Source organism: Camponotus vicinus, unplaced genomic scaffold (assembly GCF_025532165.1).
Source record: "Camponotus vicinus isolate PSW18456_S1 unplaced genomic scaffold, iyCamVici1.0 SCAF_8, whole genome shotgun sequence".
Taxonomy (NCBI): domain Eukaryota; kingdom Metazoa; phylum Arthropoda; class Insecta; order Hymenoptera; family Formicidae; genus Camponotus; species Camponotus vicinus.
The window spans coordinates 14,469,885-15,336,774 of NW_028141980.1; the positions used below are offsets into that span (position 1 = coordinate 14,469,885).

At 38.9% G+C, this 866,890-nt stretch overlaps 39 protein-coding genes, 5 long non-coding RNA genes and 2 pseudogenes across 128 annotated transcripts in view; 21 read left to right on the forward strand and 25 right to left on the reverse strand.

The window, feature by feature from the left end:
- The window catches only part of Cda5 (Chitin deacetylase-like 5), a 57,798-nt gene extending 2,076 nt beyond the window's left edge, over nt 1-55,722 (reverse strand). The window contains exons 1-14 of one of the 5 annotated variants that reach the window (XM_083106820.1): nt 55,202-55,722; nt 13,933-14,107; nt 11,321-11,416; nt 9,150-9,480; nt 8,314-8,369; nt 7,937-8,091; nt 7,358-7,527; nt 7,179-7,228; nt 6,446-6,577; nt 5,853-5,894; nt 5,336-5,529; nt 3,549-3,774; nt 1,083-1,212; nt 343-650 (exon numbers count right to left, since the gene is read on the reverse strand). In XM_083106820.1, the coding sequence (XP_082962946.1) occupies nt 343-650; nt 1,083-1,212; nt 3,549-3,774; nt 5,336-5,529; nt 5,853-5,894; nt 6,446-6,577; nt 7,179-7,228; nt 7,358-7,527; nt 7,937-8,091; nt 8,314-8,369; nt 9,150-9,480; nt 11,321-11,416; nt 13,933-14,107; nt 55,202-55,253 (2,117 nt within the window). In that variant the 5' untranslated portion in view covers nt 55,254-55,722. Of the gene's footprint in view, nt 1-342; nt 651-1,082; nt 1,213-2,304; nt 2,531-3,548; nt 3,775-5,335; nt 5,530-5,852; nt 5,895-6,445; nt 6,578-7,178; nt 7,229-7,357; nt 7,528-7,936; nt 8,092-8,313; nt 8,370-9,149; nt 9,481-11,320; nt 11,417-13,932; nt 14,108-54,540; nt 54,653-55,201 lie in introns of those variants that run through there. The other 4 variants (XM_083106821.1, XM_083106819.1, XM_083106822.1 and 1 more) reach the window with 4 other exon arrangements.
- A 607-nt stretch (nt 55,723-56,329) lies between these two features.
- Ttv (exostosin glycosyltransferase 1 ttv) lies at nt 56,330-64,190 on the reverse strand. 5 transcript variants are annotated; one of them, XM_083106830.1, is made up of 10 exons: nt 64,016-64,190; nt 63,799-63,944; nt 63,513-63,703; nt 60,381-61,424; nt 60,084-60,285; nt 59,848-59,967; nt 59,542-59,772; nt 59,170-59,436; nt 58,836-59,086; nt 56,330-58,761 (listed from the first exon to the last, which is right to left on the reverse strand). In XM_083106830.1, exons 4-10 carry the CDS (start codon nt 61,262-61,264, stop codon nt 58,581-58,583), a joined length of 2,136 nt encoding a protein of 711 aa, XP_082962956.1. In that variant the 5' UTR covers nt 61,265-61,424; nt 63,513-63,703; nt 63,799-63,944; nt 64,016-64,190; the 3' UTR covers nt 56,330-58,580. The 5 variants fall into 5 exon arrangements, with proteins under 5 accessions (XP_082962956.1, XP_082962957.1, XP_082962959.1 ...); XM_083106831.1 differs by having other exon boundaries at nt 63,799-63,905; nt 63,991-64,190; XM_083106833.1 differs by lacking the exons at nt 63,799-63,944; nt 64,016-64,190 and having other exon boundaries at nt 63,513-63,708.
- An 899-nt stretch (nt 64,191-65,089) lies between these two features.
- Nucleotides 65,090-83,911, forward strand: Toc (toucan). 4 transcript variants are annotated; one of them, XM_083106816.1, is made up of 11 exons: nt 65,090-65,231; nt 70,253-70,463; nt 70,562-70,670; nt 70,766-71,624; nt 71,695-72,128; nt 72,449-72,558; nt 75,242-75,370; nt 76,847-76,942; nt 79,307-79,467; nt 79,538-79,733; nt 80,922-83,911. In XM_083106816.1, the coding sequence occupies exons 1-11, from the start codon at nt 65,229-65,231 to the stop codon at nt 82,115-82,117; spliced, it is 3,504 nt and encodes a 1,167-aa protein (XP_082962942.1). In that variant the 5' UTR covers nt 65,090-65,228; the 3' UTR covers nt 82,118-83,911. The 4 variants fall into 4 exon arrangements, with proteins under 4 accessions (XP_082962942.1, XP_082962940.1, XP_082962943.1 ...); XM_083106814.1 differs by lacking the exon at nt 65,090-65,231 and adding an exon at nt 65,927-66,066; XM_083106817.1 differs by lacking the exon at nt 65,090-65,231 and adding an exon at nt 65,927-66,066 and having other exon boundaries at nt 71,707-72,128.
- A 306-nt stretch (nt 83,912-84,217) lies between these two features.
- Nucleotides 84,218-89,446, forward strand: Hpo (serine/threonine-protein kinase hippo). 3 transcript variants are annotated; one of them, XM_083106843.1, is made up of 10 exons: nt 84,218-84,492; nt 84,975-85,055; nt 85,134-85,314; nt 85,398-85,625; nt 85,705-86,023; nt 86,094-86,227; nt 86,320-86,482; nt 86,567-86,658; nt 86,745-86,942; nt 87,095-87,118. In XM_083106843.1, exons 1-10 carry the CDS (start codon nt 84,479-84,481, stop codon nt 87,101-87,103), a joined length of 1,419 nt encoding a protein of 472 aa, XP_082962969.1. In that variant the 5' UTR covers nt 84,218-84,478; the 3' UTR covers nt 87,104-87,118. The 3 variants fall into 3 exon arrangements, with proteins under 3 accessions (XP_082962969.1, XP_082962967.1, XP_082962968.1); XM_083106841.1 differs by lacking the exon at nt 87,095-87,118 and adding an exon at nt 87,129-89,446 and having other exon boundaries at nt 84,219-84,492; XM_083106842.1 differs by lacking the exon at nt 87,095-87,118 and adding an exon at nt 87,150-89,446 and having other exon boundaries at nt 84,220-84,492.
- Nucleotides 89,447-89,611: 165 nt separating this feature from the next.
- Snx17 (sorting nexin 17) lies at nt 89,612-92,725 on the reverse strand. 2 transcript variants are annotated; one of them, XM_083106844.1, is made up of 9 exons: nt 92,509-92,725; nt 92,279-92,433; nt 92,021-92,185; nt 91,579-91,944; nt 91,393-91,486; nt 91,001-91,251; nt 90,731-90,934; nt 90,472-90,654; nt 89,612-90,392 (listed from the first exon to the last, which is right to left on the reverse strand). In XM_083106844.1, the coding sequence occupies exons 3-9, from the start codon at nt 92,078-92,080 to the stop codon at nt 90,123-90,125; spliced, it is 1,428 nt and encodes a 475-aa protein (XP_082962970.1). In that variant the 5' UTR covers nt 92,081-92,185; nt 92,279-92,433; nt 92,509-92,725; the 3' UTR covers nt 89,612-90,122. The 2 variants fall into 2 exon arrangements, with proteins under 2 accessions (XP_082962970.1, XP_082962971.1); XM_083106845.1 differs by having other exon boundaries at nt 91,001-91,089; nt 92,279-92,724.
- A 210-nt stretch (nt 92,726-92,935) lies between these two features.
- LOC145976003 (DNA repair and recombination protein RAD54B) lies at nt 92,936-98,478 on the forward strand. Its single transcript, XM_083106818.1, has 13 exons — nt 92,936-93,344; nt 93,425-93,524; nt 93,602-93,694; nt 93,760-93,953; nt 94,035-94,134; nt 94,200-94,292; nt 94,356-94,452; nt 94,529-95,082; nt 95,164-95,920; nt 95,990-96,149; nt 96,243-96,369; nt 96,458-96,688; nt 96,783-98,478. Exons 1-13 carry the CDS (start codon nt 93,049-93,051, stop codon nt 96,849-96,851), a joined length of 2,871 nt encoding a protein of 956 aa, XP_082962944.1. The 5' UTR covers nt 92,936-93,048; the 3' UTR covers nt 96,852-98,478.
- A 1,367-nt stretch (nt 98,479-99,845) lies between these two features.
- On the reverse strand, nt 99,846-102,153 carry Apt1 (Acyl-protein thioesterase 1). Its single transcript, XM_083106857.1, has 8 exons — nt 101,961-102,153; nt 101,407-101,480; nt 100,995-101,026; nt 100,846-100,911; nt 100,692-100,739; nt 100,344-100,590; nt 100,068-100,232; nt 99,846-99,979 (listed from the first exon to the last, which is right to left on the reverse strand). The coding sequence occupies exons 1-8, from the start codon at nt 101,980-101,982 to the stop codon at nt 99,932-99,934; spliced, it is 702 nt and encodes a 233-aa protein (XP_082962983.1). The 5' UTR covers nt 101,983-102,153; the 3' UTR covers nt 99,846-99,931.
- On the forward strand, nt 101,751-180,342 carry LOC145976006 (uncharacterized). Of its 4 annotated transcripts, XM_083106825.1 has the most exons (10): nt 107,507-107,595; nt 111,070-111,509; nt 114,897-115,258; nt 119,509-119,598; nt 129,669-129,764; nt 129,861-129,998; nt 130,931-131,229; nt 134,187-134,427; nt 167,645-168,778; nt 169,767-180,342. In XM_083106825.1, exons 8-10 carry the CDS (start codon nt 134,379-134,381, stop codon nt 170,774-170,776), a joined length of 2,193 nt encoding a protein of 730 aa, XP_082962951.1. In that variant the 5' UTR covers nt 107,507-107,595; nt 111,070-111,509; nt 114,897-115,258; nt 119,509-119,598; nt 129,669-129,764; nt 129,861-129,998; nt 130,931-131,229; nt 134,187-134,378; the 3' UTR covers nt 170,777-180,342. The 4 variants fall into 4 exon arrangements, with proteins under 4 accessions (XP_082962952.1, XP_082962951.1, XP_082962950.1 ...); XM_083106826.1 differs by lacking the exons at nt 107,507-107,595; nt 111,070-111,509 and adding an exon at nt 101,751-101,836; XM_083106824.1 differs by lacking the exons at nt 107,507-107,595; nt 111,070-111,509; nt 114,897-115,258; ... (3 more) ...; nt 130,931-131,229; nt 134,187-134,427 and adding an exon at nt 154,978-155,117.
- On the forward strand, nt 102,661-106,140 carry LOC145976015 (ribokinase). Of its 2 annotated transcripts, XM_083106850.1 has the most exons (8): nt 102,661-103,122; nt 103,209-103,322; nt 103,828-103,960; nt 104,201-104,327; nt 104,566-104,727; nt 104,984-105,075; nt 105,202-105,390; nt 105,821-106,140. In XM_083106850.1, the coding sequence occupies exons 2-8, from the start codon at nt 103,273-103,275 to the stop codon at nt 105,995-105,997; spliced, it is 930 nt and encodes a 309-aa protein (XP_082962976.1). In that variant the 5' UTR covers nt 102,661-103,122; nt 103,209-103,272; the 3' UTR covers nt 105,998-106,140. The 2 variants fall into 2 exon arrangements, with proteins under 2 accessions (XP_082962976.1, XP_082962975.1); XM_083106849.1 differs by having other exon boundaries at nt 102,661-103,322.
- On the forward strand, nt 107,594-110,290 carry LOC145976017 (uncharacterized). The gene is made up of 2 exons (XM_083106851.1): nt 107,594-108,775; nt 108,875-110,290. Exons 1-2 carry the CDS (start codon nt 108,483-108,485, stop codon nt 109,329-109,331), a joined length of 750 nt encoding a protein of 249 aa, XP_082962977.1. The 5' UTR covers nt 107,594-108,482; the 3' UTR covers nt 109,332-110,290.
- Nucleotides 180,343-192,239: 11,897 nt separating the features above from the next.
- LOC145976009 (uncharacterized) lies at nt 192,240-200,554 on the reverse strand. Of its 5 annotated transcripts, XM_083106839.1 has the most exons (10): nt 199,876-200,054; nt 199,647-199,805; nt 199,259-199,564; nt 198,861-199,151; nt 198,646-198,758; nt 198,254-198,559; nt 197,758-198,068; nt 197,298-197,656; nt 197,044-197,133; nt 195,913-196,035 (listed from the first exon to the last, which is right to left on the reverse strand). In XM_083106839.1, exons 2-9 carry the CDS (start codon nt 199,740-199,742, stop codon nt 197,092-197,094), a joined length of 1,824 nt encoding a protein of 607 aa, XP_082962965.1. In that variant the 5' UTR covers nt 199,743-199,805; nt 199,876-200,054; the 3' UTR covers nt 195,913-196,035; nt 197,044-197,091. The 5 variants fall into 5 exon arrangements, with proteins under 5 accessions (XP_082962963.1, XP_082962962.1, XP_082962965.1 ...); XM_083106837.1 differs by lacking the exons at nt 197,044-197,133; nt 199,876-200,054 and adding an exon at nt 200,471-200,554 and having other exon boundaries at nt 192,240-196,035; XM_083106836.1 differs by lacking the exon at nt 197,044-197,133 and having other exon boundaries at nt 192,240-196,035; nt 199,876-200,058.
- LOC145976001 (uncharacterized) lies at nt 200,286-209,010 on the forward strand. 7 transcript variants are annotated; one of them, XM_083106811.1, is made up of 8 exons: nt 200,286-200,425; nt 201,223-205,234; nt 205,410-205,570; nt 205,660-205,835; nt 205,913-206,123; nt 206,194-206,337; nt 208,087-208,245; nt 208,338-209,010. In XM_083106811.1, the coding sequence occupies exons 2-7, from the start codon at nt 201,274-201,276 to the stop codon at nt 208,237-208,239; spliced, it is 4,806 nt and encodes a 1,601-aa protein (XP_082962937.1). In that variant the 5' UTR covers nt 200,286-200,425; nt 201,223-201,273; the 3' UTR covers nt 208,240-208,245; nt 208,338-209,010. The 7 variants fall into 7 exon arrangements, with proteins under 7 accessions (XP_082962937.1, XP_082962933.1, XP_082962936.1 ...); XM_083106807.1 differs by having other exon boundaries at nt 200,304-201,101; XM_083106810.1 differs by having other exon boundaries at nt 200,304-200,734; nt 208,321-209,010.
- LOC145976014 (kappa-scoloptoxin(11)-Ss1a-like) lies at nt 200,977-207,820 on the reverse strand. 2 transcript variants are annotated; one of them, XM_083106847.1, is made up of 5 exons: nt 207,514-207,819; nt 207,225-207,413; nt 206,939-207,145; nt 206,490-206,679; nt 200,977-201,577 (listed from the first exon to the last, which is right to left on the reverse strand). In XM_083106847.1, the coding sequence occupies exons 1-4, from the start codon at nt 207,682-207,684 to the stop codon at nt 206,500-206,502; spliced, it is 747 nt and encodes a 248-aa protein (XP_082962973.1). In that variant the 5' UTR covers nt 207,685-207,819; the 3' UTR covers nt 200,977-201,577; nt 206,490-206,499. The 2 variants fall into 2 exon arrangements, with proteins under 2 accessions (XP_082962973.1, XP_082962974.1); XM_083106848.1 differs by lacking the exon at nt 200,977-201,577 and adding an exon at nt 205,641-206,389 and having other exon boundaries at nt 207,514-207,820.
- A 54-nt stretch (nt 209,011-209,064) lies between the features above and the next one.
- Nucleotides 209,065-210,058, forward strand: LOC145976021 (uncharacterized). Its single transcript, XM_083106859.1, has 3 exons — nt 209,065-209,222; nt 209,332-209,563; nt 209,735-210,058. The coding sequence occupies exons 1-3, from the start codon at nt 209,065-209,067 to the stop codon at nt 209,807-209,809; spliced, it is 465 nt and encodes a 154-aa protein (XP_082962985.1). The 3' UTR covers nt 209,810-210,058.
- Nucleotides 209,332-220,585, reverse strand: Unc-76 (fasciculation and elongation protein Unc-76). Its single transcript, XM_083106846.1, has 9 exons — nt 220,197-220,585; nt 218,239-218,491; nt 212,286-212,408; nt 211,921-212,077; nt 211,728-211,836; nt 211,353-211,615; nt 211,067-211,142; nt 210,931-210,996; nt 209,332-210,769 (listed from the first exon to the last, which is right to left on the reverse strand). Exons 1-9 carry the CDS (start codon nt 220,300-220,302, stop codon nt 210,753-210,755), a joined length of 1,170 nt encoding a protein of 389 aa, XP_082962972.1. The 5' UTR covers nt 220,303-220,585; the 3' UTR covers nt 209,332-210,752.
- LOC145976018 (arylalkylamine N-acetyltransferase 1) lies at nt 219,157-238,619 on the forward strand. Of its 4 annotated transcripts, none has more exons than XM_083106853.1 (4): nt 219,157-219,313; nt 234,664-234,931; nt 237,335-237,551; nt 237,636-238,619. In XM_083106853.1, the coding sequence occupies exons 2-4, from the start codon at nt 234,697-234,699 to the stop codon at nt 237,832-237,834; spliced, it is 651 nt and encodes a 216-aa protein (XP_082962979.1). In that variant the 5' UTR covers nt 219,157-219,313; nt 234,664-234,696; the 3' UTR covers nt 237,835-238,619. The 4 variants fall into 4 exon arrangements, with proteins under 4 accessions (XP_082962979.1, XP_082962978.1, XP_082962981.1 ...); XM_083106852.1 differs by lacking the exon at nt 219,157-219,313 and adding an exon at nt 225,212-225,489; XM_083106855.1 differs by lacking the exon at nt 219,157-219,313 and adding an exon at nt 227,243-227,405.
- Nucleotides 238,347-241,377, reverse strand: LOC145976020 (dnaJ homolog subfamily C member 4). Its single transcript, XM_083106858.1, has 4 exons — nt 241,172-241,377; nt 240,857-240,950; nt 240,514-240,671; nt 238,347-238,700 (listed from the first exon to the last, which is right to left on the reverse strand). Exons 1-4 carry the CDS (start codon nt 241,240-241,242, stop codon nt 238,388-238,390), a joined length of 636 nt encoding a protein of 211 aa, XP_082962984.1. The 5' UTR covers nt 241,243-241,377; the 3' UTR covers nt 238,347-238,387.
- Nucleotides 241,378-254,323: 12,946 nt separating this feature from the next.
- On the forward strand, nt 254,324-261,802 carry LOC145975632 (maternal embryonic leucine zipper kinase). 6 transcript variants are annotated; one of them, XR_014440027.1, is made up of 14 exons: nt 254,324-254,611; nt 254,778-254,928; nt 255,015-255,124; nt 255,223-255,376; nt 255,459-255,565; nt 255,627-255,794; nt 255,878-256,069; nt 256,157-256,373; nt 256,989-257,058; nt 257,147-257,297; nt 257,385-257,488; nt 257,561-257,835; nt 258,446-259,164; nt 260,831-261,802. XR_014440027.1 is itself a non-coding variant. In XM_083106248.1 (13 exons), the coding sequence occupies exons 1-12, from the start codon at nt 254,468-254,470 to the stop codon at nt 257,832-257,834; spliced, it is 1,842 nt and encodes a 613-aa protein (XP_082962374.1). In that variant the 5' UTR covers nt 254,324-254,467; the 3' UTR covers nt 257,835; nt 260,831-261,035. The 6 variants fall into 6 exon arrangements, 4 of the variants coding, with proteins under 4 accessions (XP_082962374.1, XP_082962373.1, XP_082962375.1 ...); XR_014440028.1 differs by lacking the exon at nt 260,831-261,802 and adding an exon at nt 260,244-260,479; XM_083106248.1 differs by lacking the exon at nt 258,446-259,164 and having other exon boundaries at nt 260,831-261,035.
- An 11,668-nt stretch (nt 261,803-273,470) lies between these two features.
- On the reverse strand, nt 273,471-274,742 carry LOC145975633 (uncharacterized). Its single transcript, XM_083106250.1, has 2 exons — nt 274,009-274,742; nt 273,471-273,877 (listed from the first exon to the last, which is right to left on the reverse strand). The coding sequence occupies exons 1-2, from the start codon at nt 274,271-274,273 to the stop codon at nt 273,552-273,554; spliced, it is 591 nt and encodes a 196-aa protein (XP_082962376.1). The 5' UTR covers nt 274,274-274,742; the 3' UTR covers nt 273,471-273,551.
- A 4,035-nt stretch (nt 274,743-278,777) lies between these two features.
- Nucleotides 278,778-430,909, forward strand: Sv (paired box protein shaven). 13 transcript variants are annotated; one of them, XM_083106231.1, is made up of 14 exons: nt 278,778-279,193; nt 279,516-279,557; nt 312,003-312,047; nt 332,943-333,251; nt 337,057-337,086; nt 400,087-400,252; nt 403,668-403,865; nt 417,681-417,937; nt 422,864-422,949; nt 423,329-423,623; nt 424,868-424,966; nt 425,562-425,792; nt 426,449-426,544; nt 427,513-430,909. In XM_083106231.1, the coding sequence occupies exons 4-14, from the start codon at nt 333,050-333,052 to the stop codon at nt 427,746-427,748; spliced, it is 1,896 nt and encodes a 631-aa protein (XP_082962357.1). In that variant the 5' UTR covers nt 278,778-279,193; nt 279,516-279,557; nt 312,003-312,047; nt 332,943-333,049; the 3' UTR covers nt 427,749-430,909. The 13 variants fall into 13 exon arrangements, with proteins under 13 accessions (XP_082962357.1, XP_082962358.1, XP_082962361.1 ...); XM_083106232.1 differs by lacking the exons at nt 278,778-279,193; nt 279,516-279,557 and adding exons at nt 297,655-297,680; nt 300,920-301,647; XM_083106235.1 differs by lacking the exons at nt 278,778-279,193; nt 279,516-279,557 and adding an exon at nt 300,415-301,647 and having other exon boundaries at nt 425,565-425,792.
- Nucleotides 293,071-294,739, reverse strand: LOC145976403 (uncharacterized; annotated as a pseudogene).
- A 680-nt stretch (nt 430,910-431,589) lies between the features above and the next one.
- On the reverse strand, nt 431,590-437,222 carry LOC145975634 (cysteine-rich protein 1). Its single transcript, XM_083106251.1, has 3 exons — nt 437,011-437,222; nt 432,415-432,567; nt 431,590-432,155 (listed from the first exon to the last, which is right to left on the reverse strand). The coding sequence occupies exons 1-3, from the start codon at nt 437,048-437,050 to the stop codon at nt 432,112-432,114; spliced, it is 237 nt and encodes a 78-aa protein (XP_082962377.1). The 5' UTR covers nt 437,051-437,222; the 3' UTR covers nt 431,590-432,111.
- LOC145975630 (transient receptor potential cation channel subfamily A member 1 homolog) lies at nt 437,221-444,006 on the forward strand. Of its 2 annotated transcripts, XM_083106230.1 has the most exons (10): nt 437,221-437,333; nt 438,949-439,206; nt 439,286-439,538; nt 439,701-439,903; nt 439,985-440,206; nt 440,310-440,638; nt 441,118-441,373; nt 441,805-442,098; nt 442,252-442,523; nt 442,622-444,006. In XM_083106230.1, exons 1-10 carry the CDS (start codon nt 437,277-437,279, stop codon nt 442,788-442,790), a joined length of 2,313 nt encoding a protein of 770 aa, XP_082962356.1. In that variant the 5' UTR covers nt 437,221-437,276; the 3' UTR covers nt 442,791-444,006. The 2 variants fall into 2 exon arrangements, with proteins under 2 accessions (XP_082962356.1, XP_082962355.1); XM_083106229.1 differs by lacking the exon at nt 437,221-437,333 and having other exon boundaries at nt 438,686-439,206.
- Nucleotides 444,007-445,638: 1,632 nt separating this feature from the next.
- On the forward strand, nt 445,639-624,959 carry LOC145975629 (protein pangolin, isoforms A/H/I/S). Of its 6 annotated transcripts, XM_083106228.1 has the most exons (12): nt 445,639-447,071; nt 447,221-447,299; nt 471,291-471,394; nt 596,246-596,396; nt 605,816-605,903; nt 607,897-607,992; nt 608,116-608,253; nt 612,959-613,041; nt 613,174-613,304; nt 614,187-614,352; nt 618,389-618,458; nt 622,884-624,953. In XM_083106228.1, the coding sequence occupies exons 1-12, from the start codon at nt 446,919-446,921 to the stop codon at nt 623,395-623,397; spliced, it is 1,773 nt and encodes a 590-aa protein (XP_082962354.1). In that variant the 5' UTR covers nt 445,639-446,918; the 3' UTR covers nt 623,398-624,953. The 6 variants fall into 6 exon arrangements, with proteins under 6 accessions (XP_082962354.1, XP_082962352.1, XP_082962351.1 ...); XM_083106226.1 differs by lacking the exons at nt 445,639-447,071; nt 447,221-447,299; nt 471,291-471,394 and adding exons at nt 592,892-595,184; nt 620,452-620,692 and having other exon boundaries at nt 622,884-623,023; XM_083106227.1 differs by lacking the exons at nt 445,639-447,071; nt 447,221-447,299; nt 471,291-471,394; nt 614,187-614,352 and adding exons at nt 592,894-595,184; nt 616,103-616,262; nt 620,452-620,692 and having other exon boundaries at nt 622,884-623,023.
- Nucleotides 460,079-462,437, reverse strand: LOC145975637 (uncharacterized). The gene is made up of 3 exons (XR_014440031.1): nt 461,808-462,437; nt 460,930-461,716; nt 460,079-460,551 (listed from the first exon to the last, which is right to left on the reverse strand). It is a non-coding gene; the product is annotated as an uncharacterized LOC145975637 (long non-coding RNA).
- On the reverse strand, nt 477,350-479,920 carry LOC145975635 (uncharacterized). 2 transcript variants are annotated; one of them, XR_014440030.1, is made up of 4 exons: nt 479,813-479,920; nt 479,294-479,555; nt 477,764-477,917; nt 477,350-477,694 (listed from the first exon to the last, which is right to left on the reverse strand). It is a non-coding gene; the product is annotated as an uncharacterized LOC145975635 (long non-coding RNA). The 2 variants fall into 2 exon arrangements; XR_014440029.1 differs by having other exon boundaries at nt 477,764-479,555.
- Nucleotides 624,960-626,494: 1,535 nt separating the features above from the next.
- LOC145975638 (uncharacterized) lies at nt 626,495-634,713 on the reverse strand. The gene is made up of 4 exons (XM_083106252.1): nt 633,706-634,713; nt 630,697-633,252; nt 629,248-630,064; nt 626,495-629,127 (listed from the first exon to the last, which is right to left on the reverse strand). Exons 1-4 carry the CDS (start codon nt 634,435-634,437, stop codon nt 627,899-627,901), a joined length of 5,334 nt encoding a protein of 1,777 aa, XP_082962378.1. The 5' UTR covers nt 634,438-634,713; the 3' UTR covers nt 626,495-627,898.
- A 1,701-nt stretch (nt 634,714-636,414) lies between these two features.
- On the reverse strand, nt 636,415-655,953 carry LOC145975642 (phosphatidylcholine:ceramide cholinephosphotransferase 2). 8 transcript variants are annotated; one of them, XM_083106266.1, is made up of 6 exons: nt 655,654-655,953; nt 641,778-642,163; nt 639,549-639,759; nt 639,189-639,463; nt 638,935-639,110; nt 636,415-638,672 (listed from the first exon to the last, which is right to left on the reverse strand). In XM_083106266.1, coding segments are annotated over exons 1-6 (1,206 nt in total). In that variant the 5' UTR covers nt 655,656-655,953; the 3' UTR covers nt 636,415-638,516. The 8 variants fall into 8 exon arrangements, with proteins under 8 accessions (XP_082962392.1, XP_082962393.1, XP_082962390.1 ...); XM_083106267.1 differs by having other exon boundaries at nt 655,597-655,953; XM_083106264.1 differs by lacking the exon at nt 655,654-655,953 and adding an exon at nt 655,173-655,639.
- Nucleotides 655,954-656,805: 852 nt separating this feature from the next.
- LOC145975641 (mitochondrial ribonuclease P protein 1 homolog) lies at nt 656,806-662,784 on the reverse strand (annotated as a pseudogene). Its single transcript, XR_014440033.1, has 6 exons — nt 661,473-662,784; nt 660,599-661,344; nt 659,895-660,471; nt 659,486-659,819; nt 657,526-658,441; nt 656,806-656,952 (listed from the first exon to the last, which is right to left on the reverse strand). The product of XR_014440033.1 is annotated as a mitochondrial ribonuclease P protein 1 homolog (transcript).
- Mul1 (mitochondrial E3 ubiquitin protein ligase 1) lies at nt 661,576-663,846 on the forward strand. Its single transcript, XM_083106272.1, has 5 exons — nt 661,576-661,987; nt 662,091-662,296; nt 662,420-662,604; nt 662,728-662,932; nt 663,018-663,846. The coding sequence occupies exons 1-5, from the start codon at nt 661,883-661,885 to the stop codon at nt 663,343-663,345; spliced, it is 1,029 nt and encodes a 342-aa protein (XP_082962398.1). The 5' UTR covers nt 661,576-661,882; the 3' UTR covers nt 663,346-663,846.
- Ctu1 (Cytosolic thiouridylase subunit 1) lies at nt 662,928-665,367 on the reverse strand. Its single transcript, XM_083106273.1, has 7 exons — nt 665,226-665,367; nt 664,904-665,135; nt 664,707-664,825; nt 664,454-664,642; nt 664,172-664,376; nt 663,811-664,053; nt 662,928-663,080 (listed from the first exon to the last, which is right to left on the reverse strand). The coding sequence occupies exons 1-6, from the start codon at nt 665,271-665,273 to the stop codon at nt 663,836-663,838; spliced, it is 1,011 nt and encodes a 336-aa protein (XP_082962399.1). The 5' UTR covers nt 665,274-665,367; the 3' UTR covers nt 662,928-663,080; nt 663,811-663,835.
- Nucleotides 665,320-667,536, reverse strand: Sf3b5 (splicing factor 3B subunit 5). Of its 2 annotated transcripts, none has more exons than XM_083106275.1 (2): nt 667,392-667,536; nt 665,320-665,898 (listed from the first exon to the last, which is right to left on the reverse strand). In XM_083106275.1, the coding sequence occupies exon 2, from the start codon at nt 665,861-665,863 to the stop codon at nt 665,606-665,608; it is 258 nt and encodes an 85-aa protein (XP_082962401.1). In that variant the 5' UTR covers nt 665,864-665,898; nt 667,392-667,536; the 3' UTR covers nt 665,320-665,605. The 2 variants fall into 2 exon arrangements, with proteins under 2 accessions (XP_082962401.1, XP_082962400.1); XM_083106274.1 differs by lacking the exon at nt 667,392-667,536 and adding an exon at nt 666,335-666,450.
- Nucleotides 666,649-680,083, forward strand: Cdk12 (Cyclin-dependent kinase 12). 8 transcript variants are annotated; one of them, XM_083106253.1, is made up of 11 exons: nt 666,649-666,996; nt 667,928-669,296; nt 669,446-670,641; nt 670,719-671,146; nt 671,451-671,647; nt 671,719-671,923; nt 672,020-672,288; nt 673,029-673,196; nt 677,875-678,187; nt 678,674-678,794; nt 678,867-680,083. In XM_083106253.1, exons 2-11 carry the CDS (start codon nt 667,936-667,938, stop codon nt 679,085-679,087), a joined length of 4,479 nt encoding a protein of 1,492 aa, XP_082962379.1. In that variant the 5' UTR covers nt 666,649-666,996; nt 667,928-667,935; the 3' UTR covers nt 679,088-680,083. The 8 variants fall into 8 exon arrangements, 7 of the variants coding, with proteins under 7 accessions (XP_082962379.1, XP_082962384.1, XP_082962385.1 ...); XM_083106258.1 differs by having other exon boundaries at nt 667,931-669,296; XM_083106257.1 differs by lacking the exon at nt 666,649-666,996 and adding an exon at nt 667,058-667,619.
- Nucleotides 680,084-680,381: 298 nt separating this feature from the next.
- LOC145975640 (uncharacterized) lies at nt 680,382-683,877 on the forward strand. 2 transcript variants are annotated; one of them, XM_083106261.1, is made up of 6 exons: nt 680,382-680,691; nt 681,734-681,785; nt 681,903-683,144; nt 683,214-683,310; nt 683,398-683,497; nt 683,574-683,877. In XM_083106261.1, the coding sequence occupies exons 1-6, from the start codon at nt 680,586-680,588 to the stop codon at nt 683,633-683,635; spliced, it is 1,659 nt and encodes a 552-aa protein (XP_082962387.1). In that variant the 5' UTR covers nt 680,382-680,585; the 3' UTR covers nt 683,636-683,877. The 2 variants fall into 2 exon arrangements, with proteins under 2 accessions (XP_082962387.1, XP_082962388.1); XM_083106262.1 differs by lacking the exon at nt 680,382-680,691 and adding an exon at nt 681,382-681,498.
- Nucleotides 683,878-684,013: 136 nt separating this feature from the next.
- On the reverse strand, nt 684,014-700,654 carry Ia-2 (tyrosine phosphatase IA-2). Of its 7 annotated transcripts, none has more exons than XM_083106279.1 (20): nt 700,518-700,654; nt 699,925-700,110; nt 699,277-699,461; nt 697,780-697,881; nt 693,282-693,335; nt 692,976-693,036; nt 692,556-692,687; nt 692,093-692,174; nt 691,786-691,886; nt 690,706-691,367; nt 690,466-690,624; nt 690,231-690,271; nt 689,997-690,161; nt 689,754-689,880; nt 689,565-689,632; nt 689,080-689,463; nt 688,774-688,995; nt 687,373-687,737; nt 687,078-687,131; nt 684,014-686,997 (listed from the first exon to the last, which is right to left on the reverse strand). In XM_083106279.1, exons 4-20 carry the CDS (start codon nt 697,871-697,873, stop codon nt 686,730-686,732), a joined length of 3,039 nt encoding a protein of 1,012 aa, XP_082962405.1. In that variant the 5' UTR covers nt 697,874-697,881; nt 699,277-699,461; nt 699,925-700,110; nt 700,518-700,654; the 3' UTR covers nt 684,014-686,729. The 7 variants fall into 7 exon arrangements, 6 of the variants coding, with proteins under 6 accessions (XP_082962405.1, XP_082962406.1, XP_082962404.1 ...); XM_083106280.1 differs by having other exon boundaries at nt 700,522-700,631; XM_083106278.1 differs by having other exon boundaries at nt 700,289-700,618.
- A 1,009-nt stretch (nt 700,655-701,663) lies between these two features.
- Rpl27 (ribosomal protein L27) lies at nt 701,664-703,121 on the forward strand. Its single transcript, XM_083106286.1, has 4 exons — nt 701,664-701,802; nt 702,341-702,573; nt 702,709-702,845; nt 702,967-703,121. The coding sequence occupies exons 2-4, from the start codon at nt 702,355-702,357 to the stop codon at nt 703,013-703,015; spliced, it is 405 nt and encodes a 134-aa protein (XP_082962412.1). The 5' UTR covers nt 701,664-701,802; nt 702,341-702,354; the 3' UTR covers nt 703,016-703,121.
- Nucleotides 702,704-705,670, reverse strand: Dctn2-p50 (dynactin subunit 2). The gene is made up of 9 exons (XM_083106283.1): nt 705,500-705,670; nt 705,365-705,436; nt 704,982-705,121; nt 704,793-704,904; nt 704,562-704,716; nt 704,219-704,459; nt 703,977-704,153; nt 703,782-703,884; nt 702,704-703,710 (listed from the first exon to the last, which is right to left on the reverse strand). The coding sequence occupies exons 1-9, from the start codon at nt 705,533-705,535 to the stop codon at nt 703,532-703,534; spliced, it is 1,215 nt and encodes a 404-aa protein (XP_082962409.1). The 5' UTR covers nt 705,536-705,670; the 3' UTR covers nt 702,704-703,531.
- Nucleotides 705,671-705,944: 274 nt separating this feature from the next.
- On the forward strand, nt 705,945-707,227 carry LOC145975649 (PRKR-interacting protein 1 homolog). Of its 2 annotated transcripts, XM_083106285.1 has the most exons (4): nt 705,945-706,060; nt 706,118-706,220; nt 706,342-706,521; nt 706,646-707,227. In XM_083106285.1, exons 2-4 carry the CDS (start codon nt 706,125-706,127, stop codon nt 707,042-707,044), a joined length of 675 nt encoding a protein of 224 aa, XP_082962411.1. In that variant the 5' UTR covers nt 705,945-706,060; nt 706,118-706,124; the 3' UTR covers nt 707,045-707,227. The 2 variants fall into 2 exon arrangements, with proteins under 2 accessions (XP_082962411.1, XP_082962410.1); XM_083106284.1 differs by having other exon boundaries at nt 706,003-706,220.
- A 76-nt stretch (nt 707,228-707,303) lies between these two features.
- On the reverse strand, nt 707,304-712,280 carry LOC145975652 (HEAT repeat-containing protein 6). Its single transcript, XM_083106287.1, has 12 exons — nt 711,498-712,280; nt 711,174-711,422; nt 710,851-711,081; nt 709,921-710,746; nt 709,559-709,845; nt 709,131-709,472; nt 708,727-708,974; nt 708,429-708,648; nt 708,113-708,190; nt 707,784-707,990; nt 707,591-707,707; nt 707,304-707,496 (listed from the first exon to the last, which is right to left on the reverse strand). The coding sequence occupies exons 1-12, from the start codon at nt 711,672-711,674 to the stop codon at nt 707,323-707,325; spliced, it is 3,156 nt and encodes a 1,051-aa protein (XP_082962413.1). The 5' UTR covers nt 711,675-712,280; the 3' UTR covers nt 707,304-707,322.
- A 788-nt stretch (nt 712,281-713,068) lies between these two features.
- Nucleotides 713,069-715,205, reverse strand: Prel (preli-like). Its single transcript, XM_083106291.1, has 3 exons — nt 714,853-715,205; nt 714,535-714,748; nt 713,069-714,296 (listed from the first exon to the last, which is right to left on the reverse strand). Exons 1-3 carry the CDS (start codon nt 714,942-714,944, stop codon nt 713,871-713,873), a joined length of 732 nt encoding a protein of 243 aa, XP_082962417.1. The 5' UTR covers nt 714,945-715,205; the 3' UTR covers nt 713,069-713,870.
- Nucleotides 715,206-715,646: 441 nt separating this feature from the next.
- On the reverse strand, nt 715,647-717,149 carry Rpii33 (RNA polymerase III subunit RpII33). Of its 2 annotated transcripts, none has more exons than XM_083106288.1 (5): nt 716,951-717,149; nt 716,724-716,868; nt 716,285-716,492; nt 715,975-716,181; nt 715,647-715,900 (listed from the first exon to the last, which is right to left on the reverse strand). In XM_083106288.1, exons 1-5 carry the CDS (start codon nt 717,034-717,036, stop codon nt 715,716-715,718), a joined length of 831 nt encoding a protein of 276 aa, XP_082962414.1. In that variant the 5' UTR covers nt 717,037-717,149; the 3' UTR covers nt 715,647-715,715. The 2 variants fall into 2 exon arrangements, with proteins under 2 accessions (XP_082962414.1, XP_082962415.1); XM_083106289.1 differs by having other exon boundaries at nt 717,084-717,106.
- Nucleotides 717,150-717,470: 321 nt separating this feature from the next.
- On the reverse strand, nt 717,471-721,033 carry LOC145975552 (reticulocalbin-2). The gene is made up of 5 exons (XM_083106110.1): nt 720,795-721,033; nt 719,737-719,963; nt 719,319-719,466; nt 718,796-719,251; nt 717,471-718,434 (listed from the first exon to the last, which is right to left on the reverse strand). Exons 2-5 carry the CDS (start codon nt 719,939-719,941, stop codon nt 718,263-718,265), a joined length of 981 nt encoding a protein of 326 aa, XP_082962236.1. The 5' UTR covers nt 719,942-719,963; nt 720,795-721,033; the 3' UTR covers nt 717,471-718,262.
- On the forward strand, nt 720,576-800,716 carry LOC145975553 (uncharacterized). 3 transcript variants are annotated; one of them, XR_014440007.1, is made up of 3 exons: nt 720,576-721,178; nt 761,203-761,320; nt 800,272-800,716. It is a non-coding gene; the product is annotated as an uncharacterized LOC145975553 (long non-coding RNA). The 3 variants fall into 3 exon arrangements; XR_014440006.1 differs by lacking the exon at nt 800,272-800,716 and adding an exon at nt 762,460-763,078; XR_014440008.1 differs by lacking the exon at nt 800,272-800,716 and adding an exon at nt 761,743-762,451.
- Nucleotides 741,260-743,638, forward strand: LOC145975579 (uncharacterized). 2 transcript variants are annotated; one of them, XR_014440014.1, is made up of 3 exons: nt 741,260-741,711; nt 742,418-742,792; nt 743,152-743,638. It is a non-coding gene; the product is annotated as an uncharacterized LOC145975579 (long non-coding RNA). The 2 variants fall into 2 exon arrangements; XR_014440013.1 differs by having other exon boundaries at nt 743,155-743,635.
- Nucleotides 752,134-754,986, forward strand: LOC145975551 (uncharacterized). The gene is made up of 2 exons (XM_083106109.1): nt 752,134-752,195; nt 753,413-754,986. Exon 2 carries the CDS (start codon nt 753,436-753,438, stop codon nt 754,780-754,782), a length of 1,347 nt encoding a protein of 448 aa, XP_082962235.1. The 5' UTR covers nt 752,134-752,195; nt 753,413-753,435; the 3' UTR covers nt 754,783-754,986.
- A 49,608-nt stretch (nt 800,717-850,324) lies between the features above and the next one.
- Nucleotides 850,325-852,456, reverse strand: LOC145975953 (uncharacterized). Its single transcript, XR_014440138.1, has 3 exons — nt 851,185-852,456; nt 850,724-850,802; nt 850,325-850,438 (listed from the first exon to the last, which is right to left on the reverse strand). It is a non-coding gene; the product is annotated as an uncharacterized LOC145975953 (long non-coding RNA).
- Between the last annotated feature and the right edge of the window lie 14,434 nt (nt 852,457-866,890).

Genomic DNA, 866,890 nt, shown 5'->3' on the forward strand with positions numbered 1-866,890 from the left:
CTTGATTCGATTCAAATTTATTAAGATAATCACACACACACACACACACAGATTTTATGTAAAAAAAAGAAATTTAATTTTGTTAGAAAAACCATAAGTTGATATTTATATGCATTTCAATATTATATATACTTCCTAAATTAAAAACTTTCAAAGACTTTCAGAGACTTTCCTTCCCGACTCACACAATTAATGTAAAAGCCTCAGACATCAAATCGTAGATTTATAAAAAATTTAAAAGCGAAATGTTAAGAAACTGATATCGACTATAGAAATTAATCATATAAATTTTCGATTGTTTATCTCACAATTGTATTCGCGGGTGAGAAATATTTTACCAACCTGTTAGTCGTGTAATGCCTCTCGAAGTTCTTAATGAGCATCTTGTACACGCCGTCCGGAGTCGGCGGGTTGCTGCAGGCATCTCCCATGGAGCACCTACCTCCATTGAGATCTTGCCACATTACCATAGGAACTTCCCACAATCCTGGATAGGATCTCGTGGGACAGGGTGGTATCATGCAGTCGTGGAAGAGCTTGTAATCCAACGTGTACGGCCAACTGGGCGGTCGATTCTCGTAAATTGGCATAGAAGAATCGTATGTGAAGTTTGTGTCCCACAGCATCTTGAACATATTGTTTCCTCCGACCTGCGACACAAAACAATATTACATAGCAATAATTTGCTTTCTTGAACGATGAAGAAACTTTTCGTAATCTTATAGAAGAGATCTCATCGAAAAGGAGACTATAACAGCCAATTTAAAATCTTTTTTCTACTTTTTATTTCAACTTTTGATCTGACATTTACTTTAATATTTTAAACAATAAGAGCACTGTATCTCTTAAGACTATTTAATCTATAATTATATCAAAAACTCTTTTTTACATTTTTAAATTATTTATTGTCTATTATTCAAAACTTTTAATTCCTTTATAAATTAAATCTATTAAAATTCTCTAGAAGCTAAACATAAAAAAATGAGATTGCAAATAGAAACAAAATTTCAATTAAGATAATTACATATCCTTTTTGATATTTTTCAATATCATACAATTTTAATAAATATAATTGAAATTACCGATAAGAAAGGAGCTCTCATTCCTCTGACATCCTCCAGCTTGACGCCTCCGTAGGCAGCTAGAATTTCACGCTGTCCAGCAACTTCTCGCGCCCACTTTCGCGCCGAAAATTGCTCACCGAAACTGTGCCTGTCGCGAAGATTTATCGTCGTACTGATTACTCGAGTAATAAAGAATTAATTTTTACGGCACACGAATCCTAAAATGGTTGACGACACGCGTGGTAGAAACTTTTTTTCTTTATTTTTTTTATTAATATTTTGCTTAAATGTTGCTTTTATAGAATGATGGATTATCAAAAACTAAACATAAGATATTTAAATCGAGAAAAGGTGGGAATGAATGTAAGAATTAAAATTTGTTTTTAAAAATTACACCATTATAATTTTTATAAATTTTTTAAAAAATTTTAATGTAGAGCACATTAGATAATTGAAAAGATACGACAATTACATTGCGAAAATCAGCTTAGATCTATTTGAATGGTTATTCAAATTAATGTGAGATCTGTGGGATATTCTGCATATGAAATGAAATAAAAGTCCTCGAACATGCATGTCGTCACCCTAATTAAGAAACGTTGCGCGATGAGCGAAAGCGATTTATCAATCGATCCAACAACCAACAGTACGACTTGTTAACTTCTTCGTCAGCGAAACAAGCCAGCGTTAATTTTGATACTGAAGAACAGCACGTAAAGAAAAGCAATAATTGTTTAGCGACTTTAATGACCGTAATTAATTAGCACCTATCCACATAGTGTTAATGATACGAGTGATTGTCGAATAAATGTGATTTCTCGAAATCGCAAATTATGCATTAATTATAAGGACAAGAAAATTTTAGAAATTTTAATAATTAACTTACTTTTTTGTATAATTTTGCCTATAATATTCGCTATCATGACGATTCAATTATAATGAAATCATTGATTCTTGATATTTAATTGGTGTAAAATAGATATAATTATATGTTTTACATATTTTAATTTAATTTAAAAAAATTTAATTGTGAAGATAATCAATAAAAAATAAATAAATATCAATTGAATAAATTCGTGGATAAAACGTAAAAATATCTGATACAGATTCCCAAGCAATATCAATAATAAACATTATTTACATATCACTCGCGAGATTCCTTTAATAAAACATAAGTGAGAATCATGCTATTTAACACGATGACGCGATCTTCGCAGATACACGTATGACGATTACTTACGAGACCGTGTGGGAAGCAATTTCGTGGCCCGAGGCATAGAGATTTTGAACCTGGCTGTAATCGGTCCACTCGTGGGACACGTAGAAAGTGGCCGAGATGGGACAACCGTTGGGGTTCTTCCGTCCTTTCTCGAACAGATCAGCGTAGAGACCCTTGTTTAAGTCGTTCACGGAATCGTCGAAAGTCAGGAGAACGATTTGCGGTATCTCCTCCGGCAGATAGTCACCTGTTCGTTTTAGGGTCGCGTTCAGGATCCAGGACACGAAGAGAGAAAAAAAGAAAGGGGAAATGGACAGAATGGAAGAATCGGGACACGCGGTCGAGAGCATGTTGAAATGTATGTTGTATGTAGAACATTATTTTTTTTGCGAACATATCGATGTGATATAGATTTTTTTGAGCGTTTTTTTATATGGCATATATGTGTGAAGATGTACCAGTTAGAATAGCGCGTGATGGGAATGAGGAATATCATGAGGCGTAAAAAGAGAAAAAGAGAGAACAACAGAGTTAGTACACGCATTATATATTAGTATGCGTCGCAGGTGTCGTATCCACTTGGTGAAACCGCGTATTTTACGGCGTGTTATTATCAGACCTCGCGATCCAAGAGATCTCGCGTTCTAAGATTCGCAATTGCGGTTTTACCAGATGAATACGATAATTTGTGTTTTGATTATTTTCATGAGGGATCCTCTAATTGTACAGTGTCAATTTCAAAGAGACAAGAGTTTATAAACAATTTTCTCGAGGTTATTTAAGAATTTAAAGATGAGGGTGTAATACTTACAATACTTTAAAAGATCTCGAGATTTTTTATTAAAGATTCTTGGAATCTAATGATATCGAACCAAGAGTTCGAATATTCAAAAGTTGAAAAATTCGGAAGTATTTCTAGAATTTAAAAATTAAAAAGAGAGTTTAGAGAGTTCTGAGAGATTTCTCAGATCTAATAATGGCAAAATTCAAAGAACTCGATGTTTAAATATTCTCCGATTTCATCAAATTAGAGGATCTTTCGCAGATAAATGTTTTTCCCGATTGCACATCCACTCGAGACATTGCAATCTTCCTCAAGAAGAACAGGTCGAATGAACAGGCGCAATAATAGAAATCAAATGATGAGGTGACATTCGAGTTTCGCTCCTCCACTTTTGGTTAAAACAGTAGCACGATGGCATATGCGACACACTCCCGATGTTAATGAAAACCTGTGCTAGCATCCGGTCTTGATACGAACTTACGAGATAGTGTGAGACGCCATTTCGTGGCCGTCTGCATAGAGATTTTGCACCTGGCTATAATCTGTCCATTCGTGCGAGACGTAAAAAGTCGCTGAAATCGGGCAGCCGTTCGGATTCTTACGGCCGTTTTCAAACAGATCGCTGTACAGAGGATTGTTAAGGTCGTTTACGGCGTCGTCGAAAGTAAGCAGAACAATCTGCGGCGTCTGCACGACCGGAATACCACCTGTACGTCACAGTTTCATCGTGTAGCTCATGAATAGAATCGGGACGAACGCGTCACGCGTTTCTAGAGTAGATACATTGCTGAATGATCAGCGAAACTGATACGTCATTGCTCGGTGAAATCGAGAAAATTTATATTCTTATTTCTGTAATATTTAATATAATCGTGCACTTTTTCGAAAACAGGGGCACGAAAGCACCGATTTCTCTACGCGTGGATTACGATATTATAAATTAAAATAATTTACAGGTGAGAGTAAATTATTTAATAATGTGTTATCTGATCAGAATCATCTCAACGCCTTTTTTTATTACGCTAATTTTAATTATACTGTTTACGTAAAATCAATAGCATTTGCAAATTAAACTCTAATTGCCATTTGAAATTTGTTGAAAAAAAATATTTTATATATATATACATATTATATAAAAATTGAATTTTTTAGCTAATAATCTTTCTTAAATAATTATTTACTTTTGTATCTATTTCTGTCTTTAGCGATTCATATATTAAATTCATTCTTTAAATTGAACTATTTAGAATCTAGAAAGGATATAAAATAATATTATAAATCAATGACTTTCAAAAGTAACGATCTTTCAAGCATAAATATTTCCAAGAAACCCGAATAAAAATTCCAATAGCAAGAAAATCGTGAGATACGTTTTATTTATTCGCGAATTGGTACAAAAATAATTTTCCCAACAAGTTATCTCTTTCGGCGAAAGTAAAACGTGATGCTCAACGATATGCGGCAACGAGATCGAAATTTTAACGGACGTATTTTACGCGTAAACCGAATAATCGGGTGTTGCACTGGTTAAGCGTCCGGCGAATGCCTTCCGCAAATGCAAATTGCTTTCAATTTCGAAGGGCGACGCACGCTACGAGCCGGCGTATCGTATCGGGCGGTAGATCTGTTTCACTTTCGAGCGTACATGTAACGGTCGGCGTGTATGTAACGTTAGAGAATCGGAGAAAGTCACGGCGAGACCCCCGACTACGTCTAAACCATACGTCAAACTTAATAAACATTCGCGGCGCGCGATCCGCTTGCGTCACTCGCGAATTTTTCACTGACAGGCGTGTTTCTCACGCCAGATAATCGATTTACCGTTGATTAATCGAGGACGAGAATACATCGAACGAGATTCATCAGGACGATATATCGTCCTACTTCCTTATTTACATTCAGCTGGCGAATGTCCCAACTTCCGGCACGCGGAATGCAAACTTTTCCATCTTACGTTTTCTAGCTCGCACAACATCATTTCCGGTCTACTTAAGCAACCAGAAGAATCGAACTGATCGTTTAGAAATCAAGTTTGTATCCAAAGGAATTCAAATCTCATTTTTATAGAGAATCACGTTGAACGTATTTAAGTTTCATAATCTCTCTGGTTCATTTTATTCACAATTTGAAATTGAATCTATGTCTTCTCGAATCGAAAGTAGAAAGAGTTATAAATTTAGGTCGTTTAACCAACGATTTCGACCAAAGTGGAATGAACCACCGTGCGTTTTCTCTAAATCCGAATGTGTCATTATGTCATTTAATTACCTGGAATATCGGCGCCTCCGCAGTTACAATCCGGAAGCAAGCAGACATCTTTACGACACTTTGCCGCTGGTTTGTCTACTTGAGGCGTCGGATAAATCGTCGCCGGCCTGACCGGGGGATACCTGTAGATGTCAATAAACTCCTGCGCCTTTGAAACTATCTCAGTGGACGGCTTCAAAGTAGGTCGAGATCGTCTGAAAACATCAAATGTTTTATAAAATAATTATCAAATAATATAATAATTAATTTTCTCTAATCGAACACATACATATTATTTGCTATTTTTATTTTTAATAAATTTATATACGCTAAATTCGACAAAAACGCTTTCAATAGCACGCTTATCAAAATGAATCTCAATGAATTCTAATAAAATTTCGCGCTTTCGAAAAAAATCATTGAAAGTAGTCTCGTGGTATCGCGTCTCATCGCGAAACGTTCGCGGATCTGTACTAGTGGTATCGTACATCAGCCAGATTGTGCCTCGTTGAAGAAAGTGATTTGATAATGAACTTACGGCGGTGCCGTGCCCCGATGGATCTGCTGCGGTCGACCTCGGCTGGAAAAGAAGAGGAGCAAAATTGGAGCATAAGATAAGATCCGAGGGATTTCCGGCTGCGCGTGGATGAAGGAAAATTGTGCGTTTAAACTACGTGGCGGAGAAAGCGCGTAAGCGAGCGAGGGACGTCGTTTTGCCGGCGAAATCGGGTCTCGGCCGACGGAAATCGACACAGGGCCGTTCTTTTCACGTTTTGCGCCATGTGCACAAATCCTCGGCTTAACGAAATAAAATGAATTTTCTTTCTTGCTTATCCGCAGAATTGTATAAAAGAGAATTTGGAATGTATTAAAGATTCGCTGATAAAGTTTTATGTAGGAATATAAATAGGTTGTACTCGTTTTTATCAACTCGGTTTCAATTTACTTTACATTATAATGAAAAGATTATCCATATTTTAATTTAAAATTTAAAATTTAAATAAGCAGGTCGAAAAAACCATACGAATATCCGAGGCTTAACGCTTTTTAATTTTTTAATTTTTGATACCGTTAATTTCTTTTTACTGCGAGATATTAATTAAAAGCATAGCGAGATAATTAAAATTATACCTCGGCGCGTTGACGGTGTAAGGTCTGCTGGTCGTGCTGGGAGTTTGCGTGCTCGTGGTTAATGGTATGAAGGTATCGACGATGACGTTTGGCGTTGTTACGTGTGCCACGGGATGACTGAGCACGTTTGTCCTGCATTCGTAAGTAAATTAATAAAATCGCTTAAAATCGCGCGATTCCTCTTGTTGATACAACCGTCAAGTTGAGTATCGTCTTTATATCCGGACTTACACAAATAAAAACTAGCGAGACAAGTCTTGAATTGAACGTCATATTCGCAGTTATTTTTATTGATGATTAGATCGAACGCTCGTACAAACATTAGCATGTTTAGATGATTAATCACGATGAGAAGAATACATCCATTAGCAACGACGCGATAAAATGCAATACAAGAAAAAAATTTATTAAAATAATGGCAAAAGTTCAATAAAGAATTATAACTCCTTATCGAGTAACAGTTAAAAATAATATATGTAAGTTATTATTATAATATTGTCTTAAAAATGTGTAAAAGATCTAATAAGAGTGAATTTAGGCCTGGGATAGTTAAAGTTCTCCAATGACAAAAACAATACTTATCATATCTTTAAAAACAATTATTATATAAATACGTTACATGATCAGAAATTATTATTCTAAATATGCGGTAATCATTTAGCGTGTTCTCTCATAATTTTAATTTGCCGAGTAATCGCAAAGACTAATCGATTAACCGAAACAATTTCCTTACCTGAACTGTTGACCGTCAGATATGCGGAACTTGTTTTTATTGAGCTGAGCCTGAAACATAAAAACGAATACTATTCTTAAATACCATTTCTAATCAGAATCAAAACAAAACTGTAACGGGAATAAAATAACGTTGACTATTTCATTCAAATTTTTATTACGTGAAATATATCTTCATACCTGATTTTCGTAGATATCATAATCTTGGACGTCCTGATTGAGATTGTATTTTTCTGCCTCGTTTACGGCAACCTTCTTCGGCTTCTGGTATTGCTTTGTGCTCACTTCGCTAATTTTAACGTTTGGCTGCTGCACTGGCACTGATTGATTAATAGTATATTGATTGTAATCTATATATGTAAAATGATATAAAATTATTACAAATTGCGTTAATAATTACAAAATTAAAATTAATTCTGCTTATTATATTATCTTTTGATATTTTATCATTATATAAACATTATCATATTTCATGTATTTAATATATTTTCGGTAAAAAAATATACATTAAACAAATTTTAAAAAATTAAATATGAATTGAAGTAGAACTGAAGATTTTATTTAGGGGACTGAAGAATATTTTTTTAATTCTTTATATATTTTGTTCGAAATTAGTTTAAAATGCAATCAAATATTTAAAATAATATATACTATTAGTAAACTATTATGAGTTATTATCATGAAAATGTGAAGAGATATATACAAAAAATAACTCAAAAAAGAATATACAAATAATCGTATATAAGTTTTATTGCCTACCATCATCCTTGTAAATAGAAACGTCGTCATCATAGATTGTATAATACGGATAACTTTGATCTGGATCGTTATAGTAAGCCTTAGATAGGACCGGCGCGACAGTCGAGGCCAGAGTTTTGGCAAGTCTTGGCGATTCAGAGGTTGGAACAGGGGTTCTGAAACACAAAAATATAAAATATCACATATAAAATATCACTTTGATGCGATAAAAAGTATCTTAGCTTGTCATTATAATAAATTTTACCCGAGATAAGGCAAAGGTATGATTGTTATACTAATGTAGAATGTAAAAGTTTCGAGGAGAAATCACGGCCAAATTAAAAGTCTTGCCTCATTGCGACAAGCATCACCTTCTCAAGAATGACTTTATTACCAACCTGTAATGAGTCTCGGCTTGGGCACGTGCGCTCACCAGGCTATCCTTTTCTCTCTCCTGAAATACACATGTGACACTTCAATCTCAATGGCCATTTTGGTGTATCATTGAATTGTCGTATTCATTGCTAATTAATTAAATCCAGTTAAACATTAAATGGACGCGGTTATTATTTCCTATTCAATGCCACTTTCTACAAGCATGTCTCGTTAAGGAATTCTCGATGTTGCTCGTAAAATTATTTACGATCTTATTACGCATCGCAGAATTAAGAAATGCGTTCATTATCAAAATCGTTTGGCTACTTATTTAATCATTTATAAAAAAATAAATATATTTATATATATTAATTCTTAATTATAGTATAATTATAGTAATTATAATTGTAATTATAGTTATAATATATTATTTCAGTTCTTACATGTTTTTATTTTAAAATAAAATGTTAAATAAAAGTTTTACGGTATTATAAAAACAAAATTTTTATATCATATTTTTATGAGACACATTAATGTGTCACTGGTATTTTTTTATATAAAATAATTATATTAAATAATTTTTTTATGCAAATAGAGATTTTTCTCTCTCGAATCATGATACAATATAAAATATCTAGAAAAATATTCATTTTTTTATTATTTTACTCTGTTACATTTATTATAGATTAAATAAATTTGTTTAATGTAAAAAACACATTTAAATGTATTTAAAACTTGAACGTTATAGGCATAATATTACACTTGTTTAAAGATGGGGAGGGTATCATGAAACTATTCTATTGGTTATTTTGTAAAAAGTGTAGCGAATACTCTGAGTGCATTTCATGTCAGGCCTCACCGAGATTATATTCCGGCGCAGACCGTCGCGGTCGCGTTGCACTTGACCGATTGTGGAAGGTTGTCCCCGGTACACTCGTTGCTGTCGATCATTCTCGACCTCCGACGCGGGACCGTACTCGTCCTCGTGATAATTCGTCCTGGAATGTTGCCGCTGTCTCAACTGCCTCTCGGTGATCTGCGAGACCGGCGGTGACGTGCTCGTAACCGCAACCGGTTGCCTCTGGATCGGCCGTTGTTGCTGCTCTCGTTGTTGTTGGTCTCGTAATTGTTGTTGCTGTTGCTGTCGTTGCTGCTGTTCTTGATCCTGCAAAGTCTCGAGTTTCGCGGATCTACGACCGCGACGATTTCAATTATCAAAGTAATCGGTTTGATCGTAGCGAAAGAAACATATCTTTCAAAGTGTAAAATTAAATAATATTTTTTAATATATTTAAAAATTGAATAATATTAATTTAATATAAAAATTGAATAATATTTTTTAATAATTATATATTTAAATATTTAATAATATATAATATATTTAATATATAATATATAATATAATTATAATATATAATATTTAATATATTTAATAATATAATTCGTTCAAAAAAAATATTTAGCGATGTTTGTCGTCTTGATATTTATCAAACACAACGAATGTTCAATTTAATATGAAGAATAATTGTATTTAATACATAGATGTATTTAATAGTTGTATTTAATACATGATAAGCGAGATTCTTTCCCATACATCTTCGTACAAGAGTTGCATAAAAAAACATAACAGAAGAGAGAGAAAATAATAAATATTCCCAACTAGAGAGAAGGAATGATCGCAGAATATATAAGTATGTATCTGCTTTCATTTCTACGTCGTTTCGAAACTAACGGTGAAACGTCCTTCCTGTTAAAAATTCTCGCAAGGAGAAAGATGTTGTACATCGGCGATTATATATGATACTGCAGAAATTGTCTTTTGCTGAAGTTTTCTTTTTAAATAGCAAGGACACCCGGAATTCGAGATGAAGCGCAGACGGTTGAGAAATTCTTTCCCGATTACTAGTGTACAATAGATTAATGAATACCCAGCGCGAAATTGCCCAACTTTAGATTTATATAACGAGACCCGACTGCGTTGCACAAAGACTCATTCTCATACAAATTGACCGCACTTCTATTTACACACGTAACGAAGAAGAAGGAATTAATCCTAAGATGTGCAATTGCACACTCACTTTATCTCTCTCGTTATTCCTGCAGTTAACTTCTCTGCAACGTTTGTGCAAGAATAATAAGAATATCGGCGATATGTTGCGAATATATTATACTTTTCTTTAAATATTCATATACTCATTCTAATATAATGATGGTCAATCCGGGATCATTGTGTGTGTGCGAAAATAGCACACTATTGCTTTTTATCGTATTATTTTCTGAACGATATAATAACAGTTTCTCGCAGACGAACTTAAGAATTTTTTTTCTGTACAAGTAGCAATTATATCTTAAATTAAAGTAATCTGCGTTGGAGATTAATGATAATCGAAACGGGGAAAGCAAGTCCCGCGAGAATCTGCAGGCGGAACGAAGTGGCCTCTACGCAACAAGCTCGTCGCGTTTGAACGTATGTTTTACTGACGCGTAAACGTTGTCGATATTTTTTTTTTTAACATTGAGCGCCAGCGAGAGATGCTTATTCGGAGCCGAGAAAACACGAGCTCGTTCTGTCGAAACTAACGGCTTTTTTTTGCGAGTCGCAATCCAATTGCCTTAATCGACCGCGCTCGCGCTATTTTTCTCTTTCTTTTCACTCTCACTCTCGCCTTTTTCTCCCATCGGTTGTGACGTGCGTGGGTGGATGTACACGTGGCGCGCGATTGTTCTGCAATCATGTCGAAAATGAAATCTCGAGCACGGAATGCGAGGCTACTATGCCGCTCTTGTATGCAAATACGCGACGTTCCCATATTTCCTATGCGCTCATAATAGCTTGTTGCCAGAGTAGATTCTAAGACCAATTTTAAAATAAAACGCAAACATATTAATGCAGACCCGATATTCGATGATGATCAAGATACAGGTTCGAATATTGATGCGCAGTTTGAAAATTACGGTTTGCGGTTGTCGGAAGTACTTTCTAAGGTATTCCGACATGAAATATCGAGAGGTGTGACCGGGCAAACTCACCTCTCTAACAGGGGATCCTCCTCGGCCTCCTTGTTAGACGAGTCTCCTTCCGGGCAGCCTACATTTCGCGGCCAATCGCACGTTTGCAGGTCGTGACTGGAAGAAGGCAAACGATTTTTTTTAATTTTTAATATTGATTATACTCATGAGCACGCCTTACCAGCGATCTCACGCGACTTCTCGCGCTTGTCGTGTCATTAAAATTACATTTGCGCGACGCAAGACGTGTCATTTTCAATTTCACTAATGCTTTGTAGCGTCACGACTTTTTATGCAATTTGACACCTTTTCCTCGATTATGCGAATTATCTTACATGCCGGTAATTTTTTTCCGCTACCTGTCGTGTCGATTAATTCACCATGAATAAATGCATGATAAGCGCGAAGCTGTCGCTTCCGGATTATAATTGAAAAATTTTTTTGAATTCTTCAAGATGTAAACAGTATTGATTGTATCATGCGATACACGTTTCCGAAAAGAATAAGCTATAAATTGTCGATCTCTTGTTAAGCTTTTCGTTAAACGACGATAGTTTAATTAAGTGATAAAATGTCCGAACAGTCGGACGGATTTATGCAACTCAACATCGTAGATCAGAATGTTTCCCGTGAATTCTGGACGAACACGTTTTATCATAGAAAGCCGTATTCGGCATCGTTCCTGTAAAATCGCTATCACGATCTTAAGCGTAGTTGGATATCACGTTACCATTAAGCACCTTGGGTTATATCGACTGGCTTGTCACTCGCACGTATCGGGACGAGGTGTGGTTGGCCTGATCGATTTTTTTCCATCAGAGTTACATGCGTGCATACACACATACACACAAACGTGATCCCCTTTTACCGTGCAAATCCTGACAGCGAATTGAAAGTAATCCAGGATCGTATCTGTTCGCGTTGTTCGATTAAAACGGATCTTAAGTGTCCGCGAAGAGTTGTTACTTTTTAGCACGCGATCGATTACTCTATCATGTACTCAAATTCTTTGCAGAATAAGGTAATTTAAAGACATCTCGTTTTCAACGTGTTAACATAAAAATAACTATTCTAGATTAAATAGTTAATATTTTAATGTTTCAAAAATTAAAACAGATGCTTTTAAATCTTTATTTTATAAATATAAAAGAATAGAGATCATAACAAATATAAACAAAAAGTAAATTTGTTTGATAGTCGTAAAAATAAATTGCCCTTTTATGTATATGTTATTATATTAAAAGAAATCTGGGTATTCATGAGGAATTTAGACATTTTGTATAATGTTGTATTAAAATACGATATTGTTTAAAAAAATAATTTTTTAAATAAAATAATATATATGTGCATATATTAATATGTGAATAAATAAATTATAATATATATGTGTAAATAAATAAAACTTAAATAAAACTTAAACACAATTTTTGCAAATAAAATTCAGTTCTTTTATATGTATGAAATTTGTCACACAATTTTCATTAATTTTCTTTTATATTCTCTATAATATTCTTTACACCTCATTTTACCCATTTACTTTGTAATAAAAATACTCATGCAATAGTTAGTTTTGAGATACCAGCTTTCACAATGTTGCTAAATTCTAAAAGCATTGAATCTGCCACGTGAATCGAGATGTCTCCAAAAACTACCTTAGGCATTTTTAAAACAATTATCTCTAGGAGTATTTTTGCAGAGTCCACGATCACGAGTTCACGGGAAAGCGCGATTTCGTTCACGCGGCGAGGAGATCTCTCACGAATCAACGTAATGCAGCTCTGGGAGCGCGGAACGGGTCGGCGCATCCGGCTGTCTGTGTCTATTGCTGCTCAACAATGCGTGCATACTCTCGATTCAACCAATCTAAGCTTAATTTCACTTGGGTCCGCTAATTCGTAGCCATATTAGCCGATCGGCCCACGAGCGCGCATTCGTTTCCACGTTTTTTTTCCCTGAGAGTGTATCTGCCTCTTCATAGCGATAGTCGTCTAAACGCGGTCGTCAACCTCGTGCAATTATATGCCTGCTTGGCAGAAACTCCGTAACGAGCAGAAGAATTCCTTTCATCTTCTATTATCTCGTATGTAATCTGAGAACCTAGGCGAGCTTGATCGTTGAAATCATTACGTTATGTATACATCGCGATTTTATAAATCAAATTACGGACTATGTTTTGACAATGACAAAGTAGTTTTCTGATATAATCTTGTCTACCTATTGATTTAGCATAAAAGAAATTTTACGATTAAGTTCTATAATAAGATGTACATTCCCATATGTGAATGTTGGCGGAATAAAATATGTTTAAACATTTTAAAATAGTAATTTTTTGCAATAAAGTATAAAAGCAATATTATTTTTAAATCATAGTTTTCCATGATACACGAAGAAAATATTATAATAAAATTACAATGTAATTTTTGTAATTATGGAACATACTAATTATGAAACATATAAAAAAAAGAAATTATGATATTTTTTATTCAATAATATAATATTTTAAACAGAAATATTGCAATTATTCAAATATTTTGATGTATAAACAAATGCATAATTTTTATTGTATAATTTATAATTTTTAATGTTGTTATCGATTTTTTTTTCAAGAATCTTAATTTTTTCTAATCTCGTACCTGTACATAAGGCCTCCCGTACATGACTCCAGCAAGGCGCCACCGAAAACACATACATAATATTGCGTGCAATCGCGCGGATGAGGATAGTATCCAAATTCTTCAGGGCACTCGAATTCCAGGGCTGCTTCATTTCTGCTAGCTCTTGCGCTTCTTGGAGTATTTCGTTGGCATCCTGAAATAGTAAAAGATATATTTTAATAAAAGATATATTTTTTAAGTCTAATATTTGAGACATGTATCTCATTGAATTATATAATTCTTAAATCAATTTAATGTCATTTAATGTCATTGTATTATATAAGAGACTAGTATAAAATCGCCTTTTTTTCTCCGAAAATAATTCAATTATCGGCTAAAAATTTACGTCTTAAATCTCTCGTGGCTTTCTCTATTCGATTACACAAATACATACTTTGGATCGGACATGTGTTTGATCCTATCGGAGCTTATGTGATTTCCTGCATAAACTATCCGGTCCTAGATCTCTAAAATTGCGAAATATATTTTTTGCAGCCCGCGTTGCGAAATGATAAAACAAAGAAAGTCGTAGGAGCAGAACGAATTAATAGGCTCCATACGGATGTATAAAATCGGCACGACTATAAGACTGACAAAGATTATTTCATTGTTCCTTATCAGATTATCTTGCACAATAAACTCTTGTAATGCTCTATGAGGAATCTAAAGTATGAACGATTTTTAATAAAATCCACTAATAGTAAAATTTTTATAATACATTTTTAGGTAAAATTATTAAAATAAATTTTCTAAAGTTATTTTTCTTTTTCATTTTGCTTCTTCCATAATTACATTCCTACTTAAGAAATAAATTTTGCAATACTACCAAGTAATAATTTTATTTAAGAATTCAGTATAGATAATTTATTAATTAATTATATTAGAACCTATTATAATTATAAATTATATTATAATTATAAATAAAAAGTCTATGAAAATTATGGTAATTATAGCTACAGTCTATTTATTCCCCGATGTCAAATCTACGCAGACTTGAGTTGTCGAAATGTCATAAACATTTTCAATCTCGAACGCGCGTTTACATGATTGCCTGTCATATATCATCGCATATTGCCTGCCACTCTTTCGCGTTGAAACGCGAATGCGATAAGTGCAAAAAGTGGCGAATTGTGCAATGGAAAAGTAACCGGATTTTTGGTCGACCTTGCGCTCGCACGCACTCACATCCGAACTGCTCGAGTCACGGCTGTTCGAACAACGTGCGTGTTTACGCAAACGCACTACTTACGAGAAACGCTTTTACAAAGATCTCTTACGAAAATCTTAAAGATCGCGAGTATGGTAGAAGATGCGTAAGCGTGCGTCGCGCGTGGAAAAGCCGCAACAATGCCGAGGCATTTAATTTGCCGAACGTGCGACGGCGTATGTACACGCAATGTAGGAGGCCGCAGGAGACACGCACGAGAAAAACGGCGCTCATCTCGCGCATTCCTCGGACTTCGCAATCAAGACCTCTCGCAAGAGGAAGTCTCTTTCCCGGCGAGGTTTCCCCTCTGATTATAGAGCCGACTGATTAATAAGCGCTTCTGGAAGCCGACGTAATTGCAGTTTAATGAGAGCATGCAATCGTGCGAAGGATCGATATTGACGCTCCCGAGAATGTTCGCCAAGAGTAATATTCGATCTTTCAGCCGGCGAAATGTAAATCGACAAAGCGAAAATTAACACAACAAATTGAAGATTGAAAGATGGAATTACGAAAGCGGTGAGGCAACAGTGGAAGATGGGCACACGTATCCGCGTTTTCCGATATCTCGATGGAACGTGAATAGGAACAATAGATTTTCGTTGCGCAATATAAATGCTGTAAAAGGAAAAGATACGAAAAGCGACACACGGATCTCCTAAACTGATATGCCACTATATTTCTCAATCGAATGCTGCATTTTAATAGAGCTGACGTAAGCTTGATTTATCGAAAACCAATAATTTGTGCATTCGTTGCATGTTTATACGCTAAATTATTGATTCGTATTTAAAATTTTTCAATTTCAAAGCTATTTTTAACTTCCTCAGCTAATATATATATATATATATATATATATATATTACATATATTATAGAAAGTTTATACTCTTTTATTTAAATAATCATAATAACAGATTACTTTATTTCATAATATTATTTTACACGGAAATTTGTATGTCTGATTTATTTCTACATTTTTTATTCTTTTTTAAATATAATTTTTATTATATATTTCTATAGATTCTGATGAATATGTTAAATTTAAAAATGAATTTCTTAGATCTCAATTTTAATATACGTTTATTTTATTTAGTTTACTCAAAAGCTTGAAATAATATTATCCAAATTATCATATAATCTGATAGAAAGCAATCTTCATATATGAATGTAAATGTTTATTTTCACTTTTCAGCCCAAAGACAAATTGGTATGTCAATTTTGACATTTTTTTCTCCGTAAGAATGCAATTATCGTTATGGTCGACGGTCTCGCTCTTTCCAGAAATCAGCGTTTGCACGCGTTGAAAACATGAATTACGTATGTTTAAGTGTTAGACTATACGCGTGGGTGCCCAGCCATGTCTACCGACGTGTTTTGAATGCTCGTTTGTTTCCCATATGGGGAACAACAAAACCGAATTATGTAATTACCGTTGAGCGCGATGCACGTGTCTAACGACGAGCAATAACGGATTCGCCCGATACGCGAGCGTGCTATCGTAACGGCGATTAAAATTAGGTAACTAGAATGGGAAATGGGAAAAGAGAGCTCTTAATCGTATTGAGAAGGAGAGATCGTGAATGCCGAGATTGATTTTCAAAGAATGTGACTATAATTAAGCACGCGCGCGTAACCGGAATGAACAGGATACGAGAAAATTAATTACCCTGTTAATTCATGATACCCGGTAGGTAGATATATAATGACGACGAGCGAATACAGCGTGAGCGAATGCATCTATGACTTTTACATGAAAAATTAAAGAATGAGATAGCTGTGTGTTTTTAGCTCTCGGTTCTCCGCAGAAGGCAATTTATTTCTTCTTGCGAGAAAGTGTACGCCAAGTTCGTTTATCAAACTTTTACACTACAAACACAAGCCATTTCGAATACAAACTCATTGCTTTCAAGTATAGTGTGCATATACACATTCACATTATTATGTACTTTGACATTGTCTTCCTGATGGCATTGAGGATATCGATTGGCCGAAGTTATACGGTTATGAAGGTCGTCGGGAAATGTCGGATCGAAGGAAAGAGGCAGATTTGAACACGTGTGATATAAATGTCCTCGACCATACCGGATGTAGAAGGACGTATGTGCGATAATTGACGTCGTGGAATCAATTTCAAGATCTATGATCCCGTTTTTTTCCTCTCTTTCTCTGTCTCTCTCTTTCTTTCCCTTGATCGACAACGCGGCGTTTGATCTCAAAATCTTTCACTCTTTACCTTGACAATCTCGCCCACAAGGTCGTCGAGATGATCCAAAATCTCGCTTCCAATCGCTTTTTATTTACCCAATGTAGGGTTGAGACGTTTCAATGCGAGGAATGCAATAAAGATCGCATGAATATTTTATGTAAAATATTTAGGTGTACATAATAACCAATGTGTCATAAAACTAACATTCCTGCATATTTCTGTCAATTTCAAAAATTTCTATAATATTAAATTAACATTTCTGATGATTAAATTATTATATTATATACATGATTTATTTATTTAATTTTAATAACTGTTATTTTTAAAAGTATTTCCAAAAAAGTATTGAGAATATTTACATTAATTTGCCTACAGTGTGGAATTTGACAGATTTTTCCTGAACTGCTCTTTAATTCTTCTTTTTAGGATATATGTATTTTTATTTATATTACATAAAGAACTATATGTACATAGTAACGTAATTTTCTATCGCGTCGCTGACATTTGACATAAAATTACCTGCGAAATATAATGCAGTCAATTATCTGTACGACTGATGACATTCTAGTGCGTCGCAGAACATCATCTACATCATCTGCAAATAATACGTTGTAAACGTCTGCAAATATACGTTGTAAAGATGCCTGACGCGAATAATGCACCGCGATAGATGATGCATCCGGCGTACAAAGGATTAAATGTCAAGTGAAACGCCTAGCATGAACGCGCGTATCGGCCTAGAAATTCTTAAATAACGTGTCGCGATTCTTAAAGTGACGAAAAATGCGCTGATTTTTTATAATTGCCAAATGCACATGTACTAAAAAATAGATATTGAATAAACAAACAACAAACGAACAAGTGCAAATATTTGTTAAAGTTCGAAAGATGCGTATATATAATAATTACAAATAGAATCTCCGTCAGCATTTGATTTGCGTTTGAATCTATTCACGAGGTAATACATCGAAAAAAATTTGTGTGCAAGCTTAAATGTTTGAATGTTTGGTACAATACAAAAAAAAACGTGCAAACGACAAATACAAATGTGAATGTTTAAAAATTTGTATTCGTTGTTCAGTATATTTATTTTTTTATTTTAGCATACTCTCTTGAGTTGTATTTCGCTGAAACTAGTGCACCGGTTACTGATTTTATATCTTCCCTCCCCCAAATTATTCTTCAGATTTCAAATTACATTTATTCTCTGAATATGCGTAATGTTTTGATAATGCATTGTGTTGATTATATTTACAATCATATGTGTGACTAATTATAAATCAATAAATATCTATGAGCTTAGCATCAAAAATTTTCATACTCATGGATCAGAAAATATATAATTTTGTAGATAATTGTTTCCTAAATTTTTAAATATTAATTTCGGGATATCTTTTTTGTTTTTTAATCTTGCATATTTATCAGTCTTTTACTAATTTTATTTTTTATTTACTCCCTCCAAATCTCTTCCTAAGTGCATCTTCTCAATATCGAGTTGAAAGCGATGTTTGTGAAGATAGCTCGTTACAATCTTAAAAACAAACGATAATAAACGAGGAATGACGAGGTCGACTCATTGTAATGAAAAATTGCAAAACGTTCGTTTAATATTTAGTGGTTGTTTTGTAAGATAATGCGGTTTTCGGCGGTGCTCTTTTTGCATGAGAGAGAGAGAAAGAGAGAGACTTCGGATAGTTTTCACACGAAAAGGTGCGGGCAGAATGTAGACACGAATGTTGCACCATTAAACGATGCGGAATCACAGACGCCAATTGTACATTGGCAACTCCGTTCTAAAGAAATAGTAGGCAATCGTTTCACTAAATAACTAAACTTCTTTCGTAAGAATTTTTTTTACACAAGCGATATTATACATGAAATATTATTCGTTTGAAAAATTTATTCGGTAAACGTAGAAAGCGACATATAATGGCGCAGTCCTATATAATCGCGATCGTGTATAATTGACAAAAAAATCTTAGGAAAATTAATCTGCACACGATTGGTTATTTTGCCTCGGCGATTCTTCAATATAGGATACTTTTCAATCTACAAGACTTTGTAATTTATCGATGTCTGAAATTCGTCGTGCATTTACGCAACTTGACACTTAAAGTGATCCAGGGCCGGAACCGCCGCTATCGAAAGAGCGCTACCAGGAAATCGTTCTAAAACGCACGAGTGCTGTAAAATTGCCGTCTCGTAACGCGATTTGCACGCACGGCCGATATGATACGGTATAAACAAATATACACGGTGCTCTCCACAAATCATACGGAGAGCGCCGCGGCTTTTCCTAAGGCTCGCACGACGACAGAACGAGACGCGAGGAAGGAAGGACTCGCGAAGCTGAGAGAAGTGAAAGTCATGCAAACAGAGAGAGAAGGAAACACGACGAAACATGTGTAAGAGAAAGAGAAAGAGACAGAGAGAGAGAGGAGGGGAGGAGAAAAATAGATATAGAGCGAGAAGGAGAGGGAGACTCCTGGCACAGGATAAAAGAGTCAGCGAAGTGAATGAGTGAAAGTGAGCTGGAATACCGAAGCAGTGCTCTGAAACTGGAGCACCGCTTGCATAATATCGGACAGTTTATACAGTTTAAGGCGTTCCGTGTTGTATATGCGACTGCTCAATATACATATCTGCGCTCTATTCTACAGATCGATAAATCACTACATATGTGTAATGATGCGATGATAATTCATAATTGTATAAAAGAAAATATATTCATAAAGAGAGAAGGAATGATTTTCGCAACTATTTCAAGTTAAAAGTAAAAAATTTGCCATATTCCATTCTTTACTTAATAATAAGAAATAGTAAGAATAATAAGTAGTCTTAATAATAAGAAATTTTTAATTAAATAGTCTTAATCAAATAGTCTTTAATTAAATAGTCTTAATAATAAGAAACATTTACTTAAATTTAATTATAAATTATATTGTAAATTAAATATTCGACGCATAGAAATGAAAATAATTGCCACTTTTATTTCTTTTCGCTTTAACTTCTTAAACTTTATTAGCAATGCCATATACGTGTTGATCTCATTACACTCGATATGTTTCCAATTTATTTACCTGGTTATTTAAAAAAGTAAACATAGCGCGCATAAAAAGTTTTTACACGAAACAAGCAAGTCTAATTATATAGCCTGTAATATTTTATATCTCTTATTATATCAGTTCTATTATAGTCTGGATTGGCAGGCAGCGCGTGCAAAAAGTGATTCATCGATCTGCGGCAAATAAAGGATTAGAGCGGTCAGACATGATCTCCATTAACAGTAGCGGTACATATGTTTGGTATCATGTGAAACGAGATAAATTAAAGGATATGCATGATGGAGGCTTATGAGACACTTTAAAGAGCTTCGGGGCTCAATTTCATATTATCCGAGCACATTTTTGACGAATTGATGCATGATAGTCAATAACCACATTTACGGTTCAAAAAGCACTCATTATCACATTTCCATGAAATTATGTGATCTAAACGCTTATTTTCATCCATCGTATGCATGCGCGCACACCGTGATTTTAAACCTTTTAGCGGTTTTAAGTTTTATTTTTCGGGAAACGAGAAAACGACTTGTCTTGTCAATTGGGACACTTGATTGTAAAGAAATTTGCTTCAATTGGAGCTCCAATCATGTGCCCCCCCCCCCCCCCATTATATGAATACAAAGATTAAACGATTAAAATCTATGAGTTGCCAATTTAAACATTTTTTTTCAGTTCTGAAAATAAAACTTTCGACGTATGCGGATCTTGAAAAGTAAATAAAGCAGCATTTCTAATAATAAGTGGCGAAAATTGTTATTTGTTCGAGTATTTTTCTGACTCGTTTCTGCCTTTCTTGTTTCGCATATTCACAGAATTTGTCAGAATCGAGTCAACAATTATAAACTTTTGCAATTTTATGTAAATGTCGGCGGCGCTATACAATTCTCGTTCCTTCCCCTTGTGTGTACGATTAACTGCTAATTTTATAAACATATCTCCTAAGAATTTTTAAAAAGATTAAATCTCCAAAATATTTACAATATAATGGTAATGATAGCTGGTATTAATTAGAATAATTAAAATAATAAACATTAAAAATAAACCTATTTTTATTTTTATCATTTAAGTATAAATTCTGAAAGATAAAATACATAAAATACATAAAGAATAATGAAATACATAATTCCATAACAATAGAGAATTTCACTAGGCATATTTTAGTTTCTTTTAAATATTGAAGAAAACCTTGAAATAAGGAAAGAGTATCTCGCAATTAGTAATAAAAAAAATATGCATCGGAAAACGCGGATAGGAGGATTTAAGAGAAATCGGATATAGGAATCAACATTACGAAAAGCGCTCGTTAATTCAAGAATTAAATGAGAAGGCGCTATACGTGTAGTAAGGAAACTTATTCTCAACGAGCTTGTTGATTTCGTGAATTTTTTAATGCCTACCGGCTGGCCTCGGAAATCAACCGAGTCTCCTTACCAGTCTCCTTGTATAATAACTGTTCCTGGTAACGGTTTTAAACTTTCTTCGCGTGACTTCCTTCGAAAATCGATTTCTGTTTTAAGTAGAGTATTGTATCATAAATCGTAATTGTAAACCCATTAAAATCCTCATTTTTTCGCGCTTGATACTAGAAATGTTCCGGCAACCACGAATACAGGATTGATTATATTTACAACAAATAGATCCTTTCTAAATGTGTAGACTTTCTCACAAGAGAAAAATATTGTAAATAAATTATATATCCATATATGTATATGTATAGAATATATACATATATCCGATATGTAATTGTTTATAAAGAGAACATTATATTGCTTTCGTAATTTACTAATTAATATTATTTATTATTTAGTAATTTATTATACAGACACACTCACAATCATATATAATAAATTACTAAGTAATAAAGAGATACATGTATTTAACATGAGGAAAAAGAATTTGTATTTGCGAAATATTTGTCAAGTAAAAAGCTTAGAATGCCATTATCAATAATTAAGCAGAAAAAATAAATTAAAAATAAGTAAATAAATAAATAAATATATATATATATATATATATATATATATATATGTATTTATTTATTTATTTATATACATATCATACTTTTTCAAGACTAATCAGTTGTTACAAACGATAATTTACCTCATGTTAAATCATTAATAACATTAATTACGATGGGATGCAATATTTTGTATGTCATCAGATTATTCCGAGAATAAAATTTTAATCTGCCGGCCACACATGACATCATATTGCGTCACGCATTACGCATGATCGTTGTATACGTGGAGATGCAACACAATCTCCACGTAATAGTCTGTTTTCTCTCTCGGCCATGAAAGGTCATCGAGGCTCTTCGCAGAAGTCAATATGCTCCACTTCGAGGTTGAAATCGTAGAGCTCATCTTAATTTCTTTTTAATGAAATCCGAAATTAATAATACGAGGTTCTTCAAATAATTTCTGTGACATATTTTTTTTTATGTGTATATGTGTACACATTTATATGACTAATCAGATATGCAATAATGTCTTTTTATAATATTTTTAAAGGTCGATATATTCAAATCTCTCTGACATCTTACATTTTTCGACTATATGCGTATTCGACGAAAATATAAATATCATTTCAAGCTTTATTTCAAAATAAGAATTGTTTCTTTCCAAAAAATATATAAAAATTTTTTCATCGAAAATAAATAATTTTTTTATACATTAAAAAAAGAAAAATAATATTTGTAATATAGATACACATTGATTTAATTATTTATATAATTAAAAGTATATAATTACATTGCAATTTATTCGGTAAAATTTAATTCACAAATATTACATCTTTTATATCGAATAGAACTAACAATTTACAAGGATACCTTTCCATTGTAATTATGTTCTTTCGCATACAATGTATGGCATCAAAATCTGCAGAACATCCTAACGTTATTCGAGACGCATTCAATGTCTGCTTGCTCAATCCTCCGATTTTTATCTCCGTCCCCGAGATGCTTAAGCGATCTTCGAGAAGTACACTTTAACAGATTTTGATACGCAAACGCATGCAACTCGATCTGCTTGACCTCGTTGAGATTACATCAGCATTTGTGAAAATCATTTTCCACATCGGAGATTGCAAAATTTCCTTTCGTAAAACAATCATGAATTAAAATGTTTAATATAATATAATGCATCAATCAGAGATATCGTTATATTGAAAATAGAGTTAATCAATATTTTTTTATAATCATTATATCGAATGTCAATATAATCAGAGAAAGATATTGATAATTTCTGCAAAATTATTACATAACCGTATCACAGCTTGCTATATATAGAATATTTACATTTAATTAAATATATAAATATTTATATTTTTTAAATGAATAAATTTCACGGCATAGAGGGCAAAGAGCAACGAAATCGCACGGGGATCTTTGCGAATTAATAATGTCGACGCCTCTCCATCGATTGCAAAGTGCGAATATAAGCGCGTAAGAGCGCCTGCTGCCGATGGCCTTAAGAAGTGAAAAGATGTCTGGCCGGTGAAAGAGAGAGAATTTACGGGACTCTCGGACACGCTAACGCGGTTGGATGAACTGCAGCTTCGATATCTTCACGATCGCTGAGCTCGTAGTATTCGGCGCACGAGGTCAATATAATAATAAGACTTCAATTTCCTGAGGAAAGTCGAAAGGAATAAATGTGTACGGATGCGATTGAAGGACTTTGTGTCTAATTGTATACAGTATTTGATGAACCAACAGCAAAGAGCAAAAAAACGACAAATCATTTTAATGAGATTTAGCAACTGAGTTTATTTCTTGATGCATTGTTCTAATAATAGAATGTGAAATCATTTCCTTGAAATTATTATTAATCTTGTAAATAAGTATGCGTAATGAATAATTATATAGGAAGATTTTATTATGATTTAAAAAATTAGATAAGGCAATTATAAAAATTTAGAATAAAAATATAAATAAAATTATTAATAACAAATCCTCTTTCTTTCTCTCCTTTTTTCTTTCTATCTTCTTTTCAATTTTTCGAATATCTTCATTGCACTGAATTAAAATATTCTGCAATAAATCAACGTATAAGAAATTATCAGAAATTAAATTTTCTTTTTGAATTGCCTTTCTATACATTAAGCCTCGCAGGAGGTTATTGTCTCTAGCATTAAAAATCGCGTAATCTCCGGCGTTGAAATCATCGGCATTGAAATCTCTGACAGTGATGTTAAGATCAGCAGCGCATTGAAGTTTCCGGCGTTGAAATCTATAATATTGCAGCCTCTAGCATTAAAATCTCTTAAGCTATTTTGTAATCCCTGGCATTATAACAATCGGCAGCAGATGGAGATTGCATAATGTAATATTTCAGTTCCACCTCTCGTTTAGAAAATCAATTCGATACGATAGGTCTAGGTTATCTCGTGCCGGATGTCGCGTGCCGGATCAGTTCTCACTATGAGAATCTATAACGGTGAGATATTGCTACAGGCAAACGGTATTATCGCGGTGAAGTATGACGTTTGCTTTTTGTCAGACGAGCGAACGTGAGAGCGAACCTCGCCTTATTGGCGCAAAAAGCATTCCAAAATGCCAAAGTTTACATCTCTAACCGGCACCGTTATATTGCGCTGATTATCTTGTCCGCGATGGACTAATTAATGCACCGTTACATAAAAGTGAAGAAGGTGCGAATAATCAAATGCATCCACGCTCACTGCCGGAGAGGATTCCGTGGGATAAGATTCTCCATTCCGTTTACCCTTTCGGTGTGACTAATCGCTAAAGTTTATGAGAAAGGGGCACGAAGAGAAAAGAAAAGAAAGAGAGCGTAATAGGAGAGAAAAGTTTACTTATAAATATGAATATACATAAAAAACTTTACGTAATTAAATTTTAAATGCAAAGTAAATATGTATTATATAACACAAAGGATTAAAGCTTCTATTATTTTTCCTATTATCTAGTCACGGAACTTGTACAATTTACTTTTATATTTCAACTCATATTTTATATTAATCATATTTTACATTACTTAAACTAGATATGAAATAATATATTTCATTTTATTGTTAATATGATTTATACTTTATTCAAAATTCAATTCTATAACTCATGAAGTAATTTCAGCAATATCGCATTTTATAGAAAATTGCATTAAATTACTTTCTGTCAATTTTTAATCATAAACTATGCGATTCCGTGCAAATTGAAAATCGACACAGCTTGCAAAAAGAAAGAAAGAAAGACAATTGTTCACGAGACTACTTCCAACTTTAGTCATATGCAATGGTGAACGCCCCGACTTTCTGCACCCCGCGAATCACCTGGGAACACCCACTCACGATCGGGTCTCTGAGGATTACTAAAGACAGCTCGACCTCCCTGGCATTCTCGTTTCACGATCCCACGATCCTCTCCGCGTATACGTAAGAGAGGGGCTTCGTTAAACGCGAAATGAAAATATCAGAAAGCAAAAGCGCACTGTCTGGGATAATATCCGTGATATCGATTACCTCTCTCGACCGATTCTAGTTAAGGATGTACATCCTTAACCCCGCGAACCCTCGCGCGGACTCGCTGAAGTGGAAAACGACTGAGGGAAAGTAATGAGATTCGCGTTAATATTAATTGAAAGGTCGGAAAAATTAATCGTACGCTCGCGCAAGAAGTCCTTGCTATTTTTTGTATAAAACAGAGAAATTCTCCGTCGATGCAGGAAGTAAAGTTTCGTCGTTTGAAAGACATGTATGTTAATTGTTCATAGCCTTCTGACCAGTGATGTACGAAATTCCATAAGGAAACGCTCGTGAAAATAACGGGACATATTATGCGATTAGAATTTTATAACTACCGCGTTTCTCAAACATTTTGTCAGAGAGCATGAGCAAAACCAATCAATTACTGTCGAATTATCATTAAGTCATAAATTTCTCTTGCTATAAAATATAATAATAAGAGGTAGCGTAATAATACATATATAGTTTCAGCAATAAAAATAATAATACTAATCTATATAAATAATATAGTTTTCACTTAATTCACTTGATATTATTTTACAAGTGTTCTTTATTTCTCGCTATACGATTACGTCGGGAAGAACCGTTACAGTCTCGATAGAAAGTCGCATTGCGATATACACAGAGAGGCTAATTTGATCGGAAAATAATTTCACAAACTGTTATGCAATTATTTAATTAGGAATTCTTGATAGCAAATCAATCGCACAGCTGTACACGCCGGGTATCGATGGGATTAAAAAAAGTCGAGTTGTTAGTGGTTAGTGACATGCATTTAAATCCGCGAAATGCAGACCGCAATCGATAATCGTGCACTGTCGGCCGTGAAGGCTATCTATATCTATAGTTGCAAAAGTGTGCAGCAATAACGCAATGCGACCTTTGCTATTTTACGATTGCAAGAATTGCTAAAAGGCATGCGTAATCGATAAGATTTTGATAGCATTTTTACGCGATCGTTTTAAAATTCGCATAAGCATATTTTATCATATGGGAAATGTTTTCTTTATATTCCAAAGGGAGACGAAGATGCTTTGTCTATTGTAAATGTATATGTGCATATAATTAAATACAAAAATGATCAAAAGTTCATATTTCTTTCAGATTTCGAAAATAGTGACGGTTTTTTAGCTACCATATGCTTTTTGATTCATTTTCGGAATCAATTTCTTCGTAGAAAAAATATCGAAATATAATAATTCGAAAATTAAAAGTGATTAAAAAAATTTCTTTTCATTAATTAAACTCCGAAGAGCAAATAGAAATAATAAAACTACATTCCTAACTTAATTTTAAGTGTAATTTATATTAATGAGATTTTGATTTCACACTTAATTGCAAAGAGAGATATATGATATAAGAAAAATATGATAAATAATTTCCCTCGATATTTTTGCTAAAAAATACTCAACTCTAAATCTATCATTATATAAATACATATATATACACATACTTCGTTTTGAAGTATTCTATAATAGAATTATAATCTATTAAAGTGATCTCTCTTAAAATAAAAGCAAAATGCAAAGAATATATGTACGTTGCAATTAAATAACTTTGTTTTGCAAGTACTTTGTATTCGCGTTATATTTTCGCCAGATTAAACATCCAAGTGATTCAAGATTCCACGCGGATAATTTGCGAGTAAATTGAAGAGAAGAAGCGAATTTATCGTGACGTTCCCTTTTATAATTTCTCGATAAATCGATCGCTAGCAGCGATAGAATTGGAATCGTAGCGTGAAGGTTACGCATTCTGAGAGGGTGTGTGAGCGAAGTGTTTAACCTTTGCTGTCGCTCGTAGCCGGACGTTGCTTTAGAAAGGCGCGATATTAAATTCATGCGTGGGGAAACCGAGCAACGTTTCGCTCTCGAGACGATCTCGATCATGCGATCTCGCAGGGAGATAGGAACGATCGGAGTAACCTTGCGATTCTCTTATCCGGAGCGATGTGAAAGAACAAGTTTGCCACGTGCAGGAATAGAGCACACAGTTTACGATACAAGAAAAATAGAAATATCGAAACAGAAATGTGATTGTTTTAATCTTTATTTCTTTGCGTTTCTGCAGTAAAAGTTCGTGGAAGATCGGTGTTAAGTCCACGAATAGCGTTCGGCCATGAAGGCTATGCAGATCTCTGGGGTGTGTACCAATCGTGAATGTAACCTTTTGACGGCCCTCTTTCACATGGCAATCTTGTGTGTGCGCCAGAAATACAGAGTACCTCTCGGACGTATTGAATAACTTTTGATCTACAATTTCTTTTAACATTTCAATTTACAATTGAACTTTTTTCTATAAAAACGTCGAGATATCAATGACTTTCAAGTTATAATTCTATAAATGTTATTAATTTAGCCACATGTTTAATTATTATAATTTTCTACTAATAATATAAAACAATAATTATAATAAAATAGAAGTTTTAATAAAATTGGAAAAATAAAATATTTTCTTTACAAAAACTGTATGTGAACTTTAAATGCAAAATAATAAAAACCTTCTTTCACATTTTTTATTTTATATAAAAACTGGGTACTTTGATTAAATTATAATTATTAGATATTAGTTAAAAATATTTGACAATTTGTGGCAAGTCTTGAGTCAAAAAAATTGATTTCAAATTGATTAAAGAATTTAGATAAAAGACAATTCGCGTACACATTCAAGTGACACTCTGTAGTTGATAAAGCAGACAGTAGTATAAGGATGGCGAGGTCGGTAGGTATGTAAGTAGAAAACAGAAGGTGGTGTTCAAACACAATGGAATGAGCAACTGTGTTCTCGTTGCGTCACTGCACGGCATGACTTTTTTTTCTCTTTTCTGCTTGTTAATCGCAATGTGTTATAGATGCCGAGTAAACGAATAGAAAACTTGATGCAAAAAATATAAATAAAAAATATAATATAAATAAAAAAAAGAACGAAATTGAAAAAAAATTTACTTATAAATTAAAGATGTTTAAAATAAAGAAAAATGTTTTGAAATTAAATTTTAAATTAAATTTTGAATTAAAATTGATATAATTAAATATTGCCATCACAGAAATACGTTATATCTAAAAAAAATAGAAAAGCAAATTAAAATATAATACTATCTTGAAAAATTGTAATTTATTATAGTATGGTAAACTTTGCAAAAATGTAAGGCTAAAAGACGTTATGATGCAATAATTTGCTCAAACATTCTGTATGACATGATTCAGCCATTGTTATAAGTAACCTTCCAGTAAATCTCAAGTAGTTTGCGCTCGCTTACTTTTGTATCTAGTCAGTTATTAATATCTTTACGATTTTCATTATTCTTATATGTCTTGCTTGTTTCTCTAGCCGTGGGAAGGGTGTAATTTTGTGCTGGAAGTTAGCCGATAATGAACAAGACGTGTATCGCGATTGCGAGCTCTGACAGTTGAAACATAGCGTAGGCCGCGCGAATAATTCCGCCCTTCTTGATCCGGATGTAACCGAACGTGACTGTTGTTGTGTTACGTACAAAGGCATTTCATCACTAAATCCAAGAGTCGCGCCGCAGCTTCTTGTGGAAAAATCGTAAATGAAAGCAGGGAATGGGATTTCCGATCGAGAACGCGCTCTCTCGTGCGATTGCGCACCTATCGAAAGGTCACTGTTAAACAATGATAATCGTACTTTCGACGTTGCCTTGTAAATGATAGGATATAGTCTGCATTAACGGTTAAGCAAAATGGAAAATTTTAACATACATAAAAGTCGATGAGTTCATAAAAATTTTGATATCATTTTTTGTATTGAATAATTAATATATTTATTAGAATTCTCCATGTGAGCAAAGGAACATTAAGAACACGTTCATATGTAATTTTTCTGTACATGTAACCGCTTTCAATTTTTAAACAAGTTCTGCCATTCTCTTAAAACTACTTTGGACGATTCATTGTTTATGATAAGATACGAGGCAGAAATCTACATATTTATAATTTTAGAATACGGTGCATCTGCTAATTTAATCTTATTCTAATATAATTTTCCAATATTTTCTGTATTACATGACGGTACGAAATTACAAATAAAATTTTTGAACTTTGTCAACAAATAATTTGTATAAAATAATCAATCCAAAAAATACTTAAATATATTAAAACATAATTAATATTCAAAAAACTATAATTGTACTTAATTAAATTTTTTATTCGTCTTTTAGAAATATTATAAAATATTATATAAATTAATTTAAAATAAATTACACTAGTGCAAAGATAAACAAATAATATTAATTTCAAAATAATATATAATTTATTAATTGTGCTTATACCTTACGATTCGTCATCGTTCAAAACCTTTTTAGTTTTCTTCTCTTCTATTTATTGTTTGCTACTTCCTCATGATATTTGCATGACATTTGCAAAAATGTAGTTAATTATGAATCGCAAAATACGATGATTGCGCTATACTTTGTATGGCATTCCTGACTTTAAATGTCCGCGCGACACATATTTTATAATATTGCAACGAGAGAGCAATGTGAAAACTGTCGAAAAAGTAAATTCATTCGCTTGGGTAATACTACCTCTATTATTGTATATAATTTATGTTATTTAGTTATTACGTTTTTCAGTATACACCTGCATTATTAGATTATTTTATTATCATGCGTTGTAATAATAAAATAATTGTATTATATCCGATATCTTATTAATGATCGCAAAATGCAAAAATAATCAGTTTAATATTTTGATATTACGCGATATTATGTAAATAAAATTAATGACTTTATTAAAAGATGCGTCGAAAAATATATTATTAAAATTCAATAATATAACTGTAACATGTATACATGTCCAACACAAAAATTCTACAAGATATACATATTAATAATATATTATATATATATATATATATATATATATATATATATATATATATATTGTTTAATTATTATGTAATTATATTGTATCTTTTCGTCATTTAATTTAAATAGTCACCACATAATTTTACAATATATCGCAAGAATTAATCAATATAAACTAAAAATCATTAATTGTAATAAAAATAGAGAACAATTATAATTCCAAAGACAATAAATCCGATGACACACGGAGTGGCTCGCGTGGTCACTCGAATCTTGTTATGCAAATTACAGCAAAGTGGTTGTGCATAAATAATAACATGAAAACTTATTGTTTTATTGCGATTTTTACAAATAATTAATTCTTTTATGATGTCTAGAGTTGAATATATCTCTATATTTAAGAAAGAGAGAATGTGTTATGAGTGTGTTGTTATCTATCAATAAATCCCTCTCTCTCTTGCCTACTATAGATTTTATCTATTCCTTTCATAAAACTAGTTTTTCTTACAATTTAAGTTGTCATTCTTGTTCGAATTGAGAGTACGCGAGAATAATATAAAACGAAAGGTCAAATACATATATGCCAAATAACAAAAAGTCATTATACTGTCAATTAATAATAAATTTGATATTCAAAGAATAGAATATTTCATAAGAGTTCGTTTTGTAGGATGTTAAATACTTCAATATGACAATAAATACAATATTATATTATGTTTGACCTTCACGTAGAGCGCTATTGTACACATGTCGTGGCCTTACTGTCATTCGCACGTGAGACTCGGATGAAAGCAGAGCTCGGATAGCAGAGCGAGTCGCTTTGTGTCGTCGATCGCGACGAGTACCAAAAAACGCCACATACAATCATAATTATTAACATCATAATTATTAGCAAATATCAATCTGCGTGATTAAGTAACTTTTGTGAATAATTACGCACAAGAGCATAATATAATGATATCGCGCGGTGGTGATTATTCTTCGAAGCAAGTATTTCGTATAAGTTTATTTTGTCTTACGTTAAATATTTTGTTGCGATAAGTTAAAAGCTTTACTATGTTCAGTCTAGCACATACCGCGCTTGTTTACATGCCCCGACCTTGTTGTCATTCGCCTGACGAGACTCGAACGAGAAGGCAGCAGAGCTAGTCGCTCCGTCGTCGATACACAATCGCGATACCGAAAAACGCGAAAAGCGTAATTATTCACATTAGTGATTATCAGTCACGTGATTAAGTATCTCCCACAAGTAATGATCCATAAAACATCGCAGTAGCAATTATTTGTCGAATATATTTCGCATAAAGCATTCGTTTAAAACATGAATCAAAGCCATAGCAGATTAATGTTATAAATTATTTTACTATACAATATTTGGCTTCGCGTTTTGATATGAATTATTCGTTTATTTATGTGACTAGCATTTCACTGTCGGATAGAAAGTACGGAATAAATACAAATCATAATATTGAATAATTCAAATAACAGAAAGTTGTAATATATGGACTTATTAATAATAAATTGATAAAAATTATATTGATTTATTAATAATACATTTTTAAAATTTCTAAAATGTGAGCATACAGTATTTATTGGATAACAAAGATAGCATTCTCTCGCGCAGCGAATGTCGCGTGTATTTAACCATGTCATTTTCTAGTGCCAATTAAGTAGATTGTTCTGTTCGATTGTAATTTCGTTTTTTCACCTTAATATATAAAAAAGTGTACATTGTGATTATTCGAGATTTTTCGGGAGTGTCGTGCAAAGTATCGCGCGATCATAATTAAGTGTATTTTCGCGAGTGCCATGAAGAAACTGCAAAGAGATGCTACAAAAAGAAGATCCGGGGAGATATCTAGCGACGACGGCGCAGCAGTTATCAGGTGAGTTAATTTATAAATAATTGATTAATTTTAATGGTTCTATTTGCGAAATTGATTGTTCGTATATCTCGCAATAGCGATTTATTTTAAATTATCGTAACTTTATTTACGTAACGTAACATTATTTATTTTAAATTATTGTAACATAATATAAACAGTATTCCAAATTTTATTCTATGATATTTAAAATATCTATAATAAAAAATATTTGTATTAATATTTTAATATTGAGAATATAAAATATTTAAGTATTTACAATTTGTAAAAGATTTATAATTATTATATTATTTATTTAAAAATTGGATTTTTACTTTCAATTTTTTACAAAATATTTTATATCGTAAAAAGACTTTTTCAATAATAATGCAATCAATTTCCCAAAATATCTATTTAAATAATAAATAAAAAATTTGATTGGGCGTAATTAGCTTTTTACATATCAATTATTTTATAATAATATATTTATTATTTCATACATATATATATAGGTATATATGCATATGTGTGTGTGTGTGTGTGTGTGTGTGTGTAAATATATGAGAAATTCTATATATACATATATTTGTAATTATAAATTATCTAAAGATACGCTTTCTTCATGATATAATATAGTATATGATATTTATACATACTATATTGGTATATGAGCATTTGTTAAAATGCCAATCTGTATATATCTTGAAAGTTTGAGCTTTTAAATTTGCGCTAAAATGGCGTAATTTTCCTCATTTCTCCGGTAAATCTCAATATCTCCATAAATTTCGGAATCAACGCACGATACGCGCGCACGAGCTGTGAAGACTACGAGGGGGCGTGTGGCAATCGAATCTCTGTTATTCTCGCCTCGCCGTGTGGGATAACGAGCGTTAATACATCACGGGAATAGAAAAGGATGTGTGCATATATATACATACATATGCATGTGTGATCGTTCGATGTGCGTAAGTGCTCGTCGAAACGGATTTCGTTCTTCGCGTTTTGCGTGACATCTCGTAAGGATACCTTGTTGCGAGACGACGTGGAAAAGCAACGTAGCCACGTAATCAGCTGACACGCGCGCATACACATGTATATATAATCGCACTTACACAGTTGCATACAATGTGCAAATCGCGATGCAACGCCCGCCGATCTGGTGAACGCGTGTTTAAACCGGGCGAGAGAGTTCTTGCGTCTCTCTTTCTCTCAATGTTTCGGTCTCCGTCGAACGATACGAATAAACAGACTGACCAGACTGGAAAGGCTGCCTGCCATTCGATATTTTCGTAGCTGACAACACGAACTCGTTGGTATCAACGGAAAGTAACGAGCTCACGGCGAGTACTCCCGGTGAAATTGTTGTGTTGCATAAAAAGCGGCAGCACGCTTTGGCAGCCACTTTATTTTGCTTTAATGCTAAATTAGAAATAGTCGAATGCAAATTGGCAAATGAGCGGATACTAGTTTCCCGGAACTACCAGATATGTTGATCATATATATCAAGAGATAAAAAAATAATGGATAAAATAAATAGAAAAAATTATCTCCAAATTTGTCATAATTGAAGAATTCGATGATTGTGTAACATGATTATTTTGTATAAATATATCATATAAAATGCAATGATTTTTTTTTATTAATAAGAGAATAATAATACAGGAAGTAATAATGTATCTGACTTTCGCGTACGAAAAGCGATATGTCTCCTTGGACTTTGAGTGACAAATATTAGTGGCTATTTTTAATATTAAATGCAAAACAATATGCTTGATTTAAGAGTTTCGCAAGAGAGTTGTTAGCCTCGTGCATTCATTTTCTATGAAGTGTCTTTAATCGCGTTCTGCTCTACACCGCATAAATGACACAATTTATTAACCGACGTCGATCACGTCGCCATCGAAAGGAGTACAAATTATATATTTTAATAATTAACACAGCGCGAAGGACGTTCGCGTACGAAGCAGCCGATGTATCCCCCTCCCCGATCTCTCCCGGAAAGGTTACGCGCTCTCTCGCACGTAACGGACACGTGGGTTACGCAAGTGACGCGTGCGTGTTCGCCGACACCGCAAGATTGTCCCACGAGTGGATAAAGAATGTTACCGATCAGACTGTCGATGGCAAATCATTAATTTTCGAGAAACTGCTCCATTTACGTCCGACTTCTTTGTCTTTTGTAAAAAAAACCTCCCTTTCTATCTCTCTTTTTTTTCTCTGACATATAACATTATACAGATCGATCGTTGAGTATATAACGGAATTTTCGTTTCTCGCATAAAATTACGCAAACTTATTCCGCTGGATCGATTAAGCGATTCCTTTCGCTGTTTTTTTCTTTTCTTATTATTCTTATTGTTACAAGTATTGTAAGAATAGAGATATTTATTTCTATATTTATAAGAGAATATAAATATATCGATATCGATGCAAATTCTTTCGCGAAAATTCGTGAAATTAACTAATCTTTTCTTTCTTTCACGGTTGTAATGCAATTGTTTTTTTATTTCCAGATATTCTTTTTACATGACCGAATATGATAGAAAGATTTCATTTAATTATAATATTTTATAAGTATTTCTCATGTAGGTCACGAAATTATTTCTAATTATAAATATTAAGAAATTTTTCATTTGTTTTTACTATTTTCGATATATTACAATATATTTCTTTCGCATATTTTAAGAAAATTTGAAATTGTGTCCGTAAAATGTCAATAATTGTTGTCCCTAATTTATTTGACTTCTCATGTTATTATATTAAATTTTGATGAAAGTTTAGCCCAATAAATCGAATCTTTTTTAGATCGATCTTACTAGTATTCGGTTTCGAAATTAATAGAGCATGCCATATGGAAGAAGAGAGATACAAAGGGAAAGTGGACAGGAGGAATGTATTGAGATGTGTCAATGTCGCTAACAATAAGTAAATCTGTATGAATTTCTTATATTCATCTATCAAATATTCATCTATCTCGCATACTCCTATATTCTATATATCGCGAAAACCGACTTCAATATCTATTAAATATATGTTAAATATCAACAAATGCAGTAACATCGAATATTTTGCGACAGATTACAATTTTTCTTTCCGTTACGTTTTGCCATCAATAAGCAGACATTCTTGTCGGCCCCGCTTTTCCTTATTATCTTGCTCTATTTAATTCAGCTACGTGCCTAAATATGCGTCATTGCACTGCACGCGTTTTGAAGCTCGAGAGGGAAAGTATAACGTAAGGCCCGTTTCTTATTTTGATTTCGAAAGCCCGCTGCGAAGGTTACCCAACTCGTGATATCTGGATTTTTCTTCGCGGCACGAATGATCCACATGCCCCCTCTCGAAAAAAAAATATAATTTTATCTAAAAATGATTATTATTCGAAACTTGTTTAATTTTCTTAGAATGTGTTAATCGTATAATTAATTGGATGATTTCACCAAAATCCTTTTGTAGAAAAGTTTTTTAAATGTATATCTTGTACACATCGTGCACATTCGTATTTTCTAGTTGGTGAAATTTCCTTGTAAGCACTGATAGACATTTTCTTATTAAAAATAAAATCATTTAAATATTATTAAAAAAATTTATATCTTTTACTTTTATTCTTAGTATAGAAATAGAGAGATATAAATACAGGAGAAACATATATGTATTAGTAGGAAACGCAATACTCGAAAAATTTTACTAATTAAAATAATTTTTAAAAAATTTTCAAAAATTCCAATTCAAAATAGTACTTAATGTTTTCAAGCTCGTATGAAAAGAAATGTAAATAAAAATAAATAAAATAAATAAAAATAATATTACACAAATATTATTTCTTATATTAATTCAAATATTATTTCTTATATTAATTCAAATATTTTAAATATTATGTAGTAAAGAATGAGAAAAATGATAAAACAAGTATGCATTTATTTTAAAAATAATGATTATTAGTTTTAATACTAATTATTTATCTTTATTAATGTATAAAATCAACTGAAGTTATCAAATAGAATTTTAATTTTAATACAAATCATTTTATTTTATTAAACATTTATAAAGCAAGGAAAATAGCTTATATAAATAAATTTATTTTCTATTTTAAATACTGGCTCTCTCTCTCTCTCTCTTTCTCTCTCTCTCTCTCTTTCTTTCTCTTTCTTTCTCTCATCCACCTCTTGTAAAACGAACGTATCCTGAAAAGAGAAGGTTGGACGTATTTGAAAAAGAAAGTTATGATTGCCAAATATCGCGTTAGGACCCAGGATTATATAACGAATCGCATTGCGAAATTTACTGGACAACGCTTATCATATTATTTTACGTTACTTTATTGAATGTCATGTGTTGAAACTCGTTTTTCAAGCTGGTCTTTGATTGTATTTTGCTTGACTGCAGAAGTTGTGCGTGAGATTAATCATATTAATTGTATGCTAAATATGAAAATAAATTACATAATACGCGAGTAATTAACAGAAAAACTTATCGATCTTATCATGTATACGATTCATCGGATTCTAAATATGGAAGTTTCACAAGAGAATTATCACTTATTTATGTAAAATCTCTCTACCCCGCCTATATGTTTTCGTAAAAGAAGAACTCATTTCGCGATATGATCAAGCAACGCAGTATTCGCTTTACAAACTTTCTCTGCATCGTAAAATAACGCGTTACATTTTGCAATATGGATGCAATTTTGATCATATTCAAGTTTAGATATTCGCAATTTCGTAGTTGTCAGTGATACGCTGACTATTTTCTTACAAATCTATTTGCGCATGAATGATATTGAAGATTGGACTCTAGTTAGAGGTGCAATTGCCCACCTCAATGCGCAAAACGACATAAAAGTAACACTTCGAAGAGAATTGCTTTCGTTTTTATTTTAAAGCATAATAATAACGTAGATTTGAAAATATAATTTCTCCTCGTTATGACATACGCTCTTTCTAAAATGGTAGATTCTATGGTGTATCAGAGATTCTTTTTGCCGGCGGTCTTGACAAAAGAAATGCTCCAATTATGCAACAATATCGTTTCGATTCGAGAGACAGATCAGAATCGCGATCACGATCTCGAATCTCTGTCATCGAGACTCTGCCATTTCCAAATCGGTCACGCGACCTTCGTACCGTTTATGGAATGAATTCTCGGACTCGCGCGAGCGATCAGCTGAAAATCGTGACCGGATTTCTTCAGTGACCCGTCTGCTTTCGATCGCGTTACGTATCGGCACCAGTCGGCACTTTCAAACGTATATAAATCCAATCGTGCTATCGAAAGCGCATTATCATAACGATACTGTTAAACGTAATCAGGCATTGCGATTTCGTTAGCTCCCTCGTGAGAGATCGCCCGGGTTCCTCGAGATGCGAAATCCCGTGAGACAAAACGAGACGCTTCATTAATCCGCTTCCCTTCATTCTCTCCGTCATTTCGCATAAGATAATGATCTCAATTATATATGCTATAGCACAAACTTCGCAATTTTAAACAATGGATCATGTGAAGAAAATGGATCGAATGGTCTTACTGAAAGATTTTTAAAAAAATATGCATATATGTAATGACATAAGAGAAAGAGAGAGAAAATTTTTAAAGAGGATGAAAGAAAAACGTATCTTTTTCAATTTTTTCAAATATCGAATTAAAAGTGCAACTATATTATATCTTAAACTTGAAAAATATTTATATGTCACATTTATTTGTCATAATTTTAATTTCAATTCAAAAATAAGGATAAAAATGTTAGCTTGATAAAACTTTCTTTAAAATGATTTGTCTTACAATAGTATTTTAACATTTTTAAAAGTTTTATAAAATTAGAGTAAACATACAAATACAATTCTTAAGAAATTTAATTATACTTCGTGCGCGCGGCTTTAAACACAAAATTATATGTTTATAAAGTAAAAATATAAATGATGTATTTTATGGGATACTTTAACTATCATCTTCGAGATTGCTATTCATATTTTTTCATATATATCCGCGTATTTCTTCCCGAAAGACTTTTATATGCACAAAGTATAGCCTCCCACGGTGTCGGTACACGATCTACAAGGGTTAGAGATCGATAAGACGTCGCCGCAACACGTTCAGTTGCTGTTCGCTTGTGTTAACACTTCGCGAAGAGATACGATCGAGTGTATATTCTTGCCAACGCTGATTTAACATCCCTCCAGGATAAAGTCGGGTCATCTCAGAGGCCGAGGACTCGCGAAATGCCCTTCGCATCCGGTTGGCTTTGCCGTATCGTGTTCTCCGTAATGGAGAACATGAGGGTGAAGGCGCAACTTTTTCTTACAACTCGTCTGACGAATTTATAGATGAGAAGGTATAAAAATATATACAAGACAGGATATGAAAATTTCGCATATCAAGATGGAGAGTCTTGATCTTTTTTCAAAAGAAATTAAAAATTTATATATTGTTTTTCTCATACATAGTATTTGCACGACTTATAATATTACTGAAAAATATATAAGTTTAAAAAAAATATAACTATAATATTTGTAATAATCTAATAATTTTATGAATAAAAAAGATGATATGAATATTTCGTATATATTTTCTTATCTTTTTATCTATTTCAATTTCTCCTTATTAAAAAATCTAAAGATATAAAAAAAAGATATTTTTATTCTTAAAATATTTTCCTAATAAAACTAGATAATAAGATATTTGCTCTTAATGGAATCTCTTTTTACATGAATAAAAGTCACTTTATCATGTGTGCTACGATTCAATTTACATTCTTACGAGCAAAAACGACGCTACCTGTAGATTAGTTCGTTCTCGAGATCTACTGAAGTAACTTAAACTATCCTAGTTGAACATGATTATTATAGCTCTTGTCTAAGCTACTTCATGTAATAAGCTACAAACGCTTCGGTGAACTCCCGACAGCTATCATCCTTATAAACTTCAGAACACGCGAGAATTTATGTAACGCGTGTTTATCTTCTTGAGATGTGCGCAGGTTGAATGATTGCGATATTAATTTATAAATAAGGAGATATCGTGAAACTAGAAAAGAACATTGGCAATAAACAAGGCATAAATTTAACTGCCCGTTATTTACTTCATCGATTCAAATTAAAAATTTCGTAAAAATTCATCTTTTTTGGAAGTATTTAGGATTCTATTTCGCGCACTTTACGCTTTTAAATTTATTGCAATTTTTATAAGATATTATATTCTTATTTTTTAAATTAATTTTTTTGTAAAGTATTTAAGAATAAATGATTATTCCTTTAAAAAAATACACTATTTACTACACAATTTTATAATTTTTAATCTTTGAAATAAACACATTAAATTCTTCCTAAAGTACAATAAATTTTTAGAATATATGTAACTGAGAAGATGTATCATTTATCCCCTCATTTATACTTTTGAAATTTAAGATTCATCAAAATTCTCATTATTGATGTAGAATTTAGAAAAATGTTTGAAAATTTTTTTAGAAATTATGGCACCCACACTAATTGTAAAGTGTTTATAAGACAAGCAGGCGCCTAATGGAATGAATTTATATCTTAAGGTGTACATAAGCACACTATTAAATATATTACTTTCTCTACGCCCCATATGTGTCGACAATTCTACGCTTGGAATCTCTTTTCTCTTTTTCATTATTTTCGTTCTAATTTTATTAGATCGTAAATGTTATATCACACAGACCATGTCAGCGAATGTGGAATCCTCGATGTTCCTTTCGCTTTACAACGCACGCGAGGAATTTGTATAGCATGTTGTATACTCTCCATGTAGCTTTAAATACATATATATATAAGTGCATTTGTTTATTTTTTAAAATCTACAACGAGAAAAATTATGTAAAGATATAGATCACTTTAAGATGCAAATATATTTATATAGATATATAGTTATTAAAAAAATATTTCATTGTGTTATATGGTATCATTTTCACATGATGTAAATCAATTTTTATTTAGATTTGAACATCCAGGGCAAATATATAATTATAATTCTAAATTTATTTCATTCAACACGGAAATTTTTTGCTTTTCCTTAATCATCGTCTAAAGCGTAGATATTTAAGAAGTCAGATATTTAAAGGGATATTTAAGATAAAAATTGATTAAGAAACATTAAAAAATAAATAAAAACCCGCGATATATCACATACACATGAATATCAATGGAAAAAGTTTTCAAAGTGAATAAAATAATTATCATATAAAGTGAATCTTTAGTCTTAAGAAGTTCTATCTTTGTCGATTTAAAATCGCGTTTTTAAATTTTAGATATATATATGTTCAAAATCAATCAATCTTTTGACATGGAAATAGAATTTCCATGTCAAAAAATTGATTAGTTTTAAACATATATAATATACATAATAATAATCTCTTATCATTATAATTTAATAAAAACCGCGATTTTTTACACAATAAATTATACAAAAAATTCTCTTAATTAATTTAAAAACTTGCTTTTAAATTCAAATATAAAATCACGAAATAATATCATATATAAAGAGCAGAAACTAACCAAAACAAAATGCATTGTCAGAAATAGAGAAAAAGGAAGCAAGTTGATAGAGATCAAGCAAGAGAAAGGAAAAGTGTATCCACCTACGTGAAATCGATATGTTTATCCCTGCGACTTATCACGAGCCTTCTTAACGAGAGAAAGAAAGAAAGAGAAAGATGCTAGATATGCCAATGAAAATCTCCTTTCATTCGAGTAACGGGGCCGTCTGGGTAAGAATTGAAGTTGTATCACGAGCGTAACACTGAAGAAAAACGAGCTCGCCATAGTTACGCGCAGGGTACATGCTCGCGTGCATGTTTTTTAACACGGTGTATATACTATTACGGGTAGGGACTTTCCGTGGGAGTATGAGCGATCGGTCCCACGGAACGATCAAGGTTTTACATTACTGATGGTGAACAGCGCGAGAAAGGAGCGCTCGCAGTCCCGGGGGCGCACATTCTCGGACTCATAATGTTTTCCTTTTTTTCTTTTTTTTTTCTTTCGTCGCAAAACTATCGCGATAAGATCGTGATCTTGGGTCCATAAGCGTAAGAAAATAATGGCCTGTCGATTTGCCGGAACGTGTGAATCGCGAGCGTGTGAGAGCCACGCTGATTTGCGCGATTAAAGCCGCGGCCACCGAGTTCGCGTCTGATTTCTCTCCCCCTCTCTCTTTCTCTTATATTTATTATTTATTACAGGATGAATCATGATAATTGGCACGCAAGAGTATAGGTAGTAAAATATCGTTCATAATAAGCTAAGTAAATAATATAAAATTGCTAAAAAGTGGTAATTGCTCATTTAATAGGTATCGAATCATCGAAAGTTGACAGCGCCACTATTATAAAAGTAGCAGTTGCAGGAACGCAATAATTTATTTCGAATGTAATAAGAACGTAGGTGGTTTGCGGATATCATTGTAATGATGATGAAACTAGGCGTCGCGATTGACCATCGATCGAAGGTTACAACCGATACACAATGCGAAAACGAAACAAGATAAAGAAATGATCGATGTTATTGTATACTAGTTCGTACTTTAATATCACAATTCGGTCATTATACTACTTTTGACGCAGGGGCGGGATAATTGCTTTTTACATAATACTCCTCGCTAGAAAAAAATGAAAGGTAATCGAAAAAGAGAGCACAAATACGAATAGCCGGATAAGATCTAATCGAGGTTGCAAATTGACTGTCCTGTTACACAATGATGGAATTGTCGGCGGGCGCGCCCGCAGGCATCCGGAAGTGGGGTCGGTCACCCAGTTTCGTTTTGTCGGCGAAGGTCGTCCGGACTCGATCTCTCCGGCTGTCGCCGATAATCGAAGATTAATGGATTATTAAAGAGAACGGTTAAAATGATCACGTCGCTACCGAGAGTCAATGCAACCTTGAAAGCACTAGGGACTAAGCAAGTCTTGAAAGAAAATGTCTTCATTTGATACGAATAAACTATCAATTGTATTAAATTCGTATATTTCTCTTAGATAAGGTGATTAAGTCTCGGTGCTTTTTTATATATGAATGTATATGAAGATCGTATGGACTATCAACCTTGACAAAATGTAAAAATAGCGCGAAAAAAGGAAAGTCGACGAGTGTATCTCATGTTGAAAAGGAGACGAGGTCCTAGACAAATACGAGTAAAAAACTGAATGGCGCCACGTTTTAGATATCGTAGATATTTTGGAATCCGGGTCCTTCGACAATCGAATATTCCACGCGCTATAAAGTCATTGACAGTTCGTAGGAATGCAATAAGATGAGCAGCCCAGAGGCGCCAGAACGTTCGTATCGCATACATTTTTTTTCCTCACCTGACTTGTCCACCACGGCATTTTCGATATTTACAACCGCGGCGAGGTAAATTCCAGAATCACGAGAAAATCTGCATTCTTATAAAGGGGGATAAGAGGTCGGACCGGTATTTCGTCTTGGACTTTTTTATTCTCAGTATTTTTCACTCATTGGTCTATTTTTCGCGTTGCAATCATGTTAATGAAACGACAAGATTAAAGAGTTCATATTTAAAAGCAATTATATATGAGAGACTCGAAAAATGCTACGTAATGTACTCACTGATATTCGTCCTGATTGTCACAAATAACACGGCCGCCTTATTTCAAACGCGACATTAGCTTCATTACAATTACTCCGTTCCGATTAAATCAAAACAGACCTTGAATCTTTTGATGTAGGATGAATCCCAATAGGGTTCGCCGTAATTGAGCTCGGCCGATTAAAGCATTATGCCAATCTCCGATTAAGCACCGTAAGTAAGTACATAAGTACCTTAATCACGCCATCATTACTCTCGATTGTCTGGGAGATGACGACGCGACGGTAATATTTCTCTAACCGCACACTTATAGTGCGAAATGTCCCTTTTCGTGCTTTCTCTCGTAACACGTTAACCTGTGCGTAATATGCAGCCTGGAATCTCGATGGTCGCGTAGCTACTTCTATTTTGAGATATGCTAAACAAGGAATATTGATATGTCCCGTTTTTTAATAATTCAACTTTATATGCTACCTAATTAAATATTCGTGTGAAACGAGAATATAATTTTGAATTATACTCCCTGTTAAATTAACTATTAAATTAACTATTTAACTACAAATTTTTAGTGGGTAAAGATTAATTGTATTATTATTTTATAACCGAGCTCTTTCCACACACAAATTAAATATAGCGTAATAATTTAGATAAATGAAAACATAGACAGTATAATTAAAATCGTAATTTTAATTATACGAATTTCTCGCTAGGTATTCTGTTTCACAATTGAATTAAATTGCTCATGTTCTTCTCATCAGAATCAAGGGTTTTCTCGAATAATGTACTCCTGTTCGTTTCGGATAATTCACGAATCGTCTTCAGCCAGAGATTTCTCAAGCAACGCAATCCATTTTGCAACTGCAATCTCACCAATTACGTCCCAACAACCTTTCGCGTCTGTGCATCGCGATTCTCTTGGGTTGGGACGTTTTGATTACACGCCTAATAACCGACGCGCAAATCTGTAATGGTAGAGCCGAAAGATCCACCCGTGCGAATCTGAAGACAATTACGCCAGCGATGATTTTTTTTCCTCGAGTGAGTAATAAAAACTCGCGATGGAGGCGGAGATTCTGCTAATGCGTTTTTAAAGATCTTTCGTATAGAAATTTTGAAAGATTTTATTGAGATGCTATTAAATTAAGACTTCTCCCACTGACGTTTAGTAACATCGTCTGTGCGCAAGAAAATAATACGGTAAAAACGAACATTCGCCACGACGGACGTTGCCGTGCACGTGCGAAAGTCGCATAAATCGGATTTCGCCGTTGTCGATGGAGATGGACTGGAGGTAGCCTACGGAAAAGGTGAAACTTGGTTTCTCGTCGAGACGTTTTCGAGGGCATTCGTTTTGTTTACATTTTTAACCAATCGATCAATCGATCGTGAGAATCGATAGTATAAGTCCTTTATTAATTTATATTGGCACAAAATTACATATTGTATCCAGTAGAGATTAAAAAAAATTCTTCTCTCATTTCAAATTATAATTTTTTGAAATATTTGACAAATCACTGATTTTATTAATCTATAAATACATATTTATATTTATAGATTCTGAAGTAAAATAAAAAACAGTAAATCAATAGAAAAAATATAAAATAAGATTATTTGAGTTGAACACTTGCAAGAAAGAGAGAGAGAGAAATTTAAATAATTTGAATAATATACCTCAATTTATTATAATAAGGTATCTTTTATTAATCGAGACATCACATGTGTCAATACTAATTTAAGCGATGGATGGATTGCATTTTAGCACTTTCATATACATTTTAAAAACTCAAATATCAAAATAAATGACTCACGTGATGTATAATTCATCTCGAACAGTGTGGAAGCAAGATGATGTAATAAATCGAGGTTACGAAATTAAATCGATCGATGAAGCGTAATAGAAGAGGCGAAGCCTCGTTTCTAATTACATCGTGCATGTAAATCGCGTGGCTGTAAATGCAAATCTATAGCTTTAAAATATATTATATCGTTAAGTAGTTACATTTTCAGCACGATTTACTAATTCCTTGCATGATATAATCTCATGAATAATGCAACTATTAATATTCACTTCAATAATTTCAGGTTTAGTATAGCGAAAAAGGTGAAATGTTAATTTTGATGTGAATTTTGGATCGTTTATATTCAATTTTCAGTAGAAATAGCCTCTCTTTCGCGCAAAGTCTACGTACATTTCTACGTACATACCTTAATGTGACAAACGTAAAATATATATCATAATTTTCGCTTTGGTCGGCGAATATGCAAAAGAAGTAAAAAGTTTGTCGAAGGAGAATGTGAAACCTCGTTTCTTGATGCGCCATGGTTTTGAGGACAGCAGAGAATGTGGATGCAGAGCTACATGTTTACGTTTTTAACATTGGATATTTTTTACAGACGTATATCAATCAAAGTCAAATATATTTGAAAATTTTATAAAGTAATAAAATAAAGGAAGAGAAGTAAAAAACATTAATTTAATTTATTATATTAATATAAATTCTTTTCTTTATTTATATTCCTTAAATCGATCGCTTTTATGTTTTAAAAACGAAGATGTAACATGAATTATAAAAATTATATCGTATGATGCATATCAATTATTCGATCTCTATTATACGAACAGATGAACACGCAAGTTCACTACATTCATCATCTAATAAAAGATGAAAATGTGTGTTTCTTCACATTGAAATATTCATGATATTAAAAAAAGAGATAATTCGAACATAAAAAAAACACATAATTTTACGCAAGTAAATATTGTTATAAATTAATTAGGAACTTGCACGTAAAGCAACACCTCTCTCACGAGATCGAAAACATAGCTTGCTGCAAAGTAGACCGTTTAATGACGCTCAGAATCACGATACTTGAATATTAAATCATTATGCCACCGAGTCTCTCTTTCTTGGCTTCGAGCGTGGGCGATGGCCCTTTTTGAAAAAAGAATTCTTGACCTACGACACGAGCCGCCGAGGATTATCTGCCGAGGGCATTAACTCTGTTTGACGATAAACCACACGAGTAAAAGTTCGAAGGATTTTAACGAGAGAGAAGCCCCCCCATGCGTTTCTTTCATCTATCTAATTTATGGTAAATGAAAATGTGGTTAACGCGTACATAAAGATCATTATTATGAAACACGACCTTGCGCAACGTAATCTATGCGTTAATTTGTAATAACGCCGAGTAAATTACATCGAGAAATTCTTCATTAAAATCTCTCAGCAATACTCGAACCTGTTTTAATAAAAACATTTGGAGAATACGCTTAGAATCATTTTCAAAATTTCCGCTCTTCCAATTTGACAAAAACTTTTCGGAAAAAATAAGTATATTTGTTTTTCCATATTTTTGTTACAAATTTTTATTTTAACGCGTTAAAAAAAATTGATTTCGATTTTTTCCTGTTTTCAACTCGCTGCATTATTTTTGATATATAATTATCTTAGACATATAAATAGGCTATTTATTCACTCTTATTAAATTGTTAGTAGCATCTATCAAACATCAGTGCAGCTTCGTAATATACATGATATGGTGAAAGAGAGAGAGAGTTATATTGTGTTCGCCTATATGTGTGTATAAGAATTTAACAGCCGCAGGGCTATTCCCGCGGAATCGGGCATTGTAAACTCTTGAGGATAATGACCGCGCAACTCGCGTTATTACCACATTCGGTATTAACAATTAGTTCTTTCCGAGCGAATAATGATCGTTTCGAATGGTTTACGATGTAAGCTGGGAAGTATATCGCCTCGGCGGCTTTTGTATAATTCGTGTGACGAAAGCGATTGATTATCTATGTATTCGCAATACGCTCGTAATGAGTGTTAATATATTATCTATACACCATTTATTATCTTACTAAAATCACATTTGACAATCTTGTAAAATAGCCATAAATTTTTTTATTTCTGTTAAATATAAAAGTAGTATAGAAGAACATCAGTAGAATTTGATTTTTTATCATGTCACATAAAATAACTAAAATTTTTCATTAATTCTTAAGACAATGATACATATCGTAATATTAATCAATGTACAAAAAAAAGTGATTACAGTTCCTTGAGAGATCCTTAAAACATGTGTATATATATCTTGTATATGTCGATTTTTTATTTTTAAAGCAATGCAATTAAAATAAGCAATATGATTATAAAATATTTTCTATAATATTTCGAAGATATAATTAGTGAAAATGGAATATAAAATTAAAAGAAAAAACAATTAAATCTTTAAATTTCAATGATATAAAATACTTTAATCTCAAATACTCTTTTGATGACAGATTCTTTGATTAATAAAATCAATGTTTCCTTAAAAAATATCAATTAATAATTCTAGATTCTATAAACTATTAAGAAAGAAAAGCTTTTCTTAAAGCACTAAAAAATTTCATGGATTAATTGCTATAAATACAAAATGAAAAAATTCGTTAATAACAATATCCTTCAATGAATTTCAAAAGAAATTTATTTTTTATAAATTGAAAAGTCGCAATAAAAGATGACTTTTATCAAAATTTTTCCTAAAGAGAAATTAGCTTTAAATTAATCGGAGAATCAATATGGCATCCAATGTCTTTGATGTCTCATCATATTTCGGATTTTCAGTTCAAATCCAAAAAAAAAGATAAATATAACTATGAGATGCGATAAATGTTGACTAATATGAATATACACGCGTCGCTGAATTTTCACGAGCGTGCTCTGCGACTTTATATTTTTTTTTGTTCATATATCGCGAGTGTTTCTCGTCGGCGTCGAGATGGGAAGTGACCAGTCGCCAAGGATAATGGACAAGCGAGCGAAAGAACCGATATCGGTGGATTGGATACGGTAAATTCTCCGGGTAATTGCCGGCGGGGCAAAACCTACGGCGGGTGGATAAAACGAGCCACGCGGGAACATAATATACATTCACGTACGCGGTAAATCCTTCAGTTGCAACACGAAAGAACACTCTGTATATGCCGACATGCGCGTGATCCCGTGGGATACCATAATGGTGAAAGAGCCCAAATTAAATTCGATGTAAAAATTATACGACTACATAGTTCGAGAATAATGATACCGATTGATTGACTACAATATTTGAGATATTTAACACAATATAACTAACAAAATTTAGAGCAATTTTATATATTTCACTTTGAATAAAAATAAACAATTGATGATGAAAAGTAAAATTAGATATTTTTTGAACTGAGATTAGATCTTTTTAAATATTTGTATTATATTTATGTAAAATTACTCTAAAAATTTTGCCATCTCTGCAAAATTTAACTCTAATAATAAAAAAAATTAAGGAATAATTAATTGAAAAATAATCGCTAGATTATTTCATAATAATCGCTTGTCCGTTCAATTTTCTTCCTGACTGTAGATATATCATATACTTTTTACAATTCTTTAATACAATACGGACTGGGAACATAATAAAGGAGATACCTGTAGGGCATAATGTACGTGCACCCTGCGGTAAATTCGCCCGGTAATTGCAATGCGTATATACATGTATGCCGTTTACCGATGGAATACCCAGAGAAGGATAATAATAGCCAAGAAATGCTTTCAGAGAGCGACATAAACGGATAAAGATTGAATGAAATGCGCCGCCACGGTGGTCTTTATTTCTTCGCATCGCATATATTCGTTTTCTCAATGCAATATAGATTGAAGGATAAGAAACAAAGAAATAGAGAGAAAGAGATTTATAATTTAATTTTGTAATAAGTTTGTCTGCATGATCATCGAATCATTGATAATTTGTCGTAGTTTATCTTTCCCACATAATTAAATATAATAATTTAATATATTTCTTTTGCATACTTTTCTCTTTTATAAACAATAATATAATTACGGTAATAATTAAATGTAAGAAATAAAAATCTGAAGATATAAAGTACCAATATATTTTACATTCTTTTCATTATGTTAAAAAATGACAATTTCCTTAATTATTTATTTTTATAAAATTTTTACTTGAGATCCAAAGCTTGTTTTAATCCAGAACATTAAAAAAAAACCAGAAGGAAACATATTTTAATATTCATGAAAAGTATTTAAATTCTTTCACGAGAATTATAAAACATCAATGAAAAATGTTTCGCATTCGAGAATGCATCTTAAATTTTTTTAAGTAGATTTATGAATATTTTAAATTTAAATAGTTTTCCGAAAATATTATTTTCTAACTTATATTGTTTTCTATTTTCGATGCTGATGGAAACAAAAAAATTATTATTAATTTCTGTATATACATAAAAAATTGTAAAATTGACCTATCTATTTTTATAAACTCTTATATTTTTTAATCTTATATTTTTCAAACTCTATATTCAGAATTTCTAAAAGCTAGAATTTCAGAAACATTAGCATTCTTTAAAAAGATTTGCATTTTATCAATCGTAATCGAAATTCTAAAAATATAATGTAGAAATAAAAAGTAATAAAAAAATAGAAGATGTTCTTTATGTACGCGAAGATATCTTCAGCAAAATAGATACATATCAACGATGGAAATATCCCGTCTTACGAGAATATTACGGTCATATTCGATAAACTCTGGTGTCGTACTTTCTGAGCTAACGTTACGCGATCGCGAGAACATAAGAGACACCCGCGTTCGCAGTAAATCTCCTTGGTAATTGCAATACGGCGTGGTTGCGTGGGTGCTGATGGAATCCTGAGCGCAGAGCAATGGGTCGGGACGCATTTTTCAAGAACATAAAGCTGTAAGAGCTTTGGTGAATCGGTGAACGTGAAGGCTCGCGTAAGGACGTTGAGTCTCTCTCTCTCTTTCTTTTTCTCTCTTTCAAATCTAATCGTTAATATCAAAACTTGTGTACAATTTATTGTATTATTGCAAATTCTAAATTCTTTTCTTATTCAATCAATATTATTTATCTTTGTAAGCTTTGAATTGAAATCGAATTGTAATTAAACTGCGAATTAAAATCTAATTGACTTTGAAAATACGTATATTTAAAGAATAAAAAATCATGTATTAACTATAATTAAATTATTCACAATCATGATACATGTAAATCTTTTCCTATGTACATGCACTTAAAGAATTTACATTACAGAGAATAAACCGCGTTTCTCTCAACCCCTGTTTCTCTCTTTTTCTCTGTCTTTCCGAGCCACGAATATTTTTACCTCAACATGAGCAAAGCCGAGAATGTAATGATTTTTTCGTGTCGACGGATAAAATGGTCGAGGGCTGCCTGTAATGCAGAGTATAAACACCGCCGGTAAATTCCCCTGATAATTGCGAAGCGACGCGGAATCCTGGAGAAAAGATAATAGCCGAAAGGGGGAAAGAGAGAAGAAAAAGAAAGAGAGAGAAAGAGAACAGAACATTTTTAAGTGCATTTCTCTTTCACATTTATTTGCGCGAGTGCCTACCGAGAGAGACATGAGGATAACAAATCCATATGGGCCTCAAGGTATCGATTTTATTACTTTGCGCGATCGTAGTTCCGTCCTGTCTGGGAATATGGGGTATCCTGCGTGTGGGTAGTATTAAGGATCGTGATTTAACCAGCTTAAAAAGCGCAATGATTTACGATCGCGCGTGCGCAAATGTGTGTACGCGGCGGGTGTGGGCGGTTATGGATTGATCAATGCGGTAAATTATATCGATTTTATTTATCAGTGCTCTTCGCTGTCAAATATAGCAAGTGAAATAATCTACAAAAGAAAAAGTGCGAATATTAATAATCCAGAGATCAAAATCGAATATCGATTTTGAAGAAATTTAAAAAAAAATAATATAATGCATTTTTAAAAAGTTTAAGAAAATATTGTGAATAATATGATTTTAAATACTATGTAATTCTATACAGAAAAACAGCAATTTATATTGATTCTTGAAGATGAGATATGTCTTGATTTGCGTTGCCTAGAAGTGGCGCTATAATTCTTCACTTTTAGAAAGGATAACGTGACCACTTAGAGCGAGTTGTATGCAATCTCTGAGAAGCCCTTGACGCCGAGATACGCCGGCGACGTGTAAATTATAGGGCGTAGACTGCATTCCGACTGCTAAATTACTTCACTGATGCGAACCGACATTATCACGAAACGGGCCGCCTACGCGTCGTACCAGATCCGTTTCTCTTATATATATCACTCGAATAGATATATTTAATATCATATGATTACGTCACATTAAACTGTGAAATGATTGTGACGACAAAGAAACGTCATACAATTATTATTATTATATATGTATAATCCTTCCGTTATATATACATGAATTTTACATTGCTTTATAATAATTTTGTGTATGTGTTTGTATATGTTCTATTTAGAAAATAATTAAATATATAAAAAATATACGCAGTAAAAAAACGATCGAAATAAATATTTTCTTTGCGCATGCAAAGTAATTTGAGAAATAAATTAAAGTTTGTTATGCATGAATAAAGCATATTCGCTAAAAAATATCAATATCTTAAAAAGATTATAAAAAATATAGAATAATACATTCATCGTTAAACGAATTTTATTATGTGCATATCTGTAACTTGCAGAACGAAAAATAAAAATAAATGTTTCGAGAAAAATCAATTTATCACGCGAAAAGCAAGTATTAACAAATCTAAATATAAAGATGTATAAGATAATAGAGACTAGAGAAAGAAGCGATAAAATGCCTGAGACGTATTTCAATCACAAACTCACTGACTCGTAAAACATTTTTATGTTCTCAATTAATCATTATAACACAGTCGACAATACAATCGTTACAGACAGCGTTACGAATGTTGATGACATTTATAGCCTACATTTACAAATTACGTAAATGTGCTGCTTACGAATTCCAGTATTTAACTATCATTTCAATTAATCAATGATTTATTAAAAGAGTAACGCGCACTGCAACCATCGCGATTCGCAAATTAATTTAAATATATATATAATAAATATTTCCATAAAATAAAATACCTTCTTTCTAAAGAGCAACGAGAAGGACAAATTCCAACGCTATTAATGTCGTCATAATTCACGATAGCGCTTTCATTTTGCATTTTCATCGGTGCAACATGTAATATGTATTTATCAAAATCTCCTTTGCAAGAGAAAAAGGCCATTTAGAAAAACGCACGTATCCTTTGTCATGTGCCGTTGCACACCTGAGGATGCGGATCGCGCGCGATCAGGCAAATTTCTCCTTTCCTATTATCTTATCTCGACCTGGTGCGATCGCGACGGCGGATACGCGTCTTGCAAGACGAAAGACAGGACCCTTCCCTTCCCTCGCTCTACCCCTGCCGCCTTGTTAACCGATGGGAACAGATTTCTGATTGCTGCCGCCGCTGAATGCTGCCTGCGCACGGTGCAACCGAGCACCTCCGGCGGATTTCGCAAGCGGATCATTTCCACGCCAAGCCCGTTATCCACTGTGTTACCGAAATGTAACACAATACCGTTAACATTCTCCTTTGTTCGAATCCGCGATGTGGCTTCGCGTTCGAGCCCCACGCGAGCTCCTCTCGCAATGAATCCTTTGATCTATCAAGATCTTTACAGATCGCGACAAAGAACGGCTTTATGTCATCAGTTACTTTCATAGATTCCATCCGAAAAACCCGCTTTAAAAATTTATTTGATACAATAAAGACGAAATCCAGCGGTATAATTTCGGAGAATCGGAGATCTCTGATTATAAATAGAATACACGAATAAAAGTACGAGGAATTTCCGAGCACGTCAACAAATTTATTTGGCCAAAAAATTTTGCGAATTCACGGAGATTTGTATTCTGAAGTATCCTATCGGGGAAATCCTACTGCCATAAAGAATAAAAAATTATTTCAATCAAACTAACTCATCTATCCATTAGGAAAAAATTTTTAAAAAATCAATAATTATTGTTTCTAACGATTATTATGATAATTAAAGATTAACATGTATAAATAAAATTGTTTGAATAATTCTACTAATAACCGCTTTTTTATACAAAATATGTATTTTTATGTAAAATATGTATTTATACAAAAATATATATTTATCAAATAATTGAAGCTTCAACCATTGAATCAATATGTACTTTAATAATAATTCGCAATCGTTAATTTTATAACTGAAAATCTCTCACACGAAGCAATAAGCATTGTGTCGATTTCTTCACTCGATAGATGAGTCGATTTCGTCGAAATAATTTGAATTCGCGGCTGCTGAAGCAAAACTTCCTAGGGAAGGGAGGTGGCCGAATACGATTCGTGATGGATTCGCAAAATTTCCTAACGAAATACATTCGCTCCGACCGATTCTATCCGAGCTCGGCCAACGCCGCGGTAAAGTTTCGCAAATCGGTCGTTTCGCATGCGAAACCGACCTACCGTGCTGTCGGATTGCAAAAGTTTCTCTCCTCCTTGTTAGACAGAAGAGAGGACGCGACCTGCGGGAGATTCCTGCATTTGGAAATGTTAAATCATTGCCGGGTGTCACGTTGGGAAGAAATAGCTTTCGCGATTTAACTATGTATTGTGTATAAATTTAATTGCTTAGATTCTTCACTCGAGATGTCTAAGTCTCGTTATCGCAGATCGATGGTCAGATAGTCATAATTCGCTCGTTTTTACCATCTGACAGGTATCCAGTAAGTTATTAATGCTTGTTATTATAATGATGTTTAATGAAATATAATGTTAATTAGTTTTTACGTTATTCTGTGTGAACAGAAACTTGAAACTAATAAATTCAGAAAATATTCGACATAATATTTCAAGAGTATTTTTACATTTTCGAAAATATCGCATTATCAGACAAATGTTCTTAAAATATTTATGAAATGTAAAAAAAAAAAAAAATCTGCATGTAAAATTAACATTCCTAATTTTTGAATTAATATTTCATATTTATTGAACTGTCTTTATGTATCAATTATTAAAATGATTTAAAAAAGAAAATTATGAGATTATGAGAGAAACATTTCTTTGTATTTGCCTGGAAAATGTATTTACGTGCATTTATTATCATTTAATAAATTCTATATTCGAGTCAGGCCTGCTGTTTCTCAATATCTCGCATGTACAGAAATTCATATCTTAAGCTCCACAGACTCTGAGTAATGGAATTATATAATTGCAAATGCGCATTCTGTACAATGACCCGCATGATACGTTCGAATCGAAAGTAATTAAATAATAAAATCCTATTGAAATGAATATTCGATCATTCCTTCGCGCGCGTTTAATACTTTGATTTTATACGAGAAAAGATATTTTGCTTCGAAGTAATGAGACTGCACGATGTATTATTGGAGTCTTATTAGAACGAGTCTCAATTCGAAAAAAAAAATTATACGAGCATGAGAGAGCGTATTTATAAATATAATATATATTTCAAAACTTACCCATGCATTCTCGACTGCAATGTCCAACATTGATCGTCCATGCAGGACATTCCCGTCGACCGAGAAGGCAGGGCGAGGAGGAAATTTTTCAACGTAACGAACAACGACTACCCTCGGGCGCACCCCGGGGGATCGGCAGGCGCATTAGTTTGATTTCCGCATGTGTGCCAAGTTATCCAACGGCCCGTGCATTACGTAAACTGACATTTTCGCGGCTAATACGCGCGCGAGCGAGTGCGCATGCGATTCTAGCGACCTCATCGCGACAACCTTTCCCGCGCTGCCAATGCCTCTTTAAAAACCTGCCTATCGAACAAATTTGCGGAAGGCCGCCGTTTCTCGCTTTTTCCCTATCGATTTGCGATTACATGTCATCATAATCGCACAATGTAAAATACCGATATTACGAGTCTCTTTCGATGGGTATTTTAATGGGTGGAATTTTTGAACGCGATCCTCTATTAGGTTACGTTTTTAACTTGTGGAACCTTCGTAAAATTGACGCAGAGTATATTGAATATTAAAGAGGAAAGAGAAACAACATGTATAACTCGAATATAAATTATATCAATTAAGCTAGATGCATTATTTTTTGACTTACATCTTATCACCCTCTTCGCGGCGAAGAGGGGAAGAGCGCAACTGAAACTGTAAAACTCACCCACTCTCGACACGACCGCTAAAATCAGCAACACGCTGTTCACGATTATCATCTTGCCTCCTGGTTGACGAAGGATTGGTGCAGGATCACAATCAGGAACTCCTGATTCCCGGGGGATGAAGGGCGATCGATCAGCGGCGATGTTATTCGACTCCTTGTTCGCGGCGACTCTCACTTCCCGACTGAACTCCGGAACGAGCGGAATTGGCGCGCTTTCTTTCGGCGCGAAATTTAAACTCGCTCTCGGTCCGCGTCCGAATTCGGTCGACGCGAACTGATCCTCGGGGGCCGATTGTCGCACTCTAAATTTCTTTTTTTTTCTTCTTCTTTCGAATCGCGCCGAACAAGATGCGCGTACGAAAGCCGCAGTGCAGCGCCGTTATTAGAAAAGCCGCGAATACGCCATGGACATTCGCAGAACATATGCTACGGTCACGAGGAGAGAAAGGTGACTGCGGGTACAACACAGGCGAGGCGTGCTCGATACCTCCTGTCTTCTTGGCATAGTCACCTTTCTAACTGAGCGCAGCAACAAAGAAGGGAGTCTTGGTGCCGCACCACCACCGTGTATCGCCCACCACCTCGGACGTTCACGATCACCAGGAATGGAGTGGGGACTGGTCGGGTGGTGGACGCTCGAAATCCGCCTTCCTGGAATTTTTTTTCACCTCTCCCCGTCGCGTTGTTAACCCTGAAACCGCACCCGATTTTTCCCGCGACCAAGACGGAGGAGAGGGTTGCACTATTCTCGATCAGTCACTCGTCAATTGTCTACTTACACTTTGATCAGAAAAAAATCCTTTTCATGTCCGATATTCCCTTCTATAAATATTTTTTACAATAAACATATACAACTTAACATTCTAAGGCTAATAAATATATTGTGCTTTAAAATTAAAACAATCATTAATTGTAAGCATTTTTTCATTTAAGATATTTTTCATTAATTTACCATTATTTGTATAAATTTTCAAAATAATTTTTTACTATTAGTTTTCATTAATAATTGTCCTCTCGTTTATTCTGTTAATATTTTTATAATTTTTATCGTTATGGGGAATTTATATATAGTATAAAAAAATTAATTGGTTATAATAATTATTTTTATCTTCTATTAAACACAGCACCTTATTTTGTACAAAACAGTTTATTTCTTTTCCATATAAAATGACTAATACTATCTTATTATATATGTTGCGTTATTTTTGCGCAGTACAATTATATGGAAAATGTGTTTAACAGATTGGAGAATCATTAGCTCATATCAAATAGGATCAAAATATCCGCGATCATTGCACAGAATTATTTTTTTTGTACAGAGATTATGCTCGTCTTCAATAACCAATCCAATGATGATTTAAAATATATTTGTATAGGATTGTTCGTCGAGGAATCAAACGATAGATTATTATATCGAGATTTCTATATACAACTAGATACTAATTTACAAACATTTATGAATTTATATAAATCAAATACGATCGATAAATAAACCAATTGCTGAATTTCATGAATAATGATTATAATATTCTAAATAAAAATATAATACGCACACAGACTTTAATTAATTTTGCGATCGCTTTTGATTGCAACGCATATGCTCCATAAAAACTTGCAAAAATATATTATAAAATATATAATATAAGAATTATATATAATTACATAATAATTATAATTATATATATATATATATATATATATATATATATATATATATATATACACACATATATATACACACACATAATCATAATCATAATAAAATATTATAATTCTTACAATTATAAGAATAATTAAATTTTTTATAATTATATAATTATAATTCTTATAAGAATCTTACAATTATATATTCTTATATTCTTATAAAAATTATATAAACCTTTTTCAATATTTTTCTCGATTATAAAGCACACAATAATTAAAAACATATCACATACAGATAGCTTCCGTCTTCAAAACGGATAAGACAAATATAGATGCCATATTATATTTCTTCTGAGGGATTACATATTACTTCTCCCATCGTGTAACAGCGTATATCGGTAAACGACTAGATATTGTTGCGACGCCTTGACAGAGAAATTTTCCTTTTTTTCAAACGTGTTCCTGAGAACTCGGCAGTATTCGAATAAATATGCTAAATTGCGAAATTTCAAATGCACTCATAAATCAGTGCAATCAGTAAAATGCGATCACAAAATAAATAATACAACATATGCGACAATATGCGCTAAATATTGTGCATAAGTTGAATAAATTGACATAATCTCTTTATTGGATACAATGTTCTTATAATTAAGTTCAAATATACGAACTATAAGAACCTCTCTCTAAAAGAGAGAAGAAAGAAATTAGTAACGCGACGCTATAAATTATACAACATCAAAATTACTTGATATCAAGAAAAATCGATATATTGATATATATATAATCTCATTAAATCCTAATATCTTTACAATTGTTTTATATATAAACGAATCTTGCTTCTCTCTCCAACTCTTTCCATGATACAAATATTGACTTTCACGTCACCACTACTAAAAGCACTTAACAAAGTCTATTCTAGACTTTTTCGATTTCTCTTACATTTTTCAAATCTAAGAAGAATTGTACGAAATACATTTGTTTAGATAAAAAAGCATATACAAATCTCCAAAATTAAAAAAATATCATATATACAAACGATATCTGCTTGCTTGCTTCTTATATTTCAAGCATTAGCAAAATAATCAATGTAAGAACACGCACATCAGAAAAATTTGATTTTAACTTTTCTTTTATTTTTATCGAACCGATTAAATGATTCTATCAACCGATTTAAATTATCCCAATGATCAGTATGTGAAAAGTCCAAGTGCTTATATTAAATAATTTTTTTCTTATTAATAATTATAAAACGATTTGTATGTACATCAATTAAATGCTGCCTCACAGCAGATAAAAGCTATGCGAGACATCATCAAATAGAAAATGCATTGTTACAATTCTACAATTTGCTCTACAATTTGTACAAAAGTACTCACAAATAAATCGCAAGATATCACTATGTGTCCTTGCTGGATAACGGACTTTGATTCACTGCCCGATGACATTAATAATATAGCGTAGATCGTAAACGCTTAAATGTTCCCTATATATTTTACACTCGCACGTAGATGGTAAATCAGATAAAGCGAAGATAATAGATTTGCTTTTTTTAATTGTACTTTTTTTCGTTTTTCTCTGTTTAAAATCCTCAATATAAACTCTTTTCTGTTTCAAATACGCAAAAAAGATAAGTTAAAAAAAACAGATCTAATATCGTATCGCAATTTTACATCAAGCGTGCTTGTAAAATTAAATAGTTGCGCGTAAAAAATCGAGCACAGCATATACAATCCTAGTTGCTGACTAATTCAATTTGCCTATACTTCTTGCGTAAGTTACTTACAGAGTCTTTGAATAGAACGGGATCCAGTCGCATGTTAGATCGCAACAGAGGCATATATCCGAAAACAGCGACAAATGTATTCATGCAAGTTTGCCGTTGTATGAAATGATCCGGATCGTTCCACGGGGACCTGAAATCGAAACCACACATAAATTAGAAATAACGATAACAATACACATAGTCGCAATGATAAGCAACACCCACCTGATTCCAGCTACCGTAGTGTCCTTGTACAGCTTGCGCTGCGTCACTTTGATGGGCGGTCTTCGTGTAACATGACTCACTAAAAAGTTCATAAGTATATCCTCGCAATTCTGCGACTGTTCCACAGTCTTATGGAGGGTCGAGCTCAATAACTCTGTATATAAAGTATTGTAGTAACGATGATAGAAAGCGGCACCAGTAAGAATAATACTATAATCGTTTGTCCATTTACTGGTGTAACCCCAGGAACGCTTTGAACAAAATCAAAATAAACTCAATTAGAAAAAATAATGCAAAAACTAGACAAAAATAACGTGAATTACATGATATATACCTTTGAGTCATCCCAATAATGAGATCTCGCTGGATATCCTACTATTCGATCGGGAAATGATTGCCAAACCGTAAAAGCGAAGTCAATCTCGTCAGTATTTAGAGTAGCGTCTTCATCGAGCGACAATATGGCACTAGTTTTGATTAGAGGATGAGGATAAAAACGTTGAGATATACCATCAACTGCGACAATGTGAATTGACGCTTTGATACCTTGCCAACGTGGTTTTCTTGGCACCGGAATGTCCGAATTCCACATAAGTATTATCTTAAATAAAATTATAACATCATTAATATTATATTAATGTTATAATATATAATAAAACGATAATACGAAAGAAGATATAACAAAAAATACATAGAATAGACTTACCTTATCTAGGTATTTGCTTTTTGCGAGACTCCGAAGCAGGCGATAAAGAACTGCAGTAGATCCCAATTGCGAATAGATTATGGCAGTGAAAGTATTACCAGGATTACTATTTGAAAAAGGAAGTTCTTGTTGGCTATCGGCAAATTGTGGCAAAATCACCAATGCTCCGGGACTAGTATTCCAGACAATTCTTTCTCGTGCTCCTTCCCATGGCAAACGCTCGCGAATATTCTAAATTGATAATTATAATTAATAGAAAGATCGGAAACGAGATTTTAATAAATTGTAGCAAAAACGGATAATTACCTCAAACGCGGTGAATACAATTTTCTCGATAGATGAAAAATATCTCTCCCATAAGAATTGCGTTTGCTGTCGCAATTTAAGAATTTGTACATTGGAAACGGATCGTACTATATCTGGAATCTGTAAAGTTCATAGAGAATTTTATTATACTTTTTTCTTTACTATACTTTTTTCTCAATATAAGATAAAATTGTATTTCGAGGTATGCTCGAACGCATTTTTAAATTTCAATATACTTGAAGTAATAATCTCTCATCGGAAAATATGGCAGCTTGAGTCCAATCGATACGCTCGTGAAAGGGAAGAGCCCAGCCATTACTTAAAATAACTGGAATACATCCTGCTCGCAAGGCTTCTAGAAATCGAAAACTGCCTAATCGTCGTCCTCGCGGAACCAGACAAAATGTCGCATTCATTAATAAAATCTCATAGTCGTACCTGCAAAGAAGCATATGCGATTACATGTTGGCTTCAAATAATGTTAATATGCGACCCAACAAAATATTTTAGTATTTATATAAATTGCTACTTACGTATCGTATTCCTGATTATTTTGCTGACAGTGTTCATCCTGAAATTCTCTCCAAGCTTTTCCATGTCGGCAGGTTGTAACAAATACTAAATCTTTGCCATTATGTAAATGATAGAGAGCATTTCTTGTCTCAGATCCAATACCATGGACATATCGTTTTCCCTTAAAAGCTGCCACATATTTCTTATTATTGGGAAAATTATTTTCTAACGCTTGACCGGGTTCTCCACCACGTTCCGGATGTTGTTTTCCAAATAGAGGTATCGATACATCAAAGTCTGGTCTATGTCTAAAGATGGACATGCTGGCTTTAGCAAGTATCGCGTAACCCATATCAAAAGCCAGCGATTCTTCTGAATAATCAGGCCATGTACCAGAATATAAGTTAAATATCAGATGATTTCTCCCGTTATTCCAATATGGCAGATGCAACAGTTTAGAGGGAAGATTGTGTACAAATTCAGTAGATAAAGGATCTCTATCTAATGTATCCAGGGCTAAGACAAATATACATGCTCGTGCAGGGTCTGATGTGTAATATCTCGACTCTGTGATAACATTTAATATTTTTTGGTATAACGGACTTATCGCTTCCTCAATTGGATATACATATACAGTGAAACCTTGCTTGCATCTGGTAAAGTCAAAACAGGTTTCCATGCGGCAATGCTTTGCACGTTGGGACATAGCTAAACTCCCGCTGGATGTCTTTAAATCTTTGTCATAGAATTCCTCGTTTAGACTTAAATATGAAGGCAATCGCTCGTAAGGCAACTGAGATCTGCCTGTCCATTTTTCGCTTTTCAAACGATATCCACCAAAGTAACAGTAACCAAGAAACGCACATGTTACAAATAATAATAGATAGCGTTTCTTGGCTTGCATTTTCAAAATTTACAGTCAGGTTATACAAAGATATACGATGATTCTAAGCATTATCTTATCAATGTAAAAGATCTATATTTAGTCACAAACACATTGCAATAGTTACTTATGTGATTCAAAAATTCCTCCAAAACATAGTCACACTTGATCTTTTGTATTGCTGTAACAAAACAAAGATTTCATATTATAACATCTACATATTTATTGAATCTATATATTATTTGCAAGAATAAGAAAAAATATCAACAATAAATTGTAAATCTATCAAGTTTGAAGAAAAAATCTTGTATATATATTTAAAATACAGATAGATGTATAAGTATTTAATATTGTCATAAGAGAAGTAACAAAGTACTTTGCACGTAAGCGCACTATTATTATAATGACAAGAATGATAGATACATATTATTATATGACACATCATATTCTGTCCCGGTGATAAATTGCAATAATAAATTAATCATCAAACATTTTTCACAGGTAAAAGACAAATACAATGATAAAAACAAATACGATTGTGATTCGAAGCGGGACTTGGTGGGAAGTGATTACCTGTTTGAAACCGAGACAAAAGCTAACTCTAGGTAGGAAGAGTTCAAACGGCTTGACCTTCGCAAGACACATGACGGACTGACGTGTGCCGTGATATGCCGTGGAGAAATTTCGCATACGTTTACGCGCAATATTCGCAACGACACTTGGGATGCGCGTCGCGCGTAAATACGTACGTGACCGTAGTATCGTTACCGTCAACTGCTGCAGAGATCCGGAGATAACCTATAAGCGGCGCGATCCGGAACTCGCGCGGTCAGCGATCGCCTCGGATTCGATCCACGTCGTCGTCGAGCGGCACGCACTGACGTCGCGACTCATGACTGATCACTTTTACGAGCGATACGCGGTATCTACGAGTACACCCCGATGTCGACGCATCTCGTTCGAGATTGTAGGTTAGTTGGGAAGCGCGGCCTACGACGTCGTCGGGCCCGCCGGCGATTTTACGCCCATTCGCATTTTCGTCCAGTGACGGATAGACACGCGTGACATTGATCGGCGAACGTCCGCGGGCGCGAGATCATTGCATTGCCGCGGTGCGTCGAATAATTGGTTTAAAAAGCAACGCGAATTATATATACGTGCGATGACGTTGAAACGATTAGACTGGCAAATCGTTTACCCTGCGATCGCGTTACCTGACGTTGGCTGACTTTCGTTGCCTCGTGAGAGCGATAGGCGAGACGTGGCGCGACGCGCGGGAATTTAACGGCGATTTTCTCACAAAATAATTTCCTCAGATTGCGTGAGTGTCTAGAGAGGGAATTACGGAGATTTTTACGAATATTTTTTCTCTTCAAACTCAACTAGGTATGTGTGACTTTTTATCGCGGGATCTGAATCTGCCAATATTGCGTGAATGTGTACATAAAATATTATATATTTGACGAATATCGATCTCAATTACTGTACTTACAATTTATTTAAAATACTGAATATACTATTTGTGTACAAATTTCCCGATATAGGTAAAATGCAGATTGATATTGTCATATTCTTTGTAAAAAAAAAAAATAAATATCGCTTTCCAAAAATGCAAAAATTTCCGAGATATTTTATTTTTCAATCATAATTACTCCATAATAATTGAACACGAAATATAATGAAAAAAAGTAAAAAAAATTACATAAATTATATACTTTACTTATCAAAGCCGGAGAAAACAGTTTCCAAAAAATTTTTGTTAGCTCAAATAAAATTTCTCCAAGTGTTCCATTATAAAAATGTAAAACATATTAAATATAATTGTAAACGAAATTATAAACACTTATACACGAAGAATTTACAGTAAAAGAAGGCTCAAGAAACAGTAATGCACTGTATTAGCAAATTAAAAAAATAAGGTATCTTAAAAACGATGCATTTTCGGAACTTTTAAAGAAAAAAAAAAGTTAATTTCTTGATAAGGAATACGATAGTTCCGAGCTGTGCTTTATATAAGACACTTTATAGAGGAAAATTATTCTTATAAATATCGCGCTATCTTTGTGCCATCCTGTCTGTCTATTGCAATGGCACACAAGGTAGTTCGTTACTTGACGTCGCAGAAGCGGATGTAGGCGATTTGCAATTTAATAACTATTTCTCGTTAACATACATACACACGTATCAATGAATCGCAATAAGAAGAGCGAAGCAATTTCGCGTATCGACGATCAATGCGTACCAAATTGAACAATCCTCGGATACTTACGTAATGAGGCGATCTATTCAAAGTATTATCTTTCCCACAGGTCGGATAAATTGCAAATTCTCTCAGTTCTCGCTGTTGCAACTCTTCCTTTCGTAAAAATGGACGCAAATTGCAACGAAAACATCAGCTGATATATGTCAATTTAAAGAGTTAAATGCGTTATTTGATTCAACCAATGGATTCCTCGTTTACTGTGTAGTAAGAAACACGGATTTAAACGGAATAAAAACAAAGAAAATTACAAATTAACTTTAAAATTAAAATTAGAAAACCAAAAATTAATTACTCAAGTATTCTATTCGCTTCGTATCTTCAAACACTTAGACATTGGTCTGAAGAGACACGTCGTTTGCTTCCATCATCTTCTCGATGCCGATCGTGTCGAACTGGATACTTTGATGTGCATAAACGTATAAAGTCGTGTATAAATATCTTAAATAAAAAATTGGAATAAGAATGCGAAGTAAGAATCTTTTACCTTATTTGTACAAGGCGCTCCATACTTATGCATACGTGCGATTGCTTGACATTTGCTAGATAAGCTTTTTTTTTTGCCAATCACGGTGAATTTGCACTCGACTATTATTACGCAATCGGAAACTCTGTACGTTTGCTTTTTCACTCGCTCGTCTTTCAACCAGAATCGGCGGAATCCGTCTTCATCGTCTTCTTTGTAGGTTCTCGATGATGGAAAAAAACGAACGCTATTAAATTAGCTATCGGATCTGCTTAATTATTGCGATAAAAATTAATGTCTGAATACGAGCGCAGAATCAAGCCAGAACGCGAATCAAAGGTATCATTATAAGTCGAAGAGAAGCCATTAAATAGGAATATTAATTTAAAAAAGCACAACTGTCAATTACCATTATCAATCATGCGATTTATAAAAAATATTTGTGTCAGAGGTGAAATATGCATGATTTCTGCGAATTTAAATATACATGTATCTTTCTTAACGAGAATGATTACGAGATATTATCTCGTAGCATCAGTATAATGCAATTACTAATACATCAATAAATTTTTTATTATCTAGAAAAACTTATATGCTCAATCATGAAATTGAAATTCAAATTAAATGAGGTCTACGGAACACATCGATTGTTCTATCTCTTTTGCGAGATCATCAAGGATTAGCTCCTATAAATATTATTATCGGCATGAAGGTTCACACATGAAAGAGAAGTACTTATCTTGACTCATCTTTTCGAAGAAAATTTTGGGATTTGCCGCTATCGCTGATGACTGGATGATATAGCGTAATTCGACCGAGGATTAATCGCATTAATCGATATATCAATATATTTTTGTATTCGCTAGATTTATGCACATTAAACAACGTTTAAATGTTTGAGAACTCTGGAGAAAAAAAAAGAATTTCTGGACAAGCAATTGCAGCGAAATCGCATCTCGTCTAGATGTTCGTGAAATTTGATCGCCCGATAAAAAGGAGGTTGACATTACCGACAGTTGTGCCGTCGGACGAGTTAATTCCAATTCCTGCCGCGCACAGGCGATGGCGCTGCCATCGCACAAAAATCAAACGGATATGATGCGAACATGGATGCGAATATGTCAATATATCGATTAACGTGTCCTTCACGAATAACTTTAATCGTAATGCGCGACGATTATATACAGTTCGCGCGATACAAGGAGTGAAATATAAACATAATACGGAGAATTATAGTCTACACGAGCTGAGACGTCACGATGGTGAGATATTTCTATTATAATTTCTTATGTACTCGCGTGACAGAAATAACAAGCGCGATTGTGAAGTTAGCGAAAAACGAAAGTTCGAAGGATATCTCCCCTAGATACGTTTGTATTTCGTTCGCGATATCAATTACTTTGTTGTTATATTTCAATGTTAAATTTGAAAAAGATCGCGAGCAGATTTTTGTTTACATTGACAGCTACTGTTGACATCGGGAGCGCGATGTTTTTTTTCTTTTTTTTTGCGCAAAATCACTGTTGTGTTTTCGATAGGGACCGACATGGGAAGGGGGAAGGGTCCGAGGGGGGGAGCCTCAGTTGTCGCCAAGTGACACGACGGTTACGTCGTGCGTAACAATCTCGCGGCCTATGTACGAGCGCGTCTCAATTTGAGGGTGCGATTTTCCCCTCCCCCTCCCGCCGCCCCGGACATTGGCGAGAATATTTCGATGGTGATTCCACCGGCGCCCGCCTCCCCCCCCCCTCCCCCGCCGACCGCCGCGATACAGCGACGGACAGCGACGCCTCCGCGCGGCGTCGATCAATAACATTGTCGTCGACGACGCCGACGTCGAGAGCGTCGTCGCATGTGCGAGGCGTCGCGTCATTCGCGATAGTCGGGCGACGGAGATTCGAGGATCGTCTCATTGCGTATTCGCGGTTGGGAGGACTGCACGACGAGGACGAAGAGGACGACGACGGCGTCCTTCGGAGGGCATGCGACTCGGCGGTACGTCCTTAGTCACGAGCGAGGAACGCGCGTCGTCCGGGAGCCGCGAGGGAGAGGTACCGAGTGTCGAATCGTCGCGGTCCCACCCACGATATGGCTAAGGTAAGTCCCGGAACGAAAAGAGAGATCGGCCCCGAATCACCGGAGATACGTAATGCACGTAATGTAACGAATTCGCGCACGGTTGACAACGTTACGTGTCGAATCGAGGTACGTTGCTCGGTTTGACTGTCAATAACGGGTAAAGTCAATAACCGGCAAAATGTCGAGCAAGTAACTGTAAGTGCTAGCACAGTAGGATATTTCGTAACTCGTATTAACGTGGAAGAGTAGAAGAGAAAAGGTGAGAATTTGCACGGAAGAGACAGAGAAGGAAAACTAGTAACGAGAATTATAAGAATTAAATAAAGACAATATTTTTATTTGTCATTTTATTTACATTTATACCCTTGTGATCTACTAATTGTGAGTCATAGACTTGTTGGGAAATTGACGCGCGATTTATTCGGCAATTTCTTTCAATTAATTTTCTCGTGCGATTAGGCTTCGCATCATTAATTTTCTCATACGATTAGGCGTGATATCAATTACGCGGAGGGTGATCGTTTGATTTCGACATGATTAAGCTGTGGCCCGTATCGATATCGCGAACCATATAACTGAGATTTTAGAAAGAAAAAAAAATAATAGCGAATGATAAAACGAAGTGATCCACAGTTGGGTCGCATGCACGCGAGCAAAGTATGATGCTACTTTTACATAATTTAAGAGCAACATGCTCTACACTTGGACGGCGCAGACGCGGATAGATAATCCGGACATTGGCGAATTTCCCAGTGTTCCATTTTCTACACGCGCGAATACGCACGCTACTAACAATCCTCCATTCGTACCTCGGATACGTATGCATAATAGATATCAAGTAACAAGCGACGCGAGAGATTTTTTAAACAAAGCCTCATCTCTCCTCGAGTTCAGCAAACTCGAAGCAACGATATTCGATATTCGACGTACACCAGCTTCAACTGTCGCTTTACTTTTTAACAAGAGTGGAAAGAGAATAAATGTAAATAACCCGAGAAAGCAGGCTACGCAGAACGCATTTGCGATACAAAGTATCGAGACCCAACTCCATCGTGCACGCTCGTCGCGTCCGCGACGGATCTACGGCTTGGTGAATGCGTTCCGAGACAGAATAGAGTAATTGTCATCGTCATCGCCGGCACGCCAGCTGTATCGTACGCTCGCTCGCTCGCTCGCTCCCGCTTGACGCGATGGCGGTCGTTTGCGAGGCCGCGGATACGCGCTTGGCGGTGGCGGCGGCGGCGGCGGCGATGGTAGAGGAACACAAGCAGGTGTAGCCGGGGATCGCGAAGCGTACTCGAAATGTTTTATTGTCGTACACGCCGCGTCGGCCGCAACACGATCGCGGTCCGTCTGTCGTTAGTCGTTATCGATCCCCCGTGCTTTACGAGCTTTACGTTGCGAGAATCCTCGCTCTCTTTGTCTCTTCTCTGTTTTTTCCCCTCCTGTTTTGCTGTCGGAAAAACTGCGCGGAAAGTTTGCGAGCCAGTCGGCGTCGTGGTGAGAAATGCTGAGGACACGGGGTATGTTTGTTTGTTTGCTTTTAATTTTGAATACACCGCTTGTTATATATTTTTTTATTCGAGAAAATGAGAAAACGTGTCTGATGTTGAGTGAAAAAGTAAACCATATCGCTCGCACGTTCCACGTATGACAGTTTGTGCGACTCGTTGAGGAAGATTGTGTCAATGGAGTCTATTGAAATTAATTACAGCGTGTTAACGAACGTGTTTGTGAGTGTATTATCCGGAGAGTCCCCAAATGATCGATCATTTTAATCCGGATGCTTATCGTTCCCGGACAAAACGTGAAAAACAGGCATTCGAAGAATGTTAACGACATTATTTGCGATAGCTTATCTACGAAGGTTATACACTGATATTTCCGCGCAGTTTAAAGTGAAACTTGAACGAGGTACATAAATTTTGCCACGTTTTACATATCGATTGAATCTCGTATAATCTCGCATAACTGATATTACTGTAATGTCTGTATCATTTCGGCAAATTGTTGACATTAACATTGATAACGATTCGACCCAATGTCTGTGGAATATTAGATAAGCGACGTTATCTATATCAACATTAAAGAAGCAGCATATGCAATCTTGAAAATGAATGCAACTTTAAGCTTATCGTCTTTTAAAATGGCCAACGCAAATGAAGGATGCGTCGGAGGTACTTTCTATTCGCGATAATTTTATCGCGCAAATCTTATCGCAGACAGTAGTGTGTCGGAGAGTCGGCGGTCGATCACGAACGCGTGCCATGGAATGTACTTTATTGAGATTATAATCAATCGCGCCGCGAGCAGCTACGCCGCCAATAGTTTGCGTTACACAAGTCATCGTGTGCTGTCACGCGCATTAAGTTAATTGCATAATGTATGAATCGAGTAAAATTGCGGGGCTCGCGGGGAAAAATTCCGCAATATATTATAATATACCATCTCGGCGATCTTTATGAATACCCGGAGTCGAAACCGGTATATACTGATGAAAACCGTAAATTATCGTTATTCGGTTTCTACCTCCGATCGCCCTTAGGCGAGAAAGGAGAAGAGATATCGCCGACACTCTTGAGAACACCCGGAGATTTAACGCTCTTGAATGAGACTCGTGCGAGAATGCTGTTAAAAATTGTCTTTATATAATTCATCCAAGAGAGAGAGAAATTCTCGGATGCGGTTAAAGGCACGCGAGCGGCTTCCACGTCTTGGAAAAGTAACAAACCATGACTGTCGGACGCGTGTCTGCACAAATTGGCGGGAATTAAGGCTCCGGAGGATAAACCCGATGCTCTCGATATCGGTCTCGCTCGACATGCAAAATTTATTCGTCATTTCTCAATTCGATCCGCGTTCCCCCTTCTTCTTGATCATCGGAATCGTATGCGATTTCGCTCGCTGACTTGTCGTTTTTTTTTTTTGTTTTTTTCGTTCGCCTCACCTTGGCATTTTATTGCTACGGCGCATCTTCTGACATGTTCTTAGCGTGTGGGTTCCTGCGTGTTTAGAGACATGTGTTTACGAGGAAAATGTAAATTTCAATAACGCGAATGAGATGTGTGAAAGGCACACAGGCAGCTACGCTCATGTGGCCGTGATGATTGCTGACCCATTACATTACCGTTTCGCGTGGCTTCTGTTGGTTTTAACACAACAGCAGCAGCAGAGAGGAAAAAATATCAATACCGCACGTTTGCGGGTAAAAAACAAGTTCCCGCATGGTCTCGCATATATCAATTTTTATCGTGACGTGTAAAAAAAATGTTTATTACGCCTGCAGATAAATTGAGGAGGGAGGATAGATTCAGCACTATGATAAATAGAGAATCATTGTCGTTGCATGTCATATTTTCATGTCAGACGCTGCGATCATTTCGAAGGAAAATATATGTGTCGTTTATATTCTAATGTATGTGTGGCAATATAAGAAGGGATCCACCACTAATTTACAGTCGGGATACGAGAGCCCGGCCCCGCGTAGCGGTTCGCAGTAACCTAGTTCTCAGCACCGACAACACGTTCAGCCACACGTTCAACACGTTGTAGCGTCGATTACGTAGGTGTCCCGTTTCTCGCATCGGGGAGAGCATCGATGATGGTATACCTGCTATTGTCCGTAGACACGCTAGTATAGTTCTCGTTTCGAGAGAAAAGCGCACTGGAAAACAACCGAATTACTTGTAAAACGACATTAAAATATATATATCGCATATACAAACATGAAAGGACAAGTTTAACAATTAACCGTAATTGTAATCGTTTCTCATTGAGCTCTGTTACGTACACTCGTTACGTGACGAGATGATAGAAGCGTACGAAATCGCGACTGGCGCCCGTTTAAGAGAACAAAGAAGGGGAACTCGCGAAAGAGGAAGAGAAAAAAAGACGCGTAGAGCCACGAACTAAAATTAAATTCAGCAACTGTGACATTTCTGATTCATCTTTCGAGGGGTGGAGTCTATTATTTGGAGGTGGGCCAAGGGCAACGGACTGTCGTGCTCATCGGGTCAAATTTATCAGCTGACCTTGAAAAAAAAAAAAAAGAAAATTACTAAACTACGCGCGAATTACTCGTGTAATTGAGCAGTGATTAATTTTATTAATTGCCGAGAAATACTCATTTTCCATCATTACTATTGGAACGATCTTTGCGTGACTCGAGAAGAAATCGTACTCACACCCACTATTTTGTTTACAGAACGTAGGGGAGAGCCGGATACCTGTTCCACGGGCAGCTCGTCCGTCTTTCTTTCCGAAATCGAGAGTACTCGAGGCATCGAGGCTCTTGTCGGGAAGCCGCCGATCCACTATCTTCTCGGGATGCTTTCAGTTCGTTAACACCGAAGACGAATCTCCTACTCCGCGGGAAAAGTTCTCGGGATTCACGACATCGTCACCTAACATCAAAGGTAATTGCGCACGCGAATTTGTATTTATAATAATTACAATAATATGTATGCTTTCACTCGATGTGGCTAACATGTATGAAACGAATTCTATGTTTCAGCCGATTCAGCGGCAGATCAGACATTCGCGATATCGCCGGGATGGGACATCGACAAGAATGATGTGCAACAGTTGGTGCATCTCAGTGAGGAAAAAAGTAGCTTGTTCAGGTATAAATAAAACATTTTTAAATAAATATATATATGTATATATAGTAGCTTTTATTAATTGCTTCACCCTGCATATCTTTTCTATTTTGTGATAGGCTACTTGAAGATTCTCAACTGAGCATGATTGAAGATGTCGGCGACACGTGTCTTGTAGAATCGGGCCTGGGCAATTACAATGATGCGAACGCAACGCCGCATTATTTGATGCTCAACAAGCAAAACTCTTTTGAGCACGACGAGAGTCTCGGTATACTGACGCCGGACCAGATGACTGATTTCACAGTAGCATTAGAGTGTTCCAGGACACCATCCTGCGAGAATCTCACTGGTTCGGCCGGCTCGAAATTAGCGTTGACCCGAGCGTCCGCTTCCACGAGGCCGTTAGTCGATGTGGAACCCGCTGAAGAGGGCTGTAGCGAAAGGACGCCCTCGCCGGAAGAATTACCGCTCGATCCTAAACCCGTGGAGCCGATTAGAGGTAGTACCGTGCCGGTAAGCTTCGTAACATCAGTCACGAGCATCACTAGTCTCGAAGCGGGTTATCAAGGGGACGGTGAGAACTCGAGACCAGCCAGTCGCGGCGCGGATCCACCATCTATGGCAGTGCCGCCGGTCAATCTTCCCGCGCCCTGTCGCCAAGACCCGATGACCGACTCGGACTTCTTCACTGAGAGCGACGCGGATGCACACGAAGAAATTGTGCGGGGTGATAGGAAGGCTCAAGTAATCGACGGCACGCTGTTCTGCGCACCAGGTGAACGCGTATGCCCTAGCTTCACCGGAGAAGAGATGGACTCCAGTGGAATTTATTCAGATTTGGATAAGCTTCAAGCGCCCGGCGAGCAAGCGTCGGAAGAAAACGACGATCATACTCCTGATACCGGGGATACTGAACTTTCCCAAAGGAGTCAACCCACGCCGGTTGTAGCGAATGTTATTATGGATTATTTACAGGTACGTGCGAGATTTAATTTTTGCATAAATTCTCTCCTCAAAATGTCATTGATACGTAAAACACTTGTAGATTCCCATAAAGTCGTCGGACGAAACGATTAGCATAAACGACACAACGGCCTCTGTTGAAGTTATGGCAATCGAGAAAGTCGAGAATAATGAAAACATTAGACCCAAACCACAAAGCAAGGCTGATTCGGTGCCTTTGAAAAAATATAAAATGCCGAAAAGAAATGTTGTCTCGAAGATTAAGGCGATGATCGAATCGTCTTCGAAAGATGATGCGGAAAAGGAGGCAAGACGCTCTCAAAGATCAACTAGAAAAGGTGGACGTTGGGATGCCGTAATGAATAAGATAGAAGCTGGTAAAAATGAACAAAGGACAAGGTCAGCTAGAAAAGAAGTAAAATCGAGGGTATTGCAAAATCTCACTTTATCACCTGCTGCGAGACCAATGTCAAAAAAGGCTGGCGATGCAAACAACAATAACAATAAGGACAAACGGTGAGGCTTAAATAAAGTTATTCAATATAACAAACGATGCGGAGATATATTATTTTTACCAGTAGGTTTAACTTCTCCAACTTTTAACAATAGCACTACTGTTACGTGTCGTTGCTTATATATAAACATGTCAAAATATGCGCGAAACTTTATGTAACATCGTTAAGAGTTAGAAACACCGCCAAGAGTATAGCGAGATGTCTATTAATAATAATAATTGTTAAAAGAATTGACAAGATACATTATTTATGATTATAAAATTGGCTCGCTCGCGTTTTCTCTGTATTATAATTTATATCAGAAATATTTCCAAATCTTAGGAGAACGCGCGGTTGGCAAGAAATGAAATCACCGACGCAGGAAACGGCCAGAAGTTCTGTTCGTAGTTCCATGAGCGATCTCAGCAGTGGCCCAAGTAAAGACATACCAAGTAAGTAGCATCAATATTCATATTTGAAGAATTTGGCGGAATATGTTGAGTCACACTAATGAAGACTTTTGTAATTATCATTATATGTGATGAATCGTGATAAATGAATCTTTGAATAAATATGATGAGTAAGGAGAGATACATAGTTTTTTCACTGTGTGACTTTTCATATTGCTGTTAGAAATTCTATATTTATCTAGAAAAAGAAATACAACGCTATTTCACATGGTCCTCGATACTTTTGACGAGTTATTAGATAACAAATTCTTTGTACAAACGAAATTAAATAAATGACTTAGAAACAATATTCAAAATAAAAAATATAAAATTGACGCAGGATTGATTATATCGAGATATGCAAGATGATATATATCTTATCGGGATCCTTGAATTTATTCGGAAAACGTAAAATCGTTTAGCAAAGATGAATATTTTATCTCGAAAAAGAGATGCGCAAATAGGAAAAATCCTTTCCCGTTCCGCTACGTATAGCTTACCTACCGGAGAGAAAGGCGAGGTCTCCTTATCGACCCACGACAGCAAAAGCTCTCAGGAGTCGAGGAAATCTAGAGGAACTTTATTGCCCCTTTTATCGGCGCCACTGGTGAACGTAACGTCGTTTTGCTTCCATTGCACGGAGGAGGAAGCTGCGTCGAGCGGCGCGCATCGCGCAGCTTCGCCGCAGTCGCATCCATCCGGTGGTCGGTAGTTCTCGGTGGATCTCGTGTTGGATCGTATCGTATACGTATATACATATATATATTTATATACATATATATGTGAAATGCGCGCATGTGTCTTTGATACATTAGCCCCTCACCTACGGTCTTTCTCTCATGGAACACACACCTATTACTTCTCGCTCGCTCTCGTAAAATCGGGTCAACGGAGAATGCGTAGCAGCGCATAGCGTCGTGAACGCGGGGGAAGAGGGAGAGAGAGTGAGAGAAGCGGATAGCGCGATGACAGCTCGATGCGTTGCCAGTGAATAAACCATCGAGTGACCGTGAACATCGTGCGATCATCCAGGCGGCGAATCTGGACCGAACATTGATTCTTCTCGTTTCGATTTTCGTCGAGGGGAGGAGAAGGTGTCGCAACGTTTCTCCTCCGGAAGTTGCCCCGAATGCGAACGTCTCCTTCGACGCAAGTGGATGTACGAGGAGAGAAAGAGAGAGGGGTTGCCTCTTCTCAATATACGTATGACCTATTTCCCATCGCGCCTTCTCTTCGTTCCTTTTCCCATTGCGGTGCACACGTGCCGATTATATATGCGGACATGTATTTCGCGAAAGTTCCTTCTCTACAAACTTTGATGAATTTATAATATTTCTGTGTTTTAATAATCTTTGCGATTTATATACTCGGCGCTGTATATTCATCGACTCATCGCCCCCACCTGTCGCCTCACCGGGATTTGACATCTCCGTTATACGTCGTGCCGTGCAACTTGAGGGCGATGTTCGCGTCGGTGTTTCACTGCCTGCATCTCAACCGCGTACCACTATAATTTACCTGTGCAGGTACGTACCGATCGTCTACCTGCATACGGTGTCTAGGCCCGCATTAACGGCACACGTTGCGCCGACAGCTGCGCGGGTCAACGCCATTCGCCGTTTATTTCCGGCCTCTTGTCGAAGACTTTTTCGTCGTGCTTTCTTTGCACCTTGGCTCGCCATGCACCTCCGTCTTCGTGCATCTTCGTCGCACGTAGGCGAAGAGGATGCCCTCCTGCCTTCGTCCGCCTCGTCCCCACCTTCGTCGGCGGCGACAGGTGTATTCGACCGAGCGACGACCACGTGCGTTGCGACCAAGGTCGACGAGTATCGGTACGCGACGACTACCGGTCCCTCGATCCGCCCTGCGCGAACTTACGCAATCGTTATCGGGATCGACGGCTGCTGCTGAGCCCACGCGAGATTGCGCGAGAGCTTTCGATAGCCGAGAATAATCAGTTAGAACGATATTTGCGTGTAGTTTACGAATCGCGCGGAATTGCGGTGGCTGATACGTGATACGTGATACGATAAAGCGCGATATGGTGTCCTCTCATGATCGGTGTCGGATGTCCAAAGCGAAATAATGCGAGAGGATATACCGTGATGTCGAGCGGAACGTCTGTGATATAAGAGCTCGTGTGCCGAGGACAAACAACGCGTCGCAATCGATCGACAGTCGCCACCGACTCATCCGGAAGATGCCAGTTGTATATCTCAGCTTGAAGAACGAAACGTCGCCACGACGGCGGCGATGGTCGTATATACATTGGAATGATTCTCACGCTCGATTCGCGAGCAAGTACGACAGGATGAAGGCACGCGCGAGACCAGTTGTACTTTCGTCGACGGGGAACACGGACGATTTTACTTACGGATTATAATGGGAAAATATTGTTGAAGAAACAGCTCATGATACAAGATGGGACAACAAGGATCAAAGGACAGATCATCGCATCCGAGGAGGACGGACTTCACCCGAGACTCGGTGAAGATGCGTCTAGGCAGCTTCAAACGAGGTAGAAGGAAATGATTCGCTAGCCGTGTAACGGTGATTCTTCCGGCACGCATCGTTGTAGTTGTATCGAAGACCATCTGTCGCGTTTATTTAATTCATTTAATCTGTGCGATCTTGTTTTTTTTCTCAAAGAGAACGCATTTAATTTCATATCGCGTCTTTTTTTTAGAGAGATCGCCGACGTCCACCAACCCACCCAGGAGATTCGTCTCGAATGGCCATACCAATCATCATCAGGTCCGTGTCAATAGTTTCGACGCGAAAAAGAACTGCATCGACGTGACGACAGTCGAACTCGGTAAATATATGTACTTGCTACAGATTGTCATTCGAGATCATTAGATAACTACGTCCGTGCGTGTATAATATCGCTTTAATAATCAAGAGGGGGAAAAGAGCGGAGAGGAACGAAAGCACTGTCGCGTATTTCCGGCCGGAGCTCTATTACCATGACGAGCGACACGATGAAAAGAGAGAGCCCGTCTCTTATCCCCAAGACTAGCTTGACCAAACTGCATCTACCGGTTTACGGATTCATAAAATATTGGAGTCATATACTAAAAATAGCGCGCATTAGAATATTTTCGAAAATTTCACTTTTTCTTATTAAGCAGACGATGAAAAAGAATAGTGTGCGGTTGCCGCTGACAGAGTCCGGTTTAGAGTGTATTCTCGCTTTGCTACTTTCCCTCAAGATAAAGGCGGAACGAAGAACGGAGAAATTCTCGTGAAGGATTCGACCATTTGACGCGATTCGCCATTAAAATCTTAATGATCTTTGCAAATAATTATTCAAGATGTTCAAGGATTCAATTTCTCAGGCTTACCTCTTTTTAAGACGGAATTTTAACGGTATTTGCCTTACATTGTCCGCGCATGTTAATTGTATGCATTAGAATGATCTGAATTTTCATCTAGTTGTAAATCGATTTTAAATTTGCGTTAAATTGTATATATGTCATGGGATTTTTACAAAGCGACGAATTTTTATAAATCGACGATTTGTAATCATCATATTTTTAACAAATATTTCGGAAATGCATTGTTTCATTTTTTTTAAATACTAATACAGTGCATTTGTTGTTTCTTAATTCTTTCATGTAAATAATTCTTTGTATACAAATTTTGATTATTTTTTAATAATTAAATCTATATATATATATATATATATATATATATATATAAAGTTTTTTACATTATATAAATATTAATTATTCTTAATTATTTTTATATTTATATTTGACAATAAAACGCAAAGCATTTTGTTGTATTAAGAGAATTTTTCAATTTTTCTTTGTGTCAACTCAAAATTTCCTGTTTCACTATAAAAATTATAGACTTATATCATTCATTATAAGTATTTCATTACCAAATATTATAGATTTAATTATAACAAAATTTTTTACCCAAATTTTACGCGAGAAAAAATAAAAAAATAATGTACATAACGTTTAAAGAGTCAAAAAATAATGAATGTAGTACCGTATTGACATATTTAGAAAATGAGATCTCAAAAACGATGCATGTAGAAATTTAATCAGTGAAAAAAAATGTTTATTTTATTCAACAAGTAATACGAGATCTATAATCTATGTATATGGGACACACACTGCGTACATGTAGTTGTCTTTATACTTGAACTTCCCTTATCTCGTACAGGCGATAAAACGGTTCTCGTCGTACGGTACTCGTATACTCGCCGGTACGCGAGCTCGCAAGTACTACCGGTTAGTGCTTAACATGCTCTCGTTAACGCAACACATTCTCTTTACAGAGAAGAGCCCGCCATCAGCGCGAAAGCCGGCGATAACAAGAAGATTAGCGGCTAACGCTACGGTGAAACAGAAATCCTCCGTGCCGTCAATAAAAGGTACGTGCGATTGTTTCGTCGGGCAAATTCCTTTGCCAATTAAAATACAATGCATCAAAGAATCGCCGCTGTTCCGCTTACATTTACCATTTTGCAAACAACAGAATCAAGTTAATATTCACACATTATGCTTTCCAATAATCCATTTAACCGCGTTGCTTTAGTACTGCTATTAATTTCTAAAACTAGTTTCTTCCCACGATTATTCCAACATATACATGCACACATGTACATGTAATTACAGTACATTTAACTTACTCAGTGCAATAACGAATCGTTCGTTCCTTACCCATTGTACATATGTATGCAGACGCGTGCATATCGCTTCGTACGAGTCTTCCTGTCGTTTGAAGAAAGTCGCAGCTTTCACTCAATAATCCCTGACGCTAAAAACTCAACCTGTTTACCCGGTACCTCTCTCGGTGCTTTCCTTTCGAAATTTGTCAAAAATTCATTGACATTTTGACCTAGTCTAGACTTAGATCTACGGTCGCGAAAGAGAAAAGGAGAGAAGAAGAGAGATCCCCTTATCAAGATCCGCTGTTCGTTCTGAATAATACGGAATAGCGAAAGCAATTTATACGAGTTCAACGATCTCCGTTGTGTGTAGTAAAGAGTAGAACTTGAAAGGATGCGTTGTATTTGAAGGGATAATCGTCGCGATTGCATTCGTCGTTCTTGCACGTTCGGCATTCATCCTGACGTAAGAGACGTCGTACACACTGGTGCTCAACGACCGTAAGTAAGCACGAACACGCGCTCGTTTTCTCCCATCTAAGGGCGGTCGATTCCAAATTGGAAAACTCGAGTTATTCGACGCGCAGCAGTTCCAAGGACACCGGAAGTATACGATTACTGCGAGAATTTTGCTAAAGAGAAGATTGTAACGAGGGGCTTCAGTTTAGCTCGTTAACTGAGAGAACTTTTCAACCCAGAAACATACATAGATATAATATGTCAAACGATTGATTGTCAGATAAAAAAATTGGGGCTTCAAAATTCATTTTTATTTCATACCAATTGCATGACATCGTATCTCTGTATTTTCGTGTTGGAAAACTCTCTAAGTAGATTTTCCTTCAGACGCGTCGCGAGAAAAACCTCTTTTTCTGAGAGATTCGCGTGGGAAAAAATTGCGTTATCTACGCTTTCAGTGCTTTTTAATCTTGGCGATTCCACCTTGCGTAGGGTAGGGGAGTGTTTAGGAAGAGAGGTAAGGCAGAATGGACGTGGGGTGGGAGAGGCATATAGAGCTCTCTGAGGTAGCCCGTGGCTCGTGCTAATTCAGTCGAAGCGCGAACTCGGCCAGCAGATTGTTACGAATGATGATGCTGATTAGAAGATTGCGCGCGAAATGTTTATCGTCGAGACCTAACAGAGGACAAATCGAATATTATTCTTATCGTCGAAGGTGATTGACAAACGTCGTTCCGTCGTTCAAATGCTGCGCATTCGCCAATCGTACAACCGCTCGTCAAGGATATTATAATCATCGGACCAATGTTCGAATCTGTTTACGTCGCGTTGGTGATAAATCTGTCGAAACGCGTTCTACGTAAATCCATTCCCAAAATACCTGAGTTTTTCTGACGTACCGGAGATGATGGAGGGGGTATCAGGTACCAGGAGGAATGTATAGGAAGCAAATTTTCTTGGCCACGGCTCACGGACACGGACAGTGTAGTCACCGAGGCGTTTTCTTTTGGCAATTCCGCAATTAGGGCTGGGCGTCACACACAGTTGACCTTAGCCCGATGTCCCCTCATTCAACGACGAACTTGGATGACAATCGCGTGCTTCAATTCTTGAGATAAGAGAGAGGTCCGTTCCGCGAGTTTTGTAAAAAAAAAAACAGGACGTGACGTAAATCGCGAAATCACGGCTGTGCTCGTTTAATAAACCGCGATTTCTCCATGTGTGTGTATGTGTATGTGTGTCACCTGTCAAAGTCCTGACAGGTAATCGAGTCGAAGAAAAATAAAACGAGTATTTCGACTTTCCAAGTTGTTTTCCATCAACTTTTCCCTCATCACTCAACTCTCTTTCACACAGAGCTACATGTGCACAGACGATTGAGTCAAGACTTGAGCAAACGGACGTAAAAATGATTTCTTGTTCTTGGAATTACATTGACCTCCCCGAGTAGTCACGGACGATAGAGGGTAATGGAGGACAAAGCGTGAAGTCCATGTACATTACGTGCGATCAAGATACTTATGTAGATTAGCAGCACGTGGGACGATTCATTGATACGTCAGAGTGGGTGGGCCAGTCTAGCCGACACACTTGCGTGTTGTGTTTTTTTTTTTCTTTTTTTTTTAATGTAATCAATTTGGTGATGCCCGATGACGACGCTGATTACAGATCGTGAGTCTAAAGAGGCTCACCACAACAGCACCTTTACAGTGAGGACATCACCGGAGACGCGGGATCAGGCCGCGCAAACCACCGTACCTTACGAGGATTTTCGCGCAGAAAGAGCCGCACAGGCACTTGCGGTGAGCGTACACTACTTGGCTTTCGAGGTACGTGCTTATTATATATTTGTTTGATATAAAAAATTCTGTGCGAATTAATGAGAGTATTGTCTTTCAGCTGGATGCATTCGCTACCCCTCAATTGAAGAAGGATTTCGAGAAGTTAAAGATCGATTGCGAGAAGATGAAAAACGAGCGGTCGACCGTGCTTTCGGAGATCGACGGTTTACGCGCGAGATGTGTCAATTTGGAGGAGAGACTCGAAGCAGAGAGGGAGGATCACAGTAAAGATCTGGACCAGCTTCGCGACGAGTGTAAGTGTAATACGCACAACGTATCTGTTTATTTTCTGTGAACAGATGAAAAAATCTTTTGCGGGCCGTATATCTATCTTGAAAATATGCGATGACGCAACATTGGCGAGTAAAAAAAAGAAAAGCTCTTCGTGGCGTTTTGCGCTGCAAACAGAAATTATATCGAATGTGCGCGAAACATCAGCTAACGGCAGTGGATATTATTTTCTGTGTTATTCATGTGATATAAACGAGCATAATCGTCCTAATGTCGGTGCATGAGCGATGCCTGCATAAAGTGGAACAATTGTTAATTAAAGTGAGCGATTCAGCAGTGCCTACGCGTAACTCGAATCTTTACGATTAATCCTGCCGAATCCTGCCTCTCTATTTTCTCCTTTTTTTCTCTTATTAAAAGATATATTTTGAACACTCGCCGCGCAAAAAGATTTTGTTCTTAATTTAGTTCTCACGTAACGTTCAACGTTTCAATGCCTGCTAATTATAGATTCAATGCGTGTTCTTCGTTTAGCTTTGTATATACTTTAGCTTTTCAACTTTAAGCGCCGATATTGCAACAAAATATATATTATAAAATTATAAAATTGAGAGATAAAAAATGTAGAATTTTTCTTTTTATTTGTTTTATTTATTTATTAATAAGAAAATTCTTTAAAAAATTCTTTTTTTTATTACTATGCTAAAATTTTCATTGTTTAAGAAATAAATACATAAGCCATTAAAAAAATAAAATAAGACAATAACGTAAGAAAACAAAAGAAAAAAACATGCACATAGTAATACGAGGTGCAATTTAAAAGTTCTTAGATTGTTTCTTTACGGCTCAAATCGCTTGTAATATTGGTTTGTTGTTAGCAAAAACATATCTATGATGCATCAGTATGTTGGTTAAAAGTTATGTAAGTTATGTTTTGTTACGTATATTGTAGTAAGCGGCAAAAAAAATACACCGTTTTTTTTTGTTTGTAAAAATTTGTTGTTTTCAAGCCATTTGAAAATTGCACATGTGTGTCACTTACGGAACAAATTAGTATTCAATAACAAAATGAAAAATATATTACAATAAAATAATTATTTGTTAAAGAAATTAAATTTTCCACGTAAAATAATAAGTGATAATTAACAACGCTACTCTAATGCGACAAAATTAAAAATAACAAAATTCAAGTTGATATTTCGATTTTCCAGTGGAAGCTCATAGGGCGAAACAAGTTGCCGCGCTCGTTGAGACTTTAAAAGAGGAAAGGCGCAAGTACGATGTCAGATTGGAGGAGATCACGAGAGAACATCGCGCGACAATCGCGAAATTACGCACTGAGCACGTCAACGAACTGGGTCGCAAAGAAGAAGTGAGGAGATCCGTGGTCCACGATCAGGGCGCCGCGCTAATGGCGGAGATCGAATCCTTGAGATCCGTGCTGGAACTGAAGAGTCAGGAGAATACTGCTCTTCGATCGGAACTCGACAGTTACAGGCGCGACATCGAAGAAAAGGATGCGTTGCAGATACGACTTGATATGGCGGAGGCGAGATGCGAGGATTTGAAGGCCCAGCTTCAACGAAAGGAGTCCTTCGAGCGGCAGGTCTCGCACGAAAATGAGATGCTTCACGAATCGATTCATCAAGTCTCGAAACATAATAAACGGCTATCGCAACGTAACGAGGAATTACAATGGAAACTGCGAAATAAGAATGACTGGGTGAGCGTTCTTGCGAATCAGTTGAATCCACGACTAACCCGATCCACGGGCGCGGAACAGATGGAACACAACTTCTCGGCCGAGAAAAACGGCGCTCACTCGTCATCAATGATGAAGTTTATGGTCGAGAAGGGCGCCTCCGTCTCTTGGACGCTAGAAATCGACGATCTATCGAAGGGATCATCGTCCGACTCACTCAGCACGAAAATAAATAGATCCACGGAGGGCGCGACGACAGTTTCTAGGCAAGGATCACTCAGATTGTCGAACAGAGCACCCATGGATACTAGAGCGAGATCAAAGAGTGTCTCAACTACGTGCGAGTCAGCGCGTGCCGCGGCAGTGGAGGAGGCTACCGCGTGGTCGCCAACATTTAGCTCGACGCCGGTCTCGCGACGACGTCCCAGGAAGGACCAATCGTCGCCCTGCTCTTCGTCGTCTTCGTCGTCTTCCACGTCGTCTGCAGCGCCGACCGTGAATCCCGCAGTGGCTGCCGCGGTAGCGGCTGCTGCGGCCGCGGTGGACGAATGCAGTATCGGTGGCGGTCAGAGGCCCCAGGAAGCCGGCGGCGAAGCGATGATCTCCGAAGAAACGTCGGCGTCCAGCAGCGAGGACGAGTCGTCCACTGGTAGCGACATCCCTCGTCTGGGAATGCAGTTTGCTTGGGGCAAACCGATCAAGTAACACTCGAGCGAACAATTCGCGGCCTGCTACGCTTACCTGTCTACGCGTCCTTTCTCTCGCGTAACAAAGTTGTTTCGAATCGTACGGCCGCTACCTTTGTTCTTGCCTACAGAGTGGAGTTGAATTCATTTTCATTACACGTGATCATTCCCTTTTGTTTATATCGGATATATTACGTTCCGTATTGTATAACGCCGGCACCGCGTTCTTTTTTTTTTTTCTAACTAATGTATCCGATAACGAGTTAGAGCGAGAAGAAAGTAGCGTTTACGTTTTGCGTTTTAGATAAATATGCCGTGCGATGAAACGATTCAATCGATTCCGGAGTAATGTTATAAGTTAGTAAGATATTTAAGAATGAATTCCACGACGTATTTTAACGTTACGACTGTATAAACTAGACTAGTACGAGTGTTTCCATGGTTTTTCGATTACGAAGACACGTTTCACACTTTTTCCCCGATATATTTTGCAATTTAAGGCAGCGATTTATTATCTGGGTTTATAAGACTAGGATCTTCGAAATCCGTTACGTAATGATTTCTTGATACATACAACGAAGCTATTTCGTTTTACTGCAATCAAGGCAATCGTGTCTTTTTTCCGGGCAACCTCCGCTTCTGTAAAGTTCATGATGTTTAAAATCTCGTAGAATTTTTTCGTTTTTTGAACTTTAATAAGGCATTGAAAAAGGAAATTTAATGCCATTTCGGCTAATAAAATTTTATTGCGATTCTCTCGGGAATTTTATAGTCCCATTATACGGACATCTTTATATTTAAGTGAGTGGTTTTATAAATGCTATTTCTTTTTTTTGGTACAGAGACCATGTAATATTGCAGAAATTAAATATAAGAGTACGACAGAAGAGAGAGAGAATTTCACGTTCGCAGATCACCGACTTCACATTTGTAGACCAATCTTTTTTTTGTTTTTTGCAGATAATGTGCATCATTTTTTTGTTTTCCGTTTCATTAAGTTTGCAAATTTACTAATTTATTTATCGACCTGAGCAAATTATATATTTTATTGCCAAATGCGCGGAACAAAATCGCGAACGACGTTTGTCTTTAAACGCGCCCTTGTGTATAGCGATACGAAATCTGCGGACTACATAGCAAATCCCGCAAAAAGCAGTGAAAACTGTTAGCGACAAACCAACACGTTGCGACGAGAGTTAATTTCACAGTCCGTTCCACACATAGACAAGTAGTAGTTTAGATGTAAAGAGGAGAGAAACGCGTCGCGCGCGCCGGAAATACGAAAATCAAGTATTACTCATCGAGAAAGTACGTTTTCTTTTCTCATTGTGTGCTGATAAGATCGATGTATTATATACTTCTCGAATAAATAAGTATCATCTATAAATTGTAGCAATTTGAAAAGATTTCTGTTTGTCTTTGTCAATTGCTATGATTATCAAGAGCTCGTATTCTTGAAGTACCTCGACTATAAATAAATATATATATATATTAATCGCTATTTTGTCTGACATTCAAGAGTCAATATTTGATTTAACAAAAACGTATCGATAATCATTCTGAAAAAAAATCTCTCGAATTCAAAAATTTACGAGATTTTTTGACGAATAGAGAATAGATACGCGTGAAATCGTAAAAGCGATTTTAAATTGCGATGTGATAGTAGATTGATTCACTTAATCCAAATCGAAATGAGAGGAAATATAATTACTGTTATAATTCATGATGTCATTATTAATTAAATTACTCTTGTTGATTATACATCTGTGATGTCCTCTTTGTTCGAACATTAATAAAAGATTTTGTTATGCGAGTCCTTACCTCATCTTCTCTTCCTAATTAGTATTTTTAGATAAAAATCGGCGTCTTTATTTTGTACGATTTCAATCTATACTGTCAAAAAATATCTATAGAAAGCAGTATATAAATGTTCATCTTCGAGGACAAAAACTGATTTGAAATTTTGAAATATATGTAATATTGTATTACGACAGAGTAGTATCGAATCCATGGTCGAATCTTGCATCTCGTTTAGTTTTCTCAATCCGCGACATTTACGCTCGGTATTCTTGAAAAAAAATCGTCGGTGTAAAACGGACCTGAGGGCCGCCGCGTGCTATTTTAATGCGTTCGCGAACCCTTGGTCGACCGTCGACCGCACCATCTACGATGGCTGAAGGTTTTCGATATTTCGGTTGTGCGGTTATATTTTAATTTATTGACAAAAATGTAATGCCTCTATTTTTAATTGGCCATGTTACCTCCGCGCACGGCATGATAATCACCTGACGTCCGCGTTTATGTTGCTAACGTTTTCTATAAATAACCGCGCGTGCTTTTTTATTCAAGATCTCCACGCGATCTGACATCGAACGCGAAGATGTCTTCTAAGAGGTATCCGATTGTTTTTTACTCTGCGTTTTTTTTCTCAGCGACGCACGATCCGCTGCCGATTTGTCTCTTTAGGAATTATTTATAGCAACAACGATGAATTTTTAGCGGCGAATGATCGGTTACGAATCCGTGACAGTCGACCCGACTCTTTGTCCCTTTGTTAACCTGCAACGGAGATCATTCGAAATTATTTATCGTGTTGAATAACCCCTTTTAAGATCTTTCGTGCGCTGAATTAATCTTGCTGAACTATGAAGAGAGATTTTTCAATCTTGCACCGAAATAAAAAAGCGCACTGTCTATTTAACGAATGGATTAAATTGCTGAGAGATTTCCAAATAATTCAATTAAATCTTGTGCCAAAAATATATCTCCAAAATAAAATGAACAGAAATTCTTCGAAGACTCATAGTGGAATCCGAGATATGATGTTTAAATCTAAGAAATATATTTCTATGTTATTATTATTATTTCCTTTTCAGTGAATTAAAAAAGTTATCGGAGGAAAGTCTGACAAGACAGCCGGAAGAAGTGTTTGATATTATATGCAAATTAGGAGAAGGGTAAATTTATAATGATATTTTTGACAAAGGGTGTGATGAATCTTTCTCTGTTATTTCTAAATATATTTATCTATACAGATCTTATGGATCAGTTTATAAAGCATTGCATAAGGAGAGTGGACAGGTGCTTGCAATCAAGCAAGTACCTGTCGATACCGATTTGCAGGAGATTATTAAGGAAATATCAATTATGCAACAATGTGACTCTCCATATGTTGTTAAATATTATGGAAGTTATTTTAAGAATACAGATTTATGGGTAAATTGGTCATAATCTACTTCGAATTATTAAAATTAATGGTGAATGATTAAAAAATGTGCTAATATAACTTTAACTTTTAGATCGTGATGGAATATTGTGGAGCTGGTTCTGTTAGTGATATCATGAGGTTAAGAAAGAAAACCCTTCAGGAGGATGAGATTGCAACAATCCTAAGCGACACTCTGAAAGGATTGGAATATCTTCACTTGAGAAGAAAAATTCATAGGGACATTAAGGCTGGAAATATCCTTCTTAATAATGAAGGCCATGCAAAATTGGCTGATTTTGGTGTAGCAGGTCAATTAACGGTATGTTATAAGAGGACTTTTCATCGAGTTAAAAAAGAAATTTATAATCAAGTCAAATCTCTAATCCAAATACTTGCAGGATACTATGGCTAAACGTAATACAGTCATTGGTACGCCATTTTGGATGGCACCGGAAGTAATACAAGAAATTGGTTACGATTGCGTGGCTGATATATGGTCTCTAGGAATAACAGCCTTGGAGATGGCCGAGGGCAAGCCGCCATACGGCGACATACATCCAATGAGAGCGATATTTATGATTCCGACTAAGCCACCACCTAGTTTTAGAGAACCTGACCAATGGAGTCCAGAATTTATCGATTTTGTCAGTGGGTGCCTTGTAAAAAATCCCGAAGAAAGAGCCACGGCGACTGAGCTTTTACAGCACGAATTCATACGTAAATAAAAAAGAGATCAAAGAGAGAGGACTTACATTATGACTTCTTACTAATCGATGTGTAATTGCAGGTAATGCTAAGCAACCAAGTATTTTGAGTCAAATGATTGCCGATGCCCATGAAATACGAGAGAAGCAAAGCGCACATAGAGCTCATGTCATAAACAATGTTGCGATTAAAAGTCAGAATCAGACGGAAGATTCGGTAATTGTCTAAAATTAATTTACAAAAATAATATATATATACAAAAATAATATATGTACATACATACATATACATATATGCTCTGTTGTAAGGATGAGGATGACTGCAGTGGAACTATGAAACCATTACCAGATGATAGTAGGACTTTAGTGCCGAGTCATGATCTTCCAGACACGGGTACTTTAGTTTCGGCCATGCCGGACTTGGGTACTATGGTTATCAATAGCGACACAGATACCGAAGCTACCATGAAAAGTTAGTAACTTTTTATCAATCTTGATGATATCAAGATTTTAATCTAAAATAATAATACACGACTAATTTTAATATTTTTTTCAGGACATAATACTGGTTCTGTGGAATCTGGCAAGAAATATCGACCGTTATTCTTAGATCATTTTGATAAGAAAGAAGCACCTGAAATTGGAAAAGTAATCTTTTAACTTTATATTTATTTAAAACTATATCTAAGTGTATATAATTTAGTTAAAAATCTCAAATGATATTACCATTATAGGGTAACGGACAAATGTTGGGAGCACAAAATTCGGAAAATGCTAATAGATTGGAGCTTCAAAGTCCAACTGAATCTCAAAGATTTCAAAGTCATTTACAACTACAATTACAGAATCAGATATCTCATCCTGTGCCAGAACAGCCTCATAACAACATATCAAAATTCCAAAACGTCTTCTCAGAACGTGATTTCGAGTTTGTAAGTAGAACTTTTTTCAAATACAATATTTCTATGATATATATTATCAATAATATAAGTCTAAAAGTATTCTTTTCCGTTGTTGTTTTGTAACAATATATATAATTCGCATCTTTTCTACTACTAAATTATTTGAAGTAATGCCACTTTAGGCATTATAAAAAAAGAAAACTTGAATATATATAGAGAAACAACCATATCCTGCAGCTGAAGTTTCTCTCCTACGAGGAACTGCAGCAACGAATGGCTAGTCTGGATGCAGAAATGGAACGGGAGATCGACGAGTTAAGAAAAAGGTATCAAACAAAGAGACAGCCTATTCTCGATGCCATGGACACTAAACGGAAACGTCAACAGAATTTCTAACAGAGTTGGTTTTCTTCTCCACGCGAATAAGTGATGATAAAGGGATAGACAAAGGGTGTACAGTTGTATAAAATGGATAGATTTTATTCGCGTCGTCCTTGGTTTCATTAAAGAAAAGAACATTGTTCTCACACTCCGTGAATATTTACCTCATAAATGGACAGAAAACATGTAGTGATCGTTGAATGTTTCCTGTTTACTCACAAATCACAATGTTTCTTTTCTTTATGAACCTGGGATATCATAGCTAGTAATAGCTAATAGCCTCACGTCATCAATGTAAATTATTTTACATAATTTAGGTGAAGAAACAATCATTATACTTAATTTTTGTATTATGTTTATATCTATACTGTTAAATATATCTCCTATTCTTATAGAAATATTATAAGACTCTTATAGGGTCGTTAGAAAATAAAAAGAATGCAATAGGGTTACAAGAGAAAGGCATCAGGATTACAATCGTTTTTATCGAGAAATTTTATATTATATATGTGAAAATCGTATCGTCACATGCTAGCTAGTCATCTGCAATGCCATTTTACTCAGAATATTGCATTAAAAAGATTATTTGTGTGAAATGCATTCACAAAATGCACTTAAACGCCCAAGCATTTGAATGATTTTGAATGTGAATGTCCTATATCTAATCATGACAATTTGAAATAAGTAAAGGCTGTAAAATTTAATTTACTTTTTATTCTACTGCCATAGTTAGACTCTCTCTCTCTCTCTCTTTCTCTCTTCTTATTTGTATACTAACTCTAGTTTATGTCAATTTTCTAAAAATGATTAGATTTATTAGATTTTTGAGTTGCAAGAATCATACATGATTACATAATTCTAAAATAACAAATAGTGTTCTTCGATATGCAGTACTGTGGTAAAAATAATGCTGCATTATAATGAAATATTTCATAAAGGAACTTACTAGTATTAGTCTTCCGTATTAGAAAGTATTCTCAATATGCTTTAATTTACTTTATTGCAATATGAAAATTGTTGAAACTGAAATTTATCAAATTCCACTCTAATAATGGTATTTTAGAATTGTATAGTATAACGCCTTACAGTAATGATTTTATATGTAAAACATTAAAATTATTCACTGCATATTTTTTTATTATTAGCTGCAAAACGAATATATTTGTGCCATTAATACGTACATATGGCAAGTAACTGTAATGGAGTAATTCCTTGCTGACGTTGGGCTATTTTGCAAGTAGCGCGGAAATAGAATTATATTTAAACGCTATAGCCAGAACTGATCTTAATTTTCTTTTTTAGAAAATAATAAGACAGAATAACAACATATTTTTGATATAGAAAGTATGCACATTGTCAGCGAAATAAGGTCCGAGTTTGAAGCATATATTATCTATAATCTTGATCATGTAATACTAATGAGGTTTTAAGCAAAAGATAATTAAATTGCTCCACAAACAACATATTCTAAATCATTTTATATGCATGTATTATATATACATTAAAAATTTTTTGAATTCTGTTTTAAATAATTTAAGTGCTCGTGTATGTTCAGTCTTTTTAATGTCTGTTAAAATCATAGTTATCTTTTATTATTTCATGTTTCATATAATGCATCAGAATATGGGGATAAAGGAAATTGCATTCTTATATAAAATTATGAATTTGTAAAAATTTATACAAATACATGTCAATTTATAAATTTCATATTTTTACAATTTATGTTGTAAAATCTTTAAAATTTAAACATTTTTTTAACATATCTACTAACATTATGTACTGTGTATTTTGGAACAGATCGGACAAAAAAAAAACAGAGACTAAAGCGAAAGTGTCATAGAGGAGCATGCATTTTCTAGACGATTGTCAGTTATCTAGCCTTAATATGCAATCACTTTTCATACGGGGATTTATATTTACATATTTGATAGGACAAAATATATACATACATATACATACATGCATACATACATATATATACATATATATCTATGTATGTATTCATATATTACATTTTTATTTTCCCACTTTAAAGTATGGCTTTGTATCTCATATTTAATCATGACAGTTTTATGATTTTACATTCATATATTGTGTATTGTACAATCTATTTACAGTGTTTGGCTGAAATATAGAGACTGAAGGCAGAAGTATGTTTCTCGAGTGAATGATTTAGCAAAACAAAATATAATCTGATAGATAATAGAAGGTAACTCACCACATATAAAATGATTGCTATTTAACACATTAAAGATATATTATTAAGATATATTATTAATAGTTTTGTTTAAGGTAATTAATGAAAACAAGTATTAACATACTGCTTTTTAAGTAATCTTGTTTAATAACAATAATAAACCACAATATAAAAATTACATATATATATATACACACATTTGATCTCTCAGAATTTGATTTAGTATTTATCGTTTATATATACATATATATATATTCTTTCATTAAGTACTTTGTACCCAATATTATGCTTGTAATTCAAGCACAGTTTTGACTCAAGTTAATTTTCAACTTGCATTAGAATGATTATTATTGTAATTGGACGGTATATAAAAGTATAATGGATATTTTATGTAAAGTTATCAATAAATATAAATGCATTTTAATCATATATTGATACAGAAGACACTAAATATGCATAGTTCAACAATTAATTAGTCTTAATAGTCACTTCTCGTTAATTTTAAATTGGAAACTTACTGATTTGTAGGTATTACAAAATATATCTTTGAAAAGGTTACTTAGATAAGGCATACCCTGTTATTTTTCTTATCATTGGGCTTATATCTCAATCTCCATAAAAAATTATTTGACTTATAAATCTTCATCTCCTATCATTCGAAAAACATTATTTTCCACAATATCAAAGTCATTAGTTGTTGGGCATGTTGTATGAGTCTTATCAACAGCTGACTCATTCGATTTTTTCGACGTCACAGCCGACCATTTACTAGCGAGTTTTTTTATAATTGGTCCTGATTTAGGTGAATGATTATTATTGGCACATTCTCGCAAAGGCGATCCCATACTGATACGACTTTGGCCGTCCCTCATAATATATGTCCAAGATTTTCCAGATTCTACCTGTAAATATCATATATATTTTAAAATTAAAAAAATCGATTAAGCATTTATTATAAGTTGAAATGATTTATATAACAACCTGAATTCTGCTGCCCACTACACATTTTTGTAACAACTCATCGATCATAGCTTGCAGACAAACGGACATTAAAATCGCTTGCTCAGAAACAATAGTAATCCATTGCAATTTGTTCCTAGCAATTAGATATTCGAAGGATAATTCCAGACTGCACTCGTAATTATCTTCAGGATGGTCCGTTCCCTAAATGCATTCATTGATAATTCATAATTTAACGAATCAACGAGTTTTTTCATTAAAGTATTCATAGTACACTTACATTTTGTATAGTGGTAATACGCCAGCATCGCATTCGCGAAACCTTAAATACAATTTCATGCTCTTCGGATGATAAAATGCGTAAATTTAATTCATTTCCACCTATAGCAAGTAATACTCTTGAACCATGTTGAGGATAATCACAATAGCATGGTGCAAATTGTATGTAGCCATAATATTTTAAATAACGAGCTACATTCAAGTACTGAAATAATAAAGATATACAATAAATCTCTTAAAAGTGTTATTAGTTTTTTTATAATAAACATACTTCTATTTTGTTTCCGGATTTTTGCAAGTTTTCCAAATGATATTGTGTGTCCTTATTAGTCAGTATCCATCTACTGCAAATTTCCGCAGCTGTTTGAACATATAATAAATTCAGAGTAACTGGATCGTTCAATAACTCAAGGTCATATGTTGTATCCCAATAACTTTTTCTGAGAACAATTTTTGCACCCATAGAACTCATATATTTGTACGTTATAAAAGGTGACTCAAAATCTTGTAATTTCCGCAATACTGAGGACACAATACATATTTTAATATAAACAAGAAAAAAGAAAAATATATATAAAAATAAAAATATATACAAATATATATAAAAAAAGAAAAATATATATTTATGTGTATCAATAGAATATTATAAAGACATACACTCACTTTTTATATTACTAGATAATTCATCTTGTATAATAACAAATAGGGCAAAATAGGAGTGATATTTTTCTATTAACTTTATATGTTTATACACTTTCTGTAAAGAACAAAAAATCATATGTGGAAATATTTTCATAATTATGTCATGTATGTAAAAAATATATAAATTACATAATTACTAAAATATACCTTTAAAATTCCACCAGAATATTCTCCTGTAGAAACATTTAATGAAATTTTTGATCCATTCATGAGAAATATATCTAAAGTTTCAGTTTCAGACAAGTCACCTACAGTTTCTTGTTGAGCATTTAATAAAAATCCATTTAATATCTCAGAATTGTTTATGGCTACGTTTTGACCAATTGACTGAATATATTTTTCCAAAGCTAACCGTCGCTCCTCTTGCTGATTAGGTGTCAAAGGAAAAAACTTTTTTGGAGGAAATATAGGCAATGACATGTCAAGATCTTTAGAGAGTTGTACATGCAAATTGTACAGCTGTTTATATCTCACAGTACAGTGAAATAAACCATTGATATGAATATTGTATCCCTACAGTTTGAGATATTGAATATTATATACAATTAGTCAAGTATAATGTACAATAAAATATTTAATAGATAATTACAATATATGTATTCCCAGCTCCATCAGTAAATTCTTGAGTATCAGGTATAGAAAAATGCATCTTGAAATAACAGTTCAGCAAAAAATAACAAATACCATGAAGAAATCACATTACCTATAGCTAAAGTTTATTAACTTTGAGATATCTTCATTGGTACAGCAGCATCTGTGAAGAAAGAGAAAGCATTAAGCAAAAAAGAGCGCCGAGAATCTTGCTGGAATAAAGTCCTTCTATATAAGTTCCTAAATTGTGAGTTACATCATTCGCTACAGAAGAACGTTCCCGAACAGCATCCGATTCAATCGTATCCAAATGTATGTCATTCCCTAAAAAGGATGGACTCGAGACACGGATCACGACTCTCTCCTCTCTCTCTCTCTCTCTCTCTCTCGGAAGATCATAGAAAGCGATAGCTTAATAATCACAAAATCACTGTAGGAATCGCGGATTTCTCCAATATTTGTTACGTCGCTCCAAGATCTACTCACATATCGCTGTGAGACTCGTCGTTTGTGGGACCGCATACGTGACAGGGAACCTAATCGACCACACACGCCCACTCGCGCATTATGTTTCACGCGATTATTATTACTGACACGCATTTGAATCCCACGACGGATCGCGGCTGCTGCACCGCGAGCGAGATTCACGTCACAGTTATCCACATGACTGTCGCGAATAGGATTCGCGTGCCATACGAAGGGGTAGACCAATCACGCATCCAACGTGACAAACACGACCACGTGACGGCACGCGCAGATGACAGTTCGCGCGCGCAACTGTGTTCGCGCAGGTGCACGGTGATTGGATGGCTCGTGCTGTGGAAATACTGATTGGCCAATCAGGAAAAAAGACGGAGATTTTTTCGAAATATTTGTAATGCCAAGTCGATCATCTTGTATTATTTACTTCGATGCACACTCGGTAACTCGATATGCCGCTATGCGCAAATTCGATTTCAGTTGAATCAGTTTCCCGCCTTCGGTCGTTAAATTGTGTCGTGTGGATTAATCTCGATTTAAGTAATAATGTATCGAAACAAGTCGGTGAAGGGATTTATATCCCCTTTAATTGTTCAATCGCGAATGAACATCGAAGAAGATAATGTAAACACGAACCAAGAGGCACCAAATGATTCTATGAGAAAACCTTTTAGAAGCAACGCACAACTTTTAAGCATTTTCGAAAAGGCAAGTCCAGAGAACGAGGTCACTTGTGATAATATTGAAGTGAAAAATAATGTATCAAAGAAACAAGATGTCAATTCATCCGTCTACGAGAAGAATACTTCAATTAATGATTTGCCGCAAACAGAATCGAAAATGTAAATATATTAAAATAGATATTAAACCACTAATTTTAAAATCTGCCTCTTGTATAAATAAATATTAATATCTCTTGCAGCATTTTTAATGTGATGTACGGTAGAGTAACTTCGAAAAAACATAAAACATGGGACGGCGATGGTTTCTTAGAAATAACTGGAAAAAGCGCAATTCTTAAGGTAATTAATATATCAGTTGCAAATTTTGTAATTTAGAGATTTTAATACTTTTTATAATAGAAAATATTTTATAAAAGGATATGGATGGCAAAGTTATAGGAAAAAAGACAATCAATCCAAGTGATACAGTAGAAGGTTCTAGATTAAATATTGGAAATAAACAGATTGAGGTAAGAGTTTGTTATTAAATACTTATATTTATAAAATTTATAAAAAATTTAACAAAACATTTCAGATTAAAGATCAAGTGTCACAAAAGTCATCTATACCAGAAGAGCATTCCAAAGAAAGAATAGAGGAACCACCACAAAAGAAGTTTAAAGCATCTACTGGATATATATCAATTTTGCCAAAAAAAGATGCTGAGGCTCCAGTTTATAGAGAGGAAACATCTACTACAAATTCATCCCCAACAAAGATATCAAAAATGTAAGTTTTTTTTGGAAAATAAATATTAAAATTACTTAATTTTTAATTATTGTACATACCACTAAATAGATATTGTTATAGCATCTTCAATGTGATGTATGGTCAAATAACTTCAAAGAAAAACAAAACATGGGATGGTGACGGTTTGTTGGAAATAATTGGAGAAAGTGCAATTCTTAAGGTACTTAATATATTAATTATAAATTTTTAACTTGGAGATTGTTTTTAATATTTTTTATATAATAGGATTTTGATGGGAAAGTTATGGGAAAAAAAACAATCAATCCGAATAGTGCAGTAGAAGGTTCTAGATTAATTATTGGAAATAAACAAATTGAGGTAAGAGTCGGTATCAATGCTCATTTATGTAATGTTATATGCAAAAATCTGATTAAATTTTAGATTATAGATAAAGTGTCACAAGAGGAGCATGTTGAGGAAACTGTAGAAAAAGTGATGCAAGAAAAAATTGAAGCATCAACAAATGCATTTACAAAAGGTGCTACATATTTATAAAAGAGTGACTTAAATCATTATAAAGATTATTAATATTTATTGATATATTTATATTAAAGGACTAGTAATGAATTGCGAACCCTTAGTGATGCCATGTATGAATACTTCTGCATGTATAAGCCATGAGGAGCAAAAAGTCTCGGTGGATTTCTGCTTAACAGCAAAACTTAGAGAACATCAGCGTTATGGAATTGTATTTCTTTATGAATGCTTAATGGGGCTAAAAGTGCCAGATTATTTTGGTGCAATTTTGGCAGATGAGATGGGCCTTGGCAAAACCTTACAATGTATTACATTAATTTGGACAATGTTGAAGAAAGGTCCATATGGCAAACCAATTGTAAGACGGGTATTGATAATAACACCTCGCAGCTTATGCAATAATTGGGACAAGGAATTCAGGAAATGGTTAGGCTGTCACAGAATATCTCCATATGTTGTAGATGGAAAAAATAGACCTAAGGATTTTATCAAGCATCCAAGAAATTCAGTATTGATTATTAGTTATGAAATGCTTGTTAAATCTCATGTAGAAATTAATGAGATTACCTTTGACTTACTTGTGTGCGATGAAGGCCACAGGCTGAAAAATAGCAACATAAAAGCAGCAAAAGTAATCATCATTTCATTTACATATTTATATACAAGTATAAATACATGTAGATTTATGCATTATTGTGTGCATATTTTTTAGCTTTTACACGAGATCAATTGTAAAAAACGGATTATGTTAACCGGTACTCCTATACAAAATGATTTGAAAGAATTTTATACATTGGTTGATTTTGTTAATCCTGGCATTCTTGGTTCTCCTCTTGAATATAAGAATTATTATGAAGATCCTATTGTCGCATCTCAATGCCCTAATGCTGATGAGAATGTCCTGAGTTTGGGATCTGAAAGAGCTACGGAATTACATGAACGCACCAAATCTTTCATTTTGAGACGTACACAAAACACAATAAATAAATATCTGCCATGTAAATACGAAATAGTTCTATTTTGCTCTTTAACCAGTGAACAGATGGATTTGTATTCTCTTGTTACTGATGCTTGGTTTAACAAAACTTGTCTACAAGATAAAAATCATACTCATTTGTCTATTATTATTGCTCTTAAAAAAATTTGTAATCATCCAAACTTGTTTATAAATGATAATGAAAATACGCTACGCGAAACTTTGTCAAAGGCAATATGTACAATACAGTTGAAACAGGACAAAAATTTTATAAAATATTGTGGAAAGATCACAATTGTACAAGTATTGATGAGAAATTTGAAAAAAACCGACGAGAAATTGGTATTAGTTTCCTATTATACACAGACACTTGATCTTTTTGAAACTATATGCAATATAGAGGGATTAAAATTCTTAAGATTGGATGGCACTATTTCAAGCTCTACACGATCGAAAATAATCGAACAATTTAATACGCGATCAGATAATAGCAGTAAGTACAAAAATAATATATCTTCTTAATAATAATTGAGTAGGTATTACATCAAAATAATATTTGCAGAAATTCTTTTGCTAAGTGCCAAGGCGGGTGGTGTCGGTTTGAATTTACCTGGAGCATCTAGACTTGTATTATTTGATTCTGATTGGAATCCCGCGTCTGATGTGCAAGCTATGGCAAGGATTTGGAGAGATGGGCAAAAAAAGAATGTTTATATTTATAGGTTTGTATAAACATGAATGTTGTAATACTAATATATATAACAATATATTATTTAATAAAAATTTGTAATCTAATCCTAATCAAAAATTTGTAGATTATTGACAACAGGTACAATAGAAGAAAAGATATATCAAAGACAAATTAGCAAAGCTAGTCTGAGTGAGTCTGTGGTGGATCTAAATCATTTGGGGTCTTTAAAATTATCAACTGCAGAATTAAAGGTATTTTTTGAAAAAAAGAATAACGAAAAAAAAGCTTTGATAATTATACAAAAGTTATACATTATTCGAAATATTTTTACTTTTTTAGGACCTATTTACACTGACAACTGATACAATTTCATTAACACATGATTTATTGAATTGTTCTTGTACTGATCAAGATAATGGACATATAACGTCTTCCGAAGAATCAAACGATAACGAGATGAAGGATTGTCAGTCTATATCGGATGATAAACCAGGTCGACAAAATTTAACTATAAATCAGCTTCGAGATTGGCAACATTATAAACAACCAATTCCACTTGACATTATGCAGGTAATAAACTGTTTAAATTATTACAAATAACTAAGAAATAAGTTAGTGTTTCTAAAGTTTTAAAAGTTAGTGTTCATATGTATATAAATTACAGGACATGATGTTAACAGAAGCAAGTGATTATATAACATTTATATTTAAAAATTCTACACAAACTAGTTAGGAATTAAGAAATTATATTGTTATTATTAAATCATATTGAATAACAAATTATAATTGTAATTATATAATTATAATTGTTATATTATCTCATTTTAATTGCTATTTTAAAACTTACTTTTTCGTGATAAGAAATTTACAATTCTTTCAATTAGATCAGGAGACTCAAATCGTTTTTTCAATTCTTTTATTTCTTCTGCATTAACTTTTAATAAAATCTCTCTATTCCATTTGCTCATCAATCGCTTTGTTGCCAATATTGACTGAAATAAATATGTACTTAATTAGTTTTTTTTCATTATTAAGGCTTTGCAGTATATATCATTTTGCAAGAAATATTATAAGTAAAAATAATACCTCTGAAGAAAGCTTAGATATTTTATTCAAATCATCCCATACTTCTTCAAGAGAATCATGATTATATACTTTGCTAACTAATCCATACTTTTTAGCTTCTTTAGCATTCATTTTATAGCCCAGATACAACATATCTCCAGCCTAAATATATTTACATATATAATATTGAAATATTATTCTTTCTCTTTTTACTATTTTTATGAAAAGAAAAACTGCAGAGTCTTCATAATAATTTGCAATGAAATATATCATACTTTGGAATGTCCAAATAATTTAGGGAATGTATATGTAGAACATCCTTCAGCGACAAGACCCAAAGAACTAAACGGTGTATGAAAATATGCCTACAATTTATATAATATATATTTAGCAGTTATATATTATTTATTATTTAAAAGATTGCTTTGATATATTATGTAAAATGTTATTTTTAAGTACCTTATCTGAAGCATATACTAAATCAAAGAGCCCTAATATTGTGGATGCTATTCCTATTGCTGGTCCATTTACAACAGCTATCAAAAGTTTCGGATACATGATTACTGCATCAATAAAATCCCTGCAAGATATATTTATATAAACTTATTTTCTATATATTTATAGAAATATGCATTATATATAAATTTTCATATAATACTGGTCTTACTTAACAGTCGAATTTGCATTTTCAATAATAGTAGGAGTTACGTCCATCATAGTGCTCATGTCGTTGCCACTACTAAAGAAATCTCCGTTTGCTGTCAATGCAAATATTAATACTTTATTGTTGTTGGCAGATTCGTTTAAAAGTATTGTTAATTCCTTATACATCTATGGATAAGAAATAAATATGCAATTATTTACATTATTTGTACTTTATTGTATGAAATTTAGGAATTATTATATATTTGCGTTTACCGGGATCGAAATTGCATTCTTTTTGGCAGGTTTATTGAGTACCACTTTTTGTATTCCATTATTTAGAGTGGTCAAGATAAAGGAATCTGTATGCGCCATAATTAACAGAAGAGTCTATTTAAAGTAATATTAAAAATCTGCAGTTTATCAAAAATTTATAACCTCTTGTTTTTATTCAATCACTACCAGTTTTCTTCTGTTAAAAATGTAGGAGAAAATATAATATGCCGCTTGATATATTCTATAGATTGATCACTATAGAAAGATGTCAGTCCGAAGGCTGTTTTGAATAGGCTGAAAAGTTGCTGACATCATTGATTTTATCAGCTGTGAATACTTGACATTTTTTTCTAGTCTTACACGAAACTATACATGTCTACACAACTACGTCTACATGTCATAAGGATTTTATTATCTTCTCAGAGAAATAACTTTTTACAATTTGTAATTATTTTATTTATGTAGATGAAACGTTACACAACTTACAAACTAATGCCCTATTTGTCGCTAGCTATAAAGTATATTCCTAAAGAAAGCTCGTGAAAAATATTCGGAGCTTATTGTTCTTTATTTATTTATTATTTGTCTACTGGATAGTGTGTGTTAGTACCAATAATAAAATCAGCCAAAAGTATTATATAATTTTATATACATTAGCGTATAATTTTGTGTAATCTATTAATATCATATTTACTAAGAATATATATCACAAGATTTCCTAGACATAAATTAGTTTAAAATCGGTCTATTTTTTGAAAAACTTTTGATAATTACTTCATTGTGATCAAAAATACACATATTGAAAGAATTTATTTCTGAAACTGCAAATTTTTGCAAATATTACTCAATTATTTCATTTGTACACTTTTTTTTTTTTTAAAGAATTTGTTAATTCGCCCTATAGTTTAGGAAATCCTGATCTATATATATTGGGTATAAATGGTAATTAGTAGATTTTGACAATATAATGTGTAATCACAGACTACACATTTATGTCACTATCTTCTACGCAATACAAACTACAAAAATTATTCAACATTTCACCTTTAAATCGCACGCGAAATAGAAATTTAAATGCACAAGTTCACAGCTGCCTCAAATACGAATTATTTAAGTGCTTCTTGGACGTGTTTTGTTTGTATTTAAACAAGATTCATCTGAACATAATATAGGCGCGAAAAGATGGAAGTTTCGTCGACAAAAGAGCTAATGCAGAAAGCTCTTTGCCTTTCTATTCTAACTTAATATTATCTTAAATCTAACACAAAATTACGTGTAAATTTATTCCTATTGTCGCAGAATAAATTCTAAGAATGAATAAAACATTAACACCACTTTAGTATTATTATCTTTCAATAATGTATTGCCACGTCAAAATGTGGATCTTATAAATAAATATAAATTTGTATTTATATTAATACATACATATGTATATGTATATATATATTTAGACATTGTAAATATTAAACAAATTAAAATAATTTTTTGCCTAATAAATTATAGATGCATACTAAAAGGATTAAGAACCACATGGATTAATTTGTAGTATTGCTACATGAATGCTTTGGTACACTAGATACTATTGAAGTTTAAATATATAGATATAAATTATAGAGATCGTAAATAAGTATATTCCTTTAGAAAGGATATTTTTTTTTCTATGCATCTTTCTCATATCTCAGAAGATTTTAAATCCTTTTCTACTTAATCTCTTTAAAATTTATGCAATTTATGTAAATTTAAATAATTGCAAAATTGGAATAATTTTATTTTAATATACAATTAGATGCTGAAGGTAGCCATTAAAATATCGATGCATGTTTCGATTTATTACGGCTTCAATACCTTCTCGATGAATTTTTTTATATCGCGCATTTCCTGTGAAAACAATAAAAATTATGAAAAGAAAATAAATTACAATGGAAATTCACTTCATAACTATTTTTCCTGATTGAAATGTTCTTACCTCCTCGGAAGAGGTATGCATCATTCCTCTATAAGATTTAAATTCTGTCTGTGTCATGAATTGTTTGAGAAGAGATGCTGTCATTTGACCCCATCTATATGGCACTATTGGATCGCAGTCGCCGTGACATTGTAACAATGGAGTGTTTTTATTGCCTATTGCTTCCTGAAAAAAATTCAATATTACAATTCTATTTAATATTATGTGTACATATATATTACACATTATGTGTATAGATATATTATGTATATAATGTAACAACTTATATATATTTACCGCCGGGAATTTTTGATGTAAAGGAAGCCATGCAGACAAAGCTACGATACCAGCTAAAGGCTCTGGGAATGTAAGGGCACTGTACATGGCTAGTGCTCCACCTTGACTAAATCCTCCAAGAACGATACGTGTAGTGGGTATCCCAGCGGCAACTTCTTGCGCTATTAACGAGTGAACTGTTTCAGCAGCTTTACGTATACCTTCTTCATCCTCTGGGCCACTGCAGTCCAGAGATCGTAAATCAAACCTAAATGCATATACTTTAGTAATTATGTGATAAATATAATAATTTGTTGTTTTTCTGGAAAATATATTATTCATAACATAAGCTGCTAATTATAAAGTTACCAGGAAGGCATTCTAAATCCTGTATTAAGTGTCACTGGCATTGTAGGCCTGAAACAATTAAAGTAATTTTATTAAAATACTATTATAATGATTATATTAATTTATAGCTTGTGCTAATTAAATAAGCTTAAATTAAAAGAGCAGACACACATACGCAGTAGGACAAATAACTTTGATATGAGGGGATCGTACAGCACCCATTGAACTAGCCCAGCCATGTCTAAAAATAATAAATGTTAAATATTAAATGTTAACAAAATTACACATTATTATATTATTATAATATATTTACTGAAAACTTACCCTGTATCACCCAATCCATGGAAAAATATTAACTGAAACATACAGATATTTCTTAGTACAGAACTAGCTAATGTATAAGTTTTTATTCAGAAAAATATTACGTTTTTAAAGATATTTACTATAATTTTCTAGATTTTGAACATTCTCTCCCTAAAACAAGTCAAAAAATGATATTGTAAAAAAATGATAATAGATTACTCATGAATAATTATCATATTTTACAGATAAGAGAAGAAAAAAATAGATAATCATCGAGGAACATCAAGATAGCGTTTGGTCAATGAGATCCTACGCAGGAAAAAAACACAACCGTAAGTATTATATGCGCATCGTACGGGAATAATTCACTTATGATCAATTAGAACTACCACTGTATAACCAAAAAAAAGCCATTATCTAAGCTGATACCTACCGTTGCTGTGTGTTTAGTTGTGGCCGAAATTACGACTGGGCTCGTCATTTCCTCTTGCTTCTTTTTTGGACGGCCTGGAACACAAGTCCGAGTAATTGTGTGATAATTCCGTAAAAATCGTAAATATAGGATAACGAGAGAAAGATACGAATTCTCTCCGATCTACATCGAGTTCTCCATAGTAGGAGTGCGTTCGAAAATTCTATCTGATAAGGAAATCTCTGCTCCATTAAGATTGGTCCATCAAACGCCACTTTACTTCACGGATAGATATCCGAACGCACTCTAGGAAAGGATTGGCAGAGGTGGGTGGAGCGGAAGAGTTGGCATCATTGCACATTCGTATAAAAGATATACGTTATAAGTGCGCGAGTTTTTCCCGTTTTCCGTTTGTTTTTATTAACCTGGGTGTTCTTTGGCTCATTTTGAGGTAAGTTAAAAAAAGATTCGTATCATCAAATGAAATCAGATTTCAATTTGTTAAAATAACTCTCTCGATTCTTTTATGTAAGTGATTGAAATAGAGCCTCGCGCGCTTTTCTCGAAACACGAACCTCTAAGCAGAAAATTGCCCATAGCTATATTTTGACGACGTTACGGTGGTCGATTCCCGATGAATTTCGTGGAAACCCTTATCTCTCTCTGACACTCGAGAATGATTCACTGACATTTGGTACTTGTCTAAAAAATAATACTAATTTATATTGGTGTTTATCTGCGAAATTATCTGTACTCGTGTCAATTTGAAAGCGGTCCATAATCGAAACTAAAAATCTCGATTTGAATGAAACCTATAAAAGGGAATATGTGGTTGAAGCGGCAGTTTGTCATGTGAAGAATATCGGGTTCACATGCCGCCCTTAATTGCTTATCTTTTCGAAAACTTTCCGTTATGTCGTTAGGTAAATATATGTCAAGAGATCGTAAGCTGCGTTAGAAAACGCAACAACCAATGGGACGATGTTTCACAAACTCATACGTCACGAGAGCGGGAAATTTAAATCGGACAACAGTACATCGAGTTACACTCGAATTGTCAAACTATAACCACGTAACCGCAAAAGCGTTTAGCTTAGATTGCTTATAATTACTATAATATATAAATAATTGTACGGGATGCCTCGAAAAGACATGTAATTTTGGACTTTACGTAATATGGCGAACGTAATTGCGACATGGACTTTAGATACTTTCCGCGACTCTTCCACAATTACATTACACTTTCGCATCTATGCTCCCATGACGTATCTATGACATATCGTACACACACTTAAAATATTTTCGTTGTATACATGCAAGTGTTTGATCATTTGCAAAATTTATATAGTAGTTGTCAATCCTTATTTTGTACAAGATGCGAAATCTTGATAAATTCTAAGTGTTTTCTCCTTCTCTGCTCTCCTCTTTTAGTATATAACTTCATCTTAATATAATAAACGTAAAAAATAACCTGTTCCCGTCAAGGTAAACGTTGCAGTAAATAATGCATTTTTTTTCGCTATAATAGCGGCGGTTCAAATTAATTCACGTGTTTGTAGCATTCCTCTTGTTTCGTCCTTTCAATTTGCGTCATCATTAAAATGCTTACATTTGTGTTTACACATTTATATATGTTAGGTTATATACAGTATAGATACAGAAAAAAATATTCTAACTGATAACGACTCGTCGATAAAGATGAACTGTGATAAACTCGAGTCATTGGTTTCGAATGCAGTTAGTTATCATCTTGTAATTGCTGTTGAAATATTTTATTGAAGATTGTACTTAATTGTACTTTGTTGAAAAACATTTGTTCTAAGATACAGGTTTAGGAATTCTCATTATAGTATATTACATAAAAAGAAACTAAAATAACCGTGTGATATGACACCAAAAATAGTTGTTGTTGGTTCTTGTATGATTGATTTTACTTGGTGAGTAAAGATATTTTAACAAAGATTGACATTACAGGTGATTGACAGCATAGCTACAATTATTTCTTACAATTGCATTATAATTTGATTGTAGTTAACATTGTATTTTAACACATACATGATATATTAGAATTTTTTTGTATAATTAAAAATTATACAAAAAATTCTAACATATCACACTTTATATTAATCACTAATTTGATTAATATAATATATTTTATGTTATAATTATAAAAAGGACCATATATATATATATATATATATATATATATATATATATATATATATATATATATTAATATATGATATAATATATATAATATATGATAATATTCAATATATAATAAATATATTATAAAATAATATTTATGATTATAATGAATTATAATGCAACTATAACTAGTAATTGTAAAAATAAGTGCTGTTAGTCATTTATAAGTAATTATATATATGATTATAGATATTATGTCATCTTCCTTTTTGAACATTTATTATTATTTTTTAGTTTCTCTCCACGGTTGCCTAAACCTGGTGAAACAATAGTTGGAACTAAATTTGAAAAGAAATATGGCGGTAAAGGTGCCAATCAATGTATAACAGCTGCTAAACTTGGTGGATCTACAGCACTTATTGCTTCAGTACTTTCATTTATATATGCATTTATTTTTTAGATAAAATTATCTAAAATTTATTACTTTAGTGTCTAATGTAATCTTTTAGAATTTTAGATATTTAATTTAATATCATATTTATTTCTATTCTCAGTAATACCAAATGATATAGTTTCTTCAATTAGTCATAATTCTTTTCACAATGTTACATATTTTACAAAATATGATATACAATATTCTATATGGTTTTTTTATCTCTTATCACAGTTGGGTTCTGATATCTTTGCTCAGGAATATTTAGAAATTTTAAAAAAGGAAAAGGTAGATGCCTCTCACGTCAAAATACAAAAAGATAAGCATAGTGGTATTGCTCTTATTACTGTTACTGAAGATGGTACGTTTTTATCGTATATCGTAAAATATCGCTACATCGTTAAAATGTTGTAGTGTAAAATGTGTAGGTTCTTTTAGAATGTTTTAAAATTAAAATTATATGTATTTAATCATTTCGAGATTAATCTCAGAGAATCTAAAGTAAATCTAAAACGAGTGGTAGCATTAATTAATTTTTTATTAAAATAATCATTTTCATTGCCGAAATAATCTCGATGCCATTCGAATAATGTTCACAGGGGAGAACAGTATCGTTATCGTGTTAGGCGCAAATGAATCTTTAACTCCAGAACACGCAGATTCTGCTGTTGATGTGATTAAGAGCGCTAGCGTTTTATTATGCCAATTCGAGATTCCCCTGGAAACTACACTGCATGCATTAAAGTTGCATCGGGGTCACGGTTTGTTTTTTCTTTTTTTATTCTTTCGTTATAAATGATAATATATCTCTAAGCCAAACTATCATAGTTCTTAAAAAACGAGCTTGTGCAACATTGTATATATCATACAATTACGCAATTATAATATTAAATTTTATGTATGTAAAATTATCTTTCAAACGCAAGCAATTTCGCAAACAAAAAAGTATATATCGTTTCAACTTGCGATATCGCCACTCTGAGCTACAGATAAATGTTTTAACATGTAACGTGATAGGACTTTCGATTATCAACGGGGCACCCGCGCTGGAAAATTTTGATCCAGAAATCCTGAAACTGAGCGATATTTTCTGCGTCAATGAGACTGAGGTACGTTGAGGACAAACAATTGATATTAATGTCGATCAAAAGATGATCTCTTAACAACGCGTGCCGCGCAAAGATTAATTAAATATGTTTAATGCGTAAAAAGGGAGTATCATTATCCTTTTGCAGGCAGAAGTTACAACGGGCATTCAACCCGTAAATTTGTCAAATATACAGCAAGTCGCGGATAAGCTCTTGGCTATGGGATGCAATGCGATTATCCTTACTCTCGGACCGCTAGGGGCTGTGTATGCATCGAAAGCGAACAGAAACGTTACGCGGATTCCTGTCACCAAGGTCCACCCGGTAGATACTACCGTACGTATCGCGTATATATGGTGTCGCAAAACTAGTCGCGGAGATTTTATGACGAATCTAGAATCAATTAAATTTAAAAGAAATTTCATATTTTTTTTAAGAAATGGTTTTTAAATGAAATAATTTGCTTAAGACCACGTACAGTGGTTCTGGGACACTTGCTATAAATAACGCGTATCTTTCTATTGATTCAATCTGTACTTCCTGTTTATACAAATCATAGATGATTGCTTTTAATGTTATGAGATCATACAGTTGAAAGGTGAAAGTGTGTAACGATATACTTCCGTTTGCAACTTTTTGAGCTAATAACTGGTCCATTTCCGGAATGAATTTAAAAGCTGATTCACCTTAGTGATTCACTTAAATAGTGTACGCGTATTTAAGGTGAAATTGCGTCCAGCCAACTAAGTGTAATTGTATGCGATAGGGTGCTGGGGATGCATTTTTGGGCGCGCTCGCATATTTCAAGGCTTACCATCCGCACTTAGCAATGGACGAATGCATAAGAAGAGCTTGCGTAGTCGCCACGCAATCCGTCCTTAAATTCGGCACTCACGCAAGTTTTCCATCGAGAAACGATCTCCCAGTAGACCTATTCACGTAAATGAAAAGTATAGACTATAGTAAAAAATGTTTTAACGTAGAGAGAGATTTTATATACATTTTATCTTCTTGAAAACTTCTTAGATATAAGACGTTTTCGGAGTAAAATAATTTATAAAAAATATATTGTATGTATAAAAAGTATATATGTATATATTCCACATCCCAAAATCCGGAATACTTAAAAATAGTGTTTACAATTACATCATAATGTGGAATTAATGAAGCGAATTAAATCGATGGCATTAAAATTAAGAGAACGTCGTATAATCGAAAGCCGAATTACCCTATATACATGTCTTATTCGTTCAATAATATATAGGAAATAAATCTTTTTCAATCGTTTCGGAAACCGGTCCATCGTTGAACTCTTCTGTGTAATTTTTTGCAATATCGTCGACGAATATAGCAATTTTTTGCAATCGTCGCGCGAATGAAGAATTCATGCACAAGAATTCGGAGATATGATTAAACAGAAACAACAACATTAGCATAATATAAACATGTTGCAGGGCAAAATTTTATATTTATTCTATTTATTTCAATGTTGCAAAAAGTGAGCATAAATTTAGAAGAAGCTTATATCTATATCGAGAAATTAAATTTCTGATTTGCAAAATATCGAGAATCAGCTTTATATACATATACTTTTCTTGCTCTTTTTGTATTTCCATACCGGTATCATTTGGCGTTGTAATTAAATGCCGAATACAAAGTATAAAAAAATTTAGTGCCTCTTGATTTAATAATTTTAACATTCTTTTAATTTGTTTTGGCTGAAGTGTTTATTTATTTTTTTTTTGTTAAATGACCAAGAGAGTTTTTCGTAAAAAATTTAATAAAATAACAAAACATTAAAAAAAATATAAAAATGAATTAGGTGAAAAGAAATAAAGGTAAAAAAACAAATAATATAAAAAACTAATAAATGAGTAAAAAAAATAAATATAAATTCGATAGTTGCAGGACATTTCTAAAAAGGTCAGGAAATTTATTTTAAATGGTAAATCTCTCTCACGTATGTGGTTACGAGATCTAATCTTAATGTCAATGTCCTAAACACATCTAATTTTAATCTTCTACAGTATGTATACTTGGAGTTTAAAAAATTTTTCTGTATCTAATATATTCAACGCGTGCACAGATACATACACATACTTGACGAAAAAAATAGATATTAGTAAAAATAGATATTAGATAATAGTAGAAGTTAAAATAAAGAAAGCGTTTCCAGAAATGCTTACATATGTTCTCCGACCTCCTAAAAAAAAAAAGAAAAAAAAATAGACACGGGAAACCCCGTGAGCGCCTGATTCTACCTCAACTAGTTCACGTGACATGCAAGCAGGAGGCTCGGCAATATTAATTAAGAGTGGGAAAGTGAAGGTAAGGAGCAAACATGTTTGCGTAAATATTTTCGATTTTAAATACTTTCGCATATGGAGATGGCAACTTTTCATATTTTTAGTAACGATGATGATGGATGCGTACTTTCCGATGTTTAAAATGCCGATCCGATGGTTCGGAACTTTTATCGACGCTCGAAATTCTATCTGGATGTAAAACATCCGCGACATGATCGGCAGTCGAGTTCCTCAGGTACTTGACTTTCCACGAACGTATCTTACCGTATAATCCGCCGAAATGCACCGAGTTTCGGAGAATCACGGTCGATTGATTAATTAGGAGTCCTTTCCTATCGAAGAATAATTACATGGTCTCAGGTGCGAACGTCAATGCGGGAAAATTGTGTCGCGCGTAAACGTCAGAAGGGAAAGGCGTTGCGTTACTTTTGAAGTAAAAACCTCTTCTTCCTCCGGGGCCTGTGGCACATATGACGTCACCATCGTCATCCTCATCATCGCGAAGATGAAGAATTGCCGGGCATCCGCCCGATGATGAGATTCCGCGAAGCACGAGACAACCAGTCTTCCATCTTTCCGCTACAAGTAGACGCCGATCTGATGACGTCGACATCGGAGGTGAATAGCGAGTCATGTTAAGGGAACCAGTGGCGGTGGTGGTGGCTATGATCCGCCAAAAGGAAATGAAATGACGTCAAGAAGAAGGAAAGCGCATATTTTCGATGAAGAAGAAGAAACCGCCGCCGCTGCCACTTCGCGCAAATGAAGATACTCCTCTCCGGGGCCCCGGTCCCGAGGGGCTGCGGACAAGAAGACGTGAAAAGGAGAGGGGGCGATTAGTCACAAGTCTTCGCGTGTACCGGCACGCGCAAGCCCCCCCGTTAAAGTGGGGCAACACTATCCACGTGCGCATTCGCGGACAGGATAAAAAATCCTTCGGGGATCAGAGAATACTCAGTTTTAAGCAAACCACGAGACGAAGCCGAAGAAACGAGAAACGAACCATTCGAAAGTGCCTGAACTAGAGACGCTGTTAAGGGAGGAGGAGTTAAAGCGATTGCATCAGCGTTAAAGATTGCCGACTGCAAGGATCTATTTTCGGGCGAATCATATATCGACATAATGGCAGTATTCAGCATCGGATTGTGCCTGCCTATTCTTTTTGCCTGTGTTGTCAGCATGTCAATTGTCCAAGGCCGGAATCTGAGGCGGCGACACAATCATCATTCTCATCCAGATTATTATCTGGATTTCGAAGAATCGATACCGCGTGATTTGTCGAGACGTTTCGAGGATGACCTGGAGTATCAGCAGGATCCCTACAGGAGACAGATGGAAAGGCGCGAATCATCCCGAATTCTCGATCGTCCCGTGGAATACGAGGAACGAACACCACTACCTCATCGAAAACACATGTATGATCTAAGAAATTATGCCGAGTCTTTACAAAAGAATGAAGCGCGCAGACAAGAGGACGCTATCGAAGATGCCTTAACGAGATTTATCGTCCGCAGGAAGCGTCACAATAGACACAGCGGCACGAAAACCGGTGGCACGGTAAGCTATCAGAAGTTCAGCGACCAGGACAAACGGGAGCTGGAGATAAGCAAGCGGCAGCAGCTCGAGCTGTACACCAGCACCACCGGCGGCCTGCGCGCGCCCTTCGAGCTGGAGGTCAAGGAGGCGCAGAACAGCTCAATCTGCAACTACACCGTGAAGTCGATACCGATACCTTACAACCGGACTACCAGGGTGCCGAAGGATCTCGAGCACGTCACGTGCAACCACGCCGGTAGCAGCTGCCAGGATACCGGCGATTACTGTTGCATACAGACGTACAGGTACATCGAAGTATCGTACGACAACGGTGAAGACAGAGAGAAGATGAAGATCTACGTGGGTTGCGTGTGCGCCCTCCAGGACCTCAATAATGATCTGCTAAGGCAATCAGATTTACCCATCCACGATTGATATCGAGGACGAGCGAGGGAGGATGACGACTTGCTACGGTGACGATGTGATAACGCAGCTCCTTGATCTCCTATCTCGCTGAATCAAATGGAACGCGTTCCATTTTCTCGAATAAGAGGAACATTCCGTTGTTGTCGTCATAATTCGTAAATGAACGGATATCTTCCTTTTTTCTCTCTTTTCGCATAGGAACTCGTTTGAACATTGCTTCTAATGACGCGCGAATACCGGGAATCCAGCAGATTTATTCAATGTTTGACGTTCGAACGGATAGGGAGGTGTTGTATGGCGTAACGTCGTGCAGTCTCATCTAAGATAGAAATAAGAAATCGCTACCGCATGCATTTGATATTTATAGATCCTCGACTCTCGCGGTTGTTGTTGCTAAACAATGTGATAAAACACGTATTCGATTCACAACGTAATCGCTCAGGTAGTGTTAAATCCGGTCGCACGTGTACGATATCACGTATCCGAATGCAATTATCATCGCACATTCATCACGTTCTCTGTTTAGATGGATAATGATTGCGGAGTGAATCACGAATGCCCATCGTGATTGACGCACATATATTGCATAAATCGTATACATAATATCATCTATTTATTCTCACCAGCATCTATATTTATTTATTTATCTATTTATCTATTTATTTATTTATTTATATATTTATCTGTATTTGTATTTATTTTTCGCGAATGCGTGCATTATACGAAGACTTCTTCGCGATTTATCGAAAGTAATGTGATCTATTTCGTGCCGGAAGTAAGGAGGAGACGTAACGAGATAGCGACACAATATGTATAATGGAATTGGAATTTACATACTCAGCATAATTGGTTTACGTAATAATTAGATAATACGACCATAATATTTTCATATAGTACATATTGATCAAAATAAGTGAAATTTTATAAATCTTTTTACGCAATCTTACAGTTAGATAATATTATGCAATCTTTTTATATGTATACATTATATTTATATATATATGTGTATGTATATACACAAGCCTGCATTTATAAATTTAAGCGCATACTTTTTTACTTCTATAGATCGATAAACGAAGAGACAAACAGTATTAAAATAAAACAATGTTTCTTTAATTTTGTATTTTTTTCCTTGTGCTTCTCGTAAATAATCTTCCTATCATTCATCCAAGTCTAAAAAAATATCTAATCCTTTAATCCCTCGAAATTTAGTACAAGATAAATGTTTACTTATTTCTGTTTATATTTCAAGTCTTTTACCTCAAGTTTTGAAAATATATTAATCTATGTGTGTGCAATTTCTGAAATTAAACATTTGGCAACAAAGTTTAAAAAGAAATAATTTTCTAAAAAAGATCCATAGTGACTTGTGAAAGTGCATGGAAAAAAATATTTGTAATATTTTTCACATGTTTATATGTCTAATTTTGCAATTTTTTCTAATTTTATTTTGTTATCTCTTTTTCACGCATTTGTTATATAAAATAAATACATGTATATATCATAACATGTATATATCGTATGCGAAAAAAACCATAGTTTTCTGACCACAAATTTCAAGCAAGTCAATCACGATCGTCTCTTCGAATGCCTCTTCGCGATAATCGATTCGATCTCTTCTCATAAGCGGTTGAATTCGCCGCAACTTCTAAGAAGACGTTCGCCGCGAGCAGAACTGTCTTTCTTGCGGCGTCAGGAAGCCAGACAGAAACGATCAGTCTGTAATGAATACGTACTCCTTATGCAGGTGGAATACTCAATGTTGCTTCAGACCCGGCAACTCTGACGTCGGACTGTGGTGTCGTTGCACGATGATTCATGATAAATTCCTCATATACACGCATCTTGCGACGGGGGACTTCCCTGAGTGGACCACGCAAGATTGGGGCCCCTACAGCTTATTGAACATTATTGCGAGATACAACGGAACAAAAGGAGAAAGATGAAGGGAACGCGGAGGACCAAGGGAGAGAAAGGACCCGTTCCCAACGCGTGAAAGAAGAGGAGAGATAGCTCACTAACGGAAGACGCACGATTTAAGATATTGCAAAAATTTCCGATGTGTCATCGTGTGGAAATGCTGAATTTTAACAGAAATCTTCTCTCGTCTCTCCCCTCAGCAGCCAGCTGATATTTTGCGCAAGGATATTGTGGAGACGACGACGACGACGACGAGGATGCGACAGTGTAAGAGAAAAAAATAGATAAAACCACAAAGAGACGAAATATAGCGGCCGAGAAAGACAAATGAATATACGCAAGTTTAACCCGAGCGAGCGTAGGGCAAATAGATTTGCAGATAAAAATAGTATTCTATTTTTTTTATCTCTAGCAAATGTTCAAACATTACGTCATATCGGTAAATTTATATCTTCAATCCGCGTAACGGTCCAAGTTGCAATTTGATGCAACTTTGTTTGAACGTGTAGGAGAAAATGTGCGTGCGGTGCAGAATTTGCGAGTTTGTCTAAGGTGCCGTTAACCTTTAGTAACCTGTTATTTCATGTCTAGTATCGTCTCGCGTGTTAGACGTAAGTACCGAAATTAATCACCATTATCAGCGTTATAATTTGAGCACGTACGACGGCGTTACTTAACTCGGATTTCGATTTTTATGCACAAAGACAACTTTGCAAAAATAGCCGAACTGTAAAGAATGTATAAAATTTTATTTCTTGATTTTATATACGAAGTCTCTTCTAAATTATATCATTAGTTTAGCGCGATCTTTAAATTTGTTAAATTTGCGTAAACCTATAAAATGATAATTTTATAGTCTCGCGCGCGCGAACTGGTGGACGCAGTTTTATATCGACAAGGATATATTTACAGGAATATATTTACGTATACTTGAAGTATAACGATCGGCTTACGGCGACGCCGACGGTACATTTTACACTTTAGCAAGATAATGAAGTGTAATCCTATATTTTCTTCGCAAGAATAGGAACGGTTTTTTGCGAGCTTTTTGCGCGAGCGAACTTTTCCATGGTATAAGCGGCAGTTAACAATGGCCGATCTCTTTTTCCTTTCGCCGCGTAAATTAATGAGCATGGAAAATATCAAATTTTTCGAGAACGCATTGTGATTTTAATAATAAATCTCCGATCGTACTGGGATGAGGACACACTCGTCCCCAGACGGACGATTCGTAAAACGCTCCGCATACGATTTACGATTCCTATAAGAAGAAGAAAATACTCTATCGAAAGTGACATTATTTATGATAAAATTCTTGGAGAGGTCGACCACAAGTTCACATTTGTCCCGAGATAATTTTGGCTATTCTATTTTTGTCGCAGACGCTTTTAAAAGTGCTAATTTTAATATTAAACACGTCATGTGCGCATCACGCGCGCCGTATTTTATTGGAAGCCAATAAAAAAACATTATATTTACTACTTTTTCTGCGTCCGCCTGATCTCATGATGGGCATGATGCGCCTAAAATTGGCATATAATGTAATTTTTCTTCTTGATATATGTTCGGAATGTTTCGGAATCGAAAAAGTCGCCGGTACAGCCGGTTTAACGGGCGAGTCGCATTATACGAAAGACGATCCTTTGAAATCTAGCCACCAACGGCACGTCTCTCTGCATCAGCAATCATCAAAGTCACTATACTGTCGTCCACTGACATTTGCGTGGGACGATAGTTGCGTGGAACCGAGTTAGCGAGATGTTAGCAGGTGATAACAGGGATGCCCCGCAGTCTTTTTTGATTTACATGCTAAAGTCAGTGCGAAGGTCACCGCGAGCTCGTACAAAAGTATTACACATCGTAAGTAGGCCTCTACGCAATACGCGGGTAATAACAGTTTTCGCACGTGATAACAAAAGTTATTGACTTTACTTACGACATATCGATAAGCGCCACATAAACGCCATATATATATATATTAAAGGTCTTTATTATTTAAAAAAACCAAAGTAATAAAAAATCTTTTTCTCATTGATATATAAATATGGGGAGTACACGATAAAGTTATTATGTAACGAAACTTAGCAAGGAATTAGCTGTTTGTTGAATAAATTAAAAGAACGTAATTAAATTATAGGAGATATTTTTTTTTACCAGAATAATTTGACGGTATCGATAAGAAATATATTACAATTGCATTCTTGGGCGAAAATATTTTAATCTTTCGCTTGTAACAGATTGGAAAAAATTACTGAAAAAGTTGCATATATAAAAAGTGTATTGTTTTAAAAACTAATACCTTGCACTATTTTATTTTTGGAAAAAAAGTGTTTGGACAAGCTGCATTAAAATATAATGAAAAATATATATTTTCATAATTTTATTTATAATTAAATGTAATTTAAGTGATAATTTATACCGCTTTATTTATATTAAAGTCAAACTTTACATTCCTGTCTTTTTGTCTAAATACATTCGTGTGACTATATAAATGCTCTGAAAAATTGCACACACAATTGCAGTTACATATTTTTTCATCTGGTACCGTCAAATTGTTTAAAAATGCCTAGATCACACTATATTTTATACACTAATAAACAAGCTCCGTTTTTTCAAAGAGTCTTGTAAAAAAATTCCGAATTTAATTTCATTTAGGAGCCAGAATTAATTTGTCGGAACATCTTGCTTAATTTCGTAGCACGGAAACAAGAAGGACAAAAAGTAGCGTCGCACACACTTTCATGTCGTTTTTAATTTTCTTACAAATACATGCATTCTTTCGCGTTTAGACGGAGAACGGTGTTTTTGATATTAATTCTTTAGCCGACGTTACATGTGTCGCGCCCGGGCTTACAGCGGCACGTACGGTAGTAGGATTTAATTTCGCATTTTTTTGTTATTGCTCGCACAGCAGAAGTAACATTTTTTTTCTCCAGTCTCGTTGTTTCTTCCGTTGTTTTGACCGTTTCTTGATCCAATTAACATAGGGAACATTTCCTCACGTTCCCTAATAAGAAACAAAATACTACATGCTTGACATCAAACCGCCGAAATCACGACAATTTTTTCCGATATTCATTGATATTATGAAAGCGAAAATGGCACAATGTAAGAATATGCAGTTGACGTTAACGATAAAGAAATTGAACGGATTCAGTTAGAAAGGTATGGCTGACGTCAAAAAATTGAAATTTAAAAATTGAATAAAAAGTCGATTAATTTTCACCGGATAACACGTATGTGCGTGGAATGTCTGTGTAAGATATCGCAAAATGTCACGATCATTGCCAGATTAAACTTTTGCAGAGAGAGTCATTTGGAAAAATTTTTAACTGACATAACATTCTATGACGTATAAATAGATCGCTCTGTAAAGGCAAAAAAATTCTATCGATCATTTCAATATTATGACTGATTTTTGCAAAATACAGAAGTTTCAAAAATGATTATAATAAAATCAAATTCTTACATATGTTTCAGAAAATTAGATTAAAATCTTTTGTATATATTTGAAAAAAGACGTAAATATATGCCACAGAGAGAAGAAAGGCAATGCAACTTTTTCAAAGTATCCATCTATTTTACGCGTTTTAGAGTTGAACGATCCGAATACGCATTTCGCTTCCGAAATCTGATCTTTAAACTTGTTTCTAGGGGCTGAGCATCGATGATTCGAAACTCGCGGCGATAACACGGATCATCGACAAATCGACGGCACAAGAATCGCCAAGCGATGCGATGGACACGGAACTCTTTTTCTCCAAGCAACGCTACAGAGGGTCGCGACCCAGGCAAAGCTCAGTAGGACGTAATCGGCTGAAGGGATTTCGTATTTATCGTGTACATCCAAACCCTCCCTGACGAACGCGCGTATTTCGTTCCATGCACGAAGCTCCATAGATACATGGAAGGTGTGCATGTACGTCCGTGGAGCGTCCACGTGTGTGTGCCTGTGGAAGGAAACCCGGCGCGGAAACCGGAGAGAGAAAAAGAGAGAGAGAGGAAGAGAGGGTGAGGTACGTATTTCGAAGACTATCAATCATTGGTAACCTGTAAAGGATCTAATTATCCTGGAGCTGACTGGGCTCCGTTCGCTGCACCCACCGCTCGTCTTGTCCACCCCCGTTGGTGGTGGCGCCTCCACCCTCCTCCCCCTGTCCGAATACCCGTTCCAAACCCCTTCACCCTTTACGGGAGGCCCCTCTTTTTCGCTCTAGCAACCACCCTTTTCCACAGGAGAGTAAGGCGGACGAAGACAGAGAGGCGGCGAAGGAAGAAGTGAGGGGTTGGATAAGAGGAGGGGAGGAAAAAGAGAGAAACCGAGAACGCAAAGAGCGAGAAAGAAAAAGAGAGAGAGAGAGAAAGAAAAAGAGAGGTGGCGGGTGTCGGTGCGCCGCCTTTTTTTCGTACACGCCAGCCCCATGTCTGCCGGCGTGAGTGCGCGTGCACATGTACGTGTGTCTGCGCGTGCATGTGGGGCAGGTGTATAATAGTGAGTGCGGGTAGTTGGTTAGGTGGCCCGGTCGATATATCAGGGCTCCGCTGCAGCTGTCTGTCAGGCTCGCGAACTCGGCGCTAGACGACGGGCTCGGGGTCTAGAGAAAAAAGCGACCGGCTCGTTCCTTCCCTCTTTTTCTCTCTCTTTCGACCCCCTATCTCTCTCTTTCTTTCTCTCTCTCTCTCTCTTTGTCCTGCGTTCTCGTGCTCAACCCTTCTCTCACTTGGTCTTCTCCTTCTCTTTTTCTCTTTCTCTCTCCTTTCCTTTCTTCTCTCTTCATCCCTTGCTATTCCTCTCTTTTTCGCTGCTTCTGGGTAATTTTTCATCGTTGCAGCGGACGACAGAAGCGCCGCGACGGCGGAGGCGGCGTTGCCTCGGATACGTATACCAAGACGCGAGAGAGCGCGCGCGCGCGCGCGAGACCGCACGGGGATGATGGGGGTGCACCGATACATGCGATCCCGCGGGCGTACAGTGAGCACGATTGTCGGATATATCGCGCCGTGACGCTCTGAAAAATTTAGAATCTAGGAGGAACGCGCGACCGAAACGAGAGCGGCCGTTCCTCCCTTATCTCGTTCTGCCACCCAAAGTTTTTCGCACCTTTTTGTAGAACAACCTGATACAGATATAATGTCCATTTAAAATGTAATGTTACGTAGACAAGTATATTAATAGAGCGTTGTATATATCGGCAAATCTGATCCGACTTGTCAATCGCTTTATTAATTTTATTGTTCCATCCTTTCTTTGTTGGGGTAATAAGAAAATTAATTTTTGATTGTAATGCAGACAAATTCTCTCTATATACTATGTTTCATTTTTATTTCCGTCATCACATTGTTTATTTATTATATACATATACATTTCTTTCTAATTGATCTTTTCTAAGATTATCATCTACTAAGCTGACTTTACAGGATAGAATTAAATTTGACCGCTTTTCGTAGCGGGACGAAAGCTCGAGAAGAACTTCATGGGATTAAATAACAGCCTTAGCGCGTATCGGAGTAACGTTTAGCGGAATTTTCGCTGCTCGCATTCGTTCGATAACGAACGAACCGTGTCGCCTGAAATCTCTCAGCATTTTCTCCTTCTTTGAAATAGCAATACATTATTATATAATAACACGTAAAATGTATTAAAAGTTTGAAACTTCAGATTTTTTTTATAAGTTAATATATCTATTTGTTATGTGTCGCATAACCATTTAAAAGCTTTTTAACACAATAACGTAATGAATATGCTTTATAATATATACAAATTATAATATATACCTTTTATCATTTATTTATTATTTTTATTAGAATAATTTTTTATATTAATGCTTTATTACGTATTTATATATGGAACTATACTTGGTGAAATATAAACTGCTTGTTTTTTAAAGATTAGAATTCATCAATAATTAAAGCGTATAAAATTCGAAACTATAGAGTCGCTATATTTAGATTCCAATAAGACACGAGAAGAAATTACATGCCTTTTATTTATTTACAATAGATATATGCGAGACAAAATTTGGCCGGATATATACAGTCATGGAGAATTAGAATCTAGTACCGAAATTATACCGATTTTAGCCACGGCTTCGTGATAGCAGGGCGTTTCCTGCTGTCAATGAGGCGCACTGTACGCGCACGGAAACCGCCGCAGCCACGTGGACCCACACAAGCGGAGACCTCGCGAAAAAAACTGTCCAAGGCGCGCGCGCACACATACAGCACGAAAGCACGGACACACGTGCGATGCGCTCGCGCTTTACACGGGCAGTGCCCCACGAACACCCGCGAAAAATCCGCTCAATCACACCCTCACACGATCGCACCGCGTATCTATCCACGTGCACCCACATGCGCCCGTCCGCCTCCCCGCTGCCTCCCCCTCCCCCTCCCCCCCGTCCCTTTCCCATCGGCGCGGGCGCACACGGATGCATGCACACATGTATGCACGTTCGCGAAGATCCGGAGATGTGGGATATACAGAGACAGACGCGCCGGTAGTAGGTATAACCCCCACGAGACCCCCGTGCACAGTCACCCCCGTCTCTTCCTCCTCCTCCTCCTCCTCCTCTTCCTCCTCCTCACCTCATCCTCTCTCGTGGTAGCAAACCTCTCTAGGGGAAAAAGTAGGAAAAGAGTGGGGAGGATCGATTTTTACTGGGGCAACCGCCCTCCTCCCGCATGCACCCTCCTGCATCACCACGCCACCCTCCCCCACACTCCCTTCTCTACCCTCACATCCTGTACTTTCCTGAGCTAGCCATGCCATGCCCTGTCCCGGTCGTAATGCACCGTCTCCGCCCCGGCTAACACCCCTCCTCCCTCGCCGTTAACCAATCCCCCTCTCTCCCCCCCTCATCTTCCTCTCTTCTCGTCATCCTCCCTCGTTCCTCTTCTCTTCAACGTCCGTTCATCCGTCCTCCGCGCGCACACTTCGGTCCCCCGCAACATTTTTCCTCTTTTTATTCTGCGAAAATATTCAAGAGAGTTTCGGATGATGGTGCATGACGATCTTTTACCTCGATGCCTGCCTCCCGACTTCCGTCGGGACGTTAAACGCCGCGGCGGCGGTCAGACCGGTAGGAGCATGAGGGATTGAGGAGGGGGGTAGGTGGAAAAAAAAATTAGAAAATAGCTTTGAGCGGTTTCACCGTGGGGTTCGCGAACCGGCGGCGGCATTGGAGAATTCGGTATCCTCGGTGGCTAAGCGAGAGGAAACAAAGCGCCGGAAGTGAGGAATCGCGAGGTTTCGCGAGAACCTCGCGCATCGAGGGTTGCGCGCGCGGAACGCGTTTAATTCTGAAAAGAGCACGATAAAGGTCGGCGGTTTTTAACTTAAGCTCCAGTAACTCTATTAACCTTTCAATAATGACTATATCCGCAAATAACATTAATAACGTTAAGATACAAATTCGTATACCTCCTCTACGAGGTTTATCAATAATCGCCATTATAATATTTGCTTGTTACTTTTTTTACAGTGCATAATGATTTTGCGTTTTACACTTTTAATTATTTAAAGTTAAGATCATGTGTGCATCTAATATGTATTTTTGATATAATTTTATTCAACTTAGATTGATTGATTGATTGATATTAATTTTATATATATATATATATATATATATATATATATATATGAACTAATTAGATCTATGTATTATCACGTTACTGGGATGTTTGTCACTGCTAAATACGAAGAAATGTAAATTTCATAGAATGCAAAAATAATAAATATAACGTAGTTGAATTAAATTATTGCTATCTCTCAACTTTAATGTAAATAGTTGCGAGCACGTTTGAAAGCGCTATATATTTTGCCGTAAATGTGTTAACACAACGATTGTATTATATAATTCATATACTTGTATAAATGTAATATGACACATGTATCGATTATAATCCAACAACGTTAATGGAAGCAATATTAATCTTTAAACTTATCAAAGGAGGAAAGTACGCTTCTCCAAAGGATTATATGACGTAAATTGAATGACGTTGAGCTAGCGAGAAACGCTGATAAATATCTATTTTAGAGAGAATCTCGTTGATATTAGAAAATTTTCAATTTGTAGATATTATGACTTCTCTAGATAGCCAATCTCATATGATTTACATTATAGCAAAGTTATTGCATTTGGCAGAAAGTTTTATCCGACATGTAAGATTACATCTTATCTCTGTAACGTTACGCTTCAGTAATAATTGCTTAATTTTGCACTTTTTATGACTGAAGAATCATTAATTCGATTATATTTTGTTTCAGCCGTCCTCCACAATCAGTGCACATCCCGATTGATACCCGACTCTGGTGTTTCTCTTTCTGTTAACGACGACGCTTCTTCAGAATGACAAGGTCAGTATCTGGCATCGAAGACAGCCGAGGGCGATTGTTGAGGTTGCGAATCGGTGTCAAGTAGGTACCCTATGCCATGTGCGGCGGCCCATTCAGTCGTTCGTTCATTCAGAAATATCCTGCCTCTTCTCCTCCCCCCTCCTTCCCCTCTCCCTTTTTCTCTGTCTCTCTCTCTCCTCGCCATTCAACAAGTAGATCATCGAGCCTATGCGGCACCCTCTACCGTCGGACCTACGCAACTTCCAAGGGTTACGAGCTGACTGAGAGGGTTGTTATGCAATAAATCCGAGTTCCCTCGAGTCTCCTTCAGGGGCTCGCGCGTCCTGCGGGACTTCCCGCATCTCTCTCTCTCTCTTTCTCTTTCTTTGTCCCGCTTTCTTCCCCCCTCTCTCTTCTTCATCCCTATACACCGAGTATATATCGGGGAAGTCGACGACCTCAAGGCCGTCGTCGCGAGAATTTTGAGGGGTTGCCTTGTACGAAGGTCGACGAGGGGAATCCTCGCGCAAATCGAGTAATTGTATTAATGTCGTGCTTATGTAAGAAAAGGATTGCGATCTAAATGATGATAATATAGTTTAGAGTATTATATGAAGAAATGTTTGATGGAACTTTTATCGATGGAACTTTTTTATGAAACTGATGATAATTTAAAGATGAGCTATAAAACAGTTTTTTTTTCCTTCAACATTTAATGTGACTCTTTTGCATAAACAACGAAGACGAACCGCGATGTATTCGAAATTTACGAGCAAACTATTCGAAAGTAATTTATAAAGTTTTACAATGTGAATTAGAAGGAATAAAGAAAGCTTGTGAAGGTCGATTATAATGGGGTCGATGAAGTAATTACACTAAATGGGAGAGAGAGAATTAATTCTAAATATTATAAAAATTGTAGAATCGCACAAAAAGTATCCAATTTATGTACATTTAAATGCGTATGAACATTTTTATCTATAAATGGTTAATTAACGTGTGAAACACGTTACTAAACAAAGAAAAAAAAGTAAAAATAATCAATTCCCGGCTAAAACACCATACCGGTAGCGTGTTCACACAGTGCCACGCGTCAAAGTGGTAGTAACATAGTATATTTATGGATGCGGCAGATGTGCCTTATCGTTTCCGCGTCTCTCTAATATTAACGCGACACGGACGCATTCGCGCATCACATTAAAATCTCGCCTCAGCCGCAGTTTTTTTCCGCGCCGAGCCGTTAAGCTCCGCCGGCCGCCAGTTTTTCCCGTTGCGGATAGAAAAGGGTATCGTCGGTATTTATAGATTTCAGCATAAATTAAATGGCTCGGGAGAAAAGAATGGAGCCAGTGAGCCGAGACTGGCAACCCATCCGGACGACGTACGAACGAGCGCCGGCGATTTTGCGCTAATCACTAATCAGAGCAGGCTTGTCGAGAGAAAGAGAGAGGGGTAGAGAGCGAGACGGCCAACGAGTGCCCGCCCAACCCCTTTTAGTACTATGATGTCAGCCATGGCCAGCACAGCAGCACCAGCAGCAACAACAACAACAACAACAACAACGCGGTTGGCATGATTATAATAAGTGATCGCTTGGATACTCGATGTGTGCCAAACTGGAAAGCTTTCTGCCAGGTGGAATAATGGGCTGCTCTGCACAGTCGACCGACGACATTGCCACTCATCACGGTCTCATCACTGTCACTGTCTACTCGACAAAGCCCTTTTGTCCACAGCGGACACGATGCAACGGCGGCGGCGATTCTGAACCAGCGCCAGCGCGCTCTCCCCAATAAACGCGAGCGGGGCTTTTTTATGAAGCGCATTACGCCCCGAGATTGCGATAATTCTCGCTTGCGCTAAGTCCTCCTGCGCGATCCTGTTCAGCGGATTGTTTCAGATAGGCGAGGCATTAGTAGACGGCGGCGGGCGTCTCGTATCGATCTGTGAAATATCGCGACGCTTAAACGAGGCATGGAAGGGGAGAAAAAAATACTACGTCATTTACGCGTGTAATTAATCATATTTGTATTATATATGACAGTATATACGTTATTATCAGAGTTTATTAATTCCTAATTTATTTTTTATTTCGTTTAATAAAAATTTAAGAAGTATCGGGGATAATTATCCTCAGTTTTTACGTGGCACGGATAACATTTTTTCAAGATATATATTTACGACAAAGTTCCGAACGCGCGATGATTTTGATAAAAATTAGCTGTCGATTGTATCAAAAAAGAAAACAAAAATATTCTTATTATTAATTTATTATTTATGTACGATTAGATAATATATAATTTAGTTGTCAATGTTGGTAACAAACTGTGATGAGAAAGAGATAAGTTGCGAATATAATTGTATACGTCACAGAATAATTTTCGGGAATACCGAGTACGTTGACAAACGCGAAGATGGAAAATATTCGCCGCAAAAGCTTGCAACTTGTCGTGTAATCGATTAATATAACACTGCACTTTTAATATAATTGGCATTCAACTGATTGTGGAATATGCACATCACAATTACATATAATTATACCAGAAATCCGTAGACGATGACGCCTACTTTTACGTGCGCATTGAGGAAAACATAATTGTAGAAAAACTCGATTGATTGAAAGAGAAGTCTCTAATAATAGTCTCGGAATAATATCGGAATAGTGTCATTTCTCACCGATGTTAATTCAACGTTTGGAATGCATAATTTGCGCATGCACGCACATTCGCACACATATAAACACGGCTCTTGAATGCCTGCAACTCGATCAGTTTCGCTGCAATTGCTGTTGCCTACAACAAGGCGTCTTCGGGTATATATAGGATGTCCCAGAATTAAGAATGCAATCTCACACATTTTCAAACTGTGAAAATATAACTGTGTATTATTTGCATATAAATTAATTAAAACTTTTTTTAATGAATTGTAGTTCCCATCAGCTAATGAATACACAAAGTTCAAGTTCAATGAATTTATGGGTCTAAAGAGATGTAAAGAGTCAAAAAGATTCGAAAGAATGAAACAACGAAGCATACAAATCGCACACAAAGAGAATTTTGAAAAGAAATAAAAGAATTCGAGAACTCTTAGCGTTCGAAAAGATTATCGTCCGAGAATGACAACACAGAGTCAATGACCTCGCGCTCTATACGTTCCGTTCCTAAATCCCTCGCGCCTACGCGTCATATGACGAGAAAAGGGGAAGGATACGCGCTAGAACAGTCAAGGAGACGAGCAACGTGTGGCGCTTTGCAAATGCATCGGGGAGAAACGTCGACAGACGGGAAGAGATGTAATGGCAGGCAGCGGGACAGGAAGAGAGAAAGAGAGAAGAGAAAGAGGAGAGGAAGAAGAAGAAGAAGAAGAAGAAGAAGAAGTCTAGGCCACTAGTGGTGAAAGCTCCCTCTCTTCCCTTTCCCTCTCATGCTGTCTCGCTTTTTCGCTCCTTCTCTCTCCCTCTCTCGCACCGATTCATTCAGCACAGTTGCCTCTGTACGAGGCTCCTTTGCGGAGGTGGAAGCAAAACAACTCGAGTGGCCCTGAACTCCATAATGGCAGCGGTCCATTTTTTTCTCCTATCGCACACTTTTCCGCGCATTGTTCGGCGAGGGGGAAAAAAGAGAGAAAGAGGAAAAGGAACGGGAAAAGGAGAGGAGAGGAGGAGAGGGAAGGAGGGACTAAGACTCTCATCCAGTCTGTACTTCTTCCGTTTATCCTGCTGACCAACTTTGGCGCGAGTTCGTCTCTCCCCATCTGTCCGCCGACGGTTTGATCTTTTTGACCCGTTCAAATCCCCTTCAACCCTTTCTCGATACGCGCGCGTATCGATGATTCTTCACGGAAGCTTATGAATAAGTTTCTTGTTGACGAAACCGGCTTCCTGCTTTCTCGCGTGTAATAACGCGAAACGATATTGCTTTATCGTATACACAAGATATACCGTCGCAAAAAAGATCTAATGTCGAAAATGAGACAAGGATATCGCAATAATAATAATAAGGGGGCAGTTCCGGAACGATCGTTTACTTCCGGCTAACATTCTCCGGGCAACTTTCCCTACTAAGCTGCGCAAAATGGCGAAAGAGCTTCGTGTGTGTCGGCAAAAAGAGTGCTCGTCGACCCTCTACAAATTAATTAAGGCCGTTATGTTATACCTCGGTCGCCACTATTCGATGCTCCTGGCGCAAGTATGCTTGCTGCGTTTCTAATTACAACTCATTTTACAGCTCCTTTTCATTAAATACGGTGGTGACGTGATCAAAGCGTCATTGGCTTAATAATTGCCTCAATTTTTTTCATTTTTTTCTTTTAATCGCGTCGAATTCGCGTTAATTTTAAGGAAAAATTATTTGAAATACTTGAGAAAAATGCCATTAAACTTATTAATTTTATTATATATTACTATTACTATATTATTATTATCATTATAACGTGCGAAAGTAGTAATTAATTTAATTATAATTTGCAATTTAAAAAATATATTATAGAATTAGCAGTAGAAATTTCAACGATTCGCTGTTCGCGTCCTCGTCCATATTAAACCGTCAAGGTTCGCCACTTCAATCGCCTTTGCACGCGATGACGGTAGATGACCGTTCGCGCCTGCGAAGTGCATTTGCATGCGTGACATTTCCATGCCAAAAAGGGAGGTTCCAAGGGGAGCCCGGGGTTTAAAGTTTGTACAGTTAGTCACCGTCCACTGTCGAGACTTCGGAGGTTGATGACATCTTTCCTCTCCTTTCTGTATGCCTCTGTCTCTCTTCCTCCTCTTCGTGTATCTACCTACTCGCTTTCCTTCCCTTTCCCCGCAATTCCGAGAGTCAAGTTGTGTTTGTGTGTGTATGTATATATATATGTGTGTGTGTGTGTGTTGTGTGTGTGTGTGTGAGTGTGAAGCGAATCGGTCCCGTCGTTTCGCGCTAGTCTAGTTTAAATTTGCTTTAAGAGTATTGGACCGCGACTCACCGAGCGATGGTTTTCAAGTTGCATGAATCTACGGCCTTTTGCCAAAGAATTATTCTATACGAAATTAGTTTAAATTGAGAACTGCTGTTTACATAGAATAAGGAATTTTAAGGAATTATTATAAAATAATATTTTTTGGGGAGGAAGAAATATCTCCCTTATATATATATATTTCCCACGTAAATATTTAAAATTGAAATCATATCAAAGTACAAAAATTGAACTGAAATTTTAAAGTTTACGAAGTTGCTTTCGTTATTTATTGGCGTTTATCTAAAATCTTCTTACTTCTACTCAGTTTGACAAATTTGCAAAATTCATCACATATAAAACGATAGATGAGACAAGAACAGATTACGTGTCACATTAGTCGACACTTTAAACATCGCAAAAAGGGCAAAAAGAAGATGCCCATTCCAAGATCGTAGCTACGATAGCGATTCTAAGTGATCTAAATGCAATTAGATGACCAAGAATGTACGATGATTTACGTTGTCTCCGTCATGTATTATCGGTTAACGATTATCATGATTACGTGAATGAGATATGCAAGTGTGGCATTGAACGTTTCGACAAGACACGATTGCGAGGACAAAATCCTCTTTCGCCATGTGCTTTCTCCCATGCAGCTCGGTCAATCGACCCTGACACAGAGAGAAGGATAGAGGAGGGCTCGTAAAAAGAGAGCAGGAAGGATGCCGTTAGGGGATAAAAGGAAGGCGTGCAAGCGAGAGGAGAAGAAAGAGGGGGAGAGGAAGAGAGAAAGGAAAGGCAAGAAGTATCCTGCGCCTCGCAGACTACTTTCCGTCTTTCGATTCGCGGGAGGACTCGTTGGAACGTGATTTGCGGTCGATGTTCCGCGTCTTTGAAAACCATCGATCTGCATCTCGCCAGTTTCTCGTTTCAAACAAAATTCTGAATTGCATTAAATTTGAAAAAAATTGATTCCCGATGGCAAGACTCCATGACTTTTATCGTCAGCTTCCCCCCTTTTGATCTTTTATTCTCGGATGCGCGTTACATTCATCCGAATATTCTCTATTATCATACGACTTTTTTAATTACGTATCGACTAATATAAAAGATTCGCTTTTTATAACGCTCATTTTTTATAATTTAATTGACGAAATTTATTAAGAAAATGAAATATACGCGCTTTTCGAACACCATCGAGTTCTTTGTAAAATGCGAATTTTAATTACATCGTTTTGTGAAAAAAGCCTTTTCGCTCCGAGGATCGAATGATACTTGAGCATCTTGACGAGCATGATCATCCGATTCAATTTACCAAAAAAGCTATTACATTAAGTCTCTGCAGATCGTCTTTATGAATTCAGCCGAGACATTTGATAGTTCTGTGATGCTCTAAATAAGAAAAGAAAGAAAAAGCGCGAAGTCGTAAAAGAAATGGGTAATTTTATCAAGTGAAAATCAGGGAAATCGACAATCTCTACCTCCTCTTCGCGCACCCCCTTCTCTCCCTCTTTCTCACTTATTTTTTCTTCTTCGCTTTGTTCCTCTCGCCTCTCATATACAAATTCTCTCCATCTTTCTAATCATCGCTGGTCACGTTGTCCGGCGAAAGAAATTTAAGTATCGCAAGAGTAGAGAGACGAGAAGATGGTTCACGCTACTCGTTGGTTGCTGTCGCTGCTGATGTTATTGTTGGTGCCCCGATGATGTTGCTGCTGTTGGTGCCGATGCTGATGCTGATGCTGCCCCTCAGCAGCAGATATATACGCGGCTCTCCTCCTCAGGGTGCGCGCGCGGTAAACAAAAACTCCAGCGACGTTGTCGGTTCTTGCCGCTCGCGGGGTTCGGGGACTTCCTCCCATTGGCCACCGCCGGATTTTTGTCCCTCTCTTTCGCTCCTCGCGCGCTCAGCCTCACCCTCCTGCTCCCTTTCTACCCCCTCCTCCTTCTCCTCCCATTGCACCGCTCTCTCTACTTGTCCCCCTCATCCACCTGCTACCACTCTCGAAACGGCCACGGTTGTAAGCCGAGCGCGAGGGGGAGAAGAGAGATAGAGAAGGGGCGGGAAGGGGGTAACGTAGCGGGACGAGGGGGGTTGCCGCGCTGCGACGAAGGAGGCGAGGCGAGGGGAAAGACAGGACGGGAGGCGCACAGGAATTCTCTCCCTCCCCTACTTTTCACCCGGGTTTGCAGCGCATCGTCTCCGACGATGCCCGCTCGCACGCACACACACATGCTCGTAGCACACGAGTGGTGCGCACTCATACGCGCTCCAAGATCCAGAAGCGCAGTCCACGCACATACAAACACATACGTACGCTCGTACGCGCTCCGCACCCTTCGTGGACCATGCAGCATGCCCATGCACAAGCACATGGATCGAACACACGTGGCCTGACGTGATGCATACACATACGACACACACGTACGAAACGCACACATACATATCTACTTATTCCCCATCGGTTCCATCGCGTCTCTCCTTTCCTCTCTCCCGTCTCTCCTTTCCTCTCTCTCTTTCTCTATCTCTCTCTCTCTCTCTCTCGTCTCTCCCCTTCCGTCTGGACCATCGGATCAGCGTCGTCTCTCTGCCTCCTTGTCCTCTTTCTCCCTCTTTCTCCTCTCGCCCCCTTCCTGCCCCCTCAACTCTACGGCGAGCACTCCCTCGCTAACCTACCGTACACTTTTGTATGTTTAAATTGGGTTGCGTTCTACACTCGCGCTTGGAGCGTTAACCGAATCCTTAATTACTATTCTGATTGCGTTTTACCGGGCGTCCCGATATCTCCCGGGTCTCTCCTCGTCCACCTTCGTCCCCTGTTCATCCCCCGTTCTAATATCTCGTACTGCTCCCTGAGAATTTTCGCGGGACGTCGCGTCGAACTTCTCTCCGCTTCGTCCTTGCTTAATTCCTCCAGCTTGTGCGGAAGCCTCGAACGCATATCGGAAATCGGGTACCCGATTAGCTGCGAGTCGTTTTCGTGAAAGGAAAATTTGGACGACCGGTTTTCTATTTGCTCAAGCTATTCGCTTGTGAGCAAAGTCGCGCAAATCGTGCGGACTCGAACGACGAAGTGTCAAGAACCGATCGCGAGAATTAAATAGGCAATCATAATTGGCCACTCGACTGCTACCGTGTTCCTGCTTCGCCGACAGCCGACGGTAATTGTATAATCGTTTTTCATGAAATGACGCAAATACGTGACGACAGACACGGCTGTTAAAAACGAATGCACTCGAGAGCAAAGCTGCTACCGTTGCAGTTTTACCGATCGGAAAACACGGCGATTATGATTAACCCTTTTGGGGAAAAAAAGGCCGGAAAACGGACATCGCAATGTTCCTCTGATATTCCCTATATATTTCCGGGTTCGGCATCGATAAAATGTATTCCGTAAGAGAATAGAAGAAGAAAGAGAGATATATTTCTTTATACAAAAATGCAGAGATATCGTGATTATAATTTTATATAATTTACATGTACGTGACGAATTTGATTGACCTAACTCAGGCGATGCGATTCGCCTTTGGTACGCATTGCTGGGTAACCGCGAACGTATCATTACACGCGAAGTTACAGCCTCGCAATTAGCTGCCAGCTTCCAGGTAATCCGGCGCTGCTTCCGTCGGTTATTCCACGCAGCGGTTTCGTCTAATTCCATATTACATGTCGATTAACGTTGCTCCCTTTATACTCGAGATTGCCATTCATGACGCGCCGTTACGTAAACGCTTTCAAAAGAGCGGCGAAGAGTTGGATACGTAGCGTAAGTACATCCTCGGAAAAATAAAGAGAGAAACAATCTGTCCCAGTTAAACGTAGATCCGTGAATCAACTTGGGCAGAGATGCGGACGATTTATTTGCATACTAATCGTACATGTACGACGTGTCATGACAAAGTAACTTGATGATCTCAATGTGACAGGGAAAAGAAATTCCGCGAAGGAAAAAGAAGAGAGAGGAAACTCTCGTCTTTATAATCATATTGATTCGAGTTCGATCGATCTTCCGATTTAGTTGAACCACTCTTTCTCCAATATATCACGATGTATTATACTTGTGAAGTTAACAGAATTAAATTAACGTTTGCCGGGGCGATTTCGCACCGAGGTAATTTTCCGACAAGAAATAACGTTTTAAAAAAAACAAGATACTGTATAAAAGAAGAGATAATATGGAAAAGTAATTTTTATTAACTGAACGTTTACCAGAAATTTATTTAAATATTGTCAACAACTTGCCAAAAATTTAACACAGTTTCTATCATAACAAATAGGTCTGCGACTTTGCGTATGTGTACATTTATACATTATTTGACTCTCTTTACCGTTTATATATAAGTCACATTTATCCGTTAAAGACGAGTCGATCTTTGTCTTCGGAGATGTTAAGTTGTCTTTATTCATCTCCTCGGCGCGTCATTATCTTCGATGCCTGGAAGTAAGTCTTATTTCCGTAGTTTTAACTTCTTATCTGTTTAACCTTTTAATTTTTATTTCTTGACTATATGTTCAGTTTATTTAGATCATTTTTAATAAATTGACATTAAAATAATTTCAATCTCGTAATTTTCATGTAATTCTTAGTACTTTTTTCTTTCTATGTTCATATTAGTCATATTATTTATTTAACTTATTTATAACTTATTTATTTATTTCTTCGACTTTATGTTCAGTTTATATTTAGGTCATTTTTAATAAATTAACATTCCAATCTCATAATTTCATGTTTAATTTAGTACTTTTTCTTTCTTTGTTCATATTAATTACATTATTTATTTAACTTATTTTACTTTTGTCCTTTGTTTTTACGTAGGCATCGTCAAGATAATGAGATACCGAGACATTTATTATCGCTTTAAACAGCAACCTTTGTAACAGACTCTGATATAAAACACATTGTTATTATATTATCTTTTATTATATACTTTCGCGCTGAAGATGACCCAAAAATAGGGTCGAAACGTTCGCTATCCTCTCTTTGTATGCTTTAATATCAATATTTATTTGATTGTAATATAAATAAATGTGTTATAACATCGACACTAGACTCGTATTGCCATTATAACTGTTTTGTTAATTTTATATTTCGAGTCTTATATTTATTAATTTTTGTAATTTTTATTAAATTATTAAAATTTTTAATTTGCAGATCTAATCACTGGAATCGATTCGTCCGTTTGAGGCCGGAAATTATCGAAATTGCACGTCAAGGATTCCCCGCCGAGAGATACATCGCATTTGGAAGGTGAGAATTTTATGTGCTTTTTTGCGCTTCTAATAAATTTCACATTATTTGGAGCGATATCTTCCGCGCAACAAACGTGTTGCAATTAATTTCAAGATATCCGAGAGAACATCACGACCACGTATCGATCCGCTCTCGCGGTCGAACCGCGGAATTTCGTATCTACGAGTTTCCAGAATCGCCGCCAAAATTCTTCATCCTGCGCGGCGCAGAGCAAGTGGATAAACGAACGACGTAAGCGCGAAATAACATTGAACTAATAGACAGACTGGCTGGTTTTTACGCGATGTGCAACCGCGGTCGGCCTTTCTTTTTCCTTCTCTTTTTTTACTCTCGCGAATGACTCAAAATGACCGAGTGTGTATACAAAGGAGTAATATTGCGTCGCGCTTGTCGTAGGTCAAGGTATGTAGATTTATTAATAGTAATCAAACACCGTGTGTGTAAACATTGAAACAAACAAAAAGTGATACGTCAGAATAAATTGGCATTCTAATGAGGATAAATTGAATCACGAACATGTATTAGTCACAATCTATACAAGATATCTTTGAAAGATAGGACGCTGTGTATGATTATTACATGAAATTAAATTATTATTATCGAATTTGTAAATATTATTACTGTAAATATTATTACTGTAAATATTATTACTGTAAATATTATTACTGTAAATATTAAAATTCGACTGGACGGTAATTTATGTAAAAATGATGCAGATGCCTTTCGAATACTTCTTTTCTATTTATACTAGCTACGAAACATCACATATTGACCTAAAGATTTCGTGACTCTATTCAATGCGCGGAAGTTCAAGGCTTGATAACCTTACGCAAGTACATCGCTTAGAGCACGATTACAAGAACGATTATGGTCAGAGTTGTACGTCATTCGAAAATACGCGTCGCGTGCATCGCGGGCATTTTGCGCGATTTTTTTACAGCGCGTCGGGAGCAAGCGTCGAGAGCGACGGATATTTTTAGATTTATAGCGCGTGAGTCAACGCGACGGCGATTCACACGTAATGCATCCTATTCTCTTTCTCCTGGTGGAATATCTTTGGCGATCGCGTGCGCGATGTCGTTTCTTGCGATCTGTATCAGCATGTATCTTTTTTTACGATTCGAAGAATCTCAAGTAGGAAATATCGCGTTACAATATTTCAGAGATTCGTCCTGTCATCCCCGGGATCGTCTCATTCTTTATGCGATGGACGCGGACTGCAAGGAAAGGGAGAGGAGAGAAAATCCTCTCGTTTCAATCGCATAAATTACATACATTTGGCGAAATATTCGCGACGCGACGTTTCGTCGACGACAATAGAATGTCTGTTCCCTTTGAAGCGGCTTCGACGCGGAGAGAGTACCCTCCAGGAGTCCCGTCTTGATTTAAATGCGTACGTGGAGAGGACTTTGGTGGCGCTGCGCATACATGCACTTGTATGCGTGCTACTAGAATAGCAGTGGTAAGTTATTTTCAGGTGACACTTTGGAGAGAGAGGAGATTCGTGCGAGAGCAGTGTCACTCATAGGCTCGCTCTTAGAAGCGGTTAAAAATTTTACTTTAGCATCTCGACAGAAAACTCTTCAACTTGTATCGCGTTTATTAAAAAAAAGAAACAAAGAAGAAATCATTCGAATCAAAAAAATACAAGAAGGAAAAATATTACAGACTATTAAAATTCAGACGCTCATTTTTTATTCATCATAAAAATCAGATGAAAGATGTAATCTCTATTTATGGACATTTTCGAAGAGACTTAGAAATTCCATGGATTATAGCATTTCATTTTAATACTATATCGAATGCACTAATTAATAATATCTTATTTTTAAGCTTGAGCTCTGTGTGTGTAATTTTTACAAATACTCTTGTTCATTTTCATTATTCGAGATAGCTATTTAAAGCCTTATTTCTCTACGATCATTTCCATCTTTCCGCGTAGTTTCCTAAATCGCGTTATCATCATCGCGCTATTATTGCGCACACACATACACATGTAGACATGCAATATGGGCAGCGTTTACACAAACACCGATCGCACTTCGCGTGCACCCCGTGATCAAAAGCGGAAAAATATTTTACAAAACACTTCGCTTTTGATCCTACGCGAGAAAGAGGACGAGTGCACACAAATGCGAGCAACAAGCGCGATGCAATTGAGGCACACAAGTACACCGCGGACCTGTTGCGCGTCATTCATTTCAGTACTGATTCGGTCAATGTCTGTTAAACCGGCAATCAGCCCGCGCACTGTCGATAAAGTTGACAGATATCAACAGAAATCAACGAGAATCAACGATGCGCCTTTAATCATCTTTGATCGGCAGGAAAAGCATTTTACGGCAATTGATTGTCCGAAACAATCGCGCGGAATAAAGCGGAATTTAACCCTTTAATCTGTTCGAGAGCAAGAATATCGCGTCTCGATCGTATCTGTGTATTTGTTATTTTAATAGCGCACATCCCGCTTCTTGGGAATGAGCAAACTCAAAAGGGAAGAATAAAGGCGCTTTTAGCAGCGGAAGGATTTACATTATAATATCGGAATGTATAAAGATGAGAAACTTAAACAAGTGTAGCACATGAGAAACAGAGACAGAGAGAGAGAGAGAGAGAGAGCGTGAATGTTACTGCAAATTTTCCAAATATCTTGAGAAGAATTTGGCATCTTGAACCGTACATCTCGTGACGAGAGGGAAGAGTATGCCGAGTATTAGAAGATTTGGCAATGGCTCATGGTCACACAGACATACGAGCAATCTGAGAAAGAAAGCGCAACGAGTGGCGGATTGCCAGGGTTATTTTCGCGGCATTTTTCCATTAATTCCACTCACAGATACACGAGCCTATCTTGTTATAAAATCCGCAGGAAAAAATAAAACGTATCTGGAGGTAATCTGAAAAATCGTGCGAGAAACGCGGATTCTAGATAGACGTGGATCGACGTACGATACGAGAACATTTTAATCATCGTGAGACCCGATCGACAGAAGTCATCGTCGTAAACGTCGTAAATAGCGGGCGGGCAAAACGGAAGGAAGAATCGCTTAATTCGCGCGCTCCGCCGGGATATGTAAATTTAATAACGCCAATTTGGTGTGGGTGCGCGGCGCCGGGGACAGTTTACATGTGCCGGCTGTGTGCATTATGCATGCGTATTGTGTACACCTGTTGCCCCAAATCACGGTTCGCCTCTTGCGGAAACCTAATACCGCATAATTGCGCTTTGAGCGCAAACAAAGCGATAGCGATGGCGCGCGCCGCGTAGGGAGGAGAGGGGAGTTGAATGCGCTTTAAACATAACTTTAAATTATCCATCTCTCATGCGTTATTAATGAGGCTCATTTTCGCAAAGCGCCCCGTTGCGCGCGCGCGCACACGCGCATTAAAATTCAAATTGTCATTAATTAACACGCGCGCGTGCACGCGCGCTTTGTTTCCCGATTTTCCCCGAGACGCATCTCTCGAACGATGTCGGGCGAGTTCGATGCGTACAGCGTGTGCATAGGAAATATGCGCCACGTACCTGCCGATCGATACGGACTTATAAGCGGATTAGCTCGAACCAAACGTGAAGAGAATGCCAGCGTCCGACCCGGCAAACCCCCGAGTACTCGCCGGACCGATTAATATTTCGATGGCGCGCGCGCGCGAAATCATGCCAAATTATTGCGACGAGTCACGATGGACCGTGTTTTCGCGATGTCGATAAAATATTTTTCTCCTCCTAGGAGACGGAGTGAATTTCGCGTAAATATGTATGCGTGCTTGTGTATAATATATATTTCTTGCGTAGACGACGGCGCGAGCGCCGAAAACTTGGCCAAAGTTTCTCTCGCGGCCGATCTCACTTTAATTACGTGCACAAAGCTCGCGCATAATTGCGGCCCCCGGAGCGGAATAACCGACCGCTTACGATTAGCGCGCGCGCGCGCGTGTCTCCTCTCGCCGCGATCCGGAGAGAGAGTTCATAACTAGCTCGCGAGAGGAAAATGAGAAAGCGGCGATCGGCTAAGCTTCCGTCGAAATACGTTGGAAACATGCCGCTGGACCACGCCCCCCTGCCGCAATGGAACTCATTTACTCGGTCGCTATGTTGAAAAATATCGGAAAAAAGCGGAAGAGGAGAAAGAGGAAAAGAGACGCGGGAGAGGAAGAGATACATGCAGATTTGTACAAATTGCATTGGCATGCGAAGCAAAATTGCGACGGTATTTAAATATTTCATCGCATAGAGATTTGAAGGTCGAAAAGCGACACATTCTCTCTTTTTTTTTTAGAAAAAAAATAAGGGTATAGTTGATTTATTATGAAACACCCATTTGTCCATCTACACGGTTTTTCCTCTAATAAGTTACATTTCTAGCTATATTCGACATTGAAAATATCCGCCGACTAAACATGCTTCTCTTTGCATAGGATGCGCTTTTCGTCCAACGATCTCGGTCGCCGAAGACGGTCGTCGATCACCGTAATCAACCGGCGACGGACGGGCGTGTTGCACGCATCGCGCCACATCGCGCTCTCGATTCGCGCGCGCGGCTCGAGAGGAGGCGAGCGATATAGCGCGGAAAAGAGGAAAGGAAGAAAGAACGAAGGAAGGAGGAGGAGATGGAAGGCTCTCGACGAGGGAGAGGAGCGGCCGACAGTCCTAGAGCAGGTATTTGAGCGTGTGTACGTATTTGAACGCTCGCCCGTTTGCCGTTTGCGTATACGCTCCGCGCTCGCGCTCGCAGCTATCTAGGATCTACACGATGGCAGTGAGCTTGACCGAGTGGCGCTTCGCGAGGCCGGCCGACGCCCTTCCTCCAAGTGGAGCCCCGCTCGCTCGCTCGCTCGCTTCGCGGCCGAGTCTTTGCTTTTTGCGCAACCTACCTACCTACCGCAACCAGGCTCCGCTCGCGATCGCGGTCCACACCTGAAGCACCTCGCCATTACATTTCCCTACGTTCGCCGCCGCCGCGCGCGAACGTCCCCGGCTCGGGTGAAGGAACCGCCGCGTCGGCGAAGTCACGTCGCCGCGGGCGATACTCGGTCGTGCCGCACACGGAAGCACCGGCTCTCTATTCGCGCCGCTACCGAGTAGAACCAGGTAGAAAGAGAGAGAGAGGGAGAGGGAGAATCTGCCCCGCCGAGAGAGCATAGGAAAATAGCTTTTTTTCGCCTCCTCGAACCGGTATTCGATCGGTTAACATTAATAGTCCTTTGAATCGTACCTCCAAGTTATTCAGGATCACGATAGTCGATATCGCTCGCTATGAGAAATTGCAATAACTTATATTATAATTATTTTAATCTCTCTGTTACCACACGGATTACAGCAGAGATAAGTCAGATGGAGATTGGTTTGTTTTATTTCTCAACATCTTAAATGTACCTCTATATACATGTACACGTATCTATATATATATATATGCATGTATGATCAAAATTTTACTGTTTACTCTCAATTCTTTCACGTTTATAAATGGCAGAAGATTTTGATATTTAATTTATACAGGAATTAAACTCTTTCCTACTTTGTATACCTCAAATAGATAGTAAACAAACAAAAAGTAAAGTTTCCCTTAGAAGTTAAATATTCGGCAACGCTATAGATTAAATAATTTCGAAAGAGGATAATCTAATTACATACTTAAGTATCAAAGTAAATTGAAAACTGAGATTAAATGTGGAAAAAAAATTTGGTTCGAGATAATTATTACCGCGCGGCTCTTAATTTTTCCTTTCGAAAAGGAATGCGCAGAGGTCTCTGAAATATCTCTCTCTACAAAATGAATGCTCTAATGGAGAAAAATGTGTCACACTTTACCGCGGGTGCCTCAGGAGGGTTAATCGTCCAGCGACTCGCATCTTTCGCGATAGCTCGCGCGATACGCGCCGCCTCCCTGGTATTTGGAACGTTCGGTTTATGCTGTTAAAGCCGCGGGTGGAGCTAATTCTCCGCCGTGACTGAGATTAGTACGGCGACGACGTCTCCGTGCTTCGCATCGATAGGTCTCGACCGGTGGTTTAAAGATCTTGGCGCGAGATATTCCGTGTTCTCGGATTGCATTCCGACAAATCGATCCTTTCTGACACGCTCGCGCGCTTCTTCCGTTCGTCGCGTCGAAAAGAAAGTTCTCCCGCTCGAGGGGGGAGATCCTTTAATAGAAATCGCATTAATCATTCGTCTTTTTTTACGAGAAATTTTTTTTGGATGCAGCTATTATGTTGGGTTCGACGAATTCCATGGTTGAAATTAATCTCTCGATCCTTGAGCACGGAATTGAATGTCCGAACGAGAAGAGAATAATATTTGTCATGCATATATTTATCGGGACAAGAACAATATAGCGTGCATTTATTTTTATTCCCAATTGGCGCAGCTTCTGTAGGAAAAAAGATTTGAAAAACGAAATATAAATTAAATTTTTTAATATTAACGTAACGCTCGCGTATAACAATTCGTGTAGGAATTTTCTCTGATAATTGCGCCAATTTGGCAAATCTTTTTTTATCTCCTTTGGAAAAAAGTACTTTTTAAAAATATGTGTTTATGAAAGGTCAGAAAAAATCTTCCTATTTAAAAAAAATATATATATATTTATTTATTTATATTATCGAGACAATTTGGACAATAAATAGTTGCATCAACCGAATCGCTTTAGTACCGCCAAGGTGCATCGTAGCGCAAACAACTGTACATACGTATCACACATAGGCACGCATTTCGTGAATATTGCGACTCGCTAGACGTCGAATTAGATGAATTCCACGAAACCTATGATTCGTGTTCATTAATTATTCCGTGGACTAGGCAAGCAAGGTAATCGCGCTCCGCATCCTTGCAAGGACATCCCTCGCGGGGTTCTCGCCGACGATGCAGGCGGCGATGCGACGACGCGAGACGCTCGAGGATGGAAATTACGCCGCGAGTTCATTAACCATTGGCCGCGCGTTTACGCACGCGATCCACGCGAGAGCCCAAGACCGCGATCTGTTCCCCGCACAGATACCGAACGGGAAAAGGAAGAAAAAAAAGGGACCGATGGAGCGAGAAGAGAGAGAGAGAGAGAGAGAGAGAAAGGGACAGAGAGAGAAAGAGAAATAGAGATAGGCAATGTTCTGGACCGAAGAAGGATACACGAGCGGGAAAAACGAAGACACATGGGTGCGCGCGTGCACGCACACACACACGCGCGCGCGCGCGCGCGCGTACACACATTTACACGTCTTCCTATGGTGCGGTATAATCCAAGCGGCGATTACTCGGTCGTGTCGCATCCACCCATTCTCCGGTGAATTTTTCCCGCTCCCTTTCCCCCAACTCCGCCCTCTTCCTCCCTATCCATCTCTTCTCCCTCTCCCCATCTCTCCCTGATCCCTTTTCCGCCGGCTCGCAGGAGATCAGCCTTTTTTCTTCGCCAACTGCCACGCCGTAACCGTTGTAATTAGTAGCTATCCCCCCTTCCCCTGGTTTAAACGTCCGTGGAGCCCCGCGTGTGCGCGCACGTTATAGTATATATGCGCAGTCGCTCATGTATCGTAGGGAAAAGCCGCGGAAAGGAGAGCGAGGGAGGGAAGGGAGTGCGAGATGCGCGATGCGAGAGGAGCACCGACTTACGATACGGGGATAACGACGGGAGAGAAGCGGAGGGCGGGGGGAGGTGCGGAGGACGGTGTAGGACGGACAGGGTGACGGTGTGGGTAAACCACACGCCGCCGTTGGTGCATAAGTACGCGGCTTATTGCACTATTTTCACCACGAGCCGATACACGTGTGCGCCTCTCTCCCACCCTCGTGTCTCCTTCCCTCCCCCTCCCCCTGTCTCTTCGTGCTCCTGCGCTACGAGATCAAACACGAGGGCACGCGAGAGGAGAGATCGACGGGTTCGAAGGGAAGACGGACAGGCGAAGAAGAAAAAAAGGAAAGGAGCGAGGGGGGGAAGAGATTGTTGGAGTCCTGTCGAAGGATCAACAGGCGTTAACGCGTCGAGGATACACACGCGTGCAATTTGTGGAACAAGGACGGCGGAAGAGGGAGGGAGAGACAGGAAGTAAAAGCGAGGGCCACTCTACGCAGGTTATAGTTATCCGAGCGACGATGCTGTATACTTGCTCGATGGTTTTGAATAGATAAGGTGACTCCCGGAATAACGGTCCGCTCTTGTTAAGTCCGCGGAGCGGTAAAATAAGAGATAGAACGAAGAAGATTTGACTTCTCGCGCTAAACTAACGCGTCTCCGCCAAGTAAGTTGTACTAGATAAGAGTCAGAAAGAGAGAGATAATATGAGCATATATCTTGTAACAATCGGATGATTAATATCGGAACGTCGCGGTCGATCGTTAATCTCACCCTGTAAATTTGTCGACTCTTTAAAGAACATCGATGGACGGAACAGGGTCTCGCTTACTCTCGCGTCGTTTCACGGTGCGCGAATTCAGCCTCGCCTCGAAAACATTAATAAGCATGCAGAAAAATGAGTTACGGTACGTAATTCACAGGTCGCTGCTTCGATAACGGGCGATTATCGCGCTGCAAGGAGGTTGAGGCGCGAGGCGCGGTAAACTGTAAACGTCAAGCGCTCTTCGCTCGTGGCGTTCGCCGCTTAACGACTTTCTGATTAGGCGCGAGAGAGGCACGCTGCAGTTTAATCGTCCCCAAACACACTCGGTAGCGCCGTCAGGTCATAACGCGACGAGAGATTTCGCCGCTCGAAATCATTACTCGACGCGAGGCGGCTTCGAAAAATAGAGAGAGAAAGATAACGGCTGATTCTTGTAGTCTCACTTGCGGCGCGCGAAGAGCATCGACACTCGATTGCACAAGTTCATTAAACTCGGTAGGCGTGTCGGAGTTAAGGCAATACGTGATAGCGTGCTAAGATTATTTTAACGTTGCGTCGATGCGAACGTCATCGAGATTGCGCGCGATGACATCTCGAGGACGCGTCTTTTCTCTCGCGCATTTTTGCGCTGTCTCATGTCTCGATATCAATTTTTCAATCGTTGGATGAAAGAGTGAAATTACGAGACACACCCCTGTTATACGTGGTATATATAAGTAATCTGGCCTATAAAACTGAACGTCAGCAAAATTGGCGATTTGCCTGGATGAGCTGGACGCTCATCTTATTACTTATCAAACAGCTGTATGGTGCCTTATTGCGTGCTCGCAATAATGTAAACTTGATTGTGTAAACTTCTCAAAGAGGATTTATCGGGTACGCTCTCGCCGAGATAATTTGCGCGTCGTCCTCCGGGATCATTCTCGTTTAAATTGCATCACGTCGTGCGTCGTGCCCTAATCTTGTTCGTTTCGCTCGCGCGAGTGCCTTTTTGTTAATCGGGGGAAAAAAGAGGGGAAGAGGCGGGGCGCGTAACTCCATTCCTATCGTCGATAGGAACTTACCTCGATTCCCCGAGTACAGAAGCTCAATCACTGTTCAATCACGGTCCGGCCGAGAGATGGTTAATAATTTTCCATAGTAATATTCCGCGATATGGCTCGTTCTCTTTCTCCCTCTCCCTCTCTTTCTCTCTCGTCATGTCAGATGGATAGCGCTATCTCAATTCTGGAGCCTAGCGGAGCGTGTACCGCCCCGGCGATTGAATATAAAAAAGAACCTATATGTGATCCATGTGTGTGCGTGTATCCATGCGTGTGTATCTGCGCGTGCACGGACATCCTCGCTCGCTCGCTCGTCCGTGTCACGGACGCGGCGCATCCACGCATCAGGATGACCGATCGTCGGCGTTTCTTTTCCCCCGCGCTCACTTAACCGGCTCGCTCTACTCCTGCACCGACACACCCGGCTATTACCAGACCTAGGCCAAGTCCGCACGCATCGAGCGCGAATGATCGAAAAAAATCCTCCGGCCGAGCGAGGCCGCGGAGGATATGTGTTCGCTTGCAGGCGCGGAAAATTGGAACGGACAGATACGAGATCGCGTGTAAGTACTTTCAATGTGGGGCTAGTCTAGTTTGAAATTCAAATCGGTAATTACGATCAACGATAATGATCGATACACTTAAGCTCCGATAAGAGCGATTAATATAGTTCTTTCTACAATTTTTTCAGCGGTAAAAGTTTAATTGCATATCTAATTAAACAATGAGAGCGAAATGCTCCTTTTTCGAAGCATTAGAATTAATTTTTATATGATATTTTAGTACGTTTTTTGTGGCTTTAATTGATTGGCTTTAATTAAAACTTATCGGCAGTCATATATATTATATTCTTTTGTATGCAAAGATACAGCAGGAAAATAAATCTTGTAAAATCATTAATATTGATTGAAGATGTAATGTTTGATTAAGATAATCTCTCTCTTTCTCTGTTCGCAATCTTAATTGTCTTGACGAAATAAGTATTTCAGCCTTTATTTAGTGTCTTATAGAAAGATGTGGAATTGATGGGCAGCAAGCAAATTTATTTTTTGTGTACAATTTGAACTTGACTTTTTTTTAGTGAAAGAATGCAAGCCCTTTTTTTGAAATTTTTCAGATTGCAATATTTATTAAAGTTCACTCTTTATATTTTTAAACAACTCAATTAGTAAATATTACATATAAAATTGTGTGTTTGTTATGATTCAATTTAAATTAATAACAAGTATTGACAGATGTGTCGCTGAAAGATATAAAGTATACCTTAGTACATCCTCGTCCGGATTAAAGGTTAAATACATCTATGAGGGCAAGCCTAATTATTTCTAATGCTATGCCAGTTCCGCACGTATCCATCGCGAATGATTGAACACTCCGAGAATCCTGCCAGCATTTTCCCAAGCATGCAGGAAACGGGATAAACTGCTATTCGTGTCAAACCCAGATTTCTACAGAAGGAAACGCAAGAAACCTTCGTCGTAACAGCAATTGATTTAATTGCAAATAATATTCTACACTCTTTCCGCGAGAGAAAATGTCACCATTATGCCGTGAATATTTCTAGCGAAAGGATACACGCGCTTATATCGTCATTTTCCATAATTATTTTCTTTCTACAAAATTATTCGTATTCGAAGGACGGATAAATGGGCGATTATTTTAGATTGTCGAGTGCTATTCAAAACATAATCATATCAAAATTTATATTTTTTTGCAATTTTTAATTACATCATACAATTTAGCTAATGAAAAAAAGTATCTAAAAAAATTTAAATTCTTTGAAACGGCCTCATGTGATTCCTTCTTTAACGAGTCCTCGATCTCGAATCGCATTTTTCGACGAAAATTTGTCGGACGACACAATGCGGCGTGTAATGGATCGGATGGTAGCATCGCTTATCCCTTAGACGAGATCTTCGACGATTACGATTGTTTTCTCCGTCCTTTACTGCTCGAAGAGAACGAGAGAAAGACAGAGAGATAGAAACTACGATGAGAAGCGTCGCGGCTTCCTCGGAGTGGCCGTGAGCCTCTTCTCGTTGCTCCAGTCGGTCTCTCGTAGATGACGGATGGGGACAGTTGTTGCATCGTCGTCGCTGCCAAGAATATCTCTCCGACGGCCACCCTTTCCCCCTTTTTCCTCCTCCTTCTCTCCCTCCGCCTTTATCTCGAAACGTCACTATTCCCTCCTTCTCGTACCTCGTTTCCCGCGCGCGCCGCGCGCTTTCCTTCCCCTTTCACCCTCCCGACTACAACCAACGTCTTTTCGTTTCGTGTTGCTCACCGTATCCTGCTGTCGCTTGCTCTGACGGAGTTCGTTAACGCGTCCCATAACCGCACACGCGTAATTACATACTCGTGCATCTTAAAATCGCGATCTTTACCTCGAAGATTTCGAGGTAAAGATTTTTTTGCAATACGAATCTGAACAAATCTGCAGCATAAATTAATTAAGGGGTTAGTGCAACGAGAATTACGGCTGAATGCGCGCGTTGATACGAATAGAATGATGCATCTCGAGCAACGAAATTAAATCCTGAACAATGTCGGAGGATTAGGGCCGTAAATATCTTCGCGACACCTGTTGGCGTTTATGCGGCCAACTTGTGTATGCTACAAAAGGAACGATTCAAAGACCGATGATCGCTGTTCGACAAAGAGAGAAAGAGAGAGACAGAAAAAAAAAGAGAAAGAGAACTCTCAAGTAAAACCCGCAGGGTGAAATCATTTTGCGGTGTCGACAAGGCCGCGAGGGCAACGAACGGGCGACACTTATCCATCTAGACGTACAAACGAGCCAGTACAGTTTCGTAACAGTCGGCCTGAAAGATTACTAATTAATGCGACTCGCGCACGGAGAGTGCATCGGACGTTTTACATCGAGACGCGTCCACCGCAGCGTTAATAAGACGCCTCAGCTAGCGACTCTGTACCCCGTATAGAGATACTGCTCTCCTGAATCTATATTGAGCGTTAGTTCCACCTCTTTCCCCTTCTCTCTCTCTCTTCTCTTCTCTCTCCCTCTCTCTCTCTCTCCCTCCCTCGCGGTTACCATAGCCGACCGGAGCTAACGGCTTCCCGATTTTTGTGGGATTTTATCAGGGAGCGGTTGTACGCCCGCCGATGCGTACACGCGGGAGCTTACACGCGGAAAGAGAGGCGAACAAGAAAGAAAGGAAAAAAAGAACAAGATAAAACATAGAGAGAGAGAGAGAGAGAAAAGGGAGGAGTAGCGCAGAGCCACTCGAAAACAAGAATCTGTGCGGCTATTGCGGCTTCCGTTACACCGAGTAGATACTATTGCTGCTACTGTCGACGACGAAACAGAGCGCTAGTTCGAACCGGTTTCGAATACACTCGTGTAAAGTGAGTGACAGGCTTTTTGAGAGAGACACAGGGCTTTCCCGCCCTTTCCGCGAGATTAAACCGCGGGACGAAACGCGGATCCATTAGACGCAAGGATCGACTTTAGGCTCATCGAATTGGCTCGAGCCGGCATTACTATTGATTGTCGCTTTCATTTGCGAGATGGAAAAGCTTTTTACATATATATCATGTCTTACTTTATATTTATACAATCAATTTTGATTTTAATAGCACGTAGGAATAATTTTGGATGACATGATATTTCGAAGAGTTTAGATCTCGCGTCTGATAAAACTGATTAGATGCGTTCTCGATAATGACGTTATCACGCATCGCGAAACGGATGGTTTTCTCGCGAAACTTTGCGTACATACTTCGGACGGGAAAGGAGGAAGGGGGGGATTATCTGATTGGAAAGTTCGATCAAACGGTATATTGACGTGCGCGTACATTGCACGCTGCGCAAAACATCCCGTGACGAAGAAAAGCGCCGATAAAATGCAAATTAATTAGAAGAGCGATCGCGCGCCGTCATTCCGATCTCAATTGCATCGAAGGCGCAGCATCCTGAGTCGGATGACTGTGAAAAGTGCGTCGACTATGGTCACGTGATTACCGCTTACGGTGTCAATTTTCTTTCCCCCACCCCTTCGATCTAATAATCCGCGGAAAGTAGTAGACGCCAAATTTCGCGGAGAAAAAAGAAGGCAGCAAAATGAAACGTGATATTTTCCTTGATCGACATCTCATTTTCATATTTAATTTTAGTTCTCGCACGAGGAGCAATTTGCCTGAGATACATATTTCGCCATTACTTCGGTAAATATATCTTTTCTCAATTTTTTTCCCGCATGCGTGGCATACGTGTGTGTGTGTGTGTGTGTGTGTGTGCGTATGTCGCACGTATTATTTATCCCGCGGAAGATTATAGGTTCGTTGTAGATCGAGATGTAACTTACTACTACGAGGATGGAAAACGCCGGACGCGGCTGTGCCGGAATTAACGGAACGCCACCGATAGATAGAGATAGATTGGTATAAGACACTCTTGGTGATTACCCCAATTATGTAAGTTCCGCGAGTCGTTCGATGCCGCCGCGATCGACATCGCATGCGAGGCCGTTCATTAGAGGCGGGGGGAGGGGAGGAGGGGGAAGGAAGGGGGAAGTATTCAGATCGCGCGCAAAACATCGCTACTGTCCTTTCCCATTCGCCCGGCAGTACATTTTCAGCGCGAAATCACGTTTCGTCGACTGCCGGTAGCCGGCAGTAAGTCATTTCGACGACGCGCCGGGCTTTCTACGTAATTACCGCTATTGATTTTAGCGCATTAACGTCGGAAAAATGCGCGCCGTTACATTACACCTCTGGTATTCGCGACACTATCGGAAATCGTGATGCGAGATCGAAATCGAGCACCGTCCTCGAACGAAGGGAAGCACGATAAGGGATGATTCCGACATACTTGAAGGAAACTCGAGCCTAGATTTCGTACAATCTTTGGTTAAATCGCGTGATGGGTTTACGATCACGTATATAAATCGTCGCAAGTATGTCCGAAATGAAATTTATTCCGGATCTTGGCGAGAAAATGCCACCGCAAGAATCGCGTCTCGCGTTATCGCGCGATCGCCGAGCGAGAGAGAGAGAGAGAGAGAGAGAGAGAGAGAGAGTCTAATGCATCGCTCGCGCGACTCGCCCATTCGCTCCGCGCGCAAATTAACGAGCTCCTCCTCGGATGATGCGCTCTCCGCGCTAAGCAACGCTCCAGATAATGATGCTGCGCGTCGCGCGGTTGCCAGCGCTTCCGTTACACGCACCCGGATCAAACCGAATCCGCGACGCACACGCGTGTGCGCGCGAACTGACGTATCCGTAATCACGGCAATTACGTACACGAGAGACAGCGGCCCTCTCGTTGCCGCTTCTCCCTTCTTCTCCCCGTCCGCGAGTGACCGCCCCGATCGTTTACCTCCGCGCGTTTTAATTATTATAGCTTGGCTCGGGATTTTCTTCGCATCCTTCGCGGGAGCGCCGAGAGATTCCACTTGGATTCGCGTTTTAATCGTACTCCTGGCGTGTCCGCGAAATGTGGCTCGCAATCAGACGCATTGAATTCTATTAATTCCGCGAGATTAACGACTTTTGATCCGCGTTTACGTTTGCCGAATAAAAAAGCAGTTATCCGAAAGAAGCTGCGAGATGAATGATCGATTCGAATGAGAATCGACAATCTTAAGTTTCTCTTTAGGCTATTAGTATCCGTCATCCGGTATTATAATTTTTCCAAAACAAGGTATTCGATAAAATTAATCGTCGATCTATATATTGTAAAAAATGTTATGAAAGGAAAGCGTATGATGAACATGCAAGAAATGCGAGCTATAAATTGCCAAGAATAGTCCAACGCAGTTCAAACCCGATTACGCAGACTTAACAAGCGGTATTATGTAATCAGCGGTGGATCGTAATAAAAATGCATGAATATTACGGGGCGTGCAATCGCGGGAGAAAATTAACGGTATCGTTACACGTTAATCACGTCGTAGTTACCGAACATATTCGAAATCAGTCGACGCGATAAAACAATTACGCGCTCATCTCCGCACGTGCGTTTGTAATAATCTAATTGACTTCTGCTCGCGCGCGATTATTAGTACGACATTAATAATTGCAAAAACTCGAGCGCATAATGACGCCGAGTAATTGATATTCAAATAAAATGACGATTAATAAAATTGCGAGAGAATCCATTGAGTATGACCATTCGGTCAATTGATATTAAAATTACGTTTCGTTGCTCGTTTGTGAAAAGGAAAAAAAATAAAAGAGAGAGAGAGAGAAAGAGAGAGCCCAATCGTGACAACGCGAATGTGGTAACCATTACTTTGCGATATTACGACTCGAATAATCATTTCAATTATACGGGCCCGACGCTCTCGCAACCTCCTGGTACATTTTTATTTCGTCATCCGCGATTTTCCAGCGCGGCTGAAAGAAAAAGGAAGACAACGGGAGAAAGAGAGAAAAAGAGAAAGACAGAGAGAAGGGGCGGGAGGCTTTCGTCGTTTTTGCTTTCCCCCTTTTACACGATGTTCCTTTTCACTACCACACGCTTTAAATTCGGTCTGCGCCGGACCGAAGGCGAAACAGTTCCCGGGAGATTCGCCAATGAAGTCAAAAAACTCGCGAAAGAGAGCCGTGCCAAGCGAACACTGACGAGTCGGTGCAAGGCACACGTGGCCGGACGAGAAACGTAGACCCCTGAAGCCCGAAGAACCCTAAACCCGACCGGTCGTTAGTCGCACTTTTAAGTCTGTACCATACGACCGTACTTTTAATTTAGGCGCCCGCCCTCTCATCTCGTCGACTGACCTAAAGACGAGACGAAAACGTGTCATGTCGCGCGACTTCTCGCTGCGGAATAATTATTTTCGTTGGTTCGTTCCTCGCAAACAAGAGGATATATGTACACCTTTCAATCTGTAAATGGGACGGATAATTACACGGGTAAAAATAACTCTTTCATATTTAAAAAAGTGTAATCATTTTTTCTACAGTCCTTTTTTTACTAATTTTAGCTTCTAAAATGCTCCTTTGCATCAATTTTGAAAGATTTCAAAGTCATAAAAACTGTTTTAATGTACTTTTACAACGTTATTGTTACACGCTGGAAAAGTTTCATTCCATTCAAAATGACGTGTGTTGTTGAGAAGCTTCAATTCTTAAAAGAACTTTTTTGAAGATTAAAGTTAATGGAATTTTTGTAATTAAATATGTGGGATATAAATTGTAAATTGAGAGTCATTTGTGAATTCATCTATCGAATATTTTTCAATCGTTTATTTAAACCTAAAAGTTTTCGAGGTTGCTGAATCTGATATCAAAACAAATTCAAAATCGATATAGCGAATGTTAAAACTAAAACAAATTTTGACGAGACCTGCAAAAATACATACATTTGAGTTTTTCAGAATACGAGATGAATTCGAAGTTCAAACGGACGAATACAATTTTCGCAGATTCAAACGATGGTTGCAAGGTTGGATAATTAATCATAATCCTCTTTTTAATATTTAATCGCAAGAATCTTTGACTTTAATTCTTTATAACCAATTTCTTTTGAGAGCTTAAGTTCCGACAAATATTAAATTGTGAACTTGAGCTTTTTAGAATAAAACTTTTAATGCGTCATATACTACTACGAGGATAATAAATTGCGTTAAAATAACTAGTTTTTTTGAAAATTGTGATAAAACAATTCCGATTTAATCCAAAAGCTTATTGAATGTTAAAAAAAAACTGCAAGAAACAATTTTTCGACTTTTTAATTTGTTTCGTTGAATCGTGTTTTATCCATTCGAGGAAGAGATTAATGCAGTTACCGAACATTGTAATATTAAAAGAAATATCTTGTTCTCTTCGTCTTCTCCCGATGGATAATTCCAGGCGCGTGATTGCCAGTGTCAAAGCATGGGGCAAGATTATTGCATTGACAATTTTAGTGATTAGTACTTTGCGAGGATGCTGCAATATCACGCTACCCCCGGAGATTACGTCGAATTACCAGTCACAACACAATTATAATGGCATGTGCAAACGTTAATACTATTTATTCGTTAATAACTCCCGAGTCATTACATACCGCGATGCTGTTATTACTGTCCTTCCAAGATCTATGTTGCGACCAATAATGAAATTCCGCGCTGCATTCCGAAACGTTATCGAACAATTGCGCGCGGATATAATGACCTTTATCGAAGAGGGGGATCTTTATCGATAACGGGGACCAAGGGGCTGCAAAGGCATTGGCTACATGTGTAGCCCGGGCAAAAAAAAAAAGCTTCCGTTCTTGCAGATTGAATTCCTTATCTTTCATACCAGAGATTTAGTTTCGAAAATATCAGTCTCACGAGCGATTAGGGGAATAATGATCGCGTAATGAAGCGCAACGATATAATTAAGCGCTCTTTCAATGCGAAATGAAGAAGAATTCGCTGCAACAGATATAATAATCCCTATCGAAAGAATTGAATTATTTTATTCCCCGTTGGAACAATTAAAACGCGGGCGGGAGTGGAAAAAAAGAAACTCTCCGAAGAGCGATACGCAGCAGGAATTTTTCGACACACCTTTGGCGATTCACGAGGGTCTCCCGTGACCATGTTTAGGCCCGTCGCGGATGATGGAGTAGCGGCGGGAAATCAAGCGGAAAAGAGGAGAAAAAAAGGAGAGCACGAAGGCAAATTCGGGCAATGCACACTTCGCGCGAAATAACTCGCTTCGCCTCTCGATTCATCCCACTCCCGGAGAGCAACCCCCTCGTCCACCGCCTCGCTGCCGCAACCCTCGGTACCCCCCGTCCTCGCTCTCCTTCCGTTGCCGCGGCCGCCGCCACCGTCCTCTCCCCCTCCCTCCCTCCGTCCTCCCTCGTCGTCGAGCCCTCCGCCGCCGTCACCGCCACCGCCAGCACCACCCGTCGTCTACCCCACTTTCGTGCCTCCACCAATGTATTCCTGGCGTTTCGCACTGCAAGGTCAACAAACTTCTCCCCGATAAAAAATAAATGAAACGCAGAACTGTTTGAAATTGTAACAGTGGCAACCGGGGGAGATTGCTCCCGATAAGTTTAAAGAGGCACGATTCCTTCGGTCGCTCCCTCACCTAGAAACTTGGCGAGGTGGTCATTCCCTTTTTCTTCTTTTTTTTTTTCGATAAAGAAGCGCGATGAATACGCATCCGAGTCGAAAATCAGAGTTCGATGACTTGGTGAGAATCCGGATTAGTAATCCTGCTTTGCAACTTTTTCCGCGTATCGGTTTCTTAAAAATTTACAATCGCATAATTTCGAATTATTTTGAATAATAAGAGAATAAAAAGTAAAAATAAATCAACAATAAATGATAAATAAATAGGATAAAATTTTTATCTTATTTATCACGGCGAAAAGTAATGTACGTGGATAAATATTTTAATATTTTATTAAATATTATTATTATATTATTTTATTAAATATTTAAATATTTTAATGTTTTACTTTATTTCTAAGATTCCATTACTTCTAAACGTACATATTATTTTGCTGTAAATTCGTCACTATATTAGGCATTGGCAATCACTAAATCCACCGTTTAAATTTATGTGGCATGCCGGTGATTAATCACATTATTACAATATGCCGCTCACGCATCGGCGACACAAAGTTCCTTCATTGCGATCGATCGAAATGCAACGGATGTTTATGACTGGCGGGTGCGCGCGAGAGCCATTGCCCCGTCTTTTATCTCGCGTAATAAGCGGCCGTTTAATTGCCCATAATCGAACACGTCGATTGCTAAAGAAGTCCATTTTCTTGACGTTCATAATATCGTGAACATCGATTACACGAGATGGTAAAATTGTACAACTCGTTTAATTGCAAACGTAATATCAGCCTTATAATCAGCCTCAAATATTGTTTTTATTCGATCCCTGTGGACCAAAGCACATAACAATACATCGTTAAAAGCACCTAGAAAATATGCGTATTGATTTATGAATTATTTCATTGAAAAGAAACCCTTATCTTATTGGAATATTAACATTTATTTCAATTATTGCACAGAATTAAAATAACACACATATACGACAGGATATGTGGGTGTTATTTTAGTTATATACATATAACTATTTTAAAGAGAAAAAGGATATTGTGTGTGTAAATGTTTCTTTTTTGGCTTTTAAACTCAACGCGCGGGAGGGGGGGGTGAAACATTGTTTCATAAATTTTATTAAAAATGCAGTCTCTCTGGGGTCTCCTGGTCCGATTCTGTTCTCGTTGCTTTCAGATCGCATCCACCCATCGTCCATCCCACGACGTAGATTATCGTCGCCGATTAAAATCGCATTAAATTTTCACTCGTGACTGAATCCCGCGTAGATTCCCGGAAAAGAAAGAGAAACGTCGATCGAAAAAGAAGGAGAACGGTCGTTCGTTTGTCGCTCACGCGAGTAGTCGTTTGAGAGGAGATTATCATTCGTTGCTCGTCGTAACGAGACTCGCGCGTCGCCGAACGCGTGCGATTCAGTCATTTCGCAAATAGCATCCGAGAGTACGAAATATCTCGAGACAGTACAAATATTTTATTACATTAAATTGTAGCAAATTAAATTTACATTATCATTGTACACTTGTGCGATATTAACGTTTACCTAATTATTAAATATTATGCGTTACACTAACGTTACATAGATCGACTTTACACGCATGCAACGCGGATTCCTGCAACGACGTTCCATTAGTCGTCCTGATTCGCGGAAATTTGCAGACTTGCGTTGCATTCGATGTGACCGATTCGGACGTAATTACACGACCGGAGCAAGCGCACGCAATTGTCGTCGCTTCTTGCTCGCGTGCAAAAACCTGGGGATCTTAGTCGCGATATCGGAAATTACTATTATCCTGGATCCGCTAACGTCGACGTTAACGCGATATTTCTAGACCGGATTTAACGGTGTGACCGGGCGAGATAGGGGCCCGAGAGCGCGACGGCCGGAGAGGATGGGATGGGGGGGAGGGGGAGGGGGAGGGTAGGGTCGGCAAAGAGAGAGAAAAAAAGGAAACGCATACACGACGCGACGATGCGCGTGTGGAGAAAAGGATATTGCGCCGGACCGAACCGCAATCTACCGGCCATTATTTTTGCCCCATCCTGCGTGTGTATGTGTGCGTACGTGTACGCGAGCGCGAACGCGCGCGCGCGCGCGCGCGTTCTCGTTCCGTTTACCCGTTCGATCTAATTTCTCGCGGAGGCAAATGATCTCCGGCGGCCGGCGCGGAAGTCGGGGCCTCTTCATCTTAAGAGAGCGAGCGCTCTCGCTTACTTAGAGCCGGCCCAACGTGGTAGGAGCTCGTTCGCCAAGTCGTCGAGTCGTAAACCGACATTCTCCGGAAGACCTCGCGCGCTGAAACCAAAAATCATCGGAGCAGGTCCGCGCGGCGGCAGATCGGCGAGAAAAGTCCGCGGTGATTAGCCGGCGCTAGGCGTTAACGTTGCGCGAAGCAGGTTTGGCGGGGTCGCGGGGCGCGAGGGGAGGAGGCGAGACAGATAGATAGATGGACGTATAGATAGAGAGGGAGAAAGCGCGCGAAAGAGCGAGAGCTCTCGCAGGGGGACGAGGATGAGAGGAGCGAGAGAGAGGAGGAGAGGAGTGGTCCCGGCAAACAAGAAGCGAGCCGCAATGCATTCGCTCTACTCGCTAGATATAAATACGCGACAGAGGGCAAGGAACCAACCACGCCTGCACCGGCAGCTACTGCCTAACGACACCGACACGCACACACGCAGCCGCCTCATTGTGATAAAGTGAAAGAAGAAACGGAGGTAGACAGAGAGAGGGAGAGAGAAAGGGAGAACGAAAGAAGGAAACGGCGAGAGAGAAGAGGATACGAGAGAAAGAGAGAGAGAGGGAGAGACAGGGAGAAAGAAAGAGAGGCGCGCAAGCTGCTGCTGCTGCTGCGAGTTCGTTCATGCGCCCATCCGTGCGCTGCGAGTTGTGGACGAATGTGGTCGGCCCGAGTCTTTCTCTTTCTTTGTCTCTCTCTCTTTCTCTCTCGAAGACACGCGGCCAAATATTGCATCGCCGGATAAATATAGGCAGTCGCGCACTGCGCGGCTGCACCAGCCCTAACGCGTACTTTTCTCCACAGCTCGCGTCGTTCGCTTTCGGGCCGGCTACTACTGTACACATCGAGAGAGAAGGAAAGAGAGAAAGAGAGAGAGAGAGATGCGACTGCGGCATTCCTCTCCCGCGGCTCTCTTTCCGCGCCGTGCCGCGCGAAACGATCGTTAAATCCGTTCTTCGTTCGTGGCCGAGAACTTGGCGATAACGATCTCGAAGCCTGCGACGTTTTCTTTTCTCTCTCTCTCTCTCTCTCTCTATCTTTTTTTTTATCGAAAATCGGTACTATATTCCCTTCGGGCCTCGAGCAGGATCCGCTTCTACATCCGGGCAAGCATGTGTTACGCTTCTCCATAAAAATTCCGAAGATAAATAGAATTATAATACCGCTATCCTTCCATTTTATTCCATGAAAGAGATAGACGATATTATCGAGGAAAATTGATAGGGCAACTGTTCTCGAGATGTTGCTGCCTCCGCAAAGTGAATCACAAGCCCACTTTATCTTTCACGAGACCGAATTCGAGGCATGCACGATATTGTTCGTGATTCGCGAGCTAGAGTAAAATTTACATAGACAATACATTCGATGCATTCGCGACGGGATCATTTATAGAAATTTATCACGAGACGCGATCGCGCGAATCCCTCGCGATCCCGCGTCGCTTTATGGCTCATGCGGTGTCGAGCGGTTATCTCGCGACTCATTGCAGCGAATACGATAAGTTGCAATCGGGTCAGTACAACGATGCATTGTAAAGTGTATCGTCGACTTGTGAATCTTCTCTCAACTCTGTCGAAGCTAACGCGACCAGCTCGAATATCCTCGACGCGTCCCGAATCTCTCGTTTCCGTAGCTTACGTAAGGGAACATTGTTGTACTTGTCTTCCGTCAATAATGGACGATGTTCAAACATCCCGTCGCATATGGAAAAAAAAAACTTTCTCGAATACATTTTTCTCGACCTAGCAAAATTGCGAACACAAGCCGGGAGAGAGATCTATTGCGAGAGAAATTCGACAAGAGGCCGACGTTATCATTCGCGTTATTATAAGTGCTTTTCTCATCCGACTTATGTATCACGCTCGTTGATTGTGCATGCTAAGCGCATCATTAACAGAGAAATGTCCTCGCGAATTGATCATTTAATAAAATATAGCGAACTCTTCCCGTCTTTCGGCATCGAAGCTGGAATTGATGGGGATTGTTGGATTCGGAGGATGAACGAGAGAGAGGAGATAGAAAGAAGACGAATCTCCTTCTCGTGACGAACGTTTTACGAGGCGAAGCATCGTATAATCAGACGCGTCGCGTCTCCTCCCGCCTCTTACGAGCGCAAAGTCCGCCGTTCTCGCGGGGCGCCGGCTTTGTTTTCGCGGCGCTTTGAGCGCGCGCCGCGAGAACGAGCACGTGGCCGCGGCGAGGCCGCGGGGGCAAACAGTCAGTGAAAATCATCGGGTGCGCGGACATTGGATGGCGGGAAACGTGCGTGATAGCGCGCGCGGCCGCGGAGGGAGGCCCTAATCAACCTGGCGCGTGAATCTAACCCCACGCGAGAAACAGGGGTGGGAGAGACGGTCGGAGGAGATCCCCGAGGCGGAGGGCGGGGGAGGAGGGGAGGGAGGGGGGAAGCAGAAGACGCGACGGTGCGCTCCTCTCGCCGCGACGATCGGCGGCGAGACCGGGGACAGAGAGCGTAGACGGTTATCGCGGAAGTTCGGCAATTATAGGTGCCGAGTCGTCCTTTTTTTCCACTCGCTCTCTCTCTCTCTCTCTTTCTCTTTCTTCCTCCGTTTTTTTTTCTTTCTCTTTTTTTTCGCCGAGTGATATTGATTTGGGAGAGGCAGTTCGTATTCGCGGCACGAGCGTACCTTGTGACTCGCGGAGGCGATGCCGCCGCCAGCCAGCGCGATGCATCACGGCGCAGCGCGCATTGAGGGGTACGCGTCGCTGCCGAGAGTGAGAGAGGATCGCGGTGGCGAAGATGGGGTCGAGGGAGAGACGAACGGACGGAGAGAGAACGAGCGAGCGGGCGAGAGAGAGGGAGAGAAAGAGAGAGAGAGAGGCTAGATGCGATCGGCGGGTTCCCCGCCGCGCACCGGTCGTTCCCCTACGCCGAAAGGCCGCCCCACCGCGTGGACCGTCATCCCCTGACGACGCGGTATCAAACCCCTTCCACCGGTTCAACGAACATAACTTCCTCGCTTCACCTCCTCCCGACCCACCCCCTCCCGCCGTCGGTCCTCGCCGGCCGTCTCGTTCTCCACCATCGCCACCACCATCAGCCTCCTCTCGCCAGGAACGAGCGCTAAATCTCGGCAGCCCCGGGTCTTCTCCGATTCGAGATGACAAAATTCGACCGGTTTTTCAAGTCGAAAAATCGGATCGTCGATAATGATTGCGACATCCGGGAATCGAGACTCGATCGAGCGTCATGTCCAGAATATCGAAGGCGTCGGATTATGCGAATTAAATCAATTTTCCGAGAAATGTAAATCTTTGATGAGGATTAGCTACGATTATCGTCGATTTTCTCGAGCAACTTTCAGTTATGAGCTAAATTAAATTTGAACTTTAATGTTTCCCCCTTACGAGTCCTCCCTCGTGCTGTCTCCTAATTTCTCGCGTCGCAACACGACGCATCTAAATAAGTCCTCGATCTAATCTGAAGAGTACTTTTAGCAAATCGCGCAATTCTCTCCGAGAAAGCTATGCGAGAAAGAATGCCAATCACCGATAAATTATTCGACAATAAGATCGCGAACCGAATGAAGAAACGCGAGACAATCGCGAGTGTCGTCTCATCTCGCTCCGTATTGTCAGATATTAGGCCCGATCGCGGCGTGTGTCACGTGTCACTTTGTGACAGACTCCGGCGACTCGAGTGTCCTTGGACGAGTAACTCGGTCCCCTCCACCCTCCGGCCCCCGATCCGTATTTTGACGGACCGAGCGGGGGGAGCGATGTTGCCCCCGCGGATGCATCCACCCCTGCGACCGTCGCTACCGTCGCTGCCGCCGCCACCGCCGCCGCCACCGGCACCTTCTCCCCGCTCTCGCTCTCCTCTCTTTACCCGATGTTCCCTATACCATCCCAAACCCGAACCAGTCCAGAAATCCCCCACTCTGATCGCGTGTGCACCGCGACGACGGAAGCGCGGCAACGCCGCAGAGCGCTCGCCAGTGTCTCGGTCTTGGCGAGTTACTCGGGGGGCTCAGGCCGAGTCTACCGAGATTGTGTCTACCGGCGCGGGTAACCCGAAAGCGAGTGTGGCGAGGATTAAAGTCGCGGGCCGCTCTACGGCATGCGGGACCGTCTCGCTGCTGTCTGAAGGCCGTACGGGAACGCACGAGGGACGGCGCGCCAACGATAAGAAAAGTTTCACGGCCGCGGCGGATCTAGAGGAGGAGGCCGCCGACGACGACGACGACGACGACGACGACGGCGACGACGACGACGACGACGACGGCGACAGCGACAGCGACGGCGACGACGACGAGGACAAGGACGAGGACGAGGACGAGAACGAGGACAAGGACGAGGACCAGGAGAAGGACGTAGAGGAAACGGTGGAGGAGGAAAGGAGACGGGCGCAGCGGCGAGAGGAAAAAGAGGAGAACGCATCGTCGTCGCGCGGTAGACGTAGGGAAGAGGAGAGACAGGCCGACGAGACGGGCGCCGCGCGCTCGCACGTTGCCGCGCCGCGCATCGCTATATCGCGCTACACGCGCGTCGTGATCCGCGTAATACGCGCGTACGCCCCGCGTGAAGCGCGCGCGTATACGCGAGCCATACATATTTATATGAATACACGGTGACCCGCGCGCGGAGATAATACAGTGTAAATGGCGCTCTCGGCGCAGAACCAGTCGACGTCGTACGTGAACTTGTATTACTCGATCGTCCAGCGCGCGGCGACGCGCTACTTTAAGGAATACTACAACTCCGGTGAGTACCTGGCGCCCCGCGCGTGTCATCACACGCACGCACCACGCACACGTACACGGAGGAGCGCTCGTTTTACCTTCTCCTCCTCCCTCGCGAACGTTATCGTCAGACACCGCGTGCCGGTGATTCCACCTGCGCGTTCACGACCACGTTTTGCCGAAACGTCACGACGTCATCGCGCGTCGCGCCGCACCGTGATACACGCGGCTTCGAGTTTTCCCGCCGGTCCCCCTTCTCGCTTTCCCCCCTCGCGCGCCCGACGCGAGTCTGTCTTTCTCACGAGTCCCTCATTCAGAAAACCCACTCGAACCGCCGGTAATTTTCAATCATTTCGCTTTCCCCTCCCGTCGACGCTGCGGACACGTGAAAAATGATTTTAATCACGTGGCACGTGATGAAAGATAGCGAGATATACATCTTGTTGTGTTTATAACTTTGAGAAGAGTCTACGAAGACATTGGAATTACATCGTTTTCCATCTCGCCGTGTCTCTCATCCGAATACTTTCTCTCTTTTCTTTCTCTCTCTCTCTCTTTCTTTCTCTCTCTCTCTCTGTCTTTCTTTCTCTCGTCCCCTCCCTCTATCCCATGCACGCGTATGCACGTATACATACCAGGATAGTTACACGGACGCACTGTAACGCGCCGGCGACCACTACTGGCAGAAGTGCTCTTCCGACTTGCGATTAACAACGCGCCGCTGGCCAGACACGTGTCTCGTACGAAACTCGTGTGTGTCTGCGGTCGAACTCGGCAAAGCACGCTCAAACGAGAGAACAGTGTTTAACGTTGGGAGAACGAAAGCGAAAGAGAGAGAGAGGGAGAAGAGAAAAGAAAGAGCGAGAGGTGCGCAGGGTGAAATACCGAGGGGAAACGGAGGGTACCGCTGGCCGTCGGTCACCTCACGAATGTGTTGTATGAAGCTCCTTGCGTAGCGCGACACATACAGGGTGAGAATAGTCGAGTATCGGCTGCCGCGCGAGGCGGAAAAATGTGTGTTTGCGAGGAGAGATCGAGAAAGGAGGATGTTTACTGCAAATTCCCCCCGAGAGACTACCGGTAAAATAATGTAGCGAAAGTACGAATTGGAACGACGAGGGAGAACGTGGATAAGCGAGCCGGCTTATATCGTATCGTGATGCGCGAATAATTGGAGACAAAATATAAGAATCGAGATTAATTTAAATTAATTTTAATATTAATAATTAAATATAGAAATTTGTTTTTATTTTTATCGATAATTGAATGGAGTTTTTTTATAACAGCGATAAGCTTTATTAATTAGGAAACTGAATCTTGGAATGATGAAATCTTTTTATCATGATAGATGAGAGAGAGAGAGAGAGAGAGAGAGAATATTTAGAAATTGAAACAGTTGTAAAGAAAATATGTAAAATAGCGCAGTGCGCTGAGACTAATGTGCATAGAAAGCACTTTATAAACTTATCGTAATATCTAGATCATGTTTCGACGATAAAATCATTTAAAAAAGAGACTATAAAAAGAGAAAAAATACGCGCCTTTTATTATAATTGACCTTCCATCGCAAATGTATAAACTTAATCGCTGCGATATAAATTAAATGATATTAAATATGCCGATAAGTATGCATGTAATTTGAAGGAAAAAATCAAAGAAAATATGAGATGTATGATTTACACATAAGTACATCCATTGAATGTGTTTGCGTATAGTAAATATTATCAATTTTTGAAAAAGTATGTCGGTTATTTTGAACGATATAAATTATTTTAGATGTAACTAGTAAATAATTTTAGTTTTCAAATTTGACTCACACCAATTGATACATCATAAATTACATTAAAAGCCACTATATAATAAAGCTAAAATAATATCGCGTCACAAATTTTGGATATGTTAATTATGTATTTGCAATATTGTTCACGGTAATGATAAGTGATCGTTGCTCATCATAATTGATCCATACCTTCTAATTACTGGAAACCGAATTAATTTGTCGTTCGTCATAATTGCGAGTTATATTTTTCAGTTTAACAATTAACTGCAATTTAGTTTAACAATTAACTGACAATTGCTATTAATGTCATCCTTTTTACTCGATATCAGCTCGAGTTAATGTGCAAATTACGGTCAAGAGTTTATGTAATTGCGATAATATACATCGCATTTCGGAAAGTGTTCCTCTTCTCAAGCGGAGCAAGAAGGCACGCAGGTAGAGGGAAAAAAGGAGAGAAAAAATTAACTAGCAATTGTTATTAACGCCATTTCTTTTACTCGATATCAGCTCGAGTTAATGGGCAAATTACGGTCAAGAGTTTATGTAATTGCGATAATATATATCGCGCATTTCGGAAAGTGTTCCTCTTCCCAAGAGGGGCAAGAAGGCGCGCAGGAAGGGAGGAAGGAGGAGAGAAAAAAAAGAGAGAGAGAAAGAGTTACGTGATGATACGACGCAATATTCGCCGGCGCGTTTGGGTCATCTAATCGGTCCTCGTGACCACCAAAGTGACGAAACGCGCGGAGCGATAGTTTCAAGGAGGAATCATCCTATCTCGTCCGACGGTTCCTATGACTTTCTCGCAGATTTGCATTATCCGGAGCGACGAGAATCCGAAGAGAGATAATCCGATCCTCGTTTCGTCCTTCGGTTCGACGAAATTACGTACAAAGTGTGCGGGTGTGCATGTATATTGCGTCGAGATTCCCTGCACATATTTTTCGTTATTCACTGATACGTCGACCAGTTTAGATTCGACTTTTCCTTGGCGAGAACTCGATGCTGCGTCTCTCTCTTTAGTTAACTTTTTAAGATACAACCTTAGATATCTTTGAAACTAATCCTCGAATTAAATTTCCGCACGAGTTCATTTTAAAGTATGATTTATTAATATTTTCTCGGGACTGATAATTGCGACGAAATCTCTTGAAGTTGAATATCACAAACGGCATCTTCTGAAAATAGCAAGAAATGCGATTTTCCCGAATCGTGATCGAATCAATTTTTTCTTCCACAAGATATAAAATTGATGGACGGAATGCATAATTTATCGATGTAAGACTTTTGTCGAGCGAGTCGCGGCAAAATGATGTATCCCTCTTGCAGCCGCGCACTTGCTAAACTCTGATCGACGATCAAGCTGCCCGTTCCACGATCGCGAGGCGCGCTGTGTCGCCTGGTCAAGGTGAGCGTCGGCCGAGGACTCGCGATCGTGCTCTTTGTGACCGAGAAACAACGCCGGCGATCGTGAGCGAGCGCGAGAATGCGAATGACAACATAGGAAAAGCTATAGGGAACAATCGCGATTGTCGCTCGCGAAAGCGAAGCGAACGATATCGATCATCTCCGATGGAATCCGTCAACTTTTATTCATTATTTTCGCTATTTATTAATTCCGTTGGGGGTGGGGAGGAAGGGGTAAAATTTTAATCGTCGGAAAAAGAAGGAGAGGACGCAAATTCGCCTCGTAAGAGAATTCGTAATCTAATTTCCCACGAATTTTCCGTTCGATAAATGCGCGCCTGCAAACACGCCCTGTCCTAAGAGAGTAGTCGCCGCACCATCGGTCGGATGCGATTTCAAAGACACGACGAGGGTCCCTCGCGCTCGGTTATATTTGTGCACAACTGCGAGATATATAGACTGTGTTGGAGAGTCGCGCGCATTTTGCTGGAAGGAGACGGATTGCCTATTTAGATATGCAGCTCCGATAAGAATGCTTCTGGTGAAAATTTAGTACGTGTCGGACCGCATGCATCGAATCAACTTTATGTATTTTCAACATTTCTGGAATACAGAAGCTTCTTGATTTATAATGTTCAATTATTGCGTGACTCGTCGAAAAGAATTTTTTTTCCCCAGTATTTTCGATTCCAAGACGTTTTTAGATTCGGCGATTGTTGAGAAAGAAAAAAGTCCTGAATTTATGAGTCTTCATATCTAGATAAGTATTTCGCATTTGTGGTTTGATTGGCCGTAATATCAATTTTTAGTAATAATTTCAATAATATTCGTTGAAATGCGGACTGACGCTCCAAATATTTTCCATTGTTTGCAGCGCATAAGAAACAATTCCAAGTTTTTTTTTATAATTACAGCGAGACGTATGCATTTAATTATCGGAGGGATTGAGGCGTTAGATCGATAATAAAACGCTAATAAATGGCAGGATTAATGCGAAAAAAAGCTTTTAGCGAGTATAAATCGCGATACATCACGCGCAGCGTCGATAATAATTGTTATAATTGTCTTGATAATTGCGTGAATACTCTACTCGCGCGATACATCCGCGGTTAAAACCGCGAGCATAATCATCGATTATATTCGCGCAGCGTGCTTTATGCCGAGGAAATCGGCGTGCGTTCACGATTATATTAAACGAATCGTAAAACAATTAACGAAGTGCGGCGAATTATTGCCGATAATTATTTTTATTATTACGTAAACACGGCGGATTTAAATCGTATTAAAATGCGACGCGATGTTTCACAAGAGCAATCGCGTCACACACAGTTTGAAACTTTGCGAGCAGTTTTTTCTCTATCAAAATTCACGTTTTTTGTCAGCCGCGTGTTTCCTTTCTGGACAACGTGTATCGTTGAATGGACATTGTCACTTTCGATGCGTCAGATGTAATCCCGCGCAAAGTCTTGGCATTTACGTCGAGTTACGACGTGATGCCTCTCCTAAGATTTCTCTCGAACGGGTTTTACATAAAGTGCAAGTTGTAAAGCCTGTAAATATTTGTGCGCGTCTGCGTGAGCCAATGTCACGTTTTAACTGTTGGGAGTTTGCTGCCGGGATTCAACCTTGACTTAAATTCTCAAAAGCGGTCGGCTTCTCTGTATATTCGAGCGAGGGATGGAAATTGAGCATAAAATATCTCAATCGAGACCGTTTCTTTTTCACTTACCAAAGGTCTCTTTTCTCGTCGGTCACGAGATAATCATACGAAACGTGCGATTAGAAGTGTTAGCGATATGGCGATTTTTGAGAGCGCTTTGTGTATCAGCGTCTTTAAATATCCTGGGATTTCTAATCTTAAACGTAGCGATACGATACAGCAAAATATATCGTACAAAGTTTGTAATAGTCCGCTCAAGACGCTTCGTAGCGCGAATCGCACCAGTGATGGGTGTGAGTCATTTTTACTGACACGAGGAGAAGAAAGAGAGAAGAGACGTCGCGCGTTCGGAAAATAAACTCGCGTCGGCGAGTTATCATTTGACTCCTGGTGATAAAAGAGCGATCATTGCTCCGTATCGTTCTTAATATAAGAATTAATGCATAGGGAGCGAGCGAGCGCGTAGAAAATCCACGATCGACCCGATTCAACCTGCCGTAGATGCCGTGCAATATAATTATGGTATGCGTGTATTCCTTTTTTTATCGTCTGGTCTCTTTCTTTCTTTCTCTCTCTGCCTTTATAAATTATGTATCAATGACACACAGCGTTGAGAGAAAAAAGATCGAAACGGATTGGAATTAAAATATCTGGTCACACATATGTATGCTTAAACAACGCGTTTTCTATTTAAGTAATAAATAATGAGCCGATAAAAATCGATTCACATTTGACTCTGAATCCGTGCGACTGAAAATATGATAATTGTGTTTATATTATGTTCTGTCGGGTGTACGTCAACTTTATAAATTATACATTAAATGGTCCATCCTGAAAAAAAAAAACGCAGCCAAATTTAGTTCGAAATATCTGATACCAGCGTGTCGCTTTTTTTTAGAATACTCTAATAATTAATGTCTCTCGGAATGTCAATGGAATAAAGTAAATTTATAGCTAATATATGGAATCGATTCGAATATCATTGTGGATACGCGACAATTATAATTGTGTACGATTTTCATTGACTATTCCAGTCTCATAAATTATGCATTAGTAGTTCATTATAAAAAAAAATAATTGCAGAACGAGCTTGAGTCACAACGTCTGGAGTCTCATCGCGCGCAATTTCATAACTTTACCACTTAAGCAATTAATATCGCGACAGCGTACAACGAAATTAAATAGAGTAATGAATATGCCGAAACGCGAAAATGTTTTTAATTGGATCGTTATCAAATTCGATTACGAACTCTCTCTCTCTCTCTCTCTCTCTCTCTCTCTCTCTCTCTCTCTCTCTCGACGGCGCGACAGGGCAGATCGGTTTCATGCACGTTTCCGCGATATTTGCGCAAATCCGCCGCGATGGTCTTGAACGTAAACGCGCGCAAATTGTTTTATAAGGTAAAAACAATATACTGCGCGAAAGGGAGAGAGATAGAGATAGATCGAGAGTGCATTCGAGCATCCGTCAAAAATATCGCGGTAACAATAGCAAAGGAAAAAAAAATTATATATATATATATATATATATATATATATATATATATATATATCTGACGTTTCGACTTCGTCAATGCGTGCTCTACACTCTCGAGCTAACAGTGGGCGTATTTCGTTTCTGTCTATTTTTCTGAAAACAAACATTCGATCTCTGACGAGCTGAATAACGCCAATGGAACACTAGGAAAGGACCACTCGTTTCTGGAGCACTCTTCGGAGCGCCATCGCGGAAAGTTATGTTTTTGTTGCGCCCGTTTCGTTTTTTTGCCACCCCCACGTTCCACGTCCGCCGCGCGAGGGTGGTCCCTTGAATCGGTTCGATAGGAATACGGGCCGCAGGTATTTCCTCTGACGTTCGATAAATAGCGGCCAATGTTTGCTCTCGCAAATGAATGCCCGAGTCCCCTCCTTCCCCCGTCGCCGATCTTCGAGATCCTCCCGCGAGTGCATCCAACGTGTATCGCGCTCTTAATCCTGAATTCATTAGAGATACATATTGTAAATTGTAAATTGTGTTAAACGCAAAGATGCGAAAATGACGTGTCAGATAATTTGGGAGGAATTATTTCTTGGGAACGAAAAAATATTACATATGTATAAGAATTGAATGGCAAGAGAGCTGATGCATCGTTGGAGGAATAAAAATTGTCTTATCCAGCAATATTTTTTTTCTTACTCAGCATCAACGAAATCGGCATAATTGCCAAATAAAGGCGCTTAGAAACGACTAATCGATGAGATATCGCGACGAGACAAAAAGCGACTACGCGAATCACGTAATTCATGCACCCACGCGAAACATACGTTGCCGCGTCGCGCCGTCTCCTCTTTTTTTTTCCACAGAGAACGCAATGGAATTGATGGCGCATACGCCGTGAAAATTACGTTCGCGCGCGGATCTCGCTCGTACAACTATAATTATCGCCCGTTCTTTCGCATTCACGCAAATTCATAAATTAGCGAATAAAACCGATTTATTTAAAATAGTGTCGTAGTCGCGATATATTATACTATAATCTCTCGAGAATTTTATCAACATATATATATAATATGCATAATATATAATGTGAGAAATATCGAGATATAAAAGGTATGTATATTTCGGTGCAAAAGATCGAATGACAGATCGAAAATGATACGTGACTTTGCGCTTTCGTTTGAGACAATCCGTTAGGAATCTGAGAACCTCTAAAGAGTATTGATACCGAATGGGAACCGAATTGAAAGAACCGAAAATCCGAGAGTTCCAATAATCGGAAGTGCGGAAAATGAATAATTATGCGGGGTGTTATTCGAGGAAATGCGCTTCTTCAACGCTTTGAACTACGCTTTTGCACAAAGTGTGTCGCGAGATTCTGTCGGCCGGCGTAAAACTCGTCGATCTAACACTAGGGATCGGGTTTTCTCCTTCGATATTTTCTTTTATTGTACGCATATCGGAGACAGCGCCTTCACTTTGAGCCCACAAAGTCGCTTTCACCCGCTCAATTAAATCCGCGCTTTCGAATCAAAGACACTCCAGTTATTTCGCGATTTTGTGCGGGAAGAAAAAGGTCGAGTTTCATCTTTTCTTCTTTCATCTAATTCAATATAACACCGTTGATGCAGAATTCGAAATCGCGCAAAACTGATCGACCTTATGTTTTGTTTCGTTTCGTCCTCCTACGATAAACATCATTAATTATTAATGACTCATGCGTAAAAATTGTCAAAACTCATCCCGATGGCTTTATCTTTTTTTCATGAACTTAGTTTATCGGATACTCAATATTGTCACGATATATAAAATGATCGTTAAAACTCCAGATTTTAATGCTATAGAAATAACGAAAATAATCTGTATATTTTTTTATAATAGGCGACAATAGCATCGCGACGATTGACGCAAGAAAATTGACGCATTTCGCACTTTTGTTTGTTGCATAGGGAATTAACCTCATCGAAATTATACCGGTTTCGCGAACCCCCGGTGACGTGAAGCGAGTTTTTCGATTGTTTGCCCGTAGTAGCCACACCATTCGATTCCCACACCACTCGAGAATCGACGGGATCGACCTGGCGACTTAAATCTGCGAGAGGGCCGCCGCGGCAGGAAAAATCTTTAAAAATGCTGGTCCCGACGCGAAAAAAGCGCGCATGTGCAGCCACGAGCCATCTCTCTCTTTCTCTCTCTCTTTCTTTCTCTCTCTTTCTCTCCTCTTTCTCTCTCTCTCTCTCTCTCTCTCTTTCGTCTTTTTCGCCTCCTACTCTGCCGATGTTAGCTCTCTCGGCTTCGCTTTATGCGTTTCTCGCAGCCAAAACAAATCGTAAAGACGCCCGCCAGAGTGCAATCCTATGCTTGTTGCCGAAAAATCAATGATATCAGCGACACACGTTCGTCAAACATGAAATAATATTAAACCGCGTGAAAGAATTTCATCTCAGAAGTTTGCATGACTGAACCTTTCATCGCGCATCGCCGATATTTCCCAAATATATTGACATTTTTTCGATTAAAAAAAGATCGATGCCAACTTATCGAGAGATTGATCTGTTTGAATTATTATTCTCTCTGTGCGCAGCCTTTCTACTTTTATATCTACGATTTCATCGCGTATATTGTCTTAATATAACTATGCGATTACATCTTCATTTTCTTTCTCTTTTCGTCGGTACGCTCGTGTAATTTCTACTCAAGATTTCTTTCCGATTTTTGTTGATACAAGTGTTACGAGTCTATCCAAGTGTCTCTTGATATCCTTACTTTAACTCAAAGTAAGATATTGATGCTAAAGGAAATATTAGCTTATGCTGAGCATGCCTTTAAACATGCTAAAAGAAAAAAGAAAGCTTTTACATTATTATTTTTTAGAGAATATTTTAGAGAATATTGGGTAAATGTAATTAACGAAGATTTCGTCCAAGCAATTTATTTCTTGCGTTAATAAAAACAATAATTGGGCCATTAATTAAAAGAAGTAAAAATCATTGAAATAATGCTGGAGTTTATAATCTGTCCTACTAAAAACTTCATTAATAAATCGCGGTTCCAAAGGACAAAATGTCATTCAGCAGGAGTTCTCTAATTACATGTTTCTCTCTCTCCTTCTAACTACATATTTATATAACAATAAAATATAATATTTCAAACAAGCCATCCACATCTATCGGACCGAATAATTCAATACAGATTTAAAAAGAAATTTATTTTAGCGGCAAGTTTACTGAAATAATCTAAGTTAGTACAAAATTAGCCAAGTTTAAAGTTTGCACCCTGCTTTTGCACACATTAAAAACATCAATACTTGTATAATAGAACATTGTGGATAAATCTGAAACGTGAAATTAAATATTTATGATATTATGATCGAACATAAATTTAAACCATTACACTCGACTATTTTATGCTGTTAATGTATTGAAATTTTAAGCTTATTAATCGTTCGAAAGTAACTCTCAAGGATAAGAATAAAAAAGCAAATATATTGTACTTGATAATTTTTATGACATTAGTTTGTGATGCTCTTTGATGATTTATTGAAGCTATTGTCTCGAGTAAACTAGCCATCCGTCTTTACGTGATTTGAGAAACATAACGCGTCAAAATGAACGGCGAAATCTTACGACTGTTTAGTTGGTAAAGTTATAAGTGGATCGTCTCTCATTAAAGCTCGGTCGGACTGCTCGGTAAAACTTGTGGAGTTCGTATCAACGCTTACCAATGTTTATTCACGCGAATGCGAGGGAAAGAATAATCCGGAGATTTCTTTAATGCAATTTATCATTAAGAACACTCGTCTACTTCTTGAACGATCCGACACCGGAAAAGATTCTCTCAGAATGAAGAAGAAACTAATTTCTCTCTTTGTTTCTTTCGCGTACTTTTTGCAAGTGTTAATCTCCCATCCGAAATTGAATAATCGACTGAGTGGGTTTATTATTATGACGGTAATCATCGATTATTACTACTATTGTCATTATACAGTCGTTTAAAAAAAATTTAAATTGTTTAAAAAAATAGCATTTATATTAATGGTAATATCCTCCAAGATTCTCATGTTGGAGCAGACGAGAGAAACTTTCCGTTTTATTTCATTGATTAAGTTTTTGATATTTTTATCTTGGCTGTCAGCTGCCATATAAAGTGCAATCATAGCTTACGAGAATGTCTTTTTGCACGACACACATTTTGTTTTTGCGCGATATAGCTAACGACTTCCGATGTGCAGAGGAAATTTAGGCGATTACTCGTGGATTCTGGTCGTAATTAACCGTTGCTGGACGGAGATTGAGTTTAATGAGACGTAACGTTGTCTTGGCGGTATGACTCTTGACAGATTTCACGAAATAAGCCGATCCTCGAGCAAATGAACGAACGTTATATCGTAATGGCGTGATAGTTTACTAATACTTGGATGAATTGTATTCGAGTTTCGATAGAGCGAAAGAAGGGGATCAACAACAGACGAATCGCAGATACCGATGCGTAAATATTTACGTCGATCTACACACGACTCTTGTGTCCGAATCATACTACAATCGTTTAATTCTTATCGTGCTATCGAGATTTCGTATCAAGGAACATTTCAATTTTCGGTCAGAGAGCGAAACGAATGGAAAACGATGTTCGTGCAAAACGACACGGCTTTTAAAAGCGCCGAATCGTGGAAATTATATGCAGAGTTATATTAATGACACTCTCTTGGAGCGCGAATATCGCATTTGCGTCACTTTTCGACCGGTCGCTCTTCTCTTAACCGTGATAACGGGACGTTATAATATTATCGCTCCGGAGATTCCCGGAATAGTTAAATACGATTACGCGATGGGATAAGCTTGAAATCGCAATAAACTAATCTTGACGCACTCGCGAACGGTTGCACGCGGCATTATCTCAACAAACAATGATTATGTAACGTGCTATAAGTGTAGTCAAATAAAAACGATTAGCTATAAATACGATTTGATTCATGTGTAAATGAACGGTATATATCGCATGACTTGTCTTGTTTTTTTTTTTATTTTCAGCACTTTGATGAACTTTGCTAACTTCTTATATTCTCGGGTTTCTGAGGTTCCATAAGTTTTTTTTATCGTTATCTATAAATATATAGCATTAATCATTTGTCACATTGTCACACGTTGCTTCCATTTATTTCTCGTTTTTTTTGTACATATATATTTTATGCATTGATATATATTTTTCGTTTCTAATAAATTAATATCTGTCCCACTTTTCGCAAGAAACAACATTATATCGGATGAGTCACTCAGAGAATGCAGGAGAAGTAAAAATCGCTTTAAATGTCGCACGAAATGCAAATCGAATGACGAATCCGCTCGACAAATAAGAGAAAATAAAGTCCGATATAATTAGTCTGATAAAAGGAGGAATGTGATATTATTGCGTAACGCAAATTCCGTAATCGTAAAACGCCTTAAGCCGCCTTACTCCTCGGGATGTAATTGCGCGCGATAATACTGATTGGGCAAGACACATACGTCTTAAATAATAGCGCATGGCGAAGTTTAATTAAAAACTTTGCGCGCGATATAATTACTTTCCCTTCAGCGTCTCTTATTTTCGATTAATTACAGCCGCGTCTTTGTTACATCCATGTATTTGAAGAAATTAATGGGTGTGAAGAAAGGAAGAACGGATTGAAACGAACGTGCGACAAGATTCTGTTTCTCATTCGATCGTCCAAGGACAAAAATTCTCAAGGATTCAAGAATCCATCGCGATTCTGTGTCGCGCGTACCTGATTCTGGTATCTTTAAATTATTATGCTAAATTATGAGTGCAATATACGCAGTTCATAGATTCGATCTGCATAACAGCGATTGAACTTGTGAAGCGTGAACCGGACATGCCTAACCATGCGTGACTGGGAACGTGGCACGATCCGATATTCTAGAACGCGCTTCTGAGCTCAAAGATTCTAAAGATCTGCGCTTCTTGACCCAATTCCGAGTAATTTCGTCCTTGATCGAGAGCGGTCGAAGAATACACCTGTAGAATTTAATCCTATTTCACGAACACACTATCTAAATTATATCATTCTATTTAAATTACATCACTCAAGCGTACATGGAATTTGAAATGTAGACATAGTGATAAAAAAAAGCAGCGAATATCTCGTGCTCCCATGTTTTCTAACACAATAACGCTTTTATGTCAATATGTATCTAACCGCAAACTCTCTTCTGCATTATCTACTTTCAGATACTGGCGCGCCCTACGTATTGTACAAAGATAATATGGAGAGACCCCAGGGTCAATGGGGCCCGGGGCCGGGATCTCTCCAGGATGGCGGATTGTACCCGCAACAGCAACCACAACAACAACAACAGCAACAACAGGGTTCCTCTTCGTCGGGAAGCCCACAGCAGGCCTGTGGTCCTCCCGTCGAGGGTAGTGAAAACGGTCCCCCGCCCTCCTTAGCATCGCCTGTGCCCTCACCGTATCCCTCGGCGCCTCCCGAACCTCAGTCCTTGACTCCACCGGACGATGATATACAATCGAGTCAGGCAACGTCCCAACAGCAGCAGCAGCAGCAGCAGCAAACGCAGCAGCAGGTCCAACAGCAGCAGCAACAACAACAACAGCAGCAGCAGCAGCAGCAGCAAGTTCAACAGCAGCAGCCTCAACAACAGCCGCAGCAACAACAAACGCAACAACAAGATCATTCGCCGCAGCAACAATTGACTCCTCACGCAGAGGTGGACCGTAGCGATTGTTTTCCTGGCGCTGGGGAGCTGCAGCAGTATCCACAACACTATTTCAAAGAGGCCCGGCCGCATCCTTCGCCGTCCGTGCCACCTCACATGCTCACTCCCGGTGGCTTTTCCGCGCTGCACTATCTCAAACAGCCCGGGGTAATGCTGACATCCCTTGGCCAGGGCGACGGCGGGCCCGGCTTGGACGCGCATCAGTACGCCAGTCCGGGCGCGCCCAACATGGCGACCGGGCTGCCCGACATCGTGCAGCAGAGCGGCAAATCGTCCAAGTCCGGCAACAGCGATCTACGCCTGTTCAAGTGTTTGACCTGCGGCAAAGACTTTAAGCAGAAGTCGACTCTGCTGCAACACGAGCGGATCCACACGGACAGCCGGCCGTACGGGTGTCCGGAGTGCGGCAAGCGGTTTCGACAACAATCCCACCTCACGCAGCATCTACGCATACACGCTAACGAGAAGCCGTACGCTTGCGTTTACTGCGAGCGTACGTTCCGGCAGCGCGCCATCCTCAACCAGCATCTGCGCATCCACTCGGGTGAGAAGCCATACCAATGTCCGGAGTGCGGAAAACACTTCCGTCAGAAGGCGATCCTGAATCAGCACGTCCGCACACACCAAGGCGAGCATTTCTCTCTGCCTCCCAGACTCCCCAGAGGGCGTCCATCACAACCACACACTGACCCACCCACCGGTTCTAACTCATTACTATCGCAACCGCCGTCACCACCGTCACCATCGGCATCATCGTCATCGTCGTCATTATAATCACCACGTTCATTACCGCCGGCGGTACAATAACCCGCATACTAACGATTCTCTTACCTGTCCAGTGTTCGATGTACCAGTGGCGGATTTAGAGCTCGGGATATCAAATAATTGTAAATTGACAGGACAATGTGTGTCTTTGAATAAAAACGGGGTAAATTCACCACTGGTCTATATCACCTATATCCCTCACCAGCCTACTAAACAAGTTTTTCTTTTAAATATCGCGGAAACTAATATAGCGACGATTTATCAGAGACAATTTGCCGGAAGACATATCATCGGCCTCGTTGCCGCTAAGGCCAACCGGCGGGTAAGAACGGTTGAGCTGGACGCGAAAACGCTGGTGAGCTGTGAGATAGAGCAGTCCCCGCCTCCCCTCCATTTCCTTCCGATCCTCTACGATCCGACTCGTCATCTAGTCTAATCCGCCTGCCCTCTAATAACTTTAGTTTTTCGCGTCAAGGTGGACATCGGCCTGCCAGCGACTGCTGCGTTTCTTCTCGTGCACCTATCGCTGCTAATAACTTTCACTGGGGATCGCGCGATAAATTGGATTCACGGTAGCTTCCCAAACAGCACAAAAGTCCAAAAGACGTGTAAATGCCGCGGAATAAATCAGGATCTCTCTTTAGACGTTTTTCTCGGACGTTTGTGTTGCCTGGGTGTTTTCGCTCGAATTCGTGTTTCGAGCGATTTCTTAACGCCACGCTTGACTAGTGCTACAATTGACACGTAGTTTTAATCTCGCTCCGTCTCATTAAACCGGACTAACGTTCTTCCTTCTCATTCCGTCCGCCGTGGAATACCGCCGATGAACGTGGACCGTACTTTCGTTACAGACGTGAGCCCGCACCTCATCTTCAAGAACGGGATGACGCCGACGCTCTGGCCGCAGGACGTTCCCTTTCCGCCCGAGGAGGGTAAGGAGGAGGTAGCGTCGACGTTCGGCGACACGGACACGCAGTCGGGCGCGTTCAGTCCGGCGCCGGACGCCAACTCCATCCAGTATCCCGCTTACTTCAAGGATCCGAAGGGCGGCAATCACACGGTCTTCGGCGCGGGCGGCCCGGGCAGCTTCGGCGCCCTGCAGTACATCAAGCAGCAGGGCGGCACGAAGAGCTGTCTACCTGATGTGATACAGCACGGCCGCTCGGCCGGCATGCCGCTGTATGTGCGCTGTCCAATTTGCCAGAAGGAGTTCAAGCAGAAGTCCACGCTGCTGCAACACGGATGCATACACATCGAGTCGCGACCGTATCCGTGCCCGGAGTGCGGCAAGAGGTTCCGCCAGCAGTCCCATCTCACGCAACACTTGCGTATCCACACGAACGAGAAGCCGTACGGCTGTGTGTACTGCGGGCGCAACTTCCGTCAGCGCACGATTCTCAATCAGCATCTGCGCATCCACACGGGCGAGAAGCCGTATAAGTGTCAGCAGTGCGGCAAGGACTTCCGTCAGAAAGCGATTCTGGATCAGCACACGCGCACCCATCAGGGCGACCGGCCGTTCTGCTGCCCGATGCCCAATTGCAGGCGGCGCTTCGCCACCGAGCCCGAGGTGAAGAAGCACATTGACAACCACATGAATCCGCACGCGGCCAAAGTGCGTCGGAACTCGAACGGTGACTCGAAGCCGCCCGGCACGCCCGCGGGCCTGGGACCGGTTCCCGTACCCCGCGGTACCCTCACGCCCACGGTCGTCAAGCCAGAGCTCTACTTCCCGCAGTGCTACGCGCCCGCGTTCAATCACCAGCCGCCGGTGTCGACCGCGCAATTTCCTGGCGCCCAGGCGAACGGCGTATCCGTCACCGGCGAATTCAAGCCGCCGACCGGTCTGCCGCCGCAGTGACTAACCGTCCATCCTGCCGCCTACTAGCAAGCAGGAATCCCCGCGCTGAGGTTTCAGCGCTGTTTCGGCCCAGCCGCGTTGGAGGCCGACGCGACGTCGAACGCGATCGTCGCCGCCGCCGCCGCCGCTGCCGCCGCCGCGTCCAACCGATGCGGCCAACAGCCGATCCAGCAACATTACCCGTGACATTTATCACTGTGCATTTAATAGGGTTGTCTTCTTTGTTTTCACAACTCGCTCGCTCTTCTTGTCCCATCGCTGCTTAACGGAGCCTCGGAACGCGTCGCCAGCTAGTCCCGGACTCGACGGTGAGAACGGCGCTCGGTTTTTCGCCTTTTGCGCGATCCTGTACAACACGAACGTCCAAGAAACATCGTTCCTCTCGTTTTCTCGCGCGCGATTCACCGTCGAATATAACGAATTATCCGAATAATACGTCTGTTTTTTCCATCTCTTTCTAAATTGTAGCGCTCTTGCTATAATGCAAATAGAGAGATGAAACAACGTCGACGAATTGTCCAGATTTTTGCATTGTTTGGGAAGCAAGGGGGGAATGTCGAGTCCGCTTTTACGTATTCTGTGACGTTCGTGTATTAGAAGCAAACGTATCCTCTCACGCGCCGGATGACACCGTGAAAAAAAACAACGTTCCGGGTAGGATCATCATTTATCATTGCATTTTCGCTACCGAGTGGCAAACGACGGTGCGCAATTATACTCGCTCAAGTGTCAGTCGCGACAACTCGTAATAATTTTTGTGACATGTGTGTTCTCGTTTACAGTCTCACGATTGCGATGCAATGGTTCGCGATTGTTACTCTTTATGCGTCGAATTAAGATTTGATCTCTAAAGGATACCATAGTCCGTTATTACAGCGCGTATACATATATACTATAATTATATAATTCACTAGTAAATTCTCATGCCAGCAAATACCGATTTCTACTACGATCCGCATCACCAAGTTATCGATCTCACACGGAAAATAGCTCGGAAAATCGTCCGCCACTCACCGTCGAGTTAATTCATTAGCCAGACCAAGGTAAAACAACCAACGAAGGATCTCGTCTATTTCTCCGTACGTATTTTTTTATGATTAATCGATTATGTGACGTACCTTCTCGCGTTTCTTTCGTGGACAAGGGAATAGCACGTGAGAGTTCGGGGCTCTTATCCCCCCCGCCCCGCGAGGCGCGTAGGCGAATTCGAAGAGATTGACAAAAAAGTGTTCCCGCGAATCCGTCTGTCTTTGCATCTCGCGGGATGATGGTGCATGCGTCGCCCGGGGCGCCGCCGCTCATCGTTCAAAACGCCACGTATCGCCAAACGGGTTGAAGATGTTCGATTTCGACCAGACTAAAATGATTGTGATACAATATTTAACTTGCCTATGTTTTAAAATGTTTCGCGAGAAAGAGAGAGAGAGAGAGAGAGAGAAAGAGAGTGAGAGAGATAGCGAGAAAGAGAGAGGTATGTTGTGCTTCTCAAGGGAAGCGTTTACACGACCACGTGAAGAATGCTTGTAAATATGTAAAGCTGTTCACTCCAAACAAAGAAGAAAAGAAGGAGGAAGAGGAGGAGGCAGAGAAGCAGGAAGAAGAAGAAGAACGAAGAGAAAAACACACGACGGAGAAAGGTGAAGTATGCGAGTGTGTGCGAATGCGATTGAGTGCGAATGATGCGAGAAAAGAAAGAGTACCGAGTGAGAGGGTGGGAGAAAGAAGATATAGGGGGATAGTTGGGATGGGAAGAGAGAGGAGGGAGGGAATGATATGACAAGCGGAAGGAAGAAAGACACGAGAGATTATAGCTAGAATTTACGAGGACGACGTATCCTCCCACTGTGCTGAGCCATAGTTTTCGGGTAGATCGGTCAAGAATCGACGAGACGATGACTACCGCGATGCAGCGCGAAGGGGATAGAGGGGTGGAGGGAGGTGCGCGCGACTCTTGTATACTATAGTAATATTTGAATGTATATTTATACGACAGGTTACATTATATTCTAACTATATATATATGACGATATTTTGAATCGGTTTTAAAAAATCAGATTGGTGCTGATATAAACAAAAAAAAACTAGATAAGCGAGTACACGAGACAGAAAAAAAAAAGAAAAAGAGGAGGGAACGTGGAAGAAGGCTGAGACACACCGTAGAGTTTAGCGTTTAAGTAGCGTAGACGATAGCGCATAGCTCAAGATAAAGAAAAGACTTTGAAGGACCGTACACGGGTCCGCTCACATCTCGGAGAATTATCATCATTCTTAAGAAAGAGAAGGAGGGAAGAAAAAGAAAACACTTCGTGGCAATACTTAAGTGAAGAGCAAAAGGGAAAAATAGGAGGAAGAGGGTGGGGGGAGGAAGGTGGAGAGAGGAAGGTTTCAACGTACTAGAGAATAATCTTTTAAAAATTTCTATATTAAGACGTGTGATCTCTCTAATTATTGTACATTACATTAATGAGTCTAAACCTAGAGACGACAAGATGCGTTAGCATAATTACGATTACGTATTAGGTGTTCTACAGTTAGTCTTTTGTCATTTTAGAGACACAGAGATCTGAAGATGATAATTGTGCGGCCATATTCTCTGTGGCCTGTTCGTAGTGCCTCGGAATTGCTGCTCGCGGCAGTGATTTGACCGTATTTTAGGAAGGTAATATTATATTATATCGAGGAACCGCAATTTTATCGATACACTTTCCAATATACAATATTGAGAAGGGAAAAAGGGGGAAATCGCGCGTCGTGAGGCGTCACGTTAATAAACGACTCGTTAAATTATTATAACGAAAGAAGATCTACTTATACACATCGCGTCGCGGAATGAAACGACGACGACAACGACGATATAATCGTGGTGGTTGTCCATTGTTGTTTTTTTCTTTTTTTTTTGTTATTCTTATATTATTTTTTATTTTCTTTCTCTCGTCCATTACGTAAAATGCGAAGCTATGAGAAAAGAAAAAAGAAAGACGACCAATGGGGAAATATCGAAGGCCAGGAATGGCGGGATCTTTTCTAATGGCCGTTCGTAATATTTACGAGTATTATTATCGACGTTAAAATTATATTTTTACATTTATCCGCGTGCCCTTTCTAGAATATCATTCTTGCGGTTAAATGAAATAAAAAGGCGCAAACAAGACTCGTTAGACATTAACGCTCTTCTAAGTCAAATCGAAACACATCGATTTCCGTATGCCTTCGTACATGTATGTCTGCACGAGAATTTAAACAGTTTATATTGTTATATTATTCGCAAATAGAGATTATACTGCAATAGCATTTTGAACGTTAAACGATCGAGCCCGGTGAAAGATAATTTAACACTTTGAGATAATTTTTTTTTCTTTTATGTAAGTTTCAGGATAGAGACCTGGAATAAGTGTAAATTATATGGTCCATTTTAAATGTTTGCAGTTATATCCAAAGAGGATCTTACAAATTATGAATTTATTTTATTTTTGCTCCTTTAATTGTCACGTTAATTTATAATTGTATTATGAAACTTTGCGTTTACGTATTCCAAGTATTATGATGGATGCTCAATATCCCAGTAATGTTGAAAACCGCAACCGTCGTGTTTGCATAATACCGTGTTTACGCGCGGACATCGAAAGACTACAGATTTTCTACTTCAACATGTATCCTTCTTGGACTTCCACTTTAAGACTCTAGGTCGTTTTTGCGTGAAAACGACTTAAAATATAGTTGAATAAATAATTTTTTTTTCCTTAGTTGTTTTTCTTTACTATAATCTGTTTACTAATCGCGCCGCAACCGTTTCTCAACTCGAAGAATAATAATTCATTTTTGCCGCGAACATCTGTCCTCATTTACATGTTTGACTCGTTATTGAAGGCAGGCTATTTTTATCGATCGGATAAATGTCAATGTTCGGAATATGTTTCTCGCGCGCCTTTCATGAATAATAAATCAGTGATTTCTATTATAATCAAAACAAGTGATATCATATTTCGATAAAAACTGGACCTGTTGTTTATAATTGTACCATTTTTTTAAAGAAATATTTATAATACTCATTAATTCGAATTTTTTTTCAAGAAAATTAAAAGCTTATCATTTCTTCATTGACATTTATGGTACAAAAAATTTTAAATAATGAAAGTCCTTGTAAAGCGTTTTTTGCGAGATTTATTGTCAAAACATTCCCCAGTCGCGATTCATTTTTGTATATCATACGAGATAACTAGTTTTTTTTTTTACTGTTAAGGCTCTGAGAAGTTTTTTCTTTTATAGATCTGTAACACCGCTCGCGTACACTTTTTCGTCACTAAATTACTCTGTTCTTTCGGGATCTATAAAACGGAAAAGTTAAAATACTCAACTTATAATTCAACTAACGAATGCACAACGCTTTATTAAATTCGCAATATACACAATCACGATCACATTAAAATCATATTTATACTTAAATAGAGAAAAGCTTTCAAAAGTGAGTCGAAAATTTTATCAACTATACATTTTTTCAAAAAAAAATTAATAAATGGCGCTGTATACGCGCTTTTCGTCCAGTCGAAATCAAACCGAGAGTCTTGCAACGAAAGTTTCGTACAATTGGATCGGTAAAACTCGTCCGTGGGGAAACATTGCGCGTAATGCTGGAAAGAATAGCACGCACGAGAGTTTTTCTCGAATAAACGGAAAAACCGTAATATACATGTATAAAAGGGGAAAACGAAGAACGTGACAACATTTCGGACTCAGTACGGGACTTATCCATGTGCACGGCCGATTGTACTTTAAACTTTAATCCGTGATAACGAAAATAACCGATCACACACAAAAAAAGGCACATATGCTAAGCTTAAAGAAAGAAAAAGAAAAAGAAAGAGAGCAAGGTCACACATAGCACACACATACACATACATACATACATATATATGTTTTCCGACATAATCTTCTTTCTCTCTAATGAGTCAAGACGTTATATATCGAAGTGAATTGAGTTTGATCGCGATTGAGAATTGCGCAAACCGACGAATGCGAAAAAAGAAGATAACTGTTGTAGACAATGTGTAGATAAAAACAGATATTTGTTTTCTTTATTATTATTATTGCTACGATATACTCGATAAAATTGTATCATCATATTACTATTATTATTATTTTATTAATTATTTTTATTATTATATATATTACTATTTTATATATATATATATATATAATTATTATATTATATTATATATATTATTATATTATTATTATTATTAATTATTAAGTTTACAAGAGAGATATTGCGTATGGTGCATTTTATTAGTTAGTATCATCGTAAAGTTTTGATCACCTCTGTTTTTTTTATTACGCTGTATCCCGTTGACTGTACGAACTTTTTGTCACTCCGTTTTCATATCCGATATTGTAGGAATCTCCTTTTTTTATATATATTATTATCGATAATAGACTATTAGTGCTTATGCTTATTATATTCTAATCTCGCAGTCACAAAATCCGCCGTGTGATATAAATAATACGTATATTCGAGTGTCGCGAACGAACAGGTAGCGATGTCGGATTAATGGTTTTTATTAATCTCTTTTTTTATATATATTATATATATATAAATATTTTATATACATATTGCAAGATGTACTTTTTGCAAGGAGGGAGGTCCAGAGGTTTTCTAGCCGAGAATGACAGGGACGTTATTTGTTTATTTTAAGTTCCGTATACGCGCGAGATCACGAAATTTGTCGCGAGCCGACAATGGATTTATTTAAGGAAACAAACGTGCAACTTTAAGATTACTTAAGGAGGGGAAACTGCAAGCGTCAATCTTTTAGAAATGTATGTTAATTTTTAGAAGGAAAGAGCTAAGGAGAGAAGATAAGACGATGTATTTGATATTTTTTTCCCTCGATCCTGTAAATATTATCGGCTTCAGGCCCCGAAAGATCGCCATCTCGAGCCCTCGTCTGCGAGCGAAACTGGTTCGGGTGGTTAGACGACGTCGGAAGATTGCGCAGTGCCATTTCGATCGACGAAAGGAAGAGAGAGAGATACAGAAAGAGATAGAGAGAGAGCAAAGCGTACGTATTAAGTAGAATCAGCGATATACTGTGATAACGACCGCTAACGACCAGCAATATCCGCTTAACTTCGTATGATCCCACGACGGAATTACGCGTCAGTTGGCTTTTTCGAGTTGCGTATCGCGATTATTTCCCGCGAATGTCGTTCTTGCTCTCTCTCTTTCTCGCTCCCTTTTCCATTCGTATCGTAAAAGACGTAGGAGAATCAGTGTCGATCGATCGATTTACTATTTTGCAATAAACGACTCTCGTCTGTCACCTCGGCGTCAGGCATTTACCTCCTTTTTTCGTTACTTTGATTGCATTTCGCGGATGTGTGCAATGAAAACGATTCGGTTAATTTTGAGAAAAAGGATAGGATTTCGTCTCGCGCAAAATTCGACGGAAAAACGAAATGCAAGATGTTTACAAATTTAAATTTATAAATAATTTACTCGATAGATACTCTTTCTCGATCTTGTTTTTTCACCATCAAAAATTTGAATGGGTTTCCTTATATTTGTCCATAGATAGGACGCTCGGAGATTCGATGTGTCAGCTCGCGACGAATTTTGCGGTGAACGCGCGATCGTGTATCCGTATACGTAAACGGTACAATCTTGTTTCTTTTTCATTTTTCCTTTTCTTTTTTTTCCTCTGTTTTCTCTCTCTTTATAGTCAGATGTACTTCGAAAGGCGCATAGAAAGAAACAATGCGCTTTTTTACATACCATAGGCTGCGTCACCCTCGTCGTTCACCGAATGCTCAACATAGATTAGGTTTAAGCTTTATATATATACATATATCTCTATATATACATATATTACTAACGATATATATATGTGTATAAATTATTGTTTTCTCTTTCCCCTTGTAAGACTCAGGGCACGTGCCCGCCGACAGGGTGGCGCATCCGACGTAATTATTCGTTCATTTGATCAAAGATACCGTAAAAAGATGGGTGGATTAGAAAGAACCAATAGAAAGTCGTTCTATAAAGTTGTGTTTTTCTCAGCTTCGTCAGAATTTAAAATTAAAGTCTTTCTTTCTTATAAAAGATTAATTCAATCTTTAATAAGATTTAAAATACATTATGAATTTTTTTTCACATATTAAACGTCCAATTATATTATCTCGTTTAATTTTAAAAGTACGATTGCACCAAAATTAAATATATCTATTATAACAATTTGTTACTCTTTTTAGATGAGATACACAATATATAATACCAAAAAAGAAAGTTTATTCTTGCTCTCTAAACTAGATTTACGTGATGTGCGTGCATTCAAAAGGATTACTTCAAAATCGCTCTTGTGAGGAATATAAAGTAATATACTCGTGAAAAGATGGGAACAGAAAGAAATCAAATACTTGAAACTAATCCTGGCTATGGAAGAGATTAGGAATTTTTATGGAGCGAATTTCTTTGATAAAATTTCTTTTTTAATCTACCGATTTTTTTTGCGGGAGAGAGAAAAAGAGAGAGAAAGAGACGAATCTCCGAAAACTTGATTTATGCGGACGCGAGAACACCGCGATAGAAATCCAACGGGTGTTCACTTATTACGTTACCCCGTCACACAAGATCTCGCTTTCAAAATTTAGCTTTAACAAAAAAGAAAAAATAAAGCCCTCGAACGCGGACGCCCACGCAGGTGCAATACGTTTCACAGATGCGCATAAGTATACTTTAGGATCACGCCGTAATGCGTTGAAAACGTCGGGAGGAAAGCATACGGATTAACAAATATCATTGAATAGCGTCGTTTAGCGCGCGTGCAATTTATACCAATTCAATTACGAGCCGCAAAACACATATATTCATGCACGTCCATCGATACCGGAAATACTCGTTTTATCCTACGCAAATCATTTTGCTGGAACGAATAAGAAAATTGAAAAGAAAGATGCGCCTCTCTTATCGACATACGGATGTAAATTTTTTTCAATCTCCTAAATGTCAAAAACATTGATTTTAAAAAATATCCCATTTTTATCTTTTTAATTTCTGTTTGTTTATTTTTATTTTTATATGACGTGCAAAAAAAATATATTTATTTATTTGAAAAAATAACATTTGGTTGGTTTTAACTATCTTTAACGACGTTTTCAATGCGGGCGTAGCTCGCGCCTTATTTATGTAGATTTATATATATATATATGTATACACACGTACACACACAGAGAGACGTAACTCGCACGATCGCAATTGTAAAAGGAAACCGAAATCATGGTGCCGCCAAGCGCCGGTGATGCACATATACTATTATTTACAAGTATATACGCGAGCAGCGAAATACTGCGCCAGGATCGACCTTACCTCGTTTTTCGTCGTTTCGCATGCAAATTTATTCGCGGCGCAACTTCCCTAATTATATTGCCGACGGTATACCTCTTGATTCATGTTTGACGGTACGATAAATTGTTGAGAATGATGTTACCTTTTCGGCCAGGCTTTTTAAAGACAACACTCCCCATGAAAATATCAGCCATTAAAGAAATTGTGAATAATGTGCATAGCGAAATTAAAAATGCTTTTCTCACGCGTGCATGAGATATATGTTTTACGACGTCAAATTTTCCCTTGTTTGATTCGTGTTTTTCGCGTTATCCTTGTATTTTTTAAGTTATGTGGAGTTAAGTTCTCGTGTTTGACGTAGATCTGTCTTATCGAAATACTCGATTGCGTGTCGAAAGTCTGCGAAAGATTATTATTTAGTAATATCGTGGTGGAACATTATCGCGCCTGTATACGACGAGTAGACTTATTAATTTTAAAACACATTCTGAATTATTTTTTGTAACAGCCGATTTAACTTATTTGACTGTTTTTGTAATATTCTTTAATATGCAATAATACATGCTATATTATATTCTTATTGTTAATCGTGTTATTTTATTTTCGTAACTTTATGACATATATATATATATATATATATATATATATTACATTACGTTGCGTTGAAAATCTCGCTAGACACTGGACCGGTATCTTCGGTTCGAGGAGTTAACTCGGCTGGATTCTGAGCGCAGAGTTTTCGCTGCAACAACGTTACGACGGAACCAGGTTCCTAATAGTAATTTAGGGAGTGGGAAGAGTGTGAAATAGAAATATCAATTCGTCTCATATATTTTGTGACTGACGAGTGTCTCGGCGGCGCGGGTCCGATTCGGTTCAGATTCCGACAGTGTTCCCAAAGATATATATATCACAAGATGTACATCGTGAATATATAATCCTTTGTTCCCCTGACTTTGTTCTCCGCACTTTCCTTGCCCATTTGATACTCTCTTTTATACAGCATCCACCGTCCCGCCTCATTTCCACTACCGTGTACATCCCTGTCCGCGAGATTCTCACGCTTCATTTTATATATATATATATATAAAATACTAATCAACAAGTGTGGTAGTTCGTCACGAAACGGTCCCGCGTCCGTGCTCCGAACGTGTTCTGTTTTTCATTTTCACCTTTTTTTATACAAATAAAATTTACAAATAAAACCAGAGGAGCGCATGTCTTCAAACGCATCCCTCATTATTTTCCGTTACATTTTGGTTTTCGCGATGTTTACCGAGCCGTCTTTTTTTTGTTCATAATTTTTGCTATAGGATTCTCAAGAGTGCTCTCTTGCTGACGTGATCCTTTTATTTTTTAATAAAGTTTAATATAAAAAAAAGTAACACAGGAAATTTTTATATATAATAACGGTATATACTTCTTCCGAGATGAATCAAGGACGCGCGTTGAAGAAAACTGAAGATCAAAGAATTTCAAACGCTAATGCACGAAGTAAAAGCGCTCATTGGCTTAACTCCAAACTTGCATAACTTAAATGCACTTTCGTTTTCGTCGGCATTTCGCCGTCAATTAGAAAGTAGCGCAATGAAAAACAATGTCTCGGTAAACATCGTCGCTATATAATTATTGCTTTGTTTCAGCTGGCAGTTATGTTGTTTCTCTTTCGTGCTCGCTTCTTGCGCGCGTTTGCTTTAAATTGTTCAGGTTTTTCGACTAAGTTCTCCTAACTTTTATTTTTCATTCTGTTGTGTTTTCGTGGGCGAATTGACAACGTGGACAATTAATAACGTTTGTCGCGTTTAAAGATACTTCTCGCGTCAGTCTAAATAAATCTGAGATATAATTATGCACGATTTCAAAACACAAGTAGGGTAGTTAATACTTGTGAGAGTAAATTGCGCGAAATCTAATTAATTGTATATTTTTCACGTTTTGTTTTTCACCGACAACAAACCGCGTGTTTGCGAGAGGGAGAGAGAAGGATTAAGGAACGTCGTGTCTCGGGACTCATTTAATGCGATGAAGAAAAGCTTGAGATTCTTTTGAAAATTTTTATACATCGAAGCTTCCCTCGCAAAATTTCAACAGCGCGATTTCAGGGGCGACTTTATCGAGTCTACGACGCGCGGTGAATAAATTTCGAACGCGGCCGTAAATCTGAGAGAACCGACCGACCGGCCAGCCGTCGGAAACAGTCCGTCTCTCGCATGGTGCAACCAGTTTTGCACAGACACGTCAGATCAGCGGCTGCTTGTCAGAGGAACGCGCTTGTTCCGCGGTAACCTTGATTTGGATTATTTGCAATGCACTTTACGGAGCGCGCTTTAAATGATGTACGCGCGCGCGCGCGCGCGACTCTCTTATATCTCCGCTAACTCCATCGGATCCTGTAGAATCGTACATTAAAATCTTGCCCATCTGGACGCAGAAGCCACTTGCTCTCGTTCGCGCAAACCTGCCAGTGGTTCTCGTTTTAGCGCCGATATAAATGTATAAAATGAGATTAATTTTTAAAATTTAACACGTATTGTTTTTTTTGATTGAGTTACAGATAGATGAAATCATGTATATATACTTCCAAATTTGACACGCGAATCGATTACTGTTATCTGTCGAATATTACGAGACACTAATACCCGACGAGAAAGGATTTCCCAGTATACCCAGTTTTGTTAAAGCATAAATATGTAAATATGACAATGTGCCGTCCATTTATTCCCGGAAGCTCGAAAGGTTTCCGTGTATATCCGCGAAGGCAAACAAGAGGAAGGGATGCGATATGTAAATCTGACTTGTTCGCTAGTGCGGGAAATAACGTCGTCACTTTTGTCGGTTACTTTTGCATTACTCTCCTTGCACGGCAGTGAAAACGGAGCGTTTAAGTAGTTATTCGAAGGGAAGCGAGAGGCGATCATCTGAAGCGTACTTCAGAACTGGAGAACTGTTAAGCTATAATACGTTCGATCGATGCAAAAGTTTGAGCGGCCTATAAACACACGAGGGAGAGAGGAACAGGGAGAAGGAGAAAGAGAGACATACCGAAGGGAGAGAGGGAGAGAGAAGGAGAAAGCCGCGCGCTGTGTTTGAGAAACTCTGTCGTCTCTCTGCGTAGAAGCTGCTCGACTGCACTTGACTTTCCAACTTCACGACCACAGCCGCGGTACAAGTGAATCCCGCCCATACGAGGACTGTAAAAAGATCAAATTGAGATAGCCAAGAGAGCTCGAACTGTCAAAGGAAAGGCGAAGTGAAAAGCGCCAGAGTTGCGTGCGATTGATGATTATGTCAAACAATCGAGAATAGATCGAGAGAGACAAATTTTCAACGACTAAGGAAACTTTTACACGCGCGGTTGAATAATTATGCAAATTTATAAAAGTCCAATTCCCGCGTGATAGATATTTCCGAGACGAAACAGGACCTCTTTCTCGCGATATTAATAAGTCCATCAACGGTGGTAGCTTCTCGCGTATGTATTATTTGCACGAGGAAAGAAGTCGCTGTCGATTCTGTCGTCTTTTTATTTGGTCCTACTGTTCATCTTTGATCGCTGCGATCCTTTGTAAAACGAGGCGCGAAAAGACGGCAATCTCCCTGACACCGCACTTGATCGGCAGGAATCGATTTAGCGATAGGAATTTGATTCACGCTTGCATCTCGGGACCGAGCAGTTAATGTAGTTATTGCCAAAAATGACGAGGAACGGGTTTACGCGGCGCACCGATCGGCGTACCATCTCTTAACCAGCCGCGTACACGCCGAATCCGGTTAGACCGGTTCGGCGAGACGTTAGATTTTCGCGTGATCGCACTTTCGGTTTCTGAATATTGTGTCCTTGAATGAGCCCCGCTTGCGGATCACGGTGCTCGTGGTGGTCGCGGAGTGTGTGATGCAAGAACGAATGCACCAAAAATTACAAAACGCACACACACACACACACACACATCTCTATATATTATTTGGATTACCATACTGCACATCGATCGAATTGTAACCCTGCAATTTATTTTTTAGCAATGTTACATGTTGATTACTTATCAGTTTGCCTTGAGACGCATATAATTTAATCTCCTTTAAAAAAATCAAACTTTGACGTAATGATTTGAAAATCTAAATAAGATAAACTAATTAAAATATCAAGAGAAAAGCTTTTACGAAGCTATTGGTCTTCGATTGTTTCATTTTTGTCGATTGCACGTAAACTCATTAATATGCAATTATACATATTCATTATTATGATTATGAAACATTAAGGTTTTTATTATTAATAAAATAATGAAATTATTCCAGAACAAAAAAGAGAGAAAGAGAGAGAGGGAAAAGCTATTGTGTATAAAGTACATCTTTCTTTTTTGCATCGAATTGTATTAACATAATATCGGAGCACAACATGTTTGTGTCTCGAGGTATTTGTAGAACTTGTGTTCCACAAAAACAAAAATGATGGAAAAATAGATAAATTTTTTTGCAATACATATTGACGAAGTGAGACATTCTTTCTCGGGGTTCGCGAATACGAATTAATAATTACTATGCGGCGAATTAGCGAGGAGGAGGAACGAGCTGCAGTTCGCTGCGCCGCGAAATGCAAGCGAGCAAGCCGAAGGACAAGGAGCAGCCGGGTATCGGAACGGTGCGAAGAATGATGGATCATCATGCATGCCCGAAAACCCGTTGGGACTCGGCGGAGATGAAGAATGTTGACCGGGGAAGAAAGAAAGAAGGAGCGAGAGAGAGAAGAATCCAGCCAGAGAGCGGCGAAGAAGCGACTCACGACGATATCAGCGATCATGAAGTATGACTCTGACTCTGTTTTGAGCATCGTGGCCTGGATGCTCTCGATGGGAACGAGAGAAAATTATTATGCGTCTCGATGTAGATTTCCGATTGAGTGTAACGTCGCGCAGGACGAAATGTGTGTGGATAAAAAAATATTTTTTTTTTCTTTTAAATTTATTTCTAATTTATAGCGAAACTTTCTCTTTTGTCTTTTGAGGTCTACAGGTTAATAGAACTTAATATCGTTATAAATCTCGCTTTCGTAAGATGTCATACGAATTTCAGATACTAAGGTGGAGTAGATAGATCTCTAGTCGAGATCGATATATTTAAAAATAAATCATTTCTTTATAAATTATTATTTACGATTGCTTTTTCTAATCATTAAAAATCTCTCTCGAGGATAAATATTCAGAACAATCGAAAGAAAAATCCTTCTCGGTTGCTATAGAATCTCTGCGACTAACTGAATTAAACGCAACTGGATTAAGACCTTTGATCACTCTCAAAGCAGAGTTTTTTTCAGAAAAATTGAATTGCGAGCTTCAATTCTAATTCCGGTGAACTCAGTTCCTCGGAAGTTTGCAAAAAAATGCACCTCTTACGTCAATTATCACACTTTCGTGGTATCGAATCTATATGAAGAACATCTTTAGGCTTCGGCGACCGAAATCTGACCTCGCCGTGATTGCGGTTTCGATTCGAATCGTCGGCGATAACCGCGCACAGATCAGTCGGATCATGAGGACGCTCGTAAAAGGCATTCTGCGCGATGGCAATATGAAATTCGCGTAGTTAAGCCGAGACTCGGTCGTCATTGTCGCCGTCGTGCGAAAACACAGACGGGAACCGGGAGCAAGAACGAAGAGAGAACGAAACGAGAGAAGAGAAAGACAGAGAAAGAGAGAGAGAGGCAAAATTACGCGTTCGCTATATGGACCACGCGAGGCGAAAGTGAGACGGTGGGAGAGAGGGCGAGAGGATGAGAGCAAGAGAATCGCTATGGACGACGAGAGGAGGCACGCCGGAATGGGAGAGGACGCGAGGGGGTATCGCGAAGAAGAGAGAGAGAGAAAGACAAGATCCTCTCTCGGGTCCCCCTCGGCTGCTCATAACTACTCGGGGCCGAGGGAACGGTGGGAGAAACGCCCTTGACTCGGACTTGGTGGTTGGCGGGGGAGTGGGACCACGGCGCGGCCTTGAGTCGGCCCGTCTCGTTCCCCACGACCAGCGTTTCTCAATCTCGCGGTCTGGGGTCCATCCCGCCGAACCCACCGCGCCGTAAGCGATGAAGATGCAGGAGCGTCTGTACAGGCTGATTTCTAGGGCTCGAGACGGGGAGCCGTATACGAGACACCTTGGGATGGTTCCCACAACTCTCCCTTCGATGAAGAAATAAAATTAAGTAGGACAAGAGGAACAATATCATACGATTTATCTTTGATTTTCTTATTGTTAGATCCGAAAGAACTCCTCGACATTGTGATGAAGAGATTGTATATTCGAGTCCAAGTGAGATTAAATACCCCATGTCCTTACGTCATTGTTTTCGCGACGTTCCTGTTATTTCTCGAGGCCGTCGCGTCGTGCTTCTTTTCGATGAAGCCGCGTCGCAAGACGGATCTGGAAGACGTATACAGGTGGACGTTACGTAGGTCAAGTATGTGAATGTACTCTAGATGTACTCGACCGAAAAGTCATTTCTCCGCGCATCGAGGGAACGAGATGTCGCACTGAAGTATGAAATCTACTTCCAGAAGTATAGTACATTTACATATCGTCTTCCTCAAATTTTCAAATCTCAGATTATTTCAGTGAATTATAAATAATATGACAGAGAGAAGGTGCAACGCATTTTATTTTCTTCTAAATTGGAGATGACATTTTATTTCCAGCGTGCGCGTTTGGGCATCTCAACGTATGCAACGAGCGCGTCCAGAGAGTGAGGCGAACGGCATTAGCTGGCCGAAAACCTAATCACCGACGAATCGTCAGTCACGCGGGCATCTCTCGAAACGAGTCGACGGGCAAAAGCGGGGTTCAAGGTTCATGAACTTGGCACGACGATCGTCGCGACGGCTCTTATGAGCGCGGCGCGGCTACAACGAGGAGGTGCTCCCTCCCTCCTTCCCCTGCGGCTCTCTCTTTCTCTGGGTCCCTCGCCCCTCTCGCGGCTCTCGGCCACGTGAACGAAATTCCTCGTCGACAAGAACGAGCGAAGAAGAATCTTTGGGAAAAAACACTCCGATACGATTGCATACGATTTCGTTAAAGGGTTAACGCAACGATAAGATTCGGCTCTCGATATTTCGACGAGTTGATTCTTCGAGAAATTATTTCAAGCAAGATATCTCCAGCGCGACTCTAAAGATCGCTGAGAATTCGCAGAATCGGAGAAATCTTAATACAGCTCGTGTTCAAAATTAGCCAACTCTTCCCTCGACATCGGGAATCCACGCCCGGCTACGACGAATGCAGCCGAATGCAGCTTGGATGTTGCAGATCCGTCGCGAATTCATGCGTCGCGCTCCGGAAGGCGCAATCGAGGAAGTTGAGAACACAACGCGTTTCGTCTGCCAGAAGCGTCTGCGAGCGTCGTGGGATAGAGAGGAGGATGGGAGGAACGGGAGGAAGATATCGTGAAAGAGAAAGAGAGGACGGCGCGAAGGACCGACGAGGGAGATGCCGAGGAGCGGAAAGGGAGAAAGAAGCGAGCGAGAGAGGACGATCGGGATCAGCGAATTTCTCGAAAGGGGCACCGTTTTAAGCGATTTAGATTCGATTAAGGGAGAAGACACGAGTAAATTATTAAAAAAAAATCAAATCTCCTCATTCGTAATAATTCGATAATTATGGAAAATTCGCAATCCTCGCGAAAAACGCATTTAATTTGGTCTTTATGCATCATTCGTAATTATGTGTATTTTATATTCATTGATTCACATCGATTTTTAATTCAAGATCTACCTCTGCCTCTTTTCTATCAGTAGAATTTTTGGGGCCCCACGCACGTTAGATCCATCACTGATCGGGACGTCAAGGAGTCCCCCGGCGTCGTTCTCGCTGCGTCTCGTGCCGATCGTGTAGACCTCACGGTGCACCGGTGTGCGCCCTTTATACTTTATTTTGCCTCCGCGAAATGCCCGGCTGACAGTTACTCCGAACGAAATAAAAGGTGCCTCTCCTCTCCTTCTTCCTCTATCTGGCCCTTCTCTCTCTCTATCCCACGGTCTCTCGGAAGAGAATCGCGGCTCCGAGGAAGTTGCTGCCACTTGGCCTACTACTCCACTCCGCTCTCTTCGCTCCGGTCGCTTCGCGGACGCCTCTGCCGGGGCTTTTCTTTTTACGCGAACCCACTTCCTGCTCTCCGCGAGAGAACTTTGTTTTTCTTTCTTGTCCCCTCCCCTCGCCTTGTCCACCCTTTCCCGCACATCATCGGCCCATGTGCTCGCGGTTCTTTCTCTCTTTTCCCCTTTTTTGTCGTTCTACCCCGGGACCCAGTCACCGGGAGATTATGCAACGCATAACGGAGAAATCTAAACAAGCACGACGAAATTTGCCAGGATGGGACGGCCGGATCCGCGCGCCAGTTTACTTCCTTTCGTGTCTCTTTCGCGTGTATCGCTCCTGAACCATCGGGTTTGGAGATTGCAAGACCGCGTGATTTTGAATTCTGACTCGCTAATATTAAATTGGTGCCATAGTTTGCCGTTATTCTACTAATGTTCTGTTTTACGTAAAATCACCCATTTGAGTTTTTTTTTGAAAAAATATTAAAAAATCGTCTTCTAGATATGTACGTGATATAAAAACGTATCGTGTAACCAATATAGTGTATGTGTGATAATGTCTATATTTTCAAAAATAAAGATATTAGAATCAATTATAAAGAAGAAATTGAAATGAAAACTCGAGTTTCTTTGATTTTTCTAAGAGTTTGTAACAGAGCTAAAAAAGTCTTTAATACAGACTCTTATAAAGGAGGAAATTCATGTCTTCATTTTATAAAAGTAATACTAGCGAGCCAGGATTCGCCGCAAACTTGCGATACTGTACTGTGGAATATATCCACATGTTAAAGATTTTAAAAAGTTTTAAAAATTCATAGATACTAAAAGAAAAAAATATGTGAGATGAAAGCTTCAATTTTTTGCCCTTCTCCTCTCTCTCTAAAAATTTTTAAAAATTTAAAAATTCTAAAGAGGAAAATAAGAACTTGAGTTTTCTGTTTTTTCCTAGGAGTCTATAGTACAGACTTTTTAAGAGTGGAAAGGTTGAATGTAACAATAGGGTGTAAACCGGTCTATTAGAAATTTGAGGAAATAAAATTTGAATTAATTTTCTCGAGTCTTTAAAAAGAATCGATTTAAAAAAATCAATAAATTGAACATTTTACTAAGTTCTTAGCAATTGACCCGATATCGAGGGGGGTTAAAAGGCTAAAAAATTTTTAAATAAGAATCTAAGCAAGGATCTCAAGATTGTCGCCAACAGCTTCGCGGCCTTTGATGACGACGTAGCCTATGCTTGGTGGGACTCTGCGTATGTGTGTGTGTGTGTGCGTTAGTAGTTACTACCGTCTGGCTGTTATTACGAGTCGCCGGGCCGGACCGGCGAAGGACTGCTATGCAAAGGACTCTCGCCAGCGGCGGCGTTTGCATACTAGTAGATTAGTTCGCCAGGTTTCGCTGTAGTTTCGTCGCGCGTCTCACCCAATTCCGGGACGGGGATGAATAAACCAACAGCAACAGGTTAATCGCTCGCCCGGGCTCGCAAAACGCGCGCCGCAAACGTTAATCGTTTTATTACTCCCCGTTACGCGCGTTCACCGTTCATCTCCAAGTTCGCGGGTCGCGCGAACGCGAAAATTGACACCGCGACGCACATCGCGTCCGTTATATACGCGTTTATTATTTTATTAATCGAGCGCGATCGTTCTCTCTTCCTTTGTCGAGCTTCGTCATCGCTGCTGCTAATCGAAGCGTAAACAATTGGTACACACACGCATAATAAACATATGCATACACACACACACACACATATACAGCTCATTATATGTATGTTGTATTATCCGTAATGTTATCCCGAGAAAGATTTAACGAAATATTTTTATCGGTTCTATTGTGTAATTTGATAACCCGATATATATACAACATATATGATCGACGTGTCTGCCAACTTGTTGCCCCCTGGATTTAACGATCCTCCGCTCGTAAAAAAAATGCTTTAATGACAATTTGATAAATCGATTTGTGGGAATTCGTATCTCGCGAATCCTTCTTAAAAGTCACGAGTCTCTAATCAAAAGCAATGGCAGAGAATAAAGCAATTGCTCAGGGAACTTGAGAGATGAAATTTAGATTTTAATCTTCACAATTTTCTAAAAAGAACTGGTTTACAGAATTACTGGTTTACTGGTTTAGAGAGATTAGTTGCACTCGACCACTCAAGTCCACTAGTCGCTAAATTATTTTAAATTATAATCAAAGAGATATTTTCCTTCGATATTTTTTTTCAGAAATGCGATAAATCCAGAGTCTCCATTTTATGAGAGGTCGCTATGGTTGACGATGGTACAAACGGACCACCGCTGCGTTTTGTTTTTACGAGGCATGCCGCGTCGCGCATTTGTGCATCGAAGCCTGTCCGACTGTTTACCTGTTTAAAAACGTACCTCGTTTTATTTTTTTTTATAATCGTAGCTACCTGCTACGCCAATGAAACGCTCGCCGACCTTCGAATCGGAGTCTGACCGTTTTTGTGTATCGTGCCAGTAGCCCGGAGGACGGGCCCCTCCTCTCTCTCAAGGAGTGGAAATAAACCTGGAGAGGAGGTGCACATGCAGAGAGGAGAGGGCTCTCCTAAGAAAGGATAGAAGGGAACAGCGCGAGTAGTCAGGAAGAAATGTGTGGTAGGAGAGTAACGACACACTACAGAGTGATTCATAAGTCTGCTCGCACAGACGAGGGTCTCCGATAGCTGAATCGTTAATAGTTTGCTGTAGCACGCAACAAGCGATTTTATGAATGTTGCCTTTGTTAGAGGGGGGGGGGAATGTTGTAAATATTCTAAATATTTCTTTAAAACTCCCGTCCTAGCATCGCGTTAGAACGAAGGTATACGGATATCGGTGCAAGAATGTATCTATCACGATTAGTGCATCTACTATGCATCTAATACATATATATGTATTTCTTTATATGATAATCTCCGATTTTTTATTACTGACGATTTGAAAGATCCAGTCATACGATGACGTTAGCGCCTTCGATATTGCGGAATCGATAAATTCGATGGTTATACGAACAAAAATACAATTATCTATACGCATTCTGCGTATAAAAGAAATAGATTTATCACTGAGGCAAAAATCAAAGCTTGCCTTATAACGAGAAGCGTCCCTTTTTTTCTTCTTCATATAAGGCAGGCTCCCGCGATTCTTTGATAATTCTCAATTTCAGATTGCTTTTCTTACGATGCGATATGATTATCGATTTGTAAATCTTTTTCTCCTCTTACGGACTTAAAAATTCTCGACTATTGATTCTCATCTCAAGTCGTAATATATACGCAATTGACGAACGCTCGTTTGGTATACGCAAAATTAGATACAATTGTATATATAATTTTATAAAGCGATTGTGCAGAGAGTATATAGTGAACAAGAGACAAAAAAAAATGTGATCGATCGATTAATACGTAGCGGTGTGCCATGATCTCTTACGAACGTTAGTCTCGCGGCATGTAAAAAATTCGCACGGGCGATAATTGACGAGTAAAAAAGTGAAATCTCACCACGTCCAATCCGCATAGGTGAAAACGTGAGCTGACGCGTCGCGGCAATCAAATATCTATACAGATATATATATGTATATACATACATTCAGGAACTTTTAAACTATGCGCCAAGCGGAAATCAAATACCAAGGATCATGGTGATTTTCTTTGAACATTGAAGAAATATCGCTACAAATTTACGACACATGAAACACACACAAAATATACATATACATATATTAATATAATAATAGATCATCGCAGATCATCACAGATGCTCCGAGAACATTGCAGGCATCTTCCACGCTCTACCGAAGAATACGTAATTCAGTGTGACTTATAGAGAGAGATATGAATAATAATAATAATAATAATAATAATAGTAATAATAATAATAATAATAATAATAATAATAATAATAATAATAATAATAATAATAATAATAATAGTGATAATAATAATAATTATAATTATAATAATAATAATTATAATAATAACAGTAATAATATTTACATTTTAATGACCGTTTTCAAGTCGTTTCCGACGTATCGATAAGACAATGCAAAGAAGTGACAATCCTGAAAGATGGTTTTTGAACAAGTCGGAAACAATTTTGTCGACAAGATGATAACGTCATGTTTTTATTTTTATCTGGCTTTGCTTTATTCTTCTTTTTGTCTTCATATCTTTATCAAACTCAAAAAATTCTAATTTTTCGTGCAGGTATAAGAATGTAATATATATATGTATATTAAGTGTGTACGACTATATGATTTTCTCTAACGATCGAAAAAATATTTAGTCAGCTACCGACTTCGATTTTTTTGATTGCAAATGCAACTATAGTATTTAAATATTCGTTACAGATTGTAACGTGATCCGAACCTGATTTTCTTAAACTTGTAATACGCGAGTGATTTTCTCATCGGACATATATATTCTCTTGTTGTATAAACTTTTGATTCCTTTCCGCAAACACGATGAGAAAAAAAATTCAGTTCACAGTTTCCGACTGATCTTAAATCGGTCTTTTAACACGGATTGCTCGACTCTTCAGCGCGCCACAATGTTTTTCATCCTTTTTCAATAAGACGGTTTCCCTCGTGAGATTGCACACGGTTACACGACACGTGTCACTTAATCAAAAAATGTTATACGTATTATATATAGATATATATATAAATATATACTATAATAAACAATGCGGGGGAGGGAAGGGAGGGGGGAGCGGGACGGACGCGCTTGTATTACACATCGACTGATTAGGGTTTCGTTCGACTGTCCAAGCGATAACTTTCCCAAAATTTTACGTTGCACTCATCTCGATTAGGTGATGTTTCCGAATCTTGTGTATTGAGACGGTCGAGCGCACACGAAAACAAAAAAAAGATGTTTATACTATACATAATAAATAAATAAATAAATAAATAAATATATATATATATATATATATATATATATATATATATATATATATATATATACACATGCGCGTTACGCGAGAGACGGTAAGGTATTGGGACTCACGGAGATAACTAACTTCCGGAAATGTACAATTGCGCGGCGTCATTATTATTATTATTATTATTATTATTATTATTATTCTCGTAAACTGGACGCGCCGAACCAATTAAAATCCGGGGAGAGAGAAATCTGCCCGTCCGGTGGTTATATCGCGACTCCGTCGATCGAAATTACGTAATCGAGATTCGGCAGATCGCGTTAACACACGTGTGTCGCAATACTATGTTGTTCTCGCGTATGCGTTTCTTGGTATACGCTAAACGATAAAAAAAATGGGAATCACTAGTGTGTGTGTAAATAGAGGACCACGGGTTCTGTAATTTTACAATTCTTGAGAATGACAGAGAGAGAGAGGGACAGAGAAAAAAGACAAGAATGTTCGTCAGAGTAATAATAACGATAATTCACACACATACACACAACATATTGCGTATCTCGCGCCTAGTAGACTGCAAATAGTAGTCGTTCGAAAGTCCGTACGTATTTTGGGGGGCACGAGCAGGAAGTGTATAGTGTTTAATTGCAGCAAGTCCATACATCGACGGAAGTTTTGCGTCGCTTTCCGGACAATTACTTTTGTGATTTATTCGTATAATCGGAGGAGCGGCAAAAAGACAGGCACTCGGTGTCCGAAAAACCCCCGCAAAAAGAACATGAATTAAAAAAGAAATTGATAAATCGAATGATAAGCATAGCTTGCAAGCGTGGCTTACGAAGAGCGATTGAAGAAATAATCCTTTTAATACCTTTCGCGAAATAAAGTATAACGATATAATAAAGTGCCGGATATGGAGAATTAGAAAGAAGTTTGCTCTCTCTCTGCAACGAGATAGAGTCTTAATTTTTATTTTATGAAAGAATTCGCCGTTGAAAGGATTAAATGGATTGCACGGGGAAAAAAATTGATAAATTTTCAATCTCCGATAAATTTGTATGCGGAAAAGTGTGTATGTGAAAATCAATTTCTCTAAACTTTCATCTTTTTTTTACGGGGAAAAAGCTTTATTTAAAACCCAAAGACGCAGAAGAAAACGTAGCCGAAGTTGTCTTCGCTCTTCGATAATTATATGAGTAATTGTCTTTTGTTTGACAGAAAAGCGATGCAGAAAGTTGGTCGCGTTGTACCTACATATATTACTCCGCATACCTTGTTATTCAGCAGCAGTTGAACAGATGAATATGATTTATTGCAGAGAACCGTAATACCACAAGTGAAACCGTTCTAAGTATATTTGTTATACACACATATTGTTACCATTGCCACATGAAAGCAATTATTAACTCCATAGTCTGGGCCATTGTTAGACGAACGAGAACTCGGGACTGTGTTTCTTGAAGTAGGATTGCTTACATAAAGCCGGGATTATTTTTTTAATATCCACGTGTAATTGCGTCCCTTTAGAATGTAATAACTATTGTCCGAAGGACAATTAAAACAGAGGATCCCAAGAATCTAAGAAACAAAAATTTCTCGAGGACAATCGGATTTTAACGTTATTCTTTCAACGCGAAAGAAAGATGCTCGCGCTGCGAGCACACATTTCAATTTTTGTCCGATTATCTAGGAATAATCTCCTAGCGGTTTGATTGTAGTAATTGTGCCTCTCTACAATTTCGCGTATTACATTTTTTCTCGAACGGTCGATGTTTTTTTAAACGGACGCACGCAATCCTACGTCAAGGAAGAAGAACAAAGTTGCAGAGGAAAGTATGAGACAAGTTATCGTAATAGCCACCGATTACTCCGTAACAATGGCAACGCCCATACGTATGAAGTCTGTAATCGAAATGCTTTATATTTTTACACCGAACAAAGCAGTATATAACGTACAATAAAACAATAAAACATGTCCTTCCATAACATGCAACCTCAAGATGACAAATGTTAAATTTTTATTTTTACAACAGCCCACTATCACTTCCGATATCTGAGCTATATTTGGGCGTATAATTATATAGTTGAGATTATTAATTAGGATATTATAAAGTCGGCTAGATTCATTTTAATCGACTCACAATTTTACGATTTCTACACGAATGATCGTCTACTGTAATATACGCATTATACGATACGTATACATATGTTAGTCATATTATACCGTGCGGCCGTTAATCCGCGATCATCAAAAAATTACGAAAGTGTTAATTTCTTCACGAGACACTCTTCTGCGAAATTGTGCGAAACGAGCTGGCCTGTCCAAAATAGATATAGTTAGCGTTCCATTCGTCCGTTGTCTTCACAGCACCGATTGTATTATATTATACATTGACGCTATAGTTAATTCCGAATATCTTCAAAATCGCGAGATGTGTATGCGCTTCGAAGCGAGGAAAATCAAAAAGACAGAGAGCAAATGGTACCAAAGGCGAACGCACGCGTTTAACTTTACGATCGACACAAAAAATGTACATATGTATTTATTTAAAAAAAAAATGATAGATATACGAACGCGCACATATACACGTACACACTTACGCAAAGGTTTCCGTGCCGAATACCGTGTGTGTTAAATATTTTTCTCTCCGACATATTATTCTTTCGGCTATTTCTCATACGCGAGATATAAAATCAAACCAAGAGCGAGATGTCAACGTAATTTCGCGGCAGACTTTGATGCTTTTGCTCCAATGTAATTCAAGTCAAAGATGACCGATCGATCGAAGTATCGATCGAATATCGCGAGATTAAAATACATAGCGATCGGGATTTCGATTTGATTTGCGCGATTGTCTTTCGAGGTAATCTCTAAATTTAACAGAAAGAATGTTCGCGTACATTTCACGCGATTAGAATGTGAAATAAGAGTTTTTTATTATTTAAACGCCGCGAGAGAGAGCTACTTCGAACACACTATCAAGAGTCACGCGACTTTACGTGGTATCTTTCTTTTTATCAGAACCTCTTTGCAGAAATTTCGACGGAACTAAAGTCGCAGTTCTATTTAGTTTTTTCATATAGCTCGTTGATAAAAACAACCTCGAAATATAATAATCCCTCCAAGAGATAAAAGCTGATTAGCTGATGCGAAATCATGGCAAACGTTTGCGTACAAGACACGTCTCTTCATCGGCAACAGTCATTGCTGTTGCATTATCTGATCGATCGATTTACAGTGTTTTATCGAGGTAGTTTCTCATCCGATAGAACACTGTGCACGGTTTTTATAGTCTAGATATCGTATTTTTTATTTACATGATTTTTACATATACAGGCTGCGTCAAAAGTCTCGCGTGTTTTCACGCAACTCTCTGATGAATTCGAATTATTTACTGCAAATCAAGGGTTTTTTTGGCGATTTAGGACTTCGAGATATGAATGAACGATAAAATCTATCCTTGGAGATTAATTTTCCTGGCAAACTCTTGATTTGCGATCTATGATTGAAAAATGTCGAAAATTACGATCGATTAAGCTTTGATCGAAGATTCTTTCCCGCTAACTTGAAGAAAACACGTGACTTTTGATACCACCCGATATGTTTGATAGTATACGTTAAAAGAGACGATTTAAACGTATATAGTGGGAGACCACCGGCGGACGAATCAAATAAAATTCACGTTTTTTAGAACACCTCTGTAATATGTACTAAGAGAACAACAACAACCGTACTTACTTGTACGTGAAAGTATACGTATCCGGGGGGAGGAAACTTGAAATATATCCTCAAATCGCGACGGAATTTTCTTCGAACGGATGAAGCGAAACGTCGCATCGCGCCACAAAATTGGACATTTTGGTCGAGAACGAAGGGAGGTATCGATATATCGAATCTACGACTGCGCGCGAAAATGAAGAGGAGACTAGGAGGAGGAAGGTAGCACGCGTTGATTTGAAAGCCTGAAATTAATAATCAAAATTAAACGACTGGCGAAACATGTGATTTACTATTTTATAAAAAAAAAGATACGGGGTACGTCCTTAGGTATACTATAATTAAATGTGTGTAAAAAAAAAGGAGATAGACCGAGGAAAATTCCCTTGTGAGAGAGCACGAGTGTGTATAAATAAAAAGATTTTTAAACATTTATCGTACGTTTTCATCGTATCCGTTTTCTCATCCGAACGAAATTGCAAAGTCCTTTTCGTTTCTAAGTTTATCGTTATTCATTTTGCGTGTGTGTTAAATCGAATTGGGACTGTGTTCGTAATGTTATTAGGCATTAGCAGAGATAAACGTTTCTCTTGAATAATTAAAAGTCATCGAAAGAAAAAGACTCGCGAATCGTTCCCAGGAGAAAAAAATTACATACCACACGCTTACTGGAAAACACGAATATAAAATGTATTTCAAGACGTCTTCATGCAAAGCTGATGAATGTTTTAAGTGTATTAAAATGTTCCCTTTTAATCCTATTAAGACTTACAAAATATTATAAGTATTATACTTTACTTGTATATATACATATGTGATAAAAAAAAATACATATATATATATATCTATATATACATCTTGTTCTTGTGCGTAAAATTTATATTCGTGACCTGTTCTCCGTAAAGCAAGTGTATACGTTGAAACATATTATATGTGCATAGTTAATTCGTAATATAATACAGGTATATGTCAAAATCTTGATACCGTGACAAATATGATACCACTACAAATAAATTTGCAAATAAAAATTTTATATATTTACAGAAAAATATATTTTTGACTGTCTATATATTTTTATAATTTCGATTAGAATTCTGTCAAGTCTATGCTTTAATTTTAAACTAATAAAATGTGGAAAAATCTCAATATTTATGCAAAATATAGATACAAATTTTACGTTCCATCATTTCAATAGGAATGTGTGTGTTTGTTGTAAACTATGTGTATTTAATACATATTTTAATTGTACTAACCAATTTCATTTAATCGCTTAAAAATTGCTTTAGCTTTCATAGACTTTGTTATGAAGTAGAATGTGTATTGTACGATTGCATATCACAGCTCTGCAACAAGATATAAGTTCGGATATATGTTCAGTGACTTAGCATACATAATTATATCAGTAATTTTTCAAATGGGAAAACTTTGCAAAAATAGTTTAGTTTAAGCCTATAGCTTTTTTAATATCGTTCGATGGCACTATGTCTAAGCCGAAAGCTGTACTAACGCTAGGTAAACTACTGTCGCTCCAATCAGGATATGGATAATCCCGTAATGGACTCGGTACATTAACAGGTATCCTATTGTGCATATCGTATCCTTGTTTCCTCATGTCAGAAATAACTGGTTTAGATGTAACACTTTCAAGAATTTTCGATGTATTATGACAAAACGAATTTTTCGTGTTATCTTTTTGTCTTTCCTTAAATTTGGAAAACTTTTTCATTTTACACATATCGTTTTCTTTATTATGCCCTTTTTTCAAGGAATCATGTAAGCATCTTTTCGGAATCACATCATTCACGTTTTGATAAGGAATAATATTACTTTTATTATTGTTATGCACTGTTCCTTTATCATTCATCACTGTCAATATAAAATATAATGTAAATTATAAATCGCATTAAAACAACTTTATTAATAGCAATATTTTTGCAGTTATATAAAATAAATTCAAGTAGACTTGCCTTGACTTTGATCGGGTATTATAGTATGCGATGATTCTCCGTCGAGTAAACTAACAAATTCTAAACGTGCCGAATCTCTAACGGGTATTTCTTCCTTTAGAGTAACATGTTCTTGAGAGGCATGTTCTACTGTAGAAATATCCGATAAATCGTGCCAGGATTTATTAGAGTGATCTGAGAAACTCGATGTAGGAGATGAATATGCGAGCCCTGTTTGAATAGCTGACACTTGAGAACTTGTACTTCCTTCTTTCGCAAATACTTCATCCAAATTATTCAATTTGAGATTTTCAAGTTGAGTTTGTAACTCCCTGTAATATATAAATTAATAATATATTAATTATATATGATTTTTAAATGAATAAGTGTCAAATAAGGTTTTAAATTCATTGTGATGAATTCATTAGTTATTACTATACAATTTATATCATTAAAAATTTTTAGAAATATATATATATATAAGGATTAATATAAGGATTAATAGAAGAATACTAACATTATTGTATTTTGATATTGAGTAATTAACGTATCCTTGCAAGAAGACAATTTTAAAAGTTTATCTTTATCCATTTTCATACATTCATAACGTCGTGCAAATTCTGTTTGTTTACTCAATTCTGCTTGTAAATCTGAGATTATTCTTTCATTATTTATAATTTGTTCCTTTAATGCCGATATTGCTTCATCTTTAGCTTTTGTTACACAAGTTACTTCCTCCAATTTTAGCATCTCTGCATGGAGTACAATCTCTTTTTGTTTTTGATTCGCTTCCATGATTTTCATGTCTTGCTCTCGAATTAAACTGATTTGAAATAGAACAGAAAAATTTAACAACTGAAACTAAATTCCCAATCTTTCTCATTATTATTGATGTATTGCACATCAAACCTTTGCAGTCTTTCTCGTTCTGATGCCCATGATTCACACAAAGCCTTCATTTTTTTACTAGATTCCTTTAAATGAATTGCACCAGCTTCTAATGTATCTAGTTTCTCCAAATCCTATAAATAACAGAATATATATAATGATAATGGCAGTTTGGAAAAACTTAAGTTCAAGAATATGTAATATGCATAAGATCTAAGTCACAAAACAATATATACCTCTATTGGTTTTGCAGAGCCTGCAGGTATCCTTAGCAATACTTGCTCCATTTCAGCAAATATTTCGCAAGTTTTATCATCTTTCTTTGTAATTAAATCTTTTAATTCTTTCATTAAGAAACTTAATGTATGCACTGGATTAAATTCAGCAAATCTGTTGGTATTATTGTCTATTTCAGGACATTGTACAGCACGATCCTGAACAAAAACATATGAATCTTTTGAATCCTTTTTTGATTCCTCTCGGGAAGGTATTCCTTTTGATTTTGTACCAGTATGTTTCTCAACATGCTATAATAAAAAAATAATTCAAATACAAAATTAAAAATACCTGTGTGTGTATATATATATATATATATATAAATTTTATAAAATCATACTTAATGTATAATACTCACATTATATCCATTTTGCTGCACTTTTTTAGCATTTGAATTCTTGTTGGTCTCTTTATTTTCACTATGTTTACAAGATTGTGCTTCCATATATAATAAATTCTGCTCTCCAAGTATAGCACCCCAGCTTCGTGGAGCTTCACTATTACTAGTTGCAGATTTTTTTCTTTCAGCTTTCTGTCCAGGACTAGAAATTACAGGTGAAGTACGTTTTTGATCTTTAGCCTTTTCTTGCCTTTTTAACGTGACTTCCACAATATCACCTTTACTGAGAAATACAACTTCTTTGGCACTGCTTGCTGTTACATGCTGCGCACCAAAATGATAAGAATTATACAAATGTATTATAAAGTTTGTAGTAGAAATTGTACTATAAAGAATTTTGTAAGACCTTATGTCCCACATCATGTGCTTTCAAAAGTTGCTTCCCAGTCTTTTTACTCGTAGCAGTTATCCTCTCAGTATTTGTATTTGCCTTAGTGCTCATTGTGTTACGTTGATTGCTAGACGTCGTTGCATATTCTTTTATAAATATTGGTTTTGCAAAATTCTATAAAAATACAAATGAGATATTATTTTAATGACAGATGATTCGCATCGTTTTAATTTATATGCCTAACCTGAAGATCAAAGATACAATTTTATGTGTTCCCTCCACGAAAAATTACAATATTTACAGTTAATATTAAAAAGAAAGAAAAACAGCAAGATTATCAGATATTTGACGCGTCGCCCGCGTCAGAAATGTGTTTTGGATGAATATTAGGTGCAGTTTCTATAGAAAACGCAACAAAAAATTCTCTATTCTGTCACCAATAGGGACGTGAGTGATCTAGTGATCCACCGTGATCGAATCCACTGTCGTCAAGCGCGTTCGAAAATCTTACCCATGGGATAGAGTAGGATTTGATCGACCAATCAGGCCGAAGAAATTTTTATCCCGATTGGTTAATCAAACGCCACTTTACCCTACGGGTAGGATTTCCGATCGCAGCCTAAATTGTCGGTGAGTCGCGCGCGAACGGCGTGGCCGAAATATATACATATATATATTCGTTTCCAGTGTCATTCAATTAACCGTACGAGCGCGTCGCAAATACAGGGAGATGTGATCACATCGTCTTCCACGAGCGATAACGCGAAACGCTACGCAGGTTCCGAGAACGCGAGGTCGACGCACACACACGCACCAAACATACACACATACACACATACTTGAAGAAGAGATAAGTGCCTAGGTTGACGTCCGTAGTGCGTGTGGTTCCGATTTCGTTCTTGTAAACATGGTGTTTGGAATCGTGAAATAATTGTTTTTTTCCCTCCTCCTCCTCCCCCCCTCACGAGATCGATCAGCGTGCGAGGAGCGGGCGCGAGTCTTACGGCGGTCGCGCGCTTCAACGAACCGAGACCGGTGGTGTATCATGTGATTCTCTCTCTCGCATCGCGAATACACGAAAAGTATGGGCACATCGTTACACGGTGAGCTTACTCGCGCTCTGCCATTAGACCGTCCCTCTTTGTGAATTTCGCCTTTTGAGGAATATCAATTCGCGGATAATTATCGAGCGTCCTTATCGATTACGTAGTCGCGGTACTAGGTACTTGCTGCCGTTCATGATAACGCGATTTCGTCTCCGCAACTTCGCCCCCCCGTGTGTGTACCATCGTCTCGATTGCCGCTATCGAAAGTTATGTTGGATCGTGCGGGAATTTTTAGACCCGATATTGTAGTCTACGTTTCGTTCGAGGATTTTCGGGGTCGTTGTTGCTCTTAAAGAATTTTTATTGTACGAACAACGTGGCTGATATATTCGCCGGCATCTGCAACGAATATATCGCTTACTAGGTTATGGCAGTTTTTATAAATACCGTACACTTTGTCATGTCTGGACATTAATACTAAATAAATTAATACTAATTAAATTTATCGTGATATTATTATAATTTTTCTTTTTGTTGCTAAACAGGGAAACTCTGTATGATTTAGTAATAAAGTTGGAGTATCTTGGTACTTTACCATGGAACAGTCAGACACGGTGCAGATGCAAATTCTTCAGGTTGAAGAGATACCAACAGATATCAATGTGCAAACAATTCATGTTGCCGATGAGGATTTAAAAGCCGCTAGCTCTACAGAAGGTGGCCAAGATTCGCCAAAGGCCTGTAGGCCAGCGTCGGAATCTACGTTAGCAGATGATACCGATATCAATGTAGAAGTCGCAGCAGAAGATTACTTGGACGCAAGCCATATCGAGGTATCCGTTAAAGATATTGACAGTGATGCTGGGTATAATAATCAGGTAGAATCTGAGTTGAACAAGTCTGAAACAAAAGTTTATACGTCAGAACAGGAACAGATTAAAATCTATGAACATATAAAAGATGGGACAATAGATTCGAATCATGAATTGCAACACTTGTGCACTGAGGAAGACCAAAGTCAAAATGTGATAACTGAATCTAAAGTAGTAGAAGCAACACAGGAAACAATAGATACTCTAGAAAGTGATTGTAATGTAGTAGGAGAAGCAAATCAGTCTGATAGTGTAGATAAACAGTGTTTAACACTAGACGAATCTAGACTTAGCGAACATTCTGGGGGCCAGATTCATGATGCGCATGAATCAGTTAAAGAAACAATCAGAGAAATACATGATAATGACAGTAACCAAAATAGCTCAATAGTAACGGATGCTGAACTGACTAAATTAGTACAAGAAGAGACAGGGGTAGTTGTAGTAGTAGAAACTATAGAATCAGCAACAACAGATGCAGCAGTGGACAATTTTATTGTCACTTTAGACGAAAAAGACGTTAACAGAGAGTGCAATCAAGAGACTATAGTTACTTTGCAGGAAAAAGAAATTACAAAATCCAGGCATGAAGACAACGAGATTGATCTAATTGATTACAGCCAAGAAAATGATGATACTATAATAGAAGTAACAGAAGTTATAGATGCTCCAATTACAGAACAGTATGAGCAACAGGATAAAAAGGACTGCGCAGAGAATAATGAATGTCATATAGAATCTGTAAAATTAACCGATGAAAGAATTGAAGTTCACAAAGATATAAATGATGAAAATATCCAATCAGAGGCAATTGATGGGGAAACTCTGATCAGTTCTAGTAATAAAGATGATATCACTATTATTATAGATGAGAAAATCATAATCACAGAAGACGTTGATTCAGAAGTTACAACAGATCAGTCACAAATTGAAAATACCCATGAAGATATTGAAGATACTACTGAGCATAAACAAAATAATACACCTCCTCGCGAAATACCCGTAGTGGAATCGTCTGTGAAGAAGAGGAGCGTTATTCAAGATATTTTTGACGATTGGGGTGTCGAGAATACAGACGAAGATGCGCAATCGACTTCGAAAGTGCACGATACTGTAGAAATCGAATTGAAAAGTCTATTAGATGAAGCGAAATCAGATCAGATTGTTATAAGTGAGATTCTTCCAGATAAAACTCCATTCTCAAACAAAGAATGTGCCACAGATGAGATACATAATGTAGATACAAGCGAGAAGAATATCAAAGATTCTGACCAAACGGAAAATCAAAAGAAAAATAAAGAGATCAATCAAGATGCAGTGCCATTAAATAGGAGCGAGAAAAATTCTCCAGCGAGCAAATCTCCTCAAAACGTAGAAACGCGTGCGTTTAACAAGACATCGCAATCGCACATCGCCACATCGCTTCCTAAGAATCGCTCTCGGCATTTAACCAGTCAGATAGCATCACCAGCGGAAGTAACGGAGGTATTGAAGGAACGTCTTCGCGAGAAGCAGAAGACGGTCGTGGATACACCACGTGGACCAGACATATTCTTCGTGAAGAAATTAACGCAAAGACTGTCCAACAAATTAGCGGGTAGCTCAGTGAATCCGGTACCAGGACTTATACCTTTGCCGCAACAAACCACCCCTTCTTCTGCACCTTCACAATCGACGGTGGATAACTATGATAAGAAGATAACAAATGCGCCAGCGGAAACGAGTAAAGATGGCAATTCCGACAATAAGGAACTGTTGGCAATTTTAGAAGGTGACGTTGATCCCGATTGGTCCATCTTGAAGCCTCCGACTCTCACGGAGGAAGGCAAAACGCCGCCGAACGTGGAATCGCAATCGAATCATAGTGCGCCGCCAAAACTCGATCCATTAGTCGAACGGGAATTGGCGCTGAAGCAACTCCTCGAATTGCCCGTAACGTCACCCAAGAAGATTTCACCGCGGAAGAAGAAAACTTTCCGTGCGGCACCCGGTAAAATGTCTAAGGATGTGGAAATTCCACTAGCCGCACAGGAGGAGAAGGAACTTGTCGGTATGGATTCGGCAAGCGAGAATGCGCAACCAAATACCAAACCTATCGAGATAAACCTGTGTTCACCGCAAAAGAGCAATCAAAAAGATCACGGAATTGAAAAAATAGTTACACGAGAAGAATCGAGATCGGGTAGGAAGCGCAAACCTACCGAAAAAGCAAGGGAACACGAGCAGAATACGATAAAACGGCAGAAGGTGTACAAGGGTAAGGTTTCGTTGAATAAGAAACAAGCGCAGGAGAACATCTCCGAGGAGAACACGACGATGGAGAATCACGTTGTGGCGAGCGACGCACTGATGGATACTGTAAATAATGAAAAAATCGTCGCGAAAGAAGTAACAAGTAAACAGGTCGAGGGTAAAATGGATCTGATTTCGAATAAAATCGAAAGTTCTCGGCCGAAACCGAGTCTTGCTAGGAAAGGCTCGCAACCTATCGCCAAGAGAAAGATGGTGGTGAAGAGATTGCTGCGCCAGAAGATGCCGGCTAATGAAAAGTCCGTTCGATTGAAAGGTAAATTGACTCCTTCGCCAAAGAAGTCTCCCCCGAAGACTGTCTCCAAGTCGCAGAAGCGAACGGCCGAAAGTGCTTCTAGCGATGTAAAACCCAAGAAGAAGATTATAAACGAGATAGACCGATTATTGCAAGACGAGGGAGTCGTCAATTTACTATACGATGTAGAGCAACCGGATAAGAAGCGCCTGGTTCCCATCACGAAGTCGCGCGCGAAGGTCATGGATCTGCAGAAGGTGCAGCGCGAACTCAAAATCAGAAAGAAATTGGTTCGCAACGCCGTATTGCGATTACGCACATCGACAGTCGCCGGTGTCACAAAAGTGTCACCAAGATCGAAGAGAGCGGCGATTTTGACTGATGTTCAAGCGGACAGAAAGGTAGGAGAGCAGATCACGTCTCCGAAAACCGCTACCTCGCCTACGGAATTCATACTTCCGGCAAAGATTAGAAACGCAGCCGACGCGTCCATCATTATCAGGAGGCACTCATCTAGTTCGTTCTCGAGCGCGTCTGGAAGTCCCAGAGTTAGCGTCGACGCTCCGGAGAAACCAACGGAAGTTGCCAAGACGGACGACGGAGCAGTTCACTCTTTGAGATCTGCCAAGAAGAGACGAGACTCGCAAGACGAGAAAATTATTAACGCGAAGAAGAGCAAGAAAAAAACAGTACAAAAGTTTGATACAGAATCTGTTACTGCTGTTACTACTGGTACCATTAGTACTACTACTACAACTACCACGACTACTAGTAATACTATTCATAATGCGGATGAAAAAGTCACTGTTGCTGCGCGACCCAATAAGAAGTCGGAAATCAAAAAGATCGAAAAGACTGGTAAACAACAGGAAAATGTTCACGCGTTTGAAGACAATGTTTCGAGCAAAGTTACGACCAGGTCCTCGAATGGCGCAGTAACGGGGAAAATAACGGCGAAGAGCAGGCGTGCCATGAAAAGCAAAGTGACTTTTATTAGGACAGGTGATCCGAATAATACTGAAAATTCTTCTAAAGAGGAGGATGAATTATCCGCTTGTCTTGCTGAGGCGGCTACCGCTCTTTCGATCGTCAATGCTGGTGGTCGATCTGGAAATGTTACTACCACACGAAAAAGCAAAGGTAAAAATTTCTATATCTCCACAATAATATTTCCTTTTTCCTTAAAAAACAAAAATTATAATCGATTTGTTTACTTTTTTGTAAAAAAATATATTCAAATATATATTATATATATTCAAAATATAATATATAATTTAATGAATTATATAATAATACACACGATACGATATTCCAGTGAATGCAAGTAAAATGGACTTGGATAGTAACAAAACAAAAGTGGAAACGCAAGGTCAATTCAGCAATAAAGAAATAAACGTACGTCGGCACGGTAATCTCGTACAATTAATACTTACGCCATCCTCTTCGACGAAAATCAGGAATGCTCTTACATTTCAAGTAAGTAAGCTTATAGATGCATACTTTCTCTTTCATACTCTTAAAACATTTCTTTAAATTATTAAATATTATTTTTAATGCTATATTAGGTGATGCAAGAATTCAGAGAGGCCCTATCGATACTGAAAAGAGACGACGAATGTAGGGTAGTACTGTTCACCTCTACAGGAACAAGTTTCTGCGAAGGTCTCGACCTTTCGGAATTATTGCATACAAATAAAGAAGAACGACGATCTGTCGCTCAGGAATTGGCACACGCTGTCAAGTATGTATTTTTAATACTAAGAATCACGATCGCCGATTTTATTGTAATTTATCAAAACTTTTGTTTCTTGTTTCAAGGGACTTCATTAAAAGTTTGGCTACTTTTAATAAACCTATAGTGGCTGGTGTACAAGGCGCTGCGATTGGACTCGGAGTGACGATGTTGCCTCTCTTCGATCTTGTAATTGCTAGCGATAAGGCGACATTTTGTACCCCTTATGGGAAATTAGGACAAATCGCTGAAGGAGCTGCGGTCTTTACCCTTTCACACATACTGGGCAGTGCAATTGTAAGTTTTAAGCAGTTTTTGTAAACATGAAAAAAAGAAGGGAAAACAAAGCGTATCTACATTTCGATAGACGAGCGAACTTCTTTTGGGTGGAAGGACCTTAACGGCGAGCGAAGCATTAAGAGCTGGTCTTGTTACTCGAGTTTTATGGCCTGATCGGTTTCAAGTAGAATTATTACCATCATTGCGAGCTATGAGTGATCAATCATCACAGGTAAGTTGCATGTAATATTATCTTTTGACATTGTAATTTTAATAACAAGTTTCTGAAATATGTATTTCGTGTGTATATTATATAATTTATACATTATATTTAATTACATATTTAACAATTTCTCTCAGATTCATTGAATCGTAACGTAATACCTTTGTATCTCTACAAACGATGACAGTAAGCCATGTAAGCCGGTCCAGAATAGAGCAATTCCTGTATATTTACTTGTGTCTGATCCTTGAAAATGCATATATGCTTTTCTGGGCATGTGCATCTATAATACGTCGAATACAGATCAGATCGTATGTAGCCGCAAAAGTCCAAAGTCTCACACCTTCTTTTCTGCGCATTAAAAATATTCTATAGATAAACATGTTGAGGAAAATTAATAAATTAAAAAATATTAAATTAAGTCATATCATTGCATGGCTTAATTTTTTTTCTTTTACATAAGAAATGCTAGTAATTATACGATGCTGTATAATTTTATATAACAAGAGATTTTCTGAAATTATGCAGATATAATAAAGTATAATAGAGATATAAATTATTATCTTATAAAATGCGAAATTCTCTTGCTGCATATTATTATACGATATACCTTGACACATTTGAATACTTGAATGAGACCATATTCTTCATACGTATATTTTTGTAGCTTCCAGTAATGTGTCTGGGGACATATGCAATTTACTGTTACATTGTATGGTATTATATAGTTGTTACTTAAATCACTTTCTCCAGACACTATCACTGCCTCTTGTCTATGCGCGCAAATCTCTAATTCTTCCATTATTTGTGTACAAAACTACCAATGAAGGGAGAGAAAAACGTTATTATTCAAAATATCAATTATAAAAATATTTTTAGCTTGATATTTTTTGTACCTTTAGAATTGATTTGTTATTAAGTGATAAGGATGAATTATCAATGATTTTCGTCCATTGCCATGGACATTCTTGTCCATGAGGACAACGACAAAGTCTCTCTGTTAAGCTGGACATCCAAAATCGGTCGTGAATTACGTTACATACCTCGTAAGGTTTACATTGATGTAAATCACTCTCCCCTTCAATCTGCTTCGACAAATAGAATAAAGATTTGTCATGAGAAATATCATACACTTTTAAAAGCTATTGAGTAATATTTACGTGATACAGATTTGTATATACGAACTCCCTTCATATACTTGAATGTAACATTGTTAGCCTTACTGCTGATTGTTGTATATACACCGACACTTGCGCCTATTATCGAAATAAAGAGGTAGATTTTCACAAACATATTTGCGCAACGATGTGTGTACTCTTGAATAAGCGCTAGATTCGAGTGTCGCGAGCGGCACATCGATATTAACGCAAATGGCGATAATGCTAATACATTCTCGATTCCACGTTTGCTCCCACATGACTCGTAATTACGAAACTTGTTAATATTTATGACATCACGCAGTTGTCTCCGCTTCGATTGTAAGAGATACAGAGGTGCTATAACGCGTAATAAACCAACATGTTGGAAAGAAATCCACTTTTTAATGCATACATACATATTTTAACTATAAGAATATGCTTATATATGTACATAATTGAGAAAAAGCACATTTTAACTATAAGAATACGCTTATATATGTACATAATTGAGAAAAAGCAGCATTCCTATAGGATATTATAAAGATATATTTACATGTTTATGCTATTGCAATTTTTTTATTAATTATATATGTTTTTATTAAAATCTCTTCATTTCTAGTCCATGGAAGCAACAAAGGCTCTATTACGCCACAGTCTACGGAAAAAGTTAGACGCCGCGCTTGAATCAGAAACATATTTGTTGATTCAGCATTGGTGTTCCGTAGAGTGCCAGACTGCTATAAAAGCTTATATTGAAGGAAAAATACAATAAATGATGGTGAGCACGTGTTAAAAAATATGATGATCAATATATATTATATATATTAGTACATCGTAATTATCTTCATTATAGATATTTTATAATTTCAGTGTGCAAGTACTATTAATCGTGAGTCTGAAATATGTGTTAAAGAATGGAAGTGATTGATATTTGTGTGGATAATGATGAATAATCATACAAACAGCTGATGTCATACAAAAATTGTGTACTTCTGATACGACATTCTACGTCAATGCACGATATTCTTTAGATTTAAGATATAAATACTAAACCACCACAAAAAGATTGACTATTTTACTATTAGAAAAAAATCATTTAGATATAAATTTATCATATATAAATATATGTATATGTATAAATATGTATATATACATATATGTAATATATATGATATATTCAATTAAACATGGAGTAAATCGTTGTTCTATAAAAATTGAATCTATGTTTCATTTGAATATACTATATATGTGTTATATGTATATATACATATACATATATATTACATATTATATAAATATACATACATTCTTTTCGCATTATGTTATTACTGTTAGATTAAAATAAAAGTACATTTATTGTAAGAAACAGTGCAACTTTTATTTAGTTGTGTCGCATGTCAAATTTATATTTGGCTCGCGTGAAATATAATGCACTTTAAGAAAACTCTTTGCGATTATTTAAAAAAAAAAACAGTTTGAAAAGAGTGCATGTCAGAGCAAACTTCACACAGACGAAACGTCAAAATAAATCTATTTTCCTCTGTGTCGAGCAGTGTTTGGTATTTTTGCAAAATTAACAAGTCCTTAGATAATAAGAATGGCTGTACCGATGATACCATGTAAATACGAGTTTTCCAGAGGTCATGGCACCGGTGTAGCAGAAGCGCTTGGAAATTGGGGTTTCTCTAACAGAATATGTAATCCTGGTCAAGAGCTGCGACGCTTAAAGTGTCTCTTTGCGGAAATGGATTCTTTGTGAGAATATGAGCACGCATTTCATTGAAACAAATCAAGAAAAATTCATCGCAACTACTATTAGAACTGAGAAAAGAAATAAGAGAACGGGTATTAATTATAATTTCAGACGCAAAAAAGGAAAACCAGCAATTTGTGTTAAATATGATCCCAGATACGATCCTAACGCGTGGTACATTAAGCCTAGCCCCGATAAATATAAACCCGCGTGGACATTTCCTGTAAACAGACCTCTCATTACTCATTCTTCGACTATCACGATTATGAAATTCTTTGATATTAATAAGCTCAAATCGGATATAGCGCAATTTACACCTGGTCGCAGCTACATTCGGCAAGGCGTATGTGTATATATATATTTCTGAATGAATTAAATCGTTTTGTTAAAGCAAGTCAATGAGGTTTTTATCACGGATTTAAGATATAGTAACAAAATTATAATATACATAATTATATACAAATTTTTAATTGCATTCTAAAACATACATGCATCATAATGTATCATATTTTAGACGGACAAGTGGTATCGTCGAGGTCCAAACTGTTGCTATCAACCAAGCTGTTTAGCTCCGCAATGTCCTACATGATGTTGTCAAAGACTGATTTGTTGATCTTTAAATTTATAAGATGATCATCTTTAATTGTATTTGATAATAATACCAAATGTTTTCTAATATTAAAGTATATCTCTTTACGACGTATATGTCATGTATAATGCAGTATAAAGTATATATTTGTGCCATATATTCAAAGAAGATATAGATAATGAAAGGATTAAGATATAGGGATACAAATAATGGAGCAGTTATAATAAATTATTAGATGATGACATTTGAGAGAGTGAAGTCGTTGAATTTATTTTTCGCTTTAACGAACACGTGTCTCGAGCATTTGCATTGCGTGAGAACAATTATATTATCGTATGGTGGAGGCGAGTAATTTAACTGACTGTAAGATTTTTTAACATCTTTTTTTTGCGCGTGACATACCGGTGAATGAAGAGTATATCTCTAAGCTATACTAGAGCTAGTATTACAACAATATACACATTCGAATTCCTTAAGTAGAAACTGATCTACACAAATAGCAATTCGTACAATCTTAAATAAGGAGCTCTGTGCTGCCTTTGCGATGGCTTTGCATATAAGAAAGCCTTTTCTCGAGATTCTTATGTACAAGAAAAAAATATAAAACTGAATTGATATGAGTCATGGTACAATATAAATATGAAAACTGTAAGAATAACATACGATTTACGCGTAACATATGTATGTTACGCGAGTTATTAAAAATATACTTACGATACCTTAAGCAAGTAATGTACATATCATAATATATAAATTAAGACTAGATAGAATATCGGAGACTTCTACAGCCAATACAGTAACCGAGTGTGACCGAAATATAACTTATAAGCTAATTATGCAGTAACATGCGGCACAATGACGGCTGAAAGCGTACTGGCAAGAAGAGAGCACGTGATATTTTGCTGACGCTCCTTTTATACTTTTCTTTTTGGTGTATCCTTTTTTAAGTTGGACATAACACTATCGAAAAAATATATTAATTGTATATAAATATTTCTTAAATATTTATATCTAACATTATAAATTGACAATATACGTTAAGATTATTTCTGAATGAAAAAATTATTAAGATTCTCATACGTAAACGACATTCAATAAAATTAAATTAAATTCAGGAGTACCTTTAAGTATATAATCTGTTAGCAAGGTGGGTACTGTTGGACTATCCTCGCTAATAGCCTTTAGTACTACAAATAAATATATTATTGACATATATAATGAGACATACATGATGATTAAGAATTGACGACTACTTACTTTTAATAAGTACTTGCAAGGCTTGATTGTCTGGCGGGCCGCTATCTGTATGATATGGAATAACAGTCGTCAGGTACTAGAACAAAAAATAGTATTAAATGAGAATTATGTTACTTTATTACTCCTCCCCAAATTACAATTAAATTATATTAAAGATTATTTTTTTATTGAAAATTAGATTTTTTATACATATACATACATACATATATATATATATATATATATATATATATATATATACTATAAATGTAGTAAATGCGCAATTCGATACGACGGTATAAGTTACCTTTGGCTCTTGCAAAGACCTATGTTGTGGTAACGGACTAGTACCATTCTGCATTTGATTTCGTTTCTTCGTAACATGATGCTGCCTACGTCGATTTTGCACAGCCAACAGTAAAGAGATGAACTGGTTCTTAAGTTCCTTCTCATATTCTAATTCATCCCTAAGTGCGAGCTCAGCGATTAGCGTTTCGCTCAAAGCCGCAACTAAGGATTCCATCTCGCCAAAAAGTTCAGTCAGTTGACTGGAGGAGAGTTGCTTCAATTCTAAAAACACATTCGACTCTTTATAACGCAGATTTTTATTTTAGAAAAAAACTAAATTTATATTTATTATTGATATTTTTCTTCAAAAAAAAAAGAGCTTTTCAATACATACTTTTCTCGTGAAGCGGTGATCCAAGTACTTCTCTACTTCTTTCCAAAGCCTCGTCACTATCTAACATGGAACCTTCGGAATCTGGCGATCTTTCCATTGACGGACTTTCCTACGGTAACAAAAAATGCATTATTAATGCAAATCACTAGTTACTACTATATGAGGATACATCAGTATGCACTGGAGAGATTACCTGCATTATGTCATCTATCTCGCGAAGAACCTCCTCGGCGGTCTTGAGAGGCTCCTCCGGACTGTGAGTATCAGTACTGCTAGATAAGATTAAAGCATGCATATCCAAATCTGTCGCAACTGCCTCGTCTTCGCTACTTAAATCCTCTAGTTCCGGTCTACAGCGAACAAAAAAAAACGAAAGCATTGAATTTACCAGCACCACTAACACTGATTTAAATAAGGAAACAAAGTGAATTCACTGAAAAAGTAATTTCGACAAAAATTTAGTGCGTAAATCTTTTAAAAAGATGCATAGTCGCTGCAAAGTAAAATCTTTAATGAAAATAATTAAACTGCGTATATGTAAAGCCGAAAAGTAGCTACCTCTCCGTCGAAGTGGGTGCTTCATTCAGATTCAACGCGGGCATGTGCATTTTTCTCGCATAAGATTTGCTCCAGTCGATCGGTAATATATTTCCAAAAGTTCCCGTGATCGTCCACCACATCCTTTAAAAAAAATCAAATATATATACGTTAATAATGCTTAAAAGACTTCGCGGTGCCTGCTAAAGACTTATTCAATCTTAACACAGTCGCTCTTCTCTTACGTCATTCAAATATGTATTAATGTAAACAGATGCGAAGCCTCTTCGCATGATTCATATCCTCTAATCTATACTATCCTCACGGAAACGAATACGTCTTAAACTCGTGTGTCATCGGATTTGTTCGCTCGAATGATTCAATATTATGTTAGAATCATCGTATTTTTTTATCTTTAGCAAAAAAAAACGTTCTTTGAAATATGTTATTTTTTCTTGCAACGAAAATAAACAATCAATGCATGCAGAAAATCGTCTTGTGCTTTGTACAATTTTAATTGATTTGCGGAATGTCGCATAATGCTGTCTCATTATTATCTTAAAACAGTTAATTCACCGTGTTTTAATCTTCACATTCTACTTTGATTTTTTTCCATATAATGCCTTAAATTTCTTTACCTAAATATCTATGTACAATGGTGATCAATGAAAGCACTTGCTTATAGAGATGTCACAAACAATTTCCAGCCACCTAAAGGTTAATGAGAAAATGTATCTCATTATAATTTTAGCGTCAAGGACACGCGATTTACAAACGTGTTTGTTACAAGAGCGTGACGTCTGATGCACGATCAATAAATGCAGATGCTCCCACGAGAATGGTATAATGTAGTAGTATTATTAAGTCGCTTCATATAATATGTTCCATCATGTAAAAACATATACCGGAGACATTCTCTACGTATAACTCCCGAAACAGACTCTCTCTCTTTTTTTTCTTCTCATGGAATCTTCGTCTCTCTTAATATGTGTTTTTCTCTTAATATATGTTTTACCTAATTTTAATATCTACATAATTTTCGTGAGAATATCTCCATTTAGGATATATCTAAGACATCTTTTATACAGCTGTCGTGAGAGCAACAGACTGTCCGTAAATTTCCCGTTTTCTAGGACGCCAAATAATGAATCATGAGAGGAGACTGTGGGTGTTTCCTGCGTTACGTATGCGCTGAATAGATAAGACATTTAATCACGTGCAAACAAAACGTAAGTCAATGATGCTACGGCAAGTAACGTGTCGTTTACTGAAGGGAAGTGATTCTTCACGCGGGGAACTAACACACCGGAACAAAGTAGCTTCTCGCGGCGCGAATTTGCGTACAATGTAATCGTGGGAGTCGACACAAAATGGCATCCAAATCTGCAAAATATAATGTTCTTTTAAACCAGAATACTTCTCTCTCTTAACTCTTTCTGTCCCTCATAAATGTCCTTTCTTTTCGCGGTTGATGAATAATATGAGCCATGTGTTTTGAAAGTGATTGAGCTTTGTCTTAAACAAATAGTCCAATTTCACTAATTTCAAATGCTCGAGTTTCACAAATGTTTCTTAAGGTTTCTTTATTGGGTATTAAATTAATGTTTGCTGAAAGGATCGCGATTTCTTTTGATATGTATTATTCAACATTTAAAAAAATTTTAAATCGGTTCGTTAATCTTTTGAATTTAAAATATATGAAAATATATGAAAGCTTTCAATTTTTCTTCTTTGAAAAGATACCAGACTTTAAATGGAATAATATGACTAAAAATGTATAACGTGCATTGAAGAAATTAGATATTTTAAATATTTATTCTGTCTAAAATTCACGTGCATATGTGTTTATGCCTGCCGAAATGAATAGAAATAAAAGAAAGAAATGATTGCGATGAATATCAGAGTGAAAGCCAACGCACATTGATCGGCCATTCGATGTCGTGAGTTAATAAATTGAGGTCAACCCAGTCTACTTGAGTTTCCGATTAATGTAAAGTGGCCTCATCTCCAACGCACACATTGTTCACATCAAATCGTCAAGCGCATTTCATGACACACAACGTATATGAAGCTTTATATGACACTGAGTTAATTTATTTTTTAATTTTAGCACGCTTGTAAAAATCGCAATAAATATATATAAGAATTAAAAACCGATAAGAAAAAACTCAAAAATCATAAAGCTTAATCATTAATTCTTAATAAAAAAACAGGATTTCATATTTTTCCATGAACAGTTCTTAATAAATTCTTTTAAATCTGCTTGCTTTCTACAAGATTTGTGTTAAGAGGGAAATTTAAAATAATATAAATTCTTCTTTAATTAAAAAGAAACGATTCGTTTCATCTCTCTAGCGCTTTCATATCAATTCACCCCTGCAAAGCACCCTAGATTGCCGTTATCTGAGGCGCATGCGCGCCAATATTGACGTTCGCCCTCTGTTCAAGGGGTGGTATATGGCTCGATATACGAACGAAGGAGCAAAACAGAGATTAAATTTTCATGCCACGCGTTTCATCAATATCAAAACATCGAAAAAAAATTATTTACTTCCGAATATATACATTAAAAGTGCTTAAAGCAAATGGAGAGTTTGGCGAGTAATTCAACTCTAGGAAAAAGTATATATTAGTCCCTCTCTCTCTCTCTCTTTGTATACTAGCCACGTAACAATAATTTGTGTTATATCATTTATACTAAACATTACATTGCGTAACTAGACATTAACGCTTTCTCGTTTAATTATGCTTTTTCCCTCGAAAATAATTCGAATTAAACTAAAAAACTCGAATCTGATTATTAAACGCCTTTACTTTTGACATCTAAATATATCCGTAAAATTTCTGAAGAATATAAGTCAAGCCACGTGATAAAATGTCAAACGCAAGTCGAGGGAAAGGAATTGTATCAATCACCGTTTGATATCCGTTTCCGGTGTGACTTGGGTATATCTGGGTGTATATCGTGCTCGGCCTCGTGCTAGAAAACGCAAATGTGAAATCACGAATGGGAATGAATGTAGAATTGCGTTTCAAACGCGTTAGATCGCGACGACGGAAAAACTCGATACGGATGTATCGCAGCGGAAACGCAGATGGGCTTTGCGAACGCATGGACTCGCATCGCTACCGCGGCTTTGTCGCGTGATGGACCTCGATGGAGTCGATGACCTTATTAGTCATCGGAATAGAGAGAACGTGCCATTTGGATATTGCCACCCCCCTCTCACCTCCCGAGTGCCCTTTAATAATGCCATACGTAAAACGGTATCGGTCGATGGCACATTTGAATCGGTCGTTCCAAGAAAGACATGAATCATAGAAAGCAGACTTCTCGAGGAAGAAAAAAACTTGGCAGTTTGTTTGTTTGTTATAGCTATGTAGTTTATTTTAACTGTATGTTCTTTTTCATATATTTTTTTTATTTATATTATTTCTCTTTTCATGCTCATTTTGCATATCCTTCGATACGCGTTTGAATTCAAAAATTATATATTTTTTGATATATGTTTTAAATACTCAAAATGTTTTTTCCAAAAACAGAAAAATATATGCAATATATTGTTTCATCGATAAAAATTCAAATTTGACAAAAATTGCATGAAGAGATCAAGATGTGCAGGAAGACCATCTTGCACCTGTTAAAGGGTGTATAAGAAATTAATGAACGAAAATCGCGTTTGTGAAAAGAGATGATGAGGCGAATAATCCAATGTAAAATAAATTTAACGGCTTTGTGCGTGGTTGCGCACAGACGAAGAGACAATTTTGCGCTTCGTTGAATTTCACCTGCTGCTCGGTTATGCTCGTTAGGACGTGCAACCTTGTCCTGTCGGTGAATGCGTCGCGACTGTAATTTACACCCTATGATGAAAATATTTGGCCGGGTCGCTTGCCGGATTGTGAATCTTGAATCACCCTTCGATAATTAACAATCCGTAAAATTGTCTATAAGCTTGAAAGCATGTATGGCAAAATAGTCAAAATTCTTTCTTTTGATTTATTCGCGGAGCTTCGTGTGTCCATGATTCAAAATTTAATTTTAATGAATAAAATTTGTTTCATGTTTACGAAACTGTATAAATTCGAAAAAGTAACCACTCATTTTTTTTATTATGCCACGAATTTTTATTATGTCACGTCCTAAGAAAATTTCTAGCCTAGAGTCTAGTTTAACAACTCGAGTCACGCTTACGTCAGCACGTTTGAGAAAGAGATATCCGGCAAGGTCACTACGAAAGATCTCGTCGTACCTTGTTAGGAGATGTACTTGTGAATCTTGTCAGGTTCATTATATATACATAGAGTAACTGGTAAAAATTAGTTGGAAATTGTGAAAAGATCAATGCGTTTAGAAAAGCAAATATTTCTACTAAAATTCCTTTAATTAAATACATCTAATCGTCTTTAAATCTTGCAATATACCATCAAATATATTTTTCAACATTTTGATTTACAAGTAATCAATCAGTTTTTTTTACTTTCCTCAAAAAAAAAAAGTAACCCATAGCACATTCTATTTATTCTTTTTCGAAATAACATAAAAAATATAATTGGCACTAATCAAACTCGATAGTAAATTAATTAGAGAAGGGAAATGTTAATACAGGGATTCATTTAATTAAGATGCATTTAGTCTCTCTCTCTCTCTCTCTCTCTCTCTCTCTCTCTTTCTTTCCCTGCCCCTTCCCCTCTCTTTCTTTCTCTTGATATGGAACGGCGACGCTACGGCTACTTCGGAGAGAAAGCTGCAAAGCGTGCCGTAAACATCGCGTAGAGAGTATTAACGGTGTCGACACACTTCTTCCATTGGAAAATCGATGGCTGCCATCAGACAGATTCGCGAGTAGAAGAAGAAATTCTGTTTTTTCTCTCGTTCCTTCTTTTCTTTGATACAATAACGGCAAGGTCGAAACATTCCCTATCAGCCTGCTTACGAGCTAATTAATGAGAGATTTTATATCGAAACTATTCGATATATAAATGGCTAAAATTTGGCAAATATATATAGACATATATATTATTGATTAAAAAGCTGCATTTAATTATCTAAATATTCCTCGTTTTTTCTAAACAATTCAATATATTGATTATTTAATTATAATTATACAAGCTTTATCTTGAACTTTAATTCAACCAATTCATGACGACAATTAAAAACATTTTGACATTTAACATTTTGCTCGCCGATACAATGATCGAGCAGCGAAATTATATACTACAATTAAATTGCACCGTATTACATTCACTGCGGCATTGCGTTAAATAGAACAGTAGGTGAAACTGCTGTCGCGTTTTTCCAGAGGGAAAGAGAGAGAGAAAGAAAGAGAAGGATAGATGTCGTGTTTCTAGATAATCGAGATGCAAGATGAAGTGTATGGATCATGCTACTTCCCCTCGGTACAGATATTCGCTCCCCGTTATTGCGCATTGCGTGTTACGCGTATTACGACGAGCGCGAACGGTAATGCGATAAGTGATTATTTCCGCGATGGTGAAATCACCACTTTCGGATGAGCTGTCGAACGAGCGAGAGAGTCTATCGAGTACGCAAAATGTAAACGTCAATGTTAATATATACGCACGTACATTACATTACGGGCAATTTTCAGACGTGCGTGCTCTCCCCGTCGATGTATCGTCATTTATCTTTTGCTGATTCGCGGGGAAACCGGTATACCGCAATATATAATATCGGGTTTTCTCTACGAACCGAATATCGTACGACTTGCAACTACTGCGACCACTTACGTGCAGGGTTAATTAGGGTTAACTGAGATAATTACGACCAATGGGATAAGCACGCGACATTGGAGTAGTTTTTAACGATACGAAGAAAAGTTCTAAAAAACAGCCGATGATATATACATCCTTGTTGTAATTTACATAATAATAATTTATTTTATCTTAGAAGGACATCTTTCAGGTAGATATATATATCCCTCTTGAAATATCATATTATTAATATACTTACTGGCACTCGTTCATAATTTCCTCCTGCGTTCGCACCTGCACCGGCGCCAGCGATTCCACGTCGGTGCCATAATCGCGAAAGCAAGATGTGATTTTTTCATCGAAGGTGTTGACGAGATCCTCGAGGCTACCGCTGAACGGGCTGAACGTTCCTTCCTGGAGGATGTCAGTGCCATTTTCGTGTGTCGTCGGTGGTTCATTCGCGTTGCAATTCTCGCCGAAACTCGCATCCAGACTGGCGTCCAATAGTTGTTCTACAGTATTAAAAAACAATCAAGAGATGTATAAAAAATTATGTCGACGCGATTATTTATTATGCAACACGAAAAAGAGAAATATAAGGTGTCTAATTTCTCAAAGATTTGATATTATATATTATTATATAATATATTATGAATAAATTCTCGTCAATTCAATTATTTATACATAAAATGTTTAGTTTTTTATAAAATTATTATTTTTTGTAAGACTTGAATCAATAAGAAAAATATGCTTTAATTAATGTTATTATTTTTATTAATAAACATTTAATTAAGGAAAAGATTATAAAAAATATTAATAACGTAACTTTAGTTAAAGAGAAGCAATTTTTTTAAATATATTTAATATTAACGATTTTTAAAATTAATATCATTATCGATTACACATATTATCATAGTTTAGTATGTCTGATCGCTTTATTTGATTCATATTTATTTATTATAAGTAACAGTCAGTATCAGTTACATTTCTCGATTCTGTTTACGAAGTAAACTCTAAATTTAGCATCGGCTGTATGCTATAGCGATATTGACAAAACACAAGGATGACCCCGAGATCGCGACGACTGGCGTCGCGATATCGAACGTTATCGGACATGACACCGCTCGTCGTCGCTTCGATAAAAGTATCGCTCAACCCTCGACCCTACATACATCCCTCTTCTTGAGTCTACAACGCATATAACACAGAAAATAAAAATTCAAGAAATCCGTAATTTCTGTTTCATATATTTAGATCGCTGGAATATTCTATCATCACGTGGAAAAAAATAAATTGTGGCAAAAAGATATTCGGCTACTAATCTGGATTTTAAGGTAAATCAAGTTGAATAGATTTTTAATAATTAAAATTCTTGTTTTTTTGGAGATAATAATTGAGAAAAGAGCGTTTTTATGATTATGATCTCGAAAGAAGCGCAGATAATCAGTCGCATCGCGAATGAAAATTAATGGAGTCCGGCGAACCTGACTCGTGTTGAAAATTCGAGGGATAGCTGTACTCGTGAATAAACACAATAGTTCGGATGGACTCGAAGGAATCTTTCCGCGAAGAATCTTAACCGGAGACAATTTCTCGACCGCGCCAATGCGACCGAACGACGAAAATAAATTCGAACAAGTAAGGACCCTCCGGCCGGTCTAACTTAAGTAAATCTGGCTTTTTCGTTGCCTCTCCTCGTTTCTCTCTGCGCAGGTAGAAAAGTTCGAACGCAACCCAGTTGCAGCCAGGCTCGAAATTCTCCCAATTCGATTGCATGAAACTGTGAAATTCGTAACATCCAATGTAACGAATGACTACTTTAATTAAAGAATCTATCATAAAATTAAGAATTATCTTTTTATTTTTTTAAACTTTTAATAATCGAAATTCTTGTATCGGAAACTTGAAAACCTTTTAAGGAAAAAAACTCAATATTCTGTCAGTTATAGAACAATTTTAAAAGCGTGTTATCTTCGTAGATATTTAAAGCGTGACATCGTTATTTTACGCCGGTTAACGTGAATAACAAATTGGAGCAACGTGTCGCGGTGTGTCTGTAAACTCGATAGAATTTTCTCGCACAAACGACGGATTTGAAAAGGTTGACACACAGCCAACAAACAGAACATCATACGGAATACAACTCCCACGTCAGACAACGCATAAGAGGAAGAAGGAGGGGAAGGGGAAAGAATAACAAGGTGGTTTGTTTCGCACCTGTCAGAAGGTTCATGTTCTTCAGGCTGGCGGTGTCCTCTTCCTCGAAACGCGCGAGGGGTGCCTCGAACTTCAACTCGGCGATCTTACCTGCCATGTCCCTCATTATTGAGCGTGAGAGGGAGTATCGGGGCGCGACCGGAGAATTCGGCGTCGCGGCCGAACGCGTGTCGGAGATCTCGCGCTTTCTTTTTTTTTCTTTCGTCCCTTTTCTTTTCACGCGGCCGCGCGCCGCTTTACCCGACGAGGTCTCGCGAGTCGAGGTGACAGCGAAGGCGACGATAACGCGGCCGAAACATGAAGGCGACGCGACGCACAAACACACCGCCCGTAACGCGCGTGCGATAACCTTCCTTCGTCGGTCTGGAATCAACTGAAATCGACTAACGTGGAGGGGGATGCTCTTCGCTACGCTCGCGGTGGTGGTCGCGGTGGTGGGGGATGATGGTGGTGCTGGGTGCTGGTGGAAGATGATCGCTGGTCGTCATGGCGACCGCTGGTGAACGCGCTGATGTCACGAATCATCTCTCTCAGCCAGGGCCGACTACATCCTCGGGCCCTCGTTCTCCATCGAGCTTCTCCCTTGTATCTCTGTTTGTTAATTAGATGTTTACTTCTCTCCTCGGCAAAGATGTCAGCCATTCTCTCCTCAGTATCGTATAAAATTTTGTTCGTTTCAAGAAAAATTAGAGCGGCTGTGATTTCACGATTATCTACCTGGATCTTATCTAAGAAGAATTGAATAAATTATTATTCTTAGATGCATGGCAATTTTTGTTCTTAATCCAGTTTCCTTAATTACGAGGAACTTTGGGGTGTTATTTTTATTAAATTTAATTATAAGAAAAATAGGACAAGAGAGATTAAAAAAAAAAAGATCTGTATAGCTTTTCGATAAATTTCCACAACTCAATTTGTAATAAAAAATGTAACTCTTTTACAAACGGATCAAAAACTTTTAAAATTGCATCACTGATACATTGATGCAACCGGATTTTAATTGTACATACGGCATTGCGACATGCTTCGTCACTTGTGCTGGATAAGATACAATCTCGCGAAGAGAGAGCGGCAAGAGAGGGGTTGCGAGATGTCGCTGGTTACGTTAAAAGTTGCCTACATCAGTGTTGAAAGAAAAAAAACCGCGAATGTCTGAGATGACATCGTTATAAAAATCAATGTTTTTGGCGAAATTAAAATTACGACGGATTTGCTCCATCTTTTGCTTTCTTGTACCTTGCCTATCTTTTGCCTACGTCACTCTAACGGGATTTCCTTAACGGATAACAACTCCATCGTACAGTCTGTAGGTATCTTCGGCAATTATAATCAACAGTAGGTATTTGCCAGCAAATTTCATACATTTTCATATATCGATATGCATGTTATTCTGTAAAACGTGAGTACCTGATGACGTTTCTTGTTTGAAATGTGAAGAAATAATTATTCGGTTTAATATCAATGTATAAAGATAAACTTCATTTATACTCTTCTTCAATTCGAATGAATTTCATATTATAATTATTAAAAAACCAGAAATAGTCTTTTTTAAATAAAAATAATAAGACACGTAACTTTTGATGATTGATTAGAAGAACGACAAAATTATAAAAATAAATAATTTTTGAGAAAATGTGATAAAAATCCAATAAATTTCAATCAATCGATTTCATTCATTCGATCATAATAAATACAATTCAACCTTAATCGAAATAAATGGCTCGTTATGCAGTCTAAAGTAGGATATTCCACTGAACGCTTTTAATAAATCCTCATTTATCGAGGTGAGTTAATAAATATTAATGCTGACATTAATCTAACGTTGTAAAAAAGCACCCTGTTATAAATTGCGTAAAGAAGCAAAATAATTTGCATATTAACAGTACTCAAAAGAATGACTCAAAAGAATATGTAATCTGATTTTTACCCTTGGCAAAGTGATGGATAATCATATGTTGCACGGAAAAGGAGGAAAAAAACGTTTTTTGTAACAGTAATTTACGGAATTAATGATTTTATTGCATCGCGTCACTGATATAACGTATGTTATTATAATCTACCGTATAAAGTTTCAGACGCAATATTATTATTTATGTTTTCATTATCTTATTTATTTATTAAATTATTTATTTATATTTCGTATTAATTTTTCTATTATTTTTAATTTTTTAATTTTATTTTTCATTTGTTTATTAATTTTAATTTATTTTATTTTATTAAAAATTATTTATTTTCTATTATTATTTGCAATTATTTATTCAAATAACACTCGATATTGACGTCTGTGGATCTCCCCACGTTTCGAGTCGTCTTAATCGCATGTCACAGAACTCTCGACAATCGTCGCAATCTATTATTCGTTCTCTTTCCCATCATCGGTATTGAAAAACAATCTCGATACATTATACATGTGAAATATTTCAAAATGAGCATGTGTATGTACATTGTGGGTGAACTATTTGCAGCTCGCAGAAAGAAAGACGGCAGACGAGGGATTGTAGTCAGCCTTGGCATCGCATCTCTCGTAATGTAAATCGCTTTGTCAACGTGCCGGACGTTTCAATAAAAATGATGTCTGGAAATACTTTGTATAGGAAATATCTGATATTGTCGAGTAATCGATTCCGCGATATAATTTTTCCCTCTTATATAAATAGAAATATTAATGAAATGCGTTAGTAATAAGATTAATTGTATGGTATAGTAATAGATTCTTTGTATGGAAACGTACATCGAGCACACATTGTGAACGCGACACGCTATTCCTGTTATATGACCTATTTTGACTTATTTCCTTTTACAAATAGTTTTATAATTTTTATAAAAGATAAAAGATATAATCGCAATTATTGCCCTCATTTTTTTAATAAGTCACAAATTGTGCAATTTTCATAATCTCGGATCGGAGATAAATTCATAGTAGTTTGATGTGTTTAAAATGTTAAAAAGATCTGTAATTTATGAGAGTTGCTTCAAATATACTGTACCTCAATCATTTAAAATGATCTTAAGAATTATATTTGATCCACTTCAATAGATTGAGAAACAAATAAATTAAAAAATATAATAAATAAAAATAAAGAAGCAATATATATAATTTACAAATTACGTATTAAATTTTAAAACCATTATGTTCATATATAGTGCATAATAATATTTTCGAAGCATTTTTTACACGTTTTACAGATTTCTTTCTACAGTCTCAATATATATAAATTAAAGAATTTTATAATTAAAATAAAGAACAATTTATTTTAATTATTTATAAAAATTAATAAATAAGATTTTTATTTTATGCGTAAATGTTTGTTTTTCAACCTGAATGCATAAGTAATATAATTATAATAATTTTAATTACATAAAAATAACTAAATAATAATTCTTAATTATTTATAAATGTTACAAATATCCCTTTTATTTTTTGCTCAAATTTGAAAATTTATCATAAGTCTCCCAAGTTGGGAAATTACTGAATCGATATTAAATAAATAATTGCAAAAACATAGTATATTACCGTTAGGTTTACTTTTATGTTTATCTTTATGTTTATCTCATAATTATAAAAAGACAGAAATTATACATACATAAATTTGTTTAAATATATGTTTATGTATCTACGCACATTGTAAATAAGATTAGAATGCAAGCGACATATTACATCTTGTAATAACTTCACCATTGAGTATAATTACTTAATATTAGTGAACAATTTTGGTATTTATATACGAAGCAATTAATCATGAGTCAACTATATAATTATTTCGCATTCACCTAACTCATACTCACTTACATATTTATAACTTGAGCATTAATTAAATATACGCGGAATATGCGATAAATTTGTATATAATTATTTACATATTTGTTATACATAAATACATATATATATATATATATATATATATATATATATATATATACGTTATATCTTTACTATACTATTGATTAAAATACATCTCATTCGAAATAAAAAAATGATTTAAAGATGCACGTAAGCGCAATCTAAGCGAGAATAGAATAAAGCATAATTTAACGTAAGCTATATCGTAAAAAAATCAACAGTTTTAAAATATAAAAACCAGATAGTTAATGAAGTGTTTAATGAAGTGTTAAGATCAAACAATCAATAACTTATGCCACAATCTCGAGCTCCTCTTAGTTAACTATTAATTATGGAAAATGGTCATAAATATAAGCAGACATATACATTCATTTTGCTCGTAATATGTCACCGTAAGAATTCTTTCATTATCGCTGATGCAATTTTCTCTGACTATGTAAGTATGCACAGACACATTTAAGAGAAGTGATTTAAAAATTTTTAATTTAAAGATGATTTAAAGATTTTTAATTTTACTCTGAAATAACCTATATAATTTACAAGATTTTCGGCGTCAATTTAAAGGAAAGAATCAATCAAATATTATTCGATGCTGGAGAAAGAAAATTAAATCATTTATCCTATATTAATGGAAATGAATACGAGTTTCTAAAAAAAAACGCAAATAGTTATCTAATAATATCCAATAACGAGGGATGATGGTCTTTTACCATGTCAAAAATTGACGGATCGTTATTTTTACATGTAAATCATCCTGTTTGGTCGCGGCAGATTCCGCGCTGAAAGTAATTGTTTGCAATGAGGCGACTTGTTCACGATGAAGAATAAATCATGTTAAGTCAACGCGCACCTTTTAATCCCATTAGATTAAATGGCTCTTTAATCGTGACATAAAAGCATTACTAATATAAACGAGATATCGCGTGGAGATAATCCTGTTTAAGTCGTACACATTGAAAGTAAATTGCGCAAATAATCGCGTAATACATCTAATCTATCGTAAAGAAAAAGACAAATCGCAACAAAGGAGAGATTGATAAGAATCCAGCGGATTTCCATCTAGTAGGAAAACAGGCAAACAGTTCACTTTGATTAGAAAATTTTACAGAGTGTCTAAGAGTGCGATATATTACGTCAAACGATGCCATAATGAATCTGTCAATGCACGTGGCAGCAAATTTGCGTATACGAAGGGACTCGTTCCAAATACATCAGTGCAAGGGGAACCCATTTACTTTGATCGCCACAGATCTCACTTCCTAATCAAATTTAATGGAGAAATAAACGAAGGGGAGTCTCACGATATATTATATGTCACCGGATAGTAATGGCTCTCCCCTGATCATCCTTCTCACACTGTTAGTGCGTAGTTGGCAGTACACGTTAAAGGGGACAGGGTACCGTGTGCATCTTTCGACGAGGGAGCAATACATGTCTGTTTCTCAAGCTAAGGTATGTACAAATGCAATAGAGAGAAAGTTTTTTTTATAGAAAACGCGAAGAAAGTTTCAATCTATTTCAAACATTATACTACATGTACTTCCGTTTTTTTTGACACTCTTTATATTGTAATTAAGTCATTGCGAATCGTTGACACGATTCGAGAGTAAACATCTAAGTTGAAGTCATCATTATGAATATCGATACATATGATGACGAAAAAAATGTCTTTTAATAAGTTTCGTTGAAAATTCAGCGAATGAACATATCAATTAAAAGCTAGTCTTGTTCACATATTATGAGACATCTTGCTATTTCTATGAAAAAATATACGCACAATCTTATCCGATAATATGTAAATATAAAGGAATAATTAGTAACTTTACTAGTTTACATCATCCTTATTTGAATGTAAAAAAAATTATGTATGTTTAAATGTAAAAGCAACAATTTTTTATCACAATTCAAGCAATTATAATATTAGAAATATTAGAATTTATAAATTAGATATCTATGGGGCTCTCTACTCGTATTATATATTTTAGATATAATATAAATGTAAATTAATGTAAAAACAATAAATAAATATATATATTATGTGTGTATTAACATAAAAATAAAATAACTAAAATACATTATTTTATTTTATTTTTTGCAGCGATTAAACATTCTACGTAACAATATTAGTATCATAAATATTTTCCTAATTTTATGCAGCAGTGCCCGGCTATTCTAAGTTCGGATTGCAAGGAACGCGTTGCATATGAACGACTATGCCAATAATAACTTCTACTGAATACCTGAATATCTAAACGCTAAAAGTCAAGCTGAGACGAATGCACAATTCGAATATATTATGAAAATAAGTGTGTCTGAAATTATTTCATATTCAAATTGTTTCATAACAAAATTATAATAAAATATAAAAAAATACAAACTTTTTAAAAATTTAACTTCGTTTAATTTACTTAATTTATAAAACTATTCGTAAATGCGATAAACGTGCGTGATGAAATAAATCTTGACAGCGGTGCAAATATCGTTGCTAAACTGTCGATTCGAATCATTCAATCAAAATCAATTATTACGCATTAACGATCAATTGAGCACCACGTGCCACGAGATATACATAATCGCAATATCATCAATACACATGACACAAAAGATAGCTTATACACCACGTTGCCTATCGTCTGCAGATTCTATTGACCGATGTCGAGACTCAATCTTTTTTCAATAAAAAATAAAGTCGTTCACAGTAAAACTTGAAAGATGCGAACAAATAAAAGATTTATTAGAAAACTAAATTTTAATGTACACGATCTCATAATAATTTAAAATCTAAATTTAAATTTATGTAGATGTTTATCAGCTCTTTGATGCTTGGTTGTCTAAATAATTAATTTTAAAAATTAAGTATTTCTTTCAAAAAGATCCCATTTATATATCTTTGACAGATAAAAATTCAAAACTGATCAGAGAACTTTCGGATGAAATGTCCAAGACACCCTGTATCACAGTAGTTTTTTATGCAATAGAGTATTTTTCATCATATAGATTGTTAATGCAACTGTTGTCTCGTCGATAAATAAAACGTTTATTTAGGTTCGACATCGTGTAGTCAAGCAAAATATAACTGCATATACACGATAAACAGAAATGACTAAAAAAATCGAACGCGCCGATAACCGTTCACGACAATAATAAACATTCGTCGCGACGTTCGATGCATTGCAGTTGCATGGGAGTCGCGATTTTATCCGCCGATTTTTTGCAGCGTGTTTCGATATTTTCGACAACGTATGAAATTCATGGCTACTTATGCATTTGTTCCGGATGAACAAGATCGCAGCATCCGGCATCTGCGCGGATAAAATGCAAATCGAGTACAACAGAAGCAGATCGAGGCATTTCGCAGGTGCAATCAAGTGTGTACTTTACTCTGTAACTTCTGATGTAATGCACACGCGTGTGCAGATCTCGTGTGATACATGATGAATACATTATCTGCTAATTGTTGAGCTTGTTTCGACAAATTTTCGCTCGCATCGAGCGATCGCAATCACACTTATGTAAATGTCAAAATGGCTTCAGACATTAGCGCTATTAATTTTTACAAAAAAAACAAGAATCTTTTCAATACTTGTTTCAATTATATTTTTGTACTGCTATTTTTATATACATGCATATATAAAATACAAATATATATTGAGATTACTTTAAATCTAATCTTAAATCACATACATGCATGCAAAAAAATAACAAACATACTGAAGCATTTTGTATGCGATTTTTTAAATATATTTAGTCTATTTAAGAACTCTAGATGGCATTGATATGGTATGCAGAACAAAATATTAGCGAAAACGAGCATTGTCTTTCATATTTTTCTAATCATCTAATGTGAATTCATTACATAAAAAAAAATTAATGGATTGATATGTAAGTGATGGATGGATATGCAATAATAGAAACTATTTTTTCTTACATTACAATGTTTCCGTCCTCTTTTTCTATCAAATATATATTTATTTGAAAGAATAAAATTAAAGAGCTAATAAAAGAGATAATAAAAATTGATTTTTTATTAACGATTTTTTTATTATCTTTTAAGGTTGATCAAGCAGGAGTGATTGGTTTATTTTAAAAATAGATCTTGTGCTATATAATCTGTACTTTACTTAAATGTTCGCATTTATACGCGTTGTCGCATCAGTATGCATCTAGTATCTGTCTAGTAGATCTGTCTAGTAAACAGTTTAATTCTTGCGTGCAATATAATGTCAATATTAGCCCGCAAAATAATTTCAAGGAGATTCGATAGACTTAAATGCCTTAGATTAGAAAACAGACATAAACGTAGATGATTCTCAAGTTACTATAACATTCTGATGATTTAAGCTACTAAAGTTGGATTGACTTTTAACACAATCTTAGTTAGTAAATATATGTATGATATTGATTTTAATATATTTCTGTAACAAAATTTTTATTTAACAATCTTACAAATAAATTGCAAATTATTAAACCTATTGGTTATATGTTATATGATACATCGTATGATTATTTAGTTCATTTTGAAACAGTCGTGAATCAAATTTCACAAAGGATAGTGTTACATTAGCCACGTCGAGGACAACTTGTTCGTCGACATATGCAGATGATCAACACGATTTTAATTTTAAAATAAATAATGTCTTGCAAATTTCAATTTATTTAAAAAAAACTAAAACATCAGAAAGTTGCAGTTTTTAAGTATTTTAATCTTTTTTTAATCATTTAAATTTTTATTTTTAAAATACAAACCAATTAATAATATATTTTTTTTTCTGATATTGATTTTTCTAATACAAGATATTAAATACGAATAATGACCAAATAAGTAGGGCCAGATTTTATGTATTGGTATAATTTGATCTTTTTCACACGATAAGGAATATGCAAAAGCACAGATGTGAAAGATATCGAAATTGACGTAAGATTCATTAAATTGGTATCATTTTCTAGCAGTTTATTAAAGCTGATATAAACTATTAATATTAATTTAGTTTATTTATACAATTAGTTTATTTATCACAAAATCACATGGCATTACTTATTTGTATGTTAAATCGTACTTAATCGTATAATCCTAGGTTTCTAAATCTGTCTCATTTTTATTCCGATCGTTTTCATTATGATTTTTAATATACTATTTGTTATTTTCATAATTAATTTCTCAGATCTTAATTTTTCTTTAAAAAAGATTATTTGCAGAGTATTCAAATTACTTGAAACTATTCTTTTCTATTCTAAAAAATGTGATACAATCTAATAAGAATCGCAATCTCTAATAAATATAAATTTTTACTTTGAATTTCCAGCCAAGCTAAAGCACAAAATACTACACGTTTTGATGTCTTCTTCTCTGTTTTTATCATATAAACGGAAAGGTGTGTCTCATCATGTATCTGAAAACGTTTAGTTTTTACTGAAGTATTACTGAAGTATTATCCGCGTAATGAATGGTATATAATATGTATTCGATAAACGCAATAGCAAAAACATAATCCTATTGACCGTTTACTCAAGGCCATAGTATTCCATCTATAATAGCGGCTTTAAAACCGATTTATCAAAACGCATAGTACGTTACGATCGCGGTAAGACGAATGGCTTCATGAAACGCTCTGAAGGTGCTCTAAATATAATCACTCAAATATAGGCGCGTGTTAAGTCAACATGGTAAAACTGGCCTTCCCACTCTTTAATTGAGATCCGATTAAAGTCACAATCAATTTCCAGCTAAGGAATGCACACTTGCGGTTATTTGTCAAACATCAATTTAATTTAATTGAACGGATTGAATATCGAATCCACGATTAAACTTCATGACTATTATTTGTCGTTTTTCTTTTTATAGTAATATTATCGCGTAATTTCAATATATTTTTTTCGACTGCAGCGAATATCATTTATCGGCAATTTTTTATGTTATCTGTTTATTTAACATATTTTTTCTTCTATATTTTATTTTTATAAATAATTTATTACAAATGTACAAAAATAATTTGTAATAATAAAAAATGATGGAACAAAATTCTGCCTTGAATATCGAGATACTTGATACACTAGTATACACTAGATATACGATATATCGAGAAACGATCGACTTTCGTGCCACTCTAGCATTAAGCTAAAAATTCTTGACTAAGAGAAAATAATGTAAGAAATTAATATCGCATATAAAGATATAATAGTAAAAATTGCAATAGTTTGGAGTGTAAAAATTCTAGTTCTTGTATGAAATTATCTAAGAAAACACAAAAATTTGCATTAATCACTAACGAGAGAAAATTTAAAGCGACTGATACTTTTAAAATATATGATTCACCTTGCATTTCAAGGATAATCTATTTTTCGCTATTCTAATAAATCTGCTAAAGGCTCCCGTTTTTTGTACGATAAAATTTTATTATACATCGACCATGCTATTCCTTTCTTATTCGTCGAACGCAAAGGCTCCATTTAAAATATTTGTTCAGGACTCGTTACTACATCCGGTTCGAGGAAAACAAAGAGAACGTTCAAGAAAGACTTATATTTCATTGTCGATCGTTTATCGATAGTTTCGCTTATCGAATGTCGTGATCAAAGGACGCGATCATCATGATGCTTCGCAATTCTTGCCGCACCTTCATGCAACTTAAATCACCATTGCTAAACGATACTGGTTCGTTAGCAGTGGTGACTTAAGTTGTACAGAGCTTACAAAAGCTGATCGTTTGTACCGAAAACGAATAATTTTTAATTGTATTTAATCTGCAAATTATATAAAAATTATCATTTTTCGCGATTTTTGTCGCAAAAAATTTTACATGGATTTTAAATAAATTCACCATATGTTGATACGAGACATTTTATATAAATAACTCTCTTATAGACATTTTTACACATTTTGTATAATATGTGTATTAATGTCATGTATTTAATGTGTTTATAAATTTATTTTCGCTTTTCGGAATTAATTGATGGCGAGAGAATCAATCAATCCTATATATTTAGAACAAGGATAGCCTTAATCTTGAATTATATGATCCTTGCTATGATCTGTAAAGTCCTATTTCAGATACGACGGTTGTGATCATTAGTGACCTTCGTGCCGAGAGATTAATGGGAGTGACCAGTCGTCGTTGTCTTTAGCATGTCCCGTTCTACACTTATATAGCACAATCGTATTGTTGTACTGGGCGTAAACGACCTCAACGCAAAATGCCATAAAAATGTATAGAGAAGATGTTTTTCTTCATATTTATGGCAAACCGACTTTTCGATTCCCGTACACACCGTATAATGCAAATTACAATAACTAGATAGATTGCTGTTACGATAACGATTGTTCGATTACTATATTATTTTAAGAATCGATCGATTCACATTCTCCATTCACGCTCCGCTCACGGTCCGCTCACGGTTCGATCAAATATTCTTCCATTGTTTATAAATGTACGTGTTCATGTACATGCTCAACTGCTGATCTGAGCCATGGTGTGAATACGTACATTTATAAACAATGGAAGAATATTTGATCGGACCGTGAGCGGACCAATAGTGTGAATCGATCTTAAAGTTGCAGATAATAAGTTGCGAATAATGAAACAACATTAATCTCACACGTTTTCTATTCGCTTAAAACATGAATATGCACAGAAACATGTCGATTTGATAAAAATAGACAAGTCGGACTCGTATTCGACGGAAATATTTGCAATACTTTTCACCTCGTTCCAAGAAACACGTGCATACAAGTGCAAGATAAATATTAACTTTACTTTAATTCAAACGCTTTTTGATGTTAGATCATGCGTGTCTCACATATACGTATAATAAAACAAGTACGTTTGAGTGTTAAAAATATACGGATGTATCAATTAACGTTCATTATTTCTTACAATATGCGCCGCGTTACAATATATCCCATGTTACGTCAAACAGCAACATCAAACGGAAGTTATTCTCCAATTTTGTATACAACACGCGATGGTATATTTTTTATAAATTCTAAATAGCAAACCGACCCGAAATCATATCGTCCTGCGGTTTATTATCTATCTACATGCAACGTAGAATCACGCACTGAACTCGTGCAATCTATTTTTATCTATAAAGGTTTTTAATATTAAATTTTATTTGTATATTCTAATAACATAAACGTAAATAAAGGAAGTTATACATTTAAGTTATATAAAATATGTAATGTTTATCAATAAATAATGAAATGTTTATATTATTAAAAAAATTATTGAAAAATTATTGCTCAATATATTCCTCCGAAATTTTCATCTGAAAGAATCTTATACTTTCAATATTACTTAGTAAAGACATAGTAAAGACGCAGATCTAGTTTATGATAATACATTGTAGCAAAATTATATAAAGCTTTAGCATAATTCATATATCATGATAATAATCATGATTAAGAGATATTATTGATAGATACGCTTCTATATATATATATTGGAAATGCCTCCGTTCACATTTTAATAATTATATATATATATATATATATATATATATATATATATATATATATATATATATATATAGAATTATCTATATATATATATATATATATAGAATTATTAAAATGTGAACGGAGGCATTTCCAATCCCCAGATACGCTTCTATATATATATATATATAGAATTATATATATATATATATATATAATTATTTATATATATATTAAAATGTGAACGGAGGCATTTCCAATCCCAAGTATCCTAAACTATATATGTCTGTCCCTGAACCTGCAAGAACGCCTTGTGCTGCTGAGCGTATATATATAAGATAGACAGCATGCTATCACAATGCAGTGTTAGATTACTGTTCGACGACAGCAACCGAGCATTGTGCTTGGAACTTGCTTCTACGAGCAATTGTAACACGCAATTTATACAACGACGTTCTCGTGATCGAACAATTTTCGAAAATTATTTTACGTTTCATTGAACGAAGAAGTGCAATAAAGTTCGTGAATCTTTTATCATTCATCATGGAGGAAATACATGCATCAAGTCTAGTTGATGCGATGCGTATCGACAGCGACAAGACCACTACCAGTTTCGTAAAAGAAGCACCAAAGATTATGAGATACTCGGTAAGAAATTAGGGTGGATCAACTCAAATAAGAAATTGAAGATAAGAAATTTGAAATAATTGAAAGAAGATTTGAAATAATATAAAAATTGAGATCATTAGGAATTGAACATCGTATTGTAATGGTTTTAAAAAAATCCGAATTTTAAAATATAATAATTTAAATAATTATTAATAATTTAATTTAAATGTATCATGTGAATGAATATGAATCGTGCTTATTGTATCGACATTTTATTACAATACAATTTGAAGTCATTAGATACGATGACATTTTTTCCAAGAAGTAAGTCATACTTTTATGTAGAGAGAAAAAAAGAGAAAGGGTGAATATACTTCACTCTTTGTTCTTCATATGAGAAAATGTCCAGCGCGATGATCTAATCATTTTCCCACGGCAACTGTCTGAAATACGAGATTATTATGCAGATTATTAATTACGTTGAAAGAAGTTGAAGTAAAATCTTCCTAGTGCAAGTAAGGATGGGCTACCCTTGACGTGACGTAAGTCACATGATGACAAAGGCATCCTTATAGAAACGCAACGACGCGTAATGCTCAGGTACCGGTTACCTTAATTGCGACAAATATTATTAGCACATTACTTAACATCTTATCTTCGAAATAATTTGTCGGAGGAAGGACATTTCGAACTGCACGCGAGTATCATAACATTCAAGGCAAAAGAGTTTTACACATTTAAGATTTATTTTAAATGTGTTGTGATGTTACAGTAACATCTAAAAAATAAAATTCATAATCCTAAATCCTCAAATTGTTTAAAATTTAAAAATAGATATCCTGTTATAGAGAAACTTTTTACAGTTTTCCTTTAAATCTCTGTTCGCGAAGCTCGTGCCGAAACGCACGTCACACACGCAAACGATCTTATCGACTCTTATAAATCACTGTCTAGAAGTAGATCAAAGACGAATTAGCACTGGATGACGTTGACCGCTCAACGACCGATCAACGTAATAAAATAGAGTCGAATAAATAGGAATGTCACACGTGCATCAACGCCGACATTTAGCGTATTCCAACAAGTTGGAAAACACTCCCATGTATGAAAGTCTCTTCCGAATTCTCGATCTCAGAATTATGCTAGTTTTTCATATAAATTATGTTAAATTTTCTATTCTTATAATTACCTGTTTTTTATATCAACTCAATATCCTATCAAAAGTATGTATAAAGCTTTAATTAAATATATCTTCATCTATTAAATAATTAAATATATCTTCATCTATTAAATAATTAAATATATCTTCATCTATTAAATAATGACATTCGATGTTAATAGTTTATCAAATAATTTCAGGATAGGATATCGACTGTTCGATTCATTATTAAATATCAACCATTTCGAATTTTTTAAATAATTTCTATATATATTCTAATTATAAAAATTAAATAAAAAAATATATCGCAATCTCTTCTCTTTTAAATATTAATTAAAAATTAAATAAATTATTATTAAATAAAAATTTCTCTATAAATTCTCATAATTACATAATATCCTTAATTTTGCAACATTTCTTATTTCAGTTGGCCGATTCGGCCGATGGATCGAGCAGTGGTATGGACTATCACATCGAGATAATTAACAAGAATGATAAATTAAAGGTGTTAAAATTCTTGAGAAGGTTCTTCTTCAGGGACGAACCGCTCAATCAGAGTGTTCAACTGATTCCGGAAGGCGAGGACAGTACTTGCGCGGAATTGGAAGATTATTGCAGCCATTCATCGTTTGAAAATAACTTGAGTCTAATGGCGGTTACTGCGAGTGGTGCAATTATTGGTGTTCTGCTCAATGGTAAGATCGCAACAGTAATTTTATGTTTTGTATTTTTTCAGCTTTTTCCGTATACATTTATTCGTACACGAGATTTTTAAATTATATATATATGGTAATTTTAACATCTCAATCGAGTGGAATTAGAGGAAGATGAAAATATGCTTATTCGTATGATTTAATACTCTATGAAATGGGAATTTTTTCATTTGTAAACACATCTTCTCTTTAAATCTTACAAAGAAAACATTGCAATTATGATGAATTGTTTGATGCAATTGCAATTATAATGAATTTATTTGATGCACCTACAATGAATTTCAATAAACTTTTCATATATTTTACATAATCTAAAGAAATCATGTTGTTGTATTTTTTGAGTATAGAGTGTTAGTCATTCTGCATAGAAATAAGTTTCTATACATAAGACTTCTTAGAAATAAGTTTTTGCGAAGACGAATGATTTTTTTTCAATTATGCTACAAAAAAGGAAGAATTATCAATCTTTGAAAGTGTTCTTCTTGCTTTAATTTTACTGGTATTATTAAAGTGATTGAAAATATTTTATAATGTATAATATTACATTAAATATTCTTGTTGATTTTGATATCTTATAACTATGATCAAAAATTGATGCATATATCGTTATTTATATACATTTATATACATTTATATACATTTATATACATTTATTTTCATCTTCCTTTAATACGCACGTGGCTCGATTGAATAGATGCAAAAATTACCACTTAATTGGAGATCTATCGCATATTCAAATAAATGCAAAGAAAAAAACTAAGGAAATCCAACGGTACTTCGGTATTACGTAAAATCTTACAAATCTTCACTCTCGTGAATTATTAATTCGATACTAGTTATAACTATAAAAAATAATTACAGCACAGATTTATCTGTTGATAAATATATATTTACATTTAAATGCTTGTAAGACACGCAAATAAGCTTATGCGATATTCGAAAATTAGAATTGGAAATTATGCATTGCAAATACGCAAGTCTCGCTCTTTCTCTCTCTCTCTCTCTGTTTCATACTAACGGTATAAAGCATAAAAAATATTTATCAAGAAACAATTAAATTGATATGTATATAAACCGGTAAAAGCTTAAGTCAACGACATGAAAACATATAAACTGAAACCATTAATATTAATTTGGATTTAAGCGAGACGTATATATGAGTCTATTTTTATTTTTATTTCTAAATAAATAAAAAGAAACATATATTTAAGTCTCGCTTAAAGTAAAAATAACATTGGTGCAATTGGACTTAAAACAGGTATTTTTTAATTAAAATTTGTTTTTTCAAAGTAACATTCTTAAATAAAGAGAGTATTATATTTCTATATGAATTCTATGTGAAAAGATTAAAAAAATATTGTTTTCAAAAATAATACCGATATTCACTGATAGATTTATATACTACATATTACGATTTATATCGTTGAAGAAAAATATTAACTGTGTCTATCCAGATACTGTCCATTTAATCTTTTAATATGGTCAGTAATTTCATTATAAAATTCATAAAAGTAGAAGATAACGCACTCTTACAAAAGAGAAAAAAATATCTTTTCTCATTAACTGAAAAGATAATTTAAATATATTCAAATTCAAAAAATGATTTGCTTTTTTTAGATATTTTTTATCTTGTTAGATAATAAAAAAATATATTATTGTTATATATAATATATTATTATATATTATTATATATTATTATATACAATCATCTAAATAATTTTTTTTAGAATCGATTTTTCTTTCCTTAATAGAAAGTGAAAAGTGAATTTGAAATGTTTCATTTTTTCAACTAAATTTTTTATACAATAAATAAATTATTATATTTTAAACTGAGAAAGAGTTAAATTATTCTATATATGAAAGTATAATATTTTTCTTCTCTCTTTTTGGACTTTTAACGGTATCATATATACCGTTATCTGCTATACCAATTATGCAATTATTAATTTAATTTATGGCTTAATTTGGTAATTAGCAGACGTCGTTAAAGTAATATGTAAACACCGTGCGTAGCTGTATGCATATATGTGCTATATATATATAATGTATATAAGTACTGAACTATATTTATTAATATTATTTTCAAAACTTTATATGTGGACCATTAAAATCCAAGCAGAATTAAATAAAAATCTATTACGTTAGAAACATCATGAATAACTGCTAATGATTGCAAATAATTTACATCACGGGAAAAGGAATTTTTAATCAATTATCTTAATAGCTGCGTATTAATGTTTACTAAATGGAAACGATATTTCTGATTATTAAGCAACACATATTGCATACATTATATGCTATTATATGCGTGTAAAATAATTATATAAAGAATTTATATAATTATATACAACTATATAAAGAATTTATATCTTTTTTTTTCTATAGGTAAATCAGAGCCTCCACCGGACGAAGAGCCAGAATACATAGAATCATGCAAAAATGCAAAATTTAAAAAAATACTGAGGTTATTGCATTATGTAGATAAAAATGTGAATGTGAGTGGACGATTTCAAGATTTAAATGTCTTGGAGATCAAAATAATTTCAGTAAATACAAATTGGAGAGGAAAAGGCGTTGCAAAGGCTCTCATAGAAAAAACGCTGTGAGTATAGCTTAATAATAGGTTTAGAGTTCAATGTGAACGATGCGTTCAAGCGATATATTTTTTATTTATCTACCTTTGCAGAGAAATTGCAAAGGAGCAAGGATTTCATTACGTTAGAGCGGATTGCTCGTCTTTATTCTCCGGCAAACTTTGTGAACGAATTGGTTTTGACACGATATACAAACTCAATTATAGCGATTACGTGGATGAAGAAGGAAAACCAATCTTTTCACCTTCTTCGCCTCATACAGCAGTCGTCAGTTATATAAAGAAATTATGAAGAGTAAGAAAGAAATTAAAAAAAGAGATTAAATTAAACATTGAAATTATAATGAAAAGTTGATCCTTGGAAACGATAACGAGTTTAATTTGATAAGAAAATATTAAAGATATATAACTGATATATATATATATATATATATATAGAATTACTCTGTTTTATCTTTTCTTGATAAAGCAAATATCTTTAAATGCACACACAATTATGAGTAAAAAATACACTATTAGAATTGTTTCAAGCATAATTAATAGATGGAAACAACATTCTATACTTTTATGTATTTCTTGTCTTGTATTTAATATGTTATATGACACTTTTTAAATTTCTTTTTTAAAGTAAATAAGTCTGTAAGAAAAATCTAATAAAAAAAGAGTACAAAGAAGTTCTCTTTTCTATCACATAAATAGGAATTTATGTTTATTTTTATTTTTAATTGAGAGGAAAAGGATTCCAAGAAAAAGTATATGTGGAAAAAGAACACTAATGTGATACAATAATTGACACTTTCTTGATTCAGTTTTTGATAATATATTCATAATTCAAAAATCAATCATTACTCTTTACGAGCCAGGTACTCACTAAGCTCCTTTGCGGAGTTAATATTTTCTATGATATATTGTTTATTATTGGATTTACTATGTGCGATACTTCTAATCTCTTGGTATTTATTTTCTAATTCACTATTTTGCAAAATCAAAATCTTTCTTGTCTTTAAAGAATGAAACATAAAAATAAAGTGTACCAACCCCAATGTAAGGAACAGAAAAGCTATTAGATGACCGAAATATGCATTTGGATTTTGTTTAGGTGGTGGCCATGGTCCTCCCGCTGCACGCACCTCATATTCCCATTGACTCCCATATTGCCTAAAACAATACATTCCATTTTTTATCAATTATATTATATTTTTTATACATGTAGTTATACAATGTAGAACCAATTGTAAAAATAAATTTCTTGATAATTTTTTCAGAAAAACATTATTCAAAATATTCTGTTTCTCAGTGTTACAATAATCACTGAAAATAATCATTGAATTAGGATTCATTTAAAGTATATTTTGAAAATAATATATGTAAGTACAAATGCATTAAGTTTTGACAATTTTAAATTTTTACAGATTTTTGATGAAAATAGAAAATATTAGTGATGTATAAATCTAACAAATAACAATTGTTTCTACGTTACATAATAAATTAATATAATCATTTCTTTAAATATTCGATAAATGTCCAATATAAGAGCTAATTCAATTTATTTGAAACTTATATACATATTTTATGTGTTTTAAGAAATAGTAAATATGATCATATACACATCTAATATTACTATAAATTTTAAAGCTAAAAATATTTATATCTTATTATCATTAAATAAATTTTAAATAAACAGGTATTTGCGCCTTTAAATTACTCATTTATTCATTTAATAATATTTGAACTTACGGTCGCACGGAGTTTACTTGACAGAACTGTCACACATTTCACTGTCGACGCGTATGCTGTATCAACGTATAATATGAATCGCCCGATACTTTTTTCGATATTTTAACCCGTTTTTAACACATTTAGTTGTAGACGAGAGAAAAAGTGAAATCTTTTCGATGATTTCATTAATATGTTTAACATAATGGTTGAAACTACAATCGCACGAAATTCATTTGATAAAACTGTCGCACATTCACATCACCAATGAGATATCCTATCAATCAATGTATAATACGATAATTGCCCGATATATTTTTCTCGTCACTCCCGATATTATACATTTACTTGCAGACGATGTTTATTTCTTTCTATGTAAAATTATAACTCAAATACGAAATGATTTTTATAACTATAATATAATAACCGATATAATTATGACTGTTATCGTAGTTTAATCGCAGTGATTAACCGATCCTTCGATATCACAATACTCGATCACAATCTATAATTATAGGCGTCCTGATATTATTAAATAATTGCACACAATACACCATATAAACAAGATGAAAAAAAATCTCAAGTCCCGATTCCGCATTCCGATCAAAATGCTGTGGTACAGTTCCGCGTTCGTAAAATTAAATATGGCTCTCATGACGTAATCATTTACATACGAGAATTTTTTCCTTTCTTATCCTTTCACGTATCATTCAAAGCGTTTTACGTATCTCAATTATCGTGAAGGTCTAAATTTTTCGCAATTATCACTCGTGTCATCACAATAATAATAACTATTATAATATAATTGTTATATGATATTTACATTTTATATTTGTGATATTGATATACATATATTGTAAGCTGCGGTCGATTTGGCGCTACAAATGTTGGAATCATTTGATTGACCTATTGGAGCAAAGTAATCTTTGCCCTAATTGGTCAAACGCTTCACAAGCATTTATAGCGCCAAATCGAATGCAGTTTAAATATATATGTTAAATATAAGAAGAACACAAATATTATATAACAATTTTTATCATTAATTATGAAATATTGTAATAGTCATTGATCGATTTTTAATAATATTACATATTGCGTGTGCATCTTTAATTACTCGGCGCTCACTTACAATGTTTTTTTTCAAGATTTTCTACACAGATTACATAAAATATGCAAGTTTAAATGAAAAATTGAATAGAGGAGTGTTGTATCCAACATTTACTCAATTTCCTTTAAAATATTATTCAAATTTTACCTGTTTTGTGTATTATATGTATAGGATGGATTGTATTTAGTATATTTCAAGTCTAAATCATATTTGCGTCTGGTATTTTCTTTTCCCAGAATCGAATAAGCTTCGTTCAACTTTACAAAGTCAACATGACTGTGTTTTCCACTAGTGTCAGGATGCAGCTAGAAACACAAAATATGCAATTTATATTATTAACTTTATATTATTTAAAAACAAAACAGCTAAAATAAGCTGAAAAAGTACATTGTACGTGATCTCATTATATCAGACAAGCTAAAAAGTATTTTATTTTTAAATCTCATACACAATTAAAAATGAATTATCTATAACATTACTTATAACATACTTGTTTTGACAATCTGATGAAAGCTCGTCTGATTTCTTTCTGTGATGCATTGGCAGAAACATTTAAGGTTTCATAATGATTTGAAGGTTGATATCTTAAAATGAAATTACATATTATATTGAAAATATTATCTCTCTTTCTTTTTTATATAGTGGTACAACAATATATATTATATTTTTAATACTCAAAATGAAATATATATTCCCATTATACATTAGAGAGAAATAAGAAAGGAAAACAAAAAAGTATATAGAAAATAAGGTAAAAAAAACAGGTTTATTGTAAAATTTTGACAGCAAAATAAGGATAACTAACCTTTGAGTTCCATAACTTCTAAATACACAATAGATTTCCGGTTTACACACTCGAAGAAGCTGTGCCATCATTTGCAGCGTCTCCGAATGAAGCAGTCATTTCGGAGACATTGCAAAACATTTTGTGCAGAAATTAATATGTCAAACGAACTCTGTCATCTTCTACGCAATACAATAAAAATAATATATTGACATACATTGCCGATATTTCGAGAGAAGAATACGTAATTTGCACAAGTCGACAAGGTAAATTCCTTCATAATCGCCCGCTCGATATTTAGATCTACAGTTGATAAACGAGAAAACTGCTTGAACCTCCAAGCATCGACACAGTTATTTGACGTTTGGCGATTGCACATACTGCGTTCGGATGTTGCAGAGAGAAGACTGAGGCTGCGTTCCGATATTCACTGCCAGTACTGAAAATCTATAGTATGCGTGACATAAGCTATAGGTTCTCAGTACTGGCAGTGAATATCGGAACGAAGCCTGAGAAATGTCATGGCCTGTTTTTAGGTGATCCCTGAAAGCGATACTCCCTCTATGGACATTGAAAACGTGGACATGAACTACAAAGCCATAGTCCATGAATGTTCTCAGAGGGTAATATATAATGTGCACAATTTCTGGTTTTGTTCCGTGCTATGTGCACGAAATACCGGTAGCACCAGAGTATAACAATCATTAATTTGAAAATAATATATAATATGATAAATAATAATTTTTATAAATTACTTACCTATATGTGTATGTATGTGTGCCCATACGTTGTCCAAATGATTTTAAATATAAGAATAGACTATATGAATATCGGCGTATGTTACCGCTGGCATAGCTCTTAGGTTCATGAGAGTACTGAAACCTCCTCACCTGGCAAATGCCTTCGTTAAGGCGGAGATACAAGGGAGGAAAAATTGAGGAGGAAAAATTTTTTATTTTTTTTTATTTCTTTTAATAGAGTTTTTAAACAGAGAATATATAATACATATAAAAAATATATATTACATAATTATAATATATACAACGTAAATTATATAATTAATTTGCAATTACATAAAAAACACATTACAAAATATTAAATTATATAATATAAAAATAATTACATTACATATATATTACAAAATTTAATACAGAATATATAGAATACAATGCATTAGAAATATGTATTACAAAATATAATACAAATTTAATATAAACTATAATTTTAAACTTAATACAAAATAAAATTTATTACACGAAAGTGTCCAAAGTATACGTATAATATAAAATTTACTAAAAATTTTTACATAGTCCAGACAAGACTGATTAGTGATGATTAATTACGCGATATTTATTATTAATAATTGACATAGAATAATAGAATTTAATTAGTTTTATATAAATAACGTATAAACGTAAATAATCATGATCAAAAGAGTCATTAATAAAATTATTGATCATTTCTTCAATTGTAGAACAAAGTATTTGCATTATTAACGCATTTCGTGCAGACCATGAAAAGAAATATTTAAAACGTGTAAAGATAGAACAAGCTTTGATGTAAATCAAAGATTAAATTACAAAATAAATTGCGATTTAAAATTCGCGAGAAAACGCGACGAATAAATAAATTGACAATAATCGAATATTCAATTGCGAGATACGCATAATTTTTATAATATAATAATCGAATCAATAGACACGCGTGCGATATAATTATTATCACACAAATGTTGACAGACGAAGATATTTTAGCAAACATTTGTGATCCGTATTGTTTATGAACATAAAATTCACTGTCCGATTTATTTGCGATTAATATATACGCGACTTTATACGAATTTCACGACTGAGAATAAAATACATATCCTATTTCGCGCATGATTAGCTGAATAAGAAAAAAATGAGTTCTATAAGCTTTAAAATATAATTAAAAATCGCGTTGTGGCCACGTTTAATAGAAAATAACGGAACGAATGATTTTCATTAATATAGTTATCGATCGTCTTTTAAATTATAAAAGAAAATATTTGCACTACTAGCATTTTGCACGAACTATTAAAAACAATATTCAAAGACGTGGAAAGATAAACAAAGCTTCAATGTATAAGTCAACGATTAAGTTATAAGATAAATCGCGATTTAAAATTCCCGAGAAAACGCGACGAATAAATAAGTCGATAATATGCGGAATATTTGATCGCGATACGTATAATTTTTATAATATAATAATCGAAGCTCTCAATAGACACGTGCGCGATATAATTATTATCACGTAAATATAGAAAATTGAAAATATTTCAACAATCATTTGAGGTCTGTAATGTTTGTGAATATGCAATTCAGCGACCGAATTACTGCGAACTTTTATAAGATATATCGCGATTTAAAATTCGCGATAAAACGCGACGATAAATAAATCGATAATATTCAAAATATTCAATTGCAGATACGCGAGTGACATACCGGTAATCCGATAAAAAGAAGAGCGACCTTAAAAATGGAGAACGATTAACATCTTGTTTCTACATTAGATTTCGCAAGATCAATCTGCGAAGAAAAGTTAAGTGATCCATTGAACGTCGGGAATTCCATCGTAGAAGGGAACGAATCCTGGATCTTCCGGACTATTCCCGATAGCAATGATTTCAGTATTAAATCAAAGACAATTATCCCTCGTCATTATTTTCAATTCACGAAATTGATATTCACGTCAGAAAACATGTTCTTCCATTACTAAGAAATATATTTCTTTATTGAAAATTAAATGGATATAACTTTTGTGTTATTAAAATGTGATTACGAACGATCATATTTATAAATAATAAAATACATGCATTATTGGAGTTTGTGTTAAATGTGCGAACACATAATTTGGGGTACCGTCTGCGCGCGCGAGACGAATCGAACCCAATAACAGCAAGATTTAAAAAATTTCAATTCGAATAGTGTTCAAAATAAAATAAATGAAATAATTTTAAATATATAATTAATTCTAGATTACTTATCTAGATTCTTATTCTTGTAACGTTTAAATTAATAATTTTTTTTTCTTTTAATCAATATCTTACTGATATAAGGGTACCCATTCGATTCGTCTCTAAATTTTTAAGTATTCGCACATTTTATGTAACATTCATGTATAATTTCGCGTATATATAATATATCATATTAATAAAAATTATAAAAATATTTTGGATACGTTAATTTGTGCATGTATTTTATTATACATATATATAAAATGGTATATATCTAAAAACTAATATTCTAAAATGGCGATGGATGTCCAATACCTGCAAATAGTTTCTTAAAAGAAACCAAAAACTAATATTAATGTCCCCAGTACCTAGAAATAATTAATTAATAATTAATAAAATATAATCGTTCGTAATCATTTTTATCAAACAGTTAATAAAAACTAATTACAATATGAAATTACTTGAAAAATAGATATTTATACACAACGCTATATCCATATTTAATCTACTATTAAATTTTTCTGGCATTAGACAATAATAATACCAATCCTAATAATGACAGAACATTTTTAACGAAAAGAAAAAAATAGATGCATTTCTCTCACATCTAAATATATTTTATTTAAATAAATTCGACTTTAAAGAAGCGTATGGCGTTCGTCGTTGAATGACTACTGAAACCATTGCTGTCAGAAATTGCCAGGAAAACCTAAGATTAGTTCCATTCTTACAATAAAAATTCCCAATTTTCAACGGGGTACCGAACTAGACGTCGCGAATGGATCTTACAAAAACTGATAAGAAATAATTCTCCATGATGAAAATCGTTTCGACTCCTCGGCGGTACGAGCCACGCAACTTTCATTAACGTTTACCTAACGAAAAGAACAACGATAAGACTCTTTTTTATTACAACGACAATCTCGTCTAAGAGCGCAAAAAGAACGAGGGAAAATACGGTATTTTCGCAACAATAATTTATTAATTTATTTATAAATATTTTCCGATACGAAATTCGTAAATACAAATATAATTGAAAATACAAATTATTAAATTCATAATAATTAACTCGCGATTTTATAATATCGAACGTGATCGTTAAATTCTGTAAAGCTAATATTTAATCGTTGACTTATAACATCGAATCTTCACTTATTCGATATTTCTTTATATTTAATTAGCAATATTTAGGAATATTATCTAACGAGAGGGTTAAAATTCTTTTGTTAAAACAATAATTTTGTATAAGAACGCGAAAATAACGCGAAAAGAACGCGGAAAAAGCACGATATTCGTAATCATAATTTATTCATTTATTTTACGAATACGAGTATTCAGTTCCGCGCGATATGGAATTCATAAATAGATAAATCTAACGAAAAGTATATCATTAAATTCATAATAATTGACTCACGATTCTATAACGAAGACGTTCGTCATATTTTATAAAGCTTATATTTAATCATTAATTTAGCATCGAATTTTTACATTTCATATACAAAATTTTCCGAATTTATTAATGATTCTTTGATATGAATATATAAATAGTTACTTTTTTATGAATATTTCAAAAATATGTACTATAGAAAGAAATATGTTAATTTAACAAATTACTATTATATAATCATTATACGTATACTTTCGACCATTTTTCCTGTAATTTACATAAGAATGCATTGATATAATTGACAATTCTAAATACAATTTCATATAATATAATTATAGTTATAATTGTATTTTATACAAAACTATGTCAATAATTAAAAATATCAATATTAGATTATAATTAATATACAATTATAACTATTTACAATTTACAAAATGCAATTTATGATGTTATCAATATCAAATATATGTACTCGACTTATTCAAATGTTTAATAACATAAATAATTTGATATTAATAGCATTAATATTTGGACTTAATATTAGCTATATATTAATTTACACATATATATGATATATTTTTAATTTTTAAAATATATCTTAAACATTTATAATTATACAATTTGTTTAATCTTCTTGAAAATAATTTTGATAATTTAAATTTCATTTCATAGACTAGAAAATAATTTTTAAAACTTTTTTAAAACTAAATTCAATTTAGTTTTTAAAAATAATTTTAATTTATTACAAAGAATTACACCAAAGTATCCAAAATATATAAATAATATAAAATTTATTAAAAATTTCTACAAACTGATTAGCGATGATGAATTACGCGATATTTATTATTAATAATTGACATACAATAATAGAATTTGAGAATAGAAATTAGTTTTATATAAATAACGTTTAAATGTAAATAATCGTGATCAAAAGAGTCATTAATAAAATTATTGATCGTTTTTTTCGATTGTAGAGAAAAGTATTTGCATTACTGGCGCATTTTATATAGGTTATCAATATTCAAAACGCGAAAAGATAGAGCAAGAGTCGATTGTAAATCAATGATTTAAATACAAGATAAATGACGATTTAAAATTCGCGAGAAAAAGTAATGAATAAATAAATCGATAATATTAGGAATATTCGATTACAATACGCATAATTTTTATATAATACGGAAATTGAAACCGTCGATAGACAGCACGCGACGTAATTATTATCAAACAAATACGAAGATATTTCGAGATATTTGAGATCTATAATATTTGCGAATATAGAATTTATTGTCCGATTTATTTGCGAATTTTTAGAAGATAAATCACGATTTACAATTCGCGAGAAGACGCGACAAATAAATAAATCGACAATATTCGGAGTATTCGATTGCGATATGTATAATTTTTATAATATAATCGGAGCCGCTATAGACACGCGCGATATAATTACTATCACACACAAGTGCAAAGATATTTCGACAGACATTTAAGGTCTGTAATATTTGCGAATTTATTTGTGATTTATTTGTGATTAATACGCTATTTTATATAAATGTCGCGATTGAAAAAATACATATTGAAAATACATACTGCATCTCGCACATGATTAGTTAAATGAAATAAAATGAATCTTAAGACTTTACAATTTTAAATATAATTAATATATAATTAAAAAATCGCGTTGGTCGCTACACTTAATAGAGAATAACGGAACGAATGATTTTATCAAAGTCCCTCTCTAATAATTTAACTATCTAACTATATCTCTAACTGTCGATGTATTAGTAGAGTTTAATAAGATTTATATAATGATTTAAACAGTTGCGATTAATCATCAATAAAATTATCGTCTATTTAAATAGTAGAAAAAAATATTTGCACTACTAGCGCAGATTATAAAAGACAATATTCAAAGACGTGGAGAGATAGACAAAGTTTCGATGTAAGTCAGCGATTAAGTTAGATAAATCGCGATTTAAAATTCGCGAGAAAACGCGACGAATAAATAAATTGGTAATACACGAAATATTCGATACGTATAATTTTTATAATATAATAATCGCGAAGTCCTCAATAGATACGCGCGCAATATAATTATGCTGTCACATATAAGTGCGAAGATATATTTCGACAGACATTCGAGGTCTGTAATATTTGCGAATATAAAATTCACTATCCGATTTATTTGCGATTAACACGCAATTTTATATGAACGCCGTCAAATAAGATACATATCCTATCTCGCGTATGATTAGTTAAATAAGATAAAATGTAAAATTTTTATATGATAATCGAAATCATCAAGACGCGTGCGCGATATATTATTATCACACAAATTATCACACAATTTGTAAATAATCGCGATTAAAACAGTCATTAATAAAATTATCGATCGTCTTTTAAATAGTAGAAAAAAATATTCGCACTACTAGCGCATTTTGCGCGGATTATTAAAAATAATATTCAAAGACGTGGAAGGATAAACAAAGGTTCGATGTATAAGTCAACGATTAAATTATAAGATAAATCACGATTTAAAATTCCCGAGAAAACGCGACTAATAAATAAATCGATAATATTCGGAATATCCGATTGCGCGATATCTATATTAATTTTTATAATATAATAATCGAAGCGCTCTCGATATACATTATTATCGCGCGCGATATTACTATCATAAATGCGGAGATATTTCGACAGACAATTTGATGTCTATAATGTTTGCCAATATAGTTCTCACTATCCGAGTCATTTGCGAATCTTTATAAGATAAATCGCGATTTGAATTCACGAGAAAACGCGACGAATAAAATAAATCGATAATATTTGTAATATCCGATTGCGACATGTATTAATTTTTATAATATGATAATCGAAGCGCCCTCAATAGACACGAATAAATAAATTAAAAAATAATGTTCAAAGTATACGATTGCGCATAATTCTTATAATATAATTCGACGTTATTTGATACGCGGATGACATATCGGTAATATCCGATAAAAGAGGAGCGATCTTAAAAATGGAGAACGATTAACATCTTGTTTCTCATCAGATTTCGCAAGATCAATCTGCGAAGAAAAGTTAAGTGATCCATTGAACGTCGGGAACTTCACTGTAAGAGGGAACGAATCCCGGATCTTCCGGACTATTCCCAATAGCAATGATTTCAGTAATAAATCAACGACAATTCCCTCGTCATTATCTTCAATTCACGAAATTGATGTGCACATCAGAAAACATGTTCTTTCATTATTAAGAAATATATTTCTTCATTGAAAATTAAATGGATATAAACGATTTTTTTTATAGCAATGTGATTACGAACGATTATATTTATAAATAATAAAATCCATGCATCATTGGAGTTTGTGTTATATGTGCGAATACAGTAATTTTGGGGTACCGTTTGCGCGCGCGAGACGAATCGAACCCGATAATAGCAAGATTTAAAAAATTTCAATTCGAATAGTGTTCAAAATAAAATAAATCAAATAATTTTAAATATATAATTAATTTTTTAGATTCTTATTCTTATAATGTTTAAATTAATAATTTTTGTCTTTTAATCAATATCTTGCTGATATAGGGGTACCCATTCGATTCGTCTCAAAATTTTTATGTATTCGCACATTTTATGTAACATTCATGTATAATTTCGCGTATATATAATATATAATATTAATAAAAATTATAAAAATATTTTGGATACGTTAATTTGTGCATGTATTTTATTATACATATATATAAAATGATATATATCTAAAAACTAATATTCTAAAATGGCGATGGATGTCCAATACCTGCAAATAGTTTCTTAAAAGAAACTAAAATCTATTAATATCCCAAGTACCTAGAAATAATCAATAATTAATAATCAAATATATTCGTTCGTAATCATTTTTATCAAACAGTTAATAAAAACTATTACAATATGGAATTACTTGAAAAATAGGTATTTATACACAACGCTATATCCATATTTAATCTACTATTAAATTTTTCTGGCATTAGACAATAATAATACCAATCCTAATAATGACAGAACATTTTTAACGAGAAGAAAAAAATAGATGCATTTTCTCTCACATCTAAATATATATTATTTAAATTAATTCGACTTTAAAGAAGCGTATGGCGTTCGTCGTTGAATTACTACCGAAATCATTGCTGTCGGAAATTGCCAGGAAAACCTGGGATTAGTTCCAATCTTACAATAAAAATTCCCAATTTTCAACGGGGCACCGAACTAGACGTCGCGAATGGATCTCACAAGAACCGGTGAGAAATAATTCTCCATGATGAAAATCGTTTCGACTCCTCGGCGGTACGAGCCACGCAACTTTTATTAACGTTTATTTAACGGAAGGAACAACGATAACTCTTTTATTAAAACGACAATCTTGTCTAAAAATGCGAAAAGAACGCGGGAAAAACACGGTGATTTCGCAACCGTAATTTATTAATTTATTTATGAATATTTTCCGATACGAAATTCGTAAGTACAAATATAACTGAAAAAACAAATTATTAAATTCATAATAATTAACTCGCGATTTTATAATATCGAAGGTGATCGTTAAATTTTGTGAAGCTAATATTTAATCGTTGACTTATCACATCGAATCTTCACACTCTTATTCAATAATTCTTTATATTTAATTAGCAATATTTAGGAATATTATCTGACGAGAGGGACAGCGATAAAAATCTTTTGTTAAAACGATAATTTTGTATAAGAACTTGTATTAAAAATTTTATATTTAATCGCGCAATGTATATACTTAATATGTATACCTATACATTAAACGGCACTCCCGGTTTCGGTACGAGCGAAAATCCCATTTCACTTACGAAAATCAACTTCGAGCCAACCGGTCGGGAATGCAACGATACAACGAGCAAGGACTAGGCCCCAACCGGAAAGAAGACGAAACGATTGACGGAAATAGAGGAAAATGAAGTTCACCAACTCTTTTTCGCGCATAATTATCCTATCTCGTATCGAACCTGGACCCGCTAAGCACGATTTCAGGTGCTCCGCCCGGACATATTATGCCTCCCGCGGTTGCTATATGCTACACCAGGCTAGTAGACGGCAAAAGAAGAGGATACCCACATTTTTTAAATGCTAACATTTAGCAATTTAGAAAATGGGGAGGCAACCCCTTTTACCGAGCGAAAATCGTGCCTAGAGGAATCCACTCGACTCCTCGACAGGGTTAACACACGCAGTGCGTGTGGCTGTAGACGAGCAAAGAGAAGGGACCCATTGACGACCATTCCGAGCAATCGATCGAGTTCTAACTAATTCGGGCCGAATCACTTGACGAAGCACGAAGCAAGAGTGTATGTTGTACAGCAACGTGTGCAAACTCGAAACATCCCAGTTAGTTGGCATCGGAAGTAGAGACTCGTGACAATAAATTAAATTGGGATTTTATATGAAAAGTCCAAAAGGTCCGCGAAAACGCGGTAACGAAGCGCTTGCCGTCCGCGGCACGTTGACGGCACCGACGACGCGAAAGGATACTTAGCTTCCCATTCAGGCACCTTAAGATTTATCATAAATAGAAAAATTTAAGATAAACCTCAAGGCACCATCCAAGTACTAAGCCCTCCCACCACGACAAGGTGTACCCCATGGGAGGGTTATATTATATATAATTTTATATATAATATAATACATAATTTGATATTTATTTTGTAATATAATACATAAATTTAAATTCGCAAATATAAACGATAAATAAAAATATAAAAGATAAAAGAAAATCTATTATATAAAGCAATGTTCAAAATAATTGATTTTAAACCTAATTATTGCGCGCAATTAATTTTTACTTTACAATAGATATATTTTAATGTTATATATCGCGTAATTACAAAATAATTTATATTTCTTATATATAAACTTTTAAAAATATGATAAATAAAAAAATTTCTATTTTTTTATACATGAAATATTTAAATAAATATATTAATATGAAATGTTTTATAAAATATAAGAAGTATCTGAAAATATTAATTAATAAAAAATTTTATAAATATTTTAATTATTTTAAAATAAAATGGAATATTTTTTATAAGTATATGTATTATATATGTTGCAATTTAAAATCACTATTGAATCACTATCAAAGAAATAAAACGAAACGAGAAATATGTATATTTTGAATATATATACTATTGATAAATAATTTATATATTGTTGCGTCCGCGGAACGATATATATCAAACGCGGGTGACAATCGGCATGCGCTGACGCTCGTGCACTCGTAAATAATAACGCGATTTAAGGTGCACAAGAATTTTAATAAATTGCGAGTAACATACAAGAATTCAGAATAATCGTAAAACGGATCACAAATAGACGCGCGTCCGCACAACTTGACAGCTGGGCTTAGACTCTCTGACAGTCGTTGTTTATAACAATATCTTGACAACGCGCGCGAAAACGATTTTCTTCGAAAGAATTCAACGGGTAACGAATACATTCAGCGGGACGGGACGCGGGGACGCAACAATATAATAAATAATGAATGTGATAAATAATTTATATTAATGACTTACATCATATCTTATTGATCCATCCACTTCCAAAACCTCCTTTTTTCTTTTGCTTCCTTCGCTCTTTTCTCGTGGCACTTTAATCCTCGTTGCACTTACACTTATTCACGAAAAGTTCCTCGTTGCACTTGCAATTGTGTTTAGAGAAAGAATTTGATAATATATGAAACGTCTCACATCACTACTTCACTGCTCAAGAGCCACTGAGCGAATGATCGTAAGTCAAGAACATTACCGCGGTACTGTTTATATCGCCAGGGTCGACTATGTATAGAAAGAATTTGATAATATATGAAACGTCACTACTTTATTGCTCAAGGTACTGTGCGAATGATAATAAAGCCGTGTAACGTATTAACAATAGCGCGATACTGTTTATCAAAGTCGAACACGGTGTTATTGATAATTCTCTCGTGCCGGAATATTCTCTGTAATATAAACTATTCACGCGCGGAATATTAAATTATAAAAGTATTTTAATTTGTTGATTTAAATTGATTATTTTTTAGCAATTTATCATGGAGCCTTTCGTTATGCTATTTATTTGCATCTATAATTCGATTGTTTTACTTTGTATTTTCTCATAATTCAAATTATTTTTAGATTTTCAAGTAGAACGATAAAGTAACACGGATGAAATATATTTGTGACTCTAGGTATTGAAATAATAATTATTGTCCGTAAAGATCGCAACGATCGAAGCAATTATTTAACATTGGATTCCTATCATTTAATCGATTCTCGATAAATTGTACATTGTTTAATTAACAAGGATTGTTAAAGTTTAAGGTATTGGTCAAAATATAATTAATTCTAATATTGTTAATGAAATATAATAAGCATCAATGATCGAAAGTTCATAACATAATTAAGTCTCTTATCCCCTTTTATGTATATTTTGTTTCAATTTTTAATCACGGTAATGAATGATTGCGATTCGATAAAGATTTATAGTTGCGATACAGTTTCATGTCGTGAATTAATTTTTAATTAATTAATTTATATTAATATTTAAAGCAAATTATGTTTCGATACTAATCGTAATCGTGTTTAGTAAAAAAATTACAATACAATACGAAACGTTTCTCACCACTACCTTATTACTCGAGAGTCACCGTGCGAATGATAACAAAGCCGAAACATAACGCGCTACTGTTTATATTTTAACACCGTGTTATCAATAATTCGTTGCCAAAATATTTTATATATTATAAAATGTACATTAACGCGGAATATATTAAATTAATGAAGTATTTTAATTTATTGATTAAAATTGATTATTTATTAAACAATTTATCCTTTCATTATGCTAATTATTTGCATCTATAATTCGATTGATTTACTTCGTGTTCTCTCACAATCCAAATTACATTTAGATTGTCAAGTAGAACGATAAATTAACACGGATGAAATATATTTGTGACTCTAAAATATTATAATAATAATTATTGTCCGTAAAAATCGTAACGATCGAAGTAATTATTTAATATTTTGGATTTCTATCATTTAATCGATTTTCGATTAAGTTGTATATTGTTTAATAACAAGGATTGAGAAAATTAAAACATTGGTCGAAATATAGTTAATTCTAATATTAAAGCTTTAACATAGCGCGCTACTGTTTATTTTTTGTATTGCCAATGTCGAACACCGTGTTATCGATAATTCGTTGCCGAAATATTTTATATATTATAAAATATACGCTAACGCGGAATATTAAATTATAGAAGTATTTTCATTAATTAATTAAAATTGATTATTTATTAAATAACTTATCACGGAACCTTTCGTTATGCTAATTATTTGAATTTATTCGATTATTTTATTTTCAAAGCCAAATTCTATAATATTTAGTTTTGCATTTTAGAAGACTGACTTAGAGCGAGCTAAGAAAATAAATAAATAAATAAATAAAAAATAAATAAATGATGTTGAGAAGAAAAAGAACACACATAAATAAATAAATAAATAATAGCGTGGAAAAAGAGAACATACTAATATTTTTATATAATAAATTATTATTAATTAAATTATTTATATTTTTATTTATATTATTTATGTTATCAGAGAGACATATATGTTACCCTCTGAGAACATTCGTGGACATTGGCTTTGTAGTTCATGTTCACATTTTTAATGTCCGCAGAGGGAGTATCGCTTCCAGGGATCACCTAAAAGCGGGCCATGACATCTCTCAGTTTTCTCTCTGTATGTTGCATCACTGATAACCGGCGCCGCCAGCAATGGGAGATCGCCATTGGCTGCGGAAAGTTGTTTACGGCAGTTCAAAAAAGTTGGTGTATGCGGTCGGTTACATTGTTGAAAGGCGAGACCCGGATATATTTTTAATATTTATGATCCGTCTTTCACGTGGCCGGGCTTCAGGATGGTGCGATACGCCGCTCTTAAAGGATTGTACGATCTGGAGAAAACGATCGGTAGCGGCGGTTTCGCCAAAGTCAAATTGGCAACTCATGTCGCTACCGGTGAGAAAGTTGCCATCAAGATTATGGAGAAGACGACGTTGGGCGTAAGTCGAAGATTATAAATATCAAAATTATTTTCATTGTCTCCCCCTAAAGAATGCTGTCAAAATTTTATGACAATTTTCTTCTCTAACTGTGTCAAGTATCTACAAAATTCTTCATCTCTTTTGTTTATCAAGATACAATCTCACCCTACAATATTTATTTCAGGAAGATTTACCAAGAGTGAAGCTTGAAGTGGAGGCACTCAAGACACTGTTGCATCAACATATCTGTAGATTGTATCAAGTGATAGAGACAGAGAATCATTATTTTATGGTATTAGAATATTGTTCTGGTGGAGAACTATTTGATCATATAGGTAATATATATCTCTAAATATAATCTGGAGAATATTTTATTCTCATAAGAAAGTCTTAACAATATCGCAATATCTTTATGTTGCAGTTGAGAAAAACAGGTTGCCTGAAACTGAAGCTCGAAGGTTTTTTTGCCAGATAGTTTCTGCTGTTGCATATATGCACAATTTGGGATATGCTCATAGAGATTTAAAGCCTGTAAGCATATATATTTTCTGTCTCTTACAATAATTGTTATATGAATTACATTGCTTAGATGAATGAGTTAGATTTGTTAAATACATCTTTTTTAATAGGAGAATGTTTTATTGGATAAAGAAGAAAATTTAAAATTAATTGACTTTGGGCTATGCGCAAAACCCAAAATGGGAATGCAAGCACATTTATATACTTCTTGTGGTTCTCCTACTTATGCAGCACCAGAGCTCATAATGGGGAAGAAATATTTAGGTACATAAACTTTTAAAGTGTTCTTAACATACAAATTTTATTATTATTTAATACTTAATGTACAAAAATTTTTTTTGTGCAGGTTCAGAAGTAGACATTTGGAGCATGGGAGTTCTTCTTTATGCTTTATTATGTGGCTTTTTACCTTTTGATGACAACAGTTTAGAGAATTTATACAAAAAGATACTTGTAAGTTATTCAATTGTCATTTATATATTATAGCACAAGTAAATAAATTGTATTATTCTAGAGTGGCAAATATGAGGAACCATACTGGCTTTCTAATGATAGTAAAGCACTAATTAAATCAATGCTACAAGTTGATCCAATAAAGAGAATTACTATTCATGAATTATGTCATCATCCATGGGTTACATCAAATTCTTTGAAGCCTGTAGTATTTATTCATAGAACAAAAGTAAGAGCTTTTTCAGAGTAGAAAAATTGATTTCATAAATAGATATAAATATTTTATAAGTTTTTTATTTTGTTTAAATATAGTTTGAAAAAGATGATGAAGTATTGAGCACTATGTCTGCTATTTGTGGTGAGAGTAATACAGACATATGGAAGAAACTTATGCGGAGTGATAGGACTGATTATAGAACAGCTACATATCTATTGTTGCTTGATAGAAAATTACGTGGACTTTCATTAAAAATAGCAACAAAATCTCATCTTAAGCCAGAAATGGTATGTTTCTTTTCAATGGTATTTTTCTCTAATGGTATTTTTCTTTATGAAATTGATATATTAAATTGATATTTTATTTTTGTATAGAATGGTACCAGTTTTCCACAACGCGAAGCAGTAATCAACAATTTTATAACCAAACTCGATCATTCTCCAAGAAGTAAAATAAATAATAAGCTATCTCCGGTGATTGATGTCACTTATAATCTTCTGCCCCAAAAAAGTGATGAAAATAACTTCACAGCACCATGTATACCAGCACGAAAAAGATTACGAAGCAGAGAACCTGATGATATATCACCCAGTAAGTATTTCATCGTCATCCTCCAATCGTTACATTTCATTGTAACATCTTAATTTTTAGTAGCATGTTTTTTTTATCAAGAAATAGATTCAAATTTTTAATGAATTTGATTATGACTTTGATTTGTTTAATCTTTAAAGACATTTTTTTGCGTATTTCTTTAATGCATCAATTTTAAACTATTATTTAAAGTATGTATATTTTACATACAATAAACATTTATCGAATGTATTGCAGCCGCAATTAGTCTCCTAGTGCGTTTTCTAAAGTTTTACTTCTAATTGGGTGATGCTAGCACACACCACCTAATTAAAACTTTAATGAAAGTTTTCGACCGTCATAAATTACAGTAGTCGCGCGAAAAGCAGATAATTACCTCGAAAAGAGGAACGACTTGCTAATAAACGCAATTTAAACTTAAGAATCCCACCTCTTCTTGAAAACTTCTTAGAAGATACAGCATCCCTCAAGCACTACTATATTTAAATCCTTACTATTCGAAAGTATATTAAACTTCTATACATAGTATAATCTTATATATATTCATTTATATCCTTTGTCAATAATACTGAAATTTTGTGTTTATGATTTCGAATACTTATAATTTTATCATAGTTCCAGCAAAAAGACCGCCCGAAAATAAATCAGTTACTACTCCTACACAATGTTTAACACCAGATTCCAGGTAAGAAAAATTTGTGAATTAATGATATATAGGAATAATGTAATATATAGATATATAATATCTGAAATATAATAATGTTTGTTTTTAGAACTTCACAAACATCTACACCCGGGAGTGCAAGAAAAGTTATAATGGGATTAGAACGAGGATTGAATCGAGTGAGATATGTTCTCACACCAAAGAGACGAGTGAAGAATGAAAATATAGATCCCGAGGAACCAAATGTACTGTCAGGAAAGGTATACTAACAGTAATAAATTTATAAAAATATTGTCAAAAGAAATCGTTTTATCGTGAATGATGGTAAATGTTTTTTCGTTTCAAAGGGATTATCTAACGTGTCCGCGACATGCAGCGGTTGTCCAAAGCATGTCCTCTCGAAATTGCGAAGAGCACTTCGACGAAAGGGTATAATGTGTCGTCAGAAAGGGTAATTCTAAATTTTTTTTAATACTTGATACATTTTCTACATAGTTGTGTTATCAAAAATTATGTATTGTAGATTTATTCTACAAGGAGAGACTGAGGAGTCCTTTTCGGAAGATAAGAAAGATTCGTCCAAGTCAGTCTCCTCTCAAAATTCCTGTTCCTTTGAACTTGAAGTCTGCCTTTTGGAGATAGGTCCAGATGGGAAACGATTAGTTGGTATTCGCCGAAAAAGACTAAAAGGTGATGCGTGGGTCTATAAACGCGTCTGTGAAGAAATTCTTGCTCTCACAACAGAGGACATTTCTACAGATCCGGAAGATTCCTTCGAGTCCAAATGTCCTATTTGAGGTAGCTCTCATATATATTATTTATAGCATAGATTTCTCGATACGTGCGTTCTGAATAATATGATAATGAGGGACACTTCCACGTGCCTTGATTTCTTAATATATGATACAAGATTTATGCTTTATTGTAAAAGAGAGACTGGGTGGGAGAATATATATGTGCAACGCATAGTGTATAAGCCTTTAAAAAATATGCAATTCCTAAGTGTATTTACATGTTCAATGTGTAATTATTGTGAAGAGAGATTATTTGATATAATATAACATTTATTTTCTAGACTTAAAAAATATATGACTAAAAAAATACAACAGATCTATAAAGATCTATAAAAAATATTCCCAAAATGCGGGTTATAATCGTATAAGCGAAATAATAATGTATTTATGCGATATCATAATTTAATAAATTTATATATTATATCCTTCTCAAATATATATTTTTTATTGTTTATATATAAATGGAAATAGAATATATTAAAATATATAAAATAAAAATGTGGAATACATATATATTAATATAATTCCATTATTATAATAAAAATGCATTGTATGATTTCTCGATAATCTTTATATCGAGAAGGAATAATTATTGAATTTTTTATTCCACGCAGGACGGCGATACCGATACTAAGAATGTTTCGACTGAAGCGACTATTCCACGTACAGCACAAAGAAATTTCTTGCGCGCATTTTAGAGCACTTTGAGCCCTTTCTGTCCAGAATATGTAAAGCTCAATTTCGCGTTTATACCACAAATATAAAGTATCGCGGCCCGTTTGAAGCGATCCGCCACGGCCTGCCGATACATAGGGCTATATAGACAGGCGAGGATATAAAATCACCACAAATCGATCAGCATAAAATGGAGTAGCGGCGCGTATACATCTTTGTTTTCGCTTTATGGGAGAGAGGATGAGAAAAAGAGAGAGACCGACCCTTTATATCTGCCTCTCGTTCGAATAATCGTCGGATCTTCCCTTTCTCGTGCACTCAAACCCATATCCACAGCCATCGTTTTTTCCCCTCACCGATTCGGTACCGGCGCGAGACAAAGCCCGGTTGCTGGCGGCCCACGGTCTTGCAATTGTTGTACTCGCGGCGAAAAAGAGAAAAGACGATACGAGAAGACGATTGCCCGCAAAATTGCTGTACGACGACGCGAAGCATCGTCTATGGAGTATCTTTCGAAAGTTTCTGCGAAAACTGGATATGGAATATTGGAAGAGAAAAAGAGCGAGTGCGTTCGAAAGGAATGTAAATATTCATAAAGAAGAAGAAAGACTTAAAACTTCTCGCGTGAAATCATAGGGGATAATCATACTTCGAGGTGGTAAGCCGCAACGATTAATTATAAACGTTTAAAATTAATTCGAGGCCACAGAAACCAACGAGAGAGTTGCGTAATGAAGTTACTCTACGCGCGTGATATATGTAAGCCTCTAAGTTGACGGGGTATAAATTACAATTAACTGCGCACGCACGTGCACGTTGCGATCTTCGATTCATCATTGCCGTTAAGCCGAAAGGACTGAAGCGAAGTATAAGAGTATATATATGGATGTCTAATTAATTTACATATATTCGTTTAAAATAATTCTATATTACGTCTATGTACAATCTGTGTGTGTATTCGACATTTGTAGATTGTATTGCATGACATAATTTGCTATATTAATTTATCTTAAGTTTGTTTTTGAGAATATCTCATTTTTTAAATCGTTTTATTCGATTTCTTATTGGGAGATTTGTGTACAAGAGATATTGTAAATAAAAATAAGACATTGATAAATCGAGGAGATGCAATATGTAAAAAGTATTCATAAGAAAGTATTCTGGGAGAGACATGATTCTTATTTTCTTTAAATCTTTCTTTGATTCTTCATTTTTACGTAAGAGATTATAAATAAAAATAATATAGCGATGAATATAGCAATCAAATATCAAAATAATAATTAAGCGGGTACAACGCGTAAAAAGTATTCTAGAAAACAATAAAAACTATTGGAATAAATTATGGGAGACATAATTTTTTTTTAAATCTTTATTCAATGTCTCACCTCATTGGAAGGTACTTTTGCATAAAAGACATTGTAAAGAAAAATAAGATTATCAGTATAAATGAGCGGATGTACGCGTGAAAAGTGTTCTAAAAATAATTAATATAAAAACTATTGAAATAAATTATGGAGACATAATTCTCATTTTTTTTCTCTATTCAAATTTCTATTCGATATTTTACTGGAAGGCACTTTTGCACAAGAAATATTGTAAAGAAAAATAAGATATCGATAAACGAGCGGATGCAACGCGTAAAAAGTGTTCTGAAAAACGATAAGAACCATTGGAGTAAATTAATTAGGGGGGACATAATTAATTTAAGCGTCAAATCAATTTTGCCGCGCGCGAAAGATGGCGCTGTAGAACCGAGGACAAACTTCACATAGTACCGTCTCGTTCCCGCCAACGTGTATCGACATGTCCGACACCGGTTCATACTAATTATCGTCTGGCCGGCGGCTAATTAAGGATTGGGGCAATGAGGCACGGCGATACAGTTTCCGCGATAATGATTATCTGCGACGGTAATTGAACAAGCGGCGCTAGAGAAGCGAAGGAAGGAAGAGACGCGCGAGCAAAAGAGATAAATCGCGTCGAACTAAAGACACGTAAGACAATCTCTGCGCTTCTCATTTCTTCTATTTCTTCACAATATTTAAATCCTCTAACAATTTTTATCAATTGAATTGAATTAAGTCTGAATTATAAATAATCAATTATCGCCTATCGAGGAGATTAAAATCATAAAATCACCCCATACAACAGAATATTGCAGCAATATTATTAATATTGTTGTAGCATTACAACAACATTACAATATTACCGAATATTGCTGCAATATTCGGTGATGTATGAGACGATATCACGATTTTACAGGAAAACATTTCTCTCTCTAGAAAATTTTCTAACAATTCTCTAACAATTTTGTTTATACGTAGGAAGAAAGAAAGGCGCGCTCCTCGCCGACAAAGACGGGAAGAAAAAGCGGCGACGGTGGAACCGAGAAAGAGGGAAGTCCTTATACCGACTTCGAGTGCTTGGAGTCAGGCGAGTTTGCGAGCGCAAAACGTGTTACCAAGTGGTAAGTGTAGGAACATGTACAAGGCGATATACATACACACGCGCACGAGGAAGAAGAAGAGGAGGTAAGGGTGGCACGCGCGGCCCGCTTCTATCGCTTCCGGGCATCAGCGTGCTCGCGAGCCGCGGCTAATTGCTCTTTAATGCAAGCGAGCGAGCGGGTTGCTTTTCTTGGACGTATGTCGAGGAAGAGCCGACGTTGTTAACGACGAGAACGTCACGTTAGTATACAATAATTTCGCTTGGGGTGTCGCGATATGTATCACGGTAGGATCACCAAATGTGTTTCGAGAAATTTTTGGAGAAACCGTGAATCAGAATTAAATTATTAATTAAACTCGTCTCGCATCTCCTCCTTCGTCTTTTAACGTTAGAAAATTCCTGGAGCGTTTCTTTGCACAGCGAAACGATATAATCGTGGCATTGCGGGTGAAAGTAAACATAGTTTCTTCTAGTTTCCTCGAGAGTAATTGTGTTTTCTTGACAAGCGCGATTTCTTTGGAGTCACGTGCGATTTCAGATTTAGCGATTTCTTTCTCGAGTAATCAGTAACCGCGTATCGTTATGTAGTTTGCACGGAAGGAAGACGGGAAGCGCTAATCATCCGGTTTGCCTATCTCTATTTTTTTCTTTTCTTCTTTCTTTCGAAATCGGTCTCAATGTTTATTCGTGAGAGGAAAGGGCGCGTTGTCGGTGAAAATAAAGGGCAGAAAGCCCCGGATTCGTCGAGGCATGACCGGCGCGTCCACCAGAAGCTCATACATATGTACGCGGCTCGAACCGGACAGTGGCGAGAAACCCTCCTCCTCCCCCTCTTCTTCCTCCCCTTCTATCCCTGGGAGAGACCCAGTAGGGAGGTCCCTCCGGAAAAATGAATATGCAGCGTCGCACGGGAGGATATTATTTTATAAAATTTACTATCTCGTGCCCGCGCATTATCCACCCTCGTCCGCGGCCAACTCGCCGCAAGTTTTCCGCGCTAAACCACAGACCTAGTCGCGAGATAAAATATTTCTCAAAGTGAGCAAAAACTTTCTATTCATAAATAGATATTTCTATCTGAAAAAGAACGGATTTTTTTTCCATTCCAGAATTTTTTTGAAAATTATTCAAATCTTGATGCATATATGAATTCTATACAGATTTAATATACAGATATAATAATACATTCTATATTAAAATATTTTTTAAAATATTAAATAAAAATATATATATTTTTTATATAAAATATATACTTTAAAATAGGATATGAAATATCCTATGAAAAAGGAATTCTTAGCGCTATTTTGACTGTGCACATCTACTTTTATAAACTTATTTTGATGATTTTTACGTTCTTATAATTTGTACGTTACATTTTCCCTTTTCACCCTACCTGTCCCTCAAGGCCTCTTTCCCCCTTTTCTTTGAGGGATGCCCTCAATCAAGATCTAATTATAGCGTCGACTCGCGAGCGTAACCGCTGGTGTTTTTTCAAGTTTGCTGCTATAAAACAACGCTTCTATAAAATTGTAGCCCCCTATCGTCGTAGAGGAAACGAAACATTAAATCGGCTCCGGTCGACGGGGGCGGGCTTGTTTCGGTGGGTGCGTCTGAGATTTCCTGTGTGGACTGTGGATGCTAGGAAAAGGATGGCTTCCTACGTAAAGGGTGCGTCCTCGTGTGCGTCCTCGCCGCGTGCTCGATTTATATACGCAACAGGGGGAACGGGACCCGTGTGTCTTTACTGTATAAATATAAATATAGGTCGATTCTATTTCCATGATCCTTCGTGAGTTTCTTCTTTTGCCTTTTTTATTTTTTTATTTTTTTAGAAATGTCAGCACGATAATATAATGTATTTCTATAATGGGAATACGCATAGACATTCGTATATTTATTCGCTAGATACCTCATTCTCTATTGTGTAAACCGTGTAACACACGACGGGATATACTATTCCTTCTATTCGTCGCGCACGAATCGCATTTTTGCGCGCGCTCTTCCCTTTTCGCCCCAATATCGCGATATCTAAACAACTTTATCATTAATGCAGCAGTAGCGCCGCATTACTAGGAATTTGTATATAATGGTGCTATGTGTTACGTATGTGATATATGTCGGACTTGCCGACACATAACGGCGATATCATAAGATACGAACCAATAGAGCCGCGATTGTATGGAAATATGTATCTATGAATGAAGACACTTTCATTTATGAAACCAGATACTTATGTACCGGACACGGGCGTTGTAACATCCTGCTATTATGTGTCCTTACCTACCTATTCGTTCTTTCCTTCTCTTTCTTTCTCTTGTTTTTTTTCTCTCCCTTCGTCCTCTCATTCTGGCTTTCGCCAGAGCCCACTTTTAGTGCTCACCGTTCGTATTAGGCATTATAGACATTGCGCTATCGTATCGATGCGTAAAATCCCGCGAATAATATGCATCTTTTTTCGCCGTTTTTCATGATAAACGCAATATCGCAATCTTCCAAATCGCGTAACTCCTATCTTGACAATATTTGCGTAGTCTATGTCGGAGATTCTTATAATTAGCACTGATATTGCCGCAAATATTTGATCTTGACTTTAACATTCTTTCTTGTGTGCCTGACGCTGCGAGTAGACACGACGGAAACAACGTACAACCCTTTCGTGGAGAAGACGGACGAAAAGAGAAAAAGAAAGAGAGAAAGAGAAAGAGAGAGGTCGGCTAAGCAGATAGCAGAAGGGAAAGGAGAGAACGAGGCTGAATGCGCCGACTGTGACGCTTTCCGGTCAGGTGCCGCCCTGACGATTCTTCTCCTTCCAATTTCCACGTCGAGATCCGCTCGCTCATTCACTTGCTCTTGCCCTCCCTGTTTTGCACTCCCTCGTCCTTCGTTCGCCATGTCCGAGAAAAACCGGCGGGAAAAAGGCAGGAAACGGATTGTTTCCGAATGTAGATCAGCAGGATTTCTTCTGAGGGTGCGTCACGAATAGCAGGAAATAACGATATCGGTATCTCTTTTTCTCTCGTGCAAAAAAACGCGAGATGAAAACGCTCGAATATAAAAGACGTCACTTGCGATATAATTACGTCACATTTTAGATTCTCGATTGACGTCACCGTCAGCAATTCGCCGTTTTTATTTCGCTGGTCAGCGAGATGATATCTGATTTTTTAATATCGGGATAAAGACAGTAGTCTCAGCGCTTCTTTTCTGTTTACTACATTATTACTCCGCGGCAGGTAATTATCACGCTGCCTCGGGAGGCCATTGTCACAATGGACGTCCGGAGTTTCCCTACGATTATCGTACCGAAAATCTCTTCGTGGTCGAGCTCCTCATCGACTTCCTGCCGGCGATGGACGATGATTATTTGTCGCAACGGCACGGTAGAAAACCGCGTATAAAAGTGATACGGCAACCCGATCTCTTCCATTGTCTACTATATATTTCAAGCCCGTGTCGAAAAAATAATGACTAAATAATGACTCTTGCGTCGTAATAAACATGTCCTTTATTAAAGTTCGAAAAAATATCTAAAAAAGCTAGAGAATTTATTAACGATTTGGCTAAAGAGACGCGGTACAATCAACAACAATCGCGTTAAATCGATCATCGTTGGGAGATGACTCCATTTATATTTTTATGCTCCTACATCGCGGGGGAATGCACTTTTGCCATTCGCTATTGTTACTGTCAAGGTGTGATGTATAATCTGTTCTCTCCATCTAAATTCTCTTTGAACCAATGCAGAATGTCTCCGCATCGTAATTACGATCGCAGATATTATTTCGTTCGAATTCTAAGGAAGTAATTTCCTCGTTATATTAAATGAAAGCACAGCTAGCACTCTGCACATTAGTATAAAAATAACTTCCATTTCACAATATCATCATCGAGTCATCGTCAACATCCATGATACAATCGACTTTGGTATATCGTTAATTAATCCCGCGCTAAAATTGCGTCGCGATCGCGGTTTCCTGTTTGTTATAGCGTCATCGTTTTTAATTCTAGAGGGAACTGGCATGAACAATATGTGCCATGAGATGTAATTTTACGTTGCCTATTGCACAGATCTCTCGATCGTTCCAAAATCTAACGTCTCAGAATTGAAGATTGAATTTGCCTTATTCCAAAGTTACTACTTAAGCTTCTGATGGGCGCATTTTTTTTAGAATAGAGTAGGTTCGCTAATAGAAATAAATCAAAATTTATTTTTATTATATAATATATTTATTATATTATTTTTATTATATAAATATATACATATATCTGTATTATATTTAAAAAAATAAATTTTCATTTATTCCAATTAGCGATTCATCAAATAATATATGCATATATTTTTGCATATTTGATGTTGTGCCTACGGTCGATTTGAAGATATTCCTCTCTCGATACTACTTTAATTATATAATTATAATTATAGTTATTTAAATAAAAATAGAATGTCATATAAAATTTTCACGATAATGCGAAAAGCAAAATTAGAAGAGCACTCAACTTGTCTCTTTTCTATGATTTTTTTTAAGACAGCAGTCTCGGAGAATTTTACTCCATTCTACGTAGAATTAATCAATTCGATTCCTTCCTCACATTATGCGTTGAATACCGTTCTCTCCGCGTTATCATCATCGCAAGCGCGATAATCTGCGCCACGCGCGATCTCGGGCCACGGTAGAGTTTCTCTCCGCGATTATCCTACCGAAAAATCTCTCGCGCTCCTCCCCTCCTCTCCTCACCTCACCCTCACCCGCGGTGCGCACATCGGGGTACGGGGCCGGCTCGGTCGTCGTCGACTTCCTGTACCCGCCGGTGGACAATGACCAGCACTTGCCGCAATGGCCAGAGAGCGGTGTGGTAGAGACGCGCTCCTAATATCTGTTCGGCCGATCTAGTTCGCGGAAGCCGCCGTTATTGTAGCACGGCGTGTGCGCGTGCTTGCGTGTATGTATATCTATGTATGTGTGCCTCGCACGCGCGCACAATCGCATCGCGGATTCTACTGGGTGTACCAGGAAACGATCATCACGCGATTTCAACATTTCGCAATTTGCTGGCAAGCACGGCTCAGATATACGTCGTTGCGATTCGCGGCGGAGAATTTGAGAAAAGGGGAGAGATAAAATGACACGAAATCACGGGCACATCATCCCCTATTCGCGTTCGAGATCGCGCGGAATTTATACACCCCGTATGAGCCACACCGACTGGCGTCAGGTACGCGTACGCACGTACGCGTATCGGCGGGGACCCGCGGCGTGTGCGTGCGTCGGCGGAACGAAGAGTAAAAAAAAAAAAAGAGAGAGAGAAGGTGAAGGAGGAGGAGGACGGGAGGAGGAACACCTCCGGAGAGCCTCTTTGGAAGGAGGATATGATGGCTCGTGGCGTTATGCTCCGCGAGCTGTTATGCTCCTCGGGCACCACCGGACCATAAGCGAGGCTACTTCGCTCCGGCGCAACAGCCGCCACGTTTCTCGTTATATCAACGCATCGGCGTCGGCCAAATAAAGTTCGCGCGCGAGAACGGCTTTTTACGGCACGCGCTCGCGCGTCGCCGAGAAATGCGCGAGTGGGATGTTGAAATCTTTTTATCCAACGCCATTCTCTTCCTCTCCTTATTGTTAGAATACCATGTTAATTAAAAAATATTTGTCTCTCCAGCTCGATTTAAAATTCGCGATTCTGTCAATCAAATTTAATAATAAATTCAATAAATTTAATAAATAAATAATTGCGATATATTAATATCCCAAGGAAGAGTAATGTGGAATTTTTGAAATAAAAAGAAAGTTTTGAGAGAGTATTTTCTCTCGTACGCAGAGTTATATGATTAATTGTAAATATGTAACGATCGTGAACGAGATGTTGCAACCGTAGAAAGAAAAAAAGAATTGTACTCTTTCCATTGTTAGGCATGCAATCATGAATGTGTCGTTATCATGCGTTGTATATACATATGTACGTGTCGCAACGTCGAGTGTGACGTTCATCGGATTTCTCGACGCCGCCTTCACCGGATGCAGACGCCAATGCATCTAGGCACGAGCCATTCGAGACTGCATGTGCCGCCGAGTGATCGCCGATAAATCACATCTTTTTTTTTCTACAATTTTATAATCTACTACCGCGGTAGCTCCGACGAATTCCCCGCACTCATTATGGGCGCATGTATGCGTGTGACAACGTGCTGCGAGTCGATCATCGGAGTTTTCCACCCACTCCTTCGAACCTTCTTCCTAACCCTTAGTTAATATAAAGAACGGATTCTCCATTTTAGCGACAATATTTGACATAGAAATCTATTATTTATTATATATTATATATTCTGTGTGTCATTTTAATATCTAAATTTCAATTCTTTGTTTCAACCATAGATCAGATAAAGGTTTGATTGAAATTTTGAAAATTTTAAATATTCTCTATATTAATCAGTACGTCGGTTTTGCTCCCGTGATTACTTTCGGGCCCGTTTTCTCGTCTTCCTCGAGGGAGACCCCGCGAGCTCGTCGCCGTCACGCTACGCGTAACTCCTGGCGAAGCCGGACGCCAATGGATCTAGGCACGAGCCACGAGTCTGCGTCGAATATGCCTCGCAGTCTCTGACCCGCAGTTCCTCTCGGGGGCTACGGCTCTTCCGAGGAGAAGAAGGAGGGCCCCGAAGAAGGCGGCGGCGGAGGCGGCGGAAGAAGGAACGTTCGAGAGGGTTGGCGACGACGAAGGGGGGAGGTTAGTAGTGTTCAGCATGCGTAAGGAGCTGCGAGGCATTATGCTCGGGGGGCCCTCGCGAGGCTGGGCTTGAAACGAGCGAATAAGAAAGTAGTTAAAGTCCCGGAGGCGAGGGCGACGGAAGAAAGAAGGAGGCAGGGGGGACGGGGGGGAGAGAGAGAGAAAAAGGGGGTCCGCGCCTGCCACGCGCTACCTTCTCTCTCTCGCTCTCCTTCGCCTTCGCTTCCTCCTCCTCCTCCCCCGCTCTAACTCCTTTGTCTCCCTCGATCCATCTCCCTCTTTCGTTTCCCCTTCTCCCCTCTCCCACCCTCACCTTCGGGGGGCGATCATCTTCCGTGCCGCAATATGTAACAACGACTCGTCACACTCTGCTTGCCGGCGCACAAGATAATTGCCCTCATTATAGTTATTTAAAAAGCGCACCGCGTGCGCGAACGCGCGCCGCCGACGCGATCGGAGCCGCCGATATAAAGATGCTGCCGTGCGCGAATTAATCGTGTGAGGGGGGCGGAGGAAGTGTTAGCGGGAAGAGAAAAAAAAAATGCAAGCGACCGCGGCAACACACGTTGATTTCTGTCGCCGCGGACAGGTTGTTCTGCTTCGGGTACCCCGAGCACTTGGTACGCAACGAGCTGGACCGGAAAGACACGCGAAAGATAAGAATACGAAAATCGTGATTTAAGTATAACGGGTCAATCCACTCGCGTTTAAGTCCACTTTGCGTGGTTTCTCCCTTGGTTTCTCTGCGCGAAGAGAACGAGATGCGGAGGAAATTATTTTCATCGATTGCGTCATGTTTCTACGTCGAATCTCCGTAATTTCGCGTAAGATAACGAGGAAAGAACGCATTTTTCTAAGGAATATTAAATAATACGCTCATTCCGATTTACATAATGGATGAATATAGCGAGTCGGGATGAAATGTGCCGTTTTTACCGCGTACCGTGCTCTACGAGCGGTCGCGACGTCATTTTTTAACGAAGAACCGAAGGAGATGGGCACACGCTCTTAATTTTCTGGTCTGGTTGAGATGATGGTGTTGCAACGTTGCTATTTCAGATACAAAGCGCCGGAATGCGCGTTTATTAGCAGTCGCGGACTTTAATGCGCAGCAACGGCGAATTATCGGGTGTGCTGTATTTGTATAGCAAGTACCGTTTTAAGTAACGGTGAATATGCGAGAGAAAAAAAAGTTAGGGTGATAATTAAGACACCATTGCGACCGTTTCCTACCGAATGCCAGATTAATTCTAAAAAAATTGGCTAAATAAAAAAAAATGAAAAATCAAGATTATTATAATAAATATTAAAACACATGTGAGAAAGAGACATATTAGAAAGAATAATTTTGACAAAGATACAAGTATCTCGTATATATTTTGTGACTTATAAAGTTGTAAAAAAGAATTACCGTGCATATATATTGCAATGCAATAATATACGTTACTTTGTATAGAAAAATTTCTAGAATTTAATTAGAATTTAGTTAGATTTTCCAAAAGAATTATATTTTTCAACTGGAAAACTTATAGATTTTTTAGAAGTGTGATCTTGATTTTTTTATTTTTCTTAAAACGCGATTTTAGGAGAGAAACCTTAAACAAATCCCATTTGCTTTTTTCAAATGATCGTGATATAATATATCTATTTATGACAAATTTTATTTTTGGAACCTGTGTCTGGGAAAATCTTGGAAAATTTATGTACGAGACGATGCAAGATGTGTAACCGACGAGTAATGGCGATGTCGAATTAAAACGAGCGCAATTAAATCCAATTATTTTTTTAATCTTTCTGTCACAAGTCAACGCAAACAGCACGTCCGTTTCAACAAATTTTTATATTTGTTCGCGCGTGGTTGCGTATCTTGCTATCACGAGTGCGCCAGAAACCGAAACCGGTAGCTTGCACTCGCGATTATATCTTTTTGTCAAAATTTTGTCTGCTTGACAACTATTCGACGCTTTCACGCGCTTAAATGCGCAATTTTTTTTGATGCGCACGAATTCTGTTCTGTGCCATTGCCTAACATTTAATAATCGCCTCCTGATCAATTCGTTTTATCACCATTGAAATATTAAACGAATCTCTCATCCACAATAAATATCAGTGAATTTAATTTGAAATGAAGCATCAATGTAATATCTAACATTTAATTTTTTTAACGCATTTGATTTTCATTCGTACGTAAACTCTAAAGTTAAAAGTTGTATTTTCTCTCGCGCGACAAAAGCGCGAATCGTTGCGAATCATTGCAAATGGATAATGCGCCGCGCATCTTGTATTCGTACTCGGCAAAATCGTGAGGACGATGTTGTCCGATAAACATTTCGCAAGATACAAAGCGATTGTACTGGAGATACTACGTGGAACGTGGAAGCCGCGTGCGGAGAATACATCTGTGCCGAGGCCATTTTTTGATGATCTAAAATCGCGTTAGATTACGGTGGATCACTTTAATCAAGTCCTATCATCGTGGGAATTTTTCCATCATTTTCATTCTCTTATATAAGACTATATAAGATAAATTTAGAAACATCTCGACATACTAATATCAAAATAATAATTCCGGATTGATTGGTTAATATTTTTATGTTTCATAAATTTAAATCAATTTTCCTTTTTTTAATTTCTTATATAAAAAAGAAGAATTACATAAAGCAAGTATTTAAAAGTCAATTTATTTAATATTCATGTGAAAGTGTATAAATTGCTCTTGTTATATTAAGGAAAATTTGAATACTCAGAGGAAGAAAAGTCAGACATTTTGTTATGAATATTTAAGTAATATTCTTTTTAAAAATATAACTCTTGGAATAAATATAATTTTTTCGCAGATAAAATTCAGTGTTTCCTCCATGCATAGAAATTGTTACACCACTTTCTTAAAATCAATCTAACATTTAACATTCTGTACAACATTGTACCTTCTTTATTTGCACATTATTATAATAAAAATATCTCTTATAATAGTTATTAGTATATTTAAAATTTTAGTTTTAAAAATATTAAATTATAAAAGTATTAAAAGTTTTCATATATCAATATATTTTTAAATTGTTATTTTTCAGACGATAACATATTAATATATGAAATTTGAATATTAAATATACGGAATTTGGAATTGATAAGAAGTAGCTTAGAAATAGTATTATTCTTATCATTTCTGTTAAAAAATCATATGTTATATATTTATTATTAAGTCGATAATTTGAATATCGAATTTTGACTTCTCTTTACATTAGCCGAAAAGGGTGTAGATGCTGGGATATTGCGTAGCAATATCCCTCTGTTAAACAATCCCTGTTATTTAATATACTTCTATTATTAAACTCTCGGAATCCGTAGTCGAGTTGATCCCCTAAAGCGCGCGCATTTGCATACACTTGAGCCGAAGCACATCCAGGAATCATCCGCAATCGTATAGGATACCAAGTTACCGTACGACGCGACTGCGGGGCACGCAGGTGGTGGATTTTCCGATCGATCCCCGCGCGATTTGTTCGGCGATGTCGGGGACTTCTCGCGCACGCGGGGCCGCGGGGGTCTCGGGGCCCCGTCAGTCGATTGTTCACGACGCGCAGCGCGTGCAGCAATGAAAGCTCGAGTAAAAGGCCTATAAGATAGACATAAATAAATAGGTGGTAGGTGTGGTCGGGTGAGGCCGCACACATGGCGTCGTGACCCGTCGGTCTCCGTTCGTGAGCCTCGGAGCCCCCGGGCTCAACTTGTGCCCCGCGGAATGTTGCTCCCGCCGCGCGCGAGCAAGCTCTTTCGGTGTCGCGGTTAAACTGCAGTTTCACGTACACTTGTTCCGTTTCCCGTCCCCCTCCCCCGCTCTCGCAAACTGCATTCCTCGCCCTCGTATTTATTAATACTTATGTTTATGCGAGAATCTTAGAAAACGGAGAACGTTTGATTTTCGATGGAGGAAAAATTCAAGATTTATAGGAAAAGAAACATGGAAACTGTTATAAGAGATAAAGGTATAAAATAATAAAATATTTTAAATTCTAATTATATTTATATTTAATTATTACTATAATCTAATTATATTCAATATTATTAATATTCTAATCATTTAAATTTCTCAAAATTAAAATGCGAAAGGTACCATTGTCTCTCCCCTACAGTTACATGGGATTTTACGAAGAAGTTTTTTCGGATATCTACGAAGCGTAACGAGGTCAGATTAGGGCTTCGTATAAACGACCAAGGGTTGATCCGGAAATTCAGGAGGCTACAGGCATGCGCGCCGTTCGTTTCATGACTTAACACGGTACTCGGCTTCGCTTTGCCGCAGTGCTTCGTCGGTTGAGGCTGTCGGTACACAATGCCGCATTGTTTCGTCGTAGCCTATCTAGTCGGTAGCGCACACAGGTTCGGCCTGTGTGCGCGCCGATGTTTATTATCCTCCTCTCTTCGCGCGCGCAACAATACAAAATATCATCCCCCGCGCGTTTTATTATCCGCGCTCCCTGCGAGAGTTCGTGGTCGAATCACTTTGCCGGGATAAAATCCGGGAGGCCGATACTCCGTCGTATTTTCAGGCGATGCACGAAGCAACGAGACTCGATAGCCGGCTTCGGGCTCTATAGAATAGATGTAGATAGATGTAGCATAAAGCTAGCAGAGTTACAATGCCGGACGATGGGCAAAGAATATATCGGTGTACATTACACAAGTAGAAAAGATATCGTTATAAAAGAAAACGGAAGAGAAAGGAACGGTCTAAATGTTACGCTGAATAAAAAAAGAGCGCGAATGCGAAGCGAGATATCGAGCGATTCGCATTTCTCGCACATTTCCCTACGTGTCCTACATGCGGAATCGAAAGAGGCCATGCGTCTACCTCTCGTACGAGTCAGGTTTCCACTTTCATGGATGGCTGCCGCCCGGACGGCGTCGCGATTTTATTTTCGTCGTCGGCAATGGCGACTCGTATATTTTGCGAACAATTAATACGTATATATTCTTTAGATGTAGAAAGTCTCCTTTCTGTCGAAAGCCTCGGACAAAGCGAAGAATCATTGCGATAGATGCGTAGACGGAGTTTCGTTGTGCTAAGACAGTGAAAGCCGCGATCTCTGATCAACCTTGGCACGATTAGATGCGAATCGAATTCTACGTCTCGAATAAGAAAGAAGAGACGCGCGAATCTCTTTTTTCTTTTTCTTTCAATCGAAAAGAGGAAGAGAGGGGGAGAGGAGGAGCGTAAGGTAGCTGCGTATTATACGATATCGGCGGGGGAGAGCTGCAGATAGCTTTCTTATTTCCATGAAAATTGCGTTCGGCGATTTCGACGACAATGCCATTCCGGTGTTTTAAATGCAAATCCATAAAAGGAAAAACCGTAGAGGCATTATAATTTATATTACTACATGTGGCAGCGCGGCGCTTCCGGCGAAAGAGCATAGGCGCAGTTCCGGTCAGCACGGGTCGGAGAGATCCTACATCGCCAGATTATGAGCCCACCGCCGCTTTTACAATGGATTCGTCCGCCTCTGAGTCGTACGTCAGCAGGAATAATTCTGACGTTTTACCGCCGCACCCGCTCTTCTTTTTGCCAGAGAAAAAATTATAAACGAAATTCGCGTGCCCATCGCGAGAAGAATAAAGTATTTCACATATTTTGTGTACGCAAGATATAATAATTCTCATCTTTACGTAGATATTTCCTAACGTTAACATAATTACGCAAGCCACGCATCTAATGGCGCAAGGAAATAAATGATGTGCGCATAGTTTGCATGATTAAATCACAACTATATTTATCATTCTCTACATCTATAACATTGATAGACAGGCAATAACTTGCAATAAACAGTGAAAGGAATCGAAAATATTTAGCTCGGCCGAAAAGCCCAAAGCTTATTATATCGGTTCTTCCAAGAATTGGCCGTTTTTGATGAAATCCACGATTGCCTGAACAGTGGTCTGAAAGCGCGCGAAATTCTCTCGACCGTCCACGAGCGACTTGGATTTATAAATGGCGCTCGTGTACGCCGAGGTCAATTCAGACACCAGCAGCTGCGCCCTTTTCGCGGCCGCCTCGATCGATCCTGCGGGCGTCTTTATCTCCTCCGCGGTCCTCACAATCTCCTCCTTAATGATCTCGATGAGCTTCGTGTCGTCCATCGCGTTCGATTCCCCGCTCGAGATCTTCCGCAGGATGTCCCGGATGGCCGCGACATTCGCGTCTTGCGAGCAAACAAAATAACAAGTCTCTTTAAAGAAGCTCGAGTATTCCTCGAGAATTAAAATCTTATTATATACTAATTAATATAATAATTTTGTAATTAATATAATGTCTGAATGAATTATCCTTCACCTGGGACTGGCGTGGACTCTTGCGTTTCTCTAATTATCCTTTGGGATTGCGAGCTGGCGCTCGCCAAGAGAACAATCGCGACAATCGCAAACTTCGCCATCTTCGGAAGACGCATCGAACAACAAACTGTCAATCGTTCGTCCGGTGGCTCTCTCTTTCTTTTTATACGAACGTATATTTCCACGAGGACGAGTGCCTCGAGTAGGGATGGCATTATGTAAAATGTAATTTGTGCCGTTCGCCGTCGTACGCGGTCGTTGACCATTATAAATGATCCTAATGAGTGTCATTAAAAAAAAGAAGACGCGCGAGAGAAAGTGGAGCGTCGCAAACGGTACGTTTCAAGAAAGTACATTGTTTTGTTTTGATTTCTACCTGTTGACACAACCGGAAGAAATTGGCTCGAGCAATTTAAACAGGCCTCTTTTTTCTCAAATTATTTGCGAGATGAATATCAATATCTGTATTAAAAGAGATATTAATTTCGACACGTTTCTCTAAGAAAATATATTTGTATCAAAATTAATAGAAACTATATAAGACGCCAATCTAATTTGATATTTGTATTTTTATTACACACACGACACACAGACACAAAGTCTCCAGGATATATTATGAATATTTCTAAATTCGCGATGAAAGACGAACGTCGCGATTTTACGATTCGAAGAAGCGGATCTCAACCGGAAGCGGCCGGATGTTTCTTGTCGGCGAATTGCGGGTCGCGAGGCGAGTTTTTCTTAACCGAGCAGCAATCGTCGTGCGCGCCGCTGCAATTTTTCGTTGCCGGTCGCTGTGTACATCATCGCGATACACGCAATCCCCTCTCGACACGACGACGCTCAACAGGTCCGTCCGCGCTCTCCCCCTCTTTGAAAAACGTAGGGGCAACGCCGATATTCGCCGACGGTAAAAGTGCGTGAACACAGGGAGGGAGTGCATCCAGCCATGATTCCTCCTCACCGATTTTTAGCCCCTTCCTGCCCCCTTTATTCTCCCTCTATCTCCTCGACGTTACTTTAACGCCGCGTCCCGCGTCAAATTAAAGGCTGTCGAGAATCGCTTTCCAAGATTCAAAGAGCGATTTGAATTCTCGATTCGCGATAATGTTGCGTTACGAATCTACACCGGGTGTTTCTTAAGTAAGAGTCTCTCTCTGGGGAATGAGGGTTTGTGGAAAATCGCGGTCTGGGACTTTGGATGACGTTCTGGTGCGGATGACGCGTCCATCGCATGCAGGAGACACTCGCGAGGGACCTTAACGTCCATACCTTAATGTGGGATGAATGAAAATACGGGTACTTGAGTAAGCTTAAATTACATTTCATTCATGCAGGAAAAGCAGACACGCGGGAGTCGTCCTTCCGGCTCGCATTGCACAGGCAGAACGTTGGCGGACTCGTACATAATAACTGCCGGACTATAATGTGTATTATCCCGACATCCTGTGCGATGGCGACGGCTTCTTACGCGCATTTCTCTGTCTTTCTTCTCTTCTCTCTCTTATGCCTATACCGGCCCTTGTTGCGTATTACGACAGTGATTACAATCGTAGAGAGACGACCTTAATTTCCATGCGAACGCTCACTTTTCGCGGCGCAACACTTTCCTCCTTTTTTCTTCTTTTTTATGATTTACATGTATCGTTCCGGGTATTATGCTAGACGTTCACAGATCTATGACTGTCATATAAATAATCTTTAAAAATTTCTGTGATTTGAGAAGTAGTTGCGCAAGATCGGCGGTGAAACGCCCAATTTTCCCGGCGCACAAAGAGAGGCGCGTTCAAGCGGAGACGCGAAAGCGAAATACCGATCGCATTGTGTGTCGATCGATCACGATCTTATCTGACGCAAGATTCACGTCGGCCAGCAACGGGATGACGGGGAAATACAGGTATTGGTATATAGATGATACAAAGTGTATCGCGTCGCGCTTTGGTACCACATCCACGATTGCCGATCGCCACGATCGCAATAAGAGGACCGGGACGTAGGAGGATCTGTCTCGCCGAAAGAAGCGGCCAGGGGGAGAGGGGAGAGAAAATCAGAGCGACGAAGCGGCTCGATCCGCGGACGGTCTTTATTCTCGTATCAGACGCCGGACAACATCGATGGAAGCGACGTAGGCTTATTATGGTCTCGTACAATGATCGGTACCGCGACGTGCGGAGATCTTCTCGGGAGTCTCGACGAGAGAAGACACCGCCGCGTTGTCGCGTCGAGCGGCGACCTCGTTGAATGGGGCCCCAGGAACGCGTTCATCTCGCGCACGGGGGATTATGGCGAGAGCACGGAGTCCGCCGAAGATCGACAATCCCGATTACGTTCGCGCTGACTTTATAAGCTGCTTTAAACGCTGCCATTCAAGCCGGACAGGCAGACCTCCTGACCTCATAGCTCGCGGTGCACCGATTTGGCGTTTCTTGCCGGTCCCTTTCTTGTCTTTTTCGTTGCACAATGCACGCCTCTCGCAAAAGCGAAGAGGACCTACATTCGGAAATGATCCTTGCGGCAAGTTACAAGCGACAACAAGATAATCATGCTTTTTTTTCGCAAGATGTTTTAGCATGGAAATTGTGTTGCAAAAAGTAGATAATCTGTTATGATTACATTAATTAATATCATTATAACATCATTGCCTATTTTCTTAGATTAGATGCTATAAGTGTTATATCTAAATTATTTTTTTCTATCGGAGAGAAATATATTAAAAATATGTTTATTGTCTTTAATAAGACCATTTTTACTATTTAATATGTTAGATTATAAATGATTAATGTGAAATAAAATAATTTATCCCTAAGTTAATTACAATATTATTTCAAATATATTGCTGGCAATATTTAATTAAATTTAATAATTTAAAAATAAATATTTCTCAAATACGTATTTCTGATTTTTTGAAGTAATGTTAAATAATTATTCAAATAATTATTTATCCTATTACATTTTTTCATAAATTTGTAATTTTATTTATTTTCCTCTTATTTTTCCCTTAAATTCTTTTTTATTACAAATATTTGCCAAGTACACATAATTTATTAATGATGAACTAAAATTTAAAGATGCGAATTTTCATAGCAATAGTTGAAAATATATAAGAATTTCTTTGGTGCGACCTTTTTTGTATCCAAGATCATCATGTGACGACAATTATTGTGATATGCAATAATCAAATAGCAGAGAAAAGAATTTTTTTATGGATGTAGACTCTGGAGGAATCTTTCCCTTAAATATTTTAGATACTTGGAAAATTAAAGTTCTCTGAAATAAGTCCTAGTAAAAGGTCGTTTAGCTTAGACAACGGGAAGCCGAGATTCGGCACGGCCTGTGAGAGTTCCGCTCGATCAGACCATTCTCACATGCGGTCCGAAGGATCCGTGAAAAACAATTCCATGAAATTAATAAATCTATCCCCCCGGGAGGACCTCCTACGATGCGGGCGACTTTTTAGGAAGACGGCTGCGATTTCGCGAAACGTGGGTGATCCAATTAGGCGCAGCGGCGTAAAAAAAAATCGGTCACGAACGTTACTCCCATTTACACGCAACGAGATAAATTAGCGCATGTCTTTTTGCATTAATGAGTTTTGCGATGGAACAAGGCTTTTAGCGTAGAGCATCTCCGATATTAATAAAAATAATAAAAATAAACAAATTGAGAGAATCAGTGTGCAGGACAATGAGATTAAAAAGACACGACAGATCGATTCATGGTAAATTACTTGTCGATGGATCGATCTGTTACCTGATTTCTCTTTGCAGTATTGAGTCACGGTGCTTTTTGTCGCTGCCATGGCGCATTGAAAGCAGGTGGTTTCTCACTCTCTTAAACTGAATCAGTGAAAATGTCATTGATTAATGCAAAGACACAAGATTTCACCGAAGATTAATGAGTATTTTATTGATCTTCAGTGAAAATATATTTTGTTTCTTTTTTGTCGTATGTTCTACTGGTTATGATCAATGAGACTTTACTGAAAAATCAGTAATAATCATACATGTTTGCAAGATGTAGCTTTTAAAGCTTTTTCTATTTATTTTCCTATTTATTTTATTTATTAGTAGTTCATAAGAGAAAAGTCCACATATCTCTCTAAATATATATATCTAAAATAAAAAAATCATATTTAAAATAAATAAAGTATATATGACTAATGTTCAAATTCTTTTGTGTATTATTTTGGTACTCTGTATATTATTATAACAGCATAAAAAATAATGATGTTTCGAAATATCGTTGCGCATAAAATTACTTTCCATCGAGTGGCATTAATTTTTTCCAAGAATAACGACAGCAGAAAGGAAATTTGACATTTTTCAAGTCGAAAAATTTTTCATTTACTTTCGATCTCTTTTTCTTCTCTCTTCGCCCTCTCAATATTCAATCTAATATCTATTTTGAACAGTCTTTAAACAATATTTTAAACAATCAGTTAATTCTATTTTGAAACTATTTAATCTATAGTTTTACAAAAACTTTTCTTTTAAGTCTCTAAATGAAAAATTATTTATTTCAAATACAAAGCTCAATACAATTTCTATATAAATGAAACTTTTCAAAACTTTCGAGAATAAGTATAAAAAAATAGAAATTGTTATTGTACGATTAATTAATTCCAAAATTCATAATAATGTAATATATTTTGTAGTTGGCTTTAATAAAAAATGTGTAAAAAATACTTTATAAAAAATATTTTGTATCGGCGAAGTGTATATTTATATTGCATTTTTCGTGCGTTGACCAAACCCTCCCAATGGGTACACCTTGACGTTGGTGGGAGGGCTCAGTACCTGGAAGGTTTATCCTGAAGGGGAAGCCAAGTACCCAAACGATTTTTCGATCAATATCCGCGCTTTCGTATTTTAATTATTTCGCGCATTCGAATTCGGGAGTGCCGTGAAAGTGTCGCGCGTCTATTTTTATCGTACCATGAATGGTTCGTCTTAATTTTCGAGAATGCCGTGCAAAGGCAATCAAAGTGTAAATACCGGAATATCGGTTTGAAATCGCGAAATTCAAGAGAGCCGGTTTTATCATCGCGGACGATTCGCGCGCGATCGTCATTATGAATCGTTTTTATCGTGAGTGAATGCGCGAGTGTAACAAATCTTAAAGGAGAATAATCTGAGTCTGAGAGGAGGAGGAGACCCCCCATCGGGCAATAGCGGATCAATTTTAAGGTAATTTATTATTTGTAATTTATTATTTTTTTTCTTAATTGTATGTGCGTATCTATTTTTGTTTGTTTGATTCGTTTATTTGAATAACTTCAGACAAGAATATAGAAAAAAGTTTTTATGTATTGGATCCTATTAAAGCTTGTATTTAAAAAAAAGTTTTTTTTTTTTTAATTATTGTATAGTACTATTTTTTATTAAATATTTATTTATTATTATGTGCATTGAATACAAAATTTTCGATGCGTACAATTATAGTTTTCAAAAGTATTATTTATTTTGAGATTCTTGCCATATAATTTCGATATTATATTTTATGTTACAGATCAACCTATAACTCTGTGTCAACTCGTTGTTACATCTATTGGTGAGTGACAAATCTTTATTTTATCATAAAAATCGCCAAGTATATGTAAGAGATTTTAATATATAGCATCTTAAATTTTTATTTTTTAACTTCTATTTGTTGCATATCTGAATATATGAATACTGTTATATACTTGGCGTATGTTTTTATCCTTTTTTTTTTAGAAAGTTTTTTTAATATACTGTATGTATTTTGCATATTGTTTATTCTACATATATTTTGAAAATTCACAATCGCATCTTTTAATTTTAAATTTAATCTATCAAATAAAATTTTGCTAAAATTTCTATTAACTATAAATACAGATAAATACAAGTTTAAAAGTTTGTAAAGTATGTTTTAAATTTTTACACACATGCAGTATATTTTTCGGAAGTCTTTTTATTTTCTTTTTACTAAAAATTAAAAATAAGAGCAAAATTTCGACTTGAAAAGGAAAGATTTAGGTTTTCTCTCAACCGATTATATAATTAAGTAATTTTATTATTGTTTTTATAAAGTTTTGCTTTTATCTCGATACACAATTTCAAACTCCTAAATTAAATCTAGACATTCTACATATATGTATTTTTGAAATATACATATTACATATAATTACATTTTGCGCGAGATATCCTACATTAAAATTACCATGTTCGTGCGTAACTATCGCGAGATCTCTTTCAACGAAATAACTGCGTATGAATGCAAAATACTCGATACATGGCAGACGATCATTAAAACATTACGCGTGACGTGGATATGTAATCAAATTGATCGGACCAAGGCTGGACGAAGAGATATTCTCCAAGGAAATCTCTTCGCGAGGTGTGGCATTTGAAAAAAAAGACCGAATGTTTCGCTCAGGGGCAGGTGTCATCGTTGGCTTTGTCGGGTTAAGGAAGTTAAAGGAGTAGATAAAAGGATTTACGTTAAGTACCGGCTCATCATCGCCCGAGGGCCTCGTTATCATGGTTTAATGACAGCGGGGCGTTTCAGTCGCAATGGATTACGGTACACGCCAGCTGGCAATATGAATGAATTAATAATCGACGCAAGGTGCCGGCGAGCTCGCCGAGCTGATGAAATGTTGGTGTAAATCGACATAAAGATGCGTTTCAATTGAAAGATGGAATTTTTTTAAATATCTACACCTTATAATTAAATAATTGTGTATAAAAATATTTTATGCACATATTTTATATATATATATATATGAAATTTGCGTTTGTTAAAAAAAATAAAAGTGCCACTTAAAAATGAATTTAAAAAATTTACAGAAACTCTCTTAAATACTGTTATGATGTGCTGTTTTTTATATTATTTTCCACTTCGATTTAATATTTTTTAATTTAATATTTTCTCTATCTTTATCGATATTTATAATTTTTCTCGCATACACACACTTGATAAATTTATTGATCTAATGGAAAGTTAGCTTATGCAAAGGTTAGTTTGCGAGTTTTGTAGATATCTTGAGCTCACGACGTAGCACGATATCGGTTTCGTATGACGGGGAACGTGTATAGTATTCAGGTGGACAGTGTGGGAACGCGGATTTATCCTGAAAACGACGTCGTAGGCCGCGAAACGCGACAAGTCTGCACGAGTCTGGACGATGCATTGTGGTGTGCATCATAGACAAAGCCCGGATTATTTTTCGCGGTAGCAAAGGAAGCGTGCGGTGGGTATTGTTACTGACCCCGCGAGCAACAATAGTTTCTCCTCTTGCCTTCTCGTCCTTGTTCGTGTTACACTAGTTTGGCTAGTCTTCTAGAAGAGCAGCTCGCGACGGCTGCTTTGCTTCCAAGTGTGCCTCACTTATTAATCCATTCTTCTAAATTATGCTAAGAGAATATCTTTTTTTATGAATATTTTTTTAAATTTATTATCAATTAATATATTATAATTATACAGCGAGTATCTTTTCCTTCTTCTGTATCGTCATCATCTGATATAATTAATTTAGCATTTTTCATATTCGTGGAGAATTTTCAATATAATAATTCTATGATTGACGATATCTCTATTATATCGCCGATACTTTTATTATCTATCTTGACATTAAACTTAATCATCCATAATAACAACTCACTATGTTTATGCTAGTCATTGCTTATGATTATGCGTTACGTTTTCCAGAATAATTCGAATCCAATTGTAATTTAAATCGCGATTTATACCGATTCCAATTACGTTAAACGACATTGGACTTTAACGTTACATAGAATGTTAATCAATGCGGAAAAATCATCAGGTACAAGATCGCCGAATAAACCACGCACGGGTGTCACGAGGATATTGCAAATGTGTATATCAATTTATACCCGGGTGTGCCAGGACTAATAACACGGGCTCTCGGATAGATAAGACCGGGAGCCGCATTGAAAAGCTGCCGCTTAATCCGCCCGGTCGGTCGGTCCGTTTACGAGGTAATTCAGGGGGCGAATTATGGGCGTGCGTACGAAGATTAATCAAGGGCCCCTATAGCGCGTGCACGAGAGTACACGCACATTCGCACATACGTACACCGGAACGCATTAATTCGTTGCTACTGAATGCATATTTTCGAGCGCAGATTTAGATTAGTTCTGCAATAACGAAAGAGTAAAAACCGCACAAAAATAATAATCTTATTCTTTTCGGTCATTTATATATTTGGCGATTATATTTTGGATCAACTAATACTAATACTAATTTTATATTTTTGCACTTTTTATTTTTCATGAAAGAATTTGAGTTGATTTTTTCCGATTCTTAAAACATAAATTCGTTATAAATTGGAGATAAATATCATTAACGAATTTCAAAATTATCGCGACATTCTAAAATAAAACGAGGAGTATTTTTGGACGGTTTTAAAGTTTACAGAACGAGTGTACACGCGATGCAGCAGCGAGATACGAGGGAGAGACACCGGGCCTCTAACGCACGTGTATACACGCACTTATCCGCACGCGAGTCATCGTCGTGCATTGGCCGACCTAATTCTGCGATTTGTCACGCCTCTTATTCCACACCTAGCTTTCACTGCTATACATCAGGGGGCGGACGCCGGAGGTATTAACAGCGTGACCTGGAAACCGAGAAAAATGCGAGACACACACGTTACATTCCCGAAGGGAATCTTTTCTACTGGTTAATCGTCGCATCTTATAGCAATTGTCGTCGCATAATAATCTTAGACATAAAAAAGTCTCGCTAAAAACACCGTTATATTTATTTTCCTTATATTTATTCTATAATTGCACCCTTAATTAATTAATTCTAAGTTATCTTTTTACAAATACATAACAGAACATTTATTTAAAAAATAATCATTTAATATTAATTTATAAAAACTACTAATATTATTTAACAAATAAAAATGAATAATCGAGGAGAGATTAGCCATAAAAGAAATAAATAGAACGAGTATAAAATTGTAAAAGTATATAATCCTATATAATGACAAAAATGATTATTGCAATTAATACTTTGATTTGAAGTCATTCTCACATTTCAATTTATCAAGTGAATATATATCAAATAAGATTTTAATTACAAATATTTGTATTATTATATATATATTTTTTTATATTAATCATTTATCTGATGAGATATTTTTATTTTCTATTTCAAATACACTATTTCGTCCACTCGTCTGCGCAATTTAAATGTTAAGATTGACTTCAAATTGCGCACTGTTTACATCCTTACAACTATATCTTCACATCTATAACGGAGAAAGAAAGAAGGAACGACTCGAGTGGGTGGTTTGAAATAATTATCGTGCTCGTTCCTCATCCGGCGCGATAATGACACCGACATTTACTGCATAATGTTAGGTACAACGTAGTAAAGCAGTGCTATATTGCCCGACAAGCATTGCGGACACCGTAAAGGTGATAATTCAGCGGCTTTATCAAGCGCGGCCATGTAGTGTCTTTACTGTTGATCGCTATTAATACCATTGTTAAAGTCATTGATATCGATCAACGTGTCGATACGCAAATTTCACTAGAGACACACAAGTCGTTATGTGATTCAAAATTAATGTTGTACTGTCTGTTTCTATTCTCTCTTTTAACTTTCTCAAAAATCAAAAGATATAATAAAATTACACTGTACATGTCGAGATCTCAAGTAATCTTTACAAGCGATAATTTGAATAGAAACGTTCAGATGATATCACAACGGGTGATCAGGTTTCTGATCGCAGAGATAAAACTAGACGCCGCTAGTTTTTTTAAGAATAGGATAGTGTATTGATATTATCTTGGAATCATGGTCTATAGTGTTAATTAGTTTTCATATTAAAATTTATTACGTTACATGATTGTGCAAAAATATATTTGTGCAAGTTTTCGTCTTTGTTTCTCCTTTTATAGATTTGCGTCTATGTTTTGTACGTGAACATATTTCTTTTATCATATTAGATATCTTTATTAGAATGGTTAGAATTGAGTGTTTGCTGTAACAAATAAATATTGTTATCTTTTATTAATACTTTTATTAATATCACTTCAAAGATATCTGGCATTGATAGCTCCGATAGTTCAGCTCTAATTCATCTTTAGTACCGCTATATGTAATATACATGATTCTTAGATGTACATATACTTTCTTTTAATTAATATAACATTAGCTCTTCCTGATAAACTCTCGAGTGTCTAGAGCAGACCGGAATCTCAAGTTTCAAGTTGAGCGATAAGAATTACTGAATCGATATGAGATTATTGGTACAGATATGTTTAAATAATACCAATATAAGAATGGAAATATCTATGACAAGTTAAAGTATTTCGCGATACTTCTCTTTAGTCTTCGCCAAACCGGTTCGCAATTTTAAAATAGTTTGCTTCTTCTCTTTCTCTCTCTCCACAAGAATGATCTACTACAGTAACGCTATATTCCTCGCACTTGTTTCTTCTTCCATCGCATGTTACAAGGATCATTGATTGCGTTCTTTCTCAAAGGACGACACTTTGTGTCCACTTTTGAACGGTTGTCCGTTTGTCGGCGGTCCGTTTGTTGGGTCGAGCCGATCGATCCAACGATTGATCGATCGACGGTTGCATACTTGTTGGCCGGAATGCGCGCAAGAAAGTGGCGAGCAGGAAAAAGAACGCGATGCCGAAGACAGGAAGGAGGCTGGCCGCGAATCTACGTGATTGACGAACTGTACGAGAGAGTGACGCGACGCTTTTGCCCGCGGATGAAAGGTCTCGTCCGGATTCCGAAGCCTTTTTCTTTACATTCGAGGAAGTAATTGGCAAGAAAAGCGCTCGCGTCGAGCGTGCGACTATCCATCTGGCTCAAAGTTTGCATGCTCTTTGCGCGTGTCGTGCCGACTTTTGTGTCACGTGACACGATTCCGCGAGCTTGCGCTCCTTCCTTCTGAATAGCGTCAATTTAGCGGCGGCAGAGTGACAGCGAAATTAAACGCGCGATCAAGTTCGCGGCGACAAAAAGCGTGGAGGAATCATTTCATAAAAAATACCTCATATATTGCGCGATGTATTTAGAAAGCGATGGCGCATCCGCTCCGAGCATTCGCGCGCACGCGAGAACGGCAATTAAAACCGGGAAGGATGTGGAATGTTAACGGATAATTTCTTGCACGACGCATATATACGTCTATATACATGGCGCATTCCTACCTCCTTATGCATATGCAAATATATCGAGCTTGACAAATTACAACGAGGACGCTCATTGCGTCGTCGTCGCAGCGACAAGACCTTGACAGAGGCAGGAAGATGTTCTAGGCGTACTTTTTATATTGGCGTGATATTTTACACCTATTCGATTATACAACAAGCTTATTCGTCTCATTGCACGGTAATTAATTATGTCGAATCATCTATACAACGCAAAATATGGGATATTTATTTTAATCTTTGTTTTTAATTTTTTTATTTTAATATTTATTTTTATCTTTGTGTAATTGCATGCAGTTTGAATATGAATCAAATTTATATATCATTTTACAATTATTACATTTATTTAATTTATTTCCACTAACCGTTTAGAAATCTTGAGATTCGAAATGTCAAAATACGTGCGATACCGATGTCGAATTTTATAAATAATAAATGTAATATAAGATAAAATATATATCATATAGTCTATATATAGATATAATCTAATATGTAATATTTATAATTATAAAATATTCATCATCGACACACACACACACACACACACACACACACACACACACACACACACACACACACACACACACACACACATGCTTTAATCTTTTGAATCTCAAAAAGTAAATAAATACAGACACACTATACTTATATAAATCTAGAGAGAGAAAGGGTCGACAGAATTATGGAGTTGAAATGCTAATAGTTTCAATCAATAATATTTTTCATTGATATTTTTCTTTGATAACATTATTAACGATGATATTAAATTTGAAATCTTTTAGAGCTTACTGTATAGATATAAATACGGTAAGAATTATTAAGCTACTCCAAGACGGATGTTACTTATACACGTTTTAAATATTCTCCAGCAAAGGTAACTAGAGGTGGTTTGGCAACTTGTATACTGTCAAGCAGGATTAGATCCAGTTCTCACTCGACCTGCTCTTTTTAATACATTGACGATCGTACGGGTCAATATATTTTCTGATAATTTACTAATAAATAATTTATTAAATGAACCGCTCACATTCCTAGCTTTCTTCATATCTTATAATAATTTTATATCTTTTATTCTTTTCTCTAATTTATTGAAAAGTTATGTTGATCGATGATTCATAATAAAATCTTTTCTCGTCTATTAAACAATATAGTCCATAATTTACAATAATTGATATTAAATAGATCTCTCTATATTTTTTTTATTTTACATTATATTTTAATTTATTGCCTGATGTTTTTCACTGCCTTTTCTTTCTCTAATTGCTTCTTATTTTATCTAATTATATTACATATCTTTCTATCCCTTTTTGTTATTTATATTTTTTATCATGGTTATTATTATACAAATTTAAATTTTATTTATTGTTTGAAAATTGGATAGGAAATGAAATTTTCGACAATAACGATTTCTAAACGGTTTCTCTCTTTCTCTCTTCTTTCTCTTGCTGTTCCCTGTCAGATTGAGGATTCTCTCGACAGTCTGGAGTCCAAGAGTCATCTCTTTATAGCGCGTTTCCGGTCGCGTCGAGGCTGCACGTGACTCCGATACTCTTCAATTCACTTCACAGCTACCTGTCCCAATTTAATCTATATCCCGCGCTCTTCTTCGCCGCCATCGATTACCGATACGGAGGGGGAAATCCACGCGACCGCAAGGTTCCCTCTTCTACACGTGTAAATAATACACCAGCGGGATACATTGATCCTCCGTCTTTCCCCGCGATCTTACACCTCGTGGCCTCGATCGTAGTAGTCGCGCTGTGAGTGATATTGCTGTAATGAGCGTCGGCCGAATCTCTCACACCTGAAATCACATTTCAGCCTTCTGCGAGTCGTGACTCGATCAAATTCGCCCTAGCCCTTTCCCTCCTCCCTTCTTTCCCCTCTAAATCTTTTTATTCCTTCAAATTTGCCTCTCTTATAGACTATGGGTGCAGACGCAATCGCCTTCGAACGCCAAACGTGCGCAAACAAAGCGAGAGAACTCTTGCAGAACTATACATATTGACACGTTGAATAAAATTTTACATCATAATTTTGTAACTATCACATCATAATTTTAATGACAATTTTTTTCCTCTTATCTCTCGTTTATAAAAATAAGACAGCTTTGCTTAGATTGCGTTGCGATCAAGGATCCCTAAGCGATGCGGTGAAGCCGAATACGAGCTCGTACATGTACGTCGAGGTATTGATGAGCGTGCATGATTTTTAGCGATAAAAGAGTGAACGGTTACTGGCGATGATAATCATCTGTCACGCGCTACGAGCGGCCGGGAGCATAAAGTGCACGTCGGTCAATAAAGTGCACGTGCGTCGCGCCACGTTACGTTTATCTGGTGTCGTCGACGGCGGTGCTCATTCAGAAGAGACGCTCCTCTCTTATGAATGAGTCTCAAGTACCGGTTAGATGTGTCATTAACATAGGCATGACCCGCGGCGACACCGCCGCGTCCTCGTCGTCCCGTTATCCCCGCTGCCTTGCCAGCGGCGGAATGATCCCCCGATGTAAATTGCTCCGATGCAAATTGCGTAATCATCTCTAACGATTGCTCTTGTTACAATTACTCGCTCACGTCTCTCACGCGGACAAGAGTCGCGCCTCCGCCTTCGGGTTCTCGCCTCGATCGACCTCGCGCCGAGTTCCGCGATCTTCCCGGTTTACTAGCTCGCCGACATGGCAAGCTTAACCCTCTATCTATCTGTCAACTACCGTATTGAGTATATAGAATTCGCGGCAATTCTCTTCTACAATGTATGAAGCGATGTAATCGAAAAAAGTGCACTTTCTTTTGAAGAAAGAATATATCAAAATATATATTAATTTATTTTATTATAAAAGATATTTTATTTTTGCGAAAATTGACTTTGACAATTGGAAATTTAATAATATGTGAGGCTCAAGTCGTCTTCAATTACAAATATCAAATTGTATATTTAAAAAAATGCGATTATTGAATAAATAAAAATATTATATATATAAACACATATTTATATTAAACTTCTTTTCAAAGTTGAATTATTTTAAATTGTTCTTAGAACGTTATTTTTTTGTGATTTAACAGAAATTTTTGTTATTTGATTTAAGAGCTACTGTGAAATTGAATTTGATGATATATGATATAAATTATTTGAGAAGATATAATTTATTTTTTTTTTTAAATCTATTACGGGTAATCGTTCTACATTTGTACTTTTTTCGCACGGAATAAATATCTTCTCTCGAAACATTAGAATGACAATCACAATATATAGTTGAGAAATTTAATTTCAATGAAAAGCTGAGTCTTGTCACCGTAGACGTAAAAAGGAATACGTCAACGAACGAGGGAACGATATACAAAAGCCAGCGGTCTAGCAGGTGTTTCGAAAGTGTAATCGGCCGCGGAATCGATATTCTCCGTTTGTACTTTCCTAATCGAACTTGGTAAAAAAACGCCACGGTAAATTGTAGGCGGCAATTAGGACGACGATCAAAGGGGAGGCGCTCCCGGCCGCTGCGGTTTGTATCCGAAACGATCGAATCAAATCTGTGTCGTAAAGAAGAAGGTATCGATCGGATCGATATTTGTCGTTTATTTGCACGTCGCGTTATTGTATCATATTGAGACATTATTGATAAATAATTTTACATAAAATTTAGAAAAATTAAATTTTAAATAAATTATCGAGATCGATAATTTCATGCTAATAAACCATTGAAACTCAGTTTTTTATAACATTCATAATGCTTCTTAATTTATCATATAACGCACACCTCTTCGAAAACAAAGCAAAATGATCGTCGCGAATCCAAATAGCATTCAGTATCGAATGAAAGCGAAACGACGGTCGATCAGTCGATTCGCATCGAAATCTGCGCGTTCGTTCTGCTCTATGGGATAAAATAGCGGGGAGATGGGAGGGCGCCGCGTTTACCTGAAAGCATAACATCGGTCAGGAGTGTTTCTCCGTCATGGTCCGGCAATCGCCCAGCAACCCCCGACGATGCTCGCATCTTCTGCCCACGAACTGTTAAGCGCCGCCGCTGCTCCCGAAGCGAAGCGCGACAGGTGTGACCAGGTGGTGCGCTTTTCAGGTGCTTTGCACCGACCGAGTAGGGATGACTCCTTTGAAGTCCGACAAGACCTCTATCGATTTCTTTGTTTACGTTCCATCTTGACACCTGCGATCGATCGTCCGTGCCGCGAGTCGAGTCGCCTAATCAGAAAGATTCATCGGAAAATAGTGTTTTGAAATTAATATATAAAATAAAGACCTTATAATGGAATAAAATCTTGACAGTATTTATTGTATAATATCAATTAATTCTAATAATTAATAATTAATATTATTGCGCGCGCAGTTTTACACTTACGTCAATGAGATACGAATCATATATTATACGACACTAGATTCGAAGCGCGTGCACGTTTCGAAATTACTTATCATTTGACATCGGCAAATTAGCATTACTGCGCAAAACTTATTTACAACGCTCTGTCTTTCGTATTAATAAAAGTCATGGCACCGTTACTCAGCTCGATTTCGCTTCATCGACTTTACGTAATCATTTTCTCTTGCTCTCTAGAGAGAGAAAAAAGAAAAAGAGAGAGAGACGGAGATCGATTCGACTGTCAATTTCCCGAAAGAGGGATAATGATCGGTTTTGCGCTGTTGTTTATTAGTTTGTCGCGGTCATTGTCCGTTATTGAGCATCGCGATCTTGCCTGGTCTTTACTATCGTGGGAGAGTCGTTCGATCTGGATCGCCATGAAAAGGAACGCTGGTAGGAAGAATCGCGGCTTCTCGCGCGGCATCGACCTGGTAGGTGAATAGGCCGTGTCACGGTCACTCGAGCAGAGAAACATTTAACGCTCGGCGAAATCAATGAAAACATTCTCACTAATGTTCTGAAGTTATCGAGATGTCCTGACAAGATAGTTTGGCCTAATAAGAGATGAGGGTCTATAAAAGGGTCGTATAAATTTTAGTACTTCTGTATTTTGGAGCTATGTATGTGGGATTTTCATTTTATAATAAATTGGATTTGTCGATTTCTCATATTAAATTAACTGAACAGCATTTTCGCGTAGGAAATTTAAAAGCCCTTATGTATATGAATATAAATATTATTATCTGTTTTCTTGAGTGAAATATTATTGAAAAGCAGTGAATAGTCACTGATAGTCTTAGTTATAAATATAGCAGTATAAATAAATAAAATCTCATTAAAACATTTAGACAATTAATCCATTAATAGCAATTATTTCACGATCACAACAATATTTTAAATTTAACATTTTTTCTTTTTTTCTAATTTATCGCATCTTAAGAATAAAAAAGTATATGTATATAAATTTTTGAATTTTTAAGTCTTATATGTTTCATTCCAAACATATATAATATATATGGAGACTTTCCAAGGACAATTCAAAATAAATACAAAAAATTTTAAAAATTACATTTTACAAATATGTATGATTATTAATAATTTGATTCTAGGATGATAAGTGACGATTCATTAAAATGCTAGTGCCATAATTAAATGAGATATAAGAAGAAAGAACAAAATATTTTCACTGCTTTTTTTAATCAGTGACATTTTCGCTAATTCATTTTAAGAGAGTGTCGAGAGGTGATTTTGAGGTTGCATAAAGCTAGTTATACGCGAGCGCAACGTAATACGATTATGATGCGATGTCGGCACCGCATAATAATTTGTGCATTGCGTGGATATGACGTCGAAATAGCTCAGAAAAGAACGGCCGCTGTTACCGCGCGTTGGATCTCGCATATATCACGGACCCGGACGCTCGATTCGCGCTTCCGCCTGAAATGCGAAAGTAGGATGACGGCGGGCTATTATTTATAAATGGAAACCCACCCGCGCTTCGCTCGCGTCCGCGCTATTTTCACTTTGTTACGGGAGTGAAATTCTTTTTGCAACGAAATGCGAATCGCCGACAAAGAGAGAATCACGATGCAGACTCGATAAATCCTCGTAACGTATACGTATTTATTTATGGACGCAAATGTGCAAATACGCGCGCGTTGGTCGGACATAATTTCACGTGGAAATTCACGAATTTTCACGAAAAAAAGCATATGCGTACGATGTAAAAATGCGATTTGCGTTCGCGATATATCACATTCGCGAATTAGCGCGTCATATCGTATCAGGAATTGCAATTTCTAGACTTTTGGGAAATAAAATTAAATCATCGAATAACTTTGATGTCATATGTCGCGTGCGCTTTTATCACATCCTCCTAACAAGCTTGCAGATTTATGCAGTGAGCACCGCGGATCTTTGCATTCGTATTTATAAATTCGCGAAATAATTCAAGATGCTTTATATAGAAAACCGCAGCCACTGCATCATTAAACTCGAGATTCGATCCAAAGTTGATTATTATTCCGAGATCGTTCGCGAGATATATAAGCGACGCGGCGATCCGCAAATGAGTTATGCAAATCCAAGCTCGCTCTTAGATCGCAGCGAAATGTTCCATCGCGGGTGACAACGTTATCGCCTGAATTATCTCGTCGCCCGCAGAGAGAGTCGATGGAATTCCGAGGAAAATTTTCCCTGAAAAGTCGCGTCGTATCGCGTGTTATCTCCGCGAATCGATTCCATCATCTCCTCTGATCACTCGCATCGTTTATTCCTTCGACTAACGGCAATCATCGAGCGCACCGCGCATATTAAATCTCCTGGTCGCGGCGCGAGATGGTTGACGAATCAAATTCTAGCGCCACGTGTCATCCTCCTCTGCAATTTGCATATCGAGTATTTTATCGAGCCGCGAATAACTGTTATCCACCAACGTGCGCATCCCCTCTAGTCTTATCACATCGATTGCAGCGAAAGAAGCGACTCGAATCATTATTGAAAAGTGCTCTTAACATTTTCCTATCTGTTTACATTATCGTATTTACGATACCATAGGTTTTCTGATGCGATATTTGAATAACTGACGGCTTATAAGCGTATATTATACCATGCGCTTTCCTTCTGGCGAACACGTTCGGAATATATTTCTTCGTCAATCTATTCTTTCGACAATTACGCTTCATTCACCTCCTCGTCTTCCTCTTCTCGATCACGATGGTCACGCTGGTGGGGATACGAAAGGAATGGTCGCCTTTCGGGCAGGGCAGAGTATCCACTCTCGTAGCGTTTAAGAGCCGAACGAGGGCGGGCAACCGGCTAGGACCCTCTCCGAAAGAGGGACAAGAGGAAACGTAAAAAAGAAGGAACAAAACGGAAGAAGCACAAGGACGGGACGTGTCAAACAGAGACTTGCGAGACGGACAGAGGTGGAAGCCAAGCGAACGTCGAGAGCCAGACAATGACGAATACCTCGTCGTGGCAGGAACGCGACGTGCGATTGGGAGGAACGAGAGGGAAAGAGCGAGTGTGAGACTGAAAGAGGGAGACAGAGAGAGACGAGACTGACGAGAGTGCCGAGAGAGGTCCGGAGGTGAGCTGAAACGAAAGAGAAGCCGCGGCGAGAAGCTGGTACGTTTCCTCGGCAGGGAGTCCCAGCCAATCGGAACGCGATGGGCCCCATGGGTAGGAGGAGACAGTTCCGCGCCGACAGACGACGTAATCACCCGCGGCCGCTGTTCTCTGAAACCCCTCCGGGGGCCTCTTCTCTCCGTCTCACTCCGTTCCGTCTCTCTTCAGCTCCTCCGCGTCCCGAACCCCTCGACCCCGCGAACCGATTGAGCCAGCCGCCGGACTCTCTCCTGAACGAAGTGTCCCGAACCGGCGGTCACCGGCCGGGTCCATCGGGTCACGAACTCCGCGCTGGCCACGCGACAACAAACGAGTCTGTCGACTCGCTTCAGCTTCCACTTGGGCGCTGCCCGCCGTTCGTCTGTCGGGTTGCCCTGCGATCAGGCGTTTACGGCTTGTACCCCCGGGGCACGTCGCAACATATGTCTTGCTGCCGATTTTGCGAGGACTTGAATTTTTATTTTTATTATTTTATTATATTTCGTAGATAATCGTTATATAACTTTTCCCGGGAATCAATCGTTGTCGATTTTTCAATTAATTCCATTAAAACATGATATATATTATATAAATAGATTAAAAATAATGGTTAAAAGTTTGCAAACAATTATAAATAACAAAGATAAGTATAATAGATTCATAATCATTAGATAATACATACTCTCGGGATGGAATTGCAGCATATTCTGAGAATATAATATCTAATAAAATAGTTGAGGGTGCAGAAAAATGAATCACACTCATCTCTGACGGCGATACGCTAAACTGTTCACGTGAGAAGACGAGTATATCGCTTAAAGATTGTTTCATAAAGACGTAAGAGACGCGCATTTATGTCGCATCTTGCTCTTAGCACCCGCTAGAGTCCACTATAAATGTAGCTCGAGGCGAGATCTCCCTCTCTCTCTTTCTCTCGAGCGTCTGGATGAAGCATTAAATTGAGAGACCGGTTGAGTGTCCAGTAAGAACTTAACAACGTCTTTATATCCAACGATATATTTTCCATGCGTTGGTAGCTCGCTACATACTACCCTCGATGATGCTCGAGATGATCCCTTGATAAATATTGTGATGGGCGAGTTTGCGTCGTAAAGTTATTAGTGTCGTTTATTCTCTTAGTTCTCGTCGAACACATTACGAAAGTAATCAGGGTTCTCTCTCTTTTAACGCTCATCGAGGGACATGTATTTATGTGCCACAAACGTCGGCAACGTCGTTATTAGAAACTAATCAAACAAGAAATCATGTATGTGTGAACATAATTGTTCGCGGCAATTTATTGCGGGAATTTAAAAATACTTCACGCGGGGTGACTTCAGCCTCGTTGACTTCCTACCGAGCGTTTCAAATCGGAAGTCGAACGCGATGATAGAATGCGATGATAGAGCCGATGGTCAATATACACGCTCGAACGTAGTGTGTAATTTCGTGTTATTTTCTCATTACATTCGACGATAGAGTAAAGATGAGATGTACGCGGCTGGAGGCTGCGTAATCCGCTGCCGAAACGCGCCGTTCAAGCGATAGAGACGACAATGCAACATTCTCTGATCGCGAAAATATGTTATTCAGTGGAATTTTCAAAATCTCGATAAATGAGCTCGCTAATTTAAAAATCTTACATTTTAGAATTCCATGTAAAAAGTTGATTTTTGAGCGATGAACATAAAATTTCCACCGATTCACATGCAAATGTCACGTAATGCGCGTATGCATAATATATACATATCGAGACTTGTATCGATAATAAATGCTTCTCATAACGTTGCTAGCCATAATAAATTCCCCGTTGAAACGGGCGTGACGAATAAAAATAAAAGACCGCTCGAAAAGAGGGTCGAGAGATAGGAAGCGGAACAGGCAGAAAAGACATTACCTACCTACCCTTTACGTCCGGCGCGGTTGAAAGAAAACTGCACCTGCTGCTAATTCGCCTGCCTACGATTGCATCGCCGCCACGTCTAAAGAATTGTTTTTCCGAGCGATATAGATCTTGCGTGATGTTGTGATCGATGAGAATCCATTTTCGAAACACCTTTGACTGGTTTGACTGGAATAAGTGGCACGCGTTATCGGTCATCGCACTTTACTATCGTTCTATCACATTCGAGAGCATTTTTGATGTCTGGAAAAATGTATATTGTACAAATCAACATCAAGCATTATATATGTTAAATACTAGAAATTTCTTATATTATTTTTCGCATTGTACTAAGGCTATTGAAACTTATATAATTATATTTGTATAATTATTGTACTAAAATAATATAAATTATGATTTTAATCTTATGTAAAAAAAATATCTTAAATAATATTTTGGTATGCGAGATTCTGTAGAATTTCTTATAAATGTTTAAATTAGAGAATAATTATTTTACTAATATTAAAATTTATATGACTTATAAATTACAATACAATTTTTTATATTATAAATTTATTTATTTTTTGAGATAGAGAAAAAATATATATATTTATATATACGTACACATAAATTAAATAAATTTTAAACTAAAACTTAACAAATTTAGGAATTGATATATTTATGATATATTTAGGAATTGATATATTTTAATATCGAATTTTAAGGATAAAAAACGACGTAGTATTTTCTTTAAGGATAAAAGATCCAGAAAATATAGCGCTCCTTCTTTTTTTTAAATTTGAATTTTACCTTTCTATAAAACGAGCTGTCGAGAACAACGACAGCATTGTTTATTTATTCGTTCATTAGCCCGTAGCGAACGAAAGAGCCTGCTTTCACTCCGGCCGTCGCATACAGCACATCGCGTACCTCTTTCTATTTCTCGAGTCGTGTGTTATCAGCATCTCTTATATCCGCCCAATGCCGCGGGCGAGCTGTCGATCGACGTTCACGGGGCACGCAGCTCCCCTTTTAACGTTAAGAGAAAAATAAGGCGCAGCTCGCGGTATCTCGCCGCCCTTATCTCTCCGCCGGTAATACGCGAAGCGAACGTGGATTCTTCGCGGTTGAATCGCGGCTGTAGAACGGTTCGGTCACGCGTTAAGGTCTTTATTTACGTTATCCTCTGTTTGCACGCACCCCGGACGCGATATCTGGCGAGATCAAAAGTATACGTTGATGCGGCGGCGTAAATTCGCGCCAGCGGCTCCTCACCTCCTCAACGGAAGAGATTTCGCGGTCAGTCTTAGGTACCAATTCGCGCGAGTTCCTCGCTTCGAGGATTGCTCGTCGCGTTCAATTATGAGAACCGATCTTCGCGAACCGATCTTTCATCGAATAGGTTGTCAGCCGTAAATAATCCAATCTCTAACATTGAATTCAATGTCGAAAGCCGTACATATCATTTTTTTGAATTGATTTAGCGATTATCTTAGCTTAATTTCGTGACTTTTAGTTTGACTAGTTAATTAAAGTTAATTAAGTTAACGGATCAAGTGCTCATTTGCATCATTATTAGTAATATGCTCGACAAGGATCTTTCCTGCTTATTATTTAATCTCCCCCCCGCAAAATGACAGAGTACGCGCCAATTATTTACAATGTCTCCGTCCACGAAGAAATTGATTGCGTGCGCTTCGCGTCCTAATTAAATAATTCCAGACCACGCGGTGCTCGTATAGATCAACCGAAAATTTCGGGACCGTCCAATTACCCTATCGAGCATCTCCGTGTTGTGTTCTGGCCACGACCTGACTCATTTCGCATGCCGCCATCTTGGCCGGACGCGTGCAAGAAGGTCGCGGCTACCGGACTTGAGGCAGAGCGGACCTCCGTCTCGCGATCATGAACGAAAAAAAGGGAAGAGAGGGGCCCGCCCCTACGAAGAAGGGGCTCCCGACTCGTTGTAAGGCGTCAGGTGCCCGGAACCGTTGACGCGCGGCCGTTACCATCCCCGGAGGAACGCATCGCACGATAATAATGTATACCATTAGTGCGAATATATACCGAGGGCGAGGAAGACGCGGAGCGTGCGTGTGTCTTGGAGAAACGGCGCGCCACCACCCTGCCCTTAGACTCGACATGGCCCGGGGCCATGTGCTCGCCTTCGCGATAGACAGAGGTGAAGGGCGTTTAACGGTTGGAGCGTACGCGTTTTTCGGGATCCGACGGGACGAGCACCAGCTGATCACCGTTTGGCCGCTCTCTATTTCGGGGCCATGTGCTTCCCGCGCTTTTTCTACGGCCGCCCACCGGGCTAGACGATTTTTCATTTGCTTCTTTTTCGTACCCTCCGAGTTCGTTGACTTATATCCTTGAGTATATCGTGACGTATAGTTCGAGACTGGTGTATAGAATGTTTGTGTATGGCTCGAAAAGTATTGCTTGAGACTTAGAACAGGAATTGATCTCGTTTGTCATTTATTATAGGAATATTTCTATTATAGGCATATTGTTTTTTAGACTAATAAAAATGTAAATTATAAGATTTATCCTGTGATTCTGAAACGCATTAAAACTTACTCGTATCAAAAATAGTACGAGAAACAAACGTCTACAGATCTCCTCGTCAATTATTATAAAAATATTTTTTACGTAAACAAATTTCAAAATCTAATTTATTAATTGTAAAATATACTGTACTAATTTTATAATTAAATGAGCAAAAATGTGCATGTTTTCATTATTCGAGACGATGCCTCGAGCCGGCGTTTGCCGTCGGCGAGAGAATCCGCCAACAATGAGACAGGAAAAGCAGACGAAAACGAGGCAAGGGGGGAGCGCGAGATATATCGAGATCGAGATATCATTAAAGCCAGAGGTCGAGTGATCTAGTCTGGCGAATATTACGGGGTCGAACCGACGATGGAGAGTCGAAATGGCGGCAAGGGGTGTTGCGCGAGGGAAGTACGTTGCACCTTACCGAGGGAGGCACAGGTGCCACAGCTGTTTCAGCAAGTGCAACGAACGCCCGTAGAACACGCGGACATTAGAATTGTTACAGACGGCGGACGGGGCGCAGGGAAACGCGCAGAGCCAAGGGGTGCATAACTATTCGACTAAAACGGACGCGCGAGGTGAGGTGTTGCTTTTTTACGACGCGACCGTTGAAGCAATTCGCGACAACAGGTTGCATGCACGTGCGACGCCATCTTCTTCATTAAGAGAGCCTTCTTAATAGCCTTTTATCAAATTGCAGAGATGCGGAAAGGCCGATAATATATTCGCGAGCCTCCGAATAAATCGAAATACGAAACAAATGGGTCGACTTCCTTTTACTCAATTATTCGTCGATTGTAATCAATTCTCGCTTTATAGAACGAATCGATTTAAATGCAGAAGAGATAGCCGATAAAATATCAATTCGCTATGTCAATGAATCCGAAACGAATCATCTTTGAATTTCGCCGGGATTATATTGCGTTTCCGCGATCTTCGACGATTTTACAAACACGATCGGCGCGTCGAATTTAACGTCGCTTTCGTTTCACACGCCCACGCAAGCGTCCCGACGACGCGCGTTGATTCGCAGTTAGTCGTATAATATCGTGCGCGTTGTGCATGTGCGGAGCAACTTTGTCCAAAGTTCAATTTAGCCGACGACGACGACGGCGGCGGCGAGCGGGTGGGTGGGCGGACGGGGAGGAAAGTTTTGTTCTGCGCAGGAAGCGTAGTTCCGGCTCTCTCGGTTCCGCCCATAACGGTGACGGTGTGAACTTCGTGGATCCCGCGGCGATCGCCACGACGGGCTTTTTCGGCGGGATTTGATTGCCGGTACCGCGCGCGGTAATTAAACGGGCGATCATTAAGCCGTCTTCCGTACGTGGAACCGTATGTGGAACATTAGCGGCGAACGATGAGATCACACGCAGGTTTGATCGCCTGTGTAGATATTCGCGTCTCGGGATAAAATCTCGATGACAATTTTTCTCGTCCTGTTATTTAAATCTTGCAACTTTGATTAAAGTTGCGAGATTTCTGGGAAAAGAGACGCAAATTATTTTTTTTCCTTTTCTTTTTTGGTCTCGTCAAAGCCTTCTCTCTTTGGATTGAATCGCAATGTATTTTTAGAACGTCATTACTACTTCCGACCTAACCCACGCGACATAATTTTAGTCACGAAGAGTTATCCACGAAGATTGATCAACGACTGTTCTTCGACGTTTTATCGTTCTCATTTGATGCTGCTTGTCGATTATGAATTCTCAGATCTAACAACGATAATTAAGAAACGATTAAATGGATTTCAATCGTTTACAATTGTCGGTTTTAATTCTTTCGTCAATTAATATTGCTCAGCGACGAGATTAAAGCAAGCTTGTAAAAGAGAGAAAGAGAAGATTATAGAGCTATGTTTATTATTTCTGAGTAGAGGTATTCGAGACGTGTGAGTCAATATTTCTAACTTATTTTCGAGAAGTGATCGATGTTTTAATTTCACCCATCATTGACCTCAATGTTCAAGCCACTCTAACGTTATAAGTGTTCCGACGGCTGTTAGAAGTCGAGGAAACATGGCACATTAAGTACGCCGATTCGCATTGTGGATACGACTTTAAATGGCCATTTTATCCTTTCTAGCGCAGCACGCGCGTGTTATCGCCTTAAAATGCAACCGCAAGAAATTGGTATCTTTAGTGGCATTGTTGTTAATTTGTCATAGCGCGTTGCGTAACGCAATATTGCGAATGTATAATTGGCTAATATTTCTTATCCATTCTGATTCGTTTATCTATAAATGATCTATAATTTGTCTTACACGATCTAAAATTTATAATAAAATTTTGTTCATAATTTCATATTTCATATATTTTTAGAAATTTTTTAAAGAATTCAATAAACGCGTATACAAAATCCATGTCAGAAAGCACATACGTATAATACGACACACATAGAGATATATAAAATGATAAAATAATAAATAGATTTTTTTCTCTTGAATTTTGTCGCGAATTTTATAGATTATTTAAAGTGGATTTAAAGAATGGATTTAGAATATAAGATGGGTCTGATATATATCTTTATTGCTATAAAGTAATAATTGAGGCGATCCTGTTATCAAAATAAACGCTATATATTGTAAAAAATTACAAAATTAAGAAACAATAAAATCCGCGTTTGGCTCTGATGGCCCGTTTTTTAAGTTTATATGTTTAAGAAACAATAAAATTACATAATAAATAATAGAAACGTGTAACATTCTTGTGCAATTTTATATATTTATGTTTATGTGTAATTTTATATAATTTTTATAATGTATAAGATTCTTTCTGCGTTTCCTCGGTTAATGATTAGAATCACTTTCGAGCCTTCGTCGACGTTTCGGCAAACTCCTTAGGTCCCTGAAATCATAACGACGCGGAGGATTCTCTTGTCATATCTCGGTGGGGGCGTCGAGTGCGCGATACAAGATCGGGAAAGGGAAAAGAGAGGGGCCTCTTTTTCATCGTACCTCTCTCTTTCTCTGTCCTTCTCTCTCTCTCTTCCTCTCTTTATTCCTCTGTTCCCCCCGTGCTAAACACCTCCTGATCTCTCCTTCTCTGTCCCTCTTGCTCACGGCCCACTGATATCGCGAGAGGTCGCGGCATAAGGGAGAGGGAGAGACAGGTAAGCAGCGTCGTTCCGCCGCGGCACACGAAGGCCCCCGGGAAAGAGGGAGAGGGCCCCGCGCGAGACCGACACAGAGGAAAAGAGAGAGAGAGAAAGAAAGAGTGAGAGGGGCACCTAAAGCAAGCGACGCGGCGACGGTGGAGGGAGGCCGGCGAAGCGGAGGTGAAGCGCGACCGGCCCTCTCTACTCCAGGGGCCCAGGCTAGTCCAGTCCGGGACAGCACGCCTCCTGCTGCACGCTCCACGAGGTACAACGACGAACGGTAGACACGACGACGTTTAGGACCGGTACGACGTTACGCGCGCGCGGACCCAGCTTCTCGTACGCATCGAGGGCCCCATTCTCTCGCCCTTCATCACGCATCGGTGCGTCGCGTCGCGTCACGTCACGCATCTCGTCGACCGCGACGAAATTTCGGACCTTTACTCGGGGGAGTACGCGCGCGAAAAGGTGTCCTCTTGGTCCTCCCGGTACCGTCGCTCCGGCACCTGACCGTCTCTCTTGTCATTCGGCGACAGGATCGGTGCGCGACTTTTCTGTCTCGGACGTCGGTCCATTTAAACGCGTCATTCCGGTGTATTTTTTGACAATATTAGGTATCGATTTGTGTACGGGGGATGATATCGTTTCCCCATCCAATTTTTTAAAGTCCCAAAGCGGAAGATTTCATGTCTCGATGTATGGAGTATTCGAATATTCAACGTAGATCGCAGGATTCTGTCTTGGAAATATCCTGATCAAAGTCCGCGACGAGTGACATTTCTATTCGGCAGTATCGTCAGTGCGATCTCTACGAGAGAATCTACCGCGATCTTCACGTTGCCGCGTATTTCCGACTCGCGACCGATCGCGACTGAACGATCGTCACCCCGTCGAAAGTTATAACCGATATATATCGGAACTCGCGACTCGGTTTCTCTCACCAAGACGACGACACATCGCCGTCCCCACCCACGGCTACCACGCGTTCAGCCACGCGATCAGTGGGACCAGCGATCCGGAAGGTTTCGCACGGCAACGGTGACCAACGAGCCGCGCATTCTTAATGGACACCTGATCCACGGTGATTGACCACGTCGCCCGAGCTACAACGTCATCAGGGTGACGATTATCTCGTCAGAATCCGAAGACTTTGACGAGATACTTTGGTATTTGCGAGGAGAAAATCAATCGCGGGGTGAATCGACTTGTTGAAAAGGCCTTCGGGTGGTGTTGTGACAATTTACACTTGTGTGGGACCTGTGCGGGTATGAGAGACCGTTGTAAACAGTGCGACGGGCCGCCCAAACGGTGAAGTGAACCGCCGCGGGGTGTTTAGTGAGCGCGATTTCGAGAGACTTTAACGCCCGGCGAGGAGGTAACCGAGGGATATAACTAGACGGCAAAGACGACCGCGACGACGACGACGACGACGACAAGGCTATTCGTATTCAGGTAAGTCCGATAAACCGGACTTCACGGACTCCTCCCATTGACACTGCGATAAAGAACCGTCATTATCGTTGACCGGTGATAATTTATCGCGGAACGGCGAATTGCAAAACTGTCACAGGACTTAGATCGTTTGCGCGAGATCAATCTGTCTTGCTGCTATTTGTCAGATTTATTCAGGGACGAATCGTTTTGCGTGCGCGAGTTATATTGAATATTTATGAATTTAAAAAAGGAATTGACTCTATTATTATGGAAGAATTATTCTTGCTTTTAGTGGTGGATAGAAGATGAACGGTTTAAGAAAACTATCAACTCTCTTGAGAATGTTATTATTAAGTTTCAGAATTTATGTATATATTTATTTATAGATATGCAGGATGAAAATCGAAAGAGCAAATTTGTTTTATTATGCATATAGTTTTTCTCTTCACTCTTTTATATATATATAAAATAAAGATTAAAGAATTTATTTCATTAAAAAATATTAAAATGTCATTAATTTAGAATTATTATTTTTATGGCAATATGTCGAGGTGCTTCTAAATTACACCTTACATCATGTAAGGCTAATAAATCTTTCCCTAGACACTTTCTAAACAGTTTTCAATCGATGCAAACTAATTTACCGTTCGGGATGTATAACGGGTCGACTCGTCATAAATCGCGTAAATCATACTCGCATTCCGTCTTCGAAAATCGTGAATGGGGCAGCACTCTACAGTCACCAGCACGCAAATCACGCACATATACGAGCACACACACATACGCACACGCGCGCGCGTGACCCGCGTACCGACACACGCAGCGGGTTACACTCTGTGTTTACATTCGCCAATTACAGATAGTCGTTCATACGCAATAATGATAGATCTACCGGCGTGGCTAATGACTGGCGAGTTGCCCAGCGCAAAAAGTGACGGGCATGATTTTCGAACGGAGAGGAGTATGATTCGCGAAGCCGTCGGCTCGATTGTGCGAAGGCACCGAAGAAAGAGAGAAGGAGAGCGAAAATACAGAGATGAGATTGAGAGAATTAAAATAGTTAGGTGTATATAGGCGCGTTATAAATTACCGCGCCAAGAGGCGCGTGTTTCCGGCGGCGTGTTTCTTGTTTTGGTAGCCGGTTAGATGCGATATCCCCAACTATGAAAAATCGAAGGAAAAAAACATCTCTCCGAGATCGACGATTAGGAGCGATATTTTTACACAGCTTCGACGACAATCCTCAAGCATTCCGTTTGACGTTTCGAAAGAACGCCGATGTGATCTTTCCAGGTATATATATGCGGCGAGTGTCAGGAAGCGAGGCAAATGATAGATCGCGCACCTTCCGATATTCCCCGTCGGCGGTAAACTTTGCATTCCGGCCGCTTGCTTTTCTTTCTAGGATTCTATTCGCGCGATTCTACACGCAACGAAATGCACGTACATACGTAGGCCCGATGTAATCGCAGGTAAATTAGAGATCGTCGCACCGCAATTATTCAGTCAGACGTCTATGAAGAATGCGTTAGCGTAACCGACGGTATTAGGAGCGTTATTCAAACAAAATTAACTCTATCAATTTTAAGACAGACCGGATTCCCGCCGGAGCTCTCCTCGTTCGTTACTTGTTACGTCGCCGAAGTTATCGCTTTCGTCAAACCAGATTACCGCGCCGATAAAATACAAAGGATCGCGCGCGTGCTACTTCCTACTTGAAGTAATCCGCCGATTAATCGGCCGGCTCATAAATTGACCCGTCAAGATCCATCGATAAAGCGACACGCGAGTCTGGCGTGGCTCCGATATTTCGGCAATGCGATCGGATCGATTGCGTATGACAGGCTGGTTCCGTCGTGCGTGTCCGATGTACGCTGACAGTTTTATTCGCTCATTACGTATTCAATAATTGGATCGACTACATAAATAAACGCGTATATGAGGTCCAAAAATTTTGATCTCCCGACAATGACGCGTTTCGTGCTCGAGACACTCGTCGACAAGCGATATCTTTGCATCGAACGGATAAGATCGGGCCTGACGATGCAAACTGGCCCCTTTTCTCATTATTTGAAAAAAAATTCGTTTCTAATCGCGCGTGCACGCATGCATGCACACGCACACACACGCACGCACGCGCACACACACACACACACACACACACACAAACACAAACACAAACAGCATCTGCCCTGGCGCTTTCACCCTTACGTCTTTTACCCTGTACGTTCACCCCAAGACAACTGCTCTTCCTTAGGGGCAGTTGCGGCGTCAGGTGGCACTCGTTAAAGTCGGCCGAAAGTCGTTGGCAAGTCGAGGGTACACGGTTGACAGTTGATAGTGACGACGACCTCGTACTGCCTTAATAATAGACGAGACCGTCATTAGAACCGATAATGGCGCGTCATCTGTCAACAGCGGCGATATGTGTATCGCGATAGTGGCGCGAAGAATGCTCCCGAGAGATTAATCTGTTACACCTTAAGGCGGCTTGTCTATTTTCTCCGATTCTCCTCCGACTGTGCTCCGAAACGAACGATAACCGTCGACGACGAATCTTTCGCGCCGATCGCGCGCATTCGTCAAGATTTCGATCTCTATTTGAGATCATCCGACAGAGCATCTTACCCGACATTCTTTTGTCCGGGAATGTCATTGTTGTAAATCTGTTCGCACGTTGATCGCGCGGATAACATCCGTCAGCGCGGACTCGACGGAATCCCAAGCCAATCGTAGGAATCGAGGAGAGAAAAGAGGCAAGGGAGGAGGACGATGACGGTTTGTCGCGCGGTTGTCATTATCCCAGCTGGACATCCGCATAATTTCCTACTGTCATTCCGCGCCTAAGCGTCTATAACTCATTCCCTCTACGAGGGGAAGAGAGGATCCACAAGTGCAAGTGGCTCGATTGAGAATTTCAATAGCTGCCTCAACGTCACTCCGATGACGGCGCGTTCGAGACGCCGCGAGACAGAGTTGCAACGTAAGCGATTGTCACCACCATTAGCGCTAAACAAAACATCGACTAGCAATCGTTAACGCGATGCGAAAGGTGCTATTTAATCGCTCTGACTGTTGTAACAGGGAAAAGATTAATATTTATAATTAAATCGCGGAAAAATATGATTTTGCGCAGCGAAATTGCAAAGTAACCGTCTACTTGATGTTTGTTATTCTGGAGAGTACTTTGATATTCTTGGGGTTGACTTGAGATATCGTGCGTGTGCCCTGGACATGTTGCATTCAGGGCACGAGTCCGTCGCGACTTTCTCAGATGGCTTTCTCGCGATACTCGTCGTCCACGGATGCAGCGAAGTTTTCTATTTTTCGACGGGGATTCTCGCGTCAGGAATCTCGATCGAGAATCGCGTGTCGGGATTCTCCGATGACGTTGCGAATCTGTCGCGCTGCCTGTCCCGCGGTCCGATTGAGATAACGTTCATCTTCGCGAGGGGAAATCGCACGATTTTCAATCGGAATACTATATGCATCTCCTCCTCGCTGTGTAATTTCAACTTTTAAAACTGTTATTCGCTTGACTGTTTATCCGATTTATACGTGGTTTGTCCTCTAATGTTTTTTCAAAATTTTCAAATAGAAATTTGCAATGGCTCACTTTATTGATATCTATTTTTAATTTTCAAAGTTTTGAATTAATTAAAAAAGCCAAGAAATATCGACTATATATAAATATTCTAAATTTTCTATCAAATTTAAGGCAATTAGATTTTAAAAACAGATCTAATAATTTTTATTTTTAATTAGTGGCCATGTTTTGAAGACTCGATATCTAATGTATGATAGAAATTTAAATGCGAGAAATTGCGAGGCAATAGAAATTAATATACTTTTCATTTTATTAAAAGAATTCAATATATATAGTTAGTATAACAATTGATTGCATTTCTTATCCGATTCTATAAAAGTATACTGATTTTACTTAATTCAAAATACTAAAAAAAGATGCAAATTCTACTTTTATTTCTAGATTCTAAATCGAAATTTAAATTCCGTGCTTGGAATAAACATGGAATTCCTATTAATATCATGATATGATAAATCTATTTAAGAAATTTAGGCATTTTAATTGAAATCCGCTATATCTGGAAAAATCTGTATCTGGGAAATTTCTATGCAGATTACAATATTGCAAAATGGCCGGCCATTGCCGCAATCGCGTTCGCGGCCTAGTAACATTCCCTGTCTATGTAACGTTCTATGTGCGCTGCATTAACGCAGTTTTTTTTTGTTTATATATTTTCTTACACGTGCGCTTGTGTAAGTATTTCGCGCGACCGACGAAGACTCTACCTTGCTATTATCTATTTGCGCCATTATGTCTTCTATGCGGTGCGGAATGTGGTTTCTATATAACGATCCTGATTTAAAAACCCGATCCGTCCTAATGCAATCTGTCTGTCGATCCTTACCGCATCCAGGTACTCCTAATATCGAGCGATGTAACGTTATCGTGTTCCATTTTATCTCACGTTCACGCAAGATTGTTTACTCGCGTCTACATAAAACGATTCAATAATACTTGCACAATCCATGTTAACACTTCGATATTATATAAAATCGACGAGCGATACTCGCGAAAATTAATTAACACTCAAAATGTACAAACGAGATTTACAACGGCATTAATATTGAGTTTGAGCACATAAACACAAATGGTGGGTAATATTTCTAGATTATTATATTTTCCTTTCATTTCACATGAAATATAGATTCCGAGGTAGGTAGATATAGTTTCCTTTCCTAATCAATCAGTTGTAATCGTTAGAATTACGGATAATTTACGAGCAACGGATATGACACGATATCGATCGCGGATGGATCGATTGCATCTGCCCGATAGGCATCTAATTCATCGAGACCCGTTACGGAGATCCCGGACTGTCATCGGCAAAAGACTCGGCGACGAGATCCGCCGAGCGGTCGAGATATCCAGCGAGATCTGAATGATGATCTACTCGATCGCGCGGCTCGCCTCGCCTTCGCCTCGTCTCGCTTCTCTCGCATTGTTCATCAACGGAGATCGTCGGGTGGTTAATTGCGGAACGGCCCTCGTCGCGCGGCTGTACAGTTAACCGGACGGCTGCGCCGCGTGCGTTCTCGCCGCATGCGGTGCGCAGCACGCAGCCGCGTCTCCCGCAACTGTGCCGCGTGGGACAACTGCCGTGGTACAGGTAGCTCTCCCGGGTCTATTTATAGTGTGCGGAGCCGGCCGGCGCTCTCTATACACGCTCGGTGAGCTCTCGGAGAGCGCGTTGCAATGCGTGCGTGCGTGCGTGCGCGCGCGCGCGCCACACCTATCTACGCGCGCGTATTCGCGAGCGAGCGGCAGCCTCCACCCGCGCTAATCGAGAGTAGCATCGCGCTCGGAAACGCTATGCGACGCTTGTCGACTCCGTTGACTTTTCGCTGGACTGGCAATAATCCGGGCCTTTAATCTTCCTCCCACAACAGGCTATCGCGATATAATTATTATCCCAGTGGAAACATTTTTGGAATTTAATTGGGATCTAGAGAGAGATTTCCTAGAAGAATCACGGATTCCGGTTGGAAAATTTATAGAGATAACATATCTAGATTAGAAATGTAATATTTTAGAAACGCGATTCTAAGTGGGAAATTTCCAATCAAATCTTTTTTGCTTTCTTTATAATGTTGTTTCAATAAATATTCTTTTTCTTTCATTCAACGTTACAATTAAGCAGAATATGTAAAACATTTTGCCTAGGTAAAAAATTATGATGGTCTAATTAATCAATGCATAACTGTTGCAAGCCTGGAATAATTAAATATTGCGCGAAGAAATTATTTAAATATTCTATCTTCTCTGGAAAATAGAAATAGAGGTGATAAGAGGAAATATTTACGTTCTATTTTATGATTAGTTATCGCGCTATAAATTTTATATCCAGTTTATGGCGTGAATTTAAATGCGCGAAAATTGATACGTCACATAAAGAACGTATTTTTATTTTTTATTCTATTAAGAAAGTATGTACATATACGAATATATGTATACTCCTGGAAAAAAATTAACGCATAATTTTTTTTCACTTTTTCTTTGAAAGCTGATATTTAAATTTTAACGGAAAATTTTAAAGAAAAAGTGAAAAAAATTATGCGTTAATTTTGTCCAGGAGTATATATATATACAATATTCAAATGGGATCTTTTTTCGATACCATAATAAATTGATATTATAATATTTAATTTAATTTTAATCTGTTAAAAGATAATTTTTTGAACTTGTTTCTGTTTTAATATTAAATTGAACTCACATTTAGAATAAAAATGATAAATTTGAACATTTTGATCGGAACTTGAACCTGTCAAAATCTAATTAAATTTCTATGCGGAATATAAGAAAATATTGCGTTTTATTTTATTTTTCGCATCCAAGATTCATTCATGGCGGTACGATATTTCGAGGTCACGTAAGCGATTGATAGATGTGCCTTATATTTTGCGTGTGATGTTCATATTCTTAATCTACTTTCATTAATGTCACGAAACGTGCGCGGTTCATGAATCTTTATTGCGCTTGATTCGCGAACCCAGGAGATCGCGCGCAATCTCCTTTTTTCGCGGGAGAACTCGTTTTATCATGAGAAAAAAAAACAGTCGGCAACACCGGCTGCCTGGCCACCTGTGCGGTATGCAAATGCGTAACGACTAATTTCTAATTCACTACCGAACGTAAACGGTCCGGCCAGATGACGGCAATGCTGTTCGCGCAGCGGGCGAGTCGAATCGAAACTGGTACGCCGATATATTTCCTGGATTTTCGTCCTAATCAAAGATAACGACCGTTTTCATAAAACATACAGTAACCGGACGTTAACCCGCGAATGTTTATAAAAAATTTAAAAAAGGGAAAAAAGAGTGAAAAACGATCTGCACGGTCCGATGCCTCGGAATCTTAAAAGCGGTTAATTATCAAGAAATATATCAAATGATGATAATCCGATAAGTAACCTACTATTAAATATACTAAGTGAAATTGCGAAACGCATTTAATATCTTTATCGCGAATCGCATGTGCGAAATATCAAGTAGCGCGTGTTTCAAAGAGATAATTATGTCTTTCACATCGCGTGACTTTGTACCTGAATATCGCGGCTTTCGTTATTGTTTTTGAGCGATCCGTAATTATGCACAGGCTTTCTTCTCTGTTTACCGATCACCTGGTGGAGCCCGATAGTCGTACACCAACCGCATATACGTATAATCATTTATCACGCGGTGGGAAAGCAGTCGTTTAACTTTTAGCGAAAGACGTTTCTGCTCTTTTGTTACTTTTATACGCCACACGCTTGTTAGTAACCGTTAACAGGAGACGATTACACTATCGATATCTTTGTAACGCATGGCCATTGATAGCCTCCGTTCTCACTTTGAACATGATCCAGACGCGAAATCCATTTATCACGTTATACTTTAGAGATCTGCGATTGAATCACTTATACTTCTTTATGGTTAATTTTAAATCAACAAATGCGCGAGTGACTTGCTCCAGAGGAGAGAAAAAGAAGAGAGAGAGCGGATTGTTAAATATTTATGAGTGTAGTGAGTGATTTAATCAAATGCAGTCACACTCGTTTCGAAATGTAGCATTAATACGGTATATGAAAAATTATGATTTACAGAAATTATGATCAGAAATCCAGTTGTCCCTCTTTCTCTCTTTCTCTTTCCTTTCTTTCTTTATCATAAGTGCTCTCGACATACGATGCCAAGTTGCTTCCGCTATATACATATGTGGAAAACATTTTTCCGAATTTCTCGTGAAATTTATTCGTTCGCGCGAGTCTATAACTTTAAAGTATTTGTTGGTGATACTTGAACGACATCAATTACTTGAGCGGTCTTCCCTTTTTTTCAATATGTGAACCTGTTCTCGCGCATCTTCTTCTACATTCTACGAGTCGGATGTAGTTATCTGTATCAATCAGGAGGAGCGTGGCTACGAATATATTATACTGTCGTATATGTTTAATCTGTACGTGAACTTATGCGATGCACTAATACTAATTTGTTGCTCCAATCCCAAATTGCTACTATTAATTTAACTGAAAGTTGATATTAAAGATAGGAAGAAGTTCTCTGACTTCTACGTTAATCAAGATTTCCAAGTGTAATCACTAATATCATCGTACACATGCCATTCATGGACAGACAATTTATATGTAATGTGACCAACATTACGAATGGCATGCACGACATTTATATATAATCAATATTAGTAACAAAATTCCTTTGTATTTTAAAAATTACTGTTTAAAATGGATAACCTTTTTTAATGTTTTTAATAAATTAAATTCTTCTAATGACTTTATTAAATTTTTCAAGCACTTTTTTGCTATAACATTTTAAAAAATAATTTCCGCATCGTTAAATTTTTATATTTATTTCTTTAAATAAATACTTAATAACAAATACAGAATTTCAGAAAAGTATTTTTTAAACATAAGTTTGTATATAAATTATATAAAACGAAAAAATAGAGATATTTAATTTCTATAAAAATAATTTATAGAATTTTTAAACAATATATTGAGAAATATAACATATGTTATAATTATTAATATTTTCCAAATGATTTATTATTTACTGTTATTTATTATTAAATATCTTAAAACGTTAAAATTTACAATATTTTATATGCTATAAGACACACTGTGATTCACCGAGAAGTGAATATTTAATTGTGTGAATAATAAGTACATAATAACTTAACAAAATTATAAATTGCTCACCTCATGTTTGCTCCAACGTTGGCTGATGTCTTCCCGCGGGCCTTTTTCTCTTCTTTTTTATTCTTCATTGTTTCTTCATGGCACTTACTCACTCGCGAAAACATCGTTAATTATGACCACGCGTGTACTAATCGCGAGAATACGATTGCGCGACATTTTGCATTCCGGCGTTAATCGCGATGCGCACTTTATTTTACATTGTGACGAGAAGGAGAGAGAAAGAGAGGGAGCGCGAAAATCACGGTTGCTACGGTTCAGTCGGCACTGAACAATCGCGCATACCAAATTCACACACAAGGCTATCTCTATTGCTAAGTATGAATATACGCATTTTACCACAATTTTACTATTTCTAATTACACGAATAAACAGTTTTGAGAATTTATAATACGACGCAACACAATGTTGCTACTTTCTCACTCGAGTATCGCCACGAGAATAACACGACCGCCGAATGTAAACAATGACGCGTCGCCGAATTTTTGCGTATGACGTGGCGCGTTTTTATTTACATACGTTCTGTTGTCATTCTCGTAACTCGAGATACGACAAAAAAAGCAATATTCCATACGTCGACGTAGTCTTTCACGAAACACAGTCGCGATAAGTACTAAGAGACATCATGTATGATCGATTATTATAATCGTTATCAGTTCGCGTGGTGAATTAATTTTTATGATTATTGTCTCGATTAATTATTAAGTTGCATAGTATCGCGAGTTATATACAGTGCAAATATTCGCGTTTTGCGCGTTATTGTTCATATAAGGTAACCTTGTCGTCATTTCGTATCAAAAATCGAATGAGAAGGTAGTGGCGTTTCACGTGTCGTATTACTTTTCAAAACTCGTGTTATAATCAGAGATAAAATTGGCGTTAAATGCTTACTGTGTATGTGTTAACAATAGAGATAACATTGTGTGAATTTCGCTGCGCAATCTTTCAGTGTCTAGTAACTCATAGTATTCATTAAATACTTAACCTAACCCAATTGTGATTTTTCGCGCTTTCTTGTCACAATGTAAAATAAAGTGTGCGTTATGTGCGATTAAAGTCGGAATGTAAAGTGTCGTGCGATAATAACGTTTTCGCGAGTGTTGTATGAGTGCCAGGAAGGAACAGCAAAGGATAAACAAGAAAAAAGGAAGAGAAGCATTTGCCAATCATCTGGAGCAATCATGAGGTTTGTTATTTGTACAATTAATTGCTTATCTTTACGGTAGCGATTCATTTTACGTCATTATATAATCATATCATTAATACATATAAAATTTTAAATGTTATTTTAAAATATATTTAATATATATTTAAAAAGTATTTATAATTAAAACTCTATGTAGAGGTTCTGTAGAGGTTATATAAAATATTCTAACATTATTCGAAATTTATAAATCTTTATCTATGAAATTACTTATTTATGAGAATTAAGTTTTTATATATCAAATTTCATGTGTAAGACAATTTTTTTGAAATTTTGTTTATTAAATATTTCTTTAAAGGACAAATAAAAATTTAATTGTACGAGGTAATTGTTTCTCAAAACATTAATTATTTTGAACATTACTTTATATAATTTGGAAATATTTTTCTATTTTCCAGATCAACATTGTGTGCTTTACAATTCCGTCGTTGCGCATCGTACCGGTGAGTCTTAAATTATTTATATTATTTATATTCTTACTCTTTTAAGACAATAGATTTCGATATATCATATCACAGATATAAGCACTTAAATTTTTAAATTTGTAATGACAAATTTTCTGAAAGATATCCCTAAAATGCTCCAAAATTAGCGAAATAAAATATATAAATAAGTTTTTTGAAAAATTTAATGATAAAAATATTGAGAAAATATTTGAGATTTTTAAATTTTTTTAAAATAATATTTTGACATAAGAGCTTAACTTCTGGTTAGCATTTAGATAATCGCTCATCCATAATTAGCCGATTACGTCGTATATGCAAAATAATTGCCGTGCTTAATAAATAAACAATTATTGCGTCGCTTATTAAATTAATTAAGAATGACAATGCTTTTTGTATTGTTCTGCAAAAATAAACTCTTAATGCGCCAGCTACATACTCCTCGCCTTTTGTGCAACCAAATCGTGATTTATGATCCGTAAATCCGTCAGAAGCATCTCAGACTGGTCGTCCAGTTTCTCAATAACCAATCTTACGCTCCCGTTTGGTACAAGAAGGAAACTTTATGATGCTTTGCGCGGTACTTCGCGTACGGAATGTTTATTAATCTCAGATTTCTCGCATCTTAGAGTTCCTAGAGAGAGGAAGTTTTCGAAACAGCTGTATTTTCTTACATACATAACTCTCGTTGCACGACGAATCCTCCGGCAAAACCGTAAAATGAGATGATCGAACGTAATGCAGATTTTCCGCAAAACCTCCATCGCGTTACCGGCGTCGTCGCAGAAATAAAGGAGAGTTTAATCGCGTCGTAATATTCTTAAGGATTTAATCAGACATGCCTCGCCGGATAATAATGAATTAAGCGGATATATGTTTCGCGATCGTTACGTGCGATAATTCAACGGCACAATCAAATGATCTATCATATTTTCATCATTCAATTCTTAACGATTGATATTGCGCGTACTTAAATTTTTTGGCAAAGACCATAAGAATTAAAATACACGCAAAATAGTACAATATTAAAAATTCGATTAAATCGATATTTATATCATTGCCATTTAATTATATCATAATCAGGGATTAATTTTATAGACTTTTTCAATATAAAAAAATATATCCGGCATATTAGAAGTTATCATGATCTATTAGAGAAAAGTTGTCACGACCATTTTAGATCCCGTTTATATTTTTTTGGATGCTATGTAAAAAGATTGACGTTTTTAATGAATATGATTAACGAATGTAAATATGTATACATATATATGCGCAATCATATAGTTTATCGAAATTATATTTTCCTCATTTTAAATTCGCTTTACATTAATCAAACAAACGCGATACAAATGATTACCTACCTATATTCTGCACAGATTCGCGTTTTAATAAAAAATACAAAATATTAAAACTTTAAAAAGGAGATGTAAGACTCTTTTTCCACTGCATGTTATTTTGCATATTACTCGAAGGAGCTGTGTGTAATTAATGTCCTCCTTTGCCCCGCCTGTGCGTCGACTCGCGGCGCAGCAGCATGCGATGCATCATGCAGCGCAATGAGGAATGCTCGCACGTCAAATGTGATATATTCACGATGCTCCGATTTAAAACTATTTACGACGTCGACGTAACACACGCTCTCGGCGGCCCTTGTTGCGCACGAAATACCTCGTGGTTTTCGTGACGTGGCGATCGAACCTCGCGGTTTACAAATGCAAGAGTGTTAGTAACCAGGGTGTCTACTCCCTGGGAAAATATGAAAAACTTGGCTTTCTCAGAGATTTCTTTTATACCTGGAAAGTGAGGGAATTTTATTGTCAATTTTTAAAAAAATTCCCTGAAAATTTTACTCCCATATTGTAACAGTTGGCAAGTCAAATGGATTATTAACGCTTAAAATATATTATATATGTATCTATCTTTACATTTTAATAAAATATTGAATATGCAGTATATATTCTTTACTGTAAATTTTAGCGATAAAAAATGAAAATGATTATATCTTACGAAAACTATTCAACTTTTTTCAATACATTTACAAATCTAGCATTTGAAACTTAAGAGGCTCTGTGTTGTTCCTCTTCTTAAAAACATTAGAAAACGCATGCAATAAACAAATTTAATTTAAAAAGTTGCATCAAAAAATCTTTAATATTCTCTTTATCTGGAATTTTGAATAAAAATATCTGGAAGATCAAGGAATTTTTTTACATTTGAATAGACACCCTGGTTAGTTGATTCGCGTGATTTAAAGAATCACCTGTATAGTATAAATCGAGGGGAAACAATATGCGTAAATTTCTTTCGAAATTTTCTCACTTCCGTTGCGAAAGATCTTATAAGAAACGATATCGCGCATTCCAGTATCATGATTCAAACGGTAGCCGGTGTGTTACGCGATTAATTGTTCGCCGTTAGAAGAACAATTGAGCAATTAACGGGGCGTAAAAGTTAATCGTTAAATACAACGTAATGAAAACGGGGAAAAGGTGATGGAGAAGGCTCTGCGTGTGTATATAGTTCTGAAAGTTAACAGCGCGCGCTTGTTCCCGAGCTCACACGAGCTCGCGAATCTCCTCTTCTGGCAGGCACGAAAAAGACTGCGCGAACCGCGCCAGCTCGGCGTCGCTCGCTATTGCATACCGAGAAAGTGTTACGGCGCCTTGTATGAGCGACCTTGGCACGACGTAGACGCACGTCGGGACGTCTCGCAAATTGCCGGAAATTTCCGTGGGAAACTATTCCGTTCGGCGGCGCGCACATTGTGCCTGCAATAGTGTGTAATAGTACGCACGTAATAAGCGAGAGACGGCGATCAACCGGCGAGTTGACGACGGCCGTGTGTGTATCCCATACACAATCCCGCACTTAGCGGAGCTCTGCCAATCACGTTTTCGATCGCGGACAACCGATTGTGTACACGATCGGAAACGGCTTTACATAGTTCGGTCGTATAACACACGTAGAGAGAAATCTACGAGTATATGTTACAAGTCCTTTTTCTACAATGATAGATTGCTGACAGAAGGTAATAACGTGTAGTGTGGTTTAGAAATATATTAAGACATGCGATGAGACATAATTCAATAAAAAAAAAACGAAAAGAAGAATAATTATTTTTGAATAAAAAAAATTTTTTTAACATCAAAAGAATTATATGATATAAAATAATTAAAAAAAATTTAAATATTGAATATATTAAAAATAATTAAAAGTAGCTTTTTTGCTATTTTGATTTTAAATTTCTCAAAATTTTTACGGAAAGAAAAGAATAATTACATTCTCTCTTTCGTGTATTGAAGAAAAAGAGTTATTTTTTTGTTAAATTACTTAATTAATATCGAGAAATGAAATTTTGTCCTACAAAAGATGAGAGTTATGACAACTGTATAGCACTTGTACTCAAGTATGGCGACGCAGACAGAACATAATTACACGGTTGTGGCTTAGAAATAATTTAAATTCCGCTTCGCGCGTCGTCGAGTCTAAAGCTTCGACTATTTGTAGCTCGCGGCAGGTGTATAAGGGGACGTTTCCCTCCGGTGTGTTTTCGCCCACCCCCATCAAATAACCGGATATTTCCCGTGTCGGTACGTGTGCGTCACCATAGGAAACGAGCGGCCGCGGATACGAATTAGCGTCGAGTAATGGCAGGGCGTGCAACAAGTGCGACGTTGTGGGGTATCAGGTGCATGTGTGCTGGAAATACGGGTGTGCGTTAAAAGCGCGACCGTTGGTGAGAGAGATCGGCCTTCAGCACGTGACCGAGACTTCGCCAGATGGACAGTCTATAGGAATGACACCTCGCTTTTTTTTCCTTTCTTTTGGGTAATCGCTTCGAAAGATACCTCGGCCACGGTCGCGTGCGCGAAATTGCGGGACTCTTGCGGCAACCAGAACCTATCTTTCAGAGGAATAGGTCTTCGGTAAAATTCCGGTCTTCTTAACGATATAGCCGTTAATTCGTGGAAAAATTTTACCTCGCAATCACGCAAGAAAACGGATTAAACAATCATTTTGTTGATCTCGCTGGTCATCTTATTCCGCAAAGATATCCTGTCGGAAGCGCGTTTCTCGACACACGCGTTAATAAGCCGAGGCAATTAAGCCGTGGCCCGCAAATTACTCGGTGCACGCTCCAATTCGGCCGGTCGAATACGGCGAGACGAAGAGAGAACCGGAAGCATCAGGATGCAATAATGCAAAGACGGCGAACCGACCTGCGGAACGGACAACGGTTGTGTCGGCCGAATATAGACTTCTCTCTTTCTTTTTAATATCGGCGATCCTTTTTAACGATTTAAATCATGGAGGAGTATCGCTCGAGAAATATCAGCTAAGCAGTACTTAAGCGATGACCGTTTCTACTACACGGTATCAAGTGGAAAGCATACAGTCTTCGTGAAGGCACGCGAATGAGGTCTATTCAGTCGATCGGTTGAACCTAAGTCGATCGGGTATCGCGAGCAGCGCGGCATGCAAGGGGGCGGGTTGAGATTTATCTAGCAAATAACCTCCTGTTGCTCGCGCGTTCGTATACCATGTGTGGCAAAAGTTTCCAAACGGCGATCATATGCTGAGAATGGCCGATTAGCCTCTCGTCATCGTATTGGAAATGGAAACAGCGGCAACGGTTCGCGAACTTGATGCATCGAACATAAGCACACTAAAGAGTTTAATATTTTAATAATATAATTCTAGAAAAAAAATTAAAAATTAATAATACAATTCTAAAACTCTTACGTCTCAACCCCCCTCTTCTTCTCCAGTTTCACTACTTAATCATTGTACAATTAATTTTATAGGTAATGTATCATTCTTATGGATTGTGAGTTAATAATGATGACATTCCAATTATCGAATATGATATATCAGATTTCGCTCGTCGAGAAAGTGACTTCTCGTTTGTTGAGAGTTATGAACGACTTTGCCGCTATCGATCATGTGCGATTTATTTCATGTTTGTTACGCATTACCGTTAGCAGTATAAATAATAAGGAGATACGGCAAGAACCGTAATAACTGCGAGAAGAGACGTTTGTTGAAAGAAAATAGATGCGCATTTTAAATATGTAAATTTTTGAAAATAAAAATTTGAATATAGTGATTTATTTCATATATTAAATAAAATATTATTTGAAAATTTATATTTTTTCCGTGAAGATGATAATATAGATACACATAGATAAATATATAATAATATTAAATATTTATTTGAAAAATGTAACAATTGAAATTATTAATAGAGACAATAATTTTAAAAAAATTGAAACTAATTAAAATTAATTGACTAATTTAAAAGTAAAAACTATAAACGAATTTAGAAGATTATAAATCGTAACAGAGAAGTAGAATAAATACAAATTCACAATAAGAAAAAGATAAATTATTTCAAAACAATAAAATAAAAATTATTATTTTAATTGATTATTTGAAGTTTCTAACGAAAAATACATACAAAGATATATATGAGATATTTATTTATAGTTTATAAAATTAATTAAATTAAATAACACGTAAATATAAATATAAAAGTAAATTAAACTGTATATATTTATTATAATTATTATTTTATATATGTATATATTAACTATTTATTTAATTTAATAGAAAAAAGAAAGTGCTTATATAATATCATTTTTATTTTTTAATTCGAGTTCTGTTTATTAAGTATCTATCTCTGAAAATGGATCGAAAATAGTAATTAGCATTGTCGATTGGTTTTGCTCTTTATCTTCAGTGTTCCGACAGTATGCAAGCATAGTTTTAAATCGGGCAACGTCCATGACCCCGAGGGGAGAACGATGATGAATACGCGTGTTACACAAAATAATTCTCACGATGCGTCAGGACTAATTGGAGGTGTATGTCGCGATAGCACGTTCAGTTAAATAGAGCGTGGTGCTCTTGGTACGTAGTTGGTATACCAACTCCTAGAGAGGTATCCGCGTGGAATGACTCGTGAAAATCAAGTTCAGAAGAAGCCTGTGTGATTCGATCTGCTTACGGACAATGTGTTCGCGCGTTTCGCTTTCGTTTCCAAGAGAGAAGAAAGAGACAAAGTGAGTTAGATGAAGAGAGATTGAAAGTTAGTCCCTTATTGCATTACGTTACATTAATTATGTTCCTTTGTCTACATGATGTAATCATTCGTTCACTTACAATTAGATAAGAAACGATTAACACTCTGACGAGAGAAGGTGAATATTAATTTTTCCCGTAACGTTCAATGTTTATTGTATGCGAGCCTTTGTCGTAAAGATTGCGCGATTCACAATATTTTCATCACACGAATGATAAAGGATGTCTTTGATCATTATCAGATTTCATACGCGGATGTTCTTCGATGCCGTTAACGAGATATACACACAGTTAAACATAAATTTAACATTTGTGGTAGACACCATCGCGTCAAATAGCTGGTTGTAATCATACGCTGATTATAACAATCAATTGTTTAATAAGATATTTGCAAATCCGATATCACACGTTCCCTTTAACGGCATTATTTTTCTTTTCGCGCGATTTTAATTCTAAAATGCGTCGCGTTCCATTTCATTCGATGTCTTAAGATGAGATGACAAATAAAAAAATGTAAAGATGCAAAATCAAAAATCTATATAACATTTCATATTATCAGATACTGTCAGAAAATGCAAATGACATGAACTCGAGAATTGAAGCGAAATACTTCCCGGTTGGTTCGTCAGCAAAGTCGCATTAATTTGAATCTTTTCGCGATGCCAATTAAAAAGAAAAATACCGAGTGTCCGACAATAATTCACGGACAATAATTCACCGCGACATAGTACATACAAGTTCTTTGTATCTCTAACACATATGTATATCACGGTTCATGGTGTCTTATAAACGTCGCGCTGCCATGTCGCCCAGTTTGCCATTTTTATTCTCACTGCGATCGTTGTATTTAAATGTAATAAAACAACTATGAGACGACAATTCATTGTACGATGATCAAAATTCTTTACGCGAATTTTGATGCGAAGACAGGCAGAATTTTTCTCAAGGATCTTTTAGAAAAAAAGTCAATCAAATCTATTTCAACATTGAATCTCAGTGAGTCGCATCAAACAAATCATTCTTGTTGTCGGAAAAGAGTGTTTAAGTGTGTCTATCTCGATATCTGTCTCGTAATTGCAGCGTAAATTTCGAGTGACGTAAATCAGTTTTACGTTGAAGCTCGAGTCGCGTAAGAACAAGCGGCAACAAAACAACTATAATCTTGTTTCGGTCATAAAGTAAGACGCAATTATAATTCGAGCTGTGTATTTATTCCACATTTTCACACACTTGGCATTAAGTACGGCTGTTTGATGCTGAGAGTTCTGTTTATCTACCAGCGAGATCGCATACTCGGCATGAAATATGTGATAAAACTGCAGCGACACTTTGCATTAAACGCGCGTGAAGAATGCAGGCCAATGTCGTTGCAGTGTCGCAGATTTCGATGTATCGCAAAGACCGATAATATCCCGCGATTAGAACGACTCGTATAAGTTTCTTCTTGACGTTTATCCGCGACCTTGGCGCGTTATCGTAATTTTATTCCGATTATCGCGACGACAGCTCACGGAGGAGAGACGTAAACGAGACTTAATTTTCCTTCAATCACGCCACACGGGCGGATACCGGACGAGTCTCGTCCGACAAAGAGAGAAAAAAAAAGAGGCTTTCGTTGGGAGCATCCGGTCGGACGCAGGGAATCCGTGAGAGTGAAATGGTAAAAGGTACACGCGGAACGGGAACGCGGAGGCGAATTTAATGGCGTTGAAATTTCGGGACTCGGAGAAAGAGAAGGGGAGAGAGGGAGGAGAGGAGCTCGTTTCGTCGTTAAGCCCTGGGTAACAATGAACGCCTCGTGTCGGCCCGATAAAAACCTTGTCGACTTCCTGTGTGTGCACGCCACCCGCCACTCTTCCCAAGGCTGTTGCCTCATTACGTGTCAGACAGACACTGGTCGAGTCCGCGCGTAGCAGAACTTACACGCCGTGATATCTCTCTCGACTAATCAACCCACCAAGGCTGTTGACGAAAGCGCGCGGTAGATCTAGAAGCGCTTGGCTCCAATCACACGACCTTCGCGATAGGGATAAATGGCACAGGTAGTGCGAGGCTTTGAGCGTAGATAAGAACAAATGGTGAAAATTTATATCGCCTGCATCTCATTCTTTTACAAGATTAAATTTAAGTAAGCCTTTAATTATATACAATTAAACAAATAAAAGGAACTTTAAAAATCTATTTATTATTATATTTTATTGTTTATTATTATTATTTATTATTATATTTATAATTATATTATTTAATTATATTTTTTATAATTTCTTTTTGCGTTCGATATAATTCCTCAAAACTGTTCTGTCGTTATGCTTCGATAAAAAAAAGCTACTCTTTAGCGTAATAAAAATCATTTTAAAGCTTAAAATTATAGCTTAAAAAAGTTATTGGGAGGAATAATTATTTTTTTGGAAATTTAAGAAAGATTATCACGTTATATATTTTTATAAAAACACTGATGCAAGTACACAATGTGCACAAGTTGTTAACGATTATAACTTATAGCTAACAAGTTTACAGAGAGAAAATTATCATCATACATATTATACTCTCTGTTTATTGTCTAACGTTTTATTACAAGCCTTATAGTTGACGAAAACGGAACGTAAACAGCGAAGATGGTTGTCTTTTGGCCTGCATAACGCGTAGGGAGTCGCTTTAACCACTAGCACCGTTAACACCGTTAACGTCATAATATATGTATGTAGAAGCGAGATATATACGGCGATCGTACGCGGAAAAGCGCCTCGATCGGCGCATCCAGGGTATTGTTTCGATACCCGGCACTCGGGGCGGCTCGCGCTCGCGAGATCTCGACTATCGATCCGGCGATTCGCACGCGACCGGGGCCTCTTCTTCTTCCTGGTACCCCGCCCGGTGGTGGACGTCGACCGCCCTCGGCGACAAATCTCGGTTGAGATTCCGCACGAACTTAACGTTCACGTGTACCGTGCACGTACGCGAACCGGTGGCGTGGCCGATCTTAGGAGCGTAACGCACGTGTGTTACGGACCGATCCGCCGTGCATCTGCATCGCTGCACGTGCGCGGCGTGCCTCGTATGCGTGGGATGCGCGCGAATGCCCGTTGCGTGCGCGGGATCGCCGGGGACGGGGACGGGGGAGGAGAGAGGGGGAGGGAGCCGCAACGGATAGAAGCGCTTATTTCGCTTGCGACGTGGAGCTTCGGGCTGTGTTGGGCGTAATGTGGAATTGCAGTCGAAGAGAGATATGAGGGAAGGTGGCGGCGCGACGCGCTTGGAGTTGACTGAACCGATAAATAATCGATCGGACGGGATAGATCTCGGATCCGAGTCATCTCGAACCTCCGCCCGAGGGGCATTTCGGGCCTTTTTTCCGCGCGCACCCTTTCTATACATTACGTCTTTCGCTCTCTCGCTGTAAAAAAGAGCGCTTGTGTAGCGCGACGCGTTTCAAAAAGGATCGCTACGACTGCAAGTTATAAAATAGTGAAAGGACCCGGCGAAAGCAATGAGATCGACTCTTTTTTTTCTCCCTGTCGCGTGACGAATTCGCGCCACGCGTGGATAACGCGCTGGAACTGCTACGACACTTTACAGATGCCGAAAGCTTGTGTTCGAAAGGCGAACATCCCGCCGCCTTTCTTGCGGCTCCCATCGCAATTGGCGATTTTGCTAGCGCGATTACGATGGGAAAAGAAGAATCTTTGCTAAAACTTTGATCGGTGCAATTGATGCCCACGTTTTCGTCTTTTCAAAAAACAATCGCTTTCTCGAAAATACTCGTTGATGAGAGAGCGCAGTCGCGATCAGCTTCCTTCAAACATTTCGAGTATCGATGAGAGATTTTCTTTAAATTTATCAGTAAGAATTTAGATCGGACATGTCAAAGAAACAACAGCAGATTGAAAAATTTATTTCTTTATTCGTGCCATAAAAAATTCTTAACAAAAATCTTACATTATAATTATTATAGAATTTTTAGTATAATTTTACAGATTTGTCAATTTAAAAAAAATGAGAGGAAATTGAATTTAGATAATAACACGGAATATTACAGACATATGATTATAGAATGAGATTAGATCGCATCAGCGGATATAACTTGACTGACCGAATGCTTCCTATTCGCGGTCGATAAATCGCGGAATAACAGAAATGATGGACCAGTCGAGGCCTGGCACCTCCTTCCTGGAGGTCCGGGCGATATGCGATCATAGGCTATACGTATCGTGGCGAACGCAGGCGAGCAAAGTCGGTCATCATCCACGAATCCAGTTACTCCGTGGCGCGTCGACCGGCAATCGATTCGTCTCCGTCGGGCATAACCGATCTGCTCGAGTATCGAGGCTTTCCTGCTTTTAGGCGCGTCGGCGTTTCACCTGCGCATGTACTTGTACCTCGTAAACGGACGAACGCGACCTTCTCTTCCATACCTCGGCTATATTTTGAATATTTATGAATGAGATCCCTCTGTTTCTTTCACGATTTTGAGCCGCAAATAATCACAACAGGTCGTCCCAGCTTTCGACCGAGATACGCGTCCTTCCTCTCTTCCCTTTCACGCCTTGACTTTATTTTCCCTCCGCGCTTTGTTTTGTCGATAGAAGAATCGAGGATACAGGTGGATAGATCGATATTAGTTTCGTAGGCGATCGAGAAGGATCCAGTTCAGGGAGGAGAGAGGGGAGCGAGAAAGCCGATTATGGCAGAGATGGACGAGCAACAAAAAGCGAGCGACGGACGACCGCGGTGGACGACTTTCCCATGAAAGGGGGGTGGAGGACGCGGGGGCAGGATGTGCCAGGACCAATCAATTGTACACGCCGGTCTCCTTCTTCTTTCTCCCGCTCCTCCGCTTCGCGCTATACACATATATATCTCAGCTGTGATTTTTTTCCTCTATTGGAACCGCTGTTTTCCTGCGCTTTTCTGCAATCGATCGCCCTGAAACACACCGCCTACACCGAGCCTGAACCGCGTCTTTCCTAGATTATTTCACGCTTGCGAATGTACATCGATCTTACGCCTTCGAAAGGAACCGAGCTTCGGCTTCTTCTCGTTCGACCTCCGCGATACTGACGTCTCGCTAATGAACTCCTGTAACGAATGTGTATCCACGCTCGATGATACGCCAACCATTTTAATCAGAGAGAGCAACTGCTGAGAGTCGATTCGCGCGCAAGTTACAGTGTTAAGCCACTATAAAGAAGGGATCAGTCATTTTTTTACGATGAACCAATGGACTTATTTACCCTCTGGGAACTATCTTTCGATATCAATGCTTGAGCGCCGTAAATACTGTCAGCTTGAACGCTTTGTATTCCGCGTGCGGCGCTACTTTGTCGCTTGCTTTCCCAGTCGAAGATCGTGAAAGTGTAAGAAACCGCGGGACGACGACGACGGTTGGTTATCGATCAACAATCGGGAAAAATGCAACGTGGCACGCTGCCTGGATCTTCCCGTTGCATTGACTGCAACGGGAACAGCGGCAGCGCTTAGGATGGATGGACTGACAATTGGAGAGGGCGATTTGAACTGATAAATTGTAATAGACCCATTTTGTAATATCGTGATCTCTTAGGCGCTATGCGAATCTCGTTTATATCGAGAAAAAAAAAAGAAATATTCTAGTAATTGGATATAATTCACATTACGCACATGCGTGCTCGCGAAATCGAGTGTGGTCTCTCGACTCCCTAAGCAGGTTGAAATAATAATCGCCACGTGCCAAGAAACCGAGCGATCATAGGAAATCGTTTATAAGATTTATTTGCATTTCTTTTCTTCGCGATTCTCTCCAACAGTTTTGTTCGCCTATTAATTCGGAAAAGTGCAGGAGTTTTTGCCAATAGAATCTGTGAAAGTGTGTGTGCAGTCGTAAGAATTTCATACGATTTTACCGTGCATAGTCTGGTATGCTGTCGCCCCGAGTCTTTCGAATGATAAGCCCGGATGGCAGGAAACGATTGCGCGAATCAAATGTGGATACATTTTATCCCCGAGCGGGATTTTGTAACGCTCTCAATCTCGCTGGCGATGTTAACGCGAACGCAAGTGGAAGCTGTAAATTGCACTAAAGACCATACTTACGTGATATTTATGTACGAATGCCTTGATACGACGTCCGCGAAACTGCTGTAATTTTTTTTCGAGATTGTCTCGGGACGCGCCTTTCGAAGACCGAAGCGGTGCTAATACTTTTATACGTTCGTTTAATATCTTTCTCCGTACCCATCTTTGTAGAACATTGCGGCTTATTAGCTACTTTTAGCGGCTGTTACGCGTGTCAATCGTCGTGATATCATTTGCTTTGAGTTTGATTTGCGTTCATGAAGCCGCGCACTCGATATGCAGTCGCATTCCGATGCAGGTGCGCGTGCATTCATCCAGGACATCCGAGGACACGATTGCTCGATGATAAGCATCATCGAAGGAAGGAAGGAAGCGGGACTGAAACTAGTCTCCTCTCGAGGAAGGGATATATATGCGATGTTACAGTTAGACTAGTGTATACAATTCAGCCGATTATATACCCGATCGCGAACTATTGCGGCATTGTCGTGACGATTTAAAAAAAGACAGAGAAAAAGAGAGACAAGTCGTACAATGAATTTATCGATTATACTTGGCTCTCGTACCAGTTTACCGTTAACGCGCGTGGAAGAGCTTCGATAAAAATCATGCATGCCTCGACATCTACATGACCGAGACGAAAGGCGTTTTCTTATGGTCAGGAAGTTGCTCTGGAACGGGTGTCATTTGAACAAGAATCAATAGAAACAAATAATTATAGATGAATAAAAAATTAATTGTATACGACAACTATTAGCAGTAAATTTCAGAATTAATATTAATTTATGTTAATGTTTTTAACATTAACATAAATTAATATTAAAAACAATTTTTTAAATAAAAGTGAGAAATACACAGAATAAGAAAATATTTAAATTTGCATATAAAAATAAAAGAGGTGTAAAAAAATAATAAATGATATTAAATATTGCACAACAGACTAGTTTTACTTTGAAATCACTATCGCAAAATTGCAGAAATAATAAGTAAAATTAAGTACACAAGGATAATTAAAAAATTAATAATAGAGCAATAATGAAATTATACAATACTAATACACGCACTGCATTATTTTAAAAATAAAGGAAGAAAATAACAATGCAAGTGCGTTGACACAAGAGATGCACTTTCCGCGCACTTTGTTCGAAATTACTCAGCACTGTGTGGAATTTCTCCCTGTGACTTGGGTCGGCTTTTCTATATTCACGCACGATCATCGCATCAGCTTGACCAGCGCTCTGGCTCGAATCGGGTATCTCGCGTACGGAATGAAATAAAAAACTAAAGGAAAGAAAAAACACGGCGATCATACCGCGATCATCTTTATGCCGCGCATTAAATCCAACTTCCCCTTTTGCCGCCTTCGCGTTTCGTGATCGCGACCACCTCTCCGAGATCACCTACGTCTCCCAATTGCCTTTCCCCCTATCCTCCGTCCTATAGGCATTCTCGATCGAGAGGGAACGAGGCTTTCCGTTAGAGCTGGCCATTACGCGGCTAGATGGCCGATTCGATAGACGATTGACTTTGTAATTATCAAATGGCGGTCGCGATTAAGGGCCGGCCAAGCTGATTGATGGCCGTGCGTAACCACACACACGGCACCGATCGACGCCTTTTTGCCTTTGTGCACGCGCGCGCCGCTATTAGCGCTTTTAATGATCGGGAATTACGCGGATCGATGATATCGTCCTGTTGCGAATCGGAGGAAAGTGAGCGCGATATTGCCTGTCTCGGCGACGGCGGTCTCGCCGGCAATCCATTCCTTACTTTAACGAGGAACGTTGCAGAGAAACACATATCGTAATTTCAATGATCATGATGATCTGATCTGAGACTTACGAAGCATAATGTGAACACGTCATTGAAATAGCAATGCGCTCATACATATTTCATCTATGATAATTATGCAGTTTAGTATAAAAATAGACGACTAAACTTTTCAACTTGTAAATGTCAATCGGTTGGCTCTAAAATTAATAAAAATATAAAGGGGAAAGAGGAACAATCGCGCACACAAGTGAAAATACCGCGAGATAGAGATATTTCGAGAGAAACGGTGAGATTCTCGGAGGAGTAGATAATCGGCGGCAACCGGTATTTATATGGGAAATGTAGATGTAATCGCGTCGGGGGTACCGGGACTCGGAGACGGACGGTAGGTGGACGGGACGCCGGCGTTACCAGATGCGGCGGCTGATCGTCCGCGCCGATGACGGTGAGATGCAACCGCGGGTACCTGTTTTACCTGCTACAGTACTCTCGTGTGCCGCATGACGGGGCCCCAAGGGAGCCCCCGACCTACGTCGGGATTAGCCCGACGGCGGCACGTGCCGACCACAGGTGGCTCTTTAAAACTCACTTTATCCGCCTCTTTCGCGGTCGCTCTCTCACCTCCGATGGAAAACCGGAATCGGAAGCCGCCGACGCGAGATCGGCTCGAGTTGTTTATTCAGCAAATGTAGAGCATACGCGGTGAAATAGAAGCTGCAAGAATTCAAAGTAGCACGCGACAAACGTCGTATCGATATCTACAATCAGGTATAATCGTGCGATATAATTATGAACGCTCCTCCGCATGATTTCCTGTAACATTTTTTCTCTTATTCGCGTGCTGCTGCTGCTGTGTTGACAGATGTAATGTTACGGATTAAACGGCTTTGCGCGAGATAAACGATACGTCGACGCGCTCGGGAAAGAACGTAACTATCTCGGCTTAAAATAATCTTCCGGCGAGCTTTATAAATTAAGATCGAACGCGTTGCCGAGTACTGTTAATCGTTGGACAGGATACCGGCAGAATCTTGTACGATATCAGAATGTTTCTCGATATGTCATCCTTCTCTTCTCTTTTCCTGCCTCCCTGCTGCCAGGAACAGGGAAACGACGCGCTCGGTGCATCGTTCACGGTTCTGAATTGAAGGTTGGACACGCAACTAATTGCAATAAATATCTCGCTCGGACGCGCTCGACCTCAGCTGTATGAGGGATAACGTGTCGGATATATATCGGTACCCGGTTTTCTTCCTTCGAACGCTTGTATATCCCGCCTCCGGCTCACGAGATCGTATATATTCCGCGGGATAGCCGTGCGCAACGAGCAACGAGCTGCTACTTTATTGCAGGTGACTCCGCCGATAGTCACTTATATTTCCCGCCGTCTCTCCTCTCCGTCTCTTGGTGTCCGCCTTTGCGGCGGAAAACTGGAATTGGAATCGCGCGAGGAGCCGAGGCAATCACGCGGGAAGGGGAGGGCGGCAGCGCGCCCTCGATTCTCGTCCAAGCCCCTGGAAATAAGGATCTCGCGCGCGTGCAAGAGAAACAATATTCCCCCTTGTATCTCTTTAATCTCTTACCGTTATGCGCTCGTATTATTTGAAGGCGAACTTATCGGCGAGTCTTACCAGGCGCGGTAGATTTCTCCTTCCATTAATACAACATCCGATATATTCACGAGGCGATTTTATTTTCGCCCCGTGCGTTAATGTTACGGAAGCAGCGCAACGAAATGAAGCTTATTTCCGGGACATAATTTTTCTTTCTTTTTTTTTTATTTTTATATATTATTACTTTTATTACAATTTTATTCCGACCGGTAATAATTACTTGCAAATATCAATATACCGTTACAATTTGCAGTTGTTCCTCCAGGTAACTTCCTGGAATAATTTCCATAAAAAATAGAATTATATTATGGTAAAAGTTTAGTATCGAATAAAAATTTCGCTATTATAGCGGAGAATGCATTCTTCTCTCATTCGTCCCCATCTTCTCTTCCTTTTCTTTCTACCTCTCTGGCTTCCTCTCTCGCGGCCCGCGATTACAACCCTTGAAATTGCAGTGTATTGCATACATATAAATAAGAGAGGTCGGGTCCGCGCAAAAGAAAACAGTATCCGCGCTCACCTGTTACACACCCACGCCGCATACGGCGGCGACGGATATCGAGGCATTCGCGCACGTACGGACACGCAAGGGAGCACGTTAATGGCACGTGCCACAGGTGGTTCTTCGAAAGTCACTTATCCACGAAAGCCGCACGTCTCTTTTCCCTTTTACTCGGCCGGCCGTTCTCGCGCAACTTATATTTACCTACATACGTTTCTCTCCGTGACGGTGCCCCGGTCGCCATCGTCGACGACGACGACGACGACGACGACGACCAAGAGAACTGGAATTATTTGACCCGAGTCTGCGTGCATGACAGACAAACCGCCGCTGTCAGACACACGACCGATACAGAGCCGCGAGTGTGTAAACGGGTTCTCGCGTAGCACCTCACGTGGGTTGTGCTCTCTCGCCATGCTCCAGTAGACTCGCCAATTTTTGTTCATTAACAGGACACCGCGCCCGTTGTGCCGCGAGTTTGTTGTCGATCGTCGTATCAGCGACCGATAACGATGCTCGGCTTTTACGATTGGCATTTGATAAGCTCTGGAGAAAGAAGGAAAGAGACGGATAAATTGATAGGTACTTCAATAAACTATGCTGTGATATGGTGTTTCTTTTAAGCTACTATTAAATATACAATAAAATACAAGTAATAGTCATACAAAATTAAAAGAAAAATAAGCGAGAAAAAAGAAATTTACACATTTACATTTAATGTAATAGCGGTAGATGTTTAGAATGATATAAAATGGAAGAATAAAGACAAGCTTAAACATGCTGTATACATATAAATTAATCGTTTTGTAAAGCTATTTTAAGTGAATTAATTTCAACTGAATTAAATGATTCGAATAACGTAGATTTAAATGTCGAAAGAAACAATAATTTCAATCACTGATAACAATTAAAAAAGATTTATCAAATTATTTTGCAAATTATAATAATAATGCAAATTATAATAATACATATCAATTGTTCAAGAGATGATAATTTTTCACAAATCTTTCTGATAATAAAAATTCCCTAACTTAAAGATAATACTAGTTTAGAAAAAAATGGGAAAAATATAAGAAAAGCGCAAAGGGGCAAATATTTTCTATAGATAATTTTTAATCAATTTATCCGATTATAGCGACGGTAAAAGAGAAGCAGGAGGACAATCAAAGTTTATTATACATCGAAAAAAAAATTCTTAGGAGAAGCGTCTAATTGGCGATAAAATTTCGCGTTTTATCCGCGTCGTAGATACTAACATTCGTGTAGGTGTATCAGCGGCTGACCGATATTTACGAGACGTGTTGTATTAACATATGCAGATATATGCTCTTGCGATTTGTTAGTGTGATGCCGTGTATGTACACGCATTCATGCGGCGGCCAAGTACGGGTAATGAGGTTAATAAACGAGAAAGAAAGAGAGATACCCTTGTCTCTTGAAAACTTGATCGAGCATGGACGGACGGTAGCTATACCTATGTTGAATCGCGTCCACAGTGGAGGTAGACTTCGACGTGAATATTCAAAAGGCATTCATAAAACACCTGCGAGATAATTAAACTTTTGTCGCGTATTGAGTAGAGTACGTTTTACGATACTTTAAACACTTGTGTTCTACATCGTTAGATATCAGCGTGAGAAAGAATGCTCTCACAGATCCGTGAGGAAAATCGCGAGGATTGCTAAGGTATTTTACATGCGATCAGATTAATAAACATGACGATCGCCTCGCGAAAACTCTGACTGCCCGCGTTCTGGATAGTCGATGCATGCCGGGTGCTTCTCAGGATTCCGCCGTGGATTCCTGGCGGGAGCGTTCGTTTATGGACCGAGAAGTTGCATAATATATTGACGGTTTTCGCGTGAGAGTCCGAAGTGGAAAGCGCGAACACGCGCCGTTCCATCACAAAGACGAGCACACACACACAAAGCGGAGAATACGCGTGTACGCACCTACGACGTCTCTTCTGCTTTTTCCTCTTTCGTAGATACGCGGTTACGAAGGGAGAGAAAGAAGGAGAAACAGGGAAAGAAAGAGGAACGCGGCCAAAGTTGTGCTCCGCGCTCGAGCAATTCCTTGATGCATATTGTCACGCGTTGTTAAGCCCCGAGAGCACCGGCCATTACCAGCCGGGGAGGGAATCGATGCTGATGCGAAGGCTGAAGAGCGGTGCAGACAGAAGGTGCGGATGGTAGCCGCACATTTCGTCGGTTGTTATACACCTCTCTTCGACCAGTTGAACTGCCTCGGATCATCACTGTTTACGCTGTAACAGCTCTATGCGAATATCAACTTTTCGTTTTGCCTTCTTTGTGCTAATTAAAGAGATATATCTGCAGCAAATTAACTGTCTTCACAGATTTCGTTATCGATTACGACACGATCAATGCAAATCTACTCCCAAACTTTAAGAAATAATATAATATTGTATGAAATATATATATGTAATATAAAATATATTTCATATAAATATTAATATATACGAAATATATATTGGAATAATATTAAATATATATTATGTATATAGTAAATTATATAATATTGTATAAATGTTGAGAATTTTTAATACTGATCTTTCCGTCGTTCTTTTTCTCATTAGAGAAAGTTATTTGATTTGAAGCTATTTTATTTTAATCTTCTAACGACATTTTCTAACTGGCCGCTCGTTGGTAGGATGCATACGTTATAATTGAAAGAAGGTTGCTTCAAACAGATCGATGGCCAGTTATTTATCTCCGCTGGGTCATCTCCGCGATCCCGACCACACGCAAGCTGCACGTCGATCGCGAACCTGGTTTCGAACGATCCGCTTTCGCTGGACGGCGCGACGTTTTCTGCGTCAGTTACTTTCGTCCTTAGGACATGCGGAGTAACCGGCGTGCGGTCCGGTCCCCGCGGCGCGGGGCCTGCGAGAGTAGGGTCCAGTTAGCAAAGTGCGCAGGCCGTAAATAATGGTTTTAGCGAGTGCGTAGACACCGTAAGCGCGCTGGTGGCCGACTCCCACGGTTCATAGGGACGAGTATCTCCCTCTAAGCCTGGTCTTTACGCGTACTTTGGCCGTCCGCGACTCACCCATTTTGCTTTACTTAAGGCCTGTTGGTGCACTAAGTCGCTAACCGCTCCGTCTCTCTCTCTCTCTCTCGTCTTCTCGCCGAACGATCACCCGCCTGTTACCTGACGTTTATTCGTCCGCGAGGTACCTTCGCTACATTCCAGCTTCCATCAGCGACGTTGGTAACGAGTCTCCGAGAGAAGCGAGCTCCGGTCAGAAAACCGCGATATTAAACAATCATCTCTCACTTTCCCGATAAACCAAAGATGGGATTTTTTGCCAATGAAAAATTGAGAATGTAATTTTTTAAATTAAAATTGCACTCGTAGTCTTCCTGTCGAGATTAACGCGATTAAAATAATTTAGCCGGATTAAGACGCTGCGAAAAAGATACTTTAAAAAGGTTGGTGATATAAATGAAGCAAATGATAGTTATTTTTTTTATTTTATACATTTTTAAATCTTACGCATATAATATATAAATCATTTTGTGTGACTTTCTATGAATCTATTATTTTAAAAATGACGAAATAACTTTCCCTTGGCGGAGACTCGCGCTCAAAGACGACCGACTTCCTCACGCAAATTAGAGCCTGTCGAGGCGTTTTAATCGTCAACGGAGATACAAAGGCAGCACCGCCTGCTGCGGTGGACAGTCGTTGACCGCAGACTCGGTAACCGTTCCCGAGTCTCACTCCCACGCGTTATGAGATCCGCGCATTTCGCGATGTAAAACGGCGGAACGCGGGAGCAGTTTCGAATTTCACGGATGGTCGCCCGATGACGATTGGTGCGCTTGCCGACGGTTGTTCTTGATTCCTTGCTTCACGTCTCTTTACTGTCTCCCCCTGCGTAAGACAATGTAATGGATCCCACGGGAACAGGAAGAAGGCATCAACTTTTTTTACCAACTTTGAACGTTTGTATTATAATACATTCGTGGAATGCAGTGAAGGATCGACGGAAAATGCACATGAATATTTTGATTTTAATACACATCTCAATGTTTTGATCGAAGTGGAGATCTCTGTTTTGATTAATGAATAAAAAACATTAATTAATATACATGTTTTACGATAGAAAAAATATTGTTGAACATTTCGACTATTTGACAAATAGATTATCGCAATTTAGGACAGTAGACTTGCCGTTCCCTCGTCATCGAAGCGCTCTTTCTTTTCCATCGTACCGCAGCTGCTTGAAGCTGCGCATCGTGAGGATTCGTAATCGCGTCCGGACCTAGACACTGCTCTCGTCGAAGATGGGAAGAAAACGGTCCTACTGGTAGATGAACGTTGCCGACAACGTGAACGACGAAATTACGCTCCATTCATTCTTTCATTCATCCTAGTGGGATCTCACCTTCCAACTTAAAACGATGTGTCGCTCTTCGCGGCGGCTTCTCTCGATGTAATAAGCAAAAAAGGCATCACCCGACTAGATCATTACGTAGAGAGGAACGAAGAAATTATCCACTCGACGCGTAAAAAGCGTGGCGAAGGCAATCCCATCGCGGCTGGGACCGTCGAGTCCTTATTTTTGTGCCGCGTGGAGCTCGATAGGAGAAGGCGAAAGGAAAAGAGGGGTACGCCTAGATCAGGATCTCGGGATCTTTGTCTACGGTATTCTTGCACCATTGATTCGACTCTGCGAGTCACTGACCGAAAATCCATGTCCGTTGCTTAACGGAAGCGATCGGCATCTGCGACGAATCGTTCTCGAGAACGTTAAATCTTTTCCCCGCGAGAGAAATATCGGACATTTTTTCTATTTTTCTCTCTTTTTTTAGATTATTAATCGAGTATTTTAATTTTTTTTTTCAGAAGGCGACGAGGAGTTGAACGGACGCCTCGTCCAACTCGGCGAGGTATTGTCCGAGATAGAGGAAGGAGGTGGCGGGAGGAGAGGGTTGGAAGAAGGGTGGCGTGCTATGATCAGCATGGAGCTTCCGGCACACGCGACGCAGCATGGTGCTCTACACCTGGGGGTCGGAGTCGGGGTCAATCCAGGTGACCCTGCCGGAAGTGCCCTAGCTGCCATTCACCCGCATCCCCAAGACCCTCTAGCCCTCCACCATCACAATCACGGCGCTGCGACACCCGGAGGTATGCATGAGGACTCCAAGAAAAAACGTATGTTTCTTCTTACGAATCCACTTTTCCTTATTAACGTAGAACGTTAAGACGATTATCGCAGGAGACCAGTTGAAACGGGAAATTAGACAAAATATTTTCAATCATAATTAATTTTAACGTAAAGAAATTGTTTTTCCGATAAATGAGATGATCATTTCCTGCGATGATCAATTTATTAATAGTAATATTTTTTTCTGGCTTAAAATAAAACGATTCGTTACGTTATCGGCAAATTCTTGATGATATGTGGCGATATATAAATGACTGCCTTTTGATACCGCGATTGACTCGAGGACGAGACATGTACGCGACGAACGGCAATGACGAGGTACACAGCCGATAGGAATGTCGCGATCGCAAAAAAGGGTAGGCACGTGCCATGCGAAATACCGGCGATAAATCTTCGTCTCAGAAGCGCGGCAACGCTTCTATTACTAGCGACTCGTGCGATGACGATGCATCATGTTCGCCGAGTCAACGGCTGTAACTGGAATTCAGGAATCCGTCGAACGCGCTTTCCGTCTCTCTCTCTTTCTCTCTCTCTCTCTCGCTTTCTTTCTCTTTCTTTCTTTTTTTCACCGATTGAACAGATTTCCAAAATACGGCACGATTTTAAATCGACAAACGACACCTATCTAAATAGTAATCATCTCATAATTAATTATCGTTCACGATACATTAATCTTAAGAGAACTTGCAAACGCGATTACCTGTCGCGAATTCTATGTGCGATCATTAATATTGTCGAAGGCACGAATTGCGCGTAAAAGCGCGTTGAGCGCAAAAATCCGGATTCCCGCACCCGCCGTTAACTCCTATCGTTTATCATCATTACCTCGCTGTAAACCGCAAGCTTATTAAATCCTGGTATCGACGGCGCGTACATCCGGTAAAGAGATGTTACCGTGTATCGGGGAGACACCGATGCGAGCAATGATTCCGCCATCAAAGTTCCGAGACTCCCGCGTGAAAGAGCTCCTTGTTCCGTAAGGAACAATCGAGTTAGCTGAACTTGCCTGGTACTCGTCATACACAGACGTACCGTAGAAGTCGGTAGTCTCTTCTTTGGTGGCCGATCGTCGCAGGTATATTTTTGAGCCCGCATACAGACGTCCGAACGTACGTGAGACACACGGATACGCGTCCCGGGATCATCTTCGAGGCGGTAGTTTCTTCCAGCCAACGGTTGGTTACGCCGACGTGGAAGCTCGTTGTCTTCCTTCGTTCTCCGCGGATGTGTATGCGTGATGGAAGAGAGTGGTGCTGGTTAAGGAAGATGAAAGGCTGCCGCCGTGGCAGCGACCAGTGACGCGGCATGAGCCACGAGACCCGAAGAAAGAGAGGGAGAGGAAGATAGAGTCAGGGGGTCATTAAATCTAATGATATCAACGTATTTGACGGAGAGAGAATCGCGGATCTCAATTTTAGGGCCCCACGCGAGACGCGCGTCCAGTATACATCGTTATCTACTTTATTAATGACCGAGTTTCCGCGTAACACCTTCGTGCTCGCAGGTCCTCTTCCTACTTGTCGTCGACCGAGGGACAAATATGTTTTTAATTACATATCCGAAGTCATCCATGCACAGCGCCGATGACTTTGATTATCTCTAATGATAATCGCGTAAACACGCGCGATGGCATTAATTTGTAATTAATGCGCGTGTATCGCCCGTGAATCTTAATAAATTTATACGAATCATCGACTTTGCGACGATTGCGATTATTTGATACACCTCGCGAGAAATTGGATCAGCTATGTCATTTCGATTTCGCAGTTTTTTTTTCGTGATTAATCAATATTTCATTTAGATTCTGAGTTCTTCGTCATTCGACGATTGAAAGGCCTGCCGTTATTTGACGCGATATTATCTGAGAAAGCGTAGTAAAATAATTTCTTTTTTTTTTCGGGAAAAGAAAGTGATATTCTAAAAGCGGAACTGAGCGTGAAACGAACACCTGAATTTAGCGAACATTTCATTTTCGCTCTATATATATGTACTGTATAAAATAAAAAAAAGTATCTCTTTAAAAACTCACGCCTCTCTCCGATAGATTATGCGTCGACTTGGACTTATTATGCAAAACGTATATAAATCCTTTGGTACATTTGACCACTTGGTTCGATCTATTTGGCAATCCGTATTAATGTATTCAATAATCTAATATTCAAGAATGCAGCGTTACATGAAAAACGACTTCAGTCTTTAATTACTGCCTACGTCCTCCTTGCGAGACGTATTTGTAATTGTATTTGTATTTGCATACGTGAAACCGCGTACGACATCGATCGCTTGTGTCATCGCGTTTGAGTAAACGTTTTAATCTTTTTATTTCGGCAATCTTTACGGTTCCGATGGGCGCGTATGAACAGCATAATTCTTGAATGTCGCAAGAAGAGAAAGAAAAAAGAGACAGTACATCTCATACTTTGAGGCCACACAGCTGAATGAGGAGGAAGGGATTAAACGCGCCAATATCGAGCGGGAAACGCATCACGCTTGAATCTCTTCGCGAAAGTTATTCTTTCTGCTGGACAGGAATCGCTTATGGGGGATTCGCGCAACGGAGAATGACTGGCAGCATCCGATATACAGGGTGTAACTGAAAGGTCTGTTCAAACTTTGAAAACGAGTTCTACGCATCAGTACAGAAACGAAAGATTACAGAGATAACAGTCATTAGAAAATTGGACATCGCATAATTTTTTCATCATTAACGCAATCACAATAATTTAAATCTTAAAAAAAGGATGTTCAAAATGTTCTCCTTAAGAATTTACACGAGCGTGAAAAATTCCAAGATTATTACGCAACCGTTGACAATTTATCGCAGATTGTCCATGTCGTTAAGAAGTTGAAACTAGCTATTAGATGACTACAAAAATCTAGTGAATTTAAATGTAGTGAGTGCGGATGAAATCATGATAAGATCCCAATTTTACGGAGCTTTACTGTATTTTCTTTCAGGACCCTCGTAATCTTCTTTTCATTGCACAGAACTCACCCTCAAGTTTGTTCGGACCTCTCGCTCGCCCTGTATACATTTCGTTTTGCAGTGCACATTATATGCACGCGTATACACGTGTTGCCGCGTATAGGAGAAGCATGAAGAAGCGCGGGGTAAGATAGCGGCGGTTATTTATGGGGTTAAATAAAGGAACACTCTGCGCGCGCGATCGCGCGATACCGGGACCCGCCGAGTACAAATAAGTTGCCGTGCAGGTTGCCGCTATCATCCGGACGCGAGTTGTCATGATCCGAGACGGCTACGGACGCGATCGCCTCCTGCTGCCCGCGATATCCTATCGAGGGGTGGAAGGGGGAGGGGGGACAGAACTGTCGCGGGATCTCCCTTCGATAGATTTATAATCGTCGGATGCGCGAGATCGATGAAAAATATTCCGCTTAATATTAGATCGCGCAATTTATAAGAGACGCATGTATTATATTATATTTACAAATGGCATCCGGAAATGTCATTAACGTCTGCCTACTTTATATTAACATAGGTTATTTATTGCTCCCGCTATACAAGTACCGCTTTATCGGGAACACTGATTATATTCAGAGAATGACATGACACATGATTACGCAGCTGCAACGTTTTAATTAACGCATCGCAGGTCAGGCTTTTCTAGAATAAATGAAGAGATAAACGCCTATCCCGCTTTTGTATTGTTCGCTTAAATGTACGTGTATGTACGTTTCGTCGGTGTAATCTCGATTATACGTATCTCTCTCTTTTTCTCATCGGATTTCAATTACATCTCGATTAATTTCCTTTTTCTCTGTTTGAAACAGATGATGGCAGCCACGGGATGAACCAGGATGGTGAGTGTACTCTTTTGATTTTCACGTATATATATATTTAATTATAATTGCAATTCTCTAACGTGAATGGATATTTTTATCATCTATCGGCTACGATTAGGCTAACGAAAAATCGGACGAGGAAAATGAGCGCGATGTTCGGATAAACGTATTGCGGACCGTTATCGATACGCATCGCGTATAATCCCGTTATAATCAACTGCGATAATTAAATACGGATGGAAGCGAGAAAGTCGTCCGAAAAGCGTCGGCCGCTTTGCCGATATCGATATCGATATCGATCCCCAATTATCTCAACGCGCGTTCTTAAACGGTGTGCTATAGCCGCGATGCGGAATCGACCTGTGCGATTCCATCGATATCGCCAAGATCTTCCAAATAATTGTTAATAATCATGCGAGATGCGCCGCCGAGCGTTATCGCGTCTTGAATCCGTAAAGTGATAAACGATTCAACGCGTATCTTTGAAATATCAGCGTCAATTAGGTAGATGTAAAGTAAGAGTGCGACTCTATAATTTGCAGAGATAATATCTCGTCTTTAGAGCTTCTTTTCATTTTATTAAATTAAATCTGCGCTGGATTTTAATTAACTTAGCTGTCAAACCGAAAAACTCGATATCACGATAAAGAAGCTCGCGCATTCCCAGCTCGTCCTTCTTAAAGGATCTCGCGCGTGTCAAGGATGTTCCGATCATTTCTCGCTCCGCGACTTCTCGCGGGCCGGAGGGATACCTCCTCGACGAAGTTGCGAGGAAGGATCCCCGCTGCACCGATGTTCGCGTATAATTTATGCCGATGTGACTTACACGCCTCGCCGCGGTAGGTGGGAGACGGCGCTGGATGGTAATCACGAGTTTAAAGGGTAAACGATCGCAAGGTGTTGGGGGACCGCGGCGTGGGGCCCCGTGGGCCCCGCCAGCGCGCTCAATATTCAACAGGTATTTACATTCGCAAATTGTTTACGTCAGCCCCACGATGAAACCTGTCAGGATTTCGTTTCGTCGGCAGCTCGATTCTCTCTTTCTCTCCACCGCAGTCCTTGTTCCCTCTCGTCTTTTTCCTCCTGCGCGATGCGCCTTCCTCCCACACTCGGTGATCTCGGCGAGAGGAGAAGAGCTGCCCTCTTCTCTCGCGCCTCATCCGTCCTTCCCCCGAGGCGGCGCGTAATTACATCTGGATATTAATCAAGCGCACGTCGAGAACAAGCACGGCGAGATCTTGATTTTCGCCCGCGTCCGTCCGATCGCGCGGAAATCGTTTCGGCGTCTATCAGCGCGAGAGCGAGCGATCGCTAATTTAGTAAGCGTGTCCATTTAGTGGCGCTTAGTCGGAGATTAATTACAAGGGATAAAGGGGTGGCCGCAACATTAACAGGCTACTTGTTAATATAGCTAGAGTTTGTTCTCTTCGATTATGCATTTCAAAAATTTTTTTTTAAATTTTTATAGCTTTATAAATTAACACGTGTGTATAATTGAGGAATTTATTTAGAAAAAGTTGGTGCAATTTTCTTGGTACTAAATTGATAGTGACGAAATCTTTCAGAGGTTTATTATTGTTGTTTATTGCATAAGAGAGAGATACATCAATTAGCGAGGCTCGCGCGATTCTGTACCGCGTGCCTTTGATATCACAATACGGTATCGTGGCTTTTCGCGATTTTTCCGCTCGCTCGCAAGATCGAGGCTACAGATAAGCCGGGCACCGGTCAAACGCTCGTACACGGTGCAGAACCAGTTTACTTTCCTTAATGCCGGACGATTACGCGGACATTTGAGAAAAGAAAAAAAAAGAGAAACGCGCGCGCGCACATACGATCTGCACACAATCAGCAACGAACTATCTGTTGCTCGATATCCGAATCGCACCGAGTCACTCTTAACAGTCGCTAATTCTAGCAAACCGTGAGATTGAATTCCAAATATTCCAATTAATACACACTCGATTCGCTGTGGGAGAGCCAAGCTGTACTTTGATAAGGCGAGCGGAAGATGGGCTCGATGCGAACAACCTCTCTTCCTCTCGAAAAGCGTTCTCTAATCCTGGGTTGTCCGATTAACCTGGCGATAGGCGGCAGTTTATGATACTCTTCTCGAGGAGAATCGGACGGCGGTTAACATTTATCGTCGCGGTTATTAATACGCGGATTACGCGGCATAAGTAACGTCGCGGCGCACATACGGTGTACACACATACATACATGTGCGCGATACACGCCGGCCGGCCCGATCCTAATTATAGCGTAATACAAGCGCAATCGCATGCGGCACGGCGCTTACGTAATCCCGCGATAATGCGGCTCTCCGCGAGTGCGCTTATGAGCGCGGCGTAAGGTTGCATACCACGCCTGCCGATGGAAGCGTTCGCCCCTGTTCGCCTGTTCGTGGGATTCGTGGGATGAGACGGCGTTATCTCGTTATCTCGCCGAGATAGTGGCATCGAGGCAGATTTTTCACGCGAATTTTTCCTCCGATGAGGAAGGAAAAAGACGCGGTATCCTCGTGATCCGCGATTGCTCGAGAGACAAATTTCCTCTTGGGAATTTTAAATCCCCTGCTCTTGCGTGAAACTGGGTTTTTCAGGAAAGGAGAGAGATGAACGCGAGATACGCGACGCTAAAAATGTAATTGCGTAAAATTACGAACGAGATTTTCGCTACGATTAAGACTAACGCTTTTGCTCCGGATACGCTCGCGCTGAGCCGAGTATTGTAATTAATTTATAATTAATTTATACTACTGAAATATCTACGATTGCTGCATAATTTTCACTAGAGAGTTTCAACGTAATATATTTTTTTATTCTCCATAACTTCGCGAGAAAAAGAATTAAGCAGCTTATGTATTAGATTGAAAAATTACTAGGAATCAATTAATTAAAGTTGAATATATTTTCCGAGATAAAACTTCGAAACTTGTTAAAAATTGTGACAGTTGATTCCTGCTTTGAATTTACGCAGCTCAGTCGAGACTGGAATTACAGGATTCGATAACGCGAGAATAAAATTGATTAGTTAATTAATTAATCGAATTCGTAATAAGTTATATAAAAGCCGTACCACAACAAACACGTCGCGGAGAACCGGAGTGTTCGAATAACACGTAACGATAAAGGGTGGCTTGACGAGTTGACATATCGCCGACTGAATTCGCGGTGATATTATCCCGCTTGATTTCGTTGGTTGCACGAGCGCAGGTTGCACGATCTACGCGAGACGTTGTCTGCGCAGCGCGTTCGCTCGGAGCCTGCTCGTAGAGATGCCACCGCCCTGAACGATTCAGGAAGCGAGGTCAGCACCCCGGCCTCTTCCTTTTCTCCCTTTCTCGCTTGTCCCGATTAGCCGAGAGTATAGCGGAGAGATCCGATAACATCGACTAGCCGGCGAGCAGCCGTGCCGATAACGCGCTATCGCGGCTCCCGCGGTGAATCACCGAATGCACTCGGAAAGGTCATAATATTCTAATGCGTCTCTGTTATCGATTCCCGACCTGATCGGTCCGGGAAGACGGGAAGCGCAGACGCGCGTGATTAACGACGCGGAGCCGATCGTAAATTGTATCCGGTGATATTTGAGTTCATTAATTGCGTGCGGCGTGACCGCGAAGAATTCCGAAAGAGCGATTTACTTACCGACAGCTGTCTCGAATATGAATATTTTATTTGTTCGAGAAAGAGAAAAGAGAGGGAAAAAGAGATCGCGCGAGAAAAATCGATTCGATCAGATGGTATCGGACGCAGAGATATTTCCGAGGAATGCATCGCGGATAATGATAATTGTCGACAAACTTACCGAGAGATTTGCGCGTGTAATAAATATGACGTGACGTTACAGTAAAGATAAAAAATTTATACAAAATTTAATCGTACATTTCGCTGATTTCTCTGAAACATCCGGGCACGCGACGTCAACGCACGTCAACGATTTACGATTACTTACGAAAGATACTTGGGGCTCGCCAATGAGAACTTTCTTCGGCGATGCGACAAAGTAATACAGCCGGTTTCAACGAATACGCTAATCAACAAAACTGTTTCTATCGGCTGGTATCTGATGCACACGCCGTGCATGAAAGAGTGTACGCGTGTGTATGTGTGTGTGTGTGTTATTCGCCTCTCTCTCGCACACATAAGTGGTACGTGCAGTACCACGCCCGCGCACGCGAGCGGGAACTCGCTCGACAGAACGAGAAAAACGAAAGAGAGAGAGAGAGAGAAAGCGAGAGGAGAGAGAGAAAGAGAGAGGGAAAGGTACGCACTCGCGCGCTCGGCGAGAATGATTTGTATTGCTAAATAATCAGCGCCAGTTGTCTCTCGAGCAGTTGGTTTAATGAGGACCGCGGGGGAAGCGAGCAGGATAGAGGAGAAAAGCGAGTTATAACACGCGAGAAGAGAAGTCGGAAGGAGATCGTGCTCTCGTGCCATCGCGCAAACTTCAGCTATGGCAATCGCATAATTCCCGACCAGGCTATCGTACATTCGATATTTCAATATTGCGAGCAAGTAATCGGCTGGTATATGTGCTGGTATATGTGTATGTGTTGGCAGGACAAACATTGCTCAATCGAAATTCCATCGTTTATACTTCATCGATATCGTTTATGGGAAAAAAATATTCATATATATAATTCATACATATTTTTGTTATTCAACATAACATCGCTGCGGGACAAGTTGCTCTCGATATCCTTCATTTTCTTCCAATTACGCGAATTATCTGGACCGTATTTCATGACGAACCATTAACAGAGAGAGAAGGATGATGACTCTTTCGCGCGGAAATTGGAGGTTTCGATACTAGATGAATCTAGAAGCGCGACTTGTTGACTCGATACATTGATCGAGATTACGCGGAGGTGGCTTTGCCTCGGATTTTCTCCGGTTCCTAGGCACGTTGGACGCTGCAGATAGAATCGGTACAACTCCAGGTGTATGCACGGAGTCACGTGTAGAGTCCGCCGCCGTCGTGTGTATCGATACACGTACATATCTTTGTACACAGACAAGGGTGTGGCTGTTCTGCAACGGTATCATCGTAGGTGCATACCTCCTGTACCATCGAGACGAAATTCTCGCTGCGTTTCGACGATTGTGACCTTTCGAAGGAAGCACGTGCGCTCATTCGTGACATAAGCAACATCTTATTGAAGGTGAAAATAAGTCAACTTTCATAAATCCTCAGAGAGGGAGGAACCGGGTGCAGCTATTTTCTGAACGTTTATTAATCGTAAATTCGCACATGAGGAGATATCGTAAGAATTTTCTTACTTTATGTTTTCCGAACTAAAAAGCAATAATTCCGGGCATTTTTCAACCGGCAATTTTATTCGCGTGTAAGCTTTCCGCGGTGATTATCATTGCTGTTCCGTATCGTCGAGATTGCTGGTTATATCGGCGGCGTCTCTCTTGGTCTCTCGAGGTGTAAGGCCCCACTTAATTCGAACCCCCCGGGTCCTCTCGAGTACCTTCGTTTAACCTGCGTTAGCACTGCTGACGCTCGGCCGTGTTCCTCCGTACGTTTGTGTACGTGAACGCACACATATTACACGTATATACAGCCACGAGACTGGTACCTGCTTCTTCGCCAATGCAAACGCCGGCTCGTAATACTCGAGTACTGAGTAGTACGCGGATACTTGCGCAAACAGTCGGAGGAAGTGCGGTTGCGAGACCGATCTATCGGTGAGCGAGTCTGAATGCGCTTTTGCTATTGAAAATGCGTGTTGTATTTTAACGGTTTTGCGTGCCATGTTGCATAGAATCCCGATGTCGTTGCCACATTTATTTTTCAACATGCATTATTGACCCAAATTTCCTTTATGATGAACAACTTACTTTCAATTTTAATTCAATCTTTTTGTTGTCGATTGTTTTTAAACAATAATAAGTCGTAGAATTATAAATATACTTTCTTTATATTTTTTAAATATTATTTAGTATATTTTCTCAATATTTTAGCTCCTTGTTTATAAGTTGCAATAATGCAAATATACTTTCTTTATTTTATTTACTAACGAAAAGCCCCAATGATAGAAAAAAGTATATTATTATAGAAATATCTATAATATAGAAGATATGAATGCAATTTTTTTTAATAGAAATAAAATAGATATAGCACTAATACAAAAAAACTGAAAATAAACAACGTAGCTATCTGAAGCAGGTTTCAAAAAATGTTTGAGTACATGTAAGAGACTAGAAAAAAAGTTGACTGACATGTGTGAAAATAAATATCACGGAAAAAGTATTTCTCTTTGACATTAAATTTGATAATTTCGAGAATTTCAATTAATTCGATTACTCAAGATTAAAAAAAAATATCCACACGCCTATGTGTCTCGAGAAGCTTATAAAACGATCCAACATACGCTTTGATGTATAGTCACGATCCAGTCTCTGCATATTCTGACGCGTAAAAATCCACACTGCATACTTTCCACACATAGAGCTTTATGAGAGTATCAATTCTACGTAGGATTGACCGCGCGCAATCTCCTCGCGGGACGTAATAACGTGCGAAAACAAGAAATCTTAGATCGCTCTGACACCTGCCACCCACGGAGGTGCACACGTCTCTGAGAAGGATGGAGAAACGGACGGCTGAGAAAGGACGTTTTCTGACGCGGGTACGCAAACGCACGTGCGTAAACCATTGACGTCCGTCGCGGGGCGCGGGTGGAAGTCCGATCATGCGTAACAAGCTGTTCGGTAGTCGTGTTCGCGGGCCTTTTACGGATCGCGTGTTGCGTGCCCGTTTTTAACGAGCGAGCAAAAAGTCACGCGGCGCCTCGATCATTATCGGGCGCGAGGGGATAAAACGATCGCTACGAGGACCCTTCGCGCCGAGACGAGAAGTCAGCGTCCCGTGTTCCTGGAGATACATTCGCTCGCGGCCGGCAGATTAATAATTATCGGGGTGGTCGTGAATGCTAATGGTTTCTACGGACTCTAGAAATAGTCTGCATGGGATTTAGCTTGTAGATGTTAGCTTCCTTGCTCGACACATTGCTTCTTCTTCTTCTTCTTCGTCTCGACTTTCTCGGTGGCAACCTATGCGCATTTAACTGTAAGTCATTTAATGCTATGACTATTTTGAAATGAGAAAACGTTGTATTCGAGACAAAGTCTAATAGAAGTAAGATGTATAATTTTGAGTTCTAATTCTTAGAGTTGAAAACAAGACAATTTATATTCACAAAAAGAAATTTAATATTATTTTTTATTAAAATGTTTCACGGTTCCAAATACTTTTCAACTCTTCTTAAAAACAGATGAAATTTACAGTTTGAAAAGTTGATCTCTAAGATCGACATACTTATCGAAAATCAGAGAAACATGGAAATCACGATAAAAAAGATAAAAATTAAAATCAAATCGTTTTAAATACTTACAAACATATAAAATAATATGAAAAAATTTTTTATTATTAAAATTATGTAATTTTTCTAGAGAAAGTCAAAAAGAGCAGAAAAATTAACGAGCAAGGAATGCATAAATTATGGACTTTTGATGAGTATAAATTAAAAGATTAATAAAGTATAAATATTTAATTGCTGAGAAAAATAGATATCCCGATTTAGGAGAAATCTAGGTCGATTTTAGTATCTTTCCTCTTCTAAACAAAACGAATGATTAGAGCGATCGTTGTCCCGTTACAAATCTGAAAACTGGATAAGTCGCTTATGAATATTATGAAAAGTTCTAGTCGCAATTATCGATGACGCGCGATCAAAAACGAAGGTGTTTCTCCGCTGCAACCACGCAATTATTCGCTCTCATCTCGATTATTGCAAATTATACAAGCGCGCACCAACTGTATCGTTCACACATACTACACGTATAGTCTTTCTTCTGCGAATCTCTCCGGGACTTATTAATAAGCTGAAGAAACGCCCAATGTCGATTAACGTCCGATGACGGAAGTCGAACAGGTTCGTCTCTCCAAGCTTGATTACTAATCGCAGCACTCAACGTGTACTCTCGAGTCCTTAAAGATGAACTCGATATGAAGAAATGCAAACAGTAATACGATCCTTCCAGTGATTTTTATAAACATCGACATCTGTAATTAATGTTGCATAATCATATCAATATATTGACAGGCATCTTTTCAAAACAAGGAAATTCATGAGTCTGCACTTTCATCAATCATCAATAATTAATGTACGTTGTGGTCTGCTCTATTTTTATGATACGCAATTATCTCTTTAAATTAGTTCGATATCGAGATACAGGATTTCGGTCGCATGGACAGCATTTGGTACAGCATCTTTATGGCGGTTTCCCGGGAGGCAGGCGGGCTTCTCCGAGTCGTTTCGTAGCTTGCATCGCCAGTCGGTTGAGAGCCAGCTAGTCAGCGGAGTAGTCTGTGGGGCGCCAGAGCATGACGCCATTAACGTAACGAGGCCACACGTTGCACCCTCGCGAGCACTGGACTATATCAGCCCCGAGTGCCGGCAATGGACTCCTAGACCTAGACCTCCGCGAGTCGCGCGCGCGCGCACGAGAGAGAGAGAGAGAGAGAGAGAGAGAGAGAGAGAGCCCGATATCTCGCGCAATTATACTCCAATGGAGAGATACGCTTGTACGTACGGTTCGCCGGTTCGAGTGCATCGGCCGATCGCGACCGGCTGCCAATAGCACGACTGAAGCGAATGTCGCGTCTCTGTTTATAGAGTACGCGGGTGCGCACGTGCGGCACGCATGGTTTTCCGCTTCAACTGATTGCGAACTGGTTTTTGAACCATCCAACCGTTCGCGTTTCCTCCGCCGGCGGATCGTGTCCGCTCTCAGATTGTCGCGCCTGGTCAGCGAGAACGGACAAGTGCGGGAACGTCGACAGTTTACCGCGAGTGTCGAGATATCAAAGATTCCAAATGGAATTGGAATTGTACATTTAACCAGACGTCGACGTTGAACGTCATCGAAATATCGTTAACCAGCGTGTACCGTATAAACGACGAAGGTAAAATCGCGGACGATGGTATCCGCTGCATCACCGGAAGCGGGAACAAGCGGCGAGGCGGGGTCAGACTCGAGGTCGGCTCGACGTGCTCGCAACAAATCAGCGACGGAATCAAAAGTTACGTGGCTTGTCTCACAGTCGAATTACGGTAAATTAGCGGGAGTAAAGAGCCAACGCCGACGAGAGAGCAGCAGGTACCTACCTACATCGAAGAGAAGCAGAGTCGTACAGAACGGACGGACGGACGGACGGATGGACGGATGGGCAGGGGCAAACATAAATTAAGATGGGGGACTGATTATGAGGCGAGGGCAGGCTATCATTACCCGAGCCATCGTGACCGGTCGACCCTGCAGCAGCCGCGGCTGCTGAACACACCGCGTTTTCTCTCTCTCTCTCCTTCTCACTCTCTTCCTGCCTCTTTCCGTGCTAGTACACGATCCGCCTGCCTCGTGCCCCGATAATGCCGGGGTGGGAAACTGCAAATTATTAATCTCTCCGTTCCCTGCATTACATAGTTCAGCGAATATGAAACGAGTATTGTCAGAGAGATGCGAAACCACCGTTCCGCGGCTGGTCGAAGCGCCGCCGTCCGTACAAGTTTTTCTCCCGGCCCGATTCATGGATAAAATGGACCGCTCAAGAATTTTTGCGTTCATGTGCACCTTGAAAGTGTCATTTTTAGTTTTCGTTATTATTTTTCAAAGGGAGAAAATATATAAATCTATGCGCTTATGAATGAAAAAATGAAGAAGAATAAAGCGAGCGTAGAAAATGATAGGTAGGTAGGTGGTAATAATAAGATTTGCGTTGGGTCGCAGGTGGCGATACCCGCCTACGGGACGAGGTCGCGGCGAGGACGATCGAAAAGGACTCGGCCGAGTTTCTGCAACGCAACGCGAGCAGGAGAAAGTGTGACATTAAGCACCACGCGCTTTTCCTTAGCCGGGAGTCGGAATCGCGATCGACGCCGAGCACTTCTAAAAGCTGTTCGTCCACCGCGGGGCGACGCGATAAAGAGCAATATTATATATGTATGCATACACGCATTGCCCACGCAATTTCTACGAGTGTATGCATACATATATTCACGTGTTTCTCGTTTTTCCGCCTGCGGAATCGCAGTACCTTCCGGGACACCAGCGAGCAAACTGGGTCGCTCTTCGTAATTTCCGGTGAAATGCAATTATGATACTTTGCACCTGATCTGACTGCATTGCTGATCCAAACAGGATATTTCCCGAGCGGGAAATCTTCGTGTAATTATTCATTTTGCAAATGAAATAAATAATCGCGTTTATCTCGGTTTTCATACATGAAACATTTAATTGTATCGAAATTATTTCAATCTCCGATTTCAACACATTCAAGTTATAAAGAGAGATTACAGAATTGTCAATTATTTTTTTATTAAAATATTTGATAAATTTTTTACTGAAAAATCGAAGCTTTAAAAAACAAAACATGCATTAGACGATTTCGAAAGAATTCCGCGGGTCGCTATCAGGATCGAAAATCAGCTGATCGCGGCTACGGATTTGCACCATGTGACAGTCGCGTGCGTGCTCGCAATTTAATTCGCGTATTCGCTGATATATTTCGCACTCTCGTGAAGCAAGCGGTTACGAAACTGTTGGCTGGGCCTTTCGGTATTGATATTCCACCTTTCGATTTATAAGCAGGAAATTCCTTAACGAACAGAATATTTAAATCATAGATTTTTTTATCAATTTTGAATCAGTTTTCTCTGCAACAAAATTATCGCGGGCACCAACGTACATAATTTTCGAATAATTAATATTAAGGGATTTTTTTGACATTTTGCAAAAGTGGAACACATTCTGGTGATACTGTTCGCTTAAAAATATTCGCATGTTCACAATACACGCGAGTTGGTTCAGCGACTAGTTTGATTGCTAACAATTAGAGATTGTATCTCGATTTCTCTCTTTTCGATGTTCTTCTCTCTCTTTCTCTTTTTGTTCTCTCTCTCACTTTCTTTTTTATTTCTTTCGATATAGAAGGAAGAGAAAGAAATTCGCGATTCAAAACAAAAGTATTACTTGTGTCATTGATAGTAAAAAAAACAATTGCATGTCTTTTTTTCTATTCATAATTTTTTCGTTTATGATCAACCACATGTGGCTGAACATTCGAGTGGAATTCCGATTCATCGATAAACTCGTATTCGTTTTTTGACGATATTAACGCTGCTTGCACATGGATCTCCCGTTTATAATACCTGCTTGTAATATTAGTTTACGATGTTTATGTTTTCCCGCTGAAAATGTAGACGGAGAAGCATAAAACGCACGTTACGGAATCGGAAAAAATTCCGCCGCGAAGTCGCGCGCAACGCGATTCTCGGTTAGTTAACCATTGGCTTTTTGCTGAATTAATGGTTTGAGCACGGCGGACAAAATGTTTGCACGCGGCTCCTCGGCTTCGATGTAACGGAATCGAGAGACGATCTCGCGAGACCGTCGAGACTGCGCGCCCGGCGCAGTATGGTATAAAATTTTTATAGGCCATTAACAGTCAAGCCAATAACTATAATTGAGGATGTAACGTGCATATAAATGTCGCTACTTGCTGCTGCGGGAAACGACCCCGTCATCTGCTCCGACCTAGTCGATCCGTCCGCGAAACGAGCGCGAAAAATTGCCGCGACTCTTTGAAAAAAATTCAAAAGATTCTTATTGCATCTGATATGCAGAATATTACTTTTGTTACCGATTTCAGGTATTATACTTTCGGTCTCGGAATCATTAAGGCGACGTTTCGTTTAATCGGCAACGAGGATTGCCCGCCGGATCTTGACAGACGTGAATGTCGTCGGTGCATCAAACTTCTGATCGGGAACGCCGAGTCTGGCCGCCGGGGTTTATCCTGCCTGTTGATATATCGGTCGTTCGGCACGACGCAAAACTCCGCTCCTTCCCGCGGGCTCCGACATCTCGCGAATTATCATAATCTCGCCGCGCGCGCCAGCGGATAATGCGGATGATCTCAACCGCTAGAGAGCCCGGGAGCGGAATCGCCGAGTTCCGTGGCCCCGAGCTGCACTGGCACTCGTCTTAAGATGTTTCCCGCTTGCAAATTGTGTTGATTGGCTTCACGGAGATAGTTTAGCTAAACTATCCTTTGAATCGATACGTTCCGGCAGTCATATGTATACGATTTACGTCAATTTTTGTCAGTAAAAAAATCGTCGTCGCATTCCAATTTATAAAATATATCGGTACAGATTTAAGAGAGTTATATTTTTATTTAAAGAAACATTTTGAAAAAAAGAAACGCTTTAGATAGTAGTAGCTAATTTATAGAATGTTCGATAAATCATGGACATGCGAGGATTGAGAACGATGATTGACTCGTTATGTTAGGCATACGATAAAATTTGTGGGCATCGCGTACGATGATTTATTCGGAGATTTTCATCGCGGACACGCGAGATCTCTGAGATCGAACATTAAAGCCAGCTCGAGCCGCGGCTATACGTTAAAACGACACCGGTTGGCAACGGGGCGTTCGCCAGAAGGGCTTTATGGTAAGACCCCGACCACGCCATGAACGCTCTCGCTATAAAAACAATGAGAGAGTAGAGAAGGAGTAGAGAAGAAAAGAGAAAGAGAGACAGGCGGCTCTATTTGCATAACCGCCTCTACTCACAAAAGTCTATGATAAGTTGGCCTGATAAAGACGACCGCTTGTAATCCCCGGCTTCCGCGCTCGCGGGACGTCGTGTACATGTATGTGTATATATATGTATATATTTCAGAATAGAATGCTACGAGAGCTCTCGCGGCTGTTTCTGAACGAGTATTACGTTGCACGGTCTTCGATTAGTGCCGATATTGCGCATGCGAAGGGTCCTGCAAATTTATTCTCGCCTCTTAATCTCGATCCAGTTACAATATCGCGCTGCCTCGATAACACAATTTGATGAGAAAGAAAAGGTTCTTTTCAAAATCCGAAAAAGTAAGAAAGCAATTTTCAATATCTAAGAACGTATTAAAAAACCCATAAAGAATGGCTATTTTTTCCTTTTTGTTTTGACAAACTATATGATCGAAGATATGACGTAATATATAGACCGTAAAAAGGGCGCAATCGATTCCTGATATTGAGTCATCTTCTTATGCAAAGTCGCTCGCGATTACCTTTACCTTAATTTCGCAACGGTTATGCATGGCCCGGTTTTAGTTTCACTAAAACAGGTGCGGATTATGATATTTCGCGGTGAATAGATCCGCGTGTCGCGAACAATAGCGGCAGTGTCTTATCCGACAGGTGATAGGTGGACGTGAGTGGCAAGTAGCGTGTCACTTGTAAGTGAGAATGTGTCTGCTTAGCGAATGCGTTATCCCCGTGTTACATATATACCGGGTGCACGCGTGCATCTACATTCAGAATTATCAAAATTTTTTTTCAAGGAATATATTTATATTTCCTACATAATTGGAAGGAGAAAAAAAGCTTTCTCGTAGAATTGAACAAAATTATGCAAAAGTCACTTGCCTTGATTCTGACAATAAGATTGGCATTTCGTAAACGCGTGCTTTAATCACGACTCGATTTCGCTCAGAATTTTACCGTTCAGAGGCATATATACGATCGCCGTACATTTCGAAACGACTGTTTCTTTGCTCTCCGAGACAAGGCGGAGAATAAAGATCGAGATTCTATCGGACGAAGGCGGACACCTGGTGTACGAATGGAACGCGGGGAACACGGGGGCGCGTGCTCACGCGTGTGCAGGTGACAATCTCGTTTGTGTTCACATGATAAACGGCTCCCCGCTGGTGTTATGGACGTTTGACGTGCCGCGCTGAAACCGTTCACTGTATATGTGAAGTGGACTACGTTTAGTAAACCACATTCCAAAGATGTCTCGCCTGTTTCTTATCGTTCTATACATGTTTCTTGTTAAAAAAAGTGTAATACGAAAAAATTAAATTCTAATTTCTTCGGAAAAAAAAGATACGAAAGACCGATATTAATTAAAAAGAAAAATAGGTCTATTTCTAAGTAATTAAGCGCTATTTCTAGGCAATTAAGCAATGTTATTAGTGCTAATATGAATTTATTCCACTTAATTTATTCAGAAGTATGTAATTTGCGCATTCTAAGTCAACTTATATCGAGAGTTAAAAATCAGAATTTTTTTCCTATGATTCTTTTCGCCGAATTACATAATTTAAATATAACGGTATAATATAATAGTGGAGTATTTTTTTATATAATATTATATTATATATATACATATATTTATAGATCCTACATTTATTTCATTTTTAATTTTATCTTGTAGTTTTCAACAGATATATTATTTTTAGGAACAATAATTAAAACTAATATTATTTAAAACTAAGATGTAATTTGATAAGAAACGCAATAATATTTGTAACTATAAATTGTCATCTTAAACAAAATTACATACTACTTGAAAACAAAATTGTTTTAATAACGTTCTTTTCCATTAAGATGATAATGGAGGGCGCGTTAGATCGCTTAATCGTTTCGATAAGAAACGCGGATGGAAAATGAGCCAGCAGTCACTTCCGCGCTTGGCGTTCACCGCGAATGACAATCTATTTCCTCCTTCGTGCGTTCGCACGATAAACCACTCTCGATAGAATTGCCCGAACGTTTCATGCTGCTTGTACGAGCGTGTGCTACCTAAGCGAGGCCTACCATCTGCGCTCTACACGCATACCGGAGGCCTCGTTCACTCGGCTTATGTTAGTAACGCCGTCGTCCCTTTTCATATCCGCGTTAACCTCCGCGCGCCGTTCGGTTAATTGATCCGGAATACCACTCGAGCCTCTTCTTAAGCTTCTCCGCCTCTCCCTCTCGCCCTTGGTCGATCATCATCCCGGTCTGAAACGAAGCTCCCGGTCGGTCCGTCCTTTGACTCGCGGGGAGCGGAATTTCTACGCGTCCTATGGCGATTTTTTCGCAATCTTCGTGTATAGTGTACTTCCATGGTTATTCCCATAGTTAACGTTAGCACGCCGCGATTTATCGGCATTTCGGTTGAGTAGTAGAAAAAGCCCCTGGCAAGTATCTAATCTGGCAGCTTCCACTCGGTGGCGCGATGACACCAAAGTGCCAAGAATGCTCCTCTATCTACTCGACATGCGTATAATTTTGCACGGAATTCGACTCCCGGCATTGAAGGTTCATCCGAAGGATCCGTTGCATCGTCTCTACGAGGAGCAAGGATGCCTAAAACTAGCGCGAAGCATCGTTAAACGCCCGTTTCCGCGGACTCGAAAAGCCAGTCTTGCCCCAGCGATGCACGACGACGCGAGAGCGAGCATTAAATAGGCGGTTCCGCGGCTTAAAGACGAGTTTGCGGAAAATCGGAGTAGAGCGAGGGCGGTTATTACTTAATCCTAAAGGCGGGCCTTTAACATTACGTACGATTAACCGGCCGCTCGCAATCAGCGATCCACGGGGATCGATCTCTCGCGGATCGCGCGGGATCAATATAGAGCTCGAGTACCTGCGTGCACAACACAGCTCACATCCCGTGTATCGTGTGTGGTAATCCCGGGTATACACCTAACTACGTGATGCTGCGAGCGCGGAGAGACCGGCCCCGGCCAGACCGATCTGCTTAGCGCGATGCAGGGCCGCTCTCTCTCTATGACCGGTCTATAAATCTAGTAAATCTTAAAACGATGGCTGTTTTATCGAGCAACAAACAGGTTACTAATGCGCCACGCTCCAATCACGAGCTCGCGTGACGCTCCGGGTAATGCCGCCATGGGGCTTCTCTTTCTTTCTTTCTTTCTTTCTTTCTCTCTCTCTCTCTCTCTCACATTTTCTCGCTCTCCTTTTATTTCGGTCCACTATCTCATGCTCACGCTTTTCCAAGCGATCTAGTAGCTTAAAGGTTAATTCACAATTCGTTCGTGGTTTCCGTTTCGAGAATAGTTTCGATCAGTGATGAGCATATTTCAAATGGAAAGCTTTGAAAATGGACGTTTAAATAGCGTTTTATTTGAAGAAAATATAGCATTATTTGAAAATTTATTTTTTTATTATAATGATGATATAAATATATTTACTTGAAATGTAATAATGGAAAATAATTGATTAGGACAATACATGTATAGTTTCAAATGACTTATACGTCAGACATTTATTTTCGACTCAAAATAATAATTGGAGCTAAAACAAATACGCATTTATTTCAAAAATATTATTATTATTTATTTAATGCTAATTTATCCAAAGACAACATGATTAAACAAGATTTAGAATAAAAATAAATCTGCAAAACGTAAGACAGAAAAATAAGTAGAATCGTAATTTTTCTGATCGTGTCGCAATACAAAAAAAATGTCGATGCACTTAATATTTACTGTTCCACCCGATCGGCGGAATTTTTCCAAGACCGCGCTTACACGCGGAAGCATGCGACGCGCGTATTACATTGTCGCAAAAAGCGCCGCACGACACGCGCCGCATCGGCGTACACGCGCAAGAAGCGTTAAAGAATTCCCCATATATCTGTGTAATCGTGGCCACTCGGCGTATCTGGTCACATTTCGACGTTGTACCGGAAGAGCGGCGTAAGAGCCTTAAATCAATTTCAAGGCAATCCGTGCAAATTCCGAGGCGTCCGTGTGCGTGCGTCATTATTGCGTGTCGAAGATGTTGCGGATGTCGAGGAAGGATGGCATCTCGATTATTACACGCATACATCTACACACTTTAAATATTCAAATATTTAAGCAGTACGCTGAGACAGTATATTAGTATCGCATTTCTATTGCATTTTCAAAAGCATTCGATACATAAAGTACCATTCAGTCTCGAACGCGTTGGCGTTCCACCTTCGCGTCTTATCGCGCAAACGTGAGTTAGCCTTAAGCTCCGGCGAGAGCTACTAGCCGAGATCGCGGTCGTGTAATTTATTTAAGAAACGACAGGCGCGTTGTCTTTGCGGCGTCGGTGTACTTCCTGTTTATCGTGGAACGCGCGTTATTAATCCTTGCACCTCTGTGCGCGATTAAGGGGGATTAATAATTGGGATGATGATTACATGCGCACAACGAGCTCAGCTGCTCATTTTTTTTTTGCGATATTATTTTGATAGTTATAGCATTATTATTATATATAAATAAGATTGCATTGATATTTATATTTATGCTGAATATTTGCACACGTGCTTTTTTTAATTTCTTGCCTTTAATTTTCTTGGTAAAAGTTGTGGACTAGATATTAAGGGAAAATTGAACGATGAGAAGTATCAAACGTGACGCAAAGTGCATTCGTTACGAGCAATTAGGGGACCTCGACTGTAACAAATTTCAAGTACGCTCTCCGGAAAGTATATACCGTGGACGATCTCTGTGTTCCGTAAATAAGTTATTAAAGCGTTCCGGAAAGGATAAAGCCGTTCCTCGCTCACTTTTCCATCCTCTCTGTCGCCCGGTTTGCGATCGTTAACAAACCAGAACGCGTCGTATTGTCGCAAATTGTTCGAAAATGCATCATCCCGCGAAGTAGAAAGCATGGCAAAAGCGAAAATCCGACGACGGTGGTACCGACCGAGTTTCCAGGCTCGCTTTCCGACGAAACCACCGCTCGAAATTTATCCTCGCTCGCTTTGATCGGGAATAGTATGGAGATCACTTTCGGATCGGAGACGTAATAAAAGATGGGCAAAAATCGACTTTGGAAAGTCGCGGAACCCCCGGGCAATCCGTCGTATTTTGTCGCCGACCGAAACCGCAAAGCCTTCTCGAAGAAACGTCGTGAAAGTCGCGATTTTACAATTAGTTTCGTCGAACTGTGTCCACGATAGAATCGCTCTTCCGGATTGGAGTAAATCTTTAGGTGCGAATAAAATTGCCGATAGTTTTTAATATCGTATTGCGATATAATTTTTACCTCATTCGTTCGCACTCTCTCATTCTCGAATCGAAAGTTTCGTCCGATTGATGAAAATATACTCGAGAGCTGACGTCGAAGAAGAGATCTTTTAATAAAGACCGCTTTAATAATAACGTCCGCAGTATTCGCGCTACCAACTAGACAGGAGGTTACCTTCGGGAGGTTTAGAAACAGTTGACCGGACGTGGATAATGGCTGGCGTGGCCACAGCTGAGTACGCCGACCCATCCTCCTTACTATGGCACGCGGGTGTGCAATAAGCGTGATTGCGGTTTTAGGATGATAGGCTGTCACGCCGCGTCGCAAATTATTTCGGTGGAAGATACGACGTTCCTTCGTTCTCTTCGGATTATACGAGGAAGGTGAAACGGCACGAGAATAACTCCCTCCCCCCTTTTTTGGCCCGAATCCCATTCACGAAATCCTGCAAAATGTCCAGAATTAATTTAAGAGAAAGTGCAGACGAGAGATTGATTCCGAGCAATCGGAGCGTGGCGCGATGCGAATTTACGCGATTCTACGCGAATCGTCGCGTTTAATCCCGCGATAAACAACTAACATTGATCGATTCGCAGTAAAACTCTTTATGGCACATCGGGAAACGCGAGAAATTGTAGCGCGAGATTTCGAAATCTGGTCTACGCTTAAATAACAGCTATAGATAACGGATATAAATATAAGAGTGACAACGGGCTTTGCACAATAGGAGGAGAGCGATGTTAGCGATGGCTAACAATAGTCGGATGCATGCGTATTTCGCTATGGCTCGTTGATTCCACGCGTGCTATGCGCGTTCACGGCTCCTTAACAGCCGCCAACGATCGTTGCGCTATTACGCGTCGTTATCACTATATAGCACTAGACTGCTCTATCGCGATACTCTATTCTATTTTGCCGACGAAGATAAATCTTATCAAGTATTACGTCTCGTTGAACGTGAAATATACGTACGATATTACCTCATTAAGAGAAAAGTATACTTGCATTCGACAGTTTTCCGTTAATGAAGAGACAAGTTTATCTTTCAAGAATTGTCCGATAATAAATCTCGTCGAGAATAAGAGTGAATAAGAGCGAATTATTTCCGCGCCAAAGCTGTCAAACGATGAGATTCGCTCAAAAAGACAATTTTTTTCTGATAATGAAAGATAAAGTTCCTTTCTATTAAGGAGAAACTGTAATTTGACAAGATTATGTTCTCGATGGAACGAAGAAAATGTCTTTTCAAGCTGTATTTATGTATATACACATTTGCGTGCGCTATCTAATAAATAATGTAGCGGGAGAGTTTATCGCGAAATATGCTTACGATGGGATAAACGGCTGAGAGAGACGGAGAACAATAACTCGGGATTAAGGCGAGACCTATCGCGCTTCACACTCCCGGAAGTTGGCGGCTACCCTTGGAAAATTAAATGAAAACGTCAATGAATGGGGAGATATCCCTCTCCCGTATATAATATTTTACGATCGTATGCGCGTTTGCGGCAGAAAAATCTGTAATTCCTCGCGGAAAGATGAAACGTAAATAATCTAAGAGCCCTTCAATTAAATGCGAGATTTTGGTGTGTAATCTGAAGTCGAAATTTCCTAAACTAAAAGCGTCTGCTCGCAAATCCGAATCAATGAGCTGCTTATGATTTGATAGCCGATGTGATTGCGATTTTGGACAAAATTGAAATGAAATTGAATCAAGTCGGCAGACATGAATTGCGTATGCAATTTATGTAGGCGACTTTTATATTAATAAAATATTCATCATTGCTATAGAAGATGCCTACAAAACTAGAGAAAAGAATCGATACTTGAAATGATGAAATGAATAAAAATGAATAAATTAAATGAATAAAAATGAATAAATGAAATTATGATATTCTTCGATTTGATATGAACTCGCGACACGTGATTTATATGCAACATTGCACGGATAAAGTAAAACAGCACAATTCGCAGAACGTACATTTTATGGCTTATTGAGAGTCATCCGAAGCTATGCCATGTCGTCGTCTTGGAATATCCGGGCGCAAATCGAGAAGAATACAGCTCGCGCGCGACATAATTTCCGGGCTAAACGACTCGCATCGATTTTCTGCGAGAAAGGCCGACGGAAAAGAGCGAAATACGCGACTTAATGTTCGAGTGGGCTACGGATATTAATGGAAACGTCCGGCGGATTTTATTGCGTGCGAGGGGGAAGAGAATTATCGAAGTTTCATGCATACGTAAAGATGCGGCTCCGTTTCTCCTTCCCGGAATCAGAATCCTTTACCTGCGTGTAATCAACGGTGCAGGTGTTATTTCGTTAGAAACAGGAGACAATTTCTGAGAGAAGCCGTTGGGGAAATGCAGCAACATATTCGACTCTTGTCAGAGTCCACATTATTCGTGTTATGATACCTTGACGAGTATCTGGCAGATGCGTAACGACGAGACGAGAGGTGAAATAACGGCCGAATTCGTCTGCATTCGTCCTAATAACTACATCTTGACAGAGAAGAAGCCACGATCGTGGCATCGTAAAAGGCAAGGTAGGAATACCGACATCCGCGGCTGGACGTAAAAAAGTCGTGGAAATAAAAACCCGGTGTAATTATGTTTACGAGTTGCGGCTGCGACAATATAACTGCAGGAAGAAGGCGAAGAGGATACAACGTCAGAGAGGAGCTGTCAGAAAGGAAAACGGAGGAGGAGGACGAGGGAGGACAACACGGATGACGTCGCTGTGGCTATAAGACCAGGAATGACAACCGCGTGTATGCGAAAATTTCATAGTCGCCGAATGGCGCTCAGTTTTCTCGGTAATTTCGAATAAACTAGCTCGATGAAAAGAATCGCTCTTGTTGCTGTCGGTCTACTCATGTATTAGTAGTTTTTACGAGAGACCTGTAATAGAAATATTTTCTAGCTAAAAAAAAAATATGCATGTGTATATTCGTGATTAATTTTTACACAAAATCGAGCGTGTAAAATCGAAATCTCTGGCAAATGGCGACGATGAAATTGTGCAATAAAAATAGATAACGGCAAATTTATATCGGCGAAATACCAATCGTTATCTTAAATGGGATAAGCGCGGCAATTATCCTACCGATTAATTACAAGAAACGAAATCATAAAATATATAAAGAGCGAATGTGTGCGACCGTATTACGTTACGTTTTGCGACGCAAGAATGCTGAACGGACTGTGCGATTTCATTTCTCGTTATTACGCGCAGTTAATTGCCAATCGATTCTTGTACCGCTACAGTTGGCGATCACACAATGTGGTACGACCCTGAACGGAGAGCCTTCGCAGGCAAAGTAACGATCCTAATCGTTTCATCGTTAGAGATAATTCTCGCGACGTATACGCGGCTTCCGCTTCGCTCCGACTTCCTGCTCGAGGCTGGAAATGGCGTGATCTTTCAGAAAGGATCGGAGCGAGAAACGAGCGAGCCTATCGACGATTTATTCATCGCGCTTTTTTTCGTTTCTTTGTATCGATTAGATCGCTACAAGTCGAGAGCTACGTACAGTTTACGCTCGCGTGAAGCGAATACGCTCAACGAGATAATGACGGATTCGCATTCGCTGTTTGACTTTGAATTTGCAGGTCGCATACAAATTATATAGTTAAATAAGTTATATATAGATATCTGAAGGGCCTGCATCGATTACGTTACGTAATCTCCGCATAATAATCGCGGTGAAACGGTATTCGTAAGAATCCGCGGCATCGAATAATCGGCGATCGATACGCTGACATCCCGCTTCGATCGATTTCTCTTGGAAATCGCGAAGCTACGTAGCTATTCTTCGATGATATCATCAACGTCCACTTTTCGACAGAAGCGAGATATCCTCGGATCGCTCGAATGCGCGAGATCGTAGGCGGATACGAAATGTATTCGCGTCATCGCCGGGCGAGCATCGATCCTCTCCCCTCGATCCTGCGATCAATCTTTCCTCCGTCGTAGGTTGCATCGAGATGCCCGCGTCGTAGGTACTCATTGAACAGGCTACCATACCGCCGATGCAACCCCGGTGCTTCCTATACTTTGATCCCTATTTATGAGACGAGAAACACGACGAGGGGCAGTCGCGGGAGGAGAAACGGGAACGAAGAGCGCTTCTAAACGGCGATTACCGTCCGGTCGGGCGGATCGATAGATCCCGTCATATCGCGAAATTCGCATCATACGAGGCATCTATAACATCGAAATTCTGCGAGTACGCTCATCTGCGATACTCGTCTCACTCGTCGAATGATTCGCGATCTGATCTCGCGACGTTCTAAGATCTGATCCTCTTGCATGCTGATCATTTTGCGTAACTATCTAATCTGAGCACCAAACTGCGTTGGCAGTACATAATGGTAGTCACTTTCAATGGCATGCTATTAAGAGTAATCATTTAAATAGTTTCGTTTATGAATAAAATATTATTTGAGAGAGAATTTATTATTTTGTAGAGGAATGATGATATGTAGATCATAGATAGATGGTAGGTAGAAAATACGTAAAAAATATTTATTTGAAATGTACTAATTATACTTGAAATTATTAATGAAAGTGATAGTTTTTTACAAAAAATCTTGAAGAAATTCACTAAAGATTAATTGACATAATTATTTGAAGATTTCAAACTTATATTGACGAATTTTATAAATAATATTTCTTGTATTACTTTAAATACTACTCAAAAGTAACTTTAGTTTATTTTTTCAACGTTAATTTTGAAAAATAATTAATTTTTAATAAAATTTAATGATGAAATATGAATAAAAACGAATTTAAAAGACAAGTTATAAAAGAGAAATAAATAAAATAACAAGGAAATGGTATTTTTTAAAATATTTTATATTTTCTAATAATAAATTTTATTTTTCCAACAAGAAATATATATTACATCTACATATATTTAAAAAAGCTTATTTTGCAAAAACAAATATTTTAAATAATGATTTATTTAAGATATAAATGAATTCTTATTTCATATTAATTATTAGATTAACGAGGCGTAGAGAAAGAGAAGTAAATCGAAACATTCATTATATTTAGAATAAACAATACAAGAAAATAATAGGGGCAGACTATTACTTCTTATTTTATAAATACCAAAAAATATAAAATAATAATTGAAAGAAATTACCGTTAATTCGGATTATATATATAATTGTGTTTCAAATAAGATTGGACATCTAATATACAAATAGCCGAAGCAGATACGACGCGCGCACGATGTAGAATATCAATATTATTTTCTCGGACGCCGCCGCAGCTTATCTCGAACGGAGGAATACGAGCAAGTAAACGCGCGATTTACCATTCCCGTCTGGCCGAACACCGGCATCGTAACAGGTGGAGAGAGAGGAAGCTAGAAAGGGAGAAAGAGGAAGAGAGTGGATCCGCGGGGCGCCGGGTTTGGACCGACGTGGTACACGTACTGTGTGTATATACCTAAGTCCTAGTTCAAGGGATTCAAATTGCCCTTCAATCCGCTAGTGCCTCGCTGCACTTGGACTGAGGGCACTTAGGCGGCCCGCAGTCGGCTGAATCATGTTTCACGATCCCTCTTTACTGTCGGTACTCAGGCTCTTAACACTGTTCTCTAAGTGGCGCTTCGCCGGCAAATCGATTCCACCTTCCATCCCCCTCCCCCAAATAGATCCCGACTGAGAGAGAGGAAGAGAAATGGACATTACCGTGCTCTCAAGTTGGACGACGATATTAATCCAGCAAATAGGTACTGGTAGGATATGTTCTTCTTGCGATTCGATCGAACTCTAACGTGTCAATCGATAAGAACGTTTGCGCACACCTTCGATCATTCCGTTCGGCTTTAAACACTTCCATTTGTTTGTGCATGTTTTCTCGTATTAACGCGGAGATTCGATCTCTGGTAGATTCGATCAATGTAAACCGATCGTTCAATCTCGATAGAATCACGGGATGACGATATTAATTTCGCCAGCAATACCGCACGATCGACTTTCGACGCATCGATAAGAGCCATTCCGTTCATTTTCGATCGCTCCTCTCGTTTCGCTCGAATCCTAAAAGGCTCTCAACATCAGCGCGCGATGTATCGAAAAATTAGGTGATACGCTTATCTAGTTTCACTACTCCGGAAGAGGAAGTAAGGTTCACAGCCGGCAGATTATCGTGGATTATGAGGCCTTAATTCGCGGCAATGGAATTCTCCAATGAAATTTCTCTCAAGAAATAATCATTATTGTTTCACCGTCGCGGAGAATCGGTAAGAGACAGCTCGAGCTCTCACGTTCGACTTTGTGAGAATCGAAGAACCGAAAAAGAGGAGAAAGAAAGCTGCGCCGGACACGGAGGTAGGAGAAAAACGGGAAATTCGCCCTTCGATGGCAGTCTCGATTCCGCCGCGAACGGACCTTCCGATCGTCGCGCGTCCTTTTCTGCGGTCGCAACTACCGGATATTGGTTATTGCGAGCGATGCCAAGAACTGTATCGAGCCTCATGAAAACTTCTCCGGTGACCGGATCATTTCTGTGTCGATTAGTCGATTTTATCTTTCTTTTTCGTCGTTTTTACGAAAGGGTGGGAATCAAGGCGATCGCAAAATTCTTTTCTTCAATATTTGCTGCGAAATATATTTAATATTTGCTGATGGAAATATACTTCATTTATCTCTGATTTATTTTACAAGTTAATTTTTCTAATAATTGCATACAAATGCAAATAAATTTGAAACAAACATGTTTCATTATCCATTGTTAAGGGACTGATAGGTGTAATCTCGGAGATGTTTTCCAAGATACTTTGGAGCGCGTTATAGCGTTAGAAGAAAACTATAGTAGATAGAGCGAATAGTAGGTGGACGATGAAGAGAAGGAGGAGGAAGAGGGAGTGGTTATCTTCTCTCGTACTTCGAAGATCTCGTTTAGATCGGAATCGGATACTCACGGCGGAGACGTCTAAATCGGCACGCGGAAGAGACCAACGACCGACTTGGTCGAAAGAGAGGAGGGAGAGGTAAAGCAGAAGAGGATGAAAAGGAGGAGGATGGATGGATGGATAGATGGAAAAAAAGGCAGCAGCTCCTCGCGTGACTACGTTCGAGCGGCCGACACGTAGCTACGCTACGTCGAGGCCTGTCCGTGTTTATCAGCCATCACCCTCGGCGAGTCGCGCCGGCGGAAACGTGGACGAGCCGCGGCCGTTTGACCCTTTCGAGCAGCGATTCGGGAGGAAAGGGCGATTCGTCTTTCTATCGTAACCTAACCAGCTGGCGAATGTCGATTGAAATGGAGAAGTCAAGTAGCTATGGGAGACCGGGCAGTTAACCGGTTAATTATCAGTGAGCGATATGTTTAGATTGGACCTGGTCCGAGAAATTATGTAAGTGTCCTTACGTAATTATAACTCCAGGCTACTAGCGTGATCAGTAGCCGCACTTCGTCGCTTTCTTAGGACCGTAAATAGATCGATACGCTTGTCGCATGAAATATCTGTCTCCGCGAAAATTATGAATTTGTGAATACGCGACTCATCGCTCGGCGAATTTAGCCTCCAGGTTGGACGAGAAGAATAAAGCGGATGACTCAATATCCGCAAAACTTGCGCGGAGAAGGACACTCGGCGCAATAAAGACTCTCGCGGAAAGAGATCAAGGACTTCCTCGAAGCTCAATCTGTAACGATGGGAATTTGTCTGACGGAGACGGGCAACAACACCTCGCTCGGAGGCGGAATGTGAGGAGGAGGAGGAGGAGGCTGAAGCAGAAGGGAAAAGAAACATCGCAGATTAGCACGTTTTACATATAGCACTTTGGACGCTTGAAGACAGCTGGCAGCGACGAGAAACGAGAGATATACTATTATCAGATTCCTGGTATTCTTCGATTAATTGGCCGGTACAGTTAAGGGATAGGTGGAGAAAAGAGAGAATCCCCTCGCGGCGATCGCTCGAGGCCCTCCCGTGCTTAATTTATTGCGACAGTCACGATGGATCGTGTCGACTGTATCGTCCGCGATCGCGACAACGCGAATGAAGACTTTTGAACTGTCCGTGATGCACACAAACAAATGGAAGAACGCCAGCTTCAATATTTGTTAATTAACACTCTCGGGAATTTCTGCTTGTCGCGAAGAAGAGGTTCTTCTTATATGAAGCATTTGTTCGAGACGAAAATCACACTCTCGCGAGTTGAGATATGTATATATTTTTATCCTTCAATTTATACGCGTTGAACGCGTGATTCAGTAACGATTTCTTGCATCTGTTCACCGATAAAAAGTTGACCGCGTTTGCATCGATCGTGTTGGCGGCCGACGTCGAGAACTGATAGTCGTTTTTTTCGTACTTATTTATACTGCTGGCTGAATGACGTGAATGAGTAACATCGAAGGCACTTTCGCGAGATCGATAAAGTCTATCATTTGAAATAATTATTCACTTGTATTAATTAAAATTCGACCTGAATGATTTAATCGACATTTAGAATGATATTTGATAAAGTGTAAGAAATGATAGATAGTCGAAATGATCAAATGCTAGTTTGAAAGTTTCGTATCATTATTTAAAATAAAAGTTTCTAATTTTTTAAGATTTATTATTAGAATTAATAATTTCAATTATATAATATATATATATATTTATTGCGTTAAATAACATTTTATTTAACAATTTTTTTAAAGGTTGCTTTTAGTAGTTTGTATTTTTTAATGTGCTCACTGCATTTAGAAAGTGGATAAATTTCCACATGAGTGATCTTACCGCTTAATCCACTCTATTCGCACCTCCGCTGAGTCATTCGACGTGATGTCACTTATGTCACGGTTATCGACATAACGATATGATCCTGCCGAAGCAAATGTCTTGTGTACGAATCCACGGATGTAAAACGAGATACAAGTAATCAAATGTATTAAACTATTTCCTTCCACGTATATATTTCTCGTTAATCATCTCCTTATCAATCGTGGAGAGAATCCGAAGAAGATACGCGGACTCGTTATCTTTGCCGTGTCGTTCCTTCCATCCTGCCAACGACAAGTGTTTCGCTCGCCTGTCGAGGATAGGTAACCCCGTGGACCTTAGCGCGATAGTTAGAAGTTGCAACTTCCACTTTCTTGCTGTTCCTGTTTTCCTTGCCTTTCGCAGCTTCAGAAACGGACGAGTATCGCGTTACTTGGCAATTTCCTGGTGTCCGGAGCACGCACGTGGACCAAGCGGATGATTCCTTGGGAGGGGCACGCATTTAACTGCACGGATACAACGGTTGTTTCGTTGCTAGATGCTTCGTTTTTGGCTCACGCACACACGCACACGCGCGCCTAAGCATCTGACCCTGCCCGTTCCTCGCCGTCTCGATCTACTCTCTCGCCTCGTTAGGCAAAAAGCAACGTATTGCGGTAGATATACCGGAAAGTGTTGTCCGTGATATTCTTCCCGCCTTGTACCTTATCATATGGCAATTAAAATGAGAATCTACCTACCGTTCTTTCCGAGACATACGAGTATCAATTACAAATAGCCGACGCGGGTCGCGGGTTAATACGTGAGCTAATTTCAGTCGGAATTTTATCCCCGATTTTAGAACAGCCGCCGCAAACGTATCGCGCTTAAGCTCCGCTTAAGAAATTGCCTTACCAAATATTATTACAAGATTTCTCTCTCTTTTTAAGATGATAAATTATAATTAAAATATTCCAATTACGGAGCCGATCGACCGAGAAATTCGATAACGGCATCTCGTCCCCACGATTATTTATATTCGACAGCTTCTCTATTACGTGTATACACTTTTTTTAAGTAAAATCGAAATCGTAGCCGTGTATAATATCGTCGTTACGACACGTGGAATGGATTTCGAAGACCTTGGAACCGAATAGTATCGGCTCCGTCGAGAGAGAACGCGGCATAAGCCATGACGATGCTTTATTTCCCAACATCGGTGCGAAGAGGTAACGGATATATCGCGTTACTCGAGTAATTTCCCGAGTGTCCGGTCTGCATCATCGCGGGACTGACTTGAGAGGGAAAGACGAGGTCAGGAAAACATCTCGTTGCGCATAAATCTGACGATTGTTCCGCGATATAATTTGCCGCGCTCTTTCTCTCGCTCGATGAATCTCTTGAATCGTTGAAAGTGATTGGATTCCATGCTGAACTGATTTCTAATTCCACACGTTTTGAGAATTTTGTTGAATAATATTTTTTAATTAGCAAAATTAATACATAATACTTTTTAAATTTCAATCAAAATTTATAAGCTTGATAAAATTAAATCTCTGATTTTTTATTCAAATCAGCGACTTGTAATATTAAAGAAATAAAAAGAAATTGCCCGAAATCCTATCACATTTGCTCTTGCTCTCGCGCACAACTTTTCTATCTCACTATTCATGGGAGACACGCAGCCGGATCGGATCGAACAATAATCGTGCATAAACTCCGCGTCTCGAGCGTGTAAACTAGATAATACAACCCGGTTCTCTCTCGCATGTGAAGTGCCGCCGGACGTATTATACGTAATGCGTGAAGTCGCGCAACAAAAGTTATTATGCGTGAGCATAACCGATGCATACCGGTCCGCCTCTTTTAACGCCGAGTAAACAAAGCCATATTGCGATTTTCCGCGGAATCGTCTCGTTCTTCGATGTATAATCTTCACCTCCAATAATCTAAATTACTTTTATGCCAGAGAATTTGTTATATTTGATCCCACAATGCTCTGAAAAATCATCACACGTTGTTGAACGACGTGGAGATGTATTACACGTACTTTGCGAGTCGAGTCATTAATCTGGCATGAATATATCCAGTATATTCTTGCGGATAGTTACCGGAGTTGAATATATAAACTATCTGCATGCGGATGAAATTACTTAATCTACGACGTGTAAGTCGATGAATATTACACCGGGCAAAAAGCCAGCGCGATCTGCCTTTCCGCTGATCCGGATGACCCCGCCGGCGGACACACCCTTGGTACTCATTAACATCCGTGCGGCAGAGGATCCTTCATCCGTTGGGAATCGATGAGCGGGCACAAAAGCGCATAAATTCGTCATCCCGATAGTCGAATCATTACCTGTTGGCAAATAAGCATCTGTATCCGACGAAGAATGCAAATTGAACCGCGTGGATAAACTTACCTAATTTACGTCGTGTCGAAGATGAACATTACAGAGCTTGCGTGCACGCGAGAGAGAAGAAGAGAACGCTATCCAGCTATCGCTTCTCGCATATCGCGGTAGGAGAAGAAACAACAAAGTTGCAACGACCTCCCCTTCCGCGTCCGGATGACCTTACCGCGCCCGCAGTTATACGCCGTTGCTGATACGCTTCCGTCGTCTTTTTGCACGCCCGCGAGCAACATGCGGGCATACACGCATACATGCACGCATACACACACGTTACTCGTGTGTTCCTGGTGTATGTACTCTATCCGCGCGGGTTCGATAGAGGTAGATGGGAGAGAGACGCGGCGAGAGAGTGCGTGCAACGCGCCGCGTGTGGACACGTCGGAGGAGATGGAGAATATACGTAGCCGCGTAGGTAGCGCATTAGTCGTCGATCGCGTTGCTCCTGTTGCCGCGCAGGATAGCGGAATGCGCGAATTCTTCGGGGAGGGAGCGAGATAGCGACGGAGATAGCGGCCGTGCGGTCGCTCGGTGCCGCTGGCCTGCACGAGTCGCTGTTGCAGGAGCGGCGACCGAGCAGATGTTGGCGGAGGTGAGGGAACTGTGGGCGTCCTTGCCCCGGGGAACAGGGACGTGCAGAGCCTCGAGGGGCACAGGTACAGGCTGACCTCTCGAGCGGGACCGGTGTTCCCTTCTGGCGACTCGGGTCTCCCCGGGGAAACGCGGTCGTTATTCATCTCCGAAAATGTTTCGAAACCGAGGAGTATGTACATATTTTTTTCTTCGATTTTTTTTTGATCCCTTGGGCGTTTCTTTCTGAAAAATTTACAGTTACTTGAATATTCATTCATAGAAGTCTAATGAGATAAGATATGTTTATATGTCGTAAAAGAAATATTCTGAAAGAAGCTCGAATTATTTGGAAACTAAAGAAATTAGTCTCATGCAGCGAAAGTGCGACGCTCATAACTTGTTTATTTATATGATCGAGCTTGTCCATGGTATATCTTCCATCAGGGAAGAGATCGGTAAAGAGAAAAAGAAAGAGAGAGAAAGAGAGAGTCGGCCAGCCAGCTACCGGTTAGCCCAGGTCAGGGTTGCCCGCGAGCTACAATTTGGCATTTCTCGTGGATCCTGCCGTAGTGTAATTTGCTTGGCTCTGCCCTGCCGAGGAATCCGGTCCATCGGAGAGGTCGATCGCCGATCGATACATAGTTGGACGGATGCGAGACACGCGATGGAGAAAGCAGATAATTATACAATCGGCGTTTAATGAGGTACGGGTAGGTCCCGTTGTTGATTTTAATAATGCAACGTTGAACGATTTTCCACGAACGTGACGTTTGCGATCAATCTAAAACGAATCTATCACGAATTGTAGATAGAAACGGTAGATGTACGAGAAAATAATTGTCAGAAAAATCGAATTCCCCATAGATTCGGTGTTTGGCAAGAAAAGTACCCCTCACGCATAATGACTCTGACGTTTATCCGATCGCTTCGACGGGACCTCCTCAGCGTACGCGATGGAGATCTTAATGAAGCCGATGCAACGCACACTACTATTGCGCGCAATCTGTAATGCGCCGATACGGCGCCCAGTGCAATTTTATTATCGACGATGTTAGGCCCTCGCGATCTCGACGAACCTTCTTCCGGGCTTTAAGGCCGGCTGTTACGCCTGCCGCGCCTCTACGTAGCGGATGCGGCCCGTTCCCGTTTCTAGAGTCCGGTTGCCGAGGAGAGCACGAGATATGCAATCTCTGTTCTTATCTCGTTCCCCTCCGTCTGAAATTCCAAGTTGATCCTTGATCCTCCACGCGAAGGATCGGGGATCGTCGATCGGTGTTTTCGATCTGGCAATTGTACGAGTCTCATCTAAACGCAACACCTGTGCGTACGATTCCAATAATCGCCACGCGTCAGCGCAGTCTGTCGCTCGCCGCTATCACGCCTGCCCCGTGTCTCGTAACGGTAAAGCTAATTAATATCTCCACTCTTCTCGCGAGAGCGCGGCTAATTCGCGTTACGCGCGAAGCGCAATCGTGGAATCGCGCCGCCGATTTCGCGAGATCGATCGACGCGTTTCACCGAGCTGCATCAACCTCGAAGATCACCGCTCGTATATAGAGAGAAGAGAAAGAGAGAGAGAGAGAGAGAATACGCGCTCATATTTCCTCGTTTATATTCTCCCCCGTCATATATCAGCTATATTTGTTATTCCATTCGCGAAGAGATCCGAGATAACACGAGGGTGTTGGTTCGCGTTGCACGCGCGCGCGGTTATTACTGTCTCGGGCGAATTCGCGTCGCATCTCGACTCGCCTTCCGCGTCGGGTCTTCCGCATCGAACGAGCGAATACCGGAGCGTACACACTCGTTGCCGGGAACGAGGAAGTATAAAACTGCCGATGGTTTTTTTATTCCACATTTTATTTTCCGATTATACAGATTTCACAACAGGAGCGAATATAAAAAAAAGAATAATTATTCCTCTCGTCGTTCTTTTTCTCCGTTATTTTATTTTTCCTCGTCTCGATATAAATCTGACCTTTAGAAAATGTCTTATTAAAATTGTGAAAAATTTTCAATGCGTAAAAAGAGTTATTTTAACATATAATTATAGCCTTTTTTTATTACTTTAATCACAAATTTTTCAAAAACTGTGACATGAATATTTTGGAGAGGTCAGAATTATAATAATGAGGCATGCGATTACTCTCTTATTTTGAATTAAAGAAATTATCTAGTAAATTATGCCCGATATGTTCGCGTAGAACTATGTATCAGCTGCTCCGTTTCTTGCATTACTAACATTCTGTTTTAATGTCGCGCGATTGAACATTTCCGTCCGTGATTGCCAGACGGCGATCATTAAGTCTCCGGCATAAACAGCCACGAGAAAGGAAGAAATAACAAACTATTAAAAGATATTTATAAGCCGAAGATAATAAGGCTCCTCCCTGCGTTATAATTGCTCGTAGGTTCTCTTAACGAGGCATTGACGTGTACGGTGTGGCATTCCAGCTTTGACAATCCTAATTTTCAGTCGCAGCCCATATTCGACTGCTCATTTAAAGCGTAGTAACTCCATTAAAGTCTACTATTACTACTACTGTTCGGTTTCGCTTTGGTACAAAGATACAATATGCTGCATTTGACTTGCGCCACAAAATGGAAATCAGCATGACGTGGCGAACGATCGATTAAACGATCGTAGCAATCGGCAACATTAGATCTTTCGAGAGCTAACAAGTTGCGAATTAAACTCAGTTTCCTTTTCACGAGAACAAAACAACACAGCGAACAAAATAATGACGTTTATTTTGTTAAAATGTGGAATTTTATGAAACTCATTTTACACTTTATTAACATTACTTTGTTTCTTTGTTTCTTATAATCATAACCACGTAAATGCTAGCTGCAAAGCTACACATGTCTGTCAAGATGAATTATGAAACAAAATCTCGCGGAGAGCAGATCTGATAAAGATTATCATTCGAGACGATCGTTTTCTCCGTCTAATTGTTCGCGCTGCAATATTGCGCTGCGTTTTCAGGAAGTTTGCAGTTTGCAGTTCAGGAAAATGTAGCCCGGGGTACGCGATAAGGAGCGGTAACGGCTCGCGAAGGTCTCGAGACCTTAGGGACAACGGTTCTTAGAAGTGCAAGAGAGCTGTAATCGTTCCCTCCTCGTGGCAGTATACGAATCACTGTCGGCAGAAAAGTAGCAGCCCGCGGGCTCCGCAATTTCCGTAAATACACAGTGAAAACATTGCTCGTCCCCGTAGCCGTTCGCCGTGTCTCGCTTCTCTATCTGGACGAGGAGAAAAGGCCGGTGAGGGGAAGAGAGGGAGAGCCTCAATATAGAGATCCGCTTAGCGCGCGCAAAAACTCGCGATTCGTATATTTATCCATACCGCAGAATATTATATTTTTTGTAGAATTTTTGATTAATTTTGGAATTAGATTCTCGCGCTTGTCGCTAAACGTTCGAACAGAACGATTGTCGTACATGTATGCGGATTCCTTTATTTGCGAGCCGCACACTCTCGTGTCCGCTGAAGAATCTCCCCGAGGGCGAGCCTGAAGCTCCAACACTCTCTCGACATAGTCACGAAGCGCACGGAAGCCGACCGGGCTTCCGTCTCATCGGGCGGGCCACGATTGCACTTTGACTGACTCCCGTTGAGTCGTCGCGTCGAGCACGACACGATACAGCACGGCACGTCGACAGTCGGCGTGTATGAACGATAATTTATTCGGAATGGGTTGCAGACCGCGGCGCAAAAGTCGTGCGGCCCGATCACGGCTTTTCTGGTCCGCGTGCCGGCTTCGCAGACCGAGAAATCGTTTCAGCAGCGTAAGAGACGAACTGCATGGCGAGCACGTGGATTCGTTCAACTGTCATTGTTATGAATGAGGAGTTTGTTGCATCGAGATTCAAACCGTGAAGCAAAACTGACCCAACTCTGATGAATTTCTTGACGAGTGAAAATTATATTTACATAAAAAGTAATAATAAGGGGAGATTTTTTTCGAAAGTTTTGAATTTTTATTTTAAAATATTAGGAAAAGAAAGGCTAAATTTATTTATAAATTATTATTGATTGATACGAATTGTACATCACATGTGATATTATGTAAACATATGTTACATTAATCGCGCAGATCGTCTGATTCATCCAGACGAGAGGACTCTCAACGCTCTGCCGGCGCGAGATTGAATGTTTCGCAGACATTTACGGGGAAACTCCCATTAGCGCAGGACGTTGTCGTTACGTCGTTACGCGCTGAATTCACCCCGCTTTTTGCGACGATTCGAGCGTACAATTACGAAGGCACGAGCAGCCGTTCGCGTATGTAACTTGAACGAACCTTGTTCCTTTCAGACGCGGACTAATGACAAGGGCGTCTGGCGTTAGCGCCGGATCTACGTGAAGATCTGCGCAATCAGGGGCAGGAAATAAAATGCCCGGTGTCCTGTGATTGTTTGAAAATCGACGAAAATTGCCGGTCGAAAATGCGCGTTAACGAGCGTCATTACGTCGTCATTACGCCAGAAAATGCGTGAGATCGAGGAATCTAAACGCGGAATCTACAAACTGGTTTGACGGCGCCCCGCGCGGGCGTTAATGCCCCCCGTGACCCTTAATTTAGCTTCTTCATCAATCTCGGGGAGGCTCGCGATAGCTCGCGCTCCCTCTCCGCCGCCATATCGCGCTTAATTTAACGGTACTTATCGATAGCGTCGGAAGTTGAACTATAACGATTACAATTTCTTTTGGGATTGCAACGCAATCATAAAATATATTCGCATATTTCATATTTCTCAGCCTCACGTCTGTACGGATTGCGTAATCGAGTAACAATTAACAGCGCTAAACACGATCGTTTCGCGGTATACTCGCTAATATTAATTGTATATAATTTGTATGAAATAATTGGATTAAAAAAACATTAACGATCGTACATTTTATGTACTATTTTATTGCCATGTACTCGATATCGCGGTAAGCTCGCCCTGGAATACTACGTTCTCTACGTTGACTTCATCCGATCAACATTGTCATTAGCATAATAGTTGATGGGGGACAACGGGGCACACGTAGCCGCTATGGTATGGGAGAAAGAGGGCGAGGTTTCTCCCATCGCGCTCGATCGTCGGTTCAAGGTTCAGAAAAGTGATATCGATGTAAACAGGTAACACACCGCGAGAAATCGAGTCGAAAGGCTCGACAATGCGCGCGGAATCGTAAGTTCGTGTGCGTTATACGCATCTCGCATACGCGGGTTTATCGCGAATCGGCCCGCAAATATCGCTATTACTTCCTCCCCTACTTGATTTTACAACCTGAGGCAACTCCAGGCGAACTCTGGGCGGATATGTGCGCATCGTTGCACGCCTCGAAGCACGTCCTTAAACTTGCGCACGCAGCGACGTAATACTAACGCTTTACGTTCGACCTGCAACGCAGCGCGAATTCCGTATTTCGCTTCGCATTAAATAATACATAGTCGCTTCCTGAAGTACACGAGTGATGTGTTCCCACGTTTCCGATTGGAAGTTAAAACGTTTAATACGCGTAATTAAATGTACATCTCTAGACTCCAGTGGCAGATGCAGATTATTGAGAGCAATCATTCGAAAAGGATCATTTTGTTCAAATAAAATATCATTTGAAAATTTATTTTCCGTAAAGATGATGGGTAGAAATAGATCAGGAAATGTATTAATTGAAGTAATAATTTTAAAAAAATTTCATAGATATTTTAATTAAAAATAATATTTAAAATTTTCAAGAGAACTTGCATTGATTTATATTTCAAATATCCTATTTTTTACATTATTTCAAATGTCATGTAATAAAAATATAATAAAAAAAGTAAAAATAGAGACAAATATAAAAATTTATCTGATAAATAACAATCGTCTAATATCAATTTGCAAAAGCAATCAACGTTATTTAAGGGAACATGAAGAAGAATAGATCTAAGAAACACATGAATCGTAAGAAAGAAATAGAAACTGAATACAAAAAAATATATGAAAAAAATTATATATTCAAATATTATATTTTACTATTCTCGTACACACAATGATACAGAAATAATTATTTCAATTGACTTTAAAATTTCTAACGGGAAATATACGTTTGAAATTTATATATAGTTTATGTGTGTGCATGTTTATATATATGATTCTGTGTTTTCTATTTCAAACACACACTATTTTATCTACTTGCAAATAATACATCTACCAGAAGCCTGTGAGAGACCCATGATGCGTTCACTTTTAATTTTAAATTCACAAGAGTGGACACTCCACCGGTGAAAATCAGTGCATCCTGGCGCCTTCTTTTCCATACATATTTTGCAATCTGCTCCCGGTATCAACGCGGCCTCTCCGACCTCTCCCACGGTGCGTGATCGAGCCTGAAAGATAGGCCAGCGAGCGAACGAGCTCAGACCGGGGGAGGAAGAGCGCGCGTAATGAAATCGGCTCGCATCTGAAACGCACCTATCGCGGGGAACACTGGAGAGAAAAAGAGAGGGAATGGCGGTGGCGGCAACGAGGCGACGTGTGGGATCGTCCTTGTCTGCGCTCCCGCGGCCCCCATTGTTCGCGCCGGCGACTTCGCTTTGCTCGCCGGCAGCGCGCGCGAGTGTGTATGCGCGGGTATCGAAAGTAGTTCACTTTGCTCGGCGAATTGTCTTGCCGCGGCGCGTCGAGTCGTGCTTCGCTCCCGGTAATCCAGAAAGAAAGTGAATTTCTTGCCGCGACTCGCGATTAGAGCGGAAAACGAGCGCGAATACCTCGCCGATATCTTTGCGCGAGGACTATGTATAAAGAGTTAAAATTTCGTTGTAATTGAATATGAATTTTACTTTTATTTTCTTGAATAATAGTATCTTTTAATCATTAAACTAAACTCTTAGAAATCACCCAAATTATTTCTTTATTTGGTCGTTTTTTTTTTCAAAAATAATTGATAGATTTTGTAGATAATTCGTCATAAAGAAATAATAATGTTGCTGAAAAAGAATATCCACTTGTTGCATAAATCGACGAGTGGATTTATTGGCCGAAGGGTGGAAGAGCGAGAGGAGATAACTGATTTATCTTGTAGATTACTCAATATCGAGACAATAGACTCTGGTAAACAATATCTAGTGCAATTGAAATGTCGATCAAAAATGAATGCGCCGTCTTTTTCCTTTTTTAGCATTCTAACATTTTTCCATCTTCTTCTGGCAACTAAGCTTCTGGCGATTTCACTGTAATTCACTATAAAACTAAAGATTGTGAAAAAAAGTGTCTTCAATATCTTTACACAATCCGCATGACAAATTAATTAAATAAATTTTAATAATCAATAATTAATTTATTAAAATTGGAAGGGGTTACGTAATAAGTATTTGTACGGAATTACAAATATAAAATGCAATTAACGCGCACTTTCTCACAAAAGGAATGATTTTCCCTCGCACCTCGCGAAAACTCAAGCATGAGTAATCACACATCGCTGTAATCATCATGTAATAAACACGTACGAGCGTGCTTATCTCGGGCGCTATCGCGCGACATCGATTTCACAAGATGTTCCCAAGGAGAGGCGCAATCGCGCGTCTCCCTTTCGCAATTGTTTGTGTAGTCGATGCTTGAAAAAGGAAATGACGAGATGCGAGATTAGGGAAAGAAGCAAAAACGAAAAAAAAAAATAACGCGTTTGATTTCCACGCGATCAATCTCCACGCAATTCGTAAGCTAAATAACTCGAGAACCTTTCTATCCTCAATCAAATTCGATACTGCGTGGAATTTTGTAACCGCGTCACGCGATCGTGCTAAAAAAATACCACGTTATGACATCTCAAATAAAAGGGATATTACCCGCGTAATGCGACATCGATTTCTTCTGCGCGTGGCTTTACAATCTCTCAGGAAGTGGTGAGCGGGGGAGGTTGAACCAAAGCCGCCTTGATGGGAACCGCGAGATAGCTCTCTCCGCCCGCATTGATTTTCAAGAACGCCAAATTGCAGGAAGCGAGAGGTCAGATCTACTCGAGTGGCGCAGACCGTGGGGAACCGGTCGAGGGTACAACAACCAGGGGGGAAATTCACCTGTGCACCTGCAGCCGAATCGTCCAATGACGGTCGGATTCCTCGCGGCACTTCCGGAAGCCGGCAACTTTTGCCGCATCGAAATCTCTTCGACACCAAGATAATCATTTTGCGAAAAAAATTTTCTCCTCGAATGAAAATAAAATAATTCAGAAATATTTTGACGTACGTGAGATCTTGATATATTTTCGTACTTGGCAATCTTATAAAATGATATAAATAATTTTTAGCAATATTAAAAAATAATTGGGATTTCAAAAGCACTAATTACTATAGAGCATTTTAATTAAATAATTAAAATAAGGCTTATAATTAACTGGTTGGTTTTCAGAATCATATTTTTATCGAAATATATTTAAATCAACTCGAATTTAGAATTTTTACAAAAATGAAGATTCATTTAATATGTGCACCATTTTTTTGAGCATCTGCAAAATTATAATATATTCTCGTGCGGTAGAGAATCATTCTATGGAAGGGGTTTACAGGTGGAAGGAGAGGTCAGACGAGGTTGCGCATATTGTGCGGCGAAAGTGTGTAACGACCGCCCTAACCACGAGTACGGATTGCGGAGCGCGTGCTACCACCACGCACGGCAACTGTCTAATTGCGTTAACCGGCAATGCCACGAATGGCAGCCGCGATACGCGAATGACACCGATTTACTGGACGACGATAGGCTCTCGCAGAATTTCGCAAAAACGCGCGCAGGGACTCGATGTCCCGGTCACGCTTTCGTTATCGCCGATCGATAATTGAAAAGTACAATTGATAATCTTATCACACTGTCCGAATCGGACAGTCCGATATGCAATATTCTCTCTCTCCCCTTCTTTCTCTCTCTTTCTCTCTTTGTATTTAACACGGGATGCCACGAGAAAACGTGATGGAAACCGAAAGCGTTCCGGTTGACCCGCATCTTCGAAAACACAATAGGCATCTCTCCCGCGATCTACGATCAACAATTTCGTTTCGCAATGCTTCTTCAGCACCGCATTTCGCATACAATGCCGTCATAAGCGGCCCGCCACTCTTATGAAACGCGTAAGCGACTATTACGAGACGGCGAAACGGTTAATCGTCCGTCTCGCTTTCCACCGCCTCGGTGATCTAATTTAGAGCGCGAGCGTAATTATAATAAAAAAAAAGAAAGCGGATTCGTAAGTAAAAAACGACCACGTTACGAATTTCGCGCGAGCGGACGGGAAAACGAGTCCAACGGAGAAAGGGGGCCGCGGGGAGGAGACATGCGCGAATAGGGAACGGAGGGAAAAGGGGAGAGAGTGTGCGACGCACGCACACACACGCGCCCGAAGAGTGTGTTGCTCTCTCGCTTGGGAACCCGACGCCGAGCACGTCCTTGACCGGGTCTATCGTGTGACCGATCTCCGGGCGCATCACAATGCCTCTTCCCCTTCACCGTGCCCACCTCCAGCGCGACCCTCTTCTTCTGGGACCCTGCGACGAGGCCCGCGCGCGCCTCGCACCGCGGCCACTTTGTCCCTGCTGAACGCAACCCCGTCGCACGCACACGCGCGTGTTCGGCCCTAACCCCGTCCCGGCCAAACAATGCGAGATCTAGCACGTTCGCCATTTTTCGCGACTATTGTTCGCGCGGTATTAATTACTCGCGATGTGCAACACACAGGTGAGATAGATTTCCGCCGCGGGGGAGGGTAGGAGGGCGCATTTCGTGTCCAAGTAACGACTTGATGGAAACTCGTATTTTTCAGATACGCTTCCTCTCGCGTTGACCTTATGCTAAAGATTCATTATGCAGCGCGTTCTCGCTGGATTTCGTTTCATCTGGATCATCGCCAGTATGATAAATAAATTAAAATTTAAATACAGTATTCCCTTATTAAAAGAAGAGTCAAGAGCTCGGCCACGTGACAGTCGTTCGATAAAGAATATAATATATATAAATAAATAAATATAAATAAATATATATATTTTTTTATAATAAAGTGAAAAATTTTTCAATAAGAAAATATGTTAATCCCGATTAAAAAATGGAATGATTGATATCATCTGAACAAATAGTCTCCATTTTTAATCGGCACGCGATGAGAACCGCTGTTCATAGTTAAAATAGTGGGAGTAGACTGGGAGTAGTCCGGTACGATGTACGGCGAGGCGGGAGGGGAGCTGAGACAATGGAGCATTAAAGCCACGGCGTGGTTTTCTAGACAGGAAATTACAGGGATCACGCGGAGATTGACAGAAAAACGGCCCTGGCGAGCACGTAGATGGCGAGCGCACGAAACACCCCCGTTCCCATTTCTCTTTCTCTCTATTTCTCTCTCTCTCTCTCTGTTTCTTGAACACACGTGAGAACCACCCCCTCCAAGCTCTTACCAAGTTTGCTCTCCTCGAATCAAGAATCTTCCAAAATTTTTGCGATTCCGCGGCTATTAATCGATCCGCTATTAAAAGATCCCCCATGAGAAAGCAACGTACACTTGAATAACAACACGATTAATCGCGGCCGCGTATAATCCGAATAAAGAAACGATGTATGCGCCTAATAGGGGATCACGGTTGTTACACGTCGATTCCGCCGTAACTACCATAAGTAAGCGTGCGCATCTCCGAGTAATGTCTCAATAATCACGCGTGGCGAGGGGAGGAAAGATTTCCCGTTCCTGCGCATGCATGATTTACGACGCACTTCATTATCACCAATCGAACCGGCCGATAAACCGGCGCATCGCGAGGCCATCGCGCACTCCATCATTCCGACCGATGCGGGAAAAATAAAGGATATCGATTCGCGGGAGAAGAGAAGAGCCGCGAAGAAGAGAGGAACAAATTTGCGTCATCTCGAGCACAGGTGCACAACAATAGTTATTTCTGAATCAGGAACTAGAAAATTTTATAAACAAGTAGCCCTAATCAAGGCTTGGCCAAACAATGGGAATAAACGGATATGGAGGGGAAAAATGCAATTTTTTTTATATGCTTTGGGTAATTTTCAAATTTTCGAGGATCCAAAAAATTCTGTGTACCTGCAAATAATATAATATTGACAACTGGAGAGTTTTTATTTATGTGAGAGATATACTATTTGTTATCTTTTCTTAGATTTTAAAGCCCGGATCTGCTCCGAACGGGACTGCGATAATTCATTGACGTCGTGATTCAGTCCGAACCGTCATCCATTATCGAAGCGGCGTTAAATCCGCGCGAGGATGTACCTGCCTGCATCCTTCTTCCCGGAACGCGTCGATTTAACCCGACGCAACGCTAAGCCGATCGATCTCGTTGGGTGGTAGACGCGTCTCGGCTTATACCCGCGAAACGTATCAATCAATCAGGATGACGTCGCGTTTGAATTTCAGAGAAGCTTCCAACGAGCACGATAATTGACGAATACCCACCTCGTCATCCCTCTTCTCTTTGGATAGTTTTAGATATCCGATTAATTACGGTGATCCGCTTTACTTTACCCTCTTTTACATCTAGCGGAAAATTGTTTATATTTGCAAAGATAATTTTTCGATTACGCTCGAGAGGGTTGTAAGAGATAGCGAAATGCAATTTGCCATCACGAGATATAATAGCACGACAGATTTCGAAACTATACGACGTACAGCGCGGGTTATGCGGCCGCGATCTCCGCGCTTGATCCCCGAGAAATCTTAGCGCTCGCTTAACCCCTTACACGAGAGAGACGTCGATGACGTACGGCGTCGTGGCTATCCATTATCGAAGGAACGATAAATTCGCCCCGGCCGGGGTTGACCGGGTGAACCGGCCAAGTGCGGCGTGTCGTACTTGCGCGCTCGATCTTGCCGGGTGGTGGGTCTCTCGGCTAATAAAGAGAGTAAAGGGAAGCATGGGGAAAGGAGAAGGAATAGGCAGAGGGGATCAAACGGGATATTGGCAACATTAAGTATAAATGCAACCTACCGAGATTTATGCCCGTCGAGGAGAGGAGAGCATGCCGGCGAGAAGAAGAAGAAGAAGAAGAAACGGAGTAGAGGGAGAACGAGCATAGAAGGGATGAGGTCGCCGCGAGGCGGAGGACCACACGGAGAGCCGGGGCCCGCTCGTGGGGGGCCCTCACTTCGACTTTCCTCCGCGAGTCCCCTCGCGAGCATCTCGCTCTTTCTGTCCTCCTCTCGCGCTCCGCCCTACTCCCCTTTCTTTGCATAACCGCGATTTGCCGCGATGTCGATACCGGAAGGTAATGAAAGGGAAACATCGACAAGGGTCAGTGTATCCAGGATTCTCTCGAACAGTATTATCCGATTATCGAGGGGGGTAATGCGCGTCTCGGGGACTTTACTATGGAGCAATGCTGAAAATTAATATATATATATCTACACGGTGGTAAATTTATCGCGAGAAAGAAATTGAGAATTTCGATTCGCGTTAATATCTCGAGGGATGAGACGTGACGTGCAGCAATCTTCCATGATTATCTTCCGCGTTTTATTTCGATAGACGGATGAACATGCGCTATAAAACCATCCCGAGCTCGAAAGATCATTAACAAGCGATTTCTCGATCGCTCCTTCTCCATCCTTCCTTTCGCTCTGTTTACCTTCCTGCCTCTTCCCATCTGGTGTACAATTTGTTTACAATAATTGTATGTAAAAAGAGGGAGGGAAAGTTATCTTAAATGAAACTATGAGTTCTGTACAAGTGGACTGATGAGAAGAAATATAGATCCTCTCACATATATAACTATATCTTCCTTCCAACTTTAGAGAGAAACAGAAATTATTAATCCGTTCGTTATAAATATATTTCCTGTGCAAATTTTTCTTTTCCGCGGATTCCGATAAATTATCGTTCTCGTTAATCTAATTTCCAATGTGCTTGTTTGCCGAGCAAACCTCGCAAACCACCTGTTTTCCCGATGTTTACAACTCGCTAAATTATAAATTGCGGCATTTTTATCTCTGCGTTTCTTTTTTGAGACGCAAGAAGCACGATCGCGCGTAGAATTAACTCCGATCGATCCATCAATCGATCGAAATCAGCGCACAGGACGACTGGGTGGAACGGAAAGACAAACATGGAGAAAGATGGATATACGTTCGTTATGTCGGTAGCCATAAAGATAACCTGCCACTCTTGCATACGTAACGCATAACGTTACGCAATCATTACGACGTCGTGTCTAATGATCCTTGCTCGGGCCCGACGAGACGACTCGTCAGGAAAAAGCGAATTCGATCGTTACCGCGGCGAAAACCGGTTCGTACAATAACATGGCATGATTTTAAGTCGAACTCCGACATCGCTTAATTCGATCCGCTCAAGAGTATCGAGGGATAATTAATTAAATTACCGAACAACACCTGGCCAATTGGATATAATATAGAATAACAAGATTAACAGGATTTGTTAACAATATTGCCGAGATCTCCCGACCTCGGACACGTCGATCTCGGTCGCCTCGGAATCGCCGCCGGAAGTGTCCCGATTTTTCGCGAGCGAAAGTAATGAAGCGTGCCGGTTCGATTCAAGATGATAGATACCCTCGCCACATCGATATATACCGATATCGGTGTCTCGTGCACCCGGCGCACGCTCGTTACGCGAATTACAAAAGTATCCGCGAATATCGGCGCAACATCTTTTATGGGCAAGTGATAGGTATATTTGAAATGCAGAAAGTAATCATTTAAGCAATTTTGTTTAAAAGAATATTATATAGAAATTTATTTTTCATAGAGACACATGTACAAGAAAAATGTTTATTTCAAATGTAATCATCAGAATTATTAATTGAAATAATAAGCGAAAGAATTTTGTCATAAATGCTTATTTTAAATAGTATTTGAATTTTGAATAGTATTTTTAGAACTTTTTTTACGCACTAATCATTTAAAAATATCATTTCTCGAATTATTTTAAAATATATATAATAAAAAAACAATAAGGAAAGCAACAAAAAAATATGCATTTATTTAAAATAAAACATAAATAAAAGATAATTCAGACAAAAGTTCCACAAAAAAGAAGCAGTAAATTAATGCAAAAATATTTGTATTTAAAAATTTTATTGTTGTCATGAAAGAAATAATTATTTCAATTGTGATTTGAAACCTCTAGTGAAATATATATATATATGTATATAGTCGTGTACTTGTGTTTAGTGATTTTATTCTTGACTCGAAATTAAATGTTTTAATTAAAAAATTTTAATTAACGTACAAATAAGCTATCATCTCTCCCATTTACACAGTTAATATAAATAGTAAAATAAATAAGAAAGTTGATAATAAATTATTGATAATAAATCGGTAAAAAGTAAGTAATAATAAATAATGAGATTATGACAGTGGAAAGATAACAGGAGAAATATCTTGCGTAAATATCTTTTTATTTTTACTTGGAATAATCTTTCTCTTTTTTGCCTACATTTCTTCTGGATTTACGAGCATACCAGCGGCGCGAGAAACAAATTGAGCGATACGCGCGGGGACAGCTCGCGCTATTAATGCTGATCGCGGATGATGATCGCTGTCAGAGGAAGCGATTTATCAGCGAATCAGGCCCGTTATCGCGCGATCGCTTCCTCAATATAATCGAATTGATAAAACTGAGACGCCGACGCTCGTAAGAGACGCATCAGATGTGGATGAAACTTGTACGCGTGTATCTAATATATCCGCGAGAGAGAGAAGGAGAGAAAGAGATTCAGTTAAAATCATAATGCCGGTCGTTTCCCAGTTTACAAATTAACAAGGGACCTGCCTTCCGATAAACGGATGCGGAAACGTATAGCGAAGAGAGAGATTCATGCGCGGGACTCGTTTCATCGCGATTCTCAACGCAATTGCGGAATATATACGATCGCATGCCGATCGCGAATTGGCACATCCGTTATTCCGCGTCACTTAACAATTATGGCATTGATCTTGTTTTAGTTCGCGCCTCTATGTTGGGAATGTAAATATATCATTAAATATATCATTTCTTCGAGGAAAGATTACGTTCGCCATTCATCGAGAAGAAATTCCGCGAAGCTTCAAAAACAGGACGCATGTATCTTGCACGGTTCCATTAACAAGTACGCTTATGATATACGAGTGCTTTCAAATGGGAAAAAACCCGCAATCTTTATATATACCTTAATTTATTATTGAAATTGATGGAAAAAAATTTAGGTGACTTTTCTCAGGAATTCAATCGATTAATAATTCTAATGGTCGTGGAATACACACGGGGTGCAGACAAGGGAGACAAGGAACATGGTGAATAGCAACGAAGCGAGTTGTAGCCGCGGCTAGACAAGCGGCTGACATCATCCGCGAAACGTAAAACAGTTTGCAGAAAACGCGTCGCGTGCACGCGTCAGACGCTAGACGCGTCGGGTGCACGCCGTATGCACTCGAGCGTGAGATGCGTTGCGCGTTGTTCCACATATACAGCGACGCGCGCGCGTACCATACGCATACGCGAACGTGAAGGCGGATAGATAGGGATATGTACGGCAGGAAATGATTCGTGTTGTATATCTCCTCGTCCGGGGCCGAACAATGCCGACGTGACTCATCCTCTGACTGTGCCCGCGATCCGACGAGCTACGAAATGAGCTCTAAAATAAATCCGCGGCTCATCGTCAACTACGACGCAATTTTACTAATGCCAAAGATGCTATTTGATAATATTTAAGAAAATAATTGCTTTATATATAGGATGTATGTACGTATCTTCAAAATCAGCTGATAGGTGAGATAATTTCACGTGAAACGCTAAATTGAAGAGGTAGAATAAATATTTTTTGTACAAAAACTTCGATAAATAATTTTAAAAATTAACAAATTAATATATGTAACATACGCTGTGCAGGATTATCGTGATTTATAATTCATGACAAAATTTAGTAGAATTTTATTTATAATTTTGTATAGACCATACATCTACTATATATCTTGATATATATTTTATGCATACTTTATGTTTGCTGTATTAGATGACGTATAAAATTATAAATAAACTGTCGCGAATTTTAGATCGTCTATAAAAATAAATTGACTTGACATATATGTTATATTATGAAAAAAGAGAAGAAAGCGATCTTATAATATTTTATATAATTTCTCTTCAGTAATTCTTAAATTATTTTAAATCGTTTTACAAAATGAAATATTATATAAGGGCTATCGCGACGAATTTTTTGCAATATATGATATAAGATTGTCAGGCCTCTCACTCGAATCTAAAAAAAATGTAAATATATTATTAATTTTTTCGCGTTTTCGCAAAAGCGAAGCCTTGTAAAAATGCGTTCTAAATTTTCGATTTAATTTTACACGAGAAATCAATTCTCTTTACATCATTGATATATCAGTATCTTCATACGATTCATATTACCGTTGTTACCAACACGTTTCAAAATACAGTAATACAGATAGTATAATATCGCAAAATTCTCAGAGTGAATCGCGCATCGCACGAATCACGAGACTTTTCTCGCCGCGTTAGAAGCGCAGCGAGCGTCTCGACACGGGGTCCAATTTCTACCGCTCTCCTGCAGGTATAAAGAAGACGGTTATACACATCGGCGGTACGTGTATATAGCGATGTAATATTGGTATATAATACCGGGGTGTAATTACGGCGTCTAATAGGGATTACAGCTCGGCCGAGGGGAATCGAACATTGAGAGAGAGAGAAGGGTAGCCCGATGATGATCGATACCATTGGTATCATCGCGCGGTAATTATGGGCGCGGTGGCGGTGACGGCTACGAGGGGAAGGGGAGAGCGAGCTCGGAGGCCGTAGTAGGTGCCCGGGGGAGTCCAGAAGTAAAGAGCAAAGTAAAGGGGTTCCTGCGGTCGGAGGCGCGTTGTTGCGGTTAAAGCCGTAACACGTCGCGTCCGAGCAGCAGCCGCTTCTTAACTACCCGCTCGCCGCGAAGCGCGCACGGATACCTGCTCTTGGTAGCCCCGCGCCGCGCATTTATTATAATATACGCGTCCAGGAGAGAAAGAGAGAGAAAGAGAGAGACGAACGCGCGTCGATTATTGGCCGGACACGACCGCAGAGCTCGCCGGACACCCTCTCTGTCTCTTTCTCTCTCTATCTCTCGCTCTCCTCGTCGAGTCGGTGGATTCGTAGTATCGAGAATTTTCGATAAACAAAAACCGCGGGACGAGAACTCGTTCGATTCGAAAGCCCGGCAAAAGAAAGAGCATGGGCGCAATTATAATATACGGGCCGCGGGGATGAACCGCGATCATCGTATACAACACGGCCGCGCGTGTTTCTCGAGACTTTTATTACACAAAGTATATCGCGCATCGCAAGAACCGAGACTTGCCCAATCTCGACGGTGCGAAGATGATTATTCGTCCGTATAGGAATAATCGCACTTATCGCGACATTATAGCGGCGGAATAAAAAGGAATAAAAAGAGATTGTTTTTGCGAGGAATAAGAGCGTCCGAGATTTTACGGCATCGTCCTCGCGGGATTCGCGATCGGCAACCAATTCGCGCGGCTTGATAAAGATTTCGTAAATCGTAATAAAAAAATGTGATACACGGGAATTTCGTGATGCGAGCTGACGCGCAAGAGGGATTTTATGCGCGCCGCGCGCGCAATTATAATACACACAAGTCGGAATAAATGGCGAACGATTGGGCCGAGGCGACCGCAAGATTTCCGACGACTTTCAACGATACCTATCCGGTTGTACATGCGTACGGGATAGATGGTCACTCTGAAATGCTCGACGAAGAAAAAGCTGCTCCGATCTGTCACGTGCAATTATATCGCAGTCCCTAAAAGCGTATAAAGCAAACGCGACCGCAGAGTCCTGTTTGTCCATTTAAATTTTACAGGAAACACACATGTACATATATAATATGTATAAATCGCGACCGCGAGTTTCGGCGTAAAAAAATGCCAAGCGTGATGAGAAACAATTTAGTCGCGCGTACGAGATTATTATTACGGTATCGCGATCACGTATAAATGTGCGCGAATCTCGTCGCGAGCGAACAAATTGTAATTTGCGGCGAAAAAAGAAAATGCGATTGTTCAATTTTCTGTAGCTTTGCACTCGCGACGTCCTTGCGATTAGCGGCGTAATGTAGTGTCGCGTTTATCCTGCGCCATCGTCCTTGCTTTGCGCGCGAATCGGGAGAAAACGTTCGATAATTCGTGCTCGATTAATGCTCGATTTATGCTCGATTAGTACTCGGCGAGTTGCGCCGATTTCCATCCGTCGATTGCAAAAGCGATTTCGTCGGTTCATTAATCTCGCGCCGGGACCTTCGGCAATTAAAATCGAAGAAATCGACTGCGACGCTTGCACACGTATAATCGCGTGAAATTCGCTAAAGCATAAAATTCGCGTAAAACGTGATCGATGGCGGGTTTCTTTTTTTTGTCATTCAGCGAATTACCATAAACCGTTTTTATCGCGCGATTAAGAGTCGTATGAAAATGGTAAAGCGGCGATTTCGCATTCAACTTCACCGGTCACCATCGATAGGACGAGATAACGGCGTGCATTAAGATCGCGAGCAACGATAAATGGATCCCTCGTGTGTCGATCAACGGACTTTACGCGACTGGTTTTTACTGAAATGAGTAAAGCATTAAGCTTCGCGCAGTAATCGGAACATAACGCGTAATATGGAGACCAATCGGATCACTCTTTGCTTTCCACTCTAATGCCCGTTTGATGCCTGGCTGTTAACGATGCTGTCTAAATGTCAATTCCCTCATGTGGTTTTTCAGTCCCGGAAGAATTTTCGCGTTTTGCTCGTCGACACTCTTCGCCGAGACAGGCGTACCGTTACGACAATCTAAAAGATCTGATAGAGGAGAGCTTGATGAAGGAACGATTTACATATTTACCTTCTTTAGTAAGAAGAACCATCCGTGAAATATAGGATCTCGCACGTTTAACGGCACACGAGGGAGAGAAGAGAGAGAAAAAAAGAACCTTGCGAACTTTCGCAGTAAGTTAAAGCGCGTTAATGGAATCGTGATCGGCAGTTGCGAATGCGTTTCAAAGTAATTTGCCTCTTCCCTCCCCTGCCCCTGTTTGCGCGCGCCGAGAGAGCCAACGAACCGCTTCTGCGTGTTGCGCAAGGTCTTCTTTTAGAAACTAATTTTTACGGGCTCGAGCACAATAAGCGGAACTAATACGCGTGCGGCCCAACGATCGTTTCAGAACGAGCGTCGATTCTGCTGGCGCACGAAGGGAGATCGTCTCCTGCCGAAAGGCACGCGTGCTGGGGAAGAAAAAAAATTATAGAAAAATGCAAAGGAAAAAAGAGCCCACCTGGAAGAAACGAAGCCGTTATATTCCGTCGCAATTTACGAACTGCTATCCTCGAATGTTTTCTTTTTTTTCTCTCGATAAATCTGCGACCCTGTCATTATTGCGACGTGATCTATCTGGATCGTAAATCGTCGACATGGGCTGGATTTAGCGACAACCTCCATCTGCTGCCATCTGCGACTTACCACGGGTTGAAACGCGAAACTCGTCCGTACCTTTGGTCGAGGCCTGGGTCGAGCTCGGTGGATAAGAACGTTTCGCGATGGTTCTTCGACGTTAGGGCGATGCGGAGCAAATAATTGATAACAGGATAGCGGCAGTTTAATGTGCCGCAATCGATGTCTCGAGAAGCGATAGGGCGAAAAAATGAGCAAGACACCAAGAGAGAAAGAGTATGAATAGATCGAGCGATCGAAGCGAATATCGGTACTATTAATAACGTCAATTAAAACAAGCTGCATCCATTAATAGGTGCTTCTCTTGCAAGAGAATCCCACCGCGGGACAAGTTACCTACCCTAAGAGAGAAAATGCGGAGGAAACGACAAATTATTAATTTCTCCTTCTCGTTTCTCTTTCCATCGCCCGGAAACTCAAACCCGGCAGGATCCACGGCGATTTTTCGACCGATCGAAATACACGTGGAGTGGCCGTGCTTATGTCAACGGCCACATGTGGGCGACGCGATATGAAAGATTGCCTCGTTATCTCATAAAGTAGACTCGCTTCCAGAGCTGGAACAGTCTTGTTCGGGAACAGGTTATGCCATAAACGAACATGTTTGCGAATATCTTTACTCGCATAACAGAACATCATCCTTTCTCATCGGGTGTCGAGCTCGCAGCATCCGAAATTAAACTGACACGCCTCTGAAAAATTCTTATCTTTTATAAAAATCGCGAAATTTACTAAATTTTCTGTAGGATAGAACTTATGTCACTTGTCGGATGTGTCTCTTGATTAATACACCTACCTACTTTGTAATTAATTGCTCGAGGGTCAAATTCAAAGGACACTCTAGCCGCTCGCAGATTAATGCTGCTTCCAGCGTCTAATTCTGATCCTTTCACAGTGATATGACGAATAGTTGCGTTATCCACGCGAGGCCGTTGCTCGAGTTTCGGCTTGCTGGGACCAAGGGCTGACGATTCCCTTGCTCTTCGGCCTGACGTGGAGGGGTGATGGAGGAGGAGGAGGAGGCTGAAGGGGGTGGCAGATTGATCCGTCACGGAGCACGAGCACAATCACCCCCATTAGACATTATGTGCCTCCCGGCCACACGCATGTGTATACGTGCATGCGTGTGTGCGTGCTAGCGTTACCGTGCCGGCCACCAAAATGTATCCGCTTTCTCTGTCTCTCTCTCTCGTTCTCCCTCTCTCTCTATAACCGGATTCTCTCTCTCCCTGAGCTACGATACTTGCACTAATCTACTGTGCTGGCCGCGATGTACGAGTCCGGATTTGCGGCGAATTTGCAAACTCGCGTCCGATGAGAGAGGAGATCGCGATGACGGTCGAGAGAAAAATCGACGGGGGTGAAATATACGGGTTGCGTCGCGTTAGTCTGGGTTTCGCCTTTGGATTAGAGCGCGAGGAGAGCGCGAAAGCGCGCGCGGCGACACGGCGCGCTGCTCACCATTTCCCGCGGCCACCGAAGCCACCCACGTAGCCCGCCGCTCGTTTGTCATCCGACAAATAGCCTTTCTGCCGCGCGCGAGAGGAGCCAAGTGCGTGTGCGACGCGCGTACACGCTTTCGCGCGCGCCTCGTTCATCTCTCGCGCGGGCCCGGGACCTCTGCTACGCCCGTAAGATTATTATTATCTTAACGGTCAGGGCCGCGTCCAACCAACGAGATTCGACTCTTCTCCTTCTAGTTTTATCGGAGCACTCGACAGAATTTTATCTAAATATATCAGTCGTAATGTATAGCAAAAAGAATACGATTCGCGAACAGGGATTTTACCTCTCCGATTTTGATCCGATAATAGGATTTCCAGGTTAAAGAAATAATCTTCGAAATATAACGAAATATGTTAAATAACAAAAAAAATATAATTTTAAAGAAAAAGCAAACACGATAATATCTTTGCAAAGATACGTATCGAAATATCAAACTAGATCGTGAATCGCGCAAATGTGTTTGCATAAACTCGTGTTATGCGTCGACAATTCAAAGTGCGCGTTACAGTAATATTACTCTCGTCACACGAATGTGTGTTAAAAAAAGATCCTGTCAGCTTCTTCCTCCGTGTTTTCGACACCGATCCCTCATCGATGCAGTTACGCGCGTCGCAAGCAACATCTGGCGCTAAAACCAGAACGAGGAGAGTGTCGCACGGAGAAGAACGCTGCGAGAATTCGCATATAAATTAGACGCTATTCGGAGAATGCGAGGCGAGCAATACGTTGTGCTCAATTAATATTTTCTTTTTGAAGTAGTCCCATGGCACATCTACGTATTACACGAAACGACAAACCAGAGATGATAATTCATTCCCCTCGTTTGTTAATGCGAAAATATCTCCATTTTATTACATAACTGATTGCAACAACTTATTATCTATTACTAAACATAATTTTTTTTCCGTGCCATCTCGCTTTTCGAGACTTTCCTCGAGTTTCTCAAAAAGAAAAATTAATACATCCTTACGAGAAAAATTTTTTTCGGTAGAAAAGTGAGCACCGTGCCAAGTTGCAAAGGGATAACGCTTGGGGGTTCGGCGGACGAAAGGCTGGAGAAAGTCAGTGAAAGAAGGTAAGATGGAGAAAGAGAGAGATAGAGAGCGAAGGAGCGAGCGAAGCAGCGGACGAGGTGAGATGAATAAATAAGAGGGTTTTGAAAGGAGCTCGTTGTGGCCCGGGAAGTTATTACGTGGCGTCACGCGATGATGTATCCGCGCTGGTTCAGATTGTCTCCGCGAGATGGGACCGCAGACCGTGAAATATGCACCAACCCCTGGGTTAAACCCCCTGGAGGCACCAGCCAGCCCGCCCTTATTCACGACCGCATCACTACCTTTAGACATCGAGGATGATCGCCGAGTCTTTTTGGAGGAGGGTCGAAGCGCGACGCTGTTTTTCAATCGTCGAATTATAAGAAAGAAATAGAGCGCAGTTTAATGCTCTCTCTTTATAAATATTCGCAATACAATATTTATAATTAGCAGCGTTGTCTTCCGAACAAGATGTGGCCTTTGAATCTGCTTTCATTTCGATATTTCGCGAATCGCGCTTCTCGTATAAAATCATACATCATTCAGCGTTGCGGAATTTTGATAAAAGCGCGCCGCGACGAGTAAAATAGCGCGACGCAACGCAATATGTCCCCGCGATGATTAACGAGCAGAAGAATTTTTATCGCTCGCGGCGCATCGAAGGCTCTCTCTCGCATCGTCGCCGATCGATAGCTTTTAAAATACTCCGTTAAATCGAGATGGGTCGGTGATGCGCGTATAGTGCGCTATAGTCGAAAAGGGCGTATCCGGATTGCGCGTGGCAATAATTTCCATATATAGGCGTATGCGTGTATGTGTGGGTATTTTTGTGCGTGAGGGACGTATAGTGACGGAGCATAGATCACGGCACGCGACAGCACGTGCTCGCGCTCGCGCTCATCCGCCACCCCCTCGCGTGTCCGCACACTCAGAACGAATCCTCCACTAGGCTTTTCCACCCACCGCAAGACGACGACAAACCACTCAAGTGCGGCATGTCCTCCCTCCTATCCCCTACTCTCCCGCCTTATGCGCGCGACATAACCCTTCTTCCAGCCATTACCGTAACGCTATTCACGCTTAATACGGGGAGCTTCTAAAATGCAGCTCGCACGCGGGGAAACGCATGGACCCAATTGCTCTCTCGGTTATTTCCCAGCCGATGGCGTGGACGTATTTCAAATGTAGGCTTTCAAAAATGATCATTTAAATAGTTTTGTTTTTGAAAATATTATTTGAAAATTTATTTTTTTAGTGTGATAAGGAAAATATATAAGCAGAAATTTAAAAGATTAAAAGATGAGAAGTTACATTTGAACGAAAGATAATGCTCGATTATTTCCGCAATTGAATCTCGTTCGGTATTACATTGTCATAAATTCGTCGACGCACAATAATAATCGCGTCTCTAAACAAGGGGATAACGAACAGAACGTAATCATATTATGATGCTATGGCCTTTAACTCTCGCGGGAACGTCGGAGGGTTGTGTGTTTGACATTTAGCATTTCCCGCGGGAAGGTTGCCTCTTTGTCTGTCGTCGAGGAATCCCATTCTCATAACATTATCACAGTATTTCCAAGAGACAAACGTACGCATATACAGATCTCATCGGTAAAGAAACCTCGTATGTAATATTAACTATGGAGCTGCCTATGATCCATTATCGATTCTTATTGATTTTTAAAATATAAAAAAATCTCTCATAACTTATTAATTAATTAATTCAATTAAAAATTGTATTATCGAAAATCTGCAATCTAACTAATAAAATATCGTCACTTTGCGCCGATAAACTCACGCGAAGCGACGGGGATTTATTTCAGGGCGTCGCAATTTCTTTCTGTATCAAGCGGACGCGTCTAACCGGTCTGTCCGGGCGAAAGTAAGAGCTCCTCTTCTTAAGATTAACGATACTTTAGTGCTCTTTTAAAGAGATCGTCCTTCCATACCCGCCGTTCCCCTCCGGCAGGAATGCTCGGGATTAACCGCCACCTCAACCGCCCCCTCTCATTCTCTCTCGGCATCTCCCGCTTCACGATCTCCACTTCGTTATTCTCCGCCTCCGCGAGCTACCCTCGGAACAGGAGGACCAGGGAAAAAAGTAGCAATCGTCGGAACTTGAAAGCAGGGCATTTTATGATGACTACAAAAGTGGTCGCGGCCACCATTGGGGTGGTGAGGAAGAGGGTGAACACGGCGAAACGCGAGGGTGAACCGCCATCGCTACCTCTACCTACCGCCTCCTTTCCTCCTTGGTCCTTAACAGGACCAAGCTACGTAAGGGAGAACAGAAGCGAGACGAAGGGCTCGAGAGAGAGAAAGAAAGAGCGACTATCCACTCTCGGCGGGACGGCGGAGGCGGTAGGGACTTGAATTGATTGCTTTCATTACGCAAAAAAGTCGCCTTCTCTTCCCGCGAACGAGCCACCACCCCTCACCCTTACCCTTCGTATTTTTAACTTCTGTCGCGCGACACTGGCGAATAAGTAAGTGCGCTATTTACATCAAATCTCGTGAGTTATCGCCGCCCACCTTTCTTTCCCTCCCCTTCCTTCCGCCGGTTTCCCGCGAATCGAAGAGGGTAAATCCTTTGTGTATCCGTTATCCAAAGTCTCGCGCGTGACCAAAAATGTCTTTTGGATGTTAGGGTTAAATAAGAAAGAATGGTATTCTTTATTTTCTTGGAAAATAAATTCGTCCGAATCGCGAGAGAAGCGAAAGAAGCCAACATATATTATCGCGTGACATGGATATAGTCTAACAACATCGTCAATTTCGCAGACGTCCCGTTTGCTTCGCAAACTCCTCGATCTCGCGCGCTATGATAAAGGAGATTAATGCGGCGGTCGGTCGGCAGATTAGGAAGGATAGCGGCTCATTCGGGTACCGATTAGGGACAGCCAAGAGCACGATGCGGCCGCATTACCCCAATGATCGATGCACCCCGCACGACGACCTCATCTGCATCTGCCCCGCGCGTGCACCGCAGCGCGATGCCCCTTCTCATCTCCCCCGCCTCCGCCGCTCCCTTTTCCTCCTCCACCACCGCCCGCACCGCGGATGCGTCCCTATTCGCCTGCAAATGCGTCGTCTCAGCGTCGGGCAGACCGGTGCAATCATGTAGAGGACATATTACCCGTCAACGCGGCCGGTGCCGCTCGTTCGTTCAGGCAAATGATATGCCAAAGCGTAATCTCGAACGAGATCCTCGAGAGATTAGGTCCGGTGTAGTAATGACGAATGGAGGGTCCCTGCTCGTGAGGATCACGCGTCAGGTGAAGCAGTAATTTTTGCGAGGGGCGAAAGTAAGCCTCTCTCTGTCTTCTTCCCTCTCGAAGGAATTCCCTCTGCGAAAAACTGATTTATCACCATCTCGCTTCCGTCAAAAAAGTATAAGAATGAGGGAATTGTAAATGGCGCTCTTCTCCGGAAATTAAAGATCTCATTTCTGATTGTTGAATTAAAGCTCATAATTGCGAGGGAAAAGATAAAAAAACCGAGGAAAAGATTTCTCCCTCCCGTACGTGTCGAATAACTTTGTACGCGCTCCAGATGCATCCCACGTGAGTTTCTCGATATTCTCACGAATTGACAGCACGAATCGATCGTGCTGTCGTTACCGAAGTGTTCCTCGCCCCGCGTCCCCGAGCCTGAGTGTCGGTGTCGCGTACACGCACCGCGTTACGCAACGCGAACGCCGTTTGACAAGGCACACTGTTTCGCGATCCCGGGTATCTAGTGTCAGCGCGAGCTGGACGGAAAGAGAAAGAAATCTCGCGAAGGAACGCACTCGAATGTAAACCGGACCCTTGTGAGATTCGCGACCCAGCGACGGTCCCACCGACGACGACGGCTGACCGCACCTTCCGGGCAATCCAGCCCGATCCGCGCAGCTCGGAACGGGGCCCAATCCTTCCCAGCGTAACATTTAGAAAGGTAGTGGTATCCTCTATCCTGCTTTGATCGCTTCGACAGAAAAGCGATGCGAAATAAATCCTTTGTTTTTAACTTTTGTGTATCAAATCTATTTCACGTCCTACATCATAAGTATTATTATTACTCGATTTTATAATTTTGCTTGAAATTAATGTGTTCAAAAAGAAAAAAATATATAAATTATAAATAAAATATAAAGACGCGGGCATCTATTTACGAGCGGTTCGTGCCATTCGAACTTTTAAGCGTCATAAACCGTAAGTCTCTTCCGGCGAATAAGTATCTATATATTTCGCGATACGTATCATGTCCGAGAATAAGTTCCCAAGGAACGCATGCAGGAGGAAAGCGAATACGTCGCTTTGTAAACCAGTATACCGTCGCGCCCCACCTTCCGCATCTCAACTTCCCCACCTATCGTTCGCAACTTGCAGATATTGCGAGTGCCCTTTTCTCCCTCGGTCACCTTCGCCATCCCTCCGTAGCGTCCACGGCGTTTGTCTCCACGTAATCAGTCTCGTAATTAGTCGCGGCGATGCATGCCGCGGGACGTCGCGCGATGCGCTCCGGGAGTGCTAACCCTTTCAGTGCTAAGTTGCCATAACGCCGTAACGTTAACGGAGATTATATGCAAACGTCCTGTCCGAGCAATCTTTACAAACTGCGCCGACGTATATAATTTGGATAATTTCTACCACCTTGCATTCAAGAGAATTTCTTATGATGATTTTATCTAATACGACGTGACAAAATTGACGTGAAGAATAGTGTATATAAGTAATTGAGAAGAGAATAATTGATGAGGAAGAAACTCTTCAAAAAGAGATTCCAAGAAATAAATTCCTGTTGAAAGAGGAACTCAAGAGACGCGTAATCTCGCATTGGCAATATACCAGCCGAACATTAATTTTTAAATATTTGGCTACACGGCTTCGCCGCCATTGTTCTCTTTCCATCTTCTCTCCAAACTGTGACAGTAAACAATTTTATTACCATTCGATACCCTTCGAGTCGTTCTTCGCGTACATAAGAATCCATAAAGCGAATAAATTATAGCGCAAATTATAACGCGTCGAAAGAGAATTAAATGGAAATGATCAAAGAGGAAAATCGTCAGAAGAGCGATTACGTGAAAAGTGCCGAGGAGATGCAAAAGTGCAAGGTCCAAGGATCGCGATAAAATTTGTCGTGAAATCACCAACGGCAAATCGACAAACGCGTTTTCATTCATCGTTTATTTCGCGTATTCACCTACTCTCGCTTTTCTTTCTCCTTCTTCGATCCAGTGATCGACGCGTGCCACGATCCATTCCGCAGGAACGGAAGTCGCGTACGAGAAGAGGAACCCGAGAGAGAAGCGCGCGACGGAGGGTAACTTTTAAATAAATAAAATCGATAGGGCGCGACATCGTATCCGAGGGAGCTCAAGAGGTACGACCTCTTCCTCTCTGCCTCTCTCTTTCCCGGAGAGAAGAGGGACACCCTCTCATGAATAAGCAGTGCTCATGGGGGTGTGCGCCGCGTGATTTCGCGCGGGACTGTTGGCGGTAGACCAGCCGGCGAGCGTTTATTTCGCGCTCGCCTTCCTCTCTCTTCTACAGATCGGCGAAATCCTCCGTCGTCCTCCCGCCTGCCATCCCGCGTCCGGGATGCCAATAACGAGGTTATCCCGCGCGACGCCGCCGCCGTTTCCGTAGAAACCCCTCGTCGCAGGGCGCTCTCCCACCCGGGTGTCACGTCGCGTCGACCAATCCCGACACGGGCTGGATGCCGATCGAGGGATGCGAAAGGCGGGGTCGCGCGCGACGTGGGGATGAAAGCTCGCCGCCGCGAGGCGGGGGTCGAAAAGCTGTCCGAAGTCACGTGTGTCCGTCGGCAGAAGCCACCTTCGTGCTCCACGACGTCGTCGGCCCGGTTTTGCCGCGGCGTCGCTCGGCTCGGCTCGCGCGGCGGCTGATAACGATAACGAGCGGCTAAGACGTGCGACTGATAAACCGTTCTCCTCCTTTCCGTTTTCTGGAAACGCATAGAGTCCTCGCTTTTGGCGCCTGTCGAATCCCGTCTATCACCCGTCAATGATGCGCGGGATGAATGTCGTTGTGTCGAATGACACGTATTTTGTAACACGCCGTCTCGAGAGAAATTCACACGTCTCAACGTTATCCGACAGATTGGAGTAAAGTGATAAACATTGATTACTTGCGTAGGACGTGTAAAATGTCAAATTGTCAGATTCGCGTATGCGAGACACTCGAGGTGTCAACTGGACCACTTGGATGCAGTGAGCTGGATTGGTGATTGTGGCGAACGATAAGAGGCAGTGCTCGTCGTATGTGTCGTACTGTCATGTTTAAAGTGTCATGAAGCGAAGAAATTTCGTAGTACTTTAGTAGTTTCGGGCGTGGATAAAAACTATGTGCAATAGATTAATTAACGACTGAATTAAAACTATTATAAAGCGCGTGAAAATACTCTCCCATATGAAATTCATATGAAATTTAAATGAACGCAGCATCTCCTCGAAACGCGTACGTAAACAATGTTGTGAACTCTGAAAACCCGTGAACTAGATCAAATTCTTCCGACGGAATCGACGTTCGATTCACGAAGATGAAGCGACGGTCGACCGGGTGTCCGCAGCAGTCACCCGTCGTCCGGCACAAAGACGCTCCTGATGACAGTCATTGTGTCGCATCGCCATAAATCCGCCTGCTCCATCCACGTAAAAAGAAAGAGAGAGACGAGAGAGCCACTTCTGGAAACGCGCGAGAGGTCTTTATCGGCGGTCAATAGGACCGCCGGTCCTTCTCGGATGCCTTTCGTGCATTACATATAAAATCTGCTCCTCCGGAGAGGCAGGCACCTGGATACCCGATGGCCGTCGGGCCCGGAAGTGCCGCGATGGACCTCAGCACTACTCTGAGTAGTGCCTACAGATACAATCAGAACATGATGGAATATTACACCTGTAAGACCTGTAATCCTTTTAACCATGTATACTCTAAGCTATGTTTTTATTCGCATCTCTTTTTCCGCCTCGTCATCAATCAGCACACTGAATAATCGCGTAAATCCGATATTTCACATTGGATTATTCGTTGTCGTTTTACGATTTATCACTACGACTCGCCATTGTTTCGTTTAATCCTTCCTTTTTATTATCTTGTTATCACCGAGTATAAAGAGATCGCGATAAATATTTATTAGGATATATCTCTCAAACGCACGGATTCTATTTTGATCGTCAAAGTTCTGAGTTCACATTAACAATCATTTGCATCAGGCGGCAACCATAACGATTTTTTAATAAGTACCTAGATATAAATGAATCTAACCTTGTAAGCAGACTTTTTCTCTTCATCGAGAGTTTTTTTCAATTAACGTAGTCGGTTCTCTACATTTTATATTTCTTCTAATACGAGACAATCGCAAAGTCGCGCCATAAGTTGGGTATATTGCATGATAATTAATGCAAAAAAAGCGCGAAAACGCATGCGACATTTTCGCGGGCGAAACGCTTCCCTCGCGATTTCTCTTCGAGTTTGCCGACGGTGCGTCGATTAAGTGGAGCAAACGGGATGAACGGAAAATAATCACGTATCCAGCGACGTCGATGGGTAAATGATAATGCGAAAACAAGAAATCTAATGGCCTTCAATCGCTAACCGAGCCGTAGCGGTACCGGTACCGACGAAAAACTAAACCGCAATCATATCGCGACCGACGATCTGCGTAGGAGCTACTCGTGACGATCCTCTCTCTCTTCCTCTCGCATCCGATTTAGTTTCTATAATAAACTACTTGCTTTTCTAGAGTACACGGCTAATAAATTTTCAAGTAAATATAATTATAATTTAAATTAAGTATAAATATAAATCATAATTTATTTACATATACAATTCTTCACGTGCAAGAGCTTATCGTTGATCTAACTTTGTCCAGGATATTGCGCGAAAATAACGAGTTTACCGATCCGCGGACATTTCCGTCCATTTAACGGTCCGACCATATTAATTAGACGAGTTCGAGTGTCGTTTTAAAGTTGCAGCAATCGAAATCGCATTCCATTTACGAGTGCGCAGCCGGTCCGTTAAATCTAATGAAATATTACTAACTATGAAGCATTAACAGAATGACAAGGATCGCCGATTGCGCGTCGTAAAATCGTTTGTAACGAGCGTGTCTTTTCATTGCATTATTTAAAAAAATTGCTTTATTAAACACTTAATTTAATTTAAAAAATTTAAGGACATCGTAATTTCTACACGATATATTTTTCGCACGATATATTATGTCGTTAGATAGTTTATATTGATGTTCGATAGAAAAATTTCTGTCATGATCGTCATCGAAGCGGGATATTAACGCGCTTTTCTATTACGATGTAATGCTTTTCGATGTAAATCGATCTGATTACGACCAACGTCGTAAAATTCCGAGACGGTTCGCACCGGCGAATTACATTTCCCAGCGTATTTTTCTAGCCATCGGATAATAAAGTCCGTCGTATTCAGGCGTACTCGGCAATACATAACGTCGAGGCGTAATGTAATACGGGAACAAAGCAGCGCGATGCTGGAGAAATATCGAGTGACTATACGGGAATCTATATCAAAGTTCTTCTGGCTTCTCCGATATACACACGAAGCCGAGCCGCCGTGATCGTGTATCACCGGTCCTCATTTTATTGGCTCTGAAACTATCTTGGACCGGTCCTCCATTCTCGATTGCGAGCGCACAAAAGTGGAACATACTGTGCGCGAATATACGTGCAAATAAAAAAAAATTCCCACATACAGAGTTCAGATTTTTTCCCCAATATATCTGAAAAAGTTAATCTACATATTTTTACGATTAACGAAGCCTCGAACAATTTCGCTCGCTCAAAAACGCGCAAGCATTCTAAGCTTATAAATATTTTCTCCGTCATAGATAATACTTGTCTGAAGGAATCGACTTTGAAAAATTCAAAAGATAACGAAGACCGGATCGAGACTTGGAACCGCGACGAGATTTCAAGGATATCGTTAGCGCGCCAGCTTAAGACAGGGCACATTTGTAATGATAATGTAAAGGTGACATTGGAGATCGCGTTTGTCCGGAAGTAGTCCGCAGCAGCTCGACGCTCAGCCAGGTCACCTGATTTTGCATAGCCGTTTTTATATGGCAGCTCGAATCGCGATTGATTAGTAGATGCTATCGGTTTTCTCCGATAAAACTACGGTAAATCCGATTTGATCGAGTCACGAACTTGAATGCAGCTCGACGAAATTGCGTGCGAATCCGCTGATCGTCCTATCGCAAGCGACGCTTCATCAGAGAGATTTCTATTAAAACGAATCGAATAGAACCACAAGAACAATAACAATCATAATTTTTCTTCTTCGAGATGGTCGAGTCGAAAAAATCCGTTTAAACTTTCCAATTACCATAAACTCTTGAGGGCTTTCTTCTTCTCTTTAGATTCCATAATTTTGTTCATAATATTACGTTATATAAAGGAAAGATTGTGGAGCGTATAGACAATAGAAACAATAGGAGCGCAATTACACGGGACTGAGTTGAGACGTTGGTGCATCTCTTGATTCGACGTATCCCAGAAGTGCGGAACGGAGCGGACGGCAATAAGCTCCGGTAATACGGCGGCCAGTTTCCAGCGACGGCAGCAAAATCCAGTAGCAGTAGTAGCAGCAGCAGCAGCAGTAGTAGTAATAGTGGTAGTAGTCGCTAGAACGATTCGGGGGTGGTCCAGGCCGAAGCCCTCGCGTATAGCTGTGGTCAGCAGGCGTGACGGCGTGTGTGCGTGTGTAGTAGGGTAGTCATGGTGCTCTCGCCCTGGCAATGCCACCATGATGCCGACGACTATCCCCCTGACTACCGGCCGCGCCGCGGGGGACGCGACCATAAACGCGAGAGCGAATTGATTTGCGACCGGAAGGCGCGTATCGTTTCCAGTAATGATCGCGGAGACCTCATTGTCTTCGTGCGACGACGAGATATCATCGAGCGGCGCGATATATACGGCTGAACGGTGAAAAAAAAACGTTGCGGTTCACGCCTCATAGATCGCGGTGTTACCGTAATTACGAAATCCCCCTCGAATGGAAACGCAAACGCGCGAGCGCTTGATGAGTCTCTACAGTTCGTTTCTTCGGATTAATTCTACGTCGGACAGAATCTCGTATTGGATCGTGACGTAATCGCAAGGTTCAAATTCCGAAAAATATATTGCTATTTATTCTATTCTTCCTCGAATAATGATAATAATTCTTCATATTCTGAGCTCGCGAGTCGTGACAGAAATGTATTTGCCGGAGCAAGTGTTGAAGAGGGAGGATATTCGGATAAGAGCGACAGCGTGGCCGATTTAACCAACTCTTCGTCGTCGAGGGTTCGTCGAAAACAACGATGATCATCGAATCATCGGTGCACTGGCACGAACAGGGGGACATATGTCGCGGCGCAGAACCCTCCATTACGATATTGGCTCCGAGTTATCGCGTTAGGCGGCTTTAATGCGCGAAAATGAAGCCTGCGACGACGTACGACAGAAACTCGAGTGCCAGCGGGGAGTAAACTAATAATAATGAATGCTCAGTGTTCACCCTGGAACGTTTCTCGACTCTGTGACAATGATTAGATGGCAGAAATATTAAACATTAATTCGTGTTACATTCACAATGTATTCTAATCCGTCTTTACTTGCGCCCTTCATTATATATACTATATCATTATATAATTATCAGATCATAAACTTATATATTAAATTTAATATATACATATATACATTTTTCACAAAAGATATTGGAAATGGCTTTTATGAGCATGCAAACAAGTCTTAACTTATATCTTAAACCTTTTTCAGTTCTCCTGGTATTAAGTTTTTGATGAAGACTAATAATTTATTAATAAATTTCATATATTTTTTTAATATCTAAAGTAACTGTATAGTTACTTTTCAAACATACTATGTATAATAAATAAATCATTATTTTTAAAACTGCTAAAGCGTGAGAGAAACAAATCGTCCTCTGGATAGAAATTCACGCTGGCGAACGGTACAACATTCCTCCGCAAAATCTGTCAAGTGGAATGATTCCGTGGCGATAAAGACCATTCGAGAGAAGATTTAACATTGGCATTTGCGATCCGTTCTGCCAGCTTCCTTTAACGATCGTCGATTTAGCGCGCGCGCGAAGCCCGATTCACACGCAAATCGCGTTTAACGCCGCGATTTCACGGCGAATCGTTCGCGACACGATCGAATCTTTTAAATCCATGATATCGGAATTCAACATGACGTTTAACAGCAAAATGCTACCATCTTTGTAAAAGTAAACAGATAATATATGTATATTACTGATATGGATGACGCATTTTAGCTGTACAATATGAATTACTTTTGCGAATATTTTTTTCTTATTTGCGGATTTAAGCCTCATGCTCGATTAATGCATTATCGATCCTCGTTTTTCCAGGTCACGGCGGAGTCAACCAGCTCGGCGGCGTCTTTGTGAACGGAAGGCCCCTACCGGATGTAGTCAGGCAGAGGATCGTCGAGCTCGCGCACAGCGGCGTCCGACCGTGCGACATTTCGAGACAACTCAGGGTATCTCACGGCTGTGTATCCAAGATACTGTCGAGGTGAGCACCGGCACCGTACCTCTCTATCCGTATCCGTTACAATCGCGGCTGCCCGTCGAGTACCTCGGGAGATTAGCGACATTGTTAATCCGAGTGCGCAAATTTCCCCAAGAAATCAAATTCTCTCACAGTCCAGGATTGTAAAGTTAAATGTCCATTGTAAAAAGACGAACTATTTATATGAACAACTATCCACGAATCTATACACTAAAATGTTTCTCGGAGAGATTTGCCTCTGAAAATGGCGCTTGCCAAGTTCGGAGAGCGGATAACAAGCACAAACAATGTCGTCGAAGGGCGAGTGATTTACGAGAGAATCAAGCTCGTCCTCTCTTGCCAAACGCAACACTGCAATTTCCGCGCCGCGAAGTGGCCAAGGTCGTTCCCGACTCCGCGGATGAGAAGAAGAGATGCGGGAGCAAAAAAAGCCGAGACCGCTTTCTCGCTTCCCGAAGTGATTTAATTAAAGACGCTGTTAGGACCGCGAGGCAAACGGATCCGGGGGGAGGAGAGGAGAGGTCGATGAAGGGAGAGACGACGAGGGGGGTTCCGGAAGGAAGGAACCGGCCCCTTCACTCTCGCGACGCGCAGAGTCGCCCGACGATATGCGGTTTCCATGTTTTTTCCACCCTCCTCCGGTCCCCTCGGCTCTGCTATGTAACGGGTGGCCTCGTGCCGCTTTGATGGCCCGAACGTCATTCGCGTCCCCCACGACCGAATATCATTGTCATATATCGCGCTCTTTCACGAATCCCGCATAATAAAGGCCGACTGGATTATTTACTGCCGCGACTAAAGTTACCGCTTCCTCTTCCTTTCTTCCCGGCTCGGGCCCTTTTCCCGAGCGAGGATTGTGTTCGGAGAAACGAGACTTTGTCATTAACAAAAATGCGAGCGATCCGTCAATCGGATTTCACTCTTGCACGCGTCAAAATATTGGAGAGGGATTGAATTTTCGGATCAATTTTTAAACTTTGCGGATCTCGACACCGGAAGGATTGCATCATAAGAGTCTATTCGACGCAGGCGTTTTCGGGTCTCGCTTTTACGCGGTTGCTAAATTTAAACGCAGACTTGCTCGAGGACTTGGCTCTCGTTCCAGCTAAATACACGGTATTCTTCCGCGTGCGGATGTGTAACTTTATGGCCCGAAGATACGGCGAAAACGGCCTTTTAAGGGCCTGTCGACGACGCGACAAACGTTAACGGCGACTGTGCGGCTTTACGCGGTCACGCGTCGCTGATACGACGAGAACGCTGTTCGCCGAATCTAGAACGAAACCGGATACCAGGATTCTCTTTCGACTCTAGGTGAGGGTTCGTAAAATTCGCTGACGGGGACGGCGTTGAAAGGCACCCGACATCGGCGGCGACCTCACAAAATCGAGTCGTCATCTCCCTTTCCTGGCTCCGTCGCGAGAAACACAAAGTGCTCTTCTTCTTTAGGGTCGCGCTCGTCTCGTCGGCCTTTGTGACACGCCTCTGCGTATCCGCTTCTGTATTCTAGACACGCCGCGGTCTGAAGACTATGTAAAGCTGGTTATGATTCGGATCCTGCGTAATGTCCTTCATCGATGCGCAAACGGGGCGACATGTCGTCTTCTTGTTCGCGTCGAGGAGTTGCAAACATTTGATTGATTAGCAATTGAATAACTTGACATTTTTTTTTTAAATCTGTTACATAACATTTAAAGTAGTTTAGTGATTACATTTTGACATGTGAGAGGTATCGACATTTTTACGATTCAGCGACATTGAAAGATGACGTTTCAAATGCTAACTGTTATGGAGTATTTTTATTTACTCTTTTATATGCATATTTTGTATAAAAAGTAAAGATTAAAATACCAATTTTTCAGATTGCGAAATACTGGAATATTATATTATAATTTAAAATTTATTATTTTTATAACAGCAAATTGAGATGTGTCTTTTAAATCACCTTATTCTGACTAGAATTGCCGATTGATTAACGCAGGAACTTTTTACCATAACGTTAATATGGAAAATTCGTACGAAGCATTGCGGCAGCCACATAACGATGGGCGTAAATAATGTCATTCTTCCACGGAGGTGGCGTTTTCGATTTCGCGCAAGACTGTTTCGAATCCATTTAAATCGGAATTAATATAGCAAGGGTGAATACCACGCTGGGCGGTGGTAAAGGTCGATTTGAAAAATCGCGCGATCTAATGGCCATTTCACGGTGGAGGCGGAACAAAGGGGAACGGGTGAGCATTGCCATGTGGGCCTCGAATGGGGCTTTACACACCAGATATGATCGCAATAATTTCGCGGGGGCGGCACGGGACCCAAGCCTATTTGAGTTCGTTTATGGTTCGCATATAATGCTTTTAGCCACCGACCAATCATTCTATTTCGACAATCGAGCACTCGCACTTGCAACAGAATCTGATAATCATGTAACGATGAAATAATCGAAAATAAAAGTCGAAAGTAAAACTCTTTTTAGCACAAAATGACAGAGAATTTTATTCGGTATATAATAAGAACATGTTGCATGTTTTAGTTAAAATACACACACACACACATTCGCTCCTTTTTACAACAATCAAAACGCGCACAAAGGACGCGGTGTCACGGGAGGAGGACTATAATTCGACTCAACAATCCGAGCCTCATTTTTTCCCGTGACATGCAAGGCAAAAAATCTGTTTCTCGGCGCTTTTATTCGCGCAAATATTTTTCACCGAAATATTTCCACCGAAAAAAGATACGAAGGTTTGGTACCGCGCGCGCGTAGAAATACGTACGCAAAATTGGCCAGATATCCAACGTGCGTATGAGTCGACGCCGACGCCGGCGGCGGACCCACATCCATCAAGGCGGCCCACAAGCGGACCATTATTGCGGACTATCCGGCGTAATTGAATTTAAGCACGAGCGAAGATATTATTTAACTAATTAGGCACAAAGGGCGCGTTCACGGCGGGCCAATCGCGATCGCCCATCTCGCGTATATACCCGGTCGGTGGGAGAGAAGCGACGAGAGGTCCAAAGGGTAGAGAAAGAGGGAGAGAGAGGAGGGAAAGAGAAAGGGCAACAGCGGGAGGCCAGAAGCCGTTTGTTTTAAAACAGCCGGTCGTTGACGCGCCGCTGGACGGCGATTCGTTATTCCGACGTTGGCCGCCCACCGCGGGAAAAACGTTCGTTGTCCTCTGTTTTTCCCCCGCTCTTGGCGATCCCGTGTTCCACGACAGAGAGAAAGAGCGAGAAAGAGAGAGCAAACAAACTGGCGAACTTTGGCGCGACCGATCTCTCGTCGGCATCGTGCTTTCAAACGCAGTCGAATTGTCTTTAAAGTCGATCGAAGAGAGTTCCCTCTCTATTTTGCGCGATTCTCTGGCGAGATGTAAGACTGATTGTAATGTTATATTGTAATCTTACATTGTAGGTATTATGAGACCGGTAGTTTCAAAGCCGGTGTCATAGGAGGCTCCAAGCCGAAAGTAGCGACGCCGCCGGTGGTCGACGCGATCGCTAATTACAAGAGGGACAATCCGACCATGTTTGCGTGGGAGATTAGGGACAGATTGCTGGCCGAAGGCATTTGCTCGCAGGACAACGTGCCATCCGTCTCTTCCATTAATCGGTGAGTTAATGTTGTTGTTATTATCGGCGTTATTTATTCAGCGGATTATTTATTCCGGGATTGCATCCCTTCAAGCGCGTGCGCTTGGTCATTTGACAATCACATCGATGACAAAATACATAATAAAAATAAATAAGCGTGTATATATAGATTTATAATCAAATTTATCACTAAAATGATACTAGAATAAATTCGTAACATAATGCAAACAAGCACATCAAAGTATTTAAAAAATTTGAAAAAAAACGATTAAGAATCTTTAAATCTAATTAACGTCATTGATTTTAAATGATGAAAAAGTGATAAAAAATCATGCAAATTTGTCTCGTATTTTTCAATCACGTATTCACGTTACATATTTTGAATAGAAAGTATTGTTTTACAAATTTTAGATACACATTTAAATTATCTTCCGTAGAATTCATTGTGACTGATAATGATATATATATAACTAATTTTCATATATGTATATATGAAGTATAATCAGAAAAGATGAACGAGATTTCATGATATTTATAATTTTAAATAATTAGAGACAAATATTACATATTATATGTTATATATTTCTTATAATTTAATGACAATCCAGTCTTAAAAAATGTCATTGATTTCACTAATCGTCGGCTGTGTGCGCGAAGACAGCAGATTACATCAAGCTCGATCGCCAATTCGAGAAGTCGCGACATATGCTTGGACCGATGGGGCGCGATCGGTTATCGCGCTCGGCGAACTCCGCGTTTGCACCCTCGTCGCATGTGCATCGAGATAAGTGCGCATCCAGCCCACCGACCCGATCCTATTGACCTTTCGCAGGTTCCTTCGGGACCTGGGGCCGATTAATTCAAGTGTTTTTGCATCGCCCAGTCGGGCCGACGGAACACGAGTACCTCGCGTTGTAGCCCTTACGAGATGACAAGAGGGAGTGGGTTCCCGCGGGACGGCATTACAGCGTATCAGCACCGCACAAACTGAACGATTCGGCCTTTCTCTCCCTCCTTCCTCCCCTTTCAACTGAGATGCTACAAGGGTACGTAGCGGGAAAAGGAATGCGAAAAGGGCGGAAAGAGACGGAGAGAAGCGAGAGAAAGAGAGGAGGCGACCAAGGGGATGTACCCATTGATCAGCTCGCATATGTCCCGAGATTTAATCAGTCGCTACTTAAGACCTTATCTTTCACTCGGGGGGGGCGAGATATCTCTTTTTCTCTCTCTTTTCACGTCTCTTTCTCCGTCTCTTTTTCATCCCCCGCACACGCGGGGTCGCCGATAATGAAATGGAGCGTAATGCGAATCGAATTGCGCCGGCAAGTGAAATTCACTAACGCGATTTCCGTGGGCCGCAGCCGCTAATGGAAACGCACGCAAATGAGTTAGCGCCCACGTAACGATGTAAGTGCTACGCGCGGCCGCTTATTTAAATTCCGCATCGCGGTCGCGCGACGAGAGATCTCGTGTCGGTCGCGACGTTCAACTTATAACCTACGCTCTTCTCCGAGAATTTTCGTCGTCGCGAACATTTGTTCTATTGATACAATCATGAAATAAGGATCTTCAAAATTTAACTAATTCTCCTCTTCCTTTTTCACGATGCTTGCTATATTAAAATTTAACCTATATAAGGAATTGTGTCACGAGACAGAAAGAGAGCGAGAAAAAAAAAGTTTTAAAGTTCGTAACCGAAATAGAAAGCCATCAGCGTTTTCCTGTCATATTTCTCAATCGATGTTTCGTCAAGTTGTCTATATTTTTTTGCGCGATCGTAAGAGGTGAGCGCGCATATATTTTCATTCTTTCACGATGCGCGTCGCGCGGTTACGATAGCGTGAAAAACGCGAGCGTGTGTGTAAGTACAGGAATTACTTTCTGGCCGAGGTTTTCGATGTGTCTAGGATTGCGTCGAGGGTGCGGCGGTGGCTTGTTGCTCGAGTGACTCCTCCATCTCCTCCGGCTCCACCTCCACACGATCTCCTCTGCTTCTCCTGACTCGTCGTTTCGTCTCACTCTCACCTTTCTATCTCTATCTATTTCTCTCTCTCTCTTTCTCCCTCTTTGATCGCGGTCTCCTTCTCGCTAACGCGACTCCTTTTCCTCCTTGTCCCTATCCCCCCGACTCGAGGCCCAGATGGCGGGTATTGATCTGAATCCGGAGAGCAGATCGCCTGGAAAAACTTACCCCGCGGATACTTACCTACCTACCTATCTACCTCGCTCGCTATCTACATGCATCTATATCCAACGTACCATCACCCACTCACGTACACCAAACCCGCAACCCTCTGCCCGATCCATTCCGCGCAGGTAAATGCATTTCCGCTCAACGAACAGCAGATAGAAATGCACGAGCATTTGGTCCCTTTGGAAAATGGCCACGCGTCCATCGTACTAATTATATAACGATTGATAACGAGAGGGATTTTAAAGACTGAATATTTCGCGAAGCGGATATAGTCTCTGCCCGATACGGATGGATATGTAATTCATCGGAGTGACAGTGCATTTTCGAGAGGAGAAAGTAAGTCGTCAAACGGTGCAGTGATTTATCTCGTACAATTGCTGCGACTCTTAAAAAATTATAGACAATTGAATCTTAAAAAAAGAGATGGAGAAATACGAAATAAAAAAAGGGAAACTTTGAATCGATCACGCTTTCATCGATGAACCTTTGGCATAACTGGAACTTAGTTTGGAGAAAAGAGTACAGAGAAAGAAAGAGAGAAGAAAATATCTCGATATCAAACGCGATTTTACCGCGAAGAAACTGAGATGCATCAGCGACCGTAGTGCGCCGGGATTTCTTCCATTATGAGCGTGTCCAGGTTTTTCTAGCCGCGAGGTAGCTTTCGGGGTGGAGAAATAATGATACAGCTAATATAATGTATTGTCCTGCTTTGCCGGAGCACTTCGAAATGAGAACGTCCGCGGGGCGGAAGGGGAAAGAGCGTGGGATGGCATGGGAGTCGCGCGAGGTAAAAAAGACGGACGAGGAGAGAGAGCGAGATAATGGAGTGGCTTTCGCGAAAAATAACAGTTATATATCCCGTGTATATGAGACAGGATTGAGGAGAGCGGAAAAATAGGCGAAAAACGGAGGGAAGATTGGACGTTAACAGTTCCGTGCCTTCTTCTTTATTCGCCAAAGACGCCAACGCAGCGACTTCGCGTCCTATTGTTCTCTTTTCGCGCTCTTTATGAATCGCGAGATGCATGTCGTGATTAAAAAAGGACATTTCCTTCGCGACGGTTCTTACGTCTCTTTTTTTTTATTAAAAGGAGTTTCGTGTCGTCGATTCATTTGATACATTTGGCGGAAAAGTATTAATCGGAAATTGTCCAATGTACATAAAAAGATATACGATAATTAAAGAGATGATGAAACGAAGGATACGAAATGTATAGATTTTTCACGCGATCGAATTCATCTATTGCGAAAGTGCGACATCGAGGAGGATAAAGACGAAGTAGAGCCAAAGAAGAGGGATCGCCGAAAGAAGAGTCGCGGTGAATTTCGGGAGGAAATATTGATAGGCTCGGCTTCGACTGCGGAGTCACGGTCGAGTAGGCGGCTCTCTACCGAAGTCTATCTTACACGTATACAAACCCGCAAAGGCCCACCGCCCTTCTCTCTCTTTCTCTTCTCTCTCGTTCTCTTGGTGTCGATCCCTTTCTATCTCCCTCCTTCTTACAAGTCGGAGGAGTCTCAGGAGCAGATCGATAAGGAGCGAGGTTCGCCCGAGAGCTTTACGCCGGGTTCACAGCCGCCTTCTTCTCGTTTCCTCCTCGACGCAACCCCCGACATCACGCTCTCGCGTGCCTCTCGCGTTTGCTCCCGAAGCCGCAAGCTGCGACAGAGTCGATATCAGGGCCAAGGGAAAAAGCGGCCGCTCCCTTGACTTCCTGTTGTTCCGGTCGCGGGATCCTTCGTCCGTTAGATGCCAAAGGACTACTACCCCAACTAGAAATCAAGCTTGAAGATTCTTTACGCGATCTGTCTAAAGATTTATCTTCCAAATACTAATCTCACAACTTGTATTATTATCCTTTGTAATTTTTTAATATTTTTAACGCTCAATGTTTTGTAGTAGGATTCAAGTTTTGTCGCTAAATAAGGTACTTATTGAGAAGAAGAAGATGGGAGATTTGAGCAATCTACGCACGATCGATCACATTCTCGGCCGCGGCTTTAATTCGACGTAATGACCGGCGCGGCGACAACAGTTGGCAGGAAATCTGTCGCGTCGAATCTCGCCGGAATTGTATCAATCTGTCATCGCTCTCTCGTGCGATGGCGTCGTCGCTCTATCGCGCGACTCAATCTCCCGTCGAGGACGCAACCGGGCTCCGCTTTGCTCTCCATTACTTCCATATCATTTCGCACTCCCCTCCTCCCTTCCCCGGAATCTGCCGAGGTGGCGGCTCGAGCCATATGGCTTGGCAGCACTCCTGGAGGATGCGGAAAGACGGCCAATGGGATGGCTGCTACTTTCATGCCACTTTCGGCTTTCCGGCCGGCGTCACCGGTATATCTCCCTGTGTTCATCTCTCTTTCGGTTATTAAATTACATCCCCATAAATAATGCCCTGCCTGCCTACCTACCCTATTCCCGGCGAGTTTATTTACCATTCCATCGACGGCACCGCGGGAGGATTCTCCTTCTCCGGGAAGCCGTCAAATCGTCGCATTTGTCATCTCGGCTCGATCCGAGATCCCAGCGAAGGGATCGCTTCGCCATTTTGCATTTTCGACGAAGGAATAATATTCCCGTGACGGATGCTGCATCTTTGGCATCGATATTACGATCGAGAAAAGAACGCCCACTGAAATTGCAATTCAATGTTATTGCATTGTCATGAGACAAATTTCGCGCATAACGTGAAATAAATCTAACGTAATAAGATCATAAAAGAGCATCGAACAAAGCGTTTTCAAGGACGAATGAAAAATCGAAGATCTCTCTTTTTCTCATGACTTTTGGAGCGACGGGATGTCGGCGTTTAAGCGAATAGCTGCACACACATGGCCGCGAGGAGAACAATATGGTGCACCATAGCACCGCGGCCTTCGTTAAAGCAGCCATATTTGCGGTGCGCGCGGGAGCGAAAGGGAAGAAGGCCCTCCTACATTATCCGGCACAGCAGCACCCTCGGGGGAGGATCCGGGGGATGGTGCCTCCAACGTTGGAAACGCCGGCAGTGGCGGCGGCGCGTATCCATAACCGTCCTTTGTCTGGATAACGCAATTATTACCGCGTTTCATCATACCTCCCCGGCCCGAAATTAGCCCGAAATGAAGTTACAATTACGGGTCCTCCGTGTTCTCTACCTCTCCCCCGACTCCTCTTCGCGAATGGCAGATACTTTGAGGCTCGACGAGATCGGCGACAATGACAACGAGGCAGTGATGACGACGACGGCAGTGGTGGCGGGAAGTGGCGGCAGGAACGGCGCCGACGGCGGCGACGCACGAAATCCAGGTTGCCGTGGAAACGTCAGAGGACAGACGGAACCGCAATGAAACCGGATGGTCGCCTACTCTGCCAGGCCATAATGCTTCGCCCCTTTTGTTCCTGGCCGAGAGCTGGAATGGCAAAGTTGCTCGGGAGTGCTGTACCGCGCCGTGAACGACCGCGCTCGACCGAACTCGAAACCCGAGAACATCCCCACGGCCGATCTATGATGGGGCGAATTTCACGGCGAGAAAAATCGCGCTATCTGCCGATGACTTGAGAAAACGGGCGTTTAATATCCACTCGATCATTGGATTGATTGATAATTAATGAACCGTCGAGCGCAGCGCTATTAATTGCTCATCGCCGATGAGTAATAATCACGAAGGGAGGGTATTTCGTATCGTGCCGCGTAATCGATCGAATGAACGATCGTAGAGCGAAATCGCGGTGTCATTTCCCACGACCTACGCCACGATCCCGCATTACTCGCGCGTGTGATTAATACGGGGACACGGCGATTGATGATTATTTATCTCCCACCTGAGCTTGTCTCGCAGACTAACTCCTTGTCGTCGAATCGAACAGGTTAAACAGGGCGAGGCTCGAGGATGCGAGGAAGCGGCTATGAATAACATTTCTGGTCACCGCGCGCATAACGGCAGATATACGAAGGATCATCCTCTTGACTTCCCATGATCGTCTAGAGGGAAGGGGGTGCGGGAATAAGGCATCACACAGCGCAAGGGCGATGTATATTATAAATCGCGTGTTACATTGTGCTTTAGAGGATCGCCGGTGACTGTTGACTCGCCGGTATCATTGTTGGGAGCGTAGCTTTTGTCGTCGGGATGCGCGGCATCGCAAACAAACACACAAACACGCCGCGCGTTTTCCGTACGTGCGCGTCATATACAGACACACACGGACACATACGGATCATTGTATCGCCGGTACAGCCGCAGTTAATATAGTTGTGTACACCAAGCCGGCAGCTGCCGTTTGACAATGCACCCTGCGCGCGTCCCGACATATAATAATATACTCATCCCGAGCTATACAGGGGGGACACTTCATCAAAATGACTGAGAGTGCCACGGAATAACGCGCTACGATGCGTACCGTTTTAATCTATACCTGACGCCTTAAATGCAGAATCGAAAAATCAAATTTAGTATGAGAATAAAATATAAAATAGGAAATGAATATAAATCCATCTTTCAAAGTGGCATTTTTGATATCCGATAATATCGATATAGTCGTAAAGAAAAAATTGACTTGGTAGCGTAGATTAGCGTGAATTAAGGGAGATTTTTATCGGGAAAGCGTGTTTCGAAAATACAATTTCGCGCGATAAAAAGCGAACTCTGACATCGCAAGAATTGCCTTTGTTTAAGAATCACACCTTAGTGCATCGCGTGGAAGCGCCAGGTAGCTCGCAATACATTACAGCCTCTCTCGAGAGAAGGAGAAAGAAAGCGAGAGAGAGAGAGAGAGAAAGAGAAAGGGAGAAGAGAGGTGACGGAATATCAGGATACACCTTTTCCAGCCATTGTGCGGTTCTGAAGGGCGTACAATGGCCGTGGAGCGAGTCCCGTATTGTGTCTACAGCTCTCGACGGAACAGTTCTGCGACTCTCTCTGGCTGCTGCTCCTGCCTCTATCTCGCTCCCTCCCACTGTCCTCGAATACTCCCTCTCCGATCTTTCTATCCGACTTTGAGTTAACGAGAGAGGAGTTCCGTTTTGGTGCTATTTGTGGACCACGAACGGAGCATCTGTCCCGGGACCGCTAAATCCTCGAAAGTCCCTTGAAATCTCCCGCAATCCGGTCCCCGCGACACATATAATGGTCCGTAATAACTTTAAACTCCGTATTAACGCCGCGAGAAGGCGAGAGGCGCCCTAATGCGCGTTTAACCGCGGCTCACCCGGAATCGTTCGATGCTGTCATCGGGACGAATTGATGCCGTTTTATCGCCCGAGCATCGGGAGCGCGAGCAACGACGATAGAGTTTCAGTTTCGAGGAAAATTGAAGCGACAGTGGGGAAATTTCGACTTCGAGAACGTTCGAGCTCGTATCTCTCCTACGGCCGCGCGGAACCGCGGTAAACGACGTGTAAAACAGATGCATCGGTGAAATGCAGCAACGTTTGTTTGTAAGAATAGCACGCCGTGAAACCGTAAGAGAGCGGTTTATCTGTTATTTGCGAGTTCAACGCGAGCGCAGACCTCTTTGCAAATTTTGCGCTAAAGTTACGCGAACGTGACGTTACATTTTATATTATCTCGAGATTCCTAGAATAAATTTCACGATATTCGATGTTATAATCACGATCAATGAGCCTCCGGCGCGAAGATTTAAGTCGCCGCGAGGTGAAGCACGCTCGTTTGCGCTAATAAAACAAACCTTCTTCTTCCTCTTTCCCTCCTCCGCGATCGATACGCGCAGGTAGACAATCAAGATCCACCGGCACTTTGTGCGATCAATAACAGCCGACGCCTAACGAGCGCCACGATAATTGACAATTACAGATCGTTTGCGCTCGCATCACAATCCGGAAATCCCTCCGCCCTTTCCACAGCGATAACCACTAGCGCGTGCATGCCCGCTAACGAGCGATACCTACCGGTTCATTGACAACCATCGATCTGTCCCTTCTCGCCCACGCCGTGATCAAGATCCACGCCCGTTGGCGGTTCGCGGTACTTTTCTCCGAGTCTTGTGGATCATTGATCCTCGGAGTAACATCGGCGGACGAGCGAAAGCTATGTAACTAGCTAGAAATAATCGCGTCTCGAACCACGAATTAGATCGCGCGAACGAAATCCGAAGAAATTAATCCCGATCCCCGCCGGGAAGAGAATTTAAATCCGCCCAGTCACCAACCCTCGACGTAGGGAAACGTCGGAGGTTGGAGTACCACGATGTGGCGGGAGAAGCTAGCAACGGCCCCAGCAGTGCCGGCGAAATGCGATAAAGTTGGCGTAGAGGTAATTTGAGTATAAAGTTTTATTCGCAATAATTTAGCCACGCGGACGAGGTCGAGGGTAAGTAGAGGAGGGAGAGGGGAAGAAGCGCTCTCTCTTTCTCTCCTTCTCCCCAGGCCGAGGAAGCATGCGGGTGCGCGGGTCATATATTTGATGGGATACTTGGCATAAAGTCGTGCATAAAAGTAATGCCGACATTAAAGTTTGCGGTTCCAGAGACGTGGCACGAACCCATCGCCCACGCTCCTGTTCTCTCGAAACGTCGCCGCGGTACACGGTAGCTGCCTACTACGATTTTCCTGGCTGTGACGGAATCGCGGAGAGAAAGGGGACAGAAAAGGGAAAAACTCTTCTATCATCGAAGCCTGCGCAACACTCGTACGTGTCCGTTTTATTCCCGCGGTCACTCTATCGGTTTATTAGAAATAAATTCCGTCCGATATGAAAAGCCATTCGGCGTCGTTATCGACGACGTATTCGAGACGTATAGTCGCCGGACGCGCTCGAACAACCCCGACGATTTACACACTCGCCGTTATCCAAAAAATACGTATTTTTCGAAAGTTTGCTCGCGATCGTAAAAACGCGAGATAAAAGATAAAAACTGTGAGAACACACACGACGCAACTTTTCGTCTATTTTCCCGTCTCTAGCGGTACAGCTTCAAAGAACAAATAATTTATCTCTCGTCCTTCTTGTTCTTCAAATTTCGTAGTACAATCCCGAGATTTAAGCGGCATGCGGCTGCGACATCCGCATACTTAAAGCGAACGGCAAGGAAGCTTGACTTTGGGGTGGGAGATGGCACTTCGGGGTAGGTAGCGAAGCAGTTTAGTTCAGGAGTGGCCGTTGGGGAACGATCTGACGGCGCCAGGGGAGGCATAGCTTCTTCCCACGTGGCACCCCCGACACGGCTCTACCCTCATAATTCTACCAAGCCTTCCTCCGAGAGGCGCCACCTCCAAGAGCTTTCTCTCTTAGGCGTCGTAACCGTGAGAGCGAAGGAGAACGTCGTTACGTGACGTTCGCAGAAATTTCCCTTCCACTCGTCCCTCTCGCCGCGCGAGAGGACCAGGGGAAAGGGGACCACCTTCTCCTCCCCACTCTCCTTGCGCACGGGCGAAAACCACCGCATGATTTTACGGCGACGGACTTGCAAACCCCCGAAATGGCGAACTCGCAAATCCACGCCGAGATGCGAGCGGAAATTTAACTTTACGACGCGCGACGATTGAACGATCGAGGTTCAACACAAGCGAAGGAAACAGTTGCAATTACGAATGCGATTTGATCGAAATAAATGCAGTCTTTAATAGCTGGCACGTGGCATTATAAGAGATCGATCGCGATCGTTATTACATCGCGTAAATACATAGCGGACTACATTTTGTTTCTTGTTATGTCAATAATACTCTACGCTCGCAATTTATCAGCTTCAAGCATGGAAGCTTAATTATATAGATGTAAGAAGTAAGGTCGTGAAATCTGTGTTGGAGCCGTCTCGCGCCGCAGATCGCAACGAGCATCGCACGGGGAAAAGCACAGAAGAAAGGGTACACTCAATGATTAGATGAAGTACCGGAAAGGCAGGGGAAAGGGAGGAAAAGGAAGGGCGAGAGAGACAAAGAGGCGAGAAAGAGAAGAACAAGAGCGGAGAATCGAGCACGAAGGGAGAAACACTGTTGTAGCGTCAGGAAAATGTTGGGGTTACGTCGTACGAACTTCGTTCTCATCCACTCGTTTCTCTATTTTCCCGGCAACCTCTGTCCATAAAAGACTCTCGCTCTTTCTCTCATACTCTGCTCTTAGTGGTACTCCCTGGTTTCGCGGGATCGATACAGTTTCTCCCTTTCAAAAATAATGGATTTTTTCTTTCTTTTTTTTTTTAAAGAATCAAATGTCTCGGGAACAAAACCTCTCTAATCACTCTCGTTTCGGAAGGATCTTTTCTGATGATGCTTCGTCTACGTAGCTATATTTCGACCATATATGTAACATCGCGAAAACGATAATCTAACGTAACGCGATCGACTTGCGCAAAAACGGGCCGATTCGTCGATTAGTCTTCGGCGAGTTGCCTCATCCCCCGTCCAGTGGCATAGAAAATTACTCGCCGGCTGCGCTGATATTTAGCAATGCATCGATAACGAGCGCGCTCACGGAGGCTTGCGTTAATTAGAGCGCCGAGGCGCGCGAATGAATTTTAAGGCGAAAGCGCTCGCTCACATTCGGTAGTCGAACAAGAAGCGCGCTCGTGTCGCAACGGTTCGTGCCATCTGTATCGTGATACAATCTGCACCTGTTGTGTGGCAAAAGGACCTACCTCCTTTCCTCTGGACGCCGTTGCATTTATTAGATCGTCGATTACGTTCATTATGCCGCGCGAGCGAAATCGTTACGTACCGTTTCGCGGAAGCCACGCGCCTGATTTTCATCATTCACGAAATGCCTCTCGCGTTTCACTCGTGGAGAAAGAATAACGCATCGCTGGCTACAGCGAATAAACATTTTTATCAGATTACGAAATGTCGTAACGTCTTCTTCGTGAAGAAATATATATTTTTCTCATAAATATTCTTTTTTTAAAATTATCACACATTTTTTTAAATTATCACACATCTTGTTTATATAATAGTTCCGGGAGAGAGGAGATAAACCAGATTTTATTCTAAATCAAAGATAAAAAAATGCGCGTGTTTTGAAGTATAAATTATTTTAATATTTATCTAAAATATACTTTATTTACATATTTTTATTTTTATATAAAAATCACTTTGAAAAATTTATTAATAGATTTAAGATTTACTAACAGAATGGAATTAATTTATCAATTTAAAAAAATTAGTTTCATTATTATAAAAAATTTATCTGTCTTAAGATTGATATATTTATCTCTATTAAAATTGACTCAACTCTCTCTCTTTCTCTCTCTCAAGAAGAGATAAATGAAAACTCTCTGCCAATAACTGTTATAGCTAGTCAGATTGGTTAAAGTTAAAATTATTCAATAATCTCAATTTAGCGCTACATCAAGAAACGTAATATTTACGTGATTAATCTTTTAGCTTCATTCAGAAATCACAAAAGATTTCAACATCTTGTCTAAATTTAAATCACATATGTTACATATATGAACTCAGAAATATTAAGAATTAAAAAAAGTGATGATCCAATTGAATTAATCAAAATACAAATAATGTCTCATATTAAAAAAAAATCGAATATGTGTACACACACATCATATTCGCAAATCATTTTTATTGAAATTTTAATAGCCATTCTGTGATTGTATTATAATTAGTCAATGATTAATACGTGTCAAACAATGATGAAAATAATCGCGGGTTAATTAAGTTATCGAAAAAGGACGACAGAACGATTAATTATTACAGGTGTGGAACTTCCACATGTGGGGTGCGACGCGCGATAACTCGTCAGTTTAGGATCGTTGATACCCCGGCCACCCTAGAGTCTAACCTTGATAAGGATCGCTGCTAATTGTTGCGAATTGGCGAAGGTGGCGAACGAACGAACGAGGGAGGTTGGGCAACAGGTGTCATCTGATTGATCGCCGTTGCTCGCACCCCCACGATTACCTAGCCCACAAACACATCCACGGCAGAAACGAAGGACTTAATGTCGATCCATTACGTACTGGTCCATCCCAACGAGGAATCGTTGACCTGACGCGATCCAAAGTGCATTACAGAATGAAAAAGGACGAGATCGAAAAAGAGCGAGACTGCGACCACGTGTATCGTGTGATATACACATCGCATGTGTTATTCGTACGAATTGCTCAAAGATATATTTTCAGTAATATAATAGAATTTTATCATTCTTTCAAATAGAAAGAAAAATAATAGTTTAATGACTATTTCCGTAAAGTTGGAAAAGATATAAATCCGTGAAAATTGAAAAAGTGATTACATACGATATAATTTCTTTCAGAATTACCGGGATTTTTTTCAAATCTCTATTAGTGTTACCACGTGAAAATGTCACCTCTAATTACGAGCCTCTTAGAAAATGGACTTGGTCGGTTCGTCATCAGACCGCGTGCGTTACGACGAGACGTCCTGCGAGAGCAAAAAGTCAACGGTAACTCGCGGCGAAAGCGTTAAATCACCCAAGGCCGAAAGGACGTATCGGGCGACTCGATTCGCGCGAGACGCTTCGCGGCGAGTCGCGCGTACGGAATTAATAGCGCGCCGCCGTGAATATTCGACGCAGTAATTGATACCGACGTCGAGAGAGCGGCTGACCATTGAAACCGCACGCGCAATATATCATGGATAATAAGCGGCCGGTGCACACACGCCCCCGTGCACGACCGGGGTGGAAAGAAGGGGAAGAGCGCCTCGAGTCGAGATGGCGGCAGCGCTTCGTTATAGCATCGACGGCGAGTCCTCTTCGAGGACTTACGACGGCGAATTACGACGCGAGGCGGCAAGATTTCGCAAAGTCACTCGGTCGCTATCCGATGGCGAACAATGGCCTCGCGTCTCTTGGCGCGTCCATGTGTGTGTGTGTGTGTGTGTATGTATGTATGTACGCTCGCGGTAGGTAGGTAGGTAGATCTAGGTAGACGTCAGAGGAGAATGATCGTGCGCGAAGTGACCCGCGTAATCGTAATTAATCATCGTGTAATCCGTGACTCGCGGATCGGTATCGCGCGGGGCGGCCACGCACCAGGTTATCGCCGGTGGAGTCGAGCGGACGTTGGGCTCGCACTCTAAGCGGCAATGTCGGGATTTATGATCAGCCGTGATGGAACTGGAATGAACAATCGTTACTTTTGTCGGGACAGCTCGTTCATTCCGCATCGAACGCTCCAACGGACGTTCTCGCGGAGGAAGCAAAGAGAGATCACTTTTAGTAGGAATAATCTCCGTAAGGTGAGATGTCTTGAAGAATAAGATGCAATAAACATCGATATCCGTTTGAAACTTTTACGCGTTAAACAGCTCGGACGATATTCGAATTAACAATCCAAATGGCTGATCGTTCAATATCTCGATCATCGCGCGAAGGATCGAGCACGCTCGACGGGAAGATCTTGTCTCGTAACAATGTCCAGGTCTCATCGTCGATCTCGAATCGCTCCGCGTCCAAGGGACTCGGAATTAACAATCGGTACTTTGTGTTACTTCATTGTTGCTCTATGAAGTCACCGTGTATTAATAGATACAGCAGCGCAGATGCATCTGCGCCGAAAGCGTTCTCGATAAGATCCAAATCGATGGACGACGTCGCGCGATTTATTACCAGTTGGCGTAATCTATTCGGATTTTTAACCGAGAAAGAAGGAGAGAGAGGAAGACGCGTCTCTTCATGACGTGGCGATTTTGCTACACGATGTGCTTGACCTATTGTTCGCAGGATCGTGAGGAACAAGGCGGCGGAGAAGGCCAAGCACGCGCATCAGCAACAGCAGGCGCAGCAGCAGCAAGGTCAGCAGCAAGGTCAGCCAGGCTCCGGCGGTTCCGTGTCGGTGATAGCACATGCACCTGCGACAGCGGCAGGTCATCCCGCTGCCACCGCACCCAACGCCTACAGCATCAGTGGCATCCTGGGCATCCCGGCGCATCATCAGGATCCCAATGGCAACAGCATCAAGAGGAAACGCAGCGTTGACGGTGAGTCACTCGCGAGTCTCCTCACTCGTGTCGCTGACCCCGGTTTCTTCTGCGTTCGTATATCCTTCTTCGTATGCTCCGTCATCGTGCAACATTATTTAATACCGAGTACGTTTATTATCGGCAACGAGATCGTTTTAAAGATGTCGAATTGCAACTGAACTTGCAGAAATCTCAGACAGCACGGTACGAAAGTATTGCATGGGGGAATGAAATGTTATTAATATCGCGAGTATATAAACCGAATAGCGACGAGCTCATCTTGTAACACGTTTCAATAGTTAAGATGGTTGTTCCTAGAGAGAGAAACAAAATCGACATAGCCTTCTTTAACATGCATATATTTTTCAACATAATTAAATGCTGCATTTTATCAAATTTTATAAAATATTGCTTAATTAGTTTGCGGATCTTGTAAAATAAAAGACTTATAAAGTAATTTTTTGACTCGTAATTTTGTAAATTATATAATTGCATGTTATTACATTACATGCTAAATCAATTTGTAAGTCAGCTTAAAAATTCGAAAGTTTGATTTCTAAAAATTTGAAAGTTTTTTCAGTCTATTTGATGAGAGTTGCATAATTAATTTAAATAATAATAGAGTATTTTTTGATGATATTATTAAAACTACGATACTGAATTTTGATAGTGACCGTCTCTGGTACAAATACATATATGTATGTAGGTGTATATTTTTATTTTAAACTTTTAGAGAAACTAGAATTCTCTCTCAAAAACAAAACAATACGGTATCTATTAGTCTGGTTCAATGAGACGTCGCAATAATTGGTATGAAAATTAACGATAATTGCGCGACATGCAAGTTTTAAGTAAGAAATACGATAGCATTTATATCGTCGTTACGGTCCAGTAAATCGACGTGAATTAAGTCAGTTTACACGTCAGAGGCACAGACAATGGAGAAGTTGAACAATTTCGGAAAGGTTCAGATGTTAATATTACGGTGATATCGCGAAAACCTCCAGCATCAATTTGTGCGCGCTTATTGTCTTGTTCTCGAGCATTCCAAATTTTCGCTGCGTTATTTAGTCGCGGAACAAAGGTTTGCGAACAATATTCCACTCAATTGTGATGTTTACTAAAATCAGAGGCACGCAAAGGCAGAATGGAGAGATTCGCTTATTTCTTAATGGCAAACGCAAATCCCGTTACAAGTGACTCATTGCATCGTTTACACCAAGTACAAGCAACTTCTTACAATAACGTCGAGCGATAATAATTTAAGTAACGATTATGGGGAATAGACGATGTAAATAGAACACGACGAGCATTATATGCGCGACGAGCGTTTGTCTATCGAGACAAATGTTTCGAGTCGGGATATTTTCTAGTCGTACGCGCCTCGTTTGTGAACGATCGAGCCACTTGGAGCACTCGTTGCGCCCCAAGCGAGCGAACCAAGATTAGCCGCATAACGCAGCAAGGTTATCAGTCAAACGTCGCCGAGCACGTGTTGCGATTCATTCTGCTGTCATTGCGTGAATAACGCGGCCCGAAATATTCTTGACACGTGCCACGTACACGTGACCGACTACGGCGTTTTAGCCTCGCGAAAGAGAGAGAGGGAAGAAGAATTTTCGGCCTCGATCTCGCATCCCGAGGTCTACAAAGTGCGAAATAATATAATGCGAGAGGAGGAAAAGGAAAGGGAAAAGAAAAAAAATATACGCGCCTTGTCCGATATTCGGAGAGGCGCTAGAATTCTCCATCTCTCTACCTGTGTCACCGGAGACTATTAGGCTAATACGATTTCTCCGTGATTCCGCGGAACAGACGTAATTCTATTCCGCGGCAAAACGTACACGTCGGCAAAAACCGCGCGTAAGCTCGATCAAAATTCCGCGAGCGCGCGTTTCGCGGCGAGATTCCGGTATATCGATTCGAGCGGCTGGTAGAATGTGCGTGCGTGCGTGTGCGCGCGTGTATGTATGCCGATGGGTACACGGGTAATTCAATATAATCGGATTATGAGAGCGGCGATATACGCGGCCGCAAAAGCGGTCGCGTCCGCGGCGAAAGCACTCAATGTTTTGCGAGCGCGAGCGCTCTCGCGTCGAGAGAGGGTAGAGCTGTACGTATTAGATTATAAACTTCACAGACCACAGGCGGCTTCTATCTCGGGCCCCGGCGACACATTAGCCTCCCTGTCCCCCTGGGAGACCATCGGCGTGCACGTAACGTGTTGTACGCGTGTACCGCCTAACTGTCTGGAATTTCAACGAGCGTTCCTCCGCTGCCTTCGCTGCATCAGAACGTAAAAATCGACCGCAAGTGCTCAAATTTAATGAAACGCTCTTCGGCCGGAGAGAGGCACTCGAGAAAAACTGTGTTACGGAGCTGTGCTCGGTGCTGTGCTCGATCCTGCTTCGATTCTCGGGCGATTGAGACGCTATTTTGCAGCGGCTGAGTCGGATTAAAAGATTCCTTTAATAAGAGTTACGACACGATGATTTCTGATTACTCAATTTGCCACACGTAACAGTCGAACTTTCGCGCGAATTTGAAGCGTAAACAAAAGCGCATACAAATTAATTTTATATACAAATTAATACAATTATAAACAAATTAATTAATTATGATAGTAAGTATCGCACGAATTTTGCAATTTTTCAAGTAGACATTTATGTTTATAATTCTTGATTTAGTAAACAGCTCGTGTTTCATATTCCTATGAAAGAGTCATTTATATTAGTATTTTAATGGATTAGTAATTTATTGATGAGTTTGAGTGCACAATTTTAATAATATAAAATTATTTGAACAATATATATATCGAAAATGTTGCACATATTTATTTTTCATAAATAAATAATTAAAAATAAAATCATCATTATTAACTTTTTCCACGCACTTTTTTAATCCTTATTAAAGGAACTCTAAATCGAACGTGATTCGAGATAAAGAATGTTTGCCATGTAATTTCAAAAATCGATTACTTTTAACCATGCAAATGCTAGAAATGTACACGTTGTAAAAATTTTCTACGGATGTTTCCGCAATTTGAGACTCGTCGGTCGAGAAAAATCGGTCCCGGCGCGGCAACCGATTATTTATGCCTCAGACGAACGAGCCAAGACATGCCCGTGCCCAAAGTTCCCGGAGCTTATTACGAATTTACGAACGGCCTCTCGAGGGAAGCGTTGCAATCTATCGGGGCTGTTTGTTGTCGCGTTACATCTGCGCGCTTCTGGCCCCATGCAGAATCCCAGAGCCTGGCGTGTCCCACCCTATACATCCCCTGGACGTTAGGGGATTTCAGTCGCGGGGCCAGATTCGCCCTAGAGTCCATTATTACCCGTGTATTGTATTGCTTAACATTGACTCAATTGCTTTCGAATAACGCGAATGAGAGAGAAGGAGAGAGAAAGCTTGCGCAAGCGCTCGTACTTTGCCCTTTCGAGCATCAATCGAATTATTCGATTTACTGCTCTTTTTAAGGGGGACGCGCTGACCTTCCTTCCGCGCGACATAATTCATTCGCTGTCAAATCTGTCGAGGACCAACTATGATTTCGACTTTCCGAAGCTCGTAAACTTCGATTCGTATAAAAGTATGCCTCCTCAAACGATTCTATAATTTCGATATCGTAGCTTATAAAACTAAGAAAAAAAGAAGACACATACAACACGTACAAATTTTAAAATAATAATATATATAAATATAATAATAATATATAAATATATAAATATAAGATTTAGCTGTTAGAAAAAATTGTGATTTTCATTGTTCATCGTTAGTAATATTTTGTGTAATGTAATCTAAAACATTGTTTTTTTTTAAATAATTTTTTCACAATTTTGCATGTGAGCAAAAAGAAAGACGATTCTTGGCGCATGAAAACGATGGCCAATTTTATCAATTCATCAGCCGAAAAGCTCACGTATAAAGCGGATCTTTCCGGCAAACGGCCTTTAAACCTTAGTAAAATCGTGTCGCAACGCGGTACGCGCTTGTACGCGCGACGTGGTTCGGCCGCGATTAACTCGGCCGATCGAATCGTAAAATTCGAGCGGAACTGGGAGGAGAGAGATTCAGGGAGACCGCCGTGTTTGAAACGAGGGTTTTATAGCGGTCCAGGAACAAACCCCGCCGCTCGAATGGTCGTCGACCGTCGCTCTCTCGGCCGGCCGGACAATCACAACTTGACAGGGAGGTTTAACGAGCCCTATGCTAGACCCTCTCCCCCCTCCCCTCTTTCCTACCCTCGGATGGTCATTTAATTATTCGAGATACCCCAGAACGTTGGGCTATCTACCCCCACCGCCAGCGACGTTACGTCCGTACTGTCATTCTCTCTCTTCGACCCCTTCCTCCCTCCTCTACTCGACCATCCCTGCAGCTCTCACCGGTCGGTTCCGTTCTCGATCTCCATCCCCGGCAAGGGTTCGCGATGACCGTCCGCCCCCCCCTCGGCATCGGAATAACGACACACTCGTCCCACGTGCTTGTCCCTATATTAAACCGCCGGGACGGCCGAGAGATAATAAAGACGTATAATAGAATCGAAATTGTTTCTCTATCTATCAATGCCATACGCCGTCTACGCGCGAGCCGCTCCGCGCCGCGTCCACTCGACAGATTCAATTTAGTTTCGGCCAGCCACGTTTAATTTGTGTCTTGATTCGTGGGTTAATACGAAAGGCCGACCGCGTATCGGATCGCGCGGGCGTGTATGTGTGTATGTGGGTGGGTGCGATCGCACCATTCGATTCATTTTTCCTCGTTCATTTCGAAATTATCAAATTCGAGATACCGACGGAATCGAATGGCATTCGTTGGACATTTCGCTCGAATATCGGAATCACGATTGTCTCTGTTATTGAACGAAAATGGAAAAATTCAAATTAAAAGAAAATATAAATTGTTTTTTTTTTTTAAATGCAACTCTTGGAATGATTACAGACGATAATCGCGACCTGAACGACCATGCGGAGAACGACTTGAAGAGGCAAAGAAGCAACTACAACGGCGATCAGCTGTATTCAAACGTGAGTAAAGCCGACAAAATTTCTTTTAAGCAGCGATACGTTTCAATAAATAATTTTGTATTTCCAAGTGCATTTAATCGCGTATATCTAACTATTCATATTACCTAATTACCTATGCAGATAATTAAATCAGATCGTAATCTCGGGCATAGGTCAAGCCCAAGTGTATAGCATACCTCGATTAAAACGCCCTAATCAATCAAAAGCGAGCACAAGTTCCGCATAGAATCTCCGCATAACTCTCAGGCAGTTGCGGTAATCGCGGGACCGAGTCAAGCTCGAACCGAGCTACAACATCCAAGTCAATCTTGGCGCTTGTTCTCGGATGTCCCTCCAACTCGCGAACTTCGACTTTAGGTTCCGCCGGTCTATGTTGCAGCTGTGGTCGAGTAAATGGAGCATCAAGGACGAGCACAAGCTCCTGAGCGAACTCGGCGGCAATGGCACAAACGGTAGTGGAAACGGCGGCAGCGGCGGCGGAGGTGGCGGCGGCAACAGCGGCGGCGGTGGCGGTGGAGGTGGCGGAGGTGGCAGCGGTTACTACGAACACAGCGGATTCCCCGGGAACGCTATTGCCACCTCCGCCGAGCTGTACGACTCCCTGGGCACCATCAGCACGATGACGCAAGCGCAAACGCCCCATCTCTACACTCCGCCCATAGGGGGCACCATAGGTGAGCGTTCCCTCTCTTTTCACCCTCCGACACCCTCCGACAACCCTCAACCCTGTCAGCGTGGCCTCTTTCTCTCTATCTATCTATCTATCTGTCTATCTATCTATCTCTCTTTCTCCGTTCCTCCCCTCTCACAGAAATCCTAGACAGTGTGCGCGCCACAATCTCTCGTACGTAATGTCATATACCGAGTCCACCACCTTCCTTCGTTCCCTCCCTCTCCTCTTCATTCTCGAAGACTCTTCTCTCTCTTTCTCTTTCTTTCTTTCCCTCCTTCATCTCGTCTCCTCCCTGTACGCTTATTATTGCGGCTTACGTCTTGCTTTGCATACCCATATCGGCTAAATACATGGCTTTAATAATGCATGAGCTGTGCCGAGCAACGGCAGAAGAGGTGGCGGGAGGCTCCACACGGTGGTTCGGCGTTTCCAGCTTTAGGGAATAGTGCTCTCACTTCTTTCACCATACATTCTCTCTCTTTTCCTTTTTATTTTACGCTTGTATTTCTCTTCTTATCAAAATGATATCGCCGGGGATTCTTATTCGTGGATCTTTCTTTCACTTTTCTCGCCTATTCTCCTCTCACGTACATATACATATTCACTCTTTTCTCTCTGTCTCTTTTTCTCTTTCTCTTCATTTTTCCACTCTATCTCGCTCTCTACTTTTCTTGCGCCGTTTAAAGGCGACCGATCAACGGCGGAACGTATACGGACGGTACGAGCTATTGAAAAGTAACCGGTACACAACACACACGAGTGGAACTTTCTCCGATGGAGCACGTGTTGCGAGCAACTCGGTCACGCCGCGTCGCGTCGCGCCACGCCGCGAATTCTCCCGATCGTTGCCTTTCGGAATGGACGAAGCGAGGCGTGTAACGGCGGCTTCATCTCATGAAATTCAATCGAGGATCTTCGCCCCGGATCGAAAGATTTTTGAAGGACGACGTAAACGCTCCAAGTCGCGATCGCGCAACTTGCTGCCCCGCCGTTAATATGTAGTAGTGTCGCGAAGTAAAGTGATTGTACGGGAAAGTAGTTTGACGCTTTTCGTTGAACGTTGTACGCAAGGGAAGCTTGCGTTATATCGAGATCTCCTCGCTCTATCCTTTATAATAATTCTTGCAAGAAATCCTTGACAACACGTATGCGCGTTTTTCGCGACCGACCTTTTAACGTTCCGCCTTGATCGTCCGTCGACGATACGAGAACCGCAATAACGGAAAAATGGGGATCCCTTAATAGCAGGTGGTACTTTGACGCCGCTCGCGCCACTGACGATGCAAGAACTAAAATTGAGCCAAACATTGGACGGGGCTAACATGTCTCCTTACCACACCACCGGTGAGTTCGCCACCTCTTTAGTTCTCTTACGGTCTCGCGCCGAGTCATGTACATCTGTTTCGCTGAGCATAAGATTTTTATTGAGCCACTCTCAGATATGCGCGTGTCCAACTAATATATGTCTCAAGTGTGTATTACCAACGTCGATTGTTAAGAGATTAAGCGGTATCTCCCGCTCTCTTTGTAAAAATCCTCCTATTATCCTATTATTACTTGCGCATACGAGATTGCAGTCGTCTTAGATCTCAAAGAAATAACAGTATTCGATTATTCGAGTATTTTCTTAGCTCGTTAAATTTCATTTTTACATTCGAGTCGAATGAAAACAACGCACTTTTAATTCTTCTTCTTCAAGATTAAAATTTACATCGATTTAAATGTCACGTATGTTGAGTCAGGAAGAAGTGAAAAGAATTGAAAATAGATTTAAACATGGAAAATATTGAAATGTATAGTATTTCGAAGCAATCAAAATCCCAGATTCCAGATTTTTTCCCAATCCTACCGAAACAGTTTAATTAAGCTTTAGACGTAAGGCGCTGATCGTTAGCTAGTGCTTGACTCGAATGTCGTGTTGTGTTGTGCATGGCCATAGCAGAGAGCAGTACCGTCGCAGTATCGTATGTCGGGGTGGGGGCCGGTGGGGGCGAGCAAAGTCCCCCGATTTCGTTGCAGAACGAGACAAACGCCACCCCCGCGGCCCCCAACACCCCCGGAGGGGATCCCGGACTGACGGTCTTGCAGCCGCCAGTTTCTCAGCCCCAAGTAGCCTCTGCGATACCGCCGTACTCGACGATGCTCCCAAGTTTCGGACACTACGCCACCGGTGAGTACAATCAGACACAACCGCTTGCTTAACCGTCTGTCAAGGACAAGCGCGCTCGTATACCCTCCGGGGGTTGAACCGGGCTCGGCGATACATTCGGAGGGTAAGTCAGAGCTCTTTCACAGAGGAGCACTGATTTACCAGTTCGGGGCGGTCCAGCAACGGCAATTTTGCTCGCAAGGACGACGATTTCTGTCCGTCAGAGAGACAATCGCGTACCAATGAAGGATACTATGACGACACATATTTATCCTTAGTAGATGTGTATATATAATATATTCTTCTCTTATTTATATTCCTTGCGTAATAAATATAATTAATTTTCGCTTTATCTCCAACATTTCTTTTCTTCAAAGAGAGTTGTTATTACTATGTTGCTTAATGATAATTATAATACAGCGAGAGATCGATTATCTCGAGGAATAGTAATGAGAACTTGCTACAAGTGCCGTGAGTTTTTTAATTACTCTGTAAAATCATCTTGCAACGCGAGAGTCTAAATTACTCTTTATTACTGGCGCATTTTCGCGCGCGAGCCGCAAGAGACGAGTTTCGGAAATTAATCGAGACATTAACATACGCGCCAACACTGTCGGAGACCTGTTGGAGACGTCTGTCAACTCGCGCTAATCAGCTTATCATCGACTTTTGTTCAGGTGGTGGCGATTATGCGTACAGTGCTGCGTACTCCCAGTACTCGAGTGCACCCTACAGCGGCTATGGTTATGGGGCAGCGACAAGCGGGTTGCTCAGTAAGTAAACAGTGAGTATTAGTACCGATTAGATCAGGGATGAATCGAATATACGAAGGCACGGCAGAGCTGCATTTTCCCTTCTTCCGAGCCATCGCCATCGATTATCGAGAAAAAAATTCGCGATCACTCGCAAAACCCGGTAAAGTCGCAGACTATTATGTGCAATACTCGGAGATGCCAAAATTTTTCTCTCGACAAAAACTTTGACAGATACGCAAGCCGCAGATGTAATTTCGCGCGAGCTGACTTTGTTCTTCATTAAAACGCGGATTAATCGACTCGATTGGTATGAGATTTGGTCGAGCTCCTAGTTCCATGCGTTATTCTATTACGGTTTCAATCCTAGGTAACGCTAGACTACGCAAAGATCGCGATACCCTCTCCCTCGGCGAGCGTACATGGATGTAGAGAAGAAGGCGCGCGTGCAGAGAGAGGAGCGAATAGAATAATAAAGCACTCTTTTCTCTCTCTTATATATATCGGACACGCGATACACAACTAATCCGTAACACGTAACGCAGATCCCGTTCGCGATATCTCGCAGCGCTCTCGCTCCCCTTCCCCTGTCGGCGCGCACGCTCAACTTATTTCCTCCTCGTTCCCGATATTCCACGCGAGCGTTACGTGAGGTGCTATAATTAAACGCGAAAATTAGATAGGTGTGCACCGCGGAAAGCAATTTATTCCATTTTAATTCCGCGCGCGAAAACGTCGTTGCGGGGAAACCGCCTGAATATGCAACGCTGTAAATTGCTCGCGAGAGACGAGAGAAATTTAGATGCGCGCAACGTAAACTCCCTTGTAACATTTCGAGTACTTTAATCGTGGCATTAAAAGAACCGGCAAGGATTCGACATTATCGTCGCGCAGGATACGTTGAGCAGGAACATAGACTGTTGACACAGACAGAGAGATCCACAGATTCGAGCCACGACGAACGTGAAATCGCCCATCTCTCGTTCCAGATTCCACGTACTACTACTGCAACGGAGACACGTCCACCCACACGTCGCAGCAGGGGGGCGGCGGTGGCGGCGGTTGCACCGGCGGTGGTCCGGAGAGCAGCGCCGACGTGGCCAGCCGTTCGCCCCTGGCGGCGACGAGAGCCAGCAGCGGGGCCAGCGCGGCCTCGCCGACCGGAAGCGCGTGCACCAAGCCGGACCACACCTCCGTCACGCCGACGGACCTCTATCTCGCCTGATGGTCGAACCGCGCGAATATCGGGGGGAATGGCCTCTGGCCGAGTGTACTCCCGGTAATCGGCGGGGAGGCAGCGGGCTCTGCGACAACGGCCGCCATATCACGAAGAGACACCACGTCGAAATTAAGCAATGATCTCTGATTTAACCGCATCGGGAAAGCGCGCGGTGGAGGGTTCGCATGTAGAATCTATTGAACGGATCAACGGCAGCAGAGGAAGATCGAAGAGGAGGAAAGCGCGGTTGGAAAGAATCTTTTGGGACGTCGATGGAAACCTGGTAAAATGACGTTTTCGGATTAGAGACGTCGAAGAGATTCTAGAAGTTTTCTAAACGTTGAACGTGGATCGGAGGAAGAACTGGAGAATTTTGATTTAATTGATAAGCGCGCGATGTGATACCAGGTAAAGCGAACTTGATGCGAGTGACGTCGATCGTGTCGAAATTGGCGTACAGAGTTCCCTCGCGTCGCCGCTATAAATGTCAGTTACTGCGTTTTATTTATTTCCATCGCGATCCGAGGAAACAATCGTCGATCGATTTCGATCAATCGATCGACTCGTAAATTGCCGACAATTGGCGGCGACGCGAGTAGATCGAACGCTCGAGAGTCGATCACGTCGTAGACGATATCGCTGCGGCTCTCTGGACAGAGCACGCGGTGATAGGTAGTTTAATTTAATGATCCTCAGTTAGCGTAATTTCCGCGCGATGGTCCACGCGAGCACGCGCTTGCGTTAGCAAACGTAGTCGCCGACCATGTAAATATATATAAATTGAACATATATAAATAAGAATACAAAAAATATATATATATTATATATATGATCTGTGTAAACAAAAAAGTCAAGCGCTCCGATGGCACGTTTATTCTCTCCCGTAGGCACGACGAACCCCTCCTCATCCCCTAAGAGTATCGTAGAGTATAACTCGATAAGTTTGAGATTTTTAAATCAGGAGTCGACGTAACGATCACTACTGTTAAGGATATTATATATATTTTTTGTAGAAACCAAAGACCATACACACACACAAACATACACGAAATGCGCGAGCAAATCCATAAACACATGCACGTACACATGTCACACGCGTACCACCCACGCACGCAGCACGCACAGGCATTGATACACGTAACGCGGATAGTCGAACGAACGAGCACGTCGCGCAACTGTGGCAAAAAGCGTGCTGGTTTTGAGCGGCGGATATTTTTCCGCACGGATGTATCACGCGTAATCGCGAGCGGCGTGTATAGGATCGACGTAAAGTCATTAATTAAAGAACAAAATAATGGAGATAATTGAAATAAAAGAGATAGCTTAAACAATTTTAAAATTAAAATATTCTTTCACTGTCCATGCTCGATTAAAAAAAAAATTTGTTGTCAAGATAAGCATGTGAATCGCAGCAGGATATCGAGCGCCATTGTATGGAGAGCATTCGTACTCGTGATAATTAGCGCAAGTCGGCGCATGGACATTTCCTCGACGGCCCGGCGATCACGCTCGTTCCCCCGTTCCGTTCGACGCGCTTCCGCTTTACGGCGGAAGCCGTGCTGCTTCCCGCTCGCCGTCGGGCAGAACGCGCCCGAAGAAGATTATCACGAAGGCGCAATTAGCGGCCGGGCGCGTCGGTGATTTTTAATGAGAAATTACGCTCGCGCGAGAGAGCAGTTCCCCGATTTAATAATCGCGCTAATCATTGACGCCTCGGCAGCGGCACGCGCTACCAATTTCATGCGTCTCGGAATTAATTCAGCCAGTACGCCGTACAACGTTGTAGATCAGAAATTGCTTGGCGATACTTAATCCGACAATTTCTAGTCACACACGCGCGCGCACACATATACACACACACACACACACACACGTACACAAATATACTCAAAGGGAAGGTGCGCTAGTGAACAAAATATTGCAATATGTTTGAAGTAATCCAAAGGCGAATATTGTCTTATAATGTTAAACATGTCGATGTGTAAGAGACATTATTTGAACTGTTAGCGTCGATCCAAAGCGCACTCGCGAAATCGAAATTATCGATCCCAGCTAATTGGCCAAATTTCCCAAATCTCTCACCTAATGTTCCGTCCGTGTCGATCGCCTTTCGCCCGATAATTAGACCGTACTCGCGAGGATCAAACGTTTCGTCCCCCACATCATGTCTTTTGCGTTACGCTCTTTAGCAACTTTTATCTTGATTGAAAGCTAATTAACAATTGTAATTAGCGATTGCAAATAAAATGATTAAATTGTTAGTCGAACGGCAAATTGCGATATTACTTACACTCACAATAGCGTGATACGAAGCCGTGCGGGAAGGTATAAGCGCAGATGCAGAAAAGATGCGAGAGATTGCTACCGTTTTCTTCTTTCGCGCTTTCTATAAATCCCGGCGACACAAGTTTCCCAGTTCGGTACTGTCGAACGAAAGGCACAAATTTTTAGAATAGTTCGAGAAGCGATAACGTGCGTATACGTTTGCATCTTGAGTAGCCGAACATCGGCTGGATGTTGCGTCCGATGCTCGGTGCGATTATCCCGCGATCGATTATTGCGTACTTATACATTGTTATTTTATTGCTATTATCGTAATGACGCTGATTATATATATATTAATTCTTATTCTATTTGCTATTTTCACTATTTTCATTATTTTATCACGATTATTATTATTATTATATTATTATTATATTATTATTGTATCATCATCACACACATCTTTATTATATTATTATTTAATACCTTTATTATTTATTAATTGTAATGATGACCTATGTGTAATAAGTTTTGCCAAAGAACCTGTCGAGAGAGCAATATTGCAGTAAACGTTTTCTAGCCTCCATAGGAAAAAAAGCAGTTGATGAAGCACGATTAATAATATTGAAAAATTAAGTGTGAAAAACGCAGAGATAAATGACTGTGCGCGGCATTCGAGTGATAGGCGAAAAATTCATGAAAATTGTAGATTCGCGAATCTCTGTGAGATTTCGACTCGAGGATGCCGCGGCCGCGCATTTTTAAACACAATTGTCTCATTTTATTTCGATTCGTCTCCCGTGTGATATTCTTGTTCCGTGCGCCGCTCTTGCCGAGTCTCGCTGTTGATACTTGCAAACAAAACTCTGTACATCCTTTTTAAATAAATATGAGGTTTATATGAACGTGGTCTCTACGCTTTTTAACTCTCTATAATTTCTTCCCTCTTCATCATATATTATGTATTTTAAATAAATATATAACGTTTATATGAACTTCATTTCTATGTTTAATTACCTATAATAACTTACTTTTCAACATATATTGTCAAAGACACATTCAAGATTAAAGATTTTATATATGTGTAATAACTTGATTAAATAGCTAATGATGTAATGCAAAAATCAAAGGTATCTGCAAAATATCATTAAGAATAATTATCGTTGGCTCTTTTTCTAAAGCACGCGCAATTTATCTTCAAATTAACTTATCTAGATATTAGAGAGAATTTTTTAAAAATTATTTTTTATCATTCACACTGTAATATTATAAAAGAAAGAAATATTAAAGATAAAGTTAAATTATCAGTTCTCTTATCGCAGCATTGTATTAGATATAGTAAAATTGCGATAGAGAGTTACGATAGATGCAATAAAATATAAATATACATCTTTTAACTATTTATAACGCATATAAAAACATATTTTTGTTGCATATATATAATGAGCACAATATTTATATCTCTCAAATTGTAAAAACTAATTAAATATTTGAAGCTGAGAAGAGGTACATTTAGCGACATCTGTTTGCAGTCATATAAATTCCTGTGCAGAAAATCGATAATGACAGAAAAATTACAGAAAAATATTTTCATAAATTATAAGAGAGTAAAATTTTGTATTATAAATACATAGCTTATTTTTATACGAGAATTTTCAATTTTCAGCCTTTTCCGTTTCTGATGGCAATGCATCTTTAGTTGTAAACGTATATCTCTCCTTTATCGGCGTTATGCAGTCTGACGCATCAGAGAGCATGTAGCCTGCACTATCTATATTATCGCTATACGATATTTTAATCAATTAAGAATGTGTATAGATATGGGTGTTAGAAAAATATATTAATATAAAATTTAGTTTTTTTTCCTTATATATAATATTATATTCAATAGTTCACAAATGTTGAATATATCTTTCCAATATATTCAATAACACATACACATTCTCGGAATATTTTGTAGAAAATAGAAATATTTACCTATATATAAATATCCGGAATTAATAATAATGATCATTATCTTATTTAATCGCATACTTGCTCCTTGTGTTCAAAATTGTACAATATTGTATATTTTAACTTAAAAAAATATTGTTGCCTTTATATATATTTACTTATTGTAAATATAACTTTCAGCACCGCCACGTCCGAAACCTGTAATCATAATAATCGCTTCGTTAGATGGATCTCCTTGATATCGCAAGCGGTGGAAAAATTTAATTTGAAAACAGTATAAAGTGCGATGAGATGTGCATATAAACGAGTGGAATAAGGGGATGAGAGAGATACATATTAATTTAATATATTAAGTGCAGAGGACACGACGACGTTCTACGAAGGGTTTTGAATATGAAGCAGTTTTAGGAGAAACGAAGCGCAACGCGCTCAAGCCGAGACGAAGCTTTCCACTTACCTCCTGGACCGAACAGGGCTGCATAGCAAGGGTGATTGCAATAGGGTTTCCCTTCGTGCTCGGCATGACCCCCGGGTGTTAGGGTCTTATTGCATTTCTCGCAGCGTAAACACGAACCGTGCCAATCTTTGCCTAAGGATGTCTTCCTCTCGGCTGCAACACAAGATGAATGTTAACGCGCGTTTCGTAACGTAAAAGGTGGTTCACCGCGGCGGAACTGGTCGCGCTTTCCATATTAAATTTTATCTTCCTACGCTAATGAGAAAACCGCATTAGCGTATCGCTTCCCAAGCGCGTTTGCTAACGCAAGAGTAATCACTGTGAAAGAAACAGAATTTAGTGAGCACACATGTTAATGACAAAGGATGATGACACACCGGACGGTAATGTTACTTGAATGATATATTTGCAATATCCGAAATAAAATGAGATCTGAAAGAAAATAATATTTAATAAAAATAATTTTACCAAAATAGTATTATATCGTCTTATTTGCAGCAAAATCGAAAGCCCCAAGTGTATTGAACACATCTGAATTGTGGATGGTGAGAATGAGAAACGGATGGTATGAACCTTTCCATTAGCAATTTCGAAATTAGAAAATCCAATGTCAAAGTCCCGATGGAATCAATCGGTGTATGTTATTTATTAAAGGCGCGAACGCGAAACATTCTGCGGGAGTATTTCACAAAGGATGTCGCGTCGTCTGTAGATTCCAACAAAAAATCTTTAAATCTCCCTCGTATGCGAGTCACATTATACGTGTACCTCAGCTCAGTTAACTCCCAGATGCATCTACGGAAATTTACATCGGGATGTGCATACGAAAGGCTCACCCTTGTTACCATAGGATTGTTGGAAAAAAAGATGAAACGATACAAGAGAAAAAATACAAGACTCATTCAGATCATATTTTTTTGAGATATTGCAAATTTTATACGATGTCGTTTTGAAATATTACATCTTTTGTTATTTGTGTTATGTGTATGTAAATATATATTTTTAATCCTAAATTTATTCTGGATTATCAATTCTAAATATTTGGAAAGACAATAAATAATCGCATGCATTCTTTAAAGGAGACAAATATATCACTTTAGTAATCCTCAGTAGTTATCAGTAGGTAATATTATTAATTAATCATATATAAGATAAAATATATTGATAAAGATAAGTCTCCTTAGTCGGCTTATAATATAATTTTCCGCGAAGTAATTTTTGCGATTTTCCGCTTTAACTAAAAATTCGCGAATTCCATTTTAACTTACGAGAGTTGACATTTCATTGACTTCTAATACCCTTATTCATGAATATAGCTCATACGTATCCGGCGACTCGACAAAAGATTCGACGAAAGCCGGAGACCGATTTTTCTTTCCTCCGCTACGACGTATCACGCCATTAGAGCGTATCAAACCTCGCGGGGGAGACAAAAAAAAAGAGACACAAAAAGAAAGAAAAAAAAGAGGCAAGAGAAAACCGCAGCGAGCTGGTGGTTGCATTCAAACGCTCCACCGTGTCTAAGAAGGAGCACAAAGGGCGGTAGCGCCAGCGAGGGAAATTGGAAAATGACGAGACGAGAGTGTGCAGTGGGTGCGCATCGGGGAGGAGGAAAGGATGCATCGGTAAAAGCGCGAAATGCAGCGGAGGATGAGGAATATGGCGAACGTACGGCGGGAGAGAAACAAGATCCAAGAGAGAGAGAGAGAGAGAGAGAAGGCGCGCGGTGTGTATCGCGGGTAAGAAGGGTGCGCGCATAAAGGGCCATTAGTTAATTAACTCCTAATTATCTGACGACGGAGAAGCGGGCGCATAATCGTCAGCGGCACATTCGCCGCGCGCGAAAAGGCAGAGACAGTGCCGTGAACGCGATTCGTTGTACCCGGGGAACTAAACAATCAGCCACCGCCGTCATCGTCGCTACGTTGATTGCATAGGTTCCCTCGGAACGTCATTCTCCCTTCAACCTTTGGGTCCTCCGGCCCCGTCGTTTCTTTCTCTCCCTCGACCTCGTCGACCGAGACCGTCTCTTGTCTTCCACCGCGATCCTCGCCCACGCTCGCTTCTTTTCAAACCGCCGTCCGCAACTATCGTACCTTCCCCCTCTTCCCTCGCACGCGGTGCCTTCTTCCCTTTGGGTACCCGAGAAAACCCCTCGGAGATCTCGCATCACGCCGGTCCCTTCTCCCTCTCCCTTTCCAACGGTAGCGGGGGTTGCGGCGGGAAACTCCAACCTACTCTCTTCGCGAGTTCTCTTCTTCTACCTTTTCGTATCATGAGACCTAGCTATTCTTCTGCAAACCTGTTTCATGCTGCGTCTGTGTTGTTCTTATTAGTACCTGTGCGCGCGCGTGCGATATATACCAACCGCGTCTCCTTTGTTGTTGTCCTCACGGCTGGACAGTTTATCGTTGTGTGTTGCACTTTGCCCGATGCAGTTTCCTTGCTCTCATCCCATCGTCGCATTTCACGTCACGATTTCTCCTTTTCCCGTTTCTCTTTTTGAATTAGCATACTTTTTTTCTGTGTATATTTGACAAATGCAGACACGCAATATATAATTCAATTGCTAGCGTGAAAAAATTTCAATGACTCGCATTCGTTTTCGAGCATTTTACACGGAAAGGGAGTGTCCCTTTTTTTCCAATCTGTCGTCGTGATCTAACATTCATATCGCATGTTCATTCGTGCCGCGTGAAAAATGCAGTCCATTCCGTTAGTGTCAGTGGACTTTAAAAAAGTTTCGGGAGGAAAAACAAGTCAATTAAAAATGCACGTCTAAACGCGAAACTGACACGCGTCGACTCTTTTTCAGATTCGTGTTCTTGTCTATCGTCGGAATGAGACGCATCCAAGATGGCCTTGTTTCTACGGATCATTTGATACGCGTATAAAAAATAATAAACCGAATAATAGATAATTAGTAAATATTCTATTATATAAGGTTTAGTTAGCGGCTTAAATACACTATTTGATACAAGTATCAATCGGTGTAAGCTAGGCCATCGTGTATCGAATTTTTCGCGAATGTATCAGTTCTGAAATCTAAAAAAAAGAACCTTGGACTTTGCAGGTGAATGCGCACGATAACTATCCGTCTACACTGTTTATCTATGGCCGGACAGAACTATTATGCGCAATGCGCGAGTCTCAAAGTGCACATTCGACTAATAGATAACGTTATCACACGCGCAACGTTTCGCCGACTACTAATTACGGTACAAGTTACAAAGTACGATGCAGTATTATAGCGCGTTTGAAGTAGGTTTCGAGGCCGTCGTTTCCTTGTTTTCGAAAATCATCGTCGATAACGGTCGTCCGGTTTTCCGAATATAAAAACGAATTGTAACGCGCATCGACGAACTGATGATGAGCAGAAGTCATTCGTTATGAAACGGACACGTTATGCTGCCAACTTAATCTCATGCAAATCCGCGGTCCTTCGCAGCTTGGTGCAGCTTCTGCTAGAACTACGAATTGTTTATTTTGTAGAAACTCTGATTGGATTATTCATTCACATTTTATCTTGTAGTAAAAACTCGAGTCTTGAATACAGTGAAACGGACTGACATAATATTTGCCGAGGTGAATTCCGAGGTCGTTTAATGATATCATTGATGTCGTCACCGCGCGTTTACCATTTCAAGTATTTATGTTTGTCTGATATTCTATCCCTTTTTTGTACAGCTTGAATCTTATGAATTTAAGCACAAAGATAAATAGACAGAAACAGATAGATAGATATATATTAAGAGAGAAAAGAGATAGAGACAGAGAGAGAAAGAGAGAAAGAGAGAGAGAGAAAGAATATTTTATATTATATATATATATTTTTATGTAATACATTTTATATTGTATTTATCTCTCTTTTTCTTTCTTTAAAAGAATATATATATTAAATTATAAAATATAAAATATAAATGGCATATATTTATATGCAAGTCGTACCATTAATAGTATTGCATTCTATTTATTATCAAATATGATTCCTACTGCATTTTCCGGGAAGATGATAATAATAATAAAAAGATATAGTTACATATATATAATATCAGAGAAAAAGAGAAATCAAAAATTTATGCAATATATTCTCTACTTTTAATTACTCTAAACTTTCATATCATACGACGCACACAGTTTACAAACTCATAAATTGTGATTATTACGTTACGTCTTTATCGATGTGAGATACTCAATAACCTCTTCTCTTCGCTATACAAATGATCGACACAATAACTTATTACGTAATTGCGCTTACGAAACAGCAGTGCTCAAGAACAATTTTTACAAATAAAATTATGCCACTTTTCACTTTTCCACTCTCGAAGAGAGACGAGAGTGACATAAGAAAATAACTCGAATACAGGACTACACTTTAAGAGTCACATTAAATTAGTAAATAAAGCCTTACTCTCTCTATATAATTCTACTAATTATAAGATCAGATTTCTCGATGCTACGAACGTACAAGATGATCAACGTTTACGATTGTCACTTCGGTAGAAGGTACACTTCGTAGAATCGGAAATTTTCGACCCGTGAAAATTATACTAGTTTCGACGTCTTGGCGCCGCGATAATGTAATTGTCATCTTACCAAAGTACACAGGTTTGTCGCACTTTGGGCAATTCGGCATCTCGTTAGGCGTACCGACTCCTAGCTCGACTGTGCGTCTAACTAACGGAAAGATGCTCTCAGCGGCGTGGCCAGAAGCGTACTGGCCCTGAGAGAGGCCCGGCAAGGTAGTAACGCGACGCTCTCTCCAGTTGATTGAGCGTGTGAACGTGTGTTAAGGCTAACGGCTGCACAAACCGAGAGTCCGGCCCCGGCTGTGGCCGCGTGTGTCTTAAGCGTCAGGGCAAATGTTACCTGTGCTCGCGTCGTTATGCAATTCCGTGTGCGAGCATCTACGCGTGTCCGTATGTATACACACAGGGTGTCTTGGATACACCGCACGCTTTGTGGAATTCTTTAGCACCTGCCATTAATAATTACCCTCCATCTCGATAGAATCTTTCCGCAGCTCTCTATAGCGTTACTTCCTCTATATCTAATATGGAATTATAACAGAAACTGCCAGCTCATTTATCGGCTTTGCCCGCTGCAGGCATCAATAATTTAAATTTTATATCAAATGCTATTCTATTCGTTTATATCAATATTGCGAATCTAAAAATGCATATAAATAATTAAAAGTGTAGTTTTCTTTATTTTCTTGTTCTTTTATTTATTAGACATTCTACATATAAAAATGTAAAAATTGCTAAATAATGTATATTTTTTATTTATCGTTTCTTTGTCTTTGTTTTACTTTTCATTGTAACCAAGTATTGTATATTTTAAAGAATTACATTGCAAAATTATAATAAATCTCATTCATTCTATGGTTTATTTATTCAATTAAAAATAGTGATCGCTTAAGAAACATTAATAGGTTTCGTATGTACCTAGAAAAATCGATTCTAATCGAATTCTTGATCGAAAAATTAGTAGAAAAAAATGTGAAGAATCCAGGGCATTCTGTACGTGTACCAGATACTAAACTAGTAACGGACGGGGCTCGAGGTTGGCTTCGTTCGATACGTTCGTTACTTTCTTCTAACGCGCTACGAAGTAATCCCGTTAGCTCTATTGTGAACAAATTCGTTATCAAAACGCGACGCAACGCGACGCAGGTTCACGAGCATTCAGATCGATAGTTCGTTACACGCGAATATAACGGAACAGAAGGTATCAAGAGGTATCGAACGGCGGAATGTACTCGCTTCGAAGGTATTTACTCATAAAACTGCAACGCGATATCCACGAAATTAATTAATTATCGGAATTTGGGTCGGGGGAGGAGACACCGCGTAGCTACGCCCGCGTAGCCGGAGGGCGATGTGGAAAATTCCGCTGCGAATTTTGGAATTTATTTTAACGAGATTATACAAATATCCGGGGCCGCGAGTTATTCGCCGCTGTAAAAAAAAAATTCAACGTTCGACACGCCGCGATCTTTACTTTCCGCAGTGCGATGCGATACGTTGCCATGCGTTTATAATTATTCTGTCCGCGCGCGCTAATAGAATACGAGATTTTTATCCGATAATAGCGGTTGTGTAAACATACAGGGGGAAAAAAAACATCGGATGCATCGGAGTCCATGAGTAATTATGTCAATTAGATTATTTACGAGCTACGCGGAACTAAGGAACATACGCGAATTAATGCGATATTAAAACAGGATCGCGCGCCGAAATAAGAAACACGACCACATCCGCTTCGCGTGCCCACATCCGCTCGATGGCGATTAGATGCCCGCATTAATTGCGCGCGTCGCGCGCCAGTCGTTGGCGAGCGTTATGGGATTCGCGGACCTGTGATTAATTCGCGCCGTCGACACGAAGGAGAAGAATGACAGCGAAGCACGAATGCGATCCAGATCACGTCGCGCTCGTGTTGGCGATCGAGAACGGCGAGTTTGATCGAGCGAGCGAGATTTTGGCGCGCGACAGTCAAAACAGATACGTTCACCCGGTGGGTGCTCTCCAGGTGACGGCCCTGCAGGTGGCTGCCTGGCAAGGGAGGATAGATCTGTTGGATCGACTGTACGAGAAGGGTGCTCGCGTAAACGACGCGGATAAAATCGGCAGATGCGCTCTTTATTACGCGGCGCATCGCGGAAACATCGACGTGACAGAGTGGCTTCTCCGACACGAAGGATGCGTCGACGCCAAAGTCGGGATCTACTCGTGCACCAAGAGCAGCCCGGATACTTCGTTGATGACATCTTGTTTCGTCGGAAGAAAAGTTCGTATCGCGAGAAGGATCATCGAGATTTTATTAAGCTCGATTTAAAGAATTTTATTCTTCCCTTTCGTCGTTTCAGTTGCCGTTACCCGTGTGCTGGGGAAGGACACCCTTGCACGAGGCGGTGAAGAATAATCATGCCGACGTCGTGCGCGCTTTGGTGGAACACAGCGCGGATGTGAACGCAAAGGACGAGCGCCTCATCACTCCTTTACTCTTGGCGGGGAGCGTCGTGAATCGCGATGACCTCAAAGAGATGACTAAGTTCGTGGAGATCGTCAAGATTCTGGTCGCCGCGAAGGTGTTCGTCAACGTTATTCATCCCGACACGGGTATTATTGATCAACCGAGCGTTACGCAATAGAATCGCGCTGTGTGTCATCGTCGCGGTTTTTACTCGACCGCAAATTCGTCAGCGCCGAAAAAAAACTCCCGACAATGTCACACGCCGTCTCTCTGTCATTCGAGTTTACAATCGCGCGCAATTCCATCAGGTACCACGGCGTTGCATAACGCGGCGATGCTGGGCAGCGCAGAAGCGACGGAGATATTATTGTCGAACGGCGCGTGGCCGATGTACAAGTGCAAAAGCTCCGGAAGCACGCCGCTTCACATTGTCGCGAGTACAGGAAGCATCGAGACGCTGATGGTTCTACTCGAGGCAATGTTACCTCATAACATTGACACTCGCGATCAGGTCGGTTCATCGGATGTTTCTTTTCGCTTTGAGGATGAAACAAAATTGCACCGAGATGACACTTTGCTTCTCTTCGCTTAGATCAATCGTACGGCTCTTCATAGAGCAGCTTATCGGGGTCATCGCGAATGCGTACGAGCCTTGATCGAACACGGAGCTAACTTGGTCGCGACGACGAAGACCGGCATCACCGTCGTTGATGCCATATTCGCTCACATCCCGCGACCATTGGCCTTTATAACGGAAATTCTGGATTCTTGCGTACGAACGACTAATAATTCTCCTCTAGAGACATACGACAATGTAAGAATTGCTTGGACTTTAACGCGGGTAGTGACAGATATATACTGTTCTTACTCTAAGATATATCGCCGTTACTAAGTTCTGATGAATGTTTCTGTTAAAGATCATTGTCGACTTCGGTACATTGGCTCCGAAGCACCAGATGCAAATGGCAGTAGTCACGGCTGTTATAGCCGCAGCGTCGGATATAACGCAACTGGCGATATTACAGCATCCACTTGTGGAGACGTTTCTCAGACTGAAGTGGGCGAGATTAAGAATATTCTTTTTCTTTCTTATGCTCGTGCATTTGTTCTTCGTCATTTCCCTCTCGATTTACGCCATAATGTTTGTGCGAGACAATACTGACCACGTAGTGACTAGAAGAATTCTCGAGATCTGTTCCTGTTTTTTGCTATTTCATAATATGATTCAAGTTTTACTAGAGCCGAAGTAAATACGAATTCAGATAATTAAAATTTGCTAGAGGAAAGATAAAATCGACATATATCGACATATATTTCTCAACAATTAAACGTTGCACTTTATTAAAACTGATATAAACTTGATTCTTTAGTTAATTAATTTAGATACAAATTCATATTTTTTTTCATTTATTACTTTACACTAAAATCAGTTTTTGCAATTTCAATTGTCAGTGTTTATTGGCGATAAATTTCTCATTTCAATTTTTATTTGCTTTACAAACAATTTATTAACAAAAATAAAAATATAGTGTTTGAACAATATCGTTATTAAAACTGTGGTCTGAATCTGATAGGAAATAATCTTTAATAAAAATATTTGTAAATATTTGTAATAATTTTTATTTTACAAAAATAAAATATGTCGATTTTAATCTCTTTTCTCTACGTTTTTGAATGTTTATAAATTAACCTGTATATTCAATTATATATTTTTAAACATTTCAGACATTATTTAAGGCAACTCGAAACATGGTTATCATTCATATGCGCCACACTGTCATTGATAACGTCAATAGCGGGCGAATTTGCAAAGTGTTCGAAGGAAGAAATTGAGTCTCATCAATGCGCGCACTGGGTATTGCATTCCATGAGCATCGCAATCTTGCTTAGCTGGATGCAAATGATGCTGTTAATCGGTCGAGTTCCAATGTGGGGATATTACGCACTCATGTTCTCCACGGTGTTGAAGAATATCCTGAAGGTTAGCCGAAATAATCAACTCTAATACTTTTCATATTTCGGAATAAAAATTATGATTAGATTTATATTCTTTATGAAAAATTTATCAAAATTATCACAAAATTTGATTTTCTTCTAAAATTATTCACTTTAATGACAATAACATTGAAATAATACGTTATAATATGTAACCAGTCACGTAATTCGTCGGAATGTATCTTTGTGCATAATCGTTGATCTCCGGATTCTATCGCTCGAGACTGATGACTCGCGCTTCCTATGACGAGCTCTTCAAGCACGAGCACGGTTGAAAAACAGATAGAGGAGACAAATGTACGGATTGTAAAAGTCGCGGCGTGTCGACGATACGCCATATCCCATCGAGATTCCCTCGCCGCGCACCACCCCCGCGATTATAACGACGCGTATCCGGAGCTTTTTACTCTCTTTCAGGTTCTCCTGGCGTTTGGTTACCTGATTGTCGGATTCGCGTTGAGCTTTGCCGTTTTGTTCCACGGGAACGACCAGTTCCGCGATTTGTGGAGGGCCGTCGTAAGGACCGTGGTAATGATGATGGGTGAGTACGAGTACGAGGAGCTGTTCAGCAGAACCGAGAACGGCAGGATGTCTTTCCTGCCAGTCACAAGTAGAATCGTGTTCTTCGTTTTCACCATGCTTGCCAGTATCGTCCTGATTAACCTCATGATCGGTCTGGCAGTCAACGACATTCAAGGACTCGAGAAGGAGGTACAAATCGAATTCAGAGATTGAAATTTCTCTCTCTTTCTTTCCTATACACTTTTACGTACAAATAATACATAAGCTAACAATTCATCGATATGCAATTATTTAATTAACCAGAATAATCAGAGGAATTAATTGAATTAATTATCACATCAGGGTCATATACGCCGATTATTGAAACAAGCGGAGTTTGTCGCACATTTGGAGAGGGTGACATCACACCGAATCTTCCGCGGCAATTGGCTACATCCTCGCTTAAGAATGCTTTTACACTCTAGACGCGACATTCCCACAAAAATTACACTCTTCTCGCGTGAAAATTATTTTCATCACGTGAATCATCTCACGGAACCACCCTCCAAGATTCCTGCCGATCTAGTAGAGGCTTTATTCCTGCTAGCTACCAAGACATTTTATAAGAACGACAAGTATGTATTACGCAATTGATAAACGTGTATTCTTTACTACTTATAGCCTCGAAGATTAAAATTAAATCTTGCTAATGCAATGACGTATTATTTTCTAGTTTGGCGAATAAAAATATAGAGATTGGCGACGCGAAGCTGACTTCCATATTATCCAATTTAGAGGAACAAATACGAGAATTAAAAACACAATATTATCGCAATTTAATGAATCGGAGATCGTTGATGCGGCGTGGATTCAAAAGAAAGTCCGCACAAAGAAGATTGTAAATTATTAACATAATGTGCATAATTGCAATTATTCATCAGCGTGATGAACGCGTATTAATTTGGCAACGGCATTATTACAATCATGAAATCGAATGTCATAGATACAACTCGCTTTATTTTGGCGACATAACATACGACTTTCTTTCTAGAATATTGGAAAGAATAACCGAGAAGTATAAAACTGCAAAATGCACTTGCAAATGCAACACTGAAGCATAATGATAAGTCAGCGATCCACCTTGCCTTTTCAGCTGCATAAAGAGATCCGAGACACGTACAAATGACGTACAGATGTCACCACAAAACTGGTTCGCGTTTCTGCAACCGCAAGCGGCAGAATCGCGCGTTTTATTTCGGTGCGTCGATTATTTTAAAATGAATTTAAATCCGCTCGGGAGCGGATTTTAAGAGACGCTAAATTTTTATAACCCGATCACATATTGTCGGTGGATGCCTCCGCTTTTATTGCCCCGCGATACGTCTCGCGGCGCGGCACTAAAGATAAAACGCTCGGTTTCGCTGAAATTAGCGACGATCAGGCAAGATTTACGCGTAATGACCGATAAGGCTGAATTACGCGGTAATTAATGATATTTACGGTAGTATATAAACCGCGCGAGCTATCGTAGAACCTCGAGCGCGTAGCCGTATCTCTGAATATATACGCCAGTATTAAAGATCTTTTTTTTATTTTATTTTCTCTCTCTTTTTTCTCCAAACACACATGCGTTTAACCGGCGAGTTTCCGCGTGCGCGTCTCCATATATCCGACTGCTAAAAAGCATAGACGATACGCAACGACGGCTTGAGAATTGCGCGGCCGAAAAATATTGCGGAGCATAAATTATAAGCCGGATAAGTATATTTGCGAAATGCAGCGTACACGCTCTCTTTCCAACGGTACACATCGTATCGCGACGGCAAACTCCCACTGCGAAACCCCCGTGCAATTTCGCTGCCTCTTATTCGCCTTCCTGGTGTTTCCTTTTTTTAATTTTTTTTTCGCAGAACATGATTTTATAGGATTTCTGCATCGATAATATGAGAGAGGAACATTTATTCATCTATAAAAAAATGTAAAAAATAAAAAAATTTATTATAAATTTTTTTTATTTTTATCTTTAATATATTTATATATTTAGGTACTTTTAACTTAAATTATATTTCGTGATAATAAAGATACAATTGATTTCATTGCGTATAAATTGCATTAAATAGATTGAAAGACTTAAACATAGGGAGGACATTTTCAAAAACGATCACGTATAATGTTATGCACGATAGATTCGTCGCATTCGTGAAATTTGCGCGGTAGACTAATTAAAAATTTGCTAAATATAAAAAATTACGCACATACAGATACGTATGTACAGTGATGCGGCTGAAATTTAGTTTGGGCAACGGTTTAAAAGGGAACAACGGTAGAGCAAAAAACGGGAGTCGAAAAACTCGCTTGAAGGGAGTCCGCGAATGCAGGCGACTCTCATGCACCGATGCGAATTTAGATGCTTTCATGACGTATTAAATTCGCTTCGTACGTTCTGTATACGTTTCAACGGCACAATTTCGGACTGTCGTCGTAATTTCGGGAACGCGGTTTCTGTTTTCTCGATTTTGCACCGCCAGAGAAAACACGGCTTTTCCCTTTTCCGTCCGCGTATATAATTTTCACGTATTCGAAACGCGCGAGCTCGCCGTGAATTACGGAATAAAAATATGTACGTACGCGAATGATGCAAAAGTCTTTACCCTTCCCCTTTATCGCGGACACAAGTCACGAATAGAGACAAGAAAGGAATGACTGGATAAAATCACGCTAAGTGTGAGAAGAGATTCCCTCCCCGCCCCATAATGCGTTTCTGAAATATTTCTTCTTTTAGAAGAAATAAATTTTTTTTTTAATTTTCCGAATGACTCGCGAAATTTAGTCTCCATTCCAACGTTCTGTCTTCAAGAAATGCGAGTTTTTGTTACTGTTTGAGATAATAAGAAATCACATGACGGATTTGTTCAGCAGGGTTAATTATCCCCTTGAGAATATATTAATTAAACTGAAATTGGTAGCACAACGGGCGGTAGCGGACACATAAATTATCATAAATTACCGCGTTCTTCCGCCGCTATGAAGAAATCACACGTGCACCTGCTCTAACGGGGGCTTCGCCCGTGGAAGCGCGAACGCTCGCGCGCGAAAATAAATTCATCACGACGCCGCCATCTTTTCGCGCGCGATAAGTATGCAAATGTACGCACGACTATTACATATCCGGCAAATTTCGATCCGTAAAAGGAGCACCGAGATTCGAGATTTTTTCTTGCAGCGAAAAAAAAGCTTCGAACAAAAATAAACACATCAATCGGTGACGAGTATCGTCGCGGCTGCTGCGTCATTCGAGAGTAAATAAACAAAAAGAAAGGTCGTTTGGATTTTCCTACCTTTTTATCAGATGCGGAATAATTCGTCAAGAAGCAAGAGACAGTCTCGCATCGACTGTGACTCCAGCCTCCAGCATCATCCGGGAACGGGAAGAAGCGCGATCCTCTCTTCCTCTCCCTCTCTCTCTCTCTCTCATCAACGACGATAATAATAACACAACACGACGACGACAATAATAACAACGCGACAACACAAGGCTCGCGCAGTGGCGTCGGAGCGAAGACGGCGCCGAAACGGATCGGGCGAGATCGGAGTCGCTCGGGCGAGATCGGCTCGCCGCCTTGCCTGCCATGACTGGCCGAGCGCGGCGTCGCGGGGGAGCGAGATGGCGCGTCGGTGAGGGAAACCGCCGCGGTGAATCCGGCGTCGTGATTGGTCGCCGCGTGGGAGAGCCGCCCGTACGAGCTCACCGTCGCCGGCAGTCGGCACCGAGTATTCAAGTCGAGCGCGTCGAGGCATTCGGAGTCGCGGTGAGAGAGAGAATATTATATACACATATATACGTGTATACATATATATATACACATAATATACATATATATACACATATATAAGCGCGGCGGGAACAACACGCAATCTCGCGAACGTCGCTCGTTAACACGTATACGGGCACGATGGCCGCCCGGCGCGTGTACCGTTCGCGACAAAAACAACAACAGTGCCGTACCTGTCGCCGTCGTCGTCATCATCACCGCCGTCATCATCGTAGCGTCGCATTCATCATGCGTCGTGTCCCGCTCGCAGAAATGTCGCGACCGCCGTCCTTGGCGTGCGTATACGCTAGTACGCGCGGACTCTCGTCGCGGTGCGAGCACTGAGGAGCCTTCGTCCGCGGCTAACGTCACGTTAGTGGAGAGAGAGAATCGAAAGCGGTAAAACGACGAGAGCGAAACGGACAGCGCGCGCTCCTCGCCCCGCTACAAACTCGGCGCATTAATATACGGTCTGCCTTGTACATCCACCTACCTCTGTGCGCGTATCTACCGCCTCTTTTTCTTCTATATATATATCTGTCTCTTTTCTCGTCCTACGCTCCTCGCGCGGTTATTGCGGCAATCTTCCCACGCATATCTCTCTCTCTCTCTCTCTCTCTCTCTCTTTCTCCGGCGGCGACGACCGGAAATTAAACTCGCGCGCGAAAAGCGCGTCTCGTTCCGTCGGTAAGACGCGCGGAGTGTGCTTCTGACTCAAGTGACGTCACGTTGCAGGATTACCGCGGTCCACCGGTGTGCACCGGGCAGGTAGCGGCTTCCTTTTTTTCCCCTCTCGTCGTTTCTCGCGTCGAGCAGTGCGGCCTAACCTCGTCGCGCTCGTCGACAAGTGAACGGTTTTTCTGTGCTACGAAGTTGCCTCGGAACGCGCGTTGCACGCAGTGTGAAATTGGCATGGTCCGCGCACAGTGAGACACGGAATCGAGCGCGAATGTGAACACAGTGTATGATTCGAGGGTTCCTTCCTTTTCGTTCAAAGTGCGAGTAAATTGTTGAAACGTCAACTACGCTACGTCATAGTTTCGAGTCTTGCCCAAGGGACTCTGAGCGCCTCCGGATCTCCGCCGAACGTCGTCGCCGAATCGACCGGAAGGAGCGAAAAGACACGCCTCTTCCCCCTTGTCTCGCCCGCTACCTCGTCGATAAGGACTACGAGAGGAAACCGGGGGGACGGTGGCCGTCGCTCGCGTGCCCGCAATAATGCCGCACGTGAGCAGCAGCGGCGACGGCGGCGACGAGCTCGCCACCGAGGACGAGATCAAGCTCTACAAGCATGAAGGCGAGGAGGACAAGACGTCCTCGGAGAACCTCACCGAGGACAAGAGCGACCTCATCGACCTTACTGAATCCGAGGTGCGTCGGAGAATCTCTCGCTCTTTTCGTCGCGCACTTATCTCCTCCTCCTCCCTCTCTTCGACATCCTTCTTCCAATTGCGTACAACGCAAACCATCTTTCTTCCTAGGACATCGAGTATTAAGTGCGTGCATATCGTGTGTTGCAGGAAAAAGTCGCGCTCGCCGGTGGAAGCTACGCGACGACGGGAAAAACATCGACGAGATCGGACCTCAGCCCCGTTTTCGGTAAGTCCTCTTGAAATCTCTCACTCGCAAGTTTCGAGGAAGCTTGCGTTTTTATTCTTTAGCTTAAGTTATCCTCGCCACTCAATATTTTCCGGGTACAACTGTTCAAGGCTCGTAAAAAAAATAAATACACAAGATAACTCACTTTTGTCGCGGAGAGTCGGCTCCTCGATAACCCGCGAGCGACGCGGAAAATCGTATCGACGCGAAATTTCGTCGCGTGAGTTTAATTATTCGTTAACTTGCCTCGTAATCCACCCGAGTAAACGGGATCGATACGCGATTCGTCGTGGTAAACAGCTGGCTGAAGGCTCATTTAAACGAAAGTAATGCCGGCAATTGACAGACGATTAAGGAGAGGATGCGTTTCGCGACACCGATTGTCGTCCCCTCGACGGGACGACAATCGGTGTCGCGAAACGCATCCTCTCCAAAAGAACCCATCCTTTTCACCGAGTTATCCGCGCGATATCGACGCGAACGTTTGCAAAGCGGGTCGTGTATCGCGTATTAATAAATAACGTAACGTACATTCCAAGTTGGAAACAATAGCGTCTCTAACTAGGCTACGCGACGCGAGAAAATATCATAGTCGAGATCGATCGATTTCTCGCCGGGCGATAGGAGGAAATTAAATAATAAACTTTCAGCGGCATCGTTTCTCAACGGTATCTCCGCACCTACAGGTATCCTTCTCTCTCTCTCTCTCTCTCTCTCTCTCTCTTCCTCTCTTTCTCTTTCTCGCGCGCGCTTAGATTAACGTCATTCGAAATCGATCGCGGGCACGATAAGTGCTCGGTCTCTCATAGCCGCTTTCACGGTCCGATGATAATCGCGTCTGTGTGCGTCGGCCGGAGAAAATGTGTGACTCGGATTCCCGGTTAGCTAGACGCTCCTGTTAATTTCCTCGCCATTACGCCGCATTACGTTGCACGTCGTCGAGAGCTTCTACGTCGTCGTCGTCGTCGTCGACGGCGGCGGCCTTATTGCCCACATTCTGTCGCCGCAATAATCGCGATCGCCCGAGGCAATGACGACAATGACACTTGGACAATTCTACGCGATCGCGAGAGAAAGAGAGAGTCGCTCTTATTGAGAGACGACGTCGCGATAGCGGCTACTCGCCAAGTTCTCTTTTCCTCCTGCGAGGATCTGTCATCGCGATGATTACGAAATTTGGATACGAGTAGATTCGTTGCGAGAGTTGGTTTTTGCACGTACGTCATTTCTCTTTACCTCATCTTTCATCGTTGGCGATTATTTTCTAGTCTAAGGACGGAATATTTATTATACTCGCGTTTTTTAATATGCATATATTGGCTGCGATCTAATTAAAAATGATATTTTTGGGTAACATATCGAGATAAAATGTTCTATAGCTTTTTATGAAAGTGAACGATTCTCGCGAGACGAGATAACATCATTGAGTGTCTCACAAAAAATGTAAACAATGCACGTGTTCCTGCATTTCGTGCTTGTCTTCCGAGAAATGAAACGTCGCGAAAACCGTCACAGTTTCTCGCCCCTCGATATCGTCTGCGAATTCTTGGAATTGGCGCGAATTTCTCTGGAAATATAAAAAATCCCATTAATTTTTTACGGTACGTTTTACTATCTAATACTCGAGAGATTCGAAACAAAAAGTTTTCGTTTCGATATCCAATTTCTCGTTATAAAGAGATGTGGGTATATCTGATTACTTTGGAGAAATATTATTTCCAAGTCAGAGTTCTTTTCTAATTTTGTTTCGATATATATTTCTCAGCTTGAGTACCGAAGTGCCTTTCGTTTTTTTTTTAACTTGAATTTATTTTTTCATATCGAATAAAGCTTCCGATGACAGATTCGTTACAGACAAATCGCTCCGACGTGTCAGTAACGTATACAATGAGATGCGTGCCTGACGTTCCCGTTGACCGCCTCTTCCTCTTCCCTGCCAGACTTTGTCACTGACAAATCGATGTCGCGCTACCGCGCACGCTGTCATGCTGTTGCCAAAACATTTTAATGAGTTAACGTGGCCGCACGTCTCCCGACACGTTGTCTCTTGTTTGAGATGTTGCAGGCACGATTACGGCACGTGTGAGTATACGTGTATATGTATATTTATACGTGTGTATATGATTATCGAATATATATACCGGAAACTTTGCGTCTTTCTTAAAAATATCTCCGAACACTTCCGCGGTTTACGCAATCAAACGAAATACATAATCTCTTCATAATCGATGCCCTCCCCCCCTCGATATGTATTCGTATTTTGTAAAATATATCAACGACAATCGTGATATTATAAATCTTATTATTAAATAGCTGGGAGTTTGCATTGATCGGATTCTATCGTCCATGAATCACTTTCGCTTTGTGTATTGATACACGCGAGGATACACGCTAATGAGGAGAAAAGGAATCGTTGCACTCTCCGTCAGAAAACGTGCAAAACGTTACGTCTGGACCCGTTGTAATCGCTTAAGTGGTTAATTATGGTTCTTCGAGGAAGACCGCGCGCGCCAGGCTGAAGCGGAATTAATCTTGGCATCGGCTGACTTCACTAGAGTTGCTTCTCGTGTTTCTTTTTTTTCGTCACTTGTATATACACGTGAAAACTAGTTATTCAGATATATATGTCGAGTAAGAGAAACAGAGAAAGACATATACACATATATTGCGTGTAATGTGGTGTGTCATATTTTGACATCACTTTTAACTAAACTTACAGTGCGTGCATCAATGCTTCATATATATTCGAAATTTCTTGTTTTCCCAGGCGTGTAGTTTACGCGTTTATGATTATAAAAGCAAAATATATGTAAAACAAAGATAGTAACATTTGCGTATAAAAGGATTCGCATTTTTATATCGAAATTCCTGTTGCATGCGACGCGGTATATTTCTGTGATAATCCAATGGCATTGCCTGCGTTGGTTACCAAGGGGGATGATATTAACATAATATTGCAAAACGCAATTCTCGGGCATATTCCTTTTCATATCGCTTACCCCTCCCTTTGCACACGCTATATTCAGTTTCAATAACACCTTGCACTTGGTTGATATTTATATTGGCTTATTATGCTTTCGTACGCGACATCCTCGTTTCATTTCCTTGAAAACCTGGGTAAAACCGAAGAGAACTGTCAGGCTTGGCGATGCGTACGGTTAATTATCGCAAGCGCTTTTCGCTCGAAGCGCAAGATAATTACCGGGGATTTTGCCATCCAGGTACAACAAAGTGTCGCATGAGCAAAGAAAAGTCGTCTTAAGCGACTGTCGAATCGGGAAATGAAAGTCGGCAGAGCGCGAGATGCAGAATCTCGTGTATGCGAAGTTATAGCAGTGATCGAATGACTAGCCGCCGGTGCTTTTACCGCAAGCTCGACCTCTCGGGATCGTAAACGTTGCGACGTATATTTGAATGTACGACGGTAGTTGGAGCTCGGACGATCGCGGAATGTCCTGTGCGCAAAACTTTCTTCTACTTTTCGCGTTTGTAGTTTGAAGTTGAAGCGCGCCGATATCGCGAAAGTATTAGCCAGAAGCTACATTTTTGAGTTGTAAATTTTATTTTATCAGAGTTATTTTAATACGACAGTATGGATTTTACAAAGTATTCATGTGATGAGAGTTATTAAAACTACATGTCAGTTTGTTTCTCAATTGTAATTTCTAGCTGAAAGTTTAAAATGAAATTAGAACATTTATTCTAAAGATTATACTTGCTCGGATAATATTGTTTTTTTTGATAATATTGTTTTAAATTTTTCAAGTAATGATATGATTATTTTTTTTTTAAAGCGAACGAAAATTGAAGTCTGAGAAATTGGTTCCCAAAACTGATTTGTAACTCATTGAAAAATAGATACAAAAACATAGTAAAATCATAGAGAGATAACAGAAGATAACAAAAATGGGACAAATTTAAAAACTTAAAAACTAGATAAGAATAACACGATAAGGAAAGATATGCCGATATTTAGATTACATAATTGAGTTACGTGTATAAATTATTTATCTCTTTTGACAAATTGATATTAAATTTTTAATCAAATTTGAATATCAAAGAAATGTGATATAAATTCGACATTGTCCGTGTATTGTTCTTGAAATGTGAAGAATAGTTGTGACATCTATCTACACCATTCGCGATTTATTCCTGCGATGCGTACGTACACGAGTACTCGCGAAAGGGCGCCTTTCGATATACATAGTTTGTCGCTGCTCGGAAACCGCCTCCGCGCGTTCGGATTGCATCGCGGCGCGCTTCGAAGATCGAAAGACAAAGAGAGAGAGAGAGAGTGGGACAGTAGTAAAAAGTGGGGGAGAGTCAGAAACGATGTGTCTCGTTGTGCGAAGTAATTGACGAGTTCGCGTGTAGGCGGTCGGGCGCCTAGATCGCCTCGAGCGCACCATAGGCTTATCCTTAGAGACGAAAAACGAAACGAAACGAAACGAGCAGCCCTGACGGGCAGAGCCGAAACAGAGAGAAAGAAAGGGAGAGGAGAAGGAGAGGCGTAGAAACGAGGCGAGAGAAAACGAGACGATACGAGAGAGAAAGAGAGAGAGAAGAGAAGAGAGACCCCGCTGCTGCATCACCCTGAACTTGCCCGAATACCTTCCCTCCGAACCGTACGATGTGTATCCGCTCACCAATGCACATGGCACCCAAGCGAGTTCTCTCTCTTCTTTCTCCCTCTCTCGCTTGTTCTCTCCTCTTCACGCCTGCCTTGTATCGCTCGTTCGATTTCCGTCTCTCTTGGTTCTCTCGTTCTCCACGGCATCTCGTCGCGGTGTTCCTCTCGCTCTCGTTGCCCTCGGTATCTTTCCTTTTCTCTTCTCCCTTTTACTACGTCTTCTCTCGGAGCTAACCCACCCATTTCTTACGCTCCGCAGCATATACCGGGTATGTCGAGACGCCCGTGACATTTCTTTCGCGAAAGGAACTCGTGGAATTTCAGGCGATCGCGATAACAGGATCGTTTAGACAGGAAGAGAAGTTTCCGAGAAGAAACGATTTACTTTGTATATCTCGCTACATATTGTAAGCTGTCCTTTTTGAGTTTCTTTAAAACGAATAACTGCAAAATCATAGGACAAAACTAACTATTTCGCTGTTTCTTTTTCGCACCTCTTGCTAAATTATAAAATATATTTAAATAATTTTTTTTCTGAATTTTATTTAGTTTGAAAAAAAAATTTTATTGGTGATTTTAATTGTTGATGACTTGAATTTTTTTTTAATTGAATAAATTATATAATCTATTTATTTTTAAATATTTTTTAAATTGTTTTATATACTTCGAAATATTCACAAAATAATCTACTTAAAAACAATTTTCTTGTTATATATATTATTTTCAAATGCAATTTTTAATATCCAATCACATTTATATAGAAATAATGAACATGATATAAATGTATATAATGAGATATTCATTTTAAATGTTCATTTCTGTAACATCATTCATTATCTTGAAATGTAAATCTTGATGTAAATGTTTTTCTTTCCAAATTGCGCGCGTCCTTGACAAAAGTTATAGATATTTTGACGTTTCAAAGCATGTGTAAATACTGTTTATGACTACATCATTTTTCCACAATGCGGTCGGAAAAACCCGTATTAATACACTATAAAATCTTTTCTGCAAATAGCCGGTATGAATAACTTGTCAGAATCTGCCGTAAAATTCGTGTGACGAAGCAACGCAAATTGATACACCCGGTATATAAGCACAGATACACGCTGGCTACAGTCAGCATTATACACCTACCTACCTACCTACCCTGACTCGCCTCTACCTACCTACCTATCTACCTACCTACCTACCTACCTACCTACCTACCTACCTGCTCGCTAACGAGCCTACCTGCCGGACTTCTTGCATTCGGAGAGGCTATTCGAGAGGGAGAGAAAGAGGGAAGGTTCCGCCGCCCATGGTGCCTATATCCCCATGGGTTCGGCAACTACACCCTGCGGTGGTGCTCGCGTCTTCTTTTATAAATAGTTAAACAAATTTCCCTTGCGAAGCACAGGTCTTTCCTAGAAACAGATACGCGTGCGCCGAGACGAGAGAAGCAAAACTCCCAAAAAATATTTGTCCCGATAAACTGTCCCTGATTCCATGAGCGTGGGCTCGAAATTTGTGACTCGAAAAAGAGCGAGACCACTCCGTTAAAATTCGTGCACGTCATTTTAAACGGCGTCTAAATATTCTTCTCTTTTTTTTAAAGCTCTTTCAAAAAATATTATACAATGGAATATTAAACTTTGTTTGCCGTTATCGACTCTTGTCGATGCGAGAATCTGCGCGGAGATCGTAAAATTGACGCGATACCGATCGGCAGTTTATCAGATGTATCTCGTGGCTTTTCATCGCGCGTTTCATCATTTCGTATCTTATCGCACGGTGAACCGTCGATTCCCGAGTTTTCGATTCGACGTCGTGAAATCGATAGGCATCGCTTAATGACGCAAACTTTTCATAGACGGCTGCATGGAGGAAATACCGGAAATTCTCGACCCGTAATACTTGAACTGCCGCGCACGTGACACATAGCTTTAATTCGCGTCGTCACGCAATGTCACGCATAAAGTTTCTCTACTCGGATGAATTCGTGAGATTTCTCTCGCGAATGGTGCTCGATGGAAATTATAAATAATATATCAAACGATTGATCGACGAGTAAAAAATCATTCGATGTTGACAAGTACTGATATTTAATGAACTGTCAAAAATTAACATAGATTTCATAATTCTAAATATTTTCCTAAAAATGAAAAATCGAAAAACTCTTAGATATGTTATTTACTCAATAACGTTTGTTTTTTTAAATTGGATACGATGTAATACAAATTTAAATAAAGCGTATACGAAGCGAATACGAGCTTTTGCAAACATCTCGTGAACGCGCCTCAAGATAATCGCGCGGTCCAATCAACACAGATAACAAGATAAGCGCGGGTAAACTGTCGAGCAAAGCCTACTTTCATATCGTTCCAGTCGTCCTTCCTGATCTTTCGAGATTAGGAATCCACGTTAAAAAATGCAATTCTCTTCATAGGAATCTATAGGTCTCGTAAGAGATGCGTGTATTTTTATTTCTATTTCCTTTTCCTCCAAACATATCGTAGTTTCTCGCTCAATAAAATTCTCTCAAAGATACTGAATTTCTCGAAGAAATAAAGATGCGAGTTTTTAAACCTTGTATGCAGTACGATACAAATAACGAACAACGTGTGCGTCGGCGGTACTACCGAACGTGTTATCTTCGATATACGTTTAAAGTGTGATGTTTGCGTTGCGTGAACACGAGCACGCACGCGAATACCTTGTTCGAGCGCGCGAGATGAGTAAACCGCCGTTTAATAAAATAGCGTGATCCCGGTGACGCATGCTATCGTATATAACGCGCTGAAACGTTCGCCTACAGAGTACTTTGACGAGATTAATGGACATAAATGTAAACGACTCATTTATCGCGCTCGCTCCGGGCGAGATTAATAATCTTGCGGATTCGGTTAACGCACTGCAAAGTTTAATCTTGCGGACATAATTAACTGTATATACGCGCTCTATTAACGCTCAACTAACGTTTTTAATTCATTCTAAAAAAGGAATGTTATATAGTTAGAAATATATTTACATTGTAAAAAATACTATGGCAAAATTATAAATAAATATCTCTTTCAAATTGTGCATCTGTATGTCGAAAATGCTGTACAAGCAGCACTTTGACAAATAAACCGCGTTTTAGGGGCAGAAGTTTCTTTTGAAATGTAAGTCCCCAAACGAAACTCGTCTCTACGCTAATGAGGTCCAACATAAGCATGCGATATTCTCGCTCCCGAATTTCGCGCTCCCGCCGCTTAAAATGCATTTTCGACGCGACGCTCTAACGAATATCGCATGAACCGTCCCGAAAAACCCGGCTGGTAGAAGAATGAAAAAGCGAACGCATGTTAATAAGCTCGCCACCAAAATACCGGTTTTCCTTTCGAGACTCGTGCGGTTACGATTCAGGTTTGCCCGCGCGTTTCCGAGAGCCTGGTCGAACCGATTTTCGTCAAACAAAGTCGTCGGGCCGTACGACTCTCGAGTCAATTAACGCCAAGAGACGGTCGTGCTCGTCATCGTCGTCGTCGTCGTCTCGATCTCAAGTTCCTCGTGTCTCGCTCGAAAGGAGGAAGAAAGGCCGGTTAAACGAGAACAGAGGGGGACGAAGGAATGCGCCTGTTTGATTAGTCTACAGTCGCTAATTATGTTATTTCTGTGAATGGAGTGGAAGTCACGAGGTGGTCGTGATTAGAGCGGCGTTTCCAAAATTTTGCCCCCTCGCAGAGAAATTACTTTAGAGTGATATGTTTTCACACAGACTTGAGAAAAAAAATTTAAAAAAGATAATTTAATAAAGATAACAATAGCGAAATATAACTGACATTTCACATGAGAGACTAATAATTGGGATGTAAGTTGCTAACGAGGATGCAGAAACAAGGAGACAAATTGAATCAGAAAGGAAAAGAAACAGTTTGTTTCATAGGAAAACAGAGAGCGAAATGATAAAAGAAAGTAGAGAGATATAAGATTGTCATGCACATGCATGTGTAAGATGAGAAGAGTTGAACAAGAAAGACAATGAACGCGAGAAAAGCGCGCGAGGAAGCGAGACGAAGAGAAATGTTGACCGAAGAAGAGGAAAGAGTACGGTGAGGGAGAGACGAATCGAAAAGAAAGAGAGAGAAAGCGAGAGAAAAAATGAAAGACAGAAAGAGAAGGAAAGATGGCAAACGAGGAGGCACGCACAACCGTCTGTGAGCCGAAGGTTAGCAATCTGCGTAGTGTTTTACGACAACTATAAATATGGCCGTAAAGCTCTTTGTTTAGAGCAGCTTGTCCGGCTTTTCGAAACTCTGCCCTTACTCGCCACCGTTCAACGGAGACTGTTTAGGTTGCAGAAAGTAGACGATCTACTACACGCAAACATACCGGCTCGTTCGTACTATGCGGACCATTCGCTTTTCGTAGGATCTTGGAGACAGGGGAGAGAGGGGAGGAGAGGGCGATACACGGGTAGATTGGTCGATAAAAAATTTACGACTTTCCGCGCGGTTGTCGGTTAGTTTAGGAGCGATACGGCAACGCGTCGCAGCATCTTGGAGAGACCGGCACCGAGGACGATAGGCTATTTGCACGTGAAAATTTTTGCCATTCGATTAAAAAAAGGAAAAGGAGCACCACGACGGTGGCATCTGCTAACCATATGCTGAGGCGACCGGGATCGGGATAGCAGGCTGTCACGCTAATGTCAGGTTAAGCGGTGAGAATGATTTACAAGCGGCGAGTTCGAGGAGATAGAGAAGAAGAGAGAGATAGAGAAAGAAGGAGAGAATATATATTCCTTATTCGTCAGGATTCTCCTCTCCTTGCGTTTCGGTCCCTTGCGCATATATAATTATAATTATCCTGGATTGGCCATAATGCATCGACCGCGCTAGTAAATATTGCACGAGCTCTCTGACGCGTCCGGACCGATCAGCTTCCACTTGAAAGACTCTCGCTTCCGATCACGTAATTACCATCTCGCGTGGCCACGCGATCATTGCGCCGGGAAGATGTAATGGATTTAAAAGGAGGAAGCGTCAAGCTTTTTGCGAAACTCATCGTTGAGTCACGCCAACCGCAGTGATATTATTGCACCTTATTTAGACGTAAAAATTTGCAAATGTATAAAGTAATATCAAAAGAAATGCTTACCCTATTTTATTATTGCATTAGATTACATTTGTCAAAAAAATCGTAGGAAAAAATAACTGAAATCTCAAAAATGATCGACTTAATAATACAAAACAAGCATTTGACGAATAAACTAATTAAAACCAAGTTTACATCGGCTATGATAAAGTGTATCCATATAATTGATAAAAAATACGAGTATATTATTCTTTAGATCTATGTCAATTTACGAATGTCTTACTTGAAATGTGCTTTAGTACAAAGCCAACAGTAAATATTATGATCGTCATTAGTTAACCCGTGAAAGGAATTTCACTAATCTTCCTCCGACGACAGGCACGTGGAAGAGATGACAGGTACAGAGTAAGAGGGAAGTCGAGAAAGGCAAGGAGGGCCGATCAATCGGTTCTCCGCTATCCGCCGTGCGGTGAGCTAACTAAGGCTAAATAAGGTAGTCGGCCAGTCTCCGTAAATAATTGTATCTCGTAAAGCGACTAGGTAACTGAGGATTTATATGGGCGTAGCCGACGAAGCCGACACTTGCTACTTCGGTACACTACGGCGTATAACAACCTCCGCTCCCTTCCTCTCCCTCATCCCTTTCTTACCGCTTCTTCTCTTCTTCTTATCCTCTCCTCCTTGCCTCCTTTTTTCTTTCTTCGAACGGACGTTACCTGCGAGTACCATAGTGGCGCACACGTGGCAAGAGAGACGGTCACCGAGGGGACCGTGTCTCCGCTCCATCTCCTCCTCCTTCGCCTCTTCGGTGGTCAATGTTGTATCGGAGATTGTCGCGGACCTTTCAAAGGCTTAACTTCAGTCATGCAAATTAACCATCGAGATACCTCGAAGGTAGCCCATTACGCTCGCGACAATTCGCTCTTTTTTTAATTGCTCCTCGTCGGACGGTTACGACCGTGAAAAATCGCAATGTGTACCAACGACGAACGTGCTCGCCTCTCGTTTAACTCTTCAAAGACTGGCAAGGACGAAGCGTTAAAATGTCTGTATCGGAATTATTATACGTATCGTTTAAAAGAATCTTTCTCAAAATCGATTACACTTTTCTCTCTTTCATTTTTTATATATAATTGCATACTTTACACTCTGTCGCGATTTCCATGTCTAGACCCGTGAAAGAAAATTCCGCAAGTATTCAAGCATAGGACGCATATGCGAATTACTTTCGATAATCTCGCAAGAATGCCTCTCATACCCGACTTCCCTTTTGTCGTCACGTCTGTATTTTTCTCTCTCTCTCCCTCTCCCTCTTTCCCTTCCTGCTCCCGCTCGTCGCGTCACGCGCGAAAGAAGTGGAATTCCGAGGAATTTTTTTTCCCCCGCACGAGATTTCTCCGCGACGGCGATTTAATGGAATTAAAAAGTTTCCGCGATGCACATCGCTGCGCCCTTTACTCCCACGCGGCGCGGGGGACTCGGCGTAAAAATAGCTTACGCGCGAAAAAGGAAAGCCCCGATCGCTGATCAACGATCTGGGAAATTAATTATCGTGCACGAAGAAACCTCGCGGAGATTATTAGTCACGGCTCGGCCGTAGTTATCGCCGTCGTTGCTCTAAAGAGGCTTTTGCGTGCGCTCGACGCGCGCCCGAGTCTCCGCTTATAGATACGCTAATCTTATCTCTCACCAAGATAGTGCACCGTGCCTACGATATAATTACCGGTCGATGCTGCTTTTTTTCTCTACATAGTTTTATCTCCTCGCAATAAAAAGAGACGTGAGTAGCTTTTCATGGTTTCTCACTGTTTCCTCAATTAATTAGGTCAAACTGTCACGTAATATCATTGATAAGTTTTTAATATTATGTATTTTTATACACATATAATATATAATGCGTCTTAATCTTCTTCACAGAGCACTTTTTTGTGTGAAATCTCTCAAAAGCAGTAAATATTACATCATTCTCTGGGCGCGAGACGTTACATAGTTAGGAGTTAAGTAATAATACTTATAATATATCACATGCGAAATGACGATTAAGCTCTGAATCGAGTTAGTCATTTCATATGGCGAGAAGACGTGCGAGACATGGAAATTCGCTCTGACGGAAGTCACGCGTGTGAGTGAGACTCGACACGCGTGACTTGTCCATTTCGATATCTAACTATATCTTTATTCCTCGCTGTATTAAACACTCGCCATATTTCTCATGATAAACAGTCGGTCTATATATATATATATATATATTTCTAAATTTATATGTCCCTATGTTTCATAACGCGTAATATAAATTTGATGACTCTAACATACTTTTTCCCGCGTTTCTTGGCTGTTTCTGCGACACCCTCGTGAGACTCGTCCCAGCACGAGCTGGCCCCTAATTTGGGACTTTATCGTCCTGTTATCCTTGCGTCTTACGAGCTCTCTCTCCTTTTCCCTTTCTTTCTTTCTCTCTTCCTCGAACGTTCCGGTGTCACTGCGCTCGCTTCGCATTTTCACCGTTCATTGGACTCGCACTGCAACGGGAATGCACCGCGTGTCTCGCGCATACCATAGGGCAAAGAATCAGAGGACAAAGATAAAATAAATCGTAACGACGTCAGAGGCATAAAAATAGGACAGAGGAAAACAAAGATAAAGAAAAAGAGAGCACGTCCAAAAATGCAGTATAACCGGAAAATGGACGACCTCTCGCGCGATAATAAGTCAGAAACATGGAGAAAATATCATTTTTTTCCTTATGGAGCTTCGTTTTCTATTGAAAGAATAAAAATGATTTTGATGTTTACACATAACTCTTTCTTTTAATAACTTGTTTTAAATTATTTTGAAGAAATGGAGAATGCTATATATTTTTTATTCAACTTATATCAATATAATTATTTATCGTATATAATTATATATGTATATTTATTGAGAGACAAATTCCAAAATGTATAAAACATTATTTGAGCTTATTCTTCAGCTTAAAAGATCATAAATATGTCACACATACATTAATCTTGCGTATTTAAAATTATTTTCCCGAAAACAAAATCACATCTAAAAATTTAATTTAATTTTTTGATTTTGAATACAGGATATATATTTAACATTTTCCTTACATACATACGACAATACATGAATAAGAAGTACTAAATTTATGAAAAACTTTATATATAAAATTATTCTCGAATAAAAAATAATGAGAATGATGAAGATAAATTCTATTATTTTAAGGCCGTTTTCTTTGAATTATTCGCGCAGTATTAATCGTTGGAAAAGTTGCGATTAGTCAGAGACACCCTGTATGTCGGTACGAGTGGGTGTTCGTGTGTCTCCTTGTCCCCTCCACCGCTGATCATCTCTGGACCCGGTGGGGCACCTTCTCCCATTCCGCGGTTCTCGATGGGTAGAACCCGAGGCCAAGAACGTTGCAGGGCCGTAGGCCCCAGCCTCGGTACATCGTTGGGGCCATGAGTAGCTGTACGCGACGTTGCCGCATCCTCGTCGTACCCTCGTTTAGGCGAGAGGATACCTTTTTGAATAAATTACCAATCGAGCGAGGAGCCTCGGGGGCCTCTAAGAAGGGAAAAACAAACGTCGAAGAAATTGCATAACTTGCGGGACGCGATGCAGAGGGGCAAAAAGTCGCCCATCAGTTTGCCTTTTGATCGTGTATGTGTTTATGTCGTTAAATGGTGATTATGTTCTGTGCATAGCACTCGAGTATTATACTCGTCTCAATCTTGGATTTTGAACTTTGAAAGCCATCTAAAGAGCCGCGAAGCTTTATGCGTCTTCAAAGCTCTCCAATTACGTCGCGAATTAATTCTTTTGGCAGGATATCTGGCACGGATAAACATCTCGAAATTTATGATCGCCGATCGCGTCGCGAGATTCCGCCGTACGGCAGGGCAGGTGTATTTGTGCTCGTTAACATGTAATGGAGATTGCTACCTCAGATCGTCGGCCACCCGTGTTATCGTCGTTAAATGCCGCATGTCCACCGAGACGCTGTCGTTTGCTGTCGCAAAACCCGGGACCCGGCGCGTTTCTTATCCGCATTTCGGAGAGTCGGAGATATCAACGAGCCGTCAAAAATCCGGACGAATGATCGGATTAGTCGGGACTGATCGGATCAGGCCACTTGATCCACCGCTCTCTCGCCGCTGCTCGAACATACTCTTTTTTCAGGATCTAACGTTTCCCGCTTGTTTGCAAAAGCACAATACGCATTTGGAAGAAAAAAAAACAGCCTTTCATTTTTGACATTATGAAAAATCACTACTATATCATTATCCGTCTCTTACATGCAAAAATTAACGATCGATAATTTCATTCGATAATAATTTGTGCGTAATTCTTGTAATTTATCTTCCAGAAAATCACACGCACGTTGTATTATCATAATTGTGGATCGCATAAATTATCGAAAGTCGTGTATCGAGTTCTCATCCTCGTGCGGACGCGAGGAAGTTTCGGGACATGTACCGCTTTCCCGAGAGGAGGGGGAGGAGAAGAGAAGGAAAGAGGGACGGGTAGATCGTGTCGGACTGAAATATCATCTACACGCGCGCGCACGCCTCGAGGAATTCCAACGTGGCTTCGTTTATTTCCTTCTGGAAATTATCGCCGGGCCCGCTTCTACCCGTTTTCTGACGGCTCGGTTAAACGAGAGTTCGTCTTCCCTCATCCTATCCACGTGTTTTACGTCATAACGGAAATGTTTGCCGGTCCATTGGTCCTGTCAAACGCAGCGCGATTAAATTCTCGTATTGGCCGCGTAACTAAATGCAGATACAAAGCTGTTTTGGCTAATATTTATTCGTATTTACATTTGCTTGAGAAGAAGAGTTAACCGTGAAAGAAAGAGAGAGGGAGAAGAATATTTTTCCATTCTCTGCGCCCTTTTTTTCCCTCGGAAACGAGTATAATGGCACGTAAAGATCGGGTCCCTGTCAGCCGCCAGATCTCCCGCTTCCGAGACCTGTCAAAACTGCAAAGCGGTTCGCTACCTGCGTGAGACGCGCGGTATCTCGAAGAATGCGCTGCCATCCAAGAAGCGTATTGTTGAAGAGAAGCGATCGACAAGGCGTCGAAGCGCATCGATTCGGGTCTAGAACTGCCGTCTTAACACGATACGAAGATTCCGAAGCAGTGTATTTTTGCCTGTGATCCCGAACGGTCCATAAATTGCGTACGAACAGGTAGAAAGAGCTCTCTGTTAGCTTAATTATCATCAACGCACACATGGCCTTCTATTACAGGCCTTCTCGAATTTAAAATAGACGAGGTGTACGCGATCTTTTTAACTCTCTCGTGCAAGAGAGCCGGCAGAAAATTTACGCTCGTCAGTCAGTAACGTGATACAAATATATCACAATAGTTTTTGCAGAGAAAAGTGAGAATGACTGGATTAGATATAAAAAGATACACACGCTGACAGTTTATAGATCTTTTTTTATCAGAGGTTAATAAATCTTTAAAAAAAAAAGACATGCAATGTTCGAGAGAGATTTTTGTTTTTTTAAACAAGTCGCGCCTGGACTGTCGCTTATTAAAAAATTACGAAGCGATTAAACTAGTCGAACGGGACTCTCGACGTTCCACGGAGTTGAGTTGGCGGCGCGGATCCGCAAACGTTGGTGATAAGGGGAAGGGGAGGGGGAAGGACAGGGAAGAATCTTAGCGTCGACGTGCCTCTCTTTGATCGGTCGAGTGTCCAAAGAGATCTCGGCCGATTAAAAACTCATCGCTGAGCAATAACGGCCAGCTCTGTCTTCCCATCTCTCTCTCTCTCTCTCTCTCTCTCTCTCTCTCTCTCTCTCTCTCTTTCTTTCGTGCTCCGGCGCGCGGTTATCGCAGACTCTCGCTTTCTTCCCGAGGCGTGCCCGGTTTTATCTCGGCTTTATCTCGCCCCATTACCGTCATAAGACCCTCGGACGGAACGAGAGGAGAGAACCGACTTGTTTCCTCGCGCGTATCTGCCCGGGACAAAAGTACGTTTCCCCGCGACACAAGTACGTTTCTCGCCGCGACGATCGCGTCCCAGCTACTTATTATCTCGATCGAGATAAGAACTCATTGAAACTATCAAAGATATCTTTTCCATTAATTTTTCCCTACTAGATAAATGACGGTAAATGAAAAAAGAATGAACGCGCAATATGTCACCGAACAATGTCCTTTTATTAACGCGTTAAAGGACCATCCCTCGAGTACTATAGAGTACTGTTATCAAGGCCGATGGGATACTCGAGTCCGGAAAGTCAGTGTCCGAGTGAACGCGATAAATACCGTAACACCGGTATTACGGGCGTAAGGAGGAAAAATCGCAAGTGCGCGTTCTCGTATTCCGGAATGTCACTTTCACGTCGTTCACGAGCCTAACGAAAGCGAACGAGCGACGCATAGCACGGATTCGGCAGTTTCGGCGAGGAGCGTGGATGGCGGGATTTTCAGGCTGTATGCGGGAGCGGGTGAGCGGGAGGGGGGCAGCCTTGGCCGAAGGAAGGCGCGCTGGGTACCCGACACCCATTGTCCGCGCCGTCTCTTGTTACGAGACGAGACGAGACGAGACGAGCAAGAGAGGAAGAGGGTCAAGAGCGAGAAGAAGAGGGTTTACGAGAGAGCGAGAGGGGGAACAGCGGTTGAGCAGCCAGCCGAGCGACGGTCAAACAGACGGACTCCGGGTTCTCTCTTTCCTTCTCTCACGCACCTTCTCCTCCTTCTCCTCCGCCTCGATCTTTGCCTCTCCTTCTCTTGTTGCTTTTCTTCGCGCGCGGGCCCTGCCGAGTCAAAACCACCTATGTATGCTTGGCCGAAGCCCCCGGCAGTAGGTCTCGCCTCGGGGCCCCTTTTCTTCTTCTCACCGAGATCTCTCGTTCTCCCCCTCCCGCCCCTCATCGCCCGTCTCTCTCTGCGGTCTCGGCGCGGGCGAGGGCCCGATCTCTCGTCGGGGTCCAACTTGACCTCTGGTCAACCCGCTCGTTGAATCTTTCGTGTACGCCGTGAACGATGACAAAATTTTATATCCGCATGGTCGCGAGCTTAATTTACTTTGACAAGTTATTATCGTTATAATATACGCATATTATTACGTTTACGTTGTAGAGATTTTACATTATGGATAAATTGAAATAAATTGTATAAATAGAGAAATTCACATGCACAATAATAAAGTTTGAAGAATTTCGAACTTGTATTCCGTAACGCGTAATTAACTGATTCTGCACGGTCCCTCGAACGTATAATCGATCTCCGGAGTCATCTTCGCGAACCCGTTCACAGAGAGAGACTTCATCGACTTTGGAATTCAGTCTGCACGTCGACTTCCACGAGCTTTTGATTGCTTTGATTCTTGCGCTCGGTATCTTCCTGAGCCTGAGTTCTAACCACGTCTTCGATCCCGGCTACGTGACAGTGGGTCTGTTCTCGAGGCCCGTCAGGAATCTCTGGAGGCCCATTACGAGGGTGCGCCTACTTGCTTGACCTTTATGCGGCGAAATACGTTCCGTTGTCTCTGATTTACAGTGCGTTCGCAGTACATTTTCCACGTATATATCTCGAAGAATATTGCAATGGGGACAATTCACGAGAAAATCAAATTCCATTTGATTCCTAAATAAATGATTTAATAACACGCATTGTGAAAGTTTATGTAGCATAACGGAATATCTGAAAAAAGCGAGGTCCAAATGAAAAGAATAAATTACATCTTTTCCATTTTGCTAACACAACACAGACATAATCAGGGAGAATAATAGGTGTTATTTTCGCACTACATGTGTTCGTTTTTGGGTTCGACAAACTATTTATCACTTTCGACAAACAACAATTCTTTGTTGTTTGTCGAAAGTGATAAATAGAGCAGATTCTTCCTGGGAAAATTTAAAGAAACACGCGTTGTAACTACAATGAATGCGATACTTGTTGCACGAAGCACGCTTAAGTACCAAATTTTTCGGTGCTCTTTCATTGTTGTATCTTGGTTCTCAATTTTACTTAAACAGATCTCCCACGTTGAAATCATCAAGCATGGCAAACGTATTTTCATTTTATATTTTAAGAAAAAGTATTTCGTATTAGAAAAATTACTCTTCTTTCGCACAACCATAAATTCTAGATTTCAAAGGATTACTATTTGTCCAATTTATAATGTAGGAAAGAGTTATTCTGTTTGAAAAATTAGTTTAACGAATTTTATAAATTTGTAAAATTCTTTTGAAAAGAATTTTTTCATATTTGACACGAATTCTTTTCAAAATAAATGAGGAGACATTTATACTTTATACACGTGTCAAGATGCAGAAATTACATTTTAGTTGGCAATTTATTAGAGAATTAGAGAGTCTACTACGTTCATTATACAAACAACAGCAACGAAAATTCACCAAAGTACGCGTTCATTCATGACTGAAAGATGGATTGTAACAAATCTTGCTCAGGATACTGACATTTTTTTGAGCACCCTGCAGTTTTCCACAGTCTCTTTTGTCGAAAAAAAAGAATAAAAACAGATATGATCCTCAGCCCCCCCGTCGAAGGCCACAAAACACCCTGGAAAGACGTAAACAAGGATTTCTACTGACATATACCAATAAGATTTCTTATAATACGCCGGTTTATTCCGATACTTCCGCCTTATTGTAATAGAGAAAAGATATAGCGGTAATCTTTAAACTTTTTTTTCTTCTTTTCTTTTTCTCACATCAGAGAGTATTCTCTTCTTACTACGAAAATAATATGTGTAAAGAGAAAATGATGAAAAAAATCATATTTTCGATGTACGATATGAAGTTTTAATTTGTAACAACCGCTCGCAGAGCCTTGCCTTCGAATCCGAACTGAAAATAATTGTACGATTTCTCACCAAGCGCGCCGCTATACATGGAGACAGTCGCGCATTATTAGTGTCATTAATTCGGGTTAATTGTCAGGTTGTGCAGTGTGTTTTTAATTCTACTTAAAAACACACGGCCATATTAATTAATCGAAAGAGAGAGAGAGAGAGAGAGAGAGAGAGAGAGAGAGACTCGTTTACGCGTCTTGTCGTATAACAAGACCTTCGCCCAATTTTAATCGAAATGTTTTCTTTCGAGGATGCGTTTTTTACAAGATTCTATAAACTAGTTTTGTATTTATTTTCTGAATGTCTTGTAAAAATAGAGGAAATACTTATTTTTAAAATTTACTATTTCCGATAATCCGTAATTTGCAACAAAATTCTCAGGATAAAAGTCTATTTATAACTTAGCATGTCGTGTAAATACAAAGAATATTGAAAGAGTACAAAAAATATACGTATATATAAAATATCAAATCTTAATAATGTGTATATGCAAAAAATTACATAAAATTATAAATTGTCTAACACGAACTTTAAAATCACTGACTCGTATTGTATATGATTTTTTCCATGTGTATCCTTATCTGGTCTCTCTCTCTCTCTCTCTCTCTCTCTCTCTCTCTCTCTCTTTCTTATCCATTCCTTTAATATTAACTTAGACCCAAAACGTGATATTTGAGCGGCCGCTTATTTGCGGATGCAGTTTTCGTGAACACGGTTCGTAACGTGCCGGTCCACGCCGAGTTTGAGAATCGCTGGGCAGTGTCGGCAGGTCGGTGGGTAGGTATACGCCGTTGATGGACCAGAGCTAATCTAAAAATCGCCGGAACTTCACAATTATAGTAATTTACCAGCCGACAACAAGCTGTACACACAAGCTCGTCCGTAATGGCATTAACGGCACGCTCTCTCGCTCCCGTGTCCTTTTAGCTGGGATCTGACCGTGATTTGAAGCTCGAATTTGGAAGAAGTCCGTAATTGCCGCTCAAACGGCATCATCCTTTCATCTCCGGATTAGGCGGCGCTAACGCGCGGCCTTTATCGGCTTCGCTCCAGAAACGAGGTGATAACGCAAGGGAGGAAATAATTGACATTGTTAGATTTATATATCTCCTCCGCGCTATTTTTGTCGTGATACAAAGTAATCATTATTTCCGGTAACGTCACACATTTCATGTATTATTTTTTTTTTTACAACTATATCATTTAAACTTGTCGCGCACATCTCTCTCGCATGGCGGAATAAAAATATTATAAATTGATAGAGGATGATATTTTTATACGTGGGCTTGCGATACTCGCGAAGGCGTATGTCGAGATGGAACTTTACACTTTGTAGTCATTTTCCCGTAACGATGACGCCATCATCGTGGTTTTTCTCAGTAGGCGAGATATATCCGACCAGATCTCTCGTTTGCCGAGGATACGCGGTAAAAAAAGTCGTTGTTATTCGAAATGTCAAACAGAAGCGATCCATAGAGACAATGCGTAGAGAAACTGCGAGCACTCGACGGTGCGAGATCGAGGGCGCTTCGGGCCCAAGTAATAATCTCTTCACGACTTCCGCTCTTTGGCTTCCGCGCTCTAATGGGCGCCTTTCCAGGAATCGTCGATGCGGAATCGCGGGGTAACTCGGGATATTGCTTAAGAACCCGTGCAATCACGATCGCTGCGCATCCTCTCGTAAATTGATATTCGTTGCTTAGAACTCTCCTTCGCCGCGGGTTTTCTCGCCGGCGCTCGAGACTCGGCAAGGAATTCACATGACAGAAGGGAAAAGTGGGTTTCTTGTTTCGCATGATAGAAAGAAAATGCTGAAAGAAGCTTTAACATGGAAGAAAGAATTAGTTTTTAGTAATTATCCAAAATTATGTTACATCCAATTCTTTAATGAAATATATTCAGAGATTTCTCGACCTCTCTCTAAAAAAACTGATATAATTTTGGATTAGAACTTGTGATTTTTATACTTTATATATCAAAAAAGAGATTTTTTTATTATAAAACAAATATTTAAAAGTAAATTTGCTTATTAAACGTATTATATTTTACTATTTGATATCGTGAAAGTAAATTCTTTTCTTATTGCATTACTCGGAAATGAAATTGCGAGAGAAATTCGGATATTTCATGTAATATTGAAATAATATATATATATTTTTAATGTAATTCTTGAAATGAAAATATAATATGAATAAATAAATTTACTTAAACACAATTTTCACATAAATTCAAATTCTTTCGTATTCATTTTTAATATATTTTTCGTGGAACCACTTTTAACATTTTCTACAATCTTATCTATTTTCACATCGTCACATGATAAAAATATTCCACAAGTTTCAATTTTTGCAAATATAATGTAGCTAAAAATTAAAAATATTTTGAAATGTCTCTTATAACTTGTATCAAATTAATTTCAACTCGAAATTAAACGTTACGATATTTTTATCGGCACAAATTTTCTTACATTTTTAATGAAATGCCGTTAACATTAAAATTACGCCGATCGAATTACGTGAATGAGAGATACACTTTCGACAGAGAGCAGACCGCCCGCGTGCTCGATGAAGAAGCCGAGGTCGGATGTTGGTATCGGATGTCGAAATTTTCGCTGTCAGCCGCCGTCGCGCGTATCAGTACCGAGAAGCATTCGCGGGTGTGTGTCTCCGGTTGTAAACTTGTGTCAGAGTCGCATTGTGAGGCCCCGGGTATCTATAATTACCGTGCCGGGGTATTATTCCAACAAGACTGCGAAGTAAACAAACCCGCGGGAGAGGAAAGGCGAAGACGAGAGAGAAAGGGAGAGAGGAGAGAGAAGGATAGAAGAGAGGAGCCTAGAGGAAACGAAGAGAAGTCGAGTGCACGAACTTTCAGTCGGTATAGCGCCTGTTACAAGGTCGATGGAACGCTCGAGGGGAAGGGGGAGAGGAGACGCGCCGATCGTGATGGAAAGGACGAACGGGCGGAGAGCGTGAGGAGGAGGGACGAGGAAGGGGGGGCAACGAGAGCTGGCAATAAACTTTGGGCGCGAGGAGTGTGGCGCACATGTTGTGCGCGCCCGAGATATGCACTCGCCGGCGAGTGGATGCGAGAGGAACGCGGCTCAAGTTCCGCCTGAACGCTAAACAAGCATTATCTTCTCGCGCGATTTCCCCCGAAATTGCTACGGAAATTCCGCGACGAAATTTCCGCGCGCGAACCACGAATACCCCTTTCGGGGATCGATACGCGATTGCGTATATCGTGAGATTTATTTTTATCGTTATTCTCTAAACACGAGGTGTCTATTGCTTTATGACAGTCTAGCGTTCACTTTGATATTCTAATTCACGATTTTGTTGTACTTCTCTCTATCTATCTCTCTCTCTCACGCGCGCGCCGCGAGAAACTCGATAAAACCAGCTCTCGCGAGGGCTTTTCATCGACAGACTCGCGGGCGTTGATAAAACGAGGATCGCGGGACTCGACTCGATGGTATGCGTCGCGTTATTTATAGAGTCGCGTAGCTGACAATTTAATCATTCGCGCGAATCTCATCGAAGCGCGAGTAGGAGAGACGCGGCAGAAAAGCATGTGTTTGCGTCTTAATAACTCGGGGCACGTATATGTGTCTCTCGTTATTCACTCCCGGGGAGGGGCAGGGAAAGGTCAACGGTCCTGACTTGTGTCGCGCGACGATCGAGATCGCGTAGGCCCGGCGAAGAATTGACGACCCTTTCACGGTCGTCACCGGAGCGACCGAGACGACCGCGAACAAGCTCGAGTAGACGAGAAGTACGTATTAATTGAACTTGCACCGTTCATCGGTCGTTCATTTAAACTAGTTTACATTTTTCGCCGATCCTAAAAGAAGAGCAGCGAGAAGACATCGGACATTTTCGACGCTCGAGTGCCTCTTGTACAACGCGTACAGTTGCATTCGTAAAGTATCCAGAGAGACTAGAGTATCAATTAATTTCCTCGAGCATATTACAGAGCGTCGAGTGTCGAGAGAGCATCTTATCTCCCGCAAACTCATTGAAATTATCGCGAGATGATTCCAAGTCCGCGTTCAGTGGATATCATCGAGAGAGAAAGAGGGAACACGATTCTCGTCATAAAGTTCGCGAGCGGTTGAATGTTATTTTCCTCGCATGTTACAAGCAGGATCGCGAAATAATCGGCACCATCGACTGTTTAAAAATGATCAAATCTATCGCGATCTAGACTCGCTGGCCGGATCGACTCGGGCAAATTCCAATCGAAACGATCGAGTTTCACTGAACGAATCCGGTACTCGAGCAATTCCGCAAGATCGAAATCCGTCTTGTTTACGAAGACGACGATACCCGGAGCAGTCTCGGAACGATCGTATCGCGGAGCGAATTCTTTTGCGCGAATTTCTCCCGTCGCTCGGGATGACGATCCAGTTTCGCGGAAGGATAAGCCCGAGAGAGATCTCTCCGACCGCAGCATCCATCTCATCGCGCCTCAAGGATTAGCCGTAGACGATAGACGATTGGTATCGCCACTGAATCTTTGGAGCAGGTTTTCGCATCGGGATCGGTCTTCTCTGCGCGAACGACGTCGAATCCCATTAAACGAGGACTGGTTTTAATGTAGATGTAATATTTATACGAAGAGACATTTAGAGGCGAGAAAAAACAAGTATCTGGCAAAACAAGTATGCGGATCAAGCGGTCGATTATTGGCTCGATTAAAATGCAACGTTACGTGAAATTGCGAGCGCGACTCGTTTCCAGCGCGGTTCATAATCGATAAGTCGTGCAACGCGACTGACTGATTGTGCTTTTTGTTTAATATTTTATGTCGAAAAGGATATTTTTTTTAACATACCGTACGTGAGTGTATGCGAAGGCATACATCCTTTAAAATATTTCTACATAAAAATTTACGAAAGGACATATTGCATGCGCGCGAGAAAATTGAGCCGAGTACGAATTGAGTCTATAAAATTAGATAAAATAAATACCGCGCGATCTCTCGCACTTTTTTCGGCGAACTGTTATGAAAAAAAAAAGAAGCGAAAACAATTTGTACAGGGAACACATGTATGTATAATTAAGGCCGGTGTTGCACGAAATGCAAATTGTCGTATTATAAGAGAAAAGTGGCCCGGTCGTCGGGCTCCCTTTTACTTTCTACAATTTGGTTACGTTCGCGTGCAGACTACCGTTTAAAGGTGTGTTTCTTCGTCTGTGGTCCGTTTGACTAACGTGCAGCGATCTATGATCCGTGTAAAGCCGGCTGATGAATATTACAAATTCTTCAGAGCTCAGCTTCAACTTCAGAAATAAAAAAGAAACGCGACAAAAGTGAGCATTTTAATTTATAAATGTCACATCGAGCGAAGTTTATTATATAAAAGTTACGTGATCGGTGTACTTAATTATCAATTGAAAATGGATAATTATGCTCGTAATGATTATACTCATAATAATCTTTCTCTCGTTTGTTTCCGAAACAGGAAAGGTGGATCCGACGCCGCACACATCCTCGTTCAACATGGGCTACCTCGTCTCGCCGTACCCGTACCCCAACGGAGCCGGAGGACCCATCCCCGTTTCTATGGTGAGTAGAAGTCCGGTTGTGCTTCTCTTTGGTTTTATTCCCCGTCAAATTTGGCATGCCGCGGACTTGCCACCACGGCTCGTCCCTTTTGTTCTCGAGCGACAACGGGCGCGTCCGTGCTGCGTCTTTTGTGTCCGGGGCCCCCCGATCTGACTTAGTCGGACTGCTCCGCGCGCCGGATCGTGATCACGCTATTGATTTATGGCGTCCGCAAATTGGATTCACGATTTATATTTACAGCCGTGCGCGCGCGCGTGCTCGTCTCTCCCTCTTTGGCGAGTTTACGATTAATCGCGAGGACCGCGTCGCCTTCTCGTTGGCCGCTTCTAGAGAAGACTTATAGAATATTTGACGAGACATAAAAAGTACAAGAGTAATCGTAAATCCTTAAATAACGATGGGATTCTGATAAAAATTTGCTTCCTTACATTTTTTTAATCAATAAAGCGAAACAAAAATTACTCGATGTTGTATAAAATAGCAAAAAATTATTGAAATAGAAAAATTTATTTATCTCAATAAGAATAAAGAGAGAAATAAGAAACGAATAATAATACTCGAGTATAAATATTTATGATAAATTAAAATACTTGCATAAGTAAAATGAAAGATGCTACTGGGATGCAACATCGATAATGCTTGAAATATCTCTTCGTCAAAAATATCGGTGGTAAAGAAATTATTTTTATCACTAATTGATATTAAAATTGCTTAATCGGAATTTATATAAAAGTATCGATAATCTCAAACATAAAGATATCGCACAGTTCGTTCCCATCACTGTTTTTATACCAACATCTTTGAAAGAAACAGAGTGATATTGCACGAGAGAGAAAGAGTTAAGCCGCGAAAAAGCCGGGTATCGATTCGGACGAGCGTGCTTCCGCGGATCCGGCTAATTCGGCTGCGGCGAAGCATGGCGTCGCTAAATAGCGGGCAAAATTGAGCCGATTCGGTGTTAAAGAGAGCGTGGCATGGCCGCGGTCGCGATCTCTCGCGGGGACCCGCGTCGCGCTTTGTGCGCGATTCCACGGCGCGTGAACCCATTAAGAGCGGAGAGGAGAGGAGAGGCGCGCCTCTCTCTCTCTCTCCCTTTCCTCCCCCTCGTCGATTCTTTACGGCCGATAAAATTCCGCGACGCGAAACGCGCGCTACGAGATGACGCTTAATCCTTGATGAAATGCTCGGGAATGCAAGCGGCGGCGATTACACGGTGCGCGGGTCTCGTCGTGCAACGCAACGCGGCGATGATAAATTATTGGGAATTATCGCGGTAATGTGCGTCGGCGCGTTGACCACTCAATTTCGCCGTTGTTTCATTTACCGTGGAATTTCGCGTTGTATCAATATATATCCGCCGGCGATTTATAGCCCGGGCCGTTAACGTGATAAAGCGCTATTAAAGTTATTGCGATTGCGCGTACGCGTCCATCGAAGGTCAATAATTAGAGAAACGGACGGAATATGTCGCCACGTTTATAGAGGAAACGTGTGCGCGTAGCCTCGTTAGCGGCCGCGAGAGCGAGCGATAAAATTGCATCCTCGGCGAGAAAGCGCCGTCGTTGATGTTAATCTCTTATCGGGGCATTTAATCGAGAAACGTCAACTTTGTCAAATTTTAATTTTCGATTTTTAAGATACGCAATCACGCACTCGCGCCGATTGTTGTTGCCTGTCAACGGGTCGCATCGACACTTCTCCCTCGCTTATAGCGGAATTATACCGGTTTCCGATCCTCGACTCGGCCGCGTCTTTTATTTCGTTATGCAAATTCGGGGCGTAGTACTCTGATTAATAAATCCGGCCGAATCGCGGCTGACAGTCCGGCGGCGAGAATCGCGCGCGAAATCAGGTCGAGACGTGAAGGTAAAAGGGTGCGTGACGTGGTCCAGAGCTCTAGCGGGAGAGCTTATTAAGGCCTCTTCAACTCTTCGAAGTTGATGAACCATCGACGATGGTCAGGGATGCTGCCGAGACACGCCGATGATCCACCTCCTTCTCCTCCTCCTCGCTCGCTGGATGTTATCCCATTCTTCTGCTTCTCTTCCTCTCGATCTTCCTTTCTCCTTCTTTCTCGCGCTCTGGTCTCCGTGCCTTGGATTTACCTACCTCGGGCACTCATCCTGTACCATGTCATTATGTCGTTATTTCCGACAACGAGCGTGTCTCGGCGAACTCTCTCTTGTACGCTTACCTCCGTTCCAAGGCGGCTACGGGGCGCGAAGCGAGTTTCGCTGGAAATCTCGCGGCAAACATCACTTCCGAATTGTTAGCCGCTCCAACAGATCTTGACGCATCGCCCGCAATCGTTCATTTCAAAGTCGCGTGAAACCAAACAGTAATCCAAATCAATACGAGTGTACTAATTAAAATATCGATTCATAACATTTATATAATTTATAATAATATATATAATTTATCTCATTAATTTAAATAATGGCGTGAAAGAAAGCAATGTCTATCGATGGGGTTTGTATTCGCAAGTACATTATTTATCGTGACGCGGGAGTGGCATTTAATCGCTTAGGTAAACTTGTCTTGAGTTTCGAAGTGTGTCGTGCGTATGTCGAGAGACGTGCTTACCGCTCGCCAACAAATATTGCCAATCTCGCTTGACCCGGCTCGGCTCGGCTCGGCTCGACGAGAAAAGCAAGCGCGCGCGTGATAACCATTCCGAGTTCGTTCATTACGTTTGCCACCTCGTTGGTGACGACTCGCGGCGATTAGAAGCCCGTTAACGATTCGTCGCGGCGCATTTAAGCGCATTTCGCGGGAATGCACACACCGGGACACACATCAAGGCTCTTTCTCTCTCTCTCTCTCTCTCTCTCTCTCTCTCTCTCTCTCTCTCTCTCTCCATCTCGACTATGCGGAATCGACCGTTTCGCGGGACTGTCAAGTAGCTCCAAAGACGGTCTACCACAACACGATCCACCGCCGTCATGAACGACTTGCTAAACGATCCGCGTACATTCGGAGTATCGCCGCTTGCGGAATACAAAGAGTTTTTAAGAGGCAGAATGCCTTTCGTTCGCAGTCCAAGTCCGATCCGATCGAGTAATCGGTTTTCGAAAGCGAGGATTTCGCGATAAGGGATTTCTCGGCACGCGAGAAATGCGCAATTAGAACCGCTCCGGCCGTGGCCCCGATGTTGGATCCGGCAAAGAATCGATCGGCAGCGTTGCATTATTGGAAACGGATCGGAGATCCGACTCGCCGCGAACGGTGGAAATTTCATTGGCGAGGATCGCGAACTTTCGGACTTTACGGTGCAACGCGCTGTCGAATGGCCTTTCCACATCTCTTGTACATCCGACTCTCGCGACGACATCGGCTCGGATACTCGAGCCGCGTTGCAACCCCGTCGACGTGACGGTGGTTACCGCCGGTGACAAAGGCAACGGATGTTGCTGGAATTCGCGCGACTGTCGAAAAACGCCGTAGAAAAAGCCATACTGGAACTGTAGGAGGGGCGACGAAGTAAGCGGGGGGTATACAGAGAAGAAACAAAAAAAGCACACACGAGCGCGCGTTCCGTGCCATTTTCGTGCGCAACGAAACGCGTCCCACCAATTAAAGGGAACGCGAGGTTTCCCGAAAATAACGGACGTATCGAGGCGCACAGTTTTGGAAAACGGAAGCTAGAAAGGGAATCGGAGATCGGGGAGGGTGGAGACCAAGAGCGAACTGCAGAGAACCGAGTGGCTCGCTCTCTGCAAAGGTCTCGCTGGATGCGCGCGTGAAATACAAAACCTTTATATTAAATAGCGAGGTTCTCGAATCGCGATGCATTTTATTCAAAATTCGATATAATGCACGAAATCAAAATTATATTGCCGCTTCTCTCGCTTACTTATCTTTAAATAGCAGCCATTGTGCAAATATCATACGTTGTTTATTCTTTTTTTTTATTCATTATTTTTTTATCATTTGATAAAGTGGTAAAGAGTAATATTTATTGTTTCATTTTTTCTTGAGCTTGCTTCAAAAAAATATAGTTTCGTCTCTCTTTCTTCCTTTTGTTCTACTAGACACGAGACACGTTTATCCAGATATTAATGAGAATAGCGTGTAAGATAGAGAGGCTTATGACCTACGCTGCATTCGGAGCATTTTAGCGTGCCCCTAGAATTCTCCGGAGATTCGCAACGACGACGGTGACGACGGTTTTGTCCCGGGCACACCCTTTGTCTGTTCGCTCCGGCGGAAGAACTACGGTATTGTTCTCATTGTAGAGATATCGGCGTACGAGCGACCTACCGGAGTAGTAGGTGGAGAGAGAGAAAGAGAGATGAGGGAGAGGGTCGTAAGGGGGATGCGTGACGCCGGTCAGAGATGCTCGCGTGATACATACCTATTCGGTATGTTCGCTTCTCTCGGTCGTCGTCGTTCCCCTTTCCTCTCGACGTCGTGGCCGCTAATTGTTTGCCAATCAAGAGCCGTCGTCTTAGCACTCGTGGGAAGAGAGTCGCCGCTTTCCTTTCCCCATATCAGGTAGCTCGTTCCAGGCTGCGGAGACAGATATAGAGAAAGAGAGAAAGAGACAAGGAGGAAATGTGGTGTCACGCGTCGCGTCGCTTCGGATCGCATCCGATCGGTGATTTTACGCCGCATCGTGTCGCTGCGTAGCGGCAAGACGGAGATTGATGAGACAGCGTAAATTCGAGAGTCTCTTCGGGATCGGGATGAATTTAACGGGCGTCCGAACGCGCGTTTCTTACGATCCTGCTCAGTCGTTCCTTCTCCGGTGGAGAATGGCGTGGAGTGCGTGATTAATTATTCGATCTCTCCGCAGCGGAAGAGACGCGCCTTCTTCATCGCCGGACTTTTATTCCGCACTTGTCGGATTATTTCGTCGCGCGACGCCGGAACGAGTCCTCCTCCCCTTATTCGATTCGAGTATTTATGCGGGATTTGTCTGGCGCGAAGGCGCCGTTTAGTTCCAGGCATCGGCGTTCGCGGTCTCGAAGTACTTTTTGCGTCCTCCGGAGATCTTCGTTTTTCTGTCGACCCAGGGATTGCCCTTTTTCAGAAGGATAATACCGCATAAGGCCGTTAATGCCAAGATGGCCGTGCGATACGCCGTCTCCATTACGCTACCTACTCCCCCTTGTCCCGAGAACCCTACTAATTGTTTTCCCTACGTCCAACGTGGGAAAAATTGCGAGCGGATTCGCGGACCGAGATCAAGCGCGAGATCGTTCCACCTTAAACGTGCGACACGACGAAAAAAGAGAAGATCAACCGATAAGTTTAGTCGAGAACTGGCGTAAATAGGATTTTGGTAAAAATATTATTTTTCATTCGATTGTATAATTAAAAACATCAATATATCGAAAAATATGAATTACGTGCGATATAAAAGTTTATACATGAGAGTTTCTGTATAGTAGATGCAAGGTTCATTAAACAATTAAGCGTACTCAAATGTAATACTAGCTTTCGAGCTCTCGACTCTCGAGCTACTCGTCGAAGCGGCTTCTCGCGAACGAGGTCGTCATCGTCAAGTTCATTTGCCTGGATACATCCTTTCTCTCATTACGCGCCAATTGCGATGACACGCGACAACGAGATTGCCCACGCGACGAAATTTATATCCTTCTCGCGGGACAGGACGAGCGGTTTCGTCTCGTCGCGTCGCGTCCGGATCGTTCAGCGGGTGCGCGTTTGACGTAATCGCCGGTTTCAAGAATTCCGACGACGACAATATTACGCGAATCCCACGCGTGTCTTTCGCATCCATCTAGCTGGAACGGCCGTGTATCTCGTTATCACTTCGTTTTCCTTTGACAATGATCACGATATGCATCTTTATTCATTCCGCTAGTGCAATTTATTCATTGCCACATGTGCATTTTATTCGCAAGACAGCATTTCTTGAAATTTATCCATGAAACATAACTTACAGCATAAAGTTTACTCTTAATTTCAAGATAAAAATTCAAATACTTTATATAAATATATTTTTTAATCTTCTTATAACAGAGAACAATAACATTGCTTTTAGCTGTAGCAATCTTTACATTATTCATGTTCGCACGAACAGCTCAACAGCCGGAAAAATGCGATAATCGTTGTTCCTGGAATTCTATTCTCTCGCAGCTTTCTTTTCCAAACTTCTTCTTCTCTTCATTCTCAGACGAGCATAGATTCCGAGAGATCGCATTAGAGCCAAGCCACTACCCGTTTACAGTTAACACCTGAGACCCCGTAGATCCCTAAGGGGACGAGCACTCCGCGTATAAATCCAGAAAGGATCACTCCAGGGTTTTTTCTTTCCCTTCGATGACACGGCGGTTCCTGCGGGACAAATGAGCCAGAATAAATACCAGGGTGGACCGTGAACGCCGAAGAATGCCCAGAACTAACCACCCTGAAAACGGAAGCGGGAATGTTTACGATCGCCACGACCGGGGACGCTGTTCAAAGAAGAGTCACCGTCTCGCTGACTTCTGTTGCTATACGCAGGTCGCGCGTCTCCACAAACAGATCATTGTAAGTTTCTCGATGGCGGAGCAAACCTCTGTGAAATACTCCGTAAATAATGCATCTTTCGTCTATGATATCTGAATGAGAAGGAAAGGTCTATGCGCGCGAGGCGAACGAGATATTGAATAAGGATATGTAATTACGATAGAAGTGAAATAAGGAAAAAAAAGGATAACAATGACCATTTTAGATGAAGAGTTTGTGACAATGAATACATTACTTTTCTTTTTTTCGTCGAAATCTAAAAGACGGGTATCTTTTAGGCTGTAGATTTGAAAGCTCGCTTCAAACGAGGAGGGATTTTGAAAGGGACAAATGAGCGAAAATAAATATCACGTAGGATCATAAATAACATAGCCGAGAGGAGGACTTGACAATCTTGAGAGAGAGGGACACGAGCTGCCGCTGCAGCTCGGTTATCGGGTGAATAATTAATTTATTGGCCGCGCTCGTGCTATCTACTTAGGTAGGATTTCACGAGGCCCCTCTCCCGCCCTTCTAGCCACCGTCGGGATATTATAAAACTCGTTCCACTAGTTTACCCCCCCGTCGCTCATTTACATTTAATTGGGGAATCAATCCGGGTGTGCCGGGGTGTATCGTTACAGAATATTTATAAGTTCTTTGTGCATGTAATTTCGCGCGCGAATTTTAATTTCGCTGACGGGAATCGAACACGGCGATCCTTCCCGACGACATCTTTTCGCCGTCCGCGAAAAAAAATATCAATCGCATTAGTTTATGATTCGTTCGGGGATTCCTTCAGTCGCGCCTTTAACGTTCACCAATCAATAATTCCGATCGCATCGGCGGAATGTGTGGGATCGAAAATTAATACCGAACGCACACCTGGCCACCGTCGTTACCGGCGGGCGATACGTCATATCTCTCGTCGGCACGCACTAATTTATTACAAACCCACTCTAACCCATTACGGACTTCAAAGCGACACGGGCGCGCCATCATTGTTTTCTAGCGTTATGAACGCCGCTGGTGGCGCGAGGATGCGAAAACCGTTGAAAGCCGCACGCGTCAAGCTGTAGAATGAATTAATCCCATGAATTAATGGCAAGGTATACATATACGTAATATAGACCGCGTAAATTATCGTGCTTGCAAATTCACCGCGTTTAATATTCCGCTCAACTTTTAGCTCGAAAATCTCTCATCCTCTTTTTGCAAAGCAAACCGCGCGAATATTAGACAAACAAAATCCCCGGAATCGCAACGCGCGTTGCGAGGTCTTTATCTCGTCAAGATTCTTTCGCAGAGATCGTTCGAACGAGAGACTCGTCGTGCGTGGGTAGCGCGTTATTGCATCGGAGAAGGGAATCTCTCTTGCGATGTCTCTCCCGGTCTTAGAAACTGGGACAATGTCGACCATAATTCTAGTTTCACCATGACGCGTGCCTTTATATCGTGCGTCCGGCGACGGCTACCACACGCGTGTATTTATTAATCGATAGGCCGAGCTATCGACAGGCGCGATCACCACCGTTACGACACATTGTAGGCAGCGGGATCAAGTGGGTCACGTGTTTGTACGGCCTGCGAGACTCATCGCCATGTGATAACCACTTAAGCACGGCGGACTCGTCGACTGTCCGTTACTTCTCCCTTCTCCTTTTCTCTAATTTATCCGACGTTCCTTAACCAGTCTCTAGATAGGCATCTAAAAGGGAATACATCCGTACATTAACACAATTACGATATAAATTTCAAATGGCGCGGCTAATAAAAATGATTATTCTAATAAGGCTCTAAATCGCGGCGCGCATAACTAACTTGGAAGTAACGATAAATGTCACGCGCGATATATCACGGCGATTAAGCGCACGATAAGAAAATCGTGCGCTCTTGTTTTGGTAGAAAATTCAATCTACTCCGATCGACCTCGTCGAGAAAATAAATCTGCGCGCGAAGGCAAACCTGTTTGCAGAAGTCCGTACCGCCCGCGGATCCCCAGAGTGCCGTTCGTGATTTAATGCCAATAACGAAGCGTGAATCGTGAACGAATCGAACCACAGACGTCTCCGGTTATTTTTTCGATTGTCAAATGTTCTCTCGATCGGATTCGATTTTGCCTGTCTGTCTCTCTCTCTTTTTTTCTCTCTGTCGCGAAAACGAAACAGAGAGAAGAGACGCTCAAGTTTAAGAGAGATGTAAAAAATGAGCTTTGCCAGGGCCGTGATCGAGTCGAGATTTGACTCATTCGACGAGAGCTCTTTTAATCGAAGTAGGAAAACGAGCTAGCCAGTCAGTCAGCCAGTCAGCCAGCCAGCCAGCCAGCCTGCCCTCCGCCTCGCCTTTTCTTTCCTCCTTTTTGCTTCGCGGCGCGGCTATTTTAAGCGTTACGGCACAGGAAGTTTATAGCGTGTACGGTTTCGGGCCTCCCGAAGAGGCGGTTCCCCACTTCTCCCTCTCGAGAGACGAGCGACGCTTCTCCAAATAGAAAACGCATCCCGATCGTAATCAGTGACAGCCTAATTTCCCTCCTCCGGACGACGGTCATCGTTCATCTTTAAACGCTCAAGGTTTTCAAGCCGGAGGTGGGGCAACAAAACTATCCTCTAGTTCCGTGATGATGTTGAAGACTCGCCGTGTATTTTTCCAGTCGAAATAACCGCTGACGGATACTTGAGAAAATATCAAAGATTACGAAAGGAACGTTTCGTGAAGTGTCGGTTATTCGAGCATCATCGACAGAGAATCTCCGCAATTTCGAGTCGGTGCCCGGATCCGTCAGCGTTCGTCGCTTATATCTCGTTGAATCCCGCTTCGCGATGAGGGTACAACAATGTCTCTCCCTCGAAAGATCCCGTCACGGTTCGTCTGGAACACGTACGGGAGACCTTAGGACGATAGAAGAAGCGCAGGACCGGCCAGTTTCCAGAAATCGTAAAGCACGATTTTAGAGGGAGGAAAGAGAGGAGGGATGGAATGAGAAAAATGCGTGACTATGGATGAGAAGGTGGAGGAAGGGGCTCAGGTTTTACGCGCGGGTGTGCTTTGGCATTTTGCCTCCTTTAAATTGCAGTCCGAGACCGTCGATACCTCCGCTCCGGACACAAAACAAGCCCTCGCTCGCTTTTTCATTCGGTCGGACGGAAAGGAGGGGGCGGGAGGGGGAAAGGGGAGCAAAAAAGGGAGCCGGGACGGCCTCGCGCAACGATGGAAACGCGCAACTCTCTCGCTCGTGGTAAGAAGAAGGGGGTTGCGTTGCCTGTAAATTCCCCCGTCGTCGTCTTCCCCCCGCGCCTTCTTACCGCTCTCCCCCGTGGCCATTTTGCGATGGAAACGGCCCTCGACGAGAGAGCCTCGGTTATTACAGTGCGAACTCCCGACAGCCCGTTTCGAACGCACAGAAGCGACCTGGAGGCACAGCATCCAGGTACTTTAACCCTAAACCTGGCGAAACTAGGGAAATAAAGTTTATATTATGTATGACAACGACTATAGGATGCAAAGAGATCAAATATTTTTTGTAAATCGCAATAATTTTAATAATTATAATAAAAATAGTGGAGTGAAAAATTTAATAATAATTTTCAGAGGAATCTCGCAAATAATTTCAAAATACATTTTAGCCACAAACGAGAAATTGCCTTATCCGGATCTAGATGACAAAAAGAGGGATGTAACGTGAAGTTTAGAGTTGATCAGCTTGTCACACGATCTCCGGATAATGGCTGTCGACCGATATCGAACTCCTGTCCGTTCATTCGTATGATCGATCGCAGTCCTACGAAGGTAGGAAAATTGCGCCGAGAACCGAGAAACCGAGGCCGCGCCTCGTCGAACGTTAATTTCGGACCGGATCGGATTCTTCTTTTCTCTACTGCACGCGCGGCGAGTAAATGGAAATGACGTGTTCATTATATATCTAGTCGGTCTCATTAGTTAGAAAGGCGGCGTTAATGCGACCCGCCTCGCGCTAGGTGCGATTTATTATACCCGTTGCGTACACATTGCAATTCTTGCGTTCTTGCTTCCTTGGCAAGTAAACTTACGGACGTTTCGTCTGGTTTGAGTTAAAATCTGAACGAGATGATTTGATTTTTTTTTTTCAAAATTGAAAAATGATATCTTTATAAAATAAATGAAATTCTCTCTGAAAAATCTTTATTAGATATATAATCTCGGCTGATTGTAACACGTTCTAGATGTTACAAGTAATAGCTCTTAAGATGTTACAATTTCGGGACGTTACTCATCCAGAGTTAAGTAGGTCTCCGTGCTGTGCGGGTGGTCTTTCCGTTTGCAAAGGCCGGACGATTTTATGGTTTCCGCTCACCCGAGACCTAAGCCATCGTCATTTTCAAGGCTCGTTCGTAGCTCAAATTAATTTCCCTCTAATGCCGCTGATATATTGTTGCGGGCGCGTCGGCTCTCGGTATTACGGCGGCGTTAAAGGGAAATTAATTGCGGGTTCATGCGCTCATTGCGATAATTGGTTAGAAAAGAAGAGTATCTCACCCCACGAGTCTATTAACAAGAGGATAATAAGGATAAAAAGGATAAAAAAAAACACAAATCGTTGCTCTCTCGCAGGAATATGGAAGAAAAAAACATTTTCCGACCAGCGTCTCCGCTAAAACCGTGAGAATCGAAGAAAATGAGACGGTCGTTTGTTTAGTAGATTACCTAGAAGTGAACGGATATACACAATGAGCTCTCGCGCGCCGATGGAAAGACCGTCGACCGCAGTGGCATTTGCATCATTCACCTTGAGAGGTAGATACCGCGAGATGGAAGGAGAGAGAGAGAAGAGAGAGAAAGAGGAGAGCGCCTTGTGTCTCACCGCGGATTACGTTCGAGGGAATTTATCGCTCGGTTAGTAACACTGAGATGCGCCTCGCTCGTCTTCGTTTCCCTCTCCCTCTCCCCCGCTCTTTCGCTCTTATGGGATCCCATCCCATTAATCCTTTCGGGGCGCTGAGTTATTATAATATATAGATATAAATAAGGCTTTAATATAGTCGGATAACACAGTACTTTCTAATAATTCTCTCTTATTGGACGAATACTGATGCAACTAGTTCAAAGCGTCTTTAAGCAACAATTATGAACAATCAGTGATTTTTCGAGTAAGTATATAATTAACGAAGAATATTTAAATAATCTCTTTTTTTGAAAGGGGGACGCTTGTATTCTTCTCGTCGACCTGATCTCCGCGTCTAATAAAATCGCGACCTCATGCGCGACCGCCCTTTCTCCTCGGCAGTCCCTCTACTCGCGCTTTTTATTCGCAGTTAATATATGAGTGACGACGATTCCTTCGTAATGGTCTCGCCGCTGCTCTCTCGTGTTTCTCGGCGCAACCGCTCGTTATTTCGTCGAGCACCAGTAATTCCGCCGGTTCTGCGCGTCGCGAAAAAGCGATAGCGCACGATTGTCAGCGCTGAAATAATAACGCGAGAGCGCGCAAAAGAAAAAGAGAGAGAGGCAGCTTCCCTTCTCCGTCCGAGAGGACAAAACCGGCCGACTTTCCGACTCTTGTCGCCAAACTCGCGTCGCGCGCGGATTTGTTTGAGCGCGCGTGCACCACGCGGTATCTCTGTGTCTCCTGTTACTTTAATAATCGAGAGACGATCTTTCAATTAAAATATTCTGCCCGGTGATTTTAAACATTTGCGCAGCTATAAAAGCCGCCACGCCTCTCCTCCGCGCGGGAGAGCCGATCTTTTTCCTCATCGCGACTATTTCTCGCGTATATATAACAGGGGAAAAAAGAAGATGAACATATTATATCTTCTATAGGTAGCCCGCCGAGAGAGACTCGTAAGCAGAGAGATTAAAATCACGTGTTGAAGTGCCCCGCTAACGAGGCGAGCTATACGTTGATTCTTGCAAACGTAACTAAAATCTTTCACGTATGTACATGAAAATAATTATCCGTATCAACGTATATCGGGAAAATATCCAAAATCGGATTTGTCCCATTAGAGAGCTACGTGGTTCAATGCAATGAAAGAGAATCCCATCTTTCGGACCGAGATAAAACGGAAGAGTTGAAAGAGAAAAGTGCGAAAAAAGGAAAAGAGGAAGAGGGAAGGAAGAGAAATCTGTGCATTACCGCTGGTGAACGATGAAAGGGGGTGTGTGCGCTAGTCGGTAATAGTCGGGTAAGGTGCGTTGTATATGAGCGATTCGCAAAAAAAAAAAAAAAAAATCCCGTGACGTCACGCTAGGCCACTCCTGCGGTTGACCGAAAGCTGAAAAAAAGGAAAACAAAAGTGCATTGCAATTCGTCGCTTCTTATTGTTTACCGCAATTGGCCGTCAATGACCCTACCCTCGCTCTTCCCCTACCCCTTCCCCCCTTCCCCCGTTCGCCTCTCCCTGTTATTGTTTAGCTGGCCGCGCGCTTTCCGCCGTTTCATTATGCCCTTTGTCCGCGCGCGCGGCTTTTATCGTCTGTTTAATATTTATCACCCGGTGCACGGGTGCAATACTAATTTCTTCGGGTCGCGCCCGTCGTTCGATCTCGAGCGTCAACTCCGAGGGCTCGTCGGTTTGCGAAAATTGCCCTCACGCGTTTTTAATCAGTGACCAAATTGTCGATCTTTATGCAACTGCGAGAAACGGTTGAGTAGTCTGCGAAAATAGCTCTGAAACAAGCAGAAGAAAAGTATTCGAAATCAACTTTTTCATTTTTTAATTATATTTATTTAGGAAAAATAACTATTTAAAAACTATTAACATAAACTATTTAAAAACTATTAACATAAACTATTTAAAAACTATTAACATAAAAGAGTAAAAAAAAGCAAATGCAGGTACTGTGTGTTTTGGATAAGTAAATTAATTAAATAGATCAAATTTATTTCAAGACGAATAAAATACAGCAGTTTATGGCTGAGGGAAGAATATGTCGACTTTTTTGGCATCTTTTTTTATCTGAGGGGTAAACCGCTGAGGGCATTGCGGTGTACAGATTTGAGGCATTACTGGGCATTGCTTGGGCATTACTTGGGCATTATTAGGTTTTATTGAAGTATTAATGCGTATTATGGATGTTATTAAAGTATTATTAAGTCTTTTCTTACAAATAATAATTTTAAATTTATTAAAATTTAAATTATTAAATTTTAAAAATTTAGCAGTAATGCCCAGGAATTGGGCATTAGTAGGCATTAGTGTACATAATTTTGATCAGCGGTTTACCCCTCGTTTTTATCTTAAAAAATCATGTATTCTTGATAATTTTATTTAGGATAATAAATTGCCAAATTGATAACAAGCACAATAAAAATTCTAAAAGACTAATTCTAGGATGAAAATTCTCTCGTATGAAACATTCATATTCATTTACGTTGTTCGCAGTTTATTAATGAGTACTCTAGTCCACGTTCTTGGAATGAAAAATGGTGATTGAGAATATTAACGCGCAATCATATTCTATCTGTGTCGACATTCTAATCTCTGTTGCATGTCGCGGACTAATAAGAAACTCACGATTAAGCGAATTCTCATTTAAGACTAAACAAGTCAGGCGCGCGAGCGCAGCGCGAACGGCGAATTAAGGTTCTGGTCACAAATGACGAGAAATTTAACATTAGCGAGATAAAATATACCCGATATCATCGCGGTCTTCGTGTGACACGAAGATGACGAGCTGGGCGTTTCTAATTAATGACAGTCGAGAGAGAGGGGAGGTCTGAAGACTCGGCGCGGCGTTTGCGTGACTCAGACCCTCCGCTTTACCCACTTTTACAGGTGACTAGTTTGCCTGCTCGCACATCACGTCACGTGATGTTGATCCTCTCAGACATCCTGTCTCTTTAAGTCTGTAATTCTTCAAATCAACGTCTCTTTCTCCGACACATTTCAAGTACTCGTTTCAAGCAAGCGCTTGAACTTTCAGCGAGCTATCATTTTGTGCGAAAGATTGATCGCCGTGAATTTGATTGAAATCCGATGGATCCAGAGTGGCCACTCTAGGATCAATTCACGGATGCGACCGAGGCCTTTCGGAGCGATAGAGGAAGGCTCGCCCGGTTACACGCCCGATAATTTATTTCACGCGAGCGAGAGTAAGGCGCGCGATCGAAGGGCTTTTTGACACAGATAAGAGCCGCTGAAATTCGACGGCGATATCGATGGTTCATGCGTGGCTCTCGTGTGGGTGCCGCTGCCGCCGCGGGTGCACCGGTTTCCGAGGCGCTCAGATGGGCAGCCGATATGGTCCGCTATTAGTCTCTGCATGCTCAGAAGCACTATAGCGTCCCGTCCTCTCCTCTGTCCAAGTGCAGGAGAAGAGCGAGCGCGCACCGACAGAGAGAGAAAGAGAAAGAGAGAGAGCGAGAGAGAAGACCGGGGCTTTTTGGGGCGTAGGTAATAGTGAGAGAGTGCCCATTAGAGGCGAATCGCCCAGGCCGGAGAAGGCCTCTCGCAAAACTTCGCACCTGCCCTATACCGTCGTCATAATGCATATTCATAGCGAGCCTCCGGACGGAGAGGGCGCGCTTTAATCCCCGAAACGTAACTAGACGCGGACAGGAAAAACCACCAGGCTGGCGCGGAACACAAGGATGAAAACTTTCTCGTGACTCGTTATTTTCGGCTTGCGTCGTCCCTCTGGGCCGCAAAAGGACAGCGCGTCGCTAATCCTTGATTTTCGCGGAAAGAAGAAACTACGTCCGAGAGATGCTCTCTTCCTCTCTCTCTCTCTCTCTCTCTCCCTTTCACTCCCTCTCTCCGTTTCTCTCTCGTTCGTCCACTCGCGGTTAAGGCGGCCGCGCGAGTGGCCGAGAATAATGACATTATTGCGGGGCCGCTCGCAGCTTATGGCAATTAAAACTTTGGTAATTGCCGTGGGCGAGTTACGTAATTACCACGTCACGACATGGCACGGTGCGACAGGACGACGAACGTTGCGTTTCGTCGCTCTTTTGGATGCAGATTTCGCCAATTATTAGCTTCAAATTCGATTTATCGAATACGATTCGTTCTCGATTCGGCATTTTTCGCTCGTTATTCGCGCACGCCCGGTCCAAAATATATATCGAGTTCTACCGAAATCGTTGATACGGCCTTCTTAAGAAGGAAAGACAACGCCACCGTTGTGCTTGGAGCATTTAACGATTGGCGATAGATATCGTTTAGCGTTGCCTGGTGCGGTCACTGTTCGCTATCGCGTGTAAATAATAATTGCTTACGGCTGCATGTTTATCGCTGCATTATCTAAAGTATCTCTTTACGCTCCCAGCACACATACACACACACACACATATATATATACATATATATGAGTAACATTTTTTAATTTCTTCATTTGACAAATTTTTGTGAAAAATTGAAGCGCATCCTTGGCTCGCACGGAAGCTTCTTAACGTGCGTGAAATGCCATCTTGTAAAACGCATCTCGTCATCGACAACTCGGCGGCAAGACAATGCTATCATTGTTATCATTGCGAGCGTGGCGGCTACGTCATGCGGCACGACGCTGAACGGCCGCCGCTTTAAATCGCCTCGCCTCGACGAGACCGTTAAGCCCTTCATGGTTAACCGAGGCTCGTGCTACAACAGTCGCCTCTTTGTCGATTAGCACGCCAACCAGGGACGGTCGGATTTTTACCGAGCTCGTGACGCCCGTAATTTTTATCGAAGCCCGGGACGCGCGGGGACGAAGGAACGCGCCCGAAAAACGCGCAAAAATCCGACGCCGGATATTTTTATCGAGAGAGAGAGCCATCGTATACGTGTTGAAGCCATCGAAGAAGCGTATGTATTGTACGTATGTATGTATTTAAATAACCGTGACGAGTTTCGTCGAACAATATCAGCGTCCGGATATCGTTAGGAAAAAATAACTGTTTGCGCTGGGCGGGAAAAAAACAATATGATATAAATTCATAATAATGAAGGATGGGATAAAAGTGTGCGTCTCCTCGTTCGCAATGACGTAAATGCGATGCTCGTTTACGCGGCGCATATAACGAGTGAGACAGACGCGTTGTCGCGTCGCACACGGCACACGCCCGTGCACGGGTGGTCTTGTATATATCGGCGCATGGCGAACTTCCCGGCGCTGCTTTATCATTATCGGATGTGACTAATGCGGCGTTTAACGCAACCTCGCGTTAGTTGTTATTATAGCCTTTGGTGAACGGGTCCTCCTCCCCCCCTTCTCTCCTCGTTCTCTCGTCCTCTTTCTCTCTCGCTCCCTTTCACTACCGAGCGGGCGAAACGCCCTTTCGTGTCCACACATGTGGCCCGGGAGGATCCGAGATCCAAGCGAGCCCGATTCCGACGCTGGTTTTATTTATCCTATGGACCCGGGATCGGTCGGCAGGTCTCGGTCTATTGTTTCTCGGATTCACACGCTGGTGAGGAACGTATAAAAGAGATTTCTCCTCGACGCTAAACACCGGTCGTCGGTGCAGGTCTCTTAGAAAGTCTCGGAAGAAAAAAAATTCGCTCTTAAAAATTCCAATCTGTGTTCTCTTTGCGAGAATTAATTATGATTTTTCTCTTACACGACAAGTTTTGTGTCGATGAATAAACATTAATAATGATATCACTGCACGTTTTTGAAATTTTATCTGCGCAGATTTACTACTGACGCATATAGATACAAGAATGGGGATTTAATAACACGCGATTTTTTTTCGAAACTTGTACCTTCGTGCTAATACATTCATGCTTGCTCACCTATTCGATCGACACGTGCGTATCACGTGACGTATCTCGTTGCGTCGTTCCTGTCTCGACTGATACGCGACTCGCGCAACTCGCAGCGGTCCGTTTATATTCCGCAATAAACATCGGGGACGTGGCTCCTGTTATCGGATGCTGCCCGCTACTGTGTTTGCGCGTATCTCTCTCTTATCGCTCTACAGGAACGCGTCGCAATGTATCGCTACCGCGATTAGTTCGGCGAAGTAATCGGTAACCGTTTGGTATCGACGCTCCTGAATAATGTTTGCGATCTAAATGACGTGAGACGCTGACAGTGAAACGAATGAAATGGCATTTTTTTCGACCACGCGGTTCATTTTTCGAGGAGACACCCGGTATGTCTAAACGCGAAGCAGTCTCACACTGTTATGACTGCACCAACACGGATTAATCTCGCTTAATAACAGTCATAGCGTTCGTGTATCTCGCCCTTTACCATCGTTCGTTATTATTTGCGCAATTATTTCCGGCTGCGCGTCGGATAAACGATATTATTAACATTACCGGCAATTAGGCCAAGGTGCTGCTGGTCGATAACGATATTCGGTCAATTCTAATCGTTAACGTTTTATAATCACTGATGGCACATTTTCCTTGCGCCAAGATATTTTTCGTATAAATGACATATTTTTAATTTTTTAATTTTTTTTTTATCAATGTGAGAAAATTCCATCAAAATGGCAAGACATCAGCGTTAATTTAAAAAGACGAGAGCCAAATAGAATAATTAAAGGAGCACCAGTGCGAATCTCTGTGACGTTTACGATCTGAATGGTATATTTTTATAACGAGTGCGCTTTCCGCCGACAATAAACCGAAGATTGGTTGGCTTTAACAAACATCGCGTGTACACGTCGCCATTTACGTATGCGAGACAAGTTAAACGGATACGCTCGGTTGGCCTGTTATCCGGATGGCTTCCAGGCTCGCTTGGCTGTTGGCGAGATAATCGCTTACACGTTGCACGCGTTGGTTAATTCACCGTCGTCTGACAAGCGAGAAAATCCTACCTAGAATTACGCCGTATACTCAGTACGCTTCAAATCGAGTTTCATCTTATAGACGCACCTGGGAATGCCAATTTTTCGCCACGCGAAAGTATACACATACTTATTCACACCTCTAAATACCGTGTCTTCCTCTTGAACGTAATAAAAGAAATATTTTTATAATATTGAAAATATTTAATCCTGGCAGTTTGATACTCCTCGTGTTTGGTTCTCTCATTTTCTTAGTTTATTTAAAGCTAGTTATATTGCCTGATTAATTTTCATAAAAGTATTCCAGGTATAAATTCGATTAAAAAATTGTAATTTTATTTTATTTATTTATTGTATTTATTTATTTTTTTTACGATATTACTTTGAGATACAGAGTTTATAAACAAAGGTATGCAACATGAATGAAATCGTTACATCATTGAAACACTTCGCGTCGCGATGTTGGACGCAGGGATACCGGGATCGCTCGTTGGCGAGAAAGAATTTCGTCGCGATTCTTGGCGAGGATGATTCGACGAGAGGCATCACGGAAGCTCGGCGCCGACGCACGGAGGGCGGGACAAGGGCGCGGCCCTTGGTTCTCCCAATTTCGCGGGATGCGCCCGGAACGAGATGCCGATGCCGTTGCGGCGCAAAAGGACCCCCTCAATTATCGGACGGTGGTGATTTAAGGCGAGCTGCTCTCCTCTCACGTGTAGGAGGACGACGGCGCTTCCTCCCTTCCTCCTCACCTAGTGCCGGACGCGTCGGACGGACGGTGAGGTTCGCGAGTCCGGGCCAATCTCCGGGGCCGTGGCGAGTCACGACCGGGCGGTAATCAGAGTGAGAAGATTAACGAGACGTTAAAACGAAGAGCGCGAGTTTACGAATAAATCAATATCGATAAGAGCGCGAGATGCATTATATATACGTATTCGTAATGAGACCCGAGATTTATATCGACCGAGGGCCCTCGTTTTGGCGTTATCTCTCTCGGCCCCGGTAATACATCGAATGATAAATCTGCCCGGGGTATGTTTATTACGCCCCGAGAGTCAAAGAGTTTACAAGGAGCTGCAAGTATAAATATAATAATATAGTATACGTGGCGAGAGAGAGAGAAAGAGGGAGGATTTCGCGAGTGAAACAGAATCGACTTTGAAATTTTATTGAAAGAATTTTATTAAAAATACATTTATGCCTTTTTTAATTATTTCCTTGTAAAAGATCGTTAATACGAAAATCAATAATAAAATCGACCTGTGTGTTATGAGGGTAAGGCTCGAATTTACCGAGGTGTACTATTACGCTATTCCATGACCCGTCTCGTGTTACACTTTGCGCGTAGCCGGTCTTAGGACGATCCTTCAGTCTCGACGTTTTTCCATTTAATTTCGTTTATATAATAGCGTTTCTCTCTCGCATCGCGCGAGAGCATGCGATAATTTCGTTAATTTTATGTGATTATAATTCTTCGATGAATATCTCATTTCATGTATATATGCATACACACATACATATGTACATAAACGTGTAATTTTCGAGATTTGCCCCCGTTTTTGTTTATACTAGAATCTCACGTAACAACGGCACGAAGCGGAAACGATAAATACGGACTACGAAAGGAGGAGGGTTCATCACGAGAGAACCTACATACAGAGAGAGAGACGCGCGCTTGTTCGCATTTTTGCCGCTTTCGCTCCTTTAATGGCCTCGGTGCTTCTCGCAATTTGTTCGTATTTCTGGTCTCTCGCGTTCTGCCTTCTTGCTCACGTTTTCCTTCTCGTTTTTGTCGATCGCATCGGCGCATGTGGTTATGTACGACCCGTAGTCCTGCTACGAATTAGGCGACTCGAAGACGGAAAACTCTCGTTAAGGAGACAAAATGTATCTAAATATTCGCAAAGATTTTATACTTAAATTAAAACAGAAAATTTCTGTATTTTTAATTTATATTTTATATCTTTAGTTATACGTATATTTCATTACTGGAATTTTTATCGGTGATGCAAATTTATATTTTATTGTTGTCGATAATAATTATGAGATCTTGATGATAATTGCTAAGATTTCTCGCGGCGAAAGATGCCGAGGGCAGATCGAAATCAAGCTGGTTCCCGCGAAATCAATGGGATTCTCTCCTAATCCGTCGCGGCGACAAAAGGTATTTCCCCCCGTCTGTGCGAACCCTTAATACGTTAACGACAGGAAACGAGTCGACTACGCCAGCGGGCTCGCCGCGCGCGTCCGCTTATGGAGGCGACCGGCAAATTGTCTAAGGAGGGGCCGAGTCCTAAAGAGTTCACGGCTACAAAGGAGCACGCAACGCGCTCGGCGGCGGGACTTTTTACGGGGGCTTAGCCCACATAAATGCGAGAATCCCCATTTCGACGCTATTCCTTAATACGCGTCCTCAAACATCTGTCGAGGAGAAAAGAGACGCCCTCCTCCTCGTTTCACGTGTGTTATAATAACATTCATAGTGAATCAATCTTTTCGATTTGATCGACTCTGACATGTCCCGGAATCCTTATTTATTTTTTATTTACTACTAGCAGGTCCCTTTAATACTCTGGTCTTTACGAAAATTTTTTATTTTTCCTGGAAAATCGATGTCGAGTGAAACAGGTCTCGCAGATCGGCGTTTACGGCGTCAACCTTTTGCTCTCGGACCAATCTCTCTTTTATGGCGTCCAGACCGTTCGTTTGCTCGTTCTCTCTTCGCAGCTTCTCCGCGCCAAACTTGGAACAGTTCGTTAAACCTTTCTCGCTGAAAGCTCGCTCGTTAACTGAGTCATAGCAGCACGGCTCGATCGACTCTAGCGTTTCTAATCTATCTCGAGTTTACCTGTCGCCACGAAGATTACCCCTCTGACACTCTTTCTCCCTCGTCACTCTCGGTTAGCGCCGGCGCTAGAAAAGTAACTAATTAATTAGTTTCACGAGACACATGACGTTATCACACGCTGCGCGCATCGTCGTCATCGTTGTCGTCGTCGTCGTCGACGACGATGTCATTGGACGAGAAGGAGGATAAGGAAATAGAGGGGCATGAGGTCGGCGGTGGCGGAGAAGGTGCCGATGGTGGTGGTGGAACATGGGAGAAGAGAGGAAGAGGAGAAGGCTGTCTCTCTTTCTTTCTCTCGCTCTCTCTTTCTCTTTCTCACGGAATACGCGTGCGGCGTTGCCATACCTCGCACACGCACCAAATATTTGACGCTAACCATCGGTGAAACACACGCTCGAGCTCCCCTCCCGGGCTTACTAGCCGGCTCGAAAACATCGGCGCCTCCTGTTATTTGCATTCCCCTAACCAGCCACCGCGGTGTGTCATTGTCTCTCTCTCTCTGCCTCTCCCCCATCTTTCCCTCTCTCTCTTTCTGCAACTCTGTTCCTCTCGCCTCCGTTTGTCCTCTCGTTCGTTCTGGCGGTTCTCCGCGTCGCGCGCTCCTTCTCGCCTCTTTGATTCGCGTTTTCTCGCGTCCTGCGTTTACCATGAAAACGTGACGCTCCAGTTTTCGGCTTTTATCGATATATCGATCATCGAATTTTTTTCTATAGCTCAACCTATATATTGTCGAAGATTGAAGAGGAAGGGAGGATATGAACGAGAGGCTGGAAGGGCGAGACGAGAAATGCGGAGGAGAGTCACGCGGGGCCAGTGTATAATTGACGCGCACGAAAAACGGCGACGTCGTCGTTAAACGTCGAATGAAAAATTTTATGAATTCCCGCCCGTACTCTCCGGAATTCCGACGCCGTAGGCCGCGATGATGTTCCGACTTTCTTCATCCGGCAACGAGTCCTCTTCGACCCGTTCGAGATGAAGAAAGAGAGAAAGAGCGAGGAAGGGGAGAAAAAGAGGAGAAAAACGACCGGAGGAGACTCCGACGAGACTCTACATTGCTGTTGCACCTTAGGAATTCGTAGTTTGCGTTTTTCGGTACGAACTATACGTGCGCGTGCGAGCACGCGTGTACCGTGGGTCCGCCGGTGTAGTAATTTACGAGCGATCGTTCGTCGAATTCGCCGATGATATTCTGCCTCGCGGGCCGGACTCTTGGCCGGTTGCTGCTCTCGCAGCTGCAATGTCGTATATTGCACCTCCGTCGATTTCGACACCTCCTGCGCCGTCGTTGATCTGCCACCGAAAGCATCGAATATTTCTGCGTTAATTACGGCCCGGCCGTAAGTGGTAATCAACGGTCCTTCCCTCTCTTCCTCTCTCTTCCCTCCCCCTTCGTTGGGAAATTAAAAGTTCCGAGAGAAAAAGAAGTGTTGCGTATATATGTTAATAGGCTGCATAAAAAACGAATGTACGTTTTAGCAATATAAACATCTTTAATATCGCAAGTCGGGAGCTTAATTGAGAGAATTATTTTCCGAGGCTTAATTATATATATGAGACAGTCATATTCATGAATGAAATACTATAATAGAATTTATCGACTTTTGGAAAAAAAATTACGCATCGATATTTTAATATCAACATGTCTGACGTAAGGTTCAAACGACTTATTTAATTCGCATGATGTCTACGTGTCGCGCGATCCAACAGCGGGATGTCGATGACAATCTACGACGATGTAAATTGACGACGACGCGTCGAGTCGGATAATTTCTGAGTGTCATGATGTATCGATTAATTATAATGCACCTGCATTCCACGACGCGTCCCTCGACTAATCTTTCTTCTAATCCGTGAAAATGCCTAATTTCAACGGGCTATCGGCTGCGATCTGAAGGATTATTAGCATTAAACTTTGGACGGACAGGTGTAGAGCGACAGGTGGATACCCTTCGAAAATTGAATCTAACTTTCCCCCTCCTCCCTAATGGATCACGCGAAACCGCCAGGTTTATTATGAGAAGTTAATTAACCGCGAGTTTAGTCGACTCTGACTGTCATATAAATAATCGACAATGTTGACACTTTGAAATGTGGCCGGTGAAAATATAGCGACTGGTCGGCACACGAGACACGAAGCTGGTGTTAATCTATCTCATTCCATCGGAACGAAATCACGGGGCGTGGATCGCGGATTTCATAGCCGGGACGATTTTCTCTCCGCCATTTTACAGTTTGCATCAGAGACAAACGTAACGTCCTTCGTGCTATCGTACGAATCGGGACTTTATCCCTTTCGTTTTAAAAACGTCCTCTTCTCGGGAAGAATCTAACCGCCGCCTCTCCTCTCGTCGAGGCCGAAGAGCCGAAGATTGTCCACTTGACAGTCGTTGGACAGCACTCGGAATACGCGGCACTTAGCGGACGGAAGATCGAGAGGAAAAAAGTATGTGTACGAGAGAGAGAGAGAGAGAGAGAGAGAGAGAGAGAGAGAGAGAGAGATGGAGAATATGCGGAGAAAATGACTACAAGAGAGACCGAGAGAAGGAACGAGAAAGGGAGTACTACGGTAGCTCGTGCACAGGAACGGAGCGGTTGCATGGAACGCGCACAGAGAGTGTCGCATTTAGATAATGCGTATGTTCTCTCTCAGAGCTCTCTTGTGCCTCCCTTTCCCGCCCGCTCCCCCACGTCCATATCCGTCCGCCCGTCGTATCCCTATCTCTTTTCGCACTTCACCAGCGTTCGTCCGTAAAAGCTTGAAGCATGCATCCTTTTATCCTCTTGTAACTTTGGTGCCGTCGCGCTCTTTTCGTTATAACCGGCTGTACGAAACGCATGGTAGTGACGCGCCGTAACGCTACGCCATTAACAGGCCGTAATTGCGCGACGCCAAAACGCCGACAGCCGTTACGCTACGTATCCGTCTTCCTTCCCCGTCGAGAAGACGTCTCTCGATGTCCTCGCTCCCCGATATGCAGCGATGCCAACGAAAATAACTGCCGACAGTCGAATGCGATCATTGATGAAATCCAAAGGGTATCCCTATATAAGTAGAATATGGATTAGAAAATTATTCTTCTTATGTCGACAAATGAGTATCTTTTTCTTCTTTTCGGAAATGCAACGTTTTTGAAATTCTTTATTAATTACTCATGTCATTTTACTGGGACAAAGATTTAATATTATAAAAATTATTATCTACTTTTTTTACTAAATATTTTGCCGTGCGTAATGTTGAACAATTAGTAGAATAAAGAAAGGATGTTTTCTAGAAATTTTGTTGATTCTTAAAGATTAATTTTTAATTTTGTTGAGAATTTAATAAATTAAATCTAATAAATGTTACGATCATTGATTCAATACATGTTTGATTACGCTTTTCTAACAATATCTTGAAGAGGTATAATCCTGTAGATAAAAATCTCAGATTTGATTACTTAATTAAGAATCAAGAAACAACAAGTGCATTGTATAACAGAAAAACGTCATTGATTCGATGCATGATTACACTTTTCCATACAACATCATTGAAGATAATCCTCTAGATAAAAATCTTAGATTTTATTATTTAATTAAGAATCAACAAATAGCAAGTGTATTGATATAAAAATAATAATATATATTGGTATAAAAAAATAATATATCTTAAAACCGATACATTTCCGGAGATTTTGATCAAGAAAGATGCTTATTTTTTGACAGGAAACATGATAATATCGGTGTATATTTTATCTATATATAAAATATTTTGCTTAATATACGACTATTAAAAATATCATACAATTTTACAGCTACTTCTTATTATATACAGCTTTTACTAACAAAAGCCACGATCAACCTTTAGCCAAGTTTATTTATCCTGCGCGTGTTGTCTTCCGTTGAAAGTTGACCATTTTGTTGCTCTCGAAGGAGCAATCTCAGTGAACGGCACGATTTACGACGGGTAATTACCGATGTAACCGGTAGTCCCCATATTAGGATCCGGCTTGTATATCAGTGCTTAAGAGTCGAGCGCTTCGAGGCGCCTCGATAGTGCAACATTGTTGCTCCTCGTCGCGACCTGCCGTTCGTTTAGAAGAATCTTCTCCGGCGATTCCATTATTAGACTCACGACTCGAGGTATGCGCACTTCCTACATTGTTGATCGGTGCCTTGAAGTAGGTTAAACGTTTGTCACGAAATAACGTACTTATCGAATATCGCGAATACATAATTTGTTCTCTCTATCCGGGTTAATTTCTTTCTCTTTTTTTATTTTATCTTCTACCGCATCCATCGTTCGCCTCGGGACTGTATCTGACGTCGAATGAAGTCCGAGCTCCAATTAATCTACCGCGGGAACGCACGAATCGCGGAATAGAATTACAAGTACGAGAGAAAGAGAGAGAGAGAGAGAGAGAGAGAGGAGTGCAATTACACATGTTTCCATTATCGTGACGGCCGGCGACGTCAAACAATACGAAAATCGAGTTTCGTTGTTGCGCGATGCAAACTTGAATGCCGACTGTATCCCCGCAAGTGGAGTACGAAGCCTCGTCGTTGCCGCGGCTGGCCTCGCGTCTCGTGGGCGTATTATTGCAGCTCCGGCTTCTGTTGCCTCGCTCGTACGTAGTTATACGTAGTACGTACACAGGAGTGACGACCGGGTCGGCGTCGCGGATACGCGAGATACGCGCGCGACAGCTCGCGTTGTGTTGTCGGGCACACACACTTTCACGTAATTGCATTTCGCTCGCCACACCCGACTTTACCGTATCCGCTCGCCTTCTCCTGACCTGACCTCGGTTTTACCTGCGTAGAAAAGCTTTTGGAATTCGATTCAAGTCCCCAAAAGGATCATGGATTTCCATTAAGAAGTCTATAAAGATTCAGATTAGAAGCGTAATGTTTAAGAAATGCGATTTTAAACTCGTGAGAATCTAAAAATAAATTCCATTTGCTTTTCCTGACATTTTCTCAAGCTTCTCCGATTTCCATTCAACATTACTAATGTAAGCAGAATATTTAAGATACTTTATCGTAGAAATAAAAATTTATAGCGACATTTATATAGTATAGATTTAGATTTAATTTTTATTAAAATTCTAGAGAGATTAATCAAATAGAGTGTAGAGTTAATTAGTCTGAATTCTCTAGAGATATAAAATTAGACTTTAAGATGATAAAGCAGATGTTAACAACTTTTATTTCGATGATTAGTAGTCATATTTTGCAAGTTTCCTATTTGATTTCATAAAATATATCCATTTTTAAAATTTTTGCAAATTTTTATATAATTTGCGATTGATGAGCCGCTTTTCTAGAATTATTCCAAAATTAAAAAATTTACGTTTATGTACAAAAAGACAAAAGAAATTTTTTCAACGTAGATAATTATATACCCCTTTGTTGTGGATAATAATTACTTTTATGACATTAAAAGAATTACATTAATATACTCGACTTGTAATCCTACACGAAACGCTCAAAGAATATTACATACCTAGTTTAAATTAATTAAATGTATATACAAGTCGTTATTTATTTACTTAAGTATTTATCACATATGCTAAAATTATTACGTAATACACATCTTTGTACGTGTATCATTATCGGATATTTTCGCGATCAAGTTTTTCAATTTTTAAATTTAGAATTTAATTTTTAACTTTGGGCGTTTTTCAGCAAGCGACATAGAGGACACAGTATCACTTCATTCATCCCCTTGTTGGTTGCCGAATGTAAACAAAGATAAAATGATTCACTGTGTTACACTGTGTCCTCTGTGTCGCTTGCTGAAAAACGTCCTTTATCTCTTCCGAAAAGGCGAGAAAAAATATCAATATATTACTACTTCTTTACATTATTAGCCGTGAATATTTACTTTGCCGAGCCGCAGCGTCCGTTAAATTTTGCGGGAACCACCTCCTCGTCATTTGTCGTCGACCTTGTCTAGGCACCTGCCTCGCGATTTCTCGTTGCGTAACACGGAAACTGGAGTGGTCCAGGAGGAAAGGAAAGGGAGGGAGGAGAAGCTGAGAGAGAGAAAGAGAGAGCTTCTCTTCTCTTGGTAGCTTCTCTACCTCTCTCAAGACGAGTGTAGGTGTCTCGTTGTTTCCATGTGGGTACCGAGTCGACTCCGAGGACTATTATTTGGTCCGAGGGTCGAGGGATTCGCGTTACGAGCGAGAAAGAAGCGAGGAGGGGTCCCGTTAGCGAAGGGTCAAAACTCCTCCGCCCCTTTTCGGAGGATACCACGGCGTTCCTCCTACTTCTCCTTCTACGTGGCCATCGTCGTCCTTGTCCGCGGTACACGTGGAAGAAGGAGCGGGCGAGAGGTCCGTGCTTTCTCATCTTGTTCTCGAAGGCGAAGGCTGAAGGCCCCAAGGCAGGTATAATATAACCTCTTCCCATCGCCTCGATATCCCCCTCTTTCTCTCTTTTTCTCTCTTTCACTCTCTCTTTCTCTTTTCTCATTTTAGAGTCCGTCCTTCCTCCTTACACTTTGGCGCGTCTCCTCTTATTCCTCCCGTCTCCCCTGCCTCCCCGTGTCACCCCTCGGCTAGCCGAGAGGTTATTTATTACAGGTTTGGCGTTTATATTGGATTTACACAACTTAAATACCGAGCCCGACGCGCGCGGCATCAACATAAATATTGTATTTCCTGCGTCCACGCACACACACGCGTACAAGTTACGCCTGGATCCGCGCCGAGCCAGTTTCACGACGCTTTTTCCCCGAATCCGCGATCGTAATCAGACCCCTTCGTCTCCCAGACCGGGCCCACCGGTCGCTAAAACGAACATACGATGTCTCTCGGTGCCTCTCGAGAGAGCTGACGCCTCTTTAAAATCAACTTCCGTCTTCCAGATAATATAAGAGCAATCTTTATCCGCGATCTCCAAGAGATATATCATCGGGACGTTTAGCACCGCCGAAAAAAGATGATAAAAAATTCAAAGAATGATACATATCGTCAGATTATAAAAATGATTTCTTCATGTAAAAGAGAAAAGATCTCTGGCGTATGCTAAATATCTAATATTCCAGCTCGTATAATTTGCTTGAAATACGCATAACGAGATTTCTCTCTCTCGGTGCGTTCGAATATCCGCGTGTTCCTTAAAGGGCCGCCTCATAGTATATTCCACGAGGCGACTCGCGTGGCTGCAAGTCGCCGCGGGTCGGATCAGTTTTTGCGATAAGTGGTAACAACAACACCGCGCTGGGAGACGGAAGATGAAGAGGAGAAGTAAGAAGAGGAAGAGGACGAGAGGGGGATCGGTGAAGGGCAGACCGACGGAGCGCTTTCGTTACCGCGGCAACTGCGCCGAGTCGCGCCGCGTGCCCGCGTTTAAGAGCAAAGCAGAGCCGCGTATATATCGCAATCAGCGCTCGCCTCCTTATCTAGGCGACGGCGGCAAGAGCGCGTAGGCATTCATCATCCATCATCCGGTAGCGTGGAAAAGCGCCCGCGCGTTTCTGCGCTGCTGCTGCGCACAAGCAGTGCCATTTTCGAGAAACCCTCGCGTATGAGAAACTTTCGCGGTTACTTAGAGATGCATAGTTGATTTTATGCACGTAGTAAAAGAGAAAGAATGTACAACTTCCCTCTATATCATTCTGTACCGCGCGCTTTCTCTGGCTTGAATATTTCTTGCTGAATACGAGGCTGGAACTTTGCGTCTCCGAAGATTTAATTGTAGGACACGCGTCGTCTACTTTTAATTTTTAATATTAGTTGCGACTGAATAAAGAAAAAGAGCGAAAGAAATTTGTACGTCCAGATGTCAGCTGATTTCATTGACATTTCACTCCAACATGAAAGTTTTTCACAGTTTTCCCAGACATAGATTTCGAATAGAATACCCAAATTTATTTAAAGTACATATACTGTATTATGATATTAATTAGAAATAAAAAATATAGTTTTTGAGTTAGAAATAAAATAACGAGAAGTGGAAATTCGTATTTTTTCGACAGATTTAGAAAATCGTTAGAAAACATCGATATATTTTTATCGGATAAGAAATTTCATTTTTATTTCCATATTGAATCTCAATAGAATAAGAGAGAAAGATAGAAATAAAAATATATTAGTTTTTTATTTTTATTTTTTACACTTATATAATTTCCAATGGACTGGATATAAAATCTATAGTGGCTACTAATCATAAAATGAATAAAAATATTTATTCTTCATTTATTATTTTAAAATTTTATGTTCATAGAGGATTCAGAATATTTAATTGAGTTCTTGATTCTATTTATGATGAATTCTTCAGAACTTTGTTAAGAATTAAATCAACCAGTGTTAATTAGACCATAAATCTCTACCCTGAAATATTTTAAACCTTTAGCTCATAATCATAACATTGACTGAAACTCGGAATTTTGAGAGGGCAAGAGAAGGCAAATAAGGGGCAGCAAAATTCTTTCGAAAAATCCGACAGGATTCCAATTAGATCCCAGAAATGGAGGCTGCGTTGAGGCTCGCGCACGCGGACCGCCTTCTCACTGCGTCTGTCGTTTCCGCGCAGGACATTCTGGTATTCTCCCAATTTCGTCTCTTTTCGACCCACCCCTCGTCTCACCTCGTCAACGCTGCAAAACGTCTCGCGTGATCCAGTTGACTACAACAAGAGTTCGATTTGTCGACGTCGCGAGAAGTCGCGTGTTTATGTTTACATTCTTCAGGCAGCTTTATGTTAAAATCGAAGCGCCGGAAAATGAATCCAACGAAGAGATCGCGCGTCTAATATCGATTAAAAATAGCACCGTGAGATGCACGTGAATCGACACATTTTGCTGTTTAGATTGTCTTAATCATCTTAATCTATATTATTAATAATTTATATTAATAAAATGATTTTAAATTATTAATAATTAAATTGAAATTAGTGAAGCAATTTTGTTTATCTTATCGCTTTCGTGTCGTCATATTATTAACAAGAGAGAGGCTATTAGAATTTATATATAATATTTGACAATTCGTTATCATTGATGTGTGACGTTTGATATTATAGTTCATCTATTTTTAGATAAGTAAATAGTCCTCGACTCGATGACCCACAGTGTATCCGGGATTTATTTTATCGTGCCGGATAACGTGGTTTCGTGTTTCGATAAACTCTTACGAAGTGAAGACGCCCACGTCGTGCTTGCATACGCCTAAGGTTGGATCTGTTTAAGACGATGCCGGACGCTTGCCAACCATTTGGCGGATGAATCGAGCGCTTCGTACCTAGAATCTCGCGTCCCGCGACTACTTGGTAGACCATGAAATTTCGTGAACAATTTTTGCATTCGCTCGCAGCTCGTATCTCCTCGCTTGAAGCAGGATACGCGTACGGAAGGCCGACACGCGATTTCCGCGCACGAGTATCCTCTAACGTCCGTCGCAATCGGATTTTACGCGAAGTGACCAGCGGCGGCGACGACGGCAGCTTCGACGGGGAGAGGTGGGAGCGGTGCATCTGTCCGCCTGACTGGACCAATTGAATTAGGTGCGCGCTCGCGCCGCGAATCGAGAGGGAGAAAGAGACAGAGATAGAGACGGATCCGCGAGGCGCATAACGGGCTGCACACGCCGCATTATACGTCCCTGCGTGTAAAGCCGCAGAGAAAGAGAGAGAGAGAGAGAGAAAGAGAGATCGAACACGGTCGGCGATGATGCCGCGCACCCGACGCGGCAACATTGTAACCAAGAGAGGAGTATACGCGAGAGATACGGGAGATGTGCGGCGCGGAGAGAAGAAGAGGAATGGGAGAAAAGGAGAGACGGCGCCGGAGAGGAGAATAACGTGCAGAGAAATATGGTTAGAGAGACCGCGAGGCGAGGAGAGGATGGTCAGGATCGAGAGAGAAAGAGCGAGAGAAGAAGGATAATGGCCAAAAGAGAGAGAGAGAGAAAGAGGAGAGGGAAGATAAGAGAGGGAACGTGCATCTGCACGTGTACGCGCCTTGTGTGTACACGTCTCTGTGTGTGAGTGTAGTGGGTGTCGCCTCTGTGTTGCCGCCGACGTCGCTGCCGTTCCTCGTTACAGACGCGGTTGCCGGACGCCCTCCACGACCAGCCCTCACGACATGATCTATCAGCCTTGTCTACTACTATACGCTCTTTCTCTACCGTCTCTCTTTGTCTGTCTCTCTATCTCTCTCGCTTCCTTATCCCGGCGTAGCGTTCCTCTCTTTGTCCGCTTCTCTCCGGTTCTCTCCTCGATCCTCGATCGACGATGCGCGCGTCTGCCCTGCGCTTCTCGTCCAGGGACGACCAAGTGCGTACCCTGAATGCGTGCGCGAACGAGCGAGCGCCGGCTGATTCGACGCTAGGGGGAACGGATCTCGCGAGAGAAGATTAATGAGGAGTCGCGTTAGTCTCGCTGAATTATTTCGCGCGATTCGCGTATCCATTTATGAGGGCCGCTCCCGGAGATTTTTGTCCCTCGGAATAGGCCGCGCATTCGTTATTATACTCCGGGAGAGAAGATAAGAATATGAGATAGGATAAAAAAGACCTCGCTCCTTGTCTCTTTCTTTATGACATCAGTCACTTTCACCGCACCCTCGTACGAGGCGAGTTGTAGAATCGACGTATAACGAAGAACCTTGGTTCCCTTAGTCGTCTGTATTAAAATTGAAATTAATGATGCAGTTTTGTTTATCTTGCATTTTCGTGTCGTCACATTATAACAAGACTTTTAGAATTTATAATATTTGACAGTTTGTATCATTAATGAGACGATTCGGTTTTAATCTATTTTTAGATTAACAAAAAATATTATATTGCTCTTAATTATGCAATTTAGGTTCTAATTAGCTTTTTTTGATTGTAATTCGATTATATATTTAAGAGTGTTAATTTCTTCCTTTAAATTAGGATTTTCTCTCTCTCTCTCTCCCTCCCTCTCCCTCTCCTATTATTGACAATCTGAAAAACTTTTTACATTTATATAATTGACACTACTTTTATAGCAACAATCTCGAAATCCAATTAAAAATGAAATTTTATCGGCTTATATTTCCAATAATCAACAAAATGTGCGTAGATTGCGGTAAAGAACAATCACCTCAGCGTCATATGATTCTTTCCTCTATAAACAGTCAAATCGCGTACGTGGTCCATTCGAACCGGGTTCGTAGAAATACGATCACGGTCCTGCGTTGTTGCCTCCCCCGCCGCCCTTCCCCGACCCTCCGTCCTTCTCCGTCTCCCCTGTCTCCGTCTCCTTCCTCCACCGCCGTCTCCTTCGTCCCTGCGCCGAGAGAGCCGGTCCCCACCGGACGTGCCAGCCAGTGGCTCTCATCATCACGAGAGTGCGGTCGCACTCTCTTCTCGAGTAGGAGAGGAGAAGCGTCATCGTTGTCGTCGTCATCGTCGTCGTCGTCGTCGTCGCCATCGTCACGTGGCGGAGAGATCTCGAGACCACGAGGCTCTGCGCTCTCGTGTCACGTGCCGGCACGAACTCGTTAACTGCCCTAACGATCGAGATTCCACGTGGCCGCCGTCGTCGCCACGTCGTGGTCTCGCCCGATAATTGGCAGCGGGTCGACGTGCCAAATCGCCGCTTTTTCGATATTATATGGGCGCGCCTCATTCTCGCGACACATTTATATCGAGAGGGCGGATTATCGATGCGAGACGTGCGAGAAAAAATTATTGCTCGGTAGCGATCGCGATGATTTCAAAAGGACGTTCTTCCCCCGCTGATTTTCCGCTTCCTCATTTAGAAATTGATATGTCGTGCTATTTATCGTTGAAAATATTTAAGCTATGTGTTACAATGAATCTCGAATTGAAATTTTTCTCTTTTCGATTTTAACTCTGTCTAATATCTTATATTTTAAGTAATCGTGGGTCATCCTTTTTTTAGTCTACTATTAGTCTTGTCGCAAGCCTCTTCAAATTTCCAAGTGGGAAATTATTCATTTATTGTTTCTATTCAAAGTATAAGGGTATAGCTTAGTTTTTACATAAATTAAATCTATCGAAATCCTTCAAAATCTATAAGCGTGAAAAAGCTGAAATTGGAAATGGGAGCAAAATTTCGACTCGTCATATTCGCTCGACAAACGCATATTTAATTTTGTCGCTTTATATATCTGTCACTTTCATCCTTTTCATGTCTATAATTTATTTAACATGTAGTAATACGTGTATTCTGAAATTCCCCAGTGACATTTATCCTTTTGCGCGAAATTTTTAGCGCATTGCCGTGCGCTGCGTGCATTCTTAGACGCACGTGAGCCCGCTCGAGAAGCGCACGTGCTTATCGCTCACGAATCTGACATGAGCGCCGGACGTGCCGCGTTATTGTCATACGCGGCCCGCCGACATTCACGCCGATTTTAAGACATATCGATCATAGCGAAAAGACATCGCGCTTGAAATCTCGCGCGATAAAATCTCACCTGGTCTCGATAACGCCGGTGTCATCTAATGTACACGACAGCCGCGTCGTCGACTGCCGTTATTGGACACGCCGCGAATATTATGCAGGACGCATAAATCTCGCAGCGAGCGAGAACCGCGAGCGATGCGATGCACGCGTGCCTAAAGTCGCCGCTGCACCGAGAAAATTCCTCGCGTGTTTCCTCTCGGTGCGTTCCGGCAAACGATCGAGCAATCTCGTACGAGGGATATCTTATCGAACGCATTACTGTTCGATCATTCCAAGGATTTATCGGAATTTCGCGTCAGGTGAGCTTCGCAAAGGTGAGGGGAACACGCGCGAGAATCTAAACTCGGCTTGATACGCGGCCTCGCGGAACGGGAGGTATAGAATAATACAGACTGTATGGCTCAAGCTTGCGTTAATTTTTAATGCTTAATCAGTGCACCTCATCGCGCCCTCCCTCTTTAAGCGCGTCTACTCATTCCGTCTCTCTTTCTTTTTCTCCTTCTTTCTCCTTCCCCTACATCATCGCGAGCTGGCAAGTATGTCTTGTAAATAGGCAGAAACGCGTTTGCCGCCTATCTGGCATCAAAGACGCCGACGCGATGGTTTTATATACTAAATTTATGAACAATATATACAGTCTCTCTCTCTCGCGTCGAGATCCACCTAGATTCTGGCACCTCTCTTTCCCTCCCTCCCCCCTATACAGACTACCGCGGTTTTTCCTTCTCTTTCTCTACCGCTTCTAAACCGTCTCCTTCCCTCGCGGCAAACACGCACCTTTATAAACGGCAGGGATCCACGATAAGCGACTCCACGTTACCCTTATCAACCGTTGCGCTGGTCGACGCTCCATCGCGAGAGCAATTAACCTCCTCCTACCTCCTTCGTCTCTCGTTCTCGCGCATTTCTCTTTACGCGTGTCCCCAATTTGATTGCCGTGCTTCGTAATTATGGAGCTCCTGTCGCGCTTTAGTCGCTTTCGCTGTCGTTATTACGTTAGTTCATATTGCGCCTTATATATATATATATCATATATATCAGCCGCAACGAGCGCAGAAAGCACCGGTTAGCACCGACGTAGGTACAGCATATATACTCTTATAGGGGCATCCAAGTACTTCCTCGCCTTTGTAACGCTAACTTAGTTTTCATCGAGTATCGGCGCCCGCGCGTTAGCGGATTTTCAGTTACCATTATCAGTGACGTTCGAAGGAAATAAAGATCGATCGCAAAGTGATCAATCTTCGTCGCTTTTAATTGATGAGAAAAAATAATCAAAATAATATTTTCTCAAATGATTCGCACCCGTTTCGAAACGACGATGGTCTTACGCGATCCAAAGAGACTCGTAACATTAGTAGATACCACGCATACTGCCCAAGAGGGAGCTTCTCGTTCAATTGTTTAATATTATTCATCAGGTGAATTAATTACTCGCCGCGGTCTCCCTCTCGCAGAAACGAAAATCAACCGGAAATTAAACTTCCTGCGCGGATCAATTCCCGAGCGCTGTGGTAATTTAAGGGATACGCATTTCTAAGGGTATAATTGCCGCGAGGCGGAAAAGCATCTCCGCGCTCGCTCTCTCGCAGCGTATTCCGCTCGCGCGGCGTGATTTTTTGTCACCAGCTGCCGCTGCTACTGTTGCGTCAGGACGTAACGAACGGCAATCGCGTTAAATCGTTACGCGCCGGCCGGTCCGGCGGCGCGTTTCCGCGAAAGGACGTCGGCGCTGATTAACGATTCGATCAGCGACACCATTTGGCCCGCGCGCGTGCTCTCGCTCGCCTCGCCGAAACATTCATGAATTTTTATCCGGCAGAGAGGACGCAAACTGCCGCTCTCGCCTCCTCTGAATTCACGCTTGAATCACGGCGAAATCAATTTCGCGGCGTTAATTAGCATCGGCCGATATAACGCGCTCCGCTGCGTCGGCTTTAATTGCCGCTCGCATAATTTTTCGAGCGCGGGTAAACGGATTCTGCGATAGGGAATTGCTTTGTTATTACAAAAAAAAATTCCCGATCCTACGCCGTTGACTTTTATCGAGGCTAACTGGCGTTTTGGCGCGTTTTATTATATCGTATAATGAGTCTTTGCACCTCATTTCTCTCGCTCTCCCTCTTTCTCTCTGTCTCTCTCGCGTCATGTTGTGCCCCGCATTTTAAAGGGACGCTCCAGCATCAGCTCATGAAGACGGGGAGAGGCGAGCGGTTCCCTCGTAATGACCGCGATAAAATATGACGCGTCTCACGCACTCCCGACTCGTTCAGATCACGGATGTTATATATGGCGTAGGTAATTTTTACGAAGTCCATCTACGGGTTCTGCGACCGATTTGGTAATCGACTTTTCCTCGACGCGCAACATTCGCAATTTATATTTTTATTTATAATAAAAATTATAAGATACATACAAACATGTATGTGTGTGTGTAAGATTCAGTCTAACTCGCGCGAAAGTACATAACACAAGAATTCGGAAAGAAGACACGCACTGTCGACCATGTTCTTTATATCGAGTGAATTCGCGACCATTGTCCGTGCCCAACGTTCCGTCATTCCTGCAATTATCCGTATTCCCACGATTAACCTTCGCTTCTTTCATTTTCTGTTTCAGGTAAGTTCAGACCATCTTTAGCAACGCTGATCTTGCGAATTCGCCTCCCTTGTATTCTGGTAAATACAAGTTCTGGCATTCTTCAGAGATAAACAAGGTATCGTAACGAGAAAAAGTATATTTTTCAGAATGCATCGATAAGCTATACAAAATTTAGGATTTAAGTCTTTAATTTTTTTTAAAATGCATTTCGAAATATATATATCTTAAAAATGTATCTATCATAACGTTACACATTTGTTCGCGTCTTTTTCTTTTATATAAATTAATTGATTTTCTTTTATATAAATTAATTGATTTTGTCTGCATCTAAATTGTGTCATTCAATGGAAACAATTTTAAAAAATCAGCATATTCGTATTTAGAGATTTAGAATCGTTAGCATTTATAAGAGATATAATAGGAAGCTGTTTTTCTCTCTCCATCGGGTATTAAATGGTATTAGAAGTATAAGTAGGCGGTTCGCGGTAGATAATGCGGGGCCGGGGGCCTTTGTCCGAGAGTCGATAGACTCTTACTTAGCCCCGACATCGGTTCACCGTGTCGTAATGGGAACGAGAGGCCACTAGAGGCGGTCGAAACGCGCGACGCTCCCCGGTGGGAAGGGTGCATTAGTCTAATCTGACGATCTACTCTCGTCGGGCAGTGAGAAGTATCGCATTTTCGACCCCGAATGAAATCAATCGACATCGCCTAAACCATCGTCAACGACGACGACGCGTAATGTCCGGCCGCGTGGGTGGTCGAGCGCGTGGTTTTCTTCCCCATTCGGTCCGCGTGTGTAGCAGCCTCTATAGTCAAGTGCAATCTCTACACCGCATTTACGAGCTTCTATCCGCTTCGCAATGCATCCCAGCTGTTGGCTCGCTAGTTTACAGTCGAGTCTCGTCGAACTCGAGGACGAAATTCCCCGCCGAATATTTCTAGAGGCTCTCGGGAAATTTTACGCGTCCAACATTTCGAGATATTTTTCTCCGTGCGCGTATATATGCATATTAATATCTTTTCTCCCTTTATTTATATGTATTTCTTATTACATTTCGCTATTTGTATACAAATTTGCCCCACGCGTTTCGCTTGTTGCGTTCGCTCGCACGATTCCCACCCGCATCTATCGTTTCCGCTCATTCATCCGCCGCACAGATTTTCCCGTGGTACCGCGAGCATTATAGCGGGGGACCGTCCGTTCTAATCTGACTAAATCATCCTTCTCCCCAGTATCCGACCGACTGTGAGAAGTATCATGTTCACCCCAATGGGCGGTTAAACGGGCACAATAGGACTGCGATTCGTCGAGGGGGCGCTCGCCTAAGCCACAAGCAGAAATAATAACTCGTGTAATACTCGGTCGCGCGCGAGCCCACCCCATGTATTAAATAAATATATAACGTCCGCGTAATATAGCCGTTATGAAAGAGAGAGAAGTGAGAGAGAGAGAGAGAGAGAGACCGGTTGGGCCGGGCGCGGTCGACCCCGTTTGCACCCCATCAATTGCATGCGGTTGTCTATCGTCCCTTCCCCCCTTCCCCTCCTACATCCCTCCAACCCCCTCCCCCGCTTGTATCCTAGCCGCAATATAAACCACTATCGCACGCGCGGCGGGGGCGGATCGTCGTCACGCAGCTGCCTGTGTCTCGTTTAACACCGAAATAGTGCCGGGCAAATAGTCACGTGCGCCAGCTCCAATTGGATTTGTTCCACCTGTTATGCGCCGCGTAGTAAAGTTATTGCTTCTCAAATATTCTACGAGGACCAACGTTCTCTTACGACGGTCAACAACGTAAATGGATACTCATGGCTGCGAGGCTGCAGTCATAGTTGCGAGGAATCAGTGTAGGGACTAAAGAAACTTCCGACCTTTTAAAATTTTGAAGATTAGAGATAGTGGAAATTTAAATTTTGTTTTATTTCATTTTTTGATTAAAAGAACTCTTAAATTTTCTGCTCTTCTCGTTGCTCTTTACAGAAGCTTGATATTTTAATGTAATCAAAATTTTCTTATCCAAGCAATCTTCCTCCCTTATTTATCGAAAAAAATGATAGACGCTTAGATAAGATGACCGGGATAGAAAGAGAGGGGAGGACCCTCGTAGACAACTTTCACTTTTCGTGTTTATTCAGGGCTATCACGAATTACACGTTGGCAAGATGTTCGCACCCCTAGTCATTGACTTCCACTTGATCTCGATCGGGTCTGAAAGAGAGAAAGAAAGAGAGAGAGGACGCACGAAAAGTCACGCCGGAGTTAGGGCGGAAATCGTTGTATGTCAATGTTGGCCCATTCGTCGGCGAATTACACATCGCGATTATCCGCCGCGATCCATGATCCATGATCCGTGAATGAGCGCCCCCGATAAATACGATCGGGGTGTCGGACCGTCTCGTTTCGCCAAGCCGTGTGGCTCCCTTTCGAATATGAATATAATATCGCACCCCGCCATTCTCTCTCTCTTTACGAAATGATTTATCAATTGAGCGCCGCCGACCCCGGGGTACTGGTGTTGAAATATTATAACATCATTCCCCACGGCTCACCCTAATATTATCCCCCCTAGCCGCCCGCCATTAACATAACAATGTCGACCTAATTGCGGCCTAATCGGCGCCACAGGGCGAAACTCGAATAGGCGGTGCAGTGTCGGATCCTCTCGTCGCGCTCTTTATATATATCTCTCTCGCTCTTCCTCCTCCTTTTTATTTCTTCCTTCTCTCCCTCGATCTTATCTCGATACGAAGATTATCCGATTGAACGGAATAATTCCGGCGAGGCGATCTAATTATCGGCGCGAAAATCTCATTCGGCGTATAGCGCAATTTCGAATTTAAATTTCTAATTTCGTGCTCCTGCGACGCGTTGTAGCGTTAAATTTAAACGCGCATTTTCCCTTTAGTCGAACATTTTGCGCAAGACAACGAAAGGGTACGAAGGACGAAAGTTTTAATAATCAATTTGCCTCGGGCGCGTCCGATAGTCTTTGATAAAGCATGCGAAAGTTCGTCCTCGCTGTCGCGTCCTCGCGACGCTTCTTACCTCGAACCGCGAGGAAGCGACCTGAAATTCGCTCGGAGCGAAAGAGCATCGGCACGAGTTTGCGGTCGGATCTAGCGTCCAGTGAAGGATCCGCGCAGCGAATTTTTTCAACCGCCGTTTGCCCTTTCGTCTTCCTTCCTCTCTTCCTCCTTCGCGCTCATCCTTATTCGCTTCTCTTCCCGGGAGACCGCAATTCCAGATGCAATCTCCAGATATCGCAGCGTACTTACTTTTTGCAATTTGCGTCGCCAATCGCGATTCTTCGCTGTTTTTCCCGTCCAGATGGCACACAATCACGTCGTATCCTCTTCTACAAGTTCCCACTTGTTTTTCCCACAGTTTCTTCCACGATTAAGTCCCGTCTTTGAGATTGACGGAGTCAATCGGCGGAGGGAAAGGGGGAAAAAGAGTACGCGCGGCGTATCTGTCTTGAAAACAATTTCCATCGGATTGAAAATTATTCGTGACTCTGCGACATTAGAATCGTGTGTGTGCGTGCTCTAAACCGCATTGTACCGCGTGCCGTAAACGTCACCGTGCGCACGTGTGCACGCATGTCTCATAAAACACCGGCGCTGCGCCGTTTCATTATCGCGTTATTATTTTCTCCCTTTATTAACAGCGAAACAACGTCGCCTTATTCTATTCCGCCGCGTCGCATATGTCTCTGACGACGATTTTCATTCGGAACTATTTCTTTTCGTCGTGTCTTCTAATTTGTAGCTTACCGCAGTTTCATCAATAGCGCGGCACAAACAGTTAATGCAGTTGGATGTGTAATCGCTTTGCATCGAGCAAGGGAATGTGATAATAGATTGCGAGAAGCGAGAAAAAGCTACTAAGGAAGACATTAAATAAAATAAACTTGGCCATTCCGTGCAGTAAATTTAACATAATGGAATAACGAGTGAAACTCATTAAGAAATTGCATATTGCGTAAAGACGTCTAACAAAAAATTCCCATAATTAAATTAAAGAAATAACAAAGCAAGTATTTAAAAAATTCAAGTTTATCAATTAACAAACAAATCAACATTTTTTCACATTTCTTTATCAAAGTCACTATCTCTAATACATCTTTTGATCGAGAAGAAATGTTAGAATAAAAAAATGATTTTTACAATCACTCAAATATTTCTAGTAACAATTATTTCAATATAATATCGAAAATTGTTAAAAAAGTTATATCAACAACTGATTAAATTATACAGATATCTTCTAAAGAATGATAAATAATTACGGTTTCTGATCTTAACTAGCGTAATATTAATATTTGATATAAATGTTACCTATAAAAAATCCAGATTAATTTCAATAAAATAAATAAAGAAAAAAGAACAAGATTACTTTGTTCCAAAAAAATCACCGTCTTTTGTTTCCATCATTTATCTAGAAATATGTTTCGTGATTCCGCGCGATATTATCTCCGGTGGCGAATAGAGACAAAGCGTCATTGCGCTTTTAACGTGATGAGAAGCGTGGTGCGCGGTGCACAGACCGGATTCCCTTGGAAGGTGTGTCGCCTTCGAACAATTTATCATTTCTGGGTCTGCCGGCGACATCAACAGCAGCAGCAGCAGCAGCAGCAGCTACATGCACACGACGTTTCCACGTTAGAGGCGACGTTTACAACGACGACCGATCGACCGATCCTAGAAACGAACAGAGACTGTTAGGGGAAGAAAGATGAGGATAAGGATAGGCGAAGGAAAAAGGGAGAGGTGGCGGCTGCCGAGAGCACGTAGCGTTCGCATGATATGTTCCCGAGTAACGTATGTAGATAATGGATGTAGGGGGAATATACGTATAAGTCGGATACGTATAAAGACCCCACGCAGGAGATAGGACGGAATGGAGGCCATCTCTTCGCGCGTTCCCTCTCTGTCTCTCCATCTTTCTTTCTCGCTTCTCGTCGCCCTAACTACCGTGTACATGGAGGCACGCTTCTTCCCGCTCGCACACTCGTGTTTATATATAGGAAGCAGAAGATCAAAGAGCGAACCTTAGCTTAGCATCAACACCGCGCTCCGCGCGGTCCATCGTCCCCGAGATAGGTCGAGCGCTGCGGATGATGATGGTGGCGGTTGTGGAATCGCCTGTTTATTCCGCGCAAAGGGGAAAGGGAGGAGAGTTACCGATATAAATGTTATGCCCGGAGAGGAAGGAAGGAAGGAGAGACAGAGAGAGAGCCAGGCGGAGCAAATGGACGGCGGGACGATTGATCTAACGAGTCGCGCACATCCGTCGCAGAGAGAGAAAAACAGAGAGAGAGAGAGAGAGATTTCGAAATTGAAACGAGCGTCGCGTTCTCCTCGCTATTGGGGAAGAAATCACGTACGTAGGTATGGCGCGGTGTTTCTAATTTTCTACCGCGAGCACGCACACCGGAAACCGCGCGTTCCGACTCGCCTCGTCGATGGGGAGGAGGGGGAGATCGGAAAACGAGGTGATCTCGCGCGAATTTGCGGTCGCGTCGTTATGCACGTTAGACAAGTACGTGAGAAACGAAGAAATGTGCGTAGCCTATTGCATTTTCTTCGTGCAGGATGATTTGCAAATTAGAAATGTCATTTTTTTTATTGCAGTCTTGCGTCGATGTCTCCAACGACTCGGCGATTTTGCGTTTGATATCGTCGATACGGGTTTCTATTTCGATTTAATCGCGTCTCTAATTAATATCAGATATCTATCAAATCGGTAGAGATAATAGGATTGCATTATCAATGCGGATACCTCATTGCCCGAATACGAATGTGTAGAAGCCGGTAGCACCGATCTGAATTGCGAGATTAATTTATCAGCGGAAACGACTTGCATTGTATCGTCAACGGGCTTTGTATTGTAGACGATGATTGCTGAGAATCATATAAATATGAGTCACAAAAAGCTCTGCTCCAACCAGTGAAAGAAATGAAAGACATTTAATCATCCGCGATGATCTCTCGCTTTTTTATCGGGTCTCGTCGGGCGCGCCGTTAAATGAAATATAATGCGAGCGAGAGAGAGAGAGAGTGAGAGAGAAATAGAGGGGGCGGGGGAGGAGGAGGAAGAGGAGATGACCCGCTAGACGAGACTACAACGGGACATAATCGCGTTAACCTTCGAAAATAGAAACACCTCGCGCGTTCTCGGCTGAATAACCGGCCCAACGACATTACAGCGATCGCGCCTGTGATCAGAGGCGCGGCCTGTATCGCCGGGGCAATTAATGTAATCACGCTGAAAAATAACTCGATATCGAATTTGACGCGGCACAAAGAGAGCGAGAGAGGAGGCGCGGGCGGCAGCGGCGGCGATGGCGATGGCGGGCAACAGGGGAGCGGAGGAAGAGGAGGAGGAGGAGGAGGAGGAGGTGGTGGTGGTGAACACGCGCGAACCACGAAATACGAAAAGTTCCATTGTTGATCGCATCGCGGCGGCGGCGGAGGCGGCGGCGATGGGCCAGTAATTCGATATCGTTTAAACAATAGCGGTCAAATTTCACGTTATACATTGTGCGTTATACATCGCGCGCTAGTTATTACTTTATTTTTTTTTTGCTTTTTGCTTTCTTTTTCCTTTTTTTTCCGCTCTAATTTCGCGACGTCGCGCCGACGTGGAACGGGAGATTGGTATCGGCTTTTTGTTAATGTGTCGAATCGAGTCGGATACCGATCGCATTGTTGTGAGTTTCGCACGCGCGAGGTCCCGAGAGTCGCTAACGAAATCGCTTTTATGATCAATCTCGTCGTCGCTGCGGGATAACTGGGAACGTGGCATTTTCATAACTATTAAACGCATGAAATTCTATTTAAATTAAAATTACAGTGTCTGGAATTACGGGATGATAGGTGGTGATTTAAAATGAAGAGTTAAAATATTCCATACTATTAGTTTTTTCTAGATTCTCTTAAATGGAATCAGTATATTATCATTGAAAAACAATGAATAATCACTGATGATTTCATAATCAAATGAAAATCAATAAAATCTGACTGAAAGAATAAGCGATAGTGGCTGTTTCAATTAATGATATTAAATTTATAGCCAATATATTTTGTTAAACAAATATCCGAGTTTATTTCTAATCAAAAATCTTGTTTACTTTTTATCATATTTAAAAAATGTAATATATATATATATATAAAATTCTAAATTTTTTTGAATCGCGCCTGTTTTCTTTCAGATATAAATGTGAAGAGATTTCTTTCTAAAAATAGTAATTTAAAATAAATAGAAAAAACGTTAGTAACTATTCCTTGCAATTACGTGCAATTTTTACTAATTTTTCAGTGAAAATTTATTGCTATAATCAGTGGGACATAAGGAGAAGCAGAGTATGAGGGTTTTCATTAAATATTAGTGAAATCTTGTGTCACTGCTTGACTTTCACTGATTCGGTTTAAGAGAGTAGCTATCCTTAGCGGATCATTCGTTTACGAGCCCCTATACATATATACACACACATTCATATATGAAATGTATACATATATATACGTATAATCGAGATGGCAACGACGTGCTAATTACACGATGTTTCGTGTAACGAGATGCGGGTCCCGAGGGGGCAACCCTCTTCGAATTGGATAGTCAGACCGGGTCGGAAGGAGAAAGGCTAGTCGGACGGACGGCAGAGTTCCTGGTAGTCTCCCTTTTTCGCCGATCGCTTAAATGATATCCTCTCTCATTCTTAATATGTATTTTCTCCCTCTGGTCGTTCTTCGGCGGCTAAAAATTTCACATTTCGAACCGACGAAATCATAGGCCTGCGCGCGTTTACAGGGCCCCGAAATGCATCGGCCAACGCAGGTCAATTCTCTCTCTTTCTTTCTCTTTCTTCCCTCGTAGCCGTGTAATTTATAGAGGAAGACAGACTTTTCTTTTTTTTTCTACCTCCGCGCCATAAAACGCATAATTAATACTCACCTGTCACGATTACTTCTCGAGACCTGTCGAAATAGCCGTTGATATTTTCCGATGCAAGTCAAGTTGGAAATGAATCTTCTCCCATGACTAAAAAATATTTATTTTTTTATTCATATTCGTATAATATGCCTCATAAAATATTATATCGGGCTCAAGTATGTGTTATTAAGTATATCTCGAGATTATACATTCCAAGGGCACCATACCCTAATAGAAATTTGACGGTAACGTGAATCAAGATTCTCCCCAAGGGGAGAAGGAAGCGTAATACAAATCAGGTGGAATTTGCATGGACGTGTCGATTAATGGGTCTCGCATCCTCGCGCCACGAAGAAGGAGGCGCGTCGGATCGGCGCGATGCTGCCCGAGGCTGATTGCTGTTTCTCGATGGTCCCGAGTAGACCATCGAGTTTATACGGCCCTGGGCGCCCTCTTAGGGCCGACAAACAACCTGCTGCGGCGGGTGCTACCGCCGGTGATGGTGGCCGCGTATTACCCCTCTATTAATATCATAATATAAACATAACTCGCGTGTGCGAGAGTCGGCGAGAGCTAATAACGAGAGCAGCGTGAGCGAGAGAAGCGACGGTAAAAAGAGAGAGACAGAAGAGAGATGCGCGCTATTCCACCATAGGGTCTGTTCAGGGCCAGTAAGTTTTCTGGGGTCGCTTCGATGTTTCGATACCGCGAGGGGGATGCTCGCGCGGGAAGGGAGCAAGTGGCGCGTGATGAGCAGGGTGTGTTACACGGACATTATGCGAGATCCTGCCCTTCTCGCAACCCCGATCCTGCGCGCACCCTCCGCTCCATTCCCACCGCGCTAGGTTTTATATAATAACGAGAGGAGAGACAGAAAGAGAGAGAGAGAGAGAGAGAGAGAGAAACCCCTCGGAGAGAGTTACAGCTATATACGTACGTATATATCGGGTAATCGTTCCAACCCCTACGCATACGGGCGTGTACGCACGAATCGCCTGTCCGTATTGGTTGTCGACTTCCTGCTTCCGAGATGTTATGAAATTTTTTTTCCACTGAAGTGATGATAGCTCTCTGGTTGAAACTTAGGTCTCTTTCAATGGACGGCATTTCGAAGCGCATCCACTATATATCCTCAGTTTTTTGACTCGTCCCCGTGATGTGAATGATGCTAATACTTATGTGTCCACACGCATACAATCGTAAACAATATTTGTTCTCATATATCATAGGTCTCGAGAGGACTTTGTTTTTAACCATAGCCAAGTTCTCTTTTTTTGTTCGAAGACAAGCGTCAGCGGAGCGAAACGAAAGGACGTATCGTTGGCTTTCGTGTCGAAACGTATCATTACTGAATTAGCTACTATTACCCTGCCCGGAGTGGTAGTTAGCTCGATAATATTAATGTCAGCATCATCACGTAGGGTCACATTTAGCAAGGGCACATTAGCGCACGATAATTATCGTCGTTGGCGATAATTTTACGTCGAGGAGAGCGGAGAGATGGTGTCTTCTCCACCCCCTTGCCTTCTGCGCCGAAGCTTCTTGATACGATAATTTCCGCACGACATTCGTATGTCATCTTCACGGATACGTGAACATGAACGCAATCGTTCACGCGAGATGCTATTACGTATAATAATTTTTTTTATATAACGCGACGAGACGAGGAAGCAAAGACAGAACGTGCTTTTTCGCGAGGACAATTAATCAGCGATAATAAACGATTCTCATTTCGAAGAAGGAAACGCGAAGCGTTATTACTCTTGCACTCGCTTAATATAAATACAGGTAAAAATCTAGATATCGCGCCTTTCCGGCCGAGACGCGTGAGCGTTAACATAATTACGGTATGCATCGCGCGAATGCGCGCCGACTCGCTCTCCGCCTGCTTTTTATTCATTATTACACTTGTCCGAGATGCGAGATACGTCTTCCGGCGAGAAAACGCGCCAACGAAAACGCTCGTTCTCTCCGCATCGCAGCCGCGCCCCGCAATTTAGCACGTGCGCGCCGCGGCACACGTGCGCACGCGCGTGTGCGCGTACGTCTCTCTCGCGAGTGTATATCGCCGCGATATATACTCACTTGTGCGTTGCATCGAGCCGCGTACAGGCCGACTCGAAAATTACGCGGCTCTCGCAGCACGTGCGCGATACGAGACGCAGCCGTACGTCTCGTGTGCGTGAGAACGCGTGTGCGCGACGCGTCGTGATTGCATTTCAATTGATTGTTGCCTTCCGATTTCTACATCTCGAGGGAGATTCGACAAAGACGAAATATCACGCGTACTTATTCTTTTCCACATTATTATCCGTAACGATTTTTAAAATTTGCTTAAGTTTTGAATTCGCAAGTCCTTTACCCTTTATCCGTGAGAGAAATCGTTCGATTGCTGCCGAGGAAATTGCGCGCTATTTTCATGCGAACACCGATCCGTCATCGTTTATTTCGGGATAGAATGGGGGAGATTTTTTTTCACATCCGTGTTCGATACAGCGATGATGTATATTACGGGCTATTTGCGACGGCAGTCATTCGGGAATCACCCGTTATATGAGCTCGCGCGCGATGGTACACTCGACTGTAGCACGCACTCCACGCACGCAGAGGGGTTGAGAGGGGTCGCATACGTTGCGGTATGGATTAGTTAGGCGGACGCAATAATTTCGCCGACACGGCCACCGGCAATGTTGCCTCTCTCCCTCTCGCATTCTCTCCATTTCGTTCTCTTCCGGTCTCTCCTCTCTCCATGGTTTTAGATGCGATCTGCATCGTTCCCCTTTCCCGATGATAGGGTAGTTGAAATTTTAAAATGTCATATAATTCTCCACTATTTTCATTATTTTTTCCCCATCTCGTTATTTTTATTCCCGTCTATCGCAAGGAATTTTTTAATAAATATATCTTCGTCTCTCTCTCTCTCTCTCTCTCTCTCTCTCTCTCTCTCTCTCGCTCTTCCTCAAACGAAACGTTTAAAATATCAGTGTACACACACGATCGCGACAATTTCGCGCACTTCCGTCGCGCGAACTCGACCAATTTGGCTAATTATCACCGGGGGTGCGTCCGTAATTGTCTGTATGGATGAACGCTCAAGGACAGCAGTCATCGCTCTCGCATTAAAGAGGAGGCAGGGAAAAGGGGGGAGGGGGTGGGCATAATTAGACACGGGGGAGACTTTCTCAGAATTCGGGCGAACGCGATTTTATGACGAACTCTCTAACGAGCGATCCGGATTTTACGGCGAACGGTGGTGTTAGCGACACGCCGGGATTTTGGGAAGTGGCGCGATAAAATTACCGCCCGTTGGATATAAATTTCACGAGATAACACGCGGCGACACGCGTTTATATCCGTGAACGCCGTTATATACAAATAGCCCGGACACTCTTATCGCGCGCGTTTGGCGCTAAACCTTTCTCTCTCTCCCTCTCTCTCTCTTTCCTCTTCTCTCGGTTTCAGGAACATTCCTCGAGATGCCCGAGCATCGGCCAAAAATAAAAGTTCTCGGTTACAGGTTCTAGTATCGACGGCAGCTGCGAGCGCTCAACGCGAGCTTAGACTTCCGCCCGATAATTTTTATTCGCTCCGATAAAGCGCGAGAAGAATGAGCGATTTTTCAATTTACTCAAAAAAACTATTTCTTTATTTTTATTTCCTAAATAATTTTTATTTATTTTATCAATTTTATACAAAATATATAATCGTACTTTGATGCAACAATTTTCTTATAGATTTGACATATCTCAGTTTAAAATCTTTCACTTGGTAATATTAATTTCAGAGAACTGATATAATTAGATATTATTCCAATATTTGCGCTATTTCGGACACGATATTTTGTCTCGATCGCAGAGAGCAACGCAGACGAGAGAGAGCGAGAAAGAGAGAAAGAGACAAACGACGACGGGACGAAGCGACCGGGGGAGAACCCCTGGCCACCCTTATTAAGATTCCAGCTGTGGAATTCTACCTGCGCCGAGAGCTCGCTACTGGTCTTAAGTAAATAAAACACGACCGGAGCCACGTCGCCTCCGCAACCGACGCGCGGCTCCGCTCGAGACTCTCTTCCACCAGCTCGACGACCCGCTTCGTTCTCTCCATTCCGCCGGTCTGGTTTGTCGCTGCCGCTTCCTGTCGCTCGCTCGGGAGCCCTCGGGGCCCTGCGTTCACCGTGCCCTGCCCTGTCCTGTCCTGCCTTGCCTTGCCCGCGATGCTCGCCTCCGCGTTCTTCCCTTCCTCTTCCCTCAGCTCCCTCCTTCCCTCCCTCTGTCTCTCTCTCGAACCCGTCGAGCCGACCCGTCCGCGTCTCGTTTTCTCGTCCATTATTACGGCTGCTTTGCCTACGCCTTGCTCGCTCTCATCTCGATCTCTTTCTCTCTCTCTCTTTCTTCTCTTTCTCTCTACGTAAGCACATCGTCGTGAGGGAATTCAGGACCATGCTCTCCCGATCGGAGCGTCAAGGACGCGTCCCGGTCTCTGTTGCAATATCACTCTCTCAGAAGTGCTGCGTGTTCTCTAATGGATAAAGATTTTTTTTTTTGGTTTTTCGTTATCGTGAAAAGCGTAGAAATTTTAAACGCGCGCGTTGCGGATGATTTAACGTAATATTCGGGAATGTATTAGAGAGATCGATCGCGTCGTTATAGACAAATATTGCGGACGCACGTGTAATTTTCAGCTTCGTTGCGGTCGCGGCCCGTTAAAACGTACAACGGGCTCCGTTAAATCTCCACTATCGTGTCCACGAAACCGCGACAAAGCGTCGACCGTGAATATTGGGTATATCCGTGATGTATTGAAAAATAAAGGGCGCGCAAGCTGTGATTATTCTTCCGTTTTTAATAGCCGCCGCGTTTATCTGGAATGAGAAATTTTACACTCCTCATTAATTATTTGCCATGTATATATATGAACCTCTTTTTCAAAACACAGCGTATATATTTATCGTTATCGATTTTATTCGAAAAAGAATCTCGAATATGTGGGATACATGCGCACGTAGAGTCGGATTTTGTATCGATTGACAGATTATCGTTGACAGGCAGAGTCGCGCGAAAGACTCGGCGAGTTAAAACCGGCGTTTTCTCGCCGTCAGGATTGTTCGACAAGGAATCATCTGGTCGATGTCGCATTGCGACACGTGTCGTAGCTTCATCCGCGACCATATCGGGCAGCTTTCTATCGAGCAGGTCCGACGTTCCCTCGAGGATCGGCACAAATCGAGCCCTTCGGAATCGTACGGCAATTCCTTCGCGAGGAGCGACATCCACCTAGTTAAGAAAAAAAAGAACAAATGCATTTATATACAAAAAGGTGCAAATTCTCGTGTAAAAAAAAGAATATATATATTCTTTTTTTATTGTGTATCTCTCTCTCTCTCTCTCTCTCTCTCTCTCTTTCTCCCGAGAAACTGAGAATACTTTCATCGTCTTCTTGCAAAGATGTTGTATTTCTTCTTCTTCTTCTTCTTCTTTTCTCTCTCTCTCTCTCTCTCTCGGATTGTATCATATTGTGAAACTGAGAATACTTTCATCGTCTTTCTGCAAAGATGTTGTATTTCTTCTTCTTCTTCTTCTTCTTCTTCTTCTTCTTCTTCTTCTTCTTCTCTCTCTCTCTCTCTCTCTCCCGAGAGAGAGAGAGAGAGAAGAAGAAGAAATACAACATCTTTGCAGAAAGACGATGAAAGTATTCTCAGTTTCACAATATGATATAATCCGTCCGTCGTTTTCACTCTTCTAAATAGCCGGGATCTCCAGACTCTCCGGGCCTCTCGTATTCTTCTCACGTATATACGAATCTCCGAGCGAGATGATGACATACATCCGCGGGGCTTGTTACTCGTCACGCTTACGCGTTGGATGCCATCGCGGATGCCTATCCACCGTTCCATGGAACGTTTTTAATATTCCCCGGGGTCGCTTCGCGCGGCTGTCATCATCGCGCTTTCCACAACGGTTTTTCGCTTCCCCAGGAAAGAAAAAAAGGGGCGACACAATGCGCCAGTTCTCGACGATGATGACGACACTGTCGCATCCTCGTCGCGCGATCATCGCAGTTACATGCTTGTCGAAGGGAGAGGAGGGGTCGCCTCAAATTGCGGCAGCCGGTCGCCGATGCATCTCGTAGGATAGACTCTCTCGCTCGAGGCGATCACCACACGCGTGTCGTGATCCTCCGCGTTTTCGCACAGTGGGGGTGAGAATCACCCCTGTGCGGGGGGGAAGAAATACTGGGACGGATAAAGAGAAGACTTCCGGGCATAATCCGGGGAACGTCGCGAAGAGAGGCGCCGGAACAAATCAAGCTTTTTCATTGTTCCCAGCCCTTGGGCACGCCGTTCTCTTTCTTCTATCGTCTTCTCCCTTTTTCTCCTTTCGTCTTCGCTGACAATTGAAAGCAGCGCCCGAATAGGCGTCCACTGCAATCGAGAAGTTTATCCAAAAAAGGGTGTATGAAGAAAGTTATGAAATGTACAGCGTGTTCAAAGAGGGACCAAATTGATACAGGCTGTTAAGATGCAGAAATGTCGAAAGTTGAATTTATGTAAAATCACATATATCCAAAAATATTTATTCGAACGTTTATAAAAGAATCAAAACAAAACTGTTTTTATCGATATTTTTAAATGAATAATTGTATTACTTATATATGTATGGTATACTTCGAAATTATACTCGTTTCTTTAAGTGCTGCAAAATAAGGAAATGGAATATTCTCATCAGAAACGTCAAAGATCCTAGTCAAATTTTTTTCCGAAGTCTACGCGCGGAAAATATGCGGCAACGGAAAGGACTCCTCGGCAAACTGGAGAAGAACGGCAGGATTTCGAAAGCGGAACACGCATTGTATCCCGAGAGCAGCGGCGATGGAGAGAGAGGAGGGAGAAAAGGCAGGCCGGTCCTTAAAGGCCCGGGCTTCTAGGAACTCCGACGGTGCATTCGGTCTCGAAACCACCGCGCACGAGTGGAAGTTGTTCACTTGGAGGCCACGACCGGCCGGTGTGTGTGCTACCACATGGGGTTTGCAGTTACCACGAAATATCTGAAGCCACATCGCGCAGTCCGTATCGCGTTTCTCGATTCCCCCAGAGTTCCTTCGTCTCAGAAAATGTCGTTTCTCCTCTCCTCGGCCTCTCCGATATAGTCGGGCTGTTGTCCGCTCGTTGACCACATCGAAATGCATTTTTTTTTTTTCGTTAAACTAGCATTCGCGCTAGCGAGTATTACGATTTATTTTTAACATAAAATTTGACGATTGTAATTTTTTAAAAATTCGATGAAAATAAGATAAATCTTTCCAGAAATATTAGCTTGAAAGATTTTTCCGAAAATTTGGTTTCACTCGTATCCGACTGTCTGGCGTGCAATTGATTTGTTTTTCAACAGTTGTGCTTTATTAATAAGCCGTGCGATGAGGAGACGAAAACCGAGAAAATAACTGTAATCTACAATCAGCGCGAACAGTAAACGTGCAATTATGAATTAAGGATGAATCGGAGGAAAATCCGGGCGTAATCCAAGGATATGGGATTCGAGGAGAAGTCGTCACGGACAGGGTGAAGAAAGATTGCTGATTTTTATTGTTCGATTCCCGTGCGCGTGTATGCACGCTACATCGATCGAAATGCGAGAGAACGAGGTGAAGCTGATTGGGCATCATCTTGCTCGGCTTGAATCGCTACGTGCCCTGTAATAAATCCCCGGAAATTCTTCGTGTCTTCTCCTTACGGTGTCATCTGCCCCGCGCATCCCCATTATGGAGCGTGCGTCTCGTCAAGTCATTTTGCTTTCAAATAAAAAAGACACGTTTCTCGACGAGTGGGATGGTATTTTAATTAAATTATTGTAGAAGATTATCTTTATAAATTATATATATTTTATATGCATAAAAATTATTTTATAGTATATAAATTATATTTAATATTTTTAATTATTTTATTATTATATATATATAAATTAATATGTGTGGAAAATCTGGGCATTTGTATAATTTTTTATTCTTATTTTACTTAGAATTATATTTAAAAAAAAAATTGTTTTGATATTACATAAAATGTGCAAAATTCCTCATTATAGTAAAAAGAAAACGATTACTTTTACGAATTTTAAATTATTAGCATTTAAAAATATTCTGTTTTATAATCTTTTGTTTTATATTCTTCTGTTTTATAATCAAATATTATGTTTTATAATTTTCATTTTTTCTAAATATGAAAAGAAGATTAATCTCAATTTTACGAAACGTTAAAGTAATTAGTTCAGAATTGTTATCTTTATGTTAGCATATCGTTCCTAAATTATCTGATATGAAACTCTCTTTTTTCTTCATCCCATCATAGATTACGTTTTTATACATTAAACAGTTCTAGAAGCTTCTCTTGGCGCGATATAGGTTTTATTTCCATCGACGTGATATGACCCCATTTTCCGCAGTATTACACGGGGACTTGCGATGGGGTAGCGCTACGTTGGATGATGTGTACTCAAACGAGAACGCCGCGTACGGCGAGCGAGCCGGATGGTTGGTTTAGAGGAAACGAGTAGAAGAAGAAGACGAGGACGCGCGCATAACGATGAAGAAGAAGGGTTGGCAGGTCGTTGAACATAAAAGTGGCCACGGTACAAGAGAAAACGAGCGAGTCACGTGTCTACCCGCGCGCGCATCGAGACGGATCGACAGGAAAACGTTGTGCTGCGCGGCGTGTTACTTACTGGCGGTAACAGGAGCAGAGAGAAGAGACGCGGCAAGCGCTTCTGCATTAGCAGTTAGCTAGCTAGCTAGCTAGCTAGACGAGTTGACTGGTTCGCCAGTTGATCGTCTCCTTCTATACCGCTCAGTCCCTCTCTCTCTCTTCTCTCCTCGTTTCATCACGGTCGCGTTGCGCGCCTTCTCGCGAGCCTCACGACTCCCCCTCCGGGGCTGCGCCACCAGTAATTGCTTCCTTTGAGTAGCTCCGGAGGTGTAATTTAGTCCCCGACCAACAACCTTAACTAATTAACACACCGAGCAGCGAGCGAGTAAGTGAACGAACGAGTGACGGAGAACGAGCCGCGACGGCTTGACTGACGGACTGGCTGGTTGACTGGCGGACTGGGTGGCTGACTGACTGGCTGGCTCCTTCCTCATCGTACTCTCGCCTTTCCTCTCTATCCTCCTCTCTCTCTCTTGGTTCCTTCGCGCGTCGATGATCGAACTCGGACGAGTCGGCCGCCGCGGGGCGTCCTCCCTTCTCATCTCGCCGAGGCGCCTCAGGCCCAACTATTCACCACCTCCTCTGCAGCCCTCGTCACACGTGACCTTGCGTGTCCGTACGCTCGCGGTAATTCAAGTACTCGAGGAAGCTGATCTCTCTGCCAGCTCTGATCTAATCACTCTCGGGACAAGCCGGCAATTAACCAAGTACTCGCGAGCTTTCGCAATTTCTCTTCTTCTGCATCAAGACGACGAACATTTCGTTCGCGGATGTCGCGACTGCAAGCGAGCGAGTGATTCTTATTGTGATACTCTCGCGCACGCATCTTGTCAAAATGTTGTTCGGTTTTACACGTGTCCATATAGCATCGATTCTCGATAAACGAGGTATGGAGGTGAAGTGCGCATCAGTGATGTCACGCTACTTTACTCACCGGACGTTGCTGTCAACGTCCATTTAGATTCCCCGTGCCCTCGCTTCCTTCGCTCTCGTTACGAGCGAGATTCGAACAGCCGGGCGTTTGAGATTGCTCCGTTCGAGACCGTTTTTCTCACCGGTTAACGAGCGGTCCGTTTTGGCCCACCTGTCGTATGGGCCCTTTTTAAGGTCCTCTCATGTCGCTCCTTGTTCCATATTGTCGCGATTACTGTGAAAAGTACGTTGATCCGATGTTGAGAGGAAGATGCGGAAAGAGAACGACTGAGACGAACGGGGGAGAAGGCGAGAAGCGAGAAAAGCGTCACTTTTTTCCTTCTTCCTCTTTCCTCTTCTCTCTCTTTCTCTATCCCTGGATACCTTTCTCGCGAAGTAGAAGGAATACTCTCGAGATGCGCAACGATGCTCGTATTTAACACCTGATTAAAGCGAGAGGGAGAGGGACAGTGAGCGAGCGTTGGCGTGACCAAAGCGATTGCTGCTGCGAGATGAGGGCCCTCTCTTCCCTCGCGCCGCACTCGTCTCACACCTCGGTCGTCCCGTTCTCGCCATCGGACCCCTCTTCACGGTTTGAGGACATAAGGTGGCCCGGTCGGTTCTTCGTCGCATCGATGTATGTGTGTGTGCGAGCATACTCGCGGTGCCCTCGGATGAGACGAACGAGGAGGGACGAGGGAGACGGAGAGGTGGCGGCGGGAACGGGCCCCGAGCGACAGCGTAATCACCTGGACGAACTACTACACACACTACCGCGCGCGCATTGGCGTAGCCCTAGAACGAGAAAGAAAGAGAGAAGGAGAGAAGCGTGTGTCACACGAAAATTGCGGGCCGACCGGGCCACGATTTACGACGGGCCCCGGGAATTTTGTTAGCGTCCAAGAGAACGACACGGGGGTAGGAGGAGGAAAGAGGTAACGGACGGGCCGGTCGCGAAGCGCGTGATTCACATGTAAATTGGACACGTCGATCGTCGAGAATCGCGCTCGTGGGCCTCGTTGTGGTATGACATCGATGCCACGTGGATCGCGTTTCCTTACGAACGCCCCGGTGCGATCGCCCATCACCCCTCGTTTGCTTCTTTACCTTGCAAAATTCTTTCTTTCTTTTTTTTTATAAATATCTTTGTCTCCACATAGAGTTTGCATAATGATGGTAATTCTTAAAAAAGGAAGGGAAGACGATATTTAAACATTTTTTCGCACGTGGAAATATAACTAGAAGTTTGAAAATGTGTGTTTTTTTTAAGCTCAGAAATTTTATTTCGCTCTTACATATGCATATTGCGAGGACGTGCAAGCTCGCCTTCGTGCTTAACGAGGTCGTCATCGTCGACCGCGAGATTTCCGCAAGATTTCCGATTACGGAACGGAATCATGACGCGAATAAAGCGGCGAGTCGTTCGTACGCGTTTGCGCGAATTCCATTTCCCTCCCTTTCGCCTTCTTCTGCGTGTAACCGCACCCGTTTGGTTCCCAGGATCCTTTGAAAATGTAATATTCCCTCGTTAATTTCTCGCTGCGAAAGAAGCGAGAAAAGCGTCGCAGGAAAAATGCGTGAAATAAATGTCGGGATGCAGCGTCAAAGGTGCGCGGAAATTCGTTTGCTTTCAAGTTTTAATTTTTGACGCCGACTTTATCAAGAAGGCAACCTCGTTAATGTCGCGCCGTCCTGTTTCTCAGCAAATCTCGCGTCTCTTCTCCCACCCATGGCTAAAATGTAACATTGCTTTATTGCCAGTTGTTGTTATTTCATTGTCATTACACAGAGAATTATCAACCAAGAGAATTATCAATGTATATATATATAATTAAAATTTTTTTTTAATTTCTGAGATTCTCGTAGAGTCTCTCGGATGTTCATATCAGTATAACTCGCTGTCTCTCTTAGTTTGTGCTCTTGTATCCCGGTAAAGGAGTGGCGACAGCATCTTGAGAAAGAGAGGCATCTTGTATAACTCAATTATATTATTTATATAGCGCGTTCCGTCCCCTCAGGCGGGATATTCGTTGAATATTCATGGACGCGCGACGCTCTCGCGCGCCTTGCAAACGTCATTGTTTCGCGCCGGGATGATTATAGAGGCCCGGATCGATTCGGATCGTGATGAACTCTCTGTTTCTCTCTCTCTTTCTCTCCGTCTCTCGCTCAGACCTTGCTCTCGTCCCGAGACAATGACTGTGGACGCAAAGAAGAGGCGCGATTGCGCGTCGCGATCTCCATTTCATAACGCGAGGCGCGGCTATTTTCTCTTGTCCCCTTCTCTCTTTCTCTCGATTACTCCAAGAAACGTCGACCGGCTCGAGATCATGACGAAACAATACTTTGTGCGAGATCTCGTTCTTCTCGATCCTCGACAGCGAGTAACGTGCTTCTGTCACCTTCGAAATTCGGGAAATTAAAATTTCGAATTACGAGAAGAATTGTTGATTGTTACATGTGCGGAAATGACGAATATGAGCAAAAGTTACAATCGCACGCTATAGAAACCATTTAGATAATAGTTGTGAATTTTTTTTACAATTGTAACGAACGTAAAAGAGATCCAAGATCTACTGCAGCAGCGTTTGTCGAGATGATTTTAACGCCTCGATACTTGTTAGGCGAGGAACCTGGCCTGGAATTTTTGTTGTAATCAAGGTTGCGGGCCATTACGCGGACCCTCCTAGTGTGTAAATTTTCCTGCCATTCCGTCACGCGTTACAATGGGTCACGTGAACAGCAGTGACGTCACGCTCGTCACGCCCATGCGGAGGGCACCGAGAGAAACTGAGGGGACGCCGTGCGTGGCCTTGAATCGACACCTTGCTGTATCGCTGCCAATCGGGCTCGCGAGCACGAGACGACGGATGCTGCGCACGGTGCACGAAAAGAGAAGAATTTTTGCGGCGAGAGAAAAATCCAACGTGCGATAGCGATCGCGTCTAGGTGCGGCGTGATTTTAAAATATCGTTTCATGTGGTTCGAGAAAAATACGGCGGGTGACGTGATAGCGCGGTACATTTTTCGACGACGTTATAAAATTTACACCAGCCGTCTCTTTCTCTCTATTATCTCGTCGATCTGTATGCCTCGCCTTGTTCCAATGTTTGCTAGTTACAGACTACAATGCGCGCAATCAGTGCGGTATGTAGAGCGATACACGCAATGTACGCGCAATTAGTCGGACGCGATGACTGGTCGCGCGATTATTATAGGAATCAACGACTGAGCTGACGTAATTAAATTTCTTTCCTCGAGTTCATCGCGCGCCGATGCCCCCCGATGCGTACACCAATGGGCCCCGGACTCAGCCCCTTGTTCACCGCATTAACAGGCATGACTTGAAAAATGCGGTTCCTAACACCGTCCTGTCGGTCCGTTCGTCCGTCCGTCCGTCCCGGTGGAATGACCGACGAGATCGTATTATTAATGCGTCTTCTTGCCTCGTTTCGTTGATAGTTTAGGGCTCTCCGGACGGAGAGTCGGGGGCAGGGGAGAGGGGAAGTACCGGATGGAAGGAGCAAATTGCAGAATCCAAAATTGACGGCATTATATGAGCGCACGATAGAGCCCACATGTGTCGCGAGAATTTTTTACATCGTATGTGTGTAACGGTAGAAATTTGTTTACGATAAGTAATTAAATAACAAAGTAACAAACGCAATAGAAAAATAATAATAAATAACAATTAATAAAAAAAATTAATAACATTTGTGGGGTATTTTTGCAAACGCATTGCGGTGCAAAATTGCACAAGCGAGGATAGAATTAGTCGTTAACGAAGTGCATTTTATTGCGGAGTCGTTACGTTTTATTCTTGGATTATAAAGCGTGATTGGATTAAATTAAATATCATGGGACAGTTTTGCAGTACGTTGAATTTAGTTAAACGTTAAGTGAAACGAAAAATGCCGTTACACGTGCATCAGTAGTTCCCTTTCATGTACTGTGTGTTACATTATTTTTTTTTCCCTGGTGCGAATACGATTCGTGGCTTCGGTCGCGCGGTTAAAAAATCGTTTATAAAAATCTGTCGGTTTGTTAAACGTTTTTTCCTATTTTTTTAAATTCTTTTTATTTATTATTTTTTTTGCAATTCTCTCATTTGTCTCGTCGTAATTGTGGAACACGTGTCAGTTCTTAATATAACCCGCTCATTATCACGATTTTCGTGCTCAATCGTCTCGTGCGAATAACTCACGAATTTCTGACAATCTGCGGTTACAAAGATTCCTCTCGGACATGGGTCGACACGCAACGATACGAATTTATCGATCAATGTATGAGAGATTTTAAAGTTTCTTTTTGCCTTTAAATCCCTTTATATCGAACACACATAGTCGCGAAAGGTGTTGCTCCTGACCTTTCTTCATCCCGGAGCGGAGCTTAACGCGCCTCATGAATTTCTTATCGTCGCGAAGACTCGACGTACTTAATCTTCGGCAATTCACGCGAAGAAAAATCACTTGCATTTATAATGGATATCGTTCCGTTGCCGTTCCTCTCGCGGCTTCTCGACTCCGCTCCGGCTTCTCGAGGGATAAGAAAATTTCTCCCTGATCGAACGCGCTGAATAAAATACTCCGATCGCGCACACTTTCTTCCGCGCTTTTAAAACTTTAAGCATCTCCTTTAATATATCCTAATCATATCACAGGGTAGATAAAAGCAGCCGACTCATGTGTTACAAAGATGCTCTCAAATATGCGCATTTTTTCAGATTTAATTTTATTTTTAATTTGAAAAGAAATTTTCATCATGGTTAAAAAGCTAGGACAAGAGTGCAATTTTTTTATTATATACATTTATTGCGAATATTATAATCACGCGAAATGAGACATTTGTCGTTGTTCGCGAAATTGAATTTTCGTGGGTCTTTGCTCGACATCGCGCGAGATTGCGACGCAATATTTCAACGTGAAAACTCGTTTTAGGCGAACGCTGTTTTTCACAGCTGGTGTCCCTTGCGAATCACTCGCGATTAGTCACGTGTCGCGAAGTACACGGCTTAAAAAGCTTGTACAACAGCCCGGGCCAGGAGAAGTATTTATTTCGCGTCCCGATATCGTCGCGCGGCGACGTGAACACATTTCTCTCTAAGTACCTCCACTTCTTTAACAAAACGCTCAAATCCTAACCGCGTCGACGACATGGAGTGTGATTGATCGCAGCTGGTTGGACGCGCGCAGGAGAGAAAGAGGGAAAAGATTCCATTTCGTAGATGGAGAAGTTTGACCGTAGATCTTGAGACATTAAGGCACTGATGGACTGTAACAATATGACCCACATTTTACAAAAAGATAATTTTTTTTAAACAAATTATTATAACTAAAATTCTCTTAATCGATAACTTTAAATAGATGAACGTGAGACTTAATGATAATATATCATTAATATATTGTTTTGATGATTTAAATTTTTTATACTAAATAATAGAGATAAAAAATAATAGAGATATACTAAATAATAGAAATAATAAAGATAAAAAAGAATGCAACTGCTGTCTAGGAACTGGCTTTGGATGGCTCTCCGCTCTACGTGTGACACATCGCCGATTGCGGTGTGTAATCCAAAGAGGGACATTAATATTGCATAGCGCGAACCTGTCGAACTACAGCAACTCGCTGAGAGCACGGTAACTAAATCGGGCATTATCCGTGGGATTCTCCTGCGGCGCCACATTTTTTGATCCGCTTCTAAAAACCATTTCCCATCTCGCAATTTCTTACAAAATACACGAAATACTAGTCGCCAGATCGACATTAAAATTAAAATTAAAAATCGAGAAAATATAATAATCGAGGAATGCAATGATGGCTGCATTTTTTGGCACAAAATCGATAAAAGTTTAATTCGAGAGAGATCCGATTTGCCTTGCGATATTATATTTTCCGCGTTCAACGACGTACCAAGGAAGGGCAGGAGAAAACAGAAAGACGGGAAATGCGCGACGGAGGAAGGAAGGAAAGGTAGAAGAAAGGGAGGGAAAGAAGGAAGGAAGGAAGAGAAACGTTTTCATCGCCTGCGTTTTACGAGGGCCTCTCTCGAGGGGCAGTTAAGAGCCGTTCTATGTAATTTGAGCGATCGCGCGGTCGCACCCGGTAATTCATAAGTACGTGTCCTCTCCACGGTGAAATTTTATAAGGTGAGCAACATTTTATAGGGACGCCGCAGCGGTGCCGAAGGCCGGGGGGGAAGGGAAATGCGAGGGAGAAAATTACATATCGGCCCGCAGGACGACGCAGACCGCGTCGGGGACTTTCTACCCCCGATCGCCCTATGTCCGAGGGGGCCCTCTCCTCTTTCTCTCTCTCCGCGTGCCCTCTCCAAACGGAATACTCGATCGCGATTAAACATACATAGACACACCTCCGTCGTTCACCTTTAATTCCGCGCGCTCTGCCTTTTGCGACGACGCTTCCGCCACGTCGGCGAGTATTTTTTTTTTCGCGTTTTTCTTTTCCTTTCTGCTTTTCCTTATTCATGGCAGACAATGAAATCGAAGAGCGTCAATCGCGTGGTGACGCAATTTTGCAACATTGCTCTTGTATAGCTTTTTATGCTAATAATTCTGATTTAATTCTTGAGAATTCTTGAATTAATTTTGGATCTCGCTCTTTTTAATATAAAAAAATTCGATATGTAAACAATGCATAATGGTGAAACGTAACGTGACGGCAAGAAGCCGCGCGAGAATACTCGAGAAACACGCAGTGTCGCTCGAAAGACAACCGTCTTATGGGGGAGTCCTAAAAAGAGAGCACCGGCTATACAAGCGGTAGGATACAGAACAAACGGAATTTTTGATGGAGAGATCCGTTATTCACGGGTCTACCGAGTCCATTGTATACGATCGTGGTGGCGGCCCTTGGTCGCCGGGCAAACTGTCCTCCGGGGCTGATCGATGGTGCCTTCCTAGCATTAAATGGAAGAGGAACGACGGGAGAGGAAGATAAAGAGATCGCCGACTTTAACCCTAGATATTTCTCATTTTGCAGCGCGACTTCTCGATATCTCGGCCTCGGCGTTAAATTGTTCTCTTGTCCGCGGAAGAAAAGAAACCTTAATGAAGGCACCCGCAATAGGTTGAAACCCAACCGCGAAGAGCGAAACTTTTTAATTATTACTCGTTCCAAATTTTTCGCGTTCCTCGCTTTAAGACGCATTAAGATGCTCGTTAACTCCTACCGGGAAATTATGTAAAAATGCTTTCCCTTATCTTACCACCCAAGACTCGCAACTTTTTTTTTCTCAAGATGCTCAAACATTTCATCGCCGCGAAACTTTCCCGGCGCGCGCCAAAGAGTTTATACTTCCCTCTACTCCTTGAGATGGAATGCAATATATTGGTTAAAACTTTACAAAGGGTTCGAGGAGTGTTAATCTTATCATCGGATCATCGAGCGTGTTTATTCCATTCGCGGCGTAAATTGCCCGTTAGTCCTTCGGACTCTCGAACCGCAGGTTCCGGCGGTTTTCTGGAAACCGTCCGAGGACGACTCTCACGTGGTATTTGTAACGTCGCGGTGGAAGACCAGGTAGAATACGCCGCCTGCACAGCCTCGGGGACGCAAAGGAATGGCAAGGGATAGCCGCCGTTCGTAGAATATTAATAACGATCAACCGCGCGTATACACGGGGACGCACGTTCGCGCACACACGCTAATCGTCCTCCATCCGGGTCCGGAGATCGCAATCATGGTGTATAATTATTTCAGTGGCCGTGCTATTTTTATCCGCCACCCCAAGTCGCGACGCAGGTAGAGAAACGCGTCGGCCGCGTACAACGAAAACTTTTTCGCCTCGTTATCGCGCTCGTTTACTCTTACGCCATACTTGCCGGCAATATTGACAGCGATGATCCAACTTTGGTACCGTAATACTTTTTCTTCTAGGTACAACGTATAAAAGAAAGTTGTTTAAATAAGTAAAAATTGTTGAAATAATAATTGCAGCGAGATTGATGGTGATTTTGCGAAATGGACCACGCAAGAGTATCGAGCTCGATTACTCTTACGCCATACTTGCCGGCAATATTGACGGCGATGATCCAACTTTGGTACCGTAATACTTTTTCTTCTAGGTGCAACGTATAAAAGAAAGTTGTTTAAATAAGTAAAAATTGTTGAAATAATAATTGCAGCGAGATTGATGGTGATTTTGCGAAATGGAACACGCAAGAGTATCGAGCTCGATTACTCTTACGCCATACTTGCCGGCAATATTGACGGCGATGATCCAACTTTGGTACCGTAATACTTTTTCTTCTAGGTGCAACGTATAAAAGAAAGTTGTTTAAATAAGTAAAAATTGTTGAAATAATAATTGCAGCGAGATTGATGGTGATTTTGCGAAATGGACCACGCAAGAGTATCGAGCTCGATTACTCTTACGCCATACTTGCCGGCAATATTGACAGCGATGATTCAACTTCAATATCGTAATACTTTCTCTTCTAAGTACGACGTATAAAAGAAAGTTATTTAAATAAATAAAATGGTTAAAATAACAATTGTGGCGAGATTAGTGGTGATCTCGCGAAATGGACGAATGGACGACGCAAGAGTATCGAGCTACAAAATGCACGATTAAAAACACGATTTTTTTTTACCGCGATGCACACGCCGCTAATGCAGTACACGGAACGCCGCACCGTATTCCATTAGCATGCACCTCGCGAGATCAAACGGCGCGTTCGCGCTGCTCATCCGAGAAGTCCCTCGGCCCCGGGAAAAAGTTGAACTCCTAAAGACGGGCACGTCGTTGGGCGCGCGCCTTAATATTCTCACGGCAATCCCGCGGGTCTGGTGAACCGCTGCTGGCGTCGATCGCCGTAACGCGACGCGAACGGAAAACGGAGGGAAAAAGGGAGCGAGCCGAGGAGAGAGGGGAAAGGGGGAAAGGGATTGATAATGGCTGGACGTCGCGCGCGATAGAAGAAAAACACGCCGCGATCGCGAGAGAAGAAGGAGAAGCGTTCCTTAGTTAAGTTACGCGACAATGCCGTTGTTATCCGTCCATGTTTTGCGAGACGCTCGTTTCACGTGACACGATCGCAGTTTCTCGACATTATGTAACACTTGCCGTGACAAATCCAGGATGGAATAACGGTTTTTTTTGTATTTTTTTTTTATTCGTCGCGCGATTCGCAAAACGATGGACTTGTCCGTTCAATTTTATCATTCGTTTCGCGTATACATATTTTCCGCATACCAACGCGAGTGTACGTGTGTTGATACACACATCGTGATTTCTCTGGAAAATAACGCGATCTCTCTGACGCATTTTTTTGCGAGCTACATCCGCCCGTAATGAACATGAAAAATTCTCGGTCAATATTTCGACGCAAGGTGCAGCCGTCCACCGGCCTCACGTGACGTCATGCGTATATGTGTAATATTTTTACCACAAATCAGGAGGAAAATATTCGTTATTTGTTGCAATTATTTGGAAGATGTTCAATGAAATTTCCAAACATTGATTTTTCTTTTAAATGTGTATTTTAAAAAATTCTTACACAAAATAGCATAGATATTCAATCATCAAAATCACAACGAATGAGGAGAACGATATACCATATTCTCTTTCAATATATATTTCATTTCTATATTTTTCATTTTACAAAAGTACTTGGATTGTTTGGATTAGTATTTCTCGTATAAGGTGCATGTAGCTGTCCATCAGCCTCACGTGATATATGTATATATGCAATATTTTTACCACAAATCAGTTAAAAATATTCGTTACTTATTATAATTCATCTAGAGAATATTCAACGAGGCTTTCAAATATCGATTTTTGAAAAAATGTGTATTATAAAATTTTTATACAAAAAAAAAATAATATAGATATATTTACGAAACTTTATTCAAATCACCGATATCGTCCTTTTTCAATGCATCTATATTCTTCGCGATGCAAAAGTACTTGGATTATTTGGGTTAGTGCTTCTCGTGCATCTCTCCCTTTATTATCGATCATAGAATACGAGCGAGTGTTCTCGACGGCAATATCCGCACAACAAGGAACGCGTAGAGATAATTATTGTGAGCCGCGTTCCCGACAAATTCTCCCTTAATTAACGCGAAGAAGCGCACGGAGGCGCCCGTGTACAAACGAGCGGCCAAGTACACATTACGCACACATACGAATATACAGTGTCTCGTACACGTGTTACACATACAAATACATGCGCACACATATCGACACATAGCGAACTTAGTGGCGCCCGCGCGCGCGAGGGTAGCGGCAACGAGAAGCTTCATTATTTTCTAATGTACTTGTTAATTGACCAATCGTGGAAGGGAAGTGTGCCTCCCACGCCGAGGCCGCCTCTTCCTAGTGTTAACCAGAGCCGGAACAATTTAATGATCGGAGCTCCATGCCCCTTTCTCGTCCCATCCGCCGCTCGTTCGCGTCGGGGATTATTATGACGCCGCGCTTCGGGAAATCTTTCTCTTCTTCTCACGCCCGGCTTTTCTCTCCTTCGTTCGGGCTTCCAAAGGAACGATTTCTGAGCGACGAAAAAGGCGAAGGGCGCTCCCGATGTGGAATGCGGAAGAAAAGGGCTTTTGCGGAATCGACAGAGTACTCGCGATCGACTCGCACGTCAATCGACTTGCACGAGAGGGTCTCGTTTGGGGGATCGCACGGCCAGGTGGACGAGAAAAGAGTCGCACTTTTCCCTCGCGTCATTTCACTCGAATGCAGCGAGCACTTATTCGCAAATATTTTGCGCAAGAATTCACGAACGAGATAAATCGCGAACGACGGAGAAAAGATCGTCGTCTTTTGCACGACGGATTCAAAGGACATTATTCCTCTCGATTATCCTCCGGATCCTCCGTCGTCGATTGTCTCGCGGCTTCGAGCCAAAATTGTCACGCAATGTGTGTGTAAATCAGTTGGATTTACATTACGAAACAATGCCGCAGGGGAAGTTTGACGTTTAAATCAAGTAATAATTAATTGAAGAGTACATGAGGGTCTCACGCGTACAAATAATTTTCAAATGAATCTCTTGAATTTTCGCATTTTTGCGAGTTATATTTTTTATTATATATACGTACGCGATATTTGATAATTAATTTTATACATTTTAATTCAGCAAAAACATCGAAATTTCGGACGCACTTGATCTGCTGTCCGTTTGATTCCGCGCAAAAGGAACACAGATAACAATGTTTTTCCGGTTATAGTTGTGCTCATGAAATTTAACGAAGTACAAAGCGCGATGTAATTAGAATGAAAATTCCACTTTCGGATGCGCGCCGGCTCTTTGTCGAAAATATATCAAGAATTGCAACGATGTGTTTTTAGTTTTAATTATTTTACGCTGCGGCGCGACGCTCATATCACCACCAGTCGCAACTCGCGGGACACAACTTTGCCTCGCGAAAATTCAACATTTCGCTCGGACGGCGAGAAAAAAAAATATTCGCCAGATTTACTAAATTGCCGGTCCGCCAGGCTTACAAATAAATGTAATTACTACGTTTATTTATTTCGCTGCGCAATCTATGACAGAATTCATTGACACAAATCCCAATATACAACGCGGATATAACGGTGCGTTTAATCCACTTTTTCGACGCACAATTTCGGGATTAATTTAATTGGGTTTTCGTTCGGCGCATAATGTCTAGATAAATCTAACCATCTCTCATTTTCTACCGCTCTATGTTCGCTGCTTTTTTCAGGATTCTCTTGTATTATACGGACATCTCGTTATGATATATGCGCGGACCAGCACACCTTTATACGAGTCGAATATTTCATACCCCGTTTAGGGTTAACTACGAGATGGTCGATTGCATAAAGCATTCCGATTCTGCTTCACTGCGCCTTCTGCTCTCGTCGATGACCTGGAACATTCGTGCGAGAGAACTCGCCTCATCTTAGGATCCTCTCTCTCTCTTTCTCTCTCTCTCTCTCTCTCTTTATTTTCGTCTTCGCTCTCTTCGAGGAAAGGACGTCGTTCGATCGAATGGCCTCGGCTGCCTGGACGGACTTAAGTCAGCGCGGCAGACAGCGGATGGAATAATGACCCGCGTCCCCAAATGACGCGAGGTGCATATTTAATGCTCTCGCCTATACAGTGTCGCGTCGGGTCTGTTTGTGCATGCGTACTCTGGCGCCGCTACGCGTCTTCGGGATAACGAGACGGAGATATTTGATGGAAGAAGAGAGAGAGAGAGGGAGAGAGAGAGAGAGAGAGAGAGAGAGAGAGAACACACGTATATAGTTGCACGTGTTGAATTGTCAAGGATTGTTTTAACAAAAGTCTCGATAAAATCGAGCTTGTTCCTTCAGTTTCCTCAAATTCTAAAACTACCTTGAAACTTGAGTTGCCTCTGCGATTTCAGGTTGTAATAATATAATTTTGCCGATGTATACATCAATTACGCGACTAACGTTGCTTTGCCATTCTTCCTCGTAAGATTTCTTTCGCTCTTCTTCTTGTTTGGTAACAACATCGTGGGTCGGCGACGACGGAATCGAGTGGCCTTAAGTGGTTTATCGCTCCCCCGCCCGTCTTGTTTTTATTGAATGAGAAGCCGTGATGCGATTTCGCTCGAGCAAATAACCAATCGATTTACCCGAAGACATTAGGCGACCGTCTTCCGGTAAACGTCTTTTAATTTCCTCGTCGGGAAAGCTAGAGTGGAATCGCGGTTATCCGCCATTACGCTAGAGTTTACTTTGCAACAACGTTGTAACGAGAAACGAAATAAAATGCTCCAGAATTTCGACCGCCAAATATATCCCCTCAGCGTTGCGTATGATTTGAGTTTGATACGCACTGCTACGCTCAAAAATTCATCACGCAGTCGCGCGTTCTGTTTGAATACCAATTACTCGAGCACGTACTTCGAACACGAAAATGACAAGAATACCGGATAAAAATCGAAAAAATGGGATAATTAATGGAGACGTTATCTCTTTATCTCTCTCCCATTTGAATATTTATTTCTTTTTTATCTCTTTACGAGCGAATAAAATGTTAAAAATTATTATGTTTCCATCTCTATACACAATCTTGATAATCTTCATATCGATCGCTAAATTGTCATATTTCTTATATGAAGTCGGAATCAATTTTGAAACGGTGAGGGAGTTTTCAACTTGCAATTTTATTCAAGTCCGTCTGTTGTTTATCGGAAGGTAAACAATCCTGGGGAGAACGACTCAATCGTCATCCGAAAATCAATAGTCGCGAAATACCATGGGGTTCCGGAGCGCCGATACTCTCGACGTCATGAAAAACGCACCTTGCAATACGATCCGGTTTTTGCCGCGTCAGCGGAAACGTCGAATTCACGGCGGGCGGCGCCCGTCGGCTTCGCTTCGAGGATGAGCTGGTTTTATTAATCTGCCTCACAAAGAGGTTTCGCTTTTTCGTAAATACTGCCAATATCGGCGGCTTTTAGTACACGCGGAGACAGAGGAAGAAAGGAGAATTCGTACGTGGGTATTGTTGAACGTTGGTATTACCGAGGAATATGCCGTTATCCATGACACAGAGGATGTAAGAATATTGCGATGCTCCCTTTCCTGAAAAATCTTGCCAAAATTTCTCATCGACCGCCATTTACAAGAATATTGGCATCGATTAGACTAAATAGAATCGTAGAAACTTGTAACAAAAGTGTTCGCATAAAAAAATTTCTGGAATTTAATTGGAATAGATTTTTTCCAAAAAAATCGTGGGATTTTGGTTGGATAATTTATAAAAATTAAAAATGTAATACTTTAAAAACGTGATTCTAAGCGTCGAAACAAATCTAATTTCCCTTCATCAATATTTTTTGTGTTAATTCTTTCCCGATTTTTATTCAATATTAAGCAGAATATTTAAAATACCTTGTCGAGATAGAAACTTACAATTGTCCAATATTGATCGATATTTAATTTTTATTGAAACTCTGGATCAATCAAATAGAGTTAGAAAATTCGTTAAATATATCTGAATATTTTATTTTGATAGAGATAAAATCAGATTTTAAAATGATAAGAACTGACCAATATTTTTCATTTTTAACAACCGCGTTTCCAGGTTTTACATCGAATCTGTAAAAATTTAAATACGTGAAAGTATGCCAACCAAAAAACTAACTATACTTTTATTTTTTTATTCTATCGAGATTAAATAACTGATATAAAAATGAGATTTTTCTCATTCGACTTTATATAAAAAATATCGATTTTTTTCGATTTAATCTGTTGAAAAAAGAAACATCTCGACGAGAAGGAATTTTCGAGTAAACATGCAATTACATTTACAAGATCTTCTTGAACGCTTGCCAAAGCGTCATGCCAGCGCCAAGTCACTTTAACCAGAACTCGGACTCTCTGGACACGCTTCTTATTCCCTTCTCGACTCCTCGGGAGGGAGTGTACTCTTCGCGTGTCAAATCCAAGATTCCCGTTGACAACGAAAGCCGTATGCACCTTGTCTCCGCCGATGAATATTTGATCGGGCGTATCAGCGTGGCACGATATATTCCACCTACAAGATTATGCGGCGGCCGCGCGTCGTTTTCATGCGTGACGAGTCCGCAATTTGCGAAATACCACGTATCAAGGGCGAACAACCGTGCGACGAAGGGAGATAATGCGCGGGGCGCGCGCTATTCCGTTGAAAAGGCCGTCAAGTTAATACCAGTTTTTTTTTTCCCATCGCGAAGGGGAGGAAGCGTCGCAGGGGGATTCCGCAAAAGCACGTAGACGCAGTTGTCCTAAGTCGCGTCGTGTATTTATCGACGACATTGCTGCGAACACGCCCCATGAATCTTTGAAAAAAATCCCTTAACCCTCTCGCGGAATAACGAGGCGTGTGTTGCGTACCATTGTAATTTAACATGAAAAATGCAACCTTCTAAACCCGAAGGGAATTCTCGCAGAGGCCCCCGCACAAATTCGTTTCCATTCAACGATATCGGTATAATGCAGGTGTCCGCGCGGGAAAACCTCGTCCGAGTTCCTTCAAAACCGTCAACGTACTCGGACGGATCCGAAGAGACGTCTAGGAGAGACGAGGATTTTACGTTCGGCTAACCAGACACAAGACGCGTTAACGAGCGCTAAGCCATCCCGATGGAGAAGCGGCTTTCGTTAACTTGACCGGCGCGCGCTCGCGTTTCAAGAATAGAGGTCCGAAGGCGCTGGACGCGGAAAAACGTCCAGAGGTCTGGTGCAACAATGCCCAAAACAAATTTGAGGTTTCCCGATTTCCGAGCCGATGCGCCCGATGAAGCGCGCCACGATTATTCCGGGATAATAAGCCGTCCCCTCTCGCCCCTCCCTCTCTCCTTCTCTCTTTCTCTCTGCTCCTCGAGGGTACAAAAGCGGAGAAGGACCACCGGGGGGAGATATACATTTCGAGCAAATATTTGGACGTTTCTGTGACCGCGCGAGGAGGGCGACCGAATGAAAGAGCGACGGAAACGCTCGACCGAGATTGAGGAAGACGGAGCCCGGTCCGGGACATTGTATCCGGCCGCTTAGCGGACCGCGATAACGGAGTTACCCTGCCTTCCCTCTTCCCCCTTCCCGATGTGTCCATTGTGCTTCTCCCGTATTTTATAAATCGCGTATAGATGTGCGAGAAAGGACTTCCTTAACCCTCCGACCCGCCGTATTGTGAATGCGCACCGATGCGCCCCGAGATCTCCTCCGATCTCGCGATCTCCAGATCGAGATCCAGGCGCGACGAAGCCTCTCACGGGGCTAATCAAGCGTGTACTCTCGAACGTTCGCATTCAGCTTTCCGTATACAAACTAACTCGTGCCATATATCCCGTTGATTTAATTGTGTGTGTATTGTTTGCAGCGCGCAGCAATTTTCTCGTCAGTGTCGAGAATATTAACGCAAGTTTCACATTGAAATTTCCCTCGACGCGACACGTCGACGCGATGCAATAATACATTTGAGACAGTGTCGCGAAATGACGATCGCTTGACGTATCCCGGCGATGTGTGTCACCTGGATAAACATTCGCTTCTCTCGGCGCTTCGACGCAGCATTCCCTTTAGAAATAGGTGAATCCCGCGTCGCGGGAGGTTTCTGTAAGAGATTCTCTACGACGGGAGCGTGTCTGGAAAAGGAGGAAGGGAGGAAAGGAGAGGAGAATCGGGGGTGGCCGGGAAATACTGCGGGGCTCGACGTGTGACTGCGTGTGTGGCTCGTTGTTTGCTTTAACGTCTCGCTGAATCTCTCGTTCCACGCCGAGGTTCCTCCGACTTCTTCTTTGTCCTCTCGCTCTCCTCCTGCCGTGCTCGCGTCTAATGTTTGCTCGTGGCACACAACTTGTGTTTTCGCGTGCGTATTAGGCCTGCGGTGGATAGACTCGGGGAGGCGACCAGGGCTCCCCTTTCGACTTTTCGAACCCTTCTCCGTCGAACGCAGAGAGCCCACGATGTTGACGAGGATGTCGTCGTCGTCATCGTCGCGATCGGGCGTCGTCGATGAGGATCGGAGCGAAAGGTAGCGGCGCGCGCTCGGCGGCGGGAATTTATTTTTACGAACTATGCAGGAGGGATTGAGCAGCCTCGTCTTTGATGTTCGAACCGACGCATAGGCATTAGCGTATAAATATTTAGACCTCCGGCCGTTGCCCGGGATATATGGGCGCCTCGATCGACTATGCTACCGGGCACGATATTACGCCTTTGTCGTACCGCCTTTCGGCAAGTATTTCGAACCGTTGCCGCCGCAACGAGCCCCGATGGAAGAGCGTTCTGTTGACGATGTAAATTCGCGGCAAGGCGAGTCGTGAAAAATAACGACCGTGCTTTTCATCAATAGCGATCTTACTAATTAACGATGATTACGTCTGGCTATTGTCAAGGTTACTTTGAAATCAGAAAAAGCATTCTCCCGTTAAATTGAGATTCTTAATCCTGAAACATTTTTTAAAATGTATGATTAAAAAATACTTTATACAAAAGTTTAAAATTGTCGCCATTTTTTTAGTTATTTATTTCGGATCAGTTATATACACACACATAAAATACATTCAAATTATTTTTTTAAAGAATGAAATAAACAGAATGTCTATTCTCTGAGAGGAAACCTGAAATTTTCTCAAGGATTTCTTTTTTAATTTGTAGAAAATTGGTGAAAAAGTTGATGCATAGAAAAATGCGTATAATCAAGTAACATTTTAAAAAGATAATCTAAAAATTTTTTAATTTTATATAAAATTTTATAAAAGATTTAAAAAATTCGCGAATTCAGGAAATTTTTTCACAAGTTTGAATAGGCACTCTGAGTTTTCAGAATTAACATTACATATTAATTTAAATGGAATAATAGACATTATTTCCAAATATTATACATGTACCTATACATTTTTATATACATGCATATATACATCTGATCGCTTCTAAAACACTGAAATTCGCGGCACAAGAGAAAATGTTGACGAACAATCGTGCTAAACATCGTTGACGTTCATCCCGCAGTTTACTCCAAGGATATGCTTCCGTGCCGTTGGCGCGGAAATTAGAGCGTCGCCTGGTTGGAGGAGGTGACGGAAAAGCGGGGATTGGAAGTGGAAACTCCGATATATAGAGGGGTACAGCAGGGGGAGAGGTCGAAAGAGGACCGAGACGACGACGACGACGACGTTGACGATGACGATCGGTGGGATCAGGGGGGCGAAGGGTAGCAGCTAGGCTAGCGATGATGGAGACGGAGGTGGAGAGGCAGTTGGGGAGGCTGGCTTGAGGTGGTAGGACGGGTCTGGGAGGGTAATTACGAAATATAAAGGGTGGGCTGGGCCGCGCCACCGAGGCAGGCAGCCAGACTGATGAATATTTCACCGTTCTGCATTAGCCGGCGAGAGAGAGAGGCGCTTGTGTGTGCCTCTTTCACTCTCCATACACATCGGCCCAGCCTGTCCTCCCCCCGCGCAAACACACCCTCGGAATTCTCGTATTTCCCGGCAGAAAGATTCGTACGCATCGTGGTCCAGCCGACATATATACGCGTCGCATAAAGATAATCACATGAACGCGAACAGCAATGATTCTTTCTCTCACGGCATTTTTTGAGAGAAAGAGAGAGAGACTGGAACAAAGATCGCGAACCGAAGGAATGAATTATTCAACCTGCGTTTCTCTAAACATGTACATCTACAGCTGGGACAAGATAGAAACAGTCGTTCGCGTTATTTCGAAGCCCCAAGCAGACAAGACTTCGCTCGAATCGTCTGCGCGATCTTGAAGCGGAAGATTCGCGGGACGAGCGGTCCCTTCGGCATCGTCGTCGTTTCGACGTCAGCCAGTCAAGAGCTGCGTTCGAGCAGCAAATTTGAATAACTCGTAAGGGTGGACGAAATTCCGACGAACGAAGAGCGAGGGAATCGGCGCAGTCGTTTCGTTCCACCCCTTTTTCCTCCTCTTTTTCCTCGCGTTGTCGGACAAAGAGCGCGAGTAGAAATCGAGGGGGTGGTTGACAGGAGCAACGCAGTTACGATTTCTTAGCGCAGAGAGAAAGAGAGAGGAGGCTATATTATTTTCTCTCTCCATCTCTTTATGCTCGAAGATATAGATGTACCCGTGCATGTGTCGCATATTTACAAACACACGCACGCCAGGGAGAAATGTCGTGCGCCGCACCGCTGTCACCCTTCGGCGGCAGGACCCTACCAGATCGACCAGGGCGAACCTATCGACGGCGAACGGACTACCACTTCAACGTCTGGCGACCCTTTCGCCGTGCTCATTCGAATTTATTGGCGCGTGTTCGAATATTCATAAAAAAGGGACCTCGTTGGCGGAGCGGAGCCCGGCTCGCTTTCCCTTCTCGTCCTATTCTCACCCTTCGTTTTCTCTCTCGTTCTCCAGCATGCAGCGTCCGTGCCCCCTCCTCCGTGAGGAATTATTATACGGATTTTTAAGTGGCAAGGCGGAGCGAGGGGGATTCGATTCCGGTTTATATATACTCGTGCGGTTATGATCGAGAAATCGATTGTTCGCGTAAACAAAGTGCTCACTGACTTTATGCCATAGAAAGAGAGAGAGAGAGGGGTGTTCGTATTCGTCTCGAAACAAACGTGGCAGCAACCTGCGCCAACTTTTCATAAATCCTGCCATAAACATCGTCTTAATTTGTCGCAAGACGAGTCGATTAATTTTTAACAGATGAAATATTGATAACAAAAATTACAGCGCGATCGATAAGTTCTGTAACGTCTATTTTTGCGCTAAATCTTTACGCATGTATATGGAAAAATCGCGACTTTGCGCAGGAAACACGAAAATTAACTCTTTTTTTCAACGGCGCGCAGTGGTCCGTGTCCATTTTTCGCGTACGTCGATCGACCTGTCAATCCTTCGGGGCTCCTGTGCAGTTGAAAATAATTAACGGATTCGCGAATTGAACGGCAGTTATTAATCCATTATCAATTTTTCCTTTTTCCCGACCGATGTGCTCGCGCACATCCACCCAGCCTTGCCTGCTGCGCGTCGGGTTACACGGCCGAATTGAACAGCACCGATTGGAAATTGATGTCGAATGTATTTTGACGAGATGCCCGGACTTGCTTTGTATAGCCTGTTTGCCTGCAAATTTACCGACTGATTTTTCTCTATCACCAGACACGTCAAACTCGCGGATTTTTATGTTGACGCGCTACAAATGGAACGTTTACCCGGCTCCGGGGCACGCGCCTCGTTTATTTAAAACAACAGCCGTCGTCTTTTCACCGCGCGCGAAATGTTATTTAAATATTGTTTATTCCGGGTAAAGTGTCGTCTCTGTATCGCGCGGGATATCGTATTTAGTTCGCGTTCGCGGCGCGTAGCGGAAATCCCCTTTGACCGCGAAGCAAAGATAACGGACGACTCGTTAGATCGAAAACTCTTTCTCGCGCTGCACGATAAACATTCGATTTGTTATTTATCCGTCGCTTAGGATCACAAGTGCGGATCCTTCTACAGTTTTACAAATCGACGTATATACATCCGGTGGCGCGATGGGAACGTCGCGCGCGCGTGTTTATCAAATCCGGCGCTCGTCGACGAAACTCAGCTGTATACACATGTGTAACTACTTATACGTACACGTAAATAAAGAGTGCCGTATACACATACACGGGAAACCTCGCGCGTGTGCGCGGTCGTGTCTCCTCATGCGTACCCTCCATCGTGTATGGGTGTCTGTGTGTGTGTTTGTATATACATATATATATATATACATATACGTACCCTGGTGACTCACCTAGCGCCCGTATTTTGCCAGCGGAATTCAAAGGCGGGCCGGGTATTGTTTTTGGCAAAGATCAATGTGATCGGTTCGCTGGTCTTCCGCATGGAAGGCCCGGTTGGGCTCTCCCTGCTGCATTATTTGCTCCGATAAACCTAAAGAGGTCCATCCTAGTCTCTCTTTCTCTCTCGCTGTCTCTTTCTCTCTCTCTCTCTCTCTGTCTTTTTCTGTCTCGGTCTGTCGTCTCATCCCGCCTTCGCGAATTAACCCGTCTCGGAGCTTTTTGTCCACGCTCCGCTCGCCGATTAGCGCGATTACGACAAGAAGATAATAGAAGGGCTCTTCTCGCGAACTTCACGAGACGCGCAGTGTTTCTTTCTACCGTGAAAAGTTGGAAATCATTACCGAGGATTTACGTGACGAAATTGGGAAACAGAGAAATTCCAAACGCGCGCTTCGCTCTAATTAATTAAGAAGTATACATTTCAAGAATTTTGATAAACTTTGTTTTAAAAGCTTTAAAATTAGAGATGTTGTTTTCTTTCAAATGTTACAAAGATGTGATATTTTTATCTCACGTTTTTTCTTGATGCAACATATTTTTCGTTGCATTTTATGCTGCATTGTTAAGACACTTGCAGATCACTATCGAATTCATTATAGTGTATCATGTTGATGAAGAGAAGGCGCAAACACGTCACCGGAAGCGCATTTCGAAATACGCGATAACGATAGTGCATTAGCCTGGCAAATTGTCGATTTGTATCGGTTAAATACACGGCCTTTTGTATAAATCACCAGACACACGTTATACGAGTACGAGATGTGTGAAGAATATGGGACGATAAGATAACATCTGAGAACTGCATCTCTAAGCATGAGCTGAAAAATACAGTGCGATTTGTCATATAAAATGCATTTATTACATATCGCTGATAGAGAAAAAAATTTTGAAGTTTTTAAATAAAACAATTTAATAATTTATATTAAATAATTTTTAAATAAAACAATTTAATAATTTCTATTAAATAATTTTATATTTAAAAATTTTTTAATAAAACAATTTAATAAAATTTAATAAGTTTTAATAAGACATTGAGGCAATAAGATTTGTCACATATAATCAACATTTCTTTTTTTTTAATATACGACCGATTAAATTAATTGTTCGATTGAGGAAGAAGACAATCACAGGATGACTGAGCTTCGAATGAATAACGAGATTTTACTAGGTGTTAGAAAGATGTATTCTTCGAAATACTATATTCCCCTCCTCCTGCGGTGTGTCAGGTGCGAGGGCCGTCCCGGATGTTCCGGCGCGGCGGAGAAGCGGCGAGTTTCGCGGCGTTAATATAGCGAACGGCGAGCCGAGAGAGCTGCGCCGAGCTCTTTGCCACTCCACCGAGCGGAAATTGATAGGATAAATTCCGGGTCTGAATTGGCTCCGTCGAGCTGGAAACCTTCCCCCTTTCCCCCTCGTCTCTCCTCTCCTACCGTCGCTCTCCACCATCGCCGGCGCGCCATTTCCTTTCCTCCCTCTCGACTCCTACTACCCTCGCCTCTTCTGCGCACCCTCTCCGCCTTGCTGCTCACGATCGGGCATGGTCGTCTCTCTTGGTTTCTCTCCTCTGTCCCGTCCATGTTCCTCTTAAATTCCCGTGGAAGAGAGCCGTCGATTGCGGCAAGAACGCCAAGAGCATCGTTACAGCGAATTCTAAAAAAGACGTTGGAAGGCGAAGCGTTAATTTTGCACTATCCGTAGGAAGGTGGACGAAACGAGACGACAAACTGTATATCGATGATTCCAATCGAGATTCTCGCAGGAACGCGGACAGATATTCCGTTAATGAGACGAGTGACCGGTTGAAAATGACGACGGACACGTTCTACGACTGCGATTTACGTTCCTTTCTACGCGAATAGAGTCGTGCAAATTGATCCGGCTCTTCGTTGGCTCTATCTCCCTTGGAATAGCGTCGCTCTCCGTCTCGCTCCGTCTGCCGTTTTCCGCTTCGTGCGCGGGATAGAGATTGATCGCCGCTTCGGCTATCTGATAAGCGCGGAAGTTGAAGAAACGCGCGCACGTACGTCGACACGGTCGCTTGACAGCTGTTCTCCGGGGAGATCCGCTTACTTCGTGCAAACAAGTTGTTAGTACCTGTTACAACAAGACGCGGCCGCGTATCGCGCCGAGCTTATCTAGAGAGACGTCTCCGAGATGCGACGCGCGCATCCTCCTCGTACTCGCGCGAGCGTAAATCAGCGAGGAGGATGAGGAAGGAGAAGGTGGCGGTTAATATATCCTCGGCTGCGATATCGAGCGTATCTATTTATGACGATGAGGTAACGCGGTATCGCGTTAGGGAATGTCGGGCGTTCGAATGCAAGCGATTGCACATTCGTAGCAAACGCCGATATATTTTCCCTCCCACGCGAAAATCTTTCTTCTCTACCTCTGAGAAAGAAGAGAAAGAGCGCGAGGCAGTCGAATCGAGCGGTGTCGAGTCTGGCGAAAGTTTATCTCACCGTTAAAATATTAGATTCCCAAAAATAAGCTCTCGAGATAGTCTTCGGAAAGGGCGGGAGGAAAATGGCACGCCGGATACTTTACGTCGACGGACAATACGCACAACTGTCGGATCTATTATGCCCACTTAATTAGGCTATAGCGTGTCGTGCAAGGGGCTCGACACACGGGGACACACGGAGGGAGAAGGGGAACGATACACGGTGACGCGGGAGGGTGGCGTACAACGACTACGGGGTAGTCAATAGTCGGACAAGATACATCGCACGCATGTACCATGCGTACACAAGACAGGGTAGGAGAGAGAGAGAGAGAGAGGGAGAGCAAGGTGAGACACGACGAGAGATATGGGGAAGGCTTATAGAAGACTAACATCCTAGAGCCGGGGGAACGGCGCCCTCCCCCCGGGGGGTAGACGAGATTATAATCTGTCCCATTATTGTGCCATCGACGTCCCGGGGGAGATTTTTCCATTTGACAATGCAGTTACACATTTGTGCATTTAACATCCCGCGCGCATCCCGCAGCCACGGTTCCGCAGCCCCCTCCCCTCGTCCCCGCGGGCGAGGGGGACCAGCGCGGGATCAGCTCCGGGATGGACTTCGTCGGGACATCGAGGAGGGTGGCTCTCGCTCATCCCTCTAAACCAAAAAAAGGGGTCCTCGGCTATAATCCTACCTGCATATGATGTTCTCGGCTTTGTTTGCCGTTGCGACATACTGAGCGCGACGAGGGGGACAGAAGGGAAGAGAGAGGGGGGCAAGGGAGAGGAGTATACGTTGACGATCCTCGATTGACGAAATGTGCTTAAAACGATGGTAGAGAGCTAGACATTTCTATTAAGGATAAATCGGCTTCAAATTAACGAAAGGGAATTCGCGGAGGAAAAGAAACCACGGTGTTTTCACGGAACACCATATGTAACGTCGCGTTTCGCGCATCTCGGAAGTGTGTTTCCGTTCGCCTCGGTAAACGCGCGCGCGTTGTATTATCTTCCTTTCGCTTTAAAACACAGTCATTCCACGGAATACGTACATCGTGACCTTTCATTCGTGCCTCTCTTTGTTTAATACACTCTTTGTCCGAAAATTCCGTTTTGTACCGGGCTGAATAGCTTCGCGGCCGGGACAAGGGAACATTACCCGTGAGAAAGTACGCTCGCAAATGAAGGAACTGTACTAATTGCAATTTTCGAACAATAAAATCCTACGCACCAGGAGGAACCAGTTTCTTCGCCGGGCTTCGGCCCTTTAAAAGAAAGGACACGTATCTCGCGCTATCCGTCATTCCGCGGAGTTTCCTGCCGCTTTCATTCACATTCTTTCATGTCGATCGCGGTCGCGCGAAGAGCGGCTGGCGGCCGCTTGTTGTTGCTTGTTGTTGGACAGATAATAAGTACAGGTTCCTTCGCCCGACTGACCATCCTCGGTCATCTGTCGCCGCCGAGGATATCCATTAAAACCCTTGTCGAAAACCCTGAACGCGCCGCGGCTTTCGTGATTTAGCCGATACAGTCATCGCGCAATATGTCGTCTGCCGGCGACGCCTGTATCGATCATAAACACCTGTTCCTCGACAGTGATTCATAGATCGTTGCCTTATCCCGAGATTCGATCGAGTTCTCTTGGCGCTTATTGAAATTCCGCTTCATGCGAAGTTAATCACGTTCAATCTCACGTAAATAAATCCAATCTCTGTCAATTAATCGATTCACGTATTCTTTTTTAATAAGTCGTGAATGAAAATTGCACGCATTCACGGTAAATGATCATTAATGTACGTTTCCGGTGAGAGAAACTCACGCTAGTTTTAATTATGTTGCGTTCTCATGCATGCGAGGGATTTATTTGCCTTTCCCATACACATGATTGTGAACTCTACTGTATCTTTTTCTTTACTTAATCGGATTATCGGAAATATCTAAATAAAAAAATTGAGATTAAAAATCTAATAAATTTAATAAAAATAACATTTCGAAAATTTTCAATGAGCAATTAAAGAAAAAAAGGCAAACGAACACAATTTTTCTCTAATTAGTCGAATGTACATTTTAATCAAATCCCACTTGTTTGGATTATTTTCAATTTGTACACGATTTGTAGATAAGCATGCGATATAGTAATAAAAAATTGAAAAAATGCCAGAAACTTGACAGATACATTTTTCAGATTTGCGTATGTAAGCAATAATAAAATATTACTATTAATAATAAAATATTACTAAAAATTGTATCGGGATGCCAGTTTGGATATCGATGCGAAAAAAGAGTCTGAGCTCTTATCGAACAGGATGCTTTCGATCAATCTGCCGATCGCTAACCGGTAGCTTGACGAACGTTGATCTCGATACGAGCGCCGCAAGCATCCCGATGACGGCAAACATCCGGCGCGAGTCCGCGGGAACGTGGACAGGATTGTGCGGACGCGGTGCCGGCGGTAATGCAAAGGGTAAATCCCGGCCCCGGCCTGCGTATCTAATAACCGTTATTATGCGTGCGCGTATGTTGACAGTGGTAATACGGCGTGTAATAGGCCGCCGGTGTATAACTGCGCGCGTAGAGCTCCCAATATCATCGCGCCCGCTTATCATTGGCTGTTATGCCAAGATACACACAACAAAGAGAGAGAGGGGGGGGGGAGGAGGAATGAAGCGCACGTCTTGCTCGTCCAATTTAATTGCATAGCTACTTGATATCGATATCTGAATCGAGGAGTATTGATACCGCGCTTAAAAGATGTTTTTGATTGATTGAGATATTCTTATGCGTTTAAATCCTCAAAGAATCTTATGGCATAATTAAGATTTCGGATTTAACATAGGGATGATAATTGATGTATTATCTTATTTTAATCCTTAGAGCTGAAAGTTGAGAATAAAAATATATACTCCAATATATATATATATATTTGTCGCATTCACAAATTTGATAGGTGTATGGCATGATTAACACTTGCTAGTTTCTTTTTCTCTAATTTTGGTTTTCGATCGTATTAATAAGCAAGAAATTGATATTGAACGTTGTTGACTTAATATTATTCTAGCGATCATACGTTCGGGATCTTTTTCTAAATTAAACGATGAGCAAAAAAATTCGGTATTAATATATCTTGAGAACAAATAATTTGAAAAATATTATAATATCAAAAACGAAGAGCCCAGTTAATTACAATGAAATGAAAGATTGTTCTTTTAACAACATTGCAACGTTTTCGATTACTTTTTAAATCATTTTATATCAAGATATTAATATTGTTAACTGTTTCCTTTTTGATATTTTACTGTTTTATAATTATAATATTCTATGTTGATGCATTTGTATCAAAAATGTAATATTTTTGAAATTTATTTGTAATGTATTTAATTAACACAATCAATTCTCCGATATATATCATTTTTATTTAATATCAATTTCCTACTAATTGGCAAAAGTTAAATTGATAAGTTCGATTAAAGCAATAAATTACCATTTAATTATACTATACATCAGAATTTTTTCATTTCTTGGAGTGATTAATGGAAATTTGATATTATTGCTTCAAACTTTCGAGCAACTTTTTATAATAAATGCGAACGAAAATTAAAGTCTAAAGAGAAAAATCGGCCTTTAAACTTATTTACCGAAAAAAACCACAAAACAATAAAAATCAAAATCATTAGTTTTGAATAAAAATGCAGCATTTAATCGCTACGAAACAAATATATCGATTTTTTGGCATTGTATTTTTATCTCTCCTTCTTCCTTTTTTTCTTCATTATATAATATAAGAAGATGAAAAGATCCTGTTTAATCAGTATCGAAAAGAAGGAACATTTTTTATGCTCGTGCCGACATAATGTGCATCGTGCGCGATCGTCTACACGCGCGTGTAAACGCGTCCACGACAAGTAAATATATAAACGATTCGTCAAGCTCGTGAGGCCGAAGCATAGTGCGCCTGTCAACATGGGAACTACAAACACACGTATCGAAACAGATAGCATTGCGGCCGAGCAAATAGTTAGGACCCTTTCCTTCGGCTACGCGCGTTACGTAAGCCGAGGCACGCTGAGCGTTACGTAGAGATCTCTCTTCCCTCTATCTCTCTCTGTCTCCCCTTGGACAAATATCGTATCGTTGTTACCCTTTTCAATGTCTGGCCTGAGAGATGAGTCGGCGGAACATTGTCAGATGTTTGAAAAATTCACGGAGGGGGAAGTTCGGTTAAGAAATGATCACGATAAAATAATAGAGGTGAGAATTACTTTCAATGACATGTCATCGACGAAGATACGTAATTTTTAACGACAAAATTTAAAGAAGAATAACGTTATTGAAATATATCATAATTAATGAATTTCTCTTCAATTATTTTGTGTGTTTTGAGCATTGATTATTAATTCGCGGTTTTCCTTCTGTTTCAGGTGAGTGCAGCGACGCGATTGGCGGTAATATAACTCGCGTGTGTGAGGCGCCGTCGTATCAGAATAATCCGATTACGGTGCTGCTGCTGTAAAGCGCGCCGTTAAAAACACCGAGGGCCGAAAAAGTTGGCCGCGCGGATCGACTATAAGTAGTAAGAGTCCATAAACTCACTTTATATATAGTGTCGCCTTGTCTGACTCGCCGTCTGGTTAAAGCGTGAGCTGCTCGAGCCGACGACGACGTTTCCCCGCGCTCGTTTGCGTTTTATGGTCGCGCTTTAAAGCGCCTCGCACGTCGATTTCATTAGGTCGAACTTGGACTCTTGGCACGTCCACCGGACGTAGCTCCAGCTGGAGTCCAGTACATCGAGACAAGCAGTAGAATTTAGAGCATGTCGAACTCAAGTTACCGCATAGTATTATATCTATCGAAATCCTTTTGTAAAGATAAAATAGATTAGTTGAAATTCAATAGGAATTATTATAAATACATGATAAAGAATAATCATTTTTTAATATTTTTTTTTGTACTAAATATGATTCCGGCTTTTAAATGGCTCAATCGCGTCGCAATTTTGAGGAATTTATAGTTAAAGTTGCAAAAATGATTCAATATTATTTTGTCGTATTATGACTACGTTATATGATGTGTCGAAGGAGTTTAATTGCAATCAAAGTTAAGTATATGTTATTAAGACTTCAGCTGGCAAGTTAAAAGAAAATTAAAATTTAATAAACATGATTGAAAATCATTTAATAGATAATCCAACTGGCAATTTCTCTGTAAACTATAATTTTACTAATCATACATAACTTTGCGTGTGTATAATTGCATATTATACTCTGTAAAAAATTTGTAATTTTACATTTATTGTTTTTAATTCTGTATTTTTTATAATATAGCTGTAACATGATAAAATACATTATAATAATATAATCCTTTTTGCAACTTTAATCGCAAATTTCAAAATTGGGACATGATGGAGTAATTTCCAAGCCGAAATCGTATTTCAGCGTTAAAAAACTGGAAAGAGAAATTATTGTGTCTTAATAAAAAAGATAATTTTTTGCTGAACTGTGGACTTATAATTAATCGAGAAAATCATAGATTTTGAGAGAGAAATATTTATAGATATTTTTGCAGTTACATTCTTTTCTCTAACATTGCTCCAGTCGGATATAAATAGAGAACGGATAATGTCCGTAGTCAACGTAGTGATAACATTAGCAGTAATAGTAGAAGTAATGATAGCAGACGTACCATTAGCGTGATAATGGGCTAATGAGCGGTGTCTGGCATTTCGCGACGTGGCGCCGCGATTCCAGCGAGCGAGAACATGTGATACTCATTGACGTCGCCGTTCACGTAAGACATTCATGGCCACGTCGCCGTCGTTATCACCGCTTGTCGTTATACGAGGTCCGAGTGGACCTCCCATCGAGAAGAAAAGAGAGAGAATTCCTTCACCGTTGTAGATCACGAAACGACCAAAGCATTTTATAATCCATCTCACGACTCGAATTCATAAATTCAGCGACAAAGAGGGAAAATGCGAACGAGAGATCGATTCGCGAATATAAACGATTCGACCAGGGAGGCCAAATAGAAAGACGAATTTTTCCGAAGCGAATTTTGCGACTTTCGATTTTTTTTTTTTTGCATTCGCGATTCAAGCACCTGCATACCATAGACGTATTAACATAGACTGCTTATAAGGCAGTGGAACCTAAATGGGGGGGTGTCCTCCTGAGTTAAAAGGATAGCAAAGGATAGCTGAATTTACTTGTGTTTCTGTCTTTTTCTGACACATGCGTGATGCAATTTCAAGTTATTAAAGTCAATAACTTGAAATTGCATCATGCGTGTGTCAGAAAAAGACAGATAAATGCTATCCTTTCCTCTCAGGAGGACACTCCTCGCTACCTTATAAGCAGTCTATGTTAATATGTCTATGCTGCATACGAAAAGAGAGGAGGAAGGAGACGACGGTCGGTTTTCCTGACGATCGGGGGAAGGGGAGGGGGGCATAACCATAAAGTTTCTCTCCTCGTTCCGATCCGTGTTCTCACGCAACTCGAACGCGAGCTTCTTGCCTCGCGGTGATCACGAAAGGGAGAGAGGGAGGGGAACGTCGTCTATTTTTTTTTGTTTACTCCGAACAAGCGCGTACCCGCCACACGTTGCGCGTAAACACGATCGGGCGAGACTCGCCGCGTGATAACGAGCCCGACTTTGCTCCTTTTGCGACGCGTCTCGCCGTAAATTTTTTCGACACCCCGCGGGCTCGGGGCATTTAATCGCGAATATTAACCACGTCGTAGCCGACATAGAGCTTTAAGTAAAAGTTAAATGTCGCAGCGGGATCCGAAACGCCAAATTACGAGGTAGGACTTAATAACGTCGGAAAGGATGAATAATAATTCGTGAAATTGTACCTTTTTAATTTCTAACAATAAGTTGATTTTTATTTATGTCATATCGCAAGAAACGACGACGACCTTTTTTAGTGCGATATTTTTTTCTCGATCAAGTATCTGTGCTTTCCTCAAGGTTTACGATGCAAAAGCTCTCAAGGGGTTCTCTTCGAAGAGAACATGTTGCAAACGACCCGACGCGAGAGCGTAAACGTTTCTGTAGTATCGTGTGCTCCAAGAAGAGGATCTCTCCCCGGGGATATGTAGCGAGGAGGGAGGGGAGAGATCCCGGTCCTCCTCAGGTGCGCAACGCCCGACGTCCACCGTTATTAAACGCCCATTAATCCGCGCCGCCGCGAAACGAGCAATAAAAAGGATGGTCGCGCCGACGTCCTTCTCATTCTCGTGTTTCTTCACTTGATAATAACTAGCTCGATTGACCCAGATGTTCGTCCTCGGGCGGATACGGCGGTCTCTTCCTTCTGCTTCCGACAAGGAGAGAAAAAAAAGAGAGAGACGATCGCTCTTTCACTATGGGACTCGCAACTGCCGCCGCTGGGACTCGTGGGTGGGCCCCCTCCCCCTTCACCCCTCTTATCTTCGCCGCCCGTAATTATAGGTTCTTTATTTACCGCCTGTTACACACTTCGTTAGCACGTCACCTATATAAAACTCGCATACCATTTAGTAGGATACGTGTAGCTTTCATTCCCTTGAAACGTAGCGCTCGATTTTGCTAACTTCGCCATCGTCTTCTTACCTTCCTGCTATTCGATACATCCGACCTTTGCTTCTCCTTCTTCTACTTCGTGAATAATGAACACACGATCATTTCAACGCTAACGATCATAGAATCGTAGAGTTATCTTTTTACTTATTGGCGCGATTTAAAGAACTCCTCGGATAGTTTCTTTCTCTTTCTCTATTTCTCGACTTATGTTTTTTGACATAAAAATTTAATTCGAATAATAAGCGGAGTGACATAAAAGCTTTCTATATATTTTTTTTACTGTTTTACATCTTTCATAAAAATAGCAAATTTAATATTCTTTCATATTTTTAATATCATTGAGAGATATTCGGTCTCGCTCAACATCAATGATGGGATGCAATCTCAAAGAGAAGAATAAGTAACGTCAATAATGGCAATAATAATAAATAATTACGCTGCTTCGTTAACGTCAGACAGTCTTGCCGCGCAACACGTTATCTCGCAACCAGCACTTCTACTCGGACGCTAATCATCTCGCGTGATTTGAGGGGAAGGAACGATCATCGTTTGCGGTTCTGGTCGATCGCGGCGCTCTATACGATGGCGTTTTATGAATGAATCGCGTGCGTGCCGACCGTCCTATTAGCGGTAAGCCCCTGCCAACGGTAGCCAAGTTGTGTTCGAACACGAGAACATTTCTCAATTACTTCGCAAAGCCTCTCTCTCTTTCTCTTTCTCTTGGTGCGCGCAGCACCTACCGCCGTGATTATTACCGAGCCGTGATGTGCCGGCTGCTTCACGAAGGTCTCGGCCAAGGCGTTACCATCACAACCCGGTTAATATCGCGCTTCAGCTACCTGGACAGTGAGTGTACATGCTGCGTGACACGTTGCCGATAATCTCGAACGCTCCGGGTAAAATCGCTCCAGGAATTGTGTCAACTCCTATATATCTTTGATGGATTGACAGATACAGGGAAGAAAAAAATTGCCAATCCGGCGAACTCGAAAAGACGTAACGTGAAATAATTCAATCCATGTTATGTATGATTCTTTATATGTCGTTTGTCATAAAATGACGAATAGCACGACGCGAATGACGATTCTCGCGAGAGCCTTGGAGAGGTTTCCGTCCGTCAGGACGGCCGAGCAAAGGAGACGAATCCGCAAAAATCAGAGACGCGTCACTTCATCACCCTCGGTGCGCGGATCTTTTTCAGAACACTCCATTCCATCTAGCCGGAGCAATTTCCCATTTCCGTCTTCGTCGCCCGCCGTAATGAGATTTCAGAAGGCACGTGGCGCGTAAAAAGAAGGCCACGCCGGAATGGTTAGACAGAGCGAATCACGCAGACATCTATATATATATCCGCGTTAGAATCGTTCGCAATCTATGCGACAGAAAGATCCAAATGCTTACCATCGAGACGCAATTATGAGACATCGATGCTTCGAAAATTCGCGAAATTTCAACAGCAGAAGACGCGTCGCTTTGAGGCAGGTTCTCATCTTTCGAGCAGCGAAAAAACGATCGCGAAAGCTGTCGAGCGCTCGTTAGGATCGCGAAACTTTTTTTCAAGAGGGGGAGGGGTGATAATTGCGATTGTAATTAAAATTTTCAGCGCAAGAGGGGGAGGTTCCGCGCGCGCGCGCGATTCTCGCGGAGAAATGAGCAAGCGAGGAGGAACGGTGGAAGAACGAGAGGGGTTGGCAAGCGAACGGTCGGCGGAGTACCCGGACTCGAGAGGGGGGGACGCAGCGAGTGGAAGCAGCTCGGCAAGGCGGAGTGCCATAATTGGAGCGGTCGCGTGCGCCCGCCGCAGGACAATAGACTCGTCCGAGTGCAAATTATTAACGCGGCGTTCCCTTTTCTCTCCCGGTTTCCCCCCATCCCTGCTGTTCTTCCTTTCTTACCGTCTCTTGTCCGTGATAGCCGTTCTCGAGGCAGTCACGTTCTTCCTCGAGTGTCACGATTCCGATTGATTTTCATCGAAAAATCGCGAAATGCGAGCATCGCGGAAGGATTTTGAAGGATTTTCAAAGGATTTAGGGAGAACTTTTTTCTTTATACGGCGAGGATTTATGAAAATGATTTCATACAACACGACTATGTATTGGAATAAATTCTCGAATCTCCCATCCTGATCTCGCTGACGTGCAACGTTACCGCGCAGCATCAAGAGGTAATATACGCGTTCATCCATCCGTAACAAGCGTAAACCGAAAAGAGAGGAAATAAAAAGGGAGAAGAAAAAACTCCGACCTGTGATTTGGAACTCGGCAGAAAATGCAAGATACGCGAGAGGAGTAAGTGGAGAAGAAGGAGAAGGGACGAGAGAGAATGAACCGCACATCGGAATCCTGAAGCATGGCCGGTGGCCTTTTGTTTAGCGAGGATCGAAGTCGAGGGCGGAGATATGATGGAAAAAGAATGAAAAGAAGTAAACGGGCAAGAAGGATGGACAAGGGGGGGCAGGAGGGGGCGGCAGGTGCACAGAGAAGGATAACCTGGCGCGGCTTCGAGATAAATTCGCGCTAAGTGCAAAATTATTCTGACCTCCCGATCCCTTCCCCTCTCTATCCATCTATCTCTCCCGTTCCCTAGGATGCATGAATGGCTCGGTCGGTCGAGGGTGGAGGAGAACGCGAAGAAGCGAAATTACGCTAAGTCTAGGTTGCCGGATGCGGCTGGCGGATGGCCAATCAGGGGTGAGCTCCATTTAAACCGCGGCGGATTCTCCGCACCGCGACTGAAAGGCATTTAACCGATCCAAAAGACCGACCCATCCCAACATCTCTCCCCTTCCCTCCCCCTCTCCTCTCCCTCGCTTTCATTAGACATCGTGCTTTGTCCCTCCCGCGCCGCGCGCCAAGGTTTATATTTTAAATGCTAATTGCAAGTTTTTAATGGGCCGTGCCGCGAGTCTCTGGCTTCTCTTATTGTACGAGTCGCGCGTCAAAAGCGGAAAAAGGGAGATATATAAAGAGATGGAAGGGTGAAAGAACGGAGCGAAGAGGGATCACTCGATGATATGAATCGTAGTAAAATAAAGGAAGAGATAGAGGCTGTTTATATACGGAAATAGTACGGAATAAATATATCGGTTATGAAAACTTCGTGAAAAGAAAAGGGGAAAAAAAGAAGAGGAAAATTCTGCGTAAAAACAGCAGAACGTTGTGTATTAATTTCACGGTGCGTATTTCCGGGATGAAGTCAAAGTGAGCTTTGAATAAAATAAAAACTTGAAAAAAAATATATACGGAAAGCGCATATATATAGGCAACATATACGCGTGAAACAAGGAGAGAAGCAGTTCTTCTCGCTCCTGTCCCCCTCCTTTCAGATGCAACCGCCGCCACCGGTATTTCTTCTGCTGGGGATAATGAAAAAATTACGGCTTTTGCCGGCAATTATGTTTGTACGAAGGCGCCGTGTGCGCGCAAACGGATACAACGCACGTTCACGCATTCATAAACACACACATATACAGGTGTAACCATGCGGTTATAATTTTTCTCTCGTTTCCGCGCACCTACGGGATTCCCCTTCTCTCCTTCGCCCTTGCTCGTCCCGGTCTCGCGATTAAACATTGTAAGATTCCTCGCTCCTGTTACCGACAATTACCGCCGCTCTGCGTAATTCTCGTTTTTTTTCACGGCAGCTCCTTCAGAGTTATGTTGAATAGATTGAGCGAAAACAATTACTCGCGCGATACTTATTACGCTCGCCACGGGACGCTGCTTCGACGATGCTAGCGATTCTCGACGAGAATCTCCCGGCTCGGAAGATTTGCGGGGTTAACGAAATCGGCTTGTTCGCGCCGCTCTCTAACGAGAAAATTATTTCAAATTGGAATAATGGCCTTCTCTTTCCCTGCCGAGAGCGGAAACGTCGAACGGAAAGACGCGCGGCCCATCCCACCTTGGTGCAAATTTCTCCCGCTGTTTGTTTGTACTTGGCATTCGCGATGTTACGAAAGAAGCTCACAGCAGTTCGCAAATTAAAAGAAGATTGAACGTGTCAACGCTCCCTTCGTCTTTTCGGCTTTAAAAAAACAGATCTTTATAGTTTTTTTTCAACATTCTGACAAATTTATACATATACAGATAAAAAAAATTTCTTTTCGCTTTCTTTCTCATATGTTTAACTATATTTTGATCGATATCTTTTGTTGAATAAATTCTTTTTATTACGGTATGAACAAAGTCAACTGATGGTTTTGAATGCGGTTGGAAATGATTTTTAGAGGATGAAGGGGCACTTTAGAGATAGAATCAATTTTCAAATTATTTATTATCTACCTGAAATCAGTTTATTAGTTCCGAAGATATGAAATTGCGAGATGTAAGATATAAGACTGAACAAAGTCGGTTCCAAGAAAAAAGGAGCAGCGAGGTAAATGAGCTTATCGAGGAAGTTTCAAGTAGCTCGGGGGAAAATAAGGCACGAGCAAGAATGAGAGGAGCGTGGAAAGGGGGGCAGGAAGGATGGCTATCGCGTAGCTCATATTATTATTAGCACGCCGAATGCTCGGAAACTTTAAACGGAAAAAAGTGCATTCATACTACTCTTCATTCTGAATAGCATTTTCGTGGGGACACTCGCGAACGCGACGATAACGAGATTTCCACGACAAGGTCGAATAAGGACGTCACAAGGAGGCGAGAGAAAGAGGCATAGGGATCCCTGAAGAGGGAGGAGGGATCGAGAGATCGCCCGCAGAAGAAGGATATACTTCTTCGAGGATGCGCCTCGCTGAAAAGGACAAGTCGGGCCAATGGACCGGGGGAGATGACGAAGAACCGGGAGAATATCGCGGATTGAAAGCCCGATTATCTTCCGCTGCTCGTCACGGTAATCAGCAAATTAAAGCGAGCCCCGTGGGCAAGCATCCTCTCCGTCGTCTTTCTTTCCTTCTTCCGTTCGTTTTTCTTCTCCGCGAACACCTCCTCGAAGTCTCTTTCCCCGTCTATCCGCGAAAAGGAAGCCGATTGTGTCGACTTTTGCGACTACAGGGACACAAGAAGAGGGATTCGGCGGAGGGAGAGACTCGCGAAAAGTTTTACCGGATGACCATTGTGACTTTACGAACGGTCCTAATTTCCTTCTGCTGGCTCTCACGGATTCTTTGTTCGCCGCAAGAACTTCTTTTCGCGAGAAGGAGAAGGGAGAAGGGAGGCTAATTTATTCGGAAGGACGCGCATAGATGATATCGCTCGCAATGATCCTCCTTGCTTTGGGAAACTCCACCAACAGATCTAGTAATGCTATTTGTAACTTGTTGAACATCAGTCACCAGGAGAACAGTTTAAATACTTTAATACGAGCTTATCATAAAACTATTTCATTATCAAAATCGAAATTATAATATGGAAATAAAACGCGTATAATTACTTTATTTCTGCTGAATTTTTTCACAAGTATTGTCTTTTTAAAACAGAGTCGAACACAAAGTGATACAAATACAACGAATACAAAACAAAAATATTTAAGTAATTTTTTCTATTGAGTTATATAAATTTTTAATTTGAAATTATATATATTTATATATTAATTAAAATTTTTTATTTGGAATATGTTTGCTTTTACGAACGAAGAAATTAATATTTTTAAATATGTTAGGGTATAAACTTAAAATATAGTCAAATATAATTGAGATATTATTTCTTTCATTATGACTAGTGGAATATCTGAAAATGTCATTTTTCTTTTATTTATTTATATATTTACGCTCATTTTATTTCTCTCTTACCGCCAATATCTCTTACATTCGTTTCTGTTTATGCTTTATTAAATTATATTAATTAGTTATATAAATTAGAGTTAAATAAACCTTTTGGTATCTTTTAAAATTTTTAAATAATTTTTTAATTAATATTAACTTCAATTATTTCAAATAAATATTTCCTATGTATTTTTCCTATATATTGTCCTGAAAAATTTTTAATATATTTACTTAAATGAAAAATATTCTTTTCAATAGTATACCTTTTTTTTATAATTTACTCATCGTTGCTTTCATGGATGAAAGAAATATATATAGATAAAAAGAAATTTTAAACAATCGTGTATATTTTAAAGCACGCTGCTTCGTGACAAATAACACTAATAAGCTTACATATGATACATTTGGCGCATGATGGGACTTTCGATAATTAGCCGTCTTTCTCCAAACTGTGCTACAATTACGCTATAAACTCATGCGAGATGCCATTCTAACTCGACGTAACGAGTTTCCGAGGTGTAAGTTTCGGTAACGCGAGTTAGCATCAGTCACACGACCGAGTTAACGAGCGGGAATCGATACGATTATACCGCGAAATTATTTGGCAAACATAACGCTTGGTGCCGCGGATTTAGTCTTCCGTGCGGTGGTTTTTCGCGATCCCGATCGAAAGCACTCGCGGTCGCCGCGATAGTACATGGGCGCTCGTGTTTAATGTAAATTCACAAATTGGAGAGGCCACGGTAATCAACTAACCGCCAACGAGTAACTATCGTAAACTCATTGAAATAGTTCATAACTTCGGGCGCTAGTTTGAGTTTTGGAGGGCGGAGGGGCAGGGAAGACCCCCTCAACTTTCATGGAATTTCCCACATCATACCGGCCGACCGACTGCCCTGGCGCATTGTTAGGACTCTCCTGATAACTTCTCTCTGCACGGCGTTTTATCTCGCATGTCGCGAGATGAATGGCGAGTTTGAATGTTGCAGAATTTGTGGATTTAAGATTCCAAGTCACGAATGATTCAAAATTTGGAGAAGATTTTGACGCCAGCGGATAAATCAAGGGATCGTCCTATAAAATCAAATGTGTTATCGGTGCGCGATATTTTTATCGATATTTAATCAAAGAGAGAACCGATCCCTCGTCGCAGAGCATCGCGAAGAGAGGAATCTCGACAGAGCTAAAGAAGACGAAGGGACGAGCATCTCATCAGATTAAAAACTTTTACGGATGTAAATAAATGAGCCGCCGGGCACACAATGGGACGACAATGTTCGGCGAGCGAAAAAGACGTATAGAGGAGGGAGGGAGAGGAAGAGAAGGAACTATCGGTACCGGCGATGAAGGTAGAAGTGCAACTCTGCACGACAGCAATACCAAACAGTCGAGGGGAAAAGAGGCTGGCGCCGGTGACACTGTGTGGCTTTGCGTATCCGCTCTTTAGTATATTGGAACGGGAGTCTCTCTCTCTCTCTCTCTCTCTCTGTTTCCCCTTTCTCCCTCTCCTTCTCTCTCGTCAGGATTCATACCATCGTTGCTCATCGTCGTCGACGTCGTCGTTCGCTTTCCCGCCCTCCTTTCACCCTCTCTCGCACAGTTTTTCATCGCTCTTCCTTCGACTCAATCCTCCCGGCCGAACGAACTCGCCTCCCGCCACCCCCCGCGATTTCATCTCCCTTCGCTCTCTCCTCCGCTGTGCTCTATCTATCTATCTCTGCTCCTCTGCCGTTGCGCTGTCCGCCGCGCAAACCCTCGGTCGCGTACACAAAGCCCACCGGCTTTTATTACGAGATACGAGATAGCCCGGGCCTCGTCCAGGTTTACCCATACCTATCTACCTACCTACCATGCTCCCTTCCCTTCCGCTTGCTCTCCGGACACGACGCCGTCGCGATATATATTGGCAAACTTTGCGAATGTCGGATCATGCCGGATTACGCATCTCCGGCAATATCGTTCTTTCTTACGGGCTCTACCGTGCAGGGGCAACCCTCATATCGGGAAAGAGAGAGATGTGCGTTCCTATTACTTTTCGCGTTTTTATCGCAATGAAAGTCTAGCAGAAATTCTTACTTTATCCGTTACGAAGATTCTAAATACAGGACAAAAGTATCGGACTCTTTCAATCACAGATTCTTTGGCCAATTTGGAAGTGATTTTTTTTTTGCAAATATATTGAATTATAAGCGATTGAAAGTTCTTTTCGCAAATGAAACTTCGAAGAATTAAATGGATAATAAAACGATATTTTTCACTTAATTTCAAGTACAATTTACTTTAATAGAATCTTAATTTCGGTTTAGAAAGTTACAATACATTATATAGTGTATAACGTTGAAAAATTACAAAACGTGATAATCTCTCTCCTGTGTTGAAGACAAATTAAAGAATCACTACATAATTGGGTTTTAATTTTAAAACAACATAATTCTCTTTTTCTCTCTCTTCTTTCAAACATAGATATTAAAAGCGAGAAAATTCTCATCACACGAGTAGATAAAAGTTTAATAAAAATGACACAAGAGAAATCATTCATTTCGCACGAGTGTGCATTACATGTCTTAAGAGGGGAGAAGAGGGAGAGGGATATTCGCTCGGTATCATATGGTTTTAGTACGATTAAGTGGCATAGCGGGATCTATGTCGATCGCGCGCGAATTACTTCCGATCTTTACCGAAAGACGAAGCTCGCCTCTCATTCCGAAGTGGAATAGAGGCACGCGCGCGCACTCGGCAAAGGCGGACTTAAATCGATTAGAGGACGGCCCGTGAGATGGAATCATCGGGTATGGGAAACTGATAGAGCAACGAGATTGGACAGAATGGGAAGCCCCGCAAAGTGGATGAGAGAGCACTATCGTTCCCTCCCCCCTCTCACCCCCTGCTTCCTCCCTCGCGCGAGCAAGGCTTGGTCTGGCTGCGCGAACTTGTCCAAGTAAATTGCACTTCCTTTTTTCGTGCCGCGCACCCCTCGCGGAGCGTATCGCTCGCCCTCGCCCTCCCCCCTTCGCCCCCTCTTTTCCGCGATCGATTTTTCTGGGGAAAAATCCGTCGAAAATTCAATCATGCGCTTTCAGAGCGAGCGAGCGTACATATCTATTACCAGCGCATTATGCAAAGATACCTTCCACGGACGCATTAACGCCGAAAATGTCGATCTATCTCTTCTCCGCTGAAAATTTAATGGCACGCGTAAAATCAGATTACTATTGCGTCTCGTGTAAAATCTCACGTGCATCGCGTGGCTTCGAATTTATTCGCGCGCCAGATCAAGAAAATTCAAAACTAAAATTCCCAATCTCAATCTTAGTAATTTATGATATTTTCAGTATCACGCTTTTTTTTTATTTTTTATCATCCGAGAGATTTTAAAATCATCGTCTAGTCTCAGATGACTTACAGGTCGGGTCCAGGTAGACTCGCTGGTTTTTTTTCAGTCGCAAGCCACTCTTGATCGACTGATTAAAGTGACACCGGACAAAATGCTATATGCGGTTTTCGAAAGTTCGTCGTTCGCAATTTTGTCGGCACGAGTGGCGGGAGGGGGAGAGGAAGCGTTTAGGGGGTGGAGAGGGGGCTGCAGGCGTGAACTGGACGTGATACACAGGATGGACAGACGGGCAGGGATGATGGCGAGCGGACGCGCGGCGCGGAGGAAGGGACACCGGGCGCGGGTCCGTCGGGTGCGAAAGCCAAAACCGCAGAATGGAATTACTCCTGCTCAATCGTTTATAACGGCGGGATAAACGGATTAAACCGTCGACACGCGGCTCGCAGTTTATTTGTCACTCGCGCAGAGAGGCGCGCGTGTTTGCGCGCGCCAAAAGTCACGCGCGGAATCTCGGCGTCGAGAATGACAGTCGGAAACGCGAATCGTCATCGGCGACGGAAACGGGGAATCGCGTTTCCTTCGTCGCGTCGCTTGTGCATCTCGACGCGAGTCGGGATATGATCGTAACAAATCGCAGAGAACACTTAACACGTTCTAAGAAAGGACGCAATTAATCTGTCGCTTCTATTCACGCCAAAATGTCAAAGTCACAGAGCATCTCCTGCAACAGCGCAGAACTTTTTCATACACCGCAGGGGAACTTTACATTTGCCAGCTTACTTAAATAGCGAGTCTAGAAGGATGGATATGCATTATTTTGTTCTTGTTCCCTCTTCCTCAAAGAAAGAACCGAACGTTCGATAACGAAACCGCGACGAACCGGTACGTTGTCTAATACAAGCGCGGTATACATTTCTTTTCTCTTCGCTCGTCGTGTAACATCATTACGGGCGAAGGAGGAAAGACGGTTTTTCTGGTCTTATCCATTCTTTTCTCGGTTCTTGTAAAGAACGGACGGAACGGGATCTAAGTTTGTTTAAACAGTATAATCATTACGACTTACAACGTGAGAAGCTTTGTGCGCGCGTTCCGTCTATAAAATTTGCCCTTATTCTAGAGACTACGATCGCGTTGCTGTGTTCCCGACTTATTCCCAAGGGGAAATATTGTTCGCGATAGCCGGGGCGAACGCCGAAGAAAAATCCCACCCCCTCGTGTCACCTCCCCTGCCGCTCTTTCCCTCCCGCGAGTCGGTCTCTGGTAACGACGGGCGGCGACGACGGTAATGAAAAACTCGGGCAAGGGACGGTTGCCTGATACGAGAAGGTAGATAGAGGCCGCCGTGAGGGTTGTAGGCGTTCGCGTTATGCGTGCGTGTGCGAAGGGTGTGTCGTGGAAGGGTGCGAGAGTAGCCCGGGCATTGTTTGAAACGCGGACGCTTAGTAAAGCTGTACGGTAAAAGAAGGAAAGAGAGAGAGAAAGATTGTTGTCTTCTTTTCAGAAATATGAAGAAGAAAAAAAGATGAGATATGTATGATGGAGCACAAGATGTATAAAGCGGATACTTATCGTCACCGCCAATCGAGAGCGATTTAGAGCGACTCCAAAACGAACGACAGACTTCTCTACATTGACGCTAATGGAAACGCGAGATTCTGTTGCGACTCGCTTATTCACTATTAGTCTCGATGAACTGTTGAAAAAATTTGTGAAACAGGAAAAGAGACAGGTTTTTTGAAAGGGAGGATCTATTGTTAATAGGAGGGTCCATTTTTAATAGAAAACACTAAGTTTTAAGCATCTTTCTAAAAGTATTGTCTATAATAATAAATTTTTTTCTACAAATAATGTAAATACATAATATATCATTAATATATGCGCATTATGAGATTTACAGATAAAATGAATCAATATTCACATAAAAGATTAATACTATTAATATCTATGAGTATATTATTTGCAAAATGCAATCAACATACTAATGATACTTAACAATATTCGCATATTTCATTTATATGAATATCGCGTCTCTTCCCTGATTTTCAATCGATTCAACTTTGACTGCGTCAAATCGACGAAAATAAATTCACCGCATTAACGAATTTTCTTGGCAAATGCAAGTTATCATCTAAATACTATTCGATTTCTTTTTAATTGGCTGAGATATTTTTTTAATCAAAAGCGGAAATCAATTAGAAGTATTGAAAATTTCAGCATCGTAACTCGAGTCTGCAAACTATATAAAGCGTAGTTGTGACTATTCGGCCACCATTTTTGGCCAAAATCATAGGCATAATCCAGACTCTAATTTGAGAGTCTCTAGGAATAGTAGTATCATATTCCAAGCAAGGGTTGTTCTTGCCGACCGGTGCTGATGGCGGTTGCGCCGACCAAGTTGGTGACTATCGAGGAGAGAGGGAGAAGAGTGTCTGGAAAGTCTCGCTCTCATTAAGAACACAACACGACTCTATTTCATTTCTCACTAACAACAGCTTCGATGAATTCACAGCGATATCGCTGATTTCAGAAAATATTTGCAAATGTTCTAAAAAAATTATTTTATTGTTTATTATTATTATTCAACGCGATTGAATCATATTATAAAAATATCCTATGTGTTAGTTTATGCTAACATTTAAATAACGTTGTATCATATTTTAGTGGAAATACGACAGAGATTCAAACGAAAGATTCCACAATCCAGACAATTAATTCATAATAACGGCGAATTACTTATCTCAAGTGTCTCTCTTCTTTTTTCATCGACGATGACTCTAACGAAGCGTCTTATTTAAAAAGCAAATGTCACATCAAAGCACTCGATCGTAGTTGTTTCCTTGCTAATTGTAACGAGAGAACCGACAATATACCGTTCTTTTGGCCCGGCCATTTTCCCGACGAGCGTCCTCGACGTTGTTAAAAAGATTTCCTTAATCCATCGGTCCTCGCACAATCTGTAAATGCAACAATTTAATTGCATCGAATGTGTCAATGCCACGAAGTCCTTTCTCTCCTCTCTCATAAAAACGAGTCGGAAGCCGACGCAAAAAAGAAAGAGAGATAGAGATAGAGAGAAAGATATTCAATTCTGTTTTCCGACTCATAAACGAGAAACGCTCATTTTGTGTCTGTGTGCGTGTGCATGTGCGTATACGTATGGCGCCGACAATTAAAGAAATTACACACGTAATATTTGACACTTTAATAATGCGTCGCGGATGCGCCGCCGGCGGCAACGCGACGCGATTTAATCGCTAGCGATAATAATTGCGCGCGCTCAAAGCAAACAGCTTCTGTGAGAGAAACGGCAACAGCGCGTTGTCAAATGTAAAACAAATGTAAGCAGATTCTCCAAGGGAATCTGCGATATTTTTAAAACATGATACAATAGAGCGCGAACACACCCCCTCACACATATTTGCCTTGCCGCGCATTATATATTTTCTCTACATATATGAATATATTCCATTGTTATCGATTAATGTCATACGTATTTATAATTAAAATATCGCATACATTGGAGACTCGCAAATTTTATTTCGCGTTTTAAATGGTACGCTAAATCTGTACCGTCGTTCTTTCCTTAACAAATTCGTCGTGCCGTTTAAACCGGAAGGAGGACACTCGGTCATCTCCAACTCGGTCGAACGTTTAATTGAATTTTCGCTCGTTTCGTCGATCTAGGGTGCTTTTGAAGTTCTTCACCGGCAGCAATACTTCCACGGAGCAACGGCAGACATGTTAAATCCCGAAAAAGGAGATCAAAACAAATCGGCTTTACCTAGGCTTCCTTCCGGGAGGTTCAGGGGAAGGATGGATCGCCGTTCTGCGCGAGGGGTTATTCTTAATATTTGTACGGTTTTCATCTCGCCGGAGGGGGGGAGACGAGGAAGCGGGACGACGGGGAGGGAAGAAGCACCCTCCGGCATCGAGGAGATAACGCAAATCGCGGATTAGAAACGAAGAGCGAAAATGTCGGCTTATCTTCTTCGCTGACGAGAATCTGCGGACTGGCAGTTTTTCGGATCACATCGAAAGAAAAATAACGCGACAAAGTGCGCGATTTTCTCCACGCAAGAGTTGTTCTGCATAAAAACATAAAGAATTTTATCGATACGATGTTGATTTTAATTTAATTATACTTGAATATTTTCTGCTAAAGTAAAACGTCGTAACGTTACGGATGAGAGATTATCCGAGATTTTATATCGTAGATTTAGATTAGCTAGATTAGCGGAGATGACTGTTCATTTCTAGCTTGACAGACGATATAATGCTGCGATAGTGAATCAATTTCTTTGTGGAATATGTTGCAACGATTACGCGCTTATCTTGCACTTAATGACTGACAGCGCATAATCCGCCGACAATCATAAAATTAACTCGTCAGTCCTTACTCAATGAAGAGATGATAACATGCGGGGAGAGATCTCGCTTGTATCATTAATATTCATCACGCATTCACTAAATCTCTCTCGATTCAAGATATCACAATAATATGTCATTCGGGTGGAAGAGCTCTTTAGGGCAATTTTGTTTATCTTGGAACAAATTTACGCTTCAACAGAGACCATGTCGGATGTTGTTATTCTTTAAAGACCGAAGAAATCAAGAAAGAATTTAACAAATTTATTTAAAAGCGATATAATAATTATTGCGGAAATTGTAATAAGTACCGAACAGGAAACGATAATTACAGGAGAGAATGAAGTATAAAAATCTCGCAAAATTAATTATATAGTAATTATTATATTGCAATGCAAGACGTAAATATTATATATTGATTAATTGATTCATAATTTAATATATAAATTGACTTTTCGATTTTCAAGTTACGTAAGCCTAACATAGTCGAGTCTACTGGCGCTGTTACTTTTCATCCGTCAATCTCAGAGGCATCAAAGTTACTCGATCACCCTCTGTCGTCGATCACTCCGCGTAGGAGTCGTGTTTCGCGCGAACGACGATGACGTTTTACGTTTGAACGAGGCGGTGAATTTTCGGGCAGAGAGCCAGAGGAGAACTTTCATCGCGACGAATCCCGTGGAATAGCGCGGCAACGATTTTCCGCGGAGGACCGCCGGAAATTTCGTGGACGGGCGACAGCTTTGTGGAGGGAGACCGCCAAGCGTCTCCGCGAAACGTGACAAATGGAAACCGGTGGCTGCTGGCAGCTCGTTGGTCGGGACACGCCACCTATGTTATATGGAATGACGACGCCGGTGCTCGTGATCGCAACGCGCGCGTCGTTGTTGCAGCTTGTCGTTGTTGTATCGTTGTTGATGTTTGGCGTAGCCTGGTGAGGTTTAGGCTGCCCTGGGCTTGCTAGCTATGCGCGCACAGGGCTCACGGCTACGTAGCTAATTACCTGATCCTATCGTGAACAACTGAGCGCGTTTATTGGGACGAAAGAGGGTTGGGGGATGAGGAGAAAGGGTGGTGGCCACCCCTCGCCACCGCCGCCGCCGCTGCTACTGCTGCTACTGCTGCTGCTGCTGCTGACACCAAAGACTTCTCAACATCCAACCGGGGCTCGACTCGGTGGCAGCCATAATACAACTTCGTCCGGTTATACGAATATTTCGCCGTAAACTGGAGGCCAACGTCGAGAACCGCCGCCGGCATTCGGTTTCAATGGCCAGCAGCAGCCGGCTTGGGCAGCAGCCCAGCCCTCTCTCTGATTCAGCTGAAAAAGAGAAATTCTACTACCGCGAACCTGTAACAGCGAATAATGGCGAGTTTATGGAATGAGAGAGAGAGGCAAATACAAGCAGAAAATACGTGCAATGTATTTTTATTGATAATTCACTATGCTTCGCAAAGAGGACCAAGTCTTGTCGAAAATTTCCTAAAAAATTCTTCTCTCTAAGTTATCGATTCCGCTGCAGCTTCGTTGATTTGTTACGAAAGTCATCGAGCTTCGGTAAATTTTTGATTCGTCTTACTTTTGTTTTTATCAAAATCCCGTTATAATAAATTAAAATATCTATACAAGGGTGCGCATAATTTAAGGATCGTACGATTTGTGCTCTCTCGAATTACTGCGAGGATGCATATGAGGTAGACGCCCGAGCGCACGTAATACCGAATAATAATTCGTGAGAGCTTTCATCCCTTAAAGGCCGTACTCTCTTCGTAAGGTCTTTGGAAAATGCAATCTCATTCTCGTGAAGGCTACATGACGAGGACTGTTCTTGCGACGGGGGATTTGCGATACGCAAGCCTACCGTGTCACTTTCTCAAACAGAAAGTTTGCCATTGTTGTCCGGATTAATGGATCTTCTCCGAAGAAATATCCCGTTCCTGTATACGGGTGTTTTACTTGGAATCGTAGTTGGGGAGAATATTAACTCTGACATTTCGACAAACTTGAGAGAGTCGACTTAAAGTCTGTCGCGATAGCGAAACATGAAAGAACGATTACGGCGAGAAAATTTCTCGCGATATAGACACGCGTTGTCAAATTTAGATTGCTCAAGTGAGCGATTTTAAGCGTGCAATTTTCTCGATGACCGATGCATCTTCAAAGGGCGCCCCCTAATAAAACGGGAATTCTTTTTCCACATGCGGTCCCCTCATCCCTCTCTTCCAGGACTGATGAAAAGCGGCGAGCGGATTCTCTTTGGACAGGGATGCATCGAAGTGGATGGGACTCCTCGGTGGTGAGACCGCGGACTGACGTGTGATATTGACCTGTGTGTCGGGATATGATAGGAAGGTATTTATACCGAAGCTGCGGCGAATAGGAGGCAAAATCCCGGGATGTAGGAGATGGTCGAGAGAACGACAGGGCGAAGCGTGGAGAGACGGATGAGGGGGATGAGGTGGTATAGGAATGGGTCGGAGGGTGGTGAAGGGGAGCAGGGGGGATCGATCCGATTTTCCAATCTCGACGGCCGACTGTATTTGAATTCCTGCACAAGCCGCTGGTTCCGTGCCGCGCGTCTGATCTCTAACCGTTATACGTCCGTGGTATCTACCTCTATACCGCGCTCCGATCCCGATTGATAGCGGAGACCCGGGTGGAAACAACGATCGGCATTAGGTAACATCGCGGCACAGCAAATGTTAACGATTGGTCGTCGTATGACGAGCGTGAAACGCGATATTTCCTTAGTTGCGATAACCTTGTTCACCCTCTTGATTAGAAATTAATCCCTGCAGTGTCGATGACTTTGTTTATGCTTTCTTTATTCTAAGCATTTAAAATTGCGTTTCTAGTCGGATATCGATGGCAAAAGCGAAATATATGCAGTATTTGAAATGAAAAATAATCGAAATAAGTATAGATCTAATTTTGTTACTTTTTCCATTATTTTTCTCTATTATGTAACATTGGAAATAATACGAGTAATAATATTTAAAATTTTCAATATTTAATTTGACGCAAATTGTGAAAAACGAGAAGATTGAATGCCATGTGAAAGTGACTAGAAAAGTCAAAAGGCAAGAACCGGGATGCGATAGAGATGACTTTTCCGAGTGTACTCTATGCCAACTAACTGGTTCGACGAGTTAACTCCTATTGGAGGTCGGCACCCGATAAAGTTTCCATTCGCGATTAATTACGAAGTTATATTGGCACCGCGACAGAGAGCTGTATTTTGCTTCTCTTCGTTGCGCCGAGTGGCGAGCGAATGTGAGATGGAATTATGACAAAAAAAGTAATAAGAGAAGAAGGAGAGCGAGAATCGAGTGGATTTTTCAATCTCTATAAAGACCTACCCCGCGTTACTGTACGTGAATTCCAGCACTTATACGTTGAGTTGTAAGTAGAATGTACGAATCTTTTCCTCTTATCGTGCAGCGCAAAAATGGTTGATCGAATATATTAGTTCGCGAATCAGACAGTGTCGTGAACGAAAAGTACTCATTAATCTTCAAATAATTACTCTAGTAATTCTGAAATTTTCTATTTCCTAATAATAAATAATTTCACGATACAACATTTTGAATCAACGACATCGTGATATATGTTGCGCGATATGATTCTATAATGGCTTTGCTCTGTCAACGCGCACAATTCTCATCCTAGCGTGTTCTCGCGCGTCTCTTCGTCATCCGTCTCCAGCCGCGAGGAAAGTCGAGCGATGGATAAGGGTGGAAAGAAACGAAAAGAAGCTAAGAGAAGAAGGGAGAGGGGGGGGGGAAGGGAGACGACGACGAAGAGAAGAGAAGAGAAGGAGGACGAAGCGGCGGGTGGGCGAACGCGACGGGTGGATCGATCGTATTTTCCAATCTCGACGGAAACCCGTCCACCGCCGGCAACTCCCGCGTCGTCCCCCCCTCCCCCTTTCATCCCCTTTTGGCTCCCCCACGTCCCTCGCTCCCTCCTGCAACTGTATTTGAATTCCAGCGCGTGCAGCTCGCTCGGACGCAAACCGAACGAGAGCGCGTACGGAACCCAGGGCTTCTGTGCTGCTGCTTTTGCCGTCCCGGGGGACGGCAGTGGCGTGTCAGGCCTGCCAGAGGATATATCCCGGTGGCTACGAGAGCCTCGCACACCGCACAACACTACACTATACCGCACCACCACGCCCCGAGCTTTCTCTCTGCCGCGAACCTCGCGATAGTACCCTCTCCCGATTCTCTCCTGGCATTCTCTCGCTCTTCCTCTGTCTCTCCCATGCCTCGCCATCTCACTCCATCTATCTATCTGTCTATCTATCTATCTACCTATCTATCTATCTATCTATCTATCTATCTATCTATCTATCTATCTATCTATCTATCTATCTATCTATCTACCTCTATCTCCATGATAGTAGTTGCGGCCGGTTGCTGCGATTGAATGCTAGGAATTTCATCATGAGTTGAGTCGTGGAGACGGTAGCAGGGCTCGATCCAGGGGGACCCGGCGCGATGAAGAACGGGAGGAAGAGGACGGAAGGACGAGGGAAGAGAGACCCGGGGATGGTGGAGAACCGCCCCCGGTTCGCCCCGGCCCCCACGGACACGCCGTGCGAGCTAACCGGGTCCAGGGAGCTCTCCGCTGCCTTGCTTAGCAGCCGGCCGTTCCAATCATGATTCCACGCTCCCACCGTTTGAAGTCTCTCGATTGAAAAGGGGCGGAGGTTTGACTAAAGAACGAGTGTGCCCTGGCTATCGGCTATCGTTCTGTGCGCGCACATGTGTGCGAATCATCCGACGGTCACATGCGCGTCGCATGCTGTACAGAGCGTACCAAATTCGGCGGGTTGCCGTTGATCTCGACGACAAAGATGTTGAAAAACGATCGAAAGAGCGAAAAAAATATTGCACGTTGAAGATGTGACGGAATTTTACGGCAATAACATTTTTATCTTGAAGAAGGAGTAAGGTTTGACTTAAAGAATGATTTAAAGTTACCGATTGAACCGTGTTAGATATAATTGATTTTAGAACAGCCGGTACATGTGCTTTATAATATAAAGATTGTAAGCGGAAATCCGGAGATGAGACGATTACAGTCGAACTTTATTTTCAGAACAAGTTTTCTAGATGCTCAGACTTCTAGATCAAGACTTCTGACATTAATCCAAAGTGTCAGGAATTAATCTCCGAGAATACTTTTTTACTTGTCTCTTCCTCATTTTATGAATATCGCCATCGCTTCGATTCCTCTTTAATCAATCTGAAAGTCAATGTGAGGCAGACTTTTAAAGCGCGAGTTTAAGACGCCGCGATCTTTCCGCTTGACCTCTCGTGATGCGGGACAGAGAATGAAAGATAGAGATAGAGAGAGAGAGAGAGAAAGAGAAAGAGGGATCGGGAAACGCCTTATTAGCGAAATGGGTCCGGCTGGTGCTCGTACTTAGGGTCCTTGAAAAGGGGGTTCTTCTGTTGCACACATATCGGGAGCGAAGCCTCCGTTATATATCATTGTGCCGGATCTCATCACAAAGAGTAGCGATAGCATCGGCTCTCCTGTCGATCACCACTCTTTCCCTTTCCCCCTTCGTCTCTTCATTTCTTCTTTCATTCATCAGTTTTTCTTCTCCCCCACGTCGCTGGACATCATGCCGTCGCGATTCGGTGCGTTCGTTTATGTGAGTGTATTTCGATGTGTTGTTGGTTATACAAGACCGGGGAGGGAAACGGTAATCCGTAGGAAATTACATATTATTATGACGTGTTATTAAACGCGCAATAACGGGGCGATGGTGTGCGCCAGGTGGCCTGGAAACGGCGATCTTGATGGATCTGTTACGGGACGATAAAAATCAGCGACATCGGTTACACGCTCCCGATCAAAGGAGCTCTCGCGCTCCCGTTTCGTCCCTCTCTTCCCCCTCCTCACGCCGAGACTTGAATGACGGTGCATTGCATTATGTATTTAAGCGTGTCGTCGGACAATCGATGTGTGGCATTCGAAAAAGCGAAGAGAGAAAAAGACAGCGATTCGCGACAAAAAGATCTCGATTGTTGTAAAAAGTATCAATTTAAAAGTCTATCTTAGAATATTCGGTCCAATCTTTTTATCTCTAAAAAAAGACATACTATATAATTTCGAATGTCTAGAATTAATATACCTCGCGTATATTAAGTCGTTAAAAAAGTATCAATCATGGGAAGTTTGACGAAATAATTTTTTTTCGCTCTATATAAAATACTTTCCTCAAGTAGATTTTTAAGATATGACCGAGATTAATACCGTACGTCTCGATGATTTCTAATAACCGCAAGCGTGATTACAAAATTGTTGAAATGCGTTCTGTAAATAATCTACGCTCTCATGGCATCGAATTTGCACATCGCGCGATGCGTTCTCGATACAAAATACCTCGTTCGCTCGAAAATCTCTATTTTCGTGGAGTGGAACGTGGGGACTCGCCGCAGATCTATTTCGAATACACACATGGAATTTGAAAAAATGGCGTTCCCGACGAGCATTGCATTCGCAATTTTCGGTTTTTGCTTCGAAATAATTACGATTGTTCTTCCGTTTCTTTCGGTTTTACTTCAAAATAGTTATCATTTTTCTTCTGCTTTTTTTTTATTCGTCTCGCAAAGAAAAGATGAGCAAATAAGCCTTCTTGCATCTCTCTTCCTCTCTCTCTCTCTCTTCCTCTTTCAAAGGTAGGCAAGGAACACAGGAATAGAAAAGAGGAGGAAAAGACGGAGGGATAGGAAGCGTAGCGTACAAAGTGTCGAGCTAGTTTGCGCTATAATCTACTATCTCGTCGTTTGCAATTAACTTCTCTTGATGATGTCACGTTTCGTTCGCGCCTCATTTCCAGCCGCGCCGTATAACAATCTGCCGGAGCTGGCCCGCCCTCTTCTGCCGGGACGATCCTTTTAACGCTCGCCTCTAAATTTCGTAATCAAGTTTTTCCTCGCCGAGGAAATTTGCGAATCTCCCTCTTTCGGAGCGCGCCGTTTCCTCTTTCTCTCTCTCTCTCTTTCTCTTCCCTCTCTCTTCTTCTCCATCTTCTCCTTTTATATATCTCTCTTTCTCTCTCGTTCATGAACGCCAAACACTCCTCACACTTTGATGTCAAGCCTTGAACGTCACCAGCCGACCGTTTAATTTACCGGTCAATGTGTTTGATAGGCCGCCTCTTTTTAGCGCCTACGAAACGCTCGCTCTTTGTCGCGCGAATATCGTGCCACTCTCGTTTCGTACATATTCGGCTACTCGTTTTCTCCTCCTTTTTGATCGTGACATTGTTCCGCGATGCCGTAAACTCAATCTCAAACTTATTATATTTACGCGTGCAAAAAAAATTATTAAAATACTACTAAAATACTAAAACGAGGATATCTCCAATAAATTCAGATTGTTTTAAAATAATAAAAGAATATAATTGTTGCTTACTGTTGCTCTGCACAGAAATTATGCGAAGGGTAAAATATGACAAGTAAATATTTCCAAAAATATAGATTAGATATGAAAACACTTGTGAACACACTGAACTCTTGTGTTCCACAAGATATCAGCGTCACGTTATAGATGTTGTGGAGATTGCCGAGCGACGTGTCTATTCACGATCGAATCGCTTATGCAGTGTCGCAAAGTGGCATACCTACATATACCAGTCACTTACATCCGGTATGGACAAGTTGGAGGAAGCGATATAGCCTCATAAACTTTTCAATGTCGCAAGATCGTTATGTCATTCAAAGCGGTTGTTACGCGAAGCCATAAGAGCTCTTGGAACGAGAATCACCTGACGTGGCTTCATCGAATGACAGATGCGATTCGTTATGTATTTGGGATGCATTTCGTGTGGCCTATATTAATTATAGCGAAAGTACTTTCATATCTTTAATTATTTATCTTAAAGAAATCGTATATATTATATAATATATGATGATTGAACTTTTTTCTTTAAAGAGCGCGATGAGCACCCATTAATATGTGAAACGCATCAACCGCGCAAAATACATATGCCAAAGTCGAGGAAATGTCGAAGCGCGACGATGAGATATATACCAACAGATATATTTACGATAAAGAGCGAATTGAAAGCGCGCAAGAATTATGCGTGAAGAAAACGCGTATGGTCAGAGAGGGGGAGGAAGAAAAATAGGGGAGAGGTAGATGGGATACGGAGGGTAGAAGAGGCAGAGGCATAGCAAGTGGAGCGAAAATCAGATTTGCTCGTTGTCGCCTCCACCCATCGTAGCATCGCCACCCACCTTCTACCCTCCGGCCCGTCGGCTCCATTCGAGCCACCCCGAGCACGGTATCCCCGCTTCCTCCCCCTGCCACCCCCGCCCGCTCGCTCGCCCGCGTGGACCGCTGCTCTATTCTCTCTCTCTTTCTCTCACCCCCATCCTCCCTCGCAGCGCCCTCTATCCCCCGAGCGCCACCGTCCCTCGAAAGCTCGAATGAGCACCGCCCTTTGATCCTGCCGACAGCCACCCTCCGAGCCACCCAACCACCATCCACCCATCCGTCGACCTAACTCCATCCCCTATGGCCTCCAGGTCGTCGTACCCCCTTCCTCCTCCTCCCTCTTCCTCTTCCTCGATCCCTACCGAACTCTCGTCCACCTTCTGTGCCCGCTGTCTCTTTTTCCGCCACACGTTACGACATTTTTATCCTCGCGCTTCGTCCCTCCCCCTCCTCTTCATCCTTGTCAACCATCTTTTCTTGAGATTTGTCTTTCTCTTTTTTTTCTCACGAACTGTTCTCTCTCTCTCTTTCTCTTTCGCATGCGTTATTTGGAGGACACCGACCGATAAATATGCTACCGGTGGGCCACGCGACTGTCAACGCACGTGCGTGGTCACGAGGCGACGGGCTATCCAACCTTTGAATTTGACGTTCTTGTTCGCCTGGGATTAAATGAGTCTCGTCGATGGCGCAACTCGACGTTAACGTGGCGTAAAATGTAGTAGAATGCAATAATAGAAGTCCTTTCACAAGTTTTATCCTAAAATAAGTCAAAATCGGAAGGAATATTACGAATCGTCGGAGAAGCTACTCCTCACGGAGGAAAAATATTAAAATCGACACAAGTTTTTTAAAGCTATACGTTTCTTCGCTGTTTATCAGAGGACTGATATAAATTTGATTCGCTTGCTTCATTTACTCATAAGAAACACATAGTTTGTATATTCGTTACTCATTTATTTACTAAATTGAAACTTGCGTCGAGAATTTTTAAAATTGGAAAACTTTCTTTTTGTACATTTTTGTGAAATTATAGAATAATTTTATTGGATTAATTTTAGTAATTAATTTCCCAATTTTCGTCTACAAAAGAAGAACCATTTGCTCGAAAGTTTGATATAATATTATCACAATAATTATAATTGGCGAGAAATTTTAAGGGAAGACAAAGGCTCTCTCTTTCTAGTAAATATCTAGATAGATATAAATTTTTATTTTAAGTCTTCAGTTGGGAGCCTAAAAACAAAACCGTTTATTGACTTTAATTATATATATACACATTTCTTTTCCCTATAATATTAATTTATTATATTGTATTAATTTATTATATTATATTAATCGATTGTTTGAACTTGTGAAATAATATTTTTTGCAAAATTTTTTATCTGGAGATCTTCGCAAACAAACACATACATGTAAAAATTTTATCCAACGTTACATCTGTCTGTGCTCGCTCTAGCCTTGATTTGGGTCAACAGAGCGGGCTCATCTTTTTTTTTCGCCCTAAAATAGCTCGAGTGTGAAACGTTTAGCGCGTCGCAGTTTTTTTAGTTTATCGCAAAGTTCCGATCCGCGAACGTCGAAGGATAATTGAATTCCCCTTGGAAGGGTAGCTTTTAATACTGGCGGTGACTGGTTTTTAAACGTGCCGGCGCAGTCAACAATGACATTTTCCGGTGAAAATGCGCGCGAAAAAAGGGGGAGGCCAGTCCCGGTATTTAAATGGCCATTGGCAGATTACCAATATCGGCGTACTGCTTAGTTAAACGAGTTACCGCGAAAACTCAATACGGCTTGTGCAGAGAGGACGACAGAGAGAGGGCAATGGGTAGCGGGAGGAGGAGGGGGAAGAGCGAGAGAGAGAGACAGAAAGATGCGCACAGACAGCGAGAAAGACAGAGAAGGAACGGATCGGTCGTGATCTATGCGTTGAAATTACATAGCGCCGTTACAAAACCACCACCGAATGCATATTTGTCCGTTCGAAGGGTCACAAAATGGCGATTCATAGGTTCACGAGATAAACGAAAGTACATCAGATTACGCGTATCGCCGGCGCCGCGTCGGGGATCCGGTTTTAATTCGCAAAATTGCATTGGCGTCGAGCTAATTGCAGTTTAATCCCGCGTTAGGAACTAATTACCAGAGCGTGCAGCCGTATATTTGCGTTTACGGCGAGGCTCGTTAATTCTGTACCAAAACTTCACCTTTTCGAAGGATATACATGTACATTCAAATCCAACGCGCATCTCGATATATCTGTGATAGAATCATAATTTCACCTGAAGAATCCATAAAACACGCACAATCCTTTCCAGGACCACAAGTAGTCGTCGGGATCGGTGGAAAAAGGACCGATCTCTTTCGATGTATTTTAAATCGACTTTTACAACGAGATTGATTAAAGACTTGTAGGTAATTGATTCACAGGCGGTTTTGTGCTTTTGCACTTTCCACAAATCCTCTGCCTTTGTGGAAAGTGCAAACACCGCTGACCGCGAAAAATATTTTTTTTTTGTCGTGAAAGAAACGCGACTAATGAAATCGGCGATCGCGCATTACATCAGAGGCGCATCGATCGACCGCGACAAGTAATTCAAGCTCACGCTATTTAACCATTAGTCGACTGAAATATTTTAATAACATCCGCCGCAATGTGTGTGTCCAGCGAGCTCGTATCGAATATATTGGCATTTAACATTACGAATTATTCATTTTCGAGCGCAATACGAATTCTCAAACAAAGCGGCAGCCAAAGAGAGAGAGATAGAGAGATAGAGATAGAGAAAGAGAAAAAGAGAGGGAGAGAGAGCATATAATCCACCGGGTCTTTGACACGGTTACGCACTCGAGAAATTCGATTTAACGAGCGCGTCGAATCTCGCAATTTTATATAATCTTCCTGATATCGCGCTTTTATTTTAGCTTGCTCGATTATATGACCGCAATAAAACGACTGTTATCACAAAACGCGTATATCCCTGTAATTTACATGAACATTCAATTACATGTAAAGTATTTTTTTATATAAAGTTTACATTATTCCTAGTTGATTATTTTTACACATGCATGCCCTAATTGGCATGTGACACTGTGTATAAACATAATTTCTAATTGTCACATGTAACACACGCCTTCGCTCATCGAGCGAATAAAAATCGCGGATAAAAATCATTTCGACGAATCGCCGAAAGAACATCGCCGTACAAAGGCACCGTTTAAACAGAGACGTTTCGCTCATTATTCGCCGTGTTTCGGCGCAAAAAGTCTCCACTTTGGAATATTTTCGCTCGCGTGAACTCGGGTCGAGCCGAACAGGTGCTTTGCCTGTCTTCTTTTCATTCCCTTCTCCCCCTCGTTCTCCCTCCTACCCTTTTTCCCCCTGGTAAACCCTTTTCGCGTATGTGTCGTCGTCACCGGGGCTCCTTCGTTTTGCGCAAAAACGGAGAATCTACGCGATGCGGAACCTCGTTTGCGATTTTCGCAGATCAAACGCACACGTGGGCGTCGCTTGATTGCACACAACGGCATCATTCGAGCGCGTAGGGTCGACTTCGACCTTTGCATTTGATAAAATATAAGACGCAGGGTGTCTTGTAAAATCGCGCGTACTCGTCAAGTTAAAGATACTGGAGATTTAGTCGAAAAAGAAATGTTTTATTTCATTGCAAAATTAATAAGGCCACATTTATTCAAATTAAATTAAAAATAGTAAATTTTATTTATAAACATTTTTGCTCCTTGTGAATTTTAAATTAATTTTTTAAATTAAATTTATTTTCATTTCGACTTCATTTACTTTTTCGATTGTTTGCAAAAATCATCGGCATTTTTATTGAAAAAATAGACTTTGTAGATTGATCAAAGAAAATCTGACAGAGAAATTAAGATGGCAGATTTCGTGGGATATACCCGGTATACGTAGATGGTGCACCCAGCCAAGTATAACGTTGGACTGTTTATAAAACAAAGAGCGTTTTGGCGCCGAACTCTCGCGTTTAAGGAATCGAGCAAAGCGTTTTACGCGCTCGTCTAACGTTTCGTGCTTCCAAAGTGGCACCTCTCTTGCACTTTTCCTTTTCCCCGGCAAAGCTCGACGCGAGAAAAAGACGGTTCAACGGAAAAGACATTTCTCTTTTGCATCGTTTTGTTCCATTTGTCGTTCTCTCTCGTCGCCTTTTCACGTTTTCTTTTCTCGGTGCGTTTTTAACGCACACGAGTTCGTTCCTGCGAGAGGAAGCTGTCGATGTAACATGCTGTTCTTTGCTGTGTTGCTCGATTCTTCTCATCTTTACTTTTGGATGCTGCGCCAGAGTCGATTTGTACACGAGAGAGAAAATCGAAGAAAATTCCTGTGCGGATATTAGTTTTCACGTTTTTATTTGTTTGCTCCCACGTAATTGATTGTCCTGTAGCGATAAAAAAATTAGACTTCACGATGTGTAAGAGAATCTGCGGATTTGAAAAGAATCTACGGTTCACGATTCTTATCTAAAGTCATCGTTGAAACAGATTCAACCTTGATCGAAATATGAAATGCGAGAGAAAATAGACAGCTGGAAGGAGGGCGAAGGAGGAGGGGGAAATGATTGCGGAGGCGACGGCGAGAATGTGGCCTTTGATCCTATTCCTGTTCATCAGTGCCTTTGCTTATCGTCTCCCTTCCATGGGATCTTTAGATTAAATAAATTGTTTGCGCTCACCCTCGAAAAAGCGGTCCATTTTCGCTTCTCCTGGAACTGACTGATATGGATTCGGAAACTTTTCCACGAAAGTTCCCGCTAACATTAACAATTCCTCGGCGAATCTGCCGACGGCATTCAAGGTTAAAGAGTTATTCCTCGAGTTGTGATCTCGTCGGTTCGCGCGTTTGTTTCTCTTTAGATAGCAGTTTATCGATTCTCGGCGGAAGCGCCGATAGTTGCGGGAAAGTTCCGGCGGGGCGCGAGTCCGGCGAAACTTTTCGCCCTATGGAATAAGATACAAACTTATCGGGGATTCAGAAATGTAAAGGGTTGAAAACGGGGAAACAAGGTGAAAGTGAAGAACGGCGGCCTTGCTCGAAAGTTTCTGTTTGCCGAGAGAAAAAGTATTTCCTCCGCGAGCGCGAGACTTTCCGCAATTTACTATCCCGTAACCATCTCTCGGCCTGATGTTTCCGCGTTACGAGAAATCCTCTTCTTGCATAAAATGTTTTTCCGTTTCAAATTTTAAATCAGCACAGATTCATCGGCAAGTGCATAGATTCGTCTACATTTTTATATACTTCTTGCAAGATCAAGATTTCTTTTTTACTTAGGAAATCGAAGATTTCTTTTGGAATTTTATTGATAGTCGGAGAATTCTTTGGAAAAATTATCGATTGCTAATTGGCCAAATTAACAATCAATACAGAGACACAGCGACGTACACTCGTTCGTGTGTAATTATTATAGTTTTTTATTCTTTAGCCAAGTTTAAGTGATATTGCACTTACTTATTAAATTCATGTTATGATTAATAAATTATTTCGAATGCTGGGAAAAATGCCTTATAAACATACACTTTATATTTTATCCACAAAAAAATAAATAAAATTTTTAAATATATTTACAAAAATCATGAATTTTATGTATTCAAAAAAAATATATATTAGACACATCATTTATATCTTTATAAATATATTTGGAAATGAACATATCTACACTTTTTGCGATATGAATTTTTGCGGACCTCGCTATAATCGCTACCGATTGTTTCCGAGATCGTTTCGAGATCGTTTCGAGAAAGCACGCGAGCCATTCGAGAACAATAACGTCGAATAACGCGATAATGCAATCGTCGAAAACACGTTGCTCTCGTCAAAATGAAAATTACAGGTTCTATAAACGATCGACTTCCTAGACTGAGAAACGGGATAGGCCTCGCGTAGCCTTTCGCGTTTTGCCCTTGCATTTCTACGGAATATATAATTACATAATGTCAGGTCGGGGAGAGATTTAGGGGGTGAGAGCCCTTCTCTCTCTCTTTCGAAGCGAATTAAACGGGCACTCCCTCCTCGGGCGGGTAACTTTGCGAGCCCTAAACGCCAACATTATATAATGGTGAGTTCGCTCCTGAAAGGAACAAAAACCTCATTCAGACATGACGAAGAAGGAGAGAGGAAATTCGATAGGGCGACGGGGATCGCATGCGCTCGTAATGTCACATGTGTGTCGTTAAGTAATTTCGGCTCTTTCGAGAAATGACTCGATGACGCATAAATAATATATTAAGATATATTAAGTGGATTATTTTTATTCGAGTTGATAGCCTAGTGAAGAAAAATTGCACACTTGGAAATTCGCATAATCTCGCGCCGAGTTTCGTCAGTGTTTGCGCTACTTTAGAGATAGCTGCTTTAAATCGCGTCGAATCTGCATTGTTTTGAGGGATGCGTGTCTCGCGCGAAAGAATTAGGCGCGGTTCCCCGCAAATTGCCCGACATCGTTTAAGCGGCCTTAGTGCTTCCTCGGTGCTTCTCTGAAGTGCGCCCTTTTGTTCTTTGTGTTCTTCGCGCGCGCCTCAAAGGGGATGAAAAAAAAAGAAAACACGACAGGCCACACGACGACGACGAAGGCGAGAGAAAAACCTCTGAGGTGTGCATCGCGAGGGAGCAACAGTTAGCGGCCGCGCGCGTGGTTTTAAGTTGGTTGCCATTACACGCAAAAGTGGGTTAAACAAAAGTTCCACATGTGAAACGGGTGAAACGATGTCATCCGTTAGCGTTAATCTTATTTTAAAACGCGAGAAAATCGAGATGGGAAACGTCTCCTTGAGCCGAATGAAATGTACTTATATTAGTTAATTATTAAATGTGGTGAAATAAGTGCAAAACTATATTTACGGTAATCGAATATTCAGCGAATCTTGCACGAAGAATATATATCGACACTTACACGAGGAACATATATCGATAGATACGAGAAAACAAAAAGGTGAAACGCGATTGGACTCTGATAGGTAGCCGGTACAACTAGCGCGGTTAACGTTCTAAGGGCTAAGTTCGTAACAGTTGCAGCGGAAAGTGGGTTAAAGGAGGAACTCGCCCACACATAGGTCTTGGGCGTCCCGGCATCGGTCTACCGGAAGGGGCAAGAACGCGTACGCGAGAGGGGGATGATCCTGGCATCGCGTAACACGCGTACAGCCTCGCGCGCGTGATGGTGAGCGAGATGTGCTTGCGTGTGTATACTTGCACGTGTATGTATGTAGGTATGTGTGTGTGTGTACGCGTGTATTCCGGCAAGCAAGTCTGCGTGCAAGCCGGTGGACGCAGGCGCCGGTAGCCATGGCGACGATTCCTTCGGATTGGCCGCAGCTTCCACTTGAATCCCCGCCGCCCACACCCCCGGTCGGGCCCTGCTATCCGCCACCATCGATAACCCCTCCGGCTCTCGCGTAGTCGCGTTCAACCCCGTCGTCGCCGACCTACCTATACCTACCACCTCCCCCGTCCACCCTCTCGCCGCATTCTCTTCGCTTCTCTCTGCTTCCCACCTTCTTTCCTTCCCGTTCTCTCTTCGCTTCCATCCCCGTGGACTCCTACCATCCCCCGTCCTCTCCCACCCTCCGCTTCTCCGTCGGTCGGTCGGAGGCGGCCTGACCACCCGACACGGTCATCCACCATTCTTATCCTGCGCGCTCGTTTCCCTCATCACGAATGTCGAACGCAGGTATACGCTTTGGCCGTCGCTTTGGTTTTCTTGGTGTTTCTCGCGGTGGCGTTTGAGGATAGAGCCTGTTGCGGATCGGAATAAACGGAAATTAATCCTGCGATTTATAAATACCTGAGCATGCGTTGTAGTAATTTCAGCGACACTATCTCTAGTGTACTAAAATTTCTATTGAAAAAGGTAACTTTTCTCGATAAATGAAAATTTGGAAAATTTCTAACAGATGGTACATTTTTCAAAATTATTCAAATTGCACGAGTTTTAATAGCGAAGCGTGATCAACCGGTGCTATAAACGCACCCCTCGTTCTCGAACTCGGTTAAAATAATAACCGGCGAACACTCGGTAGACTTGGTATTCGCGATTAATTAACTCCAATATATCGTCGGCGTTATTAGCGTAGGTATGCTACGCGTGCGGAGACGAGAGACGCCGCGTGCGTGCGTATGTTGTGCGTGCGCTCTCGCCTCCTGTCACACGCGTGCGCGGATAGGTGAAACGCCGCACACACTCGACCAATTATCATCCTATTTAACGCGAAGAACTAACCGGCGCGCTGCCGCCTCCGGGCAATTGTTGTCTCGCGCGCGTATATTAATCTCACGATTTATAATATACGCGTCGACACTATTCGCCGATAACTCATACGTGTAAAATCGGTAATGCTTTTGTCGCGACGAGAACGCAAGCGGTTTTCATCCGGTTTCGAAATAATATCTATATAAAAATTGAAAAAATGGACTCCCAAAGCTTTATCGAAAAAAAATGAATGATCGCGATGAAATATCTCGAGATAGCAATTTAATTCTAAATAGATAAAAGAAAACTCTCTAGGAAAAGAAAAATCGTACATGAGAATTTTTTACGTTAAATATTAATTTGACTTCAAAATTGCTCCATCAATTTTTAAAAAATTGAGATTAAGTTTAAATATGGGATTATTTTAATATAATTTCTATCTGATTATAACTTAGTTTTTTATATCGTAATATATATTTAAGTTTTTTGAATTAGAATAAAATTTATATAATACTTTGCATATCGCAGTAGTCTTTCTTATCATATTAATTTTAATTTTCTTTAAATTATATAGTCTATAAAAAATAAAGCGTTTAAGGTTTTGTCAAATTTACATTCGGCTTAAATCACGAGAAATGATTACTCTGTTTCTTAAATTTAAAAAAAGATATATTTGTTGTTCAATTATGCGTATGTATAATTTGAAGAAATAATTTTTTAATTCTAATTTTTTTTTTAATATAAAAATTCCGAGATATATTCTGCACAATTTACAAGAATTATAAAGCGAACTAAAATTCGACGAAAATATATATATCGCAGATTGTTTACGTCGTGCGCTTCGAGAACAACGTGTTATCGTTGTTCAACGAGCGCAACGAGCGTACGTGTGTAATTGCGACAACGGCGCATATCACGACACGGTTTAAAAAACAGTACAAAGACGAGCGACACACACACGGGGTATAATGATTACGTCCTCTCACCACCGTCGTCTTCCTGACGACGGCGGGCATGCGCGTAGTAGACGAGAGACGCACCTATACAATCGCGCGCGATGAATATTCAGCCCTCTCGCGCAACCAACCCTCCGTATGGATCACTTCTGGAACAACTCGGGTCTCGCTCGATTACGCGTACTTCCGCCGAGCCGTATTATAATCCGTCCAAACGCACCTCGATATTGCCGAGTCCTTTCTCGAACGTCAATATCTCGAGGAGAAGTCGTGCGTTATGCAAAGATCGCAAAGATTGAAAAACAAGTATCTTTTATCTGCACATACTTTAATCCTGATTCATAAAAATAGATGTAGCTTGTTAGAGCTGTCAGATGCTAATAATAATCAAACGTAGGAAGATTAATGAGGAAGTTTGCTTTACTATATTCTAGAAATCGTTTAAAATCGAGTTTGTGAAACTTTATGAATATTAGACTTTAGGAATGGGAGAAGATCTTGTTAAAATACGCACTGAGAAAAAAATCTGGTTGCATTAATTAGAATTCTGGTAGATTCAACCAGTATGTCTGTTGGAAAATGGACAAACCAGAATTCTTGTCGGAATTACCAGATTCTGATTAATTTCTTCCTGTTAAATTTACCAAATTTTCTGGTTAATAATACTAAACTCACCAGCACCAAGTCGTCTAAATTTTTTTCCATCTAATTTCAAAAGTCTGTTTAATATTCTAAATTCCAACAAGATTATTGGATAAATTCAATACAGATTATTGAATAAATTATTTTAAATTCAGTTTGTTAGAAATTAAACTGATAAAACAGGGATGCAAGAAGAGGATGCAGCTCACACACAATCAGAGAGCTAGCGCCCTCTTTCTGGCACTACTGCTCGTAAGAGAAAAAAAATATCCCTTGGATTTAATGTTAATACTAGTTCTTTATATACATTTCATGGCAAATATTGAATACGAGTTAAGTTAAGAGTGGCTCGCCGCCTAGCGGCAAGCAAAGAAGTTAATGTAACAAGATATTTTATAGATTCAACCAGAAAATATTAACCAAATCCTTATAGTCTATCTATTAAACGTTCTAGTTATAAAAAATCAAGTCTTATCATGATAACTAGAAATTCTTGTTTGATTTAACCAAAATGCCTTCAATCATATACGTCTTGTTGGTACAATTAAACGATTTTTCTCAGTGCGTGCATTTGCATAGTACACAAATCCAAAACGAGAAATTTTGATGGCAAAGAAAAACGGCAAGAATTATTATTATATACATATATATTAAAAAAATCATACATATATATGTATGTATTTTTTAATATATGTATGTACATTAATTATATTAAATACATTAAAATTTTGACAATAAAGAAAAAACTTATAAACTTACTTTTGTAATTTCATAATGAAAGTGATTGTGAAGAGGAAGTGGTTCGTATATTTTTTGGGAAGAATGCAGATAATCTCTCTCTCTCTTTCTCTCTCTCTCTCTCTCTTTCTACACGCAAAGTGTGAATATATGTATATTCTGCCACAAGGTAACAATTACATCCATGTTCGCGCTGTCATGTTCCCTGCGCATCATGTTGACTAGATAATTCCAGTGTCTCGTTTAATTATATACGTACGGTTTTGCTTATTGCATCAATCTGTCAAATTCATATCGCCCTTACGAGTAATTGCGTGTAATGTTCGATCCGTGTCTGACGAATACAGGCCTATAGACGTTGCTATGTTGTTAATTAGTATGTGTTAATGTTCTCGAGAAATTCTGCAATTGCAAAAAATTTAATTAATCATTCGAGCCACCGAGATGGCTACGATAAATTAATAATATTTCCGTGAGTTGCAAAAACTATAAAACGTGACAATTTTCATCCCAATGTGAGAAAGAATTTAGCGATTCTGATTAATCTCCGACAAATTTCCCGTTATTCAACTATTCAACATTTTAACACATCTTCTCGAGTCTAAGGTAAGTTGCAAATAATACTGACGGAGAATTCCATAATCCGCACGCGGTAACTCGACCTGTTTAGGAATAAATATAGGAACGGAGGGTGCGCGAAGGGCGAGGGTCTCGTCGCCACCCTCCCTCTCCCTTCCTCCCTCGTCGTCGGTCGTACTTGGACGTCCGTCGGTCGTCGGTGTTGGAGCCAGCTCTCCCCATTCCCAACCCTACCACTCTGCTGAACCCCGGCGGTATCGCCATCCCTCACCTCCCCTTCGGTCGTCGTGGCGCCCCCGCAACCCCCGCGGCAGCCTCGGTCGAACGAGCGAGGGAAACCCTTCCTCCCTGTCCCCAGAGCGCCTACGCCTCCCGCGTTGCCCCGGCAACCTCAGCTTGGGGTTGGCCACCACCGCCTCCGTGTTCCGCGGCTCCATTCACCGCGTCACCCCCTCCTCGCTCCTTCTCCTCCGACGCGTCCTCCGCCCTCTTCTTCCCGCCGTCGTTCCTCATCCCTGTCTTCGGCCTCTCTTCCATTTTCCCGCGCGCCCCATCTCTCTCTCGCCCGACGTTGCTACTTCGCCTCGGTCCAACCCTCGTCGGTCTTTACCCTTCTACCCTGGTTTCAACCTCGTCTCGTCTGGAGTCTGCGACGGAAAGAGAGAGCGAGGAGGAAAGAAAGAGACAAAGAGATGAAATGGAAGGTTGGTCCAGGAGGAAAAGAAACGAGGAGAGAAACGGCACGGCTCCTCTGGAAGCCAACCGGATTAACGTATCTCGAATAATTCATGCATATTTTCGTGCCACGCGAGGAAACGTGTTAGACCGAGTCAATTTCAGCAATGATAACTGTAAAAAAAAAGAGAAAAAAATGGGGACGTGGAAACCTAATTTATAGGCATTTTTTTTAAACAAGCTTTACATTAACGACGTATATCGAAAATATCGACTTGGATATGCAAATGTGATGTGCGCATCTATTGTTTACGAACGATAATTCTCTTAAATTATACGTGCCGCATAATAGCATCCGTTTGTATAATTGTCTAAGAATAAATATGAATTATTCGTGTAAATCGTGGCGAAATGCGGTGCAATTTCAAGCAGAAACATCGTCTTTGACGAGCAGGCGCCGCGTGTCGGTTCTCGACGTGAATCTATAAGCGACGCGACCCTCTTCCGGGGGAGACTCCGACGTCGTCAACGACGAGTTGAACTTGTTACAACGTTACGCGATTCCTCCGTCGAGAGGGAGAGTTCTCTTCGCTCGTGTCTGACACTTTTTCACTGCTAGTGTAGGGTGAATCAAATTGTCACCGCGCTGAAAGCGGTGAAGGAAAAGGACTATTCGATCTTCCAAATGGAAGACTCGTATGGCTGTGTTGTTGCACGCAAAAGAGGAAGAGAGAGAGAGAAAGAGAAAGGGAACGGGGAAGGAGGTTGAAGGGGGTTAAATCGATGGTAAACTCTCACTGTCTCTCTCTCCTCGTCGACAGAGGGGAGAGAAAGACCAGGCTGCTCTTCACGAACTCGGCAACTGAGCAACACCGGGAGACCGAACACCCGAAACTTCGAATCGGTCTCCGATCCCCGTCCCTTCTCGCAAATTCGCCCAGGTAATTCGATTATATCCGCGTCACTCGTCCTGCGAGGTGAGTCGCGATCGATAATACCCGGCCCTTCACGTCCGATCCTACCGGTATCCGATTCTCGCGGTTGAAAGGTATCAGCTTTCATTGCCGTCTCTCTCGGAGAAGACCGAGCCGCGAAGAAATCCGCGGCCGCGGCGGCTGTCAGTTATATCAGCTGATCGTCCGTAACTATTCACGGTAAATTGGACGCGCGCGATAAACGAGTTATTTTCTGCAACATAACATTTAACGATTAATTAACGGAATAAGCATCACATAGTGTTGAATATCATGGAAATTTCACGCAATTGAGTCGCCTTATCGCTTTACTCTCTGATCTCACATAAATTCTATCCATTCCCGATTCTCTAAAGTTACAACACGAAAATATCTTATCGCATGATAATTCGATTACGCGGAAGTGACGAGTGTTAAACAGAGATAAAGGAGCGAGATTCGAGCTCGGTCGCGGCGACAAACAACGTCGCCACCGCCGCAAGAAAAAGATACGCGCGCATATGTGTCGTGTGTGTATGTGTGTATATCGTCGCACGCTATCTTTGAAATATGTTTCATCCGGGTCGCGCCGGCGTTACATGGAAACGCGCTATATCGCCGGCGTTCCGGGACAGATAACCCAATTAAAAGCTACGCACATACACAAAGACAGGGCCCGCTGGCCGCGCATGTCGCCCTCGTGGTCGTAGAAAGGCGCACCCGTATTCGATGCTAAAGGCAGATACGACGACAGATACGCGAGCATCGGCCGTTCTAAAATCGTTAATCGGGAACGCGAGCCGGAGGCTAGTTTCCATTCTAGGCGTTAATTGATACGACGCGGAATTGCCATGTACTCTTTCGAATTCGTTCCGGCATACACGCGATAAAAAAAAGGCGCGAAACGTATGCGAATCGAGTCGTGCACAGTCGCACAGCTGCGGCAAGTTGTCGAGTATGAGATAAATAAACGAATGTGCTTGTGTATATGTAAATTTATATGTGTGTGATCGTAGAATTGTAATCTTTAAGATTAAATAAATTTCTCTATAATTACATTACTAATCATTTTTATCGTATCAATTTTTGATTCTCGCATATTTTATTTAGCTCCTTTTCAACTAGGATTAGCAACTGAAAGAAATAAAATAATAAATCACACGAAAGAATCATGAAAAAATATAGATATAAAAAAAGAAATGAAACATTTAAAGTATTACAGTCGAAATATTCACGCAATTGCTAGCGTGTGAAGCAAGCTTAAGGATATATAATTATTATAATTATGTTTCTATAGAGTTATCGACGTAGCTAAATCTCTCGCGAAAATCGACGTCGGGAATTAATTAAAACGCTACATCGCATTTCGGAACGCGCTGTTTCGCCGGCGATTCTCTCTTTCTCGCCGCCGCGAGGTTAAACCTGGATAACGTGGATCGATCCGTGACGGGGGGCGCGATAGATCGCGATGGATCGCGGGGTCGCTTGCGCGCGCGTGAAAAGTCCGGGGGCGTAGATAACCCGCGACGTACCTGAAAGAGTAATCACGCACATACGGTACACTATCTATCTACCTACCTACCTACTCTCTACCTGGCTGCCGCTGGCATGGCCGATCGATTACCGTATAGCCGCGCGGCGCGGTGCGGTGGTGCACGGTGTTCCTGCCGCCACGTACCGCAACTACGTGACAAATATTATCGCGATCGACCGACCTGCGCCGCGTTTGATGTGGACGCGTTTATGAAATGCCGACACGCCGATAATCATGCGCGCGACCGGCGCCCCAAGGCTAAATCCGATTTGTAATATTAATCCCCAGCGTCGCGCCTCGACGCGATCTCTTTTTCTCATCCCTTCTCTGCGTGTGTGCATGTGTGCTCTCGTCTGTTTTTTCTCTCTTTAAAATCCCAACCGAGGAAAACGCTCTGAGCGTATACCTCGTAACATTTTTAAATGAGAAAACAAACGTCAAAAAAGTTTCTCTAAGAATATTGTATGTTTATTATTCGCTCCATTTATTATTATCTAATTAATAATTTAATTTATCAATTATCTCAATTTCCATGCAAAAAATAGATATCATTTTTTTGTCGTACATCGGTAATTTGTGTCGCGAGTCAAAACGGTTCGACTGTTTTTAATCATCTCGACGCGCAAACGAAAATTCAGTTATATTCCTAAATCCCAATTAAAATGTTAGTTAAAACGAAATATGTCGGCGCGTGTCAACAGTGCCCGTTTTCCAGCTACAAAGTTTATTTTCGCTTTGCTCTGTATAAAATTAGTCGTGCGAGGGGGACGATTTTGCGTGATTAATCGCGAGTATAATTCATTCCGGGAGTGCGTTGTTTTTCCCCGATTGAGATTGTTCTGATTACAGCGTTATATTCCCCGCCACGGGGATATATCGGGTGTCAACGATCCGCGTTTAGCGCGCGATAAACAGCCTGAACAAACACCGGGACGGAAAAGCCCCGGTGCTTTTAACTACGAGAGCGGCCAAAACACAAATCTGCGCGCCACTCTTTGTGGACCGACTTGCCTCGCGCGCGTTCTACTCGCAGAGGTGAATTCTCCAAACACGCCGGGCGCCATTACGAGGCCAAATGGATCGGTATATTTAGTTGACTTTGGCCCGCACTCTGATCTCGCGAGATCTCCAACAGCTGGTCGCTGGTCCCTGACGTACCCGAGCGAATTCGTCCGCCGAGACGCTTAGCGTATGCTCGCTAATCGCTCGCGCCACATTTTTCGCCTCGGGCGATCATCATATATACGTTATTCGTTCATATATACGTTCCTGCGTCCTCGATTCATCGTGCAGTAGCACACGCGGATGTAACCGGATGAATGATTAGAAATGTAAGCCAAGCGAGCTTTTAAAATTAGAAGAAGTGGAAGTCGACGCGACGTCAGGCTCCCTCCTGTCCCCCCGTGGAAATTTGCGTGCGACGGGCTCGAGCAGACGGAAATCCTTATCCGTCGTCAGGCGGTACAGTCCACGGGCGCATTCGAATAGCGGCACGCGAATGTCTCGCGACGAGACGGGCAGGCAAGCAGGCAGGCACGCGTGGACGCTCGAACGAGGAGGACTGTACGTGTCTCTCGTCTCATCGCGCTCCCCTTCCGCCGCCGCTCGCGCTCGCCGCCTCGTTCTCTCGCTCCAACCACCCCCGCGCCCCGGACGCCTCCTCGCCCGTCCTCCCCCGCGCATACCGTGCCAGCCAACGAGCCGGGGCCGCTTTCGCTTTGTGCGCGCCGGGGCGGCGGTACATCAAAGCCTTCTAGTTCCCGCTCCGGCCTTTGACGATCGCGTCGCGGCCGCTCGCTCAGTCATCGCTCGGTTGTAGGCGATGCCGGCGCGCCGTAGATGAGCGGTTCGCGCGCGCGCGCTCGCACGAGGAGCGCGGGCTCCTCGGGATCTGCCGCGGGATCTTGGCCGTTCGATAAATACTCGACGAGTGATTCGGGTTTCGCGACGAGGAAGAAGGGCGATCGGATCTCTGGCCTCTCTCGTTCGCCGACGTGTTTACGTGCTCCGAGGTGACTTTGAGGTGATCGCGACAACGAGTAACGCGCAATTGGAAGATGTCGCCTCGCGGTGGCAAGTGCGCGCGTGTCAGCAAGGTGGCGAACACCAAGGGGCGTCAAGCGCGCGCCCAGCACGTCTCTCTGGGTCTCGCGGGAACCGAGGAAACAACGACGACGATGATCGCGACGACGACAACGACGACGACGACGATGGCGATGGTGACGACAATCGCGACGGCGACGTTGACGACAACGATGACGTCGAATGGAACGGCGGTCGCAGCGACGAGAATGGACAAGCCCGCGGTGCACACGACGGCGTGCAACGTCGAGGGTCGATCGCAGTGGTCCGGGCGCATGCGCCAGTCCCTGGGGAGCAGCTCCGAGCCAGCCCGTGAAAACGGTACCCCGTTGCATCGTTGTTATCTGGAGAGGCAACGACGACGAGAGAGACACATCGCCGCGGGGAGGAAGCATCGACCGGCGAGGTGCGCCGAGAACGCCGCCACCGTCGCCGCCGGCTCCTCGTGCTCGTCGACGTCGTTGTCATCGCCGCCGCCGGCGCTTTCCTCGCCCGCGTCCTCCTGCGCGTCCTCGCGCCGCTCGACCTCGCCGCCATCGTGCGCCTCGTCGCCGGCGCGCTCCTCCACCTCGTCGTCGGTCACGAGCGATCCGCTAGCGATCAAGCCGGAGGCCGGGAAGTGGAAGCGGAACACCGCGGGAACAAAGCAGGACAGCGACAGCGGAGCGGTGACTCATGGAGCGACGGAAACGGCGACGATTGTCTCCTCGACCACCGTGTCCACCGCGTCACCGTTCCCCTCTCCCGTGTCCACGTCCTCGGCGTCCTGCCGGACGACGACGACCACGCCGCGCGGCCACGTCGGCGATCAAGTCGCGCATCCGTCCTCGTCCGCCCTCGAGAGGCTGAGAAGTGTCCTTGAAAATTACGATCGCGGTCGAATCTATCTCGCCCACGTCTGCTACCTGGACTGGCGGGACCTGCCAGGTAAACGGCGCGGCGGAGGCCGCGAACGGGTGTGGGTGGTGGGGGCAGCGGATCACGAGGGCCATCATCGGACGCGATTGTTGGTGGCCGGCCGTCACTGGCGGCCACGTTGCTTACGCAAGGTCAACATGCTGAGCCAGCCGGTAGTGTACGCTGGTGGCGGTAGGGGCTCCTTAACCGCCGATCTTTTTCTCTGGTGGTTTCATCATGAGTTTGCCGTCACAGCCATGGCGATGCACCCGGATGGCGCCGTGTTGGTTGCCGAAAGCGCCGATTACCTGCCATCAGAGGGTGACTGCGTGGCCGCGGACGGCCTGGTGCGGCTGCTCGTGGTACCCAAGGACTGCATGGAGACACGGCTGGTGATTCGAGAGCTGAGAGTGCGTCTGGCTACCGGGTTACTGTCGAAGGCCCGCTGCGGCGTTTATCGCGATAAAGTCTCTTCGACTTCGGGCGATCAGGTGGCCGATCATCGGTTGGACGCGTATCTGAAATGGTTCACGCTGAAAGAGGCATTCGCGGATTTCCATCGCGCCTGGCTCAGCATTCGGTCGGACACTTTTGCTCGCAGTTGGACGTTGCCACGCGATCGCGACGATCACTCGCTAGCGGGACGTAACGGCGCCATATTGCCGTCCAGGATCCATGCGGTGGATCAGGAGGAAGACAGAATGCTACTCGTCGAGCTGCAGAATCTTGCCAGAGAAGCCGGGTTGGAAGTCGACGACGAGGAACTCGGCAGATGGATCGTCGACGAGGAGAGCGCTTTGGCGCGGCTTGTCAGGAAGCAGGAACCGGACGAGGAGCAGCAAGGATGTCGAGTGAAGGTCGAGGCGGAGGACAAATGGTCGGAACGCAATGGCGAAGAAGCTGAAGACGGAAATGATGGCGTCGATGAAGACGACGACGAGGACGAGCCGACAGCCGAGGAGGCTGTCGGGCTTCTTTCTAGAGTACTGACTTGGATGGAGAGAGAGCCCCTCGATCCAGGACTCTTGCTGGCGATTAGATCGATGCGTGATACCGCTGCACTTATGGTAAGCGACTGATAAGAGACCTGCTCGCGAGCCTTTATATCGATCGTCTGTGAGAAGCGAGAGCAAAAGAAGAGAGAGAGAGAGAGAGATAGAGATAGAAAAGTGAGACGAGAGAGAAGGGAGGAATTGCACGCAATCCTTCGAGTTTGCGAGCAGATTGAACTAATTTCATCGACTGTCACTTGACAAAGAGCGACCGGAGGGTTAAAGAAGTAGTGGGCGGATTACACTGCTATGCCTCGAGAAGTGGCACTCGAATTCGACGATACGGCGAACGGAAAGGTCGAACGAACCCTCGAGAAGTACATTCCTCCCTCCACGTCCCGTCTTTGCAAATTAACGCTCGAGCTGGTCCTCGATAAGCATTCCCCCCCGAAACGAATCGAATTGATGGATATCGCGTTTCTTTTGAGAGTCGTAAACTGTAAGTCCTCGGTGTTATCCTTGTGCCTTTCACGCCATTGACATTACCGCGATACCTAAACATAATCATATGATAGGTATTCTCGAACGTATACACAGTGTACATTATATCACGCATGCGTCACATGCAAACCCGCCATAAAGCAACGTAGAACCGTAAGCAGCGGATAAACAGGCGATTATTATCAGCATAAAGATAGAGATTATGACTGCTGGCAAGAAAGATTGTCCAACTGATAAATCTTATTATTATACGTACATTACTTATATTATAATAATTATGTATAATGCATTAGTAGATGTATGTGTGAGTTATTAAGAATTTAATAATATTTCAGATATTTTTTTCGCCTTTTATAATATAATATAGCATTATGATAATTCCCCGAATTATCTTCTCTTAAACTATATATATTAATTATTCTCTCATATTAAAATGTCGCGGGTTGTTTATAAAATTCTTTTTACAAATGTTTTCATGAAGCAATGGATTCTATAAAAATTCAGCGCTTCATAAAAAGGCTGATTTGACGAAGAGAATCTGCAAAACAGATATATCTTAACAGACGAAAAGTCCAACATAAAGCGAGATATATGTGTACTCAGCGCATTAACGCATTTATTTTGTTGTTTTACAGGCAAGCAAAATGGCAGGTCTGGCGGGAACGCATCCGAGCGGGCTGCCCTTCTTTTGCCCAAATGGGGACCATCTGACGCAACCACCTCCCGCCCATATGGGTATACCACCCTACGGGGCGCTGGACGCTGGCAAAGCGGCTGCCGCGGCCGGTAAGTACTGTCGATCATCACCCACGCATCTCTAAAAATATTTCTTTGCCGCAACATGTTTCAATCTCCGTCTAATTTTATATCCGTGATTTTTCTCCTCGCGGTAGTTGTTGCGTTTCTCTGATCTGTGTTTGATAATCAAAATTTATTGCGTCGGAATAATTTAGTATAATATTCGTGTTGTAATTATAATTTATTATAATTTATAATTTAATTAGAAGTTTTGATTATTTTATTTGGATAATTTATAATTGTTATGTCGAACTTTTTATACAAGTTATTAAAAAATGAAATGAAATTTTTAATATATTTTTAGAAATAATATATATTTTTAAAGAAAATTAGTAAATCATTTTTGATGTATTTGTATATTCGATGTATTTTGTCCTCATCGGAGATATCCTCGATATTCTCTTTTCGTGTTTCACAAATTTAATAAAATCTTAGCGGCGGGGAAATTGCATTTGGATTCTACTAGGGGAGGTTGTTACTTTCGTAGATATAAGATAAGCTTTCACATATTTATTTGGGAAATACCAGGACTAAAAATCTCTAAATTGAATATCATTGATGTACATGATTTTTAACTATCCCGATATTATCGCAATTTTTGTATCAATTTTCATTTATAAAGCAAATGAAAATTTGAGTAATTTTTTGTCTAATTCTCTTTTATAAAGAGAGAGATTTGTAGAATTTATAAAATGTGAAGCCAATAGGCACAGATTGCAGCTTTAAATGGCAACATCAATTGTATTTACGTATCAACTTTTGCAGAAACGCAAATATACAGCCGCTAATAATATAATAAAACTTCATTTGACGCATACACTTTCAATGTGTATTATAACTTTGAGCTACCGCTGTATCATACTGATTCTCCCTCCCCTCTCTCTCTTTCTCTCTTTCTCTTTCTCTCTACGCGTATCGGTTGAATCAACAATTCTTTCACGAAGTTAATCCGTTATTGTCCAGCCAAATATTGACGTTCCTCTCCAATTGTAATTGATGGAATACTTTTCATCTCGCTTGCGCGTAATCGACACGCTTCGCCTGAAGAGAGAGAGAGAGGGAGGGAGGGAAGGTCGTTTTATATATAATTTTATTGTAGCGAGCTGCGCAAATATTAACGTAACCGTTGTAATCTGCCAAGCGAGTCCGGCCTTTGCGCGCAAACCGCTTTTACGGCCGTTAACGTGCGTTGATGCGTTAATCTTTGTTGCAGCGATTTGATAGACGAAATAGCAAATTACGATTAACGAATGTTATGAATAAATTCACAGTGGATAAAGTGATATATATTACTCCAGTTAAGCATTTAAATCTTTAAATACACGGATGGATACATAACGGCGACGCAAAAGTATGAAAATGTCTTCGCGTTCCATCTTCTCTCTTTCTCCTTCGGGTTAATCGCAATCGTATTCTCGAATTAAAAGCGCGGATAGATGTGCAAACGTCGACATTCCTAATTCAAGGAATATTTTTTATAAAGTCAAGAGTCACGGCGATGTCGAGATTCAAATGGAGGCTGTGAAGAGGGCGGTACATCTCCTCGAAAAGAGAGAAACAGAAATTTTGCGAGAGAGAGGGAGAGAGTAAGAGTCGCGAATTGGCATCAAGGACGAGAATAAGAGGACGACTCACCATTAGGCTAATCAGCCGAGTATGCGGCTCCCTTCTAGCGCCGGGTCAAAGGGGTTTCCACTTGCCCTTTCTGCTTCTGTACAGCTTCTCCGCTTCTACCTGCTCTACTCTGATCCCTTTTCTCGGCACGCTTTCTCTCTTCTATCAACTTGGAATCATCGCGAAGATTCTACCATGAGTACGATGGCGTGACCTTGAGGAGGAGTTCCAAAGTAACATCATCTCTCGGAGAGTTTGACGCGTTCGCTTCCGCAAACTAAACTTATCTCGAGACATGATTTCCATCGCGTCTGTTTCGATGTGTGCAAAACTCCACGAGGTTTCCCTACGCTTCGTCAACATGTTCTCGTATATATTTTTTATCCCTCTTAGAAATGTAAATGTTGTCGATAACGTTTATGCACACGACTACGACGCGGCGGTTCCGGTTCTTTGTCTTGCAAACAAGTCTCTTCGCCGACCGAGACTTCCCCTCCTCGACCGCTCCAGACGATCTTTCGTTCTCTTCTTCTTCACTTCCGATATCTCGAATCACCCACTCGTCTGTTCTCTCTCGATTTCTCCTTCATTTCCCTCTTCTTTCCCTCCGTTTATCCTCTTTTATTTCACATTTCATTGCTTCGTTCTTCATTTTGCCTGATATATTTCATTCTCTCCTCGCTATTCATCTTCTTTCTCTCTTTCTTTCTCTTTCTCTTGCCTCTGATATATTTTTAATTAGCTTTGCTCTTCGATCTCTCCGTATTTATTTCAAAACTCCGTGATAAAGAACGAGGTGGTAGATAGACGAGAGGCAAGGAGGGAGCGGTGATGGAGATGGAGAAGCGGAAGAGGGCGAGATGTAAAGAGGATGAAGATGGCTGCCGACGCGACCGCGTCCCGACGTTTCGTTTCACCGGGGCTTCGCCATTGATCCGCTTAATTTCTCTCTTCTCCCTCCTCTCGTGTCCCCTCTTCCTTCGCTCTTCTCTTCCTTCTTCATTCGCTTCCTCCTCCAGCCTCTCCGATCTCCATGTGCTCTTCTCTTTTTCCATTCTCTTCCTCTTTTTCGCGGACTCTTTCCGCGCTCTACAGCTTTCGACGATGAACGAAATCGATTCGCTTTCTCATTTTTGCAGTCTTTCAGAATAATTTAGATTCCATTCGCGAAAATACTTGCTCTGGTGATTCACAATTAATGATAGCCTTGTATTTTACGAGAAGTACATTAATAATAATTCTGAGGCAACGATCTCCAACAATAATAACGCTTTTTGTTGAACAAGCAGCAGCGACTAATTAACCGATTATGATTTAATTAACGTCGGTGTTGGATAGCATTGATTTGTCTCGAGCAAAATCGATATCGCGAGAGCGCGAAAGGGTGCGATTACACGCGTCGGTTTTAAGCTAAACAACCGCAACAACACGTACCACCTTGCACTGTCTGCACTTGTACGAGCTTCCTGCTAAGCCCCTTGTCGACGACCCTACTCATTTCTCGTCACTGCCAGCTGCGACGTTTCGGCCGTGTAATTCTTCGCGAGAGGATTGTTCTATTTTTTTCTGCGAGGGGTTAACAACTTTAAGATTTTAATATTATTATAATTTATGGCTTTTTTTCTCGAGATTTTTATAATAGATGCTTGAAGATATTAGCTTTATGTATTTGTTTATATTTTTCTATATTTTGTAAATTGATAATAATATTTCAGTTTCAGTTAGAATCGACTTGAATCGTAGTGTTTTTTGTTAAAAACTGCCCCATGATTGAAACGTTCTTAAAATTATTAAGAGATTTCATGTTCCTTATTTTTTATAATTTTATGATTTTATTTCTTTTTTATATTTTATTTCTTTTTTATAATTTTATTTTTTACAATCTTATCAACGACGTGATTTTAATCAATTGAATCATTATGTTTTAGAAATTAACAGAGCGAGAGATGATATTGTATATGTGTTTATCAAAATCTTCCCTTTTTTAATTTATTAATAGATAAAATTTAGTTTCCGCCTTGATTCTTTCCACGCTGGTTCACCGTTTCCGCTCTCATTTCCACTCGTTTATCCAGTTCTCGAGTCCATGCTACCGGTTTCCGGAAACCGGAAGAATTCACAACGGTAAAGTCTAATAGAGCGAAATAGGCGAGCTCGCGCACGGAATTGGGCAAAGCTACGAGATGTGGTCGGGAAAAAAGAATTCGCGAGCTGAGTTAAAATCGACTTCTCGGCGGAGGCAGAATAAAGAGTGAAACGAAAACGGGAAGAAGAAGAAGAAGAGAGAAAGAGAACGCGGGATACGGAATATCGGGAGCTCGAGTTGTTCGAGAATAAAAGAGTAATTTTCCGGGTGGTGAGACGCTGATAATGGGGTTGCAGACTGCCGAGTCGACTGGAAAGTGATTAAGCACACATGACGGAACCCGCGGACTCGCCAGGATATTACGAAGCACCCCTTTCCGACCCGCCATCCTCTTCCCTCTTTCGTTCGCGTTTCCTTGGCGCTCCTCTTTTCCTCCATTCCCGCAACTTCCCTTTCTCTCCCTCTCTCTCTCTTTTCTTCTTTCTTTACTTGCTCTCTTTCGTAAATCGTGCTCCCAATTCTCGGTATCCTGTCGAGCATCGCATTAGACGCATAGTGGAGCTTTCCGGTTCTATCGGGTGCGCGTGTTTCGATCCAGCCAGCATCCAGCGGGCTCATCTTCGTCCCCTTTCCGCCGTATCGTTAACCGAGATTAAGCCCGGCCACGCTCGCTTGATTTTAATCCCGTCTGTCCCCGGCCGATTGCTCACTGATAATTCACTGAATACTAGAATTTTTAGACTTTGATCTCGTCTTCATTTTATTTTTTTCCACCACCTCATCATACGACGTTAAATCCTGAGCCTTTCTCGTAATGAGAATGGCGAAAATCGAGAGGGGCAAATGAGCGAGAAGCAGATAGCTGTAACTTACGTAACATTTAAATATGGCGCTCGCATAATGTGTAATTTGCTACGATTGTCGTACCTGAAACGACGTAGGTGGATATATATCGTGTTGCACACGGTACATCTACATACAAATTCACGCGCAAGATAAAATATCGGATTATTACTTTTACGTGGGATTAAATTTCGTTTCGGTCGCCATTGTTTTCACGGGCTCGAGTGTGCTTCGTTATTCAAATGAGATTAAAAGCCCCGGGCTGAGTGGTAGCCCGGTCTCGTTACAGTCGAGTGGCTAATCGTCGTTATGCGAAGATCGAAAGTAGCTTCATCGTACAAAAAAAAAGCCCCAACATCCATGCATTTTGCGCACGCTGTCGCGAGTCGTTTTATTCTTTTCCGCCTGTATTATACAAATAACGCCGGAAAAAGAAAATAACGTATTCGTTTTCCAGAGAGGATAACAACTCTAATTTTCTCCATAAGAGATGACGAGAAAGCGAGATAAAAAGATAGAGGAGAGATGCTGATGGTGCTTTTTTTATCCGCTCCATAGTAATTTCTAGCTGAAAACATAGACGAAAATGTATACCCGCAGATATTTACTAGAGACTACCCTCTATATTAAATTGTCTCGCAATTTCGATATAATAGAATTCTTCATTTCGGCTAACTTTCACGGGGTGACAAATAGCCAAGAGCGGGCGGGCAGGAGGATTAGTTTAGAACCCCGATTGTTTTCGCCGAGTCTAAGCGCGGTTCGTTATCCGAGCGCAAATTTGTCGGGCTTCCGGAGACGGAAGGCCGATCTCTTTACGGTCGATCGGTCGACAGTCGTTACACAACCGGGGATCGAGAAGTGGCCCTATCCGGGGAAAACCACGCGTTGACCGATTTCAGCGCGCGCGCACGAGGGGTTGGGAGAGGAAGATTGTCACGGGGAATATGCCTCCGGGACATGTTCGCCCGCAAAACGCAAAAAGGAACGGGGTGGGAACGAGCTCTGGAGAGTCCATCCAATCCGTTCGCGTATACTGCATCGAATGACAGTAGAAAAAGAGAATATGGCAACAGCAGAGGGAAGGAAAGAGACGGAGAGAGAGAGATGTATTGGCCTCGTCAAGCGGTTTCAAGCTTGCCGATACTCCGGGCGCTTCTCGTCGACCCTTATGAAGCCAATTACACTTCGCCTCGCCAAAGGCACCCCACTTACACCCGCGCCCAATGTTCCCCGGGCTCTCTTCTCTCTTGGAGCCGCGATCGGTTCCGTGGCACGTACCAGTTACATTAGATACCGGTATAAAAGCGAAATACCTTGTCCGTTATTCAGCTCGCAATAGCCGCGTAATTTTAGTTTGTGTTATTTGAGTGATTGTCTTTTTTAACTGTCGCAATCCTCGGTTCGAACTGTGCTTTTGCTAAAATTGTGCAATCTCCATGTTGGGAGAAACAATTCAGAAAATGATCAAAAATTTTCTAATTATTTATATATTTCATCAATTTATATATTTTATTATTAAGTAATTCCTCGCTAAAAAAATTAAATATAAATTATATATTTTATATAAATTATATATTTTATTCTTGTCTTCAAAACGGGGAGGGATTATCTGGCAATATATCTTAATCGTTTATTTAACAATATTAAAGAAATAAAAGGATTTTCAATAAATTTTTAACGAAACTGTCTGCACGTAATTCCGCTAATGTTACGTAGACTTGATCGATCGCAATTATGTAAAAATCGGATTGTTATCGATACCGTTCATGCGTCTGTTCGGAGGGACGTGTATTGTACGGCGTTAAATTTCATCAACGGCTGTTCTCTGGGTGATGATTCCGATGGCGTATGCATTCCACTTCGTGTCGGTACTAGTTACAGAGGGTGCGGCCGTGCACACTGATCAATGCTTGCTCTCTCTTGCCATGAAAGAGAGAGCCAGAAAGAGACAGACAGTTAGCACGATCTCCGTTGCTTCATGTGTTTGTAGTGCAAACTCACGCGATATATTAAACGCATAGTTTCCTTTTCGTTCAATTGCATCGCTTCTTTGATCTCGCCATAATAATATTTACTCTGTATACGTTAATGTGCGCGAATAAAAATTCAGGCGCGCTTGTCGGTGCATTGAAAAATGCAAAAATTCCTAATTTTCTATAATAAAATAATGTTAATAAATTATATCTATAATTATATATATAATATAAGATGTCTACTCTCTGGAAAAATCTAGAAGACCTGAAATTTCTAAGAATTTTTTTTTATCTTGTTAAAGTCAGGAAATTCTCATAGAATCTTATTATGAGATTCAGGAAATTTTTAAACAGATTGTGTCTTTTTGATCATTTCGCTCTTACATTACATTACATTGAGATAGTGATATTATATTTTTTTGTGTATTCAAATTGTCTTTACGACTAACAAATCGATATTATATATATATAAATGCCAAAAAGAATATCTTAGATATCTTGTATACTTTATTTGACAGATAAATATTTATTTTAAAATATAATCATATATGAGGAGATTGTAAATTATTAAAATACATTACAGTTATATTTCTTTGTTTATATTCAATATCGCAGTAAAATATTAAATATGCAGTATTATATAATATTAATATTATACAAGCTTTATTATAATTCTTAAAATAAATGATTAAGATAGGCATGGAGAGCTGAAGATCATTATTAGTAACGAGTTGTACAGATTAAAAAGACCAGTAGAAAACATTAATAATTAAAACTTCAATTTAATAAAACAATGATGTTTAGACAATTTAAAAGCGGACGTTTCGACTTGTATTTAAGTCATCTTCAGCGCATATTATGCGCCCCCCCTTTACCAGTTAGCAGTAAAAATATAACGAATAGGTCTGCCATCACAGAACATAGATTTAATTTTAATCACGATTTTAAATGGGATGACGTGAAGATTTTAGACAGAGAAACCTTTTATTACAAAAGGTTAATTTCTGAAATGATTTATATTAAACGACAACGTAACGGCTTAAATTCACAAACAGACACAGAATGCTTTCCTGACATATACAATGAAATAATAAACAAACTTCCTGATGCTTAAGGTCATACACAGAAAAATTTATACCAGTATAATGATCGTTTATCTATCATTTATATTTGTACCTTCGATGAAGGAAGTAACATATAGCTTTTAAGGGATTATTGGATTGGTATTCGTATATAGTTCATAAAGTTTTCCAATGACATATAAATTATCCGTATTCATCATGATATTGTAAGTTACTCTCTACTCATTAAACTTTACATTGTTAATTTGATGTAAATCACTGATAAGTGCAACAATTTCTTAATTTGTATTTATTTAATTTAATTTTATTATTTTTAATTTTAATTCTGTTCACCGGTTATTGTCTCATGTTAATGTAATTTCTTGAATCAACTGTATACGAGTGCACTTAATTTTAGTCCGGCTAATGATCTGGTGGTTGACAAACGTCCATTAGAACCACACAAATTTGGGCTTATTAACCTAAATTTGTAGTGTCCGTTTCCTCCATGGGTCTAACCGTAAGATGATCTCCCTGCCGTTTTACTGCGATTTATAAATTTATATACATGTTCATTGTGTACAACATTTGTATACTTTCCGAGAATAATATGCGCTGAAGATGACTTAAATACAAGTCGAAACGTCCGCTTTTAAATTGTCTAAACATCATTGTTTTATTAAATTGAAGTTTTAACTATTAATGTTTTCTACTGGTCTTTTTAATCTGTACAACTCGTTACTAATAATGATCTTCAGCTCTCCATGCCTATCTTAATCATTTATTTTATTAATTTAAGAGAGCTTTATTACTAATTTAATTATAATTCTTGATGATAAAAAATAAAAATATCGTGTAAGTGAGAAAAGGGCTTTTATAAGCACTTAAATTTCCTATACTTGTTTAAATTTTATATTTGGACTTTATATTTTTATTTTTTCTTCTTTAATTAAGAAATTAAAAAGTACAATACAGAAATTTATTTTAAAAAGTTGCATCTGAAAAGTTTGTAAGTTTATTTTAAATATTGAATAAAAATACTTGAAAAATCAGGAAATTCTCGAAGAATTTTTTTTCCAAAATTTTAGTAGACATCTTGTAATATTAAAAAACAAAACAGTTATTTTTGAAACATTTGCATCTATATCAATTTTATCTTACTTTCAAGCAGTTTAATAGAACAAGAAAAAATTATTCAGCATCTCGATAAAATTATGAGAAATAATTATTCCTTTTTCTTGGGTTTGAAAAAAATATTTTTTTACTAATTATACGATAACTGTTGTTTTTGCGTGTAAAAAAATGTAAAATGTAAAACTTTATCGATTAAAAATAATTGAAAAAATATGTTTTTTGCAACGAGATTCGCATGCGCTGCACAAATCACGGAAACGATCCGTGTGTGTGTAGAACGTTCGTTTATGTCGTCCGGCTTTTTTTGATTTCGCAATCTCGCCGCGATTAAATTGAACGTCATCACTTAGTGACCGTAAAATTGGTCACGCCGCCGGCTAATGAAAGATTAAACGCGTTATGGCATCGTTCATCGCGGGTGCGAGATGCGGCCGGTTTATTCTACATCCCGGTGCATTAATTCGCGCGAGTTTCGGTTATCAACGACTGAAATAACGTTCGTAAGAACGGAAATGACGAGAAGACACTTGGCACGAGAGAGACTAATATAAGCGCTAAAAATAAAAATTTCGTGATTCTATAAAAGTCTAAATATATACAAATGTAGATTAGAAATTTGCATACGATTGAACGAAGCGGAAGAAATAGCTTTGTCGATCATTTGACTGAACCGGAAATAATTTTTTGTTGCAGGTCTTACGAGGGCACCGATGTACTCTTTCTCGACGGGCCAGTATCCATATCCCATGCTTAGTCCAGAAATGACGCAAGTCGCTTCTTGGTAAGTTGACGCTTATTCAGAATTCATTCACATCTCTCGGGATTTTACATTACAAAGTATCTTCATTCGTCTTCTTTTGAATACTAGTCATGAAATCTATATAAAAATATATAATTTATAATTTTCAACGAGGAAGCTCCAATTTTAATTTAACTTTAATATAATTACATTTATGCTATTTTGCGATTGGATGCGTATAACAAAATATTACGTAATATTATTACAATTTTAATTACAGACACGTATATATATTCGACCGAATGTACGCGATGGGATCAGAGCGATATTCAATTTCGCGAGATAAACGCGCGCGCGCGCGTGGCATCCACAGAACAAGAATCATTTTACACACATTCCCGGATATATACGCGTTATATCATATTTTATATTAATTACACGCGTTAAATAATCGATTCGTGCTTTGCAGTAAACGCAAATGAGAAGTAATGGAAAGCATCGGATTTCGATCACATCGCCGATGAGGTCCTTGGCGATGTTAAAATTATCCGAGCACTCGTAAATTGTGCATCGCGAATTGCGTACAAAGATCGCTAAATATTCATAAAAGTATCAGAAAAAATACACAGGGGAGGAGACGTCACGCGGCCGGTTCTTTGCCTTGAAATAAATTTTTCCCTTTGGGGAGAGAATTCTCTTTTAACGTAAAGTGTGCGAATTTACATGCTAAACGTCGCCGGTGGATTTCTCCGGTTCTAGCTATGCTGTTCTCGTTAATTCCCTCTCTCGTTACTAACGAGTACCCGGAGCACGCGACGCCTAAAAGCGACCTTTCGTTTAACGGCTACCGTTCTATTATCGCTAATCTTTCGGACCCTCGTAATAAAACGCACAGATAATTGCGACGCGCTCTCGCATTCACGTTCAGTTTTCCGTAGAAAATCTCGACATATCGTCGCACGAATCTATAGAGGTGGCTTTGGAGACGGTCATCCTCTCAGTTCCGGTCTATTAGATCCGGTACGGAATCTCTCGGATACGGAATCTCGTCGTCCTTGCCTCATCTCGTAGATGTCACCCTCTTTTCGCTTTAAGAGACAGGTCCTCACGATCAGGTTTACGCTCGTAGTCTCCGCGCGTGCGGTTTCCCCTGCTCGTTATTTGCTTTCCGCTCGACTCGCTCCAAATTGCGATTTTCCACGGATGATTAGGCTCTCTTCTTCTCAATTAGAAAGGACTTACGGTGGTCCTCGCTGGCTTGAGACGGGCTTGCGCATCAAGAAATATCGACAATATCGCGTACGGAATTTCGTTCTCGTGGTTTTCACTACGAGTGGCTTGAAAGGAAGAAGGGAATGAAGGGGCACGGGGGGAGGGAAAAAAGGGGATGAAACGCGAGAGAGGACCACTTGCGATAATGAGAAGGTCGACGGCGTTTTTATTATTATGCAAAGTGCAGAGTCTGCGTTCTGTGTTCTTGACAATAAGAGCGCGAGCAGCGCGTTCGCGAAGAGGCACGTACTAATTACTGTTACGAGTCGGTGGCCCGCGGTGTTAATGATAATTAATTAAATGTGTCGACATTGCATGCAGATATTGCAACGTTCCTGCTCGACGAATCACTCGCGATGTCGTATCACGATCAATATTTTTAGTTTGGTCATTTAATCAGAAATATAACTTGAATCAACTCGTGATAATTAAAAATAATTATATTTATTTATGTGTTTTCTCTGTCTTTTTGTTGAATTTATTTAATTCTTTTTCTTATTAAAAACATAACGCGATATAAGGGCTTTTACCGAGGCAGATTAAACTTACGTAGTTTTGTAGATCGCAATCCTCGTATGATTCTTGTATAAATTTTTCCATGGATATGGAAAACGAAAATATTTGTTGCTATGAAACGAACAGATTGATTTGCGAGAAAGTTTCTTTACCTGGCTTTCGAGTGTATCTCAAAAAAATAATATGCGGGAAAATGTCTCTCGCACGTATGATAATGATGTCGACATGCAATGATGAATATTTACAGGCACACACCGAGCATGTACCCCATCTCGCCGGCGAATGCCGGCTTCCGGAGTCCATATCCCACGAGTTTACCCATCACGAGTTCCAGTTTACCAAGGTTAGTAAATGCCTCGTATGACGAGCGAGATAGTGAACAGGCTATTCAATCTGTTATATCGGCGCACGACGAGAAAGATGAGATTTTTCTCAATTTATAGACACCGTGCTCTTGATCTTTCAGTGATCTCTACCGGTTTTCACCGACGAGCCTCATGCCGCCGCATCCCGGTCTCAGCCCGCACGCACACGCGTTGGCGTCGCACGCGTTGGTGTCCTCGGCGCCGAAGGCGGATCACTCCACCCTGGATCACAATCACAGGTTCGTTGTTTTCAGTCTCTCAGTGTCGCTGGCGGCATCTGAACACTCGACAGCAAAACCGGATATCGATTATCACTGTTTGTATGTTTCTAATACTCTCGGTATCCTTCCTCCTCATGTCTCCTTCATCTCCTTCATCTGTCATTATTGATGTTTCTTAAACTGAATCAGTAGAAATGTCATTAATTAAAGCTAAATGTCATTGACAAGATTTCGTCAAAGATTAGTGAGTTTCGCTAATTTTATTTTTGATTATGACAATAAAGTTTTACTGCAAAACAATAATAATCATACATTCATATACACACATATTTGGAATAAAATACATATATAAGTATTGAAATTTAAAATTATATTTATATAGTACGCTTTTTATTTAATTTTAAGAAAAATTACAAGAAATGGTACAAACAGGATTCTCTTGGTCAAAAATTCAGATATTTCTTTAACACAATATATGGCTATAAATTTATCTCGTATGTAATACTAAATAATATAAAATGCATTTTTTTAAATATCAGTAGAGCTATTACTATCAATTAATTTTTTCATTGCTATATTTCTAACTGAGATGATTATAAGTAATGATTATTTTTCAGTGATAATAAACTGATTCTGTTTAAGAGAAATTCCATTACTCTCCTTCTGTTCAACTCGGCGAACTCTTTGCACGAATTGCTCGAAGACAGCGTTCGCGAAAATCCTGAGATGTTTAAAGCAGTAACTTACAAGCAATCCACATTCACGTTAATAATCTCTAACGATTGTGTTGATAGTTATAAGTTTCATGTCCCAAAGAAAAGAGAGGAAGATAGAGAGAGAGAAAGAGAAACAATGAGACAAAGATGCCAGAACATGTCTTCAGAATAAAATCTTCAGAACAAAACAACATATATAAATTTTTTATATAAAACATTTCATTTTAAAAGCAATTAAAGAAGTCATTGCTCACGGAAGAATCTTATCTATTGTCGCCGATTATATGGACATAATGTGAATATGATTTAAAATGCGATTGTCTTATATTCGCATTTTGAATAAAACTCATCATGGGAAAGAATCATCATCTGCAAATTGATAAAACGAATATTTATAAAGACTTGTGTGAAAGATTGAGATTCTAAAAGATATTTAAATAGAAAAGTGTAATATCATTTGCATATATCCAATGTTCTATTGCGACAAGTATAATTCTCTTTGTTACAAGAGATACATTACGTTTGCTGAATAATTAAAAATGTGTAATCGTGTATTGGAAAAACAAACTAGGAACATATTTAATAATAACTGCGAGACTGCATCGCAATTGTTATCAATCATGAAATGAAATCGTATTTTCAATCAGTAATTTATCCAACCAAGAGAAAGGGACTCTGCCGATCGACAGACCAACGTTCCGTCAACGGATAATTGTTCATTATTAATCCAGCATTATCTATTATCGGATGGCATTTTCCTGCAAGGATATTCCTGCTACTCCAGCTGACATTATCCTCCGGATGGCATCCTGTGAGGCTCTTCCTGACCACCTCACGATCGCATGCCGATTCAGCCCAACGGATTCTCACCCCATAAAACGAGAATCGTCCAGCGATCGATAATAACGTCCCAATAACGTTGACAACTGCAAGATTGGGGTGGTCATGTACCAGCATAGCGCGTCTGCTGATAAGGAAGCGTCGCGCCGGGGGTGAGACACGGATAGTTGCGACGCGACAACCGTAGGGGGTAGCACGTCCCGACCTACCCTCGTGCACTCTTCTCTTCGCCCTTCCCATCGACGTCGTCGGGAGAGCGTGTATAACACTTATCGAATGACTCTCTCCGCACAGCGTCTGCGCCTGCTGCCTCGACGCCGCCGCCGTTGCCGCCGCCGTCGCCGCCGCCGACGCCGCCAGTTATGTATTGATCATTACCCTCTTAAACAGATTTCTAATTTACATTAGTACCCGGACGATCGCCCTCCCCGCACCCGCGTGGCGGCACACAAAGGCGCGTGGTCGCGCGCGATACTAGCCGCTCTCTGCTCTCTACATATATACGTCGCGCGCAAGTGCGAGACGTCATGGAAGACCAGCTGACGCGGCGTCCTGGTCCATCGACGTCGCATCCACGAGGCTGCTAGTAGCGTCGCTCATTTTTCGATTCGCGCGACACGCATTCGTACGTTTATCTCGTCTCGGGGGGTGGGGGGAGGCAACCGTTGTATGCCGCATCAGTGACACAAAAAGCTTCCCACGTTCTCTTTGCGATAAATCGAATACTCTCATACTTGGTGACTAAATCACGGATGTTGTGTTTCGCGGAGATAAAATTAGACGCGTTGAGGAAATTTTTTTCGAAATTTCATTCTCGATCGAATTAGCGCGAGTGCGGGCATCAAAGGTCACTGTCGTTGACCAAACATAGTTACACGCGTGCCAAGCTTCTACGGGAGGGGAACGCTAGTATCTGGAGGAGGGACAAAATTTCTTCGGCGCTCGACGACTGATTCTAAGAAGCTTATCGGTCCTGCCAGCTCGCCGCATCGTTGGCGAGTGGCAGCAGGACAGCCAGGGTTGACCGGTGGTCGACGGTAGCGCCGCGACAATCCGCTAAAAAAAAAAAGAAGGAAGAGTCGCAGCGGCACGCAGGAGAGAAAGGCCACGGAGAATGCGATATTCGCCGCGTCCCCCCACACGCTCCCGGAATTGTAGAGTCGGCGGATGGTAGGGTTGTGTCTCCGAGAGCCATGAATCGCGATGATGCCATCCTCGCGCAACCCCGCACCACCGCCGTCCCCCTTCTTCCTCGCGCAACCTCCCCCCGGCCGCCCCCAGACTCGCCGATAATCAATCGTCGTAACACCGGTCGGTGGTGATTCCGCTGACGCCAGAAACGAGCGCGGCGTTTGAGACACGGAGAAGCGAGGGGAGAAAGAGAAAGAAAGAGACAAACGGAAAGAAATCCGAACGACGAAGACGCGCGAAAGGCATCCGTCGCGGAGAAACGCGAGAAGAGAAAAGCGAGGTGCCAACGCGTCGATAGAGTTTTCGTGCGTGCGTGCAAACGTCAAACGGAGAATCGTGACGGAGAGGGTGCGTTTTCGCGATACGAGCGCGCTATAGTCGTCGGCGTCGGACGGATAGATAGACGGGGGAGGGGTGTTTGCTGGGTATACAGGGGGTTTGGGCGGCGGAGGGGAGACGCGGGAGCAAAGGGAGAAACAGAGAGAGGCAGAGAGGGTGGCGTGTAGAGAGAGGCGGAAGGGAAAAAGAGACAGAGGGATATGACGAATGGGTGACCGTGGGATGCCGCCCCTGGAGACATTTCACCGCACGAATCGCCGGGCGACGAAGTCGCATCAACGACTGCCGCTGCTAAAGCGAGACGAGAGAGCGGGCGGGAGCGGGCGAGTGTGTTAATGTAAAACGACAACGACGGTGCGACGAGCGATGACGGTACCGTTGGAAGGCACGTCGGACGACGTGCGGCAGACCCGACTACGGCTATATACATCACAACGCGGGATCTTCCGGATACGCGTAGTCACCGCCAGCATCAGCGTCTGATGGACCGCCACGGATGGCGTGTAAGTGTCGCCGTGTGCGCCACCGCCGCGTACGTGCTGTTTACAACTCTGTGACCGGTTTGGAGCCCCGCTTCACGCGCTCGCTATAGCGCGACGCGAACACGAGGATGCGAATGAGAAAAGAGCGTCCTGTAACTATCGAGCACCCGATGGCTGGACCAGAACGAGATTACCTACCCGGAAGCGCGATGTTGCCTCTCCTGCATTAACGTTGGAGAGTAACACGAACGAGATGAGGTCAAGGCTCGCCACTAGTGCCGAGTATCTCGGATAGTTTGTTTCGTTTGGTACTGTGATAATATCTCGTATATATATAGTATAGCACGCGACAGAGCGAGATCGTTTAGGATCGTTCTATGGATCGATTTGGATCATCTCGGCGGTGTGCCCGCGAGTAAACACGAGGCAGCCCCGTATGTGGCGATGGAGCCAGCCGAGTGCCTGGAGCCGCTGAATTTAGTGATCAAAAAGGACGACACTGACGACAGCGGGCCGGTGATCGGGGAGAGGATCGCGGAGGCGACGATCGACGAGGAGAAGGACGCCGTTCTCGCGGCCGAGGAGAGCGCGATCGAGGATAACATGGCGATACTCCAGGACGCCGTCAAGTCCGCCGAATCCGGCGGTTTACCAACCGCGGATCACAAGCTCCTGACCGCGCTCTACATGAGCAGCCTCATGCAGATGTCAAGCCTGAGCGCGCCGCGCGGCATCGCGCCGCCGCCAACGTATGGCGCCAGCCAACAGCAGCAACAGCAAAGCTTCGTTCAGCTGCTGGCGATGGTGGAGGCGCGGCACCGCATGTGGCAGCAGATGAACTGGCCGTTGCCGCAGAACTTCCTCAGGAGTCCGCTGACGTTGCCACCGACCGCGCCGCCGTACTTTGACGGCGCGACGACGACGCCGACGCCGGCGCCGACGCCGAACCTGACCGACCAGCTGTCCCAGAACACCGCGCCGACCTACCCCCTGTCCTGCGCGAAACCTGAACCCCTGAATCCCGAGGCCAAACAGTCCTACTTTAACAAACGGTACACGCGATTGATGTGCGAGGGAGTGTTTGTTTATGTAGAAAACGAGCGCGCGCTCGCGAGGCTGTCACGCTGAATATCTTTTTCTATATGTGTGTTGCAGGTCTACGATAGAACAGAAAAACTCCACGTCGTTACCTACGGACAACGCGAAAGCCCAGGATACGGGTCAGCAGAACAATCAAGGTAAGAATTACGTGATTCACGCGCAGGTAAAAGAGAAGATTAATAGCGTGACACATGGATAAGTCACGGTACGAGTTATTTATTTAAAACTCTCGTCGTTCTCACTTGATCTCGACGCTGTGATTTTGACAGATAAAAAGAAACCCCATATAAAAAAGCCTTTGAATGCGTTTATGCTGTACATGAAGGAGATGAGGGCGAAGGTTGTGGCAGAGTGTACCTTAAAGGAGAGCGCCGCGATCAACCAAATATTAGGGAGACGAGTGAGTAAACCTTATGCTTTGATATATTATTTTTTATCAAGTTTTCAAGTAAATTATTCTACATCAGAGTTACTAACGAATCTCAATGTCTCGATGTCTATTCAATGTATCAATTTCATTTACCGAGTGTTATAAATCATCTTTATACAGTGTATATAATCTCTTCAATGTGTGAAAGTGCAGCTTACATCCGATAAGATTAAATTATCGTGCTCTGATGTAAGAATAATTAAGATACGCGAAAGTCAACATTCTCTCATAATAAAGAGACAAGTCTCTGAAAATATTTCGAGTACTATTTTTAAACGATCTTAAGAGATTAATTCAGAGGTAACCTGCTGAAAATAAATTCTGCTTATAATTTAATAATCAGATCTTCGATTTCTTTCACGTGAACTGAGTACAATGACTGTATTTTTATCGAGTAACAATACAATTCCGATTCCGTACTATTCGACAGAGAAAGAGAAAATGTTGACCGATCGCTCATTAAAGATCTTCAGACGAATTTTCATTCTAAGTACTGCATGCATCTTAACGCTTTTATCGAACAAATAGTTTACCGGGCTACCAATCGGAGCTAACTAACCGTACCTACGTAGTATCTCAGTACGAATAGAGCATTGTAGGTGGGATCTAAGGAAATCTCGGATTCGCCTTGATAGAAAAAAAAAAAAATGCTGACACGAAAAGGGAAGGGCCGATGGGTGGTTTTTCGCGATGATAGACGTGTCTACTCGTAGACATCGCTAATGGTAAATAAGTTCGTGCGAGAGGAAGGGACAGAGATAGAGAGAAAGAGAGAGAGGGAGAGGGAGGGAGAGAGATAACGGGGACGGTGCACGAGACTGTGAATCTGAATTTTGGGGGTATGACACGCAGTGGCACTCGCTAAGCCGGGAGGAACAGGCGCGGTATTATGAGGCGGCCAGGCAGGAACGCCATCTGCACCAGCAACGATATCCCGGCTGGAGTGCCAGGGATAACTACGGATATGGCAGCAAGAAGAAGAAGAGGAAGAAAGAGCGCTCCGCAGATCCCACCGGAGGTACCACTTTCCAGTGCTAGAACAGCAGGCCCTATAATAATTCATTATATAATAATTGCTAGTATATACCTATACTGGTTGATTGAAACGATCAAAGTCTCTGTGCGTTTCTTTTTTTTTTTCGTTTTTTATATACATTTTTTTTATTTCTTATGGTTTTCTGGCATTCACTCTTTTTCGTGCAGAATATATATATATATATATATATATATATATATATATATATATATATATATTTCTCTTGGATATTTTATATATATGTACATATATGCATATATGTATATTTTTTCGTTTTTCGAAACTGAATTGGATTGGATTGTCTGTGGGGATTGTGGAATGTGGCGCAGCAGAGAATTGAAAAGGAAAAAGAAAACGGAAAAGTTAAAAAAAAATAAAAAAAAAATATAAGAAACGAAAAGCTAAAAAGACACGGTGGAAAAATCAAACGCGGACTCTCGCGCGGCATGCGATCGCAATTTCTCTTTTTTTTATCTGGCCAAACTCCCTAAAGCGGTATTCGTTCTCTCCGGGTGAGCAAGAAGAAATGTGACGGGACGAGTTAACGTCACTGATGATGCGATAACGAGAGCGAGAGTGAAAACCAAAGCCTTTAGGTACGGGATGTCTGGTAGAGCCCGGGGCCTGTCCCGCTTTTTCTTCTCTTTTTTTTCCGTTTCTCGCCGCGGGATGACATCTGCTCGCAATCGCTTACCTCCCAAGACGAATCGCGCTCGCGGCGATTTAATGAGAAAAACTGTCCACCGACAATGTGTGTCTCTGCTTCCTTCGAAATTCATCCCTCTCCCTCCTCCCCTTCTTCCGTTCCTATTAACATCCAACTAACGTACTTTGAAATGAGCGTTCCTTTCGGGAAGTGATAGCTTTTCGTGACCAAGTCTCGCTACACTCCTTTGCAGTCTCAGTGGCGTGACTCGTATGGAGAGGAACTGGGGCAGGTGGCGAACGGAAATACACTGGAGGAACGTTTTGCGCTTTTTTTGTTCGATAGCGCCGAAAGGATTGAAGGACGAAATATAATTGACCTATCCAGCATTAATAATGGACAAAAGATTGCCTGGCACTTATATAATTCTCAGTCTTCCAATTGCACACTTTAATAAATAAATATGGAATTAATGATACGATAAGTAAGATTGAATTTGTTTGCGTCCAAATTAGATTAATACATTATTAATGTTTGTGTCTTAAGGATTATATGTATATATCTTTCAGTGATCGCGAGAGTGTACACCAGCTGCGCACGGCGTCCTTAAGGAGCGTGTTTTCTTCAGTGTATAGCCGTGCCGACACTACCCTTTCATTCTTTCACGCGTGCTACAGTAAAATTCTCCAACCGCTAGCGTGTTCTCTATCAGACACCCTGTATACTTTAGGTTGTTAATTATCGACGAATAGCGGTGTGACCGAGGGGGAGGGGACAACCTTAGGCTGTTCTTCTAGCACTTTAAACGGAAAGTAGGGACCCCAGTGTTACTGAAATGCTATGAGGCAACGATTGCTAAAAAAAATAATAATAAAAATAAAAAGAGATAGATAAAGAGTAAAATGAAAAATTTCGAAATAGAGCGAGCTAACTCCGACTCTCTTGAGGCAACATTTTTTCACGCAATTAGGGTGGCGGCAGTAGCATTAGTGAATTTTTTTCTTTCCTTGATTAAAAATATTGTTTAGCCGTACACACCACGGTTCATGCACAATTACAAAAAAGTGTTTGGTTCTCTCTCGGTAGTGGCACGCGCTAGGGCGAGAGGAACAGGCCAAGTATTATGAGTTGGCGCGACGGGAGAGACAGTTGCACATGCAGCTGTACCCTGACTGGTCTTCCCGCGCAAATACCAACCGAACTAAGAAGAGGAAGCGCAAACAAGACACAAACAGTGATCCTGGAGGTACCCACATGCCTCACATCCACACATTCTTACGATTCCCCCCCCCCCCTCAGTCATAAAAGGAAAGAAAGCCCCCTGCCCCGTCCACTCCCCCGTTCATTATTACATATACTGTTATATTATACATTCTTATATTGCTACACTACATTATGTTGCATGTTTCCCCCCGTCTTAGGGGTTTTGGGTCGATATATTTTATTATATATATATATTATATATGATTATATATAACTATATTATATTATATTATACATACACACGCACACATATAAATATACATATACACGCATATACGTTAATATATCTATATATCAATGTGACTATTTTATATATATATATATATATGATTTTTTATACAAATCGCGAAAGTACGTGCGTGCCTATGTATTTGCATTATACACCGGGAACACCTGACATTACGCACAAACACACATCAGAGACAGACACAACGCATCTTATTATTAATTACGTATACAACTTTGGGGACGCTGGCCATCTTGCATTTTTACAGGGACCTACTCCGCAATCAGACAATCCTGAGCGTTTAATTTTCTCTTAGCCTTTTCGTCTTTTTCTATGTCTTTCTATTCTCTTTTTCTTTATCTTACTTTCCCTCTGTCTCGTTCTTTATCGCTGAAATTTTATTTTTTTTTGCGAGTACTTATCTTGTACATTTTAATTATTTTTTACAAGTACTTATCTTGTACATTTTCGTTATTTCTTTCCATTTCCTATACGTCTTTTGTCTCTATTTCTTTCTCTATCTTCTCTCTCTCTCTCTCTCTTTTGTTATTTTCTCTCACTATCACTCTATCATTTCTATACTTCGTCTCTCGATTCGTACGTTTATTTTTCTTTGATCGTTTCAATATTGCCTGGATCCTTTGATTTTTATTCTAATTTTATTATTTTCGTTTTCTATCGTCACTCAGTAACTTTCGTTTAATCGAATCACTCAGTTTATTCTCGACTCCCACATACGAAATTTTCGTTCACTAGCGCTCACGCGATAGAGCGCTCACATTCATAATTGATATATATATATTTTTTTTTGTTAGATATATTTCGGAGGCTTACGTTTATATAATACAAATCACGACATTTCAAACGAGTAGATCTTTGATCGTGTTTTTTAAGCCGTTTTAACGTTAACGTTGCATGTCATTATTCGTTTAATGAAGATACGAGTTGTTCATTTTGAAAAACTTAATCGTAAATTTAATCTCTTTAAAAAAATGAAAAGTCATGTTTACATCAACATCTCTTGTTGTGAGTGAATTGGAAGCGTCTTAAAAATTGGATTTGTACTACGCTTTCAAAATAGACGGTTCGTATCTTTATCAATATTATATATATTGATATATGTGTGTGTGTGTATGGATCCTTCTCTGAAGACTATCAGTCTCGCTATATCAAATTATTTGAGATAGAATTTTATACAGCTGTACTTGCTGTAATTCTTCTATTTATTTAGACTTTTTAAACTATTTTCGTACAGATTCTATTTTCTATGACATGTTACATTCGATATTACATGTATCGTCTTCGGCGAAGGTCCTATAATATATATATAATCATCGAAAACCCCTTGAGGTCGAGGCTAAATAAAATAAATCTGTTTTGTTGTTCTTAAATTGTGTGGAATAAAATTTTTTCGTAAAAACATTTTTAAGCAATCTATTGAATTATTTGTTCAATCTCGTCTTTATCGAGTCGATAATCGATGTACGTCCGAATCTCAAGGGGTTGTAATCACCGTTCTGTTACACGCATGACTTAGTTGACATTCGTTAAGTTTTGACATTCACCGAAGCATAAGTATATTAAACGCAGAAATTCGAGCACTGATTCATTCCATACTGCGGTAGATTATATTCATTATCGCAATTGATTATATATGACAATTTCGCACAGTTTGTCGACATATTCATATATATAATCATTTGTTACTTCTTTTTTTTCACGTAATTACTTCAAATTGATTTTTTTCACACAACGGGAACGTCAATGTCAATAACTACGTCATTCTTTTGACAGAATGTAGCATACATCGAATAGTAAAATCCCTCGCTCGTTCGGATAATCTATGATTAATCATACTAATCGTTACTCTGTTCCTTTTCTAGGCAATAACATGAAGAAATGTCGCGCCAGGTATGGATTAGATCAGCAGAGCCAGTGGTGCAAACCCTGCAGGTACGTGTGCAGTGATTTCTCTCGATACACCTCGCGCTCCAACGACGAGACTTATCTGTCCGTCGAATTTTACGCGACTACGACTTTCGCGACTCGTGTAAATACGTGTTAAATCTTACGCAAGTCCGTCTGGGTTTAGCAGTGTCACATTCATCGACTACTTTTTTGTCTTATCACCTCGCTTAAGATCGAAGTAGAGGGTGCGATACTCGCGAAACAAGCTTGGGAAAAACAAGATATCGAGTTCGTTCGCGGATAACATCAATTGCTCCAGCTAATAAGTCGAATAGTTTAATATTTCACGACAGAATACTTTACTTACAAAGCGCACTTTGATGCTTCAAAAGTATCGGACTGAAAGTTTTTGCCAATGAGTTTGCTTTTTCGAGTTTGAATGCATATAAAAAATTTTCTTCAAGATCGCTCGCAACGATACCAATCACAATTACATAGTATTCTTGACGTTCGCCATCTCGTGTCGGTCTCGGACCTCGTTCCCGTCATCCACATGTTACCGTGGAACTTGAAAGAGAGGAGACGCAACCAAACGTTATATCTTTGTATAAAATATCGACGTAGTAGCAGAGTCTCTTCGTATCAAAGGCGACTCGCGTTCGCGGTGATACCTGAGGTATTTGTAGAGAAACGAACGAGGAAAGAAAGAAGGAGAAATAAGAGCGCAGCGAGACTGCGCGCTGTCAGAAAATGTGTCTTCCAAAAAAAAACATAGAGAGAAAATCAAGGGGATCAAGCACGACTAGTTATCTTCCCCAGTTATGCGAGACGCATCGTCCAACTGGCCTGTAAATATCGGTTTTCTTTAATTAGCACTACTCTCGTAGTTTGTTCGCGACTTTTTATCCACGAGTCACACCCATTTCTTTAGTGCCGAATCACTAATATGTCCTTAATATCGTCACGGCCATAGCCCAAACGCCCCAACTCCCGGCTGGGTTTGTGAATCTCATAGACGTCATTAAAGGGGCGAGGATAATTTCCGTCGACGATCCCGTTCACGATTCTTGCGCGATGAGAGAAAAGAGACAATCTCTTTTTCAAGACAGAGAGCGATCACCAGATTAAGCGTTATTCGGGTGGGAAGTGTAGTTTTCGACACGCTCTTGATCGCTTTGTCAGTCTCTCATCATCGCGCATGCATGTGAGAATGAATTTAGAAACATGTAAAATTTTCGTGTCGTGAAGCGTGTAAAATTTATACTGTGCGATTGTTCTCTGGCTTATTAGTTCCGCCAGGATCAAAGTTAAAATAAAAGATGATCCTCACTGGAATACCGGAAGCACTTAGTTTGTTGCATTTGGATTTAGCTGATTGCACTCTGCATTGAATGCACGTAACTTACAATGCCGCCTGTATCAGTTGTCGTTGTGCCTTCGTCATTGGACGCGTTATCGCGCAGATACCGGAGGATTGTGTGACGCGTGATAGATAGAGCAATCGCTATCTTAGCGCTACCAAGGTGCCCCAAAATAAAATTCGAATCATCGCGTTGATACGAATATTTGGGAGACATATTTTCTGATCGATGCAACAGTCGTCGTCACTATATCTTTTGCCGTCTCTCTTCGTTCCACACTTATTGAAGTTTCAAGTTCGTTTGAACGGGGCCGGCAACACTTTGCAAGGTCCACATGATGTTTAAATTATCACTAATATCCAAAGTTTTATTTTATTTTATAATGATCAAAAATAAAATATCCTAGAAAAACATTATTTCATTTAAAAATAAAAAAATTGCATATGTGTATAATATATTTTGGTGTGATTGCCGGCTTCGTTCTTTCATTTATCGCGGGGAACGAAAAATTAAAAGAGCGATAACACATCCGGTTCGGTTCCTCCCCCTTCCCCGACACAGACACGTGCGTGTGGGTGACGACACGATACGGGTGCGAGATTGAGGTGGAATATTAAGTCGACGATATGTCTTAGCAAGAGTGCGCCCCTTTAATGGCTGGTGGTTGGTTTTGGCAGCCCAGTGGAGCATGGAGCGGGGATGGGCATCCACGCGAGCATAATCCATCACGGTGTGGGAAGTAGCGCGGGGGCAGGGGTCGGGGCTGGAGGCGGTGGGGGGACGGTGGGGACAGCCGCCGCTCCGCCAAACACCAACACTGCCTCCAATGCCTCCTCGCCTCAGCAAGAACCCACTTATGTTAATCTCTAGTCAAGCCTATCGCCTCCCTTCTACTGCAACACTTCTTCTTAAACAGTGGTCAGTCCCGACTTTGAAAACCTACGGGCCCCCATCGGTCCTCGCTATGGTCCCGGCCATGCCGCTCGAGAGAGATATATAAGATATTTCGCTGTATCCCGTGCGGGTACCAAGGTCTCTTTTTTTCTGATATCCGAACGGGGACGTTTGCGTTGGAGACATCATGGTGAAAAGATAAGATAAGAAGACGAGCGAAGGCACCATAGCGAAGGGCACGACGGTGGCCCGTGTGATGCTCGCATTGTTTCTCATTGTTGTGGCTCTTTACAGCTTATTATTGTTATTTATTTATCCTCTCGTTTAGTTGGAATTTATTCAGTGTTGCCCTTAGCATGGCTGGTCTGTATAATATATACATATTATAAATTATATACATATATATATATATCTATTTATATATACACACATATATGTATAACAATTATTTGCTCAGATTTCGAAACGTTGTTTAATATATTATATATAGAAGGTTTTTATACATTTTAATTTTTTAGCATGACAGAGTTCGTACGATTAAGATCGGATGATTGTGTTGTACAGATGTGTTCTTTTTTTCTTTTTTTTGTTTACTTTTAATATCTAATCATTTTTTTTCTTTTGTAATATTTTCATACGGATAATGTGTTTTTTATACATATATATAATGCGAATAACCACTCGAGGCACTTTAAAAAAGAACTGCGCTGGCTGACTGCGTAAAAAATCGTATTTTTTTAATCGAAATTTTGCACAATTTCGTATGTTACTCAAAGTCTCAGAATGGATTGCAAAGAACTACATTGTGCTTTTAATAATTATTTTCATCTCTGTACACAAATATTGTTTACTACTAAAAAAAGAAAAAAGGAAGGATATTTTATCTCTTGACACTTTAAAAGTGTGATATAATTAGTGACAAAATTAAAATTTAAAAAAAATATACACAATTCGTTTTGCGTAAAATAACAATTATATTAACTATTCAGTAAAATTCGTCTAAGAAAGAGATGTTGCAATCCACCCTGAGATTTTCGAATGCCGTCCGTTGTCGCGCACTGAAAGGAATAGTTCAACTTTTATAAGTTTTGTGCAACGCTTTGAAATTTACACAAGTGTAACTACGAGTTTAATTAGCATCCTCCGATCGTTCTCGGCGGTACGGCCGCCGAGAAACTAACTGATTCAGCTGAGAGATAAATAATGAGAGCCAATGGCAGAGCGGCAATATGTCGTCTCGACTGCGAAGCAGTTCTCTAGACGAGGTCGGACGGGCTCACTTATGAAAATTGTGCAGTAGCAAAACAAGCCTCTCTCTTCCTCTCGTCATCTCGGATTCTACTACTTTATCGCTGTCCACCTTTGTGTTCACGCGACTGTGAGAAAAAAAAAGAACTTTTCTTTGAACGCACTTTACAATTGGTCGCGATATATTCCAAGTTCCACGTAACATTAGCCGACTTTAGCGCGACTCGTTAATAAAAATTGGCTGACTTAAATCGATAAATCGACACGCCGCGTGTGAAGAAAGAAGGAGGAATCGCGCAAAAATTCTTATCGAATCCTCGATCTGCGGGTGATCAATGATTCAATAGATGCCCCCCCTCCTGATGGCATTTTGATTGAGTTTTATTATTTCGTTTACACGTTGTATCTTACACATTTTGCTTGTTACATCTACGGATCTATTGAGCATGGCATTTGCGAGCGAGTGATCAATGTCGAGCAATTCAAGCATCGCCAGGCGCACAAAGATCCTCGTTCACTTTAGTAAAGATCTAATAGAGAGATTTACCAAACTCCAAAAGCAAATTTGTGCGTCTGACTTTGCAGTGATGACATGAGTGATGGCATGTTTTTTTTTAGTTTGTAACATTTCTAGATGTATAACATATTTTTTCACGGACGTGTTTTCAACAGTGAGAATTTTCTATTCAATATCGAGCATGCTGAGAGTCAAAATTAATTTAAAAATTGTTTAATATTATTACCTATCCTATCAGAAATTCTTGACAACTTTTCATAAAAAAATATCGTTTTCAATCTTATTTCACAAAGCCATTAAATGTGAATAAAAAAATGCAGCATACATTTTTCCCATGTCTAATCGTAAGTAAATGATCTCACAGATGGAAATCGACCGTCTTAATATTATTGACGTCATTAGCCACTTGCACGAGCGTGCACTAATCGATTTTCCGATCCTTATTTGCAGACGTAAGAAGAAATGTGTCAGATACCTTGGGGAGGGAGGAGACGGCGACGGTGAAGCCGACGGCGAGGCCGAGGACGATCATTCGGAGGATAATCTGGGCAGCGTAGGTGAGGCGGGAACTCCTGAGGACGACGAGTCCCTTAGCAGTCCGGGAGGTCTGTCCGCGTTGTCTAGTCTGGCGAGTCCTTCGCTGGTCTTACCATCGCCCTCGAGTCTGTCCAGTCCGTGTCCGTGTCCGTTGACACCTCCGGTGCCTCCGCCGCCCTTGTCGAACACGAGCCAAACGTCGCACAATCAACCGACGACAACGACGGCGGCAGCAGCGATGGCTGGAGCGGCGGTGACGACAGCGGCAACGCAACAACCAGCTCCGCAACCCCATCGCAACCCCGTCGGCACGAATCCTCATGACATCAACAATCCACTCAGCGTGAACCAGCTGACCGGACAGTGTATAGTAAAGACCGAGCCCGCGCCCTCGGGCCCCTCCAATCCGGCGATCAGCGTCACGTAGCCCCGGCCGGACCCACATGACCGAACTGTTGCTACATGCGGTGTCATCTACGGGGTCCGTCTACGTGTGCGCGCGATGAGAAAGCCAGATGACGAGGTGATGAGAGATTGGCGGATGAGAGAAACTTTTCCATCATCACGGAAAGATTTTCACTTTTGTTTCAAAAAGGAGGTTTTCGTTTTTCCGCCGATCTGATCAGGAGGGACCAGAGTTTTAGTACTTTCGAAAAACGAAGATAGTCCGAGGGATCGCTCGTGTTGATCGTGCTTCACTTATGGGAATCGCATATGGGCTGCACGATTTAAGCAGCATCATTAATGATTCAGATCCTGGCACGAGAAATCGTCGATCGCCGCTTCGTCATTGCGAATGATGGTGTTGCCTTCGATTGTTTTCTCCTGACATAGCCTCGCTCTTATGCATTCGCCGAAGTACAGGTCATCCAGTGTCCCATATACACACAAAGTCGAAAATAAGACATTATATACATGTGTAACAAATGAATAAAAACAAATACGATACAGAAATACTCAGGACCAAGTATTTGGCTGTAGTCACCCGCTCGGCAAAGAGAAAAAGGTGTAAGCGAGATGTATAAGCATGAGAGAATATGTATGCGTGTGTGCGTACGAAGTTAGGAAAGAGCAAAAGGTGCACGTCCAGTTAAATAATGTGACTGAAAGAACGGACTCGTTGGAGGTGCACGTGACGCAGCTTGTAGTCCTTGTTACGTTGTGATGCCAATGACTGGAAAGTCATGTTCCTGTGCCAGCTACTATACTCTAGGAAAGTAATTATATTACGAACAAGTAGCTAAGAGCGTAAGGTGGAAGAGAGAACCGAGAAAAAAAAAAACAAAACAGAAATCGCGTGCGCGATGCGTTTTATTGTCATTTGTTTATTCGACCTCATCTCTCACATATAGGTGTCGAAATACCTATCCTCTATGTATATGTAATTTGTTATTTTTTTAAAAGTCTATACACAGTGCGGTTAATTAGCGTGTAAGATATCCTTAATATCCCTGCTCACTTTCTACCCGAATACTTTTTCCTCGAATACCTCTCTCTTCTATAAACACATGTTCTTTTTTCTTTATCATAATATTCCATATTTAGAAATAATGTAATACAATTGGCATGATTTTATATTATTAAATCTTTGTTTTTGCGAAATATAATAATGCTATTATTTATACGTATTAACATTAATAAACATTAATACGTATAAAATAAAGCATAATACGTATAAAATAAAACATTATGTCTCTAATATTGCTTATTACTACTATTATTGACTTAATATCGCTTGAGATTTTTATCCTTAGATTCTCTCGTGATTTTAATCGTCAATCGATAAATTTGTGCAACAAACTTTCGACTGAACAAAGACAATAACCGCGATAAATAAAAAAAATATATAAGAAAAGAAAGAAAATAAAAAGACCGAGAAATGTGAATACAAGTTTTTGTACAAAAATCGATACGATTTCATTGAGTCGTTTGCGATTAGTGTTCAAAAAATAATGTATTTTGGAATTCTATGGTTATTTCGGTAATTTTGATTTGTTTCTTCTTTATATATATATATATATATATATATATATATATATATATATATGTATATATATACATATATATATATACATATATATATATATATATATATATATATATATATATATATATGTATGTATTTTTTTTCTAGGAGAATAATTTCTCATCCTTTCCTTATCTCACTTTTATGTGCTAACACGACACATAATAATGGCATGTAGGATTTTAAAAAATCGACTTGGAGACTAACTCAACTCGTAATTTGCGCGTCAAAGAAATATATATCTCTTTTAAATTGTTTTAGAATGAAAATTTCTATTATCGGAACAATCACACGCATCTCTCGGCTTATTAGATTTAAAAAGAAAATTGTAAAAAATTTGAGAAGATAATTATATTCTTCCTGTAAAAGAGACTTTAGATTTTATTCGAATATTCTTTTTATTTTTTCTTTCTTGCCTTTATTTCATATTTTGCGAATGTTAAAATAATGCGCATTTTTATCGTTACGCGCAAAATAATGTTTATTTTTTTATTGGCAATTTTTTAATGTATATTTTATTATATATCTTGTTTATCGCGATATATAAAAATACAAATGTGAATGAAAAGATCTCTGACAATGGATGGTAAGACAAATACCTCAAGATGCGAGTTATTGTTCGAAAAAAACTCTAACATGGCAGCAGACATTTTGAATGAAACAGAGATTGTTAATTGTGCGATAAAAGATTCTCTATTTTACTTTTGTCTACAATTGCAACTTTTTGCTAATTTTTAAAAATTTTTTTATAGATGTGATATTTAATAGAATTAAATTTAATATTTTATATCTAGAGTTGTAAATTCGTTATTTCATTTTATGTAGTCAAAAAGCAATAGAAAGCCTCTTTAAATATTTTTGCAATAAAGATCATTTGCGATAATATTTTCAAGAATCTTGAATCGCACAATTTCAGAGAGCTGTCAAGTATGTATAATCGCGACATATATATACATTATTAGAAATTTGGTTCTGTCTCATTGTGCGACATATTTCGGTGCAATTTTAATCTTTTTATTATATTACCGGTCAAAAGAGGAAAAGCGCAGCATAATAGGCCCTTCACAATTGTTCTGCGAGCATTTATTTCAGGAGGAGCGCAGTTTCTCTTTTGTACATAAAAAAAAGAATATGTTTTATAAGGTGCATTTGTTGCGACGAATGGGAAAGTGCAATGGAGGTGCCAATGAGAGAGAAAGAGATAGATAGAGAGTGTATCGAGATCGTGCGCGTTTGCGTACCATGAAACGAAAGCGTTGACGTTTACACGCGAGTGTGTGCGAACGTCGGGGTGAAAATGTTTTCTTTTTCCTCTCTTCTTTCCCTTCCGCAATGTGTTCTTTTTTTCTCTTCTTTTCTTTTTTTCCGACTGAATCGCACGGTGTACGTCCGTGCACGACGAAGACCGCGACTGTAGAAACGTGTCGCTGAGTATAGCAGCAAAACTTAAACGTGCCATAACAACATTATGCCAATATTAATGATAATACGCATATCGTTTCTCTTTTTTTTTACATTACGATCCATTCGATCTTGTTCTGTCAGTCGTGAACCCGTCAGATGCGAATACGTCCTTCCTTCCCCCCGTTCTTTTCGTTCGTCTTGTTAACTTTACCCATTCTTCCTCTCATTTTTTTTCACTTTCTTCGTTTGTCGATCGAACTCGTTATAGACTGAAAGCGGCATTTAATACGAATCTTCTTGCGAACGAAACGCAAGTCTCATCTTGATCTCCCTCGAACGTTATCGAATAGAAAACGAAGCGAGAAAACTGATTTACATATAATACACGAAGCTAGAACTTAACGAAAAAATTACGTGGATTCTCATGAATACAAGTATGTTCGATCGAGGAACCGAAGTATCTATATTACCTATTTACCTTCCTATCTACCTATCTATCTAAACAAGTACGGGGCAAGGACGACCAGCGACGTCTTACGAGAGACGAGTAGGAGAAAAGGAGACGACGGAGACCTATCACTATTGGTTGTACTGACAGACGTAGCCACTACTACGAGAAAACAAGACTCGCAAAATCGTGCGATGTTTGAATATTGTATGCGTGCTTGTATGCAACGGTGAGGAGGGTGACGCGAGTAGTCTCCTCGACGGACAACCCTGGGAAGTGAAGATTCGCGAAACTTCTCGAGGAAAAATATGTCCGCTTGCGTCTCACCTGCCTCCCATTTCACTTTGCTAGAAACGAGACAACGTCGTGTAGGCTTCGGCAGCGGATTGCTCAGAGACGCGAAAGCATCTTCGTGTTTTCGAGGATGCGTATTAGGGAGATGGAGAGAGACGGATCTCCGAGACGCAGAGTAAATAATCCTCGGCGGGCAAGCTCGCTCGATACGGCCTACAGTTCGTTCGAGAGGAGATAATATCGAGATTCGCTCGCAAAGTCCGTAAGGAGACGACACTCCTTTTCCACGGTGACGGTGACGAGAGGAGGACCAAGGTCCGCTCGAGCCGACCTGTCCCAATTCGGTGCTCGTGTCTCGCTTCAAAGGAGTGGTTGTACTATATTGTAAAGTATCAATCGACAGTTCTCAGCTGCGTTGTACAGTGTTTTCTAAGTATTTAGGTTGATAGCGTGTAATTGAGAAGAAAAAGGAACATTGTATTTACACTAATAAGTGATCTGTATCAAATTCATTCTCGTATAGCCTGTACTCCTACTCATGTAGATGCTAAAAGTGATTTGTGTCATAAAGAAAACCTATAAATAAAATTAGCACTTTGAGAACGTTGTTCGACCGCGTGTACGAGTTCTTTCCTCCCTTTCCATTCATTCGGTTATAGAAAGATTCGAAGAGATTTTATTTCATAATATTCTTTCAGAAAATTTCGCGGATTAACGATTCTTGCGTTATACGGAAAAACCTGACAAGAAAATGTATTACTGGTCGCACTTGGGAGGACAAACGTCCCGTGCATCTGAGAAGAAATGCAAATTCAACACATTGACCGCATTTAGAGTATATACATTTGGTCGTTTAAGATTGCAGTTGGCCACAAAGATCCCGGCTATTTTCGCGACACTGTTACATTTAAATATACAGGCAGCACCATCATAAGCCGGTCTGCCTTGATCGTTTCTCGCACACGGATCGAACATGTAAAATTTACCATAGTACTGCATCACGGCTACCGCTAGATTGGTCGTGTGCAGTATCCCGGCGCAATTCGTACGGAAAAACATGGCAAGTGCTTCAGACAGGTCGAAGGCATGGAGTATCCCCGCAACGGTGTGATTATGAACGTGGATGGTAGCCCGGATATCGCCCACGATGAATACTGTGAGCAGCTCGCTAGGTGAAAGATTCCTAACGTTTGCCCGAGCACAACGTGCGCTATCCGAGTACAACGAATCGCCGTATCTAAGCACGGCGTCGATAAGCTGGGGCGTCCACGTGGATGGCACGTGTAGCAATCCAACTACGATGGCGACTGCCGCGATCGCTGTGCTTTGGTGACCTCTGTTCTTCAGGCCGAAAACGCGATGACACATATGCAGGCTTCCGCGTAGAACATTGAGCTCCTCCTCCACGACGGTATACTGACTCAACGGCTCCACGTCCAACATAGCGATCTTTTTCACGGAGATAATCGGCGCGAGTGACGCGTTGCGGTCCAAGTGAAGCCCGAAACCAGCTGGACATGGCAAGGGTTCTATCACGGCAGTCTTTACAATCACTCGGCAGATTTCAAAAGTCCCGTATCTCTCGCGTGGATCGATGCTTGCGAAGATTGCGTCGTACAAAGGTTCCATGCAGGCGAACCATATCGTGCATGAGGTTCCACGGGGATCTGGCAGACCCTGGTCGTTTTTCGCTCTAGGATCATACATGAAGTAGATACCCAAATCTTTCCAAATGGCAAGCATACTGCGATCAATCGTTAGAATGCCAGCACGGTTATTCTGGAAGAATTTCCGCAGACCTTCCTCGAGTAAAATCGGAGGCGAAGGTGGTAGTCGTTCTCGTCGAATCTCATTCTTCTTGTTTCTATCGATTTTTGTTTTCTCTTCTCGTCCCTTCTTCTGTTCCTCTTCTGCATCGAAAGGCGCGACTGCCACTAAACCGCTCACAGTATTGGACTCGATGTCAGCAGTCAATACGTTGACACCTTGAGGAAAATATTATAAGAGTAAAATTTTAAGTCAGTGTTTATCAAGAATAATACTCAAAAAATACTATCAAACTATCAATCGATGTTTTTAATAATCACGACATAAAGAAGACTCACCGACATAGAATACTCTGATAATATCCTTCGGTCTCAATCTCGACTTGGTCGGTCTCGTTTTCTTCGTCTCTCGATGAACGGCACTGCCGATCGCTAAAATCTCATCCATGGTTTTCTTCGTCCAAGTAACGGGGCTCTTTACAATCGACATGCCAAGCGCTACGATGCAATTCGCCGCCGTTTGTCGGTTGCGCAGCATTTCGGGAAAGACTTCATCACCCTGATGATAGCTGCCGTGCAGGATCGCCCGCGCTTCGCCCGGCAATCTTTTGTAAGCGTTCAAAGGCGGCAGATTTGCCGGTCGAATCGCCGGACTGGGATCGAATCTCCATGGTTTGACTCGGTCCAGCACGTCGATCGCGCTGATCTCATAGTCGTTCGTCGTCCCAAGATGACGCAAAAGATACTCTACGAGGAGATTCGCGTCTCTGAATCTGAACACTCGTGGTACCGTCATCGCGATCTCGTTTGCGACGACGGACCAGTCGGGTATCAGGGCATAGTATGCATTGCCGATCTTCCATATGGCGATGTTTCGATTTCCTGATGTCAGCACGCCGGTGTTGTACTTGTCGAAAAAGCTATAGATACCGGTCTGCAGATCTTGAATCTTGGGTGATTTCACGATAAGATTGCCCGCTTCAACGCAATCCTTGATCGTTAGAGAGATTCGTCGACTGGATAAGAAGAATTCGCTGATCATCTCGTTCACTAGGGGCACTGAACCTAGTCGCTCGACGCATTTTGAGTGCAGTTTGTCGCCGGTAACGATGACTTCATCAAGAACGGATGATGTCCAGTATCTCGGTTGATAGACCTTTATTTATTTTTCGCGTATATTTTTTGCGTAATCTATAATCTTTTCTTCAATCGATTATACAAAATGATTGTGAAAAATTTATCCTTAGTTACATGGTTCGATAAAAAAATTCAAAGAAAAGAATAACACAATAAAAAATAACTTTTTTTGAAAGAGTAATTATTTCTTTTAACATTAATAATGAAACAATTCGGAGTCATTTATTAATGTCAAAAAATTTATGGGAAATAATTATTCTCTTTCTTGTACGTGTTTTTTTTGTTAAACTGTGAATCATTCTTTATAATTTTTATGATGATGAAAATCGACATACAAAATGATTGTGAAAAGTTTAATTACATGGTTCGTTAAAAAAATTCAAAGAATAACACAATTCAATAAAAAAATAACTTTTTTTGAAAGAGTAATTATTTCTTTTAACATTATTGCTAAAGCAATTCAAATTTATTAATATTAAAAATTATTGGAAATAATTATTTCTCTTTCTTGTATGTTTTTTTTTATTAAATTGTGAATTATTCTTTATAATTTTTATGTTCGATTCGACTTTAAAAATAACTTTATCGCATCATAATTTTGAGAAAATCGAAAGAAAAAAATCTTTAGTTATTAAGTATGTATAGAAAGACCTTGGAAAAAATGGTGGCCATCGCAGCAACGGCCGCGCTCTGTTTACCACGATTTGCCTCATCAAATCTCTCATCTGTCATGATGATGTTACCATCGATGCTCCAGACACCGTCAGCGAGTTTGGGAAAGTGATGCCACAGATCCTCCCCGGAGGTGGTCCTTTTGACTCGTCGTGCCTCGGCCACTCGCGTTTCATACGCGTTGTCGACCGTGACAGTATCAATGACGAAATCATCATCCTGTTGTGCGACCTCCCGAAGAACGTCGGCCAACGAAGGGATATCGGTGAACCACATCACCGCTGCGGCTCCATCCTTGTTCCCAGGTTCGCCGCGGGCATTTCTGCCTCTAGGGTCCATCGTGAAGAACACATCGCCCTCCTTCCAGATCGGCATCATCACGTTACCTTGACGAAACACTCCCATTGTGTTTCCCTCGAAGAACTGCTCCAGCAGCCTCGTCGCATCCGCCGTTTTTCCGGCGATGGACTCCTCCTCGAAGCCGATTGACATTCGATTGACACCTATGGTAAAGTCTTCTGTAATTTCCGACGGGAGGAGATAATTCCTGGGTGATTCTTCCTCTGCCGCTTCGGGAAGATTTATTAAGCTTTCGACGGTGACTTTGTCGCCGATCCTCAAGATATCGTCCACGAGCTCGGGATACCACAAATGAGGATTGTAAAGTTTAGTCATGGCCAAGGCCGTCAAAGAGTTGGCGGCCTGCTGTTTGTCTCTAGTTTGTCGTCTAAAGGTTTCGTTTCCTTGTTCGATGGTACCCAAGAGTAGAGCGCCGGTGTCGCCTAAAGTAGAATAGTTATTCAGATCCGGTATGATCGGTATCAGTTTATCCGCCTCAATCTCTTCGTCCGTCATTGGCATGCCGATAGAGACGTTTTTCAGCTCGTGTATCACGAAATCGTTATTTTTAGGATCCTCCCCCGCGTTCTTCTTGATGAGATTTGCCAATGTTGAAAGATCCAACGTGCGTACCACGCAGGCAGAATTTTCTTCGTCTGCCGACAATTGACCTAGTTTATCCCGAGGATTTGGATCAAAGTAGTAGTAGAACGTTTCTTTATCCTTGTCTTTGTCTTTCACTTCTTCCTCGACTTTCCATACCGCTACCGAGAGACCTTTTGTCTCGACTATTCCGTATTGCTTGTTCTCGAAGAATCGACGCAATCCTCTCTCCAAATTGAGCAGCTCGGAATCATCCGATGCCAATAGATCGCCGACGACTGCCGCTTCCTCCATATTGATGGTCACTTTTCGATTCTTGAAGTACAAGTTCTTTTTCAGGTTTTGAACGAGAAGCGGCCTCTCAGTTTCCTCTTCCGTTTCGGCAGGCTTGCACCAATTATAATAAGCATCGCCCCCTTTAACCGCTTCATCGACAGTCTCGCTACTCCATTTCGCCGGTGGCGTCTCCCACGCACTCACTAGAGCCACTACCGGTATAGCGAGACCCTGAAGTCCTTGATTTTCCACCTCGAACAACTCGTCCATGTTGGAAATCTCGCCGCGCAACACCCACGTCTTACCTATCATGCCAGGTTGAAACTCATTCCAAGGTCGAGCGCCTGCTATGTCGTCTGCGATTGCAACGTGTCTGATCGTGAATCGGTCATTCTTCTTCATCGGGTCGACGTTCTTCAAAAGTAGCGCGACCAACGAGTCGATGTCAGGAAATCGAATCACACAGCAATTTCCGTCCTTATCCTTCAATACAGTTTCCTCCTTTTTTTGCCTTTCCGCAACCTTGACAGCGTTCTCTTTCACGATCCTGACGCCGACAGCATCGCAGGATCGAGGATCGAAGAGATAGTAACAATCGTCCTGGCTCCAGATTGCCACCGACATAGATGTTGTCTCGATTACGCCTTCTTCATTTACCAGAAAAAACTCTTCCAAGGCCTGCTTCAGGTTTAACACCGATGGCATCTTGGAGTTGAGCGTGCCGGTTACAGTTATCAGATCCACGTCTATCACCAATCTACGATCATTCACTTGGAGCCTCGTATCATTCAAATCAGCAGCCGTCATCGTTTTTATCGTTGGCTTGTCCAACTTGACGCTAGCATAGAGCGAATCACCGAGTGTCAGAATCTCATCCAACCTCGACCTCATCCACGTCTTCACCGGGTGGACCTTCTTCATGGTAATAGCCGCCACGCAATTTGCCACGTTTTGGCCACCCTTGCCCTTGTAGATCTCATTGCCTTCATGAGTCAAACCATGAAGAATTGCCACTTTACCAGGCAACTCTTTGAACGTGGATGGCACGTTGACGCGCATGTCATCGTAGGAATAGCCGGTGTCAAAATCATTTCGACTCACCAGTGGTTCTGCGGCGAAACGACGATCGATGCTATAATTCGAAATGGCAATCGATAGCGGCTCCCTGCGTATCCTCGCAGGTGCGCGTAACTTATCCTTAGGCACCGGCTTGGTGCAGTCTAGTTTATGTTCATCCGGCAGATCGATAGATCGCAACATACTCTTCCGTATTATTGGCAGACCATCGGATAGACGATCGATGAAACCTCGTCCGACCTGTGTTTTATCTTGATATTTTATTCGAATTTTTTTGTGTAATTTTTCTTATTCTCACACAAGAGAATATATAAGCGAATATACAGGATGTTCTAAAACCTCCGAATATTTTTTAATGGCAGATTCTTTGATCAATTTGCAGTTATTTTTTTTTACCAAAAATGTTGAGGAAGTCATCATAAATCTTTGCAATTAAGCTTCAAATTAAAATTCTATTAAAGTAAATTCTATCTGAAATTAAAATAACGAAGTTTTTGTTAACTTTTTAATTTCACAAAGTATAATTTGCAAAAAGCCTTTCTTTTTCAATCACTAGTAACTCGGAAAATATTAATGCTTCGATATTTTTGTTAAAGAAAAATCATTATTCTAAATAGACCAAAAAATCTGCTATTAAAAAAGTATCAGGAAGATTTATAAAACAACTTCATAATAAACTGCTATTATCGTTACCTCCGTAACACTCAGCACGATGACCTTGTCGATGCAATATCGAGAGTTATAACGCTGATCCAGGTTCTTCAGCATGTGATCATGCAAATCGTTCACGCATTTAAATCTCATCAGGCAGGCCGCACCACCAGGACGACGCAGACCGTTTTCATCGCATGACGCCGGATCAAAATACAGAAAACTTTTGGCATCAGGAGATTGTCGCCAGATGGCAACGGAACTACCTTGCGCGGTGATCACTCCAGAATCATTGTCCCGTAGAAACTTATGCAGACCCTGGGCGAGATCGGTACAGCCGATGGACCCGCTCAAGAGATTGCCGTGGATACCACTGTCCTCGATACCGACCAGGATCTTGCAGAGACCGACGTAGAACTCGTTGTGCACGCAATCGGTCCTCAAATATTCGTTGTCCTTCAACCGCGTCCTCGCGACGCTCGCGCGAAACAGCTTGTCACCATGTTCGAGCACTTGGTCCACGTGATCCTTCGTCCACTCCTTTGGCTCGAATAGACGTCCGTAAACGATAGCCACTATCGAACATGGTGCCGCTTGCCGTCCGCGGCTTCTGTACTTGAACCGAGGATCGTTCATCGCGCGGGAACCTCGAAGGATGAACAGACGCGACGTGAGAACCCGAAAGCGATGCCATCGTGTTCCGAAATCATGACGAGGCGAGGTTTTCTCTTTTCCTTCGGTTCGACTTATATCACCTTCGCCGATATTCTCCATTGTCTTTTAATTTCATTTAAGATTTACCTCTCTTGATATCTCCCAGTCTTCTACGTTATTTCAATTAATTTGAATACATATTGAATAATATTTCTTTTCCATAAAAATAAGCGGAGAAATTAGTTTGGAATTATAGTTAAATTTATTGAATTTTTATATCTTGTGGGATTGTTTTCACACTTGTAAATTTACGAGGATGATCGAAATGTGATTTATACAGGAGAGAAAGGACAACTGTCAAAAGTTAGTTTGACAGCCCAAAACAAAAGGTGTCGTGAGGTCGATCAGGTGTCCTGAAAAAAAACATGTATTTATAGCTCCTGCGATATTTTATATTTTCCAAAAAAAGTTATTATGACACATATTCGAGACACAAGATACAGAAAATAATTTACGCTTGTGTGTAGTATAAAGTATACCTAAAATTTTATTACATCAACATATGAAAAACGTAATAAATATTATAAATGTACAAGTATATGTATAAAGTAAAGTCGAATATAATCTGCTCTTTATAATATTAACGTTTTCTTAGCCAAGTAACTATCAAGATTTATGTACAATATAACGATAACGAAAATCAAGTTTTGTAGTTTTAATCGATTTTCTCAAAAAGTTTGCGGAGCCGACAATTTGGTTCCACGAATAATCAGAAAATGCTGATATCTGTCGTTGTAACGGTAACAAAATTTTTTTGATTAGCTTCCACGGAATGACAAAAGCTATTACTTTTTATTTACAACGCATATATCTTTCTTTATGTATATATGTATATACTTAACTGGTCTAATCAGATTATTGTAACAAGTTACTAAAAAATATCTACACGTAAAAATATAGATATATATATATGTATGTATATACATATAAACACGTATACACATATCCGCGCGCATGTGCGCATATGTGTCACTATAATAATATAATCATATAACTATATATATAGTTACTTCTTATTTAATAAACATCAACGAAAGATCCTTTCGTTAACAAAAGCTTTTCCCTATCATGTGCGTATGTAAATATATCATTCTTTTATAATATATATACGTATATACGCATATCAGTTTGAGAATTCCTTTGGCTCGCATTTTTCTCCTTTTTTTACGAAATTATCCATTCGACAGATCTAAAATATCATTCTCCTCATAAACATCGGGCCGATCTAACAATAAGCTCTACACATCGAGGTTTCTTTCGCCGCGCATCAAGCGTAAATCCGTCTCAAACAACGGGCGATAATTACAACTGCGAATATACGTTACACGCGTATTTATCTATTTACATAGACGCACGCAACGCATATTCAGCTATGTGTGAAATATATAAATCTATGATATTTAAATGTTTTTTTTTCGTGTCCGCTTAAAGTATCCATTCGTGCGCGATTAGCGCGCGCTATCATTTTATTACACACGTGTGCGAATCGACACAAATGCGCTTATGTACATTATATGCACACATTTCAAAAATATATTCCTAAATTATCGACGTTATTATTCGTGTTAAAACTGCTGTTGCTGCGCGAATGCCCAGCTAAAGAGTCCTACTACGTAAAAGAGAACCACATTGATCTTATTAAAATATATGTTCAACAGTTACACGCATCTATAATTTCAATGTTAAGAAGAAACATCAGGTGGCCATAAGGGACACGCAACACTCTCGAAATTGCGGACTCGCGGTCGAGCTACTATGTTACATTAAGACCGCGGTGGCAATCTCTATTCGCTTCCTTTTGTTTTACTTATCATCACAGACGGAAAAGAGTTAGTATTATGCGCTATCAATAGCGTTTTCGCATTCCTCTCCTCTTATCATTCTCTTACCATTCTACTAATTTTTCGCATGGAATCATCGCGTTCAACCACAATCGAGAAGTAATCGAAAGATGAAAAATCAACTCTGTAGAATTGTTTAATACATCTTCGAACTTCAAAAAATGTAAATTTGATCGTAAGTTTCGACGGAGAAAACTGCTTATAAAAACAAACTTTTATTATTCATTCAAAAATTATATACAAGAAAAATTCAATGAAGAATGATGATGAGTCGCAAAGATGCGTTCCATGTACTCGATAAAGAATTCATCAATACGCGAACAGAATAACAGACATGCTCTTAATTTAAATTATGATTAAACATTGTCTGGCATTTTTACAACACGCGCGCGCACACACACACACACACACACACACACAACTTTCATCAAACGCTAGAAAAATTAACGGTCATAGGACTCGTCTCCGCTTTACTTGTACATCATTAACTGAGATTCACAATGTCTTTACGCTTCTCTCCAAGTATTTAAAGAATTGCGAGCATTCTCACCGACATCACACTAAATTATAGCAAACGAATGTCGCTTATTTTCTTCATACGAGAGAAAGAGCAGGGCAAGAGGCGTAAGGAATATCGCATTGAAACAATGAGACACGAGAAGAACGAGGGAAGAATGAATTGTGCGAAAGATCGATCTTGTTTGTACATCAGTGCCTCTCTATGCAAGATTGCCTGTTATACGTTTCGCACGATTCGCGTGTTGCATCGCCTCCGCATATGTATATATATGTGACAACATTCGGTGTGTATGCATGAGCGTACGACGATCTTATTCCATGAAAACACGAATGCGGCATGTGCTTCGATACTTTCTTCCTTTTATTTTTTTGTCGTTACTTTATACATGATATATTTTCGCATGATGTCGATTAATGAAAATTGAGGTGTATCCTCTAAAAATTCAATTATCCAAGAATTATTGAATTGTCTAAGAGAAACGTTACGAGAAATTCTCACAAGTAACTTATCCAAATCCGCGCTACTCTACGTGTATTTGAAGCGTGAGTCGACAATAATTTATATGTACATATATATCTATACATATATATGGCAGGTTCAAATTCTGGCAATATATCACATAATTTAATCGGAACATTTTCAAGACATTATTATTAAAAAAGTCTTTATCAATGCCAATGAGAGAATAACATAATGGAGATCATGCCATCTCGCGACTCGATGTACTATTATTTTATTTTATGTCAATGCTACATATAAACTAACATTTTTACTATTGAACGCTCCAGTTTTGGTCCCACGAAATTGCACAATCGCCTCTAGTATTGAGATATCAAATATTTTTCTCCGATGTGAAAAGTACGAAGAAAACAATTTCGAGGATAATCGGTAAAATAAAACAATAATAAGGACGCATACATCGCCCACATTGGGTACGTTTGGCAAATTTATTTACGAGATCGTTTTTCATTGGAATAATTCGTGTCGCGAATGCAAAATCAGGGATAACAACGTCTAGATACTGGAAGTCAAGATGTCAATATGTAGCTAAAAGATTCGTATGGAGGAAGAATTTAGATTTTGTCTTCTCATTTATTTGTATACTATATAACGATTTGTTGGAGATTATAAATACTTCTTATTATACGCTTGAGTTTTTCTAAAAACACGCATCTGTTCGTCCTAGGTTTACTTATTTACCGTATTTTACTTTCGATTTGTTGTGCGACTATTTGAAAAAACGTATCACGTATTAATCAATACACATTAATTTGTATTGCATTAGTCTTGAATATCTTCTTCCATCCGAACCTGATAGGATATTATTATCATAAACTCCATCCTGTCGTTCTCTATCTACTCTTTATATTGTATATAAATCGTATAAAAATCAAGCGAAAAATAAATTTGGACTGACTGGATGATGGTTTTATGTGAGAGTGAGAGTGAAAGATGGTTTTATGTGAGAGATAGAAAAGGAGAAAAAAATATGTATGAGAGTTCACGATTGGTTCACGATTTTATAAAGAAGTGAACGACATAAAGTATTATGCTTTAACAAATATGAATATATGATCGCTTTTGAGAAACGATCATATGTCTCATATATCTTTCTCTAGCCAATGTTTTCCTTCAACGTTTTAATAAGCCTAAATGTGTATATGTATGTATGTGTATTTATATGTGTATGTGTATATATGTATATGTATGTATGTATATAATATATACAGTGAAAGTAATTCTTTTGTTTTTAACAGCCTCTAAAGTCAAGAAAAATATTAACTATCTCGATTAGGGTGCTTGGCAAGAAACCGTCGAGGCCAGGGTAGAGGCCAGTCATATTGTCGTGGCACCGTGCCGCCTACATTCTTCTCGAAATACTTGAAAATAGAGAACCACCAGAGCCGGGCCAAAAAGTTGTTTGGTCCATATTGCTGCAAAGGTTTCATTATTCTTATGTGCAACGATCACAACAAAAACATGCTTATTAATTGTTACTTTGCGTATAATTAAAATCGCACATATCAATTAATTATAATTCATTAATATTATTCAATATATTATATACACATGCGTCAATATCATTACATTGATCGTTACTGGAATTGTATCGATTATTAAGTTTCGAGAAAAACGGATACTTTCGTCGTAGAATAGATAATTTTCAAATTGAAGCGATCTGAAAATAAAACGTACCTTAAGATTCGAGTTGTTGGCCATCGTGTGATAAATATACCACAAGTTTGTAGTAACGTAGTACGCTATAAGTACATCCACGGTATAGTGGCCGTGAGCTACCAAGATCATAATTACCCCGACGAGCACTGCCAAACCTGCTCCCCAATGGATCGGTTTACATCTCCTCGGAGAATCTGAAATGACGAACAGTTGTCAGTTTTTATCGTCGCGCCTTCTTTTTTTATCTCTTCAACGACAAAGAAGATACATACATTCTTTCATGATCAGGTAACTGAGCACAAGCACAACCGTGTGCCCGCTGTAAATGTAATCCCCGCAATAAGTGTGCTTGCCGTTGATGGACAAGCCGAAACCGGAAATGAGCTGCAGGACCCTCTTCGTCACGAGTAGCGGACTGGTGTTGTTCGCCTTCGGGCTACAATAGTAAGTCTTACTGGCGATCGGTAGGACCGTCACGAACATTGTGATGCTTCTCATCATGTAGAGCAATCCCATCAAAAGAAATACTCGTCTAACTACTATAAATCTGCAGAAAAATCAATATTTGATTGTCAGTGAAACCGTCAAATCTTTACCAAGAATCGTTCGCTCATCTTCTACATCGCGCTTACCTATGCTTATGGAAAATGATAAAAACCATCGCGCAGTTGGACATGATCATGATCAAGATTTCCGAGACGTTGAGCGCCCAGTCCTGTGCGACGACGTGGTCCAACACTACGTCGGGAAGTGGCCCGTACGAATTCCTGTCCGGGACACGCTCGTGCACCATTGCGAGAGAAGCCGTCGTCAGTATAAAATTGACGACCATAAAGAGAAACGCTGAAATCAGCAATTTATAATCAATACTTTTTGCTTAGGTAAAAATATCTAGATAATCATTTAGATAAAAAGTGTTTCATCTAGTCTTTATCTAGAATATAAATTATCTCCATCTTTATCTTAAACAAGAGAAGAGCTATTTTCTTCAAATTATTTAACATAATGTTTAGCGAATTTATTCTACATATAAATATTTTAATTGCAAGTATATATATATTCAGATAGAAATCATCTGACAAACAATATATTTAAAAAATTCTTTTTTTTAATGGTATATAAATAGTATATAAATGGTGTATGAATATCCTAAATTATTTTTATATATCTTAAATTATTCTCTCTTCTTAAAAGCATTATTATGTTATCTGGAACGCTTTATAATTTCATATTTGACCTAAGTAACTTTTAAAACCATCTTCTCATATATATATTTTATTTAAGATGTATTCATAAATATTTTCTCTTATTTTCATTGAATGATTTCGACAGTTACCTCGCAATACATCTCTTTACGGTACCGCAATCATTTAAATGAAAATAAGATAAAATATTTATGAAATTCTAGTCTTATTCTAATTCGAATATAACAAACACGCTATTTTTTTCAGACGCAACTTTTCTTCTAAGCTCTGAACATGCTTGAGAGTAATTCCAGTATTAATTGACTCTGTCATGCAACGATGATCCGCGTCGTAACAGATCCTCGGTAACGGTACACGTGAAATCCGTTTTGTGCATTTCGCGTGCGTCCAGCTGCTCGCTTCGATTAACTTTGATGCAAGAAGAACCGCCGAGATAAAACCCACGTGGAGGCTCGGAAAAAGAGGATCGATCGGTGGGAGGCTCTCCACAAGATCAACCTGCGCGAAAGCGCCTGGTGTTAACTGAACGAATATCAGGTCAACTAACGACCTCGATCTCGATGGAATCCCATGGCGAGCGAACGTCACGGAGAGCGAACCTGAAGAAGCTTTCTAAGATCCAGAATTAGCCGACATATATATTGAATAAGTCTGCGAGGATCTTTGTGTTTATTTTACTTAAGGCTGCGGATGCATGTAAAACCGTGGGAATCGATAATAAGCAAATCGATCAGAGATGGGGAGAATCGCATTCGAGTAGATTAGATAGAGTTTATTTAATATTTTAATGAATGCACATACTCTTGTATCTTTAGAGACCGAAATACATTCTTATCTATATCGAAATTACGTCACGAAAAAATCATTGAGATTTATAGTTGCATCGAATTTATTTTTCATTAATTACTTATATATGTTCTCCTTTCCTCTATGTTTATCAAAATCTTATTTTAAGTTTTGATTTATTAAAATTACAATACAAAGACAGATAAAAATTATTCTTGTAAATTATTATAATAAAAGAAATCAATTTGATATGATTTTCTAAAAATCAATTGATTTTTCATGAAACAATTTTCTCAGATCTTTTTGGGGAAAGTCTTGCTTCTTATTTAAAAAAAGATGGAGAAAAAAATTAATTAATTCGCTAAAAATAAATTAAAATTAAAATTGATATAAATTTATCTCTCAACAATCAAATATTACATTCTATCAGAAATGATATGAATTTGATTCAATTTAAATTTTAAAAAAGATAACATAATTATGCTTTTAAGAAAAGAGGACAATTTAGGAGATATAAAAATAATTTATAACACATTCATATGCTATTCATAATTTTTTTTTAATTGTTTGTCAGATGATTTCTATTTAGATATATTTGCCACTTAATGTAATTAAAATATTTATATGTAGACTAAAAATTTGTTCAAAAGTTTGAAAAAATATCACCAAAACTACAATCTAGAATCTAATGAGAATTCGCAATCTTTAATAAACATTCACATTGATATTGCATGGCTAAATTTTTAGTATATATTTTTTTTCTTTTAAGCTAGAAGTAAATATACATATCTACTTCTCTTCGTTCTTCGAGAGAGAAAGGATTGTTTCTTATAAAAAAAATAAAACAATCTAACGCTCTTACTCCCTTACCGAGAAACGTCTTCCACTTTTCCTTGGGAAAGCGTGGCTCCTCGCGAAGCGGCGCCGGTATGTCGATCTTGACGATATCGCTGCCGGAACCGTTCGGTATACCAGGATGTCTGCCCAGGCCTTCGATACTCTTCTCGTCCTCGTCATCCTCGTAGTAGTCTGAGCCTGAGGCCACCCCGGAGGACCACTTGTCCTTGCTCTTGGACAGCGGCGCGCCGGGCAACAGTGGTTGCCGTTGATAAACGTCGCTGGACTGTGTCATGCCGCTGCTGCTTCCATCAACCGCCGCTTCAACGTCCCTTTCGTGGCCCTCCCCGGCGCCCAATGGTCGATCGAAGCTTCCGTAATCGTTATGCAAACTGGTGGCCTTGGGATCCAATACCATCCTACATACACAGAAGAGAAATCGAACTGTCCTGATCGAAGGACTTGATTTGCGTCTTATATTCTAGGATGTCATCACGAAAAAATCGTTTCGCCGGCATCATCGGCAGCGAAGTAGCGAAGCTGATGTTTTATCGCGTGAAAGAATGATCAAGCTATATTTTTGAATGCAAATTCGCGGGATAAAAAAAAACTGCTTTAAAATCGCATTTAAAACAAGTTTCACCAAACGATGTTTTTCTGTTCGATCATTTATCATCCCTATATTATTAATAGTTCATCGGCGTCATCTTTTATCAGAGATACGTGATCGATTGAAAAGTTTTCAAGATATGTACAAAAAACTATCGTATTTTCATTTTCAATTCCCACTTCATATCTCGATATCTTCTCTTCTCGTCGCTCGAGAATCGAAGTTTATTCCTAACATAATTGAAATACTGATCAGGTCCGATCGTCACATCGATGCAGCTGATATTAGACGTGACACAATTCTTCGATCAGCGCACATTTATCTGGAGAGCGCCCATCCGCGCGTCACGCCCCGTAAAGCACGATATTTTTAGACATTTATCGCATAAAGGGAAAAGGTTATCACGAGTAGGAAGAGGACGCGTGGATTCTAAATTCGTGTCGGGACCGAAACCGATTGACGACCGCGGACAGAAGCGAAAGTGATGCGAAATAGCGGGGACACGTTAACCGGAAGCGGATGCGCTGCGCCGGTATTTACCGGAAATGTAAAAGATGACAATTAGGCAAAAAAAGAAAAAATGTATGTCTCTTTTTTACATAGCAATTTTGCGTCGTTATATTACTTTTGCAGCAACTATTAATATATGAATAAAAAATATAATATTTCTCATTTAGTAAAATAAAATAGTTTAATATATTATATATTATATTATTATATATTATTAGTTATTATATATATATATATATATATATATATATATATAACTAATAATATATAATAATATAATATATAATATATTAAACTATTTTATTTTACTAAATGAGAAATATTATATTTTTTATTCATATATTAATAGTTGCTGCAAAAGTAATATAACGATATATGTATATATATATAAAATTTTTTCAACCGGGGCAATCAGTCACGCTCAGGTAAAAAAATTTGTTTTCTCTTACGTAGTACATTTTTTCTGCGTCCACTGTGCTTTCACTTGCGAATAAAAATATATTCGAACGCGATGCCAAAAATTTTTGTATTCTCTTAATAACATTTTTACGCAACACTCGTCACTTTTACTCGTGTATCTCGATTTTTTTCCCTGCACCAACGACGAACTCTCGATTTCAGATGCGATCGGACACACTCCAAACGAGAATGCGTACTATTTGTACGAGATATAACGACGCTTTTCGATCTATGAACTATATTCTGCGCCTATCGGAATGATATGTCCATCTGCGATATGAATGTTTAATCATCAAGGACTACGGTTAACGCGGTATGTGATTTCGTGGGAAAGGCGACGGCTGTACCTCCACCTAGCAATTCTAACATTAAGCGTTAAGGCTAAACATTATTCGCGTTTATTGAACGAATTACGGCTCGACGATGCAGAAAAGTGGTAGTTTGCGCTCATTCAGTCCATCCGACGTCGAGAGCGCTCGTCAAGTGATTCGTGTTACAATACACCACGACGGTGACAAACGAGGCATAGAAATAACCGAGTATGAACTAAAGAAAAGTCTCACTCTTCAAAAAAATAAATGTAATACGATCTCGTTAGATATACGTTCCGTAAATATCAATCGAGAAAAAAATAATTTCTCTTGTGCAAAAATAAGTAGATGTCAAATGTAATTTTATTAATTTTCATAATTCATATAAGAATATAATTAATTACATATATAATTAAAATATACAATTTTCTTCATTTTCGAGAAAATTGTAAAATTAAGCTCTAACAAATTTATGTCATCATATACACAGCAATTATTAATATATGAATAAAAAAATATAATATTTCATTTAGTAAATCAAGTAAAATAATTTGTTATGTTTTGAAAAAAATTATGTATAAAAGATCAAGATTGTATCTTTATATTTTTCAATAAATGATATATTTTGATAACTACTATCAAGATGAATTCATTAATATGTATATAGTACTAATAATACAATATTATTAAAGATTATATATTCAAGTTTAAACAATTACAAATATACTATCAATTTTTCGAAAATTATTCTTCTCGAATTTTTCTTTATTTTTCTCGAAACAAAATTTCGTATAATATAAAATAAAAGCAAAAAGATTCTATATTTTCGATTTACGTTTTCAAAAGAAATTATCTTTTTACTCATAATGCGACAAAAATGGGACACCCAACAACACGATCCTCTTTATGACTCGGTATAAAAGGTGCAAGTTTCTAGGGCGAGTCCCAACGCGGTTGCGTCCGGAAAACCTTTTGTCAGAAAACGAATTCCCAAGGCGGATATTGCTTTTATGAAGGTGGGTCAAAAGGTGAGATCGTCGGAATGTGGTTCTTCGGCCAATATCGATAAGCCACGATATCTTTTTACCTCGATAACTCTTTTGATCATTTCGAGCAGTGATCTCGTGATCGACAATTTCTTGGAAAGGAAATCGATCCTTTCGAAATTGTGACGATTAATTCGGATGCCGCTGTTATCTAATTAATTTTTCGTGGGTCATGACTTGGCTTTTATGAATTAAAGCGAGAAGAATGACACGAGAGACGATGCTCGCGCAGGAACTGCTCGTCAAAAAGAGCAGTCGAGTGATTAACCCTTGTTTATGCGCGCAATAAAGGGCTCCCTTGGACAGGCCTTTAGGGAGCTCGAGAGAAGAATATAGTACCGGAAATCAGATTGCGTCAATTGATTATGATTAAAAATTCTTTGTTCACGAAATATCGCGCAAGATTTTAAGTCTTATAAATTGGAAGAAATCATTATTACGGAATCATTTTTCACCGAAAATTAGAAAATGCATCGTGAAAGCAGCTTTATACATATATTCTTTAGTTATTTTCAAGTAAATTTAATTTCGACGTCTCTTCATGCGCAATCACATAATATATTTAAAAAGGCCAGTAGATATATAGGGGTGCTTAGAACGCGACTACAGTTCATTTGCATAACGATGCGGGTTGTGGGCTAATGCAACGCAGAACAATCTACAAGTCCTACTTTACAGTACAACATTCATGTATGTGTGTGCGTGTGTGTGTGTATGTGTATGTGTCCGCCCTTGTTTTATTCTAATAATTCACAAAGCTTCTTAAGAGCGTCATTCCATTACACATACACACCTGAACCGAAAACTTGCGTCAAGTTTCTGCACGAGAAAGTCGAAAGTTAGATGCACGAGAATTATAATCGTCGACAAAATATATCGCGAAATGGTGAAGCATGAGCTTCTCCATTTTAAACCGTTTTTAAATTTATCCATTGAATTCGAATAATGTTTCTCCTGTATCTCACTTTCCTTCAACCGTTGAATTTCGTTTAATTGCATATTCGATATTGTATGTAAAAAATTAATATCGGCTCTTAAAAGCGGATTATTCACTTATTCATTTAAAGACACACACATTCGTTTAAGATCTTTACATGCTGTTCTAATATGTAAAAGACTCAATAGAGAATACTTTCGTAGCAGGTGGACGTATTCGCACAACTAACATTCGAGAAATGTACGATGCTGTTTGCTAAATCCATTAGCACGGAAGTTTGCAGCAAAACTTTGCGACAGCCAGGCAGTTATCATAACTATTACGCGATAATCACAATGTCAAATTGCAACGCGCTACCCAATTACGTTCGCATTTATTATATCGCGAGACGATAAGCGAGTCTTTGCAAAAAACGATGCAAAATACGTGGACCTGTCGATATAAATGTCAGCCAGCAATAATCGAGATTTAGGCAATTTCATATTTGTACAATTGCGCGAGAGCACTTCATTAATCTCGAAAGAATCTGCGTATGACTAAGCTCTCGTTACAAATATGTAAATTGATGATTCATATATAAAAAAGTAAATATTATATATACCGATAACAAGTCGAGGACATTTCGATACTTTAAATAAAAATTATTTGTCTAAAGGGAATTATTCAACAGATGATACGAGTGAGCGAAATAAAAATAAACATTTAAAAATAAAAAACTAATTAATTTTGTACAAGGGAAAATTTTTTTACTTTCTTTTCTATTGAAAAATTAAAAGACACGTTCTCGTGGAATCCTGACCTTCAAACTTTATCGATTACTTTGCATACAATGTCTGCAGGTAACGTAAGGTAAAAATACACCGATTGATCAAGGAGCGAAATGCGATTTATAACCCAATTAATAAATAAACGTGAAGTAGCAAAACACGAAGTTTATTAATTTCACGAGGGAAATGTGATTTATGATCCGCGAATCGAATTCGTTGTCTCGCAACAATCAATCATCCAGCGCTCGCGATTTACATAATTATGACTGATGGAGCGATGTTTATTTCCGATTACGATGCCCTCATCTTCAATCGGAAAAGCGATAGCAGATGCAGTTTATGATTGCCAAATTCGGTTTCGACCGCGAATATATATCGCGCGCGCTATTTAATTTAATGTTCTTAAATTAAATTAAACTACTCCAAATTACTATCCCATCGCGGGTCGCCGACTACGCAATATATAATTGCACGGAACTGCACGATCTTTTCGTTGCGTAAAATGGAAAATTGCATCTGATTGCAAGTTCTCTACGAAATGCTGGAAATTTTTTTTTTCGCAAACTTTGATGCTATACCACGTTTACGTAAGAAAAATCCGCTTGTTTACACGAGAAAAACCAAAATTCGTCTGAGTTGGATTATTGTTGCGAGATAACTTTATCGATAAAACCTAACGTCGATTGAATCGGCTTACGTAATATGTACGCGTAGATATGTTGTGCCTCAATACAAGGAAGTATTATCATTTTTAAATACAAGATTGCGCATAAATTCTCAAATGAAAGATTAAAGTTGCATGAGAAAAATAAGAGAAATTCACGATTTTTATTTCATTTTTTAAATTCCTTCTTATCGGATTTTATTCCAGTTCCTTTAAAAGTTTGCGCCGTAGAATCGATAAATTTCCTGAATGTATGAAAGGGATTATCTATATCATTTTTAATCCTCTCGAGATAAATGTTCATTGTTTTCGCGACCGTAGGGTCATGGAAACTAGCGGGAATTGATCCGAGAGTTCAATCACCGTCACTTAGAAACACTTTAACGAGCGGTATCAGAAAACTCATTAACGAGATTCTTGCAATCTTACTATTACATACATCGGACTCTGACTCACACGTTGAATAATTCATTACGCGGTTCCTTTACATCAACGTTATAAAAGTTATCGATTACTGGTATATATTCCGCGAAAAAGTCTCAAGCGATTCTTTTTATGACTGGCTGACTGAATGACAATTTTTCCATAAAGTGTGATTATTGTATATGTATGTATAAATCGCGAAATTGGCATGTTGGACATATGTCAGGGATGCTATCATCTAATATTATCGCAAGAAATAAATTCATAGTTTCAAACGTGTCTTTAACGTCAGAAATAATGAAAAATAAATATTAAAAGTAAATATTTTCTCACATCTACCTTCGTCGTCTACCTATTAGACATTATTTCCCCGAAAGATAATAGACTTCACCAGAGTTTTATGAGACAGGATTATCTGATGGAATGTCAATGTATGTAATAAACAGCTGATTGCGTCACGTGGGGAAATTACGAGAAACTAATCGCGTCCGTTCTTATATTTAATGTCTCTTTAAAATTTATTGTTATTATCAAATTAAATAATTTCAAATAATTAATCATTAAATTTTATTAGTAATTTAAAAAAATATGAGACACGCCTTTAATTACGTTTTTTCGTTCTTCGAGACAAGTGTAATTACACTTTTATTACCCTATTTTTTATTGTACTTTATAGCGGCCGGTTTCTTTTTTATGACTTATTGTACTCTTCGAGCACGAGAATTCCTGTCGAAACCAATGTAATTACATCATCGGATGAACCGCCTGACCGTGTGACTCATTTCCTTTTTTCTTGCAACTGATTCAGTGTAATGAAGCCGACTATCGAAGCTACTGATTGGCTTCAAACCCTAAAAATAAATGATCGAGGCATAGCAAAATGTAGTTAACAAATAAAATTTATCATGTGTCAAAGGATAAAAAAAACAAAGTGCAAGCTATGAGAATACGAAGTCATGCCGAAGAATGCGATTAGCTTAGGACAAATATCTATACAACCATCATTCTGACTCATCGGAAGTTACATTCAAGAATTTCACACGTTGTTATAACTAATGATTCTACAATATGATTAATGACTAAAAAAATATAACAATCCATCAATGATTAATTTTCGTTCTTTTTTTGAAAAAAATATCTTAACAAAATACAATTATAGAAGTTTATTATATTGGCTCATGAAAATGGCCATATTAGCGACTACAAAATTTAATAGTGAATCATCGTACAATTTTGGAGCACTCGATATTCTCGCGTTCACAATAATCGCTCGTATATACATGCGGATAATTATATTTAACGAGAGCGGACGCGTAGATCGGAAAGTCCAAAGAAAAAATTCACAATATATATATATATATATATATATATATATATATATGGTTTCCGACGGCTTGCTTGCTTTGCCGAGCGGATATTTATGCGGCTTCCAAGTTTAAGTTTCCTCCTGTTGAACGGGCAACTATGCATATTGTAGGTTTAATCAATTTATCGCGTATGTATATAAATACGCGATAAAAAGATTCGTGCTTCTGTCGAATATATCACGTCTGTATCGCGTTACATAAAGCGATTTAAGGAATTGCGAGGATATAAAGATGCACGTGTATGTGTGTGTGAGTGTGTTACAGATACGCGATTGACGCACGTCGTCATAATCGACTCGATCGCGATTAATGCGCCATGAGTAACATTTCTATCGAGGAAATTGATGACAAATCTTGACGTAAAACTAACGATCCGCACATACAGAATGAAGGTCAAATTGCTCCGATATGTAAACGCATTAACTCACCGTATAACTATCTTTCATTAGGGTCAGCGATTATATCGCTCTGAAACATCAAATAATTACGGCCGTGTATTACAAGGATACAGGTCGCTTATTGAAGACAAACAGAGGCTCGATAATTCAATTTTATATTCAGTTTTCACATCCTCGAATATTTGTAATTCTATAAAAATTTCAAGAATTCGATAAAGAATGACTGATAGAAAATAAAGAATCGATCCACTAAAGAATTTGTAGCTGAAAAAATCGATTATTTCTAGTTTACAATCCGTGCGTTATATGAGCTTATTTTATGATTCGCTTTCTCTTAACCGTCTAAGTACCACGAGCTCGTAATCAAACTCTGAGAATGATAAATAGATATCATTCGAATCTCGTGTATATTCTATCAGTAACTCAAACTAATATAATCCTTAATAAGACTTTCGATAAGATACATACGATAGAAATTGAAATAAACTTTCGTTTTACGACTTTTTCAATTATTATATTTTCGCGCGCGCGCGCGAACACACACACATATAGGTACATACACATTTAATTACTTTAGATATAGAAACGATTATATTACTGACAAGTTGGAGATATGTATATTTTTATTTACTTGAAAATTCAATTTTATAAAAACCTCCTTAACTCGCTGCTAATCCAAGGATTTCTCCTCCTGAGAGCCGAAATCGATGAAAACACTGATGACACGATAACTATGTCCTTGCTATCGAGATTACGAATTTGTTAAGAAAAGAAGTCGACCTTCCGACGAGTTTCACCGCACATCCAGAACGTAAACATACAAGCAGCGTCACGTTATGTAACTATATTACTATTAGAGATTGGTAAACATCACCTGGAGGAAAATCCGAGCGTGATCCGAGATAAAGATATGGAGAACGGATTTAGTCAGACATATTTGCCATGAATAACTAGCAACGCAAAGCGACTAGCGCTCGGTATCGACTGTTCTTACTCACACGTCGAGTAAAAAAATCGTTTGCAGAGGCTTCATGCTGCCGCGCCACATAATTACTACAGAACGGAAAACCGTACGAGTAAAACCGAGAGAAATACAGAGACGGAGAGGGAGACGGACTACCCGGAGAGAGGGAAACAACGGTAACCGTAGATAAACAAGGGAAGGGAGGAAGGGAGGAAGAGAGGAAGGGAGTCCGAGAGGCAGGGCCGACAATCGAAACAATGAAAGAACGAGAGGAGCCGAAGGATAAAACGGTTACAATAATAAAAAGGAAAATTGCTAGAGGATTTTCACTTACAATAGTATTAAAAATTCGAAAGAACAAATTGATTCTCCACACTTTGATATGTAAGCATGTTGTAAAAAAATTGACCGCAAGGGATACCAGGAAAGGAATATAGCCTCTCTTAAATGGAATTGAACGTGTAATAAACGTGTGGTTTCAGTTACAAATATAGCACTGCAAAATTCCAATGAAACCCCACGAAAAATCAGTCAGTGACTGTCTGAATCAGCGATATATTTCAAACATTGCTTTATATAATATTATGTATGAAATAAATTCTCTCTCTCATTAATATATTTGATTAAAAAGATATTTGAGCTTGAGCAAAAATTTTGTTTATTTTTTAGGTTTATCACATCTTAAAAATAAAAAAATATAATGTGCACATAATTTTGAATTTGAATACTAGTTATAAGAAATTTTACCGCTATAATTACATTGAGACATAAAACGGAAAAAAAATGTGAATATTCTCACGGAGGATTAATAAAATATTCATCGATCTTTGATGAAATTTTATCACTTTACAACTTTAACCAATGATATTTTCACTGATTCCGTTTAAGAGAGTAAGATCGATATAATAGAAAAAAAGGAATCTAAAATTATATAAGAAAAGAGATACATAAGATTATATAAGAAAATGTTAGAAGAAAAAGGATACAAAAGATATATACGAGAAAAGCCTAAAAAAAGCTAAGAAAACGAGTTGAACAATTAAACATCTTGAAATTGTAAAATGTAAAGCCGAGAAAGGAAATACAAAAAAAAGACGGAATGTCGTATTGTTGCAGAACGTGTACGTGACAAACGTGAACGAAAATCAATTCGTTCTCATCGTTCAAGATAGAGAGTGAAAGAAGGTCAAATTGGTTGAAGGCCTTATATACGAGAGACCACTACTCCAAAAATACAGCGTTAGAGAGTTTGGCAATTGCGTGCACAATCATTCGAATTAATTCACGAGCATTAAGGCAAAAAATACCCTCCCTCCTCCGATGATTACGTAGCTACATTTATCGAGAAACTCAAGGAGAAAAATATCCTTCATCACGAACAAAAAAACTCAATATTCTAATAACATTCTAATAATATAAACGTCATTGCAATCTTCAAATTAAAAAAAAAATAGATAACATATGTAATATATAATTAAGAACGCTAAAACAATAAGATTAAGCATAATAGATTATAACAAATACAGAATTAGATTAGAGTTAAAAAAGAGATTTGGAAGGCAAATTGTACTCTAATTCAGTGTATGGGAGATATCTAAGATATATATAGGTTGAAGAATTAATCTTGTTTTTTAGTTAAAAGCGATTTTTTGTTTTCTAGAAAAATAAAAAAGTGGCGCTATAAAAAGATTTTCTGATTCTTCTATTCATTTTGCACATAACAAGTATTGAGATAATATTATTGCAAAGAATGAATACTTTATAGGACATTTCTAAGATGGATATATCCAACATATTTTTATTCTGATATATTCTGATGACTATCCTGTGAGATATATACTAAAATAAATATTCCCTAACAATAAGATGTGATACATATTCTTCTAAAAAATTCACATATTTCACATATTTTCAATAATTTTATTTTAATACTTATAGAGATGTCAAGTAATGAGGGAAATTGATTTAAAGAGAAACATAGTTCTATGAAAAAGTATTACTATCTGCATTATGTTAAAATTTAAAAAAAAATCGCTTCTATCTCCGACAAGATTAATTTTCTGGCCTTTCGAGCTTGTTAATTGCACATTTTTTTACGACTGTTATCTGACCTCTGAACGCTTTTTAACGCTCTACATAAACGTATAAAGAAGCGAAGAAAACCTGTTTTAAATCTGGATCTTGAGAGATCTAAATGCGAACGTAACGTAACCGCGCCGTTATTTACATTTCGCTTATGGTTTCCTCTCTCGTGCACGTGCACTTGGCGAGTGCGCGCGCACTCGATGACATACAGGTGGTTCACGCGAGACGAGACGGCGATCTAGCGTTATACGGACGGTCCTTTAGAAGGACACGCGATCGATCGTCGAAGCTTTTTCGTGCATGCCTCGATCACGGTCACACCTTTAAAGGTAGAGGACCTTTGTAATAAAATCCTAAAAAAGGTGCTATCTATAGATCGCTGAGGAGTGTTTATGCGAGAAGCGTAAATTAAAATGAATACTCGTCATAAATTGCGATATTTGCGAGATGTCAATTCCATGCTGTTATTCTCTCATATTCGTCGAAATTACCAATCCAACAGAAAAAAACCAGTGCCTTTCAGGATTTAATTTATTATTTAAAATAATCCGTCACAAAAATTGAAATACAATAAAATAAAAAGAATAGAATTCTTGAGATTAAAATTTCAAGATATTTGGATACTTTGAACATTTAGATGGAATGAAAAAAATTATTCTACGAACAAGACATAGAGATACAAAGATATTATAACTCGCGTATTGATGATATCCAAGGCTAGGTTGTTTTCTATAAGAATAGTCAAGCAATTGTCGAGGCGAGCGAGACTCAATTAACGGAAGGAGGGACTAATCGCCTCGAACATTCAGACCAGGAGTTATCGTTATCGCCTTCTCGCTGCTGGGGACTGAATGCGCTTCGAAACATCGCGGAATACGAGGATATAATCTGCATTTTAACGTTAAAAATTGTGCTTTGTACGAAGATCCAGATTGCACAAATTAATTCTTTAATGCTCTGGATACGTATATAAATTTTTTTGCAACAATAACTTCTTTGTAATTATTATATCATTGATACTGAATTTCGCGAATTGTTGAAAAATTTCTTTCTTTTCGTTTATTACTAGCTACACATCGGAATTTGAATTACTCTTAAAAAATTATTTCGAAGCGCATTTTCGTTTCGATATCTACAACAGACCAGCTGGAAGAGATGGATGTTTGATATCGTGACGACTGTTATGCGGACATCTTTAATTAATTACATTCGCAACGGTTCACGCGAGTGTGCATAATAATGAAATGGTCGATAAATACTTTGTCATGCTATCTTTTACAATTATGCGATATATAACTTTATTTTCAATGATAAATTTAAATGTAATATGTATATTCAATAAATATTTGCTAAAGCGATATATGTTATAGTAGGTTGAAGGAGAGATAACGAATATACTGTCGCGATAGCGTTCGAATATTGCGTACAACTATAAAATTCGTCATGTAAAGAACGACAAACCGTGTGTATCAAAAGAACGCGACTTTGCAAGAGCGCTTGTGCTGAAAAAATATTTCGGATAATATTTAAGGGGAAACTTTTCATAAACTTTTTAACACTCGTCATAATATAATACTATATAAATTAATGTTTTTTTCACTTTTACGAAAGCAATTTTTGACTTTTATATAAATATAGAACAATTTTTTTAAATTAATCTTTTAAAAATTTCGTATTCTTTCAATACATCAGGCGATCCATTTCAATCTATCAAGATATCCGCTAAAAACTGATTGTATTGCTTGTGCGAAATTAACATAAGACTTGCTAATCAGGATTACGAATGTAAATTGATACGTAATGACAGCGATAGCGGTTATCAAAATGTATTCGATAACGCTTAAACCTTAAAAGGCGAGATTATTATTTGAAAAATTACGCACGAAATTTAATTATTCATCGATGAAATAAGAGCTCTTGTCGTGGTAAAATACTATAGCTAATCTGTTGCAATCTTATCGAGAGCGCAATACGATAAATATTTAGATTCTTGTCATAATGACGTAAATTTTTAAAGCTTTTCAAGTATACCTAATATTTTGGTGCCCTTGTACTCTAAATGAATACAAATGAATACTGTACTCTAAATGAATGATGTACTCTAAAAAATGAATTAATAACATAGTTCAACAAAAACAAAAGAATAATCATTTCTCATAAATCTTTTTTTAAATATTATTCCGGTTTTTATCGCGTCACAATTTGAGAAATTTATGGAATCGTATTCAACGTAAAAAAAAGTGCGACAAATAATTTTTTCTTTTGCTGAAAGAAAGCAATTTTTTGTTGAATTACGTAATAGTATTAATAATACCAAATACATTATATGTAATGTAATGTGCATTAGCACGGGTATCTTTTCGTGTCCGAAAAACTTTAAAAACTGCTGAAAAAGAAAGGAAAATTTAAATGCAATGGATTCCACGATTCTAGGTGCAAAATAAACGCTGTGATATGATTAACGTGCGACATATCGTCAATAACAAATTGCGTCGTCACGATAGCGACAGAAAAATAAGAGCATGGTGCAATGTCCATCTTGCATTGGAAGATGGCATATACATGAGTGGTCTCATGCGCGAAACCCAATTCTAGATGTATAAATAACTTGCCTACGCATATGACAATAAGACCACAGTTCGCGCCGAGAGATCCTGAGGGATCAAACATAATGGTAGATGCGATTATGAAAAAGCTACCGATACATACGAGTCAAAAAGAGGACGATGTATAGTATGTAAGGGACAGAATTTTACGTAACAACACCTAGAATAATGTATCCGGAACTTAATGTACATGAGAGACTCGACGTGTTACGTTAAAGCGATGTCATAAAATAAGAGAGAAATAATAATGGTATCTGTGTAAATTAGGTCTCGCACCATACCTTGTTAAAGCACTGGGCAATTCGACCTTGACAGGTAGTCTTAACTTATGCATTTTACTTTATACGTACACGCACTGCTATGTCATTTACAGTACAGTCTTCTCCCTCCGCTTCTCTCTCTTTCTTTCCACCTTTCTTTATCTCTCTCGCAGCCAGATGCGTGCACATACATACATACACACGTGCGTAAGGAAAGCACGCGCTTACACGGGGCTACGTGTGAAATGTAACGGGAAACATAACCCAAAAATGCGCATCCGAATGCTTTCTTAAAAGAGGGGACAGAAGAAGAAGAGAGTAAAAGAGAAAGAGAGAGAGAGAGAGATAAACGCGCGCGGAGCGTGATTTTTGAGAGAGAGAGAGATAGAGAGAGAAACGGGGGAGGGCCACAACACTAATGAAACGACACACGAACGAAACTAACCAACTATATAACGGAGGAGCGGGGGAGAGGGTTGGCAGTTCTAGTGAATGATTTTACATGGACACTGGATGGCAAACGACTCCTCTTCGGGCTCGCGTTCGTCTCTCGGCGACGACGGGCACTCATTCGGGATTAGATTCACGATGCAAACTCGTCGGTCACACACGCGACGTTACATTGTCACATACACACGGATGACGCGCACACACACGACGTAGCGAACGTAACGCGACGCACGCTCCGCTCCGTTCGCTTTCGCGACTATCACTTGGACGACGCCACCGGCGGCGATCCGTGATATCCGTACACATTCGTACACTTGCACCGCCGTCGCACGCACTGATGGACGGATCTACGCTGCACGAGCACGAGTTTGCGCAAACTCCGTCCTTGACGTCACACGGCGACGAGAGCGCTACTAGTGGCGGCGGCGAGAAGCTCGAGAGATTACCGACAATTGTCCGCGAAAATTCGAATTGGTCGTCGCGTCGATATCAAGGATAGATTCGATTTGAAATCGTCGGTAAATTAATCGCTTTGCCAAGACTGAATTGATATTAATTATAGCCTACTAAATTATTTATTCTTCTGGAAAGAAATAAAAAATTTATATTATGATAGAGAAGTTGATCAATACTGTACTAATCATTTGTTAATAATTGATTAATTATCTACTAATTTATTCTGTGTTTTCGGAAAGAAATTATTTGAAATTAATAAAATGTGCAATTTTTAATAAAATTATTAAAAATATAAAAATAATGTCTATATATAAAATAAATTTTTAAATATAAATATATTTAATAAATATAAAAACAAATATAAATAAATATTTTTTATTTGATATTGAATTAGAAGTTCAATTTCAATGTTTATTTGAGTTTCAATTTTAAACAAATCTATATCACGTATATAAAAACAAAATGTTACAAATGATCAGTATGATATATACATAAAAATACAGATTAATTAATATTCCTTTAGTATTTTTTAAATTGATATCAATCATTCAGGGGCAACAAGTTAAAAAATAAAAGGCCAGAAATAAAAAAATAAAAATAAATAATTTGTATTGCTGATTTATATTTTTATATCTTGCAATGTGGATGTGTGCATAAAAAATTCGCGATATTGTGAAGCACGAAAGTATCTAATGAAAGTATGTACGTACATACGAAAATGAGATGGAAAATGGTATTTTATGGAACATTAGCCATGAAAATATTGCTTTATTCAAAGCAAATGAAGTACATTATCGATGCTGCTTAATGCCACTTCTTAATCGCTTCGAAGTACTAACGCGGCCATAATATATGATCCATTCTTCGTACGATGATCGGATAATGCGTAATGTAACTGTAATAATAAAATAATGTACAACATGATATATAACTGACAATAATACACGTCTCGCGATCTCATATCTATAAATGAGAACAATAAGCATGAAACAAAAGAGAGGCTGTGCTACAGAATCTGTTGCGATTGCCAAGCTTGCACTTATATACGTGTGCATGTGTGAACGCGTTAACTATTCAACTTGCTATCTGAATCATTGCTTTTCTCCTCTTCGTCACGAGCTTAAATTATTAATCTTAATTTAGTAAAGAGTTGAATTAAATTAACTGACAATTTGCTTGGTCGAGTTTTCGCACGTAGAAAAAAATAAATATCTAATAAAATCAAATCAATTAATCAAATAAATTAATCGAGATAAATTTAATTAATAGTAGTGTCCTTATATACTTATAGTCTCCTACACTTATTGTTAGATGACAGAAAAGCAATTTCGATCTCTTTTAATATGTTGATTTAATCGCTAGTGTCGTTTGCACAATTGAAAATTGCGAAGGAAAACTGCATTAGAAAGCAGAAAGAAAGCATATGCATACGGAGGGGCACTTGTTGGGGAAACAGATGATCGCTTACCTAAGCAATGCTTTCCTCCAGCAATAGTCCGTCTCGATAACGAGCAGCTGCAATTTCATCATATATGTGAAGGCGACTCAAGCATAAGAACAAATCCGTGCACGGATTGCACTTAAGGGCTTCTCTCTCGGCGAAAATCCACCTCCACCTCCGACACTTTCTTCTCCTCGCAGGCGGAAGCGTAACTCTTATTCAGGTCGCGATTACTCGCGCGCGACCCAATTATCCGAGTCAGGTCTGTACTATCGATCAATCGGAATGAAATACACTGAACGGATCGGAGCGCAGACGCTTTTTCTCTCTCTCTCTCTCTCTCTCTCGTTTTCCTTGCTACTGAGAGAAAAAGAAAAAGAGATGCTCGAAGAATTCCTCTGAGAAACACACAGAATGAATCACAGTGCCTAAATGGATGCCTTAAATGCGGCGGTGACCGCTTATCCGCAAAGGAGGGAGGAGATTCCGCACGAGTGACGGGATCTCCTCAAACTTGAGGATGATATTTTCCGATCTTTATCTTCATAACTTCTTCTCACCGTTGCCTTCCTCTTGTTGTTACTGCTCCCTCGCATTGGAACACGGACAGTGACGAAAAAAAAAAACGACGACGGAGCCTGCCTCTTTGGCTGCTTGCTTGCCTGCCCCGTGGCTGGCATCCGTGTTTTTCGGATGCATTGTGACAGCAGGGCGCACGCGCCACCTCATAGATCGCCACCCCTCTGTCACGAACGAGTGTTACAATCGGCTGGCTAGCTACGTTAGCTACCAATGACGTCATGCAGTACGATTCATTCACACGAATAGTCGACGGTCGCGCATGACTGACCCTGAAGACGCAAGTAATTTGGGGTGCGCGTACGAAGAAAGCATCAGAACTTCTTCTAGGCTAGAAGACTCATTTTCTCCAAGGATGAAATTTCTAGATGGAAGGAAAATCGGACAAACAATTAGAGGAAGGAAACAAAGTTAGGGATTATCTTATTTCTTCGCCTGTGCGAACATAAGCTATAAATATAGTTAAATTCAAGCCAAGTATATATCTTACTAAAATGACAAAAGGAGAAAAAAATAAGTCAAAATGAATATTGCTATGAAATTTATATTAGAACTAAAGTAAAACTTCCGATATTTTCTATTCAAACTATTACAATATTTGTCTAAAAAAATTCAGTAATGTGTGGCATTCATTTCAAGGATAGTACTCTCATGTAGAGATATAATTAAAGGATACATAAGGAGTGCAAAATATCTGTGTAGGGAGAAAAATTATATTATTTAAGAAAGTTTAAGTTAATACATCTTATTCAGAATTCAGAATTTTGATTCCAATTTATACAATATGTATCTAATCCGATTTCATATAATGTATTTAATAATAATTTATATCCTTAAGAGACATCAGAAAAGGAAAAAACAATTTGAAGATGGTGGAATTTTAGTTGTATAGACAAATATCACATAGTGATATTATAAAAGGCTCTATTTACTTTGTAAAGAATGGATAGTAATAATTGATTTTTCTAAAAATTCAAAAGATAAATAAAGATAAAAATATAACATTTTCTATAAATTTTATCAATTTGTAAAAATTAAAATATTGTAAATATTGTACATATTGTAATAAAAAGTTGAAAAAATTAATAGAAATAAAACTAGATGAAATCGAGAATAAGTGCAATTAAAAATGAATGTGTATGTGTGTGTATATATTCATGTATGCATAAAAGTCGAAACGAGTTAGATTCATAATAATATCATTTAGAATCACTCTTATTAATTTATTGTACATTTGTTCATATATATATATATATATATATATATATATATATATATATATATATATATATATATGTATATATATATATGGTATATATATATGTATATATATGGTGTGTATATATATATATACACACACACACTACATACATATTAGTATATTATATACAATAATTATAAAAGTTACCTTTTATGATGTATTATCAATTCTACAATCAGTTTTCTGCTATTGAATGTAAAATCTTCAATTACGATTCTTGAATTATTTTTTTCAAATGCAAATATTTCAATGTATCATGCAGCTTATACTTTCTGAAATCTTTTAATTTTCGATTTGGTATGTGCTGTAATGCTTTTTTCCAATCTCCTGTGTATTTTAAATCCAATAATATATTTAGCATTTGATCAATAGTAAATTTCTTAGATGCAGGACCCCATTCAAGATATTTTTCTATTGGTAATTTGCCCATGCGAATACCATCCTTTTTAGCTTTTGCTAAAGATAAAGGTTCCTTATTGCTCTACAAATTGACAAAAAATTTACTTAATACAAAAAAATATTTTTATTATGAAGGACATTTTTTATATCAACTTACCTTGTCTACTATTGCACCTATGATATATACTGTATCAGGATCATATTCAGTTATAGCATTTTTACAGTGTGGAGTAAGATACAATAATTGATCTCTCGGAAATAAATCTAAATAAGATTGTGATGTCACAATTGCTGGAAAATCGTCATTCAATAAGGTAGGAATATTGCGATGAAAATATTTCATAAGTGACCCATCTTTGTTTAAATTACAATAATAAAGACACATAGGATCAATATGAGCACGATTGTTGGCAAAAGACAGAGTCAGCTGCTTAGCACAATTGTGTAATTCAGAAAAGTTCATATAACTTTCATAACCACAATCAAACACAACTTTTGGTGCAAACATCATAGCCCGAATTAATTTAGCATTATAATAATAGTTCATAGTTGTTAGATTTATACGCTGAAACATGGAATTATACATAAGTCCATATTTTATTTCACTAGTATCTTCTGTTTGTTTAGCTTCTGCTTCTGCCTTTTTAGCAAGCCATTGAGTCCTTTTCAATTCTTTTTCCACTTTTAAATTATTTTTATGTTTTTCATTGCGCCATAAATAGTAAAGATGTTTTCTATGCAACATAAAGAAGAAAATATATCTTAAAATATTAATAAAAGAAATTAATTAAAGTTGCGGGTAGAAATATTATTTTTGAAAGAAAAATAATAGAAAAAAAGAAAGACTCAAAAGATACTAACTTTCTTTGTCTCTTGCTTGGTAGTTTTAACAATATCAACCAATCATTTGGATTAAGCTCTTCAGGGACTTTCTCAGAAAGTCTCTTGTGTCGCATTACATCTACTTCTAACTTTAACATTTGATAGCGTTTCTTGTTCTCAGGACTAAAGACAAACTCATCAAGCTGCTGCTGTGCATCATTTTTCATTGCATCTGTCTCATCAGTCTTCTGATCGATTGCAATTTGGCAATAAAACCGTTTGTATATTTTACTAGTGTCATTCCAAATATGAAAGTTTGCGTAGCAATCGATCATGGGTAATAAAATATTTCCTTGGTTTGATTTTTGTGTCAAGAATTTCTTATGAATCTTCGACGAAACAATCAGACATCTAAGATGGTTATACATTGTATAACTTTCTGCAACAATACCTATTATCTTCTTCTTTGTTCTCTGTGAATCTCCATTCGTTCGACAAAGTACAGCATTGATAATTTTAAGGAGATGAATTTTGTATTTCATTTCCAGGAAAAGTTTAAATGTAGATTTTCTTCGTTATCATTCTAGTATCAATTTTTTATGATTGTAAATATATATTGATAAATCAAATTAAGTTTATTAGTAATCCTCTTATTGGTTTCTCATTTCTTAGTATATATTACGTTTTCAAATTTCTATCGCAATTAAAAACCGCGAATATATTATCTCCGAAAACTCCGAAAACTTGACACCCTCACTTTGACTTTCCGACCTGTTTCACCTAACCTGAAATAAAATATTTTACCTTGTAATATAACATAATATGGCAATTAATTACAATTATATATTACATAAATATTGATAAATAATCTTTGTATATATAAATTAATATTTATAAAAAAATATATATATACTTTGATATATTCCAAATCGGAGAACAGCAATTTTATTATCGTGAGTTGATAAATTAACTTCATCGCGGCTCTGCCGATTACGCATTATTCTGATTGGTTAGTGTAATGCTTCGAAGTATTTCTAGCGTTTCTCCGGGGACCACAGCCGTTAACTTTAAATATAACCATGTTGTGCAGTGCATATTTTTAATAAAAATACGAATAGATTTTAGATTTTAATTCGTTTACGCGAATCATAGATATCAAATGACAGCGCAAGAATCTAAGAAGAATACGCGGCAGTGTCCCGTCATGTTTTCTCCCAGATTCTTTAAAATTTGAAAAATTTTTTAGGATGATTATTCCGATGATCTCTCAATCTAAATAAATTTGTGAAGATTAGGACAAACGTCCGAAAACTTAATGTAATCATGGAGTATTTAGGCGAAATAATTGCTTTTGGAATTGACACTGTCGTATTCGCTATTTGCTTGAAACAATATATCTACTACAAGAATTCGATTGAAGCGGTTAAGGTAGAAAATCAATTTGAAATTTTGAAATACATTACAATTAAAGAAAAATATGCTTAAATGTACGCATTGAAGACAGCTTGGAAGGTATATATGTATTTTGCAGAGTGTTGAACTTCATGATATTGGATCAGATCTGAAAAATCTAATAGATAACAGTCCAAACAATAAAATAGATTATGTTGCCATCAAAGGAATAGTGAAACCATTAGGAGAATCATTGCAAAGTATTAATAAAAAAAATGTTACTGGAGTTATACAGAAGTTTACAGTTAGTGAACATGTTATTGCTAGAACATCGACTGGTTTCTGGTAAGACAATGCATGTATTTATAAAATACTAATAGTGATATATAAATACCAAGAATTGTCTTGATTTTATTATCACTATCATACTTTCTTAATTGACTAATCTAATTAGTTATAATGCTACAGGTCTACACATGAACGAATAATTCAAAAGTTTTATCGTGTGGTTCCATTTGTTTTACAAAAGGGATGGTACTCTGTGGAAATTATAGATCCGTTATCTGCTGATATCTTAGATTTGGATATAATTTCCGATAATTTTGAACCCAGTGTACCTACATTTGTGGATCTTGTATGGGGATTTTTTACAGGTAATTGCAATAAGAGCTAGGACTACATATGTTCTTATATGAAATAATAAATTATATCATTTATATATTTTATGAAAAATGCTAGGTTTTGAAACTTATATTTATGATATTATTAATTATTAGGAGTGCGTCAACGTGGCATACAGTCTACAGAAGAAATGTTGCGTGAGAATTCAAGTATTACAGCAATAGGTGAGCTCTCGACATCACAAACTAAATCTGACACTCTTATATTGCAATCTCCGCTAAATGGGTCTCCTTTTTATATAACAAGCATGTCAATCACCACTTTGATACGGAATTTGGATGATCGTAAGAAGCTGTACAGGTATTTGTAAATTTTAATTAAAATTAATTATATTATCTATTACATAATTAAATTTGTATTAAATACATAATTTTCTGAAATACAGGATATTTTGTGTAATAAGTGGCGCAATTGGATTATTGCTTGGAGGAATCATGGTAAGACGCTACTGGAAAAATAAACAAGAGCAAAGATTAATGGAGCAGTTACGGCAATCGCTTGAGACATCTCGTCAAGAAAGACGTCAAAGAGTCAGAGATAGAGATCTCAGAGAGGATCAAATATGTGTGATTTGCAATACAAATGCTCGCGAAATTATTCTACTGCCTTGTGGTCATGTATGCATATGTGAAGATTGTTCAGCTAGCATTAATAATAATTGCCCTATTTGCAGAACAAATATCACCCAAAGAGCAGCAGCATATATAGTATAAATTTTATTTTGATATGATTTAATTTTTATAAAACAAATATTTTCTTGTATTACGAAAAAAAAATATAAAACTATTAAATGATGAAGTCAAAATATTATTATTTAATTCAGATTGTAATATTTTTTACAAATACATACATATATCTTTATTATAAAAATATATAAAAATTTAATTTATATACATTAATTATAAATGACAAAATTTTTAATGTTGAAATTTGATCAATATATGGTTTTTAATTCAATTTTAATATATTTGAAGTGTTCATTGCAAAAAAAAAAATATAAATTACTTTTAATATCAAACTTAAAACTATGTATATATAGATATATCATAATCTTTTGTTTCATAATTTATTGTTTGATAACTTATCTCAAATGTATCAGTAGTAGAATATTTGTTAGATAATTACAATGAAAAAGAAATATTTAAAAGTTATATTTTCTGTAAAAATATATATTTTACCTGTATATTTAGATACATGAAGAGCTCAAAAATCTATACTTTGCTGTTGTTCATTTCTTTTATCTAAATCCATTATCTTCTTAGCTTTATTAGATTTGCCAATACCGAGTTTCGGCAGTCCTCTGTTCAAACCTTCCAATAAAACACAAGCTTTACATATTTCTTGACTTGAAACAAATCCACATCGAGTACAATTTCTTCTTTCTGGCATCTTTATACTATCTTTCACTTGCAACTGCTCGCCTAATATGTAATGGATAATATTGATAATGGATAATATTAAAAATAATAATGATATCTTCAATTTACATAATAAAAATGTTTTAATATTACAATAAAATATAACAAAAAATTCTCCTACCTGAATGTATTATGTCTATAATGGATGAAGGTCTTATTTTCTCCAAATCCTTTAGAAAAGCTCGTGCATGACCTCTGTAAGCATTTGGAGCATATACACATTCTGTGGAGAAATATACTAGATGCTTAAAATATGCATACATAACAATTTCTTTTTCATATGCATATTTCAGTGGTTTACAACGCATGATGGAGTCTGCACCTGCCTATATTAACATATTTGTACATCAGTCTTTAATTTATAAAAATTTCATATCGTATATATATAATGATGTATTCTTACAGTGATTACAGATGTACATCTCTGCAATCGGGCAATATCGCCTCTTAAGACATTCATTAACACTGTTTCAGCAATATCATCTGCATTATGACCCGTTACAATGCAATCTACCCCCAAAATTGCAGCACCTCTATCCAGTGCTTGTCTTCGAAAAACACCACAAAATGTACAATTGTTTTTACGGCCAATCTAAAATACCATTATTACAATTAATACAATAATATAATTAACAATTTTATTAGATATATTTTACCTCTGTAACTATAGAATCCATTGTCCATCCATATAATTCCTTGTATGATAAGATTTTAAGTGGAATGCCATAATCATCTCTGTTTTGTGTTACAGTTTTCAAACTATCATCTCTATATCCTATACAATAATACATCTCATAAAATATATCATACGACAATTTTATATATACATATATATAATTTTTTTTTATATTACCAGTAATTCCTTCATCAATGGATAAAAGAAATAGATCTAATCCATATTTGTGCCTTTCATTGAGAGTTTTCAAAACATATGCAAGTACAGTCGAATCTTTTCCACCTGATGCTCCAATGGCAACTTTGTTACCAGGTTTGAACAATTTACCATTGACAATTGTATCATGAATCTCTGTTTCAAATGCCAAAAAGAAACAATCTTTGCACAATGTATCGCCAGTTTTTGGCCTCTAAAAGAGACATTTATTTTTAATCACATTTAATAGTAAATACTTATACAAATTATTTAAATAACAAAATTTTATGAAAATAATTTTTACTTTTAAAATAGCATCTCTTCCACATTTTGTGGAACAAGAAACAGGCATCTTGGTTGTTTTATCTCTCTTGAGTTATCAATGATAAATTATAAAATTGTATTATATATCAATTTATTTGAGAGAGTAACAAGGAAAGATTATACAAAAATGTCTTTATATCTCTTCGTTAACGCAAACGTACGAGGTTATCCACGTTGCACACGACACTCGACGAGAGAAAATTGTGCCTATTGCACAACACATGTAAAATACTGATAATCTGCTGAAATTCTCGCTCAAATATAACGTTCTCGAAATAACAATTGTAGGATTAATAATAATGCAGTTCTTCTTTCACTTGAAAAAAAAACAACACATTTGACGAGAAAGGGACGCGCAATTTAATCCTCCGGCTTCTCGGGCGGTGGTCCGCAAGGTTGCAGCATCTTTTCCATGAGATTGAATCTAACTCGCGCCTTGGCCTCGTTCTCGGCGATCGCGAAGAAGTTGAGTAGATCGTAATGGCCCATGAACGAACTGCAAGAATCCCGGTGTTGATTCACCAGCCACTCGAACTTGGTCGTGTCCGCGTGTCCCGTGCCGATGTACTTGGACTGCAGATGCTCCAATTGACTGTGGATGTTATAACGCTCGCCCATCTTCTCAAGCTAAGCTTCCTCGTGATCTCGTTCCTCTTTAATGGACAATCGAGTTAATGATGGTTAACGAATGCGTTAGTATTTTTCTTACAAATATTTTGCTCGCAAAAAGTTTATGTTACAGGTTATGATTTTCCACGAAAAAAAGTAAACGGAAATTTCTCGCGCATGCGCAGCGTAAGGATCGTATTGCTTTGACAAGTAGCGTACGTACGTGTCATTAGACCCATCATTTGGTAAGAATAGAAAATATGAAAACAAATGTTATAAATGCCTACTGATTGAATAATACAATTTAATTACATTTAATAATTGTAAAATATTTCATTTGACGCTATCGAAATTTGGAATTATTTGATTGACAGATTGAGGCAAAGGAGTAAAGTTTTCTTTGCCTTGATTAATCGATTAAATTTCAAAATTTTAGCATTAAATAGAAAATGAGAATGAGAATATTTTATCTCCCTTCACCTCTTGATTGTCTTCAGAAAGAGAATGAATGTACGTAATAAGTGGCAATTGGCTCGATAAAAATGTAACATGTCGTTGGTGATTTCTGTCGAATCAGTAGCTTGGCCATAGAATAGCGATCTTTCATGGTTTCTCTGCGTAAAAAAGAAAAATTCCAGAAGTTCCAGTGATCCTATTGGATCGTCGGATCCGGAGCGAGCCAATCAGAGCGCCCTGCGAGACGCAGGGTCGCGAGTATCGGAGAATTCTTCGAGATCTCTAGCAACTTGTCGCATTCCACCGCACCGCGGCGGCACCGCAGTCGTTACGTCACATCGAAATGATGTGCCAAATGGTAAATGGCCTCCACTCGGTCGAGCTGGGATTTTATGATCGAGCCGAAATCCAATCCAAAGAAAATACATGCGATATGATGCGATCGGCCGCCGGAATCATAAAAATATGATCGCCTGAGCGCCGTACGATCGCGATAGAGATAAATTTCCGGCCAGAACGCACCGCTCGCCCGCGAATTATGTGCTGAAATTGCTACGTGCGAGGAACGGCAACTACGACGTGAACGGGACGGCCGTTACGCGCTCACGTCGACCCTGCCTGCTGATTTCGGGCCTGATGCGAAGGACACCGAGGCTCGCCACGACGTCGCAGGATATACATCACACGTGAGTACGAATTTATCGTCGCGCGGCTCGTCGATCCTCGTTCTCGTCGTCGTCGTCCAACTTTTCCTATCCCCCCCGGAAGAAGAAACTGGGCGAGTCCGTGCTAGAGTAATGGCGGCCGCGCTAGCTCGTTGGAGAAATTCGCGACCACGCGTTCTGTCACTTCCCGTCGTCGATCGCCAATTTCCGCGCCTCGCTTTCCGCCGAACGATATTTTTCGCCCGCTCGATCCGGATGGCATAAGCGCGATCGCCCGCTCGCTCTCTCGCGCGCAAGATAATCGCATCATTTCGCGATATCGTCCATGTACCGTCGATGTGTGCGTGAACGAGCGCGAACGCGTGTGCGTGCGTGCATGATTGTTGAGTGCGAGTGTGTAACGTGATTGTACATACATATCCATGACGATCGGCCTCGGAACTGTGTCGAGACACGTCGGGGCGATATCGTTGATTTCGATTGTTGTCGTGTTTCCGCTGATGTCAGGGTAAGCCAGAAGGAACTTCGTGGCCCGCTCCTGCTGGGATATTTTCTCCTGCTCGCGGAGCCTCAGTGATGACTGTTGACAAATACAGCGATGTAAAGCCATCTCTAGCGCCCTGGAATAGAATGTTATTGTTCATGTAGAGTTTATATATTTTATCAATAAAGAAAATGCGTATATACTTGCAGAAATATTTGATTAAACTCATATATATATATATATATATATATATATATATATATATATATATATATATATGTATGTATACACATACACACATATATCTTATAAATTTATAGCAACATCTGCAATAAATAATATGTATGCGAGGTTTGTTATCTAATTTTTATTTGCCCAAAGTTTGTCTTTATTATCATGTTGATTAAAAAAAAAAATACAAATGCTATTTGTACGATTAATACATATTGATATCTATCTTATTTTTAGTAGGTGACATGCCTAGCACTCGTGATATCGAACGGGCCGAACGTAATGGGAGATTTCGCTCGCGAAGAAGAGGCAGCACGAGCAGCGACGTGAATCGACACAGCTTTGATGGTACCGATAAACGACACAGACGGCATGGAAAGAGCAAGAATTCTGGCAAAAAGAAGAAGAAACGTTCGCGCGACAAGTCATTGGAGAACGTGCCAACTGTAGCTTCATCGGTCGTTAAACCATTGGTCGAGTATTCCGACGTGAGCAGCGAGGATCTCTCGGAGCCGGAAGCGGGAGAGATACAATCGGAGGACAGTCGGGCCAATAGTTACACGGATGGGGAAGTACCTGAATCGCTCCTTCAAAGGCGGTATTATGGCGGTACCTCGGTACCCCGTACCCTCGGAGCATCGCCCATCAGTCTGTCGCCCTCACCGCCTGTTCAACATCGACACGCCATCAGTAGGCGCTATTCCTCGCCGAATGAGCAACAGCAGTCGACGACGATGCATGGTGCAACGACGCCGGAATACGAGGAGGAATCGAGACGATACGCTCGACGGAAGGAAAAGAAGCACAAGCGCGAGAAGAAGAAGAAGAGGAGTCTGAGCCCGTTATCGAATTCGGGAAAAAAGAAGAAGAGAAAATCCAAGAGACATTCCGACAGCATAAGCCCGCATCACGTTGTTGTCGAGGACATTATCCTTAGCCCGGATCGCGAAAAACAATCGTCGGTCACCGCCGGCACTACAAATTGGTCGGAATCGCCGCCGTTGCCGTTAAAGGACAGCACATCGCCGATCTCGCCTGCGACGCCGCAGGAGCACAGGTGCCCCAGCGACGACGTGGAACTGGAGATGTCGAGACAGACATCTCGGAACGTGACTCCACCGTCTCTCCTACCGACACGGCAGACGGAATCGCCGCATACGCCGCTACTACCTCCGCGCGCCACAACGCCGGAGAGTTTGAATAAAGTCGTGCCGAAACACGGCAGTCCGGATCGACAGAAACGCAGTCCCAGTATTCACGCGATGCGACGTACCAGCATGAGTCCCGTACCCATCGGTTCGAGTCGCAGGAGACCGCACAGCCCGAGTCCACCGTCGAGACGCAGGGATCACAGTCCGCCGCCGCGAAGAAGAGACTTCAGCCCCACTCCGGTGCTCCATAGACTCAGGCACAGTCCGAGTCCTACCACAGTCAGACGACGAGAGTTTAGTCCGAGCCCCGTAGGCAGTCACAGGCGGAGAACGGACAGTGTTAGTTCTCCTAAGCGCAGACGACGAGACGAATCTGATCGACGACATCGACATCACGACAAGGATAGACGGGATAAGCGGAAATCAAGATCGACTAGAAGTCCCACCGGAAGCAGGTCTAGAAGAATTATTCTGTTGTATTATGTTTGTAGATATGTATGTGTGTATGTATGTATGTGTTTAATATATATATCTCAAGATGTATATAAATAAGTAAATGTTTTACATAATACATTCAGGTGTAATAACTTTTTTCCAATTTCAGATTACATCTGCCTTTGTCTCGATCGCGGTCCCGCAGCCCGCAGGGAAGATGGCGAAAACTATCTCGTTCGAGATCGCGTTCGCGCAGAAGGAGTCGCACTCCGAAGAAATCACGCTCTCCCAGCAAGTCTCACAAATTGCTGAGAAAACACAAATCGAAAAGCCCGCGTCCTCGTATACCTTCTCCTTCACCTAGATCACGGGCTAGGAGTCCGTCGAGCATCACCGCTCGAAATCTCCGGGTGCAAGCAAAGATTAGCGAGACTAGTTTGTTTGCAGAGCTCGTAAAGGATCGGAATATGAGAGAATTGGCGTACAAAAAATTGCAGGCCGCGAAAGAGAAGGCCGTGAATCAAGACGAAGTGCAGATTATAGAAGGCACTGATGAGAGGGACAGCGGCGGTAATGTGTCCTCCGAGAATAAAACTTCCACTGACAATAAGGACAGATCCATAAATCACAAGGAGCAGCAAGTGAAGCCTGCCGAGAGCACAGTCGACGTCATCGATATTCCCGTTCCGATGACGAGCGACGATGCTTTAGCGGGCAAAACACCACCATTGCCACCCATCGGCCAATCGGTCGCAGCTGCATCTAATTCGACATCTACGGTGGCGAATCCGCTCGCTCCTCATGCAATTATACATACTTCACCCAATCCATCATCGTCATCATCATCATCGATGCCACCTAATAACTGTCCGATTGCCATATCGCACAGCCCAAATTTTCCGGCTCCCGCTCCTGGTGTACAACCGCCGCCACCACCCCCGCCACCACTGCCGCAATCCGAGATCGCGTCGACAGTCTTACCGCAAGTGTCTGCGCCTGTTGTACCCATATCGGTGCCGCCAATTCCTCCGACACCGATTCTACCCAACATGTCTGTTCCACCGCCGCCCATTCCGCCGATTCCTGTTCCGGCGCCCAACACAATCATGTCCAAGTTCAATCCACATAACAATCTTGTACCACTGAAATCGGTGGATCCTCCCAAGCCCCCTATAGTAACGTTCACGACCAAAAGCCTGAAGAGATTACCATTGCCACCCGGCATCAACCAGAACGATCTGGAAAGCATAGATTCCCCGCCGAGTCGTTCTCCAACCCCTCCCAGCAAAACACAGTCCAAGTTTTCGACAGCATCGACACCGAAACCGCAGAAAAAGAGCATCAAGGATCTGCCGATGCCGCCAGGTAAATTCTTCCCTTTTTAATTTAATTTTTTTTATATCTTGTACATCTTAATTTCAACTTATCATCGAATTTTGCAGTCGTACCTGGTTCGGAAGACCTGAGCGGCGAGGATGATCCGAACGCGACACCGCCACGTTTGAAGGTCGAACGAGTAACGCCGAAACCCAAACTGAAGAGACCCAAAATATTAAAGCGCAGAGGATCGCGAAATTCTCATGCTCCCATGTCAGCCCCTGGCGGTAAAGATTGGGGAGAACGATGCGTCGACGTGTTTGAGTGCATAGCGCAAATCGGAGAAGGTACTTATGGACAAGTGTACAAGGCGCGAGACAAGCGAGCCGGCGTGCTAGTAGCCTTGAAGAAGGTTCGCCTTGAGAACGAGAAGGAGGGCTTCCCCGTCACGGCAGTCAGAGAAATAAAGATCCTGCGGCAGCTAAATCACAAAAATATTGTTAATCTTAGAGAAATAGTCACTGATAAGCAAGACGCGCTGGACTTCCGGAAGGTATCTTTTTAGCTAAAGTTATATGCGATATTTGTAGTGGCATTCCATACTATATATTTTTGTTATATATATTTTTGTATTTTTACTTATTAAGAAATATTGTATATAGAATAAATCATGCACACATAGCAGCGAGTAGATAGAAATATTGCACACGCATGCATACATCAATTATATGAGATATTCTATATTGATAATTATCGCAAGCAACTTTTCAGTATCTGACAAACAAGAGTACGGAATACTTCTACTAGCTTATTATGTTCATGAAACTAGTTATGTATAATCATCTTTCATGTTTCAGGATAAAGGTTCCTTTTACTTAGTTTTCGAATATATGGACCATGATTTAATGGGCCTACTGGAATCCGGTATGGTGGATTTCAATGAGATGAATAACGCTAGTATCATGAAGCAATTGCTGGATGGCTTAAATTATTGTCATAGCAAAAATTTTTTGCATCGAGACATCAAGTGCTCGAATATATTGATGAATAATAAGTGCGTGTGATTTCCAACGAATAATTTTTTTCGCTGGTAATTATTGAATCTAATCGTACGATTTTAATTAGGGGCGAAGTTAAATTGGCTGACTTCGGTTTGGCACGACTATATAATGCGGAGGACAGACAGAGACCGTACACCAATAAAGTGATCACTTTGTGGTACAGACCTCCCGAACTTTTGCTAGGAGAAGAACGTTACGGACCCGCGATTGACGTATGGAGTTGCGGTTGTATCTTGGGAGAATTATTCTCGAAGAAACCGTTATTTCAGGTAAATATTATATATATCTCGTAATCATCCATTAAACTGTGTAAAAAAAAAGATGAATGTTAATTTGTTATTAATATTAGAAATTCTTCATTGCAGGCCAATGTAGATTTGATGCAATTAGAAATGATTTCGAGGGTTTGTGGAACACCCACTCCTGCTGTTTGGCCTTCTGTGATAAAATTGCCGCATTGGCATACACTTAAGCCAAAAAAGCAGCATAGAAGACGTCTGAGAGAGGATTTCGCCTTCATGCCAGGGCCAGCCTTGGATCTTCTTGATAAGATGTTGGAATTAGATCCTGAGAAGCGAATAACGGCAGCCGACGCGCTTAAGAGTGCTTGGCTGAAGAATGTTCAACCTGAACAGTATGTTATCCTTTGACTATATAAGTATGAACTGTTAATTACTACATTTACACATTATCAAATATTGCAGTTGATCAAAAAGATCAAAAGATTTAAATATATGGTAAATTCCACTATTCTAGACTTATTGTTTCTTTTTGTAAACTGGAATTTCTCTCTTTGCATTATTTTTCCAATGTACATTTGCCACATGATCATGCCTATAATGAAAAGAAAAGTAGAACAGTGTGCAACAATCATTTTCATTTTGTACATATATGTCATTAAAACAGAAGATTAGTAAATATTTCAGAATAAATAAGACAATTTGGTAGTGATAATTTCAGAATAGAGGAATTTTACTATAATTTGTAAAATATGGCTTGTAAAATTAAATTTGCTTTGCGCAGATCAAATATCAATTATTTAATAAAATCGGGAAACTTTCGCTAATATGCATATTTTAGTGAACATTTCATCAAAAATTAAAATTAAGAAAAATTTGTCAAATTTTAATGTAAAGCACAATTGGATATTTGATCTAACGCGGATTATTTAATCAAACGCGGATTTATTTAATCAAACGACATTATATACTTGAAAATATTTTTTGCTCAGTTTTATATTATAAGGTACGCAATCTATTAGCAGTCCATGCTTATATAGTCAAAATATGTTATCTTTTTACATTTCTGTTTTGAAAACTATTTCTCTGTTAAAATCCTATTCGTAAAATACATCACGCTTTCACGATATATCAGGATGCCAGCGCCGCAGCTTCCTACTTGGCAAGATTGTCATGAGCTCTGGAGTAAAAAGCGAAAACGCTTGTTACGGGAACAACAAGAGAGCGCTGCGGCGAAGATGCCTCTTCTTCCCTTCCCGAATAAAGGAGGTCCCCACAAGGACGATCTATCAGATGTCGGAGGGTGAGTAAAACAGATAAAGAGAGATCTAATCTACGAGTTGCTGAAACACGTATATCCCAGCGCCGTTACCAGCAACTAATTTGCTTACACATGTAGACGGCTGTGTACGACGAATTGTGCTTGGCATTTATTTTCTTTAGCGAAAAATTGCATTGTTAGATGAGTTTTTCTTGAAAAGCGTGGAGCGATATTGAAAGAAGGAAAGTAGTTATATATATTTCTGTATGTTCCTGCCGATCCTCATTCGCATGCCGATCTTCCTTCCTCTTAACTAATGAATCGAGTTAATTTTAGTTTCGTTCACAGTCGTTCGAAACGACGATGGCAATAACACAGAACAATGGAAAATAGAGGAGCACGAAACGTCGTTCTCTATTCGTGCTGCTTCGCTCTCCAGAAACTGTTTATTGTTTATAAACGATTTGATTTTATAGACTGCCTGTGTGAGACATATTTAAATATATGTATCTTTTTGGGCATATATATACATGAAATGTCCTAGCGATAATGATTTACCATAAAGAAATATGTTATATTATTTAACCCTTTGGCTGCTTGTGCACATAAAACTACTTTCTCTCAAGATTTTAAACAATTGAATTAGAAATGTAGTATGCAACTTTTATTACTTTATATTATTTTTTATTAGCATAAAAGAACAATATGCAAAACATTGATCAATTGATTAATTACTTAAAATTTTGATTGCTTCTATTGCAAAAAGTTCTACAAAGTTATAAAATGTTAGCTTGCATTTGTAGTTGAAGGGTTAATTATTTGCCTCATTTCCTTGTTCCCATATGGAACTATTTGAAATAATTATAATGAGAATGACTGTTATAATTATGTTATCGTAGCTTATTTATACAAATTTCTCATGTAATCACTACTAATATAGTACAAACATCTATCTACATGAGAGAAAAGTATATATCCTAATAATCACTGTGATTCAGTCTACCATTTGTTTTTAAGAACAATTGTAAAAGTTAAGTTATCACAGTTTATGCAGCTATAATTTAATTAATATACATGTACATATCCATCAATATATTGTATGAACTGAAAGATATATATGTATACACATATATATTTGTATATGTATACATGAATGTATATCTGCATGCTGCAAAAAGAAGGAAAAAAATATATGATGCACGCGCGAATATATAATATATCGAAATGAAATTATTCATGTATAATTTGTGCGCATGTGCATATAGATGTAGAGTCTCAGATGTAGAATCTTATAGAAAGATTTGTTTAATATTTTTATGTTAATATATATATATATATATATATATATATATATATAAAATTTATAACGCAATTTATATTCAACCAAAAATAGTTGAAAGTACGGTTGAAATAAATAACTTAACGATTTGATTGTAAATAAATACGGAGATCACGTTTCAATACGTGATTTCTTTCTCTTTTTCTTTCTTTCTCATGTTACTTTTCATAAGAAACTATCCAATTTATACCTATAGGTAAAGGATAAAACACGACCTATGCAAATAAAGAGCTACGAGCCGAGCTCTATAGTGTAAATATAGGCAATGTACAGGTACAGAGGAAATATGCTGTAAGAAGATCGAAGAGGATGAGAATACAAGAAGAAGACTAAATGTGTGATGGATGAATGAATCGCGCACGAAGATATTAATTTTAATTCCATTAATATAATTTTATTTATATTTGATTCTCTCAATTTATTCAAACATTCATGGCATATTATATTTTAGTCATCTTTCTATATACATATAGCAACTGTATTACAATTTAGTAATTCATATTATAGATAGTTACACGATATATGAATTTCAATATGCAAATGATGAATCATTGTGTACATTATTATTTACGTTATCTTTTTCTTTTTCTTTTCTTTTTTTGCGTTATGTTAAGTGATACTATTTTTAGGATAAAATTTAATCTTTGGATGTTTTCTAATGTAATAGCATAATGTGTAAAAAAATGTAATATATATAAGGCGTCCAAAGACATTTGCCTAAATGTCTCTATGGACAATTTACTCTACTGAATCTTTATGCTATTAAAATATTTTATTATATTTAATTTTTTAGTTCTGATGTGTCTCTTTATTTTTATGCTGGAATTAGCTAGTAGTACTTTTCCAAAGAAGTAATCCAATGCAAGCAACATATATTTGCAGGCAATTATCTTGGACGATGCTTATTTATCAGCATTCATTGTCTGATTCACACATGTAAAAAAATAATCACAAAATATATGTTATTATTTCTACTTGTTCCACAAATATTCTGATACTTTTATAATTTTTTCCGCCATTTATTATGTATAGGAATATATCTCTATTTCATTTTTTTTAATATGTATGTTAAGTACTGAATCATGTTTTTAAAAATCAATTACACAATGATAACAATTTAAATGTGGCATATAAAAAATATGAAATTAAGATCATCTATTCTATGATATTTGAATTGATAAATTAAACTTTTTAGTAGGCAGAATTCACGCAGAGAATATATATTAATGTGTATATGTGTATTTATATAATCTACTATTACATATACATATGTACACACACATTCTTATACACATTTTTCTGCACGATATAAACACTTTCGAACTTTTTTATATTATTAAAATTATCTTTTAATAATATATAATATACAGGAAAAGAGCTATGATATAGCAAAATTATTACATATTTCGTATAGAAAAAAAGTGTATGATGTTTCCTGATATTTCATACACTTGATATGACAATAAAGTTGAAAAATCAAACAATGTAAATCCTTCCCTGCCTCTCTCAAAAGAAAGAGTATGAAAAAGACATATATTTGTCAGAGATTTGAAGGAATTTATGTGAGAAGTAGTAAAATCTCTCAATTCTGATATAATTTGCAATGCTTTTAATGCATCAATAGACCATAATATAATAAGATAATCTGCACATTACAAATTTATATATCTTAGAGAGAAACATATACTACATATATTAAAAATTAATAAAAAGACTGATCTTATAAAAATTGGTCTTTTATGTTATATTGTTTATGAAGAAATCTACATTGTAATAGATTGCATTTCAAAATATATTAATATGAATTATATCATAATAATGTTTGTACATATGATATACATATTTTTTTTATAAATATGATGTAAAATGCTTTGGAAAATACAATGTTTTAAAACGTAACATGTTTTTATATATAACTTTTATTAAATATTGTATGATAAAGATATAAAATGATGATAATCGCTTGTAAAATACATACTTATTCTATGATTAATCATTGTTAATATATTGTTAACATGTAGTATAAAATGTTATGCTCAGGAAACACACAATAGTTGAAATTATAATAATCAAGCTGTTATATTTAATATATATTGATAATATTTTCCATTACTCTCTTTTTTCTCTCTTAAATAGTATAATTTAAAAACTTGTTAAATTATTTGTCTATACGATGTATGTAATAGATAAAAGTTATATGTTTAATTATATTATTGATGGATACTGTTTCATTATATGCTGTTTCAAAATATAAGATATAACTAATCCAGTAATTTAATTAATATCATAAATATTTTCCACAAGATAATATTTTATAATTATGTAAGAAAAATTTATATAAGAATGTAAAATAAGAATTTATAAATAGACATATATATATATATGTCTATTTATAAATTCTTATATATATATATATATATATATATATATATATATATATATATATATATAATATTTGCACACGTACGCACAATATAGTTTGTGTTATGATTTATATTGTGGAATATGTAGAGAAAATGACATATAAGATTTTGGATCCAGGATTATTTATAGGCACAAGATAATTGGCATAATGTCTAATAGGAGAAAATTATGTTTCAGGAGATAATGTAATATTGTGGCTGAATAATAGATGGACAAATTTTGTAACACTTATAAGAATATATAATAGGTAATGAAAGTTCCAAATCTTAAATACGTGTTCACGCCCAGAGTGTCCAATCTTATTATTATCATGTCTATTAAGTACATGAATCATATAACCACTTTCATGTGTGCTTAAGCTTAGCTAACCGAATAATAATCAAATTGCTTTATGATACTGTTTTATATAACATAAAATCTATTTGTAGTAATGCATTAAATGAAGAAGAACTACTTGCGCCATGCAATTGTTGCTTTATGCAATAAATAATAACAAAAATATTACATGATTATATTTCTGCTAATATGTTATGTGCATGTATCTGTAATTCTACTGCATTGGCTTATTTTAAGATACGTTTGTACAGCTTGTTAATTGCATGATCTTCATATTTATTCATATTATTATTATTATTATTATTATATTATTAAAGTAATTTAATATTTTATTATAGTCAATAATGCAATCGAATATTCATAAAATTTCTGTAAGAATTTGTGTACACATTTTACAATTTAAAATTAAAAAATGAATATTATATCGGATTTTTATCACTGAATCTCGTAATGTATTTCATGTGACTTTTCTAAATAAATTAATATCATCACATTCATTCTATATAAATATATGTTGGGGAGAATAATTTATCTCTTATTATAATTTACCTCTTGTCTATATAATTTATCTCTTGTCTATTTTTATTGAATTTTAATGTTTGCCCTGTGACTCTGTTACAGGTCCTCTAAGCGACTGAAAATGGAAGCAGGCTATAATTCACATCCAAGCAGACTCGGTGCGGAAGGTCATTACGGTGAAGATAATTTGTTTAATCAAAGCGGACCGTACATAGTGTCTACACCGTCGTACTATTTTAACAATTCACCACCTGTCAAATCGCAATCGAATTTGAAGGGAGATAATCAACCATTAGAAATGTGTACCGAAGGTAATCTCGCCCGGAGGCTGCTGACGATTCTCACGAATTCCTTAAATCAGGGAAAGCCAATTCGTGTTGACGATCTTCTGTCGCTTCGATCGGACCAGACTGAGGTATCTATATAAAGATATTTATTTTATTTTAATATATTTTTAAAATTCCCGCCTTTTTTTAAATATAGTCATATTGAATTGTGACAAACAGAAAAAATTATATAAATTTTTGTCATGATAAATATAGTAAGTAAATTTTTTTTCCCAAAGAAAAGTGAAAGAATTCCCGTAGTTTCTCGACCATCATTATAACGACTATGATAAACATCAGGAATTTTAATAAATCTTTATTATAAAGAAAATATTTCTCAATAATATAAAATTATTAATATTTTTAAAAATGAAAGATTTTTTTACAATTTTAAATATTTTTTACATATATAATTTATATATATATATATATATATATATATATATATATATATATATATAAATTATATATGTAATAAATAGCATATATATATATATATATATATATATATATATATATATATATTTATTTATTTATTTATTTATTTATTTATTTATTTATTTATATATTTGCAGTGTGATCCAAAGGTGGTGCAATTATTGGGCGATTTACGCGCTGAGCTTCGTCTCGCTGCAAACGCTCGACCGGGCGGGCAACTGGATCCACATCTTCCCATACTAAACCCGCCTCTCTTAGGTTCGTGACACGAGATAATCCTATATCCTACATCTCTCGCGTTATTATTGCAGAACTCGTACTTTCTTACAGATACGAATGCGCCGCACGGGCCAGGTAATTTCGACGCGCACGCAGTGTACGCCGGCGACGATGCCGTAAGCTCCCATGGGAGGTGGTCACAGCTGGCCACTGCCGGTGTTCGAAATGCTTTGTCGGCACTTATATCGTATTACGGTCTGGATAACGTCTACAATCCCGCCAGTTCCGCCGCTGCGATCGGTCGATTACCACCAGGTAAACCGCCTGTGTAGTCAACCTGGCGCAGAATCTTTTTCTGCCCTCGACTTCCTCGCAGCAATCCGTATTCAGCTCGTAATGATTTGTGCGAAGTCACCATGCGGTACGGAACCTGCGTGCAAAATCGGAAGGGATGAAAAAGAGAGAAATCTATATAAATATATCGCTATTTTTTAAATTGTACTAGCGATAGGAAGAGAAAAAAAGGAGAAGAAAGAAAGAAAGAAAGATGATATCATTCATATCATCGATTTGTTTATAGCCTTCGTTATCATCACTCCGTTAATTATAAGTGCACACTCAGTGTATAATTGTATGATACGCGACCAGATATTTAATTAGAATGTACGAGTTTTCTCCCCAAGTGTGACAATGGTATTATAATCGTTATAGTGCACACTTTGAATTACTGACGATACGATACGATTGTTTCTCAAAGTCATCATTCGATCGGTCATGGCTCTGAACGATATTGTTCTCTGACATTTCTTTCCCGCATCATATGAAAGATCTGTGATACACATATGTATATAAATATACATACATTACATCTATATATACATATATATATATATATATATATATATATATATATATATATATATATATATATATATTACGAATGTAGAAATTTCTCAAATGAAGCTCGATTTTTCCTGACGCTTGTTCTCATTCTCTGATGAAAGAGAAAAGACTTTTGTTCGCGACATTCGAAGCGCGAGATCTTAAGAATTTGCATTCTGGTTTTATTGTAATTTTACAAATAAGAGAGAAAGAGAGAGTTTTATTTTCAAGAAAAGTTAAGCAAAATGTGCTGGCAGGAACGCTGGTTGATTATAAATTAGCGTAACAAAATGGTAACACTAAGAAAAAAAAATGTGAATATTTATTTATTGCTTAAGATTTTTTATATAAGACGCTAGCGCTTATTTATTATAAACATATTTACGGTGTATAATGTACATACTTATATGCTAAGGATATACAATAAAAAGATATCGATAGAAAAATGTCTTAAGCCTCATTAAATTGAAACATATATATAATATTAAACATATACCAAAAAAAAATAATTTTTTTCTTTTGAAATGTGAAATTTAATAATGAAATAATATTTTTTCAAATAAAATTTAATGAGATTAGAGCTGTATAGATACTTTTATGATTGTTAGATACACTTCTGTTAGAGAGATATTCCTATATAGTTAAAAAATATTTAATTCTTAAAATTCCCCATGGGACCTTTGGAGTTTTTGGGACAGACGTCCCTGAGTTTTTTTTTCGTCACATGTATGTTTGTACGATAACTATTATGGCGGATTGTATCGAATGCATAGATGCGTGTGATATATGTAAATAAATAAATGCTAAAGATCGCGTAATTAAAATTAGTGAAGATACAAAAGTGTACATTTTATTCGGATAATTTATCGAAAAGATTTAATTAGCAAACATTGGTTGAAGAAACTAAGAAAGATACTTGTTGCTCCAAAACGTGAACGTACTCTGATAATGTCAACATTTCTGCAATTTAACTGCCTCATACATGATGAAGTTGCCAGAAAAGCGATAGAGAACTATATGGGAATTTTACAGGAAGCATTCCAACAGTATCAAAGTGAGTATAAACATAATGCTCCAATCTGTTGTTTTCTTTAAATTAAATATTATGAGAGAAAAAGAGAGAAAGGAAGACAGAGAGACAAAGAAAGTACGAATTAAATATTTAAAAATTAGCAATTATTATATATATATATATATATATATATATATATATATATATATATATGTGTGTGTTATTTCTGCAACGTCTCATATAAATTCGTGCATATTTTTCAAATCGTTGAATTTGTAAACTTTTGAGTTATAAATCGTTTTTTTGACATACTTTGGGCCTGAGCAGAATGGCTGCCTTATAATTTTAAGACTATGTTTTATGCCTTAAGTCTTTGTCTTAGGTAACGCACAATACTGTGTGTTATGTCTCGAGTCTTATGTATACGCGAACGTTTATTTCTTACAAACGTTCGCGTATACATAAGACTCGAGACATAACACACAGTATTGTGCGTTACCTAAGACAAAGACCCATAGACCTTACAGATATGGACTGGCAATACATATCAGACTGTGTCCGGAGGAGGTTAGAGAGAGAAACATACTTTTTGGTACTTCTCTTTCTACAAGTGTCCGGACACTTGTAGAAAGAGAAGTACTAAAAAGTATGTTTCTCTCTCTAACCTCCTCCGGACACTGCTTCTCTACAGAAACTATAGGCAATTGCCAGTCCATATCTGTAAGGTCTATGCAAAGACCTAAGGCATAAAACAGTCTTAAAATTATAAGGCAGCCATTCTGCTCAGGCCCTTTGGAAAACTTTCATACAGATATTTACGCCCTCTGGAAATAATGGAAGAAACTAAGTGTAAAAATAGCGCTAAATTTTGTCGCCCTCTGTAGTCGATTGTTTGAAATATCTGAACTAAATTACAAAACAGCTCTAGTTCAAATAATTATCCGCACCCGCACTTTCTAGCTAAAGTTACTAAGAACTAAGCGCGCGAAAATTTAAATATTTGAATTAGCAGAGTTGATATAAATAATTATGCAGAGTTGATATAAATAATTTGTTTAATGATTCTTTTTTCACCTTTTTTTAGATTTATGGGAAAAATACATAAAGTTGCAAGAGAAATATGAACAATGCAATGTGTAAGTTTTTATATATAATCTTATTTATATAAAATTTTATATATAATCTTATTTATATAATCTCACGAATAAAAAAAATTGCAATATAATTCACAGATAATTATCAATGTTTTGTAGACACTCTTCATTCCAAGTGATTGATAAGCCTTGCACAGAAATAAAAGACGAACTATTAACGCCTCAAAGACAGTTGAACGATGGCATTATCGCACAAGAAGAAAATGCTTCATTGTTGGAATTAGATACATTAAATGTAGACTCTGTTAATTTTAAATCCAATATTGGAGCTGATTCTTCTCTATGTTCGAAAGAATCTTCGTGTGAAGATACCGACAATGAAAGCCCATCAAAGAGCCCAGTATTCTCCAGAAAGTGTCCAAGAATTGGCGGTATTTCCGTAAAGAAGTTCGCACGTTCGCCTAAAGCAGCATCGATATATAATAATTTAATGTCAGACATGAACATACATAGTGGCTCTAAAAAGGTTCCTTCAAAATATAATAAGAAATTAGAGATTAGTACATCACAGCATGTGGAAACTACATTTTTGCCGGATGGGAGAAGATTAAAGCAATCTCGACTTGTATTTCATCCAATCAAGTGTAACGAAGAGACAGAATCACTAAATGTACAGAAACATAAGCCAGACAGTATATTACCCAAAATAGAACAAGAATCTATAGAAGACATTTCTGTAATAAAAGCATTTATAGCTACAGAAAGTAATATCACAGATACTAATGAGATTTTTGATGATGTAACAAAGATCAGTCCTACACAGAAAAATATCACTTCTAAGATTATGAAAAATAATGTAGCAGATACCAATGAAACTTTTGAGGATATAATAGAGATTAGCCCTACACAAAGAAATATCACATCTAACAATAAGATTACGCACCGTTTAAGACTCAAGAGAAAAACTTCTGCAATAAAAAATTCTTCGAGTAAATATAAATGTCACAATCCTGTTTCTAGCATTGCACCAAAGATAGATGCCATAGATTTTGCATTATGTTCTTCACCTGAACATACTCTTATAGAAATAAAAGATGATAAGTTATTGGTTGGAAACACATCTAATACTGTAGTTAATACACTGAAAGATAAAAGTAATGTAAGTAATCTTTCACCAGTAAAAATGTGTAATGAAACCAATGTTCAAATTAAAAAGGAAGATGAATCGATAATAAAAGTACAAAATATTGCTGAAAAGAAAAATGCCTTTATCTATGAAGATGAGAACTTTTATCTACCTGCTGAGCTAGCTATAAACAAAAATGATACGGATGATTTCAATTTGTATGATATAGAGAACAAGCCACCTGGGAAAAAAGCACTATTGGCTAAGTTTGACGTGTAAATATTATTTAATTGGTAACATATAAGTTTTTCTTACATATTATATAATAAAAATATTATTTGCAGATTGCCAACAAAAAAGGAGAATTCAGAGCAGATTAACATGCGATGCAAAGCTGACAGAGCAAAGCTGAATGGCTGGGATTGTTGGGAATGTGAAGAAGTAATATCAACATGATTAAAATATGTACACAAGAAACAAATACTTTTCTTTATAAAGAAATATTAATTTCTGTATGTGATTTTTTAGTATTACAAGAATCTGTTGCTATCGAAGGATGAATTGCAGAAGCGAAAGAATCAGTGCTCGCGGCATCGACATAAATACGAGAGACCGAATACACCAGAAGGTACACATTTAATGTGTTTCTTATTACTTCCGTGATACATTATATAAAGTATATGATTTGTTTTTTTTTCTTAAAGGATTTTGGGATCCAGAATTTCCTGAGACACTATCAAGCACATATCGGCAAAATAAAACCTGATATATCATCATTCAAATTTCTATTAAGTCACTTGTAAATATAAATACATGCGCATTGAATATTGATTGCAAAGCAATGCATATTACATATGATTAATCAGATAATGGGTTTCTTGAGAAAGAATGGAAATAAAAAAAAATTCATAATATAAGAGAATACTTTAGTCGATTTTAAAATAAGGAAGTTTGATTATGTTTCACATTGCATTATTGTTATATTATTAATTAATATATATATATATATATATATATACACATGCATTTTGTTATATTTCCTTCCTTAGTAAAATTTTAGAAAATTAAATATTAATCATAAAATGATTGTAATTAGATATAAAATATACGTATTAAGAGATGGAGGGAAGTGTAAACGCGGTCATGGCTTGAACATAGATCGATTTATTATTTTACAACATGTATATAGTATTATATTTTGGGGGTAACATAGTATAGATTTATATATATAACTATATTATTTCATTTTTTTAATATATAGATTCATCCCTTTACATAAAAATATAGAATCTGTTTTATGAGTCGGTACTAAAGAAGGCTAATCAAACTTAGTTGCAGTGATCAAGCGAAGTTTGACACAGTTTCAAGGTACATCAGTGCTCCTTCCGAAATCCTCTCAAAAATAATACAATGTTATTAATTAATTTCATAGGCGCTCGCGAAACTTTAATCCTTAATCGATATCAGCTTCAATCAATCTTTCACGACATCGTTTAAAGATATTTAAATCAAGATAGACTGTCCCCCCTCTCTCTTACTTTCTCAAGAATTACTAGTTTTCGGCGAGTTAATAGATGCATTATTAAATAGATATGTGTGTACGTGTACAGAATATATTTGCGGGAAAAACAATAAAACAATCGTATCATGTTAAAAGTCTTGCAATATAATGCAAGTTTCGAATCGTTAAACATAGTACTAAACCCTGATATAATACACCTGGATATCCCAAGCGTGGATTATATATTTACGTATATAATCTGCACCATTTAATATTGTTCATTAAGCTACATATAATTCTTCAGCGAAATAATCGCGCATACACAATATTTTAAGACATCAAGCCAATTTTCTTACAATTTCGAAAAGTAAAATGTTACTTAAATTGTACAATTATATCCGGACTTCTTGCACGGATTAATGTAATAATTTGTGGCTGTCCGATCGATCATTCACACGTATTTTAAACATGTTCTTGATAACTCTACGACATAACAAAGCTTGATATTGACGAATAATCAGAAAAATTCGTCTCTATACAAAATAAATATGTAGAATATATTAGGTTTTTTTTTTATAAAGACGATAACAAAACCTTCTGGTATTGTTTCGATTTGCTGCATTAAAATAGATTTGTGCTCACGTATGTATATTTTGGTATTACACAATTGACTTAGCTGATTGGTTTATGTTGATTATTATTTATCGATTCTTTCTCTGGGTCAAAAGATTCATCCAAAATTTTAAAGCTATCTTAAAGCACGTTAGTCGAAGGGCACGTTAATGCAATTCAATTGAGTGTAATAAATTATATGTACACGCAAGAATAGAATGTTATGCAAATGTATTTCGCGATTACAAATAAAATCAATTCATCACGATTATACTGAGTCGATATGATATATTTAAATTATTAAAACTCGATACAATTTCTCGGTTTTATAGATGTTCTACAGAAAATCCTGTTGTCTACAAAAGATAATACATTTTGTCGACAGACAATGAAAATCCTGACCTGTATTTATGTTGCATATTTAATGTTAAATACAGCTAGTTTGATCTCATTAAATTTAATTATTAATACTGCGTGCAATCCTTTATATCAAATGAATAAAGCTCCGCGATTTCAAATGGCCGCGTTTAACGCTAAACAAAATGCTAGATTAGATTCTACTAGTATAAAATGTTCCGTTGTATCACCGATCGATCGCACAGTAATAGAGTTCAGTCGTTGATATATTATACGTTGCCTCTGGCAAACCGTATCCCGATCTATGTCGGTCTCTGCGTTTGTCTGTTTGTCTGTTCTCTACAGGTACTTAATCCTTGAAATAGGCCGCATCTGAATGAGCAGAAAGGGATGTACGCGATGATAATAAAACGGTGTCAACGGTCATCTTAAGGGCAGTCTACAATGGCAGTAGCAGTAGGTCGTAGCAGTCGTAAGCGAAATGAACCAAATCCATTTCCTACGGATTTCGTGCGTTCTACGGCGGTCGCGCATACGCAGTCACGGAAGAATTCTGCGTTCTTAATTCTGATTGCGCGTCCGCCGTAGAACATACATTATAGCCGTAGGAAATGGATTTGGTTCATTTCGCTTACGACTGCTACGACCTACTGCTACTGCCATTGTAGAATAACCTTTACAGAGTAGTGATAAGAAAAAAAATAATGCATCACATTTTAGATTGCCTCAACATAAATGCATTTCTTCAAGTCTCTCGCTCTTACTTTCCTCTGTATACATTGCACTTAACTTAAAACTGCAAACTTTTGTTATACGTTTATATATTTCTTGTGCTCTAGGAATTCAAGTCGACTATCATTCTTTTCTCGCGCTTCGGAGAAGCATAGTAGTCGGAGTACGAAAGAAGAAGCTCGCGACATTTTAGTGCACTCTAAAACTAATGACACGCGAAGAGGTGCATTAATCGGGAAGTACCGGGCGTGTAGAAAATTCTAAACCGAAAAGAAACTGAATTCTGTCTTTACTCCTTAATAGGGTACATCGTAGTAAACAGCTAGTAAAAGTACTTGGCTTTCCACGTGACACATCAAAATAAATGCCATAGTAGATACTTCTTACCTCTTGCATCTCGATTGTGATTTTAACCCTGAATAGTACAAAATAGCTGGCAGGCATAATTGTTTAATCTATCTGGACTTTTTGTCAATATCGGTGTTGAATCGTGAAAGTATCAGTTTCAAAAATTATTTAAAAAAAATAGAATCTTTTCAATTTTATTCGTAAAAAAATGTATAAAGAAACAATGAAATTCTTGCTAAGTCCAATAGAATAAAATAGAAACCGTCCAGATTTCTTTATACTGTTTAGGGTTGATTTGCCAGCGTTAGTTTCACTGTTCCGATTTCGCGGGTGAGGAACCGCTTGCCGTGGCGGATTTCTCGCTAGGCGGTACCGGCAAAGCCTTGAGAATCGCGTGTACCTCCTCCGCCACTGCCATCAGTACGAACTCGAATTGTTGTTTCGTAGCAACCATATCGGGCCTTTGATCCCTAATGTGCTCGAGAGTGGCGGCGATATCAATCTCCTTCGCTCCCTTTGTCATGCGATTTAGGACCATGTCGATCAAGCAGTAAGTACCAGTTCGTCCAGCTCCATCGCTGTAGAAGGATCACATATAAGAATATACAGATCGCTAACAAGATTAATTTTGGACATAAATTACAATTATTACACTCACCTGCAATGCACGACTATCGGACATGATCTTCCACGATATGATTTATTAACTTTCCTACAACGACAAAAAGATATAATTTTAAAAGGAAAATTATCTTTATAATAAAAATTATCTTTATTTTCTTTTTTTCTCTTTCTCTCTTGTATCCTCAATGTTATTTTTAATAAATTAGTAATTACAATAAATTCTTAATAATATATAATAGCCTATATGTAATACATAATTTACATAATAAATCGCATAATAATAAAATAAAATTTTTCTAATAACAATAGATAACGAGATCGATACTGACCTGCGGAATTCTAGCAAAGCCTTCGTGGAATACGGTACACTGTTCTCCGGCCAGGACAGGAAGTGGAATTGCGTGACGGTTCGTGTCTCACAGGTGCGTAGATTTTTGAGATAGAAGGAGCGCACCAGGTAATCGTCGCACCAAAAATGCTCCGATACCAGATGCACCTCGTAGATGTGATAGAGTTCCGATCCCTCCTCGGGCCAATAACGGTGACACATGGCGCGGCCTTCTTCGGTGAGTCGTGTCAGCATCACGATCACTACGCTGCCTTGTTCCCAAACCAATTGCCAGAAATCAGCCGTGGTCTGTGGTAGCGGCCCTTGCGTGGCTATATAAGCCGGATTCCGGGGATCGTGATCCGTCTGCAAGAAAACAAATCATGATATTATTATCACGGCGAGAACAATATCCGATAAACACTTCGTATCGTAAACGATATATTAGATTAATCGAAAAATTCATTCTTTTTTTAATATGTGATTTTGTGTCGTGAAAACTTCGATCAATCTAATTGATCAATTTCGTACTCGATGTCTTGTAATCTTATTTTTGTTTCAATTTAAGACAGGGTTACTTGTGCAACACCCTGTATGTTTTCACAGCAGAAGAGCCGATTGAATGATACAATTCCAATTAAATTCCCATTTTATCATCGCTTTCCATTTCTGTTGTTCGGATTTTCCATTTACGACACGGGGATATATCGGGTGAACAATAAATACGGCCATACATCGCCAACTGTGCAATTGAAAAATATATAAGGCTTGCTTATCAATAAGAAACATGCTAGAGTTCATTGCGTTACGATTATGATGCATTAAAAAAAAGATGTCTACCGCAAGCATTAGCCTGACAAATTGCGCCGTGAATTGCGACTTTGCGATAAACGATCAATTTGACATGCCCATCTCGACTGTGACTTACCGACTTCTACATATATTGCGATGCGACGGCCGGAAAATCGAATGTCGTACGTATTTCAGCAATGAGTGTTATCGCGTGAAAACGAAAATTACTTATTTTATTTTTATACAAATTACCTCGCAGTTTTCACATATTGAAATAATCAGAAGTCTCTTTTTTTGTAAGTCAAACCTATTGAAATTCTCGCGTATTGAAATAATATGACATCCTCCTGAATTCTGATTTGTAAAATATTACACTTGATTTTTTTATAACGTTAATCCATTTGCTATATACATGCTGCCTTTAGAATTATAAAAAAGAACAACGATACTTATATTCCTATCATTTTCCGGACTCTCGCGAATTATTTGAAATACAATTACGATAAATTTAGTTTCGAAAAAGAAAAGAAAAGACTTTAGCAAGCTTCAGGAGGATAGGAGACAATGAAGAAATGACCGAATAAAAAATAATATCACAGGAGTTACTTACGATTGTGGAAGCGTTTATGTAGTCGGAATTATTGGCGTTCGCAAGATCGTTCAGAACTACCCGAGAATGATCGTAGGGAAGTGCCGCGCCGGGACGATTCTGTTGGATGTTCGCTTCGCTTTCCGCAATCTCCGTGGATGATGGGTCGGCTTCGTAGGCACACAATGCTGCCCATTCCTGATCCAGGCGATCCTTGTTCTTCAAATGATCCTCCATATAACTCTATAAATACGATTATATTTCGACTTTTTATATGTATCTACCTCTTTCTCTTCTTTCTCATTCTTAATTAATCTGTATACTTACAAGAACCATGTGACCGGTAGATATGTCCATGTTGGAGAGGGTAGGCTCCTCGCCCCAAGAGGACGTACTGGAGCGATTGGAAGGCAGGTTATTAGACTCGTTCTCGCGCGATAGACTAGTGATACGCGGCGAATCTATCTTCTCGCTCGGTTGCTTCGCCTGCATCCTCGCCCTGCACAAGTCTTGATAATCTTTGGACGCCTCCGGGTCTGGGGTGGTCAGTCCGGCGAGCTTTGCTCGACACTTTGCGTGGCGACGTGCGATTAGCAGCGTAACCACCGCGGCCGCGATCGCGGCTGCGACGCCAGCGGCCACCAACGCACCGAACAAACTAGAGTTCATCTCACTTTCTCTGGCTACCTCCAGAGTAGCCGGTAATTTAGCCTGCGGAAAGACGCGTGATGTTGATGACATATATCGCATACATGTGAAATTTGAAGATCGATCTATTTTTCGAAAAGAAAATGAATCTATCACAAATATACCTTGTTGCCTATACCCGCTCGAATAACTCTGACTCCTAGTGCATCTTGTAATTTGCCACGTATTGTATCTAAAATATGATATGTCTTATTATTGGATGCAAATGAAAGTAAATTTACACTTATGTCGTATTTTTTGTATTATATTTTTAAAATCTTCGTAAAAAATACGGTATATAAATAATATCGTACCGATATTATTAGCTACATCGGTAGCATTATAATTTTTGTCGTTCTGGATGACCTTGAATGTTACTTCTGCGCGACCTACTCGTATATCTGTCAAAGTCCCGGAAGGCAATCCTAAGAGTTCTTCGACCTGGATAAGTTCGCATAAGATTCGTGTTAATTTAACGCGTTATTTATAATTATTTATGCTCTCTTTTTAAATATTCTCTTATAACTCTGAATTAATACAATGTTATTTTGTTTTACCTTAGCGACTACGTGTCCTCCTTCGAGCCATGTGTGAAATGCTTGCTCGAATACGATATAAACATAATCCAGATCAACATTTTTATAAGTTCTTGATGAGTCTTCATTCGCTTTGTACGTACCGCGTAGTTCTTTTTTTGTTAACGGTGCGTATATTTCGTTATTCTAAAATGCAATACTGATGTAATGTCTATAATCTAACGTGGACGAAGTTTCGGGCTCGGTTAGACTTACATCTTGATTGTCCGATGCGGAATAATCATTGTCGAGGGAAACTATAAAATATAATGTATGATTTTAAACAGATGTTTTTTGCTATTAAAATATTTAGATAATTATCTGAATGAAATATATTTGCTTCGTCTTATCAACAAGTTTATCTTTAAGATATTTAATGAAGATCATTTAAAAGTGATAGAACAGGTCACAAGCCTCTCTTTATATATATAAAAATATTAAGTTCACTTACTAGGCGGAGATTGGGTTTTAAATGCGTAATTATTTGTCGAAAATAACGGTCCAGGTTTCTTAACATCCAAACGTTCTCTGCGCTTGAAGCCAGCCAATTCTCGTCTCCACAGATATGCGTTCAAGTCATTGTCATCGTACACCTCATCATACAAAGTCCCTACAAGTCGAATACATTTCAGTTAAGCAAAAAGCTAAAATGTCTCTCTCTAGACAACTTAATTAAACATAATAAACTCACCACTCGCGTCAGTTTTATGTCTCAAAGGCCGCACAACTCCTCCTTCGGTGTACATGTCGCTTAATTTCGAAGAAGTATCAGATTCTTCGAGCTCTCCCGAATTATTTTCGTCAGTTCCGCCATCCTCGTAATCAACCTCATCGCGTCCGATCGCTGTCCTCTTTTCATTATCCAGTCCCGTCGATGCATCGGAATCGAGGAATTCAAGGTGCGGTGGTTTCTTCCGATGCTTATATTTCCTGGAAAAGACTCTTTCGTATTCTCTTTCATTTCTCTCGTCATCGGAGGAAGGTTCTAGCAACGTATAATCCGACGATTTTTCGTTTGGCAAAAATTCAAACTCGTCGGCAGATAAGAACTGCCTGTTATAAAAGTTTTTGTCGTCATTCTCTTCAGGCAGTTTTTCGTCTTCCAGATCCTCGAGTGGTTCAATAGCATCATTTCTATATCCATCGACGAAGCTGTAGCGACGCATCCTGCGCGGATACAATCGCTCGTCTACGTCATTCGATGAGTATTTTCTGTACTCATATTCTTCGTCATTGACCGAATTCCGTTCGTTTTTATCGGTATACCAGTTCTTATATTCAGATCTGTAAGGTCCGATGGATTTCCAATTGTACGGCAATAATTCTTGTTCGCCATAAAAAGTCGGCGATCTGCTTGATATAAATAATAAGATAAGATAAAATAATTGAATTCATAAATATATATAATATATGTATATGTAAATATATACATCAGAGAGATTCCTTATCCGACATATTTAATAAATTTGTTTTTATTTCATTTTCAATGAATTATAATAAACATACAAATATACATTCAGCAATAATGATTCACATCTTTTATTTAATCTTTTATATTTCTTGTTTTATTTAATTTTGTTTTCGGACTTGCATATATTCGCAAACACAGTAGAAAATAAAGTAAAAAATATTGATTAAATAGATGCGCTGTCTGTAAGGGGAGAAATGTGAATTTAATTAAGAAATTGTGTGCGCGCTTTTACGATAAAATTAGAGAAACTTGGAATCTACTATTTATTATCAATGTTTCTTCGATCAAAATGAAACATACTTGTTCTCGATGTCTGTGGAGCGATATAGAACATCGGCTAAATTACTCTCAGGATTTTCATTGTCCGTGGATATTCTTAGTATGGCGACCGCTGGAATTACCTGGGAAAAGGAAATCGATGGCGGTTAACTATCGAAGCGATATTACATTGTGGAAAGTAGGATATTTTTTGATAGAGATAATCACGATTAGAGAATCGATGGCATTAATAGGAGAAATTATCTTTCGCGCACGAGCAGGAACATGTAAGTACACATAATCGATGTAAACGAAAACTACTTGTAACTGGATTATGATTTATGCTGACCTTGTCAATAAGTCCATCTTGTTCATCGAAACTCGATTCTTTTAGGTATTCACAGAGACGTTTATCGGGGGGATCGTCTCGTCTGAAAAGTTTCAACGGATTGAATTTCATTAAACGATGCTTGTGTTGATACAATTTGCAAGCTATTTTTCATAAATTTTTTCACGAAAATGATGCTGTTCTTTATTCATCGCATACAAGTTTCTTACAATAATCTCTTGGAATATTTAAACAAAATTAATTAAATTAGCATGAGTTAATATATTCACCACATTTTGAAGATAATATAAAAATAATAGATAAAAAATTTTATACGATGGGAAAAGAATAACATTTTTAAAATTTGCTACTCAGTTCAAATTACAAAGAGTCACGTGTATTAATTTGCGTGCACGTCAACGAATTTTAATTCGTCAGCACAATCATTTATCACGACTACTAGTTCCAACAAAGGGTGACGTACCCATGCCGGAGATTATATAGCGACGTTTGCATAATACATTGTGTAAAGGGATGCTTCCACTTGTACCCGTCGGATTCCAGTTTCTCTAGTTGCAGTCTTAATAGCTCCAATTCACCTTTATCGAGATTATATCTACGTGATATAGAGAACAGAGAGTGTTATACGTTGATTTTATAAGTATCGATCGCACTAAAATATGGATTACGTGATAATAAAGACGATAAAGACGTAATAACAGACAATTTGATGACCCGGCGAAAAGTTAATCGATCAGAATGAGAATTTAATTCACGTGTATTGCATTCATGTATATCGGATTAACATTTGAGAGAAAGAGACAGCTTCTGATGCGAATAATTAATAGATGTTATAAAAATACATTTCAATTTTAGAATATAATTTTTATCATACAGAACTTACCGATATAAATCATCGTTTTCTAAATTCGTGTACCGAGGTATACATTTGCCAAACGCAAGATCTGAAAAAATGATATTAATAATGAAGCAAATCGTGAATGTAAAATAAAAATGCTACTGATTATTCTATATTAATATCATTCATGATTTTGTTAATAATTAATTTATCTGTTAAACTTTATTTACGCAAAATATATTTTGAATCATTTTTTGATTCTGTATATCGTAAGACAAAAAAGAGACCGAGATTGAAAGAGAATTTCTCGTTTTGTTATTAATTTATTAATTAATCACACAAAGCTATTACCGTCAAAGCACTTTTCCGCCTCAGGGTCGCATATGTTCTCGCTAAATAAGCATCCTGGAATCACAAAACGATTATAACTAAGAGAAATTATTTATAATGAGAGGGAGAAAGAGAAAGAGAGAGAGAGAGAGAGAGAAATTTTAGCTTCGAAGTGTAACATTTAATTAATTTTTTCGCATTCATACAATTCCAAACATCTACGTCACACGCCACTAAATTGTGCGAATATTTCAACATAGGTGTGTAATCTGATTCTAGTCCTGTTTAAGGGCTCGCGATACAATCGACTAGGTCCTCACCATATCGTATCACATAACTCACGAAACACATTATTAAAGAATAAAAATAGCGTCACGCTGAGAAAATGTCTACACAGAGAAAGTTTGATTATAATCCGCCCGAAATAGCAGCATTACATTTAATATCGTGGATAAATTCGGAAAGAATGGAGCTTTTCTAATAATAGCTTCGTCCTATAAAGGCGCGCGATTACTTGATCTGCCTGTGGATAAGCCACATTTCCATTGAAAATTTATGTAAAAATCTCGACATTTAACCATCTAAAAAAAAGAACAAAAAAACTCGAGCTCTTTCATTTGACCTTCTTCCTCTCTTTGTGATTTTTAATCATTCTCTTGTATCGCTTAATAATTTAATCCATCATTCAATCTCATCTCGATTGTAATCCGAAACACACAATTAAAAGATCGTTTTATCTTGTTTTGGAAAATAAATTTTTTATCTGCGTAAGCGTTTTTTATTATGCATTCGATTTCTATCGAAATCGTATTCTCGTGAGAGCTTGCGAGAGGATTGATGATATTCGACGCGTATAAAAGATTAAAGGATGGAAGGGCGGTTGTAGGTGATCGTGTGTGATTAATAGGGCACGCACGTGCTTGTGCATACACAGCTCAGAGCGCGGAAATATGTGGAATACAATTAATGAACATCACTACAAGTGAACGCATCCTTTTGATATGTTGTGACTGCATTTTTAATATGTAGTAAATCATGAGTTATAGCTGCATTGAAATAAATAAAAGAGAAAAATATATCAAGAATATGGAAGAAAAATGTTACTCATATATATGTATATATATATATTTGTCTATTAGGATGAAGAATAAATCTCTCTTGAATATACAAGAGAGACATGAAAATCTATTATGTGATTAAAGGATAGAATGAAATAAAATACAAAACACATGCAACAAAGTAAATCTCTGTCAACAAAGAGAGAGAGCCAAAGTTGAATAAAATCTATTTAAACATTCGTGACGAGCTGCAGAAAAAAATCTAAACAATATGTACAATCATTTGAGAAAGAATATGTAACATTAAAAATTTATACACAATTTCATTTATTATATAATATCTCTATATATTTGCATGTTACTGTGGGAAGATCAACGTTTCTGTATTTATCAAGGAAATGATTAATAGAATCAACTGTAATTAATACGAGTATTATGATGGCTGAGCTATATATAGCTCACATGAAAGTATAATCTCTTATCATCGAGGATAATCTCTTCGGATTATTGTATTTCATATGTAATATCTACCCTCAATTCTGAATGAAATCGGCATTCTGTTATGTAGAGAAAATATCTTCGCCTAAGAATTAAATATGTGGAGGTGGCTCGATCGAGCAGGTAAATCACGGATATATATATGCATTTTACATACACACACATACATACGAATAGAGGAAAATTGAAATGTAGGAACGATGAGTACCGAGGTACATGTGATGTGTGTACTTCCCGCGGCAACGGCAAAGGGATTGCATGAAGTGGCAGGAGTTAAACGAGACGAAAGGGGTACGAGGGGGAGATAGATAAGCAAAGGGTCGCGTTATATATCTGCACAAGCACGCGCGCGCGCGTGATAGGGAAAGAGAGGGGGGGGGAGAGAGAGAGAGAGAGAGAGAGAGAGAGAGAGAGAGAGAGAGGAAGAGGGAGATAGAGGAAGAGGGACGACGTTACGCGCGCGCGATAGAGATATCTGGAAGTTCGCGAAGGCGGTGGCTGCGTGGGATGAACGCTCGATAACTGTCGAGTTGTATCGTGGGCGAAAATCGAACACTTCTATATATATATATATATATATGAATGTGTAACAAAGTGAAAGAGAGAGACAAAGCGAGAGAGAGAGAAAGAGAGAGAGACCCTCTTGATTTTTAGACGACAAAATATTGCCTAATTTCATGAGTGATGAGGAGGATTATCTTAGAACTTTTCAGATTTTATACAATATCCTCTCGTTATTATTTAGAGTTTTCTTAATTCAAAACTGAAACATAAAAAAGAATCGATTATTTCAAAAATTCAAAGAAGAGAAAAATTTGCTTTATAGATATATTATAGATATTTTATTTAATATTACTATGTCAGTCAGATGCAATTCTAAATATTTCTCTTTCTCTCTCTCCCAATAGAACTTTATTATCTCATTACCACATGCAATTAGCTCCTATTAATATTTTTTTTTATTTTTTTTGAATTTTTTGTCTAATTACAGATCTCGATTTCTCTTCGAGAAAGCATTCCTCGCTTCTCGATTGTGTTTACAAATGCTCTAAAATGATCGATACTTTGATATGAAAACAAAGCAAGTGATATATGTATAGGGAAAACTAAGTGATATAATCGTGAGAGAACGCAATTTATCTCCCTTAGTTATTATAAGTGGTAGATACCTATTGTAGAAACGCGTTTTACGATATCAACTTTGTTCCAATAATCTTCTGAACAAGCTTTCATGTCGACGTAGAGAAGAGAGTTATAAAATACGCGAGTGAATTCGCATAAGCTACACATCACGATGAAGAGCATCACGATGACGAGAACGATAACGGGAATGATCGATAAGGATCGACGACCCTAATCCCGGTTTCTCATAAAAGTGCACCGCGAACGATAACAGAAAGTTTCTTTGTGTTGACGTCATCCAGAAGTCGATATGGTGAGCTAGAAATTTATTCGCAAAACTTTGATGTCGTGCACCAATGTCAATTAGTGCCTACTTTCTTTCTTTGTAGTTAGAGCTATTACATTTCTATTACTTTAGCTATTACATTTACTTAGACCTATTACATTTCTATTACTTTAAAGAGAAACACAAACATATAGTACAGATTAAAATTAATCGACAAATATTTTAATACACAATAGACACCCTTCGAATCTTTTCTGGTTCCACCCACATCGTTAGCTACACAATAGATACCCTTCGAATTTTCAGGTTCTACCTACATCGTTTAGCTAATTAATTAATTAATTACTAATTAATTAAATTCTCCTATTCTATTACGCAGCATTGTGTAACTTTTACATGTAAATTTAATTGATCATTGCACCTTACAGTCGCATTCTTGTGAAATGTAAACAATATCCTTTGCGGCTAATAAAAAGTAATTCGCTCGCATACTTTCTCCCGATGTGTTGTTAATCAATAAGTGTACTTTTGCACAAATGTATGACTAAACAGCACTTAAAGAAGTATAATATCACGCGACAACCTAATGGGGCGTCAACCATTACCGCGCGATCGATGTTAATACTTCAAGTTGAATACTTACATCGCTTTATCGTTAAGAAAAATATTGATTGAAGAGATAAGATTTATTTTTACAGAGAAGCACCGAGAGAGGATGTTAATTGAATTACAAGAAATATACTTCGGATTTATTTTAAGGCGATTTATAAAGAGGCTCTCCAAGATTTATATCAAGGCTCAAAAATTTTATAGAGATTTTGAATTTTATTTTAGAATGTAAATTAAAAGGAAATTTATCTTATGAATCTTTTAAGAGCTGTTCAATTTTTTGCTGCGATGTTAAATGATCTGTATAATTTAAAAACAGTGGTATAAAATTATTTCATTAATTGAGTTTACTGTGGACTTCGTCCATTCTCTCTCAATGTCTTGTCGTTATATCTACGTAATATATCTCTCATCCTTTGTCATCTTCGTGTTTAACGTTCACGCACAAAGGGTTTCTGCTTGATTGCGCAGAGTGCAATTTAACGATGGTTTACAGTGCGAGTATCGAATAGAACGCTTCACCATAAAACTATGTTATATCTCCTATCTCTTTAAAAACCCTCTCGTTTATCTTTTTATATATATAAAGAGATTTAAAGTTCATCTCTTTATTAATTTAAAAGAGGCGAACATTCTTTGAGAGATTCTAGAAGACGTAATAGAAAGAAACTTAATTTTCCAATTATTTGAAATTAAAATGCAAATTCATTTGGAATTAAAAAATAGATAAAAATGACGATTCAAGATTTTCTTCGAACGAAAATAAGTTTTATCGGAAAAGATATTTCTGATACTGGTCTCTTTTTTCGTAAAATATTCTGCATGGAAAATAATAGCCACGTTACTTTATTCAGATTACGAACTTTCGCGTCGAGGGTGAGTATACTCTCTGGAGACGAACGCCATTATCTTCTCGCTCGTTCGAATAATAATATTCAGTGCTCACCAACATTGCCATCAGCGAGAATGACGACGTGATAGAGGACACAGAGCACCAAGAGCTCCACCAGACCTCCTCGCCACCACCGTTTACGGCCCATAGATGTTCCTGCAATTGTGAATCCACTTTACGTCATTCCGTTCGTTCTTTCAAGCATCTTTAATAGAATAATTTTATCTCACTTTACTCTCTCTTTTACTCAAAAAATAAGGCAAATGTAATCGGCATCCTAGTGAATAAGCGACGCGGAAACATTGTGGATTATTTCTGTTTTTTGTGAGTTTTAACAATTTTAAATTATTATAGTTTCTGATGATTAAAAAATCATTGAGAATATATAAAATATTTCCATAAACAGTTCATGAACTAAGATCTTGACGAGAATAAAAATACATTTATGTGCCTTTAAGACTTATGTAAAATATTTTACATGAGCTTAAAGATACATAAATGTATTTCTATGTAAAATATTTTACATAAGCCTTAAAGGCACATAAATTTCTATTCTCGTGTCAAGATCTTAGTTCATGAACTGTTTATGGAAGTACACTCGGACTTGTGTAGCAACATAGTTTCTAGAAGGCTAGTGTAAGTAGCTTTTCTAGGTGCATCGCCCTGGAGTGCATCGCCCGCACTCGATCGAATACGAATCTAACAAAAGTCAACGCACACGGCATAATCTACATTGCTTTCAGCAAACTGACTGACAATAAAAAATGCTACTCTGAATGTGAATCTGAATCGCTTTCTGGTAAACAAAAAAAAAAGAAACCGTTTAATAGATTTTCTTCAATATAAATTGTATAAAAGACAGAAATAAGAAAAATATTTTTTATTTTTACTATTTTTTCGACGAGAGAATCCTGTCCTTTGATTTCCGTTTCCAGATGCCTTCCGTTCTACCATTTATTTTTTTATCTTCAAAAGCATCCTCTTTCCGCGATTACATATAATTCTATATTTATATATATCTCGAAGCATCAGGTTGTAGTCACATTCACCCTCCTCCAAAGACAAATTAGCATCCCCTTGGGAAACCTGCGCGCCGCCATCCGGTTTTAGCTTTCTGGCTCTTACATTATTCTCGGATATTATCGGAAGCGAGACACACGCGATAACGATTTTTATTATTCATATTAAGTATCCAAATACGATTTCATATAAATTCCTGCGATGTTAACATCCCCTCAGTTAACATTCAATGTAAATATGATAGCGTGCAATTATAACGCCGGCAAAGGAGAGATGTTCTCGTGTATCTTGATACAGCCCCTTTAACTACACAATCTTTATAATTTACCCTTAAAAAAAAGAAAAGAATCTAGCGCAAAGAAATCTAGAACACGTATATCTGCTGTTAGAAAACAATTATGAAGAGGCTCTTTTGGAATTTTGGAATTTACATCGCATACCTTTACCGCGAATTTTTTCCCTTCAAAAGACATTAAAGGAGGGAATTGTGCAGGGTGAAACTGCTGGGTGTAAACGTGGATTCGTCCTCACCTGGGCGTGACGTAACACGGTCTCTTCACACCCTGCGGCACATCGTGCACGCCGCCACGAAAAACACAATTTTGTTCCGCTTCGCGAGAGAGTTGGCGATCACCACTCGGCGGTGCTAGCTGCGAAAACCTCCTGGACCATGTTCCCGTGGACGGCCGCCGGTTCCGCCGCAGCGATGGCACTGACTGAAAAGGTAGGACGATGAGAAAGAGGTGGAGGAAGGTACAACAGGCGACGGCGCGCAAGCCGTGCGTCGTCGTATTTTGAAATCGATTGTGCCGGCAGCGGGCCAACAAAGACGCAGAACGATAGGGGGAGAGAGATAGAAGGAGGGAGCGTGGGAGGAAGAAAGAGAAAGAGAAAAGGCGCACACACGTACTGTCGTCGACGACAATAAAGAGGAGCGTCTAAGGGAATAAATCATCGCGTCGCTTGAAAATTGACAGATAGATAAAAATTCTATCTAACAATATATGTCCTTAATAAAGCGATTAATTATCTTAGAAAGAAAGAGAAAAATCTAAAGAGCAGCAACCGGTCGACGAGGTTGCTTCGAAAAAATAAAATTTCGCTTTATCGTTTATATAATTTCTTTTTCTTTTTAGTATAAATTTTTTTTAAAATAGAAAAAAGGAATAAAAGTTATACCATGAGAAATGTGAAATACGAATGAACTCCTGTGGAACTCGTGGCGTCGTTGAAAGGGTCTCGCAGAGCATGTTATCGATTAGTGAACACTTGTTGCGGGCGAGCCGAAGGCGCGAGGCAAATGCGGTTCTCCCACGCTTCCCGAGAAAAGCGAGGAAGAAAGATTTATACCGTTCGTAATGGAAGCTGAAAGAGGGATAGCAGTCATTAATCGGGAACGCAATAATGAAGAATAACAAAATGAATTATCGCAAAAATCATCTCTTCGTGTCTTGTTGGACAAGGACATATTTCGCCTTTTTTTACGCTTACATCATATAATTATCTTACGTGTACGCCTCGCAATTTATTTTTATACGTGTACTTTTCTTTCTTTTACATCTTCTTTTCGCTTTTTCGGCCTTTATAATAAATTTCGATGAATGTTGAGTTTCGAAGATGAACGGAGTGACCGTTAAATGGCGAGAATGCTCTCGTCGCGGATTCGAATTTATGCACAATTGACATTTGAATTGACATTTGGGGTCAGTTACCAGAAAAGTGCAATGGATGTATTCTTGCGATATATAACCTTAACGAAGATATGTACATACATACGTGTGTATACAAGCTGTTAAAAAAAAATTCAAAACTTATAGAAGGATAGATTGTAATCAAGTCAAAGAAAAAAATTGCTTAACGAATAACAGGATACAGGTTCGAGGAAAATCAAAATTTTATCGAAGTTGGAAGTAATTTTATGATAAAGCGAGAATTATAAGCTATCTAGATATAAACTCGCATAATGCACAAATGTCAACCAATCGCGAGCGCCCATAGTGCAAAAGAGGCAACAATATGGCCTTACTCTACATGTGATTGGTTCATTTCTCCGTATATCATGGGCGTGTTCCAAAATTCACTGCCAGCGCTGAAAATCTATAGTTCACGTTACGTATATTATATATTTTCAGCGCTGGCAGTGAATTTTGGAACATAGGCCATGCATTACGTAGCTGTGAAAATTTATCTAGAATTCCCGAAAAATAATTTTCTAGTCGCGCAATATTTAACGAGAGGGCGTTAGTATACGGAGAATTTTTTACCTCGAATAATTAGCATAAGTAAAACTTCAATTAACTTATTAATAATATTTGCAATATTATACTGATATATAAATATATGTATGTGAAAAAGTTTATTTTTTTTTTATTTTTCAATACGTGTAAAATAAAATTAGAGAAAAAGAGGAAGATAGATAGAGAGAGAGAGAGAGAGAGAGAGAGAGAGAGAGAGAGAGAGAGAAGGAAAGAGGGAGGGAGACAGAAATGATGAATAATACAATTAGAAATTTTTGCTGCAAGCAATTCTACCTCAGTTGAATTAATTATTGATCGAGTTAATTAGAATTTGATCGAAGTAGTCCTTAAAATTGTAATATTTTTCAAAGCATCCCTTGCATTCGTTCTTAGACGTACATTATGCGCGAGTAATATATATTACATGTAATTTATCGTTTAAAAGAATGCAAGATATATGTCACCATTAACAGAATTAAAAAATAAAATAAAAAAAGTATTATATTTTTCTTATAATTTATTAAATTTAATCGTCACACATCTAAAGATATGTTACCTTTCTTGGATGTTTCGAAAACTTCTTCTTCTCTTACAATTTGAATTAGAACCGATTAAATCCAATCTCACATACTGTCATATCAAAAGCAAATTTGTGATTAAAATTCTAATAATAAAATTAAAATTCTACTCTTCGAGGATCTCGCACGTCGAGATTACCGGATGTGCAACAGTGCGACATCTGTCGATCGAAACTCGTAAAGATATCGCGCAAAAGGGTAGTAGGGTTAACTTCCTTTTATGCGGTACGACGACTTGTGAGGTGCGTGATTCTCATTTATGTCGTAAATTAAATCTTTAGACATCGTAAATCCGGAATTTTTACCGCGACATTCGCGTTGCATCTTTAATCAGCGAGCAACGCGATCTCTGCTCGTGTGCTAATATTTGATTTATCGGGTCTTTCGGAAACATTTATCGGCGAATAGAACCGCGAGGTTAACTCTAACCACGAATGTCACATTTTAAATAGAACCGAGCGAACAGTTTTTATCAATCTTTTTTGATTAATATGTTAATTTTCGTAACATTACCACCAGAATAGTGTAACATTTTTCGCTTTTTTTTTCTTACAACTACAGATTTTTTATCTGTAGTATGAGTGATCATGTATTAGCGTTCGAATCCAGAATGTTTACATTGTTAACAAGAATATTTTGATAGCATTTTTTCTTAGAAAGAAAGAGAAATAATACTCTATGCTTATTAGATTGTACAGAGAAAGTGATTACGTATATATAGTTTATGTTTAGAATCCCTTTTTTCTGCGATTATTTACATCCTTTATTTTTTTTTTTCAGTTCACATCGTCAAAATGGTGAAGATTATGAAGACTGGAAAAGTTGTGCTGGTCCTCAGCGGCCGGTACGCGGGAAGAAAAGCCATTGTCATGCGCAACTATGATGATGGAACAGCAGAAAAACAGTATGGACATGCTATGGTTGCAGGCATCGACCGGTATCCACGCAAGGTCCACAAAAGAATGGGAAAGGGAAAGTTGCATAAACGCTCTAAAATCAAGCCTTTTGTTAAGGTAAATAATTTTTTTTTATTGTATAAATTTTTTATTATGTACTCTTAGTTGTATGTATGGATTTTTTAAAGTTTCCAAATCTTTTTTATATGTCTATATGACTGTTATAATTTCATATAATTTTCTATAATTTAGATTCTAAATTACAACCATTTAATGCCAACGAGATACACGGTAGATTTACAATTGGATAAAGTAGCTCCTAAAGATCTTAAGGACCCAATGAAGCGCAAGAAAGTTCGTTTCCAGACACGTGTCAAATTTGAGGAGAGGTATGTAATTCAATATACCATAGTCACTGCAAAATCTATATTCATAATTGGTAATATAAATTGAATATCGCTCAATTTAACCATAAATAATTAATTATATAAATTTATCCATTATTTCCAGGTATAAAAATGGCAAGAACAAATGGTTCTTCCAAAAGTTAAGATTCTAATTATTTCTAAATAAAAGCCTGATATACAAATAAAAAAAGTGAACACAATTTTTTCCATCACATACATAATCCTATGTAAAGAATATATCAAACCTTTATATTTTTATCATTTACTTTATTTGCCTTTTAATTTAGTTAGCTTGATATATTATTTAATAATTAATTAACATCCAAATCATACATATAAAATATATAATAATAAACAACTTTTCTTACTGCTTTCAATTTATTTTAGTTTGCATGCTTTACATATGAAGTTATGTACTTTTTATTTGTGTATTATAAACGATTTTAGTAGGCTCATTATTTTAGCAATCAGATGCCATGCTTGCAAAATGTGTAAGAAAGACAAAATAATTGTATGCATATATAAAGAACAAATAGAATTTATAAATTACTATAAATTACATTAAACAATATCAACATAATGGGAGTATAAATGCTCCAAATAAAGTAATCTTAAAAAATATCAATATAGTGATACTTTTGTAAATAAATTTAATATTTCTATTTTAATTACTTTTTAAGCTTTTTAATACGTTCATCAAGCAATGCTATATTACTCTTTATAACTTCCATATTAGAAGCAAAACTTTCTTGTACTCCTTTCAATAGAGATTTGTTACTGTCCAATCCTGATGAGATTTCTGCTTGCAATTCTTCTAATCTTATTAAAGATTTACTGAAGGCAGCAGCTGGAATGCAATATTTTTTTTAGAATATATTCTTTGTGTATGCACACATTTATACATTAAAATAATTTTACCTTGTTGATGAATATCACTCAATGTCAATAGCCTTTCTACTGTTTGTGGTAATATTTGTGATATAGCATCTGTTTTTTTCATGATTTCATACATCTCTGAGATCTATGAGAAGAATTCACACAAAAGACATTATATTGTGCAAAATATGATATTGTAATATTTATTTAAGTATTCATAATATATTCATATGTTACCTTCTGTTCTTGCTCTGAATCTTGTTCCATTGCCGCTTTTTTCTGCGCAATGCTATCCATTCGGTAAATTAAAGTGCCTAATCTTGTTTCAATGGTATCCAATTGATTAACATCTAACAATGAAGTTTTTGCTTCTAATTGTTGTACAGCTTCCATTATACCCTCACACTTGAGATTCTGTGAAGAAGAGAAGCTTTCATAAGTCTATTTGAAATTCTTGTATGCCTAAGAAGTGACCTTACCTGTGAGAATTTAGAAAGTTTATCATTACTTGTCCCTATAAGATTTTCTAAGCAGCAAAGTCTCTGTTCGAGCTGTGCGATCCTAGCAGCTTCCTGCATTCTTGCTTTTTCCGGGAAATACATCATTTGATATTTAAGGACACCAGATTCAACTGATTCATCTGTCTTCTTATCTTCTGATGATAATTTAGATGGAGGCATATTGGCTTGCTTAAATAATTCTATTTGTGATATCAATTGTCTGGAATATTAATATATGTATTAGTTAAGAAAATGTATATATAATAGAGCATAATTTATATATACATACATATATATATAATATAATTTTTAAACATCATACTTAAACATTGTGCCTTGTGGATCTGATAAACTTGCAACAACATCAGGCCCTAGACAATCTTCCAGTTTTAGAGAGATCAACTGTTTTTCTAACTGCTGTGCCTGAGAAATAATTTCGCTTGCAGATTTGATTTCCACTTCGTCCTTTGAGTTTTCCTGAACATATTACCAGTATATATATATTATTCAACAAAACAATTTTAACATATCTTATAATGTTATAACAATATACCTTCAACTCGTTCACTTCTTCATATAATTCCTTAATTTCACATTGTAATCGTTGGTATTTTTGAAGAGGAGTTTCTTTTTCACCTTCACTGACAAGTTCCCAATCTCCAAATCTGAAAATACTCTCTTATATATTATCCTATATATGAAATTTCATTAAATTAAAATAATTTAATTAATTAAAACTTGCTTGTATCCTGTCCTCGGTTTGTTAGACAAACGATCTGAGAAATCAACAGGTTTTCCAACAATTTGTTTACCCTTAAATTTATTGAATGCTTCTTTAGCACTGATGTGTAATTGTTCAACACAAGAGCTGTCAGGTTCATCCTGAATAAATTAATTATTAATTAACAGATTGAGTATTACACATTATATATATATATATATATATATATATATATATATATATATATATATATATATATATATATATATATATATATATATATATATATATATATATATATATATATATATATATATATATATATATATATATATATATATATATATATATATATATATATATATATATATATATATATATATATATATATATATATAGCTTACCTCACAGTACATTCGCATTTGCTCTGATTCTGGCAAATCGCTCGTTTCGTAGACATCAAGCTGATCGTATGCCTAAATATGATATAATATGATATTAAAATAAGATAAGCAAACAAGAACATGAAAAATACTCACAATTCCAGGTAAATCGGCGTATTTAGGATCTGCCATTTCTTACTGTGCGATTATCTCGCAAATTGCACCAAAATATTGTGAAACGTTATCAAACCGTAAAATATTGTCTGACAACGATGATCGAAATCAACACTGATTCACAATTCACACTGATTAAGACAGACCTTGGAATAATCTTAAATCAGAAAGGTTATTAATTTCAAAAAGATGCAACAATAACGTCGCCATCTCCGGCAATTGGGGAAACTAGCAAGCAAAAATTGTCTTGAATTGCATCGACCAATCAGGACAAAAATTCTTTGCTCCTTTTGTCTTGATTGGTCAATAGAAAGCTACTGAGGCCGTGTTCCGAAATTGCTGCCAGTTTACTGCCAGCACTGAAAATATATAATATATGTAACGTGCACTATAGAATTTGCAGTACTGGCAGTAATTTCGGAACACGGCCTGAATTTCGACAAGTACGTTTTCGAACACAATCCAGTAAAAATACATCTGGGTCTAATATAGTAATTCATGGTTTATCAAATAATAAGCTATACAACTCACAGCTACTATACAGTAAGTTTACTCAAGAAAAACACGAAAAAATTATTATATATTTGGTTATTTAAACAGTAAAAAGATGTCAGATAAGGAGAAAGACGAGGAGAAACCTGTAGTAGCAAAAACAGCTGTAGATCTGCAAAGATTAAAACTAATGAAATTAATGAAGAATGTGGTAAATATTGTTTATTATTCAAATTAGAAAAAAATTACTTTTCATTATTATCGCATCCGCAAAATTGTCTTTTTTCGGATTATCTTAAAATAAAAATCGTGACTTCTTTCAATCACATTAGGATAAGCCAATTATATTGCCGGAACGTCCAAAGGCTAAGAATACACCCTCTGTACCTGAATTTGTTCGTAATGTTATGGGTAGCAGTGCTGGAGCAGGTAGCGGAGAATTTCACGTGTACAGACATTTACGACGAAAAGAATATGCGCGGCAAAAGTTCATTCAAGAAAAAGCGCATAAGGTAACTACTGTGCATAAAAATTATAAGATACATATATATAGATTTGATATATATATTTTTTGCATATAATAAATTATTAAACTTTTCCAGTTGATTAAAAGGCATTTCTTTTATAATAATTCAGGAACTTTTGGATGATGAATATCATCAAAAACTTGAAGAAAATAAAAGATTGGCAGAAGAAGCAACAGCAAAAAGACGTGCTAAAAGATTGAAAAAGAAACAGGGACATAAACAGAAGAAACAAATGAAAACTGCAAAGGAAAGTGCTATCACAGATGAAAAAAGCAGCAAAGAAGACAGTTCAGATGAAAATGAAGAAACTGAAGCTACTGTAAAAAATAATGAAATAAATGAAGAAAGTATGAGTTGTTCTATAAATATATCTAAAGATAAAAATGAGGCAAAAGCAGCAACAGAAAAGAAGCTGTTATTAGATACAGAAGAAAATCAAGAACATATATTAGAAACATCTTTTGAAGAAAAAACGAGTAAAAACATTCAATGTAAAAATGACACATAACAATACATGTCAACATTTTTTTTATATTGTTATATTTAAAATTATATGTATAATCAAAATTTAGCGAATTCGACTTTCTAATTATCATTAATTAGAATTATATTTTGCTACATTATGTTGTAATATAATTTCCATGTATGCTATATATATTTCTTCTATATATAAACATGGCTGTGTTGTGTATATTTTATTAAGATCTTTTTTTAAAATAAATATTAAAAATTTGCTTGAAAAAAAGTCATTTTATTTCCTCATATTTTACAAAGCTATTTACAAAGCTATATTGTAGATGTAATAGCATCTAAATTATCATAGCGATTAGTTCTTTCAAATATATTTGCTAAAGATTGAGCAATTTGTTGATCTTCGATACAACATGTGCTCTTTGTTAGTTGTTCCAATTGGGCTTTTGCTTTGATTAAATCTCCCAATTTCTCAGGTAAGACAGTTTCCTATGACAAAAATATTTGGAATATTAAAATTACAAAATCATTCCAATATGTATATTTGACCTATTCTATAAATGTATTTTATGTTACACTATACCTGAAATTGCTTCATAACATTAGAAATTTCTTCTACATGATCGCCAATTTCGAGCCAAAGACTTTGTAGTTCAGATTTTTCTGTACAGGCAGCAACGCGAGCAAGAGTAAGGCACAACTAAAAAAAATATATTCTATATTAATATGACTAATAACATATCAAGGAAATATATTGTTTATAGAAATATACATACTTGTTGAATCAGTGCATCTCGATGTGGATATTCAACAAAGCTTGGGACATGTTGAGCATTTTCAAATGCCAATACGATACTTTTCCACAACATTATGATATATTTACCATAATAATTACATGAATACAGTGCCCATGCAGCATTGGTACGTACTTTAAAATTGGGACTATCACATATCAAAGTGGAAAGTGCTGGAAATACTTCATCCTAAAAAAAAAAGAGTAAAAATTAGATAAAAATATCTAATTTTACTTGTACGAAATAAATTTATTCAATGTGCATGCGTGCATATGTGTGTGTGTCAAAGATATCAATTTTTAAAGACATACTTTCCAAGAAGATGGCAATATTGCATCTGGATTGTGACTCAAAACTAATCCTAAGGCTCGACAAGCATTCCATCGTACCTAAAGTTATAAAAAAGAAAAATTTATCTATTCACTAAATAAACCAAAAAATATTTATTATTATATAATGAAATATTCCTTAATTTTTTTTTCTTGTCACATAAATTCTGAAACATATTTTATACAAAACTAATCATTTTAGAGAGAAAGTTACCAGTAAATTTATAATTATTTTATTATTAATTAATATATTATAAATTAACATATTATAAGAATTTAAAATTATAGTGAGACTTACTTTCATATCATTTCCTAAAACAGCACAGTTAATAAGTGCATTTAATCCTAATGTTGTATCAGAGAGTATATGCTTTTGTGGACATAGATATAAAATACTTCCAATTGCCCTAACAGCGTTACATTTTACTTTATCATTATCTTTTGCAGCTTTGACACTTATATGATATAATTTGGGCAGCAAAACTTCTAAAGAGAATGGTTCTATCTCTTCATGCTGTCTGAAAATATATATTTATATGGATAAAAAATATATATTAAGATAATAAATATCAAATAAATAAAGAGAGAGGACAGACTTTTGTCTAGAAAGACAGTCACACAAGTTTGCTAATGCCCAAGCACTTTTCACGCGAACGCCGAGATTTTTGTCATCAAGAGCCAGACAAACTATATCAGCTAAATCCATAAGGAAACCGGTATCGTCTTCTAATACCGACAAAGTTACCAACATTCCTAATGCACGTAAGCCGGCTGCTCTCACGGCACTTTCTTCATCGCGGACTGCTCCAAATAGTATTGTAATTATTAATATAGTTTTTTGCCTCTGAAAACAAAAATAATTTCTGTCATAATATTTCAGAATATCACCGAAATATATACAACAATTTATTCATAAAATATTATTCTTGATATCGAGTGTATTTGCAGAGTAACTGATTTGCGAGAAAAATTTAAATAATTATATTCTTTTTTCTCTTACCGATAATTGTGTAAATACATTTCCACTTATGCTACCTAGACAATCGCAAGCAGCTTCTCGCAATATGGTTTGCGATGTTTGAGCGAGTGATATCATAGAATCAAATATAATATTCCAAAATAATATACCATCACTATGATAAGTCTCAATATTTGCGAGACAACCAGACATAATTTCTAAAACCCGACATGCATGTAATATCACTTGGCTTTCTGATTCTTCCATAACCGAGATTAAGATTGTGGTCACTTTTTCTAAGTGAGGAAATATGAGGCTTCCTGTATTAAATGCTAATCTCCCCATAAGTTTCAAAGATTGAAGTCGTACAGGTGTACTAATTGTCTAAAATAAAATATAATATTGACTTCCAATCTGATAACTGCTTTAGTGCATTATAAAGCTTTATTTTAAATATAAATTTTACATACCTTATTAGATATATTTTCTAAACAAACGCGAATTAGCAAACAGACGCTTTCATCTTTTGATGTTTTAATTTCACTACAATTGTCTACTGAATTATTGAAATCCTCAATATCTATTTCTTCTTCTTCTGTTCCAACATCGCTAATTGAACCAGTATCAAGTTGTAATTTTCCTAATTCTGTACCACCTATAGATTGTTTAGCTAATATGTTTAATATTTCCTGAGTGATAGGTTCGCTGGAAGCAAATGCTTCAAAAATGGACAGTGCTGCAACTCGTACAGTGGGATCTATGCAAATAATTGAGCTATAATGATAATAATAGATTAAAAATTATATATAATAACAGTATGAAATATATATACCTTTATGAAATATGTGTGGTCTACAATTCCGTACTAATTTGGTAGCTAAACCCGGTTTTAATCGTTCATATGGTGTTCCTTGTACAAGAGCTGCTGTGCATTTTAATGCATGCGTTAAAACAGTCACGTTTTTTTCAGTAAACAAAATTAACGATAATGTAAAATGCAGTTCTTTGATCATTAAACATACTGTGCCGAAAAATGTGATGAAGGAAGTATGATCGGTTTCTTCTGCATGTATCAAGAATGGTCTAGCGCTTATCAACAATTCAGTTAATGTACTTAATACATTTTGTCTAACTTTAGATATAGGTTCCACCAATATGCTTCTCGTTAATACTCGAGCGTCATTTCGTGAACCAGTTGCTACAATTTGTGGCCAATATCCAAAAATCTCTCTACTCTGACTAATTTCCATGAGAGTCTGCAATAAATGCACAGCTTCCAATCTTACTTTGGAATCTATATGGACAGAATTATTAAATTCTGTATCTGATGTATCTGAATCGCTGGAATATTTGGAAATTCCAGTATGTTCTGGAAGAGTACTATTTTCTATATCGGATACACTCTTCTTGGTAGGTGTTTTCTTCAGTTTTGCTTTGTGATTTTTAAGATTCTTACATTTTGGTACTATATGAATGCGTTCTGGGAGATTCATTGCTGCAGGATGAAGTAATTCTGGTTTTGTAACATTATAGCCTTTAATACCATGAAATAAAAATGCTTGCACTACTCCTAATATCTCTCCAACAATATCAGAAGAATTAGGAATTAATTTTTCCAAAATTATACAATGCAAAATATGCAAACACAAATGTATGATCTGTAAATATGTATATAATTCTGTAAGATTACATATTTTGTTAATTATACGTAAAATATATTACATATATTACATATTTTGTTAATTATACGTAAAATACATACTTTACTATAATAAAATTTATCATCATTGCTGTATGGTAACAGTGAGAGATTTTTAAAAATAATATCTTTTATCAAATATATAAATTCTTCTGATACATGATTACTATTACTTTTGTTTACAATTTCTTCTAAACATCCAAGTGCATGGAAATTGATTTCAGACCATGCATTGCTTGAAGAATTTAAGTATTTTATTAATAAACCTTTATCCCTAAGTAACAGACGTGCATACTGAAACATAAAGCAATATTTAATTTTGACAATATAACAATCTATTTTAATAATGTGTTTGTTAGAGAAAGATAAAGATTATATATACTAACATGATTGATATCGTCAAAATATCCAGCATGTAAAAAACTTTTTATAGCAATTAACACATCAACTTGTGCCAGTGGGTCAGAAAATTCTAATGCCTCTAAAATCCATCGTTTACAAGTCGCAAATGTTCGGCCATGCAGTTTGATATTATTTTGAGTTAAATTGTATAAAAATTTACAGGCATTTCTGACTAAAGATGTTTCTGTAGGTAGAATAATCACACAAAGCTGATTCACTAACAATAATATTGCCTAGAAATAAATTAATTTATATTTATATAGATTTATATTATAGATATTTTATCATTAAATATAAAAATTTCTTACATCATTATTTACAATATTAAGGCATCTGTAATCCAATTCGTTGAGATCACTTAAGTGTGCATTAATTTGTTTTTTATTACTGAGCTTTGAACTAGTTAATGATAGCAATCTTTCAATTATTGAAAAAAACTTTGTTGTGGTATCACTAATTGCATGATTTATGTGTAATGAAGCCATTATTTCATATATATTTACACGTATATTATATATTATATCGGATATAAATTATAATATATTATATCGGAAAACACAAATTACTTTAACAACTAATTTCTGTTATTTACATATACAATTTGTAAGTGTATAATGAAGTTTCCATTATTTTATATATATTAACACGTGGCGTATTCTATAAACTTGTTATTTCATCAGAAACTATAAATTACTTCAACAATTAATTTGTATGATTTATATACATAATTACAACATTATACACTTCGGAGAACTGAAAAATGACATATTATTTGATGTAACATTGTACAATATACAATATTTTTTGTTGCAACTCGTGATAATCGTAGAACATAGGAAACAAACTATTTTATCGGAATAAATATCATAAATCGATAAATAACTTGTAATAAACCGTAGCTCTTATGGTAAAGATAAGATACTTATGGTGGAATTCTACTTTATCGATTTTATGTAGTTTTTTTCGGAGCATACATTACAAATTTTGAATTACAGTTGCCGAATACGAAAAAAATTTTCTCCTATTATGTGAAATTAAAAAAAATTTATAATATTAAAGTACAATCGATTAAAATCAATTTTGACAAGTGTACGAAAGATCTTACTAATATTATGAAAACAATGACTACGAGATTTTTCAATCTGAAGTATTGTAAATATTTTACTATCATATAACATTTTTTTGTAATTGCGCGTTTGTAGATTTCTAGATAGAAGTAGGAATAATACATTCTTAAAAATTATTAATTATCAGCTTATTATTTTGCTAACTTATCTCATATATATTACACATTCAAATTTCGTCAATAAATAAAAAATGTAAAGTATGTATGTTGAACATATATATATATATTGATACATGTAGATTAGATATTATACGTATTGACATATATGTAATAATATCGTTTAGCGCTATAAATTGTAAAAGGCACTAAATAATTTTTTTCATATTAAAAAATTTAATTTCCATTCAAATTTCTTTAATATAATTTAATTTTATATATTTCACTAATAAAAGGAAAAAATTTCATTCATAAAATTTTAAACATATTATTTGATTGCCAAAATGCTCAATTATTATTAATTGTAATAATAGCTTCTGATAAAAGTACATGCGTGGAATTGAGTTGATCAACAATAATCTAAACATTAAAAATAACACGATATTTTACAATAAATGAACATATTCTACAATAAAAATTTAAATATATGTATAGAATACTACATAGAGAAACATGTTATAGCCTTGAAACTATGATAGATGTATACATCTAAAAGATGTATTTATAATATAAATGGAAAATTAAGTCTTTTAGTTATTTATATTAATCAATACACTATAACTTTGACTTCACACACACATATTCATACATACAAAATATATAAAAAATATTTAATTACATTAAAAAGAAAAGAATATATAAAACTATTCTTTTGCATGTGTTTATAACTATTGCACATGTTTATAATTACTCCCACTGATATATTAATAACTATTGATACAAAATGCTTTGCTTTATATAATTATCAATTACAATTTTGTACAGATATTTTTTGCATTCACATGCAAATAAACACTACATACATAATATACATACATACATTTATATTGATTGAACATTTCAAAATGCTTTTTTAATTAATATTTTACGCAAAGAAATATATTGTCCATAAATTATTAATGAACCAGAAAGGTTTTCCTGCATGTAAAAAAAGGATTATATAATTTAAAATGCGCATATATTAAAAAAAAAAAAAAAAAAAAATATATATATATATATATATATATATAAATGTATTATATTTGATAACTGACTATTAACAATTTGGCAGTTAAAAGGAATGATAAGATATAAACAGATTTGAAAATCTTTTATACATTTTATGCATGTAATAGTTTTAACTCTGAAAATTTTATATTATCAAATTCAGCAAATCATAAACTTTAAATCTCAATTTGTTGTTGCTCAATATTAATTTTCTAATTTTTTATCTTAATTGTCATCAAATAATATTATTTGATAATATGCAATTATTGAATTCTCTAGCTAATCTTTAAAGTATCATCATTTTGTCTAAGATACATCATAATAATAATATGATATTGGTGAATATTTCTATCACTAAGCGATATTTACATTTGTGGAGACAATGATAGCATTTTGCAAAATATATGAAGATTTACGATTGGTTTGGCTGACAAGCTGCATATATTGGTCTTGCTTTTTGTTTTGCCAAATCTGTGGCTTTCTTAGCAGCATCTTTCACCTTTTCTGCTTTACCTTGTAAAGAATGCTGTAAATCTTCCGCGAGACTCGATTTTGTTGTAACATTATCATCCATGGTGCTGTGACCAGCTTGCATAGAAAAACTCATCTGAGAAAGTTTCGGATTTATAAATTGAGCCGTATGAGGAAACATATTTGTAAGAACGTAATTAAAGCCTTCTGACATCTTGGTGCAATTTTTCTTAAATCGATCTAATCCAAATGCTTGAATCGCCCTGCTGAAACCAAAGACTTGACTGTCAATCCATGCCGATCTCTTCGCTACTGTCCATTCTGGATTTTCATCAGAAACCTGATAAACTACTTTTTCAACGATGCTCTGGAAGAAAATATAATTATTAGAACATATGTCTTCTTTTTAATCTTGAATATTCATTTCTGTTTCAACAATATAATCTACAATAATTTCAGTCAAAATAAAACTTGTAATTTTGAAGTTAATTTAATTTACTAAATTAAATGCGTGCTAATTTACTTAAAAATAGAATTTTTCTCAGAAAGACAAACTTGAATCATCATTATATTTCTTTCTCTCTTGTTGATTTGAATTAGCCTACCATAACTTTAGTGTAACCCAAATTTTTTGTGTAAGTAGTCAAAGTTTTTGCTTCAGGATCAACAATACTTTCTTCTACAATTTTAACAACATTTTTGCTGATAAATCTTTCCCCCCATTTGGGTAGTCTGTTAGTTTTTGTCAATAATCGTTTGGAGTAAAGCTTTCCATTTTTTACTTCTCTGGAGATCGTATCCTCGGTGAGGACGTGCGAACTGCAAATGATATATAAGAGTTCTTTACATACTGATATATATTTGATGTTATGTAACATCTATGTTCGAAAGAATAATATAACGTAATGGTATGGTTTACGTACCTGTGTGGATTCGGATACCTCTGAAAGAATCCTCGAACGACTTGACTCCAATCGAAATGAAAGATCGTGATGTTTTCATAATACTTGACCATTGTATTGAATTGCTCTCCCAAGTTCTATAAATGTAAATGAGAAGGAACAGCGAGAACTTTCGCCGAATTATGAATGAGATCGATAGAAGGGACTGTATCACGAATATTATAATATCGAATCAGAGTCCGCAACAAAATCGCCGCATGGTGTAGATCGCGTACATATGTATGGACGCACACTCGACGACGGGAGACGGGAATGACTAGAATGGCTTGAACTTGTGAGACTGTTACTCACGCATGTAATCCCTTATTCGCACGCATACCTATGCAAATGAAGATTGAAAATGAAAGGTTGGTATTTGACTAATCAAAGCAAAAGACTTACAATTTCTTGACTTTGATTGGTCAAATTTTAATCTTCAATGCTTAGTGTGATATGGGCTTAAGGCATTGAATAAGAAATCACTGAAGATAGTTCAATCATTATTATTTTTAGATTACGCCATATTGTTGACACCATTAAAGAGCATGGAATCTTATTGGCCGAAATATATTTTATCTAAGGAGATGGCAACTCTCTCTCTTACTTCATGGCAGCATGGCATAGCCATCGAATATATTGATTAGTGCTATCAAAATTATCTAAATAATTAATGTAATCAATCAGCGAGTTCGATAAATTTTTACGGCGAATGTAACATTAAAATTATATTGCTTACATAATTTTGACGGAATTATTATATTAAAATCAACATGAAATAATATTTTGCAATTTTTTTATTTTGTAAAATATGGAAAAAGATTTACATATCTAAGATTAAAATTTATTTAATGATGAATGCTTAATGCATCGCTTTGTACTTCGTGACTTAATTGTGTCTGCAGATTGGATAATTTGTTTTTTAACGCCGCAATTCCCATCATAACGATATTCTCAGGTTTTAATGCACCACTGCTTTCTACATTGAAGTAATATTTGTTTGGTTTGGCTTCCCAATTAAATGGTGCTTCATCTAAAATGTACATTGTGATATATACAATTATAATGTAACTCTCTTTAAGAGATTATGAATGTTTTACTACTCACATTGGTCCTCTTCTAATTCACTGTATTCTGACTTTGGCCACTCGTCTGGTTTAGGATACAAAGTGTGCCTCATAGCATTATCCGGATCGTACTCAAAACTTACACCAGCAGTTGGATTCCATTTGGCATGCTCCTTTCCAAAACCTTTCTTTGCATATGCTCTAAGTTTCAACTCTTGTCCCTTTCTTAATTTTACTATTAATATTTCTAAAAGATTTCATATACAATAGTATGAGTTATATTTTCCTTTTTTTTTTTTTTTAATATAATCATTAGCACACAAAAAGGTACATAATAAAGGTGCACAAACCATCAGTCTCTCCATATTCGCTTGCTTCATCTTCCCTGTGTCTGGATGTGACAGGTAACACTCTAGGATCACTGGACTTGAAATCTGCAGTAGTTACATGTCTGGTTTGGTCTTCAGTGCACTTAACATCTAGTGTGAATTCAACGCTACATTCTGGACAGAAATCCATACACTGACAATCTCTTGTGAATTGTATCCTGTCGACCACCTATGCAAGAAAATTATTCTTGGTCAATTAAATTGTATCAATTAAGTTATTTAGCAATGTCTTATTGGATGACAGTTGAAAAATAGTTTTATTATTTTGCATTATAAGTACGTGATTTACTCAAGTGCTTAATTTTCATTCTTTTAATCACCTAAGGCATATCAAGATTTGTCGAGAAAAAATCTTTTTAATTTTTGATAAAGAAGACCATTAATATATGTGTCTACATACATCATCACTAATCAAAGGTATCATCCCAATTCGATGTGCTAAGAATTCATCGCTCAAAACAGTAGAATTGGCTTCCAATTGTATCCAATCTATGGCCATAGTTGGAGTTTCAGCGATGAAGACACGTCTCATGCTATTTGCAACACTGATATGGAAACGTGAATTATAAATTAATTGAAGCTATATTTTTTTTTACATTTATATCTTTCTAACCTCATCTATCTCACCTCAATTCCGTATCTTCCACTTGAAATTTAACATTTTCTTCAGTTAAATCCGAGATATGAACCGACGGTTGATTAGCATACGGCATTTTATGTTGTAATTAAAACAATTTTTTATTTATAGTCTTCTACTCACCGTGATTTACAGTAATAAGATCAATCTTCTCTACCACCTCTCTTATAATCTGTATGTATGAATTTCTAAAAGTGATTACGCTCTCTGTGGACATTAAAAACGTGAACATAAACTACGAAGCCACGAATGTTCTCAGAGGGTAACATATAATGTACACAATTTCTGGTTCTGTTCCGTGCTATATAGCAAAACGCTTATACACATAAATGTAAATAAATTTTTAATATAAGTTTTGTAGTCTTCTCTCTCTCTCTTTATATATATATATATATATATATATATATATATATATATATATATATATGAATGTATTTATGTGCACAATATTTCACAGTTATAGAAAAAAATACATATTTCTTTTAGAGATTGATAAAGACAACAAACATGTGAAATTGTTAAAATATTTTATTAAAAATCGATCATGCATCACTCGACAAAAATTTATATTTTATAGATACACATATATATAATGCACACATTCTCAAATAAGTAAATCTAAACTAATACTATGAAAATTACATTAATTCCTTGTGAATTCAAACAAATTTTACCCTACGTGTAATATATACAGCATAATATAACATTGGTGGGAGATTTAAACTTAATTCTATGCATTGTAATGAGAAATACATGTTTTTTTTTGTTTTAATTTGTTTTTCTTGTCTAATATGGCACTTATGTTTGGTAAAAATTGGAAGACGATAGTAATGCTCCACTATTGTGAATCATAACATATGCAATGAATTTCATTAATCTTATGTTTGTATCTCTCCCTTATCATTAATATAAATTTGTTCTAATGATTACATAAATAGAAAATAGATTAGAAAGACTAAAAAGAAATGCATTGAGAAATACACTGCTCAAAACGATTAGTAGAATATTTTTTAAACATGTGTATATAAGATATCTAGTAGAGATCTGAAATCCTAAATATTCTTTTAATGCACAACTTAACGCACGTTTTGTAAATATGTAAATATATTTTCGTTTAAATATAATAGTTTTTTAAAATACTAGTTTAAAGTTTGGAGATTTTGCTCATAGAATTCCTTAAAGATTTAATTAATATAATATCGTTATGAGTAGTGTATTAAAACTTTCAGTTGGAAATGAATATGCCTAATGAATATTACAAAAGATAATACACGTATTATCAGCCCGACCGACCAACGACTCTCAAAGTTCGTCGATGAAACGCTCGATATCTTGCAAATGGTCACCATAATCTGTCGCTTCGCTACCTACAAAAGCATCATGATGGTCCAATATTTCTTCAAATGATAATCTATTATCGTGATCATCATCGGAACCTGCGAATAAATGATCCACCTCGTCGTTTGCTATTTCTCTGAAATAAATAGATAAGAAGATATAAAAGCGATATTTCGCTTTTGTGAATGTTTACAGGGTAAAGTTTGCCAATTTATTTAAATTCTCTGTTACAAAAAATTCATTTTTATGAATTTTTAGTGAAGTTTACACGATCTTCAATATACATGAAAATAATAAAATTCTATCATAATCTTGGAATATAAATTATTATAAAATTAATATAAATATGAATAGAAATTTACATTATATTAACATTTATTAAGTTTGAATCTACTATTATATGAGATTATTTGAAGCAATAAGATGCATTTCATATTTAATTTGAAAATTTATTGTAATAGAATTTTAAAATATTACATGTGTTACAATATACTCACTCATTACTTGGAACAAGCCAGGAAAGAATTTCATCCGAATCCAATCTACCATCTCTGTTTTTATCATGTTCATAATCAAATTTATCTTTTTCTGATAGTAACCATTCTTTATCCTTAGATTTGGCTCTATCACCAACATATTCCTGAAAATTAATGTATCCATCTTTATCTGTGTCTTTGTCTTCCAAAGCTTGCTTCAACAATAAGGGGAACATTCTAGGTGTCTCCTCAGAATGTGTATAAGCTTCGAATTCCTCCGAATCCAAATAACCATCTTTGTTTAAATCTGCAGCTTCAAATATCTCTTTATCATTTTGGATAAATTTATCATCAAAACTTAAATCTTCAGGGTTGTTGCCATAAGTATCCTGCAAGATTTCATCCCAGGTCACTTTGTCATCTCCATCTATATCAGCTTCATCTAAGCGATCTTGAGATTCTTCTGCAGACAGCTTACTATTTGCAAAATTTATTAATTTTTCTTTCAATAATTTGATAAGGTTATTGACACAAGTAATTTTACCTGAAAGAACGCAAAATCCAGGCTTTTAACTCATTTCTCTCTATATATTTGTCATTATTCAAATCCATCTTAGTAAGTAAAATTCCTAATCTCATTTTAGATTCTCCTATTGGGAGTTTATCAAATTCTTCCGCTTCTTTCGTACTTCCTTTAAACAGAAAATAAGACATTCAAAATGAGATATACCTTCAAAATGAGTAAATTTAATTTAAAGGGGAATGAATAATTTATATATATCAGATATGATTATTTTCTTTTAAACAAATTAACTGTTCATAAAATGAGTTACAATGAAATCGTACTAGCATACGTATGTACATACAGTTTGGAACTTTGAAGTCTTGATGAGAAGATGTAAATAAATAATAATAAAAAAAAATATATAGATCTAATCCTAAAAACTATAATCACCCCGTACCTAGGATGGCTTCGTGATCGAACTCATGATGATGCTCGCCGTCCACGTAATGATCGGCGTCGCGGGAGCCGAAGGCCCCGTCCTCTATCCTTTCATTTCTGTCGAGCTTGTGATTATGCATATGGATGTGAGCGGAGGCGGTGTCACCGAAGATCGGCAGCGATGCGGCGACGAGGAGCAGAGCAACGTATGCTCGAGCCATCATCGCGTGTCTCTCGAGAGCGAGACTGAAAATAATGCACGCTTATAAACAATGACGGAGCATAACCTCTTCGTCGACTTGGAACGATATTTTGACAGATGTCACGCGGCTCTACGTCCGTTGTTCGACTGACGTTTGACGTTTGACACGGTTCACAACGGATATTATCGATTACTTTCCATTTTACGTACGCATGGCGACGATTACACGGGGAAAATTTTTATATATGTTTTAAGAGCAAGGATTATTTCTGAGAAATTGTGCGTAAAATGTTATTTAAGAGAAAAAAATGTCGAAGAGCATTTTCTCTATTTTCTCTACATATTTTAATTTTAGTTATTTTAGTTTATAATTACACGCACATATGCGCGCGCACTCACGCAATATGCCCTAAGAACTTATGGTTATTATTATCAAATGGTTTATTTTTCTATTTAGCGCGTCTTTTTAATTTTTACTAAATAAATAAAACATAAATCTGAAATCTCTGAAATTGTCAATAACGAAAAGAAAATAAGAGATTAAAATTTTTCGTAATGATAAACAATATGCGTTTGTATATAGATATTACCGGTTCGAATGCGCGCCGCGCCTGCGCGATAATCGATCTTCTTGAAGTTACTCCTTTTCGCGCGAATTAACGGATAGTCTGACGTTATCAATTTTTCACGTTTCGAATTATACGTCACTACAATCGCACAGAGCAATTTTCGTTCGCGTCGCGTACAAACGCGGTCCAAGAGTCGTGTTAAAAGTCGTGTATGTCCGTCACGAGTGTGTATCGAATATATTCTCTCGCGTCAAGTGTGCTTTCGTTATCGTCGATCGCGCGATATTTCGCTATTTTTCTACATACGTAAGCGGCGATCTTTGATCGAAGTTTCCGCCTTGAATCGGCGTCCCGAAGAGTCGGCGTCGCGTCGCGATCCGACAACGAAAGGAAGCGACCTGGGCACCGGATGCTCGCGATTCCTTAGTCGTGATGCGTGTGCGGAGTCACGATTCCGGGAGTGCTGAGAGGCCGTTGTTCGAAAATAGTCGGCGGCTATCGTCGCTGACGTATCGTCGCATCTATTTTCAACTGTGCATACGTGTCGGCCGATTCTCTCGAACGTGTAAGTTGGAAGTTTCTTTATTTAAAGCATCGGATCGATAAGGGGAGCGAAACTGCATCGAGCGCCTAGAGTTATATCATAGGCTGACACCAGCATTTTACGTTGCGGCTGTTGAGATGGAATCAGTGAGTGTTTCTCGATTTTATATTTTTTATTATGTATACCAAGTAACATTCATGATATTATAATTATTTAATACGTATAAAAGTATATGTATAAAAGTAATAGAAAGTGTGTACTATTTGAATTTTACTATTTTATATTTATTGACTGACTCGCAAGCATGAAAATTTCTTATTAAAATATGGAGGAGCTTCAAATTGGCGGGAATCGCGCGATAGTCGATTTTTGAACCGTCATTAGTTAGTGAGTGACTGTCGGTAAATAAATTACGAAGTGTAGATAACTTATCTGCAGTTGATATATTTCTTGCAAATCGACTTTTTTAATCGTCGATAATAACGTTCGCTTTGAATACCGATAATTTATAGATATTGTATATTTTAAATATATTTTAATAAAAGTTAACAAGTATATATGTATTACTATTTATGATATCATGAAAAGTATTTTGATATTATGAAAAAGATTATGAAAAATATTTAATCAATAACATGTATTCATACGTTGAAAAAATTTAATTACGAATAGCTATTTATTCATTAGTAAAGAGATTATTTATATCATATCGATATTTTTCCCATATTTCTACTGATTCTGCTGATATTATATATGCTGATATACATATTTTTATATTATTCATATTTGATTTTATTTATTAAAAAAAAATTAATTTTTTACAAATGTTTTATAATTAAAAAAATATATAATATATGTGTGTAGGAAGAGCATAACTATAGTAAAATATCAAAGAGAAAATAATGCGATATATTCTTATTATACATATATATTCTTATTATACATACATATACATATATGTATAATATGATATGTGTATATATAATATGATGTGTATGATATATTTTTGTTATATAGTAATATATATTATATAAAAATATATATCCCACACATCGCATTATTATATAATAATATTTTTAGTCAATTTAAAGTAAAATAGCTTTAAACTTTAAGAAAATAAATTAAATGACAAAAATTTCTATTTGATTTTTTTGAGAGATTTAGAGAGGGACTTTAATATATTTATAATAGGATAGAGATAGTTACTATATATTTTGCGACACTGATATCTTATGATATTTTCTCTAAGCTCAAAAAGTAATTTCAAATTAAGATGTTTGTTATTAAAATATAATGCTGTGCACAAATGAATGAGATATTCTATATCTATTCTACATTTGATATATAATTATGCACATTCCTATATATTGTATGATATATAACAAGTTTTGTGGTAGGAAATTAATATCAACGAAATTACATGCGTATACATATTTTTTTGCAGCACGAATTAGTTTAGCAGAATCTCGCAGAGGCTCGCTTGCGCACATTTATATTATTTTCATCGAATTTCCGCAATATTCCTTTTATTATGTTAATTAAATTCTGAATATTAATCTCTCGCGCATTTACGTTTCCAACGCGCGGGAAAGCGAATATCGCGTAAAATCTGTTAACAGTTATAATTATTAAAATATGCGTTTAATTCGCGAGGCGTAACGCGCATCAATGTATTTTAATATATATTCCGTGCCAAAAATTCGAAATTGTCACTATCTTTTGTGCCCATCGACCGATTGTATGCAAATTACCAAAGGGCGAGAATGGTCAGAACTGATTGGCGAAACGGAAATACGGCTGTTTTGCATCAGTACCCAACGTGAATCGACTTCCGGTCTTTTCTAGAATTCTCGCGGGAATTTTTAGATCAAAAGAATTTAATATTGTTTTTCTTGCGGAAAAATATCCGAATATATTATAATAATTTTCTATATTTTAAAAATAACGGATTATTTCATTTATTATATTATATCTTATTCAATTATCTTTGAAAAAATATCACTTTATGTGATGTTACATTCAAACATGATATAAAGATTTTCAAATGATTATATTATATACTTTAATATATGTATTTAATTATATATTACTTTGTTCTTTTTATTTTCACATACATATAGTAATAAATTGGTTTATCAATTATGGATTAGGATATTACAATTAATCGTCGAGGCAATATTATTTCGCAGAATGATGGAAATAGTGGAAAGAGCAATTTCGTTGTTCCATATAAAATTCGGCGAGTTTTGCATCACGGATATCTATTTGCGTAATTTCTCGCGTTTCGTTCCGCCCGAATGTTCGCGACGAGACGGGGATCCACGACGTGCTCGTGTGTGATTTTGACTTTACTTCGGCGGAGTGCGAAGGATTGAGAGAAACGCCAAACGGGCGCGTTGCGGCGTTCCTTCTGACATTCAAATGTTGGCCGTCGCCGACGACGAAAAAGGATACGTACGAACCCGACGCCGCCTATTCATCGCTCAAAGGGATCATTTATCAACATATTTGATATGCTCCCCACACCTATCTCCCTTTCTAGCCCGATATAGAGGAGAACCGCATCACGAGAGCGCGCACTCCCTTTCTCTCTCTTTTCGTCTGTTCGCGCACTCGGCTTCCATAGAAATAATATGCTAATCGCGCGAAGGCGGAGTTTAAAAAGTGCTCCGATAAATTCTCGAGACTTTTGACGTAATTTCGCCCCTTCTCGCCGCCGCCGCAACGTCTTCCGAAAGATTCTTTTTGCGCGCGCTTTCCGGCGTCTTGAGAGAACTTTACCTTATACCGTGTAACATATCCCCGGTACACATATATCATCGAAGCGATATACTTCTCCTCCTGGATTCTCGTAGATCCTTCGAGTCGCGTCGCGCGTGATTCTTTTTTCTCTTGATCAAAATATTTGCTGGAAAAATACGGATGTTTCTGTAATAAATACTAATCAATTAATTTATGATAACAATATAATTCGAAGTTTGATTTTGAAAATAATTTTTAACAATATAATTAAAAGACAAAAATTACAATAATTTTACAAGCCAAATTATATGTTTTTTATTATTCTTCAAATCAAATCTCATACGTTTGCGAGATTTGTTTATAATATAAAAAATTCTTTTGTAATTTTTTAAGAAAATATGTGAGTAAAAATTTACTGTTTATTTTACCCATTCCGTGAAAATATTCACAGAATAAGTAGAGAAATTGAGTTACATATCCGATCGATTAACAAAACCCTTTTGAAAGTCGAAACCTTCCAATTTTCTGTATGCAGTTACGTGCTCGTGCGTGTCGGAACGACGCAAGTGATTGACGCGAAACGTTAAGATCATTTACAAATCCCCTCATCGGCACTTATGCGCGCGGTGACGCATACGCACATATTTATGCACCCCTGTCCCTTTACATATATCGAGACCTCATACATACATCGGTCATATTAGCCGCAAAAGCCCAGACGCCTCAATACTGAGAAACGACATCGATATTTATTTAAAAGCGTTTGTTTAGAACTTGAAATTGGGGCCACCGAAAAAAATTATAATCAAAATGTAATTGTTATTTTATACTTTTTTAAATTTTCTCGTACTGAATATTTTTTATATTTTATTAATACGAGAGGCAAGTTAATTATTTTGATCACGAATGATTTTCATACAACGCGATTTTCGAAAGTAATAACAAGACTCTGTGTATTCTCATTAATCGTTATAGACGTCCGCGCCGGACTAATCAATCGAACGTTCATTTTCGAAACGCCACGTCAGCGAGACACACTTTCAAGCATATTGAAGCGGGATCCGCGGCCGAGATCGCCATTTACTTTAAGTCCCCTTTCCATATTTATCTCGATCTACTTCATTACGGCCACTTCAGGCGCTCCTTTTTCCGTCTTCTTTTCCGTCGAGTGTCTTTCGGTTAGGATTACGACTCACTCTCCCGAGCGAACGAATGGCCGCACGGTTATTAGGATCACCGCCGGCGCAGATTGCTTTTGCGCGAGCCCAGAATTTATGGACGGCGATGATAAAGTCCCGCGAAATCGTAATCGAATGTCTTTCACGACGATTCTGTTGGAAAAGTCCTCCATGAGACGACGACTGTAAAGTCTTCGTCTCGTTGGATTGCGTTCTTTAAAAAAAACTCATGAGACTGTTTTTTAATTTAATCGTTGATGATTCTAATTTGTCATTTTAAAATTTTACTGTGTGTATGTGCAATGATTAATTCTTGATAATATAATGATTAATATTCGTGATTAATTCTTAATAATAATTTCATATGTGTATAATATTTTAAACAGTATTTTATTAATGATTATATTAACACATTAATCAATAATTAGGAATATAATACATTTCAGTAAAATATTAGAATCTTGAAAGAAAATAATGCAATTTTAATTTCGGAAAAATCGCGGGAATTGATAAAATAGAGAATAAGTTTTATATAAATAGTTATTCTATTAAAGATATGATAAAAAATTACATCTTATTTTATAATAATTTACAGTGTCATTAGAGAATATTCTAATATAATATATCAATTATTTATAAACTATGATTTTGTGTATTGTATCGTATTATATTCTTGAAATTTTTTAATTATATTTTGTCTCGAAATTTTTTAGTTATCTTTTATCAGTCCGATAATTAAATATTTCATTGATTTTTTTCCTTAAAATGAAGAAACTAGCTTAGAATACATCGAAAAGTATTGCAAGTATTCGCGCAGTAATATTCAGGAATTCTCCTACCCCCTGACGAGGCATACGCCCTGCGATTTAAGTCGTCAACTTTTATGGGGGTAGTTTTCGCGGAGACGGTCCGCGACAAGCTAGTATAAAAGGGGGTGGAAGCTTCCGGTGATATGGCGTCTTCTCACGGAATATGGCGGCAACTGTATACAAGAGATAGCGACAATATTGAGGCGACGAGAGCGCTCCAAAGAAAACCGAGCAAATCCTGCTTCGCGTTCGTTGCAATGTCGGGTCGACGTCCTTTCTCGATACCTTTTCTATTCGATTTTATGCCGCTTATCTATCACTTTTACGTAATAATAAGTAGCGTTCCAAAGCACTTCACAAATCACAGATAATTTTTTTAATTACATATTTAGTCAATTCTCTATAAATTATTTTAGCGATAAAATTGAGAAAAAAACGTAATAAATACTACATTATAAAAAGTAAAAATCCGGAGTAAATATTTTTATATACAAAATTTCGCGGTGCGTGGAAATGATATCATAAACTGGATAAACATCCTTTTCGTGAATTGTAGAGGAGGAGGGTTAGGCCTCTCAAGGGGTAGGGTAACCGCACTCGATGATCGTGGATTAACACGGGGATTGCGCTGAAGTGCGCCTTCCTTCGCAATCCGCTGATTGCATCTGGCATTTGTGTCACGCTCTTGAGCGCCCGGCCGATATGCCCGGACAAATTGGAAATTGGTATTCAGCCCGTTGCTCGCCGCTGGACGGCCAGACGGATTTGCGAAGGAGCACCTTAGTTCCCGGATAACTGAGCAAGAGTGTTTGTACGTGGGTGCGCGCTGCGGAGTAAGCGACGTTAAAGTTGCTCAAATCGTTTCTCGATGATCGCCTAAGACGAGCGCCGGAAGACTAACGGAAAAAGAATAGAGCGGGTCTATTATTGTATAGTAGCATGGTTTAAAAATTTTTTATCAAAAAAGTGTAGGATGTGTAAACCATTAAAAAACATGTAATAATATAAAAGAGCATTTAATAATAGATAAATGAGTTTTTTAAACAATATGTCTAATTCACACGTACATAATTTACATTTTTAATTCAATATACATTAATAGAAAAATTTACAACATTTATGTAGGGATATAAGATGTGAGAGAAAAACAATTTGAGTATAAAGAGAGTTATTATATCAGAACCAATAGTTAGTCACGTAAACTAATTTTAGGTAGAATTAAAAATTGCGTTATCGATAATTCGGACTCATTGCGCGACGCAGTGGAAAAACCCGCGTATGTTCGGCCAAGTAGAAATAATCGCCAACAGTATCCAGAATAATTTATGATCGACCCAATTACGGTTTCTCTTCGCACGCGTTGTTCGACATATTTGCAAAATGTAATTTATACGAGATTGTTTATTGCTTTTTAAGCGGAATATATGGTTATCGAAAAATTTATGCGTACAAAAGCACAAGTGTTAAAAACTTCTATTGATAAAGTTCTTGAACTTGTTTTCTTTGAGTTTTTATATTGACACATGCACATATTATTGTTTGCTACTTCTTATTTAGTAAAATATATTGCAATATTATATTATAGTTTATTTTATATTATATTATATACATATATGTGATGATCAAAATTATTTTACACGTTGTAGCACACAATTGTAGCACATATGATACTTACATATTTAAGAATGCATAAGTAGTATTGTGAAATATAAGAATAGATTTGAAATGAGAAATATTATAGTAATGTCGCGAAACAATCATCGTTATGCATCTCGTGAAAATTATGACAGTGCCTTGCAGCGAATTTTGCCGGCGACTGTACCCTGATTTACTTCCAACCGATTCGCCAGGAAATCGAATTATCCCCGCGGCGAGCACGCGGAGAAACCTCGAATTAAGAAACACTGAGACCTGCGGAAAATATCGGCGCGATATAAATCAAGGCCTCCTAGAAACCTTCTTTTTCTCGTCCCTATTCCACATTCGTTATCGGCGGCGGTGATCGATAACCGTCGCGGCTTGTCTCTCGTGAAACGAACGAACGCGAGCACGAATCTCTACGAAATTCCTCATTTCTCGAGCAATCGAAAGAACGACTCTAATGTTTGTTGCTGGCAATTTTGCGATCGCGAAACGCATCACCGATCGCGAGAGACGAGCACGTTAATCGTCGACCATCATCGTGGCTCTCGCGCTCAGCTTCCGTTTCCAGAGGCAATCGATACTTGAACATCCACAGAAATTTTATATCCCGGAGAGGAGGAACATCTAAACAGTTAAAAACTTGGTTCGATTACCCATAAAGTGTCCTCGTTCGGCATTCTGTTTCTAGGGTACTTAGGTAGATTTTATTTCACGTGCTTTACGACCACCGTACATCTCATAATCTCTTCACTTGCTTCAGGATGCGGAAATTTCGAACGTAACGTGAAGAAGAAATTCCACAAAACCTGTGCAAATAAATTATTTATTGTAAAAGTTATATTTTAAATATATTAGTGATTTTTGTTTATTTTACGCAATATTTAGTCGCAAATTTGCTGCAATTTTACAGCGTTTTGGAACATTCGATCTTTGAATCATCATGAACTTAAAAAATCGACGTGATCCGCGGTCCTTCGATATTGCCAAAGTGACCCTTACCTCTTAGTGGGTTTAAAGAGCCGGAGCACTCTCACGGATGTGCCAAGTTAGGAGGAAGCACGGGGGTGGCGTCCTTTAGAGAGATCCTGTGCTTAATGGCGCTGAATCACAGATTGCGCGCACCCCTAAATTTGAATTTATTATCAACCCTTGCCCGACGAAGCGCCGCGCGGCGGCGGATGGCGATCGTACGGACGAAAGAATAATTTCCCTTCGCTGCCAATCGGCCGCCCGCTCCGTCGGGCGGCTCCAGGAGCTCAAGCTTCTAAATGCCGAGATCATCGTTTTCTCATCGAGATGGAAGCGAACGTCTTTAATCGACTTCGCGGACTTTTTCATAGCGAAATCAGTTTCAATTTCGCGTGTATACAGTTTCATATAATTTTTTTTATTCCATCTTTAATACTTTTCGTCTCTAGATTTCATCTTAGATTAAAAAAAAATTATTTTCATACATATTTAATATAATAATACATTTATATAAGATTTAGATTATTTATGTAGAATAGAACAGGATTTTTTTACTTATTATTTTAGCCGCGTTTCAAACAGCGATTTAAAAAATCGGTAAAAAAAAAATTTTGAAGAAACAGATAGTTTTCAAGATAAAACTATATTTTTTGAAGTAAATCTATTGATACGCACAAGCTGTCGGAGATGATATTTTTCCAAATTCCAACATCCGTGTATGTCGAAAAGTTAATTAGTCGTTTATCTATCCTAATGCACATCTATCCCGGGTACGCATACGACGGCTAAATGAACACGTTAAATGAAACGACACTTAACGCGGTCGCCGAGCACGTTGCATATCCGCGAACGAGCCGTGTCAAATGAATGCACCCGCGAGCAGCGGCGAGTCGACCGGATGCGGTCTATCGTCGATCGCCGTTCCGTTCGATCGGTTCCGCGATGCGTCGCGGAACGGCGACGGGACGGGACCACGGGCTGATAAATCCGACGTGTGTATCGTTAGCGCGATAAATCAATTATAATATTCCACGGTTAGCTTGGGGTTGTTATATCGGTTATTAGTAAAACCCGTCGGCGTTACGGAAGGCGGCACCCACATATATCGCGGCCACGTATATATGTTTCTCTCTATTACAAATTTCGCATTTTCTCCCTCTCCTCTCTCCTGCTTTCACGGAGAGAGGTGGTGGTCCATCATCCGCATTCACTTCTCTCCAGTGGCGCATCCAGATATTTTCAGACCCCGATATAATTTGGATATGTCCACAACAAAAGAATATTTCCGAACCAAAGAATATTTAATTTTAAGATTATCGATTTTTTGATATTTGTACATCGTCTTAATCAAGAGAAAAACATTTTATATATTGAAGTTTTTATACGTACAATGAAATAAATATAAAAATAAATTTTTAAAGATTTTTTTTTTATATATAAAATATTTGTAATTATTTAAAGATAAATAACTTAATGATAAATATTATTTATTATTATAATATTATTTAATATAGTTTTTTATGAGAGAAATAATTATATACATTAATATTAATATACATATATTATATATTATAATATACATATATTATATATAGTACTATTTATTGTATAAAATTAAATATATAATAATAATCAGCTTATTTGAAAATCCAATTTCTTATATGATGACTCATCTTTAAAGCCTGTGTGAAACTCTGAACGTGTATCTATTGCGCCTAATGGATAATCCGCCACTGTTTATCTCATATCTCTTCTCCTTCTCTTCCTTTTCATCTCTCGTTTATCTCGCTTTCTCTCAAACATTCGTCCTATTTCTCTCATCTCTCTATTCTTCTTCTCTCATTTCGATAAATACACGATCGGCCACCCCCCCTCCCCCCGACGAACCTACGGATTCGCACTTCGGTAACGCCCGGCATTATTCACCCTTTATTGGATTTGCCGATTTTTCTCTCGCGAGTCGCGATGCGCGCGCGATGCACCATGACGTCTCTCGGCAACGACCGCGAATTTGCAACAATAGTAGCGACATGGCCGATCGTTACAAAACGCGCGGGGGGGCATAAATCCTTTGCGACCCTTTCCGCGGCGATGCGCAGGGCGGAAGAAGACCGATAATGGTTTTCAGACTCGTGCCGCTGCTGATACATCCCGACAGTCGCTCGCTTTCGAGAAATGTTTTCTGCATCAGTCACCTGACGTTTCTTATGTACTTACAGTGCTCCTATTAAATTGACACGAAATATCTTACACAAAACTATCGATGATAATTTTTATCATAAGATATATGCATAATTAATTATATTAATTATAAACTAATTCAGAATATCGTGAAAAATAAAAAGTTTTTATGCCAAATATAAATTAAGATTATTAGCGGTTTAGATACAATAATAATTTCTTGAGAAAGAGATAGATTACCAATGAATATTTTTCAAATTATTATGTTATCTAGACGCGAGATTCTAATATTTGTGATAAGGCGTCTCTCTACGAAAGGCAAGTTATATCGGAATATTGGAATTTCTCGGACTGAATCTTCCGTGTGTTTTTAGCGGTGATATGGGGAAGCGAAGAGGGTTGGTTCGGCACTTCCGACTTATTCGTCCAGATCTAAAGATTTGGAACGCACCGTGAATTCGCATTTGCATACTCCGTCGATTTCGCCGGTGTGGCTCCCGTTCTCCGCGACTCTTCTATACGGTCCACGACTTAGTTCTTTCCTCCGTCTCCGATGCAAATTACAATATTCCCGTGCCATTCGTTCGGATACGAAAATATATGCGTCTCCCGATCAAAATAAGATACGCGCCTTTTATTCTCCCGCGCCGCGGAATAAAGGAACTTTGCTTCGATCTCTCGCGATCCTTGCACCTGTGCTCGCAATTCATGTGTGTAATATTATATTTTTTATTGACCTTTTATTAAAATTAAAATTAAAATTTTTTTTAAATTTATTTTTATATAGAAAAATAGAAATTTCTTAAATTTTTAGATATTGTTCTAAGGAAAAATTATGCATTTATTATACTCTAGATATATAAAACAATAATCTATATTTTATTATTATTGCAAAGATGATTGCTTATTATTTTGTTAATTGAAATAATAGAATAAAAAGAAAACTAATATAACTGTATATTGAAAAGATTTAAAGGTTTTACACATTTAGTTTTATAAAATACTCTTAGAGATAATTCTATTAATAATTGATTAAAGCACATAGTACCTACGTATATTTTATATAATATAATAGAAACTTTATGCATTTCTTTCTCAAGGCAGTAATTTTTCTCTTTACACAGAACCACTGTCACAATTTTCATAATTCTTGTTGAATACGATTGCTATTGCAAGGAAGGCACGTGAGTCGTAGTTTTAATGCAAGAGAATGCTTGAGAATGTAAATCGGTCTAGCAGCCATTGAATCACGCGGAATGCACTAATGCGGACGCGCAAATCTTGGGGTGCGCTTTAAAAGATTAAAATTTTACCCAGGTCTTTTCAAAAAAATCGCTCGTAGTTTGCAGCACGCGAGAGATCGCGCCTCTCGTGCGTGCTCGCTTCTACAGAATAATGTTTCCCACGCGGCCGATAGGGCGTACTCCCCAGGCGGAACCGCAACTTTTTTCCTATGGCAATATTTAGATAAACCTTGCTACGTGTGTCGACTAGAGAGCAGGTAGAAAAGATATGTTGTAAAACATTATATATTACCGCTTCCACCCACGGTTTCATCCTATTGGCCCGTGACCAATTTCATCTCGGCATAACTATTCTTTTATGGGAGACCAATGGCTGGACATAATGCAGAGTAAAAAACATCATTTTTATAACTTGTTCGTTTTTAATTAGTAGTATCTGTCTAAAGTAATATAATTTTATTAATATTATATTTAAATAATATAATTTTATTAATATTTATTAATATTATATTTTTTATTATATTTATTCTGTTTTTTTTTTACTAATACCATTTAATAAACACTTAACATTTTACTCTCATTACTATTTTTCACTTACATTATAAAAATAAATACGAATGTTACTTGTAAAATACAAAAAGAGTCTCTAATCACTGATGCCGAAATATATCGAAATCGCGATGCTAATTCGCGATCGCAATCGCGAGAAAAGAGCGCAAAAAATTTCCGCTTCCAACGTCGGTGACGAACGATCTAATTATTTTCAGACTTTCCTCATTAGCTGCCCCTTCCCCTTTTGGTCGATACAAATTGTTTCCTTTGTGCGCACCGGTAAGTTATCTAAATCGCGTCGAATATTTCCGCGGCGGATCCGCCGGAGATCCTCACGACGACGGTATTCACCGTTACATTCCCGTTAAAAAGCATCTCGCGTATCAATTTCACGGGACAACGCGGTGCATCGCGGGTAATCCGGCGTGGTGGATCGTCTTTTTGTTCCTGGACGCTTAATATTGCTTGTCCCGCCGTAATCTCCAACCCCCGACACCCTGTTACACCCTGCGCATCCCCTCCGCGGTCGCCCCCGCATTTCGCTCCACTACGTTCCGCCGTCCTCCTCCTCCACCTCCACCTCCACCAGTAGCGTAGTCAGACTTTTCCTTTGCCGGTAATCCTTTTAGCTCCGTGGAAGGCTTGCATTTTCCGCCTATACACAGATGTGGAGAAACTTAACGCAATTATAGAGCCGCGCATTAGTCTTTTGTAATCTACAGTTGGCGGCAAGATAAATTTAACGATGTCAAATAGAGTTGGATTTTAAAAATTACGAAAAATGGGTGAAATTACAATAGTGCTGTAAAAATCTGACGTAAAGGTTCATGAGTATTTGGAGGTACGAATAGGGCGAAAGTTAGACCGGAAAGTGTTAATGAGTTAATGTAAGATTACACAAACCGTATTTAATTAATCGTTTTTATTTTTTTCCGCAAAATCGCCGCACTATGCGCGCTTCGCAGCCGGCTCGCCAGAAGCGCGCGAACCGCCACAATTCCGTGGTACTTAACGTAAGTACGCCGAGGGAAGAGAGAGTTCGGTGAAGAGAGGAAATAAAGAAGCGCCGCTCGCTCGGCCGCGCTCTCTCTCGCCCGGTCCATCCCTTTCGTCACCGCCGTCGTCTCACCCCCTGCCCGCTACCTCGTGCTCCGTATCGCGGGACAATGTTATTTTACGGCGCGGTGAGTTTGAGCCTCTTTCATCCGGTGACACGGTAGTCGTGGCGATGGCGATGGTTGCGGCGCGGTGGTTTCTAGCAAACCGCCACACCCTCGTGACTGCCTCCGCCTCTATCTCTCCGTCTCCCTTCATCTCTCTTTCTCTCTCTCTCATTCTCTTTCACCCCCTCTTGCAACGTGCAACGTTTAATCTGATCAAGCGCGGATTATATCGGACAGCACGCTGACGAGGAGGAAAAAAATCGTTGCAGCGCGACAAGAGACGATCTTGTGCGTCATGTTGAGCGTTTCCGGTATTGCAAAGTGCTGCTTCAACTATAAATGAAATATAACATATTGCATTTTTTCAGAGAATCAACATTGTACGTGTATCTTGAATCAATTGGCGTCGATGTTAATGTTGTGAATTATATTAAAATATTATTATGTATTAAAAACTCTGGCAAAAATTTTATATTTCAAAATTTTTTTATTTTATAAGAGAATTAATCTATAATAATTTTAACAATGTTATATTATAAAATTGAAACTTTAATATGTTTCTTAAATAAGAAACTCTTCGCGAACTAAACTTGAGAGATACACTAGTTGGCAACAGAATTATATTCTTTAATTAATATCAACTGAACTTTTATTTAACAAAATTTTACAACTCGAGATTTAATTATATTTATTTGTATTTGAGAGAATACGACTTTAAATTGATTAAAGGATTACATTGATATATACGGTAGTAGTATAACTTTATTTTTCTATATTTTACTAGTTTTTATATTCATATATATGAACAAGGCAAGTCAATATGTCATATGATGTTGACCAACATTATGACATTATACGAAATAAACGCGAGTTTTAACGAAATCGGATGGCGTTCTTGTGAGATCGCTTACGCACGGTGTCGGGAAAATTGGAGAAGGATAGCAGGATCCTGCTCCGTTTTATTAGATCAAACGGACTGTGACCAAGCTGTACGTTCTACTTGACTCGGTCACTCGGCTCCTGTCCGACCGAATAAACGTCGCCGTGTCTTATACAGCGCCAGCCCCTCCTTCCCCCTTGTCGCCACCCCTCGAGGGCACTTTTTTACGTTATCGAGAGACCCAAGTGTCATCCCGACAGCATTTTATCGGCCAACGTGCTCGCCCGGCTTCTCAATTTCATTTTTGTCGCCCTCTTATTGTCGATTCGTTGATACGACTGGCTACAATCGGATAGTCGAGCAAGTATACAGGTTGATTCGCTACTGGCATAAAGTTTTATGACAGAATTCCTATTTTAAGACAAAAAATTTTTAGAAGGAACTTTCAAATCGATAAAATGCATAAGTAACTTTTAATTTTATAGGCAATTAAACAATATAATTAATACAAAATGTATTTATAATTGTGCATTTTAATTCATATCATATATAGAATATTAAGATGCTAGCTAAATCTTATTAGATTCTAGACAATTCTAGACAAATCCTTAAAAAGTGACATTCGGATAGGGATTTTATTCTTATCGAAATCTTGCAAAATTGTGTCTCAGGCAACAAGAATGATAAATGAAATTTTGAACGATTCGATCGATCGATTTATTCGATCGCAAAGGGCAGCGTGCGAATCATACTTATTGTTAGATGTAATAGCCATATATCGTCTCGACACATCGCCTGCGTCACTTATTGCAACGACGACGATGGCGTTGGCCGTAACTCGATTTTGCGTTCCATCTGAGACACTGAAAGTCCCTCCGGCCGTCCAGCCTGCCCGTCAATAAGGCAATTCGCTGACCCGAATTGGCCCCATTGCCCGGAGAAGAATGACTTTCGGGACGATATTTCACTCCATGAGAAAATATTGAAGATGCCCTCGTGACGATGCTACAAAGAAGCGTTAAATGTAGCAATCTAGTCCTCTTTCTACTCCGATATAAAATCGAGTTATTGAAATTGCTGGTTGAACGAGGCAACCTAAAGATTTTTCAATGACAAAAGATATCTATTACAAATTTATTGACGAATTCACAATTGATTAAAATTTTAAACATATAATGATGTTTTGCATTTCAAAAATATAATCTTCATAATTAGATGATTATTAATTTTTTTTATCATTGAAAATTAATTTTATACACGAAATATCTCAAAACGTTTTTTCTGATTTTATATATACTGATGAAATTATATGAATATTTTCAATCTTATTAATACCAAAATTTAATACAGATGGAAGATTAAGATCAAATTCGACACTTGCTCGATCAAATCGTACTTTTCGGATCGTCGCGTTCAACTTCGCGCGATCAATTCGCATTAATTTTCAGAAGATGCGTCGAGTTCAGAATATTGCGGGAGATTTCTCGTGCAGGAAAAAAGATGGAAGGGGCGGCGACGAGAGAAGAAGGACGGATTCTGATTCGCGAAATATTCGTTCGGACTGCTCGAGAGATCGTTGTCGCGGTTATTATTTTTCGGGGGATAGAAACCCAGCGGGCGCGAAGAGCACGGAACCGAATCCAGGATCCTTATCTAACCATAAAGCTTAATCCCCTGACGTGGAGGCGCTCGTGCGCTAAAAAGTATTTTACGAGCTGCTTATACGTTTCAGCGGTCACCCTGACACTGAATCCAATTTTCCCGATAGGATCTTTAGTAGGGATCAGGTGTTAGAGGTCCGAAAGGTCCTCCACGTAGAATGTTCGCACACATACACATTGTACGCGTTCCCGCGCAGTACAAGTGACTCTCTTTCTCTTCCGAAATTCTTTAAACTTTTGTTTTTTTTTCGAATAATTTATTACGTACCTAGTTTCTAACACCGGAGATAATTTATTATATTCATTCTTAGAATATGTGAATATTTAATTTTTAAAAATAATTATACATTTGTGAAAGAACATGCTATATATTAAAAAAAAATACGAAAAAGTATATGATAAAAAATTTATCAAAATATTCAATCTATCTAAATATTATAGCATCAGAAAAAGTGTTACACACAGTTTATGCACAATCTTCAAAATTACATATTAATTTACATCATTTATAATAATTATCGATATAAATATATAAAAGCGAACAAGAAAAACGATAGATATCATTAGCATTCGATCGACGTGACTATGATCTACCATCCATCGCCATATTTGAATATTTCTCGTTCCGGCGGCACCACCGGAGGCAGATAAAATGCTTTACGACGCCGAGGAATTAACCCTTGATTTCCGCGCATTACTCTTACCACAGAGTCTACCGAGATAAAGGGGTGGCTGCTTCCTTACTATCTCCGTGGCATAATGGCCGACGAAGAAGGGCACCGTTCATCGTGAAAGATATAATGGAGCCGTGGCATGGCTCCACCACGGGCCTGTGCACCCGCGATTTATGGTTTCTTTTATTTAGGGAAATAATGGTGCAAGGTTACCGAGGAGCATCGAGCCATGAGCCGTCAGCTTTTCGCTTTTTAGAACTAAACGTGACGTGTCGCAAAACTAAAGATTCTTAAGAACGGTCTACTCTCATTTGCTTGTAAAAGATTGAGGTTGAATCTTGTCTCTAAAAAGTAATAAATTTTTTTCGTTTCATTTTTTCGATTATTTTTATAATATAATTTCTCATAGTTTTCATAAGTTAGAAGTTTCCGACAGGTAATAATTCATTGCGAAATTTGGATATCGCGAGTATTAGGAATTCTTCTAGTGTTGAAAGAGGATCATCTTCCTAATCCCTCTCTTATCGAACACCATTCACAGGATGCGTCTTCCGCATGCAGCTGCAGAGATTGCCGCCGGAATAAAGAGACAGAGATAGAGAGAGAACATCTTGCATTTCTCACCCTTGCGCGGAACGTGGGCGAGAAGAGCCGAGGCGAATAGGCTTCTCGCTCGCGTGCTCCCGATCTGTGTATAGGTGCGAGATGGTCCGTCGAGTCGGCGGTATCAATATTCATCAGCATCCTATGTTCGGCTGGCTCAAATTCGTAGGATTAGCCGGAAACTTCGCGCCGCTCCCTTCGGTGTTGTAACCGCCTGTGCGATGTGCGGCGAGAGAGCACGCAGAGAGTATGTATATACACACGTATACATACACAACACACAACACGCGGCGTAAACGAGAGAGATGCTGTTCATGACATACTCCGTACAGAGGGAGATGCGCATAGGCGGGCCCCCGGGGCTGGCGTTCGCCACCGTGCGATGCTCCATCGCGGGATTCTAATCCGGGTAGGCCGGATAGGCGTGTGTGACGTCATATTGCATAACAATTAATCAACGGGCGATAACAGCTAGCCAGCTCTCGACGAAGTGGGAAGCCCTGATAATCATTTCACCGGGCAGCTTAAAGTGCCACTAGTTAACGCTAAGCCGATTTAAAAGCGATTTAATATCCGGAATATTATACCTGGTCGCGGCGTTCGCGAATACTCGACAATAACGTCGCGTAGAAACGGTCTCTCGGTTGGTTTCTTAGCTCATATTCTCCAGCATTTTGTAAAGTTTCAATTATCAATAGTTTCAATTATACATTGTTATATTCTTATCTTCGTATATCATTTTGCAACTTATACTGCTTGATTTTTGCATCTAATTTTTATTTTATTTCTGATTGATAATTCTTATATATATTGAGTAAATAAATCCTAGAATCTTGGATTTAAGAAAATTAATTTTTTTAGGCACTTTCCTCGTCTACACGAATCAAAAATTCATCAACGAATGTATTCTCGATGACATCGCGTCATTAATAAGCGGTGGCACCAGCCACATGCTCTCTCTTTTCTGCTTTCCTCTCCGCTAATACATAATGCCGATCAAACAACTGTTTAAGCAGTCCCGAGTTAAGTGCGTTCCATTCTTTCGCGAGTACCATGTCGTCCCCTGGTTTGTCCCTGGTCTTTAATATCTACGGCGGGGATGTTTTTGGCCCCACAAGAATCTCATCAGCAAATTCTCCTTAAATCCAGCAGTTTTCCATTCAAACAAATTTGGTGTGATTCTTTCTTCTATCGATCTACACTTTTCATTTATTAGATAAAATATGTAAATATATATAAAACAGGGCGAAAAAATTTATTTTCTTTGCAAGAACACTCATCACGTTTGCAAAAATATTTTTCATCTTTCTTTTCTCGTTTCTTCAATGTGCGAAAAATATTTGTTAGTTATTGAAAGCTGTAAATCACAACGCTGTCCTGTCACTCATTGATCTTTATTTATCGCTCGCCTATCGCGACGGTGATGGTGACTCTCTCTGGAATGCTCTCTCGCATGCAGGGTAGGTCAATAGTTTCACGCCGACGAGAACGTGTATATCCCATTTTCGTAGGCCGCTGATTGAGGACAGATGCACGAGTAGGGGAAGTGCACTGTACAGCGTGGAGATGAGGGTACAGTCGCTTACAATGACCCCGAGAGAAGCACAATAGCGCACCGACTCTCTTCAACTATCAGGGCCACGCTACCGCCGCGATCCGAAAATCACTCGTCTATGACAAAGAGCCATGTTCGCGTTGCCGCAAATATGCCATAAATGCGCCAAGGTAAAAGTATCGATTGTCTAAAGATTCAGTACTTCCGATATAATCCTATAAGTCGAGTGGTCGATATCGACATGGAGTGCAATTTCCTTTCGCGATATTTTTGTCTAATAAACAATGCCATTGCGAATTATGATATGTTGCTATTTAACATAATATTATGAAAAAAAATGTTTAATTTATATAATATATATATATTAATAATATTTTTTATTGTTATATAAAAAACTTATCTCGTATTAATTAGCTTTTCTTGGAACAGAATATTTTATTTGTCGATCGAGACTCGATAGAAATATATTCAAGCATCTGATATATCCTATATAACTTTTGCAATATTTGTGATATGCAAGTCCTGTCAATCCATTTTATTAAGCGCCGATGTGAGCCGATTTAAAATTTGTTATCTAATATTAAATCATTGCACGGGAGAGGGATTTGCGCAGCAGCGGAAAGTATTGAAATAAACGATTGCGCCACAGTCTGATTCGGCGCACCAGAAACGCGGTTCGTTTCCATAAAATCTGTTGCTCGCACCGACGCCCGAAATCCTAATTAAACGGCAGATTCGAAATCGTCGGCGGACCACGTACAAGCTTAATCCGCGCGCGAGCGCCGATAATATCGATCGATCGATGCGCGCGTTGAGTTAATTAAATTAAAATACTCGTATAATAGCGCGCCAGATGGCACGACCAGAATATACAACCTGGTATTGAGTAGTCCACCCCACTTGCGCGACCATCCCCTGACATAATACGTAACTCGTTTAGCCTTGCAGGTTGGCAAAAAAACCGGGGGTGGGAGAATAGCTGGCAGGATTGTCACGGGGTTTTGCTTGGCCAAAGTGTTTAGGGCCTCCCTTTGGTTACTTTCTTGCGACGTCAAATATCGCACGTAATATTTTAACAGTTAACGTTAGACATCATTACTCTGTAATATGAATGAAATATCGAAGGCAAATAGAGAATAAACAGTGAAATTTTTATAAATGATAAGCACAAAAAATATGGAAATTTTTTTGATATTTAAAAGACAAAAATAAACAACAAGTATACATATTTATGTCAGTATTATTCTTTTTTATTATTGTTTATATATATTGTTAGTTGAATAGTAATGCAATGAATTTATGATGATGAATAAAAAATCTGAATTTTATAGAATTTGTATTTCTAAAAACATGGAACTATTTTTATAGTTTATTTTTAGATAGAGAGGGATATTAAGAATCTACAATAAATTACATATATTTAAATAAATGTATTTTGTCATAATATTTTTATATTTATTTATTTATGCTTCTTCTTATTTAATTTATTTTTACCTCAAAAGTTTTTTATGCTTCAGGAGCTTTGTAGAATTTTATAACAAAAAATCTGAGCTGCATATGCCCTTTTGCTTTGTAGATACAAAAGTGATGTATCGCAAATTATTTTTAAAAATATTCCGTGATTCGAGATCGCGCGTAGAAAATTGGAATTCGCATATTTCAGGAAGACGACTTGTCGACGCTACCATGATTATCTATTTACCAATGACAATCGAATGGTTACTTAGTTTCATGGGGTGAGGATCGAACCGCAGTTTAGCATTACGAAGGCCCAAGGCAGGTCGTTAGCGGCGTTGTCGCAACATATGCGCTCGGCAGACTCCATATGGGCTACCATGGACCCAGATCCAAAGCCCCCGGTGCCCCCCTTACGCGGGATCGATACCATTTCGCTCCTTAATCGGTCTGCTTTGCGGCTTTACTCTATGCTTGCTATTACATTTGGAATGCATTCTAACTAGATATTTCACATCATGAAAAATACAAGATCTTTTTTAAAACTGAAGTTTTAAAGACATGTAGAAAGGAAAAAATCTTTTTTTATTCAATTTTTTTAAACTTCCTTGTGCAACAAAATTTTAATATAATAGAATAATAAATCCTGTGATAAAATTTTCATATAATTTAAAAAATATTAAAAATGTTAAAATATATTATAAATATTACGTCAAATCAAATCTCTGGGAAAGTCGATCGCAAATTGTAATCAACACATTTATATATAAAGAAAAGCGAAACAAATTAAAAATGTTTTATTATAAAATTAAAAATTGATTAGATTCGAAATATATAATTTAGATTCGAAAATTGATAATAAATGCTTTTTAAATTCTCGATACATTGTAAAATAAAAAAATGCTAGACGATGTATCGAAGCTAGGCAACATTCAGGAGACGTGAGCATTGACGGTTTTAAGTGACGTTGGGTGACTAAAAACCCGATATTTTCTATAACCATCACGCAATGCGGATGGAGACGCTCGGAGATGAGTTTGTGCGGCAAGTGCACAAAGTACGGTGCATACATCGAATACCCGGGAGAGGGGGAGAGAACGGTAGCGACCCCCGTGGAGAACGTACGGGCAGTGAGCAGGTTGACTAGCTTTGTCCATGGTCGATGATGACGATGGGGTCGGTCTCGGCACAGATGGGCCGCTAATCTCATTGAAAACTCATGAGGACTCTCGGGCAGAGGGAGGCGGCCGTGGTGGTACTGCCAAGGGGTGAAAGCCTGTCCCCACAAGTCTCAGCGAGGCCCTCTTCGCTTCATGGGGGCCCAAGGACCGTGCTAACCACCATATGTCCTACGTATATGCATACTCATGTACGCCCGTGATGCATGTTTACGAGAATATGCTGCGGAGTTCTTGGACAGACGCACACAGCAAGAGGCACGCGCCCCCTTCCTCCCCCTTGCTTTTGTGTAGTAAACATGTGATCCATGATCGAGATACTACGATCAGTCACGTTTTACCTGTAGGATCAAATATATATCCCTTTTATCTTGAACATCGCCGGAAAACTATCTTAGGATTACGGTAAATCTGCACGCAAGTTAAGTGATTTATCAAACAAAGATTAGAATGATCTAATAGATTTAATCTCTGTTTGTTCTAAGGGCCGAGATAATCTTGTTTTCCTCTTATGAAAGATGCGAGCATTTTCTTATATGTTACTATTTTCATAAATGTCAATTTTTATATCTGCTACTCGAATCCGATAATCAAAGAGCTAATAATATTTATAAATACCTTTCTGTCGCGAATAAAGTTTAGTATCATCATATCATAGAAAGGTTTTTTACGTGAAAACGGTATCGCGATATCCTAAACAGAATTGTTTTGGAGCGATATCAAACGCTTAATGTTGGCTCTTGTTACTGCGAATCCCTGATTATCGTGTTTCCAGCACGACGCATATACATATTTAAGGTCGCGTCCACCGTTAAGATCACCGTAGCATAACTCCGCAGCCGGTTCTCTCTCGTACCTCATGCATATTCCTCCTCGTTTAACAAACACTCGCCGTAGACCTAGACGAAGAGACAGAACTAGAGAGAGAAAGAGACTCGCGGCATCGCCGAGACGGAACGGAACGGAGAAAGAGACAGCTCCGGCACGCACTTTCAGGCATACGGGGTTGCTTTACGAGCGGACAACTAAGGTATGTTCTGGATTTCAACCCTACCCGTGTCCTTTCCTCCTCCCCTTCCACCGGGGCAACGTACCTTTCGTAACGCGGTCGCCGCAACGAACCGGAGATTTTATACTCCAGCATCTCCTGGAAAGCCCGATGCATCCACCGTGACCGAGTACTCGTCGCACTCGCTGCCTCCGGGATGCTGCACGTAAACCTTCGAGAACTAAGCAGCTACCAACTGGTGGCCGTCTTTGTCTTCGCAGACGGTAAACCATTAAATGAGATTCTCGGGATAAAACTTTTTAATAGAATGTAATAGAATTTAATAGAATGTAATCTCACCTACGCACATAAGGAATAATAATTAAATTTGTGAAATCTTTCTTTTTACATAAATATCGAGAAAAATGACAGAGAAAGTTTCTATATTTTAAGGAATTTTTACTTTACTAAATTTTTATTAATCTAAATTTCATTAAAAAATTCTTTAATAAAAATTTTAAAAAAAAATTCTTGACTAGAAAATATATTTAATTTCTTTAGACAAATTTTAATCTTATCTTTATCTTTTTATCTTGATTTCGAGATATTTTGACACCTCGATATTTATATGCTAAAAAACTAGCAGACCTGTTATGTCGATACGAAAAAAATCGATGCAAGATACATCAGGTTGACAAGGGTGACTCTCGAAGATCAAACGTGATCAGTCCTGACAGCGCTGTTAGGGGCGCTGGACAATCGGCGGATCAAGAGATAGCGAAACCCGATATCTCGTACATATGCTCGGGCGTAAATGCATTCGCGAAATATGTTCTACGAATTTACGATCTACGGACGCGGTGGCTTCATCACTTTCACTCATGTTCGAATGCAACAATAAAAAACTCCGTTTAAAAAAGGAACATAAATGTATTATGTGCATGTTTTTAATTTTCAAGAAAATAGAAAATCCATATTTTAACTGTATGAATTGCATTTTAGTATTTCAAAAAAAGTATTATCTAAGTATTATCTTTAGAAAAAAGTATTCTGATTATTTAAAAAAATATTCTTTAGATATAAAATTTTTCATTTATTTTTATATCGCAAATTTTTATAAAGAAATTTTATACTACAATTTTTATAAAAATAAATATAAATTATAAACATAAATTATTTTTATAAAGATAAATATAAATTATAAACATAAATTATTTTTATAAAGATAAACATAAATTATTTATATATACTGTTGCAATAATTCAATATTAATATTAATATTTTTTTAATGCGATTTTATGAAATACTTATATAATATATACAAATATCACGAAAAAAATTATACATATAAAAAATAAATCGATTACACACAGAAGTTATTAACTGTTTTCAAATTGTTTTAATCAAAAACATATTGTTCTGATAATGAACTTTTACAATACGCAGATAAAATCCGACAACAATCGAAGTGTCAGGAGAGTACGAGTGTTCGATTTGTTCTCGCTCGCGGAATATGCATGACATGACCTAACCGTCGCAGGAAAAGCGAGTGACGTATGTGATGTTCTTCACGCATCACGTCGAGATACATACATATGTATGTACGCTAGTGAGCATATGTGCCAGCAACCGATCATGCATGCGTTCCGTCGCGAGCAATCTCTGAAAATTCTCTATTACGTTCTCTCTGCGTTCGCTCGAACGCGAGATTTATTCACCGGTGTTGATCGAATTATAGTTTCGCGTTGTATCGATATTTCACAATTATAAAATGCGCTCTAAATGTAACGAGAAAAATTTCGGTTCACGAAGATTCGTAGAAAATGTATAGGAAATGTCAATGGGATGTCAAGTTTCGATTAGAACGTTAAAATTTCAATAACATCCCGTTTATAGTTAGCTCTAAAGTTTCATCGACCAACTAATATATGGCTACGATATTTCTGATTTTTATTAATGTCATGTTTCTGTCGTAAGATTCCGTCTTGTACTTCCTTGAAAAGGACTTGCAATCTGAGTTGGAAACTTTGTTTCTTCGCAAAGTTAAATCATGCGAGCGACTTTTGAGATATCTAGTTTCTATCTTATTTCTCAACTTCTCGGCGAGTATTTTGCAATTTCCGACGTAAAGTACACATTTGTGATTCTTTCTATTATACTTTTCAAGGTCCACAAATGTGTATCTTGTATTAAATTTTATTTTCTAAATATTGATATATATATGTATAGAATTTTATCAAAGATTTATAAAATTTGTCAAATTATTAGTCGAGAATTAATCAGAATGAATAAAAATACTTTTTCATATACTGTTTTATCCAAGAAGTAATAAAATCTCATCTCAAATTATTCTATTTCGCGATGCAAATGGGAATTCTTTGAACAATTGTTGCTAAAAATGCATGTATATAAGAAATACTATACGAAATATAAAGTTCAGAATGTAAGGACTCGCAATTGAGTAAAAATCACATCGTTGTAACTCATGATTCTTCTTGAATACGGAGGAGCACAGGTGTTCGTTTGGTTTTCGACGCATCAAGCATGTCGAGAACCGACCGAGAATCGAAAGATTCGGACAAATTACTCGCGAGACCAGACTTAATCTATGTTGGTATCTCCAGGGAATGCCGGAAGAGAATCAAGGTCGCATCTGTGAGATCCGGAGCAACGCCAAGCTCGTCCTGGGTCTTTTCGCGCTAAGATTGATGACGTTGCGCGTTCTCTTTTTCTCTTTCTTGGTCCGTTTTTCTCTCTCTCTTTTTCTCTCTCACGGCAGGGTGACGTAGATATAGAGAGACTCGGCGGCGGTGAAGGAAAGATGTGATTTCTCGGTGCAAATGAGACATCTCCGTCCGTGAGAGCAGCCGGAGAGCTCGCAGTTGATCCTCGGAGCGAGCGGAACGCCGTGACAAATGTTCCGCGACATTGGTTCAGGAAGTCTCATGATGTATCTCAATCCATCCGTTTTGCGTGGCATAAATAAGTGCTTTAAACCACTTTAAAGTTGATGGGACTTTTTTAGTTTATTCTTTTCGAATCTTCAAAGTAATGATCTTTTTGATATGGAATCTGAATGTCGTGCCCAGAAAATTTGATATAATTTAGACGAAATCGAAAGAGAGAAAGAGTTGAATTATTGATCGTGTAATACAGTTATTCTATCATTTTCTCCCCTAGCTCTTTTCGCTATCTATTTTCACTTCTATAGAAACCTAGTTCGTAAAAGGATTTCTATTGTTAGTCGTATTATTTAAAAACTCGATGACATTCTTTTATATATATATTTTATTCCGAGATTTCGACATAAATAAGCTTGTGTATTTAACGATGGTAAATAAATGCAATTTTTGAAGGATAAAAAAGAAATTGAAATACAGGTATTGATATCTCGCGCGTCGTAAAAACGCAAACGTGGTGAAAAAATATTCGCGCGATTCGTTCGGCGAGTCGTTCCGGCTAAAACGCGTCCTCCTCGCGGAAAGGAGGAAAGGAGCCACGAGAGTGAATCCCTCGGTGGGTCTCCCGGCGTCGTCCATCATTCGTCGGAACGGCGAAACGCTTGGTAGGTTCGGGTTTTCAGCGGTGGAGAGATCTGCATAGCGCGAGCCGGCATCTCGGGACGAGAGCGAGCTAAGTGCGGGATTATGCAAAGCAGCGGCCATACAGTATAAAAATACGGAGCGACTCCGCGCCATCTTTTCCGGACCATTCTAATAACTCCCTCCTTCACCTTCCTCTACCAACCTTTCTCCAACCACCCTATCTACAACCGACTTCTCGGCCGTCGTCGAAGGGAAGAATCAACCGACCGACCAACCGACCGACCGATCGACCGATCGACCTTCGGATAGCAGGTTAAACTATTTCGGCAAATATAATCGTAAAACTGTCAACCAAAGATTGTCACGTGTCCTCTTCGCGAACTTTGACCCACATTACCATAAGGATATTGCATCCTGGCGTTAAATACTAACGAGGAAAAAGGGAATCTTTCGTAGTTTTCAATAAATAATCTTCTTAAAGTATTTATTCACTCTTATTTATTATGGCAATCGCTTGAATTTTGATTGCAAATAGAAAATGATTAGCTTAAAGTATAGCAAATTTCAATTATTGTTACGATTAATAATTGAGAAATAAAAAAGATATAACGAATACGAGAAAAGTAATAAAATTATTAATAAAATATAATTATTGTAATTGTGTAATATCACTTTTATTAAATTATTAATTATGAATAGGAAACCTCTAGTATATTAGAAAAATCGCGATTTATTGTGAAATTATAAATAATACGCGTCAAACATTTCGTCGATACACACGTTCGCTCATCTTTTTCTCTCTCTTTTCTCTATCATCATCAATACGAATTAAACTGGCGTTAACAGAACGCACTTAAGAGCACATGGCGCTCTGGTCCACCGAGTCATCCTTATGATAAACGAGCCGCTTAGTATCTACCCGTTAATTTCTTCGTTCCATTATATGCTCTCGGTTTTAGCAGCGATAAACGTAGTATTCTGACAACAGATGTAAGCGGAATATTTTATACATTCTGCATCTCAACGATATCTTATAGAAATTAATTGAATTGAAAACAAGTCTTTCCAAACACGTAAAGTGATTTATAAAATTGCAAAATTCGAAAGGTAGACGAACCAATTAAATTCCTCGTGCGAGAGAACTATTCTGAGAACAGACGCGACCATTCGGCAAGGAAAACGCTCGAAGAAAGATATCGCGCCGCGTTCTCCATCCGCGTAAAGTCAGGATCGCGCGCACCCCTTTCGGCGCGACTTCGTCGCTTAAATTCGGGAACTTCTCGTCTAGGCGGCTCACGTTTACGGCGCGCGGTCGAGGCGCGAGATAGCGGCGTCCGATAGCGCCCGGCTGGAAGTCGCATTAATTTTCCTCGGTCGACTCCCTCGCGCGACTCTGCTCACCCATCCTTCCCCCGTCTTCCCCCGGCCGGGGATGGCTGCTTCGCGAAACGGGCACGCAAGGGACGTTTCTCCCGCGACGGCGGCATTTAGGTAAGGTATTCACGTAACACATAAGCAACCGCCACGCGCAACCCACCGTGTGCACAGAGATAAGAGCCGAAGGTGGCATCTTAGGCGCTCTGCTTCGAATAGAATAGAATTAAATTCCCCGGAGCAACCGCAGAGAGCAAGAGAGAGAGAGGACGCGCGCGCGACTCGATATCGCTGGAACGATATCAACAAGAGCGGGACAAACTTCTCTCGTAGAACAGATAGACGGATAGATAGGGGAAGATGCGTGGGGGGAAGAATGGCGTTGAGAATTTTGATGCGGTAGGTAAGACGTTGCCAAAGGACGTCGTTGCGCGAATGCAATTTATTTATAGGATAAAATTAATCAACTTAATTGTTCAAGATGAAGTACAACTAAAGGTTTGATAAATTTTTAAAATATGAAGGGCCATTTTTTTTTTGCTATATGAATTATCGATAATGTCAATTTGTTCTAATGGAGGTTTCGTTTCGCAAGAATTTTGACACGGCAAAATTACGAGATTGTTTAAATAGCACAGTCGATTCATTTGGTATGCATAGTCCCGCCTATAAGTTAAGGAATCGCCTAAATGTCCGTAAAATCTGAATCTCCCGCACTCATCTCGGCAATCTCTCTCCTCTCACGGGGAGTATGTACACCACGCCCAGTTATTTCAACAATCCTCTGAACTTATCGCACATTCAATTTGTCAGGCCACCCTGTTTCAAGAATTCCTGAAGAAGCACTAACCTTTTCTCATCTCTCACCGTATTTTTTTATTCCTCGTATATTTCGCTTCGTAAAAATCTGCAAAAGGATGAAATAAATTACAATTTTAAATTAGAGACGAGAGAGAGACATATATTATTCACATAAAATCTGTTTAACGTTGCCTTAAATGTTCGAGTTTCAGAATTTTATGTTTTTTTTAGATATTTAAATATTTACAGAGTTTTGCGATATTTCGAATTCTAATGACTCAGAAAAATTTTAATTTATAAAAAGATCTTTGACTTTCTTATTATTATGTCTTTTTAAATTCTTGTAAAATAGAAAATCGAGAGACATAATTACGATATTTTTAATAATATTCAATTATTGATAGAATGGTTATCGAGTATTGATATAAATTTCTGCTTCTGCACGTTTCTTGCTTTTGAACAACACGGATGGTAAATTTTAATGGAAAACCGAACGTGCGGCCAAAGCGGCCGGAAGGGAATCGCGATGATTCTGTGAAATATGGCGCAAAAGCGAGCAGGTTTTCGGCGGGGCTGCGTTAATGGGTGATTGATAAACGACCTTTTCTCATCAACTGCATCGACTGCATATTTATCACCGTGCGGCCCCGACAGAAACGCGCGCTGCACTTGCAGCCGCGTCAGCGATGCGAGAAGTGGATGACATTACTCCCTTTGCGAAGCGCAAAGCATCGCATAAAACACCACGAAAAAACAAGTTCAAATAACGCACGAAGTAAACTTCCGTTATACTTTTAAAAAACGGGGGATTCAAAAATTATATTCTCCACTCAATTAAAATATTTTCAGAATTTTTACAATTTTTTAAAAATAAATACATATATGTGAATACACGAACTTTTATACAGAAATTTGTATAAAAATTAATCGATATAAATTAATTAGCAATTGAAAGATTTTAAATATATTTTTTTCTTATTTTTTTGAAAATAAAAAATAAAATTTATTCTCTTAAAAATAAAAAATAAAATAAAATTTCTAATAAATAATTATCAATACCTTTTTTTATTTTAAATTAATTCTAATAATTCTAAATTTTTTTATAATTCTTGCACGTCAATCCGCGAGATACGCAATCACGTGGAAACATTCGCTCTCGACATATTAACTTTTCTCATACGGGAGTCAATCGAGCCGAAGTATACGCATTATGTAAGGTGTCCGGTTCGTGGACCTACGGATGCTGTCTATGTTAAAGCGCTGCCCTATGCGACACCGAACGTCGGCGTTAAACGGCCCTTGGACGAACCCACGTTCGGTGTTAACAGCTCACGCGTGTCTGCCACGTGTCGGGCGCCGTCGGCTCGTCCGCTCGTGCGTTTAACTTGGTCGAATTAGGCGGCGCGAAACTTGCCCTCTTTCTGGCCGATTTGCAGGATAACATGTGCAGACGGTGGCAAAGTGCGATTCTCACGCGCGCAACGTATTTTTCTACTTGAGAGATTTAGATTGTAAACTAAGTGAGACGAATTTTCAGTTTGCGCGTTACAGTTTCGTGAGAATGGGGGTAGGATAAAATAGTAGAAAAAGGAAATATGACGCGAAATGAAAATATTGATATCATATGCGATATCATTATTTAAATTAATCACTTTCCAATAGTTTTTAGAATTTTGGTAGCATTAATATTATTGTTATTAATAATGTGTAATTAATTAATATAATATATAATTATAATATAATATATTATTAATATAATTAATAGTAATATTAATTAAAGTTTTCACTCTTTTTTTAAGTAAAGTCAATTTACAATCATCGAAATTCAGAGTACATTTCTTTCACATCTTTTCTATGACATTTCGTTTATTATATCGTTCTGTAAGAAAGAAAAGGAGGATGAAAAAGTAAAATGTCTTTTCTCAAAAACGCTGTTTTACGCAAAGCGAGGCAGAAGGGTGTAAAATGGAACTAGAGATCGGTATATCGCCATCTCTTCGACTTCACGGGGAACGGCGCCGTATATGATCGGCAATAAATATAGTTCATAATCCAGGAATGGTTGTGCCAAGATACAGAGACGTTTCATAGCCGCCCCGTCGTGCGACGCGTGTCACATGTAACGTCGTCGTAATGATTCCCCCCGCGACTTTACGACTCCGAATTAGGATTAGACCGTCGACTGTATCGTGCGTCGCGCTATCTGCTGCGCATGAGGCAGATAGATCGTTTAATTTATTCCGCGCGTGAATCGCCGAAGAATCATCGCCAAGGGAGCATCTCGCCGTTCGACTTTATCGAGTATTACCGAGATTGCTCGCGTGCAGTCGGATCTTTTAATTTTCAATACAAGGTAACTTCTTAATTTATTTTTGTGTATCGAGACGTAACTGCCACTTTTCTTATTCCGATCTTCGATATCGGTGAGTAAAAAAAAGAAAAGAATCTCCCAGCGTTCCTGAGGTATCCTGTATAAGAAATACAAGAAACGATGACGTTCTTCTGTAAATGCTAGTTCGCAAGTCTCGGCGCCGGATACGGGATAGCGCCAATCGAAAAGTCATTACAACTTTTTGCCGACTCAATCAAGAAGTTAATGTCCTTTAACCTCGCGGCGTTTCCCCGTAGGATTTGCCGGGATCTCGGGAATCGCGTAAGAAATCGACGGCTCTCACATGCCCGGTAAAATAGATCACCGGCGTATGATTGATCACCTATTGGCTCCGTGGCGGGTTTTTGCCCGCTTTATCCGCTTGTATCGGGAGTTATTTTTCCGACATGAAACTACGATGCCACCCGTCTTGACTTATTTCGAGGTTTACTTGCGGAATCTCATGAAAACGATTAAATGAAATGATATTGCAATAGTTTGTGTTTTGATAATTGTGCAACTCCAAATAATAATGTAAACACTTATGGTCAAAAATAATTCGAAAAAAATTTCGAACGAAATCGAAAACGCGTTACTTATAATTAATTGTAAAGTTAATTGTAAAAAAATAATTGATATGAACAGAAATAATACAATATATAAATATGTATAAAGTTATTTGTCAATCAATTTACGATAAATGATAAGTTTCTCGCGAAATAATTTCCAAAATTTTTCTCTAATGGATTCGCCCTATCGTCATCGTAGCTTCATCGACAGACCCGGGTCGTCTGCCGAACGTCCAATATAGTCCATGAGTCGGCCATAAAAAAGGAGCGGAGATCGGGACGCGGGCGTTAAAAATATTCAAGATCGTTTGTCAGGCTGAATTACAGCCCCCGGTCGTACCAATTCCCCCCCTTCCTCCTGCTATCCCCTTCGCCACCCTGGCGAAGCGGAATTCTGCGGAACGCGTTGCGCAACGCGGAGAGAGTAAGGCAGAATCGGACGAAGGGAGAGGGGGTGGCAAGAGTCGACGACGACGACGACGACGACGACAACGACGACGACGACGACGACAACAATCCCGGGCACATGTGTCGAACCTGAAATATGTAGGCGTGGTCTGGATGCTGTTAGCAGACGCATCCCGACGAGCGAATATGTTCACCCCTTTGCTACGCTCCACCCCCGTATAACGTTGCGAACATCCCCATTGGCCGGTGCCACCCTCGTTGCGCCTCCACCTGCCACGATCGCGCTACCCTCTGCGACGGCTACCCCTAAATACGGGGGATGCGCGAACGGCACCCTCATTTTAACGCGAGCAGCCGATACGGCTCCGAGTGTTCGCCACTTTAGTGCACCCCGGACTGTACACCGGATCGGTGGGTCCATTAAAGGGTTGATTTCGCCTCTTGTTGCTTATCGCGGGCTCGCGTGCTCGCGAGGATCTGTTTCGGCGAGACAGCCTTGTGAGAAAAAGTGCGGTCTAATGTCTTAGAGAAGATCGAAGAAACCACCTTAAGGGATGGAAAACGTGATCCAGCTAGTGTAGCCGTATGTGTTTGCAAGAACATTTGCCACCGTAATCCGGTAAATAATTTTTATTCTACTGTACTTATATAATAGTATGTACTATAATAGAATACGAATCATTGAAACTTTTAAAAATTATTAATTTTTTACATGACAAATAATTTTTACATATTTCATAGATATTTTCGATTAGATTATTGAATTATTGATTTTTAAATATTTAAGGTGGTATTACTTTGAAATGTCATTATGGGATAGTCGATTAATTATTGAACTAATGTCTTTATATTGAAATGATTGAATTAATATTTAAGAAGATAAGGCTCTAATTTGTAAATATACAAATATTAAGATATCAAAGGCTATAAGAGTCAAATGCGGGTGATTGTGCGACAGTTTCACAGAAAATTAATTTTTCTGTGAAACTAATATTTGTGCACAGGGCACGGATTTATCTTGGTTAAATCAAGTAAAATTTATAATCTCAATTCGAGAATGAATTAATATTCTTACATGTTCAAATGGCATTAATTTTTGATAGAAATTAATTAAAGACTAATTAAAATAATGGAAATAAGTAGTATCATATCGTAAAATAAAAGAAATAAAAAAATGTTCTATAATAAAATATGATTTTACGTTTTTAAAATCTCTCTCCATCTCTTTTTAACATGCTTTATATGAATACTCATTTTTTGTTTTACAATTACAAGAAATTTCTAAAACTTTTTCTGTGATAATAATTTTATATAAATAGCAAGTCGCATATATAAATATCGTATATTAATTTTTAACATGAATATTAATATTTAAAAAAAATAAAGTTTATGATTGCGATGTGTTTTATTCGTCATAAATAAACTATGAATTATTAAATAAAAAAATTAAATGTTAAATTGTTCATTCAGATTGATATATATTTTCTGAAAAACTCGTATTTTCCATCGAGTATTACTTCGATATTTCATTTTCAATCAAATATATTTTTTTATTTATTTATAATATATTTATTAAATTTATTTTATGACAACTGTAAGATCATCTTTTTAAATTTTATCGCACAAAATATTTCTATTATTTTACATTTCGTTTAAATAAAGAAATATGTTTTACCTTTTCTCAGCTATTCTGATGATACCAATCTTGCTTTATTCCGATTTATGCTTCTCGAATGTAGGACAGCTGGGCCAAGTGTATCGAATCTTTGGCGATCAATCACTTTGCGTCGATGCGACGTTTACACTCATTGTCCACCCTCCGTCATTGTTTCGCAGGTCGATCATCCGGAGCGAGCAGGATGACAATGGAAGATCGCACGGGTGGCATCGACCGCGCCGCCCCCGCGACCTCGACGCCGGCCACGACGACATTGACGTCGGTGTGTCCCGCGTCCATCAGCGATGTCACACCCGACGCCTCGTATCCCCTTCAACGTGCTAGCAAGCGCTCCTTCGACGTCGCTTTCCTGGTAGCGCCTGACGAGAACCTGGCACGTCGTCAAAACGAAAAGTTGCGATTGATATCCAGTCGAAAGGAGCGTCCGCGAGATGACATCTCTGTTGATAACGTTCTGGATGCTGACAGGCTACCGCAGAATCTCACCATCAAACACTACGACAACGATTCCGGCGGTTCGGAGAGAAGAAGACTGTTGCAATGCACGGAGAACTCACTAAGTCCACCTTACGTTTCGCCGAGAACCTTGACGCCGACCTTGCCAAGACTTTCTCCGGACACCGACGGAAGGAGGTACGCGTCGACCGGTCGGCTTCAGAAGACTCCGAGTCCGCCTACCTTCGTCGCTCATCAATCTATGCTGACCACCTGTCCAGAATCGGCAGATCCTTCGGTCTTGTCCTGCGCAAAGATCTACGAGACTGGTATCCCCTGCGTGACCGATCGCCACGGCGAATCACGCAGTGCCTTTACGAAGGTCAACCTGATAGGACAACGAAATGGCTTCAACGATGACGGCCAGGCATCACCCAGGTCCTCGATATCGCCGGATGACCGCGCGAGCTACCAGAGCAGCGTCAGTCCACCGGTGGTGTCGTTAGCCGGCGCGGCAAGTTACAAGTACGCACCGTTCCCCACCAAGATGGCGTATCCATTCCTGGCAGTGGGAGCGGAGACCGGTCAGCCGGGATTGTTGGAGAATCTGAAGATCCCGCAGATTCCTCAGCCGCCCAAGGTGCCCAGTCCGAAGGTGCCTGCTTTCCGGCCGGATCTTCCGCCAGTCTATCCTAATCTTTCCTACAATCCCATCTCCGTTTTCCCGCCAATGGCAGATGCTCTGGCCAGGCCGCGTTTTCTGGCCACGGCCGCTGGAGTGGCCGGCCTTTTGCCGCCGTCGTTCGCCGCTCTGACCTTGCCGGCGCAGAACGTCTGCGCCAAATGCAATCTATCGTTCCGGATGACCTCCGACTTGGTTTACCACATGCGCTCTCATCACAAGAGCGAAAGCGCGAGCGAGGCGGCGAGGAGAAGGAGGGAAGAGAAGCTTAGGTGTCCCGTCTGTGACGAGAGTTTTCGCGAAAGGCACCATCTCACCAGACACATGACTGCTCATCAGGATAAGGAGAGCGACGGTATCGTCGAGCAGGTCGAGGTTAAGAGGAGGGCCACTTCCGTTCACAGTAAGTGACGACGAAAATTGCCGACCGAGGATGAGATTCTAACGGCTGGCTATTCCTTTGAGAATTGAATCGATGGATAATGGGAAGCAGTAAGCTGTGACATTCTTAGGTAATAAAAACGACAAAGTCATTGTTTATCGTTACATTTTATCAATTGAGAAAAAGATTGAAGTATCGCTTTTTGCGAAAGAAAAATACACTTTGAACTACGTATCGGAAGTATGTAAATCTAATCTTTCACCTTATCATCTCGATAGTTGCGATTAAATAAATTTTTGCACATTTCTTCCATCATGAATATATGTACGTTGTGCGGATTTTATTGAGTTATTTTTTATCTATATATATATTTTTAATAAGATATTTATTAAAAAGTTAATTCTAAAAAAGTCGCGTCGACAAATCATTTAAATGATAAGTGATTAAAAAGAGTTGTTCCCTTAAATTTCAGCAATATTCAAATATGATACATGATATGAAATATGATAAAATGTCATTTTTTTATTTAATTTTAAATGGACTTTGTTTCGACAAATTTATATTCTTGGAGAATATATTATTTACAGATTCTTAATATATAATTTTTTTATTCTTAATATAGAAAATTAACAGTGTGACAAAAATTCTTGTTAAATAAAAATCAATTTAGAAGGGGACAAAGAATTTATAGATAAAAGATGGCTCAATGAATCTGCGACATCATGTATAGATATACTATTATGGCACTTACATTGTATACGGATCTAAGATACAAAAATTTAATGTCTATATAGAAATTAATATTTGCGAATACGTCGATTGATGTACTCTAGTTTAACTCACGCACTGCGATCAAGACATTCCCTGTCTAGTCAATATTAATTAGGTAGGAACAATTTGTAAATAAATTTCACTCTTTGAAATAAGTAAAATAAGAATTATTCATATATTATACTTTGAGAGAAAAAGAGTGAAATGTGTAAATAAATTAACAATATGTATTTTGGTTCTTGACAAAATATTATTAGTTAATTATAATTATTCTGGTTGCGCTAAACAAATAATAATTAAATTAATTAAAAGTTTGAAACGTAAAAATTCAAAATTTTCAGAAAATGAAGTATTTATTAACATATTTATTGTGCGCGCAGGCACAATTAATATATAAATAAGATATCACTTTTTAAATATCACATTCAATTCGAATATTTACATATGAAAAATATAGCATAATTTTATACTTCTTAAAAATTAAAAGTTTTTGAATTTTTCGAGAAAAGAAGGTAGGAATATCAAAGAGAATAGAATAATTTAAAAGTTTAAAACATATAATCTTGACTTTTTTCAGAAAAATATAAAATTCCAAATATGTACGATGTACGTATGGTCTACATAATTCGTATTTGTATCACTAGCATATATTTCAAAGTGCATATATATTTCAAATCTGCAAACATTTAAATCTAGTTCAGATTTCTTACGATTGTTTTTATACTTGTAAGATAAAAATGCAGCGATAGAATGTCTGATATTTTTATCTCTGCTTTTATAGATCTAACAATTTAAATTATTCACATAAGAATATTCGATTGTTTTCAAAAAGATACGATTCTCGATCTAAAAACACTATGGAGATGAAACCAACTGTAGCAATAAAGTATTCTAAAATCACGCATATTTGGGGAAAAACAGCGTGCTAAAATTGTCAGAGGCAAAATACAATCGCGGTCGTATTTCGATACACTCGCAAATTACATACGGTCCATTCGAACGACTCCATTTTCACGGTGTAGAAGGTAAAATATTCGCCGTGTATTTACAACGGCAGGCAGGTGAAACGGCGGGCGGTGGATTACGTATGCGATGATGATAGCAGGGGGGAAGGGGAGGAGAGGGAAAGGGGGAGGAAAGAGAAGGTGGCCAGGGGGTGCGGAAGGGGGTTGCGTGTCGCGGGGGTTGGTGCAAGCGTGTAAAGCGCATTTCGGCCGTACGTGTACGGAGGTGAGGGCGGCGTGGCAATAAATAGATCGTAAGCCGTAACCCGCGTCACACACAAACCGTCGGAGCGCGCATAATGGTAGGAAACAATGAATGCCGTAATCGGAAACAGTGCCGGTTTGTTATCTGCCATTTACACTCCATTTAACTTCAAACGGCGAATCGGCCGGCGCGCATTCGCGTTTTAAATACAGCCCGGCCTCCAACCATCGTCGAGAGCCGCCCTCACCGTCATCCCTCCCCTCCTGCGCTCTTGTTTCACCCCCGCCGACGGTGTGCGGCTTAACATAGGGTTAAGCTGTCGCCGAGTGGCTTAATATTGTCCGAAAATTACGTGAATTATCGCATCGCGTTTTCTGACCTAGCCAAAGGAAATTTATTCATACGGAAGTAATCCACAAGTATTTCCAAAAAGTTTGTAAAATTAATTAAATAATATTATTATCTCCGATCTGAAATTAATCGTTCAATTATAATTCACATTGCGATTTAATATAATAGGATTTTAAATAGAGTTATTTATAAGAATTAAGAAAAGAGACGTAATCATTAAGATAGTTTATGCAGTATTCTGTACAGCAATAATCACAGTAGTGTGTAAATATTCGTAGTGAAACTTTTAATACCAAAAAGAATGCATTTATAAATGAGAAAAATATAAATGAATGTCGATGTATCAATATTGATATTAAAGAAGAGAAGAAATCATATGGATATTTAATGAAGAATTCGATATTATCTTCAATAATTGTCTCGTACTGATAGTAATATTGAGATATTAAGATATGGCGATATATGCAAAGTTGTTCTAAGATTAATTGTAATATATAATTCTGTATAATGAACATTATCGATCTCTTTTTATAGATATCGAAGTTTTGTTTTCTTTTATAAGAATTGTTTTAACAAGATATCACGTTGCACTTCGTTGTAAATATCACATTGTACATAAGCACTGTATGTAATTCAGATCGTTGTTAATTAATAAAAGAATATCCGTGACACACATTATAAATCATATATCGTACTTTTTATATCCTCTTATAACTTTTTGTATCCTCTATAACCTCATCTAACATCGGTTCTATACATTCGGTTTAATTCGTAAATTTATCAATTATATTTATAAGACACACACATTAGCGTTTTTATATTAATATAAATAAAAAATATTTTTAATATTATTTTATATATATGTAATATTATTATTTTTATTTTCACTATTTAAAAAAAATAGTTTTGTACAAAAAAATGAAAATAAATAAAATTTCTTTTATCTTTTTTGTAAAAGATTTGTTAATTGATTTTGGTTACGATAGCGTTGGTTTGCAATGACTTTTTAGATACAAAATCGATCTAGCTCTTCGCTTTATAGACATCGTCCATTCTCGTCTTGTCTCCTCGGTGCTAAATCACCGAAAGCCGATTATAGGGCAATAGATTAATTTCTGGCTACTCAGAGACTTCCTCCTGACATTCGAATCGATTGTTATTTCATTCGATGTTCAAGTAAAATAACGCACGACTATCTCTTTCAAATTTATTTATAAGAAATAAAAGGAAAACCTTTTTTATAGAAATAATTTTTATTATTGATATGTTTATACGCATTATATTAATTTTTTAATATATATCTAGGAAAAAATACATTGTCTTAAAACGAATTAATAAAAAAATAATACTGATTTATGTATTTTATTGATATTCGAATTAATATTTTGTTGTCAAATTTATAAATAATATATGTGTAAAATATTTATTATACAAAATATATATAAAATATGTCTTTTTATAGTTAGTTTTATATATATATCTTAATAATATTTAAATTTTTGAATATAATAAAATATCGTGACATATATAGTTGATTGATAAATTTTATATTGAAATAAATTTATTTTTTAATTGGTTAAATTGTACATATATGCATATATATTATTTTTTCATAGAAATAAAAGAACACTTCTCAAAGATTCTTTCAGAAAGACAACTGTCTCTGTCTTCTGAGAGAAAGTTACCGCGAAATCCCCTAAACGGGTAACGTTAAGCTCGTCGAAACCGCGGCCAATACGACAAACAATCTCTTACCGCCCTCGTTTCGGCTTAAGCTCGCCCCTTCACCACCCCCGAAGTAAGTGTACTTACCCTCTGCCCGAGGTCCATAAAGATAAATAACGTGGAGCACCCGGACCACGATGGTAGTTGTATCCCTTACAAAGCGACGAAGGGGTCTCTGAGGACTCTCATCATCTCTTCGCTCTTTTCATCATTTCTCTTATTCTCTTTCTCGCACTGTATACTGTGGCAAAATTCTCTCTGCTCCGCTCTTATCCTTTTTCTTTATATACTTTTTTATTTTTCTCCCACGACTCTGATTTTTGAGACGAAAGCTTTACTATATCTTACATATATATTTTGTGTTATTATAAATACAATTATTAAATTTAAACTGATATTAAATGATTATTTTATGAATCATAATCGCTTATTTTACATTTATTAAGATAAGAAAAAAAATTGTTGAGAATTTGTAAATAAATAAGTTAATAAAATAAATCAATTAATAATAAATTTAGAATTGAAAAACGAATGAGATATAAAATAATGAAACAAGGCCTTGTATGGATCAACGATCCACGTTTTTATTTAAATCGAACATTTTATCTAACTGTCTTTCTTTCTCGCGATCGGTCCGCTGCCCTTCCCATTCTTGTTAGTAATACTTCCCGTGGAGAATCGCGCGCATGCTTGTTCTGTCAGTGAAATAATGACAATGTCATAGCCCGGGGCCGATTCGCCACGGCACCCTTGCCACGTGGGCGACGATTGGATGCGGATATGCTAATATGGCGTCCGTTCCGAGACATTAAGTTCTCGGTTTACCGATTCTCGCCAGACGAGCCGCGTCTTGACGTCCACATCACTTTCCACTATTGTGCCTTCGATCACGCGTTTTCTTTGGGGGTTCCATAGAGCCTTTACAAGGAAACACATGAGTCATTGCTCTTGCGTTCGTAGAGTTGAAACCTTTTCCAGCTTCAGAAAAACTTAGAAAACAGATTTTCAAAATTAATGTCACATAAAAGAATGAAATTTACTTTAAATCAATTATGCTAACTGCAGTACTTCATGTAACTTTTAATTGATATGCGAATAAAAATTAATCGAATCTCGCATCGCTGTATGAGTTAAGTACATACTTGTCTGTGCTTATTCTCGGCGACCCCGATTCCCGCTTCGTCACGGTCTTTCGGTACGATTATGTAACTTGACTGCGAACACGCAGCTTACATCGGTCTCACGATACAGTGTTTCGTTGTCAACCAGGCGTCGCTAAGCGATTTCGTCCGCGCAAGTCAGCGCTTTTCTAGGGCATATGCTGCAATTCGCTCATAGAGTTTCACACGTATGTTTGGCACGCTAATAATGTTTATAAGATTTTTATATTACACCTCTCTGATCCGAAGCATTTTCATCTTAATTTTTTCAACTTTAAAAATAAAAAAGAATTCAAACTTTGGCAAAGAAATTTTTTTTGTCTACAATATCTTTATATTTTTTTACGTAGATAAAATGTAAGAAAACAATTGCAATGCTTTTGATATCGATACAATGGACATCTCAATCTTTACTCTCTTCTTGAGACACTTAATTACAAAACATCATTATTTTGCGCTATGGATTTCCGATCACGGGTTGCACATCCGGGGAAGCATCCCCCCAACTGCCCCCGAAGCGCAATGGACGATTGAAGCTCGCGGTAGCAACCTTGAAACGTTGAAGCGGCGAACCGTCTCGGCTTATTTACGACGTACGTATGATGAAAAACGGAAGCGCAGCTCCGGCGCGATCGTGCGGCCGCGTAGCGGATCGTCCGGCGGAGGGATGAAAGGGCCCCGTGCTCTCTCCTATGTTGGAGCACCTTGATTTACTGTCGACGATATTTTCTCGTTGGCGCTAGTTGGCGCCTACCGCACCACTGCGCCCGACAATGGCGGGCCCGCTTGACATTTTGTTTCGAATTATTGCCCCGCGCTCGCGCGCACGCGGCCAGTCCTTTCTATTTCGTCGGTCCTCTACCGCTCCTCTACCGAGCGCGACAATGCTCTATTTTATTCTGCTCTATTTTTATTCTGTTTCGCCTGTTTGCTCTGTTTTTTTTTTCGTCGCGTTATTTTTCGGCAGCCGCTCGCTCTTTGTTGCGCCGTCGCGCGACGTCGACGCGTATCCGCCCGAATTTCGCGGCTCTCGTGGCACAGATTTATCATCGCGAAGAGTGGCTGTGCGAACAGACTTAGCGACGTTAAGTATATAAGCGAGCAAATAATGCGCCATTTTAAATATGCATACCTATGTGCTCTATAAAACATGGAAGGATAGATTTAATAATTACAACACATATATTTTAATAATATCTTTTAATAACAATTTACTATCTTTTTTTGTTACAGATGCTGTAAATATCTTTGGTAATTGACTCTTCGACTGGAAAAATGCAACATGGAAAACATTGCTGTGCAACAAACCCCTGTTTTGAATTTTCTTCTGGTTTTAATTTCCTTCTGAATGGTATAGTATATAGTTTGATATTTTTTTCTCTTATTTTAATCGAGACTTCTAGAAGATCTATCGGCAACGATTGTGACTTCTGTCTATTGTCCATTCTCCAATTCTTTTATGATTAATAATTTGAAACAATTATTTTCTTTACATTTTAATCATGATTTTTGGAAAACCAACTATTCATAGTTTTATCATTTTTTTCTATGTGAGGACTTATATAGAAGAAATATAAAAGATTTTTTTAATAACGCACTAATTGTATATGTATATAATATATTACGAATTTATATATATTTGCACAATATAAATTTATAATTATTGAGAGAAAATTCAAAAGATATGAAGGGCTCGCGTTTTGATTCTCTTATATTATTTCTTTTTTTTTTGTTACGACAAAGCAATCGTATATATTCGCTTTTAATCGGCAGCTAGCGTGGCGCGAATTCTTAATCTGCGAAGATCCATTTTCGCGAGCAACGACGGAAAGTTAATAAAGGGAGCCAAGTTTTCTCTCCTTGTCTCTCTAGCCACCGAATCATTTGACAATGGAAAAAAGAATTTCGACCCTGCTTAAATATGTCCGACCGCAAAGCAATAAAATATCTTTATCTTACTCGTGCCATTACCCCCTTGATTCGGAGAGTTCCAATTTACATTCCTATCGGGGGGGCTTCGGCAAGATAAGTCCATTTAAATAAATTAGTAATGCTATCTCCCGCGCCGCGGAGGTATAGGTAAGAAGGGAGGGGTGGATTAAATAATATTTTATCAATTTTCGCTGCGATTCGTTACGCGGCGCGATGCGACGCAATTCTCCATTGAAAATGCTATTTTGCTGTACGTTTCCGAACGTTACGTATCGATGAATCACCTTGTTTAAAAAATATATAGGGTGACCGCTAGCGTTATGTTACCATCACGATTAAAGATGAGGGAAAAAAGCGACGCTATAGAAATTTTTATTATTTCGATGCAATTCATATCAGAAAGATAATTTTGTTAAGCTTCGAAACATCGACTTTCTTATTTGTCACGAATGATATACATATATATGCAATAAATGATAATATACACAAATCGAATAAATAAAAATTTCGACAACATTTATCGTACTCAAAGTTAGCGCAAAAATTCCGTATTTTCAGCGGTATCGAAAAAAAATGCAAGAGAGAAAGAGAGAGAGAGGAAGAAAGGAATCGCAAGAAGGGAAAGAAGGAGAGAATGTGAGTGTGCGTGAGACACACGTTTAATTTTTCAAAACGGACCGCACGGCGAGCCTTTTCGCGGCCCATGACACCCGTCTCTGCACGCAATTGCCTTACCCTCATTTCGCATGTGTTGGTAGGACAATATAATGGGGCATAACAACGGCGTTAACACGCAGTGGCCGACCCCGGACACGACCCGCGACCCACCCTGGATGAAATACACCTCTGATAATTACTAGAAATTAATGCGGCAGCCTTACACACGCCGCCCATTGTGAGCGGGCGGCGCGCGAGTTTAACCGGCGGTCGAGTTTACGCGACCTCGTATTTACCTGCGTTAGGGGCGGTAATCGCCAACACAATTCTAACACCAGATTAGCGAGGCTTGCTCGTAACGCGTATTAATTACACCTGCTCGCCAAATAGGAAGATGGAGTACTGGAAAAATGGAGACAGAAAGAAAGAATCTCGTGCAATTCAATTCGATTAATTTCGCTTTTCCTACTCGCATATCTCAGTACTTGAATGTTTAATAAAATACGGTATTGTAAACCAAGTTGAGAATAATAAAAATAATTGTAATAATTATATGAATGATAATGATTTTTCAACAATAAGATTAATATTTATTATGCAAAATTATTAAGAATACACACAATTATTAATTTTATTACTAAATATTTATAATCATTAATATATATATCTTCATTTATCCAAAGATTATAATATCAATATAGGTATTTAAGCTTATTCAATTATTAATAATTAATTGCATATTAAAAAAAATTGCTGTACTTTAAAAATTAACTTTCTTGGCAATTAAAAGCTGTTTTAGCGAAAGAATGGATCTATATCCATATTTTCTATATGTCATTTATTGTTGCATCTCTCTCTAGAATTCAAGATTAATGAGAGAATGGTGATTAGGAAGGAGGGAACAAAAAAGAATGACGTGGAAAATATCGTAAAATCAGAAAATTAAAATCAGCGCCGACAACGAAACGGATGGAGTATCCAAAGTTGGAGCGGGGGTGTTTCGCGTAGAGCGGAGACATAGAGGGGGACGGGCGGGGACGGGATGTATTAAAGCTGCGGCCGGGACCATAGCAGAGCAGATAGTTTAATGTGAATTTATTGCGATCGAGATATCGCGCCGGCCAGAAAGCAGAGTCGCGTGCTACGCGCGCGCCGTCAAGCCGATAGCCGGCCGCGGTAAATGCTCGCGATGGTCGGTCCATTGTTGGGCGGCTTCAAACTGGCCCCAAACCGCTCGAGATGAGGCCGGGCAAATGACGGTGACGGTGAGACGTCGAGGGGAGATCGCGGGCGTTCGTTTTTAAAACGGGGAGACGATATCGCGGTATCGAGGAGTACGGCACGTGTACTATCTCTCTCTTTCTCTCCGAGGGTTGCGCACGATTTGTCTTCGGCAGCTTTTTCTGCCGCGACAAATTTGCGTTCTGTGTACGCGTGCCATTGGTGAACATACAAAAGCCCGAAAATTGTTCAGAGAATGTCTTTGAAGGATATTATTGGCCAATAGAGACGTTCTTTCAAGTTAGTCGATGAATGTCAAATTGATAATTTTCCAAAAAAGCAATCATAGAAAATAAAAATGTTTCATAAGCATATATAAAACAAATAGACAAAAGAAAATACATAATTTATGTCCAATTTTACGACGACAATTTCGTTTGATAAATTATAAATTTTATAAATTATATGATTTATATCTAAATTCTTAATATTATGTATACATTATATAATACAGATTGTCAATCGTATTATATGTATTGTACATCTAATCAACTTTAATTTTCTTTCACTATAATAAATCTTATGTTACAAGAACAAATAATAGTTTCAGAAATAGATGATGGTTAATAACTCGGTAATTAGCAGACTAGATGGAAGAATTGAGCGATATTCCATTCGCCTGCTTCGCGAAATTTTCATCTGATTTTTCAGGAAAAATGGCGATTTTCTTCTATCGCATATATAATTTTATTCTCAGCGACGATTCTTGAAAGCTTCGGACTTTTGTGACTCGCGATTCCGCTTCACCGGCGTCTTTTCCGCCTTACGCGTTTCTTGGGTCCGCAGGTGTCTTCTGCAAACGCGACCGCGCTGAACGTATCTCGCGATCGTATATCACATTACTTTAATTCATATGGTAATCGCGTGGTTCAGCCTGCTATGCCGGTTCGCCGAAAACTTTCGGGACAATGCGAGGGACAATGCTGGAGGGGGAGGGGGGAGATGTGTCGGCGGGGGTGACAAGGGGGCACATCGAGGTGGCTGCGGAGGGTACCGGCGGGATCACTGGAGGTAGGGGAGGAAGCGGGGGGAGCGGGAGAGTCCGGCGGTGCGAATGCGATATTGAATTCGCCCCCTGGCGACGTGCCTGTTATCGACAATGTCCGACCGCTGGACCGGAAGCCATTTGCTCGCTCTGTGACGAAATTTATGAAAGTTTTCAGCGCTCTCGTGGTGGACAATTGCTGGCGAGAGAGAAAGAGAGAGAGAGAGCGAGCGTTCGTCGGTCGCGCGCGTGCGGCAAAACGTGCGCTAGGTGTCCGTTCATACAAGTATCGTCGCCGGGAACATGTTCCGCTCGTTTCTGCATTGAAGTTATGTCAGGCTGAGGGAGGATTCCATCCGGATAGGGAACCGCCTGCGCATTTTTTTCACGGGGAAATTTTTCGACTTTCAGGATTGTAATTTTATGTCCAAGTGTGTTGAAATTAGTATCAGTTTCATGGGGAATCCAATTTTTTTCCGTACATTAATTATTACTTTTCGCAAATTTAAAATGCGTAAGCCACACGGAAAAACAATCGTCTCCATATATAATATTTTGTGATATAAATTAGCTTTAGCAGCTGATTAGAAAAAAATAATTTGACATATGAAGATAATTTGTATAAATTATTTTTTGAAAAGTTTGTATCAATAATACATTAGAATGAATATATTATCATAATATTTATGTAGTGCATTTTTCACGGTTTAACTTCTATTTAAAAATTCATTAAATATTTACATAATAGAGTTCTACAAATCTTTTTGGAAGTTGACCATTTTATATAACTTACTCCGGAGAATCTGTCTGAAATACTCCTCTCCAAAAAACGCGAAATAAATACATTAACAATATTAATATTTACAATATAATTTCTCGATGTTTTTTCCTGTTTAGCTCTTGTAGAAATTGCAGTATATAATTCCTAGATTCTGTCCACAATTAATTAACTCGTACATTCGTTAGCCAATAATAAGCGCAAAATAGCGAGCAACTTTTAACCAGCGTGGTTTCATAAATCGCGTGTAATTACGAACATAGCGCGACGATCTGTCTCTATTTACGCGGGACTAAAAGTCGCGAAGTGATCTCGGTAGTGGCTACTCCGCGGCGAGCAATCGTAGACATGAATTTCCCATTAGGGGATGAAAACCGCGGGTCAATCCGCGACGAATCCATATGCCGAAAAGCGCTCCATCCAATCTGAGAGTGGCTGGTTAACGCGTAACAGCTTATGCGCCATACATTACATTGTGTGTACAACTTCATACATGGCCACTGTGTCTTCGTCAGTAGCTATGAAATCACCAGAAATAAGTATTATCGCTTAGCAGATTCTCTATTCTTTTTTCTTTTCGAATATGACAAACGAGTTTTGGCTTTACTAAGAAAAATTATTTTAATGTTTTTTTTTTAATTAGAAAAGCTCTTACAAGTATTTTTGATAAAACGAATTAAAAATGTTTTATACAAATCGAAATAATCTCTCTTGAAAAAATGTATCTGAAGTTTCTTAGTCACTTTTTTTTCCTGAGATTTGGAAATCATACGGACATATCCGGAAGAGATTTCGGCACTCTCTGGGAAGGAAAACCGAGTTTGCAAGTAGGAGATTTCTCGCTATATCCGATGTTTCAGCACGCCGGAGGAAATTGGCCGGTCGGCCATATGCGTCGCCTCTCTCTGCGCGCAGCGAAAGGTGGCGATGCGACGGGGGACGCGAGGGTAACGGCGTGGCACGGAAAGGGGAGAGAGAGGGAGGGAAAGCGTGTGTGAGTATATGTGTTCCCGCATTACAAATTTAATCTTACAAATGGATCCGAAAACTTGGAAACAATGGAATATATGAAATGCGGCCGCGTATATCATGCCGATGGTGGAGACGCGGGGTGGTACCGACGGCAATATTGTCAGGGCCGATCCATATTCTCCGAAAGCGCGGCGGCGAGAGGGCCGTCGGGGGTCAGGCAAGGCGGGGAAAGGGGGTGAAAGTGGTTCCCGCCAGAGCTGGGCGGACGAGCGAGTGGCAAAACATGCTCCTGGCACGACAAGAAGTCGCGCGCGGAGAGGTAGACGCACGGTTCCTGTGCATTCGAATCGCGTGCAAATGCTACGAATAAGCATCTTTCGTTTCTTCCGAAAAGACAATCCTCCCTCAAGGTGCGATCGTTAGGTCTTTATCGCGAAAATTTGGTGGTACATTGTTAAGAAATCGAGTACTGCAAGCGATCGTACGAAAGGTGTGTGATAAAATATAGAAAAAATAAAGTCCTTCTCTAATGTTATATAATTTTAATTTATCAGCCAAAAATGAAATGATAATGTTAGCTATTATTTATTACTTTTAAAAATATAATCTATTAAAAAATGGGACTATATGATTAGTTGACTCATTTTAATCCGCCTAAGTTGAAGAGATATAAATTTGCATAATGATATAGCGAACACCGGTTTACAGCACTTATTCAAGTTCTCATCATCGTATAAAATTATGAAAGGCGGCAGCTGCATTAATTTTAGCGTTGAAAGCTCATTGCAATTACAAGTAAATCACGGTACCCGTTGAGCGCGACACCCGCAGGAATCCGCGTTCGGGAAGTTTGGGGTACCGAAATACCTGTCTCCTGACTCAAGGAAGGGAAGGTCCCGTGGTTGGTTTTCTCCTCATGGGGGAGGAAGAGAGGGGGAAGGCGGTTATCCGTATACACAGGCTACCGCGACTTCGTGTATCTACCAACCTACATCGGCGGTTTCCTTCCTGCGGGACTCCCGGTTGCGGTATCCCGCGGGGAATACACACCAGCTCGGCGATTCACAGGAGTGTGACTGGGCGAGTCCCAGGAAGCGTGTGCTTTGCTAACGATGACAAACTGCCCCGCTCTAAGACGCCATATTTATGCTAATCTCGGCACAAGGGTAGAGAGCCCGCCGCCTTCAACCTACGAATTTACTCGCGCCCTTCTGCCCCTCCGCCGCGCTTCCCGTCGACCCTTCTCCCTCCTCCCTTCCCCTACCCTCTCACCCTCCGGAGCGTCGGGACGTTCCGCACCGACGATTCCACGCGACGTCGAAAATTCAGTGAATTACGGATTTTGCATGTGCGCGAGGTAACTCCTTGCTCGTTTTCACTTTGTCACTTGCAAAGCGATTTTCTTTTTTCTAAATTGATTGAATTAATCAAAGAATTTTTTTACGATAATTAAACATATGGAGAAAAATTATACAGTTATAGTTTTGGTGCTATAGAAGGTAATTTCATAATTAAACGCAATGATAATAGTTACTCTTTCATTATTACATTTACGTTAGCGAAATCTTCGCATGAATCATGAAGAATTATTGTACAGATTTTCTCGGGGAATGAGATTTCCTTTCTTATTCGAAAAGATTCGGTCGATCTGCGTTATTACGATCGGCCGTTGCTATCATCACCAATCTGCTAAAACGCATCGTCATACTTCATAAACACCCCTGCGAGCTGTAAGGCGTATTACAATCCAGCAGTCTCGACGAAGAGGGTGGACATTACTTTTCTATTAGAGTGATTGAATCAAACCGCCGGAGAATCGATATTATTTCATGCGCAATGCTTATATTAAAATTGCGAAGTGTATTTAACTTGTATTTTCACCGCATTTATATTTACTGGTAAATGATTAATTAAATCTATTTTTTAATGAGATAGTATATTAAGATATCAACCACAAGACTTATAATAGTTCTATAAATTTAGTTATTAAATTTAGTAATTTTATTCAAATTCATAAATTCATTTAAATAAATTAGCTGTGATAATATGATTTTTTTTTTTATTTTTGAATAGAATATTATACGTATTTTACTTTAAATTATAGTTTTACATAATCGTCATTATAAGATATCGTCAATTATAAATTATATAAAAATTTATTTGATTAATCCATAAAATTTTTTTCACAAAATATTTTGCTAACTTATAATGAAAGAATAATAAATTATTTTTTTAGAAATATTGTGTGGAAAACTTTTGCTTGTGTACAAATGCTCTTAAACAGCCTTTATCATATTACATGTAATTAGAAATACTAGTATATAGTATGCAAATTTTATGGTGTCAAATAACAGCCGCAATTGAAAAGCAGTTAATACCGCTTAATAAATTTAATAACTTCGTGTTATAACGACTCCCTTTATTAAATTCAGTAAATCCGCGCAATCATATATTTATTATAATAATTTGCATTATTAAATTTAGTAATGATGCGTTAATTTGATAACTCGCATTATATAATATAAATCGCGTTATTAGATTTAGTAATTTTACGCAATAAATGTGTATTTTATCTAATTATAAATTTTCTTCTAATAGTTTCTATTATTAAAAACGATTTGTTTTTTAATATTGCATTAAATATAAAAGTCATAACATTGTTATTCGCTATTTGTTGGTTTCGCGTTATTAAGTGCCAAAATCTGTCGACGATGCGATATCGTCGTTGACGTCTTAGAATAAAATCGCAGCCGACTCTCGGTCTCCTTTCGATCCCCGTCCGCCCTCGAGGGAGCGTTTACCGCGGATAATTCATATTTATGACCGAACGCTCTATCAACCCCACTTGCCTCGTATACATTTAATTGAGACGTCCGTGTCGGAGGCAATAGGGTGCGAACCCCGTTGTCTCAGGGGGTCGTGAGCACAATACTCGTCGTGCATGGGGCACGATGGACTTTGTGCCCGATTATCAAAGCTATCGTTAGTGGTCGGCTCAGATATTCTTGATATGCGAGCGTATCCGACGTCATCATTGTCCGTGATCATTGTGGTCATACCGTGAAAGATATGTACATCTCTGTAAAGTTGATATTTTCTTTTCAGAATTTTGATGTAACTCTTCCTGCAGCAAACAAAATACTCTTGACATTCTTTAATATGAAATTTAACATATATAGTCGATTGATCTTTAACTTTGATTTAATTTTATAATATTGTAAGATTGTAATACGTTTTTAATTATTTTACGTATCTATATAAGATGTTATTCGATTTTCGACAGTTTTGTCCATTATATTAATTTTCTTATAGTCTAAATCATATTCTTTCATTTTTTTTAAATCATTAGCAGCGATAATTAATTTTTTTCATTAATTTATTTCACCCGGTTAAAGATATATTCCTACGTTTTTAACGTATCTATATGGACGCTGTAATAAATCCTTCGTTTTGTTTTGGCTGTATAGACAGACGATGCACGACAGCAAGTAATTAAATCGTAACTTTTTAAAGTGCTTGTTTTCGATATTCTGTCGTTGATTTCTCTTTTTCGACTTGCCGGTGGAAGAAAAGATTTGTCGCCGTGATGGTGGCCGCAGTAGCCGGTAATTTTTTTCTTCGACTGTTATTTTCCCAGCACGGCTTTTGTAATTCGAAGGTTGTAGCGAGTAGTAAATTTTCTGCAAGGCAATACCGATAAACGAGATCGTGGTGTTCGCCGCCCGACCCAACTCGGGACAGATCCACTTAGTTTTTAGAGAACGCCCTTTCGCGTACGGCCCCTCGAGTATTAAATACTAATTCCATTAAAGCGAGAGGAAGGGTTGCGCGCGCCCATATCTCTGACCCATATTTCATGCCGAAAGCTTTTCAATCTGAGAAAATACTTATAGATCCGCCGCCGTCCCTCGGTAACATCCGCGACGAAAATATGGAACGCCATTGCTCAACGGAGGAAACGCACTTCGATGACGGGATCGTAGACGGAGATGCTTGTTTTCCATCTTTCGTTCGATTGTCGCGAAATAATCTCTCGTTCTTATACGTTAGAGATGTTTAAACGTCGTTTATATTTCATGATCATAAAAAAAAATCTTTTTTATTCATAATCATAAAATGCAGGCGGCACTTTTAAACATTTCTGACTTACGAGAATAAGAAAGAACGAGAAGAAGAAAGAAAAATAATTTTTTTTTTCGAAAAATAATTTTCTCCATTAGATACGTATGTAATTTTTCCATAATGTTTTTAACAGGCATTTGATGTCGAATGTAAAAGTGCAACAAACATCTTCAATCACAATGTGTTAATTCGACCAGCAGAAATAATCTCGAATTATTAAAGTATTCGGTTGATTTCTCTCTGTTTCTCTCTTTCTCTTCCCTTATCTGCGGTGTGAAATGCCAACGACGAGATTCGTAGGTCGGCCGTATAACTCAGATTCGATTAAGTCGCCGGCTACACGTCCCAGAGATCGGCTAAAAAGCGGCGATTTTCGCCGTTGCTCTTCGATCGTGAAGTTCTTGCCGAAGCAGATAAATGCGAGCGATTCGCTGCCGCGCGCTCGATGCAATCATCTAGAAGGCCATGATAACGGGTTATTCAATTACCGGACGATTCGCGCCCGTTAATGGGGAACGATTGGCCGCGAACGGCCGATCCGCATTCGAAGATTACGGAAACTAGGGGAGGGGATAATAAGAATGTCCTGAACCAGAGGCCGCGTCGCCAACTTCCGTCGGTCACATCCGCCAACTCGTCGTCGCTGCTTTTTCTTTGTTCCTCGCGATGTAGCCGCGTTATCGGCACCTACTGCGGAAAGTTTCGTTTCAATTACTTGGAGAACCGTCCGGAACTATAGCGTGATAACTCAGACGACTCTCAGGCAGATACATGGCTCCAATCGCTAAAAGGTCTTTCGACGATGACGCGTATCTTTCGAGCGAGAATAAGATGACCTATATGACTAGCGTGTGTCGCTTATGAACATGTAATAACTCGCTGTTGCTTTATATATACTGATGCTGGCTGCATCAGTTACATTCACAGAGTCATTAGTCTTTTTTAATTTTAGACATGTATAAATAAATGAATTTTTTCTTACTTAAGGAGATATCTTCGTAAGAAAATGATATTAATTATTATATCACTTTTGTGTGTTTTACAACTTTCTATTTTCACACATACATTGAACGAAAATATTCACATATAAATATATAAACATATAAATAATTCTCTTATTAAGTTAATTGTTTTAATATTTATAAGTTTTCTCAAAAAAACTATTGACTCAGAATTAAAAAGATTACATTACTGTATAATTAATATATTATATTTTATTTTTTATCAATACTTTATGATATAAATTTATTAATACTTTATGATATAAAGTGCTAATAAAATAATATTAGGTATTAAGTACTATTAGATATTAAGTTTCAAAATTACGTGAATTTGTTTCGAAATTTTCTACTCAAAATTAAAGATTCAAAATCAATTTTGGTGAATAAGGGAACCGTCGGTGATTCTATATTATTAGTCGCGATACCGAGAGGTTCCAAGTGATCGCGAATCGTATCTAGTCCAACGGTTTTAACTCGCACACGCTTCTGCTTCGGGGGTTGGCGGTCAATGAGCGCAATAAACTCATTCGACGATTTACCGTGAATCGCTTTACAACCGTCGGTTATGGCGGCACCTATTTCTACCCGTCCTGTAGCGAGCAGTTTCTTCATTCTCCTCCTTCACTCGTACGACCGATTTCCCGTCGTTCTCTCTGGTTTCATCTGTATGAAAGGGGAGAAACTAGTTACCGAAACTGCGCTAGTTTAAATTATGAGTCGTGGCGCCTTCGCGATTTATTTTTGAAGGGTGGCCGTCCTCCCCCATGGTCCGGCAACGGAACCCTGAGTATCCATGGCTGGTGACACCGAGTACTTTATTTCTCGCGAGTCTCTCGATTCAGAACTCCTCTCCGATTCTTTTATTTTTCGTTCTCCTCTTTTCGCTTCGACGTACTGCTTAACGGCAAACTTTCTTTGTGAAAGTTCCAGTCGTCGACGGTACGGCGACGATAACGGGGTGAAAAGTTTGAGAGTGTTCGAAGATTACGTGATACGGCTTCCTATTGGCTCGTGACAATAAAACGTTCAGCGTTATGCTGCTGTTTGACGATCGGGATGGCAAGAGAGTGTTCGGTTCAAAAATTGAGATTGCTCATATTGTTGTTTCGTTATATAAAATTATAAACATCTCATATCTCATTGGTAATCTTTGATATTTTTTTAACAATTATTATAATAGATTATTATCAGCGTTAGTTCGACGTGAATTATATTATACTTTGGATCATCAATCAATATTCAGATTTTTATATTTAATGTGAATAAATAATAGTTAAATATTTCGAGATTTCGTTTAGAACGAGTGTAGAATCGAAAGCGACAGCGCTTTCAAGTTAGTTTCTCTTCTTGTGTCAGCGCGATAAACTATGCGAGTTTATCACACTGTTGCGCTTCTACCATCACTTTCCGCAGTTATTTCGACTATTCGCGAAAAAGATTCTCGAGAGATTCGTATAGGTGCGACGGATGGATCGACCAAAGTCTCATCCACCCTTTCTTTCCCCTCCTCCTATCAATCTCGCGCAATCGTTCCCTCTCGCTTGGACATTTACATGGCAATAGCTGGTGCACCTACACCACCGGCCGGGGTGTGCGCCCCGAGGCCAGAATTGAAACCACCTCATTACCACCGTGGCGGACCGTGGAGGGCTGCGAGGAGGATCACGGGGAGAGAGAGGGGGAAGGTTTTAGAGGGGGCAGGCGGATGCGCTCCCTGCGGGATGAGGCGGCTGCCGGAGAATCCGTTTTGCGAATATTGGAGGTAATGTCGCGAGCGGTTTTATACAACACCCGTTCCCGCCCTTTCCAAAGCCGCCCTCTCTTTTCGCCTTTTCCCTCCTTCCGCTCCTTCCGTCCTACAGCCGCCGCAGCACCTCTACTCCCTCGTATTACGGGGATCCTGATGAAAAATGGAAATAGCAAACCCCCGTCGGTCTTCCCGCCGACATCGTTTTTATTTAAGCGGCTAAAGAATTTTTTCCTCGGGCTATGCACAAGCGAAAGCTAAATATACTTGTCGCCACCTAACCGGAAATGCGCACAAGATTAAGGCTTCTGTGTGGAAAAAAGACTAGCTTTCTAAAGATCTGCATCAGTTGAAATATTTTTATTTCATAAAAACGGCGGCAATATTTTATGTATTTATTTTTTCATCTTTCGTCGGAATTATTTTTCTATTTGGATAATATTTCTTTTTATATTAACGATTAACATAACGATTGACATGCTATAATGTTAGTAATTTATTTTAGAAAAATAAATTTCAGTTTCTTAAAATTTTAATATTATTTAGAAATAAATAAATGATACAAGCGTTTAAAACAAAATATTTTAATCGATTCTAAATCTATTTAATTATTCAAATTACACATAACTTTGTTGTGAGAAACCAAGTCTTTCGTTGTCACCGGAAGGTAGCAGTCGGACGAAAGACATTGGTGGGCGCGGAAAGAGCCGGGGAGCAGATGACACGTTCATCCGGGTCGAGATAAGAAAACGGCGGGTCGTAACACGAACACGAAGATGCCCGCATATTACGAAACACGGCGCAGCAAACCGGCAATCGCCTTTACGGCGCCGTGATACGACACGGGGTCGGATTTCTCTACGACTCGTGCATAACAACGGAGACAACCCTTTAGTCGCGAGGAAGGGTGCGCGCGACAAGGATAGAATATAGGAGGGGGAGACGCGTTGTTACAAGTTTAATTAAACGTTTGCCATAACGCCGCTACTAAAGGCTGCCAAAGAAAGCACGTTTGGATCTCTTCGAGCTTTAGAATTGAACCTCAGGTAGCATCGTATTCCCGCCCCCTTCTGCCATCAATTTGCGTATTTTGCGACATTATCAGCATCGATTGATCGAGATTATTATCCAATTTTATAAATACATTTAACTGTTTGAATTGATAACTATAAAAAATCGCAATTTTGTTGGAAATACATCATCAACATTTATTTTATGACGTAATTAAGAAAGAATTAATTGATAATATCAAACAAATAAACGTATTTTCTGAAATCACACGAGATAAGAATAATATGATTTCTCCTCTGTTCAACAAATTTGCGAAAAAAAGAATCTGTCATAGAGAGTTCGACAAAGTTTATTTCACAGTCCTCCGTTGACAATTTCATCAAAGTTTTCCAAACTTTTTGGTACGCAGAGTGGAGATATTTCAATTGCGAGCACACCAAGTTTCGGAAATATCTAGACAGTAATTTCGCTCCCGTTTTCATTCACCGAGAAAGAATGTACCCGCCGTGTTGCGGGCATATTGGTAATCTCGGACGTGGAGAATATTTCTGCCATCTCTTGTCTCCCCCCGGACCCCGGGCAAGACGCTATCGCGGTCAAGATGGCGGAGCCAGTGCAGCGTGCTCGATTTTGTATTAGCATACAAAACACACGCCGGACCCGAGAAATCGTTTTTCATTTTTACGAGCGTAACGCGAAGGTACTTTGGATGCGTGCAATTTGGAAAAAATTCCATGTACTCTCTCTTCTCGTTCGAACAGATTGCTCGCTCAACCTGTTTTACATTCTGTGTATATGTAATCTCTTTCCTTGTCTTTATATACTATATAATTTTATATAAAATTATTTTTGATGATCTGTTCTTAAAAGAGTCTGCGAAATTTGTTTTTGAGTTATTATGCACGTTATGTGTGTATATATATATATATATATATATATATATATATATATATATATATACAAAATATATTTCTTTATTATAATTCTATGAATTAAATTTTTTATTTTAGAAGAAAATAAATTGATGCTAACAAAATTTTATTATAAGTTGTTTCTTATAATCAATTGTATAAAATTTCTGACAATTATATTATGACAATTATATTTCTGTCAATTATATTCTGACAATATAATTAGCTACTTTTAAAAAAACATATCATAAAATTTCAAGATGTGAAGTCATCGAAGTTGACAATTGTATGTATGTTTTATTAATGTTTTATCTAATTTAATTTTGGCAACTGAAATATCTAGTTTTGTTTAGAATTTCCTAATTTTACCAGATAGCTAAGTTGAAATAAGGATAATGTGTGTGTGCGTTTCAAAAATTTAAAAATTGTAAAATTTTATTTCGAAAGAATTAAAATTTTGCTTTTGAGAAATAAGCAAATAACCATATTGGTAATCTCGTGTTTTGGGAACATTTTGTGCTGTAAATTTCCAAGACGCTACATTGCGGTCAAGATGGCGACTGGCGCACAGTGTGCTCCACCTTATATTAGCATATAAACTCCTAGCTTCCAGCAAGGGCCACTCGGGCTTTGATTTATGTACTAAATATGCCTTCCTTGCAACCAACTACCATGATGCACAAGAGGGAGCCAACTTCTCGTTGAGTTTCTAGCGTAAGATAGATTCTTCTTGAAATTATGATTTTCGAAAAGAAGATATAATTCTATTTCACGTGCAATTCAATATTTATGATAACATTTTTCGTATAAAATTCCTTTCTTTGGACAGAATATTGTGACGATTCACTCTTTACATATTTATATAAAACGTTTTTATTATAAAACTGACTAATAAAGTTTCTTTTTTAATTAAATTCTAGATATTTATTATATAATAATACTTATGAAAAAAATATATAATATGATTAATGAAATTATTATTAACAAAAATCTTTTCCTCTGGAAACACACATTATAAGTTTATACTCTAAATGCGAGGCAGATAAAATTAGCCGTCTGTACACGAGTGACAAGATTCTTTATAAATATTGAGGAAATTTTTTTTGACATTATACATTCAAAATTCTTATTATAGGGCTCTCTCTTCTAAAGCGCATCATAAAAGTGAGCCGGCGCGGCTCGGCGAGACGCGAATCGCTCGTACGCTACGATAAGTATGGTAATACGTTATAATTAAAAGTCCGGTTAAGCCGGTAATAATTCAAGATCCGCGGGTTGTATCAAGGCGAATAAGCATAAATGAATAATTGCGCGATAGATAATTTAATGTGGCCGCTGCACGTTGCTCTGCTGCGTCGTGCCAGGCCGATTCATCCTCCGGATGCGACTGGACGGTCGTGGGTCGGATCGTTATCGAGCTCAACGTTCTTTCATTCTCGGTACGCACGTGTACACGCGTGACATGTAACAATACAAAGCGCCTAATTGAAATTTTATTGTGGCAGCAATGCGAATTTATTCTTGTAATGCGGGCCTTGCTGTATTATTAGAGAGCTTGATATACAACCTGTATAATATTATATAAACATATTGAATAATATTACAAGACAGATTCACCGTTATAATTATTTACAACATTTAGAATGATGAGTATTTGTTTATTTTCATAAGAAATATATAAAGAGGATCGTATATTTAGTTGTTAAAAAAAGTAAAGCTTGATTTTGAATTGATAAATGAATTTAATAATATATTTTGAATTTTATGAATTAATAATATATTTTTTACATGAGTTTTACGTATAATTTTATTTGCAAATAGAATTATAAGTGAAAATCGTGTAGAAAAATGTATTCTATTTATTAATTCAATTCTGTTTGACAACAGAATGCAAAAATTTGTTAAATTTGAGATTATTGTTGCTTGATTTTTTATTCTTATTGTTAGTACAATAGACTATCTCTCTTCTTTTCAAATCGATCTCTTTATTTCGATATTACAAATAATCGAAAAAAAAAATAAGAAATACGAATTTATCTATCTCGGTTATCGGAGGCCGGGAGGAAAAGGTTCCCGGTAACAACCTCCGCTCGAAATGATTTTGCGTGGAGGGGTCGCGCGCGTGACACCGGACGCGCAATCCCCATTTTGTAACCGAGTTTGCAAAGTCGTTTATGCATATCACGCAATTTTCTTACGGTTTTGCCGGTGTTAAAATATGTATGGAATTGAGTTAAGCCGCGCCGCGCACAACACAGTCGGCGTGTCCGCGACGCGGAGAGTACAGGCGCGGAAGCTGTTACCGGGCCATTTGCATGGCATCACTGCGATTTCGTTAAAATCCCTTCATTCTCCATCTCTCCCTCTCGCACCCTGTCTTTCTCTCTCTTTCTTTCTCTCTCTCTCTCTGTCTATCTTTCTCCCTTCCTCCCTTCTCTCTCCGCAGGACGCCGCAGCAGCGTCTACGTTGAACTCGATTTACCGAGCGCAATCTAAATGCATCCATCACACTCGCGCGGGGCGATATCACGCTTTATTCTAGTCAGCGTTGAAATTGGATATCCTGACGCCGTCGAAATTCGTCGTCGACATGCAAAACGTCAAGATACTCTCAATACTCCCGCTCGGAATTCTGTGAGATACATAGGGCGTCTTCGGGGAAGCGCGCTTGTACTTCTGTTTGCAAATTATTTCGCGAATCTGGAATACATTTCTCCTTTGAGAAGATGCATGTGAATTTTATAATTAATCACAACTTGTGTTCATAGTTAATGTTTAATATAAATAAGCAATATAAATAGCAACTTATTTTTTTTGTTGCCGTTAAAATATAAATATTCGATAAGTCTTTAAGTAAGATTCTATTATAAAATTTCATCCGCGATCATATCTGATAGATTAGAAATAATCACGCAAATATACGCGAGCTGTCACCCCGAAGCGAGCAAGTTCAGGAAGGGAGGCAGGGGTGTTTAGGAGCGAGCACAACGGAAGTCGCGAAGTTGGAAACATGCCTCGCAACATTCCCGACGCAATATTTCCCGTTTCCGGAAGACATATGCACAACGGTGTCGAAGAGAACAAGTCCTCCCCCCTTCCTTTACCCCCTTTGCATATCCCTACCCGCCTCTTTTGCGAAACAGGAACATATCGCCAGAAGTTACGACGGCGAGCCAAAAGATGGGTAGTGGCAAGAGATCAGATTCGAGGGGAAAGAGCAAAGAGGAAAAAGAGATAGATTGGCGCCGACAGACTTTTGTTTCCGAAGAAACATAAAATTCGTTTTCCCTCCCCGGAGAAACCTCTCACCGTCGGACAAATTCCAGAGACAGTTTTATGCGTCTCACATTAATTTGCATAATCGAATATAAAATTTGAATAACGCGTTTCCACGGCGTACGAAGTCGTGTGTCACGTCGTGGAGACCGCCCTTCATTCACGCCGTATTTTTATCCCCGCCGCTGCTTTCTTTGTTTCTTCGCAGGAGTGATTGCTTGATTGCCTGAATGAAGACCTCCGTGTTCGATGTTTTCGAGGGAAATCAAAAATACGCGTGTTGCAAAATTGTTTGACGAATAATATTGATTATCATTGAAAGGGAAGATTAGAGAAAAGGGGATGAAATTATTATCATTTTAAAGGCAAGAATAGGAACATTAGTAGCGGGATGTATCCGTTGTCAGTGATAAAGTCCGTTGGGAAATCCTGTAATTCTTTATCACACATGATTCCACATTTTTGGAGCAAATATTCGACGGTAGGATATACACCGAGTGTCAATAATCGAGCTACGATTCGATCAGCTGAAGGGATGTTGAAATGGGAATTTCTCGCGCAGAATTTCTCTACCTTATCCACAGCTAGTCACGTGAATTTCTCTTAAAAAGATTCTCTAATAACAACATATAATTAAAGTTTAGTGTAAAAATATAAGATTTTTTAAATTTAACGAAAATTTATCTTGTTGAAAGAAATAAATTTATATTGTTTTTAAAATAAAGAATTAGCTCGCAATTATATATTGAATCTTTCAACTCCCTATCAATATTTTGCTTAAGGGATGGTTACTTTCAGGATGATTCCAACAGATGTCGGTACGTCACTCTTTTTTAGCAAGATTGATTTCATAATTTTTTAACAATTTTTTAATATTATGACACATTTATAACATACACACATTCAAAAATATCATATTCATAATTTTATTTTAAATTATTTTGTATTTTAAAATCTTTTTTAAATTTTGATTTTAATTTTAAATTCTGCACTGTGAATTTAAAAAAAAAGAGCGATTACTATTTTGTGTTGGAATTATATTTATAAATTTTGTCGTTTTTTTTATTTACCATAAAAAATGTAACTTTTGCAACGTGAAATTGCTAAAATACTGAAAAAATGATTTCGCCACAAAACCGTTGCAATTTCGTTACAATCAATTTATTTTAGTAATAACTTTTACGAATTTGAAATACATATTTCAGCGTGTGCAATAATATTTTCATTGCGGAAAATTATGATTGCTTATGAAGCTGAAAATAAACTGTATTTTTCGAACGTCGATATCTACCTTCCAAAAACAGGATCGCCAAATATTATCGAATTGAGGTGCCAAATGATATGCTAAAAAACTGAAATATTACCAATGTCGGTGGAGATATCTGTTTGTGCTCTCTAATTTGCGAGAATAATATGTGAAACGAAGGCATAATTTTGGTAATTAAACTAATTAATCAAGCGACGAGGCTAATTCGATAATTAGAGACTACTGACTTTAATCCACAAATTACATCAACAGCCCGCGGCTGCTCACGAAATTTGGTAACGCGCTGGATATCAGATATTTTAAATGATCACGAAAGCTGATGCGACGCGTATGCATAGTAATAGATAACAGATACGGCTTATCGTGCAGATGACAATTTTCGACTAAAGGTGATTTTATACGGTGCGTTTATTTAGCAAATACTCGTTGTGTTGATACAACTGTCTCATTCTGTAGATGATGTATACCAATGTGATAATATTGCGATTGCATAAAATAATACATTGAAATAATTCATCACATAAATATGGTACATTTCTATATATGTTCATCGAATATTAAATATTATCGAATTAAAATATTATCTCGTCCATCATTAGGTAAAAATAATAGGAACTTAACGCTCGACATTTTCCGCGCGTGTCACCGATTATAAAAATATTATTAGAAATAAATATTTTTTGTTCTGTTATCTATTTTTTATTTTATTTATTTTATTTGTTTGATAGTTATAGATGAAAATATTAAATTTGAGAGAATAAAATTGTTGTCCATGACAGAGATATATGAAATTAAACGCAAGTTGAGAAATGAGATAATTTTGCGTAAAATACTATGCGAAACATATATTAATGGCATATATTTAAACGTTCTCCATGTATGCAATAAGATTTAATTAAATAATCAGAGCAAAATAAAAAATAGCAAAGCAAATTTTTTATGTTTATGATATTTATCTTAAATCTTGATAGTATCAAACTTTATAAATTGGCAAATTTATGTTACACAAATTAATTTCGGTTTAAGGTTTGAAAACTGAAAACTATTTTTCCCGGATATACATAAGAGTTAAAAAATTACCGGTAGAGTTAAAAAAACCGATAAAACTTTGAATAAAGGAATGCTATTTCACGTACGTTTTCGATCATAAGAATCTTCAAGCGTTCATGGATCCAAATGAAAAGTATACTCGACGCAAAACGATTGAGAAAAAGAATCGTTGGAAAAGACCGCGCGCAAGCTGGTAGAAAATGCTGGGAAAATGGAAGGAGATTGGTGGATGGAATAAGGTGGAAATTGGCAAATTGGTTATCAACACGAATCACGGGACCATTCAATATCAGCGTAAGATATTATGGTGAAAGAGAATCGAAAGAGTTAGAGACGAAGATAATTCTAGGTGCGCCAAGCATGACTGGTTTTCGCACGTTGGAAGAAATCACGTTGTTCGAATCATTTTCTTATTCACCTGGAGATATACAGGGTACTCTGCAATTTTCCAAAATACAACTAGTTGCACTAGATTTGCAGTTTCCTTTTATTATATTCTCATATATATAGTTGAGAAATTTTTCTATTAAAACCGGCAGAGTATATATATATATATATATATATATATATATATATATATATATATATATATATAACTAATTAGAAGAATTAATAAAAAGAATTAATAAAATTAATAAAAAGAACTTAGATAACAAAATAAAATATTATTGCTTGTACATGAATATTTGTATAAAAATATTTTTTTGAAAGATAAGAATAACAAGAATATAATAGCAAAGACTCGTCTCTTACAATTATACCGTTTCTGGCTGCTTAGCATTTACATGATCATGTTAATTTTGTTTAATTATACTCATTATATGCATTGTTGCTATGTATAGAGTGTTTCGTGGAATTTTATCACCTCGGGAATTGTTTCCTGCAATTTTATCATTTGCGCGACTATAATCAGACTATAATCAGTTTGCGGCAATTACAATGCACACTGTGCTTCTGTGAGGGCTTTATCATTTATACAATTATCTTAATTTAATTCAATTTCACTCATCATGTAGTTGACAACATGCGTGCGCAATTACATGATAGCTCTCGTGTTGTCACGTAATAGAGAGTTTAGAATTGCTCGTAACAAAGTTTTCGTTGTAATATTTTGTATTTATTGCTACAATTAAGAGCGAGTATATAGAATCGAATACTGCAGTTTCTGAGAGGACACACGTTATAGATGTATACGCATAACCATATATCAGGCACGCCAGGTGTTATTGAATGCGGGATAAGGCGGATTATGCACTCTCTTCTCAGTCTTGTTTCCATCCATCGTGAATTTTGTCCATGAAATCAGAAATCGATATTCACGATTTTGCTGTATATCGCCTCCGAATAAAACAATGTTTGCTTCTTAAGAGCAAAGATATCGCGACAACTACGTAAATTTTGTACTCTACATTCACTCACCATCATTAAACTGTCTTTAAACAAACATGGAGATCTTAATACTTTTATTTAAATTTGAGACACATATTTTTAGAATTAAATTCCTTCGTTTCTACATCGCCGTGTCTCGCGTGGCGCAGCTGGGCAAACGGAGGAAGAACACGGAAGAGGCGGTTGTGCATCCGGTTTGCGTACCTTGGGTACAAAGGTGCTCCTTACGAGCTTGCGTCGGCACGTACGAGTAGACTTCCGGACGTGTAGGACCTGATTACATTCGCTTCAAAGCGGGACACGCGATACCTCCTCGGATAAAGCCTCCTCATATAGAAATTGTACGTAAGAGCGTGTTCTCGTCGCGAGTTCTCTCGATGATAAAAGCGCGTACATATATATTTATCTCCTTGACTGTTGCTTTTCTTTTAATAAATGATACCCGCACTTATATAATAATCATGTACACTAGTTGCTCGCCGCGTGATCGATAACGAGTATTTCAGCTCCGTTGCATTTGACAGTTTCGCGTTCCGCGCTAAACGCCGATATTGATGGTATTAGCGTAACGAAGCGTTTCCACGCGTTCAAATATGCAGAAGGACCATCGCGATCGCGTACGCACACATATGTATGTACACCTCGTCACACCTTGCATCTTTTATGCGTCTATACTTTCGAGTATATATCGATCAAAGGATCGAATCGCGCATTTGATTTCGAGCATGACAATTGACGAGGGTAACTTGCAGTCGATTATTTCAAATGTCAATGTATTTTTATGAGAATAAAAAATTTCATAAAAATACATTGACATTTGATACATTGACATTTGATACATTGACAAGATATTTTTATTTGAGTCAGAAAGTATGATTTAAAGGACCACTTTTTTTATCATTTATTGAAAATAAATCTTTTATATTGAATGGAAAAGTATTGAAAATTTGTTATTTTTGTATTAAAACCATTACGAGAATAAATCGATTATTTTTGGAAAAGTAATTTTATATCAGTGTACTATCATTGTATTGAACGTTCGAAAATAAAATTTTTCGAGGACGTGCACGTAATTTAAAACAATACCTTTTATTTCTTGTAATTTGCCTCCACGAAGTAAATTGAAGCAATCTAACAGCACCACGTACTCGCTACGTCATGTGTGGGCTACATTTTATTGGATTAATTGCTCCAAACGTGAATTTGCGCTTTGGTATACACAAATATTACTACGCTTCCTATCTCCTATATTCTATATATCCGTATATTTGCGCATTGAGTTATTATTAGTGTATATTTACCTATCGCATCAAAACTCGCGCACAATCAGTACAATTATATCATATTATGAGATTTATGGATCAAAAGGATTAATTGCGTCTCCTGAAAAACTGACTCTTAATAACTATTATCTTTTCCAGTCGAAAATGTAATGTTATATTAAAATATGTATATATTTTAATTAAGAATTTAACATTTTTTTTTTAACTGAATCTTGTATCTTTTATTTGATACTATATGCATTTTTTAACGTATTAAATGGCGTTATTGAGTGGCAATATATTGCTAATAAGCAATTTTGATTCCTTTGTATCGTTAGAAATTTTTGTATTTCACTCTTTCGTATATGTCTGAGATCCCACGATTGTCTCAACATTGTCTCAGATGAATAGATTATATAGGTGACCTCGCGTGTGATGTCGCATCGTGCCCGAATTTTTTTCGTAAAGATGCATTCACTTAACATATGATGAAGGTCGCGGTATACATGTACATGTTCATTTTACCGTCTCCTCTCTCGCGTGGCATGTGCTCGTTCGCCACGAGGAGCGAGCATGCAGCCCGTTTCAGCGGCGTAGAGACGTAAAAAAGGACGACGATTCGTCGAAAAGATAGCCTGGCGCGGGCTACGTCAAGACTTATGAGCACGAGCGTACACGTGGCATCTCGCGGCTCCCGTCCGCGGCCATTTAGAGTCAGCCTTGTCTTCGACCGTTTATGGTGTATCGCTTGAAAAACCGCTTCTCTCCTTCTCTCTCTCTCTTTCTCTTTATCCCCTTCTCGGCGATCCTGCGATTCTCGTCCTGGGTCTTCGTCAATCGCCGAAAGTCTCCGTTTCGGAGATTATCGATAAGCAGGTTCTAAGACATCTTCGAGCCCGCTACTCCAAGTGGAGACGAAAATGTCTTAATTATAATTTATGATAATGAAATGATTAATATTATAAAAATAAAACTGCCAAAATCAGAGATTTATTTTTTTACGAGAAATTAAAGAATCTCTTAGACTCTTATTATCATGTTTCGAAATCAATAGCGAAAATCGATGAAAAGGTGGGCTCGGAGGTACGTGGAAAAAAATTTCTACGACAAGATTTGACGGTCAGCAAGCACACGTATCTCTAAATCCGTAAAAGGTAGAAAGGAGAAGAAGAAGAAGAAGAAGAAGAGGTCTCTCTCGCCGGTGCCTCGTCGGTGGCCTCGTCGGCGTCCAGGTGGCTCCGCGCCTCCGTTTCTGGCGCACGCATGCACACCGCGATGCACCTTAGAAGGCGTCAGGTCGTCGCGGGCCTTTGTCTCGGGCTCTCTCTACCTTCTGCGAAATTTCCGGGAAACGCATGGTGATTGCTTCGCTAGCGTACAACGTGATCATCGCGGGCAGGGGAGCGACGTATCGAGGACAACGGTGATCCCGCGACAATCGTTTTCCGGCCGTTAACGAGACCCCATGTAGAGGAAGTCTTTACCTTATCAACGTGTCGCGCGCGATTGTTGTAATGTACCATGTATGTTGCGGGAAGAAAGACTAATATCTCGACCTAAATGGATTCTAAAGGATTAACAGTTTTTACTATTACGTATATATCGATATGATTATAATTTTCAAGATCGAGACATGTGTATTGATATTGTCTGTGTAACTGGAGTTTACATTGCAACTTGGGAAAATTGAATTTTTTTTCAGCATAATTTATTCAAAATTAAAATTTAGAATCCGCTAGCAAAAGAAATTTCCTACGATTCTTTTTTAATTGTATTTAATTTATATTCGAAATTAAATCTCGAATCAAAAGAGCGCAAGATATCTTCTTTATGATAATTCGGCGTGAACTCGTTCTCTTGTCTGTCAAACCGACTGTTCTCGTCACGTCTCTCGTCGGCTTGAAGCTTTTAAGGCGCAAAACCCGTTCCCGCAATGCCGAAGCTTTTTCTGCGGGCGCTACGCGATGTGGCGACGAGGAGCACTTTTCACGCGACCGAAGACAGTGCATTTGCTTCAGTAAGATTGATGCTTCCGAAGACAGTAAGAGCCGCCGGCAAGAGGCGAGGTCGCGAGATCGGCAGCAGCGGACCGAACCACAACGTAGCGAATGAATCTTATACAGGGTGATACGGAAAGAAAACTGTTATTTTGGAAAATGCATTTAATATATACGAGGAGATTAAAATAGAAATTTTTATAATCATAAGACTCGATTGAGTATGATATTATTATCAAATTATTTTGCCTTCATAAATAAGTCAATTTTCTCTGACTATAAATGTTCTAACTATAAGAATAGATACGCCGAAATAAGATGTAGCGACAATTTGAGAATTGCGCATGATCCATATTTAAAAATAAATCTCTAGTTTTAAGTATCGAAGATTAATATACTGAATTATTATTATCATTTTTCAATTTACATGTGGGACTCATAAACGAGCTGATAAATGTATCTATGTGTTTGAATGGACAGAGGTATTTTTAGAAAATAATTTTTCAACTGTACAATATACATTTATTTTATTACAAAATAAATGTTTTTGCGATTTTCTGTGCTATTTTGAAAAATTATTCGACAGCCATTTTATCGTTAACATGTCTGCTATTTCCTTAAGAGTAGAGATGCTACTTTCTTAAGAGTAGAGATTTGGACATATGTTTATTGAAACATTCTTATTTTTTTACTTTTATTCCCAAAATACGCTTTTCAGATATTGTGCATGGTTTTTTCCCGAATCGCCCTATATAGATAGATCTATCCTCAAACGTATCCGTCCGGATTGCACCAATTCTCGTAATAAAATAAAGTTACCGTAACTTTTTACGGTAGCGTTCTTATCGAGTTTACTGCGCCGACGATATTACACGAGAAGAAAGAGAGGAGCTCTATCCTTCTGTTTTCGGTTTTCTACCGGAGGGAATTGGCGTTAGTATCATCTATATATTGTACTTTAATTCTTTTTGCTCGAAACGAGTAGAATTCATCGGAAAAAGTCACGATGCGAACGTCACAACGAGAGTCGTTTGTGAATATTACGTTTATGAATGATAGACTATATTGCTTGATTAAATCACATTGACATGAGCAACATTGAGAGCTAAAACAATTGTCAAATGTTAACACTTTTTATCCAAGAGCATATTTTTTTATCAATCATTTAATTTAAAGCTTTCACACTATTAATTTAATAGATAGATTTTGATCTTTTGAAAAAAATATTATAAAAATGTATCATTGGCAGAAAAACGCTAATATATATATATATATATATATATATATATATATATATATATATATATATAAATAGTAAATTTTTTAACATGTAACATCTTAAATCTTTTCGTCTCTTTAATTTCTATTTATTACAAATATGGACGTTTTTTGTTTTTGGAATTTATTTTTATCTTTTTTTGAATAGTTTTTTGTATACAATATGTACCTTTGTATATTATATTTGTTCTGCATATATCTTGAAAGTTTAATGTAACTTAATTTCTCGGATTCTATCTATCAAATGTAATTTTGCTAAAACTTTTATTACACAAACTGCAAATTTATTTAACAAGATACGATTTAAATCTTTACACACATAAAGACATTACGGTAAATACGAAATTTAGAACCAGGTAATAAGCATTGATAACCGAGAACATAAATTGTATTTTTTTTCAACAAAATAGCAATAATAATTAAAACAAAATTGTAAAGCGGAAATAATAGACTAGAAATGCGCATCATGTACATACGTCTGTCACATCTTCGGAAGATTTCCTGTGAGAACGGACATTCCGCTTGGAATCATCTAACGTTCACGCTCTCACTCAAACATCCCCACTAATTCGGGAATTATTTGGGCAAACATCACACACTACGATCGAATGTGCTGTTGGCTCGTTCTCGCCGGAACGTGGGAAATTCAAGACCTAGTTGATGCTGCTCCTGCATGTGTATGTAGATCCGAAGCTTCTGAACCCCCTTGGAGAAGAGCGCGAGGTGCCGCCGCATGCGGACCTTTGTCTTCCTCACGAATTCTGCATTCTTTAGCGACGTGCAGCCGATTCTCTCTCTCGGTCTATCTTTCCCCGTTTGTGCATCTCGTTAGAGCGCGGCTTTTCAAAGGGCTCGAGGTAATATTGTAGATCACGAGTTCGCTCCGGCCTATCCTTAATTGGATAACCGAGTTTTAAAGGCTCTGCTGTGTGACTAATTGCGTCCCGCGTAGCGAAACGTACATTGTATGAAGCTTTTGCAAGAAATATAATTCTTACGTTTCTCAAATTTCCCGAATTTTAATCGATAACGAGAGAACAGATTTTATGAGGATCGATTTGTCACACGATTTTATCACGAGTAAATTAATTATTAAACATAAATTATTGCTTCAAACGAGCTTTAAATTTCTATAAATTCTTCACGGTCTTCTTTATAATTACTGTTGATGCTTATTAATTACAAGTTAAGTACAATATTAAAGTTATTCAGTGATTCAATAAAAGTTGAAGGAATATATAATTACAATATAATTACAATTATATAATATGTATTATAAAATATAATAAAAATATAAAATTTATACCACAATTTTAGACTTTCTCCGCCTTTTCGTGAAATATTTGCAGCATCGAATCGGTGAGAGCAAAACTGCATCGGAAATTTAGCATATTTTATATAAAAAAAACGTATAGTGCTCAATCGTACCCTACTTAAGCAACACAATCGATAGAAGTATATCGAGAATCAGACAATCTTTATCAAGAAATAAGAGTCGTTCATCGTGTCGCGAACCGTCAAGCGATAAGATTCGCCATCGCCAGGAAATCCTTTTAAATGCATGGCGCAATGGAGAGATACGTATTTACAAAGAATAATGCATATAAAGTAACCTAGAGGATAGGAGGTAGAGTAATACAGTGCCGCGACCGTAATGGGAAAAGCGTAGAAGATAAAAAAAAGGATCACATACGCGCATATATATATATATATATATATGTGCATACGTAAAAAATTATATGTATATATGTGTGTGTGTGTATGTATATGCTGCCGGTCTCCATTTCAGTTGAATTCCACCAAAACGAGAAAACTGATATAACGAGTCCAAGGAAGAGGCAGGATAACCTCGCGAAGCATATCCTCCCCCTCGCGTAATAAAAGGAAATCGTTACATACGAGCTTATGTGCGTTATATAAATCGGCAACGACATTTTCCTCGGATTATATTAGCGAATAGTGTTCATGAAATTAATTTTACGAACATCGCGACTATTCTATGACTGTGCCTGATATTTAATAGGTTCAAGTATGTTCGCATTAAATCCATAATTAAAAGTGGTTAATTAACTGTTAACAGTTAACAGCTATGCAATTAAATAGTGCTTTTGCTGAGATTTTTTTGTCATTCCGATTTTTAGTATCTCTATTTTTTAAGTATGTCTTATTATCTGTTAAAAAGCGCAGTTTTAAAAGAGTTTAAGGCAGATGAATTTTAAAAAAGATGAATTTTAAAAATTTTAAAAGTTTAAATTCTTTTGGAAACAAGATTTTATATCGATTTTTGATATCGGGAAAAGTTTTTGATATCAGAAAATATGATTTCTCTCTCCGACACGACTCGTGATAAAATCGAGTGCTGTATAAGAGTCTAAACTAAAATACGGCGCATTGATATATTTTAGGGGGTAGTCGGCGTTTATTCATCGATCTATTATTCAAACTTCAAGCAGAAAGGAGGAGTATGAGAGAATTACGTTATCGTACTCTGCTAACAAGACGCTTATCAAAGTAATCTGAAAGAACAACTTTCTTCTTATTTGGCGCATTTTCCCTGCATTTTACGGACGCTCGTTTATTCCGTTGTAATTGAGTAAGTAGATAACATCGAAACTGTAAAACAAGTTACTTTCTGTCGTTTCTTGAAGTACTGATATATTTATGTACTTACAATTTTAGATATTAAACTTTCTCTTTCGATGAAAATGTACGACAAGTCTGTCTTCCATCAATTTAATTTTATACTTTGAAAATACTTATTCTAATGCTTTTAATGCTTTTAAAAAGATTTAAATGTTTCGGAAACTATGAACTGTTAAAGTTCTCTCTAGAAAAAGTAATGTGATAATATCTTTTGTCATAAGAACAATTTAGAGTATAATATATAGTATAAAATTCAAACTTTAATCTACTTGGCAAAGTAGATTAAAGTTCGACTGTCCGTTTTCCCCCTCTTCCAGTGCGTTTTATATTATTAAAAGAGAGATGAATACACAGTACTTCATTCTTTTTACATAAATATTTGTAATGAACCTGTTCAGAGATTATGTGAAGAAGTAAGGAGCAAGTTTCTTTTTCATTAAATTAGAATAAAATTTGCATTCTTTTAAGGAGTATTTTATTTCTGTCCCTTTCTCTCTCTCTCTCTCTCTCTCTCTCTCGCATTAATTACGTACATCTCGTTTAAAAATGAATATTTAGAAATCTTATTATGTCATATAACAAAAACAGCAGGAACAGCACGATTCGCTCGAGAAAAGACAGGGCCTCTTACAGTGCATCAGTCCAACCCAGTCAGGTACACACGGAATCTCCGCGAAATCATTAGACCCCCCGAGAACGCGATTTAAAAGGGCCTTACGGCGGTGGTGGGCTAAATCCACGCTGGCGGTCGGTGGCCACGCGGACATATATAATAACGTAAACTAGGTGGCAGGCAGGACCTGTCCAGAGTAAACAACGTGGTGGCCCAGGACTAATCGCCGTTCGGTCCGGGTTATGGTTCCCACATTGAACACCGTGGCATTATGGGACCCATCGTGCTCTCACGCCTTTGCCTCTCTCTCGCTCCCTCCCTCTCTTTCTCTTTCTCTCCCAATCTATCTTCGTCCTCTTCCGTCCAATTTGGCGGCACAATCGCTTCCTCCTCTCGTTCACTTTACCGTCCCGGCTGAGCTGCCTAGACCAGTTTGCCGTACGACCGGCTACCAATAACTATGTACGTGAGGACCGAGCTTAATGTTGTCAATGCATACATACACAGACACCCAGAAGCAAGTGCGGGGGAGTCGAAGTGGTCCCCTCCGTTCCGATACGGCCAAAGTTTGGAAAGTTCCGATCATTCGGGGATGCCGCGCGACGGCGACATTTGCCGCCGCAATTAATTCTTGGGTCACGTTCCCGATATCGCTTACGCTCACCGATATCGCATACGGTAGCTTATTTAATCGCCGTGCAGGCCCTTCGGGCGGATTATATACACATACACATACGACTAGCACGCGCGCGCGGGGCTATGAATTACATATATTTGGCGCGAAAACGACGAAATCAAAGTGTCGAATCGATTCCCTTTCGATATCCGCGCGCCATCCAACTCAATGTTCCGCTACGTAAACATTCTGAAATCTCCATCAGTCGTATACATATTCAGAAGATTGGATTAGAATCATTGTGATGCTGGAGAAAACTGGATTATGATTTTCTTCCGGAAATTATCATAAAATTGTCAAAAAGAGAAAATTTAATAAATATCAATTATTAACGAGTGAATCAGTGTCAATCATCGGAAAATATTGAAATATCAAATTAATCTCGGTATTACTTCAATTACTTCTCTTACTTAAAGCTTTTATCTGTAAAAGTAATAAAAATAATAAAAGTAATAAAACATAAAAGATGAAGATCAAATAATTTTTGCTTCCTGTATTTTAAACTTTTATTCGATTATGCATTATATATCGACAATTAGAAAGGAGAAATGTACAGATCGTTATATTTAAATATCCGTGATAGTTTCAAGTATCTTTATTAATCCTTTTTTTTTGCTAAATCTATTGAAAAGAATGTTATTAATTATAGGTGATAGAAACGAAGCAAAACAAACTTCTCTGCCATAAAATATTTTCTTTTACGCTTTTCGCAATCGCAAGAAATTCTCCAGTAATAGTAAAAAAGAATTATATTCTTGACGGAAAGAGGTAGCGCCTTGCTATTTTTTATGTATAAAATCAGTCAAGAAAAACGATGTTCAATCTAACGTATACAAATGCACCAACATAAATGTGTGAAGATTTTTTCACGAATATCGCAACCCCATTGTTTTTTCCACTTCCTTTCAGTCGTATCGCTATGAAAATATTTTTCCCTTTTTTCCTTTCACGAGAAATGTCCGGCATCGCGATGTTTGCAATTGAAACGCAAGGGAAACCAGGTTCTTCCTCGATTTTTTCCTATACCCTTCCTGATGTCCGATCGGTTCTCTTTCTCTCTCTTAACAGCTAACTTCAATATTCATGAGGATATAAATATAAATAAAAATATAAATATAAATATCGATATATATGAATATGAATGCCGGTGCGTAAATATTCATGGGACCGAGTATTACACCCGAATAGAGAGCTCGCGTAAGGCGAACCGTAGGCGAGAGACGAGAGGCAGCGACGGACGGAGCGAAGGGAGAGCTTCAGGTTCAAACTATACCAGGCGGCCTCAAAGGGACGCCCTCCACTCCATTTCGCTGCCGTTATCGACAACGTAGTCACAGCTATAAACGGCGCCGTAAGCCATCTCGCCGGTAGCTACCAACGAAACCGGGAACTCCGCGCACAGCAACCAAAATTGCTCGCTAATGTCATAATTATATATATTGCGGTGGCGGCTGTGTGTGCCTGAGAGACGAGAAGTGCTGCGATGCCGCCATTGTGCGTCCTTTGAAGGGCCCGGTTAATTTATTCGTAAGTAACGTGGCGCGCTAAACGGCCGTATAGGATGTATAACGGAATCGAGGCTTGCTAGCTAATGGCAACATTGTCGGGTATGCAGAAAGTTACACTCTACAGAGGGTGATTCATAAACGTACATGTACGTCGATACAGATAGTTTTGTTTTATGGCCCGTACGTCCAACTTCCATTCTACATCTTTCTCCCACTAACAAATACATTGACGCGCACTTATGGATCCCTATAGTACGACACCCTCGTACCGATCGAAGGGTCAACGTTTCAATCGCTCACCCCTTCAATTTGCACCTTGAGCGTCTCCTGCACTTTTTGTACCTGTCTCCCCATGGTTAACTTCGACCCTTGAGATTACTCAGACTAAGACATTTTGTGACAGGTCGAAGATGAGGTCAAGCAAGTTGCCAATGAGGCCAAAGACCACTTTGAAACACTCCAAGTCATTATAAAGAAGTTAGATTTGCTGAAGGTGACGCATGTAGCGTTAAATATTTCATTTAATATTAATAGCTTTTATCTAGAAAATTGATAAATTACCTAGATAATCTATTGCATAAATTAATAGTTCTAAAACCCAATTAGTTTTAGATCTATTAATTTTTTTAATTAAATAAATGTAATTTAAATGTAATGTATTCAAATATGACTTATTAAAAATAACAAATTTATTAAAAAATGTATATTTGAGAAATCTATATTAGGAAAATTATAGACTCATAATAGTCGTGAAATGAAAATAAGATCAGTTACACACTTTCTTGAAATTTTTCATTACCTCAAGTCAACTCGGAAATTCCGTATAAGCTCGACTTGACACGAATTGCATACGTAAATCATAATTGTTTTTATTTCTGCAGATTCATTATATTTGTCATTAGTGTTAATGGTTCCTGCATAGCGCACGCAAATTTCGCAGTTACTATGCGCTCTGCCATTAACACATGCACGCACCCACGCATACAGACATGTATGTACCCGACGTAACGTTGCTATTATGCAGGTTCGAGTCAGTCACCTCGATGGCAATCGATGACGAGATTTCTAACAGTAAGATTTACGCGCCCGTCTGGCGCACAAGGAAAAGATTTCCATGGTTTTCACACGCACGCAATAATTTAATTGGTAGTTGCACGACCTAACACGCTTATCTGAATTCTCAGCTATTCGGCGGTAATAAAAATGTGTCGAAAGTTTTGTTCGACGAGTGTGATAACTTTTGCAGAAAGTGATAACGATACGATTTGTGGATATTTTTCAAAAACTTTTCAACTTTCCAGCGAATAACTCGCATTAAAAAGAAAGAGAAAAATTGTAATATATTACAAGAGAACTTTAAAGTTTCTATAAATTTCCTTATTTATTCGCCATATTATTTATGTATGAGCGATTATGATTCATAAGTGATTTATCTAGTAATTAATAATTAATACAAATTTACAGGGAAAACTATATTCATTATCCATGATAAGAAGAACAGTATAACTTTAAAGTTGGTAAAAATTTCAGAAAAATGATTGAAATGTCTATAGCACCTATTTCCTAAGAGAGCTCGTAAAAAAATCAAACTATTTCTTTCTTTCTATAAATAAAAGCTCATTGCTGAAAGAGTTAAAAGAGAGAAACCTTCTCGAGAAATGTGCGGCTCCGTAATTTCGCAGGCAGCGGCGCATCTTCTTAGACTGGTGGAATCGGTTAATTACATTTTCTGCGAGGCCGCGTCTAAACGGAATGCAATTTCGATTCGCCGGTTCGAGTAACCGCAATGATCGGCCATTTTAAAACAACGGTTCATCCTCGAGCGAGAAGCGGAACGTTGAAAAACGCGGAAATCAATAAGTATACCGTCGTTTTCCTTTCGTGCTGTTTTAGACGCGTCCAATAAATTGCATTAGACACAAAAAGGATAGCGGGGTAGCGGCAATAATTTTCCAAGAGATATTAGTATACTTATCGTTAAGCGAAACTTTGTCCTTCTTGCGGACGCATTTCAATATTTTTCGAAGTCAAGATTATTTCGCTTTCTCTCAAAATAGACCCGTCTGAACTTTCAGAATGCGAAATTAGCGTTCTTGAGGCAAGATGTTATCTCGAAAAAGCAACTTTCAAGCGATTCTGCTACGCTAATTGCACATCGGAAAATTAAATAAGATCCGGCATGTAATTTGCATCCCTCTTTTATGTAAATGTCAAATTCACGATGCTACATTAATCCATCTGCATTCGCATAACTGCAAAGAAACGAATCCCGTCGAAATGTATTCAGTATCTAATGATGAGGCAATTCCCTCTCTCTCTCCTCCTCCCTTTCCTAAGCTCTCGATTAGATCGGAAGTCAACGTAGAAATTATAAAGCTAACCAAAGTCTCGATATACCCTCATCATATTTTTGAATCCTTGATTTAAACTATAATTATTAATATTTTGATCTATATCTTAGAAATATACTTTTATTCGTGAACAAAAATTTGTAATTTTTTTTTTTTGAATACTTTATTCTCTCTATATAAATAATTTTTAAAATAGGACAGGATAGAGAGCGATTTCTTTTTCAAGATTGAGATACGCATTCGAGACATATCCAAATGTTTGTTAGCCCTTGGCTCATTATAACAGCTTTTTTTCTTTTCCTCGCTTCTTTTTTTGCGATGGCACTCGCGTGTAACAAGCGATCCCAAAACACGTCCTCTGGTTCGCATCAACGAAATTGTACGACGATAGCTCGATAGCTTTGCTACACGGTGTGTGGGCACAGCGGTGCGGTAGATCTTCACCGTGAGCCCCAAAACCCTAAAAGAAAGGGAGAGCGAGGGGGCGGCCTCACACAGGTGGGGCCTCGGCTGCACCGGTGTGAGTCTCGACGCGAGGAGGTCTCAATCTCATGGGATACACCGCGAGGCCCGATATGTATATATATATACATATATAGATATACATATATAAATACAGGATAGCTTGATCGATTTTACCATCTGAAATAACTCGCGTGTCTTATTCGGTCACAAAGAGGAGGAGAAAAATGAGGCGCAATATGAGGCGTCATAGATGACATAATAATTTGATGATGATATCGCGCGTGTCTTTGTTTTATTTGTTCTGAGGAATAGAATCAAAAGAGACGAAATTAAATAAGTTAAATGAAATGAAAAGTCTACAACCTCTCTTATCTATTATCTTTATGTTATTTCTATCTGGATCACCTATTTAGATGATCATTTATTTAATGAATATCATCACATTTTATATAGATATGCGTATATGTGGATATACGATGTCGGAAAGACAGGGAAGAGAGAAGATCAGGTCGAATCGTACCGGTCGACTTTACTGCCATGATTAATCGGCACCGCCTACTTATCGTGTTAGATTTAGACAGCGAGGCCTCAGGGGCGAGTGGGCCTTGTATTTCGGACAGCACAAAGGGACTCCGCACGCTTGATTCATTAGGATGCGAAGAATGCTCGATGTATCGAGTCTGAGCTTTCTCGGCTTAAACTTTTCATCTTGTGTGTTTCTTTTTGCTTGACAAACATTGTCTTAAGAAATGCTCAAGATTATTGTAAATTTAGCAGCATTTAGGGCAAGTCAGAATTGCAAGATAATCGAGAATCAATCAATAATAATTATTAATATTAATAATTTTTATAATTAATAATTATTAATATTAATAATTTTTATAATTAATAATAATCAATATCAATAATTCTTATAATTAATAATAATTAATATCAATAATTCTTATAATTAATAACAATTTCGATTAATAATAATAATTAATATTAATAATTTATGCTAGTAATAATTATATATTAGTAATTGATAATAATTATCAATAAAAGGCATACATAGGTTATTTTAACCTTATAAATATTTCACAATAGAATCCCGAAGGCTGAAATCAATAAAGAAAATATTCAAAATTTATTTTTGAACTTTTGTTATACATTTTTAACTTTTGTTATCATTTTCTACAAATGTCAAGAAATATATATAAATTTTTATAGAGATTTTTGTCAAGTACTCTTTGAGATAGCTAAATTGAGACAAGACATTATGACTTATATGAGAGAAATGTATAATCTACAAGGTTAATATTAATTAATAATAATTATAAAAATACTAATATTATTAAAAAAGAAACAAGAGTAAAAAAGATTTTTACATCAATATATTGGTTTCTTTATAAGTTACTCAATGTTTGCTTTTTCTTTTCTTAAAAACATAATTATAGAACTTCAGCCTGTGAATGCCGACGAGAAACTTATTATTACAGTTCAGAAAATCAAGAACTCTGGAAATTTCGAATTTTCTCTGCCAACAATTTCGGTCTCTTGATTTTCCGCACACGAGAAGTTCTACGCAATTCGTAGCATATCGTAGTATGTTTCTGCCTCGTGGTTGCAAAAAGCGATGCCGCTCTCTTTTCTGAATCGGAAAGTCTGAAAGGGAAGAACGGATCGTTTGCGCGAGAATCGAGAATACGTCGGGAAGTAAAAATGCCGATAAAATATCGAAGACGCGCGCGCCGTCGTCGTCGGGAGACGAAATCCGAATCATTAATCACCGTGTTCTCTGCTCGATGTACCGATTCCTCTTCCCCTCTTTCTCTCTCTCTCTTTCTCTTTCTTTCTTTCTTCTTCTACTGTTTCTTCGCTCTCTTTATTCGACTTGGCGAAGCACCTTACAGCCGATAGCCCGGTGAATGATGTAGTCGTCGGATCGTGCCCGGCATTCGTTCTCTCGCCTTCCGTTCCGCGAGAAATCCTGCGAAAGGAACTTCTGTCGAGATTTGCGCGTCCGTCTGGTGATCCCAGCTTCTTCCGACGAGTTTCCACCCTTTCTAGGCACACGTCGCCAGGAGGAAACTCATTACAAAAACTTGCCGAGTTACTCGTTCCGGGATCGTGACATGTCCCATCGAATTTAGCGTCGTAACAATGTAACGTAATTGTCGAGAAAAGGTTTATGAAAACGTGCTCTTTTAATTTGTATCATCGTAGGTGACTAGTTCATGAAATATAGATGGCGATGGCTTTTTTATGATTTTTTGAAGGATTTGAAGAACACGTTGTCACATATATTGTCAAAAGAGCTCAGATTCAACTTTAAAAATTGTATGAATTTTCCTCGTGAACGAATTCTTGCGAAAAATCAATTTTTATAGCTCGACCATAAAGGGTCACGCTTGTGTGCCAGCGGCGATCTTACCACCTCGATGGTAAGGGCCTTGCTATGTTTAGAATATGCAAAAGAGTGTATGCATGTAATATTATATTCATGTAGATGTATTCATGTAGAATTTTCATACGCTTTTCAGTCGTCTCGTGACAAAATTCTTGATCAAGTGATAAATGATTTTTTAATGCCCCGTATAGAGATTATTCTGGCATCGCGTCTCGTATATTAATTACACTCTTTATTAATCTCGATCCATTAAACTTTATTAAAATTGCTTGTCTCGCGATTGCAAGCGCGATCGTGCGACGTTGACCGATTTTTAGCATGCCTCATGAAGATTAGCGTGGTGTTATTTCGACGTGGCAATTATATCGTCAGCCTCTTTATTCATCTCGATCGATTGCACTTCTCCCGCAATAAATTGCGATTTGAGCAAACTAGCAGAAATATCTTAATCGTTGGTACAAATAACAATCTTTTTGTATCAATTACTTAATTAAAAATATCTAAAAAGCATTGTTTGTACAATTTATAATCCATACACATATGTATAATATATAAAAAGAAAAATATTATTGGACAATTATAACTATTCATTTTATTTTATTTCAGAAATATATCGAATCTTTGCTTTTTCTTTCTTTTTCTTTTACATTTTAAACGTTTAAAATATTTAAACCAGTTGTCTTGATCAGAAATAAAAATATCTTATATTTTTTATCTCTCAAATATAAATTTTTCATGGGATTTTACATGTATTCTCGATGTGTCACGAATGTCATGTTATCGATTACGTTAATGTCTTTATTAATTAATGGATCCCTTGTGATGGGGGTCCGCAAGCGTCGCGACGCGCCGATTAATCTCGAAACACCCGCGAAACGTTTGAAATAATAAAGCCGACGCGCTCATAACAATCCGCACGAGCTTTTTATCCCGCAAGCGGGAATTATGGACGCTGGTAATATCGCAGTCGCGATAGAAGGCTTTTGATTGCCTTTGGGTGCTTTAATATACCGCGGGATATAAAACCCCATCTCCCTTCTTCCGTACCACCCGTTTGCGTGACTCTTACCGCGCCGTCTCGCGCGTCCGGAATTACTTTATTCCAGTGGGCGTTCATATTCCTTAAAAAAGCATCTCCGTGCCGAAATTAATATGTCGAGCACCGTTGTTCATACTCTGGACAGAGATAAAGAAAGAGAAAAATACAGAGATCCGGGTATCTTGAACACGATATCATTGTTCTTGTAACAGGGAACCCTTTTCATTTTTCATCGTTGTCGTCTTGGAGAAAGTGCAATCAGAATTATCTGATCGACCGCTAAAGTGTCAAGTAATCGTGTACAAACCCTAAACGATCTACCTCAGTAGTTTTATACCATGTTTTGTACCAACTCAGTAGTTTTATACCAACGACACATTTTTGCATGTCTTTTATTTAATATACAATTATATACGAAGGCATTTCATTAATTTGATCTGTCCAATTTTCTTTTCTTAAGAAGATAAGAAGCTTTTTTTATCGCTCAGTTATGTGGCAAGTCGATTGCGTCTCTTTTCACAGATGGCGAAATTGAAAAGTCACGCAATTGATAAAAGTCACTGTCATCGCATGTGTATCTCGCATGAAACTCGCGAGTCCTTCTGCCGCGGATAAAACTTCCGTTATCAACGCGCAGCGCTCGAAGCTGAGATTTAGCCCCGAGAGACGCGCAGAGCGTTGGAAAATAGATTGTGTGCGAGAAGATGTGCGATGGAAAAGCGCCCTTTTAATTTCCGTCGAGAACGTCATTTTGTACCACGATGACGGCGACGGGGCGCCGTTCTTTGTAACGCACGTCTCCGCGAAGATTAGGTAGACACTCGAAGCAGCGCGCATCTCGTACTCGCGGATGCTCGAATTTATTTTCCATCAGTAGGCGACGATCTCGTTTCGACCGACGATCATATCGTCTTTTCGGAAGGCGATAATTATTTCAAATCCAGTGCGGCAAGAAGTCATTCGCGCTCTTATGTTAGGTATGTTGTAAAAGAGAGCGCTTTTTCAAGCACTCTTCTCTCGCCACCGAGATTCATTTTATTTAATTTATTTCAGTTTCCGTAAAAGCGCGGCTCGTCTTTCCGCGGTGATCTCTTTTTCTCAGTATGCAGAAATCATCGCTATCATTCACAATGGTATCTATAGAGATAGATTTATATTACACGATTTTTGAAGCATTACATTTACAGTTAATGATACAAGAGATATCCATTTCTTTTCATTTCTAGTACAAATGCAATGGAATAAAATAATATGGAAATGTATGTTACAAAAATGAAATATATAGGTTCTCCAAAAATTATGTTACATTTAAATGTAAATTTTAATAATTTTATAATTACTATTTTATAATTATTATTATTTTAACATATATAATCTAAAATCTAAAAATAAATATAGGAAAAAATTTATAAAAATAAAAATGGACACGAGCAATAAAGGATATTTAGAATTATTTCATCAAAATCAAATAATGTTTTATAACAAATTAAAAATGCAGGATGTTTCGATGCTTGTCTCTTCACAAAATTTGAATTTTCTTCATTAAATTACATCATATATTATAAATGAGAATCAATGTGGAAACAATTAATTACGAATGCATGTTTCTTTTTTTTATATATGTAATAAGTGTTTGTATATATTTTATCCTCAAATTTTTTAAGAATATAAATTTAATTGACCGAATTCAATTATGTTTCAGATGTTGATATAAATCGATCATATAAAGTATCACTTAAAAATTCTATAACGCAAGCATATTTTATGGGAGGAAAAAAGCGGTTTTTTAGAAACACGTCTATCATGAATAATTCATCTTTCTTTGACAAATTCTTCGGAATAGCAGGGATGAAAGCACCTCATATTTGTGATACCGAACCTAAAATCGACGGAACGTGTCACATCGTTTCGTTCATTCTACTCTATGCAATGACATCGAGCACGGTTTAGCACGGGTTTCATCGGAGGAACATTCTCTCCAGTCATAATTTCGAGATCGATAATGCACATAAATATTGACGCTCGCATTTCAGAAAAAGCACAGACGTTTGACGTTTAATTTTTTGTGTGGGAAAAGCATTGCGAATAAATCAGAGAAATTTGAAAAATATCCTGGATTTCGTCAATAAATATGATATTAAACTTTGGCTCGGCTTCGACTATTTTTTGCGTATTATACATATCTTTTATTAGAGATGATTAGAAATGAATTAATTAAATATCATAAAATTTTCTTGATAAGGTATTATAGACAATTATATTGATAAGAGAAATATGTAGCATTTTCAATGATATTTGATTTTTTTTTAATTCTGCAAATAAAGAATCAAAAATTAAAATTAACCAATTAAAAATTTTATAACAAAATAAAATAAAAATTATTATTCTAGTACACTTTTCCAGCTTTAAATTTACAAAATTCATGATTATTTTTTTTCGATAAATACAATATTTCTTATTACATATCGCGTAACTTAAAACGTCTCTTGCATATTATAAGAGGAGAAGGGTTGTATATTTCATACATCTCTCTGTCAAGCACCAATGCTATTGAACTTGAAATTCTTTTCATTCCTTTCTTTCTTTCGAGAACATCCATACAATTCGATCCTCGCTACACTTCTCGTCCTTCTCCGAGTGGTAAATAACTCCTTCCTTAACTGATTTCTCTCGCGGCGGCGCCAGACTTCTTTACGACGTCCGTCTTGCCTACGCGAAGATTCATTTCTCGATGGAGAGACGATTTCGCTCTTTGTGGGCGACGCTTACGTCGGCTGAGAGGAGACGACGCTCGTACTCTGAGATATTCGGTAGTTCGTCGCGACGTGGAACGACACATATAAAAGTATTTTTCGATGCGAGAGAGCATAAGCCTCAGCCCCTCGCGACGCCGAGTTATCCTTATCTCGTCTCGGCGTAAACTTCGATACGATGGAAGTCGTCTGACTCTGGCGCCGTCAGTTCTCCGCCGGAAATGTGCAAACGACGGAAATTTGTCTCTATCGTAGAGCGCAGAGAATTGAGCTTTGATTTTTATTACGTAATATTTTCACTATGTAAAAGTCGATCGGAAACTACTAGCAAGAAATCTATCCCTAATATTAATGTTATTCGATTTAATATTGATGAACATATCGAGACGCAAATATCTTTTCAAAATATATTGTATACGTAGTGCAAATATCTCAGAAAATTATTTATTTGTATTTATTTCTCTATCTCTGTATATTTTATTATTGTCGAGAGTACTTAAAAGCTTCACAATTACCGTTCCTAATTAATTCAGCATTGAATGATACATATATATATTATCCTTCGTTGCATCGTGTCGTATTGTTCTGACGAAGGATATAATGTAATATTATTTTAATTGACCAAACGCACATGTGTTCACTACAGGTGTATATGTTATTTACATCGTTATTTGCTAATTAAGATTAATGGCCGCGCGCGTACGGTAAACGCGGCCTATCGAATTCACTTAATGTAACAACTGATATTTACCGCTTCGTGTACTCATAATTGAGGGTGTATGGGAAATATATTTCGCGCGTCGTTATCAAAGAGAAATCGCGCGCATTCGCTCGGATTAACTGCGAGAATTTCTATCCATGTGTTTTAATACGCGAGAAATTTGCTTCGACAAACTTCACAAATTTAATAGAGCGCAACCTAAAGCGTCCCACGCATCTCCTGCTCTCTACTTTCTAATAATTTTTCCAATAATTGTATTCGCAAATAGTTTTTGATTATTTTCTTTTATTTTCTTAGTATTTGTCTAACGGTTGTCAAAAACAAAAATTGTTCAGTGTTGGATGTTTTTACATTTAGAGATTTTTTGCGAAAAATTTTACATCGATTTCGTTAGAGGGAGGGCAGTGAAATAGCTCTGCATTCGTCAATTTTCAGCAATATTGAGAGAATACGAGAACAATAGTGGAACACCTTTGTAAGCACGTGATAAAATTAGTTTCTGACGCGAAGTTAATAGATTCGGGACGATCGATTCCCGACACGCCGTATTATGAAATCGCGTTTTTCTCTTCCCCTACTCCCATTGATCGAGCAAGTTAATCAGTGACGGATGCGATTTACGACGAATCGCGAGGTGTGCCACCACACTCTGATTGCTACGATAATGATTTCTCTGACTACCACGATAATTGACGCCTCGGATTCGCCAATGAGATCTCGTTCGTCTATACGAACGGCCAAGAGATACCGCTTTGATAACATAATAGGCGTCTGTTCGAGAGATCGTATGAGAGTTTTTGGGGGTTGAATGATTTATCGAAGAATAATATAAGGTCGGGAACCAATTTACTTACGAATGAAAAAAGAGAGAGAAAGAGAGAGCAAATATTTGATAACAGAGATAAATTTATAATTTATATATACATAATTAATATACATTATTCATCTCAATAATATTTAATTCGAATTAGCTGTTGAATCATTATATTTTATTGTAATCAAGTTATACGTGAATGAATATTTAATTAGAAAATATTTATTCCCATTAAATTTCGTTCTCATTAAAATGTGAATATCTATATAATTATATTTTTACCGTAAATGCAATTGTTCAAGAGAGTTAATGTTAAATGAAATATTCTTATTGATGTGAGTTTCAATGTGGGCAGGATGATCTTAACGTTCTACGTATTCTGATATTTATTGCAATTTTCTTTTAACAATCGCATCTTTCGATTAGTTTCGAACACTATTACCGTGGAAGCAACGAACCGGCATGGATGACTGTTTCACCGCGTTCGATTTAAAAACTTTCTTCGTTTCGGAGTTTTCTGCTTGATCATAACTTTACGTATCATTGAACAGATTCTTTCCGTTATTTCGTGAGTATTACGCCTCTACTTTTGTTGGAACAAATAGCCTCAGCGGAAATTTATATCCCTTCGCGGAGAATGAAGCCACATACTCGTGCGATATCGTTTTTATCATACTTTCAAACTATCTTCCATTTGTTTGCTATTGCAAAAACCTTCTTGTGTTCAGTGTAACGCGATAAACCATTGACCGAAAAATCAGCGGGTATAAGGAGAAAGTTAGCGACTCAATCAGTAACACTCGGTCGTTTTCACTAACTCTCCGTTCTTAATGCATCCAATTTTTTCATGTTTGATTTCTCCATCGACTACAAATGTCGCCGAGTGTTCATTGATTCTTTCGAGTATATTTTGCGCTACACTTGAACGTTATATTTGAAGGCAAACTTTTATTTTTAACGTCGATTCACGTCAAGATAAAATGACCATCGAAGTTGATTCGCCTGCAAGAAAGTGATACGTAGCTCTTCGAGATCGACTTGGACTTTCGTGGCTTCCGCCTTTGAGGTATTCTTTTTATTTTCTTCTTTTACTCCTTTCTTTTCTCTCTTGCTCTCTCTTTCCTTCTCTCTGTACATCTCTCCCTTCCGTTTAAACAGCTCTCCCAAGCGTCCACAAACCGCAAGGTACCGGTAAAGCAACGAGGAGAGGTCAACCTCCATCGACTTGTTACGAATTGGAAGTTCAGGTTAAAAGGTTCGTCGTTCTTCGCAAAATTTACGGAAAATCTATTGGTCACATAGTCGTGTGCGAAATTATTAAACGTTCACGAGTAGAAATTGCAATTGCATGCATAATTGCGTGTAAGCATTTATTCTTAAAAAAAATTGAGTGCGAAATCTATATCTCTATAAGTTAAAAATCTAACGTTTAATCAAATATCAGATCTTAAAGGTTAAATTATTACTGTTTAAAAAATTCATCGCGTTAAAGTTAAAAAGTAGTATATATTCGAAAAAGGATTGCTCGGAGGAAAAGCGATTAGTGTGTACAAAACTTACAAGATAATCACCTATCTCGCCTATCAATATGCATGCTTCCTAATACAATCACCGTTCCTTTCAATCAATCACGGCGTACAGAGAACAGAGCCGGCTAATGTTATTCATGAAAGCGGGCGCGCCGGTAAATTTCCCGGGGATTTCCCGACGTCGATAGCTCTTTTAATTCGAGTTTGCGAACTCGCAACAAGTCGGAGGCGCCCGTCGACCGCGTTAAGCCGTTCTCGTTCAGCGGTGGAGAGACGGGTCGGGAGAAAGTTGAGCCAAAAGTTGAAGACCCGAGCGAAGGGAACGAGATGACTTGTAGGGGTCAGGGCGAGGAGGGGATGCAAGGGGGACCAGGGTACAAGAATAAAACGAGCGTAGCCCAAACGGGTGGAAATCCATCGACGGACCGAAAAAGAAACGTGAGGAACAGAGAAGGAAGGATTTGTGAATGTCTCCGCGCATTGTCCTCTCGCGGCCGAGTGACGTTAAATAAGTAATGCGAGGGAAGCTGTAGAGAGGCACGTTTCGGGACCCCGGGCGGTCTCTGGCGTGGCGGTGCCTGGCCGTTTCCTCCATTTTTCAGTTGGAGAATACAACTACGTCGGGGTTGTATTATGCAGCCCTCGCTCCCGACAAGCGACTGCGCGACGCGATGTCCCATGGGACGTCCCGACGCGTTACTCCGGTATTATTCCGCGTCACGGACTCGCCAGACGCGCGACATTTCTCTCGGACGGTGTCCTTGAAAATGGAAAGGGAAACCGGTGAATTCAAATTTCGAGATTGTCTAGACACGCGGAAATAATTTCCGTTCGTGCGTATAGCCGAAATATTTTATTAACAAAATATTTTCGTGAATTCATATTTGGAGGTGCATTTAATACGAACGATTATTTCAAAATATTTTTGGTCTATTATTTTGTTATATATTTATTTTTAAACATTAATATACTAAGAAAAAATGTATTTCGATATTAACATATGTTGTAACTCACAAGTTATATTATTTTAACATTGTATCCATAAAATATTGAGTTTTACAAATTTTTGTTTACAATATGATATATACATTTAGATTTATTTGTTTGAATGAGAAAAAAAGTAATGATACACCGAAAGTTAGGACAATTGGATTTTTCTTCTTCGCAAAGAAGATACGAAAAGTTTCGAAAGCATAAAAAATATTTCCGATACTTGCATTTTATATTTCTACTCGTGATGAAACAAAAAATACAAAATTCGTGCTATTCTAAACGTCAAATCGCGCACCTGATAAAGAAGTACTTATATCATCCGACGCGTTGCGCCGTGTACTTCGCGAATTAACGCGAAGAGGGAATATTCGAAATGGGATAAAGAGAATCGACAGCCCCCGCGTGACAGTTAAATCTTCCAAGTTTTGGAAGAAAAACGAAGGAGAATTGGGCGAAGGCTGATAGTCGTGAAGTCGTGGAGTCTCTTCCGGAACGATTTCGCTCGCCAAGCGCGAAGGAATATGACGCTCAAATTTCTCTCTAATTCCGACGATGACGGCGAAACTATTTTAAAGAGGATTATGCGTAATTCCTGCTTCGGTAAGGCGTAGAACTCGGCATGCAACGACGGGATCCGTTTTGCCTTTCAGCAAAGTAGGATGCATTATGCTGTAAGAATATTCGCGAGACTTCGAAATTCGCGTATCTCTCGTAAATCTTTGTCGGACTGCAGACATACGAGAAACTCCACTTAAATATTTAAGTTTAAATATTAAATATTTGCTAAGAGACGTGCTCTAAAATAAAAAGACAACTTCGATGTAAGTTGGGGCAAAATGTAAGACGGATTATATAAAGGAATCTATTACTTATTAAAATGTCTATTCGTGAATATGCCATTGTGTAAAGTCTACATGACGAAAGTCGTCACGAATTATATAGGAAGAACTGTTACGAGACATTTATTGATGAGACATTTTACCGATATTTTGCAGATTCTTCGCATATTTTGCTCTGAAATAAAATTTGAAGTTTAGCGATTGATCTGTCATTAAAAATTAATATTTCTTTCAATATGATATGATTTATTACACAAGCTATGATAAGCATATAAGACATTATAAGATATATAATAAATCTCGAAAATTTTCATCTCTATTTAGAATTATAGATAACAAAAGTTTTATAAAATTTTTTATATATATTTCTCTCAAACTGAACGAAACATAATTTATATATCATTCTATCTTGCTTATATATATAATAAATATATATATATACATATATATGCTTACATATATAATAAAAAATAATAAATAAAAACATTTCTATTTCCAAAAGAATGCTATAAATCATATTTGCAAAAATGCTATAAATCATATTTGCATCAAATCATTATTTACACTATTACAATACATACACATAAATATATATTAGCACGATATTTTAATATTTTTAATTGTTAACATTTAGTTAAATTGCTACAAGAGTATTTCTCTAATTGTTAATACAATCAGAGTGCTCTGCAGAGATATAATATAATGCATACACAACATAATAAAAATATTGCTTTATCTCTTGGTATTCTGCCCATTGAAACGAACGAGAGAAATGAAACGAATGAAAGAAAACATTATCGAGATAAAGTTTTTATCAAAACTGTGAAACACGCAATGTCTGTATTTCTGTTTGTATTTCATGTTTGGGTTCATCATCAACGTGGGGAAGATTTAAACAGAAGTTTAAACAGAAAACACGTGAAATTGCACGTGAAGTCGGTTTACTTGCGCAGAATCATCGTTCGGATTCCAAATTGAGCTCTTGACGAGCGCATCGAAGGGTAAATCGCGCCCTAAACGAGATTACGTATAAACGGCGCGTGCCGGAAGAGGAAGGGATTGCATCTCTCAAAGTTTGAACGTAAAATCACGCTCAAGGATGCGAAGAAGTTTCGCGCTACCAGTCGTGGTGCCGGTCCTTTTAGATTGGCCAAAGTGCGCGACGCTCTCGGAATCAACGGCACTCCGGAATAAAAAGTTCAAGAACTCACCGAAAGTCGGATGAATCCACCTAACGATATTTTTTAGCGAAGATACTTATGTAGAAAATAAAAGTATATCATTTTTGCGAGAGATTTTATAACAAGACTTTTTTGAAATATTTAAAGTAATATTTTTCTTGCAATGAAATTTTTTTTTGATAACTGTGCACGATAATTTAATAATAAATTTGAATTAATTACATATAATGAATTAAATTTGAATCAATTACATATAATGAATTAAATATAATTTAATAATAAATTTGATTTAATCAATCAAATATCCAAAATTTTTAAATTAAATATATTAAACCTTCTCCTTTAAAACAAATAGATAATTATTATTAAGTAACCATAGACAATAATACACGTATATAATTTTATAGTATATAATTTTATAGTAAAGGAAATATTTGCTTTGTTCTATTCGGTTAAACAATAATATATATTGTTTTATTTCCAACATTCCAATTTTTATAGAATGAGAAGCATTTAAATGTTTCTTCCTGTGATCCGTGGCACTTTCAATTTCTTCGTTAATACTACCTTGGAAGTGTCAAGAATGTGCCATTTAATCGTTGCCAACGTGATGCAATTTAACCACCTGCCGTGGAGAATACAAAAGGATCGGTGGCGTCCGTAGTGAAAAGTGTTTCCAAGAGCTTTTTAATGACTCGTGTTCGGCCTGGTCTAATTATTTGCGAGACCCGCAGGTTATCCTGGGCGTTAAAGCCGAACGTGACCAGACTACGGGACGCTTCCTTTTATACTGCGACGAGAGTTACGTGAATTCGTGAAATTTCGCAAGCCTCGTCGGCTTCTGCGATTATTTACAATACTAGTTTTGTTCTTAGTTTTGCAAATCTTCGAAAAGAAAATCGAGAAACATTCGAAATCTCTATCAAAGACAAGATTATCGAGCATAAAAAGTATAAATTCATAAATTTATGTAAAAGTTAAATAATTTGTTAGGAAAAGATTTATAAAAAATATAAAATAATTAATAAAAAATAGTTTACAAATAGCTTATAATAAAAATAGATTAGTTAAAAATATAAAATAATTTAAAAATTCTATACTTTAAAAAGGATATAAATTATTAAAAATTATTCATATCTTTTTTAAAATATAGAATTTGTAAATTATATAATTATTTTATATTTTTATAAATCCTTTGCTAACAAATTATTTAACTTTATTGTATATTTTTCCGGAAATATCAAACATTTAAAATTCATTTCGTTCTTTTAGTGGTTTGCGAATTTAAATAGAGATGTAGAAAGAATGGTAGGAGAAATCATGATAAAACGGTATTGTACGCATTGATGTAATTTGTTATTAAGAGTTCAGCCGGGATTAAAAAGTTTCTTTCGGTTTGAAGCGATACTAACTTTATCTGCAAATTAATTAAAAATTCACGCCGCTTTTCTTAAGAATTTTTCGACGAGATATTGCGCTTTGTGACTCATGTCTGTAGAAATAAGCTCAGTAATATTTCGATAAGCGAAATCAGGACAAGTGAAGATTTACAGCGAAAGCAACCGATCCACAAAAGAAAGAGCAATTTAATCATTCTTATTGTAAGTACATTGCTTTGCATATTAAAAAGAAAGTTAAATTAAAATATTATGTAAATTTTTGTAAAATTGTTTATCAAATTGGTATGTTTAAATTGCATAATTGGCGTAAGAATAACTGAGAAACTTTTTTAATAAATATATCCCGCTGCGGACTTATTCTTATAAAAGATGGCTATTTTATCGCCGATATCATAGCAATGTAATTTACGTTTAAAATATAATTTCAAATATATATTTGTATCACATACGTAGATTCTTTATTATATCAATCGTCAATTTTCAAAATATATTACTATAAAAATGCAATATATACCTTATTTAGTAATTGATTATTCAGTTTATTCGTATTTATGCAATGTTCTGAAATAAAATGAGTCTTTGGATTTGCATGCTTTTTCAAGTACAGGATCAATTCTTCGCGACGGGGAGAGAAGAAACGGCCGGTTCGCTTCCTCGAGGAGTGGAACCAGTTCGCGAGAATCGCTCGCAATGCGTTATTAGTATATATTACACGCGCCCAATGTGTCAGTTTATCGCGAGCGGCACGCCGTAGAAAAGGCAGACCGCGTTATTTTTCAGGCCGCGTATCGGCCGTATCGGCCGCTCTCGGGTATAAATCGATGCGAAATTACTGCAAATAACGAATGCGGGGCCTCGGCCGCCGGTACTGCCGGTTAACTGGCCGCCAGCACGAGGCACTTTGCATAATATTTGGATCGCGTAACGAGCCTGAATAAACTTTGTGTCGGGGTGGATCGATCTCGTGATATTCTCCTTACCAATTGCTTCTCGCCGACGGCGATGTCGTCAGGCTCCAAGTATCTTTAGTTAAACCTCCGAATGATCTGTTTCAATTCTTTACCGCTTTTGTGTATCAAGGAAAATGAAACAGTTATGGAGTAAAACGATTTTATTAAAATGTTTTGATTCTCTGTACGAGTTTTATTCTACCGAAAATATATTGTATATATTGTGTGGAATATATATACACAATATATTTTGCGCAGGAAGGTACATGAATGTAAATTGTTTATGTTCAGTTTTCTAAAAGTAATCTCAGGCCTCGAGAAACAATTATTCTTTGCATATTATATATAAATAAATTATGAAATAAATATATAATTATAAGTAATAATAAATAAATATATATATATATATATATATATATATATATATATATAATAAAATTATTTATAATTGAAATTAAATATATAATTATAAAAATAAATTATATAAAATATATAAATAAATAATAAAATTTGGAGCATAATGTTTCTCTTTTACGAGTTGCTATCATCACACAATCATTACTTGCTATGAATAGGGAATTTATGAGGGGAAGGGCTGGCTCAATAAAGAAAAAGTATTACTTTAAAGGTTGTGCGTGTCCTTGCTTCTCACAAGAGCCTTTGAAGTCATAATTTATCGATCATCCGAGTTTTCTTCCGCTCGCGCAAAACTTACGCGAAAGTTGTCGTGCCTGTTTATGCAAAGCGGCCTGGAAAACTGTGATCCCATATTCCGCATATACAGTAGCACTTTAGGCTCTAAGTCTTTTCGAGCGAGAGGGAAAGAATGTAAGCTGAACTGGCAATGAATTTCAAGTCTTATGTCGTTGCGTAACGTTGCATTGTATATGCGATAACTCGCTGCAGCACTCGAAAAGAATAGCCAGAAGGATATTTTTGTGGCTAAAACTTATTTGTATATAAAACGTACCGTACTCCATACATTTTTATTTATGTGTGCTTCATATTTAATACGGATTTTAACTTTATATGAATTTTATTTTTTTCGCTCAACTGTTCAACTAAATAATTCAGTGCGTGCGCGACATGCATCATCGTTGTAACATTTTATTTTTTCCTCCCCAAATATAGCATTCTATTCTTTTTTAAATTTAGAATGATACATAAATCCGAGGAATTAAAACGAAGCTTTTTATTTAAATTTGCGGCGCCCATCGCGTAAAAGATTTATAAAATTTTGAAATGGTATTGTCCATTAAAGTTCGTTCGCTATCCAGGATTAATAATTTGTAGATCAAGGATGTCGAAAGTAATCCAGATGTATCTGTCATTAAAATTAATGCGCTCTGAAATCGCCATCTTCCACGCACTTGTATATAGATGCGTAAATCTTAACAAAAACGATCCGTCTTTTCCGTGCACCTCGTTTACTCGTATAATAATCTCGATGTGCCCTCCCCCCCCCCCTCCTCCCTGAAGCCTTTATTTGTCATACCAGCTGTATGTTACATAATTCACACGCCAGAGCCCGCAGAAATATTATCCGACCGAAAATGATTTCGTCCGGGAGATGATATATCGCTGCGCTTGTCGATGAATTTTCCGTTTTCACAACATCATTAATTTGCCTTTCCGAGAGTCATCAATCATGGGGAATTGTTCGATCCGGATATTCGACTCGACGACGTTTCGGGGAAATTTGTGCCAGTCTAATCGCGCTTCTTGAAAAGTGATCGCTCGTATAATTGTCTATCTTTCCTATCGACTTGTGACTTTACAAAATTCGTGATTAAATCTACGACTAAGAAAAAATGATAGGGACCACTGTGATAAATAAGGTACAAGTAATATAAAGAAAAATAGAAAATCTTGTGTTTTTTAAGAATAATGTTCTTTTATGAAGAAAAAATATTTAAACTCTTATTTAAGATATGAAATATATAAAGTGAATTCATTTCCAGAATAGATCGAGAATAGAAAAAGGAGAATGTTGGACATATTATATATTATATCATACATACATCTGTAATGATAGATAGAATCAATAATTTAGTTAGGCTCACATTGAGGTTCGCACGTCAATGGCTCTTATTAATTCGCTCTTTCATTGAGGATCAACGTGTCGGTTATAGTTGAACGGGGACATAAATCTGCCGGGATTGATACATCGAAGAGGGGAAGGATGGCGGGGGCGAGGAGGATGGGGTGGCAGCCCTTATCGGTGTCGGTAGATCGATATCGCGGGCCAGGTAACCTCCCCGTTAACAAGGCAATCAGGGATAGTTTCTCGATACCGCACGAGCCGGAGTTAACTTAATTAAGGGTTGTTCTACGATTGCCGGTTGCACCGATTGCGCGAGTCGGTTGCATTCATCGTATATATATGGATGCAATTCGACGCACCGGCCTCGTACAGCCTTTTCGTTAGAGTTGGAAATGTTTAATGCGTTGCGTCGGGATCGCGCGGGGTTTCTCGAATGTTTGTCGGAAGGAAGACAGAGACAGGGATCGATTCAATTTATATCCACTCTCACGATATTGCAAACCGCAGAGATGTGTATCATCTGGGACAATCATTAATCATAGGTTGTTATGCGTCCAGGAAATAAAAAATGAAATGTATAGATGACATTTTTTATGACTAATAAAAGAAATTATATACTATGTAGATTTCAAACGTTCATTAGTTAATAATAATAATTTATATATATAGTTCAATATATACATGTGCAACAAATAGTCTGAAAGTGCGCGTAAAAAGTATAAACGATGGATCAGTTGGCCATTTGCTAATGGAAAACGGTTTAAATGTTTAACAGCAATAAGGGAGAAATGAGAAACTTAAGAATAAATTTTTCTTTTAATGGCTCCAAATACAATATATGAAAATAATGGTCTTGATAAAAAAAAGTGTCGGATAATACGAACTTTTCTTTGAGTAGCGCGAGTAGCGGTATATTCAAGCTTTATTTATCAGAATTCTAGTAAGCGAAACACTCGCATTTCTAACAATTCTTTCTGACATGCCATTTTCTTGCTGCTACATTATCCCTGAGTTAAATAGGATAAAGAATGCCGATTATGAAACAAAGGACTAGCCAATTATACTGAATCAAAATGTGTTGGTTCTTCTATCTTCATCGCACCAATAAGGATGAAGAAATTACAGAAATTTTCTTTTTGTATCTCAAAAGAAAGAAATGATAATTCATAATTGGCTATTTATTAAAATTTTATTTTAGTTGACTTTTATCATTATGCGTTTTAACAGCTTAATTAATTTTGCTACGATGCTCTCTCGAAATGCGATGCTGCCATAATACGCCGCCTTTTCTGCGGCTTTCTATCCCTCTTCGTATAGAGCGCAATGGAAGAACGAGACTCATCCTGAGAATCTCTCGAATTTCATCCGGATATTCTTTTTCACGTCGTCGGCGGGCGCCGAATGGCGCGTTGAAATTGCCTTCTTTGGGAGACTGGAAGACTTTCGGAAACAATAAACCGGCGGGTTTCAATGGAGCCTAGCTTGAGGCGCCTCGAACCGTTTCGAAGAGCGATTTCGATTAACCGTAAAAGCACTCGGCGTGCATACACACGTATTCACGAACTGGTAGCATACAACCTCATTCATTCACAATGAGGAGAGAGAAAGAGAGACAAAGAAACGAGAGGAAGACGAGGAAGAATGGGCAAGAGAGATGTATGTAGTACGGAAATCTTCCTCGCACCTAACGATGAACTATATTATTTCCGGTAGAAAAGCGCTTCTTGACTAGAGAGGAGGGCAGCTTCAAACGCAGCTCTGTAATTGGTTCACTTAAAAGCGGATCGATACACAATTACAGAGTGATTGGAGTACCAATTAAGACGACGAGGATCCGCCGTACTGTTTTTCTCCTCGCCCTCGTCACGTTACGTTTGCGTATGCACAATCGTCTAAGTATCGTCGAGCAATTACCGAATATCGCGTAGAACATCTCGTAATTAACAGAATCGAATTAAGCTGCTTTCCATAAAAAAACAATTAGTTTAAAAACACAAGCGAATTGTATGATGGGATTTTTAAAATTATCTTTATTCGCTTTGCAAGATATATTATTCATAATTGTCATTTGAATTTCTCAAGTATAATGAGATGAGATAGGGAATTTAAATCTTTGATTCAAAACTGTAAATTTCTAACTTTATATGCCGTGACTACAAAATTATTAATTAAAAATATAGTGATATTGATAATGAACTTAGCGATATTACAAATTTTAAAAGCGTTATTCACACAAACTTATTCATACTTGGTCAGATATATATGTGAGTTTACTACAATAACGTTAAGGACAACAAATATCATTCTACGATAAATTGGACGGCCAGACAATATCATGTGGGCTACTTAATTCCAAAATAAAAGGGAAAATTATGGCTATGGCGGCATTATCGATATTTGGAAGTATAATGGTTGAAGTATTCTCCATCTCTCTCCATTCTCTCTCTCTTTCTTTCTCTCTCTCTCTCTCTCTCCTCTCTCTCTTTCTCGATCGTTGAGCTGTAAGCGGATTGCGTTGTTCATTAAATTAAGTAATTAATATCGGAAATGGCCGAGCAATATAGCACAAGCAACATACCAATAGCGAAGTTTACCATGTTGCGCAAAATTTAAATAGATTTCACGAGGCTACCGCAATAATGCGGATAAGTGCACATCGACTCGGGCATTTTTTGCGAATTGACACCAATATGTCGCTATTAAAATGTGTATAATTATCTGGACGTATTTTCTTGGTAAATATTTACTATACATTTAAAAAAGTCAAACATGAAAAGTTCTGCATTTTTATTAATTTTAAAAGTTATTTTTGTGGAACATTCTTTGATATAAAGAAACTTTAACGATGCATTATTTGTTGAAGGTTATTAATACCAAAAATATTATGAAAAAAATACAATTTACGAGAAAATTCTATTTAGAAGAATATTTTCTTTTTGAAAAAGAAAATTAAAAGTAAGTAATAAAGAAAATATTTGTCACAACTTTTTTTTCTTAAAGATTAAATATTACTTATATATATAAAGTGGCTTTTATAAATATTATTTTATAAGGATTATTTTTATTCTTTAATTAAATATTAATTTTAAAAATATTAAGTTTTTTCCTGGGAAGCTTTTTTGGCACTTAATTATAGTGTCTTTTATATTAAAATTGTCCAATACATTATACTATAATTATATATACACTATACTATGCTATTAACTATGCTATAATATTAACGTAGTATCGAGATAGTTTCTAACAAGGTTAAATGATAGATAAAAGAAGTTCTTATGCAACATTAGAGATCACACTATAGTGAACACCAATTTAATTTTCATGTTGATAACTTTAATAGACTTTAAACATTGTATATAACGCTCTTTATCAATAAGATTCGATAAAATAGACGAATTTATTTGTCTGATATAATCTGCGGATTAAAATATCGTTTAAGATTTAATTAGTCGTGTGCAAATTGAAATAAGCTAATGAATCTCTTTCCCCCTACCATTAAAGTTATGTAAAAATATTATCACATCAAGCTGATATAATTAAAAACGATGATGATTATTCGTAAGTATATGCAGATGCGTTTATAAATACATAAAGATCTCTTTTTAATATTTTTAATATTCATGCAAAATTTCCTTTGCTTAAGAAAATGTGCATTTGTTGTGAAAAATGCCATTTGAGTATCTTTTCTCTCTTTACTTATTCTCTCTGAATATGCATTTATTTTTTCTCAGTTTATTTAAGAGAAAGCCATATCTCTGGAAATATTGATTCAGTTATGTTGTGAAATATAATTTCACGCGAAGAAATAGATGTGTTTATAAAATAGATTTTCAAAAATACTACAATTTAAAAAAATATTTCAAATATATACAGTTATAAGTATTCCAAAAAAGAAACGGTGTACAAAATATTACAATTATTTTAAAATCTCTCTTCAATTTTATCGTTTCTCACATTATCTTTATATTCATTGCACAAAGTTTAATTCGTAAGCAATTCTTTATAAAATATCTGCTTTCAAAACAGAAATAAAAGAAGAAAATCACATTATGGCGAATTTAATTTAGGGTCAAATAATCTAAAATTGTTTCATATTCATCCCCTAATTGCACTATTTATTAGGCCATGCTTTAAATCCATTAATCTTTATTTGAGCTAATAAATGCTTCATACTCTATAATAAGTGCTTTATATCTATCTATATCTATATATATGTATGATAAATTTGCTTCATTTCCGGTAGAGTTGCCATTTTTATCTCCATCGTCACAATTCATTCGACAAATCCGAAAGCTACAAACATAAGCGATTCGAGCCGTGAGCTTCGTGAGCGACCATCGCGAATTGTCCGAGGTAATCTTGACTCGCTCTCATCGGTCTTCGTCGAGCGGCCAGCACATCGATCGTCCGCTACTCACAATTATCCCGGTCGGGCACGTGAGATTTGTGTTTGATATTTATTTATCGACCGCACAACATATTCAACGTCGCGCGAGCAAACAATCGCAGTGCAAACACTTGGATCGCCCCGCGGCGCGATGCACCGATGCACGTTGTCGTCATTGTTAGGTGACATGAAATTCCGTAATTTGCGTGTCATCGGGACGACAAGTGCTTTCGATATTGAGGAAATACATGGTGGTTAATTCTACGGTTTTAGTCGATATGCCGATTGCGACACACGGCCAGTAATGGTCGTCTATTTGGTCTAAGGCTTGCGAGTGAATAGGCGCGCGAGGATAATGTCATCGGATTGTACCGGATTTTGCTACTATAGAAGGAAATGTTATACTGAAATCGAAATCACGATTATAACAGAACTAAATTAATACAATATTTCATTAATTTTTAATTGTTTCAATTAATTTTCTAATTATATATATCTCTTTTTGCATTTATGTTGATATAATATTCTAAAACGCTTATGTGAAATTAATAAATTTTTTCTCTTTATTAATTTTGTTATAAAATAATTTATATTTTAAATCTATATTATTTTCAGTATTATATGTAATGGTAAAGCTTAATGAGCTTTTTTCGATATGTCAAAGATAATAAAAAATTTTATAAAATCAAATTATATAACAATCAATATTTCCCTCGAAAACAAATATTAAATATGATATATATAATATGATATACAAATATGATATATTAAATTAAATATTTCAATATAAAAAAATAGAATAGAAAGATAATAAAATTAAAGAACGTGTAATATAATATTAATTATATATTATAATTATTATTTTATGTAACGATATATTTATAAAAATGTATGCAGAGTAATATTATTATTTCAAAAGAGTTTTTAAATTTCAATTTAAAACTGCTATTGCAACAATATAAAAAAATAAATTAAATTGATCACATAGCGTTTTCAGATATATATAATTTTAACATATCTAATATTCTGTATTTTTACGTTTCATAAAAGTTTGATGATTTGAACTTGAGTAGATATTTTAATAATTTTAATAATTCATAATTTAACTTTATATATATATATATATATATATATATATATATATATACCTTGTGTATATATATATATATACCTATATATATATATATATATATATATATATATATATATATATATATATACACCTATATATATAACTTTATATATATATATATTAATAATTCATAATTTAACTTTATATATATATATATATATATATATATATATATATATATAAAGTTAAATTATGAATTATTAAAATTATTAAAATATCTACTCAAGTTCAAATCATCAAACTTTTATGAAACGTAAAAATACAGAATATTAGATATGTTAAAATTATATATATCTGAAAACGCTATGTGATCAATTTAATTTATTTTTTTATATTGTTGCAATAGCAGTTTTAAATTGAAATTTAAAAACTCTTTTGAAATAATAATATTACTCTGCATACATTTTTATAAATATATCGTTACATAAAATAATAATTATAATATATAATTAATATTATATTACACGTTCTTTAATTTTATTATCTTTCTATTCTATTTTTTTATATTGAAATATTTAATATTATATATATATATAATATTTATTTATTATATATACATGAATATTCTTTATCGTAAAATATTTATTTTTGCAACGTGAAACAAGCGCGAATGTGCGCTCATACAAATCCCAAAATGCCTGCGGAAAATGAACTAATTGTACGATAATAGAGCTTCACACCAGCACTGTGCAGTGTATGCATGCGAAAGAGGAAAATGTATAATCAAGTGGACGAGGGGCTCTCGGGTCAATTCTCGGTTGATTCTTTGTTCCTGAAAATAATGCAAATTAAGTGCCAATCAACTGCGCAGGGCAAAGCTTGCCGTCGATAAAAGAAGCAGTAAAATGCGTCATTCGCAATCGTATTGTGCGTATGAGATTAATCGATTTCATTTAATCGACGATTGTGTCTTGCCTGTCAAACTATTTCGTGTATTATATTTTATTAAAAGTGTTGCGAGTATTTTTATCATTAAAAGATTTACTGAAGAAATTATTTTCCTCGAATAAAGAAATTTTTTCACGTATGCACGTAATGCAGTTTAAAAGATAATCGTATTCATTTGTGCCTTCACATTAATATGCACCGTTTGGACAGCAATTAAACGTAATTTTATTGTTTAAAGACAACAAGTAACGTTAGAAATGTAACAATAAATAAATTGCAATGCAATGGATTTATATATTAACAGCAAAGCTTAGATAAGATATTACAAGGTATAAAAAATATAATATGTCTTTATTTCTATCAACTTAAACAGTCATTGTCAAAACTTTTCAATAAATACGAATTATAAACGCAAAAATGGAAACGATTAATTTATATAAACAATTAATTTATATAATTAACATAATTGAATTATTATTAGCTGCAATAAAAATTTGAAAATTTTTTTTAAATTGTTTGCCGATTTATCTGTACAAAAATCCACATCCTGACACAATTCTTTCAATATTAATTTAGTTGACAGGCATTCACAGTACACATAGGACAGCTCGTTAACAATATAATCTATATCAGAGAGCACATGAATAATATATTCTTCGTATTAAAGAGCCATCATTTCGGTTTTATACGCTCATGTACTAATTACGCAGCGTGTTACGCGACAAAGCGAGTCGATACTTCGCAACGTTGCGTTTAATGCACGTCCCGTCGCATTGTTTCCCGCGTCGGGCAACGAGCTCGAATCTTGCGCCGTAACGAATAGCGCGGCCATTCGAATTGCTCAATAATTGGCGGCATAACAATGGCTCGGGCCATAATCGTAACATCATTAATATTCGAGCTCGCGTCCGCGATCCGCCTGTGCATCTGCCCAGGAACGCGGCGGGAACGCGCGCGAGCAATCAACGTGTCCGCCGCGCCGCGCAACATTGTATTTAATTCATCGCGTTTTAATATTAATTTTAATATATCCATGCATACAATTAACGGATGGGTTTCCCGTAATTTGCATGCAATTATCATGCATCCGACATGGCGGAGCGTTTGACGGTTACGAAAACAACGCGACTACATGGTCCGGGCGTTGAAATAATACTGTCGGTCATCTAGTCAGACCCCGAATTATTCGCTTGCACGAGCAACCAAGTGACACTTGTCTCTGACTCAAGCGACATTGCTGGTATTGGTATTATTCTGAGAGAAAAGAAAGCAAAGTTTAGAACTGCTTAGACAAGCGAAACTGGGGATTGTTTCGACAAGAAAAACAAAGTAATCTGATAAATTATTTGAAATTTATTATTAATATATTTTTTTAGTGTATATCATTTGATCGTATTAAAAAAAATTGTTCTTTATTTTACTGCAATATTTTACTAATAATTTTACATAAATACAAGCGTGAAATTTTATCTTGAAAATACAAATATTAATTTATATACAGGGTGTCCCGAAACTAACGCTTGATATTTTAAATTGGCCAGAGAATCTGCCTTTAAAATATCAAGCGTTAGTTTCGGGACACCCTGTACACAAACTTTCTTTTCAAAAAATTATTTAAATAATGTACATAAGAGTGTATCAAAGTAAAATAGAATGTTCTTTAATTAAAACTCTATAATTAAATTTCTTTTTATAAAAATTTTTTTTTGGAAAATTGTTTTCGCATTTATTTTTTATTTTCATTGAATATCTTCAATGAAAATTTAAATTAAGCTTTTGTTAATGTAAAGTTAAAAACTATCGTAAAAGTGATATTTTAAGTATAATGTTTGAGTTACATTTTGCGATATTTGATTAAATTTTGACCGCAGGTATGTGTCTATTTACATAACGATGCGTCATTTACACAGTCAAATCGTTGCCACGATGTCGATCGACGCTTCGATATTAGGGAAGGTAATTCGATTCCTCACAGAATTACATCGTACTGTAGGATAATCCGCAATCCGGAATCACCTTACTGTATTATGTGCTTCCTGCGCAATGCGCGCTGTACATTTTGGGAAACGGAACTCGTGTTACAATTGCGCGCGCCTATATTCCCGAGATAATCTAGGATCAGTGCAAGTTTCACAAGGCCTGTTACGTTGGCGATTGAATTTCGAAGAGGAGAGCTGCATTATTTACAAGCCGCGTAACTATGAAGAAAAGCTTGCCCAGTTTGCTCGCTTTCCTGACATTTCTTACGCTACTCGTCTCTTTATCTTTGCCTCGTTTTACAGTTGAGTCAGCTGGTTTGAAAACACTGTAACTTCCACAATTGAAATTGTTCGAGAAACAATGAAAACTGGGCTGAAAGTCTGAAACTTGTGTGTTTCCAACGGAGCAGTATCTTGCCAGTGGAGAGGCAGAAAGATTTTATAAGTAATCTTTATTGGACAACGAGATGTATAAGATTTTCTTAACCCGCGCGCACATATCTCAGTGACTTTATTTTAAATTTATTTATCTGCAGTACGCATATATTACACACACCCCTGTTTATTTAATTTTACATACAATAATAGAAAAGTTTTACCTATAAATATATTGAATCTTTTTGCAAAAAGTAAATAAATTAAATAAATTAAAAGTAAATAAATTCAATCGATTAAATGATTTTATATAAATACAATCTTTCGCGGCTTTATTGCTTTGCATTTTGCGACAATTTTACCTATAAACATTATCAACAAATTCTTCATAATAAATATCATTTCGGACATAAGCAAATGTTCCAATATCGTTGCTTACTTTCATTTATCTATACATGATTTGTTCTATGTTTACAAGAATTCTATTCTTAAATTGTTACACTTTAATTGCTTCTCTCTAAATTGTTAAATTTAATTATTGTAACTATTGTAATTATTGTAATTATTTAATTGTTGTAACAATCCGTTTCTAATAAAGTATCGACATTTTTTTGCTGCATATTTAACATCAAACATAGCAACCTGATTCTCATTTCATATCAACATGATCCGACAAAATAAAATGCGGAATAAGACCGTTATATTTAACGTTAATTAGAGTTAAGTTAGTAAACTCTGCTTAACACTTTCTTATTTTTCATTCCATCCTAACTGAATATTTTTTATTAACTTTTGTTAATTTTTTTTAATCATTGTTCGCGACGTTTGCTAAATTGTACATTGTATCTGAAGTAACATTATAATTCCAGTATTTGTACGCGATGTAAAGCATAATCAAAGCTTATATATATTAATACGTTTGTAAATGATTTGTTATAAGAACAGAACCGATACAATAAAGAATCTGTCGAAATATCGGTGATCGTCATTGAAAGCAGCTTATTTAAGTGATTACGTTGCCGGGATAGTCACGATGGTGTGACCGAAGTTTATTAGCAAAGCCGAAAGTTTCGGTTCCTATGAGGTGGAAAAACGGTTGCGAGTTAGCTCTCGGGATTAAAGGTTTTCCGAGGTTTTTACAGGCAGCTTAGACCTTTTTAGCGCGGCGCAGCCCAGCACGTTGAACATTCTGTCCGAACTTCGTTATGAAAATACTTTAGAAAATGAATTTTCGTGTTTTACCAGTTTTTTACAACCCGTCCCACAGCATTAAAATAAAATTGCCGCTTATAAGGCCTCCGTCCCGACGAATCTGCGCGTAGACGTTTTAAGTGCTTTTCCATATATTTGCACGCAATTGTTTTTCGACGCATGGTCCCCATGTATTAAGAGAAAAGAAATCTGAATGCTGTCACGCATGTTGCAAGAGCATTATCTGGCCATACCGTCGAATTAATCTTTGCCTCGGCAAAAATGATGAAGATAAAATTTTCACCATTTATCTCAATACAACATTTTCATCGCGCTGACATCCGAGGGATTCTGTTCGCGCTCGGCTCGGCGCAGACGACATTTTTCATCGGTAAACCTATTTGCGCGTGGCTGCACTTTAAACGTTAATGCATATGCCGTCCGGTTTTCCATCGGACGTCAGTGTCGACGTGTGTTAAATTGCAGTTACGGATGATCACCTGGCGGCAGCGACGACATCGTCGTCGTCGTCATCGGGACACGCGCTAAAACACCCGCGCGAAAACGTGACACCGCATCCTTCCGTGTTTTAAATTAAATACCAACCCAAGGGGAACGGTGAGCAAAACGAGGAGTTTCGGCGAAACAAGGGGCTTTAACGTTCAAACGTCTACGGATCACGGAGTTCTCGAGAGTCGAAATATTTCGGGAATGTTGGGAAACAGCGTCACGAGAGTAGTCGCTTCGATAATCTTTCTCATCTTCAGGATAAGCATGCTAACAACTTTCTTCTCCTTCTTTTCTTTTTTCTCGCGTTTTCACCGCATATTGTCATTTTTTTCGTTTTTAGCTGTTCCGATTTGTCCTAAACTGGACTGAAAATATGAATATGGATTGTTTTATCTAATATAAAAGAAATTGAATTGGTCGTAACTGAAAATACGTAATCAACAAATATTATTCATAACACTTAAAGCAGCATGACTAATAATCTTTTTTGAGTTGAATTATTCATAGATTGTTTTTCAATCATACATCGACCAAGATTTAACGATCTGTAAGATAGACTTGTTTTAGGATCGAAACTTTCATCGATAATGAATAAAATAAGTGGAGGAAATTATTTTTATATTTATATTGTATTTCCTATATCTTAAATAAAATATGCTCAATTCATAATTTTTTTTAATTTCGTAAATTTGTGTGATACAAGAATGTTTATCGCATTTTAAAATGTGTTGTTTTAGTATTCATTTTTTCACTTTTAATTAATATAATATAATTGTCGCAAGACAATTTCTGAGATTAACGGCACGTTCATCGCGTGCCATTTACATCGACAAGTCATCTCCGCGATATAGACATCGGTAAGGAATGCACAATTTGTTCGCGTGAGAAATTATTCGCAGCAATCCCCACCTTCGCAATAATCTTTCGTGCCACTCGACAAGCTCTCGGCGACAAGCTCTCTCTCTCTCTCTTTCTCTCTCTCTCTGCACGAGAAGTTGCAATTAATATTTAACAAATATCGCCACGAATATCACTTCCGCCGAAAGATGACGTCGCGTCGGCTACGCGACGTCCCGCGGTCGGCTTATTCAACCGGAAGCGTTGGGACAAAGATTAATTGTCGCGTGCGACTCGCGCAAGGATCGCGTAAGAACCCATTCAATTCGCTTGAAATCGTTTGTTCCGAACCGCAAGAACAGGGCCGTTCCTCCGATACCGCGCCGACACCGTCGCGTAACAATCTCTCCGCGCGCGTGTTACTCTCCACGTCATTCTTACCTCATTCATCTATATCGCGACACCTGCACACTATCCTCGCCCTCTTGCAATGCCGGTTTTTGATATACGAGCGCCCCGAACGAGAAATATTGCGTAGCGTGATATTACATCATCGATATGGTACGAACAATACATGTTGTATAGGCGTGTAAAATGTAGGGAAAATGTAATTACTAAATACATGTATGCATGTGAGGTGAAGTCGACGGAAAATTTTTCTTTTAAGCATTTACATGTATATTTCATTATGAAAAAATCATTAAATCTCGTAGCGCGAGCAATGTTTCTTTGGGACAATATTTTAGCCAGCTCGAACTATTCTACCTTTACTACTCCACCTTTCTTAGAACTGGTACTGACTCCTCCATTTCTCGCGACCCATTCTGCGACCTCGAGTCATTATCTCGGCGAGCTTGCAGCCGTGGCTTAACACCGCTTTAATCATGGTTTCCTACGGAGTTGCAGGAGAAGAGGACAGACTTGACGCGCTCTCGAAATGTAGCCGAAGAAGAGGAATAGAGAACCAGAGCGGGGGGTGAGAAGACGCCAAGACGAAGGGATGCGCGCGCTCGACATATCCTTTCCGGTAGCGGCTTAATAACCTAACGAATGTGCAACGACTCACAGGAACCGACAGACGTGTTCTCGGCTGATGAACGAGCGGCGCCGCACGTTTGCGGAGCAGATGCGACCCTGCTCTTCCAACTGTTGTTCGTTCTGCTCCGTCGTTATCGAACGTGACGATTAATTAATCTGTAATTGTGGAATGCTTATCTCTCTCCCTCTTTGACGTATGCATGAAGCAAATAATATTAATTCATTTTAGCGATTCGTCTTTTCCAATAGCAATGATTAAATTGAATTAATAATAAATGAAAAGCCAATCGCGCTTGTAAAAACGACGATATGAAAACAATTTTCAGTTGAGTTACAGTCATTAAAGATACGTTTGTTCCCTTAATGAATAAGTAGCTTCCGCGCCAAGAATTTATTTATTTATTCACGGCTGTGAATCTTGCGTGGAAACACAATGCGAAACACCAGTCTTCCGGAAAAGTGTCTTCTTCCTCGGCGGTATCTCGATGCGTCGGGTACGAGAGGCAAGACGCGAATAGGGTTGAGCATTGCTTAAGTTATCCACGGAGGTAGAGTTGACTTTGTGCCCGGTAAGTAGCAACCAGGAAGGTCGTACGTCAGAGCCGTAAAGCCAGCTTGTCTTCCTGCTGCGTTCTAGTTTATCGTTCACGCGGAGGACACCCTTCAACCTCCCCTGACTCCACCCTCTCGTCGACTCTCAACAGCCGAGTCATCTCGTCGCTTCGTTTCCACTCGATGTTGCACGCGCTACATGTCACAATAGCCCGTTTCGTTTGTCAAACTGGTAATATTGCCTAATCTCTCCGTCTATGGGCCACCTCTGTCGAACTCTCTTGCTTTGCAGCATGCAAAAGATATGTAACGGAATACTTCGCGCATATGTAATTCCATAATTCTTTGACAAATCTCGAGCTAATCTTTCTTCGTAAAGATTAATGATAAATATAATTATGGAGCTATTTAACATGGAAAATTGCAAGGTCTTTTGATATGGAGCAAGATTGGCAAATGTAAATAACAAGACATTGTGTCTTCATTAACTTTAAGTGAAAGCTTTTTGGCGATTCAACTCGAGATTTAATTTAATTTCCTTGAAGCATAACAAATAATAATCTATCAAATTTTTGCTAGAGAAAAAATGGTCCTAAAAATATTTTCATGTAAATATTTATCGTTCTGACTTACATATTAATGAAGCACTTTATATTAACAAATTAGATCAAGTTAATTTTCTCTCTTTTTCATTCCAGAATTAAAAAATTTTATAATTAAAATATCTTTTATTAATGATGGCATATTTCAAGATAATTATGTATCCACACAAGAGCGGGATTTTTCGAATTAACTGAAAGCATTTTGCTCAATTTTTTCCCTTTTTATGTTTCCCTTCTTTAATTAATAAATGAAAAATTGTTCAATAATCTCTCTCGCGCTACAAGATATATTTATTGATTTTGTTTATCTTAGGCAAAAGTGCGCGAATACAATGTTTTCTTTTATTACCGCGAATATATACCAGGCATCAGAACTTAACAAACTTCGAAAACAAATTTCGGTACAACAATAGTAAGGTGTAATTCCAACGAGACTCTGAAGCGAGAGGTTAAGCATACAAATTGCCTCGCAGTGCAAACAAACTTACATTAACGAAGTTTACCTCAGCGAACTGGAGTGACGTGAGTCATATGGGAGGAAAGTGGCTGGAAGATCGAGTCAAAGTTTTATTTGCCGTGTAGCAACTTCGCTACGCGTCATTCGCTGTCCAAACTTTTCAAGTGCGTGCATTTGCTGCGTGACACCTTATCACATAAGTTTATCATACAAGACAAAATAATTTACTCATGAAGTACCACGCAGTACCTTATAATCTAACTATAATGCATTTTTTTACGCACACAGAGGGGAAGAGAGAGAAAGAGAGAGAGAGAGAGAGAGTTTCTCAATTAAAATTTTAGATAGGGAAGATTATAAGAATATTTGTACAAGTAAATAAACGATAAATAAACAATAATATATAATTATTATATTATATAATTACAAGTTAATAATATAGTAAATATTTTAGAAAACTAATTATTACAAATAACCTTTTCGTTATTCTATTTGTATTATGATATTAATAGATAAATTGTTAAAAAATATAACTACATCAAAATATTTATAATGTAAGTTAAGAAAGTTAAGCGAGAGAAGAATGGCATGAAATTTTCGCACAGAATAAAAATAGATTTCAAATATATCAAATTAGTAAATTGAGAGAGATTGTACGTATAGCTTTACAGCATCCTACGAATTCCGCGACGATGACCGAATTCTCGAGTTGATTCTGTCCTGGAGAAGGTCTCGTCGTACGATCCTGGCGTGTCTCTTCCAGGTTCGACGCTCCAAATCGCGGTGGGCGCGAACCGAGAGAACGTGCCACGTCCGATCGAGGTTTCAGGATGCCATAGCTAACGTTATGGGCCGGTTATTACTCAGGGCATCTCAAGTGTCGCGCGAGCTGATGCGAGATCGCCCGGAACGTGACGGTCGCGATGTCAAAAATGCCGATGTTAGGTGTAAGATTGATGCCTAACATGCCAAACATATCAAGTATGCGAATAAATATATGCGATATTTCTCCTCTTGTTCCGATATATATGAAATATCTTTCGATGTACAATTAAAACCGCACATTCTTTCTATTAATTATAACAAACTGTGAACACGATACGATAAGTTTAAAAGAGATTAAAAAAAATTAATAAAGCTTAACAGTAATAACGTATACTTTGAACACATTCGCGATAATGCACTATAATATTATTTCTATAGTTTGATAATAAATCTTAAATTATCAATTATTATATTGTTCCTCTATAAAATAATGGCAATTATGAAAAGGTATGTTGTAACTAATAGAAGACTAATAAGAAATTACCGATTTAAAAATTATTTAAAATTCTTGCTCCTAAAGAGAAGTAATTTTAATTTGAAATTTTCCGAAATACATTACTTAGAATTTACAGTGTGATTAGCAAATGAAATTACCGACATGTAGATAGTAAATAACGTATAGGTATTGATTATACATATAATGTGTCGGACAGGACAGGTATCGTCTGCTTACAATATTTTCCGTAATATGTTGCTCACCAGCCTATGCTTGGTATTATATGTATATCCCGTATTGTATCGATAGAATTACACAAAACTGAATTATCGATGTGACTACTATGGTCGAACATAATATATAATAACGTTCATAATAAAACAATACGTGTGCGACGAATATCCCTTCGTGGCTGCTATTCAGTCACCACATTTCCATGTTAAACTACTGCGATCATAATTTAAATGTTAATTATATTATCGAAATACATGGACGCTAAGTCCCTCGGAGATATTTAATTACTACTCTTTAATTATTTATCAAATCAATCTGTATTAAACACGAATAATGAATCACATTTAAATTTATTTCCTCGGTTTATCTGTATTATTTTTTTCCTTCATCGTTTCTGTAGTATTCTTTGAAATTTTCACATTTCTTGACACACGTACAATTATTATTCCTCTGCTCGTAACACCAGCAATAAGTGTCTGCGAGGCTCGTCTACGGATTCTTCTTCGACCGGGATATGCGGGGGGGGCCCGTCTGCGCGCGGGCCCGAATCTCGTTGTTTTTGCATCGCCGGAGTCTGGCCGGGCGACTTTCTTTGCCGCGTGCCACGCATTTTCGGTAGGAATCCTCACCGGCAGTCGAGCGAGGTGGTCGCCCGTGCACACTAAATCCTCATTAGTTTAGCCAAGTGGTTTAGTCGATCTACCGCGACGATCCTGAGAAATCGTAAAGCTCGTTTGAAACCTTCAACTAGCGACACACGAACGCACACGTACGGCTTGATTGTGTCTTACAAAAAAATAATCGCTCTCTTGTTGAATTAACTGATTTTGACTTTATTGAGACACATATATGTAAATTAAGAGGAATGTAAGAAAAATGTTACATTCCTCAAAATAAAAAGAATGTAATTTTTTTGCATATATCTTGTTCTAGATTTCACGGATTGTGAGGAAGAGATTCCCTTAAACTTTAGAAAAAAATATATATATCAAGAAGATCAAATATAAATATTAATTTATAAAGAATCTGTGCCAATAAACATTTTTTAATTTTCTGCGACATAAACAGAAGCGAGTTTTATTTTGAGCAACGATATAGCATAACTAAAATACAAAATAAAAATCCAGAAGAACAACTGCAACGTTCTCTCGCTAGTTAATGATTCGCGTGAACTTTACGAATTATTAATAATTTTTGTTGCTTGCTCGTCGGCAATAAATGCTCGATGCAGCAATTTTATTAATCGCAATTAAGGTCATTCGCGCTTCTTCAAGTGCTTATCGCATGATTATTGGCGAAAAGAGAAAAATCAACCGGTAAAAATGAATATGTCTGACATATCCATTTATCTTTTGGCGTATATGATACGTATTTTATTGCTCCTCTATATCGATTGCTATTACATGTAAAAAAAATCCTTCGAGAAATTGGCAATTACATTGCCCGTTTATATATTTGAAAAACAATTTTTAAAAATTCGCACAACGTGAATATAACAGTATCAATCGATGTGTATTTATATAAATTTAATGCGGGAAATTTATTCATAACATCGCTGATTGCGACAAATGACGGTAATGATGCTGCATTTGGAATCTGATTACTTCTACTTATCTTATTATCAGTAATATCACCGTTCGACTTCATTACGATGCGAAATTTTGGCAAATAGCAATTCATGCGTGCGCGGCATCCAAATACTCGTTTCGCAGAATTTAACGATCGATTCATCTATATGTAACTTAACTTGAACAATTTGTTTTTCAAATACAAACGAGCGATTGCCAATTTTTCGAAATGGTCTTCTTTCACGTATTGCACAAAATTTCCAATCCACGAGAGATGATTTCAATTTATTTTGTTTCTTGCGTTAAAACTTTATATATACACACACACACAACTTTAATTATAGAGCTAGATTAATAAAAACTTTATCCCAGTTTAATACAGTGTGACTTTGTTGTCGGATAAGAGATTAAAAATTAAAATCTCATGTTGTGTGTTCGCATGGGGATTAAACTTTGAAAAGAATGCTGCTAATTTAACTTAATTAAAATCGAGAAATTCAACAATATTGGTTTCTTTTCTGAAAATCTAAACAAGTCAATATAAACTAAACTATCTGAACATTTTAAGATTTAATGTGTTCAAGGAACATCTAAATTTAACATTCTCAATTTTTTTCAAGATCTAAAAAAGTTAATTAGATCGTTATTGCATTGAATCTTTTAAATCAAAGTCGAACATAAATCGCAAAATTAAGTTGAAATTCTCGTGCGACTTATAACTTCACGTAACGTAAGAAAAGCGGAAGAAAGAGGTTACGACTGAAAGCGACGCTATCGTCGACGATAATAATTACGATCCAGTAATAATAGTCAGTCATAAAACTCGCTGTATCATTCGCGATGCCCATTGAATCTCCTTGAAAAAATTAACGACTCACTACCACTCGCTCCAATTTGCATTTTCGTCCCGAATAACATCCGAACATATTTCTGCGTACGTGACGTCGTATGCATAATATCCTTACACCACGTTTTCATCGCTCGTAGAAGGGCTTCTATGGAGTCGCCTCTCGTCCAATGTTCTGCCCGTTGAACTGCGCGAGACAGAGTGGAAGATGTTGCCGATGCACCCGCGCGACTACAGAAGGAGAAAGAGACACTTGTATCCAGACGCGGACGCCGTACGTGTGTTAAATTATCGAGCACTCCTCTGGGTTTAATTACTTTTGTCTCGCCACCGCGTTGCGACGCCGTCCACATCTCCTCGCGACAGCATCTCCTCGAACTGGCTGATTCCGATGGGAATCAACGTGGCTGTTAATTCAAGTAAACGGCGTCCGTACGTCCCCGAGGAACAAGAACGTTGTGATCATAGCTCTTCATCCGATGGATCTTTTTATAAGCGTTTGGATTGGAATTGAAAATTTGTTTTCGTTACGCATGATTATTACACTTTAAGAAGATATTTTTATATGAAAATTATTATATTCTTTCTTTATTTTCCTATCAATACTAGAAGTCATATTTTTTGGTAAAAGTAAAAAATAATTCTAATATGAAAATGAAAATAATTTTAATTCTAATTCTATAAAAAATAATTTTAATATTCTAATAGGTAAAATTTATAAAAAAAATAATTATTCGCTTATAATTTATATTTTATTGCAAATTCTGAGGATGCATGCGAAATCGTGCGTACATATATAGTGCGGTTAGACAAATTATCGGTTCTTCGCCATTATTCGCGGTTGGTATCCTATGAGAAACATAAAACTCAACGTGACACATACGCAGGAAAAATGTAGAAAGCGTTTCAATGAAAATTATGAGTGCTACGAAACGTTAATTCTCGTCACAGTAGGAGCGACCGAAAATTTACGCTATCACCCACGTGGATATCAAAATGACAAATCACGATGGCCGGCCAAATGTTTTCGCGAGCTTGATGAACATAAAACGAGAAACATGCAACGAATAAATTCGCACGGCTGTATCTATGATAAAAATAACTGTGAGATACGACATATAACAAGAACGAGACAACGTGTAACTCGTCTGAAATTACGCGACAATTGAGATGATTATTAAATTAATTTAGCAGCATCTTTAAACGTAATAAATCGAGTCATTGCTCGTTTCAACGATATGAAGTCATCACAAGCGCATTACGATGTGCAATTTGTCAGAATATTTTGAGGAATTGTACAGAAAGTTGAATATTTCAAGTCGTTTGAAATAATATGTCGTAAGAGAGTCATTATTTTATTAATGTTTCACATTATGATTTGAAAAGTTGAATGACAATTTATTATTTATGTTCTTATTACTCGTTCTTATGCTCCTGAAAATAATGGAAGCGTCTTCGCGTAAAAGCAACTTTTCAATTAAAATCGCAAAGTAGCTAGGTAGGAGGCATAAAAACTGTCGTTCCATCCGCGAAAAATGGAAAAATCACTCGTATTTTCGGCAACACATCTGCCTGCCGGGCAAGCACGCGCCCAGCAAATTGGGAAACACTCATCTTTTATTCGTGATAGGTAAGACGCTTCCACCTAAGTCAGTTACGTCGATCGGGACGCCTTCTACACGCTTCCGGGGGGGATGTTCTCGATTCGTTGCCACCCCTCAAAGCAAACTCTCGTTATGTTATCAGGCATCAGGAAGAACTTTGTACTTCGTCGAGGCGCCCTCGGCATACGCCTTGTCGATTACGCGGCGCTACCCGGCAAGAAATATCGGCGCTTTGTTTGAGGGGAGAGTAATGAAAAATGTGGCGAGTATCGCGGGTCAATCGAGGGTTGACTCTCGATGACTTCTGCCGTTTGCGTCCGATTTCGTAGGGAAAGTTCGAATTAGAGTCCGCAATTTAATCGAGCGATAAATCAACTCAATCCATTTTAAGACAAAGCATCATTTTTAAATTGTAAAAGTTGAAAAGAATAACATTGAATAGGATATTAACTAATTATTATGTAATGATTAGATTATATCATTGAGCTATAATTCATTGTAATTTATTGTTATCCTTTGTGAAATATTGATTGAAGGATTCAATATAATATAGTATTCATTTATTAAGAATATTATAAGAAATCGATGTAAAGTTGAATTTAAAAAATTAATTTTTATTCTACAAATTTTATGCGATTAAATTGTACTAGATAATTAATATATTAATATTGATAATAATCAGACTTTCAAGTGGTAGAACATTAATATTTAACGAAAGTACTTTAATATTGTCTACCAATTGAAATCCATAAATGAAAAGCAGCTTGATATGGAAACACCACTATGTCGCAATGCGAGGATTTCAATTTTGACAGTATAATAGTATTACGTTGAGATTATTTTGAGCGTGAATTTTGCAAAGATGCGCGCAGTGAATTAACATTAAGACCTAATTTAATTAAATTGTGCCGCAAACTTGGCGTGAGAGTAGCTAGTCGCTAAATAAGAGAGGAACGTCGTCCTCGATAGCGGTTCGTGATCCCGTTACGTTCTTCGTGATTCTCTCAGGAGTGAAATTTCTGCGAGGAATCGATACGCTGCGTACGAAAGCGCAAAGTAATCTAATTTGCTTTACACACACATGTAAGTGGCAGTATGTTGAAAAAATATAAATTGCTAATACGATCGGTATGATAAGTTTCTTACATGCGTCTCTTCTATATCTTAATCTAAAACGTTTTTCGCCTAACTTATCGAAAGATCTTACTAAAGATCTCGCACGACGCGCAAGTTTCTGAGCGAAATAATGCAATCTCACAGCGCAAAATAAATTTTTATTTCGTGTATGTGAAAATGATAGAAGAGATCCGATTATAGTTTTCGATACCAGTTTTTAGTTACGCGAATATGTCGAATGATTGAATTCTCCTTTCTTTAGCAGAAAATTGTGATTTGATTCGACTCGTATTTTACGAATATCTACACATTTCTCGTCGTTTCACATATAACGATCATTCACGTAAGTAACAATCTCTTCATTCGTAGCTCTCTAAAGGCGGGGCGGAAATGAACAAAAAGGAGGAGGCACATCGGCAAAGCTGATTCATCGCTTTTACGCGACGGCAGCGAACGAAGGGGGAAGATAACTCGTTTGTCCCTAGGTCGTATCCGATGGATTCGGCTTCTTATCGGACAATTCGAAATGAACTTTCCCTTCGGATCAGGAACGGAAGTTTGTTTCGCTATTTGCCGCCGCAGCGGCGTCTCGCCGGGAACGGCCTGGGGAGGAAATTATTTGGAGGAAGTTCCTTGTGATATCGGAATTCGTGGGGCTGAAGGAATGCCGCGAGAGACTTTCTCGTGGCTTTTTACGCGAGTCGTCGTCGTCGGAGGCGGCGGCGGTGGCGGTGGCGGCAAAGGGGTTTTCGTTGGGAAACTTTGGTCCTCTCACGAATCTTTCTAACGTAGTTTCATTCCCCCCTTGGCGAAACGACCAGATAACGAGTGGACTTTCGCGGAAATCTGGCGCGACAGCGATTCCCGCGCGCGGTAATCGTCGATTTCTTCGTGCTTTCCCACAACGCGCGAGATTGTATCCGGCAAACCGATAAAGATGCCACGCCGGAATGGCGGATATAAATTCAAACGCGTCCTAGCACGCGCTCTTAATTGTTAGGACACGGAGAGAGATATGGTAAGAGATTTCAGTGCGGATAAAACAGTTCGCGGTTAAGGAAGAATGTTGGTACGCAAATAGTTGCGCCATTTTTTCAAGAGACCAGTGCCACAAGAGTTATGTATATATACCTATCAACATAAAAATTTAATTTACAAAATCAGGAAATTTTTATCCCTGTCTCTCCTCTTTTGAGAATAAAACTCAACTTAATAAGCAATTATTTTTTATGATTAAAACATTTGATGATCATTAATTACAAACAAATCTATATATCTTTAACCATGTTCGCGTAGTATCGTTTGTTAAAAAAGAATGTCAAAATGACTTATTAATTTCGTCTTTTACCACACGGTCGAGGTAGGAAATGCGGTTATGTACTCGCCGTTAATCTCATAATTCTGAGATGCATTAACGTTTGATGAAAGATTCAGTTGTTTTAATGAGATGCGAGCGTGCGCAAAATTTGTGCACTGGTTGATGAATATTTGATTGACCATTTCAGTCTCTTTCTCTCTATCGTGCAATGCGAATGTTGAAATATGTCATTCTATTCGAAATCTCTGGACATTGATATAAATGGTCCGAATCAACATTTCACACTATTATAATTTTATTATCGCTCATCATACTTTAACTGTAATATTCTTTATAAATATTTACATGAAGAAATTTTTAATTTGCCCAAGTCATGTCAAAACGTTTTAGTTTCATTCTTAAACAGTCAAGTTTCTCTTTGAACGAGTAATTCTTTTTATGTCAGTTAGAGTTTCACAATATGAGGAAAATATGAAGATAGTAAAACTAATGTAAATTATGTATGAAACATATCTCTCGGAGATATAAAAAGAGAAGGAAGGAGAGAAATTTTCAAGCTAAACTTTATATGAGAAGTTCTTTGAAAAATTACCATTTTCTTTTTAAGAAAGAAACAGACAGGACGTCGCTATAATACAATATTTTAATATTTAACAATAGATATTTTAGTAATCATACCACGAATTAAATTTTACTTGTATTACGCAAGCTCTTTTCTAAATATTTATGTTAACATAATATTGTTTGCTAAAAGCTGGTTATTTCGGTACTTTAAGTAAGAAAAAATAACCAATAAAATTAAAATTTTTCCTTAAACTTCTTCAAAAATAATTAAATAAGCTTAATAAAAAAAATAAATATAAGAAGAAAAAAATCAACTAAAAAAATCATGAAAAATCATTAAAATTGATATCGAAATCTTGGGACATTTTGTAGATTTATGAAAATAGATCAATAGCACTTTATATGATTTATTTAAGAGATTATTGTCAGATAAATAATCGTGTATAGCTAATTTGCGCGGTTGTCCATTTTTGTCGGAGAAATCGAATCTTATAAATCAAGGACATAAATCGCATCACGAATCCTTGTAGTACGTTGATATTAAGCGAGCATTTCCTGGAAACAACATGTGACCTTTCTGCAATGTAGTTTTGTACTCGACTTGTACTATTGTCAATATGTCCACTCGTTTTATTCTATCTCGCTCTTCTTTTGTGTCATTTTGGCGCCTCTGATACAATGTGAAATTGCTTTATCGATTTAAGGACTAATAGATTTATAGCTTCTGTCATGAAAATTCTATGGGAAAGAAGAGGAAAATCAAGTTCATGTGCAATATTAAATTAACACGCTCGTGGAACACCATATTATTTACAAATTACAGACAATTATCCTGAAATTTCCATGAAATTCCTTAGTATGCTTAATATTACCTCATTAAAAATATTCACATCGTTGCGTATCATTGGGCACTAACTTGTTAATTAGATATAATTACGTTTGTTTGTTTTCTACAACAACATTCAACGTTTGTTTGTTTTCTACAACAACATTCAGTGGCGGCATTAATATAATTGCACAAACAGATACATACTTTTTTGACATTTCTGAGATATAAGGGAGATCTCTTCTAAAATAAATAATTTATATTTATTATACGCTAACAAAAATGCTAATCGAATAAATTTAATAACAGAATTTTTTTCCACAAAATTAAACGCATTTCCGTTTTCCTCCTTCGAGGCTTCGAGACGATTATTTTTCCGGAACAATTCTCCAGGATACCTCACGAACAGAATAGAATTGCGGCGCCGATTTCACGGTTTTACTTTCTGCATGCCTCTCGTCCTCGCGCCCTCCTACGTATTGCCGATGAAATTCACAGTCTTTCCGCGAACGCGCGTTTATCTATTCGTGGCGCGTTCAGTCTTCGATCCTCTAAAACGCGATCCATACGGCGCGAAGAAGCACCGATTGGCTTCCTCCTTCGACCTCTGAGATAGGATTGACTGCAGTCGGTGGATTTTCCGAGCGACGCGATATCGACGTTCCGGTGGATTTCACGCGGATCCGACAATGGGAACCGCGATGGTGCGGGGCACGACTTTTCTACGACTCGGCGAAATAAATTGAAATCCCAAGGGCGGCGGCGGTGGCGGCTACGATCTCGTAATTTGCGGCGCGAAAGGAAGTCCGTAGAGACGGGCGTTTAACGTCATCCGCGCGCGCGAACGCAGCGCGTTGTTCCTTTCGAGCGAAACTATGAAAAATTTCCGCGATGTCTGCCGTCGACGATAAGGCTAATAAATTACCATGCATCCATCTTTAGCTCCTCTATCCGAGTTTGCGACCGCGTCGCGAGCGCCGTCCATTACGACGCATCGTGTGAAATATTACAGTGTAATTCTGTCGAGTGTCACTGGGACAGGTGCACCGATATAAATGACTGCTGAATCTGTGCTTATTTTCTGTGCAGCTATGGTGCGAAGACGTAATATTTTTCTAAACAAGGAGGCACGATAGTACCACGATTTCTATATTAAATATATTGTATTCTTTTGTTATTCTTTTGTTATTCTTTTGTATTCTTTTCTTTTGTATTCTTTTGTTACGATTAAAATGTATATTAAAATTGACTTTTTTCCTTTGAACTCATTAATTTTATCAATTTTAATATTTTTCTCTTATTAATAATATATTAATTGTAAAATATATTTTCTCTCTTCTTTAACAAAGATATTTAATTTTTTAGCAATATTTTTAATTCTCGTAACACCAATTTTGATAAGCTGCGATTTATCGTTATAATTATTCTAGATTACGCTTGCGTTTTTATTTATGACGAGGGGAAAAATGAACGAAAGAAATTTTATTTAATCAAAACCTAATATTGAATGTAATTAATATCTATTACTTCTTTATTTCATATTCTTTATAATTCAAGACTTCACTTCCATTACATCAGATAAAGCTTTATAATTTTTTTAAATTAAAGTCGTAAAGCTTTTTAAACGTATATGGACTGTCGTGCGAATTCTCTCCTTGTCAGCGTTAGATTTCACATCGAAATCCGCGAGGAATCGTCCGCGACAAATCGCGAAACACGGCGTCGCGTCGCGTCGAAACGCTTCCGAAACTGGAAGTTTGCAAATTCAATTTCCCGATTCCGCGCGGCGGCGCATATTTCCCGTATTCGCCGTCTCCGGCAAAGTACGCGAAGCACGTAAAGCCGGCGGACCGCTAAGGAGTTCTCGTCCGCAAGCACAGTCGCCTTTCAACAGTTTCCTGTACCCGCGAAAAGGGTACAGCAGATTGTTTCACGCGCCGAACATCTCGCTCTCGTGCCATGCAGTTTCGAATCTTTATCGTAGATTTTGATACTATTCACGACGCAATTAGGATAAATCAATCAAGAGGGGAAATCGAATCTGTGAGGAGGATAATTGTAAAAAGTTTAAAGAAAATTAGAGAGTGACGAATGCTTAAACACTTCTCTAATTTACGCGAGATTATTCGAATGTATCATTTTATTTACGTAAAAAAAAAATATATATGTAAATATATAAAAAAGGTATGTGAAAAAAATGTAGAAAAGTAACTAAATATCTAAAAAATTTTTTAATAATATATATATGAGCTGTTCACAGAATAAAAAGATTAATTCCATTTTATGAATTTTTTAAAATTTTAGTGCTAAAGCTAGATTAATTGAAAACTAGGATGATTGCTAGATTGATCAAACAAATGCTTTGATAAAATTTTAAAAAATTCAGAAAATGGAGTTAATCGCTTTAGTGAATTATATATATATATATATATATATATATATATATATATATATATATATATATATATATATATAGCAAAAAATATTAAATAATAAAATAGTTGACAATTTGTTATAGAATTTACCTTAGGTGGTCGTTATAAAATTTGGACAAAATTTTATTTATTACAATCTTTCACGTTTCATATATATGAAAAGCATTTAAAGAGATAAAATATACACATCAAAAATAAAGTTAGATTTTCTTTATATAAAATATTGTGTCACAAAAAGACTATATACTATATTATTTTCTCGTAGATAATATGTTTAATCAAGCTGAGAGATTGCATAGATTTTTTCGTACACATATATCGATGTGAAAAATCAAATTTACCGTAATTGTATCGGTTTCAATTGCTGTCGGAGATCCGACACGGCATTATTTCGAGCGATCGCGTCGCTATATATATTAGAACGTACTTCTGCGTGAGAGAATCGCGAGAGAGCCGCGACTCGGCCAGGCTCCTTTTGTTTTTCTACGACCGGCTCGCGCGATGCATTTGGTAGCCGATTCGACCATATAAAGCGACAAATGTCCTTTTACGGCGGTCATTGCCATCCAGGGACCGCGTGCCGGGAGAGTCCGGTATCTTATGCCAGAACTTTCCTAGTACCGGACGAGTCGTCCCTCCGGTACGGGCGTTTGATTAAAATCCTTAATGATCTCCCGCTCGGCCGAAATCGAATAATTTCTGCGACATTTTTCTTCGTTTTCAGCGAATTCTAAACGTTACGAACCTATAACGCGAATAATTTTTAACATTTTTTCTTTTTTTAAATATTACTTTTAAACATTACTTTTAAACATTACAAAGCACGTGCTATGAACGCGTCATTTAGTTCCTTCTTCTCTGTGTAATATAATCCGAAAAATAATATAATTACATATAGTGAATGAGCGATTGAGTGAAGTATCAACGTACTGTCATCAAACTCAATACATTCATATCATCGATCATCAATTAGCCACGCGGAAAAATAATAATAGATTCGATTAATATGACTCAAAAACAACACTGTAAGCGTTTCACAGATTTTTTTATTATGGATATTGAATCTATCACTTGTTTTTGATATTATGTTCTTAAATATTTTATATATAGTGCATAGAAAAATTATAAATTTTGAGATTTATCAATGAGAAACTTCAAGATTTATTAATAAAAGATCTTATATATACAAGCAAATTTTGTGAAAAGGTTTTAATAAATAAAATTCAAAATTCTTCCAAATAAACTAAAAATATAAAATAAGTAATAATAATATATAGATAATAATCACTAGTTGTAAAAATTTGTGCCGAGATTAATTTTCGATTTCGAGTTGAGTTTGAGATGATTTCTGTATCGTTTATTTCAACCCCCGATACGATCCGTGAGTACCGTTTTCTGCTGCCGCATTTGACGTTCTTTTCCGTAAATCCCCGTCGAGGAGACTGACTCTCGTTAAGCGGTCCAAGAGAAAAATATCGCTGAAGCGAGTCGACATCTCGGTGGACAAATGGAACCGAGCTTATTCATGATCCTAGCTACCGTTCTATACCGGTGAAATCTCGTACTACTTTGTATAATGTACAAGAAGCATATTTTTCTACTTAAATAATTCCACTTAAAGCGCTATAATTTTTCTCTTAGAATTATATGTTTTATTTTTATTTAACAATATTTTATTTTTATTTAACGATAAATTTCTGACATAAAAAATGCCACTATAAAATATGTTGTTGCAAGAATGAACGAATTTTTATTCTTAACTTAATTTTGAATAAATGTTTTTTTAAATCATATTTTAATTTAGATTACTTGTATATGTACATCTTTTCAATTTTTTAAAATTTATCTTTAATTCTGTATGAAGTCATGAAAAATGGTATATATATTTTCAAAAAGACAAGAAAAAATTTTCAAATATCGAATATCAATCGCGGAGTCTCGGATGCGTCCCTGCGTTCGCAATGATGAAAGGAGATCACTCTAAGGAGGTAAGCCCTTGTACATACAGACAACCATCGTCATCTTCTCTCGCTCGCGCCTTTAATTCAGTCCTTGCGCCTTTCTTCGTCTACCACTTGCGGATCTCTTTCTTTTATGCGACATATACGCACCCGCACGCATTCGCGCGCGTGTCGAACGGCCGCGAATTCTTCGTGGCGTGCAGCTGCCGCTTGAAACGTGTACGACACATTAACTGTACCTGTTACAATGCCTGACGCGCGTCTATAGCGATATTATCGATGAACATAGCGGGCTGTCGCGTTACAATAATTTTCCAATAACAGTCAAGGATTATTGCAGCAAAATCTCGATCATTTTGACCCAATTTTGGCAAAAGACAATTTTATACATGTAAGTATATATATAATTTTATTGGTTTTTCTTTATTGGTTTTTCTTTCCCTTTTTTTTATTAATTCTTGATTCTGGAAATTTTGAATTCTTCATGCACTTGAAGTATTAAAAATATTTTATTATTAATACTTTTCTTATCATTACATATCAGTAAAATTAAAAGAAAGATTTATTCCACTGCTGCTCTAAATATACGCGTATGAAATATTTTAATTAAATTATATACTTAAAATACGAGTAATTATATTAAATATATCAAATTCTGCAAGTGGATTATATATAAATAATAACATATACAATACATCGCAGAATTTTAATGCAAAGTATCCAGATCGAAGAGTCGATTGAAACTAGAATGACACGGATCTGCTCGGATATGGACAATAAATCATTCGCGCTCGCGCGAGCTCCGATAATTAAATTTTATTAATCAATTGCTTAATGAACACATCTATCACGCGCACTTAATAAATGTGAAACTTTCAGATTTTCATGAACTTTGCGATTTGACGTCTCAATCCGTGCACGTGCGCACAAATAACGGACTCGATGGACCGTAGAAGTCGCGAGGATAAAACGGGGTGAGGGACGCATTGACCATCATCAGCGAAATTAAAACGACTCTTTTTCGTCTCATGCGATATTAACGTTAATTCGCATACGCGGTCCCCAACAATATATTATTTCAACGACGTGAGCGTGATACTTATTTCGATAACCGCCGCGGCGCAATATTGTACTTTATATCGAATAATCGAGCTGGGGGTACCACTTTACGTGGAATAATTATCGCTGTCCAAAACGAAATGCAAATAGGCCCTTCTTGTTTCTCCTCTCCCCTACTCCCTCGTAAGCGCAGTATTTCAGTGCGAGCGGATCGCGCGGCGATATTATCTTAAACGTTGTAATATATTTAATGATGTAAGAAACGGGTTCAAATGCGCGCGTTACGTCGCGCAGCACCGCTACGCACTTAACATCCAGAAAGTCGAATATTTATGAGCTTCATCACTGTCGAACCGAGGTTTGCAAGAGACGATAGAGAGAAAGAAGAAGAGGGAAAGGTAGAGGAATGATTGAAGAAGAATGAAAGAAGCCAAGCAACTAAGTTGAGATAGTTTATGTCACTATTCAGGCCTTAAATTTGTCATGCAAGTATAAACTCGGTATATCAGATAAAGAAACCAATAATGCTATAAATAATATATATATAATCTTCAATCTAATCTTAAAATATCTTTTTGCAATATCTGATTTATAAATTTGTCAAAATCATTATTTTATTTTTTGCTTATTTCATTAATTTATTATGTTATGTCTCTTCGATACAAGGTCATGTATTGTAGAGTTACCTGACACTTTATAGAATTATTAGAGAACCAAATATAGATCGCAAAATTGTATCTTTGACGGATCGCGCGTGATTGGATCTTGGTTATTCGATGCATCAATAAATGCACGTGATGGTTAAGTAACGAGTGAATCCCACGGACGTCCGATCGAGCGGATCTTAATCACGTATTCACAGAACACAATCGCACATACGCGTGATGCGTGTCGAACATCTCTTGCATCGGGGGGACGTTGGGACGTCGGGTGGAAGGAGATGAGAACTAAGTGATTGGAGGCTCAAAGGGAGATAGCCGTTCATCGAAGCAATATTGCAATATATCGATCGATAAGAGAGAGGCTTCCCTCAACGTCGTAATTAATACAAAGCGCTATAATTGTCCGAGCGATTTCTATGTGAATGATGAGAAAAAAGTTTAGAAAAATGAGAGGGAAGAGGGAGAAAGAGATGTCGGATGTGTAAAAGAAAATTCTGTAGAAATTTAGAAGAATCCAAATAAACTTATATAGCCTATCGATTCATTTCATCTTCACTTTTCCACTTAATTCGAAATGCAAGTCAGAATCAAACAGAATATATCTAATCGAATACACTTATTTTGATTGAGAAAAATCATCTTGAACATTCTATTTATGGCGAAGCTATCGAAAAATTTTTCGAAGAAACGGAGATCGAGTCGATGTTAATAAGGAAGACCGATTAGAAATATGCGTCTTCGCGATGGAATTCGCGCCGTTCTACTATTTAACGCGAGAATGCGGTTTATGATTTCCGGTTGCCTTTGCAGTAAACGTGAGTGATTAAGTTCATGGATATCTTATCAAGGACGAATGTACGGACAACAGTATCAATTTATCTACGTTAACTTTTTCTTGCGAACACAAGCCGAAAAAGGACGAATGATCCTGGAGTGAGCACTATACAAACGGACGTGATACATGATTATCGCTAATCACTTTAAATATATATAAGCAGTTTGATATCGATTTAGATTTTTATCGAATGTAAAGTGTCTATTGAGAATAGGTATATTGGAGAAATAAGTATATAATGATGATTAAAAAATTTATAATAATAATTTTTCATTAATGTCATAAATAAAGAAGAAAAGAGAGAGAGAAAGAGAGCGGGAGAGAAAAGCAAAATAAAAAAGTGTCTATCAAATTATATTTATAAATAACTTTTTAAGTTTTGTAATAATAATTTTATTATCAAAAAATAATTATTTTAGAGAGAAAGTTCCATTATTAATAATTATATTTCAGCCTACTAGTAAATATATACATTATTGGTAAATAGTTACATACAATTATTTATAAAATTAATTCTTTTATTTATACATTATTATAATTATCTCTCTCTTTCTTAATCATAGGAAAAAATTATTATTACTTAAAAAATTGATAACACGCGTCTATTGGAGATAATATAAAATGTTACGACAACTCTTTTATGTAAATCGAAGAAATAATCATTTAAACTCGATAATCCTTCTTATAAGGGATCCTAATTTTATGCTTTATCCTTAAATAACTAAAACTTCAAGTCAAATCGGAATTCCAAAGCTCCGTAAAAGAGGGAAGAGCGAGTTGCCTGTGGCAAGGCGGTGCACTTTGATCGCATTCAAGCTACGGATTCCCCGACCGAGTAGGTCGCGGCTAAAATGGGGGTTGACATTTTCCCTTTCTCTTTCTCGGGAAAGAGACTCTCCCGATCCGCCGTCTCGATCTTTAGCTCATTCTTCCCTCTTTGCCTCTCTCGACTCCTCTCACTGCGCGGACTAATGGTGGCAGTGACTAATTATTTAGGGAGAACTCACGATCTTCCCTTTCTGTCTCTCGATACTTTCCTCCCTTCTCATTTCGTTTAGTTCTTTGTGAGAAAGGGAAAGAGAAAGATATGTATGTGTGTATGTATGTGTATATGTGTCTCGTCCTATCCTGTCTTTACGGCCATTTATTTTTCCTCTCTGGGCTGCATTTCTGCGGAGTCAAACAGAACACTTATATGGACTTCGTCACCGACGAGCGCTCGTTTCGTGCCGGCATAGGATATACCGCTACATCGCGGGGACCATTGTTTTGCACCGGTTAGGCCGAACTCCGGCCGAGGTAGGACTCGCGCACCGTCCTTATTAGCAATTCAAATTGGCGGCAATTTTTTGAGCGCATTTTTGACCTCCTGTATCGGGGGGTCCGTTCGCCGCGCGTCGCTCTTCGGCTTTTGTCCCCGGTTGTACACGCCGGGGCCGGGGCCGGGGCCGGGGCGCCGAAACTTCCTCTCCCTTATTAAGGCCGCCCTCGCCATATTAAGGACCATGCGCATTTAAGGGGATCCTGAGTAATAATTAAGCTCTAAGACCCGCGGTCTTTCATCCCCACCAGCGCGATACGATATTTTACTCACTGCATTTTTCTCCTTCTCTCTTTTTTCCCCCCTCGTCGCAATGACAAAAGAAATTGGCGGCTTATAATCGTGTCGCCATGTTTTTTAAACTGTATTCGCGAAGACGATTCGCATGGAATTATGTTTAAGGTACTCTTCGGTGAATCCCGTTATATGTCGATGGAGAATTTTACTAGGGATATGAATGTGACAATGGAAGACCTTTCCAGAAATCATTGCGAGCATCAAAATCGTATGTTCTAATGATATGATAATCTACATAAATTATATATAAAAACGCTTTTACTTTTCTAAAAATTAATACGCTTAAAATAATCGAAAATTAAATCTGTTAGAGAAATATTTTTATTTAAAAGAGCTTAATATTTGCATTCGATTATTTTAATCAAACTATCAATTATTTGCATTGCATTGTGACAATATACAGAAGTTGAGGAATATGTATGCGAATGGATTTTGCTGAGGAAACGGGCCCGATTAGGGTAGGTAACAGTCTTCGCTACTTGTCGATGCATTTTAAAAATCCTCTCATCCGGACTACATTTACTTTCTTAAAGGTACTTAAATTCGACGGTGCCACTCTCGATTCGTCCCACTCTCGACGGTCAACAAGAAAGTCAATATTTTTGTGCATTACATTATGCCGATCCCGTTGCATTACGTCTATCGTTATTCTTCCGATAGAACGCTAAAAATTGGAAAGTTGGAACGATACGAAAGTGCATTGAATTTTCTTTGCAAAAATTTGTTTTCTTCAGGTTTCTTTTATCGAAGCTCTTCGTGAAGTTCAAAGATAACAAACATTGTTTAGTGCAATAATTTTTGTCGTACGATCAGAATTCGGCGATTCCAAGCTTTTCAAAGCGATTTCGTTATTAAAGTAATATTGCAATTTTTTGAATTTACTGATCAACAAAAAAACTAATATTATTATCGAATAGATTGAAGATTAGATATAGATCGTATTATTACTCGCATCATTGCTGCTGCTCTCTAATATGTATCTAATATGTATTTTACATACAATATCGACAAGTGTGAATTTTGCAATATATTCTTTAAGATAAATATCTATAAATCTAATCTTTAATTTTTCGTTTCTCTTTTTCAAGTTCTTATAATTTTATACTCTACACGTATATGAAACATATATTAACAATTAATAATATACAATTATATATCTTGAATTTTTCGCATCAGATAAATTACAAAAATAAAAATATTAAAAAACTGTGTTTTATGTATAGCTATAGCTCAATATGTTGCATACTAGATATACAAGAAATGCACGAAAATACGTGTAGAGTATATCATGTCTGACGTTATATAAAACGAAAGATCTTTCGCAAGCATAATCGAATCATTCAGAGATTTAATACAACGCATTTGTCGATCGTTCGCTGCATCTCAGCCATCCTGAAGGACCCCGAGGAGAATAGGAGGAAAAAAATTGCTCCTCAAATCTTGCAGCCCCATGCAAGTGCGTCCCAAGGCAGGTCTCAGGTGCGCCGATGGCTGCCGTTGACGTAAAATTTGTCAGCGAGTTCCCACGTTAAATTTTCGTAGTACGCGGTTACGATCCTACGTAAATTCAAACCAACTCGCGCACATATTATATACGGTGCCGTGAGCCGGCTGTGAACGTCCAATAAGCAAATTGAATGGCTCGGAAGAGAGGGTTGACGCGCGCTATATCTAAATATTCGACGCCGGTGTTCCATGAGAAATTCATGATAGAGACGTCGCGAAAAATCTTTCTCCCGTTCTCTCGAATCGAGTTTCCAGAATTCGCCCATCTCCGCCCAGAAAATCTCCGTGGATTTAAATATCTCTCGGTCGAGTTGTAAGAAAGTAAATAGAAGATTTCTTTAAGTAAGTAACAAATAAATTATGAATTTTACCCTCATTTAAATGTATAACGTGAAATCGATTTCTTGTTTACGCTTTTTTCTTACGGGATCGTACGCGTATTACGTGCAAGATTCATAAAATAAATCACAAATTGATTCTTTTGAAGAACCGATGTATAAAGCATTAAGGAGAAAAATTAAGACTGTGCAAAATATTTCAAATGTGTTTCTTCTTTTATATGTAAAATGTTTCCAATGCTTTTAATATAAATATAATATTTTTTAAATTATTTTAATTTTGGTTTTTATAACAGCACAACATTTCGATATTTAATGCTTCATAAAATACAAACATAAGAATATTACATGCATAGAAATTTAAAATATATATAATTACAAAATAAATATAATAAATATAACTAATATATATTATAACTACAGTATTATATAATTATATATAATTATATTATATTATATAATATTATTACAAAACATTTTATTATATTATAATATAATAAAATATTTTATTATAATATAACATTATTACACAAAATATCTTATTATATAAAATTACACGAAAATATTTGGACTGCATATAATACAAGATTCATTAAGAGTTTCAGATCAAATGATTAATTGCGTGATATTAATCATTGTGATTCTCAATTACAAAATTTATTAATGATTATGTGATGCAATCAAATCACGATCAAAAAGTTATCAATATATTTATCAATTATATTTCTCAATTATAAAAGAAAGTATTTAGATATATTGTATTTTAATTTTCCCAGAAAATTCGACGCAAGAAAAGATAAGTAAAGCTTTGATATAAGCCAATGATCAAATAAGAAAATAATTGTGATCAAATACAAGATAAAACATCTCGATTCGCGGATAATTTAATGATAATGACTTGAGAAAACCAGCTCAAAATCTTTCCGCCGGATAATATGTACGTCGTCATATAATATCCAACAGAAAAAAAAACAATATCAAACGATCTCAACGCGTTTTGTTCTACATCGGGACTTATGGGATTGATCCACAAAGAAAAGTTAAGCGAATCGTTGAACACCAAGGAACACCGCTGCAAAATGGAACAAATCCCGAATCTTTCGAACTGTTCCCAATAGTAATGATTTCAACATTACAATGAATCAACGACAATGCGTAATCATCTTCAATTTATACGATCCAAATTTACGCGAGAAAACAGTCTTCCATTATTCAGAATTATCTCCCTTTATTGAAAAATAAATGGATATAGCTATTTTTTTATGGAAATGTAGTTACGAACGAGTATATTTAAGAAGAAAATGAAATATATGCATCTATTTTTATCGCTTATTAAATGTACGAGTACAATAATTATCGGGTACCAACTGTTCGAGACAAGTCGAACCCAATAACAGCAAGATTTTGAAAATTTTCGTATTAATATTTCCGTTTAAATATTTCGCGATATAAATTAAAAAATTATCAATTTTGTATTTTTCTATAAGATTTGAACATTTTAATGTGTCAATATCTTACTATCAGGGTATCTATTTGTCTCAAATTTTTAGTACTTGTACATTTCATGATACACAATTGTGTGGATTAATAATACTATATCAACAAATGAAAAGTTCTATCAAATAATGTATCACATGCGCATATATTTTATTTTATATATATATATATATATATATATATATACATATATAACACATATTAAACGTGAATTATACATAGTTAAAAATATTAATAGCTTGGAATGGCGGGATATCCAACATCTGAAAATAAGATCTAAAATAAAATTGATTAAAAATTAATTAATAAAACATATTCGTTCGTAACCATATGCTCTGTCGAAAATAATCGTCAAAGACGCGAGCAAACAGATTCATTTAAATTTATTACTTCATAAATTAATATTTATTTATATATAATAGCTATATCCAATGTTCAATATTTTATTATTAAATTTTTCAAAACATTAAAATAATATTAACATTAATAATAATATTAATATTAACAATAATAATAATAAAAGAATGCTTAATAAGAAGAAACTCTTAATAAGAGTTACTCTTAATAAGAATAACTCTTAATAACTCTTAATATTTCTTCAAAATATACTATTTATTTGATTTCGTGATTTAATTTAAAAAAATTGATTATAATTAATTCATTGTTAAAACCATTACTAATTACCATTACTCTCAGAAACTGTTAAGAAAACACAGGTTTAATTTCAGTTCTGCAACAGAAACCCTAGTTCTCAATAAGGCACCGAACTAGACGTCGTAGATGGATTTCACAAGAACCGACGAGAAATGATCTTTCTGCAAAAAAGACTATTTCGACTCTTTAGCAGTACGAAGCATTCGTTAGTGTCCATCTGACACAAAATAGCGATCACATCTCAGCAAAAGTGCGAAAGAATACGGTTTGTAATATAATTTATTAATTTATTAATAAATATTTAACTCTGAAACAAAATTCGCGAATACATTTAATTAATATCAAGTCTCGAATGTCTCAATAATTTTCTTAGCTCGCAATTTTATAATGTCAAAAGAGCGGGCATTAAATTTCGTAAGCGAGAAACTAATATTGAATCATTGGCTTATAATTTTATAATATTGAATCTTCATACATATTGTTCAATCATTTGTATTTATATATTAAAATAATTGGCACAAGATATAATCGGAATCACGGAATTTGGAAACAAAGCTTTTCTGCATTAATAATCTTTTTCTTTATTAATAATTTTTTAATATCAAAAATATGTAACTTTAAAATAATTTTAAAACAATAACTTCAAAAGAACTAGTATTTATATTATTCAATATATTAATTTAAAAGATGTGTTTGTTATTTTATGTTGTTATGCATCCTTTCAATTTCGTGTAATTTTTATAATTTACAATATATAGATATATATATTATAAACATACTATTTTAAATACAATATAAATATATACAATATATATATATATATATATATATATATATATATATATATATATATATATTATTACAATTACAATATATTTATATAGCTTTTAAGATATATAGATATAAGTTCACAATATAGATTGCAATTAATGCTATCAATATCAAATAAATGCAATATTCAATTGTAATATTCCATATAAATATTCAATGTTGCGTATAATTCGCAAACTATTTGAAAACAATAAAACGCAACACTTTTATTGTTTAAAATGATTAATAACAATACTTTTGAAAATGATTAATAACAATACTTTTAATTCAAATAAATTAGAAATTAAAAAATCCAAGAAATTATTTATATTCTAATTTAGTCTTATTTAATATCGTAATTATCGTAGTTATTAGATACTGATAGCATTTACATTTGAATTTAACATTATATGAAATTTTTATAACAATATAATTTACATAACGTAATTAACAATATAACTTACTAACAATCTAATTTACAATACAGCAATGTATAATTTATAATATGATGAAATTATTAAACATCTATATTACATGTAATTCATATTATATGCAATATAGATATTTAAAAAAAATTAAGAATAAAATTGATGTGTATAACATTATACATTAATCTTGGTTGCATAGTTTTTTTTAAATATATAATTTTGCGATCTTAAAAATTACAGCCTTAATACGTTTTAATATCTTATAAAGAACTTTATAGTATATTACATAATAATAATGAAAATCTTATTATGTAAAATACTACGGCAAACTTATTAATCCTAGTAATAAAACTCTAGTGATCCTAACAGCCCTAGTGATCCTAACAATCCTAATTATCCTAACAATCCTAACAGCCCTAGTAATCCTAACCTCAGTGATCCTAACAATCCTAGTCACCTTACTTAGCAATTAATTACACGAGGTTAAGAGAAATGTGCCCTAATTAGAATTTTATTCAACGCACCGAGATAGCGCTTTTCTGTTTTCGTTTATTTTTCGCGTCTTTTTATTTTTTATATATTATCATTTATTTTGCACGTACTCGTTTATTTTACGCGTACTCGTTTATTTTATCTGTTTATTTTACGCGTACCCGTTTATTTTACACATTTAATATACATTACGTGCAATTGCACATATGTATTAGAGATGTAATTTCGACTTCTATCGAAAGTCAATGACGAAGAAAATCTCCTCTATTAACTTCTGTTGCCGGCTACTTATTTTCACCAATGCTTGAACGTAATTTTACGCTCATTTAGTCGTAATAAATAACGACTGTTTGATGTACGCTGTTTTAATATAACTTTGCTTTAACTAATATAATGTTATATAATGCCAAGCCAATAAAAATTGATCGATTGCAATTTTTATAATATATAATATTATTTATAATAAAAAATTTATAATAAATTTACAGTAAAATAAAATTAATTCAATATTTACTTATATACTGTATTTTCACTTTATAGTATCATTCATTAGTCTTTTTAAACATTATATAGTTTAATTGATCGATAACTTATTATACATTATATCAGTCAAGGCAAACTTTTTTTGATATGCTACGCTACATAGAGACGGATGGACTATAAAAAATTAAAATAATGTCAGTGTGAATTATAAAAGTAAATTATTATATATAGTGTTAATAAAATTACTATTACTACTAACTTATTATTACTAATATGTTCTTTATTAAATAAAATAAATAATTGATTAAAATAATAAATTAATAAAGAATTGAATTTTTTTTCTATTTTTCTCTAGTTAATGTTTAATTTGAAATGTTAATATGTTTTAATGCATATTGAAAGAAAGTTTAAAAGGTTATATATCTAATTTGTTTTAGTCCATCCATTTTAAGGCAACGGATCTAGCTATAATCTACATCTACAATCTACATCTACAAATCCGTTACCTTAAAATTAAATAAAAGTTTGTTACTCACCGACACTGATGCGCAACAGCGGAGTTAATATTGAGGCTACGATGTCTATAACATACAAATATAAAATCAAAATTATAATAGTTAAAATAATTAATATTTCATTATATTCAATTATTATTTTACACGTAGCAAATTTTAAATCATATACAATAAGAAGCAAATATATATAAATATGGAATTTTATAAATTTTAAAAAATTATTTTTTAAATAGGAATTTTTATAGATTTTATATAAAAGCTTTTTTCTTCAATTCTTCTTCTTTTTAGATCATTTAAATAAGTAAACCAAATTAATGCAATTTATAATAATTAATATATAAATAGTAATACCATCAGGTTGCTCCGCCGGTGCAGGATGCCTCTCCTAGGCCTCCTCCTCTTCTCAGATTGTCAGGATCGCTATGTTGATCTGTAATAGACAAATAAAAGATCCAAATTATAGCAGCAAAATAAATATTTAAATTAATACTTTAAAAAATTATTATTGTGTGCATTGAATTTTATATTCGATGTATATAAAAAAAATAATAAGCAGATAAATAAAATAATTTTATATTAAATTTTATTAATAACTCTCCAATAACTCTTATATATAAAAGCTATAATACTCTAAAAGTATAAAGACTTTTACAAGATTATAACTTTTATATAAAAATCTTTTTTAATTTTCTCTTATTTAATTTATGTAAATAAATTATGTAAATAAAAGTCAAGTTACACGATTAATCACTTAATTTAAATCTCGCATGTGCAATTGATAAATAATTATATATTAGTGATAAATTATTTACCATCGGATTGCTCCACCGGTGCCCGATGCCTCTCCTAGGCCTCCTCCTTCTCTCATGTTGTTGACGCGCGATACTTTTAACGACACTCCCGCACTTACGAGCGATATTTTTATCGCTATTTCCGCACTTTTACGCGCGATACTGAACGGTTTCCGCACTATTTCGGAGCGATTAAAAATTTTGTATTTGATCGCGCGATGTATATACTTAATATGTATATACTTTGAACGGCACTCCCGGTTTCGGTACGAGCGAAAATCCCATTTCACCTACTAGAATCAGCTTCGAGCCAACAGGTCGGGAACGCAACGATACAACGAGCAAAGATTAAGCCCAAACCGGAAAGAAGACGAAACGATTGACGGAATAGAAGCAAATGAAGTTCACTCAACTCTTTTTCACGCATAATTATCCTATTTCGTATCGAACCTGGACCCGCTAAACACGATTTCAGGTGCTCCGCCCGGACATATTATGTCTCTCGCGGTTGCTATATGCTACACCAGGCTAGTAGACGGCAAAAGAAGAGGATACCCACATTTTTTAAATGCTAACAATCAGCAATTTAGAAAATGGGGAGGCAACCTCTTTCACCGAGCGAAAATCGTGCCTAAGGGAATCCACTCGACGGAGTCTCGACAGGGTTAACACGCTGTGCGTATGACTGTTAGACGGCAAAAGAGAAAGGACCCATTAACGACCATTCACGAAACAATCGATTGAATTCTAACCGATTAGGGCCGAATCACTTGACGAAGCAGAGCGTGATATCACTAAGCCGACTTGAGCTGAAGCTCAAAACCGCGCGCCCATGTACATATGTACTGGACATACGTCCTGCGCGGCCGGCATTACCAAGTGTCACGATGCACGAGGCGCGAGAACGTTGCATAGCAACGACTCGGTGAAACATCCCGGTTAGTTGGCATCGGAAGTAGAGACTCGTTAATAATAATGAAATTGGGATTTATACGAAAAAGTTCAACGCGGAAGCGCGATGACGCGATGACGCGAAAAAGCTAAACGCGAAAACGCGGCAACGAAACGCCGCCGTCCACGACACGTTGACGGCACCGACGACGAAAAGTCGACGACACAATATGCGTCCAACGCATTAAATGCCCGTGCCACATATGAACCATTGTGCGACTCGTGGCAATGCTGTGCAAACGGGTACTTAGCTTCCCCTTCAGACTCCTTAAGATTTATCCTAAATAAAAAAATTTAAGATAAACCTCAAGGCATCATCCAAGTACTAAGCCCTCCCACCGCGTCAAGGTGTACCCATGGGGGGTTGTATTATATAATTTTATAATATATAATTTGGAATTTATTTTATAATTGAAAGATTATCTATATCACTTTTTTCTCTCGATTAAAAGAGATGCGATATACATATTTAATGAGATATGTTTAAAAAAAACAAGTACCAAACTCTGATTAATTCGCTTCTTTAATTAGAAAATAAATTACAAAGTATATTATAAAATTACATAATACAAATGCCAAATATTCCTTAAAATGTTTATTGTATTAAAAATTAATTATTAGTCATTTGATCGATTGTTACCTGCGATACGAGAGTACATTTGGGTATGAGAAATGTGAGAATCACTAAAAAAATAATTATTGCTTGTAAATATATTGTAATGGAGCGTTAGTTAATAATTCTCAACTTCTATCGCTTCGATTTCTACTTCAAATGAATAAATTGTGCGAAATATTTAGTTCAATAAATAGCTACTGTTTTGATACGTTTATGAATCTTTAATCATAAAGTTAATTAATTGTTCATGCTGTTTGCTATTACTAATTGTTTAGATAATGAATGCGAGGGATACCATACAGAGCATTTCAATTAGCGTGATCAAATATCAAGATCGTGTCTAATCGATTTATTATCGTTATAACCTTGTAGCATTACTTTATTACAAACATATATTTAACTTTTTACAAAATATTTACAATTTGGTGCAGAATATTTTACTTACGTGATGCGGTTATGTATGGCAATTATGTGTACACGCACCGACAAGAATGGTGTCGGTATGTATGTGGACGGCCGACGTCATACGCACACACGCGAAGCACGCACGTAGCGAAGAATTTATTACTTCATTAAATTTTATCTTTTTATATAATTTAATTATTTAATTTAATAGAATAAATGCCGACCCTTAGTGCACGCGATTAAGTCGTATTTCTTAAAAAAAGAAAAGAAAAGAATGCATGTCAATACTAGAGCGCACGAGACACGTATAGAAACAGCGCGGTGTCCCGCGCGGTATACATATAGCTGTCGTTCGAGCGTCGAGCGAGAGAGACGACTATCGGACACCTCTAACCCGGTATCATGTTTATAGTACTTTCTCTCTGGCTCTTGTGCCGTGCGCGAAGGACGCAACATCGGAATGCCCCCCGCTACTCTACCCCCACGTTCTCTCTCCTTGCTCAGCCCGCGTACATGCGCGCTTCGCTTGTGTGAGTGTGACGTCAGTGAGCGTCACACAAGCATACCGGAACACCATTCCTGCCGGTGCGTGTACATACATACATACATATATACATACATACATACATACATATATATATATATATATATATATATATATATATATATATATATATATATATAATCTATGTGTGATACTGTTTATATTTAACAATATCATACAAATAATAAAATTATATGTACCTGATGTATATATCGGATTTAATTTGATATAATTGAAAATTTATTACTTTTTCGGAATTAAAGTGAAAAATAATTTAACACAGCAACAATAAACTTGTAATATACAATATTGATTTGTGTATAAAATACAAATATATACAAATTATAAAGCATATATTTAAAATAATTAATATTTAAAAAAATATTAATATAATAAAATAATAAATATATTCTTAAATAGATAATTTAAAAATTATTCGAACATATTTAGAAGATATAAACTTCTCTGAAACATTACATTTATATACATATATAAATATTATAATTATTATAAACATATATGATTTTTCTTAATTCGCTGCGATTCTTCTAATTTTTTCTAACGAAGGGATTGTTGATGTACAAGCAAAGACGCACGATCACGCACAAGTGCGAGTCACGCGAATTGTACGATGCGACGTCGAACAGCTGATTTGCTTACGTAACTGAGCGCCCGTGCGACGCGATCGCGCATCTCCTGTCATATGAATTAGCTACGTGCGTATCTACGCTACTACGTACGTAGAGTAACTGCGACCTATCTTCCTTCCCACATCCCGCGCGCGTCCACGCGATCACTCATTCATAAATCGAGAATGTTGCTTTATAATAATTTTATATAATTTTACAGATTTTTATATAATTTTATAGATGGCAAAAAATTATTCTACGGAAAATCGACGTAACAACGCTTAACAAAAATGGATGTTCAAGAGTCGTAATCGCGCGTTTCTTCGTGCGTTTCGTGAATACGATTATCAAAATTTATATTCTTTCTTATATTCTTGTCTATCAAGAGTAAAAAAATATGCAAGATATTATTAAATGTGAGATTAAGATCTCTTTAATTCATTATAAAATTAATTGATTAATTCAGAATTGATCCTTAAACGAATTGACAAAAAATAAATTTTTGAGGAAAGAAACACGTTTTACGCGCGCATGGGTATTTTATGTCATAACTTAATGTTTTAAGATTAAAAAATCACAGAGCAAAGTAATATTGTATATACGTCGTCAAAGGTCAAATACCTTTCTGTGACAACAATTCGATAGAAACATTAGTATGCTATACATCGCAAAAATACTGAATTATTAATAGAATCTGAATAAAGGATTTTTCTTCTCATATCGGAAACTTCTGTAAATTTATAATTTTCTTTATTCTTTAAATTCGCTCCTTTTCATTTTGTTCTTATACATCAATAGTTAAAGAAACATTTAAACATTCATAACTCTAAAATAAATGGTTGCGATTCGTACGATTGGTATTACTTCTGCGATAACGTTTCTTATTTCTTTCATTACTACTAGAATGTTTTTTAGAAAGCGCGCGTTATATATTTATTTTTTGTATACTATGAAATAGAACTCAAAAATAAAGAAAAAAAATATTTTGCCAATACACAAAAATATAACTATATCGATGTATATAATGTTTTATTATCAATTAATTTATGGAACAATATTTAATTATCTAAAATATATATATAAATATATTTCAATTTTTTTATGTATTTCGAAGACAAATTTGAAACAAAATTTTATATCTGTGAATACAAATCATACTAACTCTCTTTAAACTAAATCAAACACGACCTCATCGATGACAATTGATCACGACTATGTGAGTACAGTGACTGAATCAATCGATATGGCGTAAAAGAGGCAACAATGACATGTGATACATTTATCGATTTAATATTTCCTTTAACGGTAAAAAGAACTGAATAATTAATCTTGAGAACAAATAATAAATTAAATTATAACTCACCTCAAGATTGTTTTGCCGCTCGATGTCTCTTTGGATCTCTTTTTCCACTATGTCATCTTTTACTGCTTCCTTTTTGCGTATGATTATAACACTCATCACTCGCGTAATTACGTTTCGATACACTTAACTGAATTAATAACTAATTATAATAAATGTAGAACATATAATAGTATTACTCGAGATATAATTCGATAATATACAGAGCCTCAACCTTCCCATTCGAGTTTCGTCGCACGAATGACGACATTGAGCGCATATATCAACATTGTACTATATGTCGCGAAGGTCAAATATCTTCGTGTGCCAACAATTCGATGTAAACATTAACACATTGTACGCCGTAAACATCAAGGCCGCATACCAACCGATTTGTTATTGCCCCGAAATATATTTAACATATGTATTATAATATAATTTCCGCGCTGAATATTTGTATGTTGTATTTTGTTAAAATTACGTTTAATAAATGAGTTATTGTTGCCTATAAAATCTAATATTTATGTGAAGAATAAAATTTACTTATTTTCATTAAAAATTAATTTAATATTATTGCTTTATATCAAATTTTTGTTTTTCAAGAAAAGTAAAACTCATGAACGTTAATGGATCAAGAATTTTTTTTTATTTTACTAGAACAATATAATGAAATTTAATTACAAAAAAATGTGGTAATATATATTCTTTTTTTTCCTTGATTTAGATCCCTCTCTCACGTAAATTCCTCTCGGGATGTAAAAGTTTAAGAAGGAAAAATAATAATAATAAATTATAACAGTTTCATTTTTTATACAAAACTAATGTGAAATAAAAATAAATTTTATTCTTCAATATTACATTAATGTTAAAAATTTATTAATTGTATAATCTTTTATATTTTTATTAATCTTAGCAGTAGAAAAATTCTTTTTCTTGATAAAGAAATAAAATCTTCTGCGAGAAAATATAACATCTGCGGCCTTTTCTGTAAAGTTCTCGTGTCTCTAAACAAATAACCAACTAAATTCTAACATCTCTTTACTATGCATGTAAATCGTGTCACCTGGCTAGAGTGTATTCCGAGTAAAATACATTCGCAGGAAAACGCGCGCGTTTTAAGTTTATGAGCTTTCTCGTCGAGGTGGAAACGCGATTTATAGAAGCGCAGTGCATCTTCTCGTCCTTGTTGAAAGGCTACGCGTGCAACGTTTACGGTAGAAAAGGGACACGCTGAATGTGCGTACAACTCCCTTTCTCTCGGGTTATTATCTTGTTGCATCAGAGAGATATCAAATAAGTTGCGCGCTACGCTTGCTGTTAAATTAATGTCGCACCGGTGTCTCGTACGCAAAATGTCATTTCGGCTATTTGGGTTATCCGTACTTGCTCCGCGTGGAATCCCACCGCGGGGATAAACCAGTGTTCGCGATAATTTTCAAAGCACCGGCATGGTATACACAAGGCTAGGGGGAGTAAAAGTTTCTAAATTTCCATGTAACTAAATAGTCTTGTTTAATGCGATCAATCTTGATTATAATCTCCTCCATTGTTGTGAAAACAATGTCGAGTATAGGATGTCCCAAAGATATCGCGTTCCCTTTCAATCAGGAATTCTTTGATGAATTTTTTTAGCCGACTTTTTGTTAATAAGAGATCACGTTTACGGATGAGTTTTAGCGAAATCGAGCAAGTATATATAAGTGTGAAGTCGTATTTATATATATAATTAATTCTGTTAATAATTTGTATAATTTTTATATATTATTATTACACAAGAAAGAATTTTTTAAATTCAATAATATAAAAGAATAATGCATTAAAAATCGATGGATAAAAAATAAGATATAATAATTGTGAGATGTAATAATATGTAAATATTTTTCGTGACAGAACAGAAGTTTTATTTAAGGTAAGAAGAAAGGTAAAAGACATATTTTAGTGATAATATTTGAAAGTAATTCGTGCAAATCAACGAAATCGACAGAATCAATTACTCAACACAATTCCTTGTGATTGCTTTACATTCGGGCGAGATTTTACAATCTCCGCACGATGATGCACACTAACGAAACGAATCGCAACGAACATAGTGGATTATTATTATTATACACAATTTGGGTTTCTTCTCGCTTAGTTCCGGCCGCGATTTCCGCATGTGCGGCGAGGATAGGTATATTTGATTGCTCTCTATGTGCCCCTTAAATCATAGTGCTTTGCAGCACGTAAACGAGGCGATTCATCGGCGTGTAACCCATGCTGCGCCTTCGTGTTTCGGACGAGAATCCTCGTGGGTGGTACCAGCCCGTGCGAAGCGTGTCTCGCGAACGTTCGATGCTCCCCTGGGAGGATTTTCATTCCTCCTTTCCGCAGTCTCTTCGCGGTTTACTCCTTTCCTTCCCTCCTTCTCTCGCTCCTTTTCTCTTTGCTGCCGATTTTGCGGGACAGCAATTTTTCGCGGGAAAATTCGCGACACGCGCCACCGCTTCTCCCAAGAATTTTCTCGCGCTCCCTTGACATTCCCTGGAAGAGCACTCTCCTGATATTTGTCGTACGAATTTTCTCGAGACATCCATGAAACATGATGTGTTGTAAACGGAATTGGAGAGCAAATTGGATTTTAACTCCGGATGGATCAAAGAGATTAGGTTGTTTATACCCAGTGTAAATGAGGGATTAAAGAGCGTTGTTAGATAACATTTCTTGATTAAATTACAGCGTTTTTTCTCGTCACACAGATTTTAATTTAAATTATATATTTAAATTAAATATTTAAGTAATCTTTATATTATACATTATGTGACTATAATATTATGCTAGAAATATCTTATTTTTAAAATTAATAGTGCATGATAAATGCAGAATTGACAAAATTAAATTTGCAATAAAGATACTAATTTTATATATAATATAAAGATCAATATAATAAAAGAAAAATTAATGATATCTTTTCAAATATAAAAAAAAATATTGCTAAATATTATATTATATAGCTATTTATATAATTTTATTTATACAACGATAACAAAAAAATATTGATTTTATTTATGCACTATATTTGATTGCACATCTATCACAGAATAAAACTTGTCTATTTTAATCCAATGTACTCTCCAGTTTTACATTCACTGATCGTATATTATTATATACACACCCTAAAAAAAATTCAATAATGCTTCTAGCAATCTAGCGGTGATCTTTTTTCAAACTTTTTCCTGAGAAATTCAGGACTGGGAATACAGCCGTCCGCTTAATTATTGAGAAACATTTTCCGACGTGCGACGATTGGCCTTTTCGAAAACAGAGAACGATTTGCAAAACGGCGGTGCTATTGTAATCCCATCTTCTTCGGGTCACCACCCAACCGGGGAAAGTGCAATGGACCGAAGTTAACTGAAAAATGTACTAGCTTGACAATACAAATGGCGACATTCACTGGTACCGCTAGAGGGAAAACTTCTTTTTCATTTGCACACGACTGTGCATATGTGTATGTGTATATATACATATATATACGTTTGTCTAAACGTAAATGAAATATAACAATAGAGTATAATAACATATAATAATAATATATATTATAATAACATAGAATAATAATATACAATACATATTACAATAATAAATTATATATAATAATATAGTATAATATTAGATTATGCACAAAATAATCTCGTGGTAGACATTTTAATTTTTGCAAAATCACCTCCTCGATATCTCTCCTCGACCTCATTCTTTTTTACTTACATTATTCATTTCGACTCTTGTCATATGTTCATCGATATTCCGTCTATATAGACTACGTAGTATCCGTGCATCTTGAGGCGGATTCGCGCGTGCGAATGCAGCCTCAGAGAGGCTGCGGGGACCGCGAAGATGACGACGAGCGTGAAGAGAACACGGCTGGGAAACGCGCGCGCGGTTTCGGTTAGGAGCGCCTTCATAAATATGCAGAACCAATTACGCCCGGGCCCCACACCGCCGTCACCATCGTTCCCCGTCCCCGCGGTCGCCACCACCGAGTGAATGGAATCTCCGCCACGGTGGCCCCCCCGAAGCAAACGGAGCTTTAATTCGGCCGCATTTCTTCACTCGCTTGGAAATCACCGCGTTCCCGGCGTGGCTGGGCCGCCCGAGCCCGTTTTCTCGGTCGGCGGCAAAGGTGGTACGTGCCCGCGGGGGCCGGATTGCTGCTCCGGACCCACCGAAGGAAAGGGGAAAGAGTGAGGGGAGACTCCGCTCGGATAATATCGCGATAATGAGGGAAATTAATTATCGCGCTTAACGCGATTCATCATCCGCTTATATGCCACGCACTAGCGACGACTCGCGAACGTGTGCTGTTCTGCGCTGCTTAATCGAAATATAATTTCTAAGAGTATAGGGAATTAAGGGAATTATATAGAAACTGCACTTGCTGAGAAATTATCGCAACCACTAATTTAAAACTAATTTAGTTTCTATAAACTGGGAAAGTATTATTAAGTATTGGCGATTAAAAGATAAACGATGAAAACACAATTTAGATTTAAAGGGCCGAAGATAAAATTAAAATAAAATTATCTCCTACATGTATAGCCTTATATGTAAACTTGCAATCTATATTGCAAATTATTTTATCCAAAGAAATTTATTTTTATATTTATATAAATGAACACAAATATTAACGATACTTTATGAAATTTGAAATATTTCCGTATTGACACAATTGTACGCGATTCAAAAATTTTTATAGTATAAATAATTTGAAGTTTTTTATATGTATTTTTCCGATAGTTATAATAGTTCTTAAAAAAATAGTACTTTTTAAATGTATAATATATGCACACACATATACTATTATCTCTTCAAATAAGTAATATTTGAAAAGTGATACTTGTTCTTTCGGAGAGAATTTATACAAAAATAATTATTACATTATGTCTACAGATTTTTCATATATGTGTGAAGAATAATAATATGTATATAGCACCCAGGCGAACATATTTTAATTTGTTCGCTATCAAAATCTTTTTCATGATAAATAAATTTTAGGAATTTTGGATGTTGGATAAAACGTTGCCTGTGTAAAAGCTTGTTTTTATTTTTTCTCATATCTTCCTTTTGATAACCACGATGGCATTTAAAATATTGTGTGATTTGCATAATATGAGCATTATTTTTCGATAATAAAATTCAGTAATTTTTTCATTATCAGCATAATTTGTCTGAAAATAATTATTATATTATTATGAAAGGAAATTGCGTAGGATATAATAATACCTGACGCGCATTATCCGCACGAGCACATTTTAATTCGTATGCTCTCTTAAAATTAAAATCCTGGTTCTTTGCCAACCGCGAAGAAACAAAATCAAACATATAAGAACGACATTTCGACGCCGAGAAGAAATATGTGATTGCATGCGCGATTCAAATATTTTCAGGGGTTTTTTAAACGAGCTGTTTTTTGAGACCTCGTCTGTCGTTAATCAAAGAAAATGATTGGAATGTCGTTGGTGTTGATCTTTACATCGCTTCCCGTATTCTTCATTCGGCAAGCTTTGATGACATTTAAAATACTCTGTACCGATATATTATTTGCATAATACGCGCATAATTATTTTTCCATCGATAATAATTCGGAGATGGATATTCATCACCGCTGAGAATGATTATTACATTATCGTCGGTTATGGAGATTGCGTAGGACGTAATAATACCTGATGCGCGGACACATTTTAATTCATACACGCGTGTTTTCTCTCTTCCTCTCTTTCCTTTGGATTCCTTTCTTTGGCGGCAAAATAAAGTCAAACACACGTAAAGGCACATTTTCGCGCACAGACATAAGGTAAGAATGACGGACGTTTTAATTACGCGACTCCTCCGAGCAAACGTAGCGGTGCATTAATCGTACGAATTCCGCGATGGAGTGCGCTACGGAGGCCTAACGACGATGATAAAGGTGGCGACGAGGGGGTTGCACGAGTGCGGAGGCGACGGTGGGGAAGGGGGATGGATTGCAGATTACGCGAAAGACTTTCATAATATTCGGCGTTTAAAATTCTCGCATAATATCCGACTGCGCGCGGCAGCACGACAGCGAGAAAAAGAAGATGGAGAAAGAGCAGGACCAAGAAAAAGAAGAGCAACAAGAGGTGGAAGAAGTCAGGGCAGAGAGGCATGCGTCGCCCCGGGCGTCTTGGGATAGGACTCTGCTTCTTGTTTGTTTTAGCGCGTGCTTCGATGTGCATTCGTTTACGTATGTGTATGCGTGTATTATGTACGCTCGTGCGGACTTTACCGTACAGTCGTTTCACTTTAGCGTAGACGAAAGCTTAAGCAATGCGTCCATTAATCTTCCGTTTATGATTCTCCGTGTAAGACCGGCGACGTTAACCTCACGCAGTGGAATGCTTGTCAAGAATTCTTTCGAAATTATTTGGGAAAGGAGGTATATTCCCTTTTTAATAATTCTCAAATGAATAAGTTTCATAATAAATATTTCACGAGAAAGATGGTTTATATATCTCGCGTTATTAAAAAATAAATAAAACACTAAAATTTTTGTAAATTTTTATGAAAGCTATATATTTATAATAAAACTGAATTGTAATTTTAATATTAGATATTCCACAAAATATTTTTCAGCTCTTTCAGTTTCGTATTTTTACTTTTTTCACTATGACAAACATTTAAATTTTTAACAGATATTTATATCAGATATTTATAATTACGTTTACATATTTTTTATTTTACAGTTAGAATTATTTTGTACTTTAAAAGCGAAATAGAAAAGATAAAAGCTAATTGAAAACATTTTTCTTTATTAATATTATACTAAACTTTAACTTGAATTTAATTGTTAAAAGTGTTTGATTGAGAAAGAAAAAATACAATTATTTAAAATATGATTAAAATTAAATAAGTATATATTTCCGCAAAATTTTTGTATCATATGTTATTTTCAGTTTGTCAGTTTCTCATTGCAAATTCCGCTTATGTTTGTTTTTTTTTCGGAGAAGCCAATCTGTTCCTCGTCTCGTTATTATTCAGTGAGTGCGAGGATTCGCACTTGGCGGCGCCCTTTAATTAGCAGTATAAAGCAACGTAAGCGAGGCAATATCGTCGGATTACAATTTCGGTTTGCCGTTCCCCTCTCATGGCACGAAGTTTGGCCACTCGGCGGCCGACGATTACGAAAACATGGTGCAAGTTTTATCTCTCCCACAAATTTGCTATCGCGGACCAGGGTTGCCCGTACCGGCCATAAAAACAGCGCGGTCCTGTCCATTGAATACAAATAAGATGTTCGCACCGGGAGGGATCGATAATGGAAGTTAATAAAACCGGTAGATATCCCTCTTTCAATTCATCACCGGGGCCATTTGCACAGTGAAAACAAGTATTCCTTGTGTATAAAGCATGTTTCAGAAATTTCTACCACATATTCACTACACACATATACAGTGTCATTTAAATTTAATATATACACCGTGAAAAATAATTAGAGGGTCACTTCTTTGACTCTGACAAGATAAATTAAAATTTTCTGCATAAAAAAAGAAAAATATTATATGTTATATAACGTATTATACATATTATATTTTGTTCGTTGTTCTTGATTTTTAGGAAACATTCCGGAATCTAAAAGAGTCTTCCATTTATTGACATGTCGTCATTTTCTCCATCATACATACTTCTCATCTCGGGCTGCTCACGAGGGACAAATAAATTCGATAATCTACCCGACGTCTGGTTAATTAGTAAGTGTTAATCGTGAGTGAAAGAAATTGGCGGTAAAACGGAGCGGTATATATGTAAATTAATCGGGACAGCGCATTCCTTCAGCGGCAGCGGCAACAGTTAATCGGGCCGCCGCTCATTCCCGGCTAATTGATATAAACATTTACGCCCGCTAAGCTTCGATGACGATCCGGTTCTCTTCTCCCCAATGGCTAATTGATAAACGTTAATTACACGTTCGTGTAGGACCGAAGAGACCGTCAAAATCGAGTCTCTGGATGGACACGCGAATCCACCGCGTCGGATAATTAAGACCCCGCAGTCCCGAAATTTGAATTCCGATCCGGACGAATTCCGCATCCATATTTATCTAATTAGCCGTTCGGTTAACGAGCTTCGCGAAGAGAGAGAAAGAGAGAGAGAGGAGGGAGCAAAGACAGAGAATCAAGTTTCAATTAATCCCCTCCCTTCGATACGTACCAAATTAAATCATTGTGAATTTTCATTCTGCTGATAATCTGATACAATCGATTTGATATCGATTGCGTATCGCCACGAATTTATATCGCCAGTTTTATATTCTCTGAGATTCTATATATTAATTAGTGATACTGTGATAATCTCTCGCATAAATATTGATATAATTTGAACATCACTTGAGAACTTCATTTGAACTTCATTTGAGTATCACTTTTGTGACGGATAATTGAAGCAAAGTGTTTTATTCCTCGAAAAAGAACTGTGAGAAAATTGTTTAAAAAAAATTACTAATCTTTTTTGAAAAAATTACTAATCTTTTTGAAAATACTTATGACACGGTTTTATTTCAGAAAAAAATATAGTGATTAATAAGTGATAAATACATGATTAAATATACGATAACTCTCTTTAGTAATGTTATTTTCACGTAAAATCGCACTGATTGTATCTCCGATATTTCATGCGTTTAATAAGGAAAGTTAGCTAAATGCCGTATTATTAGATTTCACAGTTGTTCTTGTAATTCTCGTGTGAATGTATACGGGATATTTCGACAGATGGTACCACAGTACTTGAGGATCACAAATGATGTTATTCAATATTCGTACTGAGGCTTTGTATCGTTAGTCCGGATTGGCGATGCACTAGAGTGCTTACAAACGACGCTGCGGTATCTGCAGCGGTCACGTGCACATATTGCAGATACTCCCCATCATTTCATACTGACAGTACTATACGATCGAGGCGACTATAACCGATTCCATTTATCTGCGATCACCCTTCGCAATCGTTATATTAACGTGCACGTCTTATTTCATCGGCGAGACGATACTATCGATTATTTCTCTCATGTTATGCTCCCACATTTATCGAGTCGATATAAATAACGATAAGACATGAGAAGAGCGATCCAGAATCATTATAGTATAAACTTTATAATTTATAAACTTTACTTAAAGTACTGCTACGATGGGATGTTTGTTACCACGTTGTCCTCGAGGGAACTGCCCCTCGATGTGTTCGGCTGGCGCGACGGGTGGCGAACTACTTGGCAGGTAAAAAGGGATAAAAATCGTGAGCGATTCGTCCACAGCAAATCGTTGGATCGTCGTGTCATGTCCCTCTTGCGGTCTCGCTACCGTTTCCCTTCCATCCTCCGCTAGCATCCTCCCGATAAGGTTTTCCATTTCCCCCTACTCCCGGGACTCCCTAGGGGCAGCGACCCCCTTTCAGGATTGGCCCCGAGACTCTCGTCTTCCCCGATTCTGCCTTTGAATTATGGCTCACAGATATCCTGGACCCCAGTGGTTATACCAAGCCGATGTTATGTACATACATAGGTACATACGCGTATGCGCTCGGTGTTTCATAAATACGTGTCAGCAGATACGCGTGATACCCCCGACATTACGAAATTTGCTTACCAAAGATTTTCTTAATCGCTATAGATCAGTAATATATAATTTTTGTGAGGAGAAAAATATATTTATTTTCTATTAAAATATAGAAAAAATTCTTCAAATTATTATCTAATAATTCTTATCTAATAATTTTTAAATAGATATAAGAAACAGCGTAAATAAAATGTGATAAGAAAATCTGTGACGAATCTCATAGAAAAAAATCTGCTGCTTGCTAACCACCTTGTTTATTCGCATGCACGGATGTATATCTCTACGTCAAATTTGCGTACATATTACGTATGCGTAAGTCCACGTACACACGCGAACGACGTGCACGAAGGATTCGCGCCTTGCAAAGGAGAGCAGGACGTTCATCGGATGACTCTTGACGACGGCGACCGCCGTCGACGAATCCACTTCCGAGGGAAAATCAAGTTCCGGTGGGTGGTCGGGTTTAGCCGCGTTTTATCATATTTTATTATACATGAGGGAACATTTCTTCCCGTGAACTCCTTAGCTCGCTCTTCCGCGTCAGACACGGCAGATGGAGTTTCCTCGAATTTTCCTCGAGTCGCTCTTGCGGCGCTCGATCGATTTCTCGCCCTTTCTCTCTCGCCAGGATACACGTCCAATATTTCGGACTGATCAGTACCATTTTTTTTGGCCGACGATATTTTCGAGAGTTTAGCTGTACTTGCGGTCGAATGAATTGACGGAGGAATTAAATCGATGCATGCGATATAAAAGTAGAGTTCCTTAAAAAAAACACTTCGATAAACGATCTCGATATTTTAATTTCAAGTGACATTTTGCATGTATCGGCTATCTTGATTTATAGAATTGTAAGATGTATAATATATTGAATAACACATCCCAGAAATGTATAAATTTTATTTTGTACAAATGTCTATTTTACAGCGTTTCACAAGCTTATCCTAAGTTAAGAGAGTTTGATACAACAACTGTAACACAGACCAAGTTTCAAATCTCTCGGATATTTACATATCAAGTTAGATTAAGAATCTGACAATTTGCATGGAATTAGCAGCTATTATTGAGCTCATTAATAAGAAGAGGTTTAATTACGATACATTTATATTGTACAAAAATAAGAGCAGATTCATTCTCTCTTTCTCTCTCCTTTCTTTCAGGTTCATCCGCTGATGCTTCATTCATCTATTTTAATGACGCGAGCAGTAAAATCAGAAACTAGGGAAATGGAAACTATTCGAAGAACGAGAATAGTTTGCTGGAACTGAATTACACGAGAATTTCCACTCTCCGATCGGCGATTCGAACCTTCGCTTTTTGCACACGATGGCCGTTCGCAGGATAAACCCATTCGCGCGTCACGACGATTATGTTTTCACCAGTGGCATAATTAGCGTCGAGAGAGTGGCTTACCACCGAGTCCGAGGTACACATTAAATATCGGTCCGAATACACAAGCGCACAGGGAATTTGATTCTCTCGTTTGGAATACGTATTGATTAGGGAATTCGCGACACATTCGCCAATCACAATCGAAATTAAGCTCGGCTAGTTATTAATTATTACCGACTATATTCAAATATTTTGTTAAACCTCTCAACTTTCGATTCTGTTAAAGCAATGCGGTCAGATATTTTGAATTTG

Excerpts from the sequence above, each read along its gene's own strand:
- Ttv (XM_083106830.1), bottom strand. The coding sequence starts at position 61,264 with ATGCAAGCCAAGAAACGCTATCTATTATTATTTGTAACATGTGCGTTT. Across the intron at positions 59,968-60,083 it reads ATGAGAGATTATTACTTCAA|ATTCCAGATATAGTACGATC; the intron begins GTATATTGAAAT and ends TGAACTTTACAG. Across the intron at positions 59,773-59,847 it reads TTGTATTCACCGCGTTTGAG|AATATTCGCGAGCGTTTGCC; the intron begins GTAATTATCCGT and ends TTATCAATTTAG.
- Toc (XM_083106814.1), top strand. Across the intron at positions 71,625-71,694 it reads TTATTATGGATTATTTACAG|ATTCCCATAAAGTCGTCGGA; the intron begins GTACGTGCGAGA and ends AAACACTTGTAG. Across the intron at positions 79,734-80,921 it reads GGACCAGCTTCGCGACGAGT|TGGAAGCTCATAGGGCGAAA; the intron begins GTAAGTGTAATA and ends TCGATTTTCCAG.
- Hpo (XM_083106841.1), top strand. Across the intron at positions 85,056-85,133 it reads ATATGCAAATTAGGAGAAGG|ATCTTATGGATCAGTTTATA; the intron begins GTAAATTTATAA and ends TTATCTATACAG. Across the intron at positions 86,483-86,566 it reads TACCGAAGCTACCATGAAAA|GACATAATACTGGTTCTGTG; the intron begins GTTAGTAACTTT and ends TATTTTTTTCAG.
- Snx17 (XM_083106844.1), bottom strand. The coding sequence starts at position 92,080 with ATGCATTTTTCTATACCTGATACTCAAGAATTTACTGATGGAGCTGGG. Across the intron at positions 91,487-91,578 it reads ATTCTGGTGGAATTTTAAAG|AAAGTGTATAAACATATAAA; the intron begins GTATATTTTAGT and ends TGTTCTTTACAG. Across the intron at positions 90,393-90,471 it reads TAGTGGGCAGCAGAATTCAG|GTAGAATCTGGAAAATCTTG; the intron begins GTTGTTATATAA and ends TGATATTTACAG.
- LOC145976003 (XM_083106818.1), top strand. The coding sequence starts at position 93,049 with ATGTATCGAAACAAGTCGGTGAAGGGATTTATATCCCCTTTAATTGTT. Across the intron at positions 94,453-94,528 it reads AACAAATGCATTTACAAAAG|GACTAGTAATGAATTGCGAA; the intron begins GTGCTACATATT and ends TTTATATTAAAG. Across the intron at positions 95,921-95,989 it reads TACGCGATCAGATAATAGCA|AAATTCTTTTGCTAAGTGCC; the intron begins GTAAGTACAAAA and ends TAATATTTGCAG.
- Apt1 (XM_083106857.1), bottom strand. The coding sequence starts at position 101,982 with ATGGGCAATTTTCTGCTTAGAG. Across the intron at positions 101,481-101,960 it reads GGGCAATTTTCTGCTTAGAG|GCCGTCCAAAAAAGAAGCAA; the intron begins GTTCGTGTTTCG and ends CTTGTGTTCCAG. Across the intron at positions 100,912-100,994 it reads CATGGATTGGGTGATACAGG|ACATGGCTGGGCTAGTTCAA; the intron begins GTAAGTTTTCAG and ends TATTATTTTTAG.
- LOC145976015 (XM_083106849.1), top strand. The coding sequence starts at position 103,273 with ATGACACCAAAAATAGTTGTTGTTGGTTCTTGTATGATTGATTTTACT. Across the intron at positions 103,323-103,827 it reads TGTATGATTGATTTTACTTG|TTTCTCTCCACGGTTGCCTA; the intron begins GTGAGTAAAGAT and ends ATTATTTTTTAG. Across the intron at positions 105,076-105,201 it reads TCTGCGTCAATGAGACTGAG|GCAGAAGTTACAACGGGCAT; the intron begins GTACGTTGAGGA and ends ATCCTTTTGCAG.
- LOC145976017 (XM_083106851.1), top strand. The coding sequence starts at position 108,483 with ATGGCAGTATTCAGCATCGGATTGTGCCTGCCTATTCTTTTTGCCTGT. Across the intron at positions 108,776-108,874 it reads CTACCTCATCGAAAACACAT|GAAGCGTCACAATAGACACA; the intron begins GTATGATCTAAG and ends TATCGTCCGCAG.
- LOC145976006 (XM_083106824.1), top strand. The coding sequence starts at position 155,015 with ATGGCGCTCTCGGCGCAGAACCAGTCGACGTCGTACGTGAACTTGTAT. Across the intron at positions 155,118-167,644 it reads TAAGGAATACTACAACTCCG|ATACTGGCGCGCCCTACGTA; the intron begins GTGAGTACCTGG and ends ATCTACTTTCAG. Across the intron at positions 168,779-169,766 it reads GCACGTCCGCACACACCAAG|ACGTGAGCCCGCACCTCATC; the intron begins GCGAGCATTTCT and ends CTTTCGTTACAG.
- LOC145976009 (XM_083106837.1), bottom strand. The coding sequence starts at position 199,742 with ATGAGCACTAAGGCAAATACAAATACTGAGAGGATAACTGCTACGAGT. Across the intron at positions 198,759-198,860 it reads GCTCTGCAAAACCAATAGAG|GATTTGGAGAAACTAGATAC; the intron begins GTATATATTGTT and ends TGTTATTTATAG. Across the intron at positions 196,036-197,297 it reads GCGACAGTAGTTTACCTAGC|GCTTTCAAATCAACGCGTGC; the intron begins GTTAGTACAGCT and ends TATTAATTTCAG.
- LOC145976001 (XM_083106811.1), top strand. The coding sequence starts at position 201,274 with ATGGAACAGTCAGACACGGTGCAGATGCAAATTCTTCAGGTTGAAGAG. Across the intron at positions 205,571-205,659 it reads GGAATGCTCTTACATTTCAA|GTGATGCAAGAATTCAGAGA; the intron begins GTAAGTAAGCTT and ends ATGCTATATTAG. Across the intron at positions 206,124-206,193 it reads ACATACTGGGCAGTGCAATT|ACGAGCGAACTTCTTTTGGG; the intron begins GTAAGTTTTAAG and ends ACATTTCGATAG.
- LOC145976014 (XM_083106847.1), bottom strand. The coding sequence starts at position 207,684 with ATGTGCCGCTCGCGACACTCGAATCTAGCGCTTATTCAAGAGTACACA. Across the intron at positions 207,414-207,513 it reads CATTCAAGTATATGAAGGGA|ATTGAAGGGGAGAGTGATTT; the intron begins GTTCGTATATAC and ends TTGTCGAAGCAG. Across the intron at positions 207,146-207,224 it reads ATAACAAATCAATTCTAAAG|TTTTGTACACAAATAATGGA; the intron begins GTACAAAAAATA and ends CTTCATTGGTAG.
- LOC145976021 (XM_083106859.1), top strand. The coding sequence starts at position 209,065 with ATGGCTGTACCGATGATACCATGTAAATACGAGTTTTCCAGAGGTCAT. Across the intron at positions 209,223-209,331 it reads TTTGCGGAAATGGATTCTTT|ACGCAAAAAAGGAAAACCAG; the intron begins GTGAGAATATGA and ends TTATAATTTCAG. Across the intron at positions 209,564-209,734 it reads GCAGCTACATTCGGCAAGGC|ACGGACAAGTGGTATCGTCG; the intron begins GTATGTGTATAT and ends ATCATATTTTAG.
- Unc-76 (XM_083106846.1), bottom strand. The coding sequence starts at position 220,302 with ATGAGGGACATGGCAGGTAAGATCGCCGAGTTGAAGTTCGAGGCACCC. Across the intron at positions 218,492-220,196 it reads GAACATGAACCTTCTGACAG|AACAACTATTGGACGCCAGT; the intron begins GTGCGAAACAAA and ends TTAATACTGTAG. Across the intron at positions 211,616-211,727 it reads ATCACCGCTTCACGAGAAAA|AATTGAAGCAACTCTCCTCC; the intron begins GTATGTATTGAA and ends ATGTGTTTTTAG.
- LOC145976018 (XM_083106852.1), top strand. The coding sequence starts at position 225,349 with ATGTCACCGGATAGTAATGGCTCTCCCCTGATCATCCTTCTCACACTG. Across the intron at positions 225,490-234,663 it reads TGTCTGTTTCTCAAGCTAAG|TTGGCCGATTCGGCCGATGG; the intron begins GTATGTACAAAT and ends TTCTTATTTCAG. Across the intron at positions 237,552-237,635 it reads GCTCTCATAGAAAAAACGCT|AGAAATTGCAAAGGAGCAAG; the intron begins GTGAGTATAGCT and ends CTACCTTTGCAG.
- LOC145976020 (XM_083106858.1), bottom strand. The coding sequence starts at position 241,242 with ATGATGGCACAGCTTCTTCGAGTGTGTAAACCGGAAATCTATTGTGTA. Across the intron at positions 240,951-241,171 it reads AGAAGTTATGGAACTCAAAG|ATATCAACCTTCAAATCATT; the intron begins GTTAGTTATCCT and ends TTTCATTTTAAG. Across the intron at positions 240,672-240,856 it reads TCATCAGATTGTCAAAACAA|CTGCATCCTGACACTAGTGG; the intron begins GTATGTTATAAG and ends TTGTGTTTCTAG.
- LOC145975632 (XM_083106248.1), top strand. The coding sequence starts at position 254,468 with ATGGTGCGATACGCCGCTCTTAAAGGATTGTACGATCTGGAGAAAACG. Across the intron at positions 255,566-255,626 it reads ATTTATACAAAAAGATACTT|AGTGGCAAATATGAGGAACC; the intron begins GTAAGTTATTCA and ends GTATTATTCTAG. Across the intron at positions 257,298-257,384 it reads CAAATGTACTGTCAGGAAAG|GGATTATCTAACGTGTCCGC; the intron begins GTATACTAACAG and ends TTCGTTTCAAAG.
- LOC145975633 (XM_083106250.1), bottom strand. The coding sequence starts at position 274,273 with ATGGTCAACGACCGCGTACGACGGCGAACGGCACAAATTACATTTTAC. Across the intron at positions 273,878-274,008 it reads AGAGTCCACGCCAGTCCCAG|ACGCGAATGTCGCGGCCATC; the intron begins GTGAAGGATAAT and ends TTTGCTCGCAAG.
- Sv (XM_083106231.1), top strand. The coding sequence starts at position 333,050 with ATGATCAGCATGGAGCTTCCGGCACACGCGACGCAGCATGGTGCTCTA. Across the intron at positions 400,253-403,667 it reads GTATCCAAGATACTGTCGAG|GTATTATGAGACCGGTAGTT; the intron begins GTGAGCACCGGC and ends CTTACATTGTAG. Across the intron at positions 426,545-427,512 it reads AGCGACAAGCGGGTTGCTCA|ATTCCACGTACTACTACTGC; the intron begins GTAAGTAAACAG and ends CTCTCGTTCCAG.
- LOC145975634 (XM_083106251.1), bottom strand. The coding sequence starts at position 437,050 with ATGCCGAATTGCCCAAAGTGCGACAAACCTGTGTACTTTG. Across the intron at positions 432,568-437,010 it reads CGACAAACCTGTGTACTTTG|CCGAGAGGAAGACATCCTTA; the intron begins GTAAGATGACAA and ends CTTGTGTTGCAG. Across the intron at positions 432,156-432,414 it reads AGCCCTGTTCGGTCCAGGAG|GTTTCGGACGTGGCGGTGCT; the intron begins GTAAGTGGAAAG and ends TTATGATTACAG.
- LOC145975630 (XM_083106229.1), top strand. The coding sequence starts at position 438,811 with ATGACAGCGAAGCACGAATGCGATCCAGATCACGTCGCGCTCGTGTTG. Across the intron at positions 439,904-439,984 it reads ACATTGACACTCGCGATCAG|ATCAATCGTACGGCTCTTCA; the intron begins GTCGGTTCATCG and ends CTCTTCGCTTAG. Across the intron at positions 442,099-442,251 it reads TTCAAGGACTCGAGAAGGAG|GGTCATATACGCCGATTATT; the intron begins GTACAAATCGAA and ends TTATCACATCAG.
- LOC145975629 (XM_083106222.1), top strand. The coding sequence starts at position 593,196 with ATGTCGCCTCGCGGTGGCAAGTGCGCGCGTGTCAGCAAGGTGGCGAAC. Across the intron at positions 607,993-608,115 it reads ACGAGTTCCAGTTTACCAAG|TGATCTCTACCGGTTTTCAC; the intron begins GTTAGTAAATGC and ends TTGATCTTTCAG. Across the intron at positions 613,042-613,173 it reads GGGTCAGCAGAACAATCAAG|ATAAAAAGAAACCCCATATA; the intron begins GTAAGAATTACG and ends TGATTTTGACAG.
- LOC145975638 (XM_083106252.1), bottom strand. The coding sequence starts at position 634,437 with ATGGAGAATATCGGCGAAGGTGATATAAGTCGAACCGAAGGAAAAGAG. Across the intron at positions 633,253-633,705 it reads TCGTGCTGAGTGTTACGGAG|GTCGGACGAGGTTTCATCGA; the intron begins GTAACGATAATA and ends GATAAAACACAG. Across the intron at positions 629,128-629,247 it reads TATCAGAGTATTCTATGTCG|GTGTCAACGTATTGACTGCT; the intron begins GTGAGTCTTCTT and ends ATTTTCCTCAAG.
- LOC145975642 (XM_083106263.1), bottom strand. The coding sequence starts at position 643,408 with ATGTTATTAAGAGAATACAAAAATTTTTGGCATCGCGTTCGAATATAT. Across the intron at positions 639,760-641,777 it reads AAAGTGGAAGACGTTTCTCG|CGTTTCTCTTTATGGTCGTC; the intron begins GTAAGGGAGTAA and ends TGCTGATTTCAG. Across the intron at positions 639,464-639,548 it reads ATCATTTTCCATAAGCATAG|ATTTATAGTAGTTAGACGAG; the intron begins GTAAGCGCGATG and ends ATTTTTCTGCAG.
- Mul1 (XM_083106272.1), top strand. The coding sequence starts at position 661,883 with ATGGAGTATTTAGGCGAAATAATTGCTTTTGGAATTGACACTGTCGTA. Across the intron at positions 661,988-662,090 it reads ATTCGATTGAAGCGGTTAAG|AGTGTTGAACTTCATGATAT; the intron begins GTAGAAAATCAA and ends TGTATTTTGCAG. Across the intron at positions 662,297-662,419 it reads AGAACATCGACTGGTTTCTG|GTCTACACATGAACGAATAA; the intron begins GTAAGACAATGC and ends ATAATGCTACAG.
- Ctu1 (XM_083106273.1), bottom strand. The coding sequence starts at position 665,273 with ATGCCTGTTTCTTGTTCCACAAAATGTGGAAGAGATGCTATTTTAAAA. Across the intron at positions 664,826-664,903 it reads CATTGATGAAGGAATTACTG|GATATAGAGATGATAGTTTG; the intron begins GTAATATAAAAA and ends ATTATTGTATAG. Across the intron at positions 664,054-664,171 it reads TATAGACATAATACATTCAG|GCGAGCAGTTGCAAGTGAAA; the intron begins GTAGGAGAATTT and ends ATTACATATTAG.
- Sf3b5 (XM_083106275.1), bottom strand. The coding sequence starts at position 665,863 with ATGGGCGAGCGTTATAACATCCACAGTCAATTGGAGCATCTGCAGTCC.
- Cdk12 (XM_083106253.1), top strand. The coding sequence starts at position 667,936 with ATGCCTAGCACTCGTGATATCGAACGGGCCGAACGTAATGGGAGATTT. Across the intron at positions 669,297-669,445 it reads AGAAGTCCCACCGGAAGCAG|ATTACATCTGCCTTTGTCTC; the intron begins GTCTAGAAGAAT and ends TTCCAATTTCAG. Across the intron at positions 678,795-678,866 it reads ACTAAACCCGCCTCTCTTAG|ATACGAATGCGCCGCACGGG; the intron begins GTTCGTGACACG and ends ACTTTCTTACAG.
- LOC145975640 (XM_083106261.1), top strand. The coding sequence starts at position 680,586 with ATGTCAACATTTCTGCAATTTAACTGCCTCATACATGATGAAGTTGCC. Across the intron at positions 680,692-681,733 it reads AGCATTCCAACAGTATCAAA|ATTTATGGGAAAAATACATA; the intron begins GTGAGTATAAAC and ends ACCTTTTTTTAG. Across the intron at positions 683,498-683,573 it reads GAGACCGAATACACCAGAAG|GATTTTGGGATCCAGAATTT; the intron begins GTACACATTTAA and ends TTTTTCTTAAAG.
- Ia-2 (XM_083106279.1), bottom strand. The coding sequence starts at position 697,873 with ATGGGCCGTAAACGGTGGTGGCGAGGAGGTCTGGTGGAGCTCTTGGTG. Across the intron at positions 687,132-687,372 it reads GCTTTGCTAGAATTCCGCAG|GAAAGTTAATAAATCATATC; the intron begins GTCAGTATCGAT and ends TTGTCGTTGTAG. Across the intron at positions 686,998-687,077 it reads CCGATAGTCGTGCATTGCAG|CGATGGAGCTGGACGAACTG; the intron begins GTGAGTGTAATA and ends ATCCTTCTACAG.
- Rpl27 (XM_083106286.1), top strand. The coding sequence starts at position 702,355 with ATGGTGAAGATTATGAAGACTGGAAAAGTTGTGCTGGTCCTCAGCGGC. Across the intron at positions 702,574-702,708 it reads AAATCAAGCCTTTTGTTAAG|ATTCTAAATTACAACCATTT; the intron begins GTAAATAATTTT and ends TCTATAATTTAG. Across the intron at positions 702,846-702,966 it reads CGTGTCAAATTTGAGGAGAG|GTATAAAAATGGCAAGAACA; the intron begins GTATGTAATTCA and ends CATTATTTCCAG.
- Dctn2-p50 (XM_083106283.1), bottom strand. The coding sequence starts at position 705,535 with ATGGCAGATCCTAAATACGCCGATTTACCTGGAATT. Across the intron at positions 704,154-704,218 it reads AACTTTCTAAATTCTCACAG|AATCTCAAGTGTGAGGGTAT; the intron begins GTAAGGTCACTT and ends TCTTCTTCACAG. Across the intron at positions 703,885-703,976 it reads ATTCAGAGCAAGAACAGAAG|ATCTCAGAGATGTATGAAAT; the intron begins GTAACATATGAA and ends TTCTTCTCATAG.
- LOC145975649 (XM_083106285.1), top strand. The coding sequence starts at position 706,125 with ATGTCAGATAAGGAGAAAGACGAGGAGAAACCTGTAGTAGCAAAAACA. Across the intron at positions 706,221-706,341 it reads TGAAATTAATGAAGAATGTG|GATAAGCCAATTATATTGCC; the intron begins GTAAATATTGTT and ends CAATCACATTAG. Across the intron at positions 706,522-706,645 it reads TTCAAGAAAAAGCGCATAAG|GAACTTTTGGATGATGAATA; the intron begins GTAACTACTGTG and ends ATAATAATTCAG.
- LOC145975652 (XM_083106287.1), bottom strand. The coding sequence starts at position 711,674 with ATGGCTTCATTACACATAAATCATGCAATTAGTGATACCACAACAAAG. Across the intron at positions 709,473-709,558 it reads TAGAAAATATATCTAATAAG|ACAATTAGTACACCTGTACG; the intron begins GTATGTAAAATT and ends ATTTTATTTTAG. Across the intron at positions 707,708-707,783 it reads GAGATGCACTGATTCAACAA|TTGTGCCTTACTCTTGCTCG; the intron begins GTATGTATATTT and ends TATTTTTTTTAG.
- Prel (XM_083106291.1), bottom strand. The coding sequence starts at position 714,944 with ATGGTCAAGTATTATGAAAACATCACGATCTTTCATTTCGATTGGAGT. Across the intron at positions 714,749-714,852 it reads AGGTATCCGAATCCACACAG|TTCGCACGTCCTCACCGAGG; the intron begins GTACGTAAACCA and ends TATCATTTGCAG. Across the intron at positions 714,297-714,534 it reads TGGGTTACACTAAAGTTATG|AGCATCGTTGAAAAAGTAGT; the intron begins GTAGGCTAATTC and ends ATTTTCTTCCAG.
- Rpii33 (XM_083106288.1), bottom strand. The coding sequence starts at position 717,036 with ATGCCGTATGCTAATCAACCGTCGGTTCATATCTCGGATTTAACTGAA. Across the intron at positions 716,869-716,950 it reads GTGGAAGATACGGAATTGAG|TGTTGCAAATAGCATGAGAC; the intron begins GTGAGATAGATG and ends TTTCCATATCAG. Across the intron at positions 716,182-716,284 it reads CGAATATGGAGAGACTGATG|AAATATTAATAGTAAAATTA; the intron begins GTTTGTGCACCT and ends GAAATCTTTTAG.
- LOC145975552 (XM_083106110.1), bottom strand. The coding sequence starts at position 719,941 with ATGATGGCTCGAGCATACGTTGCTCTGCTCCTCGTCGCCGCATCGCTG. Across the intron at positions 719,252-719,318 it reads TGGATTTTGCGTTCTTTCAG|TAAGCTGTCTGCAGAAGAAT; the intron begins GTAAAATTACTT and ends TTTTGCAAATAG. Across the intron at positions 718,435-718,795 it reads TGGCTTGTTCCAAGTAATGA|AGAAATAGCAAACGACGAGG; the intron begins GTGAGTATATTG and ends TATTTATTTCAG.
- LOC145975551 (XM_083106109.1), top strand. The coding sequence starts at position 753,436 with ATGACAATGGAAGATCGCACGGGTGGCATCGACCGCGCCGCCCCCGCG.